This window comes from Aspergillus fischeri, genomic scaffold (genome assembly GCF_000149645.3).
Source record: "Aspergillus fischeri NRRL 181 1099437636252 genomic scaffold, whole genome shotgun sequence".
NCBI lineage: Eukaryota > Fungi > Ascomycota > Eurotiomycetes > Eurotiales > Aspergillaceae > Aspergillus > Aspergillus fischeri.
In genome coordinates this window covers 1,670,499-2,732,993 of record NW_001509768.1, presented here as the reverse complement: position 1 = coordinate 2,732,993, position 1,062,495 = coordinate 1,670,499, and the positions used below count along the sequence as shown (strand labels likewise).

Sequence of the window (1,062,495 nt, the reverse complement as noted above, 5' to 3'; positions counted from 1 at the left end):
CCAGAGGGCAGCTCCAGGGATTGAGAGGCGCGGAAGTCAGTGGTAGGAAATGATGAGATGAATGAATTTGGAGGCGCCATAGGGTAAATACTAGTATCTTCCTCTTGCATTTTCCTCTGAAAGAGGAGACCTCGAGGGGTCGCGAATACCGAATCAACCTCAAAAGGCAGAGGAATGACATGGCTATTGCCGTTTAGGAAGAAGATGTGGGCCTGTGATTTGAGTACCACAACCAAGGCTCTCGAGCTATCCCCATTCTCAACAGCTTGCGATCTTTGAGCAGGTCGATCATGCAGACTCGGCGACGTCCCCAGGGAGTTCTGTGACGGTTGGCTTTGCGGACCACGACTCTGGCCAGGCTGGCTGCCTGAGTTGCCATTGAGCCCCTGCGCCTGCGTAGTTTGTCCATCTGACCCAGTACTCTTTTCGACGGAGAATCTTGTGAAAAGAGCATGTTTGATCTCCTCTCGTTCGATATCCAACCGGAACACCCTCTTCACGACTCCCGCTCGAGACCAAACAACACAGCTTGTAGTCCAGACAAGTTCGTCATCCACGTGCCCATTCGGACCTTCATCGACCGTTGTACTCCATTCGTATTGATTCTCCGATGGATCAGGAGGCAGGAGATCCTCTGCGACAAGGAAAGGTAAGGCCGAGGGTTCGTGGAGGCCTAAGGAACGAACGGACGCCATTATCGACGCGGAATTGCGAATATACTCAAAATTTCTCTGGCAAGAGGAGCCAGGATTGAGATCATATCCATTGTCAATCCATGCAGACTCTTGAGAATTGGCGCACTGTGCTGTTGAGTCGCAAGAGGAACTATCGAGTTCTCACTTCAATGCATGACGCGCGACGCGGCAGAATCAACTTTTGGTGATCATGAGTATTTTCTGCCGCGGAGACAAAACACAAAACACCACATTACAACCACCTCCCTCATCCTCATTCTTCCTTCTCTTCTGTCCTCCAGACCGGATTTTACACCTTCTCTTTTCCTCTCTTCCGAATCAAGCTACTATCGTCTACCAACTTCGGATAATTTATCTGACAAGCCAAACTACTGTGGCTGAACCAGACTTGCCTTTACCTTGTGGCAAGATGCCATCCTTCCCAACCAGACCATTGGTCAAGCTGAGGGATGACGGGCTGCAGCTGAGGTACTATGCTCGTGCTCCTTGATTTCCAAAGAGACTGATTCTAATGCCAGGCGTTACGCTTCTAGTTATCAACTCCCTCAGCGCGTTCATGCGGCGAAAGCATATCCGATCCTCGCCCCCAATGGTTCATCCATCATCGTATATGGCTACGAGAATGGTCTGAAAGTGATTTGGAGAGGTGGCAAACGCTTCTCTGCACTTAAACCATTCACTCAAAAAGCCGCCAAACCCGCCAGAGGAAACAGTAGCAATGACGATGCGGTCATGATCATCGATTCCGACGATGAGAGCGCAGCAGAGACACCCAAGGAAGAAGGTCCTGTCTACGAATTCGAAGAAGACGAAACTGAGGTCGACTCTGCCTTTCCATTCGAGGATATCCTCCGTCAGATTGACGTACCTCTTGGCAGCAGAGTCCTTGAATTGGCAGTGCCTCGCATCCTCCCCGAGACATCTCGCTCGTCACTTGATCCTTTTCCTCCCGCTCTGAAGAAGCTTATGGTGATTTCCGCTGTGTGCGCTGATTATTCGACTCGGATTGTGACTCTACCCTTGATCCCTCCTCACCCAACACAGACCGAACTCACCTCATGGCAAGTGCAAACTGCCTCCATATCCGGTGGAGTGTCTCACCAGGAAATTCCAAGGGGAGTCAGTATCAGTTTTACTTGTCAGGAGATCGATTCAGATGAGGATGTCACTATGTCTCCAACCAAGTCTGATTTTCAGGACAGTGAGCGATGGGATCTTCTGGTGGCGACTCACTCTGCGGAAGCATCCGGTCTTCTCTTAATACATCGGATTCCCATTGTGGAGGATAGATTGTACGACGATGAGATTGTCTCTAGACGAGTCTATCTGCCCGCGCCGGCGAAGAACATCTCTTTCAATCCGTCGACTTTTCCAGCTCTTCGTCACTCAACCCTACTAGTCGCCTTCCACAGCGGGTGCGTGAAGGTCTATTCTTGCTTCTCCAGAAAACCTGCAAAAGTGTCTAGAAGGGCATCGGGGCCTCAGAGTGATTTTGAAAAGGCCGAAACTGGGGGAAGGTGGCTGATCAGCCTCTACCCTGGATTCGAACAATCGCCTTCTGGGTTGGCGCGGCGAAAGACCATTATTGATGCCGAATGGGTGCTCGGCGGACGAGCCATTATGGTGCTGATGGCGGATGGCGAATGGGGTGTGTGGGATCTTGAGGGAGCGGGCCCGGGCAGTACTAAGGGGCCTCTTCAACGACAGTCCAGCATACAGGGTGTGACTGGCGGTTCGCTGACCGCGTTTTCCGTGAGTGGTAGGATTGTGAGTCGGATGACAGGACGAAACAAGGGCGACAGCAACGAGTCCCCCGTTAAGCCGCGGCCGAAATTTGCGCCCATGACTCCCTCCACCAAGCGTGTGCGGGAAGATACTCTGTTGAAAGGCACACTTGGCACACCCACCCCGTCTTTATGCGGAGAGATTTCGGTGTACCAGACGAGTTCGCTGAGAGACGCGCTGCCTGACGAGTCAGTATTGCTACGACATGGCACTCAGAGTGCTGTGATCCCCAGTCTACTCTCCCTGTGGCGCAACGCCATTAAAGCCAGTGGCACTTTTGACGCATCGAACCGCTGCAGAGTTTCACCTATTCAGGACATTCACCTGATGGGAGAGAACTTTACTGGCATCGGTCATCTTCCTGCAGCAGCTCGCCGTTCTCGGGACACGGAGCGTCAGGGCTTTGATATCCTCATCACATCAGAGCATCGCATCATCATACTTGCGCCAAAGCTGACCGAAACCGAAGAGATTCCGGTCTCTCGGCAGTCAACCAGCGAAGAAGCAACCACCGAGGCCGATCAGCTCATGCTCCGCAGGGGAGTGCTGGATGTGGATGGAATGGACCGCCTTCTGAGTGGCATGGCCAGCGGCAACCGATCAATGCGAATGGGAAGTCCAATCAAACGAGCACGCATCTTCGCTTGAAGCTTCGAATTTAACATGAAATTCCAAACAGAGATACCCACTACTTCCTACGCGAGAATAATCCCACTGATGATAAATGTAGTTTTGCACCTTTGTTCTTTCTTTCTTCCTTCTTACTGAAAGGTCATCATGCCTTCAAAGTCGACAAAATTCGCGCTGCAAGGTGGAGCGCAAGGCGAGGACCATGCCTTGAAATCCCGTTTTCGCGACGGGATAAGCTCTGTATCAGATGCGAGACATCAAGCCAAGAATCCCCCCATCCGAACCGGTTCGCTGGGACCCCTGTTTTCGCATCCATGACGACTATTTTTCTATCGAGGACTTCTGTCGTCGCTTCCTCATCTGGATGGTCTGATTCTTCCAGTCTGTTATTCCGCAGGCAATGATGCTGATCTGTCCTCCCTTGCGGAGAAGATTGGATGGCGTTGATCGGTTCTGATCTTCTCGTTCGATCTTCGGACAAGTCTACATCAGTGTCAGCGTCGGCGGAAGGGCAGCTGGGCAGACTTGAAGGGTGAACGAAGACTAGGAAACGGGGGTTTATTTCGGTTGGGACATTTAAACGTAGGATTTACAGATATGACTAAGAGTATAGCTAGAAGTAGAAGTACCTCTCCAAATGTTGCTGAATTTCATTCTCTTCCAAATTCCTCTAATCGAATCTATCAGTGCGCCTCAGGTAGTGACTTGACAAGATTTTGAGATGTCAGCGAGAATGCTCTTTCAATGTACATTCCTTCCTTGCCATTTCCTGCATATAGCCATTCCAAAGCGTAATACATATGAAGAAAGAAAGCCAAGTCACAGTCGACCTTATTTACAACCCAAACATGTGGAGGAAATATGGCGGAGATATTTCCATATAGACATCGCACGTCCAAGACACCGAGTAAGGCGCAAGTGACCGCCTCTAGCTCATATTGCATTCCGCTTCCTGAAGGAAAGACTAATAGGCCGCTTATCCGTTGTATCCCAAAGCCTCGAGTTCCTTGCGCACCGAGTCCTCGGTCTGGATCTTCTTCACCTGCGTATCCTCCAGCTTCTCCCCACCCGCAAGTCGCATTTTCAGCTCCTCGATCGCCCGGATCTTCTTCAGAAGTCCTCGAATCTTCTTATCTTGCGCGGTAGGGTTCGCGGCGGCGTCTGCAGCGGCGGGGGCGGCGGGGGCTGGGGCGGGTGCAGGCGCCTCGGCGGGTTTTGTTTTGGCCGACTGTGATGCGCCGTTAGCTTGGTGGCCGTTGCGGCGGGCATTGCCGTCAACGTGGCCGTTCTGGCCCTTGGACCGGCTTCGCTCGTGGCCGCGACGGTCGGGGCTCTGTCCAGACTGGCCGCCGTGTGCTGGGGGAGCCAGACCATCCTGCTGCTGCTGCTTCTTGGCTTCACGCTTCTTCTTGTTCTTCGCTGCCGACCTGGAGAGCTTCTCCTGGTCAGCTCCGGGTGGCAGAGCGACACCTCCTCCGGGAGCGGCTCCAGGAGGCAGGTATTCCTCGACCGGCTCTGCGCCAGGCACCTCGCGTCTGCGGGGCTTGCCAAATCCGTTCAGCGCGCTGCCACCGCTAGCGCCATCCCGGACGTAGGCTGCGCCGCCCTCATCTTCGCGCTTGAACGCGAGAGGTGTGACCTGGCCACGGGCGCCCGGGGGACGGTAGGCGCCGACCGGCTTTGCGGGCGCTTTCTTGGTGCTCAGGTAGGCGAGGGCGGACGGGTGGGGTGTGGGGAGAGTCTGGAAGGGGTCGCCCAGCGGGTGCTGGGTGGTCGACTGGGGCCTCCAGACGACTTCGTACAGCTCATTCATATCCTCGTTGTACATCAATCCACCGCTGACGTGCCAGATCCGGATGCCGTTATCCACCCGAAGGCGCGGGCTGGTGGTAGCCGTCAAAATAAACTGTCCATCCGGCGACCATTCGCAGACACTGGCATTCGACGCTTCAACGGTCGCCACCTTGTTGTAGTTCTTGTCCAAGTCGTAAATGTCCATCTGTCCGGCCAAGTTACCGAAGCCAGCTACCAATACGAAACGTCCATGGGGAGAGAACAGGATGGTATTGCGAGGTGCCAGAGGGAAACTGTGCTTGGCCACACCCCGGAAGTTGAAGATGGTGGTTTTCGCTGGCATATATCCATACACAACGCCAAATTCCTTGGAGTTGGGATTCCAGGACACATCGTGAATCGGACCCTCCTTGTCTATACGGCAGAGTCAGCAAATGTACGATGGGGTAAGACACACCGGAAGGACTTACCAAGGTCCACACGCGAATCAAAGCCACCATTGGCGCTAAGCAGGTACAGAGTTGTTTCTCCGTAGTAACTCTTGCCGCTGCGATCGACCTCGGTCTGCGCAAGCACCAGCAGAGTCGTTCCATTGCTGTTCCACTTGAGCTGGACTTTGTCACCCTTGAAGAAACTTTTCTGGGAGATGGGCGCTCCGAACTGAGGCACGTTGAACACCTTGACCGCTGCTGGTTGACCCTGGACGAAAAGAAGAAAACAAGTAAGTCGGCTGTAAATCATTGCGAAAGACCCACGATCAAAAAACGAACCTTGCGCTCAGGAATAAAGACAGCAATCGAGTTGTTCTTGCCGGGGGAGAGGGCAAAGTCCGACACACCCTCCACACGCAGCTTGTTCCAGACCTTTGACAGGTTGTCGCTCTGGAAAAACTGGACTTCATTGGTGACGACGCGAGCGCACAGGCTCTCATCGAACGTGTACTGGAGGTTCCAGCCTGTCTGCGACTTCTGAACGAAGCTGCCCACAACCGTATGCTCGTCTCCGTTGGTCTCAGGCGATGTCTCAATCACCTTCCAGACCTTGAGGTTCTTGACGGCGTCTCCGTTGGCGTCCTTCGAGGGTCGCTGCCAAGTGATCAGGTAGGTTCCCAGGGGGGAGAACCCTAGCTCAAAGACATTTTCGGCAGAAATCGTAGAGACGACCTGTCCAACAGAAGGATCGACAATAGTGACCCTAAAGTAGATGGTTAGCGAGTCCGTTTGCAAGATCTTCTGGCAATCGCCATGATCGCATACCTCTCGGGAGAAGCCCAGGCAAAATATCTGCCGCATGGAGAATAAGCGCTACAGCGGAGGTTCCCCTCAGGTCTGCACAACAGAAGTTCTATTAGCCTGGATCATTGCATAAATGCAGAAAATTGCAGTTCCTACCTTACAAACCCCGACAAAGGCTCATAGACTGGGGCCGCATCCAAGATGCCAATCCCTTTGACCGTTCGGACTGCGGCAAGTCAGCATTATTCACACATTCCGGATGCACCTAATATAGGTGACAAGTTGTTTTGTCTATAAGAATGCGAGGAGGGAGACATACAAGCAAGCTGTTGAGGAGCTGCCATTGTTGATGTAATAATTCTCTCGACTCGGTTCTGAAATCCCGCCTTGAAGTTTCCGATATGCACAACAGCAACGTTAATGCGCGCGTAACAGTGTCTCGAAAATTCCAACGAAGTGTATAGTATCTGACGGACTCAAGTAGGTCTAGCTCGTGCTGCGTGTAACGAATATGATGCAGATGGGCGCAGGACGTATGTTTTCTAGACCAAAGGCGGCAATAGAGCAGGGACGCCACAAGTTGCAGAGCCGGGGAAAAATCGAGTTACTCGAGGACGACTCGGTCTAGATGTGCTTGATGCTATTTGCGTGAGGCGAGCTCTTGTTTGTCTGACGCAACGGAGCAGAGTCAAAAGAGACACACACTGGGGCGCAATCTCGCACAAAGAAAACAAAGGCGGATGGCAGCTGAGCTTGGCAGCGGATGAGGAAAATAAATCAAATTGTCAGGTCTTCAGTGCTTGACAAGTCAATGCCAGCAATGAACGGGACTGGAGAAGACTGTAGGGTTGGGAGAGAGGAGGTGTGGGAGGAGTGGAACTGAAGGTGAAGAAGAGAAGAAGAAGAGAGGAAGTTCTTAGACCGCGGACAGACCAAGAGTAAGAAATTTTGGTGGTGGCCTTCAGCGGCGAAACTGCCCGTCTAGAGTGTTCTTGGCTTGATTATTGTTCTTATGATTGTTTAAGTCATCTTTTACAGAAATCTATGAGTTTCTCTATGAATTATTCCTGGATTATTCTGTCTTCAAACATGAGGCTGATGTTCATGAGGATTCTTGCTGGCATTATGATGTTATTGTGGCCATGTGAATGTCGCCATCGGGATAAAACTGATCGACTCTTCTCGACCCACCCCATACAACAAACAACTATCCCAATACTGAATACTGCTAACTGCTAGATTGAAAAGGAAAAAAGCATTTCAACGTGCTATCAATTATCCTACAGAAAAGTCATACTCATTCTCCAGGTATCTGCTTTGAGGCCGCCCGTCACAACCTGAAATTCCCATCACTATGCCTCCCATGATCCATAGCTAAAAGTTACAAACCTCCCATGTAAACGCCCTTTCACTCCTTTTGAATCCTGCTTTCCTCTCAATTGTCTCCCGAGTCATCGTTCCGGTTGGCAGACTGGCCATGGCTGAGCGGCGTCGCCAGCCGCGGGGTTCTCACAGTCGTGTCGACCACATTACTGTCATAGGTTACCCCGTCCAGCATGCGAGCGTCATGCATCTGTTCCGGCGTATTCGATCCCGCAGGAGATAACGAGGAGGACACGGCAGCAGAGTCTTCAACTCCAGGCTGGTACGATGTGAGGGGATTCGCTCGGCTCATGCTAGGACTTCCAGCTCCCAGCGAGCTTGGACGACCTCCCGACGACATTCGGTTGAGAGTGGGGTGCGAAATCGGGCCACTGATTGTACTGGCGCCCTCTCCAAATGCAACCAGGCTCGCGTCCCCTTCACTGATATTTCCCACGCTAGAGGTTTCGTCGTCGTCGTTCGTGTCTTCGCTCATCTTGTCCGCGTCGAGCGCATCGCTACCGCTTGCCCATGTAGTACGAGCACCCACGCTGCCGGTGGCGCTGGCACTGCCCACAGTGCTTCTTTCTTTGAAACCGGATCCGCTGTCAAAGTAGCCAGGGCCGTGCGCTGTCGCGAACATGAGATTCGACTGAGGAACACCTCCTGCTCGGGCGGTTGCGACACGTTCCAGCCCGGCGAGACGGGAGATGCGATCGGCTCGCTCGGCCTCCAAGGTAGATGTAGAGGTCGCCGAGGCAGAGGATGAGTGGTGAGCATGTCGCCCGTGTGGTAGAGGCTGGCCCTGATGGCCGTCTTTGATAGCGGTGGTGGACAGTGCAGAGAGGGAGGTTGTGCCTGAATTTGGTGTGCCTCTGTAGCACAGTATTACTAGTCAATTCATTGCGCTTTTCTTATTCACGGGATGCACTATCTGGGAGATCGTAAAAGGAGTAGACGGGGAAAGGAAAGGGGATGCTCTTACGGTCCCATGTCCGACGGCGTGACGGGATCCGAGGGCGGGGGTGGTAGATCTATAAGGGTCGGGGTCGTCATTCTGTTAGAGTCTTTCTATTGTGTGGGAATTGTTGGTTTTAGAAGGAATGAGATTGAGCAGAGCAGAGCACAGTAGAGTCGATGGAGGATGACGTCTGTCTGGCCTGGAACAATCGAGATGCGTTCGCCGCGCAGCTAACTGTTGGACTCCTTGTCGATAATCAGACGTGCAGATAAGATAGATAAACGACGGAAATCAGAAGAAAAGAGTCAAACTGAGATGCTGGCAGAGGTGATTGATAGCATAAAATATGATAGTCAAGATGCAGTCAATGAGAAGATCACTTAAGGATTTTCGTTCATGCACGGGAAGCGCTCTGGAATGATGAGGTGGGTTATGGCAGAAGATGGAAACTCTCAGTCAGGTGAAGTGAGGCAGAATATGGTCAAGTGAGGCGGGCTGCTCTGATTCTAGATGGAGCAAAAATAGTTGTATTGAGGAGCAGTGGCTACAGTGGAGTTTGTTGCATTCTTGTGGAACCCCAACGATTCCATAGTAACCTCTCTACCTCTCTAAATCGACTAGATATCCTTCTCATTGTCTCATATTCGTCTTTTTCTACTGTCTTATGGATGAGGGTCGCAGAAGACGAAAGGAGGGGGAGCTGACGTCATCATAATGATCTAAGTCACCAACCAATCACAGGTGCAAATCCAGTAGCAGGTACTGATGCCTGATATTGAAGGCCTTCATGCACTACATTCCTTCCATCACATAGTAGGTTGGTGTGTTTCATCGTTCAAGACGGACGTATTTCGCACCTTGTATTGGAATGATCGCTATGTAGTCATAACTCGTTGCTCGGCTACCTCTGACGTAACTCATATATACCAAGTCTCCCCATCGAGGTCACTCGCATAAGCACAGTGTAGTCAATGTATCATTCACTTCGTTATGGGCTCAAGTGTAGCAAGTAGACCCTCGTGTCAGGTGCATGTATAAAACCCTGTGTCTATCGTAAATGTGAAACCACTAGTGACTGACCTTGCGGCTCTCATAGTGGCCACGGAGATCATCCACTTCTTTCTGTAGCCGCGACAAATCGGCCAAGATGTCATTGGCATTCGACGGACGAGGGATAAAGTCCTCATCCTCTGCCTGCTTCTCCTGTGCAGACTGGCTCCTACTGTTGCTATGACTGCTGGAAACTCGGTTCCTCCTCGGTGGAGGAGGTGGTGGCAGCGGGTTCACCTGAGACGCTCGCCTTGACAATGGCGGCTCACGTTGACCAGAATCAGGTTCTGCCTCATCTGAAATCCGCGGAGCTGTCCTGGGCTCCTGAGCTCGAGGACCTGGGCTCGAAGGAGGAGATGCGTTCACCTCAATCTTTCCAGCTGGCATTGATAGCCGAGACAGATTTGTTCTGGACATAGTGCTTTTGGATCTTCTCATCTGACTGTGTCGCCTACTCAGCGGCGGCGTCGGCGGCCGCTTGTGCTGTGACTGGCTACGTCTGAGCGTTTCTGCTGATTGAGGAGCTGGGTTATCATGTAGTGGAGTAAAATAATCAATCCTCGGCTGAGATGACCTGCTGGGAGGTGTATCTGGTGTTAGAGAAAGGGATGTCTCAGAGGATGTGCCATGGTAGGAGAACCGCTTGGTCGGCCGAGGGGGTACCGGCTGGGGCTGAGAGGAGGTCGCATGAGGACTGGGGTTGATCAACTTCCCATGATGACTTTTAGGTGGTGGTGGAGGTTTCTTGTCCCGGTTTGCCGGACGCACCGCAAGAGGCTTCGAGCCAGTCTCAAACTCAGACGATGGAGCAACTGTATGTTGTCCAGGGATGCACGCAGTACCACTGCCCGTATGAGCCATCCCACGGGGAGCTGATATAGGTACAGGCGCGCTCGGCGTCGCATTCATCGTATTCTCTCGCGGGTTCTTCTGGTGTTCCAGCGCCCCCAAACGATTGCTGTTGTCTGTTCTCTTGTGTCCTCCTGAGGGTGCCAGAGGGGCGGTGGGAGTCGATATTACAGCTCCTGGGGGCAACGGCGTGGGATGGGGAGCGATGCTGAAAGCTGAGTGATGGCGATCAGGTGCGGGGGTCGAGCGATGAAAATAGGGCGGCTTCCAGGTATCATCATTGAGGTCCTCCCCCTCATCCACATCATTGTCGCTCATGTGCGAACTTTTCCGGAATGGGTCTGGCAGTGACTGATCGTCCGAGGTTTGAGAGTCGTCAGCATCTGACGTCGAGGATTCGGGAGGGGTCACGGAATGGCCATGAGGAGTAGCGGACGAATTCGTCAGAGATCCGGCAGTCAACCGAGCAGCAGGGTAGGATGAGTTTGTCGAAACGGAGGATGGTGATCGATTAGGAGGCACTGCTAATAAAAGTCCGTCAGCGTTGACTTTATACACAAAGAGCAATAATAGACGAGGCACACCTCTCGGGGGCCAGACACCGTCATGCCCAGCATTCGGAAGGGGCGGATGAACCTCACGCTCTGGCTTTTTAGGGCGGAAAGGATTTAATCCAGACATCGCAGAGTAAATGTCTCCCACCGACCATGAGGGCAGGGAGAATGGATGAAGGGAGCCACAAAGGGTGGAAGGTGAGATGCCAACAGCTACGGCGTTTAAGCTATGGAGGGCCGGTCATCCGCGCGGCTTCCGGCAAGCGCACAGCATCACAGGTCGCGACGGCCAACCGGCTTGGGAAACTGTGGACTTTTGTGATTATGAGCAAAGCACGTGTGGTGCGTAGATATAATCAATTATTTCTCGTTCAATGAATGGTCATATTGATGATGCTTGTTTGCATTCTGTCTGTAATCGGTTGTCCTCCAACCGTTGCCTCGAAATATAGTAGAACACCAGAGTTAAAGAAAACGCGACCAAGAAAAAGGCTATATGTTACATTGCGAAAATGATACCTGACCCGCATATTCAAGGGTACCCAGAAAGAATATAGAAAAAAAGAGAAGCACGTAGCGCATGTTGAACAATCGAGAACAGGAAGAGGCCGCCTTCCCAAACACCTGAGGTTATACAAACAGACACGAAGGGTAACTCGGGCTCATCCATCCCGAGGAAGAAGGGTATCATCTGGCCCATTCGAAAGAAGAGACTCAAAAACGCAAATCAGTATCCACTTGCGCTCGTGTGCCAGCATGCTAGTGATCAGTTCTAGCTTTCGTTGTAGACATGCCACTGCACTCCTGGCCCGAAGAAGGCCTGTGCTAAACGTTTCCCACTTTCTGTCGGCTGACTAAAAGCAACCTGCTCCTTGGGAATCTCCATCCCATAGATAAAGTTGGTCACAACGCAATCAAGAAGGTCCATGGCGATTCCTCTCCTTCGAGATGAGCCCGATGTCCAAATGCGCGAGATACCCACGATAGCGGGGTGAACCTCGTCCCGGACGGTAATCGCAGAGTCGGTCGGCTGATCTGCTCCATTCTGAGCCGCTGTCGAGCACTCCACGGGCCGTGATTCCCAAATACGCTCAGTGAGACATGCTCCCACACACCGGCTGTCCTTCATGTGCAGAAACACCTTGTAGCGATCCACTTTCTCCTCTGCACCGTTCTTCCGCAGACGTTCTGGCGGCTCCGTTTGGCTCCATAAGACATCATCTGAGATTTCAGGCGCAGATAACTCCTTGCTGATCACTTCCAGCACTTTCTTGGCCTGGTTCTTGACGGTCGGAGAAGCCTTGCGGTCCACAATAACAACGTAACCTTCGTCGAACCGAGTGGCTTCGTAAACCCAGCGGCATGCGTTCGCCCTCATAAAAGCCTTCCCCAAATCCACCCCCGTCGAGTTCATGTCGTGAAACTTTTTGTGAAGCGCCGCGTCCTCCGCATTGCAGGGCACGTATTCCATCCCACAAGTAGCACAGGTTTTTCTGACTTCGTGGCCCAGATCAATCTGCATCTGTTTCAACACGGGTGGTTGCGACTGCGCCGCCTTCTTCTTGGGGGGATCAACCGACGACCGCACACTGTTGGAGTTGACTTCCGTGAGCGGGGTGCCATTGCTCGCATCTTTCGTCGACGATTGCTTGCGCTTCAAAAACGAAAATGTTGGTTTTCTCGTGTTTGCGGGGGGAGGGGTCAATCTGGGAGGTGGCGATGACGGAGGCGTGGACAAGTCATCGTCCTGCGTCCCCTCCGAAAGAACTACTGAATTGCGGCGCGACGGACTCGATAAAATGGCTGCAGATGACTCGCGAATAGCATATTGAAGACTGTTTTCCGCGTCGTCGGACTCGTTGCCCGCCTCGACGCGTCGCTTCTTGGCGGCAGGGCCAGTATCGTCGTCATCATAGACGCGCCATAAAGATCTTCCGTAAGTTTTCATGAGTCCTCTAGAGCTGGACAAGTTAGAACCGGCAGTAGATTCAAAGAGTAAATGGTGACAATAATGACCGAGCAAAGTGAGTGAAGGGGTAAGGAGAGGGAAGCTAGACAAAAAAGCAAAACGTACCGCTTGAATGAATTTGTTACCGTCCACGGCATCTCCCTTATTTTTCTTCAGAGCACTGATTCAACCGAGTCTAACATCAAGAGCATATGTGTGTGAGTGCACAGATGGGAGGCGAACGCGAAAGTGAAGGAAGAGTAGCAGCAGAGATGATTTCCTAAGGAATATATTATTATGCTGGATTTTATTATTATTATGATTATTTGCGATATTTCGTTCCAGCCAACAGGCGGATTTTGGCGGAAACAATAATAATAAACCGGCGATAAATAATAGTCGAGATACGTACCTCTGTATGTAAGCTTGATCGACGAGTGACGGAACGCGTTGCCTCAGGCGCTAATCCACATTTAGTCATATTACTCGCTCGGGCGCTTGACAGGGATCATTCTTCAGTTGCGCTTCCAGAGTTCCACATACCTTAAGGAGGTAAGGTTAGCACAGAAACTAATGGGCCACTAGGTAACTTAGAGGCACCAAAGCCACCAAAGCGGACTAGATTCTCGTTCGATCAAAACGGTCGGAAGTCTGTTGGTGATACTCCGTAGCAATGTGAAAGGATTTCAATGTTTCGGACACGAGGCTACCAATCTAAGCCACAGACAGACATGGGGGGGTCTGTACGATGGGAATGACTCAGATGAAGGACACAGTCTCCCGGAGTTGCGCACAAGGGCTTTGTCGATAATTCAGAAATGGATACAGGACGGGAAGAATGATGGATATTAATACTCCGTGTATGTGGAGTGTGGACAGATTCAAGGGGAAGTAGTAGAAGATATAGAGAACAGCTCCCGGAGGTGATCTCCAGGCTACCATTAATCTAGGACACGGAGGGGCAGTGATGATGATATTAATATGATATGAAAATTATTAACAGTGAACACAAGTGGATAATGGATGCTCACTGTTGGCTTTTGGGCAGCTGAAGATCGTGGGACACCGGGGTTAGGAAGAGAAAAGGAGCAGCAGCTGGTAGGTAGGTATCTAATGGTGATTTAGCTAGTGGCATGGCCTCATTTCCATAAGGTTTTGCCTTCTGCCTCCTATACCAATAATAATAGGGATGTACTCCGTACTAGTTACCTGGGTATCCTTCTCGTGGGCTGAATTTGCCTCCTGAAAGCATGACAGCCTATGGCGGCCACCAACCACAATCGTCATACCTGGCTGGAGGAGTTTCAGGGCCACTCATCAGTAGGGGGAGCTATTTTGGCTACTCCATGGATAGATACCTTGCTTTGCTAGGTTCAATACCACCACTGTCGACAATTGACAACTCCAGATTGGTACTACGTACTATTGGCGTGATAGGTGTGTACTTCCTTGTTTTGCTTGCCGTGCCTTCCTACATAACCCCAACCCGTTTTGATTTCTGATTGTATATCGAAGGGTTGATCGGCAACCTTGGGATGGCAAGTGACAGCATACCAGACATCATTCATTCCTTTCCGTACGTGCTCTTCGCTTGGTTGGGGATCATAGATCGTCTGCGGCTTTGGTACACAAGGTGTCGCAGGTTCCCAGCCTCACCTATGCCCTTACTGCTGGGACAGCTCACGAGCCACGATTTTTACTGGCGGTTTACGAGAGAGGTGTACGGAATTGCGCCTTGCCTTTTCCGCATCGTGATGTGGCCCATCTGTCTTTCTGGCGACTACTTATTTAAGATGATAGAACCGAATGCCCTACAGGTGAACAAAGTCTCATCTCATACGGATTAGAAGCATCGCTGAAAGGGATCTTGGATTTGACGGGATCAGGCAGATGTAACTCGAGGTAGGCAAGAGCAACAACAATCCATACATTGATTGTTCGAAAAAGTTGCTGACTACAGGGTGTTCGTTTCGTACGACTACCTTCTGAACATGCATCTGACTTTCGCGTTTCCCATTTCGAGGAGGCACAAGAAGGTAGGACGACATTGACATGCATCCAACCGGCATCTGCAGCATCAGTCAGTCTTGCTTCCCACTATCGTTAATGGCTGTATGGGGACAGGGAGTGATGTCAAATGTTGACCATTTGTGCTACGATCAGTCAGATCAATAACTATGATCCAAACTGCTAATATCTCGATTCTTTTCCGCTGGAAGACGGAGTGCTAGAGCTTTGAAGCCGCCACTACCCGAGAGTTTTGAGGGATAGACGGCTTCGAATCAATGGAACAGATGTCGTCTCCGATTTGATGCCCGTCGGTCTTTTCCACATAATATCCTATGCAGTAGGCAAGCAAGAGCTTTGTCAATTCGCACACCGGTGATGTGAACGGGCTCGCGATCACCGACCGCTCTTCTGACGAAGCTACCTTAAGAGTCGTACTCCTTACTTGCCGTGAAAATGGCTGCTGATCAGATACCTGCAAAGACACGTGAGCTGGCGGTCTCTAAGATCACGACCACAGTCAACCTGGACTTACAGGACGACTCCCTCCTGTGTATCAAAAGACTACAGGGTTGTCTCCTCCGTAACAGACTCTCTCTGCGATGGATGCTCCAAATCGAATCAGTCAATAGCGTTGCTGGTTAGACTAGGGTATTGGATGACATCCCACACCTCTGTCCTCCTCAAGCTCAGTTCAAGCCCCGCAAGGAGTCTTGAAGGTGTTGAGCAACCAGTTTTATAATTACTTTTGCTCGAAGCGTAGACAGAGCGACTCATGCAAGAGATATACAGTAAGCCGACGCATGATCGACCAATCATTTGTCAATGAGAATATGATCCCCGCAAACCAGAGGTAGATGTGGGCTAGTATAGCTAAGTACCGGCTTGATACACTGCCTCTATGTAGGATTTTGTTACCACGGAAGCCCATATAGGTTAGATGGGGAGAGACGAGGTGTCAGGCCAACGACGCCGGAGGGATTTCTTACTGTCTTCCTGCAGGAGCTCACAGTGTGGAGCCTATCATGTCGGTTATCGATTACTTTTGATGTTGCTATCGGTTGAGATCCTTGCTTGAGGGAAAATGCGCCGAGTACTAGACATTGCTGGACACTTATTGGGAGGTTCGTAAGAAAATAGTGCTGATTAAAGATGATTTCAGCTGCAGTAGAGTATTTAGTCCTAGTCAATAATAGGTACAGACGTAGCCTCTAACTTGCTTACTGCGATAGCTGGTAGGTAGGCTTCTCTAGGTACACGGTGGCTACAAATTATCGGAGTATGTCGCTGCTCTCGGAAGTTATCAACTCCCAGGGGAGGTACAATCTCGGTTGAACACCATGCGTCTCCTATTAGCGTCAGGAATATCCGATGTTGAATACGACGGTGGATTTTATTACTCTGGATTCAAGATAGCATGGTAGACGAAGGATTCGTTGACTACCCAGGCACAACGTACTTCGGCGCAGTACTTAGATTGGGGGCGGAACCGCCATACGAATAACTAAGGCCCTTTTCCCATGGAAAAGACCTAGTTAGATGACTTGGCTAAGAAGAATAATGTAGAACTAACTAGTGATGATAATTAATATTGTCCATCTACGGCGAGTTGACCAGAAAAGTCCGTAGTAAGCAGTACATATATACGGACACCGTAGTATCGGAGGTCTTCTTATCCCGCTGGTGAGCCTGTGGGTGACCAAGAGAAATCTCCTCTCCCTCTTTTTTCCTCTTCCGTTCCTTTGCCAATTGCTCGCCCCCAACAATTTTTTATTTCCTCTCTCTTCGTTGAACCTCTTCTTCAATTCTTCGACAATAGGCCTATATTCTCTTCTCACTATCAGAATCTTCAAAGGAAGAAACCTTCAACCATACAGGGATCATGTCGGACGCTGCTCAAGTCGCCGGGAAGAGAAAGAGACCCAGTATGTACCTGTCACTTATCGATCTGCTTGTGTCCTTTGTTCCTCTTCCCTCTTCACAACCTTTTTTTTCCGTACCTTTTCTTCCCCTCTTGCATTTATCTGCTCCATCCTATTTGTTGAAATTCATCTCATTGTGATCTACGCTTTGTTTTGGGAGCGTCCATATATCCCATTTCTTTGGAAGATTGTCAAAGATTTTTTTTTTCTACTAAAGCAGACATCATTCTCAATTCTTCCCGAACGTGTTAAACGCATGCTCGTGTGTCACTACTGCGAATCCAGACTGTCCCTCTGCCTTTTCCCTTGGAATTAGATTTGTTTCATCTGCCAGGCTCCGGCGATCATCTTACCCCTCTCTTGGTGCTACACCTACCGCGATCATCATCCAACATGACTGACCGCGATCGATCTTCAGGGACCCAGTCTTGCCCGCCCCCCGAGTTGCCTCAACTGGTCGCTGAACAGCATGTCCCTATTCCTCCCAATGACAAGGAGACAAAGCGCTTGATTGTCGTCCTCTCTCATGCCAGTTTGGAGACATATCGGGCTTCCCATGGTGGTCGCAATGGCTCGGGTCGGGATGAGAAATACTCGTTGCTCAATAGCGATGAACACATTGGTGTGATGCGCAAGATGAACAGAGATATCAGTGAGGCTCGGCCTGATATCACCCATCAGGTTTGACTCACTCAGGCTCCATGGAAAAAAGATTTGACTTCTGGATTGCTAATCTCTTCGCTCTTCCTCCACCCGACAGTGCCTTCTCACTCTTCTCGACTCGCCGATCAACAAAGCTGGCAAGCTTCAAATCTACATCCACACTGCGAAAGGTGTCCTCATCGAAGTTAACCCATCCGTCCGCATTCCTCGTACCTTCAAACGTTTCGCCGGTTTGATGGTTCAGCTGCTGCACCGACTTTCCATTCGTTCCACCAATTCTCAAGAAAAACTACTCAAGGTCATCAAGAATCCTATTACGGACCACTTACCTCCCAACTGCCGTAAAGTCACCCTCAGTTACGAAGCCCCAGTCGTGCGGGTCAAGGACTACATCGATTCCCTAGGTCCCAAGGAGAGTATTTGTATCTTTGTCGGTGCCATGGCAAAGGGCCATGATGACTTTGCAGACTCGTTCAAGGATGATACGATCAGTATCAGCAACTACAGTTTGAGCGCCAGTGTTGCGTGCAGCAAATTCTGCCATGCTGCGGAGGAATCATGGGGCATTCTTTGAGCGACGCCGCGAATCGGGGCTCGAGAGCGGCCATATTTTGACGACTGACGAATTTTCTTTTTCGCTACCTGCCATCCGGCGCCGAGGTCGAAGTATTAACGAACGCCAATCTTGGGAACGCATGCCTCTGAACGCATGCCTCTTATTCTCCGCCTTTGGATTCATTGCGTCCCATTTCGCGTCTGTTCTGGTATCATCCTACGTTCTCCCTTTCGCTATTAGCTTCCGGGACCAGTGTGACTTGATACACGACCACCAATACGACATCGCTTACGCTTTTTTCGAGGTCTTGAAATTTTCTTGGACGGCTTTTCCTTCCTCCCATCAGCAGGACAATGGACTCCAGTACCCTGAAAAGCTTCCATTCCGAGCCCATCCACTATGGAGTGGTGAAGTTGCAAGACAAAATCAGACTCGATTTTGCCTTTTGACTTTTTGCCTCTTGATTTATCCTCCAGAGTGCAAGGGACTGGCTGGCGCTGGGAGCCCGTACCACGTGAATCTAAAATCAGTACGATCGATAACTGAGCCTTCGGGTTGGTTTTATATATGAATATATATCAATTAGATTCGTGTACATTTCCAGCATTCTAGACTGTAGGTGTATTCCCATATAGACGTCTAGCGATCAGCCTGTCATTGTCCAAGTGGAAGGAAACAGGAAGCTGCTCGGTCGATCAGTGAAGAGCATGAAACAAGACTCATACCATATAGACTTTGATGATGAGATAGAGAATTCTCCAGGTTGCGTAGAAAATGGTTGAACAGGAATCGGACAAGATGAGGATGAATATGTATGTCACCATGAGTGCCTGAGATAACAGGCATTTACAAAGGCACCAACAACTGGATGCTCTGTGTGCTCATTCGATTCAACTCTCTTTTTTCCACCCTCCAACTCTGCAGGATAAAACGCTTGTAGAGACAACAGCAAATTCGAGATCCTGCGATTACTTTGTCTGCTGCTTCTTACAACATGCATACCGGGGGATTCATTATTTGATCGGCTGGCCCGGTTGACTGGAGGTGAACTATGATTAGACTCGCTTCGACGTGGCACGCAGAGAGGCTTGCATTCTCATCTAGGTGGACCTTCTGCTTCACTTTTTCTCTCTTTGGCTGCGGAGGTCTAGAGTATGAAACTCATCCCCATTTTTTAGGATTGCTTGGCCCCTGGTCTGTCCTGTATGGATGACATGGTCGGCTACGGACATGCGTAGATGCCCATGATACTTGGGCGCGTCCATCGGACAATCTTTCCGGACAGCGATGGCGGTCATTCTATGCGCATCTACCATCTGGTTCCAAAACTATCCAGAGAAAGTCTGGGCCATGATGGCCATCTTGTCATTCGACTGATCGCTCCAGTGTTTGAAAGGGCGCTGTCTTATATCAGTCTCGCACTCCTGCCGACACAATGGGATGGTGCATCGCCCAAGGCACAGTCGCAGATAGTGGATGCATTTTGGCGGTCTGACAGCACCATCTGGCGACTAAGAGCAGCAGAAGTGCCCAAACACGAACCGGATTGGAGCATCTGACTCTTCGAGAGAGATCCCCTCCAAGCTCTGCCTCACTGGCCCCATATGACTACTACCGACAAGTCCGTCTGTCGTTTACTGTCGCACCACACCCATTTGGTGATCTAGTGGGCCAAATTTCTGCAATCATCCTCTCAGGCTTTTGCAGTGTCCGATAACAAGTCAGTAAACTACAGAGTACTAACTGGTGATCCTATTCTCCCATTCACTACTCGTACTTCGAGGCATTATTTTCAGCAGTCAGCACGGTGTCAAGTAGTATCCATCATGGTCGATTGCCTCGAATCTTGGTCTATCCATAGTCCAATGTAGCGACACTTCGCACAGGGACACCCAATGCTTTTCTAACTCGCTAGGTGCAATTGCAAGCAGGTTCCAACTGTTCTTTGATGGGCGCCCCATTTGCCCTGGGCAGGGCCACCTACTGGACCGTCCGCTGCGTCCAGCGGCTCCCGCTGGTGCCCCACGATGACCTGGCGCTATGGAGTCGCTCTAAGCTTCACCGAAACGGAAAGAAGAGCGTGGCATCAGGAGTTTCTTGACTCCATGATTTTGATACCCATTGGAGCCCACCTTTCCCGGTTTGGGTCTGCAGGGCCCGGACTCTGGTCGAGGTACGGTGGATAGTCCCGGCCACCCTTTCGGATGCTCTGAAAATCCAACTTGGCATGCGACTTGTGCCTGTGCTATTGCCAAAGCTGTATTTCTGGAGGGGTTCATTTCCCTTCGTGGATACGTACATTTGCTCTAAGTTTCCGACCGTCTGTTATTGGATATCGGTTGGGCATGCTTAGGTCTCTCCATCTGTACAGCAAGACCTGCCTTGAAATAGCACCGTCAGTCCTCTTTCGTATTTCTGGACTGTCCTCTTCGCCTTAAAAGTGTCATTCAATCATCCTCGTTCTGTACCCAAGAATTCGAGCATTATATATACGCTGTCCTCTTGTTAGGGGATTAGGAATCTCAGCTCCTCCTTTGATTCCTTTCCTTGGATGTTGTTCATAGACATCCTTGTTTCGTGACTCGACTTTATATATATACATATCATCCTGTGGTCACAAATCCTGCCTTGTACCCCTGAAGTATATACAGGGCGAGTCGACTCCAACGCAGACATGCCTCTGTCCCACCTTACTCTGACGGTCTCTCACCTCCCAACATCGACTTCCTTCTTCCTCTCCTGCCTGCAGCCCCTAGGGTATCAGTTTATCGGTCGTCACGATGACTATATTGGATTTGGTCAGAAATCAGGCGAGCCGGCAGACTTCTGGATAACAGAACAGAAGCCAGGGTCAGTATTCTTTCTGAACATCCTATCATAGCCCCATTGACGAGGACGGAATCATAGATCGCCAGCTGGTGCAGCACATGTTGCTTTCCCTGCTCCGTCAAAAGATGCTGTAGGATCCTTTTTCATCAGTGCACTGAAAGCCGGCGGAAAGATTCACGGTGAGCCAAAGACGCGGGACACAGACTCGGGATACTATAGTGCTGCTGTGATCGACTTTGACGGCAACAGCATCGAGGCTGTGTACCGTCCGGGTATCTCTGCTGCTAAGTCCGAAGTCAGTGCATCTCCAATTGGCTTGCTTGAGAATGGGTCCGTGGTGTCCCGAGCTAGCACGAAGGTCAGCTCCGTCAAGCCTCAAAGTATCGCTCCCTCTGTCAGGTCAGAGGCCAAGTCGTACGTCTCAAGGGCGACTACTGCTGTAGAGAGAGGAGCACCGTCAGAGCGAACTGCACCGACCATCATCTCGCGGGAGGTTCAGCAAGCGCCGTCTCCTACCTATATTGTCAACCATACAACCCACACCACCCAAAAAAAGGACGACAGCACAGCCAAGACAATTGTTGGCTCGCTCATCGGAGCGGCTGCAGGTGCAGCAATCGCTTATGCATTGACCAAATCCGAGTCACAGTCGCAGTCCTCGGAGGTCACTCCTCCTCCGCAGTACACACCCCGGGATTTCCCTCAGCTGACTTCTCCATCGCAAGCTCCCTCGCTAGCTCAGGAACATCAGGGCTACAGGGCTATTGACGCTCCTCCCGCCAGGAGTACCTTCTCCCGATCAGATGCACGATCCACTCTGACTCGTAGTGTCTCTTCGAAGAATCCTCGTGCGAGCACAATATACGAAGGCACGGAGTTCGTTCACCCCCGTGGAGAAAATGGCAGTGTGTACCTCGAAGAAAGTGGGCGTCGTGCCTCGGATGGGAGTGTCTACACGGTGAGGGATATCCCTCTGAGAGCGATCGAGTATCCCCCACCGGCCCGTTCAACTACGTATCCGTGCAATCCCAGCACTCTCATCAGCAGCTTCCCGGATAAGTCGCGATTCAATGATAAAGAGAGCATCTATTCAGCATCGACTGCCAAGCCATCCAAGGCCAACTATCAGGATCACCACTCTTCCCGCCATTCTTCGCATCAGTCAGCGGCCAGATCCATGGCGGGAAGCACGACCTCGTCCGCACGAACGGCCCGTCAGGTCCCGCTGCCCGAAGGGTCCGTGACCTCCTATGCGTCGTACCGCAGCGGTGCAAAGTCGGGTGTCTCTGCCCGTGAGATCCCGCTTCCCCAGAGCGTCGTGGATGACTTTGAGATCCAGACCAATATCACGCCGGATGATTCTATAAGCCAGGTCGATTTCTCACGGAGGTCCTCCTACTCCCACCAATCTCACCGCTCCAAAGCCCCCTCTCATGCCTCCAAACGCTCCAGCAAATTCGACGAACCCGTCCAACCGAGCGATAGCGTTAGTCAGGTCTCCACCAATGTATCCAAGACGTCGCAAAGAACCATCAAAGCAAACGGCAGTATAGCTGGCGGAGCCTCCAAGGCTCCATCCAAGGCTCCATCCAAGGCTCCAACCATGGTCAGCAGTCGGAGAGGCAGTCAGGTTGCCTGAGCAGAGTCAAGGACCCGCATGGTTCCTCCTCCTTATCATCCTCCTCTTCGATTATTTGCTTCGACATTCTCGCCTTTTCTCTATATTCTTGTCTTTTCTCTACATTCTCTCACGACTCCTCAATGAGCCATGTAACGACAGTGTAACCGCGGCATATCTCACGCATTAAACAGCCAGCAAGGTCGGGCGTTTTTGTTTTATTCCGTCGTCTCGTTGATCACGCATTGATGTTTAGTACATATACTCGAAACCACATAGACTATATATGAAGCGGCCATAGAGCAAGAAGCTGGCCGGCGGTCGTCTTGGTTTATCTTCCTCTTTCTCTTTCTTGTGTCTGGGTTGTGATTTTTGCTTCTGCTCTTCTTTTCTTACCTTTCATGCGTTTGTTGACATTAGAGGTCGACCAGCACACTTGTTCTTATGAACATCTTGCATGCATGTCTGGGTAGTCCTCCATGTGTGTTAATCACATACTGCAGTCCATTCTGCACTTTAGCTCAATGGATGTCTGTCTATATTACACAATTGCGTATCGTCGAAACTGAGCTTTCATACTTGGACCAGTTGCATACGCAACAACATTTAGACGCAGAAATTACTTGCACACGAGCTTTTGGTTAGACTAGATCTCTAGAACTACTGGATCGGAACCCATGAATAGTATGGTGATTCCGTCACCAGCAAAAGGGATTGAATTGTTAGGGCTATGGCTATTTCTAATATGCATGCGCGTCATTAGATCCATTTAATGGAGTTCAGGACAATATCTCAACCTATAGATGAGGACTCTTCTAGCCCTGTCCTGTGTCTAATCAGACTGTGCATTTACCTATTGCAACAGTCCTGCTGCCTGAGCTTTAATCCCTTAACGAACCTATCATCGTATGAACCTAAAACCTAAGTTCTTGCCTTATCCTCCTCCCTTTCATGTGGCTGTCTGTCCGACATCCAGTGGTTTGCAAGGTCCTATGAGCCCGCGAGCAATAGACGATCCTCTCCCGGAAAGCTCCTGTCAACCATCATCAGGATGAAAGTGTACTTGCGAATGATCTTCGGTAGGACTCAATCTATTCAACTCTTCGCTAACATCTGCACATACGACCACAGGGTGTGGAAAACAGGGCTTCCCGTCCGCTCAGCCGTACTTAAGCCACACGCCGGCCGGTTAGTAGTTGGGTGGGTGACCACCAGCGAATCCCGGCTGTTGTATGTTTTTTGCTCACCTATTCTGTTCTTATATTCTGCTTGCTATTATTTGATGATCTACTCTCTTGACTGTTATCGTTGTTGAATAGTTTTTTCCCCCTCTTTCGTGCAGAAGCATTGAAAGCAAACTCATTCTTAACCGGTCAACGGGTCGGACGTGGTCTTGCCTTTATACCTATCGCTATTTAATACACACCGTTACCACCACCGGCTCAGCACCATGACTCCCTCCCTTTCCGCTCTCCTCACGACTCACGCGACCTCGCTCCTCTCTCCCAGTCAAAATCCTCAAGCCATACGAGCCACAGCCTCTGCCGCCCAAAGATCCGGCCTTGAGGTTTTATGTTCATCAAATGGATTGTCGAAACTCCATCCAGTCGAGATCGAGAAAAAAAGTGCTATGAATGCATCAAAGACAATTGGTCATTATGATCGTAGGACATGACACTTCCCGCCGGTAGAGAAAGCGCAGAATAACACGAATTTAGAGACATGCGATTTGTTTCACAGTAAGAACAAGGAACGGATCTACGATCACGGTACGCCAGGCTTCGGATCTGATCTAACGGAGTGAAAGATGACGCAGAAAGAATTGGGAAGACCGAGGTGGCCGCGCAGAAGTCAACTGTGAAGATCAAATAGCGTATTTGCGTGTCCATTCACGGGCCGTCGCTTCGTACCGAGGGCGGTCGGTCTTGTAGACGTGAGCGATCTCAGGCACCAACGGGTCGTCCGGGTTAGGGTCTGTGAGCATTGAGCAGATCGAAAGCAGCACTGAAGAGCGGTCAGCATTTGAGAAAGTACATCATTCGCATCGATGAATACCTTTAGAGATTGTAAGAGCAGGGCTCCACTGGTCTCGCAGAATGTCAAGACAGATACTGCCATTCGAGTTGATGTTGGGGTGGTAGATACGAGTCGTGAAGTTGACCTTGGGTGGCTTGAATGGATAATCGGTAGGGAAGTGGATGGTCAGGAAGAAGACGCCTCCCGAGTATGGCGAGTCACCCTGTCGAAGAGGAATGTCAGCATTAGATCCAATCACTCTCGAGTCACAAATGCGACCAGTGACGGAAATGCGTTGGGAGAACTTACAGGACCCATGATTGTTGCTTGCCAGTGAAACTATTAGAAACACCAGCTGTCAGTGGCCATATTCAACGAGTAATGAGATGCCGGTAGGAAGTTGCATGACACAGGCGGATTCATGCAGTATGCGGCGCGGCACATGGCAGCTGCACACACGACAGTAACAACAAAAACTTGCGACAGAAGGGTCGGGAAGATATCATACCAGATCATCTCCAACAGGGCCAGCAGAGCAGGAAGAGGGCGGATCACTAGATGAAGAATCAATATCAGCATTGTGGAAACCTTAAGGATGACGTCTTGAATTCGGGAAATGGAAGCGCCTTGAGGACGCCCAGGGGACCCCGCAGTAGTGGGGTGAACGACACCACGCCGCAGTTGACATGAAGGACGACGACAGAGAGAGCGAAGATGTGAATGTCTTACCGGCCGAGGTCAGTGAGTTCCTTGTTGATTCTCTTGAGAGCCATGTCGAAGTTGTGTGATATGAAAAGAGTGTAGACGAAAGATCAGCCACTCAAGGAAAGGTATTGTTTGTTCTGCACACACAGAGTTCCGCACGTTAGTACCGAAGGTCACGAAGTGAGTATTATATCAACTGAAACAAAACAGAAGATAATGAAGAGAAGAGAAGAGAATGAGAATGATAAAAATGGGGAGGACTAAGGGTGGACTCACTAGGGACAAGAGATGGACTTGATTACGTCGGAAATGGGAGGGCGAAAAAAGAAGAAGAAGAGGAGGGGAAAAGAGAGAAGGGAATTGGAATTGGGCTGAAAGAGGGAAAACGAGAGAGAAGGAGAGAGAGTGGCAGAGAACCTCAGGCAAACTTCCCGATCAGCGCGTAACTTACGTACTGGGCGGTATTACCGTCACAATATCCACAGCGCTAACCTAAGTAGGTTAGACTATCTTTTATTTTACTAGATGAAACTGAGTCCTTTCCTGCTTCAGCCACACTGCGTCATATGGTCATGTCGTTTCTTAAGAGTGAAAAGCGCTATCAGGTGATGGCCTATCCTTGAACACAGAGAATAAAAATCAGTTTGATTGAGATGGTGAATGATTACATTCGCAATCAACCTAATTAAGAATATCAGCCCCTGTTGATCGGGTCAGAGTGATGTATCAGGCCTTCCATGCTCAACGTTGATGCATCGCATCGCCACTGTCCACCAGTTGGTAACTCAGTACTTGACTCTAAGTGGACGATCGATACGGCCATTACCGGATCGTTCCTTTGTTTTTCATTCAGCCTTGTCCTTTTCCTTACGGCGGATTACACAGATTTACAAATCATGACAAGATAAAGACTTTCTACCTTTTTTTTGCATCTCATAAGGCAGTGGTGGCAAGTAGAAGATCTGAGATATCAGATCTTTTCGGTACATGTTCATAGTATGAAAACTTGTGGTAGCATAGTCGTTGCTATGGCTTCTTCTGCCTCTATCATGCTGCGGCTTGGATATGTACAGGCAATATGAAAGATGGGTTCCAAAGCAATCATTCCTACAAATCAGCCAGGAAGGGCTAGAATGTCTTAGACAAACGCCTGAACTCCTGTGATGGCCCGTCCCAGTATCAATGCTAAACCCCAGCAATGTCAGTCTTGAACTCTTCGTGTGGAAAAGACAGGCTATGATATCCGCCGGGTACTCACCGTGAATGTCACTCTGTCCTTCGTAGGTCTGCACCACAAATAGATTGGCTACGTGTCGTCCGATATGGTATTCGTCGCTGGTTGCATTACCGCCGAAAATCTCCTGAAGTCTACGCATCGAAAATGGTGTTAGTATAATTTCAACTTTCAGCAGCAGTATTTGAGGAAGGGTGACGCATACAGCCTTGCATTCGCCAGAGCTCGATCACAGTTCTGCCTTTTGACCATGGAGATCATCTCCGGAGTGCTCTTGCCGGCGTCCTTGAGCCGAGCGACCTGAGTAGCAGCCAGCGTTCCATATGCCGCATCAGTGGCTGCATCGGCTAGTTTCTTCTGGATGAGCTGATACTTCGCCAGCGGGTTGCCCTTGAACTGCTTCCGCTCCAGTGCATAAGTGCGGGCACGGTCGATGCAGTCCTCCAGAGCGCCCATGGCACCGAACGCAATGCCCAACCGGGCACTGTTCAGGCAGGTGAATGGACCCTTGAGGCCTTCGACGTCCGGAAACATGTTCTCCGCCGGCACAGGGCAGTCGTCCATCTGGATCATACCCGTGATCGATGCGCGCAGAGCAGTCTTGTTCTTGATCGCCGGCGTTTGCAGTGTGCCGGGCGGGCACTGGCTACGCTCGACGATGAAACCCTTGATTTTGCCAGTTGTCTGCAACTTGGCCCATACCAGCATGATATCCGCGATGGGAGAGTTGGTGATCCATGTCTTAGCTCCAGACAGCAAGTAGTATCCCTTCTTGGTCGGGTGTTCGCGCGCAGTCGTCTCCATCGAACCGGGGTCGGAGCCGTGGTTGGGTTCTGTAAGACCAAAGCAGCCCGCCAGTTTTCCCTTGGCCAGTTGCGGTAGGAATCGGTCCTTCTGCTCCTGAGTGCCGAACTCGTAGATACCCGTCATCGCCAGCGAGCTCTGCACAGACATTCCCGATCGATATCCCGAGTCTACCCGTTCGACTTCTTTTGTGATCAACCCCGAGGCAACTGTACTCGCACCGGCGCATCCATATCCTTCAATGCTCGCGCCGAGGAGGCCTAGCTCCCCCATTTCCTCCAGGATTTTACGGTCATAGTCTTCGTTTCTGTAGGCATCTGAACAAAGGCAAATCTGTCAGCAGAAATCACACAGATCGTCCCTAAGTATGACTTACCGAGCACGCGGGGAAGTAATCGCTCTTGGCAGTATTGTCGGGCTGTGTCCTGAATCGCCAATTCCTCGTCCGTATACAGCTCCGACGCGGCTAGGGGATCCTCCCAATTAAACACTGTTGAATACGCTCGTACCGAAGTATTGTGGCAGACCGCGGGAGCCTTATACAAGCGATTCACTGATTGCAGGTGACGTGATGCTGCACGGAAGATTGACCGGTTCATGATTGATTTGAATGAAAGAATGCTGCGCGAGAAGAGGGAATGTGAGTGGAGTAGTACAAAGCAAATAAGAACTGGATATCTATTTTATTGAATCTCCTCCAGCACGGCTCCCAAGCCGAATTGGAATTGACTGCGGCAACTGATGGTATCCAGAGCAGCGAGGATGCAAGATGAATTGCGGGGAGGCCGATTGTCCGGATAACGCTTGACCTCGGCAGTCGATCAGGATGTTTGTCTGCCCTCCGATGATAAAAGCGATTTGAAGTATCGAATTCGGTAGTGAAAGCAAGAATTGAACAAAAGTGAGTTCAACTATCTATCGATTTTCATCCATACCTATATATACCCAAACTGAAGGCCGACCTCGGTGATCCTCGGTCATCCGCACCACCTACTTTGGGTCATGTTAAGCCTCGGGATTGTTTCCGTTCCATCGGTGCCACCATCCAATAACCGTCAGGATAAAGGAAGTCCTAAGTTGAGGCATTTGGCTGTCTGTATGAGATTCTTGATAATCTATGTGCATGCTCTAGGCTACATGGCTGTCATATCAACTATTTACTCGATAGCCGAAAGCCTCGCTTCACGATTATATCTTGGTAACTTTGTCCTTCATGTCCGTCTTGGTGGGGCGATCGTTATGAAGGTGTCATTCAGCAACAGCTGAAGTTCGCAGTCACCTATATAAGGGAAGGATTCGTGATTGAAGAAATCCAATGTTCGAAAGAGAAATGCCTTCTCAGACGGACTTCCTGAGTTGCATGCTCGGATGGGAACTCCCTGGCCTGTGAAGCCTTTCGAAATGATCGTGGACACATTACACGACAATGTAGTGCTCAGCAGTTCATCGGCGGATCAGATATGGAATGCGTATGACACAAGCTGGGATCGACTTGCGAAGTTCGGTTATAATCGAGTAATAATGTCGGAGGACTTCAGCCAGAGCGCCAAACTGGGCCCTCGAGTAAATGAACCGTCACGTTAGTTGTTGTTCTTTTCACTGAGCTCTACCGAGTCAATGCCGGTTGTTGCCGATGACTGCCGGAACACCTCAAGCAGGCATCTGAGATTGAAGAAAGTCGAAGACTCCCGTAGGGAAATACTCCTCGTCGAAGCCCCATAAATCAGCCATCATAGGATCCAGAGAGCTTATCGAGAGACCTGACTCCTGCTTCCCCTGCGTCTGAGCAGGTTCAGACCCATTACTGCGCTCAGCCGACAGGGGAGCCATTCCAGGTAGCGGAGGAGGGTGGCTCAGAATGGTGTCTCGTTCACCCAACGGTTGCGCTCCAGGAATTATAATGGGCTTGAACATTGATGTAGTCTCATAGGAATTCTGTCCCAGAGATTGCTGACCACTCGAACTTCTCTTTTCCCACTCCTCGAATCCTGTAAGCATCTTGCGCAAGCCACGGGCTATATGATGAGTAAGATGGCGCTCACTAGCACGCTTGCTACAAGTCACCATGAGTTCAATAATTTTACCAACCAAGGCACGCACGTAAGGCGCGTCAATTGAAAGACCCGCCGAGGCAATGGAGTTTTGCTGTCCTTGTGCATTCGGCAGCGTCCCCGAGCAACATTTAGCGGCGATCTTGAGGAGGAACACAGCTGCAAAGGTGATCATGCTGTGGAGATATAGAGGAACGCCAATCAAAGCTCTTTGAATGTCGGGTTCCTCGAGGACCACCAGGAGCGTTTCGATCGCAGATTCTATCGCCAGATTGGCATGTTTCTTGCGTTCAGCGGACATCGGCCGCGACGAATTCGAGGAGTGATACGTCCGTAAAGCAACCGAGTTTAGTTGCAGACGAGAGAAGTGGTAGTGCAGATAGACGGCTTTGTAAGGGTACGCACCGACATACCGACTTCCAGCTGTTTCATCTCAATGTTAGCGCTCTTTTCAGATCACCAACCCAAGCAGATCAAGTCGTTATTCGTACCTAAACGAGGGAGCCAGGCGGAGCGCCAATCTCCAAGATCAGCGTCGAACTTATTTATTGTGGAGAATTCGCTCTCGGGGACCTCCAAGTCGACATCGGGACCGAAAGCGTGGTATATTCGAGTCAAGATGATGAACAGGTCCACTTGGCTGTGAAGACGAAGGTCCGACTGCTGCACCGTCGGAGAAATTGTGAACGTATTGTGATTCGCGATGCTTGGATCCTCATGGATGATAGGCGGTCGTCCGTAGGCGATAGAGAAATGGTGCTCCAGGGTCTATGTAGTCGATTTCAGTGCGTCAATCATCTGGCAGCCGTAACACTCTCCTGATCGCGACCTAGACTTACATAGAGAAGGTACCAGAGCCTCACTTGTTCTATATGCTCCACAGAGCCCTGCATGGCCTTGCGATAAGATTGGTGAAGATTCCGTTCAGTCGCAATCCGGACCGCATAGCCCGAAAGCTTCCAACTGACATCCGCAAGCCAGAATGCGCCAACACATAATGCACGCAAGTCGTCGAGGGTATGATGTCTATCAAGCATGGATTCCGAAGCCAGCTTCGCGAATTCCGTATAACAGGTATCGAATGTTTTCTCTTTGTTGGGTAAATGGAGAGCTGAAACTGCAAGAATGGCGGCGGAAAGCATTGAAGAAGAATTGCGAACCGACGTAAGATCCTTGTGCACCAACGCCATACCATCCCACAGATAACGACTGAGCACCTGATCAAAATAGTGGAATAGGTCCTCCGCCTCCTGAAGGTCAATCACTCCTCGCGATATGAAGTCGGTCACTAGTGCCCGGTCGGATGCATGCTGACGTCCAGGAGACCTTGGAGGTATATCGCTCAGCCGAGTCACTTCGTATAGACTTCCCATCGGCGCAGTAATCAGGGATGATGTTCCATTTTCTTCCCGATCGAGGGAGTACTGAGAGTGTTGCTTGGGAAAGGAATAATTCGCCGATGAGTTTGGACCTATTGGGACGGATTCCAAGTTTGAGCCTATCGAGCTCGGTCTCCTGTCGTGGTTGACCGTCGCAGTGCCGGTATCTTCGGTTGATGCTGTTGATCCTTTGCGGTCTCTTTTTCTCGAAGGAGTCTCCATCGATTTGCTCAGCGACTGATAGTATGACAAGTCCGGTAGCTGAGCCTTTCGGAGTATATCCGTCATTGCAAGCTCAACCGTCGTCTTCCACCTGCATGATTATGGAACGATTAGCGATGGTGTACAATAATGACGGTATATGTATGAACTATATTTACTCTGTCTCATCGTCCAATAAAGTCTGTAGGCTTTTGTTGACAACACAGTCCAAGCCCATGCGACGGCATCTCTGACATGGCGCCTCCCCTTCCTTATCACAGCGCACCTTGTGATTCTTGCAGTTTGTACATGCACGGATTCTCCTTGAGATCTTAGGGATATGCCTCAGAATTTGCTGTTTCGAATCCTCATCGGTCGCCATATGCGAGTAAGCTCCCTGAGGAGAGGCTGAAGACGCATGGCCATTGGCTTCGAATTGAATGCGACTCCGCTTCATGGTTACTGTAAAAAGGGGAGGGTCATCCTCGAAGTAGTGCGTAGGATTGTGCCGGTGTATTGGACTTTTACTCCCAACGAATTTAGCCCCCGTTGAAGAGGGGTGCAACATGCAGCCTGAGGGGGGAGACTGAATAATAAAGTCTGGCCTAGTACGGGGTAGATGTGCGCCTCTCTGGCAGGCTCTGCCTACATATGTACCGACTTCACCTATCTATTACCTGATCTATCGACCGAGAACGGAGGGACCACAGATGCCGTCAGCGAATAGCAGCGCCTCTCTCCCCGTTACACTCTTTCCTTTCGGCTTTCCAAGCTCCTACACGCGGAGATCAAAAGTCTGGGCCCCCCTGGGGGTCTTACCGCCTTACAGTTACAGCCTTGGCGCCTGAGGCCGGGGAAACTCCCGCGGGGTGTCAACATCACGTGGAAGTCCAACTCAACTGCACTAATCCTAATCAGGCTCAAATGATGTATGGCGCGTTCATCCTTCCGCGGCGCGTCTGGGCGCGAGTAAAGCTATTTTTGAGCTTCATATCTCGAACACCTTATTCTAGTGTGTGGTTTACCAACACACCAAGGGAGTAGCGATTGTCCTCTTCTTTTTGGTTGTTTCTAAATTTGAGAGCTGCCGCAATGGGTATTAAACGTAAGTGAACTTTGGGCCAGTTAAGCAGCTACCACCACAAGGTTTGAAGCTTGAATAGAGCTGATTGGGGGGCTCTAGATTTGTTTCAAGTTATTCAGGAGAATGCGCCAGATGCTATCAAGGCAGGGGATATCAAGAACCACTTTGGCCGAAAGGTCGCCATCGTATGTAGTCTTTTCTCCCAATCCTGCTAGCCAGCATGGAAACACATTTGAAAGTTGCAGTGATACTTACAAGCCATGGTTGAATAGGATGCGTGCGTTGAACCTTTCTCGGACACCTCAGGTCATGTAGCTCACATCTTGCAGGTCTATGAGTATCTACAGTTTTTTGATCGCCGTCCGCTCCGAGGGCCAACAGCTCATGAGCGAGTCGGGCGAGACAACGTCACATTTGATGGGAATGTTTTACCGGACATTGCGCATGGTCGATAACGGGATTAAGCCTCTCTATGTCTTTGATGGAGCGCCACCGAAGCTCAAGTCCGGTGAACTGGCGAAGCGTACTGCACGAAAAGCGGAGGCTACTGAAGCCCATGAGGAAGCAAAAGAGACGGGCACTGCGGAAGATGTTGAGAAGTTCTCGCGGCGCACGGTGCGTGTTACAAGGGAGCACAATGCGGAATGCAAAAAGCTGTTGAAGTTGATGGGTATCCCGTACATCGACGCTCCGACTGAGGCGGAGGCCCAGTGTGCAGTGCTTGCGCGGGCAGGGAAGGTCTATGCCGCTGCTTCTGAGGATATGGACACGTTATGTTTCGAGGCGCCAATTCTTCTCAGGCATCTTACGTTCAGCGAGCAGAGAAAGGAACCCATTCAAGAGATCCATCTGAATCGTACTCTAGAGGGGCTCGGCATGGATCGCAAACAGGTAGGCGACTCGCTTATCCCCAGAATCCCTTCATGGATACGATTTTCTCATGCTTACACCCGGCTGCACAGTTCATTGATCTATGCATTCTTCTCGGCTGTGACTATCTGGAACCTATCCCAAAGGTCGGGCCAAACACCGCTTTGAAACTCATTCGGGAACACGGAAGCTTGGAGAAGGTGGTCGAGGCGATCGAGAACGACCCGAAGAAGAAATACGTCATCCCCGAAGATTGGCCCTATCAGGATGCGAGGGAGTTGTTTCTTCATCCAGACGTGCGAGAAGCTGATCATCCCGAGTGTGACTTCAAATGGGAGGCGCCAGATGTTGAAGCTTTGGTGGAGTTCCTGGTCAAGGATAAGGGTTTCAACGAGGACCGGGTCCGCAACGGAGCTGCGCGCCTGCAGAAGAATCTCAAAACAGCTCAGCAATCACGGCTTGAGGGCTTCTTCAAGCCGGTCGCTCGGACGGATGAGGAGAAGGCTAGTCTCAAACGCAAGCACGATGAGAAGTTACAGGAACAAAAGAAACGCAAAAAGGAAGAGGCCAAGGCTAAGAAGGAGGCCAAGGCGAAACCACGTGGTGCTGCGTAGTTTGCTTGTCTGTTTACAGGACCAGCTTTGGAGGAGTCGTGTCGGGAAGAGTATCTTGAGGGTGACACGGGGCTCGCATGTTGCGTGTCAATACTATGTAATATTGCTGGCGTTTCTGGCTTTAGCTACAGGCGTGGCGTTTCCTTTTTCCATGGCATATGATGGTTCACGTATGATTAGGGATCGAAAAGAATATGGTTATTTTTCCGTTTATAGGTTATGTTCTGATTCTGACAGTACCTGATGCCGCGTAGGGACGCTGCATTCCTCCGCCCTCCATTCGCCCATTGATCCTTTTTCAACAAGACGCCCAAGGGATGGACATGTAATAGCAGTGGGGGTCTTTTCTTTCGATGATATGGCTGCATTGCAGGATTTGGGGTTCGTCAAGTACTAGAGCGTGGGAAAAGCCTGCTCGTGCATCCGCCTACAGCGGAATGATATATATGCATTGGTATCTAGAAATAGTGGTAACCCCCTGGTCCCACCAATACAACACATGCCAGAGTCAATCTTTTGGATTGATGTAGGACTTGATGCAATAATATTAAAATCAGGGGCAGATTGGACAGCAATGAAAGGATTGAATGAAGGCTTATACAATATTACTTCACCATCAAGGATGAGAGGCGCAGTGGTACTAGCGGGCTTTGTCGACACTGTTCTACTGGCGATAGAGGCCACTCTAGAATGAGAATACATAATAGCGGGTATCCTGGATGTAGATCGATGCACACTTCCCTAAAATTCTTTTGCCACAAGTCCACCGATGTGGTGATGTCCTGGGCCATGAGCCAGCCAAACAGCGGCCCGCTGCAATGATGTAAACAACGGATCAGTCAACCAGACTCAGGCCATATCCTTCAGGACAATTTGATCCAGAACTGGATATACAAAAAAAGTGACCTATGACGGCAATCAGGGTGAAAAAGCAAGATATACCATGGTTCAGCAAGAAGAGTGATTGGCAGGAAGGTCGAGTAGTACTTGGATGAATCCCACCATTGACGACCTGGGTATATTCTTCACCTAACCACATGATCTCTCTCTTCGTTTCTTGCTTAAATCATACCTAACTGGAAATAACCTTTCTTACACTTACCCAGGGAACAGGTGCTCATTGGCGCAGAGACAAACTTCAGCCCTTACAGTATATCATAGATATCATCGTCATGGACACACTCTATCCTCGTGACCCAACCAAAAGCACGAGCGGAGTAGACGAAACCCTCCTCCACCTGCGATTCCAATCATGTTGCTTACCAGCAGAGAGAAACTGTAAATATGCAAGGGGATAGATCATTGACTTCAGTTCCTCAGCCTCTTGTTTATGAGCACGGTGCAAGCTGCCAGGAGTGGATGAGCTTGATTGAACTGCAGTGATTCAAGGTACAATCGCATCGCATCTTGACGGTTTCAGTAGTCACTTTCGACCGCCGCAGATCTGACAGAAAATGTTCAAATTCTTTCTTCAAAAAGCGATAGATGTCAAGTTCAATCAGATTCTACGAGAAATTCATATCAAGATTCAAGTAATTTGTTCGAAAAAAGGTGAATGACTTGGCAAGGGAGTTGGGTTCTGATCGAGAGCCCACAAACAACGCGAAGATGGAGAAATTGAGTGGACAAAAAGGAGGTAGAACAACAGGTTGCCTGATTAGTTTCGCCTGGAATGCGCATAGACCGAGATCAAATCCCCTTCTAGTCTCCATTATGAGTATGATAGACAGGTGCGAGAGGGGAGAAGGAATTAAAATCCATCGACTACGTGTATGGAGCAGAGGGAAGACAAGAAGTGCTGAGGGAGGCAGACAGTAGGATCATGCGCGTACAAAACAACATGAACTCGATGCTCTTAGCGATTCCCTCTTCATACTTTCAAAGGCTGATCGTCGCGCTACACTAGTTCAATCTGTACCTGCTAAATCATTATATAAAAGACTAAGGTATGAGAAGCACATATATCGAGGCAAAATAAAAATTAGAGACGAGGAAAGCGAAGAAAAGGAGGGAGAGATTTGACGTGTTGTGCCGCTTCTGCTTGCGAGTGATCCTGTGTCAACACCGGCTGCCCTATAAATCGCGGTGCCCCGCGGCTTTTCCACCCCTTCCGTTGTCGACTGCTTTTTCTCTTCCTCGATTTCGCACACCACTCACCAGTCTATTTTAGGAGCTTCTAGACATTGAATCCATCTTCTGGATCTCTTGATTTATATATATACATAGCTTCACCATCAGCAACACCAATCCCCCTCTTACCTTTCAACATGCCTCCCAAGAAAGCTTCCACCGGCGCGACCAAGAAGGCCGCCTCGAGCCACGCCTCCTACCGTGGTATGTTTCTACTGATCTTTCATCACCACAACTTCGCGTTTGGGGGATTTTTGTATCATTTTCGTCGCGAATGTCTGCTAATTCTGAAAATATAGATATGATCAAGGATGCTATCCTGAATGTGAGTTAATCACGCTGTTTCCGAGGCGCCTTTTGATGATGGTGCCGGGTGGGAACTTCCCCGACCGTGACACGTCTGCACGGCGCTTGACTGTCCCAACCACCCATCGGGCTGCTCTTTATTTTATCTCAAGTTGGTCGCTGACATCTCTTTTATAGCTCAAAGAGCGTAACGGTAGCAGGTATGTAGTTTTCTGCTATTATCCTGAGTATAGATTCATCGCCGCTTGGCGACGTGGCTCAGCTTTCCCTCACAATAACCTTACTTCTATGACGCGATCAAACTAACGTATGATTTTTTACATCATTACAGTCGCCAGTCTATCAAGAAATATGTACTGGCCAACAACAAAATTGCTTTCGCCAGTCAGGCCGCTTTTGACAGCCAGTTCAACAAGGCTATCAAGGCCGGTGTTGAGAAGGGAGAGTTCACTCAGCCCAAGGGTAAGTCGCTGTCTGCCGCGCATTTCTACCTTGCGTGGTCTCCGATCATTTTGATCAATATAGGGCGTCTCGCTGCCTGCGCATGTTCTTTTGTGCGGAATCGTAACACTGACGCGTCTCAATTGCAGGTCCTTCCGGCCCTGTGAAGCTTGCCAAGAAGGAACCTGCTGCTAAACCTGCTGCTAAGGTGAGTTCAAAGTATATGTTGAATCGATCAAGTGAAAACATAACTAATATGCTTCACACAGAAGGCCACTACTACGACAAAGGCTGCTGCCCCCAAGAAGGCCGCCGCTAAGAAGACGGAGAAGGCCGAGAAGCCTGCTGCCAAAGCTACCACCAAAAAGGCCGGCACCACCACCAAGAAAGCTGCTGGAAGGCCCAAGGCCAACACCGCCAAACCTCGCAAGGCCTCGACCGCGGTATGTGACCGTTATCGCTGTTGCTTCTCGATTCTCAATGGATGCTAATACGTAAACAGGCTCCTGCTGTGGTTGACCAGCCCAAGGTTCTCTCCACGACCAAGTCAGGCCGAGTGACCAAGACGACAGCTAAGCCCGCTGAGAAGGCCACCAAGAGAAAGGCCGCAACGACCAAGAAGGCCGAGAAGAGCGAGGCATAAATGCCATCGCTGAGGTCGTTCTGAGCGATTTGTCTTATGTTTGCTCCTTTCCTTTCAATGTTTTTTCGTCCGTGACGTGCGTTTTCGAGTGATATCTCTTTGGGCTGTATCCCTTTATCTTCTTCCCTTCTGTTGTAATTTGCTTTGTCCCGCCACCTACCATCTTTACTGGCCGTTGCTGTGTCTGCTCCCGGGATGTCTTGTCGATTGCTTTTGCTCTTTTTTTTTGTGTTGTTTTTGGAATGTTGGTAGGGTTGGCGTCCTGCGGTGGATCTTTTTTTCCAGGGGAAACATCTTATCTGCGTTTGGGGCACTCGTTCGAGGATATGTCTTGAAATGGAATTGCTTCTTTCATGTTTATTCGACGGACACACGTAGACTGTAGTTGCAGGTTGCGGCCATTGTACTGCTATTTGGCTCGTACTTCCCGACCCATTTGGTTACGCTATGTACTATGTACGATCTCGGCGTCGGAAATTTGGCATACGCTCTCTGTACTTTTTTTTTTAGCCTCTGTGCTACGCGTTCTGTCAGGCGTGGGCGTTGAGTGCACATATGTTGAATTAGCAGAACAGCAACATTGAACTATGAGCTACGGTTGCGCGCAGCATTGGAGTTCCAGCAGGTAAATTGATCTTGCTCCTCCTCAGGCATGGGCTGCTCAAAGCGAGAAGCAAGAAGCAAGATACCTGGGAATACTTATTATTTCGAATTCTTTCCTTGGCGTCTGAATTGGTTTTATTTCCTCATGATGGAAATATAATGATAGGACAGTCCAGTTTACTTCAGAAATGCGAGGATGTCCCTTGCTTGCCGATGATGTCTCCTGACCTGTCATGCGAGCATGCATTGCATGGATGTAGGTGTTGAACAGGTAGACAGAAAAGAATGCTTAATATTATAAGAGCAGCAGTTATAGTGGTCAGCTATTAAGCTGCTATGTTTATTGGTATGACAGGAGTGCTATGATTGATTGATTGCCAGGACCTCAACTTAGTAAATATAATACCCACTGAAAAGGAATCCCCTGTGTCAGATTGTTTTATATATATATGTATGTATATGTATGTATATGGTGCTTGGCTTGTCCGAGCCAACAGAACGAAATCTATAGCAATAAAACAAAGAGATAGGAAGCTCTGCCTGGGATTCTGTTCTTGATAACGTAGACTCTACTCCGTAACATAGGAACCATGATGCTATATCTAGCACAGTGCAAGTGGCATCAATGAGCAAGTACTCGGCAGCCGGCATGGGTGTAGTACAGTACTTCAGTTACAATCCCTTCGGCTACGGGACACCAGTACGGAGCACTGAACGGGGTAAGGTGTTCAACATCTACTCCGTACATCGTTGGACATATTCAGACTCAATGCATTTGTTTGTACCCGACTCTACGGAGTACATCAACCATAACAATCGGCAATCCTATTGATCTTGATGCTGCCATCGGAGCTGAACAGTGGAGTTGTGACTGGGCCTGTTCTCTCCGCTCAAATAACCAACCTCTTTGTTTCCGCCGGGAATATGCCAATCATCGGTGCGGGCCTTCATAATTATCATCATAAATCATCAAATATGAACTCCACGAGGCCCTTAATGAACAGTAATAGTAGTAATAATACAAAGCTCTAAGAAAAGAACATCCCTAGTTCCTAGGATCGGGACCTGTAGACTCCAGGCCTCCGTCTTTCTATCCTCTCCTTTCTTGCTTTTCTCCCCACTCTTTTCTCTCTGTGTTTCCATCCTGTTGATATTATCACCACACTCATTTTCTCAACTGTCTTGGATCGATATCCATATCAAGAATATCAATATTACCATAGTCAATCCCTCTACCGTGCATTGATTGACTGAGGAACAATTATACTGCTGCTCAACTCCAACATACAGCATAATACCTAATAATCATTATTATCCGAGCTTGGTCTTCCCTCTCCATCTTAGCTCCAGCTCTCACACTCTCTCGCTCTCTCTTTGCTCTCTCTCCCTTCCTCTCTCCAATCCTCATCTTCATACACCTTTAATCAATCTCATCCTCCTCTCTCTCCCTCTCCTTCGGATTAGATTAGTCTATCTCGGTGATTCGCCGCCTCTGACCACGTTGTTTGGTCCATCTCAACTCTTTCTTTCCGTCCTGAACATGCTTATCGGTCGCTGAACTTTCTGCCACGCCTACCCCGGCTGGCCACTCCAGCTCGACTCGGGAAGAATACCACCACTCCCCACCTCTCTCCTCATTGCCTTTGCATTCAATTAATCATTACGCGCATCGAATTAATACCCCGTGTCTCTTGATCGGTCGGCTATACACAATCAATCACTCCCCTTTCTCCGCCTTCTGTCGCTTGTCCCATCTCGTCGTCCCCTCATTGGTTACAGCGTCATCTTATTAAGTACCCGAAGCGATTTCCTCCCGTCTGCTCGCTCGGATTCGTTGGTCCACGCAGACCTCACGTCACAGTCCCATCTCCTCTTTCCTTCTTTCCCCTGGAACTCCTCCTCGCTGCCCCTTGGGAGCCGCAACAATAAGGGAAAAAAGGAGCGCACCATGCCCTCTTTCTCCAGCGACGGGCCTTTTCAGTCATCTACTGCTACGGTCACACACCCTCGCCCGTTTGATTCACCGCAAGGGAAACCGCACGACAGAGCACCCGTGGGAAATACCTTTCTATGGACAAACTGGCCGAACGGTGATACGAACCACATAGAATCTCAGTCGGCCGATCGTCACTATTCCTCAGATCTGAAGAATGGCAGTGCCTATTCTTTGAATGGGCCCCGATCAAGCGCTAGCTCCTACACACGAGATTTACCACATTCGAAAGATGGCAGCATGCATTCGTTAGGGAATGGATCGGTCCGCGATCCAAGGGAGAGTGGCCGGTTTTCAATGACGATGGACAAGGATTTTACTCGAAAATCTTCTGATGCTGGAGCCAGTGCTGGCATTGGCTCAGCTGCAGGGTCCATCTCCAGCGCGCAGCAGGTCAATGGGATCTCGTCGAGCCACCGAACCCCCAACGGAAAGTCGCTGGTTAACGGAGACCGGCCCCAACCGTCGGTTGACGAAGTGGTTTCTCAGAACTCGACTGCGGCCGCGAACGGGAACACCATCTTCGCCTCGCTCGCCGAAGATGCCAGCCGGCTCGCGTCCGAACCCGATCGATTGACTCCCTCACAGACGGCAGCTCCTCACCGTTATTCTTCCCCGCCTCTCCCCTCAGCCGCCGCTGACGCTAGTCACACGCAAGATCCCGCAGCATCAGGCCTTCGACATCGACATACGCTGCAAGTTCCCCGAGTGACAAGCGCCCGCCGTAACAGCCGCGATCAAGGGGACGAGACTGCTTATAGCAGTGGTAGGCTATCTCCAACAGCAGGGGGCATCCGGCGAACGTCACTCAGTTTGGTTCGGCGGGCTACAAAAACCAATCATTCGGACTCGGTTCCCGACGAGGCCAGCCCGAACGAGGATGCAGCGCGTTGGGCAGAAGCGATCAAGCAGAGGAGAGCGTCGAGAAGGAAACGCCGCGATGACGACGATGACGATCGCGTCATCGTTGGAACGAAAGTCGACCAGAACCACGTGAACTGGGTGACTGCGTACAATATGCTGACCGGTATTCGCTTCACGGTGTCGAGAATCAACGCAAAAATGGACCGGGAATTAACACCCGCGGATTTTGAAGCCAAGCATAAATTCTCTTTCGACATGTATGACGACCGCCACCTTGCATTCCCCTTCCCAAGTTTTGGTGATTGGCTAACTTTTTCGTTGCTATTAGTACTGGTAACGAGCTGACGCCCTCTGCAAAATACGACTTCAAATTTAAGGACTATGCGCCGTGGGTGTTCCGGCATTTGCGAGCCAAGTTCCGCCTTGACCCGGCCGACTATTTGATGTCCCTGACCAGCAAGTATATCCTCTCCGAGCTGGGCTCGCCAGGAAAGAGCGGAAGCTTCTTCTACTTCTCCAGGGACTACAAATACATTATCAAGACTATCCACCACTCCGAACACAAACTGCTGCGAAAGATTCTTCCAGAATATTACAAACATGTGGAGCAGAATCCCAACACGCTGATATCACAGTTTTATGGTCTTCACCGGGTGAAGATGGCATACGGGCGCAAGATCCACTTTGTGGTCATGAATAACCTCTTCCCTCCCCACCGCGACATCCACCAGACCTTCGACCTGAAGGGGTCCACAATCGGCCGGGACCTGCGGGAGCAGGATCTCGAGAGAAATCCGCGGGCCACTTTGAAGGATCTAAACTGGCTTCGCAGAGGCCGTCACCTGGAGTGCGGGCCTTCGAAACGGCAATTCTTCCTCGCTCAATTGGAACGCGATGTTGAGCTATTGAAAAAACTGAAGATAATGGATTACTCTCTCCTGGTGGGTATTCACGACCTTGGGAGAGGCAACGAAGAAAAGCTTCGCGACAAGACGTTGCAAGTGTTTCAACCGGGAGGTGACCGTGAAGAAGAGACGAGTCCGAACATGCTGATGCGCACTCCTTCCAAGCTAGAAAACGAACGCAAGGCACGTGAGCTGCGGATGCTCATCAAAAAGGAGCGCCCAGTGCCGCTTGACAAAGCCGCTGCGAAGATGCCTGAAGAGATTCTAGATGAGAGACAGTATCATGTCTTTTATGCAGACGACGGAGGGTTCCGAGCTACTCACGAGAACGGCCAGCCTGGAGATGAGATCTATTACCTTGGCATAATTGACTGTCTGACACATGTAAGTGCATTACTGCAATACAAAGCAGCCAGTCTCTCATCGAGGCTCTGAGCATTGACTGACACTGTGACAGTATGGGACCGTGAAGAAACTGGAAAACTTCTTCAAAGGACTTTCCCATGATCGCGGCCAGATCTCCCCAATTCCGCCTGAGAGCTATGGCGACCGGTTTGTTAAATTCATCAGGGGCATTACTATGTCCAAGGAGGAAGTCGAACGACATAGAGAAGCTCGAGCGCAGGGCAAAACATCAGCAGAACGAACCGAATCTGTCGAACGAACAATGCAGGCTGCCGAGAAGGAAGCCGCAAAGGACGTCTCGACCACGCATCCTCGAACGCTTTCAACTGTCTGGGACCCTGCGGACGCCAACGGACCAGGTCCGACGTCGACTCTGCCCATAGTGGACGAAGCCGGTGAGCAGAGCAGTGTTGGGGGACACAGCCAGCATAGCCGACAAGGACCGTCGCTCACAGAAAAGGATCTGCCGCCCTTGCCTGGCATGGGCAGCTCGCAAGACGGCCCAAAAGGAAAAGGAGTTTCTTATAGCGGCCCCAACGGCACATTATCACCCTTAGCAAGCCGATAACCGGCGTCGCCATTATACGACCCGCCACTCCGTTTCTGTTTCTGGCGTGCTGTTTTCGGTCGATTATCTCATGATATCCCCATTCGCAGTCAATGACGCTTTGTTTCTTGGGCGCCATAGATCGTTTACCTTGCATGTTCGTGCGACGCATCTTCTCCCACCCATCTATCGGTTCTGCACCAATCCTTGGGCAGGCCGATTTTGTGATAGTGTCCATGTTACCATGATTGACATGATTTTCCTTAGTACCATGGTGTCCTCCATTGCCGCTCAGTTATTTTGAGACAATCAATGCTGTCTCCAACCCTCGTTTTTCTTCTTTGCACCATGACACAGCTATCTTCGACCATTCGCACCATCTTTTGAAACACTTTCATACCCTCTTTTTATTCCCTTTTGTGTATTTTGCTTTGCCTTCTGTCCATTCACTCTCTTCTGGTAGATGCCGACGCCAAGCCAGGCACATCTAGCTGACAATCTCCTATGCAAAGGGCTACATGGGTTGTCTTTAATCTCACTCTCTCGAACAATTTTTCTTCTTTTATTATTCTTTTCCATTCCCCCAATATTTTCTTGCATCACAGATATTTTTGTATATTGCTTCTCTCTTCTCTTCGTCCCCTCTGCTCCGCGTTACTCCCTGTTTCGAAGCCGCCCATCGTCGGACTTGCAATTCTCTGCCATCCTAGACACACTTGGAACCCTGTTGCCTGCTATTTCCCTTCCTGCACGTTATTCTGGTGATTCTCAGTTGTCCTTGGATCTCTGTTTTGGACTCAATAGTCTGTTGGGAGAAGCCTTGTTTTGTAATTTCTGTGAGCAGATTTGAGCGCGTCATCATTGTCTCTTTCTCGCATTGTGAGTTAGTGTTGCACTTTCTACGCCCTAGAAGATCGATAGAAGACTTTACACCAAGTAGAAAATTGATACCATTATGTTCCTGCTTCCGACATGACATCCATGGATGGCATCTACCTTCAGTAGCAAGAAACATGACCCGAGTGATAAGGTAGTTTCCCTTTTTCTCACGGCATCAACGGTTCCTTCCGTTCTTGTAGACACATTTTATGCTCGTTACCTACAACCTCAACTTTCACCCTACCGAGACCTGCAATGTATCCCCACGGAAGACATCTTTACAAGGACTTCTAGAAGGAAGCGTCGAGATCCATGGAGAATCCCCCAGAATGCAGGTTCAGACATGAAATCATGAATCAATTTTTTACCATTCGTTGAACCTAATCTCTGCCTAGCCTAAGGTGGTATATCAGAATAACAGGCCCTCTCAAATCATGACGCCGGGATAGATGCAACATTCCAGGAGTTGAGCGAATTCGTAGTTTGCCCCCCAGGAAAGACAACCTAGCAAGGGCAAAAGCTATCAGAAAAAGAAGAACAGAAAAGCAGAGGCCCAACCCCACCGGTGACGCCAGTCCGAATACGCACAATGTAGAATATTTCACGTTTTGAGTGTCGCTCCAGGGGAGATCTCAAGTTTTCCGTGATTTAGGAGATGAAAGTAAAGCCAGAAGATTGATGGGAAGCTGCTCTGCCCTGTATAATTCTATCCTTGACGACTTCCCTTATTTTCTGGTCAAGAGGATGAAGGAGGAAGGGAGAAGGAACATGGAAAAGTGGATCACTCGGCCTTTCCCTGAGTAACTTTGGCGGCCTGGACGGCTGACATCTTTTGAGTCCAGCCTTGCGTGGGCTGCGGTTTCTTCACGGTGCGGAGATCGTCGGTGGAGAAGCCGGAGATGCGCATGTTGTAGTTTCTTTCCAGGACGAGTTGGATGTCGCGGATTTCAAGCGTAGAGGATGGGCGCAATTTGGCGAGACGGCAAGCAGCGGTGATCACGTCATCAACGAAATCGTCGGCCATTTGCAGGATGAACTATCGTGATGATTTAGCAAGCCGTGCACAGCGGGAAGCAGCCCTAATGCGAAGAATAAAACTTACCTCTTCGGCGTCCGGCGTAAGCCCTTCACCCTCTCCTCCTCCGGTGACCTGGCGCACCAGGATGTCAAGCATCTTCTTGCTCAATACACGCTGGCCTTCGCCTTCAAGGACGTAGCCAGGATGCTTCTGGATGGCTGGTTGGCCCATCATGCCCATGGCGCCATGACTGGGGCCGCCGGACAGAGTGGGCCGAGCTGGTGCCATGCTGACCGGCTCTGGAGGAGGAACGTTGAGGTTCTTTGGAATGGCCATGTTGATGTTACGCGCTGAATTTTCCGACGCGCGATTGGAAATATACCCCTGAGGATGTGCATGAGGATTGGCAGCTGCTTGCGACACATTTTGTTGAGCCATGTTATTGTTCGCGGCGTTGTTGGTATAATTCTGAGCAGCTTGCGCCATCGCAGCTTGATGGGACAAAGGACGTGGTGGACCCTGTATGTTGATTGGCTGTGAAGCTGAAGGAGTGGGCGTCGAACCGTCCGGATTAGGGGTTTGGCTAAATGTGACCTGCGCGCCTGGAGTCCCCTGTTGCGAAAGAGGTTGCGGTTGCTGCGGTTGTGGTTGATGGGGAGGCGCGGCGGGAGCGGCAGGTGCGGTGCCTGCAGCTTGTGTGACGGGCGCTTGGCCCGGCTGAGTCGTGGAGGGAGACATGGCCGCTTGTCCGGCTTGATTTCGTGCCGCATTTACAGCAGAGTTAATGGTGTGAGGTGCCGGAGTGGGGGCTTGCCCAGGGTGCATGGGTCCGGGGACATTCACTGGACGCTTGTCACCGGCAGTGGGCGCAGGTGTGGCGGCAGGCGCAGTCCCAGTCGCAGCAGCAGCCTGCTCTGCAGTCCCCTGTGGCTGTTGAGGTTGACCGGGCGCGGCGTTCGGTAGACCTGCTCTATTCAGTTGCTGGTTCTGCTGCTGTGCCTTGAAGGATTCCTGTTGCTCCTTGAATTTGTTCAGGAAGTCGCTGCCTTCTCGGTAGAGCTTCTCCGCCCCGAGCTGCCGATTTTTGAACTCCTGCACCTCTTCCTGGCTCATGTTCCCAGCGGCCTGTCGCTGCGCAAACTGTTGGCGCAGTTCCGCGATACGTACGCGTCCGATCTCCTGTTTCTGCAGCGCAATACCGTATCGTAGTCTTGCCTCTGGCAGCCATGTTTGCACCTGTTCTTTGCTGATATTGGGAGGGAGGAAGAAGTGAAGACCGTTTACTTTCTGTTGGATCTGTGGGAGAAGCTGAGAGAAAGACTGTGGGTTGGCGGACTGCGTACGTTGAACTGGCTGTCCCTGCACGGCTGCAGCTGCCGCCTGAGCCTGTTGGTGCTGCTGCAGTGCTTGCTGACGGTTTTGTTGATACATTCGCATGCCTTTCATCAGATTCTGAGAGAGCTGTGTGAGTCTCATGTGGGCGTTCTGGTATTCCGCACTCTGCGGGTCCCGGCTGTTGAGTATCTCCCAGAAATTGCGCACCAACTGGGTGTGCTGAGCCTTTTGCTGCTCATTGAGATGAGGTAATTTCTGGACCTGGTCTGTCCGGATTAGGTTCGAGTGCTGCTGAGGCGGAACCATAGGCTGATTCGCCTGGGCCTGTGAGCCATCCATGTTGGTCGGCAGCGACAAATCTCGTAGTCTAATCGGGAAGGAGGAGCTGAAGGGGTATACTAAGGCTCGCCAGGGGAGCTAGCTGAACGGAACAAAGGAGGTGGCGCTTGTGACGAGGTGACTTTGAAGGTGTTAGTTGGAGGTCAAAATCGTGAATTCGACCTGGACTGCGTCGTGATGGTGAGAGGAAATATACTCGTAATAACCTCGTAACGCTGGCAGACGGGTCAAAATGATTCCCGCAGAGTGGATTTCAGACCCCAGACGCAGCCTTCCAGCTTGAGAAAGGGATTGATAAAGCCTGGTCAGTCCCAGTATCCAATGAATGATGGCGGAGAGGAACCGGAAGGGAGCGTTGGAGCCTCAGGCTTGGCATCGCAGCCTTAAATGCGACGAACACTGTAGTGCGCCTCACTGATGGTGATGTCTCCATATTCTGACCTCGTTACTGAGCTATTGACTCGGCTCCTATTGACTGTACACTACTTCCAACAATCTTATTGCGCTATTCACAAGTAGATTTTGAGACTAGCATGAAACTCGGATCCTAGGCATACTTGACTTGTGCATCGGAACCCCATAGTAAAGTTGTTAGACGGATATGACCAAAAGCGCTATCTACGTAGGAGGGAGTACAACGACGATCTCTGATCGGACATGTTGATCTCCCTACAGCGCGGATAATGGAGCGCAAATGTTGTTTCGAAGGAGAGCCATTGTGATCAAACAGGCCATGTAGATAGAACCATCAACTGTTTGCTCAGATTCGGTGAGCGAATATTAAGATACAGATGCGCTGATTCTCAGTGTCAAAGAAGGCTTGAAGATTATCCAGGTAAAATGACAAGTGAGAGTCAAGCCAGAGTTCCTTCAATTTCATTTCGGAGCGATTGCTGAGGAAAGGACTGCTGCAATCATATGACCCCTATTCCATTCGTAAACCAACCCAACCCATACACGTATAGTTGAGCAGACAATATCGAGATCTACCAAGAGAAGCTCGTCACCTATTTGAACATTCGACTGCTGTGTCTCCGCTCAATAGGGTTCTAGTTCCGAGGACTAACGTGCTGTCTGAAGACAGTTCAAAGGATGAAGCCTACAGCGTTCAGGCACATCGGGCAAGCGCAGACCGCCCAGACTGACCGGGCTGGTTCGGTGCAAGTCCCAGAAATCTCGTTTCGGCTCCCGCATGAGCGCAAACATTCAAGTGTTCATAGAGTTGTCTGTTCACTTTCCTGATCGGATTCAGCCAAGGAACGTACGTGGCAAAGGCAAAAAGAGATTGCCAATCAACCAATGAAAGGATTCAGCAGCCATGACGGTAGCTTGTCGAGGCCAAGAGGGGCTCATCCTCCTGTCTCAGACGCTGAATATGAGGCGTTGAAAAGTGGTCGACCGGATGGTTCAGGTCATCAAGCCACCCAAATCCCTTTCCATACCGCTTACACGCGCTTCTAGAGCTCGTTTCTGCCTTTCTAACTCTCTGATCTCTCCCATCTCTCGCTCAATATCGGCGTCTGTGACTTCCGGGGGTGCGGTGGTAGAATTGTCATAGTCGTCGTACTCCTCCCCGTAGGAGTGGCTCATCTGCTCCAATTCTGCAGTGTTCCTCGCTACTCGTTCTTCTAATTTAGCAATAGAATCACTGATCAGCTCGTGACGATAACGTAGAGTCGCAATTTTCTCCTGGGCACCAGCAACGGGACTTCACGAAATCAGCACCAGCAAACAAAGGGTAATTCATAAGAGCAGCTTGCTTACTAGACATTGCAGAGAACCTCCGCCCCGCGAAGAAGAACGTCAATATTGACCTCACTTCGCGTTCCCCTGGCTGATGTTCCCGCGGAGCGCTTGATCTCGTCCATCATGTCAGAACCTAGGACTCTTGCGACAGCCGACTGATTTCTGTTATTTCGCGCAGCATAAATCCGACTCGCCATGGACTCTCCGTCGACTTCGGATTGAAACATTGTTCCCCTCCTCGTTGCTCGCCGTTGGGACTTGGCAGACGGGTCCGTCTGGAAAAGTGCTCGTTCATGAGCTTCGGTATCGCGGATCAAAGCAGTGATATCGTGAGGGCCCAAAAGAGCATTGGTGAATATGCGAGGTTGGGGAAAACTGTCAAAAAGCTCGATCAGCACAAAGTCACGAAGAGGACAAGGCCATACGCTTACGGTAACTCGGCGATGGCATTTGAGGAGAGCTGGATTTGCTCCAGATGGTTTTCGAGTAAGGACATCGTTGAAACGGCTAACTATTGAGTTTTGATGAACAATGATGATTGCCACAATATAGTATTCAGATCAGTGCTCGGGGTGCCTCATTAAATCAAAAGATAGTACTACAGGCTACTCTGTAGATAGACACTCCGTAGACAATAATATTACTCCGGATGTAAACATCCAATGGCGGCGGCGTTGGGTCGCGTTAATCACCGCCAAGAAGGAGCTGCCGCCAAGCTTGTTGCTGCCTGAGGCCTCAGTCGACGCTTTCAGGTGGCAACGCAACTGTTTTGCGACCGACAAACAGAACAGTTCACTCTGCAGCTGTGATCCCTAGTAGAAAGAAGAGATATACCTAGACTGTACAGCTGTTGACCAACTCACAGCTTAGTAGGACGAACCTATCCCTATTTTTTTTCTTCTTATATGTATTTCAGTAATTCTGTTGTCAATAAATATAGTGAGGCGAGTATTGTTCTGCAGCTGACCAGCTCCAGCATCACATCAGCTGCCGCTCCCAGTAAGTTAGTTAACTAAGCTTCCCCCAACTGACTAAGCCCTGTGCTGGTTCTCTCGCTGTCCATCCATCCATCTCCAGGTCAACCTTGACATCACATCACCACTTCATCAACTCATCTTCCCCTACTCACCGAGGCACCATCTCCCACCTTTTCTAATTTTTCTTGGTTCTTCAATCCCTACTCTTGTCCCTTCGTCATTCTTTGCAGACTTTCTTCTTTTCCTCGGACATTGGTCCTCTTCTTTGCCCTTCCTCCGTTCCCCGGTTCCTGCAATCGCTTCTTGCTCAGCCGAGCTTCAAGTTGAAGAAAGATGCCGGCTGAGAGACGTTCGTTGCGATCGAACAGCAAGTCAGATACTTCTTCATCTGCTAACGGTGAAAAAGCGCGTTCCAACTCGCAGAGCTCAAGTTCCAACAAGGACAAGGCCGCGCCAAACCGCGCCGCCGCCAATAAGGCCAAATCTCCCACACCGGCGGCTTCGTCCAATAACGTATCTAACTCCGGTATGGGCGAGCAGCGTGATCAGCCGCATACCAACGGCGTGAACGGTTCTGAAGATATTGAGATGGGAGAGGATACGGCAGGTGGGCCTACATCCTCATTCAACACCCGTAAGGATCGGAAAGGTGACGAGAAGATGACTGTTGTAGTGCCCCCGTCCAAGGGTTCGAGGTTATCCGGAGAGAAAGGACAGAACCAGGAGGAAGATGTTGTCATGGAGGCCGCAGAGACTGATTCCCAAAAGCCTGAGTTGGAGGTTGATCCCAGAGTCAAGGCCATTCAAGGTTCGTTTCTTTTTCCCGCTGCTGTCCTAATGGATGCATGCCTAACCATCACCGTTATCACTTGGGCTGTAGATATCAAGACCAACTTCACACTCCTCGAGCGAGCTGTAGCCCACTTCGACCCCAGATTTACACTGCGTGTTCTCAGGTCGATATCCTCAATGCGCAAGCACATCACTGCTGATGTGCTGGCAGAAGTGATCGTTGAGACCTACCCACCATCAAGTCCTACTGCTTCTTTCTTACTGGAAGCTATTGATCAATCTGGCGCATACGAGAGCGCCCTTGCTAGTTCGAAGATGGAGGTCGATTCGGAGAAGAACAAGTCTGCTCCCAAAGAAATACTGCCAGAGGTTGATACCTATCTATCCATCCTCGTTCAGATCTACCTCTACGACAAAAAGGATATTCAAAGGGGCGCGAAGTTCTCGACAGCGTTGACTGAGCGTCTGCGGACTCTTAATCGTCGCACGCTAGACTCTCTTGCTGCTCGCGTATACTTTTACTACTCCCTCTTCTTCGAGCAGGTTGCTCCCCTTCCCCCATCTCCTGCTGCGGCGGTTACCTCCATCCGCCAGCCCTTGCTCGCTGCCCTTAGGACAGCCGTTCTCCGGAAAGATGTCGATACTCAGGCCACCGTGATGACCCTTCTCCTGCGGAATTACTTGTCTACATCCCATATCTCGCAGGCTGACTTGCTCATCTCTCACAACCGCTTTCCGCCTTCTGCATCGAACAATCAGATTGCTCGGTACCTGTATTATCTGGGCCGTATTCGTGCGATTCAGCTGCAATATACGGATGCTCACGGGCACCTGATTGGTGCCACTCGCAAGTCTCCTTCGAGTCACAGTGCTCGTGGTTTCTACCAGGCTTCTCACAAGCTGCTTGTAGTTGTTGAGCTTTTGATGGGCGATATCCCCGATCGTGCAATCTTCCGCCAGCCTGCACTTGAGCGCGCTTTGCACCCTTACTTCTTGCTCGTCCAAGCGGTGAGCGTTGGAGATTTGGATGGTTTCTTGAACATTGTAAATACGCACAGTGCAACGTTCCGGAAAGATGGTACCTACACCCTGATCCTGCGTTTGAGGCAAAATGTCATCAAAACGGGTATCCGAATGATGTCGTTGTCCTACTCTCGCATCTCGCTTCGGGACATTTGCCTGCGTTTGGGCTTGGACAGTGAGGAGTCGGCAGAATACATCGTCGCCAAAGCGATCCGCGATGGTGTGATTGAGGCCACCTTGGATCATGAGCATGGATACATGAAGAGCAAGGAAGTCGGAGATATCTATGCCACTCGCGAGCCTGGAGAGGTGTTCCACGAACGTATTCGGGCTTGCTTGGCTCTGCATGATGAAAGCGTCAAGGTAGGCTTTCAATTGTTTTCAGCTAATTTTTGCTCGTCCCAATTTTCCGGACTGCCTTTTGAATTCATCGCTAACATCTGCCTCTTCTTCTGTGTAGGCCATGAGATTTCCCATGAATCAGCATCGCCTCGAGCTCAAGAGCGCACAGGAGGCTCGGGAACGGGAGCGAGAGCTCGCCAAAGAGATTCAGGAGGGGGACATTGATGACGAAGAGGCTGGCGGTGATTTTGACGCCATCTAGTGGCCCAAAAGACTGCCTCTGCTCATATAGTGACTCTGCTCAGCTTTGCCTCTGCCAACTGAAAATGGTTCCCAGGCTGGGCTTTTGCAGTCCGAGTCATGCTACGCTGCCCGGGTGTGTATGAGGGGGAAGGTTGCTGAGTTAAACTTGCGGGCGTGATTTCTCCACATTTCCTGTATTCACAGATTTATTTCGCTTCCGGTTACCAGGACGGATTTTGTCTTGTAGATGTCGTCCGTCCAGCTGGTCATCTTACCTTGGTGGGAGTCTCAACAGGATCTCTCTGTAATCTCCATTTACATTTTAGACAAGAAAATCTCAACGCGTTTCTTGTAGAAAGTATCTTACGAGTTGCCACTTCCATTTAGAATAACTTGCCGTACTGGCCAATGCTTTTCACACGCCCTTGAAAAAGGTACGAGATACCCGAGTGATTAAGCGTGATGGCGACGTGTTCTGGTCTGGCCTTGGAAGCCGTTATCTGCGGTCGTCTCCCGTTCCGGCCCGAGCGCAGCTCCGTAAGCTCGAAATCTTCGGTCTTTTTTGATAACTGCGGAAACATTATGCACTCCGCAAAGTGAAAGGCACACGACGCCTTGAATCGTTAGGACTCTCGGCTTCTGTTGGACCTTATTGTATTTGTTCTTTTAGATTGCGACTCCTTCTGAAAACTAATCATAGTTACTCTCGCCTGAGCATGAGAGCTCGAACGGTTTCGGCCTCTGGCCTTGTGCTCTCATCTCGAAGAACACCTTCCACCTCGATATGCTGGCAATGCCTCCGCGATGACCTTCTTTCCAAACAATTGCAGACACACCTTCGAAACTATCACCCAACCCGGCGGAAAGATGCCTCCCCCTTGGGCGCTGCCGTCTCTGCAGCACAGACAATCTTCAAAGGTCTACCAAAGGCCCCTCCGGGGATCTCGGTGGACCCATTGAGGATTGTAGGGAAAGAGCTCAAGTTCCTAACGAAAAATATTCGTCAATTGCTCGGCTCGGGACATCCGACTCTCGATAAAGTGGCCAAATATTATACCCGAAGCGAGGGTAAACACATGCGTCCCCTTCTGGTGCTGCTCATGTCTCAAGCAACTGCCTTGACTCCGGGAAAGAGTCGTCCAAACGATGTAGCCCCAATTTCGGTCAATGATCCCATTTCCTCACCCTCTATACTCGCCGACACGAACCCGGATACAAACAGCCTTGTTTCACAGTCAGCCGAGGCCCAATACGATTTTGCGGGGGACGAGAACATCCTGCCATCCCAGCGACGACTCGCTGAGATTACCGAATTAATCCACACTGCATCGCTTCTCCACGACGACGTGATAGATAATGCCGTCAGCCGCCGGTCGTCGAACTCTGCGAACCTCCAATTTGGAAACAAAATGGCTGTTCTGGCCGGAGATTTCCTGCTAGGCCGAGCCTCCGTTGCTCTAGCGCGCTTGAGGGACCCCGAGGTCACCGAGCTCCTCGCCACTGTGATTGCCAACCTGGTTGAGGGCGAGTTCATGCAGTTGAAGAACACTGTAGCGGACGAGAAAAATCCCGTTTTCACCGACGAAACTATCTCGTACTACTTGCAGAAGACCTATCTGAAGACCGCTAGTCTGATTAGCAAATCATGCCGCGCAGCTGCATTGCTTGGTGGTAGTACACCCGAGGTGGTTGAAGCTGCTTATTCCTATGGACGCAATCTCGGCCTGGCGTTTCAGCTGGTGGACGATCTGCTGGATTATACGGTGAGCGCGGTCGAGTTGGGCAAGCCTGCTGGCGCAGATCTGGAACTGGGACTTGCGACTGCTCCGCTGCTCTTCGCTTGGAAACAAAACCCTGAGCTGGGTCCCCTAGTGGGCCGCAAGTTTAGCCAGGAAGGAGACGTACAAAGAGTAAGTGGTGATTTCTAGCCTTGGAAAACGATTCATCTCGCAGCGGTGTGATAAGACCGAAAGCTGACAACTCGCCAGGCCCGTGAGATTGTGTATAAGAGCGATGGTGTCGAACAGACGCGCGCTTTGGCCCAGGAGTACGCCGATAAGGCCGTTGCTGCCATTAGCGATTTCCCTGACAGTGAAGCGAAGAGTGGTCTGATCCAGATGTGCGAGAAAACCATGAATCGGAGGAAGTGAATTACTTAAAAGGCAGCGGCAGCAGTCCGTCGGAGGACGGTATATACCAGCTGGGGCTCAGGAATAAGTTGTCTACACATTCTCCCGATTTCATACGCTCTCCTCATCCAACCACAGATTGACCAAAGTGTACAGCCATCGATCGCGAAGTGCGATCGAGTGTGACATTATCCTTCCACTATCCATGTATCATTAACCCTCTCCTTCGATGATTGCTAGAATCTGCATTTTTCTGTCCCCTCTCACCAATATATGCCTTCCCTTTGTTTGTGTAGCTGGTTGACAGCGATAAGAAAGGCCAGGGACATATGATAATGAGACAGGAAGACATAAAGTGTGATTGTCAATAGATCCAATGTTTCTTCATGTGATTCTTATGGGACCATACATGTTTTGCTTTTATTAGATCATCAAATGCTGTATGTTATTATTGCGACTGTGGCATTATGAATTCATTTAACTATGAGTGAGACATGGATTTCTAACGTGCTATGATGCAGTGATGATCGAGCGCTAGTTATCTGACCTTGAGTGACTGCCTAAATAGGTCATCTTGACCACATCTTGAGGGTATTAAGCTGTAGCCCTAGTACTCCGTAGCATATAGGAGGTACTTCAGGAGAGTTCATAGTATTGGACAGATAGATAGATAGACTGCACGTATGAAGTAGATAATAAACTGCTCATTCCCGAATTATTCATCTACTAGTCGCCGTCTCAACCATTGCTTCAAAATGGTTTCAGATTGATGCTTTCACACTCCTGCAGGACTGTATTCATTGGATGGATCTAATTGATATTCCATCAGATGATTGAGCAGAGCAATGATGATCCAGCTGCATAGCACCTGCTGATGCTGATTTGTGGAGTTTCGTAACGTCCCTCATTCCAGGCCCACAAGTTACAACTAAACCCAGTTGGGACAGCTATCGTCAGGTGCCGTCATAGGTCGATTCCGAAGGTAGGGATCTGTTATTATTACGAGCGGAAGGTACGGGAGCAGAATTGAGCAGTAATTTCACGGCAGTCACTTGCATACGCATGAACTATCTATCTATCTACTCCTGAGCTATTGAGGGGTTGAAGACCGAATAAGGAGTATCGACGATCCTGGTATGATAATGTCGATGGTGGTGTTGGTTACTCATGTTTGCCCTTGAATCGACCTGACTACCTAAGTACCTAGCTCGCCGGCTGTCTGTTCCACGTGAGACAGAGTACAGCGATACATTATTGTATTTGTACACGACTGTGCCTGAGTCTCTCTTGCTCTCATTCCATGTGTCCCTGATATCCTTTTTCTCCTCCTTGAATATCTTCCTACCTCCTGAACCACTCATTCCTTCTCTGTCTCCTTGTCGTCCTATACCACCTGCCACATAGTGTGCTCCTTCCGCTATCTTGCCTGTGGCTCTATTCCCCTCACATGGTCGCAACAGTGGTACCGACGACAATGGAGCCTTTCCTGCTGCTTCTTTGATTGACTTGGTCCCGATGGGTTCATTCGGTAGTTTTCTTGTCGCATACTTTATCGGCGGACTCACCTTCATCCCGCTTGTCCTGTCGCTGGTTCTCCTTCATGCGTATCTTACGTTTCCGCGCGCTTCCCCACCCTCCGATCATCCAGACGGACCATCTCCCGATAGCATTCAACGACCGACCGATGATCAGTTCAGTCTGAAATCTGGCACGGATGAGCTAGCAGAAAAGTTTCAGCGGACTCACGAGTCCGATGTCGCTGCCGGTTATTTTGCTGTCTGTCGCGAGTATGTCCCTGGTGGAGTCAATGGCAAGCCTCCCGAGAGAACCACCCCGGCGGGTGAGGTGATCGCCGCTGAGAGCCCCAGTGTCTACCAAACTATGTACCGGAGTCTGTTTGATAGGAAGCAAACGCCGACGATCGAGCCTGCGAAAAACAATGGCAAGAACGGGAAAAGGGCCCGTAATGTGTTTTACATTGTTCTGCGGTAGGTGTCGATTAGTGCCGTCCCTTTGGCATTCCTCAATGCTGACCATATCGCTGGATAGACATGGCCATTTGATGCTCTATGACGATGCCAACCAGGTGGAAGTTCGATACGTCATCTCGCTCGCGCACCACGATGTGAGCATTTACGGTGGTGAAGGAGAAATCTTGGAGGGCGAACTATGGCTGAAAAGGAACGCCATTTGTCTTTCGAGGCGGTTGGACTCCCTTGGTGACCTGGGAGGGCCGACCCCTCCGTTCTACCTCTTTTCCGACAATTTATCAGAAAAGGAGGACTTTTACTTCGCTATGCTCCAGAACCAGACCAGAATGGGCGACTTTCCAAATTGTCCGCCCAAGCACCAGCAGTTTGACGTCAAGCATATTGTCACCCTAGTCCAACGCCTACACTCATCCGAGGAGCAACTGCAGACGCGGTGGATCAATGCCGTGCTCGGCAGACTGTTCTTGGCTTTATACAAGACCCCGGAGGTGGAAGACTTCATTCGGCAGAAGATCACGAAGAAGATCTCGCGGGTCAACAAGCCAAACTTCATCAGCAAGATCTGTTTGCAGCGAATTGACATGGGCGAAGGTGCCCCTTTTATCACCAACCCGAGGCTCAAGGACCTGACGGTCGACGGAAACTGCTGCGTGGAGACTGACATCCAATATACCGGCAACTTTCGCCTTGAGATTTCGGCCACTGTTCGCATTGACCTAGGTCCTCGTTTCAAGGCACGAGAAGTCGACATTGTGCTCGCTGTAGTTCTCAAGAAGCTTGAAGGCCATATGCTGATTCGGTTCAAGCCCCCGCCCAGTAACAGAGTGTGGGTTTCTTTCGAAACAATGCCAAACATGGTTATGGACATCGAACCGATTGTCAGCTCGAAGCAGATCACTTACGGCATTATTCTGCGAACTATCGAGAGTAGAATTCGCGAAGTTGTCGCCGAGAGTGTTGTTCAGCCGTACTGGGATGATATTCCCTTCCTGGACACAGCTTCGCAGCCTTACCGCGGCGGCATCTGGCAACGCGAGGTCCCAGGGCAAGATTCAAAGGCTGAGATTCCTGACGAGTCAATCAGTCAGCCACAGACTCCGACTACGAAGGACTCAATTGAGGCTCTGAAGACGAAGGACGATCGCACGATGAGCATGCCAGTGCTTCTGGAAACCACTGCCGGATCGCTGAAATCACGCAAAAGCTCCAAGTCGGTCACAACAGACTCCGAAGCGAGTATATCATCTGCCGTTGATAAAACAGGCGGTTTGTCTGCGCCGCGCGCTATTCGATCTCAAACGTTTTCTAATGTGGCCGATCCTGTCGTCACCGCTGACAACATCAAGATTGAAAAAGCTACGAGTGATTCCAAGGGCGAAGAGAAGAGCAGTGCTGCCAGTGCCATGATTGAGATCTCGAGCCGTTCGCCTCCTAGCTCGCCGAATAAGACGCCAAATGGATCACCGCCCTCAATCAGCCAGACGAACCCTGAGAAGCTATCCCCCAGTCGAGGGTCATCATTTATGGAGTCTATTGAAAGTGTTAGCGAGTTCGCCAGCAGCTCCCCAACGCGCCCTACATCTGCGCATTTGGCCAGTGAATCGTCAATCGCTCTCCGAAGCGCTAATGGAAGTTCGAACGCGTCTATCAATAGCGAAAGATCGCGCAGGCGAAGCACGTTGGAAACAGTAGGGACCCTGACTAGGTCCGTCACGTCTTCGACTGCTCCCGAAGAGAAGCCAAAATTATCTATCTCGCTGGGTACAGCGACCGCCGCGGCAAAGAAATGGAGTTGGAGTGTGTTTGGAAAGGGGGATTCAAATGGCCAGGAAATTTCTCGGCCTGCAGGCACTCCCGACGAGCCGATCGGACGTGGTCATCCTCTTCCTCCGCCAGGCACCCCATTACCGCGCCCTGATAAGTTCGGTATCAAGAGTAACCCTATTCCTCGGCGGAAGCCTGTACCCCCGCCACTCCCCGAGCGTTCCAAAGGTGACGCGAAGCGGCCCGTCCCAAAGCCGCCCCTGCCAAAACGGAAGCCTCCAACGAGACCGGAGGGTGACGAAAGCAGCCCCGACGAATTGCTCGTGGTTGAGGCGCCATACGATTCGACGCCCAATAGCCCGGCGCCTGATTCTGCTTCTGAGATAGGTATAGTACTGCCGAGTGCGACTCAGGGAAATACGCGGGATCTCTCCCTTTCCGGATCGGAAGATGTGGTTGCAAGCCGTCGCTGGGATGATGGTACGGAGCAAAAATCGAGCGAGCATGACTCCTTTGGTCAAGGAATGCCCGGTATCACAAAGCACGGCATGGAAATATTATCTGCAACAGATGGGATCTTACCTTAGTGAGAATTCGTACCACTTCGGCTGAGACATCTGATGAAGGAGGGAAACCTCCAGTCTTGATGTCACTTCTTATACATGTTTTATCCGGACGGTTCTGCGGCGCAGAGCCAGTGTATGATTGTGGGCAAGCCGGCGTTCTTGGTGCAGATAGGTTTATTGGAGGACTGACCGCAGTATAATGTGGTCTCTTTGTATTGTTCTCATCATTGGGCAGATGGTCCTATTGCCATCTCATTCTACAGAGTAGTACTAGCACTGTTTTAAAGTAGAAGTTGAAGTTAGTACATTGAGCATACAGCAGTCACCTGGGTTTCTCAGACTGATACATATTTCAGATCCATCGCTAGGCAGAAGCTTCACATATGTAATCACAATGTTGGGCATCATGCCCTCCGTTAAGGAGATACTTCTATCAGGAGGAGGACTACGCGTTGCCAAGACTTGCGATGGCCGAACTGCAGGCGACAACTTTCCCGATAGACGCCCAAAACGTCATTGTCTGGGCTCTGCCACACTGCAATCTCGATCGCTACCCCCTCACAGTCATTTTCTATCTCTCTCTTTTTGGACCTTTAATATCTGCCTTTTGTTTTCTTTGCTCCCTAATTGTTCTGTCTTTCCTTGTTAGCGCAGGTGTTGCTTGTCATCCACACTCACTGCCACGGGCCCACCGGCTCCCGCCGCATCTACGATCGTCTTCTGCTCCCCTGATCCCCGCGAAATCCGTGAAATCGCCCGCATTCAAAATGAGTCGGTGAGTAGCTTGTCCGATTGTTTTGCGAATTGAGCCCGGGAAGATAAAGAAACGGATCAGCTAATACGCCCACGTAGTACGGAGGCCGATCTCGCGATCAACATCCGGAAAGCAACGAGTATCGGTATGTGTGCCCGAGAGTATACCATATGCTTTCTCTTCCAAACTTTTCATATGACTGATCTGAAATTTGCAATTCTCAGAGGAAACCGCCCCGAAACGTATGCAGATCACCCGCTGAGACGCTTGCGCGCATCGCCCCCGGCTTCCCCTGATATGAGCTCGCCACTGATCTTTATTCACCAGGGAAACATGTTCGGAGCTGTATCGTCTATACCTGGGACCACAAGTCTTCTGCCGCCTTCTGGGCTGGCATGAAAGTGTGCGTGATGGCTTAAAAAATTGCGTGGCTATTGTTGTGGATATGATGACTGACTTTGTGGCGCTCCGGTTCCGTGTAGTCAACCTGTGCTTGCCGACGAAGTTCAGACATTCAAGGCCTTGATTACAATACATAAAGTTCTGCAGGAAGGTCACCCGATTGTTGTGAGGGAAGCGCAACAGCATGTCAATTGGATTGACAGCTTGATGAGGGGTGTTGGAGGGGATGGGATTAGAGGTATGCGGCAGAGACGGTTCGGCTTCAGGGGAGCACTCGGCTGATTTGTGCGTGTGTCATTAGGATACGGTCCGCTTATTCGAGAATATGTCTTCTTCCTCGAGTCGAAGTTGGCGTTTCATCGGAATCATCCCGAGTTCAACGGTAAGGAGGCCGGAGGCTTGCCTATGATGGGATACTGACCTTTGTTGTCAAGGGCTGTTTGAATACGAGGAGTATATCAGTTTGAAGACGATCAATGACCCGAATGAAGGGTAGCTATGCCCTTCGCGTCCACCGGCGATGACCTCCACTGACGACTGTTCCAGATACGAGACCATTACCGATCTCATGACCCTACAGGACCAGATTGACACTTTCCAGAAGCTCATCTTCTCCCACTTCCAGTCGGGAACCAATAACGAGTGTAGAATCTCCGCATTGGTTCCCCTTGTTCAGGAAAGCTATGGCATCTACAAATTTATCACTAGCATGCTAAGGGCTATGCATACTAGTAAGCATCTGTTCGTCCGAAGCAAGATGCTTTTTGAATGCTGACCTTATTTTTCACTTATAGCTACGGGAGATAACGAGGCACTCGAGCCACTTCGTGGTCGATACGACGCTCAGCACTATCGGCTAGTCCGGTTCTACTATGAATGTTCCAACCTGCGTTATCTCACGAGTTTGATCACTGTTCCCAAGTTGCCTCAAGATCCTCCGAGCTTGTTGGGCGAAGACGAGGACCGTCCAGCTCTACCGAAACGACCGACGAAGGAGGTTGAGAAACAGCCTTCTCCGCCACCGAAGCCAGTGGCTGCTGAGCCGGAGCCCATCAACGACTTCTGGACCAACGAGGCGAAGCGTCAACAGGAGGAGTTCGAAGCAGAGCAGCAACGTCTTCAGCAACAATGGGAAGAACAGCAGCGTCAGCAACTTCTTGCGCAGCAGCAAGCGCAACGTGATTTTGAGGAACAGCAGCGTCTGCAGGCAGAGCAGCAGCGACTGGCTCAGGAACAACTCTTGCGTGAGCAGTATCAGACCCAGACTCAGGGTCGATTGGCTGAGCTTGAGCGGGAAAACCTGAATGCCCGGGCGCAGTACGAGCGTGACCAGCTGATGCTGCAGCAATATGATCGCCGCGTGAAGGATTTGGAGGAGCAGATGGCGCAGCTGACCACGAACTTGAACATGCAAAACGCCTCGAAAGACGAACAGATTCGCGCTTTGCAGGAGCAAGTCAATACGTGGCGCTCCAAGTACGAGGCCCTGGCTAAGCTCTACTCCCAGCTTCGACAGGAGCATCTGGACCTTCTGCAGACGACCAAGAGCCTCAAACTCAAGGCAGCGTCAGCCCAAGAGGCGATTGAGAGGCGCGAGAAGCTTGAGCGGGAGCTGAAGACAAAGAACCTTGAACTGGCCGATATGATCAGGGAGAGGGATCGTGCCCTGCATGACAGGGACCGCTTGACGGGGACCAATAAGGAGGAGCTGGAAAAGCTCAAGCGCGAGCTTCGGCTTGCTATCGAACGCGCTGAGAATGCCGAGCGCTCAAAGGGCACCGAGATCTCGACTCTGTTGTCGAAGTACAACCGTGAGATGGCGGACCTCGAGGAGTCACTCAGAGTGAGTCTCCTGACCTGGGAATTTCCCTTTATAAGCCTGCTGACTCTATTGCCAGAACAAAACCCGCGCCTTGGAAGAAATTTCATCTCGGAACATGGATCGTCAAGGAGACCATGAACTTGCGCTCCGCGAGAAGGACGAAGAGATCGAGGTTTACAAGTCGGGAATGGAACAGGCACTCATGGAGCTGGAGGAGCTGAAACTGGTACGTCTTTACTTATTATGGTCTCTGCTGTTTACATTGCTATTTTGGACTGTGACTGATGCTAGAGAACAATACAGAGCCAGGGTGACGTCGATCACGCATTGGATTCTCAAATTGACACCGTCCTGCAAGGCACTGTGACCAAGATCAACGACATCATTGATTCAGTCCTCCAAACAGGCGTGCAACGTGTTGATGATGCCTTGTACGAACTGGACTCCACGATGCAGGCTGGTAACCAGAACGCCTCCCCTCCCTACGTGCTCTCTCAGGTCGAGAAGGCGTCTGCGTCCGCGACGGAGTTCTCGACCGCTTTCAACAATTTCATCGCCGACGGCCCCAACAGTCCCCATGCCGAGATTATCCGCACTGTGTCTATCTTCTCAGGTTCCATTGCAGATGTGTTGAGCAACACTAAGGGTCTCACTCGTTTCGCCAACGACGACAAGAGTGCCGATCAGTTGCTCAACGCCGCGCGTAAGTCGGCTCAGGCGACCGTGCGCTTCTTCCGCGGACTGCAGTCCTTCCGTCTTGAGGGTCTAGAGCCTCTGCAGAAGACCGATGTTGTGATCAACAACAACTTGGAGGTTCAGAAAGACCTGCAGTCGCTGTCGAAGCTGGTCGACGCTTTTGCTCCCAAAAGCAGCAAGATTAGTACCAGCGGCGACCTGGGCGACCTGGTGGACAAAGAGCTTAGCAAGGCTGCTGATGCTATCGAGGCTGCAGCAGCACGTTTGGCCAAGCTTAAGACGAAGCCTCGCGAAGGCTTCTCGACATATGAGCTTCGCATCAACGATGTGATCTTGGCTGCTGCTATTGCCGTTACCAACGCGATTGCCGAGCTGATCAAGGCTGCGACGGAATCTCAACAGGAAATCGTGCGTGAGGGCCGCGGCAGCTCGTCGAGAACGGCTTTCTACAAGAAGAACAACCGGTGGACGGAGGGTCTGATTTCAGCCGCCAAGGCTGTTGCCACCTCGACCAATACCCTGATCGAGACAGCAGACGGTGTGATCTCTGGCCGCAACTCTCCCGAGCAGTTGATCGTGGCCAGTAACGATGTGGCCGCCAGCACTGCTCAGCTGGTGGCTGCCAGCCGAGTCAAGGCCACGTTCATGAGCAAGACGCAGGATCGCCTCGAGGCCGCTAGCAAGGCGGTCGGTGCCGCTTGCCGCGCTCTGGTGCGACAAGTGCAAGACATCATTGCCGAACGCAATCGGGATGAAGGGGAGACCGTCGACTATGCGAAGCTCAACTCGCACGAGTTCAAGGTGCGAGAAATGGAGCAACAGGTATGCTTGATTTTGTCCAATCTGTTACATTACTTTTGCGCGTCTCTTTCGAGGTTGCTGACTCGTTGTTTTCTCGCGAATAGGTCGAAATCCTTCAACTCGAGAACAGTCTGGCCCGGGCACGTCAACGCCTTGGAGAGATGCGCAAAATTTCGTACCAGGAGGACTAAAGTCCATTCCCCGATTACCATTGGGGAGGGTTTCTGGTCTGCAAGGTGTCTATATCCGTGGGTTTTGCGGGATTGCGTTCCGTCCACGTGGTGCTCGTGGTAGAAACAACCTTGATGATCAGAGCCAGGGTGGCGATGTAGTTGTATTTTACTGCTTGCCTCTCGATATTTACAGATGGACAAGTCCGTCATATCCTTCTTTCCCTTCTCTCTTGTGTCTCTAATCCCCGGTCGCTCTGTATTCATTTTGTCCAGTCCGACCTGATTCCTTTCGTTATGCGGTCTCTTCTTATATTCAATATACCAAGACTAGGGAGCAATATATTTCTGTTGTATGTAAATCCTTTTCGCACGAAAATCGATTCTTGCATAGTACTAAGTAGTACTGAACAGACGAACTAGACCCCTGGGCGGCTACACCACAAAAGATACATACTTTCATCCTTTGTCCATCAAAGAAGGCCAAGAACAAAGCCACTTGATGTACCCGAGCTTAGACTAAGCCTCTAGTAGAGATTCCAGATTGCAGAGTGATCGTCCTAAACCCGCATCGAGTTACAGACCAGCTGACAGCCCTCTTGCATCCATCAAGTGCTGCAGTGCATCAATCACAGTCCAGTGTCCACATCCCACACAGACACCCCCTTGCGCGCCCATCGGGTTGAAACTTGACGGGTTCTTTGTCCTCTCATTCGCCGCCGCATTCTCATTCGATCTTCGGCCCTCACGTTCCCTGCTGACAGGTGCCGGTTCGTCTTGGCGCGGGTCCCACCGCAAATCTATCGTGACGCCCGGAGTTTAGAATTAGGGCTAAGTGCGAGTTTCTTTGTTCGTGGATGCACGCTCAATACCAGGGAACAAGGGAACCCCTCTCCCCGCTTTTCTGTGACGTCGTCGAGAATGGTTTGTAAGAAAGTAGGCTTGTAGGAACCCGGCGTAGATCGTTCTCGTTCGCGCTTTGGCTTTGGCTTGGTTCGCAGCGTATCGTATCCCTGCAGTACCTTAGTCTAGTGTGAGGGTCAGCGACTGCATGTCTGGACTTTGCAAACGGTTTCCTATTCCGGCGAGCTGGGTGCGGTGGATACTGACCTGCTCTTTGGACACTGTGCACTGGGTTCTAGGGTCTGTCAGCTAGGCTGGTGAGAGGAGCGGGGCCAGCGGCCGGTTGGATGGACCGCGAGTCCGTCTCATGTTGGATCCGTTTCTTGCTTCTTGCTTATGTTTTGCCAACGTCTTGATTGGTGGGGCTGGTGTGCTCTGTGTGGTTCGAGTGTGATACAGATAAGAACTGTGACTGTGACAGAGTAATGCTGGTGGCGTACCTGGTTCTCGGCCGGGGCTTGTGCTCGAGTCATTGCGTCGATCTTGTGAATTCTGAAGCATGTTGATTCCTGTTCATAGCGGCAGGTGGCGGTAGACTTATGGAACTTGCCACGAGTGAACGGCAGTCTCCAGCTTTCATCCGAGCTTTCTCTACACATGTCTGGGTAGCTGGTGGCTAGCAAGACTGAAGGGAAGTGGATCGAGCTGTCGTTGTGGATGGCTGGTAGATGGAAAATACCGACCTTCTACTTCGTTCGAATTCACGAATAACAGAACGGTGGCGAAGGTGACTGGAACTAAAAGTCTGGAGATCTTTCACTGCATGTAAACTAAGAGGGAAAAGCCGGCTGGAGATGGGTGGCTGGATTGACTTCGTTTCTGTGAAGCTACGTTGTACCCCATACCATTGCGGGTCTGGAGCTTTGAGGTGGCGGGCATGCTGGATCGACGATGTGTTTGTCCCAAGGAAATCGAGAAAAATTGCGAGCTTTTGATCAAAAATTATACTCTGGATTACTCGTCCGCTCAGGAAAAGAAACGAGCCCGTACTCTATGATGCTATACAGAATATACGAGGAGGAATTGTTGTATTGCAGATAGAGTAGAAGTCAAAGTGCCTTAAAGAGCAAATTATCCTGCTTGCGAGAGCGATAAACTACCTCGAAACGATTATCATTATTTTTTTTATCTTTTGAACTAGCTAAGCTAAGCTAATTGATTGAGCCACCGGTAGAAAAGACTTCCACGAGAAGTGTCTGGTGCTCAGGTAAATAAGGAAAGAAATAAAAGACCATGACATCGTTGTAAACTGCAAGCCCGACGGGACCCTTCGAAACCCAGATAACAAACGGAAAACTGCGCCAGACATCCATAACCTAGGCCACCTGATGTCGATTGTAGAACCATGAAAGCCCCAATTCATTGAAAGTCGTTATGCGTCGGAAAGCTGATGTCGTCACGAAAAATAACCACGCTCGCTTCGTAACCGCGATTTGCTTCGACATGTCAATGGAAAATGAATAGAGTACATTCGGAAACAAGACCAGATAGTGTACATATGAAAGAGCTTGAGACATCGTTGAGTACCCCTCCTGCGCGAAGATGATCTGCAGAAGTAGACTCGAGACATCCAAGAGGTATGTGGCCCGACCTCAGTGCATGGTCGGTCAGACGTTGATGTATTGATCAATGTCAAAGGCTCCAAAAGGAGGTTCCTCCAGTGGGTCATAGTTCAGCGGAAAGGGATCTGCGACAGCTAGATCAAAGGGCAAGGCGTCGATAAATGGGAGTTGCATGTTGTTGAGATCGAACTCATTGCCCTGGAACAATTCAAGTTCAAGCTGCTGACCGCCAGGCACGCCAGGTACATCCATAAAAGCCCAAGGATAGTTGTTGACAACTGGTTCTGCCTCGACAGGATCAGGAGTTTGAGTGCCATCTGTCTCTTCGGGAGTTGGGAAATCCACTTCAGGAGTTGCGAAGGCATCATCAGTCACAATGGCATCGTCGCCAGTGATCCGAATGCCGTCCTCTGCTTTGACAACAAAAGCCGGCTGAGCAGCAAAGGCCATTGTGGAAGTATTGTTGCCGTTACTTGCGGTGTGCTTGCCTGGTTTCTCAGACACGTAGCCAGTATCATAGCAGTGTTTCACGATATCGTCAACAGAGTAATTGGTAGAAACATCGGCTTCAGGGATAGTTGTGATTTTGACCTTAGCCATTGTGTATTGCTGCTGGTCATCGAAGTTCAACTGCCAGCCCATCGCGTCGAGGTAGCGAGCGGGTTCAAACAGACCGATGAACTTGGCAGTAATCTCCAGGAACTGATCCAAAGACACCTCGCTCTCATGGTCATCGCGGACGATGGAGTACGCCTTCGCGAGGATTGCCCATTTGGCCTTGAAAGGGTCATTCTGCCACAAGAAGCGAAGAATGCCCGACTTGGCCTTTTGGGTGAGGTCCGGAAAGATGACAGAGTAGAAGCCTATTCTTTATTAGTCTGTGTATCTATACTTGGTGGCAACGTTGAACTCACTTCTGAATGCGATGAAGCTGTTAAGAGGTCTTTTCTTTCCTTCCTGGGTGCGTTTGGCACGAGTAACCAGGGGACGAGGAGTTGCGGCAACTGGAACGGCAGCACCATGATGATTGCCCAAAGCGTAGTTTGCAGTATTGGCAGGAGTTGCATTTGGGAGCTGCAGACCATTGTTTTCCTGGGCTTTGGTGTCTTGGAGGTACTGCAGAAGCTCCTCCAGCTGCTCTGGTGGCATGGTCATCAAAAAGGTGTTGAAAGCACGCTCGAGGGGAGAGATTGCGGCTTCCATTTCGAACAGAAGACTGATCGTCTTTTCTCAAGATTAGAATGTGCAGATACTCTTGAATGAGAAGCTGAAGATGAACAGACGAGAGGCAAGTGTAGACGTAGAAGGAAGCTTTGGAGATCCAATGGGTTGTTGGGATGGAAAGGGTGTTGAAGAGAAGAAGACGACGAAAGGAGAAGAAAAAAGATAAATGTCTTTCAGTGTTCGTCCTCGATAAAAAAACGAGGCTGGTACAATGTCGCACGCTGAGTTTGTGGCAGGATGTAAACAAAGAAATGTCCTATCCTTCACTGAGACCTCTCAACAATCGATTCACCCGCCTCCTCCTCCGGCCCTCTGCAACTGAGCAGAGCTTCCCCGTTACTATTCTTATGCTACTTGGTTTCCATAAAACTTGTAATCCTGCAAGAGTATTATGCTATATATAATAATTACAATGATTCTTTGTGCGAAGACATACAAATGTTGTGCGGAAGGTGATGGACACGGGGTGTTGCTGCTGTCGGAATGAAGTCAGTGTGTCCAATCCCGCCCTATCACTTGTGCTCGAGATGCACCAGCCTAAGTCTCTTCAGGAAATACCTGAGTTGTTGGAGTTATCGGCAAAAGCCGTAACTTGTGTCTGTGAATTCTGCTGGGGAACCCACGAAGGAAGTTGGCTACGATGTCTGGAAGACACTGGAAAGCAGAACGAAAGGGCTGGGCGAACGCACAACCCTGGCAAAAGAGCTTAGAAATATACAAGCTGAGAATTCTAGAGACATTTGATATAGCTCTCCCAGCCTTCTGAGAGAAAGCGTCGTGCTTCATCCCGTCAGTTCTCCAAGAACACCAAGCCCGCTGCCTTGCTCGATACTCCAGCTTCGACGAACATCCCGTCTGATGTCTCCACTCCTGCCATGCTCCAGGGCATGCCAATGGGCGAGATTGATTTTCAATGCTGCTTTTGAAGGTGTTCCAGGTATGGATGCCATCATGACCCCTAACGGCATGCCGGAGGACCAGCAGTATCATTTTGAACCAAATGCGTTCGATCTCATGCATCAGGTGCAGAACGATTACAACAAGGCTGCCCTCTACCAGCAACTTAGCCTTCCCGAGGGTCAGATCGGAGAGAACTTTGAGTTCACTGACTTTATCTCTGACTGCTTCTAGGATGGACTGGAACATGTGCTTCTTCTCTGCTTGTCTTTTTGCCCCTTCTGTTGTTGTTACTTGAGCAAGCACCCTGTGTACATTTCTACATTCGGACCTCTGACTAAGGCTTCGATACATCGTTGCCTTTGACCACTGTACCATACCGGCGCGGATCATTTGTTTTCTTCATTTTCTACCGTGGGCGATGGAAGGATCGCTGATGACTCTGGAGACTTGTTTTCAGAAGATATCAGACGAATCAGTGTAATTACTCCGAGAATATCAGACTTCTAGATAGTCACTTAGTTAGGACATAGCAGACAAACAAATACAAAGAACGGAGTTAACCAGTATATTGCTATCTCGAGTGTTCACTCTCTTTTTTCTAATCTGACTAGCTATCCTCGAGGTCGAGAGTAAGTTCCGCGTGTCTGCTGACCCCCTTGCTGTCAAAGGTTACCCGACAGCTTCTGCAGCCTGTTTGATTAGATCCTAATTCCAAGACATCTGCAAGGTGGTCCGCGAGGCCTGACGGGCCCTTGCATGCTGCAACCGCTTGAGAGCCGTGCACCTGTCATATCCGGTTCCGGCATGCTTGTTGCCGTGGACACCGGAACATGCGTTTCTCAGGGGCCACGAGGTACTTGTGATTCTTGCCCGAGGGAAATCAACTACTATGCCTTTGTTTTAGAAGAGAGACGATAAGTAACCTTCAATCCGGCCAAGTCCTCTGGGGATTCAGCTCGCTGACCACCCTTTTCGTCCCATACTTACTCCTGTTTACAGTCAGATATACCTCGAAGTCTCTCGCTTTACTCCGTACCAAATGCCTCATCATAGAAACCATGATATCTCATACCATTCCTAGCCTTCTAAGTACGAAACCGGGTATCGTTACACTATCATAAAAAGAAAGTTGCCTCAGACACAAAACCTACGGAGCGGAAGGGTTCCAATCGCTAGCCCATATAAATGTAGGACATCGCCACTGCGTCCCCTTTTCCTTGTTTCCGCTGGGCCCAAGTGGCCTCGGACAGATCCAGAACGATCTTCCGCAGTTGATGCCAGGCTTCTTAGTTGTCAGACTGATACATGGTTCCTGGTGACCCTCGCACCTGGGAACAGGCCTTTTAGTGAACAGCTTTGACCAATCCTCCTTGCTGGCAATGGGATCGTGAACAGTATCATCGTTTTGGGACGAAGCGGGAGTCGTAGTAGTCGCGGAATTTGGCTGTTCTCCCGGTAAAGCTTCGCCAGCGGGGGCCGTCGGTATTGCTTCCAATGCAGTAGGTTCCGTAACAGGGGTAGGTTTCCTCGGGAACGCGGCTGATTGATTTGTTGGTACAGTAGACACCGACGCAGAATCCCGGGCTATGGTCGCTTGGCCGGCTGGATCAGTTTTAGGTTTGAAGAACCCCTTCAGAGTCCTCTGTCCAGCAGAGGAAGGTGCTGATGGTTGAGCTGAGCCGGATTTCGAACGCTTGACGGAAACAGGGAAACCTGTCTCACTTTTCTGAGACCTCTTACGAACGATTTGTATCGTTTGAGTGCTATCAGAAACTGCTACAGACTGGCTGGTAGTGCTCTCCGAAACAGCCGTTGGCGTTTCCGTTCCCTGGGTAGAGGCAAAGCGTCTCAACGCCGGGGGATTCGTCGTTGGTGTTTGTGCGTTGGTTGATGATTTACGCGAGAACATGTCCTTGATGCTTCTCCGCTTGTCGAATTCCGGTATCAAGCGTCCCGACGTAGGCAGAAGGTATTTAGTAGAGTATTCTTGCTGACGCTGGCCATCTTTAAACATCCCAGGAGGGTTCATTATGTCGAGAATGCTGACCTCTTTCTCGCCGAGGCGTACGACGTCCTTGAAGACCGCATAAACCGGGCAATGATCGGATCCCTGTTCCAATTGCATAAAGTCAGCTGGTCAATCAATCTACAACAAAGCCTTAGCAACCTTGGGGCTTACCATTAGGCCCTCTTGAATATTCGAATCGCTGAACCAATCTTGCATATCCAGGCTACACAGGACGTAGTCTATTCTCGAGCCATAATTGCCGGGTCGAGCGATGATTCTTTGCTCCCAACAAGTGTACATTCCCCTTCGGCCGGGATGAAACGACCGACAGATATCAAATAAAACAGGAATTTCCCTCCCTTCATCGCGCTGACCAATTACTCTGCCGTCAGAAAGAAGTTGATTGAACACGCGCCGTGCCGGGACAGATATAAACTCGTCCTCTGTTACTGTTCCCTTCCTGATGGCCTCGGTAGCATGAGCTGCATCGATTTCCCCTTTCGCAATGTTGAGGTCTCCTGTGACAAAGACTCTCTTCCCCATCGCAACCAGATTTCGGATGCGAGCATCCATCAGGTCAATAAAGCTATGGCGAAAATTGTCCCGTGATTCATCGCGATTGGCTGGTGAATAGATTCCAAGCAGAACAAATGCAGGAAACTCTAGAATGACGCAACGACCTTCCGAGTCCAGAGTAGCTGCATCAACCTCTAGCTCTGACAGTTGCTCAATGGTTGGATAGCCTCCTACTTGTTGCTCTTCAGGCAGATCTCGAAAAGACACCGACGAATTAGGCGGGCAGAGAACTCCCGCAAGACCTTCCTCTGCGCGGATGGGACAGCATGTCGCATTTCGAGTGTATATCACAACTCCAGAGTATCCTGAAAGATGTCAGAACTGAAAAACATCCCGGATACCTTGGAGAGCGCACCTTTCTTGGTTTTTGGTAAACTGAAGTAGCAGTCCCAGCCAGGTACTAGCACCATGTCATCGCGGAGATCTTTTCGTTGAATCTTGGTCTCCTGAAAAACGACAATATCTGCCTCGAGAATATCAAACATTGACTGTTCTATGGTGAGCCTCTCGTTTAGACTATGAAGGACCTTGGGTAAATCTACCTCGAAGGTTCGGTTGCCTCTCCATGGTTCATACGAGAATGGATTCCTGCGAGATCTCAGCACCACAATTTGCCACTGAGACGTCTACAATACATACCGTATCCCGTTCACTGTTATGCAAATTAACCTTCAATCCGAGTATCCAGCAGGAGAACTGGATTCCGATATCAATCAAGCTTACCGTTCCATGTTGTTATGCGAAACCCCATCGCAGTTGCTGTGGAACGTGTTCCAAGCGCATACCACAGTCAGCCAGAGCTCGGAGAATATCCAAAGCAGACAGTTTTACTTCACCTCCTTCCAATAAAAGCGATTCGTGGTACTTGTTCGTCGTACAGCTGTAGATGCAGCCATACGATCCCGTGATGGCACGTGATATGGAGGCGCCGTGACATCACGCGATGATGGCCTGATTGATGACTAAGGCACCAGCGGCAGCCCGCAGACGAATCACGGGGACGCTAAACCGGCTTTGCTTCGTTAAGCCGGAACGCCCGACGTCCGTATAATCCCACTGTCTGTCAAAGCAGAAGAAAGACGCAACAGCCGTTCGACTGCCCCTCAGCACCATGTTCCCTCAACGCAACATCCTCCGCGCCGCTCAGCAGCTGCGTAGCGCTCCTGCTCGCGCTGCTTTCCAGCGCCGCCTCAACAGCACCGACAACAAGCTTCCTTGGATGGTCGACAACGAGTTCAACCGCGAGAGAGCTGCTGTCAAGCACCATGCTGCTGCCACCAGCGGTTCGTATACTCCAATTGGGCCCAAGAAATTTTTTGGATGATGATACGGACATAATATGCATGATACTGACTCAATTGCCCACCAGACCTTTGGCGCAAGCTCTCCATCTAGTATGTGTTATCTGACGCAATCGACTTCTTTTTCCGCGAATTTATCGAACACTTTACTCACCAATGCCTAGTGCCGTCATCCCCTGCCTGATTCTCGGCGGTATCAACGCCTACAACCTCTGGAACGAGCACTGGGAGCACTGGGAGCACATGCCTCCTCTCGAGGAGCGTACCGAGTACCCCTACCAGAACATCCGTGTCAAGAACTTCCCCTTCGGCGATGGGGACAAGGTTAGTGTCATTTAATAAGATCTCTCAATGGAGTTATTTGCTGACTGGTGATTTTCTGCAGACCATCTTGTAAGTCTCCAATTCATTGGACAATCTTTGTGGATTGGCCATTTCGTTCTATACTCCGATCTATGCCCATTCTCCTTCCATGGTCTTGATTCATTCGCTGACTGTTCTGCAGCTGGAACGACCAGGTCAACTACCACAACAAGGACAAGGCTACCTAAATTCCTTATAGTAAATAAGGACAACAGCTTCCATCAATCGATCTCGTCGCGACGAGAGCAATTGAAAGCATGTATATTTACTGCACAAAATCGGGGCGGAAATCGTTGTGAGAGTGTGCACTGGGGCTTTTTTGGTGAAATGACTAGGAGTTACAAGACCAACGCTGATTGATTTCCCTTTTGTTACACACAAGTCCTTCACTCTTCTAAGGTTCTTGGAAAACGAGTAGAATGCGCCTTCATTCCTATAGGTAAGGACTCGGAGTGATTTTCCGGGGACGTCCCATGGATATGCTCTGCCGCGCAGCAGTCCAGTCCGGTGTACGACAGGAGTTGTCTGCTCTCACGATTTCCCATATTCGTTATAACGCAAAATGTGGTACTATACACCGGCAATGCATGCTATACCCCCTTCTCACTCAATTTCTGCAGATCCAGGTACTTAGCCGCGTAGTCATTCGCAAGGACCAAGTCGCCAGTGAGGTGCATCACCGTGGCTTTCTTGGCCATCATCTCACATTGACCCTTGATGTCTTCAATTTCTTCATATTGGTCGTAGGCGCAGTCGAGGTAGCCAAGGGCACGGTTCATGTGTTCCTTTTTAGCGGGAGTGTCCTGTCCTTGAATCCACGCCTTTCCAGCCATTCCCATATTCGCGTCCACGAGAAGCGAGTACGCCCGCGCCGCTAGATCACAGTCGTCGGTCTCGAGGACCTGAGGCATGATGCTCTCAACCATCTCATTCACAGCTTCAAATTCTCGTAGACTTAGCAGGACTCCACCAAGCACGCAGATTGCTTCCCAGAGACCCGGAAAAAGCCGGGAGCGGTGCGCTATACTGGCGGCTCGCATCGCTAGAGAAAAGCCTCGTTGCGGATGGCCTGTTTTCTCGAAGATGCGCGCTTTGAAACAAAGCAGCTTCACCTGAGAGTGGATGTCGAAGTTGTCTTGATGCATGGATTGAGCCGTCTGCTCGACAATTTCCAACGCCCGGCCATAGTCGCCTTGTCGGATTTTGTATTCGATTGAAAGGAAAGATAGTAGAAGAGAGGCGTCATTGTCAGGGAGCTGAATCGCTTGAAGCTGGGAGAGAAGGTAGTCTGCCGCCACTTTATCATCCCTAGTTCATTATTAGAAACCACTTCTTCGTTGAGCCAAGAGAGAACATACCGGCAGATGTGCCGCCTTAGTTGCAGTATACCAGAGAAGAACGTCCATTGTTGGTTCGCTCTGAGAGGTCGTAGCTTTTCTGGTGTGACCTGCTTCATATGAGATGAGATATCAGCGTAGCGACCCTGCTGCGCCAACTTTAGGAGAGATTGTCAGAAAGCAGATATAGAAAGTTCAAGAACAATTGGCATACCAGTTGACAGCTACGGAATGTACTTTTCAGATAGTCCTCGAACGGTGACTTGTTTGCGTAGCATTCGCGAAATATTTCGCTACTCAACCACGATAGATGGGTAACGCCTGCCGATGTTAGAGCCTGGGCTAAGAAAAATCCACATGCGTAGGTCGGGTACCAATTCTGGCATAAAGCGCAGTCTGTAGTAGAAGCTGTGGTCCCATCGATGCCACCAAATTCTTTGTAATATTGAGATGTGATGCCCGAACGATGTTTTCCATGGAAGACGCAAGACTCTCCCCCTAGTATTGTCAGGACTGTATACAAGAACAACGGTACGTAGGAATGCTCACGTTCTGCAGCTCGAGTTTGGCTTCACTCAGCAATGTAGTGCTCAGCAGACTCCACATCTCAGTCTCCTTCGCTTTAGCCTTCAGGAAAGCAAGACCTTCCTTCTCGTTTCCGAGCATTCCCGAATTCTGGACGTCTTTCATCTGCTCAGGGAAGGCTTTGCCAAAGTGATACAGCCAGCTCATACAAAAGTTTAGACAGTTCATGTCGTGGGACTCTCGGGCAATCGAGACAGCCTCTTGCATCGCAGAAACAGCTTCTCCATAGCATCCGAAATCAGCCTGAAGGATTGCGAGGTTGAGCAGCGCATATTGATATGAGCTCCGGTCACGACTATGCATTGTATAATCGAAATATCTGTGAAGATTGTCGAAGGATGAAGGGTAGTCTCCGGCTCTCCATGCATCGAGGAATCTGAGATCGTCAGCGACGGCGGGTTTCTTCGCGAACTCGGTCTCACCTTAGGTAGTAAGTCAGGTCGGGTATTGCAACGCCAGACGCCATGATACGTTCGAGCTGCACTTTCATGCCGTCTGGGACTCTTCCTCCAAGCCCTGCATTCCGTTAGCAAATGTGCATCATGAATACGCACGTTCAAAGGGGACGTCTGCGTACTTTGTAGCTCGCCAATCTGAAACTCTAGGAGTCGTTCGACATCCTTAGTGCTGACATAGGTTCCGTCCTCCTCTTGTATTTCGATATTTCCATAAGCCACTTGAGCGAGGTGACTCGTGGAGTCCAAATTAAGCTCCAGTAAATTGATGTCCACGGGGTCCCGTTCGGCAGATGGATTCTTCTTTGACCACACACGGTACGTGGGCAGACGGTAATGCACGAAGCCCTTCCAAAGTTTGACTGAGTCATGGAACTGAAGCCTAGTAAACTCGAGCTGGGCTCTTCTCACGAACGCACCGAGTGGTGAGCATCTTGAGAGTCGCATACGACCGGTCTCAGGCGCCAGGCCATTATCCCTGTCGCGGATTTGTTCTTCCCGAGACTTGACAAGGATATCGCTAATCTCAGTGAAAAATACTTCCAAAGCGTCACAAGAATCAATAGACCAGATCTTCTTGAGAAACAAGTCCCATATCGAACGGCCAGGGATCGAGGAAGCTTTGGATGAAAGGGCGTCCTCCAGGTCATCAATGGCGACGATATAGTTGCTATCGCCTCTGTTTAGAGATAAAGATGCATCTGATCCCAAGGGACTGAGACATGACATAAGAAAAGAAAGGACATCAATTGCGGAGGAGTTGGGAACGACTCCATCGGTGTAAACGGAGATGAGACACAGAAGAGCGATCTTCGAGGGAGTCAGATAGCGACTCATCTTGCTTCTCTTTTTCTTCTTCGACCTCTTTTATCTAATTCTTCTTTCACATAGTTAACATCCTTTGCCGGAGAGGGTTCAACCAACAATGGAAGGACTATGCTGGAACTTCACTGCGCGATGAGACCATCGGCGCGTCCTTTGTATACAAACACGCCGCGTCTGAGTCCCAACTATTGAGCTTTATCTTGGAGAAACATAAGATCCAATGATATCGAGCACACACAAAGTCTGATCGGTTCTATGTTCAAAGCAACTCCTATGGAATGTGCTCTGCTGGTTCAATTCAACCGGGCTTCGTTGTTAAGGGATTTTGCAAGGTACATAGTTGATGCCTGAGGCAGAAATTGATTGATAGCGGACCCCGCCAAAAAACTTATCGATTATCGGGACATGACTCGCTTTTAGTCACATCTTGAGATTGTCACCGCTGCAACTCTTCATCCGTGCAATTACAGTCATGGCCGAGGCACTTACAAACACGGATCTCCAGGGTGCGCTGCCCCTGATTGCACGGGGCAAAGTCCGCGATCTGTACGAAGTCGACGACAAGACTCTTCTTTTCATTGCGACTGATCGCATCTCCGCATACGATGTGATCATGGAGAATGTACGGCTCTACGTCTTGGATGTGCCAATGGTTCTCCATATTGGATCTGCTAATGATTGTCTCTTTAGGGTATCCCGAACAAGGGAGTTCTTCTGACATTATGCACAAAAGCATGGTTCAAGATCCTCACCGACGCTATCCCCTCTCTGCGCACGCATTTCATTACCCTCGACCTCCCGCCCCAGATCCCCCCTTCACTTCGGCCAGTCCTTCAGAACAGAAGTATGCAAGTGCGCAAGCTTAAGATCCTTCCCATCGAAGCCATCGTCCGAGGCTATATCACTGGATCCGCTTGGAACGAGTACAAGAAGTCCGGTACCGTGCACGGAATCAAGGTCGCTCCGGGTCTGAGGGAGAGCGAAGCCTTCCCCGATGGCCCGATCTACACTCCCAGCACCAAGGCCGAGCAAGGCGAGCATGATGAGAACATCCACCCTGATCAAGGTATGCATGGTGCTCCTCGCTTCGGGAATGTTTATCAAGTTGCAGAATGGGCCTAGAGCTGACAATATCCCGATGTACAGCCGCTGCCATTCTTGGTGAGCATGCCTCGACCGTTGCTTCCCTGGCTGTACAGCTGTACAAGGCCGCGCACGCCTACGCTCTGTCGCGCGGTGTCATCATCGCGGACACGAAATTCGAGTTCGGTGTCGACGAGGAAACCAATGAGGTTGTTCTGGCTGACGAAGTCCTGACGCCCGACTCGTCTCGCTTCTGGCCCAAGGATGATTATGAAGTTGGCCGCGGCCAGCAAAGCTTCGACAAGCAATTCCTTCGGGATTGGCTCGTCAAGGAGGGACTGAAAGGCAAGGAGGGAGTCCGGATGACAGAAGATGTCGTACAGAAGACCGCGGAGAAGTACAAGGAGGCTTGGGAGAGGATCACGGGGGGCAATTAGATTACACTAAATCGCCCACGAACGACGACATTGAATCGCAGCTTCCGACCAAATGAATAGTTATCGGTAGCGTCTATAAGAGAATAAGTTTTTGTACGATTAGTATAGTACAATTACATAGAGTTTTGATAGAGTAGATCACTATTCCCACTCCGAGCGCAACCCCTTTAAACCCTTCGTCTTTCCTCCTCCCAGTTGACTACCCTTGTCCTCGGGATGATAGGAAGGAGAGTCGCCCCTCCAGCCAGTTCTGACTCCCTCATCAATAGGCAGCGCATCTGCACCGCAGATCCGCTTCTCATCCTCGAACTCTTCTTCGCTGATCCCGTTGGTAGCCCAGATACGATGGATTCGCAAGTCGTAAGGACCATCGACCCGATCTGTAAGACCGATACCGACACTCTTCACTCGCTGGCGGAGAAGAGATGTTTGCGGCTCGACCACAAGGCCGTGGTTCGTACGAACAAAGGAGTGGAATGGCAGGAGAATGGTCTCCCAGCCCGTGCCGCCGGATGTTGTTGCGGAAGAGGACATGATTGTCGATTCGGGAGGGACGTCGGAGAGCGAAGGAGGAATTCCGCGCGGGAATAGGGTTTCTGCGAGCTCTGGTGACTCGGCTGCTTGCGACGGATATGAGGAGAGATCGTCACGGGAGGTCTGGTTTTGCACGCGGTGATGACGAGTATATAATCTATGCTGGTGGATATCCGTCTCGACGATCGAGTCTGTCTGGATATTCACGGTGTATCGCCGACCGTCGGACTTCACTCTAAGGGCCAGGTAGGAGTATGGGTCGACATCCCAGTATAGTCTGCCGAAGAGCCAGAAACCTCGGTCCTTATTGCGAAAAGCGGCATAACCTATTGGTTTTCAACGGTAGTTAGTTTCCAGATTATAGCAAGCTATGTCAATGAGAACAATCCAACGTACCCGTCCTCTCTACTCGCCAATTGTTAGGTAGCTTCGTTGAAATGCTCCCGTGAAACCTCGCATGGGCAGGTGTGTTCGTCGAAGGGTCTGCAGGGACATAGTCAAGACTGGCAGTGCTGAATCCACCAACGGCACGGTCGGCCATGGTCTTGCACCCGGCGACGGTGGATTCATCTTCAAAGTCGAGGAGAGTGTAGGGCTTCGTAGGAGTATGGAGACCTTCGGAGTTCCAGGCTATACAACACAATGATATCAGAGGCTGTTTATATTGCATGCGCAGTCGATAATTGAGCGCAGCAACAGAAGCAATGATTACCCACCGATCCTCGATAGACGGCTCAGCTCCTCCGCGCTGCGCTTGATAAATCCTGCGGGTTTGGCGGACAGACACCTAGCCGTGGGAAACATGGTTTATTGTTTTATTTGCGCTCGCTCCCTTGAGTAGTGAAAATATTACCGGAATAACAAACGATCTGAAATATTCGTGATTTGATGTTTGGGTGTTGGAGAAGCTGTTCAGTATATAAATCATAGACCAGGATTATATGAAATGATGGTGATGTCGCCAAGCTGCGTACTGGGCTACTCCGTCCTCCGTAGTGTTGATCAATCATTCGCCCAATAATCAATTGCCGATTGATCGGCCGAAGATAAGATCAGATCGATAATCATTGCTTTATTTATTTAGCCTCATCCACCCACTTCCATCACATCGATCTATACACCTACACTGGTCCTACACTTTAGCAGCTTGACAGCCTTACAAACCACTTCTGGCTTTTCGACTCATTATGACAGCAGATTTTGCTTAAAGTTTTTCACGAGAATGTTTCGGACTGAATAATCCCTGCATATGATGTATTTTTGTCCTGCCTTGTGACCTTTGCCAGTGAAATTTCCTGGAGATCCATGGGATGTGGAGGACACGGACAGAAAGGATGCTCGGTAAGTTTACTATCCGGGCGAAATTTACGGTCATGTAACTTTAGGAATTGAAAGGCCTTCGAAACCACCCCAATAATGGCTGCGCGCTTTGGCTTAAAGCCGTCAGGCAAATGAAGCAATGAGGAAGACTACCTCCGAGCTTGCAATGGTCAATCCGTTCAACAGTGCAGTACATATCTATCTGCTCACACTTGGAGGCGGAGAAAGGGCAGAGCCCGTGAAAATGCGTTTCCTTGCATCCTGAATTGAGAGCCTCATACGCGACATTCGACATCCGCAATGGAAACATCTATACAATCTGTCCGCGTCCTTTGTCTTTTGACTGGGTACGGGTCTTCAGCTCAGCTGTTCTGCGAGTTTCGATACCAGTTGGCGTCATGATTTCTCAAGTGCTCCGTCCAGGAGCTAGACCAGCTCAGAGACGAGAGAACCATACTATGCTCCAACATTATTTCTGGAACCGCCAGGAAAGTAAGAAGAGTGGTAGCCAGCAGTGGACTTTAAATCCCCCGCAAATGCCACCCTTCTGCTCTGACTTTTTTCATTTCTTCCCATCGTTCGACAAGTACTCGACTGATCACCAAACGACTCGCTTCTACACTCGTTTATTTTACAGCCCTCAGGCTCAAGAACTCCTCCACTCGTTAAAATCTCGCTCTCCTTTTCACATTCGACATGGCTATTCTGGGCCTTCTTCCGAACCCAAACTGGCCCCAGCAGCCTCTTCCTCCTCGTCTGGACAGGCAGTACACGACAATCACGGCTGAGAACGCTCAGGGGCTGTTTCCCCCAGACGCCTGTATATTCGTCGGAAAGTGAGTAGTAAGATGTTCTCTACTTGATAAACTAGAGATTCTAACATACATTAGTTTGAAAATTACCCTCGAGGACAAAGACCTAGTACGGGATGTCCAGCAAACGTTCTCTACTTTCGGTCCATGTCATGTCAAGGTCAAGCGTGACAAGCGAACAATCCCCACGGCCTTTGTGCAGTTCGAGGTGGGCACTCCCTGGCTCTTGTCATCGTCCTGTGGTGTGGCCCCGTAATTAACCTAACCTCTTACAGAAAGTTGAACATGCCGTAGCTGCGCTGGCAGAGAACGACCTCATCAAGCTTCACGACCGCTGGCTGAGAATCGAAAAGATCAAGGGAAAGAGTATGACCCATTTTTCTAACCTCATCCTGTTGCTGAACATCTACTGACGCTAATATAGGAACTGCGCGCCTTGGACACCGGTCTGGGCTCCCAGTGTCTCCGCATGACTTTGAAACGGCTCTTACTGGCCGAGGCCATTTTGAATCATGTTTTCTTGAAGAAGTCTTCTTCCTGGACCTGGGTTTTCTCACGACTGTTTTCACAGTTACATTCGCCTATATCGACGACTACAGAGACGCCATCAAGGTCAGTACACCAATCAGCTACGCCCCAAGACTATGTGCATGTTCTGAGTCAATATCAACAGGCCTTCGAAAGACATCCGATGTACTACCTCCAGCCGTTGGACATTGAAGGCAACCCTACATTTTCCTGGGTACTGCCGCAACCATCCGGTCCCAGCTCTTCTTTCAGACGCTCGCGCAGCAAAGAAGCCCGCGATGCCATGCGGGACCAGGGTCGTTCACGGATGCCTCTTCCCGCCGAGTTTCAGCCAAAGACTGGCAACGGCAAGACCGTCGAAGACTACACCCGAGAAATTAACAGTCTCCCACACTTCGGCTTGAGCGAGAACCTGGTCCTCGACGTGGTCGAAGAATTAGAGGCAGAACAACGACACAAGTGCCTCAGTGAAGAATGGACCGGGTCTTCATCCAACGGCACCGAACCCACGCCTGCTACAACTACCGATAACGATTCGACAACACCCGACGACTCCTCCGCTGTTGGCTCGGATGCAGACGAATTAACCTCGGACTCGCGCTCGCGCTCCAAAGGCTCGTCCAACACGGCGTCCGCCTCTAGCACGGCCGACTTCGAGTCTCTCATCGAGTCGACATCCACCTCCACCACGACTTTCACTTCCTACCTGGAAGTCGTCTCAGAGTGCGTAAAAGACTCCAGCAGAGGACGAAGATCTGGAAGCCGCAGTGTTTCAGTGAGCACCGGCTCACCCCCACGCCTACGATTGCGCTCCTGCAGCTCAAGCGCCGATTTACCGCCTCGGAAACCCGATACCGAACTATTCTTCAGCAACGAAGACAACCACAACCACAACCACAACAACGACAAGACGGAGAAGCCGTCAATCTCGGACTTGGACTCAAACACCATCGAGTCCAAGTCCCCCTCCAACTCCAACTAAACGCATGCCTGGCCTGGCATGCAACAAGTCCTTCTCACTTCGATGCGAGGAGGCAACCGCGTTCCAGTTTTAACTGGAGGAAGGGTGCCGGGGGCGGGATGGTGGGAATCAGCAGTCAAGCTGGTTACCGGCACTCAAGCATCAATTTGGTACAAGACATTTTTGTTATATGGCGTTTTGGAGTTGGACTTTGTTTTCGCAAGGTGGTTATGGCCGATGTGTATGAATTCTTGGATGATTCAGGATCAAGCTCTATACCCTTGTGATAATCCTGACGGATGGAGGAAATGGGATAATGTCTATTCGGTCTATATATCTGGTTGAATGATATGAGAATACCAGGCATGTATGTATATTTTGACTGGGATATCATAATGACCAATACAACTTGCTTCAACCTTTTTACTTAGAATATCTCTCGATGCAGTGCAGAGAGCACACTGCACCTTGTCGCAAAACCACCTAGGTATTTTTAGAACAACGCTGCCCTAGGAACCAGGGGGTTGAGCGTATTTATTCGTGATATCATAATGATCAGGACATTTTGTCAAGCATGAGTCAATCCTTTGGTCTAGACCGTGTCAAAAATACAAGGAACCGACTGTAATAACGAAACATAGTCATATCCCGTAAATTAAGGCCATTTGATATCATGCCATGAAGTATCTTAACATATGTGTATGCTGCGCGCCGAGTGCGATGAACCACCCATCCCATATGAACGCCGGGTTCTATATAAGTCACCGTGAATGCTCGCAAACCATGCAACAGAAGCCAAATGCGATGACAATAAGCATATGTTTGCGCACCGAGGTTCTCACATTCCAAACGCTTTCTTCAAGTGAAACAGTCGATACCAGAAAATGCACAGGCGGCATGAAAATGATGCAAATGTAATAAAGACACAATAGTTGGAGTGAGCGAGCGTAACCGGTTGTGGACAAGAACGAGTTAACAAGTTGAAAGACCTCGGCCAGGAGTTCTTTCAGAGCCATGTGTCGAGAAATGAGAGGAAGAGGGAGGAAGAGATGCGATTGGATATGATATCAAACTCAGGGGATATGAAAGAATCGAATGAAGATACAACACCAAAATGACAAAGCAGCAAGATGATATGTACAAGGGCATGACGTAGATAGATGAGAAGTCAACTAGATCTTGACGTGCTAGACCCTAACACGCCGGGCATCAAAGTATCCTAGACTGACTGCAGTGTCGTTGGTACCAGCAATGGGGGCAGCGTCTTCGAGGAGTTCCCATGGACGTACAGGGTAAGCTCCAATGGCCCGGCCACGGTATTGAAGACAAAGATGGCTAGCAGCGCAGTTCAAGCCATCTGGCAGTCCAGTCGGCACACCTGAAACGAATGCAGGTTGTTGGGGGTGAGAGAACCCGCCTGTGGGATTACCCGAAGGAGTAGGGGCGGGAGTGGAGCCAGAAGCAGCAGGTGATGGAATGGATACAGGAAGTGTAATGTTAGAAGATGGGCTATCGCCAAGGGGACCAAGAAGGTAGAGGAAGCGCGAGTCATTCTGAACTCGAGCGAAAGGAGGGCATTTCTCCCTCAAATAGCGAGCGCATTGATGACGGGCTTCATCAGGAAACGTATCAATCAGGGATGCTGCAACATCCAGGGCATGCGTCTGCAGCAGGATACCCGGACAAGGACGACAATCTCCTGCCGTCATCGAGTGGGGAAAGTAGTCGGCCGCTGGAAAGAGTCGCAACACACTATCTGGAAGACGCGCGAGAGTTATGCAGAATATCGATATCAGCAAGCGCGTTTGCTCTGGCAATGCGCTGGGTCTGACTGCGGCTGATGGCACACTGAAAGCAGTTCGATGAAGGACAATCATCCTGAGCAACGCAGAGAACCAGAACGCAAGGGCTCTCTCGAACTGCGTGCGTGATCGGATCATATGTTCTGCGTCAACTCCATGACTAAGCTCAGTAGTACCACTGTAGTTCGCTTGCATGGTGATAAGTCTTTGGAGCAGTAAATCCATCTTCTCGGTGAGGACAGGGACAACAGCCTGTGGGCCCACATCGGGAATGCTATACGCCAGCTTCTCGATGATCGCCAGGTACAGTTTCGCCGTTTCGAGTGAGCTGCTGTTGTCTGCAGCAAATGACGAACAGCCATCGGGTGACTCCTCAAACAAGGGTATAGCGAAGAAATTTTTCTCGGCTCGTTCTCGAATCTAGACAAATTAGTCTGGAAACCGTATTGAGCCTTCATCGTGGCACCTTACCTGTCGGACTGCATCATGGCTCATCAGACGAACCAGTCCCACCCAGTTGGATCGTCTTGAGCGAGAGTCTGCAACTGCAGCTTTGAACATCACGTCCACTATCTCATTTCTCACATCGCCCTTAGTCTCCGCGTTGAATAGAAGCTGGAGCTTCAATCGACAGAAAGGAAGGGAGAAATCGTTGGTCAGTTCGATGACCTTTTCAGCAACAGATATGTCTGGGGCCGCTGGACCAGTGTCAATGGTAATGAAGATAAAAGAACCATTTGAAGTGAATAAGCGCTCACCTGCTTTGGTATCCAATCCCAGAAGGGAATCGAGCGCTCTTGTCAAAACTGTCACTGCAGACGGATGCTGACCAATCAGTTTCTCTGTGCAGTGCTTAACAGCACTTTCTGGATTCTTGGTGAGCAAAATCTGAAGGAGTACCATCGCACTGTGACCTAGATCCACTTGTCGATAGTTTCCTTCTTGGCTTTGCGAATCAATCAAGGCGATAGCATCCCGAATAATGTCGAAAACCTCCTCAGGGTGCTTGAACAAAAATTCTTTCCGTGACAGATGGAAGCGATATGTGACCATGTCGAAATATCGACTCTGACCTGCCGGTGGAGGTACAAGAAGCTGAAGAAGATCTATGCGCAAATCTCTTTGGTTGGACATCATATTCTCGGACTTGAGAAGCCTTCGTACGAGGAACACGAAGGCTTGAATGGTAACGCATCCAACGCCGATCAAAGGAGGCAGGACTTGGGACAGTATCCCTCCGGTGGTGGATCTGAGAAGGCCACAGATCCAGCGGACTATCATGATGTCGAAACGCTTGGGATGAAAAGGTCTGAGGTACGACAAATACCTGCATGTTTCATTCACCGAGAGCTTAGCATGACCACCGCTGGATTCTATTTGTTTGATGAGAAGGTTAAAAATCGTATCCAACGTGGACTCATCTATACCACTTGCGGACGAGAGGAGCTGGTCTAGCTTCAACAGAAAGAGCGGATCGGTTTCATTGAAAGAAGAGGGTATGTGATCAGACAGTGGTGATGGTGCTGCCATAGATGATTTGCTTTCAATCCGGGAGAGGTCCTGACGGAGAAGAGCAACTGTATTGAGCTCTCCGGGTAGCCGAAGCCCAAGGTCTATCAATGAGAAGATCAAGTCCAAGGAGGTCGATCCAAGCCGTTTGAGACGGGCATATGACTCTACCAATCTCTTGAAAAGATCGGTTGTAGCACCGATAACACAGAAAGAACGAAAATGATAATTGACTGTATCGGCAGCGGATGCCAAAACAATTCCGTCATTGCAAACGGTGGCCTGCTTGAGTACGTCCGCAAGAATTGAAAGATCGCCGAAACTTTCCAAAATATCCCTGACGGTATAGAATTCGCCAGGGGTGAGTGCGAAGTGCTCTGCGCTAGGGGCGGAATGGAGATCCTGAAATGCGCGACGAGGATCCCGCCCAAACTCAGTAACTCCACGCCGAATCCACTGACCAAGCTCAGATTTCACGGCCCAGGTCAGATCTGACGGTAAAGGGTCACGGGATACTGCACTTGTCGCGACAGAACCAAAGATCCTTGGGAGACGTTCGGCTATTGATGCCTTGAGTATGGCGATGGTAGAAGACTCTTTCGACACTTCGACTCCGGCGCGATGCAGCAGAGTGTTACGGAGGTTGTGTACATGCTCAGGAAGACGGCTCACAGGGAGCTGCATGAGAAGTGCAAGGTCCCCCGAAAGGGGCTGATGGTCGGAGTTTTGGGGAAAATCTGCAACCCCCTTTGCCATCAACCACTGAAGGTACTTTCCAACCGAAAATGTCTGGGATCTGACGAGCTCAGAGACGATATGATAGATGTTGTCCATATTCAATTGGTCTCTCATCTGACTCTCGCCAAGGAAGGAAATGATGCTGGTATCCACGTCGACTCCAGCGATCTTCCATTTCCGCAGGAGGCGGGCGCCGGTATAAACACGAGATACACCATAGCGAAACGGAGTCGCTGCCCACTCGAGCAGTTTGAGAACCAGAGCAGCCTTGTCATCTATCGCACCCAAAGATGCAGCGGAAACAGATGTGATGTCGTTCGAAGAGCCTATCGAGTCGAACAGTTGGATGACGCGTTGCTGTGGCGGTTGTTGTGTTGTCTCTTCACATTTCCGAGGCCTCTGCACCCGCGCATTTCGCTCAGCCAAGTTTTGAAAGACCGCTCTATGCACATTGTCGTTTAGGTCCAAACAGGACGATAGGAGATCTTTGTACTTTTCCCATGACTGTGGAAGCACCATGGATGAAGTATGCTCAAGAGTTAGTTTTCTGATATGCAGTGACAATCGGTCTGTCAACGGGCGAAGGGATGTGGCCGAATCCGACTTGATAGCTACTTGCAGTTTGTCAAGCAAGAGTTCAGCGAGCCGCCGTCCTCGCTTCCTATATCGCAGTATGTTGCTCCAGTAGATTCCTAACATTAGAAGCCAGACTGGCAAGGTGTTAAATGGCGCTGCCTCCAGCGATGTGAGGAACCACCCGAGATACTGGTCATGGTCAAGCAGTTGCTCGAAGAACAAACGAGCGGTCAAGCTGACCGCGTAAGTCATCTTCATCTTCCAGTCTGCTACTCCACAACTAGTGATTACACCTTCGAGAAACTGTTGGACATTGGCAGTCCAGTCGCGCACCCATTTAGCTTCCAGGCCAATGGCCAATGCGCCACTGGTACCTTTCCTTTTGAAAGCACGGATTTCGTTGGCGCCGACGCACTTCGCAAGCCACACAGCACGGCCGACAGGAACCCATTTGGTCAAGCATTGATCTAAAAGAACTCTGCCTCTGATACCATGAGGAATGGTTCGACTAAGTTTGCGCAGCGGGACATTCGGATTCGCGAGATCGCGGAGCCAGGCCTCACGTTTGTTGTCCGTCAGCGTGACTCGCGGAGGGGGCTTGAATGTTGACGGCGCAGTGACCATGTTATGGCCCTGTCTTTTCTCCAGTGCGGCTGCAAAAACCGACGACAGTATTTGCAAGCCAGAGCGATGTTTCAATTGCGCATACAGGGAGGGGCGAGCTGTATTGGACTCATTTTGAGACACCTGCGTGCGATCGTAGTATCCTTGCTTTGCCGTTTGCTCATTAAGTACGTCTTCCGGATGATTGCCCATCCATGGGGAGAAATCCGCAACCTCTGCAAGAGAAATCAACAGTCAGAGACGGCTTTCATGCTTCTTTCGTGTTGAAGGGTATTGACTCACTCTCGCCTCTAATAACTGGTGCAACAGAAGGGGTCTCAATATGATATGGTGTAGTTTGCACCTCCTTTGACGGTGCACCATCCTGTGCTCCTGCGGAATCACTTGCTATGGTATCTGCTGGAGCAAACTTCCAAGGTGGACCAGGAAATGAAGGCGGTGGTGGGGGCTTCACATCCTGCACGACACCTGCTGCACTTTCACCATTGATCTCTGCGCTTCCAGATACCTCAGAGAGTAATGCTTGAAATGACCACACCGGACGTGCACGCCAGGACAGCGAAGGCGGTTTCGAAGTTGTTGCACTTGGAGTACTCTTTGATTCTCCCACACCCGCAGAGGCTGGGCTTCCATCACCAGCTACTGACCCAGCATGCACATCTATTTTCAGTCTCTTCGCCGGTGGTTCGCGCTCTAGCACATCACCGTCATTCGTTGTCAGATCGATGAGTGCCGGTGGTCTACCTTGTAGTTGCGGCACCGGCATAGACGGCTGTTCGGGCTGACGGTCAGGCTGACCCAGGGGCTGCGAAAGGTCGGCACGTCCAGTACCGCTATAAACGGCGTGAAGGGGCTGACCCCAGGATTGAACGCCGGCAGAAGAATGAGGTATCATCTCAGCTTCATGGCGTATACAAGCATCGGTATCTGGATCATCGGAACAAGTTGAGGAGGGTATCGACCACTTAAAACTGTCCGCATCAAATCGCGTGTGTCTTATAGGATGCTTCGCAGTTTATTGAACAGGTGGAAAATGGCGAGATGGTATTCGAATTAATTTACGCCCGATCAATGGGTAATCAGGATGAAGCGGTTCGGATGGATATGGCGGCGCGGGTGGTGGGTAATCGTGCCGGTGGTAGGAGGATATGGTCTCGGACGATCGGGGGAACGCACTATTGTACAAACATTACTCAACGGTTGATTGCTGATGAAGGATGGCGGAACTAGAGCAAACAAACAGGACTCAGAAAGGGGACTGACGCAGAATATGAAAAAGCAATATAGGAGAAGGCAGATGAGAGATCCAGCCGAGCCCGGAGACGGAGATAATACTAGCTAGTCAGATCTCCAGATAACGTAAGGTGACCAAGGCGCATACCTCCGACGGAATTCAGCAGTCAGTTACCGTGGGGGAGGAATGGAAAGTAGACTACTCCGTACATTGTACACTTTTCTTTACTATCCAATAAGTACCTAGACCTTAGCTATCCGTAGTCTGTGATACCTCTCCAAACGCTCCCTTATCTACTAAGTAGTAGTTTCTAGCCGGGATTCGAGATCGTAATAAGACATAGCAGATCCAATTACGGATCTGGAATCTGTGGTTCATGATCATGGAAACAGGCCAACAATGATAATGATCAATAGTCATCACGCAATTTTATCTGTCTTTAGGGACTTGGATCTCTGATGGTGTTCCGCTCAATCTTTACGGAGAATCCGCCTGTCAGCCGTTGATTGTTGTCTCGGCTTATCCGGCGAATCATTCCACAACCCAGCACTTTTGAAGATCTCAGGGTATCAGGCGATCGCCTTAGCCTCGAGATTTCAAGTGCCTACGAGGCTATGGCCCAACATATGACCGTATGTGTGTGCGATCAACAAATAACTACTCCGCAGTACCTAACTATTTTCTGTTACCTACCTTATTCGTCCTGCCTCTCCCAATAATGTGTAAGACTCCACTGATCCCCGAAAGTGGGCAAGTGTCACTTCGGAGAGAGCAATTTGTTTGTGGCACCACACTCACTGTTGTGACACGGTGAAACTTGACATGGACACTGATGATGGACAAAGGAGTCGATGTTCGGAACCTTGCAGTGAAGATTTGAGGTTAGAGAGGGAATCAACCCCCACCAATCATTGGATATGTTAACATCATGTCGCAACGTTCGATGCCCCTAAGTAGAAATACATTTGTCACCAGGAGGTGATCGGCTCATGCATACCTGATTATTATAGATGGCCATGCAAGTACCGCATCGGTTGCAAATTGGTCATATTGTCAGCAGTAAATAGACAACGGGCTACCAGGAGCATCCCGTTGGAATTTGACCCTACTAGATGCATACATAGACCCTGGTAGCTTGCGCAGTTGTAGGTCTGCTAACAATAGATAATCAAACCCTCAAAGGCTCATCAGCCACCCCTTCTGATGCACAGTATCAAGATGTCCCATCCCAGCTGCAGACTGGAGCAGGACTGTGGCGGTCAGAGTCAAACTTTTCAGATCCTATGTACGTGCACCCGTGGATGAGACGATACCTATCTAGCAGGCGCCCGGCCATTCAAGGACCCAGGAAGACCTTTCAAATGCAGGAGATCATATCTGTGAAGTATTCAAGATACCATTATGCATAGCTTTGGCTTCTGAATGGCCAATCTACAGCTGTACCTGTGCTTCATGCATGTAGAGATGATGGGAGGGAAGTTAGGCACAAAAGCATCCTATGTTGATAGTCGACAGGCCATTTCTATCTTCTGCAACCCAGAGGTGGTCAACTGCGCTTTGTCCCGGCCTCGTAGAATCATTTGCAACGCTTATCACGTTCATTTGAATTTCTGCATTAGCCAAACAAATAGGTGGTTGGAAAACAGTAACAGAGGTGGCGATTGCCTAGTAGTACATCTTTTACATGAGCAGATAAAGTGCCTGTTGAGTTGGAAGCCGATATATAGATGTTCTGTAGTGTGATGAGTAGTATTGCAGTCGCCTATCATGACCCTAATATTACTTTGCAGTGGAGGATCTCTCGATTGCTAGCTATTATCAGGACCATCGTTCAGCCGCTACCCCATTTTTACAGCGCCATTCGTTGGGATCGTCGCAGCAAGTCCTGGATTGGAATGAGGAAACCGAACCCGATAAGGCGAGTGATAACAAGTCATCATGGATGACCCAACTACCAGTTGAGCTTTATCGCTGCCGCTCGTTAGCTGAGCAGCTGAGCAGCTGAAAGATGCTCTTGATAGTATGGTTTATGACAGTATGGTTTCACGGTTGTTCTTCGTTGCGCACTTAACTAACCCCCAAGAATCCAGCCCTTTTTATAGCCGACTCAAGTTCAGGTCCCAATACAGTCGATCTTTGACCAATGCTGTCTTATCAAATGAAGGATCAGGCTCACCAGCATCCACTGCTGATCGATAAACATGGACGGATGATGGATCATCTAAGTGTTCCCCGCAGTCCGCCACGGATTAGTTATCTACGGATGGTTATCTAACCAACCTCCATCCAACCTTGCCGTTTTGGTCCTGGCGTCAGAATGATTGCTTGGCTGGCCATCAATACAACATCCCTTATCACGCTACTCTATTCAAAGAAGCCGTGGGCCTAACCGTCGAATTATCAGCATAAAAATGGCGTCAAAGAAGGATATGCGGAGGCTAGACCTCGGTAAGTCTACCTCAATTGGGCCCAACGTCGATCATGAGAGCGCAGTTTCGCTAATATCAGTCCTGAACTGTAGCCATCCCCTACATCGAGCCGCCGAAGGATAAGAATGAGGCCGATATGTCAGGTACAAAGTCATTCGATTTTTGAATTTGGGAACCTTGTGCAGCAAAGGGACGATCTGGCTGATACTCCGCGTTAGGAGCGATGTCTAGCACTATGCCAATGGCCGCGGTAGGTCAAAGCTGCAGTCTCTTGGTGACGGTCTCGACGCATGCTGACTTTCTCTCCGTAGATGTTTACTCGGAATAGGTGAGAGATACCTCGTCGAGCGGGTCCAAGCTATGGTATCTGACAACTGTACGCGGCGAGCATAGGATGATTGGATGGGTCTCTTTCGTCTTCTCTCTCCAGTCGTGGCTCGGAGAAACACCCGAGCAAAAGAAGTCGGCAGCTACGCCTGCATACATGTCCGTCCTGATGTCTTGTTCGTCTCTCTCTCTTTCCCCCGCAAGTGAGCGCGAAAAATGACTGACAGCTGAAAACCTCTACAGTAATGGCGCTCGTCGTTGTATGTAACCGAAATATTGTTCCCTTTCAACCCTTCAATAGCCCGACCTATCTCTGACCACATCGCGCAGACATATTTCCCCATATTTATGCCACCTTCATCCGCACGAAGCAGCACCGCTGCTCCTTCTCCTTCGCCCTCACCTTAAAATATCGAATAAGTCGTACCGGGATCAGTCGCGAATCGCATTTCGAGGCTAGCTGTTACAAACGATATGCTACAGATTAAAGCTGAAAACTAGGGTCAAGTCAGGAGAAAATCATCTAAGTGCTCTAAATCAGCCAGGCCATGTGCCCTTGTCACAGCCGTCTTATTCCTATATATGCACGGTGTGGCATTGTGACCATATCTTTGTAATTTATGAATTCAATTTCATGTAATAATACCTTACTAGATGATGGAATGATTCCATATTCGCAAATTACCCGCTGATACATACCTGTCAGGTAACTAACTAGCTATCCCTCAAGTATAATGTGTGGTCTTCGCCACCACGTCAAGGACAAACCAACCCCAGGTCGGACTCCAGATACTTGTCGCCATCCACTGCCCGTGAAATCCATAGTACAGCTTCTATGGCCACTGAATCGTGGCCCAGTCAAAAGTGAAGAGGTTTATAAATATACCATATGCGAGGGCCAGGGTCGCTTAGTCAGTGCCACACCGCCTTCCCCCACAAGGGCGCTAAATCGAGGCGCGCCCCTCAAAAGACTCTTCTGTTCCTCTTCTATCTCTTTCTCTGACACCACCATCCTACCTTCGATCAACTCCCCTCCGTTCGCAAACTCGCAATCTCTCGCAACTACAAAGAGACATCTGATCTCTCTCCTCAGTTACTTATAATCCACCGCTTTTAAGGGCCGTTTACGACCAAAGGCCGAGTTTATGTCCATCGAAAACCTCAAGACCTTCGGTAAGTGACTTTGCCACCTCCTCTAACTACCTGCAATTCTGTCCCTTCTCCAGTCCGTTCTGGGAGAACATCACGGTGCCTTTCACAGAGTTACAATGGCACCATCTATACTCTCCTTAATGGATAATCCATCCTCATGGAGTTCCTACTTGCTTCTTCTTGTCATACGAACTCCAGAACGGTTTGGCGGGGCAGTTTCGAGGTCATGAGAGCCTAAGGCTGACACGTGCTTCTACACAGACCCCTTCGCCGAAGCTGACGAAGACACCGGCGAGACTAAACAGTCTCAGAATTACATCCATATACGGATTCAGCGTACGTCTCGTCCACATCATTTTCTCTGCCGTTGCCAATGGCAGATTCTGTTACTTTAGACAATAGTTACTAACCGTCGCCGTCAACAGAACGCAATGGTCGCAAGACCTTGACCACAGTTCAGGGTCTTCCTAAGAAGTTCGATCAGAAGAAGATCTTGAAGGTGATCAAGAAGAAATTCGGTATGTTGTTGCCAGAGCCTCCAGCAAAAATTGTATGGCTCAAACAGCTAACACTTCTCTAGCATGCAATGGCACTATCGTCAATGACTCTGAGATGGGAGAGGTGATTCAGCTGCAAGGAGATCAGCGTAAGGATGTTCAGGAGTTCTTGACCGACAAGAAGGAAGGTCTCGAGCTCGATGCCAAGACCATCAAAGTCCATGGGTTCTAATTTAGACTCGCGCCCCGTTCCAGTCCCTTCTTCCCAGTCTACATCGCCCTCGGAGTGGTTGGGATAGGGAGCATGTTGTCTTGTCCATCCCTGGTCTGAACCTGCGTGGTGCTTGCCAACTGCTTGGTCTCTACTCCTAACCATCTCTGTGCCTGGCACATTGGACTTGGGCCATGTCGAAATGACGCGCTCAAAGTTAATCCTTTGTCTCTCATGAGCGGACTACTCACTTGAAGCGGGTCTCAGATTCTCATATTTTGTTGACTCGACTGTTTTTCTAAGAACGGGATTAGCGACGGAACGAGGCGTTGGTAGATACCCATTATCTGCATAGATGTTTTTCAGTCTGATTTTTAACTTTTTATGTCGTGCTGCTTCGCAGTATGTGACGGCCTGTTTTGCGCAGCAGACGTCTTGAGAGGGACTTTTTGGCTTCTCTCTGTTTCGTCAATCAATGTTACTTTGGCTATTTGTACCTGTTTTGGGGATATTACTTAAATCCGGTTTCCATCATCGGTGCAATCTGTTCGACGGGTAACAAGTACTCGGATTCTGGCAAAGTAAATCCTATTCTGTCGACGAAAGCTCGATCCCATTAGAGACAGTTGCTTTACGGAGACGCAGGCTCGCAGATAGATTGTCTAGTAAACATAGAGAGAATATCATGTTTTCGACCACATTTACAGCTCCCTAGCTCCAGCCCTTGCATCTGCAACACGCATACGAAGGAATATCGCAACAGCCCAGTCCCACAACTTCCGCGTGATCACGAACAAGGGTACCTCTGGCTCGTTCTCGCGGGTCAAGTGTAGCTGCAGAAGAAGCGAGGACATACTGACGAAGCTGGCGACTGATACGACCAACAACGATGCGGTTGTCTCACGCTTGATTGTGGCGTGGTTTTGAGTGGCGTGGTAGAGAAAGGTAAGGGTCTTCGATTCAAGATGTCAGTATTTTCAATCGTTTTGAGAGTACATAATTAGGGAGACAGGGTCGTACGTACTGTCGTGATCGATATCCATGCCGGTAGAAGAAGACGTGGATCTGACGATGCACCGGAGAGGTAAAGAACCCAAGAAGTAATGTAAGCGATCAGCCCGTTTGTTGTAAGAAGACGAATGACAACAGCTGGTGGGGTATAATTCAAAAGCCTGCGGAGAGTGATCAGCAACTCGGAAGGAAACATGCGGCTCAGAAAGAAAACGAACCATCGAGACATCATGCAATCAGCAAAAAAATAAGAAAGATATGCGGATGCGCAGCACTATGGAGAAAGTCAATGGTCAGCAAAAGCCTTAAACCTTCCGGATGGAGTAGAGGGAAAAGGGTCCATGGGTCGTGAGAATCATCTCCATTCTACATACCCACATAATAGCCAATGCCACCTCTGTCACTCTAAATCTCCTTTCTACATCCCAATCTTGTCCAACACTCCCGATAATTGCTGCCGCCCAGCCTTCCCGTCCCATCCCCGGCCGTATGTGAAGAAGCTCAGCCAGAAAGGTAAAAGCACACCGCAGCCCCCACCATGCAGCAGGCACCGTGCTCAGCGCCCGACAGACCAGCAGAGGAGCGTGCCACTTCTTGTCGACTCCCAAAATGACGGCAACGCGAGGATGAAGCGCCGAAGAGGGAGCGGTGCGTCCTGCATCGTCGCTGAGGGGAAGTTGTGATGCAGGTGAGGCCGGGGATGGAGGGACAATGGCGGACAAAGTAGACGGCGAAGCCACGCCTTTATCTCGAAGCTCGCCTCTTGAGTTGCGAACTGAAGAGTACGAAGGCGGGAGTAATGATTGATTCGAGTCCGAACGGCGAGTATTTATATCAGGCTCAGAAGGAATCCGATTATGGAGGGGGAAGGGCGGAGGAGCGGCATCACGACGAGGAGGAGCCAGCCTTATTCCACGGCATATGCGGCCGCTGCGCAATCACACCCAGAAGAAAGAAAGGGGGAAAAGGTCAGCGAGATCGCCAACGACAGAATGATAAGCTAGATTGTGCGGGGACCAGTTCCCCTTGCTGAAGGCGTGATGTTCCCTTTTCCTATTTTTCCCCCTCTGAGAACAAAAGGCTCCTGGCTGGGCAAAATTGCAAAACTTATGGCTCAGGAAAGTGAAAAGTAGTCAAGTAAGTCAGAGGGATGCAGCCAGGACCTGACACTTTCAAAAGCCAGTGTGCCGCGCGGACTTCAGTGATCATTGTGATGGTAAATGCCAAAACGCCGGTTGGAGACCCGCAGCGGAGAAACCAGTCATGTGATCAGCCCCATCCCGTGATTTCCATCCTTGGATGTAATAATTTGTTGCACATTCAACAGGCCATCCCAGAGTCCAGTCCGTCAGTTCAGCGCTCCTGTTACCTCAGCCCCTGATGGCGTCCTCCCTATGGCGTTCTCCCAACTCCTTGCGCATGGTTGTGCGGCCCGGCACTCCCATTGCCGAGTTCTATCAATCCGCGACTTCGCCGAGTTCCGCAGTTGTAGCATATTGCCAATGCCGCCTCTTCTCTCAGTCTCAGATGGCCCAGCGGGGCCTGTCTGGCATACCGCAGAATATTTCAGTTAAGCAGCCTGCACAACCAAGTATGAGAACCAGAGGAAGAGAATTGTCGAGGTCGGAACTACCGCAAGACATTGGCCTCTTGCCCGGCACTTTCATTCGACCTCTGTGGAAAGACATGCCATCAATCTTTCAACAACCGAAAGAACGCCTACAACTTGAGTGGCTATGGCTGAAGAATGCGGTTCAGAACTTCCTTGGGTATGTCTGCCGTTCCTCGTTTACGGCTATCCGGGAAAACTTTCGCGTGGCATGGGGTTTCTCTAAAGCAGTTTGGTGCTGACCTATACCAGGCTTATCGCTTACAGCAAATGGATCAACAAGGGACTACCGCTGCGCCTGAAGGAGCGGCGCCAGGTTGCTCGCGAACTACATCAGCGGATGTATAGTGCTTTTGCTGAGTAAGTTGTCATCATATCACCTCGAGCTTTGCGCAGTCAATTAACCAGTTCTTTTGATCGTCTATAGCGGAGATGTCAATACCCTGCGCAAGATCTGTTGCAGCGGCCTCGCAAATAACCTCAGCTCCCGCGTAGCCAGCCGTCCGAAGGATGAGAAGGTCACTTGGGCCCTGGACAAATACAATCGCACACCAGGCACGCTCTTCACTGGTCTTCGCGTCTTGGCTGATCGCGCCACACAAATTCCAGACTTGCCTGATTCTGGAGTACGGCAGGTCGTTGTGCGCATCACTAGCCGTCAGTCAACGAGCAAGGTCACTATCCCCACCAAGCGCGGTGCTGAAAGCGCTGTCGCCGCAGAGCCTGCGCCAGCTAAGCAACAAGACTGCACGGAATACATCGTTATCCAGAAGCTTCGGTGGACTGGTGAAGAACAGGAGTGGCGTATCTGGGGCCATGCCACTCCCACGACTGTCGAAGATCTCGACAGCCCCTTCTTTGCCCCGGGACTCACACTCTCCGAGCGCATGGATGCTATGAAGGACATGATGACAGGAAAGAAATGATGTGAATCGTTCTTTTCAACCTATCACTTAATTCACTGCGCCATGTCGCAGTTCAAATCCCCCTATGCCAGTGCGTTCGGGGCCGATCGTCTTGAGAATCAGTCTCCATTCTGTTATCAACCCGGCGAACAACAAGTATTGTCCGCATTGAGTTATCGAGAAGAATTCCATGCTCTTCTCGATTGCGAATCGCCTGCATGTGGGCGGCTTCATAGCTATCCAAGTGCCGGCTACTTTCCATTCTCGCATGTGTTATACTTATGCAGAATCTTTGGTCGTGCTTTCTTTCCACTTGGGATCGTCCCCTCACATTCCTTATGAATTTGTATTATTCAGCGGGATAAAGGGAGTCTGGACCATTAGATCTCGTTACGAACTGTACCATATCAATTTTGTATTTCTCGTTATTCATGTAATTACTGGACATATCTCAAAATTGGACTGCCAATACGTCCAAGGCAGAAATACATACCATGTCCTGAAGGTGAATTATGAAACAGGGGTGGTATCTCATCAGAAGACAGTCAGTCCAACGTCAAAGAAGCAATATGTACATCGGGGGCTATGCGAAAACGATTGGAAATATGACAGGGGAATCAAGAATGACGATTGAAATGTGTAATCTGCAGCATAAACAGAGTTCGACGGACATGCTTTCTGAACTCCTAAACATGGGCCTGAAAGAGATATAGAGCTCTCAGTCCGGTAGGGAGACTGAAATCTAGTCATCATCGAATATCTGGAACGTATTGACCAGAATGGTCTCAATAACGCGGACCTGCCAACCGGCATCGGCAATGTTGCCGCCGGAACTGGCACCCATGAGAGTAGGTCTAGCGAGGCTTGTCAGTTTCCGAAGTCTCGCAGAGAACGAATATGAGCGGATGGGGTCAGCGACTTACCCAAAGCAGATTGCAATATTCCCTGCATTCATACGATTATTCATGTAATGTTCCTGGACTTTGTTGAGGTGCTAGAATCGAGCAAATTAGACATTGGCAGATAGAAAGATGGGGGAATACCGAATTACTTACAAGTATCAGAGCCCTCAGCGTGGCGTAGTGCGCATCTGGAAGGTTGTTGACAAGTGCATGCAGTGAATCCCTCCGCTGGATGTCATCATCGATCCCTACGGAAATACGTGTCAGCTACTCAGCTCTTGTCATATGGCAACCCGGGTTCGAATCGAGGTACTTACGAGCTGCATTAATGAAATCAGAATAGTATCGGGAAGTGAACAAGGGATCAGGCAGTTCTCTAAAGAACTGTTTCAGCAGCCCGGCGACACTATTGACATCGTGATAGAAGCTCTCGGGATTCGTAAAATCCACTTGTGAAGAGTCTGCCATCCATAGAGGTCAGCGTTTGGCGGAGAGACGGGTTAAACTGTGGTTACACATACCGTTGTCGAAAAGCGACTTCATATGGTTGATGTGATTGGCGCTCCCAGAGAGACGGTAAATGCCTTCCACATCTAATCCAAACAATTCTATTGCCTGGAGGCATTGGTAAACAATCATGGGTACGGCAGTCCCATCTCTGGTGTATAGATCTTCCAATGACACCCCGAAGACCGGCCTCAGAGGAGGGAGATTCTGTTGGAAGTTGTTTCCAGGTGGAGGCAGAGGATTAGCCGGTGCCGTCATGGGCAGTGTGTTCACATTGTGCTGATCTTGAGCCGGTAATCCAGAAGAGGTCGGATAAGGTGGTTGAAATGGGGGTGGCGAGGAGAAGGAGTCTGGATGTGGCTGAAAAGACGATGGCTGGGTGCTTTGAGCGGACGCTGGTGCCGGAGACGGGGCCGCAGCCGGTCCAGATGGCTGAGTGGAGGGCTGACTGATAGGAAGATGTTGTTGGGAAAATGATGAAGGAAACATGGTTGACTGGCGCTTGTTCTGTGTGGAAGGCTGCGAGGCCGGAGCAACAGGTGTGGGCGTACCTCCCAGTGTCTAACACGAGATGAGCATGCAGATAATAATGATCGATGAAAATTAACGTACCGGATGACGCTGGTACTGAACCTGCTCCGAAGTCACCGCACCAGGATTATGTTCGTAGCTGAGAATATAATCCTGGAAGTCCTTCTGGTTATCAATCTGCCGTACCACCTCATACAGACTTCTTGGTCCAATAGAGCCATTGCCTGCGCCCTCATCTAAAGGCGTAATGGATAAGCCTTGTCCCAGCAGCAATTTCTCATTAAATGTTGCTGAAGCATGAGTTAGCGCAAAGATCAAGAAACCGGTTCAATGTCGGGACGCAATGACAATCATACCGAACTTTTGTAGCTGCAACGTAAGACCAGAGTCGCACTCTGCAATCAATTTCTGGATGTTCTGCACAGCCTGCGGACGATGGGTGGAAATCAGTTCTCGTCGAGCCGCTTGTGCGGCCGTGACCTTGGCAGCATAATCCCCGTCCGCATTTTGCACTTTGCGCAACAGCTCTTCTTCGTGTTGGGCAGCAGATTTATGTCCCTTCAAGCCAAACTTCCCGCCCTGTTTGTCCCCGGTTTTCACGCGGTCATACTGCTCCGCAAGAGATTCGTACTTGGCCTTTGCTTTCTCCGCTGCCGCCTCAGCCTCAGTAACCCTTTTCTCCGCGCTCAGGCCGGTTTGTTTCCATTGTTTGCGTCCCTTCTCGATATTCGTGGCGAGCTCGTGGAGGTCGTCAGCCATCTGCTGCAGAGATACTGCGAATTGAAGTCCATGATCCGCCATGCGTTCGTGGAATCGATTGAGATCATTGTAGCTGGAGCCGTAGGTGCCTTGACGGTTGTCGGGGCGGTTGGCAGCGTCATTGAGAGAGCGAGACAACTTCCTCAGACCCTGTGCATGTTCTTCTTCCAGAGAGGACCGCTTCTTGAGAAATGCGGAGAAATCCTGCATTTTTTTCGGTCAGCGCAACCTTCTTTCTTCTAACTGTAGGATCGGAGGGGTTGGCATGAGGCGACCAGAACGCACCTTCGCAGAAGCTACGCTCTGCTTCAATCGTGCCAGGAGCGTTGTGATACCGATCTAAGATATTAAGAGCTCGGGTCAGCTGCAAGTCCTCCGTCTCGCGAATTGTGGGATGAAGCTATGATATGAGTCACCCACATCGGAGTAAATGACTTTGTCCAGGCGAGCTTTCAGCTCCTCTGTCATAGGCGGTGGCCCCGGACGAACTTCAGACTGTCCCGCAGAGCCAGCACTCGATGGTGGCGCATCAGGATCCCTGAGCACTGGAACAATTGGCGCCGAGCCGTCGGGAGTAGCAACGTCTGCCATAGAAAATCCTGCTGAGAGAATCGACGGTAGGTAACTGTGAATCAAGCGCAGTCGTTGTGTTTCTGAAGATGAGTGGATAGTCAAGAGTCTACGAGATAGTTATCGCTTTGTCGAATTGCGGAAGCCTAAATGGTGGGGAGTACGGAGTACGGAGTACGGGATGCTACTAATAATAATATGCTGGTGCGGATGCGGATGGTTCGTTGGCAGAGCGGCAGTATGGCTGGCGGTGGGGATGGGGTGGAGGGCTTGCCTTAGTGGAGGCTTGGTACCTTAGGTTTCAACCGCTGAGGTACCTTACAGAACATGCTTTATTCGACAGGTACCTAAGTAACTAAGTAAGGCACCTTAGCCTCTTGATGATTGAAGCATTCAAAAAGCTTAAAGAGTTAGAGGGGTTGGTCACTGGAATGCAAGACCAACTCGTATATACGTCATGGGAAATGGCGGGGGCTGTACCTCTCTAGGTCTCTGAGATGCGGTCCCTGATGGCACTTGGCCAGTCGTAAGCTCGTAATACTCTTGAGCATGGTATTTAGTTAGACTGGAACGGTGGTGGTAGTGGTAAGAACTAATCATTATTCATGAGAACGAAAGCTTGTCCTCGGACCTCCCTTGCTACCTGCTAGTAAGTAGTCTAGTCGTACGGGCTGGATTACCGACAGAGTACAGACCGAGCCGCATTGGCGCGACACCGAAAGAATCCTAGCCATAGAAGAACGTCTTAGTCAAATACAGAGTATCAATGATTCATAATTCATGTCGACTGAGGCTATTCGACTGCGATTGTGGTTCCGGCCATCTCAGATAGGACAAGGCTCCAATTTATTGCCTCAGGCATGAAAATGAGTCAGCAACTTCCCCAGAACCGCCGAGTTTCGCGCTTAAGGGTCCCCCCTCCCTTTTTCTGCCGATTTCCGGCACCTAAGCACATTCCTTGTGTCAATACCACGCTTTTTTTTGCATGTGTCAACGGCACTCCGCGGTACAATACCGTTGGGCGAATTTTTTCTTACTTTATACTGATGGATCTGGAGTTCCGCGGTGTCATAGCACCAAATGGGCTGCCTTCACAAGCAAGTTTGATAACGCCCTCGGGCACCACCAGCGACTTTCGGAACACGCCGAGGCTTCCCCGGCCGATGACAGGCTTCGATTTCCCAAATAGGAGTACGGAACTTTGCGAGATGGAGAAGGTGCCCCCGCAAATCACTGGAAAACGGCGGGGTGGTAGTAGAAAGGCCTGTAACGAGTGTAAACAGCAAAAGGTGAGCTAATCAGTCCTTGGCTACTGGGCTCGCGGTGTTGAATGGCCCAAAATGAAATAGCCCACCTTCATATACATGATTAAAGACATTTTTTCTCTGTCCTCGACTGCTGGCTGAACATGGTATGTTGGGTTTCAATAGCTTCGATGTGATATTGTTCAGACGCCGGCAGCCGCATGTTCGCGCTGTCGGCGCCTTCAGATAGAATGCAAGATTGAGCCTACATTCAAGCGAATCTCCAAGCGGAGGTAAGTCTTCTACGACACGCATCTATACTCGAGTACCCTTTTCCTGTCTGACTCTTTGACAGACGCAACGCTGAAATGGAAAAGGAGCTCGCAGAACTCCGTCGACGGCTCGCTATCAATGGCGAACGGCCTCAGACGGTGGAGGCCAATGCCAGCGATGAAATGTCGCAGTGTTCAGGGGATGAGTACTGTGGACCAGACTCCGCGCTTTCCAGTCGGAGTCGCCCTCTCTCTGCCCCCTTGGAACCGCAACCTCTGCCAGCTCCTTTGGCTTTACCCAGAGACAGTTCCATCATCTCCCAGGATGACAGTCCTTGGAGGCTGGAGGATGTCACACTCTCCAGACAACGAGTAGCACGATTGTTTGACCAGTACTTGCCCACTTTCCCTTCTCTGCTCAAGAGGAACTGGCGTCTGTTAACGACCCGCTAGATACTTCACGTATTACCACCCCTTTCTGCCCCTTCTAAACCCTCAAAAGCCTCCTGAGGAGTATCTGCGCCGCAGCCGCTTGCAAGCCTGGACGATCATTTGCATCGCTAGTCGTCGAGCGCCATCGGAACCGGGTCTTCTAAGTTCACTCACTGGGCCTTTCAGCAGGCTTCTTTGGTCGACCCTTACTGGAGTGCCTCAAGACTACCGTGTGGTCAAGGCTTTATGCCTACTTTGCACATGGCCGCTGCCCACAACGAGTCAAAGGACCGATGCTACCTTTATGCTTAGCGGACTGATGATGCAGATTGCGATGCAGCTGGGTCTGCATCGGCCTGTCCAGGCAGAGGAGTTTACGACGTTCCGAATGGAAGCTCAAGGAGAAGCAGTGAAGGATCGTTTACAGACATGGGCTATCTGTAATATTGTGGCTCAGAAGTAAGTAATGGTGATCACTGCCAGCAATGTCATGCGTCTTGGATGTTGATAAATGCCCTTTGCAGCGTCGCAACCGGCTACGGACAGCCTCCGGGCACCATATATGATTGGGCGCTTGAACCACCATCTCTCCGAGACGCTGATTACAATCCTTCGGATGACTTGCGAATCCGATTGCGGATTGAAAAGTTCTGTGACCGCGTGACAAAGGCATTATATAGCGGAAAGCCTGAGCCAGCCGAATTCATCAGTTCGGAGAAATTGTTAATCGTGCAGCTTCTGGAGAGTGAACTCCGGGAGATGGAAGTCGACTTTGGTCGAGACATATCACGTATGGACATCTGAACTGCTGTTGTTGTTGAGCCGCCGCTAAATTGTCATCTTCAGACATCAATATGATCCATCTGCGAGCCGCGGAGTTGCACCTGAGATACTTTGTGTTCCTTGGTTCTAATCCACGAGGTGAAGATTTGACAAAGCTTTTCATCGCCACGACGTCATTCCTCGGACGAGTTTTGGACTTGGAGACATCTCCTGGAGAACTGATTGGCCACGCCACCAATTATATCCTTCAGATGATAGTCTCTGCTGCCTTTGCCCTCATGAAGCTGTTGAAGAGTGATTTCAGCCGTCATATCGACTTCGATCACGGCAAATTACTGTTCAATGGAGCCATCTCGGCCATCCGACGGATAAGTGTTATGGATCATGATCGCCCTGTTCGCCTGGCCGATATTTTGGCCCAGATGTGGAATGCAAACGAGGCAGCACACTCTCCGGGCGATAATATCTTGGAGCTGAAAGTTCGCTGCAGAATGAGCATGAGTCATGTCTATGACACGGTCTGGCGCTGGCGGCAGAGATTCAGGCCTATGCGAAGCATCGAGGACTCACAAGGTTTGTTTATTCTTAAGTCTAGTCCGTATTCTCGCCGTTGGAATGATCGTGTAAAGCTGACTTTGTGCAGTCACAGTGGCCAACCCAAACATATCGGCGGCCGCAGGCACTATCACCCGGCAGCAGGATGATACGCTAGATGAAACTGGTTTGATCTATCCGCCCAATTTCGACCAAGGGGCCTTCATCAGTGAAGCAGGGTTCTCCGAAGTTTTTGATTCCCTCAACTGGGTCTTTGATGGGATTCCCGATTCTTTCGTTGCACCGCCGGTCATGTAGCCATGATGACGGGTCGGTATGTGAAACTACACATGAACAAAAACAAAACCAGTGATTTTGGCTGTCCAGGCGAGCAAGTGCCAACTGGCAGGAGCTCACAGATATCTATTACGACTTCATTTTTGTATATAGAATACTTGCATGATACCATTTGATTTAGGAAGTGCAAAAAAGGTGATACGATTCTCGATTGAGAGTTCATGGAAGGAAGATCTCTCGGATCACACTTGCCGAGGCTGTAAATCAGGACAGTGATTGCTCGGCCCCACCTATCATACATAACATGGAAACTGCCCAGTTCTTTTGTCAAGGCTTTGGCGCGCATTGCATTTACTGGAACTGACGGTTACGAAGGAGTCTTCAATGAAGTGCATGCCTTGAAGACTATCGTGGATGTAAGCGAATATGAGGTGCCGCTGTCTGGACGGCTGGGAGATCGGATTACTGGATGGGGTCCCCTCTGGCAACACACAGACCATATATAAGCGCGCCCGTTGATGAGGAAGCCAATAAGCGTACCTGTGTGCTGCCATATGGCTACTTGTATGGTGATACGAAGTACAACTCAAAGCACATTCGTCTCAGATGATCGGTAGGGCTTAACTTTAAGCAGATGGAACAATGGACATTGTCCTCCTTTCAAGCAAGAGTCAATGATTAGAAGTCCTATTCAGCGCTGATCATGGCTAGGGATGTCCACGGGATGCAGCCAAGACGCGATTATGTCACCCCATGCTCATGGCAACCTTGAAGTAGCAAGGCTAGATGGACTGGATAATTGGGAGGTTAAGTACTGTTTCTCGTTTTCTACTGGTTAAGAGGGCTTTGGTGGCGGTCAAATAATGGGGGACACGGCGTCCAATGGTGATGATTGCTGGAGGTATTTTCTCATGCGATATGATCTAGTCTACAGTGGCATGGCGCACAGGAGATATAAATGGCAGATACTCCATAGTCCAAGCACTGAGGTACTATCCAGCTAAACCTCAATATACTAGCTAGGTCGTTCGCTACCAAAGTATCAACTTACTCTCGCTTAATCCCAGAGCAGATGGACGGAGAGTGAGTCTGGAATAGAAAATGGGTTTTCGGGAGCAATAATGGCACCCTATTAGGACGCAGTACTTCCATACCTTGCCTTCAATATTCCATGGTTCGTATGGGTCAAACCCCCTTGATCCTAAACAAAAACAGAGGTATCTACTGCTGCCTGAAAGATATCTAAACTATTAATAATTCTGCATTTGGATTTTCACAGTCTCAGACCGGAGAACTATGGGACTGTCGTTATAAAAGCAATTGAGGAACATCGTAGACTAAGAGAGTAGTACGAGTGTACGACTCTTACTTCTGCTTGAACTGTCGCAAACGCCTCAGGCAGTGACAGAACCAGTCAAAACTACCTTACAAAGAGAAGGCTGGGGACTTGCAATACAGACACTGGCATAGATAGCTCGCAGGTACTTTACTTGTAAGATCTTGGTTAGCCTGGACTTGATCATCAAAGCCATCATCAATCTGCCTTCATTCTCCATAAGATCTGACTCTGTTATCGTGCCTCATTCCCGCTTATAAACTCCTGATTATAGGTGCATACTACAGTGTATAAAGATCGCTTGAGATTTAGAGCTTCCATCAAACACTGAGCGTCGGGAGTATCCTCGGGAGCAACTCTTTTATCGCTGATTTCTGCATCTCCCTGCAAATAATATTGGTAGACCAAAAGTACCTTGATCTGTATACAAAGTGACAGACTGCTTGACCTCCAAAAGGTGAGCTATCCAGTCTGCTTCTCCCTCTACACGGACCGCAATCGAGCTACCCTCGCTCGTCCCGATTAGCCCCCCCTCTCTTGACTTCCCCCCCCCAACCACAAAGACCTCCGCCCCTCGATCTCGTCCTGTTTCGCTGCTCAATGACCCTTTCTTGTCCTCTTTTTGTCCTTTGCCGTCTTCAGCTTGTTTGCTCTCTCTTCTGAAAACTTTTTATGTCCTCTTTGTCGTATACAATTGCATTGTCCTGACTCATTTGACTTGCTCCTTTTGCAGATATACCCTTAAAGATTATTATCGCCCCATCCGCCTTCACTTGACGCTAAAACCCCCAATAATTCACTTCGCGACGCTAATTGATCGCTATCATTTGGGTTCATCTTTACAAGCTGTTCATCATCATATCCTCACTGTGATTTTCTTCTCTGTGCATATACCCTTAATTCCAACAACAAAACCATGGCGTCCGGACCCGCTACTCAGTCATTAAAGGTTAGAACTCGCGAGATATCCCATGGATTGTTAGTCGGTTGACCAGACCGCGGCTAACAGGTGAACCTTACAGTGTGTGGTGACAGGTGATGGTGCAGTTGGAAAAGTAAGTGCTTTTCCTCTTCTTCTCCCTTCCCCCTGGAGATCATGAGATATTGCCTGGTGTTATCTTTACCTGGTCAATGACAGCAGCTAACCTAGAATATGATAGACATGCCTCCTCATCTCGTACACCACCAACGCATTCCCCGGAGAATACATCCCTACCGTGTCCGTGGCTTCCTCCCTTGCGCTGATCTCATTCGGAGCCTGTTGTTGACCCGACTTCCAGATTTGACAACTATACGGCCAGTGTGATGGTAGATGGCAGACCCATCAGCTTGGGACTGTGGGATACTGCTGGACAAGAAGATTATGACCGACTGAGACCGTTGTCCTACCCTCAAACTGACGTCTTCCTCATCTGCTTCTCCATTGTCAGCCCTCCCTCGTTTGACAACGTCAAGGCAAAGGTGCTTAACTCCCCTGTCAGCTGCTGTGCGCTCACAGCTTCTCAATCGCTTCGACTAACGTTTCGAGTAGTGGTACCCGGAGATCGAGCACCATGCTCCCAATGTTCCTATCATCCTTGTTGGTACCAAGCTCGATCTGAGAGACGATCCCGCGACAGCAGAATCCCTCCGGCAGAGAAAGATGGAGCCTGTCTCGTACGAGCAAGCCCTGGCTGTCGCCAAGGAGATCCGAGCGCACAAGTATCTCGAATGTTCTGCCCTCACGCAACGCAACCTCAAAAGCGTCTTTGATGAAGCCATTCGGTATGTTTGGCATTGGCCCCGTAGTGATGTTGTTCCCGATGCTAATCACATCGCCAGTGCTGTCCTCAATCCTCGACCTGCCGCAAAACCGAAGAGCAAGAAATGCACCATACTGTAGACCATCACTTTCAGCTTTTCATCATTTAATCATAAACAACTAATTCGGCGTCTGGGATAGTTGAAGGTTTTGCAATGATCCCCTTGATGATTGTTCCAACTATGTTCATATTTCTTTTCTCGCTTTCTCAGTCACATGTCATGATCCTGATGAGCTTCTTTCTGGGTCAGGACACCCCTTTCCTCATCTTGTCGTCTTTTCGTGCACATGCAGCATAAACTTGTAACATGCTACGCCATAACGGGAAGCTGTCGCTTAATCGATCTTAACCTCCATGGTCCTAACTGCTACATAGATATGGCGCGTGTTGGAAAACAGCTGTATGCAACCTGTCAAGATATCCCTTAGGGATTGTGCAGTCATTGAAGATTCTATATACTTCCACCCAACTCAATCCATCCAATATTCACACTCATATAACGAGGACAAGAAGGATATCTCTGATGGAACATATCAAAGAGACGCGAAATGGAAACTGAAAAAGGCCTTTTATCGTCGAGCAACACCATCGCTGAAATTCCGTCCAAGTCGAGCGCCTTACGCCATACGGGCTCTTCGGCTGGGGTGGATACCAGCCCACTGATCGGCGCCCTGGTCCTCGTTCTCTTTAGAATGAGTGTTCTTCGTCTTTGTCTTCTCCTTTTGGATATCCTTAGCTTGACGTTGTCTCTCCTCGTTGAGCTTCTTGTTCTTGGCTTCGATTTTGGCTCTACGATGCTCAGATTTACCGCCGCCGCCGCCGGCCCTGCAATATTGTTAGTTTCGAAATTCTCCCACTGCGTCTGGTCGCGGTGCACTCACGTCAATTCGACATTGATTCTCCGAGGGGGATATTTTCCATCATCGAACATGGAGTGGTGGTAGAGCTTCAGGCAGGTCTTCATGCGGTCATAGTTGTCAAATTCGATAAAACCGAATCCACGGCATTTGGTCGGTTTGTCTTTCTCAGTAGCTACGCGAACTGAGGCTGGAGGGTTCTTCTCAAAGTGCTTTCTTAGAGAGTCGGCAGTTGCGGAGTAAGGGAGATTTCCTGCGACAGAGTGCGAACGATATTAGCAATGCTGCGGCTGTGCCATACGTCCTTGATAACAACAAATTTTGACTTACCGACGAAGCAGATGAAACGTGCGTTTTTCTGGTGGTGTTGTGAGTGTTCTTCGGCAGGTGCTGTCTCTGTAGATTGTTCTGGCTGCTCTCGCGGCTCATCTGCGGGCTCTTTCTCCTTCTTCTCTTTCTTGGATTTCTTATCCTTCTTGCTCTTCTTGTCCCTCTTTTTCTCCTTCTTTTCGGGCTCGTCGCCCTCAGCCTCTTGCTTCTCGGCGGGTTTCACATCGCCATCGACGTCCATTGAATCGGGCCCTGCGGCCTGGGGACTTGACTTCTCCTCTTCTTCATCTTTATTTTTCTTCTCCTTCTTCTCCTTCTTTTCCTTCTTTTCTTTCTTATCCTTCTTTTCCTTCTTGTCCTTCTTGTCCTTCTTCTCCGGCTTGCTGTCAACAGGCGCCGGGACTTCCTCGGTGGTCTTCACGTCCTGAACAACCTCTTTCGCGTTGGATTTTTTCTCCTTCTTCTCTTTCCGCTCTCCCTTGGCCTTTTCCTGTTTCAGCTTCTTGCCCTCAGGCGCAATGGCTTCCTCGGCGAGCTTGCGTTTCTTGTCGCCCATTTTGGTGTGATATGCTCGTAGTAGGTGCGAAAAGGTTCTTTCTTCGTAAAGACTTAACAGTAAAGGCAATCAATCAAGCAGATGATACTCCGTATCGAAAATCAGAATGAGAACCAGAGCTCGACGGCCAAAACAAAATGGAAATTTTGAGTCTGGAAAATTACTGCCTCCAGAAGCTTAGCGGAAAAGGGAAATTTACTTTTTCGCCAGGCGGTTGTTTATGGCGGTGAGAGACTTGGATCCACAGGAGTTCATGCCTTAAATTTCAGGCAATGAGTTGTTCCAAGTATGTGTGCTCTGCAGTGTGTCCACTTGTAGTACGCATCAAGTTTACACATGTGAATATACGTTATGGCACGAAATAATATAAACATGCATACCTTCTGAATATACAGATGCCCCAATAAGCAACGCCAATGCCACAGACAGTAAATACTCCAATTAAAATACCAGAATGTGAATTCGCTTCTGTTTCGCTCCATATCGTTCACGGAATTCGGAGCGAGTGAGCAATTGAAGGAGTGGGAGATGCGTTTCCTTCATGTCAAAAATGCCACGCTGTTTTTGGTCAATGTAAGATCCGTCAATCACGATGCGCTCTAGTTCGTCCAATTTGAGGCTCCCTGTTTCCATTAGTATTGCAATGTTCGAACATGACATACAGATGGCAGTCCAGGGAGGAAAAGGACATACCAGCGTCGATTAAGTCTGAAATTCGGGCAGGGGTTCCAACTCCAAGGCCTGTTCTGTATAATTGTTAGACAAAGGGTCAATTGAGGCCAAGATCATAGTGAGCATACCGTGCGCGCTGCAAGAACTGTTTTGCTTCCTCGAGCTTGATGTGCTTTGCGAACAACTTGCCGACTGTCGAATCCTTGCTCTGGAATGCACGGAGAGCCCTAGAACATCTAATCAGCCCCCGTCCCAGGACAGCGATATATGTCTGGTCTACCCACCTCACCACATCAGCTGCTCTAAGCGCAGCGGGACATACAACCAGCGTATGCGGTGTGCCCTTTTGCTGCGATGCCTTTGAGAGTCCGGACCCCTTGTCGGGGCTGAAAGCTTTGAGGAACGCAGGAAGCTGGTCTAGCGATCTGGGTGATTCGAAAGAGGATGTGTCGAGGAATGCCGAGTCTAGACCGTCGTGTCAGTTTGATTGCACTCGAGCCCGAGCCAGACGGATATAACCATACATGGGACGCTCAGATCACCCAATTCAACCGCAGTCAACTCCTTGTTATGTCTCTTCGCCTTCTGGACAAAGTGATCAGCCAGCAACCGGCCGTCCATCTTGCCAATAGACTCGTCGATGCCGCCTTTGCGCTCCTGCTGCTTGGGATCATCCTCCAGCTCCTTTTTCTTTTGTTGCTTCTGCTTATTTTTGGAATTCTTCTTCTTCTTCTTTCGAGGGCCCTCAGCTGCCTCCGAGGTATTATTATTGGCAGATTTGGCTGGTGCAGCTTTATCTTCCTTGGGTGCTTCCTCCGCCTGTCTCTTGCGCTTCTTGTTCACCTTGGCCGAGAGGCCGGACGAGTTCGGGGGAACGTCGGACATTGCAAGACAAAGAATTCTATAGTATATTTGCAACTCTCGTAAAATTTTCAATAGCACGGCAGAGCGATTATCCCGGACTCTTGCTTGTCGCATTCAAGTGCTTTCTGCTGATCACAACTTTTTTATGTTGAGTCAGCAATTTTTTATCGATAAGCTTAAGCCAATCAGAAACGGGCCCAGAGTACCTGCCGTGGGTGATCCAAGACGCGCTCCGCCCAATCATCATATGAAACCCCTCGTCTATCATGTACTTGATATCGACTGCTCTATACCTTTTCGGATGATTATCAACTTTCGTTGATTGAGATTGATATTGTGCGACTCTTCTAATTGTTTATGATTGGTCGATTGGACCTCTTGTTCCCCGAGACTTACAGATGTCAGCGACTCCCAGACCGCACGGCCGCCGGCCGTCGCGCGATGCGGCAGCTTCTGAATCAAACGTGAATACTCCAGCGGGAGACACAACAGCCACTAGGGTTAGTCAACTCTTAGAATACTTGACGGTATAGCCTAACGAATTGATTGATAGCTTCAACGACTCCCAATTCACACGAGGTATCCTCTCACTCCGAGCCGTCTAGCAGGGTCGACAACCCCGTCGGCCAACCCACCGGTCTCTCGATGGACACCTGGAAGAAGGCTTACGAATGCGCCGTCGACGCCCTATGGACTTCGCGCGATGCAGCGGCGCGCGGCCAATACGCCGGGACGGGATCGCAGGAAGAGCGGGCGGATTCAGAGAGAGACAACATTTGACATTCTACGGAATCTTGGAAAGGGTACGCGCGCTCAGAATAAAGACTGAAGGATTACATAAATTTCAAGCTCATGTCTGACTTTTATCTAGCTCTTGCCCCTATTTCCCAGCCGATACGCTCATCACCGCAGGAGAAACTGGAGCCGACACCGGAACCAGAAAAGGAGAAGGATGAGATCGAGGAACTCGACAATGAACCGGAATTGGAACGGCCGAGGCTTTCCCTACCTCTGGAGGAGGTGGAGGAGGTAGATGAAGGAAGTCCCGAAATGCGTCCCCCTAGGCTGTCGTTGGCCTTCGATGAGGAAGACATCACACATACATCCGTCGAGTACCCACGAAGAGCGACTAGCGAATATGACAGAGCAAGACTATCTATGATGAGCTACGGTAATCCACGACTAAGCGAGAACTTCGGCGACTCAACCAGGTTGGGGAGCGGCTCTGAAGGCGGCGAGGACGATGATACGGGCATGGAAGGAGATGGACCGGACGATACAATGATCAGCCAGGGGGCTTTTGACAGAGGGTGAGTGTTGAGGGCGCTTTTATTGTTCATCTCGACCTGGCTAATTCTAGTGCAGAGGCGAAACGGAGGATCTTGGGCGATTTAATTTCGAATTCAACTTCCCATCCCCACCTCCTCCTGGTGAGGGTGATCTGATGCAGGACGAACCTTTGAATGACGACGAAGGTTTTGAGCTCCCTCCGGTTGATATCGGGCCGGAGATAGGTGCAGAATCAGACATGAGCGATGGCGATGTGGGCGGTGTCGCTGGCGACTTTGGTCTTGAGCTCAATATGCCATCACGAGTTTCCCTGAGCGAAAGTCCAGGGCTCGTCGGAGGGGGATTGCGAGACGAAGACAGCGTGCTCCCAGGTGCCAAGCAGAAGAAACTCTCGCGCCATGGAATTCCTGTGCCCAATATGCCTGTGGGAGTAGTTCGAAAGCTAGCTACTCGGTTTGCCCGTGCAAGGGCCGGATCTAAGGCCAAGATAAGCAAGGCAACCTTGGCTGCTATTGAGCAAGCATCCGCATGGTATTTTGAGCAAGTCAGCGAAGACTTGGCAGCATATTCTAAGCATGCAGGGCGAAAAACTATTGATGAAACTGATGTTACGACTTTGTTGAGAAGGTGAGTGAGATTGCCTTGATTATGGCACCAGGAGGATGCTGATCTGCTAGACAACGGCACATCAACAATGCCACTACCGTTTTCTCTCTTGCGCAGAAGCATTTGCCAAAAGAGCTCCTGCAGGACATGAGATTGGCGATGCCACCGTGAACAGGGATATACTACAGGACCTCAAACAAGGACAGAGCCGAACGCCGCCAGACAATGCACATTAGGATGACACGTCGAGAATTTACGACCAGTTCCGATTCTGGACGACACGACGAGTGGCCTCATTTGGCCGTTTGCGAACGACCATCCACAACATTATTGACGTTGCCAGCGACAGGCCGTACCTGTTGATTATTAGCAACTAGAGCCGGGAGCCGAAGGAGGCTAAGCTCGATGCGAAAGGCATCCGCGCGTGGAAACTTACCATGTGAAGATGTACTGGCTGTGGTTGTTTCTCAGGTTGACCTCAGCTGTGCGGCCGATGGGAATACCGTTGGCTTCTCTGTCCATCGATTCAACCATGTCCGGCACTGGGAGATTCAAGAGTCAGTCACGTCGGGAACTCCTGCTCGGACTGCTAGAAATTTGCTTACCCATAGTTTGTTCAATCCAAACCGGCTGACTTCCCGTCAGTTCAGCCATTTGATGGACATCGGGAAAGTAGAATTTGCCTTCCTCCGGCTTGTTGTCTGGAGTAAACATGTTCTTCTTCCACGGCTCTCGCAGTAAGCCCTCGACGACTACCTCGCCCTGTGGTAACCCGATGGCTCTGTCTTTCTTGTTCATCATCTTCTTCGAAATCCAGCCTCTGTTCACAAGAATTGTGCTTTCCCCTTCGCCTCTTTCTAGTGGAGTGACCACAATGAAGCCTTCCTGGCCTTCGCGCATGCGGGGCCCGATCAACATCTCCTGATCATGTCTGAAATGACCCGTAGCGTAGACTCGTCGATAATCAAACTCAGAGATCGCAGTTGGATCAATACGCGGCGGCAACGGGAGGGGAGGCTTGACGAGACGATCCTCGAATTTCGCAATCAACTTTGTCTTCCAATCAAGCCGCTGAACCTGCCAGGTGCCTAGGATAAATGCCGTGACGGGGATCAACGCTGTATCAGCCAATTGTAATTAGTCAATGAACTTTTATTCACGAGGATGCTCCCAGAAACATCTCGCACCGTATGAGGTGCACTGTACCTAGGATGATCAGGCCAGGCCCATGCTTGCGTCCCGTGCGTACAATCTGCGCAGGGTGGTCAACCACAGACAGCCATCTGGGATCATCCGCAAGCTGCCTATTGCTGGAGAAACGAATCTGTTGGCGGCGGCATCTGGCGCAAATCGAATCGAGCTCGAACACTCCGCGAGAACTCCGGACAGATGCAATTTGTGACCGCCACGATGTAGCTGCCGTCTGCTGGAGAACGGAGAATATCGACCGCATGATCGATAGAAATGCGGCCTCTGCACTCAGACCTTGGTGCTTTGCTTGAAGAATTGATGATGAGGAGAAAATGCGGGACGGACCTTTAGGACCCTGGAGAGGAACCCGTGATCGTCGGAGATCAACGACTTTCCCCGACAAGCTGTGCTGGCCATATGGCGTGGTTTAGCTCGCTTGCGGACACATAAACAACCATACTCGGTTCACAAAAAAAGAGAATATTAGAACCGTCATGTTCTACTCTGGAGGTCTTCAGGAAGGAATCTCCCTTGCTGTCACGCAGGGGAAAGCTGTGGTCTGCTTCGTTCGAGGTCTGTCTGTCATTCCCCGCACGGCGCCGCTATGATCGCATCTGCATTACATATGATGCTACTATTGCTCGGAGTCGCATGCTGATCGACGAGGATGAATGTAGATGACGAAGAGGATAGTAATGTATGGGAGGAGGAATACTTCAAGGATGACGAGGTAAATCCCTCGATGATGGCGATCGCTGTTGTATTGCTTCTTACCCAAATGCCATCTACCTAGCAATTTGCACGATTACTCGAGACGGGGTCTGTCTTGCTACGACTCATTAAAGGCAGTGATGAAGCCGGATTCTTGACGTCGTTTTGTCCAATTGTCCGGTTTCCCGCAGTGGTTGTGATCAAGTACGAGTGACCTCTACCAGTGTGTTGGTTGCGAACGATTTCACTGATCTGAATGGGTTGCAGGAATGGCTTGTTGCGAGAGTACCTTGTGCCTGAAATATCCAAGGACGACTTTCGCAGTCGGCTAAGGGCTGCTCTTGACGACGCTCGAGCTACGACGCAGAATGTTCCTCCAAATACCTCCAGTCCCTCTCCAGCGTCGTCCTCTTCGCCTGCGCCTGCTCCTGTTCCTGCTCCTGCACCAACAGTGACAGCTGAGCCTGCGCCTACACCTACATCTGCGCTCTCAGACCCAGAGCAGGGCCAGCCAGAAGCTTCCGGGACTCGACAACCGAAGCATTATCAGCAAGAGCATGATCCTAGTCCTGAAAGAACCCAAGAGGTGCCTCCGAAGGCAGCTGGTTCTGATCGTCCTCCTCGGTCTACGCAGAAAAACCAACAGTCGAAGAGAGAGCAACAAGTTCGGCAATACGTCGCCAATATCCAGAAGCAAAGCATCGTCGAGCCTAAAAAGGACACATTATCGGCTCCCGCCGCCGACGCTGGATCGGGTGTCGGTCCTTCAAGAGAAGCGTCGACACCGCGCCAACCATTACCTCCCAAGCAATATCGTCTACAAGTCCGACTATTTGATGGAAGCTCAGTGCGCAACAGCTTTGCACCCACACATACTATCCGCGGGGATGTACGCCCGTGGCTTGACGGTCTACTACAGAATGAGAAACGCCCATATAACCTTAAGCATATCTTGACACCCTTGCCCAACCGAACGCTCACGATCGCCGACGAAGAACGTACACTCGAAGATCTTGGACTAGGATCCACGGCGAACCTTGTGATGATCCCCATCAACTCGTATACAGAGGCATATAACTCGTCAGGACCTAGCTTACCCGTGCGAGCTGCATATTCTGCGTACGGCTTGCTCTCCTCTGCAGTTGGCACCGCGACGGGCCTAGTGGGATCTTTCATCGGCTATAACCCGACTTCTTCAGACTCTTCCGGGTCTGCTCTAACCGCCAGTTCGTCTTCCGGAAATGGAGCTCGGAGTCCACAGCCTGCTGCATCCAGAGGTCCTAGGATTCGGACATTGCGAGATCAACGCGAAGAGCAGACTGACAGTCAACTGTACAATGGGAACCAGGTAAGTCGCCACCCGTTGGAATACAAAACTATGATTCACAGGTCGGCTTACTTGTCTCTAGCTGAATTTCGAGCCTCGGAGAGATACAGATGGGCAATAAGTTGAAATGATACGGGTCCTATTTATGGCGTTAGGGTTATTCACTAATATGTCGATATTGTCTATCTTGCATCCAACAAGGGCACTACGTAGATGCCTATTTTCACTTGCTTCTAAGCGGTTGAAAATCTGTTGGGCCGCTAGATGGATGTCTACTCTCGTCCAGGACTCATTTCCCATTATACCCAGAGTTCTATGTCAATATAATCAAACCTGCGCTTCCGGGGCCCGTTGTACATTGCACTATCATGCTACTCAGCTATGGTGAAAAAGAGTGGTATCTGTTCGAAGAGTGGAATTTTCATCTCATTGGTTTCCTGTTTTTCAACTTTTTTTCTAGCTCTCTTCTGCGTCTTCGGCCCAATGAGTCGAATGGATGCAGACAAGAAGCTTGTAAGAACAGATGTGGCTCCCTTGGGAGAATGGTATACAGTAGTGTAAAGTTATTACGCCGCCATGCAAAGAGAATTCGTCGACACCCATTCCAAAGCTAGCCAGGCTTGTGCCAGGGCCATAGTTTCACCCAAAGTTGATGTCATTTCATCCAAAGAAAATGTAACAGCATGCGAGAGCAAGCGCCGTCGCTTAGTACTGCTTAGCAGCAGCCTGGCAGGCTTTCTGTATCAAGTTGTTAGCAGCGTTCAATATACCGGGACAATAAGAGCATCAAACATACCAGCTGGTCAAGGTACCATCCGCAAATAGTCATGTTGCCCTGGTTCTCATCCAGGCACTTGCGGAAGTTGCGAACGTCGGTCTCGCAAGCAGGAGTCTCCCAAGAGCTGTTGGTGGCACTGCTCTGCCACAGTCCGTTGTCCATAGGCTGAGCCTGAGCGGGAGGAGGAGCCTGTTGGGCCTCAGCAGGGGCACTGCTGGAGGAACCACCGCTGAACAGGCCGCCGATGGCGTGTCCGATAGACGAACCAACTGCTACACCACTAGAAAAAGAAATCAGTTAGCCAACGTCTTTCCGTGCAAGAAAATGATGCCTCGGCGCAGAAACTGGCGATGCAAGTCCTTGGTACGTCTCGTCGGGACGCTGCCACCAGAATGAATCACAGCCGAGGATCTCACGGATGTGCGGGCAACTTACGCTGCGGTCGAAGCCATCTGGCCGAAGAGTCCGGGGCCAGAGCTCTGCTGAACAGGGGCCATAGGAGGAGGGGCTTGCTGAGCCTGGGCAGGAGGGTGAGCAGCAGTCGAGTGAGGCTGGTGGTGCTGAGCAGCGGGGGCAGCAGCCGGTCTCGCGGGAGCGACGGTAGGTCTGGTGGGAGCGCTGCGCGCAGGGGTAGGCGCAGGGGCGGCACCACGGCGTTGACGAGGCATTTTGGTTATGTATTTGTGTTGGAAAAGAGGAAAGGTAAGGTGTACTTTGATGGAAATCGATTCTGCAGTCGGAAGGTTGATAAGTTGTTGGTTTTTATATGTTGTTGATGGAGGCGCCAGAAAGAAGAACCTCGAATATGCGTCGGCGGAGACAGAGAACAAACTCCGATCCAGCTGCCAGATCTCCAATCGCTGATTGGATGCGCCCCTTACTTATGTAAACTTACTATGGCAAAATGGAGCATCACGTGCCATAGTATGTAAAATAATTTACGTATTGTAAGGCTAAACAGGCAGGGAGTAATACGAGAGGTACAAATGCATAGATGGTATTCGGATAGTACCTAATTCTGATTCATGGAATAGGCCACGTAATTGTGCCTGGTGAGCCTCTTCACTCAGAGAGCTAGAGAGCTTACGCTCTCCGCATATAGCAGTGCTAGTCCTTAGCAGGCATGTTGAAACTCCGTGGAAACGCAGGGTCACGGCATGGACATACACGGCACCTCTTACGGCCAATCCTGCCAACGACGAGATGATGAGACTGATTAGCAGGGCAGTCCGAGGGACTGAGGGACTGACAGCCTAGGTAGGCTCTGCTAACGATGCAATATGGGCACTGAAGTCGGGCCGGCCGACCGAGATGGAAGGAGTCATGGCGGGATTTGTAGTCGTCATCCTACCTCTTCTCACTTCGCCTTTGCTGCCTTTCGAGCTTCCATTTTCTTCTGCCGTCTTTCTTTCTTTCGTTCTTGCTGCTCCTCCTTGCTTCGCTTCTTCCTTTTTCTGGTGGCCTTGGAAGTCTCAAGCTTGTTTTTGTCTTTCTTCTTCTTTACCTCCTGAGAGTTTTCGGGTTGTGTTGTTTCCAATGGCTTTGTCAGCTGCTCCGACCCTGCAATCATAAACTCCTCGCTGTCCGACTCCTCCTTATCAGGTTCTGACTCCGAGTCCGAGCTACTCGTACGATTCCTGGAAGATGTCTCAGATGCCGCGGCTTTCTTAGCTAGTAGTGCTGCTTTTAGTTGAGCGCGCGCTTTCTCTTTCGCCTCCTGTTCTTTGCGTTTCATATCTAGTTTATCATTCCCGGCCTACACGAAGTTAGTACGTGTGCAAGGTCAAGGTCTGACAAAAAGGAAGGAAAACAAGATGTGACATACAAGGCCGTGTTTGATAAAGCGACCAGCTGCCTCTTTGTCAAGAGTCATAGTCCGCTGCTCGGGCTCAGTCTCTAGCGCCTGGATTTTTCCGTAGTATTGCTTGACGCGAGTAAGCTCTCGGAAGACAGGATGTTCCTTTGCATTGACGCCATGAAGACGCAGATAAGCTATCACTCCATTAGCATGTTTGAAAAGGTAGAAATGAGCCGGAGAGCTGTACAAAATATGAGAGATTCCAAAGCGTAGGTAACCAAGACGTGAAATTTCGCCTTGTCTAGAACCGGGAGCTTGTTCGATGTCTCCGAGACCGGACTCTCCAAAATTGGTTTGAGGGCCTCTTCCAAATCGTCAACATTATCATCCAATTGCTCAAGAAGCGGTAATAGGTCGGCAGCCTCCATCATGTGAGATACAGTTGCAAATGCAAGATTAGCATTTTTCTGATAATCTCGATGGATAAGGGCGATTTTTATCTAAAGGCGGTGAACCTGGCGGTGACAATCCTATTGCCTCATTTCTCTACTTTTTGACCGTCATCGTTATCTCCATGCTTCTACTATCGCATTATTATTATTTTTAGCTCAGAAGTGAAGCTGAGGTGCGTCACCAGTCATAATCAATGGGAGAAGAATGAACAGCAGGTGAACGATCTCAATTCACCCTTCTTCCATCTGAGAGATAGCAACCGAACTCGCTTGCAGGGCGCTCCCATTCGTCAAAGTGTCGCTGTACGTTTTCGGGCGCCGTCCGCTCTTGCGGACTGGCTTTTGCGAAGTGGAGATTTTTACACGGCTCTGCTCTCGAGGAGCGCCAGTTCGTCGGTCTTTATCGACATGGATGCATGAAGCTGATGAAGCATCCCGTGCGAGCGGGAGGCGCAAGCTCTCGGGCCGAATACACATCTTGGGACTTGGGAATGTAGGGACTTTTGTTGCTCATTCGCTTGCAAGCCGGCCATCCCCACCTCCTATTACCCTCTTGCTACATAGTAGGAATCTTTATGGGGCTTGGTTAGCAAAGAAAAAGTGCTTAGCGGTCAACACAAACGGCCTCGACGATATCAAGACGGGCTTTGATGTCAACGTATTGAGTGACCAGACTTGGTATTCGCTCCCGTATTGGAATCAGAATGGCGAGCCCAATACAAATGGTGATAGCGTTACAGAAGAAAACTTGGAAGCCGGCGTGGAAGAGTCTCTTTCCCAGTCGGAGGAGGATGATGAACATATCGAATGCTTGATTGTTGCGGTCAAGGCACCCATGACTGCGAGAGCCCTGGAATCAGTCAGCCACCGCTTAACCCCTGACTCCACTGTACTCCTTCTGCAGAATGGCATGGGCACCATCGAGGAGATCAACGAGAAAGTTTTCCCTGACCCGCATCAACGTCCACATTACATGTGTGGCATCATTTCACATGGCTTGGCACGGAAAAGGGACGCCTTCCATGTTACTCATACAGGTATCGGAACTACTATAATCAGTCCCGTCTTGCCGCGTGATGCCTTGGCATCAAAGGATGAAAAGGATACGGATTGGGCACCGAGCACGAAATACCTGACACGCACTTTGACCCTCACGCCGCCGCTCGTGGCTGTCGCCGAAACTCCTTCGTCCCTTTTACTATATCAACTGGAAAAACTGGCATTGAATGCTATCATAAATCCCCTTACAGCCCTGATGGACTGTGAGAATGGCGAGATTCTCTACAACTATAGCTTCACCCGCGTGATGCGTATGCTCCTTATCGAGATCTCGAGTGTCATTTGCGCCTTGCCTGAACTGCAAGGTATTCCTGGCATTGAGAACCGCTTTGCACCAGAGCGGCTTCGATCGATGGTGACGAAGCTCGCGAACCAGACTGCCAAGAACACCAGCTCCATGCTGGCCGATGTGCGATCTGGAAAAACCACGGAAATCGAGTATATAAACGGCTATATAGTGCGCAGGGGGGAGGAGCTTGGCATCAAGTGCGCGGTTAATTACATGATCAAGCATCTGGTCCTCGCCAAACAACAAATGGTGAAGCAAAGAGTGTCCGGAGCTATCCCAATTGACGTTTTGGACGGCTCTAAATTATGAACAGCTTTTAGCACTAGGTTCCGAATCTAGTCCTTCGCGCTGCGGGTCAGCCGCCACTGCCAGCACCTCGCTTCCTCAGCAGGATACCGCTTCCAAAGCTTTGTCGCAGAGGCTTCTGATCTGCTTCCAACGCCTGAGCAGCGTGCTCACTTTCCCGGTGTACTTCTGGTCTGTTTCTCTGGGGCTAAGAGCTTCCAGAGCGGCGATTGTCGTGTCTGCTTCCTTTGCATATGCGCGAATCCATTCTTGGATGATTGCATTAGATTTCTGGGCGTCGGAGCTCTTTGTCGAATAACCAAGGGCATAGTTCCGCCAATCTCTTTTTGTCATGTATTTCAGACAAGCAGCAATCTCGGTTCGATAGCAGACACCTGTGGCGGTAACCTCATAATTGCTGGAAATTTACAACTATGAGCATTTGATATCCGCGCAATACGGCAGCAAGCTAGAGAATGAAATATAAGACATTCCAGGTTACTTGGGGTTCAACGTACCCGTAATATTGCTGCAAATACAGCTCTTCCTGAAGGGACGCACTGAGGTCTCGGAAAATGATACCATCAAGGTATATCGCGTCAGAACCATTCTCGTCGAGGTAGAACCCATCTGATTGAAGTTAGATGTAGCATTCACATGATGAGATGCGTTGATTTATCTCACATTCAACAAGTAGGAAATCATTTGGATGAGGCCCATAGCTCATATATATTTCCTCTCCGGAGTCTGTACACTGTTAGAAGAGTTCGCCGAGTTGAGTGGCATTAATACCATAGCGCCTGGTCGCCCTGAAGACATATTTTTGGCCGTCAAACTTTACGTCATCCTGCAAAGGTGGGCGAAAAGTTCCAATGATTAGAACAGGAGACGAAACACCGGGAAAGTATGGTTGTGTTTGAACTGGGCTAGGAACGACAAGACAAACCTCCACATCCGAGTGATTAAAATAATCGGCGAAAGGTAGCAACGCCATGGCGTCATTTCGATCTTCCGGGGGTTTTTGACCAGGCATCAAGTAGTAGAAACTTCTTGTGTTGACAATGAGCCAGTTGTATGAATAAGTCTCCCAGTCTACATCAGGAAAAACAGAGACGACGCTGCTCCAGGCTTTGTGCAATCTCTTTTCCTGCTGAGCAAGGAGGTTCTGGTGAGGTGTCTCATAATCATGCTCATTTTTGCGCTTCCGTAAGGTGTTCCATGCGCCAGATATCGATGGCGGAAGCAGATTTATCTCACTGGCGCCGTCATCATAGCACGGAGTGGGTCCTCGTAAAGACTGTGGCCATAAAAGGGGCATGCTGTCTTCGAAGTCCTCACGGGTTGGCCAAGTCTGGCGCCAGAGCTCATACTTCTGGAGATCCTCTTTGTCCCCGAGAGACAGGAAAGCAGCAAGTAGCGCATGGACGGAAATATCCTTTGGGAATTTTCGCTTGAAAGACATGGGGATGCGTCTCGTCGTCAACATCGCTTTCAGTGGGACCGTCAGAATGACTTCGCCTTTCTTCATACAGAATATGTGAGTATAATTGTCAAGTCACTATTTGATCATGACATACTTCAATAGCTCGTGTAGATATCATTCCTAAACCACGGCCTGGGAAGCGCGCAGGAGCAATTCCATTCACAATGACTCCTTGAGAGATGGCCCATTCCGTGAAACGGTCATGGATTTCTCCTGGCCACCACTCTGGCATCATCTTTGCAGGTTGACCCGGACGGTCTCCAGGACTCAATTGCATGCAATACCGTCGAAGAAAGAGGGAAAGATCGGGATTGGCTTGGCTTTGCTGCAATCCTGTCCTATCGTCCTATCGACCGATCACTTTTAATACATGATCAGATATCGGGGTATCTGATTCATATCACAAGGATACCCGTGCACCATAATATCTCAGCATGGCATCTAAACTCGTAGATCAACAAGAACAAATGATCAGTCCTTCATGATAAGACTGCAAGACAAATTCAATGCTGATAACATTTTTCTTATCGAACGCTTATCGGGCCTACGGCGTCCCACGGCCACCATTTGTGCCAGCCGGAGCTCTTCCGCAATATGTGAAGTTCCCGAAGCATCAGACCATTCTTTGGTTTCAATTTAAAACAGGGTCATGTCCACAACGGCATTGATCCCTCTGCAACTCACAATATGTCTGTCCTCGGGAGGCGCGGGGCAGGACTTGCTGCTCGAGGGCCTACTCTAGCACCATTAGCAACTGCAAGTTATCTCATTCGGTCCTTCTCCGCCTTGAACAGGCCTCCGCCGAAGTATCCCGGCCATGTTCCTTTAACCTTTCTTGAACGCGGTGCCCTGGCTGTTGGTTCTGCAGTAGGGTCGCTTATGAATCCTCGAAGAGCGGGTAAGGGATTTTGCTCGCCATATAAGAATCATCAACCAAGGATTTACTATGATGCCGGGAGAGGCTAACACAGCGTCCTCGTTCAGATCTCATTGCGGCTTTGGGCGAAGCGACTGCTACTCCCTACTTCATATATAGACTCCGCGATGCAATGCTATCTGATGCCACGGGCCGACGTATCCTTCGTGACCGCCCCCGCATCACCTCCGAAACTCTGAAACTGCCGTACCTCCGCACCTTGCCCGAGAACTCAGTGGGACGTACCTATGCTACATGGCTTGATCGGGAAGGGGTCTCCCCTGACACGCGCGATAGTGTAAAGTACATTGATGACGAGGAATGCGCATATGCCATGCAGCGGTATCGGGAGTGTCACGACTTCTACCATGCGGTGACTGGACTCCCTATTTTTGTCGAGGGAGAGTTGGCGCTCAAGGCGTTCGAGTTTCTGAATACACTCATTCCCATGACAGGGCTGAGCATCTTTGCCTTTGTGCGGTTGAAGCCCGCAGAGCGGGAACGATTCTTCTCCCTACATTTACCATGGGCGGTTCGCAGTGGGCTTGCCAGTAAAGAACTGATCAATGTATACTGGGAGGAGATCTTGGAAAAAGACGTTGATGAGCTTCGGAAAGAGCTGGGAATTGAGAGACCCCCGGATCTACGAGAAATCCGGAAATTGATGCGGCAACAGCAAAAGCGGGAGAAGGAGAGGCTCGAAGGGAAATCGTGACTGATCAACAGAGCTCCTCCTTGAGAAGATTTCAGAGATTCTCACTTGCGTATTATCAAAACGAAGCAGTGAAGGATTCAGAAAGAGCTGCAGGAAGGTTACCCTGAGATGTTGGATATTTCGCAAACGGACAATTGGTTTCAAGGCCACAAACTACATCAGGCGACTCAAGTCAACGTCGACTAGACAAAGAGCTTAAGCTAAGGGACAGCTCGCTCTGCCGGTGAATCTCTTTGTCGCCTGGATTCTCTGTCCAATAACCTCACAGTCGGGTATTCGTCCTGGTAAATCGTGAATCATAAATTAACACCACTCATCAGCGACTGGACATGCTTAGTTCAAGCGGGGGTTTCAAAGACTGCCAACACAGGAATTGCTCCAACTTGTAGAATACATAGCTTGTATGCGTATCAAGAAGGACTTAGAGAAACGTGAGACAACTGTCGAATCATGAATTAGCCAGTACCGGTTGTAACGCCCTGAATTTTCCCAGAATCGGAGGATATAGAGGTATCAGAATGGGTTTTATCCGCAAGAGGCCGCTATCATGCAAAGGCACATTTCCGCCGGGAATATTTCTCTTCTCAGAGAGCTGCGCTTATAAGTCCAGCAGGTCGTCGTCGTCATCCCAGCCGCCTTTACGCCGCGAGATAACGATCTTCTGTTCCTCCTCGTCCTTCCGTTGATTTTCCGCAATGGCGTTCAGTAATTCTTTGAGTTGTTCTTCGGTAACCTTCTGGCGGATCTGTCCTGTCTGGGCAAGCATGATGAGCCTGTTCTCGACATCGATGGCGCGCGATTCTTTGACAAGACGGATCCGTCCTAGTCGATCGGCAGCTTCGGGCTCAAGGATTTGGTTCAGGATAGCGGAACGACGTTCAGCTGGCGAGTCAGTTCAGTATGTTGCTGGACAAAGAATCCGGTGTATCGCAAGGTTATCATGGCATACCTTCAGCTTGTCTGCGAAGGAGAGAGTTAGCGATCATGTGTGCATTTGCCGACTGAAATAAAGAAGGCTACATGAGACGGAGAAGTGGTCGACTGGCGACGCCTACCTTCTTTGTTCATCCTGACTCTCCCCACCAGCTCCCCGAGCGCCACCTTGTTGTTGCTGGAGTTGTGCGAGACGGGCCCGTCTGATCTGTAAATTATGTTAGATACCTGGTCGACAATACTAGGTCGGGGACGTTCAGAAACGTCTCGAGGCTGCTGTACCGACCTCTTCCAGCTCCGCGTCAGCCATGGTGATTTATTTTAGCGAGAAAAGGGGTCAATATCGAGGGGTCTTCTGTGCTGCAGATATAGTCCCCTTTTGTTGAGCAAGAATTTAGGGGGCTGAGGCTGTTTCGAAGAGAATAGAGGCTAATACGGAATATTGGTGCTGGAATCTCCAATCGTTCATGCTGAAGTTGTGAACCCCACTTCGTCGCCTGAGGCCACCATAATAGGGGTGGGGCGCCATGAGGAATCGACATTCCCGCTAGACTAAGGTAGTACGTAAGGTAGCAGGATCCGTACCTTACTTAGTTATGATTTGCAGGGCCATCCATGACGGTATCTCGGGCTCGATAAGGGTCACCCTACTATATACCTAGGTACACCATATGCATAGCCTGTTCTGTTCGCCTTGGGCAACTATAGGTGACTGCCTCGTTGCCTACGATCGACATTTGAAACTCGTTGGTCTATCTGTATCTATTTATGTAAGGTTACGATGGAAGTCTCGAGGATATCTGGCATGTCTCAGACATTGATTGCGGGTTAGCGATCCACTTCTCTCTTCTGTAGGCTGTAGGCGTGATGTGTAGGGAGTAGTGTCGTCATCAGTTGTCAATTGAACACTCATCAAATATGATAGTGATCGCATTCAGATGGATAGATTTTATTCGGCAGATCCGTTTAATCTACTCCATATGAAAGGAGACTATATGAGACTTGTATGACGATGATTCCCGATAACAATCAACTAGTCGACTCCAAGGAAGGTACTCGGCTTCTCATGGGTCATGAATGAACAAAGGCTGGAATAAAACATCGCTATGGTAGAAAAGAAAACCAATCCTCCACAAGTATTGCGAAGAAGGAATAAAAATAGCAATTCCGCGATAACAATCCAGTGAATGATGTCTCAAGCGCCAGCCATGGAAGGGACCTGAGACTTGCAATCTTGTCTCTTGACGGAGAATCCCAGTCGAACGACGTAATTCCGTAGGGGCATCAAAGATCGGCTTGCCTATTCTGGAAAAGCGTGAATGACTCTGCGAGTGGATCCCTGTTTGCCTCAGGCCAATACCAGCCACACCTGTCAATGCTCACCGTCAAGCGTCCAGTCGTTTGGGCCTGAAGGACAAGGCCAAGAATCCTCCCAGCAGTCCTTAACGGAGACCCGAAGTCGAGTCCGTTATCGCCTGCTCCTTCAAGACGCCTCCCAACCGCTTCCTCTCCTCACAAAAGAGGGGTTACTCCGACTACCACTCCCTTCAACTAATTATTTACTACTTTCAATATATCACCCTCCCTTCATTCTAATTCTGCTGTCTCTATATACTCTCATTCTGTCCATCGTCTCCGTCGTGTCCGACCCTTTCTCCCGTTTCCATCGTCGTCGACGCCAGTTCGATCTCTTGATGTTTCGTATCTCGACTCGCTAGCCGTTACGTATTCTGCGAGTCCAGTCTGGACCTTAATCTGAACAATTCTCACTTGTGGAAATTCTGGATGGGCGAGGTGTATCACCTATATTCATGGTCGTGACACCTGAACTGGGTCACCGCGCCTCTCCGGTTCTCTGAATTCGTTGCCGCTCTCTCCAGTCAGCCATGGCAGAGTATGTGCCCATTGCCTCAAGCACCATTGAGTATGGTGATCAATGAAGTTACTAACTTCATGAGCAGTTTAATTGCATTTCAAACCTATCATCTCCGGCATAGCTTCCTTTCACCTTCCAATATGATTCCCCGTTCCAGCAATCACAAGCGATCCCTCTCCTCCGGTCCCAGGTCACTTTCTCCTGATAGAACAGTGACGAAGACCAAGTCCACAAATGATCTCGCAGCGATTGCCACCGAGAAGCCTTCTCTTGCAGCTCGTTCCAATAGTGCTGGGAATATCCCTGATAGTGGTTTCAGTACTTTGAGGGACCCAAGACTCGTGAATAACTCTGAGGCATCCGACACGTCATCGACACCGTCCCATCATCCGGATTTGAGCAGTGAGGTTGCTGCTTTGAGTGTGAAATTGATACAGGCGATCAATAATCAGACTACACTCGATGACAACCTGGTTGCCACCCGGCAGGAATTGGAACAGGCTCAGAATCGGATTAAGTCATTGGAGTCGGAAAACGAGAAGTACCGACATGATATTGAGCAGGCGGTTCTTATCAAGAAAGCCGATGCGGACCGTGAGATCTCGCAGTTGAAGGCCGCTCTCGCGGAGGAGAAGGCTCAGCGCGCCATTGTCGAGAAGGGTAAAAAGACTATTGAACAGGAACTGGAGACTCTAACTGCGGCACTCTTCGAGGAGGCGAATAAGGTAGGGTCGATGTCATTTTTCGACAACACATCATTAACTCAGTATCTAACATGACTGGAATAGATGGTCGCCGCTGCGAAGCTGGAGCGTGAGGCGGTCGAAAAGAAGAACGAACAATTACGAGCTCAGGTGAAGGACACAGAATTACTCCTTGCATCTCATCAAGAACAGCTAGCCGAGCTTAAGTCTGTGATGCAAGGAATGAATATTGCCAAGGACGATGTCGAAGTTCGCACCACCATTTCCACAGCGCCATCTTCGCCAGGTGGGCATCAACAATTACCAGGTATATTTTCGAGGAGCTCGGCGACTGCCGATCTTCCCGAACAGTCGCTGCACGTGGAGGAGATCGTTCCAGGCCCCTCAACCAGTTTTCCTCATCTGTTCAAATCAGTATGTCGGACGGATATTCAGGCCTTCGAAGATTTCCGAGAACTGTTCAGTTTATCGAGTGCGTCGAAGCCGCCAAGCAGGGCTGCCAGTGGTTCTTACGCCGGCTTGAATGTTATGAGTTTAGCCAATTTCAGCAGTGCTGGGTTTGGTTCGGCATCTTCATCCCCCGCCAAGTCCACTCATTCGCCGAATGGGAGCATGTCATCCCCTCAGCCTGCCACCTCCCATATCCCGCTCAAAGAAACGCGCTTCTACAAACGCGTGCTCATGGAGGACATTGAACCTACTCTTCGGCTGGATGCTGCGCCCGGGATCTCGTGGTTGACGCGACGTGCGGTGTTGAGCAGCATCTGCGAAGGAAGTCTCGTTGTTGAACCGATCCCGCCTGCAACAAGGAAATATGGATTCCCATGTTCACTCTGTGGTGATCGTAGACCTGGATCTGCCAACGAGAGAACACATCGCTTTAGGACATCCGACAGTGATACGGCTCAGCGCTATCCTTTGTGTGTCCTTTGTCTAGAAAAGGTTCGCTCTTCTTGTGAATTTACTGGCTATCTACGTCTTATCTTGGATGGTCATATCCGTGCGGGCGATGCAGAAGAGGAGAAGGACGCTTGGGAAGAAACAGTTCGCTTGAGAGAGCGCATGTTTTGGTCCCGCATCGGCGGAGGGGTTGTCCCTACGTTTGCTCAGGCGAATGGCTTTGAAAACGCTGGTCCGTCTCAATCCAGACGTAACTTGGGAGACCCGATAAGGGATGATGAGCAAGATCGGCTTGATGCTCCTCTTGAGACATGTGAAACTCACGATCATGACAACGACCACGGAGTTTCGGACTCCGATTACGACAATGCATCCGTGAGTGGGTATACTTCCGCGTCAGGCGTTTCAAGGCCATTCTATGACAGTCCCAAGTCTCATGCTTCGGAGAAGGAGAGAGACGAGTATCTTGAACATGGCGTGAGTCAAGTGACACTATCTGCGACTAGTGACGACCCCAAGTCTATCACTCATGTTGAGGAGTCCCTCGTTATTCGGACCGCGAAGAATGATGACGACCATGATGATGATCGAAGCTGAAGACTTTCGCCTCAGCTTTCTCTCTGTTTTGCATCTACGATACAACTGTCCTTCATTTAGGAGACCCCCTTTGCTGCCGCTATTCTTCAACTTACATGTCCATTACCCTTCATGCATAGCTGCCCGTCAACGGCTCAACCGCGCAGCAGGCTACGTGTATTATTAATTAATATGGAGCTGCGGCCCGAATGTTTGTACTCATAATATGCTCCTTTTTGCTCTTCTTCCCGCTTATTTTTACCATTTTCTTTGTGGGGTTGTTCAAGACTGTTTTGACATGGCTTCCTTCCGATCGAGCATACAGCTGTTCCTGACATCAACCCATTCTATCCAGCGTGTTGTTTCTTATTCTGCTTGCTCATACCTGCACTTTCGGCCCCTTTTATCCGTCGTTTCCATTTGATTTTCATCGGAAAAGCCTTCAGGGTTTAATATATGGAGTGAATGGTGCACAGCATGATTTTGTGTCTGGTACATGACATCTACTTGCACATATATGATAGATCTCTGCAGATAATGATGAACTATTCGGTAATATTGACTGATCGTCCTCCACCTTCAAAGTATATACACTTTTATGTCAGCATGCCCATCAGTATCGTGGTGATGATGACAGCTCGGCGCTGTATCAAGTCTTCGACGGCCCTACTTGGAGTAACACAGAGTGTTCATGGATTTTGAGAGAATTCTACTCATTGCGCAGTCAAACATCCAAAAGAATAACCATTAAAGGAAGGGATAAAAACTCGGCAACCCTCAAATTTGATAGTGACCAAGGAAGCAAGAAGTGATACTTTACAGGTGAAGTCATGCGCCTTTTCGTAGAAAGAGAGTCCAAGGATAAGTACTCCAGAATGAGAAACGCCTCGAAACAATTTAGTTTTGCCCCCTGCTATTTTCTAATGGTCTAACCCTGCTTGTAACGTTCGTGAATTTGTCGAATCTGCTCCTCGATATTCAGACTCTGAGGGTTGGGCGGGCCCCCTGCAGGACCAACCATCGGCGGTGTGGGCCCCGCTCCAGAGGGGTTCTCGTAGGCCATTCTTTTCTTCCTTGCTTCCTCCTCAGGATCGAGGCCTGCGGTGAGTGATGAATCAAATACGTCGCTTCGCTGGCTCGCCAGCCGTTTCAGGTTATTGACCACATCGGCGGTCGACAGATTCGTGGTGGCGCTCCGCGACTCGGCCTTGGCGCGCTGCTCCTTCCACCGGGGATCAAGCAGTTCGATACGCATGTGCTGGTCGAGTTCAGCCACAGGGATCTGCTGGTGACAGTTGGGGCAGAGTGCAGTGGCGCCGGAAGGATTGAGGCGACGCGCTTGCGCGCGCGGTACGTAGTCGGAGCGGATGCGCATCGGTTGCTGTCCGGGGGCCGCTTTGGCAGCTGCTTGTGCGGCGGCGGCCTGTTCTCGAGCCTCCATCCGCTCCCGAATCCGTTGCTCTTCTTCCTGCGCGGCGGCGGAGGCCATAGGATAGGGTTGCGGTACCGGTGCTTGAGGAGGATATGGTGAAACGGACGGAGGGGCAGGATGTGCCACCGGCTCGGGTTGTGCTGGAGGATAGGCGTTGTAGTAGACTTGGGCTTCCTGGTCTGTTGGCATCGCTTCTTCGATCCGCAGTGGGTTTAGCGACATCATAGCTTTTTGTTCCAGGGAGGCGGATTGTAGATCGTTGAGAGATGTAGGTGGGGGGTAGGTCGGCCTGATCGTCCGCTTCAGTGAAGAGAACAGTCTCTACTACCACGAAGTCATGCCAGTCGATCTGCGCATAGGCTATTCGTTCTTGTTCCTCCTCCTCTTCCTTCTTCTGTTTCTGTTGCTCTTGGTACTTCACCCACTCAGCGCGCTGTTTCGCCCGCTCCAAGATATGGAATTTGTTCTTCACATTGTTTTCTAGTTCGGCGATTCTGCGCTTTTCTGACGTGGACTCGTCGATTCCTTCTGCTCTTAACAGGATGGTATATTGATCGACCAGCCGAGTGAAAAATTGATAGAGACTGTGCTGCGGGCGAAGAAAATCGAACTGAAAGTTTCTCGCTTCGCGCTGCGACAGAGCGGTCATAAAAGACTTGCCCCTCTTAGCGACATAGAGCGCCGTGAGTTTAACAACCTCCAGATCCTGTGCGTTGATTATAGGCATCCGAGCCGAAAAGTGAAATTCCGGTGGCTCTGCGGGCCCCTTGGGCTTCTCTGGTTCTGGAGCTGCCGCTGGCTCGCCTGGACGACCTGCTGCTACTGTGGTCCCTCTTCCTTCTTTGATCTCGTTCAACCGCCACTGATAGAAGCTCGCATAAGCATCCCCGGGGTTCAAAAAGGAGAATTTCGGGTTGTTTTTCTCTTTTTCGCGCACACGCTCTGGAAGAGTACTGTTAGCTTACAATGGAACATGAGATCGATGGAATCGACGTATAGCGATGGCGCACCTTCGAAAACAAATCCGTTACGAGCAACATAGCCTGCAGTTTTCTCCACAATAGCTAAATGAAATGTTAGCATATATCTCCAGCAAAAACCTTTAGGGGGACGAACCTCGAATGTCTTTAGGTGGCAGAACCACACCCTCTGGAGGTTTGTTCACCTCATCTGGAAGAGTTGGAGTATTCCCGTTAGAAGCCATATCCAATTCCAGGATCAGAACGACGATGGAAAATGTCAGGACGGTGTGGTTGCTGTCCTTGACTCCGCCGGCGTGCTTTTTGCCCTGGGACTGACTTCATTGGGATGGAAAGTTGCCGCGCCCTGTTGGCGGCTATCGGGTAAACGCGCGCATAGACACTTACTATTATTGGTGGGGCTTTTCTAAGGACAGCTAAAAATTACAGCTAGTAATTTTTGTCACAAACTTTATAGCGGTACTTCGTATTCGGTACATAAGGTACCTTACCTTTGTTCCTAGGTACATCCGCATCCGGGCTACTTGGTCCTAATCGATTGCGGCTGCAGGTACTTGGAGGTTCTAAGAATGGAGTTGAATGGCGGCCAGAGATATTCATTTGATAATAAGCCTTGGCTGGAGAGACGTTTCAAAGTAAAGTCAACAATTCCTATGAGATAGTTACGTACCTGCCACCAAAACTCGCCCTTCGCAGTGGTTCCTACCTAGGTACTTCGAACACGCCGGCCCCATACTACCCTTACTTAGCTCTTGTCCGCCTCCGCTGACATCTGGCCTAAACTGAGCTGACGCTTTCTTCGACCTCCTGATTGTTCACATGTTGTCCTACTTTTGCTACTCCTTTCGATAGTAGCCTTCCTCCTCTTCCTTTCACCTTTTAATTTTGTCATGGCGAGTCGCATTTCGATTCATTACTCTCGTTTATAACCCAAATCCAGTTTGGTTTCATCCTTTGGCGTGGGGTAATCTAAGAGCTCCCCTCTGGAGTCGGAGCATTCTACCACTCGTGCCAGATTATTTCGCTGTCTGACAGCATAATTTCTTTACTTGATATTTGATCTATCTACTTTCGCTCCAATTGCGGGAGCACCAATCAGACATGTCGCAAAAATCGAAAGAGACCTTACAGGTCAAGCCTTTGCCCAGAAAAGGCCGCTCTCCAAGTCGCTCTCCGAGACCGAAGGATCGCAAGAAAGTGCCGGCAGACATATCAAGCTATGGATCGGAGGGTGTCAAGGATAACAATATATTCCACCTTCCCACTTCGGACTATAAGGCGCTCGTCTTGGTCACGCTTGTTGCTCTAGTTGTTCGTCTCTTCCGAATCTATCAGCCTTCTAGCGTCGTTTTCGATGAAGTCCAGTACGTCTTCATATCGCTTTTTGAATGCACATATTATCGGTACGCTATGATGCTAATAATTGGGAACAGCTTTGGCGGCTTCGCGAGCAAATATATAAAAGGCAGATTTTTCATGGATGTGCACCCTCCTCTCGCCAAACTGCTCATCACACTTGCTGGCTGGCTGGCTGGTTTTGATGGTAATTTTGACTTCAAGGACATCGGCAAGGATTATCTTGAGCCTGGAGTCCCATATGTTGCTATGCGCTTGCTTCCAGCCGTATTGGGTGTCCTTACTGTTCCTTTGATGTTTCTGACCCTGAAAGCGAGCGGTTGCCGAACTATAACTGCTGTCCTCGGGGCCGGAGTCGTAATCTTTGGTAAGATGATACTGATATATATATATTTGACCAAACTATGTTCGCTGACCATCTGCAGAAAATGGTCTAATCACTCAATCCCGTCTAATCCTATTGGACTCGCCGTTGGTCTTCTTCACAGCGCTCACGGCGCTGGCGTTTACTAGTTTTACAAACCAGCAGGAGCTTGGGCCTTCTCATGCCTTCCGTGGACCCTGGTGGTTCTGGTTGGCAGCAACGGGTCTATCCCTGGGCGCCACATTGAGCGTTAAATGGGTCGGGCTTTTCACAGTCGCGTGGGTCGGTTCTCTCACTGTCCTGCAGCTGTGGGTGCTTTGGGGCGACGCCCAGAACGTCACACCGGTATGTCTTCGTTATTGATTAGAGCTTCCTCACTCTACGTCAAAGCTAATTGTTCCAGCGCTTATGGTTCAAACACTTCTTTGCCCGGGTTTTCTGTCTCATCATCATTCCCCTTGGCTTTTACTGTGGAATGTTCGCAATTCATTTTCTATGCTTGGTCAACCCGGGAGACGGAGATGGATTCATGTCCTCGGAATTCCAGGCCACATTAAACTCCAAGGGAATGCAAGATGTTCCTGCAGACGTTGTTTTCGGTTCGCGTGTGAGCATTCGTCACCTGAACACCCAGGGTGGCTACCTTCACTCCCATGCCCATATGTATCCCACAGGAAGCAAACAGCAGCAGATCACTCTCTATCCTCACAAAGACGAGAACAATGTCTTCATCCTTGAGAACCAGACCCAGCCCCTTGGTCCCTTTGGACAAGTGGAGGGCCCTTACGCTTGGGACAATATTACTACCGAGTACATCCAGGATGGTGCGGTGGTAAGACTCTACCATGCGATAACACATAGGAGACTTCACTCGCACGACGAGCGACCTCCTGTGACAGACGTCGACTGGCAATTTGAAGTGTCTGCGTATGGGTATGAGGGGTTCCCAGGAGACGCAAACGATCTCTTCCGTGTTGAGATTGTCAAGTCGAAGTCCGACGGCGAGGAAGCGAAGAAAAGGTTAAGAACCATCGAATCTAAATTTCGGCTTGTCCATGTCATGACTGGCTGCGTTCTATTCTCTCACAAGGTGAAACTTCCTGAGTGGGGTTTCGATCAGCAGGAAGTGACTTGCGCCAGAGGAGGCACCCTGCCGAACAGTCTTTGGTACATCGAGTCAAACCACCATCCGATGTTACCTGAAGATGCAGAAAAGGTCAATTACCGAAACCCTGGGTTCTTTGGGAAGTTCTGGGAGCTCCAGAAAGTCATGTGGACTACAAATGCTGGGCTGACCGAGTCTCATGCCTGGGATTCTCGTCCACCATCGTGGCCAACATTGCTCAGGGGCATCAATTTCTGGGGTCGTGATCACCGTCAGATTTATCTCCTCGGCAACCCCTTCATCTGGTGGTCGTCGACTGCCGCCATTGTCATCTATATTGTCTTTAAGGGCATCGCCGTTATCCGTTGGCAACGCAGTTGTGGTGATTATCGCAACGTCAACTTCAAGCGATTTGATTATGAAGTCGGTACGAGCGTGCTTGGCTGGGCTTTCCACTACTTCCCCTTTTATCTCATGGCTCGGCAGCTCTTTCTACATCATTACTTCCCGGCCCTCTACTTCGCCCTCATGGCGCTGTGCCAGGAGTTCGATTTTATCGCCAATCGCTTCAAGGCCTTCGGTCTGTCAGCGAGGCCTATTATTGGCAAAGGATTGGTCGCAGTCTTTCTGGCTCTCAGCATCTTCACCTTCACTCTTTACTCCCCATTAGTCTATGGCAATCCTTGGACGCAAGATGCTTGCAAGAAGGTCAAACTCTTTAGCACTTGGGATTTTGATTGCAACACATTTTACACTGACGTAAGTGTTCCAGAATGGCAGCCTCCGCGACGAGGATACTAGATGAATGAACGCCCGACGGCTGACGACAGCACATTAGCTTGGTCAATATGTTACTCAGTTTGTCAATGCGAACCCAATTGCATCCTCAACGCCCTCCGCACAGGTAACCCCAGTTCCAGGATTGCCTGTCCAAGATTTACCCGTTCAGGAACCGCCGGTGGCACCGCCCCAGCAGCATCAGCAGGAGGTTCACAAGGAGGCTCAGGAGGCAAGCGTGACTTCCCAGGCCCAACAGCCTCGCGGAACAATGGCGCGAGTGGAGTACCGTGATCAGCATGGCAATGTTCTTGATGAGGCGCTCGTCGCATCTCTTGCCAAGGAAGGCAAGGTTTCTTTTGAAACCCGGCACGAAACTCGGACTCTCCTTGAACATGCCCATGAAGTAGAGATGATAGACGGTAAAGTTGCACCGCCACACCCAGATGTGGAGGGGCAAAATCCTGAGACTGTCAAGAACCAGGAACAGCAGGCTGCAGGAGACAGCCCAGCTTCGGCTGCTGTGGGTGAGAGCTCAGTCGAGGAACCAAGTTCCCCTGAGCCAAAGCCGGCTAGCGAAGCAAATGAGGCAACTCAGAATTAAAGCAATGAAATGTCATATATGGAGTGTAATTAGTGGCTTTGGGGTGGTTGCTGGTCCTGTTTCTGAACATTCGAGGCTTGGCAAAGTCGATTTCAATATCTCTTCTGTTGAACAATATTCTTCTTGACCGAATGAAATGTGCGATTATACGTGATTTCCACAAATTCTTCATGCGAACCATACCCACTGGAGGATAATACCTGACAGTTCTGCAAGAAAATAGCATGAAAAAGAACAATTGATCCACGTATTGACTTCCATCAAAACATACTATGCACACAAAGCTCTGGCATGAATCTGCAACCCAACCTCTAGTCCTCACTGTCGCTTTTAGTGTACAGCAATCAACATCGGGACACTTCCGACGTTCGTCTCTAGCTTTCGATCCTCCACCGTATGCCCATCTAGTAGTCCCACTCCTCCTTACCGTACTTGTTGAAGCGCTCGTGAAGGTCCTGACGAAAAGAAGCGGGTTGTCAGCAATCTATTCACATGTACTACCTGACATAAGGTCCGCCAACACGATAATAGGCGAGGGGTCATTACCACGGGCAGAGTGACATTGGGGACAATGACGGTGTTCAGAGCGCTGGGGGCGTTTCTGAGGGGCTGGCTCTTGTCACCGTGAGGGTGGTACTGGTACTTGTAGATCTTGCCGTCGTCATCGCGCTCCCAAGGCATGGCACTCTCGCCGATACGAACGTTGCTCTCAGAGGTGACCGAGGTGGGCTTTCTGCCGAAGTACCTGTTGACAAAAAATTGGTAAGCGGCGTCCGCATCAATCCAGCGTGCAATTGGCGACAATCGGGTTCTGCAGTCGCTTTTTTTGTGTCGAATGGGGGCGATAGGGAGGAGGATTATTCACCATCCAGCAATCAGGAAAGCTCCGGACATAACACCGAGCAGAACCTACAACATCCTTTAGCGAGGAGTCCAATCAGTCGAGCGGAGCTCGGTAAGAGATCCATACGTAGAGCTCGGGGTCGCGCTTGGGGGCCTTGTCGAGGGTGGCCTCCTCCAGCTTGGAGCTGTAGTTTCGGCGCGGGGCAGCCCGGAAAAGAGACTGACGGGCGAAAGCCCGGCGGGAGGCCATGGCAGCAATTGAAGACATGGTGAAAATTTGTAGATTTGAAGACTGGTTGTCTGCGAAGACTGCAATCGGGGGGTTCTCTGACAGAAAGTGGGAAGATCGAAAGTGTCAAACGATGATGTTGCCGGCGCATCATCAGGTGACATCCCGTTGACCCATCCGCTCCCGACGCTTAGTCATGCATATTAACGTAATCGGTAAGCGAGTCGGCCATGTAAGCGAGTCGGCCACCCGGTCAAGGCATATCCTAGAATTCTGATTTACATACAAAAAAGGAAGTTATTCCACGTTAATCTAACCATTAAAACGCGCTGAATTCAGGCAGCTACTCGATTAGGACATCTTGTACGTATATGTCCTAAAACACCACACATACTGCACCGAGGTGGTGCCCGACGGCGTGGTTGATCATCTCCAGGCCCTGTATCACCAGCTGCTTCCTCTAAGGCCTGAACATGGTTGAATGCCTCAAGTGCTTCCTGGATTGTGAAGCCATTCAAACCATTCATTTGGTGTTGGTTACGCTTCTGCTTATTCTTTCGTCTCTCAATGGCCTGGTGAAGTTGAAGGTTTTCATGTTCAAGAAGAATAGCACAGTTCAAGGCTATCTCTGCACCTTTACAGATGTAAGATATTGCTGTCTGTATTGGTGAGGTAGGAGGGTTTGTTTGAAGTAATTGAGAGATCACCGACTCATGCTTTTTGAATTGATTCAAATTTATCGGTGTTTTGGTAATCGTAGATGTAGTGCCTTGACTGCTGGGACGGCTGTCTTCCTTGTAAAAGATGAGGCTATCCAGAACCTGGTTAGGATTAAAAGGGACTAATCCTGAGGCTCTAAAAGCACTCTGTATATTCATCTTCTTGAAGGCTTGGGCGTGGGCTTCTGGGTAGACGTCAAGAAAGTCAACCTTATCAATATGGTGATATCCTGTTCGTACAAGCCGTTCAATGAGGTTACTGTAAGCTCGTTTCAATGGTGAGAAACAGGCCACATCCAAAGGTTGACAGAGATGTGAGGAATTTGCAGGCATGCAAATAGGAATAATATCATTTTGACGACATATATCATCAAATTGAGGTGTTAAATGAGAGTCATGCCCATCAAGAACTAAGAGGCTATATTGGCCAGTTCTTCGGTCCTTAATATAAGGAATAAAGTGTTCTTTGAGCCAGTGTTCACCAATTTCTCGTGTTGTCCATCCATTTGATGATATAGCAATTCTCCATGAAGCTGGAGTATTACCTTCATACCAGGCCTGAATATGAGTCTTTGCTTTCAACACTAAGTATGCTGGTAATGCCCATCCGGAGGCGTTGATACACTCAATTGAAGTTATCCATTCTCGATTTCCCGGTTGTATAAGAAAGGGCCTTCCTTCACAGGATGATCGTGTGATTACCTTCGCGGTAGCCACCAGGCCCATAGCAAAGCCGGTTTCATCAAAATTGTAGATATCTTCATTGGCGATACCATAAGTTGATATAGCGGCTTGCACGCGTTTGAACCAGGCTTGAAGAACTTCAGGATCCTCGCATTTCGCCCGTTTATAATTGATTTGACGACTAAACCGACTTTTCAAGGAATCATGGCGGGAAATGAAGTTATATACCCATTTCTCTCCCACTGAGGAAGTTGTATCTTGACCACGTTGTTGGATCAATATTGTAGCCATTTCACGGACCTGGAAGTGCCTTGGCGGTGCACCACGTTGATCTAATGAGAGAATCCATTTAATAAGTGATTCTTCCTCTATAGGAGTCAACTTATGGGAATTGGCGCGGGTTTCCTTGCGAAATTTGATTCCATTCAAACGATCTTGAAGTGTTGACCGGGGAACTTCAAAGACACGAGCAGCTTCACGAACTGATTTGATTTGGCCATTCTGAATAGCCTTAACTGCTAAGGAGATCCTCCCCTCTCGTTCCACCAAGGATTTTGATGATTTGGGCATTTTTCGTGGTGATATGGATGGCTGAATAGCCTTGGTTTCAAAGGGGTGGTGATTCTTGATGGGGGTGGCCGACTCGCTTACGTGGCCGACTCGCTTACCGAATACGTTATTGGGCTGGGACTCGCCGCCTGCAAAGGCAAAATGTCATCGTTCAATGAGTCGCCGAGCGCGCAAGGGTGCCAACGCCTCGTCAATGCGAAAAAGGGTTCCAGGGTGCTTGCTAACTCACTCGCCTTTGGACTGGTTTTTCTTCCAGCCGTGATGTGACGAAGATCTGTCTTCTTCCTCTTACATCCGCTCATCAGCTTCGCAACTATACTCAAGGTTTGTGAGGACCACCATCTCCGATAGGGGGCGATGACATATGCTCTGTTCTGCTCCCAGGGGCTTGCAGTATTGAGATTCACAAGCACACATGAAACTAACTACACCGCTATATTATAGGTTGCTCACATTCCTTTACGATCCATTATTCCTGTTGCGAAAGATAACACAGAAATAACTCCCTGTCGCTCCTTATCCACGTCTAAACTCCGATTAGCGTCCTCTGATATATTTTTTGCGACTGGGCTGCTATAGACTCAGCAGTCCCCGAGTATCTTTTCGCTTCCTTCAATACAAACTACACCATGATCAATCGGCATTTCTACTAAGTAGAGATTCTTATCAACTCGTGGACAATCATGTCGTCTGCGCCGGAGACGAGCGATGCGGTTCATGAATCGACCGCACAACCTGTCCTCGGTATTCCACGCCCTCCTTCCGTCGGGGGCATCTCCTCTCGAATGACAGACGTGGCATCAGAAGATGGCGAACGATCCCAAGCAAATACTGGGATTTCATCACGTCCGCCTCAGTCGCAGAGATCGCTTTCTAGACGAGGCCCCCCACCCGCGAGAAGTTCAATCACCGCACACAGCCAGATGACAAATAGACCAGGCAGCTCTGCCAGCAGATTGAGTCGCAGTCACATTCCTTCGCTCACTGCGCAGGGCTTTTTTCGACCTATGTCTTCTCAGAGGCTCCAAGCGCATCGAGGTCGGCCCGTCACTAAAGAAACGGCAACGCCATCCGAGGATTGGAATGACCAAATCGACCAAAATAGGCGAAGCATGATCTCGAATAGCACTTTCCCCCAGAGTTCTGCTCCACAGGAAGAAGCTCCTCCATCGCGAGGTACCGAGTTTACGGATCCCATAATTCCAGATCGAAACACATCGAACGCCAGTCCCATCGGAAATACGACGTCAAGAAGCGTGGGCGAGAGTGCAAAACTTTTGCACGATCGGGACAGAGTGTATAAAATTACGCCGCAACACCTCAATTTGGGAGCGAATCATAGCATCGAAAATAGCGATCTTCCCCAACGATCCCCTCTCTCGTTTCTGTCTCTACAAAACAGAAATCCTGCACCAGAACCCCGCGATAGTCGTGCTCATGAGCGACTGTCATCTGCAGACTCATCTCCTGGATCCATCCAGAAGCAACATCACACAACACCTAGTGCTAACTTGGGCAAGAATTATGAGTACTTCACCGGTAACACCCTGTTCTTTGGTGGCGGTCGGTTCCAGAATTCTAGAGACAAGCCCATCAACATTGCAACTGGCATCTTTGTGGTTCTGCCTTCCGCTTTGTTCTTTGCATATTCGGCTCCTTGGCTCTGGCATCATATCTCACCTGCGGTCCCGATATTGTTTGCCTATCTTTTTTACTTATGCTTTTCTTCATTCATACACGCCTCGGTCGTCGATCCTGGGATCATTCCTCGAAACCTTCATCCAATGCCACCGCCGGAACCCTCAGGCGACCCATTGATGATCGGACCGCCTACCAATGACTGGGTGATGGTGAAGCTAGCAACATCTGATGTCGCGGCAATGGACGTTCCTGTGAAGTACTGCAAGACTTGCAACATCTGGCGCCCACCGCGCTGCTACCATTGCCGCGTATGTGACAATTGCGTTGAAACTCTAGATCATCACTGCGTTTGGCTGAACAATTGCGTTGGTCGCCGTAACTATCGGTACTTCTTTGCTTTCGTCAGTTCTGCGACCCTCCTTGCGCTATTCTTGCTTGGAGCCAGCCTTGCACATGTTCTGGTGTATCGTGCTCGCGAAGGCGTTTCTTTCGGCTCCGCAATTGACAAGTGGAGAGTCCCCTGGGCCATGGTTATATATGGAGCACTAGCAGCGCCTTACCCGGCCTCATTATGGGCATATCACCTCTTTTTGGTAGGGCGAGGCGAGACGACAAGGGAATACCTGAACTCGCACAAGTTCGCCAAAGCAGACCGCCATCGTCCCTTCACTCAGGGGAACATATTCCGAAACTGGATATCTGTGCTAGCGCGGCCCCGCCCTCCGACCTATTTGCAGTTCAAAAGGCCTTATCAAGAGGGTGACCAGCGCTTGAGCGCTCTGAAACGGAAAGACCGGCCTCGAGATGTTGAAGCTCAAGCGGATATTGAGATGCAGCATGTTCCTCCGACTCCACGGCAGGGTTAACACGGCTGTGGTGTTGAGTGAGTTTATCCTCACGTCACTATCTATTCGATCTTTCTCTGAAGCTAATCGCATCTCTGTGATTGCATTCTTTACACATTTTCTTTTTCTATATTTCTATATCTTCTTATTCAAAGCCACTGATGCTGCTTTGATGGACTTGACCTCTGTTGTCCTGACTGTTAAACATCAACACTTCACGATCTTGATATCTTTGCGCATTCCCTTCTGATTTCCAAGATTCCCCATCCAAAATAAGACCTTGCAATTGAGCGATCTTGATTCGTTTGCTCTTCATGACTGTCATTTCTTTTTTCATTTCAATCCACAATTTCCCTCTGATTGGGGGCCCTCTTGTCTTGGTTCAATTTGCTGGGTTGGGTTTATATCACGCGACATCAAGGATATATGTATGATAATCGGTTCTGACCTTACAGATAGACAATGAATAATTCATTCAAGAGAGGAGAGCAAAGAGAAGAGCTCAGTCTGTATCCCTCCACTGTCAAATGTAGCTTGTAGGCGCCTGCAGAGGCTGTTATCAAATGCAGAAGGGGCCGCATGTTGGAACTCCAGATGCTTGAGAGTTCGTCCAAGCTCAATTTGCCCAAAATCAGATGGTAGAACTGAGCGCAGAAGGTCGTGCCCAGAAGACTTAGTGTTGTCCGTAGTCTCGCTACTGTTTCCCTCTGCATTCCGCGGCCGTGCCTCCCCTCCGGCCGTCCCAAACTGGCTGATGACAGGAACTGGACCCCCTCCGCACCTTCAACTTTCTCCTTCCCTTCCAATGCCTTGCCGTCCACCTTGCTGAAACCATCCTCTCACTCATTTGTACTTCGTACCCTTTCAGCATGTTTGTCAGAGTCTTGTTGTGACCTGGTTTTTGAGCTGTTGAGCGTTGTGCAGATACGGCTGATAACAGGAGCACCTATTGTAGCCCTTGTCCGTCGTGATCGCATTCAACTGCAGGCAAACAACAAAACCTTCCGCAAGCCCCGGACTGGATCAGACAAAAGGTGGTTTTATTCTAGCCCTCTTCTGCACTCTCAACTGTTCCAGCAGCAGAATCACGTACACATCGTTCTCAAGGAAATCGAGATGGGAAAGCGAACTAGATCCTCCGTCGCGTCACCCGCGACACCCGCGACCCTCTCGGACCTCCAGAAGCACGCTCACGAGCACGTCGACGAGACAATAGGTCTAGAGGTGCCAGAACAACTTCTTACGCCTGAGAACAGCCGCTCCGAAACCTCCAGCAACAGCGAGAACGCGTGCCCTGAAGAAAAGCCTACGCTGCGACGGGCATCTACACGTGTCACACGCTCTTCTCTACGAGCTTCGGGTACATTTGAGTCCAAACCTGAGCAGGAAGATGCAATCATCACGTCCTCGTCTGGTGAAATGGACCCTACGAATTCTAGTGGGAACCTAGCCCACGATGTCACGAAACTCAAGCGGTCCCAGTCCTCCCACCTCCGGCACAGCATAGCGGTCATGGAAACCGCCGTTTGGAGCGAGTCAACGCTTACACGACATATCATGGAGGTTGAGGACCACCTAATAACTCCAGATACGCCTGTCTCCAACTCGTCCCAAGAGCCACAGCTAGATGATCTTAGCTCATCACTACCGCAGCGATCACTGAGGAAGCGCGTGGAACGGGCATTGACCAAGGAGGATAGTTCCAACCGGAAGAAGGATGAATCGGCGGCCCGCGTTGATGATCCCAAACCAAGGCGCTCAACTCGTCTGAGTTTATTGGAAAAGGCATCGGATTTTGTCGAGAAGGCGGGTAGCGTCCTGGGCAAAAGGTCAAAGGATATGATGGAGAAAGGGCAAAATCTTGACCGCAGAGCCAGTCTGCGACCTCGTAACGTCGTTGCGCCCAAGGAAGAACCCGCCTCTCTCGCGTCAAGCGAGCCTTCGGCTGCGAAGAAACGACGTGTTTCTGAAAGTGACCTGCCGTCCAAGATCAAGGCCATTGACCAGTCCACTGCGCAAAGCGACACTGCCGCCAAAGAGCCCAGGTTCAAGCCGAAGCGCTGGCTGTCTCATGGACTGTACACTGGGCAAGAGTATACGACCGCCCGGCCCAGCCAAAACAGAAATAAGAACGCGAAGAGGCGATCTCAAGGCGTCCCTTCGCAGCGAAGATTGCTGCCAATGCCAATGTTCGCAGGCGACCGACTGCTACAGTTGGGGAGGGATTTCCAGCTGCCGTTCGATATTTACTCGCCTCTTCCGCCTGGTCAACCCAAACCTGACGAATGGAGGAAAACCAACAAAAGTTCGTTGACTATTGAATGCGCACTTGTTGAAAGAAAGAGCCGTACTAATTATTCAATCTAGATGTTTTTGTTGGAGAGGCGGGTAGTATATGGAGAGCCAACAAGCACATGGAACTGTCCAAATGCATGTGCACAGAAGAGACAGGATGCGACGAGAACTGTCAAAATCGGTACATGTTCTACGAATGTGACGATGGGAACTGTGGACTGGGTCCTGACTGTGGCAACCGAAGCTTTGATGAGCTTAAGCAAAGGACAAAGGCCGGGGGAAAATACAACATTGGCGTGGAAGTCATCAAGACAGCCGACCGCGGATACGGCGTCCGCAGCAATCGCACATTCGAGCCCAACCAGATTATCGTTGAATATACTGGTGAAATCATTACTCAAGCCGAGTGCGAGAAGAGGATGAGGACGATATACAAGAACAATGAGGTATGTCCCTTGATTAATGTCGTCACCTGAACGGAGGATTGATCTGAAGCGCTAGTGCTATTATCTCATGTACTTTGATCAAAACATGATAATCGACGCTACTCGAGGCTCAATCGCTCGCTTCGTGAACCATTCCTGCGAACCGAACTGCCGAATGGAAAAGTGGACTGTTGCAGGCAAGCCACGCATGGCTCTGTTCGCGGGTGACCACGGTATTATGACTGGTGAAGAATTAACTTATGACTACAATTTTGAGTGAGACTCTCCACTACCCGCGATGTCACTTGGATTCTTTCTGACCGTTACGCAGCCCCTATTCTCAGAAGAATGTCCAGCAATGCCGATGCGGTGCTTCCAACTGCCGTGGAATATTGGGACCGCGACCCAGAGAAAAGGATCAGCGGTCCAAAGAGTCGAAGATTATTAGCCAGAAGAAGACGACTACCACTAAAAAGGTCATTGGTACCAAACGCAAAAGCGGGACAGTGCTTGACAATTCTTCATCGCGGCTTAACAAAAAGCGAAAAGTTCTGGCTCCGAAATCCATCGCGAAACAGGTCAAAAAGGCAGTGTCGAGAGCGCCTGCGACGATGTCCAAGTCAGCGAATTGGGGAAAGAAGAGAACAGTGAAAGTGCAGACCAAGGTCTCCAAGACGACGGTCAAGAAGCCCGAGAGCTCAAGATCCAAAAGTCAGGCGAAGGATAAGGAGACCAAGCCCAAAAGTAGCGTCAGACTTCCCAGGGTCAAAACCGCCAAAACGAAAGTGAAGGCGGCAATTCTTCCCAAGAAGAAGTCACCTAAAATAACGGGGAAGTCGCCATCGAAGCTGAAGGTTTCTCCTGCGTCTTCCTCGACGTTGAGTCGTCCATCTGCGAAAGCAAAGGAGAAGATACTCAAGGTAGCCAAAGGTGCGAATGCTCGGAAACAGACGACGAAGGGGAAGACAGCTGGTACGAAATCGCCTTGCAAGAACCCCACAAGCAACAGCATCAAAAAGCGCCCTAGGGCTATGGCATCGACTAAACGGACAAAGGGCGCAAGCACGGTGATGGTCCATTCCACTTAAATAATAAAGAACAGACAAAGCAATCTGGCGCTAGCAGTCAGACATTGCAACAGTATTTCAGTTCGGCTGTTTATTCAATCATGGTTGTCCATTAGCTTCTCCTGAAGCGGTCGTGCTTTCGCTTCCTCGCCTTTATTTCTTGAATCGGCTTACGCTGCAGGCAAAATTCTCTTCAGCCCGTGGATCGGTCGTGATTTTGGTATTTCCTTGGTTGTCACATGGATGTTTCTCTGGTTTTTTCTCTGCGCTGACTGTTATTCCCCTGTTCCACTGGTTTGATCTAAATGATGGGCGTCAGGTGTAACCCATATTGTCTCGACTGGTTGTTCTTGCTCGGGTGCAGTCTTGGTGTTTGGATGCAAAGGGTTTCAAGGAATGAAGAATACTTAAGTTCTGGTTTCTATAGCTAATATATTGATATAAACTGAAGACTGCATGGGGCTGTGCATATAGCACCTACAATAGATGCGACTCAATCTCATCCATAGAGTCGGAGTATGCTGCCGCTGTCCGCCTTAGATATGCGACTTGTGCTTTATCTCAAAGACTTCTGAAATTCATCTTTTGTCGCAATTTGCACTACATATGTCTCGAAAAGCTTAGGGAGAATATTGTGGGAAGAGAAAGAGGTATAGAAGTAGCTAGGTGGCGATCAACACCAAGGTTACATATAACGACGCGTGAATGCCATGAAAACACAGTAATCGTCCCTAATGTATAGCGTTACACAGAGAAACCCGGCAGATGTATATTCCGTACAGACCAAACTGTCCCCAACATGGGCTATTTTACTACCGAAGATGAAATCATTTAAAAAGCTTTGTAGAGAACCGAGAGCGCAACGCCTTACACCTAATCCACACCTCAGATACACCCATGCAGAGATTGAAAAAGTCTGACCGCCGTCCTTACCAGAAATTCTATGCTGCGCTAACGTCAGAGGCGGACGGTGCAGGTGCCTCCTCTCCGCCCTCCTTGCTTTCAGGTTCTACCTTTGCCTGCTCGGCGATAGGCTGGGGAGCAGCATCGTTGTCGGACGGAGCAGCGTCGCTCGGTTGCGTCGATGGCTCGGTAACTTCAGGTGCACTTGGTGCAGGAGCTGAAGAAGGAACCTCGGGGGTTTGAGGTTCACCGGGCGGAGCGGGTTGTGGTTCTTGAACGTCCGTTACGGGTGCCTGATTCTGGGGTTGCTCTTGAGAGGATTCCTCGATTTGTTCAAATTCTGGACTTGGAGGGGTGAGAGGCTCTGTTGGTGGTGCCATGTGTTCCGGCGAGGGATGTGTGGGTTGCGGAGGTGTCTGCTCTGTGGTTGAAGGGGGAAGCGGCTCAGTTGGTTGAGTCGATTGCTCCGGCGAAGCTTGCGCCGGTTTTTCTGCATGCGGCTCAGGGGTTGGAACGGGGGATTGTTGGTCTGTAGGCGGCGCAGCTGATTCATCTGAAGGGGCTTCAGCAGAAGGTTCTGTAGAAGGCACCATGCTAGAATCCGTTGCAGGCTCGATCACCTGTGGTGTGACGGATTCGGTAGCCTCGTTCTCTGCGGGTTGAGCAACAGGCTCTGCATCTACAGCTGATGGTGCTTCGGGAACTTCTTCGCGAGGCTGAGCCGCAGGTGCTTCTTGTTTAAGCTCTTCTATAGCATCATTCGCCGCAGTTTCCGCGGTAGGCTCTGTCATCTCCTGCTCAGGCTGCTCTGGAATAGATATCGTGCTGGGTTCTAGGGAAGGTTCACTGGGCTGTTCGATGGCCTTTTGCTCTGCATCAACAGGAGCAGATTCGACAATCTGCTCTGGGATCTCTTTTGCAGGTTGCTCTTCAACGTTCTCTGAAGGCTGTTGTTGAGGCTCATCTGTGACAGTTTCTCCAACTTCCCCTGCGGCATTTGTCGCGGTGCTCTCAGCAGCCATAACTCCCGCTTGTGGATCAGTTTGCAATGAGGCTGATCCGTCAGTCTGTGCATCGCGAACCGCGCCACCCAGACTAGCTTCCAAGCTACCAAGAAGATCAACCTCGTTGCTGCGTGTCTCAGTATCGGCCGGTTGAGATTCAACTGCAGAACTGGGAGCTTGTTCAGCCACAGTTTCTTTCAGCGGGATCGGCTCAGTCGCAGGAGCTGATGCAACGGCTTCAGAGTCCTCCATTACTACATCACCCGCCTCGGCTACCTCCTGGGTCATTGCTTCATTTGGAGTAGCCTGACTTGGCTCCACCGACTTCTCTGTGATCTCTGTCTGAACTTCTGTCCGATGCGCGCCCTCGACAGGTGGAGACGGGCCCGGCCCTGAAGTTTGAGACACTTCCTGAAGCGGTTGGGAAACAGGACTTTTGTGAGCGGGCTCAGTCATCTCCTGAGCATCTGAAGACAGACGTTCTGGATGTTGCTGAGGTACAGTTGCCAGACTATCATCTTGAAGAGAGACTGGAGGTTGCGCATCGGACATAACAACATCTTCGGTAACGACTGCCTGTGTCGGCTCTTCGGACACAGCTGTAGCTTCAGGTTGAATCGAAGGGGCAGGAGCAGACACCTCAGCGGACGGTGACGCTTGGGCTTGAGGACTAGGGGGTTTGGCGGAGGGCGCCGATGGCTGCGCATTCGTATGGGTAGAGGGTTCCTTGGCCAAGCTCGATAGGCCCTCTGGAGCAACTGTTTGAGACTCATCATTTTCCTCCTTGATAGCTCTTGAAGATTCCTGAGCAGCTTCAGCGTCAGATATAGACGGCGCATCACCCGCTGGTACAGACTCAGGCTGTGCGAGTGGGGTTTCTGGTGTCTTCGCGTCCAACATCGACTCGTCACCCTCATCACTCTCTTCGCCCTCGTCACCCTCCTCCTCTTCATCATCCTGGCCGCTTTGATCTACAGACAAGCGGGACGCGTCCGGATCCGGTTTAGCAAACCCGGAATCTGTGGCGCCATCTGCCGTACTGGCGCCAGAACCATGGACAAGCGCAGCATCAGCCCCATCTCCTGGCGCGAACATGACCTTCTTCCTGCGTCCCTTCCCGAAACCCTTGGCCTTGCGCTTGGGAGGAGGTGGGCGTCTTTTCGGGGGCGTCATGACAGAGACGGAGCCTGCTTCTGCAACAACCACACCCTCAGCGTTGACCACACCAACGCCTTCGACAACCGTCCCAGGTGCAGGGGCCTCCGGAATAACAGCGACCTCCTTGTTTTCGGCTCTCACTTGAGCTTCATCGGTGATTTCGCCTTCAATCTTGTGTCCCTCTGGCACCCACGCCTCGTAGATGGAAATGTTACCAGTAACCGGGTCGACCTTCTTGAAACGAGTTCTCCTCATCGGAACATTGTTCGCCGCACCGTCCACACCCGTAGTTGAAGCGCCGTAGAGTGATGGTAAGCCCGGTCGTCTCTTGGCCAGAAATTCCACCTCTGGTGGCTCCAGGTGTCTAGGCAGCGCTGCCCACTTGCGCGCAGTAAAGCTCCGGTCCGTGCTTTGTATCATCGGTTGTTCCTCGACGTCAGTAGCTTCTTTCTCTTCATCCTCTGGCTCCTTTTGCGCTTTGCGGATGTAGATACAACCGGCTCGAGCGGCGCGAAGAAGCGCTCTGCTCATAGGTGTGAGCAGATGACTGTCCCTAGGCATGGGGTGCTCGGGGAGGGCCTGTTTGCCTCCGGGGCCTTGAATGAGCGACTCCGATATTTCGGTCTTGGGAACTTGGGAGATTGTTTGGCGCTGGCGCGTCCATCTCCGCACCGGGAGTCCTTCGAAAACATCGTGATCTATTTGGCCGGTTCGGGTTCGATTAGCGTTCTCGCCGAATTGACGACCGGAGCGCGAAGATCTGAACTGATGTTTGTCAGCATGCAGATGAAATATACAATTATCGCCAGTGCCTGGGAGCGAGATTTCTCCTTGCGGGCAACGTTGCGCTAGGAGACACCTACAGTCGGTGGCATGGTGAGTGGCTGGCCGGCAGTCTTTCCTCCGCCACGTAGATGCTAAGGCGAGTGCTTGCAAATTCCGATACCTCTGACACTATCAACTGGAAAGCAAATGTAAAAAAATCGAACAATGGTGCCGTCTGCCGTCCAGCCAGACTGGGATGCGACTGGCAGTGTTTGGCGCGATGCGATGGCGCGGAAACGGGAGTTACTGAGCACAGAGTCACGTGATCTTATCAACCATTACAAGGACTATGGCAATAGAACCCGACAAGAAATGATACTTGGACTTCTCAAGTAATCGATTTTAGACAGTTAAGATAATGCAAGAGAAGCGTGTGTCTTTCTGATAGTTTTAAGTAACCGGTGCAGCATACGCGCAGTCAGATTCGGTTAAAAGTACAGTCCCCTCGGTTTATCCAATAACTTGACGGCTAGGTAGGCCAAACTGACTGTCGCGCTTAGTGTGTGTTCAGATTAAAGTCTGGCACTCAAGCATGTCCTTCTTCATAAGGTCTGATAAATCAATCCCACCTGCAATCACTGTCAGTTTGTGGCGAAGGAAGCATAATCAGGAAAGTGTCATACCCAGTATCCTTCTGGCGGACGATACCGCCCTCTTGTCCAGTCTGCTCGCCCTGCACAAATAGTTAGGCGAATCCTGAAACGAGCAAGGTGCATTCGAGTAAGTACTCACAGTCTTTTGTCCTTCCACTACTAGTTTGTCCAGCTGATAGAATTGACTAATCACAGTTTGTCGCTGGATTAGAAGTCAGTAACCTGTCCTTCCATCAAACGTACTATGTAGATGTCTTGGGCGGTGGAATAGCCTCATCCAGACACCGGTGTACAGAACTCAGGACTGACCTTCAACATGCGCAAATTTTGCAGACCGTCCTGAATCAACTCCTGTATCCTCCTTTCCTCGGTTTCATGCTGGTGCTCACGGAAGGCATCCGTCGTTCTCCGACGGGCATACTCACGAAAGTTGTAGTTCGAAAATTGGGAAGATTGACGGAGCAAAGACCGAAACTGTACCGTTGGAGTCACATCGTTAGTCTTCTGATTCACGTAGTTAGATCGCACGGCGAGGATGAAAGGCATACCAATGACCGGACCTGGAACGCAGTGTCCCGCTGCAAGTTCGCCACAGACATGATGGCAGAGTTTATAAGATGGGAGTGGAGATGTGAAGCAAGGTGCTTAGAATATACTGGCAAGCGACAAAAGTGAAGCGTCTCCGACAATAGTCACTAATCTGATGGTGCTGTATCCGAAGGAGGCCTGTGCCTTCTCTTCAACTTTGCGCCCCTCAATCCTTTCACTTAAGACAATAGATGAAGCGTTACAGCGATGACAATGACCCGACTGTCCTTTTCAGAGCGATCCTAGTCAGGAGATAGTATGCTTTTCACAGGATCACCAGCACAGTATCTTGCATCACAACTTCAACTGCAGGTGGCGGTTATGAGACCGGAGAGTCGGACAAGCTGGAGGGACGTCCGAGTTCGAATCACGGAATAGTAGATTGTCAAGATAGTATAGAAGATTCACAGTCTCTCCCGGATAGACAGAAGAAGGGAAGACGAAGGAGAAAGTATCCGACTATTCACCTTAATCGCGCAGGACGGGAAATTCTTTTGCTTTTCCCCGGGAGCGCGATGACGGAGTTATCGGGCTCGGCGGCCGAGCTCTCTGTGCTTCTCCAGATATTCCCCATCCGCCGACCTGCACTCTACCGGGCGTTGAGCAGCTGTTGCAATTGTCATATCTTCTGAGTCACAATCTCATCTAGCAGTATTCAACTAACTTTTCTACACTTCAATAACGTTGTGACTTGTCAATGGCCGAACTCCCAACTCCTCCAGCATCCCGCCAGAGCTCTGAATCACCAGAGCTTCAGCTCAAGCAGTCTCACGAGGCCGGGTCCTCTGCCAAAACCTTAGAATTGCTGGACCATTCTCTGGAAAGATATCTTCTACTCCTGGATCAGCACCAGAAACTGCAGGCAGATCTCGCCAAAAAATTATCTTCGGTATATTTCGCTACTTGTCGTGTGCAATCGTTTTCACCTGGGTAGAGAAGCTGACGATAAGAAAGGGATTCTTCTCCCTTGCGCATGCGAATTACACGTGTCCGCCCGGTCGACGATATGGCGCTGATTACTATGACGAGCGTATGAAGGCGATTAGGAAAATGTAAGCTGAAGACTGTCATTGGGAGCCATCTCGGGTTCGGAAACCCGCAAATCCATGATAACGAGGACTGACCGAGCGCTTCATAATCAGGGCAATACGATCTCCTCCATGCGCCGAAAAACAAAAGAATATGAACGGGGTTGAGGATGTCCCGCAGGGAGAGTGTCCACTGGACGAGTACAGGCAGATCTTCGCGATTGATGAGACCACGAACGACCAGCGAGTCGAGGAGCCAGAAACGAGCAAAGACAAGGAAGAGGCCGACACGGAAGTCGACAATACGCGACAAGTTAGCCCGAGTGCAACATCAGAATCCGACTCCTCAAAAGAGCGGCCTCGCTTTTCTGACCCTATCCATTGGTACGGTATCTTGGTTTCCCCTTCTCTTCGCAGCGCCCAAAGGACTTTCACGGAAGCTGTAGAGCAATATTTGCCCAAGCTGGCCAGTGTGGTTGTGGAGATGCAGACTGTGGAGAGAGAGGTCGAGCGACTGCGAAGTCAACTACGATGAGCTTACGCTACCGGAAAGTGAGTCCTGATACAAGGCATGTGTTCAACGTTGCGCTTCACCAGTCCCTGTCATTTGCGGCATGCCGTAGGGGGTACGCTTCATCGAACAAGGATATGTGGATTGTGGGCCATGACTCAGACTCGAGTGCCGCCGTTAGTTACTTTGGCACCGGTATGAAGAACGTTGGCTTTACAGCAGATAAGCCATGATGCTTCCCAGCTAAGAAAGGATGGCATATGGCCAAGTAGGCTGTTCTTTAACAGGAAGAGAGACGGTTATCTGAAACTGCTCAACAGGGTTGTGCATTAACACCATACGTCTAGTCCCGAAATTCTCTGCCATCTGGGCCCTCATGCATGTGCATTAGTGTATATGTGCCAGACTTGCACAAGAATGGGCTTTTTTATAGACCTTCCAACAGAATCAGCAGAGTTTCAGGTCACATCCTCATAGCTTACAGAAACCAGAATAAGCTGCAACTTCGGGTCTTTTATAACCTGATAGTACTATTGTGGGATATGAATCAAATGGACTTGATAGCTAGAATGCAGATATCAAAGACCCCAGACAGTAGAGGACCATATGCAGCAGCTGTTGGTACAGTATGGCATCACATGACGCAGTTCGAGCTGTTTGTTTCTCATCGACCTGCAGCTGCCATCAAATTTTGGTGTTTTGCCTGACTTTCCTGCTCTTCGTGTCTGTCCGGAGTATCCTTTTCGTGACTTTGTCTATAATTATCACTTCGGTTGATTAATATCCTACTATTAGTATCTTAGCTCGTCAATAACGGTCGATTTATCCGCATGTTAGTTGGTAACCGTTGGCGTTACTCTCGGGCTTGTGTCCCCGAAATAGCCCAGTGCAAGCAATAGTCTTGAACAGTTAATGGGTTCAGTACCAGGGGTAACATCCTTTCATTTCTTCGAGCCATATTTGACACCAGCAGATCTTTTGATCAACAATGATGCACAATTGAATACCACGTACGGATACCACGGAGCTTATCTCAAGGACATAACTGACGATGAGCTGCATAGCCGATGGATGATCCCTAACAGTCGTCACGCAAAATTTCAGGTTCCCATCTGACAAAGTTGGAGCTGACTAGTTAAGTCACACACGGGAAGCACGGTTTCATGTTGAAAAGTGCCGCTCGCAAAGGTGTACCCCGATTGCTTAGGGTGAGACATAGCGTCGAATACACATCCACTAAGTGCCTCTTGGACACTCGGCCTCTCCACTGGGGCCAATGACCGTGGAGTCCCACGCCAAACTGATTCGTTCCGAGCTTAATATTGCCCGATCACAACATCAGAATCTCGAGGTTCTGGCCAATCTGGAGTCGTCGTCTATTATGTACCTCTGCTTTGTGTTTCAAGACGAGTCAACCCAGCACATTCCACGAAAACCGACAGGAGAATCAGTATCTAAACAACAATCCACTGCACCATTTGGGTCGGCGTTATAGCAGAGTCTCAATGCTCCTGTTCGCAATGGGGACAGCAAAAATCTCATAGTTGCTTCTTCAAGAGTGACCACTGAACACACAGGTGGTAGGAAGCTGGTCTCGATTTAATGGCACGACTCTCGTACCTGCTAGGGGACTGGGTACAGAAGCCGGCTCTGTACTGATATTGCACTAGTTACTATCAAAAACACTCCTAGTGTCAGCCTCCACCCTGCTCGTCTTTGGATCAACTCCGCTGCGCGAGGATTGGACCAGCCCCAACCGGTCCACGCCCCTTCCGCGTTTTTCGTCCTTTTGGAATATGAAATATGAATCATGCGGACGCCGGACGGAGATGATTCTTGATGAAGTCTAATGTATCAAAGTCTGGTTTTAGGCGAAGACCAATTTCGGGTCGCTGGAAGACCCTTCCTTGTTTACCCACCAGGGCACAGTAATCGAGTCTGGATGACTCCATCTATACTGAGAGTTCGAGTGGTCTTGTCCTCTTGAGTTACCCATTCATTCTCTTCTTCAGGGCTTGACGCTCTGTTTTTGTTCCTGTTGTTTGTTCCCATAATGTACCTGTAAGTCCGCGATATGGATTTTCCTTTGAGACGAATAAGTCACTAACAACGTATGATGTCTCAGTAGCTTGGATCAATGGACAGCCAGAGATTCTGCTGAGGTAGTCCGTTTGTGATACTGTGTAATTCTGCAATACCTCGCAGTCAATCTTCCTCCCTTTGAATTTCCTCATTGAACTCGGTATGCCTCCCTTGATGTGATGACATTCATGATGACACTATTCCGTGGCATATGCTCATTCCGACACCTTGTCCAGCAGAGGCATTGACTGCCCCTATAGCCTTCTTTCCCTCTTTACCTTTCAGCTCAAGCTTCTATTCCTCATATTCATCGACTGCAGCTCTTCCAACGGCTGCAGCTACTGAGTGTCGAATCACGTGGCTTGTATATATTCAGCTCACGGCTACTCTCCTTCATTACTCTTGATATCGTCCTCGGCATAAGACTCGAGCTGGTCATTCGTTCCTGGTGCGCGCTCTATTCACCGACTTGAAGGCGATCGATCTTTCTATACCACCGTTTTATGCTGTGTCATAGCCCCTATGCTGGCAATTGTAGGCTTGACATAGACCATTTACATTCATTACATTATTCGCAGAAAAACAGAAAAGGATTAACAACACAAGAAATGGAACCAACTCCGTTCCAGAGCTCGGACCATGGCTTCCAATCGACAGGCCCAAACGTCGACAGAAAAGGTTCCGTCAAACGGGCGAGACAGATGTTAGAGGCCGGCAGACGTCCGGATATCGCGATGGCGCCGTCGCAAAGTATTCATCCTGGTCCCACCCCAAAGGTCAAGGCAGATCAGTCCCATATGACCCAATGGCCTTTACCGACTGACGGTGGTCTGCAAACGAACGTGTCCGGTACTCAAGCAAGGCTGTTCATCCCAAAGGGGCTCCCTCCCGAGCGACCACCACGGCCTGATGCCCCGTCTCCGTCGGTTTATTCTGAAAGAAGCATGTCGGACATAGCACCCAGTCCCCTTCATCTGGCCCGGCCTATCCCATCGTTCTCGCACCCTTTGCCAAATCCACCACCTCCCCGTCCGCCCTTTAAGGGGCATCTTCCACCTTACGGGCCGGATCGTGCTGCAAATGCAGCCCCGCGAGTTCCTATGACAACTGATGACTCGTTTAGGCAGTCCACAGCTTCTTCTTTCATGTCTATTCCGTCTATTCCCGACTTTGCTCTTCCCGCCCAACCTGCACCTGCAGAAACAAACCCGGCCCTAAGGCAGCACCAGAGACGACTTGCCCCATCAAATGCTGCGAGATTCTCCACGAAGCGGAGGTCGTCGGTCTCTCCGATCCCAGAAGAACTCTCCGACAGCCCAACCATCTTGCAGGGGTCGTATGCATCCAGCCGAGTCATTCCGTCTAGCTGGGGCTCTGCACCGGCCGGGTCTGAAATTCTTGGAGCCTACCTAGACGTCGAGTCGGACGACGATCAGCATTCCCCGCCTAGCGTTCACGAGGGAGATTCGAACCTTGTCAGACAAGCCAGCCTCGGCAAAAGGGGCAAACCGTCGCTGCGAATGATCCAGAAGCCCAGCAGCCCATCCCCAGTATCAATGGTAGGAGAGCGTTCGGTCAGCGATGTCGTGCATGCCGGAACTGCTTCAGGGAAGATTGCAGCAGGGTCAAAGAACGAAAGACATTCCGTCTCTACAATCTCGACCGATTCGTCTGTACTCGATCCGGAGAAACCACCGATCGTTGTGGACATCAGCGGCCGACATCCTGCACTCCAGCACACGGATGATGATATGGGATCTCCGCAGAAGGAGTTGGGAATCCTGCCCAAGGCTGCACCAACCATGAGCGACAAGAGGCCGGGAGGCCGCAGACCACCTCGCCTGGATCTCGGGGCTGTCCGAGCAGCAGAAGCCCGAGGCAGTCTCACAAGCTTGCCTGACCTGATTCGACGGGCCACGAGGCTCGCTACAAATCTGGAGCACGGAAGGACGGCCAGTAGGAATGACCTGCTCAATGACGGGGGCAGTAGATTCGCGCAAGGTAAGTTACACATTCACTGGATGCATGAGACCGAAACTTTCGAACCAAATTGATTCCTCATCCAGGTCACAACGCTCGCCAATCAGGATCTATCAAGGACATCCTAGCATCTTTCCCGCCTCCAGCAGGAACGCCAGAAGTGCGCTCTTCCTGGCCGGATTTCTTCCGGAGGACTCCTATGCAGCATTTACGATCGCGGGAAACGTGCCCCGAAACTGACGAGGAGAAAGGCCAGCAGCGCTCGCGCCGTTGCTGTGGCATGCCGCCGTGGTTGTTCATACTCGTCTGCTTTCTGATCATCTCCGTAATTCTCGTCGCTGTTCTTGTGCCCGTCTTCCTGGTCGCAGTTCCCGACCACAAGTCCACCTCTATGTCACAATGCGAAAAGACTGCGCCCTGTGAAAATGGCGGTGTTAGCGTCTCGAGTGGGAGTATCTGCTCGTGCGTTTGCGCCAACGGCTATACAGGTTCTCGCTGCACTGTGGCCGGCGATGCGAGCTGTGTGACGACTGAGATCGTTCAGAACTCGACATCCAAGAATGCGACCATGGGCAGCGATCTCCCACGCTTATTCAAAGAGGCAAGCAGTAATTTCAGCATTCCGTTGGACTCGATGAGCATCATGGCGCTTTTCAGCCAAAACAATGTCTCCTGCACGACCGAGAATTCACTCGTCTCTTTCAAAAGCCTCTCCTCCACCTCCAACAAAGTCCGTCGCACTTCTCTGATCGAACCGGTCGCCGACTGGTTGGCATCCGAAGAACTTGCCCCCGCCGTCAAGGAATCAGCACCGAGTTCTACGACAAGGGATATTCCGACGCAGACCCTAGCTGCTCGCGGCTCGGTGGGCACCAAGAACGGTATCATCTTCGATGAATCGTACACCAGCACCGCAGCAGCAACCACGGCAACCCCATCCTCTGTTACATTCACTGAGCAGACCACCCAGGAAACGCCCCCGCCCGAACCCACGTCCACGCCGACCCCTCCCGCCATCCCGGGAAAGGTGCTCGACTTCTCGCGCATTGCTGTCCTGTACATATTCGAGAAAACAGCTGCGTTCACCGCGGCGATGCAATCCGAAGGCAATATCGAGACGTACCTGGCTCATTCGTACTCGACCTCGCAGACGGGCATCTTTGACGTCGACCTCTCGGCTTCCGGCATCAAGGGGAACTTTACGCTCAACTTTGACGAGTTTACTATTACTATGCCTAATGGGACTGTCGTTGGTGGTAATTGACATGATTCTGTTGATTTGACTTGACTGGGATACCTGTTCCGTTCTGTTCTACTGTCCGTGCTAATCGATCGGGAGAAAAGCAGCGTCATGTTTAGTGGATATAGGTGCTCTGCTCTTCACGCCGGTTCTTTCTTTCTTAGTGTACATAATGTTGGATACTCCCTTGCTTATTCTGTTCCTGGCCATGATTGGTTATCGGATCCTGTTGTTCATAGCTAAGATATTGCGGTTGAGATTCTCAGCTTCAGCTTATCGTACTCTTTTCTGTGCAGTCTGACATTACAATATAGTCAAGACTAACATCCAAATATGATTCAAGATCTCAATCAAGTAGTGTACAGAGAACGGTATACACGCAACGCAACCTTTTGATGCAAATGATACTCCGGCCTAACTCCATGTGAATCAAAACCTCCCGAACAGCAGTCAAACAAACAGAGAACTATTGGGCGCGATACCCTCCAAACCCGCCTCCCCGTCGATAATAGGCCAGAGTTTCTTGATCCTATCGTCGAGAATCAACCGCTCGGCCTCCCATCGCTTCCGCTCAAGGGCTTTAGCTTCCATCTGCTTCTCGCCTCCGAACCAGGAATGCTTGGCTTTCTCGATGCTCTCGCGTTCCTCTCTTTCCGCCTGCGCGACCAGCTTGGAGACCATTGTCTTCCAGTTCTCCAGACCCACGCGGAGACACTCGGCGCAGCGGTGCCGGGGGTTATGGTCTTCCAAGCCACCGAGTTCGAGGATGGTGGATTCGGCCATGTCGACTGCGTCGCGCGTCCAGGCGAGACCGGCTTCCTTGGAGGAGGACGCGTAGATGATCTCGCCGATGTATGTCATGAGGCCTGCCTCTTCGCAGGCGGAGGTGGGAGTGCGGAGCGGGGGTTCGTCGCCCGATGGGAGGGGCGGGGGGTATTCGGCCGGGACCAACATGGTTTTAATGGAGTTGTAGAGTGAGACGAAAGGGTCTCGGGTTGATTTGGGGATGGATGGGAGGACAAAAGGTTTGGCGTCAGGCGGAGGCGGGGGGAGGGAACGGCGAGCTTTAAGCACCGATGTGAAGATGGATAGGGCGGTGGGCAGGTTGCCTTGCCGGGCATGATGTACCGCCAGCGCAGTCGATACCCGCAGTATATTCTCAGACGGTAGCGCTTGGGTGTCGTTCTTCAGGACCCCCGTTTTCGTGTTCACCACTTTGCTGGCGTCTACCGGTGATCCGGCCGCAGCGATATCCATGGCCCAAGCATACATGTCGCGGGCGGTCTCCTGCAGCCCCTTATAATCCAGCCAGTCGGCATAAGCCAACGCGGCATCAAGCTTCTGCCTTGTGTCAAACCCCTTGGTCGTCAAAACCTTCATATAAAACACCTCCGGACTCGGCGACGCCGGCTCGCTATCCTCCTCCCGGGGGACCTGCTTCTGGCCCGCCGGCATAGGCTTGGGCCGAGGATTCGAAGGACCAACCACATACTCCGCAGGAGCAGAGATCCGCTGCTTCCGATCCGTCAGCCACCCCTCCAGATTCTCCGCGGCCTTGGCCGCCCCCATCAGCGCCTGGTGATAGCCCCTCCGCCACGGCTCACTCTTAGCCGTGATATCGAAGCCGGTCCTCCCCACGCCCTCAACAAGAATCCCACCCTCCGCCTGCTCCTTGATCCCCTTACCCTCGCCCTCCGGGTTCTCCAGCCGCTCCAGCAGTTCCCGCAGGTACCCCGCAACCATGGGCCAGTTGGTCATGAGCTTCCCGATCTGCTCGGGGTTCTGCAGCGCCTGCGCGGACCGCAGACACCAGCGACTCTTCCACGACCATTCCGACGGCGTGGGCCACTGGTGCTCGATTTCCTCTTGGTAAACGCCCAGCTTGATCACCTGGAACAGTACCAGGATGGCGTAGAACGTCAGCCCGATCCGCAGCCCGCGCGACAGGCGGCGCTTGTAGTAATCGCGGCGCTCGGTGGAAATTAACCGGGCGAAATGTTGACGGAGATGGATCGACAGGGGCGGGAGAGGGCGAGTGCTCGCCAAGGGCGACAGAAATGGTACCTGAGGCCGACCTAGTGGCGGGGAGAGAAGCAGAAGTCGGGATCGGTGGGTGAATGGACGGAATTGATGGCGGAGGCCATGGCTGCTCGGCGGTATTAGTGGCCGGCTCACTGTTGGTATTCGACCAGCAGAGACCCGAGGTGGTAGCATGCTCTAACGTTTGGTGTCGATAATTGTCTGTAGGTCCTAACTCATTGCCTTTCTAGAGAGAAGATGTCGCAGACGCATTGACGAATCGTTATGTTTGTGCTGTTTGCATCCGATGACAGTTACACATGGGTCACGTGATATGGGCCGAGTCAAGATCATGTTGAGATTATTGATACTCGCCGGACACAGGTTGATTATTCTATAAGACACTTGGGCAATTGCCAAGGGGAATCAAGGCATTAAATTTCACACAGAAACAGTATATTCTATAAACAGATCCTCCAAGTATTTACTCGAAATCCCCAATGGTATCACAGAACAGTCATCCAAAGCGCCTATGCTACTCTAAGAACGGTCAAAGAAGCCCTCGGTCTCGAGCATGAGGATGATCTCGTGGACGATGCTGCGAACGGTCTGCTTCGAAACATCGACGGTAAGATCAGCCTTGGAAGGTGTCTCATAGGGGTCGTCGACACCAGTGAAACCCTTGATCTCGCCGCGGCGGGCCTTGGCGTAGATGCCGCGCTTGTCGGTCTTCTCGCAGTACTCGAGGGGAGTAGCAACATGGACCAGGAAGAAGTTGCCGCCAGCCTGGGTAACAGCGTCACGGGCGGCGTTGCGGGACTCCTCGTAGGGAGCAATAGGGGAGGCGATGACGGCGGCACCGGCGCGGGTTAGCTCACCGGCAACAAAAGCGATACGCTGGATGTTGGTGTGGCGATCCTCGCGGCTGAATCCCAGCTCAGAGGAGAGCTCGTGACGGACGGTGTCACCGAGCAGGAGGGAGACGGAGCGGCCTCCCTGCTGGTTGAGGGTGACCTGGAGAGCACGGGCAATAGCGTCCTTGCCGGAGTTCATGTACCCGGTAAGGAAGATGGTGAAACCCTGAGTGTGGCGAGGAGGGCTAGACTCGCGGAGGATCTTGACAACTTCGGGATAAGAGAACCATTCGGGGATGGGAGCACCGGTGCGCAGGCGGTTGCGCAGCTCGGTACCGGAGATATCCAGGGTCTTGACACCAGCGGGGACCTCGTCCTTGGGCTTGTACTCATCGGTGTCGGGCAGGTAGGTGACCTGCTGGAACTCGACGACCTCGATGCCGAGCTCCTCCCTGTACTTCTCGACAGCGTGCTGAGCATCGTAAGGGCCGTAGAATTCCTGGCCCTTGGAGTTCTTGCCGGGACCAGCGTGGTCACGTCCGACGATGAAGTGAGTGGCACCGTGGTTCTTACGGATGATGGCGTGCCAGATGGCCTCACGGGGTCCACCCATACGCATGGCAAGACCCAGAAGACCCAGGACGGCCATTCCGTTGGGGTAGCGGGGGAGGAGAGCCTGGTAGGCGCGGACACGGGTGAAGTGGTCGATGTCACCAGGCTTGGTGAGACCGACAACGGGGTGGATCAGGACATTGGCCTGGCGAGCGCGAGCAGCACGGACGGTCAGCTCACGGTGAGCTCTGTGCATGGGGTTTCTTGAAACCAGTCAGCTGCAGTCCCGCGAGATTACTTTGACGTAGGTTGTGGAAAGAAATATACCTAGTCTGGAAAGCAACAACTCGGTTCCAGCCGAGCTTGTCGAAGTGAACACGCAGCTCCGCGGGAGTGTCTATAACCGGGGTTTATTAGCAATCATTTTTCGTATTTGAAGCTCGAGCGAACGATCGGACGTACAGCGGAGAGCGACATAATCGTAGTGGTTGAGCTTGTTGATGGCCTCGATCTTTCCTCCAACGTAGAATTCCTGAACCTTGTTGTAGAGATACTTAATGGCAGGGTGCTCCTCATCACCGCCAAAGACCAGCTTGGCTTCCTTAGCCCTACGTAATGAAAACAAGTCAGCCAGGCCCACTGTACGCACGGATCTCTGATTAAATGGGGCGATTACTGTGGTCAATTGCAGCGTTGCGTCTGTTGTTCCGGATAAACAACGCAGGACAATTAAACCACGTTCGCGGTGAAAATAGGACAAGATCGACAGATGCCAAGAAGGAGCAGAACGAAACTCACTTGTCAGGGCGGTAGATATCGTCAATGGTGAGGATGGCTAGATTGCGATCGTCTCTGAAGTCGCGCAGGGTGACGCGGGAGCCGGGCTTGAGCTTGCCGTCATCGATAACGGCCTGGGACACATCCAGGGTGATGGGCATGGAGAAGAGGTTGCCGTCGGCGAGACGGACATTTTCGCAAACACTGAGTGGAGCGAATTGCCGTCAGTATATCGGAATGTAATTTATTGCGTGAGAGCAAAAGTGAGAGCATACCTGTCATAGTCCTTCTGGTTCATGAAACCTGTATGCGAGGTTCGGCGTTAGCAACCACTCCCAGTCAGACCCCCTCATTAGAATTCCCCTCCCTCCGATTCCCCCGCGACAGCCTTGTGCCCCCTCGACAGCAATTGAAAATATCCACCGGTCTCAAATTGAAGACCGAAATGAGTAAACTTACCCTCCAGAGGACTGAAACCACCGTTCATAATCAGTTCGAGATCGCAAAGCTGGCGCTCGGTGAGGACAATGGCAGGCAGCTGCTCGGCCTCAATCTCGAGCTCGTCGTGGCGGGGAGCATCACGGGCGAGCAGGTCCTTGAGGACACCACCATGAGGAGGATTGGCCATTTTGTGTGTGAAGAAAAAGATACAGGGAACTTTTTTTGGAGGTAAGTTATACAAAAGGTGGAATGCAATAGAGGGGGGAAGGGAGAGGGGTAGGAAGGAAAAAGTTGGCGGGCAAGAGGAGATGAGCCAAGGGAAGACAGACTCTATCTATTAATACTAAACTTCCTTGATTACTACGAACCATAGTCTAAGATACGGACGACTACGTAGCACTGGAAACAAGAATAATAATCTTGTCCTGGAGTCTTGATGAGTCCCCATAATATTCTCTTGGGACCCGGCAAATGGCAGTTCACTGTCCGATAGTGGAGCTGGCCTTGTCTACGTCGTTGCGTACCTTTTCTCCCTCGTACATCATTATTTCTAGTATTAGGCTATTATTCTTCTTCTCCGTCCCCTGGACAATAACGCTGATACAGCGAGTCCGCGATCGTGATATTTTCATTCACTTCATACGACTGTTTCATACATTGACAGTCGAGTAAGATGTAGTGCCATCATTCGTCATCGAATCGGCCGCCGAAATCGCCGATACCAAGGTCTGCTTCCTCCTACTCCCATACATTGGTTCGGACTCCGTAATACCATCTTCAATTCGATCTACTAATCCTGTCGACTACATCTGACTAAAGGTACTGCTACTGCTGACAGTTGTACCTCCGTGGGAGTACATTGGATATCCTCGTGAATCGTCAGCGTCGCCTAGAACGAGTCATGATTTTCAGGGGAAGTGGGATTAATTACTACGCGGCGAGAGATGTTCTTACGTTGCCTCTCCCCACATCTTCAGCCTTGATGCCTCACAGGAGTCATCTCGAGTTCTCAAGATGTCAAGCATGGGCACAAAGTATGTAGATACAAAGATAGATACAGAGCAATGAAAACATAGTCCACCTCAGATCCGATCTATACCGGTATACCCATCAAAACACTGCAGAAAAGGTTGAAACCACAGCTCTAGAACTCCTTCTAGCCTGAAACGCCACATGCTGCTACCGATAAGCCTATCAGCGGCAACTCAAGCCATCACGACATTCTCCGCACGGCTTGCGTGATTGTCAATTTCTTTTTGAGTTTGGTGGTTCTTGGCATTTAGTGTCACGTGCCAAAATCAGCCCTATCTTCTCGTCCCTGTCATTGCCAGTACGGTGGTTTACTGACCGCCAGCAGTTGGAGAATCGAAACAGTGCTTTAACAGTAACCATCAAAGTCAATCAGGTTAATAATAGTAACAAACATTGGAGTACGAAGATTTGCACGACAGGAAGTTGACTCCCAGCTCGTTCTACGGCCATCGTGATGGTCGATGATGGGCTTAATTCGAACCGTCAAGTCCTGGCCTTCAGGGTTTAAATAAGAGCTTGGTGCTTGTCTCAGTCTAGTAAACGACCTTGCTGAATCGTACTCAACATGACGTTGATTGCACGCGAGATCTTCCATAGTAGGAATGAGCTGGCGCTCAGCAGGTCAACCGCTGAATGCTCGTGCCGGCAACAACAGATAAAACAGACACAACGACTGGACGTCGCAAGTCAGCGTCTCGGATGTTCTATTGAAAAAGAATGCTTTGCTATGCTCTAACCTCTCTTCGACCGAAGGATGAAATACCGCTTGAAGATGGATGGTTGCTGTTGTCCAATCAGAATACTGGTGTTCCTGCTGATAATTGTGATTAGATTGATAAGATTAGATCTAATCACGCCATCGCGCAACCTGCACCAGATGTCAGTACCCCTCAATCTTAGACTCTTAGTCTGGTGAATGCCAAAATTCCTCTTTTATCATCTTGCAATGGGTTCAGGCGTGGATTTTATGTGTTTTTGGATTGACTGTCACGTAAAGCCTGGGCATTACCTTGACGATGGGTAATTAATCCGTAGTGAATGCACGATACAGGCTCTTAGTTTTACACCACATATGGCCTTGCTCTTGGCGACTAACCCCATAGTATGAAGAATGGATTCGGTATATATACCTTGAATTCAGTCATTCTGCAGTTTAGTCAAGTCAATTCAGCTTCGAAGAAAATCATTGTTTCTATCATGCTAATCGTTATTATGGATAGACCATATGTCATCCTTTGCCAGGTGCCAGTCCTCGCTATGTACAAAACCCCAAGGGTAGGAAACGGCACGGCAAGCTTTTGAACCCATTAACCCCACAATTCATAACGGCATAAATCCCTCGGCCTGGTGCCTCTAAGGGATGTCAAATGATATCAAGGCTGCGTGAACTTCGCTAGATGTAACCCGAGAACGCCAGTGAAGATGCAAATCAAGAACAGACAAGAATGTCTACGCAGTGGTGAGCTGGTTTTGAAGCGCCTGCGACAGAGCCTCCTCCTGTCTCTTACGCTCCAGCTCCATCAGGTACTGGGCGTACTTGGAGCGAGGGTTGTGGATGCCACACTCGGTCTTCTCCTGGCCCTTCCAGCGGCCGGATCGCTCGTCCTCGTTCTCCTTGACGGGCTGTGTGGAGTGCCAGTCACCGATGCTCTTGTAGCCACGGTCCAGCAGTTCGTTGTAAGGCACATCGTTCTCCTTGATGTATTGCTTGACCTGTTCGAAAGTCCAGTTGGCCAGAGGGTTGACCTTGATGAGGCCGGCCTCGTCGACCTCGATCACATCGAGATCGCCACGCTTGCCACCCTGACTGCGGCGGCGTCCAGTGAGAACAGCATGAACGTTGAGTTCACGATAGGCACGCTGGGCCGGTTCGACCTTGGCAACCCAGTCGTAGAACTGATCGTCTGTCTCCCAGAGCTTGGCTCCGTACTTCTTGGCAAACTCTTCCGCAGTTTCGACACCAGCTGGCTTGTAGATGTGGATGTTGTTCAGCGGGTACCTCTTGCGGACACGGTCAACCAGAGCCAGGGTTTCTGGGAAGTGGTGGAGAGTGTCGAGGAAGATCAAATCAACCATCTGTGGGCGGGGCACTTGAAGCTTGGAAAGCATGTCAAGGGTGACAAGTCCGGTCAAACCAAACGCAGTGGTCTGGAAGAGATGAGGAAGGGATGTGATACACCATCTCAAGATTTCTATGTCTGTCAGCTACTTGGCATACTAGAGAGTCCCGAGGGAAACACGGTACTAACCTTGAGGCTCAAGGAACTGGAGTTGCCTGTTAAGAAATTGCAGGTGTGGTTTGGTGAAGACAATCTCCGGAGTGTAGACATCACTTGAATCCCCACTGACATAGCCGGATTCTGTCTGAAGATCTCTGGAGTCGACAGCGGCCTCTGTATCAGAGGTGTAGTTCGAAGGCAGCTTGGCAGGCATCCTGAGTTGTGTTGTGATGGACCTCTTCGGGTAACCAGGGGATAAACACAGGAACGTTGTATGATGAGTGCAACAATGAATTGTTTATGTTTATAGATCTAGAGTGGATACAGAGATATGATGAAAGAGGGAGAACAGAACAGATTCAAGTCTGGTTGACTGATAGAAGGACCAGAACAGAGATGCCAATGGCAAGACTGATATAAGAGAGAGGCAGACAGGGACAATCACGACATAATCCGGTAACGGCACGCTGCTGCCCCCCTCTATGTTCTCATACTTACTTGCGCTATCTGCCGGCTGATTTTGCCGTGCTCAATCACGACATTGGCTGTGACCGCCTGCCCTTTCAAGAGGCATTGCTGAAAAATTCAATTTCCTCATGCCCTGGGGAAATCACGCAATACTTGCGCTTCCAGCATCTCTGCCCAACCGGAATGGCTTATGTCATCAAGATCTGCTTGCAAGCTCTCCTGTTCACTGTCCCTTCTGGAACAAGCGTGGAACACAGGAGAATGAGCATTATTAATGCAGATGAAGGGTATTCATCCGAGCTGCAGCCTGGCAGAGTCATAGATTGCTCGTCTTATCAGCTCCCGGGCTGCATCCGAGATGAGCCCGTAGTCTCATCGCCATGCTAGGGTCTCTGGTTGGTGTATCAGCAAGCGTCGAAACGAGGGGAAGCAAATATCTTACACGACACCGAATCATGGTCCTGTTGCCCATTTAGACATTTAAACAATCAGTGCGTAAGTCCGAATATAGACACCTAGTATGGCCTTTATTTGTTCGGACAACTGGCGTCGCAGCCCAAGTTATAATAATAACTGGCTCGGTTTGATCAGGTGCTGATGTTTCTGCCGGGCGGTGAAGCGCCAAGCCTACTCTCACACACGTGATTCATGTTTTCCTCTTTGGGACTGCCCCCACCACGTGCCGCCCACCGGCCGATCGTCGCAGGGAACTGACAAACTACCGACGACGTACTGCGACTAGTCAAGAGTCAACCATCCCCGTTATCATATCATTATTATTCTTGTCTCGGACTGGCTGTTTACTTCGAGTCTCCAGTCATCTACCAGGGTGCCTTTTGGACGATCGCTTTCGGTTGTTTGTGAAAAAGACCGCCGGTTATCCGCTCTATCGTTCTGCCCCTCTCAATCACAAGAGACTTTGTCCGTCGTTGCGACACAATGGCAGCACCTAACCCTATAGCACGTCCAACGCGTCCGGTGCTACGACAGTCTCTTTCGAGTAACTCCTTCATCCAGGACCATCAACAGTACAAGCCCCCGGTTTCATTCACTCAAAACATCGAAGATGTCCTGGGAGCCTCCCGCGAGTCTCTACTACAGTCGCTCTCTAATCTCCATGTTAATCCCATCAGCCCCGATCCCGAAAAGGTCACTGAAAGCGGCATTGTTCACACCATTTTCAATCATCAGACAAATCCCCTTCCTACTGGAACTCCAAAACTGGTAGCAACTATCATCTACAAGTCCGCCAATCCCGTCCATCCTCATCTCCATCCCGACTCTTCCCCAAATGCGAATAAGCTCCCGTCCCCCATGGTTCCTGTGGGATCCGCCCCGACGGTTGATATTGAGAAGCTCCCACGGGAGCCTCCAGCTCCGGAGCCGGAGCCACTCGACCATCTGTACGGTCCGTTCGTCTCCCAGCTGTGTTTGACCAATTTCCTCCAGATTATGGAATCCCTTTCGACGCCTTACCAGCGCATGAATACCTCTCATCGCTGTTTGGATCAAGATGATCAACCGCGCGTCGTCGAGGTTACCCTCTCTCCTCCGCCGAACCCCGAGTATCTTTCTTTCGACGATCTTCGCAAACACGAGAGCATATGGCGGTTCGAGCGCGAATGGAATGTCGAGGTGGTCCTTCAGAAGGAAAGCGTCTTCCGTCGTCACAAGCGTCTGGTCGTATTTGATATGGACAGCACTTTGATCCAGAATGAGGTGATCGACGAAATTGCCAAATTCGTTGGCGTTGAGAAGGAAGTCTCGGTTCGTAGCGGGCAGCTTCAAGTATAATGAATAGCACAACCACTAACTTTGGGCGGCCAGGAAATTACTGAACGTGCCATGAACGGAGAGCTTGACTTCTCCGCGTCGCTTAAAGAGCGTGTCGGTCTCTTGAAGGGCGTTCCAGCTGACGTGTTCGAGAAGTTGAAGCCTATACTCACCGTTTCGCCTGGCGCTCGCGAACTGTGCAAAGCTCTGAAGAAGCTCGGTTGCAAACTCGCGGTCTTGAGCGGAGGATTCCAGCCTCTGGCGGAATGGCTCGCTGGCCAACTCGGCATCGATTATGCGTTTGCCAATCACGTGGGTTCCCCCCGTTCCTCATGCCAACTTCCTTGAGCCAGTCATTGACTAATATTCCTTTTCAGCTCGAAATCGACGAGGCGTCTCAAATCCTCACCGGCAAGCTTGTACCGACTCACCCTATTATCGATGCAAGCAAGAAGCGTGAGCTTCTCAAGTCTCTCGCGGCAGATAACGGCATTCTAATCTCCCAGGTCGTTTCTGTCGGCGACGGTGCGAACGACCTTCTTATGCTTCATGCGGCTGGCCTTGGAGTCGCCTGGCGCGCCAAGTCCAAGGTCCAGCTTGAGGCACCGACTCGTCTCAATGGTGAAAGTATGTTGGACATTCTCTATCTCTTTGGTATGACGAAAGAGGACATCAAGGAGTTAGTTTCCGACGATGCTTGAAAACCATGCTTCTCATGGTTTGGTTCACCGATACATATCACTCTTACCATGAATGTTCTTCTGAATGAAAGGAGAGCATGGGAATTGTCCGCCTGGTGCGGACAGCCCTCACTTCAATGCCGTCTTGTCAACAAGCATAGAGAGCATTGGACGAAGGTTTCTTGCTTTCGATCCTTATTTGTCTTTGGCCTAGGAGGCTCGGATTTGATATGTGCGAGCCATCTACTTTCTTTTCCTTCCTACTATCGTGTTTCGACTCTTTTTTGACAATGCTCTTTTCGGATACCGATTCTGTTTGAGGCAGTGGGTTGTTCAAGCGTACGGAGTATAGCGTCTCATGCGGGCGTAGGGTGTGCAAGAGAGGGTGGTAGATATGCATGAAATTTTACGAATAACAGATAGCAAATATACACACGATGAGTCCAACTCATTGATTTATGTATCGTATTTAGCTCGACGAATTTCAACCCGTCACAGTGATATGATGACCTGTGTCATATAATAGGCCCAAGCGATGAATACTGCAGTGATAATCATACCCGAAGCGAATCCGACGAAAAACCAACAGGCGCCGATAAATGATCCTAAAGACGCAAAAGAGAGAAATAGAGAGAACCCAAGGGAAAATTCACCGCGTCACCTCATCCACGGCAACTGGCCGAACGCCGACTGTTTCCGTACTTCCAGAGGCAGCTCTTCTCTTCTTCAGCACATTCTCAATGAACGCCTCGCCGGCCTTGTAGCTGCTCCGAACGAGAGGACCCGACGCGCAGTAGAGGAAGCCCATGTCAAGCGCCCGCTGGCGCCACAGCTCGAATCGATCCGGAGTAACGTACTCGTGCACAGCCATATGACGTTTCGTCGGCCGCATGTACTGCCCGAACGTGACAACGTCCACGTTGACCACGCGCAGCTGGCGCAGCGCATCCCACAATTGCTCATCCGTCTCCCCGAGGCCAAGCATCAGCGAGGTCTTGGTGATAAGCGAGGGCTGGGCGTTCTTCGCGGCCTCGAGCACACGGATAGACTGCTGGAAGTTGGCACGGCGATCACGGACCTGAGGCGTCAGGGCTTCCACTGTCTCGACGTTGTGTGCGTAGACATCCAAGCCGGAGCGAGCGACCAGCTTCACCATCTCCAGATCGCCCGCGTAATCACCGGTCAAGCATTCCACCAGGATACTGGGTGCCTTCTGTTTAATCTTCATCACTGTCTCTGCAAAGTGCCGGGCACCTCCGTCCGCGAGATCGTCCCGGTCAACGCTGGTCAGGACCACGTACCCGAGTCCCCAGCGCGAGATCGCTTCGGCTGTGTTCTCCGGTTCGTGCGGGTCGAGCGGGGACGGCGTCCGCGAGGTCTTCACGCTGCAGAATCGGCAGCCGCGGGTGCAGGTATCGCCCATCAGCATGATGGTGGCCGTGGCGGCGGATTTGTCGCTGCCACCCCAGCAGTCGGAGATGTTGGGACACCGCGCTTCTTCGCAGACAGTGTGCAGATTAAGGCCGCGCAGGTCCTTCTTAAGACGCTGGTAGTTCTTCGAGTCGGGGATCGGGGTCTTCAGCCATGACGGCAGACGAGTCATTTCCTTCTTGCGGCCGGCGGGCCCGACGAGGGCGGTCTTGAGAGCGTATGCTTCGGAGGGGTCGAGAGGGGCATTGTCGTTCCCGACAAAGTCTGCGAACGATGGGCCGGCATTCAATTTGTCTTTGAACGTTGTCCGTCTGCGTGCTGTTGTTGTCGTTGTAGTGCTGGTGGCCGACGGCGAGGGTTCTGTTGTAGCATAACCACGGCAGCTGATGGGGGCAACGATTCCGGTTCGCGACAGGGACCTTGATGACGCACAGAGCGATCTGAAGTGACTTGTTGATACTGCCATTATGAAAGCCCTGGAGTGGTTATGTGGACGATATGAGGATTGGCAGAGTGACCATCGATGATATCAAATTATAATTATTAGTATGATAATATTCCGCGGGAAAGGCTCCAGCAACTCTGGCGACTCAACGATTACCTCCGACGCTGACTCATCTAGATTAACTGCCTTCGGATCGATGCCTGAGGTTTCCACATTCGGCGCAAGGGACTAAGCACCGAGTAGGATCACTTTGATAGATTGCACTATCGATCAGAATTTCTGTTGGAGTATCTTTTGATTGCTCTTGATTATCTTCTCTTTAATCATACACCAGCCACAGCCGCCAATGATATACAAAAGGAAAAAGCGCGCCAAATTTGGATTCCAAGTGGCAGGTATATAGAACGCATTGGTCTAAACAGCAAGAGAACGACATATTCGAGAGTGATTGGAACTGAGGGAATAAAGTAAATATATAAGACCAACGGTGGTACCTGTAATGCTCACCATAAGGGCATGAAAGTCATTCGAGATGAAATGACGAAAAGAAGATTGAGAAGACATAAAGAAAAAGATCGGGAGCCCAGCGTATATCAAAGCTAGGCTTTGGATTCAAGCACCTGGGTTAAAACGAGTACAGCCGATTTCAATGTTTCATCAGACCGGCCGCTCACTGCGAACAGCAGGTTGTCAACGATTCGATCCAAGTCTGTGCGAAGCTCTGTACTTCGCGGTCCCAGCACGCGGTCTCTGATACGGGACGGCGATGCTGGAGTGAATTGCGTTGCTGGCGTTGAGTTTGGTTTCTCGTGGACTGGATCCAAGCGGGACAATGTCGACCGATAGGATAAGCTGCTGGTCCCTCGGTGGGTAGATGCCAACGAGGCCACATAGTTTCGCGCTATCAGGACCGCACAGAGACAGTCAAGCAGATTTTCCGCGACGTCCGGGAATATTTTGCGAAACGGTCGAATCAATGCCTTCTCGTTGTTTTGACGAAGGAACATAATGACAGGCGACGTAAGCTTCAACATATTCCGTGGGAAATCTTTAACGGACTGCTCCAGCTGTTCGATCGTCCATTCGTGGTCCCACCACCTTCGCTCTTCCTTCTCTGACATATTGGACGACCGCGCTGGGGAGGTTTGGCTCTTTGGCGGAGAGTCGGCTCTAGTCCCATGCTTTGGTTTGGGTGGCGAGAAGGACGGCCCTTCTTTGAGAACCATCTTCTCACACACTATCGTTTCGCTAGCTGTTTCTGAATGGGTTGAAATAGAATCCGTATAATGCGACTCCTTGTCATCCTGGAACTCGTCTGGCGAGTAACAGGAATTATGGGTAACATAGCCACTATCTGACATCTCCAATGGAGTGTCAGGACTGAAGGCAGATATTTCTTTTGGCATGTCCGGAGTGGAAGGGATTGGATGCTGTGTAGTATTTGGGAGCGTGTGGCTCATGGCGGGAGATGACTGTCGGGATATATCGACCAGTTTGGGCTTAGTTATGCTGCAGCTGGTGAGATCGAGAATCTGCTTTTGTATTAGTAGGGTAAGCGAACGAGTAGCTCTCAGATGGAGACTTACCACAGCCTCATCTGTAGCCTCCAGCTCACGTTTGCGTTCCAGGCGTGGAGGGCTATTTTGGACTATCTGACACTTTCTCCGGTTCAGTTCTTTTGACCTCTCGTCCTTGACATCTAGCGTCGCCGGAACACCTTGAAGCCATCTCTCAAAGTATGAGAGATTACTTGGCATCCAGCTACTCCCCACGCTTGAAACCGTTCCTGTCCGGCTTCTCTGGGCCGTGACAACACAGCTAGAAGCTTTCCCCGGCTCTGGTAGCTCAATATCGGAGAATTGAGAGGGGGATAATGTTCGTTCCGAATCGGTGGAGGCTGGTGTGAATCGTCCCTCGTCGGACTCACATCGTTTGACCAGGTTGGAGTACGCCGCATGGACATTGGTTGGTTCCTGTGTCGCCCTTTCCTCTGCTTTGGTAACCTTACCGCGCGCACCGTCGCAAGCGTCGCATGAGTTGAAATCAGAAATACAACCGCAATGTTTCATTCGTCTCTCACCCGCCTCCATCTCAGAATCCGGTTTGGGTGAGAAGTACGTCGACGACGTGGATGGCCGCGATTCTCTGGAGTCAGACAGAGGGGGGCTCGGCAGAAGTCCGAATGTCTCCAGACTCGAAGCCAAGTTCAGGTCCGATCGCCATGTTCGCAGTGTCTGATTCCCAGACATTGGCCGTGCCGCTTTCGACTCCCTTGCGGCGGCTGTGATATTCTCCAACGAAGGGGAGCCGGGCAGGCGCAGTTGGAAAGGTTCCTTCATCTTCCGTACGGAACGAAAAGGCGAAATGCAGATGGGACCCCGGTCTGCCGGCCGTCTTGACTGTGGAGTCGTGAGGTCAGGTAGTTGCTCAGGCCGAGGAAATGTTGGTGGCATGAAAGACAGAGAACTCGTCATCTGCTTCCTTCTCCGAGGCCGATAGTCTTCCGAAAGACAGGCTGATACATGTGCATTATCCGGTGCCATGGAACCTTCACGGGGCACATAGTAGGATGGTACGGGATAAGCGGACATTGTATGCTCATGATAGGTTGGTCTCGAGAACATTCGAGGAGAGGGGTGGTCCGTGGAGGACATGTTGCATGCAGAGTCGTGAGAAGAGCAGTGAGATAATGAATGTGCATTTAGCATTGGGATGGGTCAAAGAAGTCAAACCAGGAAGAAGGGAACCAGGTGCGAATCATCTAAAAGAGCCATCATCACCTATAACTACGAGCACAGCTTACACACTCCAACCATCCCTTGATGCCCTGGGGTGACAGTAGGCCAGACATTGGGCATGTGTATCTTGCCCCTTCCGGAGAGCCCCCCAAAGATTTTGGAACATGAACGAATTGGAAAGGTAACGACTTCACCATCCTTGCATGCCAGTGGGAGGTGCGATCGAAACAGTTACCACGGCTATTGGATCGACCGCGGTGACTGCGCGCCACCTGCAGGGACACCACAACGTGGGTGGTCTGCTTACCCAAGTCGATCCTATTTCGTCAGAACACAAGGAATGAGACATGCAGAGCGAGGGACAAGGTAACCCTGTGATCTTCTGAAGGGACGTCACGCTCTGTTTCTCAATCCAATTGGGTTATGGACATGATGTGCCTGTTGCACCGAGCAATCAAAGGTACGCCCCTAGGAAAGGACCCCTTGCATCGGTTGCTGTGGGCGCAGGCATTGGCGGCCATATTTGGCGATGGCCGTACAATTTCGGTAGTGGCTGCAGATATACTTTTGAGGACATTGTTAATTCATTTAGATGGCTTCAATGCCGACAGGAGGCACTGTAGAAAGAATGAGCAAGAAGACTAGGATGAATGGCCACCATGGCGAAAATAATAGTTCGCCTGGGCAGTCGATGTCGATCCATCCTTTTCCAGCGAGGAGCTGTTACTATGACAGTAGGGTCAGTAGGAGGAATTGAAGGGGGGGCAAGGATTATTGTCAATGTATTGGGGCACGAACCAGAGAATCAAAGTTAATTCCTCGGATGAATTGTCCGTTAGTTAGATTTAATATTGTCTTCCTAGATGAGCTTGATCGGCATTTCTAGAAGCATAATACAGACTACAGAGTAACTCATCTTCCCCATGAGCAAACAAGACAAACTGATCGTTTATCGCCCGCTTTATCGGTGATCCGTCAAAAGAGGAAAAAGTAAAAAAAAAGTTTCTATGATAGCTGCTCTTCATCATCAGCTCCTCTTTTCCTCTCTATCCCTTTCCCTCAATTCTCGGTCAAGTCGTCATGCTGTCTGAGAGCTTTATCGCGTCAACATTGACGTCCGTCAAGACGCCAGCAGCTGCGACCTTGAGAGATGTGGGAATATGTGTGCAAGAGTGGCAGCCCGCTCTCAACCTACGCTCTACCTTCAAAAAAAGCTCAACAGCGGCCAATTGCCTGGCTGTGAGTCCGTCACATGTGTTTGCTGCGCAGTCAGAGAAAGCCATCGTTCATGTGTACAGCCGAGAGAAGGGAAACCAGGAAGCAATTGTCCCTTTCCCGGAGCGCATACGCAGCATCGCGCTCGCGGGTGGGAAGAATGGGGATATCCTGGTTCTGGGAACGGAAGGTGGACGGTTGATTTTGTGGGAGGTGAGTGAACAAAACAAGTTGTTATAAACTCGTTCTGCGTCTGTGCTGGTTCGGATATCTGACTGGAACCCTTCAACGGTAGACTTGCACCGGGCGACAAGTGGCTACGACAGCGTCGCATTTACAACCAGTGACATCGCTCGTGGTTGATCCCACTTCCAACTTCATTCTTTCGGGATCGTCTGATGCTAGTATCCATGTCTGGTCACTCGTTGATATCCTTTCATTCACGAAACCTCCCTCGGGTCGGGACCGTCAGCAGCCAAACTCGCCCATCCGTACTTTCTCAAACCATCGCGCTGCCATCACATCCATCGCTGTGGGCCATAGCAGCGGTCGCTATAACATCGCTGTGTCCGCCTCCAAAGATAACACCGCCATTGCTTGGGATTATCACACGGGACGCCCCTTACGAACCTTCCTATTGCCCGCCTCTGCAACCTGTTTGACTCTCGATCCGGTCGACCGCGCATTCTACGCGGGATATGAGGATGGTAGCGTCCAGTCAGTTGACTTCTACAAGAGTCAGTCAATACAGCATACCCTACACGATCCTTCATTACATTCCACTCCGTCACAACCATCAGCGGAAGATCGCTGGCTTGCTCCGTCCTCCGACTTCGGTGGTGTCCACTCGCTTTCTCTGTCCTACGATGGAATGACCTTGCTATCCGGACATCAAAACGGAAAGGTCCTGTCATGGAATGTAGCTCGACGGAAATATGCATCGACTCTGGCAGATTACACCCACCCCGTGACGAATATTATTGCGATCCCCTTGGAAGGACTGCCGTCTTCCGGAAACGAGTTGAGACGAGTAGCGCACACCATCGTCAAGCCACGTTATGACCATGCTCTTTCAGAGTCTTCGGGTACGCCTGGCGCTGTCCCCGCTGACTATACATTCAGTACGCATCTGCTCGCCTCTAACACAGCCCGGCTCACTTTAAGCGATCATCAAACAAATCAATTCTCTACAGCCTTGACACACGCTTTCTTCCCTGAGTCAATGATGGAAGAAGGTCTTGCGGAGCTTGCCGCTCTCAAACATTCCGGGAACGACGGAAACCATGTCTCGACGATTTCGCAATCAGTAGTCTCCCAGCAAGCGGCAATTGTCGATGACTCCCAGATCGCATCGTTGGAAGAGGAAATTACCACACTAAAGAAGAAACTTGCCGTCAACCAGACGGCCCGCCAAGTTACCACGGATGAGGTGACTAAACTGCGCTCGGACCTGGTCAGCCTGCATGACTACGTCAATGAGCTGCATCAGAAGCAGGAACAGGCCCATCGCGAAAAGCTCCTGCGTCAAGCTCGAAAGGAAGAGCGCGAGACTCGCAGGCGGGAAGCCTGGTTCGCTGCCGAGAAGAAAGGGAAGAAGGGTGATGCCATACTTCGGCGTATGGAATTGGAAGAGGAAGCTCAGACTAGCGAAACCGATGATCAAAGCAGTGACGAGCAATGATTGTCGCTTCTATCTCCTATCTTTCCCTTCCCTTTCCCTTCCCTTTCCCTTCCCTTTCCCTTCCCTTCCCCTTCCCTTCCCCTTCCTTATAGTTCTCTGTTATGACACTATGTTTCACTGCATCTGCATATATATCGTTTGAATAGACTTCCAGGAAAGGCGCAATGAGCTAATAGTTTGGGCAAACTACATATACTGAACAGTTTGCATGTGTATATAGTCATGAACCCACCAAGGGTCTTAAGCATGGACTCAATATATAAAACTATCTCGATCATCTCATCCCTTCGACAAAAGTCCAGAACTTCTAACACCCATAGCAAACGTGTAGTCCAGGCAAACCCAACATCAATAAGTCCATCGAACGCATGAACAACCGCCACATAGCCATAGTAACGCTCAGTCCCCAATAATTCAAGCCCGAAAGGTGCTATCGTTTCGGCCGCACGTCAGAAGCCGACAGAAAAAAAGCAATAATGTCAAGAGGGGTCCATGTATCAAGGGGCTTGTGCACTGGCTCCTCCATTCTCCCTTGCTCTGAATTCTCATCAATTGGCCCATTGCCACCGTAAAAGCGAATTGAAGGGAGCAGGCATTCCTCGGATGTCAGAAGTAAGACGCCAGAATGTACAGCCTCGTGTTAGATCATCAACCAGGAATGCTTGGCTGACGGGTCTGGAAGTTGAATCGTTTCATCGGGAAAACTTCAGAGACACATTCCTCTGATCCAATTTGAAACGAAGAAGGGGCAGACCAGTGCTCACGACAGAGTAGGATAGCAACCTAACCTACCTTCCTGCCCTGCCAACCGAAAAAGAAGCCTCGCCGTAGTCGCACACCTGGTTAACGCGGAGATGATATATCCAATTTGGGGGCAGTCCGGTCTGCACCGATTGGCATGCATACTCGGGTTTCTGCGCAGGTAGGGTAGTTTCTCTAAGAAAACGAAATACAGGTCTGCCAGCAGATGAGTAGGATGAGAATGCAGTCCACTCACTGCTGCAAGAGGGTTTTCTACTGGATTTGGGTGCTGGAAATTCCCTTTATCTCAATCACCAGCTTCACAACGAGTGCATCGTGTCATCACCTATACAATGACATCGTCAACGCACATGCGCTGGATCGGGAACACAAAGCCTTGCCTAATTGATTGAACCTGATATGGCAGGTTTGTTCACAGTCTTATTCTGAGAAACACGAAGGAGGAAATGTCATCGATATTGGCACTAAGCTTCTCATTCACTGTATGATTCCACTTCCTTCGGTCACTCGGTGTATAGGCAACAGATGCTCTTGAAGTGAAGGGAGCGTCATGGCTGGCATCGCAAACGGGAAGATTGATATCATTGCAATGCTTTTGACTTTGCAGGTTGTCGCCTCTGCAAGTCATGCGATCGAAGTATGTCGAGTAACTGCCGAGTAGTACTTGCCTTTGGTAAGTAACATCGGTAGGTGAGGGTTGTCTTCGTCGGCGGCAACGCCTTTGGAAGGAGGGGATAAAAGGAGTTGGATAGACAGATGGATCCTCGTCAATAATTGCAGATCTTTTTCATCCTCCTTCGATCAAATGTCCGTCCGTGAGGAGAACAATTGACAGCTGATGGGTAGTTTGTGGATAACGTGCTCCACCAGCTATCCACCCAAACAGCAATGTATCAATGTCCATCCCTACGTTGTGCCTCATAGTTACTAGTCAGATACATAGCTTTAGACATTTGAAAGGTACTATTCTTCTGACGACAAGCTCAGTCTCAGTGGCAAGCAATAGTCTACCTTCGTTGAGGCTCGCTACTGACCACCGTACTAGTAAGCTGCAGGTGTCGCCGGTTGCGTCTCCTTTCCTGCGAGCTGGTTTATAATATTCACCCCTGAACTCGTTCCAATGCGATCTGCGCCTGCCTTCAACATCTTGACACAGTCTTCGGCGGAGCGAACTCCTCCACTGGCTTTCACCTTGGTTCCCCTTCCTACCAGCTCAACGACAGCCCGCATCATAGCGACGTCGTCAACATTGGCCCCCGCTCCCTTGAATCCCGTGCTTGTCTTGACAAAGTCGGCCCCGGCCATGCTCGATATAACAGAGCCAGCAATAATCTCATCCTTGGTCAATTGTGAAGTCTCCAAGATGACTTTCAACTTGACTGGCGACGGCGCCCCTTTCCGTACTTCGAGGACATCGGCGTAGACATCCATGTACTGCCCTTCCTTCAACTTTGGCCAATTGATCACCATGTCTAGCTCACTCGCTCCCAGTTCTGCGGCGTCCAGCGCCTCCTTCTCCTTCTCCATGGTGTCGTGCGTGCCTTCAGGAAATCCCACGACGCAGGCCACAGTGCACTCCGGGCTACCCTGGAGATTTGTAACGGCCCTGCGGACATGTCGCAGGCGAACGCAGACCGCAGCGAAGTTGTGTTTAGCTGCCTCCGCGCAGAGTTTGTCAATATCCTCGTCTGTCGCATCTAACGACAGCTGGGTGTGGTCGATGTACCGGTTCACGGAGGACGGAAGCGGGGTTTGGTATACGGGATAGACCTCCGGAAGCTGGTCCTTGTAACTGGAGATCACGGCACCCCATTCGGCATTGTTCGTAGGGAGAGTCATGGTGCTGGAAGCTTTGCTGGATGGTAGGGAGAAAGATCACACTGTCAACGCTATCAGTAGGCTGACACAGCTTTGCTGTTACGTCCCTCATCAACTGCGGAGAACCCCGATGAGTCACGTGACATAGATTTCAATGCATCACGATGAGCTACATTGGATGTTGATGTACTCTGCAGTCATTATTCATCTCAAGAATCAACAGCGGATGCGGATTGGATCTCCGAACACCCGCTCTTCCAGCAGGTATGCCACAGATAACGAGTCCACAGCCGTAGTGCATCCATGCATAGACCAGTTTCTTATCGAAACGATCTCAACTCCCTGCTGGACAGAAATTACACCATATTCGGCTCAGCGGGAGATTGCATTTACAATGTATGAATGGCAAGACATGTACGCCGAAGATGTCATTATCTTCACTGTAATAAAAGCCAAATCCCTGTGCCATGTACAAGACCCGCTGGTTCTCGTAAGGCGACCTAGCAAGAGCATCGCTGAAGGACAAGTCACAAAACATAGAGGTACTACCCAAGCTCAACGGCAGCTTTTGCACTCCGGTCCTCTAATATCGTCCACACGCCCAATCCTGCGAGGCCCAAATCCACCTCCGGGTCCGCCGCCGCCGCCTCCAGGGCTAGGACCACTGCCTCCCCAGCGAGGCCTAGCATTGTGACGGTTCCCTGACCGTGATACGTTGAACTGGGAATTCTGAGCGGCAGTATAGGGATCGAGCTATGAAGGTCAAATGTCAGTAACTGGCGTATACTGGGCGGAGTGAACGATCCGGCGAGGCGCGGAGGAACGACCAAGTCGTGGACTATCGACGGGTCAAACATACCGAGAAAAGGCTCACGAAATATAAGCCGAGGAAGAAGTAGATATTCTCGAAGAAGCGTAGAATGCGAACGGAGAGGGGAGGACTAGAGTGGGATGACATTAGTCTTCTGCCTTTCGCTTTCTAGTACTGGCTATCGTATCCGTACCTTGCGAGCACCTGCCCGTTCGAGAGATATGTTTTGTTGTCTGCTGGCATGTTGCAGTCGGTGCTGTTGATGATAGATGGCTGTTGAGACGGTTGATGCTGACAAGAGCTGACTTGAGCATCCGTGGAGGACACTGAATGCCTAGTGGCGGAACCCGTGACTCCGTATAGATCCCTGTATCCGTAGAGAGGTACGGAGAAGATATATTTCACTCACCCCCCAACCAGACTATCTACCTCAAGCCATGCTTCCGATGGGTTTCACGTCAGTACTCCCAGTCCCTTTTACTTTGACAAATACTCCAAGAATTAAAACAAGTCTGAATTTACTTTTAATGCAAAAGCTAAATGAGAAAGCAACGTGACCAATTCATAGTGTTGAAACATAATCTATATGGGTATCTCTATCTCAAATCGAAGACCTGTTGAAACAAAACTCCCCGCTCATGATTGTGATCTCTCATAACTCGTGTCCAGAAAATCACCGAATGCAAGTGCTAGCCGTATCAAGAGGCATTCAGCACACTACCGTCCCTCATAGACTCATCCAAAACAGCATGCAATTCATCTAGGCCTCGAAATCCCTCCTCAACGATCCATTTTTGACCGCTTGGTCGGTGTAGAACATGGCAGCTGGCTCCGACAATGAGCAAACCGGGAGGGCGAGACCCTTCAGCTTCAAATGCCAAGCAGACATTCTCAAGAGTTGAACGAATAACCCGCTGATCCGTGCATGAAGCCCGTTCCACGATGGCGCATGGAGTATCCTTGGGCCAGGCCGTTCTCGCAGGGGAGCCATCATCTGTCACCGGTAGCGTGGTCAGTGATTCCACAAGTGCAGATAGTCTATGCAGCGCCATCAGGAAGACGACTGTCTGAGTCGGTACGTAAGTAGGAGGCTCTGGAGCTGCGCCTTTCCTTCCAGTGCCGGTACAGACCAGAACCTGGTCCGAAACACCACGATGGGTAGCAGGAATATCCGCGAACAATGGGGCACTGAGCGCGCTAGTGATTCCGGGAAGAACCAAGGGGGTAAACCCTTCGCCTCGGAAGTACTCAAATTCCTCTCCTCCTCGACCATAGAGATACGGGTCTCCCTGCTTCAGCCGGAGTACGTACCGCCCCTGGCGCAGGGCTTCGATTCCCATTTGCATAAACTCTTCTTGTGCTTGATCCGCGTTTCCGGGGAATTTCCGCGCTATATGGACCTCAGTCCTGCGCGGAATCAAGTCCAAGACTGGAGCAGGCACAAGCTTATCCGCCAATATAATGTCTGCATTCTGGATCGCATGATAAGTTGCGCGAGTGAGCAGATCGGGATGACCAGGACCAGAGCCAGCCAGAACAATCTTTCCCTTCTTAGACAACAGCGCAGTCCCATTCATGTCGCTGGCATTTTCTTTCCCAGCAGAGTAGGCCTGAAGGATTCTTTCAATATCAGAATCGGTAATAGCGGCGAGTTTGCGTAATGGCCAATACTCGCAAATCTGGGAGAGCCAGCGCATGCGTCTTGTTTTGGCGGCCGATTTGTCATGCTCGGTGACTAGATTATTGAAAGTATGTTTTTGACCTGTCGAATCATCGTCATCGCCGTCGAAAATGCCATCACAGAGTCCTGCAGCGTAGTCTTCTGCCCAAAGACGCCTCCTTACCGCACCGAGTCTGTCGATGGCAGTCCCGAGATTCGGAGGAAGCGAAGCAGAAATTTCCCTCCTCAGGCGAGAAGCAAGCTTGCAGCCACGCCCCGAAGTCGTAATTCCGATGTGCAGAGGACCATCTGAGTACGTAGAGAGCAAGCTAAAGGAACAGAGATCCGGTGCGTCAGATACATTCACCGGGATTCTCAGACGTCGGCAAAGCTTCGAAATGTGGGAACCTGTTGAAATGTCAACAGTCACGAACGCTGCAATAGGAAAATTGATCAATGCTTACTCAACGGGTCACTCGCGCCGAGAGTGACAAACACCATGTCGACAACATAGTCGACTTCTTCCCTCCCAAGGGCGGTTAGATCATCGTCTCGAAACGATCTGCGTATCCATTGTGCTGAGCCGTCTTCGAAGCGTTCGGTCAATGTATAGTGCACATCGACCGTATCTGGTGCGATGATGATAGGTTTCGCTCCGACGCCTACACTCTTCGCACAACGGGCTCCTGCTAACGGGTTCGTCCCAATAATTAAGTGCACCTGATGTTCGGTGTTCATAGCCATCAGCAAAGGTGCTTGACAGCCATTGTCGCAAGACGCATCCTTCATTGTGACAGATTGCCACCGCAAGCAATGTCCAATGCGAAGAGCTTTGGTTCTCTTCTATGAGGTAGAAAACGTGAATATGAACGCTGCAGAAGGGTTGCTTTGACTCTTATATCTAGTCCAACCGCTTTCGATCCTCAACCTTAAGCAAAAGGGTTCGAATGACTTTTTGGATTTCCGCGGAAATACCGAACCCAGGATGAAGCTTATTCATACGCTGGAGATAACAGTGACTTCCCCCAGATGACAGTCGCAGATGACAGGACCGATAAGCTTATCAAGAGTATTATAGAACAGAAATTCAAAGAGAATCTGTCAAGTGCATCAAGAAAATAATTGACTCTTTAAACATTTCAATTCTTTCCGCTGGTTTGTACGCCGTGGAGCCCGAAATAGTTAATGCGATATTGCGTGATCGTACCTTTTGCTTATCTAAGCCTCCCAGCGATGTTACCAGGAACAGATGGGATAGACTGGTAAGAAAATCACATTAACGATAATAATAACGGGTCCAGTTGGAGGAATTGACAAGAGACTGGTGGAAGGATCTTAATGGCAGCCAAAGCAAAAGCCTTCATGCTGGTAGTGACCATAGGTCCTCCATCGTAATCTGACTGATTCTTATCGCCATGTCCCCAAGCATCAGTTGAACCTTACATCGTGTGAGCTTCGATAAAGACATCTTCTAAGGAGGCTAAACGCCCCAAAAGCTGCCCTCGATTTCTCAGGACTTCCATTGTGAGAATATCGGACCGCGAAACAGCGGTGCATGATAAAGGAAGGTTTGTTGATCCAGGATCGCGCGAATGTAGTTGATCGGACTGATGCCATGTCACGTGACACGAAGCTTCCGCCAGCTTGAGCTGGTCCGGAGAGCAAGGCGCAGGTACATCGTACATACTGTCAGAGCTTCAAGTCCATCTATCTAGAATCTATTTCAAACCTAATCAGCACTCTTCTTTCAGAATTAGTGGAACCTCTGGGGTATACAAATACAGAGCTTCCAATTTCTACGCATCAGTACGACGATTTCAAGAAGTGACGTCTCAGCGCTTGTCACCATGTCCGACGGAGGCCTCTTGAAGCCGGAGAAGGATTTCTCGAAGGATGCTGACAAGCTGATCCCAGAGGCAGAGCAGCTGGCAAAGGTTTGAAGCATTTGCCCTCTGATGTTAATCTAGTACTAATGGTGGCTCCTAGTCCGATGTTGAAGCTGCCATCGATAAACTCCTGGTTCTGGAGAAGCAAGCACGACAGGTATGCCATCATACCCGATTCCTCCTTTCCTGACGACTCAAACTAACCTGACACTCGATTCAGGCTTCTGATCTCGCTACTACTTCACGGATCCTTGTCACCATCGTCACAATCTGCAAAGACTCGGGCAACTGGAATCTCCTCAATGACCAAGTGCTCCTGCTCTCCAAAAAACATGGTCAACTCAAACAGGCGACAACGAGGATGGTTCAGACGGTGATGAAGTTTTTGGATGAGACACCTAGCATGGATGTGAAGTTGTCTGTGATCGAGACATTGCGGACCGTAACCGAAGGCAAGGTAAGTGCTCCGGCCCGTCGCTCCAGCACACTGTCGCTGATACCCTTTGCAGATTTTCGTCGAAGTAGAGAGGGCTCGTGTAACACGCATTTTGTCGAACATCAAGAAATCGCAGGGTGACGTCAATGCTGCCGCCGACATCCTTTGCGAGCTGCAGGTGGAAACCTTCGGTTCCATGACGAGGCGTGAGAAGACCGAGTTTATCTTAGAGCAGGTAGCTCTTTGCATAGAACGTGGTGATTGGTCACAAGCTGCGATCTTGAGTCGCAAGATCAACAAGAGATACTTCGCACGCAAGCCAAAGAAGTCAGCAGAGGAAATTGAAAAGCTCAAGAAGGCGGCTGAGGAAAGAGAAAAGACACGCGCTCCCGATGAACCTCCCATGGAAGTCGACGAAGACGTGACAGATTTGAAGCTCCGCTATTACGAGCAGCAGATCATTCTCGCAAATCATGACTACAAGTATCTGGCTGTTTGCAAACACTACCGTGAGGTCCTGAACACGGAATCAGTGCAGAATAACCCGGAGCAACTGCGAGCAGTAAGCCGATACCTAACCTGTCTTCCTCATGTGGAAACTGACAATAGTTACCAAGGTGCTTGCCCGAATCGTCTACTACATTGTCCTCTCTCCATACGACAATGAACAGTCCGATCTGCTGCATCGCATTCAGCAAGATTCTCGACTCTCCTTAGTTCCTGTTGAAGCTCGCCTGGTCAAGCTCTTCACCGTCCCAGAGCTGATGCGTTGGCCCATGGTTGCCGAGCAGTTTGGTCCACATCTCTGCAACACGGACGTGTTCAACGCGCAACCCAGCCAGTCCGCGGAGGATCAGGCACATAAGAGGTGGCAAGATCTCCGCAAGCGCGTCATTGAACACAATGTCCGCGTGGTAGCCAAGTACTACACTCGCATTCAGATGGGCCGTCTGACTGAACTCCTTGATCTGACCGAGGAAGAGACAGAGAAGTACATCAGCGAGCTGGTGACATCAAAAACCATCTATGCCAAGATTGACCGTCCCGCACGACTGGTCAACTTCGCCAAGCCTCGAGATGCCGATGATGTGCTGAACGAATGGAGCAGCGACATGAAGAGCCTTCTTGGGTTATTGGAACGCATCGACCATTTAATTACCAAGGAAGAGATGATGGCCAGAATTCTTCCATCCCGCGGGGAGAAGGGCAAGGCTCGTTGAGACGCATCTGGCTGGTGGAGCATATATGGATAGAGTCATGGTTGGACTGGGCACTTAGATATTTTGCAACAGCGTGTAAAATATACTGATAGTGAACGAACCCGGATTAATGCGTAACGCAGAATTCCATAGCACAGACCTTCGTGCCTTCGGTACTGATCGTCAATTGTCATATTGTATTCTTCTAAGGCACGATACTTCTAAGTCTATAGACATGATCTGAATAGTAGAGTCAGATATATACAAAGCGGGTAGTAAGGTCAAAAATGGCGACCCAAGTCTAAAATGGCAAATCCATATCCCTAACGTCGTCTTCCTTTGCATCGGCCTTCGCTTGCTTTCCTTCCAGTTGCTCTTTGATGAACCGCACCGCAGCATCCAAATACGGTCTTTGACTAGGCAAAAAGTGCCCACCAGGATGCCAGACAACCTTCCCCTCTTTTTCCGGATCACCAGCACAGGCTTCGACCAGCGCACGACTGCGAGTATCGTCAACAACAGCATCTAACGATCCCAGAACATGCAGAATAGGTGTTTGAATAGGCGGATTCTCATAGAACGGCCGATATCGCGGTCCAGGCGATCGAAACCCACTATAACACAACGCAAACTTCAGAGGCGGATGGCCCACTTCCTCAAACGACGCAGGGAATGCGACACCCGCAACAGGCTCCTTGACCTCGAACCCCTCCGACGCAACCTTGGGATCAGCGAAATGCTCGAATGCCTCCTTCCGGCCGGGCTCAAGCAGCGACGCTACCATGGCGGCCATCGCGGCTCCCTGCGAGAACCCGATCACGCCGTCGAAGGGCCCTTCCTCGCGGAGGACCTTGGCGATGGCATCCAGGCCGCCTTCAAGGCCAATGTAGAGGGGTGGATCGGCGGTGTTTGAGCGGCGATACCACCCGTATGCCTCGATTTGCTCCTGCTGTTGTTCTGCGGTGGACCCCTCTGCGGGCGGCTCGTAACCTGGTATGTCGGCGGGGTTGAGGCGCGTAGGGCCTGTTGGGTAGATGGCGGAGACTTCGTGGAGGGGGAATGCCTTCGTGATGTGCTTGATGAGGGCGCGGCTTTTGGCGTGGAATAGGGTGCCGGACTGGGTGTAGCCATGAAGCATGAGGAGTTTGAGGGGCTGACGGGACGCCATGATGAGGGATGTGCCAGGTTGCTGCGGTTGTCACGATTAGAAAAAAAAAATTTATGCAGATATTCTATAAGCTGTCCATCTATGCGAAAGTGAAACTGAATGCTTGATATCTCTTGGCCCTATCTCTAGAAAAGGTACCTCTCTAGCGCAGTTGGGAAACTCCCGCGCGATAAGATAAGGCGCGGCAACTTTTCCTTGCCTTGATTTTGGAGTCGCTCCACCACTTCTATCCATGATGTATCGGATTCGATCATCGTCATCCAACATCACCTAATCTCATCGACTGATCGCTTACTAGTTACCAATAATTTCCCACAACGTCTTCCCACTCATCACAAACACAGCACTGTCCATCTAGGTATCTATACCATCAAAATGAGCGCTGAACAGCTCGAATTCAACGCCGACCGCATCGACGCCAAAATGGAAGAGCTCCTCGCGTACGTATCTGCCTGCAAGCATCACCAACAAGCTAGCACATGCACGCCAATCGTCGATCATCTCATCTCAGCCTCACACCCAGCCTGAATCGATCGTCGCTAATATGCCAACTGTGCCAACAAAACAGATCCCTTGAGGCCCACCCGCAAATGCAGCCCCCCAACACCCACCCAACCATCTTCTTCCTCTTCGACTTCGTCCGCAACACCCACCGCGAGCTGCAAGGAATCGACATGGACAAGTTCCGCGCCGGTGACGCCAACGCCCGCAGCATGGCCCAGGACGTCCTCGGCCGGAACAACTTCACCAACACCCTCGTCAATGATACCACGGGTAAGCTGGCGCTGATGACCGGCGGCGATCCGAACAACCCCGTGGACTTTGGGGAGGAGATCCGCGATAAGGCGAAGGCGCTGGTTGAGGTTTAGGTTTAGGTTTAGGTTTAGCTTTGAAGTTCTCCCTTCGTTTTGAGTGTTCCGCCATTCCTCCGGGTATCGCTAGGGGGTGGGTAGGTCACTGGATGATGGATAGGTCACGAAGGGACAAGGAGCTGGTTCTTCTGCCCTAGTTCGCATCTCCATTGTTCCCGTCAAGGTCTAGGATGAGGAATGGTTCGAGACATCCCGCATGAAGCTTATACCAGGCTGATTACTGAACGGCCGAACTCTCCTTCACATTATAGTGTATGAGCAAGACGAACACGAATGGAACTTTGTATTGTTGCATAGTGTCGCTCCGCTGTCAATCGATGCAGCTTGCCTCTTATTCTGCAGTCAGTCAATAGTGTCATACTTGTAGTGTGCATGGGGAATCGTGGACTAGGTGGGGCAATATGGGGGCAACCGGGGTGATAATCGATAAGAAAGACGTGAGAAGGGGCGGGGCCGAGGACGACGACGGTATACCCGTAGCGAGGTAAGATTTACGAAGTGTGTAGCAAGTAGCACAAGACGAATGCGGAAACAAGTTCATTTACATGTACAATTACATGGGCGACACCAGAGGACTGAAACTAGGGCTTGAGATTCACTACAGCAGTCGAGACTAACTACAGCTTAGCTACAGAATAAACCGTAACCAACTGCAAGCTCTCCTGCCATGGACACTCGCTCCCGCATCATCCACCAGCAACATCGCCCGTCCTAGCGCCGCGCTGGCCACTCCAGAGTCCATCCACTGCCGTCAACGACGAACGCTCAGGTTTATCCGACATCTGGGTATCAGTGGCTAGCCAGACACGTGCAGATGTTGTTCGTTATCGTTCAAGAGGAGGAGCCCGTCATCGTCCGTGTCGTTTTTCCAGGGTAACCGAGATACAATCCGTTAATGAGAAGAATTGTCGTACAATATCAACAAGTGCGTGAGAACAAGTGAAAGAACAAAGTTAAGAAGCAACGAGTAGAAGATATGCAGAAACGGATTGATATAGTGTTGGACCGTGTTCATGTGCCAGATATCCGGAACTCCCCTCCATGAGAATAAAAGCTTAACAGATCGTCAATGCTTTTGGGTGTGGCAATTAACTGCCCGGTAATGCTTTTTTTTCGGATCGAACTTTGTAATTTTTTTGAGATTTCCCGCAAAGGGGGCGAGGACTCCATCTTCTATCTGCAATCTGCTCTCTCAAAAAAAAAGATTAATCCATCGTCGAAGAAGAACGCCACATTTCCCAAATCATCGCTCCGGCTTTGGTTGCGTCGTAATGTGACATTTACTTCCTCCGGAAGGAGCAGCCCTCAGTGAGTCTGGCCTTGCCACCGGTGGGCTGGCAAAGGACGGTCGAGCAGCCGGCGCAGACGACGACGGTCTGGGCGTGGGAGAAGACGGTGGTGATGGTGAAGCAGCCGGGGCACTTGACGTCCATGAAGAAGGAACGGGGAGCAGGCACAAGGGTCTATTTGTCGAAGCGATTCCCAACATCAGCCATCGGATCCGGGACCTTGGTGGAGAGGTGTGTATTTCGGTATCATACCTTAAGCTTGTGCTTGCGAGCCTCAGCCTGAGGAGTAGGGTTGAGGAGGTCGACCGCGAGAACCTATTGTGAAAGAAAGAAATTGTGTTAGCCGATGATACCTTGATGACATTTTGTGATGAAAACTGGTCCGGCGACGGCGAGCACACGACGGGCAGCAAGCTCGTAGTCTGTGCAGACGTCCAGCAGAACGGCTAGGGGATATCCCAAGGTGTTGCATGAAGCCGAAATGCAAGCAAAACCTACCATCTTGACGAGACAAAAAGTCGATCAGCGAAATGGATTGAAATGCTGCGCTGACGGAGATGGCCTGCTTGAGGGGTGTTGAAGCGAAAGAGGTGGTCTCGTGGAGATGGCGAAGTTTGAAGGGAATTCTCTGAGGGCGTCGCCCAGCCGGGCCCGTTTGGGGAGAATAGGGCTCAAACCCTCGCTTACCTTCCTCTTACTGGTAATTTTGACACGGCCCGTGTGCTCGTCCCATCCCCGCCCAAAGGGTAGCCAATTATATTGTCTGCTATGTCTGTTGAGGTATAGCTTAATCCCCATACCCGCTATTCCTGATTAGGTAGTGTTTTCGCCATCAAGGTCCCATCGTCGGCCTTCTGGATCTGTCCAGCTACTTCTTTTATGATGGCCTCAGAAGGGTCGATTCGTTATGGCTGCCTTCAGGAGTTTGGCAGAGAATAGCTTAATCCGTAACGTATCAAATTCATTAGAAAAGGCTGCTGTTGAATGAACCGCTAATCCAATTTCCGCATAATGTCAAACTCGTCATAGGCTGGTTTCCAGACCAGCTATAATATAGGCACCAGGTAGACTGTATGTACCTGAGGTATAGCTCAATAATCCAAATCGGTCTAGATGAAGCAAAAGTAACCCGACTGAACGGCTCTAGCGTACAATACAATACAGTGCGATCAGGGATTGCTGTCCCACTTAAAGTTCTTCGCCAAACATCTCCCCGTCGCGCATTGGCTGTTATATGTGATTCTGGCATAGTTGATATGCAGCTGAATGGTTGCAGTGGGCAGTTCTTGACCTTACAGGACTTTCTTGGGTTGCCCGTTAGCAACTGGCCGCTCTTCGACATGTGGATACTTGATGGACAAGCACCAAATGTCAATGTAATCACATATTGTAGTGATAACGTCGTGCTGGGGATCGTCAGTCTCAAGTATGATTCCTTATTGTCGGGCAGCAGAACGTACCACGAAACTTCCGTACACACCGATGGCCAGACCCAGACATCCGAAGAGATAGGCGACTTGACCGGATTCGCTCCCAAGAACACTCTGCCAAAGACCGAGCAAGGACGCAGCACCGTCCAGCACACCCAAAGCGAGAGGGACAATGCCGACGAAGATATGGGAGAAAGGGAAATCCGCTTTGATCAGGTGTGCAACAATCATGTTGCCCACAGCGTAGGCGTTGATCAAGCCCACTAACAGCATGAATGGAATCGTGTAGTGTTCCAGAATAGTAGGCTGCAAGTATAGGTAGACGGGGGCAAGCGTCCACATTGTGACCAGAGGGATCAAGCCATGAAGGGGTTTAACCGGGTCCTTTCCACGTTCAGCTTGAACCTTCATGACATGCACAATGCTGGACCCAGTGGCAAAGAAGAGGATGATGGCACCGTAGATCAGATACCACTGCGTAAAGGGCATCTCATACAAATGAGCGGGAATCACATCCAACTTGGGGACACCGATCGTCTCAAGCATGGGGCGGTGCCAGAAGCTGCCGCCGCCCTGGTAGGCAGTGAAAGCGAACACGGTGCACAGAGTCAAAACACCTTCAACGGGACCAGAGATGATTCCCAGAGTCAGAACTTGAGTATAGTATTCATCCCATGTCTGCACATAGAAGGTCATAGTGGCTAACCCGAATTAGTACTCCGATAGAGTAATTCTAGAAGGCAATATCGGCGTACCTCCGAAGAGACTCAGTATAGTAGCCCAGGTCTGACCAAGGTTCGTCACACCAGCAAAGATGATTACCCCGAGAGCCGTATTGCATGCATCGACACCTGCAGGGAAAGAGAATGAACATCGCGCTTTCTCTTCGTCCTTGAGGATCCCGGGCGACGATTCTACTTACTGTGGTCAAACAGCTCCCCAAGGGGGCTGCTTTGTCTTGTTCTCCGCCTGTGGACAAGACTCAGTCAATCTAGTCTACTAGCAGATGGGAAGGAGGACGGGAGTCCATACGCTTGCATGCCGTCTACTGCATCGAATGTCTGATACAGGAACAACCCAATGGCGCAACTGGCATAGACCCATGGAGGGCAATCGTGATCTAACGTTGGGTTGTACCATAATATGGTGATGAAGTTGATTACCACAAATAAGAACCCTGTCAGGGTAATCTACCAATCCTCAGTTTGGTCTGCTAAAGCTCGATCAGCCAGGAGGACTAGAGACTTACGGCATTAGGCCTAGATAGAAAGACGTAGAACACTACTGTTAGCTATGCCAGGCAACTGAAAGATTTTATATTTCAATGGGAGCGTAGCTACTCACGCCATGCCCATGGGGAAACAGTTGATCACGCATCGGTTATAGAACGGCTTGAGGACATATCGACTAATCAGCGAGTGATCCACTCCAGCATATCGATAAGCCTTGAGGTTTGGCAATTGATGCTGCCGAATGTAGGTCATCTTGTCGACCTTGCTCCAGCTCCGGGATAGTCTATGGGAAGTATGCTCAGGAGAGACGCTGCTTCGCTTTTGTTACGACCAGAGAGTAGCCAAGCCGGCGGTGAATCCTAAACTTCAAGTACAAAGAAAGTCGAGATAAACAGAGGAGGCCAAAACTTAAAGATCGAAAGTTCAGTGTATACTATAAAAGTAATGCATCGGTGGAACTCCCAGCAAAGTAATGGCGACGACGAGGGATATTGAAAAAGGACAGATGGAACGCTGATCTGGATTGTTGACGTTCCCTTTTAGCACCAAATTTCTGTCTTGTCTACTTTTTTTCTGCCGGCGGAAAAAACAGCCTTGAGGGCGGGATGCGGGGCCAAAGAAACCTACCGCATGTATTCGAACTTACGGTACTTTACGCGTAGGTTTCTTAGCTCAAGGTGCTCGGATGCCTTGGATGCATGAAGTCAATGAATCCACGAATGGCATAAATGGATGCATTTTCATTAATGAGGCATTCCCTATCAAGCCTGAACCGAGGTCGGTGTTAACCTACGCTGTAGAAGTGCAGTTGCGATTCCAGTATTGAGTGTCACGTGATTTTTGTATTTGGACTATGGCCAATTGGCCAAGTATTTTGCACGTGAAGCACTTATGGATACTACGCAGAACTAAAAGAGAGAGCAGCAAGCTATGAGCGAAACGGCGCCTGACTCAGCTTGTCGCAGCCCACAAAGAGCGGGGTAAAACTGGGGGAGACTAATCATAATCAGATGCTGCAGCAGTATGGAGTAAGCACTGCTGTGCCAAGTTGGCCACTGAGACACAGATTCTGTCTTGATCCGAGGAAACACATGCGGATGCAGGCAAAGCGAAAGAGAGAGAGAGAAAGGGCTCTCTAGGTAGATTGCTAAATACAACGTTGATGAAAATGTTAGGAACATGATAGATACATAGCTAAAACGCCATGGTGTGGTTTATAAGCTAAGTTGGTATAGTAGCAGAATACTGTGGAGGGCGTACAGAGCCACAGCGTGCCAGTGAAATCAGAGCCCGTCTCCATAAAGCAGCGGCCCTGGCAACTACCAATGGTCGACAGTCGCACTTTCTCGCCGCGCTCTTCAATTCAATCATGGCACTCTGAACCTTGTGCAGGAACCCAAGTCATGACGGCTCCGGTCGCTTGGCTACCACGACCTCAGAAGTGGACAACCTGGTCTCGTGATTGCAAGCTCTACAAATCCCCAATGCACGGATTCATTTAGCCAACCGGGCTCCATGGCATGGGGATCAGAATCCGGCTCTGCATGCTTTGAATGAGTGGCACCGTCTTGTGGACTGTCTCTGCCCAGCCTTCAATGCCCCAAGACTGCTCGCGACGGATCTTCCGCTCCTCCAGGTTCGCAAACTGCCAAAGGTGGTGCACCGTGTTCAGATCACCAATCTGGACGAACCATGCACCGACACCCTCCATAACTTCACGGCGCGCCCTCAAGCCGCGGCGCCAGTGTGTCTCCCACTCAAGCAAGTTTCCAGGGTGAAGGGTGTAGGACCGAAGCTCAAAGAGACCGCCGAGGCGGCGTGGAGGGGTTGTTGGCCAAAAGGAGAATTCCTGCATCAGGGACGTCTTCTTGCTCTTAATCAGACTCTTCAACTTGCGGTCAAATGCTGGGAACTCGGGATGTTGAGAAATGTTATGCAGAGAGGCATGATAGCCCTCGTAACGCTGGTACTCCCAAATGTGCACTACCGGAAGGCTACGTCAGCAACGGAAAGACTCAATAGACGGCTTCAACGGAAGGGGGCCCCATTGGCGATTTTTGGGTTCATAGAGGGAAATACCGAATGTGTCATTGTCTCCCACTTGCGTGCGCCAGCTTCCAACCAGATTAACCCTGTTTTCTTCGGTGTTGGCCATGCGGGGGTACCACTCGCCGACGAGAGCGACATATTCATCTACTTTGTCGGGTTTGACCTCATGGAAGACAATCGAATGGACGTATTTGCCGCGAGCGAGGACTTGCGAAAATGAACGCTCGATGTCCTTGTCGAAATGCTGGCCTTCCTTCGTTCCGTAAATAAGCGAAGACAAGGGGCCACGCTTGGGAGACTGGTTGGCTTCCGACAACTGCTCGTCTCCTAGAGAACGGTGGGTGGAAAGTAAGCCCAATGCCTTGCTATCAAGAACGTTGGCGGCATCAACAACAGGGCTAAGTTCACTGCTCGCATTGCTCGGTCGGGGAGCAGTGGAAGCGGTAGCGTACTCACGGAAGCGATCACGAATAGCAGGGGAAGCTGGGGTAGAACCAGAAGCATCGACAGACTGACTCTCTTGCTGTTCCCTCTTCTTGCGAGCTGCCTCCAAATTCTCGCGGAACTCCTTCTGACGCGCGTTAAATTCAGCGGCCGAGTCGGGTGTAATGTCACGGATGGAAGGAGCCCGATAGACGGTGGTAGACGAGCTGAAGGGCCGTACGAGCGACGACACCGGGCGGACAAAACGCGGGGCGAGCATATTGGGCTGAATGTACAACAAGATGAACAGGAAGACAACAAGGGGAGAATCAAAAGATTGGCAACTGAGGCACAGTGCAGGAATAGAGCAAATTAGTATGGTCTGACTGTGGATTAAACGACTCGGTTGGAGGGACAGTCGAGGGGGAAAAGGAAGGATTCACAAGGAGCAAAGACAGCAGAAACACAGACTGCGGTTGTTCAAAGAGGGGAAGCACAGAGAACAAGCAGGGATATGTAGTATTAATGAAACTGGCACGCGATCTATTGACGAAACAGCTTTAAATCTGGAAAGAGAGCTGCAGAGACACTGTACTTGGTACCTAGTCTGTGTGCAGGTTGTTGCACAGAGGCAGTTGCTTTTTGTGGCGTGAGAGTCAAGTAGCAAGCACAGTGATCAGCCAAGTGGATGTAGGAGCGGAGAAGCGCTAGTCACCCAATCAGACTGCTATGAATTGACCACAGATGCAGGTAATGAAACTGGTATATTCAGATGGCTGATACAGAATACTAGATGTGGTTAATTACTGATAGACCAATGATCGTGGAAGGAAATAAATGAGGTGGACAGGCGCGTTGAGGAGATGGTCTGCAACTGAGTGGAAAGAAGCTGGGGAAAGCTGCTTACTCTGAGACCGGAGTTCCTTAGGTTACCGTAGGACCTAGGGTAGCTAAGTACTGGAAGTGCGGGGAAACAAAGCCCACACAATGTACTGCCACTGCGGAGCAGGGATTGTACCAGCCTTAGGTAAACTGCAAGTAGGGTGTCGATATCCTGGGTAAAAGCCAGAGCTACAAGGGACACAAAATGTAGATAGATGTAAAATACTACTCTGTAGAGGTGGTTCTAGTTCTCAGTCCTGCTTGTGCTAGCTAGCTGAAAAGCCACTATACTAGAGTGATAACTGATGACGACAGTGGTGTATTTATGAATGTCCCCGCCCAGAATGTTCATCATGAATCGTGATAAATGTTTACTCTGAAGAGCTCCATCCCGCTTCTCTTACTGGTCTAACTTTGCATGTCAATTTGCCTCTACCGCAGACGCTCGAGTCGACAGCATCAGTTCCCATTTTGGCCCGGCCCGACCGTCCGAGGTTTGGTGACGTCGATGGGAAGCTCCAAGTTAGTCTTACTAAGGCTCTTACAGTAAGGTGTCAAGGCAGCTCCATCCATCGGCGATCCGGGCTCGGCCGCAACCAGTCAAGATCACCGCCACAGCAGCTTCTCCCTCTTCATTGCATTCCCCTCCACCGAGATATCCCACTTGGCTGTGTACCGCCTAAGGTAGCACAGTGATCAATACTCTGATCTGGTATTCCTTTCGCCAGTAAAGGAAATGCTGAGTGCATCACCAATTGTTTGAATTCTTCAAATATATTTCATCACAGCACAATGACGGATTCTTTGAATCCACCGCTTTCATACGAGGCTTCGGCCACCACCACTCATCCTCTTGTCGCAACTACTCTCCCTTCTGAGGTAATTGCGTGTCTGAAAAACTCCAGATTCGTACGTTGCTCCTCTCCTTCGCCGATTATTGCGTTCTCTTCGTTCAATATTGACTGACTGATTCTGAACAGCTCCACCTTGCAACTTGCGATGGCCTTACTCCCCACATTTCTCTCATGTCCTACACCTATCTGCCGTCAACCCCCTTTGATCCATATCCGACAATCATTATGACAACGAATCCTTCGTCACGCAAGACGAACCATCTCATGACCAATCCGCGAGTCTCTCTTTTAGTTCATGACTGGGTGTCTCACCGTCCTCCCACCCGCGCTCCAAATCCCAGTGGGCAACGCGATGGTTCCCCGCCGCCCGTTGCAACACGGTCGTCCTTGGCTAGCCTGCTCCTCAATCTGAACACCAGCGCACTATCCAGCATTTCGACAACTATCACTGGTACCGCCCGATTTTTGGAACCTGGTTCGGAGGAAGAAGCCTGGTGCAAAGAGAGACATCTGGAGAACAACACTTTCGAAGAAGAGCTGGGTATGTTCGGTCAACAGCAGCAGGCTGCTGGTCAACGGAGGCCCAGTCTATCAATTGACAATGACGTACGGGTTGTCACGGTCCGGGTAAGAGAAGGTCGCATTGCAGATTGGAAGGGTGGCGTACGGGATTGGAAACTGGTGTCTGAAAGCGAATCACACGCCGACGAACCACTTGTCAACGGGACCGTGACTCCATAGGCTCGGCCATTCGGCTCAGCACCTTGATGAGGAGTGATCGGTTTTCTGAGCAGCCGGTGCGACCTTTCCACAAAGCTGATTATGCGGCACACTGGGTTGTTATGAGCACATGGCCTTGCATACATACTCTTTTTGATCTATGTCCGTTGAAAGTCTGTCTTCAGCAATTAGGCTTCTCTAGCCGTAAACATGTATTTTAGCTGCGAAAGACGGAGAATCATATGTCTTTGATCGCAAGCACAATTGTAAATCTTGTACCTCGCCAAAGTTATCCAGTAGGCTGGTTTGGTCATCACATGATCTCACGTCACAAGGGATCTATCTTATCAAAATCGAAGCTTCACACCTCCGACGGGATTCGGTACTTAGTCTTCTATATCACTCTGTCCGATCCCATTAGTCTCGCAACTGACCCAATTTCCGTTCCTACCATTACGCATGATGCTTTCATCCAGGCGCAATTGCATCTAATCTCCGTCTCAACTCAATTGCAAGAACAAACCACCACAAATACGTCCAACCATGAAGCTTGCACACCTTCATTTCCCCGACATCACCTCCTTCACCCGGGTCGCCCATCTCCAGCAAATCCTCACCAACCGTCTTCTCGCATACAAGCGACTGGGCTCTCCGGCAACCGCAGGCACAGGAGCGATACAGCCTAGCGGGACAAATTCCCCACCCCCAGATCCCACCATCATAACCTTCACCCCGAACCCGGTCTACACAACCGGCCGCCGAGACCTCCCACCCTCCAACACCGCCCCTTCCTCGCCATCCACGCCTCTCTCCCTCCCGCCGTCCCTGGAACCCATCCGCTCCATCCTCACCGCACCGCCCAATGGCTCGCCCAGAGCAGAGTACCATCCCACCCTGCGCGGGGGGCAGACAACCTACCATGGGCCCGGGCAGATGGTCGCATACACGATTCTAGATCTGCGACGGCTGGGCTTGACCCCGCGGTGCCATATCCGCTTGCTCGAGAATAGTGTCATCGATGTTCTGCGCGGGTATGGCATCCAGGGATTTGTGACCGAGGATCCGGGCGTGTGGGTGCGGCCGCGGCCGGCTACGAACACGGCTGCGGCGATGGCTGTGTCTGCGGGTGGAGATGGGGATGCAGATGGTGTTCTGCCTAAGAAGATCACCGCTGTGGGGGTTCATCTCCGTCGGAATATCAGTAGCTACGGGATTGGGTTTAATGTGACGGAGGAGCCGATGTGGTATTTTCAGCAGATCGTGCCGTGTGGGCTTGAGGGGCGCGAGGCCACGAGTCTGGTGGGCGAGGGTGTGCCGGGTGTGTCTACCGGAGAGGTTGCGGACAAGTTTGTGGATGCGTTCGTACAGAGGGTGAATGCGGATTTTGCATGTGGGGGGCGTGCAACTGGGGAGAAGATCGAGGGTGTGTATAATGTTCGGGAAGAGGATCTCCTTCAACAATAGAGAAAAGAGAACAAAAGGTTCAGTGACACTGGTGTACATTATTTCAATCTGTCATAGTAGTGTTGCAATATCCACCCAATAAATAGACTTCGACATAGTCATCACAGTTGGAAAGGTACCTAGGTGTACGCGTGTTCTGCAAGAACATTAGGAGGAATGAAGTCGCCACCTTCGTTAATCACTCCAAGGATATGATACCAATCATAGAAGGAAAAGAAATCAAGTAGACAAGGCAAGAAAATCAAATGCTCCACAATCCGTACTCGGGTATACCTCTTGATAATCACGTACCCAGAAATCATTAGGAATAAGGAAATAGGTGTCGAAAAGTATATATAGAGAAGAGAAGCTGTCGAAGGATGTCACACTGAAGCGCTGAAATGGCCCCAGAGAGGCCAAATGAGTAGAAAAAGTGTAGGGTATCTGTGAACACCAGCCATGATATGCGACTGACTCGCATGAGTCAAAACGAGCCGATTGATAGAGGGCAAGTCGTCATGCAAACGGGATTGTGAATCGGACCGATCGATCTGAAGGTGTTCCTCAGCGCATGGAATGAGTCATTCAGAGGATAATGCACTGTCCCTTGGACCCGCTGGATCCTGCAGGCTTCACATCAAGAGCGACCTTGGCGGCTTCATAAAAGGTCTCCCTGATACCGCGATTCTGAACAGCAGAGCATTCTATCATATCATCAAACATCAATAGCTGATCGCCGACTCATCGTTGGAGAGTCTCTCACCAAGATATTTTACAGCGCCGATTTCCTTTGCTTTCGCTAATCCTTGTTCGAATGTGATAGCGTTCGGGTTGTCGTTCAACTCGTCGTCTTTTCGCAGATCGCATTTGAGTGCCGTGAGGACTAACTTCACGCCGGGGCAATTCTCGCGAATCTCATCAATCCATTTTGTCGCCACATTTTCGAACGAGTCGGGGCTATCGACCTGCACAAGAGAAGCACATGGTCAGGCCTTGTCTCCAATCTTCTTCCCTCCAGATGCAGCAGGAGCCTCACGCTGAAACATAGCATTATAACATGTGTATCCTCGTAGGACAGTGCCCGTAATCGATCGAATTCTTCTTGACCGGCTGTATCCCACAGCGACAACTCCATGTGTACGTTGTCGACGAAAATGTCTGGAACGAATGAGTACCTTTCGACCGGCGTTGTGCGAAATAGGAAGAATACCGTGGACATAGTTTTCTACCAAAAAGCAACTGTTAGAAGCTACCGACTTTGCAGCAGAGGAACGCGCTCACCAAAAACAGTCGGCTCACTATCAGAGTTGTAAAGGTTAACACTGGGTTGATGGCCGGGAAAAGAAAAGCTCACTAGACTGTCGGGAAGAACCTATCATCATGGTTAGCAAATGCTCGATACGTCGGTATGTAAAGCCATTGATCGAGCTGCTGACCCTCTTGTAAACACATTCAAAGCTGACGTCTTGCCGCAAGCACCATCTCCTCTGTAGTCGAAGTCAGTCAGTCAGGCAGCTGCCCCCTGTGATTAGACTTGAGCCGTATGCAAACTAACAAGAGTACCATCTTGCGCTGGACAACTTTCTGGCGCCCGCACAGCTCCATTTTGTAACGCAGTTTCGAGGATCCCTTGGTGATGTGGAGGGAGGAATTGGATAAGGGGGGTTAAATTGGGGTAAAGTCAAGTGACGGCAGGACGGATGTATATACCAAACGGAATAGGAGAATAAGACAGCGAGAAAGTAAGAATGCTAATCAAGGAGTGTTGAGCGAGGTATGTCGCCCCTAATAATAAAAGCAATCCGAGTACGGAGTAGAATAGAGTTGCTAACTTGTCAGTTATCTACATTAAGAATCGAAGGCGGCGCAAGTCATGCCTCGTGGACCGTGCAGGGTCGATGACATCGGATCCTCCTGCAGAGCTGGCAATCCACGAATAGGACAATTGCCATCTGCCAAGAGGCTTAACGTTGATTCCGTTTCCCACGGTACATACCTCGACCATAGCCCCTGAACCTATCTCCAGGTAGTTAGGGATCAATGATCGAATTTCAGTTACTAAAGGTCCATTTTCAATAGCCGCGTTGATGCTCATGCTGAGTCGCTAGTAAATCAGAGCCAGAAGCAAGCACCGCGTGTTCTTGTATCAACAACTCAGGCATGGTAGCACGACAATCGACAGCTATGATTCAAGGTACTTCATATGTGTGACTGTGCAAGTATTCACATCATCTCAATGGTCTGAAGTCTTACTCCACTGTGTGATCCACTGCTGGATCTCTAGACTCAGTATTCAGTAGAGTCAGTGGCTCAGTGTTCTGGAAGCTGGATCTAGCTTCCGGAGCTTCATATTCGTCAATTCGGATTGAGGCGAACTGAGGAATCTATACATAGTGTGAGCATGGAATATGTATGCACGCGTTCTGTTCGAGGCATCTGAGATGCTTTGCGGTCCGACAGCGCTGTATATCACTTGACCGTAAAAGAGACTCGAGTTTAACGTCCCCAATTCACAGATTCAATTGTAAGCTTGGTATCTCCAACGACAGCCCCTGCGATGCAGTACTCTTAAGGTCGTGTTATTGGGTATAATAACCATTATAAGCTACTCTATACGGAGTACTGATGAGAATCATGGACCAACCCCAGCAGATAAGACCCAAAATAAGCGGTACAGAATGCAAAAAAGTCGCTCAACATGTTTCTATGTATATATCTGGATATTATTTTGAACGACCGCCGATAATGTTCGAAACAATTAAATTACTAGTTAAGTGTCGGAGCCAATATCTGTCTAGCGCGGGGGCAGCAATTGTGCCCCAGGCTCCGAGGCTCCGATAGGCGCGGGAGCTCAAGCCCAGTCCCAGAAGCTCTTTCATCTACGGAGTACCTCTCTACTATCATCCTTTTAACGACTGACGCCGTTTGCTACGTTGACCCTTTGAGTCCCCGCATTCCTAATTTCATCACTCCATTAGTATTTAGACACCTATTTCGACTCTCTTCCGCTCGACCACCGCTCTTTTCGCAATGTCTGACGATGATGACTTCATGCAAGACTCCGGTGACGAGGAGTATGCCACACTCATCCTCCATGCGACCTCTTCCGTGCTAGCTAACTGACGATGATCTAGGTATGATTTTGAATATGAAGACGCAGACGAAGATGAGTCGGGGGACGTCGGAATCGAGAACAAATACTACAATGCCAAACAGATCAAGATCGACAATCCGGAGGAGGCCATAGATGAGTTTCTCGGTGTACCTGCAATGGAGGAAGAGAAAGGCGATTGGTAATGACGTCTTGCTCTACTTGGATCGATCGGCTGAGCCAAAATCACTGATAACCTTGAAGGGGCTTCAGAGGACTAAAACAAGCGATTAAGTTGGAGTTCAAGCTTGGGAGGTATAGCGATGTAGGTCATCGGTCTTCGGCAGTCGCCCTGTCTCGACGAAGGCTGATTACTCCCAGGCAGTCGAGCACTATCGAGAGCTCCTTACCTACGTTAAATCCGCTGTCACTCGCAACTACTCTGAAAAGTCAATCAACAACATGCTCGATTACATCGAAAAGGCTTCGGACGACGACAGGGCATATCAGTGCATGGAAGAATTCTACTCCCTAACCCTCAACTCATTTCAGAACACGAACAACGAGCGCCTGTGGCTCAAAACAAATATCAAACTGGCGCGCCTGTGGTTGGAGCGCAAGGAATATGGGCAACTGAGCAAGAAAGTGCGGGAGCTGCATCGTGCGTGCCAACGAGAGGATGGCTCGGATGATCCCAGTAAAGGGACATATTTGCTTGAGCTGTATGCCCTGGAGATTCAGATGTACGCCGAGACAAAAAACAACAAACGGCTCAAGGCGCTATATCAGCGCGCTCTCCGCGTGCGCTCGGCCGTACCGCACCCCAAGATCATGGGTATCATCCGCGAATGCGGAGGCAAAATGCATATGAGCGAAGAGAACTGGGAAGAGGCCCAGAGCGACTTTTTCGAATCATTCCGAAACTACGACGAAGCAGGCTCGATGCAACGAATTCAAGTGTTGAAATACCTTGTCCTCACAACGATGCTGATGAAGTCCGACATCAACCCCTTCGATTCGCAAGAGACGAAGCCTTACAAGAACGATCCGCGTATCTCAGCCATGACAGATTTGGTCGATGCATTCCAACGGGATGATATACATGCGTACGAAGCGGTCTTGAGCAAGAACCCGGACGTTCTGGCGGACCCTTTTATCGCGGAAAACATTGACGAGGTGAGCCGTAACATGCGTACGAAAGCTGTCCTCAAATTTATCGCCCCGTACACGCGGTTTTCGCTCAGTTTCATCTCCAAGCACATCAAGATATCCGTCCCGGAAGTACAGGATATCCTGAGTTACTTGATCCTTGACAAGAAGTTGAATGCCAAGATTGACCAAGAAAACGGAACTGTTGTTGTTAAAAGTGCCAGCGATGTGGATCGATTGCGTGCCCTTCAGGAGTGGAGCGCGTCGCTCCAAAGCCTCTGGCGGGCGACATTAATCGACGGCGAAGGATTCAAGAGCGACGACCCGGCACAACTTCATGGGATGAGAGGGGGTTCGATGCTCCAATCAGCGTTTGGAGACGAGACGCCTACCGCGGGTTTACGTGCCAGCAACTTTCGAGTACGGACAGGGTGGAAGGGCAAGGGAGGACAGGGTTCCAAGGCCGGGGTAGGAGCCTTCTAGCCTTGGGACTGAAGGGGACACTATCTCCGCGAAACAATACCGGTTATGACCCCTGTTTACCGTATCTAGCGTGCAGGAGAACTGGCAGAAATGGAAACAGAATCTTCCCGAGCTAAGGAATAACTAAGTAGCACTAAGTACGGGGTACTCCATAGTCCTATGCCCTAGGCAGTAGATGATCAACCGGCGGGTAATCAGGGACACGCAAGTGTTAGATGCTAGATAGATAGTCTACGGAGTCCGTAACTATCTAATGCGATATATATACGGGTGAGTGGTAACTGTCGGTGATTCGCTTCTTCTGACTCCCGAGTTGATCACCCGATGCGTTTTGGCAGACTTGCAGAGGAGTCCACCAGCGGGGGATCCACACTTTTGATTCTAGATTCAGTAATTTGACTCTTGACGAGCCCGAGGGAAAATTGAGAACCAGTCCACGGGAGGAGACCACGGGAACAAACGGCTGAAGCATCGAGCAGCTTTTTTCAAGCACCTATCTACAGACTATACTACAACTAGACTGCAGACTGCAGCGGTTAATATCGTAGCCGAAGGTACGATGCAACTGTATGACGATTGACGACAGACACTTCATTCTGTGGAGATCGGACAATTCATCTTCTGTGGAAGTTTACTCTGTAGAAGGATTCGGGATGCGATGCGGGCACTTACCGCTTTAAGTCTTAGTCGAGACTTGATGAAGCGGTCCGCGCTGATCTCTTGTCTACCTATCCTCGATGCTTGCTCTCTCTGCGGATTATGATTTGATGGAAAAACTGGGAGCCAACTTATCAAAGACGTCTACCATAGCTTCCCGGGTACTCCGTAGTCTAGGTAGTATCAAACAATGTCTGCCACTCACCGGACGGGACCTCCCATGTCAATCATTCAAACGGTGTACGGAAGTACACGCTACAGGGGACTTGCTACGTACACATGCGCCACGGAGTGTACTTGCTACCTGCATCATCCGGCCGCCTTGTTCCCCCCACCTTGACAACAGTACTCCGTACCTCATTCCTGTACTCCGTGCGTAAGGTACGGACTCTATTCGCACACCGTCTCTGTACCTACAGAGAGTTTCCCGTTGGGAACTCCGCCAGATGTAGAGTACTTTTGCCAATTGGCGGTCTGCGAGACGCCACGGTCCAGAAACTCACCGTTGCCCTGACTTTTCGGTGCGGCCCCGCTCTTACCGAAACCTTCAAATCCCGCGTCAATTCATTAATATGATTGTTAAGGATCCACTATCTACCTACTTATCTATTAATCCACTTTGGCCAACGTGATCACCTTGGTCGTCGTGTATCTAGACAGATGGTGGAAGTGGATCGACCATCGATTGTTCTTTGAAGGGGAGTAATTTCAGGCATGGTTCATTTAGCTTGGTGTGGCAAAACTTTGGACAGGTGTTGATCGGATTGAATGCGAACATATTGCTATCTAATTACTGTTTTAGAGAGGTAAATACAGGACTGTACCTGATAGAGAACAATGGATGGGTTCGCACTTTGGTTGCCGAGAAATCTCCGCGTATATCAAATAATAAATAAATGTCAAATGAAATCACCGGTGAGCCTGACGGAAATAATATTTGGCTTTCATATTGGCAGGGGTACAACAAAGAAAAATGAAAGCTGGGTTCTCTAGACAGAGAAAAAAAAAAGATAAGATAATAAAATGGAGATCTACTATCGATATGTGCAGCGTAAAAGTACCCATACATGTTGTACTTTGTTGTAGATTGATGCGTGGGAGCTGCGGTTGGATTTTCAACAGCAACACGAGAAAGTGCTGCCTCACAGGCGTTAAGATGTCCAATATTAAGTGGATGCCATGTGCATGAAATGAACAGCAATGAAGTAAAATTAGAGCAATGTGTAGCTTCTGCTTGGCTGGATAGAGCATGGAAGGACACGAGGGAGTCTACTCTGTACATTCGACGGGTCTCGGTTTCCCTGCAAAGGCACTAATAGATAGGTCATGTAAGAAGCTAATTATTTCTCGGGCTCACCATCGCCGGTATGGCTTCCGCGTCAGGGACTGGGGCCATCGTCCAGTCCGATTCATGCCTTGCAGCTATCAACCACAATTGTGGGGTTTCCACTAGCGGAAGAGGAGAAAGAAAGGCAACCGCTAGTCAACGGGACTGCTGGATAGCCTGGTTTGTCAAACCAGCAACCATAGATCAAGCAATCAAAGAGCTCCATGATTCAGCAACTACTATGTGATATGTGTATGTGATTGCTTCGGAGATACTTCCGTAGCCGCATATGCAAGCCTCATCCTAGTTGGATCGAGATTGGTGAACTCTACCAGGAAAGATGTTCACCCATGCAATGAAGGAATGATAGTCTGCTGTGATATACGGAGTATGGCTTACTGATCGGGGACCGAGCCAGGCAAGACCATACAACCGGATAAATGTCAATATTGAGTAAGATCTGGACCAAATGGAACATCTATACCTCTTAAAGAGGCCTCAACCGGAACAGGCAGGAGTCTTGAGATCAGATGAAGGGGTTGATGCACCAGCTGGATAGTTCGGAAGCATAACCTAAAGGACAGACCGTCCGAGACCATCAATAGGAAGGCTTAAGGGTCATCACAGGCAGAAAGAGTCACCTTTTCTTAAGACTCTACTGGATCATTGACACCGAGACCCCGAGCACATTGATTACAGGGGGGCAACCGCATTCAGTGGCCTGATTCCGCAGCACGTTTATGAGAATGTCAGCCCCTGCTGGCGATAGTGTTTGACTAAGTGATAGGGATGACAATAAGCAAGAAAGGTAAATATTACACTTCAAACGCATCTGATTCCTGTGTACATCATCGCGAACTCGTCATCTGATGCTTTGTGCTGAACAGACTTGCTCATAATGTCATCAACTCATCATTTCAGAATATTCTCATTGCAGAATGGGGTTCGTTATTGGAAGCTTTACAACATAGACCTAACTTTAAATTGGTCAGCATCTCAAGAGCACTGACATCTCAAGTGGCAAGTAGGTTATCATTATCTCCACCATTGCCCTTTGCTCTCCATATTAAGTATGGAGGGACGAAGTATGGCAAGCTTGGAATGATACCGCTTGTTTATGCCGAGTGACCGGATGAAACACTAGGCAATATCAGTGGTAGGTGATATTTGTCACAGGCTGCATGTTGGTAGGCATCTACTTTGTAGTACACCATAAAGGAGGGTAGTGCTCCTCCAAACACACATTTAGGTGTGTTAAATGCTTGATGATGCTCATTGCGATTGGACTACAAGGTTAACCTTTGCAGGAATTAAACAGAGTTCTCTGCACATTTGGTCAATGAAGTCTGGAAGAAAATAAGATACAATGTGAGCGCAACCACTGACTAGCGATACTGATGACCCCAAGTCTTTCGTTGGTCGTTAGATATACTGAAAAACAATGATGATCCACAAGCAAGAGATCCTGATTTCTTGGATGGCCCACTTTATCCTTCGTGTTAGGCTGTCAGTAACAAATAGTGGAGCTCAAGGACAACAGTTAAGAAAGAATCAACAAATAATAATGACGCTTAGCAGCAACATGTTTCCTGCTGTGACATGTGGCCGCTTCCAACTGCATGGGAAATCGAGGCAGAGGCGCAGAACCAAATGTTGCATCGAGATCGGGGATTCTTCTCAGGTCGCTTGTTTCTTTTTCTTTGTTCCTTTGCCATCTCTTAAGTCATCCTGGTGGATCCCCGTCTTTACCTTTCTATTTTATTTTTCCTTTTTATTCCTTTTTTCCATTTTTTTTTTTTTTTCGGCTTTCTTCTCGCCAGATTCTGTGAAACTTAACTATCTAAACTGGGTCTACTTACGACAGTTTCCACCAGTACGGCGCGTGCCTTGGAGGTCTTCTGGATCTCTAGGTAACTATCTAGATACGACTCTGCCTTGTATCTCGTACCTAGAGTATGTAGATAGTTGCTGCGATCTGAGCACCTAGCTGGATACTGGCGTCACTTGGACACTTAGCTCTCCGGACCGTCACTCCTATAATTAATTGGACGGATATTCCGTACGACTGGGGCATCTCGAGATGCACCGCAGCAGTCCCCCCCGAATGGCCACCAATCAACGCAATCCGGCATTTGCAGCTTGTGATCGTGGTGTCTCAGACTGTTGATTCATTGCTCTCAATTGTCCATATCTCTTAACTACTCCTTACCAGTTCCCACAAAGGTTCCTCCTGTCTCGTCTAGCTTTCTGAAAGGGTAATCTTCTCGAATCGTCTGTCCCTCAATGGTTCATTGGCCATGGAGATCACACCAAGTTGCCTACTGATTTGTCAAGCTGATGATCACAAGCCGCATACTTACGTACTGACAAGCTAGGTAAGGTATACTTGGATACTATCGAAGGAGGACAATCCCAAAAAGCGTGTAACAGCAGCAACAACAGTAGCAATGCCAATGGGAGGAATCATCACTTTAGGTTCATCCTTGGCAAGTGGTCAATGGGAAACACATCCTACTACTGTACCAGGCGTGCGTTCTCAATGAATTTCTCCAGACTACTCCGTACTCCGACCTGTAATTAAGGTAGATGAAGCGGTTGAAAGAGTCGACGCCCTTCCCCGATGATTCCGCTGCAACTATCTCCTGGAACACACACAACCCCTCGTAAATTATTTACGTTGTCCTTTGCAATTGTTTCCTACTCTTTGGCTCCCTCTTTTCCCTTCCCAGCTTATCTTTTTGTCGCCACTATCATCGGCACGCAGTCTTCCTGATGCAGTGAATTCCCACATTTTGTCAGTTCCATTTGAATCTGGCCCATGTTTGGACGCCATTTACTCGCGGGTTTCAGAAGAGCTAGGAGCTATTATTACTCTGCATAGTATTACTCCTCCAGGGCAATCTATCTATTGTCTCATAAGCTCCTTTAACGCCTTCAAAGGCCCAAAAGCATGACAGACTAAGAGTCTAAGACCCATTCCCATTGATCCGGGCGGAATCCACCAGTGCCTTACTGAGTACATTACTTTACCCAAAACCCGTCTTTTTTACTTTCTTGACCTGACCGATAACGCCCACAACTTCGAACTAAATAATCATAAACCCCGCGCTTTTCCCCCCTCGTCCATTCAATCATCTTTCCCGGCCATCCTTGACAGGTCAACCCAGGGAACTGCTCCCCGCGAACTCGACGGCCGGACTGGGATTTGGAGATAATAATTATAATAATCGCAGGTTACCTTCTTAAGCTCTTATTATTTATCATCATTGTCGCCATCGTCGTCTGCCTCATTGTCGTCCCTTTCACCTATAATATCTCGGCCTAACTTTCCTAGCACATATTATTCCTCTCTTAAGTCAACTCAGAGTCGCCTATCGCATCCCTGTCTTCTACACCCGAGCTATCACCGCGGCACCACCATCAACATCGTCGTCATTTTCTCGACTCTTCTTTTCCCAAGGATTATATTATCAACTATTGCGTTCTGTCATATCACGCACCAGCACGTGTGGGTTGGATATATGCAGCCTTAAGAATTTAGACACGCAGCGTTACGAGAGACTACGACATTCTCAAATAATACCTCATCGACTATTGTGCATTATCCATCAACAGCAAAAAGAAAAAGGTCAGAGCTTCAATTTTTTCCCTTTCCTTGCTTGCCAAAATTTATTTTTTCGATCCCATCCCCCTTGCCAGCTTACCAACCCTTATCACCGCCTGCTATGACTTCCTCATGTCCGGATAAAGGCACATATGCCCCATCCACTGGTCCATGTGAAGTAGGATGAGGTATCGCAAGAGAAGCAACAAACCTTGACAGAAGGGATACAATCGTATATCACTTCGTCGACGGTCGAGGCCGCAAGCGAGTCATGGTATCGTCCGAGGAGAATCCATTTCCGTGCTTCTATTCGTTCATCCGGTGGACCTAATGGGAATCCTTCCACATCCTTGCAAGGCGACGAAGTAGACCCGGTCTCGGATATGGTTCGTCAACGAGCTTCCGACGCATCTGGTGCTGTTTTTCGATGTCCATAACCCAGTCCAGTCGAGCACGAACCTCTCAATCGAAACGATGCGTCCCTTTTTCTGGACTCGACTCGAGCCTGGTACCTACCACCATGACACTGCAGCTGACGGCCTTACACACCTCGTCTTTATCTCGAATCGTTTCCCGCATGTTTTCGTCCTTCATTTTGATTGTTCTCGATCGCGAAAGACGATCTGATAAACTCTGCTTGGCTTCTGCTGTCTACTTTGATCGCGCGTTTTCTCCCTACCTAAGCCGTTCATGTAGTGTGGCTGGCGCTTAATTTCCTTTTCCCCCTGATTGGTTAATTCTATACCTCACAACAGTTTTCAACTATTCCTTTGTCTCCAGACATGACGCCTTGTTCAATCTGATGAATATTGATGTGCCTTGCTAAAGTGCGTGGAATTTTAGATCGTTGCGCCTGTCAAGATATTGTCAAGAATTGCGCACCCGCATCGTCAGGCCGAGGGGATTATCCACGGACCAAACCAGCTGCTGTTCCCTGTTCCGCCACAGCACACCCTGTGCAGATGATGATCGCTTCTCCTGCCTTGTACGTCTACCAGATTCTTCGCTGCAGCCCCTTTCCTCGGCTGCGAAAAAGGAAACTGACAACGGGGTCTTCTAGACTTCAGTGAATCCACTCCAGAGACTCAAAGCTCTTGCCGTACGGAGTTTACGTCCTTGAATGCCATGTCCTTGTCGGATCTTTCTTGGAATCCCTTCGGTCTCTCAAATCATTTTCCAGGCAGACAGGACTTGTACCAGCAAGATCTTCAGCCTTCTGCGGCTTTTCTCAGCCACGAATTCTCCCACCTCTCCGATTCTTTCTATACAAAGAGAACACCACGTTTCAATATGAATACACTATCTCCGGATGAGATGAAGCGGTTTCAGGAACTGTCGAACGAGTTCGAAGCGGACGTTCAGGTGAGCGATGGCTGTTGGCGGCTTGCGCATAGAACTCGACTGATGATCGGCGCCGAAAGGGCCCTTTGGTATCCATGAAGCAATCCAGCAATGCAATTGCGTTGGAGTATGCGAACGCGGATCCTACCTATGTCACAAAAACCAACGTACGATTGCTTCCCTTTTACCTTTTCCTTCGAAGGATGCCCTATGGTCTAACAATCAACACATAGGCACTGGCAGTGACGCATCCTTTTACACGGGTCATGAAGGGGGACGGGAATTGTGGTTGGAGAGGTGAGCTGTCGTCCATCGAGAGATTTGTGGGTTGTATTCCATATATGCTGAATGGTCTGTAGCGGTCGCGTTCGGCTACTTCGAGAGCCTCTTCAATCTCCGAGACACGCTGCAAGTGCACCGCGAACTACTGCGGATCAAGTCGCTGAGCTCTTTGCTTGATCAAGTCGGCCAACAGGAACATCTCTACGAAATATTTGTCGAAGCCACGGAGCAGGTCTTCACACAAGTCTCGGAAGCCATTCAAAACGGCGTACACGATGAATCTTTTCTTGTGGAAGCCTTCAATATCGACTATAACTCGAGCGCCGTCATCACTCATTTTAGAGTCAGTATTCCTCCGGCACATTCAGGTTCTTTATCTCAGTGTGAAGGACTGAGCTTGGCGGCTGGCAACACTGACTTGCGAACAATATTCTATAGCTTCTCACAAGTGCATGGATGAAATTGAACCCTCATAGGTATCAGGCTTTCCTCTCGTTGCCTCTAGACCAGTACTGCGCAACGCGAATCGAGACGGTTAAAACGGAAATCGACGAAGTTGGGCTTCAAGCCTTAGTCGATGGTGTGATCGAGGGGTCCGGCTTCGCAGTTGAGATTCTATACCTCGACCGCAGCGCAGGCGACGTGGTCACCCCTCACCTGTTGACACCAAGCCGGCCCAGCTCCGCAACGATCCGACTGCTGTATCGCCCGTAAGTCATTGAGCGTCACTCTTGGCATTAGATTTCAAGGCGCTGACATTCTTGATCCCAGTGGCCACTACGACATCCTTTACCGTCTCGAACCTACTGTGAATATGGAACCCGTGGTTAATTACCAGTTCGGAATGACCACTAACTACTCACCCTGGGATCAAGGTGCTCTCTCGTTCGACGTGAACTCTAGTCTGATGTCAATTCCTGGTCTCATGATGGATCCGTCGTTTGGCCTTGCGCCTCCTGCTCCTGCTGCAATATCTCCTGCAATGTCTCCCGCGCCCCCAAGTCCTTACCGGGTATCCCCGCCCCACGAAGTTTACCAGCCCAGTATGCCCAGCCCTCCGGCTGCCATTCCAGCAACGTCACCACCGCCTCCCCGAATGTCTGGACCACCACCACCTATGAGCTCGTTACCAAGTCGCTCATCTGACGGACCTCAAATTCGGCTGAATCCATTGGTTATGAAACAAAACTTAAGTCATTCCTTACCTGTGACTACTCCGTTCAAGAAGTAAGCTGGGTCCGGTTGCTCTCTGTGGCTTGTTGATGCGTCAGGAATAGATGCTAACCTGATTTTTCAGCTCTCCCTACAACCAGGCCCACTTTCAGAACCAGGACTTTGAGCCAATTCATTGGGAGCCCAGCGAGTCTCGAAAGTAGACCTCGAATATGAGCCGAAAACAGATGCCAAACAAATCTAACCCAGGCGACAGACGACCCTTCTTCATGCTATAAAGCTATGAGAAACTTTTTTAAAGCGGCATATTTATGCAAGTCCGCGATTGCCCGACATACCAAGAACCTCTGCTTTGTCTGTTACTCCAGCATTGTGATGAGTTGGAGATGTTTCGATCCATCTCATAGGGCTTCCAGTTCTTTTAGCGTTTCCCTTAGTACGTATTGCATAGGTCTGAGCGTGCTCGACGGTTCTTTCTTCCTGCTTATTTCACCCCCAGCCTCCAACGGCTTCGTTCGTTATTAGGAGGACTTTATCTTCAATCCAGATTGGCCTGGTGTCATATGCTGAATGTGGCGAGTAGCAGTTTGACTCTTTCTTAGAAGAAATGATGATACCTCAAGATTGACAGGTTTCAAGAGGTCAACACTCGGATCTCTTGGAAGCCGAATCTAGTCGGTCACCTGAGCTAGAGGCTGTGATAGGCTCAGGCTGATCCTTCATTTTCAATTGCCATTGTGCCTTGTTCGTAGTGCGTCCTTGACCAACTTTCCTTTTGGTTGTGAAATAGAGAAAGAATATGCACGTCATTTACTGGCCGCTACGGATGCAAGCAACATTGACTTGATCAGCTGTATGCAGTGAGCACAGGTCATTCGATTATTATTATCCCATAATGAAACGATGACACCTTGGAACGGACCCCCGAGAGGAGAGTAGAAAACCGAAAGCCCATCTAACGCCATAGCTGTAAAGGGACAACCGGAACCCCGTAGACAAGAATAAAGTGGAGAGAAGTCATTGAGGGGGAAATGTGTGAGTAGCGTGAGTAGCAATACATAAGGACAAAGAAATAAGCGCAAGACATATCTGTCAGGTCATACGGTCATCTGCAACTTTCCGCTAGGCCTTGATGGACCGGAACAGCATCGACGGCAGCGCCCTGAGTACCTGCCACAGGAAAAAGAGGTTGTCGGTCGTCGGCGCACTGTCGTATTTCAGACTGCGCTCAGGCACATCCGACATACCGAGGATAGTCTTGACGAGCGGTTCGGCAACGATCGTCCTGAGATACATAGCGATGAGATCATGGCCGTTGGTGATTCCCCCGCTACACCATAGATTGCCGTCATGCACGGCGCGCAGCGAGTCATCCCATTGTGCTTCGGGGAACTTCTCCCGCAGCATAGGGATCATCATGCGAGGGCCCGTCGCGTGCTTACCCTTGGCGATCCCCGCGTGCGCGACAACCAGGATCCCGGTGCAGATGCTGAGGATGTGCGTGCCTGCGGCGTTGTGGGCGCGCACGAAATCCAGATAATCTGCGTCCGGGACAGTCGAGGGCTCCGGACCCGGGATGAGAATGATGTCGAGAGCGCCTGGTTGGACGGCGGGATCGGTGGGGGAGTGGGTGAGTTGCAGGGAAACGTTGGAGGTCGTTCCCTGGTGAGCTTGTGGGCCAGCTTTACCGATGTAGACCACTGAGACCGGGCGGCCGAGCTCGATTAGGGGTTTGGGGAGGGTGCAGGCGGTTAGGTAGGACGGGTCGATCATGAAGAGGAGGTCGACGGCGGCAAGGTCCAGGAGTTGGACGGTGCCGACCAGGAGGACGCCGATGCGAAGGGGCTTGCGGGTCATTGTGGTTGTGGTTGTACTTAGGATGAAATTAGGGAAGATGAGGTTGTCTTCGAGGTTGCTGAGATAGATGGAATTGAGTGAAGATTGAACGATAAGAGAGAGGTGTCGGATCAAAGAAGTACTGGGAAGTAGTAACGGAAAGGAGGAAAGGATGGAAATTATATGCCTGCCTCTTAAGAAACCAATTATAGTGGAGGGATGGAAAGTAGACTGTTTGGGCAACGCTCTAAGCACCTGTGGTACAAGCACAATTGGATAGATGAGACGGCAGGAAAGAAGGAGGCTTGACCGTCATCTTGGGGAAGTAAGAACGTTGTCCCAATCCAGGCACAGTTGAAGCCTCATTGGCAGGACAGAGAGATCCAGGCTCACGGGGATGCCGGTACTTGAGCGCAATTGAGCAAATTGAGCAAGACATGACCGCATCCGGTGCAGGCAGTGGTCACTTCTTTGTTTCACCTCCTCCGTTCTTACACTGGACTCCTCTGTGGTCCTTTGGTACTGTCTGCGGTCGTTGGGATACGACGAGCTTATGATCACGTTTATCTCGTTATATTCGACAGGTTCAAGAGGGAACTTATTCTCCTGCAATATCCTTAGTTCCTTTACCTTACACTTGCTATCATATACTTTGATTTCCATCACTTCTCATCAAGGTAGAATTGTCCAAAAGTCACCGATGCAGATTGCCTGCCATCTCTGAGTCTCTTTAACGGATTCTTTTCTCCTCTCTTTCACTCCAGATGATGAAACCCTCGTTTGATCGCTAAATTGACTTTGATGGCTGATGCTTATTGAACCCTTTGTCGTTTGTCGCCCCCACATTGATTGGCAACATGGGTCGGCTTCTTCCCGGCTGTCCAGTCGGTCTGCTGTCCTCCAGCTGACCAGGTACGTGCCGTTGCTCTGTTGGTCCGTTTATTTGCACCACAGCTGACTTCTTATCTCGTTCCCAGGTTAATCCTCGGTCTGTCCTACTTGGCTTCTGACGTGAGAGCCGTTGTTCCTGCTGTGTAACTGTCTCTTAGCAAGAACAACAGTGAGCAATGCCAGAGAATCCAACCGGAGAAAGGTCCTCCGACTCTCTTGTCAATTCAGGGCAATGATGGACCACGCTGGTGGAGTACAAACTTCCGTTCGGGAGTTCCAACTTGCCACAAAAAATCTCCCCGCATTTCATTCCCCATGTTCTCTAACCGGCTCGGTGCTGGTCCGGTCACGCCTATGAGCCTGGCCGAATCCGACCGTGACTATAAAATCCTTTATTGGCCGGAGCACTCAACTCCGTTTCTTCAAGAATGCTTTTATATCATGCTACTGAGCTTCAAAGACGGAGTACAGTCGTGCGGGGTTTGAAGAATCAACGCGCGCTGAAACCGATGAAGACGAGGGGTATATAAGGATCACTTGCTGATGAGTATGATCGCATAGAACAAGATCAGCACGCTTGAGGTAATCGACTGTACAGCCAGAATGGCTGGGACTATGGACAATACTCCCAAGGGGGGCTTTTCCCTCATCTACCAGAACCCTTATCTTCTGGGAGTTGCATCAGTAAGTCCACTTTCTATAGAGCAGGACGGCCAGAGCGATCCTGACTATTATCTACAGTTCTCAACCCTTGGTGGATTGCTCTTTGGCTATGATCAAGGTGTTATATCGGGGGTTATTACGATGGAGTCGTTCGGAGCCCGCTTCCCTCGTATCTACACAGATAGCAGCTTCAAAGGATGGTTCGTGTCTACGCTCCTTCTTGGTACGTTGAGCGTCCTGATCTTTCTTCCCCCCACCCATGAACAATATTGACGCCCTGTTAGCCGCCTGGTTTGGCTCTCTCATCAACGGACCCATTGCCGATAGACTTGGACGCAAGCTATCAATCAACCTAGCAGTTGTAATTTTTGTCATTGGTTCAGCCATTCAATGCGGCGCAGTGACAATCCCGATGCTCTTTGCCGGTATGTTTCAACATTTGCAAGACACGTCAGAGTATCTGATCGCTTGTAGGGAGAGCTGTCGCAGGTCTGGCGGTTGGTCAGTTGACCATGGTGGTGCCTTTGTACATTTCAGAGGTATGCACCCTCATGTGACAGAGGAAGGAGAAGAAAAAGATTGCTAAGGATTGGCAGGTTTCTGTTGCCGAAATTCGAGGTAGTCTTGTTGTCATTCAACAGCGTACGTCAGTCCATCGTTATTCCCTTCAGTCGTCTGCTGACTTGACAAGTCTCTATAACCATTGGTATTCTGGTCAGTTATTGGATCAACTACGGCACAAACTACATCGGAGGGTCTCGCTGCGCCCCGGATGCTCCTTTCAGCAATGGCTCCAAATTTGATCCCTATCGCGATGTGCCATCCGGCGGCTGTGACGGACAGTCTGATGCGTCCTGGAGACTACCCTTGGCTCTTCAGATCATCCCAGCCATGATCCTCGGGCTGGGCATGTTATTCTTCCCTGACACTCCGCGATGGCTAATGATGAAGGAGCGATACGACGACGCGTTGAGGTCACTGTCCAAACTGAGACGAAAAGCTAGGGACTGTCCGGAACTTGTTAATGAATACCTGGAAATCAAAGCTTCAATTTTGTTGGAGAACAGCTTTGCGAGAGAACATTTTCCGAATATGTCTGGCATTCGATTGCATGCTGCTCAGGTGGGTGTTCTTAATCAGAGCTCTTTCGTTTCGGAGCAGTCTCACTGAACATGACAGTACCTCTCATTCCTAACCACATGGGCTCGGTTCAAACGGCTCGCAATCGGATGCGCCGTCATGTTCTTTCAGCAGTTCATGGGATGCAATGGTAATTCTACATGGTATCTCTTGTGTTGCTACGACTGACATAATCCGCAGCAATGATTTACTATGCCCCAACGATCTTTGGGCAACTTGGACTGGACGGTAACACGGTAAGCTTATAAGTGTAAGAGTCAATAGTTGGCTTGACTGACTCTCCTGGTTCATCTTAGACCTCACTCCTCGCTACCGGCGTCTACGGAATCGTCAACTGCCTCAGCACCCTGCCAGCACTCTTCTTGATCGACAAGGTTGGCCGTCGTCCTTTGTTGATGTTTGGGGCCACGGGTACCTGCATTTCCCTGGCCATTGTAGGCGGCATTATCGGCGCCTATGGATCAGACTTGGTCAATCACAAATCCGCTGGGTGGGCGGGGATTGCCTTTATCTACATCTACGATATCAACTTTTCTTACTCTTTCGGTCTGTGTGCCCTCATCTCGTCATGTATCTGAATGACATTTGACTAACTGAGAACAGCACCCATCGGTTGGGTCCTGCCATCGGAAATCTTTAACCTTTCCATCCGCTCCAAAGCTATCTCCATCACGACCTCGGCGACTTGGATGTGCAATTTGTATGTCTTTCATTGAATGTCATAACTGAGCCAAGCAAAAGGTTATCACGAGCTGACACCTCGCCTTTCCAGTATCATTGGTCTGGTAACCCCAGATATGCTCGACACAATCACCTATGGCACCTATATCTTCTTTGCAGCATTCTGTCTTTTGGCGCTGGCTTTCACATTCTTCTGCATTCCAGAGACGCGCGGGAAGGTTCGTCGCCCTGTTCCCATCTCTTTTCTTTTTTGTGCTGTGCTGCAATTGTGAGATTAGCGGAGGCTAACTTGAGAGTCCGGTCAACAGACTCTTGAAGATATGGATCTGATCTTCGGTGACACAGCAGCGCATGAGGAGAAACAGCGCATCGTTCAGATCGAGGCGGAGCTCCGGGAAACTCAGGCCGGCGATCCAGATCTCGAGAAAAAGCCATATGCGCGGCAGGAAGAGGATGTTTAGAAGATCGAGAACATATTCAGCGCCGCCTGGAAGATCCCGGGCGCGTTTCATCTTTCGAGTTATCGAACGTCAATGTCGTCGTCATGAACCCTCATGTTCAATATGTCGGATACCACGTCCGATTCTGTTACAATACTTAGCCACAGTTGAATCAGTGCAAGCCAGTTTGAGGCGTGTAATTCACCCATTCGGAGAAATCCATCCCCCCTAGATTCAACTCCTGGTCCACATCCGGGAACATACTCCCGAACATGGGATCGTTGAGGAGCTGATCTGAGAACTGCATCAGCATTGGCGGCTGCACCGGTGTCGACCCGTCCGAGACGGATGAAGTATACGTAGGGGAGCAAAGCCTATTCACGACTTCTAGGCAGCGAGTGGCGAGACGGTTGTTGCTTAGAGAAGGGTGGGTGAGAAGCTTCTTGGTGGTTTCGACATCTTGAAGCCAGGCGGGCGCGTCCGTGCTGGTGGGATCTGTCATGAGGAGTATGATGGGGATCAGACCGGCCTGGAAGAGGAAGTACCTATACATAGACCATTAGCGTTAAGTGCCTCGAGCATTTTCAAGGATGATGGTAATTGAACGTACAGCATATACCAAGCCCCCAGTCTCGTGCAGATGTGATTGTTGACGAAGTCCGAGATGGACGAGATGGTCCACCGCGCGTTTCGAAGGCAGAGCATCCTGCACTCCGTCTCGAGCGGATCCTCGGGTTCCGGCGGCGAGTCCGGCGTCGGCGTCCATCTCCTTGACGCCCAGCGGAGGAGGATGGGCCGGTAAAGGAGGATTCTCAAGTTCCAGTGCCGCCACATGAGGCGGTTGCGGACGAGAGCGAAGTTGTCTGACTCTGGTGTCGTAATTGGTTGCTTGAAATAATGCGGGAGGCTGTTGTACCAGTCTTCCATGGGCTTGGAGAGACCCAATGTCTCCTCCGCGGTTAGACTTGGTGTTGATATCAGACGCTGGTAGACGCTATTGGTGTGTAGGTGGAATTTCGCCTGCGCGATCATGCCTGAGTAGATAGTCGGTCCGTTCTCCTCAGTGGGTAGCACGGTGGTCGTTGATGTGAGAGCCTGTGGTTGCGTTAGATATTGAATGAGCTCATTAGGATGGTTATGGAGGGGATTGGTATTACCTCGTCGTGAATGTTGAGAACGTGTTTTGAATCCATGACACTGTCCTCCGGTAAGAGGATAGGTCGCCCAAAGGTTTTCGCCGCACCACTGTCGAATATATATACACCCCACCATAATCGCCTCCTCATCTCTCGCTGAAGAAGACTGATCTTCCACCCTGGAAACTCCTTGTGCAGACCAAGGCTCATGGCCATTCGCACAGCCAGGCCCAGGAAATTCCAGCCGGTGTTCGGCTTGTTTCTCTTCTGCGCATAGTTACTCAGAAGTAGCAGGGCCAAGATGAGAGTAAGATTTCCTGTCTCAAAAACAGACACCTGCTGCAGGTGGCTTCTGGCTTCCTGGTAGAATGTGATATCAAGGTCGGAGTTATCATCTCCAATGCTCCACGCCCCAAGGGCTAGAATGGTATTGAGAAGAATCTGCCACGCCTGTCCATGCGGGCGGGGGACTTGTTCATAGAATTGCGCTTTGAAAGTAGCTTCGTGCACGAATGGATAACTGGTATGGTAATTGAGAAAGAAGGCGTCCATGAAAGCTTGCTCAATGAGCCCGGAAGGTGCAGTGCTCAGAAGCTGGCTTTTCAAAGGCACTCTTTCCGCTGGCTTATTTGGACTTGCGGGAAAATTCAAATCGAAACCATGCTTCAATAATGCTCGAAGAGGCACCACACTGGAAGATGCGCCTGTGGAGGAAGTTAGCAGACGTTTGAGATTTCCTTCGCTTTGATCCGATACGAACCGAAATAACCTGTTCCCTCGGGCTTTATCGACAAGGCGGCCATTCCATCTGTCAAATCGCCTACTGTGATTCTGTTCTCAGCCCAATCAAACCCGTCCGCTTGTTGCGGAAGAGCTTCCGGGGCTGGTTCGGTTCGATCTGCTTCGGCCTTGGATGGGGTAGAATGCCTTGATGAAGACTTGGGCGAAGGCACAGTCTTCTGTGGTGCATCTTGGTCCTGCAGCAACGAGCGAACAGTAGCGTCCAGGTCACCTCCAGGGAAAAGCCTTCCTAAGGCTGTTTCAAAGGCTTGCAGGCGCTCCTCGACATAGGTTAGATGTCTGACAATAACGTGTTAGCCATTCTGTAATAGTAGTAACGGAACAGCAAACTTACTGTCGAGTGAGAGGGCTTCTAGTGATTTTCGGGCTGTAATTGCACTCTTTGTTCAGTTGCTTGCATTGAGCACATGTCGGTCGTTCTTTCGAACACTGTGAGGTGTCAATAGGGTCTCATCTGGTCATACCAACATGGATATACCATACCCTGGACTTTCTTAAACGGCACTCATCACACTGGAAGTATAATCAGTCACACCCGATTCCTTGACTCGTATTAGTTGGAGTCGGCAGCACCTACAGCGTATGAGTGAGAATCACGAGTACTGGCCATTTTTATCGCTGATAATCTGGTTGTTTGAGTTGTAAGTCAGGTGTACGTTGAGAGTTACACCAGACTGGTAGCATCTAATCGAGTATAGCAAGTCAGCACTCAGCGCTGTTTCCATCATTCCGCATCTTCTCCCCTGTACTGTAGGCAAGCATGAGCTCTCAATGGTTTTGAAAGGAATCAATGCGCAATGGCCAAGGCGACTGGCCGTATTGCAATCTACATCGGAGAATAGGGGCCCAGAAGCATGGACAGGATATTTTTCAAGCAATGAACATAACCCGTATTCACAGCAACAGGCGATATACGAGTATTTAAACACAGACGGACTTGCGACAACATCAATCGGCAAATATCAATTGAATAAACAGAGTATGACTGGGGAATCTCAGGACGAGAGGATGTCGTGGGGCCAACTCACGATCGGCATATGAACAGTATAGGATCCACGCTTCAGGGACCGGACAACCAGAAGTCACAGATTGATGCAGTTTCCAAACCCATGAGAAGGTCAGACGAGAACTTTCATTCGACCTGGTATTTGAGACTTAGACTATTGGATTCCGACTCGAGACATTCCCGTTTTGTGCTGGATGAGAAGAAAGTCGTGTGGGGAAGTGGCAGTCAGTCAGGTGATGGGCGCAAAATTTTGTCGAATAACAACGATCCATTGTTGTCCTCAGGCACATCTGGCAATCTGGGTCGTTTGGGGATCAGTAAGTCTTATGGAAGAATTACAAATGACTAGATACTCTTTATGATATGCTACAGCTCTATCATTCGGGCTCTTTGGTAATGTCATTTCTGAAAGGGCCTGCTTATTTCGACGATTGTTGAGTGGACCAGGTTTGTGTTGTAGTATGCTTCGGCTTGAGAAGTTGTAGTACACCTGCAGTGTAACTCCAGCGTTGTTGAATTTAGAGCAATTGAAAGGATATTTCGATAGAATGAGGGTTATTGCGTGCCTTTATCGAGCTAGACCTCTCTGCATCTTCTCAGCAGCTTACGAAAAAAAATCACATTTTCAACCTCGACGCGTCCAAGCAATTTAACGAAGTATATTTATTGCAACTCTCTCCGCATGTCACATGTCCCTTTCCATGCTGCGTATGGTCTCGTCCGTACCACCAGGATAGCTTTCAACGCGAGCACATTGCAATTTACTAGAAGTTAGAGCAAGGATATATCTGAGATAAAAAGGCTGCAGAACAGTATAGATTCGCTCGAGCGCAGCATTTGAATCGCATGATACTCATACCAGCTGCCTGAGGCATTATACAGGCTTGGCATCGACGCGGATATCGACCAATCAGTCATATTTTCTATACAACGTCATCTCCCCGATAATATCAATAGTGAACAAATTCCAGCACAATTGGGGTACTCTCAGACAGGGCTCATCTGGGACTTACGACTATCAGTTTGATTGCGCTCAGCGGTGCAACATCCCGGAGAAACCTGTCGCTCGATCATGCCCTCCCAACCGGCAGTACCACCCCTCCTATCGCCATATGTAACGTCCCTCCCTCCCTCCTCACTCACAGTCTTGTCCTCAGTACTAGACGCAACGGGCAATTGGCTCGTCCTCCGATTTCTCTATGCTGCACTAAGCGCGCCGTCCAACTCCCACGTTGCGTTCGGTAGCGATGGCGTTGATGGGCGGACAAAGCGCAAAGTCGTGCTTGTAAGTTTTTTGCGGGGTTGGGATTTTTGGAGGACAGAAGCAAAGAGACTGGTAAATCTGCTCCCCCCTGCTCTATTTTCCCTAGCTCAAATGTAGGCGCTGCCTATGGGCTTCATTATTTATGACTATCGTTCCGTGAATTTTCAATCCAGCAACAGACTGACACTCCTAGGGTTTGGATCTTGCGCGCCTGACAGACAAGGGCCAATTTGCCTTTGTCGATGGACTCTCGGAACTCTTTTACGCACCTTCGGCAACCCCAAGATCACCGACGCCATCATCTTCGCCATCTGCCATTCCTCCCAGGACTGTCCTCCCTCTGCGCACATCCCCAGGCGCTGTCCCGGGACGAGCTCCGCAACCTCTGCCGCGACCGAGCCCCACGGTCCCGAGTAGAGCATCGACCGAGAATGGACGTACGAAACGACTACATTTCTCGGGCAGCGGGTTCGGAGCCCTTGACGCACTCGAGAATGGAATCGCGAATGTGATCGAGCAGCTAAAAACCTCGAAAGACGGAGATGAAGGGGAACCCGAAGTCCTACTGGTCATTGACCAACCGGACATGCTACTGGCCGCTACGGGTCCGAATAAGGGTATAGGCGCTACGGAAATGGGGGAATGGGTCATGGGACTACAGGAGGTACGATTATCAAGGGAGAGCCAATTACTGTGCTGACTGAGTGTAGCATGCTTATGCGACAATCCTGACGCTTTCCGCCGATTCGCCATTGATACACAATGCATCAACGTCTGCCTCGCAATCGGCGACGCCATTGGAGATGGAGCATGCCGCATTTGCCATTGGATCGGCTCATCGGGCGGAGATGGTCATGCAATTGCGCAGTTTGGAAACCGGTGCGGCCAGGGACGTCAGTGGAGTGCTGAGGATAAACAAAGGAGGCGCCTGGGGCAGGAGTGAAAAGACAGGTGCTGAGGGTGAGTGGGAAGAGAAAGAGGTGCTGTACTTCATTCAAAGAGATGGAGGTGTCAGGATTTTCGGGAGAGGAGAATAAAAGTGCTGGCTCAGTTGTTGATGGGAAACCGGCGTTTTGACGCGCGGAGGACAAAACCAAACCAACTGCGACGGCTGGTACGAAATCGTCATTTGAAGTGTTTGGTCGTTCTGAAGATACGAAAGGCCTGTACAATGCGTGAAAACGGGTAAATTCAGTAAGACAGATCGTAGCATTGGGAAGATAGCACAACACTGTATCTGCCACGCGGGATATTCGCCAGCCATAAACAAGGAAAAGAAATCCACGCGTGCTTTCCCTTGCAAAAATCCCTCGTATTTCTGTTCGGTCTTCCATTTGTCGTCAAATTTGTGCCCATTTATTCTTTTAGTCTAGAACATGATTGCTATGACGGCAAAGAGAAGACCCGTCCCAACACCAACTCCATGGGAAAGCGTCATTTTCGCCTTGCATTGAAACCGGTCACTTCAAATGCCAGGCCATTCATACCAGCCCTCTCCAGCCTCCGAGAACGAGAACGCGACGTCGAATTTAATTTAGTGGATCTCGGGACCACGGGCGCCCTTGGGAGTGCCGACCTGGAAGCCGTTCTTGAAGCGACGGTGGACATCCTTGAGGTGGCTCATTCTGCCGGTGCCGGTGGTCTTTCTTCTCTTGGCCTTCTCGCTCCAGTTGTCTGTTGTTCAAGAAAAATCCGTAAGCCAACATTCCAAAACTCAATCACACAGCCGTGCTTGACAGGGTTCGGTTGTCGCCCAAGCACGGGTTCAAACAGAAGAGATAACGAGAATCGGGGAGTCCGTACACTTGCGAACCTTAGCGGAGGGGTAACCGCAGTTGGCACAGGTCGACTTCTGGATGTGGAAGGAGCGGCGGCCTGCGAATCGAGAATCACAAGCTGTTAGCCCATCTGAATCCTATCATTTCCCTCCGGCGATATCCCAACACCGTCTCCCATATAGAGATCCGTATGAATCTTCCGCCGGAACAATCTCGAAAGGTGAAATACTGACCACAACGCCGGCAGAGGGTGTGAGACTTGTTGTGGCGCTTGCCGAAGCTGGAGGTACCCTTCGCTGTAGTCGTTGTCAGTCTGCTAGAATCTTTCGACGAGAAAGGCCATCGGCGCTCGGTGAAATGTCGAATGTGCACGTACTCATCTTGAATTAAGGAACTGCGGAATTGACGCAAAATTAGTACAATACGTCGCTTAAAAAATGACAAAAAGGGTACGGCAACACATGCAATAGCAACTTACCTGGCGATTCCGTTGAAGGGCTGGTTGTCGTTGTCGTCGTCGCTGGGCGTATCGAAAGTTGCGCTGAGATCTGGGGCGGGTGTCGCTAAGCGAGTTGTGGTATCCAGGGCTTGTGCCCTCGTCCCGTGATTCCAGAATCTCCCGCGAACTCTAGGTCACCTGACGTCTGAACTGCGCATCGACGCCACTATATGCAAACTAGCCCATTTCAGGATTAGCCTGGTTTGACTGGGCATCTCATGCTTTTACTATTCCTTAACTACTTTAGAAATGTAGTCTACCTAGAATTGCAGCGTTCCAAAGGCTTCAGTCGCCTCCAAGAGCCGGGCGAACTAGCATTTGCTCATCTTACTGCTTCGTATATATCACTAATGTGTCAAATTGCATGATGGTAGTTATAGATACAGCGAACATTCTCCTGAATACAACTTAAATGGGTATTGAGTAAACGAAGATCAGCCCCAAAACGCCCTTATGATGATGATGCAAAAATGGCATATGCGACAATTATGATTTGAAGCTGGACGTAAGGTGTCACAATCATTCTTTACCGATGAACGAAGCCATTGGATCGTCTGCGGCGAGACGGCTTCGTTTGTACGACTCCAACTCTTCCTCACTAACACCAGATTTCATCTCCATCATTGTTCTCTTCCTAGTGTTTGCCTCGGTGTCTGCCTTTCGCTGACTGCGATCAGTCGAATCCTCGGCTTCATGGATGTCGTTTGTCTCGCCCTTAACCGGAGCGGAGGTTTGGTCACTCGTCTCTGGCCCAGGCAGCAAACCCATCGACCTCATTTCTGCTTCCTCGAATGCTTTCTTACCGTCTTCACCGGTACAATAGCTATTTTTCACCGTTGAAAAACAGCAAGCGTAACCCCACTGGAAGTCATGCCACCAGCTTCCAAATACTGTAGTGTGGTTGTTCACCAATACATCTTCTGGATATTTGGACTTGACTGCGTTCTTCGGCGCACCCTTGATTGCGCCAGTCTCGTCATATTCGACGAATCTTTCGTTCTCAATGACCATGGTTTCCCGGAGGGGCGTAGGTTTGAGATGCTCCTCGCCACCATATTTCTCCAATAGTGCCTTCCGTTGAGCCTGACGCTTCGCCTCACTCTCGGCCTGCTCTTTCTTTCGTAAAATTTCACCAGATGTGGGATTGGCTTGGAGATGGATCTTTTTATCTCCACGTTCTTGCGACTCCCAAGCATACTTTTGAGCTCTCTCAAATTCTGCAGCGTCCCCAGACGCGCGAACAAAATTCTCCTCGGCAACAAGCGCTGCAGCTTGATCATCCTGCGCACCCATATCGACCATTCGCCGAGTTTTAGGATCGTACTTGGCCGAGTCGAGGTCAAGGTTGAGCAGGTACTTTGCAGTATCTTCTCGAATACGTAGATTGCGAGTCGCAGTGCTTTGTTGTCGTCCCATATCTGATTCTTCAGCGTACCGAGCTTCCTCTATAGCAGCTTCCTCATCGTCCAATTCGCCATCCATAATCTTTGTTCCGTCTTGACCTCCCGGTTTCGTACTGCGTTTCAGCTTTTCGAGCTCCTCATATTCCTCGATAACCTGACGGTATTCGCTGGGATCGTAGCCATTCCATCGGTCTCTCTTAGCATCCCATCCCAGTTCGACGTTCTGTACAACCTCATCGGCCTGTATATCTTTACCCGTCCATTTAGCACCGAGCTTTCGGGGCCTGCTTAGACACTCTTTCGATTTGTGGGTCATGGCACCGCAATTCTCGCAAGCGCCTTTGCGATATTTGGTGGCTGCTGGACCAGCGCGCTTCCCACGATCGTACCATTTCGATTGATCTGTAGCTTGTTTCTGAAGACGTTGATGTTCGAGATAATCATTAGCAGTCGACTCATCATCGATGTAGAACGGTTTCTTCGCGATAAAAGACGGGATATATTCGTTGCGCTCTTTTGACGCCACATCAGCTGGTTTTCGCGACATCGTGTAAATATTGGCAAAGGAGGTCAGAAAATAATCAGTTGGAGCCGGAGAAATGAGCCTGATCGTGACGTCCAATTTAACAGGGGTGAAATGGATAGTCGCGGCCTCTACTTTCGCGCTAGACAGTTGAATTTGAGCCTGTCTCCGGAGTACCGAGGATTGATTCGTTGTTCTTTCATGATCGGCGATAACATCGGTATCAATCACGTGACTGGGCGTTTCTTGGAACGCGTGAACTCTGCTCTGTACATATGTTGATTACGTTTACACATCATGTTCTGACTTCTAAGTCCCATTTTAGACGGCGAAGATCGTTCGAAGGATCCCTAGATATGCCGCTAATTTTGTGCCCGCAAATGATATGAACCTTGATTTGCTTCTGCGCGCTATGTCGCAGACGGCTCTGGCTGTTTTGAAACCATTCGATGGAGCCCTTTCAAGTGCGCCTCAACTGCGTGGATCATTATCAGGCGACCCCATCAGAATTTGATCCTCCTCTTCCCTACAGGGATGGAGCCGCGGGAAAATATGATAGATGGAAAGTACCAGTGATCAGAATATTCGGCGCCACAGAAACTGGCCAAAAGGTTTGCGTCCACGTACACGGCGCATTTCCTTATCTATACATTGAATACGATGGGCCTCTTGACCCTGAACAAGGTAAGTTCAAAACGCGTTGCACTACAAGTCTTTTTCTCATCCGACCGCAGTTCGCTCCGCAATCAGGAGTCTCCATCTCTCCATAGACCATGCACTGGCATTGAACTATCGTCGCAATGCGTACGATAAGAAGACTGCGTTTGTCGCTCACATTACCCTGGTTAAAGGAGTTCCGTTCTACGGCTACCATGTGGGTTATCGGTTCTTCTTCAAAATCTACTTGCTTGACCCCGTTTACACGACCCGATTAGCGGATCTTCTGCTTCAAGGCGCCGTGTTGAAGCGCCCTTTGCAGCCATATGAAAGCCACCTGCAGTATGTCCCGCAGTGGATGTGCGACTACAATTTGTACGGCTGTGCCTACATGAAGTGCAGCAGAGTCAAATTTCGGTCGCCTATTCCGGAGTACTATGAGCTTTCGAATCTGTCCCACCGGTGGCATGACCGGTCAATCCAGCCGGATTGTGTTTCCGATGCAACACTTCTTCCAAAGCAGAGCCATTGTCCCCTGGAAGCGGATGTCTGCGTACATGATATTCTGAACCGCGTCGACATAAAGGAAAGACCTCTCCATCAAGATTTCACTGAAATGCTGAAGCCAATCGCTCAGAATGAACGATTGGTTCCCAGTATGGCGGGTCTCTGGCAAGATGAGACTCGTAGGCGCAAGCAACGCATGGGCCTCGTTGACCCCGGCAGTAGCCCCTTCGGTCCTGAGGAATTGATGTCGTTCTCAGCTGATCCCAGGAACAATTCCGAGGGTGGCTGGATTCATGAAGATGAATTACGGCAATTGATGTCGCAAATCGTTGAGGAAGAGCGCAAGCAAAATAATGGAGATGTGACTTTAGATAAATTCTTGCAGGAGGAACCTCTTGAGAAGAAGATCAAGACAGCCTTGCAGAGTGTCGAGGACTTTTTCCCAGACAAGATTGAGCTCACTCAGATGGAAATGCGGCAGTCTCTGATCGCAGTCGATGGAGACGGAGAAGCTCAGGTCAATGAGAATGCGGCCTTGTCTGCTGAGGCAGACATCGACTTTTACTCGCCAGAAGATTATTACATCTCCAATCCTTTATCGGACGATCATGGAGCTATTGAAGAGGTTGTTGACGGCATCGATGACGGCATCGGAGATGGCATTTTTGATATGACATTGCAGAGCTTCGGGCCACATTCTGGTGCCACGGATGAGATTATGCCGGCTGAATCATCGGATATTTCACTGCACGATGGGAAATTACAGGAAAATGATCAGAAGCACATTCTCAGTGGCAACGCTTTTCATGACGACACTGCGAATGCAAGAATGAATCCTAAGCGATCACACCAGGGCATACTTGACTTTGGTGTTCCACGGAAGAAACCGAGATTCTTCAATGACGGTGCATCTCACTCGCCGGATAACAACCCCCTTCAGCAAGCTGCTGACATTCACACTGTGGAGGAAGGCCCTAACGCTGAATACATTGCCCGCAACAGTACATCATCTACGCCAACTAAGAGGGTTTCTTCTCAGGCGACACCGCCAGCTTCCCAGGACGCTCATTTGAAGAACAACGGACAAGGTGGAAGACTCAACTTCCCCGTTGTCAAAGATCCAAACGACCCTATGACAATTATGCGTTTCAGCCAGGACTGCTCTCCCAAGGCAATTATGGAAATTGACAACCAGACCGTCTCTCAGCCTCTCGGCAGTGCTCAGAAAAGTACCAGCGGGAGTGGGCCTGCTTCGCAATCCCAACCATCCTCGTCTCGCCTAGAGCCAAACATTACAAATGCTCATGTGTCAGATCTGGCGCCGAAGATTTATGATGCATTCAATATCTCCGAAGGCGTCAGGGTTTGTTGCTGGCGGTACGCCTGCCCCGATGCCAGTGAAGTTTCGGCAACACTTGCAGACCACGGTTATCCGTCTGTTATCTACCAGAAAGCATTCTATAGTAACGATCAAGATGTCCCTGATCGACCACGAGATTATGCGGGTCGAGTGTCTCGACTAGAGGGAAGCAGCATACATTATATGCCTGATTTTGATCCTTACGGACGGTCGCCTGCTATGCTCGGCGAACACGCTTCGATGCCGAGAGACCGATACCAACAGGAACAAATAGATCAGCGTTTAAGGGAAGCCTCCACCTCTAGAGTATGGGAGTTTGCTCCCGTACCCCCAAGCCGTGCAGAAGTCCTGGAATGGTTCGACGAAGAACAATCCCGGTGCCAAACGCAGCCGAAAGCAGCTAAAGAGCCAGACTCCGAGCCACAATTGCAGCCCAACATTCAGTCGCAGATCGAGGGACCTACGCAAAAGAACGATTACGGTTTTAAGTATTCTCAGAAAGGGAAATCTACGAGCGTCGAGCATCAGACCCAGTATATGAGCTCTATGAGCCTAGAAGTACATGTGAACACTCGGGGTGTACTTCTACCGAATCCGGAGGAGGATGAAATATCCTGCATCTTCTGGTGTATACAATCGGACGATCAGGACATCGACGTCAATGGCAACCTTCCAGGTGTTCATGTGGGAATGATTGCTCAAGGGAGTGGCGATGGGCCAACGTCAAAGTTGTCGAAAGCTTTGCGTATCGAACTGGAACACGAACCGACGGAACTCGATTTGATCAATAGATTGGTCGATATTGTTCGCTATCATGATCCTGACATTATCACCGGCTACGAAGTCCATAACGGCTCCTGGGGATATCTAATTGAGAGGGCAAGAAAGAAATATGACTTCGACATATGCGATGAACTATCCCGAGTGAGATCCCAAGCTCATGGAAGATTTGGCAAAGATGCTGACAGATGGGGCTTTAATCATACGTCTTCGATCCGGGTCACCGGTCGACACATGATTAACATATGGCGAGCTATGAGGAGTGAGCTGAATCTGCTACAGTATACTATGGAAAATGTGGTGTTCCATTTACTGCACCGTAGAATTCCTCACTATTCGTATAGGGACCTCACCGCATGGTATCAGAGTGGAAAACCCAGGGATCTGCTCAAGGTGGTCGAGTATTTCGTCTCGCGCGTACAAATGAATCTTGAAATCCTGGAGTCTAACGAACTGATTCCAAGGACGAGCGAGCAGGCACGACTCCTGGGGATTGATTTTTTCTCGGTCTTCTCAAGAGGCTCACAATTCAAAGTGGAATCTCTGATGTTTCGCATCGCAAAACCAGAAAATTACCTACTCGTTTCTCCGAGCAGGAGACAAGTCGGTCAGCAGAATGCTCTTGAATGTCTTCCGTTGGTGATGGAGCCTCAGAGTGACTTTTATACAAGTCCTCTTCTTGTCTTGGATTTCCAATCATTGTATCCCAGTATCATGATTGCGTACAACTATTGCTATTCTACGTTTCTCGGAAGGGTCAGCCTTTGGAGAGGTCGCAACAAGATGGGATTCATGGACTACAAAAGACAACCGCGAGTATTGGAGTTGCTCAAGGACAAGATAAACATTGCGCCGAATGGCATGATGTACGCAAAGCCGGAAGTACGGCAATCGCTCCTCGCAAGGATGCTTGCTGAAATACTGGAGACTCGGGTCATGGTTAAGACCGGCATGAAGATGGACAAGGACGACAAAGTGTTGCAGCGTCTTCTCAACAACAGACAACTTGCTCTCAAGCTGATTGCAAACGTCACATATGGCTACACATCCGCCTCGTTCTCCGGGCGAATGCCTTGCTCGGAGATTGCGGATAGCATTGTTCAATCGGGAAGGGAAACACTGGAAAAAGCGATTGCCCTCATCCATTCTGTGGAAAGGTGGGGCGCCGAGGTAGTCTACGGAGATACGGACAGTCTTTTTGTGTATCTCAAAGGACGGACACGCGACGAAGCTTTCGATATTGGAGAGGAGATCGCCAAAGCGGTCACTGACATCAATCCGCATCCTATCAAGCTCAAATTCGAGAAGGTTTACCATCCATGCGTGCTCCTCGCCAAGAAGCGCTATGTTGGCTTCAAATATGAGCATAGGAATCAGAAAGAACCTGAATTCGATGCAAAGGGCATCGAGACTGTAAGGCGAGATGGTACCCCGGCGGAACAGAAGATCGAAGAGAAGGCACTGAAGCTCCTTTTCAGGACTGCGGACTTGTCTCAGGTCAAACGGTACTTTCAGAAGCAATGCGCGAAGATCATGCAAGGGAGAGTTTCGATCCAGGATTTCTGTTTCGCGAAAGAAGTCAGACTCGGTACCTACAGCGAAAGAGGTTTACTCCCTCCCGGCGCAATGATCAGCACCAAAAAAATGGTCGAAGATCCCCGCTCAGAACCGCAATATGGAGAGCGAGTTCCTTATGTCGTAGTCACTGGAGCTCCAGGATCGAGATTGGTTGACCGCTGTGTCGCCCCTGAAACGCTTCTCCACGACGCCGAGCTAGAGCTTGACGCCGAATACTACATCAACAAGAACATCATCCCACCACTGGAGCGAATTTTCAACCTTGTGGGAGCAAACGTCCGCCAATGGTACGAGGAAATGCCCAAGTTTCAGCTAATCCGCCGCATCAAAGGAGCAGCATCCGCCGCCGGGAAAGATGCAAAGGGGAAGACCCTCGAATCGTACATGAAATCATCATCGTGTATCGTTTGCAAATCCAAACTCGATGACACCGGTATCCCAGTATGCTCTGACTGCTTGCAGCAACCGCATATCTCGCTATTGTCCCTCGTTTCGCGCCAGCAACAGGCCGAAAAGAGGGTATCTGACCTCCATCGCATCTGTCAATCCTGCATGGGTGTCCCATTTGGTGATGATGTGATATGTGATAGTAAAGACTGTCCTGTCTTTTATTCGCGGACTCGACACTTGGCGAGTTGGAAACATACAAAAGCCACATTGGGGCCTATAATTAAACTTTTGGAGAACCAAAGCGAGAGCGCTTTGGGATGGTAGGTTTGGTATCAAAGGATTTTGGATTTCGTTTGTCGTGTAACAATGGGTTCAGGTAAAGGGAGTTGGGCGAGTCAACTTCTCATTTGGTTGATTGGCGGCGTTTTGGCATTAGGAGGCGCATTTGGGCCTGGCTATGGCTATGATAATTGCACTGCGTAACATATGAGGTAGTTAGACCTTTTCTTTCTTGATCACCATGATTATGTCTACTTTATGAACTCAGTCTGGGAAGGTTTCACAGATTTATGAATCAAATGGTGCTAAGTCAGTTCATTATCCTAGATTACTGAGTCGTGATTGCACGAAGAACCACAAGCTAGAACAACCCTTTGAGAGCAAGTCGATGGAAAAGCCTAATCTAAGCAGAGGACGCTGGCACTGCAGGAGCTGATTGATGATAACAAAGTACGTATGTTCTCGACGACGAGGCCTAGAAAGCCGACTAAAGCGTCTGGGCGATGTGACACCAAAATTGCTCGCGGACGGGCCACATGATGGTCGTATTAACTGTCCAATATCTGGTAGAGCATGTCGAGTGCAGATGGCTTGACGTCGTCTTCCTCCACGATGTCGATGCATCTGCCCTTGATGCTCGTGCTGCCACTGACCAAGCTCGTCTGTTTCTCGGAGTCAGTTTCCTCTGCCCTACCCTCAGCGGGTTTGTCGAGTGCCGGGTTGTCATTGAGTTCCAACAAGCTAGAGCCATCTGGAGCTTGTGCACTCGAATGCAAGCAGTCAGAGGAAGGAGGCAAGCCGAGTTCTACAAGCCCGAAATCAAGCAGCTGGTCGAGAGATAGGAGACTCTCGCGTCTATTCTGAGTTGCGGATACCTCTGCCTCTCTACTGGGCTGCGATGACGGTCTGGGTTCCTGATCGCTCTCGAAGAGACCAAAGGGATCCTCGTAAATGCCCTTGAGAGAGTCTTGCGTGGGCTCGGTCCCGTTGCGGTTCTCTTTGTGGACAGAAACGGCTTGACCAAGGACAGGATCGAGCGGATCCACGCTTGCGGTTGCAAGTGCGCTCACAGTGGGTGCTGGATCTGGCTCAGGTTCTTCATAGTGACCTAAAGCAATCTTACCCAGGATGTTGTGCAGAATCCAAGGGAAGCTGATAAAAGGCAGGTGATCGATTCTAGGTGTTGGCTTATGGAAAAGCTTTCCGTCGGGAGGATTTTCAGCGCGGTACTTTACAAGCGCAGAAGTCATTTCCTCGTGGGTGACACGATACATTGCAACTGCCAGAGGAGCAAGCAGCTCGAAGGTGCGACCGCCGACTTTTTCATAGCACTTCTTCCGGTACATGTCGCGGAGGGACGATGATATCAGTCCCAACTCTTCATGAAACTTGTAGTCCTTGCTCATATTGCTGTGACTTAGCACAAAAGTAGACCAAACCTCGAACTCCGTCTTGATCTCATGCTGTGCCATGATACGATGCATGGCTGCGTCGTAGTCAGCCTTGAGGTCGCGAGCAAATTGCACAAGATCATCGTTGACTCCCAGGCTGCATGTCAAGATTCGTTCGTCAAAGGGCATTTCAAGGCTAGGAACAAAGTCGATACGCTCCACGGCGTCGTATAGTTGCCCGAGAATTTTATTGGACTTATATATCCTTTCCTTTGGCTTGTGCTTCTTCTCCATGAAGTGAGGCCACACCTTCGGCTGCAGGCTGCGTGTCATGTTCGCTGGCTTGCCCGTTTTGTTGTAGTCGACCGCGTCGGAGTGAAGCTGGGCTAGTCGTATGCACTTTTCTTCGTTGACACCGTCCTCGAGACGATCTGCCCAGGCAAGATGAGCGTGGGCGATCCTAGGAAGGAAATCGTTCTTCATGTATAAGACGAAGAATGAAGTGATGTGGTTCACCGTGACATCCTGATCGAGATCTTGGGCTTTGTCGCTTGTGTACTTCATAGCCTTGCGGAACCAATCTTCGGGAACAAGATCTTGATCCCAAATCACAAGGTAATCATCGCCGTCTAGATCTCCACCAGAGCACATGCTGGGAATGTCTCTATCCCCGGTCTGTGGGAAGACGACGACATCCTTCAGATGACTCAACTGAGGAACATTGACGGCTCTTACTACCCGGATGTCACCGGGATGTAGAGACGGGTTGCGGGCAAGGATACATACTCCCTCAATGACTTCGCACTTCCCAGTGTCAGGGCGATGAATCTGGACGAATATTTCCGGTAACGCGGCTAACTTCTCTTCATCAGAGGCGCCCTTGGCAGGAACCCTTTCAGAGTAGCCTCTAAGAATGCCAGTCTCATCCATGCATCCAAGCAAGTTCGCCCCCTTCTCAATCACGATTTTTGCTTTCTCCTTTAGATATTTGAGATGCCACGCCTTCCAGAGTCTCATTATGGACGTGACGAATGGCTCTCTGGAACTCCTGAACCCATCTAGGACCATCTGACTGACAACAAGCGTCATCTGGTTGGGATCCACATACTTCTTCAGCCAACACAGAGCCTGAGAATCACTCTCCATGGCTTCGTTCAGACTCTGTAGCATTGCTCTGAGCTTATCATGAAAGACACGATCTTGAATGCCTAGAGAGGAAAGAACAATAATCAACTGTCGATTCAGAGTCGCCATGGAGTACTGAGACCAGCGAATAATCTCCAAGCCGTTGTGGACCGCTGCAAATTTGTATTGACTCTTGCGGATGTGCACCTCTTGACGCTGGGCCTCGGGAGAAACTGTTAGCATTCCTTTGCAACCTCCCAAACGAAACTGGAACGCGGACGGTGGGTCATCGCTTGGTGTTTTGATCTTGAGCTCTGAAGCTGCCATCTGCGCCAGGAACTTTGAAATTCGTCCCACACCGTCTGAAAAGGTGTATCCGTTTTGGACAACGTCGTCTATCAAACGGATCTGTACCGGGCAGCCAGCTATAGCTCGAGTGGTTGAGAAACACTGCCCCAGCCTTGCAGCATGCTTAGCAACGTTGCGTATGTCGTTAAATGTTCCCATCCATGCTCGGATGTTCGCAGCCGTCAAATTGGGCAGAGGTGCAAAGAAGTAGGCTCCATGCTCTCGGAACTGCGAGTTACCAAAGGCCAGAAACTCATAACGCCTGTCGCCAATGACGATACCATTCGCCAATGCTCTTTTAATGCGAGTAAACACTTCGTCCATTGTGTTGTCAACGGTTGAGTTGATGCGGCCGAGTAGCTTCTCGTCCGTGAATCGAACGCGGAGAAAGCGATCAGCATACTCGATATAATACCGGATCACACGATTCGAGATATCAACAGATGGAGTATTATAGTAGATCGTGGTAGGCGTAATTCTGGCTGACCGCATGTAGCAACAGTAAGAGGGTATCTTAGCGCGAGTTGAACCTTTGGCGAACTTGAGATCGAAGATTTTCATTGGGTCATGATAGACTTCTTTCTTGATAGCCACATGTTCCAGAAGCTTAACCGCTTCGGATTCCCCTAGCTCGAGCAATTTGACCGCGAATTCGCGGGTCATGGTAAACTCAGAAAGGTAATTGTGGGATAGACAGACCTCGAGCTGGTACCGCACAGGGAAAGGCAGATGAACATAAGATTCATCTCCTAATTCTTCTACGGAAGATACTATCTTCTTGGAGGCCTGTAGGTCTGCGAAGTCAATCCATCTCCAAATTGGTGGAGGTCTTTCCTGCGTCTGTTCCAATACTGAGAACCGGGTAGTATTCTCAATGGCAATATTGTAGTCTTTCAAAATGTTGCAGTACAATTCGAATCTTTCCTCATCCTTCTTGCTGAGAGCCTCGGGATATGTTATTCTGAACGCGTTCCAGCGGCCTAGGGCAAAGTCGTTAGTTTCGAATGAAAGGAGGAAGTAAAAATCGAAGTCAAACACCAAGACGTACCAATATCGATCACTGGTTTCGATCGCTTTAAGCTCACGGATAGAGTAGATAGCTCATCTGGGTTGTGTACCACGGAAGTCTGCCGATACCAAGAATCTGATTCTCTCCAGGACATGTCATCATTGAAAGTGACCCAGGTCTCTTGAATGCGTCGATGATAGATGGCAGGCGAATCCAAGAATGTCAGATGTGAGACTTTACCCGATTTCGGGTCCTGCATTTGGTACATTTTCACGAGTTGCACAAATGGAATCCTGAGGCGATACTGATTGTAAGTCTCGCCTGTTGAAGCTGATTTTGGCTTGTTGTTGAAGATGGGCAACTGGAAGTGAACGAAGAGGTCTCTACGCTTCAGGTCAATGACCAAAAAAGCCCGCTCATTTCTTTCATCTCCGACGGTACGCATTGGAAGCATGGATGTCTCGCTGACGAGAACGCCTATGCCCATTGATGCTATAGGTAGTTTCTGTATCGCCCATGACGAATCAGCGTTGAAAGCTCGTACAGTAAGGAAAGGTGCTTAGACCTACCACCTCAGCAGGATATATCGTATTAGGACGAACAGGACTTTGAATCTGAACCTCTGGCCGTTTGGGGTCGAGGCTAATTGAGACGAATGAGGTCTTCCCATCTGAGAGTGTGATGGGATACGTCCCATGGCACCAGAAATCTTTCTGAGGGGGTGGTCTGCTGAACCGGTTAGGCCAATGTATGGAATGGAGAGGTGAGTCTGCTGACTTGAAGCGAATCTTTCCCCTGGATTCTCTATTTCCATGAAAGTCTTCAAAGATGTCTATCGAAAACACATGTCCCTCTTTGCTGAATGCTTGCCAAAGACAGTATGTGTCCGCTTCCCTCGGTATGTTGAAGACGTTCACAGCCACCGACTCCCACAGTCTCCACGGACACAAAATTGTGGATGGGTGCTGTAGGACCTGCGGTATCTGTTGCCATTGATTCCGTTGTGGGTTCGCAGGTGGGACAGGCTGCCGTGAACGCGAGGCCTGGGACGGGATTTGCTGTCTTGAGGGCTGCAAAGGACGCTTCCGCTCGCGCAGAAGCGTACTTCTATGTCGTGAACCTTGAGTCATTGCTGTAGCTTTTGCTCTTTTGGTAAATGGTATTGGAGAAGGTGAGGTAGACGACGATGATTGCGAGAATGTTGAAGAAGATGGGCAAGAGGAAGGAGAGGGAGGAGAGGAGAAGAGGGAAGATGAGAGTGAGACGGGGGAAGGCAGCAGTGAGTGTAGTGAATGTGAATTAGCTCTGACGCTCCGGTGAGAGACCTGAGGCACATGGTCCCGATGTGTTGCAGGCCGAGTAGAACGTTTTGAAAACCAGGAATGACCATGAGCCCTCGCCTGATAGTTTCGAGAAACCCTTCTTCTGCCTCCACCGCCCTGTCGATGAGCGAGACTCAATTCACTATCTTCATCGCTGAAGCTAGACAAAGTTGATGCCGTCTCTGTTGTGGGGTGTTCTTTTTCGATCAATCCAGTTTCCCTTTCTGACTGGCAGTTCAATTGCCGCGCACTCCGAGCTATTCTTCCATCTATTTGTCTCTCCATTTTGCAGAATGGAAAGAACGTCGTGATCTCTCCTCCAATGAGGGAGCTCCAGATGACGGGGTCGATGAGTCTATTCTTGAAGAAGCTGTTATCTATCAGCAAGATATTCAAACCCAAAGGAAGCCACAGCGTTGGAACAATCGAGTGGCTACTGCGTCTCAAGAACTTGAGCGCAGCTCTTCGAAGAGGATTGTTTATTTAAAGAATGAAACTAGGGCATGGAGGCTTCTGGGAGACATACCAGTGAGCTGTTATACCTTGAACACGCAATTTTGTATGCCTGATAAATGGTTCTAACACCGCAATCTTTAGGAAGATTATCTTATGGAAGGATATAAAGAGATGAAAGGATGAGCGATAGAGTAGGGTCTTATACTGTCTATCGGAACGGATAAAAGAGGCTGGAACAAAGCATGCACGAGAGCAGACGCTAAAAGTGATACAGCTCGCTTAACGTCTGTACGTGAATGTTCCAGAAGTGGAGCATCAAAGACGTCTCTGTTTCTTTTTGCCATTGAAACCTTGCGTCTTTGTATCCAATTCATGCAATATGCCAGCCAGCTGAGAAGGTATTCAGGATATATACAGAACAATGTCCCCAGATAAACCTACATGGTAGTCGATGCCATTCTATCGACTGTGTTTGAGTTCTTCCCTTGAAGACTGCTCCGCATTATTGCTGAGACCGCAGTCAGGGTATATGATCGTTCGCCTCGGAGAGGGCAGTGCTAGTGAAAATGAAGTCCTTCGAAAACTCCAGGTCCATGTCGAGGTCAATGTCGTGGAAGTGGTTTTCGTCCCAGTTAGTCCCGTCTTGAGTCCCTTGGAGTGAAGCATTCGGTGTACACTGTGAAGCGCCACTTCGCAGCGAGTTCGTCTGCCTATTCCGGTTTGCTTCTCCAAGGGCTTGTCTGGTACGACGTGGCCTCGACTGGCTTTGAGCAAGCGACTCTCCCAGATCCTGGTCCGCAGCAGTGGTCCTGAATCTCTTAGGACTACGTCCCGGCTGCGGTGTGGGAGAAGCGAAGGAATCACCAAGCATATTCTCGGACTGGCTTTGTGGGTCTTCATCCCGTTGGGGCGTTTGCTGTTGTATTGTGACGGCTTCCGATGGCCCAAGGGTTGACCTGGAGCGCTGCTGTTTGCTTGCCGCCTTTGGCTCTTTTGGTCCAGGCTTGAAGCCCATCACGCTCATCAGACGACCAATATGTTGCTGGGCTTCTGAAAATTCGCGTGCTTTGACTGCCCGTTCTTCGCGTAGTTGTTGCACCTGCAGAGATTGGTGAGTCTGTGTTTCCAAAAAAATTAAAAATATTAAAGTTTCTGGCTTTACCTTTCTCTCAAGATGCTGAATTCGTTTTTCTTTTGCTTGCAATTCTTTTGTGGCGTTGGAAGCGGCTGCATGCATGGCGGCTTGCAGAGCCTTCATTTCTCCTTTGTTCTCAGTGTACTATGCGCCTGAGTCAGAATATTTTACTTTTGTTTTTGACCGCGTTGTCTCACCTCCACAGTTATTTCCGAGATCTGTGACTCATATTGTTTTTTGAGTGTGCTAACTTCAGTTCTGTGCGTTTCCTCGGCATTTCGAAGCGCGGCTTTGAGTTCCTGAACCTGAGCAGACTCTTCATCCAACTGTGAGAGGTATCAGCACAAAGTATTCCTTACTGCAGGAAATGTTAGGAAGTTTTGTACCTTCTTTTGTAAGGCTTCCATCTGCGAGTTCATGTGTCCTTGATCTGCCTGAAGTCTACTTATTTCTTCATCCTTCTGTGCAAGGAGTAGCTTGCCGTGTTCGACGCATTCCTCTAGCCTTCCTACGTCCTGTTTGAGGGCAGCTGTGTGCTCCAAAGAAGTGCCTTTCTCCTTCGAGACAGTATCCAGTGTTTGGCGCAAGGCGTCATTATCTTCCCGCAAGCTCCGTGTTTCCTCCTGAAGCTCTTCGATCTGATCAGCTTTTTCTGTGATTGAAGCAAGAAGGTCTAGTTCCCTTGTTCGAGCTTTTTCTCTTTCACTGTTGGTGGTTTCTTGGGAGTTGCGACGCTGATCTTCCAACTCCCTTCGCGCAGTATCAAGGCTTGCTGATAATTCCTCAACGCGGGCAGAAGTTGACCGAGCATGCTTTTCCAGATGGGAAATTTCTTGCTGCAGCTCAGATATTGTGCTAGAAGCTTGCTGTAGTTGCAGTTCCAGCTCGCTTTTCTGTTGCTGAAGTTGTTCAGCCTGCACAGCAATCTGATCACGCTCATCTTCAACTGCTCGAAGTGGTGCTTCAATTGTAGTGCAACGCTGTTCGAGGTCGAAGCAGGCCTCCTCCATTTTCCGGATTAAATTGTCATGGGTCATACGCGAACTGAGCATCAGAGTCTCTGCTATCCCAGTCCTCCAATCGTCTCTCGAAGTGGGACCTCCTTTTGGGAGTCCAGCTAACGGAAATTTGACTCGTAAATCCCATGACTTGAATTCGGAGAAGCTACAGTTGTTTTTTGGGATCAATGTTTTTGCCTTCAGTAAACAATTTGCCAAATTGCTCGTTCCAGTCGGGTTGTTGGCTTCAGAACCCATTGCGCCCAACAGTGACATATGAGAAGTAAACACGATTAAGTCGAACAATAACTCATTCGCAGAGTTGGAAGTCGAGGCATAGCAGAGATTGACACCCTCGCATTGCGAATGACTTGGTTTCTCAGGAAAGGTTTCAGTTAATTCGTTCAAGGTGCGGTTGATCTCTCTTAAATCGTACGTCGCCATGGCCGAACTTAAGATTCGGGGTTCCACGCTCTGAAGTCCAAGGAGTACCGACCTCGATAACTCGATTAACTCGGTATCTGCATTATGGTTATCGCAGAGTGTTTTCAATGCTGTGAATGTGCGATTCATGAGATCACAAATCGCAGGCTTTCCCGACAGAATCTAAAATTAATCAGTACGCTTCTAGACCTAAGCGACGAGTAACTTACAACATTTGCCATCACCAAACGTGGAATAAGATATTGGGGTACAGCTTCATGAGATTGTCTTTCTTGAGTAAGAAGGCCTTGCAAAGCAAGTCGAGGTATTTCAGGTGACAACGCGCTGTCTGGTAGAAGTGAGGTAAGGAATGTCAGGCCCTATGGATGTTAACAGTCGGCTCGGCCGTCTCATAGGCGGACGCATCATACCATCATTTGCACTTGCCAGTCAATACCATTCCTGTTGACTTTCTCGCAAAGCTTGGCAATTTTGGGAGCGTTGTTCGCAATCCAGCAGTCCTTCTGGCCCTGCTCTACGCTGTCACAAATCTCGATTGCTAATCGGATGCTCTCGGCTGCCTTCCTTGGTGGCAGATTGTCACAACTAGCGGAGCATGCAAGTATCACGCGCAGGATAACGAGGTCCAGAGTTTTTAAACCGCGCTTCTGACCGAAAAAATGCTTGACATTCTGCAGCCAAATTGGAAATTGTGGTCCGTGTTCTCTTTCAGCATTAGTGTCCCAAGAAGATGAAATTCGGGCAAAGGTAGCGAGACAGAGGAGATTGCCCATGTGGTCGTCGAGATTCCGTAGTGTCTTAGTGAGCTCTACCTGAAGGCTCGACATTGTCTCCGGAGATATCTCCAGTAATACTCCGGGGACTGGTTGCAGGCCGGTCATGATTTGATAAAGTGGGAATATGGTTTCTGAACATGGATTCTCCCCCATTGCGTTTATCAGCCTCATGATGAACTGCGCCAGACGAGCTGGAGCAATGAAGTTCGGGGGAAGAGGAGTAGAAAGAAGGGCAGTGCAGAGTGCCATCCACTACCATCATCAGTTCATGCATACTGGGATTGAGACAGACATTGAAGTATTGTATTTAGCAATTCCCAAGGGTGAATGAACAAACCTCAGACTCATCACTTTCCAGGGCCTTCTCCAGGAACTGGTCAAGTGCAGTGGGATAACGCTGCAGCAGAGCATCGGAAAAAGAAGAGACTGATGCTATAGGACGTAAGTCTAAATCCTTGATCGACAGCACATCGAAGACTCACCGAAAGCATTCAGTAACGGCAGAGCGAAACGAGACCGAGATAGCCCGTCGAAAAGCATATCGACCAAAGCTCCAATTTGGCATGGTTTACGAGTAGCCCAGGCATTAACCAACCCATTGGACTCATTCGGAATAATATCATGAAGGCTCTATCATCGTAAGTCAGCTATCATTTTCTTCATATTTGTTATCAAGCGGGGTACAAATTTACTTGGAGCGAGGGTGCATATGGAGCCGTAATCAAGCGCTCCACTTCGTGCACTAGGAGTGATAGCTTGTCTGGCATGATTTCATCTAGACTGACCCGTAAGACGAGAATACATGGGGGATAAATCCAATGCCTGACGCGACAACTTTAGATGTTCTGTTATATGATTATTATGTGAGTTGATATTGTACGGTGTACCCCCTGATCTTGGTAGGCGGTACTGAAATGGAACAAGCGGGTCAGTCGATAGGAGAGGGGTCAGAGATCGATGGATGTAACAATTTTGATGGATTAATTAGATGGAATTGAATGTCACTTAATGGAATAGTTGGTTGATCAATTTCTGTCTGCTTAACAGCTCAACTAGCTGAAGAGATAGGTAAACATGAAAGATTTGGGGAAGTAATAGCAGGTCTGGGTCAGGTGACAAGATCACGTGTTGCCCCTGTCAGTACGGAGTGGATAGCCATGTGATTTATCATGTGCTCACCCACCAACCACACCGAATCCACCAATTTTCGATATTTAGTTTTTTTTTTGGACCTGAGCGGCCTCATAGGCCTTGAGGAGGTGAGATTTATTAATTCTAGAAGGTTTAGGCATATTAGTAGCTGGAATAGCTTTAAATGATCAAAATAATGATTCTAATCGAAAAATGGTGGATTCAGTGTGGTTGGCGGTTTCGCTGTGGCTCACCCACAACGCTCCGCTAAGTCACGGATATCCACTGGCCTGCATCTACTTCTGTATCCAAACACAAGATTCAGGCCACTTGCTTTGACTTGATTCCATCAATCTCCCACTTGCTTAGACTTGATACCATCGATTTCCATCTAGATTTTGCTCGATTCCATTGACCCCGCTTGATCTAGCCATTCTCATCGAATTCAATACACCCAGAGCGACCTGGAGATGGTCGACTCCGAAGGCCTATACCTTCTGAAATCTATGTTATGAGTCTGGGACAAACAGAGTCTGCGCGTTGCTGTCTGTGTTGTTGGCTAGACACAGAAAGGAAAGGTTAAGATTGCCTCCATAAGCAGTGGTGACTTTGCATGTGTTCTGATCGTTATACAGAAAGAAAGACATAATCTACCTCGTCTTCGGGTCTGGACCGTTTCACAACACAAGTCATCACCGTACATCTTTCTTCATGAGAGCTCTTTCCTAGTTCTCCGAGTATTATCCACCGTCTATCTATCTTTCATTTTCATTTTGATATTTGATGTGAGGCTGATCCTATCTACTATGGGTCCTACTCACCCAACCACCACAGTCACACCGGTTTCGACAAACTCCAAAATTCCCAGTTGTACTGATCATGTCCGGACCGTGTAATGCTCCTGCAAAGGTCGGGAATATCGACATCCAATGCCCATGCAAACGTTTCATCAGAAGGTCGAAGGATGGGCAGCTACAGCTAGACACGCCATGTGACGATTGTTATCACCCACTCGGTGAACACAAAGACGCCAGTGAGGTCGATTCAACCCAGATAGGAACCAGTCAGATGGAAACAGGTTAGATTCTATCCTCAATCATCTCATGGCATAACTAATGATACTTATGATGAATAGCTTCTATACCTGATCCATATCTCAGTCCTCGATTAGACACAGTGTCGACACTCGCCAACCTGATTGATGACCAGAAAGTTGTGCACGTGCGGGGACCCCCGCAAGTGGAAAGACTAAACTAGCTCAATTACTACAGGGATATTATAAAGTCAACGGGAGGAGATCGATATACCTTAGCACGTGGAGCAAGCTCGATCAATATCCTCCATCGGAAGACGATACTTTCCATTACGCGTGGAGGAATCTCAACTGTATGTTACGGTCAAGGTTCAATCGACATAAAGAGGATTATCTTTCTCCGGGAACAGTGCTTATCATTGATGAGGCCCAAGGGTCCTATTCCGACGACATTTTCTGGAATTCGATAATCAAGGAACGGTTGGACCGCAGAGGCCTAGATATCAGTTTCTGTCTTTTTTGCTGCTACGGGAGCCCAGGCACTGGTGTTGAGACGGAGCTCGATCGTGATCTCAGATATACGCCCGCTCGATTTACGCTAGCACAACGCGTGACGTTGACCCCTCAATCACACCCGTCTCCTCAGATTGGTCTATTTTTCACCCGGTCGGAGTTCACGGATGCTGCAGAGCGACTGATAGCAAGTTCTCATTTCCAAGAGAAATTCACCCTTAATCCAGACGCCGAAGACTATCTTTTTTCGTTGACAAATGGACACCCGGGTGGTCTTAAGTCAGTGTTACAGTACATCCATGACGTGAGTTTGTTCCTTCATTCCAACTAAAACGCAGTTTATTTTCATGCTCGCTTGACTGACTGAGTTTGCATTAGTTTTATCGCCATAGTATCAAGACCGGTGATGTACCAGTGATAACGAGGGAGCACGTGGTCGACAGCTTGAAAAGGGATCAAGACGTTTGGGACAAGCTGACTCAAGAGCTAATATCACGTTCACTGCCCATGGGCGATCGGCTCACCACAGAAGTCGCAGACGTCCTCGCTCAGGTTCTAGAGGAAGGAAATGTTCCACGGTTCACTTTGAAGGAAGGAAATGAGCCAAAGCTGAACCCAGCGGCAGAAAGGTGTTACAAGCACGGATGGTTACATCGAATGCAGATACTCAGACAGCCTGGTTACGAGAAGGACGTCTATGTGCTTCCTTCAAGACTCCATGAAAAGCATGTATCTCTAAGTATACCCTCCAGATATCTTGATTGCATTATTCTAACTGTTCCTAGATGGGTCGAATATTACATCTCAACGAGAGAACGAAAAGCCTACCCTCGGAATTCGATACTTTACGATATTTGACTCTTGCAATATTACGACAGTTTTCAAGCTCGAATCTGAGGTACTCATCCGAAGGCAAGATATTGTCAACAGGTGCACAGCCAAAGCCAATTGAGGCGCAGTATCAAGACGAGTTCTACCGGTGTTTTAATAAGATAGCCGGTAGAGGTGTGACAATCTGTAGCGAATGGTCTAGGACCACGAACGGTCGAGTCAATTTTTACATTCCTGACAAAGGATGGGCAGTGGAGATAGTCCGGGAGCAAGACCGAATCAACGAACACATTATGCGTTTTCGCAAGAATGGCAAGTATTACCCTTGGGTAGAGTCTGGTTTGATCGACGATTGGATCATCGTCAATTGTACCACTTCTATGCCAACATATGGTTAGTATATACCCCGCCTTATTCACCGTTGACTCGACTAATATAAGAGTAGAGTACGGAGAGACACGGCTTATCCATGCAGTTTTCGAGGATGACTATAAAACATTGGCGATTCTTGATAATCAGGGTGAAAAGTTACAGACCTCTTTTCTGCCAAACTGAGAATCCGGTGCTTCATTTGGGACGGGACGGGCGAAAGGTGTTCTTTTCTTTCGCTTTGCTTAGCAACGCCTATCGGGGTGGATGACTGTTGTTCTTTAGCTATGGTTTTGCTATTGTTACCTAGTCACAGATGAATGATATTGTTTGCTTTGAGGTCTATCTTCCCTTTAGATGAACTGATCTGCACCTCGGACACGACCTGCCATATGTCTCCTGTCTGCTGCGCAGCTTATATTGATACCTAAAGACAGAGTACCTAGATCCTATAACTACGAGGAAGGAAAACGTAAAGGGTACTGAAAACGGTAGGTAAGGTAGGGGTCAGACAGATACGATGAATTCGGTCGAATCTATGATGGAAGTCAAATGATGGGGTCGTAGTGGTTCAATTCCATTCAGCTAAGCTGCCCGAATCTTCTAAATTAAAAAAGCAATAGACCGAATCAGTCCGATGAGGTCGATCGATCAGTAGATGGACTGTAATGACGAGATGGGCATAGCTATTGCGATTGATAAGGAAGTTGCAGGTATGCTAACGGATTCCGGACGCTCGGTCTAGCTCAGCAGTGACAAAGTCACGGAATCTCCTGAGTGCCCGAAGGGTTTCGTCCGCCTTTTCCTTGCTGACGGTGGTGGTTTCGGCTTCTGCCCATATGGCGGTCAGCGCAGATGCAACGGCCGACACCTTTGGAGAAACACGCCTTAGCATGTCGAGAAAGACCGGGTGATAGCTGATCATATCAATAACTTCCTGCTGTTCTGCACTAGCACCAGGGCTTGGCCCATATGAATCAACTGAAATAGTCAGCCATAACCAGGATGTACCTAGCCCCAGTAACCTGGCATCAGGGATTGACCGGTCCGAGGAAATCCATTCCAATGACCTCCATAGGCTCAAATCGCTGTGATCTCAGATGTGCGCCGGCGGGAGGCCTCCTTGGAAAACTTCTGGCAAGTATCGCACATTTGGCACCAATACCTAACGTCCCGCGCGCGGGTCGGCCAATATACTTGGCCTATCAGTCGGTCAGTTGTGATAGCATCTGAGAAATGTGTGTGTTCATTGTGGAAGATATTCAGAATCCTTGAGATGTCATCTTCGACTATGCATGGCGACCACAGTCCGTTCCTTTCCCTGTATTGCAGGGTCCCTGGTCGTTCCGGAAGCGCTCGGTATCGTTCAGCTCTCCTCACTGACCTCCGTTCCGCCTTGGTGATGCTCTGAAGGCTGGCTGCATCGTTGAGCAATGTTTCAACCACATTCCGGTACATGGGTGATGTCTTGAACCTCCAGTAAGGGTCTTCACTATGTTCCTGTACATCCAAATTCCAGAGTTAAATGATTATTATGTGACAGAGCATCTAAGTTGTCGCCTCAGGCATTGGAGTTGCAATCCACGAAGCTTGAAGAGTCAACATGGGGACAACTCCAATGCCTGAGGCCATAGTAATTTGCCTGAGGCCATCATCTCTTGACCTCATGGGAACGATTCAACCTTCAATGACAACAGAAAAATAACGTCAACAAATGATGTCCGGCTCCCGATTTCGCTATATGACTATTAGCATGCAATTCGAACTGGCAACTTGATCCTCGCCAGTTCTCCCATCGCCGTGGCGCGGGTCGGCATTAATTCCGCTCTTCGGATTTGAGGCCGATCTGGGGCAGAACCGGGGCAATGAAGATTGACTCCAAATGCGGTCATTTAGCGTGGGGGAGACGAACAAAGGCCTATGTAGGTCCTTGAAATAAGGTACTGTGACTCGAGACTTTTCCCACACTCTTTGTTTGTCCTTTTCGTGGGATATTATTCGGCCGAATACCGACCAGCTCCTCATACCTGCGTTAAATGGCGTCGATGCTCATAAGATGCGGCTGTAAGATGCACGATTACCGAAGAACCGCAACGAACAACTTGGCCTAATAACCATCCTTCTCCCACTTGCTTCTGTGTACATCTTCACCAGTTAATTATTCTTCCATGACTTGAAGAAGTTTCCTGATCAATTGATTCTTTCAACTTCCCTTCATGTCAGCCGTACGAGGCCATCTTCTTTCTCGGGGTTTCCCCGCATATCCCCGCGCCCTTCTTCGGCAAACCAAGACTCCCCAGCCGCAAGTTTTGTCATTCAGAGCTACTCGGTATAACAGCTCCAATAGCTCAGGGATTCCTCCTAAAAGCCAGAGGAATTTTGCTGGATCAAATTCCTCCGCTCAAGCGGCTCCCGGCTTCTGGACGTCTGGCAAGGCGCTCCTTGTCAGTGCCTTGGCTGCTAGCATTGGCTACGCATATGCTGCCACTAATCGGCCCTCTCAGTTGGAGAGTTTCAAAAAGCCACAATATGGAACGGCAAAGGATTTCGAAAAGGTGAGAAACTCGCAATCAATCGCTCCGTGGAGCCAAGCATATGATGCTGATTCCGGCCTCAACGATGCATAGGCGATTGCTGAATTGCGGATCACACTCGGTGATGATGCTATTAGTACGGATGAGGATGAACTTCAACAGCATGGATACTCAGAATGGTCTTCCGTGAACGCAGATCGTCTTCCGGTCGCCGTTGCTTACCCAACGTGTACAGAAGATGTGGTGAAGATCGCCAAAGTTTGCCACAAATACAGAATGCCAATGGTTCCTTACTCCGGCGGTTCAAGTCTCGAGGCAAATTTCTCAGCTCCTTACGGCGGGTTGACCATCGATTTCGCCATGATGAACAAGATAATTGAGATTCACGAAGATGATATGGATATCGTCGTCCAGCCATCCATCCAATGGATGGAATTGAATGAAAAGATCAAGGACACTGGTCTCTTCTTTCCGGTCGATCCTGGTCCGTCCGCAATGATCGGCGGTATGATTGGGACCAACTGCAGCGGGACCAATGCAGTGCGCTATGGGACAATGAAGGACTGGGTGATCAATCTGACAGTCGTCCTTGCAGACGGCCGGGTCATGAAGACTAGGAGACGCCCGCGAAAGACCTCGGCTGGCTATAACTTGACGGGAATGTTTGTAGGCTCCGAGGGTACTCTGGGTATTGTCACCGAAGCAACTCTCAAGCTCGCTCCGATTCCAGAACAAACTCGGGTTGGAGTCGTTGCGTTCCCCACGATTCGGGATGCTGCGTCTACTGCCATGCAGCTTATACGAAAAGGAATCCCAGTACAGTGCATGGAAATCCTGGACGATGTACAGATGGATGTCATCAACCGTGCTGGCGGTACCGGCAGGACTTGGAAGACTTTGCCCACACTTTTCTTCAAGTTCTCGGGTACTAGAGCTGGAGTTTCTGACAGTATCAATCTGACGAGAGAACTTGCCAAGAGCAACAATGCAGCATCATTCGAGTTTGCCCGAGACGACCGGGAGGCACACGATCTTTGGTCGGCGCGAAAGCAGTCGTTATGGAGCATGATGTCCTTGCGGAAGGAAGGTTCGGAAGTGTGGTCAACAGATGTCGCCGTTCCGATCTCCAGGCTACCTGATATTATAGGTAGGACTCAAGCTAGATTACCTTCGAACTTGCGCTGACTTGAATAGAAATCTCAAAGAAGGAGCTCGACAACCTGGGGTTGTTCGCCAGTATCCTGGGTCATATCGGAGACGGAAACTTCCATTCGAGTATAATGTACGACAGAAAGAATGCCGACCAAATGGAGCGGGTTGAGAAGGTCGTCCACGATATGGTCGACCGCGCCCTAGATATGGAAGGATCTTGCACCGTTAGTATAACCAAGCTCCTGAGTGTATCCGCAAAGAAGCTAACTTCGAAGGACAGGGCGAACACGGCGTGGGGCTGGGCAAGAAAGCATCTTTGAAAAAGGAGCTTGGCCCGGCTACTCTTGATGTCATGCGTAGCATCAAGAAAGCCCTTGATCCTCACTGGTTGTTAAACCCTGGTAAGATTTTCGACTATGAAAGTGAGGCATCAACATGAAGTAGAGTAAGGGAATAATAAGTAGACGAGTCATAACGTAGCCCATGCGCGCATATATTGGCTGAGACCAATGATTTATGAGCAATTTGTACATCTATGATGTGAATAATAGCAGGCGAGATCTACAGATGACCCGAAATCCGACCTATATCTGTAGGTTGCTTCCATTCGGTCAACAATAAATCGATATCTGATACGGAGTAGAGTGATTGGAATCATCCAATCTAATTGCCGGATTTCGCTGGCTGTGGGTGCCGGTGCTGACTCATTGCGGGGCTTAGCGCAGGCCGGTGAAGCGATATCGCAGTCCGTAAGTGAGTCGTAAAAGTTGCCTTGATATTGTTGCCACCAGCGTCTCTTCTCAAACCCACGGTGAGCATTATTCAAAAGGTTAGTGGATATGTTTCTGTGCGTGGAATTGCTTCTGTGTCGCGTTTGTCAAAAGAGATATGATGTCCGTCGCTTGAAGGAGGGGCAATTGAGACTGTGCCTGCGGGGCATTGAATTCTACCTTAGATGAAGGCTCTTCGAGTCATACACTTGGATTCGCCTGCTTTGCCCAAGGCTTTGCATGTCATTCCATTTATTTGTATGCCTGATGGATAATGGACTTCTCATGCTTCGAATTTAGCTCATCCCTATTCATCCAGCCAATTGACTCGAAAACCAGGTTCAATCACGCCGTACTTCACCCCGATTACTCTCAATCAACATGGCATCATATCCCAAGAAGAAGTGCGGTATGGGCTTATTGTTCAGTCCACGTCTCCCTTAAATCATTACTCACATCACGACAGGTGTCCTGGGCGCCACCGGTTCCGTCGGCCAACGATTCATTCTCCTCCTCGCAGACCACCCTTTCCTAGAGCTGCACGCCATTGGCGCATCGAATCGCTCGGCCGGCAAGAAATACAAGGATGCTGTCAGATGGAAGCAGACTACGGCTATGTCTGAGAGGCTTAGCAATCTCGTCCTGCGCGATTGCAGGGCTGATCAGTTCAGTGACTGTGACCTTGTCTTCTCGGGGCTCAACAGCGATGTAGCTGGTGAGATTGGTACGTGATACTATTATCTCGAGATTAAACTGCGGTGGACCGCCGCTAACCTTCGCAGAGATGGAATTCATCAAGGCCGAAATCCCTGTGTTCTCCAACGCCAAGAACTATCGCAAGCACCCCCTTGTTCCTCTCGTCGTCCCTACAGTCAACCCCCAACACTTGGATCTCATCCCTCACCAAAGGAAAGAGTTCGGCCTGAAGAAGGGTTTCTTGGTTTGCAATTCTAACTGCGCCGTGATTGGCGTTGTTATTCCTTTTGCAGCTCTTCAAGCCAAGTTCGGTCCTGTGGAGGATGTGGAAGTTTTCACCGAACAGGCCGTGTCTGGCGCTGGCTATCCTGGTGTTCCCAGTATGGACATCATGGACAACGTTATCCCCTATATTAGTGGTGAAGAGGACAAGCTTGAGAATGAAGCCCAAAAGATCCTGGGTTCTCTGAACGCAGATGCCACTGCCTTCGATGAGCAAAAGGGGCTTACGGTTGGAGCCACCTGCACTCGTGTTGGTGTTACCGATGGCCACATGGCTTTCGTCTCGTTGCGGTTCAAGAACCGCCCCGGACCCAGCGCGGAAGAAGTCAAACAGGCTATGCGAGAATACCAATCCGAGGCCCAAAAGCTTGGTTGCCCTTCTGCTCCTCAAGAGGCGATCAAAGTTTTTGATGAGCCTGACAGACCTCAACCCAGACTTGACCGGGATATCTCCAAGGGGTACACCGTCAGTGTGGGACGCGTTCGTGAAGCAGCACCGGGCAGTCATTTTGACTTGAGATTCGCTGCACTCTCTCACAACACCGTCATTGGAGCCGCAGGATCGTCTATCCTTAACGCCGAGGTTGCAGTCATCAAAGGCTACATTTAAACTTGTGCAGACTCCTGAAGAAAAATTTTTTGTATAGCGATTTAAGAACGAAAATACCGATGTCGGTTATAGAGACATTAATCATTATGATATCTAGCGATAAAATTTATTTGAATTCGCTTGACCTGTACGGAGTGCCTCTCTAAATAACTACAAAAATATGAAACTATGCATTTATATAAGCATTTGCATAATCTTTGATTCATGCAGGTGGTTCTAAATTAGGAATAGCGCTAGGGCTCCTCCCACAAGAATGATCCGCTAAGCGAATTTCGTGAGTGGAACGGATATCACCTCTTCTTGACTTTGACCTTGGTTTTTTCTTCCGTGACACTTCGACAACTAACCGGGTTCAAGTCGACAAAGCAGTCAAGATGCCTCGCGGACCGTGAGTTACACACCATGATTATTTTTAACTCGGCTTGCAATCTGCGACTGTGTTTCGGACAACGGGTTCTTCTCGCGAAACAAGGAGCAATACTTGCAATGACCGAGTTCTGAATTGAAGAGCTTGAAACTGACCATGAACTTGATTTCTACAGTAAGAAGCACCAGAAGCGCCTCAGTGCGCCTTCGCACTGGCTCCTGGACAAAATGTCCGGAACCTATGCTCCCAAGGCCTCCCCGGGTCCTCACAAGCTCCGGGACTGCCTCCCCCTGATCGTCTTCATCCGCAACCGTCTCAAGTACGCCCTGAACGGCCGTGAGACCAAGGCCATCATGATGCAGCGTCTGATCAAGGTCGACGGCAAGGTCCGCACTGACCCTACCTACCCCGCTGGTTTTATGGACGTCATCGGTATCGAGAAGACCGGCGAGAACTTCCGTCTCATCTACGACACCAAGGGTCGCTTCACCGTCCACCGTATCCAGGCTGAGGAGGCCGAGTACAAGCTCTGCAAGGTCAAGAGAGTTCAGCTTGGCAAGGGCGGGATCCCATTCTTGGTTACGCACGATGCGAGAACGTGAGTGAAATGCTCTCCACAAGTTCCGCGTCATTCAGTCGTTGGACCAAGCTTTGGTTGATCGGCGGAGGACGAGAGGGCTTGGATATCCCCAAATTCTTCCTTACTGGAATCAGTAAGAGGTTGAACATTTGGTGCAGTTTGTGCTGATCGAGATGAATCTAGCATCCGCTACCCCGACCCTGCCATCAAGGTCAACGACACCGTGAAGGTTGATATTGCCACTGGCAAGATCACCGACTTTGTCCGCTTCGACACTGGTGTTGTCTGCATGGTCACTGGTGGTCGTAACATGGGTCGTGTTGGTGTCATCACTCACCGTGAGCGCCACGATGGAGGTTTCAACATCGTCCACATCAAGGACGCTATTGACAACTCCTTCGCCACCCGTGAATCCAACGTCTTCGTCATTGGACAGGAGAAGCCCTGGATCTCTCTGCCCAAGGGCAAGGGTGTCAAGGTACGAAATCACATCCCGAAGATTATAATTCCAATGCGCACCTGCTCACAATTCATCTAGCTCACCATTGCTGAGGAGCGTGACCGCCGTCGTGCCTACGCTCTCGCCAACTAAATGTGGTGTGGTAAGTGCTAATGGTGACGGACATAATAAAAAAGCCTTCAATAATCCGCTTGGGCGCCGACGTCTTGTCTTGCTTTGTGGCCTGTACGATGCCGGTTCATGAGACGATTCTATGATGCGTAACCTGAAAAAAGAAAGAAAAGTTGTCTCAATACGCATTCAAGGGATCTGATGGTTCATGCGACATCAGGTTCAGACCTCTCGTAGGATCCATCTATAGCAAAACAGGAACGGAGTGTCTCACAGTTCTTTGATATGATACCTATGATTTATTCTTTTTTTCATGAGCGCTGTCTAATTCTGATTCCCACTCGCATTCCCTGCTGTTCAGCTCATGCACCCTTAAACTCGAAGTTTTCCTCGTAATCCCCGAGCAGCGATCTATGCAGCGGACCAGTACTAGCGTCAAGACGGCCGTAGCCTGTATCCATGTCCTTTGCAAACCATCAAGACTGAAGCGAAGCTGAACTTGCATGGAGTCTAGTACGTGGGCTTTTCATTGCTTAAATTCTTTATGCAGCAGCACCTTTGAAGATACTTATTTTAAAGATTACGTCCCGGGATTTAGTCTGGACCGATACGAAAGAAAGACAAGAGAGAGGAAAGAACGACCGAGTGGACTCAATTCACTTCTCAGAATCCATGAACGCAGAAATTAAGCCCGCCTCACTTTTAGGACTAAGTGACCAGTCAATTGAGCCGGCGATCTCAGTTGGTTTTCTAAGCGTGCCGTTGTAACTAGAAGAGTTACCTAGGTAATGGGCCAATGCAAGGCTAGGTACAAGCCCACTACTGAGAACCTACCATCTTACAAGTTCCATCGCAAGTAGTGATTGATCGAACCAGGGGAGGGGGCTGTCGACAGAATCCCGTTGGTCAAATGAACTCAATTCCCATTATCGTTGATTTGATTCGTTCGCTTGGCCACAGTTACTCCGTAGTACCTACCTGGTAATCTCGATTTCTATTGCCGAATCCTCCTAAGTGCGAGAGCTCGTTATGAGAGATTGACGAGATTGAGGCAAGGACGGTCTAGCAATAATATGCGCAGCAATTCATCATCCTGGTCAATGTGTGTCTAAGCCACGGTACGGAACCACTGTACAGTGTCATTCACTGGACGTGTCGACACCAGATCCAGGCCATACTCCCTCCCTCGTGTCTTCAGCAGTACTCGTTGGGAATTACTTGCAGTGAACGAGTTCAACCGGCCCGTTGACGGTACAGCGGCCCACCGCTTCAAAAGGTGAATGACCGTGACGAATGATCTCTTCTCCGATTCTTCTTACTCTTAGTTTCTTATTTGAAGTGGTCATCTTGCAACGAGTAAACGACTAATAATAATATCCAGACAACTCACAACTCTTGACTGTCGCATACACAGACATTAATCCGTGGCCAACCAGACCATCATGCCGGAATCCAACCAAAGGCCGAAAAAGACTAAGGTCACACTGGCTAGACGGAAGCCCCGTAATGTCTGTTGCCCAAGAATCCAGCTCTCCCATGTTACCTCTGAGGTTCACATTCGTGGTCGCCGACGTGGGGAAGCTGTTTTGAATGGTTTCGTGCCGCGAAGAGCTCCACCAGAGCCAAAACCTTGCTACGGAGTACAAAGCCACCTCCGACGCGACAGTTTGATTTAGTTCAGTTATCTCAGGGTGGATAGGTAACTTTGGACTAGCGCTACTGCGAGATACAGATACTATTCATATAGGGCGATACAACCTCGAAATCATGTGCCTCCGCAGGACAAGGTCTTCTTGACGGACGCTCCGATTCGACATGGTTCGTTTAATAGTAATAGTAGGCTCAGTTTGATGATATCCCTCTAGCGCTACGGGTGTTGATAACATGGAGCCGAAGACACGGGAGAACTTGAGATCTCGGGCGCCAGCTGCTTTCTCCTCGCCAACCGGCGCATAAAGACCTACTAACCATTATTACCCCAATACGAGATTTCAACTCTCAAGGTATCGATGGATCTATCTAGCTGCCCAAACGTGGACTAATATCAATGCAAGTGCCGCAAATTCGAGTTACGTGGTGACTGTCAACATAGTTTGAACATAGTTATACTGGTCCATGATTGATGACGTTGAACGCATCGCCTTCCTGGGGAGGGAGATTTACAGTACCCAGAGACACCAACAAGTAACAGTTAACACCAAGGCAAATTATATGGTAGCAACTATCGAACTAACTTGAGAAGTGGGTGCTTGGTCAATCTCCCCACTGGGCTGTAACTCCGTCAATGATGATCCATGGGACCATTACTGTAACTTGGAACCGAATTCGGATCGACACGGCCCCGACCGACGCCCAGTTCCAGAGTTCCAGAGTTCCAGACTAGCTTTGGTGAGAAATATTGAAGTCATTCCAAGACTCATGCAGTGCTTGCAGACTTGCAGTTATGATCGCGCATTTGAATTGCAGTGGCGTTGGATGGCTATGACTCGGCCAAGCCTACAAAGCTTTATTACTTGTCCAGCAGCACTATCTGCTGCGTTCTACTGTACAGGTCTCGAGCTGAAAGAATGTGTTCTAGGCAGGTATAATGTTGTACATTCTACCTATGCTCCATAATTGTCACGTTCAACGTATGGAGAGGAAGTGGCGAGTGCTCCGGTGGGGTACGTTTCTAGCTCCATCCTTGAGACATGCAGTCGATTTTGCTCTTACACATGCTTGATTCATTTGATTCATGATCCTCAATTTCTCATTGCTTTCGGTCATCTCCAAGGGCGCTTCAGAGGCGAGAATACTGAGACTCTTGTGTTTTGTTACTGGAGTGAAGGAGCCACACCGCTACAGACTACGTGAGTATGGCCCAAAGCTTCCTGGGGCAGTGACACAATGGGAGAGCACACCCCGGGCCGAGTACGTACATACATGACCGATGGCGCACAGGCGGAATCTTCCAGGGTTGACTGGTGTAATCCATTCTTGGGCTTGCGAGGACAGTACAGAGTACAACAGCAACATTGTTGGTTCTTGACCGCTTCTCTCTCTCTCTCTGTTTCACTCTCCCTCGGTTTCGAACATTTAACACTGAAATAATTAGAAGGACTTAGTTAACAACTGGCTGGCGATGTTGGGAAAGATTTACCAACTGGACCGCCGCGGGCACACCGAGTCCAACCCAACGGTGGGATAGGTGCAGTTCGATACCAGCCAGGTACGTCAAATCCGCATTCGAATAATTACTTGGTAATTAGATAACTGTAATTTGTGGGAATTAATCGAGGGAAGATTCACTCCCTGTCCTCGATTTCTATTTGACATTCTGCCTTTGCTTTGACGCAGTTGCCGCCGTCGTCTCCTTTATGTACCAATGGTAATGGGCGGCTCGTGTATTTGGCAATGGGCAGTCCTAATGCGATGATAATGATATGATATCTCTGCGTTCAATAAAGGCTATTATTTGATCAGCGGTGGCTGCTGCCCAGCCCCCCTTTCTTCTAGTCACTCCATCGCTATGTATCTATGGAGTACGGATGAAACGCAAGAATTCAATGAATTAGTCTATGCCAAACCCCCGGATCCCCCGACCTGATTCACCTCTGGTATTTCCTCCGTATAATACAAGACTATTGGCCCAAATGGATAGTCTAATCCTCCAGCAGTCAATCATATCTCCCATGTGAACATTCCCCCTCCCTCTTTCAAGGTTAACCTGGCTCCTGGGACCCAGTAATTTGGATATGGGTCAACTCCTTTCGCCCTTTCGCCCTTCGCCCTTCGCCATACGCCACCTTTGCCGCCATGCCTCCCTGTCCTGCCGGTCCGAAGCTCTAAAGAACTGTTTACTAGACTTTCCGGCCAATGATGAAGGAATCGAGAGACCCATAAGTTTTCCTCGTGATTTGTATAACGTGGCAAAACGTTGCAGATTCAAGTGGTAAGTATGCTTTCTGAGACGACAGCCCAAGCTCTGGCCCCCTTGGGGAATAAGAAAAGAATGGGACAGGGAAAAGAAGAAGCAGGAGAAGAAGGCAAAAGCCACAGCTGAAGAAAAGGAAATTGAAGCTCTTAGCTGTAATAATAATAGAAGTCTCCATTCCACCTTTCCCACTTCTCCAACGCCGATATTGTTCCCCATAGCTGCCTTGGCTTGTTACCAGTTGCTTCCTACCTCTTCTTGATCGTCTTTAAGTCCTCACTTGCGTAGTTTTTCTTTTTCTTCTCTTTTCTTTTTTTCTTCTTGAACCTTATCCTGCTACGGGGTATCACGTATCGTTCATGCAAATCCCACTCGCAGACTGTTTTGATCAACCAAAATTCGAAGTCGCTTTCCTCCTCAAGACTCTCCCACTGCTGGACTTTGGATCTCTGGAGATAGGACCTACCAGCGGTCTTTGAACTCGTGTCAGCTTGATAAACCGCAGAGTCTTGCCCAGAAACATCAAAGGTAGCAGGATACGGTATCTGCCCCTCCATGCTTTCGAAGTGATTGATATGGTTCTCAGACTTCTGAGATGTATTCCGCCGGCCCCTACGAAGAAGCCATGTTTGAGCCGTCGCCTGGGATAATAGCGACCTCTTCCGACAACAGCTCTCTCCTCTTGTCAAGTACAGAGACCGACATGTCCCGGTCTTCGCCCGGTTATGCGGTCGGGGAAGCAAGCAGGGTAACATACATGCCGGAGCAATCCAGTTATACGTCCTTGTTCCGCTCCGACTCCGAGATGACACCATTCTTTGTACCCTACCGCTGGTGGGAAGATGAAGCCACTACGGTGCTCTGGGCGTTTGACGTGCAAGAGATTAAGCGCGTAATCCGCTACGGGCTCTTTCGTGATCCCAATCTCCCCCGCACCTCGCTGCAAAGCCGCAATGCAACCACGATAGACACCTTCTTGCTCTCACTTCTCGAGCCGCACGAGAGATTCCTCCTTTCCAACCTGTCTCATATTCAAAAGGTGGAAGAGATTCTTCGCCGGTCAACGATTAGCAGCCCTCCTTCTGTTCCCTGGAGTTGGTTTCCCTCACAGAAGGATCGAGATCTGGATCCTCGCGCATTGGCAAGAGATATTGATGCGGAGAGTCATCTTCACTTTAAGCGCATTTCTTTTGAGGAGCTTGTCCGTTACTCCTTGGGGTATCCAGCCGCCTCCGTCGATTGGTTCCTACAACAGCACACTGCCTTTTACATTCATCTTTTGAACTATCTCAATGCATTCCCTGAGGAACTCGCACGGTATACTGAGGTTGAGAAGGTTGGTGGCCTTGTACAGGTGATGAGATTGCAGACTCTTCTTACTGACACTCTGCACAGCACCTGCGAGGCCGGAGCCCCTTCGCCCATCGTGCTTTGGTTCACTGTCTGCTCTCTATGCAATCTCAGACCGGGTTGGATGTGCCGCTAGTCTCGAGTCAAACGCTGGCGTTCGAATTCATAGCTGGGCCTATTCAGAACCTATTCCAGGATTCCCCACCCAGCCTTACCTCCATTCTCAAGGTACTCTCCGTCCTTGGGGTGCGCTTTGAGAAAGCATACGTGCATGCACGGGAAATGAACTGGGTTCAGCCCTTCAACACCAGCGTGTGTTTCTTGGACGACCTCTTGGCCTCGACATCGGCCGTGGACTTCTCGCGAACCCTGACAAATATCGACGAAGGTCAATTCTCAAAGCTGACGGCCCCATCAATTGCTGAGGAGAGTTCCGTAGCCAGACGCTTGGTCGAAGAATGGGGCCTGTTAAGCACGGCCGTGTGGGAATGCTGCTCAGCCTTGCCAGATCTGGTACCATATTTGCAGGAATGTGCAGAGGTGCGTACGGATCTATTGTCGAGCTGATGTCATACCTCAATCTCCCATCAACGCTGACTCCTGATACAGGCTCTCTTGGCCAATCGCAACTATCACTCGTTCACTGCTGTTCTGAACGGTCTGCAGAAGTACAGCATCACAGCTCTGACGATTACCAACACCAACAACGACACTAGTACCGTAGCTCTGAATCCGGTGTTACCCCCTAACTTAGTTTATCTGTTGAACCCCTTCCGGAATTATGCAGCCTATCGCCGGCAGTTTCAAGAGTTTCCAGGCATTCCATTTCTCTTGCCACACCTTCGGGAAATCCAACAGCACGGAGAGCCAGCATTGCGCCAATTCTTCAACAACTTGCAGATTCGTACACGCTGATGAACGAGTGCAGGTCGCTCATATGATATGCAGACGTCTCTTGGTATAGGGTTCGTCGTTACAGGAAGGATAGAACTGCTGCTTGTCTATGGGCGGATGACATTTGTATGTGGTTCATTTAGATTGATCTCATCTAGTTGGTAGGTTACAAGATTTTGGATTCAGATCATGGATTGCCTTTCGCATATAGAACGCGTTTATCGCGTATTTAGCAGCCTCATTTCACGGGTCTCTTCAAACCTTTCAACTGGATTGATCGAAGGGGAGCTGTTATTTTCTCGCCGTTTCTACCTCTTATCGCTGATATCATGATCTTCGACAGAGACAGACCCTTCAGATGCATCGAGTCCCTCAGACAATCATCGAGTCTAGCTCATGCAGCACCTCGCAAGAACGTTGCAAGCAATACATCATCCCTGCCGATCCAACCTGTTTCAAACCCGCTTCTGGATTTTATTCGCCGCCCCCTTCGCCTCTCCAAACAACCCCGCCAAATAAGCAATTCGATTGATCATCAGAAAGCCGGTGATCCCAATATTTCCCCAGGTTAAAACATTCCAGTTGATAACGTCGACAAATTTGTCATGGCCCATGCAACAATACGTCACGTAGATGTGGCCCACATCAGCGATGGCCAGAGCATAGAGGTAGTTACGCAGCACCCTGGGCTCGGTAGTCGAGTAGCAGACGCCGATGCCTAGGATACTGAGGAGACCATAGAGGTTGGCTAGCTGGAAGGCGAGGGCTGCACTGGTTGGATGGACGGATTCCGGGCCTGCGAGACCAGGAATTTGATCTGTTATGAACGCTTTGAGGTCCCAGAAGGGGAGAGCCCAACCTCCGATGCTGTGTCTATTAGTTGATTGCCTCAGAATGGTACATGGATGAGAGTCGGGGGTGTACAGCGTGATCGGCTCTATGACTGCAAAGAGGACGTGAGGCCAAGTCGGGAAAATAGTGGACATTTTCAGACTTGATGGATCGTTTCTTGGCTTCAAATCGGACAGACTTGATTCGAAAGATGATGAGATTGACTATGCACCCTGTGGAGAGATGAAGCTATTGGTTGTTGTTTACTAAGGGGCGACTCGCTCAGAGAAGAAGATGAGAGCCGATCCTGAGGTGTTCGTACCCATCATCAGCCTAATGCCTTGCCCCTTACTCAAAACAGTGAATACACATCCTGCTCTCCACACTGATCAGTATATTGCCTTCTCTGAATCACCTTGATTCCAGTGAATTGATTAATATCCAGGTTTCTGGGGCAAATCCAAGGATCTAGATTCCCGATGGACCCATGATGGCGGCCTTAGTCATCTGCACCGAAAACCGGAACTGCGCTTCTGGCCCATTCTACCTCCCGTAATGCTGCCTGGGGTTCCATCATGATCCCATCAGGATTCGGGCAATTCTTAACCTGCTTTTCTGCTTCTTCTGGTGGTAGAGTTTCCAATGCTTCTCATCACAATGGATTGTGCAGCAGCTTCTGGTTGTTCGGTGATGCCCATCATCGCATTGTGACCTGCCTTTCAGATGGCACGAAACCCTACAATGGATCCTAACGGCACTTTATCTCGACCTCTTGATGAGTCTCTGTATCGCGAACTTCCACAGCTCCAAAGTCTCCGCATTGCTCCTCTCCGACAGCCTGTCTCTTCCCGTCTGCTGAGCGCTCCATCACCTCTTGAACCGAATGCCACTGGAATTGGTGATTCAAATGCGAGCACCAAATCCAATACGCCTGGAGCGAATCAGCCCGCCAATCTCCCCACTCTTACGGAGTTCTTGAACGCTGCCCAGTCGAAGAAGAACGGTCATGCGGTGGACACGCTTCTGAGCTTGGAGCCTCCTCCAAAAACCATATTGCCAGCTTTTGTTAACTTACGAGCTTTGGAACGATTCCCGTATTCCTCGTTTGACGATGACTCTCTGGCTCGCAAGCGTCGCCGTTTAGATGTTCAGACAGATTCCTTCGGAGAACATTTGCAGCTTCCGATCCCTCAGGCACAGAAAGGACATCGACCTCCGCCATTTGGACCTTTTGCAATTCTCAATGGACTGAATGAACCGCCCCCCAACGCTGCTCTCCTGCCTCCTATCGAACCTGGCTCCATCACGCAACTGCTCACCAAACCATCCCGGGATGTCGCTGTTGTTGAGTCCGTTACATTGACTGCTACCACGACGACGGTTACTCAGACTGCTGAACGAAGGGAAGGGAGAATCGAGGATATCCTTGACTCCCCCATCGATGACAAGACCGCCAGTGCTGACCAGGATCCTGTGGAAGCAAACCCTTTGGTGAACGGGGCGACCGTTGATCGACCCGGGGGCGACAGTGACAAGTCCGAATCCGATAAGACTCCTACTCCACCTGCGGATGATGTCGAGCCACTTTCTCCAAAGACAAGGGGCCGCTCCCGTAAGAACGTTCGCAAATGGACTGAGGAGGAGACGACAGCATTACTTCGCGGGGTGGTCAAGTGCGGTATCGGTAACTGGACAGCTATCTTGGCGCAGCCAGAACTGAAATTCAACAAACGAAGTGCTTCAAATTTGAAAGACAGGTATGATTTGCACGCAGTCTCCGAGAAGCCAAGAGCTAACATCGGCTTTTACGTCTTTAGGTTTCGGGTTTGTTGTCCCTGGGCATATCGGTGAGTTTCCACTGACATTCTTCGGTTGCAGCCCTCTAACTTTCTATAGCGCTGCCGATCCGAACGAGGCCACAAAGCAGTTGCACGATACGTTGGCCAATGCACTCCTCAGAGCTGAGACGGAAGGTTCCGATGGCACGGCTGGAAAGATTTTGCTTCCACAACCAAGACCGAGCAATTCGGAGTCTCATACTTCCAATGGGGGCTCAATGGCCAATGTGAACGAGTCAGCCTCCACCGGCTCGTCCTCGGAAGCCGATACCAAAACTCCAAAGTCCCGCTCGAAATACGGGCCATCTTTCAAAACCACACCTACTCTTTCAAATAGATCTAAATCCACTCTTGCTTCTCTCGGCATTCCTGAACCACACTTTGCCATGAAATCCCGGCGTCGCTCCCGCCGCCCATTTACCGTCGCTGAAGACGAAGCTCTACTCAAAGGGTATGCCGTTCACGGATTCCAGTGGACACTCATCCAGCAAGATAAACGCTTGAACCTTAGCCACCGGAAAGCAACTGATCTTCGGGATCGATTCCGAACCAAGTTTCCCCACGCGTATCGTGACGGGGGCTCCGTCAATGGTAGATCACTACATAGCCAGAGTCAAGGCGTAGGCCTGGCAGATACAAAAAAAGCACCTCCCTTAAAACCCAATACACAACCTACTCGACAATCCACGTCCTCCGCACGAGGCGGTAAAACTGATTGGGCAGACCAAGTCTCCTTGGGACCTATTGATCCTGCCCTTTCTCCGCCTGCTCCTCCACAGGGTTTGCTCGAGGCGGCGGCAAACGCGCCAGCAGGAAGTACAATTCTGCATTTCCCGCTGGACGAGAACTCTTCGAATGCCCCCGGCGTTGACGCATCCTGGGCGGATAACACCCTCGCACCGATGGTCTGGGACGAGCTGGCCTAATTTTACTTTCCTCTATGCCAGCCTTTATTGACCTTCTTACTCTCGCTGCCTATGATCTTCTGATTTTCCTACTTACACTCGTTGCCGTTGCAGGCTTCTCCATTTTCGGGCCTTTTTACACTCTCATTCTCGCTTTTTCCATTCGCCTCATCTCGTTCCTTGTTTTGTCATCGCAATTGCTTTGTTTTTGACCAAACCAATACCCCGCAGTACACGATGGTTTTGCTGATTAAGTTTTGAAACACACGCCTTTATCCATGCCGGCTCAGCGTTGGCAGCAAAGGGATCAGGAAATGGAAAAGGAAAGGAAAGGAAAAATAGATGAGATTAGAAGAAACTAATCTTCTACCGGAGACGAGACAGATGATAATTCTCCGGAATCGGGATTTCACTTCCTCTTCACCTCTCAGAAAGATCTTTCTAGGGCCTCGCAGACCTCGTAGACGTATGTGATTATCACAGTAACCCTTACTTGACTCAGGGAAGGAATTCGAGCCTTGAGTAGCAAAGTCCATATTGGGGCAATGAAATTAACGCTGAATTAGCGGAACCACGACGTTCGCCATGCTGTCAAGACGGCAATCCACGTGACGCGAAAAATTGCAAATGGGATGTGAACCAAGTGCGATATACGGCAATTGTCAAAAGTGCAACTGTCTGGAAACATACAGTCACCGTACTGCAATAGTAGCAAACAAAGAGATGCCGCCCCCAAAGTGTCTTGAGGCGAACACAGAAACGCTGCTTTACACTTTTGCGCTCCTGCGTAACAAATCAAATGTGGAATTCAACAGTCGTATGGGCCTTGGAAAGAGAGGGGGAGAGGAAGCTAGTGCGGAACCGCAGCGAACACGACGTATATCTGAGACGCTGGTGGTCATTGGGAGGTTATAAGGGGGAGAAGGAAAGGATATGACCGAATTGGAGTGCAACGAGACGACCTTGACGCTGGAAGTATCAGTTACCAAGCATTGCGGTCCCAGTTTGGATCTACACAGCGGTTAGCCCTTCTCTTCTTGGTATACCACCGGACCAAGAGAAGATAACTCACCCTGTATGAAGCTGGCTAACACCTTACTCCCCGTCTGCAAAAGCGGATGACCGGCAACGATCTGCAAGAACCGCTGCAAACCCTCGCGACGGTGCTCGATTACGTCGTCGCTGAACCGGTTCGTGAACACTTTCCCCGGCAAGGGCGGGATCGTGACTCTCGTGCTTTCGCGCTCCAGGATGTCGCGGAAGTATTCAAAGTCGGAGTACCGTCGGCGCACGACCGAGTGCTTCAGTTTGAACGCGGGGATGTTTGTTCGGCAGACAATCTCGTACGAGGTGTACATGTTGCGGGATGTGCCATGTGTCTGGGGATTACGGACCTGAATACGATGAGAGGTTAGTCTCGAGTTGGATTGCGAGTATGATATCGGACTTGTCGGTGACTTGATAGAGCGGGGTAGTTTCGGGATGGAAGCTACTGTTGCGTACCTCAATCTCGAGAAAGTTCTCGGGAGGCCCGTAGATCTCCTCGAATGTCTGTTGTCGTGATTCAGGGACGGCTTGCATTGTCGATGACGGGTGTCTTATGCCCAAGGGTGAATGGGAAGATCAACAGGATGCTGAGAGCGGGTGGGGGAAGGGACCGCGGGGAAGACGGATGTTGCGACTGGTCAGTAAGGTAGGAGCACGATCGTTACAGGGTGCGCGGACTCTGAGAGAAAAGTGGATGTCTTGACCGTTAGGATAGTATGAGGGATTATAGCAGAGAAGTGTGAGAGAGAGTTTTCCACTATTGCCTCAAGAATGCCTGGTAATGGCAGAGGGATCGCTGTGCTATTCATGGGATCATCCTTGTCTTCTAGACTATTCTGGGTAAAGTGACGGGTGACAGCTCGCATTATCATTGATCCGTTATCGTGTTCTTATCTATCGCTTATCGACACTTCAGTACTTCATACGTCAATACAATGGTCAATGGTCAAATAAAGTAGGCTCAAGTGCAAGGAAGAGACGAATACCTGACTACGAACGTCCGGTCGAAAAATTAGAGGACCCACAAATGGAAACCCCAGACAATCCTTCGGCGATCCTACTGCAGCTCCTAATGCACACAGAGACCCATCGTCGATTCTCGAAACCAGTGCCGGAGAGCTTATTCGCAGATAGTGTGCCACTCATCCCTCATACTCCAAGCATCCCGAGGGGCTTGAGTCTCATTCTTGTCGGACGTGCGGTTCCCCCAGAAGTTGCAGCCAATGTAGTCCGTATACGTGTCAGGCACGTTGAATGTCTCCTCAATCTCTCCATTTCCAAGAAACCTCATCTCGCCAGTACAGATGGATTCACATAAACCTCGCCGCTGTCTTGATTCAATGCATCTACAAGTCTCAACATCGCGTGCCCTTGCGATCTGATGGCTGAAGGCCATAGTGAAGGAGCTGAGCTCGGTAACAGTGAGCAGGCTGGTCCTGGACAGACGTTTACGAGGAAGACGAGAAGAAGAAGGCCTTGAGTTCAGCGATGCTGGAGCGACGGTAGGGCTTATCATTCGATATGGCGTAGAATTCATGGTTGTAGTATTCAAACTCATCCCGGGTCACTGGAGGTGTGAGACTCATTGGACTCGATTAGGGGTAGCGGTGAGATGATTGATTGTCTGGCCTGCGTTCTGCCTCCTTGAAAGTTTCACGGCAAAGTCAAAGAACTTGGGTATTAAGGGATAGTGAAGGAATTGGCGGGGGACTCAAGCGAGTAATGGTCACGATGATGTATGGTTGTGAGTGAAGTATAACCTCAGCCTCCATTCACCGAAGTTGTCTGCCCAAGCTCGGCTCAAAAAAGGAGCCTATGTGTCTTCCATCCTCTGTTGAACATTCAGAAAGGTTGTCAGCGTTATCAATAGGGCCTGAGGACCGACAGAATCTCAAGTCTCATACCTCGTTTTGGCGCCAGATGCTGATGGAAGGTACTCCTTAGCTGGTGGTAGCTCACTATAGATTGCTTCTGACCGAGACGAGGTCTCGGAATGACTGCCCCAGTAACTTCGTGCGCTGATGGAACACCAGTTGAATTCCGGTTAGACACCAGTAAATGGTAACTTGGCGTCTTCTGAATAAAATGGCATCACGGCGCATGCTTTGCAGAGTCAACAACCAATGCTTAACACCAAAGACTCTTAAGGCTTCGCAGACCCAGGCATATATACAAGCGACTGTGAGCGAAGAGTCCTTGAATCCAGGGAGACAACGTCACTCAATGAGACACCTGAAAAGGAAATGAGACACTTTCAATTTATCTAATACACCTTGGAAAAAGCTTGCAGACCCGCAGAAAATGAATAGCCAGATTCCCCAATAGACCCTTCAAGTAACGACAATTGACGAAGAGAGAAGAAAGTAGACAGCCCAGCGCAAACGAAAGAGTTATAGAAAAGACTTTGGTACAGATGAGTTCACAACCATCAGGTTCAGATGCCACGCGAGAATAATGATTTATTGGGGCAGAAACGAGAAAAGAAAGATACTGTTAGAGGAGCATCACCCTACTCCTGCCGACTACGCTTCGCACCGTGGGGGTTCCACGATCCATCATTGACTCCCTGGTTTTGAGGGAAGAAGCCTTGATTGAAAGCTGGGTTGGGGCCTTGAAAGCCGCCTGTTCCTGGTAAAAGGTATGTCAGAAAACGCACGATCCCCCGCCAACGATGACAGAAAGTGTCTCTAAGACATCGAGCACTGCTAGACGCACCTTGCATGCCCATGTTTCCACCCATTCCACCCATCATCGGGTTCATCCCACCGGCCATAGGATTCATACCCATACCACCCATGGGATTCATCGCTGGCATACCCATCATATTCGGCCCAGCCATACCACCGCGACCGCGCATTCCGCCAGGACCGCCGCGCATGCCACCGCCCATCATATTGCCACGGTTGTTAAAACCGTAGTTTTGCATCCCTCCCATTGGATTGCCCTGGAAGCCTCCGACCATAGGATTGCCTTGAAAACCGCCCATTGTGTTCTGAAAGCCGCCTCTGCCCCCAAAGCCTCCCATGTTGTTCATGCCGCCGCGGTTGTTGAAACCTCCCCGTCCGCCGCGGAAGCCTCCGCCCATGTTGTTCATGCCAAAGTTCATGTTCTGATTCGGCGAGTTGAAACCTCCTGATAGTGAGCGCGCCTGATTGTCCTTGCGCATAGGGGCGTCCTTAGGAAGTGTGCGGAATGGATTTGTGTGAGGGTTCGTATAATGAACCATGTATTTACGGCCCCCTTGACTTGAGACATTCAAGTTCTCAATTTGATGCTTGGCAGCTGTCGCAGCTTGGAGTGTTGTGAACTCAACAAACGCTTGGCTGTTTTGTATTGTATAATTAGCATGGCAAAACTCGCAGGAAGCAGAAAAGAAGGCCTACCCTTTGCTTTTACCATTGACTTTGTGCTCACTGAACGTTACATCCTTGAGTTCATCTTCGCACCCGGCTGCATTGATCCAGCCACGGATGTCATCGTCAGTAGTCCACCAATACAGGTCAGAAATGAGTAAAGCAGTTGTAGCGTCCGGGTCCGATGGGCGATCATCGTGCTCCTTGCGCTTTACACCCTGTTGCGGCGCCGGGGCTGCTTGAGAAGCTTCTTGCTGCTGGGCGTCGTGCGCCTGTGTTACGTGTTCACCGTTGGGACCGGTGCCGTCTCCCTGCTCCTGTTGAGCTTTCTGCTCTGTACTGTTTTGGCCCTGGCCAGCGCCGCCGTTTTGTGTCTGCTCTGGTGCATCTAGGATCAGCTCCGTGTCCTCATGCTTGATATAGTCTCCTTGATCGTTGGCATTGTAGCCACCGCCGTCACCATAGATGTCAATATCGAAGTTATCATCTTCAGTGGCCATCGTGTTTAGATATAGATCGTGATATCAAGGCAGAGTGTTGTGCAAATATACAATCTTTGTTTTTCTTGGTTCTTCTTTCAGCCTCGATCAGTCACTGGAAGTACATGTCTGCACACACAGATTTTCATTAGCAAGGAAAGAACATGTGTTGATTGGAAGGAATCTTGAATAACGTTTGGCTTCCCTTGGGCAAGGGCCGTAGTGCAGAGCCAAGCAAACCAAATAAGTGCAAATAGTGAAGAAAGACAAAACGTACGAGCGTAGCACAGTATGAGAAGAAGGCTCGAAGATACGTACAATCCGAAGCGAACACAGCTTCAAAAAGGAACAAAGTCTCCACCAGTTCGTAGATTTGACAGCTCCTGAACGGAGACACAGGGCGTAGGTAATTCTTCTCACTTTCCTCTTCCTTTGTGTTCCAAATACAGACAAAATAGGTATCAGAAGTTTCGATAATGAAAGAGACGGGTGCGGAGATATTTCAAAAGAATCTGAGGCGCTGCGCAGAGTCCAGACTGCCACAGCCTGGCAAAGGCACTTTGCTAACACACACGAACGGTATAGGTCTTGAGACAAAATCACAGAGGGTGCAATGAGTTAGTAGGTAGACTGAGGGGTTAAAAGATTAGTAGAGGTCCGTCAAGGCTGTTGCAGCCCAGGCAGTCAACAGGATCCCAGACTGATCTGTCTCCGCTGTCTTGTTCTCGAAGGACGGTTGGACGCCGAGTGAGGCGACGAAAAAGCACAATGGAGGTCGATAGTCGAGGATGAGCGAGCACGATAAGCGATTATCCCTTCGAAGACGAAGTGAAACGCGTCAACGGCGATAACAAGAGAGAAGCGGCAGCTTTGATGTCGATTGGAGCTTGTGGAGCTGACTTCCCCCGGCCCGGCGGAATTAAAAGTCCGAACCCCAGAAGGCCAGCTCTCCTGTTAGGGGATGATCTGTCGATTAAGCATCGTGGTGACTTATTGTCCAGATCATCCTCTCCTTCATTCCACATCCACCTTTTCTTCATTACCTTCTCAAACTTTTCGCTTCTTGAGTCTCTCTAACCATTGACCTTCTCACATTTTACTGATTTTATCTTCCCTCCTTTTATCCCACGTCGCTTTCCGACTCACACAGCACTATGTCCGACACTATTCAAGAACTCGCCGATATCCCTCGCGACTTCCTTCGGGATGGCATGCTTTTCGTGCGCAGATGCACCAAGCGTAGGTCTATCTTTGATAGAGCTCCGGGAACGAGTCTCATCTAATTCAATGCGTAGCCGACAAGCGTGAATTCATCAAGATCAGCCAAGCTGTAGGCATGGGCTTCATCATCATGGTAAGCTCTTCTCGTCTTATTGCGCGATAACTTTATGAGCCTATTAATACTAACTGCTTCTAGGGTGGTCAGTTTTCCTCCTTATAGAACAATTGACACCCCAGTACTTTTCAGGAGATCTGCTTACTCTTAGAATAGCCATTGGGTACTTCATCAAGTTAAGTAAGTATACAGAGTCCTGGGAAGCATGCGACGACCCTTTCTAAATTTGCTTTTCACTATAGTACACATTCCCGTCAACAATATCCTCGTCGGTGGCGCTTAAAATGGAGGCGACAAATCCATAGCAACCATGAAGCAGGTGCCAAAGAGGATGCTCCGAGTTTGAACCTAGCCAATCGCGCGGCGACATGATCTAAACGAGTTCCTATCTACCGGAGACGAAGATAAATCGCGATAATCGAGATGGGGTCCTGGAAGACCATTGTTCCAACATACTCCAGACAATTCGGCAAGCAGTTGCCTTCGAGTTATTATGCCCTTGCGTCAATTTTGTATAAATACCACCTTTTCTTTCTTATCTCGAGGCCTTCCAAGTAGCTTTGGAAGGCAAATGCAGCTTTTGTTCTGTTTACAATACATCGATTCTCATGAGACCATTTCGAAATCTCAAGATAGCGGTGAACTATGTGCTTGCTCCAATCGCCTAATTCGATCTGACAGTTGAATGTGACCAGATATCCGAGTACTCTGGGGAAGAATGTAGTCTAAGGGAAGACATACCGAAACTTTGTTATGTACAGAAATTACCAGAGTTCATATGCAAGTTCCTCGTCCAACGGACTCCTTCTGACAGGCCGACTCCGCACCGATTTTTCCTTGTATTGGTTGAACTCGGGCAAGTAATTTAACTTGCAATCGTAGCTCTTCCCGATCGATGGAGTACCTTCGTCATCAGCAGCACCATCGTTCCAGCTATGCAGGCTGCAGGTACCTGTGGACAAACCCCAGCCGTTCCAGGATGTTGCTAAACTACTGTCAGCATCTCGCCAATGTACTTCCAGACTTAGAAAAGGATGATCTTACCAGCGAGGACTGGCGCGCTGGGATGCCAACTCGCATCTCGAACGCAGGTCCGCCACAGCATCTCCCCGCTTCTACTCCTGATCTCATACGCGGTGGTGAACATATCAGGATCGCGCGGTCTCGAATTCAGAGTTGCAAGTCCGGCATCAATAGTGCCCGCAAGCGTTGCGTCCAGGTTGTAAACGTACACTTTGCCGTCTTCACTTCCGGTGTAAACGTAGCGCGAGTTCGTGCTACTCGATGGCGAGAAATGGCAACGGATGAGTGTCTTGAGAACCCGATGACCTCGGAACGTGACAACGGAGCAGTCGTGTGGATGTGGCTCGTAGTAATCTTCGGGATAAGGCTCGAATCTGTAATCATAACCGGTGGTATAACTGCTCACGTCGATGTCTGCAAACCTTGCCGTTGTCATCATCTTTCTCAAATCCCACAATTTCATTGTCTGGTCCTTCCCGTTGGAAAGTACATATCGGCCGTCTCCTTTGCTGTCGACATATGTAATACCTTCCGTATGGCCTATGAACACTCCAGCCTCGCGGCCGTCGCCCATGGAACGCCGGTCCCAAACACGAATCGTGGAGTCATCCGAGCCAGAGTACAAAATGTGAGGCGATGATTTATCGCCGAAGCAGACGGCGTTGACGTCGTCTTCGTGCTTCTGTAGCCTTAGAACGGACTGCCGTGTTTCGATGTCATAGACAATTACGGAATTGTCAGATTTTCCGGCAACTATTTCGCGTCCATTACCCGAGAAGCGGATTGACCATATCTGTTACCTGGTCAGTGACTACGCAACGGGTCATTTTGTGGGGATGCGCACCGCAGTATGTGAGCTGTCGTGGAAGCCTCGCCCAACACGGCCTAAGGATAGGTCCAACACAGAGGGGTCGGATTGGTCAGCTGGGTCTGTCGGTGCAAGGCAGACGATATTTCTAATGGATGTGTATGCCAAGAACTTGTTGTCTGGACTCAAGCTCGCATCGGTAATGGTCCACTGGCCAAATGGATAGTCGACAGTCTTGTAGTACTTCCACTCGAATGGATTAGATGTATCATACATCCGAACTTTGAAGTCCTGCGCACAGCAGAAGAAGAAGTTACCGTCGTCAGAGAATTGACCCGAATAACATCGCGAGTCATAATGAATGATCTTGTCTGCGGCGGAACCAGGTATTAGATCCTGAGAGGCCCACCCAATTAGTACAAAGCACCTTTTCCATCGCACGAGGTCGAAAACTTACTTGTGCAGTTGACTGCACAGCCAGTCTATGCCTCCCAGATACGTCAACACCCAGTTCTCTCCACATAATCTTTGCTGCAAGCGTCTTTTTGCGTTTCTTCAGCATGTCGACATAGTAAGGATCCTCTCCAAAATCACCGGATCGCATGAGTTCCGTACCCTCATCACTTGGAACCTTCGGTAAATTCTCAGCTCCAGAACGTCGGGATCTTCGTGAATATCTCAAGAAACCGAACTCTTCGTCATCTTCATCTTCATCACCTAACGTACCCCCTCGCCACCCATTGTAGTGGAGGATATGTCGCAGACCATTGGAAGCTAACAGATTCAATAATCGAGCAGCCGATACTGCTTGCACCAGTCAGTGTCGATAAAGAAGCAAATGCGAGTAGTTCGTTGGGTGAATGGTACCTCGAGTGTGTCTCCCTTCTTGAGTTTCTCCGCCAGTCTCTTCCTGATCAGGATCATCCATGGAGAACTCAATATGTATGTTACCTAGACGCAAGTGAGGGTCTTCAAATTGTTCGACCCAAGATTAGTCTCATACGGAAAATTAGCAGTCCATCGCGGGGAAAGCTACCGAAGTGACCTTCATCTTCATCCTCATCCTCATTTTGGTCTTCATCGTCATACTCATCCTCGTCTCTATCTTCCGTAACCTCGGATTCCGGTTCATAATCCATGTCGTCTTCCTCGTCCTGTTCAAGCCACTCTCTAGCCGGGTGCCACACTGTACCAGAAACTCTCCGAGGCGGAGACTCTTCCGACCTGGTACCACCAGCGGAAGACGAACCAGATGGATTCATATCGGTAAGGTAAGTGATCAACTTTTGCTGCTGGAGGCTATATCAAACGTATCCGGTATCCAATATCTCTGCAGCGTCAAACATCGAAACAAGAAAGAAGCAAGTGTCCATGCCTTTCGGATCTGTTTGATCTGAGTAGTAGTGAGTTGGGGCATTGTTGCTTAACTTGCTTATCGATATGTCACCGACTCCGGGTTATGTCATCCCGGTGGGTTCTCCGCTTTCCGTTAACCCCTATCTCCGAGTGCTTTGTAGTACTCACTAGAGCAGCCTATGAGAGCAGAGAGCTCTTGACCAAGCCAATCTCTGGCCTCGCGTTACAGCATCTATTGCTAGGTACCTGTAAAGACATAAGAATTATTCCAGGAACCTGGAGATGGGTCAAATTGTTACAAATCTACTGTAGCTAGAACGGATCGTCCAGACACTTCGTTTGCTTTACTTCAAGTGCATCTCCAACACTCCAACATGTCCGAGTCACAGCTCAGAACCAACCAGACGGTGTCGATTTGGCCGCCATGGAGTTTTAGTGTTTGCAACATCCATCAAGAGATGATCCGAAACTTCATCTTGCATATTGCTTTAAGCAAAGATAGCATGGAACTTCTCGTCGAACTGATCCTTTAACTCGCGGAAGGCATTCAACACCTCCAACGACACCAACGAAGGTCGGTTCTTAGGCTGAATACCCTGAATCTCTGTGGTATCCTCGTCTTCGGAGAAGAAATCACTGTCGTCGCTCATACATTCGTCCCATTTCTCCAACACATCCTCGTCAGTCGTAGCCCGGGTAGTTCCAAGTGATTGTCGCATTCGAGAGACTTGATTATCAGTGCGCTTCGACGCGACCTTTTGACCAACAGACTGAACATCGAATATTTCCTCCTCTTCATCCTCGACCGAAAGAGATGACGAAGAGTCATCGCTGGCGAACATACTTTCTGAACATGAACTCTTCAGGTCGGGATCAAGATAAACTTGCAGAGAAACAATGATCGTAGCCAGGATCAGGGAGAAGTCATTCAGCAGAAACCACGTGTCAGAACGAGAGATGAAATTGGCGACCTCAAGAGGTTCCACACATCCGTGACAGAAGAAGTCATACAGATAAGCATTCAAAGGTGCCATACCCCCATCCGGATAAACATCAAGGTATGGTATGACACTCTCCTCGAGAAACACGCCCGACCGGACCGAATTACAGAGGTCTTTCATGCTCTTAAAATGATCGCCGTGGCCCGAGAGCCCAACAAAAGCTGAACGTGATTGATTCGCTTCCAGTACTCCCAGCAAGCGACTGAGTTGTTGGTGCCCACTGCCCCCAACTGGCACTTTGCTAAGCGGCAACTCACGCTCGGGTTCTTTCAGGTGCTGTTTGACGAATGTCTCCACATACGCTGTATATGTTTTGAGAATGCTCTGATTATGGGCTCGAATCGCCGATACGGCATTCGGTGGTAGCGGTGGCAGCATCACGACCGAGGGAGACTTCAACTCTTGTCTCCGGGTCAGAAGTTCCTTGTATCGATAGCCGAGAGACTTTCTTCCAAATAGATGGGCGAGCACAATCATCAACGTCCTCAGCTTCTTCTCGGTGTTCTTCCGGTGCTGCTTGCACAATTCCTCAAAGTAGCCTGCACGAAGAAGAGCATGGAATGCGAAGGCACTATTTTCAGTGTAGTACAGATGCGCAATGCTAGAAGCCAAGCGAATTGGCTCTCCGTGTCTCCCGATGAGATCCTGGCGTCGCAGATATTCAATGGAAAAGCGGAGGTGATGGAGTACCTTGTCCCTCGACTCGACACTTCCGAAGTTAATGCGTGGCTGAGACAGCAAAGAATTTATTGCCCGTGCTGCGTATGGCGACTCCTTGGAATTATGAAGAAGGATGAAGAGTCGAAGCACAAGACTGGTCGTGATAGGGAAATGGCCGTTCAGATCCGGAAGCCGTGAACTCATCAATTGATATGCCTTGTGACGGGGAATGCCATGGAAGATGACATTTCCGAGAAGATCAAATCCTCGGCGCCCTGCTCGACCAGCAGCCTGACGGAAATTGAGCGCGGTCAAGAAGACGCTGTCACCACAGAAGACCACGGTCGAACACGGCATGTTGATACCCAAAGCCAGCGTTCCAGTGGCTACAACAACACGCAAGAATCCTGCGCGGAATAGCCTCTCGACGCTGTGCAAATAGTCAGCTAGTATCCAATGCTCGTATCAAGAGGTCACATCTCATACCACTGGCGGTAACGACGATTCAATCCGGCATGGTGGACGCCTACTCCTCTCTTCAGAGCTTCGAGTAACAGAGGCTTAACCTTGCGCCCTTTCATCATTTCTATCTCCTCGAGAAGGTCTGTCCAGTCGAATTTATGAGTATCGGCAAACGAAAACTGCTCTAGAGGCCTGTCCGGGTCAAACCTCTTGAATGGACTATTATCTTCCTCCACATCCTTTGCGGTGCTCTCAGTTTCCTCCCGAGGTTGTTTAGGATTGCTCTTTTTCTTGCTTTTCTCATTGGTTTGAGCTTTCTTGGACGCAAGTTTCCTGTATTTCTCGTAGTCCGCCATCTTCTGCCTCCATGGTGCACTGCTCTTGTACTTGTCCTCAGCTTTGAGTAGATGCTCTAGAGTCGTGATCGCTATCTTTTCGCATGTCGTCCGTGCATAGTTGAAAAGCAGAGCAGGTAGGGCATTTTGGGAATGTAAATCCACGAGGAGTGGGAACACAGATGTGCATAGCTCATTCTTCATGCCTTGACGTTCGGGAACCACTAGATCACTCTGATTCTCCTCATTGCTTTCTGAAACCTGCAATCCTTGAGCAGGTGCGAAGATAGCCTCCAGGTCGCTTTGCACCATTTCAAAGGGAGAGTAACTGTCTTGCATCCATGTCGACAGAAGTTCCTTAAGCTGCGCCTCCCATTCATACACATCGCTCCGCCTAATGAACCGTGGAAGGGCAAGTTGTGGACTCAGAGATTCAGGCACAGGAAAATCGACTGATGAGTACTTTACCATACATCTCCAAAGTGTATAGCAGTCTCTCGGCTCAAGAGAAAGATCCTCCGGCATTTGCCGCTGCTTGCTGAGAAGGCTTGTGATTGGGTGAAGGGGGTGCAAGCCCCGAATAAATTTGGGCTCAAGGCGGCCCTTATGCTTCGATCGGGAGAGGCCTTCGAAGGGACGATCTGCCGGCATATAGAAATACTTCCGAAGGTCTGAGTAGCGCTGTGTATGCTGAATCAGTTTGAGAGTCACCCCCATGTTATTCTGAGTCGATTGAAGCCAATCAGCGAACTCTGATGGATTTCCCACGGTTGCGGAAAGAGCGATGATACGACACGGAGCAAGCAATAAGAGTTGCTCCCAAACTAGGCCATCCTCGGTATGACCTATCGAGTGAATCTCATCAAAGATGATGCATTTGACTCTAGGAGCCCATGTGATGGCGTTCGATGAGGACAAAAGCATCTTAAAGACTGCTGTCAGTTGAGAAATACTATAGAAGAGTGATAGCTGAGTTCGTTGCACTTACAATCTGGAGAAAGTGAGGCACGGTCACTAAGATCTGACACTTCAAGGGATCGTTTATGCGGACATCGCGAGTAGAGATAGCCCAAACTGTCTGCTCAGGGCCCGGGTACCTTTTCCGAAAACGTGCATGGATCTCTGCACCGATCTGATTCACCAGCGCCTTTGTCGGAGCTACATATACCAGGACTCCAGTGTCGTCTTCCTGCAGCACTTTCGACATAGCATAGAAGCTGATGAAAGTCTTTCCCGCACTGGTTGGAGCTACGACGAAGACACTATGGTTCTTGTCAAGCTCATCGAGGACATCCTTCTGCCATTTGTCCGGTTCGAAGCCCACACGGTCATCGGGTTTTGCGCCAGTCTGGCGATCCATAAATGGCCCACAATGGAGCAGTTGAAAGGCTTGAAAGTCAAGTGGCGCACCCAGCTGACGTGGTTTAATGCAACTGATATCGAAATGAAAACACAACTGCCGACTCGGAAGAGAGGACGATGGCGACGGTGTATCATGGATGCTGAGCTTACAGCATATGCCATGAAACATCGAATACATTTCATGAGACATGAAGTTGATTTTGTGCCGAAGGGTTCGAATTTGGTCCCACACATCCCTCGCTGAGGTGACAAGCTTATCCTCTTCCTGAGGCGAGGTCTCTTCCTGCCACAGAGCCACAAGAAGAGTCAATAGGTATAGGCGAACCTCGGGCTCGAGGAAAGCTCGCTTCCGGGTCTCCTGTCGGTCTAAGAAAACTTTGACGTCGTCCACCTGATGATGAAGGTCTAGCTTCTGTAATCCGAGGAGCTTACGTTGCCATGAATCTATCCATGATGACTCTTCTTTTTTGGCCCTTTCAACCTCCTGTTTCTCTATCAACTGCTTTGCTTTAGACGATAATTTAGCAGCTTTCGGTTGCTTTCTGGCGACTTTTGATGACACCATTACTTGTTGTTCGAGCACGTTGCCCTTGGCGTTGGTAAGGCTGGCTGCGTATTTGGTGAAGTCTCGGAATCTTTGCTGGTTCCGCCGCGCAGGATTGTTCCATTTGGTTGTTGGCTTTTGAGGAAATGTCCTGTGCTTGGAATCGAGCAAACGACGAGTATGCCAATGCGTCTTATCCTCGAAGCCTCGCTCGGGACATTCTTCCTGCGAGTTCTCGATGACTACGCGTACGCTGGCGAGATGTTGATCAAATGTTGGGTGCTCGAACGGCAACAAGGCATACTTGCTTTCTGTGTCTTCATCCTCTTCATTTGTTGCCCCGTCTCCATCCGTTTCGTCATCATGATCTTCTTCGTCTCCTTCTTCTTCCTCATCCTCCTCGTCCTCCTCATCGTCTTGGTCGTCTCCATATTCGTCATCGAAGGCTCGCTCTTTATGCTGCAATGTCGCCGTGTACGGAAAGTTCTGAGAGAAGAATACTTCCGGACCGCCTAGTTCTTCAATACGATTTAAGCAGGTCCAAATAGTATGCCAATCGTCACTGATGAGGCTGCTCAGGTGTGCTACTTTCTCCACCGAGTAATACGCAGCACAGGACCTAAAAAGCCTACCATTAAACAGGTCATGCAGATCTCCCCAGGATTTGTTTTTGTTTAAACCCTTCCATTCGTTCGTTTGAAGCATGGTCGTTGCTGCCCTGCTGAACTTTGTAACGAACTTGTTGTACAGCCCCTCATTTGGTATCTCGGGCCTTGCGGTTCTTCGTTGCTGCAGAGATAATCGTTTGAGGCAAGCCAGATGCAATAGCAGGATGGCTATTATCTGTTTGGATGCTTCATTTTGATTCTGGGCCAAGAGAACTGATGCGACTGCCACAGTCAAAGCCTCCCTACTTGTCATTGCCGAACTGACCTGATGGCCGTTTGCTTCTGCAATAGAACGCAGGACTTGGGTGCATATAGATAGGTGTGGTGGCATATGGGTCTTGCGCTCCGCTTCTAATTCAATGAACGTGCGCTTGGAGGAGCTCGCTTGAATGACTCTTGTCAAAATCTATACTCGTAGTACTCTGTCAGACAGCCTCCTCTCTTACACTAACAGGGAAAAGAAACAAACCTTGCTATCACGCCACTCGATCTCATTGATGATTGCCACATCCAGCCCAAGAGTCATCATGTTACAGATAACACGAAGTGTATCATCAATGAGCCGACGTCTGTTCTGCAGTGCTCCATTGTGGCACATGACGAAGTAGACACTATACGTTTGGACATACTGGTGGAATTCAGGAGATCTCATAGAGGGAAACCGGTGAACTTGAAGATCAGGGTACTGATCCTGAATATGCACCATAAGATGCTGATAGATGATCTCCCTCGCCAACTGGTACTTGGAGCGATTGATATTTGAGGCAGCTTGGGTAGAAATCCCTTGGTTCTCTGCGTCGTCAATCAGTAAATATTAGTGCGCGGTCCTCTAATCAGCTGGGGTGTACCGTCAAAAAAGACAATATGAAAATTGCATTTCGTCGACAAAAACTTAGAGAGTAGTCGCTCAACGTTGTAGACGCCCTGGAGGAGCTGGAACCCAGCTGAGAATTTGTAAGGAACACTGAACTTCAAGGTACGTGTCTTAGAGGACCTACCCTTGAAGTCAAGATTGGGATCATCAAGACACTGGAGCACGACGGAATCTCCCTCAAGACAAAACAGCTCTTGTCCTGCGTAGTCACTCACCAGATCGAGAACCTGGGAGCTAAGAGTGGCATACCAGTCTCGCAGGTCGTCCATCGTGGTTGTTGCATGAAGGCCAAGTGTGCGCAGAAGGCAGACAGCTGGAGAAAATAAGGGACAAAAATTTGGGGGATGAGGAAGAGGGTGGGTAGACAGGTGAAGTGAAGGAGGGGTGGTGGGTTGAGATTGTTTGCTTGCTGCAGGTGCAATAGGTTAGCAGCACAATTCGAGGATTATGGCACAGTTTCATTTTCGCAGAAAGTCCTGATAGAGTCTTTCCCATTGTGTTATATCTTTTTATTCTGTTCTTATTTACAGTGTACTTGCCTACAGCAGTCCATAATAGCATAGCATGCTAAATATTGAGGTAGGTGAGTAGCATCTTACAGAAAGGTCTTTGCACATTAATGACATAAGCAGACGTAAAGTAACATGAGAGGGTATAATTTCATTTTTGTGATCATGAGTCAATAACATAAGAAAATAAAGGATTAAATAAACATTTTTTACATTGTTACTTCCGCTTCAACGTGGCTCTTCTCTGCGTAAGACACAGAAGGACGAGAAGAAGGAGAAGAAGGAGAAGAAGGAGAAGAAGGAGAAGAAGGAGAAGAAGGAGAAGAGTGAGAAGGACAAAGGGAGATATGGTAGACAAGTCCGACAACATTCCGAGGCCTGTCATGCCAATTCTTGCTCCAGGAGATAAAGAAAAGAGCAATTCCCGTAGTCGTATGAGCATCAAGAAGCATATCATCATTCAACCAACATTGTATTGACTGGACGGATCGGGGCTTCAGCGAACTTCATCAGAATGTGGATGAGCATCATGAAAAGTAATTGAAGATCATCCCTCCCATCATTTAAATTGGGGGTATCGAGTGCCGTGGAAGCGAAGCCTCCAACAATCATCCCCGCGTTGCTAATCACTATACTCCATAGTTGAGAAAGTGAGAGAGTCTCGTCGCGGATAGGAAGATCGACTGTGAATTCAATGAGGCCAGGATAGTCTGGGGTAATTTCAGATGATCGGAGTTTATGTGCTTTTGGTGCTTCAAGCTCAATGACATTCGCAACCGTCGTTTTGAGTTTGAGCAGCTTAACAATAACACGGAGCCTCGTCTGAAGCATGTGTGACCTCCTTCGCAATATTACTGTTGTATCTGTAAGGTCTGGACTTGCCGAATCAAGCGCGTCGTCCAGGAGCTGCATTTGGACCTCTGTGCTGCATAGAGGTAACTGCTTCCGCGCTATGGCCACACTGTCGGGGACATCTAATGTTTTTTTCAGTCAGCGGCGGCTTATGACAATGATAGGTTGAAGCGTTTGGAGACTCACTATCCCATGCCGAAAGGTCAAGGGCATGCGGAGCGGAAGCTATCGAAAGAGTGGCCGGTTTCTCAGTCAGTGTTATGCAAGGCTGGGTAGCCATCTCCGACATGAGTATTGCGGAACGGGTAAGGACATCATGTCCATTTAGCAAGCCCCGGGATGTCCTTGTGTTATAAGTGCCAGGACGACCAAGTGCATGACTGCCTTGACTGCACGGCAGGAATGGCCGGTTGCCATAACTCTCAAGCTTGGCAGTAAGGATACCCATGCAGTCGCTTTGTAAGTTATTGTGAAGGACCAACAATGGCTTCGTCCTCTGGGAAACAGCGTAAGGAAAAATAATAGAGGTCGGATGAACGGCAGGAATGATGGTCTTTGTGCATGTTACGAGCTCTTTCCTTGACTCTTGCAAAAATAGCTCATGCTCAAAGACTTGTGAAGTCAAGTCCAACTCTCGACCAAGCTTCCAGGGTGGTGATAAAGATTTCCTAGGAATATATGCATGATCGGGATATGTTTCCTGATGCCAGGGGCGTGACTGGTTACTTCGCTGGCGAGCCTTGCCTGCGCAAAGGTGGCATTTTCGCTCAGCTCCATCGGAGGCTGTACAATGAGTGCAACTCTGCATGGTATGACCGCAGGTCCTGCACTTTGTCTGGCAAGACTTCTCAAGATTTCGAAATTGGTTCTTTCGAGGATTTTCATCAGTTGGACTTGGTCGTGCATTTGAGATGCGACTTCGTCCAGAACTATTCGATGAATGTGGTGCATTTCGGGCGGCAGACAATTGCTTGAAGCTGTCCAGACTATGATTCCTCTTGGTAGAGGTTGGTGAGCCTTCTTTTAGAGTCGAATTCAGGGTGCGGTGATAGTCTTGTAAGCTTGTTGGACTATGGACGGGTGATAGGTGCTCGGGGCCGTCTTTGTTCAGTACTGAGTTGGGACGAGTACGAGCATGAGCGTTGGTTACGAACGGGGGGCTTTGCTCGGCTTCGTCAATAGTATCAACAGCAAGACTGGCTTGTGTATTGTGTTGAGAAAGACTGGCAGCATGGAAACTGAATTGCTGGCCAATATTGTTGAAGTCATAGTCGCCTCCACCCATGTTGTCTCCTTCAACTGAAGACGACGGGGGGAAACCTGATCCATCATTACCGCTGGGGCCAAACCCCTGCTGGCCGCCAAAGTCTGTCCCGTCTCCGCCAGTGTTGCCGCTGCCTCGTCTGCTCTGGCTTGCACTGGTGTATGCAGAACTTCCGCCAGGTAGGCGGCAGTGCTTCACGATGCACTCGAAATATCTCTTCCATGTGTTCACTTGCTTTGGACAAAGTCCACAAGTTTTGGGAGGTGGGCATGGTCGGGCTAGGTTGTCGAGGCAGCCCTTATTCAGTAGAGTAAGGGCAAAAGAACCGTGTTTGACTTGCAAATGGCCACGGAACTTGTCCCTTCTAGGTGTACTGAAGGAACATGCAGGACAATAGTACTTGTGCTCCGCTTGATGAGTAAGACTCACATGCCGCCGGAAGGTTCCACGAGTTCCGTACACCTTCCGATTGCCTTGACTGCAGAGCTTGCAAAGGTACCTATCTCGCGGAGAAGGTATATTGGGAGCACCTAGGTCAAGTCTCTCCTGTATTGATGTGTCCAGCTTGCAGAAGGTAGCTTTAACGAAACTTCTCAGGTCGATCAGCTGAGAATAATCGAGTTCAGGCAAGGCTTGCAGTACTAATGAGTCCCACAATTGAAGATCGTTCCTAAGTTGATTTACCTTCGCAAGCGGACTGTGGACAGCGTCTTGCGGCTCTGACGGCAGTTGCACGGGCACTGCATCGAGAGATCCGATAGTTGGCCATTGGCCAGCCCAATCACCCTGTAACAGCGGAACTTCCGGTGGAACCAAGTTGCCGTCAGTCAAGTCAAGTGCCTCAAAGTTGTAGTTGGTTCCTGTCTCATGGCCGGATAACTGGGCTGGCGCCCCTGTACTGCCGATACTGGACGGAGACACCGGAGCGAAGAATGGATTTTGGCTATGAGTCTTGCCAAAGTGTTAGCCAGCTGTCTTAATATACCGACAAAATAAACTTGTAGGTGGTTGACTCACAAAAGACATGTCGAGGGTCGGGGCTGGAGCCAAATGGCCCTCCAGTGTCTGGACGGGAGGTGCAGCGTAACGGACGGCACGCCAAATGACACTGGAGCCGACGTATATATCGTCTTGCTCGTAATTGAAGTCATCAATAATATGGCCATTGTTCAGAGGATTCATGATAACGAATGTCTCAACAGTATTTCAATAGATTGACAAAAGACAGGATGCTAGGATGTCGACGAAATAGAAACAAAATAGTACAACGGCACACAAGAGATAGACGCAGAGTTTAGAAAAACAAGTTTCGGCTAAAGGGCCTGGCATACAGTTTGTAAAAAGCAACGGTCTTAACGATAGGCAAACATCACGTTGAGTAAAAAAGAGTGTCACTAAGCGCTTGGTAAAAGAGTAAGATGATGCCCGCAAGGACAGAATGTTTTACTTTGAAGACACTGGGGAAATGAACTACGGACGATGGCGAGAAAGAGAGAAATTTGGGAATGTCATCTTTAAGAGGGATCATCAAGTACTTGTCCTCCTTTACCTGGGTGAAGTAGGTACCCACGCGGCTGCTATGGGAAAGTTCGTAAGGTACAGCCTACTAGACCATGCCTGCCTGATCTCCATACACCTTAGCTTCAACACAGGTAGGGGGATGAATAAGCCCATAATAACTTATTGCTTGGACTCAGGTTTGCAAATTTTGTCAGAGAAAATTCGCTGAGCACCTTAGGCGGAGAACAGTGTGTTCGAAGGAGGTTGACACTTGACAGCGGAAGCTAGAGGTCACACTTCTCGATGAGGTCCACAGGATGAATTATCCTAATAGAATTGCTTGGTGGAGCTTGAGGTCAAGCGTCTGTCCGGTATATGTATCTCACTTGGCTCTGGGAGGATTGTATTCGAGTAATGCAGTGGATGGCTTCGCCTCACTCCCTGCAAGTACTGTACGGTATTTTACTAGCAAATGCGAACTAATACGCATCAAATTCAGACTATTTAGGCGATCTGGGGTACTCGCACTGCCAATGTCCGGCACACGGTACTTACTCGATTTATGGGCCAAGGGTCAACTGTAATGTCTTTATTTCCAGGAGTGCTTGAAATACAAGCAGAGCCTCAAACCTCAATCACCTCGTCATTCACATTTGTCTCTCTCTAGAATTTATTGCAACTCTTTGCGACATCCAGCAATGAATATCACAGCCAAAGAAGACTTCTACATTGCAGGTCAGAGAGCCCTCTAGATACATGCTTCTTAATCTGTTTACTGTTTCTGTCTTGCCATGGTGCAGTATGATATTTCTTCTTAGGCAAGTGTTGGTGTAACAACTATAATGACATACGGCTACAGGCTAAGTTAGGAGGACTGGGAATTGAGCATTATTCGGCATAGTGACAAAACCCGGCTTCGAGTGTGGCTGAGGATGCGCGGTGATAATAATCAATAATGGGAAGGATTGTGTCGAATAAATCTTTGCAACGGAAAAAATTATTGTCCAGCCTTAAGTGTAGATAACCATTGTTCAATGTGGTTCCTACCTAGATAGCAAACAAGACGGCAAGAATTCTTATTACAGGTAAGATTAGGTACGTTAGTGTCCCTGAAAAAATAAACGGACAAAAAGTACATAGGCTCAGCGTCAGCGAAGTCGTCACACTGTCAACCTAGGTTGGTCCGAAAACTTCTTGGCTCGTACCTTCCATAGCTACCTAAGTACGTACCTTACTCGCTAAGATTGTTCGCCTCTTGCCGAGTTATCTGACGAGTTGGAGTAAAGGGATTTAGAACTCAGCAACTGGATGGCTGATACCTTGTAATTTGCATACATCAGCTGCGCGACTTCCGAACACTAATCTTTTCTTGACCTACGTATCAAAGTAGGTAGCTACTGAGTACTTTGCAACCATAACTACCTTACTAGGTAGAAAGCCATCTGTATGCATTACACAAATAATGATTATGTACGTCTGATTGACTGTTGATATTCTTTTTTTCCCGTCACGTTGCTTCGCAGCCCTTCCTCAGTGGTTGTTTGAGGCTGGCTGAGTTCACCTCTGTCTTCAAAGTGAAGCGCAACCTTGGAATTGACATTGCGGAGGTGATAGAAGTGGAGACATCGATGGTGGATCATGGTGGATCATGGAACTCTGGGCCCGCCCGCCATTAAGGGAACCAAGACAATCTAGATTCCACCCGTAGATATATACACATGTCATGATATCAAACTAGTCCAAACGTCCCCCGAGCAGAGATATCACGGAATTGAACTGAATAAATGTATCTGATCTACTGGAGCCTCGACTCTCGAAGCTGTAATTCGATAACAAGGAGTCAAGTGGCACTTCCAATTGTGGACTACGGTGTAATCACCCCGATCATCTGGACAGTACAGCTGGCGAACGGACCCGCAAATATTCTGAGGTCTAGAATGGACGGTAGACAGATTCAACGATTTCTTTGTTGTCCATCATCGTCGAATGAATCCACCTATGACACGCCACATTCTCCATATTGTGTCGCACTAGCCACTCGTCAGCCACACGAAGATGGCGCAGCACTATCATGGCTTTTTTGAGGCTCACTCCTCGCTCCTCAGGCAAAGCCACCTCTCATTGTAGCATTGCATCATAAAAGCGCTTTGAGGAGAAAATCAATTTTGTTGAGCGATGCCTCTTTCGTAAGAGATTGCTAAATTTCGATTTCAACCCGGCTGGTAAATCGTCTAAATCGCTCACCGGTCAAGCCTACGAAGGATCTCCTAGGCATATGCTCTCTCTGCTGAGAATACCTTGGCAGCAGGCCAGGCGCCTCCAAGGCTCCCCGACGGAGCTAAGAGACAGATAGTGAAACTTGGCAAATTCTCACACCCCGTCATCTATCAACAACTCATCGTCGCTACGGGTATAGCAGACTCAAATATCCGCGACAGATTCTATCACGTAAATGGTTTGTCTCGCGGTGAGCATTGAAAGCTGAAGCATCTGTGCCACCAAAACACTGCTGGTTTTGCTGCCTAATGCTCAAACAATTAGTAATGTAATGACTTACAAGCGCAGTTGGCGCAGTTGCCATAATGTTGCTGAGAAGAACTACTGAAGTGAAGATTCTCCAGATCATTATTATTATTACTACGGAGTACTATTAGATTTTCGGTCGGTGGCGGAGAAAAGAAATCATGATATGCGGGGAGCGTTAAACATCATCTAGAACATGTTGTGCAGATCTCGGGACGTTTCGACTTCCCCTACCTCTCTACTGGCGCTGAAATTGTGGTTCGAACTGGAGGGTCCAGAATCAAGGGGATCAACCCCGAACCAAGGCCACGTTCGCTTATCAGTCTACGTACTCTCAAGGTTGGGACAATGGACTGGATGATTATGGGTTTGAACGTCTTTGCTTTTTTTCCTCTGTCTTTGGTGGTTTATCACCGCCTTTGCGCCATTTCATTATCATAAAAGAATTGTTCAATTGGCTTAAAGTGAAACAAGATCTTCCATACACAGAAAAGCTACTCGAAAATTAGAGAAACAGCAACGAACTACTCTGTACCTATCTTTAAGTTGATCTAAGGATGAATGGGACCAGAATTCAAATAACAGTTTCTGAGCAATATCTTGGATTTAGAAAATAAATAAATAAAAATAAGAAAATAACAGAACCCATCATTAAGGTAGACTGTGGGCCAAGTGCCAACCTAAATCCACGGTCCCACATCTCTGTTCTTCTCCATCTTCCCCGGGGGCTCTCTCGTTACTGATGGTCGAAAGCGAGTTTTCAAGGATTCTCGAAATCATAGAATTTCGCCTCACGAGAAAAGGAAAATTATATCTGTATGAGAGAAAGCAGCAAAAGAAATTAGTCACTAAAAGGATAATCTAACCGAAAAGCGGACTACAGATGTGACCCCAGCATTGCGCTTTCCGAAGAAAAGGGATTCTGTACACCAACGATACGTCCAAACCCGGTGCTCTGGATAGTTATTTACTTAGACTTTCCTTTGAGTCGAGCTGCCCAAGGCCTTTTTGGGCGTGAGACAACCTCGCTAGGGGCGGTGCAAGGCTGGATGGACACCAGAACCAAGAGACGCAAAAGATGGACTACAGATTTCGGGACCACCTGCAGAACTGGATAGACGTCTGACTAGGTTGAGAGCAAAAGATAGATTGCGGTGTGCATTTCTGGGTGAGACAAGGTACCGTGTTGTAAATTATCACTGTCGGATAGCTATCCTTAGTTTCGTGATCTATGCAGCCTGACCTGAGTCTAACCAGGTCTAAATGGTCAAGGTGCACAAAATAAGCTAGCTTGGGATAGGTATTTTGGTGAAGTATAGTTCTTAGAGGAACTGATACCAATCAAAGTATCTTTTGGGAACTTGGAGTATAAGACACGACAGCAACTAGGGACTGATAAAAATATCTAAAATGCTTTTGGTCTCTGTCAGCCAAATACAAAGCAGTCTAATTGAACAAACAGGAGACCTAACAGATACAGTATAAAGGGATAACTGAAGGTGAGTATACAAAAAAAAAATCGGAAAGCTAGATCAAAATGACAGCTTTTGATTTCGCTTTTGTTGCATCGCGACTGGCGACCAAGGGTCTGCTTTTGGAGACTGATCCAGCATAGCTTGCAGCATTAAAGGAACTTTATTATTGCTCTGATTTTGCAAAGATGACGAAGGATTTTTGGCCCCAGGAGACCGAAGAACGTCTTGAGGAGCTGTGGTGATATCGTACCGGTGTGTCCAGGAGCCGATATGGAGAAGGTCCATTTGTTGCTGAGTGGCGTAAGACATTTGGTTTCTTGAAGAAACCCCAGTTAGCCTGAGAAGGCTGAAAGGAAAAAGTCCTCGAACTGAGAGGTAGAGTTTGAAAAGAACTGGGTCTGACTACCTTGGATTGGTCAACGTCGGGATAATCATACACGATAGAGTCGTGACAGGAATCAGGTAGGGTTAGGCTGCAGCAGGAGTATAAGAGAATTCAATACCGGTGAGCTCTTTCTTGGTAAAGACTCTGTATCGCAGCGAAGTGTCCTGTTAGAGTGCTATAGCTCCCTCTGCATGGAGGGAGGTGACCTTCTTATAGAAAGCATCGCATCGCTAGGGATAACGTTGAAGAGAAGGTCAGATGAAAAGACAAAATACAGAAACCTTCCCTTTCACCTTTTTAGACTTAAGAATGATACAGCACAGAATAGGTGCAACAGTGACATCTCGAGGGCAATAGTGGCCCGGAACAAGGCAACAGCTCCAAATGTGAACAAAACTATGTGTTGACGACACGGATAGCTTTCCTCTGGTGCAACAATTCCATGCTTGACTCGCCGTTTCACCTTGCTCACATTACCTTCTGGCCGGATGTACTGCAAAAAAAAACTACCTACTGGCCTGGCAATTACCCGTTTGGGAGATGATCAGAGTAATGGGTAATCGATCCTTGGGGCAGGCAGATGCTCGGATCATCATTTGCCAATTGATAATGATAAGCTGCAAGCTTCAGTACTGGCTTGGCCTGGTCATACTCACCTTGGTCTCCTGCATATTCTCAAAGCCAGCGAGCAGCAACAAGTCCTTTGGGTGTTCATGTGCACTTGGATGTCACTGCGTCCTGGTCCCCTCGCTGCGCCTCCCTTGTTGAGATCATGCTAATTTTTCTATTTCTCATCCAGGTCACCTTCTGGAAGCATGAAACGGTCTTCCACCTTCTCGGATCCATGACTCGCTGTGTGCCTGACCGCTGGTCCCTGGCAGGATCTGTCAGCCTTGTCCTCGCCGAGTACTTAGGCAACCGACCACAGACACGAATGATCTGGTGGACTCGTAAATTAAACAGAAGGTTTGAACAATTATCGCTTGCAAAGGCAAACTCGATATCTTGGCCCAGGTATGGATCACTTCTGGTACTTGGTCACGTTGCCCGTTGATTTCACAAAGATAGTTATGTTAGTCAACTAAGATGTTGTAATACAAAGGTGGTAACGTACCTAGTTGGATCATCAACATCATTTTTTATAGGCTTTCTTACTGCATCCAATTTAAAGTATGTGTACGTAATGGATTGCACGTCCACCAGGGAGTTTAAAGCTCTATGGAGAGGGGTACCTGGATATATATTTCTTTTTCGGCAGACATCCACAAGATACCTATCTAATAAGCAGGCGCACCGGAGGATGATATAGCGATAACTGAAATATGAGTACACAGACACTCACCGGTCAGTCAGAGGAAACGAGAGCAAGATTTTCCGATGCGGCTGCTACTGTGAACTTCACTGGTAGTAGTACTCCGTACCTACATTAGATATGTCGAGTAACACAGCTTCAAGGAGCTACCGACTACAGCATGATAATATTTATTCTCCTCAATCGAGCTTTATTTTTAGAAGACACTTCTCTATAGCTGATCCGACCCCGGTCCAACCCACCATATAGTTACAACGAAGTGATTTCTCAGCCTTGTATTAGATCAAATGTGAGAGAAGAGTGAAGACGCCAAGCCAAGCAGCAACTATCCAAGAATCGCGCCATATACATGCAGTTGACCCTTCTAGTCAATAATAATAACACCAGTGAAAAAGGGGGGTTAGATATAGTACAAGTTTTACGCTCAAAGGCAATCTTGTCCGCGCTCCGAATTAGAAAGGACAACCTGGGTAGTCTATGAAGTCGTTCCGAAAACGCGCAGAATCACCTCGTACCTAAAGTGATGATATCAGAAGCTGGTCATCTGTACAAGCAGGGACAAAAGATACTCACATTCCGAACATGATGGCGGCTGACGGAACCACACGCAGCAAATGCGGTGTGAGACCGCCATACAATCCGAGCATACCCTCCTCCTTCCACACAGTCTTAAAGCACTGTACAAGACCGGTGTATTTCATCTGAACTTTGCCATCCCCCACAGATACAGTGGGGGCTTGCCTCAGCCTCGTTCGGACAACTTCGTGGGGGTACGTGGCGGCCGCAGCAATCAGTTTCGCCATGCCCGCGGAGCAGATTCGACCACCCCACAACTCCACATCGTCCCAGACATTGTAGATGTGATTGGGATCAGCACGCTTGGCTGCTTCCCTGCGCGCTAAGTACATCTTCATCTGTTCGTACATCACCCATTGCAGCGTTGACTCGGTCACACCGAGGTATGATGCGGAAAGTCCCTTGTACAAGCCTCGAATGCCCTCGTGGCGCACCGTCTGTTTGATACAGTCCCAGCTGTTCTTATACTGACGGCCCTTGCCGTTCTCGGCGTTAGACTTGTCTAGTTGTAAGCGTGTCTTCACCAGCCAGATTGGGTTGGTGGCCGTTCCTGTGGCAATTCCGGCTACGGCGGCCGCCGTCAGGTGGATTCCGACGGGCGTCTCCTTGGAATCGTGGTATTGAAAGTAGTCGCTAAGTATCCGCTTTCCGTTTCCATATACGTAGAAGTTAATGGCACGCGCCGGAACAACGCCAATGAGATTGGGCCCAAGGCCCTTGAACAGTGCGCGCCAGCCCTCATGGACATGTATCGAGCGCAAGATCTGGAAGGTTTCGCTAAAGTGCATCATAGCGGTCCGTGGAAGTGAAGCAAGTGAATTAGATGGTGGCAATGGGTGAGCGGCACGAAGAGACTTGAGCTGGGCTTGGTAGAAGTCGGACTGTAACCGGGTTTTCAGGACATCAAGAGGAGAGGTAAGAGTCGCGGCGGTCATTCCGCCAATTCTGTGAATCTATCGCATTAGCTTCGAGATCCATCTCAACCACCATAAAACTATAATTTCTTCTTACCCGCCAGCGACAAAATGGGCGAAAGGCTTCGCTTGGCTCTTTTTGTCAACATCTTGTGTGATCGGCTGCGTCCCTTGAGGTAGAATTTCGCCAGTCTCCCTTGACTGAAGCATTAGATCTTGACCAAGAGTCGCTGCAGACTCTCTTGCTTCCAGATGCGCCTGCGCAGAGCTGGGATGAGAAGTGACTGATAGAGGCATCAACAAGGCCTGGGGTATTATCGGGACGGAGAATACGGCAAAGATCGGTCTGACACGGAAAGCAGTAGCATTTAGGCAGTGATTGCCATGGAGAGGGAATACTCTCAGAAGTAATGTACAAAGTGATGCTGATAATTCCAAACCGAATTAAATAAGGAGGCGTAACTGGCGACGAGGATGATTACGTTCGAGTTCAATTTTTTTTTTTTTTTGGCGACAGCTTATTTTTGCCCGGGCGGAACCTCTGGGCGGAACTCTCTGCCACTGCCGATTGGCAATCTCTTCCGTCGCCGCTTTAACGGCTAATGCAGGAACATCTACTGGATTATTTCATTCACAAAGAATGAGGTCTCATAGCGTCATTCTTTGACTGCTCCAATGTATGTACCTAAGCTCTAGTGGTCCCATGCATAATCCCACTCTGATTCAGCGCTCGGTGGCGCTGGTAGAGGTGCCGCTCCAGGTCGATGCTACCTCGTTGCAGTCGGCATGACAATTGCTTACGCCTACCGAATGGAGAATCTCTAGTGAAATGACATGATCTTGCGATCTACCCGAGCAATTGATTGAGTGTTACCCCTAGAAATAGCAATATCGCAGGAGTTATTGGGGCGCGAAAGTTGTCTGGCAGATTGACCAATAGGTGCCTATCAGAGACCCGTTCGAGCCAGAATATCCAAATCGTACTGATTCTTCAAAGGGGGAATCGAAAGGTTTGTCTTTTTTTCTTTCATTGAGGGGAATCTATGCACAGGCTTGAGATGTGCCAGAACATCTGAGAACCCTAATTTTTTATCGCTTCGTCTCAATGCAAAGTCCACCCATAGACGGAAAAACCCAGAAACACCAAACAACCGCATCGGCCATATCCATTCGTTTAGATGTGGGTGTCGTAAGGGATGGGGGTGATGGTCTCAGCGGCAACACCCTCGACAACGTGGCCCTCACGGGGCATGGCAGGCTGTCTCTTCAGGTGGAGGTGGATGCCCTGCTCCTTGGCCTGGCGCTTCTTGGCGGCGTTCTCCTTGACACGCTTGATGAAGTCCTCACGGGAACGAGAGTGCTTGACGTGCTCGATGCGGACGTTGATGCGCTTCTCCATGTAGCGGTTGCCGACAACCTTGTAGATGATGACACCGACGGAAGACTTGGTCACGTTGTAGACGACACCGGTCTTACCGTTGTAGACCTTGTAGGGCATACTGTTCCAAATTTTCAGCAAAGCAAATCCTCAAATTTTCCACCACAATCACGCATAATCCGCGCCTTCCGGACTCCTCGTAATTGCAGCGGGCGGAAATTGTACTGACCCCTTCTGAACGGCACCGTTGACCTTGATATCCACAATGTCGCCAACCCTATGAAAACAACAATCAGATCCTGCTCGCACATCTCTCCAGTATCATGTCCGGATTTCTGGTTCGTACCGGTAGGTCTTAAGGTAGGTCGACAGACGGATCATGCCGTGCTCCTTGAAGCCGCGGCTGAAGGCATACTACAACCATCGTCAGCGTTCCGTTTCAGTCCGCGCAAAAAAGCGTCGATATGAATCCATCGCATGAACGTACGCGAGTGCCCGATCTCAAACCGTGGGAGTGACCCATTTTTGCGGTGTAGGTGGTGCTGGTGTTGAAAAATTGTCGACAACGAAGAAATGCCTCCTTCTGCCGCACTTGGTGATGGTGTCAAACGTCCTCGGGTGCATTGGTGCGCCGCCAGGGCTAGCCCTAACCCTAACCTCAACACGGTTAGTCTCCACTCTTTCTCCTCGCTTGTTTCCTCCCCAAAGAGCATCCTCAACTTCTGAACTTTGCGATCTTCGTGAAGTTTGGTGTGCTCGACAACATCACGACAACGCGCAATCAGCAGCCATGGCCCCCGTCCCGTGAGTATATGCCTTGTGTTAAATGCGAAATGAAGTCGCATCATTCTAATTACCGATTCTGCATTACAGTCGCGTTTACTCCAAGACCTACAAGGTCCCTCGTCGTCGTAAGTATTTCTAATATATCCAAAAATGGAAAATTAATCAAAGTCCGAATAAACGCTAATTGATGTTCAGCTTTCGAGTCGGCTCGTCTGTTAGTACTCTCCGGCCACTGATCAGAAGCGTGCTTCTGTTTAAGTCGTGTGTTCCATGCCTAACCTTTGGTCACTAGTGACTCGGAACTGAAGATTGTCGGCGAGTACGGCCTGCGCAACAAGCGTGAGGTGTGGCGTGTCCAGCTCACCCTCTCCAAGATCCGTCGTGCTGCTCGGTATGCGCTTTCTCAGCCCCACGACAATTGAGAGCAGTGACTAACATATTCCGGTCTAGTGAGCTTCTCACCCTCGACGAGAAGGATCCCAAGCGTCTTTTCGAAGGTAACGCTTTGATTCGTCGTCTGGTCCGCATTGGTGTGCTCGATGAGTCCCGCATGAAGCTCGATTACGTCCTGGCCCTCCGTGTCGAGGACTTCCTTGAGCGTCGTCTGCAGACCTGTGTCTACAAGCTCGGACTTGCCAAGTCTATCCACCACGCTCGTGTCCTGATCAAGCAGCGTCACATCCGGTATGGTTCACCATGCGATAGCGCTAAGGAAATGATGCTAACCTTTTAACCAACAGTGTCGGCAAGCAGATCGTCAACGTGCCTTCCTACATGGTTCGCCTTGACTCCCAGAAGCACATCGACTTCGCTCTCACCTCCCCCTACGGTGGCGGCCGCCCTGGCCGTGTCCAGCGCAAGAAGGCCGCTGCCGCTGCTGGCGGTGACGGTGAGGAGGCTGAGGAGGACGAGGAGTAAATGTCTTAACAAAAAATCAGGAGTACGGACGGGTCTCGTTTTGGAAATCAAAAACATGAGGGGTTCCATGGTGTCTGCAGCATAGCGTATCATGTTGTATGATCATGCACGTCAATGAATTAGATAGCCTACGGGCTTCATTTCGAGACCCAACTTGTACCATTGTGCTGTAAATCTAGAATACCACCGCTTTCGCCTATATATACACATCCGAATTATGAAATCGCGACGCCCCCATAATACAAATCCAGTCATCAATCATCCGGCCTTCTGTTTTATCCCTCAACACCCACCAAACTTTTCAGTGTTTCCTCTGCGCTCCTGTACCACCTGCCCAACTCTTCGAGGCCGTCACTCTTGCCTTCCTGTTTCATTCTCTGTGCCTCCCGTGCTTGTGCGGTTGCTTCGCTCCTGCGTCTTTCTAGTACACTCAATTCTCTTTCCATTGCTTCGGCTTCTCTTGTCTTGCGTGGCAGAGCATTCTGTACTGCCGCAAGTTGCCGGTTTAATGCTGCAAGTTCCGCCTCGCGCTCAGCCAAAAGAGACAGCGTCACTGGCAGTGGAAGGTTCTGGGAAGATGTCGTGCCCATCGTGGCGACCTGTTTCGCACGCAGTCCGGCAATCGTGGATTCAAGGTTCTCTATCGATTCTGGGAGTGTTGAAAGTTGTGTCATCTGTAGTTGCACTTTTTTGTATCCTGTAGCAAATAATACTTAGCGCCGCTTTGTGCCGTAGTGGGCAAAAGGCACTCACGACTCGCCAGATCCCGACCCATCTTCTCCATATCTTCAATCATGATCCTAACTTCTTCCTTGCGCGACTTGAGCTCAGCTTTCACCTCTGCTAACTGCCCTTCCAACTCTACGTTTTCATTGTGTCCGACGACCAGGGGAGGATCGCCCACGATTGCTCGCAGGAATTTTTCTTTTGTTACTTGCTCAACATAGGAAAAGCGCAATTTCGCGAAGAGTTCCTTCTCATACAAGTCAGAGAGAATATATAATGAGGATATAGTATATGCAGTGGTGAAGTCCACTTATCTCTATCCGTACCTTGTAGTGTGTCAAATCTGCTTCCAGGGAAGCAGGTGTGGGGTTATCGATGGCCGAAACGTCAGAGGTACGCTTTGACGGCGATGAATCGGTTTTCTCGGCATCTGAAGAAGAGATAGGTTCGCTTATGCGTATGATGGCCAGACGAGTCTTCAGGTCGCCATTCTCTTGCTCCAATTGTCGGAGCTGTTCGAGTGTTTCAGCGGGGCTCTGGTCGGTCATTCTAAAGGCGGTCTCTGCTAAATGAGGTACGTATGGCAGCGATATGCGTGAGTCCTATGTTTAAGCCCTGAGCTGGAATATCAAAGACTTCTTTGCCTGAGAACCTTAGGTATCTTCAGAACGGATACGCTTCCAAGACTGCGCGTTGGCTGGTAGATAACGGAAAAGTAAACAAAAGCTTATCGGACAATACTGAGGGACACCGCTTTGATTGCCGTCTAGCGCGGCTTCCCCAGCCAGTGGTGAAGTCACTGACTCACTTTATTTGGCACTGGCCATGAGCGGATAGACTTCCATATTTCGTCAATCCACTCGGTTTATGTCTCTTTTCTTGTATGAATGATGTCGCGAAGATTGTCTGCTGGCTAAAACTTGAATTTTGAAGGAGCTACCTCCATTGCCCACTTGGGCGCAATCGCCGCTTTTCTTTCTTCGCCCGCAATCATGCCTTCAAACACTGGAGAAACGAACGACGAACTGAGCAATGACTATGTTGCGGAAGTATTAGCCAAGGAGGCCCGTGACAGCTCGATGAAATATTCGGCTCAAGGACTAGGTGCTTATTTACCCAGAAGGTACGATATCTGATGTGGAGTTGCACCGTAATCAGCGTTGTGTTGATGTATGTCGCCTCGCAGGCCTACAGGTGCAGCTCCTAAACCGAATACGAGATTTCTACGCAATATCATAAAGGAAACCGACAGTCATAACGCTGCATTGAAGCGGAAGGAAGGAAGGGAAGCCAGGGAACGAATGCGACAATTACGGGGCCAAGCTTCGTCTTCCTCGGCGAATGATACCAAAGAACGCGACCGTCATCGATCCCGGCACCTGTCGGGCAACTTGGACTCGCTGAGAGACACAAGAGGAAGCCGGGATTCAAGTCATCGCCCTCATATGGGAAGCCGTAGGAGTCGTTCAGCTTCCTCGGACAGAGATCGGTCCCGCAGACACCGACGAACCCATCGATCTGACGACAATGATGAAAAGCGTCATCGATCTTCAAGGAAAGAACATCGCCGCCGCTCATACACACGTAGCCGCTCTCCACGAGATGATCATGCCTCGAATTCTCGCGATCGCTACAGACGACATCGACGCACGGTCTCATTGTCGCCCTCTCGCAGCCCATCACCAGACAGACACAGGGGCCGGAAAGGTAGAGAGGATACAAGACACGACACTCGCCGCAGCTCACTCGATGGTCGCACGACACGTGAATACGCCACAGCACGTGGGAGAGTGCGGACACCATCTCCTCCGAGAAAAGAGTCTGGGTTTGAGTCTGATCCACTCGAGGATTTGGTGGGACCACTACCTCCTAAGCATGGTGTCGACAGCGATTCGGGAGCGATCCGCTCTCGGGGTCGGGGCGCCTATAAAGCCAACTTGAGCAATATCGACGCTCACTTTGCTCCCGACTACGATCCTACGCTGGATGTCCACATGGAAGATGACCATCAAGATCAGCGAAAAGGGCCCTCCCGACGCCCTGTTCCAGGTCTTACAACAGAGGAAGATGATTGGGAGCTCGCCCTCGAGGCGCTTCGCGACCGTGCTCGTTGGAAGCAAAAGGGTGCGGAAAGACTACGAGAAGCGGGCTTCAACGATGCTGTCGTTGATCGATGGAAGAGTACTTCTAGTAAAACAGCCACAGGCGGTGGTGATGATGAAGGCAGACTTGAAGACGTGAAGTGGTCAAAGAAAGGCGAGGGTCGTGAATGGGATCGGGGAAAGTTTGTCAATGACGATGGACATATCGATGTCAAGGCTTCGTGGTAGCATTGTTTAGAGGAAAAGGGTTCTATTCAGCAACCGGAGTATGGGGGTTGGAGTATTTCTGTATGGGTATGGCTGGGGGGAATAGCATACATGCGAGCCCGGCGTTATGGACAAGTTAGCTCGTTCTGTATGATTATGAACATGATTTAAGCAGTGAGCCTCCTTTACTTGGGACTGTAGTTGTGGTGGTGACCTGTCAGAATATATCATGATTGCACTCAGCAAATTGAGGGCATACGAGCTCACAATGACAAACCTAATATCATATTATTGAGCCTGACCATATCCGAGTCGCGGATATTTATTTTACTGACATGCAAAAGAAAATCAATGTAGCATCTAAAACTTTTTCTTCAGCTGTGCACCTAATCTCCACCCATCTGGCAAGATAAGTGTTGATTCCGCGGCTTTGTCAGGGTGCGGAATTACAGACACCAGAAGGACTGCTTTCTGCGTACTAGGGATATTGCACCATATTCCTCAATCAAGGCTTTCAGATTTCTAAGAATCAGTCAATCAGAATTGTCAATCATCATATGCCCGTCATATTTCTGGAAATTGCATGGTCAAGTGCGGAACCTTTTAGATATATAACAACCTCGGACCTGCCCTTTCGTTTCAACACCAGATCTTTCACAGACTCGTGCCAACTCTTGAACAAAACATACTATAAAAATTACACACATTTTCTCATTTCAATCTCTTGATCATCTTCACAAGCAATGACGGACCAATTTGCTTTCTCATACCCGTCTCCACTCGAGGGCTATGAAAACCTCGAACCACTGACAGAGTAAGGCTCCGGCTCTTCGGAAGGACTGAGTCCAGGGCGAATATGCATAAGACACGAGGCAGGGAAACTAACGAGACTATGATAGTGAAAAGACAGAGGATGGAAAGTCCCTCAAGAATCCCCAGCATGGAATCTTAAGTAAAGCATACGAGGAATTCCCCGACCCTCTCGCTAAAGGTCGCCGTGGAGGTTTTGATATCCATATCTATCATTTTCAGGTTAGAAATCCTTCAATATATTGGTGACGGTTTCGTCCATAACTGATTTTCCCCAATTAGAATAATCCAGACCAGGTCGCATACGCCAGAGCTCTACATGAAAGAATCAGACGCGAATGTAAGGGCGCCTTTCCCCTGTTGTCGAGCTTCTTGCGAAAATCCGGTTATCTGCAAGTCAAGTAGGAAAATGACTGACAGGATGCAGTCCCTGAGCTTCGCATTTACGCCTTCTTCGACAGGCCAGTAGGACCTCATCCGGTGGCCATGTTCGAAGTCAACGTCTTCACGCCTGCCCAGTTCGGTGCGTTTGTACCTTGGCTAGTTATCAATAGGGGACCGTTGAGTGCCTTGATCCACCCAAACACGGTCGATTCAGAGGAAGAACGAAATCATACGCAACGTGCTACATGGCTTGGAGAGAGGATTCCGTTAGATCTGCGGGTATTCAAGCTGATGAAAGAGGCGGAGAAGAAGAAAGAGCTGGAGGCTGCGCAGGACGCTGGAAAATTATAAATCGATGCTGACCTGTAAATATGGGAACAATGCAGAGAACTGAACGTCCAGGCAAGCCGACTTGTGTCGAGGTGTTGTAGAACTGTCTGCAGGGCTATACATATAGTTAATACCAAAGGCAAAGGCGCCTGCCTGTTAAATATCGCTTTGGTTGAATCGAAAATTAACCTGAATTAGAAGGCGCCGAAATGGTGAGTGAAACCCTGTAATACAACCCTTACCTTTCTGAGAGTAGATTGTCATCTGGCTAAATTATCTGATGACTTGAGTGGCGGCGACGGTAACTACTGAGTCAAGCATATCACAATCAATCAGCCGTCGTTGACCAACAATATCACAGGATCCTTCACAATGTAACCCGAGGTCAACGTGACTGGACGATCACATCAACCTGGTATTGATTGGAATTCTTGACCGCATCACCCGCACCATGCTTATTTACGCCCTGGAATGACCCCTCAAGCCACTTATTGATTCAAGCCATGTACGGACGAACTGTAGCTGCAGCTCAGATTGTCTGGTCTTCACACGAGGTTGATTGGATGATTCCTGGTTGCTCTCATGGTCTGTCAGCTGCAGCAGAATCTGATTCTAGCTTCAACTGCAGTGTGAAATAATATGTGCTGTAGATTTGAGAGGCGGCTAGGATGGCGAATTCCTGAGGACTGATGATCATTCAGCCCTGGCTTCTCGGCACCCATTCTGACTTATAAATTGCCTGCCGTTCATGACTATCCTCTCTGAAATGATTTTGAATCGATGACTTGGGATCACGCACAATCTAGGCTTAGACCGTTGATTGCGTCTGTCTTACCAATATGCGGGCCCCATGGACGTTAGTTTTCGCGTGGAATATGCTACAACCAGCAGTCGCGACCGCAGATACTGTTATGAAAGATCTCGCGGCAACAAAGATACCGAGCTTCGTGCTGGAATACGGTGCGTGTGTTTGCAGCAATCGAGTATGATCTTCGAGCTCTGACAACGGCGTAGCACCTCTTGTATGGCTGCATAGCCAAGATCCGTACATGCCCTCCGACATTGGACAGCAACTTGTACATACTACGCCAATGGTGGACCATAAACCGATCCAAGGGCTCCAGTCACCCTTGAATCTTGATAACCTCGACAGCTTGAACAGTCTGGGCAACACAAGCGTTTACTTGACATCCCTGGAAGGTATTAACGCTTCTCCGCAGCCAGCGTGGTTCAAGGGCACCGCTCCAGATCAACAGGGCAAGACGAACGGCGCCGTTTCCTCAATGATTATTATTCGTGATCATAACAATGGGACGGTGGATGCCTTTTATTTTTACTTCTATGCGTAAGTCATGGCCGAACTGTTCGGTGATGATCATGGCAGACTCATGGATCAAAAGGTACAACGAAGGAAACACCGTCCTGGGTATGGAATTCGGTGACCACGTCGGGGACTGGTAAGTCGAGTCAAAAGATCATCAGCATTGGCGCACAGCTCTCATGCAATATAGGGAGCACAATATGATCCGATTTTCGAATGGCAGCCCCCAAGCGCTTTGGTATAGTCAGCATGCCGGAGGACAAGCCTTTACATACGACGCAACTGAGAAACAAGGCAAGCGGCCATATGCATACTCGGCAAAAGGCACGCACGCTGTTTACGTTATGGCGGGGTGAGTAGACCGACGCATAACCTTGATGATGACGGCGCGTGCTAAGGGCATGAACCGTGCGCAGCGATCATGATCATACGATTCCCCATCTCAATCTCCCCGCTGGATTTGTTGTTGACCATACTGACCGCGGGTTGCTGTGGGATCCCGTACTGAGCGCCTATGCATATAGCTATGATTCCGGCAGCAGGACCTTTCGACCTTATGACCCCAGTTATCCTGTTAACTGGTTGAACTTCAATGGACAGTGGGGCGATGATGCATTGCCGGGTGGGCCTGAGCTATTTGGTCAGAAGAAGTACAGCGGGGGACCAAATGGACCGAAATTCAAGAAGCTTGTTCGCGACCAAGTGTGTCCGGACAACCCATGCATTGTCATCCCGTTTCGAGTATGGAGAACAGCATCGGTAGAGCAAGAGTGATCGGTAATGCAAGGGAAATGCGGGACAAAGCTTGATAACTGTGGAGACAAAGAGTTGAAGCTTTCAGGGCCCATTATTATGGCCTGGTGGAGGCTGTGATGGCAAGATCGTGATTGCATAAGCCCCAAGACATTCAACTGGTACTTACGTTTTAGACTATCTAGTAGAATGGGGCATTGCATAGACAAAACATGTGGAATCACGAGAAGGGTGACCATGCTTTACTTACGGAGATTAAGACTGAATATCGTTTGCGGAGCAGATAGCTTACCGTTTGTATATTTACCGCTAGGTGCAATCGATCGCTTGACATCAGGGACACTCAGGGGATCTGGAAACTGATCTGCGCCTGAAGTGCAAATTGCGCCAATTCTGGGAATGTGCGGCTTTCACAGTCCAAACAATGTGGTTCTTTGAGTATTCCTCATCGCCTTGGAAGAGATTTCGATGTCAGTTGCGTCGAGGTTTCTATGGTCGATGGTAATGCATAATTAGGTTGTATTTGAAGGGCATCGGGAACAGTGACCAGTCCATGGTCGTAAAATGAATTTTCTATCACCACTTGATCCATACATGAGGCCTTTTAAGACCTAAGGCCGCATGAAGGAACCTTTGTTGTTCCGGCCCGACACCAGAGTCAAAATCAAAACACTCGGATCAAAGGGGTTTGGAGTTCCAGGACAGATTATAATAAATAATCTTATAATCTTCCTCTCAGAGACAAGAAAGGTGGAGAGCCCTACACCACATGATCTCATATCTCCCGGCTGTTCCTTCCTGGATTGCGTGGTTTCTTGGCAAGCTAAACCAGACAAGGCAATGACCCCTGACTAGGAACGGAGTAAATACAGCACGTAAAATTCAGACCCAGACATAGTCTCGATAATCAACAATGTCCCCCATCTGATGGATCAACCTGCATGAACGTTGGAGATGTGGGTGCATCCAGGAGAGATTAAGTATAGGTGGTGGCTCGTCAAAAAACGCACCTCTTCATACGGAGCACTTCTGCTTTATGGAGCCTTCATGAACAACCTGAATCAATGGTCATTTTCAGGTGTCATGTCATACTCGACTGCCGTGGCCCCTGAATGTGCTCAGATGCCCTTGTGCTGGCGAAAGCTACCTAGTCCAGTTAGCCACGAATGAAATTGCTCAGTCAATGTGCCCCTCCGTAAAGCAAGCTAAAGCTCCAACAGTTCAGCCACTAAGACAGAAGACGAGGGTGACCACGAGTCCAGGACCAGTAACGGAACCTAATTCTTAGCCAGTAGGTTCGTCCGAGTGGGGAGCGCTCGAAAGTCGAGCCCCTGATGAGATTATTATTTGCTAGGTATCTCCTGCCCCTGAATCTAGTCGAGCTCAGAAGTTCCTCAACAACATTTAGCTGGTTGAAAGAGAGAGAAAAGTAAAAAACTACAGTAAGACGCGCTGGACACCCAAGGGCTTCTCTGGAAGATGATTGAAGACATAGATGTAGAGTAACATTGGCAAGCTTTGTATGTGCTTGTAGAGCAAAACCCAGAGTTCTGAACTGGACAAAAGAGGAACGAATAGTTAAATATTTAAGGTAGGAGCCTTTTTTGGGAGAAGAGACCGTTATCGCGCTCTGTTCTTTGGGCTGATCATCATCAGTCTGGGGCGCCGTCGATTTGCTCCATCTCGATTCATTCTTGTCCTGTAAACCTCCTTTCTCTTTTCTATCCTTCCAACCCTCTTTCTTTCTCTTGGATCTTTCTTTTCTATCCAAGCGCCGCTTCAGTCGGACGCTGTGAGCAGGTATCATCCGCTTCGTTTTGACCTCAAGGAAGGCATACAAAAAGGGAAAAAAAAAAGAAGGCAATCAAAAGGAAAATCTGAATATTAAAGGAGGAAGCTTCATCAGCAGAATCCGAAATCTCTTGCTAAAACTTACAATCGCTCTTTTCTCCATATTTTCCCTCCTCCAGCAGAGACTTGGGGCTGGTTCCGACAAAACACTTGCTGGGCTGGTGGACGTCATTTAAAATCGGGCCCTTCTGATCCCTACTCAGTTGGGTTTCTTATCATCATTCATTCGTTTCTCGGAGGCGTGTATCCTGGCTCTCAGAGGATTCCGACCAGCGCATCCTGTCTCTGACCTGCACCGCTTCAGAGACACCATTTCACCGGCCTGTACTCCTTATTGTTTACGACAACTTTGCTGCTAGGCAAGAGACGTCGACAAGAACGTGCCAAAATCGATTTTCCCACGTGGAGGAATACGCACTGGTACGCTATACAGAGTCAATTGGCACCAAATTGATACAAGGTCAGTGACGTCGGTCTGAAATAGGAGTAAAATTGTTCGATAAATTCAACGGATGAACCAACAACATCCTACCGTGTAATTGAAGCGCGATTCGGATGATTGCTCTGGCTGACTTGCATACAGCATCTACTTTGCAGGCGCCTCCACAGTTTTAATACATCTAAAATTACTCCAGGGACAAACCACTGTCATTCTGAAGTAACATAAAGAGGGTTGGTGAAACGTCCTACTATTGGTGAGAAGTTCTATATCTGAGACACTCCTCATTCACAGTTTCCCCACTTTTCAACCGAATCACAGCCTGTCAGTGATCATTAGGAAGAGGCCTGTCGGATTAACACCAATAAGAATGGCAACCGCGTCGAGACCCCGGACTCCTGGGCAGACTCAGCCTTCCTCAGACACACTTTCTCCCATCACAGAGAACGGGAACGGTCAGTCCAAGGATCAACGTCGTGCATCATCTCTAGGTTTTCTTCGTCGTGCAAAGTCAACTGAGCCGCTGAGTGAAAGGAAACCGTCCGGAAGCAGAAGCAAAAAAAGAACGCAGGCGCAGGAGGAGGAGCTTCGCCGTCAACGCGAGTCCATGCCACAATTCCCTCCTCGTCTGCCCGACCTGGCACCGACGCCGGTCATCGAGACTTTTGGGGGCGACGGACAGCACGACAGTGTTCCCACTCCGTCAAAAGAGACAATTGCTTCTCATCATAACCTTGCCATTCGCAGCAATATGCCTACCTCTGCAGAGGCAGTTGATCCTTACGCGCGTACGGAGAGTATGACCCACCGTGGACGTTACAGCTATGCGAGCAGTGCTGTCAGTACGGTCAACAACCCGCGCAGGATGCGGAGGCGCAAGGACCCAACACCCTACAAGTAAGTAGCAACATCGCGTGAAAAGTGGATGTGGAAATATGTGCTCACATTCTGAGTAGTGTCCTTGTCATCGGTGCTCGAAACTCGGGCAAGACCTCCTTCTTGAATTTTCTCAGGAAATCTTTAACTATGCCGCCACACAAGCATCCCATTCGATCTCCAGAAGAAGTCGAAGCATACGAACGCCACTCACCTGCCAACGAAGGCTTCACCTCTCACTACCTTGAAACCGAGATCGACGGTGAGCGTGTGGGTCTGACCCTGTGGGACTCTCAGGGACTGGAGAAGAATATCGTGGACATTCAACTGCGCGGTGTCACCGGATTCCTGGAGAGCAAATTCGAAGAGACTTTGCGCGAGGAGACGAAAGTGATTCGGTCCCCCGGCTTTCGGGATACACATATCCATTGCACTTTCTTGCTTCTTGATCCTGTGCGTCTGGATGAGAACATCGCTGCCGCTGAACGCGCTTCACAAGGAACTTCCAAAGCAACAGATACGCCAGTGATTGGGGTTTTGGATGAGTTCCTCGATATTCAAGTTCTACGGACTGTCTTGGGGAAGACCACTGTGGTTCCTGTCATCAGCAAGGCCGATACAATCACCACAGCTCACATGAGCTATCTGAAGAAGGCGGTTTGGCAGAGCCTAAAGAAGGCGAACATTGACCCTCTCGAAATTCTGACTCTGGAGGACGAGGACGAATATACGTCTTCAGAAAGCGCCGACGAAAATGAGGAGGGAACTGACGCGGACGACAACGCGAATGAGGAGCACAAGGCGGAATCGGACCCTGTCGATAAGGGCAAAGCTGAGGTCTCCACTCCAAGCTCACCGTCGCAACGAAGCGAACACACAATTCAGTCTTCAGGATCTCAAGCCGCCTATCAACATCTTCCGTTCTCCATTCTATCCCCAGACCCTCACTCCCTCGAAGCTGGGGATGAGCCAGTTGGTCGCAAATTTCCCTGGGGGTTCGCCAACCCGTACGACCCCGCACACTGCGATTTTGTGAAGCTCAAGGACTCTGTTTTCACCGATTGGCGCACCGAACTCCGCGAAGCCAGTCGTGTTGTTTGGTATGAACGTTGGAGGACCAGCCGTCTGAACCGCAACGGTATCTCCGCCTCGCCGATGCAAAAGATCTACAGTGGGCGAATGGGCCCTTCCCATGACGGCCGCCGAACACGGTAGGAACTTGGAGTTTGCAGCTCTGATTCGTGCCTGAACAGTCATTCAGTCTCTCACCTCGTTCGAAAACGAGCTGAGGTTTCGGCACGCACCTCGATCCGCTTATTTGCCTCCTTTGGTGGGTTGGAGTGTGATAAGCTATCAAATGTCCACTTGACTTGCAATTTTCTTTCTTGGCAAATGTATTCATTTCTTTCTCTTTCTGTTCTCTACAGGTCTCGACAATTGCCATTGTTGGGACACCTTGTGTGATGTGTTCCTCGCACACTGAGCTGTTTGAGCCTCGCAGATGGAGCGAATTATTTATCTCCGTCTCAGAATCACTCGTTCAGAGCCCCGAGATCGGGATGAGCAGCATTTGCAGTAGCTCATCTGGATACAAAAACAACACTGTCGATTACTTTCTCCTGCTCTACCATTTACAGCCAATTTCTGCCTTTTCTTTATACCACTTGCGTGTTTTCTGTGATATCACTTTTGATGACCTGGTACCTTGTGATTCCGAATACGAGCGGTGTACCGAATACCACGAGCATATGGCGCCATCATGCTTGTTTTTTCTCTTTCCAGATCTGGTTGTCAACCCTCCCAGACGGTGTATTTCCGATTCCCCTTTGAATCAGAACTAGTTATTCTTTGTCTCCCTTCTATAACCTCACGCTACTTGCCCATTCTCAATGGTAGGCCTTCTTGGCACCGCATTCGGATGAAGTTGATACTTATCAAATTTTATGATGTCGGAATTCAAGAGATATTACTACTAGTACTCCGTACTTCACTTCGCACTCCTGACGGCACCGGAACTGTGGATGGCAAGGCTGAAGAAAAAGCTCAATTTGGCCAACCTGCCCAGATACGAATCATACGAGGCACTAGACTGCAAGAGGAGTCGTTTGACTCAAGTCCAACTGTGGGCCATTTTCTGGCACCGTCATTGGTGTGCATTGCGGGTTGAATGATCTGGAGTTGATTTCGATTCGTTGCAGCTGGAGGGGCATCCTCTGTTATCTGCTGCATACTACTGCACACATCCTGGCGCCTTCATCAGAAGACAGGAAGTACGTACAGCTGAGCTTCAGCGAAGAGTGCGGCTCAAACTTAAAAGGCATCGCAAGACGAGCGCGTATCTTTAGCAGTGATTGAGATACTGGAAATAGGAGGAAAGATTTTGATGTTTGTCTCTTTTCTTGACCTTCAACGCAGAGCATGCAGCTGCATGCTTATCGAATTGTAACCAGCCCCGCGAATTCCAGCGCGGGATGCAGACCACCTTGAGCTGTTGTGTGTGTGATTCCTACCATTCTTAGCTTCAACCTGTTCAGCTGGACTTTGGCGCGACCGCCGATGATCACAGTAGAATTCAGCCTCGGGCCAGTAACAAAAAGAAAGTGGTTCGCTCGAGCCGCTTTATGGATTCTGAGCCTCTGACCGATCTTTCCTCTGTTGTCTCTTTCTCACATTTCTAATCTGCTTACCCTCCTTTCGCTGATTTGTAGACCTTGACTCTTTCGATTCTTCTTTCGCCTATATTTCCACCTCATTACTTCATTATTCCTGTCCTATTGCTATTCTAAATTTGAGTTTCTGCTTGTCAAGCCGTTATAATTGGGGTCTCGCAGGTCTCTCAAAACCATGTCACTGCAAGTCAATGACCCACGGTCGCGCGGCCGTTCCAAGTCTCCGAGCGGGCGCATCCGCGATCGTTCCAAATCTCGCGACAGCCGATTACCTTCTACCGCTCCCGACGCTGCGAGGTCATCGGAGAGAAAGTATCTCGCTACCGATGCGAGGGACGACCATCTGCGCTCGAGATCCCGCGGCCCCCGAGATAGCAACACTTCAGTCGCTAGTCATCGAAGCCGTTCTCGATACGATGTCTCAGACTCAGCGTCAGAACGGGATGATCGCAAGGACAAATATGTGCGCAGCGAGCGACGTCGCGACCACTACTACCAATCGGACTCGGGAGAAAGCAAGACTGCAAAGCGCGATGACAGAAAGGACTATGCGCGGTCGCCAAACCTTCGACCAGTGAGGTACGAGAGTCCCTCGGATGACTCCTACTCGGACTCGGACGATGAGGCGCTGGCCTACGGCGATGTCCCTAGCGATCTGGAGCGTGATTTCTACGGATACAGAAAGCCAGCGCGTGCGTCCTCGCCTCGCGTAGATGGTCCAGTTATGTCCGGGGCGCTCAATAGCGCTCCTCCTGCCAAGCAGGATTCGTCGCGTTCCCGTCATGCTTCAGATGAGGACATTCCCGGCCATCATCCCAGCTATGCCAGACCCGGACAGTTCCAGTATGCCATGCCGTCACAGTATGGCCAATTCCAGCCTAGCTATCCTCCGACGTCATCTGCACCGCAGTCGAATTGGGCCCCCATTCCAGAGTGCGAACGACCGGGCTTCGTGCCCCCGTCATCACAGGCCGAGACGCAATCCATCCCAGGAGCATTTCCGCAACCTGTGTCGACCTACCCTGAGATGACTGGTGCGCCTACTGCTCCCCTTCCAATGCCTCAATATGCGAATTTAGGGCAGCAGAATCCATATGCAGCTCCCAACAGTCGTCCGCTTTCCGTCTCCAATGCTTACGCTCCAGCCGTCAGCTCTCCAAATCATCAGCGCGCTTTATCAAGCGATGCAAATACGCATCCTGCGTACGCTAATCCTACACCTTTTCAATACGCCCATATCGATCCAAATGTGAAATATGGCTCCAAGAATGGCGCAGTGCCGTATAAGTATTCTACGACACCCCAGTTCTCCAAACCGAGTGAAGCTCCGAATGCCGAACCCCAACGTACTAGGGCCAAATACTCCGCAGTTCCACAATTTCAGAAGCCAGCCGCGACAACTCGTCAGGAGAATGAACAGCGATTTATCGAGATAACGCCCGGGAATCGGACCACTGGCCGCCCTGCCAGTCATTCTGTCTCCTCTGCGAACAACCTTTCAGTCGCAGGGGCTGACCCAAATCTTCGACCTGCAAGCCCCATGCTAGAGCCTTATAAGGGCACATATCAATCCATATCTCCAATGCCGTCGCCTATTGTGATCCCCTCCAAGTTTGACGACGACATTTCCGACTTTGAGCCACTTGACGGAAGCTCAGACGCGGACGGGAGGAGGAAACACTCGCGAAAGAAATCCAAGGATGAAAGGGATCGCAAAGAGCTGAAGCCCGAACGCGCTAAACGCGACAGCAGCCGGGTTCGTCACAGCCGACACGAATCTCAAGACCAGGCAGTGGTATTGATCTCACCTAGCAGTGTCCGGAAGAAGGTCACATTTTATGACCCCGCTCCGGACGCCATTACCATGCAGGAGGCTTTGTCGCACACCATCAACATTGATACCAAGGCTCTCATTCGTGTGCTGCCTCACCTATCCAGCGAGGAAATGCTAGACTTGCGCAAGGAATACAAGAGTCACGTGAAGCTCCAGGGCAAAGGCATCAATATGGCCAAACATATCCGGCTGAAGCTGGGCAACAGTGCGTTTGGGAAAGTATGCTACGCAACCGCCCTGGGCCGCTGGGAGTCGGAAGCGTACTGGGCCAATTGCTACTACCAGTCTAGCACCTCGCGGCGGGAACTCCTCATCGAGTCTCTGATGGGTCGCAGCAACAGCGACATCCGCGAGATCAAGGAATGTTTCCGTGACTCACGGTACTTGGACAGCCTGGAAAAGTGCATGAAGGCAGAACTCAAGGCGGACAAGTTTCGAGTCGCAGTGCTGCTTGCCCTCGAGGAAACACGGCTGAGCGAGCGTGAACCCATCGATCCGAATCTGGTCCAGCGCGACGTTCGGGACTTGTATGGGGCCCTGATGTCACGGCACGGGGGCGAGACCGCAATGATCTACATTATTGTACGACGGAGCGACGCACATTTGCGAGAGGTGCTCCGCGCGTATGAGAAGATCTACAACCAGAACTTTGCTCGTGCAATGATTGCCAAGTCGAAGAATCTTGTGGTACGTATCTCTACTTTTAGTTCCGCGAGTATTTCTCATGGTCTTCTAACTTGGTTGATGACAGGGTGAAACACTGGCGCATATTCTCAATGGGGCCATCAACCGACCCATGCGCGATGCTCTGCTGTTGCACCAAGCCCTCCGCGAGACTCGCTCAGGCAAAGAGCGGTCCGAGCTTCTGATCTCCCGGTTAGTCCGTTTGCACTGGGAGCCGCGGCACCTGGAACAGGTTAAGAACGAGTATCGTCGGCGCTATGGGGAGCGGCTTGAGGAGGCGATTGCCGAGGAGATCCTGCCGTCGCCTGGAGGAAGCGAATGGGGCGAGTTCTGTATTGAGTTGGCGCGCAGCTCGAAGACTATTACTGGACGCGGGTGACGTCTCTATCATGCTTAACGATTTCGGGTTATGAGTTATGCATCATGAGTTGCTTGGTTTTACGACACGGGAATGGTGTTATATCCTCTTGGCGTTGATTGATTTTGGATCAGGCAAAATAAACATACAAATCTTTTCTTCAGGGTGGATGCATGCTTGACAGGGGTACACTAGGTACATACTGTAAACATCTCTGAAAGCGAAGACTAACTAACTGACCCCTCACACTAAGCATTAAGCCTTAACTAGGAGGTCGCTTCCCAAAGCCAATAGGGGATTACTGAAGGCGAATTGTACAAGTGCTTGAAAGAGTTAATATGTAGTATCCACACAGTAAGTGTGCGAGTGAAACGAGCATTCACTCCACTGATTCGGTAGGTAGAGTCTCACTCTCATCCCAATAGTATACATAGCGAAGGCTTTCGTGATGAATGCAGGCGAGGTATCTTTGCGGGGCGTGGTCAATCAGAAGAGAGATACCAGTACCCAATAGTCCTGCACAGAGATTCCGACGTTAGGGCGATGTAGCTATTGAGCCGAATTCTCAAGCCAGGAATCTGCGTGTTTGCGTTTTGACCAGGGTAGGCTTAGTGGCTGAGTTTTGAGATACATAAGGTGGTATTTACAGATTGTCTCCTTGGACAATGCAAGGGGTATTAGGGCGGACAGAATCAGTAGTTGTATTCACTCTGTACCTGCGTCGAATAGGACTCCTCCACGCTGCTGTGAAACCTTCTTTAGATCCAGATATTTATCTCCATCTGTTCAGCTCTGAGGGTCCCTTTTCTCCACAGTTACGACTCACGGTACTTGACCGAGTAGTCGGCACTCGGCAATTCCAGGTAAACAAAATGCGGGGAGTAGTCTTGTGAAAGTGGCAGAGGTTGAGGGCATCTGATCACTTTCCTGCGAGGGATCAATTAAAGTAGACTAAGAAAACTAGCAATGTAACGATACGTTAGGACTTGCGGTCTGGCCATCCTACGGGACTACCCCACACTATGTCTACATATCGACTTTCTTGAGGGCTGACGGTTGGCTTGTGCCTTGCCCAAGGGCTTTTAACCTTGAGTGATGAGCCTATTTCCCATGTCGAGTGGAGGCCATGGAAACCTGCAGCAGGAGGAGATACGGTCACACCGAAACTGTATCCATCAATCTGACCTGGCTCCCTCCCTCCGATGTTCCTGGCCTCTCACATGATGGTATCACAAATCTCGGTCACATTGGCATTTTGCACGTTCGGAGATGATAACCCCCCTGCAAATGGCTGTAGATGGTGCAACATATGCTTCGACGACTTCGAGTCGTATGTTTGATCCGAGGGAAATGGCGGTGGTGTTGGAATCGAAGCCAGTACGGAGTACACTGCGGTGCTCCATGTCACTTTCCCATTTGGGAAATGTTGTGCAATTTCCCGTCTTGTCTTGTTATGTTCGCCTCAACATCCTTTGCAGGCTTCCTATTTTCTCCTCACTCATCTCCTCTTTTCTTGTACTTGCACTGTCCAACTAGTCACCACTAGCTCTTATATTACCAACTCCGACCAATGTCACTCTCTTGATTTGACCTATCTCTATCTCCATACTGTGTTGACTGACAGTGCCTGTCGTTACTCCTCCCATCCAAGCAGGTAAGCATCTTCTGACTCGCGATCTGCCATTTGGGCTCAACTGGACTCATACTTGGTCCCGTCAACCTTGCTAACCTATGTTCAGGTGGATCTCCTGAACAAGCACTATCTAAGCTTAGTGCATGCAGCTTTGGCTTCATCAAATCGCTATCAGCCTATAGACGGCCAATATCTCGGCAATCACACTGGCCGAGAGCAGAGGGGGGAAACAGCGAGAGAGGAATGAAAGATTAATTATCTACACATTGCAGTAAACAGTCCGATCATCCCCCACATACTTCCCCCTCCCCCTGCCCTTGTTCCCTCATGTCCTTCCCTTGGCTCTGTGAGTAGGAGGTCCATGTGTCTCTCCATGCCGACAGTGACATGTCAGACGACTTTCGGGAAGTTTTCTATCATGCGTGTTTCCATTCCTCAGTGTCTTCTAGACCGTGGCTCGACTGACTGATCTCTAGTCATACTCAGGTTTCTCCGTGTCAAGGTTTCTTCCTTACGTCTGGTATGTCGATCTTGCCCAACTATAAAACCACCCCTAGAATTCCGGTAAACATTCTCAACCGGTAGTCTTTGCTTATCGTGGGAAAATCGCTGATCTGTTGTTTAGCTTCCAGATCAGACTCTTCATAAGATCTTCCATGTGTCCTGCTTGATCGTCCGGTAAACATTATCACCATGCAGCTGTTTCCTCTCGGCGTGTTAATCGCCTTCCTGGCTTCCCTAGCAGGAGCGGTGTCAACTTTCTCTCCTGCACGACCTCCTGCGCTGCCCTTGGCAGTGAAGTCTCCTTACTTGAGCACATGGCTTTCTGCTGGAAGTGATGGAGGTAACGGTGGATATTTGGCCGGCGAATGGCCGACTTTTTGGGAGTAAGTGTCTGCTACTAAACGTGTACGCACCTTTCTGACGAAAAAGTACAGGGGCCAGATCAATGGCTGGGCTGGGCTAATCCGTGTCGATGGTGCTGTCTACACGTGGATGGGTTTGCCTGGATCGACAACTGCCAACCAGACTGCATATGAATACACCTCAACAAAGAGCATCTTCACGTTTCATGTGGGAGATGCTGTGGAGATGAAAGTCACTTTTTTGTCTCCCATAACACCAAATGATCTACGAAGGCAGTCATTGACATTCTCCTATGTTCACGTCGCGGTTTCGTCAATTGACGGCGACTCTCACGACGTACAGCTCTACTCTGACATTTCCGCCGGTGAGTCTGAATAAACTTCGGCTCTGTCAAATTTCTTTCTCCTGATGAACTCTTAGAATGGGTGTCTGGAGACCGCACTGCTGTTGCGGAGTGGGAGTATGGTGTCACACACGATGGGGTTGCTTATCATAAGGTCCACCGTCAGACCCAACTTCTTTTTTCGGAAGTCCGAGATCAAGCGGAATGGGGTAACTGGTACTGGGCAACTGAGCATAGTGACAGAACGACCCACCAGTCGGGGGCTGATGTTGCTGTTCGGGGTGCATTCGCCGCTAATGGAACCTTGGGCGATTCAAAAGATTCGAACTACCGTGCCATCTCCACAAATTGGCCGGTTTTTGGCTTTGCAATTGACCTGGGGTCGGTTACATCGTCCTCAGTCGATACGCACTTCACCATTGGGCTTGCTCAATCTGAAGCGATCCAATACAGCAGCCCCGATGGCATTCGGGCAGAACCCTCCTTGTGGACAAGCTATTTTGACGACGAATTGGCTGCTGTGAGTGCTCTTGCCGTCAGATATATACCGTTGCTGCTAATTGTCTAACCTTTGCTATGTTCCAGCTCGAGTTCTTCCATTACGACTATTCAACCGCAAACAAGCTCTCTTCGGCATTGGACGAGAAGATCGCGCGGGATTCCGTAGCAGCGGCTGGCCAAGACTACTTGACTATTACCTCTCTCAGTGCTCGTCAAGCCTTTGCTGCAACTCAGTTGTGCGGCACGCCGCAAAATCCATATCTCTTCATGAAGGAAATATCCTCCAACGGCAACATGAACACTGTGGACGTCATCTTCCCTGCTCACCCAGTATTCCTGTACACCAATCCAGAACTGCTCGAGTTTATCCTGAAGCCCCATTTTGAAATCCAAGAATCCGGGCAGTACCCTAACGCTTATGCGATGCATGACATTGGAACCCATTATCCCAACGCTACTGGCCACCCTGAAGGCAACGATGAACCAATGCCGCTTGAGGAATGTGGAAATATGATAATCATGGCTCTGGCGTACGCACTCAAGTCATCCAACACGGATTATCTGAACGAACACTATCCGTTACTGGAACAATGGACATCATATCTGGTCGACGAAGCTATCTACCCGGCGAATCAGATATCGACGGACGACTTTGCTGGCCCTTTGCCGTAAGTACTGACCCCAGACTTGACCATTGACGTGCACTAAGATTTTTCTATAGCAACCAAACCAATCTGGCTCTGAAGGGGATTATTGGTATTGAGGCCATGGCGACCATTAGCAAGCTTACCCACCACGCTGATGCAGCTACCAATCGTTCTGCTATCGCCCACGATTATATCGATAGGTGGCAAGTACTGGGTATTGCTCATGAGGCGGATCCTCCGCACACCACATTGTCTTATGGCTCAAATGAAACCCACGGTCAGTTCCATTTCTCTTCTTCCTTTCAGCGGTATTAGTAGCTGATCGATAACAGGTCTCCTGTACAACCTTTACGCCGACCGTGAGTTGGGCTTGAACTTGGTGCCTCAATCTGTTTACGATATGCAGAGCCAATTCTACCCCAAGGTGCAGAAGAAGTATGGGGTGCCGCTGGACACCCGACACCAGTACACTAAAGGTGAATTCCTTACCTTTCATATACCCATTTCTCGCCTTCATTGCATTTCTGCATTTAAGGAAATGTTAAGTAATCTAACATGAGTCTTTTAGGTGATTGGGAACTGTTCACAGCAGCGGTTGCCTCGACGAGTACAAGGGACATGTTCATTGAGTTGCTTGCGAATTGGATCAACCAAACACCTACGAACCGCGCTCTTACTGACCTCTATGAAACTGTTAGCGGAGAGTAAGTTTTTTTTGTTGATGTTCTAGTTGCGAGCGCTGCTGACATTTCAGTTACCCTGGAATCACCTTCATTGCGCGGCCCGTGATGGGCGGTGCTTTCGCCTTATTACTTCTGGAGGAGGGTCTTTGATGAGCATTAATACCCCTAGATCGCTCCGGTCGTTTTGCTTGTCAATCCGACTGAGACACAAGCTGATCATTCTTCTGTATGAATTCTTGGATATGTCTTGGATATGTCTTGGATATGTCTATTATTATACCATCTTTAGACCAAGTATATGTCGCCGAAGGCCGCTGCTTGACATGCAGCACAGCCAGGTTTGAGGTGCACGTTTATAGCCCGTTATGCATGACCGTCACAAGGTCACAAATGCTACCTGATTCGCTGTTAATTTCTAAATGCCGTTTGAAAATAAAGTAGATTCGGCCTTGGCGAGCGATTACTCCTGTCGTCCAATTGGCTGACCGAATTGAATATAACAACGATCCATACAGTACATCGAATGGCATGGCTAAAAGGCGCACCGGCGAGAATTGATTTAGAGATCGTGAGAGATTTCGACTGAGTCATTCCAAGTGTCGAAAGAACGGATCAAATCTAGAAAGGTCAGTACGGATAGGCACTCTGTCGTCAGGGAGATCGACATACTGTAATATAGAACCATTGCCTCGAGATGCACATCAATAGCTACTCGCTCGTCCACCGTATGGATGTTCAGGCTACCGCCCCTGCGAGATGGACTCCAGCGGTAGATGTTCCGCGACAGGGCCCAGTAGAATCTAGTGTCGGTATTTCCCGTCATGATGTCGCCGCTGACCACCACTGTCTTGCCCTTCAAACTGGGCACGGACTCGAAGGAGGTGCGCGTGACACCAGTGAAGCGAGCCCAGACGGCGTCGGTGTCGATATTGGTAGGACTCACGGGAGCAGGGACAAGAGGCGTGCTGAGGGTGGACAAGGTGAGATGATTATTGACGGCTGGTTTATCGGCAGTGGTGGCAGTCGTTTCTGGAAAGGCGGTCCATGACAGATTGTGCTTGTCAGCGATCGGGGCGATGATGTCAATGGCGCGCTGCTTGATGAGTTCTGGGGTTTGATGGAGGGCGATGCGGTAGTTGACGAGCGCGGAGATCTTCTCGGGCAGAGCGTTTGATTTGATGCCGCCGTTGAAGATGTCGGCGGCCTGCGAGGTTTGCAGGATGTATCGGAAGGCGTCGCCGCGGGAGGATGCCAGTTTCTCGGCTAGCGCGACGTGGTCGGATGACTGAAGGCCGGAGGCGAGCCAGGGTTCGACGTGGTTGGGGGAGTAGCGAGCCTGGCATTCGAGCATGCGGCGGGAGGGGTGGTCGTCTGTCAGGACAGGGACGAAGAGGGCCTGTCGCTCGAGCTCGTAGACGATCTCGGCCATGATGCCGATCCCTGTGTGAGGGGGTGGAATGGAGCTGTGGCCGCCGGCGACGTCGAGAGAGAGCACAATATCGATGCTGCCTTTCTCTCCTACGCCAGGGAGCGCGTAGACCACGTCATCGTCCAGAGATTCGAGACCCATGCCGCCCTCGTCTAGGATGAACTCGAAACTGTCGGGGCCGTACTTCTTTTCTAGGGCAGAGGAAAGCGAGCCAGCGCCGAGGAAGCCATGAGATTCCTCGTCAAACCCGAAGGCGAGAACAATGGTGCGTGTCGGCTGCCAGTTCTGCTGGAGCAGGTCTTCGATGACGGACAGGAGGCCGATCAAGACGTTCTTGCAGTCGCTAGCTCCTCGGCCCCAGAGCCACTCGCCATCGAAGTGGCCGGCAAAAGGTGGGTAGGTCCAGTCGGAAGGATCATTGATCGGTACAACGTCTTGGTGAGCCATGAACAGGAAGGTTTAAGTGAGTCATCGGTGCCGTTGAGGGTGTAGAGCAGGCCGAGTCTGTTGATATGATCCACGGAGGCATACGAATGACTGAACCTATCATTTGAGCATCTCTCGTTCTAATAAATCGGGAGAGAGTAGGCCTACATCAGAGGAAACAGCGATTCCAGGAGTTCTTGGAACTCAACAAAGGGAGCGAATCCCTCGTCAAATGGGTCCGTCATGTAGTCATTGACAGTGGTGGGAATCTGGACGGCTCTTGAGAGACGGTCGACCTGCTGCAGCCGAATAGTCCCATCCTGGACATATCGAAGTGCAGAAAGTAGTCCATCTTTAGGCACTTCGACCTTGGGTGCCAGAGGGCAGATGTTGTTGGTGCCAGACCAGGACTTGAGGATTTGCTGCGAAGAAGGAATGCTGAGTGACATAGCCGAGGGTATTCCGAACCCTATGAGGGCCAAGACGACGTGGGCAATCGACCGCATTTCCTTCAGTTTTCCAGGACCAGGCTTGGGTGTAAATCGGAGAGTTGCACTGGAAAGGAGAGAAAGCCAGAACAGCGTTGTTCAAGACATTTATCCTGTCTCTCGGTGCAAGTCCGTACTCCGCAGCTGTTATCAATACGATCTCCTTCTCCGCATGCACTTCGGTCGCTTTGCATCTTCACCATTGTGAGACGTCTATTTGACAGGCCAGTTGATAGATAATGGCGGGTCAGTCCGCTCGCCAAAGGATAGCTTTGCCCGATCGGGAAGGTCATAAGCGGTAGGTCTGTGATGATGAATCTCTAGGGAAAATGATCTGATTGAGCGATGAACGGAGATATTAGGGATGCCAACTGTCCAGGAGATTTTGGCTTACCGGCGTGTTTAGAGATTATCAGACCCAACCTCGCCTCATGAGCCGCATGGTAGTATCGATTTGTGAGATTGCGAACTACTGCCAGGTCAGGCAGGATACAGAGATTCCTCCTTGTTGATAATGCACGGCTGGAACTCGGAGGGAGATCAGAAGCTATGCGTCGAAGGCTTCAGCATAAAAGGAGTAAGTCGTATCCCTGCCAGAGGGTACAATCGACGTATGAAGCATGATGGCTTGCGTATCGCTGGCCTGGGGGATCTTTGCCTCCTGAGCTTACAGGCTGGACTTTTTGTTATTTGGCAAATATTTCTACAAGAATTTTATTATCACGAGGCATTGAATCGATGAGCACAAAATAGTTGAGAATGAATAAGTCGCAAGATCGATGGAAGAAAAACGAGCATAGTTGATTTCCTTTGTTGACCAGCAGACCAGGGTCAGGTGCCGTCTTGTGACGATGCTTTTGTCCCATCTTCTCTCTTCGGCATCTCGAGGCTCTGGTCGAATTTCGGCAGAGAACCAGTCAAGGCAAATCAAAGCGATTGATCTAACTAACTAACTAACTATGCCTTACCTCAGATCTTCCATCGGACTAAACTTCCACGAGCCTGATCAGGCTGAAAACCCCGAAGCTGTTGCAAGTTGCATCACCACCCGAAAAGAGCAAGCGACCTGATGATTATCGACGGATAATACTGGATTGCTCAAACAGGTACCCCTCTACTTGTCTCAGAAAACAATAGTACGTTGATCCTTGACATCACCAAGGGAAATAGAGCCACAAACTAGCGAAATTCGGGGGACGCTAAAACCCCGACTGCGGCGAGCAGGCTGAGCAGCGATAATAAGCGAAAGTGATAAAAGAAATGCCATCTCTGGAAGCGCAAGGGATCGTCAAAAGCCCCTGCCACACAGTGCCACTCCGAGGGTTTGGGAACTGTCGATCAAACCAATGAACTCTTTTGGGAACCTGGAGAAATAACAGAGGGATCCGAGGATCAGCATTCTGACGCGGTTTCAATGTGCTGACAATTTGCCTCGAGAGTCATACATCTACTCCTCCATACCAGGAGAAAGTGAAACCTGACGCTGACAGCCCCCATCTTAAATTTAGCGATGGGTCCTATTTAAAAACAAGGGCTCCCTGCTCTCTCTCTCTCTCTCTCCACACATTGATCAATAATTAACTCGCTCACTTTGTTTTTCCCTGCTTTGATCTTCTGTTCGATCGATTCATTCAATCGCTTCGCTTTTCACTCTTTGTATTTCCGCCCGCAAACAATCAAAGCAGCCACTCTTTCCTAGCCCTCAACCGAAAATGTCTCCAAAGATCCTCCACCTCGCATTCCTCTCGCTTATGTCGCTGACACCCCATGTCCTCGCATCCAAGGATTCATCAGCTTGCTACAACAGCCCCGGAGATTTGACCCTGGCCGAATCCTCTAAGTTTATGTCCCGCGGCATGTGCGAGGCCAAGTGCGAGAATAACGTCGTCCTCGCCGTCCAGGGAACTGACTGCTACTGCGGCAGCAGTCTCCCCTCGTCATCCGCCAAGGTGTCGAACGACAAATGCGATACTCAGTGTCCAGGATATCCAGTTGACTACTGTACGTATATATAGACACTGTTGCGTTGCAGACCAGACTACCCAGCAGGCAGCTAATTTGTACGAACAGGTGGCGGGTCCAAAACCTGGACTGTCATGTATGACACCCGTCTCCTCAAGGAGGACAGCGACGATTCCACTTCGACCTCGCTGACGGTCAACCCGACTCTCGTGGCTACCATCACCAAGGACAGCGCCAATCCTACAGCCACCATCCCTGCTGAAATTCTGACAGCACCCTCGGCCACCTTCACGAAGCATCCTGGCGTCGCGCAGGGCGTGTCCTCCGTCACTGCGTCCTCGTCTGGAGCCGCTGCTGCGTCAAAGTCGGCAGGCGCTTCTTCTGCCTCTGCGTCGGCCTCGTCCAGCACGCCGTCGGCGTCGCCCTCCGGTAGCGCTGGGTCGGGTGCGAGTTTGAGTCGCTCGGTGGGGGCCGCCGGGCCGGTTATGGGGGCGATTTTCATCCCATTGGTTATGTCTTGGTTCTAAGTGATACCCGTTCTACGATGCTCCGCCTCTACGAATGAACAAATATCCCCCGGTGAATTGTTAATATGAGAGATGGCTGTGGATTATTACTGCTTATTGAGAGGATGCGATTACTGGATATACGTAATCTACTTGGGCCAAGGGCTAGTTTTGGTACGAATCCGGGACAGCATGCTGGTTGTGCTGGATCCTGCAAAGTCCTGTTTTAATCGCTGGTCGATTCGATGCTGGACGTCTTCGTCAAATATTGCGAGGTGGTGTTCTGGGAATCCACCATTCGATCTACAGTCATTCACGACGCATTGTAAAATTAAACGACGAATTTAAATAACACAGGAGTGTCTAACCAATAACCAATAATAAGAATTCAAGGGTATCATAGAGCCAACATCACCCAGAAAGGTAAACCGAACGCTAACTCAAAAACAGGCGGATCACAAGGGATGGTGAAGATGGACTATTGTTTCATGGATCTGCCGATCCTCGCTAAGGTTTTGGTACCTTGATGCCTCTTTTCTCCAGCATGGCATAATCGGTAGCTTTCATAGTTACTGCTTCAAAGTTCTTGGGAAGCGGAAGTTCATCCCTGTATTGAGTGTTAGTGGAAATACCCAAGGCAAGCTTGTCTGCATGGAAAAGGGAGGGCGCGAAAAGAAAACCCCAAGTGACAAACTGGGACATACCTAAGGAAAGCAATTTTGAGGTTCCGGGCCCGATCTTTGAGCTGGACTTGATCACGTCCTTGAATCTGAACCTCGCCATCTTCCGCTGCCTGTGCATCGTTCTGACGCATGATGGTTGCCCATCTACAACCGTGCTCCCCAATTAATCGGATCAGCCGCGCATCTTCGGCTGGCGTCCAGCGCTGTCTGCCCTTGGACTGAGACGGTGTAAATGTTCTATTCGAACCAAAATCGCTCGTCTTGGCCCACTGTGTTGACGGTGACTGTTGAGTCCGGGGTGGAGTTTCAGGCCGGCGGACGACTTCCAATTGACCTTGCGCTTCCCTACTTTGGGTACTCGCCTGCAGGCCCTGCTGTAACTGTGAGGCAGACTCGTCATGGTCCTCTTCCACCCGCCGGCGCTTTTTCCGTTGCAGCTCTGCCTTTTCTTGACGCTTGCGACCAGGGTCAAGCGCACGACCATAGTCCGAAAAGTCATCACTGCTCGCATCTTCGTCCTCAGATTCCTGACGTGTTCGCTTTCTGGAGGCCGGCGGGGGGTCACGTCTACTGGCTGCACTTAGGAGGTCTGCCTCCTGACTGATTGGGGAAACACGTTCCGCATTATCCTGACGGTCAATGAAAGCCTGGCGTCTGTCTAGCCGTGACCGTTGGGCTGACCGTGTGGGACTCTGGGTTTCTTCCACTGCTCGCAATATGTCCTGGCTTGATGGAACAAAGGACAATCTGCTCGGTGTACGAGGTCGATGTCCATAAGAAGGGTCGTGATGATGCTCGCGGGTGAACCTATTGACAACCGGAGGGCTATGCGATCTTTCAAGTCCAGCACCGACATGATCGCCGATGTTCAGCTGAGAATCATCGACACTGAGATAATGGTCCTCAGGTAGCAAAGTCGGAGAACCTTCCGGAGACGCAGCTATCTCGTCTGGCTCTCCCTGCGTCGACCGGAATGATTGTGATGGAGCGGGCAGAGTCTGACCACGGACATCCGAGGCGGACTGCGTGCGCTCGCCGTCCACGACTTGGGCAATAACGTCTGTCTGCCTCCGGGTCTCTGTAGCCTCGCGCGACAAGCGACGGCGCTGCTGCCTCTGCATAAGGCGCTGAATCGACACGGGATTGAGGAAGGCCCTTGAAAGCGGTCAGCAAGAGAGCTAAGCTCAAAAGATAATCGGGTACCAACGGTTTCGAAGACTTCCGTCGCTCCCTACTTTCTGCGGTTGACACTGGGGCTCGTTGATCTTCTTTAGGAGCGCCCCGCATCTGCTCTTCAGCCCGAGGTGGAGGTAATCCTTGCTGTCCATCGTCAGTAGCAGCTGGCACTTGTGCACTTTTTTCAACGGCGGGAGTGGCACCAGGACGGGGAGTGGCAGTTGCACTCTCTATGCGGTCTTGGTCAGCGAAAAACTCCTTGTGCACTGTCTGTACGCTTTGCAGCCCTTGCAGTCCTTGGGCGACTTCCTGGATGCGCTTTCGTAACCATTGAACAGCCCGCAGCACGAATTTTTGCCAGCGGTAAGCGCTTTTCAACTCTTTAATATCAAAAGAGTTATCTCCAGCTTCTGATAGGAGAACAAGGATCTCATTATACCGGTCACAAACTGCATCTCTGTACTGCTCCGGAAATTCTCCAGAAGCTTGGAATCTACTGATGTTGAGACCACGCAGTGGAGCGACACCGCTGTCGAAAGCATCTTCATCAAAAGCATTAACGTCGAAAAAATGTTGCCTAATAGCAGCCTCGGGAAGAAAATCAAGCTTATACTGATCCTCTTCCAGTTTCAGTATCAGAGATTGTGTGCGAAGTTCCAGAGCGAGATCAAAAGTATCTTTGCGAAGGGAGCTCTCGCCAATAGCTCTCTCATGCTTGCTCTCAGAGAGATCGTTCATGAATGGCAGCGGAAACAAGTCTTCCAAGTTTTTGATTGCTCGTTTCGTCGAGTCCGTGCCAGCATTTGCCAGCAGCACCTCAAGTGCAAAACGCGCACAATTAGCCTGGTGAAGAATGGGATCCGCACTCCAATCTTTCGCTACTTGGACGCTCTTTTTTTCAAGAGCCGATGTGAGTAGCTGACTGACATGCTTGACGTCAATGTACGTCTGAGGACCGAACCACTTGGCTTGAACAGCCAGGTTGGACACGGAATGTCGGAGGCGTTTGCTTTGAGTGCTAGCCGGATCCGTGAGCCTCTTAGCTGAGTTCACGATACTGACGGGATCCGCTGAGTTGGGGACGAGATGGTCCAAGACATTCTTGGCTGCTCGCTCAAGGTCTGGCAGTGTCTCCATCATCATATCCGGATCCAGATTGGTGTCGGGCTCTTCTGGCAGGAAGGTAGTACCGGATATGTTCACTGTATCATCTAGCGACTCCGGAATCACTTGATGGGCATAGCGATGAACAGACTTTTGAGGCGAATTGAAAGGTGGCTCTTCCGCCACGACATCGAGGCCTGTTTTTCAAAGGGCGAATAAGAGTCATGATCCAGGACATAGTGATAATGTGAAGAGAAGGACAAGGACAGTGGAGGCATGGAGACATTAACAAACAATGACATGTCCAAGGACTTAAGTCATAAGAAGTAGACAAAAACACATCCAATTGAATGATCAAATAAGGTCAATCAAGGTTTGGGTTCTGCATAGGTAATTCAATACACAGGATAGAGAGGAGGAATGCCGTAGGTGATTCAACTACATGACAACCCCTGCTTCAAGGCTAGGGAGCCACTCAACTTACTCATTCTGCCTTTGTTTTGTCCCCACCTCCTCCGGGCTCCATCCACAGGCGCGCCCGCAGGACCGACATCATCCGAACGTCCTGTAGACTCAAGCTCGCGACTTCGACTTCTCGTCACTCGTCGCTGTGATGGATTTGGAACCGCATGCTTCACTGGCGCATCTTCTCTGACGCTTCCAGCGACCAGAGCGGCCTGGGCTGGCAATGCTGAGCGCGACCGTGAACGCGCCATAGTCTGACTCCAGGCGGTCAGTGGGGCGGAAGCTCCTCTAAGCCACTCGAGAGGTGCTATTGAGCGAAATGAGGAAGTAAACAGTCTCTCTTTGGATGGATTTGATGAGAAATGCTGTCCCTTTGATGGAACTGCTGTAGATGTGCGACGTACTCAGTGAACTGAGGATGTTGGAAGGGAACGGAGCGGGAGTTAGCCAGTATTAGGGTGCAGTAGGGTAACCTAGGGTAAGCGTTATTACGTAATCACACTTGACATTTGGGTTAGAAACCCCAACCCTAACCCTTGACCAGTTGGCGGCCAATAGAGCGTAGATCACGTGACCATATCAATATCACTCAGCAGTTATATCTGACGGATGAGTTTCATTTCAAAGAGAAAATTCATAATTAATTGACCATCTCTCGGGGGGCTTGCTCGAAGACAAAACCGTCCAAATTGCGATGAGCTGCCTGTGCACAGTAGAAAATGATTGATTGTTATTGTTACTTACTACCCTAAACGTGGGCCGGTAAGATCGCTGCGCACTGTACATTTCCAAGTGGTTTATCGAGATCATGAGGCTCATCCGTTATATTACAGCAAAAGCATCGAAATACAGACATACTATAGAACTTGGCTGTCCACGAGTGGGCAATCGCGAGGACATAATCAAGCCTGTATTCTAAGATTGAGTCTAAGACTAAGCTGAATGAACCACCCAAAAGCTAGCAAAGAGCTTCTATGAAATAAATGACTCCAAATATTAAGAATGCCGCGGCACCACCAAGCGTCACTGGATAGAATGTTAGCCTGTGTTCAAACGGCCAGGGAAGATTAGAAGTGTACATACCAACCCGCATGCTGACTTTGCCAGCAATAGCAGCACCTCCAATGACTGCCGCAGCAGTGCAAATACCATGGCCGGATATGGCACCAACCGTCACCCACCAGTAATCCTGTCCAGCAGCCATGGCAATGGTCGCGATCTGACTCCGATCACCCCATTCCCCAAGGAAGGTCATGACAAAAGTCTGTACCCATGCAGGGCTGAGAAGAAGCGAGAAAAGATTGTTTATTCCAGTCAAGATGCCGCTCCAACGGCGACCAGGTCCTGGCGAAGATGATCGTGACGAAGACGATGAAATACTCTCAGGGGGCGAAGGGAAGCGATTGGTGGATGAGCGAGACTTGCGACGTCCACCAAGTCGGCCAGCTTCCAACGAATGAAGCGTCACGGAGGAGCGGCGCCGGCTCATGCGCAGCTGCTCTTGCTCCTTCTCCTCAAGTTCCATCTCGACTTCCTTCATTTCTTCGCCAACACCCTCATCCGGCGACATCTCGCGGCCTTCCTTAAGCATCTTCAGTCCGAAGACAATGAATAGCACAGCTGCCAAAAACTTGGTAACAGACTTGGGAATGAGTGTTGGTACTGCATGTCCCAGGATAGCCGAGAGCACCGTCATGCCAATAAGCGCAGAGAATGCCGCCGAGAAAACAAGCAAGCGTGGATGACGCATGGCCATGAGGGCAGCCACCAGAAAAGTCTTATCGCCAATCTCGGAGACCACGATCATCGTAAAGGAGAAAAGAAGTGAGTGGAATGCAGATCCTTCGACCTGTTGTCCCGAATTCGTCCCAGTTTTCGAGGATGTGCCGTCTGCGTTAAGGCCAAGAGGATGATCATTCACAGTTGCTGGCGATTTAGGGGGAGGGATATCGTGCGGTTTGTCTGGCAAGTCACCTGGTTTCTACAATGTTGTGTCAGTCACAATTGAGCCAAAAACGATAGTCGGCAGCACTCTACCTCAAGAACGCCAAGGTTCGATTTGCCAGTGGAGCCTTTCGCCTCCTTGCCTTCCTCAGTCTGTTCCGACGGCGACAGCTTCTTCTGTTCACTATGGGGCAGAGGAGGCGCTTCCTTTGGACTATCAGGCGTCTTCTCTCCGACCGGAGTATTACCCTTTAGTTTTTCGGACACTCCACCCTCTGTACCCCGAGTTCCCTCTTTGGGACCCGGCCTATGCGGATCGTCCATCACACCGTCATTCGAATGAGGGATCGGTTTCCCATCCGGTCCCATGTGTTGATGGTCGGCCGGTTTCTTTTCAGGCCCCGAACCTTCTTGCGCAGTCTTGACCGTACCGGCCTTTTTGCGGTCTCGTTCAGCATTCGTTTCGACCCACGGACCAGCGTGAGGTCGACCATCTTTTCCATCGAATGGGGCGTCCAGCGTCCCTTTGGGAGTAGCTTTGGGGGCAAGTACGTCTATAGATGGAACAATTGGATCTGGAGTCGTAAAATCACGCGGTGTGAGACCTTGGTCCGTGGAGACTCGATCGGCGACAGCCGTCGAAATAGCTGGTAATAGAAATAGGACAGCTGGAGATGAAAGATAGGAGAACCGCATCTTGGATGCAGCGAAAGATCGGAGGCAAGGTTCTAGAACAGAATTCGATGGAAGTATTAAAGATAATATGCCCGCAAATGGGGCGACGAGTAATCCCTGGTAAAGGACCGTGGAGAGATCGACACCTGGTGGCAGGTAACCAGCAGCGTCTTGATTGTTGATGATTAAGAAAGATAAGGACAATTAAAAGAAGCAAAAGACACCAATCGTGAGTGCTAATAAAAGACAAATGAAGGGAAAAAAATCAAGGAGGAATAATAGACTATCGCTGCTTCATGAGCCAACGCGAGGTTTCATCAGGGAACTTTTCCGGCCGCAAAAGGGGCGACCTCAACGTCACGTGCCATTAAATCAGTTTCCTCCGCAAACGTCAATTTGGAAAGACAAACAGAGAAGATCGTTTAACGAAACAAGTGACTTATAATTACCATATCAACTCGTTCCATGCACCTATCAGACTCATCAGTTGAGCTTTGGTCGGCTCTCGTCAGCGGTCGCGGATACTCTTCATGACAAAGAGTTGTCTCATGGACTTTCGAGCCTCAGGCCTCGTTATCGTTGCCATGACATGATACTCCGTAGGGGAGTGCCGAAGAACTCAAGTATCAATCCCTTATTCCGGTCTTGTGGTATCTCAAATCATTCCATGCCTTCTTCAAGAAGTGGGCCTTCTATAGATTGAGCGGGAAACACTAGTTCCACTGGTCTCGTGCCTTGAGGTAGAGATTAACTACATCCTTTTCTGCGCACTGTCCAGAGATCTTATCAACATCAGTAGGGTTTCGGGGCTTGTCTAGTCCCCGGGTTGTAGGTACCGCGAAACCTGTATTAAGGGCCTAGAAGGCTTAAATTGTTACTGGATACCTTTCGAGCAACACGATAATAGTACAACCGGTTGGTTGAAGAGTCCCCGTTTTATCTTGCATGAGTAATATTTCGGCGTCCAAAGTCTCGAGTAAGACATAGATAAGCTGTGCGGTAGGAGTGGATAGTGATCATCGCGAATATATATCATCATTCTATGCATCGTGTAGCACCATAAAGTGAGCAGTGGGGCAAAGGATGAATCGATATTCTGCAGTTTGCCTTGGATAGGGGTCACTGATTTGAGCGGTCTCGCAGGCAGGCCTTCTGATCGGTCTATTCGATGAACCAGTCCTCGATCTTCTCCAGCAGCTGGTTGCCTTCCTTTGCGTTATTTCATACCTGGGTTGGCTTTTATAGTTCGGAACATGTGGCTGTTGCTTCGCTGACCAGCCGAAAAGAGCTTCAGTGGGTACAAGGAGACTAATCCTGCTTTCTATCAGCCTGCAAACCCTTCGACCAAGTAATACTGGGGAGCGTGGTCTCTGAGGTTAAGACCTGAAGCATGTTGAACATCTGTTTATTCCGATGTTTCACTAGGTGAAGGGTGAAGTGTCTCTCCAGACACCAGTGGGAGTAGGATTGTTTGTTGCCGTGTAGAGATGTTTAAGTCATATATTTCCTTCCAGCCTGTTGCCGTGTTTGATATCCCTTTTCTTTCCTAGCTCAGTAAGAGGAATTCACAAATAATTCTGCCCCGTCTAATAAGTTAGAAATTGATGTTATGATGCCTTCGATGATTGCAGAAGTCAATATGACCCTGTCATAGGTGATGCTAGGTCAAAGGTAAACACAGCTGGATTCACATGAATCTAGGTACAGTTTGCTACTAGGGATCTTGAGTAACCAGTATTCACTTTTGAGTGTCTCTCTCCTTCAGACATAGCACTAGAGTATTTATCTATAAATGCTTCAATATTGACCCTATCTGATTATCCTGCATCCTTTTCTCGTCAATCAACTAACAAGATGTACTTCTTTTCACATGCCAGTTCCTCAGCATATGAGTCTCAGAAGTTTTCAAAACAAAAGACCCCAAGTCCTAGAAAGCAGCAACACTTTCAGACGGAAAACGGATCAACACATACACGGAATTCCTCCACAGGCTTATCAGTATACAGCATTGAGTCCAAAGAGATACCGATTTGGTTCAGTGTGTTCTTCGGAAAGCCCAGTTTGCTGTCGCCGCAGTTGGACAATGCTCGGTTCAATGCTAGAATTTCAGAGCGGGTCTTTGAGCCTTCGAGCGCACCTGCTAACAGTCCCTCCAAATCCTCTTTCAGAACGAGCGTTTCAAGTAACGTCTCCTTGCCACGACCCGGTCTGCTTGAAGAGCCACCCGTCATCCGCGCTATACTCTCCTTGTGCCGCTCTTTCGAGGGTGAAATACTCAACTGCGTGACAGATGGTTGTACAATCTGCGGAAAGGATCCAGCTCAGGCGCTAGTACATCATCCGCTGTGCGCCACACGATATGGCTATGTTGAACTATCGGATTTTGTAGAGATGCACAAGCTAGTCTCGACTGTGGCGTCTCATACATCGCATGTTACCAGGAGGGACGAAATCGATTGGAGTGTCGGAGATGTGATGAGCGACAGACCATACATCTGCTCACTAGCAGTTCCAATTTGTTCTTCGGAAGGAGAATGCCACAGAGCAGCGACAAGGATGATGGAGATGTACATTGATGGCATTAGAGACGGCAGCATCAAGCCAAAGGCTTTGGACAAAGTCGAGACCACGGACAGATCGAGTTTACCACAACGCCGGAGTGACACATCGCAACGCAGCTTTCGAGTGAATACCACTAAAAAAGAAGATTATTCTGGAAGCACGCTTTGCCTGAGGAGCCCATCAATCGAGACTCTCGGGAGCCCTACTGCTCAGCCCTACAAGATTGGGGCTACCATGTTTGTTGGAAGACCGAGTCTGCAGCTCAGTGACACCCCGCGACGTGGTCAGCTAGGCTGTTCAGTCTTCTCCTCTACTTGGTCGGGCCCTGCTCTTCCTGGAGTTGCCAAGAACGAGGCAGATGACGCCGTTTTCTATTGCCGTATTGCGGCTTTCTATGAGAATCACATTCTTAGCTCCGCGAATTACCGTTGCGCAGTATGTTCTGAAGTCGCACCAGCAAGGAGCTTGGTGCATCGGCCGCTACTATTTGTCCAAACTCATAGATCCGGCTTGCAGAATGAGTCTGAGCGGCGGCTGATCGTGAAGCTCTCTCAGTTTGTACAAGGCCGATGGTCGTACCCGGAGATGAACGCTGTCATGGGAGGCACAACCGACGCTCATGTTTTCGACCTCCTTGTACCAATCTGCAAAAGCAATACGCTCTGCGCAGAAGTGGCTCGAACCTCTGCCCGCGAGTTTGTCAAGCTACTATTACCTTCCGACATGGCCCTTATTTTTCCAGGGTTAGACCCAGATACTGATCTCTCCTTGATGGAAGATGGGGCTGTGGGTGAATATCTCTACAAGCCCGAAGATGCCGAGGTCTTAGTCCACAGAATCGGATGCGATCTGCTGACAATGACCGGCGAGGAGCGAGACGAGGATCCTATGGACTGTTCATTGACCATTACCAAGCTCCGACGATGGTACGAACTCGCTTTTGAGGAAGAAGTTGCCAAACGCCTTTACCTCGAAGATATTGGGTACAAGAGAACCGGCGACCGCAGTGAATCAGACAGCGACGACAGCGAAATCGAAGACGATCTTGTCTGGGTCTACGCTCTGAACAATCCCGATGAGTCTTCCTCGCGGCGAAACAGCGCCCAGTTGTCTAACCGCGAACTGACAAGACAAGACTCGGCTATCAGAAAGTTTGAAAAACTTGCACTCTTTCAGCCCACACTCAGTCTCGAATTTTGGAAAGTTTGGGAAGCTATGAAGTCTTTGGATCATAAGCATGGCTAGAAGCGCTCGCTGAGGATGAGGCCTTGGGAAGCAGTGACTGCACTAATTGAGGCTTTCCTCGTATCATCGTATGCTTGGACGAAGATAGTAAGAATACGATTCGGACATACCAAATTTGGAGCATGTAGACCATGCGTAACAGATCGAGTTGCAAGCGAGAGGAAAGTATTTGCTGCAGACGGAACAAAGAATACGTATTTACCCTTGTCGCCTCTACGAGCGGATCGCTCCTTGAAGCTATTTTGGGCAACCGTGGCTGAATTCTCTCAATGCTCAATGCCCGGCAATGGCGTCGGTCCTTTGAAGCCCGGCCACCAATCATCCCACATCTTTGTACAAACATATGAAGGATATCTCAATCATCAAAGGGCTCTGACTCAAGGAAACGAAACAAAACTGCAACAGAACGACAGGGCAAGAAAGTTGATGCACCGTTCTGGATAGTTGGTTTTGAATGTGGACACCACCCAGACTTTCTCATAGAGATGAGCATCTGCTTTAAAGAAAATTTGTTGCTCAATGGCCTGCATTATCGCTTCTGTTAGAGGCAAAAAATGGGACGGCCCCTAATTGGGGGCGGTTAGTGGTTGGTTGCATCGCAAGGCTGACTCCCAAGAACCACCTTGGGGCCGATGCGCATTTGATTCCTCATGACTTTTACACCACAGGGAGTTTGAGATACTAAATCTGGACTTGAATCCGAAACTTGGGCGTACTTGAAGACAACCAACAATGGGGGTCGTATCAAGGACGAGGCGCAGCTCGAGAGTCCAGTTTGAGATGCTGCAGATACGAATCATATACTCCGTATCCCGGATTCATTCGGTTGGTGTTGTAAAGACTGATATAAAGGTGTTGGTGGTGCTGTAAAAATTGATATAAAGTTGTATATCCTTGGACTTCATGAATAGACGAGTTGGAGAGTGGTGTGTGTTTTTCCTGGCTTTACTGAATCTAGCAGGTCTTACACAATGCTATCAACAAGTAACCTCCTCTACTCGATAGCAGCCTTTGCTGCTGTATTTGACTGCGCCTACTCCCTGTTGGACACCAGTTCCTCATCCACGGTCGCCGTGTACTGGGGTATTTGAGCTTCCTGCGAACTATAAGCGACAAGATGCTGACTATCCCGCTCAGGTCAAAATTCTGGAAACACAGGCCAACAACGTTTGAGTTATTACTGTGATAGTACGTGCTGCACGAGTTCGTTCGTCGGTTAGCAATACAAAGGCTGACTAAATCTCAGATCCGAATATCGATGTATGGTGATGACTTGATCGATCTAATATCTATGAGGAAGCTTACGTGCAGCAGGTGTTTCAACTGGCCTTCGTTACACGAATTTCTGGTGCAGCTGGTCTGCCGGAACTCGATTTTGCCAACCAGGAAAGCCAGTGCACTGTATATCCTGGCACGAATCTCCTAAACTGTCCTCAGATCGGGTGTGTTACATTCTGCGAAGTGTCGCGGATAGTTAGACTAACATAACATCCTCAATCTCAGAGAAGATATCAAACGATGTCAGCAAAAAGGAAAGACTATCCTTATCTCTATCGGCGGAGCAACGTCACCAGAACGTGGTTTCGCTTCGGAGGCGGCAGCCATCGAAGCCGCCAACAAGATGTGGCAGATCTTCGGACCCGTGGACGCGGGTAACACGGCATACCGACCATTCGGAGATGCAGTCATCGACGGCTTTGACTTCGATTTCGAGACCAGCGTCACAAATATGGTGCCCTTTGCCAATCAGCTACGCCGCTTGATGGATACTTCTGCGGGCAGAAGATACTACCTGACTGTTGCGCCGCAGTGCGTGTTCCCCGACGTAGCAGATCAGGAGATGCTGAATGGAGCTGTTGCGTTTGATGCGATCTGGGTGCAGTTCTACAACAATTACTGTGGCGTGAATGCATTTTCTTTTGGCTCTATGCAGCAGGGCGCTTTTAACTTTGACCTATGGGACGCATGGGCTAAGAGCCAGTCCAAGAACAAGCAGGTCAAGGTCTTCATCGGTCTGCCGGGAAATGTGGCTGCAGCCGGAACTGGCTATATTGGTGCTGAGCAGCTCAGGGAAGTTGTCGCTTGGAGCAAGGCATTCTCGAGCTTCGGAGGTATTATGGTATGGGACGCAAGCTCGATGTATGCGAATCAAGGATATCTTGAATCGGTGAAGAAGACGCTCATCGGATGAGGTGGATGACCTTGCTTCTTGGCAGTATGTATATATAAGATATTCATTTGTGACGGGCTCACGTAGATGTCCGATGTATATTCCTAACTTTTTGTTGATGGTTTAGTTTTGAACTTTGCTTCATCTCACTCTGGCCGACAACAATGAATGCCATGACGACATTCTATTTTCAGCGCTTCGAGCGTTGTTGATGATAAAATTGAGGCTGATCTGCCTACTGACCTCGACGATGGCAGGGTTCATATGACACAGGACAACCAATCACTTCACGAACCCAGACTCAGGGTTTTACCTTATTGAGCCCTCCACGCGAAACCTGCTGCAGGATGACGACAGCGCACAGCGCACAGCGCACAGCACCGACTGTCGAGTCAACTTGAACGTGCGTCTTAAAGTATATTCGGGGAGCTTCTCGCATGGCGATGTATGCTTTGTTTGGGATCTTGCAAAACAAGCGGGTCCATAACTCGCATATAACTCGCATTAGTAACGCATATGATACCCTTTCCTGCGCAGTTAAGGAAAGAGCATTGACAAACCGATTGAGGGATTCGTCATCGAAGGCCGAATACAAGATATGGACATAAACTGTGTTTCTTTGTTCCCCTCATAGCGGTGCCTCAAGGTTGGTAACATTGTGGCGGTCATATGCTTTTAGGTTTCGGGCTGAAACAGTGAGCACTGCGCACCTATTTCAGAATGACAAACAAGAGGATAGCCAACAACTTTGGATGATTGTCCAGAGAGATGCAAGAAGTCACCAAGGTCATCAGCGGTGTCAGGTGCACGCCGATCCGCGCAAATCAGAGGCATCAATCCAGCCCAGGGAATCGGTGTGATGGCCGTTATCAAGTAAGCGGTGACATTCGATGGCAGATCTTCGAGGCTAAAAAACTAGAGAAAGTAGCTCATTACACCGGCGTTACCCAAATGAATTCTGCCGTCCTATCATAGGACATCTTCTCCACTGATTACGAGCCTAAAGTTGATATGCGAAGATGTACCCCGCGGTTCCCACGGCAGAGCAGCTGCTCACCGCCTGTAAATAACCAATACCATACGCCAAACTGACCATGAGACAGGCTCCATCATCCGCCTCAGATTTGCTACAATCTGAACGCCATCATCCACACTTTTTCCGCGTGATGGTCTGGGCATCAAGCTCCGGTCCTCTTGTCCTCGAGCTTCACCGACTCCCAACGTCCACCTGTCATCTCCGCGGACTCCGTATATTAATCGCTCTTCTTCCTCATTCCTCTTTCTTCATTCTCATTCTTTACTTATCCATTCCTCCCTTCAGCGATGCCTGTCAGCAATCGTTGCTCAGGTGCTCCCTCCGGTCTCCGCTCGTAGGCCGTGATCTGACCCCTAACTTTAGGGAAGGTCATCTTGCTTTCACATTCTCGAGTTACGGCAAATCAGGCAATTCTAGAGCTGCAGAGGTCGGGTCTAGACTGTTATCGTAGCATTTCTCACATTCTAGTGGCGTTGTGCCACTTTCTGCAACAATCAGCTCCTAGCTGCAACAGGTGATTATAACTCGGGCACTTGTTCCGCGCCGCTTCGGTTTTCTCACAATTTTAGCAAAGATCGAAACTAACCATGTGTTTCTGTATCAGGGTTTTCAGGTCCAAACCCAAGGAGGAGTCCGAGGTGGTCTCCATCGTTCATCGGGTGAAGATGGCCGAGGATGAGACATCCTCTGTCAACCTCCCAAGCGAACGTCTGGATGGCGCTGCTTCGCAGCGTGAACCAGCGCAAGGCTTGATGAACAGGTTCTTCAGAAGGAGAGGGTCGGGAAAGGCAGAGTCCGAGGAGTCGGAGTCCGTCAATAGCCGGAGCTATCGTTCGAAGGCGACTTTAGGGATTCTTAGCGACAAGGAGACGGATGAAGTACCAGGTACGTTTACACGCCTGTCTTGCCAATGTTGAACAGTCCTGACGATCTCTAGGAACGGTGCTGTTGCTCTCCTCGAATCGTAACGAACCATTGGGTCTGCGACACCAGCAGCGGCGAACATCCGCATCTTCTCTACCTAATGTCATTCCTGGCTCTCGCTCTTCATCGCGCACGACGGCGCCCCAGCCAAAAAAGACGGCAGACGGTCGAATTGTCCTCAATCCGCAGCCAGATGATTCCGTTAATGACCCGCTGAACTGGCCCATGTGGCGGCGCGATGCTGCGTTGCTCTCCTTGGGCTTCTACTGCTTAATGGGAGGAGGAATGACACCCATTCTTGCTGCTGGGTTCAACCAGGTCTCTGAGAGCTACGGTGTGAGCACTCAGAAAGTAGCCTACACCACCGGGTTATACATGTTGGGTCTCGGAGTCGGGTCGGTCATAATGTCACCGACCGCAATTCTATGGGGAAAGCGACCAGTCTATCTCCTAGGGGCTACACTCTTTGTCCTTTCTGCCGTGTGGTGTGCCTTGTCTCCAAATTACCCCAGTTTGGTGATTGCTCGGGTTTTCCAAGGGATCGCCGTCAGTACTGTCGAGTGTCTTCCCTCGGCCACTATTGCCGAAATCTACTTCCTGCATGAGCGAGCATATCGTGTTGGCATCTACACTCTTCTCCTTCTCGGTGGCAAAAACCTCGTGCCTCTGGTCAGCGCTGCTATTATCGGCCGTATGGGATGGCGTTGGGTGTTTTGGATTGTCGCAATTATTGTTGGTGCTTGTCTCGTCCTCCTCTTCTTTTTCGTTCCCGAAACGTTCTGGGATCGCACTCCGCGTCCTCGTCGCTCTCACAAGCGTCCTCATATGATACAGAGCGTATCGGACCTTCTCCGGGGTCGACAACTTCACCACCGTCTAGAGAACCCAGCCTTGAATGGAGACCATATCTCACCCGCTCCCAGAAAGTCCAACAAGGGTCACGTCGGCTTTGTGGAGGATCCAGATCAGGAAGGAAACCCCGTAGATAAGAAGGAAAGAAATCTTGAAGACAACGACCGGATATTGCCATCCGAGACGCCAGCCGAGCACAACGATCAGTTGGTCTTGGCGGATCCTGAGAAGCACGATGCGTCCCTACAAATACCTGCTCCAGCGGTCACTCGTGAGTCGGACTCTCAGCGCGATCTCGAATCTGCTAGGCAACCTGCTGTGTCGCCCGCGCGTAGCGAATCCGTGGGTTCAGCCGTACCACTGCCTCCGTCCCAGGTGTATACCAACCGACTACGAGAGAAACCTCAAATCCCCTTTACGCATTATCTGCGAGTCTGGAACGGGCGAATCTCGCATGACAAATGGTTACGAGTCGCCATGCGACCGTTCATTCTGTTCGCCTACCCAGCTGTTCTCTGGTCATCAGTAGTGTATGCACTGTCGGTTGGATGGCTTATCGTGCTGTCCGAGTCTGTGGCGCATCTGTACCAGGGCCCGCATGGTTACAACTTCACACCACTACAGACAGGCCTGATTTATATCTCGCCCTTTGTCGGCGGTCTTTTAGGAACCGCGGTTGCCGGTAAAGTATCCGATGTGATTGTGCGATTCATGTCCCGGCGCAATGGAGGCGTCTACGAGCCCGAATTCCGTCTTGTCATGGCCATCCCTATTGCTCTATCGACTTCGGCGGGATTGATGGCATTCGGATGGAGCACGGAGGAGAAAGATTCCTGGATCGTGCCTACGATCTTCTTCGGTCTGATCTCATTTGGATGCTGTCTCGGCAGCACGACATCGATCACTTTCTGCGTGGATAGCTACCGGCAGTATGCCGGTGAGGCCTTGGTGACTCTGAACTGGAGCAAGAGTAGGTCTTTGAATTCCCTCCCGTAAAGAGAGCGAGAAGCTAACAGATTCCGATTTTAGACGTATTTCACGGCCTGATTTTTTCGTTGTTCATTGTCGACTGGCTCGAGGCCGATGGCGCGCGGACGGTATTCCTCGCGCTCGGGGGCATTCAACTTGGATGTTTGTTTTTCACGATACCCATGTACATCTACGGCAAGCGAGCGCGAATGTGGACGGTACGGAAGTGTTTGATGGAGAAGTTTTGAGTGACGACAGTTATCAATCGGATGAGAATTGCTCAGATGTACAAGTTATGATTAAATATACATAAATGAGTATAGACGAAGACCAAGCATCATTGCAACGAAAGTTATTCAGTTATCCCTTGCTGTGGTCTGCACAGGCAGATGATCTGCGTCACTCGCCACATGTGCCAGCCATTAATCTGCCGTCCCACTAGTCCCATCGCATTAGGTGGTCCGTGTCGAACAAGACTCGTTGGATAAAACGGCCAACAATCAGAATGAGAAGAGGCAATCCACTGCCTCCACAGGATCATGGTGACACCAGAATGATGGTAGCGGCTTCTGCAGATCAGCTTAGTTTAAGATCTTATACGTAGCATTGACCATATTATTAATAGTATTGATAATACTCCGAGGTTCAGCAGTGGCCAGTACAATTAGAAAGAAATGGCCTTTTGTGCCTAGATAGCTCCTGTGATCAGAGCCCACCGCCCCGCATCAACCTCCGATCTGTGCTGCCCTGATTCTGCAACTCGAGCTCTGACTGGCGGCTTTCCAAGCCGAAAGAGAATGGTCACCAATCAGAAGGTTTACTGCTGCCCCTGTGTTACCAGAAAAGGCTTGGCTCATGCCAGGAAACAGGGAACCAAGATGGGGGAATTGACTAATAGGGTAAGACAAGGTACCTAGGTTCAGTACGGAGTAGCTACAGTAGGTAGGAGATTCAGATACCTTATCATTATTAGTTCTGTTACTGGCTAGTATTGTCACTGTGCCTTAAAGAATCCCTGGAAGACTGGAGCTGTGAGTGTCCCCGGCCCATGGATAATGGGCTCCATCAAGGGCAGTTTATAATAATCATGGAGAGTGGCGGATTTTGATTGACGGACTGGCAGATATTCTGCCCAGTCCCTTGCACAAGTGTCACGGCCATGGGCCCATGTCATATAACTCATGTTATTCTTATTGTGATGCCGATGATGACGATGGTGGTTACTCATAACTTCAGCATAATTCCTCCTTTGAGTGATCACTGCCCGATCCATATCCTTGAGGCAAAACTGGGATGGTCAGACGGATTTCAATGGTGGAGCAGAATCGGTTTCCAACATTTGCCAGAGAATGTGTTGCGAATCGTCAAGCGAGGTGGTCAAATGTGTCTGTCGCATTCGCTGTAGCTATTCTATTATCTAAGGTCTTTCCTTCTTCTAGGAGGTGTTGCCTTCTTTTATACTACAGATCCATTCTACCATCTCCTCCCACCAACCTGCTCTCTTCCTTTTAAGCGGTTCACCCTTCATCGTCTTCCCCTCCCGCAAATTCGGGCACATGCCACTTTTGCAGATCCTGTAATCAAAGAGAGCCAGAAAAAAAAGTTGGTTGCTGTGGCCCATCACTTTTTCTCCTACATCCAACAACCCTCTTCTCTCCTATCCTTGAATCTCGGTTTTCAAGCCGCTCATATACTCCTTTTTGTCCTCCGTAGGCTGCCCTCTGTCGGTCTCATCATTATTGCTGGCTGCTTGGCCTCTGTTTCTTGCAAGCTGCCACAACCTATTCTGACGTCGACTGACGCCCCATTCCTCTCTCATTGGGCCAAGAATGGATCTCAACGTTTGAAAATCGGTCCCGTCGGCTAATCTTCTTTTTCTCCCTCCGTCCCTATCGTGATCACCGATCCGAATACTACTACTGAGTTATGGCATCCACATCTCGAAGTCGCCGAGATGACCATAACGCCGGTCGCAGAGCTCGCGAGCTCTATCGCTACTTTCAACCTGAACGTCTCCCTCAGTTAGACACCTTCAGTGTGAACAATGCTCCGATCGGCGATGATTTTCTCCCGCCAGCCACGGCGCAAGCCCTTGATGCCTCGATCCATGCGCCCTCTGCACCCTCACCCTTACCGCCGCCCCCACCACAATTGTCACCACCACTGGCGACCACCGGGGAAGATTCTCCGTTATCGCCGGTGGTCCCTGAGACTCTGGTTCTAGGCCAGAACAATGCTACTTTGACATCCTTTGCTCAACTTGCAGCACTGCGTCTAAATGTGGAGCGTGTGATAATCAGGTACGGCTACTTTACCTACTAGCTACAGTCGGGACGATCAATTATAGCTGATGGAATTTTTCTTCTGCATTACAGTGTATCCGACAGAGATTCGCAGTTCATTCTCGCCCAAGCAAGTCAGTCCCCCGTTGGTAGTGATGTCCGTGCTTATGAGGCCGAGGGAGATGGGATCTGGGATGGTTGCTCTACCCTGCCGTCCTGTGCTTGGGGAATGTGCGAGGTAGGTCTTTCCCAGCTGAATTACTATTATTATCTTTGTGTGTTATGGCAGTGACTGAATTCTGTCCGCTATAGGCTACGGTAGCACTTCCACCGTCTTCGAGAGATCCAAAAGAATACAGTTTCCTTGTGGTCAATGACCTGCAGGAGAGCGCGTCTTACAAGAACATCCCTTTCGTCACCGACGGACCTCGGTTTCGATTTTACGCCGGGACGCCTCTAACGACAGAAACAAAAATCAACATTGGGTGCTTCTTTGCGCTGGATACCAAGCCTCGCGATGGCTTTTCTGACCTTGAGAAGGAGATTTTTGGCTCATTGGGAATGCTTATCATGGACTTTCTACAGGTGAGCCGGCAGGCCTCGGAGGGAAGACGTGCAGCTCGATTGTCCCGGGGTCTGAGTTATTTCGTAGAGGGCAGTTCTAGCTTTGTCGACCCTCATCCCTCGTGTTCAGGCAGTTCTGCCCCTACGCTCAGCACCCCCGCGTCGTCCGGTGTGAGGGCCAACCACCTCTCGGGCGGGTCCTCTCAGAGTTTCGAACTTCCCTCCAAGCGCTCTCACAGTATCGATGCACGCTCCAGCAGCTCGGTATCAGACTCAAAAGCCGACAATGGTGACCAAAACAATTCTTCCGGGCCGGACACACCACTCCCGGATTGGTGGGCGGGAAGCAGAAGGAAGGGGCTGAAGTTAGACGAATCACATAGCAGCTCCTGGGCGTTTCGGAGAGCCGCCAATCTTCTCCGCGAAAGTCTCGAGTTGGATGCCGATGGTGGTGTCATCTTCTTGGAGGCCAATAACAGCCACATGCTGGATTTCGAGACCGGAAGTGATTGCTCGGGCGAGACCGGTCCCGCGGCTCCTGTATTGGCTGTCTCCACCAGAGACGAACCTTTTGCCCCGGGGCCGGGCTCGACAGTGCTGTATCCTGCTGCAAATCTCGACAGCGGGTTTCTGCACCAGCTGCTACGTCGATACACTAAGGGCAAGCTTTGGTCCTTTCATCGAGATGGGATTCTCTCGAGCTCCGATGACGAAAAGCCAAACGGAAACCGCAGCATGAAACGCACCGAGCCGCCTCGGGGCAGTGGCAAGAAGTGGAAACAAACGGAAAACGCCATGTTGAATCTCTTCTTTCCGAACGCGACTCAGGTCATGTTCGTTCCTTTGTGGAACGCTGCCAATTCCCAGTGGTTTGCGGGTTGCTTCTGTTGGAACACAATAGAGACGCGTGTCTTCAGCCCTTCTGTCGAGCTGAGTTCGGTTCTGGGCTTCGGATCATCCATCATGGCAGAGTGCAACCGGGTCCAGTCCCTGATCTCCGATCGGCAGAAGGGCGATTTTATTGGAAGTATCTCGTAAGTATTAGAGACGGAGAAAGCGAGCTTGGTTCATCGACCGGTCATTGACATAATTGGGTATAGACATGAACTTCGCAGTCCTCTCCACGGCATTTTGGCGGCCACCGAGTTTTTGCACGGCACAGACCTCGATGAATTCCAACTGTCTCTGCTGGAGACGATCAACGCGTGCGGTCGGACACTGTTGGATACTATGAATCAAGTCCTAGACTTCAGCAAGATTGTTTCCCTCGAGAGGACCTGGCGTCAGCTCAAGAGGAACAAGACTTCGCCTGCGGAATTGACGAGCATGGACAAGATTTCCGCGCATCTGGACACATTGATCACGACAGATCTTGCCGTCCTGGCTGAGGAGGTGGTGGAGGGCGTGTGTTTAGGCCATACATACGGACAGAACTCGATGGCTTCCTCTGAACAGTCTGTCCTTTCACCGAACTCGGCTGCTACGCTCTCGCTTGCGCGGCGAAAGCCCAAGCCGGATACTTCAGCGGACGTAGAAGTAGTGATGGATATCGCGCAGAACAACTGGGTGTATCGGACTCAACCGGGTGCGTTGCGGCGCATTATCATGAACGTCTTTGGCAATGCCATGAAGTACACCGAGTCGGGCAGGGTCTCGGTGCACCTGGAGGTCACCGAGGCGTCCGAGAGCCGGTCACGCCGACATGGTGTGGAAGAACTTGTGACTTTGACCGTTTCAGATACGGGCAAAGGCATTTCGGAAGCGTTCTTACGGGGGCGCTTGTTCACACCATTCGCCCAAGAGGATACTTTGGCGGTGGGAACTGGGCTGGGCCTATCGATCGTTCGAAGTCTCGTCAAAGCGTTGAACGGGACTATCAACGTCCACAGCCGGCCTGGTGAAGGCACGACGGTCAAGGTATCTCTTCCTTTAACACGCCCAGATCCGGAGGACAGTCTCGAGGACAGCCTGACTTCACCGTCGGTTCCGGCGAGACAGGACGACACAATGAACGAGGCCTGTTCGCTCCGCGACAGCCATGGCGGCAGACGGGTTTCCATTCTTGGTGTCGAGCCTGCTTATGCCCTCGAACATCGCTTCTGGTCCATCATTGCACGCTACCTGACGGACTGGTACGGTCTGGAGCTGGTTTCCTTGGCGTCGCAAGAGCCCATCGACGTGCTTTTGGCAGACGAGGATAGCTTGGCGAGCATCTCAAAGGAGGCTGTCACTGGCATTCTCCCTTCACTCTTGATCCTCTGCAACAAGTCAGTTGATTACAGCGCTATCCGGGCAGAGTGGTCACCGATTGCCGCTTTTGTGGACATCATCCGTCGCCCGTGCGGTCCGCACAAGCTGGCCCGTTGCATCAGGAAATGCCTTGATAATGGACCACGTGGGGGCGTCACGTTGCCGCCGCGCATTGAACTTCCCGAACGACCCCGGATGAGTAATGGCATCCCTTCGCCGTGCGCGGACTTGACCGAGGCAGATCCGCTTGCTGCGACCGGTGATCTTACTCCCGCCGCCTCGTTTAGACCCGGGGCCCTTTCCTCCTCCGAAGATTCGGGACAGTCACAGAGCTCGTCCGACATCGCCGACGCACCTCACGGCAGCGATACCTCCATGTCGCCACTGCCCACACCGTCGGAGACGGCGAGCAAGCGCGTCGAGCGCAAGGCACGCATCCTTGTAGTGGACGATAATTCGATCAATCTGAATTTGATGTTGACGTTTATGAAGAAACGGGATTTGGAGGTTCTGGATTCTGCGGAAAATGGCAAATTGGCCGTGGACGCGGTGGAAAGGATGCAGCAGGGTTACGACCTCATTTTCATGGGTAGGCAAATCAACCCCAGATTAAACTGACATGCTGACGAAGAGGAAAGATATCTCTATGCCGGTTATGAACGGCTTCGAAGCCACACGCGCCATCCGCGCTCTGGAGAGAGAGCGCGATGGGTGTGGACCGGCCACGATCATTGCACTGACGGGACTGAGCAGTTCGCGTGACGAATCCGAGGCCCTCACGTCCGGGGTGGACTTGTTTCTGACGAAACCGGTGTCGTTCAAAGAAGTCTCCAGACTGTTGGATGAATGGGCGGAACGGGGCCTACGGGATAGAAAGTCCCCGTCTCCGTCGCCCTCTGCTTCATGACATTATTGAATGCGGTTTATGACATGGACGGGCTTCATGACGGTCTCTGATTTCGGTTGATTGCATTGCATGACTATACTGGCCTGCATCTTTTTTTTTTTTCATTTTCTTTCTCTTCTATGATGGGATTACCCCTCTGTATACGGTTAGAGGTCGATAAACGTGATACCCCTTTGTATGTTTACATATTACATGAAAAGAGAACACTTAAATAATTGAAGAGAATTTGCATTCAGAGGCAATATTAGATATGACAGTAACCATTCATTAGCTAGTCGGTCTATACCAATTGCACCCAGTCTAGGTAGAGCATATCATGAGATTTGAAGAATGAATTGCAATCCTGTGAACAGGGCATACATAATTAATACCGCTCTATCAGCCACTTCCTCCGCTCCTCGTCGCCCATAGCAGCCAGCTTCTTGGCCTCCGCCCGCTTGACGATCACATAACTTCGAACCAGGAACGGACCGAGCAGTTCCTGAAGTGCATGATCAGACTCGAGCGCATCGAGACTCTGCGCGAGAGTATTAGGCAGCCGAGTTGTGATCCCGAGATCCTCGCGTTGCGCGTCAGTGAGGGTCGCCGCGTCGTCTGCTTATCGTTAGCATCCATCACGCAGATTCTTGTAGTGGGAAGGAACGGAAGGAGGTAACATACAGAGACAATCCTTTACCGTGAGAGGGATCTTGTTCTCGAGGCCTAGGTACCCGGCTCCCAGGAAGGCCGCCATGGCGACGTACATGTTCGCCAGGCCATCGAGGGACTTGAGTTCCCAGTGTCCCGGCTCGATCTTGCGGACGGGGGCTTCGCGGTTCTGCGTGCCCCATGCGACCCACTCGCTGCCTGCCCAGAGGCCGGATTTCACGCGGTCGTAGCTGGTTTCTTGGGCGAGGGTGCAGGCCAGCAGGGCGGGGAAGTGTGCCAGCACGCCGGCGAGGAAGGAGTCCTCGTTTGTGGATGGGGAGATGGAGACGTGCGCGTGGGAGGCGGTGCCTGCGACGTTGGGGAGGGGTCGCGGGTGGAGGGTTGCGCGGAGGCCGTGGCGTTCGGCGATGTGGATGACGACCTGGCGGGCTTTGAGGAGGGTGTCGACGGCGGGTAAGGGGCTGTTGCGCGGGAGGACAAATTCGAATTGGCCGGGAGCGGACTCGGAGTGGAATTGCTCGAGCGGGATGCCGATGGCCGCCAGGGTGTCGGCGATCTCTTCGAGGAGGGGCAGCATGCGGCGCGTGTCGCCGGTCATTTGGGACCAGGAGTGGTTGGATACCGCAGGGAGGTACCGGGTTTCACCGGTGGAGGGGTCGGTATCGGGACGGAGGAAGACGACTTCGATTTCGAAGCCGCAGGTGACGGCGATGCCGTGATCGGTGTGCAGTTTATCAACGACGTTTTGGAGTGCGGTCCGAGGACAGCCCTCGAGGGGTTCGTTGTCCTCGGAGCGCCAGAAGGTCATGACACTGGCGCTTTTGGAGTCGACGCCGACGTTGGGGCTGAGGCTGGTCAGGTCGGGTTCCATGTAGAATTGGCCGGTTGTCGTGCCTTCGGGGGTCATGGAGTCGTCCTGCAACATCCAGAAGACGCAGAGACTGATCCCGATGCGACGCTGCTTGCGCACGATCTTGGCGAATTCGAGAATGGGGAAGATCCGTAGGCGGGTCGTTGCGGTGTAGTCGACCCATTGCATCCACACATATTTGACGTCGGGATTACACCGCATGAACGTGTCGAGAGCGTTGGTGGAGGGGATGGTGATTTGCTTGGATATTTGGTCGAACGACGGCTGCTCGTTCAGGTCGTAGAGACGGTTGGAGTTGTGGAAAAGGATATCCGCCGCTGCTTCCTTTGCTTGTGTGACTGTCCAGTCTCCTTGACGGACGTAGTCCACAAAAACCTGTGACAGTCAGAATGCGGGTACACCATAGAAGCAACGACGGGACGTACCTTTTCTAATACATCGCGGAACTGCTTATTGCCTAGGTAGAATGTTTCCGGGAAAAAGTGGCCGTCCGTACTCCAGAGAAGTCGCTTGGTCGGGACAATGTCCAGACTGTCCCGAATGATGGACTCCTCTGCATCCCGACTGACCATGGGGAAGACCTCCCCGAGATCGAGATAAACATTGGGATAGACACAGGCCAGATAACCCGCCTCGCGCGTGTACGGATAGGAAGAGTGCAACAGCACAAAGTCGACCTTGGGATAACGCGCAATCAGCGGTTGCAAGTAGGCCGGGTTGGCCAGCACCAGACTGATGTCGTTATCTCCGAGACCGGTATGGAGCTGCAACGGCTTGTTTTTACAATCTTTGCTGCCGGATTTGGCGGCTTGGAGCAGGTCGAGGGTCTGACGCACAAGCCAGTCGTTCAGGGGCTTGTCCTCTACCCGATACTCGGCCTCTGAGGCGCGGATGGTACGAGCAAACGATTGCAACAAAACGCCTGCGTCTTCATCGGTTGGCTGGACATTCAACCCGGTGCGGTAACAGATGACCGATTTGAACCCCACCACTGCGGGGTCTTCAATAGCTTCGGAGACCATCCTGCTAAAGCCATCACGGAACGCCAGAAACCGACTCTCGAGGGCAGACACATCTCCGGCCTCGGGAATGCTAGAGCCACGCATCACGGTCGCCAGCATCCGCGCCGCTAGGGCCTCGATGCGCACAATGCGCTTGGTCGCGGACACGGTGAATTGATCGTGCCATTGGTACGGCTCGATGTCCTGGTCGGTGAGGAGGTCGTCCAGAAGCAAGGTATGGGTCCCTTGCAGGCACTGGCGGATCAAGCCGTCGTAGTCGCGCTCCACCCATTTCTGCCGAGCCGCCTTGACTTGCTCCCAGTCGGACGAGGGGCAGTCGTATAGGACAGCAAGCTGGGAGGCCGCCCGGTGAAGCGGCAGTGTAGAAGTCGCATTCTGTAGAGCTACCCCTTGAGCTTCAGAGGTGATCTGCTCAAAGGGATATTTAGCGTAATTGCAGGCCGAAGCCTTGTCGAGGATGTTGTGCGCATGGTTATCGATGAGAGGGTGACATTGGATAAGGTGTCGTAGGGAGTCGAGGGTATCGTGGTCCATTATTATTACGAGAGTAGAAGAAGGAAAGGAAATGAAAATGGAGAGAGAAGTCCGTCTCGTTTATAGTCCAACAATGAAGGCTAGTGCGTCATGGAAGAAGTGACAATAAGATAACAATGCAGGAACGAAGCCAAAAGACCGTTAGAAATAACCAAAAAGGTTGAACAAGGGGCTCGTGTGAATTTAATAATGCAGACAGAACAAGACAAGGCCGTGATCGCTACAATGGGCCCAGCGCCTGTAAGTGAGAGAGGGAGGAAAAGTAGAGGAGAGCAGAGCAGATGCTTACTCAATTAGGAAATCGACGATCACGTTGTAGCGGAGTCTCTCGTGCAAGTTTCGCATCTCGTGGACGATAGGGATAGCCGATCGTTACAAGGCGGCAGACGACTGAGCGGAAGTATCCGATCAGAAACTGGGGACGACGAGGATTCCAATTTCTTGCATATGATGATTAATATTGAATAGGAGAACTAGACGATCGTCTCTCGTCTCCAACACTCAAAGTGGAAGACTCGACGATGCGACCGACCGCGGACGTTTAGACAGATTCGGCGACTATTGTGGAGAGAGTTGCAGCCTGCGGATAGACTAATCGTTGGCTATTGTTAGTATTGTTATTGTTCCTTCAGACACTACTAAGTATACTTAGTTAATTACGTATTTAATTTCTGAAGAGCTCTCCGAGAATAAGCATGATATGAAAGAGGTCCGTGAGTATTATGCATAACCACGTACATGGGTGCTGCGCTCGGTCGCTCGTTTAGAATACGCAAAGGGGAATCTTCCACGAGCTGTCCGCATCTGGTCGGTACGTGTCTATTGACTCAACTACTGTTTATACACAACTCGTCATTATAGGCGACAGCTCTTTTGGAGAGGAGCAAGCACCGTGTCATCTTCAACGGAGTATCCTATTATATTCCCACCATTTGAGTTGTAGATACTTTGCTGGAGTCGAATCTTACTGATAGTCACATGCAAACGCGGCATCCGGCAAATTGACCCCAATTTCAACAAGATACAACAACTTGCTAGTACTGCCCCTCGATAGTCAGGGTTCCAGTTTTGGTGATCAGATACTCGTTGACAGCCACCTCTTTCCCACTCTCCTTGCCGTATCCCGACTCCTTGATGCCGCCAAACGGCGACTCCGCTGCCGACGCATTACCCGTGTTCATGCCAATCATGCCCGCCTCAAGATTCTCCAACATCCGCCACATACGGTCAATATTCTTGGTAAACGCGTAGCTGGCCAGTCCCATGCTTGTATTGTTGGCCATACGCACGGCCTCCTCCTCCGTCTCAAACCGGTACAGCGCCGCAATGGGTGCAAACGTCTCCTCGCGCGACACCAGCATCTCCTCCCTCATCCCTGTCAGGATGGTGGGCTGGAAGAAGTACCCTTTCTGCCCAGGGACAGGGCCGCCGCCGAGGATGACGTCCGCGCCTAAGCGGCGCGCATCTTCGACCTGCGCCAGCGCCTTGTCCAGGCCCCGCGGTGTCGTGACGGGGCCCATGGTAGTGCCCTGCTGCGCGCCGTGGCCGACAACCAACTTCTCCGTGCGTTCCTTGAGCATCTGTGCGAATTTATCGTAGATCCCTGCCTGCACGTACACACGGTTGGCAGTGATGCACGCCTGGCCTGCATGCCGCCATTTCAGCGCCATCAGCTGGTCCAGTGCCTGGTCGAGGTTCGCATCGTCGAACACGATGAAGGGGCAGTTCCCGCCGAGCTCGAGGGTCACCTTCTTCAGCCCCTCGGCGCAGTGCGCAGCGATCAGCTTGCCGACGCGCGTGGATCCCGTAAATGTCACCTTTTTGACGAGCGGATGCTTGCAAAGCGCCTCGCTGAGCGACGGCGTGTTTTCCAGGTCGGTGGTCAGCACATTGAACACGCCTGCTGGAAAACCCGCGCGTTGCGCTAGGTGCGCCAGCACGAGCGACGTGATGGGAGTCTCCGGGCTAGGCTTGACGATCATCGTGCAGCCGGCGGCGAAGGCGGCGCCTGCTTTACGCAGGACCATGGCGATGGGGAAATTCCAGGGGACCAGAGCGGCGGCCACACCGATGGGCTGCTTGACCGTGAAGACGCGACGGTTGGGCGCCGAGGGCACGCTGATCGTGCCGTGGATGCGCTCCGCCTCACCAGCAAACCACCAGGTGAAGCCCGTGGCGTAGTCGATCTCCCCGTACGATTCGGCGAGGGGTTTCCCCGTCTCGTGGGTGAGAATCTGGGCGAGGTCGGACCGCGCCTCCCGGATGAGAGCGTCCCATTTCATGAGCCATTGGGCGCGCTGCCGGGGGTTGGTCTTCTTGTAGGTTTCGAACGCTTCGTGGGCGGCCTGAACGGCGGGATTCACATCTTCCACGCCATTGGCAGGACAACTGGCCCAGGGTGTGTCGGAGCCGGGGTCTATACTGATGTTACCGTAGGCTCAATAAGAGGAGAATAGTCTGTTCCTACCCACGACTTCGAATCGTTTCCCACTTTTAGCCTGAACCCATTTGTCTCCGACAAAGGAGTCGAAATGGAGAAGACTGGGATCTTCAAGCTGAAGAAAGTTAGTCATTGCAAGCTGCTGATTTGGTACAGCCGCATACCTTGAATGGCAACTGATACGTCTTTGCCATTTTCGACATGTTACCTATTTGATGGCAGAAGAAGGTGAGTTGAAAAGATCAGCGATGAGGGGCTCTGTGCGACTTTATCACCAGCAGCACCCATTTGACCCCGCACTTATCGGCAGTAACTCGGCTGTGATCCTGTGTAGCCGTTTATCATGCAGACATTGTAGTATGGCATTATTTTTATATATGCATCGACATAGGAGAAGAGGACTTAGACAAGAATGTCGATTCGTGCATTTTTCCCTCGCGCGAGTGCGATACCAGGTTCTCTTCTTCCCGTCTGTTATAGCGCACCGATACGTCGATCGTCTGAACAATCTCCGCTGCTCCATCATCGCTGTTAAGGCTGGTCTTATCGCCGTGTCTGGTGTCTGGTGTCTGCTGTAATTGTGCAGCTCGCGGCCGAGATTCCATCCGCTTGACTGGTACGGATCCGCCAGGTCGAACCCGTCGTGCGTGCCGCGGGCGGACTTGGTCCGAGAGAAGCTTAAACCTGACTGGAACCGACGGCTTTAGTTGCTTATGGCTCAATACTTAGACGAGCCGCCTTGGAGGTGCCGAGGAGAGGAGTATTTGCCGAGAATGACTTGGTTTTTGGAGGTGTGAGAATGCAGCAATCGGCGATTGGCGACTTCGATTGCGGTGATACGGAAGCCGATATTTTGGGTTGAATCGCTGCAGTTGGATTGAGTCGTTTCAACTGCGTAGATGCTGTCAAAGACGTTACACCCCATCAAAGCAGGGAATGATGCAAACGACAATTACAATGGGGACGGAGAGGCCGAGAAAGTCGGTGAAGAGGTTGAGCGCTGCGGTGGTGACATAGAAGGCTCTCTCCTTCCTCGATGGAGGTGTCATACACACGTACGATCAAACTGCACTGGAAGATATCGGCGAAGAGGACAGCGAGGAGCAGACACTGGTATTTAACTATCTCAATTACTCCGGAGTTTACTAAATGCCTCAAGTGGAGATACAAGCTTTGGCTTGTAACCTGAGGCGCATCACTATCAACCTAGAGGGTCGAGACGTTTCGTCTCCTCTCGACTTCTACTCGCCATCTGTTCACCTCTTTAGTATCTATCTACCTATCTATCTACTAACGATTCTGGTTCCCTGCTGCCTATCAGAAACTATGACCTGACTCGAAGCATTGATCTTACTGGTCAAATTGCTGAATTAGTCCAGCCATGCTGCATACTACTGGTGGCCGGGTTCTTCCTCCTGCAAGTCCACCTCATAGTGATGGCTGACACGGCATAGATACTCCATGCAGAGTTTATCCGGTGTGCCTAAACACTCTTGTTGAATGGTTGAGCATCATCCCCGTCTTCAAATACCAGTCTTTGATCCCTGACTTGGTCACTGTTGCTGACCGTCCATTCAATCACTCCAAAGATGGCTCCCTGTCACCCGTTCTCCCTCAGGGGCATCCTCATTGTGGGTCTTGCTCTCTGCAACTTCTGTACGGCCGAATCCACGGCGACACTTGTCGCTGCTCAGTCCGTGTCCTCCAACTCGACGACTGCGGGGGCGCATCTCTTCCCCGCAGAGACTCTGCAGCTGACTGACGCGGTGCTGGCCAACCTCAGCTCCGCCATTCAAAACCAGACCCAGCTCTTTGCATTTGGTAACAATGCTTCTGTCTCGGCTAATCTGACCGCTCGCGGTGTCAAGTTCTGCAAGGTCTTCCCTAACGATATTCTATGGCCGTCCAAGCGGACCTGGGAGCTGTTTGACTTGCTTGTGGGCGGTGCACTTGTCAAGACTGTCCCTCTGGCTGCTTCTTGTTATTCCGCGTGGCCCGAGTACGATGCGGCGGAATGCGAGGCCGTCACGTCCAATTGGACCAACTCGTACATGCAGTAAGTTCTGTCTTTTCATCCACAAAGATTCCTGGCTGATTGGGCAGTGCTGCCGATCCCGCATCAATAATGTGGCCACTGTACGAGGGCAGAACCTGTCTGCCTACCGATGACCCCTCTGGCAACTGCACCGTCGGTGGTTACAGCAGCTACGCGGTCAATGTGAGCAACGTGGCTCAGATCCAGTTGGCTGTCAACTTTGCGCGCAACACCGGCATCCGTCTGGTCGTCAAGAACACCGGCCACGACTTCAACGGCAAGTCCACCGGTGCTGGTGCCCTGGGCATCTGGACCCACAACCTCAAGGATATTGAGTACATTGAGAACTACAAAAGCTCTCGCTACAGCGGTCCCGCTGTCAAGATGGGGGCCGGTGTTGAGGCGTTTGAGATCTACAGCAAGGCTAAGGAATTCGGGTTCACTGCCGTTGGTGGCGAGTGCAAGGTAAGCTCATTCGTGGTACTATGTGACTCGTCGTTGACAGAAGGATAGACTGTTGGCGTGGCCGGTGGGTACGTCCTCGGTGGTGGTCACTCCCCCATGTCCAGCATCTACGGCTTGGCTGCGGACCAAGTCCTGGCCCTCGAGGTAGTTCTTGCCAATGGTCGCTTCGTCACCGTGACCGAGGAGACTGATCCCGATTTGTTCTGGGCTTTGCGTGGAGGTGGTGGAGGTACGTCCCGTTCTGTCTCTCGGAAGAGTTTCCATACTAACGTGGTAGGCACCTATGGTGTGGTCGTCTCGATCATTTCGCTCGTCCACCCCAAGGTCGGCGCCACCGTGTCGACCGGTTCCTTCTCGACTGGCACCAACGTCTCCGTCGACGCCTTCTGGGCCGGTGTGCGCGCCTACTTTGACCGGTTCGCCGTCAATGCCGACGCAGGCACCTACGCCTATTTCTGGGTTATGGCCACAGGTACCGACACCTTCACCTTCCTGATGAGCCCCTACTTTGCCGTGAACCACACTGTCGCGGAGTTTCACGCTCTTATAAAGCCCTGGTACGACCAGCTCGAAAAGCTAGGCATCACCTATGCCCCCAATTCGACCTACTACGACAACTTCTACGACGCCTGGCAGGCTGGCTTCCCCTTGGAGACAGTCGCCTCGTCGACGATGATGACCGGCTCGTGGCTCTTCCCCCGTGCGAACTGGGAGAACGCCACTCTCGTCAACACCACCTTTGAAACCGTCAAGTCCACCATCGAGGCCGGATACCCCATGCTCGCATACAACCTCAAGGCCGAGCTGCCCGACGGCTACCCGGCCAGCTCTGCGAACCCGGCCTTCCGCAACACCCTCATGCACGCCATCACCTCAACCAGCTGGGCCAGCAATGCCACCAACGCTGAGATCCTGGATACCATGAAGTATTTCAGCAACAATGTGCTGGGACAATGGCGAGCTACCTCCCCTGACGCAGGGGCGTACATGTCTGAGGCAGATATCCTCGAGCCGGACTTCCAGCAAGCGTTCTATGGCGAGAACTACGCGCGTCTCTATACGCTGAAGCAGCGGTATGATCCGTTTGGATTGTTCTATGCCCCTACGGCTGTCGGTAGTGAGGACTGGACTGTGGAGAGTGAGGATGGGCTGCCAGATCAGAACGGCCGGTTATGCCGGGTTTAACTGTATGGGTATATTATGTAAAGTGTATTATACATACGATAAACTGTACATTGTTGGTCGTCTGATATTCGTCTTCATATCGAATCTCACTCAACTCTGAGCGGGATAACCAAGATGGACCAGCCATCCTGATCCTCGTTCGTTCGATCCACGAACCGCCTCATCACCATCACCATCACCAAACAATCAGCTTTTCCCAGGTCAAGAGTTCAGTTAATCTGCGCTGCGCAGCCTAGCCCCCAGCGTCATGTTCCCATCTGGTATCGTCACCAGGGTCAGACAAAAACTCAAAAACCGATTGAACTGAACTGAATCAACGCTTCCGCTCCGCAATCCACCACCCCCTCTCCAGCACAGCCCTCTTCTCCCTCTCCCTCCTCGCCTGCATCAGACACCGCCTCTCCCGGCCCAGAAACCGGCGTCTGTCGCGCCCGCGCTCGGGATACGCCTCGACAGTCCAGGAGCGGGCGATGCGCTCTGCGAGGGCAAGGATGCAGAGGGTTAGTGGGAGGAGGGAGAAGAGCGCGAGGGCGAGGAGCTCGGGAGCGTATTGCGAGAGGATGTGCGCGCAGAGGTGGGAAGCGCGTAGGGTGTGGAGGTATGCTTGGAGGATTTTGTCGGTTGGTTGATTGGTAGTGTTTTGGTGGTGGTTATTGGGCTTGAGCTTGAGCTTGTGGAGGTTGAGGTTGAGGTTGATGAATGAGCCGTGGGAACTGGAGCTAGGTTGGGTTTGAGGTTGGTCCTGCTCTGAGTGGTTTTGTGCGAGGATTGTTAGTTGTTGTTGCTGTTGCTGTCGGTGATATTCTTGGTGTTGGAGTTGGTATACTTCCGTGCCTTCGACGGGAATGGTGATTGGTAGCCCCAGGCTGAGGGGGAGAAGGAGGCAGACGAGTCTCATCGTGGCAGCGCGGTTGCTGGAGAGAAAGATGGATATGCCATCCTGCACGCCTTGAGGTCCAGGTCCCCTTAAACTGCTTAACGCGACATGAGGCGTGCTGCTGGTCTCTGCATCATTGATGTTTGCGGATGGAATGGCGGCCACCATCCTGACCCCGTGCCGCATCCCGCGTCCGGATTGGTCAATGCTTCTACCTGCTTCGGACCCTCTTCACTTCTACGGACTGTCTACTATCCGACAGAGGTCAACGGTTTAAAGCGCATTTAAATTGTAATGGTATTAACCCTGAAACATGGCTATACTGCTGCCACAAAGTATGAAGTGCCGAGTACCGACTACTGCCTAAGGCCGTTCTGCATCGCCTTCAGATGCTCCCAGTTCAGAGTATCCTCACCCAGACTCCAAGCCATGACACCGCCCAGCTTCTCGGCATCCACGATATCCTTGAACTTGCGGTCGATTATCGCAGGAGTATCCCAGGTCCAGAAGAGATTGGCCGTGCTGTCCCAGTAGTACTGTCCGCCTGCCTCCTCATCCGTCTTGCCGTCCTTGAGCGCGCGGCGCCAGGAATCAGTAACGGAAATGCCCTTGCACTCGCCATAGTCGGAGAGACAGCCTGCCTGGCAGAAGTCATCGCCGGTGCCGCTGTTCGGATTAGCCAAGCCCAGACGCGTCTTAGTAGAGTTGAGTTAGGGGGGAAAACATACCAGTTTCCATACTGACTGCAGCACGATCCAGACGGACACTTGGTCCCCTTGCCATAGCCACAGGTTCCATCCGTGCTGGTCCTCAGGTTATCCGGGGGAGCAGCCATGGTGCTCTTCTCGAAGGTCAGGGTGCCAGATTTGCCCGGGTCCGATCCGTCAGGGTTCTCCAGCGGAACGACGACACATCCGATCGGCTGCTCGGCGCAGTCGCTGTTCGGATCAGTCGTGAACCATTTGGCATAGTACGCGAATCCCAGGTTCATCTTGGCCGGGTCGAGGCCGATCTCCTCGTACGCCTTGATGGTATCCAGAGAGCCGGCCACGCCGGTGTGGTGGTTCGTCACGTTGTCACGGCGGTTCATCAAGTCATACGACATGACGTTGACCATGTCGACGGCCGACCAGATCTTGGGTCCTTGTTCCTTTGTGAAGGCAATCATGTCGCCGCGTTTACCTGGGACTGCAACAGACAGGATCTTGTCCTTGCCAATGGCGTCGCGGATGGCCTGCAGGAAGAGCGGGTACGTCTCAATCTCGCCGGTTTTCTGGGAGTTGGGGACCTTCTTGTAGTCGTCGCCGTTGCCGCCGGGGTATTCCCAGTCGATATCTACCATCAGCTAGTGTGAGCACTGCATGTTTATGTGAGTGTTTCATACCGCAACTTCGAACTTACCAACACCGTCGAAGCCCAGATTGTTTATCATCGCTGCAACGTTCTTCGCATACTTGGTTCGAGAGGCTTCATCTTTGGCTCCCTCGGAGAAGCCAGCGGTATCGCCCCATCCACCAATGGCGATCATAACCTTGGTGTCGGGGGCGAAGCGCTTACGCATATTCTCGACAGTGTCAAAGGGAGTGAACGAAGAGTCGCTGTTGAACTGCTTAGATGGAGCGAAAGCCATGATGGCGTGTGTAACGCCCTGGGTCTGGTCGCTACCTGGGAGATCAACAGTGTGGTACCTGAATCGTCAGCTCATCGCGTCAATCTGTTCCTGCGTTGGGTGCAGGAAGTCTAGGTAGGCTTCTTACTGATCGATGTACATGGCGAATCTCAAGCCCATTGCCGCTTGGACAGCCACCAGGCTGAACACAAGGGATTTGAGCATCTTTGCGTTGATCGAATTGAGATGAAAAGTACTTGATGAAAAGAGTGTCGAAAAGGAAGAATGAACGACAAGAAGAAGCCCACCGAATAGACTGAAGGATGGACAAATCAACCTGAAACGAACCAGACAAGACCGACGGCTCTGAGGTGCCCAACCTTGGCAAAATCCCTCAGAGGGGAATATCAAAGAAAAGAAAATGATGCACAACTTGTGAGAGCTAGTTATATCCTGAAGCTAATATACAAGCAGCCCCTTCATGGTGGCTTTGACGGCTTCGCCCCATCAGCAACAACACAGAGCAACAACATAATAAACATTCCCGGCCCCAGCATGATACAGTGGAGAAGCTAGAATGTCTCCTAGGCATCCGGCCCCAATGCAAGTTATTCAAATATGCTTTCCCATTAGAAATATCTGATGTCAGATGCAAGAAGGTGAGGCACCATGAGACAGCACATGATGATGAGACATCCAGCCCCAAGGCAATGATAGGAATCATCTTCCAGACCCTTTGAAGCAAGAATGCTGCTGACATCGAATCCGGATTTTGTTGTTTCCACTGCTATCCAGATGGATTTCTTCTCAAAACAGTAGCCTCCGCCTCTGGCATGCTTGACAGCCAAACATTCCTGGGGTTGCGGTATTCGACGCGCAAGACGGAGGAACAGTGCGCCGAGCATGAAACTACGAGTCATTATAAATCATTGTCGAGTCGCTGTACTTCTGAAGAACTGGCTTGTGCAGCCTGTCACGAGATTATGGTCCTTACAGAGTATTAGGTACTGAATATAAACATCAAGTAGAACGCCAAAGGGTATCGTATTCGGGGCCAGAACACCACGATAAGCTCAAATGAGAATATCACAGAATAAATTGCATCATAGACACGGGCTCAAGGCCAGTTCCCAAATTCACGCAGTCTCGCATTGAGCTAATCCCATTGTCGCCGGATAATCGGCCGCGCTGGGTCCCATGGCCCTGTCACCACGTTCTTGTACTTCTGAAGACTGATGAGCCACCAGCTACATCCCCCCATGGCAAAAGCAGTCATGATACTCCCTAAGAACGACCCGACCACCGCGGCGGTCCATCCTCCGCGCAGGGTCATTCCGACCGCACCTCCAGCCACAATGACCAGCGCCAGCGTGAGGAGGACATGTCCAGTCCAGGAGGTGTGCCGTAGCTGCCGGCGGAAGATGGGGAACAGTCCAAAGACTTCAATCGAGAACAACATCAGACTGAAGACATGGGTTGTAGACGGCAGACGAGACGCCAGGACAGTCGATGCCATCACAGCCGCATTAGTGGACAGCGAAGCCGGGAATTTGGTGGCGCCCGCGCCTTCCCCGCTTCCGTAATCAAAGGAGAATATGTTCATGATCAACAGCCAGCAACTCATTGCCCAAATGGAGTCGCTGGCGGTAGACTTGGTAAGCGATTTCAGGATAGGGCTAAGTCCAAGCAGCGAAAAGTAGATCAGGAACGCTGACTTGACAGTCGAAAGTCGCTGGCGGTTCCTTGACGAGAGTAACAAAGTCTCGTCGGTCTCCTGGGAGCCATGATGCAAATGCATATTGCTGAGGCCACCATTGGCCTGGTGACTAGGCGAGCCAGGATCACACGGGCCATAAGCCTCACCACTGAGTCCTGTGCTACGTCGCCGCAGCAATCCGCAAGGTTCACCGCTGGAAATGGTCAGTCCCAGACCATGAACCTCGTTCTGACCATCCTTCGGGCCAACCGGTCGCGACGCAGCCCCCGACGACGGATTGACCGAGCTCGCTGCAGAGCTCGAACTGGAACCATCGTCTCCGTCCGCGATGCGCTCCGCATTCTGAGCCTGTTTGGCATGATGCTCTCTCCAAACCCAAGAGTCCCACAGAATCCACCCCATGGCTGTTCCAACACTGCCCCAGCAGACAACAGAAACAGGGCTCACTCTCTCCTGGACAATCCCAACAAAACAGCACACGAAAATCGCCACCGAGCACACATGCTGAACAATCACTGTCGAGTCAGCCACTAGAGGCCAGAAGTCGTAGGGCCGCACGCGCGGGTTGCGCTGGAGATGGTCGAGAAAGGTTTCGGTGTCGGTGTAGTTGTCCGGATCTGTGGCCATGCCCGTCAGCTTCTTCAGCCTTCTGGCAATCGGATATTACACCCATAAAATTTCTGTCAACGCTTACATGACTGCTTCACCCAGAGTAACTTCTTCCATGCCCCTTTTCGTCTCCTCCGTCTGCTCGGCCCCCTCACTTTGCGCTCTTTTCGACTGTCCGCGCCCGGATACGCGGGCTGCGGTCGCAAAGCAGCAGCGTTGCCGTTTAGCGCTCGGAGTGAGTCATCGTAGTTTGCATTCGCCGTCCGACCTCTTAGATGAGCAGATGAGAAATAGGCGTCTTCTGGAGCGAGCCGTGTTGGGTCTGGGAGCGCGCGGAGCTCCGGTGGAGGCTTCAAGCTGCTTGTCCGGTTGGGGTGAGTCTCAACTGGGACGGGCGGAGGGATAGGGGGAGGTGAGCCGGGTGGAGGAGGCATCGAGCAGACGCTGAATTCATGCTTGGAGCATGGTTAGTAGCAGTTTCTTTGAAGGAAAGCTCGCTTGGTCTTCAGGGATGGAAACGAGGCCAAACTGACCGGAGACGCGCAAGCCCACGTGGTTAATTAGTCATTCTGGCATCAACTGCAACCTAGTCCCAGCCTCAGGCCAGGACATCTCCAGTAGAGACGAATACATTTTCCACAAGTGCAGATATTCAAATTATCCCACTAGAACTATTGATATGATTCCTTCAATGATTTCAGCCTGATGTATATTCTGCGTTATGAATCCATGAAATAGTATTATGTACTTTGAAGCAACTGGCTAAAGAATACTTTGAAGAAAAACTGATTGATATGGTTTCTCGATGAGCCCATTCCTTTATCGTTGAGAAACCCGGATATCCCATGACCTTATGCAATAGGAAACAAATGAGTTCTAAGGCGGCCTCCTCAAGGTTCCAAAACATGGTTCACTTCAATGGTAACTGTTCCATCTTCTGTGCTCTTGCTGTCCTTGGCGTGTTGAATGAGAAGCTCAAATTCGCCCTCGCTGCCGAAAAGAAAATGTTGTGCACGCTCAGACGATATCTGGCACGAAAGTATCTTGACATCGACGTTTCTGTCGAATAGTCGGAAAAATGCCCGTGCCTTTTCGAAGAGATCTTTCCCAGTCTTGCATTCGTTTAGGGGAAAGGCGCGAATAGCGCCCGATCTGTAGGAGACAAGCTTGAAAGTCACCTTGGCCGTGTTTGTTGCTTTGGCCGGGTTGGTCGCCTTGCGTGTCCTTGCTAGAGAATTAGATGTTTGTTGTTGGAGCCTGCGCCTCTTTGCCATTGGTGAAGAGACGTTTTCCTCTTCCTCCTCTTCGGACGATGATGAAGCGTCGGAGGATTCCTCAGCCGACGAGTCCGTTTCATCAGATGACTCTGAAGCATCCCCAGAGTTCGGATTGCTGGTCGCGACCTCGCGCTTGGGGCGGCTCACCCTCTTCCTCTTTTCCGGCTCCTTTTCTCGCTCCCGCTCTTGTGCCCTGTTTCGTACGCGCGGCTGAGATGGAGCCGCCGCTACTGACAGTGGCTTCTCCTTGATACCCTCACCCTCTCGGTCCAGATCGGGGATTGGGACCTTCCAGATATCCTGAGTGTAAGTGATCTCCTCCAGTTTCGGAGCGAAACAACGAATGGCACAGCATTTGGCCTCGAATCCTTTGGCCACACCCTGCCACGCGATCAGGAAACTTCCGTACTTCGTCCCGTGCGGCCAACGGCTTCTGACCAGCTTCTCCGGGAAGTCAGGCGAATGCAGCACAAGGACGTAGTATGGGCAGGGAGAGACAATCTCGAATTTTGAAAGTTCCAACTCCTTGCCCTCCCGGTCAAAGACCTTCCACTTGTACGTTCCTCTGTTGTTTGCATATGCGCAGTGCGGGGGCTGACGTCCATTCTCCTTGTGCCATTCCTCGAGGATATCAACGAGGTGGTCGGGCATCGGTCGCTTTGGACCGAATTCCGGTAGAGGCTTGATCATAATTGTCCGACGCGTGGCCTGCTCATCCGCATCCAAGGCGGATAGTGAAGGTTTCCGCTCGTCCTCGGAGTGAACATTTATTGCTTCCGTAGAGCTAGAATAGCAAGTACAGATATTAACGCGTCTGGTCTTACGCGTTGGCCTTACGCGTATACATGCAATGTGATACGTACTGGTCCCCCATGTTTACGGTGAAGCTCAAAGGGCTTTGTCGACTAGAGATTTTGGACGAAAATACCGCGCCGCCGGATTGAGAAGAGAGACGACAAGGTATATGAGAGAGAGAAGAGTGTACAAGAAAAATGGATGTACTTGACGAAAAGGAGAAAGAGTTGCCGGGTTCCGGCATAGAACAAACAGACTTAGGTGACTTGCTTCTACTTCAGGTAGTTGCTCCAACTGAAAGCAAAAGAGGCCCCATCCCCACAAGGTGGCGTGTGAGTGATTGGCCCAGCTTAGTCCTGCGTAACCTTTTTCTTTATGGAGCTAGGTAGGTCTGTGCCTGACAATTACCCCTAGATACGGATACAGTTTAGCTTACCGTCTTGAAGATCAGTGGGGGTTCAAGCCTTGATATCTCATCAAAGTTGATTAAATTGATACAGATAGACCAGTTGGTCCAGTTGGCTTGATTAGTGGTTAGTTTGGCTAAGTCTGGTGCTAACGCCGAGGGATTCGGCAAGCTACATACCTAGTACGCACTACATACCAGAGTATGTAGCCTAAAAATAATACCCAGTCTGCTGAAAACTGAAATTGAGTGTTTCGATTCTGAACAAGAGTTTTGCTGTTGTTGAAGAAGACTCTTGTTTGATGTTTATACAGTCATCCATTATCTGCCCTTTTAAAAATAAGCATCTGCATTAAGGTGATTATGTTCATGCACAACCATTTGAAATCCACTAAGGTAGTTACTACTCATGGCTGACTGTACAGGTTACAGTAGTTAACTAAGTTCAGCCCATCTCTTAGTAAGACAAGGATTTTACCCTAGGAGCTGCAAGGGGCTTCGGTAGAAGACTGATCAGGAAGAGAAGTGAGATCAATCACAATATCATGCCACACCTTTTCAATATTGCTGCTCAAGTACACACGAAAGAGGTCATGGCCACCTTGGCGCTCGAACATTCATGAAGCAAGAGTCATTATAAATTAAAATCTGGTAATATCAGCCTCAGAAGACACTAGGTTCCCTCTATGTCATCAAGCAGGTATGCTAAAAGTCTATTTCAAAATCAAGCAGCCCAAATAAGGATAGCAAAGGCAGTAGGTGAGCAGGATAGGTATAACTGTAGTGATAGTGGAAGCAATGTCTAGGATAGCCAAACTGTATGGATGCAGGTAGGTGACGAGCAGGTGAGAGATCCGGATGGTCTCACTTCAACATAATCTCAATGAGCCCGGCGGAAAAGGAATACAAGTGAAAAGAAAAATGTGAGAACACTAAGTGACGCTGAACAAACGCTCACAGATGATGGCCAATGAGTATTTCAAAGGGTTGGACTTCAGTTAACAGGACAGTTTGAACGAGCAGGGTCGATCGTGAAGGGCTTGCAATGTATGAGCAACTTAGGCGGGAACACGACAATGGACGGGTATCAAAAATGAAATGAGACAAGCGGATGGGCGTGCTGAGATGGGTCTCTCGAGCTACGTCGAGCTCAAACCTTCATCTTTCTTGGGAACGGCTTCCTTCGCCGCCTGGATCGCGGAGTTTGCGTCATGAATACTATTTCTGCGCCCCCAGTTCTCTGGTTGCCTCCTGAGAAATGCGCCAACAGCGCCGAGGTAGCCTTCATGGCGCAGGAAGTAGCCTTGTTTCTCACCCTTGGACCAGAATCGGATGGCATACGACAATGTATTCATCGTCTGGTGATGCCCCCGAATAAACGAGCCTCCAAAGTATATGTGCTTGACCTGGTGCTTCTCGGATTGTAAGTAGGCAATCTGCCCAATGTTGTTACTGAATGCTGTTAGCGCCGACTGCTCATTGGTGGGTCATTGATGAGAAACAGGAACGTACCTGATAGCATACAGCAAGCTTCGGCTCATGTCCTCATGACGAAACTTGACTTCACCATTTTGTTGCTCAGGGCCGCCATTACAGAGACCTTCCCCATCCTCCGCATGTCGCTCGGCAGCATTTTGTAAACGAAGGACCTTGCCAAATGTACTAGCGATGGCAGTGCTCTTAAGTCCGATCTTGCTATAGTCCATGCCATAGATATCGCCAACTAACATGTCCACCCCACTGTTGTCGCCCCGGTCCGCCATGGCCAGCATGTCGTCAAAGTTCCGAGTACCGGTCAGCAACGACATTAGGCCCCAGAATGTGCCACCGCCAAGGTGAGTACCACCGACACGCTCAAATTGCTTTGGGCCGGATACTTTGATCATTGATACTCCCGAACCAATGTTGACTAATAGGTACGGGTAAACATCCGGTCGGGCCTCGGCAAACTGCATCGGCTCGGCTTCGCTGTATGTAAACACTTCATTGGGAATCTCGGTAATGAAGAAGTCAAGACCTGGGGCAGGAATTGGTTGAGTATTCGCTTCTGACATGCGAAGATTGAGATAATCCAGTAGACTGACCTGTTATGAGGCATTCCATTTCGTCTTCCCGTATGATGTTCACGTTCAGCGTCTCTTTCAGCTTATCGTAGTACTTGTAGGCGCCTCCTCCTGTAGCAACGACACACAGCTCATCTCTAGAGGGGCCATTGAGCCTCTCATGTTCCTCTTTCAATTGCCGGATGAAGTCAATGCACAAGTCGATCCGGTGAGTCTCGAAATTGATGAAATTCAGGCGACCGCCGTTGTCAGAAGAGTCCAATTCTCTGGTAAAATATACGAGCTTCGCGAGCGAGCCTCCAATCTATATATTTTGCAAAAGTAGAAAGGTCAGATGATTTGCCTTTTCATTTAGATCTATGCGCGTGCTCGACTAATTTTTTGTTCGAGATTGCGGGGTGATGATTCTGCGGGGAACCGCGGAAAAAAAAGAGGCACTCACATCGACAGCGACATGGCTCACGAGGCCAGTATGATGAGGTAGACGAATATCCTGGCTCTCGTAGTGAACGCCGTCCGTCGATGACGCGGGACTTTTCGAACGAGGCTCTTCGTCGACAATGAAAGCACCTTTGACGTTGATCTTGACAGCTCCAGGGTTGGTGATAGCTCGTTCAAGCCGGCCGGTTCGCTCTGTGAATGAATTGGTCACACGCCTAGGTGCGACCGCATCCGGGCCGACCGAATTGGATTTTGGGGAGGACATGGACATGGTGAAGTCTCAACAACTGTAAGAAAGGGGAGTGATTACAAGCTCAGTGTCCTTATCCGCAGAAGCTTAAAGAACACTGGTGAGCCATTTCGGAGTAAAGGGACGCCGTGATAACCACTACAGCGTATATCTCCTTCTGCCCGCTTTAGGTGGTTGAGGAGTGGAACCAAAGCGTTAGTAGGGTAGTACTCGATGGGGCGGAGCCGCGGAGCATCCCAATCCTTACTTCGGTGGGTGTAACTGCCACCGAGCTCCATATGGGTATTGTCGGAGAGTTGGTGAAATGTAAACGACATTTTCGTCCGATCATACGGAGTAGATGTTAAGGATGTTGTCATCTCCTTCCGCTACTAGTTCAATGACCTCTATCGCTGATTGGTCCTGTTCCGAAGGCCTGAGGCATCAAACCGTCTACCTACATTCCTGGCTTCTTGGATTGCACATGGGAACTACCACCCCCAATCTAACTCGGGATACCTCAGTCGATCATAAGCAGCGTGGAAATTGTTCTCAGATTCGATGAGAATTTGATCTGCTTAACGTACTTACTAGAGATACTGTTTCTAGTCGGTCCAATTCTGTTGAAGCAACTGATGGCAGCATCATGTAACTATATATATTCTTCCCGGATATATCAGACGGAGCAGAGATCATAGTCCGTTCAACTTACCGGGAGCGTTCATACAGATTCCTTGTCTGTTATATCCAGGCCCAAGATAAGCCAAAGAATATGCGCAGAGAGGATATTTGGAGCAGCAGAACGACGGAGAGTAACGCCAATTGCTCTCCTCCCAGGACTGAACACCGCATTTGGTTTGCTTCCCCGTTTGCTGGAATACTAGCAGACGCAGACCAGTCATAAGATAAGCTCTACGCCTACGAGGAATTCAGGCTGGGTTCTCCTGGAGTCTACCGTATTGGACTACAGATCGAATTACTGTTGAGAAAAGCCAAAGACATGCCAACCCGCATGTAAACGAAACAGAAGGCTACATGCATATCAGATGCAGGTTGATAACATTTGGCAAGACCATCAGTCTTCTGGTTTGATCATCTATTCTCCTCTATCCTTCTGCTGCCCTGCTTCCATGTATCATACCGGTTGTCAGTGTAGGGGAAAAGACTTTTGGAAGCATCAACCAGCTATAGTGACCATGAGGAGCCATAATGAGCCTTCTATTCCTCTATTTCCCTATATGAACAGTATTCCAGGATCACATACAGCGAGTTGGGTTCCCACTCTTTGAGTGATGCAGAGCTCACTGCGTTAATTATATTCCTAACTGACGCATTGCCTTCTATAACTTCCTTTGCCTCCTCCAGCTGCTCCAGATCTTACGCTCTAGTAGTAGCTCTCTCTTCTTTCAGCCTGCAATGCAGACAATCGCATTCAAACAGACACAGAGCAACTGACAGAAGAAAGACCCGCATCACCAGGACGCGTCAGGTTGGGTGACGGGTCCGCTTAGTCGGCGACTCTGCTCTCTACTATGTAGCTTGTGTTTGTTTTGATTTCTTCCATTTCCCATCCTTCTTTGAGAGAAATTTGATCTCCTTCTTTCCTCCTCATCTATCCTATGTGAACAAGCTCATACAGTGCTCTACTCTCTTCGTGTGAATCGTCATAGTCTCCTGATCATCTTCTACCAGTGTAGTAAGTGGTTTCTGCTAGGTGAGATTCATCCTTTGCTTTGTTGCGCTCACCTGTTCTCTCTCTTCATATCTCTCTTATCATGACCCTGTATCATCATTTCCTACTCAGCGTGCATTGCTTCTCTTTCCCTGTGGCCAAGTCCTCTTATCATATCTCGAGCAAGCTTTGAGTCATTGGCCTCCTTGGTTGTGTTTTATAGAGATTTTCTGACACCTTTACGCGTTATAGGCTTTCATACGCCTTCTGAGTTCTAAGTATCAATCCCCTTGTCAGAATGGATAGCTTCGATGTCACGGACATCAGCAATGCGCTCAAAGAAGTGACCGACGAAAAGACAAACAAAAACGTTGAAGCTTCCAATCTTGCTCGCGAGAAGGGATGGGTTCCACCGGAGCAGTACGACTACGCCAAGTACAACACTGGTCCTGCTGAGAAGCCGGAAGAGGTCACTGAACAAAGTGAAATCCCGGAGTGGGCTGCCAAAGCTGCTAAGTATGAATGGAACGATGAGTTCGGTGATGTCGGTCCTCCCAACAAAGAACTCGAGGATATGTTGTTCCGTAACGAGTTCATCAATCGTGCTGGCCTCAAAATTGGCAAGTAAGGGAATATCCTTCTTAATCAATGAGGAGTTTCCAGCTGACCCTGCGAAGCCTACAGAAGATCGATGTTATCGCTGAAAGTAGAGAGCGTCCTAACCCAGTCAAGAACGTAAGTTGTTGCCATCCCTATGCTATGTCCGTACTCATTATTCGACGACTCCAAGTTTGACGACGCTGGTCTCCATCCTATCATGCGCGAGAACATTCGTCTGTGCAACTATGAGGTCCCAACGCCTATCCAGGCCTACGCCATTCCTGCTGTTCTTACCGGTCATGATTTGATTGCCATTGCCCAGACGGGTGAGTATGAGAGCTGATACCCCTCGTCTAACACAATTGAATAACAAAATCAACGAGTTAGGCTCTGGCAAAACGGCTGCTTTTCTGATTCCTGTGCTTTCCCAGCTTATGGGCAAGGCAAAAAAGCTAGCAGCCCCCCGTCCTAACTTGGCCAACGGCTTTGATCCTTCGGTCGATGCTGTTCGTGCCGAGCCACTGGTGCTTATCGTTGCGCCAACCAGAGAACTATCCACTCAGATTTTCGACGAGGCTCGTCGTCTATGCTATCGCTCTATGTTGCGCCCCTGTGTCGTTTATGGTGGCGCTCCCGTGCGTGAGCAGCGTGAGGAGCTCCAGAAGGGCTGTGACATTCTCATCGGTACTCCTGGCAGACTGCTGGACTTTATGGACAAGCCTCATGTCCTTTCCCTTCGCCGGGTCAAGTAAGTAATATCCTCTTAACCATAGTTTCAAACTAATCAGTTTTGTAAGGTATACCATCATCGATGAAGCCGATGAGCTTCTTCTCTCCGACTGGGAATCCGACTTTACCAAAATCATGTCTGGCGGAGGTGTGAAATCACTGTTTGTCCCTTTCTGTAATGTTATGCTGACTGCCAGAAGACGTGAACGAGGATGCAGACCATCGTTACATGATGTTCTCTGCAACCTTCAACCGCGAATGTCGTCGTTTGGCCCGCAAATTCCTTGCGGAAGACCATGTTCGTATCCGCATTGGTCGTCCTGGCAGCACCCACATAAACGTCGATCAGACCGTAAGCAAATTGAAGGCCCAAAGCGAGACGGAAGCATTACTGAAAATGTATAGATCATCTATGCCGAGGATCATCTTAAAAAGCAATGCCTCTACGACCTTCTGCTGGCAATGCCGCCATCGCGGACCTTGATTTTTGTCAACACGAAGACCCAGGCCGATTTCCTGGACGACTTTTTATACAACATGGGCCTTCCGAGCACCTCTATCCATTCCGATCGGACTCAGCGCGAACGTGAGGATGCTCTGTGAGTTCACTTCTCTCCATGGAAGCGAAGCTAGTGCTAATCCGCCCAACAGGCGTTCCTTCCGTAGTGCTAGATGCCCGATCATGGTGGCCACTGGCGTCTCGGCTCGTGGACTTGATATCAAGAACGTTATGCACGTCGTCAATTTTGATTTGCCGAGTGCCACCCATGGTGGCATCACCGAGTATATTCATCGTATTGGTGAGCATATCAGTTACGTACACTGTCTTGGGCTGTCAGCTAACGGTCCACAGGACGTACTGCACGCATTGGCAACGAAGGCCTTGCAACCTCCTTCTACAATGACAGAAACTCCGATATTGCCCCCGACCTCGTGAAGATCTTGATTGAAACCGGCCAGAAAGTCCCCGATTTCCTTGAGTCCTATAAGCCTGCCGATGAGGTGGTGAAGTTCGACGACGATACAGATGATGAGGCTGCCGATGGGGACGACAACGAAAACACCAACAACGATGATGCTGGAACTGGCTGGGGTGGCATTCCCATGGAATCCTCCAACGACGATGCCCCTGTCTCTACCGGCTGGGAGTGATTTGACCAAGAGGTCCACCCTTTCTTGGCCCTTTCCGTCTCTCGATGGAGCTGTCGCGCGGTTGATCTTGCGCTTGATGGGTGACGGAGACTGGGTAGGAGTCTCTCTGGCCGGATCACTGTTCGTTGACGCTTTAACCAGGCAAGGGAATGGCTGACGCCGCTCGATCTCATACCTTTAGCGCGGAGCAGGGTTCTCTGTACTGTAAGCTACATTACTCTTGCTTTCCCTAGTATGTCGTCTATTACTGGCAGGCTGTCTTTTTGGACCTCGGCCGTGCCTCGGAAGTCCAGTGAAGATCATTGATGGATTATCTTCCAACCCTGACCTCTGGGGGTACGATGATAAATCTGTCTAGATTTTCGCAGGATCTTCGAGGAGTCTAGGGACCGTCAAAGGATGGCTAGCTAGTATCTTGTTCGGACAGACATATTTGATGAATAATGACTTGACTTACTTTGCTATTTGTGGTTCAGTATGTGTAGATCCGCTTCAAGTATCCTATATGGTTTCTCCACTGAGGAAGGGAGCGCGGCTCCCTTTCTGGGGCGTAAGGTAGTTGGCTCTTTCCATTCTCGTAGATGCAGACCAACAAGACGCAGACATTGCGATTCCTGTTGATCTCCTCTCCCCATCCTCCACAGTCCTAGGATATCGTACTTCTTATCCCAAGCGCCTGTTCGGACTCAGGAACTTCGAGCATCATTATCCTTTGAGAAGCGCTCAGTACATTTAATCCCAGAACATCATCTTCAATGGCCGCGATGGATCTGCAGGGCCATCTCAAATGGACCGGGCTGATAAGCATATTCTCCCTAATCAGTCTGGTTATTGCCAGCCCATCGATCACATCCGCACAGAACACAAATGTTCCTCCATGCCAGCAGCATGCCGAACTGCAGTCGAACGACAACACCCGCCACACCACGAAAGTGTCTCTGCTTAACGGACTAGACCACCAACCACCGCTCGTTATAGATACTTTCAGCGACGCATGGCGGAACAATCTCGGATTCTGGCACGGTGCGGGAGAAGGTCTACCCATTGAGTATGGCGACGATTACGTGCGATTCTTTCCGACGGATCCCGACCACAACTATCACACTCAGCTAGCGGCAGCGGAATGCTTCAGTTTCCTCCCCTACAGCGACCAGTACCTTCATATTGTGTTTTCGGGAACAAACAAGTTCAGCATCTCGCTCAACCAGAACAATGAGGACTGTGACCCTTATCGGAAGCCATACCCCGAGACGTGGGATTCAGTGGAGGCGGCCAGGTATACCAGTGGCAATGAGATATACGTGCCTCTTTCACATTTCCACATTGATCAATCCAGAGTCTTGTCGGTATCCTTCAATGGATTCTACTCAAAGGAAAGCTTGACATTATACAAGGTAGAAATTGTGCCGGAGCTTCCAATGGGTCTTCGAGTGCCAAACAGGCTAGCCAACGGTAGGATGGTTCTTAGATGCACAAGGCCCAATTCCTTTGCCTTCGGCATAGACGATGGGCAACCACGCTTCGCCCAAGAGGTCATGGATATCCTGGAGAAGGAGAACATTCTGGTGACTTTCTTCGTTGTCGGATCAGGACTCCGAGATGAGGAGACCAATTTCACACAAGTGTACCGGGAAATGCTAAGGAGAGGCCATCAAATTGCTCTCCACTCGAATAAACATCGAAAGTGAGCTCCCTTGCAAAACCTGTTTACCAGCGCTGACAACGGTGGAAGGATGGAAGGTTTGGAAGCCATCGAAGACATCGACGACGAAATCATCAGGAATATCCGAGCGTTCGGGAGTTTCCTGGGAGTTGAGTGTAGGTGACCCTGTACGAAGCTTTGGTCTAATATGTCAACTAAGCCTTCAGCAGCTCGCTACTTCCGACCACCATTTGGAACCATTGGCTCCAGAACCCGACAACGGCTTGCAGTGTATACCTCCGATCCTCAGATTGTCAACTGGAGTGTGGACATTGAGGACTGGCTCTGGGGTGATACCGAAACTCCGGAGAGACAGCTGGAGGCGTTCTATCGAGATGTGAGGCGCGGGGGCAACCTGGCTGTGATGCATTACCTTAAGCCGAGCACGGTCAAGTATTTCCCACAGATTATTCGCTTTGTCAAGGCAATGAACTTGACCATTATGCGGATCGACCAGTGCCTTGAGGACCCTAGCAGTCCACCACTGCTGGTCGGTTGAACGCGGGATCCAGCCCTTAGTGGTCTGCTGCGCGTAATGATTTGGGTAAGGCATGCGGGCACACGTCATGTTATCGGACACAAACCGACTTTGAAATAGAGATTGCATACAGGTGTGAATGAGGAAATGAAACGAAGAATCGATTCAATCAACAGTATGCCTGTTAATGGAAATAGTATAGTATAACCTGTTGAACCCAATGCTTCACCACCAGAGACGCCTGCCCAATGTATAATCTGACGCTGTGCAAGATAGCAAAGATAATAGCAAGCACGAGAAGCTAGAGAAATACAAACTCTAGTGATACAGGGATATTCAAGATGATAGGCTCAGCCTTTACCATCTCATCGCCATGCTGTCGACGTCATAGACCGAAATCCGGCTTCGGACATGAAGGCGCCGACTCCATCATCCTCTCGATCCGCTTCATAACCCAGCCCGATCGCACGGCGGTGTTCTCCACGCCAAGCCTAGGCGTCTTGCCGGTGAAACAGGAGCCCGCGCGAAGTGCGAATTGGACACAGGTGGAATCATTGAGACAGATAGACTGGCATTCTTGGAACGTGTTGACGGAGACGTGTTCCTCGCCGGAGAGATTATCCCAACCGTCCCGGACGTTGGAGAGTTCGGGGTAAATGAGCTCTTTGAAGACGTCTGAGTGTAGAAGGAGGCGTTTGTGGGACTAGGAAAGCCGTTAATCATTTGTTCATCTGTATTGAGCATTGCAAGGCCCGAGGAGTGATCTTACCTTCCATCGTCGCTGCTCGAATTCCCACAGGTTTCGGATGTCCTGTGAGGAGAGGTGATGGAACGCGACGGCGGGGAAGCACCAAGGCTGGCGGTAGAAGCCCGCTGTGAATGGGTCGAGCTCGCCGATGTTCGAGTTTTGCAGAATAGGCCAGGAATACGTTAGTGGGACGCCGGCATCCAGCAGGACCTTTCCGAGGACGCAGTCGCCGGCCCAGTGCTCGTCGGTGAACATGTCGAGCTCGACGCTGCGGGCGGCGTACTCGTCCGCCGCGAGCTGCAGGGCAGGTCGGGAGATGATGAAGCCGGACCCGCCGTGCGCGAAGATGACGTCCGCGATCTGGGTCTCGGTGCCGATGTAGAGCGGCTTCTGGGGGTCGTAGTTCGACAGCCATTCCAGCAGCGTGGGCCAGGCGAAGTAGGTGTCGGCCTCCATGAAGACGTACCACTTTGCGTCGTTCTTGTAGCGTAGTGTCTCCTGAACCATGGGGAGGAATTTCCACTTGTCCAGTTTCCAGCCTGGGTTGTTCGGTTTCCCAATGGCTGAGTTGGCCTCGTCGGCGAAATCCTGCGTTCCCAGACCCTTTCTGCCGAGCTTCTGCAACCGGTTGTAGAGGTCGAAGTCGGGAACTGTGCGTTTCACCTCGGGGTCCATGTTGCGGAAGGCATCGTGTATGCGCACGCCCGCGATTTCTTCCTCGAAGTCGGAGAAGATCACGTAGTTGGGGATGCAGCGCAGGGTCGTCTCGAAGTGCACCGGGACTTTGTCAAGCGCTTCGGTCACGCCGGTCTTCATGATAACCAGAACATCTTCGATGCCGGGAAGGAGAGGACAGTCGGAATGGGTGTCCGGCTTCTGTTTTGGTTGTTGTTGCTGCTGTAAGTTGCTGCGGACGGTCGACAACGGTCGCGGGAGGTTCGGTCTGATCGAAATGAAGTGGTATATAAGGAACAGTCCGAGCACCGCAGAGATCAGAGTGATGCGACGACGGTAGCGGAGCGGGATGAGCATTCTCATGAGTGCAGCCGAAGCTGGGAGGGTTGGAGGAGGATAAGTTGTAGCTTCGTGCGGAGGAGATTCAGCTGAGACGGGGTGAAGGGCGAAACGAAGAGCGCTAGTAAGGACGAGCGCTCAACTTGACAAAGACACTGCTGATCATCATCGGTCTTGCCTTTAGTCTTTCCTCATATCTTCCTTAGTCTGAGTGGTCAATATTGTCGGATCCGTCGCAGGAGTTTAGAAAGGAGGCGGAAGGAAGAAAAGGGACGAGGCGGAACTGGTGACGGAAGCAGCAGCTTCAGACGGTACCTAGGTTGAGAAGATGAAAAACAACGTAGTAGCGAGGACGATCAGCCCACTGACGGTAAGAGGATCTAAGCAACCGTCAATGACGCGTATGTGTTGCGTTTCCTCCAGCTGAAACCCCTGGGAAAACCGTGGGGTCAGCGTTAGTTGCTTTTAAGACGCCTTATTATCTGCCACGCTGTGAAACTGTCACAAGGCTTGACTTAGGCACAGCCAGTCATTTATCTCTCTTCTTCATTATATCCCACATGCAATCCTGTTGTGATCCCTTATTATAAATGTACCGTGAAACGTCGCCCGGGCAGGCTGTGGAATGTTAAAAGCAAAGCAACCAGAGCAAATTGTATGGGACGATGGGGCAGATCGTCAACGCCAAGCACTTGACAAAGGACGACCAGACGACATAGTAAGGAGTAATTGTATCAGATTATGAAGTCAACATTGACATTAACATTTGATCGGGAGGATATCTATGGACTATAAATTGTTTTTGTTGTGGTAACATCTTCAGGTATCATGGCTGTTGCTTTGCCTGCTGTTTGGCGATCATGTTTGAGTGCAGCTGCACCAACTCAGGGATGATCAGACTCTCAATCTCCACTCCATCCGCAGTGTTAACACTTGCTGGTTTCTGGTCGTTGTCCTCTTGGGCTTCCCCACCGGGACGGTTCACCGATTCGCTCGCTTTCCTTGCCTCTGCCAGGCCTACCTGATCTTCCGCACCAGAGATGCTCTTGCTACGTCTCGACTTGGGAACCCGAATCCAGCGCTCGTAGGGGGGATCTGGCGTCACAAAGACGACCTCCCATTTGCGTGTGGAGAGAAGGTTGCCAATAACCAGATGGTGTGAGTACCGCTTCAGCGCCGTCTGCGCCTTGTAGACAAGCAGATTGGGATCGGTTTCCAGCTTGAAGGAGACAACCATACTTCCATCAGGCGCCCAGCCGTCCACCAGTCTATGCAGGAACTTGGGCACCGGGTCCAGACCAATCACGAGTTTCTTGCTGTTTCCTGCCTGGGTTTCCAGCCCACCTGTGTATATTTCCGACCCCGCGACAGAATTTGAATTGTCCAGGTGTGCGGGAAGCTCCGAAGACTGGATCTTGTGCTCTGCCATCCGCTCTCGAGGAATGAAGAAGTCGCTGACGGCCGCGGCTAGGTAGAATAATGCGTTGGATCCCAGTGGTCTCATCAACTTGGCCAACATTCGTAACTCGAACAAGTACTCTGAGATCGTGGTAAATGGCAGAAGCAATAATAAGTTGTTTTGTTTGGCATAGCGGTACTTCCGCAAAACGTCGCGCATCTGGTCCTGATATTCACTGCGCACCACTATAGGACCGTAGCCTGGATTGGCAGATGCTGACGAGCTTGATGGGGGCGCCTCATCCATAAAGTCCAAGAAGCAGTTCGTCGAGTGGCTATAATGCCGTGAATACGGTAGCAGACTGAATTGCCGGTGAAGGAAAATCACCGCGTAGCCTTCTTGGAGAAAATACTCGGCGGAAGTTGCACCTCTGGTTCCAGCCGAGAAGTTGTCTATAAATCGCACGGTCTGGTTCTCAAGGGGCACAGTTGTGCCTCCGGACGTAACCAGGACCAGCCGCCTGTTCGCTTCGGTGTGATATTCGATGAAAGCTCTGGCGAGGGCTTCATGTTTTGGGAGGTTCTTCGGAGGTGGGTAGTTGTTGAAATAAACAGACTCTTGCTCTGCAGGCGTCATTTCCTCTGTTGTTGCTGCCGCCATTGTCGATGGGCTTCTCTGCGAAACTGCTCCAATTCTCTCAATGGCTATTGATCGCACGGCACTCTATAGCTAAGAAATCAATCCCGTCTAAGCAGTGCAAAGCAGATTAATTTAACTTCAAATTAAGACCCCTAAAACCTCGAGTACGATTCCGGGCTGATGTTGACTGAGAGCGCTCAACTCGGTACGATGACTCGCAAAGAACGAATACGGTTGGGCGGAATTAATAAAAAGGAATCAGAAACAGCCCGAAGTTCTCGAAGGTGCCTGTTATCGGCGCTGCATGGATGGGACTCTGTTCCTCAACCACCAGAGAAATCAGTTAGCTTGAGCGGGTGACCCCAACAGGATACCCCTCCATTAATCCGACATCAAGTGATCAGTAATGTACCTGGTAGACTTCCAATCCTGTCGCCGAAACTTGTTATGTGCCGACTTTTGAATCCCTATGACCCGAGATTCAGAGAACTGTAGGTCAGAAATATGACCTGTTAATTTGCCGGTACTGCAGAACACGGAGATAGTTGTCGGCTTCTCAGCTGCTTGCGCCGAGGCTGATGATGAGGGCTTCGGTTTCTCTTGTTACCGCCTTTGAAGCACTCCGACTGACGTCAGCTGGTTGCGCATTCACGTGATAGCTCTCAAAAGAATTCACGCAATGAAGGTAGGGAGCGTTTGTAGAAGTATTTTAATTCATGATAGGTATCGAGTCAGCATCTAGCGCACATCATGCGGAGCTGGATACAAGCTCATTCAACTAGTATTTCAACCTTGCCCGACAGCATACAATGTCTGACCTAGAGCACTCCGTCTACAGATAGCGGCTTCGTAGCGCTTGACTGATAGTACTCATGCGGCTTGCCATTCCTCCGTGTTGCATGTTACTCATTAGGGCCTCTTCAAGTGCCGACTGTGTGACGCTGGCATCTGCTCAGGTAATAGTTAGGAGCGAACACCCAAAATTGTAATGGAATCCGATCGAGCTTACCGTCCAGATCACTGAAACTACTTCCCATGCTAGGTGTATCGCTAGCGTCCTTACCGGAAGCAATCGACCTCCTAGGGCTTGATCGAGCTGGTTCGGCCGTCCTTTGGGGCCCGAAAGCTCCACCTGATTGACGTAAGACCCGACGACTGTCTCCTTGACGTAAAGGAACATTCGGCCCGGAGCTAACAGAGCTTGTTGACGACTCTGCTGTGATTGGCTTTCTTGTAATGCTCTCTTGTTCCGACAAGCGCCTCCGCTGGGCCGCGGCATGCTCTGCTTCCAAACGAAGTGTGGCGTTCAGATCTTGTCGGGAGGGCTCACGTCGAGCCTCTTCCGCCTCACGAGCCAAAGGCAGGAAGGCGGGAGATTCATCTTCGTCTTCTTCGTCATCTCTCAGACCGGGCCGATGAGTCGAGAGTTTGCCAAAGCGCTTAAACCGTGGTCCTGTCCTGCTGAGCATAACATCGCCATCGGAATCCGACTCCGACTCCGAACTTGAGAGGTCTTCTTCCTCAAGCGTAGGAGATTTCTGCAGCAAAGCCTGCACAGCCTGCTCCCTTCGGTTTATCGAAGGGCGTCGTCCATATCCCTCCCATTTAGTGTCTTTTGTGTCAACTGGTGGCGTTTCGTTTCGAGACGTTTCTTTTTGACTCTTTAGTTGGTTAATGGTGGTTGTAGAGCTCGTCCGGCGCGGACCTGGCGCTGCGTTCGTCAGATGGGCATCAATAATCGGACTTTACTGACGACGAGCAGTACGGACAAAACTTACTCCGCTGCGGCAAGGTATCCTTTGGCTGTGAGACAAGACGAGAGGGTGCACGTTGACCTTGAGCTGATCTTAACCGTACTGTTCCTAGTAATGAGTTGCCAAAGAACGTACCTGCAGCGGAAATGCCTTTGGGCTGTTGGCCTCCTAGAGCTGCGCTCCCGGTCATGGAACCAGGAGCTGGAGATGGGGAGGTAGAGTGGGTGGTGCCCACTCTGCGCATTTGGGCGCGGACTTGCGATAGCTGCCGGTCATAAAGCCATGCTGCCTGCTGGAGGAGGAACTGAAGTGTGACATCGAAACTATCTGCTCTGGAAGCGGCCAGTTTGTTAGCACGTTGATTATAGATGTTTGCGTTTTATGGAAGATGTACAGTGCTTTCCCTGTAAGAGAATTAGTATGATAATGTTTTTGATTATATTGATAGATTTGTCTCACAGTCTATGTCATCCCCTTTGGCTGGACGTGAGAGCATATCCCAGAGTGCCTGGTCCTTGGCAGCGTCCCATTCCACCTGTCGGAGTCAGTAGATAGTCAGAGAGTAAGCTTGATCAGGGTCGGCACTTGCAGGAGGAGGGTCCACAAAGTCCCCTCTAGGGAATGGAAGACGGATGAAGACAGTGAATCTAGTATCTCCGGCTTGATGATGAAAGGCCATTCTTCTGGGAGTCCGATGTATGCGATAAATACAAGGAGTAAATGACAATGATTCGCTATTAGTTCATGTACTATTCAGCATTCGCCGTATTAAGCGGCGATAAGCAGGTTAATTCCTTCTTTTCAAACAAGAATTTAAACGCGATAAGATAGTGTTGAATATCTAGGATGCCTTGATATACGGAGTACCTTAGATGGCGATGGAACAGAAGAGATGACGGCAGTCTTGCCATTCCCGCGCAATCAGGTGCGTTGCGATAGAGGCTTGGGGCGTGCTTCGAAAGTCTTTGGTAGCGGGGAAGGCCAGTCTTGGCTGTGGACATACGGAGTAATACTAATTCCACCGCGTCCGGTGACATGCGCACATGAGCCAACATTCATCTCAGTGACATCGTGACCTCAGCATGGGCCTCAGGCAACTAACGTAATCCACGGCCGAGTGACGAATACGACCGAGTGACGAGTTTTCGTCGCACCCATACTGTTTCTGAAGCTTTCCAACAGCAAAATATAATTAAATTAGATTATATAGTAATTAATTAAAAAGCTATTTATTAGGACAAGTTCTTATTATATGTCCAATGGACCAACAGCCACTACAGCGCGGTGGAGCTCGCTGGCGAGGGGCAGGTGCAGACTCATTAACCTGCTCATTCCGTGGTATATCAAGCTGCTGAACGCAATTTTGACCTTCCTGTACAGATAAAAGGATATCATCACCTAGATTAGCACGCCTTCTTGCCTTCTTTCTGATCTTCCGCTCATTTTCAGCCCGTAGAACCTTAATTTCTTGTTGCAGAAGAAGGTTCATATTCATCGCCATTTGAGCTGCCTTTTCAAGATGTTGAATATGTGATACTAGGCTGCTAGAAAGCTTCCTTTTCTGAAGACTTCTCTGCAGGCTACGGACCTTGTGATCTAGCTGCCGAGGATTCTGAGGTGTTTAGAGAGCAGAAGAGATTGAGCCTTCAACAAGAAGTAGTGGTGTTGGTGTATGAAGTTAAAAAGCAATCTTTTCAAGCACTTAGTCCTGATTAAATGGTTTAAGATCAGCACCTGCAAAGCCACTACATATATTCTTTTAATTAAAGACTTTTTCACGCGCAGGCGGATATAGGTGCAGAAAGTCTTCTTTGTTAATATGGTTATTTCCCGCAACCATCATTCCTTCAACTAACTTCCCATATGCGCGTTTTAGCAGGCCAAAAACGCCAACATCCAGTGGCTGTAGAAGGTGGGAAGTATAAGGTGGCATGCAAAGGCAAATGATTGCATTTTCCTTGCAGAAAGCATCAAATTCTGCAGTCTGGTGGCTAGAATGGCTATAGAATAAGCAATCTCTTTACACCAGTTGAACTCTGCCATAAGTATGGCTCAAACACCTCTTAAGCCAGCGAAGGCCTATTATATCAGTTATCTAGCCATTGTCACTCTTTATAATTAACTAGGTTTGAGGAACTACTGGTTCTTGATACTAGGTAGCCTGTTGCTCCTTCCCCTTCAAGATAACTACTGGTGGTATAGAAACCCCCTTTGAGCTCACACATTCAATGATTGTAACCCATTCACAATTCCCTTGAATAACTGTATGGGGTCTCTCACTGTGATCCACTGCAGTAATAACCTTGGATGTTATATAGAGTCCTATTGCAAAGCTAGTTTCATCAAAGTTCCAGATATTGTCTTTATGGATGCCATGTTCCTGAATAGCTCCATGTACAGTTTCAAACTACTGTTTTATAACTTTTGGATCCTCCTGCTTTGCATGCTGGTATGTAATTCTCTGATTATATCTTGCACGTAATTCAGGACAGCATTTAACAAAGGAATAGGCCCAGTTGACTCCAAGCACTGCGGTAGAATCTTGGGAGCATTCATGAAGTAAAATCTGCGCCATTCCACGCAGAAACTCTGGCTAAATTGAAAAGCCTTGCTTATCTGCATCTAGTACTCTCTTCATAAGGACCTCCTCTTCAATAGCTATTAATTTATGGCTATTAGTGCATGTTTCTACGTGTGGTTTTGTTCCTTTAAGCTGACAGCGAAGGGTAGCCTTAGATACGCCAAATACTTCAGCAGCTTTCAATTTTGATTTAATTTGTTGCGTTTTATAGGCAGAGATAGCCATTTGCATGTGGTTTTCTTGGGATAAGGGCATTTTGTATGAGCATAATGAAAATCTAACACGTTGTTGAATGTTGGTTTGAGTATTTTGATGGGTGCGACGAAAACTCGTCACTCGGTCGTATTCGTCACTCGGCCGTGGATTACGTTACGTGAGCGATATCTCCCTATTATTATACACATTGGTAGCGGGCAGTACTCTGCCTTTGTCTCATGCAGCCTGGGGTAGGCTAAGGCCTAATTTGGAAATTGTTGCGATTTTTGACAGACGACCATGGCTCCACTTTGCACCAACATTCCTGATACTTGGGCCATTTCGATGGGGGAATTTCCTGTATCCGCTGGGCTGGAGCGTGGACCATGAGGCATGGCAACGGTTTCTTATGGAAGCCGGTATAAACCGATCATCTACCTTCCGATGCGCTGTCTCAACTGAAAACTGATGGTGGTCTAGGGGGTTCAACACACGCTAGAAGGGTGACAGGCTCTCTCTGAATATGCTCTTAGGAAGGAAGCCTGAGCTACTTCAATCTAACGCACCTTTGGCCAAGGATTGATTATTGGGCTATTACTTAAATGGTTAGTAGGAACTCTCCCGCATACATCCCAAGTTCACAACCTTAGCGACTTTCATATCTAGCGTGGCTTCTTGGGTTAATAACAATAACCTACAAACATCCTAGGTTATTGATACCTAGATGGGGAGTAAGGAGCAGGGCAAAATATATGACCGCCGGCCGCCAGCGCGTACACTCGTCAGGGGGGAGCATCTTGAGCGATTCTTAAGAGCTACGCGCTCATATGTCACTGGACTCTCCTATTCAACATGGTGGAGCTGACGGAATGACGAAGCAAAAGCTTGGAAGGATGGATTTACCCGAATTGTGCTAATATAGCTGCGCTATCTCATAGGCAGAATGGTTTTCGTAGAATCTCAATTATTGATACCTAATCTAATCCTGTGCCATGGATACCAATCATGTAGTCCCGCACCTGACATCAGCAGGCTTGAGGTCATGTTAAAGAATATAGACGAATGCCTCGGTAATCGGTATTTCTCTTGTGAGTGCCTTTATTACTCGTTGGCAATGATGCTTTCCTGAATCAAGACACTTAGTGGAGCCAGCCCGATATTACCTATATTTTCTCTGCAGCACCACATTCAAGCATATGGCAGAGGTAAAGAGGCGTCCTCTTCCCGAACCCATATTCTCCTCCCTCCGTTGTCGGCCATCAGTTAACGTGAAGAGTTCAAGTCCGGAACTTTCATCGATGTCCCTATCGAGAACGTAATTGACCTTCCCGTCGTTGCCCTTGCCAGGCTTTTTATCTTCATTGATTAATGTCTTACCTAATATACATCTACCGCAAATTATTGGCGGTGCTCATCAGAGCTGTTGTCACACTTGGCAAGCGCATCTCTGTAAATCCAGATGATGTCCTTCAGATAACGTCACGAGACGCGGGCAGACACTTGAGGGCTCACCTCTATCGGCCAGCAACTGCGTTGTCGCCATCGCCTGTCCTCATCAACTTCCACGGGAGTGGGTTCTTGTTACCGCTTCACGGAAGCGATGACGAATTCTGTCGACGAGTAAGTCGAGAGACAGAATATACAGTGTTGGACCTCCAATACCGACTGGCGCCAGAACATCCATTTCCAGCGGCGCTTAACGACGTGGAGGATGCGGTCAACTGGGTCCTGCAACAGCCAGACAAGTTCGATTTGACTCGAGTGGCTATCTCCGGGTTCAGCGCAGGAGGGAATCTCGCGATCGTGGCAGCTTCGGTGCTCTTCCCACGAGAGACATTTCGATCTGTCCTCGCATTCTACCCACCACTCGATTTGTACACAGACCCGGGAGCCAAACGCCCGCCGGATCCGGCAGGGAAGCCCATTCCTGCACCTTTGAGTCGGTTGTTCGACAAGTCCTACGTCCCTTCTGCGTACGATGCCAGAGACCCACGTATCTCACCATGCTATGCGCAGCCTGAGAGGTTTCCAGATCGCGTTCTTGTTGTGACAGCGGCTGGCGACAGCCTGGCCGGTGAAGCTGAAGCCCTCGCTGCAAAGATAGCCAAACTGCCTGGTCGCCAGGTTGTGTGCCAGAGAATGCAAGGTTGCAATCATGCCTGGGACAAAAGTGCTCGTCCGGGAACCATCCAAGGTGATGCCAAAGAAAAAGCCTACACCATGGCCGTTGCAATGTTGATGCGCTAAGTGGCCCGGTTAATGGTCTTCCACGTGGTGTGATCCACAGTTTATTTGCCTCCCCCTTTTAGTGATGCTCTTGGCCACATGCGGACTTGCAAGAGTTGGAATTTGAAAGTCAAGAACATTGAGTAGATAGCTGATCGCTCAGACTCTGCCCTTACCATATATCAGTAATTCCCCCCTGCTGATCCCTATGATAGTACCGAGAAATTCCAATCAATTGTACAACAGTAGATCATGTTAAGAGGGGCCAACTGTCTCACTTTAGGAACAAATGTTCAAATTCTTGAAACCAACCCATCGACCGAAAGTGGGTCATAATTCTGAAGCCGCCGGTTCCTGATCCAAAGGAATGGTGATACAGCGTGGCTGAAACCACGGGTTTCTTAGCGCGGACCGTACCGGTCTCACCTTCGCCCTAAGCCCTAGATGCCTATTTTGGCATGCTTTGTGCCTCCAAAGTCAGGCAGCATGAGCCTGAGCCTTAGCAGGCGTATTAAGATTACCAATGTATCGGTGACCCTAGTAGAAGAACAGGCGATCTTCTTCCGGCCCTGCGTATCGTGGTGTAACAATAGTTGATGATTCATTCGGTCAGACGGTCCTCGTGGGTCTCATGTGCAATGCAAGCCTGAGGCCCGAATCGGCTTGAGTTGTTCATTTCCTTCTGTCTTGCTCCGTGTCCATCGCTGCCCATTTCGCGATTTTAGTGCCTTTTTATCTTTCCTTTTCTTCCGACCGTTCTTGCTTGCTCCATATGAAGCCCACCCCGCAAGTCGGATGCTGCTCTTGAGCGCTTCCATCTCGTCCACCGTGCTTCTGGTACTGTGGACGAGTGAATTGGTATCTTCCGCTGTGCGTCCTTGAACTCTGGTCGGTAAGGAAAAAAGAGTTTAGAGTTATGTTCTGAGTTCTGTGTACTCGAATACACCAAAAGTGATCGCATTATGGAGCCGTCAAAATCGGTCAGCATCGATGAAGCGCAGTACCGCAATGAGGTTCTTCTGCTTCCATCCGAAGAGGTCGAGATTGCTCGGGATAAACAACTAGTTGACGAAGCACATGAACTGGGATTAAAAGTTCCAGAAGTCGAGGTTACCGCATCGGTGGCCGCCTCAATCGCCTCGGGAATCATAGATCTATCCTCCCCTGTCTTGTCTGCCAGTTCCTCGACAGACCGCAACTCGATATGCGAGGTAACACATTCTTTCGAAAATCCTCGGTTGGACCAGGTTGCCTCGTCTCTTTCGGAACTAACCGTCTCCTCCGACCCCATGAAATGCGGCAGCCCCCGATCGATTGCATCGCTCTCCACGCGCCCCACGTCACTTTGCTCGAGTGAAGGAAGACTGGTTACTGGTTTAGACGGGATCTTTGCGGGGCAGCCAGGTCATAGAAACTCGCTATTGAGCCTATCTTCGACCGACAAGAAAGAGAAGCGGAAATCGAGCTTAAAGTCTGCCATTGGCAGGATTCATTTCAGGAAGAAGAGAACGTCCTCGACGGTCCTCCTTCCACCCGCAGCTCAGATTACCGTTGCTAGAGGGCAAGGGGGTGTGGATAGGATCTACGTGGAGTCGAGGCGGAGCGAGTCGCAGAACCCAAGTTCAGACGAAGAGAGCCAGGCCTTGAAAGTTGAAATACCGATTTACGATAAGGAAACGCTGCAAAGGAGCCTTGAGAATGAGGAGTTAGCCCAGCTGCGCGAATTGCACAAGTCGGAAAGAGATCGCCATGCCGCCTTCCAAGACAGTTTCCTGATGCAGCTCAGACGCAACCAGCAAGTTGCTGTGGCTGACAGGCTTTCGGAGAATAAAGCCCTGGAGGAGCAGAAGCGAGCGAAGGTGATTTCGCGAAATCCAAGGCCGATATTGCAGACAGGCTAACGACTTTGCAGAACGAGGCCGACGCCGCTCGTATGGAGGAACGGCAGCTTGCAGTCGAGATGGATCAGCTGCGTGAATTTGAGAGGGAGAAGCAGAACTCCCGTACTCGCATCAAGTATATGGAAGGATACTTCAACAACGCCCATCCCCCACCAATATCGGATTCCGAGTCAAACTCCGGATCCGACCAGACAACTCCGGTCCGCCAGTACACCAATCAGCAAAAGTCCTTGCTGGCGCAGGAATACCATGACCACGAATGCATGGACCGATTACACTCGGCCAAGATCAAGGTCCTCCGAGACCGACAAGAAATCCGACTACAGGAGGCCATCGCGCGAATGGAGAGGGAGCTGGACGCGCTCATAGACAAGCATGCATTGGAATTCGCTGAACTACAACGACAGCACCAGCAGGAAGAGGCGCTGGCAATGCACGCATTCGAGACGAAGAAGACGAAGCTGCGCCATCGCTGGAACCTAGAAGAAGCCATTCTGCGCAAGAAACTAGAACTACAACACGGACACCCGTACGGTCCTCTACCCCCACTCTCATTCTCCGATTCGCATTACGAGACGCGGGACTCGGCAATTTGTGTCTCGGAAAACAGTACGAACATGAGCGGTGATGAACAGACGCACCCGAAGGAAGGTGAGGAAAGTGAACCAGTGCATTAATTTATGACGTGATGCCTCAAAGTGATACCCTTTCTTTCTTCTCGAATCATCTCACTTCCATATACGTTGCAGCTATCCGCTTTCTATTGCACTGACGGAGATAATGTTTATTTTCACCATCCAGTTATGGTTGATACTTTTCTTGTAATTATTTTGTTGACATCCTCCTAGAGCTTACTTCATTTCACTTTTCATTGTTGGACAGGCGAGCATCATATATACGCGTGGGGGCCTGTTACTTGTGCATAGCATTGATTGGAATCAGTTTTTCTGTATATTCGATAGATCAGCTTGATGTGCCGCTTATACCTCGAGAGAGGTGGAACTCAATGCATAATATAGATCTTTGCCACCAGAGTCAATGCCCACATGGAGCGAATTTCTTCTGCCCTTAGATTAGCGTTGTAATTCATTCGCCTGATGTGAATATAGCATGCTGCCGTAACCTGTCCAGGAGCGTTTCCACTCGTCCATCACCCCCAATAAACACAGCTTCCAGCCTCTTGTCTCTCCCGCGGTCGCCGATAATGACCGCGCGCTCAATGAACCCCGTGTCAGAAAGCTTGAAGCGTCCCACCCGTCCATCCTCCCATTCCAGACGAACATATGTCGCCTCGAGAGTCGTCGGGGAAACAGAGACAATCCCCAAGTCATTTGGCTCCAACCGACTCTCGTCTATACCGCCACCCACACTCTCATCTTGGACTCCGCCCAGGTCTTCCTTCAGCATGTTAACCGCATCGACTCGTAAATGCCACGCAACAAGCTGTCGCCTCAACTCGCGAACTAGACCCCGCAGGTCCTGCTTCCGCACCCGACCCTTCCCCGGCTTGAGGGGTGCATCCTCTTCAGTGGACTCCTGCGTCGGCGGTAAAGGCAGATAGACGCGCTCCAGTTTCTCGATAGGAATAAATGCAGGGATTGTGTGTCGGTGCACCCGCAGCCTCTTCTCGTCGCCCGTGCCGGCCCGTCTCAGAAGCACGTAGTACGGTTTCGTGAAGCGGCCATTTCGACAGCAGATATCAATGCGCACACCTAGTAGATTTGGATGGTCCGAATGCGGAGAAGGATCTTTGAAGGGGAAGGTGGTTGCTGAGAACGCGACGCGGTGATGGTTCAGTTCGGCGTGTTTATCGGCGGCTTGGACGAGGGGGGAGACTTCGTCGGTTAGGGATGAGGTGGGTGTAGGCGCCGCTGCTGCTTGGCGCGCCTTCAGTCGTTTTTGAAAGTTATCCGACGAAAGAAGGCTGGAGCTTAGGAGTCGACGCCGTCGTTGGAGATTGCGGACTGGTATGTGGTTAGCGTGGCGTGATTATGGGTGGTTTGTAGAACTCACTTTCGCGCCGGATGGAGGATATCTCAGAGTCTAACTGCTCTACCACCTGTTTAAGACTGTCCGGTGATTCCATTACTGCGGTTTGGAGTATACAGGCGATCTGATCTCTCATGTAGATATGATGGTGCGGATATGATGGTGCGGAGAAGCACTTTACCATTGTCATGTTTGTTTGTGTTGCTACGGCGTCACGTGTCAACGAATCCATGCAGACTAACTACGACGAAGATCCAGTTTCGTCCCAAGAAATAGCGATGAAATACAGAGTAGTCTCAAGCTCTTGTTCCTCCGCTCACCGTGCCTATGCATTTTTCATTCTTAATTACAGGCGCATAGTTGACATGGCGATGCCACGATAGCAACAGGACCGAGATCTCGGGCATACGATAGGCAAGGGATTCATGTCAGCCAGCACATATGGCATCAGTGCATATAGAATAGCCTAGCTTCTAAAGTATGAAGAATCATGCGCACTTGCAGTGTGTACCAGAGCTGATCTTTAAACGAGCTATGACGATCTGGAACCATATTTGAGCCGTGTCATTCTGTATTGTTTCACTGGCAAAAGACTCGAGCCAACGGTGGATGGAAAGTCAGTAGTGACACAGACATCCCTGTAACCCCCATGTAGATCAGCTGTACCTACAGTTAGACTGCAAAAGACGCGAAGAAAAGAGATGATATAGCCTCTTCCACGATCCCTCAGTCCCTGGACTATTATTAGCCGCCCCCCGAGTCGCCGACACTAAGATAAGCTTCGCCCGAACGATCTCCAGAAGGTCCCTTGAGGCCAGCTTGCCTCAGTCGGATTTCTTTCAAGCTTCCAGATTGGACCCTAGCACCTTCTCCTCCACTTTCCACCGCCGCATTACGGACTAGATGGATGCATTATCCTAACCTTGACCCTGTCTCTCATTCCTGTCATCCTGACCCTTCCACTCCTTCCTCCCTTCATGTTCGAGCCACCTCTCAGCACTCTCCTTCTGCAGCTCACCAACCCGACGAGGTAGAACTTGACCAACTAGCATGCAACAGCAATAATCGCAGCAATCACAGAGGCGAAATCAACACAGACGTCCCTCATCAGCCCGAAACTTTGTTTCCTGCACCCTCAGATTTCGAATTCGACTCGGACAGTGAGGACGACACGGCGGGCACGCGACTTCTTGAGCATCACCGCGGACGAAGCAGTACACAGATGAAGAACAAGAGTCGCACAGTTTCAAAACGTCGCTCCAAACCGAGCTTGACCCTCGCGACCGGCACGCAGAACGGCTCTGCTGGCGGCGAGATGAATTCCAATATCGAAATGCGCAAGAGGGATACCTCCCTCGAATCATCGGGTGGGCAGGCCTCGCGCTTGATGGCCCGGCAGAGCTTCTCCTTGAACGATGACCCCCCGATTACTCCGCAGACTCCAGCTATGGCAACGACTAGTTTTGCCAACTTGCCTTCCTCCGACCGAAGGAACTTTTTGCTATTGTGTGTTCTATATTTCCTGCAGGGAATCCCTATGGGGTTGGCCACAGGATCTGTTCCGTTCCTGCTCAAACCATACCTTTCCTACGGTCAGATCGGCGTTTTCTCGTTAGCGTCTTACCCTTATTCCTTGAAGCTTCTCTGGAGTCCGATTGTCGATGCAGTATGGAGTCAGAGGTTCGGGAGACGGAAGAGCTGGATCACACCTGTCCAGGTCATTGCGGGCCTGGCGATGATCTATCTGGGTGGACACATTGAGGAGATGATGGTAAAGGCCGGTGCCAATGGTGGTGCTGGCGTCTGGAATTTTACGTATTGGTGGTTCCTGCTCGTCTTTTTCTGCGCCACCCAGGATATTGCGGTGGACGGCTGGGCCATTACGCTCATGTCACCTCCGAACATCTCTTACGCCTCGACCGCGCAGACCGTTGGCCTTACAGCCGGGCACTTTCTGTCGTATACAGTCTTTCTGGCATTCAACTCCAAGGATTTCGCGAACCGCTGGTTTAGAACGGTTCCCGGCGAGGATGGCCTGCTGTCTTTGGGCGGATATCTGAAATTCTGGGGTTGGGCTTATCTATTTGTCACGATCTGCTTGGCTGTCATGAAGAAAGAAGACAAGACAAGGGAGCGGGACAGCATCACCGATGTCTACAAGAGCATGTGGAACATCCTGAAACTCAAGAACATCCAAACCATCATTGCTATTCATCTTATCGCCAAGATTGGTTTCCAGGCCAATGATGCTGTCACCAGCTTGAAGCTGTTGGACAAGGGATTCGGCACGGACAACATGGCGCTTGTCGTCCTGATCGACTTTCCTTTTGAGATTGGTCTTGGCTACTATGCTGGAAAATGGTCGACAGAATATACTCCCATGCGGCTGTGGTGCTGGGCGTTTATTGGACGACTGGCTGCAGCCGTCCTGGCTCAAGCTACCGTTATGATCTACCCGGCCAGCGAGGCCGTTCCTTTCTGGTACATTTTGGTTGTGATTGGGGAGCACGTATTTTCGACATTCATGAACACAGTCATGTTCGTTGCAGTATCTGCTTTCCATGCTCGCATTGCCGATCCCGCCATTGGAGGAACGTACATGACCATGTTGGCAACGTAAGTTCCCTTTGCTTATATTTACTGTTGTATACTGACCGACCTAGCGTCTCCAATCTTGGTGGTACATTCCCTCGGTACTTCATCCTCAAACTCGTTGACTTTTTCACCGTGGCCACCTGTATTCCCCCAGCCATCCCGCCTGCAGCGGAGAAGCTGAAGGGCGATTTGATCACATCTGCGTTCTCTTGCGCCTTGGAGCCTGACAAGAACCGCTGCGTCAACGGCGGTGGAGTGTGCGAAACCAATCGCGACGGCTACTACATCACCAATATCCTGTGTGTGTTGATTGGAACAGTCACCTTTATCATGTTTATCCAGCCTGCGGTCCTGAAGCTCCAGAGTCTGCCACTAAGGGCATGGAGATTGAGCAATGGAGATCGGTAGTAGATGCCAGGTTATGAAATGACATGTTCAACCATTATACTGCGTCCATATCATGTATATTAGATAGCTTGCTTGAGAGTCATGGCTCATCAGACCTCTGCGTTAGACAAAATACAAGTTGGCCATACAGCCGGTATGCTCCATATCTACCTCCACAGAGACATACTCCGGAAGGTTTGCCAACGCACAGGATCCCTGTACATCGCCAATCACATCCGCCGCCAACAATCTGCAACAAACTCATGTCGCACCATTCGCCATGTTCCTGACCAGCGGGCCTCTGCAGATTCGGATCTAATATTAGACCTATACCAATCGACCAGTGGAGAAGTCGTATGGGCATACTCGCGAGTCGCGACTAACACCCCTGCTATATGGCTAGCTCAGGGATCACTAGACTACTCCTCAAACTTCTCTTCCGTCGTCCTTTCACCACCCCATCTCCGCCTCCCGTCCTCATCCGCTTCAACATCAGAGTACCTTCAGTAAATAGCAATACGAGACCGACAACAATGTATCTACCACCCCTCCTCACCGTCGCCCTAACCCTCGTGCTCTCAACAACATCCGCCCTCGAGACCCGCGAGATCCTCGCACCCCGCAACGTAAGTTTCTCTCTCCCTTTTTTTTGAATGGCATGGATTACATGCTAACGAACTGGAAAGTGGGACTTCCGCCTCCTCGGCCCGGGATGTAACCCCAACGTGTCGAATATCGACATCTCGGTTTTCCACCGGTCGGGGCTCTACGGGCGAGACTGCGAGGCTCTCGATACGAGACTCTACAACACGACGAGTGTGAAGAGTGTTTCGTGGAAGAGCCCGAGCGCCGGGGCGGATCGGTATGATTTGTGTATGTATAGTGATGCGGAGTGTGGGAGTGATAATCCCGATGTTATTCGCGGTGGGTGGGAGGTTTGTTATCCGTTTACCGGGTGGGTGGGGTTCAGGGTTGTACAGGGGGGGGAAGAGTGTTGATTAAACGGAAGGAAAGGTGTGGATTTCTATGTATAGGGATAGTGATAGTGGGTGTGTACATGTGGCTTGATGAACAGTTAAGCAGTCTTGCTCTTCTTGCGCTTGCCGAATGAAAAGTTCCACTTCTTCACCCGGAAACAGTAGTAGAGCATCACTGCCACGGCGATGTCGAATGCGACGTACGCCCAGAAGATCCCGAAGTTGCGCCACCGCTCGCTCCAGTAGATGTTGACGCTCGCCAGGTACTGGTCGGCGACGGAGAGTGAGCAGAATTCGCACGAAGACGTCGCGCTGGGGTTGCTGAGGTGCCCCGGTGCCACGGCCATGTAGTCTGCCATGTATTCCTGGCATGTCTGCCCCGATGGAGGATTGAAGACGGCTGTTTCGGCTGCGCTGCACTTCACTGCGCGGCCGTGCAGCTGCGTGGCGGCCATTCCGCCCACCCAGTAGGTGAACGGCGAGACGCGGTACATGAAGATCCAGAATCCAGGCAGTGCTTCGGGTGTCTGCATGACACCGTTGAACGTCAGAGCCATGGAGAACAGGAGGGTCACAATGGCACCTGCCGTTTCGGCGTCCGGTAAAGCGGCAATCACAAAATCAGCGAAGGTGCTCGCGTAGATGAAAAATTGTACGCAGAACAACAGGACCAGCCCTTGCCGGGCAGAGGATTGCACGCCATTCACTGCGTAGTAGTAGCAGCCGAACACGAGAATTCCCATCAGGATCTGATAGGGAATCTCGACGATGATGTTCGCAATCATAAACGCTTTCCAGGAATACGTCTTGCTGGGCCGCTCGCGGACCTCATAGAGAGCACGCTGCGTGATGAACAATGGGATAATCTGCTGGACAAGCGAGGAGAAGATGGCACACAGCATAAACACGGAGAAGATGACATTCTGCATGCCCTGCAGGGAAGTATCCGCCTTGAAAAATGAGAAACCGATGAACAGACCCGCGCATATGCCAAGCATCATCTTGGCCACAATGTACATGGGGAGTCTCCAGTATTGCTGGAAAACTCGCACGGTGACAATGGGCAATTGCTTGAAGAACGGCATGGCGAATTCCTCGTGCTCGCGGTCTTTGGGATTGGTACTATCGTTACTTTCAGCTTCGCCTCGCTTGGCCTCGTGGATGCGGTCGATTTCGGTCTGAACCCCGGCAGCTTCTTTGCTTGCCTTCCACAGGTCGAACCAGTTCTCGCCTCGAGGGTTGGTGCCAGCGTTGACAACTTCAAGCATATATTCGGCTGGGTTCTCTTGATCACCACAGCGGCGAGCCCCATGCGACTCGAAATAGTCGAGGAGCGTCTGCGAATTCTCTCCAATTGGGCCAAAATACACTGTCTTGCCACCTCGAGCCAAGAAGAGCAGCTGGTCAAATTGCTCGAACAGGATGGCACTAGGCTGGTGAATGGTGCACAGAATGGCTTGTCCTGCGTCAGCCAGCTTGCGGAGGAAGTTGCAGATAGCCCAAGAGCTCTGAGAATCGAGACCGCTACACCAATTAGCACAAGCAGAAATCCGAGCAAAATTGTCTTACCTGGTTGGTTCATCCAAGAACAGTAACAGTTTCGGCTTAGCCGCCAGTTCCACACCAATGGTCAACAGCTTGCGTTGCTCAACATTCAAACCCTCGCCAGGCACACCGACCACTGCCTCAGCAAAGTCCTCCATGTTGAGCATCTTGATGACCTCTTCCACGTACGCGTATTTCTCCTCCTTGGATACAGAAGCTGGCTGGCGCAGCATCGCGCTAAAGCGCAGACTCTCACGCACCGTGGCTGTCTCAAGATGCAAATCCTGCTGCTGCACGTAACCCGTTTTCCTTTGGAAGCTTGAATCCAGCGGTTTACCATTGACGAACATGTCTCCAGTAATAACGCCCATGGTTGTACGGTGTGCCAACACGTCAAGCAGCGTGGTCTTTCCCGCACCACTGACACCCATTAGGGCCGTCAATGTACCCGGCTTGACCCAGCCTGATACGTGATCAAGCAGCCGACGAGGCTCACCTTTGATCTCGATATCGTACACCACATCGCGCCAGGTGAAGATATCCTGCTGAGGAGGAATCGACGTAATACCTTGGTCTTGCTTGTTTTCTTCAGCGGAGGAAGAAACCACCGTCTTGCCAGCGCCGGCCTCTTCATCCGCACCAGGCTCATGTCCATTTTTCAAGTGGGCAGGCTCATGGCCGCGACGGAAGACAAGAACCTCCGCTGAACTGGTCGTGGCAGAATTCAGTTCGGTTGCGGTGAAGTAGATGACCATGAAGCCAACCAAGAATGCTATCAGAATACCAAAGTTTCTCCAGACATGCGAATAGCTGTAGCTGTATGACGCTTCGATGTATGCATCCCCACTAACAGTTCGACGACCAGCAACAGCACCTCTTGCCGAGCAGACGAAGGAGTCGCCGGGTAGATTGGGATAGGCAGGGATAAACTGTGAACAGGTAAACTCCCGCCCATGAAACTCATTGGCTATCAGGATCTCAAAGGCATAAAAAATAGGATTCAGATAGTGAATCCACTTGAACCATGGGTGCATATAATTTACTGGAACAACGAATCCGGTGTAGATTACTAGCATCAAAATCAGGACACCGGCCAGTGTCATGGCCTGGGAAACAGTCCTGGTGATTGCGGCCATGGTCCGGAAGACAGCACTCATGACGAACATGATGATGAACGTAATGAGGAAATAAATGAAGAATTGAGACGGTTCGCGACGTAGACCACTCAGGAAATAGAGAATGATGTTGAACGCTACTGCCATGAGGAACTTGACCGGGATATCACTGACAACCCCTGCAATGGCCTCGGTGGCGGGATGATAGAAGGCAAAAGATGCATGTTTCTCGACGATTGGTCGCTGGGAATATAAGCTATTGATCTCGGTCATTGCGGTAAGGGCATTAAGCAGCACGGCGTAGAAAAGGGTCGCACCCTTGGCGTAAAACCCCGCGGTGGCTGTGGGAGTTCCGTAGAAGACAGAACCCACGATCAAGGCGAGAATGGTATTGCCAATGAATGTAGTCATAGTGGAAGTCCGTTCATTCCACACTCGTTGATATGCACGCTTGGTGTTGAGCTTGATCTGCATGGGAATGCTGAGGAGATACGGAGACTTGGGCCGAGTATGGGATGCCTGCGCCAGGCGCTTGCGCTGCTGAAATTCGAGGAGTTTCTCATTGCCCTGCGAAGACGTTTCTCCTTGGAAAGCAGCCATCTCCCGCTGAAGCTCTTTGTATTCTTCCGACTCCTGCCAATATGCTTCGAACTCAGCCGCGGTTCGGGGCACCTGGGACTCCATACCGGGCCGAGCTTGTCTTTCAATCGGGTTGGTCACCGATGTGAGGAAATCTCCGGTCGTCTGACGTGGGGGACAGAACCATCCTTGCCGTTCGAAGAACGCCTTTGCCTTGCTGGCCGGGCCGAAATAAATCTGGCGTCCCTCGTACAGCACCACAGCTTTGTCAAAGAGATCATAAATGGCCTGGCTGGCTTGGTATATCGCCACAGCGTGTGCGGACGAGTTCAAGTCTGCAGCTAATCGCAAGGATTCGACGAACTTCAACGCGGTTGCCGAATCCAAGCCTCGGGTGGAATTATCCCAGGCTGCCAGCGGAGCGCCTGCCAGAGCCATTTCCGCAATACTGACTCGCTTGCGCTCACCACCCGACACTCCTCGAACCGTGTCGTTTCCAACCTTAGTGTTGTAGGTGTGGCTAAGGCCGAAGACAGCCATGACGACTTTGGTCATCATCTGAGCGTACCCGTTCCTGGACATACCGCCCAGTCTCTTAGACGGAGTGCGCACCGCTGCCGCAAATTCCAGAGTCTGGCCGACAGTCAAATGAGGGAAATGCTTGTCGACTTCCTGGTTGTAGACGACTTCGCCTTTGAACTCTTTGATCATCGTAGATTGCGGAATTCCGCTGTAGTGAAGGACGGTCTTCTCGTCAACGTTCAAGCCATGTAGTTCCCCACTGAGAGTCTTGAGAAAAGTGCTGCACCCTGAGCCGGGTCGACCCAGCACAATCAGCAACTCCCCGCTGTGCAACACGCCGTTGAAGTCATGCAGAATGGTCTTGGAGGTTTTGTTCCGGAAGTTCCAAGTCTCCCGCCGAAAGGGAGCGGTTATAATGTCTGCAACTGTCTTCTGCAATTGCAAGGCCGCTCCAGTGCCGGAGACGCGAAGATGTTGGAAAAATATGCTGGCTTCTTTACGAGGAACTCCTTCTTCATTGAGCACATGGACGACCTTTCGTAACCATTTGTACAGATCAAAGTCTTTATTTTCCGGGTTCAAAGCCGGATCATCGAGTGAGATATCGGCCACAGTGCTGACCCTGGAGACTGCATTGTCACGGCTGGCTAGCTGAGTGAGGTAACGAGCTTCATCCGGGGGGATGGAAGCTCGTCGGGTGGCTACCGGAGTCAGCTCGTCGTATTTCTCTCCCCGACTATTGGGCCTAGTATTGGTCGATGAGGTAGCGACTGAACGAGAACCACCTTGGATCGGCGCATATTCACTTGCAGCGCCGTCTGATATGTCTTCTGCCATTGTCGATTAGTATGCGATTGGAAAGAAGGTGACCATAGAAGGGAAGGTCTGCTGCTAGATTCTATGAAAATGAGGGGATGGAAGTGTGTCTTTTCGATGATGCAAAAGAGAAAGTTAAATGAACGGGAAAGATAGGCGATATAAAGGAACGACAGTAAACGTGGTACAAGAAGAGAGAGTCAATCTTGATGTGTCTGACAGGGACATGGAAGGCATTCTGGACCGAACGAGCTACAGAAGACGTACCATTGTGTCGGGCAATCTGCAAACCCTTTTTTGGGCGTCTCTGCTTATGCAAAGCATTATGAGCGTATAGAGTATAGACAAACGGAAGGAAAATGAGTGACGATGCCGAGAATCCACAGTGGATCTGGAACCAGGAAAAGTTGGAACCGATCAGTGACCACAACTCTCCGAATCCGTGAGCCTATTGAGTGCCGTGTATCTTCTTGTAAGGCCCACGGTTACCACTCGGCACTCAGCTTATGACACCGAGAGGTGTTTCCCGGAGCCGTCGGATAGCCCGTTACAGAGCGAGATTTGCAGCAACTGAGTTAACGGAATGATAATTCGCCCGAGGCTGTCGATAATCACAGTAACCAGTAGCTGAATATGGATCGGGTAGATACCTTCCGAGATCCCCCTTTTGGAAGTCGACGCGAATTAGGCGGCCACATAACAGTAGGACGACATGATGCAGATAAGAGATTGTTTGTGTTTGCGATGTATGTCCAAACACAGTCCGTCAAGGATGGCATCTGCGTCTCACTGATGGATCCCGGTACGTATCCAGAGTATGAAGATCATCGGTTGATGCTGCTTATGGTAGATGACGTCGATGGCCATAAAAGATCTCTAGACTACTCCGTACTAGTACTACCCTGCGATCGAAAGTCTTGGCACGTGTCTTGGGGGATCGACCATCCATCCCTGATAGGTCGGTTAACAACTAAACCCGCTTACTCACGTCGTGCCTGAGCTGCCTGGACATCTAGTATTCATTCATCCAGGCATCAATGATCCATAGATATAATATTATACCACCGGGCTAGAAGGTATCCGGACGATATACACTTCAGTCTAGGGTGGCATATTCATAATCATGGTGGTATAATATCTAAACGGTTCTCAAGACTGCTTGTGCACTCGCTTCAGGAGCTCTTGTTGAAGGCTGCTTCAATCCTATGACTTCAATCGTGTAATAAGGGCCACCATATACCAGGTGACTTGCTCCCCAGATTTGCGTCATATTCCATAAAGAATTGCCCCCAACTCTGTCCGTATTGCTGGGAAGATTGAATGGTAGCCGTCCAGGAGACATAACCAGGATCACCAGGTATCAGACGGAGGCCTTCGACGAATGTTAATCAGCTCATAGCTCATCAGAAGCCAGCGCTCGAGAAGTACCAACAAGGAACTGGTTATATTGCAAGACCTACCAAACATTAGCGAAGAAGCCCGAAACTTATTCAATATAACTCATTACTATACCTTTTGGCTCTCCTTGACAGGGCATCTAGACCCAGCTCCAAACTATCCCGCGGATTGGAGCCACGTCTTATTGACCGGCCAAAAACATCCTCCGTATCAGTAGTATTGCCTGAGTACCCGGCGGTACGCCTTGAGGAGTCGGGAACATATACTTCTTTCGTCGTTAGCCAGCTACAGCACAATGATGATTAACAAGAAGACATCCCGCAACTCACTGTGCAAGACGAGGCATGCCACTTCTGCCCAGGGTGTAAAGCTCCCACGAGGCCGCGGACACGGTGAGCTGTCTTGTTGGGGGTCCAGTTTATGATGATGGCAGCTTGGACTGCGCCATTTCCTCCCACGAGCCATTCTCCTGCGTGTTCTCGAAGTTTGTTGAGGGATTCGCTCCACCCACTCTCAACGGCAATTCTCGGTATGTATGTTTTTGGAATATTAATTGCGAGATCGGATGTCTTTATCGTGCGAACGAATCGGCCATTGAATGAGAAGATAGCAAAGGAGGGGAAAACTGAGGATGAGGTGGGTTGGAAGGGAAAAAGGACCAAGGCAATCTAATGGATATGAGAGAAAAACATATGATGTCTCTGGCTGTGAATGAAATTGGGGTAGCCATTGGATCATGGCCAATAGGGTAAAGAATGAATTGGGCCATTCACTGAAGTCTTGCAGATTTCTGCTGCTTTGGTGAATTACTCTTAGGTACGATGACTGACGTTATAGTGCATGCACTACAGTTCAAGAATATGACTCTCAGGATTTGCTATCATGGGTAACTCAGTACTGCACAGATTAGGAAGGCAGAAACGTCTCAAGTCCAGGTTGAACGGAAGCCACGTCGAACTGATCTGGTTATGTCATAAGTCTACTTCATTGTAATCACTGGGAATAACCTCGGAACATTAGGTGAACAGGATACGGTAAATGTTAGTGTCTCTATTGTGGCGCAGCTGTTGCATAGTAAATATCTTTAGATATATTATAGAAAACAGCCCCTGGCTGCAATGGTAAGTAATGCTTGGGCTTTAATATGGCTAATAGTATATACAGAGACCGCAGGTAGAGACAACCGAACCCGATATAGACTGGCGATCATGTATGTAGAATGTAGATTGCAACCTCGGCAGGTTCAAAATCTGCTTCCAGTCTTCTCATACTCCCTCTTCAGCTCCCACACAGCGCAATCAAGCAAGAGCCGAGCATAGCCCCGATGGAGTCTCCCTGTCCAACCGGGAATCGTCTTCTGATGCTGCAGATCCCCCTCCTCAGGTACAATCTCGTAGTCATGAGCGGAAGCAAACCGCACCTCTACGAAGGGCCCCTGGCTTTCATCGTCTTCCACCCCATCAAACGGCTCCGAAACGCTCAACTCATGGCGACCGCCCGACATCAACCGCCACGGATACCCCCAGCGTGCAATCTTCTCAAAGAACCGACGTGGTTCATCCGACATACGCCAGGAAACCAGTAACCTATCCCTGTCATCCTCCGACGGTGGCCGTTCCACAACAAACACACCATTCAGAAGCGAACGGGGTCCCCCCGACACCTCAGGCGATGCAAATCCCGCAAGAGTATCACCGGTGTCCCCTGGAGAAAACTTTCCTTTAACTAGGAGGCCAACAAGGCTGCCTTCTGTGCGGAGAACCTTGTTGCCTATGAACGCCCGAGCCCACGCACTAGTGATTTCGCAGTTTGTACTTTTGCGCTTATCAGGAACGTCGTCTGTTCCTTGAGCTCGGGGCAGCAGTGCTTTGACCGGTACGCGAGCCGCGTAGACATCGGTATATGCACAAAACTGAGTTGAGGGATTCTGTGGAGTGCGAAGAGCGATGCTAGTTGTTGGTTCAGGAGGGAGAGGGGGATATTGTGCCTCTAGCGTGCTAAGGCCTCTGTGGATGCCGTATCCGAGTGCCACTGGAGGGAGAGTGAGGATGACTAGAAGACGGGTTCTAGATCGTGCTGCCATTATTGGTCGGAACTATGAATAACGTTTGGCTCTGTGGAATCGATGGACAGGCCGGGACAGATCGATTGTGAGATATCGAGTGGACAGGTCTTTTGTACGTTGGCCGTGCCCGACTGAAGGATCATGCCATGCGAGTTCGACTGGTCCCGGCATTTTGGTTAGCTCTTCGGAGAATGATGGTCGAGACGACACATCATTCGTCAAGGCATTGTAGGTCATGGTCTTTCTGATCATGATGCTATCCTCTGATAATGGAAACATGAATTCCTGAGGTACTCCATAGTCCATAGTCCATACTATTGACTCGATAGATGATTGCCAGAACACAGTAACCCCAGAACTTTAGGGAGCAATTAGCACTGCCCTTCCAGCGAATAATCTGAACAACTTAATGTGAGCCTCTTTCTATAAAACCATCACGGAATGGTAGAAACTCATACTTATGGATCGGTACTGGATAAGCTCATCTTGATCTGGTGCATCCCCACCCTTCCCGAATATCGCTGTCCTCAATTTTTTCTTCCCCGCACACATAATTGCAACAGGAATACTTGATTAGAATCCGACTTGCCGTGCAATTTTTATATCGCGACATCTCAATAATATACAGGGCATATACAATCCTGGCCAAGACGAAACGATCGGCACATAAGCTGAATCACAAATCCGGTCTCCCCGCATTCTCCTGACCATGACCTCACCACAGACCAGTTCCCTTGACGACATCTTCGGCTCGTCCCCACCCCACGAGGACGAAAAATTCTCCCAACGACCATCGATCCAAGCTCCTGAACCCTCAGATCTTCCCTCTCTCCGCCGTCAACACGTCACAGCCGGCTACCGCGATGGCGTCTCCGCCGCGAAAGGCGAGCACGTCCAGCACGGCTTCGACGCCGGCTTCCCAATCGGCGCACAGCTAGGCATGAGAGCAGGAACGGTAATCGGTATCATCGAAGGCTTACTGCGCGGATTCGAGAATCGCACTGCGTCCAGAGCAGTAAAGAAACCGCTTCAGTGGAAAGAGGAAGGGCAGGGGACCGAGGCAGACGAAGCAGAAGCAGCGCGGCAGGCGAAGAGGGAGCAGCTGCTCAGATTGTACCAGAAAGCTGTGAAGGAGCTGGAGGTCCGGTCCGTATTCGCAGGGAGTGAGGAGGGGAGCACGCGAGACAACGAGGGGCAGGAGAAACCGGAGGTTGTCCTGCGCCGGAAAGGGGACGCCGTCATTTCGCAGTGGGAGGAGCAGGTCAGGGTGGCGCAGTGGGAGGAGAATATGGCTGCCCTGGAGCCAAAGGAGGATGAGCAGCGCGCGTCAACGTCGACGGAGCAGATATGAGGTCGTTGCTGTCGTTATTATTCGACTCGATGCCATTTCCATTGCTTGCTTTGGACCGGACCAGGCTCATGCCGTGCTGCTGCAGGCTCCGTACTATCCACGGTTTCGCACACACCGTGCTATAAACGACACAGCACCTGCTGTGATCGATCCTGCAGCAATGGCGGCTGCAAAGCCTGCAGCCTGCAGTTCCAGTCTCCCTGGCAGAACTGAAACCGATCGACCGGTCCGCATCGGCAGCGCAAGGCTTTTATGAGTATTGCAGCGGATGCCCATTCCAATGCATAAGCAGGTGGGAGCTCAGCACTATTCCCGCCCCCACGAGGAACGTGGAGCAGCGATGCTTGAGATCAGTCAGACGCACACGCTAAGCTAAAGCTCGTGAGAGACAGCCACATAGAGAAAGCTAGACTAGTACTCAGAATGACAGCTATTACAAGATCCTCATCATTGGGATGTGTAGGAATATCCTAGATACACGCTGTATATTTCCTGGTACCCGACTGTGGAACCCTTGCACCAATTCGCCTCACCCGCACACCAATGCAAGACATAACCGAGACATTATTGAAGTAACTGCACTGCAGCTGCAGCTGCACCTCCAACGCCTAAAAGCCACTCGACCCGCCCGCAGGGACACAACTCTCCTCGTTATACTTAAAGCTAGCCACAACTACCTAGAAAGAGAAGAGGGGCAAATTACCCAGTACCCCGTACAACCACCAGAGGGCTCTGGCGGTCCTAGCCAGCAAAGTAACGCTCCCTTCCAAGGACCAATGTAGCGGATACAACAAGGGATGAGAAGGCTTGCGCCGGAGCGGCGGTGGCTGGAGGTTACAGTTTGGCTAGACTACTAGAGCTATATCCTATTTGGAACAAGGGATGAAAGCCAACCAAAGAGCGTAGATACTGCGCAGTAGGCGGAGGTCTGTTCGGTGGCCATCCTCATTCCTGGATACGTACGCGCTGGGCGGGATTACCCCAGCATTCCGCTCCATCTTGGAAAACCTCTGTTTTGTTTGTTTGGGTTTTACCTGGTTGTTTGTGTTGAGTTTGTAACCTATGAGAACAGTTGGCCTGCGCCTTGTATCTTGGCTATGATTCTTGATTTGACGGAGTAACATAGAGACACAGAGAGAGGGAAAAGGTCGGGTATCCATAGCGAGGGATGATGTGATAAGCCGAAATGGACATATAGGAAAGTTTCCAAAGAACGTTGAGAGTGGAATCATCAGACGCAAAGAAAAATCAAAGAAAGACAGGTTGATAGCAGGTAGACGCAAAAGAAAGAACGAGCCAAGGCCCCAACGGTGATAACCGATCCCAAAACTCCGTCCGTTGCCTCATTATTCATACATGAACCCGCTCGGGACAGCTGTCGCTGCCTCTGCGGACATTATATCATATGGCAGACATACCAGGGAGCTGCGCCCCTGCTCATTAGGTCATTGGAGAGAGCTTTCTCATCCCGCGTAGTGTTCATCGTCAGCATCCGATCCAGAACAGCTCCTCTCCTAGGAGTGCCCATGGTCGTAAAGTAGATCATAAGACATTATTTCAAAGACACCCAATCGAAATTTCTGCAGCCCAGCAAGATTCAATTACATCGACTTTCGTGGAAAGGATTTAGGAGGAGTTATGTCACCATGACAGCCAAGGAGACGCAATGACTCCCACACGCGTTTGTAGAGGGGAGGGCGCGCAAGTGTCAGGCTGTGATGAATGGCCACGTCAGATCGATCCTCGCGGCAGAAAGTACAGACCTTCTCCCTGTCAGTTACGCGCGAAGTGGCAAGCGAATCTGCCCGCTGTTTGCGTCGGGATCTGGCCTGGATGGCAGCGGCGGCAGACCGGTCAAAGTCGTAGTTCTGAGGCTGATCCCGGTCCTGACCTCTGGTTTGGCTGCTGTTTCGACGAGATCGAGGTGTTCGAGGTCTCGCGAGGGAGGTAGTCGACGGGTTGACGAGTCGCAGTGTCTGCAACGGCGACGGCCGAAAGACTTCACGGCTTGACAAAGTCAACGGTCCCATGGATTTGACGGGTTCAGGAAATGGATCCCTGGGTGGATGATCAGGCATTGTTGGGAATTTCTCCAGGGGCGGATCTGTTGGCGCAGAGGCTGTGGAGTTCTGCAGTTTGGGAGCGGACTTCGCAACACGGAGTTGCACCCGGCTGCGGACTTTTTTCAGGGTGTCCATAGGCTTCTTCGACAGTGTTCTCGGACCAAGGGACTCAGAATCAGAATCTGGCTCCCACACAGAATGCTCAAAGGGGGCCTCGGAAGCTGAGGTCGACGGCCTCTGACTTCTGGAGGAGACGGGGGCCTCACTCGTTGTCGTTGGAGAGGGCAGGCCACGACTGGGTACAGGGCTGGGGCAATCGTTGGCAGGAATAAACATAGCTTGATCGAAATGGGTTGTGTGAGGCTCGAGAGTGACAGGGTTGATGAGACTGGGAGGGGAAATCATCGAGGGTTCAATTGAAGGTCGACGGCCGGAATTGGTGCTCCTCTTGCTGGGCACACTACTGCCGTGACGGGGATTGATAGGAAGAGAGGGAAGCGGTTTCCCGCGTCGGGCTGAGAGGTCCTGGTCCTCTGTTCGAGGCATTCTCAAAGTTTCCGCGGAACTTGTGAATTCAGTAGTCCGCGCAGGCGTTGACGGACGGTTGGACGAAGCTGGTCGTAGACCGACTGGTTGCTTAGCGGAAGCTTGGTGGAACCTTTCCAGGGACTTTGAATATGTACTCTGGGCTGGCAACTGGACTGGCAGAACAGGGTACTCGGAGCCCTGCAGGCCACTGTCGGGGTAGATTGGGGAGGAGTAGTTTGACGAGAACGAGCTGCTCGGAGTCAAGTCGGGAGTTGCGTCAGTCTGTTCGGAGCTGAAAGAGCCCTGGCTCTCGTGCAGGGGGTGCTTTTCCCAACGTGGAACTGCAACTTGTGGTGGAATAGAGTATTGATGCTCGAATCCAAGGACGGTAAGTGTCGATCGATCAGGTTGACTGGGACGAGGAGTCCGCTTTGATTCGCCTCTTACAGATTTGGGAAACGTCGGTTCCTTCTGGCTGTGATTCACGGAGGATAACATGAAATATTGATTGGACTCCTCGCAGAATCGGACATCGCGAATGTCCCGTCTGCTACGGCCCCAAGCACCTGACCTACCCAGGGAGTGTTCGAGATAGAATGGATCCGGGTTGGTCTCGTCCACAATCTCTGGGCCGTGCTCAGGATAGAAGGACGAGGCCCGTTTCTTAGCAGGAGACGATGAGGGCAAGCGGAGTCCAGTGTAGGGTCTATTCCGGGCTTTCAGTGAAGCGTTGAGGTCGCCGGGAAGGAAAGTATATGTGCCAGCCATGGGCTATGGTTGTAAGAGTTACAACAGATGCGACACTATGTTCTCAGCGATAGGCGGGTATCATCGAGAATGCTTGACTGATGGTGAGCATCTAGCGTTGAAGTCGATAACAGCAAAGAGACATTAAGAGAGTGTCTGCAATATCTCAGAGACTGGAAGGGGGTGAAGGGGTTATGTTTATACTACATGCCTCCCCAAAAATAACTTTTAATGGCTCCCCTCCAAGTTCCAGTACCAGACTACCAGTGAATTGGTGGCTAGGCCGGGGAGGAGTCCAAAAAGCGTCAGCGCATGCCAACGGAGCATGATAAACAAAGCTCAATGATCAGAGCGCACGGGCTTTAACCACCTATCAGACCTTACATGGCCCGGTTCCCTTCCACAGGGATAAGAGGCGCTGCAAGGCGAAACGGCCACCCAGCCTGGAGCAAGGGAGCTACCGGAACCCGATCCGTAGGGCAGAAGGTTGCGGGGCAATGCAAGTCAGACTTTACTCATGGCTCGTAGAAGTGCCAATGCACGGAATAATCATACAGTGTTATCGAAATTGCTTGAACTTGATACCCAATTTGGTTGTTGGGGCACACATTAAGACATTCGAGCGCCTTTCGCCAGATACAGGCATAGGCGTCATGTACAAGCACGCTTGATTTTGTGCTTGTATGAGGTCCTACTGAATGCTGTCACTGGGTATGCGAATGCACCATGCCATGTCTGCAGAAGAGCAAACCCGTCGAGCAGCGGATGTAGACATTCTATTGACATCATGCGCACAATAATTGAGTGCATCTGATACGATGGAAAACTGGCATAGAACAAGTAGCGACGACCTGGTAAGTGTTGACAGATGATCGGTAAAAGGGCAAGAAATTCTAGCCGGAGGCTGGAGTGTTTCGAATCCTCTAGGATGATTTTGCCTTGGTACTAGACAAAGAGAATGTGAGATATCAGATTCAGGATGAGTAGCGCTGGGGCATAGCCGCTAAACCTTGGCCCGAGTTCCGCTCGCTGCAATGGTGGCCGATCGTGTCGATCTCTCCCCACCAAGACTCTTCAGGAAGCACAGTCATTAAGTCAATATGGTTTTTGACGCCACATTTGCCAAGATAGGGCTCGAAGGGAGAGTCAGACAGTGCCCTGATCGGGTCGGCCAGTAAGTCTCAGTCATCCCCAGCATTTGACCGCGCATGGTCTATTAAAGTCTTAATTGCTCAATTGTTCAACCGGAAGTCTGTTATTCTGTACACCAGGCAATCAGCCTGTAGTCCAGCATTCCGGGTTCCCGGATGGTTGAATCTGCGTCTTATGTCGATCAGCCTAAGCAGATTTTCTGCTGCATGGCCGCACTTTTCCGTAGATACGTGTATGATAGACTCGTATTGAAATAATGATGTAGGGGAGGGAGCTCTGTTGGAGATGACGCAGGCTTCCTAACGTTGCTGGTTTGGACGTGGTTGGAAAGTACGATTCCGATGACCAGTAAAATTTCCTTCTATTGCGGCGTGATGCAGGAGGAGAAGAAGATGATAGTGGTTAGAGATGGAAGGTCGATCGAGTCAAGGATCTTGTCTTTATGACTGGTGTTGAGACTTGAAACTCTCGCGTAGGTAAAAGCACCACCCTCCTGCTATCCCACCGTTAAGACCGAGCTGTTTAACTAGTGATAATCTCCGATTCAGTCCATCTCTAGGAAGCTGTCAGATGCATGGAGTTGATAACTCAATATGCTCGTGGTATCGTCCATCTCGATCTTCTGCAGTGATGAACAATAGCCCGAATGATTTGCAACGGGGACTCTGTGATGCATACTGAACGGGGAAATGAAACACTGTTTAATGGACAAATGACATCATGGGAAGCAAAAAGGTACGGAATAACTGAGCAACTCAGGAATAATGAAGAATTCGATAATCCTGCGAAAGTACGAGGGATGGGTGGATGGAAAGAAGACAAGATTAGGAGAGGGCGTCGGGGAAGCAACAAGGTCGCATAACCTGCATTCCGGTGGCGCAGGGAAATGGTTCCTGGTATCTGGGCCTCAACTCTCGAGCCCAGCAGTCATGAAAAGAAATACCAAGTACTTTATTCTATGGCTGTGCTGCGTACTTTGATCTAGTATCTATGAATGTAACGCTGAAACATCCTGGTTTTATGCAGAGCTGCATCTTGGTAATATGTGGATCGTGTAATTCACGTATCTGCCCGGGTTTGATCTCTTCTACTTCGGTCTTTTCCCTCCTTTACGGGAATTGAATCTTCCGCAAACTTCGAGAGTGTTCAAGCATCACTCGTTGATAGGTTCAATTCGGACATGGTCCTTTTGCCATGTCATTTCCACTCTCATTGATTTCCAGGAACCCGAAGCCCTGGAAGCCGAGGGGTAGGATATTGTTGATCCATATCACATTTTGCGATAATCTAGATGTTCCACCAGGCCTGGACTCAGTCCCCTCGGGATTCACCAATCTGCCTGATCAAAATTCCGAAATGAATTGCTACATGGTGCCAGTGATCCATGCATCGATCGATGTGAGAGGAATGACGCAGAGCCCGTGGAATCAATGAGGCACAGTTTCCACAGAGCCATATGATATGCGTAAGTGCCGAGGCGCAGGTACACCATTAGAAATCGCAGTCATAAGTCAAGTATACCAGTAAGGATGAGTCGATAATTCTGAGACCGCGGATGGGTTGGGTTCCAGAACTCGAAGGCTTGATATTCCCCGATTCGTACGGTCGCCCTTGCTGGATTTCTTCGGCTCATCTGGTATATATCTCGAAGATCCTTATTTGCATCTTCAGACTATGGATGGAGTTTCCTGTGTTGCAGTGCCATCACCATAGAGATGTTGGAGGCAGTGAGCCGTGCATATTTTTCATTTCTTTTGTCTCTGACGGTCATTGAGAATCGTCTGCAAGTCCATCAGAGAGATCGTCCCTATGTGACGACTGATGCAGAGTTTGATTATCTCCAGACAGCCGCCTCGTGAGACCCTGGAATATTGATGATCGTCGATGGATTGCCGGGTACTCTGTATATTCAGAGCCCAAGATTTCGAGTGGCCAACCGTCTAAGCAGATCCAGACCATTGGAATCGGTTACAACCAAAGACCAACGATCAAGGGTTCGTTTCCAGCAATAAGTTAGACCAAGGAGGGACTGATCTGGGTGCCATGGACGCAATTATTGAATCTAGGGAGCGACACCTTGCTGCTGCTGCTGGCTTCTATTGCCATGAGAGTATCAATACTCGAGCACACTGAAATTAAAAATCAAGTCATCGGGACGGTCATCAAGATTTGAATTAACTGGCAATGAGAAAGGACCGCCAATCTCGTCCCTTTGACAGATTGCCAACGCATCGCCAATGCAGCACTGACGCAGTGACGCTTTGCGAGCGGGAACCAAGAATTAGTATGAGACTGCTGTCCAGCGACCATGAGAATTAGGAATAGCGACAACTAGCGATTTCTTGCTTTCCAGGTTGGTGGAAATAGATCCTCCACAGACCCATTGTTCTCGATTTTTAACTTCCCCAGATGGTTGACCTTAGGACCGACTTGCTAGATATTGACTGCTAGATATTGACTGGAAACCAAAGTCGCAAATCCACAAAGTGCGAGTCAGATTGTTACACCACCACAGTATCTCAATCGGATCCAAAGAGGACTCGACGGAATCAGAACACCTTTGCTTTTGCTTGTCCTTGTACAAAATCTTATATACAACCTGCAAAGAACTACTTTGTGGATGAGCTTCCTTGATGTTCTTCCCCGGAACTTCGTAGGTCAGTGTGAAAAATGTAAGTGGACTAGAAAGTAGGCAGAAGGCTATGTGCCGTCCTACCTATAAATGCACCTTAGTTTTAAGTCATAAAAAGAATACCCAGGGAAGAGTGAATTGGCCCAATTGATCTCTCATCGAATCAGTGTTGGCGCCAGTCAGCGGTTGTTGGCCCTCGGAAAGTCCCTCGACTTTTCCTCTTCCCCCGGCCGCCGTCATCGTGTCTTCTCGGACAACTGTGCAGCTCTCTACTACGCACTTGGACAATCTTCCAGCAGCCATTGAGCTCTGTCGCTCGACTCCATGACGCCTACGAGCCATTTCCAGCTGGTCGTGGCGGTCTGGTAGTGCGCTGACCTGGGCTCTGAGGTGCGTCTTTGCGTTGTTCGTGGGTTTCCTTGTTCCATCCTCCTGCAGCTTCTATTTTCCCAGCCATCCCATTTAATCCTGAGAGCTGTATTTCCCACTTAGACCGCACCACGCACCACCCCATTTGACCAGCCACAGTGTCTCCTAGCTCCTTCTTTCTGGGATGCTGCTATCTTCTCTTACCCAATGCTTATTCCTGTCTCCATTTTTTATCCACATTCTTCCTCGGTGAAGTCGCTCTCCATCTCCTACTCAGAGGCGGGTTCAAGGTGTTTGCTGGAAGAAAGAGGCCCTCCGACAAGCGGAATCTCCACTGAGCTGCCCTGCACTCGCTGACGTCGGCGAGCTCAGACTCGCAATTCGTGTTTGCTGAGAATCGAGTCGCACTACCCTCACGTTGTCATCGCATCCCTCTCCACGTCCCCTACAGCAATCCTCAACAGTGTATCACCACACCCACGGCCCAATTGACGAGACCTACGAAGTTCACGACCCATCAAAGTTTACGACCGTTCCACGGCAACGCCAGCAGCAGGCTGCTGCTCCTAATCCTGCGCTTGATTCTTTCCTAGATCCATTAGCCCGCCCCTCGAGTGGTTCGGGAAGTCCCCGTTCGTTACGCAGAACACCTCGTCTCAATCACCGACGAGCTGCTTCAGTAGATGTTTCGGGACGATACCACCAAATAGAGCAGTCGATTCCTGTCTTGGTACAACCTGCCTCCGGCCAAGACCGCGCCCAGAACCCTACTCTACGTCCTGCGATCTCGGAAGCACGAACTGACGACGCGGAAGAGTACGATTCTGAAGCCTACGAAGAGCGTTCCAGACGAGCCGGCGAATCCTTTTGGCCTCGTCGGTCGGCCCGCGTCTCTCCACGAACGGCCTCTGCGATCCTCTGGACTCTCGAAGAAGCGATTCGCAAACCCTTCCCTTTCACCACAGATTGGGAGGAAGTGAACGCGTCGATGGCTGATCTTGCGGGTGCCCCGGTCTCGTCCGGACCTGCAGTTAGCGGCCGTACTCAGAATGGCGCCACGCGCACCGCTCAAGGACCAGTTCCGGTCAACCCTCATCCCCCAAGCGGTGTTCGGACACCAACCGATATAATGAGACAGCGTCGGGATCGTGAGGCCCGGAAGAAGGCAGAACAAGAGGCAAGGGCTCGGGAGCAGGAGGAAGCGGAGCGCAGGCATCAGGAGGACCAAGCCAGACAGGCACAACAGACTCAGCCTTACGCTGCTGGCGTTGCCGGTGAAAAGCCCGGACAGCGGGGTGCAGCTCCCAGAACGACCGCAGCGCCCGGTATGACAACCAATACTTCTGGAATGGCCCGCCGCGCCGACTCCCACATACCCAGACAACCTGTACCTCCCACCCAGCAAGTTCCTGGTGCTCAACAACCGGCTGCTGCGAAAGCTGCTGCTCCGCCCAGTACATTCGCCAAACCACAGGGACAGGCACCTCCGGCTAGCCAACCGGACACTGTACAAAATCAGCAACAACCACGTCGGGTCGGATTTCCTCATGCTTTTGAGCGGTGGGAAACCTTGTCTTCGCACTGGGAGGGTCTGACAAGCTACTGGATTCGGAAGCTCGAGCAAAACAACGAAGCGTTGGAGCGCGACCCCCTCAGCCAGCAGATGGCCCGTCAGGTCACCGATCTCTCCGCGGCTGGTGCCAACCTCTTCCATGCGGTTGTGGAACTGCAGCGCTTGCGTGCGTCGTCGGAAAGGAAATTCCAACGCTGGTTCTTCGACACGCGCGCGGAACAGGAGAGAGCCAAGGAGCTACAAGCCGAGCTCGAGAAGCAGCTCAAGAACGAGCGGCAAGCCCGCGCCGAAGCCGTCGCCTCTCTACAAAAGGCCGAGATCGATAAGACTCGCGCTGAGGAGTTGCTCAGGGAAATGCGACGGGAGCTGCAGATTTCCAAGGAAGAAGCTCGCCGAGCTTGGGAGGAACTGGGCCGCCGTGAGCAGGAAGAACGTGACCGCACCAATTCGCTCAGAAACGGAGAGCCGACGCTTGTGGGAGGCGTGCAAGTTGTTCCTATGATTCAAGGCCTTTCCAGTCGACAGACCGCCATGAGCCGCACTTCTGCTCGGGAAAGCCCATACTCTACCGGCGAAAATCTCGGGAAATCCGAGGGCCAGTACTACGACGACGCGCCCGTGTCTCCAGTTGAGACCGACCCATTCACCGAAGGAAAGGATCTTGCTCCTCGCCAACCTGCAACCACAGCAGCAGACTCACAGGAGCCGTACGCCAGCCACTACTATCCGCAGCAAGGATCAAATATGTATGGAGGCCGACCAGCTTCTGCGAATGATGATCGCTCGTACGACCCTAGTGTTGCAAGCAGCGAGCAAGGAGACGAAGAATATGGCAGCTATCGTCGCGCTCAAGGCCGTCCGATCGAGTATCCTCCTGCCATGTCCGAAGAGAGCGAGGAGTACGAGCATGGACCTCACGAGGAGAGCTATGCATCGAGCTCCCTCCCAGCATCATCGGCGCCTCTATACACACCAACCACTGTCGATTACACCGGTTCCGGTTGGGGTGTCGGAGCGGGTTGGGAATCGATGACTCCTCGTCATCGCCATCCCACGCGCCTCAGCGATGTTCTTGAAGAGGATGAACCACGGACCACACCTAGTCGAGCCAGTCGGGCCAGTCGGGCCAGCCAGGCTAGTCGGAGTGTACAGTGATATGTCCTTGCAATTCTGAATTCCACGACACGACCTCCTTTTCTATCTCAAGTGTACATATTGCGAGCTTCCATCGCAAAAGTGTCATGTTCCATTTTCACATCTTTTACTTGCGTCTCGTTTTTTCGTCCGATAAGAGAATACCTGGTTCGTTTGACGCTGCTTACCTCGCATGTTCTTCTGTTTGACTACTTTCTCTTTACCATTGTTCAACTAGAAGGTCTACATCGGGCAGTTATGTAATTTTAAAATAACGAGATTGATGACCATAGTCTGAGAAATATTAATCCCAGAAGCAGCAGTTAATGGAATATCACGTGATTTTGTTTTATTACAGCCTCAGGCAGCAACACTAAACCACATGTGGCACCATCCGTACTGAGCGCGCATCAGACAATAAGCGTTAACCTCCGAACAAAACTTCTAATCCCAAGGACACTCCACACAACTCACAAAACACACCATGGCCTCATCGGTACGACCGGTTTCCCGCATTCTAGGCCGGCTAAGCCGGTCCGGCATCTCCACCGTCGAGTCCAGCGCTCGCCTCCCAACACAGCGAACAGCCGCCCTTCTCTCCCGAAGCGCCCTCACAACACCGAAGCCAAATGGAATTGGAATTGGACGTGCCACCTCGCAGCAGCGAGGCTTCTCGACCTCCCCGGCTTGTCTCCGCGCCAAGACGATGGGCCAGCTGCGCGCGCGGAACGCAACGGGTCCGTTCTCGTGGAAGGCGGCGCTGCTGTTCGTGCTGACGGGCGCGGGAATGATCGTTTATTTCCGGGTTGAGAAGGAGCGGTTGGAGCGGAAGCGGATCGCGGAGATGAGCAAGGGGGTTGGACGGCCGAAGGTTGGGGGCCCGTTTACGCTGATGGATTTGGATGGGAAGGAGTTTACGGCGGAGGATTTGAAGGGGAAGTATAGTTTTGTATGTGGTTCTCCTCTTTTTCTTTGCGAGATGCTTGTACCCGTGCTAATGTGGTTGGCAGGTGTACTTTGGTTTCACGCACTGTCCTGATATCTGCCCCGATGAACTGGATAAGATGGCCGAGATTATTGATCGGGTCAAGGAGGCGACGAAGGGGGAGAATATCTTCCTGCCAGTGTTTATTACCTGTGATCCTGCGCGCGATACGCCCCAGGTTTTGCGGGAGTATCTGAAGGAGTTCCATCCGGATATTATTGGCTTGACGGGCACGTATGAGCAGGTGAAGCATGTGTGCAAGCAGTACCGGGTGTATTTCAGTACGCCCAAGGATGTGAAGCCTGGGGAGGATTACCTGGTGGACCACAGTATATACTTTTATCTGATGGGTGAGGTTCTCTTTTCTTTATGTCAAGTGAAAACTGCTAATGTGGTACAGACCCCGATAATGATTTCGTCGAGTGCATTGGACGGCAGGATACGCCCGAGTCGGCATCGAAGCTGATTCTTCAGCACATCAATGACTGGAAGAGAGAAGGAAAGCCTTTGAAGCGGGATTGATCTATCGTATCTTCGTTGCTGCGCTGCGCTGTACAGAACTAGACTGAGCCTGACTCGTACCTGTACATTAGACCTGACCTCATAAATCCACATCTCTATTTTCCCCCCTCAGTCGAAGATAATAACCTCCCCTCCGCATCTCTCTCCCTATTCTCCCTCCACTCCATCCCCCCATCCACAAACTCCTCCCTCTTCCAGATCTCCACCTTCTCTTTCACCTCCTCCAGCACCTCCTCGCCCGCCTTCCACGCCATCCCTCGATGCCCCGCACTAACCGCAACCACAATCGACGCCTCCGAGATTGGAACAACCCCCAGCCGATGCGCAATATACACCCCCTTTAGATCGAACTTCTCCGCCGCCCTGGTAGCGATTGACATGAGCGATTTGAGCGCTAGAGGCGGGTACGAAGTGTAGCTGAGCTGGGAGACGGCGCGGCCTTCGAAGGTGTTGCGTGTTGTGCCGAGGAAGAGGACATTGGCCCCTGCTGCCGGGGAGGAGGTATGCTCGAGTGCGACGGTGGGGTTCAGTGTCGAGTAGGTGAGTTCGAGATGGATGTTGTGGGTTGCGGAGGTGAGGGTTCGTGGGTAGGTGGTTGGGTCGAGGTGTGGGGGGAGTGAGGGGGTGGTTGATGTCTGGTCTTGAGGCGGTTGGGTTGTCATGGTTGTGTGTGTCAATTGCGTTTGGTGGTTGTTTGCGAGGTTGGTATGCAATTATGGAGATTGGAATGAAGGTGAAGGTGAAGGGAGAAGTTGAAGTTTGTCACTCCGTAGATCAAGGAAGCTGGATGCTTATCGCTTATCAGTGCGGGGAAGCATTTCCAAATCGCAACGGCTATCTTGGACTGAGTCGACTGACAACATTCGAAGCTTTCGAGAATTGAAGCGTCGTCTGCACATAGTGTTCATATCATAGGTCTATTTCTACTCAGGTCTATCGAATGGTCGACCGTCACTTGCTGTTTATAAAGCCGCATCACAATCCCGTTACTCCTGCACAAGTACCGCAACCGCTTCATACGGTTGAAGAGACCACTTCTCTCCAGCAAATCTTGGTGACGCTTTCTTTGCCTCTTCATAAGTGTTGAGCAGCACCTCCTTTACGCCCTTGATGCGGTTGGCAGCAGGATCCCACTCCAGCGTCTTGTCGGTGAAGTTGCCCACAACTAACGCCCTCTGATTCTCATATTGTCGAGTATACGCAAAGACCTCCTGGCTATCGCGGTCCACCATCTCGAAGTTACCGTAGACGAAGATGTCCAGATATTTCTTGCGAAGACCCAACACGGACGCCCAGTAGTGGTACGTTGAGTTTGGATCGGTGACCTCTGCTTCGGCATTGATGCGCACATAGTCCGGATTGACTGACATCCAGGGCTTCACATTGGGCCCTGTGAAGCCTCCATTTGGTGCTGAGCTCCATTGAACTGGCGTGCGCGCGTTGTCTCGTGATTTTTTCTGATACTCCTGTTTGGCGATCTGCTGCGCTTTAGTGTCGAATTGCTTGGTTTTTAGCAGTCTGCGTGCGTCAGTCATGTTCATGAATATGTAGGGGGTGTACATACTCATGCCAATGGTTGAGGCAGTCTATATCCTTGTACTCCTCGATGCCCCATTCCACTGGCACGTTCCTCATGCCTAATTCCTGACCCTGGTAGATAAACGGTGTGCCAGCCTGTAGCGTTAGGATGGTAGCCAGGAGCTTGGAGGCTACCAGACGATGCTCCTCCTTTGCCTGGGTGTATCGATCGATCGACCGCGGCTGATCATGGTTTTCCCAATACAGAGCATTCCACCCATCGTTTTCATACATGAACTTCTCCCATCTCTCAAAGAAGGCCTTCAAATCAGTAAGCTTCCAGCTTCCGGGCACGAACTTGTCAAATTCTCCGTGGTCAATATCCACATGCTCAAAGTTGAAGATCATGTTGATCTCGTTGCGGTCGAAACGGACAGCCTTCAGAACCTCCTCCGTGTCTTTGACGAATGGCATCTCACCAACACTGAAAGCGTCGTATTCTTTGAGAATCTGGCCCAGACCCTGTAGGTACTCATGTAGGCGGGGCCCGTTGGCGTAGTATTTGTCGGCCCATTGCCAGATACTTTTGGGATCTTTGACATCGGCGTCAGGGAAGCTCTGCTCTTTGCTGATAAAGTTGATCACGTCCATCCGAAATCCGTCCGCTCCTTTGTCCAGCCAAAACCGCATGATGTCGTGGACGGCCTCGCGCACAGGTGGGTGCTCCCAGTTGAGATCAGGCTGTTCCTTGGCATACAGATGGAGGTAGTATTCATCCGTGAGCTCGTCGTACTGCCAAGCGCTTCCTGCTTCTGTCAGTATTTGACTGAGTTTCTTCGGCCGATCGAGCATACCTTGAAAATGAGAGATCCAGTTATTTGGTGGATGACGCTTTCCCTGCTCATCGTACCTTGGTGGCTTCCATATGTACCAGTTGCGATACGGGTTATCCTTTGAACTGCGGGATTTCTTGAACCATTCATGCTGGTCACTCGTATGGTTAACCACCAAGTCCATCAAAAGCTTCATTCCTCGCTTGTGGCATCCCTCTATTAGCTTCTCCACATCCGCGACCGTGCCGTACTCGTCTGCGATGCTATAGTAATCGGAAATATCATAGCCCATATCCACCTGAGGGGATTTGTAGGACGGACACAGCCAGACAATATCTACTCCCAGGTTTTTGATATAGTCGAGCTTGGAAATGATGCCGGGAATATCCCCAATGCCGTCATCGTTGGAATCTTTGAAGGAAGCTGGGTAGATCTGGTAGACGGAGCACTCCTTCCACCAAGCACGGTGAATCTTGCTGCTGGGTTTGGCCATCTCGCAGCACACGGCGGTCTTGCTTCGGTGGACGTCAAGAACTCCTGGTTCTTTTACGATTACTGTGTTCTCGGGAGGAGGGATTGCTCGGTGACCGGTCTAATAAAGCATTGGCGGGGCAGCCAGCGATCACTGATGCGGAGAAATTCTCGGTGGGTTTCTGCTGCACCAACCAGTCTTTATGTAGATGGACCAACGATGTAAATTGTAGGATGGGGATATTATGGGTCGTACATGCTGATCGAATGATGATGCGACACGGAGACCTGATCCGGTGGGACCCTGCAAATCACCTCTAGTTAGCTTTAACCATAGAAGGATCAAGGAGGGGTTTCCTGGGTACTTCATATACTTATACGGAGCCTGAGGTCGGAATGCTGTCGAGAGATATGTGAAGTCTCTGAGATCATTCCAATTCTCATCTATATCTGCGATCGTTTTCACGGCGGAACTCGTCCAGTTGTATATGCTTGTGGGCGCGCAATATCTCACCGAGCGACTATTCTTGTCCTTTTAGTTGAACATTGGAGGAAATCATTGCAGCCCTGTTGTAAAACAAGTGTTGCCCCCTGGATCAACATGAGTATCCATTTGTGCCATGTTATAACTTATACCGTTCAACGTCCGGGAAGCAGCCGCCCTATAGTGCATGAATCAGCAATGGCGTTGGAAGCATTTCCCTGAAGGAGTAATAAACCAGACGAGGCAATTGTAGCGAATTTGAAGCTCTGTAAACAGATAAAAAGGCCAAAATAACCGTGAATGCAAGATCAGTCCATGGCCAGGCGCATCCCCTCAGGAACAGGTCAGGTAGGGATACACCCGCCAGTGCCACAAGAACAACCCTAAGCAGTGGTTTCGTTTACTATGGGATGCCTGAACAATGGTTATGCTCAGCGAATGGCGACCAGTTGTGAGAAGAGCAACTGGTTCACCTTTGGTCCATGCAGATTGAGAACATTCAGCGAAATCCTGACAGTCAGCTAATGTAGTCAAGGTCGAAGCTCTAGGTCTCACATCTTCTGATTCGATATCATGTCACAGTGGTAAACAAACAAGTATATGAAAAGTAAAAGTAGTTGGTATACCTGTCTTTCAATCAAGCATATTGACGTTGACTTGGAAGCTGTTGTGGGGAAAAGAGTGGAAGGAGGAGCTTGGTGATGCTTCACTGTTCCACATCTGCTCAATGTTTTGTCTCTTCCACGTGCTGCGTCAAACGCGAGTCTTCCGGCTTCTACACGCTTGCAAAACAGGCCGGAGCATCTCGTCTAAGGTATATGACTTCTCTGTCAACAGAATGTTTGCCTCGTCTCTACTATAGATCCTCTTGTGGGATACACCAGCCCAACTACCACTAGTGCCTCAATTCCGCATATGTGCTTCTACTACTGTGAGCGTCTGTACCCTCTGCTATATACCCAACGGGTTACTGCTGACGCCATTTGTACTGACACGGTTCTCGCTCAACAGTCGATTTACCTCTTAACCTGCCCTTCGCCGACTCTGACTCCTTCCCGGCTCCCAATCTCGCGTGCAACAGAATTGACTCGTAAATGAAGATTATGCATGGGACGTAAACACACCGGTTTGATAGGGAGTTGTTTTTTTCTGTTTGCTTTGGAAACCAACATTGAATCTGTATGATTCAACATTGACAGTTTAGATCCATGTTAGATTCTAATGTTACTCATGTCCATAATCAACCCATGCATAAGTTGCTGGATACTCAGATCACAATGGTTGAGGGATGATTCCATTCGAGCTCGTAGTCTGTCTCGTTGGAGGTCTTCTGTCTACTTCTTTCTAGATATTATCCAGTATATTGTCAGTTAATTTCAGATGTATTATCTTCAAGCTCTATGGTGATTGTATTGCAGTAGGTCTTTAAGTACATGAAGTGGAATATATATATCAGGCTAACCGAAATCGACCTGGACTATGCCTGCAGGACTGTCCCTGCCCTCGATCTAGACCCTAACGTTTTGTGTCAAATATATTGCTAACCGTTCCTTTCACATGCTTCTATACTTGATTGCGCCTAAGATGCCAGGATCAGCACAGCCCATCATGTGTCTCACTGATATGAGCACTGACCTTGGCAGGGAAGCTCAGATCACTACAAGAACCCCTCTAGTCCTATTGCAAGATACTTCATCCTATAATTTACGCCATTGACAAAATCCTATTTCTAAAGAGAACATAACCTTACTATGTACCCTTCTACATCTCTTGCTGGTTTGGCCTATGCCCTACTTCTTTTAACGTCACCGAGTCACACTGATGCGACAACGAATTCCCAAAGGTACAATCAGCAAGCGACTTCTCACAATGATGTAATGCATGAAACTAACATAAATGCACCCAAAACCACAGTTCTGAAGAATGTACTCACCCGCCTCTCAACAGTTGCAACTTCTACGCGCAATGCCTCGAGTCTCGATACCACTGTGGACAATCAGGCTATCCGATTGGGTTCGGCCAGAAATTCTGTGAAAAGTCTCTCGTCTGGAGACCCAAGATGAGCGCGTCCGGCCAGGAATGGATCACGAAGACCATGCTCTGCCTGCAAGAGGAACTAGTCCCCTTCACCAACGGTCCAGAGCCGCAGACCTGCAGTGAGCTGAAGCAATATGCCCTCCGCACGCATGCCGAATGCTACGTGAGAAGCGGTGTCTGCACTCTGCCGATTGAGGATTGGGGGAAGATCCTAGAAATTGTCGGTCCGGCTTTGATTTCTGAACCCGAGAACTTCAAATCGGCGTTTGAGACTGCCGGAGACTGCGTAAAGCTGTATATCTGGTTATTGGGCAAGATTTTCCACCGCTCTACGTCTTCTCTAGATGTAAATGAATTCCTACAGCCTCCTGGTGGTGCGCGGATTGGAGATTGGGAAGGATGGACCGGTTCCCGGCAACCAGTAGACCTGACTTATATTTGATGTGTACAATAATGAGAAAATTTCCCACGAAGCTGAGGCATAGCAGCAGTACATAATTTGCCGATGGGCCTTTGACAATGAATGTCATACTTGTTCGATGTGCCTTGTCCTTCCTATCTGCAGTCCGACGATGCAATCTGAATACTGGATCGTTCCTACTAGAGGATCTTGTGTCAACAATATTGAGTCTTAAACTCTGCGATTGCTCACGTAGCATGAGAGGTAAACTTAATGTATTCCCCTCCAATGTTGGCCTTGAGATGGCCTCCAACTCCGTGCCTCGATGAAAGACCGACGTTGTCCAGCCTTCTCCGGCGTACACACAACACCGCAAACCCTTCCATGTCAGTTATCACGCTATCCACCACTCGATTCAGTGCAATCGTCTTTCTCTCCATGAACGGGAATAGCCCCAAGCTTCTCAAATTCAACCGCTGTCCGGTCCGCGCAAGCCTCTTAACGTCCCCCATATAAGTAAAGCCGTAGCGCGTGGGAAAAAGAAAAATATATAAGCCATGTACTTCACTTCCGGACCACACTGAAGTCCGCTGCTTGTACGATTAAGTAGTTCGAGAACATGTTGGAGAGCTCAACCTATGCAGATCAATATCCCATCATTAGCCTCTCATTTCAAGTCAACCTGGCAATTGGAAGACCTAGTTACTTACGCGATGTACCCTTTCTGCTTCATGTACATTCTGACGCGATAGGGGGTGATTGTAGCAAAAATGCTATTAACGTCTGATAGTCAGGAGGTCGAGAAGGAACTCTTGATGTCTATTGCTCTTCGACGTGGTCTGCTCTGTTTTGACCAGGTTTTTGATAGATCACGGTTCCGGCCAAAAGTCAGCTCTCGAACCGAAGCATCAACCGATGCGAAAACACTTCGAACGGAAGCAGATCCATATCTGAAGCTACTTTTGTACTCTCATGAAGATTGACCGTAGCTGCATGGAGTGTATTGTTGTGCGCGTGTCTTCAAGGTTCTATTCGGTTGCCCTCTATTACGTTAGTATTCATGATCAGGGCCCGAATAACATGAAGGACGTTTGCAGCAATGGCTTACTCCATAGTCATGTAAATATCCGGGACTAGATCAGTAAACCGACGACGAACAGCACTGTAGAGTGAAGAAACAGCATCGCAAAAGATGAAGCAGACTGATTCTCGAGCATACCATGAAAGCCACGCATAATGCATGAGCGTTGATGATAGCGGTATAGTCTTTTGGGATTCGAAGCCTCTATTGCCTGAATTCTCTTGCGGGATGCTTTAATCTCAGTCTGTAGCCTCCATATCAACATTTTGAAGATGATAGCGTAGCATAATAGCATTATGTTCTTTGCTTGACTTGAAAAGCCTTTCATGTTTAGCCAAGGTCTTATATATGGTTGCTCCCTACACATAATGCTCATATACAGATCAATCTAGACAACCTCTGCAGCATATGCACAGCTCGTAATGAAGCATAACATACCTATGCTTTGATCTTTTCCACCTTCATGTCCTGCGCTGTCTCTCCTATCGACTATCTGCTGCTAATGACGACAGCATCATTCACAATCGAGATTCACTTCTACGTGGATATAACCTTTCCGAACCGCCTGATGTCCAGAACCTTTCTCTTGAGATGGGTCAGCCGGGTGGTCTGAGTCAAATCAACGGAGTATTCCGTGAGTTTATTCACGGTACACCCCATATAGAAGGCTCTCGCACTGAGAAGAACAGGGAAGAGCCGTCATTCTCTCTTGTAGGAAGCATATCATTCACGTACAACGCTTCTCTAGGGATAGCGCCACCGCCATCGACCTCTCCAGAAGTGATGTTGACAGAAATATCTGCATTGGATATTCACGACTCCAAAAGATTAAGCGAGATAGCTGTTATAGCGCACTCTTTAGCGACAAGATCTCAGGTATAAATTCTCCCTTCTTCTCCTGCTTCTCTGCTCTTTCTCTCTTTCCCTCCTCACCCCTCTTCGCATCGATCTTCTTCTCTTCCTTGTTAGAATCTTCTCTCATCGATCAACAACATTTTCACTCATACATCCCTTCTTGTGACGACTTGTCAAGCTTCAGTCACAATGAAGTTCTCCACTCTCGCGCTCGGCGTGTTTGCTGGTATGGCAGCTTCTGCTGCTATACCTGCTTCTGTCGCCGATGGCATGAACCTCTCTGACAATGGTCTTGGTACGTTCTTACCTCTTATGTTCTGTCTTAGCCCAATTGAGGCTCTTTCCTCTTCTTTCCAACCATCCAACCAATCGTCTCATCCTACTAACACCCTTTCTCTTTCAACATCAATAGGCCTTGTCAACGCTGGCGATCCTGTTTGCCACAAAAATTCTGACTGCGGTCCCGGCATTGGCTACTGTTACAAGGGCATCTGTGTTGCCGACCCTCCCAAGGTCGAACGCGGCGATCCCATCTGCCACAAGAACTCCGACTGTGGTCCTGGTGTGGGCTACTGCTACAAGGGAATCTGCGTGGCCGACCCTCCCAAGCTTACCTCTCGTGACGATCCCATCTGCCACAAGAACTCCGACTGCGGTCCTGGTGTGGGCTACTGCTACAAAGGAATCTGCGTTGCCGACCCCCCCAAGGTTGAACGCGACGATCCCATCTGCCACAAGAACTCTGACTGTGGTCCTGGCGTTGGCTACTGCTACAAAGGAATCTGTGTTGCCGACCCACCCAAGCTCACTCGAGATGATGCTTCTATCGTTACTTGCCATTCTAACAAAGATTGCTTCAACGGTCTTTGCATTGCTGGTATTTGCCATTGGGGCATTGGAGAGGGTACCGCCTCAAACACTGCGAACAAGAATTCTGCCTCCCTTGTTCAGACTTCTGAATCTGCGGATCCCGTTTGCCACAAGGACTCTGACTGCGGTCCTGGCGTTGGTTACTGCTATCATGGCATTTGTCTTGCGGAACCTCCCAAGCTTACCTCTCGTGACGACCCCATCTGCCACAAGAACTCCGACTGCGGTCCAGGTGTTGGCTACTGTTACCATGGTATCTGTGTCGCTGACCCTCCCAAGGATGCTCGTGAAGTGTCGGCCGACCCTGTCTGCCACAAGAACTCCGACTGTGGTCCTGGCGTTGGCTACTGTTACCATGGCATCTGTGTCGCTGACCCTCCCATGCTTGCCCGTGCTGAACAGACTGATCCCGTCTGCCACAAGAACTCCGACTGTGGCCCCGGTGTGGGTTACCGCTATCATGGCATCTGTGTCGCTGACCCTCCCGTTGTTCCTCGCGGCGAAGAAGCCGATCCTGTGTGCCACAAGAACTCCGATTGCGGTCCAGGTGTTGGCTACTGCTACCATGGCATTTGCCTTGCTGAGCCTCCCAAGTGAGGAGTTCTGTCAGCTCGCTGAAAACAAGTGGTTGTTGCTGGTGAGCTTTCTTCTCTTCTTTGACATGACGACTTCTGCTAACATGGTTGTGCAGATGCAATGAACTTACCTTATCACTTTTGTGCTTTCGACATCGACACAGTATTTCTCTCCCTGTTTTTCACTCATGGTTAACGTTGCTCGGTGGATGACTGGATCGTCTTTGGTGGCTTGATGTTCTATGGGTGGTTGAACTTGGGGGACGAAGATTGATCATTTACTGGTTTTACGCTTTGTCACAGTCTACTTCTGCCTTCTGAAAGTAGATTAATGAATTTATGACCTTTTCTTCCACCTTTTTCTTCGTTGTACTTTGAGTAGATTGTAGTATGACCTTATAGTCGAATTTGCCTCTGTCGGGGCGCTTCAACAGAAACATGAGACCAACATCAGCACGCGTTGCTTGTTTTGGCCGTTGTTTTTAACCCACACATTCACGCCCACCCCTATGCCAGGACTTATAGAAAGTTTAGCTCTTTTTTTGCTGACTCGTTCTCTAGATCTTTCACAGACGAGAGACTGCAAACTTTGCCTCGTCAGTTGATGAATCTCAAAGCATCAGCAAGCAATCATTGCATCAACTAACGCATCACCATCGACGGAGCATAGACCTTTGAAATGCAAAGTCAATATATCATTCCTTGGTCCCTCGAAGAGCCACAGACTCGTTGCATTATGGAAGTTATGACCGCTATCTCACTAAGTGTCATCCGGATTCCTAGTCTTCGATTCACCAGCTTCAGAACTAATCTTATAATCACATTTCTAGATCCCTCCCTTGTTAACTTGCGCCATCGCTGCTACACGCCTCACCGTCGTATCTACCTCGTGCAGTTTCTCGGGATGCTTGGCTACGCGACCACAGGAAACATATGACCTTGCTTGCGCTCAGTTGTCAAGTGTACGAATGAGATAGCTTATGGGGCCGCTACGGATACGATAGATAGATGTGATTGCACTGTCAGTCTCGGTCCATGGAGTCGACTCTCGCCAAGTGGATAAGTCTACCAAAATTTGAGGATAATAGACATGCATACGAACGGGCAAATGGAAGCAATGAGAGTTGATGTAGCGCCTTTTCGACCATATTGAGCGTATCGTGCATCTCCCCGAGGACGACCCCTGCTTGTCTATGAAGTATTCTAATGGGAGTCACGATTCGGATGCTTCTCGAGCGTCAATCGAATAATAATGTACCTTATGGGACACACTGCGATGATGAAACAGAAACGCGACATGAGAACCTCAAGCCGAGCAGGAGCTCAAATCTGAGGGACAACAACAACCTTCGCTGAGCGATTAGGTATACGGAGTAAGTCTGGGTGACGACGGAAAGGGCATGGTTGTGCGTGGCCTTTGGGCCAGAAATTGTGGCCTTTCCACGCTGTGAATCGCCGCTTTTATGAGTAATAGTCAACCTTACTCAGTCTGTCCTAGCGCTGTGAACATCTTGAGATGAGCCTGGCGCCTACACCGTGAGTACAAGGAGTAGAGCAAAAAGGACAAGGAGGGGGGAAAAAAGATAAAAGGGCCTTCTTCTTCCTGCTTAAGATGTCGTTTTCCAACATGTTCATGTTTATATATTTTGATCACGCAGCATACAGACTTATTCAGTTCCAATGGTTAGAGGCAAAATAAAGACAGCAGATATTGATTGGAACAGCTTCGTTCAGCAGTCCGAGCCAAAGGTTGAGGATGATCTCCCAGATACTACCAAGGGTTATGTCCGTCATGTCAAACGAAATTTCCAGAAGTTTACATCGAAGCTCCAACCTCCAGACTTGCTTATTGGCTGAAGAATATCACTCTGAGAGTGATTGAAGGTTTCTTTCGCTGGTATCTGGATAACCATAATGTTGAGTATCAGTCAGGATCTTTGGTTTTTGCACGATACTGTAGAATCTTCTGGTGCCAAGAAATGGATAGTCTCTTTCCGTACGCACTGAGGCGTAAGATGACTATGGTAAGGAAATATTCAGGAGATAAGGATCAAGCTGATTTTGCTAGCTTGTATGCACCACACTAACCGATGAGTACGAGCTTGACTTGGGAGCAAAGACTCAGCCACCTGTCAACATCGATGATCTTCTCTTCAGTACCTATCATCTCATGGCTGTCAGCAAAGTGCAATTCGCCACGGTACGGTGTCGACACCAGCATAGTACATTGCGAAAGATGATGACTTCAACATCTGCGCGCCCTGGAACGCTTATCGAGTCCTCTGGATACATGAGAAGCAATGACTCGCTGAAATGGAAGGATGTCGAACTCTATATGGTGAAACACCCGGAAGATCCGAATTGTCAGATGCTGCTCATGCGAGTCAAGCATAGGTTAAACAAGGGCAGGAGAAACCGGGGTGTCCCGTAAGTCTAGTCTCTTACCCAGCTTGAAATCAGCTAACCTTTCAAAGACCAGTCTACACATACACCGAGCGGAATGATAACCTTGGCCTTTGCGTTATCCAAGACATACTGGAATATGCTTTTCTTGACAACGCTTTTGCCAGTGAGCGTATCAAGAAGCCTCGAGATATCTAGCTCTATACCCATGTCCCAGCCCATCGACTCAGCACCCCGATCCACTTCAAAGAGAGCATGAAGGAAATTCCAATATTTCGTCGCCCTGTGAAAGATTCTGAGGGAAGGTGGATCACTCATCCCGCACTAGCTTACCAATATGATCGAGCAGAGGAATATGAGATCGCCACCAGCAGGTCGGCAGGTTTAAAGACTCCTGGCTCTCTGTACAAATACCGGAAAGGGGCTGCAGCTAACTTGAGTAAGGAATGCCCTTTACCTGCCATCTATACGTGTTGACATAGCTGTAGGACATCTCGATGAGCACTCTCGGAATATTATCATGGGCCACAAGAGAAGTGGTAAATTCGCCTACTATGTCCAGGTCCAGGATGATACCCAATCTGCCTTCATGGAAACCCCTGCAAGAACTTCTTTAATCAAGCTCGCTACCAATTCAAGTTTGACTCGTGATGCATCCGTACCGCAAGATCTGAGCGATCAGCAAAAGCAAGAACTTGAGAAGAATCCCGACCTCACTAGTCTGAAGCGCTAGCGCGACATGCTTCGGGCTGAGTTGATCGCACTACAACATCAGCTACGTAAAGCTCACGACACAGATCTATACAGGGAGTTCCAAAAGGCTAAGCACAAAGTCAGAGCGGAAAGAAAGAAGCTGCATAAGGCCGCCAAGGAGAAACAATATGAAGAATTTTTTGAAGGCGTCGAAAATCACATCATTGAAGGCAACTATCAGGGCCAGCCAATTACTTTTGAGCCAGACACCTCACATGTGGTACCGGAGAGAAGAGCTCTTGCAGACCTCGAGTTTAAGAACAGAGATGTGGACAAAGTCAATGACGCCGAGCTGGTGGAGGACCGGATCCAATCCCTGGAGATGCGCCTGGCTCTCCACAACCTCGACCTGCCAAGAGTTTTGCAGAAAAGAATCCGTTTCGATGAAGCTTCCGCTGATTTGGTCGCTGAGAAACCCTTTTCCCCTAAAGAGTGAAAGTGGGCTTGAATGCCCAGTATGCCTTGGTGGCCCTGGCCATCCTAGGGCAAAAGCGTATACATATGCTCGCAAAGATACGCTGCAGAGACACTTTGCAACCCACAAGCTGCGGCAAAACTTTCCAGAGGGCCGGAAATGCGACTACCCTGGTTGTGACATGGTTTTGTATTCACTTCCCAAGTACAAGCTTCACCAGAATAAAGTGCATAATATCACCCTTTGATGTATAGATATTTTATTGGATTTGTTGTCTGAGCTCTTTAGCGTAGTCAAGATTCTAAATAAGCTTAGAAGAACCGCTCTGAAAGCATGATTCTCAAAGTGCTAGTTGGAAATGCTCCTAATAAGTTGGCTCTAGTGCATTGCTATCCAGTGCTACTTTGTGCCTTGTCTGTTTACATTCCTAACTAATTTCTTTAACTTTACTGATTGGGTGGCTGTGTCCTTTCCGGTCTGTTTTGATTGACTAGGGAGAAAGACTATTAAACAGGGAAAATCAGATTCAAAATTAATCAAGTCCACCAAATGATAGATTTAGAACAGAAGCATTGTGGGAAGTGAAGGAGCTTGCTGGTAATCTATAACATCATAACCATAGCAAGTAAAGTAAACAAGCTTGCACCAAGGGGAGCAACTGTTGACCAATCTCCTTCTGATGTGAGATTAGACATGGAGGTCGAACGTCTAACCGATGCTGGATCAGTAGTCCCAGTGCAGCTAACCGTTTGGGTTACAGTTATCACTGTCACTGGACTCACCATCAAAGAAATGTGGGTAGAGCTCAGGGCAATTATATTGCCAGAAACATTGTCAGGAATCCGGCTAAATAATGAAGAGGAAGAAGCAACAGAAGAGGAAGCAGAAGAGGAAGCAGGAGTGGCAGCGGAAGTGGCGGCAGGGCTGGAAACACTAAGAAATGGACTTGCAGAGCTTGCAATAAGCCCCAGAACAGGCCCAGACAAGATGCTAGAAACTGGGTCACTGCTAGCTCTCCTTGCATTCTGAAGGAAAGTTCCCATCTTATCACCTGGGTTGAGTGCAAACACCATTCCAGCATGACAGTGAGATGATGGTTGAGTCTGTTTGCAAAAGAACCATTGCGGATCAAGAGAGTTGACTGTCAAGGTGATAATAGGATTATTCTTGTCCTCAGGATTAAATTGTTTGAATCCTGTATCGAACTCGCCAATGGAGGAACATGGCTCCTCCAGACTTGACTGTGTCAAGGTACGATTCAGGCGGTGGAACCTAAACTCCACTTGGTCGCCGATATTTGCGTTCAATCTATTTGGCACAAACATATTATTAGAGTTAACGGAAACATGATGTACCACTCGGTCATCTATTTCGTCAAGCTCCACCGTGATTTTTTCGTCGAAACTAATCCGCGATATGAGAAATGAAGTCTTGCTTTGCGACGGGGAGACAAACTTAACACTTTTTGATAGTGCCTGGAAGGCAAAGAGGGTAAAATAAAAGGCGTACACCAACATGTTATTATGATGCTATTGAAACAGCAATAACAAAGTTAGGATTAAATCTGAGATCAGGTTTGAATCACTATGTCCACCCTATATACGTGTCCACCCTATATACCCAATACAAGAGAAGCCATATTTCCCTGTGGCCACGATTGAGCCTCTGCAATAGGGGCTATATAGTCGACACGCGCGCTTACATCCTCAGTTTGCAATGGCCACCATGAGGGCATGCTGAAACTGTGGCCCGGCGCTTTCAATGGGAACCTTACAATTCAGGACACTTCTCTCTCCGGAAATAGATCCTTAATCGGCCACCATCAACGCGCAGTCGTAACCGAACCGCAAAGCCACTTCAAACTAGAGAAATGGGAGGGACAATAAGCCTAGCCTGCCTTAGTCTCCTCATTGCTTCGTCATGGGGCGCCGCCTGTGCTTGCTCTTGATGAAACATCAAGGTCACCCAACAGCTCAGATCAAAAACAGTCCCTTTCTTTATGTATCATGATTTCTATACCCTGTCAGGTGCATTTCAGCACAGCAACATTTTCTTTTATTTAGTACTTGAAATATGACGAAAAGAAGTAATCAATATTCAATGCAACTGCTAGCCTGCAAACCAAGGAGCTAGTACATCACACACTCAGGATGTAGCTCATCCACGAACCCGGTGATCAAGTAGATGTCTCTTGACCTGCTTAAACACCAGCTTCCAGAGCTGTATTGAAGGAAAGGATGCTTTTTTAACTCATTAGCTTGTTGTCTAGGATTCAAGCGCTAGCTCTCACACCTTTAGAAGATCCTCTGCAGTCGCGGCTGGCCATGGCTTCACAAAATCGTCTGCGAGACAACCTAATATGCCCCTTGTACCCATATCACCTTTCGGCCCTAAGAGTGCCTCAGCCATACAGCAGACTGCCCAAATATCCCAGCACTGCTGATGATGGTCGAGTTGCTGTATCATACTGTTGCCAATGCTCGCTAGCAGTGTCAGTGGGACAGAATTATACTCCAGTCGGCTCAACCTACCTATTTTAACACCACCATCTGCTGAAATGAGAATATTTCTCACATTAATGGCACCATGGTAGAGATCAAGGACGTCATGGATGTATGCCAGGCCATGTAGAACCTATCCTTTATCAGTAACTGTGCTCATAAAGGGTCGCACTTACAACTTACACCCTTACAAATGGTGGCAATCTCCACTTCTCCGAGATGGAAGACAGAGTATATATTCTCCAGCGGTATTCCCCATTCCTCATATATCAAGAAAATCATGTTATCCTCCAGGAAAACCTCCTGCAGATTGACAAGGTTCTCATGGGAAGTCGTCCTCAGCGCCTCAACCTGAGCCTTGCTGCGCTCAATTTTGATCTGCTTGACAATCCGTATTTGTGACGTTCCGCGTATCTCTACCGCATCGAACTGACTGGACTTCGATATATAAACCCTCGGTCAGCCGCTTTGAACGGATTTCCCGGTTTCACGATGTTCGGATGCCCCAAATCCCCCAAATCCCGCAAATGGAAAGGCTCACAAAGAGATTCAATCTTAATAGAGGACATTTTCATAAGTTGATAGATAGTTGCGCGTCGATCATTGACCTCAGAGCTGCTTCTTACCTGCGTCTGTGCCTTCACGGCAAGACAGCTGGGCCTCGTGGCCTCCGGAGAAATCTGGGTGCCGGTCGCCACCAAATACTATACCCAAGCCTTGAATCTCTTGATTCAGCAACTTCGCAGCCCTGCCCCTGAGGATGATACTCTAAGTGCCGTAATTATCCTGAGCAGCTACGAGGTCCTGGCGACCCAAGGCCAAGAGTATCGCCGACACTTCGAAGGAGCTACGAAGCTTATTCAGATGTACGGTATCAGCGCGCAATCAGTCGGCATTGACCGTGCAAACTTTTGGATCTGGATTCGCCATGAGATTACGGTGTCCATCACCAACGAGATCCACTTGCAGATGAGCCCTGGTTCTGGAACGTCCATTGGCGGCAGGGGGAAACGGAAGAGGATAGCCTGGGGAATCAAGTTTTGTGGCTCGTCGGTAGAGCTCTTGACCTGGTATATGGCAAGGGAGAATTATCCGAATACTACAGTTTGCTGCATGAGGCGGAGAATTGGTACGCAAGCCTGTCTGAATGTTTTCGAGGTATCAAGTATGCGGACCCAATTGAAGATGGACTACGCAAGATACACTTTGCTGTCCCTGCAGCTGGTGAGCTTGGAGCATTTCTTCTGATCCCTTAGTTGCCATTCTTGAGATGTTGAAACTCTCGTGGATCCGTTCCGCCATGTTGGACCACGTTCTAAAGACTAGCTAGCTGCGGCGATCATTTGGTATCACACTCTTCATATCCTGCTTTATACAGATCCCGTCCTCCAAGATCCAGCAAATGCACTAAAAGTGAGTGCAAAACTGAGAGTGTAAGATATGGTATTCACTGTGGAGATAGATTCAAGAACATGGCACAGAGATCATCAACATCTCCATATCAGATATCCCGAATCAAGTACGCTGCTTCTCGATAGTTCCTCTTTATTTGGGTAAGCACTCTCTATATCTTCATGTACTCCCTCTTTCCTTCTTTCCTTTTTTCTTTACTTAAGGGATCAATCATTCAATCTTGCATGAAAACCAAGGACTAATCCCCATACAGCTGGAAAGCACGTGAATAGCATTGCCAAAAAGACCAGGGTATGGGTCTTGCTGGACAAGATACAAAGTGAACTAGGATATCATACTCGCAGTCGAGTTGAGGCCCTCCAACGGCTTATCGCACCAATGTAGGACTCGTATCCATCCCTACTATCACATGACCAGCAATACGACGCGACCTCGTGCCTACATGCCTTATGAACGGCTTATTATCTTCAGTCGACTGATTCAACACTTCCCTCTGAGAAAAGGCCATGGATATTCTGACAAGGATGGATTCTTCGTCCACCAGTGATTTCTTGAAAGAAACTATCAAATACTTCACTTATCAGGCGCTGAACTCTGCCATACTTCACGTCGTTGTCCCTCTCTCCTGTCCCGATTCCTATGCTTTTGGCTGAGTACTAGCAAACCTTTCTCTTTTCCAGACCTTGACTGGGCATCGGATGGGCCAGAGGTTAAACCATTCCTCGAATGGCATGTCCGAGTCCTTGTTTGGTAAAGCAAAGTTATAGTGGTGCACTAGTGTCCCGATGGCATATTATTATTATTATTAATCAAGTTTAACGTCCATATAGAGCCTTCTGGCTATGACAGACCCATCTATAGGTAGTAGCATGCTACCATTCCATACAGTCTCCCGGGATCACCCTTCTTTCATCTGGTCGCTCTATTTATTTTCCCTTTTCCTCGCCTGATCCGCCTTGTTTGCGCAAAGGCATTCGGGCCTAGCCCTCCTCGGTGGTCTTAGCTGTGTGGGTATCACCTGGGCACGCCCGTGAGGCTGTGCAGGCTACCCTCTTTACTACCCATCCCCCCTTCGCTCTGCTTCCTCTACCTCGTCTAAACCTCGCCCGTTATCCCTCTGAATGCGGTCCGCCTCACGCGCCTTGTCTCCCCGTGCGTAGCCGAACTCAGTTGTTGCGAGCATTCCTAGGAGAGCTTGCGTGGCTCTCTAGTTCTGAAAGAGTCGCCTCTGCGGGGCTTCCTCTCCAGTTGCTGGAGCGTTGATCCCTGCTTTGCTTGGGGCCTTATAGAAGGTCCTCCTTTGCTTGCGCCAGTGTCTGCATTCAAATAGCAGGTGCTGAACCGTCTCTTTCGGCGCCTGACACCACTGACATGCGGTTGTTTGTTGTGCTTGCAATCGGTTTAGGTGCGCTCCAATGGCCGCGTGTCCTACTTTCAGTTGAAAGTAGCGACGTGCAAGCGCCTTAGGGGCAGCAGCAGCAGTCGGATCTTGCTTCCATCCCCTGGGAGCTTGATATGACCTTTGAGTCCCTGGGGTCCTCTCGGAGAGGGCGGTATTCAGCCACTCCGTCCTTTGTTCTCGGGCCCTATCCGTGCATGCGCGCTTCACGTGTGCCAGAGATATCTCTTGTTGCGTTCCTCTCATGGGGCTTTGCAGCAGCCAGTTTTGCTGCTTGGTCTGCTTCCTCATTGCCTTCAATGCCCTTGTGGCCTGGCACCCATTGGATTGTCACCGTACGACCATGACGGTTCAGTTGCCGAGCAGCCTCGTGTGCTTGTTGTGCTAGCGCTTGACCTGGCCCAGGACTAGTATGTCCTAGCCTAGCTATCGCTGCCTGGGAGTCTAGGAGGACCGTGACGGGTCCTTCATCTCTCAATCGGTGTGCCAATACTAGGGCCTCGACTGCCCCTACTAGCTCTGCATCAAACACCTCTTTGCTTCGCCCTAAGGGGATCTGCTCAGTATGCCAAATGCCCTCCGGAGTTTGCCACGCTATTCCTGCACCTACTCGGCCATCTTCAAGCCTGGAGCCATCTGACCATAGCACGAGCCCAGGTATACCTCTTTGAGCAGCTTTAGTCGCTTCACTAAGAGATGAAACTGTTATAGTGCCTGGGAAAGTGCTTGGATGTACTTCTATCACCTCCTCAAAACCTGCTGACGGATCAGTTCCTATCACACTTGCAAGGTTGCGGGCAAGGTGCTGTCCTAAAGTCCAAGGGCCCCGAGCGTTGTTTGGCGCAGCCCAGTTGCGGTCATCGGTTGGTTGTTCTCCCGGTTGCACGTGGAGATCTCCTTCTCTGAAGCTGACCGGGAGGATCAGCTTCGCGGGATGATCTCTGGTAAGGCCTAGTAGCCTAGCAGCGTAGCCTCGCTGTCGTTGATCTAGCATTACCTCTGCTGGTTCGAGGGCTGCTTCTAGTAGTAGTGGCCCAACCGGCGTTGACCGCATCATTCCTGTAATCACTCGTGCTTGTCGATTTACAAGTTGCTGGATGCCTGTCAGGGGCTCTTTCTGCCCTTGCCACCATATCTCTGCTCCATATAGAGCCACTGCTTGCACTGCAGCTATCTGGATTCTGCGGACGAGCCCTGGAGGTAAGCCTTGATCTTTGCATAATGCTTACACTCTTGCCTCTGCTGTCCGAGCTTTCCTTAGGCGAGTCTGGTAGTGCGTCTTCACCCCGCTGTAGATATCTTCGCTATCTGTCGAAAACCGAAGGGCTAGCTCATCAAGTCAATACGAGAGAATTAACATCATGTATCTTTTTACGCATATGAAGAGTTGTTGAGCTCAAATCCGCTCCGTGGTGGCCCGGTAGCCCTTTTTTCATTCCCTGTACTTTGCCCCTCAAATACCAACACATACATAGTAACCCAGCCAGAGAGACGCGCAAGAAGAGCCCACATATGGATTCCAGGTTCCGAATTGAGTGGCAGTAATGGAATACTGCTGCTCAATTGACCAGCAACTGTCGCCACTGGCGACTAGATGCCATGTCTTGCAGGTGCTGGTAGTGTTAGGCATGGGATGAACTGTCTTAGTAGCAACGCAGTAGTAATATCCTCCCTGCAGATTGGCGCACGATGATCCAACAGCTGGATTCCAGGTGTAGAATTCATCCGAAGTCAGGTAGGTATATTTTTCGTTGACAATAGACCAGCAGCTGTCGCCGGACACTGCCTGATAGTAGGTCTCACAGTCGGCGGTTATACCAGCCTGGGTTGGAGAAGGACCAGCTGATGTTGCTGCAGCAGTGGTAGTGGTGGATTTCTCGGTCGTTGTGGATGTGCCTTCAAAGGTATTAGCAACCAAATTCAGAGGGATAAGAAGATTCAAGACGGGAAGATTTAGGGTCATACCAGAGATACCAACACAAACATAATAACCAGCTAGTAGTGTTCCGCAAGACAAACCTACAGCCGGATTCCAGTTATAGAAGTCTGTGACGGAAATACTGTACTTAATGGCAATGCCAGCGCAGGAGTCATCCTTCTGTACAAAGTAGTACTTATTGCCTATACTGTTTGTTAGTATGAGTTGCAGCAGGATAGTCTTTGCGTGATGAATCTACTTGAGATGAAGCAAAGAAAATGTAAACCTACACTCTTTCGTTATTCCAGTCTGCTGAGGAGAGTACGATGAGCTTGTGGTCGTGGCTGTTGTGGTTGTGGGAGCGGCAGTTATCGTAGTTGGAGCAGTATCAGACCCGGCAACTCCAACGCACACATAGTAGCCAGCTTGAAGTCCGGAGCAGTCGCTCTTGACAGTGCTGTAATGCCAAAATATTAGCAAACACTTGTATTCCTTATAGAAATTGACGACGTCTGGGGATGCGCAGATTATACGTACGGATTCCATTCGTAGAATTGATCCAAGCTGAAGTTGCCATAAGTGGTCATAATCTGGTAGCAATAATCACCAGGTTGGACCTTGTAGAAGGCATTACAAGAGGTGGTTAGACCGCTTTGAGTTGGAGATGGGACACCCCCTGTGATGGTTGTTGTAGTTGGGGTTGTTGTAGTCACAACATTAGTTGTAGTTTTGGTGGTGGCCGTGGTCATCGTAGTCTTCCTGGTGGTTTTGACTGCGGGAGCTTCCACACAGTAGCTCCATCCCACAGTTAGGACGCAATCAGAAGCTGACAGGGAGGGATTCTATGGATATTGACAGAGTCAGAGTTTCCTTATCTAGATTCAAGCATAGCGGTGATTCTTCTTGCTTACTTACCCAGGATACCAGCTGCGCAATTGTTATGCCATAGTAGCTTTCTAGCGCGGCGCAGGTGTCGGTCGACTTAATCGAGTTGGCCCAGTAGGTACAGCCGCTGCTTACATTCGGGTCCGTTTCGCCAGTGGCAAAATCTCCGTTGGAGAAGCGTCTTCCAAGTGTAGCAGCATTGGCCGACCCCCAGAGGGTCAAGGCCAGAATCGTAGAGAAGATCATGTTGTTGAGAGAGGATGATCCCTTTTCACCGTGGGTCAATGATGAGGCAGCATAGAATCGAAAACGAACCACGACTTATGCGGGATCTCGAAGTCAAGACCGTTATCTTGTCTGTTTATCTGTTGCCAAAGGAGATAATTCTCTATACTCTCCTTTTGGGGTAAGTCTTGGTTGGAGAATTTGGATAGCAGTGCCACTGCCTCCTCAAACTCCTTCTTCACTGCTAAGCACAAATCACCCTGCCCTGGGAGGACACCCTTTGCTAGCAGGAGCCTCAGAATTTGCAGGCGCCGAAAGTGAATAGCAAACCCTATGGAGCTATAAAAGAGTGTCTCAAAAAAGCCATTCTCATCATGTGTCCATAATTCGCACTCCAGATGCGGGTTTGCGCCCTCTTCAATGAGAAACTCGACCATCTCGTATTGGCCATCCATGATAGCGGTGAACAACGCTGCATGGCCGTCCATGCTCAAATCCAGTCCATAATCAATGAAACATTGGAGTAGGATCTTGTCGTTTCGGCTTGCTATAAAGCATAGACCTGTATCGCTGTTGAGTCTGATACCATGCTCAAGAAGAAGTTTGACGACTTGTGGTTGATCAGTTTCTATGGCCCTTGCGATGGGGCACGGTTCTTCGTTCTGACCTGGCCGTGCCCCCGCGTTGAGCAGACGGGGAATGATGGATTCGTCTCTTGAGACTACAGCAACCCCCAGGGCGGAGAGCGCTTCCCGCTCCTCCCCTGCTGGATCTAAGGGGGCCTTTTGATGGATCATGAGTTCCACGAGCTCACTGTCGCGAGCGCGGATGGCCCAATGGAGGACAGTGCGCAGCTGAGCTGGTGAACATGCTTGACCCGGCCGTGTCTCAGAAAGCATGGATTTGAGGATTGCAATATGCCCACCCTGGGCGGCAAGCAAGAGCGGGTTCTCAATTTCCGAAAGACGAGTATTTCTGTCATGATTTGTTTCTGCTGGGCTCTCGAAGTGTGCGATGTTTGCGCCAGCATTGAGTAGCTTCGTTGCCAAACGGATATGTCCCTTCTTGGCGGCCCGTATCAAGGCTGAGCCCTGATGATGCTTGACATTATATCGACATAGAAAGAAATGCAGATGGTGGTAAAGACTTCGGTTGACTTGCGTTAAAGCGTTGATGTCCCTTTGGCCGGGCAAATACTCTGCGATGAAAAGAAGGACTTCGATTGGCAATTGGTCTAACTGAGCCATAGCCCTTATATTGCTCAAGGCTTATTCCCCAAGTTGTAGATTGTGTTGAAGTAGCCACTGGCATGGGCAATAAAAGGGAGTGGTCCGCCCGTGCTCGTAGTCAGGGGAGGGTGAGACCGTGACTCCGTGAGAGTGAGGGTGAGAGTGAGTGTGTCACATGCCCCATTCATGTAATATAGGCTAACTAATATAAGCATAGTATCTATTCCAGCTGCTCCTCAATAGAGGGCTAGATCAATCAACTTGTACAAAGGAGGGCAGAGAATTACTGGCCCGTACCAGGGGTATAGATAGTACTGCAATCTTCCCCCCTTCTATCTGCATTATTCAAAGCTCGCTAGAAGTAATATGACAGTTTCCTCCAAGGATACCTTTTTCTCTGTCTCGGCCCATCGCCCTTAGTAGTCAAACGACATATATGTCCCGTCTTCGTCCTTAAAGACTTTTGTTACCTCACTACATATGCCTTTTGACCAGTCACATCTGGAGTAATACATGGCTTTGCGGGAACTATACGTTAGCATAAAAACCTGTCGAGGGCAATGTTGGGGTCCTACGAACCTAAAGCAAACAATGCGAGGGTATCTACTGGTATCAGTGGACATACTAACTTAGGCTTGTAAGTTGGAATAAAGACGTACCGGCATTCTTTAAAGTGAGACCCACGTTCGTAGCAGCAAGGCCCCTTACATTACCTACCTGATATGCTTGAAGCGTTTTTCCCCTGAAAGAAAACGATTGGTCACCTGAAGGAGATGCGTCAGCTCTCAATACTAGAAGACTGTTGCATGATCATGATGAACCTGTCTTGTCACTGCCAAGGATGTGCTCGCAGTGGGTTAGTTCATGAAGGATTGTCCCAGCGGCAGCCTCAGACTTCAGGTCGTTAAGGCTCTTTCCCATTAAAATGGATACATCGTTGGCATATCGCGTCAGCTTGTTCCCAGTCTTAGTTCTCATAAACAATTCCGGACAGATGCAAATCTCATCCTTCAGGGTGACTGCGTTCTTGAAATTCCAACCGTGGGCACTGGTGGACTCGTGACAGATTCTGCTCATAGAGTGAAGGACCAGGTTGGTGGTTGCCTCATCTGCATCCCGGGTGTCCTTATACACACCTGCACATTTCTTAATGTTAGTTATGATCAATGCTGTCCGGGTTCAAGATGAATAGGGGACCTCACGTTGCCCGGCTTCATTATCGCCTTGATATTTCAAGAAATCGTCCTTGCAATGGATGATTGCAGACAAAGTTCCGCCTGACAGTGACTTGTGGATTCTGTCGTAAATATCTGTCGAGGACCTGTTAATTAGTTTACTTGGCTGGTTCTCCTTTCCCTCCTCCTTCTTCAGCCTGATTTGTATTGTCCTCCTTCGTTCAAAAACAGAAATTAGCACTGACCAATCAATTTTTGCATGTTGCTCGCTGCAGTTGTAAATGTAGTGTATGATCTCGCATCTCCCGTTATATACTTATTGAGATAGATCCTCCCAAAGTAGTTCTGCCAGGTATTCAGGAGCCTGCTATTGTCTGCAAAGCTGGTCCCCCAGTCTCTCGGCTGCTCTCTATCCAGGATCACGCGTCTCAATGTCCTGAGTTGTGTCTTTGCCTGCGTCAACTGCCAGGAAAATCAGCCCACATCCCTTACAAGCTCTCCGAGACTTGATCAATCAAGGCCGTCGAGAAACCTGTACACTTACAACGGTCTGTATTTCATCGAGTTCATCCTTAACGTACTGTATCTGGGCTGCGTCGCATGTCGAGGAAAACTTCAGCCCCGAGTAATCTGAAGCCCTCTTGAAGAGATGCCCGTGGATGTCAGAGTCATTAATTTGGGGAGCATATTCTATGAGATTGGGATGATGATCAAAAGGAAAAGCTGCTGTGAAAGGCAAAATAGTTGCCCACAGAAGTACTTGCATGCCGGCCATCCATTTGATGATAGACTGGGAATGAATGTGCACCCTCATGGCTAGAATAAAAGAAACTGAATGAAGGGATGGCTAAGTGGGTTAAACAAGAGAAAAGAACAGGCGCATAGGTTGGACATAGACAGATTATAACTACTTAAACAGCTTCCAGAGAATTACAGCACTTCTACCCTGTCTAACAGCATGGTTCTATTACAACCTCCATAATTCCATACTTCCCCTTACATGACTGGACCAATTTCATGAAATTTGTACTGTATCTTTCATTCAATCTCTGATTTCATGCTCATGTTAGTTCTGGCCCGCAACTAGTCAGGCACCGGTTGATGTGGGTTCAATGTATATCCCCTTTGATATTAGCCCTCATGTACCTCTACCATGGAGGGACTTCTGCGACAATTGCGAAAAACTGATATCTCTTTGGTCTCCTGCCGATTTTGGCAATTCCACCGAGCGGCAATTGAACTAAATATTCTAGTACGACTTTATGAGTTGGTTATGTATGTTCGTTAATTAGTATACTGCGCGCGGACAAGTATATGGTATATGCTTACCAAGATAAAGGTAGGTATGACTTCGTATCCAAGGATCCCCTTTTTTCACCTTTCTTTCGATGCACGATCTCGGGATCCTAGAAAAATGACTCATTTTAGACCCGAATCGGGTTCTCGGAGGGAGGGACGAATGATGATGCATACTCTGGAGTATGTTCTATTGACTAGTTGACTGTCACTGGCCTGAGGGGTCAACAGATGAAGGCCAGGATGTGGATGTCTAAGTGCCCTGATCTAGGTACGTTTCATACCCCTGCCCACTAGCGAACAAGCCCCACGAGACCTCAATTGCATCTAAGTGGTTCCGTTGTTGCTAGTGGCAATACGCTGGAGGTCATGCAACGGTTCTAGGTCGATCTGCTAAGTGCTCATGGCCCTAGACTATCTACCTACCACCCGTGTGAACCGATTTCGGAACACAGGCTGATCAAGCACCGTCTCAGGGTGAGGGCCAAGAGGCCCAAGTCAGTGTCCGTTTCTTGGCGTTTGCTTCGGTATGGATTTAGTATCCGCGCTAAAGGCTGTAGTCTCAGTCATGACTCGTTAGGTACAGCACATTCTTCGTATTATCGGCAATTCCAAGCGGTTGATTCAACGAGATTGTCCGAGAGAACCAGGCCAGGGATAGAGACGTTGGGAGGAAATTTCCTTTTGGTATTATTTCCACTTTATGTTTCATTCGATCGTGATTTTCGGCCGGAAAATCTAGCAGGGACATGGAGCTGCAGAGGGATACAAGTGGTATGGGAGATAATGGGATTAAATTACGCGGTAGCGAATTCGGTCAAGTATAAGAACCCCAAGGAATACTTCCGAGCAGGCCCATACTCCTTAATATTGACCTGACGTTGCATTTGCTGCTGTATTGGACGTCTAGCCATGAAACGTCCGACAATAGCCAGATGGCTGCTTTTTAGCGGATTATGCATGGTTCCCTCCGTCCAAGCCGGAATGGGGACCTGCTCTGAGACGGAGGAGTGTGATACAGGATGCTGCTCAAAAGAAGGTTACTGTGGCTTTGGCCCTGCGTTCTGCGGCGAGGATGTCTGTATCTCAACGTGTGATGCCGTAGCTGAGTGCGGTGGTAAGTGGCCGAATCAATGCATAACTCATACCAGTCCAATAACCGAAATCTAGAATATGCGGAAACCCCTGGGGCGACGTGTCCATTGAACGTCTGCTGCTCTGAATATGGGTACGGTGGTCGGTCAATGTTTACGGCGACCTGCTAAGCATAGGTAGATTCTGTGGTACCACCGAAGACTTCTGCGGAAGTGGATGCCAGAGTGGATGTGATGCGGTCAATGAGCCGTACGTCCCAGCTCTTCTCCTTTATTGAATGTTTCTAACAGTAAGACTGCATCAGGTTCTGTTCCGGAACATCAAGCGAAGCTATCTACATCGGGTACTATGAGGGATGGAACCCCCAGCGTCCGTGCGATGTTGTGCTGCCAGAGAATATTAATGTCAACCCTTGGACTGTATGTTTAGTCTACCCGTCTCCTTTCCTGTGGATGTTCCTATGCAGCAGTAAAGCTAACGATTCGTACCAGCATCTTTATTACTCGTTTGCAGGAATCGATTCGTTGGATTTCACTATCACCACTACCAATGGCAATGACAAGGAATACTGGTCCAAGTTCACTGCTTTGAAGAAGAAGAAGCCTTCACTGAAAACGTATATCTCTGTTGGAGGTTGGGACGTTGGAGGCAAGGTCTTCTCTGATATGGTGCGGTTCCCTGGCACACGCAAGACATTCATTGACTCTGCCATCTCCATGATGACAGAGTATGGCTTTGATGGCATTGATATCGATTGGGAATACCCTGCGGCCGATGATCGCGGTATGTACCCTTCTTCAAGATGAGCCCTCCATGATAGTTATTTCTGTCTTAACGATACTTGAATTATCTCTTTTTTCCGGTTCTAATTGTTAGCAGGTGGGGCTGCAAGAGACACTGCAAACCTGGTGACCTTCCTCTCTGAGCTCAGGGCCGCTGTGGGAACCAAATTTGGCGTGACGTGCACGTTGCCATCCTCATACTGTGAGTCTCGAAGGTCTTATCTATTTCTCCAATATGGCGAGAGCTAACAATGATGGGTAGGGTATTTGAAGGGCTTCGATATTGCCGGTATGGCAAAGTATGTTGATTTCTTCAACTTCATGTCTTACGACATCCATGGCACATGGGATGGTAATAGTGAATGGACGGATTCCGCTGTCAATGCCCACACCAACCTGACAGGTATGTTTGTGACCTTTGGATCATCCATTTTACTCTCCCGTATCATGCTATTAGCAGGGTTGGACGCTGTCCCACTATGACTATTTATTCAGCGTCTTATTCAGGATCATAGCACTAACTTATATAGAAATTTCTGCCGGACTTGATCTTTTGTGGAGGAATGGCATCGATCCCAGCAAGGTCCTACTTGGATTGGGTTTCTACGGCCGTTCGTTTACCTTGGCTGATTCCTCCTGCAACACTCCAGGCTGTAAATTCTATACCGAGAACAACAGCACTGGAGGTGCCGTCGCTGGTGAGTGCACAGGAACCAGCGGCATTTTATCCGACTATGAAATCAGCCGTATCATCAATGACTATTCGGTCAATGTCATGTACGATGAGACTGCTGGGGTCAACTGGATGACCTGGAGTGGGAATCAATGGTACGAATTAACTTTTCTTTTTCTAATATCTTTCTTGTGTTACTTTGATTACGGTGTCTGACCAGAAGGGTATCTAGGGTTTCTTTCGATAACGGCCGTACGCTCAGACAAAAGGCTGACTTCGCCAATAGTAAATGCCTTGGTGGGCTGTTCAGTTGGGCGCTCGACCTTGGTGGCCCCGGCTCCCTCAAAAACCCCAACGGGCTGACTGCAGACGACACCAGTATGGGTGGCGCAAATACCGACGGAGGCAGTGATGGGACTGGTCTGCTCTACGTGGGCCAGGAAGTTCTGGGAGATTCGCCCACTGTGACTGCTATTGCTCCTGTCAACATAATCTTCCCTAAGGCTGTTCTGGATGCCCCGACGACTATTGACCTTGGAGGCGGTTATCCGACCTCCTTGGAGGTGGCATGGAGCACCACCAAAACTGTCACTGTCGGCAGTATCACCACGGTGACCTCGACTATTACCCGGTATATCATGCCGACTACCATCCCCCTGACACCTATTACCACGGACACTATCAACTACTATAATTGGAACATTAGTGATATTGTCACTTCTAGTATCGGAACTCTCATCCCTAGTATTGAGATTCCACCTGTTGTGGTTACTGATGATCCTAACCCTCTGAACGAGACGGGCATCACTCACTTGCCTCTTGTGACTCGCACCGTCAGTATTCCGCCGTGGCCTTGGAATACCGATGGCACCAAGTACCCTAGTGTCACTTTTACTGAAGGTGATCCTCCGGGCCCGACATGCACTGCCAATTGCGGCCATAAGTGTTATAGATTCTGTCACGGACCTTGTCTGTCCGACTGCGGCACTGAAAGCTCCTCTAGCTTCATTGATCCGCTAGATGCTGATGCTCCTTCGGTCAGCAAGTGTTCTGGTCCTGGTTGTGTCAATGGAAAGTGCACTGGCAGTGGTCTGTGCATTGAGAGGGGCTGTACTGGTAATGACTGCAAGAACCGGGTCTGCGTGGGTGATGACTGCGTCCCGACAGCCTGCACGGGCTCTGACTGCGACGATGGTCACTGCAACGGCAATGATTGTCAAAACCATGGTTGTATTGGCGATGATTGCGACGGTGGTAGTAGCACCGACGACCATAACAATGACGACGATGAAGATGGCGGTGAAGGAGGCTCAGGCCGCTGTTTCGGTCCTTTGTGTCTCTCTTGGGGTTGTGTGGGCACGGATTGCTCGAACATTGACTTCACCTGTACTGGTCATCTGTGTCGCATCGTGACATGCTCTGGTACCGGCTGCTCCAATGGCATCTGCACCGGCGAGGGATGTCAGTCCGTAGACTCGGACTGCGAGACTGAAGAGGCCGATAGATGTACCGAGTATATCTCCAGCACGATGGTCACGCCAGCATCGACCTACTCGACCACTACCGTGACTAGCCACTGCAATACTATTACTGCTTGCGCTGCCAAACCAACGACGGTGACCAGCACTATGGACGAGGACGGGCTGGATGAAGGCACAATTACGGCCGTCGAGACGGAAACGAGCGATGACGCATCGCTCACTAGCTATCTTGATGCGCTGATGAGCAGTTTTTATGCATCAGCGTTTACTACCACCAGCTCGACCACCACCACTACCACTAGTTCGACGACGAAAACGACCTCTACTACCCCTACCCCGACTGAAACGAGCTACGATTGCAAAGGATCAGTCCGCTGTGGTACTTTTGCCAATCTGCACAGTTTCTGTAATATGGCGAAGGACTTCCTTACCGAGAATGCGTTATACGGGCAAGTTGCATGTTTCTCTAGACCGGACCAGGGCTAACGCCTTCAATAGGACCAAAGATACAGATACGAACTCAGGAACATGCTATACAGACGGTAAGAATGCCGGCTTCGGCTGCGGCGTCTTCGTTGAAGGGGACGACTGCGAGATGACCGGCGACCAGATGGCAGCGTAAGTTGCTCCTTCTCTCCAGTTCTCGCCTGCTCTTTGTTAATTTGTTAATTTGATAATAGTGCCTACGATCATATCTTCCAGGAGACAGGCGGAGACTGTGGTATCTGCGGTCATGCTCACTTCGACAACGGATGCACCTTGACCGTCAACTATGTCAGTGGATGCTCAACGACGAATGGCATTTTGGAGGCGTTCGTTGGAAACGTTTCGGATATTACCACAGCATCCTCAGCTGCCGCCGCGTGGTCATCGAAGCCCGTGAAGTTGTAACAGATTGACTGTATAGAGTTTTGACTGGTAATTTTGTATGAAGAAAACTGTGAAACGAGCAATCTTACAATTAGCATAGATATAGGTTGCCCACTTTTTAGACGTCTTGTTCGTGGTGAGCTGGCCATTGGATATATCAAATTCCATTGTTGGTATTCGCAGTACATCGTCTTCAAGCTCAGTCATTAAGACGGATAATTTTCGAATTAGCCATGTGGATCTGTACTAAATTCAGCGCGTTCTGGGACATCAAAGCCGATAGCAAGCACTATATAAGGCCCTCCTCCATCGGCACTTTCCCTCCAACATTTTCTCCTTGCCCAATCCCCGATTCTCCGCAATGAACTCCCACTCTCTTCTCTTTCTAGCTGTTCTCTACCTAGGTAGAGCCCTAGGCGCACCATCCCACCATGCCCTTGCCGGCAAAATCCACAACCTCAGATCCCAGCGCGGTTCCAGACCCCTCCAAAAGTTCGAGCCAGCCTCCTTCTCCCGCTTCAAGCCAGTGGACACTCTCTCTTCCCAAATCCGCGGAACATACAGCTCCAACTGGGCCGGCGTAGTGCTCGAAAACCCGCCTCCAAGCGCAACCTACACATACGTCTCGGCAACCATTACCGTCCCAACCCCAACTCCAACCGACAACACCACGTACCAGGCATCATCCGCCTGGGTCGGTATCGATGGGGATACCTACACCACCGCGATACTGCAAACCGGCGTGGACTTCTATGTGATCGATGGAGAACCGTATACCGATGCTTGGTACGAGTGGTACCCCAACTTCGCCATGTACTACGATGAATTTGCAGTGAGTCCGGGGGATGTTATTATTGCTTCGGTGAATGTGACGGCGCCGAATCGCGGGGTGTGTATGGTTGAAAATCTGAGTACGGGGGAGACGGTGTCAAAGACAGTTTCTGCACCGAAGAGCACGGCAACAATAGCCGGGTGGAATGCGGAGTGGGTAGTGGAGGATTTTGAGTCGGCTGGGGAGTCCGTGCCGTTTGTAGCTTTTGATCAGGTTCGCTTTGAGGGATGCACAGCGTACGCCGATGGGGTTGGGTATGGGCTGGGAAATGCTACAGTTTATGAGCTGGTGCAGGACGCCGTGGTTGTGGCTGGAGTCAGTATCGGGGATGGAGATGAGAACGAGATGATTGTTAAGCGTTATAGCGTGTGATGATGAGGGGTACCGATAGAGTCTTACCGGTCTGTGCTTTTTAAATGGAATGAAAGGTTTCTGAATAGACACTCATCTCTGGGCTCGAGGACACTGGCAAGCAGATGATGTAGGACCAGCCCGACAGAAAAATATGCATTGTTGCTTGGTCAGTTAGTTTGTTCATCAAGCATCTCATAGCCAGGCGAAGTTGCAGAGAACGATGAGCTGTCCAATTAAGATCGTGGGAAAAGTGACGACCATATTCCATTCAGAAACTATTTGGAGACTGATAGAGGAACAGACGTTCCGAAGCCCCGGCGCAGACTGCCTGTCTTTGGTAACGAGCTACGGAAGCACGATAGGCCATTGATTACCTGACAAAGGAAGTTCGCTCCCGTACACCAGACCCCGGGTCAAAAGGAATGTATAAGACGAAATCAAAGATGAGACAGTCTCCATAAACTTGTCACTTGATCATCCAGAGTTAGCTGCAGGCCATGGGAGGATCAGATAGAGGAAATGTAAAGGACGAAATGGATCGATGGGCCAAACGAATAAGCGTGTTACTCGATCAGCCACGGTAGGCTGCAGGAGAACAAAGGAAGCTTGAATAAAAGTCGAATCACCTGGGTTCCGCTGACTTTATACCCGGATGCAGAGTCAACCTCAAGGGACACTTCTGCAAGAACGGTGAAGACCTGGTCAACATGTGTCGCGAATGGTAAGCAGAATGTTGTTTACCTGTTTCAACCTTGGATGTATGGTCTCCGTCCTCATAAATCTATGGTAGAGGCCACGGTTTCTAGGGCCGCCTGAAAACTGCGGTCCGCCACCATGAATGTAACAACATGGGCACAGTCTTTCCATTGTGGCGTCACCGCCCCCTTAAAGTATTTTGAGAGGTAGTTCCCTAGATGGAATTGTATTCTATGAGAGCATAAAAACACTATGGATGTTACAAGCATGTATGGAATTGCCGCTGGCGGCATCTTGCTTGTCCTTGTTTTCGTCAGGCTTTTATCCCTTCTACTGAGTTTCACTAGCGTTGTCTCCGTGTTGATTGCAAAGCACCTCACCTACCCGTACTTCCTTGGTCGTCATCGTCTCGTCGGACCTTGGACGCGAGCCAGTGTCATTGGGCATCTTCTCTATGCTGCCGCTAACTTGCTTGCGTTGTGTTTCCAGCCTTCATCCGTTGTTGATTTGCCATGTTACTATTATGATGATAGTGGGTGGGGAGATTTCCACCCACAGGAGATTCACAATATCTTTGCAATCATCGTACGTTTGCTGCTCTCCTCCGGAATAGTCTAACTGTCTGCAGTGTGCTGGAGTGCTAGGAGCTATTTTGTTCTTTTCTCTTCCGGTTTTGCGTCGCCATGTATACGAAGTCTTCCTGAGGATTCACCAAGGCCTGAAGACAGTCACGCGCATCTAAATCTCACCTAGTAACCAAGGCAAATTAGATCAAAAATCTTACTTCCATCGCGCACGCACTGGCTACCGTTGACGGGAAACAAATGAGTTACGAACACCTGGAATTGGCGGCAAAGTCGACCGAGAAATTTGAGACTGAGTTTAGTAAGCCAGCGCATCTGGATATGTACACATAACTAGTTATGCTAAGTCGCTTAGGTCAAGCATCTTCATTCCTTTCATGGTATCTTAGCTTCTGTGGATAGCTTCGCTGCTTCATGTCATCAACAGGATTTCTACCATAATGTTGCAGGGTAATTTCAGTCCCAGAATCCATCTACAAAATGCCAAATGACATGATGTCAGTGAATATACCAGATAACGTATCGGTTGGGGTTGCTGTGCCGATCCACAGAATGACTCATTACTTCAATCACACTGTGGGCGACAGCATCATGAGTCTTCAAAAGACATTCCTCTATGGACCCAGCTAATCGGCACTTTTTGTTCCAACCGTACACTTTTTTTTTTTTTTTTTTTCGCAAAAGTCTGGTCCAATCAGTATGGAAAATAGTGGACGTTGGAAAGAGGCCATGGTTTAGAGGGCCAAGTGCAAAAGTGTGGCATTTTTAAGATGCGAGGCCTATAAACCAGTTTCTCCCTGGGTACTCAGAAACAGTCCATCAATACCTACTTTCATACTGATTGAGGATGAAGGTCATTATCGTGGGTGCCAGCATCTTCGGCCTTATTATTTATCTGTATCTCAAGAAATATACTCCTTTTCTAAACGAGGTACGGGTCTATGAGAAGCCCCAAATTTTCCCCTTACGAATGAGGAGCGGCCTTGGGAGTCTCTGTTAATGCCTTACGCGTGCTTAAGGACTTAGGATCGAGGTTTCCAGACGGCAATTCGCTGACAATTGCCATTGAGCAGACCCTGTCACTGTACTATGATATTCGCCGCAAACGTGTCCGGAGACTTTCTGCTGCGGGTGAAGCTTTCGATAAGAGCATGCTTAAAACGAGGCCACTAGCGGAGTGTATGAGATACGCTCTGTTTTGGACAGTCAATAGTTTTCCAAATATAAGTGAGGGTGATATTTGTCATTGTGCGACCCAGACTGACAGTTGACAGCCAGGAAATTGCTGGACAGCTTAAATGAGACTCTGGATTTCGCGATGAAGCAAGGGTCTAAGACTCTAAAGCTTCCTACGAATCCATGGTTATTATCGATGGTGAATTCCAACGCTTGAGAGAATTCCGAGAAATTAAGCTAGACGACGAAATACTAGCTTTTCTACAGGCTGCGAATTCGTCGTTGAAATCAAAGGGCGCAACAAACCCCCGAGGCCCCTTCAAGAGATCGCTCATCCACTACGCGGCAATGGGAGATTGCTCCGAGCTTCTTCGTCTTCTCCTAAAAACTGGTGCAGCAAAAGATGATCGTGACCAGAACAGGCGGACGCCTCTCTCCTGGGCTACAGAATATGGTGCCTTGGACTCCGTGAAAATTCTCTTGGAATGTGGAGCGAAAGTCAACTCCACGGACGATATGTATTCGAGACCTTTGTCGTGGCTGATGCACTCGGGTGCGGCTACGGGACAATTCGAAGCCACAGAAGCCTATTTGAGGGAAAATGGTGCGAAGAAGGCTGCTAAGCCACATTGGACATTGAGGAAGATCGAAGTATTTTGAGTGGCTCCATGCATGGATCAATGATTATGGCAAGCTAGATAAATATCCTATATTTCATACTCCCGCAGCCTGTTATACCGTACAATGGACATCAAGATCAAAGGAATGACTGCCCTGCCCTTTCACGCAGATACATATGTGCCAGACTCCGGGCTGTACAAATCTCAATGGCTTGAATAGGAAGAAGTATTCTCCCTGACGTGAAATCTCAGTATAGGCCCAGTCTGACATATGATCATGGAATGAGATGCTCGCGGATAGTTTTAGAGGTCTCCCACGGACCCCGACCACAACGGGCAATAAGAACAAATCTCCAACCTGCAGGTACTGCGGTGGCGGGATCAATAGCTCAACCTTCAGATGTTTCAGGCAACGATTGATTCTCCAGCGCATGCCCATATATCTAGTCCAATGTTAATGGAGCGGCAGGCTAATGACAATGACCCACTCACTGGCACCTCATCTTCTGAAGGTTTTGTAGTAGAGGCCAACAAGCGGAACACGACATGGTTGGCCGGTAGCCATAAAGGGCATCAGGTCGAGAATCTGTCGTCACTTTCCCACGATTCAAAGCGATACGCAAGGCTCTTTTTGAAGGACCGTGCATGCTATCGAAGTAGATTATTGTGGCATCGTCTTCCGGGGCAAAGGGATGCCTGTATATCTTAGTGCCAGGGTGCACGGACATGTTTGTTGGGACTCATCAGTGTAGCCCTGATAGGTAGACCAGGCATCTGTTCGATCTTGTCCAAATGGTCTAGGTGATATTGGAGGAAATGGCCTGGTTTGGCCGAGAGGAAATGAAGCTGTATCACTGGTATCCGCATTTTCTGCACTTGTATTCAGTAAAAATTTTATGTCCATCATAGAACTCGGATACGAGCGGCGCGATGGGCAGGATGAGCGTGAGGAGTGGCTGAGTAGCAACACGTACTTATATTTAGGTAGCAACGGAACGTTCGCATGGTAAGAACTTCTGTTCCCAATTTAGAAAGTCCCAACACATAGACAGGCCCCTACCTACCTTGATCTAAATCTTCCCTCTTCCTATCTCGGATCTTTGGTCCCTCACTCGATTGGCTGTGGTGGTTTGCTTCAATGAGAAAGACTCATGATGTAGGCGCCCAATTCCCTTTCTGTAGTGGTTTTCGAGATCGGACTTCCGCTTAAGTGTTCTCCAATAAATTTACCAAACGAGGAACGAAGAGACACTCTATCAAAAGCAAGCAATTTCCTTTGCACGTCTTAAGGTCTTTACATTATGGCAACGAAAAAGCACAGATTATTTCTGGGTCTTCTTCCGGCCGAGCTCCTCTGTATCATCGTGAACTTCCTCAACGATGGCGGCAACGACACAGTTCTCGTGCGTCAGTAATATGCGCGAAGTTTGTTTGTATTTCTTATTCTGTGGAGTTGCACTCGGGTCTCGAAGAGGGGGGTGAAAGCTCAATTGCTTTGCTTTGCTTAAGGGCTACCAGAACTCGAACCTCCAGCCTAGGACCCACAGGCAACCCAATCTCGACTTCATCTCAGCAGACTAGGGACACTTCTTTCAGCTTTGAACCTGTTGCAGACGTCTTGCCAGAAGAATCCTGTTGAGTCCATGCCGATTTCCCACAATCAGGCTCAAGGTCTTTCCTTGCGCGAGCAAGAAATAGTAGATATCCTGCCCAGTATACCCTGTACGATGGAATGACTTCATAAAGTACTGCCAAGTAGTGGTAAAGTTTAGCAATCACTGAAAGCCGGAAAGCTCTTGGCAAGTTGCCAGTTCTCTTGAGGAACCAATTCAGATCTCTCCATAGCCGATTTGGCAGATGATATGCACCCATTACTTGCGTTTTCTTTTCCGATGACGGCCGATCCCGGGCCACCAGGACCATGTAAATTCGCAGCATCTCTTCAACAGTGTTCAACAACTCCGACCACGTCAGGGAAGGCAAGGCTGACATAGGCGTCCCACTCAACCGCCCAATGTGCGAGAGAGTGGAGCTGAGGTTTTCGAAAAGGTCTGCGGTCTTCATCCCAGCAAGTGCATCCATTTTCGGCAACTTGCTGTCTCTCATTGCTCGAGGACCTTTATATCCAGTGCAATCTCAAGATGCAATACCAAGTCATGATACGCATCATGGAAGATTTCTCGAAGGATGCCGTAGTCAACGGGCTTGTGCGAAGCGACCGCGGTCAAGAAGCTTGTCAAGACAGGTGCAGTGGTCTCCTGATCTCGCTGCTGCTGATACTGCTCCCAGGACTCGGCTCCACTATAAAAATAGGACAGAATGAGGCCGACTGCCTGGAGATCATCGCGAACTGTGGAATGTGGTGCGATTTCCGTGCCAAAATCAACCAGAAGGACCTGCTGCGTCTGCCATTCAGGGACCCCAAACGCAAACGACTGCGGGTTCAGGTTACCATGAATGATGTTCCTGGAGTGTATGAACTCCACGCGTGCGAGCAATTGATCTGCCAAAAGAAGAAGGCTCTGCATGCTGAAATACCGTCCCGATTGGCAGAAAACTTTCTCGAGCGTCGGACCGTAGGTGTCTATGGTCATGACATCCTTTCCATCAATGGTTTCAAACCAATGCAGCAATGGCACGCCAACTCCTCCAGCTGCAGCCTGAAGAGTATGAGCATCTCGCGCTAATGGAAATAGCCATTCGGTCTTAAGAAAGGCTTCTTCGAGAGTAGCATGATGCTGAGCTACGTTGCATCATTCAACGACCCTTGGAACAGAGGTCAGATTTGTTTTCCAAACGGACGCTGCTGAAGGCTGCGACTTCTCTTCAGTCGAAGCAGAGCATATCCCCTGCATAAGCCAGGCGACGCAAGCCCTAGGCTTATTCTAGATTACCAATGCTACTTACTTATGGGCATTTCACAGTCATACTTCCATCTCAACCTCTCTGCCAATCGATCATGAAATCAACGGGGTGTCAGCGACAAGGCGCACTCGATGACAGGGGCTGGCGGAGATCCAAAATGTGGGCAACGGCAGGAAAAACAGTGTAGGCCGACGGGAATGCATGTTTGAACGCGGTCTGATGAAGTCGCCTGGCAAGGTCTTCAGGTTCAAAGATCGTTCTGAGTTTCGACATGGCCGCTGTGAAGCATTACGATCATCGTGAAAGGACGAATTATCACTGTTATCGTCTCGTCAACCCTCGTGGACTTAAACAATCACTGGCTGAGGCGTATAGCGCCTTAGACAGTCTAGTTGATTACGTACACTAGCCAGTTCGACCCCGGTCTTCCTCGGTTCCGAAATAATACGGACCCCATTAGCCCAGGCGGCCGACGCCGTCGCCCTCGATTTGCCCCCCCTCCCCCAGGCATATTTGAAGCGCCATTGCACACGGTCGATTTGCCGGAAAGAGTGAAGGGCGAATACGCCTGGATGCGCGGAAGTTCGACGACTGACCGACCGATTGACATGTCAGGGGCCGGAACTGCAGGTCGGCGCGACGGACCAAGGGCAAAAATGCCTCATCTCGAGTGTAATGGTGAGAGCTGAGCGGAGAATCGGGCCAGGGCGAGGGAAAGCAGCGCAGGCTGCGCTGGATGGCTCGAAGGGCTGGACAGGGCCGGCCGTTCGCGCTGGCGATATAGGGGGTGGCGGAGCTCGGTGATCCGGATCAATGGCAAAAATGCCTCACTCGCAAGGCGCACATGAGGAAACGTGAGAAAGGGAGGGTAGAAGGGCGAAAAACAGCTAGAAGTTGAAGCGGCGATGAAGGGGACTTTATAGAAACACGCACGGCGATAGTAACGCGCATAGAGACGCTAAGCCCGAATAGGCATGCTAAACTCTTTTGCGTAATTCACCGTCACCGAATTATACGGAGTATAAGGGGGGGACCCACTCCAAAAAGGATGAAGCTGTTGATCCAAGAACCACAGGGTAAGCAACGTCTATGATTAATTATCTTATTGAAGTAATAATACTATATAAGAGATTTGGTAGGTGGTATTATATACAGCGTCCAAGTCTATACAGAGCTCTAGAAGCCAATAGAGCACAGCGGGCCGTAATCCAACCCATCCAAGTTCTTCTGGTAGTATGTCATGCTGCCCACACACTTGGGGCAGTAGAACACTCCCTCAGGATCGTACTTCTTCTTAATCAGCGCGAGACGGATGTAGTTGGTGCCGAAAAAGTCCGTGGCCCAGAGAGGGTCATTGCGGTCAGCCTGTCATAGTCAGTATGAATTCTATAGCGCAAGAAGGAGCTAACGCACCTCGTTCATGTAGCTGCCCAAGAACGGCGTGAGTAGTCTCATGGCGCCGCCCTTGACGTATGTAATGTCGTCTTTGACGGCCTGAGCGGTGGCCGCATCCGCACCCTCGGGCCATCCTCGTGCGACGACGTTAACAATGTAGGTTGAGCGCCAGGCGGGATTCACGCTAGAGTAGGGATCAGAGCCGTCTGTGAGCACCTTTCCGCCGCCGACCATCTCCAAGCTGTTGATGGTGTACTCCTCGGGCTTGCCGGCGATGGCGCCGATCATGGAGCGGAGGATGGTAGGATTCACAGTCAGAGCACCCTTGTCGAACATGCGGGAGGTCAAGGCGGAGTTGGCCGAACCGACGGGCTGGTGCATACCTGACATGGTTGTGTAATAGGCAGCATAGCTGGGGAACTGGTAGTAGTTGACGGTGATAAAGAGGGAGGTGCCGTTGTATTTTTGCAGCTTGGACAACAGGGGCGCGAAGGCGGCTTGGGAGGCACTCAGCGACTTGCCCATGGTTGCAATGGCATGAACGTAGCCAATGGTCTGGTTGCCAAAGAGGGCCATGGGTCCGTTGATAGACCAGGTGCCGTAGCCAGAGTAGCCAGCGTCAGACAAAGCAGGATATTGACCATAGATATCGGTGATAGCATCCAGGAGTGGGTCAGTGTTGCTGCTCAGCGGAGTGATGGTGAGAGACTGTGCAACGACAGGCAGGGTGGGATACGCTTTAAAGGTCATGGAGATAGCCACGCCGTAGGTGCCTCCGCCACCACCACGGATAGCAAAGTACAGATCAGAATTCTGGCAAGCGTTTGCCGTGACAATGTTGCCATCGGCGAGAACAACTTGCGCTTCGAGGATCTGGTCGGCACCGAGACCGTAATCGCGACTCGCGGGAGAATGACCGCCACCTTGGGCGTAACCACCAATGACACCGACGGTCTATATGGTCAGTCTATGCACTGCTCAAATGGAAGCCGGAACGACATACGGGGTCGCCGCCACCAACGATGGTCAAGTTGCGCTTGAAGACTTCGGCATACACGTCTTGCCAGACGTAACCTCCAGCAACGGTAAAGGCAGCACCGGTCCATTTACTCTTGCCACATCCATCCGACGCTTTGTAGCTTTCCTGGTACGTGATACCCTTCTGAATGTACTTGATCCAGATTTGGAGAGCTCCATATCCCTCCGACCTTGTTCCGTCAGTCGTTTCCGTAGAAGCGCAGCGGGAACAGATACATACTTTCCCAGGATATCATGTCCTGTGTTCCTTACAACCAAACGCACGTTATTCTTTTTCGCAAAAGCAATGCCCGCTGCCAGCTCCTCTGGTTCTGTCGCATTGATTGTGTACACTGGGGCTTGGCCCAGTGTACACTTTCCGGGGGTTTCGCCGGAGCTCAGATCGACAGGAGGACACGAGTCATCGGTCGGGTAAACGTAACCGACGGGAGACAGAGACTGGAACGTAGAATTGTACCATTGCGAGTTCACGTAGGCACACTGTTCCGCATTCTGGTAAGGACCCGGGTAGCAGGAGATGGCGGGCGGCGTATCAAGAATGAGTTTGCCGGAGACGGAAGAGTTCAATGCATTCCAGGTATCGATGGAAGGCCAGCAGGAATCACCTGGTGCCTTTGAGAAGTCAGCTATCGCTTTGGTACTCTATTGAGCGGGATACTTGCGCATTTGCACGAGGGCCCGAAGGTAGCATAACTGAGCCCGGACAGGGCCAGTAATGAAAGGAGCGTCGAGCCCATTGAGACTAGAACTGGGCTGGATTAAAAGAACGAACGAAAACGAAAAGAAGAGAAGCAGCGGCAAGGAACGAATGACAGATGTTGGAAGCAAGTAATATCAACGCCACGAGAGAGATGTTGAGTGCCCCATTTAAGTATCAAAACTAGATTGGTGCACTTGCATAACATGCATGAATGGATGCAGTTATGCAGGTACCAGCCATGATCCTCGAGTCCAGACAAGACCATTATTGATTGGCGAGGTCGTTGACTCCATCCTGGCGTCGAACTACCGGAATTAGTGCACGGGTTGGTGACATCGGTTAGGTGCTTAGCTTCGTTCCTTGTGAACGCGCCTGGGAAACGGAGTACCTAGACTCGGCGATGGCACTGGGGCAGTGCTGAATTTCTGATGGTTGTTTTTCAAGTAATCATCATATGCTGGGGATTGGAACCATTACTCAGTGATCTAGGTTCGAGTTAGCCGATGCTACAAGAACGAGAGAATCAGTCATCCTGACTTGCTTGAAGTCAAAAGAATCATACCTACCTACGATGGATATACCTGGCAAGTATGTTCAACCGCCCAGAATCTCCAGAATCGGGACTTGAGGCAATGGGGCCGTGGGCCTGATCAAAGTGGATGCGATTTAACCGAGGAAGAGTGGGAGACACTAGCATCAAACTAGAGGGAGCTAAACAATGGCTTCATTTCGAAGCAACCTCTGAATGGTCTGTTGAAGTCTTTGGACGGAGATGACCCTGAGACACCGACATGAGGAGTGTCAATGGGGTCGGTCCCTCGGAGCACTGCGCGGTTCTTGTGATTTAGCGTCTCCGGTGCATTTCCCTGCTGGGAATGGCTTCATTTCCTTTGCTTCGCTTAGATTTAGCCCTCTTTAGCTTTCAGTGATCTGGTCGATTAGTTCCCTGACCGTTAATGACAAGTCTCTATCAGTCTTCTATTTTGTGATAATCTGTTGATCGCTCTGACTACCAAGATCATGGTATGTGCTGTCTATAAGCTAAACAAATTTCAGGATATAAATGCCGTCAAGTCTCCACGGTGGTCAACTGCAACACCGTTGAATTGGTTGCAGCAAAGAGGGCTTGCTAGCCTCGCATAATCCTTGCTAGACCAATGCATCCATGTCTGTCACTTCCTATTATTGACGGAAATTCAGCCATGAAGACTCATCTACAAGGATGTTGAAACCGCTCCTTGTCCAGTCTTATTTAGTGCGCTCTTCTGTCCATACCCATTCTGATAGTTATCCAGTATCCGGCCCAAAGAAGAGATTTCGCCCCCATTTTACGAGCAATTTTGGCATTCAAGTAATTCACATGCCATGCAGAGGTCCACTGAGCGAGATTTCGGGTCATGAGTCTGGAACGAACGGGGCTTTATTCTTGTTTCGACTCCTGTTGGACCGATTCTGCTGTCAGTATGCACCTTGCAAAGTCAAATCTTGACTCTTCTAACAGGGAGCTCTTCCATGTAGCGATGCGGAATGACAGAAGCAATGCCGGCTTCTCTGGCTATAATATATTGTTAATCTATGCCCTCCCTGTGGAGTGCCCCTAGTTTTTAGACGTATCTCCCCCCTCGGACTCCTCATGGCCAATATAGCCCCTCAGAGCGTCGCAACTCATCTCTCTGTCAATGGACTCATTGGAGTAACCTGGACTGGTGCCGGGCTAGGCATCATCTTCGCGTCCATACGCTTCGGTATCCGCATCAAGCGCATGAAGCGTCTCCTGGTCGACGATTACTTTGTACTCCTGGCCCTTGTCTTCCTGGTCACCAATGCGATCCTCCAGACCTTGCAAGCTCCTCACCTTTATTACATGCTGTTGAACGTCACCGGGCCTGACATCGTCTATCATGCTCTCAAGTACACGCATTATGAGTTCGTCATAATCGGCATTTTCTGGTCGGTGCTCTGGAGCATCAAGGGTTCATTCCTGGCGCTGTTTTGGCTCATTTCGGATGGCTTGCCGCATTATCGTCGTGTATGGTGGGGAGTCACGATTTTCGCAGTATTGGCGTATATTGGATGCTGGCTGGCGTCGATTTTGAACTGTCATCCTCCGTCGGACTATTTTAGATTCGGTATTGTCGTCGTTGAGCTTTGGCGTACGTTAGCTGACCATCTCAGGAAAATGCACCAAACCGATTGACATCCGAGGATCCGTCATTTCCATCTGCTACAGTACTGCTGTCGACATTCTTACCGACCTGATGAGTACGACCCCTCAGGGGGTGTTGTGAGAAGAGCTAACGAGATGTACAGTTATGTACCTCCCCCTCCGCATCCTGTGGAAGACAAAGATGAACCTCCACCAGAAACTGGGCCTAGCAACCGTCTTCTGTCTCGGATTTATCATCATCGCTGCAGCCATTATCCGTGCCGTGGCAATCACAGGCAAAGCGTACTCGGATCAAGCCGCTCTGGCCATCTGGGGCATCGCCGAGTCCTCAATCTGTATGTACTATATCCAGCGTCGACCGTGCAGCCAACGCTAACCTGCAAAGCCATGATTGTCGGCTGCCTACCTCCCTTCAAATCCTTTATCACGAGCCGTTCCAGCAGCGCCAACTACAACTACAATTACAACTATAACTCGTCCGAGCGCGCGGCAAACCACTACAACCGCAGCGGCTCCTCTGCCCGTATCAAGAAACGCTCCATCACCACCACCAGCTGGAGCGGGTTGCCCATTCCACTGCAGGAGAGGAACCTAAATGCATACCAGAATCTAGAGTATGAAACCCAAGGGAAACACGACGTACATATTGCAGGGGGCGTGAATGTGCGTGCTGTCCCGCCCCCAGAGACCTCCCGCTTGAGTCTCTCAGAGGATGACTCTGGGCATGGTGAAATCAGGATGGTGAAAGAATTTGTGAGTATATTCCTATTTTCTCCTTGAAAGATGCGACTACGAAGCTGACAATCCATATAGAGCGTTGTAACTTCAAAATAACCCCGTTTCGGATACAGTTATATAGAGTAGAATGTTCTACAAGATAAAATTCCCTCGGTTCCCAGCTACCTGGCTCTACATATAGATTTGATCTTCTTCCTACGTTACTTCTGAATAATTGACGAAACACCGATGGATATTCTTTCTCTCATTCCACTCACGTACACTGAGACAAGGACTGATCTGTAGTCTCGTTTCCCATATGATTATACTACCCATCACAATCCACATGGCTTCTATAGTTACGGACCAGATAGCAGTGCTTGATCGTATAAGCCGCATGTGGTTGAAGGTGTGCTTGACGGAAGCGTTGCCAATGACCGTAGGGCTAGCGAATAAACTACTCCTGCTCTCATGTAGAACTGGGGTTTGGCGAGCCATGGCGTTGAAAATGGACTAGAGGATGACTTAGTCCTTTTATTAGCTGAGAGCAACTGGGAAACGTCATAGAATCTTACTGAGAAGAGAATTAGGTCAATCCAAAAAGCTGCCATCAATAGGCCCTCCTTGTGATGTACAGAGATGCATATCAGAAGCTCATAGCTTTACTGCATTAGAGTATTGTACGGTGTACCATGGAGTCATGCTGCATTTCTCTCTGAGCTGGGATAGAGAATGCGTATGCATTGTCAATCTTTTAGCAGGGCCTAGTATTCGTATCATATCAGATCTTGCAGGGGATACGGAACTGGTAATATTGGATTTGAGTGCACTTCGCTCACTCGGAGCTACAAGGATTACAGGCTTAAGTGGATGAAATGCACTAGTTCAAAGACCTAGTCACTGGCTCTCATTTAGGCTATTCAGCTGTCTTTAAATGGAGCATGATTGGCGCAACTAGTCCGACGCAATCAGGCAGGGACAATTGCTCTTTACAGCTGACCGCAGTCGGCAATGGTAATCTTCTTCTTGGGGGTACCGGACGAGCTGCCGTAGCTCTCAATCTTCTTGACAAGGTCCATGCCCTCCTCGACCTCACCGAAGACGACGTGAGCGCCGTTAAGCCAGTCGGTAACGACGGTGGTGATGAAGAACTGGGAGCCGTTGCTGTTGTGCTACATGTTAGTATTTGCTTGACTCGAGCAACAGATAGCGGGGGATAGCGACGTACGTGTTCCTGCCGGCGTTGGCCATGGAGAGCAGACCGGGCTTGTCGTGCTTCAGCTGGAAGTTCTCATCCGCGAACTTCTCGCCGTAGATGGACTTGCCACCAGTGCCCTAAAGTACAGATCAGTATACTTCATAAGGGATTTTCTCTCCGCACAGGCGCCAGAGTAGGCTTGACAGATGAACTCACGTTGCCCTTGGTGAAGTCGCCACCCTGGAGCATGAACTGGGGGATGATGCGGTGGAAGCTAGAACCCTTGTAACCGAATCCCTTCTCACCAGTGCAGAGAGCACGGAAGTTCTCAGCGGTCTTGGGGACGACTTCGTCGAACAGCTTGAAGGTGATGCGGCCAGCCGGCTCTAGAGAATAATTATTATCAGAACATGTCCCTCACTCTGACAGATAGAATAGAACCACGGGGAAACTTACGGCCGTCAATGGCGATATCGAAGAAAGTCTTGACAACCATGGTTGCTGATTTTATCGATTGAGTAAGAACGAAAGTATGTTGGTATGTGATGATGAGGAGAGAGAGGGGAAGAGGAAAATTGTGAAGGAGGGGCAGTTTTGAATCTCGACCGTTCGGAGCTAGCTAGCATCGAGGGAGCTGCGCTTAAGCCACAATTACCCCACCGCCAATCGTGCCACGTCATAGGTCTCCGCATTGAACGCACGCCATTATCTTTGCCATGCGTCTGTTTATCTGCATAGGCCATCAAAGATCAGTCAGAAATAGTCTAAGAAAGCAGGCTTCTTCTAAGTTTTGAATCAATTCATCTGTTGAATTCCCCTTACCACCACAGAAGGACTGACGCGCCAGTTGGCGGCGAATCGGACCTCTAATTCACGTGATCTCGCCTAACATACGGTCATACCACAGATGGAAATCAGCTGCAGAGCTTCCGCAAGCTCGCAGAAGCTTTGCTCTCTCCAGTTTCCAGTCTCCTTCTGCCTCCCCTTTGGCCATGAAGACTATCTAGCATTTGCTCACAACCATCGGTCGTTAGGTGGCTCATTGTCGAGCACAATGGCTGAATGAGAATGACTACCTGCAGAAGAAATACTTGCCTGGGACTTGAATCTATAGTCCTAGATTGTTTGTATGGCAGAATTGTGTCCTACGTAAATCGGAGTTAGCCTCCGATTGTGACCATCAAAGACTTTTAAGTACCGCATCTCTGGTGCCAAAAAAAAGCAACATGTTGGCCCGCATGGCCATGTGCCAGGTACTCAGGTACTCGGTCGGACAACTAGATACACAAGCTCAAGTCATCAAGCCACTGTCAAGATTAACAAGAGCCAGCGCAATTTCCACAAAATCAAGTTTTGCAATGAACGTCCATAATCTATGTCTCCAATGTCCTAAATTGCTGATCACGGTCAGTTCCGGTCGAGGTCTACACAAGAATTGCGAAAGACCTGCATGCTCCGGCTCCTGCTATTCGGTTTAAGATCGAAGTGATATCAGAAAGTCATGCCTCTAGTCGAAGGAGAGGCATAGTTATAAAACTCAATTCTCAACATTGGATTAGGAAAAGAGATAACATTATGTACATCTCTTGAAAATAGCGGTTTCATTTATTGTGTCCTGCCATAGATACCTCCAGAATCTGTTGCTCCATACCCTCAACATGCTCAACAATAACACCACCGTCTTCGAGTTTCTTCCTGCCCAGATTCTGACCGATAAACGTCTCCGGTTCCTTGATCCCGACGTAGACCACTTTAACGGCACCCTTGAGACTCAATATCCTGTCGACGCACGTCCTGTTCCCGCTCAGTCGCTCGTTGCAAGGCTCCATTGTCGTGTATAGTACTGTATTTTTGGGTAACACTTCGCCCAATCGGTCTTCTGGTATATTATGTCTTTCTGCAACTTTGATGAAACAGCATTGTTCTGCGTGCGTATTGCCTGGATCTGCGGGTCGATCCCCTGGCAATTCCATCGAGTATCCCGTGGATAAGATCTCGTTCTTATCTGCGTCGACAAGAACTGCTCCAACGCAGAACTTGGTTGGCGCTGGCGGAGACAATCGAGCTTTCTCTAAAGCGTATTGCATATAAGCTCCATGATCGCCTGCCGCAATTGCTGAATAGGAAGCCTCAGTTGTCATTATGGTTTATGTTGTATTGTTGGATTGAAGAAGTGGGCTGAATTGTCAGGCCGAATGTCTAGGCAAGATGAAGCTGTGAGATTGAGCAATTGTGAGAAAAGACAAGACGAGTCTTTGTCATTGGGACAAAATCAGGCAACAGGTAGGTTGTATGATGTATCTTGCTCGCTGTGGGAATAGTCCGGCCTTAGGCTTACAGACGGCCTTGTCAAAAAGGGCTAGATAGCGCCGACATGCTTCTAAGTTCTAATTAAAGCCACAGCCTTTCCTATCACCTTAGCAGCATTTCAAACACCTTCATCACTGGAGGGGTTAGCGCTCTATGAAATCCTTCAACATGAATACCTAATACAGTTTAATTTCTATTGAAGCCTTGAGACTTGACTGGAAAATTGAAGTTTCCAGGTGGCTCAACATTGCGTTCCAAAAACCACCCCTCATCTCGACCCTGAGTCGTGGGCGCCAAACAATGGCTATTCATTCGTCCACTCGATCTGGGGCGAGTTCACACCAGGATAAAAAGTGAACATCGGTGGCCTTACGCTGTTCGACTCCTGCCTTGACTAATAATGCTAATTTGTCACTCCACTCCAACGCCTATTAGTAACTAACCAGGGCAGTGGAGCTATTGGATGTAATAATGCTTGTCCGCCGATTGTCTACGTTGCACAGCGAGCCAGCGAGAATCGCGTCAATGGTTTAGAGAGCTTTATTTCAATCCCCTCCCCGTCTTCTGGATCTGGGAATGAGCACATTTTGAGCTAAAGTGGTTGGAGACAATGCCGCGACAGGATGGTGAGATCTTTGTGGACCACAGGCTCTCAGTATCAGATCTTTAGTACCGTTGCTGACACAGACTGGCAGATTCGGTCAAGAGTTCGCATCGTAAAAGGGGTGAGGTTTCTGCAACCAGTGTCTTCAGTAACAGCCCTTTCCGGACGACCGATACCTATGTTGCGAGCAAATTTGCCACAGAAGTCAGCGCCGAAGAGCTCAGAGGACCGCTAGGGTTGATTCTTCTGTTTTCTCCAGAACAACCTCTAGTTGATTTGATATTTGTTTATGGTCTCGGGGGCGGTTCCAGGAAGACGTGGAGCAAAACAGCATCCGCTTCGTATTACTGGCCAAAGGAATGGCTACCTAGGGATCCCGCGTTCAAGACTGTCAGGGTGCACAGCTTCGGATATGATTCAGACTGGGTTAAGGGGAGGGCTAATTGCCTGGACATCAATCACTTCGCTCGATCGTTATTGGGTGAATTGAGTACTTCTCCCCATTTGCACAATTCGAATACGCCAATCATTTTCGTTGGTCACAGCATGGGGGGCCTGGTCATCAAAAAGGCGTTTTTGTTGGCAAAGCAAGATGCAACAGATCGCTACCTGGTCAAAAGGATTTGTGCCATGTACTTCCTCGCGACACCTTACAGTGGCTCTGATTCTGCCAAGCTTTTAAGCAATATTCTCAACATCACCTACTCGTCGCGAGCCTACGTCTCAGACCTGAAGCGCGGGTCTGACGCTATAAAATCGATTAATTATGAATTCAGTAAACATTCGAAAGATATAGATCTGTGGTCATTCTACGAAACCCAAAAGCTCAACATAGGCGTCTTCCGTGTGCTGATTGTTGATCCCGACTCGGCTACACTTGGATATCGCAAAGAGAAATGTATACCGCTGAATGCTGATCATCGTTCCATATGTAAGTTCGACGCGCCAAGCGATCCAAATTATATACTTATCCGCAATGCACTCGCGGTCACAATCAACAGTGCCGTGGAATCAGGTATGATCCAGTCCCAACTTTCGCAAGCAGGTCGCTAAATTCGACGTAGCGCAGAAATCGAAGGAGAGGCTACTTCGTAGCAACATCAACGACCTGAGTGAATACTTAGACGTGTCTGACAAATTTGAGGACGACTTGATACTTGTTCAAGATGTTCGCTTGCCTGGGACTTGCGAATGGATAAAATCAAAGGAAAGCTACCTACAGTGGCAAGACAACGACCCCGACGCCTCACGTGTGTTTTGGCTCTACGGAAAACCTGCATCTGGCAAGTCCGTACTTTCAGAACACCTGGTTTCTCTGTTACGCACGAAGCATGATGCTTGTAGTTTCTTCTTTTTCAAACACGGGGACAGGTCCAAGTCACAGCTTAGTACTTGTCTTCGATCTCTTGCTTTTCAAATGGCTTGCGTAAACACAGACATACGGCAACTACTGCTTGAAATGCGCGAAAGAGATGTAAAGCTCGACGGTGACGACGATCGAATTCTCTGGAGAAGATTATTCACGTCCGGGATCTTCAAGACAGACTTTCAACAACACTATTGGGTCATTGATGCTCTCGACGAGTGTGCAGACCTGGTATCCTTCTTCGAAATCGTGCTTACCAGGCTTGATCGCTCGGTCCCGTTGAGAATCCTTGTCACAAGTCGACAAACTTCGGAAATCGAAAGGCGTATTGCATTGTTGGGATATGACCAAGTCCGAGTGGAGCATATTTCGATGGCGGACACGAAAGAGGATATTGAATCGTTTGTTCGAGCGAGAGCTAATGCTCTCATTGTTGAATCCGAAGCCGATCGTGCTGCTCTTGCGGAAATGATTTTAGGGAAGTCTGAAGGATCTTGGCTTTGGACTGTCTTGGTTCTCAATGAGTTATCCGATTCACACTCGGAAGAGGAGATCCGCCAGGTCCTCGCGGAAGTGCCCAAGGGCATGGAAGATCTTTATTTGAGAACACTGGACTTGATGTCGCAATCTCCACGTGGGAAGAGGCTGATTAAAGCTATACTCGTTTGGGTCACGAGTGCGATGCGACCTCTAACTGTGAAAGAGCTTGAAGAAGCTTTGAAATTAGATGTTAACGATATATTCCCCAGACTGCGGGAAAGTATTAGTGCATTGTGTGGGCAGCTGGTGGCTATTGATAAGTTCGACAGAGTCCAGATGGTGCATGAAACCGCTAGGGAGTTTCTGTTGAACAACAGCTTAAATTCAGAGTTCGCGATTGATCAAACCGATGCTCATACGCGTATCGCAAGAGCTTGTCTTGCATACCTCGCAGGGGAGGATATGAGACCACCGAGGACCAATAGGCGATCTGTGTCAAGGTGTCTAGCAGATAAACGAAGCGAGTTCTCAAGCTACGCTTCCTTACACTTCTTTTATCACCTAATGAAGGCCAATCCACTAGCAGACGACCTTCTGAGTTTACTTGACAAGTTCCTGAAGACCAACGTCTTTCATGGATCGAGGCTGTCGCTAGAAATAGAAACCTCATGCCACTCATCCGCACTGCGAGGGCTTTGAGAGTGTATTTGAAAACCTGCTCCAGTCAGCGGTCGCCGCTTGCAGCTGATTTACAAAGGGTGAAAGGTTGGATAACGGACTTAATCAGGATCTCGGGAAAGTTCTCTGGTGCTCTCATCAGCCAACCGTCGGCGATATACTCGCTGATACCCGCGTTCTGTCCCTTAGAAACGACAATTCGCAAGAATGCGAGCGCCGGGCGAAAGATCTCTGTTATTGGAATGTCAAACACTTCGTGGGATGACCGACTGTCTTGCATTGCTTTCCACGAAGGCCGAACTAGCGCACTCTGCCACGGACACAAGTTTTTCGCGGTGGGGTTGAGTACCGGTTAAATCTTTATGTACTACGTGACGACTTGTCAGGAATATAAGAAACTTGATCATGGAGAGGCGGTAATGTTCCTGCAGTTCGGAACCAAGGCAGACGTGCTCGCCTCGTGTGGGTTCAAGAAGGTTTTGGTATGGGACATCCAGAACGGTCATATTCTTTATAATTTCGAAGTGCCCGTTAGACCTATAGGACTTGCATTCGACGAAGATTTCCTGATTATTCCAACGAACAAAAATTACCTGACATCCTGGGACCTGAACAACAATGGCGCCAGACAACCAGACAGGCCGTGGAATGACACAGGCGGCGACAAGTGCACACGGTCGTGGCGGGTTCCAAGTGTGATCTCGATCTCCTTCGGACATAGAATGCTCGCAGTGGCATACAGTGGGCGGCCGATTGCTCTCTGGGACCTAGAAGAGGACGTTTATTATGGTTCTTGCGGCAAAAAACTTTCTGATGGTCGAACGAGCACGCATCCGGTGACTGCCCTGGTATTTAATCCCAACCCAGCTATTGACCTACTTGTTGTATCGTACCTTGATGGTGAGCTTGTGCTTCTCAATCCATTTGACGATCAAACCTTGGAAAGTCGTCGCGCGAATTGCCACACGCTCGCTTCCAGTGCAGACGGACGCCTGCTTGCAGGAAGTGCTGGATTCGGAGCAATTCACATATACGAATTCGATACTCTCATGTTGCTTTACCAAGTCCAATCCTCGAGTTCTTGTATAAAACAACTGTCTTTCAGTATCAACAGCCTGCACTGTGTCGATATTAGAGGATCACAATGCAATGTTTGGGAGCCGCCGGTGCTGCTTCGAAGCTCAGCCAGTGATGATACGAGCGAAAACTCATCACAATCGTTTATAGGAGCGGGAGCCACAGACAGCAAGGTCAAGATCAGCGCTATAGCAGTGCATTATGACAGAGATGTTGTCCTATGCGGCCGGGATGATGGATCTGTCTCGTTGTATGACGCAAAATCTGGGTCTAGGAAACTTGAAATCTGCCGTCACAACTCATCAGTTCGCATCTTGGAATGGTGGACTCAACGTGACTTAGCTATAAGCGTTGATGTATCAAATAAGATACTCGCCTGGAAGGTGAGGAAATCGGCACAAGGTGAATGGGTCGCCGAGAGAATGGCATTTCAGGCCCGACTAGTGTACGGCGGTTCGATCATTCAAGTTCTCACGTCGGAAGCAACTGCCAAGTTCATTATATCAACACGTGGATCAGATCATCTTTGGCAAGTTGATGGCCACGAGGAGAATTCACGAAGATACACCGATTGGGCATCTGTGCGAAAATGGGTTCAGCATCCAGGTTCAGCATACCACGCAATTTGCTTTGAAAGTACGGCTGCCCGTGTGTATACTTGGGATAAGTTGTCCCAAGTTGTATCTGTGTCACTTGACATCAGTGTGCGAGCGCTGGAGTTTAAGAGCATCAAACAACTTGTGTTACATAGTGCGAAGGGTGTTCTCGTTGAGCTCTCCGAGCCAGGCGGCCTAGCGAAGACTCAAAACCTATATCTTCTGAACGCACAATCCTTCGAAGTCGACAATAAAGCCAGCATCAAGCATGTCGTCACAGTATCACCAGGGTTGGACGACGATCTAGCGTCATTATCAATAGTCGAAGGTCAAGGCGTTCAAGAAGGGGACTCTCTGGTTTCACCAGTGGAGCCAAGGCTCGCTCTTCTGTCACAGAGGGTCGCACAAGTTATTGGAATCTGCGAATCTAGCAGACTGGTTTTCCTCGACACTGGCTCCTGGGTGTGTTCTGTGGGACTGGAAAACCCAACATCTGATATAACATCGTACATCAGACATTTCTTCATCCCATACGACTGGATCGCGGGGTCGCGGGAAGTAATTAGCGCCGTGCTTCGGCAGGATATCCTCTTTGCACGAAATGATGATCTCGTTATTGTTAGAGGTGGGTTCGATTTTACGGAAGAGATTTACCTGCAGGAGTAAGTCAATACCGCATCTAGGCCAGAAGAGACTGGCATGGTTGCGGTAAGCTAGTTTGCTGGAAAATGTCAACATTGCAGTATTTATTAAAGGCAAATGGGATTATGGGACGCGACAGGACCATTTGGTCTCATGACTCCACTTACTTTATGGACGTATCAGTAGATAAAGTCGGTTGTCCTTTATTCGCATGAAGCTTGTAGCTGTATCAAATTTCAAGCGATGATGCGTGCTCTATCTCCGGCGAAGGAAACGTATAGTTCTCGTCCTCTCCCGATTGGGAAGTATAAGCGACAGTTAAGATCAGAAGGCGGTCTAGGATTCTGCCGATATCTGTATGGATCTCCATCAGTCGGCATTCCTTCTCCAAGTCTCCATCACAGTTCTGTTGCGGTGTTACCATGTCACATTTCAATCCGAAAGACAGCAGATTTTCTCCGGGATCCTCTCATCGTCCTTACCCGCGCCGTGACGATCGGGACGGTCGTATGTACGATGATCGTTCGCCTTCCCGGTCGCGATCGCCTGGCGGTAAACGCTCTCCCCACATGATGTCAAGCCGGATGCTTATAGAGGCCATATATCCCTCTGCAAATAGAGATGTACTGACAGTGTTCTCTGAGTGAAGAAGGCCAGCGCTCTCCTCCGCGAGGCCCGGCTGCAGATCGGCGACGCGAACCATCCAGAGACCGACTCGGTTCCCGACCTCGCTATCGAAGCCGCGACCGCGATGACTATCGTCGGCGACCCTCTAGATCACCGCCACCGCGACGTGGCAGACCAGCCTACAGAGATCGGGATCGTGAGGGCTATCGTTCACCCGGATACAGTCGGAGTAGAAGCTACAGTCGCAGCCGCAGCCCTCGTCGGAGTCGACAGCCTTACCACGAGAAGGAAAGCAGAGAAGTCATGATGGATGGGTTGCCGGTGGATATGGCGGAAGAAGACGTTGGAAAACTCCTTCCCCCCTTGAAGTTCCATTTCTGGAGTTTTAGAACTACGCTCCATGTCACAAACACGTCCTTGATGGCAAGAGGCTGAGATGTGCATGTCACCGGGTCTGCTCCGGTCGACGTGTTGAACAGATTTCGAATGAGCTCAGAGACTTTTACTATGTCGAAGGTCTAGAAGAAGTTCGGGTTATCCGTGACCGGCAAACCAGTACGTTGTTCTTCTGTCGCCATTTGCGCACGAATGTCTGACTTGTACAGAAAAATCACGGCAACTCGGCTTCCTCAGGTTTAGGAACCTTGACTTTGCACGCGACTTCATGGACCGCAATTTCCCATCGATCTATCTGCATGGACCTAATGCAGGCAATAATGACAAGGGCACCAAAGTCCGCATCGCCTATAGTCGTGAGAGGGAAGATCGCACTCGTGCGAGGGCCGAGGGTGACTGGACCTGCAAAATGGTGAGTTGGTGGAGCATGGCATATCTGGCAAGCTGACCTGACTATTACAGTGCGCTATTGTTAACTACTCGACTCGCAATAAATGCTTCCGATGCCAAGCGCCCCGGCCTGGTAAGTCGTTCCGTCGGTCTGATATAGGGCGATTTCTGACAGGGTGCAGAGGCTGGACCGGCTGGTCCACCTGGAATTGCTGCTCCGAAGGTTGAGAACAACGGCGACAACGATGCAGCTCCAGACAATCAGCCCTCGCAGTTTCTTCTCTTCCGAGGGCTAGAAGCTTCTGTCACCGAAGAGCTTCTTGCGAAGGGCGTGGCTAAGCTCTATCGACCTACTCCCGGCTCGAGTGGATCTTCAGAGAACCAAAGGAAAGGGGCCAAGGTGGCTTCCACCACCGGTGATTCCAACCTTGGGGCAAGAGATGGCTCTATTCGCCGTGTCCTACTGGTCAGAGACCGCAAAACCAATGAGAGCTGGCGCTATGGATTTGCGGAATTCGCCACTGTTCAGGTACGTTTGTTATGATCGTCATGTCTCGCTTAAGCTTACTGTTCTTGCAGGATGCCCAAGCGGCTGTTGCGCGACTTCATTCATTTGAAAAATTTACCATCTCCTCGAAGCCTGTTCTTGTAAGCTACATACACGCTGGCGTGTTTGTACCTGTTATCAATCCTTCGGCGAGCACGGACCGGTTCACCTTCAGTCCCCTCAGTAACCCATCCTTGAAGCTTATGTACTGGGATGAGGAGGCATACGTGAAAGAATTGACGGTGTCAACTGCTGAGCTGGACAACAACCAAGTTTCGACCGCACAGAGCCAAGCGGAAAGCAAGAGCACGAAAGATGCAGAGAAGGCAAAGAAGCGAAAGGCAGACGCCGCCGCAAGCGCAGCGTCCAAGAAAGTGGCAGTTCCATCTCATCTGCAGTTCTGGAGTAATCGCCATGCTGAGCTGCATGGCATTCAGAAAAAGGACGCAGACGAGAAGGGAAGCGACGGTGGCGTGGAAAGGCGTGGATCGCCGGCCGACACTGCGGCTCCTCCCACACAATCCTATGCTGATTTGAATCGGAATTGCTGCTACCTGTGCATGCGGCAATTCAAGAGCTCAGCTGAAGTCAACAGACACGAACGGCTCAGTCAGCTGCACCGTGATAATTTGCAGAACGACGAATTGAAAAACAAAGCAATGGGCAAGCTCATCAAACATGGCATTGTTCAGTCTACCGCCGAGTACAGGGACCGTGCAAGGGAACGTCGAAAGGCGTTTGGCAGCTCGCGAACGTCGACCAAGGCCAAGCCTGCTGCGCCAAAAGAGGAAGATGAGCCACCAGTGGAGACAACATCGAAGGGGGCGTCGCTCCTTAGTAAGATGGGTTGGTCGGCCGGCTCTGGACTGGGTGCTCAGGGTACGGGCATGACCGCCCCGATAGCCACGGAGGTGTATGCGCAGGGTGTCGGACTGGGTGCGCAAGGAAGCAAGCTGGGTGATGCGGTCGAGGAAGCGGGACGCAACACACGAAACCGGTACGATGAGTTCCTGGAGAAGACGAGGCAGACAGCGCGGGAGCGATACGAACGGATGGACAAATAGTATGACCAGACCCGTGTAATATAAGCTGTACAATCTGATGCAGTTCATGATTCGTGATATGACTAGTATACAAGAGCTGAGGATCATGTTTCACTGTACATTTTCTTCTAACCCTCTCCTTTCCTCTACTCCCCTTTCCCTGCAACATTTCCTGCTTCCTTCTCCTTCTCCTTCTTCAGCTCCACCCCGAACTTCTCCCCCAACACCTTAGCAACCCACTCCTCCACCTCCCTCTCCACCTCCTCATCCCGCACCGTCCCCGTCCCCATCTCCTTCTTCACATACCGCCGCATATCCTCCACGCTATTGATATCAAGCGCATAAAGCACACCCCCCGTAGCCATCATCGCAAACGAACACACATTCAGCGTCGCGAGGCTCAGCGCCTCGAAGGCGTCTCCTGCGCCGTTGACGGGAGGGCGGTGGTACACCGACGACGTCCAGTAGGGTGGCGTGGAGGCAAGGACGCGCCTGGTGAAGGCACGGCGAGTGATGAGCAGCGAGAGGGTGAAGAAGGTCACACCGCCGAAGAGGAGTTTGAGGTTTGTGAGGGGTCTTTGTGGTTGCAACTGCGTTTGTTGTGGTTGTGGTTGCGGTTGGGGCTCGGTTGATCCCGGGATGGACTCTTGTTGGGAGGGTGCTGGAGATGCCTTCTTTGAGTCTGTGGTTGGGCTTGGGCTGGGGCCCCAGTTGAAGAAGGAGAGCATGGTGTTGAGCTGAGGTGTTTTGGTGGTGTGGTGGGTGGTTGACTCGGGTAGGTGAAGTTGAAGTTGATAATTTTATGCCGGTGTATGCACAATGAGATAGGTTAGCGCAAGAAGAAGGAGAAGGCTTGGAGGACGGTCGTGTCAAACGGATTCTGATTGAAAGGGTCTCATACCATGCGGAGTTGATATTTGCTGAGGTCACGTGCTTGTTTGCTATGCCTGTCGCTGATTCATGCAGTCATTCCAAGTCCCATAAAAGAATTTAGGTTACCGTTGTTTGTAGTCTAATAATACACTATGCGCAGTAGAAAGCTCCTCGGTTTGATGGCGAAGCAAGGCTATCCCAAAGCACCATCAAAAGGGTATATCAGCAACCTGCTGAAATCCATGCCAGTTGGTCACCATGTAAACTCAGCCCTAGCAGAGACTATTCACGGGCACACGATCCGGTGAGACTGAGGACTCATTTCGACGGATGGTATCTGATTTTATCAAGAGAAGATAGAGATTTAGACAGAATGTCACTTCAAGTTTATCATATTGTGTTTGTGTTCTATAGCTGTACAGCTGGGAAAGCAAATAGGCGCCCGTACAATGCCATCGCAGGTAAGGTAGTTGATGTTTTGAAAACAGAGAAAAATCAGAGCGCATTTCCAGAACATAAGTGAAACATAGCAGAGTATCACCGAAACAAAATGGTATTGAGAAATGCAGAAAACAATGAGGCGCTAATATCACGAAAAATAAGAAATGTGTCGTCGCATTTAAGCATACATCATCGTCGTCATCATAAGTCAATCGTTTCAATATCATCGTAATTAAATTTTTGCGTGCAACATCGTGGTATTGTCGTCGTTCAATCGTAAGCGGATTTCTGAAATGCTTCGTAGCACGGTCATGTTTCATGGAACGTATCGCTGCATAAGTAACAGCATCGAATCTGCCGTGCGAAAAAAAGGAATAAGACAATCAACTTTCCATCTTTCCAGTTGTAATTAGCATGTCAGACCGTCCAGGTCGTTGGAAACGGTCTATTCCAAGATGCTCTTTCCCATCACGCCCGACATAAATGCCGAAGCCGTACATTGGATATTCCCTCTCTCCCGGGGGAGCTGTCACTAGTCGAGTGACAAGATCCGTCTTGCTTCTAGGTTCGCGGAGAAGCTTATCGGCAAGCAGCGGGCTTTGGTAAAAGAAGCTGATTTGGTCTGCTAGTGTGCTGATGTCGTGAGGAAGATATCTGTATCTGCGGGGCCATATACACAAGAAGGATACGGTGTATAGAGCGCAGAAGGCAACCAATGTATAGAAAGCAGGCATCAGTGCAGCAATCCGTACTTCTTCGTGCGAGGGATACCAGAGGGCAATGAAGACGCCTCCAGCCAGTATGGGGAGAGCTGCGGACACGATACTCATCAAAGAGATCCATGCCACTTTGTAGTGCGCACTCAGAATAGCTTGCACTGTCACCTGAAGTGGAAAGGACGCGGGATATTCTAGCAATAGAGTTTGTTCCGCTCGAGCGCCATCTGGAGAGGACAAAGTGGCATATGGCTGCAGTGCACGGAAATAGACATCGATCGGCTGCCAGGAGAGGAACAGAATGTTACCGATCAAAGCAGGGATAAAGCTGTACAAGAAGTTTGAGGATGAGAAAGCGCCCGTCGAGGGCAATGTTGGTAGCCGTGGAGGAAATCCGCCTTTAATGGCATCGTGGACAAAGCTGACGAGCACGAACGCAATAAAAAGCGCGCCGATAATCACCGACCAAGCGACCACGAAGGTGTCTTTGAGAAACCATGGCGCCCAGCGATAACGGACAGATTGGGAGTATAGTTGCTGTTCAAAGCCTTCGGCCGCATGAGTGCTGCGTCGCTCGATATCGAAGGAGACCCTGGAGACCAGTGGTTGCTTCTCACGGCTCATCTCTGGTCGATGCAGAGACGGATTCCGTATCGGGGCATCGACCTCGGCAACTCCATAGAAGACCCCAGCACGGTTCGATACCTGCCAATAGCCTAGGCGGAGAACTCTGGGCTCAAGTGCAATTCCGACATCCGGCAGTGTCTCGGAATGTTCAAAGTCATGCAGAATGTTGGATCGCTGGATGACAGGAATCAGGTCAGCCAGACTGACAGGATCCCACATCAGTCCAGACCGTGTCCGCATAAAGCGAATGAGGAGCGTCGTCAGTCCAAGAGCAAGTAGCGCGTAAACGGCCACGATTGTCCACCCGACAGCTAGGACAGCATTCCATCGCCACTGCCCTTCGCCATGGATCAGGTGCCACTTTGCTTGGAAGAAACAGCTGAGAAGCGGGATGGTAATGAGGTTCGAGATCCAAATCGTAAGCAGAGCAAACCCGGCTAAGGGCTCTCCATGCCTGAAATACGACCAGTCAGGTAGCAGGAAGTTTCGTGACAGAATTGGCAGCTTCTGTATCACTCGATCCTGGAGCGTCTCCGATGCCATGATTGCAAACGGCATGACGCGGTATACAGCCGCCTGGATTACAAATGTCCAGATGGTGATGATAGCGGCCAGAATCTGTGGTAAAAATTGAACCACGAAATACCGTGAGCCTCCCTGTCCATCATAGTCCCAGATTCCTTGGTGTCGCTGAGACCAGACATTGCAGAAGACAACCCCGGCAATCATGAGCAGGCAAGAAAGAATGGTCAGAGCCAGTGCCCATGGTCGTAGAGCAATAGGCACAAAATTCAATGGGGGATACAGTAGGTTATTGTCCGGAGGGTCAACCGCAACGAATGCCTCCGGGTCCACCGAGTTCTGTGGCGACCTTTCTGGCGGACTGTGATGGTGTAGTCGTTCTTCTGGAGGCCGTAATGAACTTCCTTTAGGCTTTGAGGGACGGGTAAACTGGCCCAGAGCTGCATCCCATACGAGAGGCTGTGGCGGATAATCGACACTCGCGGCCGAGGACTGCCTCGATAAGCTCGGCTGCTCATCTTCCCGCGTGAGCTGATTAATGGCGAATCGAATGTAGGGCAAGTCGTCCGTCCCGGGAGTCGGTGAGCGACCGGCATAACTGTCGTTTGGTACCTGTCGAATGGACTCGTCGGACATGCCGCTGACGGGGATCAGTCTGCCATGCTCGAACCGAGCTTGACTGGGGCCGGAGGGAGGAACATTTCTGTTTCGGGACTGCTCCGGAATGGAATGTTGTGATCGAGAACCAGCCATATTGGTGCCTAGATGCGTTCGAGATAACGCGGGAGATGATGCGTTGGAGACAGGGTGGGAATTCGGCGTAGCATACCGCTGGACGGTGAGACGACTCTCCCCGCTTGGAGATCTAGAACTGGACGTTGTCGTACGATCCGACAGGGAGTAGTAATCATCCGACGCAGCAATTGACTGTTTAGATTCAGAACGGAACAGCTGTGGTCTGCTTGCTGCGTGAATCGTCAGCACCCTGCAGAGCCTTTTATCTTGCCTGGCATCTATAAAGGAGTAAGGGGGAGGAGGAAGAGTGAGAGTGCGAATATGACGGATCAAGCTTGCCTCTCAAATTTCTTTTTCTTTTCACTTACAGCTGACTGTCCTCAGACTCACATTTCCCGACCCCGGGACATTCATGGCGGCTGTACCGCTGCAGACAACCGAAGAATGTATGCGGTGAGCTCACCTTCACATGGATGACCAGAGGCAGAGAATGATATGCGAGGGAGAAATGATAATTCATTGATTGTCATGGGATGAGGAGGCTGTCATGTCCGTATTGTGGATATTGGGTTGGGTGGTTGGAATCTGGAGTCAATGAGCGACTTCCCAGCCTCCTCATCCCAGCCACCTGTAGAGGCAACCGATCAGGATTCAGGAACAACAGATTAGAATCCGACATGGCTCAAGCTGATTGGAAATCTAACAACTGCAAGTTGACTGTGGTTGGATGCATTATAGCGCTTGATGAATTAGGTTTCAATTGCCTTGCTGCTTTGTTGTTTCTGGCTGATACTGATGACGATGTTGTTGTTGCTGTCCAGTTGACCGAAGCCGAGTATCCGCCCGAAGTGGGTTGCGGCCCGATACACCATAAAAGACTTATTATAGGTATCGTCTAATTTATCGATTTCAGAATTATGGAACGTACAGGGTACAGAAATGAGACTTGAGGAACCTCGAACAAGCACGATTTGACGGGCTCTGAGAGAAGGGCGGACAAGTGCATATCTATCCGGTCCTGAAGCTGACAGATGAGACCCTGAACCCTAACCTACGAGTGTGTAATGGTTCTATTTATGAGAACGTACCAAGACCATATATGCAGTTAACAAGTCTTTGTGCCAGCATTGATAAGAATAAGCCTTACGCATCATCGGATTCCATCGTCAGTCACACTCGGGTTGCCTATTTTCAGAGTCTTGGGCCGTACAGGCATACCGACATCATCAAGACCAGTATATAAAACTGCATGGCTTCCACGTTAGTGACTCACGTACGGGTCAGATAATGCAGAGGGTTCCCCAATACTTCAACTATTGATCCCAAACTTATAAACAGATATGTAGAAGACATCAAATAGCTGATCGATCCTGAAGATTGTCTGTTGCAACCGAGAATGGCGAGCTGTTGGCGATTCGAACTACGTAGTAGCCCGCGGGTCCTCCTGATGACTCGCACTGGTCGTATACGATGTGACATATTTCAAGTCTGCATTGCTCAGTAGACATTATCTATTACTTTTAGCGCTCAATTTCATATGTATAACCCATAATCATATCAGCCAATGTATATACCCGTCGCCTTCATGAATTGTACAAATACGCCGCAATGACTCCTCCCCATCCACCGGCATTATCATTTTGCTTTGCTATGGGTGTATTGCCATTGAGCACCATGTTCGTGGTGCTTTTCGTATTGGTCCCATATAGATACAGCGAAGAGGAATCCACGATGCGAATTGCGTTCTGCTGGCAGTCCCCCTGGCAGCTTTGTTTGTTATTGAAGAACACCCAGTTGCAGCCGCCATACAGGAAAAGATTGGACGAGCTGCGAATGAGCTCAAACAGCGCCATTCGGCATGTTGCATCGTTAGCAGCGCATTCGGAGTAGTTGGGATCGCTTGCGATGAGGCTCTGATCCCATGGCGCCGGAGCAAGGAGGTTACCCGGTCCTTGCCAGTACGGCGATTCGCTTTGCTGGAGAGCTGAGAAGACATTGCGTGCGCGTTGGAAGTTGTACTGATACAGAGTGTTGTGCTCAAAGCCCGTGCCCACCAGCCACGTGGCTTTGTTCGCTTCTACCAGCAGGCCGCGGCCGGTTGCGATGGTCTGAGCCCTGCTGCCGTCGAGGTCATGGTCTGCCGTCCATCCCCACATGTTCTCGACGTAGGCTGACGATGTGCTGGTGAGACGCAGCAGTCCCCATGCCGCTCTGCAATCTGCCGGACCTCCTTGACATTTGGTCTCGACTAAGCTGCCAGCAGCACCCCCAATACGGAAATGGGTATTCCAGAATCCGACGTCCCCTTGGCTATTGCCCGCAATATTTACTTCCGCCTAGAGATATGGGTCAATCGAATGTTCAGAACGAGTGTCAGGAGGCATACGTACCACTTGACATCCGGGCAACACATCAGCTACAGTAAACATCATATCGCTCACATGGAGTACTCCGATATCCCCCGGATACCCAAAGCGAACCATAGGGCGGACTGCATTAATATCGGTAAACTTGCTGCCGGACGCGCTGATGGCCGAGGCATAAGCGTCTCCAACAATGCGAATGTTAGCAGGAACGAAGATAGTGTCCGTGACGATGTAGGTGCCGGCCGGAAAGTAAATAACTTTGCAGTCACGATTCTGAGCCAGAATATCGTTGATATTCTTTGTGTCGTCGGTCACACCATCGCCATATACCGGTTTATCAGAAACTGTTTTGATATTCAGGACTTGTTCGGCAGGGAATTCGCTGTATGTCGGCGGAGGCATTATGAAATAGTTCTTCCCACCCGCCAGAAGGTCGGCTACTCGTTTGGTCACCACAGTTTGGCCTTCCACGTGGTTTTTATTGGCGTTACCAGCGGAGTACTTGGGGTTTGTTTAGTTCAAACGCCCTATTCCTAAGTTGAATGAGCTCTTACCAAGTTGCCATGCACCCAAGTGTCCGGCATATTCCCACTAAGCACTGGATTGTTCCCCAGACTGACAGTGGTGCCAGAATTCTCCACATTTTCCAGGATGATCGCATTTCCAGCGCCCCCAGAGTTGGCAGATACGACTAATGAGTTCAACCCGGATCCCTTCGAGTCGATGATGGTCAGGGATCCGGAGGTACCATTGGCGTCTATTCCAACATTCCCATTCTCGAACCGGCATCCGAGGAACACAATGTTCGTTCCTCCAGCTAACACGCCGGTGGATGTCCCACTAAAAGTGAGGTTCTTAAAAACCCATTGTTGTCCACTGAGTTTCATCCCAATAGCGCCCCCATTGAAACGCAGGTCATTCTGCAAATCGATGGCACGTTAACAGACATTCAAACTCTATATCAAAGAGTACCCACCACAATAATGTTACTGTTGTAGTCGTACTGAGTGGTCAGCCCGACGTGTGCATTTGAACCAGTGGGCATGTTGAACACCACATTAGTCAACTGCGTCGCCTGACTCACTGTCCAGTCAACCAGCGCGATGGTTCGTGCTGTATCGACACTGGTTGAATCCAGAATTACATTCTTGAGGCCGATATAAAAGTTGTTTGTGCCCTCGACATTTGGGTCTTTCGCGAAAATAATATGGTCATCGCGGAAATTCGGTGCTGCTTTCAAGACCGGTGGATTTGTCGGGTCCCCGACCAGGACGGTACCCACGAAAAACTGCAAACTGCTTTTCATCAGGTAGGTGCCGCTGGGAAGATACACGATTGCTGGTTGACCAGTTGTGCCCATGCTCCGAGCATTGCGCTTGGGACCGTTGGATGCCCCCGCTGTCTGAATTTCAGCATTTGGTGCTCTGCTTAGATTTTTGAGGAGGCCGGAATACCTTCTATGGCATTTTGAATAGCACCAGCTGCGTCATTTTGGCCGGTGTTATCGGCGCCGAAATCTTTGACCACATTACGAAAGACTGGGTAGTTCTTCTTCACGTCCGTGCTCAGAAACGAGGATTGGCCGTTGTGGGTTATCTTTTCGTACCAAAATCCTGATGAGCCGGTCCCTGCGGCTGTACAAGATGAGCTCTGTTGATTTGGTTGGTGGGTAACATTTGTAGCAGGATTGTGCCATGATTGTGGAGTGTCGTCCTGGACTGTGAAAGGGATTCCACTGCTCAAGTCAGCCTGGATAAGTAGAGGCCGAACACAGGGAAATGTACAGTAGCTGAGGAACATATGTTAGAGGTGGAAAGTAAAAGTCTCCAGATTCCTTGTCCAGCGCTGTTGCGCAGATGCGTGTCGGAAGAAGAAATAATGCTAATACACAGACAACCGCAGGAAAAGACGCCATGTTCAGAGCACCTTGTCTTCGGAACACAGAGCAAGCGAGGGAAAAGGAACAGCTGGGACCGCTTGGACTCCCATAGGAACAAGATGTCGTGGATGAACAACTGTAGAAGGAGAAAAGGAAAAGACAGGACGATCCCCCCGACTTCGCAAGGTCGAGAACGGGTAGTGGAAGCACAGAAGCACACAGATGAAGCAAAATATTGACATGTGGCATTAGATCTTGGTGGACTTGTTTATGTCGCTCGACCCATAAGGCAAGTTGGTCGAGCATACTTGGGTGCGGGTCCCGGCAGGGGCAGGTCTACTGGATTCCGCGTTGCGATGGCCACCCTTAACTGGAATTCTCCTCAGGGTTTAGGAGAATCTAGAACATTGACAATGGAGAAGAGAGACATGGCCGCAAGTACTAGCACTGGCGCGATACTGAGAAGCTTCAGGCTCTTGGCCCGCAGCGGAGTTGCTCATATTGTAATGTTTGTGGTACAGAGAAGGAGGTTTGACCCGATCAGAAGATTGACATTGTCCCAGAAACAATGGAGACCAAGTCAGCAATGTTGACAGACATTCAGAACTGAGACATTGCAGCAGTCCAGGGATGCGGATCGCATGTGTTGATTTTGGTGCATACCGAAGCGGATGAAAGTCAAGGAAATCATGGAATCGTTGGAGTCTGTATTTCCGCACCGGTACTGATGATTATCCATGCGCGTTCTTCTCCCTGATTTTGGAGATATCTCTCCCAATTACTTCTGCTTGTTCTGACCTGCGTCATATTGAGCCTCTCGCGTCTTATTCTGCTTCCCGAGTACTTCCCTTGCTTTGGGCCAGCCGATGCATCCCCTGCGGAGTTAATCTGATTGGCTGTTTATCACATATGGAGGCCCTTTATGTTGCACGGTTAGTAGACAATTATGAAAATTATGATCAAGAGCAATAATGTGTAATCCGGAGAAGACAATATAGACGGATTTGAGCCGACCAGAGGACCAGATGCGAAAGGGCAGCCATACTTGCATGTGTTTCCAGCGCCACCAATTCCAAAGTGCACATAACGCTGCTGTGAGAGTTTTGTGATTGGGAGCCCGTCTCTTGGTCGAGGACGAAGAGAAGTCAGCGGGATGTTGTGACGGTCCTTGGGGAGTAATAGAACGCGTTGGTCATCATCCTCGTCCGGATCGGGTCTGGATCGAAGCCAAGCCGACGCCTTCCAGAAGCCAAGCATGTCGAGGGCGCTCAGGATTCGTGTTGGTACGTGCCCTTGAGGATGAAGTACGATCATATATATGGAGTCAGATGAGCCGAGATAAGATGAACAAACCTAATGAAAATTGTTGGACCAGCTATTTTTTCGACCAGAATGACTGGATAGGTCCTCAAGTTGATCTGCGGGGTATCTTAGCGCAGAGCTTCAATATTCTCCGTGTTCAGGAAGGCACACAGCAGGTTTTGTCTCTTAAATATAGACAGATCTTAATCACCTGTTTCGAGTTGCTCAAGTGTTCCTTAGATGCTGGGCTTGAACGGTAGCCTGCGTCGCAGGTGATGCTTTTTCCTGCAGTGTCACATGAGACCACCCTTCACGCTTTCCACTTGCTCTCACTCTGGAGTAAGTTCTTCAAGCCTCTTTTCCGGTCGAGTGCGCGAGATGACAACCCCCACCCTGCCTAAAAGAAGATGAGACTGGTCGCTGATCGTGCTAGGACGGCCCAATGCATGTAGTTTGGAATCCTTTATTTCACTCTGTTTACGCCTCATTTTTGTGCTACTCATGTGCCACCGGTGCTGAACGTTTGGCGTCCTTGTGTAGCGACTCAACGCTGGCTTTCGGCCAGAATCCTTGATGCCTTAGCAGCTCAACCATATATGGTCAGCAGCTAGGATTCTATGCGCCATGATATATTTGTTGCAGGGAGGGAGTGGGGAAATGCAACATTGATATACAATGTTTATGAGAGCAGACTGGACACATATCCTATCAGAAATCCCTTACTCATGTTCAATGATGGAATGAAGATAGACCCTCTCTGCAGGTTGCATGATGATATTCTGGGGCCGACGCACCAAGCGAATGAATTATCTTGGCCTGAACTGAAAGCTTAGAATGTTCCACAGCAGACATCAACTTCAACTAGTTGTCAAGTTTTCTGAGATGAGCTTAATAGGGGCGCGCAATCCGTCTACAGTCTACAGAGTACAGATTATGATTTTGTCTGTGGCTCTTTTGTCTTATCTTCGCCATCGTTCATGGACCCACCCTTCTGAATATAGATAGGCTTCTGGAAAAGATCCACCAAAGAACCCACCAATCCGGGGTGTGTACTCCGTAAGAGTGCACTGTTACGGTGTTGATAACTTGGTGGCACGCTCCCCCGGACTTTCGCCGTAGGAGTTTGAACTCAAGTACACGGACATCTGAAGGGATTGCGGGTTAACTTCAAAGTAGATTCGTTTGATGCTCCCTATACGAGGCTCAAAGTTCATCTGTCAATTTTGTTCACCATGAGATTACTGGATTATTGACCAGAGACTTCCATTCTCTTCAATCTTCATGGTCTGATCAGTAACAACAGTCTGACGGCGGGTACAACTTTCAAATTGCGTTTGCACTAGTCTTCCTTGGTTCATTGCACGAGTCTTGCTCAAACAACGTGGAGATACAGAAAATTGCCAGAGAAATGTGTCAACATGAACCAAAGCAGAAGTCGATTGAATATGGATTTATCTAGTATCTATCTACAAGTTCAGCACATGCGCTCGTTGATCATACTGCAGGTCCAACAAGACTATCACGTGAACCACCATTGAAGGGCTTGAAATCAGGATACTCATTTATTGCTAGCGTAATCTCACACGCATGGCTAATTGGAAAATATCAGCCCCACATAACGGTCATCTGTGGTAGAACAAATCAGGGGAGAAAAACCTTGCCTAGAGACATTGGAAGGATGTTCTCAATGACAATGAAATTAGCATGGCCGACTCCGCCACAAAGAGGGTACAAGACAGGGAGGAGGACTGGAAAGGCAACAGCGTAAAAGCAGTAATTAATAGATATTGATCATCAATGTAGGCGATACCAAAGTCCGAGACTCCTATTTCTACAATAATATTGAAACAGTCGTGGAGTATTCTATAAAGTTCAGTCAAAGATAGCAAAATCGAAGTGTAAGTGGCGACCATGGACGCCTGAGGCAGCCGCCCGCTCGTTTGGAAGAAGTCATCCGTAATGCGCAGCAATAATTGCATACTAACTACGGAGTAGTCCGCTTAAGTAGACTTTGTCAGAGCCAAAGCCAGACTGGCTACTTCTTCTTCCCTCAGTTAAAGATAGCTATCTGTTCCTCATCCTGTGACCTATCCCCTGTTATATGATTTTGAGGGTCCGATTATCGAAACTGATGTAGATTGTCTGGCCTTTGATCTGCCCCTTCTCATCTCTTATCGTACCCACTGGATCTTCCGCCCCGAGTTTCAGGAGAAGAGCAAGCAATGTCACCTTCAATCCTGTGATTTCCAGGTTCTGCGTCGACCGCGTGTGTCGCTGTCATCCAGGATTCCGTCACCTATCTTGACCACCCTTCCCTTGGTCGCTCTCCAACTGTCCTTCACGTCTCTCGTTAACGGCGAAGTCGCCGCCCCTCTTCCACCATGTTACTCAAACCTGCAACGCCCCTCACCATCCTTCTCCTGGCGGCCTTTGTTCTCTTGCTTCTTTCCGTTCTTTCCACCCCAATTATCCAGGGTATCCCTTTAGCGACTTTCAATCATGTGGACTATGGTGTCTTCGGCTTTTGCAAGGCCGGCCAATGCACCGACATCCATATCGGCTACACTACTGGTATGTGGTTTCGCCCATACAGCAGCAGGTTGGCGGCTACCGTAGCTGACATCCTTCAGACGAAATTTCAAACACCGACAATAGCGAGTTCGATCTGCCATCGAGTACTCGAAGGTCCCTATCCTCCATTCTGATCGTTCACCCGGTCGCCGCCTTTCTCACCCTCGTTTGCCTTTGCCTCGCCGCGGCTGCTCACCTACACGCCCCGTCGCATTCGCCTCGATATCTTCTGGCGCTCTTGATCCTCCTGCTTCCGACACTCCTCGTTTCCCTCCTCGCCTTCTTGGTGGACATTCTTCTTTTTGTACCGCATCTAGGATGGGGAGGCTGGATTGTATTGGGTGCCACAATTCTGCTGGTGATCAGCGGCGTGGTCACTTGCGCGATGCGTCGGACTCTGGTTAGTCGCAAAGCGAGAAAGAGGCGAATCGCAGAGAATGCCGAAATGAGTGGGGTGAATTACTACAACCGACAGAATGCGGCGGCGGCGGCGGCTGTCGCCAGCGGATTCACTGGTCCAAGATCAGAGGCCTTGAACGCCGAAGCGAAAGAGGCCATTGTTACCACCTCCCCTAATTCAGAGTCCGGCCCCATGTTCGCTACCTTCCGCACGACGACACATTCTAGCGATGATGACCAAACGCCTCTCAATTCTCAGGTAGCTCCGACTGATATTCCTGCGCCAGATAGTCAGTATGCTGCACGAGGCCACGGCGATGGAGTGCCCTCGAGTGCACCTTTCGACGAGTCAAGAAACCATCCATATGCAGGTTCCTACGGCCCAGGGCCTCGGATGCGACCTGGACCTGGTGATCCTCGCTTACGTCCCCAGTATTCGGACGGCAGTATGGGGTCGCGACGAGGGCCGCCTCCGCCCGGTTTCGCTCCTCGTGGAAGAGGTGGATACCCTCCTCGTGGAGGCTATGGTCGGGGAGGTCCCTACGGAGGTCCCAGAGGACCTCCGCCCAATGGTAGGGGCGGGCCAATGGGCCCCATGCGAGGAGCCCCTTCAGGTATGATGGGACGGGGGCAGCGGGGTCCAAATCCTGCGGGCTACGGTTACGGCCCCGTCTCAGGAGGCCTCAATCCTGGCTACGATGCCTACAACTACGGACCGGGCCCGAGACCGTCACAACGGCCTGGTGAAAACGGTTCCGACTATCGTGGGCCGTCACCTGTTGGAGCAGCGCGACAGCCCTCCCCGGGTACAATTGGCATGGCAGTGTCGCCGTCAGAAACAGCGCCAATCGGCCGAGCGATCGAAATGACATCGCAACCCAGGCACACGGACTCTGCTGTCGAACTGGGCCCCGATGCAGTGTCGGAGGAGGAGCAGCCACATGCGGTGTCCAACGACGGACACCCGGAGCCTCTCAGCCCTTCGAGTCTGTATAGCCGATCAGCGTGAGATATTGCCCTACACTCAAGACCCTTGCTCTTGCTTCTTGCTAATTTAGCCGATCCAGATCATACATACCTCCCCGCGCTGGCTGGACTCCGGCTGATCTTCGCGTCGGGCCTTCACCTTCGCCAGTTCATGCTCTTGGAGGAAATCATCCAGCTTCGCACGCTCGTTCCAATTCGGGGGACAATTACTATGAAGACGTGGATCCTCGTTTCGCTGAGCCACATCAACCAGCGGCAGCCAACCGTGCACTGCCATCTGCTCTGACTCCGGGTGCTGGTGAGCCCAAACTGATGGATGACTTGGCCGAAGCCCCTGGCTCACCTACTACTAGCGAGATAAGTCATTTCACCTCCATTTCCGAGCGGCCTATCAATCCTCGATGGCGTCCGCCGCCGCCGCCAGCTCTTCCCGCCCAGCAAAGACAAAACGTATTGCTAGAAAACAACCCTGACTTTGATCTCCGCGCCGGCGGTATTGGTCGAGCCGGCGCTACTGGTGTCGGTGGACGCATGCCACCGATGTCGATACCCCGAGAACCCTCACGATACCCTCTGCCATGATCAACTTGGTAATTTTTCTTTCGTTGTTGCAATTTTGATTTTACGCTGGCCATTTAAAAAAAATAGCCATGCACAAGCTATGTTGGGTGATTGGAGTTTTGGAGTCTTCCCTGCTATGGTGTCCATCTTCGTTCCTCTTCTTTCACCGTGCCTTTCTTCTCAATACATTTTGTCCGCTTCTTCACGCATATGGCATTGCACATAAACCCCCTTTCGTCATCGCCCTTATATCAAGTGGACTGGCGCCATGTACAAACTTGGAACGATCCTATGTGTCAGGCAGGACCGTATATGATGGAAATTTGTTTGAAACTGTCTTGCTAGCTCTCCTTCGCTTACTCTTCCCATGTGTTTTTTTTCCTTCAATCCATTTGTATCCATGATACTGTCCTCTTGATGTATCATTTCCTTGGACAGCACTAGGGAAGTGAAATATGTATATTCGCGGATCGAACCGCTTTTCAATCAAGTTGGTCCTTGGCCTTGTGGATGACAGACTGCCACCACGTGACGTGACGTTGTGGATGACGGCGGTGTTGATTTCCGGATGACGGAAACATCTTGCGTAGCAGCTGCAGTGATCAGCTTGATCTTTGCCCTCGTTCTGCGAGGGCTCAAGGGTGATTGCTTGAATGTGGTCCTGTCATTGAAAATGAATGTGCAAGCATACATTGATTAGTATGAGTTCGACAGACCCGACTCAGGCTAGGGGCAGAGCACTGTGGGAATCTCGACACCATGGTCAACGAGAATGCTCAGGACGAGGCGCAGAATATCATTGAGGAAGTCCCTCATCATGCTCTTTCCGCCTGGTGGTGGCTCGCAAGCACTGCGTATCCTCTTTTAGCTGTACGTTGATGACTTCGGGAAGAAGATGATGTTAACGTCTTCCATCAGGGCACTCTGGGACCAATGGCTAGCGCGTTCAGCATATGCTCTTTGTCCCAGGAATGGAGTATGGAGTCCGAGGCGGGCAATGGACAGACAAGGGGCATCGGGGATCCGGATTGGTACGTATACGAACACATAAATGACCGGAACTTGTGAGCTTAAAGAAGTGTCAGGGTCATTGTGGTCAATGCGATATCACTTGGCTGCGCCATTATGTCGAATTTTGTCCTTTTGTGGGGAATGGCGCGGCGCATCGCGTTCTCTATTGCGCAGCCTATAATCATAATTGGCTGGTATATTTCATCCTTGCTCTTGACCTGCCTGCTGTGTATTTTTGCAGCATCGAAAGTACAAACCGGCTCGGATAGCGGTAGGCATCGGTGGCTCACTGGATCCTACTATTATGGAGCTTTTGCAGCAGGGCTATACTTTGTGCTCTCTTCCCTCCTCCTAATTACCGTCTACGGGGCCTATCGGGGCCACTACAGCCGCGAATTTCGACTGACGACCAGCCAGCGGAGTCTGATGCTGCAAACCATTCTTTTTCTCATCTACCTCCTCGGCGGAGCTGCTGTGTACGCAAGGATTGAAGGCTGGAGGTATCTCGATGCTGTGTATTGGGCGGATTTTACGCTCCTGACTATTGGTATCGGTGACTTTGCTCCCAAGACGCATAAAGGACGGGGGCTTTTGTTTCCGTATGCCGTCGGAGGTATTCTGATTTTGGGGTTGATCGTGGGCTCCATCCGCGCGCAAATGCTCGAGAAGGGACGGCAGAAGATGGCGGAATCTGTGACAGAAAGGACACGCCGGTTCCTCGTACGCGAAGCAGTATCTGACCATCAACACCTGCGGGATGTGGTCCCACGCTTGCAGCCGGAAAGGGACGAGAGTGACCGAGACCGACAACGGCGGGAGTTCCAGTTGATGCGACGTGTGCGGCAGGTTGCCACGCTCGAGCGAAAATGGATCTCACTCGCCACGTCGTTGACCGTGTGGACGATGCTCTGGTTCTTGGGAGCGATCGCCTTTTGGCTCCCTGGACAGAATGAAAAGTTAACGTATTTTGAGGCGCTGTATTTTGCCTACACAACTTTGTTCACTATCGGTTATGGGGACTTTCACGCTACTTCCGAATGGGAACGGTCATTCTTTGTTTTCTGGACGTTGCTCGCTGTTCCGACGGTGACGTTGCTCATTGCCAACGTTGGTGACACGTTGGTACGGACGATCCGCGATTTCACAATCTACCTTGGGGAGCTGACCATTCTGCCTGGGGATAAACCTATCAGGGAATTGATCAAAGATCTGTCCCGCCTTTCGTGGGAAGAGAGATTCCTTACCGAGGCTGTCGCGGACAAGAAGCCTGACGAGGTGGACGTTGAGGAGGCTGCTGCCACCGCTGCTGCCACGGCAGCCGGGAACGCAGATCAGGTTGACCAGGGAGAAGAGGAGGAGCGCAACGCGATTGAGGCAGACGAACACAAGAAAGAAGAATCGGCTCGGGCACGGGGAGACGTCACTGCGGAAACAATACATCACCACCACTACTTGTTGTTTCGGGAAGTACGCAGGATGATGGACTACGCCACGCGCAATTTGCACAAGGAGTTCAATTACCAAGAGTGGGAGTATTTCCTTAATCTCATAGCCAGCGAAGGAGGTGAAACAGATGGAGAGGAAGGGGATCCGAAATGGGATTGGACTGGTTACAAGAGTCCGTTGTTAGGACAGAAGACGGAGGTGCAATGGTTACTGGAGGCGCTAACCGAAGCGCTGGAGAGGGAGTTGAGGAAGGCCAGCCGGGGATATCACTCGCCTGAGCAGAGCGAGTCTGAAAAATAAGCTGACTGCATGTCGATGCGTGTGACTGGACCGCACGGATGTCTACCTCGAGTTTGACGGCAGCCTTGGAAGAATTGTGCGAGGATGCCCTGCAAGAATAACTACCGGATGATGGCCACCTGGCCTCAACGTTCGGGGCTCTTTACAAATGTAGCACAAACTACGATCTCACGCCATTCCCTTGACCGACATCTCTGGCAGACGATTGTTTCTGGTCAGCCGGATTTTGAATGAGCAGCCTATTACATGTGCGGACCATGGCATGCTGTCTATTACCCCTAGCACCAACGCGTGGCAGAAATGCAGTCGATCGGTCATTCTGCTGCAGGCAAGCAGGATCTGGAGTCGACCACAATCATGAATAGATAGGGCTCACCCCGCAAATGTGAAACTGAAGGTAGCACTAATAGACACGCTTTGCAGCGCCAAGGTCTTCATTGAAAGTCCGTAACCAAAGGGGATATCGTCATTTCCCGCGGGCCCGTCCCTAAGATATTGACGCTTTAGATAACAGAATATATCGAGGGGTAGTGGGGACGTGGCCGTGGCCCCGTGGGGCACTGGCGTATAGAATCGCTAATTCGCTATATCAATACGGAGCAATGTTCCGAATAGCTTCAGATTACAGATCCCCCGACCCCCACAATACCCAATCTAGCAGATTAGGATCTTCCAGTACTTTCGAGGATTAGAATAGAAGAGTAGAAGAGGTGAGACGTGCACTCGTGATATGGCCCTTTTAGGCATTTTAGGCAATTACCAGGATGTCCGACGGGAGTTGAACCGCTATGCCTTATCTGAGAACTCTCGACGCAGACTTGGCAAAGCATGACGAAGTGTCGAACGGGTCGCCAAGTCGAAGAAGATGGAATATTAGTAGTCAAAAGAGAGCAAATGACATCAATTGACAGTTTCTGTCCATATGTCCGAATATCGGAATGCTAGACTGCTACGCGGGTGGCGCCCACCAAGATTCAGCAGTTCACGCTTTCAAGATTCACTAGTTCCAAGACTATGGCGACTCTTTCTTATCAGGCAAAGGTAATCTGGAATTCTGACGTAGCCAGAGATAAACAATTGAGAGCATCCAATCAGAGATACATGGATCCATGCTCAGTCAGAGCAAACAGTCACCAGAATAAGCAAAGACACAGACTCAAGTTGGCAAATTACAGCGAATGTACCCACCTGATTTTCTTGGCTGGAACGCCCCAAGATCCCTCTTTTCACAAGTGAGTGTTGATCCTTTTCGTATTCAGCAAAAGCACACTAGTTAACTGGCGGACTGGTGGACTGGCGGAGGAGGCTGTGCAATATCGTGCATTGCAGATATACAGTTAGCACTACGTCTCGGACAAGACTCACTAAAACAACTATATAAATTTAGCTGTCTATCTTATGGCGATCCTTCCTTGGCACCTGGGCTAGGGGGGTTATTCTGAAATCTGCACCCACAGGATGGACCAGTCTGGGCAGAATGCTCCGGATCATTGAAGGAATTAGGCTCCCGTAAGGCCTACTTGTCTAACTTTTCTCCTTTTCTCCTGTTCTCCTGTTCTCATCTTGAAACCCCTGAGAGTATCAACAGATGTCTGGAGACTTTGGGTGTGATCTAGACATTCGATGGTCCGCGACTCCGCCTCAGCTGTGAGTAGGCAAGGCCAACACAGTCAGCAATCATCATCCAGCCCAGATCTTTCGTCAGACGCGGATTGGAGTCAATGGACACGAGGGGATGCCTGAACCAGCTGCTTGGCAGTCCCCACAGTGAGATTCCAAAGGCCCAAGGAGGCCTGAAACCTTGGTTGATGCCAACAATCTGGGCGAGAATCCTCACCGCGCGGTTGTTATCGTGCCAAGCAGCGCCAAGAGGAATGCTTGCGATGCATCTGAAGTGATTGGCGCGGAAACAGTACACTGACGAGATTGATCATATTGGATCTTTGTTCAGGATACCTGATACGGCAGATCCGGGACGATTCCGATTCTAGACATCAGATTCTCTGCCTTTGGCGGCCAGGCTCCAGCAGTGTAACCCTATCCTCCAGCCCCATTCGTGGTATGGTGGTGCACTGTTCCGAGCCACGAGGCAGGTGGTGGCTCGGCCATGTTCCGTTGAGGATATACAGATTTGCCTGATGTGACAAGAAAGGATCGTCCTGAATGCGCAGCATCCCACATCTTCTCAACCCAATCTTGGCTGTGTGGGATGTTTCAGCTCGTTTGGCTTGCTCCTCCGTCGGAGGGATGCATAAAAGGGGGAGGATTTCCTGAATCCTGCGTAATGGCGATTAAGATTATTCCTCGAGCCAATAAATCGGTTAGCAGTTTCCACGAACGAGTGTCCTCATAGATCCATAGAACATGGCGTTTGACGATCCACCTCAACCGGACGACTCCAAGGACCGACCCGGTCTTTGGTCTGCCGGGCACAGTACCGCTGTCTCACTTCAGCCCGCCGATGAGATTTCCGGCTCGGAGGGTTTTCGCTCGACCCTCATCCGGCACTTCTCTGCCGACATCAATACCAAATACACCGATCTGCTCCTTATCGTCTGCGGTTTCGTAAGCGGCCTCGTCGATGGCCTGTGCTTCAACGCATGGGGCAGTTTTGCCAGCATGCAGACCGGTCCGTGACCAAGTTCCCTATGAATACAATCAGCCACTGACATAGCTGAAGGCAACACCGTCTTCATCGCCCTGGGCGCCAGCGGCCAACCAGTCTACCCAGCCTACCTCTGGGCCAAGTCCCTCGTCGCCGTTGCCGTCTTCATCCTCTCCATGATCGTTTACATTTACTTCTCACGTCTGCTGAGTCCTCGCCGCCGCTCGACCCTCATCCTGTCCTTCAGCGCGCAGACCCTGGCCCTGATGGCCGCCGCGATCCTCGTCGAGACTGGCACCGTCAGCCGGCGTGCGGAGGACCCCCGCGCCCCGATCCAATGGATGCAGATTCTCCCCATCTCGTTACTTTCCTTCCAGGCTGCGGGTCAGATCGTGGCGTCACGGATCCTCGCCTACGACGAGATCCCGACTGTCGTCCTGACGACACTCCTGTGCGACTTGCTCGTCGACAAGGACTTGCTGGCGCGCGGGTGGACATCCAACCCACGGCGGAACCGCCGCGTCGGCGGCTTCCTGGCGCTCTTCCTGGGCGCCATGACGGCGGGAGGGCTGAGCAAGGTGACGGACATGGCTGCCAGTCTGTGGTTTGCAATGGTGTTGAAGTTGGGAATCGTCATTGCTTGGTTTGTATGGAAAGCTGAGGGAAGCAGGAAGCAAGGCAAGGGGGAGGTTTGATCTGTTTTGTTTCTTTCTCTTTTGCAAACGACTTATGACTACCTGTGACATTTGGGATGGATTCATTGTCGAGCGAAGCGTACTGTTGGCTTAGCATGTGGGCGTCTCCTTTTCTCTTGCTGTCTTGGCGTTCAACCTGGTTGGTCCGAATCAATACATTTCCGGCTTTCTGATTGATGCGAAAACTGTGACGTGCTGTACTAGTTGCTCATCTATGATGTAGTAGAGGGGCTGATACTCCACAAGGACGATTATTATCTTAGTCAAGAACTCAATACCGAGTAACTATAGCTTCATGGATACTAGGGGAAGCCCCAGAGTACCTATATATTATAGGAACTACCCTCGAATTACTATAATCCATAGTCCCAATTCACAGCATAAGGAGGGTGTCTGATCTGCCCCCTGGTAAATATTAGCTTCGTCCCCGGTCCGACGTTGCACTCCCCAGGTTCTCATGCTGAAACTTGACTCCTAGGTACATTGGCTGCCATACAAAATGAATGCTATACCTAGGTACCTCTACTATGTTACGCCACCCTGCATCTGATTAAGGATGAAGCTTTCCGGTTGAATATCTACTGCTTAGCATACTGCTTTGCTCTGCAGGCTGCAGCCTCAGCGATTGCGACCGGCTGCAATTTGTACATGTTTGTTCTTACATTCCAGCACAGGACAATGTCATCACCTCGGTCCAACACAGGTACCTTAACCGAGGCTCGTATTCACCATAAATGACCTCCAACTCAATACAAGACAGCAAACTAATCATTCAACCCATACGGAGTATAAAATGACACAATCAATCCTCACCACCATTCAAGACGGCATCACAACCATCACCATCAACCGCCCTCACCGCCGCAATGCCGTCGACCCCCCAACCGCCAAAGCCCTCTACAACGCCCTCCTAGCCTTCGACGCCGACCCCGCCCAGAAAATCTGCATCCTCACCGGCGCCGGCGGGACCTTTTGCGCCGGCGCTGATCTCCACGCCGTCGCCGCAGCCGGGACCGGATCCTCACCATCCACACTGACAGCGCAGGAGAACCTCCAGCCTGTCCCTGTCTCGTCCGGCAAAGATGAGCATGTCCCATCCCTAGGACCAATGGGTCCTACCCGGCTGCACATTTCCAAACCCCTCATTGCAGCGATAGCCGGCCACGCCGTCGCAGGCGGGCTGGAGCTCGCGCTGCTGGCTGACCTGCGCATCGTCGAGGAGGACGCCGTCCTGGGTGTCTTCTGTCGGCGATGGGGCGTCCCGCTTATCGACGGCGGGACGGTACGGCTGCAGGCGATTGTGGGGTTGGGACGGGCTTTGGATCTGATTCTCACTGGGCGGGGGGTCGGGGGGCGCGAGGCGCTGGGCATGGGGTTGGTGAGTCGGGTAGTTGCGAGGGGGAAGGGGGTGGAGGAGGCGATGGTGTTGGCGAGGGAGTTGATGCGGTTTCCGGAGAGGTGTATGAATGTTGATCGGGGGAGTTGCTATTATAGTGCGTACGCCGCGGGATCGATGGAGGATGCGCTGCGGAGGGAGTTTGAGATGGGGTCGAGTGTGTTGGCGACAGAGAGTGTGCGGGGGGCGGCGAGGTTTAGGGATGGGGAGGGGAGGCATGGGCGGTTTGAGAAGTTGTAGGGGCTCTTGTCTTCTAGTTATATTGTTGTATCGATGCCATCCTGCAGTGCAACGGACTCGCTCAAATTCGACTGCCTTGACTACTAGCAACGTACACGGCCGACAGTCTGACCATTGGTTTCAGTACATGAACCAGACTGTCGGCAATGAAGCTATTAGCGTCCATGATGGCTCATTCTCCTCTATCATAGTCATAATGATACTAGCGTAGTGTGAAGATCTCCACCGAAGAAGCTTCGCCATGGAGGCGGTGTTAGCGTTGGGCCCGGCGGTGGAGCGATGACTCAAATCCAACATCAATCGTTGCTGGTATCATATGGCGTCAGTGACGCTCGAATTAGCAGATATCTTAAGCAATATTTATTGCTTTTAAGCACAGAGTACGCAGATAGTAAGCTCTTCAGGATGAAGTTGATCTAAAAAGAATGCAGATCTATACTTGCTTCTGGCCAATCATACAACAGTTGAAAATTTCTCAATATCATTGGCCAGTTTACAGTATCCACAAGCCAAATACTAAAAATAGGCTTATATCAGCCACCCACTAGCCGGAATGGGACAAGTGTTTACTGCGGCGCAAGGATTTGCAATTGGACGCGTAGGCACCAGGCAGTCAGGCATGACTATGATCACGAGGAAGAAATAAAAGCTTCAATTGCTACCTTGACACTTACACCTTCAGTCGATTCAGTCGATTTCAGATCAACATCAAACATAGACAAATCAAAATGGCACCGTATGCAGCCCTCGCCAAAAGCGTACTCGAGGAACAGGTCTCACAGCCTCATCTCCTCAAGCGAGATCTCTCAGTCAACCACACTCAAGCAGTAACCTTGGGTGTCATGGGAGCGTACGTGGTTGTCATCGCACTGCTTTGGAACTTACCCTACGTCCGCTGGTCGTTATGGCCTTTCAAGGTACAAACCCCCTACCTCCATTTACCATCTGCTTAACTAATGAAAACAGATGCTGGTCATCGCCTTCCATGAATTCGGCCATGCCATCACCGCATGCTGCACAGGAGGCAGAGTAAAGTCCATCTCATTAGACCCGCATGAAGGGGGCGTCACGCACATGCAGGGCGGTATCAGCGCCATCACCCTGCCCGCAGGATACCTAGGCTCATCCATCATCGGCGCTTTGCTGATCTTCGCTGGGTTTGACATTGTCGCAAGCAAGGTGGCGAGTATTATCCTGGGGGTGTGCTTCTTGCTTACCCTGTGGTGGGCGCGGAGGGACTGGTTGACTATCGTGACGATTCTGATGGCCGTCGGGTTACTGGTTGCGTGTTGGTTTATCGTTCATGGGGAGGCGTTGCGGTGGGTTGTGGTATGTTTTTTCCTCCTGACCTTATTCTGTTGGCATGGTGCTAACCTCCGTAGCTGTTTATCGGAGTCATGTCAGCGCTTTACAGCGTCTGGGATATTGTACGTCCTCCGTCTGTTGTTTCAAAAGCTCATGCTAATGTGGACAGTGTGACGATCTCATTCTCCGCAAAGTCAATACTTCCGATGCGAGTGTCTTCGCGCAGAGATATGGTGGCTCTTCTCGCTGCTGGGGCGTCATTTGGTCCATTATTTCCCTGGGGTTCATGGCTGTTGGCATTGTGGCTGCCATTGCGGCGTTTCCCCAGTCGTTCAGCGAGCAGCAGGAGCAATCCAAGCATTTCATTCCGACACGGTGAACTGTGAGCTTAATGGCTATGAGTGATGATAATGACGACTTTTTGATTCTTGTCTGTTTGTGGATGGTGTTTGTTTTGCATGTATAGAATTCATCTTTGTTTACTTGAGACCGCAGCCTCAGGCAACGTGTCTTGCCGAATGCGGATTGCAACTTCCATTAAGATTTCAGTTTTTCAGCGCAACCACCCAGTCTTCGTCTGATAGAACATTTTACATGATATACTATTACAACCAATTCTCTCGAATACAGATCCACTACCTCCCCACTGGAACGTGTCTCAACCGAAGCTTCACCCACTGTGTCCCCTCCGGCAACACATACTCATCTCGATCAAAGTACAACATCCACACCCCTCTCACTCCACCTTCAGATTCCGCAATCCCCAACTCCAACGCCTCTTTCTCTCTGGCTTGCTGTTCGGGCGACTTTACAGCCAGCCATCGTTGCCGTTGTTCCAGCGTAACATATCCACTCTCGACATCAAGTAGATCAAACGGTCCACAGATATGGCCCTGTGTATCTCCCTTCCCTCCATACCGCATCTCATTCGTCTCCACATCTAGAAACACCCAACGAGCGAGAGGCGGCGTCTCCCCGCTTAATGTGATCAGTCCGGATGTATTATCGGGAGGAAAATCGGGGTGTGTATAGAAGTGGCCGTCGAAGGGGGTCATTGTTGTAGGTGGTTGTTTGGTTACGTATAACTATTTACGTTCAACAGTAGTGCAAGGTGAGTATGGGTCTGAGTAGCTTACCTTTCCATCTTCCTCGAGATATACCCGTGCATTGTGTAGTTGGTCGCGCTGTTCCGGCGTTTCTTCGTTCGTGTAACACTCTGCGAGGAGATGGCCTCGTTGTCTCTTGGCGTGCTGGCGAGCAGATTCAGGGCTATTGGAGCTCTGGTCCATGTTTAACATTGCTGGGGCTATTGCGCCCATTAAGGCGAGGCCGAGGACCATGATGTGGATTTGTGGTGGATGTAGTGAAATGGTGTCGCGGATTGACTTGGGCAGATGTATGGAACATGCAGCTCCCGCCAGTTAATGGAGCTAAATAATAAAGTTAGCTTTCAGTGTCGGTGTTCAATTGACAGACAATGCCGTTGTCCATGGTGGTTGTGGTTCTTTAGGTACACTTGGTCCCTGATCGACGGAAACGGAAATGGAGGTATCCCCATTCCCCACAACACAAGATGCAACATAACCCACAGATGACATAGAGAGATAATCCTGTTGTTGCTTCAATATTTCAACTTATCTTGCTCATTGCTGTTCGTTATTTCTGCAGCTGTACACTTCCATATCTCAATATCAACCACAAAATGAGCGATCGAAAATGGCAGGATGCTCCGAGGTATGTATCAAGTCAGGTTAATATAGGTGCTATAGCTGACAAGACCAAGTACCCCAGCAGAAATCCAAGACGAGCCAATGCAAGAAACCACAGAAAAAACCACGGTGGTCAAACCAACTGGTAGCGAGCCGACCGCTGAACCAACGACGAAACGGGACGATGGCAAGAGGGAGAGTGTCAACATCAAGATCCATCTGAATGTCCATGCCAAGGTGAAATTAGACTTGGACGCTCAGATAGACGGTGATATCATCATTGGGTTATATTGAACTTTGGGGTTCGATGTTGATTTGTTATGCACTTTGTATGGGTATGATGTATAGAGGTGCTTCGATGTTTGATACTGGAACCTGGGGGTAGAAGAGGCGAGTTGCCTAGCCTTGAGAGATATACAATCATGAATAATGCACCCAGTGCTTTCTATCACGCGTCCAACGCTAAAGCTGGAGACTGTATACGCGTCTCGCTTAGGACCACGCTATTTTCTATCCCATTCACTAATGCTTTGTATGATGTGAGTAGTATAAAGCTCATATCACTCTTCAGCTTTCTTCATGCCTCCTCACCAGCTCAATCCACATTGTCAGTCTCAAAATGGAGGGTGAGTGCCAGTGCGAAGGTGCCAATAAGGACTTCCCTGCTGGAAGCGTCATGAGAAAGTTCGAAAAAGCCACTTTCCCAATCGCAGGGCGTCTTTATCGCATGAAGAAAATCCTCTGGGAGCGTTACAACAGTGATTACCACCAGCGCAGGGCCATGTTCGAAGCCGAGGAATGCGAGACCAAGGACCCTGTCGTCGTCAAGTTCTTCCTGGAGTATGTCTTCTGCCCTCTGCCTTATGCAAGTCTGGTCACTAATTTCCTCAACATAGGGCAGATCCATTCATGAGAGAAGAAGAGAGAGGCAAGCAAACTATGAAAAACAATGCCGCTGAGCTTTTCCACAAAGAATGCGAGATCTGGAGAACCTTGTCAGACACGGGCTATACTCCCAAGTACTACGGCAAGAGGGAGATGCATCAGGACCTGGCTTTTGAGAACCCCGGCGGATACCTGTGGATACTGGTTCTGGAACACTTCCCGACCTTCAGTCTGGCTGACACGCCTCAATTCCTGAATGCTGCTGAGCTTCCGCGCATTGAGAAACAGTTGCTTGATATGGCTGTGTAAGTGCGGTTGATCTCCGGTTGCTTGAAACACTCTGACATGTTCGTCTGGCAGTAAATTCAACAAGCACGGTCTTGATTATGTTGGCGTGTCGTTTCTCAAGTTTGATCCGGAGAGGAGGACAGTGTATGCTATTCCTCTGACACGACTTACGCGGCACATAGCTGACAACTTAGGTACATCACGGACATTGAATACTTCAAGGAGACAGAGGTTCGCGATGACCCCGTAGCGGCAAAGAGTAATGCAGCGCATTGGGTCAGTGTTGTGATGGGTGCTCTCAGAGCTGGTGTCGAAGAGATCAGGGGTCTTTCGCCGATGGACGAATATATCGACCTTGAGGATTTTGGGCACTTTGGGAGTGACAGTGAATGAAACTTGGAGCTTGAAGATTGGATCTTTGGAGGATATCATTAGGTTGGTGGCATATAAATGTTGGATCAGAAGGTGGATGTGATCTTGCGCAGTTTCGAGGGTTTAAATGTAAAATAGTAGATTATCGATCCGGAACTGGCAGCATTTTTCAACATCCTCTCCTGCTTCTTCTGCCCGTTCAAAGCGTTGTTATCTTCTCCCTTCCCTTCTCCATCAACCGTATATCACAGAGGAACGATCTCATTGCGATTGCTTGAGGATTTCGAGGACAGTATGTCTACCAATCAAAAAGAATGTTTGCTCCCTTCTCAACGTTCGTAACCACATTTCCCTCTCACAAGTGTCTTGCAAACTTTATCTTATGGCCGTAATACTCAGCTGGTTCACTCGCTTGCAGTTCGCCGAACGCTGCAGGTCGTCAGAGGATAGACTGCCATAAAGGCCAGGGCTCATTGATTTTCCTCGTCCTAGAGATGCTACATCATGTGTCATCCATACCACGCTCACTTTGAAAGTTCTCTTTTCCTTGACGTTTCAAAGGATGAGTCTTCCTTGCAGCTCCCCTAACATTATTGACCAACTGTTGACTGGAATTGATACCAGAACTCAACTTCGACTACCTGGCTCAAACTCCGGAGGCGAATAGTCTCAAACTCAGACCAATACCACAGCGGATATGCTGGCTCGTCGGCAAAAGACTATTTCAGCCTTATTCTAGTTGATCCACCGAGTTGACTATTTGAGTATGATCTGACAGCGGGTTGGTGGGACTACACGATCAACAAGATTAGCCAAGACATAAACCTGATTCGGACCAGACCCACGGCGATGCGCAATTGTTTCATTATTTTCTCATTCGGTTGTGTTGGAAGTTTGGAACCTAGCCCTCGGCTGGTTTGAAGTACAGATGGTTTGATCTCCATCAATCATCAAACTGCAACATTCCTTGCGACAAACGACGAGAGAAACTCAGCAAGATCTTTCAATGGAGTGAATGAACATGAGCCACCCTGTTCTAGACCTCGTTCGCCATGCTTTACAGAAAAACAGACATTCCCGTTCGTCAGGAGGAAGATCCACTAGGTATGTTCAGTCACAGAGCAGCTAGAGTGCATACAGCTGATAAAGGCTTTTTAGCAACTCCTCCAAGCAGAGGAACTCAATCTGGGAGGAGATACCAGTCAATGTCCTTACTCAGATACTGGTACACTGCACACTGACAGATATCTATTCTTTGATGCTGTCCTGTCGGGCGCTGTACAGGCGAATCCACCAAGAAGAGTATGCGATATCTCGCGAGTATCTTCATCATCGAAAGCGCCGATATCTGCAAAGCAGCAACTGCTCTCCAGGAGATGACCTGACATTCGTTTCTGAGCTTTTCCCACCCCAACCACCGCAGTACACTGCTAGCAGGTCGCACGACGAATTCCCCCAATATTCCTTCGGCTACCTCGCCGACCTAACCCGCTGCTGGATGACTTGCCTCAGGCTATCGTACTATCTAGCCGATTACGCGGTTCAGCATCATCTGCAGCATGATCCTGAAGCTCGGCCTCTTTGGTCATCCTGCAAGACCGAAAAGGAAGTAGTCTACAGCAGAGCTGTGGGTGTGCTTCAATCTCGCTTATTGTGTCCCTTGTACGTCTGCCTATTTGGCCCATTGCCAGCCTTTACACAGATTTAACATGCGCAGGACAAACCTCGCATACTTCCTCGAAACCTACGCAGCAGCCCGTGACGCAGTAAGGGAAACCGGAAAGCACCATCATCTGCACCATTCGCTCGAAGAGCAACAGTCCATCCTCCAACGGCCCCCGTTCACGACGACCGAGGTCCTCCTCTCGACCCACCACTGCATGCATCTCCTCTGCTCATCTGTGCGCCATATGATGATCCCCGAGTTTCCTCCCTCTTCAACCGGAAGCTGGGTCGGTATTCTCCTCACGACATCCACGCTCGAAAGGATCCTAGATTTTTTCGTCGCGGCTGCGAACGACCAATCCGCAGAAGCCCAGCACGCGCACGCCAGGAACGTACAAAGCCATCCTCAAACGCGCGCTCAGCACGCACATACCAGGAATTTATCATCTACCTGGACGAAACGGAGGGAGTTCCTGTTGCGAATGCGAAAGGACTGGGAGGAGTACCTGGTGTCCGTGGGTGGTGACCAGACGGCCGCTGCCGATCACGAGCAGGCGCTGGTCGCTCCCCCTGATCTAAGGCAGGTATGGTTTGAGGCGGGTGAGAAGGAGATGTATCGACGAGGTGTGATTACGCATCGCAGTGAGGATCCAGTGCACATTCTCCATGGGTCGTATATCAGATTACATTGTGCATTCTGTGATGACCAGTATTGAGATCCAAACTTGAGCAGTGCAACAACAGTCCTTCTATTGACGGAAGGCAGCCGTGGATTATGCAGCAATGGAGAACTATACGTACATGTCGATGCTCATATCGACAGAGTATTTTCAAACTAGCAACATAATATTGACATCGGCTCATAATAAGCGATCATAGAAAAGTCTAGCCAGGTCCCTTTAACAGAAATGACTTCATGTTCAAGTGAAGAAAGATATGAAACATGCGTCCGAGCGCGGGTACGATGTGTCAAGCAAAGAGGCCAGGGCCCATAATAATACATTAGAAAAGAATAAGGGGTATATCTATCCGGCTATCAAAACCCAGAGAAGGAAGAAAATCTGTGATTGTCTCGTTAGCTTCTGCAATGGCATCAAGAAGAGAGAAACGCACCATAAGGACACCAAACATCTTGGCGATCAACCATCGGTTACCGGATACGCGGTTCCAGTACTTCATCAACTCGCGCTGGGCGCCTTCAACATTGTCCACCACGTCTTCGGTGTTGGCGTCAATCCGTTGGATCATCTCTGACTGCTCACTGACCATCTGAGCCAGTTGGCCGAAGATCCCGCCGAGTTCACTGATGGTGCGTTCGATGGCATCAATGGCTTCGCCTCTGGCCTGAATATACGTGTTGTTCGTCTGCGCCTCCTCCATGACCAATAATTGCTGATCTGTTTGGAACGATGGGCGCCCAAGAGGCGAGGGATTTGAGGGATCTAGCGTCAATAGATCTGAAGAGCCTCCCTGGAAACCTGGTTGTGGCGTCCTTCGTCCCGAGGGGTTGTACAGCGGAGAGTCCGACCGTTGCGGATCCAAGACTTGCGACTTGGACGATACCGAAGAGACAAAGTTCTCTGTCCGAGATCGCGACGCTTGAATATTCTTCGTTCGGACCTCGAGGACTTCTTTGAAGTTCGCACCGACATCCGCCAGCTTTCCTTGGAGCATAACCACGACCTAGGTTGCATTAGCGTTGCGCAAGCCGGCCACTCGGAGTCCACTTACATTGTCATTGTGCTCGCCTTCCTGATCCGCTTTTGATCGATTCGTCTTTGGATGTTGCGATAATGTAAGCGCTTGCAGCGAAGCAATTTGCTGGTTCAGCGACGCCAGGTCCTGTTTGATGACGTAGGTCAACTCGGAAATCTCGACAGGTCTGTCATCGAAGAGCGTCTTGCGCTTCGCCACTACGTCGAGATCAGCAGATAAAAGAAACCCATCGGCAGCCAACTACTCACACTCAGCCAACCGTTGTAGCTTCGCGGTTGTCGCTGTGATACCTCGTCCAATCTCCGCGGCTCTCCTAGCAAACTCCGACCGGCGTTTGCTTTGTCCTTGTCCATCTGTGCCTGCGTGCGCCTGTCTCCGTTGCGAATCCGAGAGCAGTGCTTGACGTTGTGAGCCAACTTTGGAAGTCGCGAGGCGTTTCTGGGCCTGTCCGAGGATGGCCTGGAATTCGCCCGTGCGATCCTGAATTGAGGGGCCGACCATTTTCAAGATCGCAGATTCGTAGTGGCCGCTATAGTATATGTATCGAGGCGGCTTGAGGTTGAGAAATAGGCTAGGATGCACTCCGTAGAGGTCGAGCTAATCGATAAGGAGAAGGCAACGGTTGAGGCGTATCCGGCGTTAGTCAAATAGGGGCAGTAAACAGGTAAACATCGAGTGAGTCGGGATTAGTAGTGGATTAGGAAAGTCTAGGGAGTTTCATGTCGTCAAAGTCCCGAAGTCCAGAAGTCCAGGAGTCCATGAACAGGAGGAGTATTGAAGTGGCCCAGAAAGACGCCGTTCTCTGTCACTATCTCCATGGGGGCGGATTCGTGTCATTCCGGAAGGGGAAAAGTGTGGCAGTTCTCCACGTGACAGGGGTGCCACTTGCACAGCCACTATAGCCACACTTTTGTTCCCCAGGCCGCATCAGGCCGCAGTTTATTTTAAGTACCAGGGGTACCTCTCTATCATGACCGGCAGAGGGGAAAAACAGCAATCATCGAGTGTGGCTGAGGGAGAGATCCAAGTTCTCAGGAAGCTGATCGGCGAAATTGTCTTTCACAACTCGCTGTTTTGATATAGCCCTGCACCCAACATTGATTGACACGTCGCCGAGGCTGAGCATCAGGTGCTGTCGCAATCCGATCGTACCCACGTCATCTTGTGAAACATACCGCATTTCCTCTCTAGGTAGACACCGTCGAACTCGATCTACGGTCCAGCACAACCTGTCTTGATCTCGACGAAGAAGCCCTTCATCATCTGGACATCCTGTCAGATGTGCCTTCTACGTTGATTTGCTATTTGCGCAGACTTTAGTCTCAGTTTGTTGATGCTGCCAAACCGTCTATTTCCCCTCCCGTGCGTGTAGCAATGGCTCGCCCATTTCAAGTTCCCTACGAACCGGAGTATGAGACTCTGTAAGTTGCCTACGACGGTATATATTGAGCGCAGCTGACTGATACTGTCCGGACCTACAGTTCATCTCCCAGTACCACTACTCCAGTGGCACCACAAGCCCGCGGCGGAACTCCTATTTCGTTTAAAACCAACGTTAACCGCGCAAAGACCAAGCGTTGGGTCGAGGCGAAGAAATATTCGTACGACGGGAATGACTGGGGTGACGATGAGTACGAGGAATACGAGGATGAGCCGCCACCGATGCCCCAGCCGGCAAGCTTCAGCCAGAGCACCAACGACCTATCCAGAGTAGCTCCTCGGGATCCGTTGAGACCCCCGCTACCCAGCATGGATCGATCACGCTCAATGGACCAGGTGGCAACACTCGGTGTAGGACCTGCTGGAAGTCGCAGTCGGTCGGCGGACCGCAATGCTGTTGAGGGCACTGCGGGCAGTGCTCCCTCGAACAAGTCTCTGCCTTTCGTGCGACCTGCCGACATCTACAAACGCATGCAAGAGAGACGTCAACAATCGCCAGATACCCCTCGGAATGACAGTCCCTCCGGTCTTGGCCGTTCCCACACTGAACCTATCTCTACATCTCAGCCGCCTGCAACCGCGGATCACGAACTTCAACTAGGTCCGGGATCTTATTCGCCGAACGATGTCGGTCACGGCAAGGTTGATGACCCAAGTGCCACTCCAAGAACCGCGCCTGGTGCTGCAAGCCTTGAGCTGCCCGATGTCAGGGGAATCTCTGGCTTCGATGCTGACTTTTTGGCTTCGGATTCAAGCGTGCAGAAAGAGCAGAGTTCTGATTCTCAACAAACCCATCAACTGCAGCACAACCCGTCGCTCGGGTTCCGTTCAGTTGTACACCAAGCATTCGACGTCCCCGATACTCCAAGCACAACTGTTGACAGCGTTGCACGATCCAATAGTGACAGCACGTCGGTCATCAGTCCCATCATTGGTACTCGCGGCCCGAACGAAGAAAAGACTCCGACAATCGTGGAGGAGCCTGGTGAAATCTCCACACCGAAAGATACCAACGATCAGGCCATGGTATTTAAGCCTGGTCATCGTCGAGATCTGAGCCTTCCCAGCCCGGGTAACAGCCCTTCGAGGAAACCGATAATCAGTAACAGCGCCGAGGCAACTCCTCCCTCCGTGCTGGCAGAGATGTCGTCGGAGACGCCTGCAGGCTCCCCGCGAGACAGTTCCTCTTCGTTTCAACAGCCGCTGCCACATAGAGCCTCTGTGCTACTGCCTCAAACTGGTTCCGACAGGGACCTACCAGCGCCCCTCAACTTTGGCGCCAACCCAGCTGCCGATTCCCCCATCAAAAGCCATGAAGAAATTCCAGTGATTATACCTTCAAACAGCGCAGAAACTTCCCCACAGGACACCGAGAGCGATCGGTTGAGAAAGGAGATAATTCGCTCCTTGAGCCGGGAAACCACGCCCTCGGCGGAAACAGAGCAGCAAACCCCTAACAGGCCGCAGACTGCTCGACAAGACACAGAGACTAGTCGGCCAGACAGTCTAATACCCAGTGAATACGAAAAATACTGGAGCGAGCAAGTCGAATCAAGCCCTCAGGATCTAAAACCGCCAGCCCCTGTCTACGGTGCTTCTCAGAATGCCTCGCAGCAGGATCTGTACACCAGTTCGCCTATGAGTGCTCCGGGGCCCACTGCTCCTGCTCAGCCTACTTCAGAACCTAAGTTGAAACGACGGTTCTCGTGGGAATCATCGTCAGAGGAGGAGGTACCTCCAGTGGACTTGCAGGCGGCTTCACCGTCGGCTATCCCGATTCCAGGACAATTCCCTGTGGCCAACGATGCGACCGAGCTAGCGCCAGAGACTGCCCCCAACGAGTCGGAGATGGCAACGGATAGAGGTCGCGAAGCTGACGTTCAACAGACGCCTGAGAAGCCTAAACTCACCCTAGTGACTCCTGCTGCCATGGAAAATGGCAGCGACTCGAATGAAAGCTACCTGCCTGAAGTGGTCAATCGTCAAAGTTTAGAGGAGCGATCCCCATTGCCCGAGCCCAAGATGCCGCCCACGGTTGAGCCGACATTGTTGGGCTTCCGGGACATTATGGGGATACAATCCTCCGATGAGCGAGTGCGAGCTTTCGACCGTACACGGGACCAGTTCGCGACAATCGATACTGGTTTGAAGAATTGGTTACAGGTGGTGATTCGTGCCCATCCGGAGCACATGGATGTTGTGGAGCAGAGCATGAAGGCCGCCTCTGTCGAGCCTAAAGCGGTCGTATCCAAAGGGAAATTCCCGAAGCTGTCGTCTCTTGGACACTTCACCTCATCGAACCAAGATGGCCCTCCGTCTGGACCGGGCCACGCACGGCGCCCATCTGCGCCGCTTGGTTCGATCATGAATAAACAACAGGTTGAGCAACGCGGAAAGGACCTGTTACATACAGCGGGAGCCCTGGGCGGCCGAGCAGGCGAGGCTGCCAAGGGTCTCTTCGCCAAGGGCAGAAACAAGCTGAAAAGAGGAGAGTCAGAAAAGGTAGATGCTTAATTTCTTGGTTTCGGTTTGGTGGTCATGCATTTATTTACTCATGCATTTATTTATAAGCACGTGAGAGCGGAGGTTGTGGTCTATATATGATGCTCCCTCGCTGCATTCGTCTTCTTTCTCTCTGGTCCTGTCTTGCTTATTCTATTCTTTGATACCATGGTGTAATGAACATTTGCAGTCCAAGTCAGAATGGACATGATTAATGCTTTCGCAACTATCGTCAAATCTATCGCCGATGATTTGTCTGTCACCTCTAATTGCGTGTTGATCAGTAGGGATTCCACCGCGTGCGCGGTTATCGCAGAGAAGTCCAGCTTTCAGACTTTCAATCTGCCATAGACCAGTACGAGGCTGAGAGTATGGCTCTCAAGCGGAATACTGTGCAATTTGCGAGTTTACCCATCATCAGACGGACAGGAGCCTTGACCGAGTCGAGCCAACTGCGCTGGGATGTAGAGCCACAGCATGCAGCGGCAAGTGAAAGTAGACGACGAAGTGCTGATGATATCAATATAGCAATTTTACATCGCCAAATGAATACACAGGGACGTATACTTAGAAAGCCATTGCCCAGTGAGATTATACGACGCTCGCATTCCAAGGCGCTGTCGAGCTCTTTTGCGTCAAAAGCTCAACTACCAAGCATTTTGAGAAGAAAAACAGTGTCGACGATGACGAAGATATATCGAAAGCCACTAAAAACCGACGATAAGCGCCGATTCCCTGTCGATGCAACCGTAGCGACAGGCTATTGCGTGGACTCAAACTGTGGGAAAGAGGCTGGCCTTACACAAGCAAACGCCAAGCCACAGGAACGAGGTGAATTGTTGACGGCTCCATACCAGAATGCTGCATTTTATTCTGGCCTCGGCGACAAGATCACCAATAAAAATGCGATTGACGATGGAAAGATGAGTCCTGGTAGTGCAGAAGACGCAGAAGCACCGCCACCTACGGGCGCTCATTTTTTAGACCGTGTCTGGCGGGGCTTAGAGCAATCCCCTGTCGACCTTGCAACTAGTACAAGGCTCTCTGTTCCACCTCCTCTTCGTCGCATAAGCGTTCCCTCCATCTCCACCCCGGGCACACTGGAGGCGTATTCAGGCCTGCAGCCATCATCCAGGCTGGGACTGGGTGAGTTGACTTTGAGTTTGACTTTTCTCTTATATCTTTATTCACGATGTCCCTATAATGACCTTGCGATGAGCACTTACTCCGAATACGAGCTGACCGAGTCCCCAGCACGGCCGTCCCAATCTGCAAGTGCAAGAGCAGAGATTAGTCTTAATCTTATTGGCGTCGGTCAACCCGGAAATCTTAATCCCAGCGACATGCTGAGTCCCGCGAATCAGACGCCTGTTCCTAGTGTTGCTGGCACGGCTACCACTCCGAGTCCTGGCCTCAGCCGTTGGCATGCTCGGAAGAGCCGCGATGAGGCTGAAATTTTCACTCATTCCAGAGGGGTCAGCCGTTCGTCTGCGAACCCTGCTTTTTCTTATGAATCCGGCTCTGTCGCTGGCTCAAGCAGCCCGCCGACAGGTTCAAATGCGCAGATCTCGCAGGATGACCTCTTTGACGCTGACCTGGCTGCAAGAGAATCACCTCCGCGGAAGCTAGCATCTCCCAAGATCAAACCGCCCATGGAGAAGTTTAGATTGTTCAGACGGAATCGCGGTCCATCGTTCTCTGATGAGCCATCGCCCAAAACTGACCGGTCGCGTCGCGGAGCTTTTGATAGGCTGGGTGTAAGTTGGGTCCGTGTTCGTCGGTTGACTGTATCAAGCTGATATCTCAACTAGGCATGGTTTAGTCGTTCTCAACAGCAACAGCAGCAGCAGCAGCAGCAGCAAAATACGACTCAGGCGCATGGACGTGCTCCCGAGTCGTCTGTTGCGCAGACAATGGAATGGCTTCGTCCGGTGTCGTCGCATCCAGCACCAGGACATACACGCTTCTACTCAGACGACCGGACTGGTCGTGGTCGGCGCCGGTCAAACGTGGAGAGTCAGACATCGTTCGAGGGACAGCATCCACCGCCAGAGGGATACTTTGCGCCCGAGTCCTTCTCTCGCTTCCGCCGCTCGCCCCGGGCCTCCAAGAGCAGCCAGCAATTAGCATCTGCAGCACCAGCATCTCTATCCCACCAACCTGACAGCCGGCTCGCTCCGCCAGACAGACTGCCGTCACCCGCTGGCTCCTTTTCATACAGCGGCAGGGCCTCCCCACAATCACCACCACCACCTGCTCCTCCACCACACCTTCACCTCCATCACCAGCAACAGATGACAGTACCACCGAGCCCCCATCATCCCCAACTCTCTCCACAGCTCTCTCCCCAATTCTCTCCACCACCGCATCTCGCCTCCCCGATCCCCCAAGCTATCCCCCGCACCCCGCCCTCCCGCGGCCGCAGCGTCGACCGCGCCTACACGCAAGACCTCCACATCCGCTCCCGCAGCCCTAAGACCTTCCCCCCACGCCCGGAAGAACGCAGCTACCCCAGCACCGACACCTCCGACCCAGCCAACAACCTAGGAACCTTCCGCAGCAACCCGCGCACCAGCCGCATCGGCGACCAGGAACTGCCCTGGAAACTCACGCTGCCGAGCGACTCGGACGAGGAACGCGCCGCCGCCGCCGGCACGACCGCCACCGCGCGCGAGGGGGAGGAAAGTTGGCTGGAGAGTACCACGCAGCGGCTCCTGCAGTCGTCGCGGCTGCCGACCTACGAGGAGGACTCGGAGGTGCACGGGCAGCCGCATCGGCCTGTTGTTGCGGATGAGAAGGCTGCAGGTGATCAAACTGGGGGCCAAAGTCGCGAGCAAGGGCAAGGTCCAGGGCAAGGGCAAGGGCAAGTGCAGAGCCAGCGCCATCCGCACCGCGGCGAGGCGAGGGCGATCAATCCCGACGATGCACCGGTGGAATTGCCTGTGCAGTGGGATGACGACTCGGGCGAGGAGATCACCATGTCGAGTACAGCGTATCCGGGGCAGGAGTGGAAGCCGTTGGGGTTCTCGGGGTGGGAGTACTAGATAGATACCCTTTTTGTGCTTATGAGTGATGACGATGATTATGGATCAGATTTGGCGGGAGTTTTATGGTCGGTATGGTATGATATATGATTCGGATTTCTTGGTACGGCGCATTTGTCTACAAGTGGGGTAAAAAGAAAATGAGACTTCAAACTCTATCATGTATGTCCATGTTCATCTAATCGTATAGTACAACCGAACGGAGGGGAGAGGATTCTCATGACAGAAATCTAGCCCTCGAAAATGCTCTGGTTCAAATCCACCCCCATATCCTTGGCCATATCCTTCATCTGCTTCTCGATATCATCCTCCATGCCGCCGCCCAGATGCAGGAACTGCCGCACCTTGGTAAAGTAGAAGAAGAGATCGCTGCTGAAGAGCACGACGCGGAAGAGGAGATGCCGGCCGAGGTTCGCGAATTTCTCGGACCAGGGCAGATCGGGCGACTCGACGAGTGCGCGGGACGCCCACATGCCCGTGATCTTGACGCGGTTGACCGGCGAGCCGAGGAATTGGTTGTTGCCCTGGACGATGCGCAGGTTGCGGCCGATGAAGATGAGTTCCTGCGGCCATTTGTGCTCGTCGGCGAGGATCTCGCGGATGGCCTTGCGGGCGGCCTGTTGCATCTCGTAGTGGCGCTGGGCGCGCTCGACCTTGCTGAGCCCCTCCAGGTGCTGGCGCGTGGAGAGGTCGCCGCCGCGGTAGGGCCGCATCATCGTGAAGGAGGCGAACATGTCCGAGTTGCGGATGCCCCAGCCCTCGGCGATCTCGCTGAGGGTGCGGTTGTCGAAGGCCAGCAGGGCCTTCCAGAAGCGCGCGTACTGGTGGCGGAAGTTGGGGTCCATGTGGATGTAGAGGCCGTGGTCGATGAGGACCAGCTCCGCCTGGCCCGAGGGCTTGCGCCGGATGAAGATGTTGCCTGGATGTGGATCGCAGTGTACCCAGCCCCAAAGGAACATCTGGGCGGAGAAGAGGTCGACCATGGTCGTCATCACGTCCTTCAGCGACAGACCTAGGCCGCCTTTGCCGTTCCAGCCGCGCCAGTGATTGCGCTCCGGCTTGATCTTGGCCAGATTGGGGTTCCTCGCGACCTTGGCCACCGGATCTTCGGTCTGGGGAGCATCTAATGGCGTGCCCTGGCATCCGGGGGTGCCTTCGCGCCAACCGCCGAGCCACGGGCGCGTGATGGACTCTCTGTCCCATAACCGGATTCCTTCGATCCACTCAGCGGTCATGACCCGCTTCGAGCTGAGCTCGCGGTAGACTTTGGGAATGTAGACTCGGCCTCGCAGACGCGACTCGCCGGCCACCAGCTTAGCCATGGTTTCCGAATTGGTCGCCTCATTCTCAAAGTCCGTCTCCAGGAACAGTCGCTCGCTTATGTATGGTACCAAACTGTAGAAGGGGATATCGAACGTGCGGGAATAGACCCAAGTAACCACTCTGGTCTCGTCAGCATCCGTCCAGAAGGACAAAGTGATGAACTTACTTGAAAGCCCACAGATCCCATTTGATCTGCTGAGCAATCTCCCTTTTCTGAACCTTGATGGCAATCTCTCGCCCATCTGCTAATCGTGCCCAGTGGACCTGCGCGACACTCGCGCTCGCCCGAGCCTTGCGCTCCAACACGCCCTTAGTCGGATCCCCTGTGAAAGACACTCCAAAAACCTCCTCAGCCGACTTCCCAAAGTCCTCCCGGATCACCTTCTCCACGTCCTTCCAGTCATTCTGCGGCGCATCGTCAAACATCCGGGCAAACATCTTCTGAAACTCCGGAGGCAATATGGCAGACTGCATGGCAATCGCCTGCCCGATTTTCAGATACAGGCCGCCATTATGCCGGAGCAGATCAAACAGTCGTTCCGCGTTGCGGGCGTGCAGGGCTGTGATGGATTCAGCGAACGGCGGGTTCGGACGGAAGTTGATTTTGTAGTCTAATGCGACGAGGAGACCGAGAGAGAACGTCCGAGCCGTCCGCGTCAGTGACGATGCGTAGAACTGAGTGTCGATGGCGTAGATCACTCCGGTGGCTATGGAGAGGTAGGCGAGACGGCGGAGCCATTTGCGAGTGCGGGTGTAGGTTTTTGCGGGGATGGGTTTGCCTAATGAATTCGGAGAAGGGGGCACAAATGGTTTGAATTCTCCTGGATGGACGAAACGACGAGGAGGCTGTAGTAAGGTCGCAGGTAAGCGTGGATGGCCACGAGGCACGATGGGGTTCGACCGCATCAAGCGGGAAACGCACGTCATTCGCGACGCCATTCGGATGGACACAGAGGACAGCGACATCAAGACGTCCAGTATCTCATGGTGCGTTGATGGAGGACATCAACGGGGGTCTTGAAGAGATGGAAGTCTGTAGGCAACAGTCACTTCCATCGTGGTAAGAAGATGAAAAAATACGCTCAGTCGACCAATGCTGACAGCGCTGACATGACAGCAGTCAGGAACATTTCCTGGCGGTCAGCCGTGGCTTTCGTCATCAGAGACTCATTCAGCTCTTCCTTTAGATAGAATCCCACAACTTCAGTCATTATTATCATTACAGGTGTACGTAGAATTAAAAGGACCCTGAGACTATAATTCATCATTGTCATAACTCGCCTCCTCCAATTGCCCCTGTACTCTCTCCGCATTCCCAGTATTTTCCAAATCCCGACAAACAGCCGCGTACTCTCTCATATTATTCGGAATCGTTTCTTCCCACAACTGATCATCCTTGAGATATGCGTACTGCTCCTGACACAGCGCTTCCGACACCATGGGCAACAGCGCCGGTAGGTTCGTAATAGCCGACCGCACAAAGGTCTTCTTGAAGCAATTCCCAAACGCCGCAAGTGTCTCCGGGTCCGAGCAGATATGTTTGCCCTCCAGCATCGGACCGCACCGCTGTTTGATGACCTTCGCTGCATCATCGCCCAATCGCACCATCGCTTCCTCCTGTCGGGGTACATCCAACCGCTTCATCACGCTACGGACGGCCGGCAGGAAGGTGTTGTTGCGCGTCCACAGGTCCCAGTGTGGGACGGTCGGCTGGCACCCCTTGTCGCAGATCTCACGCTGAAATTTCTCGTACAGATCGCCTGGTCGGCTGACGAGTGCGGCGACGACTTTGAAGCATGTTGGCGCGAGTTTCGCGGTTGCGGTGGATGCGCTGAGCAGGAGGAGGAGTACGGGAAGGAGGAGGAAGCGCATTGTAGGTAGGTTCATCCACTGCAGTGGACAAGATCAGGTTGAATGAACTGGAAGAAATCAGAAAGGAAGATGAATGATGGGAGTTATCGACTTGCCAGTAACCGTGGTCATGTTGAATGAATCTTGCTTGAGCCTTGAGCCAAAGATTGGAGATTGATCGTCGCTACGGATTTCCCCGCAGTTTGGGGTTCCATCAACACCTACCGAGGTGCTGTTACGAATTGAAGCTTTTCAGCCAAAGATAATCCATCTTTAGAATATCCAAGCCACTTCATGGGGCTCTTGCTTATCAGAGTATCTGAATCCTCACTGAGCTTCCGAGGTCTGCAGCATTTCTTCCGTGAGCAGTCTACTGGATGTCAATCAGGCTCACGAAACAAGGCACTGAGGTCACCTCTGTGTCCATGCGCGCTGTCCCTTTACTAAATTGCAGAGATTGTGGTATGGCAATTGGTTTTCTTCCTCTCCAGAAGTATGTCAAGCAAGCAGAACCTATAAATCTCGGGAAATGCTGACTCCATAAAGCAGAATACTCTCCCCTTTTTCTGAGACTCCGGAACTCCTTGAAACATGTGGAGAGAACGGCATTGCTACCGAGTTTATGGTAGGTTCAACAGAGACCTTGCGTTCTGACTCCTGCTCTTGCTCGCCAGCTGCAGACTGTGTTGATGGGTCCGGTGTTGGTGGCCTCCTCGGTGTCTTCAGCTTCAGCACTTGTCCAAATAAAGCCCTGGTCCGCTCATCATGATAGACGGCCACATGCTCAGCACGATGCTGAAGACGTCAGGGTAAAAAACGCATCAGCGACTTTTCCTGGTTATTCCTGTAGGCCTACGAGCATCAAGGTCAAGAAGCGGGTACTGTCTATGACCATTCGATGCATGTAATCCAGGAGGAGGCTAGATAGATTGCGAAGAGAGTTGAGGATATAGGATGTTAAATTGACCTCTTGAATCTATGTTGGCTGGAGTATGGTGGAATTGTAGGGATTTTGTAGGTGGGTCATAAGCCGACCTCAGTATGAGGTAATAAGCACAAATATATATCTCTAGAGGTGCACCGAACAAGTATTTACATCGAACATTTGCCATTGAATTACAAGTAAATAAGCAAAGAACGTCCCTTCCCAAATACCAAGTAGTCTAGAGCGACATTATCAACAAAGCCGCACCTCGAGGCTTAACCCTTCACCTGCTGCAGCCTGCGCCTGCATGTCCCCTCTATCTTTACCCCTCCACGCAACAAGATCTTCCCCATCGACATATCGTCCAATATAAGCAAGATGCCCAGCTCTAACCTCGTAGAAATTGACTCTCTCGAAGCACTCGTCATCATCGACAATGAGCTCGACCCCTTGTCGCCCGCCGCGCCAGACACAGTCCACGTCTCCGGCCTCATGGGTAGCCTTGCCACGGGGTCTCCTCATGACCTCAAGGACAGGGGTGATGCTCAGAAGGAGCTTAGAATGGAAGACATCTGCTGTTCCGCGCACGGCTTGTCAATATTGGTGGTAAGTTGGCTGTCGCTAACATGCAAAGTTCCAGAGCGACGCTGATGCTTCGCAGACCGCGACGAAGGGTGACGTGAGCCACTCAGTGCTCTTCGATGCAGGCCCGGAGGAAGATGCTTGGGAGAGGAACGCGAAGCGGCTACGGGCGGATCTTGCCTCGGTAGAGGTTATCCAGTTGTCGCATTGGCATAGGGATCATTCGGGTTTGTTCGAAGGCAGTTGCGGCTCGTTGGATGGCAGTTGACGATGCTCAGGTGGTCTTTTGCGCGCCATTCGCTTGATCAGTGAAGCAAAGCAGGGCAAGGGTCTCGCCGGAGGTTTGTCGGTAGATTTGCACCCTTCGCGCCCTGACTATCGAGGAATGGCTATCGGTCAGAAGCTCATATCGCTCCAAGCTGATCCCACATTCGAGGAGATCGAGGCAGCTGGAGCTGTGATCGACAAACATGGTGAGGCGCATAATATTCTCGATGATTTCTTTTTCGTATCAGGCGAAATACCCCGGCAAACTGCCTACGAGAACGGGCTGAAAGGAGGGATGCGCTTCAGCCACGAGGACAACGATTGGTTCTCCGACGAGCTCATTGCTGACGAACGGTTCCTGATGTGTAATCTGAAAGGCATGTTGGTCATGTACAAGCGTGCTTCATTCATCTATTGTACAGTCGATGCTGACCGCACCAGGGAAAGGAATCGTCATGTTCACGGGCTGCAGCCATGCTGGAGTGGTCAACGCTGCCAAGCATGCAGTTGAATGCATGGATAGTTCTGTTCCTCTTCATGCGGTTGTGGGAGGCTTCCATCTGGCGACTAGTGAGGAGCAGCAGACGGAGAGCACGATCAAAGACCTGAAGAAGCTTGATCCGGCTGTGCTTCTGCCTGGTCACTGTACAGGTTGGCGGGCCAAATTCGCCATCGAGAGGCTTATGCCTGGGACTCTGGTGCCTTGTACAGTGGGCATCAAGGTCACATTCTAATCAGGTGGAAGCATATCCATTGGATGGCGATGGCCGTCATGAACTTCTGCTATGAGGCAGACATGTATCAGCTGGCATTCAACGCAGTCAGCGGATCTTCTCTATCCCTGAGGCTGACAAGCGAGGGCTTCGAAACTGTACGAGCAAGAGCAACTGCTTCTAGGATTCTTTGGCCTAGTGACAACTCAATCTACACGACTGCAATGCGTAACCACAGACTGTCGCGTCTGAGGATATTAAAAGCTGAGTCCTCACTGTTGAAGTTGCTTCCTGACAGGGTCTGTCTGCTATTATCATCAGAATATATTAAGACATGCATACTATAGTCATTGAGCAGTGACAGTGTCTATGACTTATGCCGATAGAAGGGTTAATATATATTTCTGTCCATCTAATCCATAAAGAAGATATCTCCTCTGAACGGGGAGCAATGTATAACTGCTAATAGGAAATTAGGGATCTAGTATTGCATAATGGACACTTAAGATATATACATCGCTCCATATATACCTTGAGTATTGCAAGCCAATGTAAGTAGCTAATATATCATCACTATACATTTCTCTTGGATATACAACCCATACATACTACCCGTATACAGTATGATATCCTATTAGATGCCTCATAACATAGCGACTATAACAACTTCTATGAACTCAGAGAGCTCCATGGTCAAGCAAGCCCACACTACAGTAGCATAACACTTGCATAGAGCATACAACACATCCTACTCTGGAGTCTGATCAATCTTACTATGAGTACATTCATTTCCACTCTCTAACTATATTTTCACCTTGCATACCTCTCACCACCGCCAAGATCCCTTCCAAGACAAGCATTACACAGAGTGGGAGAGAATGCCAACTGACAAGCCAACAACGATCTGCAGTCTACACTGTGTAACTCCTCGATCATAACAAGTCAACTCTCCGAATTCACCCGCAGTGTCAACCTCACTATCAAACATAGCAACTCGAGTGTCGCCCGTCCGCCCCCGTGCCAAGAGGATTGTCATACGTATCTTGTCAATCTGCACCACACCTGCCTCCTCAATCATATCTATTTATGGGGTAGACCGGTAATCATGCTTCGCTGGCTCGGGGAAGATCCGCATACGCCAGGTAAACAGATCATCAAGGGAGCGCGCCAAGACTCCAACGCAGCACAGCAGCGTATGCGCGAAAATGAAATGAACCGATACGGTGGCCCCCGTGATACCTCGCCAGACACGCAGACAGGTCTGATTGCCCCAAGGGGGAAATGGAGGGCTTGCCAAGACGATCGAAGAAGGGAGGGAATGCAGTGCAAGGCTTGGCGGGGGATAAATGGAAGGGATATGGTTGGTTGGGGGGCTATAGGTTACAGGATAAGGATACTTTTCTGGGAGTGAGACAACATGCTGTATGTATGCAGGATGTGCGCATATCGCTGGACAGAGTTAAGGAGGCAGTGCTAGTGTTGTTCTGATGGCGACTGGCTGCCAAGAGGTGGGATCGTTCTGTGCTTCTGCATGGCACTGTCTGTCCTCATGATTTGAGTTTGCGAGGAAAGGACCAAAAATGAGGAGTAAGTTTCGAAGTGGTATCACGATTCACTAGATGGACGGCTGAGACTATCTACTCCATACCCCATATATCATTAGTATCTGCTACTCCGTATGGGGATGAAGAGTGAGATGCCAAGCATGTTCCTTGCTGCAGGCTGCACATCAGGGGGATTCGGTATGCTTGGCCGAAGTAAAACTATTGGCTTGGTCGATGATCTGTTGATCGTGTCTCGATTTTCGGCTTCTTGAATCATAGTCGATTCAACAGATGATACTGATACCTGTCACGTCTTGCGATGGTATGATGATCTCGCGGATTCGAGGACATATTGAGTCAGGCACCGGAGAACAGAATGTCAAATACAGCTCAAGTGACATCATGAAGTACGGCTCATTTGAAACGAGGCTGACTGAGCTGTGAGTCTGAGACTCTCTGGTGATGATTTAAGATGATCTGCATCTAAGATCGAATCATGCGAGCCCGTCTCCCGGTATCGTTTTCAGGGGCTTCTTGGCCTTTTGCGATGCAGGCACTGCCATCACGCACTGTCAAACAGTCGTTGTTTGGATAGATCCTGCCTGCCGAGTACTGCAGTTGATGTATAGTATGGTTATTTTTGGCCCATGTCAGCCACCATCAGCAATCTATAGATAGAATGATGGATGCAGCGTTGGCGGCGAGATGAAGCGGTCACAGTACTCCCTATCAGAGGGCTCTACACTGTAAATCTGCCGCAAATTACTCCATCCTCTTACATCATATCAAAGCATGATAACACTGTTGCAGCTGCAAGTCAGCATCGGACAATTATCGTTTCGAAGGTATAGCGATCGACACCCGCAAGGCAATAGTCAATGCGCCCATGTCAGACGCACCTGTCGATCACCTTTTTTGGGAAGCTGTAAACAGACGGCCAGGAATACCTCCTTTGTCATCTTGTCATCCGAGGCATTGTTTGGTGACTGTTGCAGCTGCCTCAGTTTCATGTTCTAGGCCTCGGCATTCAGGCTTTAGGTTTATCTTTGAATGTAATGAGCATGTTAGACGTAAGGGGACACGAAGTGCATCATCAAACATCTAGCATCACATAATCCCTAGCTGAGGAATGCTGATGACTAACAATGCCAATTTATGCAGGTTTCTTGAGCACAATCCAGCTTGTTTATTCTACGGTACAGAGTACTTCCCAGTACGGATCAGGTAGCACGTAGTATGGCCATATCCCGCTTGTGCCCGTGACCGACAACTGTGTCTGGTAGGGCCACAAAAGACCCTCAGTAAAAATTCATTCAAAACCCCATTGTCAAATCTCCATAGAATCCAACGGAAGAACGGTTTCGCCTCACTCAGGGATTCAGTTGCGTAGTGCCAAACCAATCATATATCCCGCCGCAATTGGCTTTTCTCGACGTGCCGATTCCCGTGGTGCCGTGTAGGCCGATACCTTCAATTCCTACCGATGTCAGAGTCGCCATGCCGAACTGACATTGGAAAACTCTCGGGCGATATTCTTCACCTTGAGTACTCCGTATTGTTTTGAGGGATGATGATGCCGATTGTCTGTTGATAATTGCCAGTCTTTTTTTTTTTTGCTTTTTGAATCTGTACTTTTTCTTCTGTAACAGCCTCATTCACTCAAGTCCCCCAATTATGTAAGCCTTTAGACCGGTCATCATTTCAAGTCTAATGCGATGGAGCATGTCTCTCTTCTCCATACTCCATACTCCATATCGTTTACGAAGTCTAGTCTACAGACTGAGATACGTGCTTGTCACCGCTAGTGCTTGTGCATAGTGCTTCTACCCCGAGGGGATATCTCCAGAATTCTCCGTAGTCCATAGTCGTAGAGTATCCCGACTCGGACTCGGGGCAGACTGAAGACTTGACAGTCGGATTTCATCCGAGAGCGCATCTACCTTGCCAATCGTCGTGCCAGTGCCAGTTGCCACATTAGCCTTCTGCATCGACACTTCGCGGGTGGACGGCATGCAGTCGAACGTGGCACCGTAGAATCCAAGGCAAACGTGTCTAGCTGGCATTCCGTAGTTGGCGTGGGATTCATCCCGTGTCCTGCACGATGCTGCAGGAGACCTGAGAATGTCAATTGCCTGTCTGGGAGAGGGTGAAGCGAACTGCAGGTGCGGTTTCAGCGCGATTGACTGAGCATGGGGTGCAGTCCACTACTCCGTACTCCGCAGATTTGCCTAATACGAGAACGACGGGACGACTACGGAATGCGGATTATGTACGGAGTAGTATGGCTCAATTCTAGCTGGTATTTGGTAGTTGCCCGTCTTGGGGCCAAGATGAGGATTGTCTTGTCCTCCTTACCGCGTAGTCGTTGCGGTGTTGTTGTGTCGCGGTATGACATACCCTGGGAAAGATGCCGCGCTGATTTACTCCATACTCCATACTATGTGTAATGCAATCAATCACCCAGCCATCTCCCACTCCACGACTGCAGAAAATCCCTCACCAGGATCCTCGATGAGACAGCTTGGCACGCAAACCAGGCCGATCGTCCCGGTGGGGCGCTTCGACATTACCACTACGACAATGGCACTAACCGCTAAAGTGTTAGTCAATGGAATCGCCGACTGATTACTCCGTCCGTACCTGGTTGCAATTTAGCACCGGTGAGTGGGAGAAGCCCACTTGCCGTTTTGGAGGCTAGTAGGGCCAGTCCGACTGGCACTATGGAGCCGACTACTGTAGGTACGAGGACACAGAGCGAAGCCAAGAACACAGGCGCCAAATGAATCAGTCGGTCCAGCTAATTAGTCTCGGTTTTCGCGGGATGAGCGTCGGTTCATCTTATTTATCCTTTGGCTGGGGCCAGTAGCGAGGCGGGGATTTGTCTCCTCTGCGAGGTATTCAGGGTAATTTCCATGCTATTGTCATTTCTTATTTGTCAGAGCTTCGGCGACTGTGTTTGCGCTTGCTCGCAACTTAGTCAATATGCTTTTGGATTACTGGTTAATTGGTTTAATGAGGAGATGATCACAAGTCAATTTCCTTATTTTTAGACAACTATAGATTCGAGATAGCAGTGAACTGAGTATTGACATCTGAAGCTTAGCAAATTGGTCCCCCTGGTCACTTGCCTGAATCGGCAAAATACATCGCCAGCGTAACCCTATCCACACCGAGTCTAACCGAAACGGGAATTTCTTTCCTCGCTCCCATTAACATTACTCCGTGTCCGTATCTACTCTGTAGGTATTTCTAACTCCTCAGTGCTTATCGGTAACTAAGCTTAGCCGCGCACGATCAGAATGACAATTTTGCAATCAAGACGAATCACTCTTGAGTATTCAGTGTTTTGAGTCGGATGCTATAGCCGTCACCGATAGTACTACTGTATCGGTCATCGGCCGCGTCAGGAATAATCACCCGTAAATTGCTTCATATGATTGTCGGTGACTGATAGACACGGGATACTACAGAGCACAGAAACATATGACGTAGAGGTCGTATTGTGTCAATCAAAGCGTGCAAATCTATCGTCAGAAAATGGAGGCGGCGTCGACGTCGGTATCGGTGTCGGTGTTGTGGTGAAATTTGCCGATCAACCGAGCAATGGTACCATACGGAGTACTCCGTACCATGATCTCATCACTGTCATCAGTGGTGAGACTGAGACAACATGATAATCAGATTCGGCTCATCGCTGCAAACTGCACCTCAATTTGCAGGGAAAACTGGAATGCTTCGCTACCGTCGGGTAGTACGGAGTAAGAATTGCTCGATGCGACAATGCAGCTAGGGCAGCAGCTAGGTAAAAGGATGGAGTCAAGGACCCAATGACGACTTGTTACTCGTGGGTGTTCAATTCTGAACCATGGCACCACCCACCCACGGAAGGTTTCTAGAAAACGTCGAGAAAACGCCGGCTGCAGGCGAGCGGATTTCGTTTGCTGCCGCTGCATCCACATCCCAATGCAGGCAGATTCTGTCCTGTCCGTCTTGGGTAGGTAGGCGGACTCTGGGCTGCAGATTGGAATCCTATCAGATACAACCAGCACTCTAGGAAGTGGCAAGATGCCAGCCCCGGTAGCCAGTTGGTGATTGCCCTGCAGGGTGGCATGTGCCTCTGTAACTGGTATGGTAACCTGCACGGTCGGAGTGCCGTACTGGTACTTACGCAGTCAGCGATGCTAACCTAACTGCAAAAGGTCAAGGACGAGGCATTTTCAAGCTGTATGAATACGGCCCCATACATGAACTGGATTATCGCTTAGGCAGACTCCGTAGTTTTCAACAAAGGTAATCTACCATAAATGATCACGCTGATGCAGTCAAAATGTCTATTTGTATTTTGATGATGGGCACGAAGCACAAAGGACAACTGTGCGACCGGGCCGGCATCGGACCCGGCTGCAGATGTGCACATATCACCAGAGTTTTAAGGCGGAAGCAATTACCTAAACCATGGACCTGTCGATATGGTAGTTAGAGATATCAGTATCAGATTCGAGAGTATGGACGCGGGCCTGTACGTTGTGCGGATGAATAAATTAATACCTTGGGTTTCAAGTCTGCCGGTCGAACAACATGAAAGCACTGGAACTCGGCACACGAGTATCAGGGTGCAGGCCAAATTCTTACTCAGATAGCGCCAGGTACGGCATCAGGACTACACGTTATCAAACCGCTCGTTCCACGGCTCATTGTGGAGAGATACTATTCAAGACGCTTCCACGCCGCTTCGAGCCTTTGTAGCTTGCGGTGTTGTCTGGATATCTCCACTTCCAGCTCCATATATTTGCATTGTACCGTCCTATGAGAGAGAACGAGAATCAGCCCTGTACCATTGTTTCGTAAGCCTAGCTACACACTACTCTAGTCTACTACTATGATAATCTGATAGACACCATATTCAATATCAAATATACTAATATGAGGCAACGTCGCTATGACCATGACGACGGTTTCACTTCATGAGCAAAAATAAGATGGCTGGGATGGCTGGCAACCATCCGCCGATGATGGCTCCTGAGTGATCGCCCGACCATTCCCTCCTGTTCTCTTGGCTGACGTGGGTGCATTACTCTGCCGTGCGCGCTCTTACTGTCCTAGGTAAGGAAAGGCCGATAACTGATGAGAATCCCCCGGAAAGTTGATCGAAGGGGGTGCAGTAGCAGGATTAGGTTTGCAGGTCACTGGCGGCTAATTTGTTTGTTTAGGGGGCTGTTGCGCACGGGGCTACCTAATGATGGAGCGTCGACAAGCCTGACTGAGGACGACCATTTTTCGTCTGTTTGCCCTGGATTGTTGGATCATTCTCTGGTGGAAGACTTGGACAGTGAGAATTTTGGCTCCTCACCGCTATCCATGCAGTGACAGGAAAAGAGCTATTGTGACGATTCACTCATCGATGCAATAAACGAATTTCCTGGTTGTTCGGAGCAGAAGTGTCTCATGCAACCCTGACCTCCAGCTAACTAATAATAATCTCACTATTTAATATCGCTCATTGGCCTAACCTCTTCAATCGTAGTCCCGCTGACGAGTCCGAGCTCCTCCGTCCAGAAGCTATTTCGCCTCGACACATCATGATTCATTAATATTGCTTCGTGCCAGCCGCGGAAAGCGCCGGCCAAACCAAACTGGGGTAAGATGTTTCGTCAGAGGCTAGGAACTACGGGATCGCTTTTTCATTTCGGAGTATTGCCGTGTAGATAGTTATTATTGTTGCTCTTGGGTTGTATCTGCTACTGCATGCGGTTGAATCCAGCTAGATACTCCGTAGTCTTGAATATACTTACCTTTTGTAGCGGTCGCCATCCCAAGTAGGCTCACCGTGCGAAATTTGGACCGTCAGAGCAACTACGGAGTAGTAGCGATGAGGGATATCCCCACCGCAATTGACTTTGAGACTGGAGTATGCCAGCCGTGAGCCGTCGAGAGTCAGGTTTCAGGGGTATCCCAGAGTCGGAGGTCGAAGCTGAAGACCTTGAAAAGTTGGGGCTGGGTTTGGGGCAGCGGAAAAGAGAACATGACGAACCATCTAGCCTCATAATCCCCTCGTTTTTCTACAGGGCAAAAAAATAGGTAGCAATCTGAACCAAAGGCTGGTAGGCGAAGAATAAGGAATTATTTTAAGCATAGAAAGGTTATTTTCGTTCGTTGATGACCCATCCCGCACCGTGACCTGGAAATAGGCATCTATATTTTGAACGACAGGAGCCAGTGACAGCTCTCCAGACTCCAGGCTTCTCCAGATTCCTAGAGACTGGAGCCTGGAGACTGGGGAGCATGACCGTGCAGTGCTCATAAAAACTGGGGATACTCAGGTAGATACTTGGCGATATACTGAAATCCAACCACCACCGTCGGCTGAACTGATGCCATCACCTAGGATGAGACAAGCCTTATGCGCGATGAAGCTTGATGAGGTTTGGGCTTCACTACGATCATGGAACTTCCATGTTCGACATCGCCTGGAGCCGTAATGGGAAGCAGAGACAAGATTTACAGGCCAGAACAAAAAGAAAAGTCTCCGAATTACGAGGAAGCAGACGCACGGTGTCAGCCGAAGTCGAAAGTTAGACGAGGAGGTGACGAGATCATGGCAATGGCATATGCATGGAATCCTCCCAGTCAGTGTCAGCCCTGGGAGGCAACTGGGTTGCCGTCGCCGTTCTGACATGAGGTTGAAGATCATAGTCAAAATTTTTTCTTTTTTTTTGTTGCCGTATTTTGACCAACTTACGGTGTAGATACTGCATGGAGAAAATTCGCATTCTGTCGAGTGTTGGCTGGCGTCGAGTTGATACCGTTATGATGACGGCAAACTCGGTACCTCAGCCTAATCGTGGATGGTCGAAATGACCATGAGCGAGCAATCAGATTGAGCACGCTACCGAATAGAGATAGGTAGTTGAGCAAGTAACAGTCCTCCAAGAGCGATATCCGCCACCACCAACATCATCCATCGAGGTTATCTGGCAGGGATCTTTAGCAACCTTGTCTCTAGTCTCCGGCCACGATACGGAAGTGCAAAGTGTCTACATGTGCTCTGCATCCTTTCCAAGATTCTATGTGGCCCATGCCAGTGCCAACTTCTCAACTTGTCAACCCAGATGGATGGACATCGTCGGCACAGTCAAGCGAAAGTTTGGCAGCTCTCTAAGCCAAGGGAAAAAAATGTCGCAGACGTGCACCCTGCCTCTTGATCCGAGGAGATATATCGTAGGTAGCAATGACGGCCAAACTACGGAGCTCAATCACCGGCCATGAAATCATTTTGTCTCAAGTAAAAGGAACAGCGCTGATTTGCTCGCATTCAGCCTTTTACTCTTGTAGCTCCTTGTCCGGAGTAGTGGCCGATTGAGTCCGTCAGTGCTTGCTCCAAGCAAATCAAATGCGGATCATATTTCAATAGTAATGCCAATAGTACCTAGTATGACTACAGGGAAATAATCGGACACGACTCAAGAGGAGCCTCTCTCTCGAGGCCTTGTGGGCTGGGCCCAACTTGTCCACCACTCAGATAAATGACGCTCGTGGGCGTGGGAAAATGCACTCCACGAGACAAGGCGGCACGAAACTCAATCAGGATTAGACAGATGGGTGATTGGTGCAAGGAAAAATAAGGAGGGGTGGAGGGGTCTGGGTGACCAGTCGTTGCACGCACACAGCGATCGACCCTGGGTTGAGTTTTAGTCTGATGTCGAGAAAGAGTTGGTTAAACCATTTAAATTAAGAGTAGCTGTTTGGGCCGTGGTGACAATGGCACTGCGTGCGTGGCCATACAGCAAAAGTCCTAGAGATAACGGAGCTGATAAAGAATAATAATACTCACGACAAATAACGATAATCCTGGATGACATAATGTATTTTATTTTTGTATGGGTATGTACTGCGTACAGCTGAAACAGTGCTCTACCTTAAGAAACCAGGGATGTCTGACTGGCATCAGATCAAGCCATGTCGATTGATTCGGTATTGACATCGCTGATTTATCCAAAGACAAAATGCATCTACGGCATCTACGTACAAGCTAGTCGACGCAATCGACATCATCGGCCTAGGAGAAGTGTTTGTTTTGACCATACCTGGCGGAACTTGGTTGAGGAAAAGGCCCTGCCCCTTGCGTTCCTATCTTACTGAACTCGTGGTTCCAAGATCGGGTAGGACGGCCCTGCGTCCTGTGGTACCGGTAACCGCAGGTATTTCGGTACGGTGCCCTGGCATCGGGCCATAACACTGGAAGAAGAAATATGTTGGTATGGGTTTGCTCTGTTTGTTTTCTCGCTCCAAGACTACCAGGTAGGTACAACATTTTTGCCTCTGCAAGGGAATGAAGGATGACCTCAATGTCCGATTGTCACGCTGCATAGCTAGACAAAAAAAATAATGAGAACACATTTTAGTCCAACAATAATAAGCAGATAGCGTCTTCTTGTCCCTTTCCCGTCCTTCAGCGGTCTCCAATTTCTGTTGCAAATAGTCATGAATAGGATTTCTAGGCGTTAGGTCATGATACTGAAGGCGCGTCTCAGACCTCATCCGCAAGAGTCAAGAAAATCGCGCATAGTTAAGATGAGGGAAAGATGATGTTGGACGGGCAAAATTAACGAGACGCCAGCCGCAGACGGTAACCACTCATACCGTATGGAATTTCGTTTCGCCTATTCCGAGATAGGCTTGATCGAGCTGGCTGGCCGATATTCCGGCAGTATCTTACAATCAATCATGTATCACAGAGGTAATGCTAGCAGAGCCCTCGTTCACCCAAAGACTGTGCCCCAGATGTTCTTCTACTCCGTGCTGTCTGTATGGAGTCGGATTTACCGTAATGGTCTGGAGGGGTGGAGGATTTGGGGGGGCGAACTCGGCAGTCGGCACCGATCCGCCGCTCTACGAAGAAACAGACGATACGAGTGCATCGTGCATAGGAGAGTGAGCAATGATGCTGCAGAGCGCTATACCGCTGGTAAGATACCATATCATCGTGATCTTTTAAGGAAAAGTCAGGTTTTGCGGCATGTCGAGCCTAAACTGCATTCAGCAAAGGATCCACTTTGCCCGGTTGGAGAAGAAGCCCGCAGAGAAGGAAAAGAAGGCAAGGAAAAAGCCGGGCGTACCGTTAAGCACGAATCGTGTATGCGTGGGCAGCAAGAGAGGATGGGAGAAAAGGACGAGGGAAAAAAAATAGGCAAAAAAAAAAGACAAGAAAAAAACGATCCGAGGAGGCAAAGAGCCATATTCACTCTAAACCTTCGAGAGGGTGTGGGCTATAGAGGCTAAACCTTATCCGGGCACACTACTCCATCGACAACAAGGATTAATTTTTCCCTTTTTAATTAATTAAAAAAAAAAGAAAAAAGAAAAAAAGAAAAGGAAAAATAAAGTGGGTTTACGCACAGGGAAGGTCGCCCGTTAGAGCTCGGGAGACGTGTTTGTGCTGCTCCCATGCAAATCCCCCCCAAATATTAAAGGATACATTCTCCCATCCCCCCTCGCCTTCATTCCCCTCCTCTTCTCTCCTTCTTCTCTTCTCTATAGGAATATTCCGACTCTTGCCATTCCTGCCATTTCTTGTTTGCATCTGCTCATATCGTTGGGTTCCAAAGGCTTTGTGAGCCGAAGCAACAATGGCGGAGCGGAGGATCTCCTATGCTCCCGACGTGGAGAATGGTGACCATTCTCGTCACGCTGAAAATGATGGCAACCTCGATGAGTACACTGCTTTGAACCGTTACATCTCGACTGCTCGCGATGGCCGTCGCGGCTCGACCTCCAGTGCCGGTGCTAGAAGCCTCCAGGAGAAGAAGAAGCCCTGGTACGCCTTCTGGAGGAAGGACGCTGAGACTGGCGGCGCCTTCGTCTGCCCCGACGAATGGCTCGAAACCGACCTGCGCACTGGTCTCCCCTCCAGCGAAATTGAGATGCGTCGTAAGAAGGGTGGCTGGAACGAACTGACCACCGAGAAGACCAACTTCTTCGTTCAGTTCATTGGTTATTTCCGTGGTCCTATTCTCTATGGTATGTTACCAATCTCTTCAGGGCGGAGGACTGCCCTTCCCAAGAGACAATGCTGATGATTGTCATTGTCCAGTTATGGAATTGGCTGTTCTCTTGGCTGCTGGTCTTCGTGACTGGATTGATCTGGGTGTCATTTGCGGTATTCTTCTGCTCAACGCTGTCGTCGGTTGGTACCAGGAGAAGCAGGCTGCCGACGTCGTCGCCAGTCTTAAGGGTGATATTGCTATGAAGGCTGTTGTTATCCGTGATGGTCAGGAGCAGGAAATCCTTGCTCGTGAGCTGGTTACTGGTGATATTGTGAGTTGACTGATCTCCATATCTTCCAGCGCCTTGACCTGGACTAATTCCTCCTTCCATTACAGATCGTTGTCGAGGAAGGTACCGTCATTCCCGCCGATATTCGCCTGATCTGCGACTACGACAAGCCCGAGATGTTCGAGACCTACAAGGAGTACCTCGCCAGTGCCAATGATGACACCCTCAAGGAGAAGGAGGATGAGGACGACGAAGACGGTGGCATCGAGGCCCGTGTTGGTGTCTCCCTCATTGCCGTTGACCAGTCCGCCATCACCGGTGAATCTCTCGCTGTCGACAAGTACATGGCCGACACTTGCTACTACACCACTGGTTGCAAGCGTGGTAAGGCCTACGCCGTCGTTACCGCCACCGCTAAGCAGTCCTTCGTCGGTAAGACCGCTGCTCTCGTGCAGGGTGCCAAGGACCAGGGTCACTTCAAGGCTGTCATGGACAACATCGGTACTACCCTGCTCGTTCTTGTCATGTTCTGGATTCTCGCCGCTTGGATTGGTGGTTTCTACCGTCACCTCAAGATCGCTACTCCTGAGCACGAGGACAACAACCTGCTCCACTACACCCTTATTCTCCTGATTATCGGTGTTCCCGTCGGTTTGCCCGTCGTCACCACCACCACCCTCGCCGTTGGTGCCGCTTACCTTGCCGAGCAGAAGGCTATCGTCCAGAAGCTCACTGCCATTGAGTCTCTTGCTGGTGTCGACATCCTCTGCTCTGACAAGACCGGTACTCTCACTGCTAACCAGCTCTCCATCCGTGAGCCCTACGTCAATGAGGGTGTTGATGTCAACTGGATGATGGCCGTTGCTGCTATTGCCTCCAACCACAATGTCAAGAACCTCGACCCCATTGACAAGGTTACCATCCTTACCCTCCGTCGCTACCCCAAGGCCCGTGAGATTCTCTCCCGCAACTGGGTTACTGAGAAGTACACTCCTTTCGACCCCGTCTCCAAGCGTATCACCACTGTCTGCACTTGCGACGGTGTCCGCTACGTCTGTGCTAAGGGTGCCCCCAAGGCTATCTTGAATATGTCTCAGTGCTCTGAGGAGGAGGCTGCCAAGTTCCGTGAGAAGGCTGCTGAGTTCGCTCGCCGTGGTTTCCGTTCCCTCGGTGTTGCCGTCCAGAAGGAGGGCGAGCCCTGGCAACTGCTCGGCATGTACCCCATGTTCGACCCCCCTCGTGAGGATACTGCCCACACCATCGCTGAGGCTCAGCACCTCGGTCTGTCCGTCAAGATGTTGACTGGTGATGCCCTTGCCATTGCCAAGGAAACCTGCAAGATGCTTGCCCTGAGCACCAAGGTTTACGACTCCGAGCGTCTGATCCACGGTGGTCTTGCCGGTTCTGCCCAGCACGACCTCGTTGAGAAGGCTGATGGTTTCGCTGAGGTCTTCCCCGAGCACAAGTACCAGGTCGTCGAGATGTTGCAGCAGCGTGGTCACTTGACTGCCATGACTGGTGACGGTGTCAACGACGCTCCCTCTCTGAAGAAGGCTGACTGTGGTATTGCCGTCGAGGGTTCCACTGAGGCTGCCCAGGCCGCTGCTGATATCGTCTTCCTTGCCCCCGGTCTCAGCACCATCGTCGATGCCATCAAGCTTGCCCGTCAAATCTTCCAGCGTATGAAGGCCTACATTCAGTACCGTATTGCCCTCTGTCTCCACCTTGAGATCTACCTTGTCACCTCCATGATCATCATTGATGAGACCCTCAACTCCGAGCTGGTTGTCTTCATCGCCCTGTTCGCTGATCTGGCCACCATCGCCGTTGCCTACGACAATGCCCACTACGAAATGCGCCCTGTCGAGTGGCAATTGCCTAAGATCTGGGTCATCTCCATCGTGCTCGGTATCTTGCTTGCTGGTGCCACCTGGATTATGCGTGCTTCCCTCTTCCTGAACAACGGTGGTCTCATCCAGAACTTCGGTTCTCCTCAGGAGATGATCTTCCTTGAAGTCGCCCTTACCGAGAACTGGCTCATCTTCGTCACCCGTGGTGGTAAGACCTGGCCTTCGTGGCAGCTGGTTGGCGCCATCTTCGTTGTCGATGTGCTTGCCACCCTCTTCTGTGTCTTCGGCTGGCTCTCCGGTGACTACCGCCAGACCAGCCCTCCCAGCCACGCCGAGTTCTCCGTTAACGGCGATGTCGACATCGTCACCGTCGTTGTCATCTGGGGTTACTCTATTGGTGTCACTATCATCATTGCCGTTGTCTACTACATCCTCACCATCATTCCCGCCCTTGACAACCTCGGCCGCAAGACCCGCTCCAAGGCTGACACCAAGATCGAGAACATGATTGCCCACCTCTCCAAGCTGGCTATCGAGCATGAGACCGATAGGGACGGCAAGTCCTACTACACTCTCGGTGCTCGTGCCGAGGTGGAGGAGGACGATGAGTAGACGCTTGATTACTCTCACTACTAATTTCTCATCTGGATATCACTTGAGCATACATGCATAGGGCTGGGCTTCGGCTGGTTACCTTTTTTTAAACAGTATTATAGACTTTTTTTTCTCTCTCATTTGTCTCTACATAGAGTCAATTCTTTTCTTTACATGTATGTATGTCATTAATAGTGGTAAATTTAGTGAATCAAGCGATTTCAAGAAGTTATCAGTGCTTCCATTTCACTCTTTCTCAAACTGCTCTTCCAAAGTTTCCTCTCGAGGCATCAGATCTACGTGGAAGGGCACTGGCTTCCAGCCTGCGATAGCTCCAGTTGAGCTTCAGAGCTACCCCTTTTTTTCCTCTCTTTAGATCGACCGTCGTAGCTGCTATGCTCCACTTCTCTTGCATAAGTCTCTCCACTTAATCCAGGAACAAGAGCACAACTGCAGCAAGTAGCCTGCCACTGCGCGGTTTGTATCCCACTTGGTGCTCGGAGTTCGCCCGAAGGAGCTTCTGCCGAGGTTGCTTCCAGCCTCTCAGCGCCTTGATCTGTGGGATGAATAGATTAAGACGCAGGAACTATCGACATTCTTGGCAGTCGTGCGCAGTAGCTCGAACTGCTAGTCTGCTAGAGGGGTAGCTGTGTAGCTACTCCGTACTAGCTCTCGCCTCGAGCATTAGCTCGTCCAGCGACCTGCCCATTTTGTGTCTCGTTCAGCCGTGCGGGATGGATGCATGACGCACGTCGTAATACTCTCTTGATCCCATATGCTTGGTTGCTTCTTTCGGACTTTTCCCCACCGGGCTCTGGTGCTTCGTATTGTCTGATTATCGCGGTTGACGGTCTGACCATATGATGGGCGCTGAGTAGTCCGGACTAATCTGCGCAAGATGTAATGCCTGGCTGTAATAGTTGCAGATAACCGAGCATGGATGAATCAAGTGCTGATAATTTAGTTGAATTGGTTGTAGCTATGGAGCTGTTCGAGCCGGCTTTGCTCAGTTCACCGCATTCTCGTAGAAGCAGAAGTATGCAGTCGTGCCTCAGGCAGCCAGGTACAGGCAAAGTATCCTCCTGTCATTATTCTGATGACCAGCACCATCACCATCATCACCACCATATAGGGTCTTATTTGCCGCTGACCATGCTCAAGTCCTTTTAGCGACGGATGAAACGCCATTCATGGCGATGTATCACTGACCCTCGTTTCGTGATCATGATAGCACTGAGCCCGTCCTATCAGGGATGGGCGCGGTGACTTGTTTACTATGCTTGCCTCAAGCAATCCAAGTGATCCCCAGCAACAATGGATCCGCTTTATCTACACTACGAGATATATGTGCGTGGCAGGAAAGACCCAACATGGACTAGAGTCATCCTATTTCTCCGCCTGTGTCTCCGTTGATGCGTAACTGAGGCCCTACATTGCAGGCCGTCAACCGGGCCACCATCAAGTCGGAGCCAGTTTGAGGAAGATAGCTCCAGCTGCTTGCTTAGACGGACTTGCCTTGACATTGATAACGAGAAACAGGCCGCTGTTTGCGCCTCCCCGAGGATTTCAAACGTGACAGGTGGAATCCAATTCTCCGTCACCGCTGCAATTGATTTCCGTGCTTATTCTGGGGAAATCGACCGGGACAGCGGGGAAGCTTTCCTCCTGCCAGGAGAAAAATCCAAATGCAATTGGCCGATTGATGGTTTGACATGTAGCAAGAGTCTTCGCCATGCTTGTTTCCCCGGTCGATATTCGTCAGTGTATGCGTTCCAAGCATTGTCAGCCGCGGGGATACTCTCCCGGCTTGTTCTACCCCAGTCTTTGCCCCCGCAATTTCTCCAAATTTCTCCAGAAGCACAATAAACGCGTTAGTTATCGTCCGGAGGAGGAGCATATAAAAGATGGCGACCTGGGCGACTTTGATGCTCAACCGCGGACACTCAGCGTCGGGCTTCGTGGCGAAATCTGCATAGCCAAGGCAAAATGAAGTCCTATCTCTTGTTTCTCGCCGTGCTTCTGCAGGCAGTGCTTGTACGAACGGCTGCATTGCATCCGTCGTCTCGTCGCACTTGCCAGACCTCGTTGAGGAATTGTCCTGAGGGAACCGTCATCGTCTCCAAGTCTCATCCCAAAGCCCACTTCTCCACCGTCCAGGCTGCTATCGAATCTCTGCCAAATGACAACAGTAAGCAGACCATTTTGATACTGGCAGGCAACTACACGGAGCAGCTGAATGTCACCCGCTCCGGCCCTATAACCCTGCTTGGTCAGACGGACAGCGTTACCGATGCCTCGAAGAACAAGGTCACCATCACATGGGCCCAAGCGAACCACGACAACACCGGAAAGAGCGTAGACAATGTCTTTTCCAGCGTGCTGGTCGTTGCACCTACACTCGAGGCCAGCTACAGCGGCTCAGGGCCAACGGGGTATCCAGTGCCGGAGGATACTCCCTTCGGTAACACCGATTTCAGGGTCTACAACATCGATTTTCGCAACACATGGGCTGATTACTCCGACGGACCGGCGCATGCTCTCAGCTTCAGTCGCGCCAACGGCGGCTTCTACTACTGCGGATTCTACTCTTACCAGGATACTGTATGTCTCTTGCTCACGCTTCTAGTCGGTTGCAGGGACGGACAAACTGACCATGCACAGGTGTACGTTGGCAAGCTAGGAAACGCCTACTTCTACAAGAACATCATCGCCGGCCAGACCGACTTCCTGTACGGCTTCGGTACCGCCTGGATCCAATCGTCGGACATCCTCCTGCGCAACTGCGGCGGCGGTATCACCGCGTGGAAGGGCACCAACACCACCTTTGAGAACCAGTACGGCGTGTACATAGTCGATTCGACTGTGAGAGCAGCAAACGCCTCAATTGCCCCGGTGATTGCTGGCAAATGTGCTCTGGGCCGGCCATGGAACAGTCTACACCGGTCCATCTTCGCCAATACCTACGAGGATGGCAGTATCGAGCCCAGCGGCTACATTGATTGGGTCGTCTCTGGCGTAAGCCGGTTCACCAACCAGACAGTCATGGCCGAATACAAGGTGTTTGGACCCGGCTTCAACGCGACCGGCCGTGCAGAAGGCGGGTTCACCATCGTCATGGACAAGAAGCAGTACAAGCGCTACGACTCGCCAGCGAAGGTGTTCCAGACGCCGGACGGCAAGGCGGGCAACATCGGCTGGATCGATTTCCACGCGGATCGTGTCTAGTTCCATCCACGGGCCTGCCATAACTTAGAGATACCTAGCCATACACTTAAATCTATATCACATGAAACAAGGTACACATCTATGCCGTCCCACTTCCCCCAGAATATACCCTCTGTCCCTCCCCAATAAGATTCCCATGCCCACTCCTTGTCCTCTCCATCGACTTCTTCGTCTCCCTCTCCACCAACTCCCGCTGCACCTCACCCAACTGGTGCGTCCGCGCCAGGTACGCCGCCCCGGTATCAGCCCACACGCGGTACTCCTGCACCTTCAGCCCGCCGCCACCCTTCCCCTGATCCTCCGCCAGCCCAATCCGATAACAGAACGTCTCATCCCATCCTTCCCCCGTCTCCTTCCACGTGAACCGCGCCCGCCCCCGCAGCGAAACCGCCATCGACACCGTATCAACGATCCACTCGTCCTCACCGTCGAAGCTCATCTTCTCGAAGCTGAGCAGGTCCGCGATGAGCTCGAAGTACCGGCCTACCCCGTCTGTGCCGGTGAATGTGCGGCCCAGGAATGGGGCTAGGGCGGGCAGCCCGTGCTCGTGGACCATGGGGAGGGGGTCCGCGGTGAAATGGCTGAGGAGGACGGGGACGGGGGCTGCGGAGGCGAAGGCGTCGCAGAGGGCTAGGGTGGGTTGGATTAGGGCGCTGCGGGTGTATGTTCTTGGGGTGGTCATTTTAGCGTTTATTTTTTGAGTTGGGAAGGTTTGATGGAATGGATGAGATGTATCTGATGTGTTGTTGTTTGTACTGAGGATGCTGTGCAGCGGAGCGGCGTGGTGTTGACTTACATAACCATGACGTCTATATCTACTTGAGCAGTGCGATGCGGCGAGAATTATGGCGAAGAGAATAAAAGAAAGCTGTTCTGTAGTCCATGAGTAGCATATTGTATATCATTGGCTTAAGCCTATCATACCTGTCTACCGTCTTGTCTGCTGCGCGGATGCAGTAGGGATGTCCTCGGTCTACTCAATCAGCTAGCATAAAGAGAACCCGAGTTGAAGAGGAACAGAAGAATAACTCAAAATGAAAGTCATCATGGGCTAGCCCTCCCACGCCCATGACGAAACAAAAAAAAACCGTCTTTTACCACTCAAACTCCGTGCCTATCGGCAATACAACCAGAAAGGCCTCCGTACGAGGCCAACAAACGAAAAGAAACACCGAATATAAAAATCACTGCCTCCACGATTTACCACAGTTCATACACGTACAGAACAGCGTCATCGGTTCATCTGCGCTGCGTGTTTGCGCCTCGGTGTAGGTGACCTTGCGTTGTCCGCATTTGCCGCACTGCAGACTGGTGCTGATACTGCGCTCGGCCTGCGCAACCATGGCCTTATCCATGTTCTCCTTCTGGATTTTGCGTTCCTGCTCGCGCTGTTCCGCCGATTTGAGCTCATCGTGCGACATCTTCACGAACTGCTCGGGAGTCACTTCATTCGACAACACGCGCACCCGTAGTGTAGGGTTGGACTTGTTCTTGAGGTTCTGATACAAGCTGCGAATCTTGGTGCGGTACTGTTCCTTGGTCTCCGGGCCCAAAGCGCTGAACGCCGCCGCCTCCACCGCGCAGGCCTTGGACAGCACCGCCCGAGGCGACTCGGTCGAGTTGAGGCACAATCCATCGTACATCAGCCCAATGCAACTATCCCGGATCTTGTTCGAAGTCTGATTGATATCCACACCGTCCGCCTTCCACGTCCGCTTGTCTGGGGGAACGGAGAGTTTAGACAACTTGTCCGATGGGGTTGTCCCGGCAGGCGATGCGGTGCCGTTCTGTGCTGGGCGCGGCGAGCCGCTCGAACGCTGGCTGACGGACGGTGACCCGCTGGCCTTTTGTTTGTTAACCTCGTTCCGCCATTTCGAGACGATCTCGCTGGATAGACGGGCGACTTCGGGTGACTTGTGCTGCTTGAACTTGTTGACGATGATTCCGACGCGCGTCGACCGCAGCAGATCCTCCGTTGCCTTCACTCCCGTTTGCAGCTCCTTGAGCAGTGATACGATGTTGGCTGTGGGCTCGTTCTGGGTGGCTGCTTTTGTCAGGGCCTTCGCCTTGAGCTCGATTTCCTTCGCATCCATCGCCATTTTGACCGATCCCGATCGTAGGTTGGATGAAGATAGGGAGGGGACGTGTCGTGAGAATTGTACCTGCCTCAGTCTTAGCAAACCAGAAGACTAAATAAATCGCTTGTAGATGTAGCGCATATTCAAAAAAAGCCAACGAGGTACAAAGTTTAGATGCAATGGCAAAATGCGTAAAAACTGTCGCAAGTAGCCATAACCTAATTCGACAAGATTCCTCTGCGACAAGCGTTTGCCATCACTGTCGCAGCACATCCGGCGGCACGTGCCTTTAAGACAGCTGTAGCTGCAAATGCTCTCATCACTTGAGCGAGGGACATGCATGCAATGCCTCATATTGAGCGCCCAGCTCATTTCAGGAAAGAAGTGCAAAAGACTCGACGAAAAACCAGTGAAGCAAAGGGAACTGCTGCTTAAACTCACTTCCACGACGTTGAGGTCTTGTGACCCGATAAGTACGACTTCCGGGCGAATTCCCTGGACAAGAGGCAAAGAGAAGTCTGCGACGGTGCAGGCAAAGGCGAGCAACGGAGAGACCGGCGAAGTGAGATGAAACGGCGGAGAACTTGGAGATGATGGACAAGTAAATGAAGATGAAGCAATTAGTGAACCTCCGCGCCAAGACCGGCGTTGCTCTTTTCGGAAGCTCCCACGTGCCGAGTCTCAAATGTATGGGGTTGTGCCCCTCAGCTTCCATGACAGCTAGAACGAGTATTTCTATAATTTATTTATATAAATACGTGAAATAAAAATACGTACAAATTTAGGTAATATGTATTTAGTAAATGTGTGGCCTCAAAAGTAACTACGATTCAGCATGCATGGCCGTTGTCATCACTTCATTCACTTTTCAACATTATATACATAAGTAGGGGTAGTAACATGCTGCATGGGACAATCAAAAGGGGATGATGGCATAAATCTATCCGCGTATCTGTGCAGTAAAAGACGCAATTGGAACGCTATGGTGAGATCAGCGCATGAATGCAACCTGATATGGCCACTCGTAGTGGTACTTCGAAGCAGGGAAACTCGACGTGAGGCAGTATTCGACCCTATTTCGGGTCACTGTGGGTGCGAATGGCCGTTGACCCATCATTGCTGGTGCCATATTGCCGCATGTCTTCCTAGACATGCTGACGAGTATGGTCATACATCAATGACCGCTGCGAGATAAGCCTGGTCGCCGCTGAGTCGGGATACAAGACAGGGAATTGGGTCTGCGTAAACAGGTAATGGAGACGACTCCGCAAAGTCTACAGAGCAGTCTTGCCCAGAGCCTCCGCAAGAGCATCGACATCCTTGTCCTGTCTTTGAGCGACCTTCTCGTCTTCCGCCTTCACATTGTCCTTGAGGAACTTGTCGGCCTTGCGCTCCTCCTCCTCCTCCTCTTCTTCTTCGGCCTCTTCCTCTTCCTCATCTTCACTCTCCTCCTCAAGCTCATCTAGCTCATCCACACCCCACATGTCCTCGGGATCATCATCGGTGCCGTGCTCCTCCTTGCGCGCCTCCAAAACCTCCTGCAACTCTGTCACATTCGGGTCCTCTTCAAAGAATTTGTTGCCGTTCAACTCGATGCGGCGAAGAGAAGGAAGGGCGGTTTTTGTAGCGTGCAAGAATAGCTTCACACCCTCGGCCGTAATCTCGTTGTACTGCAGACGCAGAGTCTGGATGCTTTGATTTTTGCCCTCTGCCAAAGCCTGAGCGACCTTGACACCGCCGCGTGCGGATAGGAGGCAGTCGCCGACACCGAGTTCACGCAGAGAGGGCCAGCCAGCCACAACACCGGCGAGAGCAGTAGATCCCATGATGGTAAACGTATTGTCCTGCAAGTCCAAAACCTCCAGGGCGCTCGCGTGACGAAGACCTTCTTTCAACAGCAACGAGATACCCTCCTGACGAATACCGTTCTGTGTCATCTTGACGGAGCGGATGCCTGCAGCGTGTACCTTGTAGGCACGTGCCCACGCTTCCATACTGCCATTCTCCAATCGGTTCCGTCCGCAAACGATGCTTTCCAAAAGAGGAATCTCCTCGCCGGCCTTGCGGGCCTCCTCCTTGCGCTCCGCAAGCTTTGTGAGCGCATCGGCAATAAGCGTACCAGCAGCGGGACCCAACCCGTTGTTATTCAGTATAAGATGGCGGAGGGGCACGTGGCGGGAAAGGAAGTCGACGAGGGGCGCTTGGGTGTTCAGGCCGAACGCGTTGTCGGAAAGGTTGACGGTGTGGAGAGTCTTGATCTCAAGCAGCGCATTGAGAAGGGCAGTCAGAGCCTGGGGGATCTCGGAAAGCAGGCGGGAGGTGAAGATATCAGCGAGGTCGGCGACTTCAAGGCTCTTCTGCGAAGCAAGTACTGCGGCGAGGCGTTCCGAGGCTGGTACACCGAGGGTATTACCACCCAGACGAATCTCGGTGAAATCAGTGCTTTCGATCAGCGGCTTGATATGGGCCTCAATATCTTCAGCAGTGTCCAATTTGAGGCCTTTACCCTCAAGTGAAAAGACCTTTGGAGGGGCCATGGTGGGGTAGTTTCAGGGGCAAACAAAAAAGTGACGAATTAACCAACAATCCAAAGAAATATGAAATGATGAGAGTAAGTCTGAAAGCACTGTTGATCAGATTGTATAATCTAATAGTCAGAGAGATTGCAGGTGGTGATCGTATTCACAGTTCAAATGTGGAGGGAAAGAGAAAATCCTCCGCTATCATTATTATTATTATTTTGCCTCCTCAAAAAATGCAAACAAAAGATCCAGTACCAAAAAAATTGCCGATCGGCGGCACTCCGGCAATCCACAAAGCCCAAATGCGCCGTTTCCGCTCCAGCGCAGTCAATTAATCAGCACTCCAGCTCCATCGCCTGTCATCATCAGCTGCTTCATATCCGTACATATCCTCAATCTCTTTCGCACAATCTTCTATTTCGCTCTCTCATTCGTTTCCACCTAGAAATCAGAAATTCGCCATGTCGTGGCTCTTCGGCTCTTCCAAAGGTATGCACTCCAGATTCTTCTCCGCATCTCTCCGGCAGAACTATACCCACGAGCACCTATTCCAAGTTCACTCCATTTCCTCTCGAATCTCAAATAAAATACTAATATTATTCCCCAGGCGCTGCCGAACAGACTCCCGCTCCCGCAGCCGCCCAGCCAGCACCCACCGAGAAACCCAAGGTACGTGGTTGAGCGCATTGCGCCGGCTCCCGAAAGAACCGACCTGACCGTTCCATCTCCAGCCCTGCTGCGTCTGCAAGACCGAGAAGTCCGCCCGGGATGACTGCATGTTGTTCTCGAAAACCGATGACCCGGCTCAAGAGTGCAAGCCCCTGATCGAGCAGTACAAGGCCTGCATGGCTGGATACGGATTCAAGGTTTAAGCTGGTGGAGTCGACTGAACCGTGTTGTCCATCGATCTTGTTGGACAATATACGATGTGTAGCGAGTACGCTGGGTTATGCTTGACGTGGACATTCTCGGTGTTGATCTAACGCTGAGCGATGGACTGGGAATAATGCGGCTGTACTATGGGCCAGGTGTTGGGTTATGGGCTACGGTTTGATTTTTAGATTGTATATTAGCATTACTGCACGGAGTTTTTGTATACTTATGTACACTACAGGTATATAGTCCTCTGGGAAGGGCGTCTGTCAGACAAGTGAATAGAACATCTCTCCTTACTCAGGACGTACGGGATTGGAAAAATCACAATCGGATCTTCACCCGTCTCAGGGTTATAAAATACATTCGAAAGTATGAAAGTATAAAATGGGTATCATTTGAGAAAATCTTCAAGGAACCGGCCCTCTGACCCTCGGCTATCACTGCTTCTTTTTCCGACTCTCCTCTTCTGCCGCCTTGCGATCAATCTGCCAGCATTGCGTGATCAGTCTCCACATACACCACAGGTAAGCAATGGCAAACCCTCCCGCGCCAATCAAGACGTTGAGCACCACCCATAAATCGGGCTTGCCCTCCGGTGGAGGCACAAATGCGTCGAGAACATGCCAAACGATCATGGCCAAGTAGAAGCAGAAATGCAGAAGTTTCGTGAGTATGCGAGGCTCGGAGACAGGACTTGATTCGCCCACAGAGGTTCGGCTGCGATATGTCTCAAAGGAAGTCGGTGGAAGACCCATCAGATAGGCCCAGAGACCCGTCATGACAAAGTACGGGACCCGGAGTTCGTCGCGCTTGAGGAGAGGATACATGGTCCACGAGCCGAGGACGTTGGCCCATCCAACCCAGGCCCGGGTGTCTTTGCCCAGGCCGCCATCATTTGCAAGAAGGAGTGTCATGGGAAGTAAGGGCAACAGCACACTCTTTTCATGAACCTGGAAGGAAAAAAGGAAGAAGCCCCAGGCGACGCTGGCCAAGGCAGGGAGCAGTAGCGATGCTCGCGGGTGACGGAAAATGATTCCACAAGGAATTATGATAGATGCTAGTGTGGCGCCGAGTGAGACGCGCTGGAGAAGGCTCGCTTCGAAGCGATGAAGCTTGTAGAACGTGTGGATGGCGCACCAGGCGTTGGCGACCTTGTCTTCAAACAAACCACGGGCGAATGGGAACACACGGTGGATGATTTGCATCAGCTGAAAGACGGATGCGTACAGAAACGAGTCCTTTGACAGCTTGATGGGTAGAGCCTGGAGCAAAGGAGGTTCTGCAGAAGCACTCAGATAGCCCCGAGCTTCGGCACTGGTTGCGGCGACAAGCAGCGGGGCAAACAATAGCGCAAATGCGAGGATGGTGATAATGGCTATGTTCAGAAGACGAAGAATGCGTATCCTGGGGAAGATGCAAACGCCTAGAAGAAAGGCGAACATGACCGGGGCGTAATAGAGTGCCATCTGCTTGAAGCCCAAGGCGCCCACAAAGAAGAGACAAGCCCACAGCATCCGTCCGGCCAATATAGCATCCAAACTTGCGACGACAAGCCCCAGCATCACGGCATTATACTGGAAATGGCCATGATCGATGAGAATGGTTGCCGGTTGCAATAGGATCGCGACGAGAGCAATTGAGGCGGACCAGGCTGGAACACCTTGCATCCGAGTATAACGACGAAGGAAATTAACGACGGCCGGGATGTAGACAAGGTACTCGGAAGCGATCACGGTTCCCCGCATGAATACTTTCAATCTTGGATCCTCAAAGCCGCGCGAATCATCCAGGGCAAACCAGGAGGGGTCAAGAGCGCTTCCACTACTGATTGTCAACAACGAACGCCTTCCTTATAATATGTCTCAGAAAGCCACGTACATCTTCCCCAGCAGCCAGCTATGGTATGCGGTCAGAGGTGGGTAATCAAGTCCCCAGTATTGCAAGTCGTAGAGGTACCATTTCGACATGGGCAGGTGAATGGTGAGCTCCATCCAGTGTCTTTGCGCTTCGAAATCACCATGCATCGGAGGCACCTGAAAACCTGCATCTATACGTCAGCCGCACGTTTGGACACATATTCCCAACACCCAGGCATTGCACAAACCAGAGTAGCCCCATAGACTGACAGCCCAGCGGAAGAGGCCTACCACCATAAGGATCAGAGGTAGCACCAGCCATTGAGATACACCAGCTCGCGCAGCCCACAGAAACGAGACGAGAGGGAACGCAGGGGATGATTTTCCACCCTCGGCTTCAAGGATGAGGGAGTTGTTCGAGCCAGTGGGATACTTTCTCCTCTTCCGTGGCCGATGAGATGAAGGGGTCGGAGGAGCCATGGTGGTTAGACAGCAGCAGTATCACCTGTCGCCCATTGGCTCAGTATAGTCCGTCTCCGAAGAAGAGAAATCCGATAGAAGGAGCGTGAGGAATGCCCGTGGTAGTCGAATAAACAGTTTGGGGTAGAGAAGCTGTGGTGGTCTGCGGAGGTGGAACTTGAAGCTAGTACCAGCAAGTGACACTCTGGTTCCAGCGACGGCCGCGTGCTCACCGAGTACCTGCCAGGTACCCACTTTTTCTTAAGCTACTGTGGCATAGTGCCTGAGCTAGCTTCTACAAAGTAGGCGGTGTGCGTAAATCTCTGCCAACCTCCAGAAATTTTTTCTATATACTTATCAGAGTTCTCGAGGTTCTCTCTTTTTTTTTCCTTCTTTTCTTCATCCTCACACTTTCCCCTTTATCAACTCACTTTTCTTACCTCTTTCTCAACTGAGTCCTTTTAGATTCGGTGAAACTCTTCAGTCTCCTTAAAAACCATATTGTTAACTGACGCAGCGTGGGCCGTACTTTGCAAAGTACACTTCAACAGACATCCTGTGGGCTTAATACACTGAGGGCTGTGGGCTGTGGCATATTGCAATCTATTCTGTGGGATCTGTGGGATACTCTCCGTGGGTTTCATATTATAGACGAGTGCATATTTCCTCTCCGTCTCTGTGGGCTTGAACACTGTCGTTGTGGGTTACTTGTGGGTATTTGTGCTAAATCTCTTCCATTTGTGTTGAGATTTACGTCCAGCTGTGATAAGGTCATCACTCCTGGATTTTCCATCAGGGGGCTTTAACTCAAATCGGGTGATTGAGGGATTGTAGGCTTTGCCGCACAATTACAACTTTTCGCTTTTGAAGGAACTTTTATTATGTATATTCTACTCTCTGACCTCCCCTCTTGATGCTCAAGCTAATCGTCGTCTTCCATAGTACAAAATGTCTAAGACCAAGTCCGTTACCAAGAAGGGCGCCGACAAGCCCGTCGACAAGGCCTTGAGCAAGGTCAAGGATGCTGGCGTCACCAAGGCTTCCCAGTCTCCCAAGGCTAAGAGCAAGCAGATCGCTCGCGAGCTCGCTTCCAAGGAGAAGTCCAAGCGCAAGAAGAAGGAGCCTACTCCTAGCAGCAGCTCCGAGTCTGACAGCGATGAGGAGATGGAGTCTACCAGCTCCAGCAGTGAGAGCGAGAGCGAGGAGGAGAAGCCTGCCAAGAAGGAGGTGAAGAAGGTGTCCAAGAAGGCCGAATCCTCTTCTGAGTCCGAGTCGGAGTCCGACAGCGACGAGGAGATGGACGACGCTTCCAGCAGCGAGAGTGAGAGTGAGAGCGAGGATGAGAAGCCTGCCAAGAAGGACGCCAAGAAGGAGTCCAAGAAGGCTGAGTCCTCTGATTCTGAGTCCGAGTCGGAGTCGGAGTCTGAAGATGAGAAGGTCGTCAAGAAGGAGGTGAAGGCCAAGGCTGACACTTCCGAGTCCTCTGAGTCCGAGTCCGACTCTGACGAAGAGGAGGAGGCTCCTAAGAAGGCCGCCAAGAAGGAGTCTAGCGACAGCGAGGATTCCGAGTCCGAGTCCGAGTCTGAGAGCGAGGACGAGGCTCCTGCTAAGGCTAAGAAGGCCGAGAAGGTATGTACCTGTGGCTCACACTGTTTATAATTTTTTTCTGACCGTCTCAGGAATCTTCCGAGGAATCTGAGGATTCTGATGAGTCTGACGACTCCGAGGGCTCTGATTCTGACTCTTCCGAGTCCGAGTCGGAGAAGCCCTCCAAGAAGCGCAAGGCTGAGGAGGAGCCTGCTGCCGCCCCCAAGAAGTCCAAGAAGACTGATGAGGAGGCTTCGGGCGCCTCTGCCAACCTCTTTGTTGGTAACCTGTCCTGGAACGTCGACGAGGAGTGGCTCCGCCAGGAGTTCGAGACCTTCGGTGAGCTTTCTGGTGTTCGCATTGTCACCGACCGTGACTCTGGTCGCTCCCGCGGGTAAGTTTATCTCTACTGTCATGTTTATACACCTTGCTAAACTGCATCCAGTTTCGGTTATGTCGAGTACGTCAGCGCTGCCGACGCTGCCAAGGCTTACAACGCCAAGAAGGACACCGAGATTGATGGTCGCAAGATCAACCTCGACTACGCTACTGGCCGCCCTGCCAACAACAACAACAACAACAACAACCAGGACCGCGCCCAGGCTCGCGCTCGTAACTTCGGTGACCAAGCCAGCCCTGAGAGCGACACCCTGTTTGTCGGCAACATCCCCTTCAGTGCCAACGAGGACTCCGTCTCCGAGCTCTTCGGTCAGTCGGGTACCATTGTTGGAATCCGTCTGCCCACCGACCCCGAGTCGGGCCGCCCCAAGGGCTTCGGTTACGTGCAGTTCTCCTCTGTTGATGAGGCTCGCCAGGCCTTCAACGACCTCAACGGCGCCGAGCTGAATGGCCGTCCCGTCCGTCTCGACTTCAGCACTCCCCGTCCCAGCAACGGCGATGCTCCTCGTGGTGGCCGTGGCGGCTTCGGCGGTCGCGGTGGCCGTGGTGGTCCTCGCGGAGGTGGCCGTGGTGGTCGTGGAGGCTTCGGCGGTCGTGGCGGCGGTGCCCCTAACAAGGCTCGTGGTGGTATCCCCGAGTACAAGGGCACCAAGGTCACCTTCTAAATGAGTAGCAACATGGTGTCTTATTCAGGCGTTTCTTCTCTACGGCTTACAAAAGATCTGGGTTATGTCTAGGTTGCATGGGTTCCAAAAAGTTGGTCATTTAAGTTCTGATGGGAATTTGTCTGTACTACATAGATCGACTACTTAGGGTAATATTATGAATGGTCAGTGAGATTCTCAAATTATTGTTTGGTTGTTCAAGTAGTTGTCCAATGTGAGAGCGTGCTGTGGTGATAGCAGAGTTACTGATCAACAGTACGAGCGCTGCCTGGGATGTGGTTGGTGCCCCGCATTTGTGGCTTCAATCTTGGCGCTGGTTTCTTTGATCAGCAGTCGTCCACGTCTCTGACTGTCTATCTTTCACGCTTATCATGCTGCATGTCTTTCTTTCTAAAAACCCCGTCTTCTTGATTCTTCTTTGCTTTAGATCTGCGTTCTTTGTTGTGTAACTTGTGTTTCTTTCTGATTTCCAGAAGTCTATATTTACTGGGTCGTGAGCGTGATTCTCTCCTCTGCGCGCCCAAGTCACCTGCCCACAGTCTGGTGATCCTCTGACGTCCACTCATTGCGTCGTTGATCCAAGACAACCCTCCCTACTTTTCCCACTTGGCCTTTCTATCTCCTTTTTGACCTGGTTCATCTGGTTTATGTATCGTCATCGATCACAAACCTGGTTGATGATCTTCTGCCAAAGATTTGCCGGGACTCCACCTTGATAAGATAATAATATACTACTCCGTACTGCTGCCACGCTGCTTGGTTGATGATCTGGTGGTACTCTTCCCCACGCACCCCCACCGGCTTCCTATCAGCTTCCTCCTCGTTTGTCTGCCTTGAGTCCTTGACCGCTCTCTCTCCTGCGTGGTCTGACTTAACACCCCTCTTTCCCTAGTCGAACCAGATGGTTCAAACTTCTTTCTGTCAACTATCCTAGATAGGGTCTTTCAGATCGAAGCTCGCCCGTCGAGTTGTAGATACAGACAATGCAGCCAAATCACTATGACCTGCTGGGTCAGGCGCAACAGGATGAGTGCCGACCTGCCCCCTGGATGACAAGAGAGGCTCATCAGCCGCTTCGGGAGAACATGCGTCAGTCACGGTCTCCGTCGGGTGCTGCGTTCACGAGATCTGAAGGTCAGTTGGTTGATATACTTGTTACCTCGCTGCAGTGATGTTCCTTCAGCCGCGCAATTGATCAACATGTATAATGGATATCAACAATCGTGGCATAATGTACTCACTTCGGTATTATTTAGATTCGTGGATCGAAGTATCATCCCAACCGTCCTCTTCCTCCCTTTCATCCGCCGCAACCAACGATGATATTATTACTACGGGCCTGCGTCTCGAGCGGACGGAGTCCAGGGCCTATCACCACCGTAGCCGGCGCCGTCGTTTGCAACAACTGGCAGCCGTGGCCACAGCGCACGTCGACTATCCGCCGCGGGAGACCAGCAGTAGCCAGGATGAATATGACGAAAGTGAGAGTGAATCAGATCATGTGCTTAGCAGTTCCAATGAAGACATGACCCGCCCACCCGTCGAGATGCCTCTCCTTTCGCGGACCGGCCCTGCATTGCCTGAGCTAGATGCGACCACGGCGAGCGATGAAGACGACGCATCAACGGCACTGGGGATGCGGATCAGCTCATCGCCCTTTGTCCCGCAGCCCAACGTGTTTTCTCATCCGCCCGAGAACCCTTCTTGGACGAGAGCAACGGGCACTCACCAGTCCCAACCCAGTACCGCCTCCAACTCGAGTCGTCAGACCGCCATTCGAAGAAACTCGCAGGCCAGTCTACGGTCGAACAGAAGGCCTCAACATAGCCCGTACAATATGATCTCGCCATCGTATCATGCAGACCACGATGCCGCTCTTCGGGCTAGTCTGTCCACGCTTCTCTCGTGTGCTGCTGCCGCAAGGGGATTGCCCAAGTCCGATCCTCAGCCTTCACCGGCTGAGCCTTCGAGAGGGGCGCCTTCATCATTCCGCCTGGTGCCCGAATCAGTAGCGATGGGAGAAGTGGAGGTGAGCGAGAAAGAAGAACAGTCTGCCACCGAGACCACCTCGACCAGGTCCCATCGCCCCAGCAAAAGGCACCCAGATTCTACGCCTTACACCCACAGGACCAAGCGTCGCTCCAGCTCGTCCAAGGAACGCAACTCCGGACATCCCTCTGCGGCAAAGAAGAGCCGTCGAGCGGGCATGGCCGAGTCCATGTCGCCAGGCAGTCCAACCATTATGACGTGGGTGATCAGCGCCGGCGTCGTGGTTCTCTTTTCGGCCATCAGTTTCTCAGCGGGCTATGTACTTGGACGCGAAGTTGGCAGGCTGGAGTCGGGCACTGGCGTGGGGTCGGTTATGGGAGACGGAGGGGCGGGGGCCCTCGGAGGCAGGGTGTCGGCAGGCTGCGGCCAAGAAGCCGTTCGAGGCGGTTTGAAGCGGTTACGCTGGGGGACGGGGTCAGGTGCATCCGGCGTCATTGCATAAACTATTGATTCTCGACTGATGATCATGACCGAGACGATGGAGATGGCTGGCGTTCAGGGTTGGTTGTTCGCTCGTTAACCTGCACGATGCGGAGTATTTATTTCTTTTGTGATGCCTCATTCTGGATATCCAGGAGGAAAATTCTTGTTTTTCATTTACTTGCTATGGAGTTGGAGTTTGGATTCTGTCGTTGATGATATGTTTGGCTTGCATCTATACCCACTTGCCGTATAAGAATATGGACGGGGAGATGGACTAGCAAGAACAATGGAGATTGAAACATTGAAACAATGAAACAATGAAATGAGAATATCTAACTCTGCCCCTGACGCTACGGCCCGTTCCCGTCTTGTGATGTAGATATGATACAGAGCACACGATATGATTGAGGCATTCCCCTTCGCGACCTCATGACCATGACCAGGCACGGACATAGACACGGACACGGACATGGTAACTTGAAATGCTATGCAGATTGCGGGGTGCAGACAGACGCAGGTGCGCAGTCTTAACTCCCACAGCGCCTGAAGCGCGAAAAAGTCATTGAACATGCCCTGAACCTCGACTCGGGCAATGGCATATGCACCTCACCTCCCTCACCTGTGATGTATCATGTATCATCTGGATGTACAGTAGTAATGATAACACAAGATTGCAGTAGCGGGAGGGCACACCGTACAGGCTACAGCAGGTACAGTAGCATCGCTAAGTAACCCCTTACCCCTAGCTTCGCAAAAGAAAAGAATGATAAGATGGGAAACAGTAAAGAAGCGGTCAGTCTCAGTAAGGAACAAGGATGTTTCGTTTCTGGTTTGGGTATGTGTATGTGTCACAGGATACAAATATCCATACAGATTTTGAATGATGATCATGTTGTGATGCTGACGCTTACAGTGAACGTCTACCCTGAGCTTTGACCTTGGTATTTCTTGCTCGACAGACGAAGGCCGTGATATTACAGCGAGGCTGAGATGCGTGTGCCTGCTATCTTGCTGTCGCCTATCTCAGGCTACCTTATATTCCGTGGTGTACTTACTCCATCTGGTAGATCTCGTTGATATCTATTGTCCGTAGCGACTGTCTCCTAATCAGCTTTTCGCATGAGCAGCATGCAGATTACTGCGGTGTACTCGGGTATAGTTACTCGGGTCGTATCAAGGGAAAGTTAACACACCGACTCACCCTCGTGTTTTCCATCATGTCAATCTGACAATTGGTGTCCATCTGACACTGATACATTCCATGCAAAAGCAATTACTCGCGTGAAGCGAACATCAAGAATATCGATCTTATTGGTCGACTAACCCTGCAGCTGCATGCACGCTAGCCAGAGGACCTGTAGGCTGTATACCTATGTGATCTGGAAGAACGGCATGTGAGGCATCTAAACTACACTAGAACAATCTTTGCATGGATTGTGGAAGGGTGTTCGGACACGTTTTGATTGGGTTAGAATTTGATAGGATTTTGATCTGAATTGACATGTTGTTCTCAGACATTGACATTAACTAATATGCTCGTGACGATGCTATTGCCTCCTTGCTTGAGAGCCCTGAACTCCTCGCTAATTGAACCTGATGAAACCTGATGAAACCTGATGAAACAAAACAAAACAAACCAGAGACGAGACTGACACTGAGACTGACACGTGAAGGATTGATGCTGACAAAGGAAATAGGATTAGAGACACGACACTCTGAAACTTTCATGCAAAGACCGATCCTGCAGGCCTCACTCAAAGGATCAAACTCAAAGTCGGAATGGAAGAAAGAAAGAAAGAAGAAAAGACGGTGAAGAAGAAGCGAAGAAAACTATGCAGCTCGCTGGCGTCGCCTCATCTCATCTCGGGCGAGAAATCGGCGGATTCGCGAGACGAATCGGTAGGCTGTGGAGTCTGAGTCATGTTAGCCTTAGTCTTAGTCTTCCGCAACGATAGATCAAATGTGATAGATAACTCACCACTGTTTCTGCGCGCCGAGGGTTTGGAATAATCCTCTGTGGAGTATACGTCTATCCAGGAATTGGGATCTCGATAGCCAGGAGAGTTTTTGGCTCGGATCCATGGGGTATCGTCGGATTGGAGTTGGAGGGCGACGACGTGAGGATAGAGCGAACCCAATGGGTTGAGGAGCTCTTCTGAGGAGAGGTCTTCTGCCCTTTTGATGTCAAGGCTCTGACTGGTCTGGTGTTGTTAGTACTAGAACTGTTCGCTGGGTTCAAGAGGAAGACATACATAAGGCTCATAGTTGGACTTGTAGCACATGATGACCAATGTGGAGTAGGAAAATTGATAAGATGGGTTGGGTTGATTTGACTTTGAGGTTGAAACTTCCCTGACTCTGGAAAGGATTGAAGGCTATATATCTTGATCTTGTTGTTCCCTGCATGAGGCGAGAAGGTTGGGCTAGTGGAGGTCGGTCAAGTCAGCCACTCTACAACAATCCAGGTACACCATCGTGTAGTGGTGGTGGGGTACATCAGTGCGCATGTCATGAACCCTGGATCTGAGTTGGCGTTGCTTTTTCCCCTCGCCCATGAGAAGATCATTGGTGGTGATTTGTGTTAGACAGAGTCATGATCTCATCCATCGCCTGACTGGGAATAGTACGGTGGCACTGCGATTGGCTGGTACCTGGTCTTACACTCTTACTCAGGCCGTTTAGCCCTGTTGGACTTATGGCTAGTAACTTAGTTTTCCTCAGTTTTCCTCTCAGAGAATAATGTCATTGATCAGTCGATTTGCTTGATCAGGGAAGAGCCAAGCGAGATTAATATTCTTAGAGACCTTTGCTGACTGTCTAGCCGCAGTCCCACCTAACTAATTCCCAGTTCCTCCTCCAATATCCTCGCTAGTGGTTCCCGTCGCCCTGTTTACTTTGCCTGTCCGCGTTAGTCCTTGGTCCTTACAAATATATACATCATCATTATTGAATAATGATAACAATTACAATTACCTCTCTACTGGCCTAGGAAAGATTGACGTCGTCTTCCAATGCCACTTCAGATCTGCACCAGTGAGCTGCCCCTTGCGTGGTCCGTACACCCTCAGAGTATCAGAGTGGTCAGTCGTCACAGCCAGACCACGTTCGACGTTGCTGCGTTGTACAAATACCATCCTGAGACTCATGTTACGTCTCCATCTTGTGTCACCCACATTCTTGTTACCCTAGTAGTATCACCTGAGCTTACTCTTGGTCCACGCTGACCACCATGTGTGCTTGAAGAATCCATCCCTGCTGCCCTATTGTCCAGATGGGAGCCCGACTAGACCGAGTGTACCCGATGGATTCCAACAGATCTGTCACATCTGTTGAGGAGGGATCCCTGACTATTACTGTTAGATTAAATAATCAAGGCCCTGGATAACGCCACACCTTGGTGGTAAAGCCACACCCTGATCCTTAACAGGTGTTTATAGTCACATGATATGTAATCAAATTTATCAAACTTTAACATAAATCAGACTGACTATAAAACAATGTACACATTCCTAAATAATACAATCTACCAACACTATTAATGATCAGTATATGTCATCTAGATTCTAGCCTATCTAATAATGAGTTAATGACCGCGCCAAGTGCGAGACAGCGGGCCTCCCCTCGGTCCCTGGCCCCCTCCCTTCAGCGGCGCCTCAATGGTCTATTAGATTGTTATCAGTTCGTTTAGCTATAAAACGATAGTATAGCATTAGAACTCACTGATTATCCTTATTGGTCATTTGGTTGCTGTCGATATACATACAGATGTGGACTGCGAAGATCATGTGACAAATTGACTGTTTACGACTGAGCCAGGGGGTTGTTATCAAACAGGGTGTGGCGTTATCCACCGCGGTATGGATCAGACCAGGCCCTAAATCAATAGTGATCATGATAAGCCAGGTCAGCATCCAGTAGACTCGAGGATCTACAAGGATGGAGGGTTAGTGCCTGAGTCTTCCAAATCATTTACTCTAGTGTGTGTTCCCGTCCAGGTACCCGGGATCATCGTCGCTCATGTCCGGACTTGCAGATTATTGGGCTGCAATGTCCACTATTACATGACAAAGCAGTGCACAGCCACACTATTTCTCATTTTTGGGTCATTCTGATTGGACGAGCCACGTTCACATAGGGCCGTCCAAGCAAGGTGTGGCTTAACAGTGGCTTGATCTATGTGGCTGGTGCAGATGTGGCTTGATCCCTTGATCGATAGACGCCTACTAGTCTGCTCGAAAAAAGCATCACCTTCGTCAGATCAGTGACCTTTTACTCGACCTAGTAAACTCCACTTGCCAGACCCGTGCACAAACTATCTGCCGAAACCGAATGAAGCTTCTTTCATTTTCTCGTTCCATGCCTGGTTCGGCATGCCCGTCTCGTTTCGTATCTCGGGATGGGCCCGTGAGATCTATAAGATGGCCTCCTCGCTCGCGTTCGTCACACTTGTTTTACCTCGAGACTAAACTACTCAGCAGATGAAACCAAACCTGAACTTTGGTCACTCATCATTCATGTCCCATATCAACCATGACGCTGCACGTTCAGGCTTCCGCCAGAGACTACTGGCCAAGTTCTCCCTATACAGACGAGCAAGCTCCCTCTTCTCCCGCAAGTAAGTCCAAGTCGCCTCACTCAAATGCATTCGTCCCACACCCCACTCTGAGACAACACCTTCTGAGATCCTCCCAGAGTCAATGGACATGGAGACTGAATGCACCCCCGGCAGCCGCGCGAATCTTTCCACCATCTCAGTAACCGAGTGTCCGTCTCCGTCTCCATCAGCATGGGCTGCCCTCGCCCCGGGCCACGCCCCGGAGCCAGAGACTGTCACAGAGACTGTCACAGACACTCACCCCGACTTCTCCACCCTGGACCTGAACGACTGGTACCAGCGGTACCTATCCTGCATGCGCTTCTTCCTAGCAGAGAGCCAGCACACCCCCACCGTGCAGGCCCTGGCCACCTTTCTGAATATCAGACTACCAGGGGACGCAGCCGACGCGGCTACCGTCTCCGCCAGAGTCTACATCCGCCGCCTGATCGCCACGGGCCAGGATACGCCCGCGAACCTGCGCCTGTTCTTCGGGGAGGACTGGGTAGCCGGCGTGGGCGCGATCCGGCAGCAGGAGCGGCTGAATTTCCTCTTTGCGGCGAAGAGTGGAGGCTGGGCGGCGACGAAGAGCGCGTATGATGTTCTGCCTGATCAGGAGGTGCCGTTTCTGAGGCCGCTGCTTGAGCCGGAGGAGGAGGAGCTAAGGGTTGCGGATGCGCGGTGGAGCGAGTGGTTGGCGATGGAGGATTGGATGGTGGGACCTAGGAGGCCTTGGTAGCTCCCCCCTCGTCCCCCGGGCGGAGGGAGACCTAGGGGTAGGCCTAGGCGAGGGGTGATGCTCATGAGTTATGATTCATGATATTACTTTCTTCTGTCATTCGCTAGTCTACATATTTCTTTTGTTCGATATCCACGAGTGCGCACGGCTGGTGTCTATCATTCTATACCTATAGCCTAGTTCGAATCTCGATGTAGTCAGAGGAGTACAATTCAATGATATTAACACCTCATCTGAAGAACGTCTAGACAAACGGGGAGCATGATCGGAAAATAATCACGAATCCGCATCCCCATTCCCCCTTTACTCATATCATGGCATGGCATTGACAAGAACAAAGACGCTAACCAGAGCACCGTGCGAACTATTGGCATTAACAGGGTACGCAATTCCAGTAAGCGATCCAAGCACGACTACAGTCAGCTCAGCCTCCAATAATAGTCCCTACTCAGGGTATCTAAATAGTTCGTAGTGAGAATGAAAAGTGAGAATTAAAAGAGAATGACCTGTCAGATCTACTGCAATCGCATTGCACCGCCACAGTTGGGCATCGTGATGTGCAGGTTACATGCCTATCCTGGTAATCGGAATGACAAATACTGTGCGACTATGCCCTTAGGGCGGGAGCCAAGCTTCGCGACAGCTGTTAGTCAGGGATAGACTATTAACTAGTTAGTTAACTAACTTAGTGATTCATTAGTGATGACTCAATAGCGTACTCTGCAGTTAACTATCTTGCAAGCGGTTGGATTTCAGCCTTTCCGGTGCCAGTGAATCGATTTATTGTACGGTATCTAGGAGTTCCCCGCACTGTTTTCAAATCAATGATAATGACAGTCGGCGATCAAAGGCTTTCTTCGGGGTTTAATAAGATCACCATCCAGGATGATCCCCGGGCGCTACTCCCCCTGCTCAAATCCCAGCTGCCTCATTCGATTCCGCTCCTCCGGCGTCTGCAGCACAACCTGGCATTCCCGTCAGAGACGGCCAGACTGCTGACGACGTTTCCAGGGGCCGAGCCTCCCTCTGGACCATGGCTGGCTGCGTATGTGGATCTTCCACGTGGGCGAGAGACACAGATGACCCTCTACTCGAGTCTCGAGCGGGACTCTGTCGATGACAACAAGGAATTTGCTGTCGTCTCCACTCTCCACGGCCCCCCCGAAACTCTAGCGCTCGCTCGCGGCCAGCTATTGGCCTTGCTCTCGTATATCAAGTTATCGTTGCTGCCGGGGTACCTGGCAACACTTACTGCCCGAAGCGTAGGTCCTGGCCCTGCCAACGCGCCGGGTCAGATGCCGCCCCCACCGCCGCAGGCCTTTCTCATTGGAAACATGCATACTGGCCTCATGGCCTTGCTGAAGAAGTCGGGGATTTACACGGACCCGGAGCCAGTACCAGGTATCCGGATCCACCGCTACGATAATCCCCCATACGTCAAGTACCTGTTTCGGAATGTGCACTCGCACTCACCATCTAGAAAGCTAGATACAGGACTACCACCCGGGTATCGGTTCCAGGACCGTCAAGGGCAGACAGGAATCCACCCACACCACTACGCGCTGGTCCGTAGCAGGACGCATCTGCCTCGCTCGGACGAGACACTGTCCAGGATCCCGGGAGTGGCTGTGTATGTTGATCGACCTGGAGAGGGGGAGGAGACGCCCATCGCGTGGGTCTTTCTCGGCCTTGACGGAAGTTTGGCGACGTTGTTTGTTGAACCAGAGCATCGCGGCAAAGGCATCGCTGAAGCGCTTTCGCGCGAGGTGATGCGGCGTGGGATGGCGGAAGGGGGGATCTGGCGGGAGGTTGGCGAAGAAGGCGAGGAGTGGGTTCATGCGAATGTGCTTGCGACGAACGGAGCCAGTCGGCGGGTTCTGGAGAAGCTGGGAGGAGAGGTTGGATGGACGAATACGTGGACGGTGGTTGAGTTGCAGACCTGATATAATCATGCAGAAGCAGATGGCTCCAGCTATACTGCCCTTCGGCTTAGAGACAACACTTGACGATGGTCCTGTTTCATATGAGGGGACGAAAGAGAAGCAATCCTAAATCAGATAACCCGCCGGCTTTATAAAGGTCGTCGGCCTCACATCCTCATCAGCTGCAAGTTTAGCCCATCCATCTGCTTCGGCATTCCACTCGCGCGGGATCCGCCAGAACTCAAGCTTCGTCTTCTCCTTAGCCGCAGCCTCACACCATCCCAACAAGCACTTCCACAGATCCTTATTCTTGACCGGCCTCCCCCTACTCGTCCGCCACCCATTCCGCACCCAGCCCTTAATCCACGACGTAGCCCCCTCAACCACATATTCCGAATCCGTAGCGATCACAATCTTCGTCCAACCCTCGCCGGGCCAAATGCGAAACTGCAGCGCGGCGATCACAGCCCGCAACTCGGCCCGGTTGCTCGTCTGCGGACGGGGGTGCCCCGTCGGACCCTGCAGCTCAAGCGCGAACGCAAAATGGCCCATTCGTCCCGGCCGCTCCTCTCTGAAGACCACGCCGCAGCCTGCCCTGGGATTCGCCTGGCCGTTGCCCAGGCAGGCGCCGTCCGTATAGATGAGCATCTCGTTCGAGTTCAACCGCGAGATGAACCGGCGGACGGGCGGGGTCGTATTCTTTCGTAGACTCGGCGGGAAGAGATCCTGTGGTCTGATGGAGGAATTGGGCGGGGTGAACTTTTCGGGAAAAACCTGTCCTGTGCCTGAGCTGTATTCACCAGGTCGAATGGCTATGATGCCTGGGAAGTAGTCATCGTCGTCCCTGCGCCTCTCCGCTTCTTCGACCTCCTCTCGGACGGAGATGGGGTGGTTGTTATTACAGTACGTCAAGTTAGTGTCCAAGTCCGAATCCGAGTCCGCGAAATAGTAGCGGGCCCAGTCGTTCTGGTCATCGTCGTCCTCCCTGCCCCGATTTGTTTCTTGAAATGCCTCGGTGGCGTAGAGGGGGCGGTTGTTGTAGTACATAAAGTCATCATCCGAGTCAAGAGTCTGGTGTGATGAATGAACCATCAAGTCTCATTCGAGCAAACCACTCATGCGAATCGAGATCGTCATCGTCGTCAGCGTCCGAGCCAGCGTCCGAAAAATAGTAGGAGGGCCAGTCAGTCTGGCTTTCGGAACGGTCTCTGTCCGTATTGTCCATTAAGGCTGCGAAACCTGAGACACCAGTCCACGTCGTACGAGACATCATGTCGATACGTATTGGACTAGGCGGAGGTACGGATCTGGAATTGGCCTGCAATCGAAACCAGGTGTCAATGCGAAGATGTAATGAGGTGGAGAGATGCAGTTTGCGAGTTCCCAAGTGAACCAACCTTAAAGCAGACCGAGATGATATCCTCCGTTCAACCTGCGCTAACCGGATTTGGTTGGTGAACACTCTCTCGACAAACCTTCCAACTTCATCGAAATGTATCGAAGATGGCAGATTGGTCTATTAGATGACGAATCCGAATGCCTTCGTTTGATCCAAACTTTACTAGTATCTCTTATCTGAAGCATCAACTTTATTAGCACAGAATAGCCAACACTCCCATTCTATCTAGCATACCCCTCTATATATCTAAGGAAATGCGATATCGGAATGAACCCTGAAATGATGGGCAGGTTCACCGACGTAAGCAATCAGTGATCTGATTGGTCCAATGAGAATGCCTGAAATTTGACATGGTGCCTTCAGGCTTGTCAAACAGACTAGCGGCAGGAGATTGTCCGAGAAAGCATTCATAGGACATATCTTTGAATCACTGGAACTCATATGAGCAAAGCAATAGAGCAGAAACAAAGGGTCTACGATGGTGTACTAATGCAACCGTTGTCAGACAGCGTGGTAGGATGTGGACAACTTCAAGATATTGGGGTGATCACTTTCACTTGACTCAGTGTTCATGGCTTTCCGTCATCATCCTGCTCAGACACTTCTTGTCTTCACATCCATCAAACTTTCGAGACACTACACGCCAGTGGCGATCTCATATAAGGCAGCTCTGCCGAAGAAAAGACACGCGCTGTCTTGCGAGTCGTGACTCTTGTCCCAGTTGAACCTCACTAAATCCACGTCTTCCAAGCCATGAGTTCGCGGCGCAGGTGAAATGCTTCTGGAAGCCATGAGGAAAGCATGTTTTCCAAGGAGTCGTCTTGCAGGGGTTGCTGACCCGATTCACTTTTGGTGCCATTCCATACGTTCGGTATGCTCTTCATTATCTGGGGCAGTGACCGCCACACCCGATCGCCTCGGGATGTGATCACTTTCCTCCTGGCCAGGGCGCAGCGAGCGATCATCTAATAACGGGCGTTCCTCTTTTGTCCACTTCCTGAGGGTGCGAGAGGAGGCCAAGGTATCTGGATGGTCTGGTCCCAGGACTTTCTTCTGGAGCGCAAGACATTGTTCTAGGAGAGCCGATGCGGCTTGAGTCTTCCCTTGAAATTTCCAGTAGGAAGCCAAGTTGTACATGCAGGTCAGAGTGTGTGGATGCTCCGGTCCTAGCAGCTTTTTCTGCATCTCTATTACCTGCACCTGCAGCTCCTCGGCTTCCTTCCATCGTCCCTGTTTCCAGTATGATGACGCTAAGTTGCCCATGCTGGCCAGAGTTTGTGGATGCTCCGGTCCTAGCAGCTTTTTGCGCATCTCTGTTACCTGTACCTGCAGCTCCTCAGCTTCCTTTTGTTGTCCCAGTTTCCAGTATGTTAGTGCTAAGTTGCTCATACTCCCCAGAGCTTCTGGATGCTCTGGCCCCGGCACGCGTTTCCAGATACTCAACACTTCCACAGCTAGCTTCTCTGCTTCCTTCCATCGTCTCTGATGCAAATATGTTGCTACCATGTTAGCCATGCTGGTCAGGGTCTGAGGATGCTCTGGCCCGAGCATGCGTTTCTCGATACCGAATACTTCCACAGCTAGCTTCTCTGCTTCCTTCCATCGTCCCAGACTCAAATATATTGTTGCTAGGTCGCTCATACTACTCAAAGTCTCTGGATGCTCTGCTCCCAGGACCTGTTTGTGTCTCTCCATCACCTGCATCTCTAGCAGCTCTGCTTCCTTCCATCGTCCCTGGTTCCAGTATGATGATGCTAAGTTGGCCATACTAAGCAGTGTTCTTGGATGCTCTGGCCCCAGTGCCTGTTTGCTTCTCTCCATCACCTGCAGCTCTAGAACCTCTGCTTCCTTCCATCGTCCCTGACTTGAGATTGTTGCTGCTAAGTCAGCCGTGCTATTAAGAGTGTTAGGATGCTCTGGCCCCAGCACGCGTTTCCGGATACTCAACACTTCCACAGCTAGCTTCTCTGCTTCCGTCCATCGTCCCTGAGTTAAGTATGTTGATACCATGGCAGCCATACTGGTTAGGGTCTTGGGATGCTCTGGCCCCAGTACCTGGTTGCGGATCTTTAGTACCTGTAGAAAGCGATCTTCGGCTTCCTTGGATCTTCCATCACTGAGAAGGCAATCACCAATCCTCTCAACCATATCAACATATTTCTCCTCCTCCTTTTGAAATTCAGCTTCTTCAATCAATGAAAGAACATGAGGTAGATATTCGCGCCACAGCTTCCGATTGGTATGGTAACGATCTGGAAAGGCTTCGCTTAGTCGATCGGCTGTTTTTAAGATTTGCTGGCTGAACAGCTGGTTCTTCCTCATCCAGTTCCGGGTCGCAAGATGGACGAGTCGGTGAATATTCATAGAACAGGCTTCGCCCTCCTCATTCAGAAATGAAAAGGCTTTAAGAAGACCTATGGCATCAGTCCTTTTCTTTGATGATGTCGTCTGAGGGAGCAAAGACTGCGGAATGTGGCGATGGTTGATACAGGCCATGAATAGTAGATAGTCGATTGCTGTTGGATTGAGTTGCTGGATCTGTTGGAATGAAATCCACCAAGTTGTTGCAACAGGATTCTGGACATTTTTGTACCGGCCTTCGTCTCCAAAGTCTTCACTCAGCAACTCAATCACATCCGGCTCGCTCTCTTGTAAGAGTGTGATGTATGCAGAAATTCTGATATCCTTTTCATTGATATACGCTGCCGCCTGGGTGATTGCCAGTGGAAGGCAAGCAAGCTCTTTAAGGAGAGCAATGGCTGCCTCTGCATCATTAAGTAAGTCTCTCTTAATCAGCGACTTGCGTAAGATTTCAGCAGCAGTCTCCGTGCCCGGCTCAGAGATTATTATCACATGAGTCGAGGCCAGTCTTACGGCTATCTGCCGGGTTCGAGTGGTGAAGAGAATATGGCCTCGCTCGCTCTCAGGCAGAAAGTCTGCCATTGTCCACATCTCCATATCATCTGCGTTATCAAAAATAAGGAGCCATCTTGCCGTGCTTTTCTGGCTAAGATAAGCCTTGACCTGTTGTTTGACCTCTGCCGGATTTGGGTCTGGGATTCCAAGCTTCAACGCGATGCTCATGTAGGCCTGTTCCACGCTCTCGTAGCTGGTACATGAGATCCAGAAAACCGAGCATGCAGGGTCTCGATTTCGCATGCGGTATGCCAGCTCAAGTGCGATTTGGGTCTTTCCAACTCCACCTAGTCCGCAAATAGCGATTATGCCTGGGCTGTCCTTTTGCATGATCCATCCTTCAGCTTTGCTCATTTCTTCTGCCCTGCCCACGAATCGCGAGTTCTTTCGAAAGGGGACCATCCAAACTGATTCCTTTAATGCACCTAACTCCTTCCCGGAGTAGGAAGTAGGAACCTGTGACAGGAGAGCCTTTGCATAGGCGGCAGCCGCAAGGGCCGCATATTCTTGCCACTGTTTATTTTTGTGGGAGTCACAGTAGTCGCAGATGCCTCGAATGACAAGGGATGGAAGTTCATCCATGAGGCCGGCAGCTTCCATTTCGAAGCAGAGAATGTCTTCCTTTCGGGCAATGAAATCTCGAGTCCCCGCATCTTTTATGACCTGATCTCCAGAAGCGATCAAGCCATAATGAATGTAAGGCTCAGCAGTTGTTCGTGGGGGCCGGTCTACTAGCTGTTTCTGATCACATGCTAAACAGTTTGCCTCGTTACCCTCATGGTTATATGTCGACTGGAACAGCCAGTCGGATTTTGGTCGGGAGAACTTCCTTCTAATTTCTTCCTTCTGCAGTGCATCACCGATGTTTTTGCTGATTAGGTTCTTTCCAGTCATATAGTCGCTCTCCAACTGAGCCACAGCCTTCAACAAGATTGGAGGAGGTTTGTTGAGGGATCCAGTGCGCTGAAAATGTCCTCCACTGAGTGTTTTACCATAGTCATACTGGATAACGCCGCCTGAGGTAGCAGTTGGCTTGCTAACCACAACATCACCAAGGCGAATATCAGCAATATCAGCACGTTTGCCGGGAACTCCGCCTCCAATGCCGACCATCAATCCACACCGGACATTTGGATAGGTGGAAACAATGTGTGACACCACATTTGATGCAGATATGGTTCCATACACACCCAAAGGTAGGCAGGCCACCACCACATTGTGGCCACCGACGTTTCCGAGAGTGTAGACATTGTGATCAGTTTTTGGTTGGGACAGAGAAGCATGAACCTCGTCTAACATGACTTTCGCCGCTGCTGTTTCCAGCGGCAGAGCGCAGATCCATGCCACCGTGTAGTCGCTGTGTGATAGGATTCGGGGGGCCATTCTCACGAGTTAGTGACGATATAGCACAACAACATACAACGCTCGCTGTCTCTCCATCGTGCGGTGGACGTTGTCGGTACGTTCTGTTGCAGGTGATCTGGCGTGGGAGGGGCAATCAGCTCCATGAGGCTGACAGCAAGGCTGTATTTTACCCCAGTGAGTCCAGTCAAATTGCAAGCTAACCCGGTGCCCAATAAATGCATGCTGTGAAGGACTAGCCCACCAACAGAGTCGTCAGACGCCGCTAGCTGAGCAGGGGGGTATAGCAAACACATCACAGGCGCGAACACGTACCAATTAGATTCAATCCAATCAGAATCATGCATTGAGGTACGACACATCGCGCTGACACCAAAGTCGAGCGCAGTAGTTCATGAAACCCACAGGTCACCTATTTGGTTGTCGATGTACGTATATGTAAACTCTCTGATAGAAGTATAAATGAATAGCTGGCTCTAGTTCTTGATTACATCAACTTCCTCCTTCCTAGCTGCAAATCTTTACATTCAGAAGCAAGATCATCATACCGAGTATGTATTCCAAGCTTTTCATAGAAGCGGGAGCAAATATAGAGTAGAACGTACAACTATTGCATTCATTGTCTGACTTCTTCGCTCTCTTCAACCTGACTGATTGCAATACCAAATATATCCTCCATATGTGCTTGGACGAACCATCGAAAAAGCAACATATAGCCAAATCAATCAAACCACCCCAATCCTGAAAATCAATGGATGTCGTCAATCTTCACCTTTCGGATCTCCCAGTCTACCCGATGATAGTCACTCTTCTCTCTAATCTCAATCTGTCCAAATGCTCCGTTACGCCGTTCAGTCCTATATATGGGGTGTTCACTGGGCGAACCACCATAGTGCCATAACACTCCTAACCCGATGAAGTCGACAAGAAGTATAGAAGACGTTGAAGAGCCAACAGAAGCACACTGGCATCTAATGCGTGATTTCGTGTTCTACACAACCAATGGGATGCTTCTCATAAAGTTCAACCCGCCTCAGGTACTGTCTCGAAGCGGCAGCACAGCATCTGTTGTTGGCGCTGTTTCTTCGTTTCAATGGCAGCCCCTCTTCCAGGTGGTTTGCCGTGCCATACGCACTTGATTTGCTGACGGCGAAGCTCTGTACACGATGCTTGAAGTGTTGCTGAGCCGAGGGAATGCATGCCATGTATTGCCTACATGGTCCGGAGCGTTGTTTGGGCATATACATGACCGAAGGAAATCAGCCGTTGAAGCAATCCATCTACCGCGATGAAGTGACGGTAGGCAGTTGAGAGACTGAGGCGGGGAAGATCATGTCTGCGAAAGACCAAAGACAATCCATAGATTCCAAGCCAAAGCGCCGGTTTTCAGTCGGGCATGAGTGCTGCTTTAATGAGACAGCACTGCTGAAGGGATGGCCTGGTGCTAGATGCAACTTGTGGTAAAAGGAGTGGTAGTGATCGGACGGAGGGTATATATATGGGGGTATCGATACTTTGGACAACATGAGGTTGAGGCGTATAGTATTTACACTCGACCCGGGCAGGAGACTATGGGAGCATTGGAATCAAATGATAAGAATGAAGAGAAGAAGAGAAAGAGAAGAAGTATATAGTATAGAAGAGGCAAATATCCAGAGTGGAATAGATATATCAAACATGTACAGGGAAGGCTGTGCCAGGAAGATCCAGTAGACAGATGGGCAGCTGGAGAGAAATATCACATATATATATCCGCCGAGGCAGAGCTCGCTGAGCCTCATGTTGAATTGCATACCTTCAACCATGACAGATAATTAAAGACGCATGCGCTGAATAAAGACATGCTGCCAGGCTCTTTCGGGAATATGCATTTGTTGGCTAAACAGTGGTCTTTGCTAGGTAGCAAACATGTAAGTCTTGTCTCTCATTCTTTGACTGTCACTATTTCCCGTCCGTACACCTCTGCATGATACAAAGCCGGTATGTACATTGCATCTCCATGTGGACAAAAAGATTGGAACCGTTGGCTGGAGACCTGTTTGATTCCTTTCCTTCAAGGATATCAGAGTTGCCGCCACAGGCAAGGGGTAGATACACCGCACTATTATGAGAAAATCAATACTTAAATAAGGGCACGCTGTGGCTGATGCACATGAGGAGCCAACCTTTATCTCCTTTACAAACTGTTGCATCTGTGGCTGCGCTCCTGTACTCTGCAGTACTTTGGCTAGTTGCACTGGTAAGGGATTCTCTGGGATTCTGTTAGTCCACGTCACATGTAGCAGAACAAAAGCCAGCTCGTGAGACTTGATGATCTAAGCACGGAGAAAGGCCTTGAACTTCTCCATTCTGTACGCTGACCATCAGAGTCTTCAATGGCTTGCGTGCATCGGGCTGGGATGTCCTCTAGCTCGGAGAATACTCGAACAATGCGCCCTCCGATGCTCGGGCTACCTAATTGGTCCTGAGAGCTGTATATAGGAGTCCTCTCGCACATGATTGTTTTGCGACAGCAGTAGCAGTTTGACCCTGTACCATCATCCACATGCTCGTATCATTCCAACTGTTGTGTCATTTGACTGCTGTGTCTGGTTCAAGACCCCTTTCAGCTTCTCATCCTGCTTTCTGGCTATCAGCGAGAATAGTATCCGCCGTCGACCTGTACTGTGCTGTCAGAACATCCGCATCACATATATATTGCGTATCATATCATATCTGTCATTATGACAGTAACCTTTCAGTCTCAGACGATAACCTTTGCTGCGTCAATGTCAATTCATGGAGATTGATTGATTAGCAAGGCGGTTGAACTCGTCTCCAACCGTACTTCGACACAGGTCCACTGCAGCGCTTGTAGGCGCTTGTAAGGCAACATGAGAACTCATATTACCGGAATATCAAAATTTATCAAGCGCATGAATAGAAAATCAACACTATGGCTATAGCATCGAGTGGTGACTCATTGTTGATAGGAGTCGGCCCCATCCGGTTAGCGCCGATGTCGCTCCCTGCGTGAATCACCGAATAATTATTTGGATTCCGACCTGTCCATCACCTCCTTCTCGCAACTCTCTCCTCTTCAATTCATCAATTCCTTCGTCTACAGCTTCCACAATGAGTGCTCCCAAAGCTGTCGCAGAGAACATGCTCTGGGGTGGTCGATTCACCCGTGTGTACCCCCTACCCCAGCTTCAATTCCTCCGAATACAACTAACCTACTTATCTTTTGACTCATAGAGGGCCTCGACCCCCTGATGGTTCAGTACAACCAATCCCTCCCCTACGATCGTATCTTCTGGAAGCAGGATATTGCCGGCTCCATTGCCTTCGCCCGAGCCAACACCAAGAGCGGCATCCTGACCCAGCACGAGTTCTCCGAGATCGAGCGCGGGTTCAAGCAGATCGCCGAGGAATGGAGCACCAACACCTTCGTCGTCAAGGAGAACGACGAGGATATCCACACAGCCAACGAGCGCCGACTCTCCGAGATCATCGGCAAGGAGATCGGAGGCAAGCTGCACACCGGCCGGTCCCGCAACGAGCAGATTGCAACCGACATGCGCCTGTGGCTGCGGGATGAGCTGCGCAAGCTGGACGCCGTCCTGTGCGACCTCATCAAGGTGTCGATCGCGCGCGCCGAGAACGAGCTCGACTTCATCATGCCCGGTTACACCCACTTGCAGAAGGCCCAACCCGTCCGGTGGAGCCACTGGCTGCTGTCGCATGCCACTGCCTTCGCCAGTGAGCTGCAGCGTCTGCGGGAGGTCACCCGGCGTGTCAACCGCAGCCCCTTGGGCACCGGCGCTCTGGCCGGAAACCCCTTCCAGATCGATCGGGAGGCAATGGCCGCGGAGCTGGGCTTCGAGGGTCTGCTGTACAACTCGATGAACGCGGTGGCCGACCGGGACTTTGCCATGGAGACCATGCAGTGGGGAAGCTCATTCATGCTCAAGATCTCTCGCTGGGCCGAGGATCTGATCATCTACAGCAGTTTGGAGTTTGGTTTCGTCCGGTTGTCCGATGCCTACTCGACCGGCTCGTCGTTGATGCCTCAGAAGAAGAACGCAGGTGAGTTGCTTTTGTTTACTTTCATCCTTGACCCCAACTAACGAGACCAGACAGCCTGGAGCTTCTGCGTGGCAAGGCCGGTCGTGCCTTCGGCCACATGGCCGGCCTGATGATGACCATCAAGGGTCTCCCCACCACCTACAACAAAGATCTGCAGGAGAGCGTCGAGCCCCTGCTGGACCACATCAAGACGGTCAGCGACAGCATCCAGATCGCCACCGGCGTCCTGTCGACACTCACCGTCCTCCCGGAGAAGATGGCCGCCGCCCTGGCGCCCGAGATGCTGGCCACCGAGATCGCCGACTACCTCGTCCGCAAGGGCGTCCCCTTCCGCGAGGGCCACCACATCTCCGGTCGGGTCGTCGCCCTGGCCGAGAAGAACAACGTCCCCATGGACACGCTGTCGTTGGAGCAGCTGAAGGCTGTTGACGCGCGCTTCGGCGAAGATGTCCAGGCTTGCCTGGACTACGAGCGTGCCGTTGAGCTGAAGGATGCGGTCGGCGGCACCAGCCGCCGTGCCGTGTTGGAGCAAACTGCCGTCCTCAGGGGTTTGTTGTAAGAATATGATCTGTTCAATATTGTGTCCAGGGAATGAAAAGCTAGGTCTTTCGGGTTATATGTTTTAGTAGTATATAGAATACATTTCGCTTGTCTAGCCAACGATTAATCTATACCAAATTACCACAAACGTCACACAGACATAAATACCAAATACTTAAAGAAAGCCACCCACTACGGCGAAACAGCACATCAACAATAGAACTAGGGTATACAACCACTGAGCACAGAACAGCCGCCCAGCAGCGCCAGATATAGCTGAACTCACACCCCCGTCCCACTCTCAAAACTCTTCCTCCACTCCTCCCTCCGCCCTGCCTCCCCTCCCTCCTCAAACTGCATAAAACTAAGCACATGGCCAATCCCCTCCCCGGAACCAGGATACGGATCATCCCGCGGAGCCCTGTAATCAAAGTTCGCGCCTAGGATTACCCCGTCCGGCGTGATGATCGACGGAAGCTGTTGTTGAGCTGGCTGGTCAATCTCGGAATTGGTATGCTGCGCGGGGGACACCTGCATCTGCCGGCGCTCAGGAGGGATGTTGATTAGTTCGCTTTGGGAGTAGGCTGCTAGCTCGGCGCGTTGGCGGTAGAAGCCTGTGTCGAAGAGTTCGGGGGTGATTTCTGCTCTGTCTGGGGTTGGACTTGTGCTTGTGTTTGTGCTGAGGTTGAGGTTTTGATCAGGGGAGGGGTGGGTTGCTGCGGATGATGCTGGTGGTAAGGAGGAGAGCGAGCTGTGATGGGCTGTCTCAGCCGGTGGTAACGTTTTACTCGTGTCTGCGTAAGACGGTTGGCTTATGGTGTTTGACATTGCGGACGTTTGTTCTGAGCCCGGGACTGTCAAGGCTTGGTTGACGATTGCGTGGGAGGGCGTGTTGCTTTTTGGGACTAAGCATGAAGCATGTCAGTTTTTATCCCAGCCAAACTCATGTAGGGGGCGTAGCTCACCATCAAGTAACCGTCCCTCGTTCCCTGACACAATCCCCCTACTGCTTGCAACCGTGGACGTCTTCTCATGGCTCTCGCGAGGGACACGCCAGCGCAGCAAGACGAACCGTTTACCATGCTTCTTGCGAGACCGGTACACCAGGAAGAACAGCCCGGCTAGCAGTATCAAGGCCAATACACCTCCCACAACACCCCCAACCAATGCGCCGCGGTCATGGCCAGGACTCGCATCAGCAGCATCAGTATCTGTCGCTGGTGCAACAGCCTGAGTCACAGTTCGAGTCGGAATGATGCCCGGGATGTCTCCCAGCGAGCTTGTGGAAGGTGCAGTAGTGATAGCTGTCGTTGGCGAGGTCGCCGTTGTAGTTGAGGCCGTTTTCGAGGTGGTTGAAGTAGTCGACCTCGACAATGTAGTCTGGCTTTCTTGATCCGGACATACACCCGTATTGCACGGATCGATTGAGCAACAGCCACGGAAGTTGCCCTTGGAGCAAACATACCATTGCTTGCTGCCAGTGCAAGTGTTGGCTTGACGGGCGAGATGGAGAGTCATCTCAGATGACGGACGTCAAATGGGTCACTATACACTGCACTTGGACTACCAAAAGACAGAATCAATGACTTAGAACGAGAGTGAAGATTGTAACGAACGCATGAAGAGCGAGGTCTTCAGAGATCACCGCAACAGTGGTGACCATGGAGTCGAGCGCCATGTGGTCGTCTAAGTCCAAGAAAGCTAAAAGAAAGTATGAGCTGCAATGAGCATTGTTTCTTTTCCTGGGCAAGCATGGCTATGCAAGTTTTTCTGAAACAACTCCATTCCCCGTACGAAGTGGCAAGACTTAATGACTCGAGTTCTTTGTCTGCCAGAAATATTGGTCGGGGCGGAGTCCTCGGTACACGATCAGTCAAGCTATGAAGCCGTTACCAGCCACCACAAGGGTTACGGAGTCAAGGTTCGTAGCGGAGAGCAGGCGATGCCTCAGTCTTCATCATCGATTCCAGAGAAGGTGAAGAGAAAGCCATGGTTGCAATGGTGGCATTTGTCCAGACTCGAAGAACCAGACCTCTGCGTCACTACATAGTCAGGAATGAGCTGCTAAACATCACTGAATCCAAGCCCGTTGAAAGGATAAAGACTCACTGATTGCCTGATGTTGTTTGATGTCCAGTATAGTACGTTCGACGGGCCGTTGGAGTGATTTCTTTGTCTCAAGACGAGGACAGACAAACAAAGAGAAGGGCCGGAATGGTACTCTGCACTACCGGATTAGGCCATATCCACCAAAATCAAAGAAAATCTCGAGGTCACGTACCATGGCAGCAGGAATTAAGAAACTAGCTTCCAGACTCTCGTATAGCGGTTATATTGAAGAATTCTAAGTTGGATTGGATAGCCCTATTCTGACGCAAAAGAGACTCCAATTGTATGAGAAACTGCTATGAAAACAAATAACGTGAGTACACCTAACTCATCGCCTGAAAGGGAAAACATGGATATACAGATATAAAACAGGGAAATGCAGAATTTTCATGATGCTCTTTTATCGATCCATCCTCCACAGTTCAGCAAAGCAATTAAGGGCTGATGGGTCGAAAAGCCTGTGGTTCCTATCTTGAGGTCGACCCGGATCCTGTGGCCAATCCAGCCTCGTCGAAGACATGTGAATGCTGAGATTACACCCACATCAGGTGCAGAGGAATGTATCTAGTAGACACGCTTAAAGGGAGGCACGCTCTTGCACTCGTTCTCGTCGAGGGTCTTGTGCTCGACAGCACGGTAGCTGAGGTCGATCTCACCGTGAGGCTTCTTCTGCCAGGTGAGAGTGTGCTTCATCCAGTTCTCATCATCACGCTCGGGGTAGTCCTCACGGGCGTGGGCGCCACGAGACTCCTTGCGGTTGGCGGCGGCGACAGCGGTTTGAGTACTAGAGGACATCTTGTTAGCATCTAACCTGAAAATTCGAGAGCTGAAAGGATACATACGCGCAAGTGAGCAGGTTACGAAGTTCCAGAGTCTCGACAAGGTCCGAGTTCCAGATCATGCTGCGGTCCTTGGTACCGACTTGGTCGAACATCTTGTCGATGGCGGTGATCTTCTGAACACCCTCATCCAAACTCTCCTGGGTACGGAAGACGCTGACATCAGACTGCATGGCCTTCTGCATGGCGTTACGGATCTCGTGAGTCGACTTGGGGCCGTCGGCGTTGCGGACAAAGTCGAGGTCCTTGATGGACTCGGCACCAGCGTCGGAGCTCAGCTCACGGTGAGCCTTGCCAGGGGTGGCGATGTCACGGACACGGTGAGAAACGGCACGGCCGAAGACGACGAGGTCGAGGAGAGAGTTGGCACCCAGACGGTTGGCACCGTGGACGGAGACACAGGCGGCCTCACCACAGGCGTACAGACCGGGGACAACCTTGTCGTTACCCTGCTCATCCACAGTCAAGACCTCACCGGTGTACTTGGTGGGGATACCACCCATGTTGTAGTGGACGGTGGGCAGGACGGGGATGGGCTGCTTGGTGACGTCAACACCAGCGAAGATAGAGGCAGTCTCCGAGATACCGGGCAGACGCTCGTGCAGAAGCTCAGCGGGCAGGTGGCTCAGCTGCAGGTAGATGTGGTCCTTCTCGGGACCAACACCACGGCCCTCGCGGATTTCGAGGGTCATGGAACGGGAGACGACGTCACGAGAAGCCAGATCTTTGGCGGTGGGGGCGTAACGCTCCATGAAACGCTCACCCTCGGAGTTGAGCAGATAACCACCCTCACCACGAGCACCCTCGGTGATCAGGCAACCAGCACCATAGATACCAGTTGGGTGGAACTGAACGAACTCAAGATCCTGGTTGGGCAAACCAGCACGGGCGACCATGGCCATACCGTCACCAGTGCAAGTGTGGGCAGATGTGCAGCTGAAGTAGGCACGTCCGTATCCACCAGTGGCCAAAACTGTGTGGTGGGCCTTGAAGCGGTGCAGGGTACCGTCCTCCTGGTTGTAGGCGATGATACCACGGCACTCACCATCCTCCATCAACAGATCCAGAGCGAAGTACTCGATGAAGTAGTTAGTGTTGTGGCGCAGAGACTGTCCGTAGAGGGTGTGGAGAAGAGCGTGACCGGTACGATCAGCGACGGCGCAGCAACGGTAGGCCTGTCCACCCTTGCCGAATTCCTTGGACTGACCACCGAACGCACGCTGGTAGATAAGGCCATCCTCGGTACGGGAGAAGGGGCATCCGTAGCCCTCGAGCTCACGAACACTAGCGGGAGCCTCTCTGGTCATGTAGTGGATGGCGTCCTGGTCACCAAGCCAATCGGAACCCTTCACGGTATCGTACATGTGCCATCTCCAGTCGTCGGGGTGCATGCTGCACATCGGCATTAGCACAATCATCCAAGATTCAACTCCATCATTCCATTGACATACTTTCCCAGAGCAGCGTTGATACCACCTTGAGCGGCAACAGTGTGAGATCTTGTAGGGAAGAGCTTCGAGACACAGGCAGTGTTGAATCCGGCTTCCGCCAGACCGAAGGCGGCACGCAAACCGGCACCACCAGCACCGACAACGACAGCATCGTATTCGTGGTCCTACCGTCAATTAGACCAGTTCGTTTCCATGCCAGTGCGACAGTCACTTACGATAACAGGATACTTCGAGGAAATGTAACCAGTAGCCTCCTTAGCGCGCAAAGGACCGTTGGCGAATATGCGGGCTGGAAGAACGGAGTTAGTGAACAGCGGGGGAGGTCAACCTCGCGGGATTCAATTCGTACCTGCTGGCCTTGTCGAGGAGAAAAAACGTCTCTGGTCCCTCAAAGCACGGGAAATCTGCGCAAATATGCGAGTCAGCTCGGCGACTGTATAGAATAAAGGGTCGTCAGAAGACCCTCGGGTAACCGACCTTCGAAGCGGGAGCTAGGCTCCGCAAGCTCAGGGAGCTCATTGTGGGCGGATCAAAAGAAAAGAGACACTATTGTATATGACTCTGAGAGGAGGCTATTAAATGAGCACGACCAACAGCACCACGGCAGTCGTAGTGGGAGGAGGAGGGGAGAGCAGGCAAGACGAGGTCGGAAGCCGGTGGTAGTATTCACGAGCTGCACTTTTGGATCGTCGGTTCTCAGAAGAACAGGAAGAGTTGGCTGACATAATCTTCGCTCACTTGCCGACGGGGAGGACCGGGGCCGAGACAGCCAATCAGATGGTGCGTAGTAGTAATCACCTCGGGCAGCCGGGAGCTTCTCATTGGCCAAAAAGGGCAAGGCACGTGGCCGGTCTTCTATTAAGCCGGCAGCAGCGAAGAATTCCGGGGTGAGTGGCCGATGAAGACGAAGAGACGGGGTGATTTATAGATGAGTTTCCAGTGTTCAATAAGCTGCTACACTTTATTCTCTACACCAAGTTGAAGACTTGAACCAATTCCCAGTCCAGCATGGTTGGGAATCGGCTATGCCTCGGATTAAAGTCACGTGACTATACTATCATCAACTTACTGGGACAAAACTATCTTAGGTACACCGTGAGAATGTTGGCATCTGATAATGCACAGTAGATCATATTAAAGCAGCATCATAGACCGAATCACGGAGCTAAATCTGATCATACATCCATCCAGCCATGCAAGGTAACCCAAGATGCATAAAGAAGACACCATCTAATTGTACTGCATGTATGTCGCCGTCGAGTTGAACTTAAGGTTGCCCTTGATGACCTTGTCCACAGCGGCCAGGAAGTCCTTCTCCGTGGCAACCTTCCGCCGCGCCCGGATCGCAAACATGCCAGCTTCTGTGGCAACACTCCGTAGTTCCGCACCGGTAGCATTAGGGCACAGTCGGGAGATCAGCTCCCACCGAATGTCTCTCTCGACTGACATACTCTTGGCATGAATGCGGAGGATGTTGGCGCGGCCTTCAACATCGGGGAGCGAGAATTCGATCTTGCGGTCAATACGACCAGGACGCATCAGGGCAGGGTCCAAGGTCGACGGTCGGTTGGTTGCAAACATGACCTTGATGTTACCACGGGCATCAAAACCATCCAGCTGTGTAATCAACTCAAGCATAGTACGTTGAACCTCGTTGTCACCGCCAGCTCCGTCATCGAAACGAGCACCACCGACCGCGTCGATTTCGTCAAAGAAGATGATGCAGGCCTTCTTGGTCCGGGCCATCTCAAAGAGCTCTCGGACCATTCGTGCACCCTCACCAACGTACTTCTGAACCAACTCGCTACCGATAACACGGATGAACGTGGCGTCCGTCCGGTTAGCAACTGCTCGAGCGCAGAGGGTCTTGCCGGTACCGGGAGGACCGTACAGCAGCGCGCCCTTGGGCGGATCGATACCGAGGTTGACGAATCGTTCTGGTGACAGCAAAGGCATTTCGACAACTTCTCTCAGCTTCTCAATCTGCTCCTTGCATCCACCAACATCGCCGTAGGTCACGTCCGGTTTGTCTTCGACCGTCATCATCGTCACGCTAGGGTCGATCTTAGGAGGAAGAGGTAGCATGATCTGGTACTTATTCCGGTCGACGCTATAAAAATGGTCAGAATTGCCAAAACAACATAAACCGTAGTCACTTACCCGACTCTCATGCCTTCTTCGATATCTGTAGGGCTCACTCTCTCCCCTAGATTCACGACAAACTTGGCGATCTGCTTGACGTTGATGACATATTTGCTCTTATCGGGATCCTTCTCGTCGGAAATGATCTTTGTACAACGAGCCACCTGCAATGGCTGTTCCTCCGCCATACGTTGCCTATCTGCAGCAACATCCCAAAGATGTGGAGGTGCAAGACCAGTGTCGGATTCCTGTCTAAGGTCAGCCAAGATCCGGAGATAGAAGAGCACCATGTCCAACAAACCTTGACACCGATCTTCTCGTTTACACTCGCTTGTTTGTCCTTGATCTGTTTTTCGAGCTTCTTTAATGCGGTCGCGTAGGGAGCGGCGCCGTATGTCTTGAGTACTTGAATGTCACTGTCTCATAATCAGCCGATACCTCATAGATTTCATGTAGAGCTCAGCTTGCTCTCAGCCACAGCGTACTCGTCTGTGAGAGGTGTGATCTTCTTCTCCGGCTCTTCGTCATCAGCGAAGTTCTTCCTGTACTTCTCCCAGTTGGCTCCCGTGGCGCTAGGCATGGTGAGACTGGACCGCGGAACCGAACGACAAGGAAGGCAAGAAAAACAAAGAGGTTAATACAGTCGTAGCGGAATAGGGATTATGATGAAAGGATGAGGTCGAAAGAGGCTGACAGGATGGACGTGTGAGGTGAAGCTTGATTGGGAAAGTGATGTGATCGAGCTCTCAAGCTTGAGGTGCTGTCACCGACGGGTTCCAGCTGTTGACGCTAGTGGCCGCCAAGCATCACCACCGCCAAAGCACCTTCGAAGAAATTCCCAGAGCCGCCTCCAGACACTGGATCTGCTCCCCTCATCACGACCCGTGTCCCTGTTGATTTTCTAGTTTATTTTTGTGCCTCTATCCGCGGACATATTCAAAATGGCGACCGCAGTCTCCCAGGGGGTCCCTGGCACTACCTTCAAGGTGGGTGGTTTTTACGGAGCAAATACTGCTTGTGGGCCGTTTTCTGATACTCGCGCAGGATAAGGAGAAGCCTATGGCGGTTCGGACAGCCAACATTCTGGCTGCTAGAGGTATCTATCATTGTTTTAGCGTCTGTGTGACATGTTAGCTGATGTGATTCTAGCCGTCGCCGATGCCATCAGAACAGTATGCAATCTAGAGATCCATATATGTCGAAGGTGAGGGGCTAACGGCTTTGCAGTCTCTGGGGCCTAGAGGAATGGATAAGATGGTATGGCCACGTCCGATGTTGCACATTGATCAATGCTAACTGTCATAGATCCAAACACCCAAGGGAAACACGATTATCGTACGAATTCCAGCCCCGGAGTATGCAGCTCGGCACTAACCCCTCCATAGACCAACGACGGAAACACGATGCTGAGAGACATGAGCGTGATGCACCCTGCGGCCAGAATGCTTGTCGATCTGAGTGCTGCTCAGGATGTCGAAGCTGGTGATGGAACAACATCTGTGGTCGTGATCGCTGGTAGCTTGCTCGGTGCCGCCGAGCGCCTGTTGGGCAAGGGTATTCATCCCACCATCATCTCCGAATCTTTCCAGCGAGCCGCCGCTGCTGCGGTGGAAATCCTCCAGAACATGTCTCGCCCGATCAACCTGATGGACCGTGCTACTCTCCTGCAAGCCGCTTCTACGTCGCTATCCTCCAAGATCGTATCGCAGCACTCTGGCCTTCTTGGCCCTATGGCCGTGGATTCGGTGCTTAAGGTCATCGATCCTAAAACAGCAGAGAACGTGGATCTGAGAAATATCCGAATTGTGAAGAAGGTCGGCGGTACAATTGAGGACAGTGAGATGGTTGACGGTCTCGTGTTGAACCAGCCCGTCATCAAGAGCAGCGGCGGCCCCACAAGAATCGAGAAGGCCCGGATAGGGTTGATTCAGTTCCAGCTCAGCCCTCCCAAGCCTGATGTACGTGTATCTACCTAAAAAACACGATACAGGTTGCTAACGTATGGATGACTGCAGATGGAAAACCAGATCGTTGTCAATGACTACCGTCAGATGGACAAGATCCTCAAGGAAGAACGCCAGTACCTCCTGAACATGGTCAAAAAGATCCAAAAGACCAAGTGCAACGTTCTTCTCATCCAAAAATCGATCCTCCGTGACGCCGTTAACGACCTCTCCCTTCACTTCCTTTCACGACTTAAGATTCTTGCCATCAAGGACATTGAGCGGGATGAGGTTGAGTTCCTGTGCAAGAGTCTTGGCTGCAAACCCGTCGCCAACATTGACTCCTTCACTGAGGACAAACTGGGTACTGCTGATCTCGTCGAGGAGGTTCAGGCGTCTGGTGCTCGGTACGTAAAGATCACCGGCATCAAGACACCCGCCACCGCTGCCAACCAGACCGTATCTATCGTCGCCCGCGGTGCCAACAACCTGATTCTGGATGAGGCCGAGCGGTCTCTGCACGATGCTCTCTGTGTCATTCGCTGCTTGGTCAAGAAACGCGCCCTTATTGCCGGTGGTGGTGCTCCTGAGGTTGAGGTCGCCCACTCTTTGGCAATGCGTGCCCGTGAGCTCGCAGGCACCGAGGCTATATGCTGGAAGGCGTTTGCGGATGCCATGGAGGTTATTCCAACCACGTTGGCCGAAAACGCTGGTCTGAATTCGATCAAGGTTGTCACCGAGCTGCGACACCGCCACGCTCAAGGCCAGCACAATGCTGGTGTCAGCATCCGTAGCGGCGGTGTGCGCGACGACATCACAGAGGAGAACATCCTGCAGCCACTTTTGGTGAGCACCAGCGCCATCGAACTTGCAGCTGAGACAGTCAAGATGATTATGAGAATTGATGACATCGCTCTATCGAGATGATTTGGAGGCATATAAACCAGAAGGGATCAGATGTGGTGTATTATGATAAGTAATTTACCCAAAAATCAAATGATTCGAATATAGATGATCCAATGCATATAGCTGTTATGCTGCGTACGACTTACACTTGACACTTGTCTTGTGCTCTAGTCTTTCTAACTGTACATCATCCCGGTACTTTCTTTGAATACTGCCCGATCCTTCAGGCTGCAACCCCAGGAACTCTGCGAATGTCGTCACTTTGACTCGTTGTAGCCAGGCATGGCCGCTCTACCTTGGTTCAACCACAGTCATAGATGCTAAATATGGCTCTCTCGCAGAGAACCCTCCTCTCTTTTTCTCGCCTCTCTAACCATCTACAGACGTCCGCTTTACTCGCAACAATCAACATTTCCACTCGCTTCATACCAAACTACAAACATTCGCTTGTCTCAGCAACTTAACAACATGAAAAGCCAATCCATCACCGCTTTCATGAAGGGTCTGAAGATCATCTTCGCCCAGATGGAGACAGTTCCTTACAGGCCCTGCCAAAAGCGGGTCCTTAAACAAGCTGCCACTCCCCCACCAACCATCGATCTCGACCTGGGAGACGACGAGCTCTTCCCATGCGAGTGCACTCTACAGGGCATAAACTCCCTGGATGTCGCCTACCTCAGCAATCCACTACTCAGCTCGCTCAAGACCAAGGAGTGCGGCCTGAACTACAACAGGCGCGCTCTCGATGCCCTAGAGCCCATGAGCGCCTGCACGCGGTGCTCTGGGAAGGACTACGTCCGAACCTTCCTCTATCTTCTCTGCCGAACGATCCTTCAGAATGCCGCGCGTTCTATCAGCACCTGGTACGGACGTACGAGGGCAAGGACCAGCAGCCCCTTTTGCTGGACGATTACCAGCTTGCGACGGTCGACGAACGGGCTGCGCTGCTGTGTATGTTCACCTATGTCGAGATAAAGCGATTCCACGACTGTGTGGGTAGCATTATTGAGGCGCTCAGGGAGCAGGCCATGTTTGATGAGGATTCGTGGGCCGTCATCAAGGGTCAGGCCTATAAGTTGGCCATCGATACGGCTGGGCTTCGCTTCAAATCCATCCACTGTTAAGTCGCTCATTCAGGCGGATAGGATGAATTGAATTGAACACACTTTGTGTCTTGTTTCGCAGATACCCGGGAAGATATATCCAGGAGTTTGGAGTTTGGAGTTACTTGCTACTTTAAAGGTGTATGGCTGGACTGGGTTTATATGATTATTTTGTATTTTCTCGTTTGAAGCAGACATTCAACTATGTTTAGTAAAGACGATTGGTCTCTAATGAAGACTTTGACATGTCGAAAGTAGTCCTGTTCTGGTCAGGTCTTATGTCTCGATTCTTGAAGCCCAAGTAGAATATAGTCAACTTGACTTGATATACAACAAATTGCTAATTAGGACCACTCTGTTTGTGCAGTACCTAAACATCACAGTTATCTATAGCAATAGATAGATGAATTGACTTAGTCGATATTATTGAAGTCGGAATAGATCGGGATAATACCCGAAAAGGAGGTCAATAAGGTGAATAAGATCTGATCGGCCGCCAAGAGGCGCTATCTGCATCGCCGCCATCATCATCAACAACAGCTTACCCCAGACTCCATCAGTCATCACTATTCCCACTTACGGCCATTCGCTGGCTTTCTTTGTCTACTGATGAAGCAATGACCATGTCTTGACGATGCCTTACCTGCTACTTTGATGATATTCTTATAGCGGCTGTAATTATCTTTCCTGGGTGCCACAACCTCCTTGAAGGATCCGTCGAAGGATCCTTGCTTATCGTCGATCTGCTGAGACCCGTCACATGTACACCGTAACTCAATCACTGCAGCCACTGTCCTACAACCACCGTGACAATGAGGCCATCCGACGACCATGGAGAAACCTCTGAATTTCTCCCAATAACCCGCTCTCGATCCGTATCCGCCGCATCTCAAACCTCCACCGACTCGAGTCTATCCACCGAATCCCTCTTCCCGGGAGAACAGAAGCCCTTTCCCAACGTCAACGGGACAATGGCGCTGGCCGACGATGACCAATACCGCGACCTCGAGGACGGCGAGGTGGAACAAACAGAACCATTCCTCGCGTCGTCCAAGAAAGCAGCTACCGGAGGCGGTCGCGCACGGCGGATATTCTGGATACTGGTTCTTCTCTGCCTTGGAGGCTGGCTGCTTGCCTTTGCGCTGTTTTTAACGGGGGGACGAGCGAACTACCAGACTGCCTCGGACGCGTTACAGGCGCACGGGGCCGACTCGGCGTTGGGTAGCACGAGCACGAGCTCCGGCAAGCCTGTCACGCTGCAGCAGGTGCTCGCGGGGCAATGGAATCCTCGGTACCATGCGATCGGGTGGGTTGCGGGGCCGAACAATGAAGACGGGTTGCTTGTTGAGAAGGGTGGGGATGAGAAGCAGGGGTATCTCCGGGTGGACGATATCCGGAGTCGAAAGGGCAACGACACGGGCCGGGAGAGCAGGGTGCTGATGTGGAAGCCCATCGTGCACGTGGACGGGAAGGCGATTGTTCCCAGCAACGTCTGGCCGAGTCCGGACTTGAAGAAAGTGCTGTTGATATCCGAGCAGCAGAAGAACTGGAGGCACTCGTTCACCGGGAAGTACTGGGTGTTGGACGTGGATTCTCAGACAGCGCAACCGCTGGATCCTAGTGCTCCGGATGGTCGAGTGCAGCTCGCGCTTTGGTCTCCTGCCTCTGATGCGGTCGTCTTTGTTCGGGACAATAATCTGTATCTGCGGAGGCTGTCGTCGGACAGCGTTGTCGTGATTACCAAGGATGGTGGGGAGAACCTTTTTTATGGTGTTCCCGATTGGGTGTATGAGGAGGAAGTGATTTCGGGGAACAGCGTCACATGGTGGTCGAATGACGCCAAGTATATTGCTTTCTTCAGAACAAATGAGACGAGTGTGCCCGAGTTTCCGGTGCAGTACTACATCTCGCGACCATCGGGGAAGAAGCCTCTTCCGGGGTTGGAGAATTACCCCGACGTCAGGGAGATCAAGTATCCCAAGCCTGGGGCCCCGAACCCAGTCGTCGACCTGCAGTTCTACGACGTTGACAAGAACGAGGTCTTTTCCGTTGAAGTAGCAGACGACTTTGCCGATGATGACCGCATCATCATTGAGGTTTTGTGGGCGTCCGAGGGCAAGGTCCTTGTGAGATCGACCAACCGCGAAAGCGACATTCTCAAGGTGTATCTGATTGACACCAAGTCCAGGACAGGCAAACTGGTGAGATCCGAAGACGTTGCCGGTCTTGACGGTGGCTGGGTCGAGCCTTCGCAGTCCACACGCTTCATCCCGGCGGACCCCAACAATGGACGACCGCACGACGGGTACATTGACACCGTGCCGTACAACGGATACGACCACCTTGCATACTTCTCGCCACTTGACAGCCCCAACGCCCTGATGCTCACATCGGGCGAGTGGGAAGTGGTGGACGCACCGGCTGCCGTAGATCTGCAACGCGGCCTGGTGTACTTTGTCGGCACTAGGGAAGCACCCACCCAGCGCCATGTCTATCGTGTGCAGCTGGACGGGTCGAATCTCAAGCCTTTGACCGACACTTCCAAACCAGGCTACTATGACGTCTCCTTCTCACACGGCACAGGCTACGCGCTTCTCACGTACAAAGGGCCCTCTATCCCATGGCAGGCGATTATAAAAACGCAAGGCGACGAAATAACGTACGAAGACCGCATTGAAGATAATGCACAGCTCACCAAAATGGTAGAGGCGTACGCGCTCCCGACTGAGATTTACCAAAACGTCACTGTCGACGGCTACACGCTGCAGCTCGTCGAGCGCCGCCCTCCTCACTTCAACCCGGCCAAGAAATACCCTGTCCTGTTTTATCTGTATGGCGGACCGGGCTCGCAGACCGTGGACCGCAAGTTCACCGTTGACTTCCAGTCCTACGTCGCCTCCAGCCTGGGCTATATCGTCGTGACCGTGGACGGCCGCGGCACAGGCTTCATCGGCCGCAAGGCTCGGTGCATTGTCCGCGGTAACCTAGGCTTTTACGAGGCGCACGACCAAATCGCCACTGCGAAGATGTGGGCGGCGAAATCATACGTCGACGAAACCCGCATGGCGATTTGGGGATGGAGCTTCGGCGGGTTCATGACGTTGAAGACTCTTGAACAAGACGCTGGCCAGACCTTCCAGTACGGAATGGCGGTTGCACCCGTCACGGACTGGCGGTTCTATGGTATTACTTCCCCTTTCTACTCATAGAATCTATTCTAACGGACTCAGACTCAATCTACACGGAACGATACATGCACACCCCCCAGCATAATCCCAGTGGATATGACAACTCGACCATAACCGACATGGCCGCCCTGTCCGAGAGCGTCCGCTTCCTTGTCATGCACGGCGCGTCGGACGACAACGTCCATCTACAGAATACCCTTGTGTTAATCGACAAGCTGGACTTGTCGAACGTCGAGAACTACGATCTGCAGTTCTACCCGGACTCGGATCATAGCATCTACTTCCATAACGCGCACACCATGGTCTACGACCGTATGTCTCCCCCTGCTTTTGTTTCGCAATACTAATCTGGCTAGGTCTTTCGGACTGGCTCGTCAATGCATTTAACGGGGAGTGGCATCTGATAGCAAAGCCCGTGCCGGACGAGTCAATGTGGGAGCGTATGAAGCGGTCGCTGCCGTTATTGTATCCTTAGTCTATATACAATTTCTATATCCTTACGTTTGTAAGTAATCAAATGAAGAAAATGTATATTCAACACGCTATGCAAACTATAAACACCATGCAACAACTCTTTTCATGCGTAATGAAAATGCAAGTCAGCCTCGCCTTAAACATGAATTTCTGCGTGCATGCAGTACATGATAAACAAGGTAAGAAAGGATATATACAGCCAGTCAGTCCATCATAAACAGTCTAGACTGGTATGATATATGCAATAGGTAGGGCAGGGTAGGGTAGCGTGCAATCAGACTTTACTGCCCCCATTACCGTCTAACGACTTGAAAATACTCGACTGCAAAAACTCCTCCCGCATATGCAAACTAACATCCGAATTACGGTACGGATGTGGCTCCTCACGCTGCAAACCACGCAGCTGCTCGCGGCCCAGCGTGGAGATCGACCGCGCATGCGAGTGTCGGTGCCGACTAAACGCAGGCGACAGCCTGCCTGACGGGGACAACCGTCCCGTAGGAGTGACTGCTCCTCCAGCGTCGAAGGAGAGGGTCTGCCGCGGCGCGAAAACAGGGAGGGATGCGTTGCCAGGCAGCGGCATGAAGGAGTCTGAGTCTGTCGCCGTGGAGAAGTTACTGAAGGAGGAGCGGATCGAGGCTGGGCGGGTGAGCGGGAGCATGGGGTATCCCGAGACAGTGGAGTAGAGGGTTGACATGCCCGACGCGGCAGACGAGCGCCAGGAGTGCACGGCGGACTGCGGGATGGTGATGACTTCTTCCTCGATGGGGTCTGCGGCCTGGAGGGCATCGGCGATATCGATAGGATCAGCGAGGGCGGTGCCGGGGGCGCCAGCCGCGGCGCGAACGGCCATCGTCTTGACGGCCTTGCCGATCCAGAGCATCTGCTCGTGTTCGCGGAGGTAGCGGTCGCCGGAGAAGGACTTCTGGACGATGTTGCGGGTCATCATGCCTAGTTTGCGGCGGTGTTCGGACTTCTCGTACATGCGGCGGGTGATCTTTGCGACGTCGTCGGGGGTAGGCGAGGAGGTGAGGACGGGGGCGGGCTCGGTGTCGTCTGCGTATTGGGACCATTCGCCGAGGAGGGCAAGCATGGTGATTTGGGCGCGGGCGAGGGCGAGCGCGTCGTTGGGGGCGACGACCGCGCTGAAGCGGGAGAAGTCGTCTGGGTCGCTGAGGACGCGGAGGGAGGCGCCGACGTCGGTGCAGACGACGGGCGCGCCGGTGAGGGCGGCTTCGCCGAGGGCGAGGGGGAGACCTTCGGAGAGGGAGGAGTTGAGGAAGAGCCAGGTGTTTTCGAGGACTTTCATGGGGTCGGCGCTGCCGCGGAGGGTGACGCGGCCGCGGAGGCCCTTGGAGGCGATGATCTCCTGGCACTCGGTAGAGTAGGTCGGAGCCTTGTCGATGGCGCCGTAGATGTCTAGGTGGTAGTCGTCGAATTTCCACTGGTTGATGATGATGTCGGCGGCCAGGAGGGCGGTCTTGATGTCTTTGGCGTACCAGACGTGCGACAGCATGGTGACGGTGGGTCGCTCCGATTTGATCTCCTTGACGGGGGCGAACTTTTGCATGTCCGTGATACCGTTGACGACGGGGTCGACCTTGCGGCGGAAGATGTTGCGGTGCTCGATGGTGCCCTGGCAGGTACCGATCTCCACCTCCCATCCGGGATTGAAGAAGTCGGCACAAGGCGAGATGATGTCGGCATGGTGGAGGGTGATGACGGAGGTGATCCGCATCAAGCCCAGGAGGGCATTGCGGACAAACGGCGAGAGCTTGCACAGGGCAGACGAGAGGCAGAGGTTGGTTTCGCGCCAGCTGATGGCGTGGTCCCAGATCTGCAGGGTGCAGTTCCGCTTGATCTTGCAGACGACACCGTACGAGGCACTGACGCTGTGATGCGAGGCCTGGAACACGCTGGGGATCTGCTCGGGAATGGGAATCGAGAAGATGAACAGGTAGCGGTACCAGAGCTCCAGCGCAACGTCGAGCGTCCCCAGGGTGGGAAGCTCGGTGTGGAACCACTGCGCCGAAGGGATCGTGTTGGGCATCTCCTGCGTGAGCCAGAGATCGCGCCAGCTCTCCTTGACGATATCGCTATTCCAGACCTGGGTCCAGTGCCTCGAGTCCTGGAAGTACGTGTTGAGGTTGACCAGCGCCCGAGTGGCCTGGTGGATATCCGCCTTGGACAGCTCAATGGCGCGAGCACCCTTGACCAACGCCGTCAGGATCGGGATAAAGTTCATCTTGATATCCATATCGTTGGCTGACGTGACGTTCTCCACCTCCGAGTCGAGCTTGTTCTTGAAGAGCCCATGCGTCGGCGTCAAAAAGTCCAACCCCCACAGAGGGATCATCTTCAACGAGAGCACGTTCTGCTCCGTCTGATGCTTGGGAATGCCAAAGTCGTTGGCCGACTCGCAGATCATGTGCCACTTGATCGTCCGCAGGGAGTTGATCATATCACGCCGACAGGCAGACACACCACCTCCCTCGTTCGGCCAGGTGCCCGTGTCGGCCGCCATGACGTGCAGCGACTTGTCCGTGTCAGACCCGAAATCCTTGGACCGGGTGTTGACGACCGCATCGCCGCCGGGGCCAAAGTTCAACAGATCGCTGACTTTGATCGCCATGGGCGTCCAGCTGGAGATGTTGTCGTCGAGGTCTGCACTCGCCATGACCGTGTCCGCGCGCAGGTCCAGGTACTTCTTCGCCGAGGCAAGATCGCCCCGGTCACGGCTGCGCCAGTACGGGGCAAGCGTCTTGTCTCTGCGCAGCAGCCGCTCGTCCATCCAGCGGACAATGATGCCGTCAAAGTCGACGCGGTCCTTCCACGCCTTCCAGACCAGAGAGCGGGCCCGCGAGGTCGAGACGGGGAACCGTTTGGTGGAGAGCCCCAGGAAGCGGGTGATGGTGTTGGAGCTGAGACTGTCGCAGTAGAAGAGGGGATTGTCATGCACAAAGCTGGTGTACTTGGGCTTGGCCAGGACGCCGAGGAAGTCATGTTCGATCATGGGCGGCGTCTGGATCTTCTGCCCGTTGAGCGTGGTGAAGATGGTGGGGTGGAACTTGTGATCGTACAGCCAGCGAGCCTCGTAGACATCGGCGCCCTGGACAAACGTCGCCTCGGTGACCTTGGAGTGAGGGATCCAGCGCTCGACCTTCTCGGGATGCCGGACGGGAGGAGCACACCAGGAGACGGTGCAGGTGATGTGCGAGAGCACAAACTCCGCGCGAAGCAGTTCATCGCCGAACCGGGGATTCTTCCGGTAGTGGTACTTGAACCGGATCAGGTTGCCATCTTTCATGTAGGAACCGGCCTCGATGAGACCCTTGCGGTTATACTGGACGCTCTGCAGATGGCTGTCGCCGCGGATGCAACGCCGGCCCAGGGGGATCCTGATATCGGAGCCGCGGGTTAACTTGAGACTCTTCTTGTTGGGGGCGCGGTAGTCATAATGGAACTCGTTGATCGCCTTTCCGTCTTTGAACTCTTGCCGGATGAGAAGAAGCATGTCCTTCGAGTACGTGCTGACGTACTTGAGCGACTTGGTGCCCTCGGGTTCGGTCTTGTGCTCGCCGCTGTAGTAGTAAACCTTGAAGCCTCCGTCTTCGTCGTCGTGCTTGAAAGCAGTAAAGGTGCCGTCGAGACTCTGGACCATGAACCTGCTCTTCTTGATGCTGATGGTCATACCCTTGGTCTCGTCCCAGAGACGCTTGACGTTGTCACGGCCATGGAAGAGGAAGAACGACAGGATCACGTCCTGCACGATCTTCGAGTACGACCAGATCATGTTGAGGATGAACACACACGGCACCCGGATGATGCGTGGGCGTTGTTTCATCACATGGTCGAATTCTCTCTGGAATTCCGGATCGGCAATCAAGGCAATGATGATGAACTTGATGGCGGACGCAACCGAGTACCAGAAGTTGTGCAGGGGATCCTTGATGAACGCTAGGGCCGCAGGCAGCTTATTGGACACATAGGGAATGAACAGCGGCGTCTCGGAATCCTTGCACAGGGCCTCTTCGCCGGTGCCGTAGTGGGCGTAATCAAGAATGCTGACGGCGGTGGCGGCTCCCAGGTTGCATCGGGCAACGTGAACATCCAGATCACTGGTATCAAAGCGGCAGAGGTGTTCCTGAAGCCATTGCCTGTCGCTGTCCGAGAAGTGCGAAGGCTTGCCGACACAACGGTCAAGCAACGCCTTCCGGATAGTCTTGGGCAGTTTCTCCCAATGCGTGTCACATTCGAAACCCAGACACAGCTGCCGGAGGAGCTCCTTCTTGGCCCACCGCACGACTACCGGGGTGTTGGGTTCTTCGCGAAGCTGCCGGGCCATGGTCTCGGTCACGCCGGCCGTGACGAGCGATTCCGCAAGCACCGCGTACTCGTGAGGCATCCGCAGGATGGACTCGGACACTGCATGAAGAAGGGTCTCGGCGATGACTTGGCAGTTACTGCTAACGTCGATGCGCTGGTCCAGTCCGCGTCCGACAGCAATGACCAATTTCAGCTGGTCCATAGTATGGCAGCTCAAAGCGCGGATGCCGGGACCCAGGGAGCCCAAGGGAACGAGCTCGATCGAAATCTCCCCCTTGGCCCAATCTTGCAGGGCTAGGTTAATCAGTTCTTGTGCCTTTGGGAAAGCCTCCTCGATTCGCGGCTCTTCTCTGCGCGAGAGCAGCAGAGACTTGACTTCCATCCCAGGATGAATACCAGGCTCAAGCCTGAGTCGCGCGTCGGACGGCACGAGAGAGATTCTCTCGAAGAAGGTTTGCAGTTCCTGCTGAGACCATTCGGGATCCGCCCACGGGGTAGTGTAAGCGTGGAACGTCTTGCCCAGGTCGACTGGCGAGTCCACCTTCTTCGGCATACCCATTTTCGCAGTGAGCAGAGTGAGGATAGCGGTAGTCCAGGTGGCGGTTCCCAGTCCAATCACTTGGGCGTAATTGTTGAAGTAACCCGGCACACAGGTCTCGAGGATGATACCAACGGGCAGACCAACGACGACACCGACAAGCAATGGTTTGAGGGCATGGGGACCGGCGAAGATCTTCGTGTATTGATACCACAGCAGGCCGGTGTACGCCACCACATAGGCGCAGAACATCGCCATGGCATCAACCGATGACCGGAACGTCCAGAGCAAGGCAGTTGACAAGGCAAGACTCCATACCTGCCACATGAGATACTTGAAGAACGTCCTCCAGTACACCTTTCGCTTGAACCTCACGGCGCGCTTCTGCGAAGGACGAATATCCTTGGACGTGCCCACGGCCTGATTGGTCTGGCCACCGATGAGATCATGAAGCTCTTGAGCCTTGGTGTCGATGAGCACCGCGCCGATCAGGTAATACGCGAGGCCGAAACCAACAGCAAACCGCGTGTCATCATTGGGAATCTGCAGGAAACCAGCCATCGAGCCACCGGTAAGCAAGTCGACCCATTTATCGAGCAGAGCCAAGACAAAGTAGAGCACACCGCAGCCGATCTCCCGGCTGGACTGGCGCCAATGCATAAACGCATTGTGCAAGCGCTGGCCCTTTTGCGAATTGCGCAGCACATCAAGCCCGACCTTAGTCTGGATATTCCAGCCCGAGCTGAAGGGTATGGGTCTGGGCACGTCGGCATACCGGCAGTACCAGTTGAGAAGAAAGTTGGTCGCTTCCCAGTCCCGGGCCAGTTCCAGGACCAGTTGATCCTTTGTCGGCTTGGAGAAGATCCCGCGCGACACTTCGGCCATCACGTCACGATACAGAGCTTCTCTCGACAGCTTCAGCACGGCGGGATCGCTCAGGGCACCGAAGCACTTTTCGTCGTTGTTGCCGTACTTGGACACATACCATTTGCGGATCTCGGTGTCGTCTGTGCGTCGGATGTTCTGGTACCAGGTGACCCATTTGGAGGCGACAGACCGCAAACTGAGCAGCAGCAGTCCGATGAAGATGTAAAGCATAATGAGGTAGATGACCACATCGTGATGACTCCAGTTCGTCACGATCGGAGAGATGAAAAGGACGGGGATGCAGGCGAAGATGGCCTTGCGTCCAGAGAGGAACTTGGAGCCGGGGTAGCTGAAACAGGCGAGACAGGCGAATATACTGAAGTAGAGGGTCAAGGCAACAAGGTAGAGGTAGAAGACGATGCCTGGCCCTGGGCCTTTGACGGCAGACATGACGATGAATCCGACCAGGCCCACCGCGATTGTGAAGGCGAAACAGGCGATAAGTCTGATAAAGACAAACATGTTGGTTGCCGCAAAAGCCATGGAAATAAGATAGTAGGATCCGCCGCATGCGATCCAGGTACCAGCCGCACCCGACAGGAGGAGAGAGATCATCAGAGCGATGGACGCACTGTGCATGACCTCCTCGGGCATCTTGCTAGAGAGGTACAACCCGCGGCCATACAGAGTCAGCAGAAGAATGTCGATCAGGGCGGGAACCGCAAAGACACTGAGGAAGGTGAAGCGCTGGTACCCACGCATGGGCTTGACCTTGTCGTCCGGGTTGACATCGATCTGCGCACCCGCATAAGAGGTAGCCATCTGCGGAGCGCCGTTGATCCAGTCCGGCAGTTCCCGGTCCTTGTAGTATCTTCTGAATCGACCCGAAAGCAACTTTCCGAAGGCGCTGGGCGAGAGGTCAAAGTAGGCTTCGCAGCGCGACCCAAGAGCAAACGACTCGGCGAACGCGGCCGCCTGATCGGACTGGTCGTTGAACAGGGGGTTGCGATCCGTGACTTCCATGTAGATCTCGTCAAAGGCACCTTTTCTGGCGGCACAGAAGAGGGAGAGCGTGATGATATCGGCATACACGTCGATCTGGTCTTTCTGGACAAGCTGGCACAGGGCGTTTGTGATTTGAGCCAGATCGCTCTCGCGGCGTTCTCGGAGGATGCGAGTGAAGACAGCATCCGTTTCCTGGAACAGGGCAAGGCACGCTGCAGTTGAAGGATAACGGCACCCCTGATCGCGGTACCAGTTGACGCGGGTCTTGATCAAGGTTTCTGGCGGAAGGGATCCGTCGAGATACGCGACGGTGTTGAGCTCCTTGAGCTGCGCCAGGGAGGGTGCATCGATGAGTTGCCTGCGGATGTACCTGCAGATAGCCTCTGAAAGTTCACTCTTTGCGTCCGTCAACGAAAGGTGCTGCAGCAAGAGCAATCGCTCCTCGGGACTCAAGGCGTCCACATCTTGGATGAGACGGCGGGGCAGTCCGATGTCTTCGTTCACGTCCTTGGACCATTGAGCCAAAGCGGTCTCCACTTCGAAGCAGACATGACGGGGGAATCCTCTCGCGGAGAGGAACGTGTGCAGCACGGTTCCTGCTAGCCCTTGAGCGCTTTTCGAGGCAAACACTTCGAATCCGTCCGCGTCGGTCTGGTAGACGGCCCAGAAGCGGACATCGGCGCTCTTGCGCAGACCGGAATCGAGGCCCAGATTGATGCGCAAGGAATCGTGGGATGCAGAATTGGCGAGTTCCTTGATCGTAGCAGGCACAATGGGCGAGTCGGACCAGTGAGACACTGCGAATTTATCGTGGAATCTTCGCAGGAGGGCGCCAAGCTTCTGGATTTTGTCAGACGGAACCGGGTGAAGCAGTCCAAGAGACTTCAGCCGCTGTTGGGACTTGAGGATCTCGACAAAGGCAACGGCGGTGGCTTCAGATCCCAGCGGGAAGCAGCCGAACTCCTTGTATTCCACACCTGCCATTGAGATGGACAGCGGGCTGCCCTGCGACCTGACTTGTGCCACCCATTCTGGTGGATCACGAACCGAGATCGTCGAGCTGTCCATGCGCTGGGGCTTGCTTTCGGACGAGGTGAGTACGCCCTCCAGAGTGGGGAAGTATTGCAGCAGAGCGTTCCATGCGTCTCTGTCCCCGACATCCTCCTGGATGTTCAGATTGGCGCGCCAGATGTCGTGAACTTTCATGATCTCTGCTTCCTTCAACCAACTAAAGGCAGACAAGGGCTCGGGAATCTTGACGTTGAGAGAGGCATCCTGCAAGGCAGCTTGTCGGCCGATCCAGGTGATAGCGCTGTAGAAGTTGCACCACTGCAGAGATCGCTGAATGACCGCATTGGACAAGTGAGCGTTATCGTCGACAGTCTCCCAGGCCATGACCACAAAATCGCGCATACAGGCTTCCGACACGAACGCTTTGATGGTGGGCTGCATCTTGATCATCTGAAAGTAGTCGCGTTTCTCGCCTTCAGGCATGATGGAGGCATTGCGAATGACCAGACCGGAGATTGCATCGGTCTGCAGAGTCTTATGGTCCTTGAGGAAGTCTGGAGGGGCTGTCTCCAGATACACGGGCAGGTCAAAGGCATGGAGAGCCTCCGCCAGTTTCCTGATGGCGGCCGAGTTGAAGCTGCTTTCCCAGTTGGCGAGTAGAATGCCGCTGAACGGGGCGCCATCGAACCTGTTCAGTGCGCTCTCGATTCGGTCGATAGCCGTCAGGGTCGACACTGATTCAGAACCGAGGTCTACTCGGCCCAGAAACTGCTTCCTCTCGACCAGCGAGATGGCCTCGACTACACCGGACTGCGAGGGGTCAACGATCAACAGATCCCATTGACTCAGTAGCCTTAACTGATCCCTGGTTGGGGATGAATCGAAAGAGCCCAAGTAGACGCCGAAAGACGACGGCTTCTTCGCCAACTGGACATTGGGCAAGGACAGTTGCTGCCTTGATAGTCGGTCCAGCCTATCAGAGACATTTTTGGGCACAACTGCTGATTGTGCTCGCGACTGTGAATGTCAACAATATCCTTGAGGGAATAGACAGGATACCTACCTTGTACCATTTGCGAGCTCTAGACAGACCTGCGTAGAGGAGGTATGAACATCCAATTACTACGCTACCCAGTAGCAAGCCGATGAGGACCTATACTAGGTTAGTAAACCATGAGGCTAAAGGAGAGGATACATACAAATTGCCACCAGTTATCTGTCATATGCTCCCATCCGACGGGACGAGGCTTCTTAAAATCACCATCATCGGTAATCGAGACGATAAAACCCATGATGATACAATTAGAGATTAGAGTTAGGAGTATAGACGGACATGGAAACGAGGAAGGTAGAAAAGCGAGAGACAAGAAGACTCTGAGAGCCCAAAAATGTACACCAACAGAGATACAACCTCTCTAAAAGACCATCACCGTGATCGATCGACCCGAGAAGAGTATTCTTGCATAAACGAGCGGAGTATAGATAGAACGAACGAACGAGGGCAAAAGAAACGATAGGACGATCGATCGACCAGACCAACACGCGGTCAAAGAGCTGGCAAGCGAGATGTCAAAGCAAACGCAGCATGTATCTTCCAGCCTTTAGACTACAACTCGACATTTGCCTTCGTAAAGCAAAAAAGCGGTGATGGCCCAACATTTGGCAGCTCAGAAGAAGAACCAGTGGCGAGGGGAGATCATAAGACTCCTCAGAGGCTCTAGTTCGCAGCAAGTAATAGTACGTACGTACTTTACTGGGATTTTCGGCAAAAGTCAATCCATCAGTGAAATTTCTAGACAAGACCAATGGATACTTAGTTCATGGACCGTCTGTCTCGGCAGACCACAATGATGAAGACAAAAATAGCCTCGTTGTTGTCTGTCTGTCTGCGCTAAGAAGGCGCTAAGAAGAGTGTGTGGTTTCTGGCCCGACGTATGAAACAGCCTTGGAGTCACTACAACAGAGCAATACTCCGGTTGGGATGCATGCACACTGGCTGAGTGTCTAATCCTTCAATCCTGCTGGATTGGAACAGAAGCTTGACCAGAACGAAGGTGTCAACAGCGTGGCAGCCATCTCGGAAAAGCTTCTTTAAGGAAATCCACGGAGGATTGCCCCGGTTGAGAGCGAACATCAGGTTCATTTCCTCCGTCTTGGGTCAATTTGTTCCGAGCTTGGCAGAGTGGATGTACAGCAGGACCATGCATACTGACTGCATCTCCTGTTGGTCAATTATTACGTATGTTAAAGGCAGAAGCGACGAGTGTTCCAGGACATCCAAAGATACTCCATAGTCCGTACCTGTGACTCCAGATTGAGAAGGCAGCTGGAAACCATCGGGGTTTCTGATCGCATTAGTCCATTGGCCCGATCCTTGGTTTGCCTTTATTCATGTATGTCATCCAGGCCGAGGACTGTGGGCTGAGGAACTGGGAGCGCCAGAAGTGGATTCCTCATATTCATGAGATGCAGAAGTGCGAAACAAGGTCAAGACCCTAAGTTGGTCAAGTGGAGTATGAGTATATGTATTGTTTGGTAACGTGTATTTTGAAATGGAATTTCTGCAATACACGATATAGCCGGTATTACCGTATGTAACAATGATACAGCCCCTGTAGCACAAGTACCTGTACTGTACCTACACTAGTCTCAACTCTCAAGGATCATGGAAGACCTAAAGCCCCTCTTTTTGGACGTGGTTTGGTCTTGGTATGCTAATAATAATTCCTTCGGCTGCAATCTGAATCGTACATTTCCCGCTAGTCTCGTGGAGATGCACAATGGCCCTCCAATTTCCCCCAGCGGCTCATCTGGACCCCAGGGTGGGCTCGGAAAGATCTTTTGACTGATCCATCGCTAAGGACCAGAGTAAAACCTCTTCAATCGGTTGCCACTTGTCAGCAATGTCAGACGCTAGCTTAATGGTCTTGGTCCATTCCTCGCTTTTTCTGACCTGGAAAACTCACGGTAGATACTTACTTTCCGTTGCAGTAAAGACGTGATGCATCGATGACGGTTGCAGTGGTTGCAGTGGCACCAACATCGTAGTCTCTGGCCATAGGATACTTGTACAAAAAGCATATACTAGTAGTATACTGACTTTGTTCTCGGTTCTCTTGACCTTTTCTGGCTAGTCGACGACTTCATCGCCCAAGATCTCATAGTCAATTGCGGTGGAGTACAAAGTACGATGCCATGCCCGGCTGCGTCGGTGGAGCTATGGCCCTGACAGACCAAGAAAGGAGATTTTTCAGCCTGCTGCCGTGTGCTTGTGCTTGTCGCATGCATGCATACATAAAGCATTTGATCGTCATACATGATTCGTCTTACTCGACCTCTCTGTCTCTGTCACTTGTCGATGATCCTTCGAGTCCCATCCAAAGGATCATCTCCACCAAGTCTCTCGTTCATCTTCTGATTGATCAACTTGCTTTGCTTGACTTTGGTTGCTGAGCTGAGGTGGGTTGCCTTGTCATCCTGTCATTCTCTTTGTTCCCCTGACACTGCAATGGTCTTCTCGTGGGTGATTCAGGCCGGCTGCTACTTTGGCTTTATAACCTGTAGTACTCCCCCAGGTGTCTGGACTTCAAATCCCACAGTCGTTACATCTGTGCCTCCATCACAGACCAGTGTAGCGAGCAGTAGTGTAACATCTACTGTTGGGCTGACGACCTCGTCTGCTGTACTCTCGTTAACTTCTACCCCGGTGACTCCCACCGGAACTACTCTCGTTTCTTCTTCTATTGGCTTGTCCTCCACCATGTCTCTCAGCCTCAGTTCGAGTATCATCCCCTCGGTCACCCCCTCGGCTACTCCCATTAGCCATGGCTCGGTCTTGTCGAACATCCTTGTGATCGCCAAGGACTCTTCGGCGGCCAGTTCGGCTACCTCGGGGCTCAATGCGTACGGTATCCCGTACACCACGTTGCTGGTCCCCCAGGCGGGTGTTGCCCTGCCGGCCCTCAACTCCAGCAATGTCGGCAACTACGGCGGTATTGTCGTGGCTGCCGAGGTGAGCTACGACTACGGTGGCACTTCCGGCTACCAGAGCGCCTTGACCACCGACCAGTGGAACCAGCTGTATGCCTACCAGCTCGAGTACGGCGTGCGGATGGTGCAGTTCGACGTCTATCCCGGCCCCAAGTTTGGTGCCAGTGCTGTGAACGGCGGTTGCTGCAACACCGGCGTGGAGCAGTTGATCTCGTTCACCGACACTAGTGACTTTCCCACTGCAGGCTTGAAAACTGGCGCTACTGTCAGCACCGAGGGCCTCTGGCACTACCCGGCCACGATCAGCAACACGAGCACCACCAAGGAGATTGCCCAGTTCGCTCCCAACTCGGTCACCTCGACCAAGACCACTGCTGCTGTCATCAACAACTTTGACGGACGCGAGCAGATGGCGTTCTTCATTGGCTTTGCCACGGACTGGAGTGCGACCTCCAACTACCTGCAGCACGCATGGATCACCTGGATCACCCGCGGGCTGTACGCTGGACACCGCCGGGTCAACCTGAACACCCAGATTGACGACATGTTCCTCATAACCGACATCTACTACCCGAATGGAACCACCTTCCGCATCACCGTTGAGGACATGAAAGGCATCTCGGCTTGGGTCCCGACTATCAACGCCAAGATGAACCCCGGCAGCTCGTACTTTGTCGAGGTTGGCCACAACGGCAACGGCAACATTGAGCAGTCGTCTTCCACCGAAGCGGGTGCTGCCGCTTGCAACGGGGGCGGGATCGAGTACGACTCTCCCCCTGACACTCCCTTGGAATTCAAGAAGCCCCTGGGAACCGGTACCGACCTCTGGCCCTCGAAGCCGACTGTCTACGACTGGACTGCCGCCTGCACCCAGCTCGATGACCTGCTGAAGTGGTGGGCCACGCCGGCCAACCGCGACGCGTACGGCCACATCTCGCACACCTTCACCCACGAGGAGCAGAACAACTCGACCTACGCGGACATCTTCAAGGAGATTTCCTTCAACCAGGCCTGGTTGAAACAGGTCGGCCTGGACCAGGCCAAGTGGTTTACGTCCAATGGCATCATCCCCCCTGCCATCACCGGTCTGCACAACGGCGATGCGCTGCGGGCCTGGTGGGACAATGGCATCCGCAACTGTGTTGGAGACAACACCCGCCCGGTGCTGATGAACCAGCAGAACCCCATGTGGCCTTATTTCACTACGGTTGAGTCGGACGGGTTCGCGGGCATGCAGATCAACGGCCGGTGGGCCACGCGCATTTACTACAACTGCGACACTCCGGCCTGCACGGTGCAGGAGTGGATTGATACCTCCGCCGGCGCCGGCAACTTTGACGACCTGCTGGCCGTGGAGAAAGCCGACACCATGCGCCATCTCTTTGGCCTGTGGCATGATGGGTACATGTTCCACCAGGCCAACCTGCGCAACTCGGACGTGAGCCCGATTACGATCAACGGCGTGACGGCCAAGTACTCGATTTTCCAGGCGTGGGTTGAAACTATTGTGCAGGAATTCGTCCGCCTGGTCGACTGGCCTTTGGTCACCATCACCCACCAAGAGGTATGTTCCCTTTTTCTATTTCTACATGTACAACCTGACTAACTCTGATAGATGTCCGATGGCTTCCTTGCGCGGTACCAGCGCGACCAGTGTGGCTACGCCATGTCGTACTCCGTTTCCAACAGGAAAATCACCGCCGTGACCGTGACAGCCACGGGCAACACCTGCAGCCGTCCTATTCCAGTGACCTTCCCTGTGGCTCCCACCAGCACGCAGGGCTATGCCACCGAGCAGTTGGGAAGTGATCCATTGACTGTGTGGGTGCAGCTGTCGGGATCTCCTGTTACCTTTACCCTTTCCACCCCTATTGCTTTGTAGCCTCCCTTATACGGGTACTTATTACATGTCGTAATGATAGTGCATAGTTAGTGAATTGAATTGTATCTGCTCAGCCTGACCTATACTGTAGTCTGTAGCATGCCATGCCATGCCAAGAATCAAGTAAGACATTCTCAATCATCCCCCGGACCAAGTGAATCATTTTCTAACATCCGCTGTCAGGATTCACTCACCAGGAACTTCTGAATCAACCCTTACTAAATATCTCCAACTAGCCCGGTATCAGCCCATGCATCCATGCAACTATCACACCACGCGAATCCAAGACTTGCCCCTGGACCCCTGGACCTAAATCCTGGAATCCACACTGGATCTTGGCGACTTACTATACCGGCGTCGGTGTCGGTGATAGCCACTCCGTAATCGACTCATCATATTATGTTTATCTGACTGCTCCTAAAGCCGACGAGGCAATCAGTCCGCATGGCCGTGGCAAATCAAATCAAATCAATATTCAATAGTCTATCCACGAGCTCAACGGCTAACGTTAGTATCTATTATCCCTACCGGCGGATTGACATGTCTCGGCCGGAGAATCGCAATTGAAGTGCATTGCCGAGTATCTACCGGGCTAGGCTACCCCTTACTTGGAGGACAAGGACCATGGCCTGATTGATGTTTGTCTGGGTCGAATATAGCCGAGACTACTTTGACATTGAGAATGTAAGCGTCACCTTACGGAGAGTCCTGAGTCAAGCAGAGTAGAGACTGAGGTATCGGTCTTCTCCGCGCAGCTACTACAAACTGCACTGCACTGCAGTGCAACCAACTATGCGCTGGCCCACTAATGTCATCTAATGTCCTCTCATCACAGCCTAACAGTAACTAGACTGCCAAGTGCTGATTGCTAACTGGTGCGGCTGGAGCCAAGTCAAGTCAGTCAGTGACGCTGCATGCAAGCAACATTGTTTGCTTCTTCGGTGCCGGCCCAGCCTTCCTCCTCCGCTGTACAGTCAGCGTACAGTGCTGTGCACGGTGTCTGTCTACCCCTGCAGATGCTGTCCTCTGTCATCTGCCTCTGTCATCTGTCCTGATACTCGAGGTAAGGTACGCTAAGCTCAAGCTCCAGCTCCAGCCATCATGCGGAGGCGGATGGGTGGATGCCAGGGCAGGTGGGTGAGCTGGAGTGAGTGTTGTGGTAATGGACTCGACTTTGACTTTGCTACTTTCTTGACTTGGTTTGGGTTTAATGTGTGTTGGTGTGTTGAGTTGAGCATGGACAGCATAGCATAGCATACAGGCTTACATGTTACATCATGACTCTACTCTCGACCGGATAAATGGGAAGGGAAGGAGTGTTTGCTTTACTTTCCGACTATTGAATGGCATTGACCCTACCGAGTCGTTAGTCAACTGTCAGTGTCAACAACGTGGCATTGTGTGGATATCCATGGTGCGAGTCAGACATACTCACTAGTACCTTACCTGGAGGGAGTTGGAACTGTGTACCTGACGATACTGTATGATCCGTATTATAATACCGCCTGATTTGCAAAGAAAAAAATAGTTACAGGTACTTCGATCCTACACGCTAAGCTTTAGCGTCCGGCGCTAAGCGCCCCATATTTGAGATTATCTGGCCGTGCATGATTGGACATGTTCCATCGGGTGAAAAGTCTTTCTTGACACGGGATTTTGGGCCTGAGACTTGCAGGTCAGCCTGGATTTGATTTGATTCCGCTGTCGGAAAGTTGGCAATGTTGCAATTGCAGTGTAGGCAGGTCCTTTGCTGCACTGCTACTTAGGGATATTTATAGAGTGCTGAGTGGAAAGTTGCATCAGAAGTTAAAAGGTAATAGACTCAAAGTCAAATCTGATCAGATGAGTGATATTTCATATTAACTCATCAATATGATGGACAGATCACCTGGTAGTTAGTTACTGGCCAGCCCAAACAATAGTAATAGACGCTGTCAGCCATCACCCAATCCGGCTAGTCCTGCCTCCGTAGGCTGCCGCATAATTCAGTCTCTTTGTTCATATCACCACAGCGGCACAGCCCAGGCGTTAACTCTTGTGATCGCCCTGTGGCTGTCTTTCTCAAGCCTAGACAAGAGTCTGTAGTCTTGTTGAGCGCTTCTCTGATGCTGTGTAACTTTACTCGATTGAGATTCCAAATCAACGTGGCTGTCGAAGGCTACAGCCTACTCTGTACAGCCATATATTGACAGTCGCGCCGCGCCCACTATCTTATCTCATACTCTTCACTTATCTACTGATCTACTGATCTACATCTACATCTACTGATCTCCACTGATGGATCCCGTTGGAAAAGGCCAGTCGGCCGGCGGCTGGAAATCATGGACAACCAGGAAGAAGCTCTTCGTCCTCTCGCTCGTTCTACTCATCATCATCGCCCTGGGAGTCGGTCTCGGAGTTGGACTAGGCATCGGTCTGGGCGGCGGCGGAGAAGGTGAAGAAGGCTCAGGCGGGCAGACCACACCGCCAGAAGGCAACTACACAACGGCGAAGTGGCAGCCAGCAGTGGGAACAAAATGGCAGATCGAGCTGCTACACGCTTTGAACGACACCTCCGTCGACGCAGAGATATACGACATCGACCTGTTCACCAACAACCAGTCCACCATCGCAGGACTACAACAAGCCGGCCGCAAGGTAATCTGCTACTTCTCGGCAGGGAGCTACGAGAACTGGCGACCGGACAAGGACAAATTCAAGGACTCGGATCTGGGCAACGACCTGGCCGACTGGCCCGGAGAGAAATGGCTGAACATCAGCTCGCAAAACGTCCGGCAGATCATGCTCGACCGGCTGGATATGGCACGCGACAAGGGCTGCGACGGGGTGGACCCGGACAATGTCGACGGGTACGACAATGACAACGGGCTGGACCTGACGCAGGCGGACTCGATCCGCTTTGTGAATTTCCTGGCGAATGCGGCGCATGCGCGGAATATGTCGATTGGCTTGAAGAACGCGGGGGATATCATCCCGTCGGTGATCAAAAACATGCAGTGGAGTGTCAACGAGCAGTGTGCGCAGTACAAAGAGTGCGACACCTACGCTGCGTTTCCGCAGAATGGCAAGCCGGTGTTTCACATCGAGTATCCCAAGGGGGATGAGACCAACAATGATCTGTCCGTCACGGCCAACCAGAAGGACGCGGCCTGTGAGTTTGCGGACTCGGGGAATTTCTCGACTGTCATTAAGAATATGAATCTGAACAACTGGGTTGAATATTGTTAGCCTCCTGCCTTGGGTGGTTTGGCTAGAGTGAGAGTGACTAAGATGAGCATGACTATACGGAGTGCATGGGCGGAGTTGGTTTCATTGATCTGACTGTTGACGTTCTATCTTTCTATTTAACTTGAGTATCTAATTATATCGTCTGCATCATGATGTCTCAGTTTCATACACGGATCAACATGATACACGGGATGTAAACATCTCTCTCACAAATCTTGGCCTATAGCACTCCACTAGTAGCATCAAACTTGGCGACTCCGTATGCGTATCAAGTAATAGCCGCCGTCCACGACCCTCACGCATGAACCAGCGGAGAACACAGCACTGCGAACTGCGAACTGCAAATGCAAATGCAAACTGTCCACTGATCTGGACTCACTCAACCGCGCGATCCGTAGATCGAGACTATGCTCGAATGAAACACTAGCCTCGGAATACCTCTTCTAGTCCATTTTCCGTCTGAGTGGATCGCAGCCTGGTAGGAGCCAGCGTCAAGCAAACAGAGTTTTCTCTAGAACTCTACGGAGTAGGGATTGAGTGATTGAGTTTGCTAGTCTGATGCTCGGCTGCAAACTCCTGCTTTAAGAACCTGTAACCTGGCTTGGAAAAGCTAACTTGGCGCCAACCCGCGATCCACAGACCGTAATGTGGACCATCTGATAGATACAATCCTAAACACTAGATAGAGTTTGTCATGGCGCCGTGGTTCTTTAGTTCGGTTGTTTTGGGTCCTCAGGAACATAAGGCCCAAATTAATTAATGTGTGGTTTTCTCGTCACTAGGTTGCAAGAATTGATCTGAATATTCAATGGATTCTCCAGAGTATCCTACTCCGTAGGACAACTATTTCCGTACAATTCCGATAGAGTACGCCAAATGCAAACAGGGAAGATACGGGAAAAGAGCGGGCCTGTTCTGCTCCGAAACAAAGGCCCGAAACTCATGAAACAAGCGGCGGTATTGGCGTACCATAATTCCAAATATTGATGTCACAGAATCACGATGATATAATAAATACGAGTCAGATCACATCCACATCGGAGAAATCACGCTGTACCCCCGTAAGGCAGTCTACACTGTCCTCCGTACTACGGAGTATGTATCTATCGATCTATCTCCTGCAATGTGTACTCGGTACTCCGTACCCTCACTCTGGTTGCCTCAGCCTCCAACCCAAAGTCCCAATTCGAAACAACTTCTATAAATACCATGATTCAGCCAACTGGCATGCAGCCATTGACAATGACAATGACAATGACAACAGCAATATCTCCGTCCATATGTATGTCTTAGCCAACCCAACGCATATTACCCAACAACTGACATAAATCATATCGACCTTCCAGATGAGGACACACTCGCAGAGTCCTGGTAGGGTAGAAACGTAGAATACCAACGACCTAGTGCCAAGCAGCGCCATCCCATCAGCGCCACCTGCCGTCCAGTTGTTCCCCGTCCACTGATTGTGTATGTTTTAGTCTGGCGGGGATTGATGCAGATACCCCTGCATCATATGCAGTAGTCAGTCTTGGTATGGGACCGATGGGTAGTTGTACGAGGTGGATACGGGTATGGAGGATGATGAATCCATGGCTCAGCCTCAGATCTGGCAGACTGGGACTGGACGCTGTTGAGACAGTTTCACTCTCCGATATTTGGGTTGGTACGGAGTACATCCTAGAGAATGAGTACTGGTTACTTGACAGTTGGTCCAGGATTTTAGGTGATTACGCGGATCGTTAACCATAATTCTATTGTAAGTATGCTGAAATTTACAGCTTTAAATACATGAAAGTAGTTACGTACATCGAATGTCCTCATCTGTCATAATCATGTCATCATGTCATCTAAGCATGGGTTATCCGCCTATTTTCCCATCAAATCCACAAACTCAGGCCACTGCCGCCCAAAACTGGCATAGTAATCCGTATCCAAGTGGGTGATGAAAATCTCATCGGCAACCTTGCGAACCTGCTTCACCAAACCCCGGAGCGCAGACCCTTCGACGCTCTCTGGGACTGAGTGGATCACCGCACAGAGCTGGCTGCGGTTGCTGTCCGGGATCGCCTCGAACAGGTTGGCCCCATGGCGTTCCTGAAAGGTGTCGTACGTTGCTTCGAACACGACAGTCGAGTCTGCTGTCGACAGGTAGCGAGAGTCAGGGATTGCGCCGGGATTGTGAACCACCTGCAATTTAGCACTTAGCAACTGATGTAGACGACAGATTGACTCTGAAAAAGCAAAGTGATAAACAGTGGAAGGTGGCAAGCGAGGAAACAAAAATACATTACCAAACGCGGTAATTACCAGGGAAACGTACGTAATGATCCGGCCCCAAACCAGGGGTATTTTTCACAACATCGGTCAACTCCTGCAGATACGCCAAGGCATCCTCATCATACTGCTGAGGGGTCTCGTCGAAGAAGATCCCCCGAACAGCTAGGGCCGGGTTGGAAGAGTTCGTTGGCCACGCCGCATACGTCTCGATGTCCCTGCGCACCAGCGAGATATTGCGCTTCGCGTAGGTTGTCGCCACATAGCCTAGCAGCCGCACATTCTCGTAGGAGCCCAGCTTGGGGATCTCGCGCGTGTAGTTGCCATCAGGCAAGGCGTTGGGTCCGGGGCCGCTCCCTGGATTGATCACAACTGTGAAGTTCACCTCTGGGTGTTTGGAGATCCTGTGTGTGTGGCGTCAGCTGTCTGTTGCGTAGCTCACCACTTTACCCTGGTTGGTCGTGGCCGGGCCAAAGATGCCGGAAGGTCAAGGTGAACGTGGACGGAACATACACATCTTCAAGCGGAGTCCAGGCTCCGGGTGCAGGGTACACATAGAGAGGCACAAAGACCTTGGATTTAGGCCCCATGTCGTTCTTCTTGTGCAGCGTCACCACAACCGCCGGAGGGATCACGACAGCCAGAATAGCAATAAAGACAACGACAGCCAAGAGGATTCGAGAGCGCCGGCTTTGCAGGCAGCGTCTATTGCTCACGTGTTTTTCCGCCATTGTATGTAATAAAAATAAAATACTAAAAGGATTCAACAAACCTAACCGAGTGTCAGAGGATCAAGAAGAAACGCATCAAGTGGATTTCCCTCGACGGACATGGCGCCGGAAGCCTACGAAATAAGTAGTTGGCTAGTCCAAGTCAGCCCTAGATACATGCTCACCGAGGTTAAACTGTTTCTAGTGGATGGGTCTCATCTTGGCCCAGAAAAAAAAAATCAAACAGTAGTCATGGATAATATGATCCACAGGCATAAAACTAATAATGTGATATGATATGATATGATTTGGTCCGGGCATCGAACACAATCGCGCCCAAAATAGACGAGCGGGGCGGATCTCGACCATGCCATGCAGCAAAGCAAACCAGACCAGACCAGACCCTCTAGTCTAGTCTCAGTAGTTAGGCTAAAGTTCACAGACAAGTTGTCTCGCTTCCTGACCTCATGTGGTCCAAGTTCTGGTCCCGGAGATCTGCCCACGGAGGTAGTGCCTTTGGGTTACTACTGTGGAGGCGCTCAAGGCTGGCTCTGGCTCTTCGATGATTCTGACATCGTTCCAGAGAGAGGCAAAGAGAGACGATTCATCCTGAAGCATCAAACATCTAGTCTAGGCCTTTCTCTTCGAAGACAGCCTACCCTCTCTCGCTCTTTGCCCCATTCGTTTTCCCCTGTCCGCTCGTTTCCGTGTTTTCATCCTTGCCTAGTGGGCTTCTTTTCCTGAGGCTGAGGCCGATTCTTCTCGTTTCTCCTTGATTGATTTTTTCCCCTTTTATTTTTTTTTCTTTATACCCTTGTTCTGACGAGATCTGGTCCGTCTGGTCCCCTGGTATCATCTGCATCCAATCGCTTCAATAGTTACCTTCCCGTGTAGATCAAGCGAGTCATCCTACCCTCTTTTCCTGACCCAGCTGGATAGTGCGGACCGCTACCAGGTGGTGCTTGTTCTGCCCTTGAAGTATAAAACTCTTCCTTCGTTTCTCAATCTGTCCGAGTTTATCCAGTTCATCCACGTTCGTTGAGCAAATCCGAGCAATCATTCTTTTCCAAGTGCGATCAACATTGTCGAAGGATTTCCATTAGCCTATCGTTCTCGGCGTGATCTTCAACTTGGCGATCAACTCGATCAAGTCGATCAACTTGATCAACATATCAATGGACAGCTACCAGCAATCCGACGCAAGCACTCCGGTGGAGCCTTGCTCCCCAGGCTGCGTGGACACGCCCGCAACGCAATCGTCCGTCTTGTTTGATGGTCATCTGGACGATCTTCTGCGCCACTTCCCTCTCGACCAGTACATCCTTGTCACTGGCGGCCTCGGCTTCATTGGCAGTCACACAACATTGGAACTGCTCAAGGCCAGTTATAATGTGATTGTGATCGACAATCTCAGCAACTCCTTTCAGATCGTCTTCGACCGCATCAAGCTGTTAGCGTCCCAATACCATGAGCAGCAGGGGACCAAGATGCCGTCGCTGCACCTGCATGCGCACGACTATCGTGACACTGCTGCTCTCAAGGAACTTCTAGAACAGCACCAGACTCAGACCCGATGGGGTACGACCAAATCTAAGATCTCCGGTGTCATCCACTTCGCTGCCTACAAGGCAGTGGAGGAGAGCATCCGCAACCCGCTCAAGTACTATGCCAACAACGTCAGCGGCCTCATCGACTTTGCCACGACCCTGGGTGACTATGGCATCAAGACTTTTATCTTCTCCTCGTCGGCCACAGTGTACGGCACCTTGGCAACCTCCGGTCTCCCCCTGAAGGAAGAGCTCTGCACTCACAAGGAGGAGACCTATTCCGACCACGACGGCAGTGAACGCATTGTCCAGCCCGGCTGTACAGGCATCACCAACCCCTATGGCCGTACCAAATGGATCTGCGAGGCCATCCTGGCGGACCTCGCCGCCTCCGACCCGGAATGGACCATCGTAGCTCTGCGGTACTTCAACCCCATCGGATGTGACGAGTCCGGCCTCCTCGGAGAAGACCCCAGACAGACTCCCACAAACTTACTTCCTGTCGTCGTCAAAGTCATGACAGGCGAGTACAAGGAGTTGCAGATGTTCGGAACTGACTGGGATACTGAGGACGGGACCGCCGTCCGGGACTTCATCCACGTCACCGACCTTGCGCGCGGCCACATCGCGGCTCTCAGCGCAGCCAACGAAGGCAAACTGGCCGAGAACTTCCGCACGTTCAACCTGGGAACCGGTCGTGGACACTCCGTCAAGGAAGTCGTCGAGACCATGGAGGATGTTTCCTCCAGGCACATCCCCCGAAGGGCGGCTGATCGCCGCGCGGGGGATGTAGGCTCCTGCGTCGCCGTGGCCACAAGGTCACAGCAGGAGCTCAACTGGAAGACGGAAAAGTCACTCAAGGATGCTTGTGTGAGCTTGTGCAATTTCCTGGAAGTCAGTGGGTTGTCTACTTAGTTATGTCGTTGCATGTCACTTTTCATTTTGGTATGGCGTTGGTGGACTTTCTATATCCTTGTCCTTAATCATTTCTGTCTTGTCCTCATTTCGAGCATTGGGGGCTTTGAAAATCTGCTTGACTTGTTTCTTTCTTGGTTGCATCATTAGAAAAGCATTCTCAGGTTATAATATTGAGCGACATGTTTGGACTTGGAGATGAACATAATATACGCAAGTTGCCACAGTTTGGCCTTTGAGAGTTTTGGAGAATGCTGTTTGTTCAGGAGAGAAATAAGCAGTCTGTAGATGTAGACTAGCTGTCGAGTATCCCCTCACCTGGCCCCAGCGTGGTATCCATGCACCCGATCTGATTGGTTGGTTAGACGAAGATCATCAGTTTCTTGTTCAGCTTCTATACAACAAGATACTGAGCATGAGCACAATCCTACAACAATGTCTTTATTCCATAATACTTAGCAGATGCTGTACACATTGCTTGCTTATTTTGGCGGTAAACCCTCACTACTTTGATGCGTTTAGGTAAATTGGCAACGAAGACTACACAACTACAGCTTAACCAAACCAAATATATACAATGGACCTTGCTTATGGCTTTGTGATACAACAGCGATCTAGGCTGAAAATCACCATTTTGCAGTGTAGTTTTATATAAGTATTAAGCTTCAATGAAATTTATAGAGCAGCAATGAGGTAACAGACCAGCATCACCTAAACCAAGCAATCTATAGACCAGACCAGACCTAAACATATGAAAACCGACCACGCCAACCCCATCACCACCACAGCCTTCCACAGACTCCCCCTCATCGCCGCCGCCCCAGAGCACCCAAAGTAATTAATCTCCTGCGATTGCGCAAGGCAATCATGTAATTGTGCCTTGGTACTCTCTGTAGCATTGCAATATGCGGCACAGGTCTCCTGCCCAAAGTAGCCTATCGTCCCGTTTACTTCGTGGCAGCAGTCTCCCAGGGTCGTGTAGGTGTCTTGTGTGGCGTTCCAGTGCTGGTGGATCGGGACGCCGCAGGTGTTGGGGTAGGTGAGTTCCGGGAGGCCGGTGAGGTTTGAGCAGCGAGAGGGCCGATTGATGCCATTGTTGTGGTTTGTTGATGTTAGCAATGCGCCTGTTATTTTGTTTTCCGTTGAATGTTAGTAGGTGTATGTACTTAGTGGAAGAAGAGCCTACCGATGGTCAGTCGAAGTGCAGGATAGATGTTGATTAGGAGAATTGTCAAGAGGTTAACGAGTAGGTGTCTGTAGCTGAAGGAAAACAAGAAGAAATCTTACAGAGATCTAACATGAGAACATATTCAGTTAGGTTACATCGCCCTGTAGACTTAATCACTAGAGATAGTTTCCCATGTTAAAGTCTTGCCTTGTCTTGCCTGATTGAGTTAGTGGTGGTAGTTACTCGTTAGCCATGCGGATGGCTCGCAGGGTGGCTGTAGCATTTAGTTTAGTTGGAGTCCGAGTTTGATCTCAATTATTGTCTATTCCTAGGTCCTTATCAGCAGTAGTTGATAGAACATAGAACGAGCATGCGCAGCGCATGATCAACAGAGGTGGCTGTTTCAAGCTTTTTTTTATCTATAAGCTTATTGATGCCAGGGACCAGCATCATAACTGGTAACTATATACTATACCACAATCACATGTTTATCGATATATGCATCATACACTAGCCTCTTGAATAACTCTGCAGCCTGCTAGTGAATACATTAAGCTTGAATCCTCCTACCTAACATTTCAGCATAGGCAGGCTTGGCTGCTTAGCCCAAAAGATAACATGGTATTGTACCCTTGGCATTTAGAAGATAGCTCCTTTGCATGAACATGTTTACCTCACCCTACCTACTAGGCTACTACTTTGGCTCATTTCCAACCCTCCAGCGCTGGCGCTGAGCGCTATTACCAGAAGCATGGATTCCCCCACGATTATGACCTGCTATGGCAGATCTTGGGATTATATCTCTTCATTTACTCCTTCCAGCTAGCTAATTAGCAGGGATATAAGAATATGTCCCTGTGCCGATGAATGTCCCTGAGGTGATGAAGTACAGTACGTCATATTTGATCGCCATAAGCTTTGAAATTGATCAGACAGTCTAACTCAAGTCCACTCACAGTTTTAACTACACAGTGTTTCCCATCATGCTATCTCACTGCAGACCTTGATCCCAGTGGTGCTGGAACCCTCACCGTCGGGCCAAACAATGTGTTCACGAGAACCCCAAACACTCAGGAGGTATCAAGTGCATGAAAGTCTATGACCAAGATGAATCATATGTGATTTGCGATGAGGTTCCCCTGCCGGCTCTCTCTAGTTGGCTCCTCTCATGACGTGAGATGATGGTGGTTGTTTCATGCAGACAGTTAGTAGCAGGACTCTCCAGAGTGCAGCAGAAGCCCTCTACTTTAACGAGGATTCCTTCCCGACTGGTAACCATTTCTCCGATGCCGAGCTTGAGACCGCAAATCTTACTACGTTCGACCCCGGGAAACCCTGGAGGAACGGCAGTTCGGCCCCTGCTCCCAGTGCCAGCAAAAGTCCATGAAGTTCGGCGACGGGAACCCTCACCAGAACTACTGGCGCAAGCAGCTCAGCGTAAGGTGTGAGATGTTTTCCCACTACCAATGAGTCAATGACTGACAGGTACCCAGGAAAACATGAACTGCGGCAGTGCACAATCCTACTTAGTGGAAGCCAGCAATCCAAATCATACACGCTAGACTGGACAGCGAGTGCGTCCGCGGCCGGTAGATTTCCGGCGGCTTCTCCGTGACAGAGAGCTGGACGACGGGCAATAAGTACTCGTGCAATGCCGGCCCTCATGAGACTATCTGTGCTGGTACGCAGATACCGTCCGGAACACCATGTGGAACAGATGTCGGGCTATGCGCCTGAGAGCCGTGGGCTTGACTATGTTATGTTCTCTTCAATATCGACAATAAGGGCGGTAACTACTACTGCGTTGTTGGGACTTGCCGGAGCTAGGGAGAACTACTGGGATAAGAGTGGCCCTGCCGGTGGACCATGATCCGTCTCAGAAAGTTACAACATGATAGGTTAGCAGGAAATTGAGAAGAAGGCGACGGAGTCGGAGTATGTACAAATTGGGATCTGGTGTTTACCAGGAAGAGGCCCTTCTATTTAGGATAGAGAACAAGGGATTAGCTTTGTTATTAGAATGAAAATAAGTGAAAGCGCCTCAGGGATAGAGAATCCGCCCAGTGGGAACCTGTACAGCATGTATTTCGAAGTTACCTTTGCAATATGAAAGATACTTTGAATACCGACCTTTTCATGATCCCAGGTAACCTTGTCACCTCCGTCATTTGCAGACTGCTTTAGCTGTTCAGCTCATAAATGTCTATGCGTAAGAAATTGCTCATCTTCAGTAGACCGCTAAACTGCTGAGTCAAGAGAATCCGGTCTCCACGGAGAAGCACAACTATCTGAATATCATACAATGCTCATGTGTCATGTATTCCAGAAGTTGAAGTTGCTTATTAGGCAGTTTAATCTTGGGAGAGCAGAACCTAAGGCATTAAGGCATAAACAGTCTGCTGTATGTCAAATCACGTGTCACTACCTCCGGCTTGGCATCAAATTCATTCCGCAGTTTTCGGATACGGCTTCATATCAATCCACCTCAAGACGAATTATTCAAATCCACGGCATTTCACCTGCCGTGAGTCCGTGAGTCCGTGAAGGGTTATATATCTGCCTATCCCTTCTACAGAGAGTGGAACACAAACAAAATGATCTGCCGCCGGTGCCGAACCAGCATCCTCTCCCAACTCCAACCCCAACCCACAGTGTCATGGACCGCTTCAGCATCATCATGCACTCGCCAGCTCCCCATCCACCGCAGCCAATTCCGATCCTACAGTGACGGCAAACCCACTGTATTCGCCTCACCTCCCCCGCCTACTCCCCGCCAGCCCGTCGCCGCCGACATCACCATCCCCTCGGCCATCTCGTCCGCAACCCCCGGCGTGTCGCAGCCGCTGAGCACCCCCGAAGAAAGCGTCCACGTGGACGTCAACCCCGAGAAGCCGGCGCCGGCGGCCGTCAAGCCTGCCGCTGAGCGGACACCTAGCATTGCGCCTGCGGGGACGAAGCTGAATGGGCTGAATTACTTCAAGAATAAGCCGGATGTGTTTGCGTTGGAGGACTCGGAGTATCCCGATTGGTTGTGGGGGTTGTTGGAGGATGGGTCGAAGGCGAAGAAGGAGGGAGGGGTGGACCCCAGCAGTACGTTCTTTGTTTTTTTCTTCCTCCATTGCTTTTGCCTTTGGGGATGGTTTGATGAGGGTGTGCTAATGGTGACACTTCCCAGCTCTGAATAAGAAACAGCGGAAACGCTACGAGAAGAAAATGGCTGCGAGGGCGGCGACGCTGCCGCCTCAGATCCCGGTTCATCATCATGCTACGGATATCACGCCTGCGGAGTATAACCGTGAACGGGCGGAAGATGTTCTTGCGTTGGCGGCCGAGAGCATTGAGAAGCGGACGGAAATTACGAAGAGCGCGAGAGATGCTCGGAGGAAGGCGATTAGGGAGGCGAACTTCCTGCGGGGGCTGTGAGTGGTTTCGACTGGTTGACGGGGCAGGTCATGCCATGGTGATTTAGAGGATATGTACGATGCGTTGCTGCGGATGGTATAGAGTGTCTGGTCTGGCAACGTGCTAAGTGTATTTTTATCTCACTGTTCATCCCTGATAGGCGATAGGGCGCTGAATGGGACATTGTTTCTGCTGCAAGCTTGCACTATTTGATTCTACGCTAATGGGTATATGAATGTTCTCCCCGGGCATGCACCCTACCCCGGCTATTTACAGTACAGCTAGACATCTACTTGGCAACCGGCCAGTCCTTCTCCTCACCCTGTCCCTCCACCCATGGGACACAAGCCTCCCAGAGAGCCTTCAACTCCCCCTGACCAACATCCAGCAACGCCCGCCAAAGCTCCTTATCGGCCCTCTCCGACCACGCCAGGAACGAAACCACAATGAAATCCGCATACCCGGCCTTCTCCCCCTCAAAGAAGGGCCCCGTCTTCCCCAGCCGCCCCCGCAGCATCTGCGCCAGTCCCTCCATCTCCTTCTTGATCTCGTCCGTCGCCTCCTTCACCCGCTGGGGATCCCTCGGCCGCACCTCGGACAGCGGCTTGCCAAACAACGCGGACCGCGTCTTGATGAAGTACTCTCTCCCCTTGTCATCAAGGAACTTGGCGACATTGGGAACGATGAGAGGGCGGGCCTTGTCGACCGCCCTGGTTATGAGCTTGCTGACTGCGATGGTGAGGGCGTAGCTTGCGTCGCCGGAGGGGAAGAGCGACGGGGTGGGATAGTGCTGGTCCAAATGGCAGGCGATGGCGAACGAGTCCATAAGGGTGCCGGTGGGGTTGGACGTGACGGTCGGCTTGTGGTTGATTGCGGGAAGGGTGTAGGGCATTCCGTGTGGGTTGGTGGGTACGGCGAGCGAGGAGAGGAGGGGTGCGATGTCCGGGTAGGAGACCCAGCTTTGGGTGTAGGGGATGCGCTTGTAGTTTAGGACCATTCGGGTTTTGATGGTGTTGGGGGACCATGATTTTGAGGAACCTGTACATTGGGTTAACACTTAGCAGGGGTGGACAAGGGTTTGGACGTTTCGTACCAGGGAGGGTCGACGTGATGTCGAAGAAATGGACAGGTGATTCGCTTGCCATTGCGGTATGAGGTCGTACTTGTGTGCTTGAGATGTTTCGTAGCAGGTTCAGCGCTCTTGGAGGCTTCATTGTCGCTTCTGAGTCTCGAGTCTGACGGCGGGAGCGGGGCCGCGGCAGTGATTTATCAGCAGTTGGTGCGGAGAGTCAGTCCCACGGTATCTTTGGTCCATTGTCATGGTAGTTTCCAGTACCTGATATTCTGGTTACCACGCGGATGACATGCCAGTCTCCATGAATACTTTACCATGGGTGGATTTGAGGCTTTTGTGACTACCTACCGCTGTACCTTAGTGTGCTATACTTCTTGCGATGCAGCGAGATCAGCTTACGGCCTGAGGCCCTGGCCCTGACTACCTCATACCATTTCGAAAGGCGTAGTTGTACAGATACAGCAACTGTCAACAATATCATCGAGAGTGTAAATTCTCTGTCATAATCATGATCAATGCAATGGCTCATAGGAGAGAAACAGAGAAGCTGAGAGCGTGTGCGCTCACCGCTGCTCAGACTGCTCCCCACTTTGACCGGAGGCGATGGAGATTGAACCTGGTAAAAGGCATGGTATGAAGGACAGACAGTTGAACGTCTTATTGTCCTTAGAAGAGTCAGTCAAATCAAGCAGTACCTCTCTAGACGGTCTTCTCAGTGAAGAAAATGTCGTAGTGATCGCCGTTGCTTATCGGTCTCTGAATGATTGCAGATTACCCCGCGTCGTCGATAAACATCAACTCATCTCATTTTAGGTATCTGCAGTCAACCATACTCTCTGTATCTTTCCTAGACTATTTCAAGGTCCAAAAGTTGATCATCACCATAATGGATAGACTCGGTCCAGTCAATCTTCACGGTGGCTCAGCCCAGAACAGCCAAGTCCACGCCGAGTGGAGCAAACAGACAGCGTCGAAACGAGCCAACTCAGCACCATCCTCCCGTTTTTCTCTTTCGACGTTGTGATTTGAACTTCTATTCTTTGTGGTGATCTCTGCCATCCCCTGTGTCCTGATCGCTGTAGCCGACTCGAGCTGTTTGCGATTGTCCTTTTCAGCTGCTGTGTCACATTCCATCCACCGGACACTGATCACCAGACAATCATACTGGAGCGCAAGGCCAGCGGTGGGTCGAATCTGCACACCACGGAGTTGCATCGTCAAATCGATCAATACATACTTGAGAATGGAAACGATGGAAGAGCTTACTGGTCGTGCTGCTACCATTTCTCTCGAGTCAGCAAAACCCGCTCGGTCAATCCAAGCGCAGCCTGGCCCTTTGTCCTCCCATCTGGACAAGATCTATGCGTCCTTGACTTCCACCTCGACCGCTGATTTTATCAAGGATGTACAAAAAGAAGAGATCGCCGGTAGCGTTGAGGCCGGAAATCCTCTCGCGTCCTTGGCAGCATTCCGTGCATACATGGCCAGTCCAGCATCTGATGCATTGTGTCCGGCCAAAGGTGAGGATTTGTCGGCACCGATAACAGATTACTACGTCTCGTCCAGTCACAACACCTATTTGACGGGGAATCAGCTGTACAGCGATGCTGCAGCGGCCGCATATACCAACGTATGTCTCACCTGACCTTCTGATGTGTCGGCCTTGATGTGGGCTTTGAGGAGAACGATTGTGCATTGGTACTTACAGGCTTCTTCATGCGGGTTGATGTAATGCACTGTCAAATACTTCCCCTCTTCACTTGGGTCCGCCTGAACAATGGTTGTATCTTCACTGACTTTTACTAGGTACTTCTGAGTGGTTGTAGATGTGTTGAGATCGATGTTTGGGACGGAGATGCGGACGATGACAGCGTCTCTGGTGACGACACAAGCAGCAGCAGTAGTAGCGAGTCGAACTCTGACGAAGAAAATCCCAGTCGCCGTAAGAAGCAGGACGTACCAAAGACGGATGGTAGCACACAGTCTACCAAGGCAGCATCGCGGCGCAAGGGCCTCTCGTCCAAACTGGGAAGCCTACTGGGCCGCAAATCATCGCCTCCTAACGGAGCAACTGATAAACCTGCATCGACTGCTACCGCTGCTGCTGTAGATGCAGCGCAAACCCTGCGCCGTCCGGAGCCCCGTGTGCTCCACGGTCACACGCTGACCAAAGGAACCAAGTTCCGCGATGTTTGCTATGCGATTCGCGACAGCGCTTTTGTGGCAAGTGACCTGCCGGTCATCGTTAGTTTGGAGGTGCACACATGCATCGAGCAGCAGGCGACGATGGTGGAAATCATGGAGGAGGCGTTCAAGGGAATGTTGATCGAAGTCACGCCGGAGCTTGAAGCTACTCAGGCCCCGCCTCCTCTAGAGTCCTTGAAACGCAAGATTCTCATCAAGGTCAAATGGGTCCCAGCGACAGGCGACGGCCAAGCGGAGGCGCAGAAGGACGATCAGACCGACACGCTTGATACACCTCCCTCCGTAAATCAGGAGGGTCAACCTGCACCAGCCAAGCCGTCCAAGGTCCTGCACTCCCTGAGCAGGCTAGCGGTTTTTACCAAAGGGTTCTCCTTCCGCCAGTTCACCCAACCAGGTAAGCCATTGCACCGTAGAACCGGCTACTACTGTAACAGCGTGAGTAGATAGTGACTAGTAGTACTGACCTGACGAATCCAGAGGCCAAAGTACCCGGACACGTGTTCTCCCTCTCCGAAAGCGCCGCGCGAGAGGCCTACGCCAAAGACCGCGACGCCCTCCTCGAGCACAACCGCCACTTCTTCATGCGAGTCTACCCCTACGGACTGCGCGTCAACTCGTCCAACCCAGACCCAACCTTCTTCTGGCGCTGCGGCGCCCAGATCGTCGCCCTGAACTGGCAAAACCTCGACAAGGGCATGATGCTCAACCGCGGCATGTTCACCGGCGAGCCCGGCTGGGTCCTCAAGCCCCAGGGCTACCGCAGCTCCGATCCCCCCTCCACCCCCGTGAAGCGCCAACAGCTCGACCTCTCCATTGAGATTCTGGCCGGGCAGAACCTCCCCTTGCCCCCGGGTGATACCAAGGAATCCGGCTTCCGGCCCTACGTCAGCTGCTACCTGCATGTGGAGTGCCCAGACGAGGAGAACGGCTTCCCGCCGGGCGGCGACAACACCACCGACTCGGAGAAGACGAGCTACAAGCGCAGCATCAAGAGCGCTACAGGCAGGAACCCGGATTTCGGCGCGCAGATGATCCAGTTCCCGACTTTGCAGGGTGTCATTGAGGAGTTGACTTTTGTTAGGTACAATCCCATCCACCTCTACAAGTCTCACACATGTCTAATACAGATACAGATTCAAAGTCAAAGACGACGAGCTCGGCCGAGACTCCCTAGCCGCATGGGCATGTCTCAAACTCAGCCGTCTGCAGCAGGGCTATCGACTGATCCATCTCCATGACTGCTCCGGGGCAGAAGCCGGTGCTGTCCTGTTAGTCCGGATCACCAAGGTTCTCTCCTGAGTAGCCATTCGCCAAGTGCCGATTGGCCAGAACAAGCATTCATAGTTGAGTCCTGAGTGGTAGTAGTAGCAATGACGATGTATCCATATGCATATGCATCACCCTTCGACTGGGACTGAAACAGGCACATGAAAGTTTTACTCATCTTATCCAGACAGATCAATTCAAATCCTCAATTTAGACCAATTCGGCCTGCAATTGCACATGCTACATATGGGGTACTCAGCCCTCGGCCCTCGTCTAATTAACCTGTCACACAAGCTTCATGCAGGGTTCTACCTTGTTCGATGCTTCATCTAGAAAGACAAGAGGGGAACATTCTGAACCCCTCCACCCAAAAAAAAGGGATTATGCAAGTTGTTTGTCTCTACTCCGTACAGTCAGAGCACTTGGATAAATCAGCCGGAATACTCATGCTCATGCCATGCATGTGCATCAGCTCTGCGCGCATATGACCCGAGTAGACCATTCCAGCGTCGTTGACGATTAGCTGCAGCTACTTGCATTTGATTGCAACTATCCTTGACTTTAATAGTTCATTATTGATTCCATCCTTGAGTTCGAGCGCGTTCGTCCCAGTTGAACCTGCGGGCCAGCAATCAGGTAGACGTACAAACGCATTACGGAGTACTCGTAGAGTCTTGTGGAGTCACTATTCAGCAGAGCGCGTGGATTCTCCGTGATAAACATAGCAATGATCAGCGAAATAGACTATCCGGAGAGCTCTTACTCATAGTTCTTGATCGAATGATCTATCAAGTGTCAGGGGCTTAGAAAGTTTCATTACACCGCGATAGTCTGGCGGTGTGGATGAATATGACCATGTTCATCAGCCTGCAGAGACTGTCATTGCTCAAACCCCTCTCGAGAGACTTGGGGCAAGGAATGGAGGGGGAGGTTGCTGGGCCTATCACACAAGGTATATTGATTGCTGCTATATTTGATCTGGCAGGAGGTGGAAAAGTGACCTGTCAACGAGTAGGAATGTCGTTATGTGAATGGATCCTTAACTGGATGAGCGCTGAGGTATTGTGGAGTGACTAAGGATTAGGGGAAAGCCTCTGAGAGCCACACTCTTTGTAGTCAGCAGTCAATACAGTCATACACGCATGCCTGTTGCTGAGGAATTGCCTCAGAGAAATTCCTCATGCAAAATTCGTCGAGTATGGTATGTAAATCACTAAAAAGAAAGGGCGAAAAATAAGAAGATCATACCCAATGTCAATCTCCCAAACGACTCATGCGCTGTTGGAGACAAACTGGTCAGCTCAAGTTTTCAACAAATCACCACAAACCACAATCACGTAACGTTCAGGATTGGAACAGAAGAGCTCAAGGATGGCTGGAGAAAGGGAGACTTGACAGGTCAACTGCAGATGTGGGGCATCGTGCAGCAAAAGTGATGGATAAATCCCCAGACCTTGATAAGATTCACTGTCAACGCTAATGACCAGTCTAAATGGTTTGGGTTGATTAGCAACAAACTCAATGCTGGCTACCGCAGCCTATGGATGGTTTGTCCACAGTATTGGTTCCAGAAAAGGGGGGTTCGCAGCCTGCGAGAACAAGTCTCTTCACTCTTACTTGCGGAATCCTGAAACTCAGGGGTAGTGATAGATGATGCGCCTTTCAGGGTCTCCAGTCAGTCGACTGACAGTTGATCAATACTGTCGGATGCCGACACATTTCACACGTCAAAATCAATCATCCACATTCCTCTGGTCTTGATCTCAAGCAGCCGATGTGCAGGTCTATTAATCGTATAGCTGCTTCAATTTTATAGCCACTCGCATAGTGATGGATGCCTACCATCTGGGCGATGGATGACAGGAGTCACCAGACACGGCAACGGGGTCATTAACGTGCGCTACCAATGCACGGCGCACGCAGTGGCACCAAGATGGGGCCAGCTGTCAGTTGATTGCTACGGAGTTGTCGGAGTAGCTTTGGCGGACATCATAAGCTGCGCCCTCGAGTCGGTGGACCAGTGGGTCTGGCTGCCGACGAACAGGCGCTTGATGGGAAAAGGATGTCACTGATCAAATTTCAAGTCACATCCATCACAACTGAACATGCCCAGCGAAGCTGGTTTCCAGATCACAGCACTTACCACTTACCCCTGTAGATCCACAGTATCCATGTTGAGAAATTGGGATGGGTACTTGGAGTACTCCGTAAGAATCAATTGGATAGTACGGAGTATTGATGGAAGAAATTGCCAAATTGGGAACGAATGTTCGATGTATAACCGAATGCCAGTTGCATATCTGATATGCTATCCATCAGCCAGGCGCCAACGAGGGGCTTGATGATGACAATTCGCACGGTCCAGTAATATCACGCAGGACCCATATAAACTACTCCGTACTTGCCGTGAGTTCCAAGAGTCGGGAAATTGGAACCGTATCCGTGTTGTGGATATCGCGTTCAATGTACTAGTCCCGGTTCTCCGTTGAATACCTACTTTGGATTGATTGCTCTTAGCAACGTCATTTGCAACCAGTCACATAATAAAGTTATAGTGATGTGCAATATGCGGTGAAGTGTGTATGGAGCATTCTGGATAGATAATGCAAACTTCGTGTTGCTTAAACGGCCTGTGACCCATTACATGGGTATCATTCTGCTTGATCTCCATTCTTTTAGCGGATCCAGAGGTTCGGGTGACTTCGAGTCATTTTGGACTCTCTGCATACGTATCTTGCATGTAGAATGTAAAGCTGGACGCTAGCAAACAATCATATTTCATTAGTTGAATGCACGACGCTTGTCATAGACGGGATCACCCGAGGTTTCCAGGGCATAAGCTTGATTTTCGACAAGATGTGGTGTTTGCGTCCTTGCGAGAATCATTCTCCTCTTTGGATGCATTGAATCCACCTGTGTCTAGTGTTAAATCGGTCCAATCTGGACTGGAGATCTCCCGATGGAGATTTCGAATCCTCAGCCTCTTAGGGGTCGTCGGGTCAGTCACTTACTCTCCAGACTATATAAGCAGGATCGACCTAGTTTTCAGGTCCGGTTCATTCAACCACAAGTCCTTTCTTATCCATATCCACGGGAAAGTTTGTTTGATTGAAACTTTAAAGTCGAACTCTCCCCATTCCTAAAATTGCAAGACCACACGTTTCCTGAGAGGCACGACACACTTTGTAAGCAAGCGCCTGAGCAAATCTAGCCACAATGACGGTATGAATTGAGCGACGAGTCATAATTCCTTGTTTGCGATGGCTGATTGTCGTTACTCGGCCAGATGCCTGGTGTTCGCTGTCCATCTTGCCAGGGACAGGGAAAAGAGACTTGGGTAATACCAGGGAAGAACTGCCATGTCTGTGGCACGCCATGTTGATCGACCTCCGTGAGACAATAGCCCTCTGAAAGGATGAAAGGAATTCAAAGATCTAACGTTGTGTTAGATTCTTCATCAAGACTTTTTCCACCAAGCTCCAGGAAATTCAGAAACTCCCTGGGGAAAGGAGGAAATCCCTACCTTCCAAATCGAATTATAGAAGGTCCCTCGGTGACCCTCGAATCTTCTGGCTGTCCACGAGAAATGTAGGACGGCAGGTATCTGAGGCAAATTCCGGGAAAGCAAGAGACATGATCTCCAGGCTTGGGCCAACGGTCGTCCAAGGCAATTGGGAGATGTTTGACGGGGGCTGCATTGTACGATATTGAGAAAATCTTGGACGGTGAGAGATGAAGAGAGGATCAAAAAGGACTACTTGTATGATAGAATGATGGATGCTAATCACGAAACCTCGCACAAATGAAAGCAGAGGTTAAGGACAACAGCACCTACCTCTTTGCTGTATGCTTGCTTGCTCGTTGCCTTGAAATCAAGGCACTGTTTTCTCTCCTGCTGCTTCCAGACTCGCGCCTCTTTTCTTGACTCTCTCTTTCAACCATTCGTTGCCTTCATCCTTCTTAACTTTTGAATCAAATATGACTTACGAGTGATTTCCTGTCGTCTCCTACTTGATTGAAGCGGAATATTCGCTTAAATCCAGTCCACGACCAAAAGACGCTACAGTTACTATATCATTGAAATAATTCCTGTTTTGTCTGGTGCTGGGGACAAACTACTGCCAGACAGGTATCTACGGGTGGAGACGACAGATCAAATGAAGAGACAATAAAATTGAGCCTCAGACATATGGAAGGGCTGCAGCCCAGAGAGGTTGTGTCTCAAGCTGCCAATCGACCGTGACATGATACAGGGGCACGTGAAATGCGAGGGCTATCGTTGGAGCGGTTGGCAATTCTACGATCTTCTTCATATATTCAGCCATTGTCCATCGACGTCATCAACAAATAGTCCCCCGCCATCGTATTGCACGCTCAACCTTATAATCCCTGGAACAAACTAGTCCTTCTCGACAACATCTGATTGCTTTGCTGCAGAGGAAAACTCAACAGATCATGACACAAATATACCCCATCAAAAGTCGTAGGGACGATGAACGTCTAGTCCGCGAGTGGGGCTTCAAACACGTCTTTACCTGGACTGATGGAAGGTACTACCGGCTTATACATTTGCATTTTCTTCTTGGAATTGAGATGTATTGCAATACCTTCGGAGTTGTTTACTGATTCTTTGAATAGCAACGCTTACTACCCCCCACATAGTCATAGCGGCTTGACGACGCATCTCATCCGACGGGGCAGTCTTACCATCACATATCCGGACGATAACTCCAAATTGCACAATGGAGAAGTGAAGAAAGAGACGTTTGGAGTGGGCGCGAGAATCGATGTGCCCGCTGGTAAGTTACATGAGGTGTGGATTGGAGAGGATGGCTGCGAATATGTTATCGGGGAGTAGACTTTCGATCAGCTTTTGATGGATCTCTACATGATCATCAGCATTACACGAGACCGTGAACTTTTTCTATTGAGGTATTTCTGAGATATTTCAGGCCGTCATGGAGGGTCCAAGGTCTATCCAAGAAGCCACAGCACTCCAACACAAGCCAGCAGGACCTCTTCCATTCCCAGCACCTAGTACACGAATCTAAAGTCGAGTCTGTCGAAATGTCAGCTCAGTCGGAAAAGCGATCTCTTGTACCAGACAAACCTTTTATTCCCCAGATCCTTATTCGCAGAAAGATACTCCTCCCTTTCCGCGCTAGACATGGCGTTCCACTTTTGTGTTTTTGTTCTATCGACACAAATTAATATCTGAAGCCATCATATGAAACATGAAAAAGAAACGTACTTGTTCCGCCATTCATAGTAGAACCGAGCCACAACGAAGAGAACCAAGCTGTATACCGACAAAGCAATGAGCACCTTGTTTCCGGTCCGGTAGTACGGTTTATCGTTTTCGCGATAGATCTGAGCATTGTTAATAGGATATAGACACTCGTGTCTGACCCAGCCGGGCACCTACATTGTTGGCAATGATATTCGAGGTCTGCACCATCATGTTATACAGCGCGCTGGAAACCGTTCGTGTCCGCACTGTTCCTGCGTTCCTCGAAGTCATGGCCACAATAATCGCATGGATATACGGTGCCCCAAGGAGAAGTATCAAAATGACCCATCGGGCCCAGGGGCTGGCTTCAGCGGGTAACACCTCCAGGGCAATCAGCAGAACCAGGCACCAGACTTCCGCCACGACACCCAAAAGGAACCGAACATTGAACCGCTCCGAGATCCAAGTCCAGAAGAGCAGGTTGACGATGAAGATCGCGTACGCGGGGATAGTCAGGAGATTGGTCTCGAAGGTCTTGAACCCCAACGACTTGAGCTGCAGCGTGATGTAGCTCGTCGCCGGCGTGTTGGGGATCAGCCACGTCAGACCGAGAAGGTAGATGATCCACATGTCGTAGTCGCCGAGCGCCTGCCAGAGCATCTTGGGGGTGACGGCTTGCCGATTATGCATGCCGCCTTTGCTGGGGTCGTCGCGCAGGACTCTGTTCACGAGGATCTTTTCCTCGTGCTCGTTGAACCACCCATTCTTTCCGCGGAAGCCGCCTTTCGTCTGTGTCGGGGACGCAGGCATCCAGAATGCGGCGATGATGCCGATAATGCCTGTGATGAGGCCTTCGAAGGCGAAGAGGTAGCGCCAGCCGCCTTTGCCGTCGCCGTCGTGGATGTGGAGAAAGCCGAAGGCGAGGAATGCGCCTACGATGGCGGTGGCTTCGTACGAGACCCAGAAGTAGCTCAGGCGGATGGGCAGTTCCTTGGACTTGTACCAGAAGGAGAGGAAGAGAATGGTGTCGGGGATGCTGCGAGGGTTAACGTCAAATCTATGGGACCAGTAGCTTGGAGCTCGACTTACAATCCGCCCTCGAATAATCCGAGAAGCGCTCGGCAAGCGAAATACCCGCCCTTGCCCTTGATAAAAGACTGGAAAGCGGCGATCAAACTCCAACAGACCATCTGGATGGGGATCCAGCGATCCGGCCCGAGTGCCTTGGAGATGAGCTGCGAGGGCAGCTCCGCGAACAGGAAACAGAGGAAGAAGATCGTCTGTCCGGTGTTGTAGTCATTTGTGTTCATACCAAGGTCGCCCAGCATATTGTCCGACAGTGCCTGGACGATATTGCCTCGATCCAGCTGGAGCGCGAAGAACGTCACACATGCGAATGTGCAGACGCGCAGGTCAATCTGCCTCGTCAGTATTGTTTGTAAAAACTAAACTGAGTTTGGAGTACCTTTCTTATCAGTCTCTTCTCCTCTTCTTCAGTCCACTCGAAATCTGGATCCCAGCGATGGATACCTTCATAGGTCGGGATTGGCTTGTAATACCGTGGATCTTCAGATGTATCAAATGCAGCATCTGCATCCCTGTACCGTCGAGGCTCATCACTTGACAATGAAGATGTAGACGCCTCTCCTGCGATGGATTTCGGGAACGCCTTGGTGTCATATCCCTCCAGAGCAGACGCTCCTTTTACTTCGTCTGCGGCCATTTTGCGGTTGCAGACAGAGCTTTTCCGATGGACTGGGCTGTCTGTGTGTCATTCTGTAAGATATCAGCCGGAGACGAGCGATATAAACGGTCATTTTGCCGTATACTGATAGCATCTGAAGATCCATCACGCAATCTACGGCTTTGAATAGGTCAGTATGGATCCAAGCGGTGTCACTCCCGACAAAGATAGATATCTATATGAAGAATGGAAAATACCCGAGATAAGAAGAATCCACCTGCCCCAAGAGGCAAAGATGAAGGTCGCATTCAGGTGGGTTCAAGGCTACAAGTGAGTGCAAGCCCCGGCCAAAAGCCCAACAGAACCTGTCAAGGGCTGCAGTCGCACTTGGTAGTATGGTCTAGTTCACATCACGCAAAGCATATAAGATTGACGTTATAGAAGACGAGTCATGTCATCCAAGACGTGCGGGGACATCAAGAAGTGTCGAATGTGGATCTTTCTTGTGGAGACTCCCACGGCATTGACTTGATTCATGCAGTGCTTGCACCCAATAAGGCTGATGGCGAATGAGTTAGAGTTGTCCTGCAATAGTGATAGACGATGGTGCTATCATACGCCAATCGCCATTGTTGTGGTAACCATTGTCTAGACTCCATCTGAAATCACCAGAGAGGAGTCTCTGCCTTTGGCGAGTTTTGCGTTTTTGGGTCTCATTCGAAACGTTCTGATGAGATTCACCAGGACGAGCAAGGCATATTGCCAGCCGACCACATTGGAAGCAGCAATCCGAGATATGAGCTGATCAAAATCTCCAGCTCTGAAATAAAGAGGAGAAAATCTCGCCCTGTTTCCTTCTGGTGAAGTTGACGTTGTATACGCGTTGCGCGACTCACCACCGCAATCACGTCATACTTGGCCACAAACAGCAACAACAGTCCGACAGGACTTCTCTTATCAACATTGCGACTTGATTTTGAAGGTCTGTCAGAATGATTGACTCCACGCAGTCACAGTACTCGTGAAGTGATAAGCTGGTTCTATTCGGCGGGGCAGATAACCAATCCGGATGCAAACAGCACTCGCCATGCCCATCCTGTCCTCGAGCGCTCCAAACTGCCTGACCTCTGAAGATGCCGACCTCTATCTACCCCGCGTGGAGGAAGTCCATGGTCGAATTGCATGATAGATACGACATATCAGAGCATTCCCCGCAGTGATTGCGCGAGCACAGATCGGGTATTCGGCAGGAGAGTACGGGTATATCTGGAGAGGTATCTCAGCTTGTATGACTTGTTCTACGCAGACTGCAATCGAGTCAAGAATACCTCAAAATGGCCCCTTCACTTGTTGAGAACGTTGCTCTTCGCACTGCCCCGGTCACCAAGCTCAAGACTGACGCAGGATTCAACAAGGAGAATGTGATAGGCTATGGCGAGGTCTACAGCCATGAAAACGAGGTGAAAGGCACAGAGAAACAGCCTCCTGCCTCGTTCCCTCACTATCTTCCCGTGTGGGACAACGAAACGGAGAGGTAGGCGGACATTATTCTTCAACTTCTAAACTCAAGTCATATCCACTGATACCATTAGATATCCACCACTGACACCGTTTGAACACTATGACCACGGCAAAGACGCTGATCCATCCTTTCCTGACCTTCTGCCTCAGGGTAAAGTCCAGGTGGACAATCTCACACCAACCATTGGCAGTGAAGTCCGCGGCGTCCAGCTGAGCCAGCTGACGAAAGAAGGAAAGGACCAGCTGGCCCTCTACGTAGCTCAAAGAAAAGTCGTCGGTACGTGACAGATGCCAGCCTCATTGATCACTGCTGATGGTATCCTCAGCCTTCCGTGACCAGGACTTTGCCCATCTTCCCATTGAGAAAGCCCTGGAGTTTGGTGGCTACTTCGGCCGACACCATATCCATCAAACCTCCGGAGCCCCCAAAGGCTATCCGGAGATCCACCTTGTGCATCGCGGCGCGGACGACCGGAGTGGTGCCGAGTTTCTGGCCACACGGACAAACACCGTGACCTGGCATTCGGACGTGACCTTCGAGAAGCAGCCTCCGGGGACGACCTTCTTGTATCTTCTGGATGGCCCGACCAGCGGAGGTGATACTCTCTTCGCAGACATGGCGCAGGCATACAGACGGTTGTCACCTGAGTTCCGTAAGCGGCTGCACGGTCTGAAGGCGGTGCACTCTGGTATCGAGCAGATCAACAATAGTTTGAACCGAGGGGGGATAGCTCGACGCGAGGGGATCACGTCTGAGCATCCGATTGTCAGAACTCATCCTGTAAGTTGACCAACTTCAGCAGGCTGGTGATATGTGATTGATGTCGTTTAGGTTACTGGAGAGAAAGCCCTGTTTGTCAATCCACAATGTGAGTATTCTCTTGAGCAAAGACAGAGTATCTTCTAACTGTGCAGTTACCCGTTACATTGTGGGATACAAGAAGGAAGAGTCGGACTGGCTTCTCAAGTTCTTGTATGATCATATCGCGCTCTCGCAGGATCTACAGACCCGTGTCCGATGGCTTCCTGGAACAGTAGTCGTTTGGGATGTGAGTATACTTATCCTGCATTCCGGAAAGTACTAACGATAATAGAACCGTGTCGTCGCACACTCGGCTCTCTTTGACTGGGAAGATGGACAGAGGCGTCATCTGGCAAGGATCACTCCTCAGGCAGAGCCACCGTTTGAGACGCCATTTGAGGGTAGTCAATAGACGAACTCCAACGAATTGCTGATTTGTATCGAGTGCTATTGAGAGATAACAATGATCATATACATCCATTCATCACTGACCTACTTGTAGTATCTCATGGAATGAGGAGACCACGTAGTTCCGGTCATAATCATGCAGTCCACATATCCATGCACCTCGTATATCCCACGCCGTTCAGCAGTCCATCCCCTTCAATATAACCGTTTCCCGCTTGGTCATCTGATTTCCCGGCGAGGTACCTGCCAGAAATCATGTCAATCTCTCTCGAGCAAAAGCCGGGCACGAACAACAACTTACTCAATTCTTCCCAGCAGGACCCTTACCCTTACCCTTCGCACCAAAGCCAAAGAAACTCTTCTTAGAGCCACCCTCCTTCGCAGAACCAAAGATCCCCATTTTCGAACCACCCGCCTCAGCAGAACCAGAGCCAGAGATACCACCATTCTTAAACCCATTCTCACGATTCCGGCCCGTCGCACCAGTGGAAAAGTCCTTTTCCTCAGGCGTCAGGATAGATATATCCTCGACATGCTGCCAAGCGAGACCCTCCTCGTCGTCACTTTCCATGAATGCGGCGCCTTGGATGCAGTTTCTCTGGCCGGTGCTGTCTAGACAAACACAGGCACATTGGCTTCCCCAGGGTCTTGGGGTGTTGTTATTGTTATTGCTAGGGGGCATGATGAGGTTGGTTGGTTTTGAGGGAGCTTTGGATGTTAGTATTTCATTAGTAGATTTGTAGGGAGGTAAGGCTTACTTACAGGTAAGTAGATAGCAAAGCTTTGATTTGACTTGGAGTAGAGTAGATGGAAGTGTAGTGATGGTTAAGAGTTGAGAGGTGTGATCTCGCGAGATTTTATACGCGAGGTAGAAGCAGACCAGTGAATATCAATGATACACCAGTAAACAGGGAAACGTATCCCATTCACTCTCACTTTCACTGAGGCCAGCTATATACAATATATTCACATCACCTCTCAAACTGATGCAAAGCCCCAACCTTCCACTCCCGAAACGCCCTCGCAGAAGCCGGCAGCATCTTATTCCTGGCCTTCAGATCCCGCTTAACAGCCTCGTACACATACTCAGGAAGCCTTACCTCCTCCAGCGAAAGCGACGAACCCCGAGCAGGGTTCAAAATGCTATCTACGTCCCCGACCTCCTGGAAGAGGACCTTCATCGCTCGCTGCGAGGAGATTGTATGTTCTGCGCTGGAGCTGGAGTACCGAAAGTCGGGGTTGAAGACCCATAGCTTCATGCCGTTAGCTTACTTCGGATACAAATGTGTGAGGGAGAGGGACGTACTAAGAGTCCATTTGGCCTGCCACAGTGGATAACGAAGCGACGGGCGCTTTCCCGCTCGATGAGCTCGAGGAGTTGAGCCGCGACGATGGTCTCGATGGGGTGGGTTTCCCATGTTGATGAATCTTGGGAGATATTGGCGGATAGGCTTGTCTTGAATAGTCTCCAGCCCTGCGCTACGGCGTCTTCGATACCGATCATGGCGTTGCAATTTGCGCAGTTCAAGGATATTTCTTCCTTTTGGGCGGACTCTTCAGGTGAAGGTTGTTGTACCTATGGTAAAAGTCGGAATCAGCGAGCTGATACGTAGTAATGGGCAGAGATGACAATTGTATTCAGAATTCAAACGCTATCTAACCTACAGATAGTTAAGGCATACTCTACAGCTTGTATGTACCTTGCCTAATCGCGTCGATCCCATACCTCTGGGAAGTCCCATAGACCGAAATCAACGAAGAAACGAGCCAGGCAGCCTTAACCTCAGAGTATCAGACAGGCCCCCGTGAGCCGCAACGACAAAATGGCCTAAGCAGATGAAGCGCGAAATCCATCTCATAAGGAGGATAACTGCACCCCAAGGGCGAGGCCATCTTGCCATCACGACTGCACGTCAGTCCGTCCCACTCAGAGGAGCTTAAATCAATATAGGGCAATTGTATCGAAGACCCGTCCATGGAAACGAAAAGGCCTCCTTCTTTTTGCCCACAAGTAAAGAGAAAGAATAGCGGAAACCAAAGCACAGACAAGCCTTACCTTCTTTAATCCCCTGCAATCCGCCTCCGAGACCAGAAACGTCGCCACATCCACGAGGACCGTCCCGGCCGTCGCCACCACCTGGTTCGCCGCTCCGTATCCCTTCGTCTGAGCATTGGGGTCTTCCCCATGACGGTGGCCCTCAGGAGGGTCCGGTTTATGACAATGCCAGAAATCCATCATCTCGGCCCAGTTCCCGCTCGGCAGGTCCTTCCACGTCCAGCCCGCTGGACTGGTATTCTCAGACCCGTCGGCGCATCGAGGCGCATCCAGAATGACATTCTCACACCCGCGACAACGCAGTCTCGTCGACGGAGACATATCCGCCGCGGTCCAGGGGACGAAGTCATCGATGAGCGGATCCTTGGACGGAAGTGAATCATCCGGCTCATCAATCTGCATTCGGAAAGAGAATTCGCGTCGCCTGGTCCCTGAATCATTATCTGCGGTGGTCGCAGCGCCCTGTCTATTGGTGGCTAGAACGCGCCGCGAGGCTTCATTAACCCGCGCGGGCAGCTTGATGGTATCTGCCACATGGTCGAAGGGGGCCGGTAAAGATACCGAGACAGATTGACGGGATTCTGAGAGGGTTATCAGTGGCTGGATGTTCTGGCTACCTAGATTGGCCGGTAATGAGATGTAGAGTGTGATGTGACGGATGTTTGGGAGGAGTTCGGCGTGGAGATACAAGGACGTGTCGACATCTGTCTCGGGCTTCTCTGGGGAAGTAGGCATGACAGATTTTAATCTTCACATATCAGGAGTGCGAACTGTCAGGGTAAGTATCGAGACTGAGATAGAGCAAATGCGCAAGAAAGGGTATCATTATTCCTGAAGGCGACAGTGGTTGTGTTGATGGATTTGGTTGCAAACATTTCAAACAAAGCTGTGTTTATATCACGTGATTTTTTTGCTTCACACTCATAAGCTCACGTGATGAGACATTGATTCCATAACCGACTAGATTAAGCATTTTAGATCGTCGTAGACAGAAAATTACCCGGCTTGAAAGTTCATAGTAATACAAACGCTGAAGAAAACCAAGCACTGACACAGCCCCTTACACAAACCCTCCCCAACCGTCGAACTCCTCTGCAAATTTCACAGCTGCCTTTAGATAAAGCTCATCCGAGTCTCCCCATGTTGCTGCAGCCTCCCGCATAGCACGCAGAGCCTTGACATAATGTGCGTCCGTAGAATGCTTGCTCTTGACCGCTTGCTTGGCGGTCCATTTCCAGTCTCTTCCTTGCGGGTCGTAATTTCGAATTCGGTCAAGATCGATCTCCGGTCTGAGCTGGGCGATGTACACAGCCAGCGTCATCAGCCACCACTGCCTGACGAGTGGAACTTGAAACCGCGCAGGAATCAACGGCAGGAGGATCCGGACAGCATGGCTGGTGGTAAGGATATGCACGAGGAAGAAATCGTATTTCTCGGTGGGATCTGCTTGTGTAGCAGTAAGCACAGCGGCGGCGAGTTGCTGGCTCTCGCGGAACTGAGGCACTGGATCCTCAATCTTCCAAGCGTTCCAATGGTCCAGTAGGGCCGCCTCGTGGTGTCGGAAGAGAGTCTCCAAGTTATGGTCCCCTGGTGTTGCAAACAGCCCTTTAAAGCGCTTGTCAGCACGGACCTTGGCTAGGATCTCAAAGAGCGAAGAAGAATGGTACGACGATTCCGCCTTGGAATAGGATGAATCATCAATGTACTTGTGTATGTCGTCGTAGCAAGTCGCCGCAAGACCCAACGCCTCCATAGCGACCTCCCGACTGGACATCTCAAAGGCATAACCCAGATGAATCAATGGATGCCCAACTAAACGCCCAACGTCAGCATATCATTCCTCAAGCAAATATCTCAACCACTCACGATCAGCAACAAGCGAACTAAACAGTGGTTCCTTGCCGGAGAACAGATAGTCCGCTACGACCTTCTTCCAGTCATACCCATGCCGCACAAGCTCGTCCTCGAAGAAATCCACAAACGCCCGCTGGTACCTATGCCACATCAGCCACATTTCGCAACTCATCTTACGCAATAACCAGAGATACATACTCCCGCCGTCCAAGATAATCCCGCCAGTCATACGTGCTGATCTCCCCCGGAGAATCAACCCACGGCTCCAGCGTCTTCGACTCAGCCTCATACACTCGGTTCAGATCATCCGCGTCTGCACCTTGCAGAAACGCTGAACTCAGAATCTACTTAACATCAGCAATGTAGTCTCCAGGACTGGGGCGCGAAAACCAACATGAGGGGCATGGTTGTGGAATTTCCGCTCGTTGTACAGGATGGCGTGATTCGCGTGGTTCAGTTTGAGCAGGTGCTTCAAGGCCCTGGCGGGCTTTTCGTGGGCTGTGTCGACCTCATGGACCTTCACTGGTGGGATGTCGAATACTGTCTGGCGTTTCCAGGATGGGAGGAAACTGAAGGAGGGTAAAGAGAATGAAAGCATTGTATATTGTCGGTGGGTAGCTAGTATAGATGTGGGGCTTTATGTTGAGGTTGCAGTTCCAGTACACGGGTTGACTCAGTGAGTTGATGGCGAGTTGGAATTCCGCACCCTGTTTTGTTAAACAGGAAATCAAATCCGATTGAAAGTTTGTGAAACTTATTGATATGGATGAGCTGTCAGCAGTCGGATAGATAGTGCTGGCAGTACGGAGTAGTTTTGGTGGTGATCTTCATTCTTCAAAGCTGTGGGGATTTAGCTGTTGATCGTTGGGGAAGGATTGGTGGCCTGAGGTTGGAATGACGTAATGCCTCCTTTCAACAAACTATACTTGTAAGCAGGCCTGACTGCCTGAGGTTGACTGCTTAGAGGGTTCCTAGCCAGCAAGGAGTCAGCAACTAGGCTGTAAGTTATTACTATATTATAAGGTTTTAAAAGGGTATAGGTTCACAAGTAATATGAATATATTATAATATTAGAATAAACTACTTAGTTCTTACTAAGCTATCTAATTACCCCTATTTCTACTATATATATATAGAGTTTAGGGAAACTAAACTTATTCTTGACCTCGAAAACATGCCGGCGTTGGTGGCCAGGATAGCCAGGACCATCCCCTATAGAAAATTAGCATCCTACACACGGAGAGAAGACCAGCGACTCACGAAGCAGGCAAAAACCATCCCAGCACGGGCACCCGGCCCCCAATACTTCGCCAGGATAGCATCATAGAGATCCCACACATTCCAATATGAAGTACCCAGAAAGCCCTATGCCGCGCCGGTGGTACCAGCACTGAGGAATATGATCAGGATCTTGCTGATAAAGATACTGAGAGTCTGTGATCAAGTCGCCTGGTACGGCTTCTACGCATACCACGCGATATTCCTGCATTCATTACCATATGTGGACATGCGGGGGTCTAAGAGTCTGAGAATTGTGATTGTATATCCGGAGCCTCCGAATTGTGGCGGCGAATTAATCGTGTTGCAGGTGGTTGGGAATCAGTCCATATACAGAATGAGGAACAGTTGTACTTGTACGAGAAAGCAGATTGTCCGACTGTCTTACATATTCCCAGCTTACTGAGCCTTAGAACAGAGGCTCTGAAAGTGCAATATTACGTGCATTCTTAGTAAAGACTTCTTGCTAAGAGATCATCTCCTAATTTCAAGAATCCCTAAATGATCGTCCACATCCTCTGCATTAGCCCGCCTGGCATCGAGGTAGCCATGGGCACGGTCGCACGCATCACATTCGCGACCCCAGACTGCTCGATAGCAAGACTTGGGAATGCCGTGGAGGTATCGGCACGTGGCCCCTTGGCATTCGTAACCCTCGATGTACTTTTGCATGATTAGCACCATCTCTAAGACTAGGTCCCCATAGCAGACTCTGGGGAGCTTACCTCACAGACCCACAGCCGATCACAATTCGCACCTAGGTGGAACGGGTGAGGTCCGAAGACTTCTGTAGAAGGATTACCTTGACTGTGGGGTTCATATTGAATGATATAACATACACGGATAATGTACTGCACCTGCAAGGTCGAACCTCCGGACACGGATACAAGAAACACCTTGATATAGTCCATGATTGCGGATGCAAGGCGCGCCAGGCAATCCTGGAGTTGAGTCTTGCTGAACTGTGTGACATAACAAGTTAGCATAACCAGCTGCGAGAGAGAATATAAGTAAGACACTTACAGCAAATTCAAGTTGCGCGGATCCGGAGCCACTGGCTCCATCCCCAACCGTGAGTTGCACGTAGACAGTCAGGGTAAGCTCTGGCGCGCCACAACGCATTAGTGTACTGGCCACCTCCAAGAACTGCTGGCAAGCTTTTGCTTCCCAGTCCTCATCCGCGAGCGAGTACTTGAGTGAATTAGCCAGGCGACTAAGCAGCCTTCTGATGACTGAACATACCTTGAATTGAATCGACACTCTACCCCACTGAGGAGGCATACGTGAAAAGGGGAGGGCGTGAGATGTTTCCGAGGGCTCCATCATCGCGTGTTGAGCCTCAGACCTCTGGGTTTCGTCGAGAGGAACAGGCGTGGGAAACGACATGATTGTTGGTCTGAAGTAGCTGAAGATAGGACAGATACGGCTGGACAAGAAAGAGGCAGAGGCAGAGGCAGAGGCAGAGGCAGAGGCAGAGGCAGAGGCAGAGGCAGTGGAGGAGGCAGTGGAGGAGGAAGAGGAGGTAGAAGAGGTGGAAGAGGAGGAAGAAAAGTAGGCGAGGCAGTGAGGTGACGAGGTTGGGTAACAGAAAGTCCCAATTGAAGCAAGCTGAAAATCTTCACTGACTACCTACCCACCTCCGTAGTAGTTCTTTGGCTCTTCCGTTTATCTTCCTTTCTAGAGGTTGGAAGAATAGATTCACATATACTTAGAAGTTACTTGATCAAAAGACTTTACTATTCACCAAGATAGAATAGTAGAGGAACAAAAAGTTGGGGTAAATAATAAACATATCAGGGCTAGGAGTAACAGAAAGTGCTTTCAGTCACCAAAATAGAAGGAGTCTTTCCCCCTCCTTCTCCCACTCTCTCTGCCATCATCTCTCTCAGCTTCTCGTCTCACCCTCGAGGTTTCTGCTCATTCCAACCACGACCACTCGACCAGTCAAATGATCAACCATGGATGCGTCAGTCTCACGCCCTCATCTTATAGGACCTAGCTAACGTTCCCCGTGGAAAGCTCAAGACGGACAGACATCGTTCTCGAAATCACCAAAACTGCCCTTACAGTTGGATCCTCAAATTGAGCGTTTGCTTCAAAAAGGCCTACTGCTTAGTATGTGGATCATCAACACCCCCGAGCCGATACTAAGATGAACTAAGTTACTAAGTAAGATGAACTAGTTCTTATAAAGTAGTAATTCACAGCATAGAAAGGCCGTAGTTTCTGGCGCAAAAGCCATACATAACCATGTCCTTTCTATTATCACCCAGACTTACTCCATACACTTATGTACAGCTACTACTGAACTTGCTCAATATTGCTCAAATATATTGAAATAGCATAAGGTAGTACATTCTCACTCTGTGTGTACTATACAACAAACGCCTTCCTGAGGCTACTTTTCCTGAGGTACTGCATGCGCAACATTACTGTCGACAGGGTAATGGCCAGCAGGGAGTTGTCCTGTCAAGATGTCCATATCGGTCCGTGGTCCAGTGAAGTTCTTCCGCCCGTCAATGATCCACTGAATAGCCGAGATAATGATGATAATGCCAAAGGCAGCGACGCAGTAATCTAGACACAACGGTGTCAGTAGTGGCCAATTCTGCATTGCGCATCGAAACTTACTCATGCTGCTGCCCGATACGGGGAGCTCTGGCGGGAACAGGAAGAGCACAGTGGTGACTGAAATGTAGACAAGGGAGATCTAAAGCAACATATGAGTTCTCGCCTCAAGAGAGACCGTAAGAAGAACTTACCGCATTGGCGATCCAGCCAACAAGATTGGGAAGCACAAATGGGCGCTCGGGGAGCATGTTACGTCCGCGCAAGCAGTTGACTGCAATCGGCATACCATATGCAACATCCAGCAGTACCACAGAAGCGGAGACAATGGCGTTGAAAGCACTGAGTAGCTGTTAGCCATGGTACTATGATACCGTCAAGACACAACCAACCTGGTAGAGCCAAGGAAGATGCATCCAAAGATAACAACCAGTGCCAGATTCAGATACAAAGAGTTCAGAGGAACCTTCAGCTTGAGGTGCACTTTGCTGAAGAAGCGAGAAGCCGGAAGGCCTCCATCTCTGGCAGGCTTGTCAGCACAAAGCAACAGTCCTATAATCTGGTAGATAATCACCTTGCAAAAGCGAAGATCATACGGCTGCTGGTAGTCATGATGGAAATGGTTGCAAAAAGCATGCAGACCAGGGGGAACCTAGAGATTATTAGAAATGAACCAGGAGGCTTTTTGAAATGACCTACATGAGCAGGCAGATGGCTCCGGCATTGCTGTTGGTTGCGTTCTTGAGGATCTGTAGGAGAGGCCCGGCCGCCGAACTGATCACATCGTCGATGTTGCCAGCAACAAAGAGCAAAACAATCAGGAAGATGGTACCGGTCACAGTTCCGATACAGACACAGCCGATCATGATCTTGGGGCCGACAACCGAAGCACGGGGAATTTCTTTGCACGTAAGCTCGTGTCCTCACATTCGTATAGAGAACGAGTTACCTTCAATCATATGGGCGACACCGTCCTTTGACATGTTAGTATAGGGACGGGTACAAACGTCTGCAGGCGTGGAAACTTACAAATCCAGTAACACCGAGTCCACCTTGAAGCAACTGCATCGTTGTCAGCATCATGCATGTATTGACGTGACGAATAACGTACTCCAAGCAACCAGGCAACACCATCAGGCCCTGTGTTTGTCAGCTTCGGTACATCAAATGCCGGGGTGAGCACATACAGCCTGTCTCATTGATGAAATCCGTAAACACGAATCTGACTTTGTCAGCAGGGCCCTGAATTCGTAATACCACAGGAGTCCTCACTTTGCCGAGTTGTAGTTGGGCGACGCGCATGCCAGCACCGTAATGCAGATGACAGTAAACCCAGTGAGGGACCAGATGACTTGATACCATCAATATACTTCACGGAAACATTGGGAAAGAGACTTACAGGCACTCTTAGTAATATAAGGAAGAACAGAGTTCATCAAGGCATTGATGGTGAACGCAGCGATATTATAAGCAATGTAGATGAGGAACTGATGCCAACGCTGCGCCTCATATTCCTGTAAAGGGTCAATCAAGCATAACAGGCGTGGACGTCAACAAACTTACCGGATTCATCAAGGATATGACACCCAGAATCAACTGGCTGCCCAAGAGTCCACCAGTAGCGACGAGAGCGACCTGTTCCGTCAGCAGCGCACCCAAAGCTCCGAGACGGGTCACCATACCCAGCCAGACACATTCACCCAGCCAGTAATCCAAGAGAGAATCGGCATCCATCTCTCCCAGGAGACTTCCAGCCGTTAGCCCTGTCCGTAACTGCAATAGTACAGAAAAACTCACTAACTACAACACGAAGGAATATTAGCATCACCCTCTTCCATGTCCATGGAAATAAAAAAGCTCACCTGCAACCCAATGATACTGTCCACCAGCCCTATATGCCGTCAACAATTCAAATCCCAGCAACCAAAGACAAAAATACTAACGTAGGATACGCAGACAAAAACTCAGCCAGCGAAGCCGCAATGCAGAGATTACAGATCCCCGCCGTGATCAAACCTGAACCCCAAGTCAGCACCGAGCCCGACGACGCACCCAAGGGACGAAAAACCTACCCCAAACAACGCTCACGCTTCCTCCGGAGGGAAGACTCAGCGATAAACTTGCTGAAAGAGCCGTCCACGACTAGAAGGATATGGTCATTAGAGTGCGATATCGCAAATCCGGTGGAGTTGAACAGGCATACGTTCAGAATCGCAAACGCCAGTCCTAACATCGAACTAAATCCAGCATTCGTCAGTAGTCACTCAAAAGACGAGCCTCATTATCATCAGAAAAGAAAAGCATACAGCATGGAAAAATTGCGATCCAACTCGGCCTTGTGGCCCATGGCCGCAAGTTGGGCGTCATCATCGACCTGGCCTTTGTGCTTCTCTATCGAAGACATATCGCAGATATTACAGTAAATCAAGTATTGAATGCGACAAGAGTCAAAAGTAACCTGAAAAGCAAAGTCAAGAGCAGAGTAGCAATACTGTCAGGTTATAAGTAAGTGTAAGTTGCGTGGTAGGCAGGATTTACCCCATCCGGGGAAACTCAATTCTGGCAGCCTTAGATAGAGTCTAGTGTACTAGGTAGACAGGTACTTGCTAGGGAAAAGCCTCAAAAGTTAAGTTGAACCTTCTCCAATCTGACCCTTTCAGTTCTCTATCTACTCGTTATGCTATTTGCCATCGTTGGAAGCTGGATTCCTAGGAGTGTACTGTGTAGATACGGAGTACGCCATCATGTCCCTCACAAGACCCACCAGCTGATCGCGGGGGAATTTATCTGTTACATAATGGATATGGGGTAATCGCAACAGCATTACAGCATTCACAGCGTCTAAGGGACTGCGACCCAGATGATAAACTGATAGGACCTGGGTCTACCCCATAAGGTACCTACTGTGTACTCCGTAGAGATGTACCTTTCCGGTCAACTAAGCAGGACAAGCCATCCGTGCATGCATTGGTAGATATGGCAGATAAGTACTATAGCAGACGATAATTCGCCCACGTCGCCGAAGACACGGCGCCGACGGCCAGTCAGATGAAAGGAGGCAAAAGAGAAGAGGACGATCTGCAGGAAGTCGTTTCTTAGCGTTTGGGTGGGTGGGAGTCTCGGAGTCTTGGACCGCTTGGTAGGGGATTTGGCTGGTTCTAGAAAGCTTATGCAGACTGAGATTGAAAAGGTACCACTTGGCGACGGAGCACTTCCGAGATAGCATTCAGCATTCAGGATTGATGATTCATATTCGAAGTAGAGATAGATAATGAGACTCGCTTGTTCGGTCTGCTTGAGACAATATATATACAGGGTGACGGAGTTCGGTGGACTAGTTGCAGATGGCTGATGTCTCACTGGGCGCAATTTGATGATTATCGACCAAATTGACAAACGGATCCCGATAAGCCTTCATTCCTGGGTAGGGACTCCGTACATACCGAGTAATAGGAGATTAGGAGGAAAGTTAAAGTGGAGAGTCTTGTGGAGGTCTCCCACGTGAGCACACGGCTTGGTTGGACCATTATTATCGAAGAATGGCACTATGACGAATCCATTCATATCATCAACGTTCATCCACATATTGATAGTGTTATACGGAGTAAACACGGTCAACTCCAATCCACAGCGGAACAATGACACATGGTATCGATACAGCATCTGATGCAAACATAATATATACATGCAACATGGAGAATATCAACCCTCCCAACTCTACGCTATGCTCATCCCTCGTCTCATTCCATTGCAACAAAGCCACCTCCTACTTCGCCGCGTCCGTAGAATTCACCAAGTGATCCGTCCGGACAATGTAGTCGTCATCCCCATTGGCAACATCGGGCGAGGAATCAGACTCTCCGTCTCCGCCTGAGACGGTCTTATTCTTCCATTTGCCTTTGCCCTTGCTGCTTGTAGATTGGCCGCTCACACTTCGCATCATGGCTGACCCGGCCTTCCCTTTACCTTTGCCACTGCCAGGAGAAGAGTGGTCTCCATTCGTAACTGGTCCGTCGATGAATCCATCAAGCTGGCCTCCCAGCCTGAGCGCTTCAAGAGCATCGCCGATGGTCTGCGGCGCCTTTGATCCTGGCCCTGTGCTCTGCGGCTCCTGCTTCTTGTCATCGGATTCGAATTGTCGCCGAATCCGCTCAAAATGTTCCAGTTCCTTGGCACTGCAGGGATATTAGCAAATGTCTTTCGATAATCTTATCAGGTATTGACTACTAGTAACGTACCTGACGCTGGGAACCATCTCGCTCTGAGCCCGGTTGAAATCTTCTTCCGTCACCATGACAGCCACGTCGTCCGGCGTCGCGAGATGGTCAAAGAAGTATGCAGTACTAACTGGCCCTCCCGGTAGCTGCTTGATTTTTTCGTCCACCGCCGTCGCCTTGCGCGTGATAGCCTTGAGCATGGCGTCGGAGCACAGAGCATACAGATCGGCACCCGTATAAGTAAGGGGAAGCCGGTCGGCGACTCGGCGGAGCGACACTTCGGGGTCGAGTGTGAACTTTCTCGTCAAAGCCTCAAGGATAGTAGCTTGTTTCTCATGCGTATCCGAAACACCAAGGTAGAGCATCTTGTCGAAACGACCAGGACGCAAAAGCGCCGTATCCAGTAGGTCGGGACGATTGGTGGCGCCGATAACAAATACACCCCCACTGTTCTCTTCACCCCCATTCATTCCATCTAGCTCGGCAAGTAACTGACTGACAATGCGGTCCATAACACCACCACTGTCACCTTGGTTTCCACGCTTCGGCGCGACCGAGTCCAGCTCATCAAAGAAAACAACGCAAGGCCGAGCATCCCGAGCGCGCTGGAACACTCGCCGCACATTCGCCTCGGATTCACCAATGTACATATTGAGCAGTTCGGGGCCCTTGACGGAGAAGAAGTTGAGGGAGAATTCGGTGGCAATGGCTTTGGCAAGCAAGGTCTTTCCAGTACCGGGAGGACCATAGAACAGAATACCACTGCGCTTCTTCATGCCCTTGGCAAAGAGCTCAGGTCTTTCAAGAGGCAGCTGAATAGTTTCAACCAGGGCATCCTTGACATTGGTCAGTCCACCCACATCCTCCCAGCTGACGTTTGGAATCTTGGGGGCCCCAATGGAGTCGGCAAAGTTCTTCCTTGCAGCTTCAACAGCGGCGTCGAAATCGGCCTTGGTGACACCTCGTGCCGCATCGCCGCCAGAGACAAGCACGTCCCTGACGCTGACCTTGGATTCTGGCACAACTTTGCTTGCCGTTTCCGCTAGTTTTTCTAGGCGGGCGGTTCTGATGGCGGAAGCCCTTTCGACGACATCCACTAAATCACCTGCAACCAAAGCGGCCGTCTTCAGAGCCACCGATCCCAAGTCGACGTCGGGTGACAGTCTGATGCTTCGTTCAGCGACAGCATTTCGGAGAATGCCCTCACGCTCCTTCTCCTCTGGCGCGGTCATCTCGAATTCGTGAGTGAACATGCTGCGGATCCCTTCTGGGATCTGCTCCACATCCGTGGTTGTGGCAATAACAACTCTCGCATCTGCAAGGATTTCTGCCATCGCCGACACTATTCTATCGGCAGTTAACACCTCAATGTGCTTGATGAGAAGCGCTGTGCAGTGCGATCCACAGTGAAACGCCCGCTCGGCTCTCGCTTTAAGGTAGGCTTCTGTTTTCACATCGCCGCCGTTGGCGCCGCCCTCAGTCAGGATGTCGTAGGCATCAATGGGAAAGGTATGAAGGCCAATGTCTGCACACGCGCGCGTTGCCACCGTAGTTTTTCCAATATGTCTTTGCTGCGACCTCAAAAGAATCACAACAGGTTTCATTCCCAGCTGAATAGCGCGAGGACTCGTTGCCACTGCCATGAGCTCGCGAATCCGTTTCTGCAATGGCGGTACGAACAGCTGCGGTGGCTCAGTGACCAGACCATGGGGACCCGGCCCATTGCTAATGGACTTTGGTACGGATTTCACCCCAAGCCAGTACTCCCAACCGTTCTCCAAGATGCCCGGAACCCGGCTAACATCGCTTCCAGCCTGCACCATCCTAGTGGTCGCAGAGTCAATAACGGCTACCCCTCCCCATTGATCGTCTTCATCCTGATCCTCAGACTTGCCGGGAACCACATGAGCGACGCGGAACCATGCCACGCCACCCTTCTTCACACCCTGCGCAGAGTCATTGGTTTGATTGAAACGTATTGTCAAATCTTCGTCTGGAGTGCTTGCATCCGTGGTGGCGGCACCAGAGAAAACAGCTCTGCCAAGTCCCTCATCAACGCTGATGCCAACAAGATCACCGCTTTTCAAGATCCGCCTCTTCGACTCGAAATACTGCTTGAGTCCTGCGAACAGGGCCGGCTGAAGGACACGATCCATAGAGAGCGGCGTGGAAACTTTCAAAAGATTCACTTCCTTGGCCAAAGGTGGCTGCCTGGCCGAGCTGGCCTTGACTTGATGCAGAACAGCGGACTTTGAAGGGCCGGTACCAGTGGCAAATGCCATCGGCGAGATGCGCACATATTTCGTGTTCTCAAGATTGTTCAACAGCAATGGAGAAGTATAGACCGACGGAGTGAGCCGCTGCGGAGGGCGTTGAGAGATGCTAGGGCGCCTGTCAGAGGATTGGTTGATCGAATACCTAGGCTTGGCAGACTGAAGGCCTGGCAAGCCGTAGATTTTTACTGGCCGCCAATTACCATGCTCTTCGTCGTGCTCATTGAAGCTTCCGAGCTGGATCGACGAAAATATATTCGCCTGGGGTTCCTCTGTGGCCTCGATTCTCACCCAGTCCCCGGAAAAACAGCCGATCTTCGCAAGAGTGCTGATGTCCACATAGATGAATGACTCCGGGTCATCGTCTTCCCGAGGCCTGGGGTGTAGGAGCTCGATTGGAATTCCGCGAAGTAAACCTTCCGCCTTGAAGACTTTCCCGGGTCCTCTCCCCGGGCGCAGAGTCGCCGAGGTGAAGTTAGATGCCACGGACCCAGGGGTGTGAATGCCGTCAAGTCTCCGACCACCAGCACGGGGTGTAGCGGAAGTGATTGAAGACAAAACGCCGGAAGGTGGTTGCGGAAGTTCCGGGGCTGTCAGCGAGATCATATCCTCCAACGAGTCATCTGAGGTGTCACTCGCATTGCCTACCGAACCCTCGGTTTCCGAATCATCTGGCGGGGTTGTGCTCTCCATTTCGGTCCCGCTCTCACTCGGCTTGTCTTCGGCAGCCGAGTAAAATTGCTCGTTTGAAGTATCGTCCGCCTCATCTTCCGCAACCTGCTTGAGCAGCCCCGGCCTTGACCGTAGACTCCTTTGCGCCCTGTGGCCCTGTGGGCGCGCTTGAATGAGAACAATCTTGGTCGTAGATGCAAGCAAGCCTTGAGAAACGGGCTCGCAGAACGAAATGTGAGCAGGAGGGGCCGGAGCGTAGGTGATTGGATGCGGTGGGAGCGGGAGCGGTAGTACGTCACCGGTGTGCACCACCTTCTGCGTCGCTAGAGCTTCTCTGACGGCAGCCGTAAGTCTTTCCTCCACCTCAGCTGCCGCTTTCTTCGTGAATCTCTTCGGCTCGAAGCCCTTTCCCGCCTTTGCCCACAGCCCGTTCGGTCCGTGCATATTCGTGGTAAACCCGCCACCGAACCTGCTCTGCACATCATCATGGTTCCGAAGCAAGTCCCGCTCTACCGTTACATAAACAGTATCCAAGTGCAAAGGAATGACGTCCAGCGCTCGGATCTCCACAATACGCTGCGCTTGCAGAGAGTGGCGCGTAGGATCCAGTTTGGTCAGAGTCTGTATGAACGGCTGGAGGGAGTCTGCAGAATCCGGAAAAAGGACCGTCGAGTGCGGGAGCGGCGAGGGACGGGAACGATCTAGAGACTCCAACCGGACAGGAACAATCGTCCACGCCAGATCATCTACCGCGTTAGAACCCGGAGTATAGGGCGATATGGCAAGGTAGCGAATGCCATCATCATCTGTAATACAATCGGCGACTTAGCATGCAAACATACGACGCTAGCCGTAGCTTTTGCCACGGGCTTTGTAAAGCCGTTTCGGCTCACTCACCTGTTACAGAGGGCGGCTGAAAGAGGTCGTTCGCCAGGTCATCAGACACAATCCCGACGCTCCCACGCAGCTGGCTATCCAGAGCTAGCCGCGCAGATATAGGGGCCCTATTGCGTAATCGCCGTTTGGCAATATTTCGTCTCCGTCGTCTCGGTTGTACAGAAGCACGGTCATGGTGTGGAAAGTCCATGGTGAATCACAACGCGGTGTCGTGTCCGGGGTAATCGCCGAGGGGCGCGGACGATGATGGGTCTGGTGTGAAAGATTGTGGGAGGGTGTATTTATCAAGTCAACAAGCCATGTTAATCGTCCGGTAGTGACAGAACACGAAAGACCAAGCAACAGACAATGACCGCAGATATTGTAGAGGATAATTCCTAGCTCAAGTGCGGGCAGAAGAACAGTGGATGGAGAAAGTCCGGGGGAGCGAATGACTGTTCGGCACCGCCCGAGCGTTCTGCCACTTCCCGAGCCGAGGTCCAGCTGCGCTGCTTCACAAGATGCGGTGATTAAGTGGATTGTCATATAGGACTGGATGCTGCATTAAAAAGAACCGCAGGTCAACTTTCACTCTCTCAAGAGCATATTTGGTGTTTGAAGATATAGAATCCAAGATGTGACAGCATGCAGTCCTTTCATACGAAGTCTATATCGAACCCATACGTAATGCTCCTAGTATTTGCCTTGTCCGCTCCTGAGTCTCCAAGGTTCAAGATCACCATTGCGACAAGCAGTAAACAGCGACTTCGGTTGGAAATAAACGGGAACCAACGGAACTGTTGATTGAACATTCTTCATACTTGCAGCTAATTCCAAGTTGAAGGAGGTAATCGTGGACCTTATAGTAGGTTTGCATCGCACACTCTCTACATATGTACTGTACAGACTACCATCTTGAAACCTCCCGCCGGGGGGCGTCAGGAACCTCTCATATTTGACTCATCAAAAATATTATCCCATTCCATATCCCGGCCGGAAGTATAAGAGAAAGCCGAGGCTGTGATAGGCGTATCTGAGCTCAGCGCAAACAACACTGGTTGGGTACATGTATCAGCAAGAAACACTTCTTGCAAGCGGATTCCAACAAAAGTAAAATCTATGGTCCTGCCTCACTCGTGACCTAGGTACATTTGTTTTCCAGAGTCATGCTTGAGGGATTCCATGACTGGTTGCGTTGCGTCGAGTCCGTTGGCTTAAGCTAGATAGCCCTCGACCTGTTTACTCTTCTGACATCCCTCGCCAGACCATAACGCTGGGAATCGAACAATCAAGCGTTGAAAACAGGATTGTGTCGGGGCATTGCAACTTGTATGTGGCCTCAAGGATACTAAGAAAAATGCCTGGTGACAATGATGGAATAGTAGCGACACTGGCACGGCAGAAAAGTCCTTGCTGTTGCGTATCTAGAGTACTGCGAAGACACCTACATAGTACTAACGAAGGACTGCTGATGAGCGGATGACCGCATGTATCCGGTTGAAGACCGGCACCCCTTAGACGATTTGCTTTGCGATTGCAGCTCCATTGTGATTCCTGCATACTGCAAGACAGGTTCCTAATGGTGTACCAAGTTTCGTAGGAAATGAAGATCACTGCAAGAGCCCAAGTAATGTAAAATGGATTCAGCCTGAAGATGTTTGAATGAAATATGCCAAAGGAGCATGACCGGTGTTAGAGCATGTCCACCTAGCTTTTGGTCTTCATGGATGATAGGCAGGGGACTTTCGAGATTCAGAGAGCTTGGAGAAGATGAGGAATAGGACCTCAGGTTTGCTAGGGATAGTCCCAATACTGGTGGGGCTCTTTACAGCAACCATAAGTGATGCGCTCTGCTTGGTCCCTTGTACTACACGCCCTTGTAGATAACCGATGGCTAGGTAGTCTACGGAGGCGGGCGTTGTAAAAAGCCATTGCCAGCCTGTAACATCCCGGTTTGATTCGTTTGGCGCAAATTGAGTCCTACCCAGCGGCAAGAAATCGATCAATGGGGAACGGCAATGGCAGGGAAACGTTCAATCAAGATGATAACCCAAGCATTTATATATGCTGACAAGCGGCAGTGTTTCTAGAGCGCGGATGGCTGTAGCAGATCGCGTCCATACAAAGCTCTAAATATCCATCCTCAATGGGAGCTGCGAGCACACACAGAGTAAATGAACAATTAAGCGTATGACAGCTCGGGATAGTCAAAGTCCACAACTTCGTGATACAAGTAACATACTCCATACCTTGTTATGTTGGGGTTTGTTCCTTAGCTTCGCCAAGCGTGGCGGAGTCAATCAAGCCACTGTGATAATGGCCGCCCAAGGCATGGGAATAATAATAGCCAAACACTTGAGCTTCCCGTTCAACTGCCTGAGTAAGGAGATTCCAGCTGAGCTCGAAAGGAGTGTGTCGGATACTGTGTGAATGTAAACCAGAGGAACGGTAACCTGAAGCCCCAACTTTGAGCCGATCAGCAGGTATCAGACGATGCCAGTTGTTCACTTCAAGTCTCAGACTAGGGAAACGAAGTGCCCCTACACAAACCGTCACCGACATCTGGTGATAATCTGGGGATTTTGATTGGATCAAGGCCCAATTTGAGCGGTCGAGCTGGAACGACACTGCTCCCTTCCATAGGTCAGAGGCTTTCTTCGAGAGTGGCCAGACCCTGTGAAAGAGGGATGAGGCTCAAAGACCACACATAGCCACATACTTGACATGGGTGGGTGCAGCCAAGTACGTAACCACTTGAAACTGAGCTGCCTAAGGTAGGTACGCACTGTTGGATAACCTAGTCGCTGCGTAAGTTCTGGCTACGAGGCCGTCACTTACTGGACGGGAGAGTGTGTTCAGATGCTAAAGATGATTATTAAGAGAAGATTGAATCGTTATCCATGGAAAAGGAGAAATGTCGAATCACATATCTCCATGCGAGCGACTCCAGGATCCCTGTCATGTTTGAGCTAGGATAAGAAACCAGTTGTCCAAAAGACAAAAGTCATTCTGAGACATGGTAACGACTGTAACGACCGTGACAACCATAACCGCCCGTTTATTGATCAACGTCCGATCATGAAAGGGGAATATTTTCGACCTCGCTTTAAGGACAGTTATGAGAAACAATTCCTAAGTATGAGTTTCTCTTTCTCAAGAATTCCTTTACCTACTGCGAACATACTAAATTCTTCATATGTTCTGTTCTCACGTCGTTTTGGCTGCTTTCGAAGCGCTACGGAAGACTAAAGATACCTAGATACTCGTATTGCGCTCGTAAGCACCATCATTAGAAAATAACAAAGTACGAGCTGTGGTTGCCCCTTTGTCTTCCAATTGATTGACGCTCACTCGGGGTCCTAAAGTGTCCGACTCCGTTGGTCCTCATTCTCGGATTGTTGAACTGCCCGACCCATTCAGATTTCAGAGTTCCCAACTTTCATCATTCCTGCATGCTCCAAAACTAGTTAGCCGACAATCTATACCTGAATCAAACGACTCTAAAAAGTAGAATGAACCCTCTTAAGAGGGCCAGAGAGGATAAAATGGAGCCAAACGGCAATTGTATTAGACTGATGTCGTAATTCTCTGGTATGGCATCCCTGATATCTTTGTTATCCCAGCCGGAATTTGCCCTTTCGACCCGTAATAGATTAGTAAATACAGGCCAGGATCACAGCCCCAGAGACGTACTCCGTATGATACACTAGGTACCTCGGCCGACCGCGCCGATTGCTGATCGGGCAAAGCGCCACGACAGTGGGGCCCACTCAACGAGGCTATGAATAACAATCCAACCAGTGCTCTGATTTTCTTCTCAATCTTTCCCTTTCTGGGATTAGGGGGCTCGTCTATCAGGCAGACATCGAAACCACCTCAGCTTGCGGACCAGCAGATCCGCGCCGGACGAACAGCCTCCATCAATGTCGATGTCAGCCTGTCGTCCCAGACATAGAGACTATCATCCTCCCTCGAATCCGTCATAACGATCATTATTCTTATCATCACATTTTCATCGCCTTACCTGTACGCTCAACTTTGCCCTTCCTCCAATTCTCGATAGTCGTTTTTGAAGTGGTTCTTAACGTCCAAATAGAGAGAATACGGGCATTGAAGGTCGCCATTTACCTCGATATAGACTTTGTCCATCTCTCAAAGGACTTTCGAGCGAGATTATCTTCATACTTTGTTATCTACAGCAGTGGTTCTACTTTGCATTCACATATCCGCTCCAACGCCTGCCGCCTACTTCTTGGTCACTCGGAGTCGTAGTCCTATTTAACGTTGGTAGTGTCCTTGCATTTCACCCAACTCTTCAAGCGCGGACAACGGTCATCATAGAGAGTGTCGCACTGCCTTCAAGGGATCATCTGCCGACTCGGTCGTCCACTCCATCAACAGCCAACTGTCATCACGGTAAGTGTTTGCACCTTCGGTTTAGATTTTATCCTTTCATCTGGTGCTTCACCCTCGTTGCTTTTCTGGGATTAAATAGCTAATTCTCGATGGAGACTGAGCCATTGACTCGCATGTACGTCATTTGAATCATCAGGGTAGTCATCCTCCTGAATACGTATATTACATCGCACCAGGTGAGTCACAGACAGGGTGGTCCAGCCGGCACCCTAGCATTTGGGCCAATCTGTTCTCTTCCGCTGACTTGCTAAGTCTGCCCTGCACTGTGACTCGTGCTTGCCTTTTCAGCCATGTCGACCTCCCAGGCTGAGCATACCCGGGTTCACCCGCGTCGGCGTCCCTTAAAGACAGCACCTCCCTCCCTTTCTGCTTCGACATCGCTGGAAAGCTATGTCGCGGACTCGTCATCGTCGTCACCAAGTTTGAGTTTGAAGAAAGGGGAAACGTTCCATTCACCTTCCCCACCACCCTCAGACGATCTTGACCCGGTGCTAAGCTTTAGGTCTCTGCCCCAGCGCTCACCTACATGTCCCAGGAGCCTAGAGGCCATCGCCGCCCGAGAGCAGCGCATGGTCGACTATTTAAGCAACCTTAACCTCAACTCCTTGGAACCGTCTTCTCCTCTTTCTGATAAAGACAACGGAGACGATCTTCCTGTTCCTCGAGCCATCCTTCAAGCCCACATCGATTCTCAGTCAATGGCGGACCGAGTCAGCAAACCTGCTCAATCCTCTCAGCTACACACACCTTCCAAGGTCCGCAAGACCCATTGCCATGCCTCGGACAGTGGACTGGGCACTTCCCTCAGCAGTGAGAACATGTCGGCCTCAGACAAGAGTAAAGGTATTTTCTTTTATAAGCCTGCAGCCGCATTTCCTTTCACTAACATGCTTGTTATAGTGAAAGCTGGACAGTTATCATTCGAATCTCAGTCGTCTGCCAAAGCTGCTACACGAATGACTCAATCGGCCATCACCAGCTCTATCTCGACGTTTGATGCTAAGGTATCTCAGAAGCGTCAACTGGGATTGCCTGCATGCAAGCAGATTGAACGCCTTGTCATCAAGCCTATCCTCAAGGAAGAGAGATTGAAGCCGTTCCATCCCCTCGTTCAAAGCATCCCTCAACGAATTGTAGATAGAGAAATCGGCTGTCTCCGTGACCTCGAAAAGACACTCTTGTGGCTGGCACCGGTAAGTGATTTTCAAAAAAGGAATGGCGTTAGGTGCATTGCTCATTTATTTTCTCGTTTCTTGAAGAACTACGCGGCTTCCAGAGCTTCGTACCTCCGTTTCTGCGAATTTACGATTCAGTGTCTTCATACGTCGGTCTATCATCTCAACGAACGCGATCAACGGCTGCCAGCAGACAGGCCTTACACTAACGGCTACTTCCTTGATCTCGTCGCACAGATTCGCCGATATGCAGCTATGATTAATGAGTCCCGAAGCAGCATGCCTTCTAATAGAGAACCAGCACAGGACGGTGCAAAGGCTAGTGCTCCAAAGTATGTTCTCTTCCCGCCCTCTCGGTGGTTTGCAAGGTTTAACATTGTCCGCAGTGAACATGTTACCCTGGAGGGTGGATTATCCAAGAACGGACGACCTGCTGAACTGGTGGTTCACAAGGATGGCGAGATGATCTCGCTGCGTACGGGCAAGCCCTACGAGGAGGATGCCGTTCCTGCGATGAAGCGTTCTCTCAGCCTTCGCTCCGTCGATGAGGGCGTCGAGCGATCCATGGCTCGTCGCAAGAAGAATGCACCTCCCATGGACATTAACCAGAAGTGCAAAGACTGTGACAAGGTTTTCAAAAGACCTTGTGATCTTACGTAAGTGATGTTACTGAATTCGCTTTGCTCCCCTGGCTACAATTCATTCAAAGCACCTTGCTGACCGATTCCAGGAAACACGAGAAGACGCACTCTCGTCCCTGGAAGTGCACCGAACCTTCCTGCAAATATCACGAAATTGGATGGCCAACGGAGAAAGAGCGAGACCGCCACATCAACGACAAGCACTCCAGAGCCCCCGCTTTGTACAAGTGCAAATTCGCGCCATGTACCTACTCATCAAAGAGAGAAAGTAACTGCAAGCAGCACATGGAGAAGGCTCACGGCTGGGATTACGTTCGCTCAAAGCATAATGGCAGGAGCAGCAAGAAGGCGTCCAACGGAGCTACGCCCCAGACTCCCAGCATTGCTACTCCTAGCTCGAAGGCTCAGGACATTGCAACACCCCTTACCGGTTCCGAACCCTCGCCGTTCGAACCCGTCACTGCTTACCCTCCGAACCCACCGTTTTCATTCGCGGATCCCCCTACCCAAACAGGTAGCGGCGACTTCCCTCTTTTCACTACGAATAGCCCATTTGAGGATTTAGCCGCTGGTGTAAATGATTTCAGCCCGCTGCCAACCACGTCGTTGGACTTCCAAGCGTTCCAGTCCCAGCTCGAGGGGGCTGACCCTAATGGCCTCATTCCTCTGGCTTTCGATCGTCAATCATTTGACTCCGCGTCTCCAGTGCCGGACTTGATCAATGGAACTTTGGGATTCGATACGTCGCCAGTTGCATCCACCGACAGCAGCAGCCTGAACTTCGACCTGGCATGGAGCCAGCTTGACGCTCAAAATGTCGAGGAAGAGTTTACGACTCTGACCATGCAGATGCTTACGCCAGAGCACTCGGTGCCGATGAGTGCCTTGAACTCCTTTTCTCGAGACCCCTCCATCTCGAACCCCTCTCCGCTCCCGGTCCAGAAAGTAGAGAATCCGCTCTACACGCCCGACTCTTGCCATGTCGATGAAGGCGTCTCGGATCTTTTCGATCCCAGCTACCAGCATAAGGCAGATTTTATGCTTTTCGACCAGAATGCCAACTTTGGGGCGGGTTCTGTCGATATGTCGAGTACTTGTCATCTCTCAGCGCTCCACAACGCGAATCAGATGTTCCCCTCTCTCAATACCCAGGATCTCAACTATATGACCCAGGGGTGGCCCCAGGATATGGAGATGGAACATTTCTAATTTCGCTGGTCATACTCGATCTTCTTGCCTTTATTATTTAATTTGCTACTTCTGGAGTCTGGGACCATCGGAAGGGCCGTGTATTTGTTTCTTTCCTTTTGAAAGCGAGTTATGGTTATCACTGGGATCGCCACTACTGACAACCTTGTCTTTCATCTACGAGCGCGGCATGTTCTGTTACCGGCTTGACCTTTCTTGCCAGTCACTCTCTATGGTCATTCCTGGCCCGAGTTGACGTCGATCTGTAACTTGGACTGTGTAATCACCGCATGCATGACCATTTATTCCACCAAGCAATACTCTGTGCTGAATGATTTGTCAAGGATCACGTCTTATATAGAAGCGCAAATGATTCCTCCAAAATGTCAGTACGTACTTATGAAGAGCACTTTTGTCTGTGGTCATCACACGGTACCCTTAAGCAACCTGCCTGAAGATGTAACTAAGTCTTGTTGGCGTTGTGTCAGCGATTCGACCATCGGACCCTTGGTAGACGCCACACACGCGAAATGACTCCACGGTAGCATCCTTGACCTCATCCGTACTATGGTGCATCTATCTTTATTCATTTCATCACAGGCCCATGTTGATAGTCTACCAGCTTTTGGGTCATGTGTCCGTCAATCACAGATAGATGCGAGCATGAAATTTCTGCATGTGGCTGTGTTTCTTGACTACCGAGCTGGTCAATGTGTCCAAAAAGCAACACGCACCGTCCAGTCTAGTTGTCATTCTCCTACAAAGTAGTAACGTTGTCCCCTATTTTTGTTCCGCTTAGCTGAATGTCATGTTTTTACCTTTTACGGTAGCTGTATGGATACCACTCTACTGGCTCTCGACGTCGATCCCGCTCTAGGCATCGACGATCCATTACCATCGAAATTAGTACCTCATTACAAGAGCGGGGACTACAAGGCTGAGGCCCCTCAACTAGAGTGTTGGACGCGTCAGTGGCAGCAGGAAAATGAGGAATTTCACTCAGCCTAATAAGAAAAGAAAAGAAAAGAGAGTTTGAAGTGCCCCTCGTTAGTACCTAGGTATGTAACAATGTGATTCTTACCAGTACAAATTGGACCTGGACCGACTGAGACGACACCTGCGGCATAGACTCTCTAGGAAGTACCTCTTTTCCTTATCAGGCTCTTTAACTAATAGGTCGTACTGAATAATTCCCACACTCATACAGTTTCTTGGGTTTCTGTTCAGTTTATTATTTTCCTTCTACCTTTTCTTGCATTCGGTCACCCGACAAGGACTTTATCCTGGAAGCTTGGCACTGAAGCGGAGACGTCATCTTCCTTACCGCAAACAACGTCCTGTCCTGTCCTACATTAGGCAGACGGATTCTAGCCATTACTTGCGCCGAAGTGAAGCACCATACTCTTCCTTGCGAGGTGAATGGTCTCTCAACGTATCGATTGAACGAACGGATCGAAGTGATAGATCCCCCTGGCTTGACATGCTTGACGCAACCCCCGCCTCCCATGATGCCGACCGTCTGCAGTCAGCCGGTCGGCCGCTGTCAACTTATGTACCACCTGGGCAAATTCTGACGGGAAAGCAAGAGCACTGTGAGAATTGTCTCCGTTTGGTGAGATTATGACCGAAGAGGACTTATCGCTAACCGGTGCAGATCTGAAGCGCGAGCTGATCGGCCGTCAAGTGCGCAACGAAATCACCGAGCTGAACTCCCCCACTGCCCTCCACCGCTTCGGCGCTCCATTCAAATCTGAATTCGGGGAAGTTGCCCCCGTTGATTCTGAACTGCCGATTCTGCGATACATCTTTGTGCATCATGTGCGCAAGTTCCCTTTCCTCGATCAGGCGCGTGAGAAGGAGTTTTGGCAGGATAAGTTGCAGGTGGTATGTGATTGCTCCAATTTGGGTTGTCTGTGGTAGCCGGAGACTCAGTGCGACTAACTTCTTTCCTCATACAGTTCCTCGAGTCGTTTGCTAACAAGCATGTATCGTCCTCGGAAGACCGGTTGGAGGAGACCAAGCGCAGGAAGCTGGCGCGGAAAGCTGAAAAGCTCGTCGAGCTGATGATGGTATCGGGAATCCCCACAGCGTCGGGGTATGAAGAGCGGATATCATTCTCGGAGATGGAGGTCGTCGATCGCGGGGCGAACGAAAAGGGCCTTCTCGTGAATATGCCGGAGGGACATGCGATACACGGCTGGGATGTCAATGTTGCAGCGGTACGAGTTACCTCGGTCAAACGGACAGTGCGATACCATAAACATGCGGTCAGTGATAGGGATAAGTACGGACTGACGACGATCACGTTAGCTGACATTCCACTAGGAGTTCATCCTCCGCGTGCGGCGGGAAGGCAAGCCTGACATCTTTGTGGCCAGGCGATATGGCGAATTCGCAAAACTTCATAAGAGACTGCGTACAGAGTTCCCGGGTAGAACATTAGCTCCTCTCCCGAGAAAAAATAAGTCATCAACAAGTGCTAGCTTTTTCGGCTCGGCTGACGATGAGGCGTCCTCTATTTCCTCCGTGTCAACTCAAGATACTAGCGAGGGGTATATTGGTCGAACGCTGGCTCCGGGACCTCATCACAGTCGTTCATTGTCACGCTCCTCCATGAAATCATCAAAGTCTGGGAGACTTTCAAGTGAGAGCCCGAGAGAGAGGGTGCTTTACCGGGAGGAGCAGCGCGTCTCTCTCCGAGCATTTCTACGCACTTTGCTGCAGAACAAGCGAGTTTCCGAGTCAAAGGCGATGGAGGAGTTTCTCACAGCAAATCCCGTCACCTTGAATGAAGAGGAATTAACCGATGTAGAAAGAAGAAAAGCAGCGGACGCCATCAGGATTGAGGAGCAGAAGCGATTCTACGAAATTGCACGGCAGCGTGCGGCGGAGCTGGATGTATACATGGAGCAATTCCGCCGGGATATTGTGGAGAGCAGTAAGGAACGAGTCACAATGACCCAGAGCCGGCTTTACTGACATTACGAACTCAGATGGTCTAACGAAATTATTCTCCGAGATTCGTGAAAAGAACACGATAGCGGACCTTAGCCCTCAGTACCAGAAATTCGCTGAATGGCTTCGAATTGAGTGCGTTGATTACCTGGATCTCCAGAGAATTGTCCGTCTCGACTGACTATTACTAGGGTTGCGGCAACTCTCTATCACGTATTCCTGGCTGAGGACAACTCTCCCGAGATGTTTGCGCAGTTCAAGAGGATACATTCTCTTGTCCCGTATACTCTGCTAAAGAATGTCATCCGTATCGCCAACCCTGCGGCTGTGATGAGTGGTGTCCTAGATCTTTTCCTCGCCCAGCCATTTGGGTCGCGGTCTCTGCTACAGCGCATCTTTTCCATGGCTCTAAATGACGGCATTAAACAATTCCAAAAGTCCATTGACTCGCTGGCAGCCAAGGTTGACGATCCCGTTCTGACTGGAAAGCTAAAAGATTTCGCGCATGCAGATGAGACTATCAAGAATGAAATTCGGACAGAGGCTGCGACTGAAGATGTGGATTTGATCGTTGCCATTCTTCGATCGGACCTCATATCACCTGAGCTCACTCCGGAACAGGTTGGAAAGGTGTTCAATGCCTATGTGGCCTGGAACCATGCGGTGGACAACGTGGATCTTGAGATGCAAGAAGGAGCTCAGTGGTTCGCAAACATGAAGCAATTGCTGAAGCTCTACACCCGACAACGCGACAAGGCAATGATTCTTAGCATCATCGAGGAGCCTGTCACCCTTCAGTTGTTCCGCGATCTCTTCACAATTTTCTACGAGCCCCTAGTGCGCGTCTACAAATCTGCGAATGTGTACAGTAGTATTACCGACTTTGCGCAATTTGCCGACGACGCCATCGCTGTGATTGAAAAATGTCACAGGCAGGATGTTTCGGCGGACCCTAACCAAACCGTCCAGGCCTTCATCGATCTATGTGAAAGACACCAAGACAACTTCTACAAGTTCATTCACGAAGTGCACCTTCACGATAATGGCTTGTTTACATCCCTCATGGGTTGGATTGAAGATATCCTTGAATTCCTGCGCCACGGACCTCAAGGGGGTAAGCTTGACATGAATGCTCTGTTCCATGGAGCCAAGGATCTCGGGCAGATCGATGAGGCCAAGGCCATTGAGGAAATTAATGCTTTGATCAAGTGGCACGAGGATCGCAAACGGTGGCACTTGAATAAGACGCGACAGAAGATGGCGGCTGAAGGCACTGGTAACGAGTCTTTCCCCGGAAACGGGACGTTCCGCGGCAGTGATTTTGGCTTGGATGAGGTATGTTAATTTCGAAGGGCTTGTGTCTCCATGTCTAATCCACTCTCAGGCCGACCTTCAAGATCTCGCCATTTCCGACGCGGAATCCGAACAGTCCGAGGAAATGGAAGAGGACGACCTCGATCCGATCACCGCTGAGAGGAGACGCCGTGTCAAGAAACAGGATCAGCTTCGCCGCACCGCAGGAGAACCAGTCAAGCCGGAAGTCCAGGAGATTCTCAAGCTCTCGGAGCCTTTTAATGCTATGTTAAGGCAGGTCCTTGCTGAATAAGTCCGACTCATCGCGATGATACCCCTGCAATTAGTCACTTTTGAGTACGCCTGCCTGTCTGCTTGCTTTCACTTTGCATATTTTAGATCAGAGCATAGACATCTTGGATAGCCTTTTAGATCCCAAATTCAGATGCGATGAAAGGCAGTATCGTAGAACATATGTTGCTTTCTTCAGCGGTGTGCTCTCCTGCTTCCCTTTTCCGGAGAGACCACGACCTAACTCACCTGCTACTGGTATACGTTTGCTTGTAATCTTCCATCTCATGATAAGAAAAAATATCTATCATTTCATCAGAAGACTACCGGGTGTATACATGCTGCTTCGGATGGTTTCGTGGAATACTCTTACTCTCTGAACGGTCCCTGCATTCTATTTTGCAACGTTTGGCTTATCTGTTTCCGTAGCGACAAGCAAGGCGTTTGCTTCCACTCGTTGCGTCATATCGACCACAACAGTAAAAAGTTACTGAGATGCTGCATCTGCCCTCACCATGTGATGGGAGATACTGCTCTATTGCTACACCCATGATTTCTCCTCATAAACGCGCAGTCGGAGGGCTGTCGCCTCGCACCGCCGTCCCATTGCGGGGACTCTTTCTTGAGGGCGTGTGGAGGTGCAACTGTCCCGAACGCCCACCAGCCGTCAGGCTGCAAACAAAGAACCACGGAGTCAACCATGGGAGATGGTGTAAGTCTTTTTCTCATGGGCTTTGACTAGCATAATACAGAATCATTGTTGAAGCGATACAGTCTACACCTGCCAGAAACCCCAACACAAGCGCTGCAACTTCTTTCTCTGGCAAAGCGACGCAGAAGCGCGGGAGAAACTAGCCGTGCTTTCGAACTCGCGGACTGAGCCGCGCTCGGCGAACAATACACCTACGAAACCATCGGCGCAGGGAAGCGGCCTTCTCACGCCACAGACGGACACAAAGGTCCAGGATGTCCGCGGGATGAGCGTCAACCGCACGCCAACACCGTCGAAGAGCGGAAAGGCCAGAATGATGACGGAGGATACGGAGGAGTTTAGCTGGGATGATTCGTCGGGCGCGGAGGAGCTGATCAAGTTGCTCGAGCCGCCTCGTCAGCCTGATTTCGGACAGGAGGGGCCTCGCAAAGCGCCGCGGACCGAGACCTTCACATCTCCCGGCAAGCGAAAGCTGTCGGACATAGAAAATGACGGAAGTGAGAGTACGGCCACGCTTACGCCTACATCTATCTTCTCGGCCCGCACGCAGACCCGGTTGCCGCCGGCGTCGGCGGAGGTCTCGATGACGCCTACGCCGGGCAGGTATAGAAATGTGCTGTCTACGGATGCGCGGGACGATTCGTCTGAGCTAGGCCTTCAGGCTTTGAAGATCCTTGAAAGTCACAAGGTGGTTGTGCCGAAACAGGCGCAGGACGAGTTGTTGGCGCTGCTGAACAAGCATGATCTGAACACTAAGGGGATTATCCGCGGGCGGGACATCTCACGGATTGCGCTGAAGAAGAAGGATGAGACTATTATGAAGTTGAATGAGAGGATTGCGAGCCTGGAGTCACAGAGGGAAATGGATCGAGCTATCATTGATGGGTTGAGGCAACGGTAACAAGAATCGGATTCTACTTGAAAGGAATAGGGAGATTGCGTTCATGATACCCTGGCCGGCAATGCAAGTACGATTTTCATATGTTTCATTTTATTCTGTTCATGTTTGGGCGATCCAACTCGATGCCGTGAAATCATATATTATCACCACAGAACATGTCTCCACATTAGGTATATTATATCCCATTTTTTAAATACACCAATATCATCTATACTTATGGATTTCGCATGATCATCAGTATATTGTGCTGGACGTAAATCCAAAATGCCATTAAGCAGGCACGAGGTATAGATCAATCTCGGCCACGTGACTGATAAGATCCAAAGATAAAATTAAAAAGTATGAATCACATCCCCACCAACACCAACAAACCTCAATCGCAAGATCCCGATGCCTCACATCGTATAATCAGACAACAAACCGCTTAGCATACACCCGTGGCACCCGTCCTCTCGCCCATGGACTCCATGACCGACTCCTCCAATTCGCTCCGCAGCAGCGACCTTCCGGAAATGTTTCGACCACCTGTGAATCGCGCGATGCGTGTCTTGGACCGCTCGTTCTTTCGCAAGACGGTTCCTCTGTCCGCTGCTGCGGTCTTCCAAAACTCGGATATTTCAAAGGTGCGAGCGGAGCTACACAAGAGCCGAGACCTGCTGGCTGTGCCTCGGCTCAACTGTATCCGGGACGTGGCAGACCAGGAGGGCCAGATAAAGAAGGCTTTGCTGCTGCGCGAGACTGTCAAGCATGACGATAAGCAAACATGGTCGCCGAAGATAAGCGAGCTGGTCGAGAAGGGAAGGATCGCAATGCGGCCGTACGACTTGACGCTGGACTACGATTTTTGGACGTACGCCGATATTATCTCCTCGATTCTACCCGAGGACGAGCTACAAGAGATTCCGCAGGGGTTTACTCAAGTGGGACACGTGCTGCATTTGAATCTTCGCGAGCAATACCTCCCATACAAGTATCTCATTGCGGAGATTCTGAAGGACAAGAACAAGGCGATTAGGACGGTGATTAACAAAACCGAGGATGTCGGATCACATAGCGAGTTCCGCACATTCCCCTTTGAGCTTCTGGCGGGTGATAATGATTTGAATGTTGTCCAGCATGAGCAGGACTGCGAGTTCCGCTTTGACTATTCCCGCGTCTACTGGAACAGTCGTCTGGAGACGGAGCATCGTCGACTCGTGGAGAAATTCAACAAGGGCGAGATGGTTTGTGATGTGATGGCTGGTGTGGGACCGTTTGCTGTGCCTGCTGGCAAGAAGAAGATCTTTGTCTGGGCCAACGACCTCAACCCACACGGGTACGAGGTGATGCAGGATGCAATCAAGAGGAACAAGGTGGAGGGCTTCGTCACACCGTTCAACATGGACGGCCGGGAATTTATCCGCTGGTCTGCCAAGGAACTTCTGGAGACCGAGCCGGTGACCATCACCATTCACCCCAAGGTGCGACGGGACAGAAAATCCGGCAATAAAGTCGAGCAGGCTCCCCCGCCTCATCCGGAGGAGTATCACCGTCCGGTGTTCTTCGACCACTACGTGATGAACCTCCCTGCCACGGCAATCGAGTTCCTCGACGCGTTCCCAGGCGTCTACGCCGGCAGGGAATCCCTGTTCGCTCCGCACACCTCCCAGCGTCTACCTATGGTCCACGTGTATTGCTTCTCGGGCCATTCCGAGAACGAGCTGGACGACCACATTGACATCTGCCAGCGGATATCCGAGCGTATCGGGTACACTATCACGCCCGAGGATCGGATCGGAGGCAGTGGGAATCAGAGCATTGAGCTCTCGATCCACAATGTGAGACTGGTCAGTCCCAAGAAGCAGATGTTCTGTGCTAGCTTCCGTCTGCCTGCGGAGGTTGCGTTCGAAAAGGTATAATTCTACATTAGAGGATATTGTTAGACAATCCTCGCATAGCATGAGGCGTTAGCTTGGTATTTTGTACATAAAGCAAACCTGATACCCTATTATGAGCTCGCAATCATTGGCATCCACACTCTAAAAATCGTACGTGGAAGGCGGTGAACATGTCACCGCCTCAAACTGCCTTGCGCCCTCCACCTCGAAGTTTTCCCGCTTCGGCAACGTTCAAGCTCCACATCCCTGGTCTGTCAACCTTCTACTGTCTACTGAGTACATTCTGGAGCTTTTCCATTAAGGAATCCAAATTTAACCAGACAATAAACTCACCATGAGTGTCCAACTCCCCCCAGCCACGCACCGCAAGCGCGCCCTCCCCCAGGGCGAACTCGAAGCAGCCTCAACCCTCAAACTCGGCGCCGATCAAAACACACATACCCTCTCGCTGTCGGAGGCACGGCTCGTCATCAACAAGGTGCTGGAGAATAAGCGCCGCGGGGGGAAGAAATACGAGGAACCGGAGTACGTTGCGCTGCGTTGCGTTGCCCGTCACCCAACCTTTCTGCAGCGACGGTCTGTCCTTCTACAAACACAAGGCTAACAGGCTCGAATGAACAGGAATCTTACCAAGACGCTGGATTACCTCGAGGTATTTGCGCGGTTCAAGGACGAGGAGAACATCAAGGCTGTGGAGCGGTTACTGAACTCGCATACTGAGCTGGAGATGTTTGAGCGGTCGCAGCTGGGTATGTCTTGCTTTGAGTAATGTGTCTGGCTGTTGCTGATAATTGAAAAGGGAGCTTGTGCTGCGATAATGCTGAAGAGGCCAAGTCACTTATTCCGAGTCTGCAGCATAAGATCTCCGATGCGGATTTGCAGGAGCTGTTGGATGAGTTGACGAAGCTGAGGAATTTCACGGAGTGAATACGGAGTATTCAATACCTTTTGACGAGATTGGATTTGGCCTGAGTCTCGGAATAGCATGGAGTTTTGGGCGTTTGGGCATGCTGTTGTTCTACAGGTACTTTTGTAGAGTGTTATTGTTTGCAGCAGGCATATTGAGCGAACAGTGCATATGAATTGGAACCGAGCATACTCAGCTTATTGAACTAAAGCTGACAAACTCGCACATGACTGATATCGACTTGACTATATCGCTGATGACCACTTCAGATCCTCTCACATGTCAGAGTCTGAAAAAGCTTTGTCACGTGGGGTGTCGTTCACATGCCATGAGTCTGGACTTGATCATGCCCGTGGGGAAGATACATCTGGAGTGCAGCCCGGACGTCATGGAGATCTGTAATTACACTTTTAAAGGATTGCTATCTGCACAGACTACAATTTTATCCGAGTTATTTTGAGTTGTCCACACTCAGCCACATCAATCGTTTGAGGTAAATGGTTGTAGATAGGCAGAAGCTAATGCGGAGGCCCGGGGTTTGGAGAAATGAAATAACCAAGTTGGCCAGGCTGGTCACTGGTCACTATGCGTCGGCTTGATGTTGCATGGACGACAGCAGGACTGGTGCTCGATAAATACCCCTGATGATTTAGGTTTGGATTGCTCTTGATATGAGCAATCCTTCTATATGCAGGATGCTCATGAAGCAATACCTGAGTACATATTTAGAAGGACAATGGACAGACAGGACCAAGCCAAATGGCAACAACTGATCCAATAATCAAAGTCACAAGCATAGTTTCCATTTAAGTCACGGATATATGGATGACTGGTCTGATGGTTGCTTGACAGATCGAGACGGGACGAGAATCCATCCCCAATGCAGACGATTCTGTTACTAATGTGCCGACTTTCGACCGTGCCAAGGACATGTACACTGGAGAGCCATACCTTACTTAATAATAAACAAGACGGGTGGGAGTACTCCGAAGAACCTATCGTAAGCAATTCCACCATAGATAAGTGAAGAAAAGCAAAGACGGGGAGCAGAAGTGCCGAGGGGTATAAACTTCAGGAAGCAAGCCTCCTCCCTCATTTTTCAGATGATTCATTTCCCGAAATGCTAGCCTAGCTAGTCTAAGCCGCAGAACTTTCCACAGCAGTGATGCCCGAGATCAGAACCAGACCAATGGCACCCCGGCTAATATCATCCCCAAGGCCCTGGCAAGGTCTCCACTGTTGCTTTGCATTTGGATGTGTAGCGCTCCCCTAGTCCGGAAAGAGAGTAGTCGGATGTGGAGAAAGGCCAGCTGCAGGCCGATCCCCGTTTGGCGGTGTTGCACCAGGCCCGATTGGGTTGCAAAGGGCGTGCGTGATTGGAGAGGGAAAGGCTGTTATCAGAGGCTGCTGATTGGATGATAGTAGCTCTATCTCTCTCTCTCGGGCGAGTACACCTCATTGGATTCTGCTTGATGTCTCGCTTCTAAGAAGGACCTAGTGACATGGTCTAAGCACTTAAAGTATTCTTGCATCGAAGCTGAGATGCGATTCTTGAAGTCTCTTCAAAGTTCTATCCTCATGGGCTGTCTTCAGTGATGGCATGTAGGTCTGTATGATCGCATGGTGACTAACGCAGGAGGAATTGCCAGTACGTAATCTAAAGGGGGTTCCTCGCTCCCGGCCCAATCAGGTGCAGATGTCTTATCTTGGGAGGCAACATCAAAAGCTGCAGAGATGCGACGGCCCAGGAACAATCATATAATGGCAATTGTCATCATTGGGGAAACGGCAGCGGCGCAGAGGCAATCTGTTACGTGTGGGAAACGTCGTTTCCGAGCTGATCGCATGGAGAGAGTCGGGATCTTGTTGGAATGTTGATGTTTCTGTTATCCAATCTTAACTGAACCGGAGGGAAGGGCAGAAAGTCCGGGTGGAAAGGTGTATGACTACGAGGCATCCAGAGAACTCATGTATATACTACTCTGTACACCTGGAGTCAATCCATCCTGGATCTGAGAGATAGCTTTTCCTCTCCTCGGTTCGTATCGTTAACATCCTGTCTATCGATCATTCATCCATAAGTCATAGAGTGAAACCGTTTCATCCTCCGCGGAATGACAGAGCGGACTATCAAGCATTTGATACTGCTGCAGTCGCTCGCGAAGGCTCATTACTATTGTTGAAGATAACAACCAATATACAATCATATCATTACTTTGTCTGATCGTCATATCTTCTATTATTATCGTTTCAAGAGCACAGAAAGATCTCGATTATTATCTACGTCTCATCTTCATCATCGTTGTTAGATCAATCAATTGTCGAGACTCCAGCCAACTAATTATTTGCTCCGGTTCCGCTCTCTCCGCTCCCCCGGTCGATATCGCCTTTTACAGTTGACTACTACTCCGTACTATCTCCGGGCTACATTTTCTTCTACCTGGCATTGTGTCGAGTCCAGTCTATCTACTTTTATCTGGACTCGTCTTTCACCTGTCTAGTGTCTACCGATAAGCTTCTCCTCCGCGGTTCGTACGTTGCTCTCAACCCCGTCGATTTGGGCTGCATCCCCAGTCATTGATTGGTTGGTGGACTGCGTTGAAGCTATTCGTATCTACCGACAGATCACCCAACCTGGCACAGCTCTCTCCTAAACCCTTGTCGAGGAGTAGTCTCTAGCTTCTTGCGGAGCATCATCCTGGCATCTCCGGATATCCCGGTTTACGAGGGCAAATCCAATTGAATTATCTGTCAGGCTGTGTGGGTGCATAATCCCTGCACAAATATCTCTTATCTATCTACCTAGCTATCTGCTATCTCCATTTTCTATCTACGTCTTCCCTATCGGGATCGTCTCTTCTCCTTCTCGTTTTCTTCCCTTCTGTGCCTGAGAATCTCTCCGCAGTGAATGGCTGCCGTTATCACTCTCCAGTCGTCCACGACGGCTGGCCCTGCGGCTACGTCTGCAGCTCCCTTTCAACAGCCTCACCCCTCAGACCACCACCTTCTTCGAGCCCGTTCGCAACAGCAGCAGGCTAGCTCGACTCCTGCGCCTATCTCGCCCTCCTCTGCCTCCATTGGATCATTGCCCCGTCTGCCGGCACCTGGTCGGGATGGGTCAAGTTGTGACGCCTGTTTGCGTAGAAAGAGCCGGTGCGCCATGAACGAAATGGTCAATAAATGCTACTCATGCGATTTCCATCGCCAGGAGTGCACCTTCACTCTCAGCCGTCCAGGTACAGCGGATGCACAATCTAAAAAGCGAAAACTAGAAGATCCCGCCCCCGAGGATGTGGACACTATCAAGAGGTATGACGATGTGTTTTCTTCCTCGTGGGGAATCTTACCCAATGCCGATTTCGGACGTCATGTCAAGGTTATGCTTATGCACGTTGCAAGATAAACACTAATCTTTCTCGCTTTCTCTCCTTGGCAGGCAACAACATCAACAACAACCACCAGCAGCAGCCCTCTCGCCAGTTTCCAAAACAGATGTCTCCCGCTCACCAGTGAATGGTCACAACCTCCTGATCCCGTCCGGGTATTGGTCCCAGTCTGCCAAGTATATTGGCATGACCACTGAGTTAGAGCCGGCCCTACTTGAACATCTTCCTCTTGACCAGAACGACGAAGGAGTCGTTGCATCGGCCCGGGTACGTAAGATCGGTAACGACGGTACCTTTATGCGTGTCGTCGAGCCCCCGTCCCAGGCGGACTCTCCGTCCGTCTCGCTCGATGCTATCGAGAGCCTGGTTGCTCCCTATGGATCCACCTTGGTGGAGAAGTACTTTGAAAGCATCCACCCGGTGTTTCCCATCCTGATGGAAGATGCCTTCCGTCAGTCGTATCGGACCAGACAAGGGCTTTCCCCGCTCTTACTCTCCGCTGTTTATGTCTGCGCTTTGAAGTTCGTGGATATTGGCCCTGCCTCGCAGTCGGTGCGACGTCCGGATGCTGGCCGTCTCGAGAGCACCGCGCTCAAGCTTCTGATCGAGTCCTTGCCCCATGCAACTATCTCGACGATCCAGGCCGGACTACTTCTGATGGAGAAGTCCACCATCGCGACTCATGCATTGAATGCCCAGCTGGTCACCGCTGGGTTCGAGCTTGGGCTGCACCAGGACTGCAGTGGCTGGAACATGGAGACCTGGGAAAAGGGGTTGCGGAAACGGCTGGCGTGGGCCCTGTATATGCAGGACAAATGGTCGGCGCTGATTCACGGGCGGCCGTCCCACATCTTCGCCTTCAACTGGACCGTCAAGGACTTGGTAGAACAGGATTTCACCGAGGCCTTCCACACGGACAACGCGCAGCAGGACGATGCAGACGTCGGCCACGGGCCGCTCTTTTTCTGCCACATGGTGGCGCTGACCACCATCCTGTCCGACATCCTCGACCGATTCTACACTCTTCAAGCGATCGAGGAGTTCAAAGCGGCTGGCGCGAACCGGACACGCATGATCCTGGAGCGGGCCAAACCGGCCCAGATCCGACTGAAGGAATGGTTTGCATCGCTGCCCCCGCAACTGAAGATGGACTCGAGTATCGACCTCTTCGACACTGTCACCGAAGACACCGCCCGCAACGGGCCCCTCCACCTCTCCTACTTTGCAACCGAAATCACCCTCCACCGCTGCATTATCCGGTCTCTCTCCCCGGACACGGCCGACGCCTACCTCTCCCACATCTGCCGCTCTGCCGCAAAGACGCGCCTCATCTCCGCCATGGACTTTGTCAACCGGCTGCGTCAACCTCACCTCCGCTCATTCTGGCCCGCCGCCTCCCGCACCAATTTCTCACTCATCGGCTCCTTCGGCATCCTCCTGCGCATCACCGCACCCACCAAGGAGGAGGCCGAGTTCTACCGCCTCCGCCTCTGCGAGTACCGCTGGACGCTGAGCGTCAGCCGCAAGCACGCCGAGTTCCTCGAATTCGCCCTCGACAGCCTCGACAACGCCTCTAACCTCGACCGACACGTCCCCGGCAAACCGGGCATCGACGAGCTGATGACCAGCGCCGCCAAACCGACCATCAACAACCCCCATCTGCCCTCTGCTTCGCAGCTGGACGAGTCGATGCTCGAGATGGACCACGCGCAGGACAGCACCCGCGGCGGCACCTCGTCTGTCATCTCGGGCCTGGCCTCTCCGGCTACCTCCGTCAGCGACGAAAGTGTCCAGGAGGCCTCCGTTCCTCCATTGTAACTTTCTTCACATTCTTCTTGCACATATCATCTACATTACATCACTTATGCCTAACGACCTTTCAGCCCTTTGTACCTGGTGGCGGACTCAGCCCACCCGCCTGGTTTGCTCACTGGATCTGGTTTTACGAATGATTCCCCGGATGGACGACTGGATGATTCAATTCCCTGGATCGATTATACTTGTTTGATGATGATTTTCTCTGTATGCTAGCTAGCTCATGATGAACCTGGATAGACTGGATCGGCGATTGGGATAGATCACGAATTAATGGTATTACATCACTATGCAGTATTCCTCGTCAGAAGTCTGCGATCAATCATAAGTAGACTCAGTAGTTTACGCAATGTCGGACATCCGATCAGAAAGGTAGGCTCGACTCAGCGGTGCAGCACCCTAGCAAACCAGACGATGGGTTGGACTTCTCCGCAGTCGATCGATTCCGATAGAACTCAGCCCTAACAAGATGAAGCGGCAACTCCTCCAGCCCTACCATAGTCCATACAGGAGTCATGGTTCGATCCAACTTGGAGAGCAACTTGTCCCAGTCCCTTGACAATCGAGCGTATCTTGTATAAGGTCCCCTGATGCCTTAGTCCAGGGAGCTTATAGAGGTAAGCGAGGTGGAGGTCGCTACCTCACAATGCAGGTTCCCATGCGCATTTCCAGACGTATCTTCCCATAACTGGAATGTTTCGACAGAAATGAGGAAGTATCTCGTGATTAGCTGTTCTATCCGGCAGGGATAAGAGAGACTTTACTTTCGTATCACAAAATAATTTAATCAGTGAGGCATGTTGTTTCTCTGACGGGAAGTGGAGTGCTGTCATTCTAATGCTTATGTCTCATTCCTATGTAGAAATCAGGGAGAATTCTCCTGTAGCAGGTACCTTGCTTGGAGACTGGTAGAGGGTTGTAGCACCTCTTTGTAAATATATCTTTGTCAAAATATGCCGTACATATCATCAGTTCAGTCAGAAGTATTCTCCAAGCTGGGCCGTACTGTGATATCTCCGACATCTCCACCATCATTCTACATTCTCCAGACGGGTAATTGTCATTTTTCATGTGCACTTTTCGAGGCAGACATTTTTGTGTTACAGAGACCAAATGCTGCGATCAACTCCTATCAGCATCTCCCTCGACGTGACGATCGCTTCCAAGATCGCAATCCTTGCTGCATTGAGCTGATGTGATATCGCGCTTTCGATGCAGTCAGGCTCTTTCGTTTCTGACTACTCAAGCATAATGACACGCTCATCCAGCCATCATACTCAGCCCACCTTCAGTTTATTGCATCAAGACGCGGGGTCTTCCATCTACTACAATATTACTCCCAATGGCGCGTTCCCATCGTTTTCTGAACCTATAACAAACAGTGTGTGCGGTACGTCTACAGAACGATGCGCTTAGCCCTACTCAGTGCTTTCTCACATTCTTTCTGCTCAACATAAAAGTATAAATACTCCTTGCTAAAGCTTGATTTGCCTGCTTCCCAATAAGGACGCCTCCCATCAGCGACTCGGTACCGCAAAAATGCGTGCCTTTTATCTGCTCTCCCTCAGCCTTGTTGCGGCAGCAGATCGACCCTCGAATCCTAACCTCCTCTCATATGGACAAAAAGGCCCTCTGCTAGGAACCTTCTTTGGGACTCCAGGCGCCGACGCAATTTTTGACTATGTGGTTGTCGGCGGTGGGAACGCCGGCCTGACCGTCGCCAGCAGACTCGCCCAGAACCGATCAGCGAGCGTCGCGGTCATCGAGGCCGGAAGCTTTTACGAGATCGACAATGGGAATAAGTCGATCGTTCCTGGCTACGCGCCGTACTTTGCCGGGACAGACCCGGAGGACTACCAGCCGCTGATCGACTGGGGATTCTTAACAACCCCCCAGCCTGGTGCAGGCAATCGCACCGCGCATTATACCCGGGGTAAGACGCTGGGAGGGAGCTCCGCGCGGAATTTCATGCTCTATCATCGGCCCACGGCAGACAGCATGCAGAGATGGGCGGATGAGGTGGGTGACGAGAGCTATACGTTCGACAGGATGCTTCCGTACTTTAAGAAGTCGTGCCACTATACGCCTCCGGACCAGAGTCTGTACGTCAATAGTACTAATACGCAGACTCCGGACGCGTTTGAGCCTTCGGGGGGTCCTCTGCTGGTTTCTTTTGGCAATAGTGTCGATGCGTTTGGAACTTGGGCGCAGAGGGCCTTCACTGCCGTGGGCTTGGAGGAGATCGATGGCCTGAACAGCGGTAGGCTGCTAGGAGCTGCATACGGAACCTCCACGATCAACCCGAAGAACGCACAGCGTTCGTCGTCCGAGGCGAGTTTCCTCCAGGAGGCCATCGCCGGCGGCTCGCCTCCTACGATCTACATCAACGCCATGGCGCAGAGAATCCTGTTTGACGAGAACAAGGTCGCAACGGGCGTCCAGGTCTCAACAGCAGGGACATTCGGCACGCCACCGGCCAACTACACCTTGAACGCTCGCAAGGAGGTCATCGTCTCCGCCGGCGCGTTCCAGTCTCCCCAGCTGCTCATGGTCTCAGGCGTTGGAGCATGCGACCAGCTCTCAGAATTCGGCATTGACTGCATCCACGACCTGTCCGGCGTAGGCCAAAACCTACAAGACCACGCTTTCTTCGGCTCCGCACATCGAGTCAACGTCCTCACGGCGTCTGCATCAGCCAACGATCCATCCCTGGCTGCCAGGCAGGTAGAGCAGTACCTCGCCAACGCCACCGGCCCGCTCTCCATCTTCGGCGCCGGATACTACGGCTTCGAGAAGCTGCCCGAACCGTATCGCTCGCAGCTCTCCGAGACCTCCATCCAGGCGTTGTCCAGCGTCCCAAGAGACTGGCCAGAGATCGAATGGCTGCCGCTGAATTCCTGGGTCGGGGACGGGTCCAACTTCATTACCGGCGATCCACGCGACGGTCACAACTACGCCACCATCGCGACGGCGCTCGGTGCGCCGTTCTCTCGAGGGTCCGTGACGCTGGCTGATGCTAGTATGAATACGCCGCCTGTCATCGACCCGCAGTGGCTTGTTGATCCCACAGACATCGACCTGGCGATTCAGTCGTTCAAGCGCCAGCGTCAGATCTGGGAGGTGCTTGTTAGAATGGGGATTGCTGATGCGCGCGAAGCGTATCCCGGAGAGCATGTCCAGACGGACTCGCAGATCCGCGAGTATTTGGCCAAAAGTGTGATTCCTGTGTTCCATGTGGCTGGCAGCTGTAAGATGGGACGAGAAGATGACCCACTGGCGGTCCTGGATAATATGGCTCGGGTCTTTGGAGTACAGAGCTTGCGTGTTGTTGACGCCAGTAGTTTTCCGTTTATAACGCCGGGACACCCGCAGGCGGTGGTGTATGCTCTTGCGGAGAAGATTGCAGACGATATACTGGCTGGGAGATAGCCTTACCTTTAGCTATAGATCACTATATTCCTGACCTGTCAGAATAACCCTGTAGGAGAATACCGAGAAACAACCACATCAGTTGCGATATAGAATACAATGCACGAGTCCATGTGCAGTCAGATCTATCTGTACATAGCATGCCCATCAGTGGATATAGGCAAAACAAAACAGCCCAGAATACCCTTTAACAGTCCCATATGCCAATAGGTTTTCCTTTGCTTATTCCCAAAAAATGCTTAAGTATTAGCCTCCATCTTCGGCACATCCTCTCCTTCAACAACCACCACCCCTTGTTCAAGTAGCTCCTCCGCCGTCTTGACCTTGACATCCATCACCCGCAGAAGCGTATACTTATGCTTGCTCTTGACCTTCCGCACATGCCGCTGTCTCCGCTTCGTCTTCTCCTTCACCCGCAACGGCTCCGCATCCACGCCCATAACCCTCACCCGGCACTCAAACAGCCGCTCATCGATATACGGTGCCCCCTTGAGCGTGAAGTCGCGCGAACCGAGCACAGACGCCCGGTTGAAGCGGAGGATGTCGCCCGGTTTCACGCCCCGCATGAGGAACGGCAGGCGGAGGTGGTCGCCCGCGGTCAGGAGGTAGGGTTTTGCGTGAAGGTGCGCGGTAATGTAGTGCGGTTTTTGGGAGGTGAGGTAGGGGAGTTTCTCGAGGAGGGATTTGGTGAGGCGTAGGGCTGACGCTTGATCCTGTGAGGGTTTGGGTGGACTTTGAGTGGTAGGCGTGGAGGATTGGCCCCGTGGTGTGGCGCTGAGTTGGTTCTCGGGGTGTGATGTGCTGCTGCTGCTGCTTGTGTTCGTGGCTTGGTGAAGGCAGGCGCGGAAGCTGGGGCGCAGGAATGCGTTGTGCTGCTGCTCCCAGGGTAGGGCGAAGGCTCTTGCGAGCGTTGTTCGGGAGAACATGGTGAAGCTGGTTTGGTCGTCTGCTTCAATTGATTCAATAAGGTCTCTTGTAGGTCTCTGCGTTCCTCCCAAGCGAGGACGAGACGCAATGGACGCTTGATGCTGGGCTGGACTGGTTGTTGATGGGCGTCGGTGTCGGCGGACGTGAATCGAGAAATTCCAGCGAATGGCGGATGTGGCCGCCTCGCTTTCCGTAGTGGCACGTGATATTATCGACTCGAGACAACTACGAGATCAGGTTCATAACTCAGTCAAACTAGGGTTGCCTGTTTGAAATTTCTTGCTCAGACTTCGAATACTAGTATCAATCAGTTTGATTAAAGTGATTGTGGGAAGCGATTCGTTGCAGGCAGACCATCAACAAAATTTCAGCACGATAAGACCATCACGTGACTTATCGATATCGAACCTGCATCGCCCGCAGAACAACTTTTTTGTCTCAGTCTCGGCCAGGAGGAGACCATCAACATCACTTGTCAGTAACGTTCTGCTTGTTATACATCCATCATGGTATGTGGTCCTGCTCACAATCCCTAGAATAATGCATCGGCTACTCCGTGGAGGCCACCTGCAAAGTTTTCACGAGTGAAAAATTACTGAACCAGTACTGACTGCTTCTGAATACAGCCTCAGAACGAGTTCGTCTACCCTTCTCGACCCAGCAGTGGTCAATCCACAATCTAACAAAACCTTAGGTACATTGAGCGCTGGCAAAAGCAGCACGGTAAGCGGCTCGACCACGACGAGCGCGTCCGCAAGCGCCAGGCCCGTGAATCGCACAAACAGTCGCAGGATGCCCAGAACCTGCGCGGCCTGCGGGCCAAGCTGTACCAGCAGAAGCGTCATGCCGAGAAGATCCAGATGCGCAAGCGCATCAAGGCACAGGAGGAAAAGAACGTCAAGTCCTCCGCCCCCGACGAGCCGTCCAAGACCCCTCTGCCCCAGTACCTGCTCGACCGTTCGCAGGCGACCAACGCCAAGGCCTTGTCCAGTGCTATCAAGGATAAGCGTGCTGAGAAGGCGGCCAAGTTCGCGGTGCCCCTGCCCAAGGTGAAGGGTATCAGTGAGGAGGAGATGTTCAAGGTTGTCAACACGGGCAAGAAGACGCACAAGAAGTCGTGGAAGCGGATGATCACCAAGCCCACGTTTGTCGGTAGCGACTTCACCCGGCGACCGGTCAAGTACGAGCGTTTCATCCGGCCGATGGGTCTGCGTTACAAGAAGGCCAATGTCACACAGTATGCTATCTTCCTTCCTTCTACCTTTTGCGTTGCAGCTCAACTGACAATCTATCAGCCCGGAGCTCGGCGTCACCGTGCAACTGCCCATCCTGGGTGTCAAGAAGAACCCACAGAACCCTCTTTACACCCAACTGGGTGTCCTGACCAAGGGAACCATCATCGAAGTCAACGTCTCCGAATTGGGTCTCGTCACGACAAGCGGAAAGGTTGTATGGGGTAAATATGCGCAGATCACCAATACTCCCGAGAACGACGGCACAGTCAATGCGTATGTGACCTTTCACCAATCCATCTCCCAAGACAGAGTCATACTAATCTTCGTGTACAGAGTCCTCCTGGTCTAATCTTGTCCTTAAGCGGCCCTCCGCACCTTGATACCAGTTCCGTTGCAGAAGTCCGCATTCCGTTGGCATTTTCTTCAGTTCAGCAGTCTATATTCCTGGGAGGCGTTCAAGGCGCGCACTGCGATTCCAACTATCAAAAGTATCCATCTAGTTCATCGATCCGATTTGCAAGTCAGTAGAAATAGACATCATGATTTTGATGAGCAGATCTTCGCGTCGGCCGTAGTTCACCTTGTATACATATACGTAGTTCACCAAGCTACAGTATATATTTAGTGAAATACGTATCCTCTACATATTTAAATCCATATACGTTGCTTTACTGTCCATATTTCAGACATCTTGATATATGGTTATGTCGCAAGCATACAGGCAATCTACATAGACATGTCGACAGAGAATATACATAAATCATTGACGATGTGTATAGCCACGACACATATCCAGCAATCCTTCTAGCTTTTGAACACGTACAATGCTTCAAATACCTAGATCTCAGCTATGGGCAATACTACAACACCGGTTTTATACGATGGACGTCGTGTTGTGAAACTGGTTCGAGTCTTCTCTACCAGTCATGAGTAAGTATCCTTTCATCTTAGTCAAAGCTCCTGGATATTGCTCTTGTCGGATTCAATGGAGAGCTCTTAATTCACCTTTGTGCTATGCATCCGGTTGCAGTAGATAAGTCAAGTCTGCAGCGGGTATATATAGAACACCAAGAAGACTAACCAAAACGATGCAAAGCGTAGACAATAAGTATAGGCAAACCGCCTCGATGGATAATAAATTAGATATATTCCATATACTGAAACTCCAAAGACCATGCTGACCCAACAGTTTCCCAATGCAACGAGTCGCGGCATACACATGCAAGGCTGAAGCGCATTCCAGAAACAGCCATCTCCCGTACCAAGGGGGAAGAAATGGCTCCAAAAAATATGTACAAGAAGATAATGAGTGACAAAGGGAACTATTCCAGTAGAGCAGACGTGAACTTGGACGCCGTGTCATCGGATCATCCAGGATATCATGAAAGGAGGCCTTCAACCAAAGCAAGAGACAAAGGAAATCGTGACGAATCAAGTGTGATCAAGTATTTTCTTCTAGTGCCGCCTTGATTTTCGCGTAGAACCCGGCCGGCCAGGCGGCTATTTCTTCGTCCTTGGGTATGCCCCGAGTCCGGCAGTGGTGGACAACATTCATCAGGATCCTGCCCAGCATGTCCTGATTGACGGGAACAGTGCCTTCCAGTTGTGCGTCAGGGTACAAGAATGGATCTCTCTGGCTAAGAAGTTCTTCCACTGTCGGTCGCAAGGTCTGATCTCGTTGCAGACAGCGCTTCAGGGTACGGATCAGCCCGGGCGGTATCGCAACTCCTCCAACACCAAAAGCAGGGAAGTCAATCTGCACTTTAGGGTTGGGGATGGCCATGATGCGCTCGTAATATTTGGCGATTTTGGCAAATGGCGGTTGGCCATATACCATTTTATAGAGGATACAGCCTAGACTCCAGACATCGCTGGGCTTGCCGAGCTTCATCATCTTTCCAACACTGGCTGGAAGCCCAAGCGAGGCATTAGAGTCGATCAAGGCTTCTGGTGACATGTAATTGGGTGTGCCGACTTGCTGCTCCCGATGCACGTTGACCGTGTTATCCTGGATAGCGTTGGCGATTCCAAAATCGATCAGCTTCAGCCTTCCCTGAACGAGGAGGAAGTTGGCGGGCTTCAGATCAGAATGCACAATATTGCAATTGTGGACCGCCTGAACACACTCAAGCATCTCCTTCCAGTAATACCGCGTGAAGTTGATATCAAAGACAGCATCCTCGGCATTCAACCGGTATGTCAGGATCTTCTCCAAATCAGACTCTCCGATTTCCATCAGAACGCTGAGGGTGTGCTTGTCCGAATTGAGTTCCCAGTCAAATAAACGGACAACCCGATCGATGTTTTCCAGCTTTTTCAAAAGGTCGATCTCGCCCTTGTAGCCAGCTAGAGTCACTGGGTCGACATCTTCGAGATTCACTCTTTTCAGAGCAAAGATTTTATAATTTTCGGCCATGACGCGGTAGACACGAGAACTTCCCCCACGTCCGATGCAATCCAGCCGCGTGAATGGCTTATGATTGACCGAGACTTGGCTTCGTTTTTTTCGAGTTTGAGATGCCGTAGCCGCTCCTCCCGTCGCCGTGGCGGTCTCAAGCATCGACATCTTCGGAGGAGGGGGCGCTGGCCGGTGAGGGGTATTGCTACTCCGTGTTGCTAGGATCTTGCGAGGGGAATTTCCAGCTGGCGTCTCTTCATTGTCTTTCTTGTCGTTCCCATACACCACAGAGAGCTTTTCCGGTTTGCTTAGGAGACTAAGCCCCTGGGACTTATCGCGTCTAAAAGTTGGTGGAGGCTCATTCTCTTGGTCTCGGGTGGCCGGGAGTTGAGGAAGCGGTGGGACCTTGAAAACAGGCTCCTCATGAGCACTTGAAGGCTTCGAGGACATTTCCGAGGCGGAACCAGGTGTCGATTTGGAGTGCGATCCGGAGGACCTCGGCGATGAAGACCTGGAGAATGGGCCGTCCCCAGAGGAAGCACTAGCGGGATCATATGCTCGAGGTCGCTCAGCTTCCTGTGGCGGGCTGGGGTCTGCCCATGTTACCTTGGGCGATGAGGAGGTTCGTGTTTTAGGTTTGTAGCGATATTCGGCGTTGTCGTCGTTCGGGTCGAGACTCGATTCTCTATGTCGTTCGGCGGAATAGCTTTGAGGGTCATTGTTCTCCTCGCTCTGCCGCCGCAGAACACCCCTTCTCGCAGGTCCATTCAGAAATGTCCCTGTGAGCCTTCCGACTCTTTTCACGCGAAGGGAACTCTGCATGCCCACATCATCCCCATGGCGCGAGCGGAGCACAGATGCAGTGCCAAATCGGGGGGCGTAGTCGTCCTCGTAATTCATCGTCCTCCCATTTTCCGAGCGCTCTGCGCTCGAATGTTCGTTAAGGGAGCTCCTATCAGCAGACCGCTTTTGGGAGGGGGACACTGAAGTAGGCGACCGTGTATGACTTCGCGACCCAGTGATGCGAACACTGCGCGGTCTGGGGGCCGGCGTGATGAGATCTTTTGAGTAAAAATTTTCGCTAGAGCCTGCGCTCTCAGTCTGTGCTAGAGGGGAGCCTTCTCGCGCATGCCTATTGCTGTTGGCGAGAGCTGGAGCTATGCGCACTACCCGAGGAGCGGGGCTTCCGGTTGATCGATCAAGGGGTGACGATGTTCGGGACTGCCTCGATTGACTTGTCGCAGCCGACGTTGCGCGTTCAGTTGAAGAGAGACGCTCGTTGCTGCTGTACTTGAGATGAGGGGAAGAGCCTAGTCCGTCCTCGTCGAGGAGAGCCTTGACGGAAGCGCTGAACTTGGGCTCCGGAACCTCATCATCGGAGCTGTCACCGGCTGAATACTGTCTCGAAATCGATACTCCCTCATTCCGCGACGTTGTATGATAGTCGAGAGCCGGTGAAGAGCGTCTAGAATTCGAGCGAGAAAGTGTAGAACGAGACATTTGCCGCAGCGATGGTTGTCGGCGTAGGCCACTAGTATATGCGGAGGAAAGAGAATTCGGAGAGGCCATCATAACATTTCTCAGCTCAATCAATAAATCCTACATGGACGTGTCAACCAATGCGCCCGTCCCAAATTTCCCAAAAATCATCGAATGCCCCAATGGCGGGGGCGTGTTCCTATCGTGTTTGTTGTGTCGCTTGTCGGAGTTGATGCTGTTGTTTCTGGTTCTCGGATCATGACAAACATCGCGGGTGGCTGGGGACTCGGAGGAAAGTCACCTGATAAAAATTCGTTGCCGGGGCGATCAGAGAACAACAACATTCATCATGAAATGGATGAACTCCGTACAAAGGAGTCAGAGATCAAATCAATTGAAAAAGCAATAATGTGCAATTCGGTCTGCGAATGTGTGGTTCGGCTGTAGGATGTCGTTGCCAGCTTATTGCCTGCGAAGCTTTCAATGGCCGGTGATTGCATGCTCCTGTAGCCGAGAGGAGTCATCGGATTCTCACTAAGGTAACTATCAGACATGGAGCATTAGGGTCTGAAACACGTTCTCAATTCTAAATGAACCTGTCTTGCGTCTGACGAGAATCATGATTCACTTTTCAACTGAATTCCACCGTAAGATGTGTGGAGCGTATCGTCATCGCGATCGCTGGAAGGATCAACTATTGAAGATATATACTCTGCAGTCAGTCACTATTCGTACAGAAACAGAAGAGAAAGGCATCGCTGTTAACATTGCTCTTCCCGTTTGCTCCTACTATTGAAAACACTTAGATGTCTTCAGTAGATTCTGCTAGCGATCTACCTTAGCTAATGATGTCGTATTCAGAGCTCAATGGCACATGCTCTCCTGCTAGTCACTTGACGGCGGCCAGCCTGTCCCAGGGGAATCCCTCTCGCCTTTCCTTTCCCTCAGCCATCTTCACAAGCAGACAGTTGATGCGCGAATTCGCTAGCGAGGAGCATATCGCAGAACTATCCGTCTCTGCCCCTGGTTCTCCAAAGTGCAAACTCGAAAAGTCCTAAGTTTCATCCAAAGACACTGCCAGGGATGATGAAACGTTGATGCGATCTCAAGCTTTTGTGGGCGTTTCAGAAGGACAAATCTTGATGTCGGTTTCCCTGTTCGACCAAGTGAAATCACTTTCTCTCTCCAATGCATCAGCTATTTTTATCTGATGACCCTATTGCTGGAGGAGGGCATTTACGGGTCAAACTTCCCCTGGTGGCTCCATCCTCACAGTTCGGCTCCAACAGCGAATGGACCACTTTTTGCGGGTGGACTCCTGCGGTGGCCTCAGGAACCAAGGATACAGGGACTTTGGTTCAGGAACGGTTCCCAAGGATCCCAAACATGGTATCGTCCAATACTACGTATTCTTGACCCATCTTCAGTCTGCTGAGTTACATTCACAGTGAATAAAATCTAACTTTGACCATTTATCTAGTGTGTTCTCATTTTGAGGCTCTCTTAGCTAGCTGCTCTCGAGTGTGTTGTGTTTGGTTCCATCACCCATAGAAGTTGAAAATAAGACGGACAAACCCAACAAGTCGCATACTTCGTACGAGCTGTTGACTACGGGCAACGGAGTAGTATTTGTCAATCGATGCTGGTTCTGATCTCAGGAGGGATTATGTCTCAGCTAAATGCCCAAAAGTGGCTAGCGGATGCATCTCAATTCTTGTCCCTGACTAACTGGATACTACATCGTTACCCGCAATCGCCAGGGGTTGCCAAGTTCGTGGACACTTTCCATATTCCGAGTTCTTCTTTGTCACTTTGTGATACCTTCACCTGCATCCAGTTTGACAAACTGAGCTGACCTGCACCATGCACTAGGCATCCTTCATTTCTCCGAGCTTCCGAGAGTCTAGATTTCCCCTGGCTGGGTTATCGAACTTATCAGGCCATCAGCCACAGGTCCAGAGCCTGCTGCGACCTCAGCAGACTTCACCCACATCCATAGCAGAGATGATACTCCGTAGTTCGAACAATTTCAGTTTGTGTGGTACTACGGTGCTACCTAGTGCCTGTCTTCAATGCTTTCGGTGGGCGAAACCGCCTCAAGGCAGAACAGTGAACACGATCAAGTTTGACATCATCAACCCTTAGCCGTCGCCAATATCCGTAATGCATCCAGATGCCTGCCCGTCGGAAAGGATTCCTATGTGCATCCTAGGCCCGCTGGCCCGCTGGTCCCAAAAATTGATCAGTCAACAATGAATTCCAAAAAATAAAGAGGGTCTCACTTTATGTTGTCGAACGACACTATCTTCGGGGAGGTTCTTCGTACAATGTCCCAAGCAATGACCTTTAGACCTCTTTTTTTTCTTTTTCTTTTTCTTTTTCTTACTCTCCCCCTGTTTATCGTCTTTCCCAAACAAAGGAAAAGGCAGGAGGTTTAAGCTTTTCCGCACAGGAGGTCTATGATACATCCACTCCTGATACTAACGACGTACTAATTTCATAGTTTACAATATTATGGATTGCCCAGGGAAAGCCGCTAGCAGCTTGGGCCAAAACACCGGTTGTCGTGAGTTGTTGATCGCCCATGGTTGGACTCGGCAACGGACGCGGTCCCGAGGTTAACAGTGTACTAGTACTAATCTATTGATCTGCCAGTTTACCACCGGTCCAAATAAGTCCCTGCTGACTCGCAATTGGCTCTGGCTGCGTCCTTAAACGGAAAGCATGGTTGGCAGCCTAGCCTTGGTCTAACGGCTCCGCAAAAATCAATCAAGAAACCACCTGATTCGCAGTGTCCATTGCGATCATTGCTGTTTACAACTTGACTGCTGTCGATCACGGGATAACTGCTTTCAGACCGACTTCCTCGAATGTCGAAGGCACGAGCTTGAAAGAAAATTCCCCGTTCTTTAGGTTACATTATCAGCTTCCTCTCACTCCCAGGCCTATGTGGTCTCCCTTGGCATTGTTGACGGTTCTCCGTACTATGCGTTTGGTGGCTTTGACTATGTTGAGTTCCTCCCTACAAATGGAGCTTCTCACTACAGCTTTAGGTATCCATACCATCGGAATTATGCTTTCCCAGGCAAGAGACAGATGATAGTTTGAATCTCGTAATTCGCTCATGTGCTCTGCGAACCCCTGGCGACGCAATGACGGTTCGCCCAATCTTCGGCTATCTGCCTATCGATCTTTACGATTCTTCATGTGCCGTTGGAGCGCAGGTCGGCTGAGATACCAGGTTACCTGAAATAGTATTCTCGCTCGCTCGTTTCCAATGTTTCCACAATTCGAAGACAGTGTGAACCATTCGCCATTTCACTGGCAGTCAGCGATCCACTTCGGTTAACGAGCACCTTGAAGATCCGGGTCCCCAGTCCCAAAGAGTCAACAAAACAGGCTCCGCTAGTGCTAAACGACTCCTCCTTCCTAATAATCCTCGTCCTTTGGGCCCCTGCCCTCACTGCCCTGTTGTGAATCTTGGCTAGTTTGGCACCAATGCTAGACAAGGGTGGCGCTGCTGGTGGTCCACCAATCGTGCAGGTCTGCAGGAGACCGGGGAGTGTTTTCTAGTCTCTACATCATGACCGGCCATACTGCATTCCCCAGGGGTAGTATATATACCTGGATGATGATCACCTTTCTGATTGATCACCAGCTCCTCCTCAATCGCTTCATTTCTTTCCGCTCTTTTTTTGTTTTTTCCGGTCTTTCTTCTGATTGTCACATTTTTTGAACATTCTGTCATTATCTGATTCGGCTATTCGTAGCCTCGTCATTCTCTTAGGATACATTCATTCTATTACCTACCAAGACACTCGTTAGCATCTCTATTACGCTCACACAATGCGTTCTAACAACCTTTTCCTGCTCGCCAGTCTGGCGAGCTACGTCCTCGCTCTTCCCACCGACGTGGAGACCCGCCACCTGAAGCTGGGCGCTGACCTCGATATCGGTGATATCTCCATTGGCGCGGGGATTTCGATCGATGGTGGTCTCGATTTGAGCGCGCTCATCAGCGCTATCCTTGGTGGACACGCAAGCACCACGACCCTCCTTGCTGGTCTGAGTGCTCAGGCAGCCGCTGCCCTGCAGGGAGGTGTACTTGGTTGCAAGGCCGGTGCGATCCATGCCGCCGCCAGAGCTGAACTGGCCGCCTGGCTCCGTGCTGAGGCCGCCGCCTTCCTCGATGCATCCATCAAGGCATCCCTTCTCGAGTGGTGTGAAGGTGACGCCTCCGTCACCCTTTCCGTGGATGTCTGCGCCGGACTGTCAGTGCTGATCCCCACTTGCGCTGACATCGCCGCCAAGGGCGACCTGTTTGTTACCATTGAAGGTATCTTCTCCTCCGCCGAGGTCGCCGCAAATGTTGTCCTGAGCGCTTCCGCCCAGGCTTCTCTGTCCGCATTCCTCTCTGCGTCTGTTGATGCTGCTCTCGATGCCAAGGTTAGGGCTGGTCTCAGCCTTTGTGCTGGCGGCGGTGTCTTCGTCGACCTCGCCGCTGATGTTCAGGCCGCCCTGAAGGCCTGGCTCGCCAGTTCCGAATGCACCCTGTCCGCTTCTCTGAAGGTTGCCGTTTTGGCTTGGTTGGAGGGTAAGGTTGGTGCCGACGTCATTGCCATTGGCTCTCTGCCCGGCAGTGGTCTGGCAACGATCTCTGCCGGTGCTTCCGTCGTCGCCCTTGTTGAGGAGACTGGCATCCTCTCCGCCAGCGCCCAGGCTTCTCTCGCCGCATTCCTCGAAGCTGACATTTCCGTCGGTCTCGACGCCCACGTTCAGGCCGCCCTCGAGGCTTGCGCCAAGGGCGGTGCCGCCGTCTCCCTTGATGTTGAAGTTCGTACCGCTCTCGTCGCCTGGCTCACCAGCTCCAGCTGCTCGCTCGGCGCTGAGCTCAAGGCTGTTGTTCTGTTCTGGCTTTCGTTCGCTCTCGAGGCCGATGTCTCCGTCAGCGTGTCCACAGGTCTCCTTGGCGAGCTTACTTCCTTCATTACTGGCACTATCGAGGCTACTCTCGGCGCTGTCTTCCGCGGAGTTATTTCTATCCTGGTCTCCGGCGAGAGCATGGCCTCCCTGTCTCTTGACGCTCGTGCCCAGCTGGCTGCTATCCTTGGTGGTGCCGCCGGCATCGAAATCGACTCCAGCATTGAAATTATTCTCATCGGATGGCTTACCGGCTGTGGACACCTCCCCAGCGGCTCCAGCTTCACCAAGAATCGTGTCCCCACCCTTCCTTCGACTCCTGCCGGCTCTGTCACCGGTGTTCCTTCTGTCCCTGCTGTGCCCACTCCTTCCGGCATTCCCAGCGGCTCCGTCACCGGCATCCCCAGCGTCCCCAGCGGCTCTGTTCCCTCCGGCTCCGTCCCTAACGTCCCAGTCCCCGCTCCCAACGGTGCTTCCCCTTCTGATGCCGCCAGCGTTCCTGTCCCCAGCGTCCCCAGCGGCTCCGTCCCCTCTGGTGCCTCCCCTAGCGGAGCTTCCAACGGCAATGTTCCCACCGTTCCCGAGGCTGTCTCTGTTCCCTCCGGTGCTGCTCCCACTAGCCCTGCCGGTGGTTCCGTCTCCTCTGGTGGTTCTCCCGCTGCCCCTGCCGGTGATTCCTCTTCCTCCGGTGGTTCTCCCGCTGGCCCTGCCGGTGGTTCCGTCTCCTCCGGTGGTTCTCCCGCTGGCCCTGCCAATGGTTCTGCTTCCTCCGGTGGTTCTCCTGCTGGCCCTGAGGCCTCCGAGACCCCTTGCGAGACCTTTGTTTCTGAGACTGTTGTCCCCATTGCTACCAAGACCGGGGCTGTTTCTAGCGGTGCTGCGGTCATCACCGCTGCCCCTACCGCGGTGCCTTCTAAGGGTCCCAAGGTGGTCACCATCACCAAGACCGTCATCGTTTCCGCCTGCGACTACTAGATTTGATTGCTGGCTCGCCAAGCCCAGTTACAACTTATGAAACGATGGAATGGGAGAAATGGGTGCAATAGTCTTGTACATAACTAATTTTAATTATAATTCTGCTGTTCCATATCTTGGAGCTGTATTATCAGGATCGTGAAGTTGAGTTGGGCCGGACGTTGTGGCATTACCACCCTTATCCTTTTCATTCTCCTTGATTGCCAACCATGAGAAGTACATTTCTCACATGGATAGATCAGGTCTTTAAACTTATATCAAAGCTATTGTCAAGAGACAGTAAATATATACAGTGTAGCCTAAAGTGATATCTCAACATAACTTCTCTACTTTCGTCTGTTACTGTTACTCCATCACTTCATTGCTAAGCATCAATCCACACGGAGAACTTCTCCACTCGCTCATTCCTATCCCGATGACATGATGCTCTAGATACAGAGTAAACGACAGCCAGCTATGGATACAACGGACCTTTCCTTGCATATCCCTGACCGCCCGATTCAAAAGCCCTTGGCCAAGGAAAGGGAACCAAAAGGGAAGGCCAAGAGCGGGCCACTAGTGTAGAGGACATTTCGATCAGCACGGTCATGCTCATCACCGCTGATTGTAATTAGAGACGGAAGCAAACGGAGAAGAAGCACACCCGTACGCTGACTGAGCTGGCAAGCAGCAGTCTTGTTTGCATGGTGCGGCATGAGAGGCTGAGACGCATGCTTGCATGCAGCTGGGATTGCTGATTTGATTGTTGAGGGCAGTGCTGCCTGCCGTTGATCAATTGCAGAACGGGGTTGTACGTACGGAGTTACTACGTGTTTGATCGACGGGTTGACAGTCGGCATGCACGTTGATCATGATTCCGGATACTCCTTAGTCTACTCCGTACGCTCTACATACGCTGTACAGAGTTATTAGAAGCAGGAATATTGGGACTAGACTCGAGTATCTATCCAAAAGGGTAGCACGATTATATTAAAGGATGAACTGCTCCGTAGATACTCCGGATAATGCAACGGGGTTACGGGAGGCCCTGCAAGGCGATGATCGTTATTATTGACCCTTTTGGGCGGATGGTCCTCCTGACCGCTATAGATAGGGGTTGATGGAGTCTAAGTGTTTGAGTTTGACTTTATTTGACTTTGGCTACTATCACTCGGACTAATAAATAGTGCAGATCAAGGACCAATGTCTCCCAGACGCATGGTTGACACTATTGCTGATCAGCTTCCACGTGGTATCCATATCCACGTATTCAGAATTACGACCAGAAATGAGAAGGAAAGAGAAGATCTCCAAAATCAAGAATTCCCAAAGGCACATAGTTATCTTTCTCTAGATCACTAGTAAGCCGCATCCCACTTGTCAAGGCGTCTATTGATTACCAGCTTCATGTTCCAACCGTATGCTGCTTGGACGCTGTCGTACTGCCACCTACCTTATCATGAGAGGCAGTGCGGCGCATTGCAACTAGCCTTTCGCGGAGAAGCTTCTCGCGCAGCTCCGTGCTCGATATGCGCGGCCGATTCGGTTTTGAGTGGATAGTCTGTCAAGTTCGTCAGTCTGAATAGTTCTTTGAGCGCTGAATTTGGAATAAGAGGCAAAGGAACGAACATCAAGAATCCAGTTACTCATCGGGTATAATATCCATCTGAAATCAGTTACCCACCTCTTCAGTATCCTTCGTCTCGTGAGCTGTCGAGCTCGGCTGCTCAGGCGGTGGAGACGACCGCTTTGCGGATTCCTCGGCTGGATCAGCCATCCTCTGTCGTTTCTCAGTATGTGTAGATACAGAAGAGGTGTTGCGCCGTCTTCGGGCAGCAGGGGCATATCTCTCAATAGAGCGACGTCTCTTCCTTTCTCTCCCATAACTGCGGCTGCGGCTGCGAGAAGCACGCCTCGGACTGACGCTGCCAGTGCGAGAACGGCCTCGACTGCGGCTGCGGCTGACACTCCTGGTTGAGCGCCGACGTCTGCGCTCATCATCGCGATCTCTGCTGCGACTCAAACGGCGATCATCACGGGACTTGCGGGCCTTTGCAGAATCAGCGGCTGGTTCATTCTTGTCAGCTCTTGAGGTGTCAGGTGAGGATCCCCTCCGTCTGCTGCTCTTCTCATCCGGCCCTCGCGACCTAGACCTTGACCTGGAGCGGGAGCGGTCTTCCCCTCTGCGCCGGTCTCGGGGAGCAGGCGAATGGGATGAACTGCGGGAAGAGACAGATCTTCGTCTCCTTTGGTCTCTTCTGGGAGTACGTGAGCGCGATGAATCACTGCGGGAAATGGATCTAGCTCGATCACCGTAGTCTGGGCTGCGTCTTCTCGGTCTCCTGTGGTCTCCTCTTTCTGGAGAAACAGAGCCACTCGCGGAGCGGCGACGTTTATCCCGGTATCTGTCTCTGCTTGGTAGGCGTCGACGAGGTGGCGATCGAGATGAGGAAACGGAACGAGAGCGGGAGGGAGAGGCGCTGGGCGATCTCGAAGGCCGACGGCCCCGGCGCGAACCTGAGGGAACGTAAGAATCAAATTCTCGTCTTGAGGGCGGATCACGAAATCGCTCGCGGCTTCGTCGCCTGGGTGGCGATCGGTTGTCCCTGTACGGCCGTCTATCAAAGTCTCGGCCTCCACGACCGCCGCCTCGCCTGCCCCGATTGCGATCAAAGCGTTCTCTTCGCCGGATCTCTTCCAGCTCCCTTTCGCGTGCTAGCTCTTGCTCCTTCTTGCGGCGGGCTTCTTCCGCTGCTCTTTCGGCCTCGATCTAGCGGAAACAGTATCAGCATCAGGTGTAAAACCATTCAAACAATATAGCAGCTCTACCTTCTCTTGTATAAGCTCGAGCTTCTTAGCTTCCAGGAGCTCCTTCGGGACGCCTTGGGGGTTCTCTTGAGCGCTGAGACATAGTGACCAGAGATCTTTACAGAACTTGGCCGTATCCTTATCCAGAAAGCCAGTAAGCTGGATTTGTAGAGATTTGATATCCGGCTATAAGTGGTAAAGAAATCGGTCAGTGCACGTCTCCAGACCCAGGGAATGCGCCGAAAGGAAACGTACAAATCGCGAGCCTTCTAGTAAGTTGAAACAGAGCTCAATGACGACGTCATCTTCGTTTCCAAGTATCTCAGAGATCTTTCCGGCAATCCATCTACAATCAGGCGTCTTCGTTAGGAAAAGCTCCTCCCGGATAATTGCGTTCAAAGGTCGATTCTCACTTCTTCATAACCTCAATATTGACCTTCTTCATGTCCACCTTCCGATTGAACTCGGGAGGAAACTTGGTCTGTTTAAGTAATTTGGCATCTATGCTGGAAGCCATATTTGCTGGACGAGCTGTGACAACTCGCGGTACAGCCAAAATAGTGACCGAGCAAAAAGGAAGAACGCGTGCGATTGCGACGATGATGCTCCAAATTGCCTTTTGTGGCCGTAAAGGTGCCCGTACCTCGGAGGTCGTGTCGGGCCGACTACAGCAGTTTAGTGAATGACAAGCCTAGGCCCTGAAGAAGTACGGAGTAGAGAAGAATGCTTAACTCTATAGTGCTTGATTGCACTGGGTTGGTGTGTTTGAGTGAAATACAACAAAGCAGAGGACGCAATGACGCGAGCCCCAGACCCTGAAATACTGGAATCAAACTAGATATGTGACCGTGACCCGATCAACGGCAGCCATCTGTAACATCAAATCATGCTATCATAACGGTAGCAGTGTTAACATGTAGACTGAAATAAGTGACCATGAACACTGTCTCAAGCTTCTAGTTCCCTTAGGACCCGGTTCACCTCCTCCCGAGCACGAGTAAGCTCCTCATCAACCGTGCCGAGTGCATATTTCGTCTTCATCTCATAATGCAGATCAACAAGCTCCTTTGCCCGTCGGAGATCATCATGCTGCTGCTCCTGCTGTCGCTTGCTCACAGCGGCTTTGCTTCTGTCATCTGGTAATACTCTTGCCTCGTTGAGCCTTTCGTTGACGGTGACTAGAGCAAGGGCATCATTATAGTCCTGTCTCAGTTCAGAAGGTGTACCTATTAAGCTGTTATCTTTGAGAAGTCGAACGTACGCAGACTCGTAGTGAAGTCAGATCGGAGAGGATCTCTGCAACCTGCATGATGGATGAGTATGATAGGCTTAAGTTGGGGTTGAGAACGTTCTCTTCTGGATGTCTCCGTCAGGAAGATGATGATGTCTTGGCAGGATCATGCATGGTGATCAGGTATTTTCATTAGCTTCACACTTTAGAACTCAATTCGAGTTCATCTACTTCACTGTCATAACATGTTTCACCCTTCTATCAACCAGCATAACTATAAATGCCTGGACAGCATTGAGATGACTATTTCCGGACATGAAGTGCCGAGGTCGGAGATTCGGAGTGCTCTCCGCGGATTGCGGAGACGCACCGGCTGATATCAAGACGGGGATTGACTCTAATATTTATTGACACTTGACAGCGAATGCGCCTCTAAGCAAGACCATCTCCTTCCCACCAAATCTCCGTCGCAATGGCGGCCTCAATAAGAGCCAATTGCAGAAAGGTGATTTGCATCGGCCGGAACTATGCGTGAGTGCTCGGATGGCCCTGCACAGCATCATCACCACTGACGAATGCTTCCCCCGCAGCGACCACATTACAGAACTCAACAACACCAAGCCGAAGCAGCCTTTCTTCTTTCTGAAGCCCCCGTCTTCTATTCTTCTGCCACGCGAGGGTCCCGTTCTGCGCCCCAAGGGAGTCAGCCTGCACTATGAGGTGGAATTGGCACTGGTGATGGGCAAGACGGTTCGGGATCTGGACCCGAACGATGAGAAGGGTGCTCTGGATGCGATTCGCAGTCAGTGTCCTTAGATACTTCTCCTGTCTTCTCCGCTTCGAAAGACTGACATATAACCCTTGTATCAGGCTACCTCCTCGCCATTGACATGACCGGCCGGAATGTCCAAGACGAGGCAAAGAAGAAGGGCCTCCCCTGGTCCATCGCCAAGGGCTTTGACACTTTCCTGCCCATTTCCGAAGAAATCCCCAAGGCGCGCATTCCCGATCCCCACAATGCTTTCTTGCGCCTCAGCGTTGGGTCCCAGCTCCGTCAGGCAGATTCCACCGGCCTCATGCTCTACCGGATCCCCAGGCAACTGGCAGAGATCTCGCGCGTCATGACGCTGGAGAAGGGCGATCTTGTTCTTACTGGTACCCCCAAGGGAGTCGGAGAGGTCAAGGACGGTGACGTGATGAAGGCGTCCATCGAGGTGGACGGGAAGGAGATCGAGGAGGGTAGAATCGAGGTGGAGGTGAAGGATCGGGAGGGCAGATACGTGTACAGTGAGACGTGATATCGTGTATCAACGGGAAGCTGTACATTGGGCTAGCTGCTGTATATACACATGCCTTGCAACCACATTCCGCATTGCGGACCATCTCAAGTCCAAGTACATTTACACTATCAAATCATCTTCATCTGCTGGCACAATCGGTATGAACCTCCTTTGCTTCTTACGTGGTCTGGATATGTGGACTTCACCCGGTGCATGTACAGCTTCCACGCGCTCTTCGACATCCCCCTTGGCAGCTCGCTTCCGTTCCACGGCATGCCTATGCTGCTTTTCAATCTCGTTGCGCACTATCTTCGCCAGCGTATCCCACGACCACCCGGCTCTATCCATCTCGCCTTCCACTCGACCTCTCGTCCCGGCATCATAAAGCCCCCGCACAAAAGCCTCAACGATCTCGCCTTCTCTCTTCCGCGGAGACAACTGCGCGCGCATGTCCTCAACGGACGAGAGATAGTCCTCGAGATCTCGCCCGCCCTGTCTGATCTGCGGAAGCATAGCTGAATCGTGTTCGGCAACCCGTTCCTTCTCCAGTTGAAGATCAACCTGGTTTGGAGATTGTTGCGAATGGTTCGAGGAACCCCACGTAGTCTCGGTGAGACTTCGCAGGGAGTCCTTTCGAGCGAAAGGAGCGGACTCATCTAGGCGCATTGAATCGGGTACTACGTCTGGTTCTGGAGATGCCTGCTTGACTCCTGTAGGGTCTGTCCTTGATCAGCACGAATAAGAGAGTCACAAAACACAACCTCAATATAGATCAAACAAGACATACCACCACCCTCTGGACCTCCCACTCTACCTTGTAGAACCTCCTTCTCTCGCGTAAACCAAACCCGAACCTCATCCAGAACCTGCCTCTGTATCGACTTTCCCAATTCATCCAGCCCCGTCTGCTCCCTGCATTCCGGTTCGATACCATCGAGGCTCTCTCTCAAGCGGCCATTCTCACGCTCAATGGCATCAATCCGACTAGAGATCCCCTCTAACCTAGTCTCAATTCTGTCCGTGATGTCCTTCAGCCTCCGGTCGCATGCATCGTGGTTGGTGTTGGCTGTTTGTGCCTGTTCTCGTACTTCATTCAGTTGCTGCTTCAGTTCAGTGATCGCTAAGATGGCGCCGGCGAGATCGGCTCTTGTGCTGTCGAGCTGGTTGACCAGGTGGATGTTCTCGCGGCGGATCTGGTGAGCCCAGAGGAGGGAGGGGGCTGATGGGTCCCATGACCGTACTGTTGTTTTGTCCATGGGAAGTGGTTTTGATGGGAGATGTTCTAGGCAAGGATGGGATGCTGGGTGATTATCATGGAATTGTTTATGGTCGAATAGAGGTGGATGATGATTGTTTGATGGCAGTTGATGATCAAGTCTGGATAAGGTTAAGTTGAACGAGTGGTAACTGAAGAGCCTAGGGCGACCAAATACAAGCTCAGTTTAACAATTGGAATGGCATTTACCTCTATCTATGGTACTGCAGGTATGAAACCACCTCCATGTCATGATCATGTATTCATCCACCCAAAGTGCTTTGTCTGTTCATGAAGCAGAAAGAAAAAGCAACTGAATGAACAAATAGCATTTTCCACTCAACCGACTGGTCAAGCATGATAGCAGCATCCTTAACCAACCAAGGCCAGCCAAGCACAAAATGGTAAGGGAAAAAAGACGGCAAACTCGAAGTGATGCAGGAAAAGAGAAACCATGAATTACAGCGTTAGAAAGCACAGGAACATGTCGCATCTCCATTAGAAAACAAAAGGAAACCATGAACAGCAGCTTCCGAAGATGCGCAGTAGCTGCTTCTACTGCACCCTCCGCAATCCACTGCCAGCAGAAGAAGAGCTGGAGACACAGAAAGCCACTTTTAAAGGATTCTCCTTCGCCAAAAGACAAGCAACGATGTTAAAAAACGCCTTTTTCCACCGCAGCTTACCCTTGGCACGTTATTGGCATACTGCGATCGTGAGCCGCATCATAAAAGATGCGGGTGGTAACTCGAGGTTGGGGCGGTTAGATAAGGTCTGACAGCACGTTAGCATACATTCAATCAAGGCTGACCTCCACAAGTTGAACTTACCAGCAACGTTCATGGGCATCTCCTCGATCTGGGTGCTGTAGAACTGCTCGATCTCACGCATCATGCGGACATCGTCAGCGGTGACGAAGTTGATGGCAACACCCTTACGACCGAAACGACCACCACGACCGATACGGTGAATGTAGTTCTCACGGTTGGCGGGCAAGTCGTAGTTGATGACCAGGGAGACCTGCTGAACGTCGATACCACGAGCCAGAAGATCGGTGGCGATCAGGACACGGGAAGAACCAGAGCGGAACTCCTTCATGATAACATCACGCTGGGCCTGCTCCATATCACCGTGCATGGCGGAGACAGTGAAGTCACGGGCAGTCAGCTTATCAGTGAGCCAGTCGACCTTGCGGCGGGTGTTGCAGAAGATGACAGCCTGGGTGATGGTGACGGTCTCGTAGAGATCGGACAGGGTGTCGAGCTTCCACTCTTCCTTCTCGACGGCGATGTAGAACTGCTTGATACCTTCCAGGGTGAGTTCCTGCTTCTTCACCAGGATACGGACGGGGTCGCGCATGAACTTGGTGGTAACCTCAAGGACATCCTGGGGCATGGTAGCAGACAGCAGGACGACCTGGGTGGACTGAGGAAGGAGCTGGAAGATGTCGTAGATTTGCTCGGTGAAACCACGCTGTATACCACGTTAGAAAAGATGTCGGGCGAAACATGCGCAAAGAAGGCTAACTCACAGAAAGCATCTCATCGGCCTCGTCGAGGATGAACATCTTCAGGTTGTCGGTGCGAAGGACACGGCGCTGGATCATGTCCTGGACACGGCCGGGGGTACCGACAACGACCTGGGGACCCTCCTGAAGAGCCTTCATGTCCTCGCGAACGTTGGTACCACCAATGCAGGCGTGGCACTCAATGTTCATGAAGTCACCGATGGCGACAACGACCTTCTGAATCTGCTGAGCCAACTCACGAGTGGGAGCAAGGATGAGGGCCTGGCATCCCTTGACGTTGGGGTCGAGCTTCTGCAGAGCGGAGATGGAGAAAGTGGCAGTCTTTCCAGTACCGGACTGGGCCTGGGCGATGACATCGTTACCTGTGATTCCCAGATTAATGACGGTACTTTCAGAGGCCGTAACAGGAAAAACCTACCCTTGATGATGGGAAGGATAGCACGCTGCTGGATAGCAGAGGGACGCTCGAAACCATAGGCGTAGATACCTGGGAAGATGTTGTCAATACTTGCTACACACATACCCCGCCATATCGTTGGGTTGAGACGAGTCAAACATACCGCGAAGAAGCTCGGGCTTCAGTTCCATAGAGTCGAAGGAGTCGGTGATCTCATCGTAGTTGGACTCGATCTGTCCTAAAATAGGCGAGTATTGTCAGTCTTGAATCTTTTGCTGAATTTTTTTCGGTTGCAAGCGACGCCACAAAATGTTTGCAGTTGACACTGTAACACCATAGCCGACAAGAACACAAGGAAAACGACATTTAAACATACCCTCGGGGATCTCCTCCAAACCCTTGTCGTTAGAAGCCATGATTGCGACTGTAGTAGGTGGTGATCACAGGCGAAAAGCTGCGATCGATGAAACAGTGGGGTGTTGGTTGTGAACTTGGAAGTTTTCTTAGCGACGACAGGTCCCAGTGGGGGTTGTAGTCGCAGAGATCTGAGAGTAATGAAAGTCCCTGATAGATACTTTTAGAGACTAGAACCACGACTCTCACGAGAGAGATTTCTTAGGAACTAGTAAAGTAGTGATGGTAGTAGTTGAGATAGTAAGATATTGAAAATGGATTCACCGGGTAGTAGTGATGTGGGCTGGAAAAGAAGAGGGAGAAAAAGATTTTCCTTGCCTCTTTTTGGTGAAGCCGCGAAATTTTTGATTTTTTTCTGTTTAGCGCCAATTCTGCCCAACCCACATCCACCGCCTGCTGTTTCAGGCCTCATGGTTTGCCTCATGGGATTTTTTTGCCGTTGGTGATTTGTGAGTGGTGGTGATGCTAATACTTGATAGAGGCACAGAAGGTTCTCGTGCAGGATGCAAATAATTGTTCTTCTTATCATGACTTTTGTTCTGTTTGTTCTCTGATATAGAGCTTCCGGAATCTCTCAGAATCAGGTACCCCGTATATTCGGAGTACCCCCGTACTTTGACCTCACCATACAATTTCTCCCATTCTTAGTGCCGGATCCGATTACTGAGTCTCTGGCTAAATGCCTGATATTACATCTTTGCAGAGTCACCCACTGGGGGAGACTGATTCTCGCTCTTTCTCACCGGATGACAGCCTTCAGGATCTAACTGGTCATGATGCAATCCCCTGTCATCCGCTAGGTGTAAAGCCGAGTGGCAACGCTCTACTTGCCAATGAAAATCTCCGTCATGCGACTGGGACGTTCAATCTTCTGCCGGATGAGTTGATTTTGATGCTGCTAGAGTCTCTGGATGGTCAAAGTCTATTGCGGTTCGGGAGGACCTGTAAAGCCTTCTATGCATTTACAAGAGCGGAGGAATTGTGGAAGGCTCTTTTCGTTTGGTAAGGATACATAGATCTTCGTATAATTAGACACGACCACTAGACCTTAGAATCTAGTAGTCTTGAGACATTTCACTAAGAGGCAATCTTCAGGTCGCCCCCTTCGTCGTTCACATGGAGAGGAACATGGCGCTCGACATACCTCAACCTCCCTCCTTCCAAAGTTGCCATATTGGACTGCTCAAGTCTGTTTTCTGATGCTCTTCATCGTCCATTCTATTGCGCACACATCTCATTGGACGCTTATGTGAACAATATTCCCTCGAGAAATCAGATCACCCGTCTTCCGGACCTTTCACCAGAGGATTTCCAAGCAGAATGGTCCGACAAGCCTTTCATTTTGACACAGCCGGTGAAGCAGTGGCCGGCTTACAAGCACTGGTCCGTAGACTCACTGCTTGCTAAATACGGAGACATGGTCTTTCGTGCCGAGGCTGTGGATTGGAAATTGAGCACCTACGTGGATTACATGAGGAACAACGCAGACGAGAGTCCTTTGTATCTATTTGACCGGGCCTTTGTGTCGAAAATGGGGCTCAAGGTTGGCCCGCCAGAGGAGGAACCTGAGGCGACGTACTGGCCTCCTCCGTGCTTTGGGGAAGACTTCTTCTCCGTGCTGGGGAATGACCGCCCGGACAGGCAATGGCTCATCATTGGCCCTGAGAGATCTGGTAGTACGTTCCACAAGGACCCCAATGCGACCAGTGCCTGGAACGCGGTCGTTCGCGGCTCTAAGTACTGGATCATGTTTCCCTCGTCGTCCAAACTGCCACCCCCGCCTGGTGTCTTTGTTTCGGACGATCAGAGCGAAGTCACATCGCCTCTGAGCATTGCAGAATGGCTGCTTTGCTTCCATGCCGAGGCGCGGCGCACACCTGGCTGCATTGAAGGTATCTGTGGCGAAGGGGAAATTCTTCATGTGCCTTCAGGATGGTGGCATTTGGTCGTGAATCTCGAACCTTCCATTGCTATTACGCAGAATTTCACCCCGCGTGCGCATTTGACTGCTACCCTTGACTTCTTGTCTAACAAGGCCGATCAGGTTTCTGGTTTCAGGAAAGATGTGCATAACCCCTACGAGCGGTTTGTGGAAAACATGCGCAAGACTCATCCGGATTTACTCCAGCAGGCGCTGGACGAGTTGCAGAAAAAGTCAGATGGCAGGAAACGCAAGTGGGATGAGCTGGTTCACGGAAAGGTGGTCCAGGAGGGCGCTGGAGACGCCTCTGAAGCAGGCGGATTTAGTTTCGGCTTTGGAGATGATGGAAGCGACATGGAAGTCCCTTGAGTCACTCCCACAGCTTGGAGTTGTCACAATACGATTTAAGCATATATATTCCTCCTAAACAAATTGTTGATGGGCAACCTGGCGCCTACACCCTCCAGGAGGACAACCATCATCCGGAATCAATGACAAGCAACCGTCTTAGCGGCTGACTGGTTATCTCCAAACACCAGATATCCGGCGAAAGCACCAACGGCAACTGCAAGCATGACGAACCCATTATACGTCATGAACAGCAGCCTATGCCCATTTAAGCATCTAAACTGATGGAACAAACAGGCAGAAGAGAAAACTTACATGATGAAGAAGCTATAAAACACTTGCACGGCATACAAGGCTGCAAGGGTGATCTTGCCTCTTTGCTCCACGGCCCGTCTGTTGTCCCTACCTGCAACTAGCGGTGAGCTCTCGTTGGGGGTTTGATTAGAGGGAACGTTGGCGGTGGCGGACTCGTCGGCGAACTCATTGCCTTGCACACCGTTCGTCAATGAGGGCTTCAGTCCAGCTATGACCAAAGCAGACATAGAAAGCGGGAGTACATTTCAATGGAACAAATGCTTGCTCGGCAGAGTCCACCAACGCAGCATGCCACCGTAGATACACGTCCAGTAGCTCAGAAAAGACCGAAGTACTTACCGATCGTAGCTGTTGTTGTCGAGAAAGAGTTCAGACGCTGCGCATGGGCAGCTTCATATTTCCGGGTGGCTTGCCGGACGCCCTCGTAGCCTGCTGTCAAAAGCACTATGAAAATCAGGGACATGAGGAGGGAGAAGGGGCCAGTGATATGCCACTGGCTGAAGACGATGCAGAGGTCCTTGGTAGACCAGGTGAATAGCATCTGATTGTGTCAGTGTACAAGATTGTAACTATAGATGGAACTATGAGATCTCACATTCATATTGCACTGCCCGCCCATATCCATGTCGCCGTGTCCATGGTCCATATCCATGCCGGAATGGTGCATGGCGCTGTGATCCATCGTTCCAGATGTAAATGGTATATTTGTCCAAAAGGACACGCGCTATATATATAAGGCAAATGCAAGGACTGAAAATGACAAAAGAGAGACAGATCGATGCTGACAGTTGATGCATTCGTCAGGGACGAAACGCATGCTAATGCAAACAAGACAAACAGAGTCGATAAGGTCCTCCCTTCGGCTTCACACTTACTAAATACGGGAGTCCAGTCCTCCAACCGGTTTCAAACCTACCGCCCTGCCTCAGACGATAGCCCAAGCATCACGAACAACGCGCACCCTCTCAACCTGTTATCAAAGAATAGTCAGCATATTAATTGAGCAATACAACCTCTGTCAGCCGTTGCTGCGCGACACAAAATGGCAGACGCTGTCCCAGCACAAGCTCCAGCCGCAACAGGCAGATCAACAGGTGCAGCAACCGCCACAGCACCAGCAACAGCAGGCGCATCAGGCACAACAACAAGCACACAAGCCTCCGGCACCAACAACCCAGCCACCGGCAACGCCAACACCAACTCATCCACAACCACAACAGACCCAGACAGCAACCGAGGCCTCCCCTACTACGAAAAACTGCGCCGCGACCTCCGCGACGCCCTGCAAAAGAAACGCCTCATGGACAAAAGCATGGTATGCCTTCGCCTCTCCCCTATATCCCTTCCCAGTCCGCCATAACCCGGCAAACTAACCACAGCGGACAGGCCCAACTCGAAGACCAAATCTTCCGTTTCGAGCAATCCTACCTCGAAGAAACCACCGCCGGAAACATCATCAAGGGTTTCGACAACTATATCAAGGGGTCCGGGTCAAGCACGGGGCTCGGCGCAAGCGGGATCGCGCTGGCGGGGGGCATGGGCGGCGCGGCGCGTCGCAAGGCGCAGGTGACAGATGCAGATAGGGTGTTTTCGAGGAGTTCGGCGAGTTTCATGCGGGTGCGTTAGCGTCTGCGTTTACTTTCTAACATCCCGAGATAAAAAGCGATGGTCTAACAAGTCATAGGATTCTCCCGCGCCATCATCCGTGCAGACTACGCCTTCGCATGCGCCGACGCCGACGTCGACGTATAACGGGTCGAATGGGAAGCCGAATGGCGAGGGGACGTCGTCTGCTGCGGCGAGTGTGAAGGGGTCTTCGTCTTCATCGTCGTCGTCGAAGAATAAGAAGAAGGCGAACGGGGCCGGTAACAAGGACAAGGATAAGGATGATGAGGGCGACGAGGGAGGGGATAAGCCGCCTGCGAAGCGGTTGAAGATTACTTATGGGAGGGATTAGATCTGCTGGATTCGAGTCGACTCGAGGAGTTTGTTTTGTGGGCTTTCATTCTACGCATCAAGGCAGGGGTGGGAAACCGGAGCTTAGGCGCTGGGTGGTGTTCTTTGGGACTGGCATATGTGAGCATTTACGGTTGTCTTGCTCTTTCTGTTGATATCCACTTGTATGAAGGCTGCACTAGACTCAAGGCAAATAATGACATTGACTATGCTACTGTCCATCGTATAGACACATTCATCGCACTCAATATGGACATCATGAGCAATTACAGCTGCAAGCGGTAGGTGGCAACCTCAAAAGCCCGCAGCTCAATCTTGACTGCGACGCCGTCCTCGCCCTTGCAAACCTCCAACCGCTCCTCATTGTCCTCAAGCACATTGCACTTCCAAGCCTCCTTGACCGGGAACTTGGCGTGGATCGTACCCCTCGATCTACCGCCCAGCGACTCGTAGATACGAAGGATGATGCTCTTCCCGGATCGTTTGGGCAACTCGCCCCGAGAAACGTCTTCATCGTCCTCTCCGCGCTTAACCACGTCAAGGATGAGAGACTGTGAGCCCGTGACTGCGATGGATTTGAACACGTTAGCGGCTTGCATGCCAGGCGAACGGCGCAGGATAAGGGGACTGTTGAAATTGTATCCCGCGCGGACGGTGCGGGCATCCAGGGGACCAGCGTGCGGGAGAATGGCGTAGCGAATGTGATGGCGGCCCATATCGGCATGGGCGTCTGGGGCTTTGGGGGCACGCAGAAGCGAGAGACGCATCAGGTTACCGCAGGTTGCGAAGCCGTATTTGGAGTCGTTGAGGATCGAGACTCCGTAGCCGTACTCTGACAGGTCGGCCCATTTGTGGCAGCAGACCTCGAATTTGGCCATGTCCCAGCTGTTTTGGTTAGAAACTATCACTCATAAGAAAGGCTTGACATACCTTGTGTTGTAATGCGTCGGTCGTCTGGTGATCCCATATTGAGTCTCGTACGATGCCTCTGTGTTCGTAACGTCCACGGCGAATTCGACCTTGAGGAACTTCATGGTCTCCTGCCACTCGACTTCGCTCTCAAACTCGACGTACGAGGGCTGGTCATTCACCGCCGCAGCCAGGCTGATGGTCGTCTTGACCCAGCTCTGGTCGCTAATTTGGACTTTGGTGACCACGCTGACAAGGTGCGGGCTTTCCTCTGCAATCGAGGTCTTTCCCGCCTGCAGCTCTTTTCTCGATTCGAGGTGGTAGACTTCCACATCCCAGGCTTGCCAGTAAAGCGGCTTGTCGTCAAAGACGACGAGCTGGCCCGCCTTGCCTCCCTTGGCGATGACTTCTCGCTCGGCTTCGAGGTCATACAAAGAAGTAATGACGCCATCCTGAACATCGACCCTCAACTTGCCATTGTCAAGACGGAAAATGCCAGGTCGTATCTCTGCCACCGTCACGGTGGGCTTTTGTTTAGCATCTAGAATCTGGCATTGGATGAGGCCAGAATCTCCGCTTGCTAGAGCATACCGTGAGCCTGTCAACGCGACAAACTCATCCGGGATTTTGACAATCTCCGAGCGAGACCAAGGCAACGTGTTGATGGCAACAAGACTCTTGCCGGTACTCTTCTCGGAAAATCCAAGCGCTTCGAGAGCTTGTTGTCTGGCTCGCTCACCCGTCTCAAAAATCTGCGCATACAGCTTGTCCGAATCGTCGTAGCACATCTCGATGGAGCTTCCGGGTAGGCAATCGTGGAACTGGCATAGAAGCACACCTTCCCACATATCATCAATATCATTCTTTGGGTATTTGTACTCGCCGTTCGTCTTGGTAAGGGATGCGAGAGTCGACAGATATTCTAGATCGCGCAGTAGAAATTCAGACTTGCGGTTATTCCGCTTGTTGTTCGCCTGCGTAGTGTATGTGCCCCGGTGCAGTTCAAAGTAGAGCTCGCCATACCAGGTGACAAACTCTGTTCCATTCGCAACCTTTTGCTCAAGCCTCGCGAAGAAATCATCGACCGAGTCTCCCATCTTGACGCGCGGAAGCAAGCCAACCTTGTCACTTAGACCCCGGCAGCGGCGCAGCTTCTCAAGATGTTCAAAGGTAGGGCCACCGCCACCATCTCCTTTTCCGAATACCAGAAGCGAAGTGTTGTCATGGTCCATCGATTTGTGCTGGGTCACGCTGCGTTTAACGTCGCCAAAATGCGCTTCTGCGGTGTACGTCTCGGACGGAGCCATGTGGCACATTACCTGGCTGCCGTCAAGCGCAACCCACTTGAAGGTAGTGTGCGGGAAGTTGTTGATATTGTTCCAGCTGAGTTTCTGGGTAAAGAAGCGGCTCATGCCCGCCAGCCGGCAGATCTGAGGGATTTGACTGGAGTAGCCGAATGTATCCGGCAGCCAGAAGGTGCTGCAACGCTCGCCAAATCGGCTTTCAAAGAACCTTTGGCCGTAAATGAATTGTCGCACCAACGACTCACCGCTGGGCAAGTTGGTATCGTGTTCGACCCAGCTACCACCAATCGGCTGGAAATGGCCCTTCTTTACCCATCGTTTGACGCGGTCAAAGACTGAAGGGTAATACTGCTCGAGCCACTTAAACTGTTGCGCCTGAGAACAAGTGAATCGGTGCTCTGGATACCGGTCCATCAGGTCACACTGGTTAGACCATGAGCGAGCAACCTTGCGCTTTGTCTCCACCCAAGGCCAGAGCCAGCAGGTGTCGATATGGCAGTGCCCGATGGCGTAGACAATGGGCTGGGTATCCGTCTCATAAACGTCAGACGAGTCGACCTTATCCCCAAGATACTTCTGAGCGATTCTGCGCGCCGCCTTGATGGACTCCTGGCTTCCGTGGCCCGCTATGAAAGCGTCCATGATGGCATTGGCAACCATATTCGCTTCATGAGCCTCCCAAGAGTCACCGGGGAACTCTCTCGCCGCGTCTGTAAAAGTCAGCCACTAATACACACATTGCTTCACCAATAGCAGCCGTATACGCACCGCCAATGATCCAAAAATCATAAAACAGCGCCCGCGCCTCAACGTTGACGGCAGTAATCCGCGCCGTATGCAGCGTATAGTACTTATCCGGCGCAGGCGGCTGGATCGAGTCGCCGCCAGGCGCATTCCCAAACATGGCATTGCACGCCATCTCAATGTAAAACGTATGCTCCTTGCCGTCGCGCCACGCATCAGGAATAACCCACTCGATCCGCTCCCCGCCACCAGTCAACCCCTGCACCGGCCGACCATCGTCCGTCCACACCAAGCCCTCATTATTTGCATCCCAATGGAACTCTAATCGTTCTTTGTCGAGCATATCCCGCGGGACCGTCAGCCGAATCCGGAACCAGTGCGTCGACCAACTAGGGCCGAACGAGGCGCCGATATGCGTGGGCGTGAACTCGTGCGATGTCGCCTCCTCGAATGTAGGACGCTGCAGGTCCGGGGGCGAGTAGACGGACAGCTTGACATGGTCTTCGTCGGAGGTGGTAGCTTCGTAGAGCTTGCTGTGGGCGGGAGTTAGCGGGGATTTTTTCTGTTGATGGGATAAACGTACGAGATAAGGCTTTGCTCACGGTACTGGCCTGAGTCTGTGAACTGGCGCAGTCGATCCGTGTAGATACTCTTGATGCGTTGACCGACAGGATGGTCTGGGGCTCGAGGGAGTGAGCTTGGAGCTCGCAATGGGACGTCTCCACCCATTTCGGCAGGCCTAGACCGTTGAGGTAGATAGGTCGAGGGATACACCTTAACAGTTTGGTTAAGAAATATGTTATTTAAAACTCTAGGTTCAGGGTCTTCAGTCTCCTCGGAGATTAAGAAAGAAGGAAAGAGGAGAAGGGGAAGGTCAGGAAAAGAGGCCAGCCGGATATTCGCCAGGAACAGGGATGACGTTTAAGAGCGGAGAAGTCAACAGCGGGGGATGGCGGGGAAACGGGGCGGATGAGGTGGAATGTGAGACATCAACAAGGGTCATGAGATGTTGCATGATCCAGGAATTAGTCTATGTCTCCTCTTGGCTGTCTGAATTGATCTGAAGAAGCTGTATATCGACAGGGTTATTGATAAATATCCTTGTAGGACTTGTACCATGACAGCATCACCTGCATCGGAATACGTATACATAGATCACCGGGTTGTGTCCCCCCAGATCAATCACTACAGAGAACCGGGTTAATACCCTTGCATTGAGAACGAGCGTTCGACAAGTATGGTGGGATGGATAGGTGGAGATCTCATCTATTGCAAAAGATTCTCAATTACGAAGAGTGTATAACCCATATAGCTGGCATCAAAAAGTCGCTTCCATCAATCATCCAATCCAGTGCCGAGACGCCAAACATAAGCCTTAGGCCTTTCCAGAGGTATCAAAATAACAAGAAATGAAATCATCAAAGGTGTGAAAAATTTAACGGGAAAAGCCCACGAGCTTGCCGAGACAGAATGCAGAAACAGTAGAAGAGAAAAAGCAAAGATATAATCATATCCAAGAATCGACGCGTCCATAGGGAGTGTATGGGTTGACCGGTCCTATCAATTTAATCTGCGATTTGAGCTGCATTCGTCGACGGTCAACGCTCGACTTGATGACTTTCTTCTTCGCCTCATCAAGCACATCTAGCACTTGAGTGGTTCCATCCTGTAACACTCGAATGGCCTCTCGAGTGTTCTGTTGGATCACGGAGCGTACCGGGGGCGACAAGGGGGCAGTGGGATTGGCAGATGTGAAGTCCGTACTTGATTTCGACTTTTGCGCGGAAGACGGGTAAATGTTCCTTTGGTGCTTTGGAAATTTCACCTGCTGACTTCGATAGCTGACCCTCTTTGAGCCGCCGGATTTGTCCCAGATGGCTGCACCATACTTCTGGTAAGGAGTGATGGGGACAGCAAGCTGCTTTGTCCGGTGAACAGGAATTGGCTTGGGGCTTTCTACCCATCGTTCGCTCATAGTTGAATCAGTTGAAATCGATAGGGTTCTCATCCGGATATCTATATCCACCTCCACCGGGCTCGATTCTTCTATAGATGTTCCATAATGAGGGTGGTCACCCGAGGTGGCGGTCCCCTGTGAGGACGCATACTTGGGCGGGTAGAAGGAGGGCGCGGTCGTGGGGCGCCCTGGTCGTTTCGGCTTGTCCTTCTCCGCAGAACGCTTCGACAATGTGCGATGGACGTAGGTACGGATTGAGTCCCGAACTTCATGGGCGAGTGTCAGAGTCCCCCGGTCGGAGGTATTCGAACGCCTGCGATTCCTTCCAAAATCAAACGAGGATAAATGCAATTTGCCCCCGTTCCTCTTCCGCGATTGCGAGCTGGTGGGAGGAAACCGTCCGGCTGGTCCAACACCCAAGGCAGACGGGGTCGCTAATTCGGGGAAGAAATCCCACTTCTTCTCCCGGAAATAGTGGTTCGGACCGGCCCGTTTCTGGGCCCATTCTGGCGGACTTCCATATCGGTCGTCTTTGGATACTGATAGAGCATGTTGGGAAAGCGACAGGCTTGGTGAATAGGAAGCTATTGTTGATGGCTTCGCACAGGGATCCACTATTGGCTCGGCGCGATCCAAGGACGAAACCGGAGGATGATCGACAAGCCCGGCCAGGTCATCCGACGGCGAACGGACAAAAACGGGATAGCTTTCCGTCGAGTGGGTGGATTCGTGGTTTCGACTGCCGTCACTATCCACACTGCTAATGGTACTGCTGTCATCGCTCCATGCTGTCGAACCCCTCATCTCTGAGGCATCTGGGAGCGACTGTACTTGTGACGGAAGGTCGGGAAGAGGTTTGTCCAGTTGCAGGGTAGGACGAGCTGGAGGTTGAGGAACTCTAGGCGGGATGACCTGCTCCAGTCCCTCTAGAGATCGCGACGGTCTCACTGGAGGAGCCTGACGGGAGTAAGCGAGAGAGGCGGGAGACAACATGATCCCAACTTTATACTCGATCGTCAAGCAGACACCTTAGGTATATTGTTTCCCCATCCACGAGGGATTCTGCTTTGCAAAGGGGGAAGAAACAAGTGTTTCGGCAAGACAGCCACCAACAGAAGTCGGCGGATTTTGGATTTAGGTATGGCGAATGGATCAGATTGAGTTACGGAGTAGACAGATGAGGTTCAGTAATATCTCAAGAACAAAGAAACCCAAACCGCCAAGGAACGGGTTCAGTCTGCGTGTCAACAGTCAACAGTACTGGGGGTGTCCCGAATGGCTGATCACAAGACCCTTTCCCCGCAAGTCAGCCTGTCACTCGAGCCTCGAAGTGGGCATGCACAAGAAGGATACAGCGGGGAGATATACGAACAAGCATCTTCGGGAAGGAAAAAGAAAAGAAGAAAAGAAGAGAAGAAGAGAAGAGGGAGAGAGAGAAGAAAAAGGAGGAGGGAGAACCGGGAAGAATAAAGCAACAGAGCTGCGAGGGAAAAGAAAGAGAAGTGAAAATAAAAAAATAAAAAAGAGACAATGCGAAGTAAAGGGATAGGAAGATGCAGCCAAACGAGTGATTATTCAGGTGGAGGGTAATCAGGCCTCCCCCCCTAGATAGAAAATGATGAGAAAAGAAAAGAAAAGCTAAAATAATAATAGTATGAAAACAGACGAGATAATGCAGAAAACAAAGAGGTTAGCAAATCATAAAGCAAGGTCAACCATGCAGCGGCGCAGTTTGCGAGTTGTCCTGCAGGATAATCAGCATCTGAGCATCATCGCCAGCAAACAGCCTCATGGACCGTCGCGAGGGGTGACATGCCAACGCAAGGGATGCCCAGGTTACTGTTGTGTCGGCCTGCCTCTGACCCTCTGCACTGCCTTGCTGTCCTTCATCATCATGACATGTTTAGTTAGCTTTGACGGGTGAAAGATTAGAATAGTATCTTAGATTGAGAGTGAAACATCTATGAGTAGGTAGGACAGTACTGATGATGGACACCATAAAGACGCTCAATGGGGATTGGGGTACTACTTCAAACTACTCCGTACCACTAGATACTAGTACTATGCACTTACGGAAGAGTGCTTAAGCTCAGGTACGGCCGATAGTATTGTGTACTCAGTATCTACATTATGTACGGAGTACCTAGATTCCCAGTGCCCAACCTTGTGAACCACTAATCAGGTACCTGGGAGAGCTACCCGTAGGAGTCGACACGTCTAATCTCTAAACCTAACTAAGTTTGGCTGCCTTCTGCATCGTTTCTGGCGTGAGTTCATCGCTGGGTTTACGAACGGCACTTAGTCGGCCCATCTTTCGGAGATTGGCGATCATCGCTTCATCGCCAAAGTGGCTGTTGTGTTCGAATTCCGGGTCCTCGCCATATGCCACTCGCGCGACATCCACCAGAATGCGGGCCGTCATGCCAAACACCCGATAGCGAGTCACCTCGCCTGATTTTTCTTTCTCTTCTAGCTCCTCTGCAGCCTGTTTCTGCATCCGGCTGCTGCTGCGCGGTTTGACGACCGACCGGCTGTTGATGGGGACAAAGAACTGATGCACTGGGAGTGGGTCAGTGACAGTCAAGAACTATGTAGACAAACGCCAACGAAAAAGCAAAAACCAATCAACCGACGATCTTGTTTTTTTTTTTCCCTTTTTCCTTTGTCATTTTCCTTCTGCCTGATTTCTTTCTTTTGACTTTTTCTTTATTCTATTGCAATTCAACCCGATTCAACCGACGGTACACCGCCTGTCAAACAATGTACTCTACGGAGTACAGGAGTAAGGTACAGCATTGGTACCTAGGTGCAACCGTGCAAACGGAGGACAGTGCCACTTACTTCTCCAATTGGACTGATGCCATCCGGTCCAGGATCCCTGATACCATTCTGTTGGGTCCTCGGTGCCCCAATCATCCGCATCTCTCATGCGTAAAAAATTGTGAAATGGCGCCGTAAAGACGGCCGCAACCTCTCTGGCATCTAGCCTGGGAATCAGCGACACCTCTGGGTCGGCATTCTCGCCCGTCTCCTCGTCATACGAATGGAGCAGCGCCACGCAAGGGCGGACAACCACCTCCGTTCGAGCAAGATTAGCCGGGAACTCGCAGAGATGCTCAACGCTGAACGGCCGGGGAAATGACTGTTTCAGATCAGGCAACCCTATCTCTTCACGTGCCTCGCGGCGTGCCGTCTGGAATGCGGTCTCTTCCAGCGTATCCGCCCGTCCTGGGAAGCGTGGTGTGAGTGCTTGATTTATTTTTTGTCTTGGACTTTGAGCTTTGATTTTCACAATCGCATTCTTGACCCTTGAATGCGCAAGCGATGATAGATGATATATCATATGCATTGGGATATCTTCATTCCTCCGAATCTTGAATTCTTTCTTGACCGCAAATTGGAGCGCTCCACTCACCTCCAGGTAAAGCCGCTTGGCCAGCATCTGTAGAAATAGCGGTATGAGTAGATCATCTTGCCATGATATGATCATCGACACCTCCTCGACATTCATTCCCTGGAAGCTTATGAGAGTACTCACACGAACTGAGCGTCTTCGCCCGAATCGTCAACACAACCCTCAGATCGCCCTTGGCATCCGCATAGAGTAGCACTAGAACCGCCGCTCGACGCGACAACGGCACAAGTTCATAATTCGTCGGTGGAGGCCGATACTCTCTCAGCCGATCAATCGCTCTCTATTCAACGCAAGCAATCGCAGTAGCGGTGTTGGTTAGCCAAGATGCATCATCAACGTCGTCGTCATCACCGTCATCATCGATTTCACACTGGCAATTGACAGGGTAGAGATAGTTCCGAAACAAAACAAGGGCGGCGACACCCGCAGACCTCAAAATGAAATGAGATCATTTATCGCACTCTGAAACGCCCACATGCCCATGGTCATCCCTCATGCAGCCCGCTGAAAAGTGCCAGAACTGGGAAGACCGTTGCAGTAACGCGCGATAAATCAAGCTCGACCTCCGAGTTTCAGAAATTAAATGGCACGTACCTGTGAAGCCGGATTCAGACGGGGCATCTTCTCCCTTGCGGGTGCGGGCTGTGACGCAAGTCTCTTGCCGGTGCTGGTGCTGGTGCTGGTGCTGAAGCCACGGGTTATCGCGGTCAATTGGAGCAGTGGTCGTCTTCGCATAATAATGCAGGGATATGAGCGATTAGGGCGCCTAGCTTTATTTTATATCATCATGACATGAACTATGGATCTGGTTCTTAATATTGGCGTGGAGATGGTTGATGCTCCGTTGCCGTTGCCGAGGTTAGTGGATCGTCTGGGGCTGGAAAGCCCTGGGTTCCTGGGGTAGAACCAGGACTGGCACTACGGAGTACTGATTGTGACAACTGGGTTAAGTGGAAATCACGAAGCGTGCTATTTTAGGTGAAAGTTGAGATGCATGCTTTATTACGTCCCCTTCTTCACTCAATTGGTAGACAGTGACAGTTAGGTTCGAGATGCTCATCATAATGCGTTGAATCCAACTTTGGCATGCATCATCTAGTCTTACATCATTTTCAACAAGTCAATGAATTTAATCAACAAGAAAAGGAAAGGTAGAGAGAAGGCCATTAATATAATCATAATGTAGAACAAACCAGTGGGCCATGCGAAGGACCCTCCCCGATGCCAAACCTCCGTCGAACTTCCTGATATCTATCGAGACAATACATCACCAATAATCAAAATCACATAAATAGAATAAAGATGGTAATCGGAGGAGAGTATTCTGACCAAGGGAATGGACATCACACGCACCGAAATAGAAGAAGTCTAGCAAGAGTGGAAAGTAAAACATGGCGGAAGTGGTAGGAAGTGGTAGAGAGCGCCTGTAGAAAATAAGACGAAAATGCAAGTCTATTCCTTTTGGGGATTTATCATCTCAGGTAGAAGGCGAGGGTAAGGGAGATAGAAGGAGAAACGACTGCCGGCAACACTTTATTGCGAGGAACCTCCCTTCTTCTCGTCCTTCTCCTTGGCCGCCAAGTCTTCTGACTGTGTCTGCTCGGCCTTGTCGCCTTCCTTCTCAGCCTCAACAGCCTCGTTGGATTGCTTTTCTTGGCTGTTCGAGGCCTCAAACTTCGCGTCCTCTGTTTCGTCGATATCCTCAATGTCCTTGGGGGTCGTAACGCCCTTCTCTTCGTGCTTGCTGTTCTGCTCGTTTTCCTCCTCGATGAGCTCTTGCTGCTCCTTGATAACCTCAAGACGCTGCTTGTTGGTGGCAGCGCCCTCGGCATTATGGACCTCGAGCTCAATTTCGTGGAACAACTCTTCAGGGATGCTAGACAGCACAGACTTGAGCGCTTCAATCTGAGACGCCATCTCTGCCTCCTTGCCACCCTGTGCATATGCGTACGCGTTGCTCAGCACCAGAAGGGTGGACGGAACGCCTTGCTTGAGGCGCAGATCCAGCCACATCGCCAGGTCTTCCCGCAGGCGAGCGGGAGAAATACCATGCGTACGAATGCCACGTGAGGCACAAGCCATCTGCAGTTCCGGAACAGAGAGCGAGTCCACCCCCTCGTAGAAAATCGCGCGGTCATCGCGCTTAATCTGACGCATACGGTGTCGAATGTTGTACCGGAGCATGGCGTCCGTACCGAACGAATTCAGATTCATGTATTTGCAAATGGCGACAAGCTGAGGGCGGGACAGATTGTCCAGGGTCAAGTCATCCTTGAAGATCTTGCAAACCTTGATCACGTCCTCGGTTGAGGGGGTTTCCCCGGTTGTTCTAATCTTCTTGAAGAATTCTCCGAATTCCTCGTTCCTCACAGCGGCGGGAGTCACGGGGAGACCACTCTCTCGGAGAGTATTCTTCAAGAAGGTCGAAACCTCTTGCCGGGTTGAGCTCAAGTTAAGAGCCTTTTTCTCGCGTGCTTTCTGGCCCTCGTAGGTGCTAGGCAGCAAGTTGGGGAACAGCTTCAAGGCGACAGGAAGTAGCAGTTCGGCGAAGGGGATAATGATGAACATCGAGAACGGGATCAACCGGCCAAGATCTTTCACCGTTCGTTGGAGCTAATTGTTCAGTGCGTGAGTTGAATCCACTAACATTACTTCGCAAGGGTAGCAAAAGACCTACCTGTCGGTACTCTCTCCGGCTGAGCTCATATCCAGCGGCCATCTTCAACGCCAGTCGCGAACTGATCCTGACTTCCGTAGCAAGAAGCTTCGTACCATCCCAGTAGTGCTGAACTTCTTTCTTAATCTTCTGCCCAATCGTCAACTTCTTCTGCTCCTTCTTCGCCTCAGTGACTTTCTTGTCATCGTCCGCCAGCCCCTTCTTCGCCGCTTCCAGCTCGGCGCGTTTCTGTACATCTACGCTGTTCTCGGACGCAAGAGGCGTCTCTGACTTGGAAGCGACCTGCGTGTTCCCGTTGTCAGCCGCAAGTCGCGACGCATCTTCCTTGGGAATGGGCTTCTTGGCCTGTTCGGCGTTAAAGCCCGGAGGCGGCAATGGGTTGGAGGGCGAAGATGTCGAGGTAGAAGTTTCTGTGGCATAGCCGCGCTGATGAGACACCAAGATCGCAATCGCCTGCAGGTGGGTAGGGAACCCTCGTCCGTTGAACCGGAGATTTGCGGCCGATGCAGCGCCCAGAGCGCCGTTATACCGTGGCCGGACTGTTGGTAATGATCATTATTAGACACGATAAATATCCCCCAAGTACAAGATGGCTAAAATGAGCATGAAAGTTTGACTTACCGATCAGACTGGGGCGCACAGAATTGGTGCGCATAAGCCTGGCCGATCTCATTGTGACGGACATTGCGGAAGTCTAGGGGCATGAAATGCTCGGGGTGACGAGCGAGTATAGCAGATGGGGCGCAGCAATCTCGGAGAGAGTTGTAATCCTGATCCCTTAATGGTTTTAACCGTGCAGAAGAAAAGTAAGTATGACAGTCAAAGTTTGAAGTAATGATGTCGTTGAGAACTCTCCAGAGACCATGCAAGAAGATGTGGTTTCTTCACGTGATCTCAGCGGATTTCGGGGTTTATTTTCGTTGGCATTGAGAGACTGGAAACAAGCTCTCTACTCTACTGGCATCGGCCGCTCTTCTGGTGGATCATTATTACGTATTAATCTCAAATTGCTCCATATTCTGAAATTAGTAACAGTAGACCATAATCAACGCGATAAATGCGCCACTGAAATTACAGAAAGATGTCCAGCTGAAAGGAAAATTAGTGCAATTCGTGGAATCAAAATCAACCGCAATCATCAACAGTCTAGATCATGTAGGCATAAAGTGTATGAATATAGGCAAGTCGCAAAGACAAAAGAATGACTGAGGCAGGGTATCATCAAGAGCAACACAAAACCAACCGATGTCCAATCCAAAAGCATTGCTAGAACATAGACAAAATCAATAGACAGACTCAGTAAACAGACTCAAGGAGATAAAAGAGCGTTTGCAAAATTGGATAGGCGATGCGGATTCTACTTTCTCTCTCGCGTAATGGCAGCGGCCGCGAAATTGGAGCCATCTATGGCAGTCGACGCCGCACTGGAGTCAAGTGGAGGGATCTGGTCGAGACTTGACTTGTCGCTGTCCTTGTGCGCAGATGGTGAGTCGTCCAGGATGACAGCCCCTGCGGAAGAAGCGTTGTTCAGGATCGGTAGCGTCGGGCTGGTCATACCAGCCGGAGAGGCCTGCCAGCGGGCAACATCTTTTTTCAGCTCCTCCAGCTCCTTCTGGAAACGTTTGCCAAAGATGTCAATGTAGTAAGTGGCGCCATTATGGATACTCCAAACGAATAGGGCTGTCAAGAAAACACCACTGGCCCATCGGAACCGGAACCAGAGGGGACAAGGAATCATGGTCAGAAGGGCATAAATGTACTGAATCATCATAAAGGCAGGCGCTTGCAATGATTCGGGAAGACTGATCACAAGCTTCCCAATCCAGGTCTTCGCGTAGGATTTGCGAAGCCACGTGAAGCTGGTAGGACGCCCAGCGGCGATCTTCTCGGCACGACGCACAGTAATGAAAAAATGATAGGTCAGCTGCCAGATCACGTAAGGCACAGTTGCCCACAGCATCATGGAAAGGAGAGGATAGTGGTTGGGAGAGCCAGGTTGGCTGAACTTGATGTCGTAGACGGCCGGAAATCTCTCTCGCAGCAATTTCGCAGGAGTGAGATGAACGAGACAGTGTAAGGTAACTGGCGGCATGATGTGAATGAAGAGACTGCGCATGAGACACGTCAGCGAATGCTCCTCTGCTGGGGAAATCTCAACGGCACCTACCTGACGACCTTATCCATGCTGTGGAAGACCATGGAGTTTCGCCACATTGCAATAGCAACGGCATTGTTTCCAAAAGTGAGGCAGAAGGTGCTGATAAATAGTCTCTTGGACCTCGGGAAAACCCAGATACTGAGCATGCAAAGCATATTGACAAAGTAGCAAAGATCAGCAAGGAAATAATGATATCCCTTTTTGTGGTACCCATAGTATCGGATCGGCATGAAATAGGCCAACTGCGCGCTGAACCAGATGTAGAAGTATTCCGGGTAGGCTCCGATGAGGTAGCCGCTGACGAAGATATTGAGGACACCTGCGATGAACGAAACCTTCTCGCGCAGTGTCACCGTGGCCGTGGCATTCCACTGCTTCTCCAGCCGCTTGACACCGTCACTCATCCGACGGCGATATTTGGCCAACTGCTCATCGGCTGTGGGAACCCGCCGCTTCCATTCTCCGACCACTCGATCCTTTGCGTTCATTGAAGTAGACTTCAGCTTCTCGCGCTGCTTTCTGACCTTCTCTCTCTGCACATTGATCGCCTGTTGCCATTTCTCGAGTTTCTGGGATAGTGAAAGGTTGTCAAGCAAGTCAAACACGGTGAGTTTGTCCAGCGGCGGAAACGTCTCCCAATCATCCTGATACGAAAAGGAAGGATTTCGCGACAGTCTAGGAGGAGTGGCTGGCGGCGAATATGAGCGATTGGAGGAGTTCGCATATTCATCCGTGTCATAGAAGGCATCCATATCTTCCATCGACGCGGGTTGCAACACAGGTGAGTCATGCACGCCCGTCATCTGGTTCGTCCTTCTGTCTTGGTAATCATCGAGTCCGGTGCCCTCCATGATGAGTTTTCGCTGGAATGAGAAGATTGTAGGGCCTTCCCGGCTGTGAGGGTAGGGGCGACTAAGAAAGCGGCCGAAAGTTAGCATCACCATGTTGCTTCGAACCCAGATGCCGTCCCCCAACAAGATATGAGAGAGAGCTCGAATACGTAGGCTTGATAAATGAAGTGACTTCTGGGATGCAGGAAGCAACAAGAGTCCAGAAGTCTTATCGATAGGAGGGGCTGATCTAACTACCTTTGGTAGGCTGAGGACTCACAAGGCAAAACAGCGAATCTTCACCCAATGAAGATTGGGACTGTTATCCAATGGTCAAATGCGCCAGTCTCCTTCAAAACCCAAGGCGCGTGATACCATGCAAAGTCAACTGTACTTTTCAACGCGACAACGTGCGGAGAAAGGAAGTGAAAAGTTCGATTCGGAAGGACCGTGTTGTTGAGAAAAGGCCCGTTGGGAAGATGAAGCTCGACGTGTGCTTGAAGTGACGTTTCTGGTTGGCTGCGGCTCATTTGCTCCTCCCAAGGTCCGGCTTATGATGGCCCCTGGGGTCTGGGGCATGATCTGCTCAGCCAGCCAATAAGCTTCAGCCACAGGATCCCCTTGCCACTTCGGATGATTTGCTGCCTGAGGTGTGACTGGCCGTCGATACCTTGCATTGTGCTGTCTCTATGGGTATCTAACATGCAGGTTATCCCTTCAGTTGATAGGACGAATAAGACGTCATATTATTATTGGAGAATTACGACCACTTGAAGAGAATAAACGGTCTCACTTTTAAAACGGCGTGCAGTAGCTCCACAATAAAGCAGAAAAAGATGAAGTACTGATACATATCTGCAAGCAGGTCACACTGTTCACCAGCCATCCGCTATAAAACGCCGGATGGATCTTCTTTGGGGAAAGAAAAAGCCTACAAAGCAGCTGAGCCGTGTTCAGAAGGAGACGTGACAGCAGCCATACGCTACTAGGATCAATAACTTTTCCGATTCACATCATAGTCCGAATGCATCTGCTGAGTTGTAATGATGCGGTATTAGCACGCCCAGAATATTCGGGTCCATCATGAAATCAACCTCCCCTTGTGCTACCGGACATCAGCTCAGAGATGCTCTTCAACACTACTGGTGTGAAAAGGCATGAAAAGATGATAATCCAGGTCAAGCTCCCAATACCACGGTTCATCCTCCAGCTCTCTCCTTGCCTCCATCACCAACTGCTTCTGCAGCTCACCCATCAAGGACTGGCCGACAATCGCAACCTTTCCGACTTGCCGAAACAGGCGTGCCACCGCCACTATATGTAGAGAGCCTGCTCGAGTGTCGCCACATATGACCAAACGTTGTGCGCAGGCCCAAGGTATCAGGATACGAACTGAGCTAAGCAAAGGAAGCCCGGAGAGAATGAGGTCGACGCTCTGGCGATGCTCGCGCATGTATTCGGTGAAGTACGGAGTATAGGCGATATGCATGATGCGGTGCTTGGGGAGATGGTTGGGAGTTTTTGAAGGATCCGAGTATCTCATAGTGTAGCCCCATCCAAGAGCGTCGAATGCGAAACGGCTGAAAAGGACCTGCTGCACCTCGTCATAGATCTGCTTGCTCGTCGTTAAAAGATTCATGTACACTCCATTCGAGTCTCGCCAGACGGTGCGGCCACGGATATAATATATCGACTTCAACGATTCGCCAAAAGTGATGACTTCACGGTCGAGCCAGTAATTATCGGTGCTCGAGATAGCCCTGCAGAGAATCTCGCTGCGAATTTCGAAGGGGAGGTCGAGGAGGCGAAATGGTGTTGACACGATCGCGTGACTTGGCTCTGTCTTCTTTGCATCCTTGATAGAGGAAAGGACTTGAGAATAGTGCTTCAGAGAATAAGGACCCTCCTGAATCCAGACTTTCCGATCCAAGTCCATATTGCGAGAGAAGGTCTGAGACTCTGAACGTCTTCTCTATGGACTTGATAGATTTGCTAGTTCTGCATCTGAAAATTTGTCGCCCGACGAACGGTGAATGCTGGCCCTCGCGGTCTGGCCGTTGAGGGGTCTACTGTACACTGAGTCAGGGCACTCGCAGCTGGTCTGGCAGGGATACTTGGAGTAAGGACTTTCCACTTTCCTGACAATGAGTCAGTTTCTGAATGGGACTGTATACATTATTTCGCCAGAACACAGCCATGCCTAAGAACGGCTCATCTGCTCAAACGCTATGAGCTAATTGACATGCAACAGTGAAGAATCAACAAAGGAGATAACACAAACGAAAGATACGCCCACACGCTTCTTAACAGGACACAAGCCGAAAACTCCACATTATCTACGTTTGCTGAACGTGGGATTCCAGAGCATCATGTGTTACAATGTGTCTCCACATGAACAGGGACGATAGATGGCCAAAAGCGAATATCAAGACGACTGTCAGCGATAAGGCAAGTCGCAGGGACAGGCTGTTGAGGAGGTCAGAGACGGGCTCAGATTCAGGCTACAGCCGAGATTTCACGGGAACGGACCTTCCTATATCAGGTTCCAGTCAGTTTGACGACATATTAAATGGCACATGCGTCCCAGAGGTTCCATGGCTCCACATCATCGAATGCTGAGCATAGAAGCCCGGCAAAGAATTAGAGCCAGTCGAAGGAACCTCTGCATGGGCTTGCAACGCCTGCGTTTGCTCACTAGAATTGATGGATGGATCCATACCCTTTGAGAGAGATGATAGTCCGCTCTCAACTGAGCTTTTGCGGCTGATGGACACTGGGGACAGGGGCAAGTAATCCACCTCAGCGATTTGCTTTTCGTTAATGTTCACTACTGCCGGCTCAATTCCCTCCGGCAGATGCTTTGAGGAGACATAGATAACGGTATCGCCGCCTGTTGGGTCATTAACGATCAGCCTGATGCCACTGAGCGATTCGTTAGAGTCTAAACATACTGATCTTTCCGCTCAAATAGAGTTCCTCGATTTCCCTGACATCATAAATCTCATCCAAGATGAACAGGCGCTGAGGCGGTGTAATTTGGCGGTGCACATCCTGCCCAGCCTCTCTGAGCTTTTGCGCGGTGATGGCATGGCTTTCTCTCAGTTCGCAGAGAATGTGCATAAGAAGTCGAATTCTCTCTAGAAGAGACAGAGAGTCAGCGACCCCTGACTCAACCGATTTTGCAAAATAACAGGCGTGAGGGAAGAACGCGATTGACATACCATGCTTGAGGAGGTGATCTGGCTCCTTGTGTTGAACGCCTGTAGGCCACCATTTGGGCTTAGTCAATTCAGGATCCAACTTCTGGCAAGGTCCTCCCATAACTGTCCTGCGCCCATTGTACGGGTGATTGACTTGCTTCCGAGGTTCTACCAACTTGACAAATGCCTTTGCAATCACCCTGCAGTTGAGCTGTTGAAGATTTTCAAATGCTTTTTCGTAGAACTGGCGCAGCACGTCCGTTTGTCCTACTCGAATCGGTGTCCGTTTGGCTGCGCCGTCAGTCGAATCTGAATCTGAATCCCCACCCATTTCCGAGCTTGTGCGCTTCCTATTCCTCCTAGGGCGCTTATTCTGCAATGTCTGGAATTCGCAAGGGATGAGCCTGGGATGCCTTGGTAGGCCATGCTGGAACCACGCTGGGCTGGGGTGTAGATCCAGTCCGGCATTAAACATGAAGGACTGCCTCTCGGCTAGTTCGCCATGTGCTGCTCCAATTGCACCGGCTTGCGATACACACGGATAGTCAGCAATTATATTTTCAGGTGTTCCACATGATCCGTTCTCACCGGAGGGAAAATTCTGCATGTTTGGCTGCCAATCGGTGGTCACAGCTCTGACAAAGCTCTGTTTGAGATCTTCGGTAAAAATGGCCCTTTCACAGCCTGCAAGGGATGTAGAGACATCCACACCAAGCTCGCCATTGTTGTCTATATAGATCATGGCAAAGTGGGGGAAAGGGCAGTTGGATACCCGCGGCATTGGGCTGTGGCTCTCCTGTGGGATATAACGTTAGTGGATTGTCCTATTGTTGCGACAAAGCGTCATGCATACCGCTGGCCCTTGCTGGCCCGTCATGCTATCATAGGGCAACATCTGATGATGCTCCTGGGCCCCTGGCTGAGCTGTTGGATCCATTGCGCGAATCGACCTTGAGGTTCGAAAGATGTATTAAAGTACCAATGTCTGCTGAAGAATGTGCCGTCGGAGGCCAGATGGTGAGTCGTCCACGAAACGATATATGTGATCTGAAATCTGATAGTTTGTGACAACTCCAAGGAATCTGCCGGACAATGGGCTTGGGCTACTTTATATAACCGCACGGCCAATTGCAGTGTGTAAAAAGTACACTTATTAGAAATGGTCAACGAATCATCCCGTGTGAGCTTTTTGGAATTTCACTAACATCACTGACGGCTTGGGTGGCGGGATTTAACACGGAGCCTAATGTAATACAGACAGATACATGCAGAAGTGACACTACGGGCTGTACGGAAAGGTCCCATTGATGCATGGCCGCCATTGCTCTTAGGCAGACGGGGCATTGATACATACGGAATCGGCTTAATGCCTCTAATTGATGCCAATCACAAATGAGGACGAAAGGATGCTAGCTGTTTACGAGATTGTCTCCATCGGGGAATCAACAAGTCGCCTCCTGAGCGTGAAGATCATCCAAGAGTTGTCTGTGACCGTACAGCGCCTTTCCAGCCAGATGGAAGCTCCGTCAATGGTGCTACCGAGCGCGTCAATGTACCAACAAAAGCAATAACAACTAATGATCTAGGCTAGGTTTAACGCCGGGGAAGCTAGCTTAGAGTTAGCCTGCGGCCGGAGCAGTCAGGGCACATCCTAGCAGGAAGTAGTGATTCCCTTTCCGTCGCTTTGATCTGAACCTTGTCCGAGGATTGCACCCGTTTTCCGTCTAATAGAATCGTTGACCACCTTTGTCGTCGGACTCGTCCTTTTGACATGGCGCTGACACTCAAGACGCCTCTGAGAACACAAGTGTAAGAGGGTCACTCAGGGCGATGTCTCGATGCGCACCCGGCTTTTAGGACCACAGCAGTGACATGCCCGCCCTTCAAGCTTGGGCTTCAGTGGCAATCAATGTCCGCCAACGGAGCCTGGTGTATCTGCGCCATCTAGATAGCCTGTGGAGACAGTCGTCCAGCGCCATCAATTACAGATAGCTTCCAACGAACCAAAGAGCGGAACCAACGTATCAGGTTTCCTTTGTTCGCTGTCCAGAGCATGTGCGTCAGTGCAGCTACATGGAGGTTGTTGTCTAACGTAGGCCTCAGCCATCGGTCAATGCTCACGCATTCAACAGTTATTCGCTGACTTGCTCAATACCTTTCAACCTGTTGAGCAATAGCAACTCTCTGGGCTTTCCTTTATCAATTGAGCCATAGAGAGGTGCCAGAATGCAGAGTTTAGAGTCCAAGTGGCAGAATAGCTGGCTGAAGAGTTATCACTTTGGTACCGTGCGGGGACAACTTTCGAGTTCGCGAAAGGTTGGGCTTGAAGCACGGACAGTCCGAAGCATAGTGTATCAGCGCACTTTTCCTCAAAGGCTTTAGCTCCTTCCATAAGGTATCCACACAAATCTTCGGGATCTTGGTACTTGGTAAGCTGCATGGACTGACTGGATACCCTTTGACTTCCTGGAACAGCAGCCAAGGGCAGGACGTACAGAGAGGTAACCCGGCAGCTGTTCCGACAGTGGGGGGGCGATTCTTTTCTCGAATCAGCATCGCTGTACGCTTCTCGAAACAGTTCCGTTTGACTACTCACCAGAGTCGAACACTTGCTGAATACACTTGGAGCTGACCTAACACTTGTACTAACTTAAGGATAGTATAGTAATTGACCAACCGCTGATCCTCCAGCCCTTACTGAGCCATGAGCAGATGTCCGGAATGAGACTTTCACTGCTGAAATACGTTTGTGCCTGGTTCTTGCAAGTGGTGTCCATCTATCGATGTCATTCAGGAGAACCATATCCGAACCCTGAGCCAACTACACTTCAACTGATATTCGCAAATCCATATCCCGTTCTATGGTAGGCAAAAGCATTACCCTACCTCTTGATAAGCAGGGGTTTTAACAGGGATTGCTTCGTTACGGCGGATATTACATCCGCCAACCACCATTGAATATGGCTTCATGTTCTCAGCGATGAAGTTGGGGCCAGATCCGCGAAATTCAGAAACTGTCTTCATGGACGATTGCCGAAAGCAAGCGCAGTTCCAAACTGCGGAGTGCGGACAGGCCTCTCCGTATGCGAGGGGATGTGACACGTCACATCGTCACTGATGGTCTTATTGTGCAGCTCGCGCCACTGGCAAGAAAAACAGGAGAGATAAAAACGTACCTATCAACCTGGGAAAAAGAAAAAAGAAAGGAGACAAAAACCGCATGGCTCCCTTGCTTCATTGCGGGGAAAAGTGGACTCGTTTTTTTTTTCTTTTTCTCAATGCGTTTCATCGCTCTCGTCCACTAGTCAACATCATAGTGGAAACAATGCCTCAATCCATCAACTTTCTGCCAGGTAACATACAGAGTTTACTTGTGCCTGCTGCCAGAAACCCTTCCTGTGTTGGAATGTCCATGCAATATTAGCCGTTTCAATTTCTGGAAGACCTGCATGTTGTGACTTGTGGCTGCTGTCTGGCTTTGCTCGACGAGACGACTTCAAGGCTCTCTGTCAAGTCCAGGCCCTTTTGCGCTTGGAGCGAAGGACAATCGCCCTGCAAGCGGGGAGACTTTTTCCGCTAACTGATACCCAAGTCAACGTGATATGCTGTCGTTGGCTATTTGCGGGCGAAATGATCCTTGTCGCTGGGTTTCTACTCATGATGCCCCTGCAAGAGGTCTCTAATTGGCTGCATGAATGTCTGAGCACTTGCAGCAACCAAGATATTATCTGGCCTGCATGTTGATTGGATGAGAATAATGCCCATCTTCACACGGTGTCGTTTTGCTATTGTTGAAGACCATATATTTTACCGATCCGCCAGGGTATGGGACAGATACAATGGTCCATCTGATGATCGACTACCTATCTGTCTCTCACCGACAATTTCATGCTAATCATGGCCAGCATTCGGGTTTTTCATGGCGTACATCCGCTATCCCTCAACCATCGATAATTTGCCGCATTGATGACGCTCGCCATTGAGATTGAGAATAGTCTTCTGAAGGCGTGGGGACTGGCTTCCCGATATGTGCATACTACAGATGCCACACATTCATCCATGCGGCTTATTTGTCTCCGTGCGCCCAATCGTTTCATCTCCTATGGAGTACAAAGCCAATAGTGCTTCATCTTGTGCACTTAGTTGGAGCATGGGTAAAATCCAAACAGTTCACTAGACCTTGGCTACTGACTCGAGTGATAGACTTTTGGGCGATAACTGACGGTGTCTGTAAGAAATTGAGTTCTCTCTGGGACTCGGAAGCAGCGCGGGGCTACGGATGTTCAATGGCCTTGGAACTTTTGGACTGCGCCACAAGGGATCGGACGAGGAAATACAAAGACTCTCAGATCGAAAGATTCATCTGCCACTTCATGGAGCCATCGAGCATCGTTTAGCACCCCAGCTATGTGTCTTTGGATCAAGTTGCCTACTCCTATACTATAGCAGAGGTGATGATCTCTTGATGATCTCTTGGACAGTGACTCCATATTCATCCCGATCTCAAAAACTTTCAAGGCATTACTGGTGGGAAAGGATATTGTCAAACAATAGTTAACGGAGCCTACATATCGACATTCGTAGTCTCGTGACTTGAAAGAGCTCATCCTTAAGGTTTGGAGCTATGGCAAGCCGATGGGGCACACATAGATAGCCTCGAAATAACTTCCTGCAGTCATGCCTCTGCCGCGAGGCCGGGTCACCATGGATACAGTACAAGACAACAGCTCTCAAAGGCGACAATCCAAACTCTGCAAATCCATTATCACCCAGCTCGACAAGCTCGTTAGTACATCCCGGATCGCCGGCAACCCTCTTCAGCTCGTAAAGCACGGCCAGCCTTTCTAGGTGATTCCGCAAACACTGACCCTCTTCCGTCACGGCGTCACCTAGCGGTGCACCCACGGCCCACGGAGGCAATCTTCCTTGGGGTGACAGGTGACCAGAAATGATCGCTTGTTTCATGAACTTCCACCATTCTCTTTGCGTAGCAAGGGGTCTTGTCCATCCCAATGACACGGGACGGACCGATAACTGAGCCCCCTGTACGCGTACTGCTGCACTGCCGCTACCAAGCATCAAAAGCTTCTCCCGAGTCCCAACAAGCAGCTTCAAAGGCATTGGGAAGCTCTTATCTCCCGCTTCAGCACTTGTCTCGCCATAGCTATATCGTAGGTAGTTTCAGGGGGCATGGTCCTCCCAAGCTTCGTTGACAGACATCCCATTATTCTTAACCTCGTTGATTCTTCTGCGTGTCACAGCAGACGATGTGGCGTCCTCCCTTGTAATTCTAAGTGCAAACCCCTAATGCACGCTGGTAACTCAGAAGCTTGCGCCAACCACTTGTGATAACGGTGCAGGCAATTCCCCAGGATGAACAGTCGACGCCTGTGCTAAGCTGCCGCGGAGTTTCCATATTAGGTATCCGGCTCGACCTCACGTCATCTACTGCATTCAAGGCATACTTTTCATTAACAGACTGCAGCAAAGGTGGATGTGGTTATTACCTGTGGACTCGTTTGGCTCTTGCAAAAGTACTACGAGGTAGTCTGTGGTGGAGTTTATACTGTGTTCAGTATGTCGTGCAGAATGATATACCATGCCTCTGGAGTAATGCCCCTCTTCTGCCGACTTACAAGAAAAACCGTAGAGTCAAAGGCGAAGTTGATTCCATAGATTATCATGCCTTTTTCATTAACCTTCCCGCCATCCATCGCGACTCTTTGGAAAAGAAGAACTCATAGCCATCAAGGGATATAACGAAGCAGATAGACCGAAAAAAGAAGGAGAAGTACTATTCTACAAGGGCATTGAAGTAACCGGATCACAATCCTGCGAGGCAGGCTTAATTGAAGTATAGAAATCAATCTAGTTATATTTCCGGAGCTGCGGGAGAGGTCAGTACTTGAAATGGCGGCTGGAAGAATGAAGGCAAACTTACATCAAGTGTCAAGGATTTACTGCTGTTTTCGACCTGGTCTCGGTAGATACCAACCAGTGCTTCACTGTTCTGGAACAGTCCAGTCTTCAAGCTGATGACGATGAACTGCATGCCAGGGGCCGCATGGTCGTGGATATAGTTGGCGATGCGAGCCACATTGGTATTGTCAAGGGCAGCGTCAACCTCGTCCAGCACAAAGAAGGGTGATGGCTGGTAAGAATGGATAGCAAAGAGCAAAGCCAGCGCAGCCATAGTCTTCTCACCGCCGGATAGATGCTCCATGTCCCGGAAACGCTTGAGAGGAGGCATGGCGTGATATTTGATACCATCTAGGTATGGCTCGTCAGAGTCCTCAATGTCCAAGTACCTATGGTTCAAGATTCAGTTAGGGCAACAAAAATTATATCTGCAGAACAAAAACTTACGCCTGCCCTCCCAATGGATAATTGGCACTGCGAGTCAGCTCACGGTAGATGGGCCCAATTTGCTCCGAGATGTGAGAGAACGCTTTGTTGAAGAGATCGGATCGCTTTCGCATAACCTCCTCAAAATCTTCTTTGGCCTTCCGAGCCCGTTTGCGTGCTTCATCGAAGTCCTTCTCAGTGCTTCGCAGTTTATTCTCAACGCTTTCTAGACGCTCCATCGCACGTGTATTCGGCGCCATCTTGTCCAACTCGCTGTTGAGAGTTTTGATTCTGTCGAGCAGTTCCTCTTCGACCTTTTCGTCGCCCTCCTGTTTCTGATGAGTTCTTGTTCGATGTGACCCGGTGCGATAGTACTTACCTCCTTGAGAGACTCCCCTAGCGAGTCAAAATCGACTTCAATACCGTAGTCTTGCACTATACCACTTCCGTCATTGGCCTCCTCATCAACGTCCATGGCATCGGGGTCGGCTGTCTGAACAATGTCATCGATAGGCAGTTGGTCAAGCGATTTAGAGTTTTCCGTGAGAGGTATGTTGATATCCTCGAGTTTGCAGCGCCTTAGAACAGCATATCGGCTGGACGAGTTACGCTGGATTTCGGCCTCCAAGGCGCTAACATTCTTTAGGATGCCTTCAACGTCCTTGCTGCGTCTCTGAAGTTCTCTGCGCTGCCTTGCGAGGTTCTCCGCTGATTGTGCATAAGCCTCCTTCTGTTCCTGCAGTCGTTCCCTAAGAACATCCAGCTCAGCATTGTATTCATCCAGCTGATTCCGGATTTGCTCTTGTTCGGCTTTGAGTTCCTCGATTAGACTCTCATCCCGTTCATGTTGTGCCTGAAGGCTGGCAATTCTATCGTTCGTCGCCTGAAGTCGTTGCCTCTCGAAGCTGAGTTGATTCTCAATCCTACTCTTCTGCGTCGTGAACTCCAGCTTTTTCTGAGCGGCCTCCTCTTGCAAAGAGCCTTGTTGGACCTCGTATTCACGAATGTTAGCGTAACCAAGACGCTTGCAAAATTTGCGGTAGATTTCGTCCTCAATGCTGCTGACAGACTCTTGCGATTGCGCGATGGTCTGGTCGAGTTCCTCCAGAGCTTCCTGGCGCTCCATGTATTTGGGCCGCAAGTCTTCGAGCTGTCGCTTCACGAAATCCAATTCCGTGCGCTTGCTCTTGAGGTTTCTTTCGAGAGCCTTGAGCTCCTCTTGCGCGTAGGCTAGGCGCTGCTCCAGACCCACCAATTCACCTTGCAAAGTCTCTTCTTCAGTGCCTCTGCGATGGCCCTTGGGCAGATTGGCGAGGTCGGCCATCAGTTTGTCCTTGAGCTTGTGAAGATTCTCAACCTCGGAGTCCTCCCATCTCTTGGAATTTTGTTGAGGGCCTCTACCACCAGTCATCAAACCTCCCTTGTGGATCACAGTTCCATCGAGTGTGACGGCTTTTGCGTCTACGTTTCTCTCATAGCAAAGGTACTTGGCTGTCGCCAAATCATCACAAACAATGGCGTTTCCACAGGCATAGCTGATGGCCCTTGCAACGGAGTCATCATAGTCCACCGTTTCAATAGCTGGGCGCATTCCTCGGTGGATGCCTTTCAGATTTGAGTTGAAAGCTTTGACTTGGATGGTCTCCAGAGGGATAAAGGTTGCCTGGCCGGCTCTCTGGTCTCGGAGGTGCTGGATGCACTCCTTGGCGGTCTTCTCATTATCGACGACGATGGCATCGAAGTGACGACCGAGCACCGTGCTGACGGCTTCGGCATACTTCTTCTGCTTAGGTCTGCAAAGATCACTGACACGGCCCTTCACACCAGGAAAGATGCGCTTCAAGGTCGAGATCAGCTCCTTAGCTCTTAATTCCCTCTCTGTTTGCTTCTTGCCATCATCGGCCTCAAGAAGCTTTTTCAAGACGACCTGAACTTTCTCCTCAAGTTCTGTCCTCATCTGGGAGATGCGCAGGCGCTCGGAGGTAAGCGCGTTCAATTCCTTCTTCTTGCGGTCAATCTCCTTAGAAGTGGTCTTGACTGTGTCATTCAAAGCTGACTTGCGCTCCGTCAAGGTCTGCGTATCAGTTTCTAAGCTCTTGAGTTGCCACTCCGTTGAGTCAAACTTGCTCTTCAAACTGTTGTAGGCCTCGGCTTCCGTCTTTCTCTGGCGCCTTAGATTGTCGAGATTGATTTGCTCCGCAGACGATCGCTTGCTGACTTCCTCTTTGAGCATTTTGTACTCCTGCTGGTCTGATTCGCTCAGTTGACCGCCCTTTTTACTCATTGTCTTATGCCATTCAGCCTCCCATTGGGCCTGAGCTTTTTCGACGACTTTGAGGTTCTTCTCCAATTGTTTCACATTGGCCGCCTGAGAATCACGTTCCTTGCCAATTTCGGCAATCCGAGAGGCGAACCTCTCTACCTTTTTCCTGGTGATATCAACCTTCTCGTCCACAGGGACCAAGGCATTGGTCGCCTCTTCGATGTCTTTCTCCTTCTTAATAATATTTCTCTCTGCCTTGGCCACATCTCTGCCGACCTTCGCATGCTCTACCTTGGCGCTCTCGACATTTTTCTCGTATTTCTCAACTCCGCGACGATATTCCTTGAGTTCCTCTTGGTACTTCTGGATATCCGCGCTGGACGCGTCAATCAACCGCTGGAAATGGAAAAGCTTCCAGAGAATGTGAGTGATCTCGGCCTGATCACGTTCCTCTGCCTTCCTAGCATAGTTCTCGGCCTCACGCTTCTGCTCCTGGTATTGCTTAATTTCAGAATTGATACCTCTCCGTCGGTTGAGCTGGATAGTCTGTTGCTCGGCTGCCTCCTCAGCTTCCGCTTTAAGACGTTCATATTCAGCTTTGTATTCAAGACTTCCCGAAATCTGCTCAATCAACCGCGTCAAGTCCTTGGGAGACTGCGAAGCAATCGCCTCAACGTCGCCCTGGAAGACAAGGAAATTGCGCGCTTTGATCAGAATATTTTCCGCCTCGAGAGCCTCGTTGTACTGTTGCGCCGTCACGATGCGATTGTTGATCCGGTATTCGCTAACGCCGGAGCTTGTGATCGACCGTCGCCATTGCTGCTCCTCGCCCGCATCATCCTCGTACACGGCCATGACCCATGCGGTTTTTGGGTCATACGATCCACTGGGATCCTGCGATTCCTCCCCGTCGACTCCGTCATCGTTTTGTTCTTCTCCGTTCGGTACAGCATCGGTTGCGTTGCCGTCAGCGTCGACTTTCGAGGTGCGCAGGACGCGGCCACGGTAGACGAGATCGCGTAGATTCGTAGATCGCAGATGTGAGGATTTTATTCCCAAGACGAAAGAAATTGCATCCATCCTAAATTTCGTCAGCGCGGAAAGGACGCTGTGGCGGATGTTTATGTGATACGCACGAGTTGGACTTCCCAGACCCATTAGGTCCGATAATGGATGTGAAGTAGGCATCTCCAAACAGCAAAACATGATGTCCCTTGTAGGACTTGAAATCTAAGGAATGGGTTAGCACTATCCGCCGACGGAGTGATTGTATTATTCCGTACTGAAAAGCTCAAGGCGAATAAGTTTCCCCATCTTGCGATAAGGCAGCCGCTGTCTCGCGACTGCAGAAGCAAAATTGAAGTCTCAAAATGGGAATGAAGACGCCCGCGCCGATTCACTCAGCAATATAGCTGCAGCGATGGAGCAGCGACTGACAAGAGTGTTTGGATGACCCCGCGCGATAGTTGACTATCATGGAGTCGCGTCTCGGAGCCTCAGGACGCGCTGCCGTTGCACGGTGACATATCACGTGCTTCATGGCCGTCTCAACTCTCAACCACTACGAAAAAAGGGATTCACCTCTCTGTTTGTTCTCATTTAACATCTCATTCGAAATTTAATTTACATCTATGTACATACGATCTTTGCCGCAAAAATTCGTGATGGCAGAAGGCCAAGAAAGCACCTCGACGCGGTATCCAAGGCTTGAAAGCAGAAAGTGAGAAGCTTTGTAGTTAAAACATTTGAGAAGAAAGATAACTCTGAGAACGCCTTTCCTCGTCACGCGAGAAATATGCTAATAGCTTCTGATGCTCACCGGGTTCCCAATCACCAGGAAATCCTCGGAGATGTACCCGGCCGAATCCATTCGGAAAACACCCTTTTGACCCTCGACTTCCAGGAGGATGATATCCTCCTGTGTGAAAAGTTGTCGGACAGACCGGAAACCCTTCCAAAAGACCTGGCTAATCTTCGTCAAAGGCGCTCTGTAGATGCTCACCTTAGCCGGTTGAGCGTTTGGAGTCGTCTGTGGTTTGAGCGATTCAGGGGAGATGACCAGACGCCGAGAGAAGGCTATTTGGCGAGGTAGGGCATCAAAGTGGTATGGCTTTCGGAAAGGAATCATGCTTCGAACAGTGAAGCGAAGGTATGTCTTGCCATTCAAGTGAATGGCATTGACGGCCTTGATCAACCGCGCAGTCTTGACAATGAAAACTGTTCCCATGACACTCATCATGACACAAATGCCACCAAATAGACTCTTCTGCCACATCGGCAGAGCTACAACTGGGTCTCCGAACACGATGCTCGAGTTGTAGACCGAGTAGGCCAAGCAGAATGCTGCGATACCGTAAGCACCCAACACATAGAAGCGATGTGACGGTGCCTTAAAAAGTAACAAGTCGCCCTCTTTCGCAACCTTCCGTTCTAGTTTGCCGAATCCCTCTGGCCGTCTCCCCGCAAATTTGAGCGTTTCTTGCGATGGTTTTGAAGGATTACGGGGTGCCGTGGGCTTGACACTAGCCTTGGCCCGAGGAGCACATGAAGAGAAATATCTCCATGTCGGTAATGACTGCGGGCCTAGTAATATTGGTGTTCTAGGACAATGTTGTGCGAATGCCCGAAAGGCATAAGACCTGGGAATCATTGTAGTGCCTAATCACATCACGTTAGCAGAGAGCTCCTGTAAGGAGAATCAAGCAATTAGAGAGACGCTATCAGCACCGCGAAGAGCGCATCTGCGAGAAGACCAATCGGCAGGGATTGGACGACTGACCTTGAGATCAAGTTCAAACTTCCGTTGCTCTCCCCGTCGTCAATTTCCGCTCGCATCGCAATACTCCGGTCGTTCTCCGCGGCAGAAAAATGTTCCCGTCCGGGCCGCCGGTGAGCTCCCAACAACCTCAACATCTAGAGCAAGAACAAACAGATCTTATCGCGGTTGATCCTGCCTAGATGGATCTCTACGTCTAACATTGAAACACGTTCTACTATTTGCAGCAGCTAGATCAATCAGGGATTCTGTGCGGCTCAATCGACGGGGTACAACCTCGCGTTCGTCTCAAGCCCTTCCGAATCCAGCTTCAGCGCCAAGCGCTCTCGGAGGTACATTTCGATCAGAAACGGTACATTTGAGCCATATCAAGCCGCAAGATCGAGCAAGATGGCTTCCAGCTTCCCCGTGCGCCGTGTGTCAGCATTGGTTGCCAGACGGCAACCCCGGGTAATCAGCACCACCAGACGTAAGTGACCCAGCGCCCTCAAACGCAATTCAAGCGGGTGGGATCTGGAAATAGTCCAATACGCGATGACACCCCAAGTATACTAGAATGCAATCTACAGGTGCTAACTGCGAAATCGATAGGCCTCAACTCTTCCTCTTCAGTCCAGACACAGAACCCCGTCTATCCCCTCTATCCCTCCGTCCAACTGCTCCTCCATGAAAAGGGCATCCCAGAATCCGAAATCTCCAAGATTCCCGCCTCCGGTCCGAAAGGCCGTCTTCTCAAGGGTGATGTTCTCGCCTACATTGGCGCCATCCCCGCCGACTACCCATCCAGCCAAGCCTCGCGCCTCGAGAAGCTCTCCCACCTCGACCTAAGCAACATCAAGATCGCAGCTCCACAACCTGCCGAGACCAAGGCCCCAGTTGTCGAGGAACCCATCACCAGAACCCCACCCACAGTCTCAGTAGCCGTTTCCATCTCCCTGGCTACTGTGCTCTCCGTCCAAAAGAAGATCAAGGAAACGATCGGCGTCACCGTGCCGCTATCGACTTTCCTTGCCCGTGCCACCGACCTGGCGAACGACGACCTCCCCCGTTCCCCCCGCAGCAAGCCATCGGCAGACGAGCTCTTTGATGAGATTCTCGGCGCTGAGCCCATCAAGACATCCCGGGGCGATTACGTTCCCGAGCTGAATGCCCTGGAGGCAGCTGAATATCAGCCCGCTCAGCCCGTCAAGGAAGACATCATCGATATCCTCAGCGGCAAGGTTCCGAAGAGGGCGCCCCGTAAGGCATCCATGGAGGAATATCCCGCCGGCTCTGCCGCGAATGTGTTTAGTTTGACCGTTCCTGTTGGTGATGAGACGAGGGCTAGGGTCTTCTTGGACCGGGTGAAGACCCTGTTGACAGTGGAGCCTGGAAGGCTTGTCCTATAGATCTCTAATTCATATACCTGTTCCAAGTAAGTAGTCAAAATAATCAGCGATTTTCTCCTATCACATATTTAATTGTCTTTCAGTGTAGCTTTAATAAGATAAATATACAATTTATCCATGTACCGTAGCATTAGCATTTCTAATTTTGCAAAGACAATCATTTCACACCATCTTAGAATGTCTTTAGTGTAGGCTCTGACTACAATTAGTCAGTTTTTCACGGTATCACAAACTTCTTCTCAGCTTCTCTCCTCCTAAAGAGCCGTATGCAATCCATTTATCTGCCAAGAGCAAGAAAGCACTACCAAGGAGCTCCAAGTGTCATGCAATTGTATGTCTCATGTCATCATCGTTTTAGCAGAGATAAAGATACGGCTATCACCATGCAAGTATGAGCGAAAAGAGTTCATTCTGGGGCCGTTGAAGCCCATCCGTCCCATGAGCAACACCAGTCCCTCCCACCTGTGTGAACACCATGAGCGCCACCGCTTATACCATTTCAGAAAGAGTTAAGAATATCCTGCTCGAGGCCAGATGCATAACAAAGATGGCCTGAGACGCGAAGCAGAGCGTGGGAAGAAAAGAAGTGCAGAAGAGCAAAGTCGACGAAAGTACATGCCAGGAAGATGTGATGAGATGGAAGAAAAAGAGAAGCACCTGGTCCCCACGTTGAAAATGCTGTAGACCCACGAACAAAATGCGAAAAGATGCCAAAGAAGCGAAAACTCCTCCCTTAAACAGACCAAAAGTACCCCCAGGATTGCTACAACGCCAATGTCCTGGAACGCCGTGTCTAATGCATATGTGAAAACCATGCGGGGATGTGAAAGATGCTGCAGGGTCATGATAACCTCGAGTCCTAACGCCGGTACTACCGAATCGTACCCCATTCCGCTAGCTTGCCGCCCTCCCGTCCATGCTCTCTTCCTGATCTCTTGTTGAAAATCTTCCAGAATCTCAACGTTTCGTCACCGGCTCCGGTAACGACGGTCTGTCCATCGGGGCTCATCGCAAGGTAGAGAACACGGAAAGTGTGGCCGGTTAGCGATACAATCTGCTCCATGCGCGGGTATTTCCAGATTACAATCTGGTTCTGACTGTAGCCGTGTGTACTGATGATTTCGTCCGAGTTCTTCGACCACGCCAGGTTACAGACCTGGCTACCCGTATCAACTTCCTTGATCATTGAACCAGTAGCAGTGTTCCAAAATTTGATGGTCCGATCCGCCGTGCCTCCACCTGAGGCGAGGAGATGGTGTTGATGGGGTGACCAGGCGATGGCCTTTACGGCCGCGGTATGGTCCGAGAAGCGATAGAGCGGTGTCTCATTCAGCTTGTCCCACACCATGAGTTTGTTGTCATTTCCGCCTGAAGCTAGTTGGCCATCTTCGGTGTTCCATCGGAGACCGCAAACTTCCTGCTTATGGCCGGACAGTCGACGTAAATACTGATCTGGGGAGCGAACATCACGGTGAAAGATCAGCCGATCCCGAGAACCTGACGTAAGGATATGATCGTTCCAAGCAAGAGCCCCTACACGATTGGTATGTCCAATCATTGTCCGAAGACGGCGACAGTGCTCTGCATCCCATATCTGTACAAAACCTTTGCCAGTTCCTATCGAAAGATGTGTGCCCTGTCCAATATCAGTCATGAAACACATAATCATTGCCAAAATATAGAGAGATCTCATTACCCTCTGAATCCAGCTGACACTTGTGACAGTATCATCTCTCAGCTCGCAAAGTTTCGTCACCCGGCCGGTATTCGAATTCCACATGTACACTGAATTGCCTAGGCCAACACCTAGCACATTACTACTGCCCCAGTCCACCAGATTCAAGTAGAAATCATCTTGCAAATCGGGTGCGTCGAGAACCTTATAGGGTACTTTATTAACGTAGCGAGGCTGCTTGCGAGGAGTCTCAAGGATACGTTGACTGTCGTATCTGATCGGCGATAGACTGTAAAGTTCTGATCGCACATTTAAGTTGGGTCCATGTTGACTTCGGGGCGTCTTGGATGGTGTTGGTTGACCAGATCCAATTCTTGGAGAAGCGTAAGTGAACAGGTTTTTGTGAGGCGTCGATGGCGTGATACTGGCGGGCGGTAGGTTCGAGATGGCGTGTGAAGGGGGTGTGTGAGAGCGTGTCTTCTCATTGATACCGTTGGGAATTCCCAATAGTGGATCAGGAGACAGTGAATCCAGATCAGCCTGTGGGACGGTGTTTCCAAAAAGTTCACTTCTGAGTACGCGCGAGTACATTCTATTCGCTTCTTCCGCTACAAGCAACGTCAGATCCAGGTACGTCAATCAGGGTCCCGTGGTAAACATACTTTTTTGGAAGTGAAGCTCTGAGTGAGGGGCGCGCTTTTTCGTTTTGGAAGGAGTAGAGGGACATCCATCTTCATGAAGCAAGCTATAAGTTGCTTGTAGATCTTGCCCCTCGCGATTCGGTATAAACCTGCGGACGCCTACGGTCAGTCATCGCCCATCAAAGAGACAATACAATGTATCATGATGCTCACCGATCGCCGTATACTCGTTGTCTTTTCCTACTGGGGCTTGTTCCAGGGGTTCTTTCCCGAGGACGCCCTGCATCTTCGTACTCCTTCAAAGCCTTCGCCAGCAAGTTGGGATCAACGGGTTCGGAACTGCTGTGACTTTTCTGCCTTCTTGCCGATGTAGCGGGATAGAAAAGCGTCTTCTTCGATGGCATGCTGGGAGGCGTCCTTGATCCGGGAGGTGATGCGATATTCAAGGCATCGGGGGCTCTCTCCGACGATCTCATTGTGGATTTCGCGGCCATTGCGCCAGCAGCCGCCAGGGAATCTGGGCCTTTGTTGTTGTCGCCCATACTCACAAACGTAGTTTCTATTCGGAGTGCAAGCGCTCGAGGTTGGTATCGACTGTAGGAGAGACCGGCGAGGCGATGCGACAGGTTCCAGGTGTCCGGTGACGATGTGGAGAGGTATATAGAAACCGTATGATGGTGCGCTTTCAAGCCGATGAGCGACGGACAGTCTTTCTAATTGGATCGCAGGTTGTCCTAAGAGCTGGTGGTTCGTAGAATAAATAAGGTTGTTGGTAGCAACGGCCAAGTCCTTCTGCTCCGCTCCGAACAATAAATAACTGAAGGCAGGCGACTGAGGGAGCGACAAATAGCGGGCAGGGTACCATTCACTTCTCTCACCAGACCCAAGGCTGATTTGTCGGAATCTGGTAGCTTGTGGAGGTCATTTGAAAGCGACCTGACCACTGTCTGGTGAGCTATGAGAGACTGATAAGTAGCGAAAGCAATCCAAGGGCGGGCTACGGGCTCTCTCTTTTGGGGGGTGACGGAGTTTCGAAGGGGATTCCATCCCTCCCAGTCACGCGTCGGGAGCACTAAGCCTATCTGGGACAGAGGAGGTTGGCTGATGGATCAACGTGTTGCGATTATCTTTGTTGATATTGCCATTTATCCCTAAGTCTAAGATTTGTCGCAGAATGAGGAACTACTGTAGAAACTATGTCAATGAGCTTGTTCAAGCCTGACTTGGTTATTAAGTAGTTCACTGTTGTTGTTATGTTGGCTAACCATGTAGTGAGCACACAGATCACTCAGTTGTACGGAGTTATACATCTGCGCCCACAGTAACACTGGTTACAATAACACAGTCCCGTACTAAATGTGGGAATAAATGCATCTGGTGACTGAAATCAATATATCTGCCTACATTGGTGTCTTCTGAAAACCATAACAAAACCCCTTCATTAACGCGAAGCGCCAATATACCTAACCAGAAGGGCGCGCTCAGCCTGTCGTTGATTGTTGTGCCCTATCAATCAGGCGCACTAACTGTCCTATCGGTTTCGCGACCGCCTGTCGTTCCACGCGCCCTCGACGCGACTGAGAGCTCGGGCCAGACCCTGGGGAAAGGGAGAGTTTCCTTTCACCTCTGCAGCCAAAGAAACTCTTTCTTTGATCATGGACCTTTGTCGATCCTAACACCAGCTGAGCGGTTGTCTACGGCAAGAATTCCCCGTGAATATCTACTGATCTGATGATGAAATCATAGGTACCTTATCTCCGCATTTCTTCATCTACACCACTGACACTTCGGACTCAGGGACCCTTCAACCTCAACATGACTACTCCGTACTGCACTATAATAGGAAGGTATATATATTGACTAGGTTTAAATCTGAGTCTCTGGACAATTGCTCCACTGTTCTTTACCGTCTTTGTCTGATTAGAGATGTGAGACCAATCAATGGAGCCTTTGTTCATAGTCGGATCTGTGCTTAAAGTGAAGATCAACAAAGAACCCACGTGAGTGAGTGGTATATTTCTGTACGACAAACAATGGATCCTACTAAAAATAGGACTCATCAGGTCTTGTGTCATATTTCAATTTGATGATGAGTATGTAGACTAAATTATCATAACTCTGTACCAAGTCTTTGTAGCTGCCTTCACTGCTATAGACTACCGAACGTGGTTAGTATCGGGCTGACCGCCAAGATTGTTGGAGAGTATCTATGATCCGATCTCATGCCAACAAATAGATAGTCCCTCCTCTCCACTTACTCCAGACTTCACCATAAGCTACCCCATAGCCAACAAGGTACTCTTTCAAGATGACCTCTAAGCTCGCGCAAAACTTGAAGCAACCCGCCCTGGACTTTTTGTCCTTCGTCAATGCCTCTCCAACTCGTAAATACACCTTCCTTATGGTTGAATGCTGCTTCTTATCTAGAGACTGGAACTGACAGCAGCGCGAATCCTTAGCCTTCCATGCTGTTCAGTCTGCAAAAGAACTCCTCATTAAAGCAGGATTCCAGGAAATCAAGGTATGATTTTATATCTAGGGGCGCAGATCATGTCAATATCAATCTTCTCACTCTTTCCCCATAGGAAAAAGACTCTTGGGCTTCGACATGCCGACCTGGCGGAAAGTATTATCTGACCCGCAATAGCTCAACTATCGTAGCTTTTGCGGTAGGCAAGAAATGGAAGGTATGTTTGCACGACACCAGGTGACACAACGTACAGCCTCCTCGGTCAAAAAAGCTAAAGCGTCGGCCTATTTAGCCTGGCAATGCCATCTCCATGATTGGTGCGCACACAGACTCCCCTGTTCTGAGAGTCAAGCCTGTTAGCAATAAGCGCGGAGAGGGTTATATGCAAGTTGGTGTTGAGACGTATGGTGGAGGCATCTGGCACACATGTCCGTTTACTGAACTCTATCCCTACACGGCTCACTCAAAACTAATGGTCGTCAGGGTTTGACCGTGACCTGGGGGTTGCGGGTCGCGCTATGGTTAAGACCAGGGATGGCTCCATTGTGCAAAAATTGATTAGGATCGACCGTCCAAGTAACACTCCCCGATGTTAATCCTGTGCGAAGGAAGTGACAGCTGACCTCAACTGCAGTCCTTCGCATTCCCACCTTGGCCATTCATCTTGACCGCCAGGAAACTTTCTCGTTCAACAAAGAGACCCAGCTGTTCCCTATTGCTGGCCTTGTGGCAGCCGAGCTCAACCGTACCGGCGAATCCAAAGACGCTGAAGCCAAGCAGGATGGTAAGGGCGAATTTTCTCCTCTGAAGGCGATAACTGAGCGTCATCATCCCTACTTTGTCGAGCTCCTGGCTGCTGAGGCAGGGGTTGAGCCCGTCGACATTCTTGACTTCGAAATGATTCTGTTTGACACCCAAAAATCTTGCCTTGGTGGCATGCACGAGGAGTTCATTTTCTCACCTAGACTGGATAATCTCAACAGCTCTTTCTGTGCCACTGTTGGCTTGATCGAGTCTGTTGCTGATTCCTCGGCACTGGATGATGAGACGTCTATCCGACTCATTTCATTGTTCGACCATGAGGAGATTGGAAGCCGTACTGCTCAGGGCGCTGACTCAAACCTCCTTCCCGCCGTCATTCATCGCTTGTCGGTTCTTCCTTCGTCTTCGTCCGACCAAGACGATGTATCTACAGCCTACGAGCAGACTCTGTCTACCTCCTTCCTCCTATCCGCCGATATGGCTCACGCAGTACACCCAAATTACGCTGCGAAGTACGAATCCGATCACCGTCCAGAGATCAACAAGGGCCCTGTCATCAAAATCAACGCCAACGCTCGCTACGCTACAAACTCGCCTGGCATTGTTCTTCTTCAGGAAGTTGCTCAAAAGGCGGCAGAAAATGGGGGCGAGGGAGTCCCTCTGCAGCTCTTCGTTGTCCGCAACGATTCCAGCTGTGGTAGCACTATTGGGCCTATGCTGTCTGCTGCACTAGGTGCTCGAACCCTTGATCTGGGTAACCCACAATTGAGCATGCACAGTATCCGTGAGACTGGCGGTACCTACGATGTGGGACACTCGATCCGCCTGTTTACCAGCTTCTTCAAACACTACTCGAGCGTTTCTAAACAGATTCTGGTCGATTGAGATTTCGACCTAAAATACCTGTTAGCGAGATCGCACATCTTATCATTCGGCATGCAGAGGCGCAGGATTAGCCTCCCTCATACATGAATGAACTAGAAATAAAACATACTATCGATGTTCTACCAGCCTCACCAAGCATCACTATCTCACTCTAACGCCATGAAGGTGCTTCTCACCAACGAGGGAAAACCCAAGGGCAACGATATAGAGTGTTCATTAGATGAAGTTGTGACTATGTCAGCTAAATTTGAGAGTCATCAACAGCAAGCTCTTGATCTAGAACAATAGGTTCCCTTGCCCTTGTTTCTCGCATTTGCGTAGAGCACATCTGTTATGGACCCTTTTTTTTGCTTTAAAGGGCAGGCGGTCTTTTCCAATATTAAGGCCTATCGCGTATCACGTGTAGACGCGTCTCTCAGACACGTTTCCTGGGTACCTGTGCTCAAGACAGCATCTTTGAGCTATCTTAATTTCAACAAGAGCATTTTATTGAAGATTTTGAATTACTTAACCTCAAGTGGTTTACATGTTTGAGTAGCTACTCATGGCTGCCAATTTCTTTAACAACAAGGCCCGAGCTGCTGCTGCTGCCGCAGCGTCCACCAGTTCGAAGCAAAAGCCAACAGATGGAAAGGAGGAGCAGACACGGCTGCAGCCATGGGTTGAGAAATAGTATTTGCTATCTAGTTCATTGTCTATTCTACGCAATGGTTGTTCTAACGGAGATCAATAGCCGTCCCAAGACCCTCGATGATGTAGCCGCGCAAGACCACACCACGAAAGTCCTTCAACGGACATTACAAGCTTCAAATGTACGACATACAAGACTTTTCACCAAAATAAATTCACAGGTGAACATGACTGACACAATTAGCTCCCTCACATGCTTTTCTATGGTCCCCCAGGTACAGGAAAGACCTCGACCATCCTCGCGCTTGCAAAATCGCTATTCGGCCCTGCTCTTTATCGGTCACGTATCCTCGAACTGAACGCCTCAGACGAACGTGGTATTGGCATTGTCCGAGAAAAGGTCAAGGGATTCGCCCGCACGCAACTCAGCCAACCCACAGGATTGGACTCGTCATATTTCGAACAATACCCTTGCCCACCGTTCAAGATCATCATCCTGGATGAGGCGGATAGCATGACTCAAGATGCACAGTCTGCGCTCAGACGCACGATGGAACAATACAGCCGGATCACCCGTTTTTGTCTCGTCTGCAACTACGTCACACGGGTCATAGAGCCGCTTGCCAGTCGATGCAGCAAGTTCCGCTTCAAGCCGCTGGATAATTCGGCCGCTGCGGAGCGCTTGGCGCATATTGCCAGATTGGAAAATTTGAAGCTTGATGAGGGCGTCATTGATAAGCTGATTAGCTGCGGTGAAGGTGATTTACGGCGTGCCATTACATACATGCAGAGTGCGGCCCGGTTGGTAGGCGCTGGTCGTCCGACGGGTCAAAAAGATGGGGACGAGGACTCTGAGATGACAGACGCCAGCTCAGAACCTATCACTGTGCGAATGATCGAAGAGATTGCCGGCGTCGTCCCTGAAAGTGTTATAGATAGACTCGTTCAGGCCATGCAGCCGAAGAAATTGGGGTCTTCCTACGAGGCTGTCTCTGTCGTTGTCACGGATATCGTTGCGGATGGGTGGAGCGCGGGTCAGCTTGTCTTGCAGGTAAGCTCTGTTCTCATTCCCTTGAAAGGCTCCGTTCAATTGCGAGATTCCATCCTTGTGGTCAAAGATGCTAATAATCCGCAGCTGTACCGACGGATTGTCTACAACGATGCTATTCCAGACATACAAAAGAACAAGATTGTAACCGCTTTCTCTGAGATGGACAAGCGTCTGGTCGACGGCGCAGACGAGCATTTATCGATACTAGATCTCGCTCTCCGGATATCAGGCATCCTAGGCGGCTCATGATTTTATTGATCTACACGTAATCAAGGATTTCAGCGCCTAATATCACACATGAGGGCCATAAAATTGTTAATGTAATAGATGTATTGAAGTATTCGAGCATGGGAGTATCTGGTAGATCTTGACTGCTCATGCGCCACTTGATGAGGATTCTGCTCAGGACAAGGCAATTCCGAAGTGGTATAGGAGTGTACATTATCAAATGAAGACCGAAGACATGGTGATCACGCTACAATCTCTAATATTACTGCTACTCCCCACGTATGAAGTATGACTATATGAGCATCTCCGATCCTCTGGCGATGCCCCACAACCACGTGTGGGCCCCGCTCGCGCATATGTCCGAAGAGTCAGCAGCGTACAGGTAAGCTGACCGACATCGCAGCTTAACAGTCACTACTTGGATTTGGTGTCTCAGTCTTGTCAGCCAATTCCTGGGAGTTTTTCTCTTTTATATATCTACGGATAGTTTCCAGGCCCCGAAGCATCAGGACCAAGTATAGAAAGACCAGAATGGCCCCTCCGGAGAGTCCTCAGCCGTACCCCGCGATGACGACCGTACCCCGCTATCTAACAGGGAAGAAGGAGGAGATCAAGGAGTTCTTGGATAAATTCGATGTGAGTCTACCCAGTACACGTTCCAATGACATGCACTTATACGCTTATTCTGATCAAGAAGCTGACTGGATCTATTAGGTATTTCTGTTCGATTGCGATGGTTCGTGCTGCCCTTCTTCGCTCACTCATTCGGTGCAATGGGCATGATGATTCCGCGAATGCCCGATCCAATTCGCTGGGGCGATTGCTGAACAAAATTTCTGATATAGGAGTCCTTTGGTCTGGCGACCACCTCTTCCCTGGGACCGTCGAGACGCTGGAAATGTTGAGGAGCAACGGTATGCGCGCACCTGCTGGGGAGAAGCTGCAAGCTAGAGACTCATATCCACTAGGCAAGCAGGTCGTTTTTGTCACGAACAACAGCACAAAGTCTCGAGCCGACTACAAAAAGAAACTGGAGAAGCTGGGGATCCCTAGCACAACGGTATGTCTTCAAGCGAAAGCTTGCGGAGACTGGGCCAGAGTAGAGGGTTGTGTACACCGGGCTAGGCTGACAGAAGAAAACAGGAAGAAATCTTTTCCTCCTCGTACAGCGCATCCATTTATATTTCCCGTATCCTCAAACTGCCAGAAAATAAGCGAAAGGTTTTCGTCATCGGCGAGACAGGCATTGAGCAAGAGCTTCAAACGGAGAACGTTCCATTCATTGGAGGCACAGATCCTGCGTATCGTCGCGAAGTGAGACCTGATGACTACAAGCTTATTGCAGCCGGCGACCCATCGTTACTTGACCCCGAGGTCGGAGTCGTTCTCGTAGGACTGGACTTCCATCTGAACTACCTGAAGCTGGCTCTGGCATATCACTACATCAAACGTGGTGCGGTTTTCCTTGCGACCAATATCGATTCCACACTTCCGAACTCAGGAACACTATTCCCCGGCGCGGGTTCCATGAGTGCGCCGCTTATCATGATGCTGGGCGAGGAGCCTGTCTCGCTAGGCAAGCCCAACCAGGCAATGATGGACGCGATCGAGGGAAAATTCAAGTTCGATAGATCTCGGACGTGTATGGTGGGGGACCGCGCCAACACCGACATCCGGTTTGGGTTAGAAGGCAAGCTCGGAGGCACTTTGGGTGTCCTCACTGGAGTCAGCTCAAAGGAGGACTTTCTAACTGGGCCTATTAGGCCTTCGGTGTACCTAGACAAACTTTCCGACTTTTTAGAAGCGAAGTGAAGTAGCATCACTGAGCACATCTCCCGTTGCTGACTTTCAGGCATCGGCCCCCGGTAAAGGCACTTCGAGGAGAGATTCACCGTCGATAGATCTCATCAAGATATCCCATAGAGTTGTTATATAATTTGACATATAAAATGGTCACCGAGGGAATTGCATCCATGCGCAAGCAACACTAGATGCCCTTGACGGCTCGACAGGCCATCCGAAGTTCTCAGGCAGGTCACGCTTCCTGGGGCCTGAGGAATGCCTTCAGTTTCCACAGCGCCAGAAGAGCTTGAACGGCCGCTGGGTTGACGGGGCTCAGGATCAGAGCAGTCTTCTCAAAGTGTGGACCATAGCTCCTGATTTCTGCTAGATCGGCTGGAGACAATAGCTCAGGCAGGTCAAAGACGGGTACTCTCGACTGGGACTGTGGAAGGGTCACCAAATCCGGATACAGAGACTTTGCTGGTTCGTGATCGTGAACCTGCTCTTGAGCGGTTTCAAAATCTCCATTCTCGCGTTGTTCCAACTGACGGCCCATGACCAGCACCCCACCGCATTCCATGCGCTCGATCTTCTCCAAGCGTCCTAAGCCTTCCAGAAGAGCATCGTAAGAAGTGTCTTTGACCTCAATGATCCTTAAAGACCCGAGCCTTGATTTCGACCGCTTCTGCGCACCGTACATGTCTTTGAGTCTCTTTAGGACATGCTTCCGCATTCTCTCAAGAACGAACTCAGGCATGTCCTCCCGCCAAATCAACCGTTTCTCCTCTCGAGTTGTAAGGGGTCCCAGCGGGTGCTTCCATCGAAAAGGCACCATTCTTGTGATCAGGGGTCTTCTCCCACTCTTGTTTCGCGCAAGCGGTATGGTTAAGTCCTTCAGCAGGGGAAGACGGTCGATAATTCGTAGAGTGAGGGAGCGAAGCGATCTGTTCTTCGGAGATAATTGTTCGGCTTGATCATGTTGATCAGCTTGCGTGACTTTCGAGGACGATAATTCGTCGCGTAGGAGACCAACAGGCATGAACCAGAGCCCCTCGTCGTCCGGGCGTTGGACCAGACCCCAATCCGTAAAAAACTCCCGTGGCAAACGAGTTCCGGTAACTGTACACATACGTAGAGGCGATGCCAGTGCTACTGCCCAGGGATTGAGACGTAACCGGTCTGCATCACTCTGAGTTGGCCGATTCTTGCGCTTCTTCTCGACTCCGGGAAGTGCTTTTGTGAGCAAAGGCGATTGAGGCAGTAGCTGCGAAGGACGGACAGATTGAGCTGTTTGAGATGATGCTTCTCCGGTTTTCCTCACATTGCCCTGATCTAGCTCCTGCGCGTCGGCTTCATTCTGAGATTCTGGGCTTCGCGACTCGTCCCGGCCGATGGAGCTTGAGATTCCACGCCGAAGGACGCGATTGGACGATACAGGGTTTGCAGCTGTGAGGAAAAGTTGACGAAACGTAGCTATTCGCCATGACGCGTATGAAGCGCGTTGTCGGCAGCACTCCATGCTCTGCAGCTGTTGTGGTCGGACATGAAAACACAAGCTGAAGAAATCCGCGAGTAAGCGGAGAAATCAGTGATTTGAGCTCTCCGCTCCCCGCTCTTTGACTCCTACTCCAAATCCCGACCAGTCCCTTGGTCTATAACTATAACAGTATCCTGCCTTTATCTCATGCACCCTGAACTAGGGTCAGGCCTGGTTCAACTGATCAGCTACCTCCTCATGGTGGCCTTATTATACTAAAAGCTGATGGGGTCTGGGTAGTCCAACAAACGCTTGGAGGGTAGTAGGCTTTCTCTCTAGACATTCCCTCGGAAAGAGAGCTGAGCTACATCAATCTAGCGCGCCTTTGGCCAGGAATCGATTATTGGGCCGTCACTTACCAGTTAGGAGTGACGCTCCCGCGCGTGGTTTGTGGGGCCTGTATCCCAACTCTACAGCTTTCAGAACTAGCTATGTGTCTAGCACTCTAGCTTGGCTTGGGTGAGCTGGCTAGAACTACAACGACTTATAGGCTCTTCACACCTAGTTTGAAAACGGTGACTATGGCAGAATGTAAAGCTAAAAGCTTCTAAATGATCCTTGATAGCCAGGGCTCACGTGTCACCGTGCCATCCAACACGGTGGAACCCATGAAGACGATGAAGTAAGCGTAGATCGGGTATGTATGCACTTTTTCCATCAAGAACATAGATATCCCCGCCACTTTCACGGCATCGGCGGCTTCCCTTCGCCTTCTCCTCCTTCATTCTGCGGCTTTACCCTACGGTCCAGAATCTCGTCGACGATGCCCATCTCCAAAGCCTCCTGCGCCCCCATGAAGTAATCACGCTCCATTAACTTCTCGATCTCCTCAAGAGACAGCACTTTCTTCCCCGTCAGGTGCCGCTGGTAGATCTTGTTCAATTGGCTGCGAACACGGAGAATCTCCTTGGCGTGAATGGCGATATCGCTCGCTTGTCCGAAGTACCCGCCCGAGGGCTGGTGTATCATGATAGACGAGTGTGGGAGGCAGTACCGTTTCCCCGGATTGCCGCCGCAAAGCAGTAGCGATCCCATGGAGGCTGCCTGTCCAACGCAGATTGTGCTGACTGGGGATGCGATGTAGGTCATTGTATCGTAGATGGCCAGACCTAGGTATAGGTATGTTAGATTAGTCCTTTTATACGAACGACCGCGATATCGGGGGCATTGGATTTACCAGCTGTCACTGAGCCACCAGGGGAATTAATGTATAGGTGGATAGGTTTCTGAGGGTTGTCGGCTTCGAGGAAGAGGAGCTGGGCGACTATCGACGCGGACATGGTTTCGTCTACTTCGCCATTTAGGCAGATTATGCGCTCCTGGAGAGAGAGATGTAAGTAAGGGCAATCCACATTTCACGGAGTTCACTCTTAGAAAATCTGTTATACCTTTAACAATCTGGAAAAGATATCATCTTATAAAACCCGTTGTTAGCTTGGCGTTGGCTCCAACGATTGATACGCGGCCAACAAACGTACATGTGTGCCAACCGCCTCCCTATCGCAGTGAGTCAGTGAGTCAATCTATCCAGTACTCAAACATCTCCAAAAATTGGGACTCACCACTGTTTCAGTCACAAATGGTGTTGGGGTCCACCCTCTCGGAGGGATTGCGCTGGACAATGCGGGGATGGTGCTGGTGAAGCTTCGAGACAATACAGGCTGAAGGGCGGTGCGGCCCAGCCTTTTCAAGAAGATGCTTGAGTTCATGACCAATCAATGAGCGAGTGAATGGTAATCAAGATGCAGTTGTCTCGTCATTGAAGTGAGCGGTGGTTCTGTTTTTTGAAGTTTTGATCGAGCAAGGTACTGCTATACCCGGTCAGGATTTGGAGTAGGAGCATCGGAGAGCGGAGAGTGGAGAGCGGAGATGTCAACCATAACCACACGCCCAAAAAAGGTGTCTAGACAACCATTTCTAGCGTAATAGAAAATAGTAGTGTAATGTTGTGTTCAACACACCATTCCCACGGTGGGTAGCATCTCTTCCTGCCAGTTGGCTCTGCCACGGTACGACTTACTAGTGTATCTACCATGTATCAGCTAGCCATATAGCTGGTTCCCATCACTTGACGAGCATGCATTGGCATGATCTAGATATGTATTAACGTCGGCATATTTACAGAAGAAGCTATTGATAACCAATGCGTGAACAACGGCAGAAAAGAGTCAGGATTCTATCCGCTGAACACGACCGTCAGGCCCGACCTGCAGTCCAAATCTTGCTCGTAGAAAAGCCGCCGTCTGGTCGGACGGTATGTACGAAGATGTTCCTGCCGGCGGAGTAGTCGTACTATATTTCCACTGGTCACGTATGACATCAAAGAAGCCAAGATCCATGATCACAGCCTCTCCTGAGGAGAATGTGTCCAGAGGGTGGCTATTCTTCGCACCAGGCGTATGGCCACCCTCTGACGGGTCTGCCAATAATTGTGTATGTTCCGCCTGTTCATCTACACTGGCATTTGCATGGGTAACATGGCCGTCGGTCTCATCAAGCTCAGCACCATCACCGGAAGACCGCGATTCGGGTCGAGTCCTATGGACGCCTCTTTCCTCCGAGTCATGGTCTTGTACTCTGGGCGTTTCTGTAGAAGTAGGGGTCGTTTGCCCTGTTGTTCTCACTCTTTCGACTATGAGACCCAGCATGACGAGATCGAGAATCAGCACAAGAAAATCGAGCAACAATAGCCGAAATAGCGAAATGGGGGCTTTTTGTCCGATGAAATCGATCAACAACCCTCCATGAAGATACCCTCTAGTAGCTTCGCCGGCCTCGGGACGGCTGAAGAAGTTGTGGAAGATCATACAAAAGATGTTACTGACGAAGATGGCTCCGATGAAGGGTTGATTCCGCGTCGGATCAAAAGGAGGGGCTTTGGGGGTGAAGAATATCAACTGCACTATAGCACGGATTGCGAAGAGTATGACTGAGCAACTGGAGCAAATCAATGAGAGTCCTGTTAGTAAAGCGCAAGCCACACTCCGACGACGTGCTCCGTAGAGGAATTCCAGAAAGCAGTCACGATGAAATTGAGGCAGCTCACTCCATGTAATAGAGCGCAGATAGCTCGCAGTAAATCAGGATATCAAGGTCGCGAAGTAAACGATCAATGAACGCGACCTTGGCAGCCGACTGCAGCTTTCTCATGCGCTCATTCTCGCGAGGCAACACATTAGCATCTTGCTCGGTGAGGTTCGCGACGCTTCCATAAGATATGCCGGACACGTCAGCGATGTACTCCGCATCTCGAAAGGCATCTGGAGTTGTCATAGAGGTTCATGAGGGCATGAAAGGCGAGTTTGGAAAAGAGGGGAAATCAGACACCAGATCGGTGACGAGGGACTGCTATATGCGGAGCGTCAGTATGCATGCAAATAGGCTGACAGCCCGCTCGGTAACAGCTCTCCTCGCCCGTCCACAGTTTGTCATGTGACGTCAAATCACCTGCAATTACGGAAGCAACGGACAGATATACTTTATTTATTCAAAATAAACAAGATTAAACATGCAATGGCAAGATGGCCGAGTTGGTCCAAGGCGTGAGGTTAAGGTACACCTTAATAACAAGCTCTTAGAGTTTCCTCATCATCGTATGATGGCGTGGGTTCGAATCCCACTCTTGTCAGATCTTCTTTCTTTTAAGTGCTTTTAGCACTTACTGTCTTAAAACTATTTCCCTTTTCTAATTTTTAATTCTGGGTTGTTAAAATCTCCAGAAATGATTACTTTTTATTCGTATCTCATAATTGAAGCGAATTACTGGCGGATATGCTCTGCATTGATAGATAGGTCCATCTACATCTATAACTCATCTCTCCGGTCTTGTTCGACTTCCGTAGCTTCGTACATGCGTTTCTTTGGATTTCGCGGTATCTCTTCCTGTCGTTGCCTTTCTTCTGGCGACACGTCGTCGATGTTGGTTTCTTCCCCCAATTTGCTGTTCTTTTCTACCGTATCGCCAATCCGATCAATCAGCCGATCAGTTTTAGGTTGCTCTCCAGAAGCCTGGGCTTGGTCCCAAGAAGCGCTGATGGAAGCACTAAGCATGGCTGCTGTTTGTCCCAATGTTGGTGCTTCCTGAGGCATGCTATGGCTGAGTGATGCTGAAGATTGTGATTGAACGGCCGTGCTAGTGATCCCGACTGTTCCAAGGATAGCGAACACGGACCTCGCTATCAATTTAATCGGCAGCCATACAAGCCACCAGAGCGGTCCATATAATATGCGACGGAATATGAGCCAAGATATTGTTCCAACAAGGATGTAGAATGCTGTTTCCAGGTACCAAGTGTCAGACTTTTGGGACCGGAGGAGAGAACCGATGAGATTGCGGGAGGATGAGAGGAGAGAGTCCAGATCAGTGTAAGACTCCGATAATGAGGATAGGGCAGCTGTCGATTGCTCTGTGGTTATAGAATTAGCAGATTGAACACAGTCTCCCAATGCAAGAATAACGAACCTAGAGTTTGGTGAGCAAATTGACTTCGAGATAGTTCTGCCTGCATCAGCTGGTGCGTCCTGCGCAGTGCGGCAGTAACATCGCTTGAGGCGTTCTTGACAATATCACCATGCGACAGCTTCTCGGTCGATTGACTTCGGCGCTCAGCGCTCTGTGACCTCGAAAACAATAGCTCTCTCTCCTTGCGTTTTGCAGCCTCCGCGTTTCGTTTCGCCTGGAGCTGAGCATTGCGAAAATCCACCCTCGTCCTAGGCAAGTATGTTAGCAGGATAAATGTAACCTGGAGAGGCGCTTCACCTCTTGATCTCCTCGGCCAACCTCCCCGCCAACAATACGATCCGCTCCTTTTCCAGCTCTTTCGCATTGTCCACACCTCTCCGTCCGCTTTCGTTGCCAGTCTCAAGAGCATCGACCTCGACCTTCAGGATCTCCATCTGCTCTTCCGCCTCTTTCAATGAGCCATGTATTTCCTGTCCTAATTCTAGGCGGGCCTCGTCACCTTGACCAATAGCCACTGTGAAATTCCTTAGGCGATCGATGAGCGGGTGTATCTGAGCCAGAGCTATTGAGAGCTCTTTGAGGCGAGCTTGGAGAGCAGCTGTTGAAGCCATCGTGGCAGTGTGTATTTGAGGTATATCAAGATTGTTCGATAGTATGTGCACAGGTCGTGGGATATGTCCAAAATATTGAATATAGAGAGGTCAGAAATCCACCATGGCAACCCAAAGCTGTCGTTCTTAGAGCTTCGCTTTGAGAAGTCGATTCCCTTGCTGTCCACTGCGATTGCTTTGCGGATGACCACTCGTGTCCACAATCAACAGCGTCATCGGTTCCTGAGGCCACAAAGTGTTTGCACCTTTAGCAAACATAACTCTCCGGCCGCCGACTGCGAGGTAATTTTCTAGGTAGATCAGGAACGGGCAACGGCCTCATCGCTATACAATTGATTTCTGTATCTCAAAGCCACCATCCTCAATTCCCAAGGGTCCGACTGCGCCCGTCGCTGTTCTCCCCAAAAACCAAACGGACTCACTCAATTGACCGGCTCAAGCGCGGAAAGCTGGCTTAACCGGCATCCGACTCGCGGTAACCATAAGGTCTTGTAGGTTTGTCCCATCACCTTCAGCAAACGACTCCCTGCGCTCTCAACTAACTCCTTGAGCAGCGAAACCAATTGACCATTCCATCCTCCTATTCGAACATCCATTAAAAGAAGGCCCCACCAAAATGACCATCCCACTGCACACAATCACCTCCTTCCGGGCGACCTTCAATCCGTTCTCCCGGTCTGCTCGTCCCTGCCGCTTGCTCCTCTCTCTCCTCCGCAACCCTTCAACCACACCCGCCTCGAGTCCGACGCACATTGATATCCAAGTTACTCAGCTGCCGCGCCACTCGACACAGCTCCCCGAGATGACGGTAGGGTTCAGAGGAGGCAAGGAGGTCAAGATCGAGGTGGGCAAGAACCAAATGAAGATCGGTGATGTGATCGAAGAACTTGCGCGTGTGGGACGGAGTATCGAGCGAGAAGAGACCCTCAAGGGTTAATTTTCGGGTCTGTATATTGTTCTTCGTGGTTTTCTAGGTATCATTGCGGGTTTTACGCTACGGCGCCGAGGACATCGGGTTCGAGTTTTCTCATTGTGCTTTTGTACTATAGAAGGGGAAGGGCGAGTAATGATTGCTGTGTGTGAAATTGGGAAAAGACGTTGACGAGCCATAACCTGAGTTGACGACCTTTGTATATATTAGCATTGAACAAGATATTTCTACTTTTCAGCCCGCCAGACCTGTTTATCTATGAGTCTTTACAGCAATATGTAAGCTCCAGGGAAAGATGCATTAATCCACTAGACGGTTTCTACGAGATCAAGATCAGTCCAATCACTTTCTACAGAATATGAGCAAATGCGGGAATATGCAAAGTACTAAGTATTCGCCCTGAGGACGAACGGAATGGATTTTAAATTTCTAGAACTTTTGTTCAATATAGATTTAAACAGCAGCACCAGAGATGAAGAACCACTTGTCAATGCTGCCATCAATGGGGGCAGGAGGGAGGTTCTCGCCCTTGGGGATGCTGGCAAGCTGGGAGGGGTCGGCGCGGTCAGTGGAGTTCTCAACAGAAGTGTTGGCACTGTCAAAGTCAGTTGAATCCTTGCCGCGTGGGTGTAACTACGGTTAATGAAGTACTTACAGGCTGATATCGCCACGAGGGCTCTTGCCGGTGATGAGCTTCTCCCAAGCGTCAGCGCACTCGCGGATAACATCGAGAGCGTACCTAGAAAAGAAAAATGTTAGCATAAAAAGATGATACCAGAGGCAGTAAGAAGGAACCCACTTCTTGTTCTTGCACTCGCCAGAGAAGGCAAACTGGTTCTCGGGCTTTCCGTCGGGGATCTTGTAGATACGGAACCATTCGTTGGTAGCACGGAGAAGGCCAGGAAGGTGACGCTCAACATCCTCAATGTCGTTGAGCTTAGGGGCAAGAGGGTCGTTGATATCAATGACGATGACCTTCCAGTCGGTCTCCTCCTCGTCGAGCAGAGCCATCACACCAAGAACCTTGACCTGCTTGACCTGACCGGGGTAGCCAACAAGCTCACCGATCTCGCAGACATCGAGCGGGTCGTTGTCACCTTTGGCTTTGGTCTCGGGGTGAACAACGTTGGGGTCTTCCCAGGTCTAACCCATCGAAAAGTCTCCGGTTAGCATTGATTGGCTTGGACGTGCACCATGTCCATGAATTGGCTTACCTGGGGGAAGGCACCGTAGTTCCAGAGGTAACCCTTGTGGGGGAAGCAGTTACGGACGAAACGGAGCTTGCCCTTCTTGACATCCTGCTTAATGGGGTTCAGGAACTCCTCCTTGGAGATCTAAATATCCAAGCTGAATCAGCGAATGCTCCGTAACAGAAAACAGTAATCGTCTAGTGTCTCGAGGATCCGGATTGCGTACCTCCTGCTTGGCGTTGGTCCAGCGGGGAATCTCAACAACCATGTTGAGGATTGTCTGCTCAGGGTTGGCGTAAAGGGGAATGTCGTGGAAGGGAGAAACCGGGACGCCATCCTTCTCAATGTAGACACGGTGCTCCAGGGTGTTGGCCTGGCCGATCTTGCGAACGGTGTAAGACATGTTGGGCGATTGCGGCGGGGTATACGAAGAAAAATGTCTAGAAAGAAGAGCAGCACGAGTTGACGCGGAGCTGACCGACGAACGAACTCTTGACGATGATGACGAAGACAAATTTGCTTGTTGAGGGGAGGAGGAGGAAGAGAAGGAGGAGGAGGACGAGAGGGAGGAGGGAGGAGGGGCTTGTCGAGTGGGGGGAGCCAGCGTTGCTGATGTGCGTGGACTGGGCGAACGAGAGCGGGCGAGGGTCGGTGAGGCGGTGGACAGTCGGAGCAATGGAGACAGGGGCAGTAGTGTTTTGCTGCTCATGCGCAGAGCCACCGGGGACATTGATTGTATATTAATAGGAAGGAATTCGGGCAGAGTTCCTCAATTGACAGATCTAGATTGATTTAAAGCTTGTGATCGTGACCTTGGATCGGCTTTACGCCGTTTATAGCAGCTGTTCCAGCGAAGGGGATCGAAGACAAAAATTGCTGGAAATTATCGGGATGGAAAATCGGCGTCGGGAATTCTGGCGACAGGTGTCCGAGGCCCATCTATAGAGCCACTGATCGCTATACAAAAGATACCTAGGTACAAAGACATTCTCCCTCTCTAATTTATTGACCATTTACCTTCTCTTTTTGCTGCCGGTTGTTGTTCAATTTACTCTTGCAAACATACTAGGAAACAGTGCTCAAATATGACCATCCACCACTGTTTATCGGACGTCTCTCAAATATACCCAGAAGGTACCAGAGGTAGTCGGCACGACAAAGATCCTCGGTGCATGGGACAATGACGGGCGGGGCTCCGCAATCTATATTAATGCTATTCCGCTGCTGTGATGCTAGTCTGTCATTATTTGAGGTAATGGTGATATCTACCTCGGCGTATAATCGTGGTACTCAGTAGGTAGTATGATGCTCCCAGGTACCCGACGTGTGCGGGTATTGAGACCCATACTATTGAACAATGACCAGCTCACAAGGCCATTATTGGTGAGAAGAACAATAGCTTTAACTGTTCAGGTCAGATCCCTCGATATCTGGAGCCCTACATTCACCTTACAGGGGTCGCGGCGCCTGACCTAAATAACCTTATTTTCACCTGGCCTCTTAGTCCGCCATATTATGACGATGGTACGGATACCTTGGTTTACTCTATGTGCTTCGGAGTATTGAGGACTACCTATGTATTGCTCGGGCAGGGGGGAAGCTGCAACATAAGCACAGCAATTATTTTGTCTAAATCGGAGAGAGAAATCAGTTCTCAATATAAGAAAGATGGTGACAGAATACCAACATATATCTGCCTATTCCTCCAAGAATTTCTCCAACCGATATCCGTCTGGCGAACGGAGGACTCCGAAGTAGCGATACGAAGCTTATCAGATTTATCTTCACGTGACTTTCACTTTTTCATCTCCGCCTTTTCAATGTCCGTCGCCATCCACTTTGTAGTTCGTCGATTTACACTTCTGCAGGACAACTTTATTTTATACACCACGTTCCCTGTCATTCACTTGCACTTTGTCGTGTCTCAAAAAGTCAATAATGCTATGCTAAGATTCCTCCGATCCGCAATGACTTCGCTCACGACACCCCGCGTTCCTATCCCCGCCAATGGTGTCGACTACCGTGGCAAAGTAGTCCTGGCACCGATGGTGCGTTCGGGAGAGCTGCCTTCGCGTCTTCTCGCTCTCAAATATGGTGCGGATCTTGTTTGGGGCCCTGAAACGATAGACCGATCGCTCATCGGAGCTACCCGCCGAGTGAATCCTCGCAACGGATGCATCGAATATATCAGATTCCCCTCGAACGGTGGCCGCCCAGACAAACCTGCTCAGGAGTCCATTCTGTACCGGATTGACCCCGTGCGGGAGAAGGGAAAATTGGTGTTTCAAATCGGTTCTGCAAACCCGGAGCTGGCCGTCGAAGCAGCAAAACTGGTCGCAGGCGACGTTGCGGGGATCGATTTGAACTCCGGATGTCCCAAACCTTTCAGTACGAGTGGTGGAATGGGAGCAGCACTCCTACGGACCCCCGACAAGCTCGTCTCTATCCTTGAATCGCTTGTGCGAGAAGTCGGAAATCCTTATCAGATCGGCATCTCGGTCAAGATCCGTATCCTGGAGACACCGGAGAAGACAGAAAGCCTTGTCAAGAGACTCGTTGCCACAGGTATCACAGGCTTGACTGTCCATTGCCGCACGACACCGATGCGACCTCGCGAACGCGCCATCCGTGACCAGCTGGCGATGATTGCGCGAATCTGTCGCGAGGCTGGTGTTGCATGCGTCATGAATGGCGACGTCACCTCTCGGGACGAAGCGCTTGCGCTTATGAAGGAATTTGGAGTGGACGGGGCCATGATAGCGACAGCGGCCGAGGCGAACCCGTCATGCTTCCGCTCCGAAGCAGAGGGTGGTCTACTCCCCTGGAGGGAGGTGGTCCACGACTATCTTCAAGCCGCTATTGAGTGCGAGAACCGCTTCGGCAACACCAAATTCCTTCTGAACATCCTCATCCCCGGGAAGAACAGGGAATTCAAAGATGCAAAGACAGCAAAGTCTTATTCCGACTACTGCCACTTCCTCAAATTCGATGACCTACTTCCGGGGGCCGCCCAAGTGGACAAGGTCCTCAATCTCACCGACAAGTCCGTCTATAAGAACAACGAAACGGAGGATTCTGCTCGCGATATCGCCGTCAAAAACGCCCTCGAGAATAACGAGACGGCTCGTGCGGCAAGCGGCGCGCCCAGACCCAAAGCAGCCTCACCAGCTGTGAACGGAGGAGGTCCCATTCGCACCAGCTCCATCCCGGCCCCGGTCAGGTCGAAGCCAGAAGATCATCCTATCGACATCAATATCCCAGCTCCAGAGATGGCTCAAAAGCAGGAGCTTGCTGCATGAATATAACATCATCTTCCACCCCTAGTCCCGTCCGAGGACTTCCCATCTCACTCCTTTCTTCCTACTTTTTGATAGTACTGCATAGCTCGGTTCTAATTCTGCATGTTATGGTGTATGTATGGATGACCTTTACTGGGTTTTCTTTGTCCGGAGTTTGTTTTAGAAATCTGTTTATAGATTCCCATCTTTTTCGCTCCTGAATATATTCATTCATCGTGGTTTAACGCAGAGTATGTTCTACAATAATGAAACAGCAGTCTCTACATATTCCCATGGCGGAGAATACCCATATCGCGTCTGTGTGTCGCAGTTTGTAGCACGGCATTGATTAGGTCCAATAAAGGCGTGTAGTAATCAGCAACCGCACCGGAAAGAACAGTGCAAGGTCCAGCAATCATCCATCTATATTCGCCGCAAAGACAATGATTGTCTAGATGAGGTTAGCATCAACAGAGATAAGAGCCCACCAGCATGCTACTATATCCATCATTGAGGAGCTGCTGAGTAAAGACCAAGAATCAGACCCGGGCTGAATGCCATCTAGTGATGCTCACCTGGTTTATAAGTGAAGTGAGGCCTTTGTCTTACGTACTGTTGCATGACCAGCCACAGACACTTTGTTCTTCGCTCTCAAGAGGGGCTTGTGCTACAGCAAAGGTAGAGCAACTATTCTATCAAAGATATAGAGGACCAAAGATCTCTGGTTAACCCAATAATGCTCCTATTACTCTAAGAATGTCACCAACCGCTACAGGTGTTGGTGAATGCTATGGATGCTACCTTATAGAACCCCTGAAAAGAAAGACAAGTGCTGGGAACCATTGAACCCTGCCAGATCCGACAACACTAGAATGCACGTGTGTCCCTGAACAATCTGATAACATGATGATATGCAGATCGACTCGCTTGCAGCAGAACAGAAAACGCGTTCTAGACAGAAATCCAAGTCAAGATTAATCCAGCTCAACTGTAACCGATGAACCGAGGACTGGAAGAAGATCAGGCGTTCGTGCTATCTGTCTTCACCTCCTCTTGCTTTGCAAGAAGCATATCTTCCACGACCTTCATTCCAGCTTCTTCACCCTTCTTGCTCTCGGTTTCGTCGCCTGCAACGGCCTGGTCGAGAGCCAACTTGGTTTGACCAAGAGCGTAAATCTGCTCTTCGATCGTGTCCTTGGTGACAAGACGGATGACTTCTACCTCTCTGGTCTGTCCAACACGATGTGCTCGGTTCTCCGCTTGCACATCTTCCTGTGGGTTAAAGCTGGAATCGAAGATGACGACTTTGTTCGCACAGGCCAGATTGATTCCCGCACCACCAGCCTTCGTTGAAAGAAGAAATACAGGAATGTCGGTTCGTTCATGGAAAGCGTCTAGAATGGACTGACGATCCTCTACATTCGTCCGACCATCCAGGCGAACGAAACCCAGATGGAGAGTCTCAAGGACATGCTCGAGGATATCCATGACCAAAGTAAACTGGGAGAACACCAGTGTTCGATCCCCGTTCTCTTGGAACCGTTTGAGCAACTCGCAGAGCTTATCGACTTTTCCAGAGTTCATCCACTCGTCGTTTTTGAGGGCAAATTTCCCGAGGGAATGAGGGTGATTGAGACACAACTGATGACATTCAAAATCATTATAAGCCTGCAGCTCTTCGAAGATGATGTCTGGGTTGGACTGAGACCATTGCTCCTCCTTCAAGCAGGCCTTGGCCATACGGCTGAGGATGGTATCGGTATAGTGACGCCGGTATAACAAGGGATGTATAGCAGCCTGTCGAAGTTTCATCAGAATGTTGGCGGACCTGTTACCAGTCTTCTTTCCGGCGGCGCGGTCAGCGAGAAGCTGACGAACTTCTTCCTTTTCATGCTCATAGATCTCCCTCTGGGCGCTATTCAACTCGCAATACTCAACGTGAGAGATCTTACGGGGCAGGTCGATGACCTGATGTTTCTTCCGCCTCAATACAAACGGCTTGAGCATGGATTTGGCCCGTTCAATGCGCTGGGCCGAGAGAAGTGTGGAGTGGGACTCATCCACTGTCTTCGCCTTGTTTGCAAAGATATACTGGAGATCTTCCTTGCGTTCTTGGAAGACCTTTGGAAGGATGAAGCCCAGTAGTGAGGCCAGTTCTTGGAGATTGTTCTGCAACGGCGTACCGGTCAAGAGAAGTCGAAAACGGGCTGGAATCCGTATCAGCTTCTCATACAACACTGATGTACTGCTCTTCAGCATATGTCCCTCATCATAGACACAGACACAGAAGTCCATGTTGCGCAAGAAGTGGGCGTCAACCTTCGCCTTTGCGACAGTGTAGGTGGTGATAATCACATTGATGTCATCACGGTTATCTTCGATGGTCTGGCGGATCACGGCGCGTTCTGCTTGCCCTGCATAGTAGGGCATGACAGACAACGTCGGACAGAATTTCTGAAACTCCCGAAGCCAATTCTCGATTGTTGATGACGGCACAACCACCAAGTGCGGTCCTTTTATGCCCTTTTCATACAGATGCGCTAAAAATGCAATGACCTGGCATGTCTTTCCAAGCCCCATGTCATCGGCCAAAATGCAGCTCAACTGCTTCTCAAACAGCAAGGACAACCAGTTAATCCCCACGATTTGATAATCTTTCATCTTCAGGTCGTCACTCATGATACCGGGTTGGGAAATGAAACGAGACTTGCGTGAACCTGACGCAGGGCCATCGCTATCCTCGTCAGTACGCTGGCTAGCAGGTGTCCCAATGCCAGAATCGTGCGACTCTCGGTTAATCGATACCAGCTCCAATTCACCGTCCCGCTTTCCAAAGATATCAACGCCCCAGTTCTTCATTTCTGCTGCAACCGGGCGTCCAAGCGCTTCGCATTTAGCGACCAAAGAATCCACCGCTTCATAACCCACCCACATATCGAGACATTTGTCCACGATCTTGTCGCCAATTGGCTTCGGCGTCTTCCGGCCCCTGGCGCCCTTTGGTTTTGTGCTTTGCTCCGTTGATGGGGCGGGTACAGCGCGGGCCTCGTCTAGGGACCTAAATGGACGGTGGGAGATGATGATTTGGGCAACGTCCTCCGTCGTTGCAGCCAGATCTGCAAGCTCTACAGCCTGACACGTGTTGATGAACCTCAAAACCTTGATCTCGGATTCCACATTTTCCAATGCATCGCCAACACCAGAATCGGAGTCGTCAGTCATGATCAAAGGTGCTTCAGGTGATTCCGAACGTGCGAGCGAAGGCTGCTTCCGTCCCTGTACCAGTCGTCCAGGCTTTTTCTTGGGAGGAGTCTCGGAACGAGTAGGACTTGGGGAAACGCCACGACTCTTTGGTCCTCTCATCAAGCGTCTCCGTGGCTTTGCTTCTTCCTCGTCCAGCGGTTGTGGTTGCGACTGCGATTGGGCCTTCTGGCTTGCCAGGTTCTTCTGCAAGTTCATGGCCGACCACTTATCCTGGATTGTCCCTCGAGCTTTAATGTTTTGCTTCGCTGGTGCGATCTGTTCGGCTTGTTGAGCTGTAACCAATTCATCGTCAGATGAACCAGGTGCATCCCGTTCCTCTGTACTTGCCAGATGATCCAATGCATCCTCATAATTGCCCCGCTTGAACACAAGAGCTTGCATGCAAGCTTGGACCGATTTCTGCGGCATCACTTTCAACATTCTCTCCACTTTGACCCTCATCTGGTAATCTTGAACATCTTGTAATGACGTAACGGACACCTCCACTGGTTGCGCGCGGGAAGGGCCACTCTGTCTGGGCTTTTTTATGGGGATTCCTTTGGGGGTCGGGTCCATCTGGGAAGCAGAGCGTTTGACGCTCGGGTTGTAGACCGCGGAGGAGGTGATCTCCTTGAAGCGATCAAAAGAGGACGAAGAATTGGCGCTCACCGGGGAATCCATGACTTTTTCGGGACTTCGCGATGTCTTGGTGAACATGGATGGTTTGATATCCGTGCTTCTTTTCAGCTGAGTGTCTTCGTCGGAAGAGCCACCGACGTATGTTGGGCCGTCGTCGTCGAGATTTATGACGGGTGTACGTTTCGCAGGTCCGGCGGAGACAGGAGGGCAGAAGCGCGTTCCAGGAGGTGCCATGAAATTGGAAAGGCGACCTCCCAGCGAGGTAGGGCGGGAAGGCGAGGACGCCGGACCTGGGGGAGAAGAAGCGGCAACTTGGACTGTACTTTTGGCCGCATGAGGGACTTCAATGATTTGTGTCGGTTGAGTAAGTCGCTGAGAAGCAGGAGTCAACGATTGTGTTGCAAGTGATTGGAAAGGTTGAGCGGCCAGCGGAAGAGTGGCGATAGTCTCATATTCAGTATCATCCTTGACGCCGGTCGGAGGAGTACCGCGGACAATCTTCCTGTCGCTGACGGGGGTATCAGGGACGGAATCGTCCATGTTATCAATCGACAACAAGATATTAATTAATAAAGATTGAATTAAAGACGGAAAAATCAGACAGCAATGAAAGAGGAGCAAAACCCCAACGGAGCGCCAAAAGAGAGCTCGCCTGCTTCTCCAGAATCCATTCCATCACAGTCTTTTTTTCTCCAACAAACGCGGCGGACGCGCCTTGGTCACGTGAGCTGGCGCCTCAATTAAGACCAACTGGGAAACAAGAACACATAGCCCTGTGAATAATGCGGCATCCATGTGCAAGTCAGTCAGAACGTAAGAATAGAACAATACTCTTATTCCTATTGTCAGACGATAACATTGATCATTATATGACTGCACTCATCTACCTCAAAATCAGTCGCCAGTATTCACACCATTACCTTACACCATTGAACAAGTCTGACCAATCAAATGCCACTGAGGAATGGCTTTTCCGTTCCATCAGCTCCGCTCAATGCGCTCCCGTCCATAGTCGAGTACTACCTTAAGCTAAGCTACCTACCTTACTATGAAGTAACACTTTGACGAGTAGATTAAAACAAGTTCTCAATAGCTCAACCTTTCATCTAGCATTCTTCTTCATTGAGAGCAACTGATCCAGCTTATTTGAAGAAAGAAAAAGGACTATCATCTCTTCATCACCATTCTCCGCTTGTCGACAATTACATATTGAACCTATTCCTCCGTCTTTCGACACCGCGTTTACATTCACCAAGACAACAGGTGCTTTCTCTCCCTTGATACCACTCATAATGACTAGCCGTCGCTCTCAAGAGAAATCCTATGCAGAGGCGGCTGCCGCACCGCCACCAAAAGAAGCTGCCAGTTCTGACGTTACCCCTGCAGTTCCTGCGTAAGTAGTTCCATGTCACCAATACAGTCTGCAGTCCGAGTATATGGATCGCGCCATATATTAGATTGATATAGGCTTATAATTATATAGAGATGTCATCTACAAGCTGCTGGGATTCACAGCCGCCATGGTCGTCGGTCCTATCGGCATGTACTTTATCACAGTAAACTCTGGCGGTATGTCTTTCTTTCATCGGACCAGTAATTTCGCTTCATTCGAGATTGATGCTGACTCGGATAGCGAGTTCAACTGTGGCCGGTATCACCGCCGCCATCACTGCGAATCTGGTCTTATTCGGTTATATCTACGTGGCGTGGCTAGATGATAGAGAAGAGAGGGAAGCAGCATCAAAGAAGAAAGAGAAGAAGGCCCAGTGATTGGGTCGATTTCGCCAGCAAATTAGTTCCAGTCGCTTTATTCCCTTTCTCGATATACCTATATGTGTATTGATATGTTATGAGTTCGACCGGCAAAGTAGTGGACGCTATGTGTCGCGAAGCTCCGAAGCAAGTCTGTTCCGATATTTGTTGAATAGCACTGTTCGATCCATTTATGTTTCACGGTCAAGCATGCGACGATCGCCACACACTATGTGTGTCGCATGCACTTCGTCGTCCTCACAAGATGTCCAAGACTCAGATAAAATGGCCACTGACGCCTGCAGATGCACGAACAAGACTCGTGGTATGTGATAAAGTCAAGAAGTAGTGTTCAAAGAAACGCAAATTAAACTACTGTTGGTATCTATGCCGGTCTTCTCTTGACGAATTCCTCCAAATCAGCCTTGGTTGCAACCCCGAGTACAAACTTCCGGGACGCATCAGTGACCACGGCAAACTGCTGCTTTTCTCTCCTTTCTCCGTTGGGTCCTGTTTCACTCTCGAAGAACTGCTCTAGCTCCTCTAACGGCGTCTCCATTGTGATGACCTGATATGTGCCACGCTTGCGGTTAAAGCGCTGCATGGCAGTTGAGACAGGGTCCGTTTCCTTGACAGTGCCTTGTTTGAGCAACTCCTTGAGTCGCGGTATGCTGAGGTATCCGAGTAAAGACCGATTCGATGAGATGACTGTCAGGTGGGTATAATCGCGCTCATATGCTGCGAGCATGGCGGAGGCAATGGAATCGCTGGGAGAGACGGAGAGTGCAGGAGGAGGGTCCAGATCTTCAACAGTAGCCTACAACGGAGGTTAGTCACATCAAGGTGCTTCTTGTGGCATTCTGATTGTCATGGAGAGAAGACCAACCCCTCGGTACTTGTCAGCCCAGGCAGTCTGGCTTGTGGATACATCGACGTTTGGGGCGAGTTTCTCGCGAGCGAATGCCTCGCTGGCGGTCATATAAGAGGCCATTCTCGGAGAATAGTGTCACGGATTCAGGAGGGGTGTATTAGGATGAGGGGCAGAATAGCGTTCAGCAGTGAGTCGACTGCGGACCATCAATCAATGGCACTCTTGCTATAATGCTAAGTCACAAGAAGCCTGTAAAGGATTATTCGAACGCGCTATTGACTGTAATGGCAATCGAGCTTGAGTCAAGGTTAATTTTATCGACTGCGGCCCACTAACTTGGACGGATCGGGATCGGCGCGGAGGGGGAAAATGAGCGCCATTTTGTGACAGCAGTGAGCGGAGAACGGGTGTTTAGCTAATCAGGATGCCAAAGTACAAGTCCGACGTCATCGTCCTTCCGACCCTTGTCAGACCTCTTCGTCCTCTTCCCACTTCCTCGTTCTCGATGTAATCTTCATTAATTTCGCTTGGGATAATCTGTACCCGTGGCGTTTCTTTGAAGTGCAAAGTTTGAAATCAGATCTGTATTCGTACTCATCTTCTTGCCTTCGTCCAACCGGCTATTCCGCTCACCAGCCCTACGAGTGGAGACAACGACCTGGTATCGAGGATCCGTTCGTACCAGTCATTAATCAATTGACTAGACGCCGACAATTAATAGTATTCTAGCTAACTGCGAATCAATTCCAAATTGACAACCATGTTCCCTTCTGACAGTGTGATCCTCGAGGCCTTCCACGCCCAGAACCCTCTGAACCGTCCCAAAGAGCCCAAGCAAGCGGGATCTGCGGCTTCGATCAGACGGGAGCCTTTCCCGGCGTGGAGTGTGATTGATGAGTCCAAGAAGAAAGCCGATGCTTTCACTAAAGAGGCGGCTCGGGAATTCGATGTCGCCAGTCAAAAGGCTCAAGCTAAAACAGGCAAGATTGAGCCATGGACCCCCAAGTACTATGCAGCTTGCACTGTCGGAGGTCTGCTGGCTTGTGTAGGTCTCAGGAGTAATATCGTCTATTTTGATCTATATTTAACCGATTAACAGGGTCTCACCCACACAGCAGTGACGCCATTGGATTTGGTCAAATGCCGCCGACAAGTTGATTCGCAACTGTACAAGAGCAACATGGAGGCGTTCCGCGTGATTCGCAGTGCAGAAGGCCTGAGAGGCGTGTTCACTGGTTGGAGTCCGACATTTTTCGGATACAGCGTAAGCTGACGGTTTATGGCGCGGTTTTGATCAGAACTGACTGACAGGGGGCAAAGGCTCAAGGAGCATTCAAATATGGCGGTTACGAATTTTTCAAGAAGTTCTATTCTGATCTCGTGGGACCGGAGCGTGCCCATAAATGGAAGACCTCCGTGTATCTGGCCGCCAGTGCTTCGGCGGAATTCATCGCTGATGTCGCCCTATGCCCATTCGAAGCTGTCAAGGTGCGCACGCAAACAACTATTCCTCCTGAGTTCAAGGGGACTTTCTCTGGAATTTCTCAGGTCGTCGGCAAGGAAGGAGTTGCTGGGTAAGTTCATGTCGCTTCAGAATCTACCTCCTCAAGCTCTCACCACTGATCGCAACATAGTCTCTACAAAGGTTTGTATCCACTCTGGGGTCGGCAAATCCCATACACCATGATGAAATTCGCGTCTTTTGAAACCATTGTGGAAGCTATCTATAAGAGACTGCCCCGAAAGAAGGAAGAGTACGGCAAGGGCGCGCAGACTGCAGTCGCCTTTACTGGTGGTTACTTGGCCGGTATCCTTTGCGCCGTCGTGTCTCATCCCGCTGATGTTATGGTGAGTAAGTTGAATGCTAACCGACTGCCTGGCGAGGCATTTGGTGCTGCAATGGGCCGTATCTACAAGGATATTGGATTCATGGGTCTTTGGAACGGTCTCCCCGTCAGAATCGTTATGATCGGAACTCTTGTGAGTCCTCCTTTTGCACGTGTTTGCGGTCATGAGCTAACAACTCCTTGTACAGACTGGATTGCAATGGATGATGTGAGTTTCACCCTTCAAGTGTGATAAACAATGGCAGACATACTAACCTTTATAGCTACGACTCGTTCAAGATCTTCATGGGTCTTCCCACCACCGGCGGTGGACCTCCCGCCCAGAAGAAGGAAACAAAGGCCGCCGGCTTCTAGAGAATTGGTGGTAGGGTATCGTGATAATATCTTCGTGCTCAATCGGTTACAGTGAGCTCTGGAGGACAGTCTTTTTCATACAGTATGTTAAAAGGTAGTCATAATTCAAATGTCGAATAAAGTTTGTTGATCGATTGGTCTTCATGCACTCTCCCTCCGACTATGATAATTTCAATTGCTCACTCAAATAATTTGCCTGATAGGTATCGTTATCGCCAAGACATCTCTTATCAGTAACCACTTTAGTCACAATTCGGACCAATCAGTAAACACTGCTGGCGTATCTTATCAGCCCACTGCGCCTCGACGTCACAGGGACTCTCCAGTCTCCGAGACCACGAGGCTCGATGCATGCTTGACGACTGGTTCATCATCATCATATAACGATGACCTTGGTTTCCTAACAATCCCTACAATCCTTTCAGGGGTAGAATGAGTGGTGCGGTTTTCCCTATTCTGTAGTCTGACTTGTTAGCGAAGTTGCCCCGTCTAGTTCTTATCTTATATATCCCTCACTCACATCCCGCATTTGCCTACGGCCCCTCCACTGAGCACATTGTTTATCATCAGGTAAGTCATAGTATCCGTAACATCAACCGATTCACACTTCTAACCTCTTCATCCCAGTATCTCCCTCGCTTCTGCAGAATACATACCTACCAGACACAAACACCATCTAAAAAACAAAACAACCCACCACCATGGGCGAAAACGAACCAATCGTCTCGCACGGCCGCGGAGGTACGCATCCCATACATACCTGTCCACAATAACCCTCACGAACCACCTCTAACACGCATCGCAAACCAGGCCAGGGCAACATCGGCGCAGACCCCACCCAGTACGTTCGACCCCCGCACCCGGAACCATCCCATCCAACCCACCCTCTAACCTAACCCCAGATACGTCGATGCCGGCATTGTCCGCGAAGGGCCCTACGGCGACCAAGGCGACGGCGCCTACTCGGCTGGTGTAAGTCCCACCCTGTCCCACGCCAATCAAGCAGGCTGCAGGACAAGTGAACAGATACTGAGAGAAATGCAATGACAGCGCGGCGGAGCCGGCAACATCGGCTCCCCCAACGTGCGACCCACGTCGCGGGTGCCCCACGATGCGGAAATCATCCCCGAGCTGGCGATCCGCAAGTCGACGGATGAGAACTACCATGTTGGTGTATGTCATTGTTCATGTTCATGTCTTCCTCTTCCGTCCCGTCTCGCTTTTATCTTCAGCGCCAGCGGGTTGGAGCGTTGTTGTGTGCTGTAACTAACTGTACCTGATTTATCCAGCGCGGCGGCCAGGGCAACGTTCATCTGGACGAGGAAACCCGTAAGGAGAAGGAGGAGAAGAAGCGCCAGCATCATCAGCATCATCCTGAGGGGTTGGCGGATAAGCTCAAGCATAAGCTTTTTGGGAGGGGTTAGATGGTACGTTAGAGCGAGGGAAAGGTAGATTGTTGTTATGCCAGTACCGTGTTTAGGATTTTGTTATGATTCCCTGTCTGCTTTTGATAGTCCTAGGTCTATCGTTTGCTTGTCTTTGTGGCATCTACCGAGGACGGATTGTCTGGTCAGCCTGTAGAATAAAGTGATATGCACAACAGAGTCTAGACCTCGTTATGTAAGTTGTAAAAACCTGTTGATCAAACAGCTACAGTCTAATTAGTCTATCGTCATCCTGCATAAGCCTATGACCATGTAGAACTCAGGTGTGATATCAACATACACTGCCTGTTGATCTCTTGACGTAATCAGAAACAGGGCGCAAAATATGTACTCGAAATATCAGGCAAACACGAGAACGGCACATTAATCAATTGATGATTCGCTCGGGCATCCATGTATCGTGACATCGTCAAGCATAAACGTCAAACTGTAAGACAGCCCGATGAAAACAATCAGGAGCATTAACATTAACAAAAACGCAAAGACGCAATTTCCCTGTTTTTCCATCTCTGAACTCGAGAAAAACGCCCACTAAGAACAATCATTACATACGTTAGAAGAATAGCGAATGAGAACCAGATAACCACCGATGTATGCCTTAATCCTTGCCAAACTTGCGCTTAAACCAGCTCTTTCGCTTGTCCCCTGTATCGGACATGTTCACCGATTTCCGCAGTTGACGACGGTTGGGCGCTGACGCGGCGGCTGGGGTGCCGCCGACAGGGCCCCCAGCGTTAGGATCGAAGGCCGGTGCTTGGTTGAAGCTATGTACGGGGGGTTTTGGAGGTGCCGGCGCATAGCCATTGATATTGGGTTGAGAATTGAACCCTTGCTGTCCAAATTGTAGCTGCTGGGACAATTGGTCGATCGAACTGTTCACAGAACTGGGGTCGGTCGAATTGCCCCAAGCATCAGTGTGGCTTCCACCCGACCCAGAAACTGCAGTGATATTATCGACGGATTTCTGGTATGAATGTTGTGCGTATCCATTCGAGCCGTTGCTGTATCCTGTCTGATCGGTATACATCCGCGGGCTGGGTCGTGGTCGACGGCCGCCGCCTTGGTTGTACGGGTAGTAGCCATTATCTTGAGGTTGGCCACTGTAAGTATCGACATAACTCTCTGGTCGCGAATAGGTTCCCCGTTGATTGAAGTGTCCACTCTGATCACTGTATCCTCTGTTTGGATAGTACCCGTTTCCACGGCTGGACTCTACATGAAGCAACGGTTGTTAGCATACTGTATCACAGAATGACAGTCCGACCGATTGCATATTGTCTTCACAGGTGAAAGGTTTAAAGCGCGTATTTACCTCCATAGTAGCTGCCACGTTTGTTGTGCTCTCCACCGTTAGGCGACTCTGTAGACACGCTTGTTAACAATATGAATGCATATGACAGATAGAGATCCAAACTCACCTGTTCTCGCCCAGGAAACGGGTCTACTACTGTACGTCCCTTCAAAAGCAGCTTCAAAAGCTCGAATGGTCTCTAATGGACGTTCGAATCGAGGACGAGTGGGATTGGAAAAATCGGGATCAGCTTTGATCACAAAAACTGTCAGTGGAAAGTTGCAGCAGATTGTACAAGCTCTCAGTACATACTGATAATCTGCCCAAATCGGTCTTTGTGCTGCATAGCTCTTAGAGAGCCCAGAGTCGACTGTTCGAGGGCAACAGCCACTAATTGGTCAAAAGGTCAGTTACTATGCGCATGCAGGGCTAACAGAAAGAAGAAGGAGAGGAATGAAGTTTAGGTACGGGGTCCAAATCGTGGACGATATCGCAGAATATTGAGCGACCGAAAGAGAGTTAGATATGGGACCAACGTACTTGGTTGCGCTTCGCTCATAGCAAGCGTTGGATCGGCTTTGGTATGTAAACTGCGCCTGTGCTTTTCCTCAGAAGACTCCCTGAGAGAGATTTTATTGCTGGCAGCGTTGCTCGACCGGCGAGATTTATCGGACCTGCCACCAAAACTGAAACCACGACTGGGTCTGGGCGACGCGACCGTCTGTGAGGGGGCCATCTTTATTTTATGTCAAGGCCCGTTTTTTTCTGCTTCAACTAAGTCACTTAGCGGCCGATAAACAAGTTTGTCAACAGAGAGCTCCACTGACGATAGGAGTAGCTCCGTCGTGATCTGCCTGAACTATGGCAGGTTGGCGGCCGTAGTGGAGCGCGACAGGTGGACACTGCCAAGAACTGTATGAACGAACACGATTGCGCTGTGTTGCTTTGGATTGGATCTATCAAACGCTCCGTAACTAAGGTAGATAGGAGCCTTGAATGCAGCGAACGGTGGATGATCACGAACGAGTGGAAGCGGCAGCTTGAGCTTTGAAACGCTTCCGCAGATTGCAGTGTCTATACTGTGGAGACGCTGGTACTATACGAGGCTGCAGAGAAGTTGCTGCTTGATCGACTTTGAAACCGACAGATATCTTCTTCTTACGGTTGCTGGTATTGTCTTAAGCAGCCAGCAGGTCGGAAAAAAGCAAAAGAAAGCCACTTCCGAATGTCGTCACTGCAGAATGGAAGCGAGAGAGTGCACGGAGTACTTCGTAAAATTTGCGCAAAAGAGACCGTGCGAACTTGCGATGTATCGAGCGAGCAGGCTGGAAATAAACCCGGAAGCAACTAGCAGCCAAAAGACAGCTGGATCGGCAGAAAATAGATAGTTCAAGCGTTTTCCGTAGATAATTGGATTTGTGCCGTAAAGATCGACAGTAATGGTGATGGAAGTTGTTAGACGTTAGTTAGACGGACGGCAAAGTCTCACAAGAATTAGGGTGCTCTCCAAACGAAGGTCAGCGAGAAGAAGTACTAGAATAATAATATTCCACTAGCTAGAGACCAAAGAAAAGGAAGGCAGATATGCCACAGTTATAGTGGTAGGTAGTAATTGAGAAACACAGAGTTCGAAGTGCGTCGACGACAGACGCCACGCAATATTATTTTGAAGAGAGGGGAACCTTAACCAAAAAATAAAATAAAAAGCAAAATCCAAAGCAAGTGCTACTGTACCATGCTGTGCTGTTTGACTGAACTGCCTCCACGAGTCGGATGATGGCGTTATATTATTATTGAAGCCACCTGACTGCCGAGTACGTAGAAGGCTCTGGTATGTCTATTCTGGTACCTAGGTTAGTAGGATCTTGGTATCGACTACCTTTCTTGTAGACTAAGGTACGCTACATACTCTTCCAATGGATAAAGAACACCATATCTTAGCAATTATAACAGCAATTCATAGAGCCCTGAATCTGCCACTGTGCCCAAGTGCGACAAAGCATCTCTTTCCATCTGCATAGAATTGCAAGACCAGAATCTAGGCAGCCGGCAATACTCCGTAAATGCAGGAAAAATTAGAAAAGTAAAATACCGCTAGGCCCAAAAGTCAATTAACTCAATCAGAATCCAAAGGAAATTAATACGGCCACTCCAATGTCCAAGACAAAAAGGGCTCTGAGCGTCCCACTGGCTGGTGGCCGCCAGGCAAGAAACCAATCGGCTACTGGGGACTCCCCCAGCCACTGTCAGCGGATCGTCTCGTTGGCCGGCATAAGTCCAGGAACTGGGTCCATCCTGTTCTTGAGTCAACAGTTCCTTGGATGTGATCGAAAGAGACAGTCATGGAGTGGTGTGCTTGACAGAATGCGGTTGTTTTAAAAATAAAGAGCATAGGACCACTTTTAATACAAAATAATTAATTTAACCAATAGTCTGTTTGAAAGGCAAGAATATTCTTACTGATTGTTAATAGTGAAGCGTTTGGAATCACCGACGATATCATGATTACTTAATCATGGTGGACAGGTTATTTTTATTTTTAGGTTAAGCTTTAGACACAAGTCGTTGTGCTTTGTTCTCAAAGTGCGGATACAGCAGCCGATTGTTGCATTATTATTATTATTATTATCTGTACCTTAGAAGTGTACCAAGGTAAGAATCTAATCATGTAGCTGCTGAAAGGCCCAGCCACCCCTTGTTCAAGGACAAACAATACTAATCCTGAACCTTTTGAATCCATCCGTATCCGCATCCCTCCCATTGGTTCCTCTTTCGTGCCAACAGCTAGGAGACTTGAAGGAGTCGAAAGAAAAGTTAGTGTGATCCCTTGCTCTAACAAGATCCCTAATATGTACCGAAGCTCTGAACACTGCTTCGAATGGGAATCTGAGGCTTGTGAGTCGTCACGACGCACGAGTTGGTGAGGATCTTCGTATGATCTGGTGGGTCTCTGTGGTGCGGGATGGCGCATTACTTTGATTATCACTCCACAAATACTCCAAACGAACAAGCATTAAGGTGATTTGGGCTCGCGGCCACCTCTGATCTGCTGAGGAGTTGAGGCAAGGGGTTCAGACCTCCGATAACCTTGAGCTTCTAGGCCGTGCGCCGATATCACATTCGCTTGGCCGACGGCATATTTGTATTCAGGAAAATAACCCTTATACAGATATTCACGCTGAAAGGACGCAAGATAGAAAATCTGATCGATAGTCTTCAGTGGGCAAGAGCAGATTACTTACATATACGTACATCACTGCCTGTGTCTGCACTGCTTTCCAGTTGATCTACACTTGAACCCTCACTCAGACGAGCCAGTCATCCTTAATCCGATTTCAACAATCTGCATGACAAGCCATGGGCCGAAATGGCCTAGAGCACATCACCGAACAGTAAAAATCGACGACCAACAGATCGCAAAAACATCTACTGTGACAGCAGAAGCATTATATCACTCGCTCCATTGAAAAGCCAGCGCGATGATTCTACAAACCAGTCAGCACTGGCTGTTTCCCTGAAATACCTTTTGATATGGATGCAGGTAATGCTGTGATAATTTCGTACATAGTTCTCGGAGCTGCATGTTGTGTACCACGCCGAGTACAGTCCTATCTGTCCGGGCTTTACCTCGATATCTAGCAAGCGAACGTCAATGCGATGATCTATCTCTCTCTCTCTCGTACTGAACGGATTGAGACGCTGTGGACATGATACATAGGTAGGGATAACACCAGGCTGGATATATCGAATCTTGTGGTCATGTCAACGAAGCTGTGACTGTTAAGGTTTCAATCGGAGTATGGCACCTGGTTCCTATACATGTGTGTTTTTACAGGCGAGAGTCGTGAATACTGATTCCTAATGCACCTGCCATAGACTGCTAGGTCCAGCTAGGGGGCGTGGGCGATCTGTTGTTCTATATGGTTACCGCCAGAGAGTCACCTCTGGTGCATCATTTAGCTGTATCATTGGGCATAAGCAGCCGCAATTTACGGGAAGCCCAAGTATAACTGTACGACGGGGTTACTAAATGAGCCTGGCAGATGAGTCGTGTCAACAGGATTTCAGAAGACCATTTTGCACTTGCACTGGCCATATTTGCGTTGGGCGTTGGGAGACTATACGAGGTCATCCAAGTCGAGCTGACTGGCCTGAATGGCAGAGCTGCGAACTGAATAGAACCCCTGATTCAACTATCATTGAACACACCCGTAGTTCTGCTACCATACGCCCGATCCTAATGCAACGCGCTGTTTGTTGAAATGTATGGATTTGGTTGTTTATAGTGTCAGATACACTGGGAAAGAAGCCATGTTGTCAGACAAGGCACGTCATGCTCGCCAATGTAGAAAACACGACAAGCCCTTCTAGATGCCTGGAGGCCGACAATGTCACCATGCTGGAAGAGTCTGAAGAAAACAACAAAAGTTCTTTTGATTTTAATTCGTAGGGCTGGTCGGCCCTGCCTCTCCCACGAACATTATCAACCCGCCAACTCCATCATCTCAACATCGGCTCATACCGTCGACTCCTTGCCCGACTGTCTGTGCGAAGTTTCCGGATTGCCCAACGAACAGGTAATAAACACGGGTCATTTAGATGTTGGAGGGGTAGAGCATGACGCGGACGGTAGCACCGAAGGACTTGGGGGGGAGGTTGTGGCGGAACTGAGCACGGACAACGCCGGAGTTGCCTGTCAAGTTAATATCGTCAGTTGTTTGTTCCTCCTAGTAGCCATCGTCCCACAGGGCCGCAATGCCGATATCACCGATCCATCGCGTCAAATTCACGTACCGTGTGGCCGGGTAACCTTGCCCCAGATGACCCGGATGTTGGAACCCCGAACCTCACGCTTCGCCCGGTAAACGAAAGCAACCTTCTTGCCGAGGTAGAAGCTGTAAAACAACCGTCTTAGCTGCATGTTCTCATCCTTATTTCGTGACCTTTCGACCGGTGTATACTCACTTTGCGGCCTCAGTGCTGTCAACACCGTCGATCTTGATCAGACTATACGAGGTGTCAGCCTCCCATATCCCTTGACGTCCATCTCCAGAGTAGATAGGTACCTGGTGTTGGGGTTGACCGCGCGCTTGGAGCGCTGGTAGCTCAGGTGGCGACCCCTGTATAGAGAATTCGTATTAACCCATCTGTCCATATGTTTTCGTTTCGACTTGGCCCCCTAGCCCCGATCCCACCGTGCGACATTTGGTATTTGTATATCGCATTCCGAATGATCGCGACCCGACGGAGAATCGATGAGAAAATCGTGATAACTTACTTGACGTAGACTGTGCAAGTAGAAAATATCCCGTTAGCAAGGTCCTTTATAAATTCCATAATCGCACCGCATCCATCCCCGAAACCCATTCTCCAACCTGTGCGCACACATCGATATCCAGCTAAACGGAGAGGGATCACTCACGTCTGTGACCGTGTTCCGAAGGCATTATGACGGTTTATCTGAGCAACAGCGGGCAACGCAAACAAGTCGAAGGAAGGCAAAGATGACCCGCAAAAAGTCGTCCGGGTTGTCGTGATTGTCGTCGCTTCGATAGTCTGAGACGAGCAGCCGACCGCACAATGATCAATTTGCAAGGTGCGTTCGGGGCCGCTCGCCCTAACCCAAAACGGGATCTTAGCGAGCTGAACCACCCCAGGGTTAAGCGAAGTCCCGTGATGGAGAATCGGAAAAAAAGCCTAAACCGCTTTGGGGTTGTCCCTGGAAGATTGTATTCTCCGGCCTCCGAGATAAGCTGATACAAGCTGATAAAGATGATAACAATCTTCCCGCCAAGACAGGAGACTTTTGAGCCAGGGCAACCCCACTACTTCCACTACTCATTCGAGATTATTTTACCGTCGGGCTACAGTGGTCCGAAGACGGTTCGACGGCTTCCCAGATCATTGGACATCGGATATGCCTCTGACTGCTTTTCCCCTGCTTCTCCGGTGGACGTGAGCAATTGTCTAGAGCGTCGAGCGCTGACAAACAATGCTTATGTTGCTTCTAAAAGGTAGTGACGCAAGGGTTTCGTTTGGTGATAAGCTCAGTCAGTGAGGTATCCATTATGATACCATTTCCATTTCCGCGGGGACTCACTTGAAGTCTATCTGAGAGAACGCAGTCCGTTTGTATGATTATTCTCATTTGTCGCGATCATTACCTTCGTGCTGTAGGACTATAATAGTGTATATAGACATTAATTTGTTGATACTTGTCGATACTACGGAGTACTCTTGGGGTCCTCCCGGCAAATCAGTGTATACTCCGAACGGTCCAGCAGACCGAGAGCACATATTTGGAAATAAAGCGAGTCCGCTGCCCCACTAGCAAGGAAATCGGCAATAGACTTGACATTTGCTGGTTTATCAGCAATCGTTGAGTAAGAAGGGACTCGGTTCTGTTGATGAGCACGCAATCGTCGAATTGATGCCGAGGGCCAGCTTATACTTTTTTTCTTATCTTCACAGTTCACATAGGGGTGAATAGCTACCGATGTGTTTTTGCAGACCTGAATTCAAGGGCAGTTGTCTGATATCTCCAGGTTACGGAGTTGCGCCAGTTAACCCCGAGCTCTCGTAAGCTATGTACTCCGTACCTCTCCTACACTTCTTTGCTCACGGGAAATTAGAATCCGTAGCTTTCAGTTACTTCCAACTGTTCCATGACAAATCCGCCGATCCATCTCCACGGTTTAGGTCACCGGGAGAGCTTCTTCTGGCTATCCTCCCTTTCCTGCAAACTACAAGACTAGGGCCTCTAGCTTCCAGTTTCCACTGTGCCAACTCCGTAGCTCTGGCGCAATCTCAGCGACCAGCCAGTAGATAGTGGAGTCCGAAGTCGCTGCTCGCGGCATCATGGGCTGCATGATATTGTTAGGTAGGACGAAGGAATTGGAAGGCATGTTTCTCGAAGTACTTGGTCCTCCCAAGGTTTACGCTACCGAATTTTAAGCCAGATCTATTCTAGATAGGCCCTTGCCAGGATGTACCTTTTTGGAGATAACACGGACATCAACAAATACGTAGCCATCGACCCAAACCTCAATTGAGATTTGATTATCATGAACCTGAGCTTACGCGATCAGGAGAGAAGGGAAACTCCACCTCCATGAGATATTGGGTTCCTGGGCATGCAGCACCAAGACAGTTGGCCTACTATATAAGCTGCGCGGGACATCACGCAGGAGTCAGAAGTTTGTCCTTGTAAACCTTTCCCCTCATCCAAGGCGCAAACAGTGTGATACGGCCAGGTTGGTTTACGCGGGGTCAGCAAGTCAGCATCAAATCAGTCCGTATCTTTAAATGAAAATCATCCGTTGGGTCACAGTGGAGCTGACTGTGCTAGAAAGTCCCATATGTACTCCGTATGTCTTTCTTAATTAGCCGGGATAAAACTAGAAGTTTGATTATATGATCAGATTCGTAAGGGGATAACATACACGAGCCCTGATGATATAAGAGAGGAAAGAAGTTTGCCACGGAGGATGTACTGTGTAATAGTGAAAGCGATGACATTCGTCTCTATCTATCGATGCTGCCCTTGTATGCCTACACCAGAGCATAGCCTGGCCTCTGCTAGGCGCTGTAGCATAACAATTAAGCTATCTAATAATAATCAGTAATCATATTTAATTCTCCTCCCTGTAATCCCATTCGACTATCCCCAATACTACCTCCCATAATACACACGGGGTCGCGCGGCAGCATCGACGTAGTGGAAGAATCCAAGCCAGCCCCACCAACACCCACCTTGCATTACTGCAGGAGTCAGCTTGAGAGCCCTCCGTGTTAAATAAAAAGTACCTGCTCCGCCGGAACTGTTGGGTATTTTTCCAACAATCCCTCTTCGTTCTTTCTCTCTCTTCTCGTCTCTTATATCTTACTCCTTAAAATCACCTCTGTCCCAAAGATCGAAGTGTCAGTTTCAAACATTTCGTGCGAAAAAATGTCCAGCACAATAGCCCGATCTGACGAGCAGCAGAATGCCGGGTACGTCTCTCCCATAGTTCTGCCTCGCTGACATCACACCCCTCCCCCTCCAACGGCGGAAACACTCCCGTTACCTCAGACCCTACCACCGCTTGCGACTGCTCCGTGATGGTCACCGACGTGCAACCTGTCTGCTACCTTTGACCAACGTCTTATTTTCCCTTGTCTTTTGGCTCAATTCAATTCAATTTCTCTCCTGCTGCAACTTACAGAGTTGACTGTTTGTCCATTATTGCCTTTTTTCGCTCTCCATCCATTTTCACCCTCATTTTGTCTCTTTCCCCCCTGCGTCCATCAATTCACATACCGAACCCTGATCGACCTAGATAAATATTTCTCGCCTCGAATAATATCAGTCCAAATCGGTTGCTAACATGGATTATGCGCTCAGCACACTCGAACTTAAAGATGACACCGTCATCGTAGTACTAGGTGCCTCGGGAGATCTTGCTAAGAAGAAGACTGTTCGTTGTCCCACGGATATTTACTCTCTAGACAGCTGTTTTAAGCTAACATCTCAATAGTTCCCTGCTCTTTTCGGACTCGTACGTTCCACCTCTATTGACGAGGGTATAAACTCACCTAGATTGACCGTATGTACAGTTCCGCAACAAGTTTCTTCCCAAGGATATCAAGATCGTCGGATATGCTCGGACAAAGATGGACCACGAAGAATTCTTGAAGCGAGTGCGATCATACATTAAGGTTCCCACCAAAGAAATCGAGGAGCAGCTGGACAGCTTCTGCAGTCTCTGCACCTACATCTCCGGTCAATATGACCAGGACGATTCTTTCGTTAACCTGAGGAAGCACCTCGAGGAGGTTGAGAAGGGCCACAAGGAGCAAAACAGAGTCTTCTACATGGCGCTGCCTCCCAGCGTCTTCATCACTGTGTCAGAGCAACTGAAGAGGAACTGCTATCCCAAGAACGGCATTGCTCGGATCATCGTGAGTTTCCCGACACAATCCGAAGAGAAGAGCAACATCTGATGCGCATGTTTTCGCCGTATACAGGTTGAGAAGCCCTTCGGTAAAGACCTTCAGAGCTCGCGTGACCTCCAGAAAGCCCTTGACCCAAACTGGAAGGAAGAGGAGATCTTCCGGATTGACCACTATCTGGGTAAGGAGATGGTCAAGAACATCCTTATAATGCGCTTCGGCAACGAATTCTTCAACGCCACCTGGAACCGTCACCACATCGACAATGTACAGGTATGGGATGCTTGAATTACTCCGAATCGAGAGCAACTTGCTGACAGGTTCGCTCCTGCCGCAGATCACATTTAAGGAGCCTTTCGGTACAGAGGGTCGTGGTGGTTATTTCGATGAATTCGGTATTATCCGTGATGTCATGCAAAACCGTATGTTTCTGCCATCTACTTGCGTGAATGAGCGATGCTGATGTTCTCTTCAGACTTGCTGCAGGTCCTGACATTGCTCGCCATGGAGCGTCCCATCTCCTTCTCCTCTGAAGATATCCGTGACGAGAAGGTAGGCCACTCAGCTAAGTGACCAGGGGCGACGAGCGAAACTAATTCATCCCAGGTTCGTGTCTTGCGTGCCATGGATCCCATCGAACCCAAGAACGTCATCATCGGCCAATATGGGAAGTCTCTGGATGGAAGCAAGCCCGCATACAAGGAGGACGACACTGTCCCTAAGGATTCCCGGTGCCCGACATTCTGCGCCATGGTTGCATACATCAAGAACGAGAGATGGGATGGTGTTCCCTTCATTTTGAAGGCTGGAAAGGGTAAGCATGGTTTACTTTTCGGACCGCTAGAGTCGCGCGCATACTTACCTTTCACACAGCCCTGAATGAGCAGAAGACCGAAATCCGTATTCAATTCCGCGATGTCACATCTGGTATTTTCAAGGATATCCCTCGTAACGAGTTGGTTATCCGAGTGCAGCCCAACGAATCGGTGTACATCAAGATGAACTCCAAGTTGCCTGGCTTGTCCATGCAGACCGTCATGACTGAGCTGGATCTCACCTATCGCCGCCGTTTCTCTGACTTGAAGATTCCCGAAGCCTACGAATCGCTCATCCTGGACGCTCTGAAGGGTGACCACTCTAACTTTGTGCGTGACGATGAGCTCGACGCAAGCTGGAAGATTTTCACGCCTCTCCTGCACTACCTTGACGACAACAAGGAGATCATCCCCATGGAATACCCCTACGGTATGTGCCATAATATACTCTTCTGATTGGTATCATTACTAATCCGGTCAAAGGCTCCCGAGGACCCGCTGTTCTTGATGACTTCACTGCTTCGTTTGGCTACAAATTCAGTGACGCTGCTGGTTACCAGTGGCCCATGACCAGCACTACCCCCAACCGTTTGTAGAGGGATGGGATATTGCATGACTATGAAATAAGAAAAAGCATTAATGTACGAATTTCCGTTGATTTCATGATGTCTGGGTCGTTATGGCAGGGTTCTCTTTAGTGCTTGATCAGCCGGATATGCTTTGATATGTTATTAGAAATGAAGCTGCTTATGAACAAGATCAGACCAGGACGCCGGTATAACGGATGTGGGTATTTAACATGCAAGCCGTATCGCCTATTGAAAGGATATCGTCTTTGTGAGTAATGTAAGCTTAAGGTAAAATCTTCGAGTCAATCCCTATGTTTCAACACATGTTGGTGTCTTAGCCGGAATAAGGGGCGGTGTGTGCACATAGCTGGGGGATTTGTAGATCGTCCCTAGACACATGCCTCGCCCAGGTAGCTGGGGTTGTCAAGCCAACTCTAGATAAACTGAATCCTAGAGAACGGCCATCATCATCTTTCTCTGGCTATTAATAACAACTACCTCATGGCTGGTGGGTCACAGGAGATTAAGAGTGCCAACCGATGCGGATTAGACCTAAACCGCAGTACATGGACGGCCCGGGGGCCCGCATGCGTTGATTTGCACTTTTCTGGCAGTTGAGCACTGGGCATCTTGGGCTTTCGGCCTCACCTCAATCCTTCATGATCTTCTTCCTATTTCCCCCTGCCTTTCTTCCTTTCTTTATTCTGCATCAAATCCTCCCTATCCTAGTCTGATGTGATTGTGGAAAACATCGGCTTCTCGCCTTCCATTGACCAACATCCAATTTCGTCGCATCGGGGACCCTACGGAGCTAATAATCAACAATTCCAACTCCGGTCATTTTATCGAGTCGGACAGTGCAAAAGCATACTACACATTCGACCACAGATTAACAATTGAATCGGTATTCGTGACGCTCCGCTGCTAGAAACTTGCATACGTACGAGGATCGTTTGTTTATTGGCGATTGCGGGTTCATTGCGACCAGGCTGTTGCGACTCGGCTTGACCAACAGCCCGAGACTACAAATATAACTCCGGTGCATGGCAAACTGAGGATACTGTTGGATACCTTCTGGTGGATGCAGGTGTCGTAAGGATGCCACAGGCTGCAAGATGGGTGGGTTCTCCCTCCATCAAGGGAAAATCGGAGTCGATGCGAATGGCACTGTTGACATTCAGCTTGTTGGGGTTACAGTATGTACTTTCGTTTACCACTACGGATGTTTTTGATCTTGCTCAGCAACCGGATCACTGATTATTTCCCTGTTGCAGATTTACATGGGGCATTGAAATGACCTGTAAGCCTTTCCTTCCACCGCAGTCACCGCGTCTTGCGATTTGACCAGTCCCGCACTCGAAATAGATTGCACGCCGTACCTGCTCCAGCTGGGCCTTACAAAGTCACGGACTTCACTTGTGTGGATTGCTGGCCCCTTGTCTGGGTTGATCATTCAGCCTTTGATCGGTGTTATTGCGGATCGTTCACGCTCGAAATGGGGAAGGCGCAGGCCATTTATGGTCGTTGGTTCGTTTATTGTCGCATTGTGTTTGCTAGTGCTGGGGTGGACGACGGAAATCGTCAGCCTATTTGTGAAAGATGCAGAGAAGGTGTGTCTATTCTATTCGGGGCCGGGTTTTGACATCTGTTGCGACTCCGCCGCTCACTTTTACCAGGCAAAAAATGTCACCATAGCCCTTGCCGTCCTGAGTATCTATGCAGTTGACTTTGCGATCAATATCGGTGAGCATGTTGACGCACTCATCTGAATTATACTGACATCCTTCAGTCCAGGCTTGTTGTCGCAGCTTGATCGTTGACACACTACCGATTCCATTGCAACAAGCTGGTTCAGCATGGGGTATGGATCCTACCTTTGCTCACGAGGCCAAAAGCTAACGACCTTCAGCAACAAGAATGTCCGCAATTGGCCAGCTGATTAGCTATGTCATTGGTTCAATCGATACGGTCAGCCTCTTCGGCGCCATTATCGGCGATACGCAGTTCAAACAGATGACAGTCATTGCTGCACTCTCGCTGATCGGGGCTGTTTCCGTCACCTGTTATTCGGTGGAGGAGAGGATCCTGATTACTGCCAGGTGACCATAATCAGAATCAGCTTGTCTATATTAGTGCTAATTTTGATCATGCAGGGACTCCGATGGAAAAGCGGGAGCGGTCCAAGTCATTTCTCAGCTTTTCAAGACGACAATGGACCTTCCTCCTCGCATCCAGGCAATTTGTTGGGCGCAGTTCTGGGCTTGGATTGGTATAGCATCTTTCGAGAAGATTTAGAAGTTGTTGCTGACTCGATTTAGGCTGGTTCCCCTTCCTTTTCTACAGTACTACTTGGGTCGGTGAGACCTATTTCCGATACGAAGTCCCCAAAGACGCTCCACAGTCAAGCGACTTTCTCGGCGAAATTGGACGCGTCGGCAGTCTGTCTCTGGTCGTTTTCTCTTCCATCACTTTCATCAGCTCTGTGCTTCTACCGTTCTGTGTGCAACCTCCGGACAGCAAACGGTCCAGATTTACACCCCGCCCACCACCTGGTATAGCTGCACTTCTTAAGAAGATCACTGCGATACGACCAGACCTGCAGACATCATGGATGATATCTCATGTGATGTTTGCTGTGACCATGATCTTTGCACCTCTGGCCCGGTCTCGGGCATTTGCAACATGCCTCGTCGCCCTGTGTGGTATTCCGTGGGCGATCAGCAGCTGGGCGCCTTTTGCATTCATGGGAGTGGAAATCAACAAGCTGGCGATGGGACCTGCAGCCGCAGCGCGCTCTTCTGGCGTGACCATGATTACTTCGTCTACTATCCGTTCCGGCAATTATGACACGGACACGGAGATGGACGTCCTACGACTCAACCACCATGATACGGATAGCGACAGCGATTCCGATGACGACGCAAATATTCCTTCCACTGGCGAACTGGCTGGTATCTACCTCGGCGTGTTGAATGTATACACTACGCTACCGCAATTTGTCGGCACATTCATCAGTTGGATAGTCTTCAGCCTCCTTGAACCCGGTAGTACGAAACGGGACGACTCCGCGCAGGACTCGCAATGGATACGCCGAGATAAAGAGGGTCCTAATGCTATATCCATCTGCCTGTTTGTGGGTGCCTTGTGTGCACTTGTAGCCGCTGAAGCTACTCGACGACTACGCTATGCTCGCTGACAGCTCTGAGTGCTTAACTGCATCTCAATGTATTCCCCTGACGATGTACGATCAGCGAGTCTCGTTTCCTACTCAGTTTCTTGTCTTGCATCGTTTGGCTCCCCTTGTTTCATGTCCGTTGATACCCAGATCGTCCGACTCTATATACATTCTGGATATATCCTTTCTTAGATCTGATGGCAACCATCCATGCCAATGGTTGGTATATAGTGAACTAATGATAATACATAATATGAACATAGGTTTTTGCCTGGTCCCAGCGTCAGTAGCACCTGACTGACGTAGGAGATGACGATATATTGATATAGTCCCATCAAGCCAGTCAGTCAGCATACTTCTACCGAACAACCGGCACATACTCTCCATATCATCAACTGAACAGAGGGAACAGGTGAAAATGCCCCACGTCCTCATAATCCTCACCTCGCAGGGCTTAATCCCCGCCACCCGCCAACAAACAGGCTGGCACCTGGTACGTTACGCCCACACTCCTCCCCCCAAGCATTCAACCATTCCACCACGCACAACTGACAATGGGAAACACCCCGCAGTCCGAACTCGCCCACCCATACTCCATCCTCGAACCCAAAGTCACCCTCACCATGGCCTCCCCCCAAGGCGGCGAAGCGCCCCTCGACCCAGCCTCTGCCTCAGCCTCCGCGAGACCAGAATCCGATACAACCGACATCACCGCTCTAGCGCGGCACTGGGAGGCCTGGACGCACACGTATAAGATCAGGGAGATGGTTGCCCGTGCGGGAGCGGGGGAGTTCGATGCGGTGTTCTATGTGGGTGGGCGTGGGGGTATGTCTATGTCTACGATCTACAACCTGAGGTTTACATTACGTGATGTTGATGTTGATGGTAATGATGATGGTAGCGATGTTTGACCTCGTAAGGGACGCGGCTTCGCTTGCCCTGATACAGAATGTCGCGGCGGCGGGGAAGCCCATTGCGGCGGTCAGCCATGGGCCTGCGGCGCTGCTGAATGCGACGGCGCCGTCGGGGGTGCCTTTGCTTGCTGGAGCACGGGTGACGGGGTTCTCGAGGGAAGAGGAGGATGCGGCGGGAATGGCGGCGGCTATGCCGTTTCAGTTGGAGACGGAGCTGGAGCGGGTATCTGGGGGTGGATATGTCAAGGCGGACCGATCTGGGACGAAGGTGGTTGTATCTACGACGGCCGGGCTGCACTCGCCGCTGATTACAGGGCAGAATCCGGCCAGTGCGGCTGGCGTGGCTAGAGAGATTCTGAGGGTATTGGGGTGCGATTGATCTCGTTGGCCCGAGTATACCATAGTTCAGAGTCACATTGGGCTGAGTGTCAGAAGGGGTGCGTCAAGAGACGAAAAGCATAATTGTCTGGATTCAGAAAGTCTGCCAAGGTATATGGAACAAGAACACGCAGAAAACATACAACAAGAGGGGAATCAAGTGAAATCACGAATTGAAGCGACAGGAGATAGAAAAATAGAATCACATCTGGTCATCGAAAGAAGATAGAGGAATCGACCAGAATATTACAATGTCGAGTGCAAACTGGCGAGAAAACAAGCGGCATAATGGCGTCATTTTGTAGTCCTTTCGCTGTCAAATGTGAGAGCTTGCCATGGAAGGAGTATCAGAAACATCAGGGCGTATAAAGTCTACCGATCGAAGGCAGCCGGGCACTGGACCAGGCAATGAGGCAAAAGTAAAGCAACAAAGGGCTTATGGAAGTGAGATAGTCTTGAATCGGAGTGGCCAAGCCGAGATTAGACGTCTTTTAGCTTGCAGCCTGCATATTTCCAGTCAATTCGGCCACTCTCGCCTTGATACGAGCAGCACGAGACTCGAAGCCTGGTCAGAGTCAGAATGGTTATTGCCAGTTCAAGGGAACCGCCTCCACTTACTCTCTTCTTCGCTTGTATTACCTTCATCTTGGCTATATCGGTAGGAACCGGACTGCTCAAGCTTAGCGGCCCTTTCCGCGGCATTTTTGCGAATCTGTGCCCAGCGGTCATAAGATGAATTGGCCGGGGCTGCCGTAGGGCTCGTTGCACGTTCAGAAACTTCGGTCCTGTCGGGGTTTTCGCTAACAGTGGCAGCAGGCGCGGACTTGTCAAGGAATGTTTCGGAGACAGGAGAATCCTCAGGAGCGAATGCTGGCTGTTCCACCAAGGGGCCCTGATCAAATCGAGAGAATTCACGATCGGCCGCCGTTCGCTCATTGGTGTCTACGCGGGAAAGTGCATCGTATTCAGCATCACGACGGGTCTTCGGGGGCCCATCATGCTGTTCGTCGGCAGTGACGGTCTGCTTCTCAGGGACTGGTTTCTCCACGCGTTCCGGTGGGCTTGCGACTTCGGCCGGAGCAGCGGGGGGAGCCGCCGCCGGAGCTGGAACGGGTTTCCTCAAAGTCGAGGCGCCATTGGGGCGAACTGTCTCCTGGGATTCCTTGGCCTTGCCTTCCAAAGCCGCACGGGCAGCAGCAACAGCCGACGGCTGAGCCCCAGTAGGTTTCATTGGCGGTTTCGACTCCAGGTCGTTCTTCTTCTTGGTTCCGAACATACCCTTGAAGCCTGTGTTACCAGGCTTCTTCTTTAGTCTGGCTCTCGAATCATCTGTCGTGTCAGTCGACTGCTTGGGCAGAGATTCAGCAGCAGCACTGATACTGTCCTGTCTGCTGGCGGCATTTTCGTCCACACTGCCTCTTTGCATATGCTCAACCGGTGTGGGAGAGCTTGGCACGCTGTCCTTGGGCACCGGAGGTGGCGCCTGGCGGGTTGATGAGCTCAGTGCCGGAGAAGCTGGCGGCTCCGGCAGCTTGCCGTTCACGGCCGCCCCATTTTCCTCGGCCAGCGTACCTGTCCCGGCCCGGCTGTCCTTGAGATAGGCGGCGCGATAGGCATTCTTGTCATAATTGCTAGCCCACTTCATCGCTTGCGAAGCTTCACTCATGATTCCCGGTTGCAAAGACATAACGGAGTTTGCCTTCGAGTATCGCGAGTCGTTCGGCACGCTAGCCTTCGATCTGTTAACGGCCTCCTGCTCCTGTTCCCGATGCTTCTTCTGCAAAGCCGCGGCAGCAGCCTGAATGCGAGCATGCTGATCAGGTGCAATGCTAGTCTTACTATGAGGAGCGAGATTGTTGGCGCGCTTATAAGACTCTTCAACGGCAGACACTTTTTTGGCCGACGACTTGCGCCGACCGATCTTTCCCTTGCGAGATGAGAAGGTAAAAAACCTCTTTTTCTCGACAATGTACGCACCTGGTTCAGGCTCCGGCGCTGCGCCTTTAACCTGCTCCTCAAGAACTAACCACTTTGTGTCCTTGATGATCGTTTCGATCAATGCGCACCTACCAAATACCGCCTTCCGCGAAGCAGGCTCCTCTACGGCCAGACTGCTGATCCAGACCCACCAGAAAGAGTCGTCCAGATCCAGTGTGGTGATGCTGGCAAGCTCGGCGGGTTCGACCGGAGGTTCTGAGTCCAGGGTACGCTTGTGAGACTGAGAGCTTTGGCCTCGCACGGTAGCAATTGGAGGCAGGACCTTGTCGGGCGGAAGGAGCAAAGGAGCAACTTGAGGCTTGAAGCCGTTGCCGTCATTGAAGCCGGAGGACATGAAATCTGCCCAAGATGGAGTTGTAGGGCGACCAAGATCCCCCGCAACGGAATGAGGAGCGGACCGAAGACCGCCCGCAAACTCGTTCCTTGCTAACGAAGTCGCATCCGCATCGTTGTCCAAGTCGGCGGCGCCAAATCCCAGATCCTCAAACCGCGACCAGGACGCTTCTGGCACCGATGTCGTCGGGTCGGAGGTACTGGATTGATTCGTTGACGAGATGCATTTCAAGACACGCAAACACTCGTCGGTGAGGGCCTTGACGGGGTCGTCAAAGCTGGCGAATTCCTGCAGATGTCGGTCACTGTCCCGGTATTCGAAGTTCTTCGCACGTCGCAAGAGGGCGAACGGAGTCGGTGAGACGGTATCAACGATCATGACGACCTTTGTGGTCGAGACCTGCAGAAGGGTCGGCGTTTCAGGGGGGTACTCCGTTGCTTGGACCAGGGATTGGAGAGCGATGGGCAAGGTCGAGATACCGCTTATACCACGCGGAGAGTCGGGAGATATCGAGCGGAGATAGGCGAAGAACAAATGGCTCGTGGCATCAGCAGCGCTGAAATAAATGGTCAGTCAATCAGTCACTTCTAATTCAGTCCAGTTATATTCGATTGAAAGAAAACTTACGCGGCCCAGTTTTTGTAGGCAGCTTCAAAGCCATTGCCCGTATCCGAATGCTCAAAAGCCCACCAGCCGGCAAACCTCGAGAGCTTCCGGCCTCCGAGACCGTTGGACTTGCCATGTGCTGCAACGGCAGCTAGCAGGTCGAAAAAGTCGAAAATAATCTTGGTTCTAGCATCCGAGTCGACACTGATTGGGATGAATGTTGAGAACGCGTCGCGGGCGAGTTGAGAATCTGCGATCCGATCAGCCCTTATGCAACCTGCCGCCGGCCGTTATGTAGTGTAAACCCATACCTTGTTCGCCGACTTTGAAAAGTTCATACGCGTCCCAGGTGACAACTCCTCCGGGGAGTCTGCTCCAGCACCATTTCAAGACACTGCAGAGGACCTATGATTGAGCATCGAACCGGTCAGCCATGTTATGTTGCGACGTGTGGGCGATCCGCCGCTATGGGCTTACCGTCGGGTCCGTAAGTCGTAGCTCTTGCGACAATGCATCTCCACTCCAAGGCGCGCCCTTCTCGACAGACTTATTAAAGTAGTTACGGATGAAATAACGTGCATCGGAGGACTCGGTGGTCGGACGGAACGGTAATAGTAGAAATGGTGTTTGGAGAGCTGTCAAATGGGACAAAACGAAGCAAGGATCAGCGATCAGAAGAATGTGGATGTCTCAGATTTGACAGTGGAGTGGGCGCCAGTAATTGACAATCCGATACTGGAAATCCATGATAACAAACAATCAAACATACCTCGAGCTTTCAATTCTTGAGTGCATCCACGGAGGAGCTCCTGAACTTCTTCAGGAGCGACTTCGGTTCGCTGCCACGCGTCGGTCCATGTGGGCTTTGCGGGACCCGTGTTTTCGACAACGGGGTTCTTGGTCGTTTTCTTTGCAGCATTGGAGTCCTTACTCCGAAAGACACGAGTGAAAAAGGGCATCTTTCTTCCACGGATGTCGGCTCCAATGGATAGAAAACCGCTGCTATGTTGCTTGGCTAATCAGGAAAATGTACTCAGGGGCGGAGTAGAAAGGTCGCGTCTCGAAAATGCGGATCAAACCGATGGACATAGATAGCAAACAGATCAAGGGATTGACAGACCAGTTTCTGCGAATTTCGCAATGCACCGTGCGAAAATGCAAGGATCAAACTGGCGGGATAGGGCAGGGGAAAAAAAAAAAAGAAAAAAAAAGAAAAAAAAAGAAAATAAGACTACAGAATAGACAGGAGAAAGGAGATCACCAAGGAATCAGGCAGGGCCAGGCGGGAAAAAGGAAAGAAGAAACAGTTATAAGGCAGTCAATAATTGAGTCTAACAATTGCCAAAGCTGGATGCCAGATAGCAGACCGACAGACAACTAGGTCGACGCCCAGGTGTCCAAGGGATCAACTGGCACAACTGCAGCCCAGAATGGGGCAGCACGTCTACCTAGCGTGCACCGAACACTATGTGATGTATGTATGAAAGTGGATTGATTGGATCTGGTATAACAAGAGTGGACAACCACATGAAGATCGGGGGTGGGACAAGTGGAAAGAGTCAGACAAGACAGAAAGGAGGGACCATGGGGAATTAGGAAGCACACAAAAAAAGACACCAAAACACAGAAGAAAATGAGAAGGAAGGAGGAATAATGAAGGTAGAAAACCAGGCAGTGAAATAAAGAGTTGGTGATGATGAGGATCTGCCTTAGCTATACTGTGTTGCTCGTTTCAGGGGCTGAAATTCCATTACTTACGCCCAAAAAGGCGCCATGCCATGGTTCAGTGGCCCTGACTAGATAGGTAGAGCGGGGAGACGATTCAGCCATAGTTGATGCCCATCGAGTAAACAATAATACAGCATTGAAAGAATGAGCAATTGCCTTCAAAAATGATATTTGAAAGTATTCAATTGGGTATGTCTTTATTTATTGAGTCTGTCATATTGTCCTATGGATGCTAGGAGCATTTTGAGTGAATATATCTAGTCTACTCTGTAGGTACCTAAATAAGTCCAGAACTTGATCCCCATAACTATAAAATCAACTATAAAACACACTACATCTAATTAGGAAAGGTCAGTATCATCCAGTTTGAAGCTGTTACAAAGATCGTATCGGTTTCGCACAATCCAGCGTGACTCAGGTACTCAAGTTTGGATTGCTAGAGGACTGAATATTGGATGGATCTAAAGGTCCTCAGAGGCTCAGACATATACCTCTCAAGCTCCTAGCTTGCTTGCCTGTTGCTGTTCATCATCCATGGACAATGAGTGGTGAGTCTCCTGCCACATACGGAGCACCGAGTTATCTTGCCTTGATAGAAAGAATGTAGTATGCGTTTGATCCTTCTTCTACAAGACTCCTAAAAGTCATCAGAGTACAGTCAAATATTACCTCTCACCCATATTTGCCTATTACAGACAGGAAGCCGACATTTCAACCCGTCTTCACCGCCAGCATAAGCCTTCCATGAAGTACGGAGCCGATTGCTAGATAATGTTGTTGGAAGAATAACCTCTCTTATCAACCCCCAGTTTCCGCAGCTCATTGTGACGAGCGACAAATTAGAAGGGTATAAGCGCATCTGGCAGCTGTGCAATGCAAATTACGCCTGGTCTGCCTGTGATATGTCCAACCCTCATCGTCCATGGTCAAGGCCGGTTGATCACAGCACCCATAAATAAGCATAACAGACTAGAATGGAACTAAATCTGTACGTCTGTACGCCTGCATATCAAGTGACTAGCTTGCAGCTCAGTATGATCAATATCTGGATGGAGACTTGCAGGAAATTGGGGCACTGCATGAGTTATTGGTTTACAACTTCGACCCGCCTGTTACGCTTTGCAATTGTCGAACACTTGGGAATAGCCCTGGACAGGTTGCGAGGGGCTTCCACGAATCTCATATTTATTCATCCGGTGAAGTTATCAAGGTTTAGCGCACCGATAAACAACCACATTCTGCACAATTGTCAATTGGATATTCTTCTATCATGGAAACACCTTCAAGGGTCCATGCTGTGGAATATATGTAGCTTCCATATACTGCTTTACAGCCCTAATCTGTTAACCATGGTAAGCAGACACAGTCGATCTATAATATCCCATCAATCATAGCTAATGATTCATGAAAGCATCAATAGAGAGGTAATGAGCCCAAGAACCAATCACTATCGAATCAATGACGCTTGAGCACGGCACTGACCATATCAGATTATCGAAGCTTGGAGCTCCGGCCCGGGTGTGGCTGTGCAGGTCCAGGCTTCGTGTGGCTGCCAACCTGACCAGGCCACCTACTCGATGATGCTGATGATGTGAAAAAAATATGTGCAGTATCCACTGGATGATACCTCAGTGAGATTCAAGTTTTATATCGACTGTGTCAGTAGCGATTCATGAGAAAGCACGGTTTATAGGATATCGACTCGAACTGGCTAAAAATAGTCGGCGCCTAAGGGTCGGCAACGGCGGCTGTCTATAGCGAGCGACGGACGAATCATATGCCAGCACCAGCCACATATGGAGAACTGGGAGCGATGGCATAAAAGTCTCCATCCCACTTTTTTCCCTTCCATCAATTCTATTCTATCTTTAGAATCTTCTGCATCACCCGCGTGTCGCTCTCCATCGACTTTCGTCGTTCCATCCTATCTTCATCGAGCTTTTGCATCCGTTCATCTTACCGTTTTTATTCTTCTCCTGATTGACTTTTCTTGTCACTCGGCGGCCTGAGGAGTCCAGAGGCTCCTTATCCTTCTGTCACCGGGTTTGTGTTGTGTGTTCTCCCCAACGGGTCAATCGCCCTGATTGTCTTCGCGCCCGCGGGTTCATCCCTCCGTAAGGGCGTCACCCATCATTTCCTCTCTAGCGCTCTTTAACTCCCCTGATCCTTCCGTTCGTTATTTTTTGCCATTTCATCCCATCTGATGTGGAGAAGGCCGTCTGCAAACGATAGTATTCTACGATAAGTAGGAATAAGAAAATAGGAGACCAAAAGCAGCTGGGAGAGACTGCAATCTAGCGCCCGCAGTACACAGGCTTTTATCCTTACCCCATCGCGCTCCGCTATCTATCTATCCCCCCTTCAAGCGGCGCTTCTTGAGTTTCAACTCGCGCCGCGCCATTTATTACGAACAAGCTCATCTCCACATCGTCCTCTGGTTGTCCTGTCGTGTGTTTCAGCAATCGTCTGCAACTGTCTGACGCGTGGTGTTCCTTGTTTACTGCTTATCACATAAGCATCATCCATGGGTCGAAGAAAGATCGAGATCAAGGCGATCAAGGATGATCGCAACCGATCAGTGTAAGTCGTCCAGCATCCATCGCCCAGTAGGGGTCTTGAATGCGACACTGACTCACATTGTCAACTGCTTCTAGTACCTTTCTAAAACGAAAGGGCGGTCTTTTCAAGAAGGCGCATGAACTCGCGGTATTATGTTCGGTAGATGTCGCGGTCATCATCTTTGGTCACAACAAGAAGCTCTACGAATTCTCATCATGTGATATGCGAGAGACATTGGGTCGATATCAATATGTGCGTTCCATCCATTATCCGCATTATTTCAAGTACGTTGACATGAATATCAGTACGGCCCGCCGCACGAACATAAAGGCCCCGAGGACTTCAATGGGAAACGGGACGATGATGATGACGAAGACGAGACCACTCCTGCTCCGGAAGAGATGCAACCTACAACCCAGAACCCACCTGCTGTGGTTCCCGCTCACATCCCCAGCCATCCCGGTTTTCAGCACGTCAACCACGCACCGTCTGCCTCCCCGCCCATTTCTAATGGAATACCCTTTGACCCGCGACATGGTACTCCGCAACCTCAAGGCGCTTCAAGGCCATCCTCAAGAAATCATCTTCGACGCGTGAGTTCGAATCTGGGCCCGCAGCAACATCATGGAACTCCACCGCCTCCTCCACAGAATGGGTTCGCATATATTCCCAATCCCTCGATGTATCATCCCAATGCCAACCCCAACATGGCCCAACAACCGCGGCCACCCCAATTCGCACACTATGGACCGCAACAGCCACTACCGCCGCACGCTATGCCTCCACATACCATGCCTCAACCAGTCCCGCCGCACCATCAAGCCCCGCAGCATCTCCCCCAACATCCACATCCGCTTGCTCAGCAGACACCCGCGATGGGACTCTCGCAACCGCCTCATGCGTCAATGCCACAGGTCGCGCAACCTTTCTTGCCCGAACAAGGGAGAAACTCGATGCCCCCTGCATTTCCGACAGAGCAGTCGCAACCACCTCGACCGGTGTCCCTACCCGATGCTTCCTCGGCAGATCAGATGGTTGGTCCTTTAAAGGTGGAAACAAGTCCCTCTCCCCCGCACCAGCGATCGTTGTCCTCCAAATCGCGCAGTATCTTCACGCCGATCGATGACCGCGGCTCCGTTCTCGCCCGTCACTTCGGACTCGGCCCGCCTACGTGCGAGTCTCCACGCACTGAGAGTACAGACGTCAAGGCAGAATCAAAACAGAATGACTCGAAAGAAATCAAGCCACCCGCTCAATCTGTTGCGCCCCCACCCCGGCCTAGGACCACAACCGACGCGGCGCGGTCTCAGTCAGCTCCTGATATTAAGCCACCGCCACGGACGAATAGTGGCCAACTGCCCTCGAAGCGGCCACAGCTCAAGGTGCAAATACCAAGCGAAAATTCTGACCGGGGAAGTGCTACAGCAGATTCTTCGTCGTCCACCGGCAACAAGACCGTGACTCCTGCCAAGGCTAATCCCGACACCAATCACTCCGGCGTGGTTCTCCCTCCACCGTCGCCATCTGCTGGAGCAATTCTGAGTGCAGGCGCCACAGGGCCCCCAAATCCCTTCGCTCGGCCACCGCCGCCGGGAACTGCAAGCCAGAACAGCAATGCGTACAACAGCAATAACAACATAGAGACGCCGATCTCTGCTCTACCCAGTCGATTTGTGTCTGATGCTCTTCTTCCGTCACCGTCAAGTTTCTTCCCGGAATGGGGGTTCGGCAGGTCCGGTCCCGACACGAACATGTTGCCTAGTCCTTTGACCTTCCCCACTCCAGCGGTTCAGACCGGTCCAGGGTTCACGCGCGAAGATGAACAGGAGAAGAAGCGCAAAAGTCCCGACAGCGGTCCTAGCATCGAGGGAACGGCGAAAAAATCCAAGACGTGATCGCTCATTGGACTGTGCTTGCAATCTGATTTGTCTAAAAATCTTGTTTCACCTAAGGCATTTTAGGGCGTTGGGGCTTCTTTTCTTTGCTTTTTTTGAATATTGCAATGGCTTCATGGGCTCATCTTTCTTTTTTTTTGCTGTCACCTCTCATTTGTCACAGTTTGGATTTGTTGGTAGCTTATACCCCTTTCCTTTTTTTCTGGTCCTCTTGCTGTTGATACGGCTGCAGTGCGTTTTCTGGAAGAACTTGGGAATGTGATTCGTATTTGCTTGTACTAATTATGTAAAAGAATTGTTTGAGCTGCGAGGCTCCTTTGTGAATTTCTTGAGTACGTAGCATTCGCCTCCGACTTTTACAGCTAATAACCACAGCCGTCCTACTGAAAGCAGAGCAGAGATTGGTTATGTATAAAGGTACGCTTTATTAGGTGCCTGACTTTTGTGGGGAGTAATGCAAAAGCAGTATGTACGCACCGCGCATGGAACGCGAACCACAGTATGCCATGCACAATCCTAATTACCGACTATGTATATTAAATCCAAGTATAGACATTCGAGAAAAAACAATGAAGAAAGCTAGGGAAGCGGGTTATACCTCCGCCTTTGGCGACGGATCCGTCCGCTTGGCCGCGGCCGCAGCGGCAGCCTCAGCCTTCTGCTCCGCGAGGATCTCCTTCCGGGCGCGCTCCTGCTCCGCCAAGCCGGTCTTCGTAAAGGTGTGCGCCTTGCTCAGCTCGACGGGCCGGATGAAGAGACTGATGAGGAAGCCGAAGCCGCCGACAGCCGTGTAGAAGATCCACAGCCTGCTCAGGCTGTGCGTGAAGGACTCGAGGACGACGATGCGGGCAGACTCGGGTAGAGACTTGACAAGCGAGCCGGTGGAGCCTGCAAAGGAGCCGGCGATTGTGGCTGCGGTTTCGGGGCCTGTGGCGGCCTCGATGCGGGGCTGTTGGCGCGCGAGAACGTTCTGGTAGACGACCGTGCCCAGGACAACGGCGATGGCGGAGGAGGCCTGGCGGAGGAAGGCGAAGGTTGCGGTGGCGGTTGCCATGTCGGAGCGGTGGATGTTGGCTTGGAAGGCGACGAGGGGGGCCTGGAAGAGCGGGCCGACGCCTATGCCGGCGATGATCTGGTAGATGATGATGCGGGGCCAGGAGGCGTAGTATTTCAGGTCGATGAGAAGGCCGAAGCCAAGGGTCATGAGGCCCAGGCCGCCGACGATCAGCTCGCGGTAGCGGCCTGTCTTTTTGATAATGATGCCTGTGCCTGCGGAGACGACGGAGAGGCTAAGAACCAGGGGGAGGACGTAGACGCCGCTGAGGATCGGGGAGGCCTGCAGCACGGTCTGGAAGTAGAGCGGGAGGTAGTAGGAGCCGGCGATGAAGACGAAGGCATGGCAGAAGCAGACGATAAGGACGAGACGGTTGTGCCAGTTTTTGAAAAGCCGCACAGGGATCAGAGGATACTTGGCGAGTTTCCACTCGTTCAGCATCGCTAGGACCCAGACCAATACGCCGAAGATGATCAGGCAGATGACTGTGGCCGAGGCCCAGGGGTAGTTGACGCCGCCGAACTCCAGCCCGAAGAGGAACATGAGCGTGCCTCCGATGACGAGGACAGTGCCGGACCAATCGATAGCCCGGAGGCCTTCGAACAGCGGCGTGCCACCGGATTCGAGCTTGAGGAAGAAGACGAGGATTGCCAACGAGACGCCACCGACGGGTACTGAGCAAATCAGCTTAATTCCACCACAGGCCAACGAGATTATACGTACAGTTCAGGTAGAAACACCACCGCCAGGTCACAGCAGTCGTAAAGGCGCCTCCGATAATGGGGCCTAGAGCACCCGCAATGGCCCACGTCATACCGAAAAGACCATAGTACATCGGCCGTTCCCTTGAAGAGGTCAGCACTGAGTAGTCGAAAGCAAAGAAAGAGGTCTAGCTTACCGGACGCTGAACAAATCAGTAACACAGATATTGACCAAGACAGTGATACCACCACCCCCTACACCCTGGATCGATCGTCCAACCAGCATCATGGTCATGTTGACCGCAAGAGCGCAAATCAGACTGCCGACAAGGAACACAACGTTGGCCATAAGCAGTATCGGCTTACGGCCCCAGATGTCACTAATCTTGCCCCAGAGGGTGATGCAGGCCGCATTGGCGAGCAGATATGAGGAAGCCATCCATGAATAACCACTTTCCGAGGCGTGAAACTGGGCAGCCATGGTTGGAAGGGCCGTTGAGACGATCGTCTAGACAAGTCAGTCTCGTCTGTGAATAGTCAATTAGAGTTAAAGGCACGTACCATATCCAAAGCGGCCAGAAACAACACCAACTAGAAATCGTCAGTACAGTTCTTATGTCAATATCTATGGAGGAAGCATACACAAAGCGCAGGCATGATAATCAGAATCTTCTTCTTCCCCAACTTCTGCGCCTGAGAGTGCGTCCGGTCCAACGGCGCGCCATCTTTCTCAACATCTTTCCCGTCAGATTTCTCATGGGATGGATGATCTGGGTTGTTGACGGGCAGTTGATCATCCCCAATTGACGGCGGCGTCATATTGGCGGACTTTTCCGAGCTGTCCTCCCCAGAGCGGGAGATTTTGTCCGACATGGTTAAACTGCTGTTGGTATCGTTCTCGTAGTCATAATCTTTCTCCCTGTCTACTGTCATGCTCTGAGCAGAATAGAACGAGTGGAGAAAAAGAAATCTGATGATTATCTACTCCAGTCGCCTCGACTTGGCAGCGGGGAAAGTAGCATGAGAATACGAGTCAGTTGGGAAAGTTTCGGGTAAAGCCGAGCTTAAAAAAAAGCAAAGAAAAATACAGAATTAAGATTTAGTTGATGGTCGATCGGCACAATGACGGACTGCCAATGGGGGTAGCTTCACTCGAAGACAAGTTCAGTGATTTGGATCAAAGTGAAGAAAGAAGAAACCAGCGTCACTTGCAGTCGTAAGTACTGAAGCCTCGGGTCTTGAAGCCTTAAAAGAAGCCAACCGCTAGTGTGGAGAGGTAGACTGTCGGCGTTAACAAACTTAAGCGACTCCGACGCCGACGCGAAGGCCGATAACGTGTCTCATCTCCAACAACGAGGACATTTTCTCCTTCATCATGGTCATTGAGTCATACTCGGATGTCGAAAAGACGCGATCTGTTTGAGAATACGAACAGTGGGAGAATAATTGTTGTGGGAAAGAATGTGGATATCTATACTCTGTACTACGTGGAGTTTACGACATCATTCACGTCTGTTAACAATTGACGTGCGATGCTTTTCGCATTGGAACTAGGCAGAAGCCTTTAAAGTAGATGAAGATCTGAAGATTTGAGAGAACAATTAGAATAAATTTATCCTCCAAGCTCTTTTCTTTTTCTTTTTTTCCCCCTCAAGCGTCATATGCAATGTCTAATATCAAGCATTTCTTGGTACGGGAGTACAGTATCAGTGAGACAACCATTGAGATCGTGATGAGCTGTGTTATAGCTTTCAATGATTTATTCAGGGGTATAATGTATGTAGGGGAAGAAAAGAAACATTAAAAGTACAAGAAGTCAAAAGCACTTTCAAACACAGAATCATGCATACACAATGCACAATCCATCCGTCCCTCTCTAGTCCTGCAACTGTAAGATCTCTACACGACCGCGTCATCAGTCAGTCAATCAATCAGACCAGACTGCCTCGAAGAGCCACTTACCAGTCAAAAACTCCTCAAAGCTCAGTGTGATATACCCGTCCCGATCCTCGTCATACCGCTTGAACACGTCCGTCATTCGTCTGAGACTGATACACGCCTGCACAAAGAGATCGAAGCTCATCCCATCCTTGGCCGGTCCATGCCCCCCGTTTATTTGTTGTTTTTTGCTCTCAAACGTGGTAAAGAGCACCGTGACAAATGGCTGGCTGAGCCTATACCCGAACGCAACCAGCGCTTTCTCAAACTCCTGCAGACTGATGCGCCCACTGCGATCTTCGTCAAACCGGTCAAAGAGCTCCCGCCACGCAGCGAGGAACCGCCACAGCGCCACGAACTCGTCGAACGAGATGGTCCCGCTGCTGTTCCGGTCGAACATGCGGATCATCATCTTGACGGTCTTGGGATGGAAAGAGGTATAGTCGCCGTTCACGAGGGCGGATCCGAGCTCCATCTCGGTCAGAGCGCCCGAGTGTGAGGCATTGGCAGCGCGGAAGAGTGGGAAGAGCTGCTGGGGATCATCGTGCGGGGCGGACAGAGGAGGCGGATGGGGGGATTGAGGTGGACGCGAGACTGGGGAAGGGCGATTGCGTACGGGCTGCGAGGGAGGGGGCCCGAAGCCGTAGTTTTGGGGCGGAGGCGAGGGGTGGAGCGGATGCGGACGCGCATGGCTTGCGGGAGGCGGTCCGGTCGCAGGGAGGGGTTTGTTGATCTGAGCATTCGTGACGGGGACTCTCTGGGGGTGCCCGCCGGGCGGAGCATGAGACGATGTTCGAGGAGGTCGCTGGGCCTGTGGTTGTGAGGATACTTGCATGGAGCCGATCAACTGGGCGACCTGCTGGAAGTCAGTCGCGGGGATGGGCAATCTGTCTGACGGCAGTTTGTTCGTACTTGTTCCGGTTCGGCATGCCTGCCCTCCTCGGTCAGTCAGACACAGAGTCACCTCATCATTCACAAACACTTACGCTGGCAGCGCATCGGGGTTGTAGGACTTGTTGTAAGCCATGGTAGCCTGGCGTAACAGAGGGCAGTCACAGTGAGGGTCACCACGGAGAGCGCTCCTATCTAAAAAGACGAAGGAGAATTTTCAAGACATCCACGTGTTCATAAAGAGGATAAATGATGAAGATGAAGTAGATAGATGGAAGGTGATTCAGGAGTTCGGAGTAAGTTCTGGTGCGACTTGGCTATCTTTTAGCTCTTTCGTCGTACTCGTACAGCAGAAGTGAAAGCGGAGCCGTGGGGCAATCTTTGAATCGTTAATATGCTAAGATATAAGCAAAACGACAGATTTACGGGATGATTTTATCATTGGGATCAGAAGACGACCTCTGAGAGTATGTTATCTATGTTCTTCCTGAGCTTCCAATGTGATTCCTATAGCAAATAACAAGCCACCGTGGGTTGTTTTTCCTCCTTGGACGGTAAGGTGATGCTCAGCCCTACCAGTCCCAGTGAGGGTAACGGCCCACTAGATATGCCTATGTAACTTTTGCTGGCTGATATTAGGGTGGATCGTCATTTTGCAGGCAGATAGCCATATATCCTTCAACACTACTTCTTGATTAATTCTTCGACCTCTGGAGCCGAATGCCTAAGAACTTGAAAGATTTCCTCAAACGCTTTAGTTTGAAGTTGTTTGCCCTCTTCCCCCGTGGTCAAAGCAGCAGATTCACTGTTATCTATTAGCATAGTCCAAATGGACAAAGATTGACCCGATGCTTACTCCACGTAACCATCATTTCTCCAGCACTTCCCATGTGACTCGACTCCTTGATACATTGCACTGATCAGGGACCGACTCCCCTGTTCCGCCGTGCGAGCAAATAGCTTATATACTAACCACATCATCCATCGCTCGTAGAATCGGTCGTACTGCCGTCCCAGAGAGGACGCACAGAACCCAGGACTGACAGTGTTGATGATTACTGGGACTGACCCATTCTCCTCACGCGCGTGTAGCGCCACCGTCTTGAGGACATATTCCATCAGGAGCTTCGAGATCCGGTATTGCTGGGGTCCATTAAAACGCTTGGGTTCGTTGAGATGATCCAGCAGTGAGCCGTCAGTCCGCAGACTGTCCGCTTTCACTCTGATAAACAATCTGCTTGATACCACACTCAAGTGACTGGGGCTTTCGGCCGACGAGCTACTCCGGAGTTTAGGAAGAAGCAGGATTGCCAGCAACGAAGTGGACAGTGTATTGACCTGCAACGTCTCCTCCCATCCATCAGGAGACGCTGTGTAACTTCGATTCCACAATCCCGCATTGAGCAATACAACGTCCAGCCGTTCGATCTCTGTGTTGACGCGAGCTGCGAAATCCTTGACGCTTTGGAAACTGCTCATGTCCAATTCCCAGACATGGATTATCCCCGGTCTGTTGGTGCGCAGCTCCAGCTCAGCTTTTGTCGCTTGTCCTCGCTCCAAGTTGCGACTGCCGATAACAAGAGAGTCCACACCGAGATTGAGCAGTTTGATAGCAGCCTCGAACCCGAGCCCAGATGTTGCACCAGTCAGGACCACCGTTTTGCCTGCAAAGGAAATTCCGGTCAGGCTTTCTGGGGACGACATTTGCAGAAGGCGACAAGGCCAGCCTTAGTTATGATAGCAACTTGAAGAAAAAAGGCTATGTCGCTGATGTCGGCGTATGGAAACGAAAAATTGGTCTTGGATAAAAACGCAACTTTGAGCTACATGACCTTAGACAGCAGATAAATTTGGCAAACTGCTGATAACAAAGTGCTTTCAGCGAGCAGATTCTCGGAGAGATAGACCTGTATGATCAGTTCAACACTCAAACTTGTTATGCTAAGCAGGAAAGTAGAATATCAACCAAGATTTGACAAGAAAGGGCCACTTGATTTTGACATTTTGGACTTACCTGGTCTAAGAAGTAGAGCAGTCTGTAACTCTCATAAGTCTGTGTACAAGACAGGCGAAGCCAATAATTAGTCCATTGATTAGGCTTGCCGCAGCGTCTGGGCAGCCCACTTAGATAGTTACGAGATAGACTGCGTTTCCGTCACACCTTTCCAAGTACCTTAAGGTAATATGGCTAGCAGGAGAAACTGCTCCGGATTGAGGGATGTCGGCGACTTGAGGAATGATGAAGAATCAATGGACGATGGCGAGAAGCGGCTGGATCCGTTTCTGCCACGAATGTGATTTCCATTCAATTCGGGGCTGGCATACCACTAGCCATTTACACAAAAAAGGGCCTCGGGGATGCAGAAGCGCTCCTTGGATAGACCGGCGACGCTCGGGGCAGTCCATCTGAAAGATTTCCTGGTTGATTATTATGCATGACTGGATATAGAGAGGAGACAAACACTGCAAACACTGAGCACGTCTTGTATAATCTGGCATTAAGTTGTCGCCATTCTATCAACATATTAGTTCAACATACCCTCTTTTTTTGGTATACTTGATACCTTACTGAAAATATTAGAATAAATTGCTCTAAATACGGTTTGATTGCTCGCCAGGACTTCTGTGCCGTGTGTGATCAGGCGCAGGGATCATCGGCTGAGAAACCATCCTTTTTTACCGAACTTCATCTATAAATGTGTGTTGAAAATCGTTCGAGCTGCTCTGGGGGCTCAGCAGATATGACAACTCCAGAAACGACTCAAAGTCCGCCAGCTGGCCGAACATGGCGCAACTACTTTCCCGACGGTGACCTTTGGGTATTTGGTTATGGGTAAGTCATGCTCCTGCGGGTTCAATCCAATTGCATTTAAGGCTGACTCGTCGTAAAGGAGTCTCATTTGGAAGCCACCACCACACTATGGTGTGTATCATCTGCCGAGCCATACATTGGCCTCTGCATCTAACTCTGGTACAGACCAACGAGTCCCAGGCTATATCGATGGCTATGTTCGACGCTTCTGGCAGGTTTGTACTTCCGCAGATACACCCGTTCTAGTCGTCTCTGACATTCACTAGGCCAGGTACACACTCCCAGAATTCAGATATTGCCAAGCTATCACTGATCAACCTTAGTACCGACCATCGCGGCACCCCAGAAGCCCCAGGTCGTGTGGTAACAGTCATCGAACGGGGTTTCTGGGAAAGCCTAGACGACCCGGTAAGTCTCTTTCTCAAACCTCACCTCAGCTCAGCGTCTGACCGACCAGCACGCACATCTTGAATCCTCAACAGCCCGCGTCTGGGGCGCAGCATACCACATCCCCGCCTCCCATGCCGAGGAAGTCCACGACTACCTCGACGAGCGGGAAATAGATGGCTACACCGTCCACTACACCCCCTTTCATCCCATATCTGCCGTCTCCGCATCCACCGTCTCCAGGGCCCCAGAGACACAGTCGCCATCGCAGGCGCATGCCGCACCAATCACTTGCATGGTGTATATCGGGCAGCCTAGCAATCCGCAATTCCTGCGCGACCCGGCTCGCCGCGAACCGCAGGATGTCGCGGAGGTGATTAGCCGCGGGCGGGGCCAGAGCGGGAAGAACACCGAGTATCTGTACCTGCTCGAGAAAGCGTTAGAGGGGCTAGGGCTCGGGAGTGCTGATATGCATGTCACTGACCTGGTGCGACGGGTCAAGGCGATTGAGAGCACGGAGGAAGCGACAGCCGAGCAGGCGGCTGCGGAGAGAGACGTGAAGGAATCCCTCGAAGCGTCGTGGGCCGAGGCGCATAGGGATCCCTCGCAGATCGAATAGTGTGCAGGCTTATGTACAGATGACGGCTATACATGATGATTAGATAGAATAGACGGTATACACTGGGTATATACATGCACCCATACCCTACTGAAGGTCTGTTGGGCCCTACACTCGATCACCTTCGGTAAAGATTTGGGCCTTCTCCTGAATGAAAGATCCCCGTCACTGAGAAGTAGAATTGCAAGTAAGGAAAGAAGAAGAAAGAGAAGGAACAAGATACGGATGCATAAAGATTCAGATGCTATCATAGCGCTCAGTATTACATATATATACCAAATCAGTGGTTACCAATCGGTACCAATGATTATTTCTCCCAAGCAAGCTGATGCGAACCGGTACCAAGTCACAATCAATATAACCTGTTCTGCCGCCAAAATTCCCTGGGAATATCAATCAACCCTTGTTCCATTGCATGTGAGGATAGAACGCCATGCGACGGATATGGTACAGCCTCCCATGGACAATGTAGCGATGCTTTACCCACCAGGACACGATTTTGAAGGACGTCTTGAAAGGCTGGGTTGTTCTCGAAACTGTCAGCACTCAGAGGATTCCGCAATGCATAGTCCCACACACATTCCAAAGTATCTTCTTCTAGATGCATGATCGCGTCATGTGCTGCCGCATCGAGCGCCTGTGTGGCAAAGCAATCATAAATATCATCCTGAAGTTGAGCTTCCTCAGCAGAGAACATGACCATGTCGTCATCGACTTTGTCCCTTCCTGCTCTTGAAGCGAGCTGGGGGTCGGCCTCTTGTTCAAACGATCCGGCTTGAAATACCGAGGAGGAGAAGGGCTTATCTTGGGCTTTGGTAGGATGCTCGGGGCATTTCAATGTATCGGAGCCCGAGTCAAAGTCTTCCTTCGGGCCAGCATTGCTCCTATTAGCCAGTGTCGTCTTCCTGGGTCTCGCTAGAGGTGTATTAGATGTGTGCTGAAAATCCGGCTCGTCGTTGAGACCCTTATCAAGAGGGGCTGGAAAAATAAATTTCGTATCTAGGCTTGCGTTGTCCTCAACGAAACTATTCCCCATCTCTTCCAATAACACCGTTTGTTTCAGTTGCTTTAAATGATCTTCATCAGCGTCCTCCACTTTATAGACAGAGCTCGCTTTGCAACTGTTGCATCTGCTGCCTGAGAATGAGCTCTCTGAGACGACTTGGGGCGCTGTCGCTTGTTGCCGAAACTTATCCCGCTCCTGTAGCAGAAGCTTCAGGTCCTCCAAGCTCCAGTACCTTCTAACTGGATGGGTAGACTCATCTTTGTCCTTCTCTTGTGAGCTCAAATCAAAATGCAGAAGCTGTCTCATGTGAAACTCTGACCAGCGTTCAGACAAGAATGCGGCGTGTTCATTGTATGAAATACTGGTAGGTGTTGATGACAGAGAGAGTTCGCAACGTTGAACATCAGGATTGTATGTCCCGGAGTGCTTAGGCTGATCAGCTGGAGATTGAACAACAACAGCGGCATGCCTCTTCGCTGCAATGTTGCGCACCCTGCAGTCTGGCGGGGATTGTTGTTGTAAGTTCGGAGATGAATGCAACAAGGTACCGCTTGCCTCCATCTCGAAACCGTGCATACGAGCCTCATCTTCGAGTGAGCCAAGTGGGAAGTAGCTCGAAATGAGTAGTTGAGAATCCTCGGGATTTGCTCGAGCCTTCCTCTTGTTGTTCGGACTCTGCTGGCTTGCGTATCTTTCGCTATCGCTCCGTAATTTCTTGCTCAAGAATCTTGTCTCTGAAAACCCCTTCTCAGGCACTCGACCTCGGTTTACCAGCTTGCGAATCCCCGAGAAATGGGGAAAATGTCGAAGCTCGCCGGCTTTCACTGGCGATGAAGTTTTCCCTCTTCTGAAAATACCCAGATCTAGGTGCGAATGTAACTGTTCAAACAGTCAGCAATGGGTCCCTTGACTACTGAAGTACAATGCCCACTGTTAATCGATCTCGTGGGACATTGGAAGCATGGAAGCTGTCATTGATTGTATGTCTCCTAACCTGCTTTGATGACTTTTTCGCTTTTGTCGGCGATTGCTTTCGTTGTATTCGAGATGTTGAGCCCTTGTACTCGTAATGGTCTTCTCTGGTCTTATTTCGTGGTTTGCGTTCGTATCCACCTTTGCTTCCCTTTTCAGTAATTGTCCGTTTTTCAACAGGATGCCTTCCAGGATAGGGTGACCATCCGATACGGTTTAGAGGGGAACGTTGAGCAAAAAAGCTTCCTTCGCGCAGGGCCCTTCTCGGAGGAGTTGATGCAGACTGCGTGATAGGAAGCCCACTGCTGCGGCACTGCTGGCTCTTCGTTCGAGTCGCTTGGTCAATGATAACAGGAATCCGTCAGCGAAAAATGGCCCCTAGGGAAATACTTTTGGGCGAGATGGATAAAGAATCACCTTCTGGAGAATCCGAGGCATGATGGGTTGTATAACTCGTCGGCGAGTTCTCACGTTCAAGAAGCCATTTGAGAATCAATTCCTGGGCATCTGGTGCCAGGTGACGATGTCTTCGCGAGGATTGATGCATGTATATAGCTGTGCTCAGGTTGAGGCTGCTCGTTGCGCTGAGCTTGTTGCCAGTAGGATCATGTCGGCTCGCACGCCTTTCTTTCTGGAGTTGACAACATCGATGATGGATGATTGTCTATGCATCTGTTCCATAACAGGAAATCATGACTCAGGAAGCAGCTTCCTCGCCAGCTGTCTTGGGTCATCCAGGTATCTGAGAAGCATCCGTCAGTTTCAGTCATGGCAAAGAATATCAACGTATTCAACTCATCACACTGAGATTCGGACAAGACATAATACTCTTCTTATGCACCTAGAGAGGTACATAGTTCGATAAAGCTCGTCTATCTACAGAGTACTAAGCCAAGGTGGGTTCCAAGCGTCTCGCTTATATTTCCTATCAAGGCATGAGCCTAGATAAGTTGATAACCAGGCACATGTGGATCAATTCTCCACCATTATCAATTCTGCCCCTCCTCTCCAAACTTTCGTTGTTTGGCCACTTCCTATCAAAGTGATATAAAGTGGTCGGATCGGAGATCAGTTTTAATACTGGTGTGAGGAAGGGGCAAAAGGGAGCAGTAATTTCTCAAATCACTTGCCTTAATAGGAATATCTGGCTTTTCTTGGCACCCGTGTCAACTGCAAGCTGACCGACCAAAACGACAATCTACCAGCTCACAGTGATTGCGAGATGTGACTGACAATCTTGCGTAGTCATTATTGTTATTGCTAACTACACTTAGACTATCTAGGCCGTAGCTTTTCAGTAAAACAATCAAGCAATGGAGATCTTGTCCAAATTTCTGAAAAAGGGCCAAAAAGAAAAATTCTTCCCGTCCACCACCCCTCTTCTCTCTCTTTTTTTTTTTTTTTTTGTCAACTTTTTGAATTTTTGTTTTACTCTTTCCCAACGGGGAGGCAAAGCTTCACCAAACTCATCAAAGACCTCCACAATTCAACAAAAAATCAACTGGGCCTTAGAAGATACGGGACGGACTACACCATACTGTACTATACTGCATCACGCTCTGAGATGAGAAAGAGCAAAATCCTAGGAGATGCTACCTTCTGCAGAAAAGTGTACACAGACAAGGATGGACAAACTCCGGCTAATGTAGGATCATATGCGAGGTACAGGGTGAGATACCACCCATGGTACGACAAATGAGGGACTAAAAAGTATCTTTTCAAAATGGGAACTCTGCTATCCCCAGACCCCCGTTCGAGCCACCGACTCTTTCAAGCACGGATTTCTTGACTCTCTAGAGTAAGATTCAGGCTTCTGCTTGATCTGGCCTTTCCAGTTCCCACCTGCTACTGCGCAAAGGCTGCAGATGGGCTGCTGACTTCCCAATGAGGGGGACGGAGGTGCGCATCAGCTCTCAGGTCAGTGGTGACCATACTCTAGCGTCCTTAGACTGCTCCCTTTGTGCGCTTGTCATGCATTAATAGTGGCTCCCGCTTATCAATTTATGAGTGCTATGAAGGAAAAATAATAATACTATTGCCGAGTACCATAGTAGCGTGTAGGAGTAGTAATCAGTAACCCCCGCTTTGCATCGTTGCTACACCTCCTCCAGTCCTCCCTTTCATTCTCCCACTTCGCAGGTTCTGCACGTCTAATCCACTGCTCTTCTTGTCTTATCAAACCGTGAGAATACCTTCCTCCTCATCTAAATCACCTGTGATATTAACACTCGTTGTCTTTCAGCAACAAAAGTTTCTACTGTGAGTGTCCCTTGTCTTGCTGTATGCTCTGTTTGTTTCACGGACCAGCGACATCCTCAGGCACAGCCGCAGTGAGATTGCCTGTGAAAAAATTTCTTTCAGAAAAGGGAGAAATTTTCTACTCCTGACTTCTTCCCCTCCTTTTTTTCCTTTCATCCACCTATTTCGATCACCTTGATCTTCGGGAAACTGTCACTGTATCTCAATACTAATTCAACTAAACAGTTTCATTCAACCTTCGACATGTCTAAGCTTTTCATCGGGTGTGTTTTCATTTTACGTCAAAAATCCAACGCATTTTCTCAAGTAACGGTTCAATAGCGGCCTCGCATGGCACACCACTGATGACGCCCTTCGTCAGGGTTTCGAGCCGTACGGCGTGGTTGAAGAAGCTGTTAGTAGTACCCTTTCCCTCTCATTGTTCATTATCACACCATCTTTTTTTCTGTTACTACCTTACCATACCATACTAATGACTCTTTCACGACACGCAGATCGTTGTCAAGGATCGTGACACCAACCGCAGCCGTGGTTTCGGTTTCGTCCGTTTCAGCAGCGACACCGAGGCTGATGCTGCCATGGACGCTATGAACAACCAGGAGTAAGCTTTCCCAAATCTCTTCAGACCCTAGATTGTACCTGAGTGCCCAAACTGTACTCTTTTGAACCGTATCTCTCATCGCAGAAGCACTAACAATTGACGCATATAGGTTCGATGGGCGCACCATCCGTGTTGACAAGGCCTCCGAGCGCCCTGCCCGTAACAACGGTGGCTTCCACGGCCGTGGTGGCTACAACCAGTCCGAGGGTGCTCCCGGAAACGGTATGTGCTCACATCAAATTGTTCAACGAATCTCAGTTCTGACAAGTCTTACAGGTGGCCAACGTTATGGAGGTGGCCGTGGTTACGGCGGTGAGTAGAACTGATTGCTGTCCTTCCGAATAGTCACTAATTTCCCTCCAGAGTGGCGTCCCTCGAATAACGCTGCTTAAATGCCTCAGTCGAAAACACCTAGCTCGTTTCTCTCCGTACCTTTTTCGCCAGATAAGTTATGAGATACGATTATGAAAATGATCATGCCGGGCTCTTTATCGCATTTCTTGAGCGTGAATGACGCACAAGTTCATGATGATGGAATTTATTAGTGCTTTTTGCTTGTCTCTCAGTTTCGTCTTCATCTCGCCTATCGAGATAATTAAGATTGGTTGACGGCCGCTGCATGGCGACATACTTTTCTTTCTAAGTTTCCTTCTAGACTAAACACTCAATACCCAAGCACTCCTCTCAGACTTCATTGATGTATTGGCGGTGTTCTAGTCTTGATCGAAGCAGTCTTATGGATACCATCTGGCTGTTGGTCCGACAGTTCGCAACGCTCATACGACCACGGAGTATAGTCCACTCTCTGAGCCTCGCGAGCTCGTCAATAGGCAAATGGTTCGATTGGGTATAAAATGAAACTTGGTAGTGTGCCTCTGACTATATTTACATAATACTGTACTCTGGATCCAGAAGCAGGTCATCGAACAAGTTCCCTAACTCCTAAGCTGCGACGTAAAGCATTCTCGTTTTGAATGTAACTAGAGAGCCGCCATCGCGGAATGATGCAACGACCTCTAGAGACGGAAGCTGCTGCTGCTCTTCGCAGGGCTCCCCGAGGACTGCGGGTATCACGACAATGCGTCTCGGTCCATGGCACGACCGCAACCGCAGATCGAATTGTTATGATGACTTGAGTTTGTCAAGACGCTCACAGTGGAGATAAAGCCTCAACAACACCGGCTCCCCTGAAGGCTGCCTTGTTGGTCATGACGACTTCAACTGGGTATTTCCATTCCATAAAGCGAGTCCACCCTACATCACTCATGTCAGTCTTGTTTACATGCTGTAGAAGTCAAAGGGCGTACCCCAATAAGCGCATCTCCTTCCCAGATACTTCCCGATAAACGGAACGATGACCATGGTCAATAGTAACTCCAGCTGCTCAATGCTTTCTCTCCATTCCTCCTCGGCATCTGAGTAGTCGTCTGAAAGTGTGTCTAGATCTGAAGCGGTGGTAGACTCTGATGGAAGGGATGCAATCTCATCGTCTGAGCCGGATGTGTACCTGTCTACCGAAGACACCATGTACGCAGATGTAGCGAGGGACGGGTTAGAGGCGGAGGGTGAGGAGTACGACATGGTGAGATTGACTTGGGTCGGGGAGACGGGACGGGTTAATGAGCGAAGTAGAACACCGATAATGAAATCAAGCAGCGGCCTGCCTACTGCCTGAACAAGGATTGCAGCATGAAGTGTTGCCGACCGATAGAGATATCCAAGATCGGAACCCCAATACTTGAGAGGCATCTAAAGACAGGCCCTGATGTAATCCAGGAGAGCCAAGTCACGTGAATACATTACAGTAATACGAGTGCACAGCAATTTGACTCACAGTCACGTGAACCTGTACCGCGATAACAGAATTGCCATCGCGAACCCAAAGATATGGCTCTACCAATATATCAACCTCTCGTCAAGCTACTTATAAGCAAGTCTTTACTGCTAGATAACATTCTTTGACTGTTATCATATTTGGAAGTGCCTACTGCTGCAAGAAAGACATATAAAATATGGCGGATGCTGTACGTCACACCCTGTTTTCCCTTTACCGATTCTGCCCTCCCACATTTTCTTTAATGCGGACATCTTCACATTTCATGCCCCCCATCGGCCTAATCACACTACGTTGCCGCTCACCTTCAGTTGTAACGTTTGGCTGTGTTAGGCAGTGAACAGTCACCAGACCCTTTTTTTTCGGACGGATATCGTCTCTGTTAATTTATTTCCACCTTGCTAACCTGTCGTCGGGCCCATTAGCAGGTCGAGCCCACTCCTCAAAAGCAACGCAAATCCGTTGCCTTCAGTGAAGGTGCAGTCATCATGGACACAAACGGCGAAGTCACAGAGGCTCCCGCTCCTCAAATCACCACAGCTGAGAATGAAGCTGGTATGCTTTCACTTTCCCTGTCACTCAAACCTGCGGCCGCAGCCGAAACTGACTTCAAGCAGGCACAGCAGACACCGCAGTCGACGAAGTAACCGAACTCTTCAAGGGCCTCTCGAAAAAGAAGAAGACCAAGAAGCCCAAGGACGCTGAGGCCGGTGAAGGCGACGACGCCGCTGCCACCGCCGATGGGGAATTCGACCCCACCGCCCTGAAAAAGAAGAAGAAGAAGGTCAAGAAGGTCGATGCGGGTGACTTTGAGGCCAAGCTCGCCGAAGCTGGTATCTCAGAGAAGGCCGCTGCCGAGGAGAAGGAGGGCGAGTTGCCTGAGGGCGATCTCGAAGCCGGCACCGGTATCTGGGCGCACAACGCGACCCAGGCCATCCCGTACTCGCTCCTCGTCTCCCGATTCTTCTCCCTCATCCAGAGCCACCACCCCGACCTGCTGTCCAGCGGCACCAAGTCGTATAAGATTCCTCCTCCTCAGTGTCTGCGTGAAGGTAACCGTCGTACCATCTTCGCGAACATCGCCGATATCTGCAAGCGTATGAAGCGTTCGGACGACCACGTCATGCAGTTCTTGTTCGCCGAATTGGGTACCAGCGGCAGTGTCGACGGTAGCAGGCGTCTGGTCATCAAGGGTCGTTTCCAGCAGAAGCAGATCGAGAACGTCTTGAGAAGATATATCGGTATGTTACTTTTCCTCCCTCTTGAATACTACAGTAGCTGACAGCCTCCAGTTGAATATGTTACCTGCAAAACCTGCCGCAGCCCCGACACCGAACTCAACAAGGGTGAGAACCGTCTGTACTTCGTTACCTGCAACTCCTGCGGTTCTCGTCGGTCGGTCGCCGCCATCAAGACCGGTTTCCGTGGACAGGTCGGCCGCAGAAAGAGACAAGGCTAAACGAGGTTATGGCTGGGTGGGGGGATCTACATGGAGCCAGCTGTGGGAAGATACTTTTCTTTTATTTTTTCCTGTTTATTTCCCCCATTTTCGTATAAACGTTCCTCTGCTATGTGGATGATGATGAAAAAGGATCGAAATGTGATGTCGTGAGTTATGCAGGATTTGGAAAAATAGAGACGACGTGAAGACCAGAAGTAAAGTCCATGTGTCTGGGAACCACTTCATTCTCATTCTGTAAGGGCTATCATAAGGATAATGAGATAAAAATGCCAGCAAAGATGGATCAAGATAAAACAGCATCCGCTCAAGGAATCACAACGCTAAACATGAGAATTTACAGCAAATGAATGTAGAAGCCTTTGCCACTGTCCATCCATCGAGCGCTATACTCTAGTTACTGGCAGTATGTGCTCCAATATGCGCGGCAAAGGCAGTGACGTTCCTCGTCTGCAAGTACACGGTTCCAGGACCGGTGAAACGGCATGCTAGACCCTCGCCAGAACTCATATTGGAAATGATACCTCCTGAAGCGACACGCTCCATCTTGTACTTGCAGTTCCAGGCAACGAGGTGTCCGTTATCAACGTAGTAGGATTCGCCGTCGGCGATCTGGACAGTTCATTGTCAGCAAGTCACAGAGAACCTCCAGAGAGTGGGTGCTAGAAGTCAAGGGAAGAGTAGCTTACATCCTTCTTGATGATAGCGCCGAAGCTCTGGAGCCACACGAGACCGACACCAGACAGCTTGTACACGAACAATCCCTCTCCGGAGAAGACACCCTTCGACAAACCTTGCGCTTGATAGTCCTTTGAGATACCGCTAGTCGAGGCCAGGAAGGCATCTTTTCCGACCTTCCACTGGTCCGAGCCAGACAAGCGCAGCACAATGATATCACCCAGTGCCGCGGGCGCAAGCAGAAGCTCGCCGGGGCCGGTGTATGTGGACAGTGACATCTCGCCGCCGGCAAACATCTTCTTCAGGGAGAATTTGACGCTTCCTTTTAGTGTGATTGTGTGCGACATCGCGATCATTGCTCCTGACCGTATCATGAGCTTCGTGGGCTTTTCAGGTTCTGAAAAAATGGCACTCACCTGGCTTGGACTCAATCGGACACCCTACCGCCAGCTGCAGCGTCAGAAGGGAATTCGAGTCCCGGTGGCTAATCCTATAGCTTCCGCCATTGAATGTCCCAACATCGTCCTGGGTAGTTGAGGTCACGAACTGGCCGAACTGAGACGGCCCCACAGATGTCCGCTGGGCTTGCACAGCCATGTTCGAAGATTGAGATGGCGTTGGCTGGTGGCCCTGCGGCTGCGGTGGAGGCGATACAGAGCTCTGTCCGTATGTATTGGATGCATATGCCGCCGCATGTGCATCTCCCGGCGGGGGACTTGCAGGAGTCGGTTGCTTAGGCGGAGGAGGGTAGCTGAAGTTCTGAGGTGGAAATCCTGGTGACGGCTGGGGAGGTGGTGGAAAAGCTATATAGAACATCAATGAGACTATATTCCCAATGCATGAAACGGTTTGTTATCATACCTCCGGAATTTGGAGGCGCTTAATCACGGAGAGGATTAGCACGTATATTGGTCTGGTTCAGCTATGAAATAGTACTTACGAGGATAGTGGCCCTCTTGGGACGGAGGAGGTGGGTATGAACTCGCCATGGTTTCCGTTGATTTCCTCTCTTTCAGTAGTTGTTTGACGGATGCAGTCGAGTCAACAGAGGGAATGAGACGAATTTAAAAGGGAACGTAAGCACAACCAAAGTGGGATATCCTCGTATTCGTCAGTCGTTTCCAAACTCAATCTGACACTGTTTAGCTTGAGTGAGGGACTTCTTCAAGGACCGCGCAACCTGGTTGACAGCTATATTTCCATTCAAGAAAACAACTGCGCAGACTGGTGTGATATATGAGCACGCAGCTGTAGCATCGGTAGCCGCTGAGCATCTGTCATCTTGCCATCTCCTTGCTCTGGTTGGATTGAAAGCTGTCGGCGCTTAGAGGAATTAGGTGGGGAGAGTTGTGATAGGATCTGCAGAAGATCCCATTCGAGTAGGATTAGTCCATCTTTAGCTTTCCGGCATGTGCAATATGTATCTTTCTTTCATTGGGCCTCTCCTCCTTCATTGCGGCAATCCTAATGGTGGGAGACTCTGTGCCATGACAATAGAGAGTAAGCTGAGACTGCGGGCAGTCTGGGCGAGGGGAGGGGAATGAAGTGGGGTAGATGAACAGGTGAGAATAAGGGACTATCGTAGTATTGTGCTGCGCTACGGCTACAAAGTGGAGTCTGTTCTCTGAAGGAGATTAAAATAAATCATCAGGTGGAAAGGAACCGAAATTCCTCCTATCTATATGGATTCAGTAGTTTAAGAGTCCGTTACATCCATGGTAAAGGACATATATTCGTATCCATAGAACAATAAGAGCGGCCATTGTTCACCTGGCACACACACATCTTAGCTAACATGTGCCAGGCTACAGTATCAAGTTACAGAAAAGGTCTTCATCACAAGTTAATTGACTCCATCATCACAACCCCTTTGTCTCACCTTATTGTCTCGTGCATGTCCTTAGTTAGCTTGATCAAAGCAGTCAAAGGACTCCTGGTACAGACATCAAGTATAGTGGATTCCTCTTCTTTCCCTGCAGCTACTTCTCCCTCCTTATCTCATTCCTATCATCAGCACTCTATCGCAATCTCTTCTGGTGAGGCTGGTGAAACTTGTTTCCCTAAATCTGGCTTGCTTCTCTTTGATTGATCCGTCTCAGTTGGGTCTCTCCTGTGTGACTAGGATGCACATCCTTGTCTACTTGTTGGACGCCCTAATATCAATTTTGGAAGATGATCTGTGGGAGTATAGGACCCTCGAGCCAAGTTATCATAGACCCTCTTCGGTAAAGTGTCCAGGGATTCTGGTGACGCTATCCTGGATCGAGGCTTCAATACTGGCCGCTAGAGGGATCTCACAGCATCCGATTGTTTCCCACAGCATTCTCCAGAAGAGGCGCGTCTTCGACAATCATTCTTCAATGCTAGAGAACGGCGATGCTCGCTTCTTGAGGTTCCAATCGATATAAATTCTCAATCTCATCGAACCTGTGTCTGTTGCGAGATGGCTTTGCGATCATGGCATCCTTGAAGTCTTGCACATGCTTTTGGGAAAACACACGGTGACTTTCAATCTCCTCAGCAGCTGGCCCCTAGTCCAAACTCCGGATAGTTTCGCCAACTAGATCCGAAAATCTTCAGCACCTTCGGAATTTTCAATCGTTGTAGTATAACCTGCCCTGGTGCCTCCTCTTCGCGATACAGCTTATCCACTGAGTCATTGGTAGCTCACCGTTATAGCTGACGACCATCCTCCTTAAGGCGAATCTATACTCGTATTCCAGACTTTACTCCGACTTAATCTGAAACCTCGCTTCGAGGTGAGGCGCACCCTCAGTGAGAAGCTTAGCCTCAACTTGAGGGATGGACTCGCGAGAGGCATGCGCCCAGGATTTCCATCAGAGACTCTGTATTCAAGAAAGGCTCAATTTTACCCAGGCTCTTGTCGTTGCATCGGCTCAGGAAGCATAAGTACGTTCTAATCAGAGGTCATAAGAGGTGATGTAGTCTTCTCATTTGAGTGTCTTCTATTGTCAAATGTGAACAAGCAGAGTTTGTGCTCCAAATATACTGCGCAAAGGGTCACGCATATTGAGACATCTCGCTCCCTGTTATGTTAGTAGCTAACCATGGATTGATTCACCAGCGATATCGACGACCTCGTTAGTCGTTTGCATCTCGAAGTCTGAAGCCGTACTACGGGCCTACGGCAGACCAGTGATGGTGGGGCTATTGATGTCAAGTGTACCTTAGATGCGGACCGACCAGCCACAACCCCAGGATACAAGTGATCGTCGGCTTGTAACCTCTGGTATGAACTCATGGCTTATGATCATAATAATGACTGCAATTTCTTGTCAGCTTTGGCCAACACTTAATCTCTGTACGCAGTAAAATTCAGCAGTATTAGAGGAGAACTGGCAGGTACCCTGACTGGAATTGACCTAGCATTCATTTGAAACGCTCTGGAACAACCTGTCTCTAACTTATGGAGCAAAGCCAATTAGGCAACAAGATATCCATCCTCGACTTAGGGAAGGTAGTAACATAATCTCTCCATCAACTATTCATGCTATTTGTATTATCTGGATGTCATGAAAGTCGATACACCACAGTTTCTGTACCTTTTAGCAAGGTATTTCCATCTGATAATTAATCCCACCAGTCCCATAAGAGAGGCGTTCTCTTTCGGTACGGGCGGAGTCATCAGCACAACGCCTGTACTATGCCTGCATTAGCCAGTAAATCAACCATGAACGATAAAATTTAGGGCATAGAAGAGTTCCAGAATACAGACTCTTTTATCCAGAAGTACAGTTTCTCAAATGGCTTTAGTAATATGTATATGACCACTGCGCATTCAATAAATGATTGTGTTTATTATTGATGGAAATATCCAAGTTTACCTACCTTAGTAGCATTCTGTAGGCATGGCAATGTAACATAGTCTGCCAAGCCCCATAAGATACATAGAAATTGTGGCTCTGTTTCGGCTCCATCCTCTCCCGGGTCCAATGCCATGTGTGCCTGAGTTCCTGAAAACATATATTATTAGTGATAATCGACTACGCCTTCCTGTGGTCGACATCTGCTCCAGCGGCCGTCTCACTTCCATCCATCCTTTTCATCGCCGTAATCCCTTTTATCATTTCTAAATCAATATCCGCATCGTCATGGCCACCCAAAGCAGCTTCATGACCGCAATGAGCAACCGCTCGCTCCGCACTGTCCGATCGGTATGATGATGCCGCACTGGTTTCTCCATCTTCCCAACGTCTGTCGCACACCTTGCTAATATATCTCAGGAGCTCGAGTTTCTTGCAGATGCTTCGGTCATTACGCGTCAGCAACTCTCGTCGATCCTGGCCCAGCTGCCTAATGAGGCCCCTCAACAAGCCGCTACACCAGTTCCTCAGCCACAACAGCAACAACCGGTTGTCGCTCAATCTCAACCTTCCCCGGCATCATACGCTCCTCCCACATCGCAGTTCGCCAATAGCTCTTTGAACGAAAAGGCGGCTCTGCAGCAACAACAATACTCGACCCCCTCTGTTCCCCCACCCGCTTACCCTCAAGCTGCGCCCGTATTGTCCGTCGCTACAGCACTCTATGCTTATACCCCAACAGATGCTGGAGATCTTGCTCTGCAGCCACACGACCGTGTCCAAGTTTTGGAACACATGAACGCTGATTGTACGTTGGTTTGAAGGCGATGCCAGGGAATTCAAGCTAACAGACATAGGGTGGCGTGGCCGTAATGAACGGACCAACCTTGAGGGTATCTTCCCTCGCAGCTATGTGAACGTAATAGAAGAGAAGGGAGTGTCGTCTCCCCCTCCTACCAACTATGGAAATGTGCCCCTTGACGTTAGCCAGAGCGGCTCAGCTGCCCCGGATGGAAAGCGGCCGGGCGGCAAGTTCGAGGAGCATGGCAAGAAGTTCGGAAAGAAGATGGGCAATGCCGGTACGTCGATTGTGGCTCCATTTATTTGTGTTTGCAGCCACTAACTATGTCTTAGCTATCTTTGGTGCCGGTGCTACTATCGGCTCCAACATTGTGAATAGTATCTTCTAGCGTTGATCCCTCGAGTCTTCTCGGGTTTTGAGAATGGGTTCTTCCTCAGTCATGGGAACGGCGTTCAGGCGGATTTTTTGCTCAACCTATCCTAGGTATTCTTAATGAAAATATCAGGTTTGAGAACAATATGTGGATCATGACGCACAGCATTGATGATCATTGCTGCTCAAACAAGTTGTCTGTGCCTGACAATCACCTATCAGATGAATCGACAAGCTTCGACCGGGTCCCCTCTCTTGTATAAAATCAGCGCATTGGGTACGCTATAGCCGCCTCTGTGGTGTAGTTGGTTATCACGTGAGTCTCATATATCCTATATGATCAGATGCAGCACTTCTGGGACATCTCAAGGTCGGGAGTTCGATCCTCCCCGGAGGCAGTTAGGCTAGTTTTCTTTTTTCCCTGTCATTCTATTTTTGCCCCGCTGTATACAGAATACGAGGACTACGTCAAATGTTTTGGTTGCATCCTCTTCACTGTGTGACGTTGAAGTAGTTCACGCACCATCATTTCATACAGATTCCGCTTATTTATGGTGGCGTTAAAGCCATTGTACAATCAACAAGTGTTTTAAGAAGGCAAAGAGGAAAATTAAATGGGATTGCACTCAATCCTCTCTCTCCCGTAATTAAGAAGAGAAACTCTTCTATAATACCCGCATGATAGCCATGTCGCTCCTGACTCCAGATTTGGCAGATGTATGTTAACTCGGCACGAACTACGGAGTATATACGGAGCATCTCCAAACCCTCTTTGAGACTCCGAATGAGTGGTAATGATGTCAGCATCACTAGTCCCAGAGAGGAATAGTGCATGACTCCCCTCTAAACTGCGCCGCTCAGGGCTCGAGAAGCTTCTGTGTCATCAGTATAAATTCGGGTGGCTCTGTGGACTCTCTCCTTCTCAGTCACAACCTCACGCGATCAATCTCTCCGCCACCCTCTACTCTACCACCTCGGACACCTCTCTCATTCCCAACATCGTCCTCCATCAAGACCTCCATACGCTTCGAGCATACACATCCTTCAAAATGAGTGAGTGGGATTCTGTCACACGCATTGGAACCAAGCACCGTGCTGGTGCCGCTCCCCGAGAGACAGTAGTCAAAGGAAAGAGCGCTCTGAACGCTGCTCAGCGCCAGGGTCTCGTCATTGCTACTGAGAAGAAGTACGCAACTGGCAATGCTGTATGTTCTGCATTCACACCCCTCTCCATATTGAATACCTACTAACGTTCGCAAAAGGCCGGAAAGACAGCCGCCATGGAAGGTCAGCACCTGACAAAGGTCGACCGAAGCGACGACATCGTCAAGCCCAAGACCGTTGGTCTCCAGGTCGCAGACGCCATCAAGAAGCGCCGAAACGAGGAGGGCTACAAAATGACACAGAAGGAACTCGCCACCAAGTGCAACACCACCATCACAGTCATCCAGGACTTTGAGAGGGGTACGGCCGCGCCCGACCAGAAGGTCCTGAGCGCTATGGAGCGTGTGCTCAATGTCAAGCTCAGAGGCTCGGACATCGGGAAGGAGAAGTTCCCTAAGAAGAAGTAAAACGGGGGTGAGCCCACACCTTTTTCTTAGGGAAGATGAAAAAACTCAAGTTTTTGATTTTTCCTGATGTCCTTTCTTTTGTGTCATGATACGCCTTTTTTCAGTTAGAACCTATGTCCTTTTTATGATCTTTATGTTTTCTGCTGGTCGGAAGAGCGCTGGGCTGGCATTGAAACGGTTCATATATCGCGGCATAAAAATACCACTTGCTTTTCGGGCGCTTCTACGGACTCGCTTTGCGTTTTTATCCTTGTTTCTGGACTTTCATCGTCATAAGAGGGATTTGATGGCATCCACGGGGATTGCAGATTGCAAAGTTGGGGACTTCTTTCAGGTTGCGCGCCGGTTTCGCCGAGTTGTCTATAGAATATCTCACGGGTATAGAACAATAGATGAAGTGGCGCCTAGTGTGCGGATCTTTGGACAAAATAATTCAAATGTTAGCGAAAGTGACGCCCAAAAAGACCAACACGGTAAATGCTTCAAGGCCTGTCAAGGGCCTCTACTGAATTGCAGTGCGTCGAGAATGTTACGGGGTTGCTCCAGAGTAGCAGAGGTGGCAAACCGACGTCTACCAGGGTAAATGTGGCCAATGGCGCAGTAAACCCAAAGGGTCTCCGGAAAAAGTCTTGAAAGTCAATTGTTCGTGCTATTTCTTCATTGGCAGAAAGGTTGGCCAGAAATACAGGTAATATGTTGATTGAAAAGTCTATCCCTGAGTATTTTTCGGACGATAGGTGCTCAATTCTTATAAAGAAGCCAACGTATTGAAGCCATCCAGATCAGGCACCCATCGGCACTAACGAAGTAATGGACATCAATAGTATTGCTGACGAGGGTATTTCGTCCGCCTGGGCACATAATTCAAGTGAATATGGACAGTGAAGGAGCTCTGACGGGAAGAAGCAAAAGGGCAATTCTTTTGATTAAGATGGCAAGAGGACGACGTAGGATGATGATGGAGAACAAGAAAGAAATAATTGTGAAAGAGGTACCAACTCCGTAGATGAACGAGAAAATCATGCCCTGTATTGACCCCGCCAGGTCTTCTACCCATTTCCGCCGCGCCTGGCTTTTCCTTCTTTTATGAGCAAAAAAGCGTCCGTCTCATGACTCATACAGATAATGCATGACTTGAAAAGCAAAGAGCTTGTGGATATCACCCGACTCACTTCCTCAGCTGCTCTCTCTCGACCTCGTACATGAAATCAAAGTAGGGCTTGTCAAAGTGGTGCACACGAACGTAACCGTCCTCACCACCGGAGGCATATGCTGTGCCGTTGGGGTGGACGTCAACAGTGTTGAGGGGACCGAAGTGGCCTCTGACACGGCCAATCTCGTCCTCGAAGACCTTGTGGTAGAAACGGGCCTCGAATTTACCCTGTCGGGCGGAGGTTGTTGTGACATCCATGGCGGCCTGGCCACCACCCAGGATCACGTAGTCCTTCTTGGGAGTGATGGTGGCGCTGTTCAGGGGAGTATCGGCAACGTATGTTTTGAGGATGGCGAGGTTACGAGAGGAGATGAGCTAGCGATGGTCAGCTTTGACAACATATGGACAGACAGAAAGGATCAGGACAAACCTTGGCGGACTTGTCTTTGGAGGCAGTGATGAAGTAAGTACGGTCCTGAGAGAACTGGATGTCGTTGATCTGGTGATCGAACTCGTGCGCCTGGACGTTCTCCAGCTGCTCACCAGTCTGCACGCAAATTAGAATAAGTTTACAAGTTCCAGGAGCAGAATAAGCCCACCTTTCCATCGTATTGGCTGACACTGCCGTCTTCGTGTCCAGCAATGATGTACTTGCCCAGATAACTCCAGCCAGCCACGGTGGCCTTGCTCTCTGTGCAGGTGATTCTCAAGCTAGGCTCATCGGCCTGGTTCTCTAGAGCACCACCCTGACTATCTCCATAACTGATGTCGAGCACAGCGATCGTACCGAGGAATCCCATACGCTTTTCCGTCACAGCCAGCAGCCTGCTTCCATCGGGATTGAATTCGACCCGCTTCACAGCGGTAGGGAAATCCCAGACCTTCACGCACTCGCCAGTCTTTACGTTCCACAATCGCACAGTGTTGTCTGCCGAGCCGGTCGCCAGGAGAACTGTGTTGGGGCTGACATCGACCGTCCAGATGGCACCCTGGTGGCCACTGTAGGTACCAAGTCGCTCGCCGTTGGCCGACCACCAAGCACATACGATCTTATCCTTCGCCACGGAGAACAGGAGATCGCCATCGCGGTTGAATTTGATCTGGTTGAGGGACCGTTCCTGCAGAAGATGAAATATCAGTCGCTAGTCCAATAAAAGCGGCAAAGCAAATCCTGGTGGAGATTTGAGGGCACAACGTACATGGCCCGAGAGCAGAATAGGCCTCATCTTGGGCCAGAAGAAACAATGTCCGGGTGTAAAGAAAAAAGAATAGACTTGGATTAAACGTCCTCCGCAACAGGAGTGTCCAGTACTTGCGTTATTGAGGCGGGGATGCTGGCGGGCTGTCGTTGTCGGCGTCGTCGACTAATTATTCTTAGTGAATTTGATCGCACAGTTCAGTCAGGCGTTGCGCGCCAAGACCTTTGCCTATTCGAGGTTGTTTGCCTGAGGGGCAAACAATTGTCGGAGTGAGGATATTCCGATGTCGAGCAGCGTCTGCCTCAGGCTCTTGACAAATCGGGCAGCCCTTATCACCCCTAACCTAAACCAGCCGTACGTATTCCTGATCGAGTCAAGACCTATCTGCATCTTACATAACCCTTTTTTAGTAAGACAGAGTCAAGCATTTGCATGTGAGGATCTAGCGGGACAGTTCCCAAGGTAGTTATCATGGAATGACTCAAAACTCAGAAGAGATTTTTCTTGTTTCCCTCAGGGAATGGGACAAATTTGAAAAGTCCGTTGACTTAACTCAGTGCTCAATGTATAGATGAGCCCATCATTGGATCTCTTCAATGTTTTTTGCTGTGTAATTATCTATAGGGTCACTCCTTTAATCCCTTCCAAGGTGGAGCTTAAGTTGTCAATTACTTTCCCGACGGAAATCTCCTATCGTCACTCGTCCGAGGGCTGCACCTAAAGCCCCAACAAGCAGCAGTCGATGCCCTTTTCCCCCGCTCGTTCGGCGACATTACCCCGCTGTGCTGTGAATTCGAAGATCTTCCCCTGTCGTCTTCGCAGTCAGCTTTACTTTTCTTACATCTTCCCATCCTTGACTTCACCTCTCCTTGGAACTTCTCGACATCACTTCGCTGGACGTGTGGTCGACTTTCCCGGTTCCAAGGCCTTCCCGAGATCATCACTTTCCCGTCGGCCATTCTCCAGCACATCTACCATCATGACGGCCACAAAGATTGATGGCACGGCCATTGCCAAGAGCATTAGAGAGGGATTGAAAGCCGAGATTGCAAAGATTCAAGAGTCCAATCCTCGGTTCAAGCCGAGTTTGGTTATCTTCCAGGGTACGTTTAGCTGGACAACATGAAACCAACCCGGCGGAGGTACTGACATTGCTTCAATTTTTAGTCGGCAATCGATCGGATTCGAGTAAGTTTGATGACATTCAACGCCTAGATATAAGGGGTGTTCTAATTTGCTTCAAGGCACATATGTGCGCATGAAATTGAAGGCCGCTGAAGAGGTATGGATATAAATCTCGTAAATCTCCGACCATACGCCTTTGGACCCTTACTGATCCACTGCATCTGTAAAGGCGAACATTCTCTGCAAGATTGTCAACTTTCCCGAATCGATCTCTCAGCCTGAGATCCTTCAGGAAATCACAAAGGCTAACAACGATCCCTCGGTGCACGGCATCCTCGTCCAACTTCCCCTTCCTAGCCACCTGTCCGAACATACAGTCACATCTGCAGTTGCGGACGAAAAAGATGTCGACGGTTTTGGCGCAATCAATATTGGAGAGTTGGCCAAACGAGGTGGCCATCCCCTCTTCGTTCCCTGCACCCCGCTGGCTGTTATGGACCTCCTCAAGGCAAGTGGAGTAGACCCCGCCGGCAAAGAGGCAGTGGTTCTTGGCCGTAGTGACATCGTCGGTAGCCCTGTCAGCTACCTGTTGAAGAATGCAGATGCCACCGTGACTGTCTGCCACTCCAAGACGCCGGACATCCCCCGCATCGTGAAGAACGCCGACATTGTTGTTGCAGCCATTGGGAAGGCAGAGTTCGTCAAGGGCGACTGGCTGAAGCCTGGTGCCGTTGTTATCGATGTCGGCATTAATTACAAGCCTGATCCTTCGAAGAAGTCGGGACAGCGTCTCGTCGGAGACGTCGACTTCGAGGCCGCCGCAGAGGTAGCTTCGCAGATCACTCCGGTTCCCGGAGGTGTCGGTCCCATGACAGTTGCCATGCTGCTGAAGAACGTCGTTACTTCGGCCAAGGCTTACTTTGAAAAGCAGCGGGACAGACATGTTACGCCGCTTCCCATCAGGCTGGTCCGGCCTGTTCCTTCCGACATTGCCATCTCCCGTGCTCAGTACCCCAAGCCCATTACTCAAGTCGCCGCGGAGGTTGGCATTGCTCCCCACGAGCTGGAGCCTTACGGCCACACCAAGGCTAAGATCAGTTTGAGTGTTCTAGACCGCTTGGCTCACCGTCGCAACGGACGTTATGTCCTGGTGTGCGGTATTACTCCTACGCCTCTTGGAGAGGGCAAGTCCACGACTACACTCGGTCTTACTCAAGCGCTGGGCGCACACCTGAACCGGATCGTATTTGCCAATGTCCGGCAACCGAGTCAGGGTCCCACCTTTGGTATCAAGGGTGGCGCTGCCGGTGGAGGCTACAGCCAGGTCATCCCCATGGACGAGTTCAACCTCCATCTGACCGGTGATATTCACGCGATTACTGCTGCCAACAACCTTCTGGCTGCCGCCATTGAAACTCGCATGTTCCATGAAGCTACCCAGAAGGATGCTGCTCTTTACAAGCGGCTGGTCCCTGTCAAAAAGGGCAAGCGCGAATTCCAGCCCATCATGTTCAGAAGACTCAAGAAGCTTGGCATTACTAAAACGAACCCTGACGATCTTACCGAGGAAGAAATCCGCCGTTTCGCGCGTCTTGACATTGATCCGCAGACAATCACCTGGCGCCGTGTGTTAGATGTCAATGATCGCCATCTCCGAGGCATTACCGTCGGACAGGCCCCTACTGAAAAGGGTCTGTCACGCGAGACGGGCTTTGACATCTCCGTGGCCAGTGAATGTATGGCCATCCTTGCGTTGAGCAACAGTCTCGAAGACATGCGCGAGAGATTGGGACGCATGGTCGTTGCCACCTCTAAGAGCGGGGACCCCGTGACTTGCGACGATATTGGCGCCGGAGGAGCCTTGGCCGCCCTGATGAAGGATGCTATCAAGCCCAACCTGATGCAGAGCTTGGAGGGAACTCCAGTGCTGGTCCACGCCGGGCCCTTCGCCAACATCAGTATTGGTGCCAGCTCTATCATCGCCGATAAATTGGCGCTGAAGCTTGCCGGTACTGAACCCGATGAGGATCACGAGGCTAAGACTGGTTTCGTGGTTACTGAGGCCGGTTTCGACTTCACCATGGGAGGTGAGCGTTTCTTTAACATCAAATGCCGGTCTTCTGGTCTCTCCCCAGACTGTGTGGTCATTGTTGCCACCGTCCGGGCTCTGAAGGTTCACGGTGGCGGGCCAGAGATCAGCCCTGGAGCGCCGCTCCACGAGATTTATCGCACTGAGAACACCGAGATCCTCCGCAAGGGCTGTGTGAACCTCAAGAAGCACATCCAGAACGCCAAGATGTACGGAGTGCCGGTGGTTGTAGCCATCAATCGGTTTGAGACGGACACGGAAGCCGAAATCGCTATCGTCCGCGAGGAGGCTATTGCTGCCGGTGCGGAGGATGCCATCCCTGCCAATCACTGGGCCGAGGGAGGTGCCGGAGCCGTTGACCTTGCCAAGGGAGTGCTGGCAGCTAGCTCCAAGCCCAAGGACTTCAAGCTCCTGTACGACTTGGAGGGCAGCATCCAGGAGCGGATTGAGCGCATTGGAAAGGCCATGTACGGTGCGGAGAAGGTTGAGTTCAGCGAGCTGGCTCAGAAGAAGGTCGACACCTACACGGCACAAGGCTTCTCCAATCTTCCGATCTGCATTGCCAAGACCCAGTACTCCTTGAGTCATGATCCCGCGCTCAAGGGCGCCCCAACGGGCTTTACAGTTCCCATCCGTGATGTTCGGCTGGCGGTTGGAGGTGGATATCTGTAAGTGTTTATTTTACCACATGGCTCCAGCGGATCAATCGGCTAACCAGTGGATGAACCCACACAGTTACGCACTTGCGGCAGACATTCAGACCATCCCCGGATTGCCGACTGCTCCGGGTTATCTGAACGTTGACATCGACACCGAAACCGGGGATATTGACGGCTTATTCTAGGCTGATTGAGATCGTCCCTTGGTGTTCAGCGCTTTTCTCATTTTCGGAGTGATGTTTATCTCCTCCGGTTTTATACCATATTATTGATTGTGATGTACACTTAATTCAACATGTATGAGCATGAGAACATTGGATTGGATGGTTGTGTCTAGATGCCGGTGGTCTTCAACATACTGGGAGAGAAATAAGAGCGGGGTCTCGGAGTTGGTTCTAACCTCCCCGATACGTGGGACAGAGCTAGGTAGTAGTAAATATATCATAGAAATGACAGACAAAAATTCCCACCAACCTGCGCCGTGTCTGGGAGACTGATATTAATCGACTCAGATAATTAATCATCGATATTATCACTTGATAACTTGAATCTCTCACCGAAGCCAATTCCACTCTCATGCTGTACCATAACATCCGCATATAGGCGATCTCGGTGTATCGCTTTCCGGCGGTACGTAGTATATTATGGCATCCGTTGCCGCGGGAAACCGAGGTTATTTTTGATGTACACCTCCCATTTCAGAGAGACAAAACGGAACAATATTAGTAGGAAACAATATAAGGAGCACCTTAGTAATAAAACTGGATGGCATGGTCATTCTTTGTTAATTAGAAAATCAGGATCATGAACATCAGTGTAGGTAGATATGGAGTAGTGTCCGTGGGTTCATGGTAGTGGTTCATTCGAAATGTCCGGCTTCGGCGCTTTGAGCGGAGTTCCAAGTCCTGCTAAGGAAAAAAGGTCAACAAAACAACTAATTCAGAACACTTGAAGGACGTGAGGAGCAAAAAGAATCAGTCATAAAGCAACCGGGCAAAGGCTTTTCCTCCTGGGATAAGAGGACGCTTTCTCCTTCATCCTTTTGGACTGGATTTCTTCACTTGGACGTTCCCCAAATCTTCCTCCCACCCCCAAACTATTACTATCATCACCGTTAAGCAATTTTCCGGGCGGTCCGTTCTGCCCCGTGTTGCCCCAGAGATTTAGCAAGTGAGAGCTCTTGAACCTGTAAGTTATGCTTGTTCCCTGACCATCTTCTCCGGCTTGACGGCTGCTTCCGACTCCACTGTCCTCCTTCCAGCCGAGCCTCTTCTTGCTATTCCCTCGGGTACTGCGAGCTTGTGAGTCTGCAAAGTCCACGCTTGGCTGACTGAAGCAACCTGGTTTTCCCCCTAGAAGCGAAGCGGAAGTACCGATTTGCGAACCGCCTTGGGCCGACCAATATCCACGCCATACTCTTTGTTTCCAATAGGGCCGGGACGTAGAACCAGCGAGGGCAGGAGCGCGAGAGTGTTATACTGCAATTTCCCTAATCCCAGATCGATATGAGCTCCCTCCGTCTCAGTTCCGCTTTTGCGCGACGCTCCCTCCACGCCTGTGCCCCTCCTCGATCTGCCCCTCTCTATTCCTCCGCTGTTCGCTTTTCTTCCCTTTCCTCTTCTACTTCTTCTGTCTCCTCGACTTCCTCTTCTTCCTTCTCTACCTCTGCTGCTGTAGCTCGTCCTCAGCGTACTCTTGCTTCGTCCTCGCTCCCTGCTTCTTCCCGCTGGTCCGGAGAAACCTCGTTTCGTTTGAACCAATCGCGCACCATGGCCACCGAAGGTACCAAGATCAAGGTCAAGAACCCAGTCGTTGAACTGGATGGCGATGAGGTAGGTTTTCTCTCGTCGGATTTGAAATTCGAATTCGATCTGCAGCTAGATCGCTTGCCTCCCCCCGTTCTTTATATAACCTTTGCTGGTTTCACTGTCACAAGCGCGTCGGACGTGCATTTTCGTCATAGTCTGCGAGAACGCGGGGAAAAACGGCGGACTGCGCCTGTTGTACCTGGACAAAGCTGTCAATCTTCCGAGGATTATTGACTCATACCAAACAATGCTCGCTCGATTCACATGTTGTTTGTTTGATGGATATGTGGGCTAACAATTGGTGTTTCAACTATTCTTAGATGACCCGTATCATCTGGCAGGAGATTAGAGAAAAAGTAAGTCCTTCGTCCCCTGCCTCCCCCCTGTCGCTGCCAGCTCTATCTGCATGCGGGCCGTTCCTCTCCGAAGCTTTGCGATCAATCACCTTTTCTCTCTGTGAAGCTAAGACTTATGTCACTGACTTATCGTCTCTTTAAAGTTGATCCTTCCGTAAGTCTGTCTTTGTCGACTGTCTTCGGCGGAGTCCCGGTGGGATGTGAACTGAGATTCTGGATTAGTTACCTTGACATTGACCTCAAGTATTACGACTTGGTATGATACACTCTTGATATTTGGTAATCGAAGTCCTCGACGCTAATTTCCTTCCAGGGTATTGAATACCGTGACCAGACCGATGACAAGGTCACCGTTGAGGCTGCTGAGGCCATTAAGAAGTATGGTGTTGGAGTCAAGTGCGCCACCATCACCCCCGATGAAGCCCGTGTCGAGGAGTTCAAGCTGAAGAAGAGTATGCCCTGCCGCCTCACTTCATTCGAACTATACTCTAACTAGTTCCTCAAGTGTGGCTGTCTCCCAACGGTACCATCAGAAACATTCTGTATGTTGTCCGCAATCTACTGGTACTCCTTCCGGTCAAATGCTAATCCCTTGTAGCGGTGGAACGGTCTTCCGTGAACCCATCGTCATTCCCCGTATTCCTCGTCTCGTCCCCGGCTGGAACAAGCCCATCATCATTGGTCGTCACGCCTTCGGTGACCAGTACCGTGCTACCGACATTGTCGTCCCTGGGCCCGGTAAGCTCGAGCTCGTCTACACCCCTGAGAACGGTGAGCCCCAGGCCATCAAGGTCTACGACTTCACCGGCGGCGGTGTTGCTCAGACCCAGTACAACACCGATGATTCCATCCGTGGCTTCGCTCACTCCAGCTTCAAGATGGCCCTGATGAAGGGTCTGCCCCTGTACATGAGCACCAAGAACACCATTCTGAAGAAGTACGATGGCCGCTTCAAGGATATCTTCCAGGAGATCTACGAGTCTACCTACAAGAAGGAGTTTGACGCCAAGGGCATCTGGTACGAGCACCGTCTCATTGACGACATGGTTGCTCAGATGATCAAGAGCGAGGGTGGGTTCGTTATGGCTCTGAAGAGTGAGTTCGCCCTGGTGTCTTTCCATTATGAATGTCTTTTGCTGATTGACGTCTGAAGACTACGACGGTGATGTTCAGTCCGATGTCGTCGCTCAGGGTTTCGGCTCCCTTGGCCTAATGACCTCCACCCTGACCACCCCTGATGGTAGCGCCTTCGAGTCCGAGGCCGCCCACGGCACTGTCACTCGTCACTACCGTGAGCACCAGAAGGGCCGTGAGACCTCCACCAACCCCATTGCCTCTATCTTCGCCTGGACGCGTGGTCTGGTCCAGCGTGGCAAGCTGGACGAGACCCCCGACGTCGTCGCCTTCGCCGAAGAGCTCGAGCGCGCCTGCATTGACGTCGTCAACGAGGAGGGCATCATGACCAAGGACCTGGCTCTGGCCTGTGGCCGCAAGGAGCGTGAGGCCTGGGTTACCACCAAGGAGTACTTGGCTGCTGTTGAGCGCAGACTCAAGTCTAACCTTAAGGCCAGACTGTAAGCGTTTTAACTGTTTCGATTTGTTCTATTCTTTGATTTGCATTGATTGTACTTAAATACCATTTTCAGCATGAAGGCTTTTCTGGAATAGCCGCAATATAAAATTTTTTTTTGGATAGATTCGTTGCCTCGTTCAAGACTATCTCACTTGCAGCAGACAGCTTTCCTTGTTGAATTTGGAGCTGCCTGAGGCATGCTGTGTTGTGCTCAAGGTCGCAGACTCGCAGCCCCACTCAAGAGGCAAGCTGTAAGGGTCTTGCCTCTCGACAATCGACATTATTCTTCACGTGTCGAATTGCTTCTCATTATACTTTTCGAAGCCAACACCAATAGTTCCATTGACGGTTCTACATCCTTGACCCACCTAACTCCCTCGAGAAGTGAGTGGAGGATCAGCAAGGGGACCCTCATGCCTGAGGGAAATACTGGGGTCACGCCGGAGATGTCTCGGGACTGGTATGTAGGGGCCATTCGATGCTGGCATTTGATCCGCCACCCATGTCGCATTGGGACAAAGTAAGTTTCACTATACCAGTCAAAATCGTGCGTTGTGGAAGGCCCACCATGAGCTAATGTTTCTTGGTAGGATTGAACGATCCAGATGCGGGCAGAGTTTGTGCTGACGCAATAGAGTCACATTCCAATGAGGATGTCTTAATAAGCAGTTGGCCACAGCGACATACCTCCATTCAACTCAGTAACATCAGGCAGATAAGTTTGCAAGATGTCTTAAGAATATGGAGCAGCAGCTATTCTCATCAATTGAAGACTGAGTGCTGTCGAAGATGCCGTCGCCTCTTCACGGCGACTCCCTTCACTCATGGACATGACCGCCCGGATATTGGGCGTTACCACTGCTCTCTTAGTACTGTCGACCTTGACGGTTGCCCTGCGGTTATACACTCGGTTTGGGATTGTTCGAACACCAGGTTGGGACGATGCATTGATTGTTGCGGCAGTGGTAAGCTAATGAAACGGTCGCTTGATTTATGTCCGAGCACGACTGGTTGACGAACCAAGGGAACGAACTATGTCTTCTATGCATGTCTAATCATAGGTAAGTCACGGGCTTGTGTGAAGCCGTGGCTTCAACTTATCCTCGAGTAGAACTTCGACACCACTTGGGAGAGAAGCAAGATGCAGTCAGCGAGCATGATATGCGAATTCAGCTCAAGGTACGTGCTTCACACTTGAAGTGAGGCCATGCTAACTAACTCGACCCGCAGGCCCTCTGGCTCTCTATCCCATTTTATAATCTCACCCTTACGCTGGCCAAAATCTCCATGATCCTGCTGTATATGCGTCTCTTCGCCTCCACGAACAAACGCTTCCGAATCCTTCTCATTGTCTTTCTCGTCTTCATAGTCATTGTCAGCCTATGGACCCTCTTCAGCACTATCTTAATATGCCTCCCAGTCCGCGGGTTCTGGGACCACTCCGTTCCAGCCACATGTCGCTCCTTCGCGGTAGTGTGGTGTCTCAATGCTGCGCTGCAGATCGTAACGGATATAGTGGTCGTGACGACCCCGATACCCACCCTCGCACGGCTCCGTCTACCAACGAGACAAAAGTTCGCCCTGATATTAGTGTTTGCTTTGGGGTTCTTGTACGTCTCTCCCTGCCCCCTCCATCGTCCAACCCTATACTAACGCCTCCAGCGTCTGCGCAATGAGCATCATCCGCCTTGTTAGAATCATCCAACTCGTCAGCGGCGACAGCGACGAGTTCTCCGGTAACATTGCACACCCCAAATCTACCCGCCACAATACTGACAAGATCATAAGAGCGCAACGGCCCAGCAGCAGCCTGGTCCTCCATCGAAGCCAACATCGCCATCATCTGCACCTGCCTACCGCCAATCCAACCCCTCCTCACGCGCATCTGCCCGCGCCTGCTCTCTTCGCGCCCGCGCCCGCGCGACAGTCAACGCCAACGCCAACGCGAAAAGGACCTACCCTCTGTCTACTCGTTCCATCTTAATAACCCGTTCGCTGTGACGAGTGGGAATTATTCGGCTAGCATCACTGGAAATTGCTCCGTCAATGGGGATGAGTTGCAGGACACGGATGGGATCCAGGTTGTTAGGGAATTGAGGTGGGACTTGGATCATGCGGAGAGAAGATCCGACAGTACCACTGAGAGGGAGAGTGCGAAAAAGCAAAGACGGGATTCGGGGTTTGCGGGGTGATTGCCTGGTTTTCGACTCTCTGGTTTTCGAGGGTTGAATGTATAGAATTTTGTAGGTTTGGGAAGTTTATAGACTTGGTGTGAAGATGTTATAAGTCCGTAGTGGATGAGCCGGATAATTATTTATATTGGAGAATATAAAGAGATGCATGTACAGGTTGTCTATGCTCAGGTACATACATATACGCTCGACCAATCACTGAGGAACAAAGGTACCGTTTTTACACTCAAACCCCAGTTTGGGGTTCAGCTCCGCCGTCGCCTTCATGCAAATAACGCTAGGCGAGTCCTTACTCTGCGGGTAAAGCCGGATACCCTCTGTCCTGAAGTTCTTGCAGGAGGACTCGGTGTTGCACTCGAGCACGATGGCCTCGGTATGTTTCAGGTTCGGCAGACCGGCGTTGTACCAGCACGGATTGGTAACGCACGATCCATCGCCGGGGTGGTAGGTGTTGATGGAGCCCGAGAAATTGGACCAGGTGAAGTCCTCCATCATGACGGACGAGGAGGGGTCGATCGTACCCGACCGCGAGGCGCTCTGGTCGGAGTAGCTCTGGGTGACGAAGATGGGGAACGTGACGTTGAAGACGCGGATGTTCTTCCAGACGACGTTCTTGACGAGACCCTTGCCGCCGGACCAGGACTTGAAGCGGGCGGCGTACAGCGCGTCGATGACGGTGACGTCCTCGAAGCGCAGGTTGGTGATGTTGGCGAAGTCGGTGGGGTCTTTGCCTAGCGAGCCAATGCTCATGCCATGCGACTGGTAGCCGATGGTGTTGCGGGCGAAGACGATGTTGTGCGAGGGGGTGTTGACGGCGATGGCATCGTCGCCGTTGTACATGACGCTGTCGGTGATGCTGATGTTGGTCCCCTCGACGTCGAAGCCGTCGGTGTTAAAGGGGAAGCCGCCCGTCGATTTGGCGTCGACGATGGCGTGGGTGACGGTGATGTCGTCGCCATGTAGCTTGACGTTCCACGCGATGGGCTTGCGCGAGCGGAAGTTCTTGATCGACGCCTGGCTCGTCTTGTAGCTCATCAGGTGCGGCCGGTTCGGGAAACTGCTGCTGTTGGCTGGGTTTGCGTCCCACCAGGCCTGGCCGTACGAGTTTATCCAGCCATTGTTGATGTCGTCGGCTCCCGTCCAGTCGACGCGGGGGCCCTGGAACGTGAACCAGGTATTTTGGCCGGATTTGACGATGTTCTGTACGGCGGTGATGTCCTGGGGAAGATGCAGGTTCCCGAGCACTCGAATCTCGACGTTGCTGAGATTGGTCGCTTTGATCGGGTGGAAGATGTTGTAGTCAACACCCTCCTGGAAGATGATGACCGAATTCTCTGCGCATTGGGCAAAGGCGCCGGCGACGGCAGGGGAATCATCGGCGGTTCCCTGAGACGATGTGTAGCTCGAAGGAATCACACATTTTCTCGAGCGAGCTTGTGTCGATTGATTGGGAGCTCCCAAAGCCAGCGGGGCAAGAGAGGCAAGAATGCCCAGAAGAGCTGGGTTGGTAATCAGCATGATGGACTAGTAGAAAAGTAGTTACTGGGGCACATACCATGGACGCATAGCTCGGTGAATTTAAATAGTTTCCATCAAGACAGCTTCATCGAGCAGGACCTTCAGGAGTTACGGTGTACTATTGCACGGAGAAACTCGAAAGTTAAATAATTTGTATGGACGGAAATTTGAGCTCCACCCGTATAGAGCTGATCAGAGCCAAGATGGATGCTTAGTAGGGGGTCATCGGTCATCGCATTGGTGGAGGAATTAGGACGGAGACTGGGGACAGACAATATGGGTTACCCCATAGTTGACGGTAGCTAATTGACTAGCCGAAGTTATTATCATTTCGAGATGAAGATCTCCAGTATCTGCTTTGAGTCTTGATCTGGACATCTGGAGTTGGCAGATCGACGCCGAGGGCCTTGCAGCCTCAGGCTCTGACCCTTGCACCTGACCTAGTAAACTCAAGCTTATGTGGAGACGGTGGGCCACCGTGATCTAGATAAACATCGACAACAACCACCCCGGGCGATTCTAGCTAGACAGCTCGAACCACCAAACTATTGATACTCACCTTCAGGCCACTAGCTCTACCCAATCACAAATCATCATGGCATCTACGTCTACATCCCCATCCCTTAGCTCCAACTCGACTCCCAACATCTCCGCGTCTGACGCCGTCCTCCACCTCAGCAGTGCTACACACATCGACGCACCCTCACAAGATGTCTGGAACGCCCTCATCGACACCTCCACCTGGCCAACATGGAACACATTCGTCCCGCGCGTCACCATCCGCGAACAACCAGACACCCTCGATGCCTCTCCCGACTCCCTCTCCCCGATCCTACAAAAGGGAACCAAATTGACCTTCCACGTACACATGTATCCCTCGTCGACTAAACCACAAAAGGTAAACGATACCCAGCTTGCAGTCATCGAGTTTGAGCCGCCCAATCCCAGCGCCAAGAATCCCGGGCGGATTGTGTGGGCCAGTGACCCCGATGCCAAGGGCGGATTTCCTGCGTCGCTGCTGACGGCGGAAAGGGTACACGAGCTTGTGGACGTAGAGGTTCCAGGGGAAGATGGGCAGACGAGGCGGGGAACCGAGGTCCGCAACTGGGAGGCCCAGGTTGGGTATCTGGTGTATATTGTGCGGTGGATGTTTGGGGATCGATTGAAGGAGAACTTTGAGATTTGGGTACGGGATTTGAAAGGGTACGTTGAGGGGAAGTCTTCAGGAGCTTGATTATGTGGGATGAAGGATTTGATGCGTGACAACTGCGAGGTGATGCAAAGAGTGATCGACAGGTTGTCGCCGGGGTTTCCGGAATCTGGACTGGTTTGATGGGGTTCTCAGACGGCTGACATGCAGGACATGATCAAAGACTGGGGAATGTTGAATACGTGCATCAGCTGTTCCAGGGCTATCACTTGCTTGGGTATTCTGATGCTGCTCGGGTAAACGGTGATGCAGTGGAACCACGACAAAAGAAAACAAACATATTACCTGCGGAAGTTCGCGTAACAGAAATCGATGTGATGACTCCTTGATTTCCTGATGTTCGTATTTTTACGATATCAAAGACACATATACCCTCCTAGAGCTATATTTAACAATCCTGAGCGGTTAGATAGCTATCTAAATTGCTACTGCAGGCTTTTACCCCGCGTCAACCATGAGGACTGCATGAGCCAATTTCAACGAATCGCAGGTCTCTGCCAGCCAACATTCAATTGGAGATGTGGTCATAGTTCGGGGCTTGAGAAGTACAAGGCTGAACCTACCGTAGTGAGGCCGGAGTAATTCCGAAGCGGAATACCTCGTAGTTACTGGCTAGAATCAGAAGATATCGGCGATGACGTTGCGTACTGCAGTTGAAACTTGATACGAAGGCAATCGGAGGCGTTGGAGACTGTTGAGGCTTAGTGCAGGGTTAATGGGTGTTCTTAATTCTTTCTCGAGCAAGGATCATATCCTGGCTTGCGTAAAGTGTGGAGAAGGTATCCCTCAAATCTCACACTATGCAAAAGTCTCAATAGTCAGTGAATTTCCGTGGCTGAGAGCCTGAGCCTCACACACGTGGGGGTGGAGATTGGCTACAAACTTGTCGCGAGGATAGATCAGAGTTACGAAGAGGCAAGGGCCTCTTGGACGCGAAACAAAAAGTGAACTAAGATCGGGGTACGACTATCGGTTTCCGAAAAGAACTATTATTATTATTATCGTCAGATCGAATGCTCTGTCAGACCTATCCCTGTCCTGTGGCCGTTTTCCTCTGCCTGTCTGATTACCTAACTACTGTTCTTCTGTGACCCGGAAATGACAGCCGTTTGGGCGCTTCCGGGTAATTTCGTGGCGTCCGAGCGGAGACGAACCAATACCCACCGGATTGCCCTATTGGGTCAACCGGATCAATCGGGGACCCGACTAAACCTGTTTGCGTTTAGTGGCCGTATCTGGGAACTGCAGAAGCGCCGAAGACTAAAGGCAGGCAAGACCCTGTTCGCGGTATATTATTAGTTACCGTACCATTACGACACAGGGATATCATGGGTAATCTCGAAAAATGCAAAGGGCGAAATAGTCATTTCAAACATCAGTGTAGCCTGCCTCGGACTGGATATAGATGGACAGGATGGGAGTATTGTCAAGTTGAAGGTTATAGACGAATAGCACGGTGTCTTATACCTGTGCAAGAGGATTGGTCATCGTTAATTTCATCCTACTCAACAGGATTCATGTCACTGTAACCCTTTGTGATAGCCAGGGCAGTGCTACCTTGCCTAAAGCAATAAAACTACCGAATAATTATCTAACTACTTCCTGTATTCCGTATGGCTGACTCCAAGTGTAACAGTAGTAAATGAATAGCAATAGTCGTCGTATTCCTCCGAATCCTTCTCGTTCTTGTAGATTGTCCATCGTCCTCCATCTCCCAGGTTTAACATTGTCAATTAAGCTCCTTGTCGATCCCCGAACTTTTCCCACTTTTTGTGACTCGATTTTCCCTGGTCGAGACCGTTTGCTTTTTCTCTTTTTCCTTTTTCTCTCTTCACTCACCCTCATCTCGTCCTTCCTTTCCTTCCCTCGATCTTATTCCTCTTGCAGCGTCTTCCATCATGTTTTCGGTCTTTCGTCGCTTTCGTTTCTCCCTCACTCTGTCTTCTTCCGCTCCTAGTTCCCTCTGACCACCCGTCTCCGTCTGGGCCTGGATCCTACCACGAGGTTCCTCTGTCACCCGCGTCACACGCATTGCCACTCACATCATTTTTAAATACTCGTTCCCCAGACTCGTGGCCTCTATAGATCCATAGATCGTGTTCGTTCGTCTCGTCGCTTAATCCACAGTATGCGCCTTGGTTGCCCGCTATCTGCCTATTACTTACTCGCTTATTGCGTCAGACATCTATATAATTCCTGTCGCATATAGCGTCGTTCACATGAAGTAATCCAACCCATTTTCCACCATTATCACCAGTCGCCCCCGCATATCAGCTACTTATATCAGCATTTATCTTTTCACATCGTGAGCTATATACGCGACATCTTTGAAGATCAGTGACGACGCTTTATCGCATTCCTTGGCCCTTCAAGTGGCCTTTCATCATAACCGAGTGACCAGGCACCACGCGTACTGTCCAACTACTGCAGCACAATCCAGGCGAACCTACCGCAGGCGCATTAAACTTCCTATTCATCATGGCGGCACCTAATATGCCGATTCGTCTTTCGGTCCACACTGGCACCCAAGACGGCAAGCACCCTCAGCTTCCAAAAGGGTCACAGCCAACCCCTCCAATTACCCCAACTATCGGTCATGACAGCAGTTCGCCCGGAGTCGACACACCAAGTCGCTCATTATCTCCTGTGTCCTTTTCAGGAGGACAGCTGCATGACATCTTACCATCTGACCATCAGATTGTAACCGCGCCACGCAAGTTCTCCGACGAATTGGAGTTCCACTATGACTCCAAGGGCCGCAAGTTCGAGTTTGGCCGTGGCGTTTGGAGCGTCGTTTATATGGCATCCTCCCACGCATCTTCCACCCCAGCTGCACTGAGCCCTCCAAGCTCGCCCGCATCAGGAAGCCGCGTGGTGGCCGTCAAAATGCCTGGGCGACGCGATGCGCCCCCAGTGCTTGACGCCGAGGCCCTAGCGCTGACCCGTCTGAGCATGGTTCCTGGTTGCGAGGACCATATCGTGCCATTCCACGGCTACATTGCCGATTCCCATGCCATCGTCATGGGCGCCGTGCCGCTTGCACTCTCCGCCTATATTGAAGAAAAGGCCAGTGCAGCCAAGAAGCACATGTCCACCAGCACGATGTTTGACCCCGTTCAAGGCATGGCCGAATGGCACGGTCTCGCGAAAAAGCTTGTTGCGGGACTCGATTGGCTCCATAACGGCGCTCGAATGGTCCATGGTGATATCAAACCTTACAACTTTCTTTTGCGCCCCCGCCCTATTGCCAACGACTCGGATTCCGACGAATTCCCCTTTGAGCCGCTCTTCGCAGACTTTTCCTCTGCGCACCCCATCGGCGACTGCACCTCCGCAACCGAGGGCACGGCCCTGACAGCCCTGACGCCCCCATTCACCGCCCCTGAACTCCTGTCCATCACGGCGCTCAAGTCCCCTGACGTCGTCCCGACTCCGGCGTCAGACGTCTTCTCGCTCGCAGTGACTCTCCTCGCGGCTGCGACGGGAGATCTCTTACTCTACCCGGGCACAAGCAGCATGCAGCGTCTTGCCATGGCCCGTGAAGGACACCAAGTCATCGACTTTGCTCGTTCGGGCCAGAGTGGCGCTCGCATTCCGAGAAAGGGCATAGTCGAGCAGATTGTCAAGCCAGCCATTGCTAAGGATCCGTCCCAGCGCATCGATCCTGCCGACTGGTTGGGGCTGGTGGTGAACACCATGACTTGATCTTTCAGTTTTACCTCCTTCATTCTCTGATTTACTAGAATTCAATCCTCCGGCCTATTGGATGATCTGACGTTTCTCCCTCTCGTCTCTCCTTGCCTTGTCATGGCTATGGCCTGCGCCCTTCCCTTTCTTCTCTTCTTCTCTTCTTCTCTTCTTCTCTTCTTCTCTTCTTCTCTTCTTCTCTTCTTCTCTTCTTCTCTTCTTCTCTTCTTCTCTTCTTCTCTTCTTCTCTTCTTCTCTTCTTCTCTTCTTCTCTTCTTCTCTTCTTCTCTTCTTCTCTTCTTCTCTTGTCTTAAACAAAACATTATAAAGGATACCCGATTAGATTTTCATAGATTCTGGACCATTTTGACGTTGATGCGATATACTTTTCTTTCTTGCTATGGCTGTTATGTGGATACGTTGGGTTCTGGGTATACAGTGTACGAACGTGTTATCAGCCTGCTATGTGTGATAAGTATCCTTGCCGCGAGATGCACTCGTGGTTGTATCCAATAAGGCAGATTAAAAATGCCATGTTGTATTACTTTCCCTGAAAGTCTGGGAGTATACTCTATGTAGACGTACGTTACTTGCGTCAGGCCAACCCTCCTTTGCCTAGGGTATGTTGGCCGTGGACAATGTCACTCGTAGCTGTGACCTGCCTCCGCTACGCTTCGCCATGGAAACCGATATATCCCATATGGATCGGATCTTGGTTGTTATCTTGTGATGAATTAGATCACATTATTTATAGAAGGGTTGGGTTTTATATGGCCGGGATATATCTTGCGCCCATGACCTTAAAGAAATAGGGTATGTTATTCTGGAGACGACCAGTGATGATTATTCTATTGACGATGGTAATGATACAAGGTGATTATGGTTATAGTACAAGGGTAAGGTGAGTATGGTACAAAAGACAATGCTATCTAAGTTTTTTAGGTTCGACGCTATATTCACCAGCCCGGAACGAGGTCAACGTTCCCCCAAGCAGACGATTCAACTGCACCACGTTGACCTCCGTATTGTTATCTTTCTGATACTCCAGGATAATCTCCCACAGCGTGATAGAGGAGAGACAGCGGATCCGCACGTCGCTCAGGTCATAGTCTAAGTTCTCCTGGAAATTGGACACGGGGTCTAGTTGTTTGCTGGGGTCTTCTCCCGGCCGACCGTGGACGATCTTGGGAAGATTGTCAAATTTCGGCTTGGGCGTTCTGGCAGCATGCGTTGCTAGGCTGGGGATGGCGCGGACAAGGTCGTTGATGGGCCGGCTGGGAAAGAGAGAACTGAGGAGCTCGGAGACGGGCATTGCGCCGCGGCTGCCGAAAATGAGGGAGACGGCCTCGTAAATGCGGTATAGATTGGCTCTGGAGGCATCGTCGACCTGGTTGCAAAGGCGCGTGATGGGGGAATTGGCGTCGGCCTCGAAGTAGATCATGGTCATGTCGGTTTCTCTCGGGTAGAGTTCCTCGGGCTGGATGTGGAGGGGCTCAAACGGGCGCCGGTCCCAGAGGAGGACTGCGTCATCGAAGGTGCCGGTGGAGAGCGCGCTGCGGGCGTCGTCGATCATGTTCGGGACGTGGTGGAGGACCTCGAAGTGGACCTCGGAGCTTAGCTTGGCGATGTCGGCTTTGAGGGAACCTATCTGGTCCAGGATCGGCTGGAGATCCTGCAAGTCGGCGGTGGGATCCGCAGCCTTACGCGACAGAGATCGATTGAGCTCGTCTATCTTGATCTGTTTGTCCGCCAGCTCTTTGCGAAGGAATGAGTTCCGATTGTCGTATCTCAATTGGATTAATGCCCTCTGTCTCTTTTTCTTCAAGGCGGTATCACTGGGAGATTCCTCCGCAGTCTTGATCGTTTTCAAGATCCTGTCGTGCATATCGGTTTTCATGCGAGGGACATAGGGATAAGGAGACTGCCCCGGCTCAGGAGCCTCTGGAGCCAAGGGAACCGGCGGGACTTGTCGTCCTGCAGGAACTATAACATTGTGTTGCGCGCTCCTTTCAGCGACCCGTGCCGCGTTGGCAGCTGCTAGGTCCCATCCCTTGGCCATAGTCCAGCTGCTTTGATCCTGGGTCGATGCGACTTCAAAGGCGCGTAAAGCGACATTTTCCGTGACCAAAGCCGGACGGCTACGATGGGACACTGATCGTGGAAGGATCGTCTGCGCCTCGAACAAAGGCAGTGTGGCAATAACACGGACACTCCCGTATGTATGGAGACCGGACTGCCGCATACAGGCCTCCATGAGGGCTGACCATGATCGCGCCGGCGTGTAGTGATCTAGTTTGGAAGCGTTCGGAGGCACATTGGCCAAAACTAGTAGCGCATCGTTTTTAGCCAACGCGCCCGAAGCATCGCAGTTGGAGAACCCCTGTTCCGGTAGATGTTCGGCGAGAAAGCCGTGCCAATCCTCATCGAGATCGTTTATATCTTGAGAAACTAGACTGTAGCAGGGTTTGCTTTCGGCAAGCGTCTTGAGCATCGGTCCGAAGACTTTGATATTGGGTTCCACAAGTACATGGCGTCGAGGGCGCAGAAAATCATTCACTTTGGACGACCATAATCCAGCACCGGGCCTGAGATCAAGGACATCCACTGGCGGTTTTCGAAGGAGATACGGCCCGAGGCGTTGAAGGATGTCATCTGCGACAAGGCGTATCAGCATCGTTCACGGAGGATTTTTATTATCATCCCACATCACTGACCACATAAACTCTCGCTGACAATCTCCGGTTTCTGTAGCCTCTTCCTCTTCAGCGGGTTGGGGATTTGCTTCTGCAGAAGTCCTGTTATTGGAAATCGAGCGAGTGGCGCCCATCGGTTCGGCTTCATCTTGCTGATGCTGATGCGCGCTCAATGCGACTGGATAAAACTTAGTCAGTCAGATATATCACAGTAAAAATAATCAAACCCGCACAGCAGCTCCATGCTGATTTGTGGGTAGTCTCCCAGTCTGAAAAAGATTATTTAAAAGTATGCAAAAAGACGTCGGAGAAGTGATAGCGGAGGAGGGGAGCTTTGAACTTGAAGCTCCGCCGGCGGGATCAAAAGTAGTCAAGTTCCCCCATAACATCAAGGACCCCTCTTCATCTGAACACCTTCATGCGTATCGCATATCATTCCATCTCTGACTCTGATACTGCACTTTTCCAAAGTTGTGATGACCAACCCCGTACCTACCGCCTGAGAGTCCATGCTACCAAGGTCTGGCTGCCTAAATGAGGCCTCCCCCACCATAACATCAGCTGGTCGTTGCACCAGAACTGAATCATATCACGCTTGACCCGACCGTTTCCGTTTCTGAAATTACCTAGACTGGAACCAGCAGGCACCAAATCCCCAGAAGTCTGACCACGTAAACGTCTACTTGCTCAGGCTCATCATGGCTTCGCATGCACCCACACCCAGCATGGGAGCGTCACCACCTCAGAGCGTGGAGAAGATCACACGGATTGCGCAAGACTACGAGTACAACCCCCTTATACCGCTACGAAACTGGTTGAGGACCGCGTCCACACTCCTCAGAGAGGTAGGATACCCAGTAACCTTCTCAGCTTTACGCTAACTTTCTGCTCCATCCTAGGCTCGAATATACGAACGGGAAGGCCATGACGAGCAAACATATCTACTGTTATTTCGACATGCGCAACTAGTACTTGTGAACCTAGCAAAGCACCCCGATGCTAAGGATGAAAAGTACAGAAAGGCTCTCATGGAGGCCGAGAAGGAGGTCCGGATCAATCTCGGGAAACTAGAGGCGCTGAAACCCCGGATCAATAAACGATATGAGCGTTACGCCCAGTTGATGCGCGAACGTCAAGTTCGGACTTCGCATCAGGAAACAACCTCGTCGAAGCAGGTGCAACCATACGACCCCGCGTTGGCGGGAGTAGTCGAACCTTTGGAGGCAGGGAAGAACAGAGATTTGGCAGTGCAGCTTGCGCGGACGGAGATTAGCCGGAGGGCGACCGTCAGGAAAGCCTTGCGTCAGGCTGATGTGCCACTAGAAGAGGAGCAAAGCCGGCGTACGGCGGGTGTCTGGAACAATTGGGAAGTTGCTGTGGACAAAAATGGACGCGGGATGGACAATGACCTGAGCCGCCGGATTCAAGATGTGAGACTCAACATCGACCAGCAAACTCATGCGAACGCTCGTCCGCAGCAATCGAAACCCGCAGAGCGGTCCAGTAGCACCTACAAGTATCCTTCCGTCCCTCGGACAAAACCGCTGGAGCCTTTGCCATCTGCGTCGACAAACGTGTCCCGTGATGGAAACAGCTTGCGCTTGGAAGCTCCATTGCCACCGCCAAAGGAGCGATTTGAATCAAGTTATCTGACATTTACTGACGGAGCGTCCCCACCACCACTGCCCGACAAGGTCTCGTCGACCCCAGCTCCGGCTGTTCCAGAGAAGGGACAGCCGGTGGCAGATGGCGGAAACTCACGTCCAGACCTGAACCCCTCCAGCTTCACATTCAAGCCGTCGGCATATCTAGAGAACGGGACACCGTTGCGCACCATGTGGCTACCTCCCGATCTACGAACGCATTTCTTGGCCATAGCGGCTCCCAACACGCGACGCAACCTAGAGACGTGCGGCATCCTGTGCGGAACTTTGATTTCGAACGCACTATTTGTCTCCAGGCTGCTTATTCCAGAACAGACGGCGACGTCAGACACATGTGAAACCGTAAACGAGTCTGCGATCTTTGACTACTGCGATTCCGAGGATTTGATGGTGTTAGGCTGGATTCATACGCACCCCACACAGACTTGTTTTATGAGTTCGAGGGACCTCCACACGCATTGTGGATACCAAGTGATGCTACCTGAGAGCATCGCCATCGTTTGTGCGCCGAGTAAATCCCCTGACTGGGGTGTGTTCCGACTCACTGATCCCCCGGGGCTTAAGACGGTCCTGAACTGCACGCAGAGTGGGCTATTCCATCCCCATGCGGAAGCTAATATTTACACCGATGCGCTACGACCCGGGCACGTCTATGAAGCCAAAGGGTTGGAATTCGAGACTGTGGATCTTCGTCCAAAGGAAGCCCGGGGTTGAAGTTTGATGTGCGATGTACTATGCATGATATGGCTTGCGATTATGATACCATCTCCAGTGATTTGCTGTTTGTTCTCCGCTTTAGAATCATTGCTATGTTCAGCATACATTGCATATCCTACAACAAGATGTCACTGCTTGCTCCTACCATGACATCCCGACTGGCAGTCAATTAATTGAACAATTGTGCAACAGGTCGAGACTACCTACTATGCCATCTCATTACAAGCCCCAATTACCACCATGAACTTTAGTCAAGTATGTATGCATGCTCTCTCATTCCCTGTATACAATATCGTACATTACATACATCTTTCATCCAAGCTGGCCGGTGGTTTCGACTCATCCGCTCATTCCTGCAAAATCCTGCTTCGAGATCGGGACCGAGAAGGAGCGCGGGAGCGCGATCGAGAGCGACGCCGCGCGCCAGAACCTGCGCTATACTGACGCTTTCGCTCGGGGGTGGGCTTTCGCCGAAGTCGCGAGCCCCTACGGTTCCCCGGAACAGTAGTGGTTTGCTCTGTGGCTCGTCTGTCTGACGGACCAGCGGTCATATTGATACTTCTTGTTATTGGCCCGATGGATCGTTCAAACGTATGTTGCTGAGCGCGAGTGACGGTTATAGTTCCTCGCAATAAAGGTCTTGATATGCTATGGATGAGTGCTTGCTGTGCGCTTTGACATTGCGAGATGCGCGTCAATATATAGCGGCTGTTGCTTGGGGCGAAAGTCATTATGGCGTCGTTTGCCTCATTTCGGAGGAACAGTCCGGCTGGTCTGTTAGCACTTTATCTGTAGCTGAACCATGGCTTCCTTGATGGCCCCGGGAATATAGAAATGGGGAGAAGAGACCAGGGGCAAGTGGGTGGTGGCTATAGATCGGTCACTGCAGCTGTGAGATAACCCTTCATGTCTAGTCGGTTAGTTGGACTGAACAATCTGTGTGTTTATAGCATTCAACAATGATCATGAGCAAATTCAGTTGCATTTTTGTATATTGTTAGGTCTGTCAACCGGTTTTCTATTGAGGCTGGCCGTAAACTTGGTGATCATGCCACCACTTGCCAACATTGCTTGTTTGTCATTTCTTGGATGTTTGTTTTGTCCTCAACTGATAGTGAAAAGCATCTGAATTAAATCCAGCAATGTCTGAGGAAGATAGCAGCATATCTCAGATGCTTATCATTTCTCCAGGCAGATGGAAGCGATAAGAATTGGGATCAACAGCTGCGTCGTCGTCGTCGTCGTCGTCGTCGTCGTCTCCCCACACTACTATTATTAAAGCCATCATCATAATCATCATCACCATCTCCACTTGAGCTGTCTCACTTTTGCCTGTCATTCTGTTGTCCTCTCTTGATTTCTTCTCCATAGCTTTCTCCATCTCAACTCTTCTCCATTTGTCTATTCCTTTAGATACCCTCACCTGCTGAATCTCTTCCATCGCCGTCCGCATGTCGTCCCTCTCGCAGGGAGATTCGCCCTCATCGACTGCCACCCCATCCTCGTCCTCATCTAGCTCGACATCAGGATCTCGCACTCCGAAAGCGAATAATCCCTTCAATCAATCGGCCGCATCCTACTTCTCCTACCCCGTCACACACGTCGTCTCAGGACTCTACCGCCGCTTAACAGAACCCAACATCTCCAAAGCATCGCGCAAAGACAGCAACAGTCTCAATAGGAACATGAGCGCCAGAAACAACCACGACCCATCCACAACGTCCCCAGATATCTTCGTCCCTATCCGCACCGCATCACCCTTCCAACCACCGCCCCTCACCCCGCTAACCCTCACCCCCGGCCCTGGTATCCCCCAACAACAACTCCTCACCCGTGCCCTCGCAGAGGAAATCCGCCTACTGGTCCCAGCCCGCCTCCAGCTCGTCGACACCTGGCGCCTAGCCTACAGCCTCGACCGCGACGGCGCCTCCCTCTCAACGCTTTACGAACACTGCCGCGATTTCTCGCACCGCAGCCCGCGGGCGGGCTACGTGCTCATCGTCCGCGACTCCTCCCCCGCCGGTGCCGTCTTCGGCGCCTACATGACCGACCCCCCACACCCAGACTCGCACTACTTCGGCACAGGCGAGTGCTTCCTCTGGCGCGCGAGCGTCCTGCCCTCGCCGGCGAACCTGCTGAATATCAACGGCTCGCAGTCCGAGGAAATGCTCGAGCGCGCGGGCCTGCCCTTGCCCCCCAGTGCGGACACAACGCATGCGGGCCGCTCGACAACTCTACGCGGTGACTCGCGAGGTCACGGCGATGGCCGCCTCGCGGCGCCGCGGGCCAATGGCGGGGCCGGGGCCGGGGCGGCGAGTGGTGCCAGCACGCCGGAGAGAATCCGGTTCAAGGCTTTCCCCTATAGCGGCGTGAATGACTACATGATGTTCTGCGAGACCGGCTTCCTTAGCTTGGGTGGAGGGTGAGTTCTTCTCCTCAAACGTACCTAGTGCGTCACTGGTAGACGACAGTCGGCAGCTAATGTGCAACAGAGACGGTCATTACGGCCTATGGGTAGACTCGAGCTTGGAGAAAGGCGTCAGTGCCTCGTGTCAAACGTTCGGGAACGAGCCTTTGTCCGACGAAGGAGTCAAGTTCGACGTCCTCGGTGTGGAGGTGTGGTATGTCGGGGCGTGAGTTCACGGGTCCCGGATCTCTCTTACGCTTTTTCTTCCGTATAATACCCTGCTGCGATGCGTGCTGGCTCTCCATCGTGCCATTGTCCTGATTGCATTTCTTCCATCTTGGCATCTTAATTCAAAAGTCAAAGAGGAAGAATACGACGTCTAGTAAGATAGCCGAGCGTGATATCCACGCATGTGGCTGTAGCATGTCCATCGATTGCAGTCATATTGTTCCTAGCTACCTAAGCTAACTATAATAAAGATAGGTCATGCTAACATGTGATGTCAAGCATGAACCGCCCATTAACCTTCCTTCGCGTACTCCATTGTTGTACCAGCATTACGGTGATTGACCATTGGTCTTTTAAATTGAGGAATAGGAAATACGGGTGAATAAAACCTGGACAAAAGATAGAATGTAAATTGGAAAGACAACAGGAGGGGGTATGCGATCAATAACACATTAAAGAAATCATAAAATGACAGATAAGAAAGTTCGTCAGCCTGGAGAGCCCAAGAGTGACATCGTGAAACATCTAATAGGGAGAATTGACAATATCGTCTCTTCCCAATCGACTGCCCCATCGGGTACTACGACGGCTCGGCGTCACCGGAGGTCCTGCAATGCTTTCGCGAGTAGGTTTCTGGAAAGTCCTCTTCGCGACCATGTTGACTTCATTCGGCAGCGCAACAATGACATTCTTGTCTGAGCCAAACCGGAAGTTATCCGCCATGACATCTTCTGCATATCGCTTGATGGTGTAGGGGTCTTTCCGGCCGGCAATGACCTTCTTCAAGCTCCAAGTGACGATGAAAGGACCAGTGGCGGTGACAATGGATGTCTCCTGAGACTCAACACCGGTGTTGAACCGCGCCGGAGTGAAAGAGATGGGCTTCTTAGTCTCATGCTGGAACTGCGCGACGTGCGCAGGAGTGAGACCCAAACGGCGAGGCTGTGGTTTCGAGTCCTTGGCGAAGGAGCGCTCGAAGCCAAGCTTGCCTTCGTTCTTGCCTTCTTTCTGGAGCGAGTCGATGAGCAACAGGTAGGTTCGGCAGGTAGCCAAGACCCAGCGGCCATCGGCAGACACGTCCAGTCCGATGATGGGCTCTCCCAAGGCAGGTATATGCGTCTTGGCATTGATACCCAAGCGGTCGAACATGCGAATATCGCCCTTATTGGAGGCAACAGCAATGTATCCCTTCTCAGTTGTGGCCACTGCGGAGAAATCGTTCTTGCTCGCGTACTGTTTCAGGTCCGCATCTACCAGTTTGGCTCCTGCCAATCGAGGGTCAATGCGGTAGAGTGCGTTCTGCGAGACACCGATGAAAGGCTGAGCGGAGGTCATCTGGGCAAATTTCTGCAAGACGTTAGTTAGATCTATGGCGTCAAACGAAGGCGAGAATGTAAACTTACGTTTTCTGGTGCGAATGTGGTCACCGGGATATCGTCGTGCACCTTCCACTCATCAACGACCTTGCCGTACTCGAGATCCATACGATACAGCGAGTGAGGGTCATCGCCATTCTGGAGAATCATGTTGCGGTCCTCAGCATGCAACATGACCTTCTTCGGGCTGAAAAGCTTTCCCTTAGGCGTCTCGACCTTAGAAATATTGGTCGAAAACTCCAGGTTGTTATCTGGTGTATGCCTGAAAACCCCAATCTTAGATCCACGGACAACGAATGATCGATCGTGCTTGTAGCCAACTGCGAGTTGAGAATTGACATTGCCATCATCGTCACGCGTAATGACATCCTCCTGCTCTTCGTCTGAATCGTAGTGCTCGCTGCGTTGGCCCTCGTCCTGCTCTTCCTCCTCTTCATCCTCGGCCTCGGCCTCGGCCTCATCCTGTTCTTCGGTCTCGGGGTCCTCCATTGTAAGATCCTGGAAAGCGTCCAGCACGTACTCGCGATCATTCTCCTTGACCTTGGTCCATTTCATTTCGTTCAGCTGTTCCCAAAGGGCCTGCATTAGGCCCTCTTGAAACCTCTCTTCTGTGGCCTGATCCTTGAACCGGAGTAGCCATGAGTAAGCGGATCCGTCTTCACCGTAATGATTGAAGATGAATGACAGGTATTCAAAATTGAAAACTGGATTGATGTCGGCAACAACCGCTTGACCAAGCCATTCCTTATCCTCCCCACTGATCTGCAACCAATACTGCCAGGTGCCCACTTCAGACACAGTGGCAACCACATCGGGATCCTGAAGAATGAAAGTCCCGCTGGGGAAGTCGAAAAGGTGCAATTCCGCCTTTTCCTTTGCGAGAATCTCCTTAGCCTCTGGCTGCGCCGCAGAGGGCGGCGCCACTGTACGTTCCTCCCCTTCCCCGACTGGCTTTATGAGGCCCTTTGACCGCGAATACTCGACGTCACGAGCCATGGCAGCGGCGGACTCTCCGGCAGAAGCTACAGAGTGTGCGCGTGATTTGACTGGCGAGGAGATTGGACTGGCGGCAGGGATGGTTTTCTCTTCCTTAAAGGAGAATTCCTGAAGCTCTTGCTCCGTTGCTCGCTGAGCGCTCTTCCTGTATTTCCTCTCGTACTGACACTGCCACGCTGCTAACTCAAAGGTGGAGACTTTGTCCGCTGGCACAGATGGGTCGCAGACAAACTCGAAAAGATCACCGGCGTCGCCACTCAAATCGTTCCAAGCTAGTATTTTCGAACCCCCTTCGCGGGCTTCAACACGGAAGTGCAAGCCTTGGTCAAGCAGGAATACCTTTTCGTCCTTGTCTAGACTGTCGCTGGCGCCTTGTTCATCCTCGTCATCGGCAAGCTCTTCCTCACCTTCCTCGTAGGCGCGCTGAATGACGAGTTGATACTGAAACTCCTGACCGGTGCGTCGAATAGTAGCCGCGGCGTCCTTGAAGATGAGCTCCGAGTAACCCTTTGGAGAAAGAGGGCGGACCAAATACAGCTGGCCTTGAGGGATCTCGATAATGGATTCTTTAGAGGTGTCTCCAAATAGGAACTTGCTCACTGTGATGTCACCGAATTAGTTAGCTGAATGTCACGATGCACAAGAAATGATCCTAAAATGGATATGAGGTAAAGTAAGGAGGGGTAGATGGCGGGGTAGAGTGAACGAGATGGTAGATGTTGAAAACAAGAGACAGATCTGAGAGTACCTACCATTACGGAGCATGAACATAGCTGGAGAGTTCAGGAGGCTGCTACCTCGAAAGGTGCAGCTGATTATTCCTTACTAGTACGTAGTGCTTAGAGGCACGCAGTCGGCAAGGAAATTAATGTCAGGGGGGCAAAACACAAGGAAAGAACGGAATCTGCGAAAAAGGAAAAAGAGTATTTTAATAGAAGAGATCCAACATCAACAGAGAATAATGATGAATCTTCAGCAACAGATCTCTTTTCCTAAGAACTAATCCTGTTGAACGACTGGCTCTTGTGATGCTCGTCCTTGCAAGAGGAAAATCACCACATGTTTTCTTTCTGTTGATCTGCCGTCATCGATCGGCTTCTGTGGCAACCGGTGTGGCGTTATATTGTGGCTGTGCTGTCAAGTGGCCGATGAGACTAGCTGTATATGGAGTATGGTAGCATAACTATTTGAATAAGAATTATATCTACAATTAACAGCCATTATTGTTTTGGATAGGTGGATCGTTCATACGTTAGTGGTGTACATAGCGTAATAGCACAGACTATATACAGAGTTAACTTGCCTGTACAAAAACACAGGTTACTCTTTGCCCGCTTCGCCTGCTTCTTCCGCAGCATCTTCTCCATCTGGCCCGGCTTCCACAGCTTCGACACTCTCCCGTGGTGTCTGATCTTCAGACTCATGGTCCGCTGATTTCAATTTGCCCCCCTTCCTTTGAGGAATTACTTGAATAAATGCTTTCCCCCAGTCACCCAGCTCCAGCCACCGAATCATAATCTCCACGACATGGTTCGTTGCCAGTACCTGACGGTGAGCCATCTGAATATACTCTCCGATGGGTAGCTTGGCGGTCTTGATGCCCTTGGCTACCGCGGATTTATAGCAGATGCCCTTGTGGCGGTTCTTGTCCACCAAACCTCCAATGATATATGTGCTGTAGGGCTTCAATTCCGTCAAGATATTGGGACTGTCGCTGCTGAGGTACACAATCTCTCCATCCTCAGGCTTCGCGTCCGCCTTGTCAGCGAAAACACCTGCCAGTTGGCCGCCTTTAGGTCCTTGCATCCACTCCTTTGCCATCTCGGCAGCTTCGGCAAAGTCCTCCTGCAGAAACCGAACGCCTTTCCAGTTCTCGTGTGTCTTTCCCAGCACGGTATCGAACCGCTCCTTGAGCAACTTGTTGAATGATGAAACGGCCAGGTGCGAGCGGAAGGGGGCCCTACTGTTATCGGAGTAGGATCGCGTAATTTGCGCTCCGAGGGATACTCGTTCCTTGTCTAGCATTAAATCATCGTAACTGCAGTCGAGCACGAGTGTGACCGGGAGCAGAGTTGACCGTTGAAATTTCTTTTGTGTAGGCTCGAATGTCTTTCGGGTTTCTTCTGTAGCCTCTGCGCCCTCTTGTTTCGCCTGTTCTAAAGCGGCTCGTCTCCGTTCCCTTTTTGCGACCAGCTTCTCTTTGCGTTTCACTTTGCGCTGTTCCCTCATTGCTTCCCAGTGCTCTTTTCGTTTGAGTTTCTTCAATTGATTCTTGGACAATGTGGGCGGTGCCTCCTTTCCGGGTGCTTCTTGTCCCTCCTCATCACCAGCTTGCTCTGCATCGTTCTCATTCCCATTATTTGACGGCGAGGCATAGTTGTCGGCACCCGCACTCTCAGCGTCATCGTCGCGGACGGCTCCAACAGCGCCGGTCATGACGGGCTCTGATTCCTCCTGCGCTTCTTCGTGGTTTAATTTGGGGTATTTTCTAGGCCGCTCGTCATCCTCCATCTTCGATCAATCAAGGAAAGACGGAATACCGGTGATCGAAGCTCTGTCGTATTGAAACATAAAATAATCTATTTGCGGACCAATGTACTACGGAGTACACTTGAAGGGAAACCCAAAATCGGGAAAAACCCTCCCGCAACCAATCACAGCACCCGCAGCCCTCATTACTCAATCCCGATCGCCCTCACGTGACCCCCACTCCAACTTCATCCTCCAGCATCTCCGGCCAATCCTACATACGCCTGTTCCAAAGATCTCCAATCCCAGTCGTCACAATGCCTCAGGATATGCCCCCATCGGGGGGCTATGCGCCTGTCCAGTACAAGGCAAGTTCCCAATTGCGGGATTCCCCAACGCAGTCACCGATCGAACTAACCCAAACCACAGCGTAACCTCCCTGCCCGCGGCTTCCGACCCATCTACTACCTCGTTGGAATGCACCTCTTCATGGCCTACGGCTACTACAAGCTCTTCTACGGTATCCGCGAACAGCACGAGCTCGCCCGCGAGAAGATCTGGTCCCGCCTGCACCTGGTCCCGCTGCTCCAGGCTGAGGAAGACCGTGACCAGGTCCGCAGACACTTCGCCGACAAGGCTCGTGAGAAGGAGCTCCTGGGTACGGAGAGCAAGGTCTATAACTCCGATCGGTATGTGGAACCCATGGGATTGAAAGTGGTGTGGTACAGTTGGCTGACCTTGTTTACTCCTGCGTCTGCTTCAGCTTCGTTCGTCCTACTTTCGTCTATACCCCTTCCAAGGTCACTCAATAAATGGTACGATATTTGTTACGAGCTGTGGTGCCAGACTTAATCGTCTCTCTACTGCGCCAGATGTCATGATTCTGGTGCCATTATACGATTCCGAGGGCATTGAATGGTGCATCAGATGCCGCTTGTCATAGCGGTATTTCACGGGAGTCAGAGATGTCTAGGGAGTCTTCAAAGAAAATAATGTGCCCTGTAGATATATTGCCTCTGGGGCGTTTGCCTAGTTTTGCAATGCATTTCGTTTCTTTTCGCCTTTACACGCATGCATTTGCGTCGAGTCTAACAGATTGCTATGTGAAACTTCCAAGTCGAATAGAAAGCGATCTATTTAGCTCTATCCTTTTGATGACATTGAAAGGGTAATCATAGGAGAAAAATAAGTACAAGCAGGTATTACGAATCGAGCCTCCCATCCTCTAGTACTGTACAGGACGAGTAGTTCCGAACATGAAGGAAGAGAGCCAGTCGTTGGCGGACGGCTCTAACCAAACATGTCGGCAACACCACCCAAATCAGGCCCGTCATTGATGTCAACTTTGCTGATTTGTTGGCCTTCCATCTCGTTGCTCATGTATCTCTCTTGCAAGGCACTGCGTGCCTTGCGGCGTTCTTCCCGGGAGCCCAAGATCTTGCCTTGCTCGGCAATACTCACGCCCCTGAGGCCTTCAAGAAGGTCTAGCACGAGCGCACGTTGCTGCCGTGCTGCCGTGGATCGTAGAAGCGCGGCTTCCGTACTTGCCACCCGTTGTTCATCCATTCCAGGAAGGCTGAGGATCACCGAGCGTGGTGTTGGGCTACTCGAGCCATAGAGAACCCAAATTGACGCGATCAGCTGGGCTAAGTCTTTCTGCATGTCAACAAAGTAAGGCTCATGCACAGATGTAATGCAGGCCTTGAGAACTTCCGAGGAAATGAACTCGCGGATGGTGACTACAGTTGGGCTGTGATTTGGAGGCGCGAAGTCCTGCAAGATCGACCGAATAACACGAGTGATGATGCTACAGCATCTCGTATCCCGCATGCGAAGAGCATGTGTACAGAAGAGCATGACGGGTTCGAATACTTCCGGCGAAGAAAGAACAAAGTGCCGAATCGAGTCGGAAAGTGCTGGAGGTGGTTGCGGCGCGCTAGGCTCAGCGGGCTCGTCGTCCGGATCTACAATGGATGTTAGTCTTATGTCCTGCAACAAATCGTCATGATGTCAAATCACGCACCACCTCTCTGCGGATCCAAAAGACTTGCTACCATGAGCACCGCAGAATAAGTCAACTGGCGGAGGATACTTTCTGACTTCATTTCGTCAGTCAAATCCCCGTCCGCAAGTCCCTCTTTGCGTTGCTCGATAAGGTCCCATTCCGCTGTGACTTTCCTGTCAATGTTGGTGAAGAGCGTTGCCAACATAGGAGGAAGGAACTGTGCTCGGAAACGGACAGGGCAATCATCGATCAAGCACCTGGAAATATTGAGGAGAACAGAGAATTGGTGAGAGGATAAATGTGGTGAGTCCTTAAAGAGAGCTTGCGACAGAGGTCCTGGAAGTTCTGCAAACCCATAGAAATGCTCTCTCAGTCTGCTCATGCTGAACAGCATTGAGTAGCAGGATTCTCGGACAGCCCGAACCTTACCTCGAACGGAGGAAGCGAACCCTTCGAGCGAAGACCGCGACGCAGTGATCTTCGCATAGAACTCGTCGCGGCTGCCAGTAGATATGCCTGCCTGCCAGAACCGGTCGGTCAGGATACGTTCGACGACCCCTCGCATATCATCAGGCAGGCCACCCCAGTTCGCCGGATTGTGGAAGGCATGAGCATTACTGCAGAATATATGTCAGCTAAGCACCTCTAACGGCATGGTGTACTTGCCTGACAAGCTGTAACAATACCGGCAAGATAATGGGAACGATGTCGTGCCAGATATTGCACGCAAGATCATAAGCAAGATCGGTCTTCTTCAATTTCTCCGTAGAGACTGCGAGCATGGTCTTAGTTCCCCTCAGAGGTAGTTGCTGGAGTGCGAATTAGTGTCAAAGTTAGGTCCCGAACGTGGGCGTAGACTCAGTACCTGAAACTTCCTCGTCATAGTTTCCTGAATCTGCTTCCCCTCATTATCCAGCGGGACCGCGGACCAGTCTTCCAGCTTCTGCGCTTGGTTCTTTTGCATATAGGGCCCAACATTTTGCAGCCCAAGCATGTCACAGAAGCCTTCGAATGAGGAGCTTGTGCTCCGAAATTCTTCTTCTTGCCAGGCTTGCCTGATAGGTTCCAGAAAGGACTTCAGCCGGGTTTCACGCAGATATGGATCGACGTTGTTGGCACGTTGCCTAACTAGTTAGTCCAGAGCTACAGGGACAGAAAGAGGATTGGAGGTGTCCATACATGATAATTAGGAGGATTGAGGTATGCTCCATGTGGAGTTTGTCGTCCACCCGGTTGGCCATGGTGATTTCCTTGATTTTCGGCTCAAGCAGATCGTAGAACGTCTTCCAGTTTCTTGTTAGGAAATATGTATCCCAAAGGCGCTGAAATACAACTCACAGAGAAATAGTCAGCATAGCGCATAGCCAGGCGTCGGAGTTCATGGCTGGCCAGCCCATGTAGTTCCTTCACAGCTTCCGAGTAAGCCGGGTATTCAACCAAGTCAGGGAGACGAGTCATGAGAATATGCTCAAGGACTTTAAGTGAAAAGCTGGGATTCTTGTCAAGAGCCCTGGATGAGATGTCAACGATAAGCTTGATGATGCGCTGTTTCAAAATAGGGTCCTTCAATAAGAGTTAGTCAAGTAGCCAAGGATGAAGCACAAGATAGAACGCGAACCTCGTAGTTCCTCTGCATCAGACTCAAAGCCCATGTCTCAAGCGCGCTTTCCAAGTCTATTCGTTTCTGCTCCTGTGCTTTGTGTTAGAACCGCAAAAGTGCCGACATTGCAAGTAACATACGTCCTGTTGGGGCATTTTGCCATGAGCTGAAACCCATTTGTTATAACCCTTGAGTGTAGCTTCCACAACAGCGAATTGAGTGTCGGCGCGCATCAACGAAAGAGAGTTCTTGGAGAACGTTTTCACTGATGCCTAGGTTAGCATAAGCACTCACCGGCAGAAACCGCCACAACTCACCATCAAATGGCTCAACCCCATTGTAGAGATTGTCCAAGTTTGCATCAACGCCCGCGAGAATATGTGGAATAGCATCTTGTGGTCTTTTCTGGACAATAGTCTCGATGATGGACGAGCAATATCTCCTGTAGTTTCCAACGAAAGCGTGCCGTTCTGGCACTGTATCAATGTCTTCATTCAGAAAGACTACTGTAGGATTATCAGAGTCCGCTGGTAGTGATTCCCAGCGGATCAGTCGCTCAGTACATATGCTAAGCAAAGGGGGAATCAATCCAGTTACCAGATCGGTGTTCCCGATCCTCTCGGAGGCAAGTAGTTTGCACCATACGTGAAGGACAGGTATCGACACGGTCAAGCTGTGGTTCTGAATGACACTGATTAGGAGATGGAAAAAGAAAGTGAGGTTCATGCCATGTGCGGTCTCAAGAGAGAAGCCCTTCTCCTCAAGGAACCCCGCAAGGTACGAGAGCATCTACCGCGCAGATTAGCACGAGATCATGGCAGCCATCTGGGTCGAGAAGCTCCTACCTCGGATAGTTTTTTCGAAATCGTGTACCTAGTATCATCGATGTCGTCGGGTCCAACGATGGACCACTCGTACAATTTCTGTAGGAGAGTCAAGTACTCTGTTTCGTACATCAAGTGCACGAGAGGCTGGAAGTCTTCGATTTCGAAATTCGACCTGCTATAAAGAGCATGCAGTGCTTCGACTGCAGCCTGGATGAATAGTTCAGCATTGCTCGTGTAGTGCTGCTGGGAAAGGTCGAGGTGCCTTACCAACAACACCTGCTCATCGCTGCAGGTAAGCGACCTTGCGATACTCGAGACACAATTTGCGGATATGATGGCCTTGGGAATTGCCCAGACTAAGATGGACTTCAATGTTGCAAGAGCTTTGAGCGCTGCGTCTCTGGCCTGTGTGGAAGCTTGCAGGTTCTCAACACAGTAGATAAGGAACTCGCATGTCCTTGCGAGCCAGCCCTCGATCCCACACCGAAGCTCAACATGGTGCTCGCGCTTTGGATAGATCTCCTCAAAGACTGACAGTGGTGTGCAGATCTCCACTAATGCTCTGTTGAGATCTGTGCCTCGCAAGGATGAGACGGTGTCTTCGCGGTAGAAGATGTCTTCTGACAATGTCTCCAGAATAGACAGGACAAGTTCTTTGTGTACAAGACTGGCTCCCCAAAACTGCACAAGAATCTCGTCCATTGCCAACCAGTCTAGGCCCCAGCTTCTCTTGGCAATCTCTGCCCATAACTGCGGGATCTTGTTGCGGTAATAGGCCGGATCCTCTGGCCGGATTGACTCAGCAAGCTTGAGAACAAAGTCTCTGAGGATAGCCACCTGATCTGCGGAGGTGAAAGAAGTGTGACGCAGTACATGATCCAAGAGCGTTAAGCCAAAATAGCGGACCAAGGAAGCGTTTTCTACCCGTGAAGCCAGAAGGAACCCATTACGAGCAGCTAGCTTGCTTTCCTTTTGAGACTCCACAAAGGTCAGGGCTTGCCTGCGGAGCTCATTTGTCGACGAAGGGCTGTGGATGAGCTCCAGTGCCCGAACGAGGTCAGCCATGCCGCCTTCTGAGAGCTCATCTTGGGCGGCCATTCCGTCGACCAGTGCAGAGACCTATGGTGGTCACTATATAACGATGGGCTCAGAAAAGGAAGGAAGGTCTCAGTGCCCCACTGGATTCTTTAAGCGCTCACTTCCAATTCAGGCTGCACTAACAATTCCTGCATCATTCACGCTTTCTGCGCAGTCTTCTCACTCTTTAGAATTGTTCCCGGAAAAAGAACAATAAACGAGTGGTTTTGATGTTGTTTGTATGGCGGGCAGAATGACCACGGCGATTCACCGATTCTGCCCTCCGCAGATGCCTGCCTAAAGACGAGAGAGATCTGCGTCTGTCTTTGTTTCTCTTCTTTCCCCAAGATCACGTGAGGAACGTATTTACCCTCACTCCTTGACGGTAACTCGAGGTCTTATCGTTTAACTTCGTATACCTTATATTGTGCTTGAGACGGGAGGGAGTTGTTGGATGGATTTCTTGGGGAAAGCGGGAAGACCCAAATTGCCAAAGAAAGCTTCAGAAAAATTCCACGCGCTCCCGCTCCAATCACCACACCGACTCGGAGGGGACCAGCTTCACAATCACACCGCTTACAAGAGACAGGTTGCTACCTTACAATATACAATTGACCCATCAGAAGCGTGTACTCAATACTATCATGATGCTTCGATGGCAGTGATACGGTGGTTGATAATGCAGCATACTGGGCTGTAACACGGAAATTCGTAGGACAATCTACCTAGCGTACTATGGCCATTTGACTTGAGTGTGGTGACCTACAACTAAGGAATAAAGAATGAAGCTGGATACACTTCCTGAATAGGCAGTTTAAATAATGTACAGGTGTACTAATGAGATAAGAATTTATGGAGTGGTAGAAAAGTAAGGGCTGACTAACGAGGCACAACCCCAGCAAACAAATACTTTCATGCTATACCTAGCTTGCCTTTGAAAGCAGATTATCTATAGATGAGATGTAAGTCAGTCTAGTGATTGAAAGGTCAAGGCGAATAAGCTTGATAGCCGCTGAGTATGCTGACACGTTGCCTGACGGCTCGACTATATAGCTTCCTACTCAATAGACAGGCTATTTTCATGATGTTTCAGGACGCGAATGCCCCGTGTAGCCCTTGGGAAGTGATATGTAACCAATCTCATATAGAAATTTCTGGTGAGAAGTGATTGGCTCGCTTCGTGTCCTCAAGGTGCGGTGCGCAGATCTTAAGAGGACGAGGTAGGCGAGGGTGTACACAAAGTTCTCCACTGTTGTTGGCATTTTACTAGCGTAGGCCATACCACAACCTCAGAAGAAGATGCTGGGTTCACTGACATCAATGTGTGCCTGGATAGTAAGCCTAACATGCTGCGTGCGCAGGCCGAGCGAGGCGAGACATGGACCAATCCCAATGTTGCTGCAAAGGTGCAGCCCACTTCAGCACTCGACCTGTTCTATGTCTATGAAGACCCGCATCTAAGCCGGCATGGATAAGTGCATAAGCCATGCATATACGAATGCATCGATCCCGCAATAGATGACTGCATGAAGTATGCATAGATTCGAGTATAAGATCAAGGCATTGTTTGGGGCTGGACGCACAATGCCCCAGCTTCATGGTGCGCAAACGCTTCGCTCCGGAATAGGCCAATCCCTCAGTTAGGAATACATGGCTGGTCTTTGCTCGTCTCAACCACCAGCGCGCGTTATCGTTAGGGTGTGCAGTCGGCGATGACCTAGGTTCATATGCAATACATATTCACGCGACTCATGCATTTGGGCTGCCATCACGCCAGCTAAATGTCCCCATGGTCCTTGTGGATGAAGCTGATTCCTGGTTCCCAAGGCATCCTGATGGTGGGTCCGGAAAGCACGAGTTGATTTAGCAAGGGAAGCCCACGTCCCAGTGCCCTTGTGCATGTAAGGATTGATTGAGAGGTGTCAATGCCAGACGATCGAGTCATAATGTATGCTCATACGCGGGATGAAGAGATGTTGATTTCATTCAACACAATCCTTTCGTTGAGAGACGGTGCTTCTTGATTTCTCAAGGAGTTTCATTGCGTTTCATGGCCTTCTCGCAGGCCTGACGAATCTCAGCCACCCCTTTAACGCCCTCCCACTTATCCAGCAGGGTCTGTATCTCCTCCCAATCATTGGTGGCCTCATCCTCCTTGCCCTCGGACAGAAGCTTCTGTAGCCGACTTGGTGCTTCAAGAACCCACTGTACTGTTTCCTTTTCTGCCTTTCGGCGGTCCGTTCCGTCTGTAGCCGTGGCCTCTCGCATGCGCCGCTGCTGCTCTTCGCCTTCCTGTATCAGACCTGTGGCCGTTTCGGCAACAAATGAAATAGCCGGACCGAGAGTCTTCGTCATAGTCAGAGGAGCGCCACGCTCGTCCATACTTCGGCGCATCTTGCCAATCGTTTCCACAGCCCGGATCAGCTTCGAGTAGTTGTCATAGACAAGGGCCTTGCGTTCACTGTCAAGTGTTTTGATATCGCCAACAAGAGTATTCTCCGCCTTGAGCACAGTCGCCAACGAAGAAGTAGCCAACAGATGATTAACGTAACGTTGAGGGTCGAAGTCCGGGCTATCCAATTCTGTTCCTGAAGCTACTACTGATGATGGACTGGACATGTCGCCGGCATCGGTGTGTCTGGGGATGCTGCGGGAGCGAAAGTTGCTTCCATTGCCTGAGGGATCAGCAGCGGAAGGCCTTAAATTGTAATAGTCCCGAAGTGCGGTGCGATTGCGTCTTGGATGGAGAGATGGAGAGACGGCTCGGGCTGTAGAAGGGGTTGACGAGGCACTTAGACCTCCGCCGACATTCGTATTCAAAGTGTCAAGAGATGGACGGCGTGATGATGCTGGCGTGGGTGAGTGTGCGCGAGAGGAAGCAATCGACGGACGGGGAGACGAGAGTGTCGACATTATGAGGGCAGGGCAGGACTTTCTGTGGCGAGCGAAAGACACCAAAGTGATTGTCGAAATGATATGACAGTCGGAGGAGAAACGTAAATGATAGGAGACGGAGTTAAGCAGTGGTCCGTGCTTCCCCCAAACCAGATTCGATCAGAAATCGAGAATAGCTTCACCTTTCAGATATTAGTCGGCTTGCAATATGTGCAATCAATATAGGCATGACACGATTTGCGTATACTCGTACATTTGCCGATTGAATTAAATACAGTCTGCAACCACGATGGCGAACATCCAAGCGCAAATATCTGCCGAACTACTCAACAGCAAATCCCTCCCCGTATCTCAATCCTGGCTGAATAACTTCATCTCCTCATCAACAGCATCTCAGCGCAATGTCCCTCTTTCTGCCATTATTCGAACCGCTCTATTCCGGATTCTCGCTTCAGATTTCAGGGAATCGCTATCAACAAGGACACCATCATTCCTACTCCCTGTTGACATATTCGATACTTCAGTTCAAGAAAGGTGTCTACAAGGCCCAGTCCCCTTGCAAATCGTGGATATAGAAGACATCGGAACAAGTTTATGGAGTCAAGTCGAAGCGATTGAGCGTATTGAACGCGGCGAGGCTATTCGGGGGCGCGAGATCGTGCGGACAGTCAACGTGGACGAAGACAGTGAGGAGCGCGCAGCACGTGCTGGTAATAACAGGACCGCAAATTCAGCGGCAAGCGGAGTCGGAAGTACTAGCAATGGCCCTCATCGATTGATACTACAGGATGCGGCAGGGACTCGAGCCGTAGCTATCGAGCTGAAACGCGTTGAAGGCATTGGGCTGGGTAAGATACCCATTGGCGCGAAACTCCTGTTGCGTGATGCGACGGTCGCCCGGGGTATGATTCTACTGACGCCTGAATGTGTAACCCTGCTTGGAGGCAAGATTGAGACTTTGGACCAAGCATGGAAAGAGGGAAGGAAGGCCAAGTTAACGGCTCGGATTACAGAGATGGAAAGGTCGCAGGTGTCGTGATCCCAAACATAAGATTCAAGGGGCGCTGAAGCGGCACATCCGGAGATCTAGTGACTTTCTCTGCACGATCTCCGTTTGTCAAAGAAGGCAAGCCTGGGTCATCTAAGTCTGCACATCAAGTGGCCTCTATCATAATACTCGGTCATGCCTATGGCTTTATCCACCAGGGTACATTGCATGCCTTTCTTGAACGTGGATGTCGTTGTGCACTAGTGAGCTACTGAAACCTTGTTCTACAGAAATGGCGACAAGCTATCTTGCCATGATTCTACCTTGACCCGAAAGCGCCAAGAACAAGGCCTGCTTTGCTTTAGAAGCATAATCGTAGCATTGATTGGTTGTGTACACAAGGTACGTATTTCTAAGCATCTAAAGTGTCTAATATCTACAGTACAACATTCCCTTGGGTCATCAAAGGGGTTAGACTAATTCTGACACAGCATACTTGAGCTCTTCCCAGCCACATTGCTTCCATGGTGCCACCATAATCGCCTTGATGGCATCACCTGCCTTGCCAGTCTGTGCATACGCTTCACAGAGGTCGACAGCATCCAGATTGCTCCGTGGTGGAACACTTCGCAGTGCTCTGTCAACAGCCATCTCCGCGGGATACAGTTCCTGAGATGCTGTTGCTAGCTCCTGCCAGCCTTGTGGCTGACCTGGCGATCTCATGACGGCAGCCGTGGCCTCTCCATGGCGTCTGAGGTCCTCTGGAATTTGCGAGTCCTCAGTCAGGCCCAAAGTAGAGATCGCCGTCAACAGCTTAGTCAACCTAGTCCGGTCGTGGATATCAATCTCATCTCTGGTGATCATGTTCTGAAGATCTGAAGCAACTGCTTCAAAGACATCCTTGTCGTCATCTAGTAGCGCAATCGTTCCCAAAAGTGACACCGCTCCAACATGGTCAGGGTGTTCTTCCATACAGTCAAACAGCTGCTGACGAGCCACGGTCCGCTCCTCATCACCACCCTTGGCCCACAGAACCTGTGCTAGGAGACATACCACCTCCGGTGCATTATCCGCCTCTTGCAAGGCGTCTCGGAACATGTCGATCGCGTTGTCCATTGACTTCAAGTAATAATGCGCCAATCCAGCAGTGAGATGAGCTGACAGACGTAGTTTTCTGTTTGCGTCCGGGTCGAATTTCTCCGCGTCTTCTTCACCAGACAGGGTAAGAGCAATTTCCGCTTTCTCTACTGCTTGCTCAAATTCTTGGCGTGCAAGAAGAACACGGGCCATGTCTGCATTCGACTGTGCGTATCTAGAGAGCGACGAGCTCGACTCAGACACCTCATACTCCGCCTCGACACCTGAACAGACGACGTGCAAGCTAGTCTCCGCATCTGAAAGCTCGCCAATTCTCTCGGCCATGAGAGCGGTAAGATGCATAAACTGTAAATTGGACGGGTCTTGAGAGGAAAGTTGCAGGAGCGCAAACAACGGCTGAATGAGCTGTGATATCTCATTCGATGCTGAAGAGTCTGAGAGGAGGCGGTCGAACAAGGTGAGCGTGTACTGGCGCCTCGGCAATGCGGATGAGGAGTTGGAGATGTCGAAGGCATGCTCAAAAAGACCTCTTGCTTCATGTGGGTCCCCAAATAGCAAAGCCAGGAATCCTTGGCCAACCCAGGCCAGAGAGTAGTCCGGATCGGTGGATTGCGCGCGCGTGAAAGCTTCATTGGCGAGTTGAATATCATTGTGAATGAGGTAAAGCGTCCCTAAGTTTGTCCACGCTTGTGCGCTTCTCTCGTTTAAATGCAAACTTCTCACAAAAGCATGTTGGGCAACCTTCGGGCTCATATTTGTAGTTGCCACACCCAGGGCGTTCCAAAACTCCGAATTGCCGGCTTCCAATTCAATCGCTCTCTTGAAGCAACGCATTGCTGTCTTCAGGAACCGGCGTGTCGGCTTCTTGCCCTTGTTGCCAGAATGCACCTGGACACATCTCAGAGCCCTGTATTCTGCCCATCCCAGATTGTACCAGGCGACTGCTTGGGCATGTACATCTTGCGCCGAGACATGAATAGCTCTCTTGTATGCGAGAATTGAGGCATATATACACTTATCTGACGGACTGATGGTGTCACTATCCTCATCAAGAAGCGACAAACAACCTTGGTCAAGCTCGTCTATTTCGGCGAATATATCGAAAGCCGAGGGCTCAACTTGAGTTGTAAGTAGCGCCTTCACCTCCTGATCTGGGAACTTGCTCGCCTTTCCTTTGACGTAAGTGAACATAGAGCAGGCGTCACCAACGGCCTTCCACAGATTGAAAATGTCCACACGTTCCTTCGCAAGCGATGCTGCAACGACTATGGCGTTGCGCGCCAGTTCAACAGAGTCATTGTACAAGCCGGATTCGAGGCTCTTCCAAGAACTTTCTGTGAGGGTCTGAAGCAACGCTATAGTCACCCCAAGCTCATTCGGTCGGAACTTCAAAACATCCTCATAGCGTGAGATGGCATCTTCAAATTCACCGAGCTCCCGTTTTACATTGGCGAGCATGTATCTTGCGAACCAAATATGCTCTCTTTCATCGGGTGAAAGAGCTGATTCTAATTGCTGAGCATGATCGAAAGCTTTCGCAGAGGCAATATATCTCCCAGAGTGATGGTAGCTTTCTCCAAGGCCAACCCACGAGTGGTAGTCGCCTGGTGAGATTCTCAGAGCTGCTTGAAACGAGACGATGCTTTGAGCATACTGCTGCTTGTTCATTTGAACAGTACCCAAAGCGGCATATGGCCAGCTATAGCCCCTTCTCTTCGAGCCCGGTGAAGGCTTTGCTTTGCCCGAATCAACGACGCGCTGAGCCACGGCTTCAACCAGATCCCATTCCTTTTGGTCTGCGAAGGTCCTCGCGAGCCGTTCAGCAGCTTCGATTTCGGACGCGGATAATTCAAACGCCTTGTGGAAGCACCTGCGTGCTCGTGTTTTGTCCTTTTTATAGTCCGCATAGTAGATACCCAAGCTGGTGTATGCAGGGGCAAAGTTGATGTTGGATTGTATGGATCCAAGGAAACTGGCATAAGCACCATTGCGATCCTTGCGCGCGGTTGGCGATGGATCAAGATCCCATTGACAATAACCTATACGGTAAAGGATCTCGCTCTTAAATTCGCGATTTGGCGACTCTATGTCTTGTAACTCGGCGAGCACATCCTGAAGACCATGCAGACCAGTCTCAAGGTCACCATTGAGAGCCTTACACCACGAAAGCTCGCCCCTGATCTTGAGGTTAGATGGGTCACGCTCTAGAGCACGCTCCAAGAAGTTGACGGCTTCAGCATAATCTTCGTCGACCTTGAGAATCAATCCAATGCCCAGCAGACAGGCTGTGGATGTTGGTTTTCTCTGCAGAATCTCTTCGAAGATTTCTTTAGCTTCCGGGTGATGCCGAGGGATCTGGTAGTAGATCAAAGAATTCGCCAGTAGAGTTTTTAGGCAGTCAGTAGTGTCGACTAGGCTTACCCCAGTCAGTCTGGCGAGATCTGTAATATTTGAGAGACCCTTCCGCGCGACATCCACAACGCTATCGTATTCTTCCAGCGACAAATAAAGCTCACCCATGATGCGGTTTGCGACGACAGAGGAGCGAGATGCTTCGAGGCCTTCCACCATCATTAACAAGCGATCCTGTACAGCCAGCTCGTGATTATCGCCGTTTCCGTTCTCAGTCTCTTCCTCAGTTGGTGTAGATTCCTTCGTCTCCTTCGTCTCCTTCGGAAAGGGGGAGAGGTCACTGGCTAAGAAGCCTTTCAGAATCTTCGTAAGTCCATCTTCTGGAAAAAATTCGATGAAGTCCTTCAGGAAATTGAGGTCCCACTCTGAGAAGCTTTGAACGTCTTGCCACTCAAGTACAATCTTCCAGGCCAGCTCAAAGGGGTGTTTAATGATGACCATGTCGCGAGCAGCTTGCAAGACCTCAGCACGCTTTTCGGCCTTCTCGGTTGGCGGGAGAACAATCAGTATATCATAGGCTCGCTGGAGAAGCTTTTCTTCGTAGGTACGTCGAACTTGGTCATCATGGGTCCAATCTATGATCCCACGATATAGCTGCTCAAGCTCCCCACGTTTGAAAGCCTCTCTTTTCACCTCCATGGTTACATGATCGATTCTCGCACCGAGTCGGGTCCTTCGCTCTCCAATTTCTCTATTAATAAACTCCTTTTCTTCGGATTCTGTCATTTCTATGAGGCGGAGGTATGTATGGGAAGGATGTGGTATCCGTCCTTCGAGGTAGACATAAAGCGGACTCGTTGGGAGGTGTAGTTCGAGGGCCTTCTTATATTGCGAACGAGTGCCCTGTTTCTTTACGAACTTGATATATTTGTCCACGACATCCTGGCAACGGTGCTTGTCGTCACTAGCATCAGATTAGCACCTGTTCTCCGTATATACAGCGTCGAACACGAGACGTACACTTCGGCGAATATTTGCCCGAGTCTCAGAGCTGCCTCATGATAAGCATCTAGCTTAAAGCCTCCCTGCTTCTCGTAGAGATTGATCAATCCCTGCCACGCTGTCTTGTCGTCGGATTTTGCTCGAGTTGCTGCAAGATATGCGCGCTCCGATTCTTCATTTTTGTTTAGTTTATCCAGCGCTAGGCCAAGGAAGACGTTTCTAGTCACAGAATTGAGATTAGCTCCAAGTCGAATTAGCAAGCTTGGTGTTCACATACGCATGATAGTTTTGGGGCTCTTGCTTCACCACCGCTTTGGCTTTTTCGGCAGCATCTTCAAAATCCCTGGAGTCCAGCGCAATGCGCACTGCCTTCAGAGCCGATTTTGTTGACATGCTGGACAGCTCACTTCGTTGCCCTGCCGTAATGGCAGCTTTGGATGTGGATGCCTCTCAGCTAGCTGGCTATTCAAACGAATAGTGTGATTTGTGGGGAAAGTCAAGCGGCCGATACGTCAGAGGCCGATCCCGTGGTCTCCGTTATCTCGTATTCGTATCACTACCTAGAGAGGTACTCTCTCCAGTCCGCAACTAAGTGACCTCTGTGATGCTTGCTGATCTATAATGTTCATTTAAGATTATGAAGAACGACATATGACCTTCCAAATTTGTTAGAATTTTTTTTTTCTCAGGTTTTCTTTGTTGTTTGATCCTCAGTACTTGTTGATGATCAGGTTAGGCGGTCATTAACCAGCAGTTCATCAAGCTATCAGAGGGTCAGTGCTCGCATTGATCATTCACTTGATCATGACCAAACATTTTGCATGTTGCTGCTGACTTTTCTATGCATATGGTAGATTCTGCCCGATAGTTTTGTTGGAAACTGCCCTATTAACTATACTCGCCTAGAGGACTACTCACCGTCGATTTGCTGCGGAGGTCGTCTGCCTATATTGTCCTCCCCTTCTCTGCACCCGTCAGCATACGAGACCTTCAGTCACATAGTTACTATGGGTGTGCTACGGCTTAGAGTCGACGGTCAGACGTTCAGGGACCCTGACAATCGTGAAATCACTTTGAGAGGCATCAATGTAGCCGGTGAGGCCAAATATCCCAAGAAACCCGATATCCCCTCTTACGTGTCGGATGGCTTCTTCGATGCCGATGATGTCTCATTCGTCGGTCGACCATTTTCTCTTGACGATGCGCACACACACTTCTCCAGATTACGAAAATGGGGTTACAATACCATTAGATATGTTTTCACCTGGGAAGCCATCGAGCATGAGGGCCCGGGTAAATATGACGATGAATGGATCTCATTCACTATCGAGGTTCTTCGGATTGCAAAGCAGTATGAATTTTACGTCTTCCTTGATCCGCATCAGGACGTTGTACGTTTTCGATGAAACCTAGTCCCAGAAAAGAGCTCTGTGTAGCTGACAGCCTGAAGTGGTCGAGACTCTCGGGGGGTTCCGGTGCCCCGGCATGGACACTCTACGCTGCAGGTTTTAATCCCAGAGGCTTCAAGAAGACTGAGGCAGCCCTAGTCCAAAACACTTTCGATGATCCGGCCGAATTCCCGAAAATGATATGGAGCACTAACTACACGAGACTTGTCAGTCAGACGATGTTCACGTTGTTCTATGGAGGCAGGGATTTCGCGCCGAAGGCGATCATAGATGGCATGAACATTCAGGACTATCTCCAGGGTCATTTCATTGCCGCGTGCAGATATTTTGCCCAGAAAATTCACGAGGCCGGGGACATCGAGAACGAAGTAGTCATTGGCTGGGAAAGCATGAATGAGCCTAATAGAGGGCTGATTGGGGTGCAAGATATTTCTGTGATTCCACCTGAGCAGCAACTGCAGTTAGGGACGTCGCCTACTGCTTTTCAGGGCATGTTGACGGGCTCTGGGAGAGCATGCGAAGAGTCTACCTGGGCTTTCGGCGGATTTGGTCCCTACCAGACAGGCAGGGAGCTCGTGGACCCCGAGGGCGAGACCGCGTGGCTTCCGGCTGATTACGATGACACCAAGTATGGCTGGGTCAGGGATCCTGGGTGGAAGCTTGGAGAATGTCTTTGGGCTCAACATGGCGTCTGGGATCCGTCCTCAGATCAACTTCTGCGAAAGGATTATTTCGCCAAAAAGCCTCAAACTGGTGAACCTTTGAACTATGACAAATTCACCAATACGTATTTCATGGAGCATTACAGAGCTTATAGAGATGCTCTCAGGAGTGTCTGGCCGGAAGCCATCATTTTCTGCCAACCCCCTGTCATGGAGGTGCCTCCCGATCTAAAGGGAACAGTTGACGACGACCCCAACATGGTCCATGCTGTGCATTATTACGATGGTATTACTCTATTGACGAAGCATTGGTGAGTGAAACAGCCTGAGTGTGGACTATTCTACTGACTGCCTCAGGAATCGCCTTTACAACGTCGATGTCATAGGCGTCCTTCGTGGAAAATATCTCACGCCCGCATTCGCCGTCAAAATTGGGGAAACAGCGATTCGCAATTGCCTGCGTGATCAGCTCAAGTTTCTAAGGGATGAGAGTTTGAGATATATGGGGACTCATCCTTTGATTTTCACGGAGATCGGCATTCCGTTCGATATGGACGACAGACATGCATACAAGACAGGAGACTATAGCGGGCAAGTCAGTGCTATGGACGCGAACCATTTCGCAATCGAAGGCAGCACCGCCAACGGATTCACGTTATGGTTATATACAACATCCGTAAGTATATCTATGCTACCTCGCGCCGAGAGTTTTCATACATTCAGCAACTGACGCATATGTCAGAACAATCATGAATGGGGTGACAACTGGAACGGGGAAGACTTGTCGATATACTCTCTGGACGATCTAGAACTGCCAAGTGGCAAGCTTCTTGCTTTTGAGAACGAATCCCAACACGATCCTCAGTCTCCAGCATACTCTGAGAGCCAACGCAACACCGAGAGCTACCGAGTGGGTCCACGCGATTTGAAACAGGCTCTTCAATCACCCTCTATATCATCCGAGATCTCTCAGTCATCCCAGGACAAGCTAGGGTTCCGGGCTGCAGAGGCATGGGTTCGTCCGAGTCCAGTCATAACAAACGGCCAGATATTGCAGTACGGGTTCGATCTCAAGAATTGTGTATTCAGCATGAGACTACTTGGGGAAAAGAAAGGGCTGGGACAAGAAGCAGCAACGGAGATTTATCTCCCTGACTTCCACTTCCCAGACACTCACACTGTAGTTTCTGTCAGCGCTGGAGAGTGGACGATTGACTATCCAGAGATACATTCCGTCAAATGTCAGCGCTTACGCTGGTGGCATCCCGAGGGTGATCACAACATAAAGATTCAGGGCGTCAAACGCAAGCCCGGCGAACCAACAGTCTCTGGAGAGGAGCTATCGTATCTTGAGCAATGCCAGAAAGGCGGATGCAGTATGATGTAGAGCTACTGGGTCTAACTTGGGAATACTTGCATCTGTGTCGGATCTCAGAAGATTTAGATAGTTTTGAGTGGGATTTACTGCCTTCTCTGATCATTTTCATCGTCATCATTATTCAATCTTACTCTATATCTTCGTACTCGACTATTCACACCTTACCTGCCAACACATCCCGACTGGAGGCCATGCTCGCCTTGAGGCCGTATGGGTTATCGCTCAGGATGCGCAGGTACGTGTATGCATCACACTTGTAGTAGATAGGCCTCTCGTCTGTATTTATAAGTTCCAGATCTACCATCCGTTCAAGCACACGTTTCACGTCCTGCCTATCCGCATAATCTTTCGTGTAGATTGCGATCAACCGCGGCCTCCCTGAGCCATCGTCCGTCGCAACCTTGGCCGCATCGCCCAATTTCCCAGACACGGTCCCAGTCGCGACAGCCTCCCAATACTTATCCACTCGATCGGCGGTTATAAACATCATCCATTTCCCAGACACGACACCCGTTTTCCGCGCCAGCGCGAAGATATCCTGCTCCAATGTCCGCCGCAACGGGTTCAGCTTGCGCGTCAGCGCTGCCTTGGATTTAGACCTCGAGCGATCATGCTCCGCTTCCAGCTCTGCTTTCTGGTCCTCGAATCTGTGAAGTAGTTCGGCTCCCTCACGGACCAGTTTGGCGATAGCCTGCTCGTCTGGATCGATTCTACGGTGCGGGTTCGTGACGTATATCCATGGCCCGACGTCTTTCTCTTTTGTCGTAGATGGAGGCAGGCGCGCTATGAAGTCGTTGACGGGCTCTTTTGGGCTGCGCGCATTGCGGCGCAGTGTTGTGGCAGGGATCTCGGCGAGCAGGTCTGTATCTAAAGACGGTTCGCCTTTAGTTTGGTCGCCATCGGAGGCTGTAGGGAGGGCCTTGGGAGCTCGTAATCCATGCTGAATTGTGGATAGCAGATATGGATGGATGTTTGTCCAGTACGGTACTGGATCGTAGGATTGGGCTAGCTCTTCCAAACGGGATTTCTCTGCGTCATCGCCTATTGTTCTCAATAGTTAGGATATATCGACATTAAAACCAGATCCGCGAAGATATCTGTACCGTAGAAACTGGACTCATCGGAAAATATCTCATCAAGATCATCATTCGTGACCTGACGGGACTTTGGCATTGTGTTAGTTTTGATGCTGGGGTACCTTGGTTGAAATGATGAATGCGATGGTTGCTGATAACACGACGTCAGTCTTATCGTAGGTGGAGTTGCGGTGCAGATACCATCATACGACCACTATAAACGAGACAATAGCAGGAAGAGGATGATGTAGAATGAAGCCAGAAGTTTTTGAGCTAGATATCCCTGTCTGAACTCGCAATTAGACTAGACCTAGCCTCCAGCCAGCATGAAGTCAAGTACTTGGACAAAGAGTCTAATCAGTGCTCAACAATATCCCACCTGACAGGTAGGATGCGATCAACTGAGCTTCAGATTGACGAAATTGCATTTATTCGACCTTCTTCTCAAAAGACCAATATAATCTGCAAGTGTGATTGCTAAGTCAAGGTCTCGTATATTTCCGATCAGGGGGATATCCATAGTAGCTGACGGTGTATGCATCACACATTGGCCTCCCAACAGAGGATATAGCTCGACGTTGCCCCTAATCTCAAATGCTGGAATTGTTGGATCAGTTCAAACGCCTGATAGTGAGCAGAGAAAAAGGTGGGTTCTTCTAGACATTGATTGCTCCTGTTCGTTAGTCCGAGGATTGAGGGTGGAAGTATATAATCTGTTCCAATGCATGGGTTTTGCCTTTCCCAGCAGTGGAGTTGGAATTTCATTCGATAGAGAGTGTCGTAGCCACACAACCCTTCCCGAGTAGCCAACGATGAAAGACTAGTCTTCAGACATTATCAACCTCTAACCGAGATCTCTAATTGTCAATTGAAAGCATGAAGTTATTACTGCGATACTTCGTACCTCCTACAGAGGCTCAAAATCGGTGTACCTGGCAGCTTCTCACCGCCGGGCCCATCATTGGACCACGGGACTCGCTTATTGGCTCGCCGCCTGGAAACACACCCGACCTCAATAAGTCCACGTTACCGCCATCGTTAGGTGTCCAGACTATCTGTCCCCATAGTCCAGACGTTTCTCGCTTCGCTCCTATCCATTCACCCTGTGGCAGTGGATGAGGTGATCACGTCTGTGATCTTCTTTATATCAGTGTGCGGAGCTTGCTACTGAATGGTGCGGCTCCGGCCAGCTTTCCAAGATGCAGTCCTCCCCAAACATGCTTACCAAGGTACGTTGCTCCCCCTCTGTTACCCCTTATCCCCGCGCAAACCAAGCCACTCAACTAAACAATTGCTTTACGAATAGTTCGAGTCGAAGTCGTCTCGTGCGAAGGGAATTGCTTTTCACCCTAAACGGTCAGTCCTGGATGGACTGCTTAACGCGTTGCAATCGAGAGACGCTGACCCTGGAACAGACCATGGATCCTTGTTTCACTCCACTCGTCGACGATTCAATTATGGGATTATCGCATGGGAACGTTGATTGATCGCTTTGAAGAGCACGATGGACCTGTCCGCGGCATCGACTTCCACCCGACACAACCCCTCTTCGTCTCTGGAGGCGACGACTACAAGATTAAGGTCTGGAGTCTTCAAACCCGGAGATGTCTTTTCACCTTGAACGGGCATCTCGACTACGTGCGCACGGTATTCTTCCACCGAGAACTTCCTTGGATCCTCTCTGCCTCCGACGATCAAACAATAAGAATATGGAATTGGCAGAACAGATCATTGAGTAAGTGGGCTCCGACCATTTGTCCCGACAAGCAAGGCTGACTTGAGTTCCAGTCTGCACAATGACAGGCCACAACCATTATGTGATGTGCGCGCAGTTCCATCCGACGGAGGACCTAATCGCTTCCGCGTCGCTTGATCAGTCTGTTCGCATTTGGGATATTTCCGGGCTGCGAAAGAAGCATTCGGCACCGACATCAATGACATTCGAAGACCAGATGGCTCGAGCCAACCCAAGCCAGGCCGACATGTTTGGAAACACTGACGCTGTTGTGAAATTTGTCCTGGAGGGCCACGACCGAGGTGTGAACTGGGTGTCTTTCCACCCAACTCTACCTCTGATTGTCTCCGCGGGAGACGATCGCCTTGTCAAGCTGTGGAGAATGAGTGGTACGTGGCAAAGATGCTGTTGTTCTTTGTTCAAATGATTTTCTGACACTATAGTGTAGACACGAAAGCCTGGGAAGTCGATACATGCCGAGGTCATTTCCAGAACGCCTCCGCTTGTCTATTCCACCCCCACCAGGATTTGATCCTCTCCGTCGGCGAAGACAAGACCATTCGAGTGTGGGATTTGAACAAGAGAACCTCGGTACAGTCTTTCAAACGTGACGTGGATCGGTTCTGGGTCATTGCTGCCCACCCCGAGATCAACCTCTTTGCAGCTGGTCACGACACCGGCGTCATGGTCTTCAAGCTGGAGAGAGAAAGACCCGCGTCGGCCGTTTACCAAAACCAATTGTTTTACATCACCAAGGAGAAGCATGTCAAATCATACGACTTTGCCAAGAATGTTGAGTCGCCGCCGATGCTTTCACTACGCAAGTTAGGATCACCCTGGGTGCCGCCAAGAACTCTCTCTTACAACCCAGCTGAGCGCGCCATTCTCGTCACATCTCCCACCGACGGTGGTGCGTACGAGCTGATCCACCTTCCGAGGGATGCAACTGGCGCAGTCGAGCCGACAGACGTCAAGCGCGGCCAGGCTTCTTCCGCCGTCTTCGTCGCCCGTAATCGATTTGCTGTCTTCAGCCAGGCCAATCAACAGGTGGACATCAAGGATCTGAGCAACTCTACGACAAAAACTATTAAGCCGCCTTCTGGAACTACTGATATTTACTTTGGCGGAACCGGAGCTCTGCTCTTCATTACACCCACCTCCGTGGTTCTCTTTGACATCCAACAGAAGAAGCAGCTGGCAGAGCTTGCAGTGAGCGGTGTCAAGTACGTTGTTTGGTCTAATGACGGGCTCTATGCTGCTTTGCTCAGCAAGCATAATGTTACTATTGTTACCAAGTCTCTCGAGCAAGTGAGCAGCCTGCACGAGACCATTCGCATCAAGAGCGCGGCGTGGGATGACGCAGGCGTCCTTCTTTACTCGACCTTGAACCACGTCAAATACTCTCTTCTAAATGGGTATGTAAAGATTTCCCTCTTCATTAGCTGATGTCGATGCCGATGCTAACAAACTTGTAGCGACAACGGTATAATCCGTACTTTGGACCACACCGTGTACCTCGTCAAGGTGAAGGGCAGAAGCGTTTACTGTCTGGATCGCAATGCCAAGCCCAGAGTTCTCGAAATTGATCCTACCGAGTACCGCTTCAAGCTCGCCCTGGTCAAGCGCAACTACGACGAGATGCTGCAGATCATCAAGACCTCTAGCTTGGTCGGGCAAAGCATCATTTCGTATCTGCAAAAGAAGGGCTACCCTGAGATTGCCCTGCAGTTCGTGCAGGACCCTCAGACTCGTTTTGAGCTTGCTCTCGAGTGTGGCAACCTGGAAGTTGCCATCGAGATGGCACGCGAGCTGGACCGCCCGAAGTTGTGGAGCAGACTGGGAATGGAAGCTCTGGCTCACGGCAACCATCAAACTGTGGAGATGACGTATCAGAAGCAAAGGAACTTCGACAAGCTTTCATTCCTTTACTTGTCCACCGGTGATTCTGAAAAATTGGCCAGGATGGCCAAGATTGCGGAGCATCGCGGGGACTTCACGTCTCGCTTCCAGAATGCTATCTACCGTGGCGATGTTGAAGATCGGATTCAGATGTTCAAGGAAGTCGATTTGTGTAAGTGATTTTGTGATCAACGTGACCATACTCGACTAACTCTCAAGCAGACCCTCTCGCCTATCTCACCGCCAAGTCTCACGGCTTGACTGAAGAGGCTGAATCCATTCTCGAAGCTTGCGGGTTGACCGAAGATCAGATCACCCTTCCCACAACCGAGGAGCCCCTGCGGGTGCCTCAGCCCATTGTCCCTACTTTTAAGTCGAATTGGCCCGTTAAGGCTGCAGCTCATTCGTCGTTTGAGAAGGCGTTGCTTGGAGAAGTGGGTGTGGAAGATGAGGAGGCTGCCGCCCTTGGCCTCGAGCCCGAGGAAGAAGGCGAGGAGGCCGTTCTGGCCCGTGAGACTCTTGAAGATGAAGAGGAAGATGTTGCCGGCTGGGACATGGGTGAAGAGATCAACGTGGAGGAGGATGTCGACTTCGTTAACGTCGACAGCGCAGAGGCTGGCGCAGGCAGCTCTGAGGCCGACCTTTGGGCTCGCAACTCTCCCCTGGCGGCTGATCATGTCGCTGCTGGTTCGTTCGATACCGCCATGCAACTTCTCAATCGCCAAGTTGGTGCTGTCAACTTCGCTCCTCTCAAGAGTCGCTTCCTCGAAGTATATAAGGCGTCCAGGACTTACCTTCCCGCCACCGCCGGGCTTCCTCCTTTGGTTAACTACGTGCGACGCACTGTTGAGGAGACTGACAGCCGCAAAGTCCTGCCTATTATACCCAAGGATCTTGAGACGATTGCCAACGTCGACCTTCAGGAGGGTTACGCTGCAATGAGAGCTAACAGACTGGAGGATGGTGTGAAGATTTTCAAGGGAATTTTGCATTCTGTTCTTCTCAACACCGTGTCATCCGAAGCCGAGGTCGAGCAGGCGAAGAAGATTATCGAGACTGCTCGGGAATACATTCTTGCCATGTCTATCGAACTTGAACGCCGCTCCCTATCAACGGATACCCCCGAGAACCTCAAGAGGAGTCTCGAGCTCTCTGCCTACTTCACCATCCCCAAGCTGGAGGTCGCTCATCGTCAGCTTGCACTGATGGCTGCAATGAAGTTTGCCTTTGCCAACAAGAACTTTTCGTCTGCCCTGAGCTTTGCCAACCGTATGTTGGCCAACGGAGGCTCGGCTAAGCTTCTTGATCAGGTAAGCCTTTTGTGCTTTTTCAAATCGCTGTGTTCTATGCGATACTAATCCAACCTATAGGCCAAGAAAATCAAGGCACAGTGCGAGCGTAGCCCGCAAGACAAGATCGATATCGAGTTCGACCAGTTCGCCGAATTTGACATCTGCGCCGCCTCATTCACTCCTATCTACGGCGGTTCTCCTAGCGTGTCGGATCCTTTCACCGGCGCCAAGTATCATGAACAGTACAAGGGTACCGTGTGTCGGATATCTGAAGTGACGGAGATTGGAGCACCGGCTAGCGGTCTACGTCTGTTCGTTCCCGGCCAGTAGTAAAGATAATGTATTGATGGGCTTTTCGCAATTGTATTATCTCCCTGCTTTTGATGATTTCCACCCATAAAATATATTCTCCATAGTCGGGAAGTGGTTTGTTTTGGGGGGGCGTCAAGGAACGAGGACGCCTTCTGCATTCTAGATGTGTGGTTCCGTTGCGCCTTTTTCATTCAGCGATTTTCTATTTATATCTCACCTTTGCGATATCTTCCAATCGAGATGATACAGACTTAAGTGCTTTGCATGATGTTGCTAGGGAAAAGTGTGTCTGTTCGCTCAAACGAGCTAGTCTTCCCTTGCTCGAATATTGAGTAGAGATATCTTTCTGTTAGCGAGTCGTCTATAAGTACAATATGCCAAATATACAGTCAAGGAATATATCCATCTATTGCAGTCCGTAAGAAGCCGATCAATCGCAGCTCCCGTCCTTCCAACCGGTCCTCCACCTCTCCTCCCAGAACCGACAATCAAACTCCTTCTTCCCCAGCTTCCGATTCACCTCATTATGCGCCTCACACATCCACGTCCCGAAGTCAGCTCGCCCAGATAACCGCGGTGCATTCCGGCCGCTCGGCTCCGCCATCCACGTCCGGAAGTCCTCCGCACATACCCAGCAGGGATACAGTCGCGAGAAAAGGCTCAGGAACGACCGCATCTCACTCTGCTGCTCTGGCGACGCCTTGGCGGGGTATGCGGCCGTCAGGGAGTGCAGAAACGTCCAGGTTGAGCGGCCCAGTTCCTCGACGTCTGGGGGGCATTGGGCTTGCATTGGTGACGGGGCAGGGGCGGATGCGGAGGCGTTGGAGGCGGTTGCTGCTGGGGCGGTCCCAGCTGCGGTCTGGCTTTTGGCTTGTTTTGTCAATGCGCGCCAGGATGCGGCGGAGGTGCAGAGGCGGCAGCTGTTCTGTTGTTAGATTTCCTGGCGCGGGCTGTAGGGCGTAGAGACAACGTACGGTTTCCCATCCTTGTCTAGGATCACCCCGTTGGGCAGTTTGGTCATGCCTGCGGGCACATCGTCGTCTTTGGGGGCTGTGGAGGAACTTGCGGCGGCGGGGGTTTGGTGGGGGAAGAGCGATTTGGGGAGTTTCGGTTGTGTTTCTGATTCCTGTGGGCGAGGATCTGACATGGTGATAGTCGGTTTAGGTACGATGGTCTCGATGCTGCGCTGGAGAATGCGGAGGATGGCGGAGAAGCAAATTGATACCTCGATTGAGTGCTACGCTCCGGGGCACCCTGCTAACGAAGATACGGACAACAAGTAAAGCGCCAAGGAAAGATGCGGGATATCGGCAGATTAGCCTCAACGCAAAGGCAAAAAGTGATGATAGAAAGCAGCTGCAATGCTGGATGGAAGCTCGGGGATATTTCTATATCGGCTTTGTCAGCACAGATGCGCCGATAGTCTAATCTAGATAGAGCTCGGCGCGACGATAACATCCGGCAGGGATACTCTGACGTATACACTAGTGCGTGATTAGTGCTGTGCATAGATGATTATTGATCTTTAGGTGCGCTCAAGTTTCAACACCATTCAATTCATCTAGCCTCCTAGCAGTCATCCTTATACGTCCGTTCTGGTTCGCGCCCCCAATTCCTTTTCATCTTCGCGTTGAATCGCGTCGCACCGCCGACTGGCTATCCGCTATCATCTGTCCTGGTGAAGTCGTGACGAGCTCGTTCAAAACAGAAATCAAAAGGGACTCGGGAACTCAAACAGAATGGCACCTCGGTATGCCGTGTCCGACTCGGACGACGATTCCAACTCGAGTCAATTAGCGGCACCTTCAAAGCCCTCCGATGGAGCTCTCGAAAAAGCCCTACGCGACGCGGTCGCGAAGATCTACCAGTCAGGGAAAATGGAGGAATTGACTGTCAAGCGAGTGCGAATGGCGGCAGAGAGAGCACTTGGATCAGAGGAAGGGTTCTTCAAGGGGGATAGCGCGTGGAAAGCGAAGAGTGATCAGATTATCAAGGACGAAGTGGTATGTCATTGGTATCCTGCCTGACTGTCCCAGAGGACCAATGCTCATGCAAGCGACTTAAACTCTATAGGAGGTGCAAGACAGGCTCGCACAAGAACCGGCACAGGAGGAAGAAGAAGCCGAAGAAGATATTACCTTGTCTCCCCAAAAGACCTCGAAACCTACCAAACGCGCAAAACCTACAAGTGCCCCTACGTCAAGGAAACGCAGAAAGACAGAAACGCCAGAACCCAAGGTCTCAGACGACGAGGAAACCGGTGCGCTCAGCGACAGCGAGGACGATGTCAAGAACATTACCGGAAGACAGTCAAAAACTGAATCAGAACGGGCCGACTCGGCTGATGCAGCCGAGGAAGCCGCCGATATTGACAAGGTCGATTCGGAGAGTGAAATGTCGGTTGTCCTAGATGAGGAACCCAAACCCAGCCGCAAACGAGGGAAAAGCTCAGAGAGCACGTCGGCGAAAGGGAAAAAGAAAGCCCCCGCCAAATCAAAGGACGCTAATCTTGATCCCAACGAAGCCGAAATCAAGCGGTTGCAAGGATGGCTGGTCAAATGTGGTATTCGCAAGGTGTGGTCTCGGGAGCTGGCTCCGTATGATACACCAAAAGCGAAGATCAAGCATCTCAAGGACATGTTGAAGGATGCGGGAATGGACGGGCGCTACTCACTAGAAAAGGCTAAACAGATCAAAGAGAAACGAGAGTTTGAAGCCGACCTCGCCATGATCAAAGAGGGTGAAAAGCATTGGGGCCGGGGAAGTGTGGAAGAGGAAAGTGACAGCTCTCGACCTCGACGGAGACTCAATCGGGGCCGACAGACTCTGGCTTTTCTTGAAAGCGATGGGGAAGAGACCGATTGATGGATCTGGGTGAAGTAATGATAATGATGTCTAGCTATAGAATTTCGGCATGCCCCTACTAATGAAAGGTAGGGAATTATGTACTGTGCTGGTCATGTGCACTGAATTGGGCGAGAAATGTATACGTGTGGCTAATCAGAAAGGATATATATACCCTTATGGACAAACAATTATGACGGACTTGATAAGACCATGAGTGGAAGACAGTCATGGTAGTGATGGTCATCCCAGACTCTATTCGTTTGCCCTGACTCTTCTGTGGCACATGTATGCTGAATCCCCCGAGATTCAGTGTTTGCCTTGAATATCTGTTCTATCGACATTTATTTCGCTTTCTCGTCCAGAAAGCAAATATGCATGTTCAATACAGCTACCTACTTCAATCCGCAGGAGGAAAGGGTGCCTTAGTCGTATGAACATGTATGTTGATTTTCATGTTCGGTCAAGCACGATGCCTCCTATCGATAATTGACAGGTTGGATAACATACTAATCACTATTTCTATAGGCAGCAGATATACAACTAAAACCTCACTCTGAAAACCAGAGCCTGGCTGTCGAGGTTGTAGCCAGATTCATCGGCGTACTTGAACCGGCCAAAATTCATGCGTCCTGTACGAGCAATAGTCAGCATATTTGTGCTGGAGGAGGCGAAACGCTGCCTAAAACCTACCATCCTGTGTGATAAAATCATTATCACTGAAGCTGAAGAGGAAATATTCCCTTGCCTTCTTGGAATGATTATCCTTGTGTCCGTGCGGGTCAACCGGCACAAGAGCCAGACTCTCCCACTTCTCGTTCAGAAGACCAGCGTCCTGCGCACCGCCGTTGTGAAGGCCGAATTTGGCTAGTTCCGAATTCACATTGAAGTCGAGGAAGGGGCAGTACTCCGCCGGGGTGATGCCCGAGTCCAAGACACCCTTTGAGCTGGCGATGGATCCGTCCGCGGCGTCATACGTACCCTTCAAATCAGTCGTAGACTCGGAAATGGAGACGACGTCCGCATGCCGGTAGACGGAGAGGGGCTCGGACTGCCCGTGTCCAAAACCGGAGTCGCGCGAGAGGACAAGAAAGTCGCCGGTGGGAAGCTGGTGGATCTCAGACTGTGAGGCCACTTTTGCCGCGTCCGATGGATCTTTTTCCGTGTAATCATTGTACTTGGGTAGGAGTACGGCATACTCGTGCTTGTACTTCGGTGTGCCCGAGGAAATGTCATATTCCAGCAGCCGCGCGGGTTGGCGGTTCTTCTTCTTTGGGCCGCCTTCCTGGTTCAGCGCCGACTGGATCATAGTGTACAGCGTCTTGCCGTCCGGGGAAATAGAAAGGGCCTCGAAGCCCTGGTTATTGTTGCGGCCTGTCTTGGGATCCTCTGGGACGGGCATTTGGTTGGGGGCATAGAGGGGTGGACTGGCGGCGCTGAAGCTGACCGTGCCGTTGCGACGGGGGAGATAGGCCTGCGGCGGTTGCAGGGCTAGCACCATCTTGCCGTGCTTGTTGAACTTATACACGTAGGGACCGTACTCGTCAGAGATCCAGAAGAAGCCCTCCTTGTCAAGTACAAGACCCTCGGCGTCGATTGTGATCCTCTTTCCTCCCTGGCCTGCGCCGCCGAAGCCATCACCGATATATGTGGCTGCAGGGAGAGGCGGAAAGCCGCGGTACGAGGCAGAGCCCGTGGCGTCTGCATCAAGGCCTGTAGTGGGCTCGCCATCAGGACCGGTCAGAAGAATGGTGTCGAGGTACTTCAGCTGCAGATTCGGCTTCGATGGATTCTCAGCAGATGCACCTGGTGCCAGCTTGAAAGAGATGGCCAGCTTGTGGATACGCGACTGGAAATTGAGCGTTCCGTTGGTGTTCCTGTAACCGAAGCATATCAGGTCAATTCAAGGCTTCCATGGCCCATGCTATATGCGTAACTTACCAGCCACGATCAGGCAAGCAGTAGATGATGCCAGAGTACGAGTCACGGCCTGTCTTGCGCCAGGAGTCTTGATCGATAGCAATAGCGCTGCCAATGCCTCCTAACGTATCACCGTACTTATCAACCGCATTGGACGGAATGAATCCGTATCCCGCAAGCCCAGTATACTCGTAGCTTGTGCCGCCACAGGTTGTCTGATTCACGACACTGCACGAGTTGTGCCTAGTAAGAGCGCCAGCTGTGGCGGCGGCTGTCAATGGCAGCGCACTCACCAATGGGTTCAATCTCATGATGCTGGCTGCGAATTAGAATTATCTCTTGACATTCCTCGACTAGGGAGGAGAAAGCAGTCAATTTTATACTCTTCATGGTTGACCTTGGTACGCGAGGAGCGTCCCAATCAGAGCAAACGCTGCGGAAGGTGCCTTGCATTATGTATCACCGTCGAATGAACGACGATAATCCTGATGGAATCGCTTAGCGGTATCTATCTAGACACCCGTTCCTCGTGGTGTTAGCAGGGAAATTACTCGCAGGAAGATCGAGGTTCTGGCAGCTTGCGTTGAACGTGGTGAAGATCGTCGATCCCATTCGCTCTCTGATACGGAGTATAAAAGCCCGATCATCTTGGCTGCAGGAAACCCGGCCCCCACCCGGCATTAGCTAGATAATATTCTACTCCTTTAAGGAACTGAGTAGATATCAGGGTAAAATTCGTGAACGGATGTCTGGACTGGATCCCCCTGCGTCTAGATGCTCCTTAACATCCTTGGTATAATAATCCAGATGCGATATATTACTTTCGAGGGGTCCATTCGATTGCTGTGACGAAGGGCGTCTCCTCATAGCTGCTCCAGTTTTGGATTTCTTTCTGCTAGCACTTGTGCAACACAACGCATAAGCGTCACTGGACACTAGGAGGTAGCTCAATGTTTGTATATTGAACAGATGCGTGAACTATGCAGCCGTTGGTGTGTTGAGAGGCGTAGGTAGAGCCGTTCGATTGCTATCTTCTGCAGCTCATGCTTGTATCAGTTGATGGAAGCTCATTTCCACCATTGAACATGTTCAAAGCAGGACTATCATTGAAAACGACAAATGACATCAAGTTCAGCATTACTACATTGAATGTTCTTGTCTGTTATGTCCGGAATCATAATCCGAAGCTTCATCTCGAAGCACCTATTGTACACCAGTTGCCGGGTTCTACGCGTTCCAGGTAGTTGGCACCTTGGGATAGTTCTTCGCATCCAGTCCTAGGTCTTCATAAACAGTTTCGTCACCTGTGTGCGGGTTAGCAACTTAGCGAAGCAGAGCATTGGAGGATTGGAGGATTGACCTTTCAGGGATTCGATTCTCTCCTCGTTCTCGTGCTCCAGCTTTTCCAACTCCTCGCCTGGCTGCTCTTCATGCGCCTCCTTCTTACCAGGCTCTGCTGTGGCTGCCTTTCCAAGCTCGTCGGTCGCCTCCCCGATCATGAGGAACTGCGCATTGGGGTAGTCGATGAACTCAGGCTCCAAGGGAACCCATCTATAGTCTCCGAACTTCTGGCGGACACTGCGATAAAGCACTTAGTTTACATACCATCATAGCACGATCATCGACTCACCTTTCAGGATACTCAGGGTCTTTGGGAAGCTGTGCGTTGGAGGGGCCAGGATATTTGGGGTTCTTCGATTGGACAATGAAACTGCCTTGGCTATGAAGGCCAAAGTCGTCTTGAATGGAGCCCAGTTCTTGCGGAATAGTCAGAATGTAGGCTAGGTGAGAGGCACGCTTTCCAGAGGTTATGGCGTAGACCCCTTCCGCATAGGGTCGCGCTTCTTGAACGGCACGTTCTCCTCGAGTCGATGTTTCATATTTCTCACCCACCATAAAGCTATCGTGGAGATCTTTCATAGATATTCCGGCCTTCTCCACGAATCCCATGTCTCTTTCTTTACCCGAAGTAGGAAATTTCTTCTTTGGCAGAAGCATCAAGCGACAGCGTGCGTCAGCTGCAACCGTGCCTTGGTTGGCGTCCAGCACTGCACCCAGGGGAGTGGGACGTAGAACAAAGAAACTTCGGGCAACATCCTTCACACTGTGTGGATCCTCAACATTAACTCGAGGCCGGAAGAAGAAGTATATGATTCCCTTTTCGAGAATGTTGGAAGGTACAATGTTTTCTCGTTCTTGCGACTTCCTGACTCCGGCCTCAACCCCTTCTTTTGCCGGCGCTTCAGCAGGCTTTTCTTCTGGTTCTGCAGGTAGTTACTGTTAGCGTTGGCCAAGTATCTCCGCAGATTTTATTACCTTTGGCGGCTTTCTCTTCATCACGAGGTTCTAGGGCAGCCTCTTCGTTTGCACCTTCTTTGGGCTCTTGTTCTGGCTTCTCTGCTCGCTCTTCAGGCTGTTCACTGAGCCCTGGTCGCTGTTAGCGTGACACGACGTAAGAAATTCCATCAATGTGGCCATACGTCTTGTGGCTTTTTCCTGTTCCTCTTTCTCGTCCTTTTCACCAGGTCCAGGGACTGCTTCTTCCTTCACCTGCTCTTTCTCTTCTGGCCGGTCCTTCTCTTCGTGCTTTTGCTGCTCCTGCTCCTTCTCTTCTTTCTCATGATCTGGCTCGCGATCAACTTTCTTTCCCCTCTTTGGTTCCGGTCCCTTTTCGGTGGTCTCCTTGCGCTTTGCACCGGCGGTCTTCTTTGGCTTGATATCGCTGGTGCTAGTGATGGCCTCCTTCGCTTTCTGAGCGGCCTGGCGAGACGATGTTCTAGTGGCCATTGTGAGAGAATTGTGTTTGCTCGCGAAGGAGAATTGGGCCAATTGCGCGGATCCGAGATGTCTCGATTAATGCGACAGATTTGCGAGCGATTAAAGCGTACGACAAGCAGAGCAAAGGTGAGAAGCGACTACGACATCAGTCGCCCCAGTCGGAGTGACTGACCGCAATGAGAACTGCCTGACGTCATAGAATGTTCCTGCAATTAGAACGGCGTATCGTCACGTGATTCATGGACGACTGAGTGACCAGCACCACACCACACCGATTCAGAGCACATTAGAATAGTATGCTATTTATGAGTAAATCAATCTATGTCCATTTCATCACTAACGTTAGGTTTAGTGCTCGGGCTTGCCCCGCTTGCATCCGTGGACTGAGGACTCAGACTAAGGCTTGCAGGCGAATCGGTTTCAGTCGAGCTGCGCGGTGAGAGAGGAGTTCTTTGGCCTTCTTTGGGGCGCCTGCTTCGTCGTCGTAATCTCTTTGGACTCGCACTAGGTCCTTCGTACTGGATATCGGGAGCTGCCTTATAGACCTGTCGTCGACCAGGCGCGGAATTGCCTGCGCCGACGGTGGGTGTTTTCCTCTTCCTTCCTCTCTTGTGGCTCGGACGGCACCGCAAGTCAGGATGATCTGAGTCGCAGTGCAGATCTTGCATTGAATCCACCAATTCCCCTTGCCACGATTCGGCATCATTTGGAGCGGGCGAAATGGCTAGTCTAGGGACGTGACTGGGAGCTTCGTCCTCTGGTTCCTCGATAGCATACGGTTTCACCACCTCAATATCGCCGTCATATCCCGAATCGCGAGAAGAGATATCCTCGACATACACATCTTCCGAAGCTGCAGAGTTACTTGGTTTGGTAGTGGTAGTCGAGCGTGCATGGCTGAATTCTTCATGATTCTCCGGACTTCTTTGTTCGTCGGCGGGCATTTTGAGCTAAGCCGACCCTAGGATGAGAATGTCGGGGATAGAGAGTGTCCTTCTCATGGCCCAGCATAAAGACATTGATATTGATCTTCAGGCCACAATCCATAGAATTCCAGGCAGAAATGAGCGGTATACGGGTTAATTAGAACCCTTGGAGGATGATCGTGACATAATTGAGGTCCTGAGATAGCCGGGAGCTTAGATCAGTTATTGATACGTAGTAGCTCAGTAGCCAACTTGAATTGCGGAGCGAAACTCCACTCAAGGTATCAGATTTCCACTTTCACTCCTGGCGCTGATTGGCTAGCAGCGGGGCAGCCGTCTCGCATTTACATCTTATGACCGACATACTTTGAATGCCTTGAAAATTAGGCCCAAGTATGCCATTCTCTACAGTCATCGATTAGTAGGGAATAATAGCTATGCAGGAATAGCCGTTTATTACCCCTAAGCTGAATCATACGTTTATATCCAGCCTAGTAAAGTGGTAAGGTGCATTCAAAGGGTCACTTTGTTTTGGAGAGACAAGATCGGCATGCTTAGGCCATGATGATGCCTGAGGCTGTTCCGAATTTCGAGAAACAAGCAGATTTAACGAGAGTTGTATAGAATGACTCATCAAATTAACTGCTAACTGCGAGTGACATATACTACTCAAAGTAAATAACGCCTATTGTCCATTGCGAAGTATGTCAAAAACTTGACGCACCAGTCATTGATAAGCACGAAGAACCCAAGGCACGGCTTCGAAGTAGAATTGGGCTGAAGGACACTGAACAACGGCGATTGCTCTCCGGGAAATGCTTCGCATCGCATGAGTAACCATGCGCCGTAGCACCGTAGAGGAAAACAAATTTAATCTTTCACAATGTTGATTGCGCGTAGTATGTCTTCGAGTGACCATCCAGGGCCACCGGGCACAATCTCAGCCCACACTTCTTCTGGAATCGACTCCTCAGGACTTAGCAAGCTCCAGTTCGGGCTTGGTTCCGGCTTGATCCATTTGAAGTCCTCAACTTGGCTCCAGCGGTCTTCGTTATCCGGGCGATCATGGTCCAGAGCCTGTGAACATGAGTATATGTATTGACATGGTCTTTAGCAGAGAGATCACTTACATATGCTCTGGGGATTCTGCCAAACCGGACGTTGGTGCAATCTTCAATGATTGGATTGCTGGAGCTGCTCAGGTACACGTCCACGCCAGTACAGTTGTGCATGCGGAATTGGCGACACGACACCACAATCACACTATTTTTAACACCGGTTATATGCGCTGGCCCGTCAATTTGGCCACAGATCAATAAGCTCTCGTTGACATCCTTGACAGTGAGACTGGCATACGGCTTGCCGTTTGCAGTCGGTATGGACATATCAACGACGCAATGGTTCAAAGATGTGATAGATGCAGGTACAGCCGCTGTCGAGCCTGATGCAGGAAGCATAATATGGAGACCATAATGATCGTTTACGGAGACAGAGGACACAGCTGTGGCCGCGAAAGCCTTACCCTTATTGGAGTCTCCTTTGGATTTCGATTCAGTTTCACTAATACCAGAGGAAAAGGCGGGAACCGACGTCGGTGCGATTTCTGGCCGATGTGACTGAAGGAAATCTGGTTCGTACAAAGGTGTAGATGGGTAATTCGGCGTTTGCCCAGCGGAGGAATCGACCGAAGATGCTCCTGGGGAGCGGTAGCCGGGTAGACCCCCGTGGCCTTGGGCAACTAGTTCGGCCGCATCTGATAGCGAGACAGCCGATGCATTCTTCTTTGTCTTGAAGGTAAATTTGGGGCGAGGCTCAAACGCAGAGCGTGTCTCGGCAAGCTTGTCCTGAAGCGCTTTGATGGCCTGACAAGACAACACTATCAACCAGGTACACACCAAGGCTATGACGGTCATTGACTTACCTCTGCATACACACGTTGATCATAGGTGGGGATATAGCTTGCTGCATCCTTAACCTCATTAGACAATCTTGCAATTCCAGCCAGGCAATGATCGGTTGCATCCGTCCGTTCACCTCCTATGAGGGACGTGTCTGCCAGACGGTCCATCTCTTCTTGAAGAGCTACAGGGCGGTACTTCGATGTCAGATTACTCTGCTAACAGACACAAAACGGCAATACCACGGAGACATACCGGTAATCTCATGTTGGAAGTAACGGAAGAATCGTTCCTTCAGCGGGATCTCGGATTTGAGTACGGTCTGGTTCTCGGCCTGCGATGGCCGCCGTGATGGATCGAACGCGAAGGCAGGCTGCGACATTGTTGATAGAGTGAAGAAGACAATCGAGAGCAAGAGTGATGTGGCGAGGTATCATGTGTCGTCGGCTTCTCGGGAATCTAAAGGTCGTGTGCGAGTGCCGGGGATGTAGTGATGACGTCGACGCCGAGATGCCAACGTAAAGTCAGTTTACATGCAAACGACTCGGCAACTTAATAAATGCTCCAGGTAGGATTTGGCGGCCGTTAAGAATGCAATGGACAGGACACGAGTTTGCAATACTATCCGAATATATGCCTTAGGAACAAGGACAAGCCAAGTATTAGTCCAAAGGCCCAGTTACACCAATGAAGTGGGAGGGGCAATTGAGTGTCGCATGCTCTGATCTAGAGAGGTATGGTCTGATGCTAAGCTGATAACTCGGTGGCCAGACTTGCAGGTAATCCCTTTAACTTGTTCACTCACCTAGAATGACAAGTCAAAATTTGAGCTCTAGACTCTCCGACATTAAGTGTTCAGTGCTCTGTCGTCCAGAAGCAACCCTCCACAGCTAAGGTAGCTCATCATATGCTAGTGGTGACGTCGATCACCACTCAGCAATCTTCGGAATTCGGAGAATTTCGCGCTGCGGGAAAGGTCCTCCCCTTATAGCCATTTGTGGTATAGTCTAGGTCTGTTCCGCGTGTCACCACCCGACTTTCCTCTTTGAGCGACTGTCAACATCTCCTTCTCTATACATACAGCAGAGTTCCTTGACGGCTCTATCACTAACTAATTGCAAGGGCATTGATCTGATACTGTTGGGGGGGCAACTTCTGCGACATTTTTGGCGCATCAATATATGTTCCTATAAAGCTATGGGCTAATTCAGACTACCACCACTTTGCGTTGACTGCACCGCCCAACTTACACACTGTTATATCCCTGGCAGTTCCGCCATGTCAGGTCTTCGAATAGGTGCCATTGCATCCATCTCCACTGCTGACTGATTTGAAAGCGATGAGTTCTGTCTTCGCTGTGCTGGAAAATTCCCAGCTGGGACCCGTTCCACAACTAGACGGTCAAAGTCCGGGCGCAGGTCAAAATCGTTAATTACCTCGGCACCCTCAATGTACCTGATTGCTCTGAGTGATAATTTACCATCCTTGGCCCAAAAGGCAAGGATTTCATTTTCCTGTGGGAAGGACAGTGTCAGATTCCCAGGTTTGAAAGCAGCGATGCTTATCTTGCTGGACGCTTTCTTTAGTTGATATGGAGTGAGGACAGTATTGGCCTTGCACTCGCACATATAGATCTCACCGGCACCATTTGCCATGGCGAACCGTGTTCCTGAAGGCGATTGTGCTGCATGAACGATCCTGACGCTGAGCGGATCGCTGACGATGTTCGGGTCAGCAAGAGAGACTAGCATCGGAGACTCTCTTCCCAAAAATGCTGTCATTATGACGGCAAAATGGAAGCTGTCGTAGAAAACACACGTGAGGTCTCCATCATTGGCCACCCACTTTAGAAATTAGCACCAGACCAGCGACTTCGCCCAAGTGATATCACTTTACCGATGGAAGTTTGAACGACCTTGACTTGTCAGGCGTGATTATCCATTGTCCCGCATTCCAGCCCCACACATCAACATAAGCACAATGGTCGCCCAGGTGCGTTGCTACAACAAGATGCTTCCCATCGACGGAAAATTGAATCTTTCGCTCGATAACTGCCTTTCGTCTGGTTTGATTGTTGGCGTATTGTCCATCCTTTGAAGGAGTTGCTGCTCCGAATGGCGGCTCTTCTCCAAGCAACGGGTATCGATCAAAGTGCTCGCCCAAGGGAACTCTCCGTATAGCTCCTGCACCGATCTCATACACTCGGACCTCTTCCCTGATAGTGAAGGCGACAAACCTGTCGTTACGTGACATGGCCATACATATAGAGGGTATGGACTGATTCTGGAGTCCAGACTCAATCGTCAGGTACGCATCGGCAACGCTACCAGTGCTGTCGAATATTAGCAGCTCGAGGTGCTAGAAACATGTTAGCAAACCGAAAAAAGAGTCAACATAATCAACAGGCAGAATTGAGACATAGATACCTCCCCAACAGCGGCGATCACAGCGCAACGTCTGTCTCCCGCTGCAGCATATTGAACCCCAGACACGTCGTATCTGTGACCCTTGCTCCTCTGCCCTTCCATGCTTGAAAGCTCAAACCGCATGACCCAGCTGGTACCCGCTCCCCATAGGAGCAGAGTTCGTCCTGTCGCGGAAAAGCAGGACCGTGGCTGTCGCGGTAACTTCTGCTTGGTGGAGGCTTTCCTGAATAGTGACGCCCCGCTTGGGAATGGTATCTTCACGCTTTTGAGCTCCCTAGAAAGACTCCGGGTGCCCTGTCTTTCGCGCAATTGATCAGAAGAGGCATGAGATGAAAGCGGACTAATCAGCTCCGTTACAGACGTATTCGAATGCTTTGTCATTAGATCAGAGAAGCCGAGGGTGCGTGTTATGGGCGAAACAGGACTTCTGGGAATCTCATTAGGGTCTAAGCTGGTAGTGTGACTGATCGAGCTTGACTGCGATGTCGTATCTCTAGAAGCAGAATCTGCTATAGAATACCGTCTATTGCGGTTTGACTCGGATACATCTTGCAACCCAGTTTGTCCTAGCGGTTTGATCATGCGAGCGTGCTGAATTCGGATATCTCCAGGGCATAGCGGACAAGAAATGTTCAGCGTGAGAAACTCTGGGTTCTCCTGCAAATGCTGGTGAAAAAGTTAATTGGGAAGGAAATGGTAAACTCATTTAGCGAGTCCACATTCGCATAGCCTGGTGTAAATGGCGTCTGAGGAACGTGAAATATCATACCTCATAGAGTGTGTCGCGGCTGGTCAACTGCTCTTCGAGGAGGGCTTTGGGAACCATGTGAACTGCAGGACAGTCAACAGCGTACAGAACGCTGGCCCGCTTGTCCCGGCTCTGAGGCTGAGCCGCAGGATCCGGCAACGAAGCGTTCTGAAGCCACTGTGTCAAATGACGCTGGTAATCCTGGGAGATCGACTCCAGCTCCCCATTGCAGTCCCACATCTGAACTCGCCGATTGATGAGCCATCTCACAAGAAGCCCCAGCGAGTCTTCCAGAACGCCTCTAATGCGTCGAAGGCGCGTCCAGCTGTCTCTGATGCGCCGGGTTTGTAGCGGCGGTTGTCCCTCAGCATTATGGCTCAATATGAGAGTTGCGAGGACCTGAAGAGGTGGCGCCGAAAACTCATCGTCGAATGCTGCCATTACAGTCCTCACTAGCTTTTTACGCGTCTCTTGAGCTTGTGCAAATGCATCTTCCACCTTGCTTGCCGCGGCATTGGAATATCCTTGTTCTTGTGAGATACGGCGACGATCAACATGACACTGGATAAGCGCAAACTCGGCGGCGCTTATGATATCGAACAGAGTACAAAACGAGGTTAGATAGTCCGTCTTGTTTGCGACAATACCCGTCAACAGATCTGTCATAAGGGTTTCGGGGGCTATTGAAAAGGGATACTGTCGTCAAATCAGCCTAGTATCACCAGCAATGAGAATGGCGAGACTAACAAGTCCTGACGCGAAAGATGGAAGAGATGTATTATTGGAGATCAGCAGAGCGCTCTGCTTCTTTGCCAGCTCTGGAGAACCAATCTGATCTATCGCCCGTGGTAATAAATCCATGATCAGATAGCTTTCTGCACTTGATAGATCGGGATGGTGCCATGCTGCCCTCATCGCCCGCTCCAGGTTGAATCTCAGATCGGGTGGAATGGCGTCACCACGCAACAGGAGCAGTCGGACCCCGCCAAGCAGAACTTGCGCAATGAAATGACGATGCAGAACAAAGTCGGGAGGCGCCGGGGTATTAGACGGGAATAAGTCTGACTTGACCCGGATCAAGTACATAAGGGTTGAGAAAACCGCTTCCGAAGGCAAGAGGTACGGCAAAAAGTAAGGATGGCAATCGTTCACATTCGTCAAGCCTTGCAGATAAGCTCGCTGTAAGTCGAAAATGGCCTTGATCCAAAGCACAGGTCGTATAAGCGGTTCGATTCGAGAGACATCATCTTGCATCTGGAATACAGCCAGCTCTGCCGCATGTTCGCCGATGATCTCCCGTAGAATGTTGCCTACATCACGACGACCGAGTTGTTCCCACACAGCTGCCACGAGCGGATGTGACATGGAGAAGGCGGGGTTGACAGTCCTGCGGGACTTGAATGCAAGAGGAATTTATCGCATCAAAAGCGCCTTCATCAACACTTTTTCTCACTTAGGATAAGTATAATAACCCTATTATTGATAGAGAGCTCCGATGAAATTTATCGAGTAGATGGAGATGGAGAAAATGCCCATTGCCAGCATCTTGACAGGCGATGACAGCAAACAGAGGCCAATGTCATCCTGTGCAAGGCCTGGAGGGGCGTTTGCTGAAGCGTTTTGTTTCCCGCTGATGCGAGGTTGCGTTGGTGTCTTACACTGCCGATATTGCCTGGCCAGTCAGAATCCCTGCTGTTTGCGCTCGGGAATCTTCTGCATCGCGAATCACAACCAACCAGAAGTATTCGCTTCAATTGCCGGATGATCATCGGCGCCCTCTCCGAATGTGTGGTTAATCTCAAGGTCGCTCAGTTTGACATGGCACAAATTGCAGGGAAGGACGAAGGTATCCGCCGTCTGCAGAGATGCAGATAAGAAACTGACAGATAAAGGAATTCCTGAACTGAATTGAAGGACTTTCCTGAAAATGGGGCACGCTTGTAGAGTTCATACTCTTCAGCACAACGAGGTGAAGTCGCTCAGCAAATGAGGGGTTGAGAAAGGCTTGATGTTGTCGAAGACGTCTAAGAATGCGCCACGAAGTCTTACAGGACCACCTAGGTATCGATCAATCGGCTTGGGAACCCAGATTGCACTACTGCAAGTATTCTCATCCTGCCGAAAATATATATACCCTATCCTTCGAAGCCCCGCATATCACGAGTATTACAGTAGACGTCCGTTTCAACGATTTGAAGAGCTGTGCCATACTTTAACACCTACTCAATAGGGTCTACCATCACTATTCCGTAACAGATCCAACCCTCTTCACTTGATTCCTTCTATGAGTTACACTCATCGAATACAGCCGAGGTCGCGCTGCACCATCATTCACCGTTCTATATCAAGGTTACGCATTTGGTAGGATCATCCAGACGGAAAATATGCTTACCTTCTGCTTGAGACAAAGACCTGCATTCCTCTCGGCCTGGATTTAACCTGAATTCTCCGTAGTCTCCGACCAATTAAGTGATTCCTGCTTCTGACAATGTCAGTGTTTTTCAGCTGATATAAGTAAGGAGTTATTAAGCTGTTTTGTCAAAGACTATTGCTATGGCATATTTTCAGCCTCGTGCCTCTACATAAACTTTGCTGTCAGGTGTAGGGAGATAAGAAGGAAGAAGATCTTTTGTGTTCACTGCTGATGGCCCAATAATCAAATACAAACTTCCTGTCACTTCTCCATTTCTCCAAGGAGATAATTAAATGTCCTGGAGGCTGGTGTTCTCAGATACCTTGAATCAGGTATCTACATAGTTGCTGGTGGTGCCTTTTGATAGGCGGGCGATCATCTGCCAAATTGAGCCTTGCGGGATAAACAGGTCCACTTGGTCATAAAACAAGAAAAGCATAATCCACTTAAACCACGGCTCAGTCATTCTTTTGATGGACTATGACTGGCTAGAACTTGGTTATCCCTTGCTTCCCCAATTGCCCAATTTGGTCAACCATAGAAAGCTCCATAGGGATGAGAATGAGAAGCTTGTGCCGCTACCCGGCATCGATACACTGCCCTGAACTTAACAGACTCGAGTGTCAGCCCTCAAAACGCCCGAGCTCTGACGATGGCGTTCTCAGCTCCAGGCTAAGTAAGTCCTTCAAGCTTTCTACTCTCATGTCTGGTTATCTGGACAGGGAACTCATTGCACCCCACTAACCAGGCTAACGCAGGGTCTTCTCCAGGAAGGCGCAGACTGACAACCGCACTTCTGCAGTCATTCTGCTCGTGCAAATACTGGCCAAGTAGTCACATTCCCTGCCTTGGTGACGTGATGGCTGGACTTTGGCATGCGCCTTTTCCCTTGGGACCCCTGAAATACGCGATTGGCCGTCGGTAACCCACCAAGTCGTACAGTACAAGTATGTACTGTGTAGTTTGCGCCTCGCGTGTACATGTACCGAGCGCCACGGTTCCAGGACGACCCTTCTATTGGTATTTTGCAGCCATTGTTTATCTGCTAATCCGCAGGAGACGCGGATACTGACTTCCCCACATCTTATAAGTGACAGATAAAACAAGGGTTCGCCGTCTGCCTATTGCCGTGATCTTATCGCTATATTGCCGTCTAGATGCGCGATTCCGTATCGTCTAGCTCACATGGCTCCATTCGCGTTCCTGATAGGGATACTATCCCTCTGTATTTACTGCATTGATCTTGGTGCAGCTGCAGAGTCCGGGTATGCGGTCGTTGAGCAGCTCAGAAATGTTCCCGACGGCTGGATAAAGCGCGATGCAGCGCCGGCGTCTGAATCGGTCAGATTTCGGCTGGCTATGATCCAGGAAAGAGCCGCTGAATTCGAGCGAAGGGTCATTGACATGTCAACGCCCGGTCACTCGAGCTATGGACAACATATGAAGCGTGACGATATCAGGGAATTCCTGCGTCCTTCCGAGGAGGTCTCAGACAGAGTCCTTTCCTGGCTGAGATCAGAGAATGTTCCTGCTGGCTCGATTGAAAGTCATGGCAACTGGGTCACTTTCACTGTCCCGGTATCACAGGCGGAACGTATGTTAAGAACGCGCTTCTACGCCTTCCAGCACGTGGAGACAAGTACGACGCAAGTCAGAACGCTTGCGTATTCCGTTCCCGATGACGTCCACCGTTATATTCAGATGATCCAACCAACGACCCGCTTTGGACAACCTGTCCGGCATGAACGGCAACCACTTTTCCAGGGAACTGTTGCTAGCCTGGAAGAGCTGGCGGCGAATTGCTCCGCAACCATAACGCCGAACTGCCTTCGTGAATTGTACGGGATTTATGATACCAGAGCCGAACCCGACCCCCGCAACAGATTGGGAGTTTCCGGATTCCTAGATCAGTACGCACGCTATGACGACTTTGAAAATTTCATGAGGTCGTATGCACCCAATAGGACAGACGTCAACTTCACCGTGGTCTCGATAAATGACGGTCTCAATCTGCAGGACTCGTCCCTGAGCAGTATCGAAGCCAGCCTAGACGTCCAATATGCCTACTCTTTGGCGTATAAAGCGCTTGGAACCTACTATACAACGGGAGGCCGAGGACCGGTTGTGCCTGAGGATGGTCAGGATACGAACGTGTCGACCAATGAGCCTTACTTGGATCAACTTCATTACCTTCTTGATCTTTCAGATGAAAAACTTCCCGCCGTTCTTTCAACCTCGTATGGCGAAGATGAGCAAAGCGTCCCTGAATCATACTCAAACGCAACTTGCAATCTGTTCGCACAGCTTGGCGCACGCGGCGTGTCGATCATCTTCAGCAGCGGTGACTCAGGCGTTGGTTCAACATGCATAACAAACGATGGAACCAACAGAACCCGATTCTTGCCTGTCTTCCCAGCGTCCTGTCCATTTGTTACTGCTGTTGGCGGTACCTACGATGTCCAACCCGAGAAAGCAATCAGCTTCTCTAGCGGAGGCTTCTCGGATCGCTTCCCACGTCCCTCGTATCAGGATTCAAGCGTTCAAGGCTACCTAGAGCAACTTGGAAGCAGATGGAACGGGTTATACAACCCGAGCGGGAGAGGTTTCCCTGACGTCGCCGCTCAGGCCACTAACTTTGTCGTCATTGATCACGGGCAAACGTTGAGAGTAGGCGGCACAAGGTCCGTTGTTAAAATGAGTCTCGCTCTTAGAAACTTCGCGCTAACCGTCGTTGTAGTGCATCTGCGCCTGTATTTGCAGCCATCGTCTCGCGATTAAATGCTGCTCGACTTGAGGATGGTCTGCCAAAACTGGGGTTCTTAAATCCATGGCTCTATTCCCTCAACCAGACAGGATTCACAGACATTGTTGATGGTGGCTCATCGGGATGCTATATTGGCACCAGCAACGAGCAACTGGTTCCCAATGCAAGCTGGAACGCAACGCCAGGATGGGATCCTGTTACCGGGCTTGGGACGCCCTTTTATAATACTCTGGTGAAACTAGCCACGAGCGTTTCAAGTATCACATGAGATTAACAAGGAGAAATATAAGGCAGTTTCTAATAAGTTAGTATACTATTCCCCTACACCCAAGAGCCCTTGTAAGCATCTTAAGGACCTCCCTGCCTAGCCATCCAGGCTGTCTAGGGCTCCCAGATAATATCTGCAGTAAGCAGATATAAAATCACAATGGTATGAAAAGGATAACTGGTATTGCGGACTGGCAGTCGTGGTTTACCGTAGGCTTCTAGTTGAACGAAGATCAACTGTCCAGAAAGATACGACAGATCACGTGACCGTGTTGACCGCCCGCCAAGACAATACTGTCGCTGGAGAAGCTCTTGAGAGCTGACAGCACCATCAACCAACCTCCGTCTACACCCTCCAACTGCTTCTGTCTGTAGTCTTTCTTATCTTTCCACCAGTCTTTGAACAACCTCGAAAGAATATCCTCACCTGTTGACACAGAGAATATCAAGAAGACGTCGCTATCATGGCACACAGCGCCGACCTCCGGTCCCTCGTTTCAGAGCTCCATAATGCTCTCAACCGCAAGCAGCTCGATGCTGCCAACAACCTCCTCAGCCAAGCAAAGCGAACCCTCCTCCTTCAAAATGCGCTGATACCCACGCCTTCCACACCATCTGACCTCATCCCGCTCGCTCGTGAAGTTCTGGAACTAGGAGCCCTGGCCTCCATTCGACAGACCGACGCACAAGGCTTCACGAGATATTACCAGCAGCTGCAGCCCTTTTATGACCTTGAGAGGGATAGCGCGGGCTCAGCAAAGGTGGATACTAAGTCTAGCCAGCGCAGCAAGATTACAGGTCTGTATCTGATGCTTTTGCTGAGCATGGGTGATAGCACTAGTTTCCACACCGTGTTGGAAGGCCTGGTTGAGGAGGCGAGTCTACAAGGCAAGCGCGTGGAGGATGATCTGTACATCAAATACCCTGTTGATCTGGAGCGGAGCTTGATGGAGGGAAGTTACGACAAGGTGTGGAGGGAGACTAACTCGGAGAGAGTGCCTTCGGAGGACTTTGCTCTGTTTTCCAACGTGAGTCTAACCTTTTTCCGTAGTAATTTGTGCTCTTGGTCTGCTGTTGAGCACCCCCTAATGATTTTGTGATCAAATAGGTCCTTGTTGGAACTATCCGAAGTGAAATCGCGGACTGCTCCGAGAAAGCGTATCCCTCGCTTCCCATTTCCAACGCCAAGAACCTTTTGTTCCTTGACTCCGAGGGAGCTGTTATTGAGTTCGCTCAGCAGCGAGGGTGGGTTCTCCGTGACGGCCGGATATACTTCCCAGTCGAGCCCGAGGCCGCGGCCCGGTCTGAGAAGGATATCCTAGTGGCAAGCAGCACGGTCATCGAGAACACGATAGGCTACGCTCGCGAGTTGGAGACGATTGTCTAGTGGATCACCACATCTATGCGACGACTTCCATTTGCCTTTTTTGAGACTTTTCCGGGTTCGGGATGGGGTTGTATTAGTATACCTCTCGCTTTGCATGATGAATTATGTTCGAGCGTTATCTTATCATGACAAATAAATTCCATAATTTTACCCCTCTGACTGAATTGGAGGTTGTTCCGTCTGTAGATCTACTCTCCATATACAGACTCTCCGGTCGTAGAAACTGCTGGAAACACAAACCAGCTCCGATATATCCTTGCCTTCCAAGTCGTATCCTCCCTCCGCTTTCCACACATCAGACGCATAATTCATGCTCTCATGCTCCGTAAACTGTGCCAGGACATCGATACTCCACCCGGGCTCCGAGTCACCTGCCCTCTGCGGCTTCCACGTCACCGCCACCACCCTTGTCCCAGCATGCATACAGCTAGCTAGGATTAGAAACCTCCACCCTTCGCTCTCCGTTGCCGAGGCAGGCCTTTGCTCCGTCTTCAACAGCTGCAGTCGCCAGACACCGCCCCCAAGGCACTCTTCAGCGAGCACCTGGCCCCTACGCGTGGCGTGGTAGACACGCAGATACTCATCATAGCTACCGGTAAGCAGCAAGGGCGCGCCTTCACGAAGAGGAAGAGGCAGAGGAAGGATACTCGTTACTCCGGCCGTATGGTGCCGGGCACGGTCGTCGTAGTCGAGGACGAGGGGTGCTAACGGCTCTTCGCCTTCTACCGCTGCTTGCACACTGAATTGGCGTGTATGCAGCGAGCCGAAGTCATCCCCTGTGAAGAGGTGGGGAATACCGCGTTCCTCAGGTGACGAAAGGTCTCGAAGTGACGCCAGAGCCACGAACCATACTTCGATGGGCTGGGTGGCTTCGAATGTCCCCTGTTCGATAACGTTGGATTGCTCTGTTAGCGCTGCCTCTGTCTTGTCGGCGGAGACGGTGCCGTAGACGCTCGTCCGGCCGTCGGAGAAGGTGACGGCGAACCCGTCTTGCTCGGGCTGTGGAAACCAGTTCTGAGGAGCCCAGGCTAGGAATAGAGCTGGGGTTGAAGGATCCTCGTGGACGGGTAAGGTCCATAGATGGCTGATGGTGGGTTCGGGGTCGGTTGAGACTTTGAAAAGGGCCACGGATGCGGCGCTTGTGGCAATGGCGAGGATGCTTGGATCTCTCGGATGGAAGTGAAGATCAAAGACGGCATATGGCAGTGCTAGTCTCTGGATGAGAGAGCTGAGCGTTGTATAGACTATCGGTCAGCCTCGAACTTGGGAGGAAGATAGTACATATCTCACAGTTCATTGTTCAGCGGACTGAGGTTCCATAACTGGAGGCTTCCAGTCTTCGTCTGCTGCACGTTTCCATCGCTGTCTTTATTCTCGGATAGCAGATAGGTGCCTATAATGAAGTTGTTTGGTGCTGCAGGGCAAAATTGAAGACAGCTTGGTGGTTGGTCGAGGAAGATGGTCGCTGCAGACGCGGGTTGCTGAGGAATTGATGCCATCCTCTTGAGTTATTATATGGTTCACTTTACCTCAATTTTTCTCCTTCAACACACCTATACAGTTTTTCCCTGCTTTTCCCGCAGATATGGTGTTTGCAGATCGATAATGAGGGCAAAGTGTGGGCGGTGAAAATATAAGAATCTTGATAGCATACTGCCTTGGTTGTCTCTACCTCTCTAAACAACTTTGGATTTGGTCCCCAGTCTTGCTAATGAGGAAATTATACAGCTTCGGCCATCACGGATACGAGACGATCACTTATCGCTGTCGATGATATCCATATTTTTTTGGTTGATTTACCCCGCACTGAAGCCATCCTCTGTCTATTATTAATCCAGAGGGCCATCTGCCTTGGGCATCCGCGGGTATATATGTCATCGTAATCATAATGTACAGAGTAGTCTCAGATGAAGCATAACTACCTTCCCTACATCAACAACTATCACCATGTCTGTCCCATTCAGCCAGTTTCCTTCAACCGCAACCATCGTCCCAACTCCTTTTCAAGTAGCCTTTCCCGATGAGCAGATAGCCGAGCTGAAGACCCTGGTGAAGCTCGCTAAGATAGCTCCACCTACACTCGAGAACCAGCAACAGGACCGTCGATATGGTGTCACATCCGACTGGCTGACGACCATGCGAGAGAAATGGCTGAACGACTACGACTGGAGAGTCACCGAGGCCCGGACCAATAGCTTCCCTCAGTTCACAACCAAGATCGAGGACATATCGCTGCACTTTGCAGCTTTGTTCTCGGAAAAGAAAGACGCAGTTCCTGTGATACTCCTTCATGGATGGCCTGGTAATGCTCGATTGCCCTCGGTTACTGCATCGGTGCTTATAGGAATACTATAGGTAGCTTTCTGGAGTTTCTCCCGATGCTTCAACTGTTCAAGGAGGAATACACTCCGACCACATTGCCTTACCACTTGATTGTGCCTTCGCTTCCCGGCTATGGGTTCTCATCCGGCCCACCCTTGGACAAGGAGTATAAGAGCCATGACGTGGCACGAGTGATGGACCAGTTAATGAAAGGACTCGGTTTCGGAGGCGGCTATATCGCCCAGGGCGGAGATATCGGAAGCCGCATCTCGAGGGTGCTGGCAGTGGATTTCGAAAGCTGTAAAGGTCGGTGCAAAGTCCATGCCTTCAATTGTAATGCATACTGACGATGCTGCAGCGGCTCATCGTGAGTGTATCTCTTCTGTGCCTGTCTGAGATTGTGCCAACAAGAAACAGTGAACTTCTGTACTATCCCACGCCCAGAAGGCTGTTCAGATGACAGCTTATCTGCTTCTGAGAAACGCGGAGTCGAGAGGCTGAACGCTTTCCTAACGACTGGGATAGCATATGCAATCGAACAAGGCACAAAACCAAGCACCATAGGTCTTGTCCTGTCTACCAACCCCATGGCTCTGCTGGCGTGGTAAGCATGACGATACTCAAAATCGCAAAGCACCTCATTAAATCGCATGACTAGGGTTGGAGAGAAATTCCTCGATTGGGTGGACGAACCTCTTCCTTTAGAGACCATCCTAGATTTTGTCTCTCTGTACTGGTTTACCGAGACATATCCGCGGGCCATCTACTTTTACCGCGAGGTCTGGGTCCCGATTTCATGAAGTTGCAGGGATGCTGATAAAGAGGTCAAACAGGACTATCCTCATAGAAAGTTCACCTCTGAACTGAGTACACGGTGGTTCATACAGAAACCATTTGGATATTCCTATTTTCCCATGGAACTTTATCCGGCTCCTAGATCCTGGGTGGCCACAACAGGAAATTTGATTTTCTTCAAGGATCACCAGAAGGTATGAACCTAGGTTTCCATTCAAATCCATACACGCTGACTTTCTCATTGAGGGTGGTCATTTTGCGGCGCTTGAGCGACCCCAAGGCCTGAAAGCGGACTTGACGGGTTTCATTGAGCAAATTTGGCCAAGCATTGCGGCGGCGAAGTGATAGCCAGAGCTCATTCTTGTTGAGAACAGAAACAAGCCTCAAACAATTTGCTTCAATTGACGTTAATGAGCAAGCGGCAGCATACTGTCACCTGTTTCCAATATATATCAATGAACACACAACATCCTGTGAGCTGACCAGGTAGGCAGACATAGTAGATAGGGACATCCACTGCTTCCAACATGGTGCCGCTTAGCCTCGTATGCTCTGGCTGAGAGCGACAGAAGAATGCAGACAAAGGCAGGTGGCCAACTCCACCAAGTCATCTTGTCTTTCGAGAGCATAATATGAATGCTTGATTATCGGATAAATCTTTTGACATTTTGATGGCCACTCTTGTGAATGCCAACTTCGCGTCTGACCTCGATGTCGTGATCTTGCCTGCCTATTGAGTCCTCTGGTACGGGCAGGGAGTTGAATGTGCCATTCGATACCACGGTGCCACTCTTAGATTGACGAAGTGATAGCAGTAAAGCGTCATTGCGTTCATCATCTTCCGGATTTCGAGCCACTCATCCGTTGTGCTACTAAGCTGAAGACGGCGACTGAGGAGATAAAGAGGACGAGGTTGTAAAACTGCAATTATCTTCAGCATGGAATCTTGCACTAAATACGGTAGATGAGAGCATACAGCCGTCCTTGAGTACTCGTTCTCTTCAGCCTCTGTTCTTGCCTCGACGAACAAGCGTCGCAGATTAGGGAGGTTCGCCTGGTAATGAAAATGAATAACTGACATCCATCATGACAAGCCGGGACCTACCATGACATCAAATCTCAACTCAAAAAATGTGCTGGTTATAACGGCGTCAATAATCAGAGAGTCCTGGTAGAGTTAGGGACCTGAAGTGGACCGGACGGAGTGGGATGTGGCTCCGGTTTGGGGAAATCATGAGCCGCGTTTTGTGGACAACTTTTGGGCCCGTGACAATTGACCTAGACCAGACCAGACCATTTGCTTTCCTTAACCCCATCAGCACCCTTTGAGGGAGACGGATTGCTCCCTACTTTCCGCCCTTTTCCATTTTCTCTATCAACCTGAGGCCAATTTGGGTATCGGGATCCCGGTCTCGTTTTAAGTGTTGCACCGTCACGTCCCCTCGAGTCGAACTGGTCCCTGAAGCTTCGCCGCCGAATTCCCCGCAGTGGTCCGCAACGAAGCACTACTTCTCACCTACGATAAAAATATTGTTTGCGGAGGCGCGACCTAGTCGTCGCTGAAGCTTTCGTGCCCTCAAAATGGCGATGAGTAGGATCCGCGGCGCTTTTGCAGTGCCTAGAAAAGGAGAAACGTTTGAATTGCGAGCTGGTCTTGTGTACGGAGTTCCTCCACCCTACGCAAGTTTCATTGAGTGGACTGTGTCGCTGACGGGAAGAATAGATCTCAGTATGCGTACGAACGGTATGTGGAATACTTTTGTTTTCTCTCGGAGCTCTTTTGACCATTTACTACTTGCGCCGCCGAATGTGAGTGCATTCTAACTCTGTTCCAGGAAGGAAGCCATTCAGAAGACCATCATGGCCATGACACTGGGAAAGGATGTCTCTGCTCTTTTCCCTGACGTCCTCAAGAATATTGCGACGAGCGATCTTGAACAGAAGAAGCTTGTATATCTATATCTCATGTAAGTGTTCCTGAATCTGCTCGGTGGCGGCTCCGTTCGCTGATCCCACACGCTTCAAAAAGGAATTACGCCAAATCTCACCCGGATCTTTGCATTCTCGCCGTGAATACATTTGTACAGGACTCTGAAGACCCCAATCCGTTGATTAGGGCACTGGCTATCAGAACAATGGGATGTATTCGGGTGGATAAAATGGTCGACTACATGGAGGAACCACTTCGCAAGACGCTCCGGGACGAATCACCGTATGTCCGAAAGACTGCTGCGATCTGCGTGGCGAAGCTATTCGACTTGAATCCTTCATTGTGTTTGGAGAATGGTTTCCTTGAGATGCTGCAGGAAATGATCGGCGATCCAAATCCTATGGTGGTTGCGAACTCGGTGACCGCGCTTTCAGAAATCCATCATGCCGCCCCCGAGACCCGAGCCCTCCAAGTGACATCTAACGTACTGCGCAAGTTGTTGATGGCGTTGAATGAATGTACGGAGTGGGGTCGGGTCACAATCCTGACAACTCTGGCAGAATACAAGACCAGTGATGTGACGGAATCGGAGCACATTTGCGAGCGAGTCGCGCCACAATTTCAACACGCCAATCCAAGTGTAGTACTGGCAGCGGTCAAGGTCGTTTTCCTGCATATGAAGAACATCAAGCAGGAGTTGTCGAGCAACTACTTGAAGAAGATGGCGCCCCCTCTAGGTATTCCTCTTGAGCCCACTTGTTATCCCGAAGGCATGGTACGCTGATATCTATATAGTGACTCTGGTGTCCTCCGCCCCGGAAGTACAATATGTCGCATTGCGAAACATCGATCTGTTGTTGCAGAAGCAGCCCGATATTCTGAACAAAGAGTTGCGGGTTTTCTTTTGCAAGTACAATGACCCCCCTTATGTCAAGTTCCAGAAACTGGAAACTATGGTCCGCATAGCAAACGACCGCAACGTCGATCAGCTCCTCGCAGAACTGCGGGAGTACGCATTGGAAGTCGACATGGATTTCGTTCGGCGCGCCGTGCGAGCCATAGGCCAGGTTGCCATCAAGATTGAGAGTTCATGCGAGAAGTGTGTAAACACATTATTGGATTTGATCAACACCAAAGTGAACTACGTCGTACAGGAGGCTATTGTTGTCATAAAAGATATTTTCCGGAAATACCCTGGATACGAAGGCATCATCCCTACTCTCTGCAAATGCATTGACGAGTTGGATGAACCAAACGCCCGTGCCGCGCTCATCTGGATCGTGGGAGAATATGCAGAGAAGATTAGCAATGCTGGCGACATCCTGGCCGGGTTCGTGGAAGGGTTCAACGAGGAATTCTCACAGGTCTGGTTGCTGCGCTCGACTTGTGTATGCCAAAGCTAATTTTTTATCAGACCCAGCTTCAGATTCTTACTGCCGTCGTAAAGCTATTTTTGAAGAGGCCTGAGAAGGCTCAAGGACTGGTTCAGAAAGTTCTCCAGGCGGCAACGGCTGAGAACGATAACCCCGATGTCCGTGACCGAGCCTACGTTTACTGGCGTCTTCTCTCCAACACAAGTGATCCCAATGCTACGAAGAACATTGTTCTTTCCCAGAAGCCTCCTATTGTTACGACGATCCACTCTCTACCCCCCGCTCTTCTCGAACAGCTGATCGGTGAACTCTCTACTCTTGCATCCGTCTACCACAAACCACCAGAGCAATTTGTCGGCCAGGGCAGATTTGGCGCAGATGCCGTGCAACGCGCTGCTATCGAGTTCGTTACCTTGCTTCTCAATCCATTCTTGAGCAGTCAGCTAATATGATGGAACAGGGAACAAATCCAAAACGCCCGTGAAAATCCCTTGGCTGCAGCCGCTGCGGCTGCCGCAGTCACGGGTGCTACACCCCCGCCACAGGCTCAAAACAACATTGAGAACCTCCTGGATATCGATTTCGATGGCGCAGCTCCCGCTTCGACTCAGAAAGAACCTGCTAGTGGAATGTCTGGTCTCGAGGGTCTTGCTGGTACTCCCGTTCGAGTAGAATCTCCTGCTGCTGGCGCGCCCGCTCCTGCCTCAAGCAACAATCTGGATGACCTCCTTGGTGTGTTCGGCGATAGTGGCAGTACCGCCGCCTCAGCCAGCACCGCTGTTCCCAACGGCGGCGGTGCCGCTGCGGATCTCATGAACGGCTTCTCTGGCCTTGATCTCTCCGCCAACACCACGTCGCCACCCCCAGGGGGCAATCAGCAAAGAAAGACCAATGAGGATATTCTATCACTGTTCTAACGCGGGGAAGCTCTGGTTATTTGATGATTCGGCGTGACCATCTCAAGGTCAGGAGTAGTATTTACAGTTGTTGATATAGATCCCATACCATTGTCCGATTCGCACCGACCTGGATATTAATTGACCTACATAGTTAACCAAATTTATCTTTCTGTGTTCTCTGTCGCTCGCTCGTTTGATTTGACTATGCTTGGATCCAGTGCGAGTACTAGGTACTCGTGTATCATGATGCCAAGATATCAGAGCCAGCCATTTATGCACGTGATTTCGCTGTGCCGTTGTCGGCGACGCTAACCCCCAAACAGGCAAGGTCCTCCCCGCGGCGTTTTGAGAAAGATAGTTAGTTCAGAGGTGGGATGAATCATCGCCAGACTCGCCTTCGTCCATTCTTTTACAATTGAGTCTCTGATTGCAATTGTCTTGTACACGGAGCCGTCATCTCAATAGAGACACCTGGTATACTCACAACATCAAATTTCACTTCCTAGCCATGTCTCATACGCTTTCGCAAAAATATCTCAGCACGCGGGGTGCCTCCTACGGGGTCGGTCAAGAATAATTTAACCTTAACCCAAAAGATCATTCTGCTGACCTACTGGCTGTATAGCTGTCCTTCGAAGATGTCGTCCTTAAAGGATTGGCGTCCGATGGTGGCCTGTTCATCCCCGAAGAAATCCCCTCGCTTCCTGCGGGATGGGAGACGGAGTGGCGCGATCTCAGTTTCGAAGATCTCGCATATCGTATCATGTCGTTGTACATCTCGCCGAGTGAAATCCCCTCGGAAGACCTCAAAGATATCATTAGACGTTCATACGCTACATTCCGGCACCCTGAGCGGACGCCTGTGGTTGAATTGGACGAAAAACGCAACCTCTACTTGCTCGAATTGTTCCATGGACCAACATTTGCCTTCAAGGATGTAGCGCTACAGTTCCTCGGAAACCTCTTCGAATATTTCTTGGTGCGCAAGAATGAGGGCAAGGAGGGCAAGGACAGACACCACTTGACTGTTATTGGTGCCACCAGTGGAGATACTGGATCGGCAGCCATCTATGGTCTCCGGGGCAAGAAGGATGTCTCCATCTTCATCCTCTTCCCCACTGGACGGGTGTCGCCTATCCAGCAAGCTCAGATGACGACAGTCTTGGACGCCAACGTCCACAACCTGACAGTCGAGGGCTCTTTCGATGATTGCCAGGACATTGTCAAGGCCTTGTTTGCCGATCCTGATCTCAACTCAACCCACAACATTGCCGCTGTCAACTCCATCAATTGGGCTCGTATCCTGGCCCAGATCACATACTACTTCTACTCCTACTTCTCTCTCACCAAGACCCCCGGCTTCTCCAAAGACACGAAGATGCGCTTCGTTGTTCCTTCAGGAAATTTCGGTGACATTCTCGCCGGATGGTTCGCTAAGCGCATGGGCATTCCCGCTGAGAAGCTTGTCATCGCAACCAACGAGAACGACATCCTGGATCGCTTCTTCCGTAGTGGTGGCCAGTACACCAAGAACACCACACAGGCAGAAGGCGTCAAGGAGACTCACAGCCCCGCCATGGACATCCTCGTCAGCAGCAACTTTGAGCGTCTCCTCTGGTTCCTTGCGTTCCAGGCGGACGGCGCCGGCTCTGCAGACGAAAGACGCAAGCACGCCTGCGAGAGCGTCAGCAATTGGCTCAATCAGCTCAAGACACAGGGTGGCTTCACCGTACCCCAGGCAGTCCTTGAGGGCGCCAAGGCCGAGTTCGAGAGCGAGCGGGTGAGCAACGATGAGACCATTGACCAGATCAAGTCCACCTACACCTCTTCCTTCCCCTCCAATCTCGGCCCCGGCAGCGCCAAGAGCTCCAAGACTGGCGGCTACATTCTCGACCCTCACTCGGCTGTCGGTGTGCGGGCAGCTCTGCGCTCTATCGAGCGTAATCCTGGTGTCAAGCACATCTCCCTCTCCACAGCCCACCCGGCCAAGTTCGCCAGCGCCGTCGACCTGGCCCTTCGCGCCGAAGACGGGTATGACTTCACCGAGGTTCTTCCCCAGGAATTCATCGGGCTCGAGCAGCGCGAAAGCAGAGTCACTCCTATCCGCGCCGGCGCCGGATGGGTAGGTGTCCGGGAAGTGGTCAAGGCCGAAGTCGAGCAGGAGCTGCAGGGCTTGAGGTAGTGAACTATTTCGACAAACCTTTTTTGCTTCTTCCAAATGTATTTATCTTCTATATATCCTCTATTTTGCTCCTTTTCAATCTTTATTAGAGGTTTAGGCTGGTGGAATGGATGCGTCTGCGTCATTTCTGTTTGGGCCCTGCTTTTAATCTGCTTTGCATAGAGTAAACCTGACCATAGAATCAATGTCAAATACGTGGCTCGTGGATTAACATTTTCTGCCGGGCTTGACATTTTCAGTTATGCATCCGAGGAGTGTCTATGAGAGTGCGAGACGCTGTCCTCGATCACGGTTACATAAGTCTACGAGAATTGAATCGGATGTTCGAGGTCTTACTCACATCCCGATAGGTGAACGTATTTGACGTGGTGGAACCAACTGACTAGATCGGCTCGAAGTTTATCATGTTCAAAGCGTCATTAAAAGACAGTAGGATGTGAATGACTCTATAAAGCATGCAATGTATTTGCTACGCCCGTATTATATTACTATTACTTCGTTATTTGACAAACAATAACTCCGTTCATAAACCATGAGCGAAGGAACAACTTTTTCAAAGTAGATGGCCGAAATTTGCTTGCCAAATGACAAACAGAGACCGAGTCAAAACTGTGCGAGAAGAGAAAATCCAGGATGATCGAAAATGTACCTTTCCCGCCCGTATGACGGCCAGTCACTTTGAATACGGAAGGCCATAGATGGAGCTTTAAAGCATGAGCATGAAAACCCAGATACCAGCCAGGAGACCGGCAGCAGGCCCGAACTGGGAAGCAGAGCCAGTGAGAGAAGTCTCAGCTGGCGGCGGCGAGACAACAGTGGGCTCGCCAGGAACAGAGGGCTGCTGAGGAACAGAGGGCTGCTGAGGAACAGAGGGCTGACCAGGGACAGAGGGCTGGCTGGGAACAGAAGGCTGGCCAGGGACAGAGGGCTGACTTGGGACAGAGGGCTGGCTGGGAACAGAAGGCTGGCCAGGAACAGAGGGCTGGCCAGGGACAGAAGGCTGGCTAGGAGCCGAGGGCTGTCCAGGGGCAACAGGAACTGGCTGCACAGGGGGAGGAACAGTGCTGTTGGTGAAAGGAGCGGGCCTGGGGGGTGGGATAACAGTAGTGTTCTGGCCGGGGACACCTGTTGGGACAATCTTTGGAGGAGGCGGCACAATAGTAGTCGCGTTCTGAGTCGGGACAGAAGTCGGGACAGAAGTCGGAACCAGAGGACGGGTAGTCGCAGTTCCAGTGGGCACGACCACCCGAGTCTCAGTGTTCAAGTCATGAACGGTAGTGGTAGTCACGGTGATTGTGTTAGTCAGAGTGATAGGAACAGTCAAAGTCTTGGTTCCAGAAGTGACTTTCGTGTGGGAAACTGCGATAAGAGTATTAGACACACGCGCTTGGAAAGGTCAGGTGGAGCATCATACTTGGGCAGGAAGTGGTCAAGTAAGTTATCTCCCTGGTGACCCAGTGAGGCTCAGGAGTGGCTGCCCACTTGGTGGGAGGAGTTGGACCAGGGTAACCAGGATGACCCTATTACCGCAATGTCTTAGTGTCTGCCACGCAGAAGGTAAGAGAGGCTGGGGCGATCTACGCGTACCTCGTCATTGCCCTTGTTCGGCATAATGCCAGCAAAGACTGGCCCGGCCAGAGCCAGAAGTGCAATGCCAGAGTTGACCATTTTGAAAATTAATTTCTTGCTTTTGAGACAGAAGTTTCTGGATAGCAATAAATGACAATTCCCGAAGGAAGCAAGAAAACGAATGAAGAGTCTGAGAGCGAGCGACTTTCTTTAACGAAAAGGTGAAAGAAAGAATTGAAAGGAAAAAGAGTTAGGATCGCAGGAGGAACTCTACTTTATATCTCGAGGGTGGAGTCGCTTGACGTTTTCATGAGATTACTGATAATGGTAGCGGTACCATGTCGTATCCACGATCAACGAGGATGACGACCAATACCTGTCCCAGGTAACTCGAACATTGATTGGCCTCCGGCCTGAGTAGGCTGATAATACCCCATTGAACCATGGATAATAGAGGTACCGATGTAATGCTATCAAGAGAAAACTCTTATGTGGGAGCCTGTCGTGTGTCAAGACCAGGAGATCGATGTGACATCTCGGAGTTTCATTCGGATTAAAGGCCGAGGATACCCTTGTCAGCCTCCCAAGAGACGGGGCAACAAGAGGAGGCACGGAAGTCTAGGAACCAGAAGTGATGGCGTCACCAACATCAAACTAGTGAGACAAAGGTAACATGAACCAGCATTACCGAATAGAGTCCTCACGGATACTGAGATCTTGTCACGAAAAAGGCACCTCACGCGAAAATAGAAACAAGCCGCTCACAGCTCGGCGCCACCATGGAGCCTCAGTCTGAGATGGTCGAACCACACTGCAGAAAGGCGACTGAAGCAACACTGGAATGTGGAGCTTGAAATGGGTACGCCCATTCAATGCTACCTGCCGAAGCTGAAAGAAGGAGCAAAAGGTACTGGAGTCAATGCAGCAGGCTTAGCCAATCTTCATAGTTTGAGGCCCATGTAAGTGGAGGCTAGCGCACTGCTCAGCTCGTTGCGAGAGAAGAGCCTCCATGACCAAATGCTGGCTACTGCCTCCAGCCAGTGTTGTCAAACGCTTTCATAAGGTCCTTGATCGACGATGGCGCATATCAGATCCATGTCGAAATCTCTGGTATGCTCACTGCTACCATTTTTAACCAATGAAGTCTTCTAAACGCAAGTACGACGGCAAAAGAACCCTAGGGAACATTTGAAGCCGAAGGTGGTGGAGCCTTTCTGAATGTAACGAGGATCTCTCTTGATTGGATATCTCCGCGAGAATCAGGGCAGATGTAGGCATCATACCACTCGAGATGAGCCAGAGAGAGGGGGAAATCTCTGACGACAAGTTGAATGACCTTACAATACTACCGCAAGCGGAAGTTGAAAGGGAAAAGAGATCGTTCCTGGCGAGGTTGTGGTTGCATGAGACTTCCAGGGAAACTGACCGTTTGCGGTCGTAACTCGTAAGTCTTATCAGGGTAGTCCCTGTCACGTGAATTGTGAGCATATCACATGCTACCCTATCGATAAGGATAAGGGCTAGGGCTGATACGGGTCACTCCCGTTCAATTAGAGGCACGCGTTCGGGACGCGTCTCGCGTCGATGGATGTGGATTACATGAATGATGTTGTAGCCCAGAGAGTCCATAAAGTTATCCCACTGCCCATCATCAACCAGATACATAATGCCTCACTCAGTTTCCTCCGCCGAGTCGCCCGCTCACGATGATGAGATCCTCCCAGATGCCCCTGCGACTGATGCGCATTCTAGCGCTACGGAAGATAAAGCTCCAGTCGCGCTAGAGAACCAGGCAACAGGCGTGAGGCTAGAAGATATGTTCAGCGATGAGGACAACGACGAGGAATTTCCAGCTTCGAATGCTCCAGAATCGCAAAATGAGGCGACAGCACCCCAAGCTGCTTCGGAGTAAGCGCAGTTTGTTCTTGCATTTGAGCATGGCACTGACGTTAGATGTACATTCAGGCCAGCTCCCCAATCGACACAAGTCGACACAGATATAATGCTCGCTTTCTATCAGCGTCTATTTCCATTCCGCTACCTCTTTCAATGGCTGAACCATGGAATTATACCCTCTCCTGATTTTGGGAACCGTGAATTCGCTCTTACTCTTCAGAATGACGCATATCTTCGTTATCAATCATACGCGACTGCAGATCTGTGAGTAGGGAGAAGTTGTGGGCCTATAATTCATCGGTTCCTGACAAATTCTTCCCTTAGATTCCGTAAGGACATCTTGAATATGAACCCTTCGCGATTTGAGATCGGTCCGGTATATAACACAAACCCGCGGGACCGGAAAACACTACGAGGCGGTCAGATGAAACCAATCTCCAAAGAGCTAGTATTCGATATTGATTTGACGGATTATGACGACATTCGGTCTTGCTGCACCAAGGCAAATATCTGTCGGAAATGCTGGACTTTCGTGACAATGGCGATGAAAGTGGTGGATACTGCCTTGCGTGAAGACTTTGGCTTCGAGCACATCCTTTGGGTGTACTCAGGTCGTCGTGGTGCCCACGCATGGGTGTGCGATCCCCGTGCTCGTAGTCTCCCCGATGACCGGCGCAGGGCCATTGCCGGCTATCTCGACGTTGTGAGAGGAGGATCTCAAAGCGGGAAGCGCGTGAATATGAAGCGGCCGTTACATCCGCATATGTCCCGTAGTCTTGAAATCCTCAAACCCTTCTTCGCCCAAACTACACTTGTCGACCAGGATACGTTCGCAAGCTCAGAACAAGCGGAGCGCCTCCTCTCATTGCTGCCGGACAAGACACTGAATGATGCACTGCGCAAGAAATGGGATTCGTCGCCCGACCGGTCCAGTACGAACAAATGGGCGGACATCGACGCGCTTGCTAAGACTGGCAAGAGCAGCACTCTCAATCCTACCACTCTGAAAGACGCGAAACAGGATATCGTACTCGAATATACATACCCGCGACTCGACGCTGAAGTCAGCAAGAAAATGATCCATTTGCTCAAGAGCCCTTTCGTCATCCATCCCGGTACAGGGCGTGTCTGTGTTCCCATTGACGCCAAAAAAGCGGACGAATTCGATCCTCTTTCCGTCCCAACAGTCACTCAATTACTGGCGGAGATTGATGCCTGGGATGCTGAACACTCCAGCGGTAATGCAGGCGCCGAAGCTGGTCAAGGTGAAAGCAACACGCCTAGCGACTCCCAAGGAAGTCGCAAATTGCAAGATTACGAGAAGACCAGCCTCAAGCCATATATTGACTACTTCCGTTCGTTCATCGCTTCTCTAAACAAAGAGGAACGCGTCGGCAAACGAGGAAATGAAGATCCGGTTGAGGTAAAATCGGAAAGCATGGAATTTTAAGGGCATTTACTGTTTGCATTTGTTCTGTTTCATGGTTGGGTTCTCGAGATTGGGATTTCCAGGTTTCTATTCTTAGCGGAAATATTGGTTCATGCTGGCGAAGCAAAGGCGTTTATACGTGTTGGTTAGGCTGTATATAAGCCACGCAATTGAATCAAAGATCCGATGCCAAAACTCGTATGTTTTTGGTCACTCTACGCTACTATGGTAAACTCAGCGGTAATCTTGATGACGGCTTGAATGAGAGGTTTGACATTCTCAATTAGATGTGAACTACGTACAACATATGATCCTGAATTCGTTTCTAATGATACACAATGGGGGAATAGCGGATAAGTAGTTATGATTTCCCAATGGGTTTTGATACAATGTACGAGAAGACCTAGTAAGGACTTCAGAGCACTTTTTCGCCGCGGAGATTTCGGTATTTAAGCGGCGACAAAGTTCTTGACGTCTGCGACAAGCAGTGTTAGCTACACGAGCGAAGACGTAAATGGCAGTGATCTAACTTACTCTCGAGCCAGCGGACGTATTCCTTCTGCTCCTTGACCTGAATGTAGTCGGGGATCATGTTGGCGAGCTCGGCGTTGATGCCTCTTTCTTCGAGGTAGCGTTCGAGGAAGGTCTGCAGGTCCTCGTCAAGGTTCTCGAAAGGAGGACCAGCGTAGAGGCTCTGTCTGGCCCAGTCTTGCTCGGCAGTTTGTGCGTGGGCGAGGTCAGGCTTGGAGAAATAAGACACCTCCTCGATCTGGAACAGACCATCCTGGGCAACGGTTTGGATCAGGAGAGAACCGTTGCCGGGCTTTTCGATGGTGATGTTAACACGAGCAGGGAAGCTGGGCTCCATATCACGGTCCAGATCATCCATTTCGCGGTCGGCGGGAGCAATGCGATCCTCGGGGTGCTGGGCAACAGCACCGGGGGCACCGCGACCCTGGTTAGCGGGCTGGTGGCCCTGGAAGTCCATCTCATCGGCGAAAGCGCTGTCATCGAAATCCTCCTGTTCACTCAGGTTCTGAAGATCGGCGACGGTGAAGGTGAGTCGGATCCTGTCCGTAGATGGAAGTATTAGCGGAGGAGCCGAAGGTCTCTGGTGGAGAGATACTTACTCCTCCTTGCCGAACTTCTTGGTCAACACGACTTCCTGTTCACCAGGAACATCCTTGACCTATGCACAATACGTGAGTCCGTGCCGAGATCAATGATAGTTGTGGTCCGTATACTCACCTCCCAGGAGTTGTTCTGAAGAACATACTGGATGTTCTGGACCGAGGTCTCAAGATCCTCAAGGCCGGAGGCCTTCTCATGTTTCAATTCATCCTCGAGCTTAGCAACAAGTTCGATGTCACCTAATATAAAGACATTGGGCGTTAGCTTGATGTTTTGCTCAATGAAACCAGCTTTGTGAAGCCACCGGAACTCGCGCCCGATCACTAAATGAAGCTGGAAAGAGAAAATTTGAACTATCTTTCCCTCCACGGATAACTTGAAGGATAAGCTTTATAGAAGTCTTTACCTTCGGCAGGAGATTGTCTGAAAACACTAGAGGTAGAGAAAGCAGCGTAGGAGGGTCTTGTAGCCTGCTTCAACGAAGCTTGCAGAAAGCCATTCTTGGGTACTGACAGGAAGGACGACCGGGAGGTGGTAGCGATGGACCGCGAGAGTGTGCGAGGCACAGAACGGGCGAATGTACGAAGAGAAAGCATCTTAAAGACTGATGGAAATGTGATGCGCAAAAATGGCAGATAATAAGGTGGTAATCAGAAGGTATGAAGTTGAGAGAGAGGAAGTTTTGAAGCTGGCGTGAGGCGAACCGATGATGTTAACCTTCCGACCCGCCCGCCAAGACTAGGGGAGCTTCTGCCATTTCCGCTGATCCAACTACTTATCTACAGAGCACAGGATGAGCCTACTTACCCTAAAGAAAAGAAAAGAAAAGAAGTATGTTCTTCACTCCCAGTTACTTTTACTATATTTGTGCTTCGTCTGCATCAGGTTTTGATTCCGGGTGTCGGCTGGGGTCCGGATTTGGGCTCTATAGCAACCTGGGCAGTGCGGCGGTATAGTATGATTACTTCACGCTCAATATGCAGAGCGGCGTAACTTGATCAGGTTCTAAGCTGGAATCTCTGATAGAATATTGATGCACAACAAAGTACCTGCAGCATGTACAAGTGGTCATTGTCATATGTCATATGTAGGATCATCGCCGAAGATCATCTGACTCGTTATGTATAAAAAGAAGACCAAAGAGAAAAGTTAGAAGAAACCAGCCTCATGAAAGTCCCTTGGGTGGAAAAGCCGACGGCTGTTTTCCACCATCTTTGGTAATTCTGATGAATTTCATCATGCTGAGGCCGGACCAGTCTCCGTTCCACGATGCGAGGCCTTTGATCACATCTTCTTGACTTAAATCAGGCATCCAAAATCCAGTCTTGAACTCTTTGTTCTCGACCTCTGTCCGTTGTAGTAAGGCTTCTTCACGCTTGCTTGGAGGTCGGCCTTTCCTCCGCTCACTCTGTAGTTGTTCGATCTCAGGGACGCTACGGTTAATATACCTAGCCAAGCAGATGTCAGCATGCGACTGCGCAGGAAAAGTAATGGCATAGACATACCGCACGACCAAATCCTTCATATCATCTTCTGAGAACGGTTTGGATTCTTCCGCAACGGTTTCTTGGAAGTACGTGACGCGATCAACTAGAGAGAGGGTATTAGAATCAGCTCAACAAGTCCGCAGAGGAATTTGAAGTATATACTGACTATAAGACTGTCTTCCACGGGCCATCAATGCTGAGACTCGGGCTACTCGATCGTCCCTTGCGTTCGCTCGGCGCAATCTCTTCGCATCTCTGCTGTTCTCATGGAGCGCATCAATCACACCGCGCTTCTTGGAAATATGTTTGTGTACTTTCGTGAATGACTTCGGCATTGTGTCGATTCAGAAGCTTCTATACTTGCCAGGTGTAGAGGGGTAGTCTATGCCAATTCACCATCGACAAAGTCGAAACTTCCTTTTTTGATAATTTTCTGGTACGGACGGCAGAATCAACAGGCGGTGACGACGGAAGTAGAGACCGCCTCCCTCGACCCAATCAGAGCTGCTCTATCAATATACCGCGTTCGCGCGTCGATGGGGAACGAGAAGGAACAAACATTCCAGCCTCGTTGTCAGGGCCCAGCATCTTGTCTCTGGTCTGATGTTCAGGGTGGCTGACTACTGTCGTTGATCCCTCTTTTATAGGAACGCGGTATCCCAGCACCCCACGCACTCAAACTCTTCGAACCTTCAGCCTAACAACGCCAGAGCTGATGCCCGTCTTGGCCGGTTAGGTGAACGGCAGGAGTGTCTTGCCTTTGCTGCAAGAGTGCCCACCATGGGCATTAAAGGTTGGCTTTCCCCCTTCGCCATGATGAATGGCAAAGAAACTAATTCACTATGCAGGACTCCACGGCCTTCTCAAATCAATTCAGAAGCCATGTCACGTGAAAAAGTTCAAAGGGCAAACCCTCGGGGTAGATGCGTATGGCTGGCTACATCGCGGCACTGTTGCCTGTGCTGTTGATCTCGTTCTCGACAGGCCTACAACAAAGTATGTGATCAACCAAGCGGCTCCGCGAGGGCATGACTAATTTTTCTCCAGACATGTTGATTTCGTCCTCAATCGTGTCCGCATGCTCCTCTACTTCGGGGTAACCCCGTACCTTGTCTTCGATGGAGACAATCTCCCCAGTAAATCCGGTACCGAGTCCGAGCGGCTTCAGAAGCGGCAGGCGAGTAAGGCTCTTGGATTGGAGCTTCAACGGAAGGGCCGTATGGCAGAGGCCTACCAGGAACTACAGAAGGCCGTGGATGTGACTCCTTATATGGCTCGCCAATTGATCGAGGAACTGAAGAAGATGGAAGTCCAATACGTCGTCGCGCCGTACGAGGCAGATGCACAGTTGGTATATCTTGAACGGCAGGGCATCATCAATGGGATCATATCTGAAGACTCGGATTTACTTGTCTTCGGCGCCAAGAGATTGCTGTCTAAACTCGACCAACATGGCGATTGCATTGAGATTAATCGAGCAGACTTCACGGCCTGTCGCGAGGTCAGCTTGATAGGATGGACAGATGCTGACTTCCGACGAATGTGTATCCTTAGTGGCTGCGATTATCTTCCCAACATCCCCAGAATGGGCCTGAAAACAGCTTATCGGAGCATACGAAAGTACAAGAACGTTGAGAAAGCACTTCGTATGCTGCAATTTGACGGTCAATTTCACGTTCCCGCTGATTACCTTGAGAATTTCAAGCAAGCGGAGCTCACATTCCTATACCAGAGAGTTTTCTGTCCTAAGGCCGGCAAGCTCGTCCCTCTGACTCAGCCCGAAAAGGATGTGAACCTGGAGGAACTGCCTTTCATCGGTCGCGATGTGGATGCAGAAATCGCGCTCGGTGTTGCACTTGGCGACTTGGATCCAACGACGAAAAAGCAAATTGTGCTAAAACCCCCAGCTCCTGGGAAGATGGCAAGCGGAATTACTCGGCGGCAGACGCTCGGCTCTGCGGCAGAGTTAAAGCCAAAGAAGCCCATCAGCGCATTCTTTACTCCAAAGCGGATGCCGTTGGCTGAACTAGACCCCAACAGTCTAACGCCGTCTCCGAGTCAGCAACGACTGCTAGAGCGTCATGCCAATAGTTCTTGGGAGAGTAGTCCTGCGCCATCGCGGCCAGGCGTTATTAGGTCGGCGTCTGCCCTGGATTCCTCCAACCGTTTATCAAGTCCCCTAGTCAGAAGTGTGGAGCGTACCTCTTTCTTGGCTCGCGCGGCTAAAGCGTCGACTTTTCAACCCGCCAAACGGCAACGCCTTTGCGCCGACACAGAGGAAGAAAGCTTACCGGAGCGTGCAGACTGCCGCAGTCGTTTCTTCGCGCCTTGCACCAACAGCTCTAGTCCAAGTGGCTCGAAGGCTGCTCGAACCAAACGCAAATCGACGTTGGAAGTTTTCTCCGATGAGCTCGCAGAGCAAATAATGACCCACCTACCTGACCCCGATCACAGGTCCAGCGACTCCAAGGAAGGCGTTGATCCGCCCGGATCGTCTATGTCAGACGAGAAAGATGGCAAACCAGTGCTGTCAAATTACGTCTTCAAGCCCCAGTCTAACGAGCGTAACTCTGGCGCGTCCCGCGATCTGATGTTGTCAACCTCGTCTGGTCCTTCCCCACGGCGTCGGCTCACTCCCTTGCAGCGCCTTGGTCAAACTGCTCTTGCTCGTTCTCGATCTGTGAATGCCCTGCCCCAGACAAAGGCATTCATCCCTCCCAGCCTGGTTGAACGTTCAGCGACAACCTCTACTCAGGGCAGCGAAGACTTGATTATTCCGAACACTGACGACGAAGATGATGGCGATGATACCAACAAACCGCAGGAGCCGGTTAATCTGGAACAGTTCTTGTATGCCAGATAACAGAGAGGTACTCCGGTTGTTGGAGCAGATTCTGTTGGTTTGCATGGAGTGAACATTAACTCAACGGAGTACAACGGCGTACTTGGGACGACTTGCATCCTACTATTTTGCATTGATACTTTTGGTATACCCATATCTGAATTGGGCGCTCTTGTTGGGCTAAAAAGTTTGGGAGGTGTTAGACGTTGCAAGAGAAAAGACATGGTTAAATTGGAGTAATATACATACAGAACAGATCCGCCCTTGGTTTTTTTCTTATCACTGAGACTTACAACGAACAGTTCGATAGCTTTTAATCTTATTGCGCCTGTCTATTGTTGGCAGTGGAGTTCTCGACACCTGAAAATCGCGAGGCTGGATCGATGATGTTACTGATAAGCCATGGCGCTAGACCTATCAAGGCATAGCCCTCTGAGCGGGTCAATCTGGTCTGGATGGGCACTAGCGGGGCTGCCTGAAAGCGCAGGCGGTCGGGCATGGTTACCGGGGAACGGGCGGCGTAAACAAAAGGCGTTGGCCCAGCCTCCTGCATTGTATGGAGTCAAGTCTCCCAGCCACCAGGTACAGCACAGCATCATCATCATTTGTGTCATCGTCAGGACCCTGATGCTGTAACTGTCTCTTCGTTGTGAAAAATTAGAAGCAGAGAAGGAGGTTTAGGCCGAAATTGTGGAATTGTCCAGCTACGCTCCCTTCCCTCTCTTTCCCCTCCATTCTTCTTCCTAATTATACCCTCTCTCATACTTGCCTGCTTTTGGCACATACCTATCTTCGCCAGATCTGATATTACAGACTGCTTTGAGTTGAGATCCTGACCATCTTGAATGAGTAATCAGGTGTCATTCCTTGAAAGAAGCCACATTCTTTGAAAGGCTCCGTCAAGTTCGTCAACTAGATCGCATTGAACAATTCGAGTGACCCATCCGAGCTTCGATCCACAACATCCACATTCCATACCACGTTGTCACAGCATTGTCAACTCATCTGAACATCTTATCTTATCTCAGTGATCAAGATCCGCACACAATAGTGACTGTACTCGGAGTCAACCTGCCCGCCACCAAGTTCGACTCTCTCAGGAACGTCTGGTGACCGCTGCCTTCGCCGTATAGTGACCAGCAGCGGCGCTATAGGCACTCCTTCTCGGGAGTCCGAGAAGTGAGTTACTCAGTGTGAAGGAAAGGCGCACGGGAGATCCAAATCTGCTCTCGCAATGGCTGTCAGAATTGGCGCCGGGCTTGCCCGTATGCGGTGCCCTTCCCAGTTACTTAGGATTCGAGTATACTGACTATGCATCAGGGTTTATTCCAATGATCGGTTATCATCATGTGCTCATGATTATCATTGCTGTGGCGATCATTCTTCTCTGTGAGTTCTCCGTCTGCCACATGTCGTGCGGAATGTCGCTAACTTGCCCTAGCCTTACTACTGGCCGGATGTTCATCATCATCACCACAAATACCGGATATCTTTCTGATATCTTTATACTATGAGCGTTATAGTCCAGTCTTCGACAAGGCGCAGGTGGACCCTGGCGTGGTGACAGCGACGGCAAATATTGTTGGTGGTGCCGAAATGGAGGTCCGCGTGGGATATTTTGGTATCTGCGTTCAACCAGAAGGCGGAGCCTACATCTGCAACTCAAACGCCACGGCATTGGCTGAGATTGTAACCGTCGACCAAGATCCATTGAATCTAATCTGGGTGGCATCGACATTCAAGGACGCAGTCGTGTTCCCTTATTTGCTGTAAGTCCTTTGAGCCCCGTCTGTCCGTGCGGCATTTGCTGACTCGTCCAGTATCGTTGCGGTCATCTTGGCCTTTCTCTGCTTTATCCTCCTGGCCACATTTCCCGGCTGGCACGAAGAGATCGATTCCACCGGCTCAGAACGAGAGGTCAAACCATTTCCCTCGCGCCCCGTGTCCCAAACTGCCTTGGCGCTTATCTTCGTCGCATCCGTCTTTGTGCTTGTGTCGGTCCTATGGCAGCATACAGCATCAGTTGCTGCAACGACAATAGCGCAGGACATGGGCAACGGGAGCGTCAAGTCAGGAGTTGGAACGTCCGCAATGGTGCTTGGCTGGTTCGGCTTCGTCCTCTTAGTGGTCGTAACGATAGGTCTCTTGGTGATGATCCTGAGCATCAAACTGCTAAAGCAGTTGACGGATGAAGAATAAGCGCCACAATTCGCAGCACTCTTGCATTTTTGATTTTTTTTTTTTACGACGCATGTTCCATGTTTAATTGATCGTCATGTTTTCACGAAAGGCACACGAATAATATGACAACTGGGATTGGGAAACGGGTATGGAAAGGAACTACAAGATTCATGAAAGGGACGTCCTGTTACGTCTACAGGACGAATTAGGCTGTCTTCCACAGGCACTTGGAAATTGCAGGTGTACATCAGCCTTTGTTAGATGACTTGTGACGGATTTTTTTTGATTTCTTAACATGTATAAAAGATGATCCCCCTTTGTTTCTGCTTCTTTCTTGACTTGTGCGGTATTTGAGTCATCACTCGACACGGATGGGAAATGGACATAACAGGGTGATGACTTCTTCTGGTTGGGGGATCTGTGTGCTTGCATGTCAATGTTCGACAATGATTCAACAATTACCATATGAATCAAGATGATAGATGAATTTATGCTACCAAGTGATACATATATTTGCATGTCTTGCGGATCATGTAGACAAATGGGATCACACCCCTCCTGCCATGAACTAACTAACTGACCTGATCCTTGAACTATAACTATACATTATATGAATTATTGATTTGCAGAGCGAGGAATGGGGTGTCCAACACCCCAGCGGCCTATAGCTCAGGTTGTACTCCATATGACGAAGGCCAATATGATAGTGTGGGTGTATCAACAAGAAAATGTTATATATGAGCTTCATTTGTACTTAATCCTCCAAGTCTTCGTAAAGTCCAAGTAGAAATGACAGGGCCTTGTCATAGCTTCCAGCAGGGTGCTGATCATGCAGGCATTCACTTCAGATGGATTGTAGATCTGCAAATCTGCTGATCTAGTTCTGGTCAGTGCTCGTGGCATATCTGTACATGGTGGGAACAGTAATGTGGGCCTGAAATGCTTTGCAAGCACGTTGTCGACGACGACCCCGTCAATGTATTAGATCTGTTGTTTTCTTTGCGTTGACTTGTAGGTGAAGTCGGATCCGATTGGAATGTGGTAATGCGATAACCAATCCAATGGACCTGGTCAAATCACTTGGCAATTGGCCAAATTAACGGAAATAATACGTGATCGGGTAACCCAAGAATTCGCACTGTGCCAGATCCTGGAAAGGGGCTTTCACACTAGGATAATCGAGGAGCTGCAATGGGCCCTCGGAGTGAGACACCGGCTCCCATCGATCGAAATTGTTGACGGCGTCCAGCGTCTGCTTATACCCGCGCGCCTGGAGGTACTCCGGCGCAGGGTTCGGTTGGCCTGATCGAACAAACTCGGCAAAGTAGGCAGACACGAGCTGCATGGAAAAGAGGTCGAGGGGTTCGCGCAGGGTGGTTAGCGTTCCAAAGACCCAAGGCAGGTCTGCGCCATGGAGGCGGAAATAGGGCAGCTCTGGGTCACCGTTCGGGAACTCTGGCGTTGCGGGAGGGCCGCCGAGGTTGTTAGGGTCGTAGCCACCGGTTGTCCTCTGTATCTGATAAAAGTATGAAGGTTGGAACACCCCAGAGGTAACACCAGCAAAGACAGTTGCCTGATCGATACAGCGGAATTGCAAGTCTGTCGCTACCCGTTGGGAGACGTTGAAAGAGTCTAGAGTCACGTTGCCGGTGTTGTGGTATGGGAATAGGCCCGAGTCGATGAGGGACTGTGCGTATTTCTCACTGATACCTAGGGCTGCTTGGATGCCTTCAAGCTCGGAACTAACAGGAGCTTTGGGGTACGTGCTGAACGAAGCGCCGTCGTTGGCGACAATGCCGAACATGACCGGTACGTTAGAAGTGATGGCCTCTTTCCGAAGTAGATCAAGCTCCTTTGTTGTCACATAATGGCCGTCTTGGACGACATAACGCGCAACAGTCTGTAATCCAACAAGGGTTGATGCAGGAACACGCCTAAGGCAAGAGATCTTATGTTCAAGACTGCCGCTGTTGCAGCCTGCTTCAGAGAAGATTTGCGGACCCGCAAGCTTATAGGACTCGTCGGTTGTGAGATATGAACTGTATGTCGTTGCGTAGTCGCTCTCCAGCCCTAGCCCAGCACCGCCGCCCAGGTTCGACATGGCAATGGCGCCTTGGAACTTCCCTGAAGCTGGAGGAGAACCTAGTAGCACTCTGACCGAGCCGGCGCCAGCCGATTCACCGATGATGGTGATCTTCTTTGGATCACCCCCGAATTGCGCGATATTCTTAATAGTCCACTGTGACTGTTAGTCTCGGAGACATGTATATGGAGAAGTGGGAATAGTACCTCAAGGGCAAGAATCTGGTCTGAGACTCCATAGTTTCCGGTAATATCAGTCCCAGGAATAGCCAGAAATCCCAGAGTTGACAGCCGATAGTTGAATGTGACAACCACAAGATCCTCGCGTGATGCCAGGTTACCACCGTCCGTAAGCGGATCAGCACCTGTTCCTCCAGTAAAGCCACCGCCATGAATCCAGAACATGACAGGCTTCAGGCCCTCTCGCGACCCCTTCTTTGGTATGTATGGGGTTTGAATGTTCAGGTATAGACAGTCTTCACTACCGCCACTGCTCTGAGCACATGCAGAACCGTAGTTGGTCGCGCGGATGGTTTTCTCTCTGTGCGAATAGGGTGTTGCGTGCTTGAAGCGCCGAGGAGGGTCGGCATACGGAATACCTAAGAAGCGAAACGACTTTTGATCACGGAAGCCAATATACGAGTTGCCTTCGGACATTACTCGCAGCTGCTTCAGACGACTGTCTGCGTCCTCAATCACGAAATCGTTGCCGGTCTGGGTGCACAAAACGGGAAGCCTTGCATTCCGACGTGGAAAGCTGGAGACAGCAAAATCATCCGAGTCTTTGGGAACAGACAGCATGCCTTCACGAATATAAAAGTGTGCGTCCGCTTTTGTTTTTCCTGTGTGTGCAAGCCATGAAAACAGATGCTTGAAATCCTCTTTGTGGTCTCGAAGGCTTGTTTGGGAGATCAGCGTCTCTCCAAATTGCCGACATGCTTCACGCACATCGTGCTGGTGCATTGGGTCAAGTAGGATTGCACTGATGTGGTTTGAGGCGTCCGATGCATTCAGATTGTTCTGATAGAGGAGCGTGAGAGAAGTCTTCTCGTTGGCCACAGAAACATGCTGCGCTACGAGTCCGAGCACAGTAGGGACAATACTCCCAAGGATGAAGGAACGCATCATCGTTTTTATCATGTTGATTGATGGATTCTCATACCATCGTCTTGTATCGAAGCAATAGGAAAGACGTCTGATCGACAGTTCCTGCTCGGGAGAAGTATTGTTCGACAGTAAAGCGACACCTCACAAATGGCCCTTTGTCAGAAGTCCTCCCCGCAAGAGTTACGAGGATGCTCCATTTATTTGAAGTCCCTGCAGATTCTGAATAAATCGCAAGTAGAACTAGGGGAATCACCCACAAACCCGTGGAGTCACCTGGAAACGGAAATCAGCCGGTAGGGAATGGGACTTCAGTCCGGAAGCATGCTGATTGGCCGTCTGGGGCTAAAATCGACGAGAATAAGGCCCCCAAGGCGAAGGGCCTGTATTAAAGCCGAGCGCAATGGAGGATTAACTCGTATTTGTCTCCTAGCCATCGTGGGAGTCCAACTTTAGCCGAGGACTCATCTCGACCCTCGAAAGGGAGTCACCAGACATCCCGATTCTGCAGTACAGCCGACCAACGAAGAATCGACCGGTTCGAGTACGGCGTCAGTGCGGCCCCTGAGACTCCAGCCAAAGTTTGGGGTTACACTTGTTCCTGAACGAGATGAACTCATTTCCCCTAGATTGGGTCTGGTTAACAGTCAAGAGGGGTCTAATTAGCCACATGGCGCTAATATAGTGGATTCCACAAGCGGCGGAAATGCAACGAGTCAGGTTGGACAAACAGGAAAGGTCTAGATTCCAGGGACCGAATGTGCGCGAGGATGTTTGTTGCATTGAGAAGGTCTGATCATCTGGGGAAGGTGTTGTAAAGGATAAGTAGATCTTAGGGGAGGACAGCGAGTAGTAGTCTGGATAGACATGGAGACGGTAGTGGACGCTTCGATCTTCCTTTGATCCTTCTTGAAGACTCGGGGGTTTTAGCTTTTTCAGACAGGCAGATCCTGGATAAATATCTATGTAGTTATTCAACAAGAAAGAAAGGAAGAGAACGCCACTCTTCAGGCAAAATATCCGATGATCTGATGGAATGATGCATGGTTGTTTCTGCAGTCTGCTTCCTGCAGCGGTCTTCAATTGCATATTCCAATGATTCTCGGTAGCTGCGACTGACCAGCCAAAACCGACAGACAGAAACATGTGACACAGTAGGATGTAACAGGTAGAGAAAGACAAGTTTCATATATGTCATGACTACATCTAGTTGCTAATTGTCAGAGAATATGAGAAATGCAATGGCTGGTGTTCTTCAACATAATGTCTGGTGAATGCATTTCGACCCAGACGTCAGGTATTAAGATTCTCAAAGGATGGCAAAAAAGCGAGTATAAAAGACGGCCATGCTGAATCAATCAATTGAAAAGCATCATTTCACACCCCAGAAAGACTCCGACGCCGAGATCGACCACAGGAACAATGGATGTTATCAATGACAGATAAGATGCAGCAATTCCCATGGAAATAAACCCTAATCGCCAGCTCAGTATTAGTAGTTCATGACGGGTCCAGCACCGCCCGGTCCAGGCTTGTCTTCGTAACCGCCATCATATCCAGCGTGATCGTCCAAGGATCGATAGCCAGCAGGACCGCCATCGCGCCCACGGCCCCGACCACGCGCGCCTCCTCGACTTGAGTGGCCCTTACCACGTGGCGCTCCTCCCCGGCCGCGACCACCGCGGTGCGAGCCACCACGTCGCGGTCCGTCATCATGATGGCGGCTGTTCCCACCATAACGGGAATTATAGTATGGCTGTGGCCTCGTCTGGGATAGCGGCTCATCATTCTGACTGGATTGCGGATACAGGATGTCCTGATCACGTTCTTGCTGATGGCGTCTCTTGCGGTTCTTGTTCAAGAACTGACTCTCCCATTCGCCCTCATGGGGATTCTCTTCTTCCACACGCAAAACAACTTTCTCACCGACGACAGTTTCAAAAGTCAAAGCTTTCTCTGCTGGTACAGGATGCCAGTTCTGAATCTTGCCTGCATCAATAGGACGCGCGCCTTTGCGCACAGCTAGAACTATCACGGGCAGTGGATTCTCTGTGTAGTACTTCTCTGTCGCGGGAACAGGGGCCACTCGAGCAGCCCACACCTTGTTCTCAAAGACGGCGGTCCCAGTGACCTGCCAGGTGAGCTTCTTGCCAATGCCGCCGACCTTGTTCAGAATAGATCGAGGGGCAGGGCGCGGGGTAATGAGGATACTATTAGCCATATATTTCAGATCATTGGATTCAGCAAGCCCAGAGGGCAGAAGCGGGGTCAGTAGTTGGCTGATCAACCGATTCGAGTCTGCGTTAGATATGAGATATCCAGTGTAGAAGATGGTGCGCTTGATGCGCAGACGACCATATGGCGACCGAGTCGCATTCGATGTAGCTTGGCGGATTGACTTATTGTGGGAATTGATCATACGCTGTACCTCGGCAGTTTCAACTACAGGGGAGAGGAAGGTGCATCCTTCCGCGACCTGGATCACCTCTGCATTGATCGGCTTCCGCGGTGCTGGCACAACCTGCAGCGACCTGTTCAAATCCTCGAAGAAGTCTCGGAAGCCCTTGACACTAGGAACGAATGAGTAATCTCTGAGGCAAGGACGTCTGACAGAAGGCTTACTGTTTCACTCGATCTTCATAGACCCTAATCTCGTCGGCCTGCTCATAAGTGAGAACGAGGTCTTGAAGGAAGGTCTGCTTGAACTCCATGGTGGTTGAAAAGCGTTCGCTGTTGGGTCCCACTTCAGGCTTGAGACAGATGAGGTCAAATTCCAGCTTTCTGCTGTCCACCATGCGCCGAATAATATCCGCGAAGCCATTCTCACTTCGGCCCGTCAGAAGTACTGTGAGGGCGTCCTTCTGCTCCATACTCAGCTTGACCAGCCGTACCTGCGGCCAGTCAGCGAACCATATCAAACCATCCAAGACATTTCAAGTCACACAATCTGTTCATTCCACCAGCCATCCCAAGCTCGTGGCTCCTCCTTTTCCATGCCTTCTCCTGTAGCTGCGAGCAATGCCGGGTCGTGCCACCATCCTCCGTTTGTGAAGCTTTCAAGACTTTGTAGAAATCCGATCGTCGGGCCATTCCAAAGTTGCGGATTCGGCAAGGGACTCAGGAATACTGCACAATATGAGCTTCGATATACAGAGGCAACTGCGAACGGGAGCTCTCACAGGTGTTGTCGAAGTCGTAAACATGAATAGCTCTTACCTGCGAAACCGCTGTTGTATGGAGAGAGTTAGTAGAGGAGTTCAAGAAATTTAGCCCAGGTGAAAACAAATCTCCCACCTGGTAAATCTTTATTGATGATGGACCAGCGCTTCAACCCTGTTATGGTACGTGAGATAAGTTGATTGCCATTCGCATGGTTCAAGAAGCCATTTCCATTGGCTCTCCCTCGTGCCATGCTTGCGGCAGAGCTAAGAGGAGCAAAGTAATTTTCAGCGATGGCAGATTTGGCAGACCTCATCATTTTTCCACCATGGCTCCAGCGTTCCAGCGTTGCGAGTTGCGTTGGTGAATCTCAAGGAAGTCGACTCTCCGCAGGTTTTGGTTTTTCCCGCCACAACGTGACCTCCGCCCGGAGTAGCAGTATCAACTGAGCGGCTCTTTCTTCGCCGATGACATTCATCTCACCAAAACTCAGAGATCGATTCCCTTGATTTGAAAATCATTCTAATGTCTGATGTCTGGTGATGTCGACGTGCGACAGGAGATCCTGCAGAAGACGCTCCAAGAAGTAGCGCAAGAGGACAATGGCGACGAGGTGGCTAACCCGTGCGTCATCTGCCTGGAAGCTATCACAGAACCAGCTGTCACGGTGCCTTGCGCACATGCAAATTTTGACTTTTTATGTATCGTGAGCTGGCTGGAACAGCGCCGCAACTGTCCGTTATGTATGCCTCCCTATCTCTGCAATCGACCCTCGCTTTATACTGACCTTCCTAGGCAAGAGTGATGTTCACACTGTCAAGTACGAGCTTGAGAACCCCCAAGGACCGAAGTTTTACAAACTACCTCCGGTTCCTCCATCCGCTGCCAATGCGCCCGTCTCTATACCTCCTCAACACCGAGGGCTGTTACCCCGTGGTCCTCGCCACCGACGGCGCCCCGCAGAAAGCCCACGACCTCGAGAGCCGGACGATCCCATTATACGGCGGCAATATGTCTACCGTCATCAGCTTTACTCTCTAAGAGTCGGCTCGAACCGACTCTCCCAGTACCGCGAACTATCACCAGAATCGTTCAATCGTGACGAGGAGCTGGTCTCTCGGGCACGGAAATGGATCCGGCGCGAGCTTCGGGTGTTTGCTTTCTTGAATCCGGAAGGGCAGGCTGAACCAGGCCCTAGTCGGGTGGCTCGGCCTGGTCAGCAGCGCCTTGAGAGCCGACGAGGGAATAATGCCGAGTTTTTACTCGAGTACGTTATTGCGATTCTCCGCACTGTTGATATCAAGGGCAGTGCGGGGCAGGCGGAAGAGCTCTTGCGCGATTTCCTAGGAAGAGACAATGCGCGCTTGTTCTTGCATGAGTTGCAGGCCTGGTTGCGGAGTCCTTATACGTCTCTGGAGGATTGGGATCGCCATGTTCAGTACGAGGATAGTACTCCTGGTGGCCCTTTGGCTCGCCCAGCTAGTGGAGACTCCGAGGTCTCTGATCGGACCGCGACTCCGGTCTACCGAGGCGCACAACGCTCATTTCGCGGGAGAGTATCAAAACCCCATCGTCCCCGGGGGTACCAACCACCAGGTAGATCGAGAGATGCCTTGGCGCAAGCGAGACGGCTACAATATGCACGGGACAGATATATTCCTGACTAATTCGCGGAAGCGCTTGAAGATCACTTATGTTACGGAATAATGAAGCATGCCAAATAGAATAACGCTATAAACATAGACTAATGCATATATGGCCAAATGGTATCTTCAATGCTTATGTGTTGTAGTCATTCCTCGTGAGTACTGTAGATGCAGACCTTGCGTGGCCAATTCCCCGCCGCCTATCTCCTGCGAAAGCGTCCAGCGCCCCGGCCTTTACTGTTCTTGTTTCGAATCTTCAAAGAGCGGTAGTTTGCGTGCGCCTCCGGGTTCACCTTGCGCGCACGAACCTTCTTGGTCTGCTCTTCTTCCACCACCGGCTGGGTAGGCTTCGCCGGGCGTTTTGCTGGCTGTGGCTGGACAACCCCGATAGCTTCTTTCATCTTCTCCGAGAAGCTTTTGCTCTTAGTAACAGGTTTGATATCATCCCCATAGTCAGGATCGGAATCAAGGTCTGGCTCCGACATGGTGTGAAGGGAGACTTGATCATCTTCGTCGTCAAAGTCCTCATCTTGATTTTCACCAAAGGCTGCGTCGAGAGTGCTCGGCTGTTGTGTTTCGGGAACTGCTGCAAGCTCCGCGGGATCCTCACCAGCAGCCTGGTTTTCGCTTTCATCGTCCGACGTCGACTGCGGCTTTGAGGGCGGCTTCGAGATGACGGGTTTCATGCGCACCCTGCGCGTTGTACGTTTCTGCCCCTTCTTTTTCCAGGGCCGGCCGATGTTTTCAGCGGGCGCCTGGCTATCAGCGACTTCGACGTTCAGCGCTGCCTGCTCCGCCTCAATCTCGCGGAGGACGTCCAATTCGTCTTCCAGGCGTTCTTCTTCCATGTCGCGCAGACCTTGCACGAGCGCAGAGAGACCCTTTCCGACGAATTGTGGCGGTTTGCGCACAGCGATCGGACTCAGGCCGTTGGGATTGGCAGAGTGAGAGGTAGCGTATCGTGCTGAGTTTGACCGTCGCAGGAAAGACGGGGTCTCGGACCCGGTCGCGTCGTTGGCGGTGCCCTCGGGATTGGTCGGAGGACCCAGGTTCCTCTCAGTAATATGATTGTGATCCTCAACCATTGCGGAATAGCGCAGCGTAGTCGGGGTCGCGAATAGCGCTGACAGCATCCACTTTTTCCCGGATGATGCGGGGGTCCGTCCGGCCCTTGGGCTCTCCTCTGCTCCGTCTTCGTCTTCTTCCATGATTGTGTCCATGGTCTTTCGTTTCGACGGGGTCTGGACATTTGCGGTACGTACGCTTGCCACGCGATCTGCTGAGGGCGTTGCTGTGCTTCCGCCAGATTCTGACAAGAGGTCGAAAAGACCTAGAGCCTTTCCGTCGCGTTGAGGGGTAGGACCAATGGCTGTTTTTAGCGGTGTACGGTGCGTTGATGGACTGAAGAGTCTGCGCAACGCCGTAGGCGAGATATAAGGATCGACCTGGGAAGGATGGGAATTCGAGATTCGATTCTTAGACGGCGTCTCGAAAGCACCTTTGGCGGTTTTTCGTGGCGTAGATGCATTCTGAGTAGCATCCGGGCCGTCCTTAGATGTGTGCTTGCGCTTTTTAGGCCGTTCTTCTAGCTGGACAGACTTTGGGTCGTCTGGGTTTGCCGAGGATGATTCGAGTGCTTTCAGTCGAGAGTACTCTTTGTATTTGGCAGCTGTTGATAACGCAGTGTCATGATAACGCAGTGTCAGTTTCCCCTACCTAAACTTGAAAGGTAGACTATCATACCGATCTCAGGAACCTTCTTGATATCATTCCGTTCTGCTTTCCTCCCACCATTTTGCGCTGCAAATGCCCTCTCCCACTCTTTCAATTCCGCGCGCAAATTGGCAGATTCAGTCACGATCTCAGAAATGGCGACACTTGCCATTTTTCATTTCGAGTGTCAATTGACTATCAAATCTTCGCGATGACGGATATCTAGAATAGATATCAACGTGTTCAGTCATATTTCTTCTGAACGGCAAATCGTCCGCCCCTTGACGCGGTCGCGAATCAATTAACGCGGGTTTGAAAGCGCGGGTGACGTAGCGCGTTACTACCACTGAACGGTCACCTGATAGCCTCAACGGGAAATTATAGGGCATAGGGCAGTTTTCGAGGGTTATCCTCATGCGTTCTCTTGAGGCAATTGAGGTAAATTGGGATTTAGGGATAACTTGCTTTATTTGATTGTGCCTTTGTGGCTGCGTAGCTGGTGCATACTGAGAGGTGAATTAGCAAATACTGAAGCAGAGATAGCTGTATTGAAAGGTACTCAGTCACAGCGCAGTAAGGTACTCGAGTCGCCTTGCATTTCGCAGAGATATTGAACTACATGCGACATAAGTTATATGCTGTCAAATGCACCATGACTACTAGTAATACCGGTGATTGGGCATCTCCAGACCGAGAACATATTCTGGCCCGAAGCTGGTCTTTGAGGCAGCAACTTTCGGGGATAACGCCAGCTCGGGATTTTCGGTCTTATGCAGCTCGGAGTTGACGCATTTCAAGGTATTTATAGTAGGAGTGGTAATCAGACCATCCTTGACCATTGTCGCATGTGTTCTTTAGATTTATTTGATGACCGTTAGATAAGCTCGCTATTTTGTGGTCATAAACATCTACGGAGTACCCCTATCGCGATCACAGATCCCACCAAGATGTTACGAGCACTTTTATCATTTGGTCAGCGCAACACAGAGTACATCTTTCCAACCGTTGATCCAACAAAGGATGGACCAGACTGCAAGCAAGATTGCGCCGATTGCACGGTCGAATTTCCGTCCAAGGTGAAAATCGAGAGCTTGACGCCGCTCTACGGACACATCAAACGATTCGATACACACGTGCTGGTGGCTACGGGAAAGTCAGACTGGGTTGAAAGAGTGACGCAAGAAAAGGGCAGTTTGATGGAAGCATTGGACTCTGTCAAGCCGCGACAAGGTGTACGTATCTCGCCAGGGTTTTACGTATCGTCTTCTGACAGAGCCAGAGAATGATGATATCTGCGTCAAATCTCCGCTCGCCGGAGGATCTAGAGACCGAGAAGGAAATTAAGGGAAATTCTGTGCTGATTCTACCTTCATTTACGTTTGTGGACTGCGTGAAGCCCGCGGATGTGCGAGAGCTGGTTGACCGCTACATCGACACACCGCAAGACGCAGGAACCTCACAATCGGACTCTGGACTTATTTCACGACCGTGCGAGTATGATTACGTCGTGCTTTTATGCTCGCATAAAAGGCGAGATGCCCGTTGCGGGATCACGGCACCGTTAATCAAGAAAGAGCTCGAACGGCATCTGCGTCCTCTTGACCTATATCGCGATGCACATGATGAGCGCCCCGGGGGTGTCGGGATATTCTTCGTCTCACATGTCGGGGGTCATAAATTCGCGGCTAATGTTATGATTTATCGCAAGAAGGAGCAGCAGATGATCTGGCTGGCACGGGTCAGGCCGGAACATTGCGAAGGCATTGTGAAATACACCCTTTTGCAGGGCAAAGTGGTACATCCGGAGAGTCAGCTTAGAGGAGGGTTTGATCGACTTCGAGGATTGACGAGTTGGTGATTGGATTATGGTAGAGTGGTTAAGAAACCTTAGCCTTACTAATGTAAATGGAAACTGGAATAATAGACGAGAGGGATAGTTAACCAGGATGTCTTTCACGTCAGCCACGGCTGATAGCGCTGAGGCGCCGAGCGATCCTTCAGCTTCGGCGTTCCTACGCATCTCAACACGGGAGGCCCGGGGGACTAGGGCTGGCGGAAAAGGCTTGCTGTAAGGCTTGCTGTCAGGTTTGCAATCTGACTCGCTCGTAGATCGTAGCCTTGTTGTCAAATTCGGCAGACTACGGAGTACGCCTTGCTGACTCTAAGCTTAGAAATCATCCCTCTTTGAATATGATGCCCTTAGGCAACGAGATTACTGGAGTGAGAATAGTGAGACAGGGCTATAGACGGGCTGAAATAAGGTAGGTCCATGTATAGTATGATTGCTGTAAAGGACAACGCGAGACAGTAGCGCTCCGTGGTTGATTAAGGTGGATTTCCGGCGTTATTTATTTGTCGATGTTTAAAAGAGACGCACCACCCTTATCTAAGGTAGATAGACTTAGACTCTAGATCACCAGTTAGACCAGTGATACAGTCCAAGTTGAACGGATCGAGTAGGACGGCCGAGGACGATCTGGTGCCTGAGACCCTTAGGCCTCAGTTCTCTCCTGATACGACAATCAAGTGAGACCATTGCGGGGGTGATTGCCCGATTCGGTTAAGAAGCCCGGTGGGCCACACACGTAAGCTGCTGAACCGTTTCCGCTTGTTCCCTATGAAAAGCCCCGAGCCTGCGCCTGCCTACTGGTAAGTTTCGAGAAAGGGGAAAAAGAATGACAAAGGAGAATGAAGCATCGTTGGAAGTCGTCGGTTTCAACATAATAATGACGATAATGTATTATCGATCATGACAGAAATCCAGCAGAAAATGGGGCCTCCAGACCCGGAGCAGCCCCAACCACCAGAGCAACGCGTGCGCAAGAGGCGCAGACGCACTATGGCCTGCACGCAATGTCGCAGCAGAAAGCTCCGGTGCGATCGTGAATATCCCACATGCGGCCGATGTCTGAAGAGCAAAACCCCTACCAAATGCACCTATGAGGATGGCTTTCTGTGGCAGCAACCCAATACAGTTGCATCGCCCGTCTTCTCCGACCGAGGTTCCACAGTACTGGCTCAGATGCCCCGAGTCGATCGGGCGCCCGCACTCACTACCCCGGACTCGGGGATAAGCAGTCTGCCGCCTCGGTCACAACCTCCACCACTGCCATCTACACCGCATGGCCGTCATGGAGAAGAGAAACGGAGCTTTCTCGAGACTGTTCTCGGAGCCCCCAAGGCGGGTGTCAACCAGGAGCCGTATGTGAACACCGAAGTGCTGCAGCGGCCCCGGCATCCTCCTGAGAATCGGCACGAGGCACAGCCACAGCCGCTGGAAGATGACGACGAGCTTGCATCTCCTTCGCAGCAGCTAGATATCCTGCCGCGTATAATGATGCGGGGTAAGGAGACCAAAACTCGGTTCAATGGGTCAGGCATACTTGCCAACTTGATCGCGCAGGTAAGTTCCTGCCATATGCCGTTGAGTTTCTTGCTCGTTAATGCTTTGGCAGTTCCCAGACATCAGGTCATTTGCGGAGGAGGTGCGACTGTCGAGTCCGAACCTTACACAACTGCGCTTCGACCTGGAAAGGGTAAAGCGGGGTCTGTGGAAAAGAAAGCCGTTGAATGAGTCGTTCCCGGTGCCCGACACAAAGTCGCTCATCGACATGCTGCCCTCCCGTCGAACAGTTGATGAACTAGTAGTCTTGTACCTGACCTGTATCGAGTCCACGCATCGCATCCTTCACGTTCCGTCGTTTCTCAAGGAGCTGGACGAGTTCTGGGCGCAGAAGGACAATCCCGATTTGGTATCAACTGGCTTTGTCGTGCAACTCCTCCTAGTTCTTGCCTGCGCTTGGAATCTAGCAGATTTTGATACTCTCCAGCTGAAGAACGAAGCTAGCCTCAAGTGCTATACTCCAGTCGAGTGGGTTCTGCACGTCGAAAAGTGGCTGGATAACGCACATATCAAACGGCCAGAGATTACGGCTCTCCGAATACAGATCCTCCTGATCATTGCCCAAAATAGTTTCGGGATGAAACGGAGCCATGCCTGGCTTGCTACGGGAACGCTGGTCAAACAGGCCATGATAGCTGGATATCACCGCGATCCTAGCCGGTACACCAAGATCTCCGTCTTTAATAAGGAGATGCGCAGACGAATCTGGACGACCATTGTCGAACTCGACCTTCAGGTTGCCCTTGAACGGGGAATGCCCCCCTCGGTTCAAGAATCGGACTATGATACAGCTCCGGCCTCGAACATCAACGACAATGAAATTCAGGAGACCAGTACAGAGCTTCCCGGAGAGAGGCCGCTCCATGAAATCACCGATTCGTCCTTCCAGGCAGTCCTCACGCAATCACTCCCATTGCGCCTTAAAGCGTGCGCTCTGATGCATTCTCCCCGGATCAGCTGCCGCTACGAGGAGATTCAACGTCTGGACTGGGAGCTCGGGAGATATCTTCAGAAGATCCCGGCTTGGCCGACTGCAGAGAATGACGACTATCAGAGCAGAAACAAAGTCACTCTACTCAAATCGCTCCTGGAAACGAAAATCGCTCACAGTCTTCTCTCCGTTCATACCCCCTTCGCAATCGAAGCCCCACGGGAGCCACTCTTTGCACCCTCTGCCCGATCACGCCTAGAGGTTGCCACTCTCATCCTTTCCAATCAAAAGCGCCTTCATGAAACGTCGAAACAATTGTCTCTCTGTAATTTTGGGGAGTGGACCATGCAGGCATTCTGTACAGTATGTCAGATATTGCACGCGGGGAGTAGCGCCCACGGTGAGTGACCCGTCATTTGCGAATTTCAAGAGGTTGGCTCGATGTCATTACTAACGTTTACTCACAGCATCTTCTCCTACCTTCCTCACTCACACGCTACCCGGGCTTCCCGAATCCCTCGTCTCGTTGCTCGAGATGGTCTTAGCCTCTGTTGAGACGCGGCTTCTTCTTGTGGTCAAGGGAGCAAAGGAGTACTTCTTCATGTCAACGCTCCTGGCGTTGGTCAAGGCGAAATTGTGGCCGGCACAGGCGAATGTCTATAAACAAGAGGTTGTCGACCGCGTGATCTATTTTGCGCAGACCCTCTTTTCGCGGCATGCCAATTGCGCTCACTTGGGCGACCGAGGGCAGGGCTGCTTCGGAACAGATCAGGTTAATGCTGGCCGCCTCCCACTTGCTTTCGTCCACTCCGCTGACACACCCTTCTCTTCCAGGTCCCTAGTTTGACATCTGGCCCTGGTATGGCGCCTCCTCTTGTCGCAGACCTAAACGGCGCTCTTCAATCGCCAGGCTTCGGTGTCGTGGTAAGTACCTGAACCTTTTCCAATTCACTCGCATCTCTGATGGCGTGGAATCTAGCCTTATGGAGAGATAGACCCCTTCCTGGAGGTCTTCGACTGGGCGGACTTGACGGGAATCACTCTTGGAGAATGACGTCAAAATGATATGGGCTGGAACCAATAACGATCCATGATGTATTATTGTTGAATTTCTATGTATATGATATACGAGTGTTTGCTGGCCGGGATATGATCGCGTTCTCCGTCATAGTGGGTTTAGGGATGTGGTCCACCCTTGGCCGACGAAGGTCTGATCTCACTCGGGTCGATCCCGATCGGGATAACTTCTTCCCTGTACATAATGTAGCATGATAGACATGATCACTGACGAAAGAAGTGGTTTTCCCGAAGATTGAGAAGCATGATCAAGGCAGGGAAGACATTGACTCGAGCCTAGCAACTAGTTAACCAGTTTGCTGGAGCCTGGAGCCTGGACATCCACTGATCTACAGGTGCTCCACATGTAAAGTAATGTAGGCAATCAATGTTGGCGGTATTGGCTTTCAACGCCTGAAGAGGAACATTCGATATTCTCAGGTACTCAAAGTAGCAAAGCATAGTAGGTAGAATATTGTATGACTGACTATGTATGTATTTGAATGCTGAAGGTAGGTGCCATGTCTGAAAGGTACGCTTCCAATCGGGTGCTCCGTACGGAGTATATCATAGAGTTTAGGTCCCTTTTTTCAGGCCCATTCTCACAATGACATTGGCTCTCGCCCCTGACGCTGCAGTGGAGACTGGAGAATCTGCTCTTAGCTCAACAGGGGGAAATGGCACCATCCACGGGGGTCTATTCTGTGATCCAGTTGGGCATCACTTTCTTAAGGTACTAGGCTACCAGTAATACTGTATCTAACAACCTTCTTTTTTTAATCTGAAACGTGCACTAAGCTGTTTACCCTCAACTTAGCATGATGTATTATTGTCTAAAGGCTAGTCGAGATACTATCATCCACTTCATGCCTTGTTGCAACAGACTGTTGACGCTTCCATCTCATCACTGTCTTGGCGTCTGTGACATGGTATCATTTCGTTAACGCGATCATCATGAGCATTGTTCCTTGACTGCTTATATTTTCAGGAGACCATTAGTGGTCAATTTCCTTAAATTTGTCACATCTTTATCACAACAAAAGAGAGAAAGTGACGACGCAATGCTTCGAATACAGCTCCTCCTACAGGCCTCCCTACTCTTCCACCAAGCAGTAGTCGGATCGCCATCCTTATCGTCAAAAGAAAAATCGGCCCTCTTCTCCAATACTGACAAGTACCCCTTCCCCAACCAGGGAAATGTCATTACCCACGACCCCAACATCATCGAATACAACGACAGTTTCTACCTCTTCATGGGAGGCGTCCACATTCCCGTCAGCAAGGCCTCGAGTCTTGACGGGCCCTGGACAAGGGTCGGAACAGTCCTAGATGGACCCAGCATCATCGAGAAACAGAACCGGACTCGACCCTGGGCGCCGACGACGGTCCAGCACAACGGCTCATTCTACTGCTACTACACAATCAGCACCCCCGGCAGCCGCAACAGCTCCATCGGCGTCGCGACGACCGATTCCCTCGACGGCGGGAAATGGACCGATCACGGAGCGCTGATCAACACGGGGTCCGGGAACCTGTCGCACATCTACCCCTACAACGAGTCGAACGCGATCGATGCGTCGTTTATCGTCGACAATGCGACAGGCAAGCTGTACTTGAACTACGGCAGTTTCTGGCACGGGATCTTCCAGGTTCCCCTGGCTGGGGATCTGCTCTCGGTTGAGGATGCGGAGCTCCCGCGTGCAGTCAATCTTGCGTACGAGCCGGCGGAGAAGTTCAAGCCGATAGAGGGGTCGTGGATGAGTTTCCGAGAGCCGTATTACTATCTTTGGGCCAGTCATGGGAAGTGCTGTCGGTTTGGGGACGGACAGAATGCCAAGGATTTTCCGGCGAAGGGTCAAGAGTTGGTTGCGCCTCCGCGGCTTTTGAGTCAGGCTGGCTGATTTGGATAGGTATGAGATCCGTGTGGGCAGGTCGACGAGTGTGAATGGACCTTTTCGGGATAAAGATGGCAAGAACCTCACTGATGGCGGTGGGACGGTTGTCTACGCCTCGAACCATGGTGTTGTGTATGCGCCTGGGGGAATTGGCGTGTTGCCTGCGAGTGAGAAGCATCCTGAGATTTTGTACTATCACTACCGTGAGTCAATTCCTTCACTATGTGTCTGTTGTACTGACTCGACAGTGAATACATCGATGGGCTTAAAAGACAATGTGAGTAGGATCACGACCAAGCAATGAAAGTACTGACATGTCAAGAACGCACACTTGGGCTGGAGTTACCTCGAGTACAAGGATGGATGGCCAGTAGCAAAGTACGTGCAGTACCCTAAGGAGAAGACGTCAACTGACCCGTGCAGAGCCGTAGAGAACAGCGGAATGGCCAGTCGTCCGAACTATATCCTCTGTATATCTGCTCTGATTGGTACGCGTTCTGTCAAATTACGCAGACTCTGAGCTGACAGATACAGTGGCATATGTTCTGATGTGACAATCTACCCATGATTGGCGTATCGCATCTTCCTGCATAGAGACGAATGGTCCGACTGTACAACGCTTAAAGCTTATAGATACCCTTTCGCTACATAATGAATGATGACATACATTGCTCATGTGTTACATCTCATCGATCATATCCAGTCAAGGATCCCAACCACCGTCGACATTCAGAACCAAGCCAGTCGTATACGACGAGGCATCACTCAGCAGAAACAGCACCGACTGCGCGACTTCGTCTGCCGTCCCAATGCGCGGGATAATCGTGGGCATAGCATTCAACGTACCCTGAATATCACGAGCCTTGTCAAGCAACGGCGTCTGGATACTCCCACTGCAGCACATCAGCAACATCCCTGAAGACAATCAGACAATCAACTTACGGAGCAATCGCATTAACCCTAATAGCCGGGCCAACCTCCTTCGCCACACTCTTCGTCAACCCCACAACCCCATGCTTCGTCGTCGAATACGCCGCATGCAGCGCAAACCCCCTCAGCCCCTGAATACTCGCCGCATTGACGATACTCCCCTCCCCCGCCGTCGCCGCAATACTCCTCACCTCCGCCCGCAGACAGTACATCATCCCCGTGAGATTCACCCTAAGCAGAAAATCCCACTCCTCATCATCCTGCTCCACGAGCTTGCCCACCCCATGCTTCCGCCCAATCGTCCCCGCCATGTTCGCCGCGCCGTCCAGCCGCCCGAACTTCTGCACCGTGGCCTCGATCCACGCATCCACGGACGTGGAGGACCCCACGTCCACAACTGTTGTCAGGACCGTCTCGCTGTCGGAGCCGAGTTTCGCGAATGCGCTGGTTAGAGCGTTGGCGTCGATGTCTGCGAGGGAGAGGCGCGCGCCGCGGGCGTGTAGTTGCTGTGCGACGGCTAGGCCGATCCCTGCGACGCCGGTGACGGCGTAGACTTTGTTTTTGACGGAGTCCATGGTATACTTGGTTACTTGGTTATAGATTATAGATGTGGTGTTGAAATGTAGAAGTGAGGGCTACGTGGTTGTTTGCAGTCTTGAGAGGGGTAATCGGAGTATGTTCGGGACAAGATGAGGGGATGGTTATGGTGGATTTAGCCATTTATCCGGTGGAGTATTGGTATGCATCATGCAGATCATGGGGATAATATAGATAGGTGTCTGATTGGAGGCGGTTAATTGGAGATTCCTTCTATAGAGTAAGGAATAGACTAGAATATTTGGTAGTGGTGCATGCAGGATGACTGTATATATTCATAGCACTCCGGATTAGGTTGAACTACCTCCCCATTTCACCTCCTGCTGAATCAAACTGGAAATAATCTATTCAAGCTGCGTATGTTGCATCACAGCAATATGTACTTCCTTCGACAACGAATGGAATTACCCCCTTAACATAGGACTCTACTTTCTGGCCTCTCCTCCCAGATAACACGGCTCCTTAACCTTACCCCAGTTACACTCCAGCGCACTCGCACCCACCCATCACCCAGTGCCTCCACTGCATACAAATCCGTCATAAGCATAGCCATCACCGCCAAGCCGATTCTCCAGGGTCCGCAACAGCCGGGAGAGTCGTATTGTCAACCCATCAAAACCATACGCCAAACAGGTGTCTAGACAACCATTTCTAACATAGTAGAAATGATAGGCATATTCTGGTTGACACGTCTCGACGCAAGCCGGTAAACGCATAGGCTGTTGGGGACATGAGCAGAATGCCTCCCTGTCGTCAACATCAACACGTTTCCCCTCGTCCCATTCGGGATGGGATGACTTTGGAATGACCGGACTTATTGCTCGATGATGGACGGTCCCGTGTCTGAGTCTGCGTAAGACGTCGGGGCCGCGGTGCGGATGTCTTGACGCTAAGTAAGGTCATCATTGCGGACTGATTGTTTCGGGACCAATGGACTAACCCAGTGTTCAACGAATGCAGATTCTGGCCAGGCCATAGGGCCTTCAGCCTCCTCGTCCGTGTCATCCTCAAGTTCAGCCGCTTCTGAAACTCCAGAAAGCGAAACAACTCGATTAAGATGCCATTGCATCCCTGCAAGTTCCTATTCGGAAGTGGGTGGGTGAGGTCTCCAGAGTGAGCCTGTGGCCCGATTCGACCGTCGTGTTCTCGATAATGAGGCGGTTGGATGGGCTTCCATCGCTTACGGGGTATTCCGAGAGGTTAATGGATGATATTGGTCGTTTTGTGACCAGAACATCATCATCAATGGTATGCCCCTGGCTCGTTTGCCAGTAGATCTCAATGCCCAGTTTGCGCATCCCATCGTAATATTCAAGTGGTCGAATCTCAAGTCTGTCGTCGAGAGCTTATCATGTGTGCTGTTTCCAATACTGCGGGATGAACTGGGCTGGGCTCTCTTTTGCCACACGTATCATTGCCTTGAGTCTCTCCAGACCGCATACCGGAAGGAGGGCCCAGAACGTTGCCGAAATCGTATTCTGGTCAATGACGGTCGCGAGCTCTGAAATCAGTTCGGGCCTTCTTCAGCCCATGTACTTCAAGCAGATTGTACCATCTAGATACAAAAGACCAGGCATGGTTGACAGTGAATGTCTGAAGTGCAGGTGAAGGAATGTGAACAGTCCTGCTGGGAAAGGTACTCTGTAGGCTGGCTGGTTACACATCATTAGACCCACACCCGACATCAGCTGGAGAGTTATTGAGGTATACTTACGGTCTATCCTCTAACAAAAGACCGGCCTGCTTATGAAGTTATGACCATTGCGGTGTCCATGAATCGTCCAATGCATGTTGATAGTCGACCTCGCAACAGATGCTACCAGGTGCGTTCACCATATCGAGCGGAAGCAAATGCAGTTTCAAGGCGCGGTTTGCCCCAGAGACTTGGGGACGAATTGCTGGGGTCCGTTGCATCTATCATGAATAAGCGCGAGCGCATGCTCTCATAGGATACAAAGGATACAAAGGATACAAAGCAGTCAGAAAATATGCGATGCTGTAGATAAGCCTGTTTTTAGATCCTATTGAGTTTCTTTGATCTAGCTTCAATTTATGTTCAAATCCCTAGAGCCAAGTGTCGTAGTGCTGACCAAGATACCATGACCAACCGCTGACCATAATCCGTTCAGTCACTTGCGACGCTTCTTCTGCCCGCCAGATTTCGCTGATTGACTTCTAAGTGGACGTTTATTCTCCTTGTCTCCTTCAGACATGCCGCTTGGTTCAGGTGGCCCGTCATCGACCCTGCTAGACTCCCCCGAAATCGAAGACGACGTGTCCTTAGCTATGGCAAATCCTCCACCTGCCGCAGCGGTCCTCTTCTGGGCGATTTGAGTCTCGTGGCTTGCCTTGTCAGACGTCTCAGAGGCTAATGTGAGGCCGACCTGGTCGCCCGAGAAGCCAACCTTCGAAAAGCTCAAACGGAGCCTCCCTGTTCGTTTTGAAGCTGTACATACGACTGACTCCTAGTGTGAGTTTTCCGCCCTCCAGATACGCCTCCATGATCCTCCCGTGCTGTGGAGTCATGAAGGATAGAAGTAGAACCTGCTTCAAGTTAGTCTTATGTGTTATTCAATCAAAGAGGAAATGTGGCAAGCTACTGACCGGGATTGTTTTGTACTCCCTGAATTCAGGCTGAGAGTACCGCACTTGCATCGCCAGAAGGATATAAGCCAACTCATGGGTGCGGATGCCGTCGCCAGCTTCTTCCTCGCTGTAATGCTCAACAACCATCGTCACATGCGGTAACCGCTGATCGTCGACCTCGAAGAGTCCGGACAATGGGTGTTCTGACCGGCGGCCTAACGGTTTATAGCCCAAGTAAATCTCGGAAAGAGTAGGACTTTCGTCCATGCTATGTAGTAGATAGGTCCATGTAAGATCCTGCATTCAGAGCGTGTGAGACTTTCACTTACTTGACGTAGCTCCATTCTCTAGCTCGTATCAACACTGATTGTCGTTTTGGCATATCGACTCGTAGAGCATGCCAGATGCGATGGTTTAAGATCATCTCGATTTGCTGCACACGGGACTGAGGGTCAGCCGCTAAGCGCTCTGCGAGGGTTGCTTCAGGACCGGTCTTGGAAGCCACTTCAGCGTCATACTCGTTAAGCAACAGTAGGTGTGGATTCCGCTGCTTGACAAGCCGTTCGTGATCAGGGTCAAGAGGATGCTTGGCAAACCAATCTCTGGATATGGCCTGAAAAAGTGAGGGCGTTGGGCGGAGGTCGAAGGCTCTTCCAGCTCGATAGAAACAACGTTGACGCCTATCTGCCGACACTGCGAAATGGTCAAAATCGCTTCATTGCGTCTGGAAAGTCGGTCGAGGATTCGCGCCACCGCGCGTTTCCTAGTATCTGGGGTGGAGGGCATTTTGCTCTAGATGGAGCTTGAGTGACAAGACAGGAGGAAGTTAGATGAAGAGGATGTGTAGGATTTTCCAGACAAAGATGGAGCAGATGATCGCATGAAGTAACTATAGGTTACGTTGTCTGTCATAATTCATCATTCCACTAAGGTACCAAGGTTCCGAGGCAGGCCCCGAGCCGGTAACGGCCCGTTGGCCGTTGTATAGAGCCAGGGCCAGGGCTCAGGGCAAGGGCTGGTGGATCTTGTATATCACATCCACCACCACCTTCGATCCTCTCACCTCCTCCCTTTCCTCTGCACATTGATTCTTCTCATGGCATATATGGGAGCAGCTGTAGAGCATGCATTCCACTCTGCATCCTAGCCTTTAGCTATGGTTTAGTGCAGAGAGAATGATGAGTATCAGAAGATACCCTGTTCTGAGAATCAGATGTAGAAAGACCTTAGGTACACAAAGATCCGTTCTGTTATTATGTCTCGGATATCGAGAAGTCGGATCCCTTAGTAGCGGGTGTCGCTCAGGTTATTTAGTCGCCTGTTGCCTGTTGCACGATGAAGGATGATAATGCGAGCTTTTCGATTCCATGAGACTCTACGAATCGTGTGATGGGGCAACTGAGTTCGCGGAATGTGATATCCTGTTGGGAAGCTCTTCAGCCTACAGAATCCAGCCTGCAGCGACAAAATCAGCGTTAGTTTCATCCTGAAGACCTAATTTAGGTTTATTAGGATGCACAGCCAAACCCCATACACCTATATTTAGTAGGTGCTAGGTGACTATTCTATCTATTAGTGCAAATATAAGATTAAAATTGTCTTTTCCTGTGTATTCTATCCTCTCTTGCAGATTGTCATACATCCCCCACTCAGCCAAAAAGGTGTCCAGACAACCATATCTAGCCAGTAGGGATGATAATACAGTAGGGTCAACACAGCAGGGAGGACATGACATGGATGCTTCATTGCCGTGATTGAACCAAGCCCAAGGTGGCTCTTTTGAGGTGGTTTGATATCACCAATCTCATATTCACTATTGAAGTCGTCGTCCATCATTTCTTGGGTCAAGAGTATCAAACGAGATGATGACAACGTACACGGGTGGCACTGGACGCTCGAACAGACGGGGAAAAAGAAAAAAATGATAGATTTTTGTCTGAATACAAGGATGGAGGTACGGTCAGATCTGCTGAAAGCAATATAGAAGATGATGACATGAAGATCATCAAAGTGGATGAGGAGGAGGGAGATATTGAGACGACAGGTCAGGAGAGGGCGAGAGGCAACTAGCAGACAATCAGATTCACTCCAGCTGTCTCAGGTGACCACAGAACAGACCTTTTCTCAGCTAATACAACATCCAAAGGAGTGATTGCTTAACTATCTTGTGTCCTTGTATGGAGGTCCGTTACAATAGCCACGATTCGATGTCGTACTAAGGTATATAGCTCCACATTCATCTCACTAACAACACTTAGTTAATCATAATAAATTGACTCACTGTGTACTCCTCGACCACCTTTCATGCTCCTTTGCAAATACACTGCTCGCTATCTCATGATCCCTGATTCTCCTACTGCTTCTCAAGTAAAGAAAACTAATGGCCCAGCGCAAAGAGGGTTCTAAACTTTTCACGATACCCCGATGAGTTCCGGGCTTCCGGAGTTTCGTTTACGCCATGTCTAAATACCTAGATAAATCTTCGGTTCGAAGGATTGTATGTGGATTGCAAAACTTCATTGCTTTCTAGTACACAAACAACCTTCTAGAACAAAAAAAGGACGGCATATACATAATTCCTCAGGTAGCCAATCCAGCAGCGTACCAAAAGCGTCACAGTCTGCCTTGCCCCTGTCCATTATCGTCAATGCCTCAACTTTCCACTGTCGACCGGAGTTGCCGAAGCTCAATCAGCCCCTGAAAGGGAAGCCGGAAGGAGTTGCGCTGGGAGTAGGAGTCGAGCTGGGAGTAGGCGTAGGTGTGATGCTTGGGAAGCCTGGGAAGCCGCCAGTAGGGGTGCCTCCGTTACCCCCAGGAGGGAAGGAAGGAGGGCCAGTCGGCTTTGGCCATCCGGGAAAGCCACCAGTGGGCTTCGGCCATGGCCACGGCCATCCGGGGAAGTCACCGAATGGCTTGTCGCGACGGTGATGAGCTTCCTCGCGCTTTTCGTAGTCTCCGCTACCACCCAGTCCGGGGAAGCCGGGGAAACCGCTGGAGCCGGATCCAGTGGGCGGGCCGGATGGAATAGGGAATGGGAACCCAGTTGGCACGCCGGACGGAATAGGGAACGGAAAACCAGTTGGAAAGCCGGTAGGTAGACCCGATGGAATAGGGAATGGGAAGCCGCTAGGGACGCCCGAAGGGATAGGGAGTGGAAAACCGCCAGACCCAGAGCCAGAGCCACCAGAGCCACCAGCTGGGAAAGGGAATGGCAGGTCGGCCTCCCTGGCAGCAGGTGCGGGCAAGGCGAGGGCACAGCCCAAAAAGCCCAATGTTGCTGCAATGGAGAGCTTCATTTTGATGTATAAAAGTGATGGTTTTGGAAGATAGAATGAAAGTAGAAGTTGTCTTCAAATGAACGTCAAGCTTGCGTTAGACAAAGCGAGCTTGGAGTCGAAGAAATCAAGGGAGACAATGCGTCTTTTTATAGATGAGAAATTCCAGCACAAACCATTGAAGAAATTGATCAAAAAAGGATGAAAAAAAGTCTATCCATCCATTTTCGAGTCAGGACAAGAAACAAGCTGGTCAGGGCTTCGGATGTAGGGTCCATGTCCGTTGCGAGACGGATTGACGGTCTGCTGTGGTGCTCCCTAGTGGAGCCACCATTGATGGAAACAACAAGAAGGGAGGTCCACAACAAAGCCGGACGGCAATGTGCTGGCCTAGGTATCACCTCCATATGTTATCATCACTCGGTAGATAGGTACCATTAGCCCTGAATGGGCGGTTCGATGATACATATTGTGAAACGCGGGCTGTTGCAGATGGCGGATACGGCTGAGACCCTGGCGAGTCGACCAGTTGCGAGGAGAGTCGAGACTCGAGGCTCAAGATCATCCTTGGCCTCAAAATTCAGAATGATCAGCCTGTACACCATGACGAATACATCTCGCAAACCATTGATGACCCCATCGGCACAATCATCCACTGGGTTCCGAAAATGATGAAGCTCCAGTAATCCATGCAAGAGGGTCAACGTGATGACCTTGCAAGTCGTTGTCCTTGTATGTGATGCCTCATCCCTGCTATTAAGTATGCCCATTTATCAGATGTGACGAATATCGTTTGAAACCCATGGAATCAAGGCCCACAGGGGTTCCGACGCCCAATCACATCACTTCTGAGCGACTTTCTCCTGGTCGGCACGACGTCTGGAGTGATGGACGGCAATAAACTTCATTCTTCCAGGTCAGCCACAGTCGAGCCAGCTCGTTAGGGCCAGGACCTCTTCGGAACGTGTCCGTAGCGTTGATCGGTTATTCAACATCCGTCGTCGCGGCACTGGTGTGACAAGTCCAAGACGGCAAAGGATCGCCAGTTGGCGACGAATGCAAAATTTCAGTCCGTGCCGCGCAAAAGAAATTCAGGTGCGAAAGATGCAGTAGTGAGTGTGATAGCCATAATTCGTGGCGATCAAGATGCCGTTCCCTGTTCCAGAGTGCCCTTTTTCACCTCAGATTGATGGAAGGGCGATGATCACAGGCGCCGGATATGGTATCTGGCCCGAGCGATGAGACAAATCTGGGCGTTGCGTTCCAGACTCAGGCAGTCAATAATTTGAGAGATAACCACCCAGAAGACACAGACACTAGCTAAAATATTGTCTGCTCTGATGGAATGCGTTGAATTGCATTACTGTGGATGATCGTTGTGGATACTTAGCTGCTCAAATTGAGGACGAACAGAAGAACTGACCGTTCAGGCCAGCAATCGTTGATGCCTGAGGCAGTCTACTCTCCAACGAAGCCAAATTGGCAGTCCTGCTGGGTTTGCTGAACAGATTCACATCTATTGAGTGTGCTGTGCTGGATAATTTGAGGAGTAAAATAACCGATATTGAATTTCCATCCTAATCATCATATTAATGCACTGTCTCGCAGCTAAGACGTCTGAACTGAGGTTGACCTTGCACTGCTTGGGTCGAGACTGATGAAGCCGCCCGTATTCCAAGAGCTGTCGTGCCGACGGCCGATCCCGAGGATCAAGCTTCATTGCTCTTAGTACAAATTCCTTGTCCTCCTGGCATATTTCATTAGCCATGGTCAGATGAAAAGGTCGCAGTGTCTCAGGAGGGCTGTTCTGCATGACCCAAACAAAAACAGCCAGTCATTGCTGGTCCGCAATCTCTTCATACAATTCTGGAAAAGGTCCAAAGCATCCATGATGCTTTATGAGAATCCCGAGGTCATACTCGTCATGGTCTGCAGGAACATCCGGTTTGAAGATGTGGAATCCATCCCGTACAGAAGGCTGATAAGCTGAATGGTAGATTGACGCTAATACTTGAGTTAGACTCTTAGACTAAGGATTAACTTGCCATTGCACCAAAAGACCAAATGTCTGTTGCAGTCCCCATTTCATTTAAAGATGTGCTTCAGGGCTTCTGAAGATAGGTGTGCCAATAGAGTCACTGTGTTATGTGTGAAGGGAGTCCATGTGAACTATGCTTCCAGAATCTACTAACAAGACATCTGTGAAACAGACATCACTGTGACTATAGTTCACTAACACATTACTCGGCTTGATATCTACATCCATCGCCATCAACCAGATTAGTGTAGTAGGATACCTTGGATAGGTCGAGCATACCAGTAGGTATAGATCCCTCATTATGCAGAACTGAAAGTGCGTCTAGCACCTTTCTTACAACACACCTCACCTCTGGGCGAGTGAGCCGTTGCTTATTCGATGCGTGAAGAGCATCATTGTCCAGGTATCCGAGTATGAGCGTAGGAGGAATAGTTGAATCTTCAAGTTCATCGATCAGCGGGCGAATACAGGGAGTTTGGTTCTGAAAACAAAGCAGAATATCTTGTTTGTTCTGTAATCAGAAGTGTCTAACACTCTTTGCCATGACTTTCTCCTGATTTTCGTTTCTGTAACTGTTATAAGCTTATTGCTTGACAGCATATGGAGGGAAGGGCGCACCTAGCAAGCCAGACGCGGTCCTGCAGTTGTCTTGTAACAGTGTACAGCCCTCTTCGCCCTTTCAAAACCAAGAAATAGTGTGGCTGCCATATGAGGATACAGGCAGACAGATGTCTTTGACTTCGTAAGGAGAGATAAATAGGAGGCAGAGATGCAATCGGTATGTAGGGATGGTGATTGTGTGTTCTAACTTGTAAGGCTGTCCTTCTGCTCTCTTCATTTCTCCGGGTTGTCGTTGCGGGCCTCGACGGTATAATATAGGGGAGGGTGACTCTCACACCCTATTTCTCAAGAGCTTTTTTCGGTAGACTTTAAATTGACTAGGTGAGAAATTTGCAAGATGATTCCACCGGATCCTAACCATTCATCCAATACACACTGTTTATATGGTGTACTGCGATTGCAGTGTACGGTGGAAGCTTTATGAAGCCAACTCTTCTACTCGCTCTCGAAGGATTTCAAAAGTTGCTCGGTTTTCTTCCCACCTGCGCATGGCGTCTTCAAATTCCTCATGCGAGACCCATCCATCTTTACCCATGACCTGCGTTCGCAGCGTGTCCAGCTCATTATACGCGTCCGCCCACGCAGTCGCCTGCCGACGGCTTTCTTCGATTTCCTCATTCGGAAATGAAATAGGGCATGGGATCTCCAATCCTCTCCGCTTCACTATTTTGCCCCATCTCTCATACGTCTGGATAAGAAGCTCTTTGAGCGGGATCGGTCCATCGAGGGTGGACCGTCCGATAAGATGGAAAATGAACGTTGTAGGGTCATCTTCGTCTCTCATGAAATCCATGGCCTTGGCAAGAAGAGGGTTGAATTTTCTTGAAGCTAATTCGTAGAATTTCTTCAACCGAACCCTGGCAAGTTTGTCCTTAGCCAGCTCTTTTTCCGTTTGTGAGAGGGTATGGAAGTCATCTGGTAACTCGGGTTGGACAGCGCCCCATGGATACTGGTCATCGCAATCGAAGACCGCAGGAAACCTTGCTTGCATGAACAGGGGAGCCGGATGCACAGACTGCCAGTCAATTATGCTTGATATTCTTGTTGGATCTGCGTCGTCAACAAATATATTATCTGAATGAAGGTCATGGTGCAGCAGGACAGGACTAGAAAGCTCCTCCGGTGGTAATATGTGAGGGAGCAGTGTTAGAAACTGTTCCAGAAGCCGGACATGTTTATCCCTTGCAATTGCTGTCTTTGAGCCTTGCCTTTTTATCGAGGTAATCTCACGGTTCGCGACAGCTGAAAGGTATTGTTGCGCGGTTTCCCCTTAACAAGCCATCAGTCCGTTATCAAATTTGAATATCAGATGAACATACAAGGACCCTGATCAATATCAAGTCCACGCTTCTGGTCTTCCCAAAAAGTCCGCTCAGTTGTTGGACCAAAGACGAACTTCTCAGTAAGCTCTTTGCCACGCGGATATGTATCCTTGTAGTATAGACTGCCATGGCTCGTAAACTGTGCGCTCATCAACTGCCTCTCAATTTCTACCATGCTTTTAACCAACCCGAAGCGCTGCACTTCAGACATGACATCCCAAACCCCGCTCAATTGGCGTCCTTTTACCCGCTGCATGAGAATATACTCGCTACCCACGGAGTTAGGCTGCAATGGAGAGCTCCAGGCCAAAACCCTAGGAACGGGGATACCAAGAACACTGCGAAGCTACCATCTCATTAGCCAATCGAAGCTGATATTCAGAGCTGATATACACACAAAATCAAGGGTCGCAACTTCACTGCCCACGCAATATTGAGAATGGCCGGCATTCGGATTCGGGATCTTTGCTAGCACTTCCTCGCCGTTCTCCATTTTCAGAGAAAATACCTTGTTGTACATTCCCTCCGGTAGCTTGGTCATCTGCATACATCTAGTACCGAGTACCTTGCCAGCAGCTTGCTGGAGAGCTAGGATGTTGAATTTGACATATCGTCTTTGCAATTGGTGCTGTTCATTGTATAGCCAGCGGCCGGACGTGTAGTGAAAGAAGGGGTTGTTTGCTTCACTCTGTGTGAGATTCGTAGAGTGTCCGAGCTTGAATGGAAGTTATAGTTGAGCTGAAACGTCTACTGAAAAGCTTATAAGCTTTGTGTTGCACTTGCATCGTGATGTTTTGAAAGTTGAAGAGAGTGGTGATGAGTGAGGTTAGACCGTTAGATATAAACATAGCTGATCACATGATACTGTTGAGGTATTCTCAACAGTGAATACAGATGTCTATATAACTACAAAGCCACTTTAACTGAGGTGCTAGTTACTACATAACTCTCATGAGGTCAACAATCTGGTCTCTCAAGATAAAGAGCTTGATATCTTCCTAACCTCTGATTATCAGGTTATATCAGAATGAAAGCAACTACTATCCTCCAATTCTTGCCAACCGCTAATAAGCATAGAAATTGATCGCCTCCGAGTCCATAGCCCGGATGCGCCGATTCGCCCGCATGAGAATCCACCGCAGCACCCAAGCAGTCGCTATCACACCCGCTGAGAACCCAATGCTGCAGTACATGGCCTTGGAGAAGCGCGGCGCATCCGAATCCGGCCAGAGATAGGGCGTGTACACGCTCGCCAGATTCCCTAATGTGTTGGTGATGGCGATAGCCACGGCCTTCTTCTCGTCGGTTTGCCCTAGCGTCGCTGCCGTCCAGGCGAGGTTGATATTGTTGACGCCGTAGGTTGCCCCCACGAAGAGAATCATGGCGAAGTAGCGGGCTGTGATGTTGAGGGTGCTGCAGGCTACGGCGAACCCAATAATTGCTAGCAGCTTGGAGAGGGTAATGTGCCAGGTGCGTTCGTTGAAGTGGCCGGAGGACCAGGAGACGATTACGGAGGCGAATGTGGCCACAAGGTACGGGGGACAGGTGAGGACGAGGGTGATGGTCGAGTTAAACCCGAGGGTTTTGACGACAGTTGGCATAAAATTCTTGAAGCCGTTGGCGGACAGGTGGAGATTGCACTGGAGGGCAAACAGCCAGGTGCGGTAGTCGGTGCATGCTTCGCGAAGGCCCTTCCATGTGCTCGTGCGGTTCTCTTTCTGCGTGGTGTCACGGGCGATCCGGTCGTACGCCATCTGGCGCTCCTCTGGGCTCAGCCACCGAGTCTTCAGCGGCGAGTTGGGAAGCAGGAAGAACGCGGCAATGGCCACGGCGAACGTGGCCACGCCTTGGATGAGAAACAGCCATCTCCAGCCGGCCAGGCCGTGGACACCGTCTAGTCCGGCAAAGACGCCCGCGGCGATGAGTCCGGAGAATGAACTTGCCAGCATATTTCCTGTGTATAGGACGGCCATGCGGGTGGTGGCTTCTTTGCGGTTATAGAACAGACTGATCATGAAGAGCGCCCCCGGATAGAAGGGGGCCTCGACGATCCCAAGCAAGAGCCGACATACGAGCATGCCATGGTAGTCTTTGACAAGGCAGGTGAGGGTAGAGATAATCGCCCACCCCATCATGAACCCGGCCATGTACCACGATGGCCGGACACGGTTGAGGAGCATGTTGGACGGGACCTGGCCTAAGAGGTAACTGGACTCGTCAACGTTCGCCTCTTTCTTGAGAGGAGATATGCCCACCCGACAAAGAGGATGCTCACGCAGGTGCTGTACTGCGTTCCGTGAAGATGCAGGTCTTTGGACAGGTTGTTGAGCTTGCCATTGACCATGGCGTTTCGGTCGAGGAAGTTGAGAAAGTACATCAGCCAGAGAATGGGCTGCCTCTGTCAGCAAGATCAGGTAGCATACTGATGCATAAACCGACCATCATGTATAGATCAATCTTTTTCACAAGAGCAATCTCTCTGGGGTCGGTTTTGGCGGCGGAGCCAAACTTGTCATACTGAGGAGTCGGCTTCAGCACCTCGTCACAGTGGTCGATGTGCTCGGCCTGCCCTTCGGCTTTGTTACTCATGGTGATAGTGATTCAGTGCTGTCAAAATCTGGCGATATGCCCCATAAGAAGAGAGCATGGCATCTCCTGATCGCTTTTATATCTTCGTTCAAGCAGGTCTTGGCTCCCCGCTGATCTGGGGTATGCATATCCCACGGGGTATCCAGAGTAGGCACATGGCCGATAGCATGCATATCCGGGGCCAAGAGAGGAACAATGGAATGCGGGGATGCCAAGGGCTTATACGAGTGCTGTCAAGCTTGTACACATTGATATCAAGGAGATCCAAAGGGCTTAATCGATTATCCGAATTGATATCCGTGTGAATCCATATCCGTCGGAAAAGATACAGCAATCGTCGCAGCTCGAGGAATAGAGGCTATCGGAGAAATTATTACTACCTTATTGTTGTGATATCTGATTGGAGCAATCTTGCCAACCATATCCCAGTAAGCTAAAAGGCGTATGGGCTGTCCAAGAACCGCAGAGCCAGTTACTGTAGATGTATGTTTAATGGCAAGAACTGTGAAACATCCGCTGGATGTATTCACTGGATATACACCATCTACCGAGTATTCTATTTACAATTACTTTGCCTGCATCTTCTGCTGTCTAGCCCACTCCAACGCACTCTGCCTGACCGATTCCTCGCCCACCTCCCCGAAGATATCGACTCCCAGTCTAGCCGGGAAATTCATCCGCTGGTGGCGGTCCAACGCCTGGATTCTCTCGAATGCATGTTCGGGTAAGACGAACACTATCTTGTCAGTAGTGTACCTTCATCTAGTTTAGTTGACGCTTACCCTCGAAATTAGTTTTAATTCTCTCCGCGGTCACTGACTTGGGCACGACCGACGTCCCGCGCTGAATGGCCCAGCTGATCAACACCTGCGCGGGTGTTTTGCCTAGCTCTTTGGCGACCTGAATAACGGTTGGGTCATCGACAGCCCTGGATCGTTAGCTGTGGGTATTGTGTGGTTGTAGGATACTCACCGAGGGATGTTGTAGATATTATTCCCCAGAGGCGAGTAAGCGGTTATCACGGTTCCCTACTCCGTTATTAATGTACACTCCATGCTTGCAAGATGCAGACACACCTGTTGCTTGGACCACTCGAGCAAATCCCTCTGCTGGAGATAGGGATGCGCTTCGATCTGGTTAACGGCGGGGTGAATACGAGCCCTACGTACTGCAATCAGCTCCTTCATCTCGACAAAAAGGTAAGGAAACATACGTAGTCATCAGCTCCTCAATCCTCTGCCGAGTGAAATTGCTCACTCCAATGGAGCGCACTTTTCCCTTCTCCACGAGCTTCTCCATCGCAGCCCAGGTATCCTTGATCGGAACGTCGATGACATCGACCAGCCCGGTCTCAGCATCCACAGGCTGAATTGTCGTTGTCGAATACCGAAATGAAATCGGCCAATGAATTAGATAGAGATTTATATAGCCAACTTGAAGATCGCGGAGTGTTTGATCGAGTGCCTCCTCGACGTGTTCGGGTTCGTGGTGAGTGTTCCATAATTTACTGGTGATCTAGCAATAGCAGTCAGCGTAGTCAGGGGTAATTGTGACGGTCGACATACGAAGATCTCTTCTCGGGGAACACCAGACAATCTAATTCCCTCTCCGACTTCTTTCTCATTGCCGTAGACGGCTGCAGCGTCAATGTGGCGGTATCCGGCTTTTAACGCTGTGCAGACGGCCTCTTTGACCTCGTTGGGCTTGGACTGCCATGTTCCCAGGCCAATGGCTGGGATGCTATGGCCTGTTTTTAGGGGGTAGGACGTAGGTAGAGCCATTTTACTTTTTCCACGACTCAGAAAATGGTGGCTTTTAGATGATTATGAGGGGATTATATAGTAGGTAATATCCGATGGAGATGGTGCTTTTCCGGAGTGAAATCCGAGGGATTTCCGGCGGGAATCTCATGGACCAACATTAGGAGGATTAACATACATGTCGCTGCATATCATTTCTACTAGTTAGAAACGATTGTTTGAATACATGCAACGAATCCCCGCCCTTCTGACTGTGCAATATCAGACATGCTTCACCCCAATATGACATAGGGCTCACTCTGGCCGGCAGTACTATGCAAGAATCAGCCATGCTCTTCACAACGCGAATCACATTGTACTCACCGCCGCATCTGCAACATGGATCTCGTACACACTCAGTCCAGAGCAGCAGAATCTTCCCTTGGCGGGCCGAAGACTGTATCACATAGGTCACCTTTTCAAAGGCAAGTGTCCGAGGGGATCTAAGGACTGGGTTGTAGCCAGTGCCATAGCAGTGAGAGGCAAGAAGGTAATCAACTTCATTCTGCTGTGCTATGTTAGCATCTCCGTGACATATAGAGACATCGAGATCTTCTCGAAGTATGATAGTCGACATGAATGCTTGAAAGGTTGTCTCAAAAAAATCAGTCACTTTATACCCCTCGACCATTCCTGAAGAAGTTTGGAATTGGAAGAAAGGCACTCCCAGAACTCAAGGCCATTCCGCATGCTAACGTCTCCGTATAGTAAGGCTAATATCAGATGGAGGGTGCTTTCCGAATGATATCCAAGGGGCTTTCCAGTGGGAATGTCTACGAATTGATGGAGTGAATAAACTACTTGTAGAGACAATCAAGACAACCATATTAACCCCTGAGAAACTCATTATCAGAGTAAATAATCAAGATATGTAGCATCAACTATACAGAGATCAATAGAATGCAGCCAATAAGATATGACAATCTTATCAATCACTGCATCTAAGATCACACAACCTGATTGGCTGCCTCCTGAGTCCTGCATCTACTCTATCGGTGATGTCCTCTATAAATCATTGCTTGTTGGTGTAGTATACAGACACAGCTAATATCTACTAGTATGTACCTAATCTTTGTCTCAGAACAGTGTAAATGGAGACGGAGGGTATCAAGGCCAACAGCGACGGACCTGGTTTCCGATGATCAACCCGATGTAGGTGCAAGTGTGTGGATAAAAAGTAGATACCTATAGCTTCAGTAGATGGATACCCGATCTCTCAGGCATAACATACACTATACCTCTCAATGTACTGATCATTATGACACCACAAGGACTTGACTCTTGACATCAAGACAATCCTCGCAACAACATTCACACTATTATCCACACGATGATCCTCACAACAATCCTCATAATCCTCCTCACAATAATTCTTCAACCACAAACAATGGAACCCGGCAAACTCCTCGCCGACCTCAAAAAGCGCTACGAGCACTCCCAAATCCAAAAAGCCCGCGCCGAGCTCAAAGAAAAAGCCACCGCGGACGCCACCGCCGCCCCCGACCACTCCAAAACCTACAAAGACTGGATAGCAAAGTACCACAAAGAACAAAGCAAAGGGTTTGCAATCCTCCAGCGCATCAACGCCCTGCGGAGCCTCAACGCCAACCAGACAACAAGACCAGATAGCAAGAGCAAGAGCGAGAGCGCCGATCCACCGCCCTACAGCAGCACAACCCTCGACGAGATGATCTCCGCGCTGAAGCGTCTATACCGCGAGCATCTCGAGACGCTGCAGAGTTTCCTGGCGGCGCCTCCGACGGGAGGCCGGGCGGGCGACTACCATGAGTTTGAGTTCCTGCGGGTTACGCATAACGAGAAGGGGCAGACGCTGGCGTGGGAGGAGCACCAGTATACCTGTGCGATGCGTGGGGGATGCTGTGGGCGCCGGTGTGGGTGTTGCAGTCTGCCTCTGCGGGAACTGTTTATTCCGTTGGCTAATGGGAAGAGGAAGCAGGGAGGTGTGTATGGGCATTGCACGGCGGAGTGTCTCTGCTGTAATTTGTTTTATGGGTGCTATAAGCCTGATTCTCGGTTGCCGGAGATTGATCCTGCTTTGCTTAAGGCTGTTGGATGATTCCTGTACCCAACAATAGATGTATTTGCTTGTTATAGACATGCTGGACAAATGCTCTTGCTATACAGGTGAAAGGTGAAATGAACTAGCTACACACGTTCAGCAACGCCACCGTAGGATCATGGTCGCTCGCCTGGTCATCGTACGAAACCCAGGTGTTGACGTGCAGATGATGCATCTCGGCTCCCTTTGCCAGCGCCGGGCTCACAAACATGTGGTCCAGCTGTTGGCAGTTCATATCGTACAGATACGTGTACCGCTCCGTAGCTGCAATACCAGCGACCTCGTCGAGATCCTTCAACCCGGATTCAGCCAGGAAAGTTTCAATCGGCTGTGCAAAGGCGAATTCGTTGAAGTCGCCGGAAGCAATGATCTTGGCGCTGGAGTCTTCGGCCAGGATGGACGATGTAAATTCCTTTTCTCATTAGTAGTGTTCAAGGTTAGAAAATGAGGACAACATACAGCAACGAGCTTGGCCTGCGCCTTGCGCGTGGCAACGCCCCCGTTCACCGGCGGCCGGGCATCGCCCTCAATCGATGATCCACCGCCCTTACTGGTGAAGTGCACATTCACCGTGAAGAACTTGTTCTTGCCGTCGAGCGTTTCCCAGGCTGCGGCTAGCGGCTTGCGACTGTCCTCCCACGCGTCGTTGGACGGGTCGATCAGGCCAGGGTTGAACTTGAGTTCGGCGCCGGGGAGGACCTCATTGACATCAGTGTTGGAGCCGGGGTTGGCGTTGCGCAGGCGAATCACGGACGGATCATACAGGTAGCCGACGCGGATGTTCCCGCCTGGCTGGCCGCCGTCTTCCTTGTTGACCGGGGCAATATCGACAAACGAGTACTCGATGCCGCCTTGGTCGGCGATGGACTGCACGAGGGTCGAGAGCGTCTTGTTGGCGGATACCACTGGCGCATGCATTAGCTGATAGTCACAGTCAGGCAGAGAGGAAGCATACCGCCGTCATCAGTCGGCCCGTTATCATCCTGGATTTCCTGCAGAAAAACCAGCGTCGGACTCTTCAGGTACTGCGCAATGTGCTGCGCGATCTTGGGCAGCGTCGTCGAGTTGGGAGCGAGGTTATTGACATTGTACGAGCCAACCGTCACACCGCCGCATGTTCCAGCCGACTCCAAATCCGTAGGAGCAGCAGCCGTCGTGTTCGACCCGGTAACAGTCAAGGCAGTCAGGGGCAGCAGCGCATAGTACCCGTACGCCGTCGTGATAACGCCTGTGATATCCCCAATCGAATCGCCCAGCTTGGTATCGGTAGGATTCTTACTACCATCCAGCGGCGACCCAACAATGACAGCCTCGGGGTTCGAATCTAGATACACTCATCAGCCTCGCCCAGCTTCATAGCATAAAATATCTGAAGAGAATGCATACCCTTCTCCCGCATCGTCAACCCACCCCTCTCATTCTCCCCACTCACCTCCCAATCCCCGAGCACCCATGTATCCCCATAGGAGTTCGGCCTCGAAATCGCCCTTACATTCGACACCCTCACCAACTCCCCGCTCAAACTCTCCCAAAAGTCCATCCCGTACTTCCCCGGCCTTAGCACCGGATTCGTCTTGCTGATTGTGCTCATATTATTCGGCACAGCAAGCACATCCCCGCCGTCCAGCGCGGAGAACTGCTCCGTAGGCGGGGCCCGGCCGCCCTTGCCTACCACCACGGGCACGACGGCATTCCCGCTCGAGACGACGGAGATGGCAGATGGCGAGGTGAGTTCCGTTAGATATACGTATGAGGCCGAGGAGCGGTACTCGGAGACTTTCCCCGAAAGGGAGATGATGTCGCCGACGGAGACTTTGGAGACGGTGGTGCTGCCGTAGACGTAGATGGATTCCGAGGTGGCGTCGTCGTCGTCTGGGGTTGTTGACCGTAGATAAAAGCCGGAGGGACCCTTGGCTGTTACCAGGCCTTGGATGTTGGAGACGGTTTTGCCGGCGTAGGGCGAGAGGTATTTGTTTCCGTTGATTTGGCTGATGGTGAGGGCGGATGTTGAGGAAACGAGCGCCGAGACGCAGAGGAAGAGGGAGGTTGCTTTTATCTTCATTTTATTGAATTCCACAGAAGTTTCCTCCTTTTGGAAAGATTGTGGAGGATCGAGACTTGAGACTGGCGCATGTTTTATACTCGGAATCGTGAGGGGTCAATTGCCGGCGCAGTCCGGAGCAGTTGTCTTGGATACAGATATTAAACTCGACTATCGTCAGGAGAGAGGTAGATTAATTCCAGGACAATCTAAATATCCCGGCCATTTGCACCAGTAACAGTCGCTGATGAAGTCCACGTTGTAGAGCCAAGCTGCAGCCAAGCACGCTAATGAGGCCTACAACATCACCTAGTCTACAGCATGTTCACGGCGATAGGATTGAGAGAGACTGCTGGGACCTGAAGATCATTCCGAGTCTAGCATGTGACAAGACTGGCAGAATTGTGGCTGATATACATCGCTAAGTAAATACATCCGTTGCGTATCGCTCCTTTGTCTTCAGATTATCCAAGAACTGCTCCGCCGCAGCATCCTCGTCATCCTCTGCAGGGACTTCCTCGCCACGTTCCCGTGCCTCCTGTCGCAATTGGCGTCTCCTCTCCAGGTAAATGTCCTTGCAGGCCTGGCGCACCCCGTTCCCTACGCCCGTGCTGCCACACACATAGATCCGAGCGCCCTGGTCAAACAGACTGACCAATTCTTCACGGTCCTCCAGCATCAGATCCTGCACATGACGGCCCTTGGACCCGTCCTCGGGCCGGCTGTACGCCCACCTCACGTCCACAGCGCCAAGTTGAGCCCACTCGGCAAGCTCGGCTGCGTGGATGTCATCCTTGCCCTTAGTCCGGCAGCCCACGTACAGTATAGCTTTGGCGGGCTGTTCAACCTCGGGAAGCTGGCCATCAGCTCCGACCGAGCTGCGTCTGCCCCGGATCTTCTCGGCGCGGTCCATGATAAACCCGCGGAAGGGCGCAAGTCCGCTTCCCGCGCACGCCATAATCATTGGCGCCTTCAGATCCATCGGCGGCTTGAAGCCGGAATGAGACGGCCGCACGGCGATGTGGGCACGCTCGCCCGGCTTCAGCTCGGACAAGTAGGTGGAGGCGACTCCCATGTACTGCTCAGCTTCCGCTCGCTCGGCCGGCGGCAACGATGCCGCCGCCAGAGACGGCGCGTTGAGCACAGAAAACGTAATCGAGCATTCGGAGGGATCCGCCAGGGGAGAAGAGGAGATGGAGTATTGACGCACCCGCATGGGTGGGAGCATGGCCAAGAAATCACCAACGGGCAGCTTGATTGAAGGGTACCGGATCAGCAAATCCAAGGGACTCATCCGTTTCTTGACGATTTCCTCGGTGAATCGGGTGGGACTGGACGCGAGATAGCGTAGCTCAGCTTGCACGTCGGCGTCGGTGACGGCGGCGTCTGCCAGTGCGGTCAGGTCGCGCTTAGAGGCCGGCTGAGAGAGTTCCACATAGGTGGAGAGGAGTTCAAAAGCCGAAATGGGCGTGTCGAGGGGAATCGAGGTGGAGCCTTTGGGGGCATGGCTCGGTTTGCGGATTGTGAGCATGGCATCCCAGGGAAGATCGAAACGTCGAATGGCCCGGCGGACGACGCTGCTCGGGTTCACGGGCAGCACAGCCAAGTAGTCCCCACATCGGTAGCTCATATCCGAAGGCAGTTTGAATCGAATCATTCTCTTAGCCGGGACGTCGGGTGCTGAAAGCAACTGGTTGTCAACCACGAATCCCTCCTGGAGCTGAAGACCAAGGGTCGAGGCGCGCATTCCCGTACTGACTTCTACCTGGAGACTGGACGACGATTTAGGCTCGTCGGACTTTCCACCTCCAAACTTGGATGTGATTGCAGGCCAGAAGGCGGACTCGCCCCATGAGTCAAAGTCGGTGAACATGTCCGAGTTGGCGGCATCGGCTAGCCCAATATCACACAACCGGTTTCCTCCATGCTCCGCGACGAGCTGATTGACCGCTTTGGGGATGCGATGGAAGGTAGCCTGCCAATCGTCTACCTAAACTTAGCAACTGTATAGTTCAGGTCATAGCCTGAAGGGGAAGATAGGTAACTCACGATGACCACAGCCAAACACGGCATAATTAACACCCTCGAGCTCATTTTCCTTCAAGGCGCTGAGCCATTCGAAAAAGTGAGCAGCGTTATCGGGCGGTTGACCTTCGTATGATGCCGTAATGAACACCACCGGTTCGTCTTTCGGAACATTTTGCATGGCGGAATCCAGGGACTGGACGTCGGCAGCAAATCCATATCCCACGGCATCGTCGGCCAATCTGCGCGCAAACGTCTCGCACGTTCCTGTGTTGCTTCCAAAGAAGATGTGCATCGGCTTGAGCTGACCAGGCGGAGGAGCGGCTTGCTTGCGAACCCTGCTCGCGGCTCCCGAGCTCTCAGGCGGCGCACTGTCCGCGGTGCCGCTCAGGGCGATGCCGAGTTTGGTAGCATCCAGTCCATGCCTCAGAGTTGCTCTCATATGGAAGTCCTTTGGTTTGACGGTGAGCGTCTGCTTTATGTGAAGATCGTAGCTGGGATCGTCCATCTGAAAGTTAAAGTTCTGCAGCAGGATAGCCACTACCAGCAAAGCTTCCTGCCAGGCGAAAGGGCGGCCGATGCAGGCACGCATCCCGTTGCCGAACGGCTTCCAGGCGTTCTTGGGAAGCTTTTCAAAGTTCTCGTCCAGCATTCGCTCCGGCTTGAACTCTTCTGCATCGGGCCCATAGACCTGGGGGTCGCGGTGCAGTTTGTCCAGGATGATCACAATGGGCTCATCCTTGTTCAATATATACTTGCCACCTCCCAGGGTAACGGGGTCCTCCTTGTTTTTCTCGGGGTGTGCATGTACAGCAATCAGAGGGGCTGTAGACCTCAGACGCAGCGTCTCCCGCATCACAGCATTGAGATACGGCAACTTGGACATATCCTCCACAGTGATCTTCCGCCGTCCAATGACAGAGTCAACCTCTTCTTGCGCTTTCTTGTATGCATGGGGGGTTTTCAGCAGGTAGTAGAATAGGAAGGAGAGCAGGCCGGATGTCGTTTCGTGACCTAGTATCGTCAGCTAGAGCGTTAGAAGTAAATTGGTACAGGACATACCAGCAATCAGGAATGTGATCATATTGTCAATGATCGACTCATCGGTCAAGCCCTTGCCAGTCTTGGGATCACGCCCCAAGATCAGCGCATTCAAGAGATCCTTCTTATCCTCGGGATTCTTCCTCCGCGCTTCAACCAATTCCTGCGCTAGGTTCCGTAGAAAGGTAATGTCGTTCCAATACTTGGCATTCTCACTCGTGGGCAGATTGTTGAGCAGCGCGGGTCGGCGAGCCCGGTCACCGGATCCTTGCAACAGGCCCACCATGGCCTCGACAAAAGGATGCATCTCTTCGTGGTAGAAAGAATTGAAACGGGTTCCCATCGCGCAAAGGGCAATGGTGTCCAAGGTCAATCGGGTGAAATCATCGGTCACCATAATCGGAACGGTCGGTCCTTGTCGCGCCCATTTCATGACGAGCTGCGTCGCGATATCGTACATTTCTGACTGTCATGTCAGAGAAGCACAAGCCACGGTTGATCAGGCACCATACCGTCAAACATGCCTCGAATGGACAGAGGTCCAAAGGCCGGCACGAGCACACGATGGGCAATCGCCCAGTTTTCCTCCCCGGGGAAATTGGCCGTGAACAAGCCATCGTGAACTCCGTTTCGAATCTGATTCAACCCCGCTGTGACGACCTTGGTGAATCGCTCTTCGTTGCAGACTTCATCGACGAGTTCGTGGGTGCTGACGAATACTCTGGACCAGCCAAACGTTGTCAGTCGGTAGATAGGGCCTTGTGAAGGTTAGCTGGAGAGAAATCGGGAAGGTTAAGCCATGACGACGAACCATATTGATCGGCCATCAGATTAATACTTCTCAGAGGCACCTCTTGCTCGATATCATAAATGTTTCCCAGCAGAGGCACTCCTCTGGGCCCTGGAATGGGGACCGTCTTCGACTCGCTCATGGTGCGTGAGGTATCACAAAAACTTCGGAATCATGGGAGTAAACTGAAACGTCACTGATAGTCTCAGATTTGATGAAATTCCTATACAAGCTGGTTTGGAAAATGGATAAAAGTCAAGACATGGTGGCGCAAAGAGGGGTTCGAAGGATTTAAATCCCTCTCAACTGCACGTATTGCTGGCGATCGACGACCGCACGTGAGATTTAGATGCATCAGAGTTTTGGATTAAATCGCAAAAACAGCTCCCTATGCTTGAGAACAAAAGAAGTACCGAGGATGGTATGCACCATCTTGATGTGGTTATGTCATAGACACTTGTTGCAAGGGTTGGTGGGTCGAGTTATGACCACAAAGATCGCATAAGCAGTATAATTCTCAGCATTGAGTGAGTAGCATCGCCAAAGGGATCCTCGGCCTGCCGTCGGTAGTAAATCAACCAGTGCTGCGAGAAAATAAAATGGATACGGATATGTCCACGAGTCCACAGATCGGAGCGAATCCCATATTAGGCAAAAGGTACAGCGGGACCAGGAGATTAAAGAGTCTAGAAGACCGACCAAGACTGATGGTCTTTCACCGACCGACGGAGACGCCGTCAAGCCTATTTTTAATGAGGCCATATGATTGGCTCATTCGAACAGGTGCCTTGGCACTCCGTAGCAGCGTTATCTTCTATGATTTCTAAGCTTAGATTATGTAGCGAAAAATCTGCCCCAATGCCATCAACCGGTCTCGTGGCGCAATGGTAGCGCGTTAGTTTCCGGTACTAAAGGCTGTGCGTTCGAATCGCACCGGGATCGTTTCTTTTCTATTTCTTTTTTTGGTTACCATCTTTATTCTAGTTGGTGTCAATATCCATTGACCAGACACATATTTTGGCGGATGATTGTAGGCCATTCGCTTTTCCTATCTTAGGGTATACGCTACTCTGCGTCTGCCGCACATCTAATGCTTCCATCCTGAAATATGACAACCTGCTCCTCAGGTAGCACTAATATGGAATCTGCCGGTGGTACCACTCCATCAGAAACTCAACCTGCTCCCTCTTGGCAATGGGCACATTAGCGAACGCATTGCCAAGTTCCATAACCACCTGGGTGCCATTCGGGCTATTAGGACTCCAGTGCGGTAACACTCCCTTGCCCTTGTAAGAGCCGCCCTTGTTAGGATTCAATGTCTTTGCAAAGTTGGCCCAGTAGGCGGACATCTTCTCCTGGATCTCATAGTCCGCTTCGGTGAAAGGGTACTGATCGGCATTGGCGTATAGAGCGTTCAGGGCGTACATGATCTCCGACTGGTGGAAGGCGCCTTGGTTCTGGCCGGGCGGGGCGTGGGTCCAGTAGTAGGTGTAGAACGGGGCGGATGCGGCCTTGTACCACTCGGTGGCGTAGGCCCATGAACCGACAAGGGAGGCGTCGCGGGCCGCGGCGTTCCAGGATCGATCAGCGGTGCTTTGGTTGCCGTTGTCCGGGTACAGCTTGATGTAGCGGTTGTAGAGGTCGCCGTATTTGTGCGAGGTGTAGTTCTCGTATTTCTCCACGGTGTAGTCGGTGGAGGGGGATGCGCCAGACTCGTCCTTTGTGTTGCCTGTGATGACGGGAACATCGTTGGCGGGTCCGTTGAGGAGCGTCTCGATGTACTTGGAGGGGAGGACATAGTTGTCGAGGACAGGCTTGAAGATCAAGGGATAGCCAGCGGACAGGGCAGTGACCCAGGAGATCCAAGTGCTGTTGACACGGTCCTGCGAGCCGACCAGCAGCTCCTCCATGGACAATGTCCGCAATTCGGCGATGCTAGAGACATTATGGGCAGCAATGTAGTCGGCACCGTGGATAAGAGCCGTGGACATGTTGACATAAGAAGTCGCGAGGCCAGCCAGCAGTGGGTCATATGGGTATCGGATGCCAGACTGAGAGATGCCACCATGGAAATAGCCTTTGAACAGTGGGCTGTTCACAGCATGGTACACCTGGGAAGAGCCAAAGGACTGACCGGCCACTACCACCCGGTCAGGGTCACCACCGAAGTTGGCGATGTTCTTCTTCACCCATTTCAGCACCTCAAGTTGATCAAGAACACCATAGTTCCCGGATGTATTGTGACCAGTGACTGCCAGACCCTCTGCATTCAGATCCGGATGCGCCAGGTATCCGAACACATCATCTCTGCGGTTGAAGGTAATGAGGATGACATCCTTCAGGGCCATCCCGCCGCCATACCACCAGGATTGATCGCTGGTCTCATCCGAGCCCTGGTTCCAGACCATGACAGGCAGCTTAGCATCCGCGGAGCCGGCATTAGTCCATAGGTTCAGACTCAGGCAATCTTCGCTGATGTAACTGGACTCATCGGTGGGACAACGAGGGCCAAACTTGGTGGCCTTCAAAGTTTCATTCCACGGTTCGCGTGGCTGGGGGGGTTTCCAGCGGTTTTGATAACCGGTATCCGCGGCAAAGGGGATGCCTAAGAAAGCCGTCACATTGGACTCCGAGACGCCAAAGAATTTCTCAAGCGTAGACTCGTTGAAGTACTTGAAGCCTTGGACCGGGCCATAGTTGGTCTGAATGATTTGGTCCCAGAGCTGGGCTTGGGCGACTGTAGCGCCCAGGGTTATCAAGGCGAGGCCCTTGAACGCGAATGGGGGCATGGTATCCTTAGAAGAACACTTGTGGCTCAAGAGGAGGAGAGATGGTAAAGACAATTCAAGAGAGAAGTTCTGACGGGAAGTCCTCCAATATAAATACACCTGCTGTTAGCATAATATAGCACATCTGAAGACTCCGCTCCGAAGGCCCAATGAGCCACTCGGCCTAGATTGCATGATAAATGTGTGAAGAAAGGCATCTTCGCCCGAGCCTCCACATGTAATTGATCATGGAGAGAACTGCATGCATAGCGGCATCAGATAGATCACTGTCCCGGCTGGGGAGACGAAGCGATGTTCGACTACGTAATCTCCAGTCGTCATCTTGTCGATCAAAAGGTCTCTCAGCTAGGGAGTAATCATGAATCGTAATGTCATAGTACCACGAGGCATAGTACAGCATGCCATGCACCTACTCCGCAGAACACCAAGCTATGCAGACTTCATGTGTTTCAGGGACACCGACTGACGACAATATAGAGACCATTCAAGCCACGCGTTCCCGTCCAATGTGGCGGTAGGAGGGGCAACAATAGTTTACTCAAATGCGAGATTTCAATCATCCTCAGCAGTCGCTCGATATATCCGACTAGTAGTAGGTAACCCGGGGGTAGACTAAATCTCGGTGAATATCGCTCAATCGGGGAATCTCGTGCGACAAGCCCCGCTCCAGGTAATCTCGACCGAGTCTTCTGTCTATCAATCAGGCTTCAAAAATTCTCGATCTTGGTCAGCGAGTCAATTAGACGATGATTTTCGAAGCAAAGGTTGAGCACGGTTGGCATCTCGGCTAGCTGGAGTAGACCAAGGTCCTCAATGTGTGTTCGCCTCAGTGACTTCTGGTGGACAGCAGTATAAGCATAAAGAGCTGTCCCAGAAAGGGTCCTCATGGGGTGGATAACACTTTGGAAATTAGAGAGGTGAACTGTTTGCTTGTAGACGTGAAGGAGAAGACTGAGAGATCCTGGAGGAGATGGACTCAACGCTCTGGATGTCTTTGTATGAAATTGAACTATCCGACCGTTTACATAGAATCTGGTCTCGTGGCGCAATGGTAGCGCATTAGTTTCCGGTACTAAAGGTTGTGCGTTCGAGTCGCACCGGGATCGCATCCTTTTTTGTTTTTTCTCCCTCACCAAGTTTCTCTAACCATAACCATAAGGAACGTCTTTTTTACCTTATGAGCGAGCTTTTTATCACTAGGCTGTAGGAGTGCTCGATTGGACTCGATTTCCAGGCCGACGATGCTGAATTTCTGATTCCGACTCCCGAGCGTGTTCGTATTCGGCATCTTATCCGGTTGAGTCAGTTGCATCCAATAACTGAGGCAACTATATATTGACAGCTGCTAGGACTCACTGGATTAAAGGTTGCGATATACCAGTGGAGGTGATATGCGGACATGCGTACCTTGATCCTCTCGCAGCGACGACTGTCAACAATAGCGTCAAGGGTCAGAAGTCGATATAGAAGCCTGCAGAGCCTACAAAGCCTACATACACCTGCATACAACATGGCTCCGGCACAGTCTGAAAGCCAGCCCGTCCCGGACAGGACATCCTTCACAGCAAAAGACAGCGTGGAGTATATCTGGAAGCACCTCGGGCTCCCCGCCGAGTCGCTAGATGCTCTCGACCTAAAGGGCACCGGACCAAGTCTCCCCTCGTCCTTCAAGATAGCCGACCTCGCGCAAGCATCCATCGGGCTCTCCGCCCTCCTCGCGGCGCAGATATACGCCCTCCGGACTGCCTCCCCAGTCCCCGCTGTCACGGTACCCCGCCAGCACGCCGTCATCGAATTCAAATCCGAGAGACTATACACGCTCGCAGGCCAACCCGCGCAAAACCTCTGGGGCCCCCTCAGCGGCCTCCACAAAACCTCCGACGGCCACGTCCGCGTCCACGACGGCTTCCCCAACCACAGCAACGGCGCGAAAGCCCTACTGCGCTGCCCACCATCTGCCGACCGCCCGGCCGTCAGCGCCGCCATCGCCCCCTGGCGCTCCGTCGACCTCGAAACCGCCGCCTTCGACGCCGGCTGCGTCATCTCCGCCCTGAGATCCTACGCCCAGTGGGACGCCACCCCGCAAGCCCGCGCCGTCGCCGACCTCCCCATCCTCCTCCGCCGCATCGGCGACGCTCCCCCGGGTCTACCGCAGTCCATGCGCAGCGCACCCACAGACAAATGCCTCCGCGGACTGCGCGTGCTCGAACTCTCCCGCGTCATCGCCACCCCACTCTCGGGCAAGACCCTCGCCGCCCACGGCGCAGATGTCCTCTGGGTAACGTCTCCCAACCTGCCCGACCTACCCCCCATCGACCGGGAATTCGGCCGCGGGAAACGCACCATCCAGATCGATCTCGACTCAGCAGAAGGGGAAGCAGAGCTGTGGCGACTCCTTGACGACGCGCACGTCTTCGTACAGGGTTTCCGGCCGGGTGCTCTCGCAGCAAGAGGATTCTCCCCCGAAACGGTGGCGGCGCGGGCCGCGGCGCAGGGCAGGGGTATCGTCTGCGCGAATCTCTCGGCGTACGGTCCAACGGGTCCATGGCGTGCGCGCCGCGGCTTCGACTCGCTGGTACAGACGTGTTCCGGGATGAACGTGTCCGAGGCGGAGCACTACGGCGCTGGGGAGGCGGGGCGCGCGGCGCCGTGCCAGGTGCTGGATCATGCGGCGGGGTATTTCCTTGCGGCGGGGGTTGAGGCGGCGGTGTATCGGCAGGCTACTGAAGGGGGATCGTGGGTTGTGGATGTGTCGTTGGCGGGGGTGATGAAGTATCTGCGTTCGCTGGGGCAGCATGAGGGGAGAACGGGGTTCGACGAGGGGCGGGATTATATGTGTCTGGCGGATGTGCCAGAAGGATACCTGGAGACGAGGCAGACGGGGTTTGGGGAGATGACGTTTGTGAGGCATTCGGCTGCGGTGGAGGGGGTCGAGGTGGGGTGGGATGTTATGCCTAAGTCTCTGGGGTCGGATGAGAAGAGGTGGTTGTAATCTTGTACCAGTGGCTATCATGACTCTGCTCTACGACGCTATCCATGATGTTCATGGGCTTGGTTCAGTGGTCTATGACAGATCTGCACGATGGCAGACAGTCAATCATGCTATACTTGAGTTGAGCGAAATAACAATTCAAAGATGCACATTGGTATATACGAATACAAAGCTGGGACAAAGCCGAGACGATCAAATGACAAGAAAAGTTAGCGGTCTGACACGAGATATGGACATGAGGAGATCAGGAAACGAGTAGGTGAAAGACATCTACTACCAAACGACGCCCAACCCCGAGCTCTGCGACACCACCGCGCGGTTTGACCAGCAAAGCAGCACGGGATAAACGCAGGTCTCTGAAACGCCAGCGGCAAAAAGAGCATTAAGGTGGGGACATGGGACATCCCTTGCTTAGGGAACCGAAGACGAGACAGTTGCAACGCAGGGCTAGTTGACCGGCTGGTATCCCTTGTGTTTCCACTCGCTCTGCTTCCAATCGTTCTGGAAAGTGCTCATTTCGGTGCGTTCATTGGCCCACTTGGCATCCTCGAGCGCGTGCTCGAGACGGCCCTTCTTGCGCTGTGCGATGAAGAAGAAGATGAACCCGGCGAGCAAGGCGGCGCCAACGCATCCGGCCCCGATGTATACACCGGCCTTGGCTCCTGTCGGGAGTTCGGCCCACTTCTCGGACAAGGATTTTGGTGGGTTTTGGATGGCATTGGCGACGGTGGAGTTGCCCCTGTATATCTGTTGTTAGCATGTATTTGTCAACAACAGCGGCAAACTTACGTGATGACATCGATGCTCTGCCAGGATCCAGAGTGATCGGTGTAGTTATACTCCTTGCCGGTGTGGAAATCATGCACCCGGACGCTCTGGAGGACCATGGTAAAAGGAGCTTTTGAGTAGTCCACCAGACCACCAGCCCATTCGATCGTGCCCTTCGCATTCCCTTCGATACCAGCAGGCCAGATGCCATAACGAAGGTTGCAAGGAGTCTGCGGGTAATACTGGCCGGCCCCCTGGGAATCTTCGTATGTCAAGGTCCGGACGAGATTGCCGTCAATCCACCACTCCAGCTTCTCTTTGGTCCAGTAAGTGGTGTAGTTGTGGAATTCCGTGTCGGCATTGGGGACATAGTGGTAGCCGCCGCGGTTGAAGGTCTCATTGTTGCCCTTGCCGAAATAGTTGGACTGGACCTCGCTGGTGTTGTAACCCACCCATTCCCAGTCAATCTCATCCAGGTCGTTCGACTGCAGCACAATACTGCTGATAATACCGGCGCCCTTGGCCATCTTGACGTGGGACTCGACAATACCGAAGAAGATGTAAAAGTTTGACTGCAACGTGGGCGACTGGTTCTCTCCTGTGATGGTAAATTGGGTTCCTTCGTCGGTGTGCGACAGGGCTCCATTGGTGATGTTCCAGATGGTATCGTCGAGAGTCTTGTTGAAAGTGAATGTAGTGTTCATACCCAGGGCTTGATCGGGCGGACAGGTCGTCTTCAGAGGGTTGCACGAGGTCCATGTCTGAGCGGTCACCGAACAGATGCTGGCCACAAAGAGGGCAACGAGGTAAAGGAACGACATGATGGGTCCTTAGAAAGGATCCCTCTCTAGATCGGTCGGTGATGATCAAAGTATGTAGATCCTATGTAAAGTGAAAGGCAGCCAAACAGGCCCGAACGTATATGCTTCAGCAGAAGCTCGACGAGACTTGGGGGGATTTATGTGGAAGTCCGAGGACAGTAAAGAGCGACAGAATCCGGATGAAGGAATGGACGTGCGATCGAGTCGCACGAGGAGTCTTCAGCCCACCCGCAAGTAGAAGAACACTATACGGGGTAGAGCAGAAAGGAAGAGAACGACAGGATCCGGAGGGGGAATCTGAGACGAACAGAGGAGAGAAAGACCGGAGACGGGCATGACCAGAAGACTAGTCGGTTAGTATATTAGAAACGGACGGGACTAATTTTATTAGCATTCAGCCACTTTCCTCCTGCCGCAGAGTCCGGCAACTTGGCGAGTCTCATCTGCACTAGTTATCATTTCTGCAGGACTCAGACTCAGACTGCAGACTGCAGCCAGCAGTGTAGCTATCTTGTGTGGTACTATGAAAAATACTTTTGTTCCTTAAGCTGGTTTCAGGGGTAAAACCTGACCCCAATTGACCAACAGCTGCTCTTGGACAGTGGGGCCGAATGAAGATCTAGTCCGTTTTGAGGTAAGTTACCCTGCACCGCTAGCCTAGTTCGGTAAGTAGCTTTGTTCGTTGTCCGCAAATTGTTCCTGGGCCTTGCCGAATGCGGCATGGTCTAATACGCTTTGGGTTTTCTCTCCTCTCCGGCGTAATGATTGGCTGATATTACTACTGCTGGAGATGGAGCAGGCTAAACCCTGCCAAGTAGGTAAAAGTGGTGTTTGTTATTTGCCTAGGTAAGGACCTAACTGTATGGTGTTTGTGATGTACGATTAGGGAGCAACACTTGAACTGGTAACTGCCCAGAATATTAATGATGATGCCTAGAGATCTCTGTCTAGGGTAAATTGATTGATCTCATAGTCTGTGGACTGTCCCATTTCTGGTGAATGCGAGTTGAGTCTGTGCTTGGCTCCACGCTCGAGTCATGTTCCTAGAATCCTACCTAAATTAGATAGTTTTTATATGTAAATCGTGTAATGTGACGATGGTGGCTATCACAAATTCAAGGGATATATTTAGAAGGGATCCATTCTGTCAATAGTTCAGGAGATGTTCAGCATAGATCTCATGTTCCGTATGCAATAGGGGTTCTCTTCTTAATAGCCACGGTCCACTTAATGCCTGGAATTGAATGCCGTCAAGAACCATGGGCCAATATATATCAAACAAATGACCTTAATATATATTGCATTTTACACAGTATGACAGAGAGTTCACCATAGACACTTGTACTACAACACATCAGTTCATTAAAATCAATCCCAACTCCAATCCCAGTAATCCATATCATATCCTATCCATCTTCTCATCATCTCATGACAAGATCATCCCTCATTATCATTACACATACAATCATACCAGATCGCCGCAAACAGATGCCGAAACACCTGCTATACTCCTAATTCAGATACACCTTGGCCGGCCGCCGAATGTCCTCCCGATATCTCCGCGAACGGCTCGGCTTATCGACATATTCCACATAAGACGGACTGCTCCGGCTTCGACGATGCGTCGAGCGCACCTCCGTCCCTCCTCCCCCGCTGTATCCATAATCGGGTTCCCCACCGCCCCAAGCGCCAGGCAATGAGCAGACCCGGAAGAGCCAGATAAGCAGCAGGGTGCCGACGATGGAGCCGATGACAATTCCTGCAATGCCACCGCCTGAGATGCTGTCGGGGCAATTGCAGCTGTCGGATGAGGAGGTGGATTGCCGGGCTTGGAGGATGTTGGACACGACAGGTGCCTATGTGAGGTGTCAGCGAGGCTGCATCCATGGTTCCGTAACTCGGGCCGTTGCGGAGTGATCCAGAGATGACGAGGCAAACCACTTACCATGTTAGGAATTTCGATATCTGATATCAAATATCAAATATGGAGGCGAGAATGATCCACTCGATGACTTTCCTCTATAAGCGTCGGGATGGCGCCGTATAGTCTAGATGCCGAGGCCGAGGATCTTGAAGCGAGTGAGCTGAGATTGGCTCTCAACTCAAAGAAACGAGAGACAGACACCTCAAGGAGAGGAAGAGTCGAACGACCACTGAATGAACTGAATATAAGATGGGATGGGATGGATGATACCCCATCGTTCAAATATCTGACTGTCCCGCGCTGACGTCAATCGCACGTCTTCCTGGACAAGCGGGAAAAAGAAGCGATCTCCATCTTCCATGTACCTTTTAGCCCGCACCGGATCTTGAAACTGGGAAATCCCCCGGCTACGGCTACCAATGAGCGTGAGCATTGGTCGATTTGGCTTGGAATTGGCGTGGAAGACTGGCTCTTTGTCTTACCGTCTCTCACATGGAGAGGGGCTCTCGGCTCTCCTGTCGATTCTGCTATCACTCGCAGTCGGAGAAGAGTATCGTCAAATGGTCTGTTCTGCATTGCATTAAACTACTGCCAGAGCATTAGGTCTTAATCGCGTACCTGCTTTGATCTTTGATTTCCTCTCTCCAATGCCGAGACGCGAATCTCGATGCATGTGATGACTCTACTCCCCTCGAAGGATCGGACACTAAAACCATTCACCGCGCCAGTGACGCAATCCATCACACAATACGATCGAGCGACAGACTCAACAGGCTGGCTTTCCTTTCATTATCTAATCAAGCAGAACCCCTCTGCTGCGGTGTAATTCCCTCTTACTATTACAGGTATACGATTATGATTGGACAATTGTGACCACATCTAGAAGCGAACATACGAAGCCCTGTGAGAAAAGGCTTCGCTGATACTGACCTCCCCACCTCTATGATGACAGCCGAGCGGATGCCGCGACGGGAGCAGATTTCATTCTCAAAGCAGCTGTTATTATAACTTCCTATGAGTGGTAGTCTAATGACAGGTAAGGAGTGTGGACCCTTCTGGCTCTATGAAAGGTCAGGCGAGGTCATGTGAGCCAGCCCTAAGGAGACAAATCTCATACACGCAATCGCACGGCAGCTTACAACTGCACATGTCCTGGCGACGGTGGCACGCTACCCGTCTCCCAGTTCTTCATCTCAGAACCTAATTCAAACTCAATAGTCCCGCCCTGGACCATGAGATCGTCATGCTCGAACCAGTTCTTTGTCCACTCTTTCCCATTGATCTTGACGCTTTGCACATAATAGCCCTGGTCTAATCCCGTCGCTTTAATCCTCAGTGTCTGGTTCCCGTTGACCGTCATGTTCAGATCAGGGAACCAGGGCGATGAGATCAGGTAGACCGGTTGGGTGACCACGGGGTAGATGCCAAGCATCTGCCACACGAGCCAGGAGTTCATGGCGCCTGCATCGCTGTTTCCTGGCACTCCGTAGGGAGCATCCTTGAAGCTGCATTTCAATATGGTCAGCTGCTGTCGAGTAGATCGAACAATGCGATTCGCTTACTATTGCAGTCCCAGGCTACGGGACATTTGAACGCTCTTCGCTTGTTTGTTGATATAGTTGTAGAGATACGGCGTTGCGAAATCGGGCTCGTTCCTGCCTCATGTCAGCTGTTTGCCCGGTTGATCAATGGTAGCATATACCCAATATTCATCAGACTTGTTATGCCCGCGCCGTTTGCACCAAGATTCTGAACTGACAGGTTGGGTTTGAACTACGCAACATCAGCACAATCCCCAAGCAATCTACTCAACCCGTGCCTACCATAGTGTCTAGCCAGGCTTCAAAAGTCTCTGGACCGCCCATAAAGTCGATCAAAGTCTCCATGTCGTGCAAAATGACGAAAGAGTACTCTGTAGCCATAGTCAGTATAAAACTCAGGACGGGATACTAGGTAGACTTACCCCATGGTACGCCTTCATAGCTATACGATTGCCACTCGCACTCGTAACAATACATTGGGTCATATCCGCTATTGTTGAACGTACCGTTCGAAAACTTCGGGGCTAGAAACCCAGTGAAGTTCAAGCTCTCCACTTCCGGATTCCAGAGCTTCTGCCATCCCGCTGACCTATTCAGATACTTTTCGCGATCACCGGGCATCTCCCCGCTGGCTACCTGGCTCAAGGCAAAGTCATTGAGACTGTACTCGACAGTCCGCGAGATGCAGCGTGTGTTTCGATCCTGAGAGACATAGCCCAGTTCAAGCCAATCTCCCAAAGCCCCTCGGCCCTCCTTGGTGCTCGCAGATAGATCCTTAGGATCAAAGGTATTGTACGGGATGACTTCAGCGTCCGACTTCATCGCTGCGTACCCGTCTGTCCAGTTAATTGCGCCACGCAATCCCTTGACGTACGCATCGGCAAGGACATTGTCGGCATTAGAACCGCCTTGTACCAGTCCGTTATAGTTGCCCGAGCGCCCGTCAGGTAGGAAGCCTTGATGTCTGTACCTATGGTCAACTCAGAAATACAGTCTCTTCGGGTGGCCTTACCTCCATATGTCAATGAGACCACGGATCATGGATTCGTAATAGGTAGGCTGGAAGATATGATAGAAGCTCACCGTGCAGCGGAAGATGTCCCCTAAAACAAGTCAGTACATAATCGTCAGAGAGCGGAGCTTCCATGGGTACTAACACATAGTATAAAAGTCATCCCATAACGGCTCCTCCGACTGCCAGAGCGGATTCTCCCCAGTCCGGTTAGAGGGCATCAGATGCATGAAATACAGCGAGCTGTAGAGCAGCCGCACGTGGGTCATGTTTGCAGTCCTGTCAAGGGGCACCTGGATCTTGCCGAGGACCTCCTTATTCCATTGCTCAACGGCGTCTTTGACGGTGTCGTTGAGTCTCCACGAGGGAATCTCGGACCTGATATACGACCGAGCCCTGTCGGATGATATCAACGAGATACCAATCCGTGAGGTGATCCCTGGTTTTGCCTTCTCATCCCAGCTGAAAAGAGCGCCAACACGCTCATTCATAGGCCCCGATGCTGCCTTATCCGATATGTTACCGTATATTGGCTCTCCTATATCACCAACGAAAGTCTGGTATCGCGGTATGGGCTCTGTATTTGTTCCAGTGAAGGTCCGAGCCATTGTAGGCTTTTCGGAAAATTCTCCATAAAAGAAGACCGTGAAGGGAGCTCCATTGTTCCATCCGCCCATGTACGTCCCATATCCGCTGTAAGCCCTACCGTGGTCTTCGACTTTGATCTCTCCGCCAACATAGTACTGGCCATTCGTGGCTCCAGGCTTAGCGGGCAGATAGTGAGAGACATCCACAAGCACATGCTTCTCGCCCTGAGGAAACGAGTAGTGAACAATACCGGAGTGACTGGAAGCAGAAAGCTCTACCTGAACATCGTTCTGCAGCTGGGTCTTGTAATAGCCTACACTGGCCGTATCTTGACCGACCCTGGGCTGACTGTACGTGAGATTGTCCAGGATATTGACATGAGGCGCCACACTTGTCAAAGGCATCTGCGAAATGAGCCCATATTTCGGAGAACCTCCTGTCCCGCTTTCATGCATCATGGCTGGGCATGTCAGAAAAGAATGACCACCGGACTTCGAGCAAATCACATACTGATCGCGGTCACATTGCCATCAGGCGTCCACCCGCCGTTCAGCACCGCAATGCTCCAGTTTGCGGCCGTCGTGTCTATTCCCATTTTGACCATGCCAAAGGGCCGCGCACCCCCAACAAAGATGTCGCCTCCTCCGTAGCCTTTGCCCGGAAAAGGGCCTTCTGACCCCATTAGAGCATTTACATACTGGGTGTAATCGACAGACGACGACGCAGAAGCCGTCGCTGCCAAAGCCAAAAGCCAGTGAAACGGTTGACTGAGAAGAAGTCGCATGATTTGAGACAGATTTTCCAATTGTAATGTGTCGTATACCTAAACTAGGACAATTCCCTTGCCAATGACACAAGATCCAACCTAGCAACGTTCATAAAGTCAAAGGAGAGAGCCTCCATATATAGCCCTGGGCACCGCATATCCTTCGGCCAAAGAGGAACGTGAAGCGGACGCATATCATTCTGAACTAGAGAGCATGACCGAGAATAACGCCGCATCAATTGGGGAACCAAGCATCGGTCTTTCATCATCAACCTGCGGGGTAAGACATGATCAACCAAACCATATCCCAAACTCGACAACATGAGGCTTAAGTTGGTTGTTCTCCCGAATATACTCCGGGAAACGGGGTAGTGAGGACCGGTCGGAGAAACTATACGTTTCTGGGTGGTTCTTCCGGTCGACCGCCGCACAGCAGAACAGACATCCCAAAAAACCCACCAAAAAAAGAACATCCCGCTATAGGTAGCCATCACGATAAACCCGCCTTCATTGCCGCCGTCTGTGCCAGCTGAACCTCCTCATCTCCTCCTTCTCCATACCTGCACACGACGATTTAACAAAATGGGTGTCGCTTTTGACAAGTGTGATACGCGGCCGGCGCATATCGACGCCATCCTCAACGGCCTGGACAGATACAACCCCGAGACCACCACAGTATTCCAAGACTATGTTGTCCAGCAATGCGAAGAGCGCACATTCGACTGCTACGCCAACCTGGCTCTGCTGAAGCTGTGAGTCTATCTCTTGTTGTTGCCAAACACCGCGCTTGTCCTGGATTCCTCATCGCGGGGGTGTTCAGATCGCATGGGACGAATGATGAACTACCTTGTTTTTCTTCATAATCACGTTTCCTATTACCTGACATCCCCCTGGGATGAATGTCGAGAAAAAGCAATATATTCTGAAAGCAAAAAACTGTCCCATTCAGCTAGCTTTATCGCCTGACTTAGTCATATACTTCCGTTACTGACAAGATGTCATAACAGCTACCAATTCAACCCTCACCTCCTCCAGCCCGAAACCGTCACCAACATCCTCACCAAGGCCCTCACCGTCTTCCCCTCGCCCGCCTTCTCCCTCTGCCTTGCCCTCCTTCCCGCCCACACCCAGCCCTTCCCCACCGCCGACACCGACGCCTCCCAGTCCTCCGACTTCGTCGAATCCATCCAGAAGCTCGCCCGCCTGTCCACCCTCCTCGAGTCCGCCCAGTACGCCCAGTTCTGGTCGACTCTGAACTCCGATGACCTGTACGCGGACCTGGTCGCCGACGTCGCCGGCTTCGAGGAGCTCGTGCGCATCCGTATCGCCATCGAGGTGGGCAAGGCCTTCCGGGAGATCAACGCCGAGGTGTTGGAGCAGTGGCTTGACCTGCGCAGCCGCGAGGCGCTCGAGAAGTTCGTCACCGAGGTCTGCAGCTGGGAGGTGGACAAGGCTGGTCCCAACGGGACTGTTGTCAAGGTGCCCACGAACAAGGAGAACGAGGCACGCAGCGAGGTCAAGAGCGAGCGCGTGGGTGTGGAGATGTTCGGCCGTGTGATCAGACGGGGTTTCGAGCAGGCCGCATGAAGTGGGTTTTCATGGGTTTAAAATGGGGATTTTTCCTTAATTCTTTTTCTTGCTCCTTTTTCTCATCCTATTCTAGAGATCTGGTTGTTGCATGGATCTCTTCTACTTGCGCTAAGACAACCCAATGATGATGAAGGTAGAACCAGCATGGGAGGTTCCGGAATGTCTTGGAACCCGGCGCATTTGGCGTTCTGAGATTCGGTCTCTGTGTGTAAAAAAGAAACGAAGTATCTTGATTCATAGATCCATAACCAGCTGGAAATAGCCTTTTCTAAACAGAAAGGAAAAAATTCTATATATAATTGATCTAGGCCTTGACCAGAAGACTTTTACCCGACATCTCCTCCGGCTGTTCGATGCCCATGGCGGCGAGGACGGTGGGTGCAACGTCTCCGAGGACACCCTCCTCCTTTTTGAGGCTCCAGCCCTCGGGGGCGTTGGCAAGGACGAAGGGAACCTTGTTGGTTGTGTGGGAGGTCTTGGGAGTGCCCTTCTCGTTGAGCATCTCCTCCGCGTTACTGGGAAGCAGATATGTTAGCCTGGAAGATAAAGTCAAAGACGGAAACAACCACAACCTACCCGTGATCGGCGGTGATGAACAGAACGTATCCGTGCTTCTTGCAAGCCTCGTAGATTTCACCAATGGCCTTGTCGGTGGCGGCAACACCCTTGATGGCGGCCTCGTACACACCGGTGTGACCGACCATGTCGGGAGGAGCGAAGTTGTTCATGATGAACTCGAACTTTCCCTCGGCGATGCGCTCGGCCATCTTCTTGCCGACGGCTTCGGCGCTCATCTCGGGCTCATGGTCGTAGGTAGGAACCTTGGGTGAGGGGATCATATCGCGCACCTCGCCAGGGAACTGCTTCTCGATACCTCCGTTGAAGAAGAAAGTGACGTGCGCGTACTTTTCGGTCTCGGCGACGTGGCACTGCTGGATGTCCTTCTTGCTGAGCCACTCGGCCAGCACATTGCCCATGTGCTGAGGGGGGAAGGCAACGGGGAAGGTGTAGTCGGTCTTGTACTGGGTCATGGTGGTGATGTGGATGTTCTTGGGGTAAGGGAAGTCGGGCTTGGGAGAGCGGTCATAGTCGCCCAGCAGCTGGGTGATCTCACGGACACGGTCCGAACGGTAGTTGAAGAAGAAGAGGGTATCATTGTCTGCAAGACACGGTCAGTTTTCGAACGAGCTGTTCTCCGATTTCCATAGAAACATACCCTGCACGCGCCTTTCCTTGCCGCCAACAATGATGGGCTTGAGGAACTCATCGTTCTCACCCTTCTCATAGCGCTCCTTGATAGTCTTGACGGGATCAGAGCTCTCTTCGCCCTCACCGCAGACAATACCCTTCATGGCAACTTCGACTCTGTCCCAACGCTTGTCGCGGTCCATAGCGTAGTAGCGGCCAACTACCGTGGCGATCTCACCGATGCCAATCTCCTTGGTGTGATCGAGCAAGTCCTGCATGTACTTGGTAGCGCTCTTGGGGTCGGTATCACGGCCGTCACCGAAGAAGTGAATGAAGATCTGAGGGATCTCCATCTCCTTGGCGACCTTCAACAGACCGACCAGGTGAGTGATGTTGGAGTGAACACCGCCATCGGAGACCAGACCCAGCAGGTGCAAACGACCATTGCCCTCCTTGGCGCGAGTAAAGGACTTGACAATGTTGTCGACCTTCTTCAATTCACCCTTCTTGAGGGTCTGATCGATGCGAACGCTGTCCTGCCAGACGACACGGCCAGCACCAATGTTCAGATGGCCAACCTCACTGTTGCCCATCAAACCCTCTGGCAGACCGACGGCCAGCGACGAGGCATCCAGCTCGGTATATCCTTGAGCCGTCTTCGAGTTCTCTTCGGCAAAGCCGGACATGTAGGGTGTCTCCGCGGCAGCGATCGCATCTCCGTCCTTGGGAGAGTCGGGGCCTGGGATACCCCAGCCGTCGATGACGACTATTCAACATTAGCGACCGACTTGATGTAGCACACTATCGTGGAGAGCTTACTCAGAACGACTTTTTGGTCAACCTTGGTCATTGTGAACCTAGTCTGAGAGTTAGTTAATTGACTGAATTTAACGACCAATTTTGATGGGGTGGAAATGAGTGAGGATAATTCGATATAACTCACAGAAAGGAAGAGATTATTTGACGTTAGGAGAATTGACTGGATGGAAGAAAGAGAAAGAGAGAGAGAGAGAGAGAGAAAAGAATTGGCTGGCCGGTGAAAAACAATTGCTGTCGCTATCAGGATGATAATTACTACTATGGAGGGGGAGGGGCTTCTTCCCGGTGACGCTTTTGGACTTTTCCTTCTCTTTCTCCGACGTCACGCTTCTCCCTTAGTTGACCTTCTTTCCCCGTGCGTTCTCGTCCGCCTTGGACTCGTTCCGACTCTTCCCTATAAACTCCATTAATAATATTACCCATTGGACACAGGGATTATCATATTGATAATCGAAACGTTTCCAAGCTGTATACCAGATTCCTTAGTCTGGATTTTGCGCAATGGCGTCCAGGTCACCGACCGCGGCCACTCCGCTGCGGAAACTGTCATCTGCGCCCGAGACCCCTATGGTAGGGGAGTCCACGAACACAGCACCACAACCAGTTCCTTTCCCTCCGCCGCAGACATTCGACATAATTCCTCCGTTGCATGGTCTTCTTCTGCGTCTTCTTTCGGCACAAACAGCTGGCGAAGGCGGTCCAAGAACTGCTGGTGAAGCAGGCGGAGAAGCGCCATCAGGGTCGTCGGGTCCGGGCCAAGGTGTTCAGCAACAGACTTCGGCAACGGGGAGTGGACTTGCGCCATTGACTGCGAAGGATTTGCCGACAGAGGCAAGCTCGATCAAGATTCGCATACAAAAGGCACGCGCGGTTGTTGAAAGCCTTCCTGACATCGGTCGCTCCGTCGCTGAGCAGGAGAATGAGATTGAAGAGCTCGAGAATCGTATCGCCAGGTTAAACGCGGTCCTTTCAGATTTTGGGAAAAGGGCAGACACAGGAGCTTGATGGCTGATCCAACAGCATGAAGAGGAAGCGGGACTTGCAATAAACTTGTCGCCTTGCAAGGAGCAATTCCCATTGGGCTTGAGCTGCCGCGGGCAGACTTCGAAGTACAATTGGCTGCTGGTCTCATTATGCCACCTCGACAGATAGTACATGAAGTCTTGACTTTGGCCAGAAAAGAAGTCCACTGAGACAATATACAAGCTCTCCATAGTGCCGTGCCATCAGCTGTTGGGTCAACCTTGGCTCAGAGCTGCTGCTACAGACATGTTTTTTTGGCCCTTTCGCTCCCTCTCAATGGTTGGCTCTGAGGGTATCGCCTCACTTCACGAGGAAAAATATTAGTATACCAACAAGACAAAAGATCTTGCATTGGTCCTTGACAATTGATCGGTTTAGAACTACGGATTTGGCCTCCTCGTGGGGCCCAATACAAACTCGGCCACCACGGTCCCCGTTTCGCACCCTGCAGGCAAAACAGCGGGTGCTAGCCGCAGATACCTGTCTGATCGTCACTGGCTTGGCACAGCATGGATAGCTATCATATCACCCAGACTCTCGTTGGTGACACTGCTGACTAGGTAGCTGATACTCCTAAGGACAGACCGTGCCTGGAGTCCTTGAGTCGTCGGCAAATGCTGATGGTTGGTTGAAGTGTCGCGACCTAGATGCCGACAGGCAATGCTCGCAATGACTCTGTCTACTTGGAGCACTGAATGGATCCTGCTGCATATATTGGGCGGCCGTCAATTGATGGTGTCTCTTGGATCAGGACCACTCATTACCTCGCAAACTTCGGAGAGTCTTGAGTGTCCTCAATGTGCTCGACACAGAATCTTACGGATCAGATCGCCAGGGAACCACGGTTGGAATTTCAAAACTTTGTCTGAGTGGCGGGACTCTCTAAGTTCTTGGAAGTAATGGTCGGGCTACTACGTAGTATGAGGCAATTGATATTAATTTATTTGATTCAAGATTATTTTTCCAAATCCGTAGAGGCCAACTTTTTTTTAGATAGGGACCCTGCGTTGAATCTGCAAGGACAGTTTCGACAAGTGGCAAGCGTCCAGTTCATTGACATATTGAAATTATCTAAGCCTTGGGTGCCGTTTCTCGTTGACTCTGGAATGCGAGAGTAGAGAAATACTAATCTAATCACAATTAGTAAAAATTAGAGCAAGTTTGATGACTCCCAATCTAAAGAATAAATTTTCTCCGGTTTGCTAAGAAAGCGCCGGTGAGGACCCCGGTTTCGGGCCCCGAACGTTGACAGCAGCACCAGAACTCCACTCATTGGCTTCCTGAGGCACCCATCCCGCCCACCGACTCCTCCCCCACCATCACCAGATTTTCCTGTGCTCTTTTCTTCGCCTTCGTTCGCCCAACCTTTTTTCCTCCTCTCTCCCCTTTTCTCATCATCCCTATCATCTCACTTTACCCTCTTGTCCATCAGTTTCTTTCATTTGGACAATACCATCACTCATAATGGCCACCTACGCTTTGTCGCAGGCTCACCGCGAGGTGAATCATCCCACTTAAGATTTGTCTTACGAGCTCACAATACTGACTCATTCGTTGTAGCAAATGGAGAGGTCTCTGGTCGACTCCGACCCTGAGATTGCTCAGATCATGGTATGTTCTACTGCATTTGTCCCTCCTTCAAATTGAGGTTGAGGATGGATAATACTGGGCTGTTTCGACTAATCCAGGCTTCCCCCAACAGGAAAAAGAGATCCAGCGTCAGCGCGAGTCCATCCTCCTGATTGCCTCTGAGAACGTCACTTCCCGTGCCGTTTTCGATGCTCTCGGCTCTCCCATGAGCAACAAGTACTCCGAGGGTTACCCCGGTGCTCGTTACTACGGTGGTAACCAGCACATTGATGCCATTGAGCTCACCTGCCAGGCTCGTGCCCTGAAGGCTTTCAACCTCGACCCCGAGAAGTGGGGTGTCAATGTTCAGTGCCTCAGTGGTAGCCCTGCCAACCTGCAGGTCTACCAGGCTCTCATGCGCCCCCATGAGCGTCTCATGGGTCTGGATCTTCCCCACGGAGGTCACCTGAGTCACGGTTACCAGACTCCTTCCAGAAAGTAGGTCTCCATCATTACCTTCTGTCGTCGAACAGTGTGTTAACTTGCCCAGGATTTCCGCTGTTTCTACCTACTTTGAGACCTTCCCCTACCGTGTCAACACTGAGACCGGCATCATTGACTACGATACCCTCGAGGCCAACGCTGAGCTCTACCGTCCCAAGTGCTTGGTTGCTGGTACTTCTGCCTACTGCCGTCTCATTGACTACGCCCGTATGCGCAAGATTGCCGACAAGGTTGGCGCCTACCTGATCGTCGACATGGCCCACATCTCCGGTCTAATTGCCGCCGGTGTCATTCCTTCTCCCTTCGAGTACGCCGATGTCGTTACCACCACCACCCACAAGTCTCTCCGTGGTCCCCGTGGTGCCATGATCTTCTTCCGCAAGGGCGTGCGTAGCACTGACCCCAAGACCGGCAAGGACATCATGTATGATCTTGAGGGTCCCATCAACTTCTCCGTCTTCCCTGGTCACCAGGGTGGTCCCCACAACCACACCATCACTGCGTTGGCTGTTGCCCTCAAGCAGGCCGCCACCCCTGAGTTCCGTCAGTACCAGGAGCAGGTTATCAAGAACGCCAAGGCTCTTGAGGTTGAGTTCAAGGCTCTCGGCCACAAGCTCGTCTCTGACGGTACTGACAGCCACATGGTCCTGCTGGACCTCCGCCCCAAGGGTCTTGACGGTGCTCGTGTCGAGGCTGTCCTCGAGCAGATCAACATTGCCTGCAACAAGAACTCCATTCCTGGCGACAAGTCTGCCCTGACCCCCTGCGGTATCCGCATTGGTACTCCCGCTATGACCAGCCGTGGTATGAGCGAGGAGGACTTCAAGCGCGTCGCTCGCTACATCGACCAGGTCATCAACCTTTGCAAGAGCATCCAGGCTGACCTGCCCAAGGAGGCCAACAAGCTCAAGGACTTCAAGGCCAAGGTTGCCTCCGACTCTGTTCCCGAGATCCTCGCTCTCCGCAAGGAGGTCGCCGAGTGGGCCAGCACCTACCCCCTGCCTGTTTAAACATCAGAGCAGAACAAATAATCTCACATGATACCAAAATATGCTTTTCTGGTTTTCTTCAGGCTTTTGACGAGTTCAACATCATTACGTATAAAATTGGGTCGCCGGGAGTACGTTACAGGGGTTTTTACAGGTCTGCTTTTTCAACCTTACGCGGGTCATGGGATACGGTATACATGAGCATGAACAAATATTCAACATTTCTTCAACAGGACGAAAGGTTCACTGTCTGGCCACAAATTGGGCTTAGCTACCATCAATCATCTTGACTAAGGTAGTCTATGAATGGACTAAAAAGATTAATGATTTCAAGATATTCCCTTTCACAACCATGTAACTGTAGTTCCAACTGTCCTCATCTTATCCACCTCAAGTGCTGCCGAGCTTCTCCCAGCTTCTCATCTTCAGCGTCCGTTTTCCAGCACGGGGTGAGTGACTTAGAATCTACATGATCATGTTTCAGTAATATTCTTAGTGGAAGGACGTTGTTTTGCAACATGGACCTCATTTCTACGATCGTGGGCACACATTTATATACTTTCTATAGCTGCAGTGACACACAAACTAAAGTGATACAGATTTGGATTTCTCAGAGCTCAGTCTTCTCCTGGCGCGTCGTTTCCTGACCATCGCTGCCCTTTTGATCCTCCCATGACTGCGAGATCAACGAAGCAACATTCTTACCCATCAGGGCACTGGTTTCCATGGTCGAGATGAAGCTCTCAATGCCGCCGGTGTACCAGAGATTCGGCGCAATCATTGTGTCCTCGAAGGTAACCCGCGGGTAGAGGAACGGGTACGGGTTCCAGATCTTCTCATAGTGCCAGCTCACATCATCCTTTGGAAGGTCGCCGATTGACGAATTGGCGGAGTATTCTTTGTGCTCGAGGCCGAGGATAGCGCCCACGAACGACGCGGTGAGACGCTCAGGCGAGAACACTTTGTATACGTACTGTTTCTCGTGGGTACCGTCGCTACGCGGAGCTTGCACAGTGCGGAGGGTACTGATGCTCCAGAAGCCGGCTGGGCCGACGCCTGCCTTGCTGGATCCCAGGTCCACCCCGCGGGGAAGAGTCGTGAGAACGGTCTCGGGAGCGCGACTGTCGGACGGGAGATTGAAGAATCGTGGAGAAAGCAGATGTGGTGAGGAGAAGAGGGTCACATGGAGCTTGACGTAGGGGATTTCATCGGGGACGTGCTCAAGGGGTGGCTCGATAGCGATGCCTGAATATTGTAATGGACCGGCGATAACCACCTCGTCGAACACGGAGCTTTCTTCGACTTCGGTAGTCTTGAACCCGACGGTCAGTGTGCCATCGGCATTCCGTTGAATGGACGTCACACTGTGATTGACTTTGACATCGGCCTCTGAGGACCTCAGCATGCCATCGAAAATCTGCCAATTGCCGCCCTCGATAGAAACCGCTCCGTCCGTAGCCATGCAAACCATCGTCTCGAGACCGTGGATCAGAGGTAGATTCTGCCCGTAGTTGACTCGCGTGCTCGCTTGAATCACGTCTCGCGAAAACTCCGCGGATATGCCGCCGCTCTGAAGAAGAACTTCTCCTGGGACTGACGTTGTATTTAGCAAGTCAACTGCGGCCGCAGCCGAAGTAAGGGATCTGAATGGGAAATAAGGCGAGTCATAAAGTCGGAGAAACTTATTGACTGTGCTTCTCATTAAGTTCTGAGTGCGAATGGGTGACAATCCATAGCGCCATAACAGTTTAGCAATATTCCACCAGCTATAGGTGTCCTGTAGCACCAGCACGAATTGCTCGCCGTCCCAGACGCCAATCGTATCGTCAGACTCTCTGGGGCGAGCGTGGTCTGCGCTTCGGACAGTAAGTCCGAATTCCTTGGAGGCGTTCACTAGGTTATAGTTGACCGATACGAAGATGGAGGCGCCCAGCTCTACTGGGTACTTCGGATCATCCAGCGCGTTGACGGTTGTCGAACGGCCGCCGATATATGAATTCCGTTCATAGACCGTGATGTCAACTGGCATTTGAAGAGAATCTGCAAACTTGCGCAAAGAGTACGCAGTGGATGACCCTGCAGCCCCGGTGCCTGAATCGATGTTAGTCTTCTATTGGTAATATTTGGGTTTCGAGTTGCTCACCGATTATTGCAACCCGTTTTGGGCTGTTGTGAGGTGTGCCTAGCGGTTGTTGTTCCGCACTGATGAGCGAGGCAAAAAGGGTTATTGCAAATGAAATAGTACACAAGCGTATGAATGCATGTTGGATCGACTGCGATGAGGAATCCATAAGTGCATTAGATGTCTGCCAATGGTATAGTTGATGCTCGGGGGCACTAGGATCAACCAAACTACTAGTACGTCACTGATGGAGTTCCGGCCGAGACAACCTCGATTCACTGTCTCATTCGGAACCACAGGATTCCATCAATAGACAATAGTATGATATATACAAAATTGAGTCTCCTTGTTTAAACAGATGAATATGTCAGACGTTCCACAGGAAGTGCTGTCGTTGGGGATGATGGGAGGCCTCAAGACAGCACAGAGGCCATATCGCTCTAGTCCACATTCGGACTAGTTTAATACCAGGCTCGTATCGCTTATCGCGCTCGATCTTTTTATCTTTTTTTCGGAGGTAAAGAACTTTTGGAGGGGTTGACAGCGCTACACTTCACTTGTTGTTTATATGCAATTTCTGGAAATATAACTCAGACTGATTGTTTAATTTGTTGCTTAATTAGAACTCGCGACAATGGATCCGTACGACAGCGATTCGTCGGGTTTCGATGATGAGGGGGATTTCACTGAGACCGGAGTGCTTCTAGGATATCCTTCCGAAGAAGTCATAGATGATACTATCAGTCACCTTGGAGGCTGGCCGGTATGTGGAGCGACTCGTCTATCAAAGGATGTATCCATACTGATCTTCATGGCTAGACATGGCTTGACGATTCTACCCCGCCCCCAGGTGATTTCGCCAATTGCAAAGTTTGCAATAGTCCGATGCTTCTCCTCCTTGAATTACACGGTGACCTTCCCGATCATTTTCCGGATGATGAGAGACGGCTGTATATCTTTGGATGTCCCAGAAAGGCATGCAATAAGAAGCCAGGCAGCATCAGAGCGTTGCGCGCAGTGAGGAAGCTCAAGGTGGAGCACGCGCCACGGAAAACAGAAGAGAAGCCGAAGGAGGACAAACAACAGAAGGTCGAGGCTCCAAAGCAGGATCTGGGAGCGAGTCTATTCGGGACTACCTCTCTCACTGGCAGTGTCTCCGCGAACCCGAATCCCTTCTCATCGAACACATCTTCAGCGCTTGCCAGCAACCCATTTGCGGCTCCTACTGCAGCACCGACGCCAGCTAAGGAGACCTCAACTACAACACCATCAACTAGCACTCTTTCCGAGACCTTCGCCGACAAGGTCAGAGTCTCCTCCCCGCCCCCAGAAACCATGCCACCCGAAGCCGCTGGACCCCCTGCCCCTTGGCCTGAGAAGTCCGCCTTCCCCGCTCCGTATCCGCAGTTTTACCTGGACGCCGAATATGAGACACTTTCTCGACCACCTACGCCAACAATTCCTGCGAATGTCACGATAGATAACGCCGAAGAGGAGGAAACAGGCAAAGGGTCTTCTTCAGATCTCAAGGATGCCTTTGAGTCTGAGTTGGACAAGGCCTTTATCCGATTCTCAACACGCTTAGCACACAACCCAGAGCAAGTTCTACGCTATGAGTTCCGTGGATCTCCGCTCCTATATTCATACACGGACGCGGTGGGCAAGCGGCTCCACGACACCAAGCATGGCAGCTCTGGTTCCCGGGTGACGACTGTCGCAAGTGGCGCCAACCGGTTTCCACGCTGCGAGTACTGCGGTAGTGAACGTGTCTTTGAGCTACAACTCGTACCGCACACTATTACCGTCTTAGAAGAGGGCCGTGAGGGAGTCGGCTTAGGGCCCAAGGATGATGCTGGCATGGAATGGGGCACCATCATTCTTGGTGTCTGCAGTAAAGACTGTGGGCCTAAACAGGTCGGAGTAGTCGGATGGCGTGAGGAATGGGCTGGCGTACAATGGGAGGAGTTGACGAAATAGATTCACAAGCGATGATTTCATAGCCACGGGTAGTTTTGGAGAGCCCTTGAAAAGCGAATATATCCCAATGGCGTCTTAATGATCTGCTGTTACAGACGACTCAGTGTCCAGGAGCGATGCGTTGCGCTATATACGTGCGGGTCGTTCTGACTGTTACGAGATATTACTCTGCAGGTCCTTATCTTGACTCTATAGACAAATTTAATGCATAGTCGTCCAGCATCGGCTAACGTTCGATGCGACTTTAGACTGCAGCTCAACACAAAGGGGGTATATAGAAATTCCGCCGTCAGAACCCTCGAGTCAGGCTTCACACATATCAGTTAGTGACGAATACGTAGAGATATCGGCAAAACAACCCTCCTCTGGCCCGACCCGGTAGTTGACCAGATTCGCTTAATCTGGACTATCCTCTTATGATGGCCAAAGGAGCGCAAAGCATGGGTTGTATCCCACAGACGAGGTGGAGCTGTGCGACAAGGCATTCCCAAGACTAGTGTGGTCTGGCATCCTTGAGATTAGGACCAGATCTCCCAGGGAGCCGGATTGAACCAGGATCTAAAACTTCTCAAGCAGAAGCGGCAGCTTGCTGCTGAAGCTGGGTTTGGAACTGAACAATCTGCCATGACAATAGCCCGTCAGAACACGACTATGATAGCTTTCCGAGGGTTGTTTCTCACCTCCGCCCGTTTCTTCTCGGCCTTTTCTTGAGCCTCCTTGATCTGTCCCTCGATTCTCTTGCTATCGACGCTGTCAGCCATGATCTTCGATCCGTGCTGGAAGTATATGATAAGGGAAAACGCACATTTCCTTCTCAATAAACTCGAGTCGTCCGTTTACAGCCATGACGGCCTCGTTCTTGTCTTGCTTCAATAAGACGGGCCCAACGATCTTGTAGATTTTCGAGTCCTCATCTAATTTGTCGAATTCCCCCTGCACGCCCTTGTTCTCCTGCTGCTGCGACTCGAGCTTCTGGCGAGCATCGATGAAACCTTCGAGATCTGGAGATGATATTGGTAGCGCGTTAGAGCTTGCGATGATGCCATTGAGTTGATTGAATTGTTTTGGGTGCTGAGAACCGGGATCACATACCGGTTTGTAGCTTCTGATACTCATCAGAGAGAGCCTGAAACTGCTTCTGCGGGTCTGCCATAGTGCCTTGAGTATCCTTCTTCAAAAGTTGATTATGGCTTTGGCAATGCTGTCTCTTGAGCGTGAGGGGCGTTGGCGGGGACACAAAATGTTGGTAATTACCGTAATGACAGAACGGTAAACAACGACCGAACCAACTCACTTCCTCCAGGCGAGTGTCCGTCCGCTTTCTCTCGTCGTCATACTGCTGTGAACAAGAAAAGCACTTACTGTCCCTTCTGTCGCATTAACACGATTCGCTTATGCGTTAAAAAACTACTGGTACTCAGCCTCGCTCAATCGTTTTAGTTGTTTCGCCGGTTACCCCGTTCACCTTGCAATCAAATCAACCAGGCAACTGTCTGTCCCTTCGTTGCTCCCCCGCCTTTCACTCTCCGATCGGCTCCCCGACGTCGACGCCAGTGTTGGAGAATCAAGCAGTTTGAACTGCGTGTGATCATGACCAATAATACAGATTTCTTAGGTCGGGCGATCGATGCCGTGAAAAAGGCCATCGAGCTCGACAATGGCGGCGAGTACGAGAAGGCGTATCAGGGCTATTACTCCGCACTGGAGCTGTTCATGCTGGCCTTGAAGTGGGAGAAAAACCCCAGGTCCAAGGAGATGATTCGCGCAAAGACGGCCGAGTATATGGATCGAGCGGAGAAACTCAAAAACCATCTGGCTCAGAGTGAAGACAAAAAGAAACCGAGCGCTATTGGCGCCAACGGCAAGGTGGCGCAAGGAAGTGGGAAGGGCGGGTATGGCCTCGGAATTCCTGTCTTTGCACTGACACTGGCCGAATTGCTTGGGTCTCATACTGATACACGCGTTTCATTAGGAAGGAAGACGACGATAGTGAAGATGCCGATGCGAAGAAGCTACGGTCGGCCCTCGCTGGCGCTATCTTGTCGGACAAACCGAACGTGAAATGGGAGGATGTTGCAGGTCTTGAAAGTGCCAAGGAGGCTTTAAAGGAGGCTGTTATCTTACCTATCAAGTTTCCGCATCTGTTTACTGGGAAACGGCAGCCTTGGAAGGGTATTCTGCTCTATGGACCTCCGGGTACCGGAAAGTCATACCTGGCCAAAGCCGTTGCGACGGAAGCAAACAGCACGTTCTTCAGTGTCAGTAGCAGTGACTTGGTTTCTAAGTGGATGGGTGAGAGTGAAAGGTATGGATCTCTCCGGAGCGACGAGCATCGCACTGCTCGACGCGGCTTTTCACTAACACATACGCCGCAGGCTTGTCAAGCAGCTTTTCAACATGGCGCGCGAAAACAAACCAGCGATCATCTTCATTGACGAGGTAGATGCCCTTTGTGGACCTCGTGGTGAAGGAGAATCAGAGGCATCTCGCCGTATCAAAACCGAACTTCTTGTACAAATGGACGGTGTCGGCAAGGACTCGCGAGGAGTGCTGATCTTAGGCGCAACAAATATCCCTTGGCAACTAGATGCAGCGATTCGACGGAGATTCCAGCGGAGAGTACATATCAGTCTTCCCGATATCAACGCCCGGATGAAGATGTTCATGCTCGCCGTGGGTCAAACACCGTGCCAAATGACGCAGGCCGACTACCGGACCTTGGCCGAGATGAGCGAGGGCTATTCTGGCAGCGATATCAGCATCGCCGTCCAAGATGCACTAATGCAGCCCATTCGTAAAATCCAGACAGCGACACATTACAAGAAGGTAAGAGCCTCGCGTTTCTTTCCTTATGACGTGGATCTCACTGACGAGCAGCAGGTTATGGTCGATGGCGCAGAAAAATTGACTCCTTGTTCGCCTGGCGATAGCGGTGCGGTCGAGATGTCATGGGTGAACATTGAAGCCGATCAACTCCTCGAGCCACCTCTTATGTTGAAGGACTTCATCAAAGCTGTTCGCAATTCAAGACCAACAGTCAGCCAGGAAGACCTCCAAAGGAACGCGGAATGGACCAAAGAATTCGGCAGTGAGGGAGCTTGATCCCCATCCTTCCTTTGATCTTCACGTCTGTTCCTGCAACGATACAACTGATAGAACCCTGCTGCATACTGCCTTCCTATCGGTACCTGGTATACATATGCGACTTTCAGATTTTCCCCCGACGCATTGGGGAAACCGTCAAAGAGCCGGCTTCGGTCCTGTTATCCCACATACAGCCACCACTATGCGTTATGTCTTCGATATGCCCTTACCTTTTCTTCTTCATGTTGTCATCAAGAGCTCGGTGTTCAGAAGCGTTATCCGTTCGGCGAGGCGAGGCGTTCTTTCTTCTCATCTCTTGTGTCTTTTGTCACACTTAAATGGCTTGGATATGGGTTGGACTTGTTCATATTCTCAAGAAGAGCTTTGTCACAAATTTTATGCTGCAAACGAGCTGTCAAGGATCAATAGGCAGATTCGAAATTTCAAGTTCTTTCTAGTTGTCCATCATCTGGGCTGAATTGGTTCCTGATGACTACTAACGGGTGAAAAAAAATGACATCTCTCATTGGAATATCCTGATCATGAAAGCAACAATGCCCAAGTCATAATCTATGCCCAACTCCGCATTATCCCCGGCTCTTAACCGGCGATGAATCAAAAGCCTAGAGCGTTCGCAGTAATAAAGATCGAAACTAGTACATCCATCAACACCCTAGGAAAGAAGCTAAACAAGACCATATGCGAATGGGGTATGCAAAGCACACAGGGGAATCTCTGCAACAGAATCAGACAAGAATGAGGGCTATATGGAGGAAACAGAGAACGATATAAGCAAGGAATGGAGAATATCAAAATCAAGTCATTGCGGCTTTGCTGGAGCTCTCCCTCCTCTTCTTCAACACTTCATTTTTGGCCCGCTTGAGGCCTTCGCCTAACTTCTTCGTCTTCGACCATTCACGAGACTTTCTTTGCATGCGAACTGTGGCCAGAACCATGGAGACGGCAGTCTTCAGTTTTTGCCGCGGAGTGCGGAAATGGGTCCGGTCCCGAGGCTTGACGCCCATCTCGTTGATCATTCTGAGGTCGGCCTCGTTACTAGTTGATAGTCAGTGGCTGTACGAGAGGGGGAAAATACAAGACAGGTGCACATACCAAGCAACGCGGACGCGTTCTCCAAGCTCCATCAAGCCCTTGCTCCAAGCTAGGTCACGCCGGAACTTCTCCTCTCGCCTCAAACGAGCTCGAAGCCAGATAATCTCCCTGCCGAGACCTAAGATCTCTTTGTCGTGTCTGTTCTTATTGTCGGTGTTGGACTCAATGCTCTTCACGATCTTGTCATAGCGATCTCGAAGACCTTCCAGCTCTTTGGTCGCCGTCTCAGCTTTTCTGATACAGAAGGCGCGCTCCTCACGGACTCTGCGAAGCTGCGACTTCAAGTCGCTGAGGCGAGCATCCCTCTCAGACACTTGCAATGCCAGTGACTCGGCTTCAAGAGTGGAAGATTTGAGGAGTTCGTGGAGATCTCGCTGATCCTCCTCTCGCATTGCTGCTCGCTCGAGGTCACGGTTCTTAGCTCGCAACTCCTTCAAGGCCCGATGAGCCTCAGACAGTTGCTTCCGTAGACTTCGTGTTTCTTCATGTAATTTGTCGGAGGGCGACCCATGAGGCGAACTTGTTTCGTATTTATTCATCAACGCATCGTGGAGCTCCCTTTCCAGCTCAGAGATTCGCTGCTTGCATTTGCGAACGGACGATTTCTGATCGGCTTCCCGTTGTAGCAGCACTCGTTCTCTCTTGCGCGCCTCGTCCAAATTATGACGGAGCATTGAAAGGTCTGCATTAGAAGTAGACTGCTCGTTATCTCCGAGGGGCTGCTGTTCAAGAAGCAACTCAAGCTCATGGATGCGCTTCTCCAGACGCTGTACTTTACCTTTAGCCAGCGTCAGTTCTCTGTCTCGCCCACCGGAGGCCACATGCAGCTTATCCTGAAGCTGATCAATTTCGGCCGACAATCGGTTCTCTTCCTGCGTGGCACGCTCAATTTCAGAGCTCAGTTGCTTTTCAAGAGATTCTTTCGCTTCCAGAAGTGAAGCCTTATCGTCCTTCAATCTCTTTACCTCACCTTCAAGGCGCAGGGTGGATTTGCGAAGATCAATCTTCTCTCGGTCAAATCGGGCCGTATCGTCAACCTGGTCTTTGACGTTATCGAGTTGATTCTGGAGTTCATCGCGTTCTGCCTCTAGCTCGGCTACTGAAGTGCGCAGGTCATGTAGTTCGACGTGAGCATTTGCCAGCTGATCACGAAGCTTCTGCTTCTCTGCCACCAACTTTTGCAACTGGCCGTCTTCAGAAGACCCTTTCTGCAGCCGAGCTTTCGTGTATTCTTGCTCTTCTTCTAAGCTCGCTTGAAGAACAACTACCTCGTCGTCTAGAGCCTGAACTCTCTCTCTCAAGGCGAGTTCCTCCCGTTTGGTGACTCTCAATTCTTCCTTGACAGATAGAAGCTCGTTTCTCAGCTCATCGATAACTTCCCGTTTCGATGCGATGTCGTCATTTAATTCCTTCACTTGGCGACTAAGAACCGCTTCTGCATTGAAATGTCGGGCCTTCTCACTATCGATGACCTCCTGCAGTTTCACTTCCTTGCCTGAAAGAGAGTGCTCAACTTGCTCGAGCTTCTCGATAGTGCGCTTGTAGCCAGCCGCTTGGTCCTCGGCCCGGTCTTTCTGCAGTTGTAACGTCCGCTTTGCGCTTTCCCACCTGTCCTGCTCAAGCGCAAACTGGCCTTCTTTGTCTTCAATCTCGTGCTGAAGAGACTCGATTTCTTCTTGCAACCGTTGGACCTCTTCTTTGTACTGTGCACGTATGATGTGTCCGTTTTCCAATGAGCGCTGCTTTTCCTCGTCCAAAGCTCGCTGAAGTTCCCTAACTTGAGACCGTTCCTGACTAAGCTCGCGCTGTAGACTACCAGACTCATCAGTCAGGGCTTGATGACGGGTTTGTAAGAGATCTTTCTCTTCTGTTCGTCTTTGGAGTTCATCAAGTGCATCCTGCAACTCGGAGAGCAGTTTGTCGCGTTCTTGTCGAGTGGAGTCTCGCTCGCGCTTTGCCGTTGTAGCGTCATCTCTCAACTTTCTTTCCTCCTCATTTATATCCCGTTGGAAATTCCGATACTGTTCCTCCAGGCGGCGTTCGTTTTGTGTCTTCAGGTCGAGCTGCTCCTTCAATGAATCATTCTCGCGCAGCAGATGACCAAGCTCGTCTTCCAATTTGGCCGTCCGTTCCTCTAGTTGACGAGTGAGGCCTTTAGTGCTGAAAGACTTATTTGCCATCTCTTCATGAAGTTCCCGAAGGTCTTGGTCGGCCTTTTCCTTTTCCTGAACAGCTTTGTTCGCAGCATTTCGAGCTTCATTGGCGTCCGCCTTGGCCTGATCTAAACTTGCTTGCAAGTCCTGCAGGTGCTCCTTAGCGCGTCGAAGCTCTGCTTCAAGCTCAGATACTGAATCTCGGTCCTTGTTGTCTCTGTCCTTCAATTCTTCGATTTCCTCCTCACGCGCTTCAATGGTACGATCCTTCTCCCGAAGGGTCGCCTCTAAATCCTCAATTTCGTCGCGAAGCTTTTCAAGATTTTGTGATTGGCGTTCCTTGGCCTCTCTAAGCTCCTCTTGAAGCTCTCTTACGCGGTTATCTTTCCTTTCCATCTCTTCTCGCATCAAGTCCAACTCTTGCTGCACAGTCTCATCAATCTGTCTCCTTCGCAATTTTTCCTTCACTTCCTGAAATTGTAGACGGTAGGCTTCTAGGTCGCGTTCTGCCTGTTGAAGGCTTTTCTTATACCGCGCAATGTCTCGTTGCATGGTCAGCTTCGTGACCTTGAGTTCCGTATTCTCCTTGAGAGCCGCTTGATTATACTCCGGACCTGCTTTCTGCAATTGTTCCTGCAGATAATGGATCTTCAGTTTCAGTCCGAAATTATCTTTATCGAGTTTATCGATTAACTAAGGCAAACGGTCTTTAGCAAAGTTCTCATTTCGGTCAATCTTGTCAATACGACATTGTTGACTCACCTTTTCCTGCTCCTTCAGGGTCATATTATTCTGTCCATCACTGAGGACATTTCCGTCTCTTCGCAAAGAAGGGAGTGGGGTGCTCTGAACACTACTGCTCGCAACCTGTGGCAAAGGAGTCGGTTCTTCTGTGATGTCCTCCTCCTCATCGATTCCAGTCATCTCCATCGGCGGTAACCCCGGAGTATTGACATTACTCCGATAACTCGCTCTTAGGTATGCTGGTGTTTTGACGTCGCTGGCCCCGCGCGTCGTGGTCAGATTTCTCAATAGATTGTTCTTCGTAGCGCTCTGCATCAGTGGAGTAAATTCACCTTTAGCAGGTGCAACTGTAGGAAGGTGCTGTCGAGATTTCAAGGCGCTTTTTATAGGCCTCGAACCCGAACCAGCACGCGGTGTGCTGAGCTTGAACGCGCCGGAACTGCGCCTTCGGTCTCCGAGCGACTTGAGAATATCGCCATCTTTCGAAGGCGACTGGAATGAGTTTTCGACCGAGTCGAGTGCAGATAGATTGTGTCGTCCCACGCTCCGATAGCCGTTGGTCAAGTAAGTCGCGTTTCCGTCAACCTCAGTTCGCGGCGTGTCGATGTAAGGGTACGCCATTTTCGACGCGTTTGACGCGATGAAAGACCGTGATTCCGGATCCAGAATCAAATCAACCGTAATGATTTCAATCAGCAATCATCCTCGTGTCCTCGTCGTTCATACACAGCAATCAGCAGAACGATTGGACGGAAAGATGTCCTGCTCATACAGATGTGTTTTGGGCGGTGAGCATCCGGCTTCTGGGCTTAGCTTGGGCAATGTTGACATCTAGCTTGATTTGGTTTAGCGTGCACTTCGCGACAGTCGGGCCGAGCATTTCGCCGCGTGTCTTTTGGTATGAAGTCATGACGGTATTTTATCATTTTCTCCGGCCGCAGTCAAGGGAAGTGACCCTTTCCTCTCTTTTCTCGAGCAGCAGATCTCATCTGGCGCATCAGAGTTGCTCAGTTATATAAGATGGCGCCCATGTCTCAAGAAGACCTTGAATGGTTCAAATCCACTTTTCATCCCATCCCTAAGCCAGAACTCCCTGACGATGCGGTCGAATATTCCATTTACTATATCCCCACCAACCCCGCCCCCGCCGTCAACGATGAGACGACAGAGACAAGGTCACGGTTGGTGGAGGTGCAACGGAGCGCAGCTGATTTGACGAAAGAATATCTGAAGGATTATATATGGCAGCGGGAAGGCTTCAAGTTGGAGATCACGAAGGAAGATGGTGAGCGTAGTCTGCGCACTCGAAACTCTGCGCCGACTCTCGTATGCTAACACCTTGGTTAACAGGCATCATGGCGCTACGAGGGCGCACAAATTACGGAGACTCTATCGAAGATGAATGGGTGATTGTCTATCTCCTGCGCGAATTGACAAAGAAGCACCAGGATATTTGGGTTAAGGTGGTCGACAGTGACGGCCAGTTTTTGCTCGTTGAGGCGGCTGGCGCTCTGCCCTCCTGGCTTGAACCGGAAATAGCGGACAATAGAGTGAGTAGCATGACTTGTGCAAAGATGCTCATATCATAGTCGATGGCTGACGAACTGCACAGGTATGGATACACCAAGGAGAACTTGTCATCATCAAACCGAAGAACGATAGAGGACGGAAGGTCACTGAGAAGCTGTCGCTTGCAGACTCAAGAAGTATAATTAAGGAGGAACCCAAACGACTCTTGCGCTCTACAATGATCCAAGAAGAAGCTTTCTATCGTTTACGGAACTATCCCAAACAGATCAGCGAGAACCTCCACTCAGCGCTCGTAACCATTCCGCGAAAGGTCGCATTTCTCCTCCACCAAAAGCCAGCCTATATTTCGGCAGCGGTAGAGGCTTTTTATCTACGAGATCCCATCGCGCTGCGACCTCTCAGATCCAAAGACGCTAGCACGTTCATCTTCAAACCGGAGGATTTTGTCACCGTCAGCGTACGGTTTACACGCGTCGGTTATGCACAGCTCAAGAGTCAAGATTTTCCGGCACCTAAGTCCTGGGTTGGAAAGCTTCCTCCGAAAGATGACCGAATTGCATTCGACCGGGCGGAAGTAGGCATGAAACTTTCGTGTGGTTTTGAAATGCTCCTCACCGATCCTCAGAACCAAGACAAGGCCTCTGTGAGAGAAATGAAGCTTCTATTGGAAGATGTGGATTCTGGAGATGAGAAATTACCTACGGATGAAGAGATCTCCGGATGGGATAAGAGACAGGACGATGAAAAATGGCTGGACATCAGTTTTGAGGATCTCGACCGGGAGCTGAAGGGCAGGGGCAAGGGCAAGGCCAGCGACGGACAGGCCAAGGGCGCATTTGGGGACGCCAACGCGCAAGAGAATCTTCAACGCATCGTGGCTCAGTTCGAGAAATTCTTGAACGACGAATCTGCCGGATTTGAAGGCGCCGATTTCATTGATGATTTCGGCTCGGATTCGGACATTGACGATGACATCGATGATGAAGTGAGTGACGAAGGCGAAGATAAAGAGGTATCTTTCGATGAAGAAGAGTTTTCACGGATGATGAAAGAAATGATGGGCTTGCCGCCCTCTGGGCCTGTCCTTCAGGGGGCGTCCAGGCAACCGTCGGCTCCACGCGGTCGAATTGAAGAGTTGGACTCCGAATCCGAAGACGACTTGGAAGAAATACAGAAGCTTTCCGCTCAGATGGAAGCGGAGCTGAGAGACACGGGCGTCCTCGACCTAAATCGTCCGAAGAAGTCCTCAACTGGAAAGCAAGCAATATCAAATGCATCACAAAAGGAACCCGGTGATGAAACTGAACAGAGTGAGGAAATCGTTGAAGACGACGACGATATCGATATCAATCTTGCCAAAAACCTACTGCAAAGTCTAGAGGGCCAAGCTGGCGCTCCAGGCCCAGCAGGGAACATGCTGTCAATGATGAATCTGCCAGTGCCTAAAGACGACAGGCCGCGGTGAAATCCTGAGCTATTTCACCTATACTCTTGAGGCACTTTACTGGTTACTACAACCACCGCCATTACACAGACGGCCATTGAATCCCTGCGTCGTTGTACTCAACCGTACCGCAGAATCTGCACCGCCTGGGTCGCCTGGGAACAAGCCGGTCATTACTTCGGCTGCTAGCTATATTCGTGTATCTCATGCACAGTGCGTGCCGCACCACTCATCCGCAGTGACGTTGGCGCTCATATATCCTCCCCGGTCATTCCTGCAACTTGCGGCCCAGACAAGGCCAGTCCAAGGCTTCCTCTCGACTACTCCTCAAGAGTTCTATGGCAACTCGCGCGTTCTTCAGTCACCTCCACAGACGCTACTAACGTGTTGTGAGTGGCCATCGAGTATTTGGGATGAGAATTGTAAGTTTGGAGACTGTCCCAACTCACTCCAAAAGGAATCGCCATCAGAGGGAAGATATATTTTTATAGTATATAAATCGTAGCGACCCTCGATACTTCCAAAACCAAAAATAGCTAAAAGGCGCCTTTATCAAGATCCTCATAAAACACATTGCTCATTATTTCGGTGAAACTCATCATTAGCGAATGTCTGCCAGCGCAGACACCGCATTCGTGAGGTAGATCGTACCAATCGTAAGTGGATCATCAAGTGGTCGGGCACAACAATTCTGCGCTCCCGTCCTTCACGGACATGACCCATTCCCGCCATTCTTGCCATTCCGCATAGCTGGCACTAGCCTTGAGACCCTGATATTTCACGACGCGAAAGTCTGAGACCTGCTCCCATGGCTTGCTGGAGCCAGAGTGGCCGCTGTTGCTGCTTCCTCTTAAGAGCCGCCGTGCAACACCCCCCGTGGTCACTCCGTCCCAGCCAGCTTTCCGCATCAGGCTTTCCAGGGTTTCCTCTTTCGTCCAACCTTGCTCTAGGGCTACATCGGGCAAATAAGTGGCGCCATAGCGCCGGCCGCGGTGAATGAAAGATATGCGGATACCATGCACACCAAGTATCCAATCCAGAGCATTGGTGCAGGGCTCAAAGGAACCGAGCAGAGTCAGCGAACATGATAATGATGGTAGAAGCGACTGTGGGATCGGAGTGAAACGAGAATCCTCGAACGCGCTGTGTTTCAGTGTTAGCCTCGAGAAACCAACGAGGACTTCGTTCAAGCAAAGGATACGTACGAAGTAAGAGCATAGGCTCTGAGGCCTTCAGCGAGCTCCTGCGCATCGAATGTACCAATACATCCACGGAGGGACTTGTGGCCGTTCTTCGACAGAGTATTCCACGTCACAAACAATGGATAACGTTGGTTTTTTAACCTTTGTTGCCGCATCTCTGCCATCTCAGGTTGCGTAGATTCTGAAATCGGGGTCGTGGCGGCAGTGGAGCTGGATAGAATCGAGCGAGATGAATTGGTGGACATGACTGACGGAGTAGTAGAGACGCTCGAGGAGTCCGAAGACAATTGGCTTTGAAGGCGACTGACACTGGGCAGCTTGATAGAGTGTGGACGGCTACTCTTCGACTTCATGGAGCTGCGCTGCGTTGTGTCGAGTTCCTCGTCAGCATCATCGTCATCGTCCTCCTCCTCCTCCTCCACTACGACCTCCCGTCCAAGGTCGGCACTATCCCTTTGAGAAACAGTGTTATTAATGTCCTGAAGAGACGCAGGCTTTTTGGACTGCTCGTATCGCTCCCACAGCTCCTCAACAGCTGCAAGATCGATGGGCTCATGGCGTTTATAAGAGGCAGCAAGGCACTCAAAGCAGTAGATGCAATGGGCTGGACTTGCCATCTTGCGATGTCCAAAGCAATGTAAACTCCGTTCAACCCTCACTTCTGCAAAAGCAATCCACTGGCTTCAAGGATTGGTAACTGTCGGCCAGCTTGCAAAGGAAGAGCAGGAGACAGTTACCAGGAGTAAATGGCTCGGTCCACCAGGAAACTACCCACTTCTAGGTACCTTGGCGAACGCAGTCTCGATAATGTTTCACATGGGCTCAGCGTGCTGTGGTCAGAGGTGGGTATCGGAACTGCTATAGATAACAGCACTGAGGACACGGAAAGCAAGTCACTCAGCTGTTGATCGGCTGTAGGGAGAGTGAGTAGAGGGAGAGGTCAGCGAAGGAGGGGAAGAGGGCAAATGCCCGATAAGATAACACGTGATAAGACTCCCTTATCAGATGATCAGAACGTCATGTGATATTTACAATCCCTTATTGGATCTAGACATCCCAGCAACTCCACTATAACTTTTGCTATTCATGTGGATACAATGTTTGGTAGCTAAACCACTCTTCAGATTCAAGAATCTGCCACTAGTTGGGATCTTTCCCCTAATCTATTGCCACAGCTTTGCCTTCTTGCAGAGATTTTGCCCGAAAACATAGTGAAGAGTCTAGCTTTTTGGAGGTTTGCAGATGAGCAGGCCCCACTGCGCATATATATTTCTGAGACCTGTTGATCGTTTGCTAACGGCTCACATGCTATGAACACAGTCGTGAAGTAAGAGCGACGCAACCTAGAGAGGTATAATGTTTGGTATCCGACTAGACATGCGTATCAACAAAATGCAAAGTTCAAAACGTCGATGGTATTTTCCCACGTAGAGCCCGTAAAACCCCCAATGAGCACAGTGGCCGCCCACAGATTCTGGTGTTGAGCAAGTCGCGAAGCTGTTTCATTTCTTCGCGGACCTACTCCACAATCCAGCCACAGTTTCCTTGACCCTTCGCTCCTGCTCCCGAATCTGCTCCTCAGTTTGCCCACGCGCGTCGCCGCGGCTGTCAATCTCCATCCGTCCATCATGTTGCTCCTCGGTAACCTCGTTGCCATTGACATGCTCCGGCTTGGGATCAAGGCTCATGACACCATCCATCATGAGTCCTCCTCCCTCGCGGAGCTTGTTGATGGCGCGGACAGTATCGATGGCTTTGTGCAGCGTTCGACGAGCATTGAAGTTCTTCTTGACTGTGGGCAACAAGTCCTCGCCCGAGCCACCGTCATCATTGAGATCATAGGGCGGGTTGATCCAGGGATGCTGAAGGGCTTCATGGGCAGTCATTCGGGCCTTGGGGTCGACTGTCAGACAACGCTTGATGAAGTCTCGGGCTGATTGGGAAACACCCCGCCAGTACTCGAGAGGCGTGAAAGAATAGTCGGCTGCAAGGATGGCCTGCATCTCTTCCAGGTTGGAGTCACGATCGAAGGGAGTGTAGCCGCAGAGGAGGAAGTAAGTGATGACACCAATGGCCCAGATGTCCCTTACCGGAAAGTCAGTCATAGAATTCAGATTGGGGAGATGTAAGAAACGGACACAAACGTACACTGGTTTTCCATGTCCACTCTTCTTGAAGATCTCAGGAGCCATATAACCTGGCGTGCCACAGGTCGTGGTGAGGACATGGAACTGCTCCTCGTCCATGATCCTGGACAGGCCAAAGTCCGCAATTAGCAGATCCGCATTGTCCTCCGGTGTCCGGAACAGCAGGTTCTCAGGTTTCAAATCACGATGCACAATACCATGATCGTGCAAATAAGCCACCGCGGAGAGGACCGCACGGATGAGGTCAGCCGCGTCGGACTCGTAATAGCTGCCTTTACGACAGATGCGGTCAAACAGCTCTCCACCCAGAGCAAGCTCTGTGACGAGGTATACTGTAACATCACAAAGACACTGTCAGACTGAGAACCTGGACCGAGCAGCAGGGGTAGCCATACGATTGTTCATGGTCTCGAAGTAATCAACTAGAGTCAGAATGTTCTGATGACCCATGGAGACTCTCTTCAGCACCGCAATCTCATTCCTAACCTGTCATTATACCATGCCACACATCAGCCCCCGCTCGATGTCCATGCTGACCTTAGAGGCCGCGTTTCAGGTTCAGAGGTAAATACCATGTGCTCACGACCGGCCATTAACCGCTTATTAATCACTTTCGCTGCGTAGTAGCGACCAGTATCGATGTGTACGCATTCCTTCACCACTGAGTAGGAGCCAGCTCCGAGTGTTTTCCCAGTCTTGTACCGGCAAGGCTGGACCTTGGGTCGTTGACCCGTCTGCGTTTGCGAGGCCATCGAGCGTAAAACCGTACCGCGATCCGGATGACAGATGTAAGGAAACCAGTAGGACGGTTTGTCAGAAGCTTTCTTCGGCGCAATCAAAGAGGACGGGCGCTGATATTATTATGACTGGTCGATTGTGAGAAGTGTCAGAACAGTAGACCGAGAAACAAGCGAGAGTACTAACCGAAAAGCAATCACTGCATGGACTCCCAGAAACCTATCCGCTAAGACAAGAAGCCTTCCAAACCCACGGCCAAGATGAGGTGTGGGTGTTGTTGGTAAAAGCTTTCTTATCGCAATCGGTGGGCTGTTTCGCACCTCTGAAAGTAATTGCGGGGTTACGGAGTACAATAGATGTATCACAAAGAATAGGGCTTCTCGCGAGACCTGTAATTAAGTATCTGTAGCTTTTATTCGAACCAAGATATGCGAAGTAGGCCTCTTTAGGAATTTGAGGACTTTGCGATAAGCCAGAGGGCCTTGGGGAATGGAAGAGAAGCTTTGAACTGATATCTGTAGGTTCAGCTGACAACGTGATTAACTTTCAGCACATCGGCGGTCCACTACGGCTTATGGAAGTGTGGACTGCACAATTCAGAGAGAAACTTATGCGGTGAATCTTCTTACTTCAGTCAATTGATCTCACAATTTATGCAACTTCAAGCCCAGAGATACTCTACCGGAGTGTTAACATATTATTGATCGCTAATTAGATCACTATTGCCTGAGGTGTAAGAACGCCTTTCCAAATGACCCTATCACGCCCCGCAATGCCCTGGTATAGCCAACACAGAGTATATAGTTTGAACAGTCAACAGTCAACAGAAAACATAAGGGATAGGGAGAAATAGGAGAAAAGCATTACATTTGCTCAAGGACACCCTGCACAACACTTTCCAGGAGCTTCAAGCCATGAAATTTGGCTACGCTGTTCAAAAGAAGAAGCTTCTTCTCCACCTCTTTTCGGTCCATTGTTTCCACCCAGTGACCACTGCATGAGCAATGTTCCATGAAATCGCTGATCTTGAGACCCCCGCACTTGGAGCATTTGAGGTCCTGTGTCTGCCAACCGACAATCAATCCCTGAACTTGGCCGATGAGGGCCTCTTCCTGTGCTAGTCGATCGTACTCTGTTTGGCAGAAAGGGCACCGCCAAGGCTTGGGCGCTGCTTTGTTTGGGTCTGACCCGATCTCTGGGAGCACATCTTCGTCCCGGCACAGGTCCAAATCACGGATCAGACAGCAGGCATTGCAGGAAAGCTCAGGAAGCTTCAGACTTGCCCCTGGATTCTCGAACCGGCCTTCTTTGCTGAACTCACGTACTTCGAACATCGCTAAGAGCTCCCGACGCAGCAGCCGAGTCTCTAGAGTTGTGGTCTTCGACAGACTCAAAACCTGCATCAACAATTTGACGAGTTCAAGAACAGGGTTGCGCTTGTCGTTGTTGGGATCCACTAGGACTCCAGGAAGGACGGGGAAGACGTAGTCGGATGCCAGCTCCGGATGAAGCAGTTCATCTCGTTGACGCCGAATGAGGCCGGAGATCTGCTTCTTGAGAGGCTTTGAGAACTTTTCCGCCAGGATTGACGTAATTTCGTCATTATCTTCATTATGGTGCCCAATTGGAATCTGTGTAAGACGAGGTGTAGATGAATCATCAGAATCGGGCCGTTTGAGAACATGCATGAGTTCGATATACTCCACAACCCAATCATGGAAAATCGTTTGCATGGGAGCTGGTAGAAAGCGACTAAGCTGCCAATGCATCACAGTCTCGAGCTCCTGGTCCTCCGATCCGGTTACTTCTCGGCATCCCTTGCCACCATAATTGTATTCGTCGTACCAAACGAGATAATCCCAGTACTCTTTGATCTCAAGATCGATAAAATGGAATGACGGATTCGCGCGGATGGACTTCAGGACATATTGGCTATATGCATATGCGTTTCCCACCTCTGTCTTCGTAGTCTGGAGCAAAAGACGGGTAGGGCTCGCAAATATGACATTTGAACCGACACGCCTGAACTCAGCCATGAGCCGCTGAAATGATTTCCTGGACAGCATGCGCACATAATTGTGCAATGATCGATCATAGAGACATGAAACCGGGCTCTCAACCCATCGAATCAAATGCTGCACCATAATATCGGCCATATTATTCCCTTCACAAGCCTCTGACCACCAATGCTTCACCATTTCGCGGAGCACGACGGCGCCAGCTGAAGCAAATGCCTTCTCCGAGTAGAGAACGCCAGAGCCATTTGCGTCCGCTGAGGGCTCTGACGATGCCAGAAGAGTGTCTGCCCCCTCCATTTCATTGATGATCGAGGAGGTCAAAATGGTGTTAATTGAGAGGTTACGAACCTCCAATTCAATGCAGACAGTGTTATATGCGCTGGGCACGTTGACTGACGGCATCGAAACTCTCTCCAGGGGGCCTGTAACATCGTCTTTCTCGTAACCCGCGTGATCAGGTCTTGGACCATTAGACCACCAGAGGACAACATTGTTTTGTTGGAGTCGTCTTGCATATGAGATATCAATGAGATACCGAGGATCGTCATTCTCGAGATTGCAAAGAGGTACGTCACCATATCTAGCCAGCATGGTCAAGTGTTGAATCCAAGAAGCAAGATACAAGTAGTGCGTCACCAGTCGCTTAGCAATAAATGATTGCCAGCCCAAAGGTGGAAGGTCCATATCCGACACTTCGGGCTTTACCGGAAGAACCGGGTACTCTTTCAAGATGGGAATATCATGGCACAGGCGGTGTCTTTGATGGGATTGTATGACCATGATGGCGGGCTGAGTTTCTTCGCCTTTGAGTTTCTTGATCAAGTCTCCAATCTCCAGATACGCCTTCCTCCTAGTCGTCACTTGGGTGGTCTTGAAATGAATCTTCTCCTGATATTCGAACGCGTTCTGGGACTGGTCTCCTCCCATATTTTCCATTGTGCGCGCACGAAGCTCTGTGTATATCTTGTCAACGTTCGGCAGGCCTTGAACATCCCTCGTGCGATTGAGGATAACAATGTGTGCTTCGCTCTTTGTGGTCGAAAACAAAGCGAATATCTGCCTATCACCCGAGAGGACATGGTAGAGGTAATGGTAAACCAAGGGTGAGTTCAGAAGATAAGGTTCATCAGGAGTTGTATGGCATAACGTCGAGAGATTGAATCCTCGATCTAATCCCTCACCAAGAACTCCGCGTTGTTCTTCATCGAAGGTGCATACACTGCCCAGCTTTAAAACAGCGCGGACACTCAGAGGGATGTTTTTCTCGTAGACTCCTTCGATGCTGGGGTGTTGGAGAAGAGCGTCTATTTTGTCTGTTTCTCGCAGGTATGTGTCTTCGGACAATGTCAATTTGAATAGATGAACCGAAGGATGTCCGTTGGGCAAAGTGTGATTGACCTTTTCCACCTCACAGTCTGGAACATCAACATCTGGCAGAGAGTCCCGTTTCAGATTGACGTAGATCTGTCTGGGAACCTTGACTGTAAGGGCATGGACTTTCCGGTCAATCAAGACGAATGCCCGGACAATGCCAGGTCTACCTGTTTCACAGAGCTGAAGAACTTGCCACGTATTAATGTACAGCAGCTCTGCTTGATTCCTGAAGAGATTGCTTAAAGAATCAGTTGCCACGTTTACGCGTTCTCCGAAGAGCTGGCGACGGCGAGCTCGAGCTTGCTTCTGAATTTTCCATTTTTGCTTCTGATACTTCAAGAATTCAACGTAGTCGTCGTTCAACGAAGGCATTTTGGCTGGAAGGCTGGCAAAAGGATCAAGCAAGGTCTTTGTCAGACCCTCAGGGTGTTTTCTTTTCTGTGAGATCTTGCCGTTCGGTGACGACTTCAGTTTCTGCGTCGAATTCGCAACAGCTTCCCCAATGTCGCCGTGATGCTGGACACGATGATCCAGGATGTTTGTTGAGATGTCGGAAAGTGGGTTCTTTTCTGTCTTCCCAAACATATCGGTCATCTTTGTCTGCTTGAACTTGTCCTCCTTCATATTGATCCGCCGTTGGAGCCAGTCAGGGTGGGCTACTCGGGGGACTGGATTGCGGACTTTCTGAAGAGCAGCGGGAATGGTGATCAGTTTCTGTACAACGGAGCCCAATCGCTCGAGGTAATAGTCCCAATCGATGACGCTTCGAGGATCCATATCTCCGGGATCGTCTTTCAACCATTTCCTCAAAAAGAATCGTTTGACTGGCTCTTCCGCTGAGAATATCGTCACTGGAATGGCTCGCTCGGTGACAGGTGTGTTCCTTGGCTTCGCAGAGATGATGTACTTGCAGTTGAGACCCTTGTCCTTCACCATCTGCTCTCCCAGGAATTCTGCTAACCGCCGTGCCGTCGTGATGGATGTTGACTTCTGATTCCCATATTCTTCCAGAGTCTTTGTCATGCTCCTATTTTCAGAAATGAGTTCAATAAGCTCCTCATCAGCCAGTGTTGCGCCATGTTCATAGAGGACATCTAGCCATCTATCAGCGACTCGAGCGACAGCAGCATATGTTTCTTCCAGGGTGGATCCTTCCAAAAAGAAGCGGAAGATTTGAGTCTGAAATATCTTAATCAACTTCAGCTCTCCCCTTCGCTTGACTTCGAAGCCCTTCAATTCAGCCAAGGATCCATCATGATTGAAAACAGCATAGCGCTTCTTCAAGTTCTTATCTTCTTCTTTCGACGTGGGGAGGATCATCGCTTTGTAAGGGCCATCGACTTCAAAGAAGATAGAGTTGTCGCTATGCGTTTCATATCGGAACGTCTTCGGGTCGACAAGTGTCTGGTACTGGTGATTGGTGTATTTGCCATGCACGAGGTGATTTAGCATGACGCAGGGATATGATATACCAAGCTTCTTGCCGTTCTTCAGAGTGAACGAGAAATCCTCGGGAAAACTTCCTGGGAGCATACACCAAATACCGTCGGTGTCGAGTTCCAGTGGCCGGCCGATACGTTCAACGAGCTCTCTTGCCATTTGGATAATATGAGCGCCAGTAAGACACGTCACACCGGCCATTTCCATCGAGTACCACCGAGATCCCTTTCTCATGACATAACCATAAAAACTGTTCAAGATGACTTTGTGGGCAAGTTGTAATGAGTCGAACAGCACAATCATCTTCTTTGCTTCTTCAACCTCCGCAGCAGAAGCACCTGCTGCTTTGAGGGCTTCAGTCTTCCCTTTCCAGACTTTCTGCTTTCCTTTGAAATCGTACCGTCGATCACGAAAGCTGCGAACAGTGTCCACATAGAAAGGATTCTCACGTTGGCAGATGATTGCCTCGCGCACAATGGTTTTGCTATCATGAATCTTGTGATAAATCTTTTTGCTATAATCTTGAAGGCGCTTCTTGATAATGGCAGCTTGTTCCTCGACGCTCATCTCGCCAAAGGACCTCATCGGGCTGTTCTTAGTTCGCCCAGGGAACCGCTCATTTGCAACAGCTTGTCTGATCATGTTGTATTCGTCCCGCTTGGCTGGTAGGAACTCACCACGCCAAGCCCACGGTAATCTCCGGTCACACGTCTTCCCAGGCCTGTTGAAGTCGCAAGCAGCGCAATCAGATTCCTGGATCATGGAGTCCGGTTGCAATCGGTTGGTGATCATGATATTGGGATACATGGAAGCAACGTCCAAGTGGTAAATGGAAGGGACCTCGTCCCTGTGTGGCTTCTCCCTGAGATTGACCAAGCGTTCTGCGATCTGTGCCTTGACTTCCTCATAATTTACCACATCGTCCATGGATTTCTTCTCTTCGACCTCAATACTAAATTTCAATGCCGCATCGAGATCTCGGAGTAGTTCGTCAATAGCAGTGGTATCGATATTGAATGTGACAGGGATATCGCTTCGAAATACACCTGCTTCGATACTTTCGACGTGACCACCGACATAGGTCTCTGATTCCAGAAGATGGCCCTCGTAGAACGACTCCGGGGGATCTTTGTGCTTGTTTGGAAGTACAATTTCGCCCTTGTATGCTTGCACCATTAGCAGCATTTCACAGAGTGTTCCGGTTCCTTTCCGCAGCGTGTCATCAGGGTTGAGTGGAATGATTGTACAAAGCGAGAAGATGAACGGGTGCACGTATTTCATATACAGATAATATGTCGCCACGGCATCTGAAACTGAGTATTCAGCCAAAGTTTGGGGGCGTTCGCTTGCATAAGGAGTCATCAGCTCTGGATCAAGCTCGTCAGGGTCGTAACCAAGCTTCGCAACAGTGACAGCTTTCAAACCACGGCTTCCTTGAGGAAGGTAACTGTCACGGTTCACCCAGGCAAAGCAATCCATATGCACACAGTGGTCGCTTTGGTAGATATCCTCGCTGTTTTTGCGAAAGCCGATCTCCTTGTACATGTCAATTCCAAGCACGCTCGCTCTAGCTTCGACGAATGGCCAATCGAAAAAGTCACCGTTGTATGTGGCAATGACCGTCGGCTTTGCTTCTTTGATGTGCTCGAAAAAGCGCTCGATGACGCTTCGCTCATTAGGCTCGTTGAAAATCATAAATGGCCCGCTGTACTCGGGCTTGGGTGTATACTCAAAATCGTTAATATCTTCGGACACTATCTCTCGATTCGTTATCAGAAATCCTTGGCCATCAATCATGTAGGAAATCATCATTATCTGGTCGATCACAGAATCGGGGAACTTCAGCGGTAATTTTGTCGTTTCGATATCGAAGGCGAGAATCACTGGATCAGCACGCTGAAGTCGTTCTTCTAGGCAGGTCAAGGAGATAACACCGTGCTTCGCTTCAACGGTGTACCATTTTCCAATTCGGATATCTTTGGGTCTGTCAGTCGTTGTTTATTGCCAAATATGGAGAGTTAGTTGCCCACCTTTGTCGATTGCCACCCGAACATGGTAGGGAACATCATATTCTCGAATATCAATAATATAATCACTCGCATTCATATTGCCGTTAGGTCGTGACTCGTTAATCAGTTCATCATCAAAGAGATCGAATCCGGCATTTGCGCTGGAAGGATTAGCTTCATATCAAGTCAACAGAACCATATCGCTCCTCGGGACAAAACAAACCTGGAAATCTCTGCATAAGTATCCATTACATTCACATTTTTCTTGTTCTTCTCTGCCAGTGGAAGCAGCGTCTTACGAACGTCCAGTAGATGGCTCACATTTGCAAAGTTGAGCTGAAGGAACGTTCGACGATGCCCGAGTAAATGGTTCGGCAACTGGAGATCCTCCTTCTTTATCCTTTTTATCTTCTTGATCAGTCCCTCGAACATCCTCCGGCACCATTCTTCGACTTCCGCTTCATGACCTTTCTTCACAGCGAGGAGAAAGTACGGATCGTACTCCACCGTCGCCTTGAAGCTACCACCTCCATCCTCCAAAAAATAGTAATCCACCCCAGCACGTCCTCCAGGAACATTCGGATCTTCTATCGAGGTGCTATGCATATTGATGAGCCAGCCGACCCTCTTCTCGCCGGATTCGAAGCGCGGGAAACCCAAGGCTTCGTCGATGCTGTTCGCCAGTCGAACCGCCTCGAATTTCTCATCTTGGGACGTAGCTTCGGTCGACCTTAACGACGAAAATTCGACTGTCTTTGTACGTTTGGGCTTGAAGCTCGCAGAACTGGACCGGAACTTGTTGCCATACTTGCTGGGTTGTCGCGTAGGCATAGCGGCGGCGAGGCCCGCGGTTGGGACCGAATATCAATTATCAAACAAATAGATCGTTGATGAGCATGGAACCCGAAATTAAGACCAATGCAGCGAGTATCTGAGCATAGCTGTGTGAGATATCCGTCAATGGGTTGGTTATATCGAAGTAAGCATGTATAAGTCCATTGACTTGACCACTGCCCGCTGCCCAGTTGCTAATTTTGCCCTGTTTTCCGATTTCGACGCGTTCGCGTTTCTACTTTACGCGTGCCGTCAAGCCTCTTTTAGAGTGCTGGGGCTGCCGGAAGAGCTAGCCTGATTTGTCTAAAAGTCTATAGATTTCGGATCATGGGTTGATCCGGTATAACCGTCGTTCCGCACTTCTTCTGCCCATGTCAACGAAGTCATAAGCTTGTTGAATATTCTCTTATTCGAGCGAGAATTATAGTTTCAGAAGATGGCCGACGATACTCGGGACCCTACCTCACATATTCCTGTCGCGGGCGCAAACGAACAGACAGCCTTCGAAGACTCTTCATCGTCACGAAAAAAGACAAAGTACGAGCTCCCAAAGTCGCAGGTCGGAAAGTTATGGGAGGCGTTTGGCAATCCAGAAGAATCGGCAAACGTATTGTCAAATACAGGCTACAATGGGGCGAAGAAGGATGCGAACGACGTCTCGGTCACTGAAGCCGTGAAATCAATGTCTTTGAAAGAAGTCACATCATTCTATAAAGCTCCATGCGCTCGGGATTCATTATTGCTAGGGATCGGTGCCGGATTCGGTATCGGTGGGTTGAGAGGTGTATTAGGGGGTAAGCTGGAGTCTTTACAATGAAGCGAACCAACAGACGGGTCTCGTAACTAACTGTGGCTTGTACTTAGGCGTGCGCTCAATATGGACTGCCTGCAACTGGGCCGTTGGGGCGTTCGCTATCACCTCCCTCGCAGCCCACGAATTCTGCCAGCGGCGACGAGTCCAGGAGTTGGACGGCATGAAGCAAGCAGTGGAATTGATGAAGGAACTGAAGCTCAAGAAACAACGAGAGAAGGAAAAGCAGATGGCGGAAGAGGCTGCCCGCTTAGCCGAAGAAGAGAAGAAAAGGAAGAGCTGGACGAACCTATCGAATTATAAGTTCTGGTAGACATATGGCGCGGCACAATGTTGGGAGTCACGGAGTTTCTGGGATGTCACTAGTGGTGTAATGTAAAATAGCATATAAAGTACGGAGTACATATTTCTAGAAGAGCGATTTCCAGCGTTGCGGTCATTCGAATGGCGACCAATATGATCAATCCAAGAGAAAAAAATATGCATCATCGCTTATTCAACTCCATTCGCCAGTCAAAACGAGAAGAAATGAGAGAAAGCCAAAACGCCAGTCCAGCTAAATGCAGTTTGGAACTGAATAATTTCAGAGATTGAATTTGACCCTCTTCTGAATCGTGCCACTCTGGATCGAGCGAAGTTTATCAAATTCGTGACCGTCACGTCTTTCTCTTCGCTTTTCGCGCGCTTCTCTTGCTTCTCGAGATTTCCATTCAGCCACCTGCTTTTGTCGTTTTTGCGCTCTGGCCCAAGCGATTGCTGCAGTAGGCTTGAAACCGATGCCGTTGATGCCATATCCGTCATCAGTTGGATCTTTGGGGTCGTGACCAGTTATTTCAGAATCATTCCATGTAAGTGGGTTGTCCTCCATTGTGCTGTCAGGAGACGGCGAACCCTGCTTATGACGCATCCTTGATGTGTCATTCGAGGTGGCTTTTCTCTTACGGGGGCTCGAAAGCGACTTTTTCTTGACGTTTGAAGCTGAAGCTGAAGCCGATGCAGCAGAATTTGCATTACCAAGATGGCCATTCCCTTCAGAAGACCCATTGGAGCCAAAATCGCTGGGTTCAGTAGAAGTATTCTCAGCCATGTCATGAAGACCGTTGTATGAGTCAACCCAGCATTTCGTGCGAAGTGAGTCTACGAATGGGTCCTTGTATAGACTTGCATCCGAATTAGACAGACTTGAATTATTTTCACTGTGAATGGCCAGTGCTCCTAGGCGACCGGCAACTGCGGCACGAGGGCTGTGCCTCCCTAGATCCTCTTCCTCGAGGAGTCTCGCTTCCTGATGGCTCGCAATCGAGGCTGGTGAGAAGTGGGAAGCTGGTGGGCTGTCGCAGCCTGAGTCCGACGATTCTCGCTTGCGGTTAGGGGAGCCGATTAACATCGTCGGCCGACTCGGGAGCATTATTATCGCGGGGCTGATCTGAGAGCGGAAGTGGGGGCATTCCTTTGCTGAGGTAGGTAGCAGCCAGGAACCCTTTATAACAGGTCCAAAGCAACCCTCCAACCCTCTGGCTCCTTCGTCCTGTCTATCTGACTGTTGAAGAAGAAGGGTCAGGTGAAGCCATCCTTTGTATCACTGAGGGGGACATGGGGGCTTGGACCGGCATGATGTCTGATGGAAGGGGGAAGGGCGAGGGGAGGTTCATCATTGGACGGAAGTTAAATCTAGATTGCCTTACTAAGGGAGATATAAGGTACCTTATGGTAAGGTAGGCATGCTTTATCTATTCCTCAGTCACAAATCACTAATATTTCACTGGTTCCAAGCAGAAACTGGTTGTGTATTCACTGACAAGCCTTTAGATAATAATGATCATTGCGGTATGCTGAGTTCATGACTTGGAAAGGCATTCATCTCTCAAAGGTCGCTTCAAGCAGATGAAGTTTGAGTAATACGAGGTCAAGAGGTTCAAGTGATAATTATTGAATTTATTTGAGTACATTTTAGGCATAATTGCTGCGATCTTGCAAGCATGACATGTCTCTTGTAGCCCTTTACACGTAATATCTGCATTACTCATCCATGCCACCAGGCCCACCTTGTTTGCTCATTTGTCTGGCCTTGAGCAGTTCGTCACACAGGAGTAGGTTAGAGGCTATACCGGTGCTCGATGCGATGCAGTTACGCAAGACCCGGTAAGAATCGAAGACACCCTCCTGCACCGGATCCATGGGCTCTCCCGTCGTCAAATCTAACCCGACCACATTACCTTCTGCACGCTCATCCTGTAGAGCAGCCAGGGAATCCTGGATGTCGTGGCCTGAATTGGCAGCCAGGGTCTTGGGAATAACCAGAAGGGCATCAGCAAAAGCAGCAACACCCCACTTGGCTTTGCCTTTGACGGACTTCCGAACACCTTCAGATGACAGGTGATGAGCGCAAGCGACTTGGTAAGCGCCAGCACCAGGAACAACGCAGCCATCGACGATGGTGTTGTAGACAGACCGTAAGCCGTCGCGGACTGCATCCTTGACCTGAGCGATAGTGTGTTGGTTGGGCCCCTTGATGAGAATGGTAACAGACTTGGGGTCCTTGACCTCTTCGACAAACGTGTACTTCTCTTCTCCGAGCTGGTGTTCGTAAACCAGGCCGGCCCATCCGAGAACATCAGGAGTAAGGTCATCCACACTGTTCTGAGCAACACCACCGCAAATCAGCTGGAGTCGTTCCATGTTTCTCCGTTTAGCTCTCCGGAGAGCCAGAATTCCGTTCTTGACGAGGACATCCAAGCTCAGAGGATCAATACCCTTTTGATTGATCACGACAAAACCTTTCTTGGGGTCAGTACCGCAAACCTGCTTCTTCAGTTCCACGATCTTCTGCAGCTTAGCATCCACGAATTTGCGCTCGCTCTCCACCAGCTTGTCCCTCTGCTCGGCCGAGGAGTAGTAGAAACCAGAGTTGATTTCCGACTTTTCATATTCCAAACTGACGTTCAGAGTCAGGATGAAAGCATTCTCAACTCTCTTAGGCATATCAGGGTGTCTTGCACCGTGGTCTAAAGCGAGACCACGGATGAGCTGTGTGTCAGACGCCGTCCGGTGTTGCATGGTCATGATCTCAACCATGTGCAAATCGGGTTTCTCAGGGGCTCGGTGAATGGCAAGGACTGCATCGACGACATCCGGTGTAAGCTTTTCAGCAAGGGCGCTGTTCAGTTTCGTGGCAAGCGACGTCCGAGCAACAGAGAGCAACAATTCACGGTCAATGTTGCGCTCAATCTTAAACTGGTCGAGGAACTATACAACGAATATATCAGCCTCTTGTCGAACGAATTAAGGTATTTCTATTCAATACCGACCTTGAGAGCTTCATTCTTGGCAATCTCGTAACCATCCGTGATAACTCTGGGATGCAGCCCCTCGGAGATATACCGATCAGCCTGCTTCAAGAGCTCTCCGACCATCAGGACGACGGACGTCGTTCCATCACCGGTAATATCGTCTTGTGCTGTAGCGGCGCGGGCAATCATAACCTTGTTCGTGTAAGTAAAAAGTGGTATTCGAGTTCGAATCGCGGGTAGCTTACGGCTGTTGGGTTTTGGATTTGCTGCGTCAGTTAGCATGGCTTCACAAAACATTACAGAGCATAACCTACCATCTCTCGCAAGAGCACATTGCCATCCTTAGTCAACTTGATCTGTATGGGACCGCCGTCAGATAATGTATTCTTCATTCAAAGAGGAGTGGTCCATACTCCGCCAGCACCATCCACCAACCTACTTCGTGTCAGTACGTTGTCATTATGGACCATTTCAAAGGTGGAAACATACATCTTTAGAGTGCCTGAGGGACCCAAATTGGACTTCAAGACATCCTGAAGACCCTCACCAGCGCTAATGTTCACTTTCAAAGCTTCCGCCCTCCGCTGTGCGGTGTCAGTGTGTGTCTAGATAATTGAGGGGCAGTCCGGAGCTTTTCCCATACCCTCGACTCGGCTTTGGGGTTCAGTAGCTGAGTTGCAGACATCCCTGCAGATTGAAATCGATAACAGACAACAAAAGAGCACGCGGGAATACTCAAAAGAAAAATAACCCCTGTTGATATTGGTCGCCCAAAAAAGAAACCCGCGTTGGCACAAACTGCTGGTAGGCCCGGCGAATGCGGTGAGCCTGAGTTTTGGCAAAAAGCCCACATTCGATGTTCGCACTAGCGTCGCCGCGAAAGAAAAAAAAGAGCTCTGACGGTTCGGACTCCCCAAATCCACCTTCCAGCCCTTCAGCCCTTTTTCAACTCCACGTCGGGACATAACAAGGCTGCAATCGCAGGTGACCGGTGACTGCGCAGTGGGCTTGGGTACTCGGCTCAATTAACAGACTTCTTTCGTGTAATTTGAGGAAATTAAGACGATTTCGCCATGGCCGACTACCTTTTGTTCGAGGGCCCTATGGGTTACTCAATCTTCAAAGTCGCTCACCAGGGAGACAGCGTTGGAAATCGCTTGAAGGAAGTTCAAGATGGTGTGGATGACCTTGCAAAGTTCGGCAAGATGGTTGAACTCGCCAGTTTCCTGCCGTTTGAGTATGTTTTTGACCATCTATTCAATTTTTTCTCCTTCAAGCCGAAATGCGTATATGCTGACAAACTCTAGAAACAACAAGCAGGCTCTCAGCGAAATCAACGATGTTTCGGAAGGTGTCGCTTCTGACACTCTTATCAACTTTCTCGAATTGAACCTTCCAAAGGCCAGCAAAAAGAAGAAGATCGTTCTCGGACTTGCTGACAAGGCGCTGGCTTCAAGTATCAAATCGGCGTTCCCTTTCGTCGATTGCGAGACTGGAGACACCAGTGAAGTTGTGCAAGATATGCTTCGTGGTATCAGGCTGCATGCCACTAAGTTGCTAAAGCAGCTCCGTGAGGGTGATATGGATACTGCCCAGCTTGGTCTCGGTCACGCCTACTCCCGCGCTAAGGTCAAGTTCTCCGTTCAGCGTGACGACAACCACATTATTCAGGCTATTGCAATTTTGGACCAACTCGACAAGGCCATCAACACTTTCTCTATGAGAGTGAGAGAGTGGTACTCGTGGCACTTCCCCGAACTTGTCAAGATCGTTTCGGATAACCAGCGCTACGCTCAGATTGCACTCTTTGTCAAGGATAAAAAGACTCTGACTGATGAGAGCTTGCACGATCTTGCTGCTCTTGTGGAGGATGATGAAGGTGTTGCACAGAGCATTATTGATGCTGCCAAGCACAGCATGGGCCAGGAAATATCTGAGTCGGACATGGAGAACGTCATTGCGTTCGCACAAAGAGTTGTCAGCCTTTCCAAGTACCGCAAGTCGCTGCACGCTTACTTGGTTTCCAAGATGAGCGTCGTCGCTCCTAACCTTGCTGCGTTGATCGGAGAGATCGTTGGCGCTCGTCTGATTTCGCATGCCGGAAGCTTGACCAACTTGTCCAAGTATCCCGCTTCCACCGTGCAGATTCTCGGCGCGGAGAAGGCTCTTTTCAGAGCTCTGAAGACCAAGGGAAACACGCCCAAGTACGGACTGCTGTACCACTCTTCTTTCATTGGCCGAGCTGGCCCCAAGAACAAGGGCAGAATCTCGCGATTCCTTGCAAACAAGTGCTCTATCGCTTCCAGAATCGATAACTTCTCCGAGGAACCCTCGACCAAGTTCGGTGAAGTCCTGAAGAAGCAGGTTGAAGAACGCCTGGAGTTTTATGCTTCTGGCGCACCCCCTACTAAGAACGAAGTTGCCATGGTAAGTTGGGTTTCCTCGATGAAGATCCTATATGGGCAAGTCACTGACCATCACAGAAATCTGCCATGGATGCCGTTCTGGCTGAGATGGACATCGACGCTGATGACAGCGACAAGGAGATGCAGGACGTCGATGACAAGGCTGAGAAGAAGGAGAAGAAGGAAAAGAAAGAAAAGAAGGAGAAGAAAGAGAAGAAGGACAAGAGCGAGAAGGAAGAAAAGAAGAAGAAGCGGAAGTCCGACGTTGGCGAAGGCGAATCCGAGAAGAAGAAGCGCAAGCACGACAGCGATGCCGAGCCGTCCAAGAAGAAGAAGAAGGTCTAAGGGCACCACTCTATGTTGGGACTAAAAGGGCGTATTCGTCGCGGCGTTTGTAGGGTTGATTTGTCTTTTGTGATTTATCTTGTTTTGAATTTTCCTTACATCTTGTTGTTCTGAACGACTCTATTGGGCTGGGTATTTGTAAATTATATGATTGAAGCCTTTGTCGTGCTGAGTCTCTATAGTCCACAGAATCTCATTTGGTTCTAGCCATTTCCTTTCAATAGCTGAATATCCCGGGGAAGACACAGGTCTAGGTATCTAATGTCTGACTCGAGAAAATATTGATTATCATCATTCATGAACTCATCAACCAGGCTCACGAGAGTAAAAACATCATTATGCAGTATGTGAATCGTCTTCTTCTTCTTCTTCCTCCCCTTCACCCGCGCTACTATCATTCTCATCAGACGTGTCTCTAAGGGCCCATCTGCCGATGAATCTTTCATCCCTGACCGGATCTTGTAGCGAGATTTTGCGACTTTCCATCCACCGCAGCAGGTCTGACTTGCGGATTGTGGCATAGTGATCAGGCTCATCGGCAGCCTGCTTTGCCTTTCGCCTTTTGGAAGGCGTCTCAGGTTGAACAATGTCCATTCCTCTGAGGGCCGTAATCACGTCCTCCGTCAGCATCCCAGTAGCCTGCCCTATATCCCTGACGGTCATGAAAGTTGCTGAATGCCGTTTCCGAGTCTCTTTGACGGGCTGTGTCTCTTGTACAAAAGCATCTGTATCGTCCAACAACAAACGCCTTCCGATCCGTTCTTGCCAGAAGCGGGAATAGCTTCGCGTACCCATATCACTCAGCGGCTTCTCGGGACCGCCTATGAAACCCGCATCTTCTTCCCAGCCACTGATTTTATAACTAACACCCATCAATAACTTTCCCAGCTGCTTATGTTGGTAAGGCGGGAAGACCAAAATGCAGGCAAGGTTGTTCGCGTCCCAGGACAGTTTCTCCTTGGAGAAAAATCCTAGAATATGGTATTTTTCGGGGTTCTCAGGATCGGTGAACGTGAGGATGTAGTACAGAAAAGTCGCGACGTCAAAGAATACGGACTTGTGATCGAGAAACAACTTGGCGAAGAGCGAGAGGTTTTGGGCATAGAGCTTGTGTTCTTCTCCGTCCACCTCCCATACTGAATATCCGCCATGTTCATAGACCTGGGCGCCGGGAGGTGTTGTCCGGTGTTGGCAAAGTCGCATATGCTTTACATGGCTGTTCACGTCGCACGAGTAACAGAAACACCAGCAACAGACATATAAACGGTCTGTGTCCTTGCTCACAAGATCTTCAGGATAGATCGATTGATACCAAGTCTTGAATAAAAGGTCACCTAGTACAACCTGTTTCAGGTTACGCTCGGTCGGGGATTTCACATGGGGAGACGCGCCGTCGGCAGAGGCCATTGAGTGAGTGAGGAAATGGGAGACGTATTAAGGTCAAGGCTGTGTGAAAGAGACAATTGAAATTCTATGTATGCGACGCTTCCTCTGATGCTGAGCCATCTGCGTAGCAGTTGCTGGGAAGAATTCGGAGGAGAAGCGACGTCAGGGTGTGGTTAAGCTCCAGCGTGCAAGACAATGATGTTCAGACGAGTCAAATGGAGTCCTGCGTTGGAAATTATAACACCGAGGCTATTGACCCATGCAAGATAATAGATTGTACAAGCATTAAAGATGCATGCTCTATGGCCAATTGACAATTGATGCTGTTTTGGCCGTGTTCTGATGGATTATTGGGCTTCCCTCGGAACACCATCAGCCGACAATCGGGGATGGACTTAGTCAGCAATTTGCCTGATGCCATAACTACCTTCAGAGTTCAGATGCGCTGTCAGATAATTATCTCACTCTATTTCGTGGGGTGTTGCTCTTGCATCTTTAGCTCTGTCCCCGCCTATCTGATTACCCTCAGAAACTCCGAACGCCGACCACATGCGTATTCTGTTGCCTGCTATCCATCTCTGCCTTTATGATTTGATGGATTTTATGCATGAGCCCTGTCCAGCCAGTATCATTTGATTCTCCTCACTTCTCTTTGTCGTAGTGAACAAGGATAATCTGCCGCCAGTCAGAAGCTCTGGTCTTCTGTGTTGCCATCCACAGGCAGCAGCATAGCTGCGGCCTCGTCAGCTTCTCGCCGCACCCCCATGCTATCTCTATCTATTTGAAGCTTGTAGTTCTCATCTCTTTCTAGTCTACCATTCTTTCTGTTCTATCAATATTTTTCGTTATCCATCTCAGTTGTGTCTCTATTGACCACTCTCCGATCGGTGGCTATCAGCAGCCATGTTGAAGCCATTTCAGATAAGAGATCTTCATGGATCTCCAACACAAGAAGATGCGTACAACTCTCTCGACTGTCTCCCGCAGAGGGACCATGGTCACAGTACCTGTAGGCGCTCGGGCATTGTGCAGCTCTCAGCCTCTGACTATGATGAGATCGCATTGTCTCATCCCCGAGCCCGGTTGACATACGTGGATGATGATGACGGAGAGACTATCACTGTAAGTGTTATGATCTGGTCAGATTTACGCATTCAAGTCTTTAACACACATACTCCTAGGTCGGATCATCTCTTGAGCTTTCTCAACGTCTGGACGAACCTATATATGATATGCCAATCCAGTCAAACCCTACACAAGATTCCGCGATTCCTGAGACAATGCACATCTTCGATATTCGCCGATCTAACTCTGTCACTGAGCTATGGAAGCGATTTGAGTATAATCCGGCTGGCCGGGAAACAGAAGGCACAAAAAAGGCAGTCGAATCGACAACGGACAATTTTGCTCCTCCTTTACAAGACGGCAGAGAATCGAATGCTGGTCTGTCTCCAAATGAGGATTCCGAACCGCTTTTGGCAGCGTTTGAAACAGAGATGGCCAAGATTCTGAGCGCTTCAGAGCCTCGCAATAGAGAAAATGCAGAAGAGATTCCTTCTTCTACGGAAGTGCCAAACGAGCCGGCAAGCTCTGGCAGATGCACAAATCCGGCTGTGGCCTTGGCTCAGGCGATGCACCACCTGATCAACGGAGCTGAAATGATTGGCTCCGAAGTGAGGTCAAGATTGCCAGAGTTGGAACATCAGTTAGAGCATCATCTGCAGAACGCGCAAAGAGTCCTGCCAGAAAACGTCGGGTCGACTGTCCAGGCAGCTCTTGCGAGCTTGGATGCTCAGATGAGGAATCTGACCAACGCACTGAACAATGCAAGCAGTACAAGGGATCGGAGAACCAGCAACATGTTCCGGGCCGACGTTCCCACACCTGCAGAGGCAGTAGACAGTCTGTATACTATGGCTTCTGAGCTCGGCCAGATGGGACACACACTATACTCGGCCTTTGAGACTGAGTTCGGTTCCCGTACGGGAGCGAGAGACGCAAGTCAGCTGTCGGATGAAAGTCTCCAAAATCCGACGCCGGGTGACGAAGCTGTGGTAAACCGAGAGCCTTCAGCTGAAGATTCGGGTTCGAGCACTAAGACTGAGAAGGAGGCGAAGATCCCGCTAACCGCTGAAGAACCTGATACAACCTCAAGAGGCCAGGAAAGTAAAAACCGAGAGGAGCCGCGACCATCCAGCAGCCGGATGGAGGAGCCTGGCCTTGCACAGTGCGTCCCACTTGCACAGTGCGTCCCATCGCAACAGGACGAGGCGTCAGAGCTACCCGAATCCGTTCGTCATGGAGCCCCTACGTTTGATCTTCCTTATAGACCTCGTCCGTGGCGCCGTTTCCCTCATCCCTCCCATTGCCATTCCCACCACCACCATCATCCGCATCCGCATCCTCATTCTCGTCCCCATCCACCTCCCCCTCCTCCGCACCGCCATCACGATATTCATCCCCATCCTCATCCTCCTCACCATCCCCACCAGCATCATCAACATCAGCCTCGTGCCTTTCCTCCGCCGCCCCCACCACATCAACATCATCATATTCCTCCTCCCCCTCACCCACCTCACCCTTTCCATCCTTCGCATATTCCTCGCCCATCATGGGGAGCCCACGGCCCCTTCCGTCCATCATTTCCGCCTCATCCGCGTGCTCACAATCATGGATCATGGCGCTCCGCGTGGCCATTTTTCTGGCCGCCCCAGGAGCAGCAGTCTGAAGCGCCGACAGCTGCTATAAACCAAGTCCCCGACGCTACCGCCGGTGCAGCTCGTTCTGCAAATGCAGTGTTGTTCATTGGCAATGTAGGGTTCAATGTCGGTGAGAATACAATCAGAGATGTATTCGCTGCAAAGGGATTCCTTGTTGATGTCCACTTGCCTTTGGACGCCGAAACCAGGAAACATGCTGGCTTTGGCTACCTATACTTCCCTTCGATTCACGCGGCAAGGGCGGCATTGGATGCCTTGCAAGGTACACACATTGATGGTCACTCTATCAATCTGGAACTAAGCGACCATTCGCCAATTACGTCCATCCATCCTGACCAGGTTCCAGAGTGGGGCCACGCTCGTCGACCATCGGAGCTGCACAGCTCGGCCAATCCATCTTCGGGAAGAAAGCCTGAGCGGCGCGAGGTTGGACAAGATGATATTGGTGGAGAGTCCGTCAAAGCGAGGGAGACACGACCGATTCCTCTGAGTGTGACCGATTTATGTTCGAGCAACGAAGGCACAGATCATGAGCCAAAAGGAAACAATATCCTGAGCACTACGCCTGACAATTTCCCCCGTCTCAATCGAGACTTAGAGCGGAGCCGCTTTCCTCCCATGTCTCAAATAGATGCTCATGTTCTAACCCACCACCGTCGCGACCCGGACACATCAGTGTTGGGTGCGTCGGCGCCCGAGTGTGATGCGAGCCATGGGAATGATGTCCCTGGCAGATCGTGTCAACTGCAAAGTACCCCAGGCTCGTTTCCTGACGATGATGGCGATGAGACGCGGTCAGGTCCATTCCAAGAACTAGCTCAAACCTCAGGCACAGGTCATGATGATCACTGTAAGCCTCGTCGGTCAAAGAGTATGAGATACCTGAATCGCAATGGAGATAGAAGTCCCTCAAGAGCCTTGAGACGGCGGGCAACTGAGCGACACTCCCTACGCCATAGTACACGGAACAGCGTTGGTGGATTTCACGACGAGGGATGCGCATACGACAACTACTCCAATACTTTCGGGCACTCTCGTCCTCGGAGCCTGCCCCTATCGCAGGAAGGAATCTCGGTCCCGGATGAGAACGAACAACAGCTTGACCCAAGACAGAGTGCCATTGACGACTGCGTGGTTAGTCTGATTGGCCTAGGATACGAGAATACACTGGAGGGTGGTATTCAACGGATTGCGGTATATGCAGCCGCAGCGGACGGCAAGATATCAGACGCCATTGAGATGATTGAGGAAGAACGCAAGGCGTACGAACAGCAAGGTCTTTGAATCAGAATGCTTCACTCGTTTTCTCCATCTACTCTCATCTCTTCACGGTCTGGTTGCTTGTGATATGACTTTCTGCTGTTATACTTGCTTGGTTTAGCATACCATGGCCATAATGCCTTGTAGGCGCACTTTCCTTCAGTAATATCTTACAATATAAGCGATTCATGAAATATTTTTAATTATTTGTCTTTCTTTTCGCACAAGCAAGAACAAACGTAGGGCGTGTACTGATGACCTCGGCGACCGCGATTCTGCCGTGCGGAAGCAGCAGCACTCGGTCCGAGCCGAATTGAGCGGAGAAGATACGGTCTCAGCAACACGGCATCATCACAACACAACTTTTTTTCCAGTCTAGTCAGAGATATGCGGACATGGCAGCGGACCTTTGCCACGTCTGTTGCCAGACTGAATAGTAACGCAACAGGACGAAGCGGCGGTACCACTCTTCTGCGCTGCGCCGAAGTTCTCCGGAAGAGTCAGGCTGGGAGCAGCAGTTACGAGAATCAAGAAATCAAGATCAACGGTTTCGTTCGCTCTGTTCGAAAGCAGAAGCGCTTCGCGTTCGCAGAGATTACAGATGGTTCGACTATTGAGCCATTGCAGGCGTTCCTGAAGCCTGCGCAGGCGGCAGAGTACGTTGAGAGTCGCGATGACGCCGTGGATATTGCGGCTTGAAATTGAGTGCTGATGGTTGTTGTAGATTATCTACGGGAACGGCCGTCGAGATTTCTGGGTTATGGAAGGCTTGTCCGCCTGGTAAAGAGCAGAGCCATGAACTTCAAACGACTGAGGTGAAGGTTGTGGGCCAAGCAGAACCAGAGGTACGTTGCCCCGACCAGATGAGAAGTTACGAGGGTAGGATCTGACTGTTCATTACTTCTTTCCAGACATATCCTATACAAAAGAAATATCACAGTCCTGACTTCCTCCGGTCGATTCCCCACCTTCGTCTACGAACACCCTTCAACTCCGTCCTCTCACGGTTTCGCTCTGAATGCCTATACCAGCTAGGCAATGTCTTTCGTGATGCGCCGACTGGCGGCTATGTGCAAGTTCAACCGCCTTTGATTACATCATCCGACTGCGAAGGAGCTGGGGAGACATTTACGGTGCTACCGCGTGAGACAATCATGGATCCCAAGTCGGAGGGGAACCATTTCTTCCGGGCACCCAAGTACCTGACGGTCTCTTCGCAGCTCCACCTCGAGGCCTACGCAGCTGAGCTGGGAAACGTCTGGGCTATCTCACCGACCTTCCGTGCGGAGAAGAGCGACACGCCACGCCATCTCAGCGAGTTCTACATGCTCGAGGCAGAGATGAACTTCATGGACGATCTCGACTCCCTGACGGATGCGGTGGAATATGTAGTCCGCGATCTTACCCGCCGGTTGTACCAGTCGTCGGTCGGCCAAGAGATCCTGGCTGCCAAGCGGTCAGGCGAGAGCGGCCAAGACGATGCCGGGAATGGGGCAGTGCCAAACCTTCGACAGCGATGGGTTGATCTAATAGAGGGGCCTCGCTGGCGACGAATCACCTATACGCAGGCGATGGAGTTGCTCGAAGCGGCAGTCGCTCGGGGAGAGGTCTCGTTTGAGTATGCTCCTACGTGGACGGAAGGCCTCCAACTCGAACACGAGAAGTACATTGTCGACGTGATCAACCGGGGTCAACCGGTATTTGTGACGGACTATCCCAAGGCCATCAAGCCGTTCTACATGGCGCCGTCCCACGTGGCCCCAGGCAAGGAAGAGGACTTCCGTGCGCCCGGTGAAACGGTCGCCTGCTTCGATCTTCTCCTGCCGGAGGTCAGCGAAGTCGCGGGCGGATCACTCCGCGAACACCGCCTGCCCAACATTATCCAGAACATGCGCGATCATGGGTTGATCAAGGAGCGATTATATCCTGCCTCTGGTGCTGGAGAGACGCCTACGACCCAGACGGCCCCTGAGCAGCCGTTATACCCCCATCTCCAGCCGTATGAGGACTTGGGCCATCTGCAGTGGTACGCCGATCTGCGACGGTGGGGGAGCGCACCGCATGGAGGATTCGGGCTTGGGTTTGACCGGTTTCTCAGTTATCTAGCTGGAGTTTCGAGTGTGCGGGATGTGGTGGCTTTTCCTCGATACTTTGGCCGGGCTGACTGTTAGCCTTTGCTGTACGAAGTAGTAAATGTATGATATGTATTTTAGCATTATGAACGAATAGACTCCTTCATCCTGGCACCACGCCGAGCGACACTTGAGCATCGATCCTTGGGACCATCTCGGTACCTAATCACAATACTTGCATACCCAGAAAAGACTACCATATCAGGCCACTGATCCAAAATCTTATCAAATCCCCGTGACCCGTCGTGCCGTGACAGGACTCATAGATTACAATAAATAAGCACTAAACCTACGAGCCAACGCCAACCAACGCCCCCAACCAAACCCGGGAACCCAAGAATAAAGACGAATCAAAACTCCCCTCAGGTTCGCACAGAGCCCGAAACGGGCAACGACTTTAATCGACGCAACGCCATCTCGCCTAATCGACGCCATCGCCAACGTTTTGACTCGTATCCACGCCAACGGGTCGCGCGCGAGGGATCCGACCGTCCAATCCTGGAGCTGGCCGTGTCGTCGAAACAACCGGACAAGGGAGCTCGGTGAGATGATGAGACTGAGTCCGAGTCCTAGCTCCCATCTGGTGTTCTCCGCTTTGGGTACTCCGTACTGCGTCGAGCAGCGAGCTTGGGGAATGACATGCGCCACTTAACCTAAATCTAAATCCTTTGTAATCTCTACCCCATAACGAGGGAATTGTATCCGACGAGAGGGGTTGATTCGAGGGGACAAAACTCTGAATTCCGGTTGCATATGACTGGTGGATTGAGGCTATCTGTGCGTACTCCAAGCTATGTATGCTATGATGAGGCGAGCGTTGTTCGTTTTGAGGGTGAAACTTACATTCCTCTTTGTCTAGATACTCCGTAGATGCTAGCCTGGAGGATCACATCCCCCGCATTATTTAAGCAATGTGCTGCAGGATTCGTGATATGAAGACAGGCGAGAGTCAAAAGGAATCTTCCCATGATCCTTGAGCTTTTGGTGTTCCGTAGTGTGTACTCTGTGGATAAGGACTAGATAATCATGACAGAGACTATCTTGATGCTAAAGTTCCACGTGGGCCGTCTGGGGTACTGTGACTGAGGCAGTAGCAACTCGTAAGGCAGCCAACTAGCCAGAAATCGTTCTCAGCCAGGCCAGACTGGTTCATGGCTGGTCCTTGGCAAAGGCGGCTGCTGTTCTTGTCGGTCATTTCTAGTGGAGAGGATGGACGATAAAGAACGTTAGATCTGATCCAGACGTTTTCGATAACCTATTAGAGTAGGCAGATTTGAGTCAAAAAGGAAAAAGGACGCGATGGATTGAAGTCTATATCTGTCCTCAGGAATGAGAACTGAATCCTTTGAATGTTATATTAGGCATAATGATATGTGATCAACATAGTAATTGAGGCTGTGCCCCTAACACTTTTTCAAGGGTCAAGAGTCAAGACTTCCAGCCGGTGATCCAACGGGTTCTCTATCCTCTTTGAGAAATAATCATAAGATTGTTGTCAAATTGTCAACAGCCGGGAACTCCGGAAAAGGAAGATCGGAGGCAACGGAGCTGAAGCAAGTCCGAGAACAAGCTGCGGTCTTGGACGGACCCTCGCTAAGGTCGCTACCGAGGCAATAATGTTAGATGAGAGTAATAGTGGATAAACTCCACCCTTCGAGCATTTTCTCTTCCTTGGTGTCCCATGTTATTGTAAGTTCACGTCTATTATTCATCATAAAATACTAAGAACAAAACATTGACATTTACTCGATACTTATGGAGTACAGAAAGTGAATGCTGGAAACCGCGGTAATGGTAAGATAGTAATACAGTAATTAACACCTGGCTGGTTGACACACACTACAGCGTCACTAACAGGCGCGGAGAAATGCCAAGTTGCCAACCTTACTGGTGTTAAGCATATGGAGCTCGGCCTGGAGGCGTCTGGCATGGTGATTCGTCACTGCCTGAACCCCGGCAGACTAATGTATTGCCCTCGTATCACAGTATTCCTAGTTGCGAATACGATGTGTCTGACTCTGACGGTCCGGCTCACCCGGGCTTTTCCTTTTTCCTATTTTCTATTTTCGCTTCACTTGCTAAGGAGTCAAGAAGGATAAAAATCTATTTTAACTCGGAGACATGAAACAGACAAGAAATGAGGATCTAAACCTCGATCCAAGCCTTGTGGTGCAGCGACCATTTGGACTGTGTATGTGTTTGTATTACAATATAATGACAAGGAGTGTTGGATTGTTGGTGCCTCTGATTTTGAGCAATGTAAGAATAATAACAATAATAAAATAATATTCCAAGGTATGCTTGGCCTCGACAGAAGTTTTTAAGTGTCCTACCTGCCGTCTTTAGTATAAAAGCATGGAACGTCTGCCAGCGGCTAGTGCCACCACAGAAATAATAAAGTAACTAAGGTATTTCTCTCAACTGCAGCCTAATCAAGGATAGAGTAGTAAGGTTACAAGCGGGGATGTGCTTGGCTCTGCAGCGCTTTGACTCCGAGGGCCAGGGATGAGCTTGATAGGGAGGTGTCGCAGAGTTTTAACTCCTCAGCATTTCTTGTTCATTCCCCATTATTGAGTTGCCTTAGCCCCAAGCCCGTGACATGGAGGTAAAAGTATGTATGAAATTTATGCTTTGTAAAATTAGAAAGCCGCAGTAGATTCATTGCCAGGATGAAGAGGATCGTCTCAGCATAAAATCTACCTATCTGGATATCCATCCAAATTTCACTGAGACAAATCCATAATTCTAATCCTTGTTAATGTAACCATAATCTAAATCAATCTTTCTCTTACTGTTATTTTCCACTTCCCAGTGGATACTTTAAACCCATTATGCTAGTGGAGATAAGCCTGTGCAACGTTTCACAAGGGGCACGCCTTGGCAACCTTTAATTCAAATTAAGGGTTGCATTGGCATGACAAATCTCAACCCTTCCAAGTCGAAAAATGCGTCTTTTGATCTGGTATGCTCGATGCTCTACTGAGTTCGTCAGTGTAAAGAGACACTATGCAAGGAGAATGATCAGATATGTACGATCTTTTTTACCTTCTCTGGCCATACCAAAGTCTGAAGATTTGTGATATCATCTCAAGGAGCAAACCAATCTGACTCGACAGTTGGTCCAGATTGCAATCTTCTCTGGTTCGTCCTCGGAGATTATCTCGAGCTTATTCACGGGAATGTACGGAGTCCGCTATGCTCGAGTTCTTGTTGCTTGCTAGTTGCAAAGGTAGTATCGTAGGCGCCGTGATACATACTTGCTACATCCCTGCTGTTGCCCTGGAATGTAATCCTCAAGACAAGGGTTCCTTTCACACAAGCAGAAACATTATCAATCAAGACAGTGTGTCTATCATGGTCGCAGTACAACATGTGGAAGCAATTTAGATGCAACTGCAGATCAATCCGCCGTCCAGCTTTACCGCCCCAGTCGGCGAAGATATGCAGACTGCAGCAGTACTCTTCCCCGAACCTAGACAGATCATATCCCAAGACTGATAATGGACTTTCCCTTTTGGCTAGTGACTTGTCAGTTGAGGTTGATCGCGGGCCGCAGATCATTTTATTCTCAAAATGCACAGTGGGGGTCAATTGTCAGTAGTATCCAGACTATTTTCTGCATACCTAGTAAGTTATGTGATTTTGACGCATCCTACGTATCACCATTCAACCGACGCAACCCGCCTTCAGAGGGCATACTGCAAGGCAGGTCAGCCCCTCATCCTTGTCTTCTTCGCTTGTTGGTTGCCTAAGCGAATATATTTGCGGTTTCTGCCGACACCCCATCTTAATATATGAGAGCTCAGCTGCAAGTCAACCAGCCACAGCATCACAGCATCGACGACGCATGATTACCTTTGTCAGATACATGAAAGGCTTCCCTGAGAGTCAACCAGCAGTTAAAATACATAGGCGTGACAAATTGACAATACAACTTTCCCATAAAGGCATAATTTCCAACCAGTGGACCGGCCAAGTGGCCAAGAAGAATGGACCAGGATTCAGCGGGCTTTGTTGGCGATACGCTTTAATCCTGAGTCAGGGACTGCACTGGTCGAATGACTAGTAGATTCTGCGACGGTAGTCTTACTCTTCTGGTAAAAGTATTATTTATGATGTTAGAATTCAGCCTATTGAAATTGTGGATGATTTTTGCTGTCTCGCTCTCCCTCACTGGCCCCGGGACTAAAATTCTTTTTGGCCCCCCGGAGTATTTCTCATAATGTGGATTGTGGAATAATAAGAATATAGAAGGCTGGAAGCGAAAACTCTCTTGTCCAAGACTTCCTGGCTGTGCTTAAACCTTATCCATGATCTTTATTTTGAGTGATGATGTCCTCTACATGATCATAAGGACTATTTTGCCTCATATTCATCTTACATCGTCAAAATCTAATGTCTGAAAATCCTTATAGAGCTGCCTTTTATTCCAGGAATATGACTAAAACACTTGCATACCACAATCAGCAGAAGGCGTTGTCTGGTGGATAAACTCTGCCAAGGATCGTGTCGGGCCTGTGACTAATCCGAATGTAGTTGCCTAATCCATGATCTCCATCCCAAATAACGGACAAGAGGTGTCGATGGATCATGAAAGGATATTTGAATCTAGAATCCGTCTACAGCGAGGTAGAAGTGAACATGTGAAACTGCCGTCGCGTGATTCATACCAAGTTCCTAGTCGTGGAGTGCATATTCACCATTTCTACCTTACCACTCCGTAAACTTCATGAGTCTCCCAAACGAGAGTTATGTGGCTTAACGAATACGAAGAGGAGTATCGCCACAGTTTGCTTCAGTCAAGATTGTGGAGCAATAGAAAGATTCATACCTCTGGAAAGGTAATAATATGCAGCTCGTACCGAGTACCCATGATTCATAATCGGAAATAAAGGGATATGACGGATATACGGCAGTGCCTAGAGGCCAGATAAGGTAATTCCAAGGAGAAGCCCACAAGGCGACAACTAGTGCGTTGGTGGACCAAATTCGTAGGATCTAGTGCAAAATGGCGTCAGCCATTCCTACTATGATCCATGACTGGTCTGGCATTAATTCTGGAAATTGTCATTTACCTCTGGGTGGACTTAAAAGGTAATTATTCGGCCGGGCGTAACCGCTGTAAAGCAGCATCTGGCCCAGTTTAAATTATATGTAGATTATAATTTATAGGCCGGGGCGCGATCGGTGAATTGTGCATCCAAGGTACGTGTGTGCTCCATAGGAGACACCCATAAATGGGGGTTTTCCAGAATCCCCGCTTGAAAACTTATTTCCCAAACCAAATCAAACCAAAAGTTGGCCTTTTAAAGTATTCGTATCACTGTCAGACAGTAAATAATAACAAAAACCAGGATGAGGATTACTGAGACATTGACACTATTTATTTGTAGTTCAAAGACGACTAGACTCAGACTACATGGGGAGAAGTGGAGCCTTGGGCAGGGTAGATGGGACCTTTCTTTCTAAGCGAGGTTAAGGTTCCTCGTGTTGGATTAAGCTTAAGCTTCAGAAAGTCGCGCACTAATCAATATTAGGGTGCGATCAAGCGATCAGAGCGCCACCGTACTGTGCGTAACCTTGTATTATTCCATTTTTATTGGAGTCCGTGGTCCATTGAGTGGAGGTTCTTACGTATTATTGTATTTGTGACCTGTGACCACCTGCGCTAGAACATTACCTTTACCATGGTGTCTCGGCCCTACCGGGGCCCGAGCGATAACTTTGGATTTATTGTCAATTCGTTACCTGGCCTTTACAATAGACGAAGCCAAGAATAGAGAGAATGTTGCCAAGTCTTGACAACTCTCTGGAGTTTGTGCTTTTGGCAGACAACGGAAGGATTCAGATCAGGTTTCATGGCCGTATGACAAGGTATGTATACGTAGCTGTCAAGGAAGTCCAGAATGCTAGGTACCTCCTTGAACCTGTCAGCAGTCAAATCTCAAGTTTGAGATGAGCAATAACTTGATACTGTGGAATGAGGCACCTGGTATGCACCAGGTTGGACATGATGACACTTGGAAGCTAGAACATGCATAATCTTGAAGTGTGCTTTAGTCAAGTCTTGATTTGGAGCTGTCTTGGATACTGGTCGCATTCATCTCCCATACCTTACTTCCAGAAAGCTGCTGGATTCACAGGATTTGGCTCGACAAGGAAATTTATCTTCCTCAGGATTGGCCATGCTTATTTCATTTCTAATAATTCAAACCAAGGTTCCATGGTCTCCTGTTACACTTTACTTGTTAATACCATGATCGCTCAAACATGAACAAGTTTAAATGACTCTTGAACAGTTTTTTTAATAATCATTAATAATTCATAATTCCAGGCCACAGCGGACATAAAGTACATAATCTCATTAAAGTGATTTAATACAGTCGTCAATGAATGGTCCAAAGACATTCCTTTACTGTTGTTTCATCCTGGTTACCCACATGGATCCTTTCTCTGGCTGTTTCTCAGCGCTGAGACACCAGCCAGCGCCTATGAGGTCCAAGCAACAGTGGTTGGATTTTTACTTTTTTTTGCCCTTTTTCCCTTTATTATTGCTTTCCACTTTGACTTCTGAATAAAAAAGTAACTTTGAATCCTGTGGGGTTCAGAGTTGAGTCCGTCTCCACTCTATCTTTACTTACTCCTGCTGATGCTTTTCTACTAGTATTATTATTATAATTCTATTTTTTATTTTTCTCATAATAAATCTTATGATTCGTATTATTGTTGTATTAGTGCTACTACTTTTCTGCTCCCTGTCTCTTATTTTGATTTACTTTTCTACTTTGTCCCTCTTCCTTATTATCTCTCCTTCTTCCTTTCCCTCCCTCTCTCTTGCTTCATTTTCTTCCTTTTACGACCCTTTCCAAACTGACACTGTTCCATCCCTCATATCTTGGAATCCGATCTATTATCCAGATATTCTGTTTATCTCCTTCAGTCCAAGGTGGGTACAAAAAGGATCTTCTTTCATATGATGTCAATCCCCTTCTCCTCACTTCAGTCTGTGATACCGCATGGCCAATTTACTCGGCCTTCCCTGCATTCTTCCCTTTATTCTCCTATCGTCTTTCCCCACTCCCTTTTGTCTGCCCTGTTTCTACTGCCCATTCCAGCTCCCCTTGTCTCTCCTGTTCCCCCCCCCCCCCCCTCTTTCGCTACATTCCAAGGCAGTTGATCATCCTGAAGAATTACATTAACATCAGCTTCTGCTCGTCCACAGACCTCTACTCAGCTCTACCGTTATCTATCGGATCTGTCGGTCATCCGTATCTGGACCCGAATCTGATTTCCTTTTCCGGAACTCCACTACACTTCACACAGAGCCTAGCCTCTATCGCGGTTGAACTACTCGCAAAGTCCACGCCTTAAATCACAGGGCGAAGGCATATCACCGACCTATCTAAGCCACAGTCAGACCAACAACCGCCATCATCATTTCGTACTTCGCAAAGCCATCTGCCCTGGCGCTCAGACCTTCCACCGTCACGGGTACTTATCCAGATCAGCGAGGGTGGATGGAGACGTATCACGGTCACGTCCGCACTCCGGCGGACGCCATCATCCTCTTCGAAGCATGCCGCATCGGCCTTCTTCCCCGCGTTCAGAGACGACTTTCGGAGAAAGAGCGCCAATCTATCCAGTCCGGTTCGGTATTCGTCTGGGATGAGCGTGAAGCGGGTATGCGACGATGGACAGACGGCAAATCATGGAGTGCCAGTCGAGTATCGGGCAGTTTTCTCACCTACCGCGAGATGGAGGGCAAGCGCGGGGGTACCGTCACACAACCACTCAGAGCTGGTAAAACGCCTGACAGCAGAGGGAGCGACGACGACCGCGGCGACGGGGCTGACGATGGGCCTGACGGGTACCGATATAAGCCCGACGGACTCATGAAGCAGTCCTTCAGCATCACCACATCCACCGGCCAGCATCTCCACCTCATCAGCTACTACTCGCGATCGCACCCGGCTGCTGCCACTCTCCAACAACCTTCCACCGACCCTGCGTTACGGCATGTACGTCCTCAGAAGGGACTGTATCCCGAATCAACTGTCAACGACCAGCAGAATCTGCCGGTGGTCACTCGCGGCCCCATGGCGGGCGCCACTTATTCTGTCCCTCATCCGATGAGTGCATATGTGCGCGCTGGAGCTACACATCCTCAATCGTATACTCCGCCCTATGCGTGGCCCCCAACGCCGCTGGGGACTCCGCCCACCATCACTCTGCCATATGGCGCCTCCTACTTGTCCGCCGTACCTACACCTAATGGCCCAGCCATTGCGTACGGGCAACCGCCACCACATCACCACCCGGCTCTTCCACCGCCTCCGCCGCAACACGGACTGCATCCGCCATACGACCGGTCAGTACATCCGGGTCATCCAGCGGAAAGCTCATTACCACCCGCTATTCCACCACCAATGGCGCAACATACACCTCTTCCGGCACTCACAGGGCGCTCTCCTCGCCTAGCTCCTGACGCGCGGGACAACTACCAACGAAGCCCGCGAGACTACCCAACACACTCGGTAGATCCCCGAATCCCGTCCCCTCGCATGCATGCTCCTTCCGCCTCGCATAGCAACGGCGTGGGACACTCTGTGCGCAGCCCGCGGACAATAAGCCAGGCACCGCCAGCCCCCTTACCGCAGGTCGCGCCTCCGACACTGAACGGGACTTCCAAACCAGCCGATTCCAACCACAACAACAGCACAGCCACTACCTCTGGCACCACCGTTCCCAGCATCGGGGCGCTGATGAACGGCGCCTCGGGTCCCTTATCATCCATCTCATCCGCACCGTCAAACAAACTCAACGCTCCTCGCTTGGGCGGCAGTCCCCGCGCGGAAGGACCGAAAGATATCCCCAGCGAAAAGATTGGGTTTGGGGGCGAGGATATGCGGGCTTTGCGGCAGCTGGATCGGGTCTTTACCGCTTAGATTTTTTTCATTTCCATTGTATAGCAACTCCGTCTCGTTGCTTGTCGGACGACGAATGCTGTCATATCTTTGATTATCATTTTCTTCTTTATTGTCATGGGGTGGGCTCGGCGTTCATAAGAGGTGCATTGATTTTTTGATTAGCATGGGTGGGATCTGATCTATCTGTGTATCGACTTCGGCTTCGAATCGAATAGGCATTTTTGCATTTGTCTCCATAAATGTGCCAAGCTAGCTTGCATTAGGACCGGTGGCTGATGGGTTGAATCAATATAGATGATTTCGTCCATTTTCATTGCGGAGCGAGCGTAGCATGTCTACTAGCTCGTAAAGTACCGTTGTAGATTCAATGTAGGTCACGTCATGATCAATTACTTGTATTGCCTGTGGGTGGTCGTGGTCATTCATCTCATCCTCGCTAGCGTGTCACATGTTATAGTACACCGATACTAGACTCAGTCCCCATAATGAATTCAAATCATCAATCCGCCCGCTGTCCCGGCGAAGCGACAGTAACAGTCACGAAACCACTTTCCGACGAGCTAGAGGCATCACTCGCCGTCCGCGTCGTGACTCTCGGCGCTGCTTCGGCTCCTGCCGCCACCGCAGAGCCATCTTTATCCTCGCCGTCTCCCTTCCCATGCGGAGCGAGAATCCCCATCTCGACGTAGCGATCCAGCTGCTCACGAGACGAGGAGCGATCGCGGTCGCGGTTGCGATCGCCGCCACGCAGCCAGCGCGATTCCCACCAGCGCTTGCGACCGAGGAGATCGGCATCGGTGGCGAGCGCGGAGTCGAGCTCCCCACGCTGGACGATGAGGGCCTTATCCTCGTTGAGCTCGCAGAAGCCGACTGCGTTAAAGAGCACGATGATAAGCAGGGCGGGGGCGACGCCGAGGCCGTAGAGCCAGCCCTGGCTGACTGCCACGCGCAGCGGGGAAACGGACCAGTCGAAGGCGGCGGCGATGGCGTAGCCGGTTTTGAGGCCGAGGAGGATCAGGGCGAGGAGGAATTCCGGCGGGCTGGCGCTGAGATAGAAGGTTGCTTGGGCGAGGGGGCTGGTGGGCGCTGCGCGGTACCGGTAGATGCTGTGCTCGAGGCTGTAGCAGATGACTAGCGTGCCGGCCAGGGACATGAAGGCTGCGATCTTGAAGCGGAGGTCAGTGGCGAGGGGCTGGGCGTGCAGCGCGGTGAGTTCTGGGCTGCGCTGCAGCTCGATGCCTGTCCAGCTGCGGGGGATGGTCAGGAAGAAGTTGGCTAGGGCGAAGGCGTAGAAAAGGATGGGGAGGAGGGATTCCTGGAGGCGTCGGCTGCTGCGCTTTGTGAAGGCGTAGGGGTCGCGGTCGAGGATCTGGCGTTCTTGCCAGGAGGCCCTGTCTGTTGTCAGTACAGAAATCTTTAGAAGGTTGCGTGCGAAAGTGAAGTATACCAATGTCGCACGGCCTCCCAGACTGCCGCCATGAGGCCTGGGGTCATCAGAGTGTAAAAGACACTCTGCAGAATTAACGAGGTTCCCTGAATATGGCTGCGGTCTACGTCCACGGTCATGATGCAGCTGACCAGTCCGCAGGCAGCGACAAACAGCAGCCACAGCCACTTGAGTCGACGGCCCATCGTGCGACCAGGTAGATACTTGCGTCCGTGTTTTCGCAGATTGAACATGGTGAGGAACATGGAGACTGCAAAGAACGCGGTGAAGGCCATCCCGATCGAGGCATGTTGGCCTATGCCGTGGATGGGCGCGTAGCAGGAGATACCATTGACAAAGGTGCCGTTCTCATCCATGCGAGGTTGAAACTCTTGGAAAGCGAGATAGCAGTCTGTGCCATTGGAGAGCGTGCCATTGCTGTATAGCGTGTATTTGTACAAGTCCAACGTCGTCCGGTTGAAATGAACCTCGTTGACGATCACGTCCGCCGCGTTGGCTCCCGGCTCATATGGAGTCGCTGCTCGAATGTGAAGGATAGTCATGATGCTTGATGTGCCTCCTTTCTCTCTTCCTATGGAGCGTCCAACACCGCTAATGTCCTCAATCGAGGTACGTCGATCCCGCCGTGATCATAGCGGACAGAGACTGATAACAACAGGTGGAACATGGTCAATTGATGATAGAACAGATCTCAGCTGCGAGGACGAGAGCGGAAGGACCGGAGGTTGACGATGTGATGACGAGGGCGAGGTGGTATTCGGGAGAGTCAATGATGATATTGCGTTTCGTCTGGTGCCTGCCGGTCGCACTCCATACACCAGGGGGTGTAAGCCACCTATGAAGCTTCAAGTGAGTGACTTTGAACCCATTACCATTACTGCTTCTGACAGTTTAGTTCCATTGCAAGTGATGATGGTCCTCAGGCAAAAAGGCATAAACCCCACGATTCTGCTTATCGATAAGACAGTGTTGTTATCGATAACCTTACCCCTTTAAGGTTGCCCTGAATATTATAATTAACCTGCACGACTTTCAACATCCATTTCTCAAGGATGCTCTAGATGCAATTGAGTAATGGAATCATCCAGCTGATAAATCATATGCACTGAGACCTTGAAGCCACGCATACACCGTACGGAGTACATGGCCGTGGCAAGACAGACGACTCCTTGCAAGGCATATTCAACTATCATTGGTTCTGCAGTTGACTGTGAGGGATTTCTGTGTGACCTGCAAGGAACTGCTGAGCTATCTGTTTGTGCCCCATGCTCTCTGAGCGGCAGCTAGCTGAATGGCTTGTGCCGTATGGATCCTGTCTCGACCTTGAGGGAGGCATTATGTCCATGCGCCTGCCAATCAGCAGTCTACAAGGCAATAACGCATAACTTTGTCCGCATGGAAGGTTGACCTGTCCATCTTCCTTTGACGGCGGTAGGTTGTTTTGACCACAGATCCAAGATGATTCGATATGAGTGATATATTCCTTTCCAGACCGACAGATTCATTCCCCTGGGCGAAACATACGTTGGCTGGATTTGGCAGGAGTCCACGTGATGACATGTACGAGAAAATATAGGTGGCTTATGCCTCATGAAGCGCAATATCTAGAAGTACCTTACTGTAAACCTTGAGATCGAAAGACACGTATTCAATATTCAGGATGGAACATACACGCCTGAACGGAAGGATGAGGCATAGCCCTTCTGCATTGAGCAATCAGAGGAGCTTCTGGCTCCTTCTTCAGAACAGCGCAGTGCTTTTGTCAAATCCCAAGAGACTTTGGGAAGCAAATTTCAATCTGAAACTCATCAAACTACGACTTGATCAAATGCAAGACCGGAAGATCTCGGTGATGCCAACCCCGCAAAGAGATGATGGGGTGCATGAGACTAGGAGGACAGCTCACCGGAGTAGGTTACACTAATCTATTGCATCCGGGGGAAATATATGGTAAGACGAGCCGGTTGGCCAGAGACTGGAAGCCAGTGAGCTGTGAGCATTAGGAGAAATTGTGTATCCGTATCTCCGCAGATAGATGAGTTTCCTCATACAATCATACTTAAGCGTTTCACAAGTGGAGAATCATAGCATTGACTATTGAATTCGATTATCCGTGCTCTGTGCGAACTTGAGTTTGTTTACTCCCCTCATAGAGTCACACTCGTCTTTGGAACGCTCAGCCTCATCCAGATCCAGACCACAATGATCATGAGCGGAAAGACCTCTTTCATAGTCAAGTCACCAACCTCTAGCCCTTCAAAGTCGTGTCCCTGCACTAGCGATAGAAACTCGTCGAAATGAATAGAAGCAGACGGGAAAAGCTGACACTCCGAATGTCACCGTACTTATGTGATTGGCTCTCAACCAAGAAGCGAAATATTGTACAAGGTTCAAAGATGAAACTACTCCGTAATGGGATTGGGACGTTTGTGGTCTTAACCTCAGCCTAACTTGCACGGACTGGCTAGAGACACTGGATACTGACTCCACAGACATGGTCCAGTCCATAGTGTTCTGCATCAGACCATCCGTCCGATCGGCCCCATTCTCGGTTGACTTTCCCTGAAGGAGAAGAGCAACACGAGGTCAGGTGGTTCTTGGAGGCGTCGTGGGTCCGTTGGACAGAGCAATTTCTTCGTCCCCTGTCAGTTGGTGACACCAGCTGTCTAGTAGCAAGGAAGTACAGAGGAGCCAGACATAACAAAGTTTATGCATCAGCTTACGACGTTAACCGGCATGGCGATGATGTCAGATCAAAGCGCATGAAGTTTAGTCGACTTCATGTTGGACAATCAGCTCTTGTGGTAATTCAAAGCCAAAGTTCAATTGTCACCTAAGGTAACCCTATGGTTCACAGCGGGATGACCCTCCCGCCTGGATCCACTAGGTACCTTACACTGCGGTGGAGACGGGATTATGATATTATTCAAGGCGTCAAAAGACATGAAACTCAAACACCCAGGGTAAGGGAAACGCACCAAATGAAGAATGCTGGGATTGTATGGGGCATTATGAAAATCGATGTCTGGCCAGCAGGGTCTAGACTCTGACACACGACACCCTGCAGCAGCAAATTGTGCACATTCCCCTAATTAGAATGGGCGATGACTGATGAACACTTAACCATTTATGTACATACAGGCTTAGTCGAATGCATAAGACAACAAAGAAGGTCAGGGATCACTTTAGTCTCCGCTCTCCGACGATGGAGCCTGTTTCACCACCACATTCTTGACTGTTGGTGCTGATTCCTATCGTCAAGGTCATCTGTCCATCTTGTTGCTCTCAGCATGGACGATGGCGTTGCCAGAGGTCGACGCCTCCTCGGCACTTGTAAAATAACCGGGCAATTTTGACTTTGGACTTGCGAGTCATTTCGGAACTAGCGAAGTGTATTGTGTAGCACAAGTTTCCAAAAGGATTGCCATCACCCAAAAATGCTCGGTAAAGGGCACTACTGTATGTGATTGGAAGAGATCTCCCGCGCTATGGTAAATCTCCGGCTTGCCTGAACGAGGTATCCCGCTCACCTGACACAACTAATTCCTAGTTCAGACAAGCTGGGGACACACTGGGAGTCTGTCACTCACTCAGTGCATCAAGAGAGGGACATGGAGCACTTGATACGGTATTGATTCTTTGTACCCGGTACACTAGGGACAGATAGTCTATCTCCTCGAGCCGGTGTTCTGATCATCATGATCACCAAGCTTAAATCCCTTACAAGGCCACCATGGGGAAAAAGGAAACACTTGATTTACCGTAAAATCTAACCCCTGGTAACAATGTAACCCCGCGGAAGAAGTAACGATGAGAAATCGTAACAGCATTTCCAGCCTCTCAAGCTTCCTCGGGCTTCTTCCAGTTCGTCCCTGGACAGACAAAGTTTTGAGGTGGATCAACAGGCCATCAGCCGGTTTGACTTCCAACTTCCGAAGCCATAAAGCAACAGGAGGCCCAAGCACTCGGAAACAATATCACCCAATAATGGAAGCATGGTCTTGTGCCCCATTCCCTTCAAATGAGGCCATTCTTCCAAGGCGAGAAGGGAGGACAAGTCGATGAGAGGTCGAGAGATCGCGGGAGATGAGTATGTAAGGTACTCTGTTTCATGACGGGACTCGTCCGAATAATACTGGGATAATTCATGGCTAGAGCAAGGAACGGCGCGGAAGTACTTGTTAGTTGTTACAGAGTCATCCGTGGGGACTGGACCTGTCACCAGTCAATGAGTCAAGAACTGGCCGGGAATGGAGGGGAAAAGGGCGCCTTTTGTGTAATTGGTAGCGATGATTTTCTTGTCCTCGGAAGTCTGTGCGAGTCGATCTGGCCCACTTTTCCCCAGATTGTCTGTATGACGAGGGAAACGATGCAGGAGCAAACACTGCATGCCTGGTTGGAGTTCAGAGCTTCTCTTCTGTGGATTGGTACCACACCTTTACCGCCATCACGTCCAGAATCGACCAAATAAGCATCAATCAACAGAGATGGATTTGGTCCGAAGAGACCACAGTCACGGCTGCATGATTTGGCCAGAGGCTGGAGTCTAAGACAAAGGCAAAGTGGTAGCGTGGGGGGAACAGCAGCAAGCTGAGACTGAGCCGTATTCCGTCCTATTCTTGTTGGCATGCATGACAATTCTTAACTGTTACTACTATTATCATTTAATTATCTAAGAAGGAGATCGACGACGGTTGAAATCTAGAGAGCAGAGAGCATCAATTTCAGATGATCAGGGTCATTTTAGACTTCACAAATCATAGAATGGCTTTGTTCTCGTTATTGGGGATCTGTCGTCCATGGAAACGGTAGGTAGGTTATTTGGCATTGAACCTACTCCGTATATTTATCAACGCGTGACAAGCCAACTGCAATTTCCATTTTCATTTCATCTAGGGCAGTCTCCTCGGTGGATGCAGGGATGAATCTGGGGAAACAAGGCCAGTTGCCAACCGAGATGCATCATACTCTTCTCACAGCCAAAGACAGCGTCGAGGATCATCCGCCGTCGTCACCCGTGCATTTGGGATTTGGAACCGATCAAACGAACCTTAGTAATAAATATTGAAAAATCTTTGCTTTTTTTCTTTTTATTTTAATTTTAAAATTGCCCATCCTCTTCTAAGGTTTTTTCCCTAACTTTTCCCGAGTGCATCTGATCCTCGCGATGGCTTTTTCTTGGGCTCCCAGGTTGCCTTGTTACTTTTTCGACGGAGTATGCCGTACCTATATTCCCCCAATCCTGTATTGAACCAATCAATTGCGGACATCCAACATGCTTGGCCGCCTGTTTTCCCTCTTCTACAATAACCCCCCGCATGTTAGAGTTTAGGCAGGCAAGGTGGACAGGTAGAGAGGGTCAACGAGAAGGAATGTAGATCGTCTGTCATCTGGACAGTAGGGGGCTCAGTACATCGTACCAAGATCAGTTGACTGTTGGTTGTTCCGGTGGTCAGAGTTCATACGAAGGTTAGCATTTCAGGTTGGCTCGATTTAGATGGATAGGTCTGGGTAGGTAGGTTAGGTAGTATTTGCCTAGTCTGGGCGCCCCCTCTCCACTGGGTTTCTGTACGTGCATACGAAGTACATTGACGGAGACACCCCATAGATTGAGCTTAGAGTGATCCACGTCAGGACTGAGGAGTAGTACGACTACTAATGGAACTTGTCCTGAGGATTGTCATTCTTGATTGTAGCTTTTAGGCATAGTTTCTGGCTGGTTACTTTCCTAGTCCTAGAGTTTGTTTTAAATGCCCTGTAGCTACACTGGTCAGTAGGACTAGTCTATGAATTAATTCTTTACTGCCTGCTTCATTCCACGTTAATCATTTAGAAGAATAATGCTGAGGATTATCTGCCACTGAGTGGTGAAGAAGTAGTATAATATACCTCGCAAGTCCACCCCCATTTCCCTCAGTCTCTCCCTTTCCTCGAGTCTTCTTTCCCTTTTTCTTGCTGGCCTCTTGACCTGTCGCTAATCGCAAAGTTGCTGACTTGCTGCTACTAAAGTAGCTCCTGCTCCACCTCTCATCCACTTTAGTCCACAGACAGGTGCACCCACATTGATCCGATCGCCTCCTGTCCCCATCACCATCCACTACAACTACTGTCATCCTGTACGCCTACTACTACTAACTACGACTCCGACTAGAAGATTCAAAATGACTAACAATGGCCACAGCCAACTGTACGGAGTAGCTCGAATCTTCAAAAGGCTTCGACTTACTGAGAGGCCACCCCCTGCACCCATCACTGCCTCTCACCAGCCTAGTTAAATCACAGCCAAGTCGGCAGACTCCCCACTCACCAGGAAGTCCATCATTAAGAATTGAATAAACTTCTTTAACCTACATATTATTGAAGTTCTGAACCCATCCCACTGGCCCCATCTTACCACTAGGTGGTTCCATTCGAGGTTTCAAGGTTTCTTCTACCCTACATACATACGGCAAATCCACCCTCCAAAATCGCCGGTCGCAAAAACAGACTCGTGCTGTGTTGGATTACCCCTCTTCTTCTTCTTCTTCCTCCTCCTCTTCTCTTTCGTTGCTTCACTCACATCTCACCACCCAATATCCGTTGGTCCTTTTGTGACACAGTCCCTGGGGGGTAGTTGCGCCCTCGAACCGCAAGACATCATCCACTCCGGCGAAGGAAGCCAAGCAGATTTTAGTACTCCGTACCACCACCAACCTCGTCCAAGTTATATGCGGCCCACATTCTTTCAATGTTGTCCATGCAAAAGACGCCCACCTTCATCCTGGCCCCAACTGCGAATCTCAACAACCACAACCCACATGGTATCCAACCCAACCCAACCGTGGAGCATCGCAACTCCACCCGCGCACTGAGTTTGTCGGAAATCCCCGCCTTTCCCGATGGCCCATCCATGGACGATGGTCTCTCTCGCCATGAAAGCATCAGCACCGACGGCACCTCCAACGATTCTCCCGAGTCTTGGGACGGGGAAAGCCACTCTGATAGCTGTCCCTCGGTCGACTATGAGATCAAAATTCACGACGGCTCGTACCCGTTCATCGGCTCGACGTTAGCCCCGCTCCCTTCCTCCTCGTCCTCCGCGACTGCCACCGCCATCATGACAGCGGGGTCAAAACATTTCCAGATTAACTACGTCGCTTCTAATAATATGAATGTGTCCATGGCCGATGACGTGACCCCCAAGGTCGAGGAGATCGACGGTGCGGAGGACTTGCGGAGCATCAAACCCCTCGAGGCGGAGAACGCGATGGCCAGTGCGAGCAATCCTCCCAGTACTACGACATCCACGGCCGCTCCCGTCAACGTACCACGGAAACGTGGTCGCCCACGCAAACATCCGCTGCCAGTACCCGGGAGCCAGATCAAGATCACCAAGGGAAGATCTAAGACGGGCTGTATTACTTGTCGACGACGGAAGAAGAAGTGCGACGAGACAAAGCCATCGTAAATACCCAACCATTCACCCAGAGTGTTCGCATGCGCCGCAACGGTCAGCTAATTTCGTCTTCCAGGTGTTTAAACTGCCAGAAGAATGCGGTCGTGTGCGAAGGGTACCCTCCCAAGGAGATCTGGAAAAGCGGTAAACAGAAGATGGAGGACGGTAAGGGCCTGGTATCTCCTTGTGACGTGGCTGATGGACATCTTGCTGACCCCTTAATCTTGAAATTGCAGCGGCACGTACCAAAGCGCTCGCGGCTGTACCGCGCTCGCTACCTTTGCTCATCGATGGCGTGGAAACCGAAATCGACCGACGATTCCTTGACCATTTTGTCTACGGCTTCAGTCGTGTGCTGACATTAATCAACGATGACACCAATCCGTTCAAAGAAATCCTCCTTCCCATGGCGGCTCAACATCGAGGGTTAATGCACTCGCTCATGTGTCTGTCCGGTTCACATCTGTCGGCGTTCGATCCAGAGCCCATGCTGAAGGAGCGCAAATTCTACCATTTCCATCATGCTATTCAAGATCTCAAGGACAGCATCATGTCGTCGAGTATCAAATCGTCGGGAGCTTCCCAGGAGCCGGAGCTTTTGGTAGAGGATCCTATCATTGCATCAACCATCGCTCTCAGTCTCAATACGATCTGCGAAGGGGAGACCAAGGGCGAGTACAGGCCACATATGGATGCTGCGAGGTATCTGCTGGTGACCCAGCAACCACGAAACGAGAAATTCCGGCAGTTCATCGTCGAGTTCTTCCAGTACCACGACGTATCCAACTCGATCACCTCTCTGGACCGTCGTCCCGCCCTTCGGAGCGATGATCTAAAGCTTCCCGACTTTGTGCCTCAGCAGGCCGGAATGTTTCTAGGCGTGTTCGACGGTTTGTTCAACTATATCTCCGATGTTACAAGGTTGCGCGATCGCATTCGGCAGCGATCAAACGAAGGATACGAGCCTGCGGTGGACTACCAGATTTTGAGCGATGCCGTCTCGATAGACTCGGCCATCCGGACATGGGAAACATCTCATCCTCCCGACACACCAAACTGGTTCCTGGCACAGCTGTACCGTCAGTCGACATGGGTCTATCTGTACCGCACTATCCGCCCGTCCAAGCCCAGTGATAAGATTGCTCAGGTGGTGGACGATGGTCTCGCCTACTTGGATCAACTGCCGCAAGATTCCGGAGCCTTTAGCATCGTACTGATGCCCTTGTTCCTCCTTGGTTGCTCGGCATTCCTTCCTCGTCAGCGAGAACGGATTCAGAAAGGCTTCGAGTCCCTCAAGGCTTACTCCAACCTGCGTAATATCGAACCCGCCTTCAAGGTGGTTCGACGGGTATGGGAGATCATGGACACCAAAACCGAAGACAGCTGGGACTGGGAGAAGATCATCAACGATATGAACATGGACTTCCTCATCACCTAGCCTTTTGTTTCCCCTTCCATCCTTGTGTTAGTCAATATTCCCCCTTGCATTCTCGTGAAGTGTGATGATATATGTATGTTAGTCATGATTTTCTTTCTTTCTTCTTGCTCTCTTCTGATCTGGGAGCATCCACCATGGTCGGGATGGTGCGAGCACATACGGCGTTCTGTGATCAAGCATCTGCATCGGGGGGTTTCTGTGGTTCAGCGTAGGATGTGGTCCGACTGAGCGGGCGATGTGAGGACGCCCAGCAAAGCACCGAATCGGTGTGTGTGGAGGTGTTTGAGCAATAGCGTCCACCGAGGCATGGCAACGTCCATACTTGAGAACAAAAAAGGAGTCGAGGGAGGTCCTCAAATGCTGCTGTCCTTTCTTTCTTTTGATTGTATCCTGCCTGTATCTGTATGCATTGAGTGTACGTCCTTGATGAGTTGCATTTCTCTGCTGATGTGATATCCAGTTGATACCAACCATAATCTTTCATAATGTTTCACCGATCTAATGTCTTATCTATCAGTTGGACAACTGATTTGATGCCGCAACTTATAATACATGCGAGTACATTAGATATATTAACCTCGAACCTCGCAATAAGTTTTACATTCTTGTATCCTTTTAAGCTAGAAATTCTCGATTAGTCTTGGTGCATCGGACCGAATTGGACAAATTCTTAAAAGTTGCGGGCATGTATCGGGGCCATCTACGCAGTACCAGCGGTTTATCTTCAGGATCACAAGCCAAAGGCTTAGAGAACATTTCTCTCCATCCATCTACTCACCTATTGCCTATTGAACGTTGACATGCAACCAAGGCATACGTCAATATATATAAATAGTGGTCATGCGACATGAATGGTTTTGTATTGGTCGCCGTCAATTCAATGAGACATCGTTAAGGCAGTGTCAACTCTCACTATGAATATCGTATAACATCCATCATCGCATCAGATTATCCTAGAATTGCCACTTCGATGTCAGATTATCAGATCCTCGACAAGACAAATCATGACCGACTTCAGTTGGAGTGGGTCGGACCCTAAACTGCAGGCAATGGAACCCATAACCGAATAGCTGTGAAGTGAAGATGGCGTCCTTCGAGTCCGACTAGTAAATCGTCACATGCTAGGTATGATCTCGATGATTGATCTGAGAGCTGGGCTATTCGTCAGAAGTTACAATAATAAATTAACACCTGGTCGAATCTACCAGAGACCTGCTCTAAGCGAAGGACTAAGACCACGGGACGACTCCAACCGAGCCGCCAGCAGCCAATAATGGCATAATCTCCGGCCGTTTTGGGTCCAGGCGCTTCCCAACTTCAGCTAAATTGAATGAGCCTTTTAGAGGCACTCCAAGCACCAGGGAGCCTAAACCCGACGAGATGTCTTACCCCGTGTTCTTGGCCGTTGGGCCAAATTCTCGTCGTTTGTGGTCGGACGAGGAGATCTTGCTTGCTTGCTTGTTTGGCTGCGGTTGTCCGTGATACCAACAGAATCTGGCTCCTTGTGCTGTCTTGCCGCAGTAAGCCTGTTTCAGGCAATGAGCCGTGCTCAGCATGGAGAAAGACGACGATCTGATCGCGGAGCTCAAAGTCCCCGAAGACCTTGTCTTTGCCGAGGGATTACAAGACCAAACCGCGACGTTCAACCTGTCCCTCCGCGCCGTTGACCCAGTCGATGTATGTGTTGAGGATCTATCCCTCCAAGTTGACACGACGCGCCCAATATGGGAGACCCCGCCGTCGCAGATATGGCATCGGCTCTGCGGGAAGAAGATGGACACCCACACGCATAAAACTGTCCTCGACAGCGTCGACGCATTCATGCCTAGTGGGAGTCTTACGGCGATTATCGGTAGCAGCGGGTCTGGAAAGACGTCGCTGCTCAACATCATGGCTGGTCGGATGAGCTTGACCAAGGCGAAAGTCTCCGGGGCGACGACCTTCAACGGAGTTGCGGGCATTGAGGGGATTCGCAGCGCATATGTCATGCAGGAGGATGTGCTAATCCCCACCTTGACGGTTCGAGAGACTCTGCAGTATGCGGCGGATCTGCGATTACCGCCGCCAGCGACGCAGGAGGAGCGCCATCGGGTTGTCGAGCAGGTGGTATTGGAACTGGGGCTGAAGGAGTGTGCCGACACGCGGATTGGGACAAACACACACAAGGGTTGCAGTGGAGGGGAGAAAAGGCGGACGAGCATTGGCGTGCAGATGCTGGCGAACCCGTCGGTGAGCATCCTTCAGATCAATGAAGCCAAAAAACAAAAGAACAACAAAGAAGTATTCTAACCTCGAACAGGTCTTGTTCTGCGACGAACCCACAACGGGCCTGGATGCAACGAGCGCATTTCAGATCATCCGGACCCTGAAAAGACTCGCGGAGGACGGTCGAACCGTCATCGTTTCGATTCATGCTCCCCGCTCTGAGATCTGGAGTCTCTTTGACAATGTGATTCTTTTGGCACGGGGGTCGGTGCTCTATAGTGGACCACTTCGGGACTCTCTGTCCCATTTCGAGACGTGCGGTCATGTTTTGCCGCCGTTTGTCAATCCAGCTGAATTCTTGATTGACCTTGCGGCCATCGATAACCGGACGGAGTCGCTCGAGGCCGCATCGATGGCCCGAGTGGAGCTTCTCAAAGCTGCCTGGAGATCTCGAAGCTCTGAGCGAAAACAGATTGAGCAGTCTCGGCACGAAAGGAAGACGTCGACCCCGTCCGGTGCAGTCACACCCCTAAACAAGGCAGCTTCCTTCCGTCGACAATTCCGTGTTCTGACCTCTCGGACCTTCACCACAACAATCCGAGACCCTCTCGGCGTGGCGGGAAGCCTTCTGGAGGCCGTGGGGATGGCTGTGATCAATGGCTGGATCTTTTTACAGCTTGATGAGAGTCAAGCTGGTATTCGATCGCGACAAGGCAGTCTGTATACCGCAAGCAGCCTCAACGGATATCTGATCCTTCTCTATGAGACGTATCGTCTGACAATCGACATACGTCTATTCGATCGCGAGAGAAACGAAGGTGTCGTGGGTGTCCCCGCCTTCTTGCTGAGCAGACGTGCAGCGCGTCTTCCTCTAGAAGACCTGCCTGTGCCTATTATCTTCGCAATTATATACTACTTCATGGTCGGATACCGGCTCAGCGTGGCCCAGTTCTTCATCTTCTTGCTTCTGACCATCCTCACTCACTACATTGCTGTCACCTTTGCGGCCGTCTCCATTGGCGTCGCTCGCAGCTTCCCCGGTGCGAGTCTTGTGGGCAACCTTTCATTCACACTACAGTCGTTCGCGTGCGGGTACTTTGTACAGTCGAACCAGATCCCTGTGTACGTGCGGTGGCTAAAATGGGTGGCATATACATTCTACATCTTCGGTGCCCTGTGCGCCAACGAATTCATTGGTCCTGACGGGCCTCCAGAGGGCCAGTTCTATGATTGTCCATATTCGACAGACCCATCGAATCCCGCGTGTACGCAATACACGGGCCGGTATATTATGGAGAACCTGGGGTTTCCGTCAAACTGGATCTGGCGGCCTATTGTGATCCTTGTGGCCTTTGTGATTGGTCATTATCTGCTTGCTGGCTTGCTGCTCCAGTACAATCGTTTCGCCATTGACATCGCGCAAGCCCGGAAGACCGATGTAGATTTGTCTGCGGGTAAAGAGAAGTTTGCCGAACGGCGCGGCGAGGAAGCTCGTCCTGTCGCCATCTCGCTGGACAAGTATGCCTTGGAGATCCGGAAACGCCAGGTCTTTCGCCGGGGATCGCGGACGCTATCCATCCTCAAACCTATCACCGCCGAATTCCAGCCGGGGAAATTGAACGTCATTATGGGCCCGTCGGGTAGTGGGAAGACATCGCTGCTCAACTCTATTGCACGAAGGTTAAGAGGTTCATTGGGGACACAATATCGACTGCAGGGAAGCATGCTCTACAACGGTGCTGTGCCTTCAGAGAGCGTGATCCGGTCAGTAACATCGTTTGTCACACAGGATGACGACGCGTTGATGCCGTCGCTGACGGTGCGCGAGAGTCTCCGTTTCGCAGCTGGCCTGAGGCTACCCCAGTGGATGTCGCGCGAGGAGAAGAACCAGCGAGCAGAGGAGATTCTCCTGAAGATGGGATTGAAAGAGTGCGCGGACAATCTGATAGGTAGCGAACTCATCAAGGGCATCAGCGGCGGAGAGAAGAGACGAGTCACCATCGCCATTCAGATTCTAACAGACCCCAAGGTTTTGCTGTTGGATGAACCTACTTCCGGCTTAGATGCGTTTACAGCCACGTCGATTATTGAAGTCCTCGAAGCGCTGGCAGCCGAGGGCCGCACCCTGATCATGACCATCCACCAGTCACGATCGGACCTGTTCCAGCACTTCTCGAGTGTCCTGCTACTGGCCCGAGGAGGATACCCCGTGTATGCGGGGGAGGGCGAGAAGATGCTCCCGTACTTCCGGTCCTTGGGATACGAGTGTCCCAAGACCACGAATCCTGCCGACTTTGTTCTGGATCTGATCACGGTCGACCTACAGCAGGAAGATCGAGAAGCGCTGACCCGCGAGCGCGTACAGAAGTTGATTACTAGTTGGGATGGCCAACAGCAGGACGAAGGCCGCCGCCCGTCACAGATTGCGACTCCGGCGGAACTTGGAAGCTTGAAGAGACGGATGCTTCCCTTTCGGATCACGTACCCATTGGTGCTGCACCGTGCCGCGATCAATTTCTGGCGCCAGCCGCCATTGGTGATGGCCCGGTCATTGCAGGTGGTAGGGATTGCGATCATCATGGCTCTGTTCTTTGCTCCTTTGAAGAACGACTATGTTGCCGTGCAATCGCGGATGGGGTTTATCCAGGAGTTTGCTGCGCTATATTTTGTCGGTGAGTTTCGTCCATTGTAGTCCAGCGTGTGAGGTTCATGATGCTAATGAGATAGGGATGCTGCAAAACATCGCCATCTACCCGAACGAACGGGACGTCTTCTACCGGGAAGAGGCGGACCACTGCTACTCTGCCGAGACTTTCATTCTACAGTACACGACGCTAGAAGTACCCTTTGAGGCGATTTCCTCAATCATCTTCGGGGTGCTCGCAGCCTACGCGGATAACCTAGAACGCAGTCCTAAGATGTTCCTCATCAGCGCATTCAACTGCTTTTGCATCATCAGCTGCGGCGAGTCTGTGGGAATCATGTTCTGCACGCTCTTCTCGCACGTCGGATTCGCCGTCAACGTCACGTCGATTCTGCTGTCGATTTCCACCATCCTGGGTGGCGTGATGAGCCTGAACGTCAACGACGTCCTGCAGGCCATCAACCACCTGTCACCGATCAAGTACTCGATCGCCAACCTGGCGCCGTACGCGATGCGCGACCAGCATTTCACATGCACTGCCTCGCAGCTCCTGGCGAACGGGACCTGCCCGATCCAGACTGGGCAGCAAGTGCTGCAGCTGTACAATCTAGACAAGAACGCGCCCATGAACGTGATGGCGCTTGGCATCTGCACGATCATTTACCGATTCGTGGCGTATGCGATGCTCAAGGTGATGCGTGAGGGATTTTGGCGCCGCCTGCGGTAGACTGACATCATCTCTTGTATCTATTCTTGCTCTTGTATCTCAGATTGCTATTGGTAGTAGCAACTCGCCAATGAGAAACCATTGCCAACAAAAGACCTCCCGGGATGAACTTCTACATTCAGATGCGTAGACAATACCTGAAAGAGTACTCCGTAGCGTATCCGTAATCCGCAGCAAAGTCTAGACCACAGCCATCCCGAGCAGGATCGGGATTTGAAGGAACGGTGTGGACCTTCTGCACCAGTCAGGCAGTGACGCGTCGTGCGTTGCTTATTAACATGTCCAGACTCCAGAATACGGAGGATCAACCTAGTTGCCTCAAGTGAGAAAAAAAAAACGATACAAGGCGTCAAGGCAACAACTCCCCATACCGACCAATCAGATCAGACATCTGCATAAGGTTAGTCGGCAATATGCTTATTTAAGCACCGACGGTCACTGACGCTGATCATTGGATAAAACAGATCCACATCGAGAACATTTTTGCGCCCTCCCAGAGGTCCATCCTCGAGCAGAAGCCGATGTAATTGGAATGCTGGGGTCTGTCCCACTGTGGCGGCTGGTGTACGTAGCCAGTCTCCATTACTCCCCCGTATTGCTTGCAGGCTGTGGACTGCAGACTCCAGTATGACCCATGCTATGACATGGTCTGGCCCACTGGCCACTGCCCTGTCTTGCTTGCGTGTTTGGATCTTAGCTGGTAGCCTGGAATGCCAACTTTCAGGTGGCCGTGATGCGAACAGTCAGATGCTTTGTAGAATTGAAAACTTTACCAGAGGAAGCAAAAAGCAAGTTTTGTTGTAGTCATGATATTCACAAGTTTATAGTCTATAGTCTAGTCTTATGTTTCTGTACATCCGTATCAAATCCATATATGACTTTTTCATATATCGTATAGCATAAACATGAATCGTAGCGCGTCACTCGACCTGTTCGACAGGGAGAGAGCAGCTAGCACTCTATATATGACAAGTTTAACAACGAGAGAATGAAGTCAACCAGGAGTGAGAGAATGTCGTATCCCAGTGTCTTCTGACAGGAAAAAAAGAAAGAACAAAGCTCCACATGTTCAGGGCCTCGATTGCATCAAGCAAGAGTGAAGGTGACCAGTAACCAGTGGCCGGGTATAGTTGTATATTGGTGGTCGTCGGCTCGCCGACGTTTTATTGCTGGCTTTTCTTGCTAGCGGTCTAGTTGCCAATGTTCAGGACGAAAGAGGTGGCGATGGGGCAGCCGTGGGTGGCATGGTCGTCCTTGGGCTGCAGGTAGGCCTCGGCGCAGGCAGTGTCGCCGGCCTTGCAGTTGACGGAGGGGCAGTCGCCGCCGGACTGGGAAGGCTCAACGGTGAAGCCGAACTTGGAAAACTCGGACTCGGTGCCCATGTCGATGCAGGACATGTCCCAGAAGATGGTGTCGCCGGACTGGGTGTACTCGAACTGGAGGACGTCGGACTGGTCGGGCTTGGTGGACAGCTTGATAGAGATGCCGCCGCCGTTGGAGTTGGTGCGCCATTGCTCGGAGTAGGAGCCGCCGTCCGCAGAGAGGGTATGCATGTCGCTGACGCTATCAGCGACCGACCACGCGTAGACGGTTTGGCTCAGGTTGTTGACGATCTGGACGCCGCCTCCAGAGGCGGTGGAGTTGCCGCTGCGCTGGATGACATGGGGCAGGGCAGTGGAGAGGGTAGCAAAGGCAGCAGTGAGGAAGGCCTTGGTGAACATCATTTTGACTGAGGATGGAGAGACTGAAGAGATTGTTCTTTAAAGAAGACAGAATTGGTCTGTTCGACAGACAAGTGATAGTGGTAGTCAAAGATTGACAAGAGAATGAAGCAGTCGAATTGACTGAAAAGAAAGTAATGTCACTGGGACAAAGAGAAAGACAAGAAAGACAACTGACTTGATGGTCAAGAGAGTGTTGTTTGATGATGAAGGAATCCAGAACACCTGTTGCGACAGGGGTTTATATAGCTTCAGATGCGCTACCTGGAGGCAAGCCAGATTGCCCATTTTGGAGTTAGTCAGGGTCGAAGACCAGATGGCAAACTCTCAAGTATGGATTCGGTAGGTACCACGAGCACACGAGAGGTGAACCAGAAAGTCGAGCCAACGTGGCTTTACTCCGTGCCTGGACCTGGGATCAATTACTCTTGGATCCATCCATCGGAGGTTCGCACTCTAGAAGCCTGAAAGAAGGGGAAGAGAATGAAAGAACCCCACTGCATCCATGGCCACTAAAGAATCCTGGGGATAATTGGCTCAAGTTCGCAAGTACCTTGACCTTGTTAGACCTGGTTCGATGACTGAATATTATTATCATGCATTCAGGGCAGACTTTTGGAGTCCCTGTCGATCTCTCGCATCCAGCCAATCAGCGATCGCGACAACAGCCATATCTGCACCACTAAGCGAGATATATGCAAGTTTAATGCCGCAATGATCACTTCATTTTGACCTCATCTAATCTATGACACTGTACGATGAGCTGGAATGTCTCAGTCGACATTGATTATGCAGTTAATATTACTATCACGTCAATAATATAATGTAGCTCTGCTTGTTAGCTGCCTGACACCAATACCAACACCCCGCATAAAGGCAGTAGTACATGGATTCTCAGATCCGGCTCCGCTGACCCCATTCCCAAACCTCAAACTTTCTTTGCCTACCCCCAAAAAGGAAAAGAAAAAAGAACCGGACGTTGTGATCTATGGTTCGGCAACTTAGTTCCCTTTTACTGGAACGCAAAAAATCTCTGGTCTTTGAGGGTATTCCCATGGTTTGGCGAAGTTTATTCGATCCTTTGGCAACGCTTTGTGGATGCGTGGCATTTTGAAAAACTCTGTAAGCATATCTTTTATATGGTTAAAAGCGTGGCAACATGCCTAACAACCAGACAAAGTGCGTGCATATTACTCTCAGTCAACCCGTTTGGTTCCGATGAAGGCAAATCCCTCAAGTTTCAACCTTGGCACCTCAGGCAGACAAAAGATAAAAGTTCCCTTCGCTGTCAAAAACTCTTTCAGTCCTTTTGTCAGCATCCTTGCCTCTCAAAGAAGATGCTGTTTTTGGAGTCTACCCCGAATACTCTTAGTCTTGGCGCGTAGAACAAATTCACTACCCTTCTTTCACATTCTCTTTTCCATTCTGCTGACCTTCGGAACCAAATAACAACAAGTATTCTGAATGAAAACTCTTATGCTTACAAAATCTTATTCTTACAAAATGACCAGAGCTTCTGGTCAAGATTGACATCTGCCGACGTAGACACACCTCCATCTTCCAGCCACTGACGTGCGAAGCCAACTCCACTGCCCCAGTTGGAGTCACAACCGCCAATTATCTTCTTCTCAGAGACTAAAGAAAGGATCCAAGTCTCCAGTTCCTGAAAATCGAAGAATGGAAGACTCGAAAAGGGTCCCTTGTTCTCTGCCCCTCCGACCCCTCCGACCCCTCTTTCACCGAGCGCAGATCCCCCGTTCTAGAATCCCACTCCATCAATCCAGGCTTTGGTTGCTTTGGGTCCAGGCGCAGGTCCAAGGCTCATAACTCTAATGGCTACGCCCTGGTGTCGAAGGAAGAATCACAGGTCCGGTAGAACGGCGAAAGTGGTACATTGGCCTTGGGGCTATACAAGTAGGAACAAAATTTGGTATACTCGCATGAACAGGGAAAAAAAAAAAAAAAAAAATGAATAAGACAAAGGGAGATCATTGCCTCGGATGGATATTGAATACTGGCCCCTGCCAGCCAACATAGCTTACGATAGAGTCACACAGTCACACTACGTAGTGCCAATCACCAATATGGGGCCCGCAGTCCGGCCAGACTGGACAACGTTCCCTCCCCCGCTGTATCCTCGCGCTTCCGGTGCCCCGCCAGTTCCAAGTTGATTTGTCGGTGGATGTGCACCAGCCAGTCCACATAGCTCTGCGCCTCATTGTTGCGATCCTCCAGCAACAGTCGCGCAAATTCGTACTCGGCCCCGTCCAATCCCTGCCGTGCCAGCTGGATAGCCACCGCCTTCGATCCTCGGATAGTCGACAAGTACTGTAGCAGGTTGCGCACTTGCGCATTCAGGTGTGTCTCCAGCACCGGTAACGACGACAGCTGCGGGTTGAGCGCTTGCAGAGACGTTTGCCCGGGTCCAAACAGATCCTCAAGCAGGTTGGGAGAAACTTGTGAATGAAGCCAGAGTAAAATCATCTGGCCGTTGTCTACCAGGTACGCTCCGCCTTCCTCGATCTTGGAGTAGCTGGCGCGGAGCGCGGGTGGTACCTGTAATTGCCCCTGTTCATTCGGGAACCCATCCTCCGGTTGCATGTTGTGGATGGGGATGATCCGGGGATACAAGTACAGTGACAGCTCTGTGCATCCTATTGATCGTAGCATCCGAATATCATGAATCCGCCGGTCGGACGATTCCTGGCCACCTAGTTGCCCTGTTAGCGGTGAATCCAATAGTTGCAACCGTAGCATATAGCTCACCCTTGAACGCCCTCGATTTGATCATGCTGAGCATGTACATGGAAAACTCCTTGAGATTCTCCGGTAACACGAGCTGTCCCGGAGGGTGCGACCCCGAAAAGATCTTGCGGTATCCGCTGAATATATCCACCGTCTTCTCGGTGATGCTGGCCCGGATGTCTTTGAGTGGTTTGTCGAGCGTTTTGGCAGCCGCTGCAGGGCATTAGTATGCGCATGTCTCGGATCCTTTGGTCTGTATCTTGGATACCCACCTTCCTTGGCCATAATGCTGACAACTGCGTCCTGGTCAACAAACTTCATCGTCTCCAAACCACCTTCGTTGACAGCCGCCACCGTGTTGATGCACCGCACCCGACGCTGCCCGTTGGCAGAAGTGTACAACAGCGCAGCCTGGAAGTGAGCATCCAGCTTGGTATCCAGTTTGCCATCGTAGCTAAAGAGAACACCAATTGCCTTGTCTGCATCGATGGCTCCAATCTCGAGGTCGGCTCCAAACGTATGCTGCACAAAGTTTCCGTGATAGGCCGACACCTGAAGGCCATTCGAGCAACGGACCTTCATCAGTGCCTGGAAGCCGGTGTCACGGGTGACCGAATGCGCCAGCTCCTGGGAAAGCTTCAGGATGTCGCGTGGAGCATGGAAGTTGGGGTAAAAGAATGTCTCGCCGCCGGTGACCTCGGGGACATGCCCTGATAGGATTGTCAGCGGAACACCTCATTTCCAGGCAAAAGAGACTCACCAATCGTGGCAACGTCCATATAAGTCCCATTAGGTGCCGCGATGAACATGTCCACACCAATGCCAGCTCCCGCCAGTTTACTGGCTGTCGATCTCCATGCTGCATTTTCTGTGGTAAACAACTTCCGCTCTGCATCCGTTCCATGGACCTTGGGATCTTCCCGCCGCACCAAAGCCCCGGGGCCCCAAGTGGGCAAGGTGGCCACGGCACAGATGATTTTCCCTCCTGTGGCTTGTAGAGCGGAGAGAGCCGCATTCAATGTTGGAAGCAGTGCAGGCTCAGGCTTCTTACTGTGGGCGAAAATCTTCGGAATCTGATGCAACAGACCAGTAATTACGTCCCTAGGAAAAACTCGGTCAGTCACCTTGAACGAATTCTGCAGATTCAGGGGTCGAACTTTGATTCATAAGGATCCACGAAGAGCCCCTCGCTTAACGGCACAAACGGGTCCTCAAGGTCGGTCATCACCATCATCTGCGCTCCGTCAAGTTGTGCCTACGTTGGTCAGCATCTGCAGCAATCAACAGTGACCATAGGAACATACACTCAGATTGTAGAATTGTACTTCTCTGTCGAACGTGACGATACCAATCTTTGAGCCTTCAGGAATCCGTCGCGACGATGCTTCGTCCTCTGGATTTTCGGACCCTTCCGTGCCGTACAGAGCCTCCATGATACCCTTGCAGATACCCTTAAGGAATCCTCGGCTGATTGATTCGTGACTGACATCGATCAGGAACAACTGCCGTAGACCAACAGGTTCCTTGTTCCAGTAATCCTTAGGCACCAAGAACTCGACTGTACCCATCATCAGTTCCGGACGTTGCATGCGGTCCACACGCGCTCCCGACGGATCGAGCGGGGCAAAGTACTCTGGAGAGACGTCGTTGGGAAACGTGCACATGTTGCAGACGAACTTGTTCCCTCCGGACCTGAACGTCATGAACGGATTGATGTATGCCCTGCATCTTCGGCATCGTGGAGGCCCAGCGTCTCCAAAATCCAAAACGGGAATCGGCTGCTCACCCGGATCCAGTCGGGCCAGCGGCTGCAGGATCATCCCGAGAGGCAAGCCGGTAGAGGACAAAAAGTCGGCTGTAGATGGAATATTATTTAGCGTAAGTCGAGCATACTTCGGCGACGAATTGCCTTGGTCGTGGGCCACGAAGGGAATGGCAGCCGGGGGAGGAAGATGCCGTTCCATAGTCGGATAGACGTGGTTGAAATAGTACTGTGCAGGCAGGTCGCGCGACCGAGGGATGCTGGGAATCTGTTCCGGGTCAATCTTGCCCTGAGTTGCGACTGAGCCAGCTCCAGAACTCGCTCCAGCTCCAGAACTCGCTCCAGCTCCAACCCCTACGCCGGCGGGCTGAGCAACACCAGCACCTGGCGAGATAGGACGCGGAGAGTCGGTGAGTCCGGTATTCAGGAACTGCGATGCTGGCTGTACACCTCCCTGAGCCATTCCAGCAAACGGCTGTTGGGCCGGGGCAGTGGCAGAAGCTCCGCCAATATCATGGTGTGCATGTCGATGCTTCTTCTTGTGTGTCCGAGCCCCTCCTTCCCCTGAAATCCCCAATCCACCCATTTGATGTGTCAGCCCTCCCAAACCCGGTTCTGTGGGAGCAACCATCCCGGCCTGCAGGCCTGCATTGTAGCCGAACGGAGGAGGGGAGGCCAGATGCGGGGGTTGCTGCGGTTGTTGCTGTAAAGGAGATGGCGAGCCGTAAGGGGGCCATTGATTCGGAGCTGCTGCCCCGTAGGGAGCTCCGGGTTGAGGAGGAACCGCTCCAAGGCCATAGCCGGCAGGAGGATGAGACGGAGGGGGAACTTGGTGGGCCATCCGATTGGGATCGGAGGGGTCTTCAGGAGGCGCAGGTCCCTGGCCGACAGAGGAATACATTGATGGGTCTGCCATGCTGCTTCATAACGCGGATACCGTGGGACTGGGAGGAGAGAAAGGACAATGACTGATCAATGCATCAATCCGTCGAGCACGAGCAGTAATTTCAGACGCGCAGAAAGCGTCTTCTATGAAGTTGAGATCGCCGAGGATCTTGTTCGACATCATCAACAACTGACCACCTAACAATTAACCGGATTTACGTCGCTCCGAAACAGCTCCCGAAATAGGCGGTTTGTATACATTCGGAAGTATTGCAGCCAATACCATAAAAGTACGACTGATAATGTCGTCTTCTATCTTAAAGGTCATTTATCTGAAGAGCAATGGCCTCAATCCATGATGATGATGAGCTTCTCCTGGCCCGTATAGGGTATAAGCAGGTACTTACCGCCTCAGGGAATGTCCTCTCCTCTATTGGTGCTAAGTACCAATGTTTCTAGGAACTGAAACGGGAATTCTCAAAATGGTCCACAGTCAGCTATGCCATCTCCGTCTTGGGGATTCTGGGCTCAGTTCCAGCAACCTTTGGAGCTCCTCTGGCTGCAGGAGGACCAGCTACTGCGGTCTGGTGTTGGTTTCTGGGCTCATGCATGGCCATGTGCATAGGCAGCTCGGTAGCGGAGCTGGTCTCTGCTTATCCCACCGCAGGAGGAATGTACTTCGTTACGAAGCACGTTGTTCCCAATGACCAGGTGCCCATCTTTTCCTGGGTGCAGGGCTGGTGCAATCTCTTGGGACAGACTGCGGGCGTTTCCAGCGTGGCTTACACGGTCAGCCAGATGCTGCTTGCGTGCGCCAGTATGAACTCTGAGTACTCTTACTCACCGTACAAATCACTGCTCTAGTGTCTAGGCGGCTTTAAGGCTAATGCGGAGGTAGGACTGCAATGCAAACTGTCGCTCTATCTATTGTGATTCTGTGCGTACTGGGTGTGATATGCTCTCTGACTACCAAGACTCTGCATCGGATCGTCTTCTGGTTCGCCCCGATCAATAGTATGTGACTCCTATTTTTCTGGCCCGGTCAATTCAGGACCTAACTGGGCAGTCTCCGCGACGGTCTGTATCTGCTTGATGCTCTTATACCTCACGCCGGACAAGCAGTCCGCTCGTTGGGTCTTTACTCACTTTACGGATGGCTCTGGATGGGGCTCGAAGCTCTTTTCCTTTCTGCTTGGTTTCATATCAGTAGCGTGGACAATGACCGATTACGACGGAACAACCCAGTAGGTCCTCGGTCTGGTTTTCTAAGCTTACTCAAGCTCACAAGAACTTAGCATGTCGGAGGAAACTCACGACGCAGCCTCGCTCGGGCCGCTAGCAATCCAATCGGCAGTCCTGGTATCAGGCATAATGGGATGGGTCCTGACTATCTCAATGTGCTTCTGCTTGACCGACCTCGACAGCATCCTTCGGACCCCCACAGGCCTTCCAGCGGCCCAAATCTTCCTAAACGCCGGAGGAAAGACAGGTGGCACAATCATGTGGGGATTTGCCATCCTAGTCCAGTTCTTCACTGGCTGCTCGGCCATGCTAGCAGATACACGGATGGCATACGCCTTTGCCCGTGACGAAGCCCTACCGTTCTCCTCGTAATTCACCCGACTCTTTCCCCTTTCATCCCAGAAAAGCATAACACTAACAAAGACAATCGTCAGCTTCCTATCCAAAGTCAACAAATATACCCACACCCCCGTCAACGCCGTCTGGTTCGTCGTCCTCTTCAGCATCGGCCTCAACTGCATCGCCATCGGGTCAACCCAAACGGCCACCGCAATCTTCAGCATCACCGCTCCGGCACTGGATATCTCCTATGTCTCCGTCATCCTCGCTCATAGACTCTACAAGGATAAGGTCAAGTTCGTTGAGGGGCCATTTACGCTTGGTAAATGGGGCGCAGCCATTAACTGGGTTTCGATCGTCTGGGTCCTCTTCATAAGCACGGTGCTCTTCTTCCCGCCTACTGTGCCAGTCACGGCGTCGAATATGTGAGTCTCGTCCCTGGCAACGCGGGTAATCGTCTGACTAGTCAACAGGAACTATGCGATCTGTGTGGGTGCTTTCATCGCTGCGTTTGCGCTCTTTTGGTGGTGGGCGTATGCTCGTGGGTATGTTTCCCTATCGACGTCTCAAGGTAGCAGTTCCGCGTTAACGCTTCGGTTATCTGTAGGAAATATACTGGTCCGCGGACGAACGAGTATATACAAGAGGTTCCGACGGAGGATTTGGACGAGGATTATGGAGCACTGCGTTAGTTTTAGCGAGGTCGTGAGTCGATCTATCTACGTACTTGGTCGGATATGGGTTTGATTGGATTTTGCCCGAGTCGTCTCTGAGCGAGGTTATTATGTTTTAGACGTTCCGTTAGATGGTTTGAGATTATAGATAGCTGCAGTTATCCTACGTCGATGCCGCCAGTTCACAACGCCGAGCCTGGTACAAGCTACGTACAAATACATCATGAGACATGCCTTATATATCCTGGTATCTCTATGGTCAACTTCCCGCAACAACTGCCAGACCGTCGTAAATCTTCCTCTTCACTGCTAGGAAGCTTCCCACGCCGCGTCCCATGGCCTGGTTCATGGCCGATGACTGCGCAGATGCCTCGATTTCAATCCTGCCAGTACCCGACTTGCGAACAGCGACCATCCCGTCGATGAGGAGCGTTCCCTCGCCACGGAATTCTGCCTTATGTCCGGCGCTCTGCATGACTTTGCGCAGATCTGCCAGTCGGAAATCACCTACATGCAGAGGTCGAGTCATGGACCGGGTACCAGCCGCCATGTTCGCCGGTAAAACATCAAGCACAGGGAAAACGTCGGATTTGTCCGCCGCTGGCTTTGTTCCGCCGAGGGTGGATGTTGCTGCAGAACTGGCCTCGTCCTGCAACACCTTTTGTTTCTTGCTTGCCGACTCCTCGGTTCCCTCCTCGGGGTTGAGTTCTGGCCCTCTCAGTTGGGCTGTCAGTGTTACTACACCCAAACTGCGAACGTGCTGCCATTTCAGGCGCCGGACAAGATTCGTGCTCAGCTTGACCATCCAAGCGTTGGTATCAACACTGGCATCGACCATTTCACCGTTGGTTGGCGTGAAAATCAGGGCCGAGTCTGGAGACGAGACATCGACGCCAGCTTTGGCGGCGAGAAGTTTCTTGCACTCTGTTGCCAAGGCGGTGGTTTCCTCCTTCATTCCTCCAACCAAAATTAGTTTCCGCGGCTGGATGAGTGGAATCAGCATCTCTAAACTGCGCTTATCATGTAGCCCAGTGAAGTCCACAAAAGCAAGACGTGCGTTGATGGTGATCGAGGCCTTCTCGAACACCGCTTTCGCGGGCCCTTCAAACGATTGCTCATCGGCTTCATCCTCTGATGATATCGCCGCATCACCGCCGTCCGCATCCTCGGTCATGCTGAGATCGTCCGCACCACCAGCCTCCCTCTTGTGAGCGTCCCCGGCGACCTGTTGCCGCTTGGCTCCGCTATGGGAGGCTCGACGTCCATGCGGACCTGCCTCGTCCCACCGTCGTTTTTGGCCCAATTTGGTCTGGGCTTCGGACCGACGCTGCTGCATGTCTGCCTCTTCCCGCTCTTCGGCTCGTAAATACTCCTCGGGCCGAATGAATTCTCCATACTCATCTCCGCGCTTTCTTGGAGCTACATATGGGAACATTCGTTCGCGACCCTTCTTCCCACGGACGTCGTAGTCGTAGACGTTCTTCCGACGGAGAAGAATGTTCACTCCCAGATCTTCGTCGCTAAGACCCAGCTTGTTGCGGTTGGCATGAGCCAACGAGGTGGAGAAGTTCAAGACCCGTCCCTGCTGCTCCGTCTCCGAATCCTCCGACGTAGAGCTCGATCGGTCGTCAAGTACATCCGTCGGGTTCTCGAGATTCTCTTGACCTCTTGTCTGCGATGCATCCTGCAGTTGTCTCTTGGTGGCCAGATATTGCTGATAGATCAACTGCTCCCCGGGGTCAAGGGGTGTTCGTCGTACATCTGTCCAGGAGAGCTCCCTTCCTCCGCTATGGACCTGCTCAAGGAGGTCTCCGTCTGGGGCTTTCTCCAAGGCAACGCCATCCTTTCTCTCTTCATACCACTGCCAGATCATGCTTCCAAGGGTCTGCCTGTGATGCTCATTCCTACTATCTGATGGCCGTTCTTTGTGAAGGTTTTCGGTTAGTAGGAGCAGGTTGTTCGGTCCTTCGGCGATCAAGCGTAAGGATTCCTTTGCAAATCCCCAATCCAGAGACGTATCGGACGCAATAATCACCTTTGGTTTTTGATCCGTCAATATCTTCTCCAACCTTTTCCTGCGTTCAACTGTCCTGAGATGTTTGAAGGTGAAAGGCCCCAGTCCCTTAGACCCCCCTTTGCCCTGGCCTTGGCCACCGGACCGCTGACCATCAGCATTCGACTGTGTCTGGCCCGTCACAGCATCCACACCTTCCGCTGCTTCGAATTCACGCACAATGTTCTCATCCATCCATTCAAGCATACTTCTCGCCAGCCGCATTGTGGTGTGCGCTTTTCTTCCAGCTAGGTATAACCCAGCGTTCTTCAAGGCAATGTCACTTTCATTATTCCCGCCAGCCACATCGCGCCACGCATGCTCCAGCGCATATGCAAGCTCCAAGACTCGAGCACTAGTGTCAGTTGGGATCAGGACAGTACCGCCCTTCGCGAGACTGCTCCGGATCATATCCAGAAGCAAGTCGTCGCGTTTCTTTCGCCCACCAGGAAGAGCAAACTTGTCTCCTCCCCGGGTGCTGCAGACCAACGCCGTCGGCTTGCGCAGTTGTTCAATGACCTCTGCACCACTGGCGCCTGAGCCTCCGAACCATGCAGCGCCAGCCACAACGCTTTCTCGGGCCTGGTTCCAATCCACTGCGTAGACAATCGATTCCATACCATGCTGAATATGCCATATGGTTCCACCCACTGTATGTCCAGCATTGTACGCAGTGAGAGTCAGCCCGTTCAGCGGCGGCGAGAAAGGAGACGAGAGCGGCTGGTGCGGTTGGGAATACTTTAACGGGTGAATGAGAGAAAAGTATCGGGCAATCTCCTCGGCGGTGGGAGGCTGAAGGAGGATTCGGCCAGCGCTGCTAGCTGCCGTGTTCCCTTCGCCATCTGTGACAGACGCCGCGGCGGATGCGGCTGAGGTTGACGCGCCCGGTTCTGAGATTGACGCTTTTGGTAGGAACGTCGCTGCAAGGGGCGAGGAGGCATACAGATCTTGAAGAAGTGTGCGACCGAGAGCAATGATGGGACTCGTAGCGTAGACAGGTATCTGGGTGAAAAGAGGAAACGTCTTGCAGCAGTGAACGAAAGCACCGATGTGCGCCGGAGTCGCGTGAGTTAAAAGTATAAGCGACAGGGTAGGAATATGCCTGTTCGAAGTTGTGAGTATGCGATGAGGAGCCTACTCTAGCAACTGCTTACTTCTCCAATTCTAGTAGGTCCAGCGTATCAAAGGTATCGTCCCAACCGACGTCCACGAGAATTTTGATACCACCATCGAGTTCCAAGATAGACTGTGAGGCTCTGGAGGAGGACTGCGCACCCAGCAGGGGAGTGAAAGTAAACATATTGGCCGTCCTTCCAGGCCCAGCCAGGAAGTCTCCAGAGCAGTAGAGCTGATTTTGAGATCCGACGACGGGAGCACTCTCAATTCAGTGATCCGCCCATAGAGAGTAATGCGTGTATAGAATATCAAGTCATATCACTTTGTCATAGCCGGATAAAACAACGGTTAGCACAGCAACGAGAGCTGTTAGGTGCGGTAATGAAGACAATAATATGCGATACGTTCCCCGATGGTCATTTCACGCTCGTGTTTGCCGCGTTTGCATTGCGACCCTTCTGGGAATGATGCCTTAGGCATCTTATCGCCTATCACCTATCACCACTTGATTTACATTTCTATCTTCTCCGTACCTGCATCGCTCTCGCTTGACACCATTCTTCCTCAATAACACACAATATAACTTGCTAGTTCTACGTTTGTCACTTGAACCTACGCATCTTGATGTCTTCAGCTGAGAATACCTACATTTACTCTACGATTCTTCAAAGTGCCCCCCATCCTTTACTTTCATGCCGCCAGTGGGGATGAGCATCCTAGAAGAGACTTAACAGATCGATGAAGGACGAAATGATACTTGGCCATGAACTAAAATAAGAGAGGCAAATTGCAAACAGAACACGTCAAATCAGGAAACACTCACCAAGGCAGATGGCACGGATGGTTTAATCTATCCTGCGGCCTTGCCATAAATCATACCCTGACCTAAGTTAGGTAACCAAGTGGCCCAATTCCAGCAATATCGCCGAATTATCGTAGACAGCATGTCATATTGCTGTGCGCTATCAATCTCGTGTCCGATCGTCATCCACAGCTTGCAGGGGCGCATAGCAGAACCGTCGGCGAAGCCGATCTAAGGCCATACTTATTTTCGACCAGTACGTTTCGGATATCTGCTTTGCTGCACGCGAGCGGCTGTGCCAGCAGTCTTCGCGGTCCCTGCAGTCTTTGCTGTGCCAGCAGTGGTCGATTTCTTTGTTGTACGGGCCTTTTTCGCCTTCCCAGTAGTGCCAGCACTGGCGGAGCCATCATTATCGTCGGAATCATCATCGGCCCCAGAAGCCTGCTTTGGTAAACCGCTTGCAGCTCTCTTAGCTGTCCGACCTTGTCCCACTGAATTTCGATCGTGAAATGGCCTGTGCTCGAGGGAATAATCGGGTACGAGCTTCAATTCATCGTTGTTGATGTAATTGGGGATATCGTTGCCCGGCCATGTCCTTATGCGCCGGAGAGTTCGCCGAGGAAAATATTTCTCATGATTCTTCTTCAGCTCCTCAAGGGCTTCGGTCACGAGCTCGTGTTCTTTTGATCTCAGAATCTCTGGCTCGGACTCTGGCTCTGTCTCTGGTTCCGACCCTGTGTCCGGTGGTGCCACTGGCCCTTGTTTCGGCTCTGTGTATACGATGCGACGGGCGCCGGCCTGACCTGGTGGGGGACCTCTTTTGATCCTCGCAAATTCCCTGATGCCTTTCTTTACGGCCATGTTACCTACGTGACGTTAGTAAACCATTCCAGTCTATAAATAGATATCATACGCCTCCGAGGCTTTTGCTTGAACGAATGGGTCATCTCTTACCTCTCTTACCTGGACCTTGTACAGCAGGTTTTGGCCACGATGTCATGGGCAAACCATCAGGTGCACCATCCATGGCTTCCAGGTCAAGACTAGACTCGACTGTCTGACGATTCGGATCCGCATCTGTTCACAAAGCAGAATCATTAGCTCATTGGGCCTGATCATGCAAGATTTGGGAACCAGTGGAATGCCATATGCAAGGGGGGGGATGAGGAATGCAAGCGAGACTGGCCGGTTCTCCGATCATATGCGTCCAATGGAAACACCAGATGCATAGCAGCTTATGATTGGAGAAACAAACCTTAAGTCCGCATTGACAGATTGCTAATTACATCACTTGATGATCCTGAAGACATAGAGGAAAAGACACAGAAACATGCTTATGACCAGGATGATGACAATGAACCAAATCCACTTGTACTCACCAATTGCAGGCTCTTGCCCGTCGTCAAGGGCTAGCGGTTTTGCAGGGCCTTCCTCAGCCCGTGGGCGATTTGCACCGTACTGTTTGCGGTGAGTACCGATGCCAGGAAGTTGATTTTCTTCATCGCCTACTCCTTGCTGCCCCGGGTTCAACCCTCTGCTGTACATGCCTTGCCGGATTGGGGCAGTCGGACGTGTGTAGTCCCTCTTGTAGGACCAACGCCAAGTCTCATAGAGAGCCGGAGCAAGAGGAGTAACTGGTTTCAGGTAGAAGTTGGTGGCTGGCGGATTTGGAAGAGGCGGCAGAGGTTGAGCGACGCCTTTCACAAGCTCTTTAAGAGGCCCGTATCGCAAGTGCGAGATAATTGCCTCTCTTCCCTCGGGATCCTCAATCCAGGCTCTTTGCCAATTATACGACCACTCGTACAGCTGCTCCTTCGTCAGACCACCCCAACCAGAGGGTGGGCCGGGCTCGAATTCCCACATCAGCTTGTGCGAAGGCAGCTGCCGGTTTCCCTGCTGTGGAGCAGGTACGAGCACCCACCGGGGGTACGCACCATGTTCACCGAAAGAGACACGAGGCCCTACAGCTATTTGGTTGATTGGATACTGCTGTGCCTGCTGTACCTGAGGCACTTGCTGCGTCTGCTGTACCTGAGGCACTTGCTGCGTCTGCTGCACCTGAGGCACCTGCTGCACCAGCGCAGGTTTAGTATGGGCTGGAGCAGGCGGCGTCGGGAAGATCCGGCGCATCATGGCCGCCAGAAGCACCTTGTTTTCTTTTATTGCCTTATCTTTCTTCGCCTGGTCAAGCATGGTCCCTCGAAGCGAAGCGCGAGCATCCTCAAGCAATTTTGCAGAAGGCTTTAGGCCGCGGCGATATAATTCCCAAGGCTCTTCTGACTGCGGTTCCCCTGGAGCTCGTTCGGTCTCTTCTCCAGACATGCCAGCTTCTTCCACATGTTCAGCTTCCGGCTTATCGGAGTCAGAGCCTTTTCGTTCTCGGCCCTGTTGCCGTGTCTGTGATGCCAGCATCTTGGCGTATGAATGGTATCCTCTGCGATCAGAGACAACTAGATCTAAGATATGAAAAATGTTAGCCTCGACTCAATAGAAAGATATCCCCGGATTGCACATACCTATAGTGAAGTATTCTTGAGTATTAGAAGCACAATTTCGACAATATACTGAAGAACCAGGGAGCCGTGGGGCCAGTACTTTATCTTATGAATCAGACAACTACGCTCCTGAGAATCAGTGTCCACCTTAGAAAAAGAAAAAGGAAAAAAGGTTCGTAGACCCTTCAGTGCCGAACGTACCTATCTTGGTATGTTTGGCAACGTCCCTTGTTCTGTATACACCCTAGATCCAAGACTAAATCCGCTTTGTGGACGAGACAAAGAAAGTGTCCCCGTCCCCACTGAAAGCCCAGAGGCATTAGCATAAACACTTGGAAAGCAGACTCCTCCAACAAGGAATGAAACGAACCAACAGACCAAAGATTGCAAGTTCCAAGCACTCAGCAAACTATACAGAGAAAGAAAACATCATAGCCGAGCCATACAACCTCAAAGACCAAGAGATAATGATATCCGAGAGCTCGCTAACTGAGATAGGTCCATGGACATCAGATGAAGCAGAAGACAAGGACGATTTTGGCGAAAGACCAAGGAAGGAATCAATGAACAGTCACCCTGCCCTACCTTGTAGGGCGAAGAAAAATAATCCGTTATCCTTAAACTTCCATCACGTCAGTGGCCACTCTCTCTTCCCATACAGTGGAGGAGAAAGGAAAGCCAAAGAATGGAGAAATCCTCCAGGTTGTTCTTTTCCCCTTCCATGCGCTTGAACTCGTGCTCTTGGCCTTGGAATGGGCACCGGCGCCGCTCAAAGAGGACAAGGAGGAACAAAGAAACTGTAGGCGCATTCCTCGGAAGATTCCGGTCAAAACATCCAGCCTGGCGGGAACAGACCCAGGGAGGGAGATGATAATAGAGTATTAACGTAGTAAAGCTCTCTGCGTATCGGAATTCAATGACCAGGAAGCAGGAGCCGCAGGTTGGTGGAATCACCAGTGAAGAGATTCCTGCTCGAGTCGTGACTTCGTGCCATCTTTTCTTAGCTAGCATATTAAGGAGTTGACTTTCTTCATCCCACGGCTCCTGAATCTTTTAAGTGGTTTACGTTCTTTTACCCCCTATAGATACTGAAGGTAGAAGTAGAAGTACCTTCTGCATAGCCCTACTTCTTAAGGATCATACTACTACCTCTCGAGAGACATATGGTTATATATCCTGGACATTAAAATAGATTACAGAAAAAAATAACTTCTTATTCGATCATCTTATGAAACATTATAGGTCTTAATAACATGAGGGACTCATACCTGGAACAGTAAGAGGATTTATAGGCCATGTCCAGGTATGATATTATGAGATGATGACAGTAGACGACCTGTTGAGCGTGATCGATCAGTTATCATTCACAGAGTATACTCACGAGCACCTATTCACTTATTAGACTGATTGTAAGGCAGGATTTCCCAAGGAATGTGCCTATCTATTATGCCCACTCCCTTCTTTCGTGAGAGCTCTTTCCCAGTCCTCCCAGTATTGTCCATGGTCTATCCATTTTTCATTTTCTGAATTACCCTATCACACTATGGGTCCTAGTTATTCTGCAACCATAGTCACGCCAGTTTCAACAAGGACTCCGAAGTTCCTAGTTCTACGGATTATGTCCGGGGTCTAAAACTCTCCCGCGAAGATCGGGAATATCGCCATCTCCTATCCTTGTAAAAGTTCGTCGGAATGTCTATGGATGGACAGCTAAAGCTGGATACTCCCTGTGACGATTGTTGCCATCCACTCGGCCAACATAAAGACGCAAGTTTGGCAGAGGTCAATTCAACCCAACAAGGAAGCAGCCAGCTGGAAATATGTTAGAGTCTGTCCTCAATCGTTTCACGGCATAACTGATGATCATTATGATAAACAGCTTCCATTCCTGATCAGTATTTCAGTCCTTGATTAGAGACAGACTCAAAACTTGCCGACCTCATTGATGAGCAGAAAGTCGTGCATATACGGGCAACCCCTGCGAGTGGAAAAACAACACTGGCTCAACTACTGCAGCAATATTATAAGGTTAAGGGGAGGAAATCAATCTATCTTAGCACATGGAACAAGCATGATGACTACCCTTCTCAGAAGAGAACACTTTCCATTACGCCTGGAGCAATCTTCACAGAATGTTACGGGCAAAATTTTATCCAAACAAAAAGGATTATCTGACTCCAGGAACTATCTTCATTATCGACGAGGCCCAAGGATCCTATTCGGATGACCTCTTCTGGAATTCAATAATCAAGGAACGGTTGGAGCGCAGAGGCACAGGCCTAGGACACGAGTGGAGTCACAGAAGCAATTACAGCAACGTCCACACACTGACAGATTAACACATAAGATAACGAGAGTGACTTATTCGGGTCCTGGAGCCTTGGAATGTGGATTCCTGGTTGTAATGAGGTCCGAAGAGGCGTACGCTTCATGTCTAAATCATTAATCAGTGACATGAGCATCAGTACCATCGAGCTGGATGCGGACTCAGAACAGGGAACAGTGATTCGTGACTTTGGAGTACGTAGTCTCTTGCCACTGTTCATTACGAAGGGGGTTTCAGGTATGCTCTGTTCCTGAGGGCTGGCACAGAGTGAGAATGGATACGTGAGCAGTAAGGACGTCACTATATCAGTACCGTCCGTCCCACTTGTCAATGTCTGCTGGAGAGACGTACGCGTCTTGTACTACATGCCCCATAGCTGAATTTCCCTTGGAAAGCAACCATGATCTACCGACAGCGCTATGCAGGAGAGAGCAAATTGAACAAGTGCTCTTTGGATCGGGAAGCTATCTGGGAGGACGAGGGAGGGAAATATACTATAGGGTGGGACACATGACCTGCTACGCCAGAAGCAAATCATAAGAACCTGAGGCATTTCCAACATGAGCTACGTCTAGTCAATCGTCTGATTTCTTACCAAGACATATGAGTTAGCCCATCAAGAAAGCTATGCAGTCTGCATTATTGCTAAGTATAAAGGCTATGTACGACTCGGCGAAGAAAGGAAACTCCTATGTTCAGTTGAACTCAAAAAATACATTATCATAGCGATTACACCTGACAGTGGCCCCTTGATCTGGAGATTCACTATAGAAGGGATAGATACCTTTTTCCAGCTGATACCTGGAACAAGCCAGCTTCTGATCAAATCAGATCTATTGCCAGTATCTTGGCTCATCGAAAACATGGTAACGGTGACCACGGACACCCTGGCCACGGAACATCGCGGGGAATCGACGGCCCTCAGCGATCATTTCCTCGGGAATGCGCACTTTGTTCTCGGGCTCGGGCTCCCCGATGACGAATTTGCCAACCTAGTTGAACAGATTAGCATATACAAACAGAGCCTGATGGACTATTATGATAGATACTCACCTGAATTTCAGTATCAGTAATACTATCCCGGCTGATTCGGGCGTAGCCTGTCCGCTTCAATCTCTTGTAAAGAATGTATTCGCACCACCGGTCCCAGTCGGTAGGGTCGATGTCCTTCATGCCACTGAGCTCGCTGACATATGTGTTGTAATTGCCTTCAAGGGGCTTGGTGACCAGATAGCTCAGCAAAACCATCGGACGAGGCGATTCGCCCATGAGTTTTGCCAGATACTGGGACTGTAGGCGCCGGTCTTCGGGGTCTTCCTCCTGTCCGGAATGGAAGACAACGACGTCCACCAGCTCACCATACATATCCAGAGTTGCGTGAATAGCGGGCGCCAGTTCGCCGACGGGCGAAGGAAGAAGATGGTGGGTTGAGTTGACGATGGGGAACTTTGAGAGTAGAGCAGCGCCCCATGTATGCTTGTTGGGACCAGGTCCGAAATCTGCATACATGCCCAATTCTTCCGCCAAAACTTGACTAATGTCGCGATTACCCATGATAATGCGCTGGGTGTCAGATTCCAGCAGACCGATCACGTCGATCTCAAGCTCCTTGATGACATCGCGCATACGTCGCTCCGAAGACCACATATCGTTGTCGAGACCGAAGTGAACCGTCCAGATACCCAGGGTAGCAACCTTGTCCTCCTTATGATACGGTGTGTAGTCATTGGTTGGGAATCGCAGATATGCGATGGCAATAGAAAGAAGCTGCAGCACGGCGAGCACATAAACATAGTACGACCGTTGCCTCCTGCCGTTCGGGCTGATAGTTTTGGCCTTCGGGCTAGAAGAGTTTGTGATTGCGGCAGAAAAGACTCCAGCACCGATGGAGATCATAGTGGAGGCCATGAGCCAGTCTGTATGCTCTCTAACAAGCGGACCGCCGGGAACAAATGCATAAGCAACAACCCATACGTGGAAGAGGATCAAGAAGACGTAGACAAGGCCTCCGAGACCGAACGTTGTGGCGGGAGAATGACGAGCAGCCGAAGAGACCAAAACGGGGGCAACGGCCATGACATAAAACGCAAGGACCAGGCCGCCATAGAATCCAGTCCAGTGGCTGTAACATGTAAGTAGCGCAGCGCCGAGGGAACCGATACCGAAAGCAGTCCAGCTTCCAGTGACGCGTGGGCAGAAGAGACCATATACGAGACCGGCCCCCATCGCGAAGATTGTAAGCACACCGTGAGGCACGGCGATCGGTCCTCTCACCGGATATCCCTCCCAGACCCATGAAATCATGGTGCTGGAATCAGACAGAAGAGAGTGCATGGCGAACAGAAGACCACCCATACCGAATGCGGCTAACAGAGAAGGACCCTTCTTGCCAGTAGAGGGGAAATAGTCTCCTCCACTCGGTACAGGCTTCCTGTGAGATCGGAGAACAGCCAAGATACCAAGGAGTAGACCCATTTTGTTCCATCCACCGTTCTCCGCATGCATAGTGGGCCAGACAGGATTGTTGGTGCTGCATGCAAATTTGGCGACGCTAGACATGATCAGACCGATGCCCCAGGCAAGGATCCGAGACTCCAAGCGGGAGCTCTGGGTCTTCTCCGCGTGGAAAATACCGGACCATGTAAGAGCATTGCAGGCAACACTGAAAGTAGTGACAAAGAGTCTGTTGGTAGGATTCTGCACCTTGTAGGCGAGCAGTCCAGAAAGTGACAGAAAGTGGAAAAGCCGTGGGTACTTGGCCACCGCGGTCTTCAGAGTAGGGATTGCTAGAAGGAGAGGTGACATGTAGGCGATAATAGCGGCCTCATACCCAGAGATACCCATGTGCCAAAGAGGGAAATCTAACGGTTATTAGACATAGCCCTTAGAGAATAAATCCTAAACTTACACCAAACAAGAAGCCCGAGAGCAGTCGCCATGGACCAGAAGACATACTGTGGTCAGTCAGTAAATGCGCATGATGCAAGGAAAATTAAGGATAGGTATTACCCCGTTGTAGACGTCTGCGGCGGCGTCCAGGACTTCAGACCAGAAGAAACCCTCGCCAAAGGTGTTTCCAACAGGCTTGCCCTTCCTAACTACGCGTCAACAGTGAAACCAAAGTGTCTTGGTGAGCGGGAAATACACACTCTTTTTCAAGAACAGAGTCCGCAGTGGTCTTCAACTGCCTAATGTTTCGAAGCTTAGGACATGTTTTCAAATCCAAACAACCAATATTCGGCCACTCTACATTTTTCCATTTTGCTTGGTTCACTTTGGGAGCCACGGTACATACCCTCTGCTAACCCCTTTCACGTCCCTCACCACGATCTCGAATGCATCAAAGTCCAATGCCGTGACCGCATCGAATCCCACGTCGAACAAGATAAGAGACCACTCGAAGAAGGCATATTTCGTATAGGCTTCGGAGAGAGTTGTTAGAGAACAGTATGCCAAACAAAGAACAAGAGTAAACTCACCACCAGCGACCTTGTGCACCTTGTGTTGGATGAAGTAGTAGACCAGTGGTACTAGGGTGCCAAAGAACAGGCCTGCCATGATCTTTCTGTATTTCACGGCGCGGCGGTTGTTGGGGCTGAGTGCCAGGCAACCAAGGGTCCAAGGCAATGTCGCGACGAGGTAAGAAATCATGAAGATATCATGCCAATCATGGTCATCGGTCGACGTGACATATGTCCAACCACCACAGGTAAAAGTCCGGAACAGCCCAACACCAGCAACGATCTTGGGAAGAGTCGAGTTAGGCCGTGCAGTAAGAAGATACCACAGGAAAACGAGAGCGAATCGAGGACCGGAGGTAATAGCGATGAAGACTTGAAAGAATGAGCGTTCCGGATATCGATCACCAATTGTAGCTGACACAGAAGGGAACCATTCATCCGGATATCCATAGTGTTCGTTCTGCACGATCTTGTGGAAATGTAGGGACATTCCCACTACAAGAGCGCTCAGGAACGCCGTATAGGCGACCGCTGTATGTGTCCATGACACCCATTTACCATTGATCTGACATTGCCTTAGTGAATCGCCTGGAATTATTTGGGTTTGTATCAGCTTACCGCCACAACGGCATCCCCATCTTTGAATTTGGGAGCCATAGTAGCGCAAGAAATGCAGGGCCCACACTCCGCGCGTTCGAAAAGTCAAAAAGCTACGACAGATGAAAAAAGAATATAAAAGAGCGTCAAGAATATAAACGATCAAATAAAGAAAATAAATAGAAAAAGAAAAACTGTCAGCAGTCAGAGAAACCCCCTGAGATGTGAAATGGCCAGGTTGTAACTCGGTAACCTGCGGAGGAGCGCGCGGACACATGCAACAAAAGGCACGAGTCCCGGAAAGGAAGGCGGTCACAGCCCACAAGTAGATCGGAGATATCGAGCGGGATGCCGACAACTTTTTCTGGCCTGCATTGGAGGACTTTGCGAAACATCTTGACGGTCTTCACCAGCAATAACAACCATCATGTCAGCTGCAACAGATAAAGCACGCTTCTACCTGGAGCAGTCAGTGCCAGAACTCAAGGAGTTTGAGAAGAAAAAAATATTTAGCAAGGTGCGAGTCCTCAACCAGCCATTTCACAAAACATGGTCACTCACAATGCTCGTTCATTAGGATGAGATTTTATCCATTGTCAAGAGACGTTCAGATTTCGAGCACAAACTGAACGCTCGCGGCGCTCAGCCATCTGACTTTGTGCGATACGCGGAATACGAGATGAATCTTGATGCTCTGCGACGCAAGAGAGTGAAGCGACTAGGTATTCGGTCGGGAGGTCATTCGGGCCAAAGACGGATTTTCTTCATTCTCGATCGAGCTACTCGGAAGTTCCACGGCGATCTCGGCCTATGGATTCAGTATATTGAGTATGCCCGCCAGCAGAAGGCGTACAAGAAGCTCACGACGATATTCACGGATGCTTTACGGCTTCACCCTACCAGCGTGGACCTATGGATCTACGCAGCACAATACAATCTGGATGATCATGCAGATATGACAATGTCGCGAACCTATATGCAAAGAGGTCTGAGATTTTGCAAGAGCTCAAGGAAACTGTGGCTGCACTATGCGAAACTCGAATTGATCTACATCGCCAAGCTTGTCGCTCGACAGCGGATATTGGGCTTGGACCAGAAGATTGAAACGCCTAACCCAGCCGAAGGATCTGGATTTGATGACCCTAATGCCGATATGATCGCTTTACCTAAAATCACCGGGGAAGATATCAACCCTAGCGCCGGAGATGAAGACGGGGTTGATCACGTTGCTCTGGAAAATTTGAACTCGACGCCTGCTTTGAGCGGCGCGGTCCCGCTGGCCGTCTTTGATACAGCGATGAAAAACTTCAACAACGACGACCGCTTCGGCCACGAATTCTACGACATGGTCTCCGAATTCGAAGACTTACCGTGCCTGCGCAAGATCTTGGGACATGTAGTTGAGGTGATGTCGCAGCACAAACCAAACAGCTACCATACGCATATCTGCAACATCAAATACCCGACTGCTGGGATCCGACCGACATCTCCCGAGTTTCCTCGAGCACTGCGTGAATCTCTTGCGAATTTGAAGGAGCACCGGCAAGATCCAAATGTCGCCAAGGAGGTGGTCAGCTGGCTGCAACCGTTCCGGAAGACAGAGGACTTGGACCCTGCTTTGCAAAAGGTCATCGCTGCCACCATTCACAATGCCGAGCGGGTCCTTCAGCAGGAGTAGACGCTGCAGCTTCAGTTCTTTATTGCAGGCGTTCCTCAGGGTTGTTTAGGGTCCATAAGCAAAGAAAGACGAAGCTTGTTCTCTCTTTCAAGGTGTTTAAAAGTTAGCTTCCTATCACTCATCATACTTATTACCCCGCCTGTTGCTCTTCTTGCTGCTGTGCAGTTTCTTTGCCTTGATTCTGGCCTCATTTTCGGCCTTTTTCCTGTTGCAATTGTGAGAACTGTTCAATATCCTGTAGATAATGCATATCAAGGAAGGCGTCCTACAATTTCTGCACTTTTTCCCGCTGCTCTTCAGATGTTTCTCCAGGAATCACGTCTTCTGCAGTCGTTTTTAACAAATGGTGGAGTTTTTCATAGCAGGACTCCACGTTAGCGGCCTGTTTCCGTGACTCTTCAGACTGGATAACCAGCGTCTGTGTTCTGTCGGCGTAGTAACGGGATGACCGGAGATGAGGATGTAGGATCCGCGGCACCAGAGGCAGGAGAGACTGGAGGGGTACTTTCAATGTGGCTTTTGAGTTTACCCTATTGGGGAAATGCGATGAGATGTTAGTCTACTACTGAGGCGTACGTTCCGAGTGCTCTGACATGGTCTCAGCCAGTCAAACGAGGCTTGATCAATGAATGGTCTTGGTGCAGGATAAAGCTACAGGGAGAGGAACGGACTTGTTGACATTCTGACCGCCAGGACCGCCGGACCGGCTAAAGGAAATCTCGCAGATGTCACGAGGGATTGTGACTGTCTTTGAATTGAACTTGTTAAGCCACTCCCGGGCTGCGGTGAGGTCTTTTCCGTCTGGTTCGGCGGTGGTATGGTTGGTATCGCGTTCGTTGTTGGCGGCTGCTCGTCTAGAAGCAAAGGTTCTTGCAATGGTGGGACCAGCGGGGGCTTTGCTGAAAAATTGAAGGAGTCGGGCTCGCATATCTCGTGACAGTTAGATTTTTTTTTTCCCCTCCTTTTTTTTCTTTGACCAAGGGTTCTAGTCTTTGGCCGGTTGGTAAGGTAGGCACGATGTGCAGTGTAATTCAGTAGTTGTACGTGTGTAGTAGTGTTTCGAGTAAATCGTAGATTAAGGTAAAGCAAAGTAGACTAGAAAGGCATCGAATAAAAGGCGGAGAGTGAAACAATTGGCAGTTCTTGGAATCAAATGACCTCTGAGACAAATAGATCCTCGGCCGGGGGTATGAAAGTTGTCTGTAGGGAACTCATTCTATGTATGCTGAGGAATCTTTAAAAATAGACTATTGTCGGGATAGATTGAACGGAGTCCATGTTAAGAGAAAAGCACGCACTAGTCTACTGTGTATGTGTTTCTTAACCGCTACCACGATCTTGGTCTAGAAACTCAGGTAAGAGTGTCAAATTTGGTACTCTGAAGCTATCGAAACAATGGTTCCCTTCCTAACCATCCATGAAGGGAGAACCCAGGAGAAGAGCGGGAATACTCCGTGATGGATGGTTCTGGACCCTTGGAAAGCATCGAGATGACAGGTTTAGTTGCAAGGCTGGTTGTGTTTGTGACTAATTAGCCGAAAGGTTGGTATCAAGCCAGCAGAAATAGGTAGGACATGGCGCTAGGTAGTTGGACTAGATGGGGTACCTTAAGAACCTTATGGATAGCTCCCTGTTTCAACAATAATGCTTCCAGCAGATCCAGATGGTTCTTGGTTTGACACTAGAATAAGGACCCGTCCAGTCAGAGCTTAGCATGAGAGTCCGAGGATCCCACATTGGCTCACAACAATCATGCACACTCGGTAGGTGATAGACTAGGCTACGGACTATCATGATGCACAGAAGATAGTTCCTCCTATTTCTGTTTGACGATGGGAACCAGGATAATAGTAATGGAAGATACTCCGTACTCCAAACCACGAGACCTTCCGCATAGATTTCCTTCATAACTCTTGTACTCGCTTTTCTTACCGAGAATTTCCTCTCCTTACTAGTACTGTTGTCTCCGGGTGTTGGAGTAGACGGCTCGTTGGAGAACTTTGTCGACCGACTGTACGGCTGTTGATCAAGTCATCCATTTCAAAATCCCTGTTATCACCTCATTTGCTTCCGTCATCCCCAACTTCTCCGTCAAGCGGAATCAACCCACAACTCATCTCCATCCTTAATTCATTTCCTCCTCATTATCCCACTCTCTTTACGATCTCTTTCTCTGCTGCAAGGAAGGCCTCCATGTGTGCTCTCTCCAACTGAGTTTGGACCCTCTTGTTCTACTCCTCTCCGCGCTTCCGCCTTACCGCCCTGGGATAAGAAGAAAAAAAAGAGAAAAGCAGAAAGAAGGGCCCAGTGCCTTTTGCGACGATAGCCCCACTCGAGCTACTTCGACTGCGAAATCTTCCCCCTCTTATCATTTTTTGGCCCTTCGCAGTCTCTTGCGGTATTTGTAGATGAAAGTGATCCACCCTGTCTGTTGTCTACATGACGCCGGGTTCTCCAGATGAAGCTCTTCACTTTCGAGGCAAAACTCTGACTCCAGAGAGCCCTCGTCCGCTACACGTCGCGGAACCGACCAAGATCCCTGTGCTGCAGAACCAAATGGACCCAGTGTTCAATGATACGTCGACTTATTTTGACACGCCTTTGTCAGACCTTGAAAATGGTTCCCAGATGCACCATCATAATGGACACTATGCAGGGTCGGAGAACGTGACGAGGTATCAGGCGCTGGACCATCATCACTATCAACAATACCATCAACCACCACCGTCGACACAAACACAAGGTAGCTTTCACACTGGTTCTTTGCAGGCGGATGATCGATCAGTGGACAAGAAAAATGAGACTTCACTTTCTGCGGGGACAGCAACTGCTAAGCCTTCCCCTCCATCAGATCAGTCTGCAGTAGCAGACGAGGATTCCTCTACTGCGCCGGCCATAGCAGCAAACTCATCTCTAACTGTTCTTCCTTCCTCAGATCCTGCTGCCCCTCTAGCTCACCCTAACCCCGATGTCCCTCCCTCTGCCTCCTCTCAGGCTGCCCAGATCCTGCCCGTCGCGAACGAGGTAAATCACGCCGTCGCCAGCTGGGCCGCGCAGTCGGCACCGCATGATCGCTTAGATTCCCAAGCCAAACCCGAAGATAATACTGGTGAGGGTGGTGTGGACTTCCAAAACCTCCTCGATAATCTTCCTCCTCCCTCTTCTGCCGCTCCATCTCCTCCCCTACCCTCGGAGACTGCCCCTTCGTCTGCGGACGACGTCTCTGAAGCTCCTCAAGGCCTCCCCCCTCGTCCCCCGCCCCAAGAGAAGCCCTCTATCCATCCTAATTACCATCCCACCGATGATATCCGCTCGTATCATCAACTCCACCCTCACCCTGCCAGCACATCCACTACCTACCCTTCCCAGCAAAGTAATTATCAATCCAACTTAGGGCTTCCTTCCTTGGCTGCTTCTGGTGCTCCCGGAACCGCCTCGGGCGCCAGCTCGTTGCCTCCACCACCTGGTCCCAGCTTCCAGCAACCGGCCCCCTCTACCGCAGAATCGTCTCAGGAGCCCCCTGCAACGGCAGCTTCTCCGAATGGTCGCGTCGAGAAGCCGGTCGGTCGTGTCGTCAAACCCGGAGACGAAGATGTGCCGTGGGGTCCAGACGTACAGAAAAAATATGACCAATTCCTGCATGATGAGAGAGTGTACGTAACGGAGGGACTTTGGGATCGCTTCCCAGCGGGGTCCCGGTTGTTCGTGGGTCAGTATTCTGCCTCTTCTACTTGAACCTTTGGTGTCTGACCCTTGTCTAATCCTTGCCGGCAATCCAGGTAATCTACCGACGGAGAGGGTCACAAAACGAGATTTGTTTCATATCTTTCACCAATACGGCAAACTGGCCCAGATATCGATCAAGCAAGCCTACGGTTTCATCCAATTCGTCGACGCCTCCGCCTGCAAGAATGCGCTCGATTGTGAACAAGGAGCTGTGATAAGGGGTAGGAAAATTCGTAAGTCGGCACTGCGATCCCCGCGAATATTCGGACCTGGATTGACTCTTGCCTTACGCAGACCTTGAGATTTCAAAACCACAGAGGAATACTCGGGCAGGACCACCGCCACCTGAGCCATCTCGTGGTCCTCCACCCCGACGGTCCAGGTCCCCGGAATACAGCAGAAGCGGTCCTCCCGGCAGCCGTAATCCGAGGGCTTCGGGAGATCGCTATGATCGACCTTACGAGTCAGGTAGAGTCCCATTTAGTGACTTTAGAGATGAGCCGAGCCACCGCAGACGCGACGATTATCGACCCCCTCCACGATCGCCATCTCCACGTCCGTTCCGAGGAAGAGATGGGTACAGATCTCGGGATAGAACTCCTGAACGGTACGATCGACGTGAGAGACGCCGTTCTCGGTCACCATATGGGAGAGATAGACGGTATCGGACTCCTAGCCCCAGGGGCCGCAACGCTTACGACAGTGATTCGGACTTGCCAGTGCCCAGGAGAGCCCCGAGAGATGTCCCGGAAGTGCAGATTCTGGTTCTTGAAGAAGTTGACCGGTAGGTTATATCCTGTAGCTGACGCCGTCGATGGTGCAATTCTGATGTTTCTTTTCAGTAACTTCATCTTCCACGTGGAGAATGCCTTCCGCAACCGAGGTCTTCGGGTCGATGTCCTGGTGTTAGGTCCTCGCATACCACTGAACGCGGCAGTTCAGCGGCAGATTAAAGAAGGGGTTCTTGCTGTTGTGAGACTGTCTCGTCCGAACCAATTCTCAAGGAAGATCCCTTTGCAGGTCTTTGATCGCAGTGGTGGGTCAGACAATGTTCGCTTCAATGGTCAGTAACCTTGTTTCCAATCATCTCTGTGCACGCAACTTCTTATACTCATGTATTTTGTACAGAATATCCAGAAGTCGAGCCCAACATCGCCGCCGAGATCGTCTTTCATGCCCAAGCCATGCAGCGCGGTGCTACTTCACTTCCTTTCCCACCCAACCCAGCGTTTGCAATGCCGTCACTTCCCACAGCGCCCATTCCTCAAGCACCATTGCCGGCGGTTCCTGCTTCTTCCAATGTCGCGAATATGATTTCGTCTCTTGATGGGCCTACCCTTCAGTCTCTCTTGAGTGCACTGCAGCAGCGACAGCAACAACCCGTTCCCGCTGCACAGCCCTTTACAGCTAGCAACATGCCTCATACCACTGCAGATCTCGCAAGCCTTTTGAGCGGAGCAACGCGGCCACCTATTCCTACGAACCCTCAACAACACCTGCCTCCGCAGTACTCGGTCCCAGTCACCAATGCTCCGGTGGTTCCGGATCCCAATCTGATCTCATTGCTTGCCAAGGGCCTGGGTGGACAACAGCAACCACAGCAGCAGAACTTGGCGACTATGAATCCTCACGTTCAAAACATTATGAATCAGTTAAGCAAGTGGAAACAATGATCGACCATAATTCTTTTAAATGTGCATCTCCCACCTTTCTATCTTTTCTCTTCGTTTGCTTCTGTTCTGAAATCTCGGAATACCATGGAGCTTGGCGTTTCGTTCGCGAATATCCGTTGAATTAATTAGTCATGGGATGAACTGGCCATTGTTCACGGTTTTTATGGCTAGTTGTTGGCTTTGATGCTACTTTTCTGTTTTTTCTTTTTTTCAAGACATTGCGACAGGAGTGCAGGGTTATTCTTTCGAGGCATTCAAAGTTTAGATATGGCAGGAAATGACTTCTGCGTCTGGGTTGTCATGGCATCTTTATGGATTACCTCTTACCTCTAATCTCAATGCATTGAGCGAACCCAACACTAGAGTAGGCAATAGGACGATATTGACTTCGGCTGCTGCGCAATGAGATGACTGGGTAGAAACAAATATTGTACAAGATCTCATTCAACAGTCGTTATGAGAGGCGATATAGTGTGATATAGTACATTCATAATAAGAATCTCCTCTTCTTTTTCTTTTCCTTTTTTCATCTCAGCTATAGCACCCGCCTCACCTCGGCGTCCACCCTTGTGCCTTGAGATCCGCAACCTTGGCCGCATCTTCCTTCTTGATGCGCTCGATTGTCTTGTCCCGGTTATATTCCATCACCCGCTTCTCCTTGAAGTATTTGACCTATGCAGGAACAAGGATTAGAAAGCTATCTCCCGCTACTCAAGTCTGGGAGGAGATACATACCCAAGCTTTCGCGCACGACCCCTCAAACTGTGCCAGTTCCTTCCCGCATTGACGCCGTGCCTCCTTATCTTCCTTGATCGAGTCGATGATGTTGTTTTTGTCCAGGCAGGAGAAGAACAGATCCCGGCCTTCCCAGCACTTTTCGCGGGAGCTCCGGTCGGGGGCTATGCGGCCGCCGTCGGAGGCTTTGGTGGAGTCGTCGGAGGACCAAGGGAGCCAGCCCATTTTGATCAAGGTATATCAAAGGAGAATCGAATGGGAATATGGATACAGCGGAAGAATAGTGAGAAGTAGAATCGTCGCAAATGTGAGCTGTAGGTAGGAATTGGATGTCTTCAGTTCCACTGGGGATTCCGCATTGGCGGCTCCGCGTGGCTTGTTGGCTGTGGCGCTAACATTGTCATTTGCTGGGACAGCTTCAAGTTGTCTTCTGACTTTCATCATCAATTGACTCGACCACGGGGATACAACAGCCTAAGTCAAGAGAATAATGCTTGCTACTGCCTATGAAATACATACGTGAACCTGCATCTACTGGATATCTACTCCTGCACTTCCAAAAGTCCGTTTCCAGACTGTCCAGCCCGCTCGCTCGTTCTCCATAAAGGATATTCGAATCACCACCAGGGTCGACAAATTATCGATAGTTCATGCCCCCGCGCCGACGGGCTCCTGCGGGGTCCCGAACAGACCTTCCACCGCTGAAGATTGTTCGAAAGATCATCCTCCTGCAAACTGCCTACTATGTCTCCGCCACAGCCTTGATCCTGTTCACGACTTTAGTCTATGGGACGGGGTTCTCGCTCGATTTGGTTTTCAGCTGGGATGCCTTAAGGGGGGACACAACAATAGGGTGGATGCTGGGGCTAGTATGGATGTTAAACAGTCTACTTGGGTATTGTATACGCCTTTCGCTCCTGCAAATGCTTGGTTCGCTGACCGAATATGATTGACAGCGTGATCTTCCTACTGCTCCTCGTGTCCCGCTCAAAGCTCATCCCCGACTTCGCCTTAACAATCCACTTCCTCCATCTCCTCGCGACATCGTTCTACACCCGCTCAATACCCCGCAACTTGCTCTGGTGGGGTCTTCAATGCGCCAGCGCAGCTCTGATGACCTTTCTGGGTATCTGGGCCTGCCAGTGGCGGGAACTCAGACCTATCACGTTTGGGATAGCAGGCGGTAGGGGCACGGCGCAATCGTCTTCTAGTGCATCCCAACCACAGACTGACGATGTTGAAAACGAACCGTTCTTGCCATCACGCGGACGCGGCCGAGGGCGGCATCTGGGTGAGGGGAGTGGCGAGTACGAACTGACGGAGATGAAAGGTGAGCAGGCTGTATAATGCTCTTGTGGGCTTGGACGACACTTTCGCCCCGAATTCTTCATTTTATCATTAATTTTGGCAATCCGGATACGGCGCTACGTTGCATCGTTACTATCATCATTGTGTATACCCTAGCTGGTTGGATTTGTATAGGTGGCGTTGAAGTGGACAGTGCATTCCCGTGCAATTCTTGTGGAAGAGGATATATTGCAGGAGACTGTAGCACCATCATGATATGTGCAGGCACATTTTGGTTACGTTCTAATAAGATTGACTCTCTGGCCCATCTTAACGGGGATTTGGACTTGGGCGGAGGCCAGGCAGTAGTGCAATGAACAGCATTACCAATCAGTTGTGTCTCGATTTCTCCACGAATCCTTCGGTCGGATAATAGTCGGCTGGAGATACGTACAACTTCTTTGCGACAGATCATGAAGCTCTGCGCCTTCTACGCGACAAGCAATCAGGCAACCTAAGTCAAGCGGGGTTTTCGGAGTTGAACCGCGAAGTCCGATTCAAGTTATGATAAGCTTTGTATAGATAAAGGATTGGCGAGTTGTCTCAGCAAGATATATGAGGGGTCACCTTACATGTTGGTTATTTTCGAGTTTAATGCTACATAGTCGTGCTCCCTGCTGAAGTCCGATTTCTGTCTACTTTTATACGTATCATCCAAAATGTCAACCACGACGATTACTGAAGCCGCGAAGCAGACGCTCGTCGTCACCCCAGAAAATAAGATCACTCCTGCTGCAGCAGATGAAAAGTTCCAGGCCATCGCGCGCGGCAATCGCGAAGGCACGCTGAAGCTCCAGGGCATCCCAACCTTCTCCGACCCCTACGAGCAGCGCAAATGGATGAAAGAGCATATGGCGGCTGCGTTCCGCTTCTTCGGGAAGCAGGGCTACGGAGAGGGAGTGTCAGGTCATATCTCGATGAGAGGTGAGGAAAGTCTATAGACAGACATGAGTCCGCATACTGACATCTCCGCAGACCCCGTCCTCAAGGACCATTTCTGGATGAACCCGTTCGCGAAGCATTTCTCGACCATCAAGGCTTCTGACCTGGTTCTGGTCGATAGCGAGGGCTACGTGACGGAGGGAGGGGCACAGCTTCCCATCAACGAGGCGGGGTTCATGATTCATTCTGAGATTCACAAGGCCCGTCCAGATGTGGTGGCTGCGGCGCATACGCATTCGATTCATGGAAAGACGTGGAGTGCGTTTGGGCGACCCGTTGAAATGCTCACTCAGGGTATGTATTATACATATACCAGTGAAGGTTTGTGGTTGGAGAACGCTGACTCTTCCGGTAGACGCCTGTAACTTCTACGGAAAGCTGAGCGTGTATGATGATCATGGTGGGATTGCACTAGCCCAGGAAGAGGGCGAGCAGATTGCAAAGGCTCTAGGCGAGAAGAATATTGCCTGCATTCTGCAGAACCATGGGTATGGGAATCTTCTTGTAGCGCACCGCGCTTCAGCAAGAACTGATCGTCTTTTAGTCTACTGACGGTTGGTCACACCGTTGATGAAGCTGCGTTCCTGTTCTTCAGTTTGGATAATGCATGTCGTTCGCAGTTGATGGCTGATGCCGCGGCTGCGAATGGAGTCCCTAAGAAGATTATCAACCATGAAGTGGCGCAGTATACAGCCGACGCCGTTCAAAACCCTGTACGTTTTCCCTGTTGATTTCCAGAGTGCCAACTAACATGCCGCAGCATAATTTTTATACCGAGTTTCAGCCTGAGTTTGAGTTGATTGTGGAGGAGAGCAATGGCCGCGTTCTTCAGTAATAAAGACGTGGCCCAATTCTTGCAAGGAGTCAGTTAGTCATCAATGTAGCAATCATAGCCTAGTTTCAGGGCCTTGTTATAAGGTTCCCTTAATTTGAAAATCGTCTACTGTGGGGGTGGAGGTATCTTCTGAATGCCTTCACAAAACTAGGGAAAGGAAAGTGCATGACTAATAATCCTCACGTGACTGACACATGGCGTCTGAGTACCAACGGCATATCAGAGTGATCAACACATTCAATTCGAGGTGCAATAATTGATACTCGAGACTTTTGTTGCTCTTCTAGCATAATTCAGCAAGTTCTGAGATGCTTCTCTAAGATGACCATTTTTTAACTTTCAGTGGCGGCATCAATTGAACAAGTCCTTTAGCAATTATCCATCCACCTCCTATCTGTCATTTCATCTCGTTTTCTTGTTTGATACCCATTCTTCCAGATAAAAGTACTTCGGCTGCATATACTGTGCACAAAATGGCAGACAGCGAACCTTCATACATAGATTATGAGGCCTTTTTGGACCCCGACTTCTCATCGGCATCATTTGCCAATTCCTTGGTCCTGGCAACCAACAATGCTACAGACACACCGTTGGACCTTTCCACGCCACTGTCACGGGTGCTATTTGACCTTCAAGAGATTGATACTCACATCCACAATCTGACGAGCAAGTCAGCTATCCCTCTACTTACGCACATGCGGGATCAAACCGCTGCTGCGGAGCGGATTCTCAAGGAGACGGAGGAGCAAATATCCTCTGTGACCAAAGGCTATGAACGCCTGGAGCAAGAAGTTTTACGAAAATGGGAGGCCGCAGATGAGGCTAGAGTGGCTGCGGAAAAGTCGCTGGCAACCGTGCGATTAGCGAGAGCGGTCGCGCGTTGTCTGGCTCTCGGCAGGCAGTTGGAGGGTCAACTTTCTGAGGTGACTGGTCGAGGGGGCCCAGCGGCGACTGCAGGAGCACAAGATCGCTCCTCTGCCAACCCTGGCAGAGAGGACTACCGAGCGCTGGAGCGAGCCGCATCTACCATTGTGAGTTTGCGACGGATGTTCTCCGCTACGGCCGTGGGAGAGGAAGGCTACGGATTGGAACGTGTCAAGGTCATCCGGACTTTGAGAGGTGAGCTGGTGATTCCGGCTGAGAATATGGTCAAGGCGCGCGCGCAACAGACTATCAATCGCTTCTCCATGTCGTCCATCGCGGCTGGCTCGCATTCTCAAACGGGGTACCGTCAAGGCCGGGACGCGCGAGCCAGGCTGATTTCTGCCGTTACCGTCTTGTATATTCTATCTCCAGTCCCGAAGACATTGACATCGCCAGCCAGTTTTCAGCCGGAGCTTCTGCTTTCCGCATTGCAAGGCTACATGCACACGGCCATCGTGGCGTCCGTCAACGCTCTTCCCCGGTCACTATCCATGCTTCCGAGTCTCGAACGGACGCTGTCTGAACTCTCGGGACGATGTCAGGATATCTTTGCACTAGAGGCGATCCTCAGCAGCCTTCGTCCGCCAACGCACCCACTTTTACCCGCTTCGGCCGCTAGCACAGGCGACAGCAATGGTACAGAGGTTCGAGCACAAGAAGTGGCCTCCAAGAACAACCTTCTCCAGCCACTGCTGAACGTTTTGGATACAACATCTCTCCCTTCGTACTTCTGGCGATCGTTGGCTTCATCGTTGGCGCCGCGGGTTCAGGAGATCGTCAGTCGCGGCGGTGTTTCAGCGCGGACGCTGCGGTCAAACCGAGATAGACTCAGGAAGGATATTAGGGAATGCGTCCTGCGGGGCTCACAGCTCCCAGCCTCGACTTTGGTGACAGATAGGCGGACAGGAACTGAGGCTGGGAACTGGGAGAGAGAAGCAGCGGTGATGGTCGGGTCTGTTGTGGGCGCTTTGGAGAGGTAGACACGATCTACAGAGATTACAGGGAAGCCATTGATATCATCCTTGGACACTCAGCCCTGTCATTGCTAGCGCTCTTCAAATGGCCCCTCGGTTATGTAATGGCGACGCCAAACGCCCCCAACGAGTCCTGCTGCTTTCAGATACGTTGGATACGCTCAAGTACAAGGGGCAGCGACTACGCCATTTATCAAAGAGCAACCCGATGGTGAAAGCTAGTACTAGCGGCTATACCATCTGGCCCTAACAGATCTAAGCTCTCAATCCCGCCAGTAGTCGTTGTCGCTCAATCAACACTACTGCCATGAAAGGAAATTCTCGAGTCGAGGCTATAAAACTATAAAGGCTCAAGCAATTTAGCCGGGAAAATGCTATCTTAGCGTTTCCTTCATATATCTGAGCCTAACCACCACGGCCACATCCCATTCCTCGTACCGCGCTATTAATGAGGAGCTTTAAACACCTCAGCTCGGTCTACTGCCTTCATCGACTCGACATAACGTTAACAACATCACATACTAATTCGCCAACTCCGTTCCCCTGCGAGCAAGCACTCTATAGCAGAAACGCCTGCAGCAAACGGCACGACAGAAATCGACTTCTGGATGAGGTACACAGTACGCCGAGTAGTGTGGGGGGGGTTTACATCTGAGACGGGGGATGGCTGGTGCAGCTAGCGCGAGTTCTTCGCAGGGTGTTCCTGCTGGCTGGGAGTGGCGGTTGAGGGAACTGTATGGCCTATATTACTGGAGCTAGCCATGGTGTTGTAGACTCGTGTCTTGCGCCGGAGCAATGCTGATTGTGGGGTGTACCTTATCAATGATTATGCACAGCTATCAGTGCACTTTAGTCCGAATGCAATGCAGATAACGCCGTCTGCTCCAACCGTGTTCCACACTGACAACATTGATATCCCTCCAATGCAATACTAAGTCCCAGCACGAGACGCTCATCATCGTCAACCAGTACCGTACTGCCGTTGGGGAAAGCCAACTAAACCCAGGAGATCCGTATCAGAGCCAGCTCTAAGCAGTAAGCTATATATTACTCAGGCAACAGAGTTCCCTCAAAGTAAAAGGTACCATATTAACTTTACATTCAGCAGTCTACGGGAGTTTACCGAGCACAGATAGACCTTCCCCATGCGCTTACCTGCCCACATGCCAGACAAGGACCACAGTAAAAGTTGGGTGCATAGGATACACTCTTGAGTACTCCGTATATGTTGCGGTTACTTTCGGTCTCGTGTCCTGCTCTTGCGTCTTGTGTCTTGCGTCTTGAGGCTGCACGGTTGATTTGTGATGCGCTGTATCAATGCACGACGTGCGTCGTACTGACGAGATGGAGGTGTGCCATATGTTTGACCTTGGGTGTATACCTGATAAATCAGATAAATAGGTGTAGTATATATATGGAGAGCACGGCTCCCGAATATACTCCGCAGATTCCACGAGGATTCGACTCTGAAAGATCGATGGAGCACGGACAGGATTCGTGATCCGTACATTCTATTAATAGGATAGAATGCATATTGAACCTCAGATACTCAGTCCGGAAAAGGACCAGAAGTGATATTGCCGGAGGGGTAAGATGCACCTGCAGGACTAGGGTGTTTGAGATATCCATGTTAATTAAGTGATATTACCGCCTACTTCTAGCCATGTACCTTGGAGTAACAAGGTTTAAGCAGGTACCTGTTGGTAGGTACTATCCCCAATGTCTATATCTACAGCTATCGAACGGTACCCCGCTTCTCAAGTAGTACAATGTACCCCGTACAGGGACTCAACTGCTCTAAAGATTAATACTTACTTTATTATTCGCGATCACGGCTGTTCTTATCAGTGCCAGGACTGATGATATTACCCTGGTCTGGATGCGCCGTGAAAATCCAGGAATCAGGATGAGGGGTAAGACCAGAAACCCCCCCGCCCTCCTGGCAAAGGCACAAGCCAACCAGCTGAGCTCATATCATCACTGATAGCCCCAGAGTCCGTTTCGCCTTTCCTCCGACCACACCGTTCGGCGAACAGGTAAAAAGCATGCGCGTAAGCAGGGGCATGGTCAGCGGTCAACAAGACGTAGATGGCCAGTGCCACGTCGATCTACCCCTCAGGATCCGGAAACGCCGCCACCTTCTTGCCCAGTGCATGGTAGATGGTCAACGGACTTCAGCGTCAGCCTGTCAGGATGCAGAGGCGATTTCCGAGTGAGTTAGAGGAGGCGAGGACGCGAGGTAAGGTACAGATACTTTTACGATCGGATCCTTCGTCAGGCCAATTGGAAGGATATCTCGGAATTTGCAGACGAGACTAATGCACAGTCCGCGTTGAAACTGGAGATAGGTGCATCTAGCATTGTGTACATCATCTAGAAGCGTTAAGAACAAGTAATGGACATTCAGAAAGTGCGTTATCAAAAGTGTTTTACCGCTCTGACGGATCAAGCACATCATCAACATTTCAAGTGGCGTGAGGACCTGGAGTCTCAAATCTTGTTCTCGCCTCCCCCAGGTTGAAATCGTCAGAGCATACGCACCTTGTGGTCTAGCACACGGTGTTTCCAAGCAATGGACCCCCTCATGGATGTCAGAAGATGTCAATAGGCCCCTATCAGACTGACTTTCCTGGTTATCCGGCATGCCGTTTGCAGACCGTTGATGCTCCGACTAGTTGATCTTGACATCAATTATAGCCTAGACAATAGGTCATTTCGCCCCTATTCTCTCAAAATATTTGGAAGCTCTTTGTCTGGATCTTCACTGCTCAGTTCCACGGTCTCAAGGCAGTCCGTTCCAGTCCGCCTTCGACCAAATGGATGCACAGGAACAAGCTTTCCACAATGGTCCGTGTCCAGGCAAAGAGGAGAAGGTGAGGAAAGAGTATGGTACGGCAGTCCAGCAGATAGTCCATACATGTTAAGAGACTATGATCGTAACTCAGTTTGGAAGTCTGAAGTGTTCAGGTGATCTGTATTCGCACTCCGAATGTGCTTTGTCTGCTTTGAGCATAAGTTACAGCGTCTGCAGAGACCGCTGCATGGCCAGCGTTAGCTCCAGGATGGCAATCGGAGAATTACTCCCAGTCTGATACTTCTGCTTATTCGGCTGAAGAACCAGTGTGAAACCTCTCGTCGTCGTGTCCTTTGCGTGCTCGTCAAATACATATGCAGTGCAAGGTACTCAGTATTATATTTCCACTGACTGTTTGGGAATCTGCTTTACGACTTATCTAGGCTTTCCCCTTGCATCGCTAATCAATAACAACGAGACAGGTCACAAAATCCCTAAATCGGTCACTTTCTTCCTTCTTACAGACAATAGTGGCTGCAGGTCTGGGATAGACCACTCTTTTAGAATGTAGCACAGACTTTGCTGTATTGTGTACACATGGGTGGAAGTAAGGGGGTTCCATATCACAATTCACACATTGCATACCTCACTCATACTCTTGCGGGAGTATGGTCGAGGTTCCCCAAACTTACCAAGACTTGAAGACACATTGTACCAAAGATCAAGATGGTCAACGTCAACGAGTCCGATGGCCCGGTCGGCGGTATTGTTCAGTCCGTGGCTGCAAGATGGACAGTACCAGATTCCTCACCAGCTATGGTATGAGTTTGATATCTCTCCATCCTCCTCACAAGGCTGTATTCATCGAACGACTGGCAAAAGTAATTGTTGAAGGTATGTTGGAAAATTCAGCCGATCATATTGCGTGTATATATGTGGTAGCGTTATGGAGCTATGTAAAGTTCCTGGTGCCTCCTTGTTAGAACTTCTCAGGCTTTTAAGAGGACCCTCGAGCCCAGCGGCACAACGCCACCAACCAGACCTGGTTCGAGACTCTCACTCAGGTCGCTGCCTTCCCGGGCTGGCCCAGCCTTACCAGGTCTTTTCCAGCCACCCGGACCCTCTATCTATTATTCTTGTCATGTCATGTCATGTCTTTCTTGATGGAGATGGTCATGATTGAGATCCATAATAATATCAGTCAGGTTGTCAGCCAAGATCAATAACCAAGAACTGCGCAACAGGGACGGTCTGCCAGTCTGGTTGTGAGACGCCTGGTTCCTGATCCGGGCGTCCTCGTATCCGAGACATACCGGCTACTGCACCATCAGCGCCTAGCATATTTCTGGCAACTGCACTACCAAGTGCCAACTTCTTCTAGATTATTACATCGTTGATGCAGTTGATAGGCAGTTGATACATAGCATCATGTTTTTATCTATCCTCATATCCTTCCCTTTCAGTATGGTTGCAACTACTGGTTAATGTAGTGTCCACTCGCAACCTAACACTCTAGATATTTAGATACATACCTACTCCGTACACTTTGGCGCTTCCTCTATGGTCGCGTCATCCATACGGGCACTCTGAGAAATAGAACCGAGTGATCCGGGAAATAATCATCATCCTCTCCAGTCTCCCAGACTTTGACTCTGGACTTGAGTTGTCCAGCAGGCTCCACTCCAGAATTTGCCATCCATGACCCCCATAGTTACCTTGGTCGATGATTCGTGTTTTTGGTTCGGACCAAGAGTCAGTTCCTGGGGCTAAAGTTTCGCATTTAGTCTGCCTTAAGCGATCACCGTATCATATGCCATCACTCCCCATTTACTGCAAGCAAGCTAGTAAAGTCAACAGCAGCCAGTTCCTAGTGATTTTCCCAATTAGGACTTAACCTTTTACGTAGATTTGGAAGATAAGTAATAGGAAGCTAAATTGGTGAGAGACAGTTAGTCTAAGACATAATTGAGTCATTCCTGGTTCGTAACTGGAGGGTACGAAGTAAGCTGGACCCTCGAACGGTCCATTCAGGTCTTTACAGCAGTATACCGACAGAGTAGTAGGTACATTGCTACCTTAGGACTAGTAGTAGTGGTGACTTACGTTTTCTATCCAGAATCTAGGTATCACCATCAGGCTATCATCAGATCTTGTCCCTGCTTGAACAGCTCCACCAAATACTGTAATCATTCTAGGCGCCTTGGGTACCTGGATCATTCTGCTGATCTGTTCTTTAACGTACTTCTTCCCCCTCCTCTTCTTCATCCTAGTCTATCTATCTATGTATCTACCCCTCGCTCGGCCGCCATCCCGCGCCGACCGTTGTTTCCGATAAGCCTCCATTTAAACGACTCGATAACTGGCGTAGAGACTGAATCTTGAAGGATCTGGATAGCTACCTAGTAAGTGTATCATCGTCACCATTCTATCCCACCGACCTATTTTCATTTGTCTGGAATCTGGGGGGCGCGGTGGTGGGTTACCGTCATCCAAACATCCTGCTACCAGATCTCTCCCCTTCCGATCACTTCCTCTTACTTTGACTTGTCGCATCTTGCTGACCATCCTGCAGTCTCGACTCCTCCCTCTCGACTTACCCTTTCTGATCTATCTTCCATTTTTCATCATTGCTTTTGCCTCTCTCTGCCTTATTTTTTTAGTCACCGCATTATTCTCATCTTTCCCCCTGGCCGTCGCGGCTCCATCCGTTCCTTGTAGGTACTTCAGCCGCTTACTACATTTCGCCTCCTCCACTTCTTCCTCTTTTGATCATTAATACCTAATCTATTCTTCACTTTCAGATAATCAAATTTGACTTCTTATTGTTCTTTACGGACCGTGCATCTAACGCGAGGAATCCGGGCCCAGTCTTCCAATCCTGGATCAGTTTCGTCGGCTTTCCGAGCTGTCTTAAACAAACCCACAACCAAAGGACTCGAAACCGCACGAGCGGTTCAGCTTGGGAAAGTTGATCGACCGAGTCCACCAAACTTCCTCCTGAGCTCCTTGCACAACCCGCCCTTTCCTCCATCTTCCTTATCCTCTCTTTCCTGTCATCTTCATCCTCCTCATCATCAGTATATACTTCTTTTACCTTCCTTCGGTCCATCTTCGAGAGATGCTACCGCTCAACGGATGACTGCGCCTCTCTCTCGTACAAACTCACTACCCTTGCTTCGTCATCCTCGTCAGGTACTCGGATAGACGGGCATCTTCCACATTCCTCCTACATTCCAGGCTCCCCTCTTTTGAGCGAGCGATTCAGTACGTAGCGGCTCTTTTCTTGTTCTCCTCCCCCTCCTTCCCTTGTATGTGGACCCGGTGGGCAAAAAGAGTCTACCCCTCTTGGATACCGTCCCCTTTGGCCGAGATTGACACACTCGTCGTTACATCTTTGCGACGGCGGTGAATTTGCTGACATTTGTATGCGAAAACTGTCCAGTCGCCGTTACGCGCTATAGTTACCGCGCCATTTAATCTTTCTCATCGAATTATATCGAATACTACATCTTATAACCGTGGGAGGATAAGCTTTCGTCAAATCTCGTTGTCGCTTCCTAGGGCGGAAGCCACACCATCGCCCACCCCTTCGTCGCCGTCAAAATGACTTCCTTTTTACCAGTAAATAATACGTCGTCGCCGCAAACTCGGCCCATGGAGGAGGTAGCAACTGCAACCACACCTCGACCTCATACGAATGTGTCAGCTACAGAAGAGAACAGGTCGCGAACTATGAACAGTGGCACAGAAGACGCAACTCCGCTCAACGTGCATAAGGTCCAAGAGGACTCGGCTTCTCGAACAAAACCGTTATTAGGACACAATGGAACTTCACATGGGGAATCCGATGCAGACCGTGATGGCTCCGATCATGAGTCCGACGCCGGAGGCAACGCCCCTCCATCAAAGAAGAAGAAAGGGCAACGGTTCTATTGTACAGATTTCCCGCCATGCAACTTGAGTTTTACCAGAAGCGAACATCTTGCCAGACATATCCGGAAACACACTGGGGAGCGTCCGTTTCAATGTCACTGTTCCAGGCGGTTTTCGCGCCTTGATAACCTTCGTCAACATGCCCAGACCGTGCATGTGAACGAGGAGATTCCTGGGGATTCGCTTGCAGCTACTGGAACACGTTTCCAACGGCAGATTCGCACCGACAGGGTCCGTCCTCAAGGTCGAGCTAGAGCCGGCACGGGGGGTAGTCAGGGAACGCATAGTCGGGGCCACAGCAGAAATCTTTCGACGTCGAGTATCGCATCGACGACGTCGACGTACAGTCAGCCTCCGGAGCTTCGCCGTCGACCGCCGCCATTAATCATGGCCAATGATGGGAGTGCCAGGGCTCGTCTTAGTCTGGATACGATGGCAGATATCCCCACAACTCCACCAGGCCAAGTGCGCGGCATTCCAGGTCCTGCCGTTGCAGTTGGTTCCCCTTACACACCTTCTCATCATCTTTTTGCTGCTGGTGGCAACGGAAGTCCTCACTTAGCTTCCGCGAGGCCTGCCGCCGCCCACATGTCGGGATTCTGGGACGGCAAGACGGCAGCTCGTCGTCTCTCAGTGCCCACCAGTGCGAATCCCTTTGCATCTCAACAACCGAACAATTATCCTCCCAGTCTTGTTGGATCGGCAACTCCTACAACGGCAGCATATCCGCCGGGCGGAGTCTTCGCAAGCCCCGTCAGCTCGACTCATTCGTTTTCCAGGGAGGAAAATGCATACAGTGCTGCTGATGCGGACCTGCGGAGACGGACCTGGCATCCTTCAACTCACTTTGCACTTCCCCGACCTGCCACTAGTGGATTGTCCCATTACCAAACTCCTGATACCGTTGACGCACCGGTCAGCGCAAGTGGCGCGACAGAACAGCCCCCCAGATTGCCCGGAATCGAAAGCTTCGACAAGGTTGTGTTACACCAGCGGCCTCTGACTCCTCCCGTCCGAAGGCCTAGTCCGATGCAGATTGACAGCCACAGCAAGCCATCGCCGAGTTATGCTTTGGGAGGAGGTTTCAATTATTCGCAGCCCGCGAACCGACCGGCCCCTCCGATATCTGGGCCCGGTCATCGCCGCGGTCACGTCTCCTGGGACATGTCACTACACACCAATCTCACAGGACTGCATATCAGGGACAAGCCTCTCCCCAGAGACGCGTCGCACTGGAGCCAGCAGACGATTGCAGAGCTACAGAATGTGTCATCCCGGCCGTCTTCGTCGTATCAACAACAAGTTCAGGAGTCGCGGGGAATTACTGGGCATTCTCCGTATGAGAAGATGCAGGGGTGGTATGGCAGCCATACCTCGGGTTCCCAGGCGACGCGGACATCCCCTGAAGACTCGAGTAGCAGTGAAGGCGTTCACACACCCTCTACCGCATCACTTGAGTACCACCCAGCCATTGTGCACAACAGCGGCTACATCGAGTCTCATCCACCTTCCATGACCTGCGATACATCTCACTCAGTACGCCCCCCGTTTCCTGGACATTCGATGACCGGCCACAGTCGCTAATGTACAATACAGGCTTGCCCCCCACTCTCGCAGTTTTCTGATGGCTATCAGCACAATGTGAAACCCGTTCCACGACCGGATTTCTATCACAATGCGTCCGCGCGGGACTCTGGGATGGGGAGACTCGAGGCACTTGTTGCAGTCGCCACGAGCGAAAATAAAACTACTGCAAAGTTATACGGATAAAAGGCAGTCCACAGCTTTCGTATGCTATCCGAGCAGATAGGGCTATTTTGATGTCGCGACTATTTCTCCCTCGGTTTATCCTTGAAATATTTGACCATCCTGCCGATTTAACCCGAATACTTTGAACTTTGCACTTTTGCACCTACGGTTCAGCATCAACGCCGAGACATTTATGAAGTGACGACTGATGATTCATGCATTGGGTTTTTTGTTTTTGAATTTGATCGCTGTGGAGGCTTGCTCTTTCGAATAGCAAGGACACGTTCGGGTATTCTCGAGTGATCGGTAGCTCGCGGTGATAATTGTTTTTGCATGTTCCGGCGTTGATTGGGGGATAGTGTGTTCTCTATGGCATGAAGATACCCTCGGCCTCGATCTCGGATATAGCTACTACTATGAAAGCGGGGTTTCCTACTCGGGTCGCGGTGGAATTTCACCTACTGAATTGTTTGATATACTCTGTCACTGCAGTCCTGTGATACGATTCGATTCTGTTTTAGTATATTTGTTGTGCGTCTATAAGAGACTGGGTATAGCCATTGCAATCTTGCAATCTGAGCGGGCTAAACTATTTTTAATGAAACTGTTACTAAATCGGATGATGTGCCATGTCCTGTTGGCTGGGGATGAGCTCACGGATACATGACGTCTACCCCACATGTTACACTCGACGACGTCAAAACCACAAGTACCAAGCGGGTAGGGGTACATTTTCTGGCCATCCCTATGAGACGCTCTCCGTATGATGATCATCAGGTGACGTCGATGGCAAGGTATTCTCATAGTGGTGCACATTACCCCAGATGGATACCTTTTATATGTGAGTATAGAGACCGACCGCCAACGGTCACCACAGGCTGATTAACTCTGACTGTATGTAGATAGCTCTAGCCAATTAATCACCTAGCTACGACCGAGATGGCATTGAAATTAAAGTCCAAGAAAAAAAAGGGGGAAATATTCGAATTGGAGAGGAATACTCCGTACGGGGTGCAGGACTGTGACACAGCTGACAGTAAGCTAGAGACCTAGCTAAGGTAGTATCTCGTCGACAACGTCATAGGCAGCCCAGCCCAGCCAGCCCAGTGACCAAGGCGATTTCTCCGCCCATACTTCACTCCCTGACCTTGGTTGCTAGCTCTCTTGCGTTTCTTTTGCCTCTTATTTATCTCAGTCTCTTCTTTCTGTTTGACTGGAAAGCTACTCCACAACCAGAATACCTCTGTACTCGGATTTCAACCCAACTGAAGACACATCCTTATTCACTCTCACCCACCATGTCCAAGAGCCGTACACCCATGTACCTTGGCCTGGCCGCCGCCGGCGGTCTAGGTTACTACATGTATCGGGCCGGCGGGAATCCCCAGATCGCGAAGAAGGAGATGGAGAGTGAGTTTCCTCTTTAGGAGGTTCTGGTTGATAGTATATGCATAGGTTTGCTAATGACTGTTGCTTCCAGTCGACGCCCACAAAGCCAAAGCAAAGATCCCCCGCGGCTCAGAAGCGGCCAGAGCCGGTGAGGAATTCGGCAAGGAGGTGAATGCCACTGGTGACGAGGCGGTAAGTTTATTACCTACCTACCCTTGAAGACTACTATTGGGTGACCGGAGAAGATGCTGATATGCTATGGGTAGATCAACAACGCCCGCACCAAGGCCAAGATGGACGAGCGCATCCCCGAGATCGCTCAGAATGGCAAGCACAAGCTTGACTCGCTGCGTTACCAGGCGGCGGATAAAGTCCGTGCTGGGGTTGACGAGGTGGACAAGAAGGTTGATCAGTTTGATCGCACGGTTGAGAAGAAGGCGGGTGAGGCGAAGGGGACTCTGTCGAGTTGGTTTGGAGGGAAGTAGGCTAGACTTCGCTTACCTCCTTTGCCTAAGGTACTTCGGACTTGCAGTGATGCATTCGAGTGGGATTTCGAAATCGGATTGGTTCACACCTGGGATGACGTTACGATTTGGGAGATGGGAATGGTGTACTCTCCTCCGTACTTTGATGGATAATTACTTTGTCGGTTGCAGCAGCAAACTTGCGATAATGAACTTTATGATAACTTGCATTTCCGATTAGCCCAAGAATGGGCTCGTTCGATAAGATAGATAGGCTTGGATAAGATTGGTGATCTGCATGCTCGCGTGGAATGTGACATTCCGTGTTGGTATTACTGTAGTGATCGAGTGGATGCCATTGTATCGATGCTGCGGCTTTGACTGAAAATGAATTTGTGTCTTCCAAAATTACATATATCTCGTCTTGAGTGTCAACAGCATAGTCTTGAATGAAAATAAGTACGAAAGAATTATCCCCAGTTATCTACGGAGTAATATTACCGCATTCGGCACTGTCACGCTAACGCGCGCCTTGACGCGTTCGCGCTCCGCTAAGAAAAACTAACACTCAGCGATCTCCATCGTTAGTCCCCTCGACCCATACACAGAGCTATATTCAATTGGAAACACCCTACTGGTAGTTTACTATTTTGCATACCTACCTTACCTTCCTATTATCCACATATGCTCCTACCTTACTATCATATTTTTTTAATCCCACCGTTAGTACAAGGGAAACCGCGATGCCGCGCACCTCCTCAAGACAGACCCGCCTTCCCCGAGGGCAGGTCGGCATCCAGAGCTTCGCAAGAGCGACCAAACCAGGCTCCTCAACGCTGCAAGACACTAAAAAAGCTGCTGCTGCACAGCTCCCCGTCTCGCCTTCCAAGAAGAGAAAACTCAATGAGCTCGAAAACGTCGACTGCGCCGCAGGGGAGCCCCGCCAGACCACCATCCCGGAAGAAGCTGGCACGCCTTCCAAAACCCTCCGCTTCAGTCAATTGTCTGTCTCGACGCCCCGGAGCGGTCACTATGCGTGTTCGAAGCCTGAGGCGTCACCTGCGCCTGCGCCGCCCTCCTCCCCTTCGAAGCGTGGCGGTGCCAGAGCCAAACGCTCCAGCAGTCCGATTGTCGTGGAGCGTCCGGCTTGTGTGGGGGAATTCTTGGGGCTGCATTCGGCTTTTCTGAAGGCGCTGGCGATTCACTCTGCGCATAATGGGGCAACGACCGCGGCGGATCTGCGGGAATTTCTTCATGCGGTCGAGCGGGTGTGGAAGAAGCGGAAGGTTGTGGTTAAGGATCTACAGCGGTTGATATGGGCTTGGGAGCAGGGAGATGAGGGCAATGGTCCGAAGTACCGGCTTGCGAATTACGGGCTTGGGAAGGTGTGTTTGGAACGGGTGGCTGTCAATAGAGAACGGGTGGATCGGTTCGACGAAAGGGAGTTACAAGAGCGATTCGAGCAGGTTGTGGACCTGCTGTGGGAGAAGGCTGTGGATGCGGCTGATGGGGATGAGAGCCGGGTGGATTTCTTCGAGACGCTGGGCGTCTCACCCGTGCACGAGTCTCTTACTCCCTTTACGGCGTTTCGAAAGGGCCAGCAGCGGCTGCAGGATTTGAAGGGTGGAGTGATCAAGTTAAAGACTGAGAAGCTGCGAGCGGACTCGCAGCCCGAGATCCCGGCCAAGCCGCTGAATGCGACGACCACGCGCCGGAAGGGGCTTCTGGAGCGGATTAAGAGCAAGGAACTCCTTCAGTCGAAGTTGCCGCCGCCGCCGTCGAAGGAAACGCTGCTTCGGCGCGCGGCTGCTGAACGCGCAGAGGAAGTCGTCGCCGTCCTGGCTTTGCTTCGGCCTGTTGGGTATGTGGGCAGCGGGCCGAAAGCTGTTCTGGCTGCCCAGAAGAAACCGTTCCAGTTGGAGATGATTGTGCAGAACGTTCAGGACTCTCTACGGAACCCAATATCATCAAGGGAGGTGGAAATGTGTGTGGAACTTTTGGCTCGACCAGACATTGCTGGACAATGGATTGAAGTCGTTGCCGTGAATCAAATCAAGTCGGTGGTGCTGAAGTCTTGTGCCAGTGTTCATCCCAAGGAGATCAGTGCTAAGGTCAGCAAGTTGGAATTGGATTAGATGATGATTCTTCGTATGACCCTCCGATCTCTTTCTTTTTGGATGTTTTGTGTCATTGTTCGATACCACTGGAGCATACCTGCATGTCCAGCATTACTTTGCATTATGAGGAAGCATCATGTACATTAGCGCTATATTTATTACCTGCATACATATCCTCAAGTTTACTATAATAATGGAATTCATCAATTCAGAGCAAAACTGTTTAATATGCTTTGTAGCGTCTGTTGTATTTGATTGGCCCAAATCACTTCAACGCGAGACGCGCTCTCACGTGATCGCGTTGCCACAAGTCGCGTCTGCCGCAGCTCTACTTTTATCAGCGGCCAACAGAACAGAGACGCTTTGAATTGACAAGAAAGCTAGCTTCCCGGCTGTCCTTTCATTGTATCGGACAACGCTAGCACAATGTCGTCTCGACCTGATCTGAAGGTAATCACCCGAATCTGTTAAGTTATTCTGTAACCCGGCTAACCACTTCCAGGTCGACGATGAAGTCGGCTTCATTCGCTTCTACCGGTCCCTCTCTTCCGACGGCAACGATGAGACAATCCGAGTCTTCGACCGCGGCGACTGGTACTCCGCACATGGCGCCGAGGCCGAATATATCGCTCGGACGGTCTACAAAACGACCTCCGTGCTCCGCAACCTGGGTCGCAGTGAGACGGGCGGCCTGCCTTCCGTGACCATGAGCGTGACCGTGTTCCGGAATTTCCTGCGCGAAGCACTCTTCAAACTCAACAAACGGGTTGAAATCTGGGGCTCGAATGGAGCAGGCAGAGGCCAGTGGAAGTTGATGAAACAAGCCAGTCCGGGGAACCTGCAGGACGTGGAAGAGGAGCTGGGCAGCGTGGGCGCACTTGCCATGGAGTCGGCGCCGGTAATTCTAGCCGTAAAGATTTCCGCCAAGGCGTCTGAGGCGCGGGGTGTCGGGGTGTGTTTCGCGGATGCGAGTGTCCGGGAACTGGGCGTCAGCGAGTTCCTGGACAACGATGTCTATTCGAACTTTGAGTCGTTGATTATTCAGCTTGGTGTCAAGGAGTGTCTGGTGCAGATGGATGCGAATAGGAAGGATGTGGAGCTGGGGAAGATTCGGGCTATCGCTGACAACTGTGGGATCGCTATCTCCGAGAGACCGGTGGCGGACTTCGGGGTGAAGGATATCGAGCAGGATCTCACTCGGCTGCTCAGGGACGAGCGTTCGGCGGCCACGCTGCCGCAGACGGAGCTGAAGCTCGCGATGGGCTCCGCGTCGGCCCTGATCAAGTATCTGGGTGTCATGTCCGACCCGAGCAATTTCGGGCAGTATCAGCTCTACCAGCATGATTTATCGCAGTTTATGAAGTTAGATGCCTCCGCCCTCCGGGCGTTGAATCTCATGCCTGGTCCGCGGGACGGATCGAGGACCATGAGCTTGTTCGGTTTATTGAATCATTGCAAGACGCCTGTGGGCAGTCGCCTACTGGCGCAATGGTTGAAGCAGCCACTCATGGATCTCGCTGAAATTGAGAAGAGACAGCAGCTCGTGGAGGCTTTCGTCGAGAATACAGAGTTGAGACAGACGCTACAGGAGGAGCATCTCCGCTCCATTCCGGATCTGTACAGGCTCGCGAAGCGGTTCCAGCGGAAACAGGCCAACCTGGAAGATGTGGTGCGAGTATATCAGGTTGCGATTCGTCTGCCTGGCTTTGTCAGCTCGCTTGAGAATGTCATGGACGAGCAATACCAGACTCCCTTGGAGACCGAGTACACCAGCAAGCTGCGCAGCCACTCGGACAGCCTAGCCAAGTTGGAGGAAATGGTGGAGACTACGGTCGACCTGGCTGCGTTGGAGAACCACGAGTTCATCATCAAGCCAGAGTTCGATGACAGTCTGCGCATCATTCGGAAGAAATTGGATAAGCTGCGACATGACATGGACGTGGAGCATCGCCGGGTGGCCAAGGACCTGGATCAGGAGGTAGACAAGAAGCTGTTCTTGGAGAATCACCGCGTGCATGGCTGGTGCTTCCGTCTGACCCGAAACGAGGCGGGCTGCATCAGAAACAAGAGAGAGTACCAGGAATGCTCGACCCAGAAGAACGGAGTGTACTTTACCACTTCAACGATGCAAGCTCTGCGCCGGGAGCATGATCAGCTCTCATCCAATTACAACCGGACCCAGACAGGGTTGGTGAATGAGGTGGTGAACGTGGCTGCATCCTACTGTCCCGTGCTGGAACAGCTTGCTGGTGTTCTCGCCCATCTCGATGTCATCGTGAGCTTCGCCCATGCTGCTGTGCATGCTCCAACCGCATATGTCCGCCCCAAGATGCACCCGCGCGGCACGGGAAATACGGTCCTCAAGGAGGCGCGGCATCCCTGCATGGAAATGCAGGACGACATCTCCTTCATCACCAACGATGTATCCCTGATCCGCGACGAGTCCTCCTTCCTCATCATCACCGGTCCCAACATGGGCGGTAAGTCAACCTACATCCGTCAAATCGGCGTTATTGCGCTCATGGCCCAGACGGGGTGCTTCGTGCCCTGTTCCGAGGCTGAGTTGACAATCTTCGACTGCATCCTCGCCCGTGTCGGCGCAAGCGATTCGCAGCTCAAGGGCGTCTCGACTTTCATGGCCGAGATGCTTGAGACGTCCAATATCCTCAAGTCCGCGACCTCAGAGTCCCTCATCATCATAGACGAGCTGGGCCGCGGCACCAGCACCTACGACGGCTTTGGCTTGGCATGGGCCATCTCCGAGCACATCGTCACCGAGATACGCTGCTTTGGGCTCTTCGCAACCCATTTCCACGAGCTCACGGCTCTCGCGGACCGATACCCCAAATCCGTCAAAAACCTGCACGTGGTGGCCTTCATCGGAGACGGCACTAACGACAACGCAGGAGAAGAAAAGTCCAAGAAGCAGCAGGTGACTCTGCTTTACCGCGTCGAGCCCGGTATCTGCGACCAGTCCTTCGGTATCCACGTCGCGGAGCTGGTTCGGTTCCCGGAGAAGGTGGTCAATATGGCCCGGCAGAAAGCCGAGGAGCTCGAAGATTTTACGTCTGCAGAGGCCCAGGGGCAGCAGGCTGGCGTGTCTATGGACGGATATTCTCAGGAAGAGGTGGAGGAGGGCACCGCGCTGCTCAAGGGGATGTTGTTGAAGTGGAAGGCGGAGATTGAGTCGCCCGACAGGAAGTTGACGGTCGAGGAAAAGAGACAGATCATGCGTGATCTGGTCAATGCTGATGAGAAACTCCGGGCCAACAAGGTCTTCCAGGGTATCAAGGCTTTGTGATGGTCTTCACAAAACTACTTTTTTAAGTTTCGGGTATAGCGTAAGGCGTTGGGCGTGTATACAAGGGTCAAAGCCAAACGGCTAGATATACCGGTTTACAATGATATAATTCTGTTCTTAGTCTTTGAGATGTCGCTACCCTGGTATACTATTTTAGGCCATATGGCACGTTCACCGCTGCAGTATTGTCTACAAAAGCGCCCAAGCACCAGTATGGTCGACTGAGAGATTGCGGTTTGTCAATCATCAAACGGCCATGGCTCTTCCCATGCAATTCTCTCCGCTTCAGGATGAGCGAGCCGGTCAATCATCTCCGTCTTTGCTTGCTTCAGAAGCCTTTTCGTGTCATCATACTTGTCTGTTGGAATTCCATGGCTCTGAACAATGTTTTGTTATTGTTATATGTGAGCCTGCGATATAAAGCTGCAAGTGACGTTTGCAGATATAGTTTCTGGGCTCTGGCTTGCTCGGCAGGGTTGGGTTCATGGAAATTCTCTGGAAATGCTGGGGAATCAATGCCTCACCATCTCTCACAGGTAAGCATCCATCAGAATCATCCAAGTCAGAAGCGTAGTATAGACTGCCATATTCGGTGAATGACGTCGACATCCAAGCTTTTTGAAATCCTGAGATTGCTTTCACTAGTTCAAATCTGTCCTTGATGCTCATTTTCGGCCATACTTTATCAAGCTGGACGCCGGGGGCCTTTTCCATTATAATATCTTCGGCCCAGAAGGTTAGAAGACTGGAGATCTGAGGAAGAGGAGAGGGATGCCGCCTCGTGCCACTTATTAGGGGTAGCTGTTGGCCAGGTTTTCGCAGGTACGCCAGATATCTCCTCTATTGCATCTCGACTTCGTTGGAAAAGTAAGAGAAGTAGCTAGAGTAAGAGAACAATAAGAGTAACTTAAGTGAATCACATGACTCAACCAGCTTGCCTTCGTAAAGCGGCAACTCCAGCAATATATAAAAAAGATCAACACTCGAATACTGGGAATCTAGGTAGATGTTGATTCTGATCAAGTTCGCCCTGGAAAATAGGTACACTCTTTTCACCGAGGGACATCTAATAGGCGTCATTGCTGGGCCACACTGGTACTAGCCGATAAGCTGCAGCTATACCTATTCTGGACCAGTTCTAGTACGCTCTCGGCTGCAGTCTGGAGTTTAGGTACTCCGTATCTCGGCCAGACGTGGTACTCTAGATACACAAGCAACCAACCGCAACAACTGCAACAACCAATACCTAACGAATCCCAGACAAAACAGTCTTCTATCTTGTTGCAAAGGACTGACGCGTCATTCTTTGTCCTCTGCTACTAAATCTACTTCGATCACCAGTTCTCAACCTCCCCTCAGCGATGCGCGCAGACTAAATCACAAAGGCGGAAACGCTAAACTCTGGATTCATGCACCCCTTTTCCATCCTCACTCTCGGTATCTTTGTAGCGGGCTATATCACCGCGCGGTGGGATCTTGTTACGCGGTTATACGAACTGGCCATTTTCGCGTGGGATCACGGTGTCGTGGTGAGTGCGTCTCAGTTCGCGCAACCGCTCCTACTTGCAATTAGGACTGCGGAACACAGGACCACAAATGCGAAGACAATTGAGCTAATAACCCTTGTTCGCAGACACGAACAGCAAAAGGCTTTTTGTTGCTATCAGTCTTCTTCTTCCTCTTGGTCCTTCCGATCAACCATCTTGCGATAAAGGAAGCTGAATTGGTAAATGACGCTATCCGATGTCAATTGCTGCTGAGTGACCGTATGCTGATGCTTCTTTTTTGTATGGCAGCACCCTCGCCCGCCGCATCTGGGTGTGTCCGCTCGCGAACAGCTACGCCGCCGAGGCTCTTTTTGATCCGGATCGAAGGATGACAACATGCTCATGGGCGATGGATTGCTACGGGTATTCTGGCCATACGACCTCCCTCGGTCCTCATCCCCGGGGGTGATTGTTGGATGGAGGAACTCTGAACTGGATTTGTTCGTCCTTACCGTGTTGGAAGATGTTGAGGTAAGTTAGCTGTTCTGTCCCGAGCGGCAGCTCGGCTTGGGGAGCTGGCGGTTGACTCATGGGACAGCCTCGAAATGTCGACAATGCACTACGTGCTGGAATCCTCTTTCGCAACAGCCCTCACCCAATTGCGCGGATATTCACGCTCTGTGGAAGATCGACAATGCATGTTCTGGGATCCACTAATCTTCAAGAGCCGCCATCGGCATTTAACCCGGCCCATCTCTATGTGACAACGCATCCGTCGTCTAAAGTCCCTCGGATATATTGTCCGCCGGAGGCGAATATATCTGTTCAGGTTATCATGTTTCATCGTCCACATCCGACCAGGATGGAGTACATGTCCCTGGATCCGATTTCCCTTGCTCTGGGGGATAAAGTGTCCATCGCTGATAAACCAGAGGTTGTACCTTCGACCATCGATGCCGAAGAGGAGCGGGATAGAGCAGTGCGGGACAAGCTGGTCGAGAAGCTGAAATTACACACAGTCGTCAAACATATGCCTTCGCCTAAGGAGCAAGTACTGCCTCTCATCATCAACCAGGTCAATTGCGCTTATGAAATGGGAAAGTTGATGGAAAAGAATAGCCATCTGATTGGAATCCGGGTTAAGCGAAGTATGAGCGTGGGAGAACGAGTGGTCGAGTCTGCGACAACTCTGTGGGACCTCTTTGTCCTCGGTGTCTCATATGTGTTCTGGCAGTGGATCTGGCCGGTGGCCACTCGTATTTTCATCATCGGCCTCGTCTTCCATCGCACGATTGCCGAGGTTGTTCTGCAGATACTTGAGTGGCGAGCTCGTCCTGATGCAGCTGCTTTGAAAGACATCTCTGCGACGGCTCAGCAGGTTGACATTCGACTCCAGCAATTTTGCTACTGGCCGATACAGTACGTTAAGCTGCGCCAGAGGAAAGACGACTGGGAGAGTGTCACCACAAGTCATCCGGATTACATCCGTTTCTACAACAGCTTGTGGCTCGTTGCCAATGATGTTATCATCGGTATTGCGCTGGGATCATACATCATCGACAACGCCAATTGGGTGGCTTTCCAAATCAACAGTGTCCTCACTGGCTGGACAGTAGAAGGCTTGCAGCGGACGATATCGTGGTTGATGGACTGGCCGGCCGGCTTAAAGCTTAATAACGAGCTTGCTGCATTCTTGGGAGACCTCTTTCTCTGGGTCATTGAAAATTGGGCCGGTATGCATTTTCTTCTACTAGACCTATTGTTCTCTCTCGCTAATTTTGGGGCAGCTTGCATTGCGAATCTACAGCCTTACCTCCCGCATGTCATATACGTCGTTGGATGCTCGAGTTTCGCCGGAGCGAGCATGCCGATCGCCCTTTTTTCCGATCTCGTCTCCATTCTAACTGTGCATATCTACTCGTTCTACGTTGCGTCCGCCCGCATATTCAATTGGCAACTTACTATCATCATATCTCTCTTTCATCTCTTCCGCGGCAAGAAGCGCAACGTCCTTCGGCATCGAATAGACTCGTGTGATTACGACCTTGATCAGCTTCTGCTTGGCACTATTCTCTTCACAGTTCTCTTCTTCCTTCTGCCGACTGTAATTGTATTCTATCTAACGTTTGCCTCTGCGAGAATGTTGATCATCTCGCTAAAAGCGGCACTTGACACATGTTTGGCTTTTCTCAACCATTTCCCTCTATTTGCGTTGATGTTGCGCGTGAAGGATTCCCGACGGTTACCAGGTATGTTGGTTTTGCTTATCTGCTTGATCATCAGTCACTGACCGAATGCGAGGTGGCATTCGTTTCGAACTACGCGAGGAACAGGACAGGTCTCTTCATCCTTACTCCACTGTGCCTTTTATCCATCTCGAGGTATGTTCACCTAATTCATCGTTCCATTAAGACTACTATCAGAGCAAGTCCTGATTGAGATAGTCGATTCCACTCCCCCTGCGCGCCATGTTCGACCAGTACTTCCAACTGGGTCACCGTCTTCGGAAACACTATCTTTCTCCGCGCGTGATATTTTGCCTCTTCACTGGCCGTTTTGTGCCTCCCATCCACCGCCGTAACCTGTACAGTATGCAGTACAGCATGCTCCCTGCCCATCGGGCAGGTATGGCCGAGGTGTGGTCTCTGTTGACCCAGCCCCGAAAGACAAGCAGTGGTAGCAGTGGCTCTTCTTCGATGGGAGGTTTCACGGCTGCAAATGGGTTACTTAGGGTTCCATCGGGGTTTGGACAAGGAGATGTCAGACGACGGGGCTACCGCTATTAATGCTTAATAATGTGAATAATATGTCATGACGTATATAATCAAGAGATTTTAACGCCTAGTCTGTTGCACGGTTGGGTTGCCTCAGTCCTTGCACATGATGCTTTGGGACCATTTCTGATCAACGAATGGGGCTGGCATTTCGCTCAGAAACGTAACCTCCGGGTATGAGTACATGTATGAATAAAGGTACACAGCATGCGATGAAGTCGCCAAAGTATTATACACAAGAGAATCCGTCGTTCTCGAAGACAGATTTCCAGTCAGTGGATATATATAGCTCAGATAGAACATTCGAGCATATGTTCAAGTCATCACACATGAATTTGCCATAGATCTGGTAACGGACGTTTGACGGAAACCGTCCAAGGAAAGCCGGATACTACTGGTAGCAATACCCGACTTGTCGCGGAGGCAAGCATCCAGGAGATCTTGCCCGCAGGAGCGGAGATGAGAGAGTTTGTCCCCAACCCAGGGGACCGGTGGCCAACGTCACTTCACGTTTTCCGGAGATAGTCAGCATCGCTTTCCGAGGCAGTACTTTTTCTCGCCTCTTCGACCATGGTGTCGATGCCTTTTTCTTTCAACGCTTTCTGATGGAATTGTTAGTCTAGGTCGCAGAGATTCTACGATGTCTGCTTTGACATACATGTAAACAAGATTTGTACTTTGAGAATAGTTCTTCGCATTCATTTGACGAGGTTTTGCCACGCAGGTATTCTGTCATAGTTAGCGGGCATTTTTTACATTGCTAATCGGGAAGAATAGATGCGTACTTTCGCTGTACCACTTCAGAAAACAAGTATCATACTTTCTGGGGGTTGTCAGTCGAGCTCTTTGTCTGTGGTTGCCAGTGGCAGTAGTAGGGGAAAATATACTCTTTCAGGTCATTGCATTCTGGGGCTATGGAAGCTGCCATTGTGAGCTAGCTTACTGTGTCTGGACCTGTTGATGTATTTCAAAGAGGTTGGAATATTCAAACCTCCTGTCTTTCACCGCATTCAATGTCTCGCTGTCAATGAGATTGTCTATGGATCCAGTATACTTGGAGTCGAGAACTTGTAGCTGGAGACGATCGTCGAGATACCGCGGCTAGACCAATCATGGTAGGCGGTCGGTGATTTTTTTCTCCGGCGGGTGCATTTCTCCACCTCCGAGCTTTCCTCAATTTTTCGGGTTATTATTTTGTTCCTGCGAGTTTATATCTTCTGTCTCTTCGTCTCTTGCTTGGCTGAGTTCGGCTTTGGACTCAGATATTCTCTGCCAATCATGGAATCTGCGGCAGATTTCCCACCGTTTCAGCAACGGTTAACGTCCAGTCTGGTGCAGATGACCCGCACCGTTGGACAGCTCTCTGCAGAGGATCTGGATTTCCACCGGACCTCGAGCGCCGAAGTCTCGGAATCCTTGGATGAGCAGAGTGATAGGATCTTGTCGTTGACTTCGACCATTCTCAAGGCTGCCACAGCCGGGACAGATTTACCCGCACCTAAACTGCACGATGAAGACTCTGTCGAAGACAATTGGCGCGGTGTTGTTGATGTTATCGATGCGCTGCTAGAGAGGGCAGACGCCTGCCTCGATGAATTTACGGGAGTCATCAAGAAATTGAGCCCGTCGCAGCAGGAGCAGAGCGCAGCAAAGGCCGCCAAAAAGGCCTCCACCAAGTTCCCCTCCGTTTACGATTTCGGCCCGTCGAAGATCCCCAAGCCGCAATTGTTGTTTCAGCGCCCCCCCAATAACACCGATGTTTCTCCTTTTAAGCCTCTTCTTCGAATCAAGCCTCACGCGATTGTTCCGTTGGAGGATTCGTTGAAGTCGACAGATCCTGCGCAAGGTTATAGGAATCCGTACGAAACGGAGATCCGGGCTGCCAAGTATCCGGAATCGACCTATACTGTCTCTCACCCGGTCGAGTACCAGCCGTTTGAATCGACCGCTGCGACTTTCGTGGACACCCTGGAAGGAGTGAAGGAGATGTTGAGCGAGCTTAAGTCGGCAAAAGAGATTGCTATTGATTTGGAGCATCACGATGTGCACTCGTATCATGGCTTGGTGTCCCTGATGCAGATCAGCACTCGGGACAAGGATTGGGTTGTTGACACGCTGAAACCTTGGAGAGAAGAGCTCCAGATTCTCAATGAGGTATTTGCGGATCCTGGAATTCTCAAAGTCCTCCATGGCTCGTCCATGGATATTATCTGGCTGCAGCGAGATCTTGGCCTCTACGTTGTGGGCATGTTCGATACCTACCACGCCGCCTGTGCCTTAAACTACCCGAAGCGGAGCTTGAAGTTCCTCCTTCAGAAGTTTGTCAACTTCGAAGCCGACAAGAGATATCAGATGGCCGACTGGAGAATCCGTCCTCTTCCGTCGGGAATGTTTGACTATGCCCGTTCCGATACCCACTACCTCCTCTATATTTACGACCACCTACGCAACGAGCTGTTGGAGAACTCGACGCCGGACCACAATCTCGTGGATTATGTACTGGAACAGTCAAAGAACGAAGCTTTACAACGTTACGAGCGCCCCGTTTACGACGCTGCCACGGGACAAGGGCAAGGCGGATGGTATGACTATCTGTACCGCAACCCTGCCGTTCTGAGCAAGGAACAATTTGCCGTCTTCAAAGCAGTGCACCAATGGCGCGACGAGGTGGCAAGGGAAGAGGATGAGGGCGTCCAATGCGTGTTTCCAAAGCACATTCTTTTCAAGATTGCCCAAGTCATGCCCCTTGACCAGGGTACTTTGTTCCGGACGTTATCTCCCGTGACGCCGATTGCCAAGGACCGAGCAGCGGATCTCTTGGAAGTTATCCAGAAGGCGAAGATTGAAGGAGCTACGGGACCAGAATGGCGCGACGTCGTACGGCCATTGAAAACGACAGCAGCGCAAGCCGCAGAAAAGGGTCTCCCGTCAGCCCCCGCCGCCGAGGCAATTGAGTACCCTACTGCAGCGCGCTACGAGTCTTCTCAGTTCTGGGGACCTGTCCTGGAAGCCCGCGAGCCGCTTACGCCTCCGGAGTATTCTGCAATCGCGTCTGCTGAGGCTCTTCGACTTTCTCTTCCCCTGCCGCCCATGCCACGGACTGTATCCGAAGCACGCGAGAAGCTTGGCGATACCAAACCAGCGCCGAAGCCTGCCGCAGCCCCTGCTCCACCCCCAGAGGAAGACAGCAAGAAAATATTCACAGTCAAGGAGCTCGGTGGGCCGCGCAAACGCAAAGCTGCTGCAGCCGAGGAAGCCGAGGCTGCGCCGTCGCTTGAGTTGGACGAGATTAACCTAGAGACTGGATCATCGGCGGATGCCTTGGAGAAGCCGTCCAAGAAGCAGCGCCAGAAGAACAAGAAGAACAAGTCGCAGCCACAGCCCGAAAGCGATGCGCAAGACGATGTACCGTTCAACTATGAAGCTGCCGAGTCCGTATTACACGCTCAGCCTGCGCAGGCAGCACCCAGCCGTGTCTCTAAGCGATTCGCCCCATACGCAAAGGCAATGGAGGCGCCTGCAGGAGCCCGTAAGCACAAGAGAGAGATTGCAGGGAAGCAGTTTACATTTCGGTGATGGGTTTGCAGGATGGTTTGCTTCTTCGTACACCGCCTATGACTATCTTTCATTCTCTAGGATACATGGACGTCGGATGCATCCTTTGGTGGTCGTGATATGGGTTATTCTGGTTCTGTGCATAGCGATACCCGATAGTGTTTAAATAAAAGGTCGCCTTGTATTGATCTGAAGAAGTCCGTCCTTGATCTGTGCATATATATATATCTTTATCAGTAATCCGAACTGGACGCCATTACTCACGCTCTAAAGCCTTGCGCCTCTGCTTAAGCATGTACGAATACATCTTGAAAGCGCCTAACCATCAGCTTATTTGCATCTTGACCCATTCCGAGTAAAAGTAAACTCACCAGGAACATATAGCGCAAGGCAGAAGTAGAAGACCGCAGCCCCGATGGGGTTGACCGTCGCAGCGGCAGCCTTGTACATCAACCACCACTCACTTCCAATCCCAACGGGATACAAAACAATGAAGAGGGAGTATCTACGCACAGCCAATATTAATCATGCCATTCCCATGCAAATGCCGTGGTTCAAGGGGGGGAAAACGAATCCCACTTACCTCAACCACTTAACGAAATCCACCCTGATCCCCGCCTGAAGCAAGCCGAAATACGCATACCGGACCGCATCCGCCGCGGACCAGGCTAGCAGGAGAGCTGGATAGGCAGGCGATGAAGCCGTCGGCTCGGGATACTGGTAGTTTACGGCCCAGACTTGGACGCAGCGCGTGAAGATCTGGGTGAAGGTTGGGCGGACGGGGGCGCGGGTGAGTCCTGTGTTCAGGTTAGCTTTGGCATTGCAGGGGAGTGGAAATGCGAAAGACCTGTTGCAGCGTGGAGGATCTCTACGATGGCGAGGGTTTGGGTCCATCTTGTTTGGGGTTCCAGGTGAGGGTATACATTATTTGGGGATGGATGTGGTGAGGAGAGGAGTGCGGTGATGACGCCGAGGAGGATTCGGAGCCAGAGGGTGAAGGAGAGGGTGTTGTAGAGGAGGAGGTAGGTGGATTGTATTGTCATGGTGTTTGATCAGATTGGGATGTGATTCTTTGATTTGGTTGATATTTTCATCATCATTATTGTATTAGGCATGATGGGAAGATTTGCATGTGATAATATTTGTCAGCATCAGTAGCTTAATCGCTGAGAGAGTATGGGGTAGATATGGAGAAGGATCGATGATAGTATTCCGAATATTTCTTTTTGACTATCTTGTGCCATTGAAAGTGAAATGCTTATCAAGATGATGCGATGGATGAGACGACGGAATTTAGATGCCTGGAAAGAGAAACAGAGTTCGGTAGAGCAGGAGACGCAGTATGCAAAAGCAATATGCATATTGCCTTTTACCCCATACTTGCAACAACTTATTCTGTACAAGTCTACGGAGTACAGTAGTGCCTACTTAGCATCAGGTCTGAGCTTGATTCGGTATATAGGTACGAGGTCCCCATACTGCATTTTTGGTGCCGTGATTGCCGTCAACGGTCACTCCGGTTGAACCGGGATGCTGACTCGACCAATCTCCAGCTCTTAGAATACGAAGTTTGTCTTGAGTATCCCAGGGCCAAGGTAAGATCTCGTGTCTCGATCGTGGAAGTGAGGTCTGTGCGTGGCCATGGTTCATTAGTTTACAGTTTGCACAGCGCAAGACTTTAGTCTGGAGTCAATGTCATGCAGTGGCTGGAGTCTAGGAGTCTATCTACAGGTCACTTGATCAGGATTTGGCATTATTGTCAGGATTGATCCTACTTATTGATATATTGGATGGCATATGCATACCTAGCAGTCTTCTGATGCGAGGCCATGACCAAAGACGATTGCACGTCTATAGCGGCCTTAGACAGACAACAGCACTCCGTAAGAATATGGGTATTACGCAGCTGATCGTCTACTGAGACATCCATGGTTGTCGGCTTACACACATGACTAGTTTCTGATCATCCTCTCCTCTCAAAAATGGTCATGATGTAATTGACATCGAGCTGTGCAACAGGCAGTCTTGGAAGTATTAGACATGAGCAAATCGAGTTTTCGGAATCTTCTTCCTGGAATGTATATGCAAAAGCCACACCAGAGTTCCTAATCATGAATCACGAACGCTGATGTTGATTCCTTGATGTTGAAGCATAGATGCGGTGGTTTAGATTCTTAGTACATATTCTGTAGAAATAAAGATAAAAATAAAATAATGGCGGATGCTGTCGATTTGTTGACGCAGGTACCAGGCCCCAGTCTGATCAGGTGGATACTTAGCATGGGCACTAACCCGCTAGTTCCTCGTCTTCCACGGCACTCTAGGCCTTAGTGCGGTCGCACCACAGTTGGAACAGTCAGGTACCAGCACTATCATTATTTGCCCTGAGAAAGCATGAATCAATGGATTAATCCATTCTTCTGTGAGACAACATTCTATATTTATTGATCACGCCACCAGCTGGTTGATTATGAGTGAGTTTTTCAGTCTGATTTTAGACTACGCGAGCACAAAAGCAAGAATATCGGGAATGCTAGATGAATGTGCAGATAAGGACTCTTATCAGCAGCCATCATGGAGTACCTCCCCAGGTACTTCGTAATGGAGAGGGGGTGGGAAAAGAACGGTGGGCCAATGCAGCAAGACAGTCATGATTCAGGTTAGAATGGCGCCGAACCAATGAGCGGCACGTATCCAAGCACACATGGCAGAAAACCATCAACATCCTTGAGGAATGGACACAGGAATTCAGGTATTACAATCTCCAGTAGATGTAATGATGATGCTGCTGCTGCTGCTGATAAGATTGCAATGATAGCAGCCGCATATGACACCTCTGGAGGCAAAGATTAAGGCAAGAAATGTTGCATCATGGCCTCTTGAGACATTTAGTCCAGGTTGTTTTTGTCTCCTACTATCTAGTCTAACCGCCACTCCACATTTCCTTACTGGGGAGTCTGCAGGGAGTCATCATTATTATCAACCAGCTAAATCAACAATATTATTACATTGAGAATGAGAAATAAATTCTCAAACAGTTAATTTGTAGGAAATTTCATCGCATTTGAGGATTATGCTTCAAAAGGTCTGTAGGCTCTAGCTGCTAAATAATAGTTCTGACAGACCGCATTTTAATCTGACCTACAGTTTGAGAGGTGGCGATCTGGGAGTCGATACCGGCTGGTCACAGGTTAACGCACTGGGCCAGGGGTAAAACTTAGCCCCATAACGATAATCATAATTTACCATATTATTATTAATTTTCCGTTCCTCCGTCCTTCGTATCTACTCGATAGACTCCATCCTCGCCAGCACAAAAGGGGAAAGAAAGTTAGAACTAGTTACCTTCTCCATCGTTATTCGCTGGAAGCGGACAGGCTGGGTACCGCGATACTCCAGCTCGAGGACTGTCTCCAGTCTCCAGCATCTGCCTACCGACATTTCAGGTGCGTGCGGCAGGTGGCTCCAGCCTTCGGTGGATGGAGACATGCCCCTTGCGTCGTCCTGCATCGAGTGGGTGGACTTCAACTTTCAAACGTCAGACTCTGAAAAAGGAGAAATAAGACTGCGGGAGATGATCATCCGTACATTGATTCGGATAAACTTGCCTTAAATACACCGTAGAATTGTTAAGATCTCCTTGATCTGTTGCCCGAAGCAGGACCAAGTGATACAACCGTTTCCCTTGAAAGACAGGGGAAATGGAAGCCAAAGGACACAAGGCAGAAGGCAGGAAACAAGGAACATCAACCCTGCATAGAGTGAAACAATGGACAAAGATAGGTTTGTCCAACTCTGCCAATTATCTGGACATCAAAGCCTGGCGATCACTTTGGATATTTCAAGTCTACTGTGCTTACAGAAGACAGCGGCATTTGTTCGATATCAGTAGGATTATGATGAGACTACTTTAGATGTATCCGCATATCATAAAAAATTAGGTAACCATCACTTCGTGCTCTGTAGATACATCAACATCTGGCTATTTCGAAGGATTTCTTGCGGGGGAATGCCGATTTAGATGCCGCATGGCATGACCTGCATGGACTGTTTTATGAATTTAGTTAACGTGATTTTTGTTGGTATGGAGTATGAGAAATCCCGTTAACCTATATCTGCTACTCTTAATTGCCAGAAGGAAATACTGAATATTCATCGCTTAGACCCAGGTACCAGGAAAAGACTTGACAAACTGCTGGGTCCTATCCATTAGTATTGAATGGACTTGTATTTTCCGTACCCAGGTACGAGAGTACAAGCTCAGGTACCATGCATGGGGGTTCGGGAGTCAGGAGTCAGGAACAATCATCATCATCATCACGCACCTCCATGGACATTTCTCGACAAATTATTGCTTAATGTCATGAGGAATTTAACCCATTTATTTTGACTCATTTGAACACCTCCTGAGCCCTTATATCTCCTCGCATATGCATAGACGCTCGGTCTCGTACGTTAATGCATGGTAAGGTATGCCTATCTCCACCGTATCAACAGTTAATGGATGGTTAGTACTATCCCTGAGCCAAAAATTCAGAAATCCCCATCCGAGGGTGCCTTGGCTTCCCCTCCCTCCACTTTTCTTTTCTTTTTTTTCCTGTTTTTTTATTGTCTATTTTTCCTTTTTGGCTTTTCCCTTTGTTCTCTTATTTTCTTCTTATTGCTTCTCCCATATCTAAACCCAAAATGAGTCGTCTACTCATAGTATACCTTCGTTATTTTATTTGACACTTTCTTCCTTCCCGCTCCTCCGTAACCCCTCCTGCTTCCTGATTCTTAATATCCATTAAACTTGCCATCATCGACATTATTTGATATCATTATTATCCAACTATAATACTATACGCACTTGTACCCTCCTTTCAATTTTGGCTCTGTCAGTCGCTAAGTTATTCGCATTACACCTAATATTTGATCGTCCTGCCGCCCCTTCTCTGCTTCGTTTCAATACTCTATCGCTTTCGGCTCACCAATTTCTTCCCATCCACCTTGCGCTCCCTACTTTACTGTGCATATTCTTTCCCTCCCAACCATCCCCTACACCAACGGTCTCGACGTTCTTTTTAACTTCTCCGCTTGAGACAATTCAGCTCCGACTGTCTCAATTGCTTTTCCGCGCCCCGCGACCGTCTCCTGCCTTCTTGAAAAACTATCGATACCTCCGTTGCCAGCGCTTCCAACGCTCCGCTCGAAAGTCGTACAAAGCGTCGACCCTCATTTATTCCTAGTATATCAACACAGCATACTGAGCAGTCGAAAACGTCTACCGCATTGATAATCCTTCGGCCAGTCTCCATTGATCGCGTTTCGCTCGCTCCGATAGGTCCCTTTTCGATACCTGCGATAAGGAGTATAATCTGCAGACTTCGCTACGTGCGCGCGTCCACGCCTCAAACTATAGATGGTCAGCGTCTGAATCTTGACATCTACAATCCTGCCAGCGACAATTATCTGGCGGTTCCCAGTGATCACCTTTGATCTGAACGTGTCGTCAAGCCTGGTGGCTGGACTCTCCTTGATATAAGTGCGAGCGTATCTGTGCGATTGTCTGTTTGTGAGAGTTTTTCAAGCACAACTACCCCCATAGCTTTTCTTTCACAATATGTCTGTAGCAACAA

General features: G+C 50.5%; 387 protein-coding genes and 4 non-coding genes across 391 annotated transcripts in view, besides 83 other annotated features; 193 read left to right on the top strand and 198 right to left on the bottom strand.

Annotated features, from left to right (window-relative positions):
* Positions 1-695, bottom strand: part of NFIA_071300 (anaphase promoting complex subunit 1) — a gene marked incomplete at both ends in the record, with an annotated part of 6,231 nt that extends 5,536 nt beyond the window's left edge. Inside the window, one exon of the mRNA XM_001263855.1 lies at positions 1-695. This exon is cut by the window's left edge and continues 5,536 nt beyond it. Within this exon, the coding sequence (XP_001263856.1) occupies positions 1-695 (695 nt within the window).
* Positions 696-1,104: 409 nt separating this feature from the next.
* On the top strand, positions 1,105-3,128 carry NFIA_071290 (uncharacterized protein; the record flags this gene model as incomplete). Its single annotated transcript, XM_001263854.1, has 2 exons — positions 1,105-1,163; positions 1,229-3,128. The coding sequence occupies 2 exons, from the start codon at positions 1,105-1,107 to the stop codon at positions 3,126-3,128; spliced, it is 1,959 nt and encodes a 652-aa protein (XP_001263855.1).
* A 958-nt stretch (positions 3,129-4,086) lies between these two features.
* Positions 4,087-6,483, bottom strand: NFIA_071280 (translation initiation factor 2A; the record flags this gene model as incomplete). Its single annotated transcript, XM_001263853.1, has 6 exons — positions 4,087-5,318; positions 5,375-5,603; positions 5,675-6,098; positions 6,161-6,232; positions 6,296-6,365; positions 6,459-6,483. 6 exons carry the CDS (start codon positions 6,481-6,483, stop codon positions 4,087-4,089), a joined length of 2,052 nt encoding a protein of 683 aa, XP_001263854.1.
* Positions 6,484-7,574: 1,091 nt separating this feature from the next.
* On the bottom strand, positions 7,575-8,557 carry NFIA_071270 (uncharacterized protein; the record flags this gene model as incomplete). Its single annotated transcript, XM_001263852.1, has 2 exons — positions 7,575-8,376; positions 8,487-8,557. The coding sequence occupies 2 exons, from the start codon at positions 8,555-8,557 to the stop codon at positions 7,575-7,577; spliced, it is 873 nt and encodes a 290-aa protein (XP_001263853.1).
* Positions 8,558-9,530: 973 nt separating this feature from the next.
* Positions 9,531-11,042, bottom strand: NFIA_071260 (uncharacterized protein; the record flags this gene model as incomplete). The annotated part of the gene is made up of 1 exon (XM_001263851.1): positions 9,531-11,042. One exon carries the CDS (start codon positions 11,040-11,042, stop codon positions 9,531-9,533), a length of 1,512 nt encoding a protein of 503 aa, XP_001263852.1.
* A 645-nt stretch (positions 11,043-11,687) lies between these two features.
* Positions 11,688-12,863, bottom strand: NFIA_071250 (ESCO family N-acetyltransferase; the record flags this gene model as incomplete). Its single annotated transcript, XM_001263850.1, has 1 exon — positions 11,688-12,863. One exon carries the CDS (start codon positions 12,861-12,863, stop codon positions 11,688-11,690), a length of 1,176 nt encoding a protein of 391 aa, XP_001263851.1.
* A 4,322-nt stretch (positions 12,864-17,185) lies between these two features.
* NFIA_071240 (18S rRNA pseudouridine methyltransferase) lies at positions 17,186-18,029 on the top strand (the record flags this gene model as incomplete). The annotated part of the gene is made up of 2 exons (XM_001263849.1): positions 17,186-17,473; positions 17,553-18,029. The coding sequence occupies 2 exons, from the start codon at positions 17,186-17,188 to the stop codon at positions 18,027-18,029; spliced, it is 765 nt and encodes a 254-aa protein (XP_001263850.1).
* A 116-nt stretch (positions 18,030-18,145) lies between these two features.
* Positions 18,146-18,172: a microsatellite.
* A 2,513-nt stretch (positions 18,173-20,685) lies between these two features.
* NFIA_071230 (VOC family protein) lies at positions 20,686-22,479 on the top strand (the record flags this gene model as incomplete). Its single annotated transcript, XM_001263848.1, has 2 exons — positions 20,686-20,861; positions 20,919-22,479. The coding sequence occupies 2 exons, from the start codon at positions 20,686-20,688 to the stop codon at positions 22,477-22,479; spliced, it is 1,737 nt and encodes a 578-aa protein (XP_001263849.1).
* Positions 22,406-22,440: a microsatellite.
* Positions 22,480-24,322: 1,843 nt separating the features above from the next.
* Positions 24,323-25,247, bottom strand: NFIA_071220 (putative ubiquitin conjugating enzyme (UbcD); the record flags this gene model as incomplete). Its single annotated transcript, XM_001263847.1, has 5 exons — positions 24,323-24,462; positions 24,514-24,697; positions 24,784-24,813; positions 24,983-25,028; positions 25,204-25,247. 5 exons carry the CDS (start codon positions 25,245-25,247, stop codon positions 24,323-24,325), a joined length of 444 nt encoding a protein of 147 aa, XP_001263848.1.
* Positions 25,248-26,317: 1,070 nt separating this feature from the next.
* NFIA_071210 (acyl-CoA dehydrogenase) lies at positions 26,318-27,816 on the bottom strand (the record flags this gene model as incomplete). The annotated part of the gene is made up of 4 exons (XM_001263846.1): positions 26,318-26,364; positions 26,438-26,547; positions 26,619-27,534; positions 27,594-27,816. 4 exons carry the CDS (start codon positions 27,814-27,816, stop codon positions 26,318-26,320), a joined length of 1,296 nt encoding a protein of 431 aa, XP_001263847.1.
* Positions 27,817-28,867: 1,051 nt separating this feature from the next.
* NFIA_071200 (Zn(II)2Cys6 transcription factor) lies at positions 28,868-31,305 on the bottom strand (the record flags this gene model as incomplete). Its single annotated transcript, XM_001263845.1, has 4 exons — positions 28,868-29,691; positions 29,760-30,036; positions 30,108-30,960; positions 31,028-31,305. The coding sequence occupies 4 exons, from the start codon at positions 31,303-31,305 to the stop codon at positions 28,868-28,870; spliced, it is 2,232 nt and encodes a 743-aa protein (XP_001263846.1).
* A 635-nt stretch (positions 31,306-31,940) lies between these two features.
* fen1 (multifunctional nuclease RAD27) lies at positions 31,941-33,416 on the top strand (the record flags this gene model as incomplete). The annotated part of the gene is made up of 5 exons (XM_001263844.1): positions 31,941-31,953; positions 32,032-32,117; positions 32,205-32,209; positions 32,262-32,823; positions 32,895-33,416. The coding sequence occupies 5 exons, from the start codon at positions 31,941-31,943 to the stop codon at positions 33,414-33,416; spliced, it is 1,188 nt and encodes a 395-aa protein (XP_001263845.1).
* Positions 33,417-35,683: 2,267 nt separating this feature from the next.
* Positions 35,684-36,936, top strand: NFIA_071180 (histone H1/H5 family protein; the record flags this gene model as incomplete). The annotated part of the gene is made up of 7 exons (XM_001263843.1): positions 35,684-35,750; positions 35,846-35,871; positions 36,030-36,052; positions 36,184-36,314; positions 36,443-36,501; positions 36,563-36,736; positions 36,796-36,936. 7 exons carry the CDS (start codon positions 35,684-35,686, stop codon positions 36,934-36,936), a joined length of 621 nt encoding a protein of 206 aa, XP_001263844.1.
* Positions 36,477-36,500: a microsatellite.
* A 1,043-nt stretch (positions 36,937-37,979) lies between the features above and the next one.
* Positions 37,980-38,010: a microsatellite.
* Positions 37,987-38,011: a microsatellite.
* Positions 38,012-38,889: 878 nt separating this feature from the next.
* Positions 38,890-38,937: a microsatellite.
* Positions 38,938-39,487: 550 nt separating this feature from the next.
* Positions 39,488-42,274, top strand: NFIA_071170 (1-phosphatidylinositol-4-phosphate 5-kinase; the record flags this gene model as incomplete). Its single annotated transcript, XM_001263842.1, has 3 exons — positions 39,488-40,653; positions 40,725-41,685; positions 41,759-42,274. The coding sequence occupies 3 exons, from the start codon at positions 39,488-39,490 to the stop codon at positions 42,272-42,274; spliced, it is 2,643 nt and encodes an 880-aa protein (XP_001263843.1).
* Positions 42,275-43,913: 1,639 nt separating this feature from the next.
* On the bottom strand, positions 43,914-45,824 carry NFIA_071160 (putative transcription initiation factor TFIID subunit 12; the record flags this gene model as incomplete). Its single annotated transcript, XM_001263841.1, has 2 exons — positions 43,914-44,168; positions 44,235-45,824. The coding sequence occupies 2 exons, from the start codon at positions 45,822-45,824 to the stop codon at positions 43,914-43,916; spliced, it is 1,845 nt and encodes a 614-aa protein (XP_001263842.1).
* Positions 45,825-47,231: 1,407 nt separating this feature from the next.
* On the bottom strand, positions 47,232-48,066 carry NFIA_071150 (uncharacterized protein; the record flags this gene model as incomplete). Its single annotated transcript, XM_001263840.1, has 3 exons — positions 47,232-47,532; positions 47,589-47,945; positions 48,002-48,066. The coding sequence occupies 3 exons, from the start codon at positions 48,064-48,066 to the stop codon at positions 47,232-47,234; spliced, it is 723 nt and encodes a 240-aa protein (XP_001263841.1).
* Positions 48,067-48,880: 814 nt separating this feature from the next.
* NFIA_071140 (proteasome regulatory particle lid subunit RPN3) lies at positions 48,881-50,966 on the top strand (the record flags this gene model as incomplete). The annotated part of the gene is made up of 3 exons (XM_001263839.1): positions 48,881-49,355; positions 49,428-50,725; positions 50,823-50,966. 3 exons carry the CDS (start codon positions 48,881-48,883, stop codon positions 50,964-50,966), a joined length of 1,917 nt encoding a protein of 638 aa, XP_001263840.1.
* A 697-nt stretch (positions 50,967-51,663) lies between these two features.
* Positions 51,664-53,097, top strand: NFIA_071130 (trans-hexaprenyltranstransferase; the record flags this gene model as incomplete). The annotated part of the gene is made up of 2 exons (XM_001263838.1): positions 51,664-52,857; positions 52,936-53,097. 2 exons carry the CDS (start codon positions 51,664-51,666, stop codon positions 53,095-53,097), a joined length of 1,356 nt encoding a protein of 451 aa, XP_001263839.1.
* A 1,494-nt stretch (positions 53,098-54,591) lies between these two features.
* Positions 54,592-57,418, top strand: NFIA_071120 (SMP domain-containing protein; the record flags this gene model as incomplete). The annotated part of the gene is made up of 2 exons (XM_001263837.1): positions 54,592-55,064; positions 55,126-57,418. 2 exons carry the CDS (start codon positions 54,592-54,594, stop codon positions 57,416-57,418), a joined length of 2,766 nt encoding a protein of 921 aa, XP_001263838.1.
* Positions 57,419-57,864: 446 nt separating this feature from the next.
* On the top strand, positions 57,865-62,063 carry NFIA_071110 (putative cytoskeleton assembly control protein Sla2; the record flags this gene model as incomplete). Its single annotated transcript, XM_001263836.1, has 12 exons — positions 57,865-58,172; positions 58,250-58,296; positions 58,376-58,393; positions 58,479-58,554; positions 58,634-58,791; positions 58,855-58,935; positions 58,988-59,045; positions 59,100-59,284; positions 59,348-60,396; positions 60,452-60,601; positions 60,679-61,893; positions 61,977-62,063. 12 exons carry the CDS (start codon positions 57,865-57,867, stop codon positions 62,061-62,063), a joined length of 3,432 nt encoding a protein of 1,143 aa, XP_001263837.1.
* A 2,489-nt stretch (positions 62,064-64,552) lies between these two features.
* Positions 64,553-65,710, bottom strand: NFIA_071100 (mating-type protein MAT alpha 1; the record flags this gene model as incomplete). The annotated part of the gene is made up of 2 exons (XM_001263835.1): positions 64,553-65,370; positions 65,422-65,710. The coding sequence occupies 2 exons, from the start codon at positions 65,708-65,710 to the stop codon at positions 64,553-64,555; spliced, it is 1,107 nt and encodes a 368-aa protein (XP_001263836.1).
* Positions 65,711-65,844: 134 nt separating this feature from the next.
* Positions 65,845-66,862, top strand: NFIA_071090 (putative mating-type protein; the record flags this gene model as incomplete). Its single annotated transcript, XM_001263834.1, has 4 exons — positions 65,845-66,117; positions 66,184-66,223; positions 66,295-66,331; positions 66,481-66,862. 4 exons carry the CDS (start codon positions 65,845-65,847, stop codon positions 66,860-66,862), a joined length of 732 nt encoding a protein of 243 aa, XP_001263835.1.
* A 916-nt stretch (positions 66,863-67,778) lies between these two features.
* Positions 67,779-69,946, bottom strand: NFIA_071080 (DNA-(apurinic or apyrimidinic site) lyase APN2; the record flags this gene model as incomplete). Its single annotated transcript, XM_001263833.1, has 5 exons — positions 67,779-68,741; positions 68,811-69,520; positions 69,571-69,703; positions 69,758-69,812; positions 69,939-69,946. The coding sequence occupies 5 exons, from the start codon at positions 69,944-69,946 to the stop codon at positions 67,779-67,781; spliced, it is 1,869 nt and encodes a 622-aa protein (XP_001263834.1).
* Positions 69,947-70,326: 380 nt separating this feature from the next.
* NFIA_071070 (cytochrome c oxidase subunit VIa) lies at positions 70,327-71,067 on the top strand (the record flags this gene model as incomplete). The annotated part of the gene is made up of 5 exons (XM_001263832.1): positions 70,327-70,498; positions 70,585-70,609; positions 70,681-70,840; positions 70,902-70,909; positions 71,022-71,067. The coding sequence occupies 5 exons, from the start codon at positions 70,327-70,329 to the stop codon at positions 71,065-71,067; spliced, it is 411 nt and encodes a 136-aa protein (XP_001263833.1).
* A 402-nt stretch (positions 71,068-71,469) lies between these two features.
* NFIA_071060 (putative anaphase-promoting complex subunit Apc5) lies at positions 71,470-73,985 on the bottom strand (the record flags this gene model as incomplete). The annotated part of the gene is made up of 7 exons (XM_001263831.1): positions 71,470-72,187; positions 72,238-72,374; positions 72,431-72,537; positions 72,591-72,714; positions 72,766-73,177; positions 73,224-73,317; positions 73,379-73,985. The coding sequence occupies 7 exons, from the start codon at positions 73,983-73,985 to the stop codon at positions 71,470-71,472; spliced, it is 2,199 nt and encodes a 732-aa protein (XP_001263832.1).
* A 568-nt stretch (positions 73,986-74,553) lies between these two features.
* NFIA_071050 (phosphoribosylaminoimidazolesuccinocarboxamide synthase) lies at positions 74,554-75,601 on the top strand (the record flags this gene model as incomplete). The annotated part of the gene is made up of 3 exons (XM_001263830.1): positions 74,554-74,703; positions 74,772-75,147; positions 75,228-75,601. The coding sequence occupies 3 exons, from the start codon at positions 74,554-74,556 to the stop codon at positions 75,599-75,601; spliced, it is 900 nt and encodes a 299-aa protein (XP_001263831.1).
* A 141-nt stretch (positions 75,602-75,742) lies between these two features.
* NFIA_071040 (CIA30 family protein) lies at positions 75,743-76,939 on the bottom strand (the record flags this gene model as incomplete). The annotated part of the gene is made up of 3 exons (XM_001263829.1): positions 75,743-76,461; positions 76,532-76,765; positions 76,852-76,939. 3 exons carry the CDS (start codon positions 76,937-76,939, stop codon positions 75,743-75,745), a joined length of 1,041 nt encoding a protein of 346 aa, XP_001263830.1.
* A 1,212-nt stretch (positions 76,940-78,151) lies between these two features.
* Positions 78,152-79,777, top strand: NFIA_071030 (uncharacterized protein; the record flags this gene model as incomplete). Its single annotated transcript, XM_001263828.1, has 5 exons — positions 78,152-78,291; positions 78,346-78,475; positions 78,543-78,633; positions 78,692-78,879; positions 78,941-79,777. 5 exons carry the CDS (start codon positions 78,152-78,154, stop codon positions 79,775-79,777), a joined length of 1,386 nt encoding a protein of 461 aa, XP_001263829.1.
* Positions 79,663-79,704: a microsatellite.
* Positions 79,778-80,943: 1,166 nt separating the features above from the next.
* On the bottom strand, positions 80,944-85,900 carry NFIA_071020 (mediator of RNA polymerase II transcription subunit 12; the record flags this gene model as incomplete). The annotated part of the gene is made up of 3 exons (XM_001263827.1): positions 80,944-81,978; positions 82,030-85,220; positions 85,288-85,900. 3 exons carry the CDS (start codon positions 85,898-85,900, stop codon positions 80,944-80,946), a joined length of 4,839 nt encoding a protein of 1,612 aa, XP_001263828.1.
* Positions 85,901-90,140: 4,240 nt separating this feature from the next.
* NFIA_071010 (translation initiation factor eIF1) lies at positions 90,141-90,876 on the top strand (the record flags this gene model as incomplete). Its single annotated transcript, XM_001263826.1, has 4 exons — positions 90,141-90,168; positions 90,409-90,483; positions 90,573-90,665; positions 90,728-90,876. 4 exons carry the CDS (start codon positions 90,141-90,143, stop codon positions 90,874-90,876), a joined length of 345 nt encoding a protein of 114 aa, XP_001263827.1.
* A 680-nt stretch (positions 90,877-91,556) lies between these two features.
* On the bottom strand, positions 91,557-92,095 carry NFIA_071000 (uncharacterized protein; the record flags this gene model as incomplete). The annotated part of the gene is made up of 2 exons (XM_001263825.1): positions 91,557-91,808; positions 91,880-92,095. 2 exons carry the CDS (start codon positions 92,093-92,095, stop codon positions 91,557-91,559), a joined length of 468 nt encoding a protein of 155 aa, XP_001263826.1.
* A 1,151-nt stretch (positions 92,096-93,246) lies between these two features.
* Positions 93,247-94,401, top strand: NFIA_070990 (uncharacterized protein; the record flags this gene model as incomplete). The annotated part of the gene is made up of 3 exons (XM_001263824.1): positions 93,247-93,635; positions 93,728-93,835; positions 93,903-94,401. The coding sequence occupies 3 exons, from the start codon at positions 93,247-93,249 to the stop codon at positions 94,399-94,401; spliced, it is 996 nt and encodes a 331-aa protein (XP_001263825.1).
* Positions 94,402-95,122: 721 nt separating this feature from the next.
* On the bottom strand, positions 95,123-97,670 carry rgd1 (putative Rho GTPase activator (Rgd1); the record flags this gene model as incomplete). Its single annotated transcript, XM_001263823.1, has 9 exons — positions 95,123-95,234; positions 95,304-95,374; positions 95,436-95,530; positions 95,600-95,743; positions 95,804-96,350; positions 96,402-96,610; positions 96,677-97,283; positions 97,365-97,418; positions 97,500-97,670. The coding sequence occupies 9 exons, from the start codon at positions 97,668-97,670 to the stop codon at positions 95,123-95,125; spliced, it is 2,010 nt and encodes a 669-aa protein (XP_001263824.1).
* A 1,025-nt stretch (positions 97,671-98,695) lies between these two features.
* NFIA_070970 (transcription factor domain-containing protein) lies at positions 98,696-101,232 on the top strand (the record flags this gene model as incomplete). The annotated part of the gene is made up of 7 exons (XM_001263822.1): positions 98,696-98,938; positions 99,080-99,186; positions 99,249-99,557; positions 99,619-100,056; positions 100,122-100,387; positions 100,444-100,953; positions 101,024-101,232. The coding sequence occupies 7 exons, from the start codon at positions 98,696-98,698 to the stop codon at positions 101,230-101,232; spliced, it is 2,082 nt and encodes a 693-aa protein (XP_001263823.1).
* Positions 101,233-103,463: 2,231 nt separating this feature from the next.
* Positions 103,464-104,429, top strand: racA (putative Rho GTPase Rac; the record flags this gene model as incomplete). The annotated part of the gene is made up of 6 exons (XM_001263821.1): positions 103,464-103,496; positions 103,570-103,602; positions 103,708-103,766; positions 103,828-104,008; positions 104,079-104,311; positions 104,369-104,429. 6 exons carry the CDS (start codon positions 103,464-103,466, stop codon positions 104,427-104,429), a joined length of 600 nt encoding a protein of 199 aa, XP_001263822.1.
* Positions 104,430-104,966: 537 nt separating this feature from the next.
* NFIA_070950 (RNA-binding protein) lies at positions 104,967-106,092 on the bottom strand (the record flags this gene model as incomplete). Its single annotated transcript, XM_001263820.1, has 3 exons — positions 104,967-105,174; positions 105,231-105,459; positions 105,537-106,092. The coding sequence occupies 3 exons, from the start codon at positions 106,090-106,092 to the stop codon at positions 104,967-104,969; spliced, it is 993 nt and encodes a 330-aa protein (XP_001263821.1).
* Positions 105,834-105,909: a microsatellite.
* A 441-nt stretch (positions 106,093-106,533) lies between the features above and the next one.
* On the bottom strand, positions 106,534-107,649 carry NFIA_070940 (uncharacterized protein; the record flags this gene model as incomplete). Its single annotated transcript, XM_001263819.1, has 5 exons — positions 106,534-106,715; positions 106,786-106,838; positions 106,893-106,991; positions 107,049-107,229; positions 107,289-107,649. The coding sequence occupies 5 exons, from the start codon at positions 107,647-107,649 to the stop codon at positions 106,534-106,536; spliced, it is 876 nt and encodes a 291-aa protein (XP_001263820.1).
* Positions 107,650-108,026: 377 nt separating this feature from the next.
* Positions 108,027-109,695, top strand: NFIA_070930 (uncharacterized protein; the record flags this gene model as incomplete). Its single annotated transcript, XM_001263818.1, has 5 exons — positions 108,027-108,128; positions 108,182-108,431; positions 108,500-108,938; positions 108,994-109,545; positions 109,596-109,695. The coding sequence occupies 5 exons, from the start codon at positions 108,027-108,029 to the stop codon at positions 109,693-109,695; spliced, it is 1,443 nt and encodes a 480-aa protein (XP_001263819.1).
* Positions 109,696-109,777: 82 nt separating this feature from the next.
* Positions 109,778-110,977, bottom strand: NFIA_070920 (cytochrome oxidase assembly protein SHY1; the record flags this gene model as incomplete). Its single annotated transcript, XM_001263817.1, has 4 exons — positions 109,778-109,880; positions 109,961-110,066; positions 110,130-110,642; positions 110,731-110,977. 4 exons carry the CDS (start codon positions 110,975-110,977, stop codon positions 109,778-109,780), a joined length of 969 nt encoding a protein of 322 aa, XP_001263818.1.
* A 232-nt stretch (positions 110,978-111,209) lies between these two features.
* NFIA_070910 (UBX domain protein) lies at positions 111,210-112,874 on the top strand (the record flags this gene model as incomplete). Its single annotated transcript, XM_001263816.1, has 5 exons — positions 111,210-111,288; positions 111,393-111,445; positions 111,509-111,630; positions 111,694-112,774; positions 112,836-112,874. The coding sequence occupies 5 exons, from the start codon at positions 111,210-111,212 to the stop codon at positions 112,872-112,874; spliced, it is 1,374 nt and encodes a 457-aa protein (XP_001263817.1).
* Positions 112,875-113,458: 584 nt separating this feature from the next.
* On the bottom strand, positions 113,459-114,199 carry NFIA_070900 (coiled-coil-helix-coiled-coil-helix domain-containing protein; the record flags this gene model as incomplete). Its single annotated transcript, XM_001263815.1, has 3 exons — positions 113,459-113,491; positions 113,550-113,811; positions 113,967-114,199. 3 exons carry the CDS (start codon positions 114,197-114,199, stop codon positions 113,459-113,461), a joined length of 528 nt encoding a protein of 175 aa, XP_001263816.1.
* A 689-nt stretch (positions 114,200-114,888) lies between these two features.
* On the bottom strand, positions 114,889-115,757 carry NFIA_070890 (putative exosome-associated protein; the record flags this gene model as incomplete). Its single annotated transcript, XM_001263814.1, has 3 exons — positions 114,889-115,287; positions 115,357-115,523; positions 115,577-115,757. The coding sequence occupies 3 exons, from the start codon at positions 115,755-115,757 to the stop codon at positions 114,889-114,891; spliced, it is 747 nt and encodes a 248-aa protein (XP_001263815.1).
* Positions 115,758-116,193: 436 nt separating this feature from the next.
* On the top strand, positions 116,194-117,438 carry NFIA_070880 (ketopantoate reductase family protein; the record flags this gene model as incomplete). The annotated part of the gene is made up of 1 exon (XM_001263813.1): positions 116,194-117,438. The coding sequence occupies one exon, from the start codon at positions 116,194-116,196 to the stop codon at positions 117,436-117,438; it is 1,245 nt and encodes a 414-aa protein (XP_001263814.1).
* A 75-nt stretch (positions 117,439-117,513) lies between these two features.
* On the bottom strand, positions 117,514-118,900 carry NFIA_070870 (uncharacterized protein; the record flags this gene model as incomplete). Its single annotated transcript, XM_001263812.1, has 5 exons — positions 117,514-117,832; positions 117,933-118,044; positions 118,099-118,161; positions 118,207-118,261; positions 118,361-118,900. The coding sequence occupies 5 exons, from the start codon at positions 118,898-118,900 to the stop codon at positions 117,514-117,516; spliced, it is 1,089 nt and encodes a 362-aa protein (XP_001263813.1).
* A 684-nt stretch (positions 118,901-119,584) lies between these two features.
* On the top strand, positions 119,585-120,528 carry coq4 (ubiquinone biosynthesis protein COQ4; the record flags this gene model as incomplete). The annotated part of the gene is made up of 2 exons (XM_001263811.1): positions 119,585-119,795; positions 119,882-120,528. The coding sequence occupies 2 exons, from the start codon at positions 119,585-119,587 to the stop codon at positions 120,526-120,528; spliced, it is 858 nt and encodes a 285-aa protein (XP_001263812.1).
* Positions 120,529-121,126: 598 nt separating this feature from the next.
* On the bottom strand, positions 121,127-121,771 carry NFIA_070850 (DNA-binding protein; the record flags this gene model as incomplete). The annotated part of the gene is made up of 4 exons (XM_001263810.1): positions 121,127-121,410; positions 121,478-121,488; positions 121,584-121,669; positions 121,748-121,771. 4 exons carry the CDS (start codon positions 121,769-121,771, stop codon positions 121,127-121,129), a joined length of 405 nt encoding a protein of 134 aa, XP_001263811.1.
* Positions 121,772-123,477: 1,706 nt separating this feature from the next.
* On the top strand, positions 123,478-125,538 carry NFIA_070840 (guanine nucleotide exchange factor SEC2; the record flags this gene model as incomplete). The annotated part of the gene is made up of 2 exons (XM_001263809.1): positions 123,478-124,062; positions 124,126-125,538. The coding sequence occupies 2 exons, from the start codon at positions 123,478-123,480 to the stop codon at positions 125,536-125,538; spliced, it is 1,998 nt and encodes a 665-aa protein (XP_001263810.1).
* A 907-nt stretch (positions 125,539-126,445) lies between these two features.
* On the bottom strand, positions 126,446-128,153 carry NFIA_070830 (putative pre-mRNA splicing factor; the record flags this gene model as incomplete). Its single annotated transcript, XM_001263808.1, has 4 exons — positions 126,446-127,123; positions 127,170-127,891; positions 127,960-128,013; positions 128,066-128,153. The coding sequence occupies 4 exons, from the start codon at positions 128,151-128,153 to the stop codon at positions 126,446-126,448; spliced, it is 1,542 nt and encodes a 513-aa protein (XP_001263809.1).
* An 877-nt stretch (positions 128,154-129,030) lies between these two features.
* Positions 129,031-132,135, top strand: pmt1 (protein mannosyltransferase 1; the record flags this gene model as incomplete). Its single annotated transcript, XM_001263807.1, has 5 exons — positions 129,031-129,293; positions 129,363-129,652; positions 129,711-129,994; positions 130,053-131,513; positions 131,593-132,135. 5 exons carry the CDS (start codon positions 129,031-129,033, stop codon positions 132,133-132,135), a joined length of 2,841 nt encoding a protein of 946 aa, XP_001263808.1.
* Positions 132,136-132,539: 404 nt separating this feature from the next.
* On the bottom strand, positions 132,540-133,246 carry NFIA_070810 (uncharacterized protein; the record flags this gene model as incomplete). The annotated part of the gene is made up of 4 exons (XM_001263806.1): positions 132,540-132,590; positions 132,682-132,880; positions 133,001-133,044; positions 133,106-133,246. The coding sequence occupies 4 exons, from the start codon at positions 133,244-133,246 to the stop codon at positions 132,540-132,542; spliced, it is 435 nt and encodes a 144-aa protein (XP_001263807.1).
* Positions 133,247-133,423: 177 nt separating this feature from the next.
* Positions 133,424-133,455: a microsatellite.
* Positions 133,456-133,662: 207 nt separating this feature from the next.
* Positions 133,663-135,147: a mobile genetic element.
* Positions 135,148-135,245: 98 nt separating this feature from the next.
* Positions 135,246-135,278: a microsatellite.
* A 585-nt stretch (positions 135,279-135,863) lies between these two features.
* On the top strand, positions 135,864-137,687 carry erf2 (palmitoyltransferase ERF2; the record flags this gene model as incomplete). The annotated part of the gene is made up of 1 exon (XM_001263805.1): positions 135,864-137,687. The coding sequence occupies one exon, from the start codon at positions 135,864-135,866 to the stop codon at positions 137,685-137,687; it is 1,824 nt and encodes a 607-aa protein (XP_001263806.1).
* A 1,095-nt stretch (positions 137,688-138,782) lies between these two features.
* Positions 138,783-141,474, top strand: NFIA_070790 (putative histone-lysine N-methyltransferase (Ash1); the record flags this gene model as incomplete). The annotated part of the gene is made up of 4 exons (XM_001263804.1): positions 138,783-139,971; positions 140,034-140,407; positions 140,463-140,662; positions 140,718-141,474. The coding sequence occupies 4 exons, from the start codon at positions 138,783-138,785 to the stop codon at positions 141,472-141,474; spliced, it is 2,520 nt and encodes an 839-aa protein (XP_001263805.1).
* Positions 141,475-142,394: 920 nt separating this feature from the next.
* On the bottom strand, positions 142,395-145,079 carry NFIA_070780 (uncharacterized protein; the record flags this gene model as incomplete). The annotated part of the gene is made up of 1 exon (XM_001263803.1): positions 142,395-145,079. The coding sequence occupies one exon, from the start codon at positions 145,077-145,079 to the stop codon at positions 142,395-142,397; it is 2,685 nt and encodes an 894-aa protein (XP_001263804.1).
* Positions 145,080-145,902: 823 nt separating this feature from the next.
* On the bottom strand, positions 145,903-146,535 carry NFIA_070770 (LYR motif-containing protein; the record flags this gene model as incomplete). The annotated part of the gene is made up of 4 exons (XM_001263802.1): positions 145,903-146,016; positions 146,076-146,138; positions 146,246-146,410; positions 146,485-146,535. The coding sequence occupies 4 exons, from the start codon at positions 146,533-146,535 to the stop codon at positions 145,903-145,905; spliced, it is 393 nt and encodes a 130-aa protein (XP_001263803.1).
* A 686-nt stretch (positions 146,536-147,221) lies between these two features.
* Positions 147,222-148,087, top strand: NFIA_070760 (uncharacterized protein; the record flags this gene model as incomplete). Its single annotated transcript, XM_001263801.1, has 4 exons — positions 147,222-147,413; positions 147,479-147,576; positions 147,667-147,715; positions 147,764-148,087. 4 exons carry the CDS (start codon positions 147,222-147,224, stop codon positions 148,085-148,087), a joined length of 663 nt encoding a protein of 220 aa, XP_001263802.1.
* A 2,666-nt stretch (positions 148,088-150,753) lies between these two features.
* Positions 150,754-153,389, top strand: NFIA_070750 (uncharacterized protein; the record flags this gene model as incomplete). The annotated part of the gene is made up of 2 exons (XM_001263800.1): positions 150,754-152,146; positions 152,212-153,389. 2 exons carry the CDS (start codon positions 150,754-150,756, stop codon positions 153,387-153,389), a joined length of 2,571 nt encoding a protein of 856 aa, XP_001263801.1.
* A 426-nt stretch (positions 153,390-153,815) lies between these two features.
* NFIA_070740 (uncharacterized protein) lies at positions 153,816-155,579 on the bottom strand (the record flags this gene model as incomplete). The annotated part of the gene is made up of 1 exon (XM_001263799.1): positions 153,816-155,579. The coding sequence occupies one exon, from the start codon at positions 155,577-155,579 to the stop codon at positions 153,816-153,818; it is 1,764 nt and encodes a 587-aa protein (XP_001263800.1).
* Positions 155,580-155,924: 345 nt separating this feature from the next.
* sC (sulfate adenylyltransferase) lies at positions 155,925-158,195 on the bottom strand (the record flags this gene model as incomplete). The annotated part of the gene is made up of 6 exons (XM_001263798.1): positions 155,925-157,053; positions 157,118-157,187; positions 157,253-157,398; positions 157,589-157,771; positions 157,843-157,870; positions 158,027-158,195. 6 exons carry the CDS (start codon positions 158,193-158,195, stop codon positions 155,925-155,927), a joined length of 1,725 nt encoding a protein of 574 aa, XP_001263799.1.
* Positions 158,196-160,489: 2,294 nt separating this feature from the next.
* met16 (phosphoadenylyl-sulfate reductase (thioredoxin)) lies at positions 160,490-161,473 on the bottom strand (the record flags this gene model as incomplete). Its single annotated transcript, XM_001263797.1, has 2 exons — positions 160,490-161,232; positions 161,290-161,473. 2 exons carry the CDS (start codon positions 161,471-161,473, stop codon positions 160,490-160,492), a joined length of 927 nt encoding a protein of 308 aa, XP_001263798.1.
* Positions 161,474-162,666: 1,193 nt separating this feature from the next.
* On the top strand, positions 162,667-164,201 carry NFIA_070710 (phosphoserine phosphatase SerB; the record flags this gene model as incomplete). The annotated part of the gene is made up of 3 exons (XM_001263796.1): positions 162,667-163,494; positions 163,555-163,812; positions 163,878-164,201. 3 exons carry the CDS (start codon positions 162,667-162,669, stop codon positions 164,199-164,201), a joined length of 1,410 nt encoding a protein of 469 aa, XP_001263797.1.
* Positions 164,202-164,829: 628 nt separating this feature from the next.
* NFIA_070700 (lipoate synthase) lies at positions 164,830-166,077 on the bottom strand (the record flags this gene model as incomplete). The annotated part of the gene is made up of 1 exon (XM_001263795.1): positions 164,830-166,077. One exon carries the CDS (start codon positions 166,075-166,077, stop codon positions 164,830-164,832), a length of 1,248 nt encoding a protein of 415 aa, XP_001263796.1.
* A 578-nt stretch (positions 166,078-166,655) lies between these two features.
* Positions 166,656-168,647, bottom strand: NFIA_070690 (uncharacterized protein; the record flags this gene model as incomplete). Its single annotated transcript, XM_001263794.1, has 2 exons — positions 166,656-167,588; positions 167,643-168,647. The coding sequence occupies 2 exons, from the start codon at positions 168,645-168,647 to the stop codon at positions 166,656-166,658; spliced, it is 1,938 nt and encodes a 645-aa protein (XP_001263795.1).
* Positions 168,648-169,874: 1,227 nt separating this feature from the next.
* Positions 169,875-171,690, top strand: NFIA_070680 (putative ribosomal assembly complex component Ipi3; the record flags this gene model as incomplete). The annotated part of the gene is made up of 2 exons (XM_001263793.1): positions 169,875-170,222; positions 170,305-171,690. 2 exons carry the CDS (start codon positions 169,875-169,877, stop codon positions 171,688-171,690), a joined length of 1,734 nt encoding a protein of 577 aa, XP_001263794.1.
* A 21-nt stretch (positions 171,691-171,711) lies between these two features.
* Positions 171,712-171,776: a microsatellite.
* Positions 171,713-171,778: a microsatellite.
* Positions 171,714-171,776: a microsatellite.
* A 1,715-nt stretch (positions 171,779-173,493) lies between the features above and the next one.
* On the bottom strand, positions 173,494-174,291 carry NFIA_070670 (2-deoxyribose-5-phosphate aldolase; the record flags this gene model as incomplete). The annotated part of the gene is made up of 1 exon (XM_001263792.1): positions 173,494-174,291. The coding sequence occupies one exon, from the start codon at positions 174,289-174,291 to the stop codon at positions 173,494-173,496; it is 798 nt and encodes a 265-aa protein (XP_001263793.1).
* A 534-nt stretch (positions 174,292-174,825) lies between these two features.
* NFIA_070660 (uncharacterized protein) lies at positions 174,826-175,324 on the bottom strand (the record flags this gene model as incomplete). The annotated part of the gene is made up of 3 exons (XM_001263791.1): positions 174,826-175,023; positions 175,130-175,211; positions 175,275-175,324. 3 exons carry the CDS (start codon positions 175,322-175,324, stop codon positions 174,826-174,828), a joined length of 330 nt encoding a protein of 109 aa, XP_001263792.1.
* Positions 175,325-175,779: 455 nt separating this feature from the next.
* On the bottom strand, positions 175,780-177,530 carry NFIA_070650 (putative siroheme synthase; the record flags this gene model as incomplete). Its single annotated transcript, XM_001263790.1, has 2 exons — positions 175,780-177,149; positions 177,206-177,530. The coding sequence occupies 2 exons, from the start codon at positions 177,528-177,530 to the stop codon at positions 175,780-175,782; spliced, it is 1,695 nt and encodes a 564-aa protein (XP_001263791.1).
* Positions 177,531-178,588: 1,058 nt separating this feature from the next.
* NFIA_070640 (proteasome regulatory particle lid subunit RPN5) lies at positions 178,589-180,283 on the top strand (the record flags this gene model as incomplete). The annotated part of the gene is made up of 5 exons (XM_001263789.1): positions 178,589-178,675; positions 178,728-178,784; positions 178,848-179,084; positions 179,137-179,625; positions 179,681-180,283. The coding sequence occupies 5 exons, from the start codon at positions 178,589-178,591 to the stop codon at positions 180,281-180,283; spliced, it is 1,473 nt and encodes a 490-aa protein (XP_001263790.1).
* Positions 180,284-180,563: 280 nt separating this feature from the next.
* On the bottom strand, positions 180,564-181,430 carry NFIA_070630 (alpha/beta hydrolase; the record flags this gene model as incomplete). Its single annotated transcript, XM_001263788.1, has 1 exon — positions 180,564-181,430. The coding sequence occupies one exon, from the start codon at positions 181,428-181,430 to the stop codon at positions 180,564-180,566; it is 867 nt and encodes a 288-aa protein (XP_001263789.1).
* A 375-nt stretch (positions 181,431-181,805) lies between these two features.
* NFIA_070620 (uncharacterized protein) lies at positions 181,806-182,299 on the top strand (the record flags this gene model as incomplete). Its single annotated transcript, XM_001263787.1, has 2 exons — positions 181,806-181,870; positions 181,999-182,299. 2 exons carry the CDS (start codon positions 181,806-181,808, stop codon positions 182,297-182,299), a joined length of 366 nt encoding a protein of 121 aa, XP_001263788.1.
* Positions 182,288-182,317: a microsatellite.
* Positions 182,318-183,582: 1,265 nt separating this feature from the next.
* NFIA_070610 (40S ribosomal eS27 domain-containing protein) lies at positions 183,583-184,092 on the bottom strand (the record flags this gene model as incomplete). The annotated part of the gene is made up of 3 exons (XM_001263786.1): positions 183,583-183,765; positions 183,844-183,906; positions 183,970-184,092. 3 exons carry the CDS (start codon positions 184,090-184,092, stop codon positions 183,583-183,585), a joined length of 369 nt encoding a protein of 122 aa, XP_001263787.1.
* A 791-nt stretch (positions 184,093-184,883) lies between these two features.
* Positions 184,884-186,505, bottom strand: NFIA_070600 (aminoalcoholphosphotransferase; the record flags this gene model as incomplete). Its single annotated transcript, XM_001263785.1, has 6 exons — positions 184,884-185,012; positions 185,052-185,722; positions 185,777-185,872; positions 185,944-185,990; positions 186,112-186,198; positions 186,366-186,505. The coding sequence occupies 6 exons, from the start codon at positions 186,503-186,505 to the stop codon at positions 184,884-184,886; spliced, it is 1,170 nt and encodes a 389-aa protein (XP_001263786.1).
* A 1,246-nt stretch (positions 186,506-187,751) lies between these two features.
* On the bottom strand, positions 187,752-189,005 carry NFIA_070590 (NIPSNAP family protein; the record flags this gene model as incomplete). The annotated part of the gene is made up of 2 exons (XM_001263784.1): positions 187,752-188,236; positions 188,333-189,005. 2 exons carry the CDS (start codon positions 189,003-189,005, stop codon positions 187,752-187,754), a joined length of 1,158 nt encoding a protein of 385 aa, XP_001263785.1.
* A 1,394-nt stretch (positions 189,006-190,399) lies between these two features.
* On the top strand, positions 190,400-191,202 carry NFIA_070580 (pyridoxamine 5'-phosphate oxidase family protein; the record flags this gene model as incomplete). The annotated part of the gene is made up of 2 exons (XM_001263783.1): positions 190,400-190,516; positions 190,588-191,202. The coding sequence occupies 2 exons, from the start codon at positions 190,400-190,402 to the stop codon at positions 191,200-191,202; spliced, it is 732 nt and encodes a 243-aa protein (XP_001263784.1).
* Positions 191,203-191,724: 522 nt separating this feature from the next.
* Positions 191,725-192,645, top strand: NFIA_070570 (lipoyl(octanoyl) transferase LIP2; the record flags this gene model as incomplete). The annotated part of the gene is made up of 1 exon (XM_001263782.1): positions 191,725-192,645. The coding sequence occupies one exon, from the start codon at positions 191,725-191,727 to the stop codon at positions 192,643-192,645; it is 921 nt and encodes a 306-aa protein (XP_001263783.1).
* A 564-nt stretch (positions 192,646-193,209) lies between these two features.
* On the bottom strand, positions 193,210-194,229 carry rho3 (Rho family GTPase RHO3; the record flags this gene model as incomplete). Its single annotated transcript, XM_001263781.1, has 5 exons — positions 193,210-193,328; positions 193,388-193,589; positions 193,661-193,799; positions 194,061-194,111; positions 194,180-194,229. The coding sequence occupies 5 exons, from the start codon at positions 194,227-194,229 to the stop codon at positions 193,210-193,212; spliced, it is 561 nt and encodes a 186-aa protein (XP_001263782.1).
* Positions 194,230-195,654: 1,425 nt separating this feature from the next.
* Positions 195,655-197,347, top strand: NFIA_070550 (putative COP9 signalosome subunit 2 (CsnB); the record flags this gene model as incomplete). The annotated part of the gene is made up of 4 exons (XM_001263780.1): positions 195,655-195,698; positions 195,759-195,917; positions 195,980-196,040; positions 196,097-197,347. 4 exons carry the CDS (start codon positions 195,655-195,657, stop codon positions 197,345-197,347), a joined length of 1,515 nt encoding a protein of 504 aa, XP_001263781.1.
* A 6,878-nt stretch (positions 197,348-204,225) lies between these two features.
* NFIA_070540 (OTU family ubiquitin thioesterase) lies at positions 204,226-205,934 on the top strand (the record flags this gene model as incomplete). Its single annotated transcript, XM_001263779.1, has 7 exons — positions 204,226-204,297; positions 204,357-204,443; positions 204,510-204,573; positions 204,636-204,901; positions 204,997-205,268; positions 205,330-205,785; positions 205,856-205,934. The coding sequence occupies 7 exons, from the start codon at positions 204,226-204,228 to the stop codon at positions 205,932-205,934; spliced, it is 1,296 nt and encodes a 431-aa protein (XP_001263780.1).
* A 919-nt stretch (positions 205,935-206,853) lies between these two features.
* Positions 206,854-207,588, bottom strand: NFIA_070530 (DJ-1/PfpI family protein; the record flags this gene model as incomplete). Its single annotated transcript, XM_001263778.1, has 1 exon — positions 206,854-207,588. One exon carries the CDS (start codon positions 207,586-207,588, stop codon positions 206,854-206,856), a length of 735 nt encoding a protein of 244 aa, XP_001263779.1.
* Positions 207,589-209,061: 1,473 nt separating this feature from the next.
* On the top strand, positions 209,062-211,403 carry NFIA_070520 (sugar porter family MFS transporter; the record flags this gene model as incomplete). Its single annotated transcript, XM_001263777.1, has 12 exons — positions 209,062-209,142; positions 209,200-209,344; positions 209,406-209,546; positions 209,596-209,660; positions 209,718-209,763; positions 209,813-210,243; positions 210,301-210,391; positions 210,442-210,497; positions 210,558-210,807; positions 210,865-210,961; positions 211,034-211,160; positions 211,251-211,403. 12 exons carry the CDS (start codon positions 209,062-209,064, stop codon positions 211,401-211,403), a joined length of 1,683 nt encoding a protein of 560 aa, XP_001263778.1.
* Positions 211,404-211,554: 151 nt separating this feature from the next.
* On the bottom strand, positions 211,555-213,929 carry NFIA_070510 (putative C6 transcription factor (Gal4); the record flags this gene model as incomplete). Its single annotated transcript, XM_001263776.1, has 7 exons — positions 211,555-211,927; positions 211,993-212,477; positions 212,540-213,222; positions 213,279-213,598; positions 213,654-213,748; positions 213,803-213,832; positions 213,897-213,929. 7 exons carry the CDS (start codon positions 213,927-213,929, stop codon positions 211,555-211,557), a joined length of 2,019 nt encoding a protein of 672 aa, XP_001263777.1.
* A 1,468-nt stretch (positions 213,930-215,397) lies between these two features.
* On the top strand, positions 215,398-216,626 carry NFIA_070500 (uncharacterized protein; the record flags this gene model as incomplete). The annotated part of the gene is made up of 3 exons (XM_001263775.1): positions 215,398-215,610; positions 215,783-216,253; positions 216,300-216,626. The coding sequence occupies 3 exons, from the start codon at positions 215,398-215,400 to the stop codon at positions 216,624-216,626; spliced, it is 1,011 nt and encodes a 336-aa protein (XP_001263776.1).
* A 497-nt stretch (positions 216,627-217,123) lies between these two features.
* NFIA_070490 (60S ribosomal protein eL37) lies at positions 217,124-217,747 on the bottom strand (the record flags this gene model as incomplete). The annotated part of the gene is made up of 4 exons (XM_001263774.1): positions 217,124-217,263; positions 217,393-217,464; positions 217,601-217,663; positions 217,744-217,747. The coding sequence occupies 4 exons, from the start codon at positions 217,745-217,747 to the stop codon at positions 217,124-217,126; spliced, it is 279 nt and encodes a 92-aa protein (XP_001263775.1).
* Positions 217,748-218,385: 638 nt separating this feature from the next.
* On the bottom strand, positions 218,386-219,816 carry slu7 (mRNA splicing protein SLU7; the record flags this gene model as incomplete). The annotated part of the gene is made up of 1 exon (XM_001263773.1): positions 218,386-219,816. The coding sequence occupies one exon, from the start codon at positions 219,814-219,816 to the stop codon at positions 218,386-218,388; it is 1,431 nt and encodes a 476-aa protein (XP_001263774.1).
* A 425-nt stretch (positions 219,817-220,241) lies between these two features.
* On the top strand, positions 220,242-225,388 carry NFIA_070470 (DNA-directed DNA polymerase zeta catalytic subunit REV3; the record flags this gene model as incomplete). Its single annotated transcript, XM_001263772.1, has 2 exons — positions 220,242-220,476; positions 220,563-225,388. The coding sequence occupies 2 exons, from the start codon at positions 220,242-220,244 to the stop codon at positions 225,386-225,388; spliced, it is 5,061 nt and encodes a 1,686-aa protein (XP_001263773.1).
* A 503-nt stretch (positions 225,389-225,891) lies between these two features.
* NFIA_070460 (RNA dependent RNA polymerase) lies at positions 225,892-230,823 on the bottom strand (the record flags this gene model as incomplete). Its single annotated transcript, XM_001263771.1, has 3 exons — positions 225,892-229,187; positions 229,256-229,721; positions 229,786-230,823. 3 exons carry the CDS (start codon positions 230,821-230,823, stop codon positions 225,892-225,894), a joined length of 4,800 nt encoding a protein of 1,599 aa, XP_001263772.1.
* A 691-nt stretch (positions 230,824-231,514) lies between these two features.
* Positions 231,515-235,114, bottom strand: NFIA_070450 (uncharacterized protein; the record flags this gene model as incomplete). The annotated part of the gene is made up of 9 exons (XM_001263770.1): positions 231,515-232,093; positions 232,157-232,273; positions 232,327-232,455; positions 232,516-233,733; positions 233,781-233,930; positions 233,982-234,599; positions 234,685-234,779; positions 234,830-234,977; positions 235,040-235,114. 9 exons carry the CDS (start codon positions 235,112-235,114, stop codon positions 231,515-231,517), a joined length of 3,129 nt encoding a protein of 1,042 aa, XP_001263771.1.
* A 2,417-nt stretch (positions 235,115-237,531) lies between these two features.
* On the top strand, positions 237,532-238,253 carry NFIA_070440 (uncharacterized protein; the record flags this gene model as incomplete). Its single annotated transcript, XM_001263769.1, has 2 exons — positions 237,532-237,723; positions 237,903-238,253. 2 exons carry the CDS (start codon positions 237,532-237,534, stop codon positions 238,251-238,253), a joined length of 543 nt encoding a protein of 180 aa, XP_001263770.1.
* Positions 238,254-240,440: 2,187 nt separating this feature from the next.
* On the top strand, positions 240,441-242,349 carry NFIA_070430 (FAD-binding oxidoreductase; the record flags this gene model as incomplete). Its single annotated transcript, XM_001263768.1, has 4 exons — positions 240,441-240,779; positions 240,852-241,905; positions 241,953-242,134; positions 242,191-242,349. The coding sequence occupies 4 exons, from the start codon at positions 240,441-240,443 to the stop codon at positions 242,347-242,349; spliced, it is 1,734 nt and encodes a 577-aa protein (XP_001263769.1).
* A 712-nt stretch (positions 242,350-243,061) lies between these two features.
* NFIA_070420 (aspartate-semialdehyde dehydrogenase family protein) lies at positions 243,062-244,268 on the top strand (the record flags this gene model as incomplete). The annotated part of the gene is made up of 3 exons (XM_001263767.1): positions 243,062-243,089; positions 243,147-243,404; positions 243,463-244,268. 3 exons carry the CDS (start codon positions 243,062-243,064, stop codon positions 244,266-244,268), a joined length of 1,092 nt encoding a protein of 363 aa, XP_001263768.1.
* A 374-nt stretch (positions 244,269-244,642) lies between these two features.
* On the top strand, positions 244,643-245,807 carry NFIA_070410 (40S ribosomal protein eS4; the record flags this gene model as incomplete). Its single annotated transcript, XM_001263766.1, has 4 exons — positions 244,643-244,656; positions 244,811-245,233; positions 245,399-245,693; positions 245,754-245,807. The coding sequence occupies 4 exons, from the start codon at positions 244,643-244,645 to the stop codon at positions 245,805-245,807; spliced, it is 786 nt and encodes a 261-aa protein (XP_001263767.1).
* Positions 245,808-248,141: 2,334 nt separating this feature from the next.
* Positions 248,142-248,165: a microsatellite.
* Positions 248,166-250,294: 2,129 nt separating this feature from the next.
* NFIA_070400 (uncharacterized protein) lies at positions 250,295-251,964 on the top strand (the record flags this gene model as incomplete). Its single annotated transcript, XM_001263765.1, has 3 exons — positions 250,295-251,035; positions 251,095-251,589; positions 251,659-251,964. 3 exons carry the CDS (start codon positions 250,295-250,297, stop codon positions 251,962-251,964), a joined length of 1,542 nt encoding a protein of 513 aa, XP_001263766.1.
* A 434-nt stretch (positions 251,965-252,398) lies between these two features.
* NFIA_070390 (uncharacterized protein) lies at positions 252,399-252,929 on the bottom strand (the record flags this gene model as incomplete). Its single annotated transcript, XM_001263764.1, has 2 exons — positions 252,399-252,810; positions 252,868-252,929. The coding sequence occupies 2 exons, from the start codon at positions 252,927-252,929 to the stop codon at positions 252,399-252,401; spliced, it is 474 nt and encodes a 157-aa protein (XP_001263765.1).
* A 586-nt stretch (positions 252,930-253,515) lies between these two features.
* NFIA_070380 (telomere repeat binding factor family protein) lies at positions 253,516-255,538 on the top strand (the record flags this gene model as incomplete). The annotated part of the gene is made up of 3 exons (XM_001263763.1): positions 253,516-254,531; positions 254,592-254,621; positions 254,671-255,538. 3 exons carry the CDS (start codon positions 253,516-253,518, stop codon positions 255,536-255,538), a joined length of 1,914 nt encoding a protein of 637 aa, XP_001263764.1.
* Positions 255,539-256,499: 961 nt separating this feature from the next.
* NFIA_070370 (sorting nexin-3) lies at positions 256,500-257,098 on the bottom strand (the record flags this gene model as incomplete). Its single annotated transcript, XM_001263762.1, has 3 exons — positions 256,500-256,528; positions 256,590-256,911; positions 257,021-257,098. The coding sequence occupies 3 exons, from the start codon at positions 257,096-257,098 to the stop codon at positions 256,500-256,502; spliced, it is 429 nt and encodes a 142-aa protein (XP_001263763.1).
* A 1,975-nt stretch (positions 257,099-259,073) lies between these two features.
* On the bottom strand, positions 259,074-260,417 carry NFIA_070360 (RNA-binding protein; the record flags this gene model as incomplete). The annotated part of the gene is made up of 3 exons (XM_001263761.1): positions 259,074-259,192; positions 259,280-259,887; positions 259,948-260,417. 3 exons carry the CDS (start codon positions 260,415-260,417, stop codon positions 259,074-259,076), a joined length of 1,197 nt encoding a protein of 398 aa, XP_001263762.1.
* Positions 260,418-261,550: 1,133 nt separating this feature from the next.
* Positions 261,551-262,015, top strand: NFIA_070350 (translocon subunit SSS1; the record flags this gene model as incomplete). Its single annotated transcript, XM_001263760.1, has 5 exons — positions 261,551-261,635; positions 261,692-261,750; positions 261,814-261,817; positions 261,889-261,912; positions 261,975-262,015. 5 exons carry the CDS (start codon positions 261,551-261,553, stop codon positions 262,013-262,015), a joined length of 213 nt encoding a protein of 70 aa, XP_001263761.1.
* A 481-nt stretch (positions 262,016-262,496) lies between these two features.
* NFIA_070340 (WD40 repeat domain-containing protein) lies at positions 262,497-264,825 on the bottom strand (the record flags this gene model as incomplete). Its single annotated transcript, XM_001263759.1, has 6 exons — positions 262,497-262,717; positions 262,777-263,548; positions 263,600-263,959; positions 264,021-264,367; positions 264,431-264,532; positions 264,600-264,825. 6 exons carry the CDS (start codon positions 264,823-264,825, stop codon positions 262,497-262,499), a joined length of 2,028 nt encoding a protein of 675 aa, XP_001263760.1.
* Positions 264,826-265,407: 582 nt separating this feature from the next.
* NFIA_070330 (putative DEAD/DEAH box helicase) lies at positions 265,408-271,094 on the bottom strand (the record flags this gene model as incomplete). Its single annotated transcript, XM_001263758.1, has 6 exons — positions 265,408-267,010; positions 267,067-268,301; positions 268,366-270,357; positions 270,421-270,743; positions 270,800-270,895; positions 270,950-271,094. The coding sequence occupies 6 exons, from the start codon at positions 271,092-271,094 to the stop codon at positions 265,408-265,410; spliced, it is 5,394 nt and encodes a 1,797-aa protein (XP_001263759.1).
* Positions 271,095-271,600: 506 nt separating this feature from the next.
* Positions 271,601-271,660: a microsatellite.
* Positions 271,602-271,660: a microsatellite.
* Positions 271,661-271,790: 130 nt separating this feature from the next.
* NFIA_070320 (putative C2H2 zinc finger domain protein) lies at positions 271,791-274,632 on the bottom strand (the record flags this gene model as incomplete). Its single annotated transcript, XM_001263757.1, has 3 exons — positions 271,791-272,308; positions 272,373-274,401; positions 274,468-274,632. The coding sequence occupies 3 exons, from the start codon at positions 274,630-274,632 to the stop codon at positions 271,791-271,793; spliced, it is 2,712 nt and encodes a 903-aa protein (XP_001263758.1).
* A 6,488-nt stretch (positions 274,633-281,120) lies between these two features.
* Positions 281,121-282,432, bottom strand: NFIA_070310 (putative mitochondrial carrier protein (Rim2); the record flags this gene model as incomplete). The annotated part of the gene is made up of 3 exons (XM_001263756.1): positions 281,121-281,160; positions 281,219-282,166; positions 282,233-282,432. The coding sequence occupies 3 exons, from the start codon at positions 282,430-282,432 to the stop codon at positions 281,121-281,123; spliced, it is 1,188 nt and encodes a 395-aa protein (XP_001263757.1).
* An 877-nt stretch (positions 282,433-283,309) lies between these two features.
* Positions 283,310-284,036, bottom strand: NFIA_070300 (60S ribosomal protein eL21; the record flags this gene model as incomplete). Its single annotated transcript, XM_001263755.1, has 4 exons — positions 283,310-283,634; positions 283,743-283,790; positions 283,860-283,927; positions 284,001-284,036. 4 exons carry the CDS (start codon positions 284,034-284,036, stop codon positions 283,310-283,312), a joined length of 477 nt encoding a protein of 158 aa, XP_001263756.1.
* A 267-nt stretch (positions 284,037-284,303) lies between these two features.
* Positions 284,304-285,217, top strand: NFIA_070290 (40S ribosomal protein uS4; the record flags this gene model as incomplete). Its single annotated transcript, XM_001263754.1, has 6 exons — positions 284,304-284,317; positions 284,387-284,424; positions 284,495-284,513; positions 284,592-284,690; positions 284,750-284,983; positions 285,040-285,217. The coding sequence occupies 6 exons, from the start codon at positions 284,304-284,306 to the stop codon at positions 285,215-285,217; spliced, it is 582 nt and encodes a 193-aa protein (XP_001263755.1).
* Positions 285,218-285,492: 275 nt separating this feature from the next.
* NFIA_070280 (uncharacterized protein) lies at positions 285,493-286,491 on the bottom strand (the record flags this gene model as incomplete). The annotated part of the gene is made up of 3 exons (XM_001263753.1): positions 285,493-285,914; positions 285,971-286,190; positions 286,270-286,491. 3 exons carry the CDS (start codon positions 286,489-286,491, stop codon positions 285,493-285,495), a joined length of 864 nt encoding a protein of 287 aa, XP_001263754.1.
* Positions 286,492-286,935: 444 nt separating this feature from the next.
* NFIA_070270 (uncharacterized protein) lies at positions 286,936-288,273 on the top strand (the record flags this gene model as incomplete). The annotated part of the gene is made up of 2 exons (XM_001263752.1): positions 286,936-287,066; positions 287,130-288,273. 2 exons carry the CDS (start codon positions 286,936-286,938, stop codon positions 288,271-288,273), a joined length of 1,275 nt encoding a protein of 424 aa, XP_001263753.1.
* A 1,108-nt stretch (positions 288,274-289,381) lies between these two features.
* Positions 289,382-289,797, top strand: NFIA_070260 (DOPA 4,5-dioxygenase family protein; the record flags this gene model as incomplete). The annotated part of the gene is made up of 2 exons (XM_001263751.1): positions 289,382-289,402; positions 289,483-289,797. 2 exons carry the CDS (start codon positions 289,382-289,384, stop codon positions 289,795-289,797), a joined length of 336 nt encoding a protein of 111 aa, XP_001263752.1.
* A 1,028-nt stretch (positions 289,798-290,825) lies between these two features.
* Positions 290,826-291,237, top strand: NFIA_070250 (uncharacterized protein; the record flags this gene model as incomplete). The annotated part of the gene is made up of 2 exons (XM_001263750.1): positions 290,826-291,121; positions 291,177-291,237. 2 exons carry the CDS (start codon positions 290,826-290,828, stop codon positions 291,235-291,237), a joined length of 357 nt encoding a protein of 118 aa, XP_001263751.1.
* Positions 291,238-294,510: 3,273 nt separating this feature from the next.
* Positions 294,511-296,231, top strand: aspE (septin; the record flags this gene model as incomplete). The annotated part of the gene is made up of 2 exons (XM_001263749.1): positions 294,511-295,037; positions 295,097-296,231. The coding sequence occupies 2 exons, from the start codon at positions 294,511-294,513 to the stop codon at positions 296,229-296,231; spliced, it is 1,662 nt and encodes a 553-aa protein (XP_001263750.1).
* A 1,629-nt stretch (positions 296,232-297,860) lies between these two features.
* Positions 297,861-300,582, top strand: anxc4 (annexin ANXC4; the record flags this gene model as incomplete). The annotated part of the gene is made up of 2 exons (XM_001263748.1): positions 297,861-300,206; positions 300,271-300,582. 2 exons carry the CDS (start codon positions 297,861-297,863, stop codon positions 300,580-300,582), a joined length of 2,658 nt encoding a protein of 885 aa, XP_001263749.1.
* Positions 300,583-302,887: 2,305 nt separating this feature from the next.
* Positions 302,888-305,385, top strand: gta1 (glutaminase GtaA; the record flags this gene model as incomplete). Its single annotated transcript, XM_001263747.1, has 8 exons — positions 302,888-303,081; positions 303,133-303,425; positions 303,482-303,924; positions 303,990-304,573; positions 304,627-304,829; positions 304,885-305,028; positions 305,121-305,256; positions 305,307-305,385. The coding sequence occupies 8 exons, from the start codon at positions 302,888-302,890 to the stop codon at positions 305,383-305,385; spliced, it is 2,076 nt and encodes a 691-aa protein (XP_001263748.1).
* Positions 305,386-305,470: 85 nt separating this feature from the next.
* Positions 305,471-305,505: a microsatellite.
* Positions 305,506-305,794: 289 nt separating this feature from the next.
* On the bottom strand, positions 305,795-307,596 carry cps1 (Gly-Xaa carboxypeptidase; the record flags this gene model as incomplete). The annotated part of the gene is made up of 3 exons (XM_001263746.1): positions 305,795-307,011; positions 307,032-307,201; positions 307,259-307,596. The coding sequence occupies 3 exons, from the start codon at positions 307,594-307,596 to the stop codon at positions 305,795-305,797; spliced, it is 1,725 nt and encodes a 574-aa protein (XP_001263747.1).
* Positions 307,597-309,290: 1,694 nt separating this feature from the next.
* NFIA_070200 (WSC domain-containing protein) lies at positions 309,291-310,067 on the top strand (the record flags this gene model as incomplete). Its single annotated transcript, XM_001263745.1, has 2 exons — positions 309,291-309,579; positions 309,649-310,067. 2 exons carry the CDS (start codon positions 309,291-309,293, stop codon positions 310,065-310,067), a joined length of 708 nt encoding a protein of 235 aa, XP_001263746.1.
* Positions 310,068-310,665: 598 nt separating this feature from the next.
* NFIA_070190 (SANT/Myb-like DNA-binding domain-containing protein) lies at positions 310,666-313,725 on the bottom strand (the record flags this gene model as incomplete). The annotated part of the gene is made up of 3 exons (XM_001263744.1): positions 310,666-311,884; positions 311,937-313,206; positions 313,494-313,725. 3 exons carry the CDS (start codon positions 313,723-313,725, stop codon positions 310,666-310,668), a joined length of 2,721 nt encoding a protein of 906 aa, XP_001263745.1.
* A 707-nt stretch (positions 313,726-314,432) lies between these two features.
* Positions 314,433-316,114, bottom strand: NFIA_070180 (TMEM165/GDT1 family protein; the record flags this gene model as incomplete). The annotated part of the gene is made up of 2 exons (XM_001263743.1): positions 314,433-315,455; positions 315,512-316,114. 2 exons carry the CDS (start codon positions 316,112-316,114, stop codon positions 314,433-314,435), a joined length of 1,626 nt encoding a protein of 541 aa, XP_001263744.1.
* Positions 316,115-318,649: 2,535 nt separating this feature from the next.
* NFIA_070170 (uncharacterized protein) lies at positions 318,650-319,900 on the top strand (the record flags this gene model as incomplete). The annotated part of the gene is made up of 1 exon (XM_001263742.1): positions 318,650-319,900. One exon carries the CDS (start codon positions 318,650-318,652, stop codon positions 319,898-319,900), a length of 1,251 nt encoding a protein of 416 aa, XP_001263743.1.
* Positions 319,901-320,871: 971 nt separating this feature from the next.
* On the top strand, positions 320,872-322,091 carry NFIA_070160 (glycoside hydrolase family 18 protein; the record flags this gene model as incomplete). The annotated part of the gene is made up of 5 exons (XM_001263741.1): positions 320,872-320,983; positions 321,038-321,088; positions 321,147-321,160; positions 321,215-321,342; positions 321,404-322,091. The coding sequence occupies 5 exons, from the start codon at positions 320,872-320,874 to the stop codon at positions 322,089-322,091; spliced, it is 993 nt and encodes a 330-aa protein (XP_001263742.1).
* A 333-nt stretch (positions 322,092-322,424) lies between these two features.
* Positions 322,425-322,449: a microsatellite.
* A 1,244-nt stretch (positions 322,450-323,693) lies between these two features.
* NFIA_070150 (putative MFS transporter) lies at positions 323,694-326,099 on the top strand (the record flags this gene model as incomplete). The annotated part of the gene is made up of 3 exons (XM_001263740.1): positions 323,694-323,991; positions 324,044-325,852; positions 325,912-326,099. The coding sequence occupies 3 exons, from the start codon at positions 323,694-323,696 to the stop codon at positions 326,097-326,099; spliced, it is 2,295 nt and encodes a 764-aa protein (XP_001263741.1).
* A 1,678-nt stretch (positions 326,100-327,777) lies between these two features.
* On the top strand, positions 327,778-331,854 carry NFIA_070140 (putative sensor histidine kinase/response regulator; the record flags this gene model as incomplete). The annotated part of the gene is made up of 5 exons (XM_001263739.1): positions 327,778-328,151; positions 328,227-328,371; positions 328,446-329,731; positions 329,798-331,536; positions 331,586-331,854. 5 exons carry the CDS (start codon positions 327,778-327,780, stop codon positions 331,852-331,854), a joined length of 3,813 nt encoding a protein of 1,270 aa, XP_001263740.1.
* A 364-nt stretch (positions 331,855-332,218) lies between these two features.
* Positions 332,219-334,929, bottom strand: fluG (extracellular developmental signal biosynthesis protein FluG; the record flags this gene model as incomplete). The annotated part of the gene is made up of 3 exons (XM_001263738.1): positions 332,219-332,448; positions 332,515-333,748; positions 333,799-334,929. 3 exons carry the CDS (start codon positions 334,927-334,929, stop codon positions 332,219-332,221), a joined length of 2,595 nt encoding a protein of 864 aa, XP_001263739.1.
* Positions 334,930-335,963: 1,034 nt separating this feature from the next.
* NFIA_070120 (NAD-dependent succinate-semialdehyde dehydrogenase) lies at positions 335,964-337,572 on the bottom strand (the record flags this gene model as incomplete). The annotated part of the gene is made up of 3 exons (XM_001263737.1): positions 335,964-337,345; positions 337,397-337,484; positions 337,534-337,572. 3 exons carry the CDS (start codon positions 337,570-337,572, stop codon positions 335,964-335,966), a joined length of 1,509 nt encoding a protein of 502 aa, XP_001263738.1.
* A 1,386-nt stretch (positions 337,573-338,958) lies between these two features.
* NFIA_070110 (FAD-dependent oxidoreductase) lies at positions 338,959-341,054 on the top strand (the record flags this gene model as incomplete). Its single annotated transcript, XM_001263736.1, has 4 exons — positions 338,959-339,425; positions 339,473-339,869; positions 339,918-340,098; positions 340,147-341,054. 4 exons carry the CDS (start codon positions 338,959-338,961, stop codon positions 341,052-341,054), a joined length of 1,953 nt encoding a protein of 650 aa, XP_001263737.1.
* Positions 341,055-341,215: 161 nt separating this feature from the next.
* Positions 341,216-341,235: a microsatellite.
* A 132-nt stretch (positions 341,236-341,367) lies between these two features.
* NFIA_070100 (uncharacterized protein) lies at positions 341,368-342,099 on the bottom strand (the record flags this gene model as incomplete). The annotated part of the gene is made up of 1 exon (XM_001263735.1): positions 341,368-342,099. The coding sequence occupies one exon, from the start codon at positions 342,097-342,099 to the stop codon at positions 341,368-341,370; it is 732 nt and encodes a 243-aa protein (XP_001263736.1).
* Positions 341,823-341,874: a microsatellite.
* Positions 342,100-342,287: 188 nt separating the features above from the next.
* On the bottom strand, positions 342,288-343,765 carry NFIA_070090 (putative glycosyl hydrolase, family 18; the record flags this gene model as incomplete). The annotated part of the gene is made up of 4 exons (XM_001263734.1): positions 342,288-342,597; positions 342,660-343,266; positions 343,333-343,619; positions 343,689-343,765. 4 exons carry the CDS (start codon positions 343,763-343,765, stop codon positions 342,288-342,290), a joined length of 1,281 nt encoding a protein of 426 aa, XP_001263735.1.
* A 931-nt stretch (positions 343,766-344,696) lies between these two features.
* pigc (phosphatidylinositol N-acetylglucosaminyltransferase) lies at positions 344,697-346,300 on the bottom strand (the record flags this gene model as incomplete). Its single annotated transcript, XM_001263733.1, has 2 exons — positions 344,697-345,874; positions 345,952-346,300. The coding sequence occupies 2 exons, from the start codon at positions 346,298-346,300 to the stop codon at positions 344,697-344,699; spliced, it is 1,527 nt and encodes a 508-aa protein (XP_001263734.1).
* Positions 346,301-346,756: 456 nt separating this feature from the next.
* On the bottom strand, positions 346,757-348,017 carry NFIA_070070 (uncharacterized protein; the record flags this gene model as incomplete). The annotated part of the gene is made up of 2 exons (XM_001263732.1): positions 346,757-347,927; positions 348,007-348,017. The coding sequence occupies 2 exons, from the start codon at positions 348,015-348,017 to the stop codon at positions 346,757-346,759; spliced, it is 1,182 nt and encodes a 393-aa protein (XP_001263733.1).
* Positions 347,953-347,984: a microsatellite.
* A 1,466-nt stretch (positions 348,018-349,483) lies between the features above and the next one.
* On the bottom strand, positions 349,484-351,119 carry NFIA_070060 (pantothenate kinase; the record flags this gene model as incomplete). Its single annotated transcript, XM_001263731.1, has 4 exons — positions 349,484-349,796; positions 349,857-350,361; positions 350,429-350,711; positions 350,850-351,119. 4 exons carry the CDS (start codon positions 351,117-351,119, stop codon positions 349,484-349,486), a joined length of 1,371 nt encoding a protein of 456 aa, XP_001263732.1.
* A 1,928-nt stretch (positions 351,120-353,047) lies between these two features.
* NFIA_070050 (DEAD/DEAH box helicase) lies at positions 353,048-355,230 on the top strand (the record flags this gene model as incomplete). Its single annotated transcript, XM_001263730.1, has 9 exons — positions 353,048-353,373; positions 353,427-353,484; positions 353,540-353,675; positions 353,737-354,097; positions 354,147-354,226; positions 354,279-354,430; positions 354,484-354,677; positions 354,730-354,878; positions 354,932-355,230. The coding sequence occupies 9 exons, from the start codon at positions 353,048-353,050 to the stop codon at positions 355,228-355,230; spliced, it is 1,755 nt and encodes a 584-aa protein (XP_001263731.1).
* A 755-nt stretch (positions 355,231-355,985) lies between these two features.
* Positions 355,986-357,431, top strand: NFIA_070040 (polysaccharide deacetylase family protein; the record flags this gene model as incomplete). The annotated part of the gene is made up of 3 exons (XM_001263729.1): positions 355,986-356,914; positions 356,963-357,048; positions 357,100-357,431. 3 exons carry the CDS (start codon positions 355,986-355,988, stop codon positions 357,429-357,431), a joined length of 1,347 nt encoding a protein of 448 aa, XP_001263730.1.
* A 364-nt stretch (positions 357,432-357,795) lies between these two features.
* On the bottom strand, positions 357,796-359,196 carry NFIA_070030 (glycosyltransferase family 31 protein; the record flags this gene model as incomplete). Its single annotated transcript, XM_001263728.1, has 2 exons — positions 357,796-358,113; positions 358,180-359,196. 2 exons carry the CDS (start codon positions 359,194-359,196, stop codon positions 357,796-357,798), a joined length of 1,335 nt encoding a protein of 444 aa, XP_001263729.1.
* Positions 359,197-359,998: 802 nt separating this feature from the next.
* On the bottom strand, positions 359,999-361,231 carry NFIA_070020 (phosphopantothenate--cysteine ligase CAB2; the record flags this gene model as incomplete). The annotated part of the gene is made up of 1 exon (XM_001263727.1): positions 359,999-361,231. One exon carries the CDS (start codon positions 361,229-361,231, stop codon positions 359,999-360,001), a length of 1,233 nt encoding a protein of 410 aa, XP_001263728.1.
* Positions 361,232-362,042: 811 nt separating this feature from the next.
* On the bottom strand, positions 362,043-363,208 carry NFIA_070010 (multidomain presynaptic cytomatrix related protein; the record flags this gene model as incomplete). The annotated part of the gene is made up of 4 exons (XM_001263726.1): positions 362,043-362,158; positions 362,220-362,915; positions 362,989-363,045; positions 363,100-363,208. The coding sequence occupies 4 exons, from the start codon at positions 363,206-363,208 to the stop codon at positions 362,043-362,045; spliced, it is 978 nt and encodes a 325-aa protein (XP_001263727.1).
* A 1,068-nt stretch (positions 363,209-364,276) lies between these two features.
* Positions 364,277-365,800: a mobile genetic element.
* Positions 365,801-367,108: 1,308 nt separating this feature from the next.
* On the top strand, positions 367,109-367,987 carry NFIA_070000 (putative esterase/lipase; the record flags this gene model as incomplete). The annotated part of the gene is made up of 1 exon (XM_001263725.1): positions 367,109-367,987. One exon carries the CDS (start codon positions 367,109-367,111, stop codon positions 367,985-367,987), a length of 879 nt encoding a protein of 292 aa, XP_001263726.1.
* Positions 367,988-368,928: 941 nt separating this feature from the next.
* Positions 368,929-370,544, top strand: NFIA_069990 (uncharacterized protein; the record flags this gene model as incomplete). Its single annotated transcript, XM_001263724.1, has 2 exons — positions 368,929-369,825; positions 369,879-370,544. The coding sequence occupies 2 exons, from the start codon at positions 368,929-368,931 to the stop codon at positions 370,542-370,544; spliced, it is 1,563 nt and encodes a 520-aa protein (XP_001263725.1).
* A 409-nt stretch (positions 370,545-370,953) lies between these two features.
* NFIA_069980 (uncharacterized protein) lies at positions 370,954-371,953 on the bottom strand (the record flags this gene model as incomplete). The annotated part of the gene is made up of 2 exons (XM_001263723.1): positions 370,954-371,831; positions 371,881-371,953. The coding sequence occupies 2 exons, from the start codon at positions 371,951-371,953 to the stop codon at positions 370,954-370,956; spliced, it is 951 nt and encodes a 316-aa protein (XP_001263724.1).
* Positions 371,954-371,996: 43 nt separating this feature from the next.
* Positions 371,997-372,025: a microsatellite.
* Positions 372,026-373,078: 1,053 nt separating this feature from the next.
* On the top strand, positions 373,079-374,859 carry NFIA_069970 (SD08430p; the record flags this gene model as incomplete). Its single annotated transcript, XM_001263722.1, has 2 exons — positions 373,079-374,472; positions 374,520-374,859. The coding sequence occupies 2 exons, from the start codon at positions 373,079-373,081 to the stop codon at positions 374,857-374,859; spliced, it is 1,734 nt and encodes a 577-aa protein (XP_001263723.1).
* Positions 374,860-375,371: 512 nt separating this feature from the next.
* NFIA_069960 (uncharacterized protein) lies at positions 375,372-375,742 on the top strand (the record flags this gene model as incomplete). The annotated part of the gene is made up of 3 exons (XM_001263721.1): positions 375,372-375,464; positions 375,525-375,711; positions 375,732-375,742. The coding sequence occupies 3 exons, from the start codon at positions 375,372-375,374 to the stop codon at positions 375,740-375,742; spliced, it is 291 nt and encodes a 96-aa protein (XP_001263722.1).
* Positions 375,743-375,913: 171 nt separating this feature from the next.
* On the bottom strand, positions 375,914-380,413 carry NFIA_069950 (putative ABC multidrug transporter; the record flags this gene model as incomplete). Its single annotated transcript, XM_001263720.1, has 2 exons — positions 375,914-377,339; positions 377,385-380,413. The coding sequence occupies 2 exons, from the start codon at positions 380,411-380,413 to the stop codon at positions 375,914-375,916; spliced, it is 4,455 nt and encodes a 1,484-aa protein (XP_001263721.1).
* A 2,620-nt stretch (positions 380,414-383,033) lies between these two features.
* Positions 383,034-384,026, bottom strand: NFIA_069940 (uncharacterized protein; the record flags this gene model as incomplete). The annotated part of the gene is made up of 2 exons (XM_001263719.1): positions 383,034-383,842; positions 383,897-384,026. The coding sequence occupies 2 exons, from the start codon at positions 384,024-384,026 to the stop codon at positions 383,034-383,036; spliced, it is 939 nt and encodes a 312-aa protein (XP_001263720.1).
* A 538-nt stretch (positions 384,027-384,564) lies between these two features.
* NFIA_069930 (Yae1 family protein) lies at positions 384,565-385,206 on the top strand (the record flags this gene model as incomplete). Its single annotated transcript, XM_001263718.1, has 1 exon — positions 384,565-385,206. The coding sequence occupies one exon, from the start codon at positions 384,565-384,567 to the stop codon at positions 385,204-385,206; it is 642 nt and encodes a 213-aa protein (XP_001263719.1).
* A 1,601-nt stretch (positions 385,207-386,807) lies between these two features.
* On the bottom strand, positions 386,808-388,565 carry NFIA_069920 (uncharacterized protein; the record flags this gene model as incomplete). Its single annotated transcript, XM_001263717.1, has 1 exon — positions 386,808-388,565. One exon carries the CDS (start codon positions 388,563-388,565, stop codon positions 386,808-386,810), a length of 1,758 nt encoding a protein of 585 aa, XP_001263718.1.
* Positions 388,566-392,128: 3,563 nt separating this feature from the next.
* Positions 392,129-392,157: a microsatellite.
* Positions 392,158-392,652: 495 nt separating this feature from the next.
* Positions 392,653-395,425, top strand: NFIA_069910 (uncharacterized protein; the record flags this gene model as incomplete). The annotated part of the gene is made up of 2 exons (XM_001263716.1): positions 392,653-392,688; positions 393,149-395,425. 2 exons carry the CDS (start codon positions 392,653-392,655, stop codon positions 395,423-395,425), a joined length of 2,313 nt encoding a protein of 770 aa, XP_001263717.1.
* Positions 395,371-395,413: a microsatellite.
* A 463-nt stretch (positions 395,426-395,888) lies between the features above and the next one.
* Positions 395,889-396,911, top strand: NFIA_069900 (SCO family protein; the record flags this gene model as incomplete). The annotated part of the gene is made up of 3 exons (XM_001263715.1): positions 395,889-396,353; positions 396,415-396,739; positions 396,790-396,911. 3 exons carry the CDS (start codon positions 395,889-395,891, stop codon positions 396,909-396,911), a joined length of 912 nt encoding a protein of 303 aa, XP_001263716.1.
* A 95-nt stretch (positions 396,912-397,006) lies between these two features.
* NFIA_069890 (molybdenum cofactor biosynthesis protein MoaE) lies at positions 397,007-397,573 on the bottom strand (the record flags this gene model as incomplete). The annotated part of the gene is made up of 1 exon (XM_001263714.1): positions 397,007-397,573. The coding sequence occupies one exon, from the start codon at positions 397,571-397,573 to the stop codon at positions 397,007-397,009; it is 567 nt and encodes a 188-aa protein (XP_001263715.1).
* Positions 397,574-397,897: 324 nt separating this feature from the next.
* On the bottom strand, positions 397,898-399,755 carry NFIA_069880 (glycoside hydrolase family 13 protein; the record flags this gene model as incomplete). Its single annotated transcript, XM_001263713.1, has 3 exons — positions 397,898-398,429; positions 398,476-399,235; positions 399,284-399,755. The coding sequence occupies 3 exons, from the start codon at positions 399,753-399,755 to the stop codon at positions 397,898-397,900; spliced, it is 1,764 nt and encodes a 587-aa protein (XP_001263714.1).
* Positions 399,756-401,968: 2,213 nt separating this feature from the next.
* NFIA_069870 (uncharacterized protein) lies at positions 401,969-402,696 on the top strand (the record flags this gene model as incomplete). Its single annotated transcript, XM_001263712.1, has 2 exons — positions 401,969-402,060; positions 402,132-402,696. 2 exons carry the CDS (start codon positions 401,969-401,971, stop codon positions 402,694-402,696), a joined length of 657 nt encoding a protein of 218 aa, XP_001263713.1.
* A 2,083-nt stretch (positions 402,697-404,779) lies between these two features.
* NFIA_069860 (uncharacterized protein) lies at positions 404,780-406,057 on the top strand (the record flags this gene model as incomplete). The annotated part of the gene is made up of 2 exons (XM_001263711.1): positions 404,780-404,885; positions 405,003-406,057. The coding sequence occupies 2 exons, from the start codon at positions 404,780-404,782 to the stop codon at positions 406,055-406,057; spliced, it is 1,161 nt and encodes a 386-aa protein (XP_001263712.1).
* Positions 405,030-405,394: a microsatellite.
* Positions 405,558-406,032: a microsatellite.
* Positions 405,664-406,032: a microsatellite.
* A 1,957-nt stretch (positions 406,058-408,014) lies between the features above and the next one.
* NFIA_069850 (FluG domain protein) lies at positions 408,015-409,627 on the top strand (the record flags this gene model as incomplete). Its single annotated transcript, XM_001263710.1, has 6 exons — positions 408,015-408,059; positions 408,104-408,462; positions 408,510-408,604; positions 408,656-408,877; positions 408,927-409,157; positions 409,236-409,627. 6 exons carry the CDS (start codon positions 408,015-408,017, stop codon positions 409,625-409,627), a joined length of 1,344 nt encoding a protein of 447 aa, XP_001263711.1.
* Positions 409,628-410,478: 851 nt separating this feature from the next.
* Positions 410,479-410,504: a microsatellite.
* A 374-nt stretch (positions 410,505-410,878) lies between these two features.
* Positions 410,879-411,123, bottom strand: NFIA_069840 (uncharacterized protein; the record flags this gene model as incomplete). The annotated part of the gene is made up of 2 exons (XM_001263709.1): positions 410,879-410,914; positions 410,962-411,123. The coding sequence occupies 2 exons, from the start codon at positions 411,121-411,123 to the stop codon at positions 410,879-410,881; spliced, it is 198 nt and encodes a 65-aa protein (XP_001263710.1).
* Positions 411,124-411,194: 71 nt separating this feature from the next.
* Positions 411,195-411,226: a microsatellite.
* A 966-nt stretch (positions 411,227-412,192) lies between these two features.
* Positions 412,193-413,355, top strand: NFIA_069830 (uncharacterized protein; the record flags this gene model as incomplete). Its single annotated transcript, XM_001263708.1, has 3 exons — positions 412,193-412,219; positions 412,402-412,499; positions 412,758-413,355. 3 exons carry the CDS (start codon positions 412,193-412,195, stop codon positions 413,353-413,355), a joined length of 723 nt encoding a protein of 240 aa, XP_001263709.1.
* A 1,811-nt stretch (positions 413,356-415,166) lies between these two features.
* Positions 415,167-416,201: a mobile genetic element.
* A 171-nt stretch (positions 416,202-416,372) lies between these two features.
* On the bottom strand, positions 416,373-417,968 carry NFIA_069820 (LysM domain protein; the record flags this gene model as incomplete). The annotated part of the gene is made up of 4 exons (XM_001263707.1): positions 416,373-417,040; positions 417,128-417,294; positions 417,375-417,679; positions 417,753-417,968. The coding sequence occupies 4 exons, from the start codon at positions 417,966-417,968 to the stop codon at positions 416,373-416,375; spliced, it is 1,356 nt and encodes a 451-aa protein (XP_001263708.1).
* A 35-nt stretch (positions 417,969-418,003) lies between these two features.
* On the bottom strand, positions 418,004-419,194 carry NFIA_069810 (ankyrin repeat protein; the record flags this gene model as incomplete). Its single annotated transcript, XM_001263706.1, has 1 exon — positions 418,004-419,194. One exon carries the CDS (start codon positions 419,192-419,194, stop codon positions 418,004-418,006), a length of 1,191 nt encoding a protein of 396 aa, XP_001263707.1.
* A 3,586-nt stretch (positions 419,195-422,780) lies between these two features.
* On the top strand, positions 422,781-426,569 carry NFIA_069800 (bacteriodes thetaiotaomicron symbiotic chitinase; the record flags this gene model as incomplete). The annotated part of the gene is made up of 10 exons (XM_001263705.1): positions 422,781-422,875; positions 422,923-422,991; positions 423,047-423,161; positions 423,234-423,525; positions 423,622-423,726; positions 423,787-423,927; positions 424,055-424,352; positions 424,430-426,057; positions 426,149-426,296; positions 426,359-426,569. 10 exons carry the CDS (start codon positions 422,781-422,783, stop codon positions 426,567-426,569), a joined length of 3,102 nt encoding a protein of 1,033 aa, XP_001263706.1.
* A 340-nt stretch (positions 426,570-426,909) lies between these two features.
* On the top strand, positions 426,910-427,752 carry NFIA_069790 (peptidase A4 family protein; the record flags this gene model as incomplete). Its single annotated transcript, XM_001263704.1, has 1 exon — positions 426,910-427,752. One exon carries the CDS (start codon positions 426,910-426,912, stop codon positions 427,750-427,752), a length of 843 nt encoding a protein of 280 aa, XP_001263705.1.
* Positions 427,753-430,373: 2,621 nt separating this feature from the next.
* Positions 430,374-430,850, top strand: NFIA_069780 (ankyrin repeat domain-containing protein; the record flags this gene model as incomplete). Its single annotated transcript, XM_001263703.1, has 1 exon — positions 430,374-430,850. The coding sequence occupies one exon, from the start codon at positions 430,374-430,376 to the stop codon at positions 430,848-430,850; it is 477 nt and encodes a 158-aa protein (XP_001263704.1).
* A 1,282-nt stretch (positions 430,851-432,132) lies between these two features.
* NFIA_069770 (uncharacterized protein) lies at positions 432,133-432,892 on the bottom strand (the record flags this gene model as incomplete). The annotated part of the gene is made up of 2 exons (XM_001263702.1): positions 432,133-432,275; positions 432,679-432,892. The coding sequence occupies 2 exons, from the start codon at positions 432,890-432,892 to the stop codon at positions 432,133-432,135; spliced, it is 357 nt and encodes a 118-aa protein (XP_001263703.1).
* A 20-nt stretch (positions 432,893-432,912) lies between these two features.
* On the bottom strand, positions 432,913-433,948 carry NFIA_069760 (uncharacterized protein; the record flags this gene model as incomplete). The annotated part of the gene is made up of 2 exons (XM_001263701.1): positions 432,913-433,493; positions 433,804-433,948. The coding sequence occupies 2 exons, from the start codon at positions 433,946-433,948 to the stop codon at positions 432,913-432,915; spliced, it is 726 nt and encodes a 241-aa protein (XP_001263702.1).
* Positions 433,949-434,851: 903 nt separating this feature from the next.
* On the bottom strand, positions 434,852-436,845 carry NFIA_069750 (isoamyl alcohol oxidase; the record flags this gene model as incomplete). The annotated part of the gene is made up of 5 exons (XM_001263700.1): positions 434,852-435,040; positions 435,089-436,024; positions 436,074-436,278; positions 436,329-436,713; positions 436,767-436,845. The coding sequence occupies 5 exons, from the start codon at positions 436,843-436,845 to the stop codon at positions 434,852-434,854; spliced, it is 1,794 nt and encodes a 597-aa protein (XP_001263701.1).
* Positions 436,846-438,441: 1,596 nt separating this feature from the next.
* On the top strand, positions 438,442-440,148 carry NFIA_069740 (uncharacterized protein; the record flags this gene model as incomplete). Its single annotated transcript, XM_001263699.1, has 4 exons — positions 438,442-438,961; positions 439,119-439,310; positions 439,361-439,728; positions 440,086-440,148. The coding sequence occupies 4 exons, from the start codon at positions 438,442-438,444 to the stop codon at positions 440,146-440,148; spliced, it is 1,143 nt and encodes a 380-aa protein (XP_001263700.1).
* Positions 440,149-440,681: 533 nt separating this feature from the next.
* On the bottom strand, positions 440,682-441,386 carry NFIA_069730 (peptidylprolyl isomerase; the record flags this gene model as incomplete). Its single annotated transcript, XM_001263698.1, has 4 exons — positions 440,682-440,856; positions 440,921-441,027; positions 441,107-441,276; positions 441,347-441,386. 4 exons carry the CDS (start codon positions 441,384-441,386, stop codon positions 440,682-440,684), a joined length of 492 nt encoding a protein of 163 aa, XP_001263699.1.
* A 1,105-nt stretch (positions 441,387-442,491) lies between these two features.
* NFIA_069720 (putative DRAP deaminase) lies at positions 442,492-442,977 on the bottom strand (the record flags this gene model as incomplete). The annotated part of the gene is made up of 1 exon (XM_001263697.1): positions 442,492-442,977. One exon carries the CDS (start codon positions 442,975-442,977, stop codon positions 442,492-442,494), a length of 486 nt encoding a protein of 161 aa, XP_001263698.1.
* Positions 442,978-444,350: 1,373 nt separating this feature from the next.
* NFIA_069710 (NACHT and WD domain protein) lies at positions 444,351-448,667 on the top strand (the record flags this gene model as incomplete). The annotated part of the gene is made up of 3 exons (XM_001263696.1): positions 444,351-444,809; positions 444,874-446,277; positions 446,724-448,667. The coding sequence occupies 3 exons, from the start codon at positions 444,351-444,353 to the stop codon at positions 448,665-448,667; spliced, it is 3,807 nt and encodes a 1,268-aa protein (XP_001263697.1).
* Positions 448,668-449,065: 398 nt separating this feature from the next.
* NFIA_069700 (putative G-patch domain protein) lies at positions 449,066-451,667 on the top strand (the record flags this gene model as incomplete). The annotated part of the gene is made up of 7 exons (XM_001263695.1): positions 449,066-449,195; positions 449,293-449,612; positions 449,750-449,825; positions 449,876-450,078; positions 450,129-450,189; positions 450,239-450,585; positions 450,636-451,667. 7 exons carry the CDS (start codon positions 449,066-449,068, stop codon positions 451,665-451,667), a joined length of 2,169 nt encoding a protein of 722 aa, XP_001263696.1.
* A 125-nt stretch (positions 451,668-451,792) lies between these two features.
* Positions 451,793-452,374, bottom strand: NFIA_069690 (uncharacterized protein; the record flags this gene model as incomplete). The annotated part of the gene is made up of 1 exon (XM_001263694.1): positions 451,793-452,374. One exon carries the CDS (start codon positions 452,372-452,374, stop codon positions 451,793-451,795), a length of 582 nt encoding a protein of 193 aa, XP_001263695.1.
* A 969-nt stretch (positions 452,375-453,343) lies between these two features.
* NFIA_069680 (DUF3433 domain-containing protein) lies at positions 453,344-455,974 on the bottom strand (the record flags this gene model as incomplete). Its single annotated transcript, XM_001263693.1, has 2 exons — positions 453,344-455,899; positions 455,951-455,974. 2 exons carry the CDS (start codon positions 455,972-455,974, stop codon positions 453,344-453,346), a joined length of 2,580 nt encoding a protein of 859 aa, XP_001263694.1.
* A 1,169-nt stretch (positions 455,975-457,143) lies between these two features.
* NFIA_069670 (glycoside hydrolase family 55 protein) lies at positions 457,144-459,726 on the bottom strand (the record flags this gene model as incomplete). Its single annotated transcript, XM_001263692.1, has 5 exons — positions 457,144-457,896; positions 457,951-458,427; positions 458,481-458,846; positions 458,903-459,324; positions 459,381-459,726. 5 exons carry the CDS (start codon positions 459,724-459,726, stop codon positions 457,144-457,146), a joined length of 2,364 nt encoding a protein of 787 aa, XP_001263693.1.
* Positions 459,727-463,488: 3,762 nt separating this feature from the next.
* On the top strand, positions 463,489-465,646 carry NFIA_069660 (putative pH signal transduction protein PalI; the record flags this gene model as incomplete). The annotated part of the gene is made up of 3 exons (XM_001263691.1): positions 463,489-463,678; positions 463,738-465,082; positions 465,145-465,646. 3 exons carry the CDS (start codon positions 463,489-463,491, stop codon positions 465,644-465,646), a joined length of 2,037 nt encoding a protein of 678 aa, XP_001263692.1.
* A 738-nt stretch (positions 465,647-466,384) lies between these two features.
* On the top strand, positions 466,385-468,382 carry NFIA_069650 (potassium channel family protein; the record flags this gene model as incomplete). Its single annotated transcript, XM_001263690.1, has 3 exons — positions 466,385-466,495; positions 466,544-466,656; positions 466,711-468,382. The coding sequence occupies 3 exons, from the start codon at positions 466,385-466,387 to the stop codon at positions 468,380-468,382; spliced, it is 1,896 nt and encodes a 631-aa protein (XP_001263691.1).
* Positions 468,383-470,746: 2,364 nt separating this feature from the next.
* NFIA_069640 (YoaK family protein) lies at positions 470,747-471,682 on the top strand (the record flags this gene model as incomplete). The annotated part of the gene is made up of 2 exons (XM_001263689.1): positions 470,747-471,011; positions 471,063-471,682. 2 exons carry the CDS (start codon positions 470,747-470,749, stop codon positions 471,680-471,682), a joined length of 885 nt encoding a protein of 294 aa, XP_001263690.1.
* A 793-nt stretch (positions 471,683-472,475) lies between these two features.
* Positions 472,476-473,318, top strand: NFIA_069630 (enoyl-CoA hydratase/isomerase family protein; the record flags this gene model as incomplete). Its single annotated transcript, XM_001263688.1, has 1 exon — positions 472,476-473,318. One exon carries the CDS (start codon positions 472,476-472,478, stop codon positions 473,316-473,318), a length of 843 nt encoding a protein of 280 aa, XP_001263689.1.
* A 728-nt stretch (positions 473,319-474,046) lies between these two features.
* Positions 474,047-475,002, top strand: NFIA_069620 (M50 family metallopeptidase; the record flags this gene model as incomplete). Its single annotated transcript, XM_001263687.1, has 4 exons — positions 474,047-474,235; positions 474,285-474,647; positions 474,701-474,745; positions 474,793-475,002. The coding sequence occupies 4 exons, from the start codon at positions 474,047-474,049 to the stop codon at positions 475,000-475,002; spliced, it is 807 nt and encodes a 268-aa protein (XP_001263688.1).
* Positions 475,003-475,258: 256 nt separating this feature from the next.
* On the bottom strand, positions 475,259-475,963 carry NFIA_069610 (uncharacterized protein; the record flags this gene model as incomplete). Its single annotated transcript, XM_001263686.1, has 2 exons — positions 475,259-475,708; positions 475,760-475,963. 2 exons carry the CDS (start codon positions 475,961-475,963, stop codon positions 475,259-475,261), a joined length of 654 nt encoding a protein of 217 aa, XP_001263687.1.
* A 988-nt stretch (positions 475,964-476,951) lies between these two features.
* NFIA_069600 (uncharacterized protein) lies at positions 476,952-477,898 on the top strand (the record flags this gene model as incomplete). The annotated part of the gene is made up of 3 exons (XM_001263685.1): positions 476,952-477,172; positions 477,229-477,522; positions 477,700-477,898. 3 exons carry the CDS (start codon positions 476,952-476,954, stop codon positions 477,896-477,898), a joined length of 714 nt encoding a protein of 237 aa, XP_001263686.1.
* Positions 477,899-479,135: 1,237 nt separating this feature from the next.
* Positions 479,136-480,258, top strand: NFIA_069590 (uncharacterized protein; the record flags this gene model as incomplete). Its single annotated transcript, XM_001263684.1, has 2 exons — positions 479,136-479,539; positions 479,595-480,258. The coding sequence occupies 2 exons, from the start codon at positions 479,136-479,138 to the stop codon at positions 480,256-480,258; spliced, it is 1,068 nt and encodes a 355-aa protein (XP_001263685.1).
* Positions 480,259-480,567: 309 nt separating this feature from the next.
* On the bottom strand, positions 480,568-481,759 carry NFIA_069580 (t-SNARE syntaxin; the record flags this gene model as incomplete). Its single annotated transcript, XM_001263683.1, has 4 exons — positions 480,568-480,603; positions 480,656-481,225; positions 481,274-481,455; positions 481,507-481,759. 4 exons carry the CDS (start codon positions 481,757-481,759, stop codon positions 480,568-480,570), a joined length of 1,041 nt encoding a protein of 346 aa, XP_001263684.1.
* Positions 481,760-482,632: 873 nt separating this feature from the next.
* On the top strand, positions 482,633-485,212 carry NFIA_069570 (uncharacterized protein; the record flags this gene model as incomplete). The annotated part of the gene is made up of 2 exons (XM_001263682.1): positions 482,633-482,679; positions 482,740-485,212. The coding sequence occupies 2 exons, from the start codon at positions 482,633-482,635 to the stop codon at positions 485,210-485,212; spliced, it is 2,520 nt and encodes an 839-aa protein (XP_001263683.1).
* A 23-nt stretch (positions 485,213-485,235) lies between these two features.
* Positions 485,236-485,265: a microsatellite.
* A 306-nt stretch (positions 485,266-485,571) lies between these two features.
* NFIA_069560 (uncharacterized protein) lies at positions 485,572-488,244 on the top strand (the record flags this gene model as incomplete). The annotated part of the gene is made up of 2 exons (XM_001263681.1): positions 485,572-486,957; positions 487,012-488,244. The coding sequence occupies 2 exons, from the start codon at positions 485,572-485,574 to the stop codon at positions 488,242-488,244; spliced, it is 2,619 nt and encodes an 872-aa protein (XP_001263682.1).
* Positions 487,030-487,061: a microsatellite.
* Positions 487,435-487,493: a microsatellite.
* Positions 487,522-487,559: a microsatellite.
* Positions 488,035-488,068: a microsatellite.
* Positions 488,245-488,474: 230 nt separating the features above from the next.
* On the bottom strand, positions 488,475-490,506 carry NFIA_069550 (ABC1 kinase family protein; the record flags this gene model as incomplete). The annotated part of the gene is made up of 2 exons (XM_001263680.1): positions 488,475-489,687; positions 489,734-490,506. 2 exons carry the CDS (start codon positions 490,504-490,506, stop codon positions 488,475-488,477), a joined length of 1,986 nt encoding a protein of 661 aa, XP_001263681.1.
* Positions 490,507-490,821: 315 nt separating this feature from the next.
* Positions 490,822-491,439, bottom strand: NFIA_069540 (uncharacterized protein; the record flags this gene model as incomplete). Its single annotated transcript, XM_001263679.1, has 1 exon — positions 490,822-491,439. One exon carries the CDS (start codon positions 491,437-491,439, stop codon positions 490,822-490,824), a length of 618 nt encoding a protein of 205 aa, XP_001263680.1.
* Positions 491,440-492,721: 1,282 nt separating this feature from the next.
* On the top strand, positions 492,722-493,926 carry NFIA_069530 (MBL fold metallo-hydrolase; the record flags this gene model as incomplete). The annotated part of the gene is made up of 4 exons (XM_001263678.1): positions 492,722-492,949; positions 493,005-493,152; positions 493,204-493,569; positions 493,634-493,926. The coding sequence occupies 4 exons, from the start codon at positions 492,722-492,724 to the stop codon at positions 493,924-493,926; spliced, it is 1,035 nt and encodes a 344-aa protein (XP_001263679.1).
* A 3,346-nt stretch (positions 493,927-497,272) lies between these two features.
* NFIA_069520 (uncharacterized protein) lies at positions 497,273-497,512 on the bottom strand (the record flags this gene model as incomplete). Its single annotated transcript, XM_001263677.1, has 1 exon — positions 497,273-497,512. One exon carries the CDS (start codon positions 497,510-497,512, stop codon positions 497,273-497,275), a length of 240 nt encoding a protein of 79 aa, XP_001263678.1.
* Positions 497,513-504,790: 7,278 nt separating this feature from the next.
* Positions 504,791-504,831: a microsatellite.
* Positions 504,832-505,075: 244 nt separating this feature from the next.
* On the top strand, positions 505,076-508,183 carry NFIA_069510 (plasma-membrane proton-efflux P-type ATPase; the record flags this gene model as incomplete). Its single annotated transcript, XM_001263676.1, has 3 exons — positions 505,076-505,466; positions 505,540-505,763; positions 505,829-508,183. 3 exons carry the CDS (start codon positions 505,076-505,078, stop codon positions 508,181-508,183), a joined length of 2,970 nt encoding a protein of 989 aa, XP_001263677.1.
* A 1,081-nt stretch (positions 508,184-509,264) lies between these two features.
* Positions 509,265-509,293: a microsatellite.
* Positions 509,294-510,151: 858 nt separating this feature from the next.
* Positions 510,152-511,390, top strand: NFIA_069500 (putative pectin methylesterase; the record flags this gene model as incomplete). The annotated part of the gene is made up of 2 exons (XM_001263675.1): positions 510,152-510,766; positions 510,827-511,390. The coding sequence occupies 2 exons, from the start codon at positions 510,152-510,154 to the stop codon at positions 511,388-511,390; spliced, it is 1,179 nt and encodes a 392-aa protein (XP_001263676.1).
* Positions 511,391-511,469: 79 nt separating this feature from the next.
* NFIA_069490 (uncharacterized protein) lies at positions 511,470-512,072 on the bottom strand (the record flags this gene model as incomplete). Its single annotated transcript, XM_001263674.1, has 1 exon — positions 511,470-512,072. The coding sequence occupies one exon, from the start codon at positions 512,070-512,072 to the stop codon at positions 511,470-511,472; it is 603 nt and encodes a 200-aa protein (XP_001263675.1).
* A 502-nt stretch (positions 512,073-512,574) lies between these two features.
* NFIA_069480 (transcription elongation factor DST1) lies at positions 512,575-513,489 on the bottom strand (the record flags this gene model as incomplete). The annotated part of the gene is made up of 1 exon (XM_001263673.1): positions 512,575-513,489. The coding sequence occupies one exon, from the start codon at positions 513,487-513,489 to the stop codon at positions 512,575-512,577; it is 915 nt and encodes a 304-aa protein (XP_001263674.1).
* A 1,253-nt stretch (positions 513,490-514,742) lies between these two features.
* Positions 514,743-516,005, bottom strand: NFIA_069470 (GTPase-activating protein RNA1; the record flags this gene model as incomplete). The annotated part of the gene is made up of 1 exon (XM_001263672.1): positions 514,743-516,005. The coding sequence occupies one exon, from the start codon at positions 516,003-516,005 to the stop codon at positions 514,743-514,745; it is 1,263 nt and encodes a 420-aa protein (XP_001263673.1).
* A 446-nt stretch (positions 516,006-516,451) lies between these two features.
* Positions 516,452-516,862, top strand: NFIA_069460 (copper metallochaperone COX17; the record flags this gene model as incomplete). The annotated part of the gene is made up of 3 exons (XM_001263671.1): positions 516,452-516,479; positions 516,598-516,659; positions 516,722-516,862. The coding sequence occupies 3 exons, from the start codon at positions 516,452-516,454 to the stop codon at positions 516,860-516,862; spliced, it is 231 nt and encodes a 76-aa protein (XP_001263672.1).
* A 441-nt stretch (positions 516,863-517,303) lies between these two features.
* On the bottom strand, positions 517,304-519,202 carry NFIA_069450 (dolichyl-P-Glc:Man(9)GlcNAc(2)-PP-dolichol alpha-1,3-glucosyltransferase ALG6; the record flags this gene model as incomplete). Its single annotated transcript, XM_001263670.1, has 3 exons — positions 517,304-518,687; positions 518,745-518,907; positions 518,971-519,202. The coding sequence occupies 3 exons, from the start codon at positions 519,200-519,202 to the stop codon at positions 517,304-517,306; spliced, it is 1,779 nt and encodes a 592-aa protein (XP_001263671.1).
* Positions 519,203-520,129: 927 nt separating this feature from the next.
* NFIA_069440 (putative nucleolin protein Nsr1) lies at positions 520,130-521,832 on the top strand (the record flags this gene model as incomplete). Its single annotated transcript, XM_001263669.1, has 3 exons — positions 520,130-520,810; positions 520,861-521,162; positions 521,214-521,832. The coding sequence occupies 3 exons, from the start codon at positions 520,130-520,132 to the stop codon at positions 521,830-521,832; spliced, it is 1,602 nt and encodes a 533-aa protein (XP_001263670.1).
* Positions 520,154-520,798: a mobile genetic element.
* Positions 520,533-520,565: a microsatellite.
* Positions 521,331-521,355: a microsatellite.
* Positions 521,332-521,355: a microsatellite.
* Positions 521,675-521,773: a microsatellite.
* Positions 521,833-522,815: 983 nt separating the features above from the next.
* NFIA_069430 (uncharacterized protein) lies at positions 522,816-524,323 on the top strand (the record flags this gene model as incomplete). The annotated part of the gene is made up of 2 exons (XM_001263668.1): positions 522,816-522,966; positions 523,089-524,323. The coding sequence occupies 2 exons, from the start codon at positions 522,816-522,818 to the stop codon at positions 524,321-524,323; spliced, it is 1,386 nt and encodes a 461-aa protein (XP_001263669.1).
* Positions 524,324-525,895: 1,572 nt separating this feature from the next.
* Positions 525,896-525,927: a microsatellite.
* A 230-nt stretch (positions 525,928-526,157) lies between these two features.
* NFIA_069420 (uncharacterized protein) lies at positions 526,158-526,586 on the bottom strand (the record flags this gene model as incomplete). The annotated part of the gene is made up of 2 exons (XM_001263667.1): positions 526,158-526,505; positions 526,557-526,586. 2 exons carry the CDS (start codon positions 526,584-526,586, stop codon positions 526,158-526,160), a joined length of 378 nt encoding a protein of 125 aa, XP_001263668.1.
* Positions 526,587-528,834: 2,248 nt separating this feature from the next.
* On the top strand, positions 528,835-529,637 carry NFIA_069410 (uncharacterized protein; the record flags this gene model as incomplete). The annotated part of the gene is made up of 2 exons (XM_001263666.1): positions 528,835-528,919; positions 528,997-529,637. 2 exons carry the CDS (start codon positions 528,835-528,837, stop codon positions 529,635-529,637), a joined length of 726 nt encoding a protein of 241 aa, XP_001263667.1.
* Positions 529,127-529,153: a microsatellite.
* Positions 529,638-530,467: 830 nt separating the features above from the next.
* NFIA_069400 (acetyltransferase, GNAT family) lies at positions 530,468-531,580 on the top strand (the record flags this gene model as incomplete). Its single annotated transcript, XM_001263665.1, has 1 exon — positions 530,468-531,580. One exon carries the CDS (start codon positions 530,468-530,470, stop codon positions 531,578-531,580), a length of 1,113 nt encoding a protein of 370 aa, XP_001263666.1.
* Positions 531,581-531,685: 105 nt separating this feature from the next.
* Positions 531,686-532,651, bottom strand: NFIA_069390 (RNase H domain protein; the record flags this gene model as incomplete). Its single annotated transcript, XM_001263664.1, has 1 exon — positions 531,686-532,651. The coding sequence occupies one exon, from the start codon at positions 532,649-532,651 to the stop codon at positions 531,686-531,688; it is 966 nt and encodes a 321-aa protein (XP_001263665.1).
* A 1,150-nt stretch (positions 532,652-533,801) lies between these two features.
* On the bottom strand, positions 533,802-537,257 carry NFIA_069380 (G. violaceus kinesin; the record flags this gene model as incomplete). Its single annotated transcript, XM_001263663.1, has 1 exon — positions 533,802-537,257. The coding sequence occupies one exon, from the start codon at positions 537,255-537,257 to the stop codon at positions 533,802-533,804; it is 3,456 nt and encodes a 1,151-aa protein (XP_001263664.1).
* Positions 534,103-534,371: a microsatellite.
* Positions 534,365-534,961: a microsatellite.
* A 3,093-nt stretch (positions 537,258-540,350) lies between the features above and the next one.
* On the top strand, positions 540,351-541,863 carry NFIA_069370 (argininosuccinate lyase ARG4; the record flags this gene model as incomplete). Its single annotated transcript, XM_001263662.1, has 3 exons — positions 540,351-540,405; positions 540,474-541,304; positions 541,355-541,863. The coding sequence occupies 3 exons, from the start codon at positions 540,351-540,353 to the stop codon at positions 541,861-541,863; spliced, it is 1,395 nt and encodes a 464-aa protein (XP_001263663.1).
* Positions 541,864-542,126: 263 nt separating this feature from the next.
* Positions 542,127-543,362, bottom strand: NFIA_069360 (uncharacterized protein; the record flags this gene model as incomplete). The annotated part of the gene is made up of 2 exons (XM_001263661.1): positions 542,127-542,749; positions 542,810-543,362. The coding sequence occupies 2 exons, from the start codon at positions 543,360-543,362 to the stop codon at positions 542,127-542,129; spliced, it is 1,176 nt and encodes a 391-aa protein (XP_001263662.1).
* A 1,155-nt stretch (positions 543,363-544,517) lies between these two features.
* NFIA_069350 (succinate dehydrogenase [ubiquinone] flavoprotein subunit) lies at positions 544,518-546,762 on the bottom strand (the record flags this gene model as incomplete). Its single annotated transcript, XM_001263660.1, has 6 exons — positions 544,518-544,737; positions 544,796-546,184; positions 546,244-546,407; positions 546,459-546,532; positions 546,593-546,647; positions 546,721-546,762. The coding sequence occupies 6 exons, from the start codon at positions 546,760-546,762 to the stop codon at positions 544,518-544,520; spliced, it is 1,944 nt and encodes a 647-aa protein (XP_001263661.1).
* Positions 546,763-547,473: 711 nt separating this feature from the next.
* rpt1 (proteasome regulatory particle base subunit RPT1) lies at positions 547,474-548,965 on the bottom strand (the record flags this gene model as incomplete). The annotated part of the gene is made up of 4 exons (XM_001263659.1): positions 547,474-548,353; positions 548,404-548,633; positions 548,687-548,801; positions 548,871-548,965. 4 exons carry the CDS (start codon positions 548,963-548,965, stop codon positions 547,474-547,476), a joined length of 1,320 nt encoding a protein of 439 aa, XP_001263660.1.
* A 361-nt stretch (positions 548,966-549,326) lies between these two features.
* NFIA_069330 (chaperonin-containing T-complex subunit CCT4) lies at positions 549,327-551,255 on the top strand (the record flags this gene model as incomplete). Its single annotated transcript, XM_001263658.1, has 7 exons — positions 549,327-549,371; positions 549,430-549,481; positions 549,535-549,557; positions 549,613-549,642; positions 549,691-549,720; positions 549,771-550,343; positions 550,401-551,255. 7 exons carry the CDS (start codon positions 549,327-549,329, stop codon positions 551,253-551,255), a joined length of 1,608 nt encoding a protein of 535 aa, XP_001263659.1.
* Positions 551,256-551,702: 447 nt separating this feature from the next.
* On the top strand, positions 551,703-552,358 carry NFIA_069320 (uncharacterized protein; the record flags this gene model as incomplete). The annotated part of the gene is made up of 2 exons (XM_001263657.1): positions 551,703-552,029; positions 552,092-552,358. 2 exons carry the CDS (start codon positions 551,703-551,705, stop codon positions 552,356-552,358), a joined length of 594 nt encoding a protein of 197 aa, XP_001263658.1.
* A 791-nt stretch (positions 552,359-553,149) lies between these two features.
* On the top strand, positions 553,150-556,000 carry dapB (dipeptidyl aminopeptidase dapB; the record flags this gene model as incomplete). The annotated part of the gene is made up of 3 exons (XM_001263656.1): positions 553,150-555,520; positions 555,568-555,837; positions 555,882-556,000. 3 exons carry the CDS (start codon positions 553,150-553,152, stop codon positions 555,998-556,000), a joined length of 2,760 nt encoding a protein of 919 aa, XP_001263657.1.
* Positions 556,001-556,273: 273 nt separating this feature from the next.
* Positions 556,274-565,038, bottom strand: gtb3 (glycosyltransferase family 4 protein; the record flags this gene model as incomplete). Its single annotated transcript, XM_001263655.1, has 3 exons — positions 556,274-564,763; positions 564,810-564,899; positions 564,946-565,038. 3 exons carry the CDS (start codon positions 565,036-565,038, stop codon positions 556,274-556,276), a joined length of 8,673 nt encoding a protein of 2,890 aa, XP_001263656.1.
* A 2,468-nt stretch (positions 565,039-567,506) lies between these two features.
* On the top strand, positions 567,507-569,618 carry agd3 (putative extracellular serine-rich protein; the record flags this gene model as incomplete). The annotated part of the gene is made up of 2 exons (XM_001263654.1): positions 567,507-569,300; positions 569,352-569,618. 2 exons carry the CDS (start codon positions 567,507-567,509, stop codon positions 569,616-569,618), a joined length of 2,061 nt encoding a protein of 686 aa, XP_001263655.1.
* A 1,024-nt stretch (positions 569,619-570,642) lies between these two features.
* Positions 570,643-570,667: a microsatellite.
* Positions 570,668-571,850: 1,183 nt separating this feature from the next.
* Positions 571,851-571,889: a microsatellite.
* A 6-nt stretch (positions 571,890-571,895) lies between these two features.
* On the top strand, positions 571,896-572,846 carry NFIA_069280 (endo alpha-1,4 polygalactosaminidase; the record flags this gene model as incomplete). Its single annotated transcript, XM_001263653.1, has 1 exon — positions 571,896-572,846. One exon carries the CDS (start codon positions 571,896-571,898, stop codon positions 572,844-572,846), a length of 951 nt encoding a protein of 316 aa, XP_001263654.1.
* A 1,866-nt stretch (positions 572,847-574,712) lies between these two features.
* NFIA_069270 (spherulation-specific family 4 protein) lies at positions 574,713-575,851 on the bottom strand (the record flags this gene model as incomplete). The annotated part of the gene is made up of 3 exons (XM_001263652.1): positions 574,713-575,033; positions 575,167-575,524; positions 575,634-575,851. 3 exons carry the CDS (start codon positions 575,849-575,851, stop codon positions 574,713-574,715), a joined length of 897 nt encoding a protein of 298 aa, XP_001263653.1.
* Positions 575,852-576,113: 262 nt separating this feature from the next.
* Positions 576,114-576,138: a microsatellite.
* An 827-nt stretch (positions 576,139-576,965) lies between these two features.
* Positions 576,966-576,999: a microsatellite.
* Positions 577,000-577,005: 6 nt separating this feature from the next.
* On the top strand, positions 577,006-578,292 carry NFIA_069260 (NAD-dependent epimerase/dehydratase family protein; the record flags this gene model as incomplete). The annotated part of the gene is made up of 1 exon (XM_001263651.1): positions 577,006-578,292. The coding sequence occupies one exon, from the start codon at positions 577,006-577,008 to the stop codon at positions 578,290-578,292; it is 1,287 nt and encodes a 428-aa protein (XP_001263652.1).
* A 3,762-nt stretch (positions 578,293-582,054) lies between these two features.
* On the top strand, positions 582,055-582,883 carry NFIA_069250 (mitochondrial 54S ribosomal protein mL54; the record flags this gene model as incomplete). The annotated part of the gene is made up of 2 exons (XM_001263650.1): positions 582,055-582,550; positions 582,636-582,883. The coding sequence occupies 2 exons, from the start codon at positions 582,055-582,057 to the stop codon at positions 582,881-582,883; spliced, it is 744 nt and encodes a 247-aa protein (XP_001263651.1).
* Positions 582,884-583,151: 268 nt separating this feature from the next.
* On the bottom strand, positions 583,152-584,007 carry NFIA_069240 (glutathione S-transferase family protein; the record flags this gene model as incomplete). The annotated part of the gene is made up of 2 exons (XM_001263649.1): positions 583,152-583,900; positions 583,956-584,007. 2 exons carry the CDS (start codon positions 584,005-584,007, stop codon positions 583,152-583,154), a joined length of 801 nt encoding a protein of 266 aa, XP_001263650.1.
* A 1,173-nt stretch (positions 584,008-585,180) lies between these two features.
* Positions 585,181-587,441, top strand: NFIA_069230 (putative phosphoinositide-specific phospholipase C; the record flags this gene model as incomplete). Its single annotated transcript, XM_001263648.1, has 4 exons — positions 585,181-585,567; positions 585,744-586,536; positions 586,620-587,223; positions 587,276-587,441. The coding sequence occupies 4 exons, from the start codon at positions 585,181-585,183 to the stop codon at positions 587,439-587,441; spliced, it is 1,950 nt and encodes a 649-aa protein (XP_001263649.1).
* A 4,422-nt stretch (positions 587,442-591,863) lies between these two features.
* NFIA_069220 (uncharacterized protein) lies at positions 591,864-592,266 on the top strand (the record flags this gene model as incomplete). Its single annotated transcript, XM_001263647.1, has 2 exons — positions 591,864-591,958; positions 592,047-592,266. 2 exons carry the CDS (start codon positions 591,864-591,866, stop codon positions 592,264-592,266), a joined length of 315 nt encoding a protein of 104 aa, XP_001263648.1.
* Positions 592,267-592,442: 176 nt separating this feature from the next.
* NFIA_069210 (putative transporter) lies at positions 592,443-594,361 on the bottom strand (the record flags this gene model as incomplete). The annotated part of the gene is made up of 6 exons (XM_001263646.1): positions 592,443-592,467; positions 592,519-592,602; positions 592,660-592,778; positions 592,834-593,674; positions 593,728-594,056; positions 594,104-594,361. The coding sequence occupies 6 exons, from the start codon at positions 594,359-594,361 to the stop codon at positions 592,443-592,445; spliced, it is 1,656 nt and encodes a 551-aa protein (XP_001263647.1).
* Positions 594,362-595,656: 1,295 nt separating this feature from the next.
* NFIA_069200 (TauD/TfdA dioxygenase family protein) lies at positions 595,657-597,057 on the top strand (the record flags this gene model as incomplete). Its single annotated transcript, XM_001263645.1, has 6 exons — positions 595,657-595,856; positions 595,915-596,120; positions 596,170-596,624; positions 596,676-596,712; positions 596,759-596,892; positions 596,938-597,057. The coding sequence occupies 6 exons, from the start codon at positions 595,657-595,659 to the stop codon at positions 597,055-597,057; spliced, it is 1,152 nt and encodes a 383-aa protein (XP_001263646.1).
* Positions 597,058-597,354: 297 nt separating this feature from the next.
* NFIA_069190 (uncharacterized protein) lies at positions 597,355-597,735 on the bottom strand (the record flags this gene model as incomplete). The annotated part of the gene is given in 2 exon segments (XM_001263644.1): positions 597,355-597,665; positions 597,684-597,735. The coding sequence occupies 2 exon segments, from the start codon at positions 597,733-597,735 to the stop codon at positions 597,355-597,357; spliced, it is 363 nt and encodes a 120-aa protein (XP_001263645.1).
* A 289-nt stretch (positions 597,736-598,024) lies between these two features.
* Positions 598,025-599,844, bottom strand: NFIA_069180 (HECT-type E3 ubiquitin transferase; the record flags this gene model as incomplete). Its single annotated transcript, XM_001263643.1, has 3 exons — positions 598,025-598,306; positions 598,360-598,629; positions 599,110-599,844. 3 exons carry the CDS (start codon positions 599,842-599,844, stop codon positions 598,025-598,027), a joined length of 1,287 nt encoding a protein of 428 aa, XP_001263644.1.
* A 325-nt stretch (positions 599,845-600,169) lies between these two features.
* NFIA_069170 (questin oxidase family protein) lies at positions 600,170-601,561 on the bottom strand (the record flags this gene model as incomplete). The annotated part of the gene is made up of 4 exons (XM_001263642.1): positions 600,170-600,921; positions 600,976-601,103; positions 601,162-601,307; positions 601,358-601,561. 4 exons carry the CDS (start codon positions 601,559-601,561, stop codon positions 600,170-600,172), a joined length of 1,230 nt encoding a protein of 409 aa, XP_001263643.1.
* A 1,177-nt stretch (positions 601,562-602,738) lies between these two features.
* NFIA_069160 (uncharacterized protein) lies at positions 602,739-603,567 on the bottom strand (the record flags this gene model as incomplete). Its single annotated transcript, XM_001263641.1, has 4 exons — positions 602,739-602,904; positions 602,967-602,998; positions 603,081-603,203; positions 603,265-603,567. The coding sequence occupies 4 exons, from the start codon at positions 603,565-603,567 to the stop codon at positions 602,739-602,741; spliced, it is 624 nt and encodes a 207-aa protein (XP_001263642.1).
* A 112-nt stretch (positions 603,568-603,679) lies between these two features.
* Positions 603,680-603,734: a microsatellite.
* Positions 603,729-603,755: a microsatellite.
* An 884-nt stretch (positions 603,756-604,639) lies between these two features.
* NFIA_069150 (GABA permease GabA) lies at positions 604,640-607,213 on the bottom strand (the record flags this gene model as incomplete). The annotated part of the gene is made up of 19 exons (XM_001263640.1): positions 604,640-604,818; positions 604,873-604,951; positions 605,004-605,151; positions 605,202-605,330; positions 605,384-605,461; positions 605,509-605,710; positions 605,759-605,783; positions 605,839-605,871; positions 605,921-605,949; positions 605,997-606,031; positions 606,082-606,160; positions 606,209-606,323; positions 606,373-606,444; positions 606,492-606,556; positions 606,672-606,700; positions 606,753-606,825; positions 606,882-606,951; positions 607,013-607,046; positions 607,116-607,213. The coding sequence occupies 19 exons, from the start codon at positions 607,211-607,213 to the stop codon at positions 604,640-604,642; spliced, it is 1,572 nt and encodes a 523-aa protein (XP_001263641.1).
* Positions 607,214-608,575: 1,362 nt separating this feature from the next.
* Positions 608,576-613,058, bottom strand: pex6 (AAA family ATPase peroxin 6; the record flags this gene model as incomplete). The annotated part of the gene is made up of 3 exons (XM_001263639.1): positions 608,576-608,984; positions 609,048-612,777; positions 612,869-613,058. The coding sequence occupies 3 exons, from the start codon at positions 613,056-613,058 to the stop codon at positions 608,576-608,578; spliced, it is 4,329 nt and encodes a 1,442-aa protein (XP_001263640.1).
* A 4,495-nt stretch (positions 613,059-617,553) lies between these two features.
* Positions 617,554-620,288, top strand: ace1 (putative C2H2 transcription factor (Ace1); the record flags this gene model as incomplete). The annotated part of the gene is made up of 4 exons (XM_001263638.1): positions 617,554-618,106; positions 618,164-618,456; positions 618,523-619,094; positions 619,169-620,288. 4 exons carry the CDS (start codon positions 617,554-617,556, stop codon positions 620,286-620,288), a joined length of 2,538 nt encoding a protein of 845 aa, XP_001263639.1.
* Positions 620,289-621,747: 1,459 nt separating this feature from the next.
* On the top strand, positions 621,748-624,828 carry NFIA_069120 (PX domain-containing protein; the record flags this gene model as incomplete). The annotated part of the gene is made up of 7 exons (XM_001263637.1): positions 621,748-621,859; positions 621,922-622,151; positions 622,226-622,534; positions 622,593-623,205; positions 623,261-623,357; positions 623,414-624,557; positions 624,607-624,828. 7 exons carry the CDS (start codon positions 621,748-621,750, stop codon positions 624,826-624,828), a joined length of 2,727 nt encoding a protein of 908 aa, XP_001263638.1.
* A 527-nt stretch (positions 624,829-625,355) lies between these two features.
* NFIA_069110 (uncharacterized protein) lies at positions 625,356-626,419 on the top strand (the record flags this gene model as incomplete). Its single annotated transcript, XM_001263636.1, has 2 exons — positions 625,356-625,518; positions 625,581-626,419. 2 exons carry the CDS (start codon positions 625,356-625,358, stop codon positions 626,417-626,419), a joined length of 1,002 nt encoding a protein of 333 aa, XP_001263637.1.
* Positions 626,420-626,877: 458 nt separating this feature from the next.
* Positions 626,878-628,317, top strand: trm5 (tRNA (guanine) methyltransferase; the record flags this gene model as incomplete). Its single annotated transcript, XM_001263635.1, has 1 exon — positions 626,878-628,317. One exon carries the CDS (start codon positions 626,878-626,880, stop codon positions 628,315-628,317), a length of 1,440 nt encoding a protein of 479 aa, XP_001263636.1.
* A 313-nt stretch (positions 628,318-628,630) lies between these two features.
* Positions 628,631-629,223, top strand: NFIA_069090 (DNA-directed RNA polymerase II subunit RPB4; the record flags this gene model as incomplete). The annotated part of the gene is made up of 3 exons (XM_001263634.1): positions 628,631-628,821; positions 628,918-629,045; positions 629,096-629,223. 3 exons carry the CDS (start codon positions 628,631-628,633, stop codon positions 629,221-629,223), a joined length of 447 nt encoding a protein of 148 aa, XP_001263635.1.
* A 2,888-nt stretch (positions 629,224-632,111) lies between these two features.
* Positions 632,112-634,407, top strand: NFIA_069080 (putative C6 transcription factor (OTam); the record flags this gene model as incomplete). The annotated part of the gene is made up of 2 exons (XM_001263633.1): positions 632,112-632,512; positions 632,640-634,407. The coding sequence occupies 2 exons, from the start codon at positions 632,112-632,114 to the stop codon at positions 634,405-634,407; spliced, it is 2,169 nt and encodes a 722-aa protein (XP_001263634.1).
* Positions 634,408-635,943: 1,536 nt separating this feature from the next.
* Positions 635,944-637,833, top strand: NFIA_069070 (GMC family oxidoreductase; the record flags this gene model as incomplete). Its single annotated transcript, XM_001263632.1, has 1 exon — positions 635,944-637,833. One exon carries the CDS (start codon positions 635,944-635,946, stop codon positions 637,831-637,833), a length of 1,890 nt encoding a protein of 629 aa, XP_001263633.1.
* A 239-nt stretch (positions 637,834-638,072) lies between these two features.
* On the bottom strand, positions 638,073-638,759 carry NFIA_069060 (mitochondrial 54S ribosomal protein bL21m; the record flags this gene model as incomplete). The annotated part of the gene is made up of 1 exon (XM_001263631.1): positions 638,073-638,759. The coding sequence occupies one exon, from the start codon at positions 638,757-638,759 to the stop codon at positions 638,073-638,075; it is 687 nt and encodes a 228-aa protein (XP_001263632.1).
* Positions 638,760-639,300: 541 nt separating this feature from the next.
* On the top strand, positions 639,301-640,344 carry NFIA_069050 (ribosome biogenesis protein NSA2; the record flags this gene model as incomplete). Its single annotated transcript, XM_001263630.1, has 3 exons — positions 639,301-639,344; positions 639,455-639,997; positions 640,056-640,344. 3 exons carry the CDS (start codon positions 639,301-639,303, stop codon positions 640,342-640,344), a joined length of 876 nt encoding a protein of 291 aa, XP_001263631.1.
* Positions 640,345-641,436: 1,092 nt separating this feature from the next.
* Positions 641,437-643,962, bottom strand: NFIA_069040 (serine/threonine/tyrosine protein kinase MPS1; the record flags this gene model as incomplete). The annotated part of the gene is made up of 1 exon (XM_001263629.1): positions 641,437-643,962. One exon carries the CDS (start codon positions 643,960-643,962, stop codon positions 641,437-641,439), a length of 2,526 nt encoding a protein of 841 aa, XP_001263630.1.
* A 2,269-nt stretch (positions 643,963-646,231) lies between these two features.
* Positions 646,232-646,256: a microsatellite.
* A 1,462-nt stretch (positions 646,257-647,718) lies between these two features.
* NFIA_069030 (putative cell wall protein) lies at positions 647,719-649,767 on the top strand (the record flags this gene model as incomplete). The annotated part of the gene is made up of 1 exon (XM_001263628.1): positions 647,719-649,767. The coding sequence occupies one exon, from the start codon at positions 647,719-647,721 to the stop codon at positions 649,765-649,767; it is 2,049 nt and encodes a 682-aa protein (XP_001263629.1).
* Positions 649,392-649,585: a microsatellite.
* Positions 649,768-651,418: 1,651 nt separating the features above from the next.
* NFIA_069020 (PWI domain-containing protein) lies at positions 651,419-653,071 on the bottom strand (the record flags this gene model as incomplete). Its single annotated transcript, XM_001263627.1, has 4 exons — positions 651,419-652,516; positions 652,576-652,740; positions 652,810-652,900; positions 652,968-653,071. The coding sequence occupies 4 exons, from the start codon at positions 653,069-653,071 to the stop codon at positions 651,419-651,421; spliced, it is 1,458 nt and encodes a 485-aa protein (XP_001263628.1).
* A 431-nt stretch (positions 653,072-653,502) lies between these two features.
* On the bottom strand, positions 653,503-653,863 carry NFIA_069010 (uncharacterized protein; the record flags this gene model as incomplete). The annotated part of the gene is made up of 2 exons (XM_001263626.1): positions 653,503-653,757; positions 653,816-653,863. 2 exons carry the CDS (start codon positions 653,861-653,863, stop codon positions 653,503-653,505), a joined length of 303 nt encoding a protein of 100 aa, XP_001263627.1.
* A 465-nt stretch (positions 653,864-654,328) lies between these two features.
* On the top strand, positions 654,329-655,083 carry NFIA_069000 (fumarylacetoacetate hydrolase family protein; the record flags this gene model as incomplete). The annotated part of the gene is made up of 2 exons (XM_001263625.1): positions 654,329-654,587; positions 654,656-655,083. The coding sequence occupies 2 exons, from the start codon at positions 654,329-654,331 to the stop codon at positions 655,081-655,083; spliced, it is 687 nt and encodes a 228-aa protein (XP_001263626.1).
* Positions 655,084-655,185: 102 nt separating this feature from the next.
* NFIA_068990 (uncharacterized protein) lies at positions 655,186-656,321 on the bottom strand (the record flags this gene model as incomplete). The annotated part of the gene is made up of 2 exons (XM_001263624.1): positions 655,186-655,784; positions 655,853-656,321. 2 exons carry the CDS (start codon positions 656,319-656,321, stop codon positions 655,186-655,188), a joined length of 1,068 nt encoding a protein of 355 aa, XP_001263625.1.
* Positions 656,322-657,083: 762 nt separating this feature from the next.
* tif1 (putative eukaryotic translation initiation factor 4) lies at positions 657,084-658,661 on the bottom strand (the record flags this gene model as incomplete). The annotated part of the gene is made up of 6 exons (XM_001263623.1): positions 657,084-657,094; positions 657,151-657,793; positions 657,852-658,210; positions 658,267-658,335; positions 658,409-658,483; positions 658,622-658,661. 6 exons carry the CDS (start codon positions 658,659-658,661, stop codon positions 657,084-657,086), a joined length of 1,197 nt encoding a protein of 398 aa, XP_001263624.1.
* A 677-nt stretch (positions 658,662-659,338) lies between these two features.
* On the top strand, positions 659,339-660,949 carry NFIA_068970 (putative F-box and JmjC domain protein; the record flags this gene model as incomplete). Its single annotated transcript, XM_001263622.1, has 2 exons — positions 659,339-659,661; positions 659,755-660,949. The coding sequence occupies 2 exons, from the start codon at positions 659,339-659,341 to the stop codon at positions 660,947-660,949; spliced, it is 1,518 nt and encodes a 505-aa protein (XP_001263623.1).
* A 119-nt stretch (positions 660,950-661,068) lies between these two features.
* On the bottom strand, positions 661,069-661,925 carry NFIA_068960 (low-affinity Cu transporter; the record flags this gene model as incomplete). The annotated part of the gene is made up of 4 exons (XM_001263621.1): positions 661,069-661,186; positions 661,244-661,451; positions 661,583-661,784; positions 661,839-661,925. 4 exons carry the CDS (start codon positions 661,923-661,925, stop codon positions 661,069-661,071), a joined length of 615 nt encoding a protein of 204 aa, XP_001263622.1.
* A 360-nt stretch (positions 661,926-662,285) lies between these two features.
* On the top strand, positions 662,286-663,200 carry NFIA_068950 (chromatin modification-related protein EAF6/MEAF6; the record flags this gene model as incomplete). Its single annotated transcript, XM_001263620.1, has 3 exons — positions 662,286-662,558; positions 662,630-662,860; positions 662,928-663,200. 3 exons carry the CDS (start codon positions 662,286-662,288, stop codon positions 663,198-663,200), a joined length of 777 nt encoding a protein of 258 aa, XP_001263621.1.
* A 265-nt stretch (positions 663,201-663,465) lies between these two features.
* On the bottom strand, positions 663,466-666,885 carry ams1 (alpha-mannosidase; the record flags this gene model as incomplete). The annotated part of the gene is made up of 4 exons (XM_001263619.1): positions 663,466-664,084; positions 664,130-666,122; positions 666,181-666,689; positions 666,740-666,885. 4 exons carry the CDS (start codon positions 666,883-666,885, stop codon positions 663,466-663,468), a joined length of 3,267 nt encoding a protein of 1,088 aa, XP_001263620.1.
* A 778-nt stretch (positions 666,886-667,663) lies between these two features.
* NFIA_068930 (uncharacterized protein) lies at positions 667,664-669,106 on the bottom strand (the record flags this gene model as incomplete). Its single annotated transcript, XM_001263618.1, has 1 exon — positions 667,664-669,106. One exon carries the CDS (start codon positions 669,104-669,106, stop codon positions 667,664-667,666), a length of 1,443 nt encoding a protein of 480 aa, XP_001263619.1.
* A 1,237-nt stretch (positions 669,107-670,343) lies between these two features.
* NFIA_068920 (NUDIX hydrolase) lies at positions 670,344-672,263 on the bottom strand (the record flags this gene model as incomplete). The annotated part of the gene is made up of 5 exons (XM_001263617.1): positions 670,344-670,672; positions 670,955-671,341; positions 671,529-671,555; positions 671,652-671,808; positions 672,123-672,263. The coding sequence occupies 5 exons, from the start codon at positions 672,261-672,263 to the stop codon at positions 670,344-670,346; spliced, it is 1,041 nt and encodes a 346-aa protein (XP_001263618.1).
* Positions 671,856-671,889: a microsatellite.
* Positions 672,193-672,216: a microsatellite.
* A 798-nt stretch (positions 672,264-673,061) lies between the features above and the next one.
* On the bottom strand, positions 673,062-674,890 carry NFIA_068910 (MRS7 family protein; the record flags this gene model as incomplete). Its single annotated transcript, XM_001263616.1, has 3 exons — positions 673,062-674,141; positions 674,206-674,744; positions 674,827-674,890. 3 exons carry the CDS (start codon positions 674,888-674,890, stop codon positions 673,062-673,064), a joined length of 1,683 nt encoding a protein of 560 aa, XP_001263617.1.
* A 672-nt stretch (positions 674,891-675,562) lies between these two features.
* NFIA_068900 (glycerophosphocholine acyltransferase) lies at positions 675,563-677,307 on the bottom strand (the record flags this gene model as incomplete). The annotated part of the gene is made up of 2 exons (XM_001263615.1): positions 675,563-676,313; positions 676,373-677,307. 2 exons carry the CDS (start codon positions 677,305-677,307, stop codon positions 675,563-675,565), a joined length of 1,686 nt encoding a protein of 561 aa, XP_001263616.1.
* A 1,006-nt stretch (positions 677,308-678,313) lies between these two features.
* Positions 678,314-679,129, bottom strand: NFIA_068890 (uncharacterized protein; the record flags this gene model as incomplete). Its single annotated transcript, XM_001263614.1, has 1 exon — positions 678,314-679,129. The coding sequence occupies one exon, from the start codon at positions 679,127-679,129 to the stop codon at positions 678,314-678,316; it is 816 nt and encodes a 271-aa protein (XP_001263615.1).
* A 613-nt stretch (positions 679,130-679,742) lies between these two features.
* Positions 679,743-681,330, bottom strand: NFIA_068880 (DUF2841 domain-containing protein; the record flags this gene model as incomplete). Its single annotated transcript, XM_001263613.1, has 4 exons — positions 679,743-680,083; positions 680,145-680,330; positions 680,415-681,189; positions 681,247-681,330. The coding sequence occupies 4 exons, from the start codon at positions 681,328-681,330 to the stop codon at positions 679,743-679,745; spliced, it is 1,386 nt and encodes a 461-aa protein (XP_001263614.1).
* Positions 681,331-686,261: 4,931 nt separating this feature from the next.
* NFIA_068870 (cohesin subunit SMC1) lies at positions 686,262-690,315 on the bottom strand (the record flags this gene model as incomplete). Its single annotated transcript, XM_001263612.1, has 6 exons — positions 686,262-686,279; positions 686,335-686,701; positions 686,760-687,067; positions 687,118-690,082; positions 690,138-690,231; positions 690,285-690,315. The coding sequence occupies 6 exons, from the start codon at positions 690,313-690,315 to the stop codon at positions 686,262-686,264; spliced, it is 3,783 nt and encodes a 1,260-aa protein (XP_001263613.1).
* Positions 690,316-690,799: 484 nt separating this feature from the next.
* Positions 690,800-691,836, bottom strand: NFIA_068860 (uncharacterized protein; the record flags this gene model as incomplete). Its single annotated transcript, XM_001263611.1, has 2 exons — positions 690,800-691,601; positions 691,781-691,836. 2 exons carry the CDS (start codon positions 691,834-691,836, stop codon positions 690,800-690,802), a joined length of 858 nt encoding a protein of 285 aa, XP_001263612.1.
* A 331-nt stretch (positions 691,837-692,167) lies between these two features.
* pdx1 (putative pyruvate dehydrogenase complex component Pdx1) lies at positions 692,168-693,165 on the top strand (the record flags this gene model as incomplete). The annotated part of the gene is made up of 2 exons (XM_001263610.1): positions 692,168-692,246; positions 692,369-693,165. The coding sequence occupies 2 exons, from the start codon at positions 692,168-692,170 to the stop codon at positions 693,163-693,165; spliced, it is 876 nt and encodes a 291-aa protein (XP_001263611.1).
* Positions 693,166-694,036: 871 nt separating this feature from the next.
* On the bottom strand, positions 694,037-696,023 carry NFIA_068840 (WD40 repeat domain-containing protein; the record flags this gene model as incomplete). The annotated part of the gene is made up of 4 exons (XM_001263609.1): positions 694,037-694,801; positions 694,862-695,448; positions 695,503-695,630; positions 695,695-696,023. The coding sequence occupies 4 exons, from the start codon at positions 696,021-696,023 to the stop codon at positions 694,037-694,039; spliced, it is 1,809 nt and encodes a 602-aa protein (XP_001263610.1).
* A 1,766-nt stretch (positions 696,024-697,789) lies between these two features.
* On the top strand, positions 697,790-699,598 carry NFIA_068830 (M18 family aminopeptidase; the record flags this gene model as incomplete). Its single annotated transcript, XM_001263608.1, has 6 exons — positions 697,790-697,865; positions 697,941-698,002; positions 698,067-698,168; positions 698,244-698,379; positions 698,435-698,527; positions 698,586-699,598. 6 exons carry the CDS (start codon positions 697,790-697,792, stop codon positions 699,596-699,598), a joined length of 1,482 nt encoding a protein of 493 aa, XP_001263609.1.
* Positions 699,599-700,142: 544 nt separating this feature from the next.
* On the top strand, positions 700,143-701,528 carry NFIA_068820 (replication factor C subunit 2; the record flags this gene model as incomplete). The annotated part of the gene is made up of 3 exons (XM_001263607.1): positions 700,143-700,270; positions 700,332-700,410; positions 700,473-701,528. 3 exons carry the CDS (start codon positions 700,143-700,145, stop codon positions 701,526-701,528), a joined length of 1,263 nt encoding a protein of 420 aa, XP_001263608.1.
* A 510-nt stretch (positions 701,529-702,038) lies between these two features.
* NFIA_068810 (4-nitrophenylphosphatase) lies at positions 702,039-703,319 on the top strand (the record flags this gene model as incomplete). The annotated part of the gene is made up of 5 exons (XM_001263606.1): positions 702,039-702,143; positions 702,222-702,243; positions 702,353-702,421; positions 702,476-702,567; positions 702,651-703,319. The coding sequence occupies 5 exons, from the start codon at positions 702,039-702,041 to the stop codon at positions 703,317-703,319; spliced, it is 957 nt and encodes a 318-aa protein (XP_001263607.1).
* A 223-nt stretch (positions 703,320-703,542) lies between these two features.
* On the bottom strand, positions 703,543-704,808 carry NFIA_068800 (uncharacterized protein; the record flags this gene model as incomplete). Its single annotated transcript, XM_001263605.1, has 1 exon — positions 703,543-704,808. One exon carries the CDS (start codon positions 704,806-704,808, stop codon positions 703,543-703,545), a length of 1,266 nt encoding a protein of 421 aa, XP_001263606.1.
* Positions 704,809-705,510: 702 nt separating this feature from the next.
* Positions 705,511-706,106, bottom strand: NFIA_068790 (ATP-dependent Clp protease proteolytic subunit; the record flags this gene model as incomplete). The annotated part of the gene is made up of 2 exons (XM_001263604.1): positions 705,511-705,935; positions 706,004-706,106. 2 exons carry the CDS (start codon positions 706,104-706,106, stop codon positions 705,511-705,513), a joined length of 528 nt encoding a protein of 175 aa, XP_001263605.1.
* Positions 706,107-706,994: 888 nt separating this feature from the next.
* Positions 706,995-708,099, bottom strand: NFIA_068780 (DSC4 family protein; the record flags this gene model as incomplete). Its single annotated transcript, XM_001263603.1, has 2 exons — positions 706,995-707,763; positions 707,873-708,099. The coding sequence occupies 2 exons, from the start codon at positions 708,097-708,099 to the stop codon at positions 706,995-706,997; spliced, it is 996 nt and encodes a 331-aa protein (XP_001263604.1).
* Positions 708,100-708,341: 242 nt separating this feature from the next.
* On the top strand, positions 708,342-708,454 carry NFIA_068770. The gene has a single exon. It is a non-coding gene; the product is annotated as a tRNA-Leu (tRNA).
* A 176-nt stretch (positions 708,455-708,630) lies between these two features.
* NFIA_068760 (putative protein transport membrane glycoprotein Sec20) lies at positions 708,631-709,899 on the bottom strand (the record flags this gene model as incomplete). Its single annotated transcript, XM_001263602.1, has 3 exons — positions 708,631-709,232; positions 709,289-709,536; positions 709,586-709,899. The coding sequence occupies 3 exons, from the start codon at positions 709,897-709,899 to the stop codon at positions 708,631-708,633; spliced, it is 1,164 nt and encodes a 387-aa protein (XP_001263603.1).
* Positions 709,900-710,515: 616 nt separating this feature from the next.
* Positions 710,516-710,836, top strand: NFIA_068750 (mitochondrial 54S ribosomal mL53 protein; the record flags this gene model as incomplete). The annotated part of the gene is made up of 1 exon (XM_001263601.1): positions 710,516-710,836. One exon carries the CDS (start codon positions 710,516-710,518, stop codon positions 710,834-710,836), a length of 321 nt encoding a protein of 106 aa, XP_001263602.1.
* A 447-nt stretch (positions 710,837-711,283) lies between these two features.
* On the bottom strand, positions 711,284-712,750 carry ipp1 (inorganic diphosphatase IPP1; the record flags this gene model as incomplete). The annotated part of the gene is made up of 5 exons (XM_001263600.1): positions 711,284-711,425; positions 711,486-711,569; positions 711,630-711,973; positions 712,045-712,164; positions 712,247-712,750. The coding sequence occupies 5 exons, from the start codon at positions 712,748-712,750 to the stop codon at positions 711,284-711,286; spliced, it is 1,194 nt and encodes a 397-aa protein (XP_001263601.1).
* Positions 712,547-712,600: a microsatellite.
* Positions 712,550-712,600: a microsatellite.
* A 1,237-nt stretch (positions 712,751-713,987) lies between the features above and the next one.
* Positions 713,988-715,319, top strand: NFIA_068730 (tRNA-dihydrouridine(20) synthase (NAD(+)); the record flags this gene model as incomplete). Its single annotated transcript, XM_001263599.1, has 1 exon — positions 713,988-715,319. The coding sequence occupies one exon, from the start codon at positions 713,988-713,990 to the stop codon at positions 715,317-715,319; it is 1,332 nt and encodes a 443-aa protein (XP_001263600.1).
* A 999-nt stretch (positions 715,320-716,318) lies between these two features.
* On the bottom strand, positions 716,319-719,720 carry NFIA_068720 (DEAD/DEAH box helicase; the record flags this gene model as incomplete). Its single annotated transcript, XM_001263598.1, has 1 exon — positions 716,319-719,720. One exon carries the CDS (start codon positions 719,718-719,720, stop codon positions 716,319-716,321), a length of 3,402 nt encoding a protein of 1,133 aa, XP_001263599.1.
* Positions 719,721-720,472: 752 nt separating this feature from the next.
* NFIA_068710 (vacuolar ATPase assembly integral membrane protein VMA21) lies at positions 720,473-720,950 on the top strand (the record flags this gene model as incomplete). Its single annotated transcript, XM_001263597.1, has 3 exons — positions 720,473-720,573; positions 720,664-720,749; positions 720,814-720,950. The coding sequence occupies 3 exons, from the start codon at positions 720,473-720,475 to the stop codon at positions 720,948-720,950; spliced, it is 324 nt and encodes a 107-aa protein (XP_001263598.1).
* A 367-nt stretch (positions 720,951-721,317) lies between these two features.
* NFIA_068700 (putative cystathionine beta-synthase (beta-thionase)) lies at positions 721,318-721,923 on the bottom strand (the record flags this gene model as incomplete). The annotated part of the gene is made up of 2 exons (XM_001263596.1): positions 721,318-721,749; positions 721,819-721,923. The coding sequence occupies 2 exons, from the start codon at positions 721,921-721,923 to the stop codon at positions 721,318-721,320; spliced, it is 537 nt and encodes a 178-aa protein (XP_001263597.1).
* Positions 721,924-722,563: 640 nt separating this feature from the next.
* NFIA_068690 (putative mitochondrial phosphate carrier protein) lies at positions 722,564-724,004 on the top strand (the record flags this gene model as incomplete). The annotated part of the gene is made up of 6 exons (XM_001263595.1): positions 722,564-722,848; positions 722,903-723,067; positions 723,124-723,377; positions 723,438-723,783; positions 723,839-723,858; positions 723,914-724,004. The coding sequence occupies 6 exons, from the start codon at positions 722,564-722,566 to the stop codon at positions 724,002-724,004; spliced, it is 1,161 nt and encodes a 386-aa protein (XP_001263596.1).
* A 701-nt stretch (positions 724,005-724,705) lies between these two features.
* Positions 724,706-725,428, top strand: NFIA_068680 (DUF3602 domain-containing protein; the record flags this gene model as incomplete). Its single annotated transcript, XM_001263594.1, has 5 exons — positions 724,706-724,745; positions 724,815-724,845; positions 724,907-724,976; positions 725,055-725,177; positions 725,294-725,428. The coding sequence occupies 5 exons, from the start codon at positions 724,706-724,708 to the stop codon at positions 725,426-725,428; spliced, it is 399 nt and encodes a 132-aa protein (XP_001263595.1).
* Positions 725,429-726,047: 619 nt separating this feature from the next.
* NFIA_068670 (uncharacterized protein) lies at positions 726,048-727,476 on the bottom strand (the record flags this gene model as incomplete). The annotated part of the gene is made up of 5 exons (XM_001263593.1): positions 726,048-726,661; positions 726,762-726,809; positions 726,868-726,990; positions 727,053-727,130; positions 727,281-727,476. The coding sequence occupies 5 exons, from the start codon at positions 727,474-727,476 to the stop codon at positions 726,048-726,050; spliced, it is 1,059 nt and encodes a 352-aa protein (XP_001263594.1).
* Positions 727,477-729,349: 1,873 nt separating this feature from the next.
* Positions 729,350-729,369: a microsatellite.
* A 1,966-nt stretch (positions 729,370-731,335) lies between these two features.
* NFIA_068660 (60S ribosomal protein eL33) lies at positions 731,336-732,187 on the bottom strand (the record flags this gene model as incomplete). Its single annotated transcript, XM_001263592.1, has 6 exons — positions 731,336-731,433; positions 731,535-731,635; positions 731,706-731,747; positions 731,807-731,860; positions 732,019-732,028; positions 732,163-732,187. 6 exons carry the CDS (start codon positions 732,185-732,187, stop codon positions 731,336-731,338), a joined length of 330 nt encoding a protein of 109 aa, XP_001263593.1.
* Positions 732,188-735,106: 2,919 nt separating this feature from the next.
* On the top strand, positions 735,107-737,082 carry NFIA_068650 (glucose-6-phosphate dehydrogenase; the record flags this gene model as incomplete). The annotated part of the gene is made up of 9 exons (XM_001263591.1): positions 735,107-735,196; positions 735,257-735,277; positions 735,336-735,680; positions 735,747-735,944; positions 736,009-736,093; positions 736,147-736,223; positions 736,278-736,485; positions 736,545-736,916; positions 736,970-737,082. 9 exons carry the CDS (start codon positions 735,107-735,109, stop codon positions 737,080-737,082), a joined length of 1,509 nt encoding a protein of 502 aa, XP_001263592.1.
* Positions 737,083-738,153: 1,071 nt separating this feature from the next.
* Positions 738,154-740,251, top strand: NFIA_068640 (putative sucrose transporter; the record flags this gene model as incomplete). The annotated part of the gene is made up of 8 exons (XM_001263590.1): positions 738,154-738,251; positions 738,330-738,355; positions 738,421-738,665; positions 738,732-738,798; positions 738,845-738,916; positions 738,965-739,154; positions 739,209-739,324; positions 739,374-740,251. 8 exons carry the CDS (start codon positions 738,154-738,156, stop codon positions 740,249-740,251), a joined length of 1,692 nt encoding a protein of 563 aa, XP_001263591.1.
* Positions 740,252-740,648: 397 nt separating this feature from the next.
* NFIA_068630 (ThiJ/PfpI family protein) lies at positions 740,649-741,523 on the top strand (the record flags this gene model as incomplete). Its single annotated transcript, XM_001263589.1, has 3 exons — positions 740,649-740,723; positions 740,803-741,055; positions 741,132-741,523. The coding sequence occupies 3 exons, from the start codon at positions 740,649-740,651 to the stop codon at positions 741,521-741,523; spliced, it is 720 nt and encodes a 239-aa protein (XP_001263590.1).
* Positions 741,099-741,136: a microsatellite.
* A 490-nt stretch (positions 741,524-742,013) lies between the features above and the next one.
* Positions 742,014-745,419, bottom strand: NFIA_068620 (DUF1708 domain-containing protein; the record flags this gene model as incomplete). The annotated part of the gene is made up of 6 exons (XM_001263588.1): positions 742,014-742,087; positions 742,141-744,410; positions 744,482-744,710; positions 744,772-744,865; positions 744,938-745,095; positions 745,230-745,419. 6 exons carry the CDS (start codon positions 745,417-745,419, stop codon positions 742,014-742,016), a joined length of 3,015 nt encoding a protein of 1,004 aa, XP_001263589.1.
* Positions 745,420-745,649: 230 nt separating this feature from the next.
* Positions 745,650-745,686: a microsatellite.
* Positions 745,687-748,712: 3,026 nt separating this feature from the next.
* rlmA (SRF-type transcription factor RlmA) lies at positions 748,713-750,642 on the top strand (the record flags this gene model as incomplete). The annotated part of the gene is made up of 3 exons (XM_001263587.1): positions 748,713-748,768; positions 748,843-748,999; positions 749,053-750,642. The coding sequence occupies 3 exons, from the start codon at positions 748,713-748,715 to the stop codon at positions 750,640-750,642; spliced, it is 1,803 nt and encodes a 600-aa protein (XP_001263588.1).
* A 592-nt stretch (positions 750,643-751,234) lies between these two features.
* Positions 751,235-753,330, bottom strand: NFIA_068600 (MDR family MFS transporter; the record flags this gene model as incomplete). Its single annotated transcript, XM_001263586.1, has 5 exons — positions 751,235-752,370; positions 752,420-752,541; positions 752,595-752,905; positions 752,959-752,988; positions 753,040-753,330. The coding sequence occupies 5 exons, from the start codon at positions 753,328-753,330 to the stop codon at positions 751,235-751,237; spliced, it is 1,890 nt and encodes a 629-aa protein (XP_001263587.1).
* A 943-nt stretch (positions 753,331-754,273) lies between these two features.
* NFIA_068590 (EF-hand domain-containing protein) lies at positions 754,274-755,362 on the bottom strand (the record flags this gene model as incomplete). The annotated part of the gene is made up of 3 exons (XM_001263585.1): positions 754,274-754,296; positions 754,360-755,222; positions 755,322-755,362. The coding sequence occupies 3 exons, from the start codon at positions 755,360-755,362 to the stop codon at positions 754,274-754,276; spliced, it is 927 nt and encodes a 308-aa protein (XP_001263586.1).
* A 548-nt stretch (positions 755,363-755,910) lies between these two features.
* NFIA_068580 (putative short-chain dehydrogenase/reductase family protein) lies at positions 755,911-756,930 on the bottom strand (the record flags this gene model as incomplete). The annotated part of the gene is made up of 2 exons (XM_001263584.1): positions 755,911-756,031; positions 756,083-756,930. 2 exons carry the CDS (start codon positions 756,928-756,930, stop codon positions 755,911-755,913), a joined length of 969 nt encoding a protein of 322 aa, XP_001263585.1.
* Positions 756,931-757,967: 1,037 nt separating this feature from the next.
* Positions 757,968-759,044, top strand: NFIA_068570 (gamma-glutamylcyclotransferase; the record flags this gene model as incomplete). The annotated part of the gene is made up of 5 exons (XM_001263583.1): positions 757,968-758,059; positions 758,118-758,151; positions 758,204-758,253; positions 758,305-758,446; positions 758,496-759,044. 5 exons carry the CDS (start codon positions 757,968-757,970, stop codon positions 759,042-759,044), a joined length of 867 nt encoding a protein of 288 aa, XP_001263584.1.
* A 352-nt stretch (positions 759,045-759,396) lies between these two features.
* On the bottom strand, positions 759,397-760,626 carry NFIA_068560 (uncharacterized protein; the record flags this gene model as incomplete). Its single annotated transcript, XM_001263582.1, has 1 exon — positions 759,397-760,626. The coding sequence occupies one exon, from the start codon at positions 760,624-760,626 to the stop codon at positions 759,397-759,399; it is 1,230 nt and encodes a 409-aa protein (XP_001263583.1).
* A 2,898-nt stretch (positions 760,627-763,524) lies between these two features.
* On the top strand, positions 763,525-764,202 carry NFIA_068550 (RNA recognition motif domain-containing protein; the record flags this gene model as incomplete). The annotated part of the gene is made up of 5 exons (XM_001263581.1): positions 763,525-763,544; positions 763,603-763,675; positions 763,776-763,882; positions 763,992-764,104; positions 764,159-764,202. The coding sequence occupies 5 exons, from the start codon at positions 763,525-763,527 to the stop codon at positions 764,200-764,202; spliced, it is 357 nt and encodes a 118-aa protein (XP_001263582.1).
* Positions 764,203-765,032: 830 nt separating this feature from the next.
* On the bottom strand, positions 765,033-765,463 carry NFIA_068540 (uncharacterized protein; the record flags this gene model as incomplete). The annotated part of the gene is made up of 2 exons (XM_001263580.1): positions 765,033-765,136; positions 765,190-765,463. The coding sequence occupies 2 exons, from the start codon at positions 765,461-765,463 to the stop codon at positions 765,033-765,035; spliced, it is 378 nt and encodes a 125-aa protein (XP_001263581.1).
* Positions 765,464-766,204: 741 nt separating this feature from the next.
* On the top strand, positions 766,205-767,175 carry NFIA_068530 (translation initiation factor eIF2 subunit beta; the record flags this gene model as incomplete). Its single annotated transcript, XM_001263579.1, has 3 exons — positions 766,205-766,271; positions 766,334-766,957; positions 767,009-767,175. 3 exons carry the CDS (start codon positions 766,205-766,207, stop codon positions 767,173-767,175), a joined length of 858 nt encoding a protein of 285 aa, XP_001263580.1.
* A 393-nt stretch (positions 767,176-767,568) lies between these two features.
* Positions 767,569-768,842, bottom strand: NFIA_068520 (AIM24 family protein; the record flags this gene model as incomplete). The annotated part of the gene is made up of 4 exons (XM_001263578.1): positions 767,569-767,787; positions 767,865-768,214; positions 768,270-768,656; positions 768,794-768,842. 4 exons carry the CDS (start codon positions 768,840-768,842, stop codon positions 767,569-767,571), a joined length of 1,005 nt encoding a protein of 334 aa, XP_001263579.1.
* Positions 768,843-771,965: 3,123 nt separating this feature from the next.
* NFIA_068510 (SH3 domain-containing protein) lies at positions 771,966-772,867 on the top strand (the record flags this gene model as incomplete). Its single annotated transcript, XM_001263577.1, has 4 exons — positions 771,966-772,028; positions 772,098-772,485; positions 772,535-772,756; positions 772,812-772,867. 4 exons carry the CDS (start codon positions 771,966-771,968, stop codon positions 772,865-772,867), a joined length of 729 nt encoding a protein of 242 aa, XP_001263578.1.
* Positions 772,868-773,141: 274 nt separating this feature from the next.
* NFIA_068500 lies at positions 773,142-773,249 on the top strand. Its single transcript has one exon. It is a non-coding gene; the product is annotated as a tRNA-Met (tRNA).
* A 651-nt stretch (positions 773,250-773,900) lies between these two features.
* mbf1 (multiprotein-bridging factor 1) lies at positions 773,901-774,422 on the top strand (the record flags this gene model as incomplete). Its single annotated transcript, XM_001263576.1, has 2 exons — positions 773,901-774,056; positions 774,114-774,422. The coding sequence occupies 2 exons, from the start codon at positions 773,901-773,903 to the stop codon at positions 774,420-774,422; spliced, it is 465 nt and encodes a 154-aa protein (XP_001263577.1).
* A 1,168-nt stretch (positions 774,423-775,590) lies between these two features.
* Positions 775,591-776,801, bottom strand: tif34 (translation initiation factor eIF3 subunit i; the record flags this gene model as incomplete). Its single annotated transcript, XM_001263575.1, has 4 exons — positions 775,591-775,950; positions 776,006-776,122; positions 776,175-776,693; positions 776,775-776,801. The coding sequence occupies 4 exons, from the start codon at positions 776,799-776,801 to the stop codon at positions 775,591-775,593; spliced, it is 1,023 nt and encodes a 340-aa protein (XP_001263576.1).
* A 952-nt stretch (positions 776,802-777,753) lies between these two features.
* Positions 777,754-780,832, top strand: NFIA_068470 (C-1-tetrahydrofolate synthase; the record flags this gene model as incomplete). Its single annotated transcript, XM_001263574.1, has 5 exons — positions 777,754-777,877; positions 777,942-777,962; positions 778,019-778,056; positions 778,129-780,656; positions 780,724-780,832. The coding sequence occupies 5 exons, from the start codon at positions 777,754-777,756 to the stop codon at positions 780,830-780,832; spliced, it is 2,820 nt and encodes a 939-aa protein (XP_001263575.1).
* Positions 780,833-782,416: 1,584 nt separating this feature from the next.
* NFIA_068460 (NADP-dependent isocitrate dehydrogenase) lies at positions 782,417-784,389 on the top strand (the record flags this gene model as incomplete). Its single annotated transcript, XM_001263573.1, has 7 exons — positions 782,417-782,479; positions 782,776-782,822; positions 783,034-783,067; positions 783,125-783,263; positions 783,317-783,353; positions 783,410-783,906; positions 783,965-784,389. The coding sequence occupies 7 exons, from the start codon at positions 782,417-782,419 to the stop codon at positions 784,387-784,389; spliced, it is 1,242 nt and encodes a 413-aa protein (XP_001263574.1).
* An 825-nt stretch (positions 784,390-785,214) lies between these two features.
* NFIA_068450 (uncharacterized protein) lies at positions 785,215-786,385 on the top strand (the record flags this gene model as incomplete). The annotated part of the gene is made up of 3 exons (XM_001263572.1): positions 785,215-785,349; positions 785,615-785,974; positions 786,173-786,385. The coding sequence occupies 3 exons, from the start codon at positions 785,215-785,217 to the stop codon at positions 786,383-786,385; spliced, it is 708 nt and encodes a 235-aa protein (XP_001263573.1).
* A 386-nt stretch (positions 786,386-786,771) lies between these two features.
* Positions 786,772-788,094, bottom strand: pgxC (putative extracellular exo-polygalacturonase; the record flags this gene model as incomplete). The annotated part of the gene is made up of 1 exon (XM_001263571.1): positions 786,772-788,094. One exon carries the CDS (start codon positions 788,092-788,094, stop codon positions 786,772-786,774), a length of 1,323 nt encoding a protein of 440 aa, XP_001263572.1.
* Positions 788,095-788,689: 595 nt separating this feature from the next.
* NFIA_068430 (SRPBCC domain-containing protein) lies at positions 788,690-789,544 on the top strand (the record flags this gene model as incomplete). Its single annotated transcript, XM_001263570.1, has 2 exons — positions 788,690-789,297; positions 789,496-789,544. The coding sequence occupies 2 exons, from the start codon at positions 788,690-788,692 to the stop codon at positions 789,542-789,544; spliced, it is 657 nt and encodes a 218-aa protein (XP_001263571.1).
* A 1,261-nt stretch (positions 789,545-790,805) lies between these two features.
* On the bottom strand, positions 790,806-791,336 carry NFIA_068420 (uncharacterized protein; the record flags this gene model as incomplete). The annotated part of the gene is made up of 2 exons (XM_001263569.1): positions 790,806-790,861; positions 791,144-791,336. 2 exons carry the CDS (start codon positions 791,334-791,336, stop codon positions 790,806-790,808), a joined length of 249 nt encoding a protein of 82 aa, XP_001263570.1.
* A 446-nt stretch (positions 791,337-791,782) lies between these two features.
* Positions 791,783-793,009, top strand: NFIA_068410 (protein kinase domain-containing protein; the record flags this gene model as incomplete). Its single annotated transcript, XM_001263568.1, has 1 exon — positions 791,783-793,009. One exon carries the CDS (start codon positions 791,783-791,785, stop codon positions 793,007-793,009), a length of 1,227 nt encoding a protein of 408 aa, XP_001263569.1.
* A 128-nt stretch (positions 793,010-793,137) lies between these two features.
* Positions 793,138-793,298: a microsatellite.
* A 618-nt stretch (positions 793,299-793,916) lies between these two features.
* NFIA_068400 (uncharacterized protein) lies at positions 793,917-795,832 on the bottom strand (the record flags this gene model as incomplete). The annotated part of the gene is made up of 2 exons (XM_001263567.1): positions 793,917-795,643; positions 795,706-795,832. 2 exons carry the CDS (start codon positions 795,830-795,832, stop codon positions 793,917-793,919), a joined length of 1,854 nt encoding a protein of 617 aa, XP_001263568.1.
* A 550-nt stretch (positions 795,833-796,382) lies between these two features.
* Positions 796,383-798,062, top strand: NFIA_068390 (putative endosome-associated ubiquitin isopeptidase (AmsH); the record flags this gene model as incomplete). Its single annotated transcript, XM_001263566.1, has 2 exons — positions 796,383-796,529; positions 796,584-798,062. 2 exons carry the CDS (start codon positions 796,383-796,385, stop codon positions 798,060-798,062), a joined length of 1,626 nt encoding a protein of 541 aa, XP_001263567.1.
* A 1,230-nt stretch (positions 798,063-799,292) lies between these two features.
* Positions 799,293-799,323: a microsatellite.
* Positions 799,294-799,323: a microsatellite.
* Positions 799,324-799,516: 193 nt separating this feature from the next.
* Positions 799,517-800,702, top strand: NFIA_068380 (putative oxidative stress response protein Oxr1; the record flags this gene model as incomplete). The annotated part of the gene is made up of 2 exons (XM_001263565.1): positions 799,517-800,487; positions 800,558-800,702. The coding sequence occupies 2 exons, from the start codon at positions 799,517-799,519 to the stop codon at positions 800,700-800,702; spliced, it is 1,116 nt and encodes a 371-aa protein (XP_001263566.1).
* Positions 800,703-801,225: 523 nt separating this feature from the next.
* On the bottom strand, positions 801,226-803,843 carry NFIA_068370 (uncharacterized protein; the record flags this gene model as incomplete). Its single annotated transcript, XM_001263564.1, has 3 exons — positions 801,226-802,047; positions 802,104-803,671; positions 803,825-803,843. The coding sequence occupies 3 exons, from the start codon at positions 803,841-803,843 to the stop codon at positions 801,226-801,228; spliced, it is 2,409 nt and encodes an 802-aa protein (XP_001263565.1).
* Positions 803,844-804,392: 549 nt separating this feature from the next.
* On the bottom strand, positions 804,393-805,583 carry trm10 (tRNA (guanine(9)-N(1))-methyltransferase; the record flags this gene model as incomplete). The annotated part of the gene is made up of 1 exon (XM_001263563.1): positions 804,393-805,583. One exon carries the CDS (start codon positions 805,581-805,583, stop codon positions 804,393-804,395), a length of 1,191 nt encoding a protein of 396 aa, XP_001263564.1.
* Positions 805,584-805,858: 275 nt separating this feature from the next.
* On the top strand, positions 805,859-806,353 carry NFIA_068350 (putative NADH-ubiquinone oxidoreductase subunit GRIM-19; the record flags this gene model as incomplete). The annotated part of the gene is made up of 3 exons (XM_001263562.1): positions 805,859-805,897; positions 805,971-806,230; positions 806,305-806,353. 3 exons carry the CDS (start codon positions 805,859-805,861, stop codon positions 806,351-806,353), a joined length of 348 nt encoding a protein of 115 aa, XP_001263563.1.
* A 478-nt stretch (positions 806,354-806,831) lies between these two features.
* Positions 806,832-811,071, bottom strand: NFIA_068340 (karyopherin MSN5; the record flags this gene model as incomplete). The annotated part of the gene is made up of 10 exons (XM_001263561.1): positions 806,832-807,505; positions 807,565-808,163; positions 808,213-808,355; positions 808,412-808,670; positions 808,726-808,829; positions 808,885-809,109; positions 809,165-809,236; positions 809,287-809,411; positions 809,464-809,935; positions 809,992-811,071. The coding sequence occupies 10 exons, from the start codon at positions 811,069-811,071 to the stop codon at positions 806,832-806,834; spliced, it is 3,753 nt and encodes a 1,250-aa protein (XP_001263562.1).
* Positions 811,072-813,078: 2,007 nt separating this feature from the next.
* On the bottom strand, positions 813,079-813,963 carry NFIA_068330 (COG1/VPS51 family protein; the record flags this gene model as incomplete). The annotated part of the gene is made up of 1 exon (XM_001263560.1): positions 813,079-813,963. The coding sequence occupies one exon, from the start codon at positions 813,961-813,963 to the stop codon at positions 813,079-813,081; it is 885 nt and encodes a 294-aa protein (XP_001263561.1).
* Positions 813,964-814,234: 271 nt separating this feature from the next.
* Positions 814,235-814,984, top strand: NFIA_068320 (OB fold domain-containing protein; the record flags this gene model as incomplete). The annotated part of the gene is made up of 1 exon (XM_001263559.1): positions 814,235-814,984. One exon carries the CDS (start codon positions 814,235-814,237, stop codon positions 814,982-814,984), a length of 750 nt encoding a protein of 249 aa, XP_001263560.1.
* Positions 814,985-815,404: 420 nt separating this feature from the next.
* Positions 815,405-819,778, bottom strand: NFIA_068310 (SKI complex subunit tetratricopeptide repeat protein SKI3; the record flags this gene model as incomplete). Its single annotated transcript, XM_001263558.1, has 3 exons — positions 815,405-819,347; positions 819,404-819,604; positions 819,663-819,778. 3 exons carry the CDS (start codon positions 819,776-819,778, stop codon positions 815,405-815,407), a joined length of 4,260 nt encoding a protein of 1,419 aa, XP_001263559.1.
* Positions 818,683-818,706: a microsatellite.
* Positions 819,779-820,392: 614 nt separating the features above from the next.
* Positions 820,393-822,843, top strand: NFIA_068300 (sterylglucosidase 1; the record flags this gene model as incomplete). Its single annotated transcript, XM_001263557.1, has 4 exons — positions 820,393-820,776; positions 820,836-821,767; positions 821,814-822,132; positions 822,199-822,843. The coding sequence occupies 4 exons, from the start codon at positions 820,393-820,395 to the stop codon at positions 822,841-822,843; spliced, it is 2,280 nt and encodes a 759-aa protein (XP_001263558.1).
* A 145-nt stretch (positions 822,844-822,988) lies between these two features.
* On the bottom strand, positions 822,989-824,007 carry NFIA_068290 (DUF1917 domain-containing protein; the record flags this gene model as incomplete). Its single annotated transcript, XM_001263556.1, has 2 exons — positions 822,989-823,875; positions 823,938-824,007. 2 exons carry the CDS (start codon positions 824,005-824,007, stop codon positions 822,989-822,991), a joined length of 957 nt encoding a protein of 318 aa, XP_001263557.1.
* Positions 824,008-825,109: 1,102 nt separating this feature from the next.
* Positions 825,110-829,166, top strand: NFIA_068280 (coatomer subunit alpha; the record flags this gene model as incomplete). The annotated part of the gene is made up of 8 exons (XM_001263555.1): positions 825,110-825,139; positions 825,217-825,266; positions 825,326-825,645; positions 825,699-826,034; positions 826,094-827,060; positions 827,121-827,716; positions 827,767-828,854; positions 828,915-829,166. 8 exons carry the CDS (start codon positions 825,110-825,112, stop codon positions 829,164-829,166), a joined length of 3,639 nt encoding a protein of 1,212 aa, XP_001263556.1.
* Positions 829,167-829,578: 412 nt separating this feature from the next.
* Positions 829,579-830,295, bottom strand: NFIA_068270 (flavin-linked sulfhydryl oxidase; the record flags this gene model as incomplete). Its single annotated transcript, XM_001263554.1, has 2 exons — positions 829,579-830,068; positions 830,123-830,295. The coding sequence occupies 2 exons, from the start codon at positions 830,293-830,295 to the stop codon at positions 829,579-829,581; spliced, it is 663 nt and encodes a 220-aa protein (XP_001263555.1).
* A 592-nt stretch (positions 830,296-830,887) lies between these two features.
* Positions 830,888-832,013, top strand: NFIA_068260 (putative transcriptional regulator; the record flags this gene model as incomplete). Its single annotated transcript, XM_001263553.1, has 2 exons — positions 830,888-831,151; positions 831,222-832,013. 2 exons carry the CDS (start codon positions 830,888-830,890, stop codon positions 832,011-832,013), a joined length of 1,056 nt encoding a protein of 351 aa, XP_001263554.1.
* Positions 832,014-832,535: 522 nt separating this feature from the next.
* Positions 832,536-834,223, bottom strand: NFIA_068250 (esterase-like/phytase family protein; the record flags this gene model as incomplete). The annotated part of the gene is made up of 3 exons (XM_001263552.1): positions 832,536-832,624; positions 832,686-833,869; positions 833,934-834,223. The coding sequence occupies 3 exons, from the start codon at positions 834,221-834,223 to the stop codon at positions 832,536-832,538; spliced, it is 1,563 nt and encodes a 520-aa protein (XP_001263553.1).
* Positions 834,224-835,139: 916 nt separating this feature from the next.
* Positions 835,140-836,699, bottom strand: NFIA_068240 (uncharacterized protein; the record flags this gene model as incomplete). The annotated part of the gene is made up of 5 exons (XM_001263551.1): positions 835,140-835,216; positions 835,273-835,490; positions 835,543-836,176; positions 836,229-836,339; positions 836,393-836,699. 5 exons carry the CDS (start codon positions 836,697-836,699, stop codon positions 835,140-835,142), a joined length of 1,347 nt encoding a protein of 448 aa, XP_001263552.1.
* A 305-nt stretch (positions 836,700-837,004) lies between these two features.
* Positions 837,005-837,634, bottom strand: NFIA_068230 (uncharacterized protein; the record flags this gene model as incomplete). Its single annotated transcript, XM_001263550.1, has 1 exon — positions 837,005-837,634. One exon carries the CDS (start codon positions 837,632-837,634, stop codon positions 837,005-837,007), a length of 630 nt encoding a protein of 209 aa, XP_001263551.1.
* An 852-nt stretch (positions 837,635-838,486) lies between these two features.
* On the bottom strand, positions 838,487-839,896 carry NFIA_068220 (putative tubulin-specific chaperone c; the record flags this gene model as incomplete). Its single annotated transcript, XM_001263549.1, has 4 exons — positions 838,487-838,693; positions 838,747-839,478; positions 839,538-839,698; positions 839,770-839,896. 4 exons carry the CDS (start codon positions 839,894-839,896, stop codon positions 838,487-838,489), a joined length of 1,227 nt encoding a protein of 408 aa, XP_001263550.1.
* An 874-nt stretch (positions 839,897-840,770) lies between these two features.
* NFIA_068210 (uncharacterized protein) lies at positions 840,771-844,053 on the bottom strand (the record flags this gene model as incomplete). The annotated part of the gene is made up of 5 exons (XM_001263548.1): positions 840,771-841,358; positions 841,411-841,872; positions 841,941-842,606; positions 842,710-843,384; positions 843,436-844,053. 5 exons carry the CDS (start codon positions 844,051-844,053, stop codon positions 840,771-840,773), a joined length of 3,009 nt encoding a protein of 1,002 aa, XP_001263549.1.
* Positions 844,054-846,286: 2,233 nt separating this feature from the next.
* On the top strand, positions 846,287-848,133 carry NFIA_068200 (S53 family peptidase; the record flags this gene model as incomplete). Its single annotated transcript, XM_001263547.1, has 3 exons — positions 846,287-846,695; positions 846,753-847,782; positions 847,839-848,133. 3 exons carry the CDS (start codon positions 846,287-846,289, stop codon positions 848,131-848,133), a joined length of 1,734 nt encoding a protein of 577 aa, XP_001263548.1.
* Positions 848,134-848,596: 463 nt separating this feature from the next.
* Positions 848,597-849,519, top strand: rpnL (proteasome regulatory particle lid subunit rpnL; the record flags this gene model as incomplete). Its single annotated transcript, XM_001263546.1, has 2 exons — positions 848,597-849,160; positions 849,241-849,519. 2 exons carry the CDS (start codon positions 848,597-848,599, stop codon positions 849,517-849,519), a joined length of 843 nt encoding a protein of 280 aa, XP_001263547.1.
* A 147-nt stretch (positions 849,520-849,666) lies between these two features.
* On the bottom strand, positions 849,667-851,018 carry NFIA_068180 (uncharacterized protein; the record flags this gene model as incomplete). The annotated part of the gene is made up of 2 exons (XM_001263545.1): positions 849,667-850,747; positions 850,810-851,018. The coding sequence occupies 2 exons, from the start codon at positions 851,016-851,018 to the stop codon at positions 849,667-849,669; spliced, it is 1,290 nt and encodes a 429-aa protein (XP_001263546.1).
* Positions 851,019-851,466: 448 nt separating this feature from the next.
* On the top strand, positions 851,467-852,981 carry NFIA_068170 (epoxide hydrolase family protein; the record flags this gene model as incomplete). The annotated part of the gene is made up of 6 exons (XM_001263544.1): positions 851,467-851,821; positions 851,875-852,174; positions 852,259-852,445; positions 852,500-852,620; positions 852,675-852,830; positions 852,883-852,981. The coding sequence occupies 6 exons, from the start codon at positions 851,467-851,469 to the stop codon at positions 852,979-852,981; spliced, it is 1,218 nt and encodes a 405-aa protein (XP_001263545.1).
* A 1,236-nt stretch (positions 852,982-854,217) lies between these two features.
* Positions 854,218-856,856, top strand: NFIA_068160 (putative AP-1 adaptor complex subunit beta; the record flags this gene model as incomplete). The annotated part of the gene is made up of 7 exons (XM_001263543.1): positions 854,218-854,294; positions 854,360-854,380; positions 854,472-854,603; positions 854,666-855,303; positions 855,362-855,930; positions 855,981-856,342; positions 856,400-856,856. The coding sequence occupies 7 exons, from the start codon at positions 854,218-854,220 to the stop codon at positions 856,854-856,856; spliced, it is 2,256 nt and encodes a 751-aa protein (XP_001263544.1).
* Positions 856,857-857,346: 490 nt separating this feature from the next.
* Positions 857,347-859,020, top strand: NFIA_068150 (threonine synthase THR4; the record flags this gene model as incomplete). Its single annotated transcript, XM_001263542.1, has 2 exons — positions 857,347-857,400; positions 857,464-859,020. The coding sequence occupies 2 exons, from the start codon at positions 857,347-857,349 to the stop codon at positions 859,018-859,020; spliced, it is 1,611 nt and encodes a 536-aa protein (XP_001263543.1).
* Positions 859,021-859,726: 706 nt separating this feature from the next.
* cspA (putative cell surface protein) lies at positions 859,727-860,688 on the bottom strand (the record flags this gene model as incomplete). The annotated part of the gene is made up of 3 exons (XM_001263541.1): positions 859,727-860,379; positions 860,435-860,540; positions 860,608-860,688. 3 exons carry the CDS (start codon positions 860,686-860,688, stop codon positions 859,727-859,729), a joined length of 840 nt encoding a protein of 279 aa, XP_001263542.1.
* Positions 859,833-860,026: a microsatellite.
* Positions 859,834-860,048: a microsatellite.
* Positions 860,196-860,224: a microsatellite.
* A 1,567-nt stretch (positions 860,689-862,255) lies between the features above and the next one.
* On the top strand, positions 862,256-863,935 carry NFIA_068130 (DNA primase subunit PRI1; the record flags this gene model as incomplete). Its single annotated transcript, XM_001263540.1, has 3 exons — positions 862,256-862,497; positions 862,555-862,749; positions 862,810-863,935. 3 exons carry the CDS (start codon positions 862,256-862,258, stop codon positions 863,933-863,935), a joined length of 1,563 nt encoding a protein of 520 aa, XP_001263541.1.
* A 428-nt stretch (positions 863,936-864,363) lies between these two features.
* On the bottom strand, positions 864,364-865,641 carry NFIA_068120 (MAM33 family protein; the record flags this gene model as incomplete). The annotated part of the gene is made up of 5 exons (XM_001263539.1): positions 864,364-864,389; positions 864,449-864,984; positions 865,045-865,103; positions 865,163-865,284; positions 865,452-865,641. 5 exons carry the CDS (start codon positions 865,639-865,641, stop codon positions 864,364-864,366), a joined length of 933 nt encoding a protein of 310 aa, XP_001263540.1.
* Positions 865,642-865,855: 214 nt separating this feature from the next.
* Positions 865,856-865,876: a microsatellite.
* A 334-nt stretch (positions 865,877-866,210) lies between these two features.
* On the bottom strand, positions 866,211-866,867 carry NFIA_068110 (translation machinery-associated protein 16; the record flags this gene model as incomplete). Its single annotated transcript, XM_001263538.1, has 3 exons — positions 866,211-866,493; positions 866,551-866,635; positions 866,699-866,867. The coding sequence occupies 3 exons, from the start codon at positions 866,865-866,867 to the stop codon at positions 866,211-866,213; spliced, it is 537 nt and encodes a 178-aa protein (XP_001263539.1).
* A 445-nt stretch (positions 866,868-867,312) lies between these two features.
* On the top strand, positions 867,313-869,395 carry NFIA_068100 (putative exonuclease; the record flags this gene model as incomplete). The annotated part of the gene is made up of 3 exons (XM_001263537.1): positions 867,313-867,325; positions 867,381-867,528; positions 867,580-869,395. 3 exons carry the CDS (start codon positions 867,313-867,315, stop codon positions 869,393-869,395), a joined length of 1,977 nt encoding a protein of 658 aa, XP_001263538.1.
* A 1,213-nt stretch (positions 869,396-870,608) lies between these two features.
* NFIA_068090 (Fig1 domain-containing protein) lies at positions 870,609-871,573 on the top strand (the record flags this gene model as incomplete). Its single annotated transcript, XM_001263536.1, has 4 exons — positions 870,609-870,639; positions 870,695-870,763; positions 870,816-871,143; positions 871,195-871,573. The coding sequence occupies 4 exons, from the start codon at positions 870,609-870,611 to the stop codon at positions 871,571-871,573; spliced, it is 807 nt and encodes a 268-aa protein (XP_001263537.1).
* A 1,078-nt stretch (positions 871,574-872,651) lies between these two features.
* On the bottom strand, positions 872,652-874,777 carry NFIA_068080 (putative carboxylesterase; the record flags this gene model as incomplete). The annotated part of the gene is made up of 2 exons (XM_001263535.1): positions 872,652-873,794; positions 873,845-874,777. The coding sequence occupies 2 exons, from the start codon at positions 874,775-874,777 to the stop codon at positions 872,652-872,654; spliced, it is 2,076 nt and encodes a 691-aa protein (XP_001263536.1).
* Positions 874,778-876,233: 1,456 nt separating this feature from the next.
* Positions 876,234-877,736, bottom strand: NFIA_068070 (rRNA 2'-O-methyltransferase fibrillarin-like protein; the record flags this gene model as incomplete). The annotated part of the gene is made up of 3 exons (XM_001263534.1): positions 876,234-877,311; positions 877,364-877,632; positions 877,686-877,736. 3 exons carry the CDS (start codon positions 877,734-877,736, stop codon positions 876,234-876,236), a joined length of 1,398 nt encoding a protein of 465 aa, XP_001263535.1.
* A 696-nt stretch (positions 877,737-878,432) lies between these two features.
* On the top strand, positions 878,433-879,567 carry NFIA_068060 (RING finger domain protein; the record flags this gene model as incomplete). Its single annotated transcript, XM_001263533.1, has 2 exons — positions 878,433-878,643; positions 878,696-879,567. The coding sequence occupies 2 exons, from the start codon at positions 878,433-878,435 to the stop codon at positions 879,565-879,567; spliced, it is 1,083 nt and encodes a 360-aa protein (XP_001263534.1).
* A 179-nt stretch (positions 879,568-879,746) lies between these two features.
* sld2 lies at positions 879,747-881,431 on the bottom strand (the record flags this gene model as incomplete). Its single annotated transcript, XM_001263532.1, has 2 exons — positions 879,747-881,215; positions 881,290-881,431. 2 exons carry the CDS (start codon positions 881,429-881,431, stop codon positions 879,747-879,749), a joined length of 1,611 nt encoding a protein of 536 aa, XP_001263533.1.
* Positions 881,221-881,251: a microsatellite.
* A 775-nt stretch (positions 881,432-882,206) lies between the features above and the next one.
* Positions 882,207-883,117, top strand: NFIA_068040 (sucrase/ferredoxin-like domain-containing protein; the record flags this gene model as incomplete). Its single annotated transcript, XM_001263531.1, has 2 exons — positions 882,207-882,491; positions 882,539-883,117. The coding sequence occupies 2 exons, from the start codon at positions 882,207-882,209 to the stop codon at positions 883,115-883,117; spliced, it is 864 nt and encodes a 287-aa protein (XP_001263532.1).
* Positions 883,118-884,008: 891 nt separating this feature from the next.
* NFIA_068030 (putative C6 transcription factor) lies at positions 884,009-886,647 on the top strand (the record flags this gene model as incomplete). Its single annotated transcript, XM_001263530.1, has 5 exons — positions 884,009-884,662; positions 884,715-885,993; positions 886,061-886,365; positions 886,428-886,517; positions 886,573-886,647. The coding sequence occupies 5 exons, from the start codon at positions 884,009-884,011 to the stop codon at positions 886,645-886,647; spliced, it is 2,403 nt and encodes an 800-aa protein (XP_001263531.1).
* A 1,063-nt stretch (positions 886,648-887,710) lies between these two features.
* NFIA_068020 (endo 1,5-alpha-arabinase) lies at positions 887,711-888,848 on the top strand (the record flags this gene model as incomplete). Its single annotated transcript, XM_001263529.1, has 3 exons — positions 887,711-888,510; positions 888,560-888,747; positions 888,793-888,848. 3 exons carry the CDS (start codon positions 887,711-887,713, stop codon positions 888,846-888,848), a joined length of 1,044 nt encoding a protein of 347 aa, XP_001263530.1.
* Positions 888,849-889,247: 399 nt separating this feature from the next.
* Positions 889,248-890,049, bottom strand: NFIA_068010 (SDR family NAD(P)-dependent oxidoreductase; the record flags this gene model as incomplete). Its single annotated transcript, XM_001263528.1, has 2 exons — positions 889,248-889,437; positions 889,487-890,049. The coding sequence occupies 2 exons, from the start codon at positions 890,047-890,049 to the stop codon at positions 889,248-889,250; spliced, it is 753 nt and encodes a 250-aa protein (XP_001263529.1).
* A 1,970-nt stretch (positions 890,050-892,019) lies between these two features.
* Positions 892,020-892,047: a microsatellite.
* Positions 892,048-892,200: 153 nt separating this feature from the next.
* Positions 892,201-893,443, bottom strand: NFIA_068000 (uncharacterized protein; the record flags this gene model as incomplete). The annotated part of the gene is made up of 5 exons (XM_001263527.1): positions 892,201-892,476; positions 892,535-892,615; positions 892,676-892,925; positions 892,987-893,161; positions 893,254-893,443. The coding sequence occupies 5 exons, from the start codon at positions 893,441-893,443 to the stop codon at positions 892,201-892,203; spliced, it is 972 nt and encodes a 323-aa protein (XP_001263528.1).
* A 1,904-nt stretch (positions 893,444-895,347) lies between these two features.
* Positions 895,348-895,953, bottom strand: NFIA_067990 (extracellular proline-rich protein; the record flags this gene model as incomplete). The annotated part of the gene is made up of 1 exon (XM_001263526.1): positions 895,348-895,953. One exon carries the CDS (start codon positions 895,951-895,953, stop codon positions 895,348-895,350), a length of 606 nt encoding a protein of 201 aa, XP_001263527.1.
* Positions 895,673-895,740: a microsatellite.
* Positions 895,954-899,009: 3,056 nt separating the features above from the next.
* On the bottom strand, positions 899,010-900,406 carry NFIA_067980 (phosphotransferase family protein; the record flags this gene model as incomplete). Its single annotated transcript, XM_001263525.1, has 3 exons — positions 899,010-899,860; positions 899,911-900,259; positions 900,311-900,406. The coding sequence occupies 3 exons, from the start codon at positions 900,404-900,406 to the stop codon at positions 899,010-899,012; spliced, it is 1,296 nt and encodes a 431-aa protein (XP_001263526.1).
* A 571-nt stretch (positions 900,407-900,977) lies between these two features.
* Positions 900,978-902,502, bottom strand: NFIA_067970 (putative MFS transporter; the record flags this gene model as incomplete). Its single annotated transcript, XM_001263524.1, has 3 exons — positions 900,978-902,121; positions 902,169-902,305; positions 902,353-902,502. The coding sequence occupies 3 exons, from the start codon at positions 902,500-902,502 to the stop codon at positions 900,978-900,980; spliced, it is 1,431 nt and encodes a 476-aa protein (XP_001263525.1).
* A 566-nt stretch (positions 902,503-903,068) lies between these two features.
* NFIA_067960 (aldo/keto reductase) lies at positions 903,069-904,283 on the bottom strand (the record flags this gene model as incomplete). The annotated part of the gene is made up of 6 exons (XM_001263523.1): positions 903,069-903,238; positions 903,285-903,430; positions 903,475-903,530; positions 903,579-903,663; positions 903,716-904,017; positions 904,068-904,283. 6 exons carry the CDS (start codon positions 904,281-904,283, stop codon positions 903,069-903,071), a joined length of 975 nt encoding a protein of 324 aa, XP_001263524.1.
* Positions 904,284-905,688: 1,405 nt separating this feature from the next.
* NFIA_067950 (uncharacterized protein) lies at positions 905,689-906,378 on the top strand (the record flags this gene model as incomplete). The annotated part of the gene is made up of 1 exon (XM_001263522.1): positions 905,689-906,378. The coding sequence occupies one exon, from the start codon at positions 905,689-905,691 to the stop codon at positions 906,376-906,378; it is 690 nt and encodes a 229-aa protein (XP_001263523.1).
* An 85-nt stretch (positions 906,379-906,463) lies between these two features.
* NFIA_067940 (endonuclease/exonuclease/phosphatase family protein) lies at positions 906,464-908,443 on the bottom strand (the record flags this gene model as incomplete). The annotated part of the gene is made up of 4 exons (XM_001263521.1): positions 906,464-906,793; positions 906,841-907,286; positions 907,337-907,705; positions 907,768-908,443. 4 exons carry the CDS (start codon positions 908,441-908,443, stop codon positions 906,464-906,466), a joined length of 1,821 nt encoding a protein of 606 aa, XP_001263522.1.
* Positions 908,444-908,843: 400 nt separating this feature from the next.
* NFIA_067930 (bifunctional cytochrome P450/NADPH--P450 reductase) lies at positions 908,844-912,420 on the bottom strand (the record flags this gene model as incomplete). The annotated part of the gene is made up of 5 exons (XM_001263520.1): positions 908,844-910,408; positions 910,472-911,461; positions 911,510-911,950; positions 912,001-912,246; positions 912,300-912,420. The coding sequence occupies 5 exons, from the start codon at positions 912,418-912,420 to the stop codon at positions 908,844-908,846; spliced, it is 3,363 nt and encodes a 1,120-aa protein (XP_001263521.1).
* A 728-nt stretch (positions 912,421-913,148) lies between these two features.
* NFIA_067920 lies at positions 913,149-913,220 on the top strand. Its single transcript has one exon. It is a non-coding gene; the product is annotated as a tRNA-Arg (tRNA).
* A 191-nt stretch (positions 913,221-913,411) lies between these two features.
* On the bottom strand, positions 913,412-915,067 carry NFIA_067910 (carboxylesterase/lipase family protein; the record flags this gene model as incomplete). The annotated part of the gene is made up of 1 exon (XM_001263519.1): positions 913,412-915,067. The coding sequence occupies one exon, from the start codon at positions 915,065-915,067 to the stop codon at positions 913,412-913,414; it is 1,656 nt and encodes a 551-aa protein (XP_001263520.1).
* Positions 915,068-916,101: 1,034 nt separating this feature from the next.
* NFIA_067900 lies at positions 916,102-916,173 on the top strand. The gene has a single exon. It is a non-coding gene; the product is annotated as a tRNA-Arg (tRNA).
* Positions 916,174-916,577: 404 nt separating this feature from the next.
* On the top strand, positions 916,578-918,059 carry NFIA_067890 (CAIB/BAIF family enzyme; the record flags this gene model as incomplete). Its single annotated transcript, XM_001263518.1, has 1 exon — positions 916,578-918,059. One exon carries the CDS (start codon positions 916,578-916,580, stop codon positions 918,057-918,059), a length of 1,482 nt encoding a protein of 493 aa, XP_001263519.1.
* Positions 918,060-918,506: 447 nt separating this feature from the next.
* Positions 918,507-919,648, bottom strand: NFIA_067880 (glycoside hydrolase family 16 protein; the record flags this gene model as incomplete). Its single annotated transcript, XM_001263517.1, has 2 exons — positions 918,507-918,798; positions 918,849-919,648. The coding sequence occupies 2 exons, from the start codon at positions 919,646-919,648 to the stop codon at positions 918,507-918,509; spliced, it is 1,092 nt and encodes a 363-aa protein (XP_001263518.1).
* Positions 919,649-921,159: 1,511 nt separating this feature from the next.
* On the bottom strand, positions 921,160-921,596 carry NFIA_067870 (uncharacterized protein; the record flags this gene model as incomplete). The annotated part of the gene is made up of 2 exons (XM_001263516.1): positions 921,160-921,504; positions 921,594-921,596. The coding sequence occupies 2 exons, from the start codon at positions 921,594-921,596 to the stop codon at positions 921,160-921,162; spliced, it is 348 nt and encodes a 115-aa protein (XP_001263517.1).
* Positions 921,597-922,707: 1,111 nt separating this feature from the next.
* On the bottom strand, positions 922,708-925,497 carry NFIA_067860 (uncharacterized protein; the record flags this gene model as incomplete). The annotated part of the gene is made up of 7 exons (XM_001263515.1): positions 922,708-923,077; positions 923,135-923,231; positions 923,386-923,484; positions 923,536-924,077; positions 924,126-924,216; positions 924,271-925,173; positions 925,224-925,497. 7 exons carry the CDS (start codon positions 925,495-925,497, stop codon positions 922,708-922,710), a joined length of 2,376 nt encoding a protein of 791 aa, XP_001263516.1.
* A 564-nt stretch (positions 925,498-926,061) lies between these two features.
* Positions 926,062-927,066, top strand: NFIA_067850 (CSN8/PSMD8/EIF3K family protein; the record flags this gene model as incomplete). Its single annotated transcript, XM_001263514.1, has 2 exons — positions 926,062-926,231; positions 926,487-927,066. 2 exons carry the CDS (start codon positions 926,062-926,064, stop codon positions 927,064-927,066), a joined length of 750 nt encoding a protein of 249 aa, XP_001263515.1.
* Positions 927,067-927,373: 307 nt separating this feature from the next.
* NFIA_067840 (2,3-bisphosphoglycerate-independent phosphoglycerate mutase) lies at positions 927,374-929,107 on the bottom strand (the record flags this gene model as incomplete). The annotated part of the gene is made up of 4 exons (XM_001263513.1): positions 927,374-927,584; positions 927,646-928,228; positions 928,286-929,023; positions 929,077-929,107. The coding sequence occupies 4 exons, from the start codon at positions 929,105-929,107 to the stop codon at positions 927,374-927,376; spliced, it is 1,563 nt and encodes a 520-aa protein (XP_001263514.1).
* Positions 929,108-929,245: 138 nt separating this feature from the next.
* Positions 929,246-929,276: a microsatellite.
* Positions 929,277-929,577: 301 nt separating this feature from the next.
* NFIA_067830 (RNA polymerase II mediator complex middle subunit MED9) lies at positions 929,578-930,081 on the top strand (the record flags this gene model as incomplete). The annotated part of the gene is made up of 1 exon (XM_001263512.1): positions 929,578-930,081. The coding sequence occupies one exon, from the start codon at positions 929,578-929,580 to the stop codon at positions 930,079-930,081; it is 504 nt and encodes a 167-aa protein (XP_001263513.1).
* A 1,482-nt stretch (positions 930,082-931,563) lies between these two features.
* Positions 931,564-933,182, top strand: NFIA_067820 (glycine hydroxymethyltransferase SHM2; the record flags this gene model as incomplete). Its single annotated transcript, XM_001263511.1, has 4 exons — positions 931,564-931,599; positions 931,660-931,710; positions 931,802-932,166; positions 932,219-933,182. 4 exons carry the CDS (start codon positions 931,564-931,566, stop codon positions 933,180-933,182), a joined length of 1,416 nt encoding a protein of 471 aa, XP_001263512.1.
* A 589-nt stretch (positions 933,183-933,771) lies between these two features.
* Positions 933,772-935,190, bottom strand: NFIA_067810 (putative prenylcysteine lyase; the record flags this gene model as incomplete). The annotated part of the gene is made up of 1 exon (XM_001263510.1): positions 933,772-935,190. One exon carries the CDS (start codon positions 935,188-935,190, stop codon positions 933,772-933,774), a length of 1,419 nt encoding a protein of 472 aa, XP_001263511.1.
* Positions 935,191-935,917: 727 nt separating this feature from the next.
* Positions 935,918-937,260, top strand: NFIA_067800 (small subunit rRNA maturation protein TSR4; the record flags this gene model as incomplete). The annotated part of the gene is made up of 2 exons (XM_001263509.1): positions 935,918-936,046; positions 936,103-937,260. The coding sequence occupies 2 exons, from the start codon at positions 935,918-935,920 to the stop codon at positions 937,258-937,260; spliced, it is 1,287 nt and encodes a 428-aa protein (XP_001263510.1).
* A 638-nt stretch (positions 937,261-937,898) lies between these two features.
* On the bottom strand, positions 937,899-938,413 carry NFIA_067790 (tubulin-binding prefolding complex subunit YKE2; the record flags this gene model as incomplete). The annotated part of the gene is made up of 3 exons (XM_001263508.1): positions 937,899-938,001; positions 938,066-938,261; positions 938,353-938,413. 3 exons carry the CDS (start codon positions 938,411-938,413, stop codon positions 937,899-937,901), a joined length of 360 nt encoding a protein of 119 aa, XP_001263509.1.
* Positions 938,414-938,850: 437 nt separating this feature from the next.
* On the top strand, positions 938,851-940,362 carry NFIA_067780 (AAA family ATPase VPS4; the record flags this gene model as incomplete). Its single annotated transcript, XM_001263507.1, has 4 exons — positions 938,851-939,152; positions 939,233-939,565; positions 939,636-940,086; positions 940,141-940,362. 4 exons carry the CDS (start codon positions 938,851-938,853, stop codon positions 940,360-940,362), a joined length of 1,308 nt encoding a protein of 435 aa, XP_001263508.1.
* A 797-nt stretch (positions 940,363-941,159) lies between these two features.
* Positions 941,160-944,975, bottom strand: NFIA_067770 (putative spindle-pole body protein (Pcp1); the record flags this gene model as incomplete). Its single annotated transcript, XM_001263506.1, has 3 exons — positions 941,160-941,400; positions 941,458-944,303; positions 944,373-944,975. 3 exons carry the CDS (start codon positions 944,973-944,975, stop codon positions 941,160-941,162), a joined length of 3,690 nt encoding a protein of 1,229 aa, XP_001263507.1.
* Positions 944,976-945,374: 399 nt separating this feature from the next.
* NFIA_067760 (putative regulatory factor Sgt1) lies at positions 945,375-947,349 on the top strand (the record flags this gene model as incomplete). Its single annotated transcript, XM_001263505.1, has 3 exons — positions 945,375-945,639; positions 945,705-945,904; positions 945,967-947,349. The coding sequence occupies 3 exons, from the start codon at positions 945,375-945,377 to the stop codon at positions 947,347-947,349; spliced, it is 1,848 nt and encodes a 615-aa protein (XP_001263506.1).
* A 647-nt stretch (positions 947,350-947,996) lies between these two features.
* On the bottom strand, positions 947,997-949,147 carry NFIA_067750 (AMMECR1 domain-containing protein; the record flags this gene model as incomplete). The annotated part of the gene is made up of 2 exons (XM_001263504.1): positions 947,997-948,471; positions 948,534-949,147. 2 exons carry the CDS (start codon positions 949,145-949,147, stop codon positions 947,997-947,999), a joined length of 1,089 nt encoding a protein of 362 aa, XP_001263505.1.
* Positions 949,148-950,032: 885 nt separating this feature from the next.
* On the bottom strand, positions 950,033-951,429 carry NFIA_067740 (serine/threonine-protein kinase; the record flags this gene model as incomplete). The annotated part of the gene is made up of 4 exons (XM_001263503.1): positions 950,033-950,615; positions 950,679-951,009; positions 951,073-951,163; positions 951,250-951,429. The coding sequence occupies 4 exons, from the start codon at positions 951,427-951,429 to the stop codon at positions 950,033-950,035; spliced, it is 1,185 nt and encodes a 394-aa protein (XP_001263504.1).
* Positions 951,430-952,278: 849 nt separating this feature from the next.
* NFIA_067730 (DNA polymerase epsilon catalytic subunit POL2) lies at positions 952,279-959,087 on the bottom strand (the record flags this gene model as incomplete). Its single annotated transcript, XM_001263502.1, has 3 exons — positions 952,279-958,223; positions 958,278-958,417; positions 958,480-959,087. The coding sequence occupies 3 exons, from the start codon at positions 959,085-959,087 to the stop codon at positions 952,279-952,281; spliced, it is 6,693 nt and encodes a 2,230-aa protein (XP_001263503.1).
* A 439-nt stretch (positions 959,088-959,526) lies between these two features.
* NFIA_067720 (COX20 family protein) lies at positions 959,527-960,214 on the top strand (the record flags this gene model as incomplete). The annotated part of the gene is made up of 2 exons (XM_001263501.1): positions 959,527-959,884; positions 959,955-960,214. The coding sequence occupies 2 exons, from the start codon at positions 959,527-959,529 to the stop codon at positions 960,212-960,214; spliced, it is 618 nt and encodes a 205-aa protein (XP_001263502.1).
* A 270-nt stretch (positions 960,215-960,484) lies between these two features.
* NFIA_067710 (uncharacterized protein) lies at positions 960,485-961,309 on the bottom strand (the record flags this gene model as incomplete). Its single annotated transcript, XM_001263500.1, has 1 exon — positions 960,485-961,309. One exon carries the CDS (start codon positions 961,307-961,309, stop codon positions 960,485-960,487), a length of 825 nt encoding a protein of 274 aa, XP_001263501.1.
* A 611-nt stretch (positions 961,310-961,920) lies between these two features.
* On the bottom strand, positions 961,921-963,876 carry NFIA_067700 (chaperonin-containing T-complex subunit CCT6; the record flags this gene model as incomplete). Its single annotated transcript, XM_001263499.1, has 7 exons — positions 961,921-963,147; positions 963,210-963,383; positions 963,437-963,457; positions 963,506-963,547; positions 963,605-963,626; positions 963,681-963,775; positions 963,835-963,876. 7 exons carry the CDS (start codon positions 963,874-963,876, stop codon positions 961,921-961,923), a joined length of 1,623 nt encoding a protein of 540 aa, XP_001263500.1.
* Positions 963,877-964,264: 388 nt separating this feature from the next.
* Positions 964,265-965,941, top strand: sik1 (snoRNP complex protein NOP56; the record flags this gene model as incomplete). Its single annotated transcript, XM_001263498.1, has 3 exons — positions 964,265-964,428; positions 964,499-965,618; positions 965,675-965,941. 3 exons carry the CDS (start codon positions 964,265-964,267, stop codon positions 965,939-965,941), a joined length of 1,551 nt encoding a protein of 516 aa, XP_001263499.1.
* Positions 965,942-966,277: 336 nt separating this feature from the next.
* On the bottom strand, positions 966,278-967,348 carry NFIA_067680 (putative histone acetyltransferase (MysT1); the record flags this gene model as incomplete). Its single annotated transcript, XM_001263497.1, has 1 exon — positions 966,278-967,348. One exon carries the CDS (start codon positions 967,346-967,348, stop codon positions 966,278-966,280), a length of 1,071 nt encoding a protein of 356 aa, XP_001263498.1.
* An 882-nt stretch (positions 967,349-968,230) lies between these two features.
* NFIA_067670 (RNA recognition motif domain-containing protein) lies at positions 968,231-971,331 on the top strand (the record flags this gene model as incomplete). The annotated part of the gene is made up of 2 exons (XM_001263496.1): positions 968,231-968,449; positions 968,509-971,331. The coding sequence occupies 2 exons, from the start codon at positions 968,231-968,233 to the stop codon at positions 971,329-971,331; spliced, it is 3,042 nt and encodes a 1,013-aa protein (XP_001263497.1).
* Positions 969,548-969,582: a microsatellite.
* Positions 969,709-970,206: a mobile genetic element.
* A 363-nt stretch (positions 971,332-971,694) lies between the features above and the next one.
* Positions 971,695-973,478, top strand: NFIA_067660 (asparagine--tRNA ligase SLM5; the record flags this gene model as incomplete). Its single annotated transcript, XM_001263495.1, has 3 exons — positions 971,695-971,963; positions 972,032-972,152; positions 972,219-973,478. The coding sequence occupies 3 exons, from the start codon at positions 971,695-971,697 to the stop codon at positions 973,476-973,478; spliced, it is 1,650 nt and encodes a 549-aa protein (XP_001263496.1).
* Positions 973,479-980,097: 6,619 nt separating this feature from the next.
* Positions 980,098-980,187: a microsatellite.
* Positions 980,188-980,956: 769 nt separating this feature from the next.
* Positions 980,957-982,384, top strand: NFIA_067650 (camp independent regulatory protein; the record flags this gene model as incomplete). The annotated part of the gene is made up of 1 exon (XM_001263494.1): positions 980,957-982,384. One exon carries the CDS (start codon positions 980,957-980,959, stop codon positions 982,382-982,384), a length of 1,428 nt encoding a protein of 475 aa, XP_001263495.1.
* A 481-nt stretch (positions 982,385-982,865) lies between these two features.
* NFIA_067640 (DUF2434 domain-containing protein) lies at positions 982,866-984,355 on the bottom strand (the record flags this gene model as incomplete). Its single annotated transcript, XM_001263493.1, has 2 exons — positions 982,866-983,757; positions 983,814-984,355. 2 exons carry the CDS (start codon positions 984,353-984,355, stop codon positions 982,866-982,868), a joined length of 1,434 nt encoding a protein of 477 aa, XP_001263494.1.
* A 5,968-nt stretch (positions 984,356-990,323) lies between these two features.
* Positions 990,324-990,358: a microsatellite.
* Positions 990,359-990,540: 182 nt separating this feature from the next.
* Positions 990,541-992,686, top strand: NFIA_067630 (Zn(II)2Cys6 transcription factor; the record flags this gene model as incomplete). The annotated part of the gene is made up of 3 exons (XM_001263492.1): positions 990,541-991,256; positions 991,325-991,413; positions 991,485-992,686. 3 exons carry the CDS (start codon positions 990,541-990,543, stop codon positions 992,684-992,686), a joined length of 2,007 nt encoding a protein of 668 aa, XP_001263493.1.
* Positions 992,687-994,240: 1,554 nt separating this feature from the next.
* NFIA_067620 (putative ABC efflux transporter) lies at positions 994,241-998,262 on the top strand (the record flags this gene model as incomplete). Its single annotated transcript, XM_001263491.1, has 3 exons — positions 994,241-994,915; positions 994,986-997,563; positions 997,619-998,262. 3 exons carry the CDS (start codon positions 994,241-994,243, stop codon positions 998,260-998,262), a joined length of 3,897 nt encoding a protein of 1,298 aa, XP_001263492.1.
* A 1,190-nt stretch (positions 998,263-999,452) lies between these two features.
* Positions 999,453-999,986, bottom strand: NFIA_067610 (putative extracellular thaumatin domain protein; the record flags this gene model as incomplete). The annotated part of the gene is made up of 1 exon (XM_001263490.1): positions 999,453-999,986. One exon carries the CDS (start codon positions 999,984-999,986, stop codon positions 999,453-999,455), a length of 534 nt encoding a protein of 177 aa, XP_001263491.1.
* Positions 999,987-1,001,451: 1,465 nt separating this feature from the next.
* Positions 1,001,452-1,001,488: a microsatellite.
* A 571-nt stretch (positions 1,001,489-1,002,059) lies between these two features.
* On the bottom strand, positions 1,002,060-1,005,406 carry NFIA_067600 (Sec23/Sec24 family protein; the record flags this gene model as incomplete). The annotated part of the gene is made up of 6 exons (XM_001263489.1): positions 1,002,060-1,002,703; positions 1,002,750-1,002,941; positions 1,003,001-1,003,438; positions 1,003,489-1,003,829; positions 1,003,886-1,003,983; positions 1,004,033-1,005,406. 6 exons carry the CDS (start codon positions 1,005,404-1,005,406, stop codon positions 1,002,060-1,002,062), a joined length of 3,087 nt encoding a protein of 1,028 aa, XP_001263490.1.
* Positions 1,004,797-1,004,840: a microsatellite.
* A 311-nt stretch (positions 1,005,407-1,005,717) lies between the features above and the next one.
* NFIA_067590 (amino acid permease) lies at positions 1,005,718-1,007,648 on the top strand (the record flags this gene model as incomplete). The annotated part of the gene is made up of 8 exons (XM_001263488.1): positions 1,005,718-1,005,774; positions 1,005,835-1,006,220; positions 1,006,274-1,006,389; positions 1,006,442-1,006,619; positions 1,006,671-1,006,985; positions 1,007,052-1,007,381; positions 1,007,430-1,007,501; positions 1,007,564-1,007,648. 8 exons carry the CDS (start codon positions 1,005,718-1,005,720, stop codon positions 1,007,646-1,007,648), a joined length of 1,539 nt encoding a protein of 512 aa, XP_001263489.1.
* Positions 1,007,649-1,007,889: 241 nt separating this feature from the next.
* On the bottom strand, positions 1,007,890-1,010,983 carry NFIA_067580 (cleavage polyadenylation factor subunit CFT2; the record flags this gene model as incomplete). The annotated part of the gene is made up of 2 exons (XM_001263487.1): positions 1,007,890-1,010,785; positions 1,010,838-1,010,983. The coding sequence occupies 2 exons, from the start codon at positions 1,010,981-1,010,983 to the stop codon at positions 1,007,890-1,007,892; spliced, it is 3,042 nt and encodes a 1,013-aa protein (XP_001263488.1).
* Positions 1,010,984-1,011,844: 861 nt separating this feature from the next.
* On the bottom strand, positions 1,011,845-1,014,013 carry NFIA_067570 (uncharacterized protein; the record flags this gene model as incomplete). The annotated part of the gene is made up of 2 exons (XM_001263486.1): positions 1,011,845-1,012,467; positions 1,012,981-1,014,013. 2 exons carry the CDS (start codon positions 1,014,011-1,014,013, stop codon positions 1,011,845-1,011,847), a joined length of 1,656 nt encoding a protein of 551 aa, XP_001263487.1.
* Positions 1,013,598-1,013,675: a microsatellite.
* Positions 1,014,014-1,017,255: 3,242 nt separating the features above from the next.
* On the bottom strand, positions 1,017,256-1,020,540 carry NFIA_067560 (putative integral plasma membrane protein; the record flags this gene model as incomplete). The annotated part of the gene is made up of 7 exons (XM_001263485.1): positions 1,017,256-1,017,414; positions 1,017,476-1,019,283; positions 1,019,331-1,019,376; positions 1,019,432-1,019,516; positions 1,019,718-1,019,844; positions 1,019,902-1,020,448; positions 1,020,502-1,020,540. 7 exons carry the CDS (start codon positions 1,020,538-1,020,540, stop codon positions 1,017,256-1,017,258), a joined length of 2,811 nt encoding a protein of 936 aa, XP_001263486.1.
* Positions 1,020,541-1,020,907: 367 nt separating this feature from the next.
* Positions 1,020,908-1,022,158, top strand: NFIA_067550 (snoRNA-binding rRNA-processing protein UTP6; the record flags this gene model as incomplete). Its single annotated transcript, XM_001263484.1, has 2 exons — positions 1,020,908-1,020,997; positions 1,021,058-1,022,158. The coding sequence occupies 2 exons, from the start codon at positions 1,020,908-1,020,910 to the stop codon at positions 1,022,156-1,022,158; spliced, it is 1,191 nt and encodes a 396-aa protein (XP_001263485.1).
* A 265-nt stretch (positions 1,022,159-1,022,423) lies between these two features.
* On the bottom strand, positions 1,022,424-1,023,086 carry NFIA_067540 (peptidyl-tRNA hydrolase domain protein; the record flags this gene model as incomplete). The annotated part of the gene is made up of 2 exons (XM_001263483.1): positions 1,022,424-1,022,688; positions 1,022,830-1,023,086. 2 exons carry the CDS (start codon positions 1,023,084-1,023,086, stop codon positions 1,022,424-1,022,426), a joined length of 522 nt encoding a protein of 173 aa, XP_001263484.1.
* A 1,511-nt stretch (positions 1,023,087-1,024,597) lies between these two features.
* On the top strand, positions 1,024,598-1,027,557 carry NFIA_067530 (putative RNA-binding protein (Nab3); the record flags this gene model as incomplete). Its single annotated transcript, XM_001263482.1, has 5 exons — positions 1,024,598-1,025,867; positions 1,025,938-1,026,117; positions 1,026,179-1,026,668; positions 1,026,727-1,026,947; positions 1,027,013-1,027,557. 5 exons carry the CDS (start codon positions 1,024,598-1,024,600, stop codon positions 1,027,555-1,027,557), a joined length of 2,706 nt encoding a protein of 901 aa, XP_001263483.1.
* Positions 1,027,558-1,028,106: 549 nt separating this feature from the next.
* Positions 1,028,107-1,028,517, bottom strand: NFIA_067520 (cytochrome c oxidase subunit 6B family protein; the record flags this gene model as incomplete). The annotated part of the gene is made up of 2 exons (XM_001263481.1): positions 1,028,107-1,028,229; positions 1,028,293-1,028,517. 2 exons carry the CDS (start codon positions 1,028,515-1,028,517, stop codon positions 1,028,107-1,028,109), a joined length of 348 nt encoding a protein of 115 aa, XP_001263482.1.
* A 425-nt stretch (positions 1,028,518-1,028,942) lies between these two features.
* Positions 1,028,943-1,029,639, top strand: NFIA_067510 (protein SYS1; the record flags this gene model as incomplete). The annotated part of the gene is made up of 2 exons (XM_001263480.1): positions 1,028,943-1,029,187; positions 1,029,249-1,029,639. The coding sequence occupies 2 exons, from the start codon at positions 1,028,943-1,028,945 to the stop codon at positions 1,029,637-1,029,639; spliced, it is 636 nt and encodes a 211-aa protein (XP_001263481.1).
* A 659-nt stretch (positions 1,029,640-1,030,298) lies between these two features.
* Positions 1,030,299-1,031,416, top strand: NFIA_067500 (class II aldolase/adducin domain protein; the record flags this gene model as incomplete). Its single annotated transcript, XM_001263479.1, has 5 exons — positions 1,030,299-1,030,563; positions 1,030,615-1,030,875; positions 1,030,937-1,031,069; positions 1,031,126-1,031,294; positions 1,031,342-1,031,416. The coding sequence occupies 5 exons, from the start codon at positions 1,030,299-1,030,301 to the stop codon at positions 1,031,414-1,031,416; spliced, it is 903 nt and encodes a 300-aa protein (XP_001263480.1).
* Positions 1,031,417-1,031,889: 473 nt separating this feature from the next.
* Positions 1,031,890-1,033,320, top strand: NFIA_067490 (Golgi transport complex subunit COG5; the record flags this gene model as incomplete). The annotated part of the gene is made up of 1 exon (XM_001263478.1): positions 1,031,890-1,033,320. The coding sequence occupies one exon, from the start codon at positions 1,031,890-1,031,892 to the stop codon at positions 1,033,318-1,033,320; it is 1,431 nt and encodes a 476-aa protein (XP_001263479.1).
* A 6,442-nt stretch (positions 1,033,321-1,039,762) lies between these two features.
* Positions 1,039,763-1,041,625, top strand: NFIA_067480 (putative C2H2 transcription factor; the record flags this gene model as incomplete). Its single annotated transcript, XM_001263477.1, has 1 exon — positions 1,039,763-1,041,625. One exon carries the CDS (start codon positions 1,039,763-1,039,765, stop codon positions 1,041,623-1,041,625), a length of 1,863 nt encoding a protein of 620 aa, XP_001263478.1.
* A 1,463-nt stretch (positions 1,041,626-1,043,088) lies between these two features.
* Positions 1,043,089-1,043,817, top strand: NFIA_067470 (uncharacterized protein; the record flags this gene model as incomplete). Its single annotated transcript, XM_001263476.1, has 4 exons — positions 1,043,089-1,043,200; positions 1,043,271-1,043,371; positions 1,043,446-1,043,660; positions 1,043,712-1,043,817. 4 exons carry the CDS (start codon positions 1,043,089-1,043,091, stop codon positions 1,043,815-1,043,817), a joined length of 534 nt encoding a protein of 177 aa, XP_001263477.1.
* A 569-nt stretch (positions 1,043,818-1,044,386) lies between these two features.
* On the top strand, positions 1,044,387-1,045,778 carry NFIA_067460 (DNA replication factor Cdt1 C-terminal domain-containing protein; the record flags this gene model as incomplete). The annotated part of the gene is made up of 1 exon (XM_001263475.1): positions 1,044,387-1,045,778. The coding sequence occupies one exon, from the start codon at positions 1,044,387-1,044,389 to the stop codon at positions 1,045,776-1,045,778; it is 1,392 nt and encodes a 463-aa protein (XP_001263476.1).
* A 408-nt stretch (positions 1,045,779-1,046,186) lies between these two features.
* NFIA_067450 (mismatch repair ATPase MSH2) lies at positions 1,046,187-1,049,061 on the top strand (the record flags this gene model as incomplete). Its single annotated transcript, XM_001263474.1, has 2 exons — positions 1,046,187-1,046,210; positions 1,046,263-1,049,061. 2 exons carry the CDS (start codon positions 1,046,187-1,046,189, stop codon positions 1,049,059-1,049,061), a joined length of 2,823 nt encoding a protein of 940 aa, XP_001263475.1.
* A 1,409-nt stretch (positions 1,049,062-1,050,470) lies between these two features.
* Positions 1,050,471-1,050,673, top strand: NFIA_067440 (uncharacterized protein; the record flags this gene model as incomplete). Its single annotated transcript, XM_001263473.1, has 2 exons — positions 1,050,471-1,050,590; positions 1,050,635-1,050,673. The coding sequence occupies 2 exons, from the start codon at positions 1,050,471-1,050,473 to the stop codon at positions 1,050,671-1,050,673; spliced, it is 159 nt and encodes a 52-aa protein (XP_001263474.1).
* A 271-nt stretch (positions 1,050,674-1,050,944) lies between these two features.
* On the top strand, positions 1,050,945-1,053,334 carry NFIA_067430 (phosphatidylinositol N-acetylglucosaminyltransferase; the record flags this gene model as incomplete). Its single annotated transcript, XM_001263472.1, has 5 exons — positions 1,050,945-1,051,079; positions 1,051,147-1,052,281; positions 1,052,336-1,052,797; positions 1,052,850-1,052,929; positions 1,052,993-1,053,334. The coding sequence occupies 5 exons, from the start codon at positions 1,050,945-1,050,947 to the stop codon at positions 1,053,332-1,053,334; spliced, it is 2,154 nt and encodes a 717-aa protein (XP_001263473.1).
* A 1,266-nt stretch (positions 1,053,335-1,054,600) lies between these two features.
* On the top strand, positions 1,054,601-1,056,898 carry NFIA_067420 (exosome component 3'-5' exonuclease; the record flags this gene model as incomplete). Its single annotated transcript, XM_001263471.1, has 1 exon — positions 1,054,601-1,056,898. One exon carries the CDS (start codon positions 1,054,601-1,054,603, stop codon positions 1,056,896-1,056,898), a length of 2,298 nt encoding a protein of 765 aa, XP_001263472.1.
* A 235-nt stretch (positions 1,056,899-1,057,133) lies between these two features.
* Positions 1,057,134-1,057,920, bottom strand: NFIA_067410 (putative membrane protein; the record flags this gene model as incomplete). The annotated part of the gene is made up of 4 exons (XM_001263470.1): positions 1,057,134-1,057,195; positions 1,057,249-1,057,382; positions 1,057,461-1,057,674; positions 1,057,725-1,057,920. 4 exons carry the CDS (start codon positions 1,057,918-1,057,920, stop codon positions 1,057,134-1,057,136), a joined length of 606 nt encoding a protein of 201 aa, XP_001263471.1.
* A 4,559-nt stretch (positions 1,057,921-1,062,479) lies between these two features.
* The window catches only part of NFIA_067400 (Ras GTPase activating protein IRA2), a gene marked incomplete at both ends in the record, with an annotated part of 2,541 nt that continues 2,525 nt past the window's right edge, over positions 1,062,480-1,062,495 (top strand). The window contains one exon of the mRNA XM_001263469.1: positions 1,062,480-1,062,495. This exon is cut by the window's right edge and continues 189 nt beyond it. Coding sequence (XP_001263470.1) covers positions 1,062,480-1,062,495 — 16 coding nt within the window.